Source organism: Crinia signifera, chromosome 9 (assembly GCF_055691185.1).
Source record: "Crinia signifera chromosome 9, ASM5569118v1, whole genome shotgun sequence".
Classification (NCBI taxonomy): domain Eukaryota; kingdom Metazoa; phylum Chordata; class Amphibia; order Anura; family Myobatrachidae; genus Crinia; species Crinia signifera.
This window is the reverse complement of record NC_139225.1, coordinates 49691745-50710545: the sequence shown is the minus strand read 5'-3', so window position 1 is coordinate 50710545 and position 1018801 is coordinate 49691745. Positions and strand designations below refer to the sequence as shown.

Sequence of the window (1018801 nt, the reverse complement as noted above, 5' to 3'; positions counted from 1 at the left end):
TCAAATATTGCATGTACAATGAAAACCCTGCTTACCTCAAACTTCAGCAGACCTATATCACCACCTCTGGCCTTGTACTACTGTTAACCCCTTCCCGACATATGACGTACATTTACGTCATATGTCGGTTGGGGGTGAATCAAGCCAGCTCACGGAGTGAGCTGGCTTGATAGAGAGCAGGTAATGGCTGTATATTACAGCCATGTCCCTGCTCTCACGGCCACGAGCGGCGAGTTCGCCGATCGCGGCCGTTTAACCCTTTAAGCACCGCGGGCAAAGCGCCCGCAGTGCTTAAATAGCTGATCGGAGGGGGGGCGCCCCCCTCCGGCGCCGATCGGGGCCCCCCGCAGCGCGATCGGAGGGTGCCGATCGGTTGCCATGGTAGCCAGGGGTCTAATGTAGACCCCTGTGCTGTCCGTGTATTCATACCTATTACATCCTGCCTCAGGCAGGATGTAATAGGAAGTGAAAAAAATCACTACGTTCAGCCATAGAGCTCTATGGCTGAACCTAGTACAGGCGATCGCGCCCCCTAGTGGTCAAGTACACTAGGGGGCCTTGTAGTAAAAGTAAAAAAAAAAAAAAAATAAAGTTTAAAAATAAAAAAAAAATAATAAAATATTAAAAGTTCAAATCACCCCCCTTTCCCCATTTCCCAAATAAAAATAAATAAATAATAAAAAAAATAAACATATTTGGTATCGCCGCGTTCCTAAAAGTCCGATCTATTAAAATATAACATTAGTTATCCCGCACGGTTAAAGGCGTAAACGGAAAATAATCCCCAACGCCAAAACTACGCTTTTTGGTCGCATCGCCTACCCAAAAAAAAATAGCTAAAAGAGATCAGAAAGTCGCCCATATCCCATAATGGTATTAATTAAAAAGTGCACTTTAGCCCGCAAAAAATGAGCCCTCACCCAGGTCCGTAGGTGGAAAAATAAAAAAGTTATAAGCCGCAGAACATGGCGACGCGACGCAAATTCGAAAAACCGTAACATTTTCTATTTTTTTTTTTAGTGGTAAAATGTAACGAAAACTATATAAGTTTGGTATTACCGGAATCGTAACGACCCATAGAATAAAGATAACCCATCATTTTAAACGAACTATGAACTCAAAAAAAACCGTAACCAGCGCAAAATTGTGGAATTGCGATTTTTTTTTTTTTTACCCCACATTGAATTATTTCCTGATTCCCCAGAATATTATACGGTATAGTAAATGGTACCATTAGAAAGTACAACTTGTCCCGCAAAAAAAAAGCCCTCATGTGTCTATATAGCCGGAAAATTAAAAAAGTTACGCTTATTTGAACACAAGGAGGAAAAAAAAAAAAAAAATTACCTTAAAAGGCAATGTCGGGAAAGGGTTAAGAGTTTCTAGCTGAGGGTTTGGCATTGTACCATTGACCATATGGTCAATTATGCCCAGAGTACACAATTTTTGGTATTTTAGCTACAGGTATCAGAAATTATTGTAAGCCATTTATCAGCTGCCTGTAAAACTATTTTGCAATTATAGATTCAATATAACTTGCCAACTCTTGTTGATGGCAGGTAAAAGGTTCGCCGGGGCTATCTAATTAGGTGGCCATGCTGTGGATTATCGGGGATTTTGTTTCCCCAAAAACCAGCCCAGCTGCATCAGATGAAAACACACAGGTTTCAGTAAACCTGTGTGTTTTCACTGAGAAAATAGGGTTTTTTTCCGTTTTTTTTTAAATCAGGTGTCCGGATAGGCCGATTTAAAAAATAAATAAAATAAAAAAAATTATACTTGGGAGTTTCAGAAATCTGACAATATCTACAGGTTTCTGAGACACTTTGTGGTACGAAAGCATTATTTTCCTTAATGGACACATTTCTTTTAGATTATTTATGTTAAACGGATCTGGCTTTAGATCTATTTTCATATGAATATATGTCAGTATGAGGTTTCATTATTATTTCCTGATATTATGGCTTTAAAATCAGTTTTCATGGGCATGGCCTGGCAGCCATAGGGAGAGGACGCATCTGCCCAAAGCTCCCGTTATACTGGCTCCCAGCGCCCGTTTTCAAGCAGACTCCGGGGGTGCCCTACACTTCGGGGGACCCCGCTGGTGACCCGGACACTCCATCCGTGGGAGGCTGCGGAGTCGGGGTGACTGCGTGCAGTCACTCGCGGATTGCGGCCTTCCCGGGACCCAGAAGCCGGGACCTAAATTACAACTACAGGCTGAAAAATCAAGCTCCATAGCGGGCACATGCCTCTGATTTGCCCGCGGAGACCCTGGGAGTCTGGCTTTTAAGCGGTGCCTCCTCCAAGTGCCTCCCAGACGGTGGGACGGGAGGCGAGTGGCTCAGGATCCCCAGAATAACTTTTTTTTTTTTTGTTATAACTTTTTATTTTATTTTATCATATTCCAGAACATAATTCCAAACATATATATCAAATATACATATCCCTTCTACATATTCGCAAAACTAAGCCTTTTCCAACATTTCGAGATGTGTATTAATTTCTCTTAATACTCATCCTTCAACCAAATTTTCTCTTATCGATTCCTCTCCTCAAGAGGTTTCCTCCTCTTAGCAGATTTCCCTCTATTTCAATACATATTATTCTATCTTTTTATATACGGAGAATCTTGCTACTCTTTATGTTCTTTCTATATACTTATATATCCTGCCCTTATGTGCGATCATTCTACTTTTAAACTATATTTCAGTGTATGTGTTGTTATATTGAGCCTAGCCCTTGTGATTTGACTAGTGTAGTGTTATACTCTGTGTCCTTAAATAATTGTTTCCTCAGTTTCTCTTCAGTGTCTTGTGATCTATATACTAAATTTAAATAAAATAAATGAATAAATAGATAGATCAAATATTCTTGTGTAGTGCACTGGAGGTCTTTATCAAAGGTCTCCTTTTCTTTAACCCAAACTATAATACCGTGATTTTTATGTGATATACTATGATCGCACATCCCAGGCATAATATATTTATTAAATCATTCCTTTACCTCTTCACCCCTTGTATTCACGCTTATGTATATTCACTTATAACATAATTCATATCACTTACTAACAACACACATTAGGGAAGGAACTTAATCCGATTCTAGCCATATATTATGCAGTCATACCCTTCGTTAACTTTGTCTCCACCCATTTACTAAATGTATGAGGTGATTTTATTTACTCACTGTGCTATTTATTCATTTCATATCATCCACAGTCCTATTCATGTATTAACTTCCTCCTATTCATAATTTTTATTAGTACTGTCTATGCGCAGACCAATTTGTATTCTCAAACAATTTCAAGATATGTTCTTGTGTTTGCTCATCCAGTTGTTCAATATATACCCCCCATTTTCTATAGAAGAGTATAATCCCTTTTTCCACATCTAGGAGGGTTGCTCTTCTTTCCATATATATTACCTTTAGAAGCGCATTTTTAAGTTCCATAATTGATGGAGCGGACCGTTTTATCCAATGATTTAGTACTAGTCTATTAGCTACTCCCAGAATGACCATCAAAATAGGAGTAAGAGATTTCTTAATATTTCCCAGTTCCCATTCCCTCATATTTAGCAGTAGACATGCTAGGGGAGATCTAGTTACTCTTATCTGAAATGTAACGTTGACATAGTTAACCACTCTATTCCAAAAATGTATTATTTTCCCACACTCCCAAAGATTATGGAATAAAGATGCGCCCTGTCTTTTACATTTCACACAATTGTCAGAAGCCTCCACTATCATATGAGCCCTCTGAGCCGGTGAAATATACGCTCTTGACGTTATTTTTATAAATACCTCCTGAAGCGACACCGAAAATAGTGATCTATATGCTTCCCCCATGTTTGTCAGAATATCTTCTACTCCCTGTATACTGGGAATATCTGTCTGCCACTTAATTACTGTTTTTTGCCATTTTCTATCCCTGTTGGTATTATGTAAATGGGCATAGTACAATTTCAATCTATATATATTAGATCGTGTAATCTTATACAGTACTTGTATCGGGTCCTGCATATTTTCTTCTCTAATTGCTGAGGGATGAGAATTTACAAAATGTCTCACTTGTAAGTACATAAAAAATTGTGAATGTAATAGTCCATACTTTTCCTTTAGTTCCAGAAAGGATAACATTCCCCCCCCTGGATCGTATACATCTCTAATAGCCGAAATCCCCTTCTCTCGCCAATTTAGGAAAATATTATTTTCCAGCCCTGGAATAAATAGTGTGTTTCCCCAGAATGTTGTAAATCTTGAATTTTGTGGGTGTCGTATTTTCTTACACATATACATACATACACATATATATATATATACATACATACATACACAGACACACACACACACACACAGACACACACACATCTCACAAACCCACTTAACCTGATGTTAGTGGTTGGCCTAGGCCATGCCCCTCTCCTTGGGTGTTCTGCCCTGTTACGGTCACTGTCACTAAGTGACGTTTCTCTATATTTTCCTGACCGTCAAGTTAGATCAGAAATGTCCTCTGCTGGTCTACCCAGTACCTCCCCACAAATTTTTTTCTTTTGCTTTTTTTTCATTGGTTGATTGTTGAATGTAAACATAAAATCAATGCCTTTTATATGTTGTACATGTACTGTTCAGTTGCGGACTCTGGGGAGTCACAGGAAGCCTTGCTAATTTAAGATAACTATGGCTCAAACATGTCTCATTAAATGTTAAGGGTCTAAATACCCCTACTTAACGCACAAAACTCTTTCTCTCACTTAAACAATCAAAAAGCAAAATAGTGTTTTTACAAGATACCCACTTTAAGAAATCACTCCACGCAGAACTGAGATAGAGACACAATCCCCTTACTTTTCATGCTTGCGAATCCAAAAAAAAAAAAAAAGAGAGAGAGGTGTCTCCATTTTACTAGCTGCCCATCTTACGTTTGACCTTATAGATTCTCAGATGGACAGAGCGGGTAGATGGCTCATTCTAGTGGGGAAAATAAACCAAACCCTATGCACCTTAGTAAAATATATATGCCCCCAATCAGAACCAAGCACATTTCTTTACGAAGTTGAACACTTCCTTATTGAAAAACCACCTATTGTATGACTCGTTTAGATTAATAGAACCATTAACTAGAGACTATACATTTTATTCAAATTTTATGCTCAGAATTCTTACTCCAGAATTGATATGATCCTGCTCAGCCGAGACTTATCCTACCAGCTCACCTCCACTCATATATGCCCTATGGTATGGTCTGATCATTGCCCAATCACTTCAGAACTTAAATCTATTGCATCCCGACCGCCCCCTGCTGCCTGGAGACTGAATGACTATCTCCTGCACTCCTCAGAATTCATAGACCTAATTAAAAACCTCATAGATTATTTCCTTCTTAATGACCTTCCAGAGATATCCCCCACCACGCTATGGGAAGCTCATAAAGCTGTCCTACGCGGCCACCTGATAAACTATGACTCTCGGCTTAAAAAGAAACGGGATTCTAATTTTCTTTCGCTATCTACAAAACTCCAGCACCAACATAAATTATCCCCTACATGACCCAATATAGAACCTTTGTTAAAAGCTAAAGCAGAAATGGCAATTTTCCTCTCTGAACGCACAGCTGCCACATTAAGAAAGCTTAAGCAGACTTTCTATGAAAAAGGCGACAAGGCTGACAAACTACTCGCATCTACACTCCGATCCAAACACTCCCAAAATAACATCTTGGCCATTAATACCAACGCAGGTTCGTTGTCCTATGATCCCAACATTATCAACAAGGAATTACAAGAATTTTACTCTACTTTATAACCTGGGAAAGGATGTAGGGGGGACAAGCCCCTCCTGCAGCCTTGATCTCAGACTTCTTAAGACGCGCTAACCTGCCTAAACGATCTAGTAAAGCTTCTACTAACTTAAACAGATATCTCAGATGATGAAATTGCTGTAGCTCTGAAAAGTTTCAAGACCTCTAAAGCCCCTGGACCAGATGGTTTCACAACCACCTACTATATAAAAAAAAAAAAAAAAAAAAAAAAAAAAGTGCCCATATTCTAACTCCACACCTCAAAACCTTGTACAATGCGGTACTCCATGGTTCCCCTTTTCCCAGTACTATGCTGGAGGCCAAGGTAATTGTGATCCACAAGGAGGGAAACGACCCTCGAGACTGCGCCAGTTAGAGACCGATCTCGCTACTCAGCGTAGACATAAAAAAACTACGCAAAAATCTTGGCCACTAGACTCAATGCTGTCCTCCCCGGCCTGATTCATTATGACCAGGTCGGCTTTATACCTGGACGTCAGGCCAGGGATAACACCAGAAGAACTATTGATCTAATACAAATCCTTAACAATAGACACTCCCCTGCTATCATACTCTTGCTTGATGCGGAAAAGGCTTTCGATCGCATTTCGTGGCCTTTTCTATTTCACACACACTTCAAGCCTTTGGACTGTCTGCAGAATTTCTAACTGGGGATTCTGCCCTATACTCCTCCCCTATTCCTAGAGTTTTGACTAATGGAATTCTGTCTAACCCCTTCCCGCTCACTAACGGGACAAGACAGGGATGCCCCCTCTCACCACTAGTATTTGCTATGGTCATAGAACCCCTAGCCACCATGATCAGATTGTATGATAGGATATGGGGCGTCCCTGTGGGCCCTCAATTATAAAATATCATTGTTTGTGGATGAGTAATCCTCAATTATAAAATATCATTGTTTGTGGATGAGTAAGAGTTAGTAGAACATCATCTGCAAACACCCCTGCCTGCCCTTTATGAAATTATAGAGGAATATGGAAAAATATCAGGTTATGATTAGAAATCTGAGGCCATGCTCCTACATACCCCTGACGACCTGAAACGCACTCTACATTCATCTTATGATCTCACTTGGCAGGAAAACAATATTAAGTACTTAGGAGTATATATCACTTTTAGCTATAAATCTTTATACTCAGAGAACTTCCCACGTCTTCTCCACAAGCTTAAATCAGACCTAGCTAAATGGAACTCCTATATAATTTCTTGGCTGGGCAGGATCATAGCGATTAAAATTACTCTTATGCCCCAACTTCTTTATCTTTTTCAGACTATACCTATTACGGTCCCAGAGGGAGTCCTTAGAGATTCAGCCCTCTTTCAAAAGGTTCGTATGGAGGGACAAACCACCCAGACTGGCCCTTCATGTCCTTAGACGTCCACGTTCGGGGGGAGGTAGAGGCTTCCCTGATGTTAAACTTTACTACATACTGTAGCATCTCATCTAAGCCAAATAGCCACCTCCTTCGCCCCAGTGGGTCACATGGCATGGTTAGATCTGGAAACCACTTACGTGGGCTTAAACTCCTTAGGCTCCATATGGGGTCTGTCTAAATACATCCAGAATCCCCAGGTAAATTCTCTACTGCCACTCCAGTTTCACCTCTCCCTCTGGACCAAGTCCTTCAGAAAATACAAACTATCCTCTCCATGTTCACCCCTTACCCCTCTTTGGGAGAACCCTAACTTCCCCTCGGGAATGTCCTCTCCGCTTTATACATTGGCGTTCGGCCGGCATATATAGGGCCTGTGACCTCAGGTCTGGAAATTCCTGGGCATCTCTAAATGAAATAAAAGATTCCTCTCTCTTATCTCCTCCATTTTTTTGAATTTTTCCAAATTCGTCACTTTCTACTCTCACTACCTTCGAATCACTCTGTATAGTTAAGCCACTCAAATGTGGAATGATTTCCTCTATCTATTATATATTAGTGGATGCTTCCCCTCCACCCCCCCAGACTCGCCACGAACAGGAGTGGGAGAGAGATCTGGGTTCACCTCCAGATGAATCCTGCTGGGAGGAGGTGAGAGAAGGTATAGCCAAATACTCTGTCTCCACCAGGCTTAAGGAGAAATCTTATAAGCTGTATTATAGATGGTATTACACACCAGACAGACTATCTAAGATTTTCCCCTCTACCACTCCTGTTTGTTAGCGGGGATGTGGACAAAGGGGAACCCTGCTCCACATATGGTGGCCCTGCCCCCAGATTACTCCATTTTGGACAAAAGTACATGATCTCCTAAAATCTCTTTCTGGCCTTCCACTTCCACTTGACCCCTGGTCCTTTTTCTTATCCTGTCCATTTCCAGATCTGGACCCACCATTGAACAAACTTCTCTCACATATTAACAGCAGCCAAATCACTTATAGCCAAGAACTGGAAGTCTCTGGCGGCTCCTACAATGCCTGCCCTTAACAATTGTGTATGGTTTGTCGCAGGCATGGAAAAGATCATACTTTTTCCACGACTGCCCACAGAAATTTGATCAGATTTGGGGTCCTTGGCTACTGACAATGGCCGATCCCTCCCCACCTTAATAGTCTTTCAGTATTTAGATGTCTCTATCAGAATAAATACCGTAGTATTTGGACCAACCCCCCGGAGCCCTGCTATAGTAGGGGAAAATAATTACTACGAACTACTCCTGTAATAAATATCCCCTTCATAGTCTTCCTAAATTCTTTCTGAACTCAATAAATTCGGTTGACCTCAACCAGCATCTACCACCACCCCCTCCTATTCCCCCCCACCCTTTTGTGTTTCCTCTCTTCCTATCGTTTCTTTTCCTTTTCCATTGATAGTTGCTAAATAGAAAGAGATACAGAGAAATGTACATGTTGTATATGTTGCTATCACTTGAGTCTGGATTTGGTATTTCATTGCTTTCTTGCTCAATTAATAAAGAGTAAAAAAACAAAATCAGTTTTCATAGCTAGTTCTATTAAAATTATTTTTTAATGTCTTGTCACGACGAAGCTTCAAGAACAGAGAAAAGGTTTAACAAAAACTTACACCAAATGCTTCAGTCCACTGTTAAAACAGAAATAACGCATCAATAATTCTATGCTTTTGTTATACTCTGTTTTCTCAAATGTTTTCTCAAATATTGTTATTTGTTGCTGCAGGTGGCTTACCCTTTGTTAGAAGCAGCAACCATTTTGGCAACCATGACTTGCATAAAAATATTATAAAATGGCTGAAGATACAGAACAGTGCTGTAAAAGTGATTTCTTATAGAGAATGGTTTTTGATTTTAGAAGCTTAAGAATGTGATGTTGACAGTATAATGGAGCAAGGACAGACAGCTAGTCTCCACAAAACATATCAATAATATGGGAACAGGGCCACACATGCATAGAACCCAAGGGCACTGAATTTTTGCCTAGTAACAAGGAAGTTTGGTTCATTGAAAGCAGAGCTTGCCAATAAGACTCAATGCTTATGAGTAATTAATGTGATTAAGGTTTAAATATCAGAGTTAGAGAAGGAAGTGGAAGGCAGTTGAGGAAGAACAGGCAAGCACGGGGGGCTGGAGGTAACTATTAAGGAGGTTTAATGGCTGATCACGGTCCTTGAAAGGTTTCCATTTATTTGATTTGAAATTACTGTTTAAGTAATTATTAGCTAATCAATTTTATGTTTCTTGTGTTAGTATTTGCATTTGCAAATACCTGTAATGAAGCTATTTTTCAAGTAAAGCATTGTCATACATTTTATAACAAGGTTGTGTTGGTGTGCAGTCATTTCAGCGTTGCCGTTATATTTAAAGGTTATAATGTAAATATATATAAGTTTGGGTTATCAATCATATCTAGGCGTTATCACCACAGAATTTCACCAAGTCCCTTAAAGGTACATCACAAAAAGATGTAACAGGTTATATTTATTTATTAACCAGTTTCTTACATAGTTAAATAGTAGATAAGGTTAAAGACTAATGCAATCATATTGCTCAGTGTCTCCTTTTCATCAGCGATGAAAAGGAGACACTGCTACGGGGCGGAGGGGGAGCGCAGCAGCAGCAGACGCTGCTGCTGTCACTTTGATGGGAGGAGGGAGGGAGCAGCGGCACGGGGCTGGGGAGATCAACGCTGATCTCCCCAGCGTTGACCTCCCGGCACAGTGATCACCGGGGAAAGCCGCTGGTCACAGGAGCATGCTCCTGCGACCAGCGACCATTAGGCAGTGCACACGGGAGCGCGCAGCGCTCCAAATCACTGGCAATATGGTCGCTCAGCGACCATATTCCCAGCGATTTCACATGAAATTGCACCCGTGTGTACTCACCATTACATCCACCGAGTTCAACCTAGGTTTTAATAGCTTATCCCTTGTTATATAGTATATTCTGATATTTTTAAAGACAGGTTATAATTCTTATTTGTACCCTTGGATGTTTTTAACCAATAAGTGTTTATCCAACCTTATTTTAAACGTATTTAATGTGTTGCCGACACCACCTCACCAGGAAGAGAGTTCCATAGTTTGACTGCCCTGACCGTAAAGAAATTTTTTCTTCTAAGCCTAAGGGAACAGAATCTTCTTTCTTCTAATCTAAACTTGTGGCCACGTGTCCTAGACTTCTTTCTTGCAGTAAAAAGGGTTTTCTTATACAGGTTGAGTATCCCGTATCCGTGTATCCATTATCCGAATTATTCCAAAAACCGTGGTTTTTGGAATAATTCTGAATTTTTTTTTTTTACCCCCCTAACCCTCTTTTCATACTTAACAAGTCCCAGTGCGTCCACAGCAGGCCTCTGGCATCTTCTCCAGGGCCTCCAGCGGTCCCAGGAATGCATTGCGCGAGTGTGTGCGCGCGCGCACGCCGGTGACGTCACCGGTGCGCGCGCACACCCACACAATGCATTCCTGGGACCACTGGAGACCCAGAGAAGATGCCGGAGGCCTGCTGTGGACGCCCGGGGACTGCGTGGATGCCAAGGGACCACCGGACACCATCAGGGGACAGGTAAGTAAGCCTAAAAAAAATGTTTTTCTAAAAACTGAAAAAATCCCCTATCCGGAATGCTCGTGGTCCCGAGCATTTCGGATAAGGGATACTCACCTGTATTGGCCCTTGATATATTTGTACATGTTGAGCATGTCCCCCCTTAAACGTCTCTTCTCTAGTGTAAATTGGCTCAGTCTAGCCTCAGATCTTAAATTCTCCATTCCCTTAATTAGCTTTGTAGCTCTTCTTTGGGTTTTTTCCAGTTCTATGATGTCCATTTTATAGTATGGGGCCCAGAATTGTACTCCATATTCAAGGTGTGGTCTAACCAATGCTTTGTACAGTGGCATAATTCCTTTTGAGTCCCTAGTTTCCATGCCCCTTTTTATACATGCTAGAATCCTGTTGCTATGTTGAGCACTACACCCCAGTTTGTTATCTATTTGGACTGCTAGATCCTTTTCAAGTACTGAATTACCCAATGCCTCCCTGCTAGGTCTCCCAAGGTGCATAACCTTGCATTTATCCACATTGAACCTCATCTTCCACTTTTTTGCCTACAAATCTAGTTCGTGGAGATCGTTCTGGAGCTCGGAGACATCCTTGGTTGATTTAATAACTCTACACCGTTGTGTCAACAGCAAAGATGAACACATTACTGAGTAATCCCAGCCCAATATAGTTAAATAAAATGAGCCCTAGTACAGAACCCTGTGGCACTCCACTGAGTACTGGTATCGTATTTGAAACTGCACTTCACAACAGCTCTCTGTACTCTATTACACAGCCAGTTCCCTCCCCATCTACAGATTCTTACCCCTAATTTCTTATATAGCGCACACAAATTCAGCAGTGCTTTAACAGAGAATATTTGAATATTCAGTCCCTGCCCCACTGGAGCTTACAATCTATATTCCCTACCACATTTACATGCACACACAAACATTCTAGGGTTCATTTTGATGGGAGCCAATTATCCTATCAGTATATGTTTAGATTGTGGGAGGAAACCGGAGTACCCAGAGGAAACCCACACAAGTACAGGGAAAATATACAAACTCTGCATAGTTAGAGTCATGGTGGGAATCGAACCCATGACTTCAGAGCTGTGAGGCAGTAATCCTAACTATTACACCATCCATACTGCCGCAATATCACTCACTGAACTAAGCAAAAGTATGTCACAAGAGCATGAACTGTAAAATCAGGAATGGTTGAGCCTAAATTGAAGTATTTATTTTTTATATATAGCGCACACATTCTGCAGCACAGAGAATATTTGACCACTCACGTTAACTGCCTCAGTGCAGCTTACAATCTGTATCCCTACGACATACATGCACACACAGAATTTTTTGGGCGTTGGAAGCCAATTAACCTAAAAAAACATTTAAGCACGGGGAGAATATACAAACTTCACAGTTAGGGCCATGGTGGGAAACGGCTAAAGGACCTCTGTCACAACCTTATGACTGGCAAGGTAACAAGCAATTTTAGCCTAAATTCAGAACATGGGACCCAACTGATAGCCTATTGACCTTTGTCCTCTCTCAGCTAATGTGAAAAAAAACATGGAGGTCTGTTATCCCACTACGATCATCTTAAAATCAGGAACACCACATCATTCAATGCAATAAAATAGGCTGTAACAAAAAATACTGCCAAAAAAGACAAAAATGCAATTCATTTTTGGATAAAAAGCTGTACAAATACTACATAGTTTGAAATGAATATCTTTCCATATTGAAGTAGCTAACAAAAGGAGCAATATCAAAAACTGACTTACCCAGTCAATCCAGCAGCAGGCGTAGATGTTGCTTGTGTACCAAAACTGAATCCAGAAGCTGGTGCAGCAGAAGCAGCTGGTGTGGAGAAAAGGAGTCCACTGGGCTGTGCTGAGGAAGTGGTTTGTGCAGTGGCACCAAAACTGAAACCAGTAGATGGAGTGGCTGGTACTGCACCAAACGCAAAGCCAGAACTTCCTGTAGAAGTGGTACTTTTTGGTGTTCCAAAGCTAAAACCACCAGAAGGTGCACTTGTTCCAAAGTTGAAACCACTCATTTTGCTTTGTTCTAGGGGTAAATTATAAAACACAAATTATAGTACAATAGGTCTTTATAGGATATACAATAGGAATTTATATTCTAAAATTTACAACATATTGAATTTGGTAACTTGCTCTACTTATGTATACTTGGAAGATATGTTCTTGTCTACACTACTCTAGGAGTGTATGGATCATTAGGTCTACAGCAGTTAGGTCAAACAAGCATTGTGTCGACACCCTTAGGTCGACATGCAGAAAGGTCAACATGGGTCTAGGTCGACATGAGTTTTTCACTGGTTTTTGACCCAAATGTCAACATGTACACTGAAACCTAGCTATGCGCTCGCCATGCTTCGGGCACACTATTTTAGACTTCAGCCACACCCTAGTGCAGGGCTGGGCAACACCAGCCCCCCAGATGTTAATGAACTACACATCCCAGGATGCTTTGCATTAGTTTTGCTATGTGGCATGCTGGGATGTGCAGTTCATCAACATCTGGAGGGCCGGTGTTGCCCAGCCCTGCCCTAGTGGATGGTAGGGCATGAAATACCACATGTCGGCACAAAAAACAGCCCTAGTGCAGTAATGGCTAGCCTTGACACTCCAGCTGTTGAACTACAAATCCCAGCATGCCTTGCTACAGTTTTGATATTTGGTCATGCCAAAACTGATGCAGGGCATGCTGGGATGTGTTCAACAATATCTGGCGTGTCAAGGCTAGCCATCACTGCTCTAGTGCAGCGGTTCTCAAACTGTGGGTCCTGACCCCAAAGTGGGTCCCGAGCTCCTCAGCATGGGGTCGCGACTCCATGTTGCTGATGATTTTTGTAATCTCAGTCAGGGATTCAAGGAGTCTGAAAAATCTGTTGAATTGTCTGTTACTTCAAACTCCTCCCATAATATTGTGCCACGGATGGTCAGCTTGAAGAAGCTAAACTAAGCGAAACACGTGTCCTGTCTGTAGGGTCAGAGAATAGACTGTTTGGTGCTTAGCCTAGGAGATTTATTTTTCATATGTAACACGGTTATACCAGATGTTTGTGTGTTTCCACCTGAGCAACTGACACGTGGCAAACATACTAATACAGGGCATACCTGATTTATGAACCTCAGGATATACCCCATATCAGTTACATTATAAATACCATATTGGTGCAGCCATATATGAGACAGATGAAGTGTCATATTTAATTTGTCCAGCGGAGGGCACTGCTGCTCCATCCGGCCATCTCTTGAGATATTATACAAGAAAGGTGTATATTTCAGCGGGATGCGGTCATTTGGTCTACTACATTATGGTAGAAAGTCATTAGGTCGAATCCATTAGGTCGACATGCTAAAAGGTCGACATGACTCTAGGTCGACATGGGAAAAGGTCAACATGATTCTAGTTCGAAAGGTCATTAGTTCGACAGGTCATTAGTTCGACAAGGTCATTAGTTCGACAAGGTCATTAGTTCGACAAGGTCATTAGTTCGACATTGTCTATGTCGACATTCACAAGGTTGACATGGAGTTTTTCACTGTTTTTTGAGCCAACATGTGCCGACAGGCGGTATTTCATGCCCTACCATCCACTAGGGCGTGGTGGGAGAATAAAATAGTGTGCCGAGCGTAGCGAGGCACCGTGCCCGACGCATAGCGAGCGATGCGAGGGGATGCAGTGCACTTTAAACTGTGTCCATGTCGACTGTGTTGACATTCAGGTAAAAAAACAGTGAAAAACCCCATGTCGACCTTGTGAATGTCGACATAGACAATGTCGAACTAATGACCTTGTCGAACTAATGACCTGTCGAACTAATGACCTTTCGACCTAGAATCATGTCGACCTTTTCCCATGTCGACCTAGAATCATGTCGACCTTTTAGCATGTCGACCTAATGGATTCAACCTAATGACTTTCTACCATAATGCAATAGACCAAATAATCCCAACCCATTTCAGCCTCTGGTCACAGTGCCAATGGGGTTTGAATAGACACAAGCATTGTATGTGGTGATTATTATGAAACACCCAGATACTGTATTTGGATAACATACAGCACTCATCCCATAAAGGGAGCCGTTTTGCACTATTGAAAGCCAATTAAAGGCAACTATTTAAAGTGTGAATCAGCAAAGATTACCATTGTAATATTAAAAATTACTGTTCTAATAACTGACAGTGTACAAGCATAACAGGAGTGAACATACCCGACATAAGTACTATCGGGGTACACCGCATATCACCTACCTTAAAGATGTCATCTTGGCGCGGCAATACATGTAACTGATTGTCATTAATTGCCCTGTCCAGTAGAGGACACTGTTGCTCTACCCCTCCAACTCTTGAGATATATTAATATAGTGCTCCCGCTAGCCTTATTTCACGGGGCGCTGCGCCCTGCCCCTTTAATTGCTGCAGATTTCCGCCCTGCCCGTTTCTGCCCACCCTGCATAGTTAATAGCCGCTGCCGCGCTAGAAGTCTCCTCCCGATGAGTGCTAGCGCGGCAGCGTGTGGACTAGCCTATTGGAATGCCTAGGGGGGGGGGGGGGGGGGGGTGTACATTCTATGCTTAGTGCCGGGCCAGCCCAGCTCAAGGGTGCACTCCCTCAGAGCATGGGAGTGCTCACTGCACAGTGCCGCGGTCGCCGCTATTATGCTCCTGGCTGCTGCACGCACAGTGCACTCAAGCCAGTGTAGAAAGCATCGATCCCCTGGAGCCCCGCCACTTGCTGAACCACCAACAGAGGCCCCCAGTCACCCTGCAGCTCAGCATCACACCCCCAGACACCACGTGCAGAAGACCCGCGAGTATGATTCTGCATGAAGCTGCCCCAATGCCAACACTACACCGCGCAGAACCTTCCACCAACAGTGTCTAGCAACCTAGAGGTAGGAACAGTGCAGCTTTGCTCCATATCCTAACACAAGAGCGCTTTATACATTATCCTGCTTTCTCCCACGGGTCCCTTCGAAACGCTGGCATATTGCAGCGTTTCGAAGGTCACTACTAGGGATGGGTAATCATATGATGTTTCATCGGTAACATCGGATTTATGGTTCCAATGTTCGATGTTTAACCCTGCAATGTTGAGGATCCAATGTTTCATCTACATCGCTAGATTTCTCCCCCGATGTTTTTCTCAATCTTCCAATGTTTTTTCTTTTGTGTGTCAATGTGCTGCTTTCAATGCTTTGCAGCCAGCTCACACTCTCCTTGATTTATATTCATTAAAAACTTAAGAGACTGATAAAAAAAAAAAAAAAAACATTAACAAACATGACAGTATCACTGCTGGCGGGGCTTTCATATGTGTGTGTGGCTGTGTGCTGCTGCTGTGGGTGGTAGCTGACAGTGAAAGACAGTCTGGTCAGCCATTCAGCTGCAGCACACAGGACAGCCCAACCCCTGCCTCACTGCAACTGATGCTGTTAGTGAGTCACTGTCGCACAGGTCTGGTTTGAATATCAGTGTTGATATACAGACCACACTGTGCTAGAAGCACTACAGCAGACAGCGACACCCCAGGCAGGAAAGAGGAACTGTATGGGTTTTCAAAGATAGTGGGTGCTAGAATGAACAGTATAATACGATAGTCACTAGTAGTGACATTGTGGTGAACTCCCTTCATATTTACTTATTTATTAATAGTTTCTTATATAGCGCAGCATATTCACTTGCGCTTTACAATAGGAGACAGTGATACAACAAACTGGGTATTTAGTCAGTCAAAGGTATGAGGGCCCTGCTCGCAAGCTTACAAGCTATCAATTGATTTATTATTATGCAGCAAGCATATCACAGCAACTTACAAAGGGCCTGATTCAATTGTGGATGCAGACATTTGCACAGTTTATTTCTGTGCAGTGATTTATTAGTAACAGCGGCTGCAGATACTGAGTGACAGGTACAGTAGTTTCTATTTGAGGGAGGGGATGGGGGCTGGTTTGTCAAATGCAGACGTGTTTCACACATTCATTTGCAGTTGCACTGGCTCCAGCGTCTTTGTTCTGATGGTTATTCTAAGCAACAATCGGGTTGCTCAGATGTTTGATGTTGGCAATGTTGCATCTTTTATACTTAAGCGGTGGATTTGAGAGTGCAACTGCATCCACCTCTGAATTAGGCCCAAAGTTTTTCCATATTAAAACAATCGTGATAAATGTATTTAAATTATTTTTTTTTTTTTATGAATTAGCAATAGCTTGCTATTACAAATGCCAGCATAGTCATGTTTTTTTATAACTTGTTACGGAGAGTCAGAGAGTATCATGGAGAACCCACTAAGATAAACTTAATAGAGGGATTATTTATCATTTCAGAAGCTTATTAGTGTATTATATGCTTTGGTAACCAGTTTATTTTAAAAAATATCGAAACATCGGTTAACATCGGTTAACATCGGTTAACATCGGGTTCACAGTACCAATGTTTAGGTCTAAATGATGTTTTGCAACCAATGTTGAAAAACATCATTTGACCGATGTTTTCTTTCGATGTCCCATCCCTAGTCACTACCATCTTGCCCAGCAGTCTCACTCCCTGCCAGACAGTGGGCCTCTGAGCTCTTAGTAAGAGAAGGACTAACTGGCGGATGTCCTTTGCTTTGGACTCCGGCAAGAAAACCCTGTGTAAATGGGTGTCCAGAATTACACCCAGAAACAACAGTCTCTGAGACGGAATCAGATGGGATTTGGGTATATTTAGCACCCAACCCATTTCCTGCAAGAATTTTGTTGCCACAGACAGATGTTCCAATAACTTGTCCCCTGACTCTGCTTTGAACAGCAGGTCGTCCAGGTAAGGGATGTTCACAATCCCCTTGAGTCTTAGTGACGCAGCCATGAACGCCATCACCTTCGTGAATACCCTTGGTGCTGTCGCCAGACCAAAGGGTAAGGCCTGGAACTGTAAATGGGTGTCCCCTATTGCAAATCGAAGGGACTGATGCTCCCTGGCAATTGGAATGTGGAGATATGCATCCTGGATGTCCACTGATGCTAAAAATTCCCCTGGCTCTATGCTGCCAAGCACTGAGCGCAGTGACTCCATCCTGAAATGATCCACCCATAAGTGTTGGTTCAAGGATTTGAGATTTAGAATGGGCCTGACTGACCCGTCTGGCTTGGGTACTGAGAACAGGATTGAATAAAACCCTTTCTTGCGTTCCTGCTGAGGAACTGGGACCACAACTCCCTTTTCCCTGAGAGCCAATGCTGCCTCCAACAGGAGTTTGCGTGCTCTGGCCTCCCTTGGCAAAGGGGTAGGAAAGAATCTCTTTGGAGGATTCCCCCTGAAATTTATCCGGTAGCCCTCTGTGACAATGGACAGAACCCACGGGTCGGATGTTGGAATGTCCCACATGTCCCCATACTGCAGGAGGCGACCCCCCACTCTGATGCCAGAACGGGGAGCCTGAACCCCGTCATGCGGAGGACTTATCCTCTCCCTTGCTGAAGGGACCAAATCTGGACTTGGTAGTTTTACCTCTTCCTGCTTGCCCCTTTGCAGAGGCTCCGCCCCAAAAGGAGGAGCGAAAAGCAGGCTTAAACACCCCAAACTTAGAGCCTGAGGCCTTAGCGGCGGTAGGGAGAAAAGTACTCTTTCCACCCGTGGCCTGTTTAATAATGGCTACTAATTCAGAACCAAAAAGAAGTTCCCCTTTAACCCCTTCCCGACATTTGACGTATATATACGTCATGGCCGGGAAGTACTTCCCGACACATGACGTATATATACGTCATGACTTCTAACTGTCACTGCGTCTAGAGACGCAGTGACAGAGGGACGATGTCTGCTGTCCCTGACAGCAGACATGTCCCTGCATGCCCAGGGGGGGCTGCGATGCAGCCCCCCCGTCGGCGATCGCTGTGATTGGCTGTTCAGTGTGAACAGCCAATTACAGCGTTTTCTGTGTCACCGGCGAATAACGTTCGCCGGTGACACGGGATCGGAGGTGATTGGTGCTGTAAAGTACAGCACCAATCACCGCGGGGTGTAAGGGTGACACTGGTGTCACCCCACCTCACCCCGCCCCCAAAGGCCGTGATTGGTCCGTCGGACCGACGGACCAATCACAGCCATGGAGGGGGGTTTAAACTAACGGGGACTACACTGCAGACGCCATTCCGGTCTGGAATAGCGTGCAGTGCGGTCACTGTGCCCAGCTGTCGCCATTTACTGACCAGAACCTTGCTCAATACTTACCTGATCACTGCTTGGGATCTTGCTTCATCTTGTGACATCCTGTGCTGTGTTGTGCTGTGTTGTGCTGCTGCAGTGTCATCGAGTTAGAGAGAGAGATAGAGAGGCCTAGTGACAGAGAGTGCTATATTTTGTGCTGCTGCAGTGTAATAGAGTTATAGATAGAGTTATAGATAGATAGATAGATAGATAGAGAGAGAGAGAGAGAGAGAGAGAGAGAGAGAGAGAGAGAGAGACAGATAGTGCTATATATTTTTTATATAACTGACTGCTGCCCCCCCTTTTGTGCTGATCAGTATAAATTAACTGATCAGCAACTTTTTGGGGGCGCAGGGTATTTTTTATATATATATATATATATATATATATATATATATATATATATATATATATATATATATATATATATATATATATATATATATATATATATATATATAACTGTCAGTGCTGCTGCTGCAGTGTCATAGAGTGATAGATAGTGAGAGATAGAGAGATAGAGAGAGATAGTGACAGAGAGTGATAGAGACTGCTATATTTTGTGTCTGCTGCCCCCCTTTTGTGCACCCCCAGCAACTTTTTGGGGGTGCAGGGGTTATTTTTCATATATATAACTGTCAGTGCTGCTGCTGCAGTGTCATAGAGTGATAGTGAGAGATAGAGAGATAGAGAGAGATAGTGACAGAGTGATAGAGAGTGCTAAATTTTGTGTCTGCTGCCCCCGCCTTTTGTGCTGATCACTATATCTGAGGTGATCAGCAACTTTTTAGGGGTGCAGAGGTTTTTTTTTTTTTTATATATACCTGCCAGTTGCACTGTCAGTTGCACCAAAGGTTGTGCACCTGCTGCCCCTCACTGGTAATCAGTGTCGCATCACTGATCACCTTTTTTTTTTTTTGTGTGTGCTGTGGGGTCTTTTTTAATTTTTTTTATACACACACTGTGATTTTGGGGGTGTCCTGTGGCCGCTGTGCGCTGATCAGTGACGTACATCACTGATCATCTTTTTCGGCACAGGGTTGATCTATTTTTTTTTTTTTTGATCAAATTCCTGTTGCCTTTGAGCGCTGTTCAGTGACGGACGTTACTGACCAACATCTGTGCTCAATTTTTGGCGCAGGACCTTTTTTTTTTTTTTTTTTTTACCCCTTCAATTTTTTTTTTAACCCCTTCAATTTATTTATTTTTTAACCCCTTCATTTTTTTTTTTTTGTATAAAGTATTTTTTTTTTCTGCACTACATACACACTACACACTACATACCCCCCTGGTTGAAATATCAGATTATTACCTGGTAATATGTTTTCCTCTACTCCACCATGGCAGCCATTACTATGGGTTCCTCCCTTCTGGGTAGTCCTTCGGAAAAGAAAAAAAGACACCAGCCCCTATAAGAAGGCTCCACCTCCCTGCTCCGGTGTCTTGCATTCTCCAGCTTTAATACATAAACAGAAATAATTATTCCACATAACACAATACACAACAATTCGTAAGGGATGGGAATATATGCTGCCATGGTGGAGTAGAGGAAAACATTACCAGGTAATAATCTGATATTTCCTCTACCTTCCCCCATGGCAGCCATTACTATGGGTCATACCCCAGCAGTTATTATTTTCGGGAGGGCATACTCACAACCAGCACCGAATTGTTGCCTCCTCGAAATCATAATAATCATAAATCATAGTTTCAGAACAACTTCTTCAAACTTTCATAGAGCTGCGCTAAGAACTTTCCTCCCGAACTTAGCGTCTGCTGAAGACATTACATCCAGTCTGTAATGTTTTGTAAATGTATGTATCGACGACCATCCTGCCGCCTTACATAATTCTTCCACTGAAGCGGATCCTTTCTCCGCCCAGGAAGCGGCCATTGCTCTTGTAGAGTGTGCCTTCAAGCTCACAGGTGGCTCTCTCTGCCTCACTTGATACGCTTTGAGGATACAGTCCTTAATCCACCGCGCCAATGTCGCCTTTGAGGCCATTTGACCCTTTCTAGCACCAGTTGTTAGAACAAACAGATTCTTGACTGTTCGAACTTCTTTTGTTCTCTGAACATAAACTTTTAGCGCTCTCACAATATCCAAGTTATGCAAACGCTTCTCCTTTTCGTTTGTAGGATTCATACAAAAAGAGGGCAAAACAATCTCTTGATTTATGTGAAACTCTGTCACAACTTTTGGTAGGAATTGTGGATTAGTTCTTAGAACTACCCTATTCTCAAAAAAATTTAGAAAAGGCTCTTCTGCCCACAACGCTTGCAATTCTGAAATTCTTCTTGCAGACGTAATTGCCACCAAAAATAAAACCAGGAAAGAAATAATAATGAAATTTCGTGTAAGGGCTCAAACGGAGGTTCCATAAGCACCCCAAGCACCAAATTCAAGTCCCAAGGTGCCATGGGAGATCTAAATTTAGGTTTCAGTCTTCTTACTGCCTGAATAAACCTTCGGACATACCTGTCCCCTGCCAAGTCCCAGTCCAACATTGCCGACAGGGCTGAGACTTGTACCTTCAAAGTACTTAAGGACAGTCCCATCTGCAGTCCTACTTGCAGAAAACATAGTACTGATGTAACTTCCCTCGGCGACTGCATCTTCTCCTTACACCTTGATACGTATTTTTTCCACACTTTGTAATACGCTGCAGAAGTGGATCCCTTCCTAGCCTTGAGCAGGGTTTGGACCACTTCCCCTTCAAAACCTTTTTCAGTCAATGACCTGGTTTCAACCGCCAGGCCGTCAACTTCCAGGTCAAAGGTTGCGGCTGACATATTTGCCCCTGAACTAGAAGATCGGGTCTTGACGGAAGCGTCCACGGTTCTTCCACCGCCATCTGGCGTACTGAAGCAAACCACGCCCTCCGTGGCCAATAAGGTAGTACCGCTATTACCTCTGCTTTCTCCCTCTGAATTTTCCTCAACAATCTCGGAATTACCGGAATCGGTGGGAAAACATAGGCACGCCTCATCCACCAGGTGGCCGTCAGCGCGTCCCATTGCTCTCCTTGCGGATCCTTGAATCGAGAAAAGTACACTGGTACCTTGTTGTTCTCTGCTGAGGCCATGAGGTCCACTTGAGGTAGACCCCATCTCCTCACTAACATGGTGAAAACTTCGTCGTTGAGCGACCATTCTCCTGGTAGACAGGTCTTCCTGCTTAATTCGTCTGCCCTGTAGTTCTCTTTCCCTGCCAGAAAGACCGATGTTATGTTTAGAACAGAAGTCTCTGCCCAGGCCAACAACCTGTCTGCCACTTCCATCAGACTGCGACTTCTTGTTCCGCCTTGGCGATTTATATAGGCCACTACAGCCCGATTGTCTGATCTGATGATGAGCTCTTTGCCCTGAATCTGACTCTGGAACTGACGACACGCTCTGACCACTGCCTCCATTTCTCTCACATTGGAGTGTGCTTTTCCCCAGGATGGGGACCATCTTCCTTGTGCAATCCCTGGACCACAAGTTGCTCCCCAGCCTATTTGACTGGCATCCGTAGTCACGACTACTTGCTCCATGGGGGCGAAAGACCTTCCCTGTCTTAGCCGATCGTCGTCTGACCACCAGGCCAAATCTAATTTTGCCGCCTTTGTCAACACTATTCTTTGCATCAGATTTTTGCTGTCCTTGTTCCATTGTATGAGAAAGCAGGCCTGTATTTTCCTCATATGAAATCTGGACCATTGCACTGTCTCTAATGCGGCCGCCATGAGACCCAGCACCTTCATACAGTCCTGTGACCTCACCGTTGATCTTATCCTCATCATATTGGCTTGTTGTATCAACTTCAACCTCCTGTCGGCGGTTAATGCCACCTTCATTTGGGCGGAGTCTATTATCACTCCCAAGTATTGTATTTTCTGAGATGGCTCTAAATGACTTTTCTTTCGATTTATAAGCCACCCATGTTGCTCCAAACATTGAATCACTCTTTCTGTGTGATGTAGCACAACGTCCCTGGAGCTTGCCACTATAAGTATGTCGTCTAGGTAAGGCCATAGCTTTATGCCTTCTTGCCTCAGTCTTGCCACTAGTACTATCAGTACCTTTGAGAATGTGCGTGGGGAAGTTGCCAACCCGAATGGGAGGGCCGTGAATTGATAGCTCACACCTAGAATCTTGAAACGTAGAAATTTTCGATGTCCCTCGAATATTGGCACATGAAGGTACGCATCTTTGAGATCTATTGAAGTCATAAAATCTCCTGGACCTATCTCTGGAAGTATGGACTTGATTGATTCCATCTTGAATGGCCTGATGCGCACCTTTTTGTTGAGACGTCTGAGATCCAGAATGGTACGAAAACCTCCGGATGCTTTTTTTTATAACAAAAAAACGAGAGTACCACCCTAGAGGCTCTTGTCCTCTTGGTACTACAGTGACCACGCCTTGGGCCATCATCTCTTCCAAACTCAAAAACAAAGCTTCCCTTTCCTCCTTGTCCCTGGGAATAGGGGATTCTACTACCAGATTTCCTGGCCACGTTTTGAACTCTATCTTGTATCCTGACTGGATGATTTCCAAGACCCACCTGTCTGTGGTGGACCTTTGCCAGACCTGATGAAACTTTAACAGTCTGGCACCTACCCTTTGAGGGTCGGCGTCATTGCTGTTCCTTCTTGGAAGGGAATCTATTTTCTCTGCCCCTTTGGGCCCGAAAATTTGCCCTGGATATCCAGGATCCCCTTCTATAGGCCCTGCCAGGCCTATAACTCCTGGCTTCCCTATAATCCTGTGGCTGGTATCTGTTGAACCTACTAGGCACATTCTTCTTGGCAGTTTTGTCCTGGGGCAACCAAACCGACTTGCCCCCAGATATCTTTGTCACCAGATCATCCAGCTGCTTTCCGAACAGGTAATCACCCTGGAACGGAAGAGACATTAACTTGTTCTTTGACTGAACGTCTGCAGCCCATGGCTTCAGCCACAAGGCCCTTCTGATAGCTGCTTTAGTGGCCCCTGCCCTTGCAGCCAGGCGCACTGAGTCCAAAGAGGCCTCACACAAGAACTGTACTGCCAGTTGTATGTCCTGAATCATTTTGATTAACTCAGACCTCTTTATGCCATCCAATATATCAGCCTCAAGCTGCTGACACCAGCCTCTGAGAACTCTGGAGGTCACCGCCATTGCTGCAGCAGGCTTTAATGCCGCCCCTGCTACCAAGTGTTGCCTTTTAAGGCCCAATTCGATCCTCCTTTCCATGGGATCCTTAAAAATGTTTGCGTCCTCTAGTGGAAGCGTAGTCTTCCTGGATATTCTAGAGACCGCTGCATCCACCCTAGGGGCCTCATCCCAGGATGAAACTTGCTCCCTCTCAAATGGATACATTTTTGCAATCCTACTTGGTATAGCAATCCTTTTATCTGGGTGTTTCCACTCATCAGCAATCACCCCTTTTAAAGTCTTTGATAATGGAAAAACTTTACTCTTTTTCCTTTTATCTTTAAACAGCAATTCTTGCAAATTAAGATCTTCTGCTGGATCCTCTATGTTCAAAGACTTGTGAATCAGTCCCAATAAGTTATTAATCATGTCTGTACTGAAGTCAGACTCAGACTTATCCTGTAATTGATCCTCATCATCAATGTCAGGATCTTGATCCAGCACATGCACACTGCCAGCTGCTTCCACTGATTCATCTGAATCACTTAATACAGCATGTTTCCTTTTAGATCTCATTTTGGAAAAATCCTCCTTAGTCATAAAGGTATCTGACAGTGATTTTCTCAGCATATCTACCAGACTGTTCATTTGAACCATAGGTATTTGCAGCGGGGTCTTACAAGCCTCACACAGGCTGCCCACATGCCTCTCAGGCAAAGATTTGTCACAAGAACTGCATTTAGCTTTGTGTGATCTCTTCTGCTTAGCTTCCTTTTCTCTGCTGGTCTCAGACCTACCAACAAAGAATATCACCTAAGTAACAAACACAGTGGTGCCACAACCAAAATAAAAATAAAAAACTAATGACCACCACCATTAAAAAAATTATTCCTCTCTTAGGGCTTACCCTGACTACCTAACAGCCTGCCGGTTTTCCTCCTCCATAATCTCAAGGTGGTGCGCTGAATAGAAGCATATACAACTTTAGCTTATGCAAAAAAACACTGCTCATTCAGTAAGAGAGTACTGCATCCACAATCACCTCTTCAATCCAGCAGGGAAAGAGTTACCGCCTCAGTACTACTCCAACACACCTGCTTCCAAGCAGACAATCCTTCCACAGAATTCTGACAAAAGCAAAATACAAGGTGCTTACTTCTCTCTCTCTCTCTCTCTCCCCGCAAGCATTGGTGATGCAGTGGACAACAAAAAATATCAGACTCTCTCACCCGTCCAACCGCGCTCCGTGCAGCAGTCGCAGCAGCGTCCACGCGACCCGGCGTCTTCCGGCTTCTTCCTCCAGCCGGCTACTTGTTATGCACGCGTCATCTCCCGCGTCGCGCACCACCTGACACCCGCCTGTTCTCTACGGAGATTAACACAGGCCAGGAGTTACACTGCAAACGCTATCCCGCGCCGCTTGATAGTGCACTCCTGAGGATGCCGCCGACTCAGCTTACCCCTTTCTGGGTTTGCATGCGGCACAAACTCTGGGACCGGACCCCACCAGCTGCAGCAAAGTCCTCACACCTGAGCAGCGGTATCCAGGCAGCACTTCACAGGGTAAGCCCTTCCAACTACCCGGAAAAGAAAAAAAGACACCGGAGCAGGGAGGTGGAGCCTTCTTATAGGGGCTGGTGTCTTTTTTTCTTTTCCGAAGGACTACCCAGAAGGGAGGAACCCATAGTAATGGCTGCCATGGGGGAAGGTAGAGGAAATAAAGTTTGTACCCCCCCTACACTATACACGTGTTGAAACATTTCACTACCAGTAACACAAAAATAAAAATGGCATCCCAAATGTCATCCCCATGCTTGCTACACAGCCAGTGATGCAAGCGGGGAATTTGAAGGATTCGCCTTAAGCTCCTCTTCCTCCTCTGGTGATGAGGGACCCCCTCAAAGACGCCCCCGTAGAGCAGCTGAGACCCCCCCCCCCCCCAATAATTGATCTCGTATGGACCCCACCACCAGACAATTTTGAGCCCCAGGTTCCTGAGTTTTTGGCCATGCCAGGAATCCAATTTGATTCCACAGGTCTCAGAGAAATTGACTTTTTCAAATTATTTTTCTCTGATGATTTTATAAATTTAATGGTGGACCAAACTAATTTATATGCCCAGCAGTTTATTGCTCAAAACCCCACGTCATCATTTGCTAGGTGGACCCCTGTAGATGCAGTAGAGATGATGACGTTTTGGGGTCTGGTGTTTCATATGGGCATAGTAAAAAAGCCAGAAATTAGGCAATATTGGAGTACAGATGTTCTGTACAGCACCCCATTTTACCGTATGGCCATGCCCCGGGCTCGATTTGAGACGATCCTTAAATTTTTGCATTACAACGATAATGCACAGTGCCCACCCAGAGATGATCCCACCTTTGACCGGCTATTCAAAGTCAGGCCGGTCATTGATCATTTCAGTGCCAAATTTGAAGAGATGTACATCCCAGATAAATTCATTTGCATAGACGAGTCCCTTATACATTTTAAAGGAAGGGTTAAATTCCGCCAGTACCTTCCCAGTAAGAGGGCAAGGTATGGCATAAAAATGTATAAGCTGTGTAAAAGCACCTCAGGGTACACCCACAGGTTTAGGGTATATGAAGGGAAGGATTCAAGAATTGAACCGCCAGAATGCCCCCCCTCCCTCGTAGGTGTTAGTGGAAAAATGGTCTGGGATTTAGTGCACCCCTTCCTGGATAAAGGTTATCACCTCTATGTGGATAACTTTTACACTAGCATCCCCCTGTTTAAGGCCCTTGGTTCAAGAGGTACAGCAGCTTGCGGTACTGTGCGCAAGAACCAAAGAGGCCTCCCAAAAACGCACATTGCCCGTCATGAGAAGGGGTGAAAGCAGGGGAATATGCACCGAAAATATGTTGTTGGTCAAATATAAGGACAAGAGGGATGTCCTTATACTGACAACAATTCACGGAGACAGTACCACCTCCGTCCCTGTACGAGGTACCAGTACCCACACCTCAAAACCTAATTGTATCCTGGATTACAATAGGTACATGGGCGGAGTGGATCTTTCAGATCAGGTACTGAAGCCGTACAGTGCCCTGCGGAAAACAAAAATCTGGTACAAGAAGCTGGCCGTGTATATCATCCAGATGGCACTGTATAACGCTTACGTGCTATTCCGTTCTACCGGCCAGAGGGGGACATTTATGCACTTTCAAGAGGAAGTCATAAAGGGCCTAGTATTTGGGAACCAGCAGGCAGAGGGCCCCAGTACTTCTAGTACTGGCCCCCGTATTGTACCAGGGCAGCATTTTCCGAACGAAATCCCCTCCACTGCAAGAAAGGGCAGGACACAAAAAAGGTGCAAAGTTTGCTATAAAAAGGGAATAAGAAAGGAAACTATTTTCCACTGTGAAACTTGCCCCGACAAACCCGGCCTATGTATAAAGGAGTGTTTTAAAATATACCACACATCTATGGATTATTAGGTTCATCATTTCACCGTGCTTCGGGGGTCTTGCTAATGCCACATAGCACCCACCAACATTCCACCAGAATCTGAGCTGCAAAATCCAAAAATCACTCCTTCCCTTCTGAGTCCTGCCATGCACCCAACTGGTATTTTTTGGTCACATATGAGGCATTGCCATACTCGGGAGAAATTGGGGCACAGATTTTGGGGTGCTTTTTCTCCTTCATACCTTATGAAAATGAAAAATTTTGAGCCAGAACTGCATTTTTGTGTAAAAAAATGTAATTTTTCATTTTCACTGCCCAGTTGTATCAAAATTGGTGAAACCCCTGGGGGTTTGAAATGTACACTATACCCCTAGATGAATTCCCTGAGGGGTGTAGTTTGCAAAATGGGGTCACTTGTGGGGGGGTTCCTAACTTTTAGCATCTTATGGTGCCTAGAAACCTACATGGTGCCTAAAAAATAATCTCATAAAAAGGAGGCTCCAAAATCAAGTAGGTGCTCCTTCTATTATGAAGCCTGTGGTTTGGTCAACGTGCACACTAGGGCCACATATAGGATATTTATGAAAACAAAAGAATTGGGGGAATCAATTTTTAGTCACATTTCTCTAGTAAAATGTACTGTGTTCCTTAGAAAAATGTATTAAAATTGCAAATCTGCAAAAAAAATGAAATTTTGAAATTTCACCTACACTTTGTTTTAATTCCTGTGAAACACCTAAAGGGTTAACAAACTTCCAAAATGCTGTTTTGAATACTGTGAGGGGTGCAGTTTTTGAAATGGTATCATTTATGGGGGTGTCTCACATACAAGTCCCTCAAAGTCACATCAGAACTGAACCCTAAAAAAAATCAGTGTTTGAAATTTTCTTGAAAATTTGAGAATTTGCTATTCATATTGTAAGCCTCCTAGTGTCCAAAAAAATTAAAAGGAAGTTGAAATAATGATGTCAACATAAAGTAGACATATGGTCTATGTTAGTTATTAACTATTTTGAGTGGTATGATTATTTGTCTCACAAGCAGAAAATTTAACATTTTGCAAATTGCTAAATTTTCCATTTTTTTACGACATTTTGGTATTTTTTCACAAAAAAACACAGACTGTATCGACCCAAATTTACCACTAATTTGAAGTACAATGTGTCACGAAAAAACAATCTCAAAATCACTGGGATAAATAAAAGCAAAAAAAAGTTATCCCCACTTAAGTGAGACATGTCAGATTTGAAAAAAAGGGCTCTGTCAGGAAGGGGTTAAACAAGGGTTTCCAGGGCCTTCTTGGAATCACTGTCAGCCTCCCAAGCTTTTAGCCAAAGAGCACGCCTGGCTGACACAGAAGTGGCGGAAACCTTGGACGCCATTTTAGCGCCCTCCTCCCCAGCCTCAGAGATGTACTCAGCAGCACACCTGAGTTTTTCTGCAAGGAGAAAGGCCTCAGAGTCAGGCCGCAGCTGATCTCCCAGGGCCTCAGCCCACTTAATCATAGCTTTTGCTACCCAAGCAGAGGCAATAATGGGGCGGAGCGTGAATCCCACTCCCTCAAATACTGCTTTCAGGCAACCTTCCACTTTATCCACGGGTCCTTAAATGCAGCCGAACCCTGTACTGGCAACGCTGTTACCTTGGACAACCTCGCCACCGGGGCAGCCACTAATGGGACTTTCTCCCACAATTTAACATGCTCTTCCGGCATGGGATACATGTTTGCATATCTCTTGGACATAGACACCTTTTTGTCAGGTGCTTTCCAAGCCTCTCCTAACAAAGAGACCATACCGGGGTCTGAGGGGAATGTAACAGCTTCTCTGCGCATCCTTTTAAAAATGCACTGAGCCTGCACTCTATCCTCTTCAGACAAGTCTAAAGCCTGTCTAACAGCCTGTATAAGATCCTCAATGCCAGGAACCGAGACATCAGCCTCTTCCCTATGATCAGCACAATCATCTGCACACACACCATCATCATCATCATCTGAATCAGCCAGCAAAGATGGTGCAGCAATCGGCTGCCTAGAGGAAGGACTATCAGGAGTTCTAGCAAACTTTTCCATGAGTGCATTCATTTTTTGCACCCCCTGAGCGGTGTCCTGAACAACCCGCAACAACATGGGGTCCCCTTGCGCAGGGGCAATGGACCCCACTGAACACTGGGAGGAAGAACTGGGACCAGGAGACCTCAAACTATTCCTCTGCCTATTTAATGCCTCTACCAGGGCATTCATAGACCTTCCCAAAGACACAGCCCACGCTGGCTCGCGCTCAGCCTCTTGAGCAAGTGACCCCCCAGGCACAGACTTACAAGCAGGGCAGGCCACCCCTTGGTCCATCTGTTCACATGAGTAATTAACCCCGCAAATAGTGCAGTTTAAAGACATGTCCAGCGCTCCCCCCCCCCCCCCCCCACAGCAACAGCATCATCATCACACGTGTCAGCCATGACTAACTCACAGTGCAATATGTCGAGCAAAAGTACCCAGCAGTGTAAACAGTGGCACTTATCTGTCTGTTGGCTGTGTTCTGTGACTTTCCAAGTCTCAGCAGGGGCAGCGCTTCCAGGAGACGTCAGACTGTGTGCAGCAGCGTTTCAAAGCCAGTTTTCAGCTCACACTGTGTGGAGAAAGTGGCGCCCGCACACATAGAGGAAGGGACCAAGTCCCTGCTTCAGCAGGGTAGGAAACCTTGTTTGGCGCCTTTACCCCCTTCAGCCGTTCCCCCAGTGCAGTCTCCTCACCTCCTAGTGCCTCCCCTTCTTCCTGGGATCACTTGCGCTGGACACCTGTAACAGTCTTCACTTCCCCGGAGGGATTTCAGACTGTAAACCCTTTCAAGATGGCGGGCGCCATCGCAGGAGGTCCTTCCCCCACGATCCCCTTCTGTAAGGAGCCGGTTCCAGATCGCTCCCAGGGCCCAGGCAACCCCCAGCAAAGCTAGGGTTAAGCGCTGTGCAGTGAGTGCAGACAGACACCCCTGTACACAGAGCGCTGATAGGACACGCTTCTATCAGCCTCTGCTGCGCTCTTAGTGTGCTGTGCTTCTGTCAGAAACCACACACTGGAAAAAAACACTAAGTTAATAAAACAATAAAAAACCCTCACTAACTAGTGAAAAATCAAGAAAAAAAGCCGGCTGCAGCAGCAGCCTGTCAGCCAAGCACCCACTCCTGTGGGCACCTAAAACGAACTGGAGCATGCTGGGAATGCAGAAGGGGAGGAGCCTGCAGTCAAGGGAAAAGCTTCAGCTATAGGTGCCTGGCTCCTGCGGACCCTACTACATCCCAAGGTGAAGCTGTGTCACCGGACTGGACGGAAGAGAAATAACAGATCCAGAAGTTACCTTATTTTACTATGTGTATGACTGGGTATGGGTCATTAGGTCGACATGCATTAAGACAATCACTGATGGTCAACATGGCTTTGGGCGACCACATGAAATACGTTGACTTGTCTAAAGTCGACAAACAAAATGTCAACATGGGTTTTTCACTTTTTTGGCCAGAATGTCAACATGGACACAGTCAATGCATACTGTGTGCACTCGCCATGCTTTGGGCACGGTGCTTCACTACAATTGGCACTATTCTATTCCACTCCCTAGTAAATGGTAGGGCATGAAAAAGCACCTGTCAGCTCAAAAATAAAAAGCCATTGTCAACCTAATGCATGTATTGACCTAAGCCATGTCATCCTTCAGTAGTCAACCCAATGCATGTCGAACTTTGATGTGTCCACCTAACAACCGCATACCATGATTGCCATCACCTGTGTTGGAACTAGTTAATTGATAAGAAAGGGTGTTTTACCACAGGTGATGGCAATCCTACATTAAGAAGCTAGACTAGGAGCAGAGCCCATTTTGTACCTATGGAATGTATCATGTTGGAGGGGATAGGATAGCCGAGGGAGGTGTTATTAGATGAAGCTAACTGGTATTTGCTGTGATATGTATCATATCACAGCAAATACCAGTTAGCTTCATCTAATAACACCTCCCTTACAAACGCTTTTTCTTATGTTATGAAGTATTATAGCCACAAGCAAAACATCACCTACATGTCACCTCTCAACTCCATATTAACCGCCATACGTGCAGCGTGCTGTGCGCGGCCTCACGTATCACATCTCCAGTAAGCATTGTCCCAGATACAGGCCCGCAAGACAGGCGCCACACCCATGTCCTCAGTTAATACTACCGTGTAATATAACAATCGGAGCACACGAGTCAAACGAGATGAGATCACACCTACCAATTTCACCGCAGGTCCTACTCCCGCGTACCGGCGATAAACTTCACACGGCGTCATTACGTAATCTCGTCTACGGAACGCACCTCAAGGCCCCTATTCAGTGCAGTTTAGGTGTCCTTGTTAACGCCTGCGAATATTTTAATAAATACATTCTGATACTGTATAGCAGGATAATCAGACGTTACCGACCTTTGTGCTGTGAGAGAGCTCACATTGTCTCTGTAATGTAATGTGTCCGCTGCTAGCTAGCGGATGACTGGAGGACCCACGTTACCAGGGCAACAGGTGTTTGTGTGGAAAGTTAGAATGAAAGAAGAAGCCGTGTCTTCAACTTCTCAGACGTCTTCCAGGTGACTGTACCTTGTATTGTACTAAGAGAAATACTGAATACATATATCACTGTAACAATGGGCTGTTTAGTCATTCTGTAGCTACATGAAGGAGTGGACAGTCTTTTGAATTTCAAATTTCATGTAATATTATGAATCAAGGATTCTATAGGGGTATGGGTCATTGGGTCGACACAAGCATTAGATCAACAATTGCTAGGTTGACAGTCAAAAGTAAGACACAGGTTTTTCACTTTCTTTTGTCCCGAATGTCAACATGGACACCGTATCGGTGCACTGATAAATACCACCCGTCAGCTCACAAAAAAATGAAAAAAAGCCACGTCAACCTAGCAATTGTCTACCTGCTTATGTAAACCTTTCATCTATGTAGACCTGTTTCAGGTCTCGACCACCAGTGGCCGACCCATTGGAAAAGTTATCTGAGGATATACCAATATACCAATGATCCAGCTGTAAAAAAGTAGTCATAGCCATATTGGTATGTACATCCAAGCTCAGTGGAACATAATACGCTCGCTATGCTCGGCACACTATTTTTTTCTCCCTCTATGGGTGTCGTTTCCCTGTGCAGATGTAAGGCATTTTGGGTCTGATTCAGAGTTGCATGCAAATTATAGGAATAAATTAGCATATGTCCAGCCTTATCAGAAAGCCGTGTGAATAGTGAAGCATGTGTAAATAATCTTATACTTTATAATTAGAGAATAGGACATATGTTGTAAATATATGCTACACATTTCTCAGAGTCTGTTCCACACAAAGGCCTTTATTCAGATCTGATCGCAGTACAAATTTGTTTGTAAATAGGCAAAACCATATCGACTGCAGGTGGGGCAGAGCGACTTAGATTTGTGTGAGTTATTTTGTTTCTGTGCAGGGTAAATACTGGCTGTATTATTTTTACTCTGCAATTTAGATTTCAGCTTCAACACACCCCACCCAAATTTAAATCTCTCTGCACATGTTACATCTGCCCCACCTGCAGTGCACATGGTTTTGCCCTTTTTCCAAACAAATTTGTACTGCAATCAGATCTGAATAAGGACCAATATGAGCTTTTTGCGACTTGATCATACCATTATTCTATTACTTTATATATATTTTATTTGATATGTTTTGAATAGTGAAGCATGTGTAAATAATCTTATACTTTATAATTAGAGAATAGGACATATGTTGTAAATATATGCTACACATTTCTCAGAGTCTGTTCCACACAAAGGCCTTTATTCAGATCTGATCGCAGTACAAATTTGTTTGTAAATAGGCAAAACCATATCGACTGCAGGTGGGGCAGAGCGACTTAGATTTGTGTGAGTTATTTTGTTTCTGTGCAGGGTAAATACTGGCTGTATTATTTTTACTCTGCAATTTAGATTTCAGCTTCAACACACCCCACCCAAATTTAAATCTCTCTGCACATGTTACATCTGCCCCACCTGCAGTGCACATGGTTTTGCCCTTTTTCCAAACAAATTTGTACTGCAATCAGATCTGAATAAGGACCAATATGAGCTTTTTGCGACTTGATCATACCATTATTCTATTACTTTATATATATTTTATTTGATATGTTTTGAATAGTGAAGCATGTGTAAATAATCTTATACTTTATAATTAGAGAATAGGACATATGTTGTAAATATATGCTACACATTTCTCAGAGTCTGTTCCACACAAAGGCCTTTATTCAGATCTGATCGCAGTACAAATTTGTTTGTAAATAGGCAAAACCATATCGACTGCAGGTGGGGCAGAGCGACTTAGATTTGTGTGAGTTATTTTGTTTCTGTGCAGGGTAAATACTGGCTGTATTATTTTTACTCTGCAATTTAGATTTCAGCTTCAACACACCCCACCCAAATTTAAATCTCTCTGCACATGTTACATCTGCCCCACCTGCAGTGCACATGGTTTTGCCCTTTTTCCAAACAAATTTGTACTGCAATCAGATCTGAATAAGGACCAATATGAGCTTTTTGCGACTTGATCATACCATTATTCTATTACTTTATATATATTTTATTTGATATGTTTTTAAACCTAGACTGTAGGTTGGACATGGAACACAGTATGGATACATTTTCTCCTGCACCATCTATTGAAGCATTGTGTGCACTTCTTAACAGCTCTGCAGCAGAAGAGGAGGAAGATATTCAAGTATGTATATGGGCTGGTATAGGAAGTTGATGGGGAAAAAAAACTGAATTCTGTAGTGTTGGCCCAAGGTAATGGTCATGGAGGCTGTCGGCCAATAATTGAAGCTGTTATCTCAAATAGAGCCGGACACCTATAGCAGGGATTCAGTACTAAACGGTCGAAATACAGACGCCAAATTCCCGACAAGGGGGGCCGTGGATCGCACCCCCTTGCGGGCTCGCTGTGCTCGCCACACACTGTTTTATTCTCCCTCTATGGGTGTCGTGGACACCCATAGAGGGAGAAATTGTCGGGGTACTCTTTACTTAGAAGGGCGGCCATCTCGGGCATTGAATGCACTAAAAAATCGGGTGCGATGCGACCGACGAGATGCCCGAGATTTCCCATAGGGAACAATGTTAAATGTCTCAATTGACCCGATTTTTCTGTTCAATGCCTCAATTGACCCAATTTTTCCATAGGAAACAATGTTAAATGGGCCACAGAGGCCAAATAGGCACCCTGAAGTGTATAATGGCCACCCGAATTGTTAACGCCACCCCACGATCAACGTCAACCCGAAGCGTGGCGAGCGCAGCGAGCCCGCGAGGGGCGGCGTTACGCGTCCTCCGACCTTTTCATACCCCCACTATCCACGTCGGCGTGGAGTTGAGAATAGAAAGTGTGGCGAGCCACCGAGCCCGAAGCGTGGTGAGCTGACGCGGATACCTTCACAGGTATCCGCGTCCCCTCGCGGGCTTTACAGCTGTCCGCGTCCGCTCGCCACGCTTTGGGCTCGGTGGCTCGCTGCGCTCGCCACACTTTCTATTCTCAACTCCACGCCGACGTGGATAGTGGGGGTATGAAAAGGTCGTAGGACGCGTACCGCCGCCCCTCGCGGGCTCGCTGCGCTCGCCACGCTTCGGGTTGACGTTGATCGTGGGGTGGCGCTAACAATTCGGGTGGCCATTATACACTTCAGGGTGCCTATTTGGCCTCTGTGGCCCATTTAACATTGTTTCCTATGGAAAAATCGGGTCAATTGAGGCATTGAACAGTAAAATTGGGTCAATTGAGACATTTAACATTGTTCCCTATGGGAAATCGCGGGCATCTCGTCGGTCGCATCGCACCCGATTTTTTAGTGCAAACAGTAGTAGACCCCCTTACACTTGCCCCTTAAATATTATGAGGCGCAGAGTATATCCCTACATCCCCCAAATGGAAAGAGAGAGTGAGCATTATAACATCTACATATACATACCTTAGTAAGAGGTTGGCTAGTATTTAAGCATATGACCATTTTCAACTGCGGAGGAACATCGTATGTGAATTTTTTTATTACTGTTCATTATGCAACTTAAACATATTGTTAATAATATTTAAAGTCCTAAATGTGACAGACACAATTCTACGATACATCATCCAAAAGGTACATTGTGATGAATTGTCACACTTTGGGCAAGATGTAATTGTGTCTGAGTTTGGCGGGATGCCTTGTAAATGATTTCCCTTTTAATATAATGTCCCAGTTCGGCTGGCATCCCGGACGGCTAACGTACTCGAACACAATATCTGGCCCTTTGAGGTAGAAGACAATAATGTAAGAGCCATTTTATTATTTTTAAATTATATACCTAGTGACTACACCAGTAGCACCATCCTACAATAACCGGGTCGGATCCAGAAAAAAGATGAAGGAGGGACACCAGGACAGGGGAAGAAGTGTTTAATGTGCACACCTTTCAGCGCTCATGCCTAAAAAGTGTCCATTGCCTTATAACAAGGAAATTCCTGGGACAGGGTGACCACTTAGGGGTTTATTCTAGTTCATTCTTTCTGACAAAATCCTTCTTAGATGGACAAAACCATGTGCACTGCAGGGGGGCAGATGTAACATGTGCAGAGAGAATTAGATTTGGGTGAGTTATTTTGTTTCTGTGCAGGGAAAATATTGACTGCATGATTTTACACTTCAATATAGATCTCACTTTGAAGAAAAACCCCACCCAAATCTAATTCTCTCTGCACAAGTTACATCTGCCCCACCCGCAGTGCACATGGTTTTGTCAATCTAAGAAGGATTTTGTCAGAAAGAATGGACTAGAATAACCCCCTTAGAGAGGTACAGTGGGATGTATTGGGAGATGGAGAGGCAGTGGATGACAAGTTGGGGATGCCAGGGAGTTTGAGACGGTAGGAAGAGACAGTGGTTGACATTGATGATGACTGGGAAAGGCAAATGCAACTGGGAGAGGGTGACCGGAGAAAGAAGTGATGGTGAGAGATGGTGGGGGCTGAAAAGACAGTGGGTGACAAGAAAGGGTGAAAGAGAAAGGCAGTAGGTGACAGTGAAAGGAAGAGGCAGAGGTTGAGCGGGAGAGGGTGATATCTCCAAGCACTAACTGGGAGCTGCCTTTTTCTTAGCACCAATGGCCAATTGAGCAGTGGAAAATTTAACCCTTTGAATGCATCTGACAAAATAGGTGTAAAAATCGCCAAACATTTTTATTCATCACAATGACCTGTAATGTTTACCTTAGATAGGAAGTTGGCACTCAAAGGGTTAATAGTCAGCAACTGGGATAAACTAACACTTGTATAGAGACGCTTTCCCCCTCCCACCACATAACCGAATTTTGCGTCATTCAGTGTGGCATAATGTAAATTTTGCATCATACCGTGTAGCATATTGTGAATTTTTTCTCATACGGTGTGTCTTAATGTGAATTTTTGCTCATTCTGTGTGGCATAATGTGTAAGGGGCCGCGGCTGCATCGCTTACCTGTTTGGACTATCCGCCGTGGTCTTCCTTTCTTTAGGGCAGTGGTCTGTCCGGTGGATAGCGCGCCAAGCCCTCGGGCGTGTCCTCTGCTCTCCTTCGGATCGGTGGAGTCTGCAGGCGCCCCATTTTCCCAAAGCCTGCCAATAGGAATCATCCAATCTCACTCCCCACTAATCAGTGCAGTGTAGGAGGCTTAAAACAGGTCTCCAGCCCCCAGACAGACGCCAGTTCTTCATTTGACTTTCCCTAGGAAGGATCTGCATTCTGAGCTTCTATTCAGCCAAGCTGTATATATTTTTTTCTAGAATTCTTCCAAGTCCGGTCTAGCATTTTGGTTAATTCTCCCAGCTCCAGTATTATTCTTCAAGTCCGGTCCAGCGTCCTGGTTAATTCTTCTGGCTTCACTATTATTCTTTAAATCCAGTCCAGTGTCCTGGTTAAGTATTCCGGCTCCAGTCTTCTTCTGTTATTCTTCATGTCCAGTCCAGTGTCCTGGTTAAGCTTCTTGGTTCCAGTATTCCTAATCAAGTTCTGTCCAGTGTCCAGATTGAGTCTTCCGGATCTAGTCCTTGTCTTCAAATCCAGTCTGGCTTCTTGGTCTCTCTCCAGCTGCAGTGCAACTCTTCAAAACTACTTGAACTAGCGTCAGGCCATTCTTCTGTCTCACTTATGCGCAAGACTTACATTCGCCTAGCTAGCTTCCAGTCTCCTGGCACCCAGTTGGATTCACAGGAAACCCAGGTCCTGACAGGTGTATTGCACTGGGAGGGGAATATTTGGCACAGGGGGAGAAGCCGGTAGATCACCAGTAAGTAAGTGTACAAAAAAGTAAATCACGTTGTCTGGTGTGTGCTCTCTATGCTGCTGCCGATGAGTGCTCCCACGCATTTTTTCATGTAAATAAGTGTTGAAACATTAATTATACTGTGTTATTCTGCTTACAGAATTGCTTAGTGTTCAATCACTATCGAGGGGCTTTTTCTTGAACTCCCTTTATATGTCAATATAATTTGATTTACCAGACTAAGGGTCTGATTCTGGTTGACTCGGTAAGCTGTGAAGATCGCAGCTTACCGAGTCCCTGAGTGCCCGCCCCGCCGACCCCTGATGCATCCCCTAACAACCATGCGAGGGGATGTGTTATGAAAACACATACCCTTGCGTGTGCCCGCAGCAGGAAAAATCATTTGATAGTCGGCAACCATCAAATGATTTTTTTCTTCGCTCGCAAATATAAGTCAGTGGAGACCTACTTATATTTGTGGGCTCCGGGACAAAGACTACCTTCCCAGCAGTCCTTTCGTGGGTCCAAGTTCCACCCCAAGGCCAGAGGTGCCTCCAATGCCAACAAAGGCACAAGAGGCAAATTTAGGAAGGCTAAAACCTCAGGCCACCAGGACCGTACAACTGCCGCAGCAGCTGCCAAGCCCGCTGCATGACGGGGTCCTCCCACCACGAGACATTCTCGAGTTGGGAGCCCGACTGTCACACTTCAGCCACGTGTGGGATGCCTCGTGCCTGACATCTTTGCAGGGGAGACATCTTTGCAGGGGATGGCGGAAGAGTCGCCATTCACCATCCCCCGCTAGCTGCCGCAAGGGGACGCGAGGACTAGAAGCGCGCGTGTCCCTTTACAATCGCCCCGGGTCCCCACCACCTTGCCGCACCCCTCCGGATTGCTTGCTAACCTATTCCCTATGTAGTGCAACTTAGCTGACTCAAACTCTCATCCAGTCTGTCTGAAAATATATAAGAACATAAAATTTGAACATCTTAGCACTGTTTGCAGAGGGACACTGACACTGTGATATATTAAAAGACATGCATATAATAAGAGCAATTCCAAGCATATAAGAATTGCAACAGTGAAAGCCTCTTTAATAATTACTAAACCCTAAAAATCCCTGTGGTTATATAACTGCTAGCTAAATTGCAACATACTAGCAGCAGAAAGTTGCAATTTATAATAAAGGCAAATTGAAGCCAAGAATTGTGAAATAAGCTGACACACACACACTCATCCTTTTCTTCTCATTTTAAATTTATTGTACACATTTTTTTTTCATTCTTTATCACACTTATCTATCTTTTAAATATTTCCCTCTGAGACAAGGTTATATAGTCTCCTTCTGATAAGAGACTTTTTATACTTAACAAAAATAAAAGTTAAATTTGATGAAAATAATTGATTCTCAGTGCACCCTGTAAGATACTTATTTTTCTTCGTGGGTGTTTAGGTCTAACTTTAAGTAGTGGGTAGCACCCCCTAGACTAACTTTAGGGAAGACTTGATCTCCCTATTTTTTTAAAATAACTGGGGGAGGAGAATCTAAATAATAAAAGGTACTGGTGCTGGAATTTCTCCTTTTTTTTTTTTTTGCTACCCTTCGGGCTGTCTACGGCCCGTGCATTTTTACGAAGGTAATGGCAGAAATTATGTCCCTTCTCAGGCTTCAAAGGGTAAATGTGGAAAAAGTGGGAGGGTCACCAGAAGTGGCCCAAGGGGCGCCTGAGTAAAGTTGTTTTGCTGGAGCTGCGGTCTCAGGACTTGGGAAGTCTGGCCCAAGAGAAGTGGTTACTGGAAAGAAAAGGGGTTTGAGACCACGCTCGCTAAAAAGGCATGCAACAGGTGTAGTTGAGAAGGGGGTGAGTGCTCGCGCTGATTACCTCTTGTGGCGAGGGGGCTGCTGGGCTGGAGTGGTCCAGACTCCCAGAAATACAATATGATCGCAGGTGGGTAGCCTAGCGCTCACCTCTTATGTTACCCAGTGGTGTAAGCGGCAGATATATGCAAAGAAAGGAAAAGAAACGTAATGTTCCTTTAAGAGGTTTATTGGTATACAAGGTGTAATAAAATATGCAATAAGTCACCGTGTAACCACCCAGGAGCTGCTTTTGGTGGTGATAATAGCAGGCTGGATGGCAAGGGAGGGCTGAGATATTGCTGTGGGAGTGGTACAGGGTATAGCACCTGTGATTATATCTCACAGGGAATTGGGTGGGTGGCGGGTGGGAGGCAGTGTTCGAGCCGTGCAGTATAGCAGAGTAGTTGGGGTTAGTCTGCTCAGGCTGTCACTATCCGCGGGGAGATGCAGGGGATATGGAGCATTAGTCACTGAAAACAGTGTCCGGTGAAAGCAGTCAGTACGTGAGGTCAAGGTGAGAGGGTGAGTGTCGCCGGGTGTTGGCGTCCCAAACCACCCGGTGATACACTACACTCTTACCCGATACCTGGTCTCTTGCGGTCCCTCGACGGAGATCTGTCTGCAGACTTGTGCGGGCGGGCGGCAGTGGTGACACACCGCTCTACGGCGTCTTCCGTCACTTCCGGGTTCAGCTGTTAAGCTTGCGCCCGGAGTGTCAGAGTCAGCCGGAGCTGTGTGGTCTCGACTCCTGCTATGGAGGAGACTTGAAGATGGTGATGTGTCCAAGTGTCTGTGTCTATGTCCAACGCGTTTCGGCCGCTGACGGCCTTTTTCAAGGATACAATAGTACATACATGGAGTGGGTTAAATAGGGCAGTGGGTCACGCCTCCAAAGTTTTGATAGGTGGATTCAGTATTCACTCAGGTGCGTAGTGACGTCATCGTGAGTGGGTGTGTCTGTCAATCACTGCTAGAGTGAAAGACTGTCTTTGCTAAGTATTTCATGAGGACCAGGGTATATGCTGAACGGGTCTGATACAGGGAATCAGCAGTAATTAACCTAGGTGTCCATTGTGAAAATCGATATTCAGGTCATTTGGTTGTAGGGTTTTTAGAGTAAAAATCCAGTATAACTCTCTTCTGTTCAATGATTCCACATGATCTCCCCCCCTCCAGTTGATATTGGGTGATTCTATGGCCTGGAATGTAAGACCTTTCGGATTTGAACCATGGGATTCAAGAAAGTGTAATGAAACGCTGTGTTTTCTGTAACCAATTTTAATGTTTCGGATATGTTCATAAAGTCTGTTTTTAAGGGGTCTGATTGTCCTCCCCACATATTCCAAACCACAGGGGCATCTCAGAAGGTAGACAACCCCTTTGGTTTCACATGACAGATGTTGTGAGAGTTTGAATGTCTCTTTAGTGGTGCTAGAAGTCCAGCTGTCAGTGCCTTTGGTCGTTAGTCTGGTAAGGTTTTTACAGCCAGCACATTTGCCGCAAAAATAGAATCCCTTACTGTCTGTCAATCTTGTTTGTATGAGTTCTTTTGGTTTGATGTGGTTTTTAACCAGTTTTTGCCTCAAATCCGGGGCTTTCCTAAAGACTAGTCTAGGTTTGTCTGTCAGGTATGTCTGTAACTGATGGTCCTGTCCCAGAATATGCCAATGTTTTTGTAAAATATTTCTGAGTTGTCTAGAGGACTGATTGTATTGTGTAATAAATGTGATTTCTTGTTGTTCTGTCTGTACTCCTGGTGGTTTGGTTGTCAGTGTCTCACTTCTGTCCATGTTTTCTACCTCCTTATATGCTAAGTCAACTATGTCATTGGTATATTTTTTCTCTAGGAACTGATCCCTCAGTTGATGTGCTTGTGTCTCAAAGTCTTGTGTTCTAGAGCAGTTCCGCTTAATGCGGCGGAACTGCCCTTTGGGTATCCCATCTAACCAGGGCCTATGGTGTCCACTAGTGTACAGTATAAAACTGTTGACATCTACATTTTTACGGTAGGTTTTAGTATGTATTGTGCCGGATTCGATAAAGATTTCGAGGTCGAGGAATTGTACTGATTGTTTACTTATTTGTGTGGTGAATTGTATGTTCCTATCATTACAGTTAAGATAGTTCATGAAGGATGTCAGTGAGTCTTTGGTGCCTTTCCAGATGAATATGCAATCATCAATGTAACGCCGCCATAGGATCAAATTTGACGCCCAGCTACGGTCACCCCAAATATAGTCCTCCTCCCACTTCCCCATGAACAGATTCGCATAGCTGGGCGCCACTTTTGATCCCATGGCGGTCCCGGTCGTCTGAAGATAGAAGGTGCCGTTAAACCAGGTGTAATTATGGTGTAGGATGAAATTGATGGAGTCTATAATGAACTGTATCTGTTCTTTTTCTAATTGTTGTGTCTGTTCCAGAAAGTGTCGGGTGCTCTGTATTCCGTCATTGTGTTTGATGATAGTGTAGAGAGAGGTGACGTCACTGGTTGCCAACCAGTAATCGTCTTGCCATTCTATTGTCTGCAGGATGTTAATTATATCAGTGGTGTCTTTGAGGTGAGATGGGAGGCTTTTGACTATGTTTTGTAAGAAGGTGTCTGTGTATTGTGCCAGATTGGAGGAGATGGAGTCAATGCCGGATATGATGGGTCTGCCAGGTGGGTTATGTATGTCTTTATGTATTTTAGGTAAGTAATAAAAAACAGGTATTTTTGGGTGTTGAGTTTTGAGATAACTGTGTTCTGATTTATTAAGAATGCCCGTGTCTGCGCCATTTTGTAGTAGAGTGTCCAGTTTTTTGTTGAAGTCAGAGGTGGGGTCCCCTGGTAATATCCTATATGTGTTAGTGTCCCCCAGTAATCTCAAGGATTCCTGGATGTAATCTGTCTGATTGAGGACTACAATCCCACCCCCTTTATCCGCTGGTTTGATAATGAGGTTGTTGTTGGTTTCTAGTTCTTTCAATGCTTTAATTTCCTTATTGGTGATGTTGTTATGTGGGTGATGTTTGCCATGTTTGATGGTGAGTTTGTCCAGATCTGCAGTAACCAGAGTCTCAAATGTCTTTATGTGGTGGCTTTTGACGTGAACAGGATTGAATGTAGATTTAGGTCTAAGGCTGGTATGTTGATATTTGGGAGGGGTGTCTTGGTTATTTCGGATGATAGGGCTTGACATAAAGTATTTTTTCAAGCATAATTTACGTGTAAATGACTGTAGATCGCAGTATGTGATGAATTTATCGGGTTTTTTTGTAGGAGCGAATTTCAGACCTTTGGATAACAATGATTCTTGGTCTTTGGAGAGTGTGATGTCACTGAGGTTAAATATTTGGGTTTGTGGTGGTCCTGTTGTTAGTGTGTCTTGAGTGATTCTGTTTGTTTCTTTGGTTTTTTTGGTGTCCCCTCCTCTACATCCTCTTCTAGGTCTATGTGTCTTTTTTTGCTCAAGTTGCAAGTGATTGTGGTTGGGAGGCAAGCCTTTCGGCCTGCCTCTGTATCTAAAAAATTGTCCGCCCATGAGTTTTCTGCTGTATTGTTGGTGGAGACTATGTTTGTTGTATTGATATCTGAGGTTGTTGTGATCTGTGCAGTTGTCACTGCTGTGGCTGTGTTGAGGTCTGTGTCGTAATGTCTTTGTGTAGTGACCCAACCTTGATCAAAGGAGAGTCTGGCAAGGTCGTTATAGTTGTATTCTTCCTCAATTTCATGAATTGAGAAAGATGTGTTGGAGATGGTGTCAGAGGACTGTTCTGAATCAAGTTCAATGTTCTGATTGTTCTGGTCCGATATGTGTTCTGTATTTGTGCTATGTACCAAAGACATGTGTTGTTGGTATGTCAATCCAGTATTTTTGTACAGAGCCGGTTTGTTAGTCTTGAATGCCTGAGTCCTTTGTAAAAGGGTTTTACGTTTGTTAAGTATGTGTCCCACGTTCTGTGGATTTTTAGGTTTTAGTGGAGATTTAGTAGTTTTTGGTTTGAGGTCTCTATGTATTTTCTTTACCTTGATGGTTATGATGTCATTCTCTTGTTTAGTCAGTCGAGTTTCAGAGATTTTCTCTATGTCGCCATAACCTGGTTCCTTAGTGAAAGGTTTAATTAGTGTGTGGGTGTCCTCAATTTGTTGTGTCAGATTTGATAAGTCATGGTCATGTCGCTCAACCAGTAATTTAATTAATTCTAGAGAACATGTGTGTAAAAGATTGTCCCATTTTTGTTGGAATTGTAGGTCGTCAGAATAGTGTGTCGACTTTTTCTTAATGCGTAGGCCTTTTGGGACTATGTCATGTGCTAAGTACCAATTCAGGAAATGTCTGTCCCACCATATTTTTGTCTCTTTCTGTATTAATTTTTCAAGGTGTCTGTAATTGCTACAAAAGTCAGATGGTGGTATAGTTTTACCTATATTGTCGATATTGATTGCTTCTATTTCTGCCCTTTGAACCCTGGAATCCCTTATGTCAAGAATACCCATGTATGTGGTAAAGAGCTGCTGAGCACAGTTGGACTGAAAGTACAGTTGAGAAGGGGGTGAGTGCTCGCGCTGATTACCTCTTGTGGCGAGGGGGCTGCTGGGCTGGAGTGGTCCAGACTCCCAGAAATACAATATGATCGCAGGTGGGTAGCCTAGCGCTCACCTCTTATGTTACCCAGTGGTGTAAGCGGCAGATATATGCAAAGAAAGGAAAAGAAACGTAATGTTCCTTTAAGAGGTTTATTGGTATACAAGGTGTAATAAAATATGCAATAAGTCACCGTGTAACCACCCAGGAGCTGCTTTTGGTGGTGATAATAGCAGGCTGGATGGCAAGGGAGGGCTGAGATATTGCTGTGGGAGTGGTACAGGGTATAGCACCTGTGATTATATCTCACAGGGAATTGGGTGGGTGGCGGGTGGGAGGCAGTGTTCGAGCCGTGCAGTATAGCAGAGTAGTTGGGGTTAGTCTGCTCAGGCTGTCACTATCCGCGGGGAGATGCAGGGGATATGGAGCATTAGTCACTGAAAACAGTGTCCGGTGAAAGCAGTCAGTACGTGAGGTCAAGGTGAGAGGGTGAGTGTCGCCGGGTGTTGGCGTCCCAAACCACCCGGTGATACACTACACTCTTACCCGATACCTGGTCTCTTGCGGTCCCTCGACGGAGATCTGTCTGCAGACTTGTGCGGGCGGGCGGCAGTGGTGACACACCGCTCTACGGCGTCTTCCGTCACTTCCGGGTTCAGCTGTTAAGCTTGCGCCCGGAGTGTCAGAGTCAGCCGGAGCTGTGTGGTCTCGACTCCTGCTATGGAGGAGACTTGAAGATGGTGATGTGTCCAAGTGTCTGTGTCTATGTCCAACGCGTTTCGGCCGCTGACGGCCTTTTTCAAGGATACAATAGTACATACATGGAGTGGGTTAAATAGGGCAGTGGGTCACGCCTCCAAAGTTTTGATAGGTGGATTCAGTATTCACTCAGGTGCGTAGTGACGTCATCGTGAGTGGGTGTGTCTGTCAATCACTGCTAGAGTGAAAGACTGTCTTTGCTAAGTATTTCATGAGGACCAGGGTATATGCTGAACGGGTCTGATACAGGGAATCAGCAGTAATTAACCTAGGTGTCCATTGTGAAAATCGATATTCAGGCCATTTGGTTGTAGGGTTTTTAGAGTAAAAATCCAGTATAACTCTCTTCTGTTCAATGATTCCACATGATCTCCCCCCCTCCAGTTTATATTGGGTGATTCTATGGCCTGGAATGTAAGACCTTTCGGATTTGAACCATGGGATTCAAGAAAGTGTAATGAAAAGCTGTGTTTTCTGTAACCAATTTTAATGTTTCGGATATGTTCATAAAGTCTGTTTTTAAGGGGTCTGATTGTCCTCCCCACATATTCCAAACCACAGGGGCATCTCAGAAGGTAGACAACCCCTTTGGTTTCACATGACAGATGTTGTGAGAGTTTGAATGTCTCTTTAGTGGTGCTAGAAGTCCAGCTGTCAGTGCCTTTGGTCGTTAGTCTGGTAAGGTTTTTACAGCCAGCACATTTGCCGCAAACAGGTGTAATTAAAACATTTATTTTTAGGGAAAATCACATATAAAACTGTATAATAAAATATCAATAAAAGAAATTGGAATTATCACAGATAAATATAGAGAGCAGGGATATTCACCCTCAGTCCGGGTAGGGAAGTGTCCTGTATCCGTTCCTATGTTGCCTCCAGGTAAGCGTCCTGTATAAGGATATCGATTATGGGGATGTTGGTTGGGAGAAGTTGCTATCTCCAAACCAGGAAGCTCCTGATGTTGGGAGGTGCTCTACCTGGTGGGCTTGATGTTGTTGCCACTTGGGTTCCTTATGGAGGAGGATGTTAATCTCCTAACCAGGGAGCTCCTGTTGGTACGAGGTGCTCTACCTGGTGGGCTTGGTGTTGTTGCCACTTGAATTCCTTGTAGGGAGGATGTCTATCTCCTGACCAGGGAGCTCCTGATGGTGCATGTTAATTGGGAGACTGCTGTTATTAGACCATTATCTATTGCTTTGTATATTGCTGAGAATAGGAGACAAAAGTAAATTTTCCTATACCTTCTAATTTGTAAAACGGATATCCGGAAACGGACCTGTATAGAAATGTATGTATTTTCTTATTTTTCTACGCTTTATAGCACTCGTTTTACAAATTAGAAGGTATAGGAAAATTTAGTTTTGTCTCCTATTCTCAGCAATAGATAATGGTCTAATAACATCAGTCTCCCAATTAACATGCAACAGGTGCAAATTGTTTCCCCTCCCATTGAGGGTATATAACCCTGACAGTGAACATCATAGTTATCACCTTGAAAAAGCTTACAGCGAAACGCGTTGGTGAAGGGGAGCAGGGATACCCTTACTTTGCAGACATCCCACGCACCCAATACCCTGTAACAGGACCAGCCTCCAGAACCTCCTTCCTTTCAGGAACTAAGCGGCAATACCATCAAGCCCACCAGGTAGAGCACCTCGCACCATCAGGAGCTCCCTGGTCAGGAGATAGACATCCTCCCTACAAGGAATTCAAGTGGCAACAACACCAAGCCCACCAGGTAGAGCACCTCGTACCAACAGGAGCTCCCTGGTTAGTAGATTAACATCCTCCATAAGGAACCCAAGTGGCAACAACATCAAGCCCACCAGGCAGAGCACCTCCCAACATCAGGAGCTCCCTGGTTTGGAGATAGCAACTTCTCCCAACCAACATCCCCATAATCGATATCCTTATACAGGACGCTTACCTGGAGGCAACATAGGAACGGATACAGGACACTTCCCTAACCGGACTGAGGGTGAATATCCCTGCTCTCTATATTTATCTGTGATAATTCCAATTTCTTTTATTGATATTTTATTATACAGTTTTATATGTGATTTTCCCTAAAAATAAATGTTTTAATTACACCTGTTGCATGCCTTTTTAGCGAGCGCGGTCTCAAACCCCATTTCTTTTCAAAGGGTAAATGTAATACCTTACCTAGACGACCTGCTGATCAAGGCAGGATCGGAAGAGGACTTGAGAAGTGCAATCAATCTCACCATGCAGCTTCTGAGAGACCACGGGTGGATATTGAATTTGACAAAATCCTCGTTGATCCCGAGCCAAAGAATGGTGTTCCTGGGCATGATTCTGGACACGATGGAACAGAAGGTGTTCCTGCCGGTGGAAAAGGCCACAGCAATCCAGCAACTGATCAGGGAAGTCCCAGTACACTTTCGCCTCCAATTGTTGGGCAAAATGGTGGCTTTGTTCAAAGCTATACAATATGCCCGATTTCACTCCAGAACATTCCAGCTGAAAGTGGTCGGGGTCCCTTCTGCAAATGCACAGAAAGATTTCTCTGTCAACATAGACCAAGCTTTCTCTGCAGTGGTGGCTCGCTTTGCCCAATCTCTTGGCCGGTCGGTGCTTCCAGGTCCAGGATTGGCTTCTGGGGACCACAGATGCCAATCTACGAGGTTGGGGAGCCGTGATACAGGGAGTCCGTCTCCAGGGCAGATGGTCTCAATTGGAGTCCAGGTTGCACATGAACAAGCTGGAATTGAGGGCAATTTACTATGCTCTGTTGCAGGCGGCTCCAATGTCACAGGGCAGAACGGTGCAAGTCCAGTCGGACAATGCAATCACGATTGCATATATCAACCGCCAAGGAGGGACGAAGAGCATGCCTTGCATGAGAGAAACGACCAAGATCTTCTCCTGGGCAGAGCACCATGTGAAGGCCCTGTCGGCGATCTTCATACCGGGAGTCGACAACTGGGAGGCGGACTTCCTAAGTCGTCACGACCTCCACCCTGGGGAGTGGGGGTTACACCCACAAGTGTTCAGTGCCATTGTGGATCTGTGGGGGCTCCCTCAGATCGACCTCATGGCTGAATCACAAGGTAGACAGGTACTGTGCTCGGACCAGGGATCCAGGGACAGTAGCTGTGGATGCCCTGACTTGTTCATGGGATTGTGGGCTGGTGTACCTGTTTCCACTGCTCCCATTACTGGCGCGGGTGCTAAAGCGGATTCGGCATCAAAGAGCAGAAGCCATCCTTGTGGCATCAGATTGGCCTCGAAGGGCCTGGTATGGGGACATTCAGGCCATGCAAGTGGAAGACCTGTGGCGTCTACCTCTAAGAAAAGACCTCCTCCAAGGACAGTTCGTCTATCAGGACTTACCGTGGCTGCGTTTAACGGCCTGGAGGCTGAGCAGCAGATCTTAGGCCACAAAGGACTACATCCTTCGGTCATTACCACCATGACAAAAGCCAGAAAGCCAGTTACAGTTTCCCACTACCATCAAAGATGGCGAAAGTATGTGGCCTGGTGCGAGCAGAAAAGTTTACCACCAGCGGTGTTTCATCTGGACAGTTTGTTGAGATTTCTTCTGGCTGGTTTGGAACTGGGACTCCGTTTGGGTTCCTTAATGGTCCAGATTTCGGCTCTGTCCGTCTTCTTTCAAAAGAAGCTGGCTACCTTGCCTGAGGTACAGACTTTTCTACAAGGGGTCCTGATGATTCAGCCCCCTTTTGTACCGCCCACTGCACCTTGGGACTTGGACGTGGTTCTGCAGTCCTCTTGGTTTGATCCGTTGGAGGAGTCGGATTTATAACATCTGACATGGAAGACTGCTGGCCTTAGCATGAGCCAGGCGGGTATCTGAGCTTGGAGCATTGTCATGTAAGAGCACTTACCTGGTGTTTCATGAGGATCGGGCAGAACTCAGGGCGAGACCACAATTCCTACCGAAGGTTGTGTCGGCGTTCCACCTCAACCAACCTATTATGTCCCCTTCAAGCTCGGCACATCCGGATGTACCTCCTTTCTTGGATGTGGTTCACACTCTGAGTGTATGTCAAGCGCACGGCTAGAATCGGAAAGACGGATAGTCTCTTTGTGCTTTACGACGCGCAGAGGAAGGGCTCTCCGCGGACTATAGCATGTTGGATATGCTGTATGATCCAACAGGCATATGCAAACGCGGGTTTACCCTTCCACCATCATTGAAGGCTCATTCAACCAGATCAGTAGGGACTTCTTGGGCGGCTGCCCGTGGGGTCTTGGCCCTGCAGCTTTGCAGGGCCGCAACATAGTCGGGTCATCACACATTTGTAAGATATTACAGACTTGACACCCTGGCCTGGGAGGATTCCCAGTTCGGACAAGCGATTCTACAGCAGACTCCGCACATACCTGCCCGTTCTGGTAGCTTTGGGACCTCCCCATAGTAGTGAACCCAGTATCCCATTGGACGGTAGAGAAAATAGGATTTTGGGTACCTACCGGTAAATCCTTTTCTCGTAGTCCATATGGGATACTGGGAGCCCGCCTCTGTGCGGCATTCCTGCTGTAACATTGTTCCTTACAATGTTAGGGTTTGTGGTCAATTATGACTTTCTTTAACAGTTATTGGTGACATCAGAAGTTGTTATGATTCACCTCTTTTCTTATTTTTTGTGTTTGGTTTGGGTGTGCTGTGAGAATCTCACCACGTTATTTGTTCACATACCTCCACACATAGCTCTCTTTCGGCACAGTTTTTCATTAACTGACTAGTGGAGGGAGATAGAGGGGAGGAACCAGTGCACCCACACTGAAAGTTTTGATGTGCCTGTCTCTCCTGCGGAGGAACTCTATCCCATAGTAGTGAGCCCAGTATCCCATATGGACTACGAAAAAAGGATTTACCGGTAGGTACCCAAAATCCTATTTTCATTGATGTATCTTGCATTTATGTTGTACATATACATCAAACACATGAAATAAACACAAATATATTTTATTTGTGCATTAAACAAGGTTTCAAAACATGAAACAAAGTTTGTGTACAATCTCAGGCATTGAATGTAAATGCCAAGCAATCATTGTCTTGCACATACAGTATATAGTGCCAGTTGGATACGGTTCGTTTTATCGAATGACATTAGGTCGAATGTCATTTGGTCGACCCCACTAGGTCGAATGTGTAAAAAGGTCGACATGGGTTTATGTCGAACTTCCGACTATGTCGACTGCCATTAGGTCGACTGGGGTTAGGTCGAATTGCTCTTTTTGGGGTTTTTTTGGCCGAAATGTCAACAGTGTCGACATGGACACTGTTGACATAGTGAATCGGACCCTCGCATCGCTCGCAATGCTTCGGGCACGGTGGCTCGCTTCGCTCGCCACAGCTTTAATAACCTCCTCCATGCCCTAGTGGATGGTAGGGCATGAACCACCGCCTGTCGGCACATGTCGGCACCAAAAAAAACCCAAAAAGAGCAATTCGACCAAACCCCAGTCGACCTAATGGCAGTCGACATAGTCGGAAGTTCGACATAAACCCATGTCGACCTTTTTACACATTCGACCTAGTGGGGTCGACCAAATGACATTCGACCTAATGTCATTCGATAAAACGACCGTATCCCGTGCCAGTTACATATCATTACCTCAGTAGTGCTGTTACAGATGTCCCCAGTAAGTTTTTAGCAAAAAAATAAAATATTTTGTGCACTTTCTGGAATGTATGGTTTTCGGAATAATTTCGATAACGGATATTCGGATACGGGATACTCAACCTGTATCTTGTTTTAATATTCCACAAAAAAAAAATTCCCCTGTTCTTCTAAATCTATTTTTCTGGACGAAAATCCATTTCACATATAAATACACAGGATCCCTGTTTGTTTGTTTTTTCATTAGTGTCTTTAATTTCTCATTGATATTAAGCACAACTTATTAGGTGCTTACTACAAGGAAAGCCTTAATACCCTGACATGGTTGTGGCTGTACTTAGGACAGAAAGATAGCATTGTTTTTAGTATATCTGTCATTAAGTATTCTTGAACCACAATATTATCATACAGTATACAATATTATAGGATTGAAAGGTAATATAAGATAGGTATGAAAACTACTTTCCAATGTATGTATCAACATTTGATATTATTGTGTGATGTTTACTTCTTTTAGGGACTTACCTCTCCTGCGTTACTTGGTCCTGGTGACATTAGACCGTTAAAAAAGCCAGAACAGGAATTTAGCACCTGTAAGTACTACTGACATGTTTTATCTACATTGTAAATTATATTATACTAGTTACCAACCCATGAAAATGATAGAACAACAGAACAGTAATGTCAGTGCCGACAGCTGTGCGTGCCCAAAAGGAGTAATACTTGAATTGTTTCGCCAGGCACCGTGAAGTGTCTGCTGGTGCGCACACAACTTGAAATCCTTTACATGCTCAAGGGCTGTGGCCTAATTATAAAGTGTGACCTAATTATAAGGGGTGTGGTCTAGCAGAAAAACAATTACCTTACACCTTATTTTTCAACCTGCATGATCACACATTGGTTACCGCAGGAATGGTCATTGTCCTCCCATGCTCGTTGTCCTCTCACGCTTAGGTTGGCTGGCTAAAGGCCACACAGTGACATAGAAACAGTTACCCAGTAGGCCTCACAGATCACCCCCCAAACAATGACAGACTACTTAAATCAATATACACTGTTTAACCAAAATGAATATTATACATTATGCCACACACCATAATGCCCACTTCACATTATAATGCACACCGTAATGCCCATTATACATTATACCTACCGCACACCGTAATGCCTACTGTTGCACGCCGCCGTCCGGGATTCACTGCGCCCGGACGGACGGCGGATGCGGCACTGAGTGACGCGGCTGGGGACGTTGCCAGGCAGCGTCCCAAACCTCACTCTGAGACTGGGCGTCGGGCATTGCCAGACGTCAGTCAGGCGGCGCGGACGCCGCTTATAGCTCTTTGCCCTGCAACATTTAGCTTGTTTATTTTCCGGTCCCCTTGGCTTCTTGTCCTGGTCCTTGCAGATCTGCCTCCAGTGATTCCTTCTTTCCCAGCCTTCCGTGGAGTTTCCTATCGGGGTCCTGCTTCGGCCTGAGCCTGCGTCTGGCCCACAGCCTCCATCTTCCCGTGGGTCACATAAGTGCTCCAGTGGAGCCCTGGTCTCATCTTTCCTTGTCCCATGGCCCTCCGTGGCTTTGCCCCTCCGTGGGCTTATTGTTATCTTCCATCTGTTTTTGTACCCCTTTTTCCCTCCAGGATCTTTCTCCCATTCTTGTCTTTATTAGAGTATTTTAGGCAGGAATTGTCCCCTTCCTCCAGATCCCTGTTTTGGGGAGTCGCCGTCCCTGTGGCGTGTCTAGCTGGGGACTCCTCTCTGTCTAGTTGTGTCTGCGACTAGGTCGCAATCCCGTTTTGGCCAGGTGCCGGCAGTCAGGGGTCATTTCCCAGTTAGGCCCGGTAGTCAGTTTCTCCTCTTGGGCTACCCCTTGGCGATCGTTTACCCCTTGTCAATACCTAAGACCTAGCTGCATTGGGGTCGGAGCGGGCCTTAACCTGCTCCTTTGGACGTGGCGGCCACAGGCGAAGCCTAGCTCTGCAGGGGTTTGCCATCTGCCTCGGGGACTCAACAGAGTTAGTGTAGGATCCGCTGTGGCCGTCCTAACCGGCGGTCCCGGCTACGGGCTCACGCCTGATTTCCAGCCTTCAGTATCCGACAGTTGCTTCCTGTGCCCTAGAGGGCAGCGTAACACCTACTTCACATTATACTGCACACAGTAATAGCCATTACACATTATAAACTGCACACCCTTATGCCCATTACTTATTATACCACATGCCATAATTCCCGTTACACATTATGTGACACACCATAATTCCTATTATATATACATATTATACCACATTCTGTAAGTGCCGCTTACATACATGCTAGTTGCCAGGTGCTACGTGCCCAATGGCAGGAGCTTTATGCTTGCTGCCACAGGGGTTTCATGCTTGTTACCATGGGCTGATTACATGCCTGTTCCCTGGGGAGGGGGATGATTACATGCTTGTTGCTGGGGGGGGGGGGGGGGGGGGGTTGGGGTTTACATTCTCATTGTCCAGGGGGTATAACATGCTTGTTCCGGAGAGGGTTTTCATGCTCTTTGCCCAGGAGGGGGTTATGCTGTGTACACACGGTGAGATTTGACATTAGATTTTTACTTGCGATCCTGATGCGCGCTCCCGTGCCAGCCCAAATCGGAACCCAGATAGACAGGGCAGCAATGACTATATAGTGCAAATCTAATGCAGATTGTATGAACAGTACAAAGATAGCTAAGATTGCATAGCACTCGAATCTTAAGTCGAATAGCAAGGGAATCTCATGGTGTGTACACACCATTACATGCTTGTTGCGGGGGGGATAACATGCTTATTACCAAAGGGGGATTACATGCTCGCTGCCCAGGGGGTTATAGGTACACTGCACGCCCTTCGCTAAGAACCACCCCAAAATCTGCTGCAGTTACATACAGTACTGCTCACCAGTCACCAACATACAGCACAGTTCCAACGGAGAATGAGCAGCCTCCCCAAAGACAACGGAAGCACATTAGTCCTGTCGGGGCCCGTCTTAGTGCACTGTGCAGCAGCTTGCTGCATAATGTCTGAGTGATGCTTACAGTCTGAGGACAGAATTGGACTGTGATCGTCCACAGACAGCGTCCAGTCTCCCGTCCCCCGGCTGGCCCATCCCCTCCCGGCAGCACTGTCCCTGAGTGACTCTCTGATGACAGTCTCAATTTGTGTACATACGTCGATTTTACTTTAGATTTGATTTCCCCTATTCCACCCCCTTTCAAATTGGCCTTTGCTTTCACATACGAACTGCACTTTTGCATTCAATATCGATTTCGATATTGACTTTGATTTACATTCAAGGTACAGTGTACACATTCAATTTACTGGATCGAATTCGATATTTCCTTGCCTGCACAGTCTATTTTTCTTTTTGATCTAGAGAAAATGGGAGCATGCATCAAATCGAATGCGGATCAAAAGAGTCTTAAAAACCATTTGATTCGATGTTGCAAAATCAAATCGAATAACTGTCAAAATTGAAGCGTGTGTAACCCTCTTGTCTTCAGGCTTTCCTCGTTTGTGCCATTTGGCCTGGCTGCACTGTGACTGCACAAGCATAGGTGGGGGCAGCCAGCGTGTGAGCTGGATACAGTGAGGACTGTCCTCCAGCGGTAATTAAACAGACCGACGAGTCGTGTGGCGCCCTGTGCAGTTGCACTGCTCATCCCCCTGTAAAAGCGACCCTGTACATACCATATACCTATCATTCCCACACACCTCTTATAAACTATATACTTGTCACCCCCTTTATATAGCATATACTTATCACCCATACACCCCCTTATATACTATATATCTTTCACACCTCTTATATACTATATATACCCAGCACCTCTTACACACACACTTTATTCCTATCACCCTGTCACACCCCTTATATACCCTATAGCAGTGGTCGCCAACCCGTCGCTCAGGAGCGACCGGTAGCTTGCGGCAGCGATTCGGGTGGCTCGACCACTGCCATCCGTCTCTTCCTTCCTCCCTCAATCCCCGGCACTAGTTCCGAGGGGAGGGGAGGAGAGTGCATTCCGCGTCTCTCATTCCCCTCAGTGTGTATCCCTGTGACTGGGCCGCCATCAGCCAATCAGAGCTTGCGGGCCGGCAGCCAATCAGAAGCTGGCTCGCGAGCTTTGATTTGCAATGTGCCTAAGAAGAGGAGACGCAGCGGCGAGACCCATGTGTGTGATCCAGCATCGGGATGATGAGAGGGCGCCAGGTGATGAGAGGGCGCCCGCAATGCCCGTGGGGGCATTGCGGGCACTGTGGGGGAACTGCGGGGCATTTCTGGCACTGTGGGGGCATTGCTGGCACTGTGGGGGCATACCTTTTTCTGGCACTGTGGGGGCATACCTGGCTCTGTGGGGCATACCTGTTTCTGGCATTGTGGGGGCATACCAAGCACCATGGGGTCATACCTGGCACTGTGGGGGTATTCCTGTTTCTGGCTCTGTGGGGGCATACCTGACACCGTGGGAGCATATGTGTATATGGTACAACTGGGGGCATATGTGTATCACACCCCCATTTTCATTGGACTGCACCAATTTTGCATGTTGCTGCACCAATTTTTTGCACGCCTACGGCGCACGCACACGGTGCGGTATGTAGCGTAAATGTGTTCGGGGCATTACAGTGTGTGGTATAATGTGTAAAGGGCATTATTTGGTTATTCGGCCGATTTTTTTTTTTTTTTTTAGTAGCTCTTTGGGTGGTTTATTTTGCCACAAGTAGCTTACACCCCAAAAAAGGTTGGAGACCACTGCCCTATACTATATACCTATCAGCCCCTACAGTATTAGAAGTTCATGAACTTACTTTATGAACTTACTTACAATTTGGGGGCTTTTGGTGTGGCTGGGGATTGTTCTTCCAGGATGTGATACAGTTGTACTCATAAGTTTACATACCCTAGCATAATTTGTGATTTTCTGGCCATTTGTCAGAGAATATGAATGATAACATGATAACGTACAAACTTTTCTTTCACTCATGGTTAGTGGTTGGGCGAAGCCATTTATTGTCATAACTGTGTTTACTCTTTTTAAATCATAATGACAACAGAAACTACCCAAATGACCCTGATCAAAAGTTTACATACCCCAGTTCCCCTTAATACCATGTATTGCCCCCTTAAACATCAATGACAGCTTGAAGTCTTTTGTGGTAGTTGTGGATGAGGCTCTTAATTTTCAAAGATGGTAAAGCTGCCCATTCTTCTTGGCTAAAAGCCTCCAGTTCCTGTAAATTCTTGGGCTGTCTTGCATGAACTGCACGTTTGAGATCTCCCCAGAGTGGCTCAATGATTTTGAGGTCAGGAGACTGAGATGGCCACTCCAGAACCTTCACTTTATTCTTCTGTAGCCAATGACAGGACGACTTGGCCTTGTGTTTTGGATTGTCATGTTGGAACGTCCAAGAATGTCGCATGTGCAGCTTCTGGGCTGATGAGTGCAAATTTTCCTCCAGTATTTTGTGATAACATGCTGCATTCATCTTGCCATCAATTTTGACCAAGTTTCTAGTGCCTTTACAAGGAAAAATAAATTGAAAACTGCACTTTTTGAGGAAGGAATTCACACAATTAATACAACCAATTTATTAAAATAAATTAAAATACATAAAAAAAAAATCACATTTAAATAAATAATTGTGGTACATAGTACACCTCCATTGTACCTATAATTAACATATAAATGGCGCTAGCCTTGGAAAATTACCCCTTTGGTTGAATGAATATATGGATCCTGTTCCTATTTGGACTCCAAATGGGCAAAGTTATTTGGGGGGGGAGGGGACGTGAGAGTTTGGTGAACTCACATATCCAGGATATCTGCCCCTGCTCTGTACTGTGGTGGGAAGTGGTCCCCGTGAGAACGATGCGCTGTCCTTGCTTGTAATGCTTGTAAAACCCCAATTGGTCCACTTTTTCGGTCCTGGTTCAGGTATCCTTGTGTAAAGTTGGACTTTGTTCCACAATCACACAAGGAAGGAGAGGTTGGGGGTGCTGTAGCCTGACACGTTTTGCTGGGTAGCTCCCAGCTTTTTCAAAGGTGACTTTACTTTGGAGGGCTCTCCATATTTATACCTAGGGTTACCACCTAGTCCCTTTAATTCCGGACACATATTAATTACACAGGTTCTGTGGCTGGCAGACTTCAAGACTCCACTTCACCTGATTTTAAACTGCCACAGAACCTGTGTAATTAACATGTGTCCGGAATTAAAGGGACTAGGTGGTAACCCTATTTATACCATTGGCCAATATGGCTTCCTAATTGCACCAGCTGTTTTTTGTTTGTTCATATATACTTAATTGCTCTAAAAATTTCATTTATTTGCTCATTGAGCACTATATATTCATAACTTTTTTATAGCTTAAAAATATAGCAAAAAAAACTTAAAATCTTAAAGAACAGAAGGCAGACATTTAGATTATTAAACATATCATTTAGGAAAACCCAGTCACGTGACTTCATTGTTATTGTCACATGAGCTCCATAATTAACACGATACTCAATTCACACAGTCATTGCACACATATATTGTATATTTATGTCCCTAGCTTGCAATGACTATTTCAATTGAGTATATTGTTAATCACGGAGGTCATGTGACAATAATAAGAATTTTTTGCTATATGTGTATGGTATAAAAAGGTTGTGAATATATAGTGCTCAAACATGCAAATAAATGACATTTTTAGAGCAATTAAGTTTATACAGTATGAACAAACAAAAAACAGCTGGTGCAATTAGGAAGCCATATTGGCCCATGGTATAAATATGGAGAGCCCTCCAAAGTAAAGTCACCTTTGAAAAAGCTGGGAGATACCCAGCAAAATGTGCCAGGCTACAGCACCCCCACCGGTTCTTGTGTATTATCACGGCACCCACTACGTTCTTTTCTTAGCTTGGTATTCTGCGTAGTGAAATCGCATCGCATGTCACTTTTTCGTAGCATGCAATGCGATATCACTAGTTAATTCTCCCTGTAGCTCCCTGTACAATTCTCGCATCGCATCGTATCGCATAACCTAACACATTACATTACAATTGTATGCGATTGGATGCGATTTTAACTTTGTCTATATGTGTCATGTAAAATACCTTTTCATACCCGCATATGTGAGAGAAGACCCAGAGTGATATGTGTGTATATGTATGTGTAAAATATCTTTTTATACATCCATTATCCACGTCGTCCCGAAGCGTGGCGAGCGTCTGCATTACGCGTCCTCCCTACCTATTCATACTCCCACTATCCACGTAAGAGTGGAGTTGATTTTATATAGTGTGGCGAGCCACCGAGCCCGAAGCGTGGCGAGCGGAGGCGGATTACTTTACATGTATTCCGCGTTCCCTCGCGGCAGGCTCGGTGGCTCGCACACACTATATAATATCAACTACACACCGACGTGGATAGTGGGGGTATGAATAGGTCGGTAGGACGCGTAACGTGGACCCTCGCAGGGCTCGGTGCGCTCACCACGCTTTGGGATGACGTGGATAACGTGGATAACGGGGTTGTTTTCTGGACACATTCACACCAGCGATATCAATCATCTGACACAATAATGACGACGTGTGTCTAATTTAGTAAAGAATTAATGATTAAAGAGCATATTAATATCAATAAAGACAATAATCAAAAACAAAAATGACAATGATAGGAGTCAATAAGAACAATAACGATAGGAGTGAAATAAGAACAATAACAATGATAGGTATCAAATAAGAATAGTAACGAATGAGAAGACTCTTAATAACGACATTTAATGAATTTTTTTAAAAATATAAAAGAACAGTCAGGGCATGTAGGATTCTTTCAAACGGCTTATCGGCAGCCAAACATTTGCGCCATATAAATTCTAGTAAATAAGACTCTAAATGATGGCGTGCTGTTCCCCGTTGCTGCTTGTTCCGCCATTTTGCGGACCCCCAAAGACGTTCAATTGTTTGTGTGTGCACACCAGTTTCGGGGTCAACAAAATTATATTTGTGGTTTACACGGGCATGATTGTATCCAACTCCTCTGTGCTATATGCCCGCCAACAATCGCTGTAAATGGTCGTTCCAGGCTCGATGTTATTATTAATGGCGGCCATAAGAGTGCTGGCGTCCTGTTTTGGCACAATGGTGATGAAGCACTGGCCAGATTCACGTGCGATGCCTCCAAACACCCATTGCTGCGGTAAAACGCAGCCGACATTGCTTTGCCTTTTAACGAACAGACTTTCATCTGTCTCGACGATCTGTCCCGGGCCACCAATACGGCGCTGCGGCTGTGCCATCAAGTCCATGGTACAGGTCTCCTGCATTTATGCGTTGTACAGCACCACAGTCTTATTGGACATTAGTAATTAAGAAATTAGTGGAAATGACAGTAAAAATAACTAGAAATCACAGGAAAACCACGAGCTCTAAAATACACTTCTTGTCTCCACAGAAAATCACCTCAGAGTGAATTTCTGACAAGATCTGACAGGGGGCGGGAAGGGTAAAATCACATTGCATGCTACTATAACGTAATGCGATGTGATTTCACTAAGTTAACGGACATAAGAAACTGGGCACCGTGATATTACACAAGTACACCTCTCCTTCCTCGTGTGATTGTGGAACAAACTCCAACTTTCCACAAAGATACCTGAACCAGGACCCAAAAAGTGGACCTTTGCTACCAATTGGGGTTTTACAAGCATTACAAGCAAGGACAGCGCATTGTTCTCACGTGGGACCACTTTCCACCACAGTAAGGAGCAGGGGCAGATATCCCAGATATGTGAGTTCACCAAACTGTCTGTCGTCCCCCCCCCCCCCAATAAATTTGCCCATTTGGATTCCAAATAGGAACAGGATCCATATATGAAGGACTAGTGGGGTGCTTTCCCACAATACCCCATTCAAACAAAGGGGCAATTTTCCAAGGCTTGCACCATTTATATGCTATTTATAGGTACTACAGTATGTACCACAATTATTCATTTAAATGTGATTTTTAATGTATTTTAATTTATTCTAATAAATTGGTTGTAATTATTGTGTGAATTCCTTCCTCAAAAAGCGAAGTTTTCAATTTATTTTTCCCTTGTTTTGCATCCCAGGGGCTGACTACCCCTAGACTAAAACTGCTGCTAGATTTGAAATAAGCCCTAAACAGCGCCTGGTCATTACCTTAGTGGTAATATACATTGGTTTTTCTAATGCCTTTGTAGCTCACACATCCCCAAAACATCAGCGATCCACCTCCGTGTTTCAGAGTAGGAATGGTGTACCTTTCATCATAGGCCTTGTTGACTCCTCTCCAAATGTAACGCTTATGGTTGTGACCAAAAAGTTTTGGTCTCATCACTCCAAATGACTTTGTTGCAGAAGTTTTGAGGCTTGTCTCTGTGCTGTTTGTAGTATTGTAAGCAGGATGCTTTGTGGCATTTGCGTAGTAATAGCATTCTTCTGGCGACTCGACCATGCAGTCCATTTCTCCTTCATCCAAGGGAACACTGAAGTCACAACGCTGGGGATATAGTGGTGCATTGGAGGAGTCGGCACTTTAAGAAATTGAAGTGTGGCATGGCTCCTCCCCCTTATCCTCCCCTCAGACCTCAGTCTTAGTTAAGTGCCCGGAGGAGTCGGATCCCTGGGCTAGGGCTCCTCTTATAGGGGCTCTATAATGTTTAATTTTTTTAATTTTTATTTAATGAAGTGTGTCAGGCAGCCAGAGGACCCTGCTGGCTGCCTGCTCCGTGGGATGCCCTCCGGTGGGGTCAGCGCGGCACCGCTTGCGGCACACGCATCTGACCCTGGTCACCAGTGCATCAGTGCTGGGGACCCGCCGCAGCCGCCCGCGACCAGCGTTACGGGTCCAGGACCGCGTCACCCGCCGGAGGTACAGGGGCTAATCCAGGGGTGACGGCTGGACCAGAGTGAGCGCTGGTCAAGCTTGGATGGCAGAGGTCACGCAGCGTGGCTGTTCACAGCGCGCGCTGAGCGGGTCGTTGGAGGGGGCGGAGCTTCCCCTCTCTGCTACACGGAGGCGCCATCTTACAGCCCACGCTGCCTCTCCTGCTGTTGCACCTCAACGGATCTCCTGAACAGGGCATCAGAGCGCTGCTCCTCTTCCTCATCAGCCGGTTCACTGCGCTGGGTGAGTGACAGGGTATCCTGCTTGGATCCCCTTTGGAGAGATATCCTTTACTGTGGGCTTAATTCGGGGACGGCGGGCTCCACTCCCCCTATTACCTTCTTTCTCTCCCTCACTGCTACCTAATCTTGTGTGTGTGACCGGCTGAGTGCTGTGAGTTTGGTAGTGCTTGCAATGGCAAAAAGTACTTCAAAGGCGTCTCAAAAACTGTTTGTCTGCACCCAGTGCACTCAGCAGTTTACTCAGCACATTAAGGGTGTAACCCTGTGCAAGGATTGTTATGAGAGGGATGAAGCAGACAAGGCCCCGTCTCCTCTCCTCAATGTGGATGTGGTCACTAGTGTTTTATCCACTGTGGCAGCAGAACTGGCTGCGTCCCGCAGGGACAGGGAGGTTTTACACCCCCATCTAGCTTCTATGGGTTCAGCTGAGCCTTCCTGGGCCAGGGACCTTATCAGCTCAGTGGATTCTTTGGTAAGAGCTACTACCTCTCAACCCGTAAGCATTCCTCCCCCACCTAAAAAAAGGAGTATTCCCTTGCTTTTAAGGGGGGATTCCTCTGGGGACGAACAGGAGGATCCCTTGGGGGATGTGGATGTGCAGGATGATCACCTCCCTCAGGCTGATGGTGAGGATGACGAGATAATAGAAGGATCTCAGGTCCTTATTCAGGCTGTTAAGTTCACTTTGAATGTAACTGAACCAGAACTGCCGGCTTTTGTCCCTATTTTTGTCCGCCCTCCTAAGACGGTGCTGTGTTTCCCAGAATCTGTGGAGTTAGACAAACCTTTATTGGATGTTTGGAAATCTCCAGAGAAAAAGTTTCAATTATCAAAACGGTTTAAAACTACTTATCCCTTTGCACCAGAGGCAAGGGCTAAGTGGGAAAATCCTCCCTTGGCTGACGCGTCCGTGTCAAAGCTTTCAAAAAAAGCAGCACTCCCTATACCAGGGGCTGTTGCGCTAAAAGACGCTCCTGATAGGCATCTAGAAGCGGGGTTAAAACATATCTTTACCACCGCTGGAGTCACCTTACGCCCTGTTTTAGCCATTTCTTGGGTTAGCAGGGCCATGGAAACTTAGGCTGAGGAATTAGCTAAAGGCATAGAGGAACAAAGGCCCATGGAAGACCTGGCTTTGCTGGCGACTAATATGCGCGAATCTGCCGCGTACATAGGAGAAGCCACCAGAGATTCAGCGGCTTTGGTCGCTAGAGTTTCTGCCTTGTCCATCACAGCTAGGCGTTCCTTGTGGCTGAAATCATGGCAGGCGGAGGCAGACATAAAAAAGGCTGTAGAAGGTCTGCCTTTTACAGGTGATGTACTATTTGGTTCTGAGCTGGAAAAGCTGATTGCTCGGGCCACGGGGGGCAAGTCCACCTTCTTGCCCACCTCAGCTCCACCTCCTAAAAAGCCTTATCAAGGCCCCTCCTTCCGTTCCTTTCGAGGAGCACCAAAGTTTAGAGGGAAACCTAGAGGTGCCTGTGCCTCTTCCCGAGGCAGAGGGTTTGGAGGCGCGGCCACTACTTCAACCGCAGGAGCCGCCGCACTGACTCTAAGCAACCAGAAAAGCTCACAGCATGACTGTCTCCCATCTTATCTGGGGGATCCCAGAGTGGGGGGATGGTTGCGGGATTTTCAACAACACTGGATTATGTCATGTACAGACCAATGGGTTCTGTCAGTTGTGACAGAGGGTTACAAGCTGGAGTTTGCTTGCAGACCTCCACTTCAGTTTTTCACAACGGGTCTCCCTCAAGTCGAAAAGGACTGATTACTACTGATACAGGCCATTCAAAAACTTTTGTCAGCTCGGGTCATAATACCGGTCCCGGCAGCCAACCGCACAGAAGGCTTTTATTCTCCTCTTTTTCTGGTACCAAAGCCAGTTGGGACTGTGCGCCCAATTTTGAATTAAAAAACATTGAACAGGTTCATAACCTACCACAAGTTCAAGATGGAATCGCTAAGATCCCTAGTGGCCGGTCTGGAACCAATGGAATTTTTGGCCTCTCTAGATATAAAAGATGCCTATTTACATGTCCCAATACACGAAAATCACCAACAGTTCCTTTGCTTTGCTATCAATGAAGATCACTTCCAGTTTCGGGCAATGCTCTTTAGCCTGGCCTCCGCGCCTCTTCACAAAAATCATGGTGTGATGATATCCTTACTACACAAGAAGGGGGTAAATGTTATCCCGTACTTAGACGATCTTTTGATCAAGGGACCGTCCAAGGAGGTACTTCTTCAGAGCATTCATGTTTGTTGTCAAGTGTTGCTACAACATGGGTGGGTTCTGAATTACAAAAAGTCCCAGCTGACTCCGTCCCGACGGATTCTTTTCTTGGGTCTTATCATGGACACGTCTCTACAGAAAATCTTCCTTCCATTGGACAAGATTATTTCTCTTCAGTATTTGGCCAGACAGGTTCTCATTCCTCACAGAGTGTCAGTACATCTGTGCATTCGCTTGTTAGGCAAAATGGTCACCTCCTTCGAGGCACTTCCCTTTGGCTGCTTTCATTCCCGGACATTCCAACTAGATCTGCTGAAACAGTGGTCCGGTTCGCATGTGCACATGCACAGGCGAATTATCCTGTCGCCATGCAGTCCTCTTTCTCTGCAATGGTGGCTCCATACACCAAATCTGTTGGAGGGCTGCCGTTTCGGTGTCTGGGAATGGACCATAGTCACACGGACTCAGCCTCAGGGGCTGGGGTGCTGTGGTGATGGAACATCACTTCCAAGGGCCTTGGTCTCCACTCCCGATAAACATCCTGGAGCTTCGGGCGATTCGTCTGGCCTTACTCAAGGCGGACCTTCTACTGGGGGAAGAGCTGTAAGGATCCAATCGGACAATGCCACGGCTGTGGCATATGTCAACCGCCAAGGCGGGACCCGCAGTCGCAAAGCTATGCAGGAAGTCTGCCCAATTCTCCAGTGGGCGGAACATCAGGCCTTGGCCTTCTCAGCTGTGTTCATACCAGGGGTGGACAACTGGGAGGCGTATTACTTAAGCCGCCAGGATGTCCACCCGGTGGAATGGGCCCTACACCCGGAGGTCTTCTCTCAGATTGTCCACCGTTGGGGGATGCCCCTTATAGACATGATGGCATCAAAGCACAACTGCAAAGTGCCCCGGTATTGCTCCAGGTCACGGGACCCAGCGGCGGTGGCAACGGATGCCTTAACCGCGGCTTGGGATTACTCTCTAATTTACATATTCCCACTGTTTTCGTTGCTGCCACGTGTACTCAAACGGATCAAGAGGGAATCAGCAACAGTCAAATGGATGGCACCGAATTGCCCTCGTCGTCCGTGGTACGCCGATCTTCAGAGGCTCCTGATAGACCGGCCTTGGCAGCTTCCTCCAAGGGACGATCTTCTTCTGCAGGGGCCATTCGTCTACCAAGGCTTACAGCGGCTGCGTTTCACGGCGTGGCTATTGAAGCCGCGCTGTTAAGCAGACGTGGTATTCCAAAATCGGTCATTCTAATGATGCTCAGAGCTCGGAAGGAGGTCACTTCACATCACTACTACCGAATTTGGAAGGCTTATGTGGCGTGCTGTGAACGCCATAAATTACCCACATCTGATTCATACAGGTGGGGTTTAAGGCGGGCCTCCGGCTTGGCTTGCTTAAAGTACAAGTGTCAGCCCTGTCGATATTTTTTCATCGAAGCTTGGCAGTCATTCCAGAGGTCCAGACTTTCTTTAATGGAGTCCTCAGGCTCCAGCCACCTGTTCGGGCTCCAGAGGAGCCTTGGAATTTGCCTCTGGTGCTTGTCAGACTCACTATTCGTTCTGTATGCTACTGCCAAGAGGGGCTGGCCAGCCTCCAAACAAAATCTGGCAAGATGGATTTACCTTACCATACAGCAAGCATATGTGCAGGTGGCACAGGTTCCGCCTTCTAAAGTTTCAGCCCACTCCACACGTTCAGTGGCGCCATCTTGGGCAGCAGCTAGAGGTGTGTCTCTGACTCAGCTATGTAGAGCAGCGACGTGGTCTGGTCCTACCACATTTATCAAATTTTACAAGTTTGATACTTTTGCGGCCTCTTCTTCTGATTTTGCTGTGCTGCAGGATGCCCAGCGCCTTCCCGTCCATGGGGATGGCTATGGAACGTCCCCAGCGTAGTGACTTCAGTGTCCCCTTGGATGAAGGAGAAAATAGGAATTTGGTACTCACCATTAATTCCCTTTCTCCTAATCCATAAGGGACACTGAACACCCTCCCGGTACTGTTCTTTTCTGGGTAGGGGTGTGTTCAGTCCGCATGTGTTGTTTGGTTGGGCATGCGATTGTCTGCAGTTTACAGTTTACAGCTATACTTATGTTACTTTTGCTGTTCTTTTTTCCAGAGAGTCCTGTATTTCCGCTGAAGTAATTTCTGGATTTCTCTTTGCATCCCGAACAATTTTCCTGGCAGTTGTGGCTGAAATTTTTGTTGGGTCTACCTGAAAGTGATTTGGTTTCCACAAATTCCCTCGTTTTACACTTCTTAATAAAATTTTGAACACTGCTGATTGGCATTCTCAATTGCAATTGCTTGGATATCTTTTTATATCCCTTTCCTGTTTTATACAGTTCAATTACCTTTTCCCGAAGATCCATTGACAATTCTTTTGCTTTCCCCATGACACCAGACACGTCAGTGCAGCACTGGATGAAAGATGCAAGGGTCTTTCAGGAGACCAGAAACTCACAAACAGATCACAGGTGAGGATGGTTACATTTAGTAGCTATTCAAACCCGTTTGTGTCAACTTGTGTGCTTATTATCAGACCAAAGTTTTCAGGGTATGTAAACTTTTGATCAGGGTCACTTGGGTAGTTTCTGTTGTCATTATGATTTAAAAAGCATAAACACAGTTGTTTGACATTAAATGGCTTCCCCCAACCACTAACCATGAGAACATTTTGTGAGTTATCATTCATATTCTTTGACAAATGTGCAGAAGATCTCAAATTCTGCTAGGGTATGTAAACTTATGAGTACAACTGTATTACAGGGCAGCTGCTGAGCTCTCTCCCTGTTGGTCCCAGGGCAGGCGTCAGAGCCGGCTGTTGTCACGCACATCAAAGGAAACAACGAGCTTGCTTCTAGTAAACATTGCTGGCTGAGCAGCGGTGGGCTGGGGCAATCCCACCTCCCTGCTTATGGTCATGAGAAAGGCCGCCGCGGAGTCTTGTCCCCCTCTACATGTCATGGAAGGAGGAGGCGGGGCTACACTGGCTGCCTGGGGAGGAATGAGATGACCAATCACCAGGCTGATGCTGCGGACAATGCACACATTAAAGTGTGCAGTGACAGGGGGCAATGCCTCGCAGATGGCCATAACACAGCCACACTAAAACCCTCAGGAGACACCAATTACGAGTGTTCTACTCTGTTGGGGCATGACAGCACACAGAGAGCTGAAGCGGAGGCAGGTGAGCTGGTGCCTGGTGGTCCTATTCACGGATGCAATAGCAGTCAGCGGATGAGCCGTGCAGGCAACAAGTGCAGTTGCATGGCTAGTCCACCTCTAGAAACGGCCCTGCTTACGCCTCCTGCAGACATTCACATATTTTCTCAAACCCGGTGCATCTAAAGACACAACTGCTGTTCAAAAGCATCCATCTCTGAATCAGGCCCATTTTATAGATTGAATTTCAGTCTGGCTGACATGAAATGAGAAAAGATGGACACATGACAAAAGAAAAATTTCACAGACCATAACAGCCTTTTGGAGAGAGTTAGTTTAGACTGTTCTACTCCCAGGGTAAGATCTTCAGCTTCACTTGTTGCTTATTTTTACAGCAACACATGCACAAAAGGACTGCAAGGAGATCTGGAATGTTTTGGAAGTTCCCGAAGGATCAGGGTTTGAAGACTCTTTGGACCCAAGAGAACAGCCTGAGTAAGTCCTGCTAATTTATCTTCTTTAAAAAAGCATCAAATACCAAGCTTATCAATACCTTTACATATTCACAGATATGACATTTGTTTTAAGCAGCAAGTTGGTTCTGAAGATATCTTTCTGGGCATGAGTCGGAGAGATCCGTCAACAGCCTGCTGCGAATACATGGTGGTAAGCAATTGACATATAACCTTTTTACACAATTTTACGTGAATTTTAACTAAACTTCATAAATGTTTGAAATAGGTTAGTCCTCACTTTTTGTTGAGATACTAACAATTGATTATTACTGGCATTCCTGACGTTCTACCTAATTGCTGTGTCCTTTCTACCTGCCCTGACTTTAGTGCTTGTTTTTTCCCTATTTTTTTCTTCAACCTCAGCACTGTAAGGCAGAAATGTAGCAAACCTACAGTGTGGAAAAGTGGACAAATGGATAAGGTGCCTAAAGTAAACAATCAGCTTGTAGTTACCAAGTACATTCTATAAAGCTATAGGTAGAAGATGATTGGTTGCTATGAGCATCCTTTCCACTCTTTATAGCAGCGGTGGGCAAAATACGGCCCGCGACCCAATCCTGCCTGGCACTCTCACCAAGTAGCAATGACAAGCTACAACATGCAGCATCGCTGAGGAAACCTTGTTCTTGTCATGGCAGGACGGCTGCCCGGGACTTCCTCTCTAACATCAAATGTTGTGTGGCGTCGGTGGCTGTAGCCACAGTGCGAGTGGATCACAGTGACACACCAGTTAAACTTTACTCTCGCGCTTTGACGCCATCCCCACGCCACCCAGCGTCTGACCTCAGAAAGGAAATTCCAGCAAGCTGCCCAGTGATGAGAACTAGGTTTGCTCAGTGGCGCTAATTTGAAAATAACAGCGCCTATCCTAGAAAGAATAGTGATTGATGCTTGGGAGCCCTGTATGGCCACTGGTATCAGTGCCCAGGGAGAGGAGAGTTCGGCCCAAATTGGATGTGTTTGACATCCAACCTGATGCGGGGTCCCATGTGCATCAGATCGGAATGGGGAGTTTGGAGGTGCTGCACACTAAATTTCTTGGGTTGCACATTGAGGGTGCTTTCTAGCACACGCAATGTGTTAGGCCCAATCGTAGATGTGTGCCAGCGGTGAAGAACCGCTGGCACAAACCTATGTGCAGCGGACGGGGGCGGGCAGTGAGGTTCGTGGGGCGGGCAGCGGGGTTCATGGGGCGGGAAGCGGGGTTCGTCAGCATTGGTCCGGGCAGCAGGGTTGAAGCAGCGGCTGGCAGCTATTAGTGGCATTTGCTGGGCGGAGGAGGAGAAAGCGACTGGTGGATTTGAAAAAATATTTTGAAAAGGCTGGCTGGGCGCTGATTGGCTGAGAGAATGCTCTCAACCAATCAGATGGGAGTCCGCTTATTGGCTGAGAGAGTTCTCCCAGCCAGTAACCGCCAGCCAGTCTTTTCAAAATATTTTTTCAAGTTCAGCCGCTTTCATCCCCGCCTTCTAGCTCCCAGCCGCCGCTACGACCCCGCTGCCTGACCCCCACCGCTGCCAGCTCCCCTGGATGTTTTTTTACATGCAATAAATTGCATGCGATTTATTGCATGTAAGGACAAGACGGACTAGTGTATCAGGACCTTAAGATTACATACAGATAGTGGTAGATGCTCAAATTAGTTCAGTAAAACTTTTCAGGTGCATGCAAGGGAGGGGTTAATACTTAGTAAGTAACAAGACATTGGTTCCCCCGGCACACTGAATAGTTTTAGCAACCAATCTTGAACACTACATGATAATAGAATTCAGAGATATTGGTTACATATACCTGCGCAGGTGTATGACATGCCCCCAAGCCGCGTCAAGGCTTCTCTGTATATTGGGGGTCCCTAGCGCTATATCTAGGTGCAGGGTGTGGCACCCCAAAAACTATCATAAGCTAGGAGGCCCAGTGCGGCATGCCAGTGAGATACTAAGTGTTAATAATTAGTGATAGGAAGCCGAAGCTATACATAAAGAGAGAGATAAATGAAATGTAATTAAAATAAGAGATAGATAGTGTTAGTGAGGGAAAAGTGTTAATAGAATGTAAGGGCATGCCGCACTAAAGCCACCCAGCCCAACCAGTCCAGGGGCACCGCACCCCAGACCACTGTTACCCTAAATTGGGTCTACAATTAGTCAGGAAAGAGTCACATGATAATGGCTCCTTACTTGGTATATCTGAACTAAGAGCTACCTACCTTGGAGCAACCCCAGACTACTCCATGTGGCATATCAGGACCTGCATCTCCGCCTAATACAGGCTCCTCTCTGCCTCTCACAACATACATACAGATAGTGGTAGATGCTCAAATTAGTTCAGTAAAACTTTTCAGGTGCATGCAAGGGAGGGGTTAATACTTAGTAAGTAACAAGACATTGGTTCCCCCGGCACACTGAATAGTTTTAGCAACCAATCTTGAACACTACATGATAATAGAATTCAGAGATAATGGTTACATATACCTGCGCAGGTGTATGACATGCCCCCAAGCCACGTCAAGGCTTCTCTGTATATTGGGGGTCCCTAGCGCTATATCTAGGTGCAGGGTGTGGCACCCCAAAAACTATCATAAGCTAGGAGGCCCAGTGCGGCATGCCAGTGAGATACTAAGTGTTAATAATTAGTGATAGGAAGCCGAAGCTATACATAAAGAGAGAGATAAATGAAATGTAATTAAAATAAGAGATAGATAGTGTTAGTGAGGGAAAAGTGTTAATAGAATGTAAGGGCATGCCGCACTAAAGCCAGCCAGCCCAACCAGTCCAGGGGCACCGCACCCCACGCCACTGTTACCCTAAATTGGGTCTACAATTAGTCAGCTAGGAGCCACATGATAATGGCTCCTTACTTGGTATATCTGAACTAAGAGCTACCTACCTTGAAGCAACCCCAGACTACTCCATGTGGCATATCAGGACCTGCATCTCCGCCTAATACAGGCTCCTCTCTGCCTCTCACAACATACATACAGATAGTGGTAGATGCTCAAATTAGTTCAGTAAAACTTTTCAGGTGCATGCAAGGGAGGGGTTAATACTTAGTAAGTAAAAAGACATGACACGGCTTGGGGGCATGTCATACACCTGCGCAGGTATATGTAACCATTATCTCTGAATTCTATTATCATGTAGTGTTCAAGATTGGTTGCTAAAACTATTCAGTGTGCCGGGGGAACCAATGTCTTGGACCTTAAGATTATCTGTCAAATCTTTCTGATTATAACAAAAATCTGTAATGTATGGGGCAAATGATTCTTCATTATTTGCTCCAAAACAATGGAAAACAGACAAAAATGGATCAAGGCAAGTGGATAGGAAGGTAAACGTGGCGCTAGATGATTTTAAAGATCGCCCTTAATTTACTTGGAGTCTTACCCAAGGGACTCCCAGTAAGAATATGAGGTATAAGAAAATGTAAATTCAGAATATAGGCGCTCTTTATACGGGCATAGATCGTTCTAAAGAGTGAAAAATGTTCGAAAAATACTTCCCTTTTCTGTGGGGAATGGGGTTTTCTTAAAGATGTCTTTTCTTTAGATTTAAGTCCTCCTTTTGTCTTAGAAGTTTCGCAGAATATGTGAAAGAGAATATATACACAATGGGTTATATTCTGTCACCTTAGATACATTAATGGAAATCTTTCAAGTTCTTATGGTTAATGATCGGGCGTACCCAACTCACTATTGGAAATTGATAAATACACGTATCAAGGTATCTTTTCTACTGGGTAACGCACCCGTACTCACGATGTTTATAGCTGTGTGAAGTATATAAAGGTGTCTTTCTAGTCTTTTTTTTCTTTAAAAATACTTTATTCCATATACACAGCAAACAAAATTATTAAAATATCCGACACAAAATTTGGAGGCCGGGATTCGGGCTCCACGCCGAGCGCGCCGCCCGTTTTCCCCTCTGCAGCATCCCAGAGACCCCAGGAGGATCAGTAGCACTCTCCCCCACTAGTGGGGACCCCCCTGGATGCCCACAGACCCACCTTGGACCAGGAGAGAAGCTGTGCAGAGGAGAGAAGCACAGGGCTCCCTGGAGCTTCTTGTCCAGCGGCCATCTTGGGAGGGGAAGCAGAAGCAGTGAGTAAACCTAACCTCCAGCACCTGATATCTTGCTGACCTGGGGGGGGGGGGAGACAGGGGGAATCCCTCAGTGTGCTACCTATCCCTTTGAGTGCCCGCTGAGCCCTTTGGGGGCAGGGAACTTTACAGACCCGTCAAGCTGCCCACTGCCAGCTATAAGCAGACCCCTGGAGAGGGCAGAGGCCATCCTGAGACTCGACCCGGTAGTGGAACACCGAGCTGAGGTAGTGGCATCAGGCTGGTCCGGTGCCCACTGCCTCACCGCGGGCTACCCAGGTACCTGTGCTCTGGTGGAGCGTGTTTAGCCCACATAAGCTTGCCTCAGACCCCTGTAGCCTAATATAAGTCTAATGGGATAAGCAACCCCTCTACCATAGCGGCCTCCACACTTGTATCTCATAGGAAGAGGACCCCTGCTACAACAGCCACCTGTGACATTACTTTGGTAGAGACAGACCTGTCCCTCCATCACAACCCTATGTAAAACCACAGTCTCATACCCTTTTACAAGTGCCAGAAAATTGCAGCTGCTCCCTATTTCTAATAGGCTGCTGCCACCTGGAGGCCTCTCACAGCATTTCCAGACCCCACAAATCTGTTATTGTAAAGTGGTCCCCCAATCCTGTTCCATGCCCTGTGTGAGCAGAACAAAATAAAAAAATGCTCAACAGGGTATATAAACACCTTTCCTGTACTGCTTCTGGCCAATCGCCAGAGTCCCCCCAAAACTCACCGGTCAACCCCACTGGGATCCCCATACCCTCTGACGCCTCCTTTGCCACTAAAAATGACATCCAGGTGATGATGATGGAGCTAAGTACAACTCTCACTAACAATTTCCAACAATTGTTTGCGGACCTAAGAAAAGATTTATCTTCACTCTCCACCCGCACAACTGCCTTGGAGTCCAAAGCGGAATCCCATACCAAGGATCTGCAAAAATTCGCCCAAGACGTCAACTATCTGTATCATGAGGTGGAAATATTGCGCGATAAAAACGAGGATCTCGAGAACAGAGAGAGACGATGCAATCTCTACATCCGCAACATTCCGGAGTCCGTCACTCCCAGAGACCTCGAATCCTATTTGACTCGACTATTCTGCAAATTGGTCCCTGCTCTGGGTGATCAACCACTACACATTGAACGGGCACACAGAGCCCTCCGCCCGAAACCTAAAGATGGGGAACCTCCTCGAGATGTCGTGATGAAGTTCCTTTCTTTTAAAACCAAGGACCAGATTTCCTTTGCAAGTAGATCAATGCCTCAAATCTCATTTGAGGATTCCCAGTTACAGATCTTCCAAGACCTAGCCCCCTCCACCATTATAAAGAGGAGAGAATTGAGGGACATCACCAAAACTCTTCGCGACAATGGATACAAATACAAATGGGGGTTTCCATTTCGACTGATAGTCGACGTGAATGGCCACCAAGTCTCCGGAAGGGACCCCAAGGAAGGGAAAGACCTGCTTTACAAGCTTAAATTTTCAGAGGTCAACATCTCCAGCAGCCCTTCACGTTCTTGAAGTGGGTTGTCACGAAATCTCCAGGAACAGCCGTAATGTATCGTATGACTTTGTCCCTTTCTCTCCTCTTTTGTTTGTATTTTTTGTAGCCTTTTGTAGCGTCGTTCACCCCGATGCTCAAGGTTCCCTATAAGACTGTCTGGTTGACCCCCACTCGCCCCCCAAGGACACCCCACCCGGTGGGTGAACTTTGGTGGGGAAGAATCTATATTATCCCCTATATTTGCGGGGTATAAAAACCACACCCTGTTGGTACTTTTACCACACGTTTTCATGTTTATAATTGTTATTATGACCGCATTTTGGTAATTCTGCTAAGATTTTGTTGTTTTGCTAAATGTTTAAATGATATGTTAGCCATCTCAGAGTTGACAATTACAGGCTATATTACAAAATGGCTTCAGGTGGACAGGCTGGGAACTATCTCCACTCGCGCCACCCCCCTCTCTTGTTATCAGGGACTTGCGTTAGTGTAGGGATTCTCATCCCTGCCCTCTCAGATTTTTTGTTTACAGTTCACATTTATTAAGCACTCCCATTTAGTGGGCCCTCTAGGTTTGCTTCTTGTGTCAAGCTCACCTGCTCTCTCCCCCCTCCCCTGGGTCCCACTCCAGGTGAACCGCGGTCTCTCAATTGAGGGCCTTCAAGGTTCACACCTTTTTCTTATCCCCCCCCTTTTTTCGCTTTTTTCTTTTCTCTATCTTCTCTTCTTTTCCCTTACCCCCCTCCTTTTTCTGCCCCTGTCATCTAACCTAACTCTTAGCTACTAGCTTTTTGCAGAGTAGACGGCCAGCGATTTACATCTCTCCATCATGCCCATCAACGTGATTCCTCAAAATGTTAAGGGGCTAAACACACCCCACAAAAGATCTCTTCTGTTCCGTATGCTTAACTCACTGCGGGGGGACATTGCATTTATACAAGAAACACATTTCAAACATAACACACACCCCTCGCTAGTATCTAGACGTTTTCCCACAGTGATATACTCCTCCCATTCTATCAAAAAGAATGGAGTAGCAATAATGTTTCGCTCCATAACCCCATTACAGATTATTTCCACTAAAAAAGATAGAGAAGGTCGCTACATTATTCTGGTCTGCAGGGTGGGTCCTCAACTGATGACCCTGGTAAACCTTTATGCACCTAATTCTGGACAGGGGGGGGGTTCGTAAACTTTTTCTAGAAATTCAAAACGTTCGCCAAGGCGCACTTTTGGTAGGAGACGACTTCAACTCAGTTATCTCGCTAGGCCTAGATAAGAGTAGCCCCCTGAACCCGCACCAACACGGCCATCCCCCGGACAATCTCAGGAAACACATGTCCGAGGCTGGTCTCTTTGACACCTGGCGAGCCTACTACCCGACCTCTAAGGACTACACTTTCTTTTCGAATCCCCACGGAACATACTCACACAGAGACATGATTATGGGATGTAGTAATATACTGCAGTCGCTGACAAAAGTGGACATTCTCCCTAACGTTTGGTCAGACCACTCAAGCGTACTAGCCACTATAGACTTATTAGGCACTCAAAAAGGCCATCACAACTGGAGACTGAATGAAACTCTCCTCCGTATACCCCAATTTAAAGAACAAATCACTACCCAAATACAGGACTACTTTCAAACTAACGTCACTGACGATGTTCCCCTGCCTACAATATGGGAGGCCCATAAGGCGGTGATCAGAGGAGCTGTAATCAAATATGCCACACATAGAAAAAAGCTTCAAAATGAAAGGGTCACCTCTCTTACCTCTCAACTCTCCCATTTGGAACATTTACACAAACAATCTCACTCCCCCTCCGTGCTGACACAGATCCAAGGGATCAGGGGGGAACTACAATCTATTTTAGCGGAACGCACTGAAAAATCCCTACGACATCTAAACCAAAGATTTTATGAAAAAAGTAATAAATCAGACTCACTCCTGGCAGCTAAACTCAGAGCACAGAGAGCCTCCCAAACTATTTCTGCAATTTGCAATGCTCAACAAGTCCTTAGCTATGACCCAGTTCACATAAATGACTCTTTCTATAATTACTACAAGTCCCTCTACAATCTGAGGGATCCGGTTACCGGCCCCTCTTTACCATCAGCTATAGGACAGGAATATCTCGACTCATGTCACCTCCCCACACTATCGAACTCAGCCATTAATTTAGTCAATTCCCCTATATCACCTGAAGACGTAAATAATGCGTTGAAGTTGCAGAAACCGTCAAAGGCTCCAGGTCCCGACGGGTTTCGTATGTCTTATTACAGGACATTTTCAGGATTATTGGTCCCAAGGTTGACCGAGGTTTTTAATAAAATTATGTCAGGGGTTTCATGCAGAGTCAATGAAATCTGCTATCATTGTACTGCCAAAATCAGGCAAAGATCCCACATGCTGCACGAGCTATAGGCCGATATCCCTCATCAATGCAGACCTGAAGCTTTTTGCAAAAGTATTGGCCACAAGATTAAGTGTATACCTTACCTCATTGATTGATGCAGATCAGGTGGATTTTGTTCCCACGAGACAGGCCCTGGACAACACGAGACGAGCCATCAACCTGATCTCATACATCAATAAGACCAAAACCCCGGCGATCCTGCTCTCACTAGACGCAGAGAAGGCCTTTGACCGCCTCTCTTGGCCTTTTATGTTTCAGACACTGAAAACCTACGTTTTTTGTGAGGGCTTTTTGGCAGCCATACAAGCTTTGTACCACAGTCCAAAAGCTGTGGTTACCACCAATGGTGTCATTACCCGGCCCTTCAGTCTGGGAAATGGCACCCGGCAGGGGTGCCCATTGTCCCCCTTACTGTACGCCCTTAGTATCGAACCCTTGGCAGCCCACATCAGGAAGAACTAGGATATACAGGGGATTACGGTTCGGGGCTCCCAATATAAAATATTGTTATTTGCAGATGATGTCCTGTTAACACTGTCTTCTCCACTGACTTCGCTCCCAAACCTTCAGGCTGAACTATCACTATACGGTAGCCTCTCAGATCACAAAGTAAATAACTCAAAATCGGAAGCATTAGCATTTCACCTTCACAACACCACCACGGAATTATTAGAGTCAAACTTTAATTACATTTGGTGCCCCCAATCTATAAAGTACTTGGGTGTACAGATAACAAAACACTTTGACCAATTATTTAAAGCCATCTACGAACCTCTTCTATGCTCCATTAAAAAAGATCTAGCAACCTGGTCCCCTTTATTTATAATGGGAACAAGGGTTTTGGGTTCTGCACACTACAGGTGAATTGTGCCCGTAATTGTTTGGGCCGTATACCGCTATATATTGATATTTTTATAGAGCGGGGGTGCTATCCTATTCAACTGGGTGTCAATATTCAAAAAAGAACAGGCCGGATAAATTCAATTAAAATGAACATCTAGATTATTATACCTATTTCAAACAATCCCCATTGTGGTCCCTACTTCTTAACTTCAGTCTTTATGTGGCAAATTTGTATGGTCAAACAAATCCCCTAGATTAAACAGATCCTGTCTAGCGAAATCTTCTTCCAATGGTGGACTGGGCTTCCCTATATTTGAACGCTACTTTCAGGCTATGCAATTGAGCCATGTTGTAGCTTGGCATATGCAGACGGGGGTCAAGAAATGGGTATCTCTAGAGAGCAAACTAATTGACTACCATTCGGTTTGTTTCCTCCCCTGGCTACCGCCGAAATTGAGACCAGCCTCGGTACTGGACACCCCTTGTGTCCACTCTGTGTTAAAAACGTGGGACTATCTAAACAAAAAACTCCATCTGGCACCATATCCCTCCCCCTCACCCCTCTCTGGCGACACCCGGACTTTCCTTTGGGATGTATGTCTCCTTACTCACAACCCTGGATCTCAGCAGTTATCACTCGTCTATCGCACATTTCAGGGGAATTCACCCCTTAAAACTATAAAGCACTATGTGAGAAATATGATAGTCAGCGTCTCAGACACTTTGACTACCTTCAGATTTCCAGCTTTGTAAAGTTTCTATACAAATCAACTAAGCCCAGATCCCCACTTCCCATTGAACGCTTTTGTATTTACAGTCCAGACCGCAGGGGAGCAATCTCATATCTATACTCCCTGCTGGCAGACAAACCCCCGGCTAAAGAACCTTTTGAGGTAGCTTGGGAAAGGGATTTGGGCGTTGCTTTGGAGGAGGAGAAGGAGTGGTCATAAATAAAAACACTAATAGCAAAATCTTCAATAAACTCGAATCTCAAGGAAAATGCCTTTAAAGTCTACTCTAGGTGGTACATGGTTCCCACAGTAATACACCGTATTTTCCCTTCTAGCTCTAGTCAGTGCTGGCGGAACTGTGGATCACAGGGTACGTTCATCCACATATGGTGGGATTGCCCCCAGATTAGCTCCTACTGGGATGACATTTTTTCTCTTTTAGGAAAGATATTGGTTTCCCCGACCCCAAAAAATCCCTTGTCAGCTCTACTTTGCAAACCAGTTGCAGGGACCTCAAACCCTAAAAGCAAGCTATGTGGCCACGTACTCAACTCCGCCAGATTGCTGATCGCGGCAAACTGGAAACAACCTACCGCCCTTCCATTCAGGCCGTTATCAACAAGGTCTGGTTTGCAGCTTCCATGGAGTATATCACTGCGCTGCTACACGACTCAGTGGGGAAATACAGATCAATTTGGTCTCCCTGGTATGTATATTACCAGAGGCAACTCCCCGGGTAAATGCGATCACTATCTCTTGCCTGATGCTCTGACAGATTTAACTATTGATACCCTTTCATGTGCAAGGTTAGATGACCCCCACCCCCCTCTCTTGTTTCTATCTTTATTTTATTTCCCCCCCCCCCCCCCCCCCCTTGCTCTTTTCTATTTTTATTTTTTTATTTTTCTCTGTGTTTCCCCAATGCTATTATCTTGCTGTTTGTTCGCTGTACAAACAAAAAAAGACAGTGGTACTCTTAACGGTATATTTTATTTATATGCATTATACCATGTTGTTTATACCGAATTGTCTGTAAATGCATTGTCCAGATATCAGTCTCATTTAAATGTACTGTTTGCCACTGTAAAAATAAAGAGTTTAAAAAAATATCCAACACAAATTATGCTGTCTGAACCACAATAAGGATGCAGATGGTGATAATATGAGGTCAACCCTTTCAACTGGTATTCCGGATCCAGGAGAAAGCGGACTAACACATATACACTCACCTGGTCCAAGTTGCAGTCCTCCAGCCAATGCACATTCAGTTTTGAGTCGATATGTTTCGAGACTGGTGTCTCTTCATCAGGGCTCAAATAACTGTGTGCATTTCACTTGTTTTATACCAGTTCCCCCTCCCACTTCCGTTTTTTTCCCGAAATGAACTTAGATAAATTCACTTAGAAATACAAATAAAACTATGGTGGACAATGCGGTGTGACAGCGCTCCACTTAGGGCTGCTATGCATTCGCGCTAAGGTCCTTCTGAATAACGGCTTTATCCTGCCATTTTCGCGCAGCGGGATTCGGCCGTGTGTGACGTGACTTCCGGTCGCGTGTTCAGGCTGTGTTGTCCGCATAGATTAGATCTCCCTTACAACTCATGTAGATGAAGTCAGTTCCTTAATCTACAGAGTCCATGGGAGTGTCTATTTGTCTATAATATGATAATATATGTATTAGAGCTTGAATAGGGGAAAAAACACATCGCTTAATACTTATAATATTCCAAATTTGAACAGATGTCATTTCCAAACTCCCGTGGACTCTGTAGATTAAGGAACTGACTTCATCGACACAAGTTGTAAGGGAGATCTAATCTATGCGGACAACACAGCCTGAACACGCGAACGGAAGTCACGTCACACGCGGCCGAATCCCGCTGCTCAAAAAGGCAGGATAAAGCCGTTATTCAGAAGGACCTTAGCGCGAATGCATAGCAGCCCTAAGTGAAGAGCTTCTAACAAAATTATTCTCGATTTAACAGCACTGATTTCGACCGCTGCTGGGTCGCTAACCAACATCAAACGCCAGAGGTCTGAGAAAAGAATGCTGACATCGGTATAGAGTTTTAACCTATAAACGTTAAAACTCTATACCGATGTCAGCATTCTTTTCTCAGACCTCTGGCGTTTGATGTTGGATACCCTTTTTAAGCCCTGGGACGCATCAAAGAAACTCTGATATGAACATAGGGCCCTGGTGCCAGGTCAGTACGACTTTCTAAGCTTGTTGAGTGTGAATAACAGAGATAACAGAAAGTTTGGAGCCACAAAAGATACCATGATATGCACATAGGGAACAACCATCAGGTCAGTCATATTGGTTCACTACCCCTCCCTCTTCACTTTAAGAAAGAAGGATTCGGTCTGAGGAGCGTTGTAAAGAAACCTTGTTTTGCATATAGGGACCAACACCAAGGTCAGTGTGGTCCTATTAGCAACACACCCCAGAAACAAATCCTGAATTAATGGGAGAATATCACCTAGAAGAATAGACCAGCGCTTGGAAGCTACTCTATATTGTTTTTCTTGTCTTAGTGGAGCGCTGTCACACCGCATTGTCCACCTTAGTTTTATTTGTATTTCTAAGTGAATGTATCTAAGTTCATCAAAGGGATTTCTGCACTTCCGTTTTCGGAAAAAACGGAAGTGGGAGGGGGAACTGGTATAAAACAAGTGAAATGCACACAGTTATTTAAGCCCTGATGAAGAGACACCAGTCTCAAAACATGTCTCAAAACTGAATGTGCATTGGCTGGAGGACTGCAACTTGGACCAGGTGAGTGTATATGTGTTAGTCCGCTTTCTCCTGGATCCGGAATACTAGTTGAAAGGGTTGACCTCACATTATCACCATCTGTATCCTTATTGTGGTTCAGACAGCATAATTTGTGTTGGATATTTTAATAATTTTGTTTGCTGTGTATATGGAATAAAGTATTTTTGAAGAAAAAAAGAGGAGAAAGATACCTTTATATACTTCACACAGCTACAAACACCGTGAGTACGGGTGCGTTACCCAGTAGAAAAGATACCTTGATACGTGTATTTATCAATTTCCATTAGTGAGTTGGGTACGCCCGATCATTAACCATAAGAACTGAATGACTGAATATAACCCATTGTGTTTATATTCTCTTTCACATATTCTGCGAAACTTCTAAGACGAAAGGAGGACTAAATCTAAAGAAAAGACATCTTTAAGAAAGCCCCATTCCCCACAGAAAAGGGAAGTATTTTTCCAACATTTTTCACTCTTTAGACCGATCTATGCACGTATAAAGAGCGCCTATATTCTGAATTTACATTTTCTTATACCTCAGACAAAAAAGGATGTTTAGACAAATTGGTTAATCCATTTGAATAACCAAATTATCTGAATGTCCAATTGCCCAATTACCAGATTTTGGTAGAAAATGGTTAATTGTCATTTGGTCCCATACATTACCAGATTCTTACTCCAACCAGAAAGATCGGATAAATAATCTTCTAGTGTGTATGCAGCATTTGTGTCTAAGTCTAGGATTTTTTACTTTCATTAACTAGTCCACAAATGTTACCAGCCTATTGTCTTTCACGTATATTTCTTTAGAAATGTTTGTATTTGAAATACTGATACAGTAATTTATCACTTGTTTTATCTCAGGTCCGAATCAGGCTCCCCAACACGAAGAGTGCTGACGTGTCACTTGATATAAGGAAGAAGTTCCTAGACCTTCGTACCCCAAAATAGTAAGCAGTCTATGGAATGGAAGTTTCCTTCTCAAACCTATGTAGACTAGATAGAAAAAAACCTGTGCAACATGATGGGGGAAATTTACTAAGAAGGCCGAAATTTACTAAGAAGGCCGATTATGGATGATCCCGCGTACTACCGGGATCGGCCGTAATCGGACCGAAAATGCGAACGGAGAATACAGCAGAATTACTAAGCTGCCGTTTTCTCCCGATTTCATATTTTCCGATGGTAAAGCCCTTTGTATTTGGCTTCCGAATTTAGGGACCCAAATTTGTATGATCCTGCCATCATCGCACAGATCAGTCAAATTTGTGTGATGCTTCTGAGTGTTAAAAAAAAAAGAAAAATGAGTAATTAAAAAAAAAAAACAGCGCCCTGCCCAGCTTTAACCAGTCTCAGGCTAATTGAGCCGGTCCTGGTTGCAGAAATACAGGGGCAAAAATTACATAGGTGTCCCCTGGGTATACAGTGGACATGGGCTTAGATCGACACCTGAAAAGGTTGACATGGCTGCAGCTCGAAATGGTCATTAGGGCGACACAAGCATTAGGTCATCATGGGCAAGGTCAACAGTCAAAAGGTCGACATGGGGTTTTTCACTTTTTAATTTTTTAGCTGACGTGTCCCGATAGATGGTATTTCATGCCCTACCATCCACTAGGGTGTGGTGGCGAGCGCAGCGGTGCTACGTTTCAGTGTCCATGTCGACTGTGTTAACATTCGGGACAAAAAAAAGTGAAAAACCATATGTCGACCTTTTAACTGTCGACCTTCCCCATGTTGACCTTCCCAACATCGACCACCTAATGCTTGTCGGTCTAATGACCCTGTCGACCTAACCCATGTCGACCTTCAGTCATATTGACCTGTGGTGTCGACCTAATGCCTATCAACCTAGTTGCTGTCTATCCAATGATCCCTATCCAATTGCTTGTGAGCCCTGTGAATCACCAATTGTTTTGCATCAAATAGCTTATGCCATCTAGTGTCTCCTCCGCTAACTTCCAACATAGGGGCCGATTCAGACCTGATCGAAGGGCTGCAACTTTTTGCAGCCCAGCAATCAGTTAGCCCACTCCCCATCAGAGTGAAATCCCTCCCCTGTGCTTGACTGCAAATTGCATTGCAGCTGTGCGAAGATGGAAAATCCATTAAAAATCATTTATTGAATATGAAGTACTGCATAAGCCAAGAGTTACTCAGCAATGCGATGACCCTAGTGAGGTCGCCCCCCCTGACGTCAGCGGTCCTTCTTCCCAATGGCTGGGGTCCACCTGCGATGTTCCTTGACAGTTCCCGAAAACGGTAAGGTGCTGCCTATGAACGCCCACCGCATGTCAATCATCTTGCAAATGGCCAGTGATGGCTTCATTCACAGTGGGATCTTGCACATGCGCACAGCGTACCGTGTGCATGTGCGGTCTCCCAATCATCGGCATGGCTGTGAATTTACAGCCCTTTTGCAAGGCCTAAATCAGCCCCATAGTCTCATGTTCCTATTTCTCTCCAGCAGCAAAATACAAATCCCTGGAATTATGGGGGTGATTCAGGTTGGTTTGCAAAAGCAAACTCCTTCTCTAATAGACAAAACCATCTTCACTGCAGGTGGGGCGGATGTAACATGTGCAACATTGCACTATAGATATCAATTTGAAGTACACAGCTTCTTTCCTCACCGCATTGCTTTCTTCTTTTTTCTTAGTAAACTGGGATTGCATCTTCCTCATCCAATTAATGAAAAAAATGGAAAAGCTAAATTTATGGTGGACAAAGAAATTCTAGAAGTGACCCTGACTATGGTTAGAGACTTGGACTTCATCAACTTTTCATAGGAATGAAGAAATCTATTTATTGTCTATTAAAGATCCCAAAGCCTGTCAATAAATATATACTGGATAGATAAATATACAAATACAGCAAACAGACCGGCACTGCCCACTATAGGTCAATTTGCCAAGATCCATACCAGGTGGGGTTCCCAGCTCCTATGGGCGACAGTAAACAGCACGCCACTGCAGTAACTTTTCGGTATCAAAACTGGAGTTTATTGTATCACAACCTGAGGTTGTGATTCATTAATCTCCAATTTTTGATACTGAAAGCTAGAAGATGTAGATAAAAGTTCAAAAACAATGGCTACATTTTATGGGCTCACTGCTGGGATGGATCCAGTTTGTATTTATCATGCAACTTCATAAAGTGCTGCCATTGTTTTTAAATATATTATATACACAGAGCCCCTGATTCACGCTTGTAATTCAAATAAGTAAATTGGGGCTGCCTGACCTACAAGATTCCCTGTTGGAAGGGGAATAAGAAATACATGCAAAACAATTGTAGGATGTGCGTTATGTTAAGGCCTTTAAATTAGACCTGTGTAGCCTTAATCACTATTCCAGAAAAAAAAAACATATAAGTTTGGAGAAAACCAGGAGGCCCAGGTTTCCTTGCAAAGTATGTGATGGAGTTTATTTCTCAGGAATCTAGCTTCAGGTAGTTATGTCGAATGGTGCCTTTTCCCTGCACCCCCCCCCCCCCACCCCCAATAACAAGTCCTCCTTCAGTTTGCTGAGGCAATATGTTTACACTTGTATACAGGTTTATGAATAGCTGTTGTTCGTTGGTCTTTGATTGACAGGAACAGAATATGCCTTTGACGAAGCCCTATGTTCATACAATGTTCATACAATGAAGCCCAATGTTCATACATCAAAACAATAAGTTCATCTTATGACATGCAAATCGTAAGTAAATAAAAGTATGCATTTATTAAAAATCTCTTTATAAATAAAATTGTTATTGCAATACAATATGATAAAATTGTTATTGCAATACAATATGATCTTTCACTTTAGCACTTGTACATATGAGGTATTAAAGTTAAAGATCATAATGTATGGAATATTGCAACAACAATTTCATTTATAAGGAGACTTTTAATAAATGCATACTTTTATGGACTTCCGATTCCTATGTTTTCTGGAATAGTGATTAAAGCTACACAGGTCTAGTGTCTGTGTGACTCCGAATCTGTTGGCAGCAAGGGAAACTACATCTACTAGCTTCAGAAGCATTTGCTTTGAGCAGGCTTACACTGCCAGCTGTTGGCAGCAAGGGAAACTACATCTACTAGCTTTCGAAGCATTTGCTTTGAGCAGGCTTACTAACTTTATAGATTAGAGAGAGATAAACTATCCTATTGTAAAATATTTTGTTTAATGTTTTTTACTTACCATTTATTTAATTGAATTAAACCTTTGCAAATGATCTACTAATACACCAGTATTTGGGTTATAGAGAAAAAGGAAATGAGAATGAAATCATATTGCATATTAATATACAGTTCTTTTTCATATTCTAAAGCATCAGGCTTTCTTAAGCTGGGCACATGCTAGAACAGGGGTCAGGGAACTTTTTTTTACCCTTGACCCAAAAAATGTATCAAGAAACGCTGACGTTACCCCCTTGATTTGAAAGGAAGGACATCTTATAATTGTAATACACACTGTACCCCCAGAAAATGATGATATATCCTGCTAGTACGGTACACAGCCTGGCAGATATTGATGATGATGATGTTGATGATTACCATGTATGGCTGTGTGTGGTACAAAATTTGTACATTTGTCTCATCTGACCACATGACATTCTCCCAATCCTCCTCTGGATCATCCAGATGTTCACTGGTAAACTTTAGACAGGCCTGGACATGTGCTGGCTTAAGCAGGGGGACCTTTCGGGAGATGCAGGATTTTAATCCATGACGATGTAGTGGATTACTAATGGTAACCTTTGTTTGTGTCTGTGGTCCTAGCTCTCTTGAGGTCATTGACCAGGTCCCCCTGTGTAGTTCTGGGCTGATTCCTCACCATTCTCAAGATCATTGATACTCCACGAGATGAGATCTTGCATGGAACCCCAGGTCGAGGGAGATTGTCCGTGATTTCTTCCATTTTTTTAGTAATTGTGCTAATAGTTGATCTCTTCTCACCAAGTTGTTTTCATATTGTCCAGTAGCTCATCCCAGCCCTATTCAGCTCTACAATTTTGTCCCTGGTGTCCTTAGACAGCTCTCTGGTCTTGGCTATGGTGGAGAGGTTGCAGTCTGGCTGTTTGAGGGTTTGGACAGTTGTCTTTTATACAGATAACCAATTCAAGCAGGTGCCGTTAATACAGGTAACGAGTAAATATTAGAAGAGCTTCTTAAAGAAGAAGGTCTGTGAGAGCCAGAAATCTTGCTGGTTGGTAGGTGTCCAAATATTTATTTTCCACAAGAATATACAAATAAATTGTTTAAAAATCACATACTGTCTCTCACAGTTGAAGTGTACCTATGATGAAAATTACAGACCTCTCATCTTTTTTAGTGGGTCAACTTACACAATTGGTGGCTGTCCATATACTTTTTTTTCCTGCTGCAGAGCTCAAAAGAAGTGAAATGTTGCATAGTTTTTAATTTAGCTTTTTGTTTCTATATTACAAAGAGCCCTAATAGAGGGTACACATGGTGAGATATGCTCTATATTTCTATTTGATTTTGCTTATAGAAGCAAAATCAAATAGAAATCAAATTGAAATTGAATGCACATCGAATGCTTTTATTAGCATTCGATGCAGATTCGATCACAATACGCGGTCCCGTGTAGATAGTCTAGACAAGACTATCTAATGGAAATCTAATAGTAGATAGTACAAATCTAATGTGTTCACTGCTGCATTCGATTCAATCCAGATTTAATTTCAATCTCCTGCCTGAAGGACCGGGAACACTGTGAGATCAAATTGAAATCGAATAGTGCAATTCTAATGCACATCGAATAGTAAGTTGAATGGAAAATAGTGAAAATTTGAAGGGCATAGAAATAACTTCAGTAAAGGTCAAATCTAATCGAAATCAAATTGAAAAGGCAATCGAACTAATTGAAAAGGGAATGCACTATTAGAGTATAGGGAGACACATGGCTCGACTGGGGGTAATAACACTGCATTATAGAATGTTTTACATGTAAGTAACTGCATTGACAGGAAGGCTTAACTCAAGATGGCATGGTACTTGCCCTGTAGAAAGCAAGTAAAAAGACACCTTATTACCAGATGCCAGTATTTCTATATTCCAGTCCTCACAACACCATAGAGATAATGAGAATTCCTTTCAGTGGAAATAGATTGCATAATTACTGACTTAACAATGCATAGGTGACTATTTAGCTAAGGAATCTTGAAAACATGAGCTATTGAGGGTTGCTGAGGACTGGAGTTAGGAAACATTGGATTGTGCTGTATTAAATTTATGACACTTCGCTTATGTCCCTAAGCCCCACCTTCATGTACTTCATGTACCGCTGCCAATTTGTTATGTAAACAATCGGAGTGTAACAGTCTAGGTGGCAACCAGCCACAGAGTCTGTTTAAGGGGCGCTGCTATGCTCAATCACACAAATACCAATATGACAATATAAATTTATATTTTATTTATAAAAAATACATAGAACAAATTTAAATACATGAAAGTGCACTTTTTACATGAATATACACAACACAGACAAGACTTACAACGAATAACATTTAAAAGTCATTTTTGAATTACTGAGGCTGTGAGGCTAGAAATGGCTCTTATAACACCTTTAACATAGGTATAGTGGAATAATGCCACCTTATAGTTACCAGTCCCGCTCTTGGTGGACAGTCCTTGGTTGCGTATTTGTAATCCAAATAAATGATGGTCAATATCAGGATAGCAGTTTCCCTTTCTTACCAGAGTTGCGCTCTGGATATTGCTTTTGTTGAAGGTACTCCTGCACCAATAGGACTCCAGCAAGCCACCATATAGACTCTTAGCCAGCGGACTTTTAGATCAGCAGTAATCTGGAGAAAAAAAGCACAGTTCAAAACGCGTTTCTCCGCCTATGTAGACCACATCAGCGGCTTCCTCAACTGAAGCCGCTGATGTGGTCTACATAGGCGGAGAAACGCGTTTTGAACTGTGCTTTTTTTCTCCAGATTACTGCTGATCTAAAAGTCCGCTGGCTAAGAGTCTATATGGTGGCTTGCTGGAGTCCTATTGGTGCAGGAGTACCTTCAACAAAAGCAATATCCAGAGCGCAACTCTGGTAAGAAAGGGAAACTGCTATCCTGATATTGACCATCATTTATTTGGATTACAAATACGCAACCAAGGACTGTCCACCAAGAGCGGGACTGGTAACTATAAGGTGGCATTATTCCACTATACCTATGTTAAAGGTGTTATAAGAGCCATTTCTAGCCTCACAGCCTCAGTAATTCAAAAATGACTTTTAAATGTTATTCGTTGTAAGTCTTGTCTGTGTTGTGTATATTCATGTAAAAAGTGCACTTTCATGTATTTATATTTGTTCTATGTATTTTTTATAAATAAAATATAAATTTATATTGTCATATTGGTATTTGTGTGATTGAGCATAGCAGCGCCCCTTAAACAGACTCTGTGGCTGGTTGCCACCTAGACTGTTACACTCCGATTGTTTGCAATTTAGAGGTACACACCCTCTTAATTGGGGCTGCAGCACTGCCCAATCAATTAGATAACTTTGCTTCTACCTGGGTTATTGTACAAATTGTTATAAATCTGATTATTTTGGTGGAGTGCATTTAGTATCCAGCGCTTTTGGGTGACTATTGTCACATTTTTCTGGTTCTCAATTTGTTATGTGATGGATGAAGACCAGGGTCCAAATGTAATACAGTGAGAGTTTCAGAAAGAGAGATTTGGGGAGAGTTTTCCCATTTCTTTAAAAGCAGCAATCAATTACATGGCAAAATCAACCTGGTTTTGCAATGTAAATGATTGCTGCTTTAAAAAAATGGCAAAACTCTCCCAAAATCTCTCATGTTCTGAAATGCTCACCCTATTACATTTGGCCCCATCTTTCTTATACTGGATGATCACTATGACGCGCTTTAATTGTTCTTATGACAATCCATCATTCCTTTAGAAATCTTGTTGATAAATGACTTCCTGATATATTATGTACAATATGGGAGGTTGCTTAAGTTTTTTCATGTATATTCAATTAACCACGGATTCTGAAAAATTAACCAGGGATTCTGTAAAAATGATCATGTGTCACCTTAGCAGAGAATGCATATTGCTCTGTATTTGCAGCATGCTCATTCCCGCAATCCACGGTTTTAAACTAGTAATAGATCCTAGTGGGCCAGTGTTATGTTGTAATTTTACATGTTGCCATCTGTGATAAGTGCATGAAGTACTGTACACTTGGTAAGACCTACCATTGGTGTACATCAGACAGTGCTTTGATACTTTGAGCATTTTTTGGGGGCCTTCTGCTGGATGGATTTGGATTAAAAGTTTAATGAACTGTAATTACTGACAGAAATAACCATAATTCAATGACCTGAAGTAATTTACCAAAATAACCACAAATCAATGATCTAATTAATTGACAGAAGTAGAGGGGAGAAGACAAACAATATTGTGTATCCAAAAGCATTGGAATAGCAACAGTAATTACAGAAGGACAACTTTCTAACTACCTAGCAATCTAAAAGACATTATAAAACTGACCAAAAAAGAAGGAAAACTGGGGATTAGGGCTACTGGCAACAACCCCCCCCCCCCCCCAAAAAAAAAAAAAAGAACAGGGAACGGTACTTACATGTTAGTTGGGATCCCACTAAGCTATTTGCTTAGTGGGCTATTCTGCGAAAGGAAATCGATGCAATGCGATATTACTAATTAAAGTAATTTCTCTACCGGCATATTTTTTCCCGCTAATATCACATCGTATCGCATTGTTCAGCACACATTTTATGACGCTAAAACCTATAATGCAATGCAATGCGATATTACTAAATAATGTATTCCCTCCTATTGTAGGTTCCCCCGCCTATTATCCATAGTACCCCACCCAGTATCCACACCACCCGATAGTGTTGCAAGTGCAGCGTTGGCCCACTATCCACACCAACCCAAAGCGTGGCGAGCGGCGGCGGAACGCGTCCTCCTGACCTTTTCATACCCCCACTATCCACGTCAGCGTGGAGTTGATTTTATATAGTGTAGCGAGCCACTGAGCCCGAAGCGTGGCGAGCGCACACGGAAAACATGTAAAGTAATCCACGTCCGCTCGCCACGCTTCAGGCTCGGTGGCTCGCTGCGCTCGCCACACTATATACAATCAACTCCGCTCCGACGTGGATAGTGGGGGTATGAAAAGGTAGGGAGGACTCGTTCCGACGCCGCTCGCCACACTTCGGGTTGGCGTGGATACTGATGTGGTTTTAGGAACACATTCACAGCATCCATACAATACATCTGAGACAGTAATGGGGACACATGTTAAAGTTAAACGGGGAATTTAGTAAGAACTGAATAAGATAAGTCATAATGAATAAATATAACAAGAAAAATATAATTAGCACAATATGACAATAATCTCAGAAGAACAATAATAACACAATAAATATCAGGAGAACAATAAAATCACAAGAACAATATCATTAGAAAGAACAAAAAAGAAGTGCTAAGTGGGCACTGCAGAGCCCCTAGGCAGGAGGCTCAAGGCATATAACATGCGCTCAAAGGCATATAACATGCGCTCCACATGAATTCTCCTAAATAGGAGTTCAAATGCTGCCTTGCAGTACCACAATGTTTTTTGTTGCGACACTTTGTGGCCCCCCACATACGCTCAAAGTTCTGGGTATGTACCCCAGAATCAGGGTCCACTAAGTTATATTTATGGTTGACCCTGGCATGCTCGTAGCCGGCGGCTACCAAATCCTCAGTTTTATAGGCACGTAAATGACACTCCCAGGAACAACATATGATGTTATTGCATACATCAGAGTTGTGGCGTCTCTGCAGTCCACGGCTTTCATGAAGCAGGCCCCCGTCTCTCGGCAAATGCCGCCAAAGACCCACTGCTGTGGCAAAATCCTCCCCACGGAGTATTTGCGCTTTGTGTAGAGGGTCTCATCTACCTACACAACAAATCCCGGTCCCCCGATCTGGTGCTGGGGCTAGGAAAGCAGGTCATAGGTGCACGCCTCCCTCATTACTGTGTTGTACTGCACCGTAGTAGCTAGGCAGATCCCAAGCTCTCTTTCGCAGTATGCCACACTGCTCAGTTCATGCGCCCATGAATAAATGAAGCGTGGCAACTTCACAAAGGGGAGACGGCACTGTGGGTACCACAGCCCAGCACACACTGTCACCTTTCGGCGACAGGCCTTTATAGGGCACCTCCAGTTACCTTCTTTTAATGAAAGCCTCATGGGGTTTCCATTCACGCATGTCTGTGGCAGCAAATTATGACGCTGTAAAAACGTCAGCGCCTCCTTCTCTGTTGTCGGAAGAGTAAATAATGACCTCTCCTGGCGTCGTGCCATGCTGCTGTCACCACTGAAACCAGAAACTGGGAGCACTCTGGGCAGCATCCATCACTGGTCCTGTTTTACCTCAGCGTGAGGGACCAGGAACACTTACGCACATTCTGAATAACTACACTATTTACTTATCTTAAGTTTATTCACAAAATATATTTAAGCTACTTTAAATGGATACATCAGTAAATTAATTATATGCATATAAAGTGCATATGCATATAAAGTACTAAGCTCGAATCGCATCGCACGCCACTAAAACGGGACATGTGATGCGATTTTCTTCCGAAAGCGTACGTATGTTAATTGGGTGCCCAACTAACATATAAGTACCAGGGAACTGGTATAGCTATAGATTTAGCTATTAAATAACTAGACAAATGCTGTAATGCTGTAATGTTTCATTTAAAGGTACATTTGAACTAATTTCCTCTTTTTTGTTCTCCCTTCTGCATGCCGCTAAATTCTTATTTTCCAATGTTGAAAGCCAAACTATCTGTGCAAGAGGAATTAAACTTGTTTTCAATGTTCCCCACTTCCTTTTAACTCACACAGTATTTTACAGGTACAGTCTCATTGGCCCTTATTCTGATCGGTGCGGCCGTTCGCGAATTCTTTCGGTGCGGTCCGCGCGCCACGCTGTGCGGTGGCGTACGGCTAACGTCCGTAGAAACGCCCACGTGTCCTCCGCATTCGGACGGACTCACTCTTTAAGAACAGGGCGTGTTTACGGACGACATACAAACCATGCGTGTGCGGGGGAAACAGTCAGATTCTTCATGGTGTGACCTCGTATGCACGGCCTTCCCGTGTCAGAACGCACGCGAGCCGGCCACTACGCACAGATGCGGTGTACTTACACAAAAAACCAGACTACTCTTATCTGAGTTCCCAAATAGATCACATGACACACTTAGGCAATTATCAAACCACTTTGAAAACAGATTGTTGCTCCTGGTCATCTCTTATTTATCTAATTGATCCTTAAACACTTACAAGCACTATACATTAACCCTAACATTCCCAGCCGAAGAGCTGCTGCACGTGGCAAGGAGCCTGCCAGGGGCAAACGTGCTCGCAAATGAACTTGTGTCCCCATTAATCTCCACCGTTATGTCTTCCCAAATCTTCCATCGAGCTGTGTGTGTCAGCATCCGCTGTCAAATTCCGTGCCGAGGGTCACCACATTTGCCCGCGGTTCAAATGTCATGTTTGGTTCCCCTGTTGCCCTGTTTGGCCTAGCATTACTGTGTGCTGTACTTGAAGTGTTGTTGCTGTACTTTTGTTGTGAAGCCACCTGATGTGTTCCTAATGATTCTGCTGTGGCTATTTTTTATATAGTATTTAATTTTTGTCCTGTTATGGTACCATTTATTTTGTGATGGTTTTGCAAATATTTCCTTTGTTGATTTAATAAATGTTATTTTTGGCCCCAAAATGTCTGGATTAATTGATACATGCATAAATGACATGTGTATTAGTAATATGAAGCTGTGTTCATTATTTGCAGTGTAAAAGTGTGTGCAAACTGCAGCATATATGTGTGTGTTTAGTAATGGTCCATTTAAGGTGCATTGGTTTCAATTGAAGCAGAGAGAAGCGTGTAATTTACAAGTAATGAGTAAAGTAGGTGATTGTATTGTGTTCACCTGACATTGGTTGAGGTGCGTCCGTCCTGATTAGGCGTTCCGATTGCCTAGCGCATGACCGAGTGGTGTCCGCTAAGCAATAGTAGCCTTTTGGACACCGCACATTTCTTCCCTTTTTGTTTGCGTGCATTCGGTGTGCTGTCCGAATGCACGCCCACCAAAATAAGTGTACTCCCCCGTGTCCGCCCATGTTTCCGACTAGTTTAGCCCATTTTGAAACTACGCCCCTGTGTCATTCCGCATGACGCCCATAACACACCCATATTGGCCGAGTGATTGCGGTGCACATTTCTGTACGGTATTAGTGAGAACAAGTACGGAGACCATACGTGGCACATGCGCATTGCGTTCCCCACGCATGCGCAGACGGCTAAAAAACGCGATCCGAAAGAATTCGGGAAAGTACGCACCGATCAGAATAAGGGCCATTATGATTACTGTTTGCATAAGGTGTTCTCCAAACTAGAAAGTGGGGTGTTGCTATCTAACAAATAGGACAAATCGGATCAATCCTCCATAACAGATAATACATTTCCCTTCGTGACGTTCCAGAACGTGTATAAAACTGGTGTCTTTAATATGGACCACTTCAAAATTGTTTGTGCAGTGCAACAATTTTTTTCAACTTTCATCATCTTTTATTGGTTTCTACAAAAGCATTGCATCATTTTCTATATACACAACTGTCAACTCTTATTGAAGACCTGCTTATTTTAGTCTGATAGGAAAGTTAACTGAATCTTTGGGCTTGTTGTGTAAGCACAACTCGTTGTTCAGTGACAGAAGTTTGCATGGTTGCCTGGTTAGTCCCCAAGAGGCGCAGCTCTTGATAAACAAACATATGGTGAAACCATGAGGTCGTTAGTAATCTGTTTGTTCAAATCCCTGTGGGCACAATTATCTAACCGCTGAGGTGTGCGAGTTGAGTTCCACCACAACTATAGTAGTACAGGGACTGTAGACTTAAAGAAACACAGTAGCTGCCTACTAGTTAAAAGATGGTGTAGCATGAAACTACGGTATAAAGTCAATAAATTTAATTGTAATTAATTATTTGTTTTCAAATATATTTGTAAAATGTATAAGTAGTTCTGATTACTGGTAGAGATGGATACCATTTCTGTGTGTTTTATACAATGGAATCCCAAGAATGAAAAACATAAATATGGTATCCATAGTTATTTTCCTTACATATCATCTGAAGAGACATCACCTCCCTGAAGTTCATTTAATCTTCCCTCTAAGAGGGTGACCCTTTGTTTGAGGGTCTGTTGTGCACTGCTATATTCCCGAAGCAAACGGGCAAATCGAGTATGCAGCAGATCCAAATTGGACTCTAGAAGTTCCAGTTTCTCTTCTGAAGATTTACCTTTCAGTGCATCTTTCTCTTTTGTCTCATCAAGCAAGCCTTCCTTTGTAAGTATTTCTCTGCCTCTCTCTTCCAAGATCTTCTTGGCATCTGGATACTCAACCAAAGCCTCCATTAGATCATCTTTTGAAAGGCAGAAAAGGTCGGAGTAGCCAATGCTACGAATGCTGGCTGTACGACGGTTACCCATTTTACTCCCCTCAATATTGAGAATACTAATCTCACCAAAGCAACTCCCAGACGTCAGAATAGCATATTGAGTTATTCCGTCCTCTCCCACAACAGCTAGTTTTCCCTCTTTAATTATGTACATTTCTCTTCCAATATCCCCTTTTCGACAGATGTAATCTCCAGGGCTAAAAACTTGAGGTCGTAATTTTAGAACCAACTCCACCAGAAGACCAGCCTCACAGTTCTGAAAGATCCGCACCTGAAGAGAAATAGCCACAAACCATAAATCAAAGAAGATAAAATGAAAGTTAGAAGAAATGTTAACTAAGGCAAAGCTACCTAGGATAATGAGATGCTTTTGCTGCTGTTTATTAAGGTCATAAGAAGTATTTGTAAAATACACACAAATTGTATTAGAAATGCAGTTCAGATAAGTTTTTATAAATTGGTTATCAAAAGTTATTTTATACAGCAACTAAAAAATATATTGCTTGCTTTAGCATACTAAGCTTTATGCACAAACTACTTTTACAGTAAAGCGATTGTAGCAACTGACCTTCTTTAGTGTCTCCAGGTGAACATTTATGGCAATTTCAGCTCTCAGTTTGTCAGGCAAATTTTTCAACACCTCTCTTTCATCTACTGTCTTTTTATTTGTCCAAAGATAGTCAAACCATCGAATGACTTTGGCCTCCAAATCTTTGCTTACCTTTCTGAACTGCATATAGTGCTTAATTGCATCTATTTTGGCCTGAAACTCAGCCCTGGTTGCATTCATGTTAGAGATCATGGAACCAACATTTCCTACAATGGTGGCAAAGATCAAAACACCAACCAGAAAATCAAAAATGACAAAAAGGTACTCTGTATCTGTAACAGGGGGAGGAGTTTCTCCAATAGTTGTAAGTGTCAAAGTAGACCAGTACAGGCAGTAGACGTACTCACGGGTAAGATAGCCAAAGTTAGGATCTGTCACATTTGGGTAAACCCATGTGTCTGTGCCAAAACCAATTGCCTTAGATATAGCATAGTAAATGCAGGCATTCCAATGAATAATAAGCAGGATGTATAGAACTAGATTTATTATTCGAAACATATTAGGGTAACTTGTTCGAGTCTCTGTTTGGTCAAAACATTCAAACATGCGTGGAAAATGTAGAAGACGGTTGAATCGCAGCTCTGGCCGATGAAGTCCAAATGCCAGATACCCTAGGTCAGTCGGGAGTATAGAGAGGATATCTAACTTAAATTGCAGAGTGCGGGTGTAGCTGTCTCTTAGCATCTTTGGATCTCTTACAAGTAGTCCCTGCTCCAAAAATCCTGAAAAGATAACAGAAGACTGAAATATACACCTGACATAACAGTGATTTAAATATAAGGATAGGCTGGAAAGAGGAGGCTAGAGGTGACCCAGGGCATGTAATCATATATTTGATATTTGGCCAGAAGAATGCGACTGGAGGTAACACAGGGGCACGATGCTTGAGTGACAAAAGGAGAATGTGTCTGGAAAGACACAGAGGGTACGTGGCTGGAGTGATACGGGGGACATGAAGTTGGAGTGACAGAGGGGGAAGGAGACTAAGGGAGACACTGGGCAGGAGATGACATAGAGCAACAGACTGGAGTGATAGGAAGCACAAGGCTAGATTGATTCATGGTGCAAAAGGCTACAGTGACACAAACTAGAAGGCACAGGGTACAAGGGTTTCGAGTGATGGGGCTTGTGGCAGGGAAAAGGAGGTGACACAGAGGGCACAAGCCTGGTTGAACCTCTGTTGTATGATGATTACCGATATGTCCTCATACATCTAGCCTCAATATGTCTGGCGTGTGTACTTTTATTTAGTATGCACAAAAATAAATAACATAAAGTAGATTGATTGGTTGATTTTTTTTTCTTTAGGGGGAAAAGCAAAGGGATGTTTTGCTTGATCTCCACTTGGTATTGAACTGGCCCTGGTAACATAGTCATTTTAATGCCATTTAGAAATGTATTTAGGGCCTTATTCTAGTTCACTCTTTCTGACAAAAACCTTCTTAGATGGACAAAACCATGTGCACTGCAGGGGGGGGCGATGTAAAATGTGCAGAGAGAATTAGATTTGGGTGAGTTATTTTGTTTCTGTGCAGGGTAAATACTGGCTGCTTTATTTTTACACTGCAATATAGATCTCACTTTGAAGTAAAACCCCTCCCAAATCTAATTATATCTGCACAAGTAACATCTGCCCCACCTGCAGTGCACATGGTTTTGTCCATCTAAGAAGGATTTTGTCAGAGTGAACTAGAATAAGGCCCTTAATGTATTCTGCAAAACATTGCTCACTATACAATAAAATCACCTGTACGGAGTCGAATTATGATGTCCATGATGTATATAATGTCACAGAAATAATCCAGAGAGAGCCATACTATAATGTAACTGGTTTGAAGGTCATTAAAGCATGCCCTATTAAAAAACAAAATAATAACAGGTGGACAGATATAAAGTAAAGCGATTGAAGAAAAGAACATTAACAATAAGTACCGTACTTGCAATATCAAAGGTAGAAGTTAGATGACAAAACATGTCTGATGTCTTTAGGATGAGCTATAAAGGTGGATCATTTCAATCCATCTATAGCCATATAATCCTGCAAGCTTCATTTTTTATACACAGATAATCAAATGTTGTATAATCCAGGCATCAGTTGTGAAAGCACACAGCGTTCATAATTTGGTTTACAAGAGCAATTGGCAAATTGCTGTTACCTTCATACTAAAACATTCCCTTTACCATTGTTGTTTTTATAGCCAGACTTACCTCACTACTAGTAAGAACCAATTATATAGCACAGGTAAGGTAATAACAAGCAGCCACCGATAGTACCATTTTCCTGAAGGGTCCACTACAAATTTCTCAGATATATTCCGCCTGAAAGTACATATTAAAATGAACCATGCATGTCATCTGGGCAAGGAGAGGATTTATTACACATTCATAAACCACTACCATATTAAACCATTTTACAAAGTAAGGTTAATTCTACAACACTGCTTGAAAAAGCAAATAAAGAACCCTCATTTTTATTTACTTTCATAGACAAAAAATGTAGTTATTGGTTTCTTGCTTTGATTTACAAAAAAAAAGGGACTGATTCAGTCCCAATGGTATTGATGCGCACAACAAGCCGCAGCGATGCCACCTCCAAACACATCTGAATCAGGCCTAATATGTCTTGTGACTGCTATCCAATCAGCATTATTTCCACACAGTTGAATGGGGAACATGTGAAGCATTGTGAAGTTAATTCGGAGTTGAAAGTAATGTATATTTAAAAAAGCATGGGCAAAATTGATGTTTTTACACACTATTTTGAGAAGAGCACATCAGCAGATGTCAAGGTAAAAACAATATTCAGAGCTAAGAAGATACTGCCTCTGCAGAGGCGTAACTACTTTTTTTGCGCCCCCCCGCCGGACATTTCGGGCACCCCCCCCCCCCCCCCCGGAATATTAACCCCCTCCTTACCCGTCCCCATTGCCGCCGGCGCTTCTGCCTCTAACCCGACACGCAGATCTGTGTCGGGTAACAGACACTCAGAAAATGGCTGCCCCCATACAGCATTATGGGGGCAGCCATTTTCCGAGTGTCTCTTATTATATTAGCACTGCAGCCGGAGCCGGGGACCGCCGTCACCCGACACAGATCTGCGTGTCGGGTTAGAGGCAGAAGCGCCGGCGGCAATGGGGACGGGTAAGGAGGGGGTTAATATTTCGGGGGGGGGGGGCATTTCGTGTCGGGTTACAGGCAGCGGCGCCGGCAGCAATGGGGTAAGGAGGGGGAGGGCGGGAGCCGGGACCAGGTGGTAACTATAGTCCCGCAGACCCCCCAGGCGCCCACACCTGCCTAGCGCCTCACCGCCACCGCGGGGGCTGCGGGACTATAGTTACACCACTGTGCCTCTGCAGTACAATATGCGTCTTGTATAAGAAGTGTATTCACTGTAAAACCAACACAGAGCGCAAATAAACAGATAGTGACATATTTATCAAACAACGTTTCGTATTTTTAGCAGCTAGCCCATGAGATGGCATGGCGAAGATTCAGACTGCTGGAATCCCACAGAGAATTCAGCCTTTACAATATAATAGAAGAAAATTGATGCACCATCAATTAGAAGCATAGACACCCTAAGGTTTACTAAACTGCAAGTTCAGAAACTGCTGCAATCCCATTGAAAAAAAGGATGTGGCTGTGACCAGGTCAAGATTTAGGACCATATTGGGCTGGAGTCATGTTGGATATGATCAGTGTGTTGTGGGTGTGTTATAAATAGTTGTTGTGGTCTGTGCCATGGGTGTGGTTATCCCCATGGAAGCCATGTCTAGCACTTACCTTCAAACCACTTAAAAGTGGTGCTATAGCAAGAAAAAGTTTTTGACCACAATATACTCTAATACAGAACATCACTGACTGCCATATTATACAAAGAGCTGTTTAATCATACAAACAAATGGAAAGGGCAGCAGAGATGGGACAAAACCGAGCAGATGTGAAAATATTAGAAAAGATGGGAGCAATACAATGCTGATGGGAAAATTGGAGCAGACCGGGAACTGAAGGTGCCTGGGACAAACTGACAGACACCAGCACACTGACAAACACCATTTTCTGACACAAACACCCCTTACTGACATGTATCACAGACAGAAACCCTTTACTGGCAAATACAACTTACTGACACATAGACACAGAAACACTTACTGACACATTTATTGACATGGGCACTGCTTACCGACAAATGCCCCTTACTGACACAAACAACACTTATTGGCCATGGATAGTGTGATGGATATTGCATCTTTGTGAGCACAGTGGCAAATTAATGCTGCAGCTGGTGTGTGTCTCAGAAGGAAGCCTATGAGCTGTAGCATTAGCATAAAGTCACTGCATCCACCTCACAATCGGGCACACAAAAAACTTGCAAATTTCTAAGTAATTTCCCAAATTCTCTAAAAATGTATTGATCTATTCCACAGTACTAGCCGTACAGTAATCTGTCACAGTAACACTTCAGTTACCTTATCCCTTTACAAAAGTTCACCCATTCTTTCAGAGTTAAATTGGCATCAAAGACTATGTAAAATGTTTACAAAAAAAAGAATAGCCATAAAAACCCTGGATCTAGAGGTTTTCTGGATTTGGTATAAAGGGGAATGGAACAGCAGATATTTATAATGGGCTTCAAGCTAGATTTACAGTACATTGAAAGGTTGTGCAGACCTTCCAACTAATGGTTCAACAGTCTGAGCGATTCCAGCAATTTTTAAGTGACGCCAAACATTGAATAAAATCAATAGAATGACTTTCTGACTTATCCAACATGTTTGATAATAAAATAATTTGTTGCTATTTTTCAGTGCTGGATGATTATCGTTCAGTTATATACAATGGGTCTAGTTCATATTTGTATGCAAACCCAATTGTTTGCATACACATCCAATGTTTGGGGGCCTGTGGGGGTGCATTGATTCTATGCTTGTGGAGAATGGGCCTTGCAATGTCATTTGTAGCTCTCTGCCAGGTACTGCATGATTGACATGCTGTGGTGTTTTGGAGACGCAGTTGGGGTGGCATCCAGAACTGTTCTTTAAAACAGAAAATCTTTCAGCATACTGTATGGACAGATTTAGTTTGAGCGTGTACAGCACATGTAGTAGAGATCATAGAATTATTATTTATTATGAAGAAGTACATGACAAAATTCCATAGCAAGAAATATTTTGATTCTATTATTTGAGAAGGATCAATGACATGGGAAGAGTTAAGCCAATAAATCTTTTTTTACAAATGATCAAATTATAAAAAACACAAAACAGCACCAAATTTAGTGTTTTAGGAACTGGGCAATTGGTAAGGATGAAAAAAAATTCATAACCATACTCACATTATTATTATATTATTATTATAATTTTATTTATAAGGCACCACAAGTGTTTCGCAGCACTGTACAAAGGAACAGTACAGGGGTACAAAACTTGGCATTACATTGAATAAATAACAAAAATAGAGTACAAATAAAGAGCGCCACAGTTCAGTACACATTACAGCTTAAATATAAGTAGTGAGGACTCAATTAACATACAACTAGAGGCTTGAGGCCAATGATGGAGATGAGTATGCGGGCGAAGATGGTCACTGAGTGTTTGAGTATAGGAGAGCTGTGAGTGAAATGTGAAGAGAAGAGGTGCTTTGACAACAGGAGGGAAGTGGGCCCTGCTCGGAGGAGCTTACAATCTAGTAGGAAGGGGAGACAGAAAGATTACAAGAGGTGTAAGCATGTAAACAGGCAAGGGGTCAAAGAACCAGCTAGTTTATGCAGGACTAGTTTATGCAGTGGAAGGGTACGCTTTGATGAATAGGTGAGTTTTCAGTGCCCATTTGAAGCTTTGCAAGGTCGATGAGAGTCTAATGGAGCGAGGGAGTGCTTTCCACTGAAGGGGTGCAGCATGGGCAAAGTCCTGTACTCTAGCATGGGAAGCAGTGATCAGGGTGAAGGATAGAAGACAGTCGTCGCCCGACTGTAGAGGGCAGGAGGGTGTATAAATGGAGATGAGGTACTGTATGGAGCAATGGAGTTAGAGATGGCCCTGTATGTGAGTGTGAGGTGTTGGGTGCCAGTGCAGATTTTGTTGAAGGGGAGTGGCAGAATTGGAGTGGTGGGAGAGGAAGATAAGCCTGGCTGCAGAGTTGAGGACAGATGGAGAGAAGCCAGTTAGGATCGAGCGTGGCCGGTGAGGAGAGCATTGCAGTAGTCGAGCAGTGAGATGACCAGTGATTGGATGATAAGCTTAGTTGCACTCTGTGAGAGACAAGGCCTGATGAGAGCAATGTTGTGTAACTGAAATCAGAAAGAATGGGCCAGGGCTTGGATGTGGGGTGCAAAGGAGAGGGAGGAGTCGAGATTGACACCCAGGCAGCAGAGTTTTGGAACGGGAGAGATGATGGTGTTGTTAACAGTGATAGAGATATTAGTAGGGGGCATAGTTCTGGGTGGGGAAAGATAATACAGTTGTAGCCACTCTCATCCATTCCTATAATAGGATTAAATGAGTAATTGGATTACTATGCTAATCCCCTACTGTATTGTTCTATGTATAGTATTGCAGCTGAGAACAATAGGATAGCCATGGTGAGCCATGGCTTAAGGAAGATAAATGAGAGTGGCTCCATCTGTAAGTTCGGTTTTGTCCATATTCAGTTTCAGAAATTGCTCAGACATTCAGGAGGAGACGGCAGAGAGGCAGTTGGAAACCTGAGAGAGAACAGATCAGTATCAGGCGACAGATCAGTAGAGGTATATTTGGGTGTCATCAGCATAGAGGTGATATTGGAAGCCAAATGAGTTAATGAGTGCACCCAGAGAAGAGGTGTACAGGGAGAACAGAAGGTTGCCAAGGACGGAACCCTGAGGGACCCCGACTGGAAGGTGGTGAGGTGGAGCCAGAGGCAGAGACTGAGAAGGAACGGTTGGAGAGGTTAGAGGAAAACCAGAGAGGCCAATGTTTTGGAGTGTGTGGAGGAGGAGAGGGTGATCCACAGTGTTAAAGGCAGCATAGAGGTCTGAAAGGATAAGCAGGGAGAAGTGACTCCTGGATTTGGCTGACAGCAGGTCATTGGTGACTTTCACTAGGGCAGTCTCAGTGGAGTGAAGTGGACAAAAGCCAGATTGAAGGGGATCAAGGATGGAGTGGTCAGACAGGTACAGTAGCTGGTGAGATGCCTGTAAACCAGCCGTTCAAGTATTTTAGAGACAAATGGGAGAAGAGAGATAGAGCGGTAACTTGTGGGAGATAATGGGTCCAGTTTCGTTTTTTTTTAAGAATCGGTGAGACCAGAGCATGTTTGAAGGGTGAGGGAAAGATGCCAGTAGAAAGGGATAGGTGAAAAAAGTGAGCAAGGTGGGAGCATCCAGTGGGGGAGAGGGAACTAAGGATACGAGAGGGGAGAGGGTCCAAGGGACAGGTAGAGGGGGGAGAGGATGAGATGAGGGAGCGGACTTCCTCAACTGTAGTAAGGCAGAAGGATGACAGAGTTGGGTAGTCGGGGGGGAGTATGATTGGGGTGGTGGGCAGCAGAGGGGGTATGGAAGGAGATATGTCGGATTATCTCAATTTTAGAGAGGAAGAAGGAGGCAAAGTCAGTGACAGTGAGGAATCAAGGGAGGAGGGGTGGTGCAGGGCAAAGTAGAGTGTTGAAGGTTTCAAAGAGACAGCGGGTACTAGAGGAATGAGAAGAGATGAGCAATTTGAAAAAAGATTGTTTGGCAAAGGAGAGAGCATCGCTGTAGGAGGAGAGAATAAACTTGAAGTGGAGGAAGTCTGCCAGAGAGTCAGGTTTCCCTTCAGAGGCATTCAGCAGAGCGTGCACATTTTTGCAAGAATTATGTTAGTTTGTTGTGCCAGGGTTGGGGTTTAGAGCATCGGAGGGGGGGCTGCAGAGGTGAGAGAAGAGTAATAGAAAGAGGTAGCCTGGTTAGGGCAGGTCATGGTGGAAAGAGGAGAGAGGAAAGTCTCCAGGGAAGACAGGACAGTAGGGTCAAGAGACCCGAGGTTGCGTCTGGTTGCATTAGTCAATACTCAATCCACACAAAGGGGTAATTGTACTAAGAAGGGAGTTCCATTAAAAATGCGATGTTGCCCAAAGCAACCAATCAGATTCTACTTCTAATTTATTTAGCACCTTCCAGAATCTAGAAAATAATAGATAGTATCTGATTGGATGCTATAGGCAACATCCCATCTTCAATAGAACTCCCATTTTAGTAAATTTGCCTCAAAGATGATATATTTGGTGACATTCGCATATTTAATGAAATGCGAAAAACTGAAAAAAAACCTGCGATTTTGCTGCGAAATCGCACTTTCTGAAAGTGATTTTTAGTTGCGCCGGAACTACCAAAAAATTTATAAAAATCACAAAAAAAAAGACCAGGTTCTGACTGGCGAATTTGTCAGAAACATGCACAAATCATTGCGATCTGTGCATGGATCTGGTGTAAAAAAAAAGAGGTAAAACAAAAAAGTGGAAAAAAAACGGCGTGGGGTCCCCCCTCTTGAGCATAACCAGCCCCGGGCTCAAAAGGCCAGTCCTGGTTTCATAGAATCACGGGGCTGAACAAATAGGGGTCCCCAGGATTTAATAAAACCGGGCTTAAGGGCCGGTCCTGGTTCCAAAAATACAGGGGACAAAATGAGTAGGGGACCCCCATATTTCAAGAACCAGCACCGGGCACAACCAGCCAGCAGGGTAATGCCACAGCCGGGGGGGGAGACTTTTTATACAAGTCCCCCCGGCCAAAGCATTCACCCCTGACCGGTCAGCAGGGGTCCTGGGTGAGTGGGGACCCCCCAAAGAAAGGGGTTCCCCCCCCCCCCTCCAAAACTTACCTGCCCATGCTGAAGCCTGGGGCTGTCCTCGATGCCTCTGGGCAGTGGCCATCAAACTGATTATTGTTTAAAAAGATAGAGAACTATTGTATACTGCTGTGGAACTATGAGTCCCAGCAAGCCTGCACCACAAGTCCCAGCATGTGGGGCAATAAAGGGCCCCACAGTAGCACAAATAGTTAAATAAATACACACACACAGTACACCTTTATTACATACGAAGTCCATTCATCCATACATACCTATTTTGCCAGGAAGCATCGGTCCCCTTGTCCAGTAGCATCGAGGACAGCCCCGGGCTTCAACATGGGCAGGTAAGTTCTGGAGGGGGGGGAGCCCTTCTTTGGGGGGTGACCAGGCAGGGCCGGTTCTTCCACTAGGCAGCTTTAGGCAGCTGCCTAGGGCGCAGGAACCTGAGGGGGGCGGTCAGCTGTCACTGCATAGCGGAAACACAGTAGCCACACAGAAAAAAACAGTAGCCCGCCGCCCTCCATTCGCCCGCCCGCTACCCTCCATCCAGCCGTCCGCTGCCCTGAATCCATTTACCTGCCCGCCTGCTCACCTCGAGTCCATTCGACCTCCCGCCTGCCTCCATCCACCCGCGGCTTCCGGCCCCCATCCTCCCGTTACTGCTACCTTACCTCTGACCGCCTCTGCTATCAGCGTGTCCCGGATCCACAGTCAGTAGGCGGCCGGGGCTGGAAGCAGTGTGACTGCCCACAGTGCCCAGGATCACCAGAGATCCGACATGAGCAGCCTTGTTTATATAAATATATATATTATACATATATGTGTATGTATATATATATATATATATATATATATATATATATGTTTTCCAATACTCCTATACACGCTATATGCTATTGTGATTGTTTATAGTGGAATATTACGTTCACTAAGTAGATCAAAACAGTAAAAGGCAGCTCAACCACAGTGGTCCCTGAGGGTTGTAGGGACCAGTTCCACCAATATCTTCCCCAATAGTGGTTTAGCGCCGATATCATGTGTCAGTCCATGTTCTCCATAATTTAACAATATTCAACGGTAATAAATGAGAGTGATCTTCAAATTGATGTTTTTTATTTTTTGTCTCCAAAGAAATGCCAAATGTCCCAACGCGTTTCGTCTAACAAGACTTCATCAGGGGCGCATTTAACACTCTTATTCTATTGGTAGATGTAAATTACATGCACTGTAATTTATGTCCCAACGATCGGATTCCTAAGTGCTGTATATACGAGTGCTCCCATGTAGGGCAGAGTTACACTGACTATATAAGTGATTGTGCGATGTAGTCCTTCTAGATTGATGACTTAATCCTTCAGTGCTTCTCCAATTAATATGGTACACCCTCGAAGTACCAGGCATACAAGGCTATGCTTATAGATCTATAACGCCGGGGCAATGATCCAGGCTCCCAAATTGATACCCGTAAACAAAATCTTAATTGCATAGAACTGTCTCCTCTCAGGGTAGCTGACAGAATTAGTGTGTGACTGCCCACAGTGCCCAGGATCACCAGAGATCCGACATGAACAGGGGCGTCTGGCAGCCGGCCAGCACCCGGAGCGAATCCCTGCACTTTTATGAGAGGTGAGGGGATGCCGGGCAAGAGCAGCCTTGTTTATATAAATATATATTATACATATATGTGTATGTGTATATATATATATATATATATATATATATACATACACATGGGACGTGCAGGTGTTGATGAATGGGGGGGGCTACTGTGTTTTTCTAGTTTGCCTAGGGCGCAGACGGACCTTGCACCGGCCCTGTCCCCAGGACCCCTGCCCATGCTGACCGGTCAGGGGGTGAATGCTTTGGCCCCCCCGGCTTGTATAAAAAGTCTCCCCCCGGTTGCGGCATTACCCTGCTAGCTGGTTGGGCCCGTTGCTGGTTCTTGAAATACGGGGGACCCCTACTCATTTTGTCCCCCATATTTTGGGAACCAGGACCGGCCCTTGACCCTGGTGCTGGTTTTATAAAATCCTGTGGACCCCTATTTGTTCAGCCCCGTGATTTTATGAAACCAGGACCGGCTCTTTGAGCCCGGGGCTGTTTATGCTCATGAGGGGGGACCCCACGCCGTTTTTTTTTTCCAGTTTATTTTTTACACAAAATCGCACATTTCTGAAATGACTGAAAATTGCACATTTTCATGCCTAAAAATCGCACTTTATCCAGCTTTTTTGCCGTGAATTGGCATCTAATTAAAGATGCGAATTCACAGCAAAAGTGCGATTTTTTTAAAGTGCGATATAGGGTGATTTAGAACAAAATCGCACTTTGTAAAAAATGTTAATTTCACTAAATCTCGCCGATTAAGTCTTGATCCCTAAAAAGGAAAATTAGTACTGCTTTCACATTGCAAAATGCAGGTTCGTGCCGGGACTTTGAAATGTTCAGTCCCGGCGCGAACCTGCGTTTTGGGATGTTCACATTTAACACATTTATTCACATATAACTAACACTTTGGGATATTCAAAGAGGGAAACGACACCCCTATTTTCCTCTTTATACCGGATCCTGTTCCTATGATGGACTAGTGTTACTATAATAAAAATTGTAGAGAAGCAAATGAAAACACGATTGACTGGAAGAGTCCTGAATCATGTTGCTGTAAATAGATGAACCCTTTGGAGTGGTGTTAGCTGATAGTTGTCCTGGAAATTTTGTGGTCATCTGCTATGAGTGCAGAGAGTCAGGTCACATAATCAGTGCATATAGAATTTGGTGTAGACAACATGGGCGTAGCCTTTGCACTTTGGTACCCCTGGACTCCAGACCCCTTTTTATGTGGGAGTCTGTTTTGCTGGGTGGTCGAGAAGTGTCAGCTATAATAGCTAACTCACTCAGAGGCTGTCTTTCCCAGGCCAGAAGAGAAAGTGCCAGGGTTAGTTAAGGTACTATATTCTATGTACATGGGGCCTGATTCAGACCCGCTCGCTAACCATTCCTTTGCTGCTTATTGAGTGGGTAAAGGCCCACCCCCTTTACTGACCGAATACCCGTGCTGGCATGCGAATGGATGTATACACTGACCCATAAATTCGTATGCGGGTGTACGGACGAAAAATCATTCGATGATTGGCGACCATTTTTCACCCGTTCGCAGATAAAAGTGATTCTGATCTGACTTTTATCTGGGGCATGTGCTGACATCATGAGACGTTCTGTGCAGGCTTCGCCATGCCTGCGTTTGCATTGGGAATGCCCAGTGTTTTTTTTGGCATGCCCAGGAAACACTGGGCATCCCCATATGACAGCCCCCCTGCCTGCCCACTACCTGCCCCACTGTGTGCGATGCCTTGGCGACTGTGATAGTTACCAAAGGCGTTTGCACATCGGGTCTACGCATGAGAGACCCGAATTTGCAACATAGTGTATAAACCAGAATCACCCCCATGGTTCCACATAACCTTTTTTTCACATGCAAAAGGGAGTCTCACTCTACAAGGGTGCAAATATAAGGTGGTTACAGCGGTTGGGCACAAGCAACCTTGCTGACTTATTTAGGAACGTAATTTCCTAGAATTTATATAGCTTGTAAAGGATCTAAGGCAGGCATGTCCAAAGTCAGGACCGGGGGCCAAATGCGGCCCGTGCTGTCATTTCAAGCGGCCCACAGCCTCCAGCTGGAAGCGGGCAGAGCATCAGATGTGAGAAGCACAGAACAGGACACTAAAGGTGGGGCCCCGGTGAGCGCACCTTTACCTTGCTGTCTGCTGCAGTGAGGAGGTGCAGGCCGCCAGAGTCAGATGTGTTTGGCATCCTACCCCTGCTGCTGCAATCGTATATCTCACCCTACACCACAATCACAGTGACAGCATTGTTTGGGAGGGGGACAGCAAGGGGGAAGCTTGCAGAGAAGAGGGCAGCAGCAGGGGAGCCCAAGCATATCCTGACCTTGCAGTGCCTGCTTTGCCTCTCCTTCCTCTGGCTCACACAAGGGGCTAGGAAACATACAGAGAAGGGAGGGGGCAGAGTGGGGGACATACAGTGAAGGAGGGTCAGGCTGGGGGACATACAGTGAATGGAGGCAGTGATGGCCATTCAGAGAGGGGAAGCAGGGGCAGGCTGGGGGACATACAGTGAATGGGGGCAGAGTAGGGTACATAGTGAATGGGGGTCATACAGTGAATGGGAGTCATACAGTGAAGGAGGGTCAGGCTTGGGGACATACAATGATGGACAGTAAGAGAAGGGGGCAGGCTGTGGGACAGAGTGAATGGGTGCAGAGTGGGGAACATACAGTGAATTGGACACATACAGTGAAGGAGGGGCAGGCTGGGGGACATACAGTGAACGGGGGCAGGCTGGGGGACATACAGTGAATGGGGGCAGAGTGGGGGACCATTCTGATGTGATTAATGATTCAAAGAATGTCATGCTGAATGGTCGGCCCCCACACATTTACACTTCACCAAATCTGGCCCTCGTCGCAAAAAGTTTGGACACCACTGATCTAAGGTAACATAATGGGAATATAGTCTTAAAAGCTCTACCTCAAAAAGTGGAAATGGGTTTCTTAAAATAGCCAGTTTTTGTGGAAGTAAGAGGAAGATAAGCCTGGAAAGACTCGGACCTTGAGAAAGACTAATTTGAGTTGAAATGCGTTGGTCAGCGGAGGGGAGCCCCAGTGGTGGATAAGAGAAAGAGTGCCGGAAGACTGCGAAGCTATGACAAGTGATTTTCCCCGGGACAAACCATATTCGCATATCGAGCTGCCACGCCCATTCCACAAATTCCAGTAATACTGAAACTTAACCACTAAGGAGCTTGTTTATGAATTTCTATACATGTGCAATACATGTTCTGCTTATATTTAGTTTTTTGTGATGAGAAGCTGGGAGCAGATTGTGATTTGCACCAGCTAGGCTGTGTATTTAATGTGAAAGTCCATTTAAAAATGTTGGTACTTGTGTATTATTACGGCACCCGTGTGCGCATCGCACGCAAATCGCATGCGATGCAATACGATTTAGCACACCCCCACTGTTACTCAGCACACCCCCACTATCCACGTCACCCCGAAGTGTGGCGAGCGCAGCGTGCCCCGTGAGGGGACGTGGTACACATCCTCCCGACCTGTTCATATCCCCACTATCCACATCGGCTAGAGTGGCGAGCGTACCGAGCCACCGTGCCCGAAGAGTGGTGAGAGGACGCGGCAAACAAGCCCTAAGCGTGTCGAGTGGATGTGGATTACTTGACATGTATTCTGCATCCCCTCGTGGGGCTCGCTGCACTCATCACACATCGGGCTCATTTACCGATGTGATGCGATCCCAGCCCAGTGCCGCCGTGAAACTACACAAGTACCTTTTGTGAATAGGACACTAAGTAAACTATTTAATGGGTGCCGTGATAATACACAAGTACCAAACTTTTAACTGTACTTCACTATGGTCCTTATTCTAGTTGACTCAGACGGATGCGTAACTTTGGACGGCCACCGAGTTCTTAGCCCCGCCTACCGTATGGATCGCTCACACCATCCGAATGCGGTAAGATGCCGAGTGAACGGACCGCGAGTGGATGTTTCGTAGTAACAACTCCCCATCCTCCGATGGTTGCCGACTATTGAATGATGGACTGAGCGGTCAGACAGCTCCGAGTGCTCCAGACCACTCAGACATTTCTCCATGTGAATTCAGGGCAGGCAGCCATTTTTGAGGGTTATCCACTAATATTAGGTATTACCTGAATGTATTAGGAGAGACCACAGCAGGCATTTTGATCCCTCCTGCACCACCGCCGAAAGGAGCCTGTCACATCCCCCATGGGTTACTATGAAGGATGTGAAGCTGCCCGATGTATCAACATCAGGAAACATCGCTTCAGATCCCTGGGTTCCCACCATTCTCAGATGTCAGTAGCCCATTGTAGCCTATAAGCTACAGACCATACTACCACCAGAAGAGTGGGTCAGCGGCAGATAACCACTGCAGCAGCAATGGTTATCTGGAACTCCAGGTTGTCAGCTTCAAGTCATTAGAGGATCACAGGAACAGGGCCATCTTAACAGTAGTGTGAGCCCCTGGGCAAAGCAATGCACTGGGGCCCTTACCCATTCTCCCCTCCTAGGGGTAGGGGGTGCTATCAGCAGCAGCTGGGATGTCCCAAGGGTGGCAGGGGGGGCTCTACCTTCCATTCAACATGTAGGACCTGGAGCAGTAACTTCTAATTACTCCTTTACTGCACAGGTGGTGGGAGGGTGAACACTAACGTGTGTAAGGGGGCACTGAGCTGAATGAAGTGTCCCTTGTAAATGACTTCCAGGGAGGTAGGGGGTGTTTTATACGCAGGGGAGGGTTGGATAATGGAGTGGGCTTAATATTCGTCATTTTACGGTGGAAGGGCAGCTTGTTTGACTGCAGATATCGCCATTACCTGGAAATAGATTTCTTAGCCTTCAAAAGTATAAAAACCTAGAGTCCCAACTTTCAGGAGGTGCTGGGAACTTGGGGATCAGTGATCAGGAGCCAGAGCAATCCATTGACAAAAATATAAAACTGTACACCAGACGTTTGGAGTTGGAGCAGGGACTGGTTGCTGGAAGGCTGATTTCTCTGGTTCTGGGCATGATAGAGACAAGCCGCTAGTGTTGACAGAAAGGTGACAGTCCCAGCTTTTGGAATATACTCTCAGACAGAGAGAACCTGAGAAATATGACTGGGAATTGCAATTAACAGGTCAGATGTGGACTGCTGCTTTGAAGTTGGATATCTCCAATTCCCCAGGGCCGAATTTCAAAATTCTGGTATCCCTGGAAAAAGGGGATCCTCAGCTATCAGAATAGGGCCCTTATACGCCTGGGGCCCCTGGGCAAGTGCCCATTAAGCCCATACGAAAAGACGGCCCTGCATAGGAAGAGTTTAAAACTGTCAACTGGGCACTGACACTGAATAACAGCTAATGAGTAGGCCTGAGTATGTGTAATGCCAGGTACTAACTGAACAACCACTGTGACTGCAAGCCATGGCAGCAATGATGGACTTGAATACTTTTGTTCTGGGACTTTGTATCTCCTTGTATGTTTTTGCCTTTGCCTATTTGTCCAGGGCTGTGTACCTTTATGTTATCAAATACAGTGCCTGCTGCCATTAAAGACACTGCACTTATTGGAAACCTGCTGTCCTGTATCCTATATTCTGTGACCCTGTCACAATATACACATATACCTGTTAAAGATGAAGTATGGTTATTCCCAGTTGGTAGGCAGCGATTCAGAAGGGTGCCGGACGGGTTCCCGACAGTCGGGATCCCGACAGTCATTTACCCGACGTCGGTATCCCGACAGTCAAAACGCCGACAGTCGGGTGCCCGACAGCCACCCGCTATTTTCCCTCGTGGAGTTCCACGACCCCCATAGAGGGAGAATAGAATAGGTGGCCCGCAGCGTGGCGAGTGCATGCTGTCTGACTCCGGGCAGTCGGGATCCCGACTGGCGGAGTCACATACCACACCCTTCCAGAATAACAGATTGGCATTTCTCAGGTTACAGCAATAGCAGTTCTCACAATAAGGGTATTTCCCCGGACCCACACAAGCGTATTGCCCAGGCATAACTGCCATTAGGAACACCAGCCTTCTGTCTTGAACACACATATGACAGGAAGCACCAGGTGCTGCTAATCAGACAGTCATTCCCTATACATCCTGGGAAAACCTTGGTTGGATGTCCCTAGCCAAGCTGCTGCTAAATCCTGGAATGTATCTTCCACTTTACCCTCATGTGAAAGTATGCTGTCCCTGCCACACTCCTACCCCCTTAGCTTCAACCACCCTGGTGAGCTCTCTGCCTCACCCACCTCTTGTGTCATCCATCTGGGTACACAGCCCTCCAACATTTTCCAGAGGTCACCCACCTTGCCCTCTTTCTCCTCCCCTAGCTTCACCATAGGATTGCTTGGAGGATTGGAACCTACAAACCTTCTGGAAAGGGTATCTGCATTGAGGTGCTGTTTCCCCGGATGATGCCGGATCTCAAACTTAAATGACTATAAGGCCAAAAACCAGCAGGTCACAGGAGCATTAACCTCTTTGTTCATGTGAATCCATTGCAAGGCGCATGGTTTTTGACAAACAAAAATTCTTATCCCAATAAAAAATATTATAAGGACTCCACTGCCCACTTAATTGCCAAGCACTCCTGCTCTATTGTTGAGTACTTGCGCTCTCTGGGCATTCTATGAAATTTCACAAATCAGCACTAATGGGGGGTGGGATCTCATAAGTGGGCATGGTCTGCCAAGGGGGAGGGGATACTCTCTGGCTGACCACGAACCCTCACAAGATTTCCCCACCACAGTTATGCTGCAGGCAGAGGGGGTGAATGAATAGGGTTAGGCTACAGGTGTGTGGATGTGTATGGACAGGGTTAGGCTACAGATGTGTATGTGTATGGACAGGGTTATGCTACAGGTGTGTGTGTGGATTGGGTTAGGCTACAGGTGTGTGTGTATGGACAGGGTTAGGCTACAGGTGTATGTATGGTTAGGGTTAGGCTACCTTACCGGAAACACTATAGAAGAAGATCCTTTAGACCCCCTATGTTCAGAGAACCAGGTAGATCAAATAATAAAAGATATTACTCACCGAGGAGAAGCTATTATCCTGAAACTTCCAATAGATTTTAAGTTTTAAGATCACCCCCTGTAGGGCATTTTTTGGAGGAGGAGAAGAAAACTTTCTTCCCCCCCATACAGGTAAAAGAATCTCTTCATTTAAGAACTGGGTCCCCTATAGGAAGAAAGAGATACCGAAGAGAAGGGGAAAAAGAGGAGGTGGAAAATTCCCCAAGAAAGAAAAATATAACTCATTCCCGAGCCCCGATAATTCAGGGCTCATCAATTTTTCCAAGAAGGTACTATCCAGATCACAAACAGAGATACTAAGCAAAGGTTTATAGTTTGCACCAGACCAGCATTCGGATAAATTCGATCTTTTTGTAGACCTTAACCGTTACATGAGACGCCTCACACTTGAGAGACACTTTATAAAAAATCCACACAATAATGACCCTTTGCCCAAACCATTAGTGGGGTAGTGGGGAAGGGGGGAATCTGGGAAAAACCCACGCACAAGTTGCACCTTACAGTATAATGTAGTATTTGAAATTGATGTGTCAAATTTTAAGTCCACAATGTGAAAGAATTAAACAGCAGATCACTCATGTGGAGGTGCACCCCTGAGAGTAAAAATGTAGCATAAGAAAAGAGGGGAGAAAAAGTACTCTCCTTTGTTTGGGGGCACGCTTTTGTAGAAAAAAATCTTTTAAGTAGTAATGATATAATTTAAAACATAGCTTTTAATAATATTTAGTAAAAAATTGTTCGAGGACAAAGACACAGACAGACTACACATAACATATAAAGTTGGTTGTTATAACCAATAACGGCTCAAAAGAGTCCCGTCAAAGAAATACTGACGTAAATATAATTTTGGTTACCAGTAATGTGTAATGAATAAACCAATATAATAGTCAAACCACAGTGGGTAGGTCTATTGTATACGTTTTACTGGTTTTTGATATTAGCGAAATGGAAAAACAAATTCATATATTTGGTCAACACCAATGATTGTATGGTGTGTACCCACATGCACAATTTAAGATTTGTAAGTTTTAGTAAAGAGTTTTTCTTATATATAATTCTCTGAACACAGTATTATCTTAAATTTAAGCATACAGTAAAGCGGTGGTAGCCACAAAGTCTGATAATTGCTAATAGAGATTTGTTGGAATAAACACTAAATGGTAAGTGCAATCCTAGTCACTGATGACTGTCTCGACCAACTAGTCCTAGTTATAGGTCGAGGCGATGGAAAGACCAGTGCTGTGAAGCCAGATTTATAGCAGTAAAAGGGTGATAAAATAAATGAGCATCTGCTGTCTCTTGCCCCTGGATAAGGTGCCCTGTTGGTGATATATCAGAGCAGGGTCTAGCCAAGATCCTAAGGGTAGAGATGAGAGTGCTGATGAAATAGAAGTGTGATAGGGGTGCCCAGTTAGGGTGTATATAGAGACGACTTGTATCAGGTGGGTTGGTAGGCTGCTGCTTCCCATATGTCAAAGCATTGATGGGAAGTGAGCGGTACACACCACAAGATAGCGTTAGTTGATAGTAAGGGATATCTCCTACTCCTTCATGCAAAAAGTATGGTGCCCTGTTGCGCAAAAGACAGTGCAGGGTCCTGCCAAATCCCACATGAAGTAGGTAGGGAATCTCTGAAGAAATGTGAGAAGAAAGAAACGGAGATACAGTGGTCTAATGACAGTAATCTTACAGTTTTCGCAAGCAGTGTTGCGTTAGTGTAAGAGAAGTTTCTGTCGTTCATTAACGGGTCTCAGTAGTTATGAATTTTATGTAGTCAGTGTGAGATGTCACAGAGAACTGACACATATGCGGACAATCAGTGCAGACAGTCAACAGTCAAAATGAGTGTATCCGCCGAATGGCAGTAGCTGTAGCTAAGCAGGTCGGTGTGGCTAACACCGCTTACCTGTTGCAGGAGAGCTCCGAATCCTCCGTGAGCTCTCAGCATGTGTCCTGACGGCGCTGAGTGTCGGCGTCACAGTCAGCCGGCGCCGCAGGCAGTATGAGCTTACAGACAGCTGTTTCGCTAGGAGCTTCGTCAGTGCCAAACCATTAGTGGCCCCGCCTTCTAAATTCTACCCAGTAGAATCTAAGGGAAGCCATTTAGAAATCTTCTTTGAACTAGTTAAGGAGGATCTCAAAAACTTAAAATTGGATAATAAAAAATGTAGTAACCTTAACCCTCAGGAGAAAAAGGCACTAAAAGAATTAAAGGAGGATGACGGCCTCGTAATAAAGATAGCAGACAAAGGGGGGGCGGTAGTCGTACAAGACCGCTCAGCCTACCTCACTGAAGCCTATAACTTGATAGACAACCAAAATACATATGAGAAATTAGATGGTAATCCTTTAGAATTATATAAGGAAGAATTATTTTGTTTGCTGAATAGAGCCAATAAAGATGGGGTCATTTGTAAAAAAGAGATGGATTATATGTACATCGATAAACCCAAAATTCCAATATTTTATCATATCCCAAAGGTCCATAACAACAAAGACCTTCCACCAGGAAGACCTATAGTGGCAGGAGTAGGCTCCTTAACAGCCAATCTGTCCCACTATTTAGACCTTAAACTCCAGCCTTATGTGAAGTCACAAAGATCGTATTTGAAAGACTCCACCCAATTGTTGAGAGAACTAGAAAATATTGCTTGGGAACCTACCTTTAGATTAATGACTATTGATGTTCAGATGTTATACACGTCCATACCTCACTCCAAAGGTCTGGAGGCTATCAGACAAATACTTCTGTGGGATGTAAACATGACAGAAAAAGAGAGAACTTTTTTTATGTGATGGTGTACAATTCATCCTAAATCACAATCATTTTGAATTTGATAATAGCCACTTTGTCCAAAAACAGGGAACTGCCATGGGCACAAAATTTGCTTTGGCATATGCAAATATCTACATGGACAGCTGGGAGAGAACAGTGATATATGATGATGTGGGCTTCAAAACCAATAATATCAGGTTCTATAGAAGGTATAGCGACGATCTGATAGTAATGTGGGATGGTGATAAAACAAGTTTAGAGGAATTTGTTGGCAATTTACAGGTTAATGACTATAACCTCAAATTTACGTACAAAGAACATCGAAGTGATATAGACTTTTTGGATATCTTTATGGAGGTAGACCTTGTAAAAAAAACAATAATCACAAAAACCTTCTTTAAGAAAACAGATGCAAATAGTTTTATCCCGGCTGAAAGTTGCCATTTGAAAACCTGGAAGACCAATGTTCCATTTGCTCAGTTTTTAAGAATCCGAAAGAACTGTAGTAACACAGACATGTATTGGCAACAATCTAATGTCCTAGTTGAAAGATTCATAGAAAGGGGTTATAAAGAAACTAACATTCGTTGTGATCAACAAAGGGCCTTTCATTTAAATAGAGCTGAGCTCTTGAAAGAAAATCCGAAAGTTGAGACCATTTATAACCCAATATAGTCAAGAACACAAAAAGATCAAAAAGAGCCTAGATAAACATTGGCATTAACTCAAAATGGACCCAATTTTAGGTCCTCACCTACCGAATAAACCCGACATAGTGTTTAAAAGGGCGAAAAACCTCAAAAGCATATTAGCTCCTAGCAAACTGAAATGTATAGAGCCCCATGTAAGGAACTCAGAAAATAGGAATTCCTTTCTAATGGAGAGGAAATTACCCCTGCAATAAATGTATATGTTGCAAGCATATAGACAAACAAGGTCCTAATGTCCCTGATGATTTAAGAAAACAATGTAAACTAAACAAAATTGTGACCTGTAATTCTTCCTATATAGTCTATTTAGTAACTTGTGGATGTAACCTTTGCTATGTAGGGAAAACAAAAAGAAATATTAAAATACGCATTCAAGAACATCTACGTAATATAAAAAAGAAAATCCAAACCCATAGCATCCCTAGACATTTTGAAACTGTACAAAATTCGGATATCGATACATTCAGATTTTCTGTATTAGAACATATCAAGGAAGACCCCAGGGGAGGTGATAGAGACCGCACATTTACAATGCGGGAATCTTTCTGGATCTATACATTAGACTCATTGACCCCAAAAGGGCTAAACGAAAGCATTGAGATCACGGCTTTCCTATAAAGATCAATGACGTGTAGTTCCTGATAGTTTACAAAAAAGATCCTACTTGGGGGTATGCTTAATTGAATATGGAAAAGTCCTGAAAGATTTGTTAGGGCTTATTGTTGTATGGCTCAATCCATTTATCCAAAAATATATAGAATAGGTCCCTTATCCCAGTTATATTACATCAATGACGGTGATAAACAGAAAAGGTATTATGTATAGGATATTTAAAGTGACCCAATAAGGTAAAATGGTTGGGACTGGTTATGAAAAGGAGCCGTCAGGGATATTGATGTAATTTGTCTGTTTGAATTGTTCACATAAATAATTTAGTTGGAAATTTATGTACAAAAAAATGTTTTTCTGTGAAGTTTAAGTCAACTTCTGCAACCTCACAACTGTGTATGATTAGCTTTTAAAAGTAGAAACACAAAATATTCACATATTATAGATCACTCATAATTTAAAATTAGGCACATTCAAAACTTATTCTATTAACCTAAGTTAACAGTATTAAATAAAAATAAATAATGTACTTATAATGAAGATTAATAGAGACACTTAAAAAAATTAACTACACTATGTATTTTTATTTTTATTAACGTTTATTAAACTCTATATTTTTCACAAGAAATAATTAGTCACATAAACCTACTAATATTAATGACTTTTTAAGAGTCCCGAGTGATTTAAACAAAATAAACAACTAGTAGCCGTATCCTCGACTTGATATAAAGTTGCGCCCCATTAAAGTTACCAAAAATGTATCCATTGAGGTTAAATCTAAGCGCTGACATCTAGGGATCCAGGCGCACGTCCAGACACTCTGCGCTGCGGTCCACTGAATTGTTAGTGAGACGCACGCCGTTGCCGGGACTACACGTCCGGTAAACTTCCGGGCAAGATGGCGGTGCATTCCACAGCGGCTCCAGTGGAACGCACGCCGCTAATCTGGAGTTTATCTCCTTAATACAATTATTTGTGGATATAAAAAATATGTCTTGAGTGTGATCGGAACATGCACCAATAGCTGGAAATATTAAGATACCTCAAAAACCGGTGGATGATCTGGTAATACCAATTGATATATACTACATATAGCGCTATGCTTTATGGGCCGACTAAGTAATTATATTAATACACATATATACACTATTTATAAAATCACCATAGTTGATTTATTTAAATCTATGAATGATAGAAACTCACTAGTCTAAAATAATAATTGTAAAAAATTATTCTATAGCAAATAAATGAATCTAATTAAATATATGAGATAAAGTAACTAAACAGGATATGATGTCACACCAGTAGCCCTATATATAGAGATCAGCCACAATGCTCCTTCACTTGCTTGCTGGCATTCAGAGAGCACACACAATCAGGAGAATAATAGGGTAAGCTATGCTTGATTTATGTGATGGTTGCAATTGATACAAAACTGGGAATGGTAGATATTGAAAAGGTGGTGAAAAAATAGTTTGCCTATTGGAATTGTTAACACCTGTATGTAAGTACGTTTTGCATACTATTTATGATAATTCCTAATTGTATATAGAAAATATGTTCACATTTTTACTAAATGATTCTAAAATTCCTTAAAAATAGATACTGGAGCAATACCACAGTATATTGGATTTCCAATACATAGGTGCAGCAGCACTTAGAGACGTTTTTTCGTCTTTTAATTTGTGAAGGTATGTGTATATCATAAACAATATATACTAGAATAAGCAACACAATAAGATCATTATCTATGATGTGGAGTACGAATATTCTCTCTATGACCCCACTAGGTTTTTAGCAGTATAAAGGACTGAGTCCAGCTTTCCTCCAGTAGGACAAATATTCAGAGCCTAATAGGCGTTTAATGTATAAAAAGGTATGTTCTTCTGAAATATCAAATTGAATACCAAATTGAACCATGTTTTTGTTGATCATCTGTTCCCCCCTCCATACAACCCCCCCCCACACACTTTTTTTGAATTGTTCATGAATTACAGACAAACTGCTTCATATATATTTGATTACATTTTAAATTATTTTTTTAATTTATATACTGTAAATATGTTATGTATATATTATGTGATGTCTAAAGATTGTATACTGTATATTTAAAAACCCTGATGAAGTCTCCAAGTGAGACGAAACGTGTTGGGTTCTGTCTTAAAGCTCTGCAAAAATAAAAATAAAATTATTCTACAAGAAACAAGAAGCTACAAGTGTATTATTGTTTTTATATTCATTTATTGATTTTTATTGAATCATTATTATCAAGCAACCATTAGCGCAAATTGGAGAATTTGTCCTGTGTATATATATATATATATATATACCTCACACCATAAAGCCCATTACAGAATATGCCACCCACCGTAAAGCCCATTACAGAATATGGCACACACCATAATACCCATTACACATATGTCACATACCGTAATACCCATTACATATACCACACACTGTAATGCCATTACAGTCCATGCCACACACATTAATGCCCATTACAGATTATGACACACTGTAATGGAGGCCAAAAGCTCTGTAGCTGGCAAGTGGGGAGAGGGTTATGGAAGTTCATCCTGGCGAATGGGGAATGGAGGTCTGCCCTGGTGGGTCAGTAGAGGGGTTTGGAGGTCTGCTCGATGGTAGGGAAAGGGGTATGCGGGTCCGAACTGGTGGTTGGGATAGGGATGGTGGGAATGGAGGTCTGCATCCGCTGTGCAGCTGCCTATTGCGGATGTCCACCATCTGTGACACTGCCAGGTGGGCGGGGAGGGAGTGGATATAGTGGCGGTCTGCTCTGCAGCCATCGACTGAGTGGGACCCGCTGTACTGCCATCAGGTGCAGGAGGAGGTGCCGTAGGCTGTCTGATCACTGCTGGCCACAGTGATCGGAACACAGCTGCTAAAGTATTTAAAATACATAATAATTTGCAATGCATGAAGTATACCAATTAGCGTAGCAGCATTCCCCACCTTGCGCTCCAGGTGACTCCACCTCAGCTGGCTCCCCTAAACCCTTGCTGGGTCTGCGGGCCCATTATTACGCCACTAGTTGCATAAGAATCATTTATTTAATATAAGCAAATGCTGTAAAATACAATATAATTTAATATAAACTAAGAAGGGTTATTTATAAATACACAATTAATAAAATTATACTGCCTTGCTGCTGAATCTCAGGGAGGAACAATTCGAGGGAGCTGGATGCTGGAATGAAGATAAAAGTGAGACTTAGTGGCGAGGAGCCAATAGGTCACGGCTGAGGTAGCTGGCGGCAGGGGCGCATTGGCCCACCGGGAAACCGGGACATTTCCCGGTGGGCCGGACCATAAAACATTCGTATTGGGCTGGCCAGGCCACTCTCCAACCCTGGCTGGGCCGCGGACAGAGTGATCGCAGTTTCAGTGGTTAGCAGCCACGGCTCCAGCATTTTGCCCTGATCCTAAATGGCGGCGGCCGGGCTGCTGCGGAAGCCGGCCGCGTGAAGCACCTCCCATGGTGCTTTGCGGAGCTCGTGAGTGTCGGCTCACGGCTCCGCCCTCTTATCCCCGCACACAGCTCCTATCCTCCTATCTGCAGTGTTAGATGCTGCTTGTGTCTGTCACACTGTGTGACAGAGTGGCGCAGGCAGCAGAAGCAGCATCGCACCCCCCCCCCCACCCCCTCCCTCCCCTGTGAGCATACAGACTGAACTGGACAGCAATCCTTACTGGAGGAGCCAGAAGGCATGGAAAGCGGAGCCAATCCTACAGCCAGCCACAACAGCACACAGCTAGGTAATGTCTTCTGGGGGGGGGGGGGGGGGGGGGGAATGCAATTAAATGGCCTTCTTCACCTTTTTACATTCTTTAAACATTGGGGGCAGTCAGTGCTGGCTGATTGATGCAGTGTTATTTGAACTTTATACATATCATATATCACTGGGGGCCGGGAGGCTGGGGACCTGCCTGCACTGGCTAATTACTGTTACAAAACAGTGTGACCAACCAGCCAGCGTCACCTGCCCCCCCCCCCCCCCCCCTAGTGATATATGAGACTGGAAGTATTAGATGAAAAGACATGTATAAATCACTGCCAGCTCCCCCTGTGATTCCCTGTCCCCTCTCCGCTCTCCTCTCTGTCTGCACGTCAGTGTCGGTGCAAAGATGGAGGAGAGACTGATGTTGCAGCAATCAGCTCTGAGCTGAGCTGGAAAGGAGAAGGCAAGAGAGAGGAGCCACCTGTCAAGCCCTGGAAATAGGTACAATCGGCACTGAAGTATTAAATCGGTACAGTTGGAGGGTATGGAATACCCTCCAACTGTATCAATTTAGCCGGTACAGTACCGTTTTTTAATGGTCTGTACCGGCTAAAAATAAATGTACCGATTTCTGAGGTAATACTGTCCAGCAGTAAAGCGTGCGTCGACCAGCGTCATGACATCAGCCCACGGACCTCCTCCCGCAGGGCTGTTGCTGTCATGATGACACGTTATAGGACGCCCGCCTCACCCTACACAACCACCAGAACGCAGCGTACTCACAGATGTAACCAATCTCCTGCCCGCAGTCTGCCACAGGCACTGCACTCCCTCTCTGAGGCCGCACACAGGTCCGGTGTCCCGATCACTCGGTGGTGGCAGCAGCGTGCATGTTACCAGCGCTGTCAGGAACCACATCAACAACAGCCAAGGCAACCGTCAGCATCCAGGGAGGTTGTATAGGGTGAGGCAGGCATGATATAGCCGGACACCAGGGGCTGTTTGTGCAATGCAGCGAAACAGAGCCGTATCTGTGGCAATATTTGGAGAAGCCGTCCACAGCGCAGCAGAGTCATAATCAGCTGAACGCAAACTGGGGTACACGTAATTTATTTGTACATTTTAAAATGAATGTATGTCCACCATTCTCCTAATTAGGATGACAGTAAGCTATGTACTGTAATTCTGTTGCCCCAGGTGCTTGATCCCATCCCTACAGTGTGTAAAATAACTGTAAATATGGGAAAAATTTAATTTGTTAATATGTCCAAATGCACAGTACACATTCGGAAAGGGGGTGTGACCACGCCCATTTTGTCTGTGGCCACGCCCCTTTTTTAATGTGTACCAATTTCTGCCCTTCAGATGTTGGAGGGTATGGCGTATTGTGTGTAAGGTAGGGTAGCGGCTATGCAGTGTAGCGGTGGTAGTGTGTGTAAAGTAGAGTAGTAGCTGTAGTGCAGTGTGTGCAGAGAGTGGGGTGCAGTGTAGAGGTGGTAGCAGATTGTTTGTGTAAAGTAGGTGTAGTGTGTACGAGAAGTGGGGTGCAATGTTGTGGCGTTAGTGTAGTTTGTACGGGGAGTGGGGTGCAGTGTAGTGGCGTAAGTGTAGTTTGTGTGGGGAGCAGTGTGGTGGCGTAAGTGTAGTTTGTGTGGGGAGTGGGGTGCAGTGTAGTGGCGTAAGTGCAGTTTGTGCGGGGAGTGGGGTGCAGTGTAGTGGCGGTAGTGGTTTGTGCGGGGAGTGGGGTGCAGTGTTGCAGCAGTAGCGTAGTGTGTGTAGGCTAGCAGCGGTAGTGTAGTGAGTGTGATGCGGGGTCACAGCAGTAGAGTAGTGAGTGTGGGGATGAGGTGCAGGGTTGCACCGATGTAGTGTGCTGTGTTTGTAGGAGGGCATAAAATATGTAGTTTGCAGGAGGGCACCTACCATCGGCCCTGTGTGTGGCAGCACCTCTCCTGAGAGGGTGTTACTGCAGCACATCACTTGTTGAGCACAGCCTCCGCCCCGTGACAGCTGCTGCTGCCCCTCACCTAGCAGTGCCCCGCTCTGATCATCACTACACGTCGCAGAATGGGGAGCCCAGTGTGTACAAGGAGATGCGGGGGAGCTCTGCCACTATGAGTATCTTCTGTATGCTGCGCAATGCGTTCTGCAACTTCTACTCACTGCTGCTTGTGTGCCCAGCAGATGGGCAGGGAGATAGAAAGTAACCAACTGCTCCACTTACTGCTCTGTAGTGTGCAGCGCTCACCAGGGGCTCTGTGACACTTGTCTGGCATATGCTGCGTGACTGACTAATGGGGGGGGGGGTTATGATGCTACTACTGTCAGTGTACACTGTGCTTCCGAAGCAGCAGAATTTACCAGCCCAGCTACATACAGGTGGCAAGCGCTATGCATGAGGTAATGACAACTTATTTGCCCTACAGTATCAGAGTGTGTACGTCTGGAGGTATCCAGAGCTAGAGTGCGAAGACATGAGGTAAATCCGGTCCAGTGCATCTCCCTAACAAGAACACTCCTTTCATCCACAGGAAGGCCAGGTTAGTAGCTAGTATACACCACCATGAAGCCGAACCTTATCCATATAAACACACCCGTAGCCTAACTATCTATACACACACACACACGTAGCCTAACCCTATCTATATATACACACACACACACACACACGTAGCCTAACCCTATCTGTACACACACACACGTAGCCTAACCCTATGGATTCAGTATGGAAAGCCGGCGGTCGGGATCCCGGCGTTCAAAATCCCGATGCCGGAATCCCGAATGCCGAAATCCCGAATGCCGAAATCCCGACAAGGGGGGACGTGGATCGCCCCCCCTTGCGGGCTCGCTGCGCTCGCCACGCTAATTTATTCTCCCTCTGAGGGTGTCGTGGACACCCACGGGGGGAGAAAGTGTCAGGATTTCGGCGTTCGGGATTCCGGCGTCGGGATCCCGACCGCCGGGATTTAAACTGCATCCCAACCCTATCGATACACACATACACACACACGTATCCTATTTCTATCTATACACACACATACCTCCCAACATGACCCTCTCCAGGAGGGACACATTGCTTTGTTTCTGGACTTCCCTCATAATGTATGATTGCCATCACCTGTTTCACACATGTTATTCATTGATTAGAAAGGTGCTTCAACACTAGGGTTACCACCTAGTCCCTTTAATTCCGGACACATGTTAATTACACAGGTTCTGTGGCAGTTTAAAATCAGGTGAAGTGGAGTCTTGAAGTCAGCCTGCCACAGAACCTGTGTAATTAATATGTGTCCGGAATTAAAGGGACTAGGTGGTAACCCTATTCAACACAGGTGATGGCAATCATTAATTAAGGGAGAAGTCCAGAAACAGAGCAATGTGTCCCTCCTGGAGAGGGTCATGTTGGGAGGTATGCACACACACCCATAGCCTAACCATATTTTCCTACCTCACCCTCTCCATGAAAGACACAATGCTCTGTTCCTGGACTTTCCATCACCTGTGGTGAAACACCTTTTTTTTTATCAATTAACTAGCTGACCACAGGTGATGGCAATCCTACATTACCAGGGAAGTCCAGGAACAGAGCATTTTCTCCCTGAAGGAGAGGGTCAGGTAGGCCAGTATGAGTCTAATGGTGTGTACACACGGGTGAGATGTGCCTTAAGATGCGATCCCCGATCGTATCAGATCGGGATCAGATCGCAAGGCACATCCGATTTGCATACAATTCTGACTATATACTGCAGATCTGCACAATATAGTCAAGGCAGACAAGATTTTCTGCCTTGCGATACGTGAACGTGCATCGGGATCACAACGGTTAAAACCCTTGCGATCTGCATCCGATGCCGATCCGATGTTGACTATATCGTCAACATCGGAAGGTAAATTGTACCATGTGTACACACTATTACCCTATCTATACACACACAGTCAGTCCTCAGGACACCACACAGTGCAGGTTTTCCATATCTCCTCACAGAATCAAGTGAAATAATTAGCTCCACCTATGGGTCTTTTAAAATGTGTCAGTCAGTAATGAGTGCACCTGTCAGGTGACCTGGAAAACGTGAACTGTTTGGGGTCCTGAGTACAGAGTTTAAGAACCATTGGCCTAACCCTATCCATTCACCCTCCCCTCCAAAAGTCTAACCCTAATCTTTCATACACCCTGATATGCAGCATAGCTGTGGTGGGGAAATCTGGTGAGGGGGCGTGGTCAGCCGGGATGGGAAGGAGTGATATATGAGGCGGGAGTAGCCCCGCCCCCTTGGCTGAGCATGCCCCCTCGCAAGATCCCACCCCCATTAGGGCTGCTTTGAGAAATTTCCCGGGCTGGTTTAAAATCCCAATCCGCCCCTGGCTGGCGACATGTCATAGCTGAGGGAGTCAAGCAGGCAGGCAGATATAAAGAGACAGTGGCACAATGTTGCCATAAGGATAAGAAGAGAACTCCATGAAGCAGCTATTGACAGATGGAATCAGCAAGACAAAGAAACCCGGGATTCTTGCTGGGTATAATACTGGATCAAATGTTGCATTGTGAACCCTCAAGTAGAGCACTTCTCCTACGATATATTTTGATGAATAGAAGCGTCTTTTTCAAGGATCCTCTTTCATTTCCTTATGGCAACATTGTGCCTCTGTGAGGAACCCATAAAGAAACTGCTATATGTTTATCCACAATACATCACAAGTAAGCCTAGTGTAAGCATTATCTTCAATCTAAAAGATACCTTTATATTCATTCACCTAAGCGCTTTTATGTAAGCACATGTAAGCACATTCATGTATACACATCGTAGGAGGTCACAAGGTGAAACCATAAAGATACCCTGATACAGATGGGGTCTGTTTTATCTTTGCTGGCGAACCGGCAGCAGCATGCTGCTGGCGATCCGCCAGCAACATGGCGCTCCATCTGACTGAGACGCACGTGCGTCCCCCACGCACGCGCGTCTCAGTGGCGGGGCGGCGATGCGGACGCAATACTGTCCGCCTCCCGCTCGATAGTGCTGGGGGGGACCCGTGGAGGCTGCGGGGGGGTGCGGTCGCCCGGTGTGGGCACCGGGCGACCGAGGGCAGCACCGTCGGCAGCGGACGCACGCGCACCTCGTGCGCGCGTGTCCCCTTCCAGCATACAGATGGCGGGGATGCAGGTGATGGCCATGGCGACGGCATCGCCATCACCTGCAAAGATGAATCCCGATACATCTGTAGGTGTTTAGGCACTGCAGCTGATGTAAGCACGTGTAAGCATCCCCTTCCAAGCGGCTGATTGGGAGTTCCCCACCACTGAGTGTTAAACACTTAAAGGTTTTTCACTAATACCCTTCTTTTCCATATGCTTCTCTTTCACATATATATCATATGGAGGATGAAGTGAAAAGGATACATATGGACATTATCAACAAAATCACTTAATCCTAATGTGGACTAGGGATGAGCGCCAGGGGCAAAGATTTGGATTTGGTTTGCTGCCGAGATTTGGATTTGGCTTTGTCGAACTGTGGTCAAAAACTGCCCAAATCACATAATTTTTGCTTTTTTTGTCCCTAGAGCAGGGGTTTCCAATCTTTTTCTAATCACGGCACCCTAGAGTATCAGAATTTTTCCAAGGCACCCCATGTCCCAAAAAAATATATATCAAATTAAGTAGATGTGCTTCTTAGGTTCAGTTATGTGGTAAAGGGCAGGATTTGGTTCTGATTGTACACATTTTATGATTGGCAGCCACCAGCACTAGTTTTGTCCAGAAATAATTGATTATAAATAATTTGAATTGGGCCTGGACGACCAACCCGAGGCACCCCTGCAAGTGTCCCGAGGCACCCCAGGGAGCCTAGGCGCACAGTTTGGGAACCACTGCCCTAGAGTAATATTAATCTCAATAACATTAATTTCCAGCCCTTTCCAGACAATTTTAATCACTTTACACCTCACAATATTATTTTTAGGGTAAAATGTTGCACCGAGGTAGCTGGATAACTATGCTAAGCCACACAAGTGTGTGTTACAAACATGTGGCTCATCTAGGAGTGTCACTGTAGCAGCAGACAGGATGGCAGTTTGAAAAAGTAGGCCTCAAAAAGCACATAATGACAGAAAAAGAGGTGCAAGATGAAATTGTCCCTAGGCCCACCCACGCACCCTTAGCTTGTAAAATAATTGGCAAAAAATAATATGGGAGCAGTACACACAAGAATGAATAATTAAAAATGAGAAAATTGATTAGTTTTTTTTTAATTTAATTTGTTTGTAATGTGCAGCTTGTATAATGCTGCTTGGACACAGAATAATCACACACGCAACTTGTGGTGTATACTATTGGGGTGGAGTATACAGCAAAAAAATAAAGAACAGCTAAATGTATTTTTATAATGTATTTCTTTTTTATGATGGCCCTTGGATAATACTGTGTGGACCATGAATGCAGAACAATCACACACGCAACTTGTGGTGTATACTATTGGGATGCAGTATACAGCAAAAAAATAAAGAACAGCAAAATGTATTTTTATATTGTTTCTTTTTTATGGATGGCCCTTTGATAACACTGCGTGGACCATGGAGGCAGAATAATCACACACTGAACTTATTCTGCTTCTTCTGACAGTATATATGGTGTATAGTCTGCATTGCACAAGTTACATAGTTACATAGTAGGTAAGGCTGAAAAAAGACTTGCGTCCATCTAGTTCAACCTGATTGCTGATTTGGTAGGTTCTGATATTTGACAGACAAATTATATTTCTTATTTGTACCCATGGATGTTTTTCTCCAGTAAATGTTTGTCCAACTTTGCCTTGAACGCATTTAATGAGCCAGCCGTTACCACCTCTCTGGGAAGAGAGTTCCAGAGTTTGACTGTTCTGACCATAAAGAAATTCTTTCTACTAGCTGAATGAAATCTTTTTTCTTCTAATCTATACTCATGCCCTCGTGTCCTAGATTCCTTTCTAGTAGAAAAGAGGGTGTGTGACAGTTCCTTATATTGGCCCTTGATATACTTGTACATGTTGAGCATGTCCCCCCTTAAACGTCTCTTTTCTAATGTAAATAGTCCCAAAATGCTTAATCTCTCCCCGTAGCTTAAATTCTCCATTCCCCTAATAAGCTTTGTTGCTCGCCTTTGGACTTTTTCTAATTCTATGATGTCCTTTTTATAGTGTGGGGCCCAGAACTGCACTCCGTACTCGAGGTGAGGTCTCACCAATGCTTTATACAGTGGCATAATTACCCTTGAGTCCCTAGTTTCCATTCCCCTCTTAATACATGCCAGAATTTTGTTGGCCTTTTTTGTAGCTACATTACAATGGGCACTACATCCCAGTTTGCTGTCTATTTGGACTCCTAGATCCTTTTCAAGTATGGAATTACCCAGTTCCTCTCCGCTAAGGTTGTAACTTGCACATTGGTTGTGTCTCCCAAGGTGCATAACCTTACATTTATCTACATTGAACCTCATCTTCCATTTTTTTGCCCACTCATCTAGAATTGCAAGATCATTTGCTTAGTTTTATATCGTCCGCAAAGATGGATACATTGCTGAGTAACCCTCAGCAACACCCCTTTATCTGTACTGCACAGCAACCCTCTGTAGTCTGCACAACACCCCTCTGCACATTAATGTAATTGTTTGTAATGATGACTGAGTGATTGATGACAAGTTCAAGTTTAAGTTAAAAAAACCCAGTGCCAAACCCCTCTGCAGTCTGCATGCACTGCACACAACACCCCTATGTCTACTCTGCACTGCACAACACCCGTCTGTCTGCACTGCACAGCACCACTCTGCAAACTAATGACTCTTTGAGTGATTGATGATGACAAGTACAAAACAAGTTCAAGTTATGTTAAACACCCCAGTGCCAAACTCCTCTGCAGTCTGACTCTGCATGCACTGCGGCACACAACACCCCTCTATCTGACTTCACTGAACAGACAGCACCCCTCTGCAGTCTGCACAATACCCCCAGTTAAAGTTTAAAACACCCCAGTGAACAATGCCTCAGAAGCTCGTCACTGCCATGAACAGCAGAGCTGGGTGAAGCAGGAAGTGTGACTGTGAAATGGCGCCGAAACAAAGCCGGAAACTCGCGAGCGCGGATCACGGGTACTCGGGTCGGCAATGTTCAGAGAGGTTTGGATATTGGAAACACGCTCGCCACGCTTCGGGCTTGGTGGCTTGCTGCTCTCGCCACACTTTCTATTCTCAACTCCACGCCGACGTGGATAGCGGGGGTATGAAAAGGTCGGAGGACGCGTACCGCCGCCCCTCGCGGGCTCGCTGCGCTCGCCACGCTCTGGGTTCACGTTTATAGTGGGGGGGGTGGCGTGAGGGTGCATTTAACATTGCAAGCACCCATTAGGGTGCTTATACAATGTTTAATCGCATCGCATTGTATGCCATATACAATGTCATACAATTTTTAAATTGTATGACATTGTACAATATCGCGCGATATCGTATCGCATCCCATACCATCGCATGCCTTTTGGTATGCGATGCGATGGGCGCCGCTATAATACACAAGTACCCAAAATAGTCTAATGTATTTTATGGGAGAAAGAAGAAAGAGATAGAGAGCTATAGTTAGAAAAAAATGGTCCTTGGGTCTCTTTGTGGTCAACATGGGGTGTCAAAGGTGTAAAAGGTACTCAACATCCCACAAAAGAACAAGCCCAAGAGAAAATTGTGAGCCCAAGAAAAAGTTACCACACAGATTCTATTGTAGCTAGGATTTTAATCTATACATGTGAAATCAAGATCTTCATTTAGCCTTTGTGGATTCAATGTTTCTAATTTAAAGATCAAGGCAGTCTCAGCTAAACATAAATTCTTGAAACGGTCACCTCCTCTTTTGGTGGTAGTAATATGTTCAATACCCATAACTGAAAGACCCGAGGGGTTACTATCATGAAAATAATTGAAACGTCGAGAGATACTATGGTGCAAAGTCTTTCTTAAAATATTGTTCTTTTGTGGGATATTGAGTACCGTTTACACCTTTGACACTCCATGTTGACCACAAAGAGACCCAAGGACCATTTTTTCTAACTATAGCTATCTCTTTCTTCTTTCTCCCATAAAATAAATTAGACTATTTTGTTTTGTTCTCTTCCCCTTCTAATTTTACTAATTTTACTTTTTTTAATATATATATTTGGTAGAGGAGTTAACATTTATTCTACTGTCTTCTGGTGTATTATATAAATACTAAATCCACACTGAGATATAGGGGGAAATTTACTAAGAATACGAAATTTCGTATTCGCATTCTTAATACGAATGATTACGACTGCATACGGCTGTTTCAGCCATATGCAAAGTCGTGTTCCGGAGGGGAATTTACAAAGCAGTCAAATACGACTGCTTTGTAACCCTTGAATGGCGTAATGATTCGTATTATCAGCCGTATATTCGTAGAGGCAGTCTGCACAAATCAGTCAGATCCGTGCAGGGTGCAATGTGTAAAAAAAAAATAGAAAAATAAATAAATAAATAAAAAAACGGCGTGGGGTCCCCCACGGCTGTAATCAGCACAGTGGCGTAACTATAAATTTTGCTCCCCCCAGCCAAAAAAGTTTCTGGCGCCCCCCCTTAAACATTACGTCACACATCATAATGCCCCTTGCACTATATGCCACATGCTGTCATTAACCTTACACTATACTCCACACACCTAAGTCACTATGGCCGGAATTTAATGCCGCCTGAGTTCAGTGCAGTGCGAGATGTCTGCTGAATTCTGATGTTTTTTAAAGGGGAATTAACTTAACAGGCATGGTTTTGCCTTGTAAGTTAATGCCCCTTTAAAAAAACCGTCAGAATTCAGCAGACATCTTGCACTGCACTGAACTCAGGCGGCATTCAATTCCACCCTATACTGTATGTCCCACATCCTTATGCTTCTTACTCTATAATTAAGACTTCTGTGCGACGAAGGCGCACCGCCGCCAGAAAAAGTGTGTGACTGCACTGAGAGGGGGCAAGGATTATTGGGAATAATGCTCCCACAAGCCATGCCTCCCGTTTTCATCACTATGGAGGCATGCTAAGCGCTCTGTGAGCTTCTGGCATGCCCCCAGCCCCTCTGACTTCTGTGAATAGATGCTCTGTGTAGGCGCAAAATGTCATGGGACAGACAAAAAATCCCTGTCGCATGAAAATCGGTACAGATGGGAAGTACTGTATGCTGACATATGTTAACGCTTGGACACGCAGACGCCGACAAACATATGCTGAAAAATGGACAGATCCTAAAACACTGGCGCTGACAAGCTGATACATGGACGCTGACACAGACCCACATGTTGACACATGGACACTGACAGATGCCTATACACAGGGATACGCTGACACACGAGACACTGATCCTGACAGATGCGGACATCTAGAGACATAACACAGACACCCAGACACAAATATGCTGACACAGACACTGACTGTTTTGCATCCCACTGTAGAAAACCAGGGTTTGAATGGGTTAACCTTATTGTTGTGTTCAGCTCCTGTGCTGAAGCCTGTAGAAGGGGAGGGCTCTGTAACCAGAGTGCAGGGTGCAGGGGAAGAGAAGGCAGCCGCTGGAGCAGGTCGCAGGATGGTCAGGAACAGAAAGCAGGGAGAGGGACGATGCTGCAGCTGCCTAGCCTGCGCGGACAGACGGAGGTTGCGAGTGTGCACAGAAACAGTTCTGAACTTCCTACCAGTGTGCTGCTGCTGCTGGGAGGAAGGGGGGTAGAGACAGGACGGACCTCACCTCAGATATGCAGGTTAGAGAGAGAGACTTCCTGCGCTCCCGGGACTAGGACTGGGTGGATTGGGACACTGTTTTCTCTGCTCCCTGAGGCTCCCTCCATGCTCAGCTTGAATCTTCCCGGCTCCTCTGCTCTGTTGTCCCTCTCCAGCGTGTGACGTGATGACGTCACACGCATAGGAGAAGCTGAGGCAGGGACCAGCAGTCACTGCTGCTTCCTCTGTCACTGTCCCAGGCCGCGCACCTCCCCGCCCCCCGCCCTCTCATTCGACAGCCGCTGGCACACCCATCCTCCCATTGGACAGCCACCCGCCCATCAAGTAAGGGCAATGTGACAGTCTGACAGTGAGTCTGTCAGACTGTCATGGCTGCGGCCGTGCAGCGGCCGTCCGCAACACTTACTAGCAAAAGCAGCAGCTCACTTTGGCACTCAGTGTGCCGGGCGGGAGCCAGCGCCCACGCAGCCCCCGCTCCTCCAAGCAGTGGCGGGGGCTGCCTTGCACAAGTTACGCCACTGAATCAGCACCAGGCTGAAAGAGGGGTTGCCCGATTTTTTTAACACCAGCCCCAGGCTCCAGGTCTGGGGCTGGTTCCAAAAATATGGGGGACAAAATGAGTAGGGGTCCCCCGTATTTTAAGAACCAGCCCCAGGCAACCAGCCAGCAGGGTAATGTCACAGCCAGGGGACACTTATTAGATAAGTTCCTGCGGCCAAAACATCATCCTTCCGACCAGTCAGCCTGGCCAGGGGCCCTGGGGGTGTGGGGACCCCCCCAATAAAGCCCCCCCCCTCCAGGACTTACCTGACCAGGCTGAAGCCTGGTGCTGTCCCCGTTGACCCTGGAGCGGTGGTCACCGGGCTGATCCTTGTGTAAAAAAAAAAAAAATTAACTATTGTTTAATACTGTGGAACTATGAGTCCCAAGCAAGCCTCCCCGCAAGCTGGGACTTGGAGAACCACAAGTCCCAGCATGCGGGGAATTAAAGGGCCCGCTGGCACTTGCAGTTCCACAGTATGAAAAATAGTAAAATAAACACACAGTGACACATGAAAAATAAAACTTTAATACATCCAAAGCCCACACATACTGATTCTTACCTATCTTGATCCCATCGGTAGGTCCCTGGGTCCGGGGTCCGGTGCTCCTGGGTCCGGGCCTCCATGGTCCAGGGTCCGGTACTCCAGGGTTCGGGGCTCCAGGGTCTGGGGCTGCAGAGTCCGGGGTCTGGGGCCTTGGTTCCGGGGCTGGTCCGGGGCTCCAGGGCTGAAGAGTCCAAGGTCCAGGAACCGAAGAAATCTATAGAGGGACCTGTGGAAGGAAATCCAACTCACCAAGCTCATCCGGCGAAGATCTGTCCTCTTCGTTCCGAAGTAGTCCAGGTCTTCAGAAAATAACAAACACCAGACTGTTCCTGCCGGTACCTGAGACGGACTGAGGAGAGACGCAGAGATGTTTCATCTTCTGAGCCTCTCCTTCGAATGATTCTATTGGCCGCCTAGCGCTCCAGAAAGGGGTGTGTGGCCACTCACAGCGGGCGTGTCCTTGAGTGTAGTGTACCACACCATATACAACTTCTACACATTATGCAACAAAATACTAGACCCCATTATACTTTCCCCTTACACATGGATTGTGTCAAAATTCACATAATGCCACATGGATTCAGCCAAAATTCACATAATGCCACACGGATTGAGCCAAAATTCACATAATGCCACACAGATTGAGCCAAAATTCACATAATGCGACACGAATTGAGCCAAAATTCACATAATGCCACACAGATTAAGCCAAGATTCACAATACGCTTCAAAAAATGGGACATTGTCCACCAAAGGCTTGCATTAAACATTTACATCATAATGTCCATTACACGTTAAGTTACACGCCATTATGTCTATTATGTATTATGCCAAACACCATAATGCCTATTAAAAATTATGCTACATAAGTGCTGCTTATCTACATGCTCATTGCCATGGGTTCCATGCTCATTGCCAGAGGTTCCATGCTCGTTGCCATGTGGGATTACATGCTCATTGCCAATACATGCTCGCGGTGAATGGGGGACAGCAGCCGCCAGGCAGAAGTGATAGCCACTGACAGTGGCAGAGCCTGGCTGTATTCAGAGCACTGCAGGTCCCGGCTATTTGAAATAATACCCCTTTCACACCAGAAAATGCATTCCCGAGTTGGCCCCTTTTACACCAGCCTAGTCCCTGCTTTTTCTGGTGTGAGGGGGAGAGAAAACCACCCCTCCCCCTCTTTAACCAGTTATCTCATTTAACCGGGTATATCTTCGGAACCAACTGACCCATTTACATGAGACAAGTATTATATTGAAGAACTTTTGAGTGGGCTTTGAATGATTTTGACCCAGTGAAACTAAAACGTTTGGTTCCAGAGTAATCTGCCCTCAAAAACATGAACAGCCATGAAATTACATTTCAAAAATAAATAAAAATTGTTTACCCGCAATATCTCTGGAACCGATTGACTGATATGGAATCCGCCAATGTGTGCCACCAGCACCTCTTTACAATCACATTGCCTTATCATCTGGGATACAACCTCTACAGCGTTATTTGCCTCTGACATAAACATCAGTGTGTGGGAAAGAGTTTTAATATTACAACCATTGGGTGAGAAATGTCAAGATCAAGCTTACTAACTGCTTCTAAAACGCTAATTAACCCTTCTTCAATTACTGCTTGAACTGTGGTTTGCCTGTATGCCTGCATGCTAATTCAGCAAGAAAAGGGACTTAAGCTTTAACCCATTGCATTTAGGCTTTTTAACTCATTCAAAAGCACTAGGTGGGAGTTAACTGCTACCATTTGTTACTAATTGTAAACCTTTTACAGATATCAATTGATTGTGACTTTTTAAATGTACTAATTTTTGTATTGTTTTTGATATACAGTAACTGTGCTAATTCTTTTAATATGAATATATAAAAATGTATACATTTATCAGTGTGTCTGGTATCTTTGTGCACAGCACTTATCACTCGTGATTTAATTTATTTGACTAATTGCAGCGCAATGTCTCTTTAAAAATGTGTGTCAGTGTGTTTATTTAGCTATTTCTATTACTGTGGAACTACAAGTTCCAGCGGGCCCTTTAATGCCCCGCATGCTGGGACTTGTGGTTCTCCAAGTCCCAGCATGCAAGGGAGGGTACCAGGGACAGTACCAGGCTTCAGCCTGGGCAGGTAAGTTCTGGAGGGAGGGCCCCTTTGTTGGGGGGGGGGGGGGGGTCCCCACTCCCCCAGGACCCCTGCCCAGGCTGACTGGTCAGTAGGTTTGATGGTTTGCCCGCGGGACCTTATATATAATAAGTGTCCCCCGGGTGTGATATTGCCCTGCTGGCTGGTTGGACCTGGGACTGGTTCTTAAAATATGGGGGACCCCTATTAATTTTGTCCCCCATATTTTGGGAACCAGATATAGCCCGGGAGCATGGGGCTGGTTTTAAAAAATCAGCGGAGCCCTACGCCAATTTTTCCCTCATTTTTTAAAACCAGTCTGGTGCTGGTTATAGCCGTGGGGGACCGACCTCACGCCGTTTTTTTTAATTTATTTATTTTTCTTTTTTACTCTGAAGCCTGCACGGATCTGACTGATCCGTGCAGGCTAAAGCCAAATATGTCAAAAAAATACGAATACGCCTAAAAAAATCGTATTTTACTATACAAATTAGATGGAGAGACCATTTGTTGCTACAAAATTTATACTTACTTGTAGCTAGTCTTGTTCTGAATCTTTGCACCTTGATTTTGTGTCTCCTTTCCAGCTGGCCCAGAGGTGTTTTGTAGTTCAGGTCCCCGGAATCGGTCTAGAAAGGAGTCCGGTCTTTGATCTTGATCACGCAAGCTCTTGTGGGCCCATTCCCGGAGGACTACTACTAAACGTACTATCCTGAAATAAGTAAATACATATCTCCAATGTGTAGGAAAACAAAACAAAATCACATCAATCCAGTGGCAGTTCCATAAGTGGGGCTGCCGCACAGTCGAATATTAAAATAGTGAAGCCACACCCACTGCGAGTGAGTCAGTTAGAAATGGCAATTGGTGGCATTTGGTGGCCCACAGTTATTTGAATTTTGATCTGTGCTGCAGCCCCCACCCCTGGAGCATCCTCTGCATCAAACCAAAAACTAACTTACAATTTACATTACATTCAGTTAAAATTCAAATTGTGAAATAAATTGTGCATCCATGCATAGGATAGCACCACATCTGCCATTCCTAAGAATGGGGCAAAAACTGCCCTTACCACTTCCAGGTTGGGGTTGAGTGGGTGGTAATCACATTGCTTAAATAAATAAACAGAGAACCCACTATAGAAAACTTACTCACCTTAATACACAATTTTGAATGAACCATTCTGTGAACACAGCTTTCTAATGCACATCAGCTAATCTCAATTACATAGTTACATAGTTACATAGTAGGTAAGGCTGAAAAAAGACTTGCGTCCATCTATATCAAACTAGTTATGTTATTATATTTTAAAGACAGATTATGTTACTTAGTTATAACCCTTGATATTTTTAGCTTATAAGTGTTTGTCCAACCTTATTTTGAACGTATTTATTGAGGTGGCTGACACCACCTCGCTGGGAAGAGAGTTCTAGAGTGTGACTGCTCTAACCGTAAAGAAAAATTTTCTGTTAGCTGAACAAAATCTTTTTTTCTTCTAATCTATACTCATGCCCCCGGGTCCTAGTTTCCATTCTAGTAGAAAAAAGGGTGTTTTGACAGTTCCTTATATTGGCCCCTGATATATTTGTACATGTTGAGCATGTCCCCCCTTAGACGTCTCTTTTCTAATGTAAATAGTCCCAAATTGCTTAATCTCTCCTCATAGCTTAAATTCTTCATTCCCCTAATAAACTTTGTTGCTCTTCTTTGTATTTTTTCTAATTCAATTATGTCCTTTTTATAGTGTGGGGCCCCAGAATTGTACTCCATATTCGAGGTGAGGTCTAACCAATGCCTTGTACAGGGGCATAATTACTTTTGAGTCCCTAGTTTCCGTGCCCCTTTTAATGCATGCCAGAATTTTGTTGGCCTTTTTTGCGGCTACATTACATTGGGTGCTACACCCCAGTTTGGTGTCTATTAGGACTCCTAGTTCCAGTTCCTCCCTGCTAAGATTATAACTAGCACACTGGTTGTGTCTCCCGAGGTGCATAACCTTACATTTATCCACGTTGAACCTCATCTTCCACTTATTAGCCCACTCCTCTAGATTTTCAAGATCCTTTGCTTAGTTTTATATCGTCCGCAAAGATGGATACATTGCTGAGCAACCCCATCCCAATATCGTTAATACAAACACTAAGGCCAAACACTGAGGCACTCCACTTAGTACATGAATCGTGTCTGATACGGCACCGTTCACAACCACTCTTTGGGGCAGATTTATTAAGCTTGGAGAAGAGATAAACTGGAGATAAAGCGGAGAAAAGGCAAAAGGAGATAAAGCAGCAGCCAATCAACTCCCAACTGTCTTTTTCAAACACAGCTGATTGGCTGGTGCTTTATCTCCTTTTACCTTTTCTCCGCTTTATCTCCAGTTTATCTCTTCTCCAAGCTTAATAAATCTGCCCCTTTGTTCCCTATTACTCAGTCAGTTCCCTACCCATCTGCAAATATTTTCACCCAATCCCATGCCCTCCATTTTATTTATTAACCTCTTGTGTGGTACCGTATCAAAGGCTTTAGCAAAATCTAAGAAAATTTACATCCACAGCGTTTCCGTTGTCAAGATTTTTGCTAACCTCCTCATAGAAGCCTAGTAGATTAGTTTGGCATGAACGTTTTTTTTTACGAACCCATGCTGGTTCGTACTAAGTAAACGGTGAAGGTCTAAATATTCCTGGATACCATCCCTTAAAAATCCTTCAAATAGTTTAGCCACTATTGAGGTTAAACTTACTGGTCTGTAATTAGCTGGATCCTCCTTTTTTCCTTTTGTGAATATTGGCACTACCTCTGCTATTTTCCAGTCTTTTGGTACTATACCTGTTCACAGGGAATTTCTAAAGATATAACGTAGTGTGGTAGCTAGTTCATCCCTTAATTCCATTAGTACCCTGGGATGAATCCCATCTGGCCCCGGTGATTTATTTGTTTTGATTTTGCTTGAGCCTCCGTGTTATTTCAATGGGCGTGAAATAAACAATGGGGCTTATTTGTCCCATTTGTGGTAGATGTTCGTTCCTCAGTCTGCTCTCCCTTAGTAAACACTGATGAGAAGAACTCATTTAACAGTTTTGCTTTTCCCTTATCCTCTGTAACACTTTTTCCATTGGTGTCCGTTAATGGGCCTACGTTTTCGTTAATTATACGCTTACTATTTATATATTTAAAAAAATTTGGGGTTGGTTTTGCTTTCAGTGGCTATGCGTTCTTCATATATTATTTTAGCTGCTTTGATTACCTTTAACGAGACTTGCTTACCCTCCCGGAATATCCGGGAGGTTTCCAAAAATTGGCTCCGCCTGCCAGCCCCCTGAGAAGGTGGGCAAGTCTTCCGCATGCCTTCCAGAGCCCCTGCACCCCTTTCCCCGGTGACTCTATTACCAAAATGTGCAGGTCCGCAGAGAGGGGCGGGGCTAAAATGACATGATTTGCATTGTTTAAACCCTATTCACAAACCTGCGAATAACTGCGTTTGTGTAACATGGGGACAGAGCTTGGTGACGTCAGCCTCATCCCAGACCCCTTGAAGTGTTGTCTTTCTAGACTTCTCCCAGAAAGGTAACTATAAAAGTAGGCACGCATGCCTTAAACCTGTGACAGCTACTTCCTTAGTGGTAAATCAGGAGTTGTGTTGGTGATTGTCTCAACTTTAAAAGCCATTAGTTAGTTGGCAGATGAGCTCTAAACCAGGAAATCAGCATACTGTATATTTAGTTTACTTAACTGTGATGTTACAGCAAATGCCAGGTTCTTCTGAGTCTAAGGGGCCGATTCAGACCCGCTCGTGGCAAGCCAAATTTGTCCCTGTCCACCATGGTTGGCGTTTGGCATGCATAAATATGCGCATGTGAAAACCCCGGGAGCAAAAGGCTTTACATAGTTACATAGTAGTTAAGGCTGAAAAAAGACTTGCGTCCATCTAGTTCAACCTGGTATAGATATCCATTGCTGATTTGGTAGGTTCAGATATTTTACAGACAAATTATATTTCTTATTTGTACCCATGGATGTTTTTCTCCAGTAAATGTTTGTCCAACGTTGCCTTGAACGCATTTAATGAGCCAGCCGTTACCACCTCTCTGGGAAGAGAGATCCAGAGTTTGACTGTTCTGACCGTAAAGAAATTCTTCCTACTAGCTGAATGAAATCTTTTTTCTTCTAATCTATACTCATGCCCTCGTGTCCTAGATTCCTTTCTAGTAGAAAAGAGGGTGTGTGACAGTTCCTTATATTGGCCCTTGATATACTTGTACATGTTGAGCATGTCCCCCCTTAAACGTCTCTTTTCTAATGTAAATAGTCCCAAATTGCTTAATCTCTCCCCGTAGCTTAAATTCTCCATTCCCCTAATAAGCTTTGTTGCTCGCCTTTGGACTTTTTCTAATTCTATGATGTCCTTTTTATAGTGTGGGGCCCAGAACTGTACTCCGTACTCTAGGTGAGGTCTCACCAATGCTTTATATAGTGGCATAATTACCCTTGAGTCCCTAGTTTCCATTCCCCTCTTAATACATGCCAGAATTTTGTTGTCCTTTTTTGTAGCTACATTACAATGGGCACTACATCCTAGTTTGCTGTCTATTTGGACTCCTAGATCCTTTTCAAGTATGGAATTACCCAGTTCCTCTGCGCTAAGGTTGTAACTTGCACACTGGTTGTGTCTCCCAAGGTGCATAACCTTACATTTATCTACATTGAACCTCATCTTCCATTTTTTTGCCCACTCATCTAGAATTGCAAGATCATTTTGAAGCATGGTGACATCTTCTGATGATTTGATGACTTTGCTAAGTTTTGTATCGTCCGCAAAGATGGATACATTGCTGAGTTGTGTGATTGACAGCAATCTCACTCTGTGAGAGTTCTGAATCTGTACTTACCCACAGGCTGTGATGGCGTACCATATCTGTATTGCACAAGGAACACGTCCATTAAGGCGTCAGCCTTAATGATCGGAATTTTATTGCTTTTTGGAGTTTGAGTGGAAGAATTACAACAGGTTTCTGAAATGCCAGATCATGTGTAAGAAGCCTTAATGGGACATGTGAAACCGTAAGGTTTTTTGTCTATGGAATATCTATCTATCTATCTATCTATCTATCTATCTATCTATCTATATATATAGGTGTTCCTCTTCTCACCATTGTGAATTTTGTTATTAGAATAAGACAGCACCATCGAATATACCCTACTTTGTCCATTGTGTTAGGCTAGTAAGGTCCACAATATTCACATATGGAAAAACAATTCTGAAAAGCTGAATTAATCATGAAAATAAAGATTATTTTATCCGGATGGAGTCAAAATCCCGGCGGTCGAAATACCGGCGCCGGAATCCCGACCACAGCAATGTCAGCAATTTCTCCCTCTATGGGTGTCCACGACACCCATAGAGGGAGAATAAAATAGTTCCAGGCCCACTGCGTGATGAGCACAGCGAGCCTTAAAGTGGGGGCGATCCATGTCCCCTTTGTCGGTATTTCAGCGGTCAGGATTCAGGCGTCGGTATTCCGACTACCGTGATTTTGTACTAATTTCATTTTATCAATGGCAAGTGCAATATCTATGAAATATAGATCTTAATGCCTGCCATAGGGTTGACTTTACTAACCCTTATGGCAGGTATTAAGATCAGCTTTTCAGAATTTGTGTTCCATATATGTGTAATGTGGAGACACACACTGTATGTAAAAAAACTGACTTTTTAAATACACCCCTGCACTTGCTGCTTTCTGGTGGGGCAACAGTCAGGTAAGGAAGGTGGCTGGGCTGGCACACTTCGCAGAGTCAGACTCCGCAAAGGCCCATGGGAGAAGGAGCTGCTGTGTCTGGGCATGTGCAATAGCACTCCCCAAGGAGCAGCGGCCATCTTTGACAGTGACAGCCAGCCCTGACAGCCTCTCTCCTCCCACCCACTTTAGTAAGTATATTATCTGGCGCCGACGCCATGCGTACACCGTATCTGGCCCCCCCCCACTCAGATGTTTTTTATGCAGGTTCAGTCACAGCAGCTGTGTGAGCCCTGCCAGCGGCCTCACCATCACACAGTATCTTTATTCTGAGCAGCCTCCAGCCATCCTTCCTCTGCAGCCGCCCGCACCAACACTCCCACCTTCACAGGCTCAGCTCTGATGTGTGAGCTGCCCTGTCAAAGTGCAAGAGCAGAGCCGGCGCCGTCTGCTGACTCATGCAGTGGTAGAATAGGGATTGCTACATGCGGTATGACATACCCAAGCAAGATTTAAACTCCTATGATTTTTAAAAAATACTGTTATTTCGTGAAACTGGTTTGCCCAGTGATGGCGGTTATCTCACTAGTTTCTCCCTGGTTCACACAATGTTAAATGTCCTTTCTTTCACCTGGTTCACAGAAAGGTAACAGTAATGATATATAAGGTACAGTATTTCAGATTCTGCTTACCTGGAGAGTGCACCTCTTCCCCTAAAAGATGCCTGTGATACAACATCTCCATTATCTTGGGAAATAACTCTTTGCAGCTCCGAAGAGGTGTCATCGCACGCAGACAAAGCCCTGTTGGATGTCAGGCAGAAATACTATTAAATATAATTCCTTTATCATGACTATATCATGATATCATGACTATATATTTTTAAGGCAAGATATTGCACAATTTAATGCACATAGGTGTTTATGTAGAGCTGGGTGAATTAGTGTTCCAAACATACAGTAATAGGAATGTACACATGTTCAGTTGGAATCATCTCAAACTACATACATCGTGCAGTAAAACCAAGGTGTACGTAGACACATCTGTATGTGCAAGGTTTATGTCCAAAATAACAAGTGTGCAACACAAAAGCTAATACCGCTTTCACACCGCATCCTTGACCCAGGTTATTGACGAGATGATGGCGTATCAACCCAGCTCTTGGTGCGGTGTGAAAGCACCATTTTGTAAAAAATTATTTGCGTGAAAAATTATTTGAAGACCTTAAAGATACAAAATCCTCATGTGCCATTGACAAGATGTTCAACATCAGGCATATCTCACACGATATCATCATTAGTGGCTAATTTAACAAACGGGCAAAAAGTATATAGTATATATTTAAATTGTTATTTGAAGTCTTTTTAAAGTTTTCACTTTTTTGTGTATTATGCATTTGTAATAAATTGATTATGTGGAATGCCCAGGTCTTCTGAGTATTTCATATATGGAGAGCACATACAAACTCCAAACAGTTACATTTACTATTAGTTACAACAAGCACAGTATTTGCATATATATGACAGGCAGTCTAGCACCAATTATACAGCTTTCAAAAGTGTGACGCTGGCATGACCATGAAGGTCACAGCAAAGAGCTTACCGTGTAGGAAAAAAGCAAAGTGAAGAAAGCAAAGGTATTGTAAGTGAATTACAGTATGAGAGTAAGGTTTGGGATCAGATTGCTAAAAGAGGGACATATTTGAGGGTATGGGTCACATGGGGGTTTATTCTAGTTCATTCTTTCTGACAACATCCTTCTTAGATGGACAAAACAATGTGCACTGCAGGGGGGCAGATGTAACATGTGCAGAGAGAATTAGATTTGGGTGAGTTATTTTGTTTCTGTGCAGAGAAAATACTGACTGCATGACTTTACACTTCAATATAGATCTCACTTTGAAGAAAAACCCCACCCAAATCTAATTCTCTCTGCACAAGTTACATCTGCCCCACCCGCAGTGCACGTGGTTTTGTCCATCTAAGAAGGATTTTGTCAGAAAGAATGGACTAGAATAACCCCCATGGTTTTGACCATTAAAGAGAGATTTTGCTTTTGCGCGTGAACCAGAATCATGCCTAATATCCAATATCTAAGGTCCTGACTGCACTGCATCCCACCTCAAATTTTTACCAGCACACTTGCAACAGTATAGATGTACATCCTGTATAATAACTCACCTGCTCCTACAGTTGTCTGCAGATTCCAGTTCATTTTCGCTTGGTGTCTTAATAGCTGAACTTGGATGTAAGTTGGGAGAGGACGAGTTCTTGTGAACATTTGTCTGACCAGTCATCCTCCATGGGTGCACTCAGAGGACATGAACTTCAGCACCAGAGTCACAGACAAGCACAATAGCGACAAGAATGAAGAGATTGTGGAACTGCACATAATAAATAAAATAAGAGAAAGATGTATTCATTGTTAGAACAATTTTCTTTTTTGTGATACAGGGTGGCCAAACCTGTCCTCAAGATCTAACAACAGTTCATGTTTTTTCAGGCAACCTGTGGATCTATAGTTGGAGTGAATGCAGCATGTTTGAAAATGTGACATGCTCCGCCCCCAGACCGGGACTTAGCCCCGCCCATCAGCCAATCATGGTCCGGCATGAGGGTTTTCCTGGACCATGATTGGCTGGTGGGGCTAAGTCCCGGTCTGGGGGCGGAGCTCCGGATGTAAACAAACCCGCCCCCAGATACCGGAAGCATTGGGGTCCGGAGAAGTCCCGAAGATCAGTGTGGTGAATATAATTTGCTTCCACAAGTACAGCCCCATGGATTCTACCCCCCCACTATAAACGTGAACCCGAAGCGTGGCGAGCGCAGCGAGCCCGCGAGGGGCGGCGGTACGCGTCCTGCGACCTTTTCATACCCCCACTATCCACGTCAGCGTGGAGTTGAGAAAAGAAAGTGTGGCGAGCCCGAAGCGTGGCGAGCGGTCGCGGATACCTGTGAAGCCCGCGAGGGGACGCGGATACCTGTGAAGGTATCCGCGTCCCCTCGCGGTGCTCGCTGCGCTCGCCACGCTTCGGGCTCGGTGGTGCTCGCCACACTTTCTATTCTCAACTCCACGTCAACGTGGATAGTGGGGGTATGAAAAGGTCATAGGACGCTTACTGCCGCCCCTCGCGGGCTCGCTGCGCTCGCCACGCTTCGGGTTCACGTTTATAGTGGGGGGTTGGCGTGGGGCTGCATTTAACATCGTAAGCACCCATTTGGGTGCTTATACAATTTTTAATCGTATAGGGGGCCAAAATCGCCTCGCATCGCATGCCATCTGGTACATGGCATGCGATGCAATGTGATTAAAACATCGAGCGACCAACATCGGGGGCACCGCTAAAATACACAAGTACTGGGATGTTCACCAGCCACTTTTCGTGTTTTGTGTTTTGGGTTCTGATTACCTTGATGTTTTGGGTTCTAATGGGTTTTGCCAAAACACCTCCTAAACATTTTGTGTTTGGATTTTTTAGGTTTTGGGTTCTGATTTTTTTGTTAAAAAAGCATAAAAACTGCTAAAATCGCAGAATTTTTTTTTTTTTTTTACTCCTACGCTATATTGACCTCAATAACATTCATTTCCACTCATTTCCAGTCTATTCTGAACACCTCACAATATTGTTTTTAGGGCAAAAGGTTGCACCGAGGTAGCTGGATAACTATGCTAAGCCACACAAGTGTGTGGCACTGCAGCGGCAGACAGGATGGCAGTTTAAAAAACTAGGCCCCAAAAAGACCCCTATCTGGCTTGATCGTGCACTGTTTACCATGTGCAGCCAAGGAGCGGTGGGCATTTTGTGCAGCACAGAGTTTGTCTGCAAGTGTGTAAGTGTTTTGATCACTTTAACATCCAACAATACCCTATCTGGCTTGATTGTGTGATTATGATTAATTAATTAATGTAATTTGATTGTTTAATTTTGTGATTATTATTCATTTATTACCAGTCGTCTCTTAAATCATTGCCTAATGGGTGGAGGGGAGGGGGCTAATCAATTTTAAGGTGGCAGATGGAAGAGTTCCACCACCTCTCTAGGACCCCAGGGTTGGAGATGTATCGCTTTTCAGCAACCGGTGTCTTACTAACTAACCGTACATGTACGGGTAGGTAAGCAGCCAACAAGACCCCTATCTGGGATGTGAGGGCTATCTGGCTGCTACTTCTGTCACTCAATTGATCGCTAGGGTGGATTCAGCTATCTGGCTCGCTAGGCGGGTGTTTCCTTTCCTCCATCACCGCTTCACATGCAGCCCTGCTCCTCTGCCTATGTCATAGGTGGCCGTGTAGGCTTCAATGGCCTTTTGCTGCTCCTCCATCCTCTGCAGCATATAGAGGGTGGAGTTCCAGTGCGTCACCACCTCTTTAAGCTGATGGCAGGGCAGGTTGATGAGTTTTTGCTACCGCTCCAGCCTTCGGCAGGCAGTGGCAGAATGCCGAAAGTGTCTGCAAATTTTGTGGCCCACCACAAGCATCTCCTTTGTTTGTCTTTGTTTGCTGCAAGTGTGTAACTGTTTTGATCAGTTTAATATCCAACAAGACCCCTATCTGGCTTGATTGTGATTATGATTATTACTAATTAATTGAATGATATGATTGTTTAATTTTATGATTATTATTCATTTATTACCAGTGTGATTATGATTATTAGTAATTCATTTAATCTGATTGTTTAATCTTTTGATTATTATTCATTAGAAGTCACCTCTTAAATCATTGCCTCATGCAGGGCTGGGCAATTGCGGCCCTCCAGATGTTGATAAACTACACATCCCAGGATGCTTTGCATTAGTCTTGCTATGTGGCCATGCTGAAACTGATGCAAGGCATGCTGGTATGTGTAGTTCATCAACATCTGGAGGGCCGCAATTGCCCAGCCCTGGCCTAATGGGTGGAGGGCTAATCAATTTTAAGGTGACAGATGGAAGAGTTCCTCCACCTCTCTAGGACCCTGGGTTGGAGATGTATCACTTTCAGCAACCAGTGTCTTACTACCTAACCGTACATGTACGGGTAAGCAGCCAACAAGAACCCACTATGAGTTCGATACCTGATTTTCAGTTAAATCCACCCCCTGGAAATCAGGTATCGAACTCATAGTGGATATCCCACATAAGACTGAGACTTTCTTTCCACAAATCGCTCATAAGAGTATTGGACCATCCATTGAGGACATAACCCCCAGTGTATTTCCCCTGTCCCATACCTACCTGTTGTATGTGTATACCGGTATTAGAACTTACACACACTAACATAAGTGTATTTTATACAGTTAAAGATATTGCATGCTTTTTTATAACCATTGATTATAGGCCATTGTATTTCTGTAACAGAAAAAGATTTACCTATGTACCCTTTTTAAATAAATATCATTGTTTGTTTACATTGCAAATAGCAGTGACTGCTTCATTATTTTAGATAAGTGATAATTGTAACCACTTCACATAGGTTTACCCGTAGCGCAGAGTGACACCACAAGGTGTAATCCCCCCCCCCCCAATCAGTTTTAACAAGAGGTACTGGTAGTATACCTCCACACTCTTGCAGCTGGGTTACAGTATTAAGAGTCCACAGCGCAACCCTTCCCGACAACCCATCCCCTATTGATTGTGATTATGATTGATTATTATTAAATTTAATCTTGGGATGTAGGAAGACCCCATGGACTCAAGTCACCATGTATCCACGCGACCGAACAGCGGCCGCTTTTGCAGCTTTTTGGTGCTGAGTGACAGCCCCGGAGACAGCGGTGCGACATGAAAGAAAGTCAGGAGATGGAATACAGTACCACGTGGATCCCACTAACTCTGCCATTTCACCAAAGAAAATTGATTGTTGCAGCCCAATGGGATTATTTGAGAAATTCATGGTAGAAACCCCGTTTAACACCTTGTCTGATCCTGACCTTGATGTGCAGTTTGTCTCCGTGCTGAAAAGATCCCAATCTCAAATGGCAGACTGAACAACCTGTGGATAGCCATATTTCTAAAAATGTGAATGGGCTTATTCTAAGCAATTCCTCGTTGACAAAGAAGATACGATTGATGATGAGCACGGTTAAAACTAAGAGAAATGACCAAACTTGCCAGCTGCTGGGATACTGGAATGCAGATTGCAGTGAAAATCATCAAATTTGCTAATCAAGGATGGTGATGAGACCGCGTACAAGCATGCAGGGGAGAAGCTGACACAGTGGTGCAGCAGCAACAACCTCGATCTAAACCCAGTGCCAGATTAAGCCTTCGGGGGGCCCGGGGCACTTTAGACAGGGGGGCCCCCTTGCACTTGTCATTACTGGCTGCAAACTGCATGGGGGACTATTATACTGTCAAAACACAGAGTAAAGACAGTATAAACTTGGTCAATGGGTAACTTATGGGGAGATTATATATATATATATATATATATATATATATATATATATATGCATCCAAATAAGTAGCACTCAGGAGACTTGTTCTGCAGGTAAAAGCAAATGTTGTTTATTCCAACATGTTTCGAGCGGGTCTGCTCGTCATCAGGGTCAACATACAAGTGAACAAGGCATGACTTTATACAAAACACAATACAAGAACCCTCCCCTCTTAATTAGGCAACATATTCATCAGCTGCAGCTGTCACTCCACAGCCCGTTCTGTGCTCACGCAGAGTATTGGCAATGCGCAGCCAGATGACGCGCTCAGGTGTTCAGTGCACTCGAGGATAGTTTGCCTGGTTACCATAGCAACCTAAAAGAGACATGAAACATAGAAAAAAAACCATTAGTGTGTATTAAAAAACCAGAGTTTAAAGCATACATTTGTCACATAACATTATATTATTATATCTTAATACTTTAAATGTCAACAATATAGGGGTATAGGAATCAAATTCATAGGAAACAGTGTAAACCTAGATTTTCATTTAATCCCTTTGGAGATATCGTATCTAGTCGGAATATCCATCTACATTCAAGTTGTAGAAGCATCCGGCCTCTATCTCCCCCCCGTGTCGGTTGGGGAACATGATCAATAATTTTTGAGGTACTTGTTTCCTAGCACGGCCACAATCGCATTGATCTTGTGCCCTTAATAGTGGTATGCGATGGCCCCCAACGCGATGGACCTGATTTCCCATTGAAATGCATTAAAAAATTTAAAAATCGCGTCGGTCGCGTCGCATGTGGCTAAATAAGCATTAAATGGTCCCGACGCGATGCCCCCGATTTCCCATAGGGAACAATGTTAAATGGCTCAATTTACCCAAATCAACAGGGAACAATGTTAAATGGTCCAGAAACCCCCAAAAACATCCCTGAACAGTGAAATGGCCCCCCTAAATTAGTTAACGCCACCCCACGATCAACGTGAACCCGAAGCGTGGCGAGCGGCGGCGGTACGCGTCCTCCGACCTTTTCATACCCCCACTATCCACGTCGGCGTGGAGTTGAGAATAGAATAGTGTGGCGAGCGTAGCGAGCCACCGAGCCCGAAGCGCGGCGAGCGCAGCGAGCCCCGCGAGGGGACGCGGATACCTTCACAGATAAACGCGTCCCCTCGCGGGCTTCACAGGTGTCCGCGTCGCCACGGACACCTGTGAAGCCCGCGAGGGGACGCGTATAACTGTGAAGGTATCCGCGTCCCCTCGCGGGGCTCGCTGCGCTCGCCACGCTTCGGGCTCGGTGGCTCGCTGCGCTCGCCACACTATTCTATTCTCATCTCCACGCCGACGTGGATAGTGGGGGTATGAAAAGGTCGGAGGACGCGTACCGCCGCCCCTCGCGGGCTTGCTGCGCTCGCCACGCTTCGGGTTCACGTTGATCGTGGGGTGGCGTTAACTAATTTTGGGGGGCCATTTCACTGTTCTGGGGTGTTTTTGGGGGTTTCTGGACCATTTAACATTGTTCCCTGTTCATTTGGGTAAATTGAGGCATTTAACATTGTTCCCTATGGGAAATCGGGGGCATCGCGTCGGGACCATCGCATGCGATTTTTTAGCACGCATGCGATGCGACCGATTTGATTTTTTTACCTGCGATGCCCCCGATTAGAATCGGTGTGGCCGTGCTAGGAAACAAGTACCATTTTTGATCTTAGGCTGGTAGCCGTGTGTCCCGCGGCTAACCAATGTTTAGCCACTGGTTGTTCTGCAACTCCTTTGGCAATTGCTGGACGGATGGCCAATCGATGATTGGCCATCCTTTCCCTGAAGGTAGTTTCAGTTTTGCCCACATATACCAAGGCACATGGGCAAATTAAAAGATAGACAACAAATTTAGATGTACACGTAAGGACATGTTGTATCTTATATTGTTTTCCCGAACGTGGGTGTGAGAATGCACTAGCTATTGTGACGGCATTACAGGTAGTACATCCTGTACATCGATAGCAACCGTTTTTTCTACTTAAAAAGTGACCTGTGCTTGTGGCTACATTTAAGTTGGTGATATCAGTTTTTACCAATTTTTGTTTAAGATTGCTGCCACGGGAATATGCCGGCATGATTCTGGTGTCATACAATGCAGGCAGATCTTTATCTGTGCTAATGATTGGCCACAATTTTTTAATTTCTCTGTTTTTTTTTAAATTGCTGGAACTTGTCTTAACAAGAAATTATTTTTATTTCGATGGCAGATATTATCTGCAGAAAAGGGGCGTCGCGATGGGGTCCAATGTGGCCCCATCCAACGCCAATGCTTTCATGTACTATCAGGAGAAACGTTTATTCTATCAGTCTCCACTGGCACAGAACATTGTTTATTATGTATGCTTTATCGATGATTTGTTGATTTTGTGGAATGGGGACGTGGCCCCTTTAAGAAAAATCCTTGAGTCTCAGAATCAGAGTAATAGTATCATTAGATAGACAAATTAGAAGTCGATTTTTTGGATGTTTATATCGATATAAAAGACAATGTACTGAATACATCGCTATACATAAAAAGTACTGATAGAAATTCCATTTTGGTACATGATAGTTTCCACCCTCTATCTTCACGCAAAGGATTGCCCTATTCACAAATGCTGAGGGCCCGCAGGATAGTTAGCAATCCTACTGTATTAAATACAACTCTTGATAATATGATCATTAAATTCCAACAGCGTGGTTATAAATATGTGGATCTATTAAAAAACAAACAGAAGATGCTCCGTATCTCTAGAGAGGAAGCCTTACAGTCCAGCAATAAGAAGAATTCCAATCTGCAAAAAAATCATCCCTTGGGTTAATCGCTATACAACCATTAGTGAGAACACCAACAGAGAAATTAAAAAATTGTGGCCAATCATTAGCACAGATAAAGATCTGCCTGCATTGTATGACACCAGAATCATGCCGGCATATTCCCGTGGCAGCAATCTTAAACAAAAATTGGTAAAAACTGATATCACCAACTTAAATGTAGCCACAAGCACAGGTCACTTTTTAAGAAGAAAAAACGGTTGCTATCGATGTACAGGATGTACTACCTGTAATGCTGTCACAATAGGCAGTGCATTCTCACACCCACATTCGGGAAAACAATATAAGATACAACATGTCCTTACGTGTACTTCTAAATTTGTGGTCTATCTTTTAATTTGCCCATGTGCCTTGGTATATGTGGGCAAAACTGAAACTACCTTCAGGGAAAGCATGGCCATTCATCGATTGGCCATCCGTCAAGCAATTGCCAAAGGAGTTGCAGAACAACCAGTGGCTAAACATTGGTTAGCCGCGGGACACACGGCTGCCAGCCTAAGATAAAAAATTATTGATCATGTTCCCCAACCGAGACGGGGGGGAGATAGAGGCCGGATGCTTCTACAACTTGAATGTAGATGGATATTCCGACTAGATACGATATCTCCAAAGGGATTAAACGGAAATCTAGGTTTACACTGTTTCCTATGAATTTGATTCCTATACCCCTATATTGTTGACATTTAAAGTAGTAAGATATAATAATATAATGTTATGTGACAAATGTATGCTTCAAACTCTGTTTTTTTAATACACACTAATGGTTTTTTTTCTATGTTTCATGTCTCTTTTAGGTTGCTATGGTAACCGGGCAAACTATCCTCAACTGCACTGAACACCTGAGCGTGTCATCTGGCTGCGCATTGCCAATACTCTGCGTGAGCACAGAACGGGCTGTGGAGTGACAGCTGCAGCTGATGAATATGTTGCCTAATTGAGGGGGGAGGGTTCTTGTATTGTGTTTTGTATAAAGTCATGCCTTGTTCACTTGTATGTTGTCCCTGATGACCAGCAGACCCGCTCGAAACATGTTGGAATAAACAACATTTGCTTTTACCTGCAGAACAAGTCTCCTAAGTGCTACTTATTTGGATGCATATTTAAAGTTGACCTTCAGCTTATAGGAGGCACCGGAGCAAATTTTTCCTCTTAGGAAGCGAGTGCCAGGAATTGGACTTATATATATATATATATATATATATATATATATACACTCACATATATATATATATATATATATATATATATATATATATATATATATATATGGAAAGGGATTGAAAAGTCTGCGCCCAGCTGTTAGTCAATATTTAAAGAAATACCAGTTCGTGGGAACCTTGTGTGACACACAGAGGGTTAATAATACCAAAAGTCCCGTATCAAAAAAGGACCTGCTGCTGCTTCTTTCTCTGTGAGGGAGTCTCTGGAATCCACAGAGCAAACAAATCTAAGAGAAGGCAGAAAGAAGGCGCTTCATGGTGTAGTATATTTAAAAAACAATTTATTTTAAAAGATTAAGCCACGGTAAGGGTTAACAAGAACTCGTACCAAATGCAAGGGCTGTGTGGACTGGGTACCACATGGCATAAGTATAAAACCAAGGCATATGCTGCTCACACTGTACCAGGTACTCGGGTGCACTCGAACGCCGCGGGGCTGGGTTGCAGAGAAGCGTGGAGAAGCACAACGGGTCCTGGATACCGGTGTCAGAGAGAGGGTGCGTCGTAGGCCACGCCCTGACGCGTTTCGTCACTGCGGACTTCGTCAGAGGGCGTGGCTACTACGTACGCTAGTAGAGATTATATAGGGCTGTCCCTGTCAATCAAATGACCAGGTCAGCACGCGGTAATCACCGCCGAGGCAAAGGGACGGACTTAGAAGCACCACGTCATTAGACCACGTGGTGCCGATATCTCCGTCAGACGGAGCGGCTAGTCTGGTATAGTAAGTATACAAGTACAAGCTGCACGGACCAATCACCGTCACAGCATTGCACCAGCCTTCAAATGAGAGAGACCTTATTGGTCTTCTGTTAGTAAAGCCGTGGTTGAACAACCAAACGGCATGATACGGCGTACAACAACCGCTGGCAGCGAAAACACTACACAGATGGGGAGCGGGTTAAGCAAACAAGCTAAACACAATTTATACCAAGATTAATATATATTATGAATTGTGCTACCGGTACAAAGTATTAGTGAGAACAGCATATCACTCCGGAATGTACATACACAAAATCACATAAAAATTGAATGGTGTACAATACACATTTTCTTAGAAATGTATATAGACAATAAAAGACATATAAAAAATCATATAAAAATTAGCATATATAGAGAAAAACAACAACCAAGGACAGGTAAATTACATGAGGGGAATTAGCATATAACCCAATAATTATACCACATATAATGTAAAATACGGCATAAATAAAACAGAGCAACTATTGCCGCACATCGATGTTCAACTGATGGTTATTTATCGAATACATTTATCACAAATGCAAAGCCAGCACATGATGAGATGGAGGAGAGTAATAATCATATTATATTCAATTGCACCAGCACTGTACAAGAACATTTTTTAGAGCATATAAAAGATTACAAGCATTAGCCAATGGAATCATATACCCATAACATTTCCTCAGGGATGTATCTAGGCATGTTTATCCATTATATTTAAATCATTCTATACATATCACCATACACTTAAAGTGTTTACAAAGAACCCAGAGACTTAAATATAGTATCAAGGACCAATTTTAACCAATAAAGGGTGTTATCTCGTAGCCCTCGTTTAATCCTCTGGGTACCAGAGTATCAAGCCTCAGTATCCAGATGGTTTCTCTCTTCAAGAGGAACCTATCATGGTCACCACCCCTTTTACTGTGGTGAACCAACTCAATCCCCTTACATGTTAGTGTTTTAGGATCACAATTATGATGTTCTTTAAAATGTCGGGGTACACTATGATTAGTGACCCCATGTTTGATGTTCCGGAGGTGCTCAAGGATTCTAACCTTGAGACACCTCTTCGTCTTACCGACGTATTTTAAACCACATCCACACTGAGGCTTGATACTCTGGTACCCAGAGGATTAAACGAGGGCTACGAGATAACACCCTTTATTGGTTAAAATTGGTCCTTGATACTATATTTAAGTCTCTGGGTTCTTTGTAAACACTTTAAGTGTATGGTGATATGTATAGAATGATTTAAATATAATGGATAAACATGCCTAGATACATCCCTGAGGGAATGTTATGGGTATATGATTCCATTGGCTAATGCTTGTAATCTTTTATATGCTCTAAAAAATGTTCTTGTACAGTGCTGGTGCAATTGAATATAATATGATTATTACTCTCCTCCATCTCATCATGTGCTGGCTTTGCATTTGTGATAAATGTATTCGATAAATAACCATCAGTTGAACATCGATGTGCGGCAATAGTTGCTCTGTTTTATTTATGCCGTATTTTACATTATATGTGGTATAATTATTGGGTTATATGCTAATTCCCCTCATGTAATTTACCTGTCCTTGGTTGTTGTTTTTCTCTATATATGCTAATTTTTATATGATTTTTTATATGTCTTTTATTGTCTATATACATTTCTAAGAAAATGTGTATTGTACACCATTCAATTTTTATGTGATTTTGTGTATGTACATTCCGGAGTGATATGCTGTTCTCACTAATACTTTGTACCGGTAGCACAATTCATAATATATATTAATCTTGGTATAAATTGTGTTTAGCTTGTTTGCTTAACCCGCTCCCCATCTGTGTAGTGTTTTCGCTGCCAGCGGTTGTTGTACGCCGTATCATGCCGTTTGGTTGTTCAACCACGGCTTTACTAACAGAAGACCAATAAGGTCTCTCTCATTTGAAGGCTGGTGCAATGCTGTGACGGTGATTGGTCCGTGCAGCTTGTACTTGTATACTTACTATACCAGACTAGCCGCTCCGTCTGACGGAGATATCGGCACCACGTGGTCTAATGACGTGGTGCTTCTAAGTCCGTCCCTTTGCCTCGGCGGTGATTACCGCGTGCTGACCTGGTCATTTGATTGACAGGGACAGCCCTATATAATCTCTACTAGCGTACGTAGTAGCCACGCCCTCTGACGAAGTCCGCAGTGACGAAACGCGTCAGGGCGTGGCCTACGACGCACCCTCTCTCTGACACCGGTATCCAGGACCCGTTGTGCTTCTCCACGCTTCTCTGCAACCCAGCCCCGCGGCGTTCGAGTGCACCCGAGTACCTGGTACAGTGTGAGCAGCATATGCCTTGGTTTTATACTTATGCCATGTGGTACCCAGTCCACACAGCCCTTGCATTTGGTACGAGTTCTTGTTAACCCTTACCGTGGCTTAATCTTTTAAAATAAATTGTTTTTTAAATATACTACACCATGAAGCGCCTTCTTTCTGCCTTCTCTTAGATATATATATATATATATATATACTGTCCACTTTATGTCGGCACACTGCTCAATGGGTCATCAGTTCCGGTGCACATCTGTAGCAATCACATAACCTCCAAATTCAGAGGCACTCGGATATCAGCAGAATAAAAGAGGCTTTGAGGCGGATGTTAGAACATGGCTGTATTATGAAGCTAAGCGCTTTTGAGGCAGCACCTCGTCGTCAGGGCACAGCAAACAACAAACATACAAACAACTTACCCCACCTAAATACCCCAGGCAGTGTGGTCCGCTCCATTCCCCGCCGGGCACCGGCCGCCGTCCCACCGGATGTCGTCATCACACAGCTTCTGGGTGACGCATCTCCCTGGCGTCAGGAAGCTTCGTGCGTTCCACTAACACCGTAGCCTGCGTTCCACCTGTCGCCATGGAAACTGACTCCTAGCAGGATTGCGCGTCGGCACCCTAATGGAAAGAAGAACAAAGACACTTCACTGTACAAGAAAATAACACACAAATGCACTACTAAAGACATAGTGCATACAAAAATACATGCAACAATACTGTGCTAACAGCAAATTACAGATATAATAAATACCTATAAATAAACATACAAAAAAATACACATGTGCTGATAATTTACAGATTGAAAGTCATAGGTAACAGACACTAGTCAGAAATATTAGAATTTGATAGAATTAACTACATCAGGCTGTTCCAGTTGATTTTTTCATTTAGGCCACCCGGATTGGTGGTACCCAAACAAACTATCCACTGGGATTCCTTGATCAACAATCTTTTAGCCCTGTCTCCTCCACATATAGATGGAGGAACATGGTCGATCATGAAATATCTAAGTGATTCAAGGGGGTGATTCATACGTTTAAAATGACGGGCGACTGGTTGGTCCGTCTCCCTCCCACGTAGCACCAAATTAATGGATGATATGTGTCCCCCCATCCTCTCTTTAAATTTACACGTAGTTTGCCCTACGTAGTAGAGCCCACACGGGCAGGTCGCAATGTACACTACGTATGAGGATCCACAACTAAGAACAGGGGGTATCCGATTAAAGCACTACTCAAGACCAAAGAGCAGGTCTTGAAATTAAACAGATCAGATCTGCTTAAACCTAGAGTGAAGCAAGAGGGGGAGTCTATCCCTCTTGTCATTTTAAATGTCGGCATTTTGACCATGTTGGCATACTGAATGTTGGCAATTTGAACATGTCGGTATTTCGACTGTCTGTCAATGCTTTTGACCGTTGGTATTTTAAATGTTGGGATTTTATACTGAACCGATGGGAGAATGTGAGCTAAGAAAGTGCAATACTGGTTCTATTATGATTCTGTATTTTTTCCTGATCTCTTATTTATATTATTAAAATGTTTCATACAGATCATCTATAGCAGGGGTGGCCAAACCGGTCCTCAAGATCTACCAACGGTCCACGTTTTTCAGACCACCTAGCTGGTGCACAGCTCTAGTCATTACTAACTGTCACATTTTCAAACATGCTGCATTCATTTCTACTATAGATTCACAGGTTGCCTGAGAAACATGAACTATTGGTCAGGGGCAGATTGGCCCACCGGGAAACCGGGCCATTTCCTGGTGGGCCGGCCCAAAATTCATTAAAAAGGGGCCGGCTGCGCTCTTCCCTGGACTGGCTGGGCCACGGGCAGCGGCTGCAGTACTTTGCCCAAATCCAAAATGGCCATGGAAGGGCTGCTGCGCATGTGCGCGCAGCACCTCCCAGCTCCCATTCCAGCAGCAGCAACAGCAGGTGAGCCGCCCCGCCCCCCTCGGCACACATACCGCCAACACCTCCCTCCCCCCTGGGCGCGCATACCGCCGCCGCCCGCCCCCCCCCTCCCAGGCTGGATTTGAGACCAAATCCACCACTGCTATTGGTAGGACAGGTTTGGCCACCCCTGATCTATAATGTTTAATATTAATACTGTATTTCATACAGTGTCCAATGTATAGAAAGACCAATGTGTACATTAATGTCCAGGGTCATTACTGAAGGCCCCCATACACAAGAACTAATTGGACCCAAACGCACAATCTCGATGGGTCATGCGACGAATTGTGTGCACATCGTGCGTCATTATGATGCGCGGGCCTGTAGGTCATGAGGTCAGCTCTCATTGCTGTCAAAAGCAGATCATATGTGCTTTTTAAGCAGACACGATCGCTCGTTCCACCGCTCCACAAACTGCATACGATCAGGTTGTATGCAGGTCATTCTGATGTATGCTTAAAAAATGGGGGGGTACATAAGAGCGCTGTCTTTAGCTGCTGCTCTGGCGGGAATTGTGGAAACCCTCTGAAAAAGCAAAAATAGACAAGAAAAGGTTTTGAGCAGCGCTGGGTTTCACTGAAAGAATCACAACTGTAAAATTGAACAATTTATTATATAAACACATACATGCATAATATGATATGAAATAAAACATAAAAAATATGGATAAAAAGGGTCAAGGTTGCAACCAATTATTCCTGCATAATAGAGGGAAAAGGAGAATTTCTCCACAATATATCTGGTCTCCGAAAAGGCCTTTAGGATCTCCAATTGTTTAGTGGTGGAGATAGTTCATCACATAAATTTGAAATATGAATGATTACATACCTCCCAACTTTGGACCTGTCGGAAGCGGGACGCAGCTCCTGCGCGCCGAAAATTTCGGGGGACGTGGCCTAATTCAGGCGTGGCCTATACTCACGGCTCTCCCGCGAGGCCACGCCCCCATTTTGCCGTATGGGGGCATGACCCAGAGGCTCTGTGAGCCTCTAGCCATGCCCCCAGCCCCCTGGCTACGGGAATAGACGCTGTGCGCATGCGCACAGCGTTTATTCCCCGCTGCTTAGCAGCCTACAGGGGGGACTCCCAACAGCCCCCCCTCACCGCGGGACACTGCCGACCGCGGGAGGGACAGCGGGACAGGCCCTGATAATCGGGACTGTCCCGCTGTAATCGGGACTGTTGGGAGATATGTGATTATCACAATGGACTTGGGGTGTGGATGGTAAAAGAGTTCCGGAATATTACCCAGTTTGGTGAGTTGGTTACCCTGGTAAATCAATGAGCAGTCCGTCTGAGATGGTCCACAGTAGGCGAATAGCTCGCCACGCTTTGGGTTCATGTTTATAGTGGGGGGTGGCGTGGGGGTGCATGGGGGTGGCGTGGGGGTGCATTTAACATTTTAAGCACCCATTAGGGTGCTTATACACGTTATAATCGCATCCCATCGCATTGTATGCCATATACAATGACATACAATTTTAAAATTGTATGACATTGGTGAACATCGCGCAATATCGCATCGCATACCATCGCATGCCTTATGGTCTGCGATGTGATGGGCGCCGTGATACTACACAAGTTCCGAATTCAGATTCTGGTCTAAGTACTTTATATCAAACAATTTGAGAGTATGATCTGAAGTTTGTGTATTGATATCATCCCACAGTTGTTGTAGGGTGTGTAAAATCGGATCACGCTTCCTACAGAGGGTCCTTATGTACCTATTTAGGTCCACAAAAAGGTCCAACATGTTGGGTTCCGCTGTTGGGGAAAATTTAAGACCCTTGGAGAGGAGAGAGAGTTCCTGGTCATTAAGGCCCTTATTCTGATCAGTGCGGCCGGAGCCGATTATGCGGCTTGGACCGTGCGTGCGAAACCCCGCCTTCCATACGGATCGCCAACTCCGTCCGTATGCGGTAAGAAGCTGGCCGAACGGACCGCACATGTATTTATCACGGAATACGCCTCCTCCATCTAAGGGAACCTCCCCCATCATTCGATGGTCGCAGACCATCGAATGCAGGACCGAGTGCTCCACCAGCACCCGCAACCTCAGACCACACGGACATTTTTCCGTGCAAAAGCAGGGATCTGGGCGGGCAGCTGACATCCGGCGATGTCATATGTCCGCCCCCTACACGTGCGTCACGGCCGCATTACCATACGTACGCCCAGCGTTTTCATGGGAACGCCCATGAAACGCGGGGCGTATGCATATGGTAATGAGCCCAAATAGCCCTTCACGCCCCTCTCCACCCCCTGTTCGGAGTGTTCACATATCATGCGGGATTCGGCCGTACGCCCCGCTCGCACATGCGCAGACACAAAACATCGGCGGGCCGAACGCATGCGGATATATCCGCACCGATCAGAATAAGGGCCTAAGTTTTTTAGAAGAAACACTTCTTTTTTAAAAACACTAGGTTTGTCTTCTGTGGGTTTATGAATGTCCCTAAATTCTTTTAGCAACTGTTTCTATTTCTTTTTTTAACGTAAACCTCCTCTGCATTCCCTGAAGTTTGGTCTCTTTGTCTTTTTGGTGTTTTTTAGTGGGAAGTCACTGGTTTGATTTCCCAATGATCTGGACCCTTGGGAACCTGACTGTAACTCTCTCTTTTGGTCTAGCTCCCCTCTCTCTGAAGGAAGTATCCCTCTCTCTCTGGTGGTTTTCTTGTGTGGAATCCCTCCTATAGGTGGGTCTCCCTCTCTTAAGGCCTTATTCTGGTTGGTGCGTATATTTCCGAATACTTTCGGATGGCGTTTTTTAGCCGTCTGCGCATGCGTGGGGAACGCTATGTGCATGTGCCACGCATGGTCTCCGTACTTGTACTCACTAATCCCATACAGAAATGTGCACCGCAATCACTCGTGAAATATGGGCGTATTATGGGCGTCATTCGGAACTACACAGGGGCGTAGTTTCAAAGTGGGCTAAACTGGGCGGAAACATGGGCGGACACGGGGGAGTGCACTTATTTTGGTAGGCGTGCATTTGGACAGCACACCGAATGCATGCGAACAAAAAGGCAAGAAATATGCGGTGTCCATAAGCAAGTATTGCTTTGCGGACACCACTCGTTCATGCGCTAGGCAATCGGAATGCCTAATCACTAAAACCAATGTCAGCTGAACACAATACAATCCACTCCTTTACTCATTACTTGTTAATTACACGCTTGTCACTGCTTCAATTGGAACCATTGCAGCTTAAATGGTCCATTACAAAACACACACATATATGCTGCACTTTTCACACACTTTTACACTGCAAATAATGAACACAACTTAATATAAATAATAGAAATGCACATGTCACTTCTACATGTATTAATTAAACCACACATTTGCGGGAAACAAAAAAACATTTATTACATGAACTTATAAAATAAAATAGAAACTGTCACAAATTAAAAGGTACCATTGTAGGAATAAAATTAAATAATATATCATAAATACATGTATTCTTAACATACATAGCCACAGCAGAATCATTAGGAACACATCAGGTGGCTTCACAACCAAAGTATAGCACCAACACTTCAAGTACAGCAGACAGTAATGCTAGCCGAAAGAGGGCAACAGGGGAACCAAACATGACATTCGAAACGAGGGCAAATGTGGGTACCCTCGGCACGGAATTGGACACAGGAAGCTGACACACACAGCTCAATGAAAGATTTGGGAAGACATAAGGGTGGAGATTAATGCGGACACAAGTTCATCTGCGGGCACGTTTGCCCCTGGCCGGCTCCTTGCCACGTGCAGCAGCTCTTCGGCCACGGCCACGGTCAGATGATGGCCCAGGTGGAGCAGATGCTGGTGAGGGGGTGGATGGTGTTCCCCCTCTGGCAGCAGGGACTGCTGATGGTGGGAAAGCACCAGAAACGGATGACATTAGGACCCTATTGCTGGCAACTAGCTCCACCATAAGCTCATTTTGGTGGAGGAGGAGGTCATTTTGCCGCAGGGCTTGATCAGCCAGCACCTGCACCCACCAGCGATACTCTGGTGGCTGCTGACCAAACCCTGCAAGACCTCCTCGGTCCTACGCACCCGCTCTGATGCCGACTCTCCCTGCTGCTGAATATTGGAAAGCACCTGCACCCACCTGTCCAATTCAGCCTCGGTCAGTGGCTGCTGCTGCTGCACGGGCCTGGTACTGGTGGCAGGTGGCACCGACTCCTCAACCTCAAGAGATTCTGGCCCAAGCGGTGGGGATGCTGGTAAAAGAGAACATTACAATTACAACACATTCCATGCAAATTTAGGACCAGCTACTTATGGCATAGCAAATAATTACCTTCAAGCAAAGAAGCCATGACTTCCGCTGGGGACTCGCTGTCCATGGTGCTCACCCCCCGGACCTCCTCGACTGCAATGCAGCACTCTGCGATCTCTTCCAGGGGGGTGAGCTTCAGCTTTGATGGCATGGGGCCAGCCCCAGAGGTGTGGCTGTGTTCCCACCGCTGGGTCAATTTCTTCTTGAGGTTGGTTTTGAAGTCGTGCCACCTGCAATCAAAGTTTACATATTAATACATGTCACTCCTCATGTTTGCTGTAGCACCCATTGCAATCTGCAACAGATTACAACATGTGCCTCATGACACCAAACTTACATTATATTAAATTTGAAACCCAACCCTTAGAAGATACACTCACACTCACCCTACAATAACTATCAATTAAATGAAATGGCAAACATGTCTGTGCCTCCAAGCAACGTGACCGCCCATTGACCAACTCCATCTAACATCTAATGATATGGTCTTGTACTGCTCAAATGTAACACACATGAACTTGCCTCTTCTTAACGTGCTCCGTCTCACGAACTTGTGGAGCCACCGCATTAATCTCCGCCGTTATGTCCTCCCAGATCTTCCATCTCCTTGTGTGTGTCAACCTGTCCTGTGGACACTCGATCCAATCCCGTGCGCGGGGCACCAGGATGGCAAGCTCCTGCGCTTCGAATGCCATGTTTCTGGTGGTTGGTTCCTCTGTTGCCCTATTTCGGCCACGGCCACTGCCACGGCCACTGCCACGGCCACTGCCACGGCCTTGGCCACCTGTCGCTGTACTCGAAGTGCTGGCCAGGCTACTCTGTTGGGAAGCCACCTGCTGTGTTCCCAATGATTCTGCTGAGGCTGAAGATGGGCCAGCTGCCGATTGGCCTGATGTAGATGGCCCATCTGGCTGCTGTTCTCCCACTGGCTGGTCTGGGTTGAGGGGGACATAGCTGGTGCTGGAGTCCATGTGGCCAAACAGGTCCTGCAACACCTGGTCTTCTGCAGAATCTGAGCCAGCCATGTTTGCAACAACATTGCATTTTTCTAACACACCTTTATATCCTATTTCTGTAATTGGCGTACATCAGCGACACCCTGCGTTCCGTACGGCAGCATTCCGTACGGCAGCGTAGACCGTGCGGTGCATAGGCCACGCCCCTTCCTGCTGGAAAAAAATAAAAAAAACCTGGCAAAGTGAGTTAGCATGATTTAGTACCTAATTGCAGATTGGTACTGCAATGACCAACTAAAAATGTGTTCAGCCATGACATGTATGTACATCTGTACTGAGCACTTCTTTGGTATATAGTACAAATGACACTAACCATTCCATATGTAAATCCAGTCCACCACTTAGGCAATAGTAATCAGTGCTAGCATCCAAATCACATGTGAAAGGTCTCCAAATTCAGCCTTGATGCTAGCTACTTTTCATTCCACATCTCTAGTGTGGCCCAGTAGAAGGTAAGTGTACACATGGCACCATGGCCTAATATTGGGAAAAGGTCTGCCACTATTTGCTATGTTTCTGCTGTATAGCTTTCACTATAATAAAGCTGTTTAGTACCTTGTAGAGTTAGGTGTAACTGGCTAGTGATGCAGACTATTTCACCTGTTGCTTTAACCCATGTTTGGTGAATGTAATCGATTATATATAATGGGTTTCCAACTTATTTTACACTGTCTGTTTAGGAGATAGTAAGTAATGGCATGGTCTGCTCAACTATGCAAAGGTACAGCAAGTGTGGGTTGGCGATGCAATGGCAACAAGATTTTTAAGATATGACCTGAACTGGCGCTCTGCAGCCTGAGTGTCTGTACTAGTCCCTGGTTATCACCCTATAACCACAAAAGATACAAAACATACAAGAAGTGGGATGTTTCCAAATCTCCGGCGCAATACTTGAATACAGGTGAGTCTGAAAGTCCCCAGAAATCTTCACAATTTTCAATTTATGGTTCTCAAAGGAAGAGAAGAAGAACGGGATCAGTTGTTATACTGATTCATATTATATAAATTATTAATGAAGTTTATACACAAGATGGATAGATGGGCGTACCCCACTCACGGTAAGTATAGTAGTGTACAGGCGCGTAGCGGTTTCTTTCAACCTGGTCCTCCGATCTCCCTTCTTTCTGTAATTTTTCTCCCTTGGATGTAGATGTCTCCACTCGGTAAGTTGTGTAGAATATAAAAATGAAAATTCCGAATTAGTGTATGGATCAATAGCGTTGTGTAACACCCCGTGTGGTCCGGAAGAAAGCTAGGTGGTCGTACCTTACTCACCCAAGAAAAGAGTAAGATACGTATATAAAGGTATCTTTATTTGGTGTATATATTAGATCCAATAATAAATCGTAGGTTGTGCGTACCGCACTTACGTGAAGAGAAGCTGGGTATATACCCGTAGCGTGTTCTTGTGTTCACTGTGTGTCCACTGTCATCATTGGAACCCCAAGGGATTTTTTTCTCAATAGGGATATGATGAAAATGGATGAAAAATTGATATCAGTGTCTGAATATATAGTTGAGACAATTCTATTAGAGTAACACCACATGTGGTTTGAAGAGAAGTAGTGATCGTACCTTACTCACCCAAGAATAGAGTAAGATACACCTATAAAGGTATCTTTGAGGTGAAAAATTTGGAACATCCAAGTTATGATAAATAAGTTGTGCGTACCGCACTTACGTGTTACAATGCTGGATATGTGCACGTAGCGTGTTCTTGTGTCCACTATGTGTCCATAGTTGCCATTGGAGCCAATTTTTTCTCAGTATTGAAAAAGGAAATTAATAATAGGACAGTATTAGTGCCTCATATATAGTGTTACTACAGTAAGCAGATAAGTGAAAACCATAGGGTTTAGGTGAGTGAAGGTACTGAATGGCGTACCGTGACTCACACAGTGATGTGTAGAGGAACACCCAAAAAGGTTTCTTTAACAGGAAGAAGGAATTACACCACCTTTCGTGATTATGTGGATAAGTAGAGTTTTTAAATACCCAGAGATTATGCAACGGATGAATGATGTGCGTACCAAAACTTACACATTTGTAAGTGTAACACCTCCTATCAGGGTTTCTTTATGGAAATGGTGATATTTTCCAAAGAGTTGTTCTTAACCACGAGGGGATGATATTCTTAAAAAAGTCTTTATTTATGCAGTAGAAAAAACATATAAAACATCCTCCATCCCAACAATGGAAGGATGTGCAAAGAGTCCCAAAATTTAGCAGCAAAAAAACAGTCCAAAAAAACTTTGACCCAAAAAGTTTTAAAAAATTAAAAAATACATACAATCAATCCAAAAGGTATCCGGGATGGTAAAGAAAATGATGGCTGCTCAAGTACTGTGGAGAGTGAGCAGCCATCATTTTCTTCACCATCCCGGATACCTTTTGGATTGATTGTATGTATTTTTTAATTTTTTAAAACTTTTTGGGTCAAAGTTTTTTTGGACTGTTTTTTTGCTGCTAAATTTTGGGACTCTTTGCACATCCTTCCATTGTTGGGATGGAGGATGTTTTATATGTTTTTTCTACTGCATAAATAAAGACTTTTTTAAGAATATCATCCCCTCGTGGTTAAGAACAACTCTTTGGAAAATATCACCATTTCCATAAAGAAACCCTGATAGGAGGTGTTACACTTACAAATGTGTAAGTTTTGGTACGCACATCATTCATCCGTTGCATAATCTCTGGGTATTTAAAAACTCTACTTATCCACATAATCACGAAAGGTGGTGTAATTCCTTCTTCCTGTTAAAGAAACCTTTTTGGGTGTTCCTCTACACATCACTGTGTGAGTCACGGTACGCCATTCAGTACCTTCACTCACCTAAACCCTATGGTTTTCACTTATCTGCTTACTGTAGTAACACTATATATGAGGCACTAATACTGTCCTATTATTAATTTCCTTTTTCAATACTGAGAAAAAATTGGCTCCAATGGCAACTATGGACACATAGTGGACACAAGAACACGCTACGTGCACATATCCAGCATTGTAACACGTAAGTGCGGTACGCACAACTTATTTATCATAACTTGGATGTTCCAAATTTTTCACCTCAAAGATACCTTTATAGGTGTATCTTACTCTATTCTTGGGTGAGTAAGGTACGATCACTACTTCTCTTCAAACCACATGTGGTGTTACTCTAATAGAATTGTCTCAACTATATATTCAGACACTGATATCAATTTTTCATCCATTTTCATCATATCCCTATTGAGAAAAAAATCCCTTGGGGTTCCAATGATGACAGTGGACACACAGTGAACACAAGAACACGCTACGGGTATATACCCAGCTTCTCTTCACGTAAGTGCGGTACGCACAACCTACGATTTATTATTGGATCTAATATATACACCAAATAAAGATACCTTTATATACGTATCTTACTCTTTTCTTGGGTGAGTAAGGTACGACCACCTAGCTTTCTTCCGGACCACACGGGGTGTTACACAACGCTATTGATCCATACACTAATTCGGAATTTTCATTTTTATATTCTACACAACTTACCGAGTGGAGACATCTACATCCAAGGGAGAAAAATTACAGAAAGAAGGGAGATCGGAGGACCAGGTTGAAAGAAACCGCTACGCGCCTGTACACTACTATACTTACCGTGAGTGGGGTACGCCCATCTATCCATCTTGTGTATAAACTTCATTAATAATTTATATAATATGAATCAGTATAACAACTGATCCCGTTCTTCTTCTCTTCCTTTGAGAACCATAAATTGAAAATTGTGAAGATTTCTGGTGGCGATGCAATGGGTTCGCCGTCTGTTGTGGCACATACACGCTGTTACTGTCAAAATGAACAATGAAGTTAATACCAAATATCACTCTGATCAACCAATGACAGGACATGATTGCTTGAATTGTGCCATTGCTAAGATGGCGGCCTATTGGAGAGCAGCACCCTTCTCTCCTGCGGAGCTGAGGGCACTGGTCTCCGTTATGGAGACCAGGCTGGGGCGTGCCGGTCCTTTTATTACTAACTTGCAGAAGCGCCAAGCATATGCAGCGGCTCGCAGGCGCATATTCGCGCGCACCCAGGTGCGCAGGACCATCGCACAGCTGGAGCGGCGATGGTCTGATCTCAGGCGGCGCCAGCCTGATAAGCTCCAGCAAATACGGGCCAGCATTGCTAGATGTAAGTGTTTACCCATTACATGCCCAATTGTACAATATTGCTGGCATGACCATTTTTAAACCAATAAGGTAACCTGCCTGATCCATGAGTTAAACATGGCATACACTATATGTGTGGTACTTCCTGTTTGACACCCTGTAATGGTGATAAAATATGTAATTGGGTAGGATTAATGTTTGTCACGCTTACAATGGCCCAAATGTCACAGCATAACTGCCATGTTACAGCCTGTGTTTTCTAAAAGCCACTAAGGAGCTGATTGGCTGTACATTTATCTCTACTTATAACCTTTGGATTTATAGCTTGATAAGGCTTAATACAAATGACCCCTAATTGGCACTTTTTTGTTTTTTCACAAACACAGCACGGGAACGAGCAAGACAGGCCCGAGAGGAGTCAGAGGCGTCCCAGGCCCAGGAGGAGGCGCAACAAGCTATGGCCGAGGAGGTGGTGATTGAAAAAGGGGTGGCAGAGGAAGTGGAGGCGGAGGAGGTGGCAGAGGAAAGGGAGGAAGTGGAGGAGGAGGTGTGGGCAGTGGAGGCGGAGGTGGTGCCAGATGAGGAGGAGGTGCCAGATGAGGAGGCCCCAGAAGAAGAGGAGGATGAGGAGGCCTGTGAGGTGGTGCAGGCGCCCGAAATTGGTATGTATAGATAAAGAATCACTATTCCTTTTGTCATCTACTATTTGCTATGTAGCACTGGTGATTCAATTGTGTTTTTAAATACTATAAAGTGATAAAACAAACTGGGTAGCAACAGACACACTTAGGGGTTAGATAGGGTGGCCAAACCATCCCTTTCATCCTGGACACATATTAATGACACAGGTTGTGAGGATGGCTTTCAGGTCGATTTTAAGTGCCACTGAACCTGTGTAGTTAATCTGTATCCTGGAAGAAAGGGATGACTTGCTCATGTAAGGCTTACATGTCCCTGCTGCAAGCATACAATCTGTAGCCTCATATAGGTGAGTAGAGTTTACTGGTGATTGATCTTTCTAAACTAGATTAAGTATGGCATAAATGGAGTATGGACAGGCGTGGCTTAGAATGGAGTAACAAGTGGTCAGTGCCCCTGGGCCCTCCTCTAGCTAACCCCCCGTGCGGTCTGCATGTATTGTTGGCACCATAATTGTGTGTTGATTTGGTCTTAGTAATGATTTTGTGCATGGGAGTGGGTTAGTGCTGCAGCCTTACCTAACTGGCATTATGACAATGATTTATGGAGCAGACCATCAGCAGGCAAGCCATGCTTGATTGCACAAATGTACTGTGCATTCCTGAGAGTTGACTAAGTCCCATGGCACGCTCCATCATATAACAGAGACTGAGCGCTTTTTGATGAGTTGGTATTGGTGGAGCTCATGACATGCTTCTCAGAGCTTAGTCATGGGTGGGTTTGGATTCAGAAGGAGCACTATGACTGTGAGATGTTCTACAGAGTAAAGGGTAGAGGGAAAAAAACAGGCCTTCCATCTAGTATGTATGCATGTATGTATAGCTGTATGTGTCATATATATAGTTATATATATCTCTATATACATATATATATATATATATATATATACACACACACCTGTCACCTTGCATTTATTTAATTTATGTATGACTATGTTAAATGTATGCATGAATATCATTAGTAATTTGACCCTTTTTAATATGTCCACAGATGAGCCAGCCCAAGCAGAAGAGGGTCTATGTGGGGCCCTCTTGAGAATTAGGGAGCACATGTGGCAGGTCATGGCCGAGTTAGATCACATGCTCGACGGTTCTTTAAAAAATTTTATAAAAAATTTTCATTACAAATATGTTATTTAAATAAATTGTTTATTACAGTTCGAAGTTGTCGGTGTGTTTTGTTTACATTAAACAGTATATGTGTAAATTGTTTATAATCTTTTAAATTTGCAAAATGTACATACTGTATATAGATGTATGTTATGTTCACATGATGTAAGGGTTAATGTGTGTAATGAATATAGTAGTAATGTGTTTCAGTATGTATTAGGATTTAATTGATTCCAATATAAAACACACACTTTTTAATGAGGATGCCTAATTGCATAAGTGGGTCATGTGATCGATTTCTGTGTTCAGATAAATAGTGTTGAATTTTGCGTAAATACACCGCATCGGTGCGTACGGCCAGGTTCCCGTACGTTCTGACGCGGTAAGACCGTGCTTATGCTGTAAGACCGTACAAGAATCTGTACGTGTCCACTGCACACGCAAGGATTGTATGTCGTCCGTACACATGCCCTGTTCTTAAAGAGTGAGTCCGTCCGAATGCGGAGGCTCGGTGGGTGTTTCTACGGACGATGTCCGCATAGCGTGGCGTGCGGCCCGCTCCGTAAGAATTCGGGAATGTACGCACCAACCAGAATAAGGCCCCTAGAGTCTGGGTTCTCATTGTGTTGTCCTGTTTCAGACCTATTCTTGTTATCATTAGAGGTTTGTGAATGGGTAAAAATTCATTTTTTCTGGAATGAATTAACATTTTGGGTCTGGTAATCATTAAGATCCTTCCTAATTTTTTTTCTGTTTGGTTTCTAGTAGGGGTTGTTCATTTTTCACTATCCTTTCGTTAATACCAGTATCCCTTTCTATATACTCTTTATTGGAGCTGAAGGGTTCCAAGAGCTTCTTGGTTTCCTCAATTTCCAATTCTAGATTTTTTGTTCTCATTGTTCTGTATTTGATCACCAACTTTAGAAGACTGAGGGGTGAATTTATGAAGCTTGGAGAAGTGTTATCTATCCCCATAAAGAACGTTAAGTGCAAGGTGATAATGGTTCAGCCAATCAGCTCTTACCTGTCAATTTACATATTGTAGCTGATTGGCTGAACCATTATCACCTTGCTCATAACGTTCTTTATGGGGATAGATAACACTTCTCCAAGCTTCATAAATTCACCCCTCATTGAGCATCCGTCCAGTAAGTCATCCCATTGTGTTTGGAAGGATTCATAATTACCAAATATGGAAGGGTTTGAAAGTCTCAGTCCTCTGGGGACCATATTTCTATCAACATAATGTTGAAGATTGACACTATCCAGCCAATTTCTGGATTTGTTTCTCAAAAGTTCTTCCAAAGTGTGGAGATATTTGATCATGTTATGATCACATGTACCTGTATCTGTAGGGACAGTGCTGTCCCATTCTGTGAAGAAGGATTGCCTCCTATGCATTCTGTCAGTGAAACCACTCATGACTGCAGCTCAAAATATGTGTCACAAACAAGAAAATTCAAAAACTTCTTAGATATGTACACCCCCACATTTGTTAAGAATTGTCCCTGTCCCTACTGATACAGGTACATGTGATCATAACATGATCAAAGATCTCCACACTTTGGAAGATCTTTTGAGAAATGAATCCAGAAATTGGCTGGATAGTGTCAATCTTCAACATTATGTTGATAAAAATCAGAGAGAGTTACAGTCAGGTTCTCAAGGAAACCTTTGCCTCCAAAGGATTTTGAGGCAGATTGCCCCAGACCAGATCATTGGGAAATCAAACAACACCAAAAAGACAAAGAGACCGAAATTCAGGGGATGCAGAGGAGGTTTACGTTAAAAAAAGAAACATAAACAGATGCTAAAAGAATTTAGGGACATTCATAAACCCACAGAAGACAAACCTAGTGTTTTTAATCTATCTTCTAAAAAACTTAATGACCAGGAACTCCCTCTCCTCTCCAAGGGTCTTAAATTTTCCCCAACAGCGGAACCCAACATGTTCGACCCTTTTGTAGACCTAAATAGGTACATAAGGACCCTCTGTAGGAAGCGTTATTTTGCTAACAAAAAGATCCAACCTAGTGAAACTATTCCATTCCAATAGTACTAGATTCTACGGATGATCCGATTTTACACACCCTACAACAACTGTGGGATGATATCAATACACATACTTCAGATCATACTCTCAAATTGTTTGATATAAAGTACTTAGACCAGAAGAGATTCAAAAACAAATCTGAATTCTTTCCTCTATCAACAAAAAGTGGTCCAATTGAAACCTTTTACAAGGTCACCTTGAGCCATCTCTTTATCTGAGCTCCGGACCAGAATTTCATTTATAGCACAGGACCCTGCCGTCTCCACCTTTTGCCAAGCAAAGTGCTATTCGCCTACTGTGGACCATCTCAGACAGACTGCTCATTGATTTACCAGGGTAACCGACTCACCAAGCTGGGTAATATACCGGAACTCTTTTACCATCCACACCCCAAGTCCATTGTGATAATCATTCATATTCCAAATGTATGTGATGAACTATCTCCACCACTAAGCAATTGGAGATCCTAAAGGCCTTTTCGGAGACCAGATATATTGTGGAGAAATTCTCCTTTTCCCTTTATTATGCAGGAATAATTGGTTGCAACCTTGACCCTTTTTATCCATATTTTTTTATTTTTTATATTTTATTTTATATCATATTATGCATGTATGTGTTTATATAATAAATTGTTCAATTTTACAGTTGTCATTCTTTCAGTGAAACCCAGCGCTGCTCAAAACCTTTTCTTGTCCTTCCTGATGTATGGCCAGCTTGAGTTCCTTCACCACTCCCCTAGACTCTCATTCTTGTTCCAATGTTAAGCAGAGGGAGAATTTTGTGGAGTGCATTTAGGAATCTTTCTGTATATCCAGTATGAAGAGGTTGCTCAACATGTTTTCAAATAGGTATGCCGGATATAGCAATGTTATGCACAAGCTTATTTCTGCTTGGTTGTTAAGTGCAGCTTGTGAATGTGTTCATTAAATGTTCTCTTTTAGTTTATGGTACAGTATGTGCCAGCATTTTCTTTTTCATCCAGGTTGTTCCTCTCTAATTAACTACATTATGTGGAGGTGCACTGTCAGCAGGGAATTGTATTGATTCCTCAAGGAATTGCTGGTGACTAACAACTCTACTGAAAGTTGGATTGCCAGAACAATTTGTACTGGATGCTCTCAATGTCACCTCACTTGGAAACAACTATTTAAAAAACAAAAAAAGTCTAAAGCCTAAAAATCATAATTAGGTTTAAAAAAATATATTTATCACTGTCATTTACAGGACAGACCATGCTTTTAGCATATAATTTAGAGTGACCAGCGGTTCTCAAACTGTGGGTCCTGACCCCAAAGTGGGTCCCGACCTTCAGAATTGGGTCACGACTTCATGTAGCTGACCATCAGGCTGATTACTTTTCTAATCTCAGTCAGTGATTCAAGGAGTCTGAAAAATCTGTTGGATTGTCTGTTATTTTGGACTCTTCCCATCATTTTGTGCTTCCACAATGCTGCCAAGTATGTGCTGTCTACGGACTACACATGTGATGTGATGACCTTCTGCAGTAACTTGCTGGGGTCCTGTAATTATTTTTATTGTCTGATGGGGTCCCAGATCAAATTGGTTTGAGGACCCCTGATTTAGAAAAACAGGGAGTTAATCTAAGCATATATCAAAGATGTGTCTTTAAATACCAAAAAATGGTAATGTAATCCATTGTATATATAATAAAACAATAAGAAATGCAAATAGATCAGCACAGATCACATTATGGCCCTTATTCTGGTTGACTCACTCGAGCGAGAATTCGTACCTTTGCGAGTCATCCAGAACCCACCTGGAAAATGGTGGTAGGCCAGCCCCCATTCGCACGCCGGGTTAATTCGTCTGGCACATGAATGACTGTTTTACATAAACAACCATTCACATGCCAATGGGAACCTCCCCCATCTTTCGATGGTCACCGACCATCGAATGATGGGAAAGGCATGCGCATATGTACGGGTGGTCCAGACCACTCATACATATGAACAAAGAAATGCAGTGATATGGGCGGGCAGCTGGCATCCAGTTATGTCAGCTGCCCGCCGCCCACACATGAGTCACGACCACATTACCATATGTACGCCCAGCATTTTCGTGAAAATGCCCATGGGCGTATGCATATGTTAATGCACCTGGCCAGCACCCCATGCCCCCTGCTCGCAAGACAGGGAGCGTGCAATCGGTGAACAGATTAAGTGTATGCGCAGAAATGCAGCTGTGCATACGCAAAACATCGGTTGCGGTGCGACAGACCGAATCAATCTGAATAATGGCCTACAGTATATTATATACATGCTCAATGCCACTAAACCAACATAACCACTGGAATTCTTGTAACAAGTGCAGTATTATGTTGGGGATGCTCCAACAACTTAGTATTAATCACTGAATACAACAACAAAGATTGCTGAGATGCAAACAAAGAGAAAAGTTGCTTTGTGGGGCACGCTTGCTATATAAAATTGTGCAACAATAGATTTATATTAAATATGAACTTTTAATCAATTTCTTTAAAAGTAAAGGAGATAATCATATGACATTCAATATACAATCTACATAAGTATAATTGAACGATCTTTGTGTATGTGTGTGTGTGTGTTTGTATGGATGTGTAGTAGTGTGCCCTGGTGCTGGGACAGCTCACAGAGTAGTAGAATCTGCCGCACAGGATACACTATTGTAATAAGTGGATATAAATATTCTGGTCCCCTGATTTCTTATAAATGAAAATGACCATCAGTTTATACAGGGGTGTGCTACCACTGACATTATCATTGGAATTAGATACACAAAAAAGGAAAGTATGTTGTGGTGCACCAAGAAAAAATACGAATAAAATATAACCTTTATTAAGACATTATTTAAGACTGTGAAATATTAAAAAACATTGAAATGACAAACAAAGTGAAAAACGTGCATGTTTAAAAACAGCACGTGCGGGGACTGATTGTGTGCCTCTATAACGTTGTAATGTGGCCTTCTGAATGGGTAACAGTGGCTGTTGGAATCCTGTAAACTGTGATTATCTATATAACCCCCTTGGTTACATTAGTAGCCAAAGTGTTGCTAGATGTATATGTCACTCCCCTCAGGGATGTTAATGTAGCAGCATGTAGTATAATACATTTTTGGGGTATGTATAAACCTCCAGATAATGCTAGCATATACCACAACAACTGGGTTTTAGATTGACAGGTAGAGTATCTAATTAAGACGCGGTGCCTGCTGTAATTAAGCATGACCGCTATCAGTTACACTGAATAAGTTCAACTGTTAAGAATATCGTGCAACTGTAAAATGATGTTGCAGCCCTAAATAGGGTTAAATTAGATAGAACGCCACTACTATGCTTGAGATCTGCCTAGACACAAATAAATACAACAATCAATCAAATTACAGCCCTGAAAAGGGCTAGATATGTGAGCTGCTAGGCTGTGCGTGTCTGGCTTGGAGAGACAGAACACACAATAGTACACCCGCACTGCCGTACTACCGGCGCACGTTTCGCTCCCCGCTTTATCAAGGTCCTGATCCCAGCACCGGAGCAGCAGTGGCAGAGGGAGCTGTGCCCCCAGCGGGACCCAACACCAGGCAGTGCTGGGATCAAATATTTGATCCCAGTGCTGACAGTCCGTGTGATGAAGCGGCATCAGTGAGCGACGGAGTGGCAGCGGTGATGGTAGCAAAGCGGCATTTTCAAAATGGCGCCAATCCGGCCACCAATCCAAAGCGCCACTGGTGGCAGTAAATTTCCCACCATTTGGGAGCCAATAACGGCTCCCAAATTGGCCAATGGGAGGCTGCCGTAGCAAGGCAATCAGCGCTTGGGGTGCCGTACTTGGCCCTTACCCCGGTGTCTGATGCCAGACGCCGCCGGGGAGAGGCGGAAGAAGGTGCAACGATGGAGAGTGTGCGCAGGAGGGTTACTGAAGATCAGAAGACCGTAGCAATGGACAGAAGAGATCTGGTGGCCCAGGAAGAGGCCAGAATACACTGGGATCAAGCAAGAAGATCTCTGGCATTATCTGGCAGAAGAAAAGAAGAGATGGCACCGCTGGCCAGGACGGGCCAGCAGAAGACTGCAGCTCAGCTGTCAGAGATGCCAGTGGGGGTGGGATGCAAAAGAGCTGACGAAGCATCAGGTTGGGAGAGGCCCCTGGCCACCTACCCCTCCCTAGACCACTGGGTGCCTGGGCACTAGGCCCGTAGGCAGAGTCAGGCCCTTCCGGCCTGTAGGCACCATAGTCAGGCCCTCTCGGCATGGGCATTAGGCCTCTTAAGGCCTATGCCCTAACTTTAGGCCTGTGCCCTCACCCCAGGCCTCCTAAGGCCTGTGCCCTCATCCAGGCCTCCTAAGGCATGTGCCCTCATCCAGGCCTCCTAAGGCATGTGCCCTCATCCAGGCCTGTGCCCCAGTTCAGGTAACAGGCCTGTGCCACAGCAGTCAGGCATTAGGCCTGTTCCCCAGCAGTCAGGCATTAGGCCTGTGCCCCAGCAGTCAGGCATTAGGCCTTCCAAGCCTGTGATTATTTCAGGCCCACATAGGCCTGTGCTCCCTATTGATAAGGGGTGATTTTCACCACCTCCTGAAGGTCCTGTTACCGGAAACAGTGGGCTTTGCAGCTGCTCTTTTTGGGTTCAGGATTTAGTAGGAAAAAGGGAATGACTGCCCCCCCCCCCCCCCCCCATCGCAGCACACAGCTGTTCATGAGCAGGGCCAGTTCTAGGTAAGGGGAAGGGTAGAAGATTGGCAAGTAAATTCTGTCACCTAATGTTAATGTCTGTGTGTTTTGACATGTTTAGTGTTTTGGCATAGTAGTCAACAAATGTTTGAGATATTAGTGGCATAAGGTTTTAAGGTAGTCTTAGGCAGGTGTGTGCAGGTTAGTTAGCACTGTTAGGAACTGTTGTAGGACAGGGAAGTTGTGTTTCCACTATAGGTGCAGTGGAGCACCCCATCAAGGTGACAAGAGCCTCTTTTTGTTGTCTGTCTACCTTACCCCCCCCCCCCCCTCCTTGAGTGCCGGCCTGGCGCTGCACACGGATGTGTGAGTCCCTTAAGCAAACACCTCAGCGTGAGAGTGCAATATAGGTGAAACTGGGTGGCTGAGGCTCCGGCCGATGATGACCATTCACACAGCCGGTGAAGATTGCGACCACCCACACTCCCCTATACTCGACCCTTTGAGCATTGAACTGTGGAACCCTGCTAATTCCCATTTTGTTCCTGTCAGCATGGTCGAGGAATACCTGGAGGAGGACCCATATCTGGAGGATAGTCCATCGCTGGAGTTTATCAGGACCATGTTTCGTCACGGCCCGTAAGTGGTCCGGATACACCTGCATGGCAGCAAGCACCGGATGCGGGACCATTTGTCTACAACAAGAAGATAGACAGCCATTAGGTCGACACCATTAGTTCGACCACTCAATAGGTCGACATGCTTTTAGGTCGACATACCATTAGGTCGACATACCATTAGGTCGACATGCCATTAGGTCGACACTGCCATTAGGTCGACAGCGTCTAGGTCGACAGTCAAAAGGTCGACATGGTTTTTTTCACAGTTTTTTGACCCACATGTCGACACAGTCAACATGGACACAGTTTGAAGTGAACCGCAGCCGCTCGCAATGCTTCAGGCACTATTCCACGCCCTAGTGGATTGTAGGGCATGAAATATCGCCTGTCGGCACGTCGGCTCAAAAAACAGTGAAAAAAACCATGTCGACCTTTTGAATGTTGACCTAGACACTGTCAATCTAATGGCAGTGTCGACCTAATGACATGTCGACCTAATGACATGTCGACCCAATGGTATGTCGACCTAAAAGCATGTCGACCTATTGAGTTGTCTAACTAATGGTGTCGACCTAATGGCTGTCTATCTTCTTGTTGTAGACAAATAGTCCGGATACCGCAAGCACCACACCACCTACACCCCTCTCACACTCAGGCCGTGACGAACCATGATCCTGGTAAACTCCGTCACCGTACAGCGATGGACTATCCTCCAGATAAGTCCTCTTCCATGATAACTCTTGAACGCTTCAACTAATCATTTTCAAATTTTGCACACTACCTAACAGTATCTTATCTTAAGGGACGATCTAAGTTTGAAGATGGGTTTAATCGGACGAGTCCTTAATGGTGCTGTCTTAAGGGTCCATGCTATTTCTGTTGTTTTCATGCATTGTGATATGTCATTGGAAAGCTTATGACTTTCTGAATACAGCACAACAAACAGAATCCCTTATTAGACCCTTAAAGGCCTATAAGGGTCCATTCAATTAAAAACATTTTCATTTTACAAAACTTAAATTAATAAGCGACTCATTGGAAAATGATTGTTTGACCTTCAATTTCAGTACCTGAGATAGTATACAAACTTTGTTTCATGATTTGAAACCTTTTTTCTTGCACAAATATATTTGTGTGTGTTTGTTTGTTTATACAACATAAATGCAAGATACCTCAAGATACCAAAATATAGAATAAACCGTTATCCAATATGCTTCTGGTCCCAAGCCTTTTGGATAAGGGCTCCTCATCCTGTATGTTATGTTAAAAGATTTTAGTAGAATAGCAAAGCACACACAACAACTCCAGAACTCTGTAAAATTTCTGTTCCAGTGCAAAAGTCAAACATCATAGCTTTATTGATCTGTAAAGTTAATATCTGCTATTAACATTAAACCAATTACTGTTCCACTGCCAAATCAATTACATTTGTGTGTTTGAATTAATAAAGGAATAATACAATGAAATGTATTTAAATATGCTATGCAAAATTAAATTTAATTGAACTGTGCAAACTATTTCATAAGAAATTATGGCATGTATTTTATACCAAATTATACCAATACTTATAAAAAATAATTTACGAATTTGTTAATAACATTATTTGAAAATATTACATATAACCCAAGATCAATTGCTGTACATTAAGGGCCTTATTCTAGTTCACTCTTTCTGACAAAATCCTTCTTAGATGGACAAAACCATGTGCATTGCAGGTGGGGCAGATGTTACTTGTGCAGAGATATTTAGATTTGGGTGAGTTATTTTGTTTCTGTGCAGGGTAAATACTGGCTGCTTTATTTTTACACTGCAATATAGATCTCACTTTGAAGTAAAACCCCACCCAAATCTAATTCTCTCTGCACAAGTAACATCTGCCCCACCCACAGTGCACATGGTTTTGTCCATCTAAGAAGGATTTTGTCAGAAATAGTGAACTAGAATAAGGCCCTAAGTGTATGTTTAACATCTTAATAACATGTGGCATGGGCTTTTTTTTTAATTAATTTAAAAATGGACCACCTTGTCACCTGTTTACATAAAAGCAGCCATTTTGTGGACTAAACAAAAATCCAATCAGTGACAGCTTATAAGGAAGAAACCAGGGAACATACCAAGCAGTTCTTACACAACAGGAGCCACCATAAACTAAGCAGACCCTCTTTACAAAACAACAATGTGGGGGAAGACAGCTTACAGGACTTATTGGACTGTGGTGACACCAGACATGTACACTACCACAGTCAGTTTTTGTGGCAGATGCTATTCATTGTGGTAGGAATCTGTACAAAAAACTTTCCCTAGTATCCCCACTTTAGGCGAACAACATCTATGACTTAATTTATTATAATAATAGTAATAATAATAATAATAATTATTATTATTATTATGTATTGTTTTATTAGCTTTAAACATAAACAATTACCTTTAATTACATCTAAAGGGGCATAAACATGGGGTGATTTCTTAGAAATGAAGAACAGATCACTCCGTCTGCATAGCCCCAGGCCACGGCCTATCGCATATCCTGCTCATTCAATATGCACTGCACTGGGTCACCGCTCATTAGATATGCACAGGGCAGGACCAGCTCAGAGCTCACTGCTGCCTGGGTCGCCTGTCAGTTCAGCCAGCGGTGCCCACCACAGATTTCACTGACACCGCTCTCCCAAGCCGCCGCGGGATCTGCCACATATATAGCTATGCCAATGGCTTAACTGTAAAACCACGGTAGAACCCAAGCTAGAAAAAATTAATAGTTTAACTTTTTTGGAAGAATTCATATTAGCCCAATTAGATGTTGAGCATTGCTGAGGTGCCATTTTGGAACAGTAAACCACATCCATTGTGCTGATTTAAATTCCTCCCCTTGCAGTACAATGCAATACAATGCAATACAGTGCAATACAATTAGCAACATAATGTAAATTGAGGGTTATTCAGACCTGATCACATGGCTGCAAATTTGCAGCGCGAATGATTATCAATAGACTGCACATGATTACTGATTGTAGAGCACAATCCTGCTACTTTTTTTATCATTGGCTGTATGCAAGGTGATTGACAGAAAGCCTCATTTGGGGGTAGTAACTGCCATTTTCTGGGAGTGTCTTGGAAAACGCAGGCAGGTTTGTGACATTACCTCTGGCCCTGACTCGACTGCTTCTGTCACAGCTGCTAAGTAAGTCCTGAGCTACACACAGACTGCACACACAGGTAAAAATCATTCGATGGTGAATGGCTTGCAAATGGATTTGCAGCTAATTGCTGATCCAGCTATTTTTCCAACCAATTTACAGCCTTTCACTGGGTGGGATTTCACGCAGACTGGGCAGCAGCTATCTTAAGGGTGCGAGGGCTGTGTCCTTCGTGTGACCTCACTCTCAACCCCCCAACCGAAATCATGCTCAGAGACAGTACGTGGGATTGAATCATTGGCCACAGTTTATTAATACCTCTAAATACATATTGCAGGGTAGGGACAGAGAACGGTGGGCAAGGCAAGCTCCCGATCAATGACCTTCATTGATTTATGATGTAGGGGCGTGCCCCCTGCCTACGCTGTAGGCCCTTGGCTACGCCCCCCCTGTGGGCCAGCCCCTGCAGATCACCCCCTGCCTGGCGCGCAGCCGGACGGCCTGCCGTCGATAGCTAGAGCCTGGCGTGCGGCCCGACCGAGGGTGAATCTGCGAACCTCAGCTGGCTCCTCCTGTCCCGATGCCTTGCGCACCGCTTCTTCCCGCCCTGCGACATACATTAACCACTCAACTGTGACAGAATTGCATAATTGTTACAACTACATTTCCTCGCCATTGGTTACCAACCGCCCGCTTAAACACATTTGAATTCCCAAATCCTTGCTGACCCTCCAATGTATTCATACATAGTCCCGTCATCTTTTTTTTTTTTTTTTTTTTATACATATTTATATTTTTCGCTTTTTTTTTTTTTTTTTTTGCACACAAGAAAAGAAAAGAAAACACACCCGTACTTGCTTCACCCTCACATGTACCCTACTGACACATTCCGTGGTCGCATATCCCTAAGCTACCTGTGATACCCCTGCGATGCCCGCCCCTGCCTGAGTCCTGGCCTCTAATTCCTTGCAAAGTGGGATGGGTGGGTGGGATCTGTTGCCCGGCCGTGCTCTGTGGAGGAATGCTGCCTCCCCCGCCAGCTCGGGCATTTAACCCCTTCCCGGCCAGGCTCCCCCCCGCTCCCCCTGACTGGCTGGCCAGCGTGCCAGGTGTGAAATGGGGGTCGGCATACCTGCCTACCCCCCCTAGCTTCCCGCCGTTCGGTCCTCCGTCCGCAACAGCCCCACCCCCCTATGCCGCTCCGGGCGCCATCTTTGGCTGCCTGCGCTCCCTGTGGACTGCTTTTTGTTCACATTTCTGCCTGTGAGTAAAAAGCAGTTTACTGGAGTAATCAGCAGTGCTCATGCTTTTTGTTAAACTCAGGGCAAAAAGGGCTTTCATGAAAGCACGGGAGTTGTGTGCCCTGGGCGGCGGGCCACTCTCTGTTAATTTTACCTGTTATCTCAGCTGACTGTCACTATTCCACTACCCTAGCTCTCCTCCAGCCTATTTCCATTTTAAGGCTGCCATATGGCTTCGCTAGTAAGTAAGTATGTGTGAAGTTATGACTGTGTGCCTTGGCACCAGCCCTCCCTAACTGTGTTTCTGCCCTAGCCCTCACCAAGGAGGTTATGCAGGTCCACACGCAAAGCTGCAAAATTCATACAAAAGTCACCCCCTTGCCGAGTTCCCCTGCACACATGCATAAAATGCGCATGCAAACACGTGGGGGAGCGATGGGACCTGAATAAGGTCCCTAGTGCGCCTTTCCCCCTCCTTCCCAAGTTTGTCTCTGCCTCAGTCCTCACCAGGTGTGCCTGTCCCTCTCCTTCCCAAGTGTGACTTCGTCCTAGCACTCCACGCCTTTTCCTATGGCCATCTCCCCTTTTCTGACATTGCCATCACCATCATTTCCAAATGTCCCTTTTACCCCTCTTCATGGCTTGTGGCGGTGATCAGAAGTAGTGTGGACGAGTAGAGGCATGACCCTGTTCATAGCCACCAAGAAACCTAAAAAAATGACATGCAAGTTGTTTTTTCTTCATGTGGACTGTATTTCCCTTTTAAGGGTTGTCTGTAACCCTACTATGAGGTGCATGTCAGTACGCAGGGGGTGTTATAGCATATGCTTGTTCTGGTTGCTAGCACCCCATTGTGCTGTACACCACTGCATTTATCTGTACTTGGCTACACAATTTCTGATGGCAGCCCTGCTCATACCTTAACCCACCTTCATACCATCATATTGCTTGTGCAGTCCAGAAGTGTCCTCTTTGATGTCGATCCGCAGTCCTTCATGTGGTCATTCCACTCCCACAAACTAGCCACAAAAATTGCTAAATATGTATATTCCTTTAAAAAAAAGTCCAAAAATCATACCATGAGAAATTATCTGTTTTGCATCCTTCTCTCACTGAAAACATGTAGTCATATTTTGTAATTAAGGGGTCCAGCAGGGTCTATGCAGCGACTGTAGTGTGTGCCGTGAAGTGTGAGATCTGTATGTGTCTCCTGTCATTGGTAGAACTCTGCTGGGAATCAGCCTTGCTTGGGATCAGAGAACTTGTCCTTTGTCCTCCTCTCTCACCTGTCCCTTTTTTCTCACCGGCTCACCTTTAATCACAGATCTTCTTTTTACTCACTGTCATCCTCCCTCCACCTCTTTCCTGTTTGTTTTCATGTTAATAGAAGATACTAATTATTCTCTAGAGTCTGTAATGCCAAACAATCACAAACAGGATGACACACAATTAAAGGCACAGACACAAAATATTGTATAATGACAAATATAACATACTGTATTACTGATGCAGTGTGATTAGTTTTATATAAAAAGGAATAAAATAGGACTTAAGCAAAAATGAAACACCTGTAAGGACTATTTATAAATATCTAACATATGTTAGTGATTTACAGATGTTCAACTTTCTACTAGTCTATGCTGGATGAGGTTACCCCAGGAGCTGGCTGGCAACTTTGAGCCTGGGTGGCACGCTACAGGCGTAAACTGTTGGGCCTGTATTTTCTGTAAGTGTATGCAATGGATTTGTAGTCAACACTTGAAATAAACACACAGAAAAATGTTAATCCTGATGAAAGTTTTTCAATACAATAAAATGTTGCTCTTTTTACTACATTTTCCATATTATTTTTTACAGTTTCTTATATATTTGGCCTGATTCTGAATTAGATGCATTCTTCTACTAGAGTACCTGTAATTACACTACAAATCCCCTCCCTAATGTACAACCTGTTCATTCGAACGTGTAAGGGCTGAGACACCCACTGTTAAGGCCCCCATACATTAGGCCGACTTGTCCTAGGGACAAGTCGGACCCAATTTACCTGTGAGCCGACCGGCAGCTCCCCGGGAGGAACACATACAATTTGGCACTTGATGTGCCATTTTTACATGGGATAAATCGCATTAGTGGGGACGGGCAGCGGTGGTGGGGGTGGCCAGCGGCGGTAGTGGGGGCGGGCAGTGGCGGCGGCGGTGGGGGGGGCGGTCAGCGGCAGCGGGCGGCGTTTGCGGTGAGCGCAGTGTACTTACACATAGCAGCAGCGGCGGGGACGGGACGCGCAGTGGCGGCTATTATATTTTTAAAATACTTGTCAAATGACCGGCCGCTCTCTGATTGGCTGAGAGCTCTCCGGCCAATCAGAGAGCGGCCGGTCATTTGACAAGTATTTTAAAAATATAATAGCCGCCACCGCGTCCCGTCCCCCCCGCCGCTGCTGCTATGTGTAAGTACACTGCGCTCACCGCACACGCCGCCCGTCCCCACCGCCGCTGCCCGCCCCCACCACCGCTGCTGCTGGCCGCCCCCACTACTCCCCCGGTGTCTGTATGCATATGCCTGTCAGGTGGCAGGCATATGCATACAGGGAGGTCGGACGTGATCGTATGTACAGACCGTCCGACCTCCCTGATCCAGTCCGATGCGCACGGGACCGCGCATCGGATCGGATCAAATGTCACATACCTACGATTTTGGGCCGATTTCATCCGATTATCGGCACAAAGTGCCGAAATCGGATGAAATCGTCCCAAAATCGCATAGTGTATGGGGGCCTTTAGTGTCTTTAGATGCTCATATACAGCTTGGTGTGTTTTCAAATGCACCATCAGTCACTCCTTTGAAACTTTCACTAGCACTATGGCAAGGGGGAGACTATTTATCTGACTATGGCCTCATGTGAGACTTAATCAGTACACCGCCTATCAGATACTCATGCATAATTTATGCCATACTGAAATATATTTTGTATGCACCGACAGCATTATAAGCATGTTTTTTTAATTCTGCTAGAGGCACTGCCACCATTGTGAGGTCATACTGTATGTTTCACTACACTCCACACTTAGATCAGCATACTGCCCATAAGCCTTCCTAATGAGGGGTCCATTCACATACACAGATCTGTAAAGACAGCACTTATTAATTAAAGAAATTTACTAAGATGGTATTTTTCGTGACTTCCGGTGGGCGGGACGCCATGGTGGCCACTTTTTAGGAGAGCTCCTCCATAGCTGAAGAGAATACGCCCCCATCTTAGCTCAAACACTGTTTAAATAACCCACCACATACCTCAGCTGTGAGCCTGTATCACGCTGGTCGTGGTGCACCATTTCTCGGAGCACAGACCATCCACCGGAGTCCAGCCTCTGACTCGGGAGGCCTGCCCGCCTAAGACGTGTGCCCGGCGCCATCTTGTGGGACTTTATCGAAGACGGAGAGCCAGTTGCTGGAGATGGACCGATGCCTGGAGGTCTGCGCCGAAGAGGGCTTCCCCAGAGGCGCATTCCACACCAGCGCTGTACTCGGCGACTCCCGCGATTCATGTGGGAGGACCGCGTGACACCCCGGCTAGCACCCCGCCACCTCACAGCGCAGCGGGCGGACCGCGGACCCCGCCATCCTCATCGGCTGGACCCCTGACCCAAACAACCTGGCATACCCCCGCAAGGGGAGGGTGCTGCGGGGGAGGCAGAGATGGCACAGGATTATCGCTGCAGGAGCTGCCTGCACCACACATCTACACAGCGGTAAGACCACTGATCCCCCCTAACTGCCCACATTGCCATAACACCGGGCACGGCCAATGACCTGTGGCTCCAGACCAGTTTTGACCCCCAACAGACACTATTTTGCTTAAAGCCACAAGCTATATACCATACCTCCCAACTTCTGTGCTCGTATGCAAATCATTTTCATACGAGAATAGCACAGCGTCTATTCTATTCGATTGGGGGGTCTCCCAACTGCCACCCCCCGCAGCGGGACAATGCCTGCCACGGGTGGGACAGCGGGACAGGACCTGAAAATCGGGACTGTCCCGCTGTAATCATGACTGGACGATTGGGAGGTATGATATACGGATACAGCATTGGGCACAGCTATACCCACAGAAATCTGCAGCCTGCTTGTCCTTCACCCACGCTGTGGATCACCCCATGCCCCAGAGTCACCTACTATTCGGAGGGGACAGAAAGGAAGAACACCCCACCCTCACTGATAAGGTTTTATAGTGTGAAAGTGGACCTTGTTAAGACTTAGGGAAAGGGCCCCAATATGTACCCTCCACTTCCCTCTTTCTACAAAACCCCCTTGTTCTGCCCTTATATGCTGGGGATACACCAGGAAGAACTCTCCTCTTCACCTTCCTAATCTTTCGGAAAACACAAAAACCCCTCACAACGAACTTTCCAGCTGCGGACTCCTAACAATTATTTGCACCAACTTCGTTTACCCACAGTTATCTTAAACCACGACTTTACCTTAGGAGCTATCCTTTATATTTGTGATATATCTTATTAGTAATTTCGCATCATAACGCCACAGCCTTAATTATTATTATCATTATTCTACACTCTGTACCATTGTCTCTGTTAATTGAACTTCTATTTACTTGAGGTAATGTTTACCTAGTTTCTCAAATGTGTGAGTCATCCACTGTGCTTGTGCACTACAAAACTTTGTTTAACTAATATCCTATGGTTTGAGCGACATCTAGTGGAGAGGAAATTTATTGCAGAGATTGGTCTTTTCTACATAATAGGATTTAGGAGGTTAATCTGGTTGGTGCGTACATTTCCGAAATCTTACGGAGCGGTCCGTACGCCACGCTGTGCGGACATCGTCCGAAGAAACGCCCACCGGACCTCCGCATACGGACGGACTCCCACTAGAAGAACAGGGCGTGTTTACGGACGACATCCAAACCTTGCGTGTGCGGTGGACACACACATATTCTGCACGGTCTTACAGCGTTTGCACGGTCTTACCGCATCAGAACGGACAGGAACCTGGCCGTACGCACCGATGCGGTGTATTTTCGCAAAAATCACCACTCTTATCTGAACTCCGAAATCGGTCACATGACACACTTATGCAATTAGGTAACCTCATTAAAAAGTGTTTGTTTGCTATTGGAATCAATTAAATCCTAATACATACTTAAACACATTACTACTACATTCATTACAGACATTAACCCTTACATCATGTGAAGGTCTATTTATTCTTTGTCACCCCTTTATCTCGGTTTAATGTATGCATATTATATCATAATTGCACGTGAAATGCAATATTCTACAATGTGCTAATTATTACTAACACATACTTAAGGAAACTTAACAACAGTTATAAACACATTTTATTTTGTTGTTTGGATAATGTTAATTGCTCTACAATTATAGTACATTTGTGTATTGCAAGGATCTGCACACTATAATAACATACATCTATATACAGTATGTACCTTTTGCTACTTACAAATATTCTAAACAATTTACACATATACTGTTTAATGTCAAAAAAACACAAAGACAACTTCTAACTGTAATCAACTATTTATTGTAGTAACAAAATATTTAAAAGTAAAAATGAAAAAAAAAAAAAAATCACAGCAGCAGGTCAGTTAGGTCCTGCAGATCTGCCAGGAGCAGGTGCAGGTGTGCCCTGAGTCGCAGGAGGGCCCCACGTACACCCTCATCTGCTTGGGTAGGCTCATCTGTGGACATGTTAAAGGGGGTAAAATTAGTAATGATATTCATGAATACATTTAACATAGTCATACATAAATTTAATAAATGCAAGGTGACAGGTGTGTGTGTATATATATATATATATATATATATATATATGTATATAGAGACATATATAACTATATATATGACACATACATCTATACATACATGCATACATACTAAATGGAAAGCCTGTTTTTTTTTCCTCTACCCTTTACTCTGTAGAACACCTCACAGTCATAGTGCTCCTTCTGAATCCAAACCCACCCATGACTAAGCTATGAGAAGCATGTCATGAGCTCCACCAATAACAACTCATCAAAAAGCGCTCAGTGTCTGTTCTCTGATGCAACTTGGCATGGGACTTAGTCAACTCAGGAATGCACAGTACATTTGTGCAATCATGCATGGCTTGGCTGCTGATGGTCTGCTCCATAAATCATTGTCATAATGCCAGGTAGGTGAAGCTGCAGCACTAACCCACTCCCATGCACAAAATCATTATTAAGACAAAATCAACCAAAAATTATGAAAGCAAAAATAAAAGGAAAACCACAGGGGGTGGTTAGCTAGAGGAGGGCCCAGGGGCACTGACCACTTGTGACTCCATTCTAAGCCACGCATGTCCATACTCCATTTATGCCATACTTAAGCTAGTTTAGAAATATCAATCAACTGTAAACTCAATTCACCTATATGAGGCTACAGATTGTACGCTTGCAGCAGGGACATGTAACCCTTAGATGAGCACGTCATCCCTTTCTTCCAGGATACAGATTAACTACACAGGTTCAGTGGCAGTTAAAATCGACCTGAAACCCATCCCCACAACCTGTGTAATTAACATGTGTCCAGGATGAAAGGGATGGTTCACTCTATCTAACCCCTAAGTGTGTCTGTTGGTACTCAGTTTGTGTTATGACTTTATAGTATTTTAAAACACAATTGAATCACCAGTGCTACATAGCAAATAGTAGACGAAAAAAGGAATAATGAATCTTTATGTATACATACCACTTTCGGGTGCCTGCACCACCTCACAGGCCTCCTCCTCCTCCGCCAGCTCCACCTCCTCCTCTTCTTCCCTGGCCTCCTCCACTGCCACCACCTCCTCCTCCACTGCCACCACGGCCTCCTCCACTGCCACCACCTCCTCCTCCACTGCCACCACCTCCTCCTCCACTGCCACCTCCTCCGCCTCCACTTCCTCCGCCTCCCCTTCCTCCAGCACCACCTCCTCCGCCATCTCCTCCGTCACCTCCTCCTGGGCCTGCCCCGCCTCTGCCTCCTCCCGGGCCTGTCGTGCTCGATCCCGTGCTGTGTTGTAGAAAAGAAACATTAGTGCCAATTAGGGGTCATTGGGGCAGATGTATTAAGCCTTAACAAGCAATAAATGCAAAGGTGATAAGTAGAGATAAATGTCCAGCCAATCAGCTCCTTACTGGATTTTATCAAACACAGCCTGTAACATGGCAGTTATGATGTGACATTTGGGCCATTGAATGCATCACAAACAATACTCCTAGACAATTACATATTATATCCACATTACAGGATGTCAAACAGGAAGTAGCACACATATAGTGTATGCCATGTTTAACTCATGATCAGCCAGTTTACCTTATTTGCTTAACCCCTTCCCGACATTTGACGTATATATACGTCATGGCCGGGATGTACTTCCCGACACACAGGGGCGGATTGGGAATTAAAACCAGCCCGGGAAATATCTTGGAGCAGCCCTAACGTAGGCGGGGCAGCAATGCTGCGCGCCGGAGGCGCGCCCAATTTTTTGGGGGCGTGGCCTATCGGTATGGGCGTGGTCTATTTCACAGAGGCCACACCCAATTTTTGCAGCTGTGGGGGCTTGGCTAGTGGCTCTCTGAGCTGCTGGCTATGTCCCCAGCCCCTCAGGCTGCAGAATAGGCGCATGCGTACAGCGTCTATTCTGGAGCCTGTGGGGCTGGGGAGATAGAGACGGATGGGAGGGGGAGGGGAGGGGGGGGGGTGACAGGGGGTCTCCCAACTGAAAAAAAAAATCACCCAAAAAATATAAAAAAAATCAGAAGCAGCAGAAGGCACTCTGGACAATTTTGCAACAGCTGCACGGCGGCAGTGACACAAGTAGATAAGAGCAAGACAGCAGTCTAGTGCACCAACGTTTCGGGCATGTGGCCCTTTATCAAGACATGACAATCGATGCAATGATACTCACATATATAGGGGAGTGTGAGGGCAGGAGCACCTCGTGCAGCCATCACCAGCTACGGCACCCGGCGGGCAGTAGATGACTACATCAATGCCACTTGTCGGGGAGCCCGGGGTCACCAGGGGGCGTGAAGGAAAGGAGATCACCATGGAAACCACAGACTCTGAATAAGGCGTCCGTGTCAGTGAATGTGCGCTCCGGCGGCGGCTAGCCAAGGGGGAGCAGGACAGACAAAAACGGGAGAGGCCCAGTGATAGAAAGTCCATTGACGGCTGGTGATGTTTGCATGAGAGCTCGCGGGGACATCCTGGTGTCTGTGAATACACATACACACAGAAACTGTCAAATATGCTGGCCAATAAACACATGTACACAATGTAGCCAAATATATATAGATGCCCACATCATTAGAACTAGAGAAATACAGAGTCTCATAAATTAAAACAAATGAGAAAAGCAAAAACTGCCACTGTCCGCTGGCACAGTGCGGGGAAGGAAAAGATATAATAAGTGTGCACCCAGCAAGTGTGAAAACAGGTAACTGAGAAAACTGAAAAGTGCCAAACCGAGGGAGTGATAAGAACGTGATCGCTGGTGCGGGAAAAGCCGCAGAACAGCATGTGAATAGGGGATGGGGTGACTGACTTGGGTGCTGAAACAGGTCTGAGACGAGGGGAGAGGAGCGGAGAGCCAAGGAAGGTGCCGACTAGAGATGTGGAAGCGTGTAGAGACAATGCGTGGGAAAATGGAATGCGCATGGAATGTGGGTGTAAAAGATGTGTGCGCGGAGAAAGTGTGTGGAAGATGTGGGTGGGTGTGGGAGCGGGTATCAGTGGGTGTGGGAGCGGGTATCAGTGGAACAGATGTCAGTAGATAGAGCGAATGTGGGAGCAGAGGTGGAATGTCATGAGGAATGCTAACTCCGTCTCAATGCTAGTGACATAGAGACAGTGTCCGCTGTGTGTAAGCAGTGGGGGGGGGGGGGGGGGGACCGAGGGAACGTGTCAGGTAAGGGACACACTGGAACCTAGTGCATGGACATGAGAACCTGAATGTGCATGGTGGGTGGTGTGATGGGTGCAATTGCAGATGGAGGGAGGAGGGGGGGGGGAATAGCAGAGGGTGAGATGATGATGTAGGAACAAAGTGCACAGAACGGACAGGGCAGATATAAACACGAAGTCAGGACATAACATTAGCACAACAGCTTAGGAGGGAGACCAAGTCAGGAACGGGGGCATGCGAACATGCACCTAAGAGGTAGGAGGGAGGCCAGGGGAGTTTACAAGAAACATGGGAATGGATATATCTAATATATATATATATATATATATATATATATATATATATATATATATATATATATATATATAGATAGATCTATATATTTATATATATATATATATATATATAGATATAGATCTATATATATATATATATACAGATATATATATATATATATATATATATATATATAATACCACTTGTAGGTGTCACTCAGGCCAATAAACAAAGACGGTAGTAGCGTTATTTGATAACGCTACTACCGTATCTGTTTGTTTATTGGCCTGAGTGACACCTACAAGTGGTATTGTATACAGCTCCCCTGTCTTGGTCACCGGGGAATTGGTGGGCACCGGGTCTCAGCTATATCATTGGAAGAGTGCCGGCTATATGGTTTTCTATATACATATATATATATATATATATATATTTAGAATGAGGTAAGCTGTATAATTTATTATTATGCTGGCACTTTACCCGCCTCCTCCTGTGGCTGCCTACTGCTGCTGCCGATCCTGCTCCTCCTCAGCCCAGCACGCTGCTGCTGCTGGGGAGCATCAAGTGGCCAGGCAGCGCTTCCGCCCGTACTTCATCCAGACCGCGGCCAGCCCTCCCGCGGCCATCTTCACTTCTGGAACAACTGTGGCCGCACTTCCCTACATCCTACAGACCGCGGGAGCAGCTGTGTGCGCTCGCGCATGCGCACCAGCCCTCCCGCGGCCATTTTAACTCAGGGAGCAGCCGAGGCTGGCCGCGGCCATCTTCAATTAGGGAATAGTGCTGCGGCCGCGGCCAGCTCGGAGATAGCAGTTCAGCGGCCGCGGCCCAGATAGGGCGTGTGGGCGGCCACTTCTGCTTTAAAATGTGCCGGCCCACCGGGAAACGGCCCGGTTTCCCGGTGGGCCAATCAGCCCCTGCCGACACATGACGTATATATACGTCATGACTTTAAACTGTCACCGCGTCTAGGGACGCGGTGACAGAGGGACGATGTCTGCTGTCCCTGACAGCAGACATGTCCCAGCATGCCCGGGGGGGGCGGCGATGCCTCCCCCCGTCGGCGATCGCTGCGATTGGCTGTTCAATGTGAACAGCCATTCGCAGCGTTTTCCTGTGTTACCGGCGAATCAGACGCTCGGTAACACAGGGATCAATCACCGCCGGGTGTGAGGGGGCGTGAGGGGGTCACCGGTGATGACCACACCTCACCGCACCTCACCCCACCTGCCCCCAAGGCTGTGATTGGTCCGTCGGACCGACGGACCAATCACAGCCATGGCGCGTGATTTAAACTAACGGTGACTGCGCTGCAGACGCTATTCCGGTCTGGAATTGCGTGCAGAGCGGTCACCGTGCCAATCTGTCGTGATATACTGACCTGATCCTTGCCTGATACTTACCTGATCACCGCTGGTAGCGTGCTGCCAGCAGCTGGATGCTTCCTGGATCTTGTGACTTCCTGTGTGCTGCTGCTGCAGTGTCATAGAGTGACAGATAGTGACAGATAGTGACAGATAGTGACAGATAGTGAGAGATAGTGACAGAGAGTGATAGAGAGTGCTATATTTTGTGTCTGCTGCCCCCCCTTTTGTGCTGATCAGTATATCTGTGCTGATCAGCAACTTTTTGGGGTTGCAGGTTTTTTTTTTTTATATATATATACCTGTCAGTTGCACCAAAGGTTGTGCTGCCTGTGCAACTGACTGCTGCCCCCCCCTGCTGCCCCCCCTTTTGTGCTGATCAGTATAAATTAACTGATCAGCAACTTTTTGGGGGTGCAGGTTTTTTTTTTATATATACCCTGTCAGGTTGCACCCACAGTTGTGTGCCTGCTGCCCCTCACTGCTAATCAGTGTTGCATCACTGCATCACTGATCTGCAGGTTTTTTTTTTGGAGAGTGCAGTGGGGTTTTGTTTTTACACCCACGTTGCTTTTGTGGGTGTCCTGTGGCCGCTGAGCGCTGATCAGTGACGTACATCACTGAACAGCATTTTTGGCACAGGGTTGATATAATTTTTTTTCTGCAGTTTTTGAAATGTACACTATACCCCTAGATGAATTCCCTGAGGGGTGTAGTTTGCAAAATGGGGTCACTTGTGGGGGGGTTCCACTGTATTGGTGCTTCGGGGGTCTTGCTAATGCAACATAGCACCCACCATTCATTCCACCAGAATGTGTGCTGCAAAATCCAAATATCACTCCTTCCCTTCTGAGTCCTGCCATGCACCCAAATGGTATTTTTTGGTCACATATGAGGCATTGCCGTACTCGGAAGAAATTGGGGCACAGATTTTGGGGTGCTTTGTCTCCTTCATTCCTTGTGAAAATGAAAAATTTTGAGCAAGAACTGCATTTTTGTGTAAAAAAATGTAATTTTTCATTTTCACAGCCCAGTTGTACCACAATTGGTGAAACCCCTGGGGGTTTGAAATGTACACTATACCCCTAGATGAATTCCCTGAGGGGTGTAGTTTGCAAAATGGGGTCACTTGTGGGGGGGTTCCTAACTTTTAGCATCTTATGGTGCCTAGAAACCTACATGGTGCCTAAAAAATAATCTCATAAAAAGGAGGCTCCAAAATCAAGTAGGTGCTCCTTCTATTATGAAGCCTATGGTTTGGTCAACGTGCACACTAGGGCCACATATAGGATATTTATGAAAAAAAAGAATTTGGGGAATCAATTTTTAGTCACATTTCTCTAGTAAAATCTACTGTGTTCCTTAGAAAAATGTATTAAAATTGAAAATCTGCAAAAAAAATGAAATTTTGAAATTTCACCTACACTTTGTTTTAATTCCTGTGAAACACCTAAAGGGTTAACAAACTTCCAAAATGCTGTTTTGAATACTGTGAGGGGTGCAGTTTTTGAAATGGCATCATTTATGGGGGTGTCTCACATACAAGTCCCTCAAAGTCACATCAGAACTGAACTGGTCCCTAAAAAAATCAGTGTTTGAAATTTTCTTGAAAATTTGAGAATTTGCTATTCATATTTTAAGCCTCCTAGTGTCCAAAAAAATTAAAAGGAGGTTGAAATAATGATGGAAACATAAAGTAGACATATGGTCTATGTTAGTTATTAACTATTTTGAGTGGTATGATTATTTGTCTCACAAGCAGAAAATTTAACATTTTGCAAATTGCAAAATTTTCTATTTTTTTACGACATTTTGGTATTTTTCACAAAAAAACACAGACTGTATCGACCAAAATTTACCACTAACTTGAAGTACAATGTGTCACGAGAAAACAATCTCAAAATCACTGGGATAAGTAAAAGCAAAAAAAAGTTATCCCCACTTAAGTGATACCTGTCAGATTTGAAAAAAAAGGGCTCTGTCAGGAAGGCAAAAACAGGCTGCGGCGGGAAGGGGTTAAAAAAGTTCATGTAAGCAATAATGTACAAATGCCCATTTAATGTGTAAACACTCACAGCGCGCAATCCGGGCCCTGATTTGCTGGAGCAAATCTGGCTGTCGACACCTCAGGTCTGACCATCGCCGCTCCAGCTGAGTGATGGTCCTCCGCACCTGGGTGCGGGCGTAGATTCGGCGGCGGGCCGCAGCATAGGCACTGCGCTTCTGCCGATTACTAATGAATGGGCCCGCACGCCCCAGCCTAGTCTCCATAACGGAGACCAGTGCCCTGAGCTCCGCAGGCGAGAATGGGGCTGCTCTCCCATAGGCCGCCATCTTAGCAATGGCGCAATACAAGCAATCATGTCCTGTAATTGGTTGTTCACAGTGATATTTGGTATTAACTTTATTGTTCATTTTGACATTAACAGCGTGTATGCGCCACAACAGACGGCTAAAACATTGCATCGCAAAATAACACTTGCTGTAGCTTTGCATCGCTGAGCTGACCTTTGCATTACTTAGTATCTACAAAACAGACAGGGTGAAAGAAGTTGGGAAACCATTATACTCACCAAACATGGCTGAAAACAACAGGTGAAATAGTGTGCAACACTATCCAGTTACACATAACTCTACAAGGTACTACAATAGACAGCTTTATTAGTGTGAAAGCTATACACCAGAAACATAGCAAATAGTGCAATACCTTTTCCCATTATTAGGCCATGGTGCCATGTAAACACTTACCTTATACCGGCCTACACTAAATATGTGTATTCAAATGTACCTAGCATCAAGCCAGTATTGAGAGACCTATCACATGTGATTTGGATGCAAGCACTGATTACTATTGCCTGAGTTGTGGAGTGGATTAACATATGGAATGGGTTAGTGTCATTTGTTGTACATACCAAACAAGTGCACAGTACAAATGAACATTCACATATAGATTTTATGTCTGGCCAAAGTTGTAGGTGTTTATTGGTGTTCAAATTTGCCAATAAGTACAAAATCAGACTTAGAAAGTATGCCTGGTTTTGAACTTTTGTTTGTCCACTGGTATGGGCGTGGCCTAAGCGCCGCACGGTGTACGCTGCCGCAAAGAACGCATGGTGTGGCTGATGTACGCCAATGACAGAAATAGTATATAAAGGTGTGCTAGAAAAACAAAATGTTGTTGCAAACATGGCTGGTTCTCATTCTGAGGGAGACCAAGAGTACCAGGAACTCATGGCTCGCCTGGACTCCAGCACCTCCTATGTGCCCCTCACCACAGACCAGTCATTGGGAGGTGAGCAGGCAGCTGGCCCAGCAACATCAGTGCAAACTACAGATGCCCAATCTGCAGCTGGGCCATGTTCTGCCTCAGCAGAATCATTGGGAACACAGCAGGTGGCTTCCCAACAGAGTAGCCTGGCCAGCACTTCAAGTACAGCGACTGGTGGCCGTGGGCGTGGCCGAAAGAGGCCAACAGAGGAACCAAGCAGCAGGAACATGGCATTCGAACCGCAGGAGCTTGCCATACAGAGAAACCAAGCAGCAGTAACATGGCATTCGAACCGCAGGAGCTTGCCATACTGATACCCCATGCATGGGATTGGATAGAGTGTCCACAGGACAGGTTGACACACACAAGGAGATGGAAGATTTGGGAGGACATAACTGTGGAGATTAATGCGGTAGCTCCACAAGTTCGTGAGATGGAGCACGTGAAAAAGAGGCAAGTTCATGTGTGTTACATTTGAGCAGAACAAGACCAGTAATGTTTTTATTAGATGTTAGATGGAGTTGGTAAATGGTCGGTCACATTGCTAGGAGCAACAGACATGATTGCCATGTCACTTAGACGATAGTTATTGTAGGGTGAGTGTAAATGTATCTTCTAAGGGTTGGTTTTATAGTTTAACATAATGTATATTATGTGGAATGAAGCACATGTTGTAATCTGTAGCAGATTGCAATGGCTGCTACAGCAAACATCAGGAGTGACATGTAGTAATATGTAAACTTTGGTTTCAGGTGGCACGACTTCAAAACCAACCTCAAGAAGAAACTGACCAAACGGTGGGAACACAGCCACACCTCTGGGGCTGGCCCCATGCCAGGCCGCCTGAAGCTCACCCCCCTGGAGGAGATGGCTGAGTGCTGTATAGCAATTGAGAAGGTCCGGGGGGGGGGGTGAGCACCATGGATAGTGAGGCCCCAGTGGACGTTTTTATTTCTGTTTTAGAAGGTAATTTGTTTGCATGGCATAAGTGGTTTGTACTATTTTTCCAGGAATGTGTTGTAATTGTACGTTTCTCTTTCTTTCAGCAGCATCCCCACCGTTTGGTCGAGAATCTCTTGAGGAGGCGGAGGAGTCAGTGCCACCTGCCACCAGTGGCAGCCATGTGCAGCAGCCAACGGCCACGCTGGATTTTGACAGGTGGGTGCAGATGCTTGGGCAGATTCACCAGCAGGGAGAGTTAGCATCAGAGCGGCTGCGTAGGACCGAGGAGGTCATGTAGGGTATTGTCAGCACCCAGCAGGCAATAGCTGGGAGCCAGCAGGCAATTGCTGACACCCAGCAGGCCATGGCTGGCACCCAGCAGTCCATAGCTGCCAGCCTGCAGGTGCTGGCAGATCAAGCCCTGCGCCAAAATGACCTCCTCCTCCACCATAATGAGCTTATGGTGGAGCTAGTTACCACCAATAGGGCCCTATTGTCAGTCGTTTCTGGTGCATTTCCAACACCAGCACTCCCTGCTGGCAGAGGGGGAACACCATCCCCCCCTTCAACAGCATCTGCTCCACCTGCCCCACCATCCCAACGTGGCTGTGGCCGAGGAGCTGCTGCACATGGCAAGGGCCCTACCACGGCCAAAAAGTGCCGCAAATGAACTTGTGTCCACATTAATCTCCACCCTTATGTCTTCCCAAATCTTTCATTTAGCGGTGTGTGTCAGCTTCCTGTGTCCAATCCCGTGCACAAGGTACCCACATTTGCCCTCGGTTCGAATGTCTTGTTTGGTTCCCCTGTTGCCCTCTTTCGGCTACCATTACCGTCTGCTGTACTTGAAGTGTTGGTGCTATACTTTTGTTGTGAAGCCACCTGATGTGTTCCTAATGATTCTGCTGTGGTTATGTATGAAAACAATACAATGTTTTAGTTTTTAATTTTGTTACAAAATTCCTGTTATGGTAACTTTAATTTTTGGCATGTGCCAAAGAACATGCTTTTAAAATGTTATGTGTTAAATCTTCCTGGAATAAATTTTTCTTTTTATCCCCAAATGTGTGCTGTTATTGGTGAATGAAAAAGTGACATACTGTATATATTTATATTAGTGATAGGAAGTTCTGTTCATTGCTTGTAGTGTAAATGTGTGTAACAAATGCAGCCGTGCTTTGAGCATATATTTGTGTGTTTAGTAATGGTCCATTTAAGCTGCAATGGTTCCAATTGAAGCAATGACAAGAGTGTAATTAATGAGTAATGAGTAAAGGAGTGGATTGTATTGTGTTCAGCTGACATTGGTTCAAGTGCGCCCGTACTGATTGGGCGTTCCGAATGCCTAGCGCATGACCGAGTGGTGTCCGCAAAGCAATACTTGCTTATGAAGACCGCATTTTTCCTGCCTTTTTGTTCGTGTGCAGTTGGTGTGCTGTCCGAATGCACGCCTACCAGAATTAGTGCACTCCCTCATGTGCGCCCATGTTTACGCCCAGTTTAGCCCACTTTGAAACTACGCCCCTGTGTAGTTCCAAATGACGCCCATATTACGCCCATATTTCCCGAGTGAATGCGGTGCACATTTCTGTACGGTATTAGTGAGAACGAGTACGGAGACCTTGCGTGGCACATGCGCATAGCTTTGCCCACGCATGCGCAGATGGCTAAAAACGCCATCCGAAATAATTCGGAAAATTACGCATCGACCAGAATAAGGCCCATCGTTACATAGTAGGTGAGGCTGAATAAAGACTTGCGTCCATCTAGTTCAACCTATGTTTATAGTAGCTTATCCCTTGTTGTGTAGTATGTTCTGATATTTTAAAGACAGATTTTGTTACTTATTCGTACCCATGGATGTTTTTAACCAGTAAATGTTTATCCAATTTATTTTAAACATATTTAAAGTGTCTGCCGACACCACTTCTCCATGAAGAGAGTTCCAAAGTTTGACTGCTCTGACTGTAAAGACATTTTTTCTTATAGATGAACAAAATCTTTTTTCTTCTAATCTAAACTCGTGCCCTCGCATCCTAGATTCCTTTCTAGTAGAAAAAAGGGTGTTTGACAGTTCCTTATATTGGCCCCTAATATATTTATACATGTTGAGCATACCCTTCCTTAATTGTCTTTTCTCTAGTGTAAATAGTCCCAAATTGTTTAATCTTTCCTCGTAGTTTAAATTCTCCATTCCCCTAATAAGCTTTGTTGCTCTTCTTTGGATTTTTTTCTAATTCTATGATGTCCTTTTTATAGTGCGGGGCCCAGAACTGCACAGCGTATTCGAGGTGTGGTCTAACCAATGATTTGTACAGAGGCATAATTACTTTTGAGTCCCTAGTTTCCATGCCCCTTTTAATACATGTGAGAATTTTGTTGGCCTTTTTTTTTGCAATATTACATTGAGCATTACACCCCAGTTTGTTGTCTATTTGGACGCCTACTGTAGATCCTTTTCGAGTACTGATTTACCCAATTCATCCCCACTTAGGTTATAACTAGCACACTGGTTATGTATCCCAAGGTGCATGACCTTGCATTTGTTCACATTGAACCTCATCTTCCACTTTTTTGCCCACTCATCTAGATTGTCAAGATCATTTTGAAGCGTGGTGACATCTTCTGATGATTTAATAACTCTGCTCAGTTTTGTATAGTCCGCAAAGATGGATACATTGCTGAGTAACCCCATCCCAATATCGTTAATAAAAATGTTAAATAAAATGGGCCCAAGAACCGAACCCTGTGGCACTCCACTTAGTACTGGTATCATATTAGATACGGCACTGTTCACGACCACTCTTTGTTCTCTATTACACAGCCAGTTCCCTACCCATCTACAGATATTTGCCCCTAATCCCATGTCCTCCATTTTATTTATCAACCTCTTGTGTGGTACTGTGTTGAAGGCTTTAGCAAAATCTAGGAAAATCACATCTACAGTGTTTCCATTATCAAGGTTTTTTCTAACCTCTTCATAGAAACCAAGTAGATTAGTTTGGCATGAACGATTTTTCACGAACTCATGCTGGTTATTACTGAGTAAACTATGAAGGTCTAAATATTTCTGGATACCATCTCTTAAAAATCCTTCAAATAGTTTACCCACTATTGATGTTAAACTAACAGGTCTGTAATTAGCGGGATCCTCCTTTTTTGAATAATGGCACTAACTCTGCTATTCTCCAGTCTTTTGGTACCTTTCCTGATGATAGTGAATTATCAAAGATATAATGTAGAGGGGAAGCTAATTACTCCCTTAATTCCATTAGTACCCTAGGATGAATCCCATCTGGCCCAGGTGATTTATTTGTTTTGATTTTGCTGAGCCTCAATATTATTTCCTTAGTAGAGAATTCAATATTGAGGTCCAGCTTGTTCATCCCATTTGTGGTATGTGTGCGTTCCACAGTCTGCTCTCCCTTAGTATACACTGATGAGAAGAACTCATTTAACAGTTCTGCTTTTCCCTTGTCCCCGTAAAACTTTTTCCATTGATATCGGTTAGTGGGCCTATGTTGTCCTTAATTATACGTTTACTATTTATGTATTTGAAAAACTTCTTGGGGTTAGTTTTACTTTCAGTGGCTATGCGCCCTTCATAATCCCTTTTAGCTACTTTGATTGCCCCTTTGCAAATTTTGTTTGATTCTTTTTATTTGGTGAACGCCTCCTCATTTACTGTAAGTTATATTTATAGAATTGAAATGCTCATAGCATAAAGGCAGTATTTATAGGCCTATCACATGTGATTTGGATGAAATTAGTGTTTTCTATGTGATGTGTTGTGGAATGGCTTAGAATCTGGAATGGGTTAGTTACATTTGTTGTACCTATAATACAAGTGTTGCACATTACAATTCACCATTCACATATTGTATTTATTAAAGGATAAATGTGCAGGTGTGCAATGATTAAATTCAGAGAATATGTTTAGAAAATCCCACACGGAATTGACCCCCTGTTTTGTATTTCTTTTTTGGGAGGGGCGTGGCATTTGCGCCGCCAACACCGAGTGCTATACGCTGCCGTATGGTAAGCTGCCGCACGATACGTTGCAGTACAGAGCGCTGCGTGGTGGGGATGTCCGCAAATTAGGAACATGGGTATATATAGGTGTGCTACCATAAAGGATACTTTGCTGCTTACATGTCTGCATCAGAGTCTGAGAATGCTACTTCTGACCCTGAGCTAATCCTGGCTCAGCTGGAGTCCATAACAGCCAATGTGCGAAGGAGGCCCAATGTGTCCCTCAGAAATGGCCAGCAAATGGGTAATGGTTCTGCAGGCCCATCTTCTGTAGGCCCATCTTCTGCAGGCCCATCTTCTGCAGGCCCATCTTCTGCTTCAGCAGAATCATTGGGGACACAGAAGGTGGCTTCCCAAGAGAGTAGCCAGGCCAGCACTTCAAGATCAGCAACTGGTAAGCGTGGCTAGAGGAGGACAACAGGGGAATTACCAACAAAGAACAAAGCATTCCAAGAGGAGAAACTACAAATACTGGTACCCCACGCACGGGATTGGATCGAGTTGACACACAAGAGGTTGACACCCACAATGAAGGAGAAGATTTGGGATGACATAACTGCGGAGATTAATGCGGTTGCACCACAAATACGCGAAACGGATCGTGTCAAGAAAAGGAAAGTTTTAATGTGTACAGCACAGTTAGGCGTACAAATAAACATGTACATGTGCTAGCACACACATTGATATGAGAGTGAAAAAGTGTTTTTGTGGAACATTGTTTTTTCAAAGGTGACCTTTTATCAATGAGGACCAATATGCAACACATCAATTAGCAAGCAAGTGTAGCTAAAAAGTGTGTGGTAATGGCCCCACAATTACGTATATTTGGTTGTATGTAATTCTTCATAATATAATCTAAAAACTCCGCACAGTTAGGCCCATGCAGGGTATTGAAACCATGGCCTCACTGCAGTGAACCAGTAATGCTAACCATTACAACTTCCCTACTGGCCCTAATTAAAGCAGTAAATATAAACAAATAAGGTGATACGTCTAATTTTCTATATTCTAACTATCGAACTGAAGTGTTAGAGGTGGTGTCGTTTGCACAGTGCAGCATTGAATGGGTCGCAAATTTCTATTGTCCTTTGTTATTTTGTGTAACCTCTTTCAGTGTACTATTGTATGAACTACAATATATAAGTATTGCAATACAGGTAATGTGTTCATACAAAGGTAGTTGTGAATGACAGCTCAGGTTGCTATGCGCAACCCACATTATTGCCATGTGGATTCAAATACAGATAGAGCGTGTCCCATCTTTGGCCGGCGCTCGCCAGATCCCTTGCTCTAGTGAGCGCCGGCAATAGAGACTGGGACGCGCGTGCGTCTCACACTTCAGGTGTTAGATGTAATAATTGTTTTAACTTTAGTTGCATGTGGCATGATTTCAAAAGCAACCTCAAGAAGAAACTGACCGCACGTTGGACACACAGCCAGACCACTGGGGCTGTCCCCATGCCATCCAGATTGAAGCTCACCTCCCTCGAGCAGTTGGCCGAGGCCTGCGTGGCTATAGAGGAGATCCAGGGAGTGAGCAACATGGATAGTGAGGCCCCAGTGGATGTATTCGTGGCTGAGCTTGAAGGTGTTAAGATCTGGGGGCATCCTCGCCTGCCCTACCTCTGTTGCCTCAGACTGGGGTTAGCGGACGCGTGCAAAGCTAGGCTTCACCTCTAATAGCCACGTTCGAAGGAGCCAGTTAGTCTGGCTCTGACCCTGATGCCACCAGGTCTTATGAGTGACAATGCACTCGCCAAGGCCAGGAGAGAGCAAGGGGACCAACTGACTAATACCCACATGAGGTGAGGAGCCCCCTGGACCCCCAAGGGGGTGACTATACAGGGAGATGGAAAATAGGGAATGCTCCCACTAATACCAGACACAGTAATACACAGCTGGACACAACAATGCGTAATGGTGGAATATAAAGAAAGTCTACGGTTACAACGCCAAGAGGTGGCATGTAGTAGTACTCAGTGGCAACAATGCTCAGAGGATGGTATACAATAATATCAATGCCAACAATGCACAGAAGGTGGTACGCAATAATACCAATGGCAACAATGCACAGAAGGTGGTACGCAATAATAATCAACAGGTATAACTAGCAAGGGAGTGGGGGAACACCCCAACTTATCTGCGTGGTGGAAAAGCAGCAACCAGCTAGGACACCGTATGGCTGACAGGCAGGACCAGGTGAGGACAGGAATGCTGGAATACTGAGCAATCCTACTGGACACACAGAGCACCAAGTAGACAGGCAGCAAGACCCCAGAGACCGGGAACACTCTGGATGCAGGGACACAGAACTATAACCGGCCTGGGAGTGAGTAACCAGAGGGTTTATATAGTGAGCACAATGTGGTGATAATAACACATTGCCTGCAGGTGAGCAGTGCAAGCTAGCAGCCTAATAATGACACACCTGTGCCCCAATTGACACATAATTGAGTGAGCTGCAATGGAACAGGCTGACCACTGGACGCCACCAGCAAGTAAACAGAACAGAAGCTGAGATAAACCCATTACAGGCAAGGCAGATAGGAGTCATAACTGATGACTCCTAACAGTAGCCCCCCTTGAGGAGTGGTCAAGGTACCCCAATACCAGGTTCTCCACTACATGGAGAATACCAAACCCTGGCATGCGGGTACTAACAAACAAAAAACAGGAACAAGCTGCAGCTTGTAACAGTGCCCCCCTGTCACGGGTGGAGGGCTGGGTTGGATCGTGTGGTGCTCATGAATCACTTTAGGACCAGATGGAGTAGGGTTAAAGCGAGCTGGTTTTATTATAGCTGGTTTCATAAATGAAAATAAATCACTTATTCAAATAACGGCTTTGACATAAGGAAAACAAAGAAAGTCCCAAATAACGTCTTTGAGCAAAGTCTTTTGAAACAAAAGGAAATAATAATAAAAGGCAATACGGCTTGCATAACTCACGAAGTGACCAGTGAAACTGAGGGAGATCCAATATATGGGAAAGAGAGCTTTGATGATGGAATGGAGGGTTTATGGCAAAGACAGGTAATGATGGAAATGAATGACAGTCCAGGCAAGGTACGGAGAAGACTGTAAATGGGTGATTTTCCAGGCTGCAGGATATCCCAGGAGGTGATGTCCCTTTGTGGGGTGCAGGCGGACTTCGGGGTACCGGCTGGAGCCCACGGGCAGGTAGCACTGGTATCACCGGCAAACAAGCAGAAAGGCACTGAGAGGTCAGGATTCCCAGAGTCAGTAGCAGAGCGGACTAAGGTGAAGGCTGCAGTGGACAGGAGTAGCCAGGAGTCTCCAACTGCACAAGGCTAGGAAACCTTTGCACTGACACCAGTTCACCAGGACAGATCCCCTAAATACATAGTGGGTGGCTGTCAGGGGCTGGCTGGCAACTTTTAGCCTGGGGGGCAAGTCCAGAGAACTGGCCCATAAGTAACAGCGCATCATTAAAATGGAGGTTTTTCGTTAAAAATATAACGACACCACAGGCTTCTCCCCCTGTATAAAAACAGGACACCACAAGCTGCTCCCCCTGCATAATACCAGGACACCGCAGGCTGCTACCCGCACAAGGATCAGGGGAAGCCAGGCACTGGCACACACAAACTCACAGTAGCCAACGGAGGGCTTTTGCACACACCACTCCAACCCCCCTGCCATGCTTACAGCTGGCTGCGGATGCTTCTGGATGCTCTTACTGTCATAGCTGGTTAGCTCCGCCTCCATAAACAGCTGAGTAGCTGAAGGAGGCGGAGCTGCTCACCTATGGCAGCGAGAGTGGCCGCAGCTGCCACGCGGACAGTCTCCTGCAGCCAGCCTAATTTATGATGCAGGGGGGCTAGTGACACTACCCCCTGGCCTAGCACATTATTGTCATGTGGCTCCAGGTTAACTAAGATTTTGCGCAAGTGCAGAAGCTCCGATTGTGGCAGCCGAGGTTTTGTATGTATCAGCCTGACTTGGTGCGGGACACGGCACACTGAAAATTTGCCTGACTTCCCGTCGTCGCAAATTCCCCCCTGCCACAGGGCTGCTCACCTGCATAAAAAAAGAAGAAGAGGACACCGCTGGCTGCTCTCCTGCATAAATAAAGAACCGGACACCACAGGCTGCTGCCTTGCATAAATAAACAGGACAGCACGGGCTGCTCCCTTGCATAAATAAAGAACTGGACACCACAGGCTGCTCTCCTGCATACATAAAGAACTGGACACCACAGGCTGCTCTCCTGCATAAATAAAGAACAGGACACCACAGGCTGCTCTCCTCCACAAATAAAGAACAGAACACCACAGGCTGCTCCCCTGCATAAATAAAGAACTGGACACCACAGGCTGTTATCCTGCATAAATAAAGAACAGGACACCACAGGCTTTTCTCCTGCATAAATAAAGAACAGGACACCACAGGCTGCTCCCTTGTGTAAAAAACAGGACACCACAGGCTGTTCTCTTGCATAAAGAACAGGACACCACAGGCTGCTCACTTGCATTAAAAAACAGGACACCACAGGCTGCTCACTTGCATTAAAAACAGGACACCACAGGCTGCTCCCCTTGTATAATAATCATGCCAATTGCCATGACATCACAGGCTGCTCCCCCTGTATAATAATAATGCCATGATACCACAGGCCACTCTCCCTGTATAATAAAAGTAATGCCATGACACCACCGGCTGCTCCCCCTGTATAATAATTTATTATACAGGGGGAGCAGCCGGTGGTGTCATGGCATTATTATTATTATTATACAGGGGGAGCAGCCGGTGGTGTCATGGCATTATTATTATACAGGTAGAGTGGCCTGTGGTGTCATGGCATTATTATTATACAGAGGGAGCAGCCTGTGATGTCATGGCATAATGCCATGACACCACAGGCTGCTCCCCCTGTACAATAATAATGATGACACCGCAGGCTGCTCCCCCTGTATAATATAAAAGTAATGCCATGACACCACAGGCTGCTCCCTCTGTATAATAAGAATGCAATGACACCTCAGTGCCATGGGGAAACTGGGAAAGTGAGCAGGAGAGAGGTACATGTGTAGGGTGGGAAGGTGGTCAGGGGTGCCATGGATGGGCTAGTGTGAGGAAAAAGTTAGTAGGGGTACCTGTGAGGGAGGGGGGGTCTGGGGTACCGTGGATGGGGGAGGGGGATGTGAGCAAGATAGGGCTGTATGTAAGCATGGTAACAGACACACCACTTGGGGCGGGGTGATGCGCTGCTCGAGGCGGGGTTACACGCTACTTAGGGCGAGGCCACATGCTCTGTTGTTCCCACGGGACTACCAGCCTTCCTTTCAAGCCAATTTCCTTTCAATTTGCAGAGCAGCGGGGGACTTGGGCTAAAAGTGGATGTCTGCCCCCATATTACACAACACCATAGTACATTATAATACCCAGTACACACACAGCACACAATACAATATACAACCCCCCATATTGCACCCAGTACATTAACACACACACACAACATAGTACATTATCCACAGCCCCACATCACACACAGCACATTGCACACTAGTAACTTATACACAGACCCCCCCCCCCTCATATTATACTCCATACACACAGCACATTGCACACTAGTAAATTATACACAGACCCCCCCCCCCCCTCATATTATACTCCATACACACAGCACATTACACACTAGTAAATTATACACAGACACCCCCCTCATATTATACTCCATACACACAGCACATTGCGCACTAGTAAATTATACACAGACCCCCCCCCCCCATATTATACTCCATACACACAGCACATTGCACACTAGTAAATTATACACAGACACCCCCCCATATTATACTCCATACACACTGCACACTAGTAAATTATACACAGACCCCCCCTCCCCATATTATACCAGGGTTGCCGACTCTCCCGGAATGTCCGTGAGACTCCCGGAATCCTGGGACATCTCACGGACTCCCGGAAGAGGGCCCCTTAACCCCGCAGCTGCCGCCTCGCTTGCGCGATATGAACTGCGCATGCGCTAGATCATAGATGCCGACGCCGCCGATGTGATGACGCTACATCTTCATCTGAGGAGAGAAGAAGAACAGCGTGTGTAAGGGGCGGGGTAAGTGTATTCACTGCTCTTCGCGCTCACGTGCGCGCTGTACTCACAACAAGCCCTCTGCCGGTACTGTACCAGACTACTCACTGCATTCCTCGGCCTCTCTTCCCTGACTCTCCTCTCAGGGCTGGGCAGGGTGGGGGGCCGCTACGATGTCACTAGGGCTGACTTCTTCTGCACCTTGCTGCTGGGAGACAGATCTATGCAGCCGGGCTGATTACTGGACCCCTGCAGCTATAACAGGTAGAAGGGGACAGCCAGAGGGCAACTTCCAGTGGTGCAAGGAAAAGGGTGAACAGCCTTGAACATTGCTTTTACAAATTATTATAGGGGTGTGTGTTTGTGGGTGTGTGTTTGTGTGTGTGTGGGCCTTATTTTGGTTCATTCTTTCTGACAAAATCCTTCTTAGATGGACAAAACCATGTGCACTGCAGGGGGGGCAGATGTAACATGTGCAGAGAGAATTAGATTTGGGTGAGTAATTTTGTTTCTGTGCAGGGAAAATACTGACTGCTTTATTTTTACACTGCAATATAGATCTCACTTTGAAGTAAAACCCCACCCAAATCTAATTCTCTCTGCACAAGTAACACCTGCCCCACCTGCAGTGCACATGGTTTTGCCCATCTAAGAAGGATTTTGTCAGAAAGAATGAACCAAAATAAGGCCCTGTGGGAGGGGGGGGGGGGGGGGTTAATGGTGGCGGTGGGCTGATTCTTTGTGCTGCCACCTGCACTGAAAGTTACTAGCAAGCTCATGCCCCTGCCTGATCTCCCAGCACTAGACTGTCCTTACCCTCCCCATGACTCCCCTCTGACTGGTCTCCCAGCACTGTCCCCACTACACTACTCATACCTAGCCCTCCCCCTCTGCCTGTTCTCCCAGCACTGCCCCCACTACTCCTTCCCTGACTCCCCTCTGACTGGTCTCCCAGCACTGTCCCCACTACACTACTCATTCCTTGCCCTCCCCCTCTGCTTGTTCTCCCAGCACTGCCCCCACTACTCCTTCACTGACTCCCCTCTGCCTGGTCTCCCAGCCCCACTAGCAATCTGGCTACATGCTTATCAAAATACTTTAGGAACCCCTAGCGACGCAAGGCCCGCCCCTAGCAACGCAAGGCCCACCCCTAGCAACACAAGGCCCACCCCTAGCGATGCAAGGCCCGCCCCTAGCGACGCAAGGTCCGCCCCTTGGATTTTATATTTCTCCCTGAAATTATTTTTCAAAAGTAGGCAAACCTGTATTATACTCCATACACACAGCACATTGAACACTAGTAAATTATACACAGACCCCCCCCCATATTATACTCCATACACACAGCACATTGCACACTAGTAAATTATACACAGACACCCCCCCCCTCATATTATACTCCATACACACAGCACATTGCAAACTAGTAAATTATACACAGACACCCCCCCTCATATTATACTCCATACACACAGCACATTGAACACTAGTAAATTATACACAGACCCCCCCCCCATATTATACTCCATACACACAGCACATTGCACACTAGTAAATTATACACAGGCACCCCCCCCTCATATTATACTCCATACACACAGCACATTGCACACTAGTAAATTATACACAGACCCCCCCCCATATTATACTCCATACACACAGCACATTGCACACTAGTAAATTATACACAGACACCCCCCCCCATTTTATACTCCATACACACAGCACACTAGTAAATTATACACAGCCCCCCCCACATATTATACTCCATACACACAGCACATTGCACACTAGTAAATTATACACAGACCCCCCCCCCCATATTATACTCCATACACACAGCACACTAGTAAATTATACACAGACCCCCCCCCCCATATTATACTCCATACACACAGCACATTGCACACTAGTAAATTATACACAGACCCCCCATATTATACTCAATACACAGCACATTGCACACTAGTAAATTATACAGAGACGCCATATTACAAGCAGTGATTTTACACACACACACACACACACACACACACACACACACACACTATCAATTACATACATTATACACAAACCTCAGTACCCACAGCACTCACATGCCTGTGTTCTTCCTTCCAGGGACGTGCAGGAAGTCAGCAGCACACTGCACAGCCCAGGCAGAGGAGAGGAGCTGTGAGAGCAGGGCTGACACACGGAGCCTGTGGTGGGCGGGGCTAGCCTCAGTGAAGCCTCGGCTGCTAGCTCTACTCTCAATGCACAGACACAGTGACAGGAGGCCGGCGGCCATGTTCCTGTGGCCACAGAAATCTTTTAAAAGACCACAGGAACATGGCCGCCGGCAGTGCAAAAAAACGGTAAGGCGGCCGCGGACACGGCCGCGGCCCGCAGCACACCTGCCAGAGCAGCCTGGGGGGCAGATGGCACCCTTCCCCCCGGCCCAGCCCGCCCCTGGTGGCTGTCATTGGTTTAGACGGTGCAGGAAGGCAGGAAACCTGAACCTGGCGTCCAATCTGCATTTTGCCCACATCCAAGATGGCGGCGCCGGCCTCCCAGCACCGCCTCAGTCACAACTCCCTTGGCACTCACAGGGACCCGCCCCCAACACACAGTGCCTCCCGGCCGGCCAGGACACAGCAGCACGCCCGCAACAGAGACCCAAAACAGACAGGCAGCGGCGGGCACAGAGGGGTGAGTACCGGACCCGCCGTGCCTCACCACGGCCGTCCGTGACACCCCCCTCTCAAAGGTGGCCTTTGGACACAACACAACCAGACAAAGCATGTGACAAACAGGACAAAGCAAAAAGGTCAGTGCTTATTCTTCTTTTTCCTTCTCTTGGAATGTTTGGTAAGAGAAGATGTCCCTGGTTTTAAACAGGCTTCTTCATAAACCATAGGGCCTGTATACACTGGATAACCATCAATCTCTGAATTGGAATCCAAGACAGAATCAAGCCTGGATTCCATCGCTCTAAAAGCTAAGATTCCAGGAGCAAACCTGTTAGAGGGAGTCAAAAGAGCACACCGAGCAACAATAGCTATGGGCTGGGCCTTTTGTACTGACTTTCCTAAACATGATGGAGTCTCTGCAGACAAGATGGTCGGCCCAGAGGCATCTGAACCAATTTTATTGGGACAAAATTTTTTCAATACAGCATCACTGAATGCTGGGAGATTCTTAAGAATGGGATACTCAGATTCAATAAATTTGGACGCCCATTCGAAAGGCTCACCTCTGAAGGAGTAAATTAAATAGAGCACCACATTATCTGAAGTGATACCTAAAAATGGTCTGGACTCCATAATGGTGACAAAATGTTTAGTGAGCGCAACAAATTGGGTTAAGTCCCCATAAAAAAACTATATATGTAGAGATATCCTTCAAAGAATCAACAGTAACTTCATTATCAGCTAACTGACTGGATGGTATAGCTGGAATTATGGCACTTGAGGCTGAGACTTTAGGGACCCCCTTAGAGGTTATGACCTTAGTGACCTCTTCCAAGTCTGATGGTCTTTCTGGCTGGGCAGCACTATGATGAGTCTCTGGCTGATCAGCACTGTGACGTACTTCTGAGTGGGCAGCACTATAGTGAAACTCTGGCTGGGCAGCACTAAAAAGACCAACAGATGGTCCCTCCATGTTACTGGCATGGCTGGAACCCTGCTCTGAGACAGGACAATCAGAATCCCTCTTAGGGACTGGATGGATAGAAACTCCTTCTGGGGCGACACAGGCTTGAACCCCTTCTGGGGCGACACAGGCTTGAACACCTTCTGTTGCGACACAGGCTTGAACCCCTTCTGGGGCGACACAGGCTTGAACCCCTTCTGGGGCGACACAGGCTTGAACCCCTTCTGGGGCAACACCGACTTGAACCCCTTCTGGGGCAACACCAACTTGAACCCCTTCTGGGGCGGCTGTGGCCTTTGAACCCCCACTCGGGGCTGCGGCCTTTGTGCCCCCGTCACCTGACTCGCTTGGTGGGCCCTCGGCACCTGACTCGCTCGGCAGGCCCCCGGCACCTGAGTCGCACGGCCAACCCCCGGCATCTGAGTCGCACGGCGGACCCCCGGCACCTGAGTCGCTCACCTGGGCTTTCCTCTTAAGGGTTTGCAACTCTGACTTTCTTGAAATTGAAATCCCAGCATGCGGGGAGCACCTCCTCTGCTGGTTATTGAACCCAAAATGGGGTCTCCCAGCACTAGGACAATCAGTATTAGACAGAGTGCTTTTACTGAGAGACTCAGCAGAGCGCTCCTCTGCCATAGTGGAGACAGGCATAGATCTGACAACCTGCCCCGACTTGGCCAGAGGAAACACCCTGTCGCCACCACCGGAGTTGCGCAAAACACAAGCTTGCAGAAAGTGGCCTGAATCTCCACAGTATAAGCATAGATTAAAGGCTCTATGCCGCTGATGCTCCTCCAACGGAAGCTTCAGCCGTAGAACACTCCTATGCTTTACCTGACCCTCTGGGTCTGAGGACTTGCTGCCTAATACCTCCTTAGGCAGGGTCTCATTAGGGGCTGAATGAACCCCAGTGACCTCTGGGAGGCTCAGAAAAATTTCAGTTAGGAGTTTTGCAGCTGCAGTAGGGACTTCTGCAAAACCTCTAACCTCCCAATTTTAAAGGCAGTAAATGCCAAATTTAGAGCAGCTAATGACTCTTGCATGGCCTGCATGATATAGTCGTGCAAGGTTACAGACCAGACAAAACAAACAATGACACTGTGACATGACAAAAACTGTGACAAGGCAAGAAACTGCTGGACTGAAAGGGCAGAACTCAGCTCCACAGTTTATCTGTTAAGGCCGGTTATAATGTTAGGATCTGGGGGTGTCCTCGCCTGCCCTACCTCTGTTGCCTCAGACTGGGGTTGGCGGATGCGTGCAGAGCTAGGCTTCACCTCTAATAGCCGTGTTCGAAGAAGCCAGTTAGTCCGGCTCCAACCCCAATGCCACCAGGTCTTATGAGTGACAACGCTCCCGCCAAGGCCAGGAGAGAGCAAGGGGACCAACTGACTAATACCCACACCCTAAGGGTCCATACAGGGAGATGGAAAATAGGGAATGCTCCCACTAATACCAGACACGGTAATACACAGCTGGATGCAACAATGCGTAATGGTGGAATATAAAGAAAGTCTATGGTTACAACACCACAATAGGTGGCGTGTAGTAGTACTCAGTGGCAACAATGCTCAGAGGATGGTATACAATAATATCAATGGCAACAATGCACAGAAGGTGGTATGCAATAATAATCAACAGGTACAGTATAACTAGCAAAGGAGGGGGGGGAACACCCCAAATTATCTGCGTGGTGGAAAAGCAGCAACCAGCTAGGACACCGTACGGCTGACAGGCAGGACCGGGTCAGGACAGGAACACAGGAATACTGAGCAATCCTACTGGACACACGGAGCACCAAGTAGACAGGCAGCAAGACCCCAGAGACCGGGAACACTCTGGATGCAGGGACACAGAACTATAACCGGCCTGGGAGTGAGTAACCAGATGTCATGGTCCGTGTGTGTCGCTTACCAGTCCGGGTGGTGTGGCGGGATTTGGTCCAGGTGCGTGGTCTCAGGCGTCTGAGCAGAACGCCAGGAGGATGCGGGCAGTCACCATTATGGGCGGGTGATGCTGCCCGCTCTGACTGGTTGTCTTGCGCTGGCGCGGAGTGCACTGTCCCAGTTCCCGAAGCTGTCCCCTCACTCTGGATGCGGGCACTGGCGGAGCAGCAGCTGCAGTACTTCCGGCCGCCTGTGGGGACTTCACTGACACAAGGCATACTACCTCGGCCACAGCGTCTGCACAGCAGGCGCCATCTTGGTGAAGCCAGCCAATGCAATCCAGGCTGAAGTCAGCAGCCTATCAGCGAATCCCAAGGGGGATACAAGTCTCATCTTTAAACCAAGCTGGCGCCAGTTCTTCGCTTGTCAATCCTTAGGGAACACCAGCGTCCTGAGCTCTCCTGACTACCTGTGCAATTTCAGCGTCTTGCTCCAAGTGCAATCAGTCCGGATCACCTGTGCACTTCCAGCGTCTGGCTTCTAAGTGCAATCAGCCTCTGATCATCTGTGCACCTCCAGCATACTACTTCAAGGTGCAATCAAGCCTGCTTAACTGTGTACCTTCTGCCTGGGTGCAATCTGCAAGCAACCTCCTGTGCACCTTCCGTTTTGGTACAACCCCTGCTATCACCTGTGTACCTCCTGTCTGGGTGCAATCTGCAAGCAACCTCCTGTTCACCTTCCATTTGGGTACAACCTCTGGTATCACCTGTGTATCTTCAGTCCGGGTGCATTCTGCAAACAACCTCCTGTGCACCTTCCGTTTGGATACAATCACCACCAGTCTCCAGTGTACCTTCCGTCTGGCTGCAGCCTGTCACACTCTCCTGCGCACCCCCTAACTGGGTGCTACCCACTGCAGTCACCTGTGTATCCTGGTCTTGCTACGACTGGCCCTGATTCCATTTTGCAAAAAGGAGTGACAGAAAATACGTGGCGCAGTGCTGCCTCAATTCACAATTCCCGGAAGTTACACCCTAACTTCACAAAGCATACACATAGGACAAAAATGGGAAAATAGAAAAATGGCGCAGTGAGATACTTAGGGTCTTATTATTATATTGCAGGCTTCTCTCAAGGTTTTGACTGGAGTTTTTCTCGTGTAGATGTCGATGGCCAAATCAAGACGGGTTTCCAAGTAAAGAAATGCAAATAAAAATCAATTAAAGACTAATATATAAAGATGTGTAAGTGTCATTTACTATAAACCATTCCCATGGTGATGGTGAACAGAACTTTTGTAAAATCTGCAGGCGTACCCAGACTCACGTTGTTTCGTGGAGATGTTCCTCTCATCAAGCTATCTTTGGCACGTCCTGGAGAAGTTTATTTTTTCTGATTCTTCAATATAGTGTCGGTGGTTTTCCACACGTGCTCGGAAGAAAATTGGAAAGTGTCTTAGTTTTCACTGTATTATCCACATTTATTTTTAACAGTTAGATAGGTGCGTGGGGCAGCTGGACATAGATATTAGACCTGTGGCAGCGTACCTCAGTTACGTGATTAAAGTGAGGGAGAACACACATAAAGGTTTCTTTTTAGTTTTGAAGAAAAGCGGGCGTACCCCTACTCACGATGTGATTGGGTGATATCAAGCTCATAAATTTTTCTTTGTGTAGATTCCTCTCTGATGTGATAAATCGTGTAGCTCATGGGAACTCGGGATGCCTCGAATTGGAGGGTTTGGTGTGCCACACGTGCTCAAAAAAACATAAAAAAAGGGGTGGTGTCTAAATTTTCTAATGGACTATACACCTTGTTTTTAAAGGATGTAATGGATAAGTGGAGGGCTGTAAATAGATGGTGGACTTATGACAGCGTACCTCACTTACATAGAAAAAGTGGGGGGGGAACACATGAAAGGGTTTCTTTACTTTTAGAAGACGGGAATGAGGGCGTACCCCTACTCAAGATGTAGTTAGGTGATATCAAGCCTATCAAGGTTTCTTTTTATGGATTCCCTCCTGATGTGGTGGGTCTGATGTATATTGATTCAAACCTGGATCTTCCCCAGTGTAGGCGCCATAAAACCGAAAATAATTTTTTTCAAGATATAACTTGATGTATAGGATTCCTGTATACACTGTTTATGGGGCCAAAAGGAAGATTGGCATACCTTACTCACCCCTTTTAGTGGGGGAAACACGCCCGTAGCGGTTTCTTTTCCAATCAACTGCTTATGGGTTTAGATAAGGGCCAAATAGAACCAGGAAGCCGATGTAAAAAGGTATCACAATGCTTTAATCCAAAATATCTTTGTACAAGTCCCATAAAAAATGGATTGTGAAGGCCAAACTTCACAAATCCAATCCAAAAATTCTTTACAAAAACCAAGCAATAAAAACTTTTTTTTAAAAATAGAATAAAAACAATACATACATCCGGAATGAAGAGTTATGGCTGTCCACTCTTTTCTGGCACGATCAACGCGTTTCGGTCTTTGTGACCTTTATCAAGATGTGCCAGAGAAGAGTGAAGAGCTCCTATTTAAATGGTGAACAGCCAATGGGAAACAGGAAGTGACATTGCCTTTCCCTCTATACTGTCACCCACATATCAAATTAACATCCACATATAGCTCGTTTAAGTATATACACGTCTCCTAAACATCGCTCCATGTCATTGTCCAAACCGGATGTTGATGGGGGTTTCTATGACAACTGATGGTAGTTTCTGTTTCTCCGGACTTTATATGGACTTGAATATGAAAAATTTCGGACTTATGATGGAAATCTATGAACCACTGTATATATATTAACACAATGTATGTATGTGGATGTTAATTTGATATGTGGGGGACAGTATAGAAGGAAAGGCAATGTCACTTCCTGTTTCCCATTGTCTGTTCACCATTTAAATAGGAGCTCTTCACTCTTCTCTGGCACATCTTGATAAAGGTCACAAAGACCGAAACGCGTTGATCATGCCAGAAAAGAGTGGACAGCCATAACTCTTCATTCCGGATGTATGTATTGTTTTTATTCTATTTTTAAAAAAAAGTTTTTATTGCTTGGTTTTTGTAAAGAATTTTTGGATTGGATTTGTGAAGTTTGGCCTTCACAATCCATTTTTTATGGGACTTGTACAAAGATATTTTGGATTAAAGCATTGTGATACCTTTTTACATCGGCTTCCTGGTTCTGTTTGGCCCTTATCTAAACCCATAAGCAGTTGATTGGAAAAGAAACCGCTACGGGCGTGTTTCCCCCACTAAAAGGGGTGAGTAAGGTATGCCAATCTTCCTTTTGGCCCCATAAACAGTGTATACAGGAATCCTATACATCAAGTTATATCTTGAAAAAAATTATTTTCGGTTTTATGGCGCCTACACTGGGGAAGATCCAGGTTTGAATCAATATACATCAGACCCACCACATCAGGAGGGAATCCATAAAAAGAAACCTTGATAGGCTTGATATCACCTAACTACATCTTGAGTAGGGGTACGCCCTCATTCCCGTCTTCTAAAAGTAAAGAAACCCTTTCATGTGTTCCCCCCCACTTTTTCTATGTAAGTGAGGTACGCTGTCATAAGTCCACCATCTATGTACAGCCCTCCACTTATACATTACATCCTTTAAAAACAAGGTGTATAGTCCATTAGAAAATTTAGACACCACCCCTTTTTTTATGTTTTTTTTAGCACGTGTGGCACACCAAACCCTCCAATTTGAGGCATCCCGAGTTCCCATGAGCTACACAATTTATCACATCAGAGAGGAATCTACACAAAGAAAAATTTATGAGCTTGATATCACCCAATCACATCGTGAGTAGGGGTACGCCCGCTTTTCTTCAAAACTAAAAAGAAACCTTTATGTGTGTTCTCCCTCACTTTAATCACGTAACTGAGGTACGCTGCCACAGGTCTAATATCTATGTCCAGCTGCCCCACGCACCTATCTAACTGTTAAAAATAAATGTGGATAATACAGTGAAAACTAAGACACTTTCCAATTTTCTTCCGAGCACGTGTGGAAAACCACCGACACTATATTGAAGAATCGGAAAAAATAAACTTCTCCAGGACGTGCCAAAGATACCTTGATGAGAGGAACATCTCCACGAAACAACGTGAGTCTGGGTACGCCTGCAGATTTTACAAAAGTTCTGTTCACCATCACCATGGGAATGGTTTATAGTAAATGACACTTACACATCTTTATATATTAGTCTTTAATTGATTTTTATTTGCATTTCTTTACTTGGAAACCCGTCTTGATTTGGCCATCGACATCTACACGAGAAAAACTCCAGTCAAAACCTTGAGAAGCCTGCAATATAATAATAAGACACTAAGTATCTCACTGCGCCATTTTTCTATTTTCCCATTTTTGTCCTATGTGTATGGCCCTGATTCCTGTTCATCATCTGGTCCTTCATCATCTACCCCATGGCTAACTTCTACACGTCAGTGTCCACCAGCCCCGGGCTCCTCCCCGGTCCCATATGAGAAGGACTTATATCCGTCCCGCTATCCTGCAAGCTACCCCGGTTCCTGGTCGTCTCCCGGGTCCACAGAATTCCCAGGTACTGACAGAAAGAACTGGCCAGATGGACTTGGGCTCAGGTCAGGAACTAATTAACCGCTTGCAAGCCTTAGAGGAGGGTCAGCGGCAAGTGGCTCAGGCCCTGCAGGGAATTTCCCAGCGTCAGGACTCTCTTCAAGCATCATTTCCTCAAACTTCGCCGACTCCTCCTGTGATTGCTCAAGTCAGTAACCCTGCTCGACCCTCAAGTACCTCTGTCCTGCATCTGCCAACCCCGGCTAAATTTGACGGTACTCCTCGGGCCTGCAGGGGATTCATCAACCAGTACGAAGTACATTTCTCACTCCAACCCACAAACTTTCCTACAGATTTAACTACATAGTCTCGGTACTGTCTGGGTCAGCCCTGGATTGGGTATCTCCCCTATGGGAACGTTCAGATCCTGTACTCACTAACTATTCGAACTTCATTGCTGACTTTCGGAAATTTTTTGATGAGCCCGGCCGGGTGACCTCAGCCGCCAATGAAATTCTGCGCATACGCCAGGGCACCAGGTCTGTTGCTCAGTATGTTATACATTTTCAGACTTTATCCTCCGAATTATCCTGGAATGAGGAAGCCTTGGTGTCGACCTTCTTGGCAGGACTTTCTGATTGTCTTAAAGACGAATTGGCAACACGTGACCTTCCCAGCACTCTCAGTGCCATCATTTCCCTCTGTAATAAATTAGAACTCCGGTTTCGTGAGAGACAAGTTGAGAGGTCCCGGCAAGAACGGACTCGATCAGTGATAACTCCCAGAGTAGCATCCTCCGTTCCACCCCCCGCTCCTGAAGAGCCCATGCAAGTCAATAGGGCCATCTGTCTCCCGAAGAACGACAACGAAGGCAACGCCAAAATCTTTGTCTTTGCGGAGAGCCGGGGCATCTTATCGTCTCCTATCCACGCCGTCCGTTAAACCGTCGGTCCTAGCTGGTCCTGGAGAAGCCAGGCTAGGACGTGCAGATATTTCTCCACTCAAGTCCGATTCTCTTTTGTCTTTGGAACTTTTGTTACCTCAGGGACTAACCAAAGTACAAGCCCTTCTGGACTCTGGAGCAGCAGAAAATTTGATGTCTTTACAATTTGTCAAGCAGCATCGTCTTGGAACTGTTTTGTTGGAGCAAGCCTATCGTCTTTCTGCTGTAGATGGCAGCTTCCTTCCTCAGGGGTCAGTTACCCACCGTACTGTCCCGCTCTTAGTTCAAGTCGGCTTACTGCACCGTGAGTTTCTTCAGTTCTTAGTAATCCCGAAAGCCAGTCACCCAATTGTTTTAGGATTTCCTTGGCTTCAGAGACACTCCCCTCATTTGGATTGGGGAACTATGCAAATCCTATCCTGGGGTCCTGACTGTCACCAATCCTGTCTTCAAAAAAGCATGCCAATCCAGACCACCGCTACTGCTGGAGCTTCACTCTTGCCCTCTGCCTATCAAACTTTTTCGGACGCCTTCTGTGAAAAATTGGCAGATAAACGACCTCCTCATCGCCGATGGGACTGCCCGATCGACTTGATTTCTGGAAAGACTCCTCCCAGAGGTAGGACATACCCTCTTTCTCTTCCAAAGACTGAAGCCATGGCATCATATATTAAAGAAAACCTTGAGAAGGGGTTCATCCGACCATCTTCCTCTCCAGCTGGGGCAGGGTTTTTCTTTGTAAAGAAGAAAGACGGTGGCCTTAGACCTTGCATTGATTATAGAGCCTTGAATGACATCAACCTTAAAAATTGGTACCCTCTTCCCCTAGTCACAGAATTATTTGACCGGATCAAAGGGGCTACAGTCTTTTCCAAGCTTGACCTCAGAGGGGCCTATAATTTAATCCATATCCGTGCTGGTGACGAATGGAAAACTGCATTCAACACAAGGGACGAATATTTAGTGATGCCATTCGGGTTTAGTAATGCATCTGCTGTTTTTCAAGAATTCATGAATGAGATATTCCGTGATCTTCTGTATTATTCAGTCATAGTTTATCTGGATGACATCTTGATTTTTTCTCAGAATCTTCAAGAACACCGTCTACATGTCAAGGAGGTACTCCAGCGTTTACGAAAAAATCAATTGTACTGCAAATTGTCCAAATGTGAATTTGAAAAACCCTCAGTCGCAATACTGGGATACATTATCTCTGGTTCTGATCTTCGCATGGATCCGTCTAAAGTGAAAGCAGTCCTTGATTGGTCCCGTCCTACTACTCTCAGATCTATTTAACATTTTATTGGATTCTCTAATTATTACCGAAGATTTATTAAAGGCTTTTCTTCTATTATCAGTCCTATTACGGCCCTCACCCATAAAGGGGTCAATGCGTCCCAGTGGTCGCCTGAAGCCATTTCTGCTTTCCACCAGCATAAACAAGTCTTCACTGAAGCTCCTATCCTTACTCAGCCTGATCCTTCTCGACCATTCATATTGGAGGTAGACGCCTCTTCTGTTGGAGTTGGAGCGGTGTTGTCACAGAAAGCCTCTGATGGGTTCTTCTCCAAAAAATTCTTACCAGCTGAAAGGAATTATCCTATTGGAGAACAGGAACTCTTGGCCATCAAACTCGCCCTAGAAGAGTGGCGCTATCTTTTGGAAGGAGCTAAATTCCCAGTTTCCATCATCACCGACCACAAGAATCTTCTTTATTTGCGGAAAGCGCAATGCCTGAACCCCAGATTAGCCCGCTGGGCTCTGTTCTTTACAAGATTCAAATTCTCTTTGACCTTTCGGCCTGGATCTCAAAATGGCAAGGCTGATGCCTTATCTCGATATTTTTCTTCTTCAATTGAGGATCAGTCTCCCGGTCCAGTGCTTCCAGCCACCAGATTTGCCAAGACCAAAGTATTTTCCGTCCCTTCAGGGAAAACATTCGTAACTACGAAGTTGCGTCCTGCCTTACTACTTTGGGCCCATGCTTCTCGTTTTGTAGGTCATTCTGGAATCAAGAAAACTCTCGAGTTCATTAAAAGATCCTATTGGTGGCCCTCTATGAAAGCCGATGTCACGTCTTTCATTTCTTCCTGTCCTGAGTGTGCTCGCCATAAAACTTCTCGTCAAAAGCCATCCGGCCTCCTTCAGCCCTTGTCCTTTCCAGAACAACCCTGGACTCATCTCTCAATGGATTTCGTTACTGATTTGCCTGTGTCACAAGGATTCAACATCATCTGGGTCATAGTAGTCCGTTTCTCCAAAACGGCACACTTTGTTCCCCTCAAGGGGTTACCTTCAGCTACCAAGTTGGCTCAACTATTTATCAAAGAGATATTTCGTCTTCATGGCCTGCGTGAGGAAATAATCTCTGATAGGGGAGTACAATTCGTGGCAAGATTTTGGAGATCTCTCTGTTCAGCATTCCGAATTAAGCTTAAGTTCTCCACAGCATATCATCCCCAGACGAACAGGCAAACTGAGAGAGTGAACCAGGATCTAGAGACTTTTCTCCGTCTGTATCTGTCTTCTTCCCAAGATAACTGGTTTGAACTCCTGCCACTCTGCTACAGACCAGTCTCCATTTTTTGTTGTTTATGGCAAGCATCTTCGTGTTCCTGAATTTCAGAGACTCCCAGAATGCAACGTTCCTGCAGTTAAGTCGTCTCTTCAATATTTTTCTAATATTTGGAAGAATGTTCATGCGTCTTTGTGCAAGGCCTCTCAGCGCTATAAAAAATTTGCGGACCGTCACCGAAAAGCAGTTCCCAAACTTCAAGTTGGAGACATAGTCTGGCTTTCAACAAAAAACATCAGACTGCAAGTACCATCAGAGAAAATGGGGTTTAAAACCACTTTGCGCTGCTAGTGGATATATATTATAAAATACCACCGGACAGAATGATACTGGACACACTGTTCAATATTTGAATAAATTTATAGAAAAAAATATAAAATAATATACATATCAAAAATGCATAAAATACACCAACAATTCATACAATAATATACAATAATAAAAAATACCTATATGGCCATGTATGGGTCACGTTTGCAAACTACTTTTTTGAAATAAAAACTCCGGAGTATATTAGTATTGAGAATTAGTAGCAATCATTCGTGGCAATTGAATGCATAAGCAGGGGGGAAGGGAAAGGGGTAAAGGAGGATTGAGGCAGATAAGCCAGCGGCACAGTCAGATGTAACTCAATCGCTTCCAGAACAAAGTCCCTCGACTACAGCAGCCTCAAGCCGACCGTGGTGTATCCTTTGCTGTGAAAAGAATTCTAGACTCCAGAAAACGATACGGTCGGATTCAGTATTTGCTGGACTGGAAGGATTATGGGCCTGAGGAGAGAACTTGGGTAGATGCCACAGACATTGACTTCTTGATAAAGAAGTTCCATCAAAACTAGAGATGAGCGGGTCCGGATCCCCGAGATCCGACATATCCGAATATCGGGGATCCGGGCCAGATCCGAGCCGGCTCGGGTGTTCCCGCCTGAATTCCGGACCAATAACGAGGCTGAACGTCATCATCGCGCTGTCGGATTCTCGCTGGAGCGGGATCTTATAAAAGACGCACGCGCGCCTACCATCTTCACTCCAATCTTGGAGAGGGAAGAGGGTGGTTGGGATGCTCCGTGTGCTCCGTGCTGTGCTCTGTGCCATGTGCTCCGTGACCTGACCTGTGCCCTCACTGCCCTGTGCTGTGCTCCGTGCCATGTGCTCCGTGCTGTGCTCCGTGACCTGCCCTCACTGCCCTGTGCTGTGCTCCGTGCCATGTGCTCCGTGCTGTGCTGTGCTCCGTGACCTGCCCTCACTGCCCTGTGTTGTAGACTTGTGGCCTGAGCCCTGTAGTGTGATTTAACTAACTAGGTGCTGCAGTGCTCACACGCAGGGGCTGCAGTGTCCACTGTCCAGGGGCTGTCCTGTGGCCCGTGCCCTGATGTGATTTATTTAGCCCTAAGCCCTGTGTTGTGATTTATTTTATTTAGCCCTGAACCCTGTGTTTTTTTTTGTGATTTAACTAACTCAGTGCTGCAGTGCTCACACACAGGGGCTGCAGTGCTGCTGAGTAGTACACTGTGTACAGGGGCAGCATTAATACAAGGGGCTGTGTCCAGTGTGACGGCCTATATCTTATCCATTGTCCAGTGTCACAAGTCACTCACGACATATATCCTGTGTCCTGTCCTGTGTGACGACTGACGACATATCCTGTGTCCAGTGTGACGACATATATCCTGTGTCGTGCTGCAGTGCTCACACGCAGGGGCTGCAGTGCTGCTGAGTAGTACACTGTGTACAGGGGCAGCATCAATACAAGGGGCTGTGTCCAGTGTGACGGCCTATATCTTATCCAGTGTCACAAGTCACTCACGACATATATCCTGTGTCCTGTCCTGTGTGACGACTGACGACATATCCTGTGTCCAGTGTGACGACATATATCCTGTGTCCAGTGTGAAGACATATATCCTGTGTCGTGCTGCAGTGCTCACACGCAGGGGCTGCAGTGTCCACTGTCCAGGGGCTGTCCTGTGGCCCGTGCCCTGATGTGATTTATTTAGCCCTAAGCCCTGTGTTTAGCCCTGAACCCTTTGTTTTTTTTGTGATTTAACTAACTAACTCAGTGCTGCAGTGCTCACACACAGGGGCTGCAGTGCTGCTGAGTAGTACACTGTGTACAGGGGCAGCATTAATACAAGGGGCTGTGTCCAGTGTGACGGCCTATATCTTATCCATTGTCCAGTGTCACAAGTCACTCACGACATATATCCTGTGTCCTGTCCTGTGTGACGACTGATGACATATCCTGTATCCAGTGTGACGACATATATCCTGTGTCCACTGTGACGACATATATCCATTGTCCAGTGTGACGACATATATCCTGTGTCCAGTGTGACGACATATATCCTGTGTCCAGTGTGACGACATATATCCTGTGTCCAGCGTGACATATATCCATTGTCCAGTGTGACGACATATATCCAGTGTCCAGTGTGACGACATATATCCAGTGTCCAGTGTGACGACATATATCCTGTGTCCAGTGTGACGACATATATCCAGTGTCCAGTGTGACGACATATATCCTGTGTCCAGTGTGACGACATATATCCTGTGTCCAGTGTGACGACATATATCCTGTGTCCAGTGTGACGACATATATCCTGTGTCCAGCGTGACATATATCCATTGTCCAGTGTGACGACATATATCCTGTGTCCAGTGTGACGACATATATCCAGTGTCCAGTGTGACGACATATATCCAGTGTCCAGTGTGACGACATATATCCTGTGTCCAGCGTGACATATATCCATTGTCCAGTGTGACGACATATATCCAGTGTCCAGTGTGACGACATATATCCTGTGTCCAGTGTGACGACATATATCCTGTGTCGTGCTGCAGTGCTCACACGCAGGTGCTGCAGTGCTGCTGAGTAGTACACTGTGTACAGGGGCAGCATTAATACAAGGGGCTGTGTCCAGTGTGACGGCCTATATCTTATCCAGTGTCACAAGTCACTCACGACATATATCCTGTGTCCTGTCCTGTGTGACGACTGACGACATATCCTGTGTCCAGTGTGACGACATATATCCTGTGTCCACTGTGACGACATATATCCATTGTCCAGTGTGACGACATATATCCTGTGTCCAGTGTGACGACATATATCCTGTGTCCAGTGTGACGACATATATCCTGTGTCCAGTGTGACGACATATATCCTGTGTCCAGCGTGACATATATCCATTGTCCAGTGTGACGACATATATCCTGTGTCCAGTGTGACGACATATATCCTGTGTCCAGCGTGACATATATCCATTGTCCAGTGTGACGACATATATCCTGTGTCCAGTGTGACGACATATATCCAGTGTCCAGTGTGATGACATATATCCTGTGTCCAGTGTGACGACATGTATCCTGTGTCCAGTGTGACGACATATATCCTGTGTCCAGTGTGACGACATATATCCTGTGTCCAGTGTGACGACATATATCCATTGTCCAGTGTGACGACATATATCCTGTGTCCAGTGTGACGACATATATCCAGTGTCCAGTGTGACGACATATATCCAGTGTCCAGTGTGACGACATATATCCTGTGTCCAGTGTGACGACATATATCCTGTGTCCAGTGTGACGACATATATCCAGTGTAACGGGCTGTGTCGTGCTGCAGTGTCCAGTGACCAGGGGCAGTGTCCAGTGTCACAGGCTGTGTCCAGTGTAAAAAATCAGAAAAATAAATAAAAGTATTAAAAAAATTTTTTGGGGGGAGGATGATGGAGGAGGAAATAGTGGGAGATCAGCAACCTGATAGAACTTCTGAAGCTGCTACCACCAGTCAGATTCATGATGGCAAGGCCGATGGTCAAAGGCCTAGAGGCCATGTAAAAGCAAAGCAGAAATCAAATTTTACAATGGTCCATAAAAAAAAAAATAAGTCACGTGCGGAGAAAAATAAAATTGGCAATATGCCGTTCACCACACGCAGTGGGAAGGAAAGGCTACGGCCTTGGCCTTTGTTTCTGACTGATGGTACAGCGTCTCAGAAGAATGATGGTAGCCCTTCTGCTACTACAAAAAAAAGAATGAACGTTTTTAAGACAAAGGCGAGTTCACAAATGTCACAAATCCCAGAGGAGAGTCTAAGTGTGTCCGTGGATGCCATATGTGAGCCGGACCTTTCAAATACTGTTTGTGAAGAGGAGGTTCATTCCACCATTTGCATGCCCTCTGCAAGTGTGTGCAAGAGCATCCCCAGTCAAGATTTTGACCTGGTTATTGAGGATGCTTCTGAGGAATTGGATGTGGATTCTGTTGGTGAAGCTGGCACACAGAGGGATGCGGATGATGACGATGTTAGGGATGATGTTGTTTGTTTTAAGGCACCGACGGAGACAGTTGTTGTCCGGGGTGTGGAAAAGCCCATTGTCATGCCAGGGCAAAAGACCAAAAAATCCACCTCGTATGTATGGAATTATTTCTACCAAAATCCGGACAACAACTGTCAAGCCGTGTGTAGCGTTTGCAAAGCTATTGTAAGTAGAGGTAAGGACGTGCAGCACCTTGGGACCTCCTCACTGTTACGGAATTTGCAGCGCATCCATCAGAAGTTTTTGTCAAAAGAAACTGTGAACAAACATGTAGCAGCCCGCCCAGCGTCACCGTCCTGCTCCCCTTTCTCTGTTAAATCCAAGGTCCTGCAATCTCCTCAAACAACTGCATCATCCCCATCCTCAGAGATTATGGGATTGGGAAGTAGTCCTGCACCCAATGTCATGATCCTGACTGAATCCTCTCCTATCCTGGATTCCTCAGAAGCATCCTTATCAGGTACACCTGTTGCTTCTGCTGCTGCTGCTGGTGCTGCTGCTGCTGCTTCAAGGAAAGGGACCAGGAATGCTAGTCCTGATCACTTAGCCAAGCAACTGACTGTAAGTCAATCCTTTGAAAGGGGGATGAAGTATGCCAGCAGTCACCCCATTGCACAGAGTATTACTGACGCCATAACAACTATGTTGGTAATAGACGTGCGTCCAGTATCCGCAATTAATTCTGTGGGTTTTACCCAGTTGCTAGAAATCCTGTGTCCCCGTTACCAAATTCCATCTAGGTTCCACTTCTCCAGGAAGGCAATACCCAGGCTGTACACGGACATTAAAAAAAGCGTTGTTACTGTCCTTAAAAATGCCTCTGTACCCACTGTCCACTTAACCACGGATATGTGGACAAGCGGAACAGGGCAAACAAAAGACTACATGTCTGTGACTGCTCACTGGGTGGATGTATTGCCTTCAGCAGCAGCACCAACAGCAGCAGCAGCAGCAACATCATCTCCCATTGCTATTCAGAGGCAGGCTACACTGTGTATCACCGGTTTCAGTAAAAGGCACACAGCGGAAAACCTCCTAGAAAAACTACGGGAAGTCATTGCGCAATGGCTTACCCCACTTGGACTCTCCTCGGGATTTGTGGTATCCGACAATGCCACCAATATTGTGAGTGCATTACATGTGGGCGAATTCCAACATGTCCCATGTTTTGCTCACACTGTAAATTTGGTGGTGCACCATTTCTTGAAAAAGGACAGGGGTGTTCAAGAGATGTTGTCCGTTGTTCGGAAAATTTGTGGACATTTTCGCCATTCTGCAAGTGCGTGCAGGAGATTGCAAGACTTGCAAGAAAAGCTAAATTTGCCCTGCCATCAGCTGAAGCAAGAGGTGGTCACGAGGTGGAATTCCACCCTCTATATGCTTCAGCGGATGGAGGAGCAGCAAAAGGCCATCCAAAGCTACACCTCGACCTATGACATAGGGAGAGGAACGGGAATGCACCTGAGCCAAGCTCAGTGGAGAATAATTTCCGTGGTGTGCAAGATCCTGCAGCCCTTTGAGGCTGCTACACGCAAAGTTAGTTCTGACACTGCCAGCTTGAGCCAGGTCATTCCCTTGATAGGTCTTTTGCAGAAGCAGTTGGAGAAATTGAAGGAGGAGTTGAAGTACACTGATTCTGCTAGATATGTTGGGCTAGTGGATCACGCCATTAGTTCCCTTTGCAACGATCCAAGGGTCGCGGATGTCTTACAATCAGATCTTTACATTTTGGGGACAATGCTGGATCCTAGGTTTAAGTCTTACATCGTGTCTTTGTTACCAATGGGAACAAATCTGCAGAGGTGCAAAGACCTCTTGGTCCAAAAATTGTCAGCTGAAGCGGAACGTGGCAGGCGCACAACTTCTCCTTCAATTTCTACCACAGGGGTTGCGAGGAAAAAGCTAAATTTTCCTAAAAGACCGACTGCTATTCAGTCCGGAAATCTATTTGACATCTGGTCCGGACTGAAGGAGCTTCCTAGCATCATGGACACGTCGACTGCCACAGACTATGATGCTATCACCATTGAAAGAATGGTGGATGACTACTTTGCTGATAGCATCAATATAGGTATGTCAGACTGTCCATTCCATTACTGGCAGGAAAAAAAGGCAATGTGGCATCCTTTGCAGAAACTGGCTTTGCTTTATTTAAGTTGTCCACCCTCCAGTGTCTATTCTGAGAGAGTCTTCAGCGCAGCTGGGAACCTTGTTAGCGATCGGCGTAGGAGGTTACTTCCACAAAACGTGGAGAAGATGCTCTTCATAAAAATGAATTTCAAATTCCACGAACTGGACCTCCTTCGCCAACACTTACGTCCTCCTACTGCAGAGACAGGTAGGAGTGGTATCCTGCACAGGACAATAAGAAAATCAAATGTAATCAAAAAACCAACTAGACAGAGTGTATATTTGGTGACATACAACAGTTACAACGTTGGAGGTGCCTCCAAGAATCAAGTACCAGTATACTTTTAGAAAGAGAGACGGTAGTCCACAAAGAGTGGGCAACCGTTCACAGACAGGGATTCTGGCGTAGGAGGTTACTTCCACAAAACGTGGAGAAGATGCTCTTCATAAAAATGAATTTCAAATTCCACGAACTGGACCTCCTTCGCCAACACTTACGTCCTCCTACTGCACACAGTCCTCCTGTATTGGTTGATTCCAGCGACGACGAATTAATTGTGTGTCAAGAAGAGGATGAGGCTGAGGAATCTGACGCTGAGGATGACCTCTTGTAAAGCCAGTTTGTGCAATGCCCATTGCCTTTTATTTTTCGTGGGGGCCCAAACAAACCAATCATTTCAGCCACAGTTGACAGTCCCTCCCGCTGCAGTCCCTGTCGCTGAAATGATTGGTTTGTTAAACTGTGCATGTCCTGTATTCAACATAAGGGTGGGTGGGAGGGCCCAAGGACAATGTCATCTTGCACCTCTTTCTGCGTCGTTTTGTGGGCTCTTTGGAGCGTCATTAATTTTAAAATCTTTGATGGATGAATGGTGGGGAGATGGGCGATTTATCTCGCCACCTCATCTATTATAGATTCAATGATGTCATCGGGGACATCCATGAACTCACCCTAACTATTATTATCGTACTTCTTTTTGGATGGGATGTCCCGGATGGATGGCTGGGTCGGAGGGCCCCAGCAAATGTTTTTCTTCTTCTTTTTTCATCTTTTTTTGGCTCTAGACAGCCATACCAAACAAATTAACCTTAGCGGTAAATTGGGTGACAGATGTCGCAGACTCATTGACCTCACAAACACCACAGTCTAGGGTGGACTAGATCTCCAAACCTGGGGTCCTAGAGAGGTGGAGGAATTTGTTCATCTGCCTCCAACTACCCCCCTCCCCTCCACCAATTAGGTGATAAATGAAGAGGCGACTGGAAATGTTCCCCAGTACACCAATCAGTTTATTATATTATCAATTAATAATTAATCAGAAAATCAGGCCAGATAGGGGTCTTATTAGATTTTAAAGTGATACAAACAGATACTAAATATATCTTTTACATATTTTCGCCTTTTATTTTTTTGACTTGAATTGACAAGCGCTTTGCTTTCCTTTTGTGGTGAGTCTTTCGTAGGACTCTTGTACAGAATTTTTTGCAGGACTCTTTTTTACAGGACTTTGGTCGATACGTTGGAAAGCAGTTGGTGATTTTGCACTTAATCGACGTTTCACCCTGGTTTCCTCACTTTTCTTTTCGGAAGACTTTTCTGAAGACTTCATCACCTTTTGCTTTTTGGGCGTGGAGTAAGTTGTACTCTCTGCAGAGGTTCCATTGCAGATCCTTTTCCTGGGAGACTGATCATTTGGTAGATTTTTCTGTTGCATTTCTGTACTATGGCTTGGTCATTTTTCTTTCTGTTTTGTACAATCGGACATGTAAATGTCAGGCTGGGTGGTAGGGCCCTACCTCGTCTTTTGGTGCCTTTGGAGCAGAGACATCCATGGTCTTCGCCATTCCTCTAATTATCATATATATTTATTGGATGGGATGTCCCGGATGTCGGGCTGGGTGGGAGGGCCCCAGCCAATCTTTTTCTACCTCGTCTTTTGGTGTCTTTTGGCTCTTCGGAGCAAGAGTAAATATTTGGCCATCTGATGGATGAATGGTGGGGAGATGGGTGATTCACTCTCCATCATCATCCATTATGGATGACAATATGTCCTCAGAGACATCCGTGGTCTTCGCCATTCCTCTAATTATTATATATATATATTTATTGGGTGGGGGGGCCACAGCCAATCATTTCCTTCCTCGTCTTTTTGCGTCTTTTTTGGCTCTTCGGAGCAAGAAAGACTTTTTGGGCATCTGATGGATGAATGGTGGGGAGATGGGTGATTCGCTCTCCATCATCATCCATTATGAATGACAATATGTCCTCAGAGACATCCGTGGTCTTCGCCATTCCTCTAATTATTATATATATATTTATTGGGTGGGGGGGCCACCGCCAATCATTTCCTTCCTCGTCTTTTTGCGTCTTTTTTGGCTCTTCGGAGCAAGAAAGACTTTTTGGGCATCTGATGGATGAATGGTGGGGAGATGGGTGATTCGCTCTCCACCTCATCCATAATGGATGAAAAAATGTCCTCAGGCACATCCATGGTCTTATCCATTCCTAGACCGAGTGCCTGGCTTTGGGAGGAACACACATGAATTGGTCATATCATTGGGATATGATGGATGGATTGATGGATGGTTAGTTGGGAAGAAGAAGGCCCAACAGCTGCTGATGGTCAGCGTACTAGACCAAGCGCGTGGCTTCGGGAGGAACACACGTCAAGTGGTGAAGTGGTGGAATGCACGCCTATACAGTCTGTTCAAGCTTGATAAGCAGGCAACTGTTCCCAGCATCCAGAAACCACTTGACCTCACGCCAGATAGTGGTCTTATTAGATATTAAACTGATACAAACAGATACTAACTTGCAGACACAGTCAATGCTGCACCAAACGCCCACTGTTCCTTGGCTGCACATGCCAAACTGCAAAATCAATCCACATTGGGCTCTTGGTACTTGTGTGGAGGTTCTTCTAACAGAGGAGCGCAGCTACAAGGACAATTTCAACTGCCACCCTATCTGCCCCTGCAGTGCTGCTCTGCTTCTAACATGTGCCAGGTTGGAAGTGTAAGGTCCACCTGTATGTGATGCCCACTGCTGTCGCCTAGCCTAGACATCCAGCTACCTCAGGATAACCTTTTGGCCCTACTACAGTAAATGAAAACGATTTTGTGAGCTATGAGGTGATCAAAATTTACTAGAAATGAGTGGAAACTAATGTTATTGAGCTTAATAACACTTTAGGGGCAAAAACAGGCCTGAAAACTATTATTTTAGCAATTTTTAGCATTTTTCCAAATAAATCCAGATCCAAAACCAAAACCAAAACCAAAACCCGCAAGGGTGGTTTTGCCAAAACCAATCCAGATCCAAAACACGAAGGGAGATCCAGATCCAAAACCAAAACCCGAAAAAGTGCCCGCCGCACATCTCTAATCAAAACAATCCTGTAAGCCTGGTAAGTGTCCGGAGTCCACTCCCAAGGGGGGGGGGGGTACTGTCACGGTCCATGTGTGTCACTTACCAGTCCGGGTGGTGCGGCGGGATTTGGTCCAGGTGCGTGGTCTTGGGCGTCTGAGCAGAACGCCAGGAGGACGCGGGCAGTCACCATTATACGTGGGTGATGCTGCCCGCTCTGACTGGTTGTCTTGCGCTGGCACGAAGTGCCCTGTCCCAGTTCCCGAAGCTGTCCCCTTACTCTGGATGTGGGCACCGGCGGAGCAGCAGCTGCAGTACTTCCGGCCGCCTGTGGGGACTTCACTGACGCAAGGCATACTACCTCGGCCGCAGCGTCTGCACAGCAGGCGCCATCTTGGTGAAGCCAGCCAATGCAATCCAGGCTGAAGTCAGCAGCCTATCAGCGAATACCAAGGGGGATAAAAGACTCATCTTTAAACCAAGCTGGCGCCAGTTCTTCGCTTGTCAATCTTTAGGGAACACCAGCGTCCTGAGCTCTCCTGACTACCTGTGCAATTTCAGCGTCTTGCTCCAAGTGCAATCAGTCTGGGTCATCTGTGCACTTCCAGCGTCTTGCTCCAAGTGCAATCAGTCCGGATCACCTGTGCACTTCCAGCGTCTGGCTCTAAGTGCAATCAGCCTCTGATCATCTGTGCACCTCCAGCATACTACTTCAAGGTGCAATCAAGCCTGCTTAACTGTGTACCTTCTGCCTGGGTGCAATCTGCAAGCCACCTCCTGTGCACCTTCAGTTTTGGTACAACTCCTGCTATCACCTGTGTACCTCCTGCCTGGTTGCAATCTGCAAGCAACCTCCTGTGCACCTTCCATTCAGGTAAAATCCCTGCTATCACCTGTGTACCTCCTGTCTGGGTGCAATCTGCAAGCAACCTCCTGTGCACCTTTCGTTTGGGTAAAACCTCTGGTATCACCTGTGTATCTTCAGTCCGGGTGCATACTGCAAACAACCTCCTGTGCACCTTCCGTTTGGATACAATCACCACCAGTCTCCAGTGTACCTTCTGTCTGGCTGCAGCCTGTCACAGTCTCCTGCGCACCCCCTACCTGGGTTCTACCCACTGCAGTCACCTGTGTATCCTGGTCTTGCTACGACTGGCCCTGATTCCTGTTCATCATCTGGTCCTTCATCATCCACCCCGTGGCTAACTTCTACACGTCAGTGTCCACCAGCCTCGGGCTCCTCCCCGGTCCCGTATGAGAAGGACTTATATCCGTCCCGCTATCCTGCAAGCTACCCCGGTTCCTGGTCGTCTCCTGGGTCCACAGAATTCCCGGGTATTGACACCAGAGGGTTTATATAGTGAGCACAATGTGGTGATAATAACACATTGCCTGCAGGTGAGCACTGCAAGCTAGCAGCCTAAAAATGACACACCCCCAATTGACACATAATTGAGTAAGCTGCAATGGCACAGGCTGACCACTGGACGCCACCAGCGAGTAAACACAACAGAAGCTGAGATAAACCCATTACAGGCAAGGCAGATAGGAGTCATAACTGATGACTCCTAACAGAAGGTAAATTGTTAGCATGACATAACAACATTTTGATACGTTTCAAGGAATGTGTTGTAATTTTACTTAAGAGTGTTTTGCATGTGATAAGCTCCGACCGTACGCCCAGCACTTGTTGTCACCATCCACATGCATGCCCCATTTAACGTCCAGTTTTGCCCACTTTTTGATTCCATGCTCTGTAATACACCCACTTTATGCCCACTTTTTTCGACCGTGTGTGGCTTAGTTTTATTTGCTGGCTGTGTTTCGTCCATGCACAGTGATGGACACGACCAGTATTCCTGAGCATTGGTCTGAAAAACACGCTCCGTCTGAATTCTTATTCATTCGACTCAATCAGAATGAGGGCCAGATGCCGTGTGCTTACAAGAATGCCCTAAAAATTATGAAACCGGGGGTCAGAGCACTTATCCACTCAAGATAACGATACCAAGCTCACAGCAGAAATTGTAAGGGCCAAACTACTGCAGTTCCAAGAACATATTCCTGTTGAGACAATTACCGAGGGTTCTGCCTTACTCCCAAAAGATACAAAGTCCAAAGGGCTCAAATTAAAATGCTTTGTATGTCACATGATGGGGCATTAGGCTTCAGATTGCAGATTGAGAATTCAAGTGGTGTGCAGAAACATAGTGACAAACTAAAATGAGTCAGCACTGAATGTAGCAAATGTCACAAGAAGGATTGCTGTTAAAATGACTCAGGGGCCACAAGAAATTTCCGTTGTAATCGAGAGTTCTTTAACAGCATATGAACCAACAACAGTGAAAGGGACTGGAATTAAAGGTGAAACAGTCATAAGGAATAGCCAAGATTGTTCCAGACTTAAGAAGTAATCTTATTGCTATCTGTGTTCTAGAGAAGAAAGGTTAGAGTCCAATTTGCGAAGGGCGAGTGTATGGTGCAAAATGAGAAGGGAACTGTATTTGCTTCAGCAACCTGGGGCAACCAACTGTATGTCCTGGATACAGAGGAGTGTCCTTCATTGATGGCTTCTGATTCAGACAATTGAATGCAATTGTGGCCCCGGGGTATGGTATAAATCATAGACTGACTCATCATAGACAGTCATACAGTGGACCACTAATGGTCGACAGTCACAAGGTCGACAGGGTCAAAAGGTCGACAGGGTCTAAAGGTTGACAGGTAAAAGGTGGACATGGTTAAAAGGTCCCATAACTACAGGGAGAAAGCACTGCAGAGGTCCCTCTGTCAGGGATCTCTAATAGACGGTGGCCAGCTTGGAGCTTGGAGCACAGCCTGCAGTTATACAGTGCCCAGAGCCAGAGACCCAGACTTAGGCTGGTCCAGGACCAGGGCCTCTGTCCAGGACCACCCACCACCAACCTCCTTTACCACTTTGTCACCATACTCTGGTGGACCATCGCACTGGGCCACAGGAGTCACCTCAGAGCTACCTATCTGCTGAGTGAGTACTACACTGCAGGCACTTAACTTGACTCCCTCTCATATTTAAACTCCATCTGATACCATACTTGAGACCACACTCCATAACTTTCTGTGGGAATTATACGTGTAATTATGGTCGGATAAAGGTTGGATGTTTATCACCCTCCCCACGCTTCCACTTAGTGCATATATAATATTTCTACATTGGAAACTCACTTCCACTCATGCATATATAATATTTCTACAATGGAACCGACATGCTAGTTGGCCTATAGGGTCTATGCCATATTTCCTGCTTATTTTTATTAATTCTCCTATCAACACATCTACAGTGCTCTTTCTGTAATGCTTAATAAATAAAACTAAGGGCGCACTTCCCCCACCTGTGTCTTTTGCCAGCCAAAAAGGGGCCCATGCTTCAGTATCAGCGGCTGGGAGTCGCACCCCTTCAAATAGATCCAACAATAATGGGGAAAGCACTGTTCACCCCTCCACGATCCCTGGCATGGCCTTCAAGTCTGAGCTGACCCATGAACTCTCTGCAACTATCCATGAAGACAGAGTGGAGCTAACGGCTATAGGTGATAGAACAAATCATCGTGAACATGAGCTGGAAGAATTAGTGACCTCCCACAATGATCTTATATCCGCACATGATCAACAGCAAGCTAAATTAGAGGCGTTTAAAGATCGAGGAGGAATAACATTAGAATCAAAGGAATACCAGACTCAGACAGTGGCTAAATTGGAGCTTCTGGACTATGCTACTGTATGACTCTGTTTTGCAAACTACTTCCTATGCCAAAGGAGAGGGATCTCCTTATCAACCATATCCACCACCTGCCTAAGCCATGGTCGGTTTCTGCCTCCTACCCACGAGACACGCTGATCCGAGTGCACTTTTTTTACATCCAAAGAGTGAATTCTACAGGCTGCTAGATCCACGTCTGATTCGGATACCCTGGGTGGTCTTCAAGTATTCCCAGACTTCTCTGCACTGAACATTTCTAAATGAAGAGCCCTTGCCCCACTCACGGAGGAATCGCGTTCTCAGGAAATCAGATACCGATAGGGCTTCCCAGTGAAACTCATAATGACCTATGAGAACTTGTCATACATAGTTTCTACTCTGGACACGGTGTCAAATTATACTGACCGACTGGGATATTCCCGTCAAAGTACCCTCTACGGCAAAGAAGCACCCTGCACCTTCCTGATTGAACACATCTATGCCCACTTGACATGGTATTCAAACTTTCCACCCATCCATTCAGATATGTGAGTTTGTATATTGTTTTCTAGTATGGTTTCAGTTCCTCCGATTCCTATTTATATAACTATGTGCAATTGTTTTTATTTTTTCGTCTATTCTATTTTCATGTATATCCTGTATATTAATATTGCATTGTTTAGGGTGCATGAACAGGAGTATAGAAGCATGGGTCTTCAAACTGCAGCCCTCCAGATGTTGTGAAACTACAAATCCCAGCATGCCTTGCGACAGTTTTGCTATAATGGAGTGGTAAAACTGTGGCAAGGCATGCTGGGATTTGTAGTTTCACAACATCTGGAGGGCCGCAGTTTGAAGATCCATGGTATAGAGTAATAGAATGTTCAAAGACTAGCAACCATATCTCCCATATCTCATATATGGTACGGGTTTATTCACTGAATGTTAAAGGGTTGAATTCCCCAAATAAGCGTAGGCTAGCTCTTTCTACCTTCTATAAACAAAACAGAGGGGGTTTGCAGGTGCACTATGCAATCATTACTGCTAACATATATTCCTTTTATAATTCATTTCTGAGGATGTTAGCATACATTTGGCCAAATATATCTACCTGCTCACCACGTTAAGGTCTCCTCATTAGAGCAGGTCCCCAGCACTATGGGGTTCATGCCTGGGGTGCAGGGCACCCCCAAGACAGCCCAGCAAAAGCACCCCAGGGCATCACATAAATAAAATATAGCTGTGAAGTGTAATGGAGTGTAAAGTGTCATAGAATGTAGGGTATGCGTAAGCAACTAATAGTGATAAAGGGTGTGTCAAAAAAGAAACAATGTGAAAGAATACATATAAGAAAAGACATACATAGAAAATGATATGTTTATGTGAGAATATGTGTAAAGTAGTGATGCTCTGGAGTGGTCCAGCCAGACAAGCTCAAGGGGGCCCCGCACCCAGACAATTACCCCAAGAAAACGGCATTTATAGATTAATAGGAGTTACTTGGAATTATGCCTTCATCACAGTTGTGCAGTCATTGCTAGACTGCACAACATAGCTAAAAATCTCAGCAAGGTAGCACCTCTCATTACAGAGATTGCTTCTGCCTAGATTAGCACCCTTCCCCCACCACCCTCAAATGTTTTTAAGCAGGGACTAGCAATGACTGCACAACTGTGATGAAGGCATAATTCCAAGTAATGCTGGGTACACACCAGGACGACTAGGGCACGATTCTGTCAATTTAGATCCAATTCCGACCGGTTGTATGCAGATTGTATGTACTATCGTGTGTTTTTGCCATTTATTTGATCCGATTCCGATCCAATGCCCGTTCACGCCGCTCGTTTGGTCGCATCTTTGGTCCTACGTGCTGCAGGTAGGATCCGTCAATCCCAGGCCGACCGACCGTCAATCGTATGCAGATCGTGAGTGTTTTTTGCCGCCTCCGTCGTGCGTCCGTCGGTGCGTCCGTCGTTTGATCCTGCCTATTTGAGTGGCATTTCCTAAACACTCCCCCGGCGCCATGTTTTTCCACATAGCAAACAGCGCTGGCGCAGCAGTTGGACTCTCCTTCTTGTCTCAGCTCCCAGAACAACAACCTGGTATGTTTGCACTCCCAATGCTCTCCTATGCATGCCCACTGTTGCCACCAATGTATATAGTGTGTATAGAGCACTGGTTTGGCAACCGTGCACCCGACCATGTCACTGTTTTTTTTGGGTGGGCCCCGTGTGTGTGTATACATATAACCAATGTCCACCATTGCAGTATTCCATGCACTCCTCTCTGCTAGGCCCCATTCACCTGTGTGTGTGTGTGTTTGTGTATATATAGATATATATACATAAACCATTGTCCACCATTGCAGTATTCCATGCACTCCTCTCTGCTAGGCCCCATTCACCTGTGTGTGTGTGTGTGTTTGTGTATATATAGATATATATACATAAACCATTGTCCACCATTGCAGTATTCCATGCACTCCTCTCTGCTAGGCCCCATTCACCTGTGTGTGTGTGTGTTTGTGTATATATTGATATATATACATAAACCATTGTCCACCATTGCAGTATTCCATGCACTCCTCTCTGCTAGGCCCCATTCACCTGTGTGTGTGTGTGTGTGTGTTTGTGTATATATAGATATATATACATAAACCATTGTCCACCATTGCAGTATTCCATGCACTCCTCTCTGCTAGGCCCCATTCACCTGTGTGTGTGAATAGCAATCTGCACAATAAAATGTATAGTGGTTTTCATAAAAGTTTATTAACATTTTAAATACTTAAAACATAAGAACTAGGTAAACTGGTAACTATAACTATAAAAATTTAAATATGAAACAAAACATGGGTATAACTATAACAACTAAAATGGTTTTATCTTTTTACAGTCCCAATGTCCAACGCAAAGGAACAAGAGTTTTTGGAAGGGTTTATTGAAAAATATCGTTCACACGAATGCCTGTGGCGCACAAAATCCAAGGAGTATTCGAACAAAATGAAAAGAAACCAAGCCTTGGAGGAGTTGGCACGCTACAGTCTTCCATTTCACCCAGAGGCCAATGTTGAATGGGTGAGGAAACGCATCCAGAATATGCGCACGGTGTTCTTAAAGGAACACAAGAAGATGGAGGCTGCAAAGAAGTCTGGTGCTGGAGTCGACGAGATGTATCAAACATCGCTCTGGTACTATGACCGGTTGACATTCACCCTCAGCCAGGAGTCGATGAGGACAGGAGTAGTCCTTATGGTAGAACATGAAAACCAAGAAGTCACGGCGCAGGAGGAGGAGGAGATTTCGCAGTCTGCATCGGTGAGTCTATTTTTTTGGCTATCTAATTGATTCCTCCTGCCAATCCACAGCGCCCTCCCCATTAAAGTAGGCCATGTACTCTTCCCTCACCTGTTTGGCTCGTGCACTCCCTGTGTAGTGTTGTGTTGGGGTTTGCAAGGAGGATATCTGCACTACCTCCTCTGGCAGTTCTTGGTCTTCTTGGAGTGCTGTGCCTGTAGCCCTTTGCTGTGTGGCTTTTCTGCGGAGCAAATTGTGCAGGACACAGCACGCCGTGACAACCCAGTCAATTTTGTCCACCCTCAGGTTAATGGCAGTGTGGAAAATGCGAAACCGGCTAGCCAGGATGCCAAAAGCATTTTCCACAACACGCCGTGCCCTGGATAGCCTGTAGTTAAAGATCCTTTTGTCATGGTTCAACCCCCTTTGCGCATATGGCTTCATGACATGCTCGTGCAGGCCAAAAGCCTCGTCAGCCACAAAAACAAAGTTAAGCCCCTGTTTAGTTTCCTGGACAGACGGCAAGTGAAGGGTGTTCGCTATGAGCCTTTCGTAGAACTTTGTGTCCTTGAAAGTGCCACCATCCGATGCACGGCCATTCCTTCCTACATCCAGGAAGATAAACTCATAGTTGGCATTAACAACAGCCATTAGTACAATGCTAAAATAGCCCTTGTAATTAAAATAGTAGGAACCACTATTGATAGGCTGGGCTATACGGACATGTTTGCCATCAATGGCTCCACCGCAATTTGGGAAGTTCCATCGCTGTTCAAACTCCTCTGCGATGACTTTCCATTCATTCACGCTGGTAGGGAACTGAAATTAGAAGTAAATAGAATTGATTAGTAAACATGTTAAATTTTTTTACAGCTTGGTGACTACCCACCTGCAACCCCAGACCTATCTGTCCTATTTGAGAATGCATGCACATCGAACGAAGTTCCTACTCCGGCACGCACTCCGCCACCCACCCTGGAACCCACTCCACCACTCCCCCGTGCCAAAAAAATGCGTGGCAAAGGAAAAAAAGGAGAATCATCAGCACATGAAGAATTTATGATGCGGGCACATCAAGTCCTGCAAAGAAACCCGGACAAACATGACAACTACTTCACTTATGTGGCAGAGTGTGTTCGCAACATGGCTCCGGACCAGCAACTTACTTTTGAAAAGTTATGCATGGAGTTGGTGTATAATGGCAGTTTAGGGTATCTCAACAGTGGCACTAAAATAGTTGGCATTGGTAGTGCACCAGACACACCACTGTCATTAGAATCACCAGTGCCTACTCCACCTGCCACCGTAGCAGGCCAGTCGAGCACAATTCCAACACATACCCAGTCAACACCTACACAGCCTTCTCAACCCCCCCAGTACCGTCAATTCTACAGTTCTTTACTGATAGAAGATCCAGAGTCTGCTGTTTTTGAGGATCTGTCTTGAAAAATAGGCTATTTTATCATTTACCATCGACATGGTCTCAGCTGCAGGTATGTGATGGCCACTGCTCACATGGCGTATGGCGCACATCAATGGGGCCGGGACCATTGCATCTGCGCCATGCGCCATGTGGGCCGCAGCCTTTACATATCTGCAGCAGACATCCTCTGCCACACAAGGGCCACAGTGTGTTTTTTTGTTTTTTTATATGCTGCTACCTGTACCTGCATTACCAGAGGGAGAACAGGATTCTCCTCAATCTGGATAGCAAACTCCATTTATTGCCCTTTTTTCTTTGCCAATAGTATGGGGTACTGTGGGGCAGACCTGGTCTCAGCTGCAGGTATGTGATGGCCACTGCTCACATGGTGTATGGCGCACATCAATGGGGCGGGGGCCATTGCATCTGCGCCATGCGCCATGTGGGCCGCAGCCTTTACATATCTGCAGCAGATATCCTCTGCCACACAGTACCTTATCCCTACTGTTGTAAGTGCCTGTTCCAGAAGTTACCAGAGTGTGTTTTTTGTTTTTTTATATGCTGCTACCTGTACCTGCATTACCAGAGGGAGAACAGGATTCTCCTCAATCTGGATAGCAAACTCCATTTATTGCCCTTTTGTCTTTGCCAATAGTATGGGGTACTGTGCGGCAGACATGGTCTCAGCTGCAGGTATGTGATGGCCACTGCTCACATGGTGTATGGCGCACATCAATGGGGCGGGGGCCATTGCATCTGCGCCATGCGCCATGTGGGCCGCAGCCTTTACATATCTGCAGCAGACATCCTCTGCCACACAGTACCTTATCCCTACTGTTGTAAGTGCCTGTTCCAGAAGTTACCAGAGTGTGTTTTTTTGTATTTTTATATGCTGCTACCTGTACCTGCATTACCAGAGGGAGAACAGGATTCTCCTCAATCTGGATAGCAAACTCCATTTATTGCCCTTTTGTCTTTACCAATAGTATGGGGTACTGTGCGGAAGACATGGTCTCAGCTGCAGGTATGTGATGGCCACTGCTCGCACGGCGCACATCAATGGGGCGGGGGCCATTGCATCTGCGCCATGCGCCATGTGGGCCGCAGCCTTTACATATCCGCGGCAGACATCCTCTGCCACACAGTAGCCCGTACTTATTGGGAAAGTTTAAACTGGGTCATACATACTTAAATCTTTATATACAGTGTTTTTGTACAATATCTTTTATATATGGTATTATAATAAATTTGTGTTGACACAATAAATCTATTTACTATTTTACATGTTTTACCTATGAAAGGCCTAAAAAACCTGTTTCTGTACTAGGCCTAAATTATATATAAAAATATTTTGTTTGCACAATAAAGTGTACGGTGTATATTTCATCCTTACCTTGCAATACTGGTACTGCAGCACCTTCACAATGGCTTTGCAGGTCTCCGGGATGATGAGGCCCAAAGCTTGCGGGGAGATGAGGGATCCAAACTTTAGGTCAGCAAGAGACCGTCCTGTCGCCAGAAACCTCAGGGTCACCACCAGCCGTTCCTCAGCAGGGATAGCCATGCGATACTTGGTATCCTGCTTCTCGATGTGGGGAGTCACCAGACGCAGCAATTCCTGGAATGTGGCATCATCCATCCTCAAGAAGTTACGAAAATCGTCTGGGTTATTCTCCCTGATGTCCCTGAGCAGTGGCATGTGCGAACGAGTCTGACGCTGAAGTAGCCACTGCTTTGTCCAGCATGATCTTTCTCTCCTGCGCTGGGGATCAAACCAGTTTGATTTTGCAGTGTAAATGATTGCCGCTTTAAAAAAACTGGAGATTTCTTACCAAATCTCTCACTTTCTGAATCTCTCATCCTATTAAATCTCACCCCCAGTTGTTGTTGTTTTTGCGAATGGTCCCTTCAAGAGGAACGGAGTAGCCATTCTTTTTCAGAGAGCTCTGTTTTTTTTAATTACCATGCTGGGGTATATAGTTCCACAACAGCTGGAGAAGTGCATGTTTGCATGTATTCTAAAATACTCTATACCAGGCATGTCCCACCTGTGACCCTCCTGTTGTTGTGAAACTACAAGTCCCATCATGCTTGGCACAGTGTTGCTATTAGGGAATGCTAAAATTATGGCAAGGCATGCTGGGATGTGTAGTTTAACAACAGCTGGAAGGCCACAGTTTGACATGCCTGCTCTAGACACTTTTATTTGTAAAACATACAATACTTGAATAACATTATTCCATAATTTATTAACATTCCTAAAACCAACCATTTGACACAATTTATCTGCTTCAAATTATTTTCTTATGGCAGCTAACAGCTACTATTGTGATATATTTTGTGTGTTATTTTAAAGTTGTGTTATAAAGCATATCATTTATTGAGAAAGGGTTAAATACTCTTAGGAATTAATTTTCAGATGTGAAACAGTATTGAGTGGGGGAACAATGCAGATTAGTGTCTAAATTCCAGAGGGAATTACATTAAATCCAAAGTTGTAATGATATATATTTATGTACTTTCTTTCACATGCTATTTTGCTGCAAGCTGGAACATGGAAACCAAAGCAGTTGGCATTCAGTAAATGTTGTGGATCGAAGGTGTAGAAGGAACCAAGGAGTCAAGATATGGTATTCCGCAATAAACAGGAGTACATCATTCAGGAATTAAATTATCCCTCTCGCAATATTTTATTTGACATAAATCGGGCTTGTACACTGTGACAGAATAATTCCAAAGCAGTAATGAAGTGGAGATCAAAGGAAACCAAGGCACTCAAAGTCATGATGCACTGAGGATATTGCTTGTTATACTGATAAATTGCATGGGCAAAATTGCAAGGTGGAGGTGGGTTGCACAATGCAGGTAAGCTCCGCTGGCAGGATATCATAGGACTCGGGCGGGGGTCTGTTTGATTTCTAAGTTCCAGAGATAACACGGTCAAGGAGCATTTTTAAAATCAATTTATACTAGTGAATATTTAACCCCCAGCCAACCCCCGGCTTCCCCATCCTCCTCCCCTTTGTCCTTACCTCTTCACATTTCATCTCAATATAAACTGGACTCAACATGATATTGGAAGCAAGATACAGCCTGTGCTTTAACTTGTCAAATGAGAAAGTAACAACCTGAGATAAAGAATATACAGTACATATGAGGACATCGTACTTACTATGAACAGCCTGTTTTCAGATCAATCAACTAAAAACATCTACACAAAGTTGTAAACCTGAGAAAATACGAAACTGCTTTTTGAGAACTTGGCTACTTTTATCTGGCAATAAAGGTATAGTACTGAAAAAGAACATTCAGGAACATGACTTCTGTTGGAGTGCAGATGATGGGCTATTTTATGGCTGTCTTGGGTCTTCTAGGTGCTGTCATAGCTACACTTCTACCTGAATGGAAGGTTAGTTCATATGTTGGTGCCAGTATTGTGACAGCTGTAGGCTTTACCAAAGGGCTGTGGATGGAATGTGCTGAGTTTAGCACAGGAATCACCCAATGTGATATATATAATTCTATGCTTGGACTTCCCCAGGAAATTCAGGCTGCCCAGGCCCTCATGGTAACATCGTGTGTATTGTCTTCACTTGCCACCCTCTTTACAATATTTGGCATGAAATGTACCATTTTTAACCAAGACAATCCTGGTAAGGATAAACTGGCAGTGACTGGTGGCGCTGTCTTCATAATGGGGGGGATTATTTGTCTCGTGCCCATATGTTGGAATTTGCACACTATTCTTCAAGACTTTTATAATCCGTTGCTTCCTGATGCACAAAGGTATGAAATTGGTACTGCGCTCTATATTGGCATCATGTCTTCAATATTTTCTGTATTTGGTGGTGCTATTCTCTGTGCCTCTTGCCCACCTAAGGAACCTGACCAAAGCTTTTACAACAGATATCAGAGCAGAGCTCTTCTTGCTGACAATGGACCCAATGCTAGCAATGTGGCTCAAAACTCTAAGAGACAGACAAGTGGGTACAGCCTCACGGGATATGTTTAAATGATAACACCAAAAAAATTGGAAGTGCTCTTTGGCTGCATTGATAAATCCTTAATCTGATATGCCACGTGGACCATGCAAGAGGATTTGGGCATAACTAGAGCAAACCGTGGACACAGGACAAAAAACAAGTATTGATGAAATAGAGAGTATACTAAATCTGTGAATATGCATGGATCAACCAGGACAAGCAGACTTTTGTTTCTAAAGTAGAGTGTCCTGACTACAGATTGTAACTGGCATGCTCAGTTTTACACAAGCTGATATCATTACAGCAGAAGTTTTAAGAACTACATTAATGCTGTCTACTATACCTAGGTTAAGCTTCCATATGTACAAGATATGTGATATGGAAAGATATAGGGGTATAATTTACTAAGATGGGCATTCCGTTGAAGATGAGATGTTGCCCATAGCAACAATCAGATTCTTCTTATTTATTTAGCACCTTTTAGGATAACATATAGAATCTTATTGGTTGCTATGGTCAATATCCCAATTTTAATAGAACTTCTTAGTAAATTTACCCCACTGTTTTGCAGATTTAGTACAATTTTTTTATAATTTTTTACCTTATTGTGTGTTGACTAGTGCACTGTATGTTAAATTAGAAAACACATGTAGAAAATATCAGAAGATGGTGTTTTAAAACTATTATAGCAGTAGCTTTATTTTGTAATGCAGCATGCTTAATGCAATACATATATTATAATTATGGGTACTTCTGTACTTTCACGGCGCCAGCATGGCGCCGCTTGTCAGAGTCCCCTTGCGGGGCTCGCTTCGCTCGCCCACGCTGCGGGCTCGTTGGCTCGCCACGCTAATTAAAATCAACTCCATACCAACATGGATAGTGGAGGTATGAACTATCCATGTTGGCATGGCGTTAACTTAGTTTATTTTACTTAATTAGTGGCGAGCGTAACCCGGAAGTACGCCGTGAAAGTAAAGAAGTACCTAATTATGTACTACAGTTAGTGGTAGGCTTACTAAAGAACACCATGGCATACAATAAAGTAAAATCACAAGATCAGTGTATTTTTGTATTAATATTTCTATTTTCATACAGTAACAATAATTAATTTGAGAATGTGACATTCAATTTGCAAAGTATGTGACAGTACTGTGTATCATGGGTTAAAGTTGTTTCCAAATCACACTGCATTGAAAAACCTGGATATTTGCACATAAACATGCATCAACCTGGGTAATAGCTCAGTGGAAAAGGGTCCTCCCAAAACCAGTGAAACTGAAAAGAAAAAAGGGGGGACCGTATCTATGAGCACTGCCTAGCTCAGGGCTGGGAAACACTGGCCCTCCAGATGTTGATGAACTACACATCCCAGCATGCCTTGCATCAGTTTCAGCATGGCCACATAGAATAACTAATGCAAAGCATCCTGGGATATGTAGTTCATTAACATATGGAGAGCCGGTGTTGCCCAGCCCTGGCCTAGCTTCTGCTCTAGGTGGGGGCTGGTTTTCCCCCTCGGTTAGAGAAAAAAATGACAATGTGGAGTAGCGCTGGATTTCACTCAGAGAAAGAAATATAAACGTATGTAATAAAAGGTACTTATATGTTAGTTGGGCACCCACTAAGCCATTTGCTTAGTTTTCCGCATCCCCTCGCTACGCTCGCCATGCTTCGGGCTTGGTGGCTCGCTGCGCTCGCCACACTATATAAAGTCAACTCAATGCCGACGTGGATAGTGGGGGTATGAGCGTACTAACTATAGTGGGCGCCCAACTAACATATAAGTACCTAATAAAATTATATTTACTAAATCATATGCAAATTAATACAATAAATAGAAATATAAAATGAAATCATATGTATTGAGCTCAAATAATCATAGTTAAAAATCTTAGACCTGTTGGGCAGTAAGACATGCTGCAGTATACTCTCAATTGAGGATGATGAACAATTCTAATAGGAGACCTGAGATGTCTGGTCTTAAAGTCGAGTGTAATAAGAATAGGGCACCTTGTGTTCATATAAAGGAAAAAAAAACTTTATTATCCAGCTTGATGGTTATTATTATATATCTTGGGGCTGGATGGATGGCAGTCCGTCATGAATCAATCTGTTGTATTAGCAATTAGCACTTTGCAACTGACTTAACTGTGACAGCAGGATCCAGATAGTGATGGTGTCTTGTGCTGGTCTGGAACAATAGGGTAGTTGGTAGTAGGCTCTACGCATGTCAGTGTCACACACCTTCTTCAGGAATAGTTAACCGGGAATTCCACCCGCGTATCAAGCAGGGTCGCCATGGTAGGAATCTAGGTTAAGTTGCAGTATAAACCGATTAGCCAGTTTGTCTGACAAGGTACATAGGGGTAGATGTATGAAGCAGTGATAAGGGAGGAGAAATGATAAAGTGCCTGGTACTTTATCACCAGCCAAATCAGCTCCAAACTGTCCCTTTTTAAACCCAACCTGTAACTTTACAGATAGGAAGTGATTGGCTGGTAATAAAGTACCAGGATCTTTATCACTTCTCCTTTATCACTGCTTCATACATCTATCCCTTATTTACAGCATGCTGAGAGCCCGGAGCGTCCTGCAGGTAGTTGGGAGTAAACAGCAGGGCTGGCCAGGTAAGGCTGTATGCTGGGGGGCAGCACAGCAGCTATACAGAGTGTGGGCAACTTCCATTAGGGAGAGTGGCCTAATGGATGAAGTCAAGTCACTCGGTTCCGAATCTGCCAGTTTCCTGGAATTCGGAGTTGATGTCATCCCCAAGCACTGGCCAAAAGACGCTCCAACTTGGGAATGGTCCATGTCAAGTGTTAAAGTGGAAAAGGAATAAAGTTATGGGTCTGACCCTGTTTGGAATCATGTTCCAAATCCTGTGTTAGACCCAGGACTTTGTTGTAAAAGGGGTATAAATAGCTGTTGTATTACAATTACTATTTATACCCCTATAATATAATTACTATTGGGGTATAAATAGCTGTATATATGTACAACTTATAATTAAAACAATTGTGTGGTTTCCTTTACACTTTGATTTTATAAATAAATAAACATTGAAACAGTTTCATATTTCATTTTTGCAAAGCTGTTTACAAACCTGGAAACATCCCTGTTACAGCCTGTTCATAACAAGTTAGAAGAAAATCGGTACTTGTATAGTTTCACAGCGCCAGCATGGCGCCGTGCTACTTCCGGGTTCTACGCTCGCCACGAAATATGTCAAAAAAAGTAACTTAACTCCATGCCAACATGGATAGTTCATACCCCCACTATCCATGTTGGCATGGAGTTGATCTTAAATAGCGTGGCGAGCGTAGCGAGCCACCGAGCCCGCAGCGTGGGCGAGCGAAGCGAGCCCCGTAAGGGGACTCAGACGCACGGCGCCATGCTGGTGCTGTGAAACTATACAAGTACCTGAAAATCATTATATCACAAGAGATTTATATGGTTGTGGTGTTATATGTTGATATACAAATAGTCATTTTTTATTATCTTGATCTCAGAATTGTCAACATTAAGCATGTAGACACTGTCGGTATGTTAAAATGTTGACAAACTATTCCTAATGGCCCACCGGTAACTTACCTGCTCTCAACAGCTGCTACTGCTCCAGCGGAATCTTCTGGGAGCCAGGGGTCATGTGACATTTAATTTTAGTAGAGTCATCTGAAAGAACAATGTTCTGATAAGTACACTCCTCCTATCACTACCCTAATCCCTCCCCTAAACCTCTCCCCCATAGCCTATCCTAACCTTGTGCCTCCTATGCTGCCGTCTAACCCTAACAACATTGACATTTTAACAATATAGACATTTCACATTATGAATTTTTACATTGTTATTGTCAACCTAATGCCTACATCCAAATTATATAAAGACCAGAGAATCTCAATATTATTATAGAAACATTCCTTTTTTCCAAAGACACCATGGGGAAATTTACTAAGAATAAGAATACGATATATAGTATTCGTATTCTTAATACAAATGAATACGACTGCATACTGCTGTTTCAGCCGTATGCAAATTCGTGTTCCGGAGGGAAATTTACAAAGCATTCAAATACGACTACTTTGTAAACCTCCGATGGCATATCCATTCATATTAGCTGCCATATATATGGCCGCTAATACGAATTTGTCTAGGCAGTATGAAACAGATCAGTCAGATCTGTGCAGGCTGCAATGTGTAAAAAAAATTGAAAAATAAATAAATGAAAAAAAACAGTGTGGGGTCCCCTTCACAGCCGTAACCAACACCAGGCTGAAAGAGGCGGGGCTGGTAATAAAAAATCAGGAAACCTGGCAAATAGGGCTTCCCAGATTTTTAAAAACTTCGGGGCCAGGGCTGGTTCCCAAAATACGGGGGACAAAATGAGTAGGGGTCCCCCATATTTTATGAACCAGCCCCAGGCCCAACCAGCCAGCACGGTAATGTCACAGCGGGGGACACTTATTATATAAGGTCCCGTGGCCAAAACATTCACCCTACTGACCTGTCAGCCTGGTCAGGGGACCTGGGGAAGTGGGGACACCCCAATAAAGGGGTCCCCCCCCGCCACAACTTACCTGACCAGGCTGAAGCCTGGTGCTGTCCCCGGTGACCCTGGGCTGTGGTCACCAGGCTGATTAACTGGTGTAAATTTTTTAATAAACTATTGTTTAATAATGTGGAACTATGAGTCCCAGCAAGCCTCCCCCGCATGTGGGGACTTGGAGAACCACAAGTCCCAGCATGCGGGGCATTAAAGGGCCTGCTGGCACTTGTAGTTCCACAGTATTAAAAATAGTAAAATAAACACACACACTGACACATGAAAAATAAAACTTTAATACATCCAAAGCCCTTTCATACAGACACTTACCTATCTTGAGCCCGTAGGTAGGTCCCTGGGTCCAGGGCTCCATGGTCCAGGATCTGGGGCTCCATGGTCCAGGATCTGACGAAATCCATAGGGGTACCTGTGGAAGAAAATCCTTCTCACTAAGGTCCTCCGGCAAAGATCACATCCTCTTCTTTCAGACATAGTCCAGGTCTTCTTAAAAAAAAAAAAAAAAGACTATTCCGGCCGGTACCCGCTGATGGTGATGGACTGAGGAGAGACGCTGATGTTTCATCTTCAGCACCTCTCCTCCGAATGATTCTATTGGCCGCCTAGCGGCAAATCAGGAGACGGCTTTCTCGGCTCCTGATTGGCCGCAAGGAGGCCAATAGAATCATTTGGAGGAGAGGCACTGAATATGAAACATCAGCATCTCCCCTCAGTCCATCAGCGGATGGTTCATCAATACGAATACGATAAATCTTATAATGGTGCTGAGCATCAGGAGTCAAGGCACATTGGGCCTTATTCTGGTTGGTGCGGCCGGGCCGTACGCGTACGTTCCGGGGTTTTTCATGATCTGCGCATGCGTACATTCGCTAATGCGCAGGCGCGAACACTCCACAACGCTTACGGACGGGTCTCTCCGTGCGAAAAAACCTGTACGCGAGAGTACGGGCTTTGGGGGCGGCATAGGGGCGTGTTGAGGGGAGCGGCCGAAATAATGAGGGAAAATGGGCGTAAACATGGGCGTACACGGGGGTGTGCACCAAAAATGAGCGGTGCTACTACCGCACGATCGACTAAAGCACCGTTCATTTCGGACACAAAACAGGCGGCCGCCAACCGCCACCTCAGACCACCCCTACAGATACCGCATGCCAGCGTGCGCCTGGGTTTGATAATTTACGCTGATTACTACTCAAACACATACACCTGAATGTAATAACCAATGCTGCAGTCTATTAAGTCCAAACCATGATTTCACTACCTGCAAGCCACACACAGCACTCAAACACATTGGAAGCTTATCTTTCTATACTTCTCTACATTTAAAGGTTTGTTTAATTTAAGCTAAGAATCTTTTTAAGACCTGCTTATATATGCTAAGGTAGGTATTTGTTAAACAGTTATACACATTCACTACGTGCTTTCATAGACTTTACACAGTAGCACACTCAATCTACACAAGTCGACATATGTCAACGTGTTCACTCTAATACAAACATAGGTTTTGTATTTATGATACAATAACATAAACCACATCTAACACCTACAAAGGATGTTTCAGCAATGTTTTAAGCCCATGCCCACTATTTTGCACATTAATTAATTCAATCAATTAATTAATTTTCATAATTATAGTTGAAAGGCAAGATTTGCAGGTCCATATATGTGAAGGGTATGTCAGCGTACACGGACGTACGCTCACTCTCACGAGCGGTGACATAAGCTGAGTTTTCTATTGAAAACAATAGGAACCCGTCCGTGCAAGCTGGCGTACGCTCAGATAGCCGCAAGAAGTCGGTGGGAAGACGGACGAGAGACGTCCGTAAACGGTGGCGTACGCTCAATTGTACGCCAGTTGTCGGAGTGTAAGGGCTGGCCCGTCCGTGTACGTTGGCGTACGCTCAATTGTACGCCACTCCCCTTTGACGTTGTTTCTGGCCGTACGTATGCGGCTGAGTTGTGGGTGGACTTAACCCCAACGGCCGCGTACGGATAGCGTACGTTAATAGCGAACGTACGCACGTTTGGCCGCTACGATCAGAATAACCTCCATTGTCTGCACAAGTGCAACCAGATGAGTCTCAGAGGGCAAATCAGCATCTCCTGGAATGCACACCTCTGGAGTGATAAAAGCAGGGTCTGCTACCTTCCTTTATGGATGAGGTCCATGTGCTTAATCCAAATTAAAAACAGCCTCCTTCCTGCACTATCTATAATTTACTCTCTAAGGCTAAAGCTTATCTCAGTGCCCTCCTAGCTGAAAAGATCCCTTTGCTGGCTTCAATAGTGTTAGTAAAGTAATAAAGCAGACACTCTGCTCACAAATAGATTAAAGGTCAGGAAGTGGTTATTACAGCTATAAAAGATCATAGCGACCTTCCACAGTATAATCGTACCATGATTAACTCCTTTTAAATGCCTATCCTTATCTACTTGCAACTTGCTAATTATAGTCTATAGGGCCCTAAACACAGAGCGATATTCAGCCACTTTCTGAGCGATTTTACATAATTTTACTAAATCACTCAGAAAATGGTCACATCTTTGTGTGTGTTGGTGGCCTTCTGAAGGATCACCAAAGCCGCCAAGATGCAGCCTGAGCCGCCCTGCCTCTCCCACCTCAGGAGGGACACCCACCTGCACCGGGCCTTCATGCTCAGAGTCTCCTGAGTCCTGCGTGCTCCACAGGAGCCTGGAAGGAAAGGAGGCAGAGAATAGCTGCTGGATGGAAACTGCTAGAAGGAGGAAGGAGAAGCCGTGCACTGTCCGGGGCTGAGGGTAGATGCCAGGATCTGCTACGGCAGCGCTTCTTCCTGTTTGAGCCACTGCATTGGGGAGTAGAGAAGAGGAACCCTTTCCATCATGGGGAGGGGGACCCGCTCCCATGTGGGCAAAGGGAAGGCTAATGATCCTCTGTCTGGAGCCGCTGTGTGGATGGAGGGAAGGGCCTGCTGTCAGAAGCTGTATCTGACCATATCCACACCAGAGCAGAAGATGTAGACGGATGACTGTTGGAGGCTACATCATTTTCGATGGTAAGCCCCACCCCTGATCTGTCCCCCCTGATCTGTTCCACTATATGGTGCAATATTTGTCTATAATACATCCATGTCCATCATTCTGTGCCCCATGTGTTGCTCTGTCCATACATTGATGACCCCCACACTTCCATCTATGCTGTCCCCTAACCGTCTATCTGTGCCCAATGTGGTGGTATGTCCATCTGTGCCCCCACCCTTACATCTATCTATGCTGGCCCCTTCCCATACATCAATCTGTGCCTCAGGTGGTGCTCTATCCATCCGTCCATCTATGCTGTCCCCGTCAGTCTGACAATCTGTGCTTGTCAATCTATGCTTGCAAATAGTGTCTGGTAATTTTGGTTTTAGTATTGCGCTCTACCCTAGAGGCTGTGTGGAGGTGCAGCAAATCTGGGTCTTGTCCAAAGACCTGGTAGCATAGATATTGTATTGGGGATAGAAATGCGCACTCTGTGTCTTCTGATGTATGTGGTTACCGTTTGTACCAAGGTATAAATGTACTGTGAGACTGATGGTAGTGAAACAAATTTTCTTTATTGTCACTGGTACAAGTTTGATAAAATGTCTCTCAATAAAGGGTTGGGGTGGAATGGGGGTGGTCAACCTGGGGGTGGGCGTCACTGGAACCAGTGGTGCACTGTAGATCTCACTGCTGTGTCTTCCACAGGCTCTGGTATGTGTGTCGGCCTCCCTGTGTAGACCTGGGTGGGCTGGGGGACCAGTGGGGGCTCCGTGCGGGTATGAGCACCGGGGTCCTGCTGGTGGGGGTTAGGCTGTGATGAACACTTGTGGATGTGGAGTGGGGCGCTTGGGCTGGGGATTCACCGGCTTGAGTCTCAGTCCGTGCAGGTGTACAAGTTCCTGGTGGTCAAGGAAAGTGCTGGGTGGTACCCAGAGCCGGCCCTAGCCTAAATAACGCCCTAGGCAAGATTTTGGCTGGTGCCCCCTAGCACTGCCACTAGTTCCGCCTCTGACCCTGTTTCCCTTTCCCAGCACCATCAACCCTCATCATAGCAGTCATCATTTTGGTGCTCCTACACGCAATATTTTAAATAGAAACAGTGCACACATTCGGTGTGCAGCCCAAACAGGGGTGTGTTCTTGCTGGGAAGGGGCATGGCCACCCAATAGTACCCCCAATTCAAATTATGCCACACAGTAGTGCCATTTATTCACATTATATCATGCGATGGTGTCCCTTATTCACGTTACATCACACAGTAGTACCACTTTACCTTATATACATTACTCCTCACATTATTCACATTATACCCTTAGAAAAAAATCCTGAGAAAATATTGTATTTTAAGCACCTCCATGGCCACACTGCAACCCAGCACAAAGCAGTGTGTGCTGGGCAGAGGAGAAGAGCTGCAGCTGCTGCTGTCACTTAAGGGGAGGGGGCCCGGGGCCCCCACTGGGCCTTCCATCAGACTTTGGCCTGGGTAATTTGTACCCCCTACCCCTTTCTCTCGGCACCCCTGATAATACCACACAGTACTGCCCCTTACACATGGCACACATTATTAATGTTCTTATAACCATAATGCCCCTTACACATTATGCCAACCTTTATTAATGCCCTTCATACACATAATGACACACATAATGCCCCTTACACATACATACATACATACATCCATACATACATCCATACATACACATACATATTGTATGTTGCACATTATTAATGCCCTTATACACATGACACACATAATGCCCATTACACATATGTTGCACATTATTAATGCCCTTATACACATGACACACATAATGCCTGTTACACATATGTCGCACATTATTAATGCATTTATACATGACACACATAATGCTCTTACACATATGCCGAACACTATTGCACAACCAACCAACCCGCAGACAGCACTAGCACAGCCGCTAACACTGTGACCTCTGCCTCTGCTTGGATACAGATGTTTCCTCATACATCTTGCTTCAATAGGCCATGCAGCTCCTGGCCAGTTCTGCTAACATTGGGTGCCCTTTATGCTGAAAATTCATCTATTTGCATTGTTATGACCAGCACACACAAGGAGCTTCCGATGATTAAAATGATATGCGGCATGCCTATATTTTGTGTGCGACTGTGGCTGTACCTGCATACGGAATGCTATGTTAAAGTGATTTCCATGAATATACTATTTCATATGCAGATACAGCCTCACTCACACACAGAATATAGGCATGCTGCATATCATTTTAATCAGCAGAAGCTGCTGATGCCCCTAGGCATTCCAAATGCCCTAGGCAATTGCCTAGTTTGCCTATGCCTAAGGCCGGCTCTGGTGGTACCGGGGGCTGGCGTCTCTAACCCTCCGGTGTTGCACCTGGACACTTACCCGATACCTGGCAGTTGCTGCGGCGAAGGTGATCTCTGCCTCGCGTCCTCTTCAGTCTTCACCGGCGTCCGCAATTCCCGCGGTGCTGCCGGCATGCAGGTTCACACCACTGCTACAGTCATTCCTTCCACTTCTGGGTTCAGCTGGCATGCGTCACCCGGGGTGTCAGGGCGGCTGGAGCGGCGTACGCTCGACTCCTCCTGGAGGAGACTTGCGTCCTGAGGTCCTACGCGTTTCGGCACCACGTGCCTTTCTCAAGGATTTGCATATCTGGATGTGCGGGCCTCCTTTTATGGCTGCCCTGTATTAGTCAGGTGACGTCATCGGGGGAGTGGTCTTTGTAGCAGTGCTGCCGTATTGGTTGTCCGATTGTGGATGATTTGGGGCATGTGTGATCGTCAGGCTCAGCTGTGTAATGAGTCTGATAGGATCTTCTATGGCACCTCATAGTAAATGTACGCTGTGTGTGTTGACACACTGTTGTGTCGGCCATGTCCTGGTATAAGCATTTTTGGCTCTTTAGGTCAGTGGAGATGCTTGTAACAGTATGGGGGTGGTTCCCTTCAGTACTTTTTGACATCTGGGGGGCTGTGTGGGATGGTTGATCAATTGCCTGGATTTATTTGTGTCATGTGCGATTTGCATAAAGGGTTCGTTTACATTGGCACCTCATAGTAAATGTAAGCTGTGGGTGTTGACATTCTGTTGTGTCGACTATGTCCTGGTATAAGCATTTTTGGCTCTTTAGGTCAGTGGAGATGCTTGTAACAGTATGGGGGTGGTTCCCTTCAGTACGTTTTGACATCTGGGGGGCTGTTAGCATAAAGGGTTCGTTTACGTTGGGAATGTATAACTAGGGTGAGCTGACTGGTGTAGAGGATGGATGTGCATTGGCATAAGTGTGTTTCCAAGGTGGCTAAACTATTTTGCTGATGTTGAATTCTACATTATGTCCTTTTGGTTGCATTGTCTGAAGCATGTATATCCATTTCAGCTCTTCCTTGTTTATTTTTTTTGTTGTAGTCCCCCCTCTCCAATTGGGCTGAACATGGGTGATTGCTGTAAATAACATGAGTGCAGGGTTGCTGCCGTGTGACTCTCTGAAATGTTTGGATAGGCTGTGTATTTCTAGACCTATCCTAATGTTGCGTATGTGTTCATACATTCTGGTCTTAACTGGCCTGGTGGTTGTCCCAACGTACTGTTTTCCACATGGGCATGATACGACATAGACTACCCCTTTAGTGTGACATGTGATTTCTTCTTTGATTTTGTAAGTGTGCCCAGTCGTGTGTGATGTTATTTCTGTGATTTTCTTCTTTCCTTGTCTATTTGTGGTTTTGCAGCCCACACATGTGCCGCAGTAATGAAAGCCTGGTGTTTTAGTGGTTCCGTCTAGTTTGGTCTGTATGATGCTGGATGGTGGTATGTGGTTGCGTACCAGTTGGGTCCTAAGGTTGGGGGCCTTCCTGTATACTATTTGGGGTTTGTCTGTCAGGACTTCTGCTAGTGTGTCGTCTTGTAGTAGGATGTGCCAATGCCTTTTGATAATTTTCTTCATCTGAGTGGCAGAGTCGTTGTATTGAGTGATGAAGTAAGGGCCCTTGTCTGTGTTTTTTGTGGTGGTGTTTGGTGGTTTGTTGATTAGAAGTGTGTTTCTATCCGTTGATCGTAGTTTTTCGTATGCCTCATCTATTGTTTAAGTGTTATAGTTTTCCTCCTTCAGTTTTTGTTTGAGTTCTTTTCCTTGGTTGTGATATTCTTCCATGGTGGAGCAGTTGCGTCTTATTCTAGTGAATTGTCCTGTGGGGATACTGTTGAGCCAATTTGGGTGATGACTGCTTGTGGATAAAATGTAGCTGTTGACATCGACTGGTTTGTGAAATGTTCTGGTTGCTATGTCTCCATTTTCTATATAGATCTCTAGATCTAGGAATTCTACTTTTGACTGGCTGTATTGTGTTGTGAAGTTCAGGTTGTATATGTTTTTGTTTATGTGTTTGGTGAAATCTTGCAGTGTGGTTTCTGGTTCATCCCATATTATCAGGACGTTATCTATATCCTCCTGCGTCCTCTGGCGCAGATATATAGATGATGTCCTGAGTGTCAACAACAGAGTGTCAACACCCACAGCGTACATTTACTATGAGGTGCCAATGTAAACGAACCCTTTATGCAAATCACACATGACACAAATAAATCCAGGCATTTGATCAACCATCCCACACAGCCCCCCAGATGTCAAAAAGTACTGAAGGGAACCACCCTCATACTGTTACAAGCATCTCCACTGACCTAAAGAGCCAAAAATGCTTATACCAGGACATGGCTGACACAACAGTGTGTCAACACCCACAGCGTACATTTACTATGAGGTGCCATAGAAGATCCTATCAGACTCATTACACAGCTGAGCCTGACGATCACACATGCCCCAAATCATCCACAATCGGACAACCAATACGGCAGCACTGCTACAAAGACCACTCCCCTGATGACGTCACCTGACTAATACTGGGCAGCCATAAAAGGAGGCCCGCACATCCAGATATGCAAATCCTTGAGAAAGGCACGTGGTGCCGAAATGTATAGGAACTCAGGACGCCAGTCCTGCACCCACCCAGCACTACACAAGTCTCCTCCAGGAGGAGTCGAGCGTACACCGCTCCAGCCACCCTGACACCCCGGGTGACGCATACCAGCTGAACCCGGAAGTGGAAGGAACGACTGTAGCAGCGGTGTGGACCTGCTGCCGGCAGCGGATTCAGTACTGAATCCCGGCGGTCGGGATCCCGGCGTTCAGAATCCCGACACCGGAATCCCGACAGCCGAAATGCCGACAAGGGGGGGACGTGGATCGCCCCCCCTTGCGGGCTCGCTGCGCTCGCCACGCAGCGGGCCCGGTGCCTCGCTACGCTCGGCACACTAATTTATTCTCCCTCCAGGGGTGTCGTGGACACCCACGGAGGGAGAATGTGTCGGGATTTCGGCCGTCGGGATTCTGAACGCCGGGATCCCGACCGCCGGGATTTTAACTGCATCCTCCGGCAGCACCGCGGGAAGTGCGGACGCCGGTGAAGACTGAAGAGGACGCGAGGCAGAGATCACCTCCGCCGCAGCAACTGCCAGGTATCGGGTAAGTGTCTAGGTGCACCACCGGAGGGTTAGGGACGCCAGCCCCCGGTACCACCCAGCACTTTCCTTGACCACCAGGAACTTGTACACCTGCACGGACTGAGACTCAAGCCGTGAACCCCCAGCCCAAGCGCCCCACCCCACATCCACAAGTGTTCATCACAGCCTAACCCCCACCAGCAGGACCCCGGTGCTCATACCCGCACGGAGCCCCCACTGGTCCCCCGGGTCAACACAGGGAGGCCAACACACATACCAGAGCCTGTGGAAGACACAGCAGTGAGATCCACAGTGCACCACTGGTTCCAGTGACGCCCACCCCCAGGTTGACCACCCCCATTCCTCCCCAACCCTTTATTGAGAGACATTTTATCAAACGTGTACCAGTGACAATAAAGAAAATTTGTTTCACTACCATCAGTCTCACAGTACATTTATACCTTGGTACACACAGTAACCACATACATCAGAAGCCACAGAGTGCGCATTTCTATCCCCAATACAATGCATATAGTGTCTGTTCCCTTCTGTTTTTGGCTGTCATGCATTCATTTTTCCATCTATGCCCCTGTATGGTGTTCCATCCACCCATCTGTCAGTCTTTGCCCCTGTGTCCGTATGTCAGTGTATTCCCCATTTGGTGGTGTCTGTTTGCCCATTAATCTGGCTATGCTCCCATATAGTGCACTGTCCATCCATCTAATTGTCCTTGTCCCCATCTACCCATGCCCTCCCCTGTCTGTTATTTGTCCATCTATGCCCCCCCCCCACTATATCACCAACGTTCTACACAGCGCAATATGCAGGCATTTTCATAGTGATTTTAACAAATCACTCAGAAAATGCCTGAAAACGCATGTAAATCGCTGTGTGTGGCCGTGGTCAAATGAGCAGGGCTTTTCTGAGCGACCTGAAGAAGCCGAATGCCGCCATCAAGCCCGCCGACACCACCCAGGAGCCTGAAGGGGATCTAGTCTCTGCCCAGCCCGGCACTGGCAGACGGACCTTGACACCTCCTGCACAGCTTCTTCCGCCGTCACTCTACAAGGCAGCAGCCAATCACACTGCGTCTCTGACATGCAGCAGCACCGCCCCCTCCCAGAGTCAGGCTGCCACTCTATCCTTCAATCCGCTTCTCCCTCCACCTGACCGCTCGATCCTATCCCCTCCAATATTATCCGTCGTCTCAGTCCGTCAGTCTGCTCTCACCTGGCTCACCTCTTTAATCTTTCCCTATCCTCTAGGATCTTCCCTTCCTCCTTCAAACACGCTCTTGTCTCCCCAATTCTCAAAAAAACTAATCTGGACCCCAACTCTCCATCCAACTACAGGCCCATCTCCCTCCTCCCTTTTGCCTCCAAGCTCCTAGAACGTCTGACCTATAATCGTCTCCTAAGCCACCTTACTGCTAACTCCATTCTAGACCCCCTCCAATCCGGGTTCCGCCCTTTACATTCCACTGAAACTGCCCTGACCAAAGTCACTAACGATCTACTATCGGCTAAATCCAAAGGCCTCTTCTCTATCCTCATCCAGCTTGATCTGTCGGCTGCCTTTGACACTGTTGACCACCCTCTCCTGCTCAACACCCTCCGCTCTTTTGGCATCACTGGCACGGTCTTCTCCTGGTTCACCTCATACCTCTCCGATCGCTCCTTCTCCATCTCCACTCCAAGCTCCTCCTCTCCTACTACCCTGCAGCCAGTCGGTGTTCCCCAAGGGTCAGTCCTTGGCCCTCTCCTCTTCTCCCTCTACACCACCTCTCTGGGCACCCTCATCAGCTCCTATGGTTTTCATTACCACCTTTATGCTGATGATACCCTAATCTATCTCTCCTCCCCTGACTTATCCCCATCACTCCTGTCCAAGGTCTCCGAATGCCTCACGGCCATCTCAGCCTGGATGACCCAACGCTTCCTGAAACTAAACATGGCTAAAACTGAACTTCTAATCTTCCATCCCCCGAACATCCCCTCTTCTCCCACTATCTCCATCAGCATTGGTGAAACCGAGATCACGTCCACCGACCAAACGCGCTGCCTCGGTGTCATCATTGACTCCTCCCTCTCTTTCACCCCCCACATTCGTGCTCTCTTACAGTCTTGCCGCTTTCACCTACGCAACATCTCACGCATCAGACCATTTCTCTCCACTGACGCGACCAAAATTCTCATTCACTCTCTTGTCATCTCCTGCCTTGACTACCTTCTCTCTGGGCTACCTCTCACCCGCCTCGCACCTCTCCAATCTATTCTTAACGCTGCTGCTAGGCTCATCTTCCTCTCCCGCCGCTCTACCTCCGCCTCCCCCCTCTGTCTATCTCTTCACTGGCTCCCCATTCCTTTCCGAGTTCTCTTTAAACTCCTCACCACCACCTACAAGGCTCTCTCCTCCTCCACAGCTCCCTACCTCTCTTTACTGATCTCTATCCACACTCCCTCCCGTCCTCTTCGCTCCATCGCTGACCGCCGACTGACCTCTCACCTAATCACCTCCTCCCACTCCCGTGTCCAAGACTTCTCTCGCGCTGCCCCCCTGCACTGGAACAACCTCCCGCCACCCATCAGGCTATCTGATTCCCTTACCTCCTTCAAGCGCTCCCTCAAAACCCACTTTTTTCGACTAGCCTATCCCTCCTCCTAACCTCTTTTGATCCTCCTATCCTGCCTCCGTTCCCCTCTGTTCCTACTTATCCTATATTTCGTTCGTCCACCCACCTATTTTTAGTATGTTAACTCTTATGAGTAGGGTCCTCCTTCCTCACGTACTCACCCTACCTCATTACCTCACCTGTGCTCCTGTCCTGTTCTTCCCTTCCTCTACTTCATCTTCAGTCTCCTCGACAATTTTGACACCTACTTCTGAACTGATGCTGATTTTAGTTCTACCAGCTATACCCCTATTTATACTGTATTTTTCAACACACCCTGTACGTTACCTTGTAATTTGTTTTTTTTGTTTGCTATGTACGGCGCTGCGGACACTTTGCGGCGCCTTATAAATAAACGTACTACTACTACTACTATTGGCTGCCTGATAGAGGGAGCCACCGCCCAGCAAATCCCGGATCTCGCATTGGTAGCAGCTGGGGGGGATCACCACGGTACAGTACTGTCAGGCAGACTGTGCTGGCACATGTAGTCCCCCTCCCTTATACACACTGCATGCTTGTAGTTGGTTCCGGGGGAGGGAGGGGTCGCTCTATATACACTAATTGTACCTGCAGGGAAGCTGCTGTGGGTTGTTATTATTAGTTACATGGTTTCTAGGGGCAACAGTACCTTTCTTCCAGTATCCTTTGCTGTATACAGTATATTAACTCTTTATAAACCTTTAGTAATGGTATCTGAAGTCTCTCTACACTTCTATAATGCTGCTCAGTCTGCCTCCTCACCTACCATGAAGAGATACTGAAGCAGGTATCAGATACCTTACTGTAGGTCGGCAGGGGACAGTCAATAAGTCGATCACTACTAGTCAACATGCACTATGTCCACATGGGACAATGGTTGACATAATGATCACCTCAGTGTATGGTTGACGAGTTCTTCTTGTAGGGCCCTTAAGACACCTCAATAGGTCTGTTACGGATAAGGAAGTGCTTTCAGCCCTTACAGCACAGAAAACATCCAAAGCACCTGGCCCAGACAGTCTTCCAAATTCATAGTACAAGAGATTCAAGGTCCCATTAATACCCCATCTTGCACTAATGTTTAATTCAATTCTAGAGGGCAACCCATTTCACTGAGAAACTACTAATACCAGTCATACCTAAGCCTAATAAAGACCCTCAATTGGTAAACAACTACCCTATCTCATTACTTAATAGTTAATACTGATTTATTTATTGCTAAAGTACTTTCCATTAGGTTAAACCAGATCCTCCCTTTGCGTATTCATCCTGACCAAATTGGCTTCAAACCTTCCAGACAAGCATCAGATAACACTAGACATCTTATCGATATCATTTACTATATCAATACGGACATATTCTTGCTCTGGATGCAGAGATAGCCTCTCCCTGGATTTCATTAGTCTCACAACCAGAATACACCAGGGGGCCAGCTCTGGGTCACACGCAGTGATCTAAATTCGGCCTTTGCCCCAATGGCCGTGGCAAGTTACTCTCTCGCTGGGCCATTCGCAGTTTGGAGGGAGGGTTGGGGGTGGATGGGGGTGGTCCCATGTGTATGGGGGCAGTCCAGTGTCTGCAGGCGGGCAGGCAGCTGACATCACATGACTGCCCTGACTTAGTCCAGGTGCCTGCATTTTCACATCCCCTCACATGGTTGCAGGCAGGCATTCGTGTGGGTGGCATCCGATGTTAAATGGCTCGCTAAGCACAGAATTTTTGCTGCTTAGCGAGTCAATTAGAATCACCCACCATATTTCAGGAATCTTTGCCCCTCAATCATTTGTAGCACTGCAAAATTTGGAGTACCCACTATCAATACTTACAAATTTATCATTTTACTTCCTTACTGTGCACCCTAGCTAGCCCCAAATTCTTTCACCAATTGAAAGATTTGGCATATATAAACCCACAGACACAGGTGTTATTTCACATCTATACAATTCTATTTTTACTACTGGACTCTCCATCCCCTGAATCTCATGAGCAGGCTTGGAAATACAACTTGGGACAACATTTCAATGGTAAGGCATGGGACCTAATCCGCATTGCATTTTTAATATGCTCTATCAATGTGGACATACAATAATACTCATACAAAATTTATACCAAAATGTATGCCTCGCCTGCAGTACTGTCACATGGTGGTTTCCACTTCACTCACACTTCCAGGCCTGGTAACTGTAAAGGAGGTGGGGTTGGTATATTACTGTCACAAGCCTTCACATACTCCGTTCTACCACCAGTTCCTTCACTCACATTTTTTTCCCCTTTCTCTCTGTGTGTTGCTGCTATCTATCACCCACCTGGGCTTCCCAAAACTCAATTTCTAGAAGATTTCTCTGCCTGGCTCCCCCATTCCTTATCCTCTGACATCTCCACTATCATCCTGGGTGACTTCAATATTGCTATTGACAGTCCACCATCTTTTCATGCTTCCAAACTCCTCTCTCTAACCTCCTTTCTCTGCCTCTCCCAGTGGTCTACTCATGAGGAAGGCCTTGTTTTCACCAGGCTGTGCTCAGTCTCTGATTTTACTAACACTCCCTTCCCTATCTCTGATCACAATCTCATTACCCTTTCGCTCTCCTCCATTACCCCAAGCTCTCTGACACTGAAATCATGCAAGCCTACCCTAACCCGCAGAAATACTAATGCTATTAATTTTCTACAACTTTCCACCTCCCTGCAACAACAGCTCTCACTAATTTCTACATTGACCTATCCTGACACTGCTGTTTCCCACCTCTACCAGACTCTTGAAGCAGCCCATGATGAAGTGGCTCCAGCTACCCATTACACCCCACGTAGGCTTAGATGCCAACCGTGGCACTCCAAAACAACAAGAACAACTACGAAATCAGTCACGTAAAGTAGAACACCAATGGCGTAAATCTCGTACTATGACTGATTTCCTCACATATAAGACTAGCTACCACTCCTACTGCAATGCTTTGGACACTGCCAAACAAACATACTACCAATCTTTCATCTCTTCTCATGCCACCAACCCTAAGCAACTTTTTAACACATTTAAGTCTCTTCTGTACCCCCTCCTCGTCCCCCACCGGCTACCATCAGTGCACAAGAACTTGCCTCCTACTTTAAGGTCAAGATTGATAACATCCGAGATGAAATGGTATGCTCCACAACCTCTAACCCTCTTTCTTCCCCATCTGAACCCTCTGGCACTTTCTCTTCATATGAGCCCACAAATTAAAAGGAAGTATCCACACTCTTCTTATCCTCCTACTCTACTACCTCACCTCTTGATCCTATACCTGCACAAGTCATTAAAAACCTATATCCTGTGCTTATTCCAACCTTTACTAAAATCTGCAATCTTTCTCTTGCTACTGGTACTTTTCCTTTTCTACTGAAACATGCAGTGATTACTCCCATTCTGAAAAAAAGACAGAATTCTGACCATAACTCTCTCTCTAACTATCATCCTATCTCTCAGCTCCCATGCCTCTCCAAGCTACTGGAGAGACTTGTCTACTCTCGCCTCACACACTTTCTTAACTCTCACACCCTATTAGACCTGCTTCAGTCAGGCTTTCACTCTCAATACTCCACTGAGACAGCACTGACTAAAGTGGTTAATGATCTGGTGACTGCTAAGTCTAAAGGACATTACTCACTACTTATTCTTCTAGATCTTTCTGCTGCGTTTGACACTGTGGATCACACTATTCTCTTACAAATGCTATACTCCCTAGGCCTTAATGATGCAGCCCTTTCTTGGTTCACATCTTACCTATCTGATCACTCTTTCAGTGTTCGCTTCTCTGACTCTACTTCCTCTTCCCTACAGTACCTCTGTCAGTCAGAGTTCCGCAAGGTTCAGTCTTAGGTCCTCTGCTTTTCTCAATCTATACTTCCTCTCTTGGCAAACTAATCAGCTCTTTTGGATTTCAGTATCACTTTTATGCGGATGACACTCAAATCTATCTATCAACCACAGATTTGTCACCAGTGGTTTTGGGCCGAGTCTCTGAATGTCTCTGTACCATCTCATCTTGGATGTCTTCTCATCAACTTAAACTCAATATTTCTAAAACGGAATGACTTACATTCCCGCCAACTAAGAACAGTTACCATTCTGACCTCTCCATCGCTGTTGACAACTCGACAATCTACCCTACCGCACAAGCTCCTTGCTTAGGGGTCTTCCTCGACTCTGAACTGTCCTTTCTTCCCCACATTCAATCTGTCTCCAAATCATGTTACATGCATCTAAAAAACATATCCAAAATACGACCCTATCTCACACAAGACACTACCAAATCTCTTATCCATGCACTCATTATATCCCGCATTGATTACTGCAATAGTCTCCTAACTGGTCTTCCCAAGAACAGACTCTCACCACTGCAATCCATTTTAAATGCTGCTGGGCTGATCTTCCTTGCAAGACGCTCATCATCTGCTGATCCAGGCAACCAATGAAGGGACTCTGCCAGTCCCTTCATTGGTTGCCTGTATCTTACCGTATTCAATATAAAACACTTCTACTCGCATATAAAGCTATTAACCATCATATATCCGATCTGCACAAGATCTGCGTATCTCTTCTGCAGGGATCACTAGCTCCCATTCACTATTCATCGGGCTGCTCCCATCCTAGGGAATGCACTTCCATGCACAATAAGACCCTCCCCTAGCCTCCAAACTTTCAAATGTTCCCTGAAAACTCACCTCTTCAGGCAAGCCTATCATATTTAAGTTCTACACACATAACCCTCTGAGGCACTTATGTATTATATAGCTTCCCTTCTGGACCTTCAAGCTATGCTATTACTGATGCCTGTCCTTGTGTTTTCCTCCTATATCCCTATAGATTGTAAACTTGCAGCAGGGTCCTCTAACCTCCAAGTCTGTCTGTTGTTACCCAGTTTGTTTTTATCACTGTTTAGTATTGTAAAGCGCAATGGAATCTGCTGTGCTATATAAGAAACTGTAAATAAATAAATAAATAATACCAGATGGCACTAAGTCCCAGATCACCTTCATCATATGTTTCCTAATTCCACTAATCTGTGCTGGAGAAATTGCAGAATGCAGGGCACATTCTTATGGTGGACTTGACCAGTAGAAATGCCTTATTGGGACATTTTACACTCACTTCTCTCCCATCTAATTGCTCTTCCCAAGCTCCCTACACCAGCTAGTCTTCTATGTGCCCCAATAGAACATATTCCCAAAGACTCCAATAAGCATCTCCTTCATATCCCCTGCACAGCTAAATATAAAATAGCCTGTAACGATACTCCTACTGCCCCCAGTCAACAAAAATGATTGAATATGATTTGGTTTATAGCTCAGGGGCAAACGCAGGATTTTCAGAAGGGGGTTTCCAGAGGGGCGAAGCAAAGCACGGAGATGGACACTTAGGTGACCCAGTATATGCCGGGTCAGTTAAAGTATTATAGATAGACCAAATGTATATAAATAATAATAAAAAAAATATATATATATACATATATATATAAATGTCCAATATCCTCTGTCATGTCGTCAAGACAGAAGGAAGAAGAGCGGCACTCACGGATTTGAAGAAAAGATCATTTATGCAGATAATAAAAGTGCAAATTACAGCAGTGTCATATCGACGTTTCAAGGCAAATCATGCCTTTTTATCAGGATGGACACTTAGGGTGGCTGGGTGGCTGGTGCTGGTGTGGGGGAAACAAACTACACAAGCTATATCATCACAAACCAATGCCTTGATTGCCATGCAGGGACTGTTAAATAATTTAGAGTGAAATGTATTTGGGACAGCTGCATTCACTATTAGTAGTGTGTCCAGTACATCATTAAGTGGCTCACTTACTTCACTACTACGTGTGTGAACCAGAGATGGTCTGGGGTCAGCATAGCTTCCAACTTTTGTATAAGCCGGGTCGCGACAGGGTTCGCGCCGGAGGCGTGTGGCAATTTTTCGGGGGCGTGGCCTATCGGAAAGGGGGCGTGGCCTACAATTGCGGCACTGCCGCGAGGCCACGCCCCAGTTTTCCGCCGCTGTGGGGCATGCCCAGCAGCTCTATGAGCTGCTGGCCAGCCCCCCCTGCCTGCAAGAATATTCATGGACCACAGGGGGGGACTCCCAACTGCCCCCCCCCTGCGGGACACTGCCGGTGGCGGGAGGGACGCGGGAATGTCCCAAAATATCAGGACGTTCCCGCGATAAGTGGGACAGTTGGTAGGTATGGGTCAGGGGCAAAGGGAGAATGTGCACGTGCACAGGCATCTAAAAAATGAGAGACTAAGTTGAACTTGTATGATGATGATTTTTTGGGTACTTGTTTCCTAGCACGGCGCCCCAGATTTTGATCGTAGTACATCTTATACAATCGCATCTCATGCAATATAGTGGCATGCGATGCATGCAATGCAATTTTTTAACGTGCAAGCACCCTGATGGGTGCTTACAATGTTAAATGCACCCCCATTGTCAATGCCACCCCCACTATCAACGCCAACCCGAAGCGTGGCGAGTGCAGCGAGCCCGCGAGGGGCAGCGGTATGCTTCTGCTGACCTTTTCATACCCCCACTATCCACGTCGGCGTTGAGTTGATCTTATATAGTATGGGGAGCACAGCGAGTCACCGAGCCTGAAGCGTTGCGAGCGCAGCGAGCCCCGCGAGGGGACACGGATTACTTTACATGTATTCCGCGTCCGCTCACCACGCTTCGGGCTCGTATTCCGCGTCTGCTCGCCATGCTTCGGGCTCGTCGGCTCGCTGCGCTCGCTACACTATCTAAGTTCAACTCTGCGCTGACGTGGATAGCGGGGGTATGAAAAGGCCGGCAGAAGCATACTGCTGCCCCTCGCGGGCTCGCTGCACTCGCCACGCTACGGGTTGGCGTTGATAGTATGGGTGGCATTGACAATGGGGGTGATTTAAAATTATAACCACCCATTAGGTTGCTTGTACAATTAAAAGTCGCATCGCATGCCATTTGCTGGCATGCAATGCTATGCGATATTTCGTTGTACAAGCACTAATTTAACGGGAATATCGCATTGCATCACATCGCACGCATCGCACACCACTAAGTACGGTATGCGATGGGCGCCGTGCTAGGAAACAAGTACCTTTTTTTTTAATGTATGGCCCAGTAAAAGGAGCTTAAGTTTTTTGCTCACATTAGTAAAGATGTTATTTTACATTCAAATGTGTCTGTGGTTTCTTATATCCTAATGTATATTTATGAAAATGTCAATGCTGTAAGGCACTATGGTAATGTGCATTTAGGGAGGTGAATTAATGTTGTGGGTTTGGTCATTACTTCAAATGGCATACAGCATTGTCATTATGTATTTACCAGCATGTAATCAGCAAGGGATACCTCAGGTTAAGCAGCTTCTGCCATTGGCCTCTGACTACTCCCCTAAATATTGGTGATAATGTATGGCAAATTGTTTATGGTATGTAAACACACTTACACCAAAGATACATAGAATGTTAGTTTACACATGCAATTACCTGAGAAATAACGGCTGATGATCTCCCTACGCATCAGCTCCCCCCTCTGCGTATCCCTAACTACCGTAGGTGGGGTAGTTTCAGCCTCCTGCATGGCTGCAAATAAGATGTTTGGGAGAGGGCAATTTGGTGTAACATGCAGCAAGCCTGGACAATCATCACTACTTTTGATGAGTGGTAAAGCAGTATACATCATGACCTGTCCAAACACCTGAAATGACTTTTCAGCACCCGAAAGGTGCGTTCCACAACATTGCGGGTGGCAATGTGTGCATCATTATAGCGGTGCTGTGCAGGGCCTTCCAGGGAACGCAGAGGTGTCATGAGCCACGGAAGACACCCATATCCTGAGTCACCTTTACAGAAAATATGAGGTCATATGGTAACATATGTGCATTGGTCTTCCATGAGCAAGGGGGACAACACCAATATGCAAAGAATTCTGGTAAAGGAGAGGGACTGATTGCACCTATATATTTCACATATCAAAAGAGAGTACACACTAAAGTTCCACAGTATATTTTCTAAAACAGGCACTATAATACAGGGTACACTTATTGTTGGTAATTATTGGTTTGACAAACAAGCATAGCCATATTTTAGCCAGATTGACTGCAGCTTTAAAAGGTATTGAGGGTTTAATTCAGTTGTGGGTTCAGATTACACATTATTGGGACACTACACAGGAGTGTAAAAATTGTTTAGTATGTAAATGAACACATTGGAGCACTATACATATTGCGCACACATTTCTATATTTTAAAATTTACTTGCCAAGTAGCCAGCCCTCTGGCATTTGGTGGTCCTGGAATCGGTCCCAGAGGGCTGAGTGCCGCAGAATATAGGTGCCATGGCAGTTCCCTGGGTAGCCTGCAACGACACTGTTAGGAACCAGGGTCAGTTCAGTTTTGTTTTCTGTTCAGTTTGTGTTTGGCATTTGACTCACTGGTGGCCTCCAGTGGTAGGTCTGTGCCATATCAGCTCAATATTCTGGGAGCTAATTATTCACAAGTCTGCAAGGTAATGAGCTCATTAAGCATAAGCTTGGGAGCTGCCTGGATCTCCACCAGGTGTAATTAATCACTTGAACCCTTTATAGGGCAGGCTCTCCTGCAATACTCTGCCAGTGATAGCTTCCTGCTTCTACTTCCTGAAGTTCCTAGTTCCTGTTTAGTGCTGGCCTCTGTCTGGTACTGCTCAGTTTGGAGCTCACCAGCTGTCTGCTGGACATTAGTTATTTCTCCCTGCACTCAGCCCAGTGCAGCCTTCCTTGCCTTTGCCAGTCCGAGCCTGCTCTTTACCATCCTGAGCTGCTGGATGATTCACGGTCCTGCTGTGCCAGTTCCAAGTCATGTAAGTGCTCCAGTGGAGCCTGGTTTTGTTCCTTATTTATTTATCAAGTCCTGCCATATTCCTTCTCTGCACCAGTGCCTGTCTGCACCAGGGAATTCTTCCCTGTGGTGGATCCCTGTCACTTCAGTTGGTTCCTGGTCTTGTGGGTACCCCTGCTAGGGGCCTGGCTTATTTAATTATTTATGGTTACTCTCCTGAGCATATTATTATTTACCCACCCTCTGCTTAGGTGCTAGGGTGTCCTTTCAGCAGTATGCTGTATCATTTGCTTTTGCTTGGGTACTAACTTCCAATGCCTTATCCTATGTTCAGTGTTCCATGCGTATTGTTTGTGGTGTGCTTTTGGAGTGGTGTTTTATTATTATGTATGCGACTCGGTCACTGGTGGTTGGCGACTAGGTCGCTGGGACATAGCTGCGTAGTTACTTCGGCAAGTTGGCTTCTTTAATTTTCAGTCAGGTTCCCTTAACCAGATTTCCTTTTGGCTGTACCTTTAGGGCACGGGTGTCAAACACAAGGCCCGCGGGCCAAATCCGGCCCGCCAGACCTCGTCATGTGGCCCGCGCAGCCGCCGCCACCCACCCCCGCCTGGCGACGATTACATTACTGCGGGAAGCCATCACAGTGTGAGTGTCACATCACATTCAGTGACACTCACATGATGACTCGAGACTGAGAGACATACCTAACAATGTGAGGAAGCCAGGTGACACAGTCACTCCGCCGCTGGGAGGAGGAGGGAGGCAGAACAGTGGACACAGACTTGTTAGTGTCACTGTGTGACGTGCCCGACTCCTCCCCGGCTCCTCCTGCGGGCAGCGGCTACGGCGCTGCCATGTGTGACACACGCCCGCCTGACAGCAATGCCAGTGACACCGTGACGTGCATGCTGCTGCGGCTGCCTGTTGGACTTGGACGCCGGCCCGGCAGTGAGCTGCCTCTTGCCTGTGGTGCCGCGCTGCGCAGCAGTGGCATCAGCTGGTTCAGTATATTTACTGTAAGTTCGGCAGTGGGGTGGGCACAGTTGTGTTGTCTCTTGCTGTCCAGACCTGTCTGTCCAGTACAGAGTCCGTGGTCAGGCAGGCAGAGGGCCAGGCCAGCAGCACACAGCCGCAGCCTGAGCCCACAAATCTGCAGTGCGGCTGCCTGTGTCCAGGGTCATTATCATTATCTGTCCCACTGTCACCACCAGTCCAGAACTCTAGCAAGAGTCCTGCGAACCCAGAGGCCCAGGTCACCTGCTGGGCGATCTGACGTCACGGACTGTGCCCTGTCCCAAGCCCTCAGCCAATCTCCCTGCTAGTTATTACTTACATTATTACAAAAAACAGTAATAATTGAATGCAGTGACAATAATTTATGACAATAAAGAGTGGACACATAGTCCTACAGATACAACCGGCCCTTTGAGGGTGACCAAACTGCTGATGCGGCCCCCGATGAATTTGAGTTTGACACCCCTGCCTTAGGGGGTCCTTGGTTCCTTGTCATCACATACCTGGCTGCACCGGAGCTAGGGCGGTCGTAACTCGCACCTTCAAACGTTGCGGCTACAGGTGAAGCCTAGTTTCCACAGGAACCGGTCACCTAGCTTTGGGGGCCAACAGAGGCAGTGTAGGGTCCCGCCGTGGCTGTTCTAAACAGCAGTCCCGGCTACGGGTTCACTCCCGAAACCATAACAGACACTGAACGTGCAGGTGGTATGTGATGCTAACCCACACCTATTGAGGTAGAAGTGTCCCCTCACGTACGGTGCCCAAAGCCCAATTATTATTATTATTATTATTATTATTATTATAATTTTATTTATAAGGCGCCACAAGTGTTTCGCAGCGCCGTACAAAGGAACAATACAGGGAGACAAAACTTGGCATAACATTGAATAAATAACAAAAATACAGTACAAATAAAGAGCACCACAGTTCAATACACATTACAGCTTAAATGTAAGTAGTGAGGACCCAATCAACATACAACTAGAGGCTTGAGGCCAATGATGGAGATGAGTATGAAGATGGTCACTAAATGTTGGAGTAAAGGAGAGCTGTGAGTGAAATGTGAAGAGAAGTGGGCTTTGACAACAGGAGGGAAGAGGGCCCTACTCGGAGGAGCTTACAATCTAATAAGAAGGGGAGAGAGACAGAGGTGCAAGCGAGGGGGTGGTGGTTAGATAGCAGGATGTAAACAGGCAAGGGGTCGGAGAACCAGCTGGTTTATGCAGTGGAAGGGTACGCTTTGATGAATAGGTGAGTTTTCAGTGCCCGTTTGAAGCTTTGCAAGGTCGGGGAGAGTCTAATGGAGCGAGGGAGTGTGTTCCACTGAAGGGGTGCAGCACGGGCAAAGTCCTGTACTCTAGCATGGGAAGCAGTGATCAGGGTGGAGGAGAAACGACAGTCGTCAGCTGACCGTAGAGGGCGGGAGGGTGTATGAATGGAGATGAGGTTAGAGATATATGGAGCAATGGAATTAGAGATGGCCCTGTATGTGAGTGTGAGGTGTTTGAAGAGGATTCTGTAGGGGGATGGAAGCCAGTGCAGATTTTGTTGAAGGGGAGTAGCAGAGTTAGAGTGGCGGGAGAGGAAGCTAAGCCTGGCTGCAGCATTAAGGACAGATTGGAGAGGAGCTAGTTGGGATTGAGTGAGGCCAGTGAGAAGAGCATTACAGTAGTCAAGCCGTGAGATGACTAATGAGTGGATGATCAGCTTAGTTGCACTCTGTGAGAGAAAGGGCCTGATGCGAGCAATGTTGCGTAACTGGAACCGGCAAGAATGGGCCAGGGCTTGGATGTGGGGTGCAAAGGAGAGGGAGGAGTCAAGAGTGACACCCAGGCAGCGGATGCGAGCAATGTTGCGTAACTGGAACCGGCAAGAATGGGCCAGGGCTTGGATGTGGGGTGCAAAGGAGAGGGAGGAGTCAAGAGTGACACCCAGGCAGCGGAGTTGGGGAACGGGGGAGATGATGGTGTTGTTAACAGTGATAGAGATATTAGTAGGGGGCATAGCTCTGGGTGGGGGAAAGATAATAAGTTCGGTTTTGTCCATATTCAGCTTCAGAAATCGCTCAGACATCCAGGTAGAGATGGCAGCGAGGCAGTTGGAAACTTGAGAGAAAACAGTGGGGGACAGATCAGGAGAGGAGAGGTAGATTTGGGTGTCATCTGCATAGAGGTGATATTGGAAGCCAAAGGAGTTAATGAGTGCACCCAGAGAGGAGGTGTACAGAGAGAACAGAATGGGGCCAAGGACGGAACCCTGAGGGACTCCGACAGGAAGGATAGAAGGTGGTGAGGTAGAGCCAGAGGCAGAGACTGAGAAGGAACGGTTGAAGAGGTAAGAGGAAAACCAGTTGAAGACTGTGCGAGAGAGGCCAATGTTTTGGAGTGTGTGGAGGAGGAGAGGGTGATCCACAGTGTCAAAGGCAGCAGATAGGTCCAAAAGGATAAGCAGGGAGAAGTGACCCTTGGATTTGGCTGACAGCAGGTCATTGGTGACTTTCACTAGGGCAGTCTCAGTGGAGTGAAGTGGGCGAAAGCCAGATTGAAGGGGATCTAGGATGGAGTGGTCAGACAGGTAGCTGGTGAGACGCCTGTAAACCAGCCGTTCTAGTATTTGAATGTGGGTGCAATCAATGGCTCCCATATGGCTCCCCCCAATGTGGGTGCAATCTATGGCTCCCAGCACGTTGACACCTTAAGGTCCTGCCACTTGGACTCACAACGTGGGAATCTGTTATATGTACGCCACAACTTATTGAAAGCTAGTAACACTTGAGTGAAATGCTTAGAGAAAGTGGCTTGTGAGACCGCCAAGGGCACACATTAGTTTCTGCAGCCCAAACATTGCATAGTTGGCACCCCCGTAAGGGTCCAAATCATCTCTCACCTGCTCATATAAATTTAATAGATTATTGCGGTTCAGCTGAAACATCCCCACAACCTGTTGATCAGAGAGAGAGAGTCCAGGTACAGACTAGCCCGATACCTACGTGAAGCACGCAGTACTCGGGGTACCTGGATCTAGCGTGCAGCTTCTTCCCTCCTCCGAAATGTCAAAATCACAAACGGCCAGCTCCAGACCACTCTGCACAACCTGCATCTCTGAAACTCTCACATGTGTCCTTAATGATGTTGGGGTATATGTAGGGTGTCAGGACTCGTGGGTTTTGTGAGTCTGTCTGCTGATCAGGAGTTAACAGGCTGACTGGGGGCAGAAGGAGGCAGGCCGTATGTAAGTCTTTCTTATAGACAAAGTCAAAGTATACACATGTATCTGGAAGTACAGACTGGATAAAGCTGGAGTTTGGGAACACAGGTGCCTGGAAGCACAGAGTAGATGACACAGGAGCACAGATTTCTGAAAGCATGGAGTAGAAGACACTGGAGCACGGGTGCCTGGAAGCACAGAGTAGGAGGCACTGGAGCACAATTGCCTGGAAGCACAGAGGAGGAGACACTGGAGCACAGGTGCCTGGAAGCACAGAGTAGGAGGCACTGGAGCACAGGTGCCTGGAATCACGGAGTAGGAGACACCAGAGCACATGTGCCTGGACTGAGAAGGCAGGTGCAGGTGAATGCTGGTGCAGGTACTTGGAGGCACACCAGTGCAGGAGAATGCTTGTGCAGGTACTTGGAAGCACACAGGTGCAGGTGAATTCTGGTGCAGGTACTTGGAGGCACACAGGTGCAGGTGGTCGTAGGTGCAGGAACTTGGAGGCACACCGGTGCAGGAGAACGCTGGTGCAGGTACTTGGAGGCACATAGGAACAGTTGAATGCTGGTGCAGGTACTTGAAAGCCCACAGGTGCAGGCGAACAATGTTGCAGGTACTTGGGAGCACACAGGAACAGGTGAATGCTGGTGCAGGTACTTGGAAGCACACAGGAACAGGGGAACGCTGGTGCAGGTACTTGGAAGCACACAGGAACAGGTGAAGGATAACACTGGGAAACTCAGGAACAACTGGAGCACAGATCCTAGGATACTCCCTAGGGAACAGATAGCGAAGCACTGGTTCCCAGGTAAGAGATTAAATCCTCCGGGCTTGCTCCTGATTGGAGGAGCAGGGAGGTCTGGTGAAAGCCATTGGATGGCTACAGGAAGATGAAGGCATCCCACAGGAGAAAGAAACAATGTCAACATGGCGGCTGGGAATGGACGCCGGCAGCAGGAAAGCAGGAGGAGACAGACGCGGCTGGCCGGAAGGAACATCAGCACTCCCCTGGCTAGTACCAACGCAGAGGGAGTGGAGACCCCGCAGCCAGACCCAGACCGGTAAGTGCCGCTGACGTCCTGCGGTCGTGACAGCACCCCCCCTTTTGAAGTGGACTCTGATCAGGTGTTAACAGGCTGACTGGGGGGGGGGTGCAGAAGGAGGCAGGCCGTATGTAAGTCTTTCTCATAGACAAAGTTAAAGTATACACATGTACCTGGAAGTTCAGACTGGATACAGCTGGAGTCCAGGTGCCAAGGAGTTCGGGAACACAGGTGCCTGGAAGCACAGAGTAGATGACATAGGAGCACAGATGTCTGGGAGCACGGAGTAGGAGACACTGGAGCACAGGGGCCTGGAAGCATGGAATAGGAGGCACTGGAGCACAGGTGCCTGGAAGCAAGGAATAGGAGGCACTGGAGCACGGGTGCCTGGAAGTACAGAGTAGGAGGCAGTGGAGCACAGGTGCCTGAAAGCACGGAGTAGGAGACACTGGAGCACAGGTGCATGGACTGAGCAGGCAGGTGCCGGTGGTTGTAGGTGCAGGAACTTGGAGGCACCCAGGTGCAGGTGAACCCTGATGCAGGTACTTGGAGGCACACAGGTGCAGGTGAACACTGGTGCAGGTACTTGGAGGCACACCAGTGCAGGAGAAAGCTTGTGCAGGTACTTGGAAGCACACAGGTGCAGGTGAATGCTGGTGCAGGTACTTGGAGGCACACAGGTGCAGGTGAACGCTGGTGCAGGTACTTGGAGGCACACAGGTGCAGGAGAACACTGGTGCAGGTACTTGGAGGCACACAGGTTCAGGTGAATGCTGGTGCAGGAAAAAAACAAAAAGTATGTGTAGAGCACCAAGTACAATTAAAAGACTAAATAATTAGAAATTGAATGAATTCGATCAATTGGGTATCACAAAGTAAAAAACATTTAATTATCACAACAAATTTAAAAACATATACAGTACTATGCACATTATTCTTACACCTATAAGACTGGTGATAAAGCTTTTAGTAAGATAGGCATACAGTAAACCACTTGTCGTATAAATGAATGAATATAATGGATACTTAAGTGAGTCCCGCTTGTTCCAAAATCTTGCTACTCGATAGTTTGGATTTTATTGAAGTCCCAATATGATGGGGGCACGGTGGGGTGGGGAATGGTGGAAGTCTGGATTAACTTGTACTTGTAGGGATCCAGTTGGTCCTGCTGGAGGTCTTTGGTCTTTGATTCCACTGGTGGGCAAGATGTATATACCTCACTGCAGGGATGATAAGGCTCCAGAAGTTAGCAGGTGGGAGTTCCCAAATTGTACATCCAGATTGGAAAGGTCAGCATGGATTGCTGGGTCCGTTAGTACAGGCTGGTAGCTGGTTCAAGGGGTATTGGTGGGTATCCAGTTGCTGGTCAAAAAGGCAGACAAGGGTTAACCTGACACGTTTGTTGCGCTCTGGCAACTTTCTCAAAGGTATGCCACTGTTAGCATGCTGTGGGTTTATATACCTGATAACAGGAAGTGCATCATCAACATACAGGAAACAGTTACCCAATTGATCATAAAAGATTAAATAAACAATAATAATAAATTTATATACATCTTATGAACAGTATCGATGTATTTAGGTCACATAGGAGGCAGTCTGATATTTGTACATGTCCTTAATAGGCATAAAAAACATTAAATAAGCTTCAAAAATACCATTTGCGGTCGTTGGAACGCACGCCGCGTCCAACTTCCGGTTTTTGGAACGCACCATGTTAATCTATGGAGGAGACATATAATTATGGTACGCTCATTGTGTGGGTCGTTTAATAGTTGCGCATTCTTGCGTTTGATTACTGAGGTCTTGAGTGGGATTTGAGAGAGGAAGTCTCTCAGTTTTGCGCTCTTTGTAAGATGCGCTCGGAGTCGGCTATTTAGAAGCCGGAACGTCACTTCCGGTGCGTGACGCGCACTACCGGTGCGTGACACGCACAGAGGGAGTGAAATGCTTCCTCATTGCGTCTCATTCCAGTGTTATTAAGCGCTGGAGGAGACTTACCATAATGGGGCTATATAAATAAATAATAAGCCCCAAAAAAGAGTACCATACATAAAAGAATATATATATATGCAATCCAACTAACGAACATTTAATGTTTACTTATATTTATATAAACCAGTATGTAGATAATTCCACATAAGGGATGTTATTCAAAATACTCCCACAAGGGGGAACCAAAGCGTATCAGTATCTTGTAGAATACATGGGAAGAGGTATTGTTGGTATAAAGAGGGAGCAAAAAATAAAAAATAAAAAATAATAATAATAATAATAATAATAATAACAATAACAATAATAAGGGGGGGATATAGAATTCCGGTCTGGTGTAATATATACCAATAAATGGAATATAATAAATTAAATTAATAAATATAATATATATAAATAAATAAATAAATAGAATAAGCTAGATTGAATGGAGTGTTGTCAGAATACAGTTAGTATATGTCACTCTGTAAGTACCACACAAAATATCATGATATGTGGCAATCACAGAGGGCACATAACTGCATCATATGAAGAATCACAGCAACCATTATATAATGTGTCTATAGGATGGACAGTATATACACATCAATCATATATTGGGTTTTTGTTGGTAGAAATAGCCACATGTATACAGAAATATGGTTACATTGAGTGTTTAGCACTTAAACTAAAAGCTAATTGGATACATGGATTAGAGGTAAAGTGTCGAGAAACAATTACAAGCATACATTCAGTTCTACTTGATCATTAAGACCTTCCGGATGTATTGAGTTCATAATGTTCATCCAGTAGATCTCCTGACGACTAAGGATGTTATAACGATCTCCTCCTCTCTCTGGGCCTTATTTTGGTTCATTCTTTCTGACAAAATCCTTCTTAGATGGACAAAACCATGTGCACTGCAGGGGGGGGCAGATGTAACATGTGCAGAGAGAATTAGATTTGGGTGAGTAGTTTTGTTTCTGTGCAGGGAAAATACTGACTGCTTTATTTTTACACTGCAATATAGATCTCACTTTGAAGTAGAACCCCACCCAAATCTAATTCTCTCTGCACATGTTACATCTGCCCCACCTGCAGTGCACATGGTTTTGCCCATCTAAGAAGGATTTTGTCAGAAAGAATGAACCAAAATAAGGCCCTCTGTGTTTTTAATGTGTTCCAGTCCTGTGACCTTCAAACATTTTGGGTCACCATTATGGTGATTGGCGTAATGTCTGGATACACTATGATCCAACTTTTTGTTCAGGATGTTCCTCCTGTGTTCGAGGAAACGCACTTTGATCGTTCTGGTGGTGCGGCCTATGTAGTTCAAGTTACATGAGCAAGTGAGCATGTAGATTGCATAAGAAGTTTCGCAGTTAATAAAAGTTTTTATTTTGTGTGTTTTATTTTCTGCTGTTACAATCCATTGTGTTTTGTTACAGATGTGTTGACAGGTAATACAACGGTTTTTATTGCATCTGTAACAACCAGAGAGAGATTTAGAGATGGACTGTAACCAATTCGCATCTTTAGGTTCGTTCTTTGTATTTTTATAGAAACTGGGTGCCAGCAGATTCTTAATGGTTTTATTTCTCTTAAAGATGAACTTCGGCTTTCTCTGTAAATTATCCCTCAGTATGGGGTCACATTTTAAAAGATTATAATTTTTGTTAATAATGTGTTTTATTTGGGTAGATTCATTATTGAAGGTAGAAATGAATGGAACTTCCATCTCCAAATCTCCTTCCTCCAAGGTTTTTTTATTTTTATCATTTTTATTTTTAGGGGTCAGTAATTTTGTTCTATCTGTTTCTTCAGCATCAAGAATAGCTTTATTTATTAGATGTTGTGGATATCCCCTCTCTATAAAGGCAGAAGCCATATTGTTACTTTGTTCGCGGAATACAGATATATCGGAACAGTTCCTCCGTAGTCGAAGGAACTGTCCTCTCGGAATATTTTGCTTCCAGGGGGGATAATGTGCACTCCTATAGTGTAAATAGGAGTTAGTATTCACTTCCTTATTATAATTTGAAGTATGAATCTGATTATTTTTGATATTGAGGGTGATATCCAAATAATTGATCTGAGAGGGGTGATAGGTATGTGTAAAATGAAGATTGAAAGGATTAGTGTTAAGATAAGTAACAAAAGAAAGTGCCGATTGTGCGACAGGTGCAGGCGAACAATGGTGCAGGTACTTGGAAGAACACAGGTGCAGGGGAACACTGGTGCAAGTACTTGGGAGCACACAGGAACAGGTGAATGCTGGTGCAGGTACTTGGAAGCACACAGGAACAGGGGAATGCTGGTGCAGGTACTTGAAAGCACACAGGAACAGGTGAAGGATAACACTGGGAAACTCAGGAACAAATGGAGCACAGGTCCTAGGATACTCCCTAGGGAACAGATAGCGAAGCACTGGCCCCGGCTGGTTCCCAGGTGAGGGATTAAATCCCCCGGGCTTGCTCCTGATTGGAGAAGCAGGGTGGTCAGGTGAAAGCCATTGGGTGGCTACAGGAAGATGGCGGCATCCCACAGGAGACTGGAACAACGTCAACATGGCGGCCGGGAATGGACCCCGGTAGCAGCTTAGCAGGAGGAGACAGGCGCAGCCGGCCTTAAGGAACAGCAGCACTCCCCGGCCAGTACCAACGCGGAGGGAGTGGAGACCCCGTGACCGGACCCGGACCGGTAAGTGCTGCTGACGTGCTGCGGTCATGACAGCACCACCCTTTTTGAAGTGGACTCTGGACACTTCCCTGTTTTGCTTGGATACTCACGATTACATTTTTTGAGTGTTGGGGAATCAATGCTGTGGGCATCGACCCATGTCTATTCTTCTGGACCGTATCCTCTCCAATCCACTAAATATTGTAATCTGCCAAAGCGATTCCTGGAGTCTAAGATCTTTTTGATCTCAAAGTCAACATCTCCCTGAACCTGGATAAGAGATTTCTTGGGTACTTCCCTCTGAAATCATTTCAACACCAAAGGCTTTAATAATGAGATGTATAAGGAGTTAGGAATCCCTAAGGTTCGAGGCAACTGAAGTTTGTAAGCCACGGGAGAAAGCACAGACACAATAGAATATGGTCCAATATAACTGGGAGCAAATTTCATGGAAGGAACTCATAATCTGATGTTCTTTGTGGTCAACCAAACTTTTTCCCCAACCTTTAGAACTGGATCGGCTTGTTTGTGTTGATCAGCAAATTTCTTGTACCATAGGGAAACTTTTTTAAGCAAGGCATTCACATTTTTCCAGATGTTTGCAAAATAACAAAAGGCCTTATTCTAGTTCACTCTTTCTGATAATTTCCTTCTTAGATGGACAAAACCATGTGCACTGCAGGTGGGGCAGATGTAACTTGTGCAGAGAGAATTAGATTTGGGTGGGGTTTTACTTCAAAGTGAGATCTATATTGCAGTGTAAAAATAAAGCAGCCAGTATTTACCCTGCACAGAAACAAAATAACTCACCCAAAGCTAAATCTCTCTGCACATATTACACTTGCCCCCCTGCAGTGCACATGGTTTTGTCCTTCTAAGAAGGAATTTGTCAGAAAGAGTGAACCAAAATAACCCCCAAAGAGAGGAGTTTACTGCCGGTAACTCGAGAACTGGAAGACTTTGGAATTTTGGAACACGAGGATTCTGTCCGTAGACAACATAAAAATGGAGTTTGACTTGTGGAAGAATGGTAGAATTATTATGAGCAAACTCAGCCCAAGGTAATAACTCACTCCAGATATCCTACAAGGAGGATAAATATAAACAAAATAATGCTTCTAAGTCTTGATTGACCTTTTATGTTTGGTCAATGGTCTGTGGATGATAGGCTGTAGAGAAGTTAAGTTTGACCCAAAGGGCACTGCACAGAGATCTCCAGAATCTGGCTACAAACTGTACCCCTCTGTCAGAAATTATTTCTTTAGGAAGTCCATGTAAACAAAATATTTCAGAGATAGAGAGTTGAGCCAATTTAGGAGCAGAAGGCAAACCCTTTAAAGGAATGAAAGGAGCCATTTTGGAGAAACGATCAACAACACCCAGATGGTGTTGTATCCTTGAGATGCTGGTAAGTCAGTAATAAAGTCCATTGATAAATGGGACCAGGGGTGTTCCGGGATAGACAAATGCTGAAGAAGGCTGTTGGAGAATGCAGAGGGACTTTATGCTGGGAGCATTGAGTACAGGAAGCGATAAAGGAATAGATGTCTGTCTTCATGAATGGCCACCAGTAACACCTTTTGATGAAATGTAAAGTCTTTTTGATGCCAGGATGTCCTGAGAAACGAAAAGCATGTGCTCATTGGAGTAACACAGGTCTAAGCTTCGGTCTCACAAACGTCTTCCCTCGAGGAATGGACAACAGTTCTGTATGAGCAAAAACTGCAGGATTGAGGAAGTAACCTACAACATGTTCTTCCTGGGATGAGGAAAAGGACCAGGAGAGAGCATCTGCCTTGTGATTCTGGTAGCCTGGATGAATGTCACGATCCAGAGTTTAAACAACACTTACCTTTCATCTAAGTGCCTGTCCAGACTTGCTCTAAGGTATACACCTAATTAACTTCAGTGCAGTGCTCTTGCTTTCTCTCACATGACATTCAGAAACCAAAACCTGTCTGCCTGATTCTGACATCATCCAGCTGGGTCCAATCAGCCCCGCCCTGATTCCTATAAGTATGCTGGGAAAATGGTCTGGAGTTGTCAGTGCAATGGTGTCTACAGCCTAAGTAGCATCTAAGGATCTGCTCCTGTGTTATTCAGTCTCCAGACCAGTGCTATTGTCATCTCCAGCACAGCCTGACTCCTAGCAGTTCTGCTGCTTTCTCTCCTGCTGATTCCAGTCAGTTCTGCTCCTGCAGTTACCACAGTGTCAATCTGGTTCACCATCGGTCTGTCATCGGCTCACCAACGTTGTCATCGACCACTGCGCTTCCCATCCACCTACAGCTCTACTACCCGGTACCATCTTCTATTACCAGACACCCTGCAGAGAGTCATCATCGATTACGGTCACCATCGGTGACCTAACATCGAACAGCTATCATCATCGGTGTACTTTCTTTCAGTGACTGTGTTATTGGTACTATCCCGAGCTACATATTTACCTGCATGCTCCATTGTTGTCTCCGACACGCCATCGATGGTCAACATCAGTTTCTGCCAAGTGAACCTCCAGAATCCAGATCACTGTTATATTGTGTTATTGAACATTTCTAGTTACTGTGTTGCTGGCTCCAGTCCAGTCCTCATCATCTCAGTGATGTTTTGCTTATCTCCAGTCTTCTGAAATTACTTACCTGTCTATGTGTGCAAACTTCATTAAACAATCAAGTTTTCATTTTACATCAGCCTCAGTGTCAAGTCAGTCCTCAAGTGTGACAACAAAAAGACAAAAATAAGTTGAACCTTGTAAAAAACAGAGCCCATCGGGCTATCCTTGGATTCAGACACTGCATTTTGAAGGAAGAGCAAGTTCTTGTGATCTGTAAGGAAATTTGGCTCCCTCTAGAACAGTGGTCTCCAACCTTTTTCGGGGCGGGAGCTACTCGCGACAAAATAAACCGCCCGAAGAGCTACTAAGTTTAAAAAAAATTAAAATCTGCATAATATCCCAAAAAATTCCCTTTACACATTATGCCACACACTGTAATGCCCCTGACACCTTATGCCACACACTGCAATGTCCAATATGTCACAAACATACCTCCCAACACGAGGCAGAGGAGACATCTGCGCGTGCCGAAGGCACGCGCCCAAAATTAGAGGGATCACCTACTACCGTGGAACTCCTGCGAGGCTACATCCCCCCAAAATTTCCAATATGAGGGCATGGTCAGCTCTCTAAGAGCTGTAGCCACATGTGGTGCGGCCATGGAAAATGAGATGTGATACACATATGTCCCCAATAGTACAGTGCCAGATAAACATGACCCCAATAGTGCAGTCTGTGATGCCCATTATACCTATGCCGCATACTGTGATGCTCATTATACATATGCCCCGCACCGTGATGCTCCATTATACATATGCCACACATGATGCCCATTATACATATGCCCATTATACAGTACATATGCCCCACAACGTGACGCTCCATTATGCAAACGTCCCGCAGCATGACGTTGAATTAAACATATGCCACACACATGATGCCCATTATACATATGCCCCACCGTGATGCTCCATTATACATATGCCGCACACCGTGATGCTCCATTATACATATGCTGCACACCGTGATGCCCATTATACATATGCCGCACACCGTGATGCCCATTATACATATGCCGCACACCGTGATGCCCATTATACATATGCCCCACACTGTGATGCTCCATTATACATATGCCCCACTGTGATGCTCCATTATACATATGCCCCACTGTGATGCTCCATTATACATATGCCCCACTGTGATGCTCCATAATACATATGCCCCACTTTGATGCTCCATTATACATATGCCCCACTGTGATGCTCCATTATACATGTGCCCCACCGTGATGCTCCATTATACATATGCCCCACTGTGATGCTCCATTATACATATGCCGCACACAGATGCCCATTATACATATGCCCCACTGTGATGCTCCATTATACATATGCCCCACACACTGTGCGCACACAGTTTTCATTTTTTTTTTACCTAATGTAGTCTGAGCAGAGGCTGTGGCGCAGGACCTGAGCAGAGGCTGCAACATCAATGGCGCTGAGCAGAGGCTGTGGCCGTGGCGTCCATGAGAAAGTGCGCTGGGGATGTCAGGAGGACGCGGCATGAAGTTAATTTCAGACCTCCTGCCGCCAAGTGAGGATGGAAACGCTACGCGGCAGGAGGTCACTTCCGCCACGTCAGGACCACAATAGCTGCAGTAAATCACTTTCTGACCTCCTGCCGTCAAGCAAGGTACCGCTACGCGGCAGGAGGTCACTTAAACAGCCCCGAGCTACTAGAAAAGTCCCGGCGAGCTACCCGTCGCTCGCGAGCGACGGGTTGGCGAACCCTGCTCTAGAAGGTATCTCCACTCTTCAAATGCTAATTTGATTGCGAGTAGGGATGCCAATCCCTGGGCATTTTTTCAATCCCGGGATTGAAAAATGCTCAATCCCGGGATTGGCATCCCTATCTCTATCTAACACAAGTGTAAAAATTGAACAGCAGTGTTCAGGCTCCGAGATAAAGCCAAGTGTAGAGGTTAGACTGTGGCATAGATATTTTAAAGTTTACTGGAAAAGGAACAAACGATTAACATTAAGTACAGATGTCCACATGCATAATAAAAAACGCCCTGGCCGCCCACTATTTACTTACATTTGCGGAGGTTGCTGAGTGGGCGGCCGGGCTGATTGGGTGGCCGGGAGCCAGGTATGCGTGCGGGAGGGCTGCTGGCTGGATTGCCGGGAAGGATGGCTGGGCCTGATGGCGGGGCGGACCGGCAGGCGTTCATGATGGCTGGGCGGGCCGGAGGAAGGCTGAATGGCTTTGCGGCTGTACGGCTGTGCCCTGCTCAGCGTGACCTCTGACCTCGTCATGCTGCGCAGGCCGCATGCCGGGTATGGGAGAAGCCGGGCAGCGTCTGAGCAAGTGCTCAGACGCTGCCCGGAATTAGACTGCAGTCTAATCCCGAAATCTCAATCCCGGGATTTAAATCCCGGCGTTTTAGGGGCCAAATCCCGGGATCCCGCTGATCCCGATCCCGGGATTGGCCACCCTAATTGCGAGTAACTCTTGTTCTCCAATCGGGTAATTTCTTTTAGCTGGAAGGAATTTCCTAGAGAAGAAGCCACAAGGATGCACACTACCATCATCCGATCTTTGGGACAAAACTGCTCCTACACCTGCGGAAGAAGTATCAACCTCTAGTATGAAAGGACGAGAGCAATCAGGCTGACGCAGGATGGGAGCCATAGTAAACACTTGTTTCAGATGCTGAAAGGCCGCTACAGCCTCGGGCGGCCAGCAATCCGGATTGGCTCCTTTATGAGTGAGACTAGTAATAGGACTAATGATGGATGAAAAGTTATTTATAAATTTCCTGTAGTAGTTGGAGAAACCGATGAAGCGTTGAACCGACCTTAGGGTTGTGGGTTGAGTACTTTGGACAGATCCATTCTCAGCCTGGCTCCAGAGATGATGTAACCTAGGAATGGTATGGAACTTTTTTCAAATTCACACTTCTCGAGCTTGTAGTACAGCTGATTCGAACGGAAACGTTGAAGGACTTCTCTGACATGATGTGGGTGTTCCAGATACACTACTACAGAATAATAAAAAAGATCACGGAAGATTTTATTCATGAACTCCTGGAAGACTGCAGGAGATTGCTGAGGCCGAATGGCATGACTAGGTATTCAATAATGTCCATCTCTGGTATTGAATGCCGTTTTTCATTCGTTGCCAGCACGAATAAGAATCAGGTTGTAGGCTCCCCCCTGAGGTCATGTTTAGAAAAAACTTTTGCTCCTTTAATCCTATTGAATAATTCAGTCACCAAAGAAAGAGGATAATGATTCTTGATATTAATATCGTTCAGTTTTTGATAGTCAATGCAAGGTCTGAGGCCATCATCTTTTTTCTTAACAAAGACAAAACCTGCTCCAGCAGTAGACAAAGAAGGTCGAATGAAACCATTTTGAAGGTTCTCTTTAATATATTGAGCCATGGCCTCAGTTTCAGGTAGCGAAAAAGAATAAGTCCGACCTGAGGGGGAGTTTTTCCATGAATCAATTCAATGGGGCAATCCCAAGGATGATGAGATGGCAGCTTATCTACTGATTTTTTGCAAAAGACTTCAACAAAGTCTTTGTAAACAGAAGGAAGAAGAGTTGGAATGGGTGCGGAATTAGACTGTACTGGAACCACTTTCTGTAGGCACGTGGATGACACTCCTTGCTCCAGGAGAGAATTTGCATAGTTTTCCAATCTATGACAGGAGAATGTTTCCAGAGCCAAGGCAGGCCAAGAACTACAGGATGATTAGCTCTTGGAATAGCTAAAAAGGAGACTTGTTCCTTGTGAAGAACGCCCACTTGTATTTCCAAAGGATCAGTCCGATGTGTGATGGACCCGTGAGAAATATGACTACCATCAATTGACGAGAGCTGACGGGCTGCCTGGAGTTCATGAAGTTCCAATTGGTGGAACGATAATAACTGGGTAGATATAAAGTTCTCTGCTGCACCAGAGTTTACAGCGCTCTTTGGGTAGTGACGGGACCATCAAGCAAAATAACTTGAAGAGTAATGAGAGAGTCATTCTTGGTTGTAGAGGGTTGAGGTTGTCCTAGTCTGGCTTCTCCAAGGCCAACTAGGACCAGCAGTTTAACGGCCGGCGAGGACAATTGGCGAGAAGGTGGCCAGCCTCACCGCAGTAGATACATTGCTTCTGTCATTGCCTACGTAACCATTCCTCAGGGGAAAGACAAATTCAATTAATTTGCATTGGCTCATCTAGTGGAGGTGAAGACGAGGCTATAGCAAGTGGAGGCAACCAGGGGGACTGGAGAAGGAGATCCTTGATCCTGGTGAGACTTCTCCAACTGCCTCTGGTGGTAGCAAAGATCAATTTTGTTACACAGAGTCATGCCCTCACCCAAAGTTGTGGGTCAGTCCCAGGTAGCTAATTCGTCTTTCAAACGATCTAACAGTCCAGACAGGAAAGTTGAAGTCAGGGCCTTCTCATTCCACTGTAGCTCAGAGACTAATGTCTGGAACTGGATCACGTATTGGGCCACAGTCTTGGAGTCCTGACGAATACGTAGAATTTCAGAAGCTGCTGAGGTAACACAGCCAGGTTTACGGAAAAGTCTTCAGAAAGAAGAGATTAAATCAGAATACTTGGCAGAGGGGGGGAACCCAGTCCAGGGCCGATCCAGATAATAAAGACACTATGTATGCTACCTGGGTCTGGTCATCAGGAAAGATCCAGGGTAAGCAATAGGGGGGTGGGGGAAGGGGAGTTAGGAGTCCGCACACACTTTTGTTTAGAAGTATCCCCTATATTTTATTTTAGGGGTTGGCCTTTCAGTGCTGTTTGTTAGGCAGCGGGTGCTATCCGGGCAATGGGATTGGAGTACAGGTTCAAAAAGAGAAAGAATTGCACTGTGGATGCACACCTGGAGAAGAGAATATTTCTCTCTGCAGTGATGGGGAATGCCGGTGCTAGTACCAGACGTGACCCGCTACCCTTATAAGGGCTGTGGGATAACGTCAGTTACACACACAATCAGCTTTTTCAAGGCCTTGAAAAAGCTGTTCTGCGAAGCGCGTGCCAGCTAGCGGTGTGCAAGCAGATGCAGCGCTCTCTCTCACTTTATTATTTTTCTTATTAGGATGTATTTATGATTGTGTGTGTAACTGACGTTATCCCACAGCCCTTATAAGGGTAGCGGGTCACGTCTGGTACTAGCACCGGCATTCCCCATCACTGCCGTGCCCAGCCACCCAAGTTACAATATATTTATGTGATAAACACCCAATTACCCGATAACGTTTAAACACACCTACTTACCTTTACTATCCAAGTGCACTTGAGAGAGCGCTCTGCCTGCCACCTTCATTTTTAATACCTGTAATTTCCTACTATAATTGTTGTTTGTCCCTTCTTCATTTCTTTTAAGACATTTCGCAGTATCTTAGCCTAATTATTAAAGGTTACGTTTCAATATGAATAGGTGCACCCACATTAACAGGACATTCTTCTTCTTTTCCTTTTTTGCGATACTCACCACTGTCCTGGGGTAGCACACCTCCGTCTCCACTACTATTGAATAAACTGTTTGACATTTGGGGGTCCTTTAAAAATACAGTATATTACATGGGCCCTTATTCTGATCGGAGCGTACTTTCCCGAATTCTTTCGGATCGCGTTTTTTAGCCATCTGCGCATGCGTGGGGAACGCCATGTGCATGTGCCACGCATGGTCTCCGTACTTGTTCTCACTAATACCGTACAGAAATGTGCACCGCAATCACTCGGGCAATATGGGCGTGTTATGGGCGTCATGCGGAATGACACAGGGGCGTAGTTTCAAAGTGGGCTAAACTGGGCGGAAACATGGGCGGACACGGGGGAGTACACATATTTTGGTAGGCGTGCATTCGGATAGCACGCCGAATGCACGCGAACAAAAAGGGAAGAAATGTGCGGTGTCCAAAAGGCTAGTATTGCTTAGCGGACACCACTCGGTCATGCGCTAGGCAATCGGAACGCCTAATCAGGACGGACGCACCTCAACCAATGTCAGCTGAACACAATACAATCACCTTCTTTACTCATTACTTGTTAATTACACGCTTCTCACTGCTGCAATTGGAACCATTGCAGCTTAAAGGGAACATTACATGCTGCACTTGTCACACACTTTTACACTGCAAATAATGAACACAACTTAATATTAATAATACTAATACACATGTCACTTCTGCATGTATCAATTAATACAGACATTTGGGGGCCAAAATAACATTTATTAAAGAAACTTAGAAAATAATTTCGAAACCATCACAACATAAATGGTACCATAACAGGACTAAAAGTAAATAATATATAATAAATAGCCACAGCAGAATCATTAGGAACACATCAGGTGGCTTCACAACAAAAGTAGAGCACCAACACTTCAAGTACAGCAAACAGTAATGCTAGCCGAAACAGGGCAACAGGGGAACCAAACATGACATTTGAACCGCGGGCAAATGTGGTGACCCTCGGCACGGAATTTGACACAGGATGCTGACACACACAGCTCAATGGAAGATTTGGGAAGACATAACGGTGGAGATTAATGGGGACACAAGTTCATTTGCGGGCACGTTTGCCCCTGGCAGGCTCCTTGCCACGTGCAGCAGCTCTTCGGCCTCGCCCACGGCCACAGTCAGATGGTGGGTCATGTGGAGCACATGCTGGGGAGGGGGTGGATCTTCTTCCCCCTCTGGCAGCAGGGAGTGATGATGGTGGTAATGCACCAGAAACGGGTGACATTAGGACCCTATTGGTGGTAACTAGCTCCACCATAAGTTCATTATGGCGGAGGAGGAGTTCATTTTGCCGCAGGGCTTGATCAGCCAGCACCTGCAGGCTAGCAGCAATAGATTGCTGGCTGGCACTCATTTCGCAGCAATACTCTGATGGCTGGTGGTCAAACCCTGCAGCACCTCCTCGGCCCTACGCACCCGCTCTGATGCCGAGTCTCCCTGCTGCACAATACTTTCAAGCACATGCCCCCACGTGGCCAATTCAGCCGCGGACATTGCCGGCTGCTGCTGCACGGGCCTGCTACTGGGGCCAGGTGGCACAGACTCCACAACCTCCTCAAGAGATTGTTGACCAAGCGGTGGTGATGCTGTTGAAGGAGAAAATACCAATTACCACACATTCCATGCAAAATTCAAAACATCTACTTATGGCCTGGCAAATAATTACCTTCAAGCGTAGAAGCCATCACTTCCGCTGGGGACTCGCTGTCTATGGTGCTCACCCCCCGGACCTCCTCCACTGCAATGCAGCACTCTGCCATCTCTTCCAGGGGGTGAGCTGCAGCTTTGATGGCATGGGGCCAGCCCCAGAGGTGTGGCTGTGTTCCCACCGCTGGGTCAATTTCTTTTTGAGGTTCCCTTTTGAAGTCGTGCCACCTGCAATCAAAGTGTACATATTAATACATGTCACTCCTCATGTTTGCTGTACCACCCATTGCAATATGAAACATAATACAACATGTGCCTCCTGACACCAAACTTAGATTATATTCATTTTGAAACACAACCCTTAGAAAATACAATCACAGTCACCCTCCAATAACTATCAATTCAATGACATGGCAAACATGTCTGTGCCTCCAAGCAACGTGACCACCCATTGACCAACTCCATCTAATATTGAATGTAAACATTACTGGACTTGTACTGCTCAAATGTAACACACATGTACTTGCCTCTTCTTAACGTGCTCCGCCTCACGAACTTGTGGAGCCACCGCATTAATCTCCGCCGTTATCTCCTCCCAGATCTTCCATCTCCTTGTGTGTGTCAACTTTACCGGTGGGCACTCTATCAAATCCCATGCCCGGGTCACCAGGATGTCAAGCTCCTGCGGTTCATATGCCATGTTTCGGGTGGTTGGTTCCTCTGTTGCCCGATTGCGGCCACGGGCACGACCACTGGCACCGCCACTGCCACTGGCTCTGCCACGGCCACGGGCACGGCCACAGGTTGCTGTACTTGAAGTGCTGGCCTGGCTACTCTGTTGGGAAGCCACCTGCTGTGTTCCCAATGATTCTGCTGATGCTGAGGATGGGCCAGCTGCCGATTGGCCTGATGTTGATGGCCCATCTGGCTGCTCTGGGTTGAGGGGGACATAGGTGGTGTTGGCCTCCATGCGGGACAAGAGGTTCTGCACCACCTGTTCTTCCTCTGACTCTGAGCCAGCCATGTTAGCAACAACTGTGTGCCTTTGTAGCCCAACTTTAAATAATTTTGGTGTAATTGGCGTAAATCAGCTACAAGCTGCGTTCCGTGCGGCAGCGTCACGCACGGCAGCGTACGCCGTGGTGTGTGTGCGGTGCATAGGCCACGCCCATAGTAGCTGTAAGTCGCTTGTACAAAACATGGAGAAACATCAAACTAATATGTAGGTGACCTGTTTAAAGATTTGTTGTCATGGACACATGTAACGTTATGCAATCCTAAATGCTATCTGTCAAATGTTCAGTAGTACTGTGTTTGTGTGGAGATTGACCATAAAAAGGAATTTCCACAATCCATGTTCAAATCCGGGCCAGAAGTCATGCAATAGTGATCACTGATGTCATGCACAACACATGTGCTAGGCCTATAAATAGTGCATAGCAGCTAGGTGCATTTGTCTCCAGAGCTGTATTGGGCCAGGTTGTAAGGTAAGCATTATGCTGCTCCAGATTGTTGGAACAGCAAAGTCTTGTTAGAATTACAGAAACATGTTACCTGGCCACCATTTAACTGACAGATGTTAAACGTGTGTGGCACCATATAATGGTGAACTACATGTCCTAGCATTATTGGATTTGTTTGTATTTAGTTATTGAGCAGGTGAGCACACCTGTAATACTTACTTTGTGTTTAGTTGTTACATGTTTACAATAAATGTGTCTTTAACAAGGTGTGTGGTGTGGTAATATTATTGAAACTTCTTTCTAGATTACTATGAATCTGTGGGACTACACTGGGCGCCCCTGTATTGTACGTATAGTTGCATCAAATGTGTCAAATTTTGAAGTATCACCAATCTTGGCATAGGTGTATCCTTATTTTTTTAACCTTTTGTTGTAGCTTGCTGAAGCGGTAATGCGCTACATGGCTGAGAGGCTAAGGTCACTTGCGGCTCACCCCACTCGTCGCCCAAGGAGGCCAGGGCGTGCTAGAATCTTCCGCACACGGGTGACACTCTTTGGGATGCCCGATGATGAGGTACTTACTAGGTACAGGTTACCCCCACATGTTATTCTAGATATACTCTCTTTAATTGAGAGTGATCTAGAACCTCTTCATGGGATCACGACAGCAATTCCGCCTCACACACAGCTGCTGGCGGTGTTGCATTTCTGCGCCTCAGGATCTTTCCAACAAGTAGTGGCAGTACTTGCTGGAATATCTCAGCCGGCTTTCTGCCGAATCCTGAGGCGTGTGATGTCAGCCATGTATAGGCGCAAGGGGCACTTCATGGCCATGTCTTTTGCCCAAGAAACCCTTCACGGAAGCCAGCAGGCATTCCATCAAATTGCTGGCTTCCCTAATGTGATAGGGGCTGTGGATGGCACCCATGTACCATTTGTGCCTCCATATCGAAGTGAGAAGATATATAGGAACCGAAAATTGTTCCACTCACTGAACGTGATGGTGGTATGTGGCCCATCCATGGAAATTCTCTCCTTCAACTCGAAGTTTCCTGGAAGTGCCCATGACTCGCATGTTATCCGACAAACCGGGATTTGGCAAAGACTACAAGAGCTTGAAGGCCGTGATGCGTGGGTTCTGGGTGACTCCGGTTACCCATGTACGCCCTGGCTACTTACGCTGTACAGCTCCCCAGAACCAGGTCCACAGGAGGCATTCAATAGGGCACATGTTGCCACCAGGCAAGTGGTGGAGCGCTCAATTGGTGACTTACAGTATGCGCCTGACATGGTGTCGAGGATTGTGGGCCTGTGTGTTTTTTTTCACAACATAGCTGTGCGGCGTGAGATACTCTTTGATGAGTGGGAGGTTCCATCTGAGCCACAAGACCCGCCCATGCGCCCATCCCGCTCCCCGGAAAGCAGAAGAGGATACCAGCTGCGGGACTCTGTGGCCCTGAGATACTTCAGGTACATTTCTGAATGTTGTCCAGACCAAACATGTATTTGATCTATTATCCCCATCAAGGTTGACAATGACTTCAATTTTGTGTCCTCCCATTTAAACATTAGGCAGCATGGCCTCTTAATGGCAATAGCAATAGCACTACGTATTGTGTTTGAGGTGTATTGGTTTAAGGCCAATATTGCACGTATTGTCCATAGATTTGAAATAATATTTTATGTATTCATTTTTTTAGTTGAGCTTATCATCCGAGTCTGGTGAGTACATTGAATTTCTTACTTTTTACACCATGTATGTGTGGGATGTGGATGTGAATATTTTTGGTTCTGATGTATTTTTGATGATCACATATATATATGTTGATTTTGGGTGGTTAGTTAAAAATATATAAGCAGTAGGAGGCAGGCAGGCAGGCAGCCAGGCAACCAGGCAGGTGTCCAATGTAATGGGCAAGTGCTAGTATGTGTATGTGTTGTTTTTTCATAAATGTACGCATACACATAAATGCATACAGTAAGTAATGCGAAGTACAGCTAAGCGATACCAAGCTATAGCACGCGTTGCTTGGCGGTGCGATGTTATCGCCGATGTTTGGGCGCATACACAACGTCCATGTCAATATGGATAATAAAGTTAATACCAAATAGTGAAGTTACCAACCAATCACACGACAGGATGTATTTTCATGTGCCATTGCTAAAATGGCTGCCTACCAGCGAGCACAACCCTTCTCCACTGCGGAGCTGCTGTCGCTGGTGGCAGTCATGGAGAGGAGACTGGGGCAGGCAGGCCCCTTCATTACAAATAGGGACAAGCGCCGGGCATATGTTGCGGCCCGGCGCCGCATATTCGCCCGCACTCATGTGCGAAGGACCATCGCCCAACTGGAGAGGCGATGGTCCGACCTGCGGAGGCGGGAGCCGGAGCGCCTGCAGGCTCTGAGGCGGCGTCTTCAACGCTGTAAGTATTTTCGCAAAATACATATAATTGACAGTGGCCCGGATTCGCTCTGCTTCAAAAGTGATAAAATGGAGAGTAATAAACAGGCAGCCAATCAGCTCCTACCTGTCATTTTTCAACTACAGTCTGTGACATGACAGGAAGGAGCTGATTGGCTGCGTGTTTATCACTCTACATTGTATCACTTTTGAAGCATCTAGGCCAGTGAGTGTTTGCATTTTCACATTATTTAATATTAATATTACATGAGGTCAATTGGGTGTTGATGACATAGAAATGCCATATACTATATGTGTGATATATAACACATATATAATGTGGTTATGATATGTACTTGTTAGAGTGATTTGAATGTCAAATGACACTCAACCATTTTGTTTGTTTAACCCACAGCGCGGGAGAGAGCCAGACAGGCCCGTGAGGAGGCCACAGAGGAGGCCACAGAGGAGGCCACAGAGGAGGCCACAGAGGAGGCCCAGGAGGAGGCCCAGGAGGAGGCCACAGAGGAGGCCCAGGAGGAGGCCCAGGAGGAGGCCCAGGAGGAGGCCCAGGAGGTGGCCACAGAGGAGGCCACAGAGGAGGCCCAGGAGGAGGCCCAGGAGGAGGCCACAGAGGAGGCCCAGGAGGTCGGCCAGGAGGTCGAAGTGGAGGGCGAGGTGGAGGAGGACGAGGTGACCCTACCCCTCCCCGATTTGCCACCACCTCCCAATGTGGAGGAAGAAGAGATGGTGGAGCTGCCTGGCAGGGGTAAGTAGACATAATGCATCATTACTGACTTAGGTACAGTTTGTTATGTCGCACAGCTGATTACATTTTGCTATAATATAGTAAAGAGTAGTCCAAAAAAATGGGAAACAACAGACACACTTTGGCCTTATAGGGCCATGCTGCAAACGTGCAATCTGGATGCTCATGTAGGTGATGAGTGTTTATTTATGGAGGGTCTTTGTATAGAAGCAACAATAAAACATCAATGGAATATGGGCAGGCCTGATTTATACTGGAGTCCCAAGTGGCCAGTTCGCCTGGGCCCCCCTCTAGCCAGTGGGCCCGTGTTGTTGCCATGTATTTTTGAAAGGTATTATGTAGGATGGATTGACCTTAGAAATTGTTTGGTGTATGGAAGCTGATTAGTGCTGCACTTTCACCTATCTGGCAATGTGACAAGGAATCATGAAGTAATGGGTAGAGGGACTAGGCTAGCATTTTAATGTGGTATCTATTCTATCTCTCTATCTATCTATCTATCTATCTATCTATCTATCTATCTATCTATCTATCTCTATCTATCTATCTATCTATCTATCTATCTATCTATCTATCTATCTATCTATCTATCTATCTATCTATCTATCAATCATGCAGTTTAGCTATTAAGCAGTAACATGCAGGTATATATGTATGGGTAAATGTGGCATGTTGTAGTGGGTGTATGTTTTGAGTTGAGTGAGGAGTCTTTGGCCAGGACAACTGTGAGTGATCCTCAAGTGTGGTTGTGTTTTTGATATATAGATTGTGAAATGTATATGTCACACAAGTGTGTATGTGTGTGTGTGTGTGTGTGTGTGGTGGCAGCATCATGATCATATATTTGCTGCCATTACATACAAGATTGCCTAAGTATTTGTTTGTATGTATGATTTCTCATGGTGTAGGTACTTAGGATTGACTGTACAAGGTGTACGTGAGTAGCATAATTAATGTTGTACCCCCTTTCTCATGCACACAGATTACCAGGAGGCAGCCCAGGGTGTTCGAGGGGCCCTCATGAGGTTGCGGGAGGACCTCATGAGGATGACTGCCCATGTCCAGGACCTATGCGACCTGCTCCTGGATTAATTTTTTTTATTTTTGTTTTGTTTTTGTTAATAAAAGTTACCGTTTAATTAAGAAGTTGTCTGTGTGTTATTTTAGTATTTTACATTAAAAGTGTAAATAGCATATTAAACAAAAACATGTTGATGTTTAGTTATGTACGCAGCAAAAGGGTAGATCACATTTTTATCCCCATAGGGAATGTTAGGGTTAATGTATAGTGCTTGTAAGTGTTTAAGGATCAATTAGAAAAATAACAGATGACCAGGAGCAACAATCTGTTTTCAAAGTGGTTTGATAATTGCCTAAGTGTGTCATGTGATCTATTTGGGAACTCAGATAAGAGTAGTCTGGTTTTGTGCGTAAGTACACCGCATCTGTGCGTAGTGGCCGGCTCGCGTGCGTTCTGACACGGGAAGGCCGTGCATACGCGGTCAGACCGTGCAGAATCTGAGTGTTTCCCCCGCACACGCATGGTTTGTATGTCGTCCGTAAACACGCCCTGTTCTTAAAGATGGAGTCCGTCCGAATGCGGAGGACACGTGGGCGTTTCTACGGACGTTGGCCGTACGCCACCGCACAGCGTGGCGTGCGGACCGCACCGAAATAATTCGGGAAAGTACGCACCGATCAGAATAAGGGCCATGGTCTTGTGCGACCGACTTTCTTTGTTTTGTCCAGGGTAGTAGCCATCCGGACTTGTGTACCCACAGCAACACGTACACTGGTGGTTATTTTTTTAACTTGCTGAAACAAGTTATGGATGTACCCTTGTATGTTTCCAATTTGTTGGCTTTGCATGCCCATAAACTCTATCTGCTTACTTTTAAAATTTTGCAAAGAGTTAGCTATTTCTGCTGCGGTAGTTGGTGTGTTTGATTGTGTGGGTGGGGGTAGGTTGGGTGTCACCACACTTGTTCCCTTAGCTGTCTGTGATTTTGTGATGATTTCTTCTTCAGGTGTAAAGGACTCCACTGGCTGAAGAATGATTTCCATTTCGTTCAGATTCATTTGTGAAGATTCTGTGGGTTGCAGCCCTAGTTGTGAAGTTCCTGTGGACACAGATAAATTAGTAAGTAATGAAGCATACTAGTGCAGTATATGTGCAGTTAGATGTTACAAAGGACTTTGGAGGGTTATGTCACATAACAATGGGTATTATGTACTTACACATGTACCCCGTGACTTATTGTAACATTGACATTGCTACTAAGTGTGATGGCTGGGTCTGAATACATTCATTTCCATTAGTATGTAGCAGCAGGAGATGAATGTAATGTAGGATATTGTTTCTGTGACATGAGTGTGTGTACTGTATGTGTAATGGTGTCTTTTATTTCATTACCTGCAGCCTCTGGATCGCCGCCAATTGGTCTGTTGAGCTGTGGTGCAGTAGCACTTCGGGATGGATAATCTGCAAAAGAAATGATGGACATCCGTTATACACCTTTGCATGGACAGCAATTATTACCAGCATGCTGATGTTTGATACAAATAATTAAAAATACTCACATGGGTGATGGGCAACACTATTTTTTTCCCCTTTGATTACAATCGTTTTTTTACACTATAAGTGACTGTTATAATAAATATTTTTTAAACCGGTAAAATGGATGCAAATCTGCTGAATGTAGGCGTTTAAGCTATATCAACATGACACCTATGTTTGGGCCAACAGGCATGTTAACCTGTAACAAACACTGCTAAACTTTTGACCAAAAGCAGCAGTTGTGGAACTACATGGCCCAGCATCATGACCAAATTCTAACTCTGAGAATGCAATTAATGTAGAATGACCTTGCTGGGCTATGTAGTTCCACAGCAGCAATATTGTTATGCTAACATTACAAGAGAGCATTACAGTTATAAAACATTGCAATGTATTTTGTAGATGAAATGTGGGTACACTTACCTGTTCTGGGTGGCTTTGCTGGCCTATCTGTATCGGCCACATGGAGGCCAGGAAGCACCTCTGGTGGGAAGATCCTCTTTAACTTTCTCTCATAGGAGGTGTATGAGACATGTTTGGGGCTTCCTCCTCCAGTCCAGGTAGCCTGCTTCAGCTCAGTGGCCATTTTGGTCTTCAGCTGCCTTTAATATCGTTGAAACGTTTCTTGACATTTCTAACGACACGTTTATGGTTGCTGACTGCGTTGATATCCTGTGTTATGGCATTCCACATGGCCCTCTTGCGCTGTGCAGTGGTTCGGTTACTATGTTTGCCCAGCAGCCTGTCATATACAGGGATAATTGCCCTGACTAGTGTGGCATTTTCTTCATAAGAAAAACGCTTTTTCTGGCCACTTTATACCTCCTCCTCCAGCTCCTCTATTGCCATGTCCCCCTCCTCCTCCACGCCAGTCTCAGCCTCCTCCTCCTCCTCACCTCCCTCTTCATCCACCTCAGACCAGTTGAGGTCCGAGATGTGTCCCTCCTGCAGCTCCTCCTGGGAATGTGTAGTGAAGAGGTCCTGTGTTAGGGTATGGGATGGGGATGCAAGAGGGTCCTCCACCTCCTCCTGCTGGGCCTGCTCCTCCAGGGTCCGGGCAGGGCCTGGCCTTGCTGTGGCCATGTTGCCTGCCATACTGTTACCTCTCCCTCTGAATGTGCTGGGTATCAGCATTCCTCTGCTGCCTCTCCCCCTGGCTCCTCTTGCGCTGCTGCTGACTTTCTGTGGGCCACTGGTCCCTCTGCTACTCTTCCTCTCCCAATCATACCTCCTCTCTTCTCCATCTCCTTACTCCCTATCAAAGATTAAAATGGACCCAGTGCCGCTTTATATAGGGGCTGTGATGCATAATGGAGGGGACTTAGGTGGGCCAATAGGTTAGGGGTTTATTTGTCATGCGGAGACAGTTTTGTAATTCGCACTCCGGTTGGCCCTAAACTCGCACATGCCCGGCAGGACGAATCGCACTTTTATGTGTCATCATATCGCACCACATCGCATCTCTTTGCACTTTATCACACTGTTTAGCAGCACATTCGCATTCCATTAATTAAGCGAATTACACGGGAAAAAAATGCGAAATTAAAAAGTGCAATATGGTGCGATTTCAAAAAGTGTGATAAAATCGCATTCTATTAAATGTCACCCATAATGTTGTTCTCCAGTCACGAAAATGTACTCTTTAATATGTGGACTATTAATTTGTGGATGCCCCTTGTGGCTTATAGGCTGTTAAGTGTTTATCTTATCTGGTCATATAATACCTATGTGGGGCAATCCAACCTTCTTAATACCTCTAATTGTGCACTATTTCTTGTCTACCAGATATATAACTTTAGCACAGTAGTTTGCCAAACTGGATAAGAGGAAAGTAGCACTGGCGGATTCAGGGGGGGGGGGGGGGGGCACCTGGGGACCAGGGCTTTCCAACGAGCCCAGCCCCGTGTCTCTAGCCCCCTGGGAACCGGAGATATCACCTGGCAAAGCTGTAACGTTTTTCCCCAATAGGATAATATGTGACCCGTTAATTCCGACCCCCACCCGGTTCCGACGGTTGCCAGTTCCCCCCCTGGCATCACAGAAGCTTGTGGTTGATCTCATTCAATTCGCTGGATCTTCAATATGATATCAGGCTGGTCCATATCGGTCAATCGGTTCCAGAGATATTGTGGGTAAACCGATTTTTTTTTTATGTAATGTCATGGCTGTTCATGTTCTTTGAGGGCATATTACTCTGGAACCAAACACTCCACTTTCATTGGATCAAAATCTCTCAAAGCCCACGTGTAATGGGCAAGTATAATGGGGTCTAGTATTTTTGTTGTATAATGTGTAGAAGTTGTATATGGTGTTGTACACTACACTCAAGGACACGCCACCTGTAGAGTGGCCACACCCCCTTTTCCAGAGCGCGCCTTCGGCGCGCACACAACTACGTGCTTCACTTTTGTTGCCATGGTGGGCCTGCATTCTTTAAATGACAGGGCCTATTTTAAATCCCATTCTCACCCTCTCTCTGCCGCTCTCTTAGCATGTACACTGCCCCTCCCCCACCCAAACCCTCTTTTATCATGGTGCCCCCCCCCTGTCATTTTATCCTGGATCCGCCCCTGGAAAGTAGTGTGCTTTTGTATCACAAAATATCTCTTCTGCTTTCTGGTATCTTAGGCTAGTATCAGATACCAGATGAGAGAGAGATAAAGTTGTGTTTCCAAACACTTATGGTTTCTATAGAAAGCAGTGTCAGCTTCTGCTTGATGTTATCGATTGCTCAGGACGTCCCTGTTGCTTTTAAAGCAGTGCAGGGTGTCCGCCCGGCTATCTGCCTGAGAGTGCCTTGCTGCAGAAAATATTTAGGAAACAGAGATTTTATCGCCTATATCTCTGTCTGTAGAAAAAGGGGTCCGAGTTAATATGAGGTATGGAATGTTCTGCTGTCGGGCATCAGCATTAATTGCCTCAAATGCCGGATGAGAGACACTCTGCCACTTACTCTCAGTTTGATGTGATAGGTCAAGGTACAGATGTAGCCCCTGCCATCCTTGGCCGGGGCTCGCCAGACCTTCCCCACTGGCGAGTGCTGGCGGACAGGGGCTACACTGAACTGGGACGCCAGCCCCTGCAAAGATGTGATGAGCTCCATCTGTAGTAACTTCTGCTTTTCTGAAAGTGTTCCCTGGCAATAGTTTTTTTTTTAGAATTGGACAATTTGTGACTCTATAGATTGTACAGTGTAATATCATCTAGTCTAAATTGTATTCAATTTCTTTAGAGAAATACAGATAAGTATAGCCGGTTTGCAGTGAATTTGCAAAAAAAAAAATTCACACTTTAATGGCAGTTGTTCTGTACATCATAAATATTCAATCTGGCTGATTGAGAACAATTGTCAGCCGTAGGTTGCACACCAAGCACTTGCTATGATAACACTCAGTCAGGATTTTTAGCTACCTGTCAAATACAGAAAGTCAAGACAGCAGATTTGAAAGAATTTGTAGGTAGGAGCGGTCAAATGCCGCTTGTTACTCACAGACCACTTCCACCCTGTCAGCACTTCATCGCTGCAGCGGTGTATGGTGTTACCGTATGCAAAGTCGGGGAGACACAGGGAGATCTGCGTCCGCAGGTAGTCCCTTGTTCTGGTCAGTCACTCACTGCATGTGAGTGCTGACCCCAGAAGTGATATGCGTTTCGCTCGGGAGAGCTTGATCACACTGGATTGGGTGTGATGCTCCCCGGGTCTGTCTAAGTAGTTATGGTTCCCCTTAATAGGATAATTGCTTTCATATTGGCTCTAGTTTTATTGTAGTTACAGTGCCTGTTAGCTTATTATTACTTTACAGTGTTAGAAATAATTATGTTCAGTTGGAGTTTTATATTAGTTTCATGATTAGATCTAACTTTATTATGGTTTTAGATGGAATTGTATATATGGATTAATTAGATGATTGATGGCCGATTACCTTCGAGGTCCTGTGTATCTTATCCTAGTATGTATACCCTGGGGTATATTCGTGTTCAAGCTCATTATAACTACATTGGATTAAGCTAGGAAAAATGTAAAAATATATATTTTTTGTTTTTTATAACCAAGATCTATAGGTTTGGAATTAGTTGACCTGAGGATTAATGTGGAGGTTTGGCCTTCCTAGATTATCACTCAAATGGTAAATGTTGTCATTTTGGGAGTAATAAGTAGTACCATGTATACGAGTTTTGGACAATGGATTTATTATTGTGTTTGTTGACGTTTGACTATTTGATTCAGATATCATTTGTGGATGGTGGAGTAGAGTATTGCTTCAGCAGTCAGCTCTTTTCATTTTTGTTGTTTTACCATTGTGTTATCTGCCTATCTTGTGTGAGGGAGATTGTATCAGATAAATACACTGTAATTTATATACGCATTCAAGCCATTGGGGTGTAGTTGCACAACAATTCAAAGACCTGCTTTCTCTGCATAATAAGATCTGGAAAACAGGTCCAGACGTAATAATTTGCATCTGGTTGGTTTGCCTGAATCAGTGAAAGGCCCTGACCTGTTTCACTTCATTAGAACAACACTCCCAGAACCTTTGGAAATCCGGGACCGATGTACAGATTTAGTCATTGAACGCGCACATAGGCTAGGACCTCAACGCCCCTCCAGAGATACAAGAGCCAGAGTCGTAATCTTTAAGACTCTTAACCACCTCCATAAGGAGCTCTTCTGGGTGGCATCCCGCGGGCACAGAGACATAAGATGGGAGGGAAGTTTTCTACTGATTTTCCAAGATTATTTGGCGGAGCTGACTAAGCAGACTTATTAAAACAGAATGCAAATTTGCGTTATTTTACCCTGCAAAGTTGAGGATATATGAGGGGTCTTCCTTTAAGGACTTTATGTCAGCACCTGATGCAGAGAGCTACTTAAATGAAAGTGAACATCCTGATCTGGAACAAATCAGAATGTCCAATTGTGAGTGAGACAGGGGGCACCACCTTCTCCCAGAATACTTATACGGAGGGCTTCCCCCCTCCCTTCAGATGCATGTTCTTTGTTGAGCGTCTGAAGAATTCTCACTAAAATACTTGACAGGTCTTGTCTTCAACTGACATTATTACACCCATCTACACCTGTGGCAACTGCTCGGGATTACATATGCCACAGTCATCTCCAGGACACTTGCATGTATTTCTTCCTGACGTGAGGACCTGATGACATTACTTGCCAAGTATATTTTTTATACAGAATAGAGACAAAATATATATTCCTGGAGTACCCCAGCCTGCCTTTTAGGTGCTAAGGCTGCAGCTTGAAATTGAGACTATTTTGGTGGTTTTATTGACTGTTTTATATGTTGAGCCGGTTTGGCTTGAGGGCTTTCACTCAAGATTAGAGTGACAGGTGAGATTCGCACCGTGGAATGCGGATGCTTCCAAGTATGGAACTTTTCCATTTGTTTTGTTATCCAGTTTAATTTCTTCCCTTCTTTCCGAAGGACTCTATGCAGGTATTTTGAACTATCTTCCACTGAGACACTCATACGTTTGAATGTTTTAAATATGGTGTTTTTTCTCACGGTATACACTCAGGTAATTCGCAAAAAGGTAATCTGCTATGGCATTACACATAGCCAGCTGGAATGTGGGTGCGTTAACTCCCCGATTAAAAGAAAGAGATTACTTATATATCTCAATAAACTGAAACTAGATTTAGTGTTTTTACAGGAATCCCACTTACTGCCTATAGAAGTGACCAAACTAAATATGTTGAAATGGAAGGTTTTGGGTCTGCATCATATACTTCGAAAGCTAGAGGAGTCGTGATTTTAGCTAAATCCCACTTAGAAATCAATGTGTCTAAAGTTGTTGAAGACCCCAATGATAGATTTGTGCTGTGTTAGCTGAAGTGGGAGCAACAAGATTTGGTGTGTATGAACATATACACTCCCAATCTATACTCTGTATCTTTTATGAGATCTGTTATATCACAGGTAACCACCCTTATCCATCTACCTATTATAATATGTGGAGATTTTAATTTAATCTCCTCCCAATTGTTAGATAAGTAGGCAACCTTGAGATGCCCTTGTACACTATCAGAATCGTGTATTCCTGAATTGTGTACTCAGCTTCATCTGCTGGACATGTGGAGAGTTCTCCACCCGACGGATCGAGACTATACATGCCTCTCTGCATCCATCGGAAAAATGTCAGGTATTGGCTACATCCAAATGTCTCATTTCTTATTGCCGATAGTTACTTCTATTGATATAGCCCCAATAGTAATTTCAGATCACGTGGTAGTCCATGTGAAATTACAGTTCGCCAACCCACAAACAATATAAAAAATCTGGAGGTGCCCCACAGCCCTTTTGTCTTCAGTGAAGCTAAGATCTGCCGTAGAGCGAACATGGAGTAATTATGCCAAGGACAATTCCCAAACTAGATCTTTGGACCCACTACTGGTTTGGCAGGCGTGAAATTATATCCCATATGTCTATGCTAAAAAGAAAAATTAAAGTAGACTATATCTCGGCCCAGTCCGCCCTCACATTATAATTTCAAAACTATAAGACTGATCCCTCTATGGAAAACAAAAAGATATACTGTACCTTGAAGCAAAGGCATTTTATGAAAACATAATAGAAAAGTCAGAATCCTTTTATTCTTTTACAAAATCCTCTTGCTTCCATGGCTATGGTAATAGATGAAGCAAACTGCTTTCCTCCTTACTAAAGGGCCAAAGACCCCCTGCGACCATTCGCCCCTTACGCACTCCCCAAGAACAGTTAACTACTACCACTGAGCACACAGCACAAATATTGTGTGACTATTATACTGCATTATACTCTAAACCAGTGGTGGGGAACCTCAGGCCCGGTCCAAGTGGCCCTCCTACTCACCCGGCGGCTTTGCCGGGAGTCAAGCAAAGGGGACTTCTTGCGAGAGGTCGGTAGTTCTTGCGAGATTCCTCTTAATCAACAGCAACCGGAGACTCTCGGTCCTATTCAGCGGCAGCCACCGGAGCATGGGACGGCTGCAGCAGGACAATTTGTAAGAGAAATTTTTACATAGGGCCCCCGAAGGATTTTTTCCATACAATTGGCTCTTGGCACAAAAAAGGTTCCCCACCCTTGCTCTAAACCTACCTCTGAGCTAGAAATAGCAAATACATTTTGTGAGTCCATTCACACACCCAAGATGTCCCCAGTAGATGCAACAACATTAATGAAAGATTTTACCCAAGAAGAAGTGGCCAGAGCAATATCCGGTCTAAAATCTGGAAAGGCTCCTGGCCCAGATGGCCTAACCCCAGATTATTGCAAACTGCTGGCCCCTAAGATCATTCCACTACTCACTGATGTTTTTCTAAGATTTTAAATGAAAATCAGCTGCCCCTATACTTTAATTCTGCTAATATACGTGTCATTCCTAAACCAGGCAGGGACCTATCGAACCCCAGCTCTTATCGCCCAATATCATTACTAAATATTGATGATAAACTACTAAGATAATGGCAGAGAGACTGAAATTGATTCTCCCCTACCTAATACATATTGATTAGACCGGTTTCGACAAGGGTCAAAACTCAGCTTTCAATGTTAGAAGGGTGATTTCGGCAGTGAGTGGGGCCGGGTGTGCTGTGTCGGATGCCCCCAGGGCGATTCTCTCCCTGGATGCAGAGAAGGCGTTCGATATGGTGCACTGTAACCACTTGCATCACACTCTGAGACACTTTGGTTTCTCGGATAAGTTTATTGATCTAATATTCACATTGTATGAAAATTCCACCTCTAATATTATAACTAATGGATTTCTGTCAGACCCATTTTCAATATTGTGTGGTACAAGACAGGGATGCCTTTTGTCACCCCTTTATTTGTCTTAGCTTTGGAGCCTTTGGCTATTACTTTGAGAAATTCCCCTACTTTTCAGGGCATCCAGATTCGTCAGATTGACCTGCGTTTATCGTAATTTGCTGATGATATGTTGCTATTTTTATCCCACCCACAAAATGCTATCCCAGCAGTCTTTCAAATTTTGAAAGACTTTGGCAGTTTTTGGAGTTATAAGGTCAATATGGACAAATCGGAGCTACTGACTACAAGGACCCCCACCTCATTTCCCTACAGGACATGAACTAAATCTGATAAAACTTAAATCGGATCAGATAAAATACTCAGGAGTTCAAATACCCAGCAACCTATTAAATCTAAATAAATTAAATTACACACCTATAATAAATAAGATTGTAAAAACCCTAACCGATTGGGAAAACTTACCTTTATCATTGTTAGGTAGAATAGAGGTAGTAAAGACGGTATTGTTCCCATGTTTGATGTACCATCTCAAATGTTACCCATTAAGCCCCACCTCAAAGAGATCATTCTCTTCACCCAAGCTTGTTCAAAATTAATATGGCACCACAGAAAACCAAAAATATCTTTGCACAAATTAAAACGACCTAAATCAGGGGGTGGCCCCAGCCTGACAGATGTATATACTTACTCCTGCTCTCTGCTGGCCAGATTCGCTGTGGGATGGTTTTTAGAAAATATCTTATTTTCCATTTGGACTGTGCTTTATTGTTTCCCTATTCCCCCCGCGCTCTTTTGCATGCAGACACGAGAGACATCCCAAAACACATTTACAACAATCCACTATTTAGAGATATATACACTACATGGTGCAAAAAACTGCGTATCAACCCGAATTGCACGGAATGGCTACCAATTTGTGGTAACCTGAAGTTCCCCACCCCCATGCTGTCAATTACCCGGTTTTCAATCGCATGAAGAACAAGGGATTCAAGATCATCTCCCAGGTCTTTGACCCGGGAGGAAAAGTAATATCCTTTCAGGCATTGCAGGAAAAATTTAGTTTACCATATAATAGTTTATTCTCAGTCATGCAATTGCATCATTATGTATTGTCACTATCCCCCACGGATTTGGTTAATACTCAGCATACCCTACTACATATATGGATAGATAAACTTCAGAAGAATTTATTTAAACCCAAGATGATAGATCAGGATTTGCAACTTCTCTCTGCTGATGCTATACGCAATAAAACCACAACTTCTTGGGAATGGGATATTCCTTTATTGTCATCTTCTGAGATCTTCCAGCATTTTGAGGCTTCCATGAAAATCCTTTAATCTTCCATGTTACAGGAAACACACTTTTAAACTAGTACACAGGGCCTATATAGCACAGAAGCAACGCAGCTATTTTGATCCCGATGAATCAGGTCGATGTATTAAATGTGGGTATCATTCTGCCTGTTTCTTCCATGGCATCTGGACCTGTTTAAGAAATTTTGGCATACGATTATTAATTACATCAATAAAAATATCACTACACCCAGTCCCGTTGTTATTTTTGAATTTTGACAGATGGAATCTACACGCATCCCAAAAGTCCCTCATTCCTTTACTAACAGCTGCGAAAAAAGTCATACTGACATCATGGATAACTAAACACACGCCTACAATTGTTGAGCTAGAAGGTCTTCTGCTTAAATATATGGCATATGACAGATACAACTATCTATATTTCACTCGATCACTAACATCTGGGGACAAATGTAATAGGGTGAGAGTTTCAGAAAGTGAGAGATTTTGGGGGAGTTTTCCCATGTTTTTTAAACCAGCAATCAATTACATGGCAAAATCAACCTTGTTTTGCAGTTTAATTGATTGCTGCTTTAAAAAACATGGGATAACTCTCCCAAACCTCTCACTTTCTGAAACTCTCACCCTATTACATTTGGCCCCTGGTTTCTTGAGAAGATGGCAACCGTTTATACAATTGAGCATGCCAGCATTACAATCTAAAATACACAATGCACTTGACTTACAGATATAAATACCCAAATGATGCCCCGAGATGCTGAAAATGCATAATAATATCCTGAAAGATAGTAAATTGTACATATATATATATATATATATATATATATATATATATATATATATATATATATATATATATATGTGTGGATCTGTACAATTTTGGGGAGCCTGGTTTTGTTGATATATACGCTACCCTATCTCATTACAGTGATTTTTGGTTAGTGAATGCTGTACCTTATCTTGAGAGTGCTTCATAAGGAAATAACTCTGAAAACACCATGTTTTTCTTAAAGAACTGCATACTACCGAAAAGAACATAATATACACAGGAAAGAACTCCCCCCCCCCCCCCCACACACACTTTTCCTTACCTCTTCCCCTGTTACTGTGGACCCATTGTGAGCATTTCTAATGTTACTTTTTCATATGTCTGAAATAAGATATTGATAATTAAGATATGTTTATACAAAACTGACCCCAAAAAGGCAAACAAGATGTACTCAAATTGAAGCGTCCAAACCATTTTGTTAACGAGTCACCCAGGGACGTCTTTTCATATGGGCTTAATGGGCACTTGCCCAGGGGCCCCAGATGTGTAAGGGCCCTATACTGATAGCTGAGGATCCCCTTTTTCCAGGGATACCAGAATTTTGAAAATTGGCCCTGGGGAACTGAAGATATCAACCTTCCAATCAACAGTCCACATCTGACCTGTTAATTGCACTTCCCAGTCAGTTTTCTCAGGTTCTGCCTGACTTAGAGTTTTTTCTGAGAGTATATGCCAAAAGCTGGGACTTTCCTCTTTCTGTGGATACTAGCCGCTTGCCTCTCTTGCCTAGAACCAGAGATATCAGCCTTCCAGCAGCCGGTCCCTGCTCCAGCTTCAAACGTCTGGTGTACAGTTTTATATTTTTGTCAATGGATTGCTCTGGCTCCTGATCTCTGATCCCCAAGTCCCCAGCACCTCCTGAAAGTTGGGACTCTAGGTTTTTATACTATTGAAGGCTAAGAAATCCATTTCCAGATAATGGCGATATCTGCAGTCAAACAAGCTGTCCTTCCACCGGAAAATGACGAATATTAAGCCCACTCCATTATCCAACCCTCCCCTGCCTATAAAACACCCCCTGCCTCCCTGGAAGTCATTTACAAGGGACCCTTCATTCAGCTCAGTGCCCCCTTCCACCAGGGGCGAATTTAGGGGTCAGGCCGCCCCTAGGCACAATTTTTGACCGCCCCCCCCCCCCCCCCCCCACACACACACATATATATATATATATATATTTTTGACCGCCCCCCCCCCCCACACACATATATATATATATATATATATATATATATATATATATATATAGGAAAACAAGCAGGCTGCGCTAGTCCTTAGTAAATCACTTCTTTCAAGTTTTTAGTACGGTGCAGCTCTCCTCCGAAATGACCGATTCCACGGTCCCAAGGTACATGCGAAGAAACAGGAGACAAGCGCACAATGAGCGGTAAAATTCAATTCACTTTTATAAAATATATCAGCTCACGTACATGTAAGTTTAAAGATAACAGCTTGCCAGCATATCATAATAAAGAGCAGGTCGTCATCTCACACAAAACCACCGTAGCCGCAGAGCTCCCAGCGTCTCGTCGGTCCGATTTCCCGGCTCCACCAATGTGTCACAGCAGTAACTCGCCCAACCGGTTTCGTCGCTTATTGGACTTCGTCAGGGGGTGTTTCTATCACTGCTAGGTCTGCTTCTTAAATACCCAGCTTAGTAATTGGTAATGCTTGACAGCTTTGTATAATCACATTCAATTAAGACACATCTCTTATCTAGCAGTAGTTATCCATTTGTATCTACACAAGCTAAGACCAATTTATATACTTTTACATATCACATAAAATACAATCATACAGAAAAAATCACAGAAGCTATGTATATATAAAAAAATATATACAGTACATCTAGTTTATACAAAATGTTTAAAAACAAAGGCTAATGCTATACATATTTTAATTTATTTAACAATACAAAGAACATGCAAATAATCTCGAGTAAAATACGAAACACAGTCCTCTCTTTTTTATATTAAGTATACTAGGACTATGATTCTTAGAACAGATAAGTAAAATGTAGAACACATGGATACGCGTTTTTAAATATAAAAAACAGGGTTCACTACAAAATATGTGTCGAGGAAGAGAGAGAAAAAGATGAGAGAGATAAAATATGTTATTAGAAAGGCAATAATCCCGCAGGGGGGGGGGGGGGGGAGGGCGATCCACGTCCCCCCCTTGTCGGCATTTCGGCTGTCGGGATTCCGGCGTTGGGATTCTGAACGCCGGGATCCCGACCGCCGGGATTCAGAACTGAATCCGCTGCTGGTTACTATTCTTTATTGTAATGCCCTGGGGAGTTCCTTAGCTGGATCATGTTTCGGGGTTCCCTGCGTCCCAGGTGGTGACCCCTTAGTGTTAGGGACCTGCTCGACAAGAGGTGACCTGGACGATTGGTGGGCAGGCCAATATCACTGGCCAATGATATACCAACAACCTCTTATTATATATTACAGGGATACAGTCGTATTGTCAACGGCGCATACATCGACAACAGAACAGACATCGACAGTGACTAGGTCTACAGAACATAAATCGGCAGTGACTACATCGACAGAACATACATCGACAATAGCTAGGTCGACGCAACCAACATCAACAGTGACTAGGTCGTCAGAATATATATATCGACAGTGCCTAGGTCGACAGAACAGACATCGACAGTGACTTGGTCTACAGAACATATATCTGCAGTGACTGACGCCTGCCCTGCTTATAGTCTGTCTCTATTTCTCTTTGTGGCACTACAAGTACCAGAATCACCAGCCACATCGCAGAGCTATGCTAGGCCCTATACCCGACTATAGTTACATACCGCAACCTCTACCCCTAGTCACCTCAACCCTTATATCCGACTACAGTCAAATCAGACTAGCGCTCCCACTCTATTTCTCTCTGTGGCACTACAAGTACCAGAATCACCTGCCACATCGCAGAGCTATGCTAGGCCTGCATGCAATCATTACACATCCTCACATCACCTTCATCCCCAGTGGAGCCCCCTTCAGCTATTATGGATTAAATACACGCTGCACCCCTATACCCGACTATAGTAACATACCGCAACCTCTACCCCTAGTCACCTCAACCCGTATGTCCGACTACAGTCAAATCCGACTAGCGCTCCCACTCTATTTCTCTCCGTGCCACTACAAGTACCAGAATCACCAGCAACATCGCAGCGCTATGCTAGGCCTGCATGCACTCATTACACATCCTCACATCACCTTCAACCACCCGTGGAGCCCCCCCTTCAGCAATTATGGATTAAATACACGCTGCACTCCTATACCCAACTAAAGTAACATACCGCAACCTCTACCCCTAGTCACGTCAACCCGTATATCCTACTACAGTCAAATCCGACTAGCGCTCCCAGGGCTGGCGCTACCCACTCAGCAGCTCCTGCAAAGCAGGGAGGTGCCATGCTGAAAAGGCGCTATCTCCCTCCCTGCTCTGCTAAAGCTGCCTCAGCCCTCACTGTCACTGCCTCCTGCATGCTGCCCGCAGCGCCTATCTGACAGCGGGTGGGTGGCAGTATAAAGAGCTGTTCCCTGCACCGTGAGTGCACACAGCCTGCATCTCCTCCTTCTCTCCCCTCTTTTCCCCTCAGTCACGAGAGGGGTGTAATGGTGTCTTCAGCATCCTGCCTACGCAGACAGAAGAGGAGGGACTGCACAAGAGTTAAACAGCAAAAGAACAGTGAGATTTATATTATACATGATTAGAACAAATTTTTTTAAATATTAATTTAGACACTTTTTAAATAATGGGCTGGGTTATGTGCCTAAAGGTGGCCATACATGCTGCAATAGCAGCGTGCGATGCGATGTGCGCTCCTGCGATCATCGCATCAGTATGTGCTGCACATACTTTTTGTACTGCTTTCGGATCGCATTGCACACACATTGCATGCATTCCGTATGATGCGATGCGATCTATCCCATAACGTATGCAATTCTCGCAGCGTGTATGGGCACCTTTAGTGCCTGCAACATTTTACGGACACAGCACTGAGATGGTTCATGCATACATGTACATGCACCCGAGATCCTCCATAGGATCGCATGTTGCATAAGCTCCCACAATCGGGCTGCAGCTTGTTACAATGGCAATGTGAAAGAGTGCAAAATGTTTGGTTTGCAGGAGGGCGCCGGATACCCTAGCACCGGCCCTGAGCGTTCCCACTCTATTTCTCTCCGTGGCACTACAAGTACCAGAATCACCTGCCACATCGCAGCACTATGCTAGGCCTGCATGCACTCATTACACATCCTCACATCACCTTTATCCCCCCGTGGAGCCCCCTTCAGCCATTATGGATTAAATACACGCTGCACCCCTATTCCCGACTATAGTAACATACCGCAACCTCTACCCCATGTCACCTCAACCCGTCACCCCACTAAATTTGTATATCTACTTTTACCCCCTCTCATTCCATGACCACGTATTTTTTTATATTTTGTAAATGCATTATCTTTAAAATTTAGAATAATCTATACTTATTTTGTTAATCTTTGTCCAAAACAATGTTGAACCAGGCTACACCTATCCTCTCAGATATCATTGTATTTTAATCCTATTAACTGTAATCATAAAGAAAGCATGTGGTCATGACCCTGGCGCCTCAGTCCTTTATCTATCTTCAGGCAGAACAGATGTCTTTTCAATCACCTACTTCAATTGTGTTGTAATTCTTTTATGCACTCTTAAGGGCCCTACATACACAGAGATGTGTGCCAGAGATACATAACGGGAGATTCAGCGCAAGAGATTTCCCTAAAACTGAATTTTGCAGATAATGAGCCACACACACACAGATTTGTGCCAGATATTCATAATGGCAGATTCAGCATGAGAGATTTCAAATCTCTCACAGAACCTTCAGGGGAATAAATAAAGTATTCAAAATTTAAATAAGGGGTTGAACTAAAAGCCTGGGGGAGTGTCACCTTCTTTGTATATATGTATGTATGTATATATATATATATATATATATATATATATGTATATGTATATGTATATGTGTGTGTGTGTGTGTGTGTGTGTGTGTGTGTATGTGTATATATATATATGTATCATAAATAAATAAATAGGGAAGCCTTGTCATTGGTGGCAGTGGTTATATATATATATATATATATATATATATATATATATATATATAAAATAAGGGAAGCCTTGTCATTGGTGGCAGTGGTTTTATATACATATATATATATATATATATATATATAAAATATAAATAAATAGGGGTGCCTTATCATTGGTGGCAGTGGAGCTGCGGCAGCACGGGGACGTGTGAGCGGGCGGCGCCAGAGGAGGACAGGTGACAGGGGGTCCGGTCCGGGAGTTGCTGCGGGTAGGCAGCAGATTTGCAGAGTGGGTGAGTAGCTTTTTCCCCCTGCTCCGTGTCCGTGCGGCGAGCAGGGGGAGGCGGTGGGGCGGCGGGTCTTTACTGTGTCTGTCACTGTCTTCGTGCGGCGAGCAGGGGGAGGCGGTGGGGCGGCGGGTCTTTACTGTCTGTCACTGTCTTCGTGCGGCGAGCGGCGGGGGGGGGAGGCGTCCGGTGTGTCAGGTGGGGCGGCGTTGTGGGACATCAGGGCGGCATCCAGCGTCGCTCAGAAGGCCCTGCTCATGTCCGAGGCCACATATGAGCAGGAGCTTCTGAGCGACTGCTCTTGATTGACGGGCAGGTCCGTTCTGAATCTTGTGCAGATTCAGAACGGCGGGTGCGCGCATGTAAATCGCTGTGTGGGCTATACACACAGCGATTTACATGCATTTTCAGGCATTTTCTGAGTGATTTAGTAAAATCGCTCAGAAAATGCCTGAAAATTGTGCTGTGTGTGGGGCCCATTACTGTAAACAATTCATGTCTCTACCATAAAACTATGTTCATTTGTCTCTGTAAATTAAAAAGTAAAAATTGTCAGCATCAGTATGTCTGTTTTTTTGTTGTTGTTGTTTTATCTATTACAGTATCTCCTTACATTTTAACGGATCATTTTAAACCAGCCCATTTTTCATTTCAGCCCACTTTTAGAACCAGCCCAATTTTTTAAATAAACATTATTTTCATTGGTTACGCTATTTTTCTAATTTCTCCAGTGTAACACCCATTTTAAACACTATAAAAATCACCTAAACTACAGGACACACACATCTTTGGATCTATTACTCTGTGGTTTACACAGCAGCAATTTGATCAATTAACATGGTAGATGAATGAACAGGATCACCAGAACTACAAATATCACCAGCACCACCAGCACCGCCACTGCCGCCAGCATTTACATTCCTTCCTTCTAGGAGAGGATTGTTGCTGAATATAAACGGCTATCTTCTTGCTAAGAATAAGCAGCGGGGAGACATCGTTTATTGGCACTGCACTGAAAGAATGACAGGCCTGTGCTATAAAACTACAATTGTGGCAGGAGTTCATCAATTGAATACTCACGGTGAGCATACTCATGCTCCTAGACCGGAAAAGACTATTGTGGCCCTTGCTAAAGAAGCCGTTAAGCAACGTGCCAGGGTTACAATGGAGGAACCATCCCAAATCATTCAAAATGGTACCGCGGACTTGCCTACTACAAGCGCAATGTGTTTGCAGAACCGGGAATCCCTTCGGCAATTAGTTAAAAGGGTAAGGGTATTCAGAAAATATATAGCTTTAATGAGGGTACCTCGAGGATGAGGTTTAAAAAGAAATCTGAGTTCTATCCTCTACAGTACAGAGGGCCCTTCATGGAAAGCTTCTACAAAAACACCTTGGAAGAGCTTAGAGAATTATGTACAAAAACAGATAAGATCAAAGTAAAAGATAATCTCACTAAACAAGAGAGGGAGGCTATGAAGGCAATGTGTGATGATCCGAACCTGACAATAAAACAAGCGGATAAAGGAGGGGGGGTGGTCCTAATGGAAACAGAGGACTACCTGAAGGAGGCTTACAGACAATTGAATAATGAGGATTATTATATAAAATTATCAGAAAACCCTACTGCCAAATTTCATGAACAATACAAACATCTGTTGGATGAGGGTATGGCAGTGGGAGCGATATCCAGAGAAACAAGCACTTTTTTGTTTATTCCGCACCCGGTCACACCCACATATTATTTTCTGCCAAAAATCCATAAGACCTTAATTAACCCCCCGGGCAGACCCATTATTGCCGGGGTGGGGTCAATGACCAATAATTTATCATTATTTGTAGACAGTCACCTTAAAAAATATGTATTAGAATTGGAATCGCACATTAAAGACACCACACACTTTTTAAGTAAAATTAATAATGTGGTGTGGAAAGAGGGTTATTATTTTATCACGAGTGATGTTGAGCCACTCTATTCAAATATTGATCACAATTTGGGCATAGCGGCAGTGGAATATTATTTACGCACTGACACGGATATGACACCACACCTCCGCACGTTTATTTTAGAGGCTATTAATTTCATATTAACACACAGTTACTTTATTTTTGATTCACGGTATTATTTACAGTCACGGGGGACTGCCATGGGGACCAGGTTCGTCCTCAGTTTCGCCAACCTCTTCATGGGTCGCTTCGAGGAGCGGCACATTTGGGGGGGCGACTTGGGGGGGAGCCTGGTCCTCTATGGCAGATATATAGATGACCTTATTTTCGTTTGGGATGGGGACTTGGAGTCTGTCACAAATTTCACAAATAGTTTAAACACTAATTCATTTGGCCTTAAATTCACTAGCACATTTCACAAGGAGAAGGTACATTTTCTGGATATCGCTCTCACTGTCAAGGAGGGGATCATAACTACGGAAACATATGTAAAGAGTGTTGACCAAAATCGCTACCTGAACTATGGTAGTAACCATTACAATAAATGGAAAAACAATATCCCCAAAAGCAAAATTATGCGCATAAAAAGGAACTGCTCATCACACATTGCCTTCAAGACTCAAAGTGAAAATATATATAATGCCTTTTCCGAACAGGGATATCCTGATAAATTGTTAAGAGAATCCCTGGAAGCAGTAGAAAGGATGGAGAGGGAGGATCTACTAAAACCAAACCCACAAAAACAAGAACAAAAACAACAAGGGAGAGAGGGTGGAGCCTTCTTCGTAACACAATTTAATACACAGGCTAATAAAATAAAAAAGATTGTAAAAAAGAATCTGCATCTTCTTGAACTGGATGAGTATATTAAACCAGAGATAAATATTAATAATATGGTAGTCTTTAGGAAGTCAAAAAACCTAAAGAGCAAACTAGCCCCCAGCATGTATAAAGATAAAAAGAATAATAAAGGGTCCAAACCATCTTGGTTACCAGAGAAACCAGATGGTTACCATGTGTGTGGTAAGGAGAAATGTCTCTCCTGTAAAAATTTGGACAGGAAATATATAAACTTTAAATCTTTTGTAACTAATGAAATGTTCCCAATCAAGAATTTTATAAACTGTAAAACGGAGTATGTGGTATACGTATTGACCTGCGGTTGCGGGCTTCAATACGTCGGAAGAACTATAAGGAACCTGCATGTAAGGTTCATGGAACACAGAAGACAGATTATAGGAATGTCAAAAAATAACAGTTTATATAAACATAAGTCGAATTGCCAAAAAGGTGAAATGAAGAACATCACAATGGTGGGGATTGAACATGTTAAATATACAGCCAGGGGGGGGGGGGGGATAGATATACCCAGTTGTGTAGAAAGGAGGCATACTGGATATTCTGTTTAAGAACTCTAACCCCGCATGGCCTGAACGATACAATAGAGATGAATGGTATATAAGAAAAAAATATAGGGCCCTGTTCCAATCCAGTAATATTAGGGTATATACTTGATCAGACAGGTGGTCAAATAATTAGGTTTCCTTCTTCTACTCCTTGTTTATGCTTTACTAGGTGTAGGGAACATGGGGAGAGTATTCCTGGCCATGTTTCCACCCTAGCCCCAGAGCTCAAATCTCCCATTCCTCATATTGGGTAGTACTGACCGAGTCCGGTCCTTAGAAAAAAAAAAAGTTATGAGATAGGGTAACTGTCTCAACAATAGAAGTGGAGAAATGTGTAATGAGGATGTTTTTCTTAATGATGCAATGACATGTGGGGCGAAACATAAAACAAATTTGGATATTTGATCCCCTACCATGAATAATAAAATACCCAGGTGTCATTGATATCATTTGTTATTATTAATAATATCAGGAACGTTAATGTTGTGATAGTAACGATGCGATAGTAACGATGTGATAGTATAACGATAGTATAACGATGTGATAGTAATGATGCAATGACATGTGGGGCGAAACATAAAATAAATCTGGTTATGTGATCCCCTACCATGAATAATAAAATACCCAGGTGTCATTGATATCATTTGTTATTATTAATAATATCAGGAACGGTAATGTTGTGATAGTAACAACAATGTCATTGACACTCTATGCACTGTTATATCTATGTTTTTTAATTTAATATTTTTTTATATTGATATTAATATGTAATACTATATAGGTATGAAATATTTGTTGTATGGCTAGACACGAGGCTGATATGAAGGTATGAGACAATAAATGAGCAAATAAGTTTTGGGCTGAGCGGCTAAGAATGAGGCAAAAGAGGCTGAATAATGTATTTGTAATATCAAAGAATGAGACAAAAGAGGTAGAACAATGAATTTACAATATAAAATAAAGACTGCATGTATATGTGTTAAAAATTGGTCTACATTATTGTATTTAAGTGTTGCAAAGAAACCAAAAAAATGGCTGCTAACATATCACCATCCGATAAGATGGCGTCGGAGGAGAGAAAAAAAGATATATACGATAATGATGGCTAACAGCACAATAATAACCAGAAAAATGGCCGCCGGGCAATGTATACGATAAAACCGTTTCCAAGGAGACTGCTGGTCACAACAACAATGAAATGAAAAATAAAAATGGCCGCTATGGTATATACAAACAAGGCCCGTCACACGATCATATGGTAAACAGGAGAACGAGACGTGACCCGCAAAATACGGAAGTCACGAAAGGAGATGGCCGCCATAATGTTTTCCAAAACGAGGCGCGACCCGCAAAATGCGGAAGTCACGTAAACCCGTGAGGAGAATATGAGAAAGTGACGTGAACCGCATAATGCGGGAGATGACCACTAGGAAGTGATGGTGGAAACGAGGCACGACACGCAGAAAGCGGAAGCCCGCGAAAGTATACTGTGTATAAAAACCGGCAGAGAGGGGGGGCGTGGCCTGGCTGTGCAGGAGACTGGACGCACTATCTCCGGGCTCCCGTGATCTACCCTGCCCAGAAACAGCTAATACCCCCTGAGCAGCCCCTAAATACAACTCACCACATCTATCTGTCCCCTGGGGTCCCTCCGGACTGAGGTGTGCAGCGCTGCGGAGCCGGGGGTGGGAGAAATCCCTCCCTGCAGGTTGCGGCCTACACCTCCAGAGAAGCCGCGGCCTAAATTTCATCAGGAACCTGACGGCCGAGCTCCGGGTGCCGTTCGCGGCGCTATTTCGGCCCCAGAAGTCACAGGAACACCTGGGGCTGGATGTGGAGGTAGGAGGCTCCTTCCCCCTGCCCTGATCTGCCGCTATATCTCCCCCCCTGCGCCCCGAAGGAGTTTTCAGCTCAGCCTGCTCCCCTCTCTCACTTGCTGCGGCGGCCATCTTGGTTGAGGCACAAGCAGCTCAATAACTGCTTATACAGCCTTACGTATACAGCCTCACTTATATCACTCTACCCAGGCTGCTTCATCCTGCCACCCACCCCACTGTGTGCTGGTGCTGTTAGGAAGGGGTTTGAGGTCTGCCCCCAACATTTAACTTATCAGTGGCTGCGCTCCCTTTCGTGCGCGGGGGTCGCAGGCGACACCCACCCGCTCCACGGAGGAAGTGTTTCTACTCTTACTGCCTGAAGTGCCTTGTGAGGACAGGATCCCATCTTATGTGACACACTCAGCAGCCCAAAACCCCGCTACCTACCGCTGTGACTATCTACTGAGATCTCTCGACCATCAGTTACAGGTCCCCCTTCCCACTTTCAGATACCCCGACACCCTACCCTGGAATCACCTCACAGCCACCAGCTGCTCTTCCCCCCCCCTGCCAGCCCAGCAGCAGCACTGTGTATATTAGCTCTATCTGTGGCACAATACAGGTGCTCCCCATCAGCCTGACCTCCACTCCCTGCCATCACCTCTGTCCAGGGATCTACACACTGTGATACTCCGACTACACCTACCCCCGCGCTATACATTACAGTCCGTTGGAAATCGGTAATTGATCGCGGCCTGTCAGAGCTGAGCTTACCTCACTGTCTGCCACAGAACAAAAGTGAGGGCATATGCCTCTGGAGTCTTCCACAACTACTCCTGACATTTAACTCCTTCACTATGTAATCCTCTAGGGGTGCTCCCCAGGCCCGGGGCTATAGCCTTCTTCCCTACCTCGATCATTACAACTTGTCACTGCACTTCGTCTGCAATTCTCTACTCTCAAGACTAACGAACAGAGCACTGACTCCCCACGGCATACATGTCCACCATGCCTAAAGGCCATCGCAAACAAGGAGGCCCAGACCTATCCCAAAGTCTGAAGAAATTTGCTTTTTCTACTAATAAAACCCCACGGGAATCCTCCCCTTCTCACCAAGACAATTCGGACTCAGAAGAGTCTGACAACTCCCCCCTCACCAGAAGAGACCTGCGATCTCTATTCCGGGAAGTACAAGAAACACGCCGCTCTGTCCAAGCGGTACAAGCAGAGGTCCATGAAGCCATCAACTCTCTCAAGACTGAGATCAACGACATAGGTGACAGAACAGACCATATGGAGTCTAAGCTGGATGACGTCATCTCGTCCCAACAGGACTTTAATTCCGAGCTCCAATCCTTAAAACAGGAGGTACAACTCCTCACTGACTATCAAGAAGACCAAGAAAATAGAGCTCGTCGTAACAACTTACGCATCAGAGGCATCCCGGAGGAAATTGAATCATCCTCACTAGATGACTATCTCAAAAAGCTCTTCTCTCACCTCTCTCCTGCCACTCCAGAAGACCACCTTTTATTGGACAGGGCTCACAGAGCTCTCCGCCCTCGCTCCCAGGATCCCTCTCAACCCAGGGATGTGGTCTTAAGATGCCACTACTACACGGCCAAAGAAGACATCCTACGCGAGGCCAGAAAGCTACCCTCAGTGTCATTTCAGAGCCACTCGCTCCAGATTTACCAGGACATTGCCCCATCCACTCTACTCAAGCGGAAAGAATTCAAGCCTATTACTACCCTCTTAAGGGAAAAGAACATTCGCTACAGATGGGGTTTTCCATTTCGCATCCTGATCTGGCACTCAAACCGGTTCCACCCTGCTAAATCCATACCTGAAGCCCAAGCCCTATTAGACACTATGGGCCTGCAACTGCCCTCCCCACCATCTGGCCTCACTTCAAACGATCAGACCCCACAGTCTTCAATGCCAGCTACCACTCCACGTCGATCCCTAAACCGTGACTGGACGAAAGTACCAACTGCAAAGAAACCAGCCTCTTCTGATCCCCCGCCTTGAAAATATTTGGACACCTGTTGGGTCTATCCTCATTCATCTCAGGTTATTATATATGCCAATATAATGTTTGGTTCTCTTACCACTCATATCTACATGTTTGATATGAAGTTACTCTGCTGTTACAGTAGTCCCTTTGTTTATGGTACTACCCTGTTATTTACTACTGGACCTTCAGTCCGTGGACTCTCTGCCCTTCTCTTAACTTAGTTTTGATATCTCCGCATTTTGTTAATTGCACCCCTTCCTATATGCTTCTTAATGCTACCCAACCTCATCCCTTACTATAGTTCTCACCTTCATTACTGCTCACTCTACCGGATGCTGGTTTTGTAGTATGCCTGATATAACCTGCATGCTCCCCCTACCTCCCATTTCACTGTTAGCCCCGGGCCAGCTGAGTACTCTCTGGCCAACTATTCGCTCCTCTGAGCCGATCCAGCCATGCCCCTCACAGTGGGTCTTAAACCCACCTCCGGTTTTTGTCACATAGTGACTTTTCCTTCACTTCCCCTAACTGGCAATTCAGACCAGTTGCTTCCTTTACTGGTCTTCCAATTCCCCACCCCTTTTTTTACCCTATTTTTTGTCTGCCCCTTTACCCCTTTTTTCCCTACCCTAGGGTCGCATATAATGTTTTGTACTGCCTGGTTTCTCCACTATATTTGTAATCCAACTGCTGTTTTGTCTCTTAGTGGTTTGCACTGCTGGAGGAGGTCCCGAGGCGTTTCTTTGTTCCCAATACAATGACCCTCAGAATATATTCACAAAACGTTAAAGGTTTGAACATTCCCTCTAAACGCACTAAATTATACTTATCCCTCAAACATTCTAGAAGTGATATAGTTTTCCTACAAGAAACCCACTTCAAAAGATCACTCCATCCAGAATTGAAATCTAAAACTTTTCCCCTTACCTATCATGCCTGCGACTCCCACCAGAAAAAGAGAGGAGTCTCGATCCTTTTAGCTTCCCACCTTTCATTTGATCAAGAGTATGTACATGCAGATAAAGAGGGCAGATGGCTTATTCTGGTAGGGAAACTCAATCACACATTGTGTACCCTGGTAAATATCTATGCTCCTAACCAAAACCAAGCCCGCTTCTTCAAAAAATTAGATGCGCTACTTGCTAAATACGCCAAAGGCGCCGTAATCCTAGCTGGAGATTTCAATGAGGTCCTAGATAATACTATAGACCGCTCCTCCTCTGCAAATCTAAGCTCCCCAAGACCACTCTCCCCGGCCTCGAGGGCCTTATTATCCCTCCTTAAACGCCACTTACTCTATGACTCCTTTAGACTAATAGATCCCTCAGCTAAGGACTACACTTATTATTCCCTAGTGCATAACACATACTCCAGAATTGATATGATCCTACTAAGTAAAGAACTTCTACCCCAACTTATTTCAGCATCCATTCACCCCATGATCTGGTCGGATCACTGTCCTATCTCAGCCGACCTCTCCTCTTTGGCGTCTCGCCCCCCCCCCTCCTCCTGGAGAATTAATGATTCTCTTCTACACAACCCAGATTATGTTAACCAAATTAAAACTCACCTACTAGACTATTTCCAATTAAATGAATCTCCTGACATATCCCCACTGACACTCTGGGAAGCTCACAAAGCAGTTCTAAGAGGCCATCTTATTAGCATAGCTTCTAGACATAGAAAACTATATAACTCTTCCCTGACCTCTTTAACCTCTAAGCTTCACTCCCTGGAACTACAGCACAAGCTAAATGCAACTCCTGACAATCTGGAAAAGTTAAACAAAACCAAAGCAGACCTCTCACTATTCCTCTCAGAGCAAACCGCCAAAACCCTCCAAAAGCTAAACCAAACCTTTTACGAAAAAGGAGACAAAGCCGACAGACTTCTAGCTTCTAGACTTAGAGCCAGGAACTCACGTAATAATATCTCAGCAATTAAAACCAGTACAGGTAACATATCCCACTCACCCACTTCTATCAACCAAGAATTTCAATCCTTCTATTCTAATCTATATAATTTAAACAAGGACTCCCCAGTTCCCAGACCCTCCGAGGACACTATTAACGAATTTCTACGTCGTGCCCAACTCCCTCGCTTAACTGAACAGGCATCTATGCAATTAAATCGTGACTTTACTGACGAAGAAATATCCACCGTCTTAAAGTCACAAAAGTCTTCAAAAACCCCGGGGCCTGATGGTTTTTCAGCCTCCTATTATAAAAAATTTGCCCATATTTTAACCCCCCATATCAAATCACTTTTTAATTCGGTACTGCACGGCTCCCACTTCTCTAAGTCTATGCTTGAAGCGAAAATAATAATCATCCACAAGGAGGGTAAAAATCCCCAAGAATGTGCTAGTTACCGCCCAATTTCGCTACTAAATGTAGATATAAAGATGTACGCCAAAATTTTGGCCACCCGTCTAAATGGTGTTCTCCCTGGTCTGATCCATTATGACCAAGTGGGCTTTATTCCCGGTCGTCAGGCCAGGGACAACACCAGAAGGACTATTGACTTGATCCAAATTCTTAATCGTAGACTATCTCCATCTATTATCCTAGCACTCGACGCTGAAAAAGCGTTCGACCGCATCTCGTGGCCCTTCTTACTCCAAACCCTCCAAATGTATGGTATAAAAGCCGAATTTCTGGCAGCTATTTCGGCTTTATACTCTTCCCCAACTGCAAGGGTCATGACTAATGGCACTCTCTCAGAGCCTTTCCCACTCTCCAATGGCACGAGACAAGGGTGCCCTCTTTCGCCTTTGGTATTTGCAATGGTCATAGAACCTCTTGCTGCTATGATCAGGCTGTCTGAGGAAATACGTGGAGTAGAGGTAGGCCCTCAGGTTTACAAAATCTCTTTGTTTGCGGACGATGTCCTACTAACTCTAACCCACCCTCATTCCTCCCTCCCTGCACTGTATAACATTATCAAAGAATATGGACACCTGTCAGGGTATAAAATTAACTTCTCAAAATCAGAAGCCCTACCCCTTTTTATTCCCCAAGACTTGCGAAACAATCTATCCTCTGCATTTCATTTTAAATGGCAAACAAATAAAATTAAATATTTAGGAATATTTATTACCCCCCGATATGAACAGCTCTACATGGAAAACTACCCTCGTCTGATCAATAAACTTAAACAAGATTTATCCCGATGGAAGACCTATATCATTTCCTGGCTCGGCAAGATAATAGCTATTAAAATGAATATATTACCTCAACTTCTTTATCTCTTCCAAACACTTCCAATTAAAGTCCCAGATACTGTACTCAGAGATATCCAATCCTCCCTCTCTAAGTTTGTTTGGAACAATAAACCCCCTAGGCTAGCTCTAAATACCCTTAAACTCCCTAGAACCCAAGGTGGCCGCGGCTTTCCTGATGTGAAACTATACTACATAGCCAGTCAGCTGAGCCAAATAGTCGCTTCCTATGCTCCTTCGGGATCACTGGCCTGGTCAGACCTAGAGACCTATGCTCTGGGAGTGCGTTCTCTAACTTCCCTTTGGGGCTTAGATAAAACCTCAAGACATTTTCAAGCATCCCTTCTTCCATCCCTCAAATTTTCCCTCTCTCTCTGGAACAATTCCACCCACAAATTTAAACTGACTTCCTCTCCCTCCCCTCTCACTCCTATATGGGACAACCCAGCTTTTCCACCGGGCAATTCCCCTACCCGATTTAAACAATGGTTTAATGCAGGCATTAAACTAGCATCGGACTTAAACATAAGAGGGACTTGGGCATCCTTGGATGACATCAAAACCAAATTTCCCCTACTGACCCCCCCTCTCTTTGAGTATTTTCAGATTCGCCACTTTTTAGGATCGCTCCCCCACTCCAGATCTCCGATGGCTCCCACCTCCTTCGAACAAATATGCCTTTCTAACCCTCAAAGCAAGGGTACAATCTCCCTCATTTATGCTATATTGGTGGAATCCACAGCTCCTTTACAGACTCGACATGAGCTGGAGTGGGAGAGAGATCTCGGCCCTCCTCCAGAGCCCACAACCTGGGAGGAGGTGAGGGAGGGTATCGCTAAAAGTTCAATCTCTACCCGTGTAAAAGAAACCTCCTATAAGATATACTACAGATGGTACTTTACACCGGATAGATTATCTCGGATTTACCCTTCAGCTTCCCCTGTATGCTGGCGTGGCTGTGGTCAAAGAGGCACCCTACTTCATATCTGGTGGACTTGCCCCATTATAACTCCTTTTTGGTCCCAAGTGCTCAATCTACTAAAATCCCTCTCCGGCATCTCACTCACCTTAGATCCCTGGGTTTTTCTACTAGCTTGTCCTTTCCAAAATTTAGAGCCATCACTTAACAAATTATTCTCCCACATTCTAGCAGCGGCGAAATCTCTGATAGCAAGAAATTGGAAATCACTTTCCCCTCCTTCTCTATCAGCCTTGACTAACTATGTGTGGTATATTGCTGGTATGGAGAAAATTACATACCATCTCCACGACTGCCCTCATAAATTTAACTCGGTCTGGGACCCTTGGATCTCAGCATTTCCTTCCCACACCACTTAAAACTTACCACCTTCCTTATAACTGTCCCTAAATAAATGAGAGTTTTATACCCGGGCCCTCTCCCCCCCCATGATCTCCCTTAGAGTATGTCTGTTATTCTCACCCCAGCAGTTGCCCCACTACTACTTTCACATGTCATTATGCCTCAGTTGTCTTACTGTCTTTTTATATATATGACCCTTCCCTCTCCCCTCTTATTTTACTCTTTTCCTTAGACTCAGTTTTTCCCCATCCTACATTTTTTTTTCTTTGTTTTGCTTTGTTTCGTTTTATTGTTTCTGTCTGATCCATTTTTGTTTTATTGTTATATAATGTTCCTAAAAATAGAGAGATGTAAAATGTCTGTCTGCTGATATCATTGTACTCACCTGTCCTGACATCTCTTTTCAAATAAATAAAGAGTTTAAAAAAAAAAAAAAAAAAAAAAAACCGGCAGAGAGGGAGGCAGAGCATCCAGCTGAGGAAGCCGCTGAACGAAATAGAGGCGGAGAAATGCGTTCTGGAGCCTGCTCTGCCCAGATTACTGCCAGTCATTATCACTGTGGATTACAAATATCCCAATTGGGATTGGACATTCTAAAAGGGACGGAACCAGTACCTGGAGCTGAACTCCTCCAACAAAGGAGTGGACATCCACTGCAACCACATTTGGCAGTTCTTGCTCGGATATAGGATCTGGGACCTGTACCCTGAGATACAAGTGGGACTATTCACTGTGGACTGGTAACTATTTGCTCATAGCCAATTATTGTCTCATAGAATAATACATGCAGCCAAACAGCCTCATAGCCAGCCCGTGTCTAGCCTATTATATGTTATATGTTGTCTGTCCTGTATGTCCTATTTGAGTGTACAATTTATATGTAAAATGCGCATTTCTTATTTTATTATGCATACCATGGTTTATTAAAAAACTACAAGTACAATTACTTCTCCGAAGTTTCTTATTAGAAGATTTGTTTGAGTGTGACAGCGCCATCTGGTGGGAATCTAGTATTTCCACAACAACCTCTTTTTTGTCTGCTGTCCAGAGAAACACGTACTCTCTGTTTAAGGTGGCAGCAGCCACACTCAAATAATTGCATTATAAACTATAATTACATTGTCTTTTAAAGGAAATTTAGAAGTGTATATGGTAATAAATCCTCCAGTGTAAACCAGCCAGCGCTACTGAGTGAGCATTCACTCTTTCCCCTTCCCCCAACTTGGTAAGGAGAGAGGATTGCCCTGCTGAACCGACTACCCTGGAGGAAATCGATGTACCGCATAATTTGGCATATATTGAGGATACCAAATTCTTGTTGAATGACACTTCTTATCATAATGAAAGGATCCTTTTATTTAGCACTGCAGAAAACCTGCAAAAGCTCCATGAAGCCCCATATTGGGTAATGGATGCAACTTTTAAGACTTGCCCAACTTTATTTAGGCAGATATATTCCATCCATGCCATGGTTGGCACAGATGTAAAATCCATGTGTTTTTTACCACTTGTCTATGGACTGTTAAGCAGCAAGAGTGAGGATTGCTATACACGTTTTCTAGAGGAACTTTTAGAGTGTGGTGCTGAATTGAACATTCCTTTTGCCCCTATATATATATATTATAACAGATTTTGAACTGTCTTCAATCAAAGCAGCAAATACTGTTTTTGCAAACACCACACATTGTTGCTTGTTTCACCTGTCTCAAAACATTTGGTGGAAAATACAAGCATATGGACTTGCAGCCGCATGTGGTCAAGATTATGCTTTCTTATTACAATTAAAGCAACTCCAAGCACTTGCTTTTTTTACCCCCAGATGACATTCCATCTGCTTTTCAAGTTTTGAAAGCAGAAATGCCAGCAAGTTCTTCCCCTGTCCTGGCATATTTTGAGGAGACCTATGTACTTGGGCGTGTTAGAGAGCGCACAAGAAGCCATACTCAGTCACCGCCAATGTTTCCACCAGAAATATGGTCAATATATGATTCCATACAGGCTGGAATGCCTAAAACCCAAAACAAGTTGGAGGGGTGGCATCGCCGATGGAACATCCTTCTCATTGAAAAAAAATTGGGGGTTTACAAGTTTATCACTTTCCTATATAAAGAGCAGAAAGTGACAGCAAGTTTCATCCAGAAAGTGATTTGAATGTAGAACCCCCCCCCCCCCCCAAGGAAAGATCATAGAGAACGTGAAGAGGCAATACAGCGTTGTGTTGCACAGTATGGCCAAGTTCCAGTAATAGAGTATCTTTGCAGCATTGCTCACCATCTATCATTCCTTTAAAGAAAAAAAAAAACTTTTTTCATCGTTGTATTTTTTTTTTTTTACAAACCATTTTCAGAAGTTAAAGTGGAATCATATCACTAATGGTAAGTAAAATAGGAAATTTATATAATTGTGTAATAGTTATATTTCATGTACATGTTCACCCCTCTGAATGAGCATTTACCCCTGGGCAAACCAATGTTTACCCCAGTCAATAATTATTTTCCCCTTGGTCAGCATGTTTACCCCTTGCATACCATGTTAATCATATAGGGCCTTATTCTAGTTCACTCTTTCTGACAAAATCCTTCTTAGTGGGACAAAACCATGTGCACTGCAGGGGGGGGCAGATGTAACATGTGCAGAGAGTTAGATTTGTGTGAGTTACTTTGTTTCTGTGCAGGGTACATACTGGCTGCTTTATTTTTACACTGCAAAATAGATAGAATAGAATCAAATAGAATCAACTTTATTGGCCATGTGTGCTTGCGCACACTAGGAATTTTTTGTGGATTACAGTGCAGCATCAAGCAGGGATGAAAAGGGGGGGAGGGAGACATTACATATTTTACATAAAGACATTATAAGCATTTAATTTCTAGCTACGACTATGGTGGTCAGGTCGCCAAGTAGGGACACGTTGTTTGGCTGTTGATATTGGGATTGCATTCGCTTTGATTGGGAATGGGATGGGTCCGTTACCTGTCTCTGAAATGATCCAGTATCCGAAGAGGTTTCCACTCCAAACCCCGCTTCATGCTGTGTGTCCTTGAAGTGGTTTGTTTCTTTATTCCCATTTTGGTTTATTTTGAAATTGTTTTTACGTTTGACTTACCTATTAATCATATATCTTGTAACTTATGTTTTCTGTAATATACTGTAAGCCTTGTAGTGTTTTCACTTAATTAAAATTAATAATTAGTTCTGGTATCTGCTGTTTTCCAGCCCAAGCCTCTGACGAATTAGCCAGAGCGCTACCGTGTAAATCATAATTTGGTGTGTCGGCAGAATCAAAGCTGTCGCGGACTAAGTCCAAAAGTTTACTTTGATTGGTGGCAAGCGGAATCGTGGTGAAATACGCACACACTTGGGATACCCAGGAGAAGTGTCACGTGGCCGCGATTCTCAGATTGTCGTATCTGGGGAATCGCCGACTAGGGTCGTGACAAACTCTAGTTTTTTTTTTAAGTGGCAATCCTTTACACTGCAAAACCAATTTGATTTTGCAGTGTAAAGGATTGCTGCTTTAAAAAAAAAAAAAACCTGGAGATTTCTTACCAAATCTATCACTTTCTGAATCTCTCATCCTATTAAATCTCACCCAAAATGTGAAACCCCTTTCATTGAGCAGGTTAACACCTGAAAAAACATTGTAATTCCATATTAGCAATGATTTACACCAGACGTAGAAACTATGGCCCTTTTTAGCTTTTGTGAAACTACACACCCCATCATGCCTTGCCATAGTTTTAGCATTCCCTAATAGTAAAACAGTGGCAAGGCATGCCGGGACTTTTAGTTTCACAACAGCTGGGGGGCCATAGTTTGGATATGCCTGATTTACATGCTGCCAGACAAAGTTAACCCATTGCAGATCATATTAATCCCATACTGAGTATGTAAATCATAGAGACAAGAATCCTAATTCAAAGGTTTATTGAAATAACAATTGATAAGCCACTGACTACACATAATGAAACTCCTTTCCACAAAATATACTTACATTTACAATAAAAATCACAAATTCCAGATGTTTTTTTTGTGTAAAATAATTTTACATTACATTTATATGCACTATGTACGCAAATAGTAAGTATTGCAATCCAGTAAAATATATCTAATCTATTTTTGGTTAAGTTTTAAAAATCAAAACCTGACAATACATTCATTTAAAGAAGAATCGTTGTAATACCATTCTTAAAAATTCCATTTTTATATCAAACCTTATACATTATGGTTCAGCATTTATTGTGTGAACCTCAAATTTATAATATTTTTTGCTGAAGATTTTAGATTCATATTTTTGTATACTTTCTTTCCTTAAAATATTCTTTTTCCAAAAGACTTCAGTTCATTAATTTCTGGAAAATGGAAAAACAAAATATTTATTTAATATTTATTTATTACATAGTTTTATTGGCCTTCTAATTCTGTGCAATATTATATATTTAAGTTCCAAACTGTTATGCTATACATAGATATTAAATTTTTTTATCAACGTTTAGCAGAGCAATCTTTCAGGACCGTTGTTCTCCATTTGAACATGGGTACTTACAAATTATCTAGTGCAGATGTTCACAAACACTGTCCTCAAGGCACCCCAACAGTCCAGGTATTAAATATATCCTTGCTTGGCCACAGGTGAATTAATTAGTAACTCTGTCAGTCTGATTTCACCATACGTGCTGAGCTAAGGATATACATAAAACCTGGACCATTGGTGTGCCTTGTGGAACGTGTTTATTAATTTCTAATCTAGTGTGCTGCTACACACAGCAATGCATTTCCCTTTTTTTGGGTCAATTGATATCAATTTTCACCCATAATATCTTCACATTGCTAATGTTCTATTCCCCATTACTGTGTTACATGTGTATTTCTTTTTATCAGTAAAAAAAAAGATCTTTGCAGGACCCTTTCATATCTGTCCATTACCCTCTCCTTTTACCTTTCACTAACTCTAACTTTCAAACCAACCGTGTTTTGTTGTGTTGTGCTTGAAGAAACTTACCTAGTGCACCACCCTCTATGCAAGCCTCCTAATGGTCTTCTCTACCCAGGCTGGACCCTTGCATGCTTCTGTGCCGCGTTGTCTTCTTCCTCCTGGATGGCCTAGTCTTCACGGATGCTTCACCACAAAAAAAAGTTGCTTATTGTCATTACTGTGTCTTGCATCTATTCTGTCCCTTACTCTGTCCTTTGCCCTTTCCCTATCTGACATTTTCTAACCATCCCTCTTTTGATGTGTGGTGCTTGAAGAAACTTACCTAGTGCAACACCCTTGATATCTCTATGCCAGCCTCCTAATGGTCTTCTCTTCCCAGGTTGGACCCTTGCATGCTTCTGTGCCAACGAGTCTTCTCCTGTTCCATCTGGATATGTCGTGATGGACGTGCAGCAAGCTGAAAAAGCACAAAAGGTAAGGTGACATCATGTCATGTTCTCTTCTAATTCTTGCCCTCCAAAATTCCCATATTAACTTTCCCTAACTTCACAAACACCATCACTTTTGCAAGATTGAAATCACACACTTACACTATGCAGCATCTCATCCAAGCTCTACGGCAAAAAAGTAGTGAAGTAGTGTTAGTCATGCTAGGAAAATAGTGACAATTAAGTGACAGTTAGGGCCCCAGTTGGTAAAAGAAGGGGCAGGGGAAGGGAAGGGGTTTTAATTTTTTGGGGGAAATTGAATGGTGTTGGGTGGGAAAACAGATGTGGGGATGTGAGGTTTAGAATAGCTGAATGAAGTAGAAAGATTGCGATGAAAGGGAATATTTTATATGCTAATGTGTGACATGGTGGCATATACTACTGGCTTGTGAGAGTGGTGGAACCATATTGGTGATAGTTTGTGTAAGGTGTCTTAGATATAAAAATGTTGATTGGGACAAATTTAACCAAACAATGTTAAGTCACCACCTCTTATTCTGAGTCTAACACATTCCAGTCCAAATGCTGTCAATTCCTGTGGTGATCCTTTGTGTTTCATGAGAAAATGACAGGCGCAGGGAGCGATGGGTTGGGGGCGGATCCGGACATGACATGTCATCCAGGCATTCACAAACAGTGCTACATACAGGGGGCAGGTCGCAGGAGGAGGACAGTGTGTGCGCGGTGCAGAGAGCTGCTCAGCCTCTCCATACTGCCGCCAGCTGTCAAACAGGCACTGTGGGCAGCGTGCAGGCTGTGTGCACTTGCGGTGCAGGAAACAGCACTTTATACTGCCACCCACCCGCTGTCAGACAGGCGCTGCGGACAGCATGCAGGAGGCAGTGGCAGTGATGGCTGAGGCAGCTTTAGCAGAGCAGGGAGGGAGACAGCGCCTTTTCAGCATGGCGCCTCCCTGCTTTGCAGGAGCTGCTGAGTGGGTAGTGCCGGCCCTGCCTCTGACCCCTCGCTGCAGTCTCAGCTGTGCCTGGTTGCTCGTCCATCCTTCTGGCCGTTCCAGCGCTACCTTCACCTGTTCGGTGGTTTGGATTTATTTCTGTCAAACACCCTTCCAGATTCTTCTCCAGGCTTCATTATCATTTCCCTGCTAGACGTCATCCAATCTTTCCAAACGTCTTTCTAATCACCCGTGCCTTCTTATCTTCGTTTGCCCCAAAGTACCTTGCAAGATTACACAATAAAATACACGGAAACGATGATAAAATAAGAGGACTCTCACCATGTGAATTGGTCCACAAAATAATTGCAGACAATTAGAGCAGGAGACAGGCGTCCCTGAGTGCTCCTCCACAATGATGAGAACCTCTTAGAAAGCCTTTCTACGAAACGGATTGTAGAGGTTCTCATCATTGTGTTGGAGCACTCAGGGACGCCTGCTATTTCCATCCCATGCTCTAATTGTCTGTAATTATTTTGTGGACCATTTCACATGGTGAGAGTCCTCTGATTTTATCCTCAAGTTTCCATGTATTTTATTGTGTTTTTAAATTAAAATGTATTGCACCATGATGTCTCTCTTATCCTTCTGAGCTAAAAGTCACTTTGGAAGAGAAAGACAAAGGGAATCCTCTGGTGGTTAAATCCCCCTCAATCAAACAAACACTGTTGTCTACTATGATCTAAGTAGACATTAACATCTGGTACGAGTTGATTGCAATTAAAGGTGTTTCACATTGTGATTACCTCATTCAATAGCAATATTACACTATTGTTGTTTTTTCTTTTCTCTTTTTGGGTTCATCCCACATGAGAATAAGGGAGCATCACCAATAGCGCTGTGGAAATTATCCAAACTTCTTGTGGTATTGTATAATATTGTGTGGAGTGGTTCTTCACTAATTGGATTGATTTTCCTTAGCTTCTTATTAGCGCACGGTCAGGGGCGGATTGGCCATTATATCTACCGGGAATTTCCCCGGGAGGCTGACACTACAGAGGCTGCCGCCGCCGAAAGGGAGCTACACTGACGCAGGGACAGCCTGGGGCTAAGTTCAGGGCTGCTCAGTGGCAGGAGGCGTCGCCCAGTCCCTGTTTGCGGCCCTGCCTCCTCCGTCTGTCATTGGTGGGTGGCTGCTGCCAGAGATAGTGGCCCGCCTCCTCCTGCCCGTTGTTCTATCTGTCCACTGCACTGCCTGCCCCTCCTCCTCCAGCCTCCACAACATGGACCATGCCAAACAATAATCAAAAATGCCATTCACTGTATTCACATAATGTATAAAATAAAAATATGAGTGAGTCCCCGATTGGCGGCAACGCCGCACACAGTGCCCTGTTAGTTACTACTGTATGTGGCCTGCCTCCTGCCCGCTGTTCTCCGGGACTCAGTCACTCGGAAAACAGTGGGAAGGAGGAGGCAGGGCCTCATATAGTAGCAGGGCACTGTGTGCGGTGTTGAAGTTGATCCGGGACTCATATTTTTATTTTATACATTATGCAATCACCATTGCATTGTTGATTATTCTTGGCATGGTTGTTGTGTGGAGGAGGAGGGGGCAGTGCTGCGCCGTTGTATGTGGCATGGGTGGCCGCTGATCTGCGATGGCCGGGAACTCATATGCTCCGCCCCTTACACCACTCTGTGCAGTGACTTCTGCACGGTCACTGGAGTGTCTTCTCCCTCTGCCTGGGGTCGACTGAAGCTCCGCCCCCTGGTCAACATTAGCTCCGCCCCTGGCCAAAATAAGCTCCACCCAGAACAATCTAAGCCCCCACATCCTCATCAGTCAGCATCTCTATAGCCCCGCTGCGATGTATGCCCTTCCAGAGGTAACCAACCTGCTCATGGGGTCTTGAAGGCTGTAGAGGGAGCCAGTGGTGAGGCTGTGTGAGAGCAACTTGGGAGGGCTACTGCTGGTGCGCGGTCAGGGGCGGATTGGCCTGCTGCCAAGGAAGAAGTCACTGAAGAATTAATCAGGTGAGAGGGGGACTGTGTAAACTGCTGCATCCTCAGACTACACCCTCGCTAGTTAGAGGGTCCTGCCTGTGCATCCATCTATGCCCAATCCTATCCTCTCTCTCTCCATGTGGCCCCTCCCATCCATCCATCCATCTCTCTCTCTCTCTCTTTCTATGTGGCCCCTCCCATCCATCTCTCTCTGTGGCCCATCCCATCCATCTCTCTCTATATGTCTCTCTCTCTTCCCATCTCTCTCTCTCTTTCCATCCCTCTCTCTGTTGCCCATCCTGTCCGTCCCTCTCTCTACGGCCCATCTTGTCCATCCCTCTCTCTGCGGCCCATCTCGTCCATCCCTCTCTCTGCGGCCCATCCCGTCCGTCCCTTTCTCTGTGGCCCATCTCGTCCGTCCCTCTCTCTGCGGCCCATCCCGTCCCTCCCTCTCTCTGCGGCCCATCCCGTCCGTCCCTCTCTGTCACCCATCCGGTCAGGCCTTCTCTCTGTGCCCTCTCCCCCACATCTGTCTGTTCTTAAGCCCCATTAATGCTTCTCCCTCTCTTGCTCATCTGTTTCTCTTTCTCTCCCTCATTCCCTATTTTTCAATGAAAACTCTATCTATCTATCTATCTATCTATCTCGATCTCTCTTTTCTCTCTCTCCCTCTAAGAGGCATTGTAGTGACGAAGGCTGGGGGGTGGCCATAAAGTTCTAGTTAAGCCCCTGGATATAGATGTGTGCGTGCGTGTGTGTGTATAGGGTGTTGCCCTTCAGGGTATTATTATTGCACACAGGCAGGATGCATCATTTTCCGGTATACTTATATACAGTAAGCACACATCATGGGCATTACCCTGTAACCTGCCTTGGGTCCAAATCCCTTACTTACAGCCTATATCTGTGTGTCGGCCTCCTTGTACTGTATCTGTGTGTCAGCATCTGTCCATGTGGTGGTGTCAGAGTGTCAGCTTCTGTGTCAATGGCTGTGTGTCAGTATGTTAGCATCTGTCAGTATCTATGTGTCAGTCTGTCTGCAAATTAGTGCCTGTGTTAGCATTTGTGTGTCAGTGTATTTGTGTGTGTCAGTGGCTGTCTGTCAACATATATGTCAGCATCACCACCCCAGTCTGCTTCACCACCCCTTTGATTGACCGTGCTCTCCTAAAAAGGACATACTCAGTCCTTTATAATTAACATAGAGAATATAGAATATAAAAGAAAAGCTATGTCGGAGACAGTGTGGGCAGAGATAACCGACAATAATAAAAAAACAAAAAACAAATTTATAATAGGGGTATGCTATAGACCACCAAATATAAACGAAAGGGAAGAGTCTCTTCTTTTAAACCAAATCAAACAAGCATCAAATCAGGGTCAGGTATTAATTATGGGGGATTTTAATTTACCCGACATTGATTGGGAAAACGAAACAGGTAAATCAGCAAGAAGCAATGGAGTTTTTAAGCTTACTTAAAGACCAGTTTATTACACAAACGGTAGAAACTCCAACTCGTGATGAGGCACTCTTCGACTTAGTATTAACAAATAACACAGACTTAGTTTCAAACACAAAAGTAATTGAACAATTAGGGAACAGTGATCACAATATGGTTTCATTGGAAATCAACTTCAGTAAATGACATCAAAAAGTATCTGCAAAAATACTAAACTTCTGAAAAGCGAACTTTGAATTATTCAGGGAAGCCTTAACAGGAATTGGGTGGGAAACGGTTATGGAGGGAAAAAATGCAGAGGAAATGTGGGATACTCTAAAAAAGGTGCTTGATTCACTAACTATTGAATACATTCCTAAAGTAACTAAAGGTAAATTCAACAAAAAAAAGCCACCATGGTTGGACAAAGAAGTAAGGTCAGCTATCAACAATAAAACCAGAACCTTTAAATTCTATAAAAATAACTTGAATGAGGAGGCGTTCGCAAAATGCAAAGAATCAAACAAAACTTGTAAAGGGGTAATCAAAGCAGCTAAAATATCATATGAAGAGTGCATAGCCACTGAAAGCAAAACCAACCCAAAAAAGTTTTTTAAATTCATAAATAGTAAACGTTTAATTAAGGAAAACATAGGCCCACTAACTGATACTAGTGGAAAAAGTGTTACTGAGGACAAGGGAAAAGCAAAACTGTTAAATGAGTTCTTCTCATCAGTATTTACTAAGGGAGAGCAGACTGTGGATCGAACATTTACCACAAACGGGACAAATAAGCCAGATCTCATTGTGGATTTCACGCCGAAGGAAATAATACTGAGGCTAAGCAAACTCAAAACAAATAGATCACCAGGGCCAGATGGGATTAATCCGAGGGTATTAATGGAATTAAGGGATGAACTAGCTACCCCCCTACATTATATCTTTAGCAAGTCACTATCGTCAGGTATAGTACCAAAAGATTGGAGAATAGCAGAGGTAGTGCCTATATTCAAAAAAGGAAAAAAGGAAGATCCCGCTAATTACAGACCCGTTAGTTTAACATCAATTGTGGGTAAACTATTTGAAGGATTTTTAAGGGATGGTATCCAGGAATATTTATATCATCACTGTCTACTCAGTACTAACCAACATGGGTTCGTGAAAAATCGTTCATGCCAAACTAATCTACTAGGGTTCTATGAAGAGGTTAGCAAAAACCTCGATAATGGAAATGCTGTAGATGTGATTTTCCTAGATTTCGCTAAAGCATTTGATACTGTCCCACACAAGAGATTGATTAATAAAATGGAGAACCTAGGATTGGGTGAAAATATCTGCAGATGGGTAGGGAATTGGCTATGTAATAGAGAACAAAGAGTGGTTGTGAATGGTGCCGTATCAGATATGATACCGGTACTAAGTGGAGTGCCCCAGGGTTCGGTTTTGAAGCCCATTTTGTTTAACATTTTTATTAACGATATTGGGATAGGGTTACTCAGCAATGTATCCATCTTTGCGGACGATACAAAACTTAGCAAAGTCATCAAATCATCAGAAGATGTCACCATGCTTCAAAATGATCTTGCAATTCTAGATGAGTGGGCAAAAAAATGGAAGATGAGGTTCAATGTAGATAAATGTAAGGTTATGCACCTTGGGAGACACAACCAGTGTGCAAGTTACAACCTTAGCGCAGAGGAACTGGGTAATTCCATACTTGAAAAGGATCTAGGAGTCCAAATAGACAACAAACTAGGATGTAGTGCCCATTGTAATGTAGCTACAAAAAAGGCCAACAAAATTCTGGCATGTATTAAGAGGGGAATGGAAACTAGGGACTCAAGGGTAATTATGCCACTATATAAAGCATTGGTGAGACCTCACCTAGAGTACGTAGTACAGTTCTGGGCCCCACACTATAAAAAGGACATCATAGAATTAGAAAAAGTCCAAAGGCGAGCAACAAAGCTTATTAGGGGAATGTAGAATTTAAGCTATGGGGAGAGATTAAGCAATTTGGAACTATTTACATTAGAAAAGAGACGTTTAAGGGGGGACATGCTCAACATGTACAAGTATATCAAGGGCCAATATAAGGAACTGTCACACACCCTCTTTTCTACTAGAATGGAATCTAGGACGCGAGGGCATGAGTATAGATTAGAAGAAAAAAGATTTTATTCAGCTAGTAGAAAGAATTTCTTTACGGTCAGAACAGTCAAACTCTGGAACTCTCTTCCCAGAGAGGTGGTAACGGCTGGCTCATTAAATGCGTTCAAGGCAGAGTTGGACAAACATTTACTGGAGAAAAACATCCATGGGTACAAATAAGAAATATAATTTGTCTGCAAAATACCAAACCCTACCAAATCAGCAATGTATATCTATACCAGGTTGAACTAGATGGATGCAAGTCTTTTTTCAGCCTTACCTACTATGTAACTATGTAACTATGAGATGTGCACATTTTTTGGTGGTTCATAAAGTGTTAATAGTGATAAAATCAGAAGGTTTTTATGTGCTAGAGGTAACACTGCATCCTGGTATCTCTTCACATCACTAACCGGTCCCATTGAAGTGAAATTGAGGTGGGCACATGCTCTCACTGGCTCCCATTCACTTCAGTGGCATAGCTGGAGCATTCGGCAATAAACAGCGAACAATTTTGTATTTTTCTTCTTTTTTATTAACTGTTCTAGCACTTAAGAAAAGGCAGACAATGCAGACAGTCTTACTCTAAATCTGTGATTGTATGTGCATCAGGACGTCACCGCGCACATTAGAAGAGGCGCAAACTATGCTGGGGCAGGGTGGGAGGAGGAGAACGGGAGAACTTGAAGCCTGTGTTGGAGTCCTCGGTCGTGACTCCTGCTGTCCTGCTCCCCGGAGTCCTGCTCCGAGTCCGCTCACAGCAGCAGAAGACTACTCTCAGTCCAGTGGCTGTGTGTGGCAAAAATGGCATCAGTTAACTGTAAGTAAAAGCACTGCCAGCAGCCCAGCACCACTGTATAGGCAAAACTATTGTCTCTCTGCCAGCAGGGCTGCCATCATAAATTGTGGGGCTCAGCCGCCTAGGACTGCAAAATTGGAAGCCCCCCCCCCTCTATTCCAGCCACATCCAGTCCCCTGTCGTGCTGACAGCCTGCTCACCCTACACTGCTGAGCAGCATGTCAGCTTTTCCAGCCCTTGGGCAATGAGCTTAAAATGCCCCCCCCCCCCACCCCCCTGTGGCAATGAGCATAAAATGCCCCCCCCCCTCCACTGTGGCAACAAGCATAAAATGCCCCCTTCATGGCAACCAGCATGTAACCCCTGCAAGGGGCATATAACCCCTGGCAACAAGCATGTAGGCAAGCGGCACTGGGCAATATACAGATGGGTCTGTTCCCATCCTTGCAGGGGATGGCGCTGGCGTCGCCAGCCGCCATCCCCCGCCAGCGCCATGGCGATCGTGAGAAGGGGACGCGCGCGCACGAGAGGCGCGCGCGCCCCCTTCCGACGGCACTTCCAAACGTTTCCCCGGGTCCCCGCCGCCTGCCCGCACCCCCCCTAACCCCCCCCTAACCCCGTCCGTCTCCCTGAGGCGGAGACGGACAGGGTTTCCGCCACGCTAGCGACGGAGACTGAGACGCGCGTGCGCGTGAGACGCACGCGCGTCTCAGTCTCCTCGCTGGCGAGGCTGCTGGCGGGTCGCCAGCGCGTACGTTCTGGCGACCCGCCAGCAAGGATGTGCATAGGCACATACTGTATACTAGGCATTACAGTGTGTGCTGTAATGTGTACTGGGTATAACGGCATGTGCTGTAATGTGTACTAGGTATAACGGCGTGTGCTGTAATGTGTACTGGGTATAACAGCGTATGCTGTAAGGTGTACTGGGCATAACGGCGTGTGCTGTAATGTGTACTGGGCATAACGGCGTGTGCTGTAATGTGTACTGGGCATAACGGCGTGTGCTGTAATGTGTACTGGGCATAACGGCGTGTGCTATAATGTGTACTGGGCATAACGGTGTGTGCTGTAATGTGTACTGGGCATAACGGTGTGTGCTGTAATGTGTACTGGGCATAACGACATGTACTGTAATATGTACTGGGTATAACGACATGTGCTGTAATGTGTACTGGGCATACCGCTGTTTGCTTTTATGTGTACTGGGCATATTGGTGTGTTCTGTAATATGTACTGGGCATAACGGCATGTGCTGTAATGTGTACTGCAGGCATGTCCAAACTATGGCCCTCCAGCTGTTGTGAAAGTACAAGTCCCATCATGCCTTGCCACAGTTTTGCTATTAGGGAATGCTAAAACTATGGCAAGGCATGCTGGGATGTGTAGTTTCACAACAGCTGGAGGGCCATAGTTTGGACATGCCTGGTGTACTGGGTATAACGGCGTGTGCTGTAATGTGTACTGGGCATAACGGCGTTCGCTTTAATGTGTACTGGGCATAATGGCGTGTGCTGTAATGCATACTGGGCATAACGGCGTGTGCTGTAATGCGTACTGGGCATAACGGCGTGTGTGCTGTAATATGTACTGGGTATAACGGCATGTGCTGTAATGCATACTGGGCATAACAGCGTGTGCTGTAATGTGTACTGGGCATAAAGACGTGTGCTGTAATGTGTACTGGGCATAACAGCGTGTGCTGTAAGGTGTACTGGGCATAACGGCGTGTGCTGTAATGTGTACTGGGTATAATGGCGTGTACTGTAATGTGTACTGGGTATAACGGCATGTGCTGTAATGTGTACTGGGCATAATGGCGTGTGCTGTAATGTGTACTGGGCATAACGGCGTTCGCTTTAATGTGTACTGGGCATAATGGCGTGTGCTGTAATGCGTACTGGGCATAACGGCGTGTGCTGTAATGCGTACTGGGCATAACGGCGTGTGTGCTGTAATATGTACTGGGTATAACGGCATGTGCTGTAATGCATACTGGGCATAACAGCGTGTGCTGTAATGTGTACTGGGCATAAAGACGTGTGCTGTAATGTGTACTGGGCATAACAGCGTGTGCTGTAAGGTGTACTGGGCATAACGGCGTGTGCTGTAATGTGTACTGGGTATAATGGCGTGTACTGTAATGTGTACTGGGTATAACGGCATGTGCTGTAATGTGTACTGGGCATAATGGCGTGTGCTGTAATGTGTACTGGGTATAACGGTGTGTGCTGTTATGCGTACTGGGTATAACGGCGTGTGCTGTAATGTGTACTGGGTATAATGGCGTGTGCTGTAATGTGTACCGGGATATAACGGCGTGTGCTGTAATGTGTACTGGGCATACGGGTGTGTGCTGTAATGTGTACTGGCCATTGTGGTGATGTGATCCTGGTTGGTGTATATAGTGTTTTCTGGCTCTTTCCAGAGAGAGGCAATGTCCAGTATAAACATGCAGTATTAACAGCCTGAAGTTGAGTGAGTGTAAAGTCAGGTTAGTGCCAGACAACCATGGGTCCATTCACATTTTGCAGTCTCACCAACAAACACAAGTTAATATTGATGAATCTGATATTCAGACACTATTGATGCTTTAGTTTTGCCTGTCAACAATGTATCTAAGCATAGTGATGTGGTAATCCCGCCTACTGTTATATTGGCTCCGCCCATTATTGATTTGTGGCCGCCCACATGAGGCCACTTCCAGAAATATTCCAGGGCCACTTTTAGTACCCAATCCGCCTCTGCGCACGGTCTATTAGTCTGTATTCTATCCTGTACCTTGCAAGATTGCCTTTTCAGTTTATTATTGACTGTTTCTCTAAGAAATATTTGAGTCGTTGCTGTACCCATATATGAAATCTTTCATTAAACCTGCACGATTTAACCCTTCCTCAGTTGGTCCGCCTCCAGTACCTGAGCACCACACGACCTCATCAAATCCTTCCGCTATTACAGTTTGAACTTACCCGATGGAGTCGGGTGAAAATCAGGGACCTTTGGCGGATGTACTGCAAGGGGTTATGGCTCACCTGGAACAGCTAGAGGCTTCACAATGCCAAGTAGCCCAGTTCCTGCAGATTCTGACACCGCCTCAAGTGACCCCTGAAGTCTCTCCAGTTTCTTCACAGGCATCGCAAGCAGCAACATCATCAGTCTCTGCCCTCGGTTCATCTGTTCCCGGTCATCTTCAATTGCCTACTCTGAACAAGTACGATGGGTCACCCAAAGGTTGTCACGGGTTTCGAAACCAGTCAATGTACATTTCACCCTCCAACCGTCCAACTTCCCAACGCCCAAAACTCGAGTGGCCTACATTGTTTCCCTTCTCACTTGCCCTGCCCTGGACTGGGTATCGCCACTTTGGGAATGATCCAATCCACTACTCAATGACTGCGATGTTTTCATTACCTCATTCCGTCGCATCTTCGATGAACCAGGCAGAGTCTCTTCCGCGTCCACGGAGATTCTGAGGATTTGTCAGGGCAGCAGATTGGTGGGGCAATATGTTGTTCAATTCCAGACGTTGGCTTCCAAATTAAGGTGGCATGAAGAAGCCCTTGTCTCTGCCTTCTGGAATGGTCTCTCCGGCCATGAAAGACGATCTCGCCACCCAGGATACACCTTCTTCCATGGTTGATCTTATTTCATTATGTAATAAAGTGGACTTACATCTTCAGGAGCGTCAGTTGGAGAGAAGTCGCTCAGATCGTTGTTATTCGTGGTTTCTTTCCAACCCTGTCTTGTCCTCTAAGGCAAGTTCGACTCCAATTTCATCTACAGAAGAACCCATGCAAATTAATCGTTCTCCTCTGTCCCTTGAAGAGAAGGCCCGCAGAAGAAGAGAGAATGTATGCATGTACTGCGGCCCTTCTTCCCATCTAGTGTCCGGTTGTCCAATCCGCCCGGGAAACTATCACTCCTAATCTCCACGAGGGAGGTCAGATTAGGAATCTTGCTTCCATCTCCCTCTTCTGCTGACTCATCCATTCCAGTTACCCATATCTCTTCCCAGAAGAAGTTCTATGTCAAGGCCTTGTTAGATTGTGGGGCAGCTGGGAACTTTCTCTCAGCCAAATTAGTCTCCCATTTTTCCCTACCAGTACAACCGTTAGACCAACCATTATTCCTTACAGCAGTAGATGGCAGTCGTATCTCCAGCGGGTAAATCACTCTACAGACCTCTCCGGTAGTAGTACTCATAGGAGCCTTACATCAAGAAGCCTTGGAATTCCTGGTTCTCCCTCAAACTTCTCACAATGTTGTCCTCGGGATGCCCTGGCTTTCTAAGCATAATCCACACATTGATTGGATGACGATGGAAATCAAGGCCTGGAGTAAAGACTGCTTGTCTGCCTGTCTACCTCGAGTTCTTCCTGTTCAACAGACCGGATCTCAAGAGCTCTCTTCCAAGTTATCATCTTTGCCGTCACCCTATGTGTCCTTTGCCAATGTCTTCAGTAAAGGGCCGACATCCTTCCGCCCCACCGGCCGTGGGAGTGCCCTATAGAATTTATGCCCAGTAAAACTCCTCCTAGAGGCCGTATATATCCGTTGTCCATTTCAGAGACAGAGGCAATGCCCAGCTATATCCAAGAGAACTTACAAAAGGGCTTTATACAAACATTAACTTCTCCTGCTGGGGCGGGGTTTTTCTTCATAAAAAAGAAGGATGGAACCCTTAGACCTTGCATAAATTATGTAGGTTGAATGATATCACCATCAAAAATCACTATCCCCTACCTCTCATCACCGAACTTTTCGATAAGGTCAAAGGAGCCACCACCTTTACTAAAAAGGGAAAAAAATAGGACTGTCCCCTAGGGGTCAGAACTGGGGGCGCAATGTCACGTGTTGCTTAACCTGCAGCTGTTCAGTGGACGGGATAGTTAGTCCCGTATGGAAGACTAGAGTAGGGAAAAAAGGATGAACAGCGCACTAGTGATGAGAATCGATTGACAAATTTATTTAAAACAATGCATGAAAGGTAATAAACAACAATTAATGAAAATACAAGAGTTTAAAAAGCGGGGTAAAAATATTGTGCACACTTGATAGCGGATAAATGAATAATGAGGGGGTCCCCCTACAGTTGGAAAAAATGCTGGAGAGTCCGTTCCTATGTTCCCCTGGACAAATCTGTTGATGTCATATTTACCACCCTTGATGTTAAAGGGATGTCCTCGTCCGAGTGTCCACGGGTCGGCCCAAGATGGCACAAATTACCGACAGTGGATGGGTGGCAAGATGCTCGGATGCTCCCAGAAGGAGGAATGATGGACGGTGAATTACCGGATGTTATCCTTCAGGTTTGAAGCACGAGGAAACAATGTCCCAGGGTGTAAGAATTGTATATCCAGGGGATGGTTCGGGCTGCAATCCAGAGATTATGATGATGAATGAAGGAGAGGGGGGGTTCCCCAGTAGCTCCCTGACGCGTTTCGCCACTCTTGGTGGCTTTATCATTGCATTGTTTTCATGCATTGTTTTAAATAAATTTGTCAATCGATTCTCATCACTAGTGCACCATCTTTACTAAATTAGATTTGAGAGGAGCATATAACCTGATTCGCATCCACCACGGGGATGAATGGAAAACGGCCGACATTATGAATATTTAGTGATGCCGCTTTGGCTATGTAATGCTCCCGCAGTGTTTCAGCAATTTGTCATCGACATATTCCAGGATTTGCTATACACATCCATTGTAGTCTATTTGGTTGACATTCTCATTTTCTCTCACAATATCCGAACCCACAGACAAACTGTACCCAAGGTATGAAGTCGTCTTCGCCAGAACTAATTATTTAGTAAGCTGGAGAAATGCATCTTTGAGGTCACTTCCATTCCTTTCCTCGGCCATATTCTCTCCAGTACAGGGTTGGAGATGGATCCCTAGAAGGTGAAGGCCATCCAAGATTGGACTGCTCCTAATACCCTTAAAGGGATACAGAGGTTTCTGGGCTTCTCAAATTACTACCACAGATTTATCCACAACTTCTCCACCATTACGGCACCTCTTACCGCTCTCACTCCTAAAGGGGCAAATCCAGACCAGTGGCCTCCCGAAGCCTCCAAAGCCTTCCAGCAATTAAAACAAGCCTTCATGTCTGCTCCTATTCTCCTCCAACCAGACATCAATAAACCCTTTGTGCTCAAAGTAGATGCTTCTTCAGAGGGAGTAGGGGCAATTCTGTCACAAAGAAGAGGAGAGGATCTGGAGCTCCATCATTGCGCCTACTTCTCCAAAAAATTTCTCCCAGCTGAAAATAACTACCCGATAGGAGAACAGGAATAGAAGTCAAACTGGCCTTTGAGGAGTAGCGATATTTGCTTGAAGGGGCACGTCATAAGATTACCATCTTCTCCGACCACAAAAATCTTTTGAAGCATGGTGACATCTTCTGGTGATTTGATGACTTTGCTAAGTTTTGTATCGTCCGCAAAGATGTATACATTGCTGAGTAACCCTATCCCAATATCGTTAATAAAAATGTTAAACAAAATGGGCCCCAAAACCGAACCCTGGGGCACTCCACTTAGTACCGGTATCATATCTGATATGGCACCATTCACAACCACTCTTTGTTGTATATTACATAGTCAATTCCCTACCCATCTGTTGTTTCTATTTGCTAAATATTTTTGAGTAATATTTTGCATCCATATAGGTCTAAGTTTTTTTCCCACGTAAAACTATTTAATGGTGTGCTGGGCGATAAAGATAGACCCTTGCCGAGGAGTTTGAGATGTTCAGGTGAGAGTTGTCTGTCAGATAGATTGATGAGTGTTAGTTTGATGTCTTCTCCTAGTTTGGTTTTCTGGACCTGGATGATTGGCTTTGGGGTTGTGGAGGGTCCCATCTTTTCCAATCTCTGCTTCTTCTTCTGCACTCACGGCTCTTCCTTTTCCTTCGATCCGTTGGTGTCCTCTGCCACCAGGGCCCTCCTCTAAAAAAGGAACATATGATCTTTGTGGGGCTGGTGAGGGTTCATCCACTTCCAAAGAGCTGTAATTGTGTATAAATCTGCGACTTTGATTTCTGGTGTTATGTGTCCATGTGTCTCTTAAGAAGATCCTCCTCCCATGTTGTGCCATGAGTTGATCCTGTTATTGATTTTGGGAAGATGTCACCCAGGTCATCATTGACATATTTCATTTTGATGTTAATTCTTTCCTTAAGCTGAAAGCCATTATTGTAGAGTTGAGGCCTATGCATTGTCCCTTGAAAAATGTATGTCGGTATATCTTTAGCGTAACAATGTTAAGAATAAGATTTCTAGTTGTTACCATGCTAACTGGTCAGGTTGAAACCAAGAAAATTGTAGTATCACTTTTGGGGAATGAGGGGTTGGGGGATAGACCAGTGCACAGGTTTTGGTTTTCCATTAAGAGTTAAATTGAATAGTAGTTTCCACAATACAGTTTTCTAGAGAGAGAGAAAGAAGCAGTCTGGAGTGTGGAGGTGCACCCTTGAGAGTAAGGTAATTATTTGAGGGAGAAGAAAGGAAAGACTCTTTTTTTGTTGAGGCCCTCTTTTTTGTTGGAGATTATCTAAAGTAATCTCTGTATTTTTATCATTATTGTTTGTTAGGAGTAACAGTAATAGAGGGACCGTGCAGGAGGCCATCTCTTTGAACCCTCCGTATATAAGTTTAAACAAATGCTAGTATAACAATCAAGGGAAGAGGGAAAGTGCCATTGTAAGAACGAAGTGGAGTCAAATTTAACTTTTGATTAATGTATTTAAAATAAACACTAGACATACACATGTACATGGACACAAAGATAATTAGACGAGTAGTGACACTTGAATGGGTGGTGGTGCCGCGCTCTGTCACTGAAATTCTACAGATGTTTGATAAAATAATGTTCTTTATTTGTTTTACAAATGTAGCTTTTATACATAGAGCAATTGGCCTTTTCAATACACTGTTCAGTCAATTGGCTAAAAAGAGTGCATTCCTTCAAGGTCAATAGATATGATTTACAAAGTGGTACATGAATGTTGTGCCTGAATTACACAATAGCAGAATACAATTAAACAAAAAAAAAAGTGAAAAATAGAAAAAATGTTGAAGAATTAAATAAATTGGGTCATGGATTGGATGTCCAATAAATTGTATGGTGTGTACACTCAAGTAGGATATGCACACAATTAAGTGGTAATTCCTGAAAAAAAGTTTACACAGTCTTGCAATGTGAAGCGGCGTCCCGCTATTTGTAATCCTTTATGGTTTGAGATGCTTCCTAAAAAGGAAATGATGATACCTGTGCGCGCGGTGCTTCGTGTTCGGGAGCGTTTTTTTCTAAGTTGAGGTTGCTGGGGATCCCTGGGTCCCGGACTGGGTGTGCTACGTCTGTGTACTGTAGAGCACCGGCAGCTCCGTGTGTAACACGGCTGACCGGGCTTCAGTGAATGCAGACGCTGCTCCCTGTCTTGGCGAGGTGTCGCGGCTCACCGTTTCAGGATGTGGAGTCCTTCACGGTGACCGCTTACCTCTCGGACAGGACCCTGCTGGCTCTCCCTGCTCCCCCTCCTGTTTGATACTCACCACTGCCGGTACACTTGCTCCGTGTCAGTCTCTCTCCGTCTTCCATTAAGTGGCGGCGTGTGCACCCGCCGCTCACCTACTTGTGGGGTTCTCACAGGTGTTGGTCTCTTGGTCGGCTTGAAGTGTCAGTGGTCATTGCTATGTACCCACCAACTCGTTTCGGCTTTTGCCTTCTTCTAGGGAGATGGATTGCAGAGTGAGTCTCTCAGTTTAAATGTCCCTTCATTCTGCTCCTCTCTGCTGTGATTGGTGGTTATTGTGGTGTCTCTGATTGGTCCTCAGAGCTCTCTGGTGAGAAACAGTCTGTTGCTGTTTGTCTGTGTCACTTTACTGACATGGTTGCGGCTAGTGTCTTTCTTGTCTATCATAATTACATTGTGCTAGGTTGCAGGAATCAATTCTAAACAGAGGTATAATTTAAATACATAGTAATTGTTTATTGTACACTCCGAATTTTATTGCGGAGATATGTGTGTTTATTTGTTGCCTGCTGTACACTGGTTGTTAGTAATTCTCTTTATACAAGTGGATGCATATTAGGTTCTATTCATTGCTGTCTTAAATTGGATGTAGTCTTTATTGGTTTGAAGTCGGAATTTGTCTACGGTCTTTTGATGTTGTTGATGGGTATTTGTTGTTCTGCTGGCCCTTCCCATTTAATCTTCTGGGTCCTTATTTTTTGTTTTTTGTTGGTTTTTACAAGTTTCTTTATTTTTTCCCGACTATGGCTTTCACCTCGTTGTCTAAGTTTAATCCCCGCGGTTTTAGTGTTTTTAGTTCATACATGTATTTGAGTTCGAGTTTATTTATCTTGTGTGTAAAGTCCCCTCCCCTCCAGTTATTTTTGACTTCTGCAATTCCTACAAACGTCAGTGTACTTGGGTCACCGTTGTGCTGTTCATAGAAATGCTTTGATAAATTGTGGTCCTCATTCTTTTTGTTTATGTTTCGAATGTGCTCGTTAATTCTTGTTTTTAGGGGTCTTGTTGTCTGTCCCACATACTGCTTCCTGCAGCCACATTCTAGCAGGTAGATCACCCCTTTACTATTGCAGGTGATTCTGTTTTTTATATTATATGTTTCCTGTGTTGATGTGGATTTAAAGGTTGTTACTGGTTGAGTGGTTTTTTGCTTTTGATTTGTGCAGCCTACGCATGTCCCACAGTAATAGAATCCTTTGTTGGGTTAATTTTTGTTGATGGTTGACTGGATTTGTTTTTTGGGGGGAATATGGTTCTTTATTAATTTCTGTTTTATATCGGGGGCTTTTCTATACACTATTCTGGGTCTCTCTGGGAGTATGTCTGAAAGTGTCTCATCCTGTAGTAGTAGTGGCCAATGTTTTTTTATTATGTACTGTAGTTGTTTTGATTGTTTTGAGTATTGGGTGATAAATGGTACTTCTTGGTATATTTTGTTACTTTTTTCTCTGTACTTAAGAAGGTCAGTTCTCTCTATTCCTTCTATCTCTTTGCGTGCTGTTTCTAACTCAGTTAATTTGTAGTCTTTTTCTATGAATTGTGATATCCTATTGTTGCTTTGTTCTATGAAATCTGTGTTTTTGGTGCAGTTGCGTTTTAATCTGATAAATTGACTTTTTGGGATTGATTTTAACCAGTTGGGGTGGTGCCAGCTTGTGGATAATATAAAACTGTTAGCATCAACTGATTTTTTTAAAGTGTTTGTATGAATTTTACCATCTTCAATAAAGATCCTGAGGTCTAAGAACTCTACTTCTTTTTGACTGTACTTGTTTGTAAATATCAGATTGTTATTGTTGTTGTTTATGTATTTTAGGAAGTTGAGTAATGATGCCTCGTCCCCTCTCCAAATGAACAGTATATCGTCTATGAAGCATTTCCATAGCACGAGATTTGGCCCTGGGCCGCCCTCCGCCCATATATACTGGTCCTCCCACCAGCTCATAAACAGATTAGCGTATCCAGGGGCAAATCTCGTGCCCATCGCTGTCCCTGTTGTCTGAATGTAGTGTTGGTCCTCAAACCAAACATAGTTATGTTTCAGGATGAAGGTAATGCTGTCTAGAATGAATTTGGTCTGTTCAGGTAAGATGTTGGTGTCTTGGTCTAGATGATATTTTATACTGTCTGTCCCTTGTTGGTGATCTATTATACTGTATAGTGAAGTGACATCAGTTGTAACTAGCCAAAAATCATTTTCCCATGTTTGGTTCTGTAGGTGATTCAGTATGTGTGTTGTGTCCCGTATGTATGATCTTTGTTGTTGTACGTAGGGTTGCAGGAAAGTGTCGATGTAGTGGGAAAGATTGGATGTTAATACCTACAACAACAAAGATCATACATACGGGACACAACACACATACTGAATCACCTACAGAACCAAACATGGGAAAATGATTTTTGGCTAGTTACAACTGATGTCACTTCCCAGTAGCTCCCTGACGTGTTTCGCCACTCTTGGTGGCTTTATCATTGCATTGTTTTCATGCATTGTTTTAAATAAATTTGTCAATCGATTCTCATCACTAGTGCACCATCTTTACTAAATTAGATTTGAGAGGAGCATATAACCTGATTCGCATCCACCACGGGGATGAATGGAAAACGGCCGACATTATGAATATTTAGTGATGCCGCTTTGGCTATGTAATGCTCCCGCAGTGTTTCAGCAATTTGTCATCGACATATTCCAGGATTTGCTATACACATCCATTGTAGTCTATTTGGTTGACATTCTCATTTTCTCTCACAATATCCGAACCCACAGACAAACTGTACCCAAGGTATGAAGTCGTCTTCGCCAGAACTAATTATTTTGTAAGCTGGAGAAATGCATCTTTGAGGTCACTTCCATTGTCACTAGGAGAACAGGAATAGAAGTCAAACTGGCCTTTGAGGAGTAGCGATATTTGCTTGAAGGGGCACGTCATAAGATTACCATCTTCTCCGACCACAAAAATCTTTTGAAGCATGGTGACATCTTCTGGTGATTTGATGACTTTGCTAAGTTTTGTATCGTCCGCAAAGATGTATACATTGCTGAGTAACCCTATCCCAATATCGTTAATAAAAATGTTAAACAAAATGGGCCCCAAAACCGAACCCTGGGGCACTCCACTTAGTACCGGTATCATATCTGATATGGCACCTTTCACAACCACTCTTTGTTGTATATTACATAGTCAATTCCCTACCCATCTGTTGTTTCTATTTGCTAAATATTTTTGAGTAATATTTTGCATCCATATAGGTCTAAGTTTTTTTCCCACGTAAAACTATTTAATGGTGTGCTGGGCGATAAAGATAGACCCTTGCCGAGGAGTTTGAGATGTTCAGGTGAGAGTTGTCTGTCAGATAGATTGATGAGTGTTAGTTTGATGTCTTCTCCTAGTTTGGTTTTCTGGACCTGGATGATTGGCTTTGGGGTTGTGGAGGGTCCCATCTTTTCCAATCTCTGCTTCTTCTTCTGCACTCACGGCTCTTCCTTTTCCTTCGATCCGTTGGTGTCCTCTGCCACCAGGGCCCTCCTCTAAAAAAGGAACATATGATCTTTGTGGGGCTGGTGAGGGTTCATCCACTTCCAAAGAGCTGTAATTGTGTATAAATCTGCGACTTTGATTTCTGGTGTTATGTGTCCATGTGTCTCTTAAGAAGATCCTCCTCCCATGTTGTGCCATGAGTTGATCCTGTTATTGATTTTGGGAAGATGTCACCCAGGTCATCATTGACATATTTCATTTTGATGTTAATTCTTTCCTTAAGCTGAAAGCCATTATTGTAGAGTTGAGGCCTATGCATTGTCCCTTGAAAAATGTATGTCGGTATATCTTTAGCGTAACAATGTTTAGAATAAGATTTCTAGTTGTTACCATGCTAACTGGTCAGGTTGAAACCAAGAAAATTGTAGTATCACTTTTGGGGAATGAGGGGTTGGGGGATAGACCAGTGCACAGGTTTTGGTTTTCCATTAAGAGTTAAATTGAATAGTAGTTTCCACAATACAGTTTTCTAGAGAGAGAGAAAGAAGCAGTCTGGAGTGTGGAGGTGCACCCTTGAGAGTAAGGTAATTATTTGAGGGAGAAGAAAGGAAAGACTCTTTTTTTGTTGAGGCCCTCTTTTTTTGTTGGAGATTATCTAAAGTAATCTCTGTATTTTTATCATTATTGTTTGTTAGGAGTAACAGTAATAGAGGGACCGTGCAGGAGGCCATCTCTTTGAACCCTCCGTATATAAGTTTAAACAAATGCTAGTATAACAATCAAGGGAAGAGGGAAAGTGCCATTGTAAGAACGAAGTGGAGTCAAATTTAACTTTTGATTAATGTATTTAAAATAAACACTAGACATACACATGTACATGGACACAAAGATAATTAGACGAGTAGTGACACTTGAATGGGTGGTGGTGCCGCGCTCTGTCACTGAAATTCTACAGATGTTTGATAAAATAATGTTCTTTATTTGTTTTACAAATGTAGCTTTTATACATAGAGCAATTGGCCTTTTCAATACACTGTTCAGTCAATTGGCTAAAAAGAGTGCATTCCTTCAAGGTCAATAGATATGATTTACAAAGTGGTACATGAATGTTGTGCCTGAATTACACAATAGCAGAATACAATTAAACAAAAAAAAAAGTGAAAAATAGAAATTTTTTTGAAGAATTAAATAAATTGGGTCATGGATTGGATGTCCAATAAATTGTATGGTGTGTACACTGAAGTAGGATATGCACACAATTAAGTGGTAATTCCTGAAAAAAAGTTTACACAGTCTTGCAATGTGAAGCGGCGTCCCGCTATTTGTAATCCTTTATGGTTTGAGATGCTTCCTAAAAAGGAAATGATGATACCTGTGCGCGCGGTGCTTCGTGTTCGGGAGCGTTTTTTTCTAAGTTGAGGTTGCTGGGGATCCCTGGGTCCCGGACTGGGTGTGCTACGTCTGTGTACTGTAGAGCACCGGCAGCTCCGTGTGTAACACGGCTGACCGGGCTTCAGTGAATGCAGACGCTGCTCCCTGTCTTGGCGAGGTGTCGCGGCTCACCGTTTCAGGATGTGGAGTCCTTCACGGTGACCGCTTACCTCTCGGACAGGACCCTGCTGGCTCTCCCTGCTCCCCCTCCTGTTTGATACTCACCACTGCCGGTACACTTGCTCCGTGTCAGTCTCTCTCCGTCTTCCATTAAGTGGCGGCGTGTGCACCCGCCGCTCACCTACTTGTGGGGTTCTCACAGGTGTTGGTCTCTTGGTCGGCTTGAAGTGTCAGTGGTCATTGCTATGTACCCACCAACTCGTTTCGGCTTTTGCCTTCTTCTAGGGAGATGGATTGCAGAGTGAGTCTCTCAGTTTAAATGTCCCTTCATTCTGCTCCTCTCTGCTGTGATTGGTGATTATTGTGGTGTCTCTGATTGGTCCTAAGAGCTCTCTGGTGAGAAACAGTCTGTTGCTGTTTGTCTGTGTCACTTTACTGACATGGTTGCTGCTAGTGTCTTTCTTGTCTATCATAATTACATTGTGCTAGGTTGCAGGAATCAATTCTAAACAGAGGTATAATTTAAATACATAGTAATTGTTTATTGTACACTCCGAATTTTATTGCGGAGATATGTGTGTTTATTTGTTGCCTGCTGTACACTGGTTGTTAGTAATTCTCTTTATACAAGTGGATGCATATTAGGTTCTATTCATTGCTGTCTTAAATTGGATGTAGTCTTTATTGGTTTGAAGTCGGAATTTGTCTACGGTCTTTTGATGTTGTTGATGGGTATTTGTTGTTCTGCTGGCCCTTCCCATTTAATCTTCTGGGTCCTTATTTTTTGTTTTTTGTTGGTTTTTACAAGTTTCTTTATTTTTTCCCGACTATGGCTTTCACCTCGTTGTCTAAGTTTAATCCCCGCGGTTTTAGTGTTTTTAGTTCATACATGTATTTGAGTTCGAGTTTATTTATCTTGTGTGTAAAGTCCCCTCCCCTCCAGTTATTTTTGACTTCTGCAATTCCTACAAACGTCAGTGTACTTGGGTCACCGTTGTGCTGTTCATAGAAATGCTTTGATAAATTGTGGTCCTCATTCTTTTTGTTTATGTTTCGAATGTGCTCGTTAATTCTTGTTTTTAGGGGTCTTGTTGTCCGTCCCACATACTGCTTCCTGCAGCCACATTCTAGCAGGTAGATCACCCCTTTACTATTGCAGGTGATTCTGTTTTTTATATTATATGTTTCCTGTGTTGATGTGGATTTAAAGGTTGTTACTGGTTGAGTGTTTTTTTGCTTTTGATTTGTGCAGCCTACGCATGTCCCACAGTAATAGAATCCTTTGTTGGGTTAATTTTTGTTGATGGTTGACTGGATTTGTTTTTTGGGGGGAATATGGTTCTTTATTAATTTCTGTTTTATATCGGGGGCTTTTCTATACACTATTCTGGGTCTCTCTGGGAGTATGTCTGAAAGTGTCTCATCCTGTAGTAGTAGTGGCCAATGTTTTTTTATTATGTACTGTAGTTGTTTTGATTGTTTTGAGTATTGGGTGATAAATGGTACTTCTTTTTGTTCTTTTAGTAAATGGTACTTCTTCTATTTTGTTACTTTTTTCTCTGTACTTAAGAAGGTCAGTTCTCTCTATTCCTTCTATCTCTTTGCGTGCTGTTTCTAACTCAGTTAATTTGTAGTCTTTTTCTATGAATTGTGATATCATATTGTTGCTTTGTTCTATGAAATCTGTGTTTTTGGTGCAGTTGCGTTTTAATCTGATAAATTGACTTTTTGGGATTGATTTTAACCAGTTGGGGTGGTGCCAGCTTGTGGATAATATAAAACTGTTAGCATCAACTGATTTTTTGAAAGTGTTTGTATGAATTTTACCATCTTCAATAAAGATCCTGAGGTCTAAGAACTCTACTTCTTTTTGACTGTACTTGTTTGTAAATATCAGATTGTTATTGTTGTTGTTTATGTATTTTAGGAAGTTGAGTAATGATGCCTCGTCCCCTCTCCAAATGAACAGTATATCGTCTATGAAGCATTTCCATAGCACGAGACACTTACCTGAACAGACCAAATTCATTCTAGACAGCATTACCTTCATCCTGAAACATAACTATGTTTGGTTTGAGGACCAACACTACATTCAGACAACAGGGACAGCGATGGGCACGAGATTTGCCCCTGGGCACGCTAATCTGTTCATGAGCTGGTGGGAGGACCAGTATATATGGGCGGAGGGCGGCCAAGGCCCAAATCTCGTGCTATGGAAACGCTTCATAGACGATATACTGTTCATTTGGAGAGGGGATGAGGCATCATTACTCAACTTCCTAAAATACATAAACAACAACAATAACAATCTGATATTTACAAACAAGTACAGTCAAAAAGAAGTAGAGTTCTTAGACCTCAGGATCTTTATTGAAGATGGTAAAATTCATACAAACACTTTAAAAAAATCAGTTGATGTCAACAGTTTTATAGTATCCACAAGCTGGCACCACCCCAACTGGTTAAAATCAATCCCAAAAAGTCAATTTATCAGATTAAAATGCAACTGCACCAAAAACACAGATTTCATAGAACAAAGCAACAATATGATATCACAATTCATAGAAAAAGACTACAAATTAACTGAGTTAGAAACAGCACGCAAAGAGATAGAAGGAATAGAGAGAACTGACCTTCTTAAGTACAGAGAAAAAAGTAACAAAATATACCAAGAAGTACCATTTATCACCCAATACTCAAAACAATCAAAACAACTACAGTACATAATAAAAAAACATTGGCCACTACTACTACAGGATGAGACACTTTCAGACATACTCCCAGAGAGACCCAGAATAGTGTATAGAAAAGCCCCCGATATAAAACAGAAATTAATAAAGAACCATATTCCCCCCAAAAAACAAATCCAGTCAACCATCAACAAAAATTAACCCAACAAAGGATTCTTTTACTGTGGGACATGCGTAGGCTGCACAAATCCAAAGCAAAAAAACACTCAACCAGTAACAACCTTTAAATCCACATCAACACAGGAAACATATAATATAAAAAACAGAATCACCTGCAATAGTAAAGGGGTGATCTACCTGCTAGAATTTGGCTGCAGGAAGCAGTATGTGGGACGGACAACAAGACCCCTAAAAACAAGAATTAACGAGCACATTCGAAACATAAACAAAAAGAATGAGGACCACAATTTATCAAAGCATTTCTATGAACAGCACAACGGTGACCCAAGTACACTGACGTTTGTAGGAATTGCAGAATTCAAAAATAACTGGAGGGGAGGGGACTTTACACACAAGATAAATAAACTCGAACTCAAATACATGTATGAACTAAAAACGCTAAAACCGCGGGGATTAAACTTAGACAACGAGGTGAAAGCCATAGTCGGGAAAAAATAAAGAAACTTGTAAAAACCAACAAAAAACAAAAAATAAGGACCCAGAAGATTAAATGGGAGGGTCCAGCAGAACAACAAATACCCATCAACAACATCAAAAGACCGTAGACAAATTCCGACTTGAAACCAATAAAGTCTACATCCAATTTAAGACAGCAATGAATAGAACCTAATATGCATCCACTTGTATAAAGAGAATTACTAACCATCAGTGTACAGCAGGCAACAAATACACACACATATCTCCGCAATAAAAATCGGAGTGTACAATAAACAATTACTATGTATTTAAATTATACCTCTGTTTAGAATTGATTCCTGCAACCTAGCACAATGTAATTATGATAGACAAGAAAGACACTAGCAGCAACCATGTCAGTAAAGTGACACAGACAAACAGCAACAGACTGTTTCTCACCAGAGAGCTCTGAGGACCAATCAGAGACACCACAATAACCACCAATCACAGCAGAGAGGAGCAGAATGGAGGGGCATCTAAACTGAGAGACTCACTCTGCAATCCATCTCCCTAGAAGAAGGCAAAAGCCGAAACGCGTTGGAGGGTACATACCAATGACCACTGACACTTCAAGCCGACCAAGAGACCAACACCTGTGAGAACCCCACAAGTAGGTAAGCGGCGGGTTCACACGCCGCCACTTAACGGAATGCGGAGAGAGACTGACACGGAGCAAGTGTACCGGCAGTGGTGAGTATCAAACAGGAGGGGGAGCAGGGCGAGCCAGCAGGGTCCTGTCCGAGAGGTAAGCGGTCACCGCAAAGGACTCCACATCCTGAAACGGTGAGCCGCGACACCTTGCCAAGACAGGGAGCAGCGTCTGCATTCACTGAAGCCCGGTCAGCCGTGTTACACACGGAGCTGCCGGTGCTCTACAGTACACAGACGTAGCACACCCAGTCCGGGACCCAGGGATCCCCAGCAACCTCAACTTAGAAAAAACCGCTCCCGAACACGATGCACTGCGCGCACAGGTATCATCATTTCCTTTTTAGGAAGCATCACAAACCATAAAGGATTACAAATAGCGGGACGCCGCTTCACATTGCAAGACTGTGTAAACTTTTTTTCAGGAATTACCACTTAATTGTGTGCATATCCTACTTGAGTGTACACACCATACAATTTATTGGACATCCAATCCATGACCCAATTTATTTAATTCTTCAACATTTTTTTCTATTCTTCACATTTTTTTTGTTTAATTGTATTCTGCTATTGTGTAATTCAGGCACAACATTCATGTACCACTTTGTAAATCATATCTATTGACCTTGAAGTAATGCACTCTTTTCAGCCAATTGACTGAACAGTGTATTGAAAAGGCCAATTGCTTTATGTATAAAAGCTACATTTGTAAAACAAATAAAGAACATTATTTTATCAAACATCTGTAGAATTTCAGTGACAGAGCGCGGCACCAGTGGCGTTGCTATCATGTGGCAGCCCCCGCAGCGGCTTGGGGGAGCGGGGCCAGCGGTGGGCGCCCGGCACAGGATAGCTACCGCCACTGTGTCCAGTCATGTGTCAGCGGCGCCCAACACTGACATTAGGCTGCCGCAGGTCTCCCCCCTCACCTATGTGCAACAGCGAGGATTATCCCGACAGCGGCTGACAGCTTGCATTGTAGCGCTATGTGCCGTCGGAGCGGGAAGCGCTGCTGATTTGAAAAGATCGGCCGGACACTGACTGGTTGAATTCTGTAAACCAATCAGCATCCGGCCGGTCTTTTCAAATCAGCAGCGCTAGTTCCCGCCCCGACCGCACATAGCGCTACAATGCAAGCTGTCAGCCGCTGTCCGCTGCAGTTTTTATTTGTGTGAGTGCTGCCGCTACTTCTGAGTACCCGGCACGGCAGGTGGCTTTTCACAAGCCATCGCCGTGCTCCCCAGGATGAGAGCTCTCTTCCACTCTGTTAGGGGAGCGGGCCAAGCGACAGTCCCTAAGCAGCAGCGGGCACCAGGAGGCACCATCAGCGGGACCTATCGACAATGGCAGCAGCGGTGGACAACCAGTTTTTCAGCTCCTCCCTCCGGTGAGTGCGGACTTGTTGCAGCTTTCTTGCCTGCCAGCTGCTGGATATAAGTACAAGGTAGTGGTAACTCCATGGCACTGGGAGCAGCTATGCATTACGCATTAGGGGGGTAAAAATATTCTGGCTTGGGGGAGCAAAATTTATAGTTACGCCACTGCGCGGCACCACCACCCATTCCAGTATCTTGTACAAACGGACCCAGTCATCCGTTCAAAGTGCAGCTGCTAGTCAAAGAAAACACAAATAGATTCAGTGCGCAGGTGCAAAAACTTCTTCTATACAGTAGTGACACTTGTTAGGCTGATGTATCACAAAACGTTTTGGTGACACTGTTGGTATTCCTAGAAATAGTTAAAGTATGGTGCCTGTTGTCTCTCGTTATGTAATCTCCACACTGGAGACAAGAGTCTGTAGGCATATGGTTCAGTCTGGAACTGGCTTCCATAGAGTTTAAACACAGGAAACAATGGGGGAAATTTGTAAAAAATAGGTGTATTTGTATCCAGAAATACACTTATTTTTGACATTTACAATCCCGAAAATACGGCAATTCGTATTGATAGCACATCAATACGAATACGACCTGCCGTATTTTCGGGATAGTAAATGTCAAAAATAAGTGTATTTCTGGATACAAATACACCTATTTATTTACAAATTTCGTTTAGTAAATTTCCCCCAATGTGTCTGGTATGCAATGAATATTCAGGCCAGTTATTTGAAGTTAATGAGGCAAATTTGAATTATATCTTGCTTCAATGTGTCTTGTATAAAGAGTAATCAACCACTTAGGCAATTTGATTTTGCCTTGTACAATAAATCCTAGTCATTATAACCATATATTGATTACTTCCCATATGTAACCATGCAAATGAAGTGTCACAAGGTGATAAATATCAGTCAAGTGTAAATTATTGCATAAATAGCCAGCAAAAATATAGGTATATGCAGTAATAAAAAGTATATATATGTATCACAAGGCGTTTTAGATACACCACTTGTTTTTTATTCGCAACACAGCAGATAGTGAACATACAATTTTCACACAATTCTGTAATTAAGAGGCAAATACAGGTATATCTGGATATAACGGTTGTGACTTGAAACTGTAGGTAACAATATGTCCCCCCCCCTCCCAGGGATTGAGAAGGTAAGAAAGAGGAAGAGTGGAAAAAAGATAGATCTCCCTGTAAATCCCAGATGGGTAATAAACGCACACACAGAGTTAATTAGGTTTAATTTGTTGGAAGCCAATTAGCCTACCAGTATATTTTTGTATTGTGGGAGGAAACCGGAGTACCCGGAGGAAATCCACGCAAGTACGGGAATAATATACAAACTCCGCACAGTTAGAGCCATGACCTCGGTGCTCTGAGCCAGTTATGCTAACCATTACACCTTCTGTACTGCCCAGTATGTATAATGAAGGCATCGCTGGTATCCCTTCTCTCATCCTAGCACTCAGATGGCACAGGCATGCTGGGAATTATAATTAAAATCCTATTCCTCTATATTCCCAAAGGGGGGTCTCAATAGGTTAAAAAGCACCTCTGATGTTTAAGCATGTTCTATATGCAACACAATGCATACTTTGAATTAGGTGAAGCTGTCTCAGGTCATGTCTCAGGTCATGTTTATTTTTGGAACGCTACTACTATTTTATGAGACGTAAGAGATGTATATGTATTTTGCATGTAAAGAAAAATGTAATAATTGTATTCTGTGATAATCATTACACATTTGGTAGTAGAGTATTTTACATTTCTTCTGAATAATTTTGTATATACCGTTTTTCAGCTAACATTAAATAAATATGAAGCAAAAGTCTGTTTTCCTTAGCGCAACAATCAAAAGTTCTGTAGGCAGCTGTGAGAAGACCACCAAAAACTCCAAACAAATTCACATGCAAAAGAAAGGGGTTGTGCTCTCAAATAGCACCACCAGATGTTAACATCCACCAGAAATGTAAATATAACTTTCCTTTCTCCTTCCAGTGAAAGGCTTTCAGAATATGATTATCGAGGTTCATATACTGGGTCTCTAAACTTCAAAAGATAATGATAGTGCAATATCGTCTATACACCATAGTTGTAGTTACTGGTTTAATTTTACACTCACAATTTCAGATTTTTAAGATCGCATATAGGTCCACCATATGTGGATATTGCAGAGTGTAGCTTCCTTCCGTATAGACACTGTAAGATCTCAAAAACAAATATCCATAGTGCAATACTGCTGTGTAATTTAAAAGAACACTTTATTGAACAACACTCACATTTCATATATAAAAAAATCGCATATCACCATATATATGGTTTAGAGCCCATCTGCAGAGTCCCCTGTCAGGATGTCCAAGTGTTGGTATAAGGAGACAGCCTGGTTACAGTCCCGGTAACTGATAGTCTAAGCTGTGACTCCTTACTTGTAGTCCTAGACGGTACCTCCGTTCCTCAGATGTGGGTCAAGTGACTTGTAGCCTTAGCGCTTTCGGACGTGTTGTCCTTCATCAGAGGCATAAGTCACTAATGCCGGGCTTGCTATTTATCCCCTCCTTAATCTCATCTATTACCCATCATTCCTTTCCTAAATTCCCGCCCTCATGGTTGCCTGGGAGATCACGTCTAGATACGTGACTCCCGGAAGTTATGCTCCGTCTCCTAGGAGATCATGGCAAGACTGTAATCCTGGTGACGTATCTGCCGGAAGTGACGTTCCGTTCTTTTGCTTTCCGATATTATACCGGATGTGACGTTCCGTCTTTCTTGGTGTTATACTCTGGTTCTCATGGCAACTCTCCCGGATGTGACGTGTTTTCTGTAGTTCACTCCGGTTCTCATGGCAATCCTCCCGGATCATATGTATCTTTCTCGGAAGTTACACTGTGCTTTTAGTGATATGCGTTCCATTTATCACTTCCTGCGTTCCATATATCAGGAAGTGCTTATCCGATCAGGTATATATATACACCAATATATATATGGGAATCCATCGTAAAGTGCATGTGAGAATAAACACAAATAAGAACAGGGTTACCATACATTTAAAAAACATATACACAAATTTTAAGGACATTTTTTTTTAAAGGATATCACTTAATAGCATACATTAAAAAAAATGTGAAAAAATTATTTTTATAAAAACATCATAAGAACCACTTGAGCTCAAAGTCAGAGTTCAGGCCGAGTGGGATAAGTGTTTTAAGTTTGAAAATCCATTTCATTTCTGTTTTTGCCAGTCTTATATCTACATCTTTGGTTTTCCAAGTTGGTATAATCTGTTCCAATGCCCAAAATCTTTTAATACAATTTGGGTTGGAATTAGGTTTTTGTTTAAAGTGAGATGAGACTGGATGGATTTCTAATCCCCGTTTAATATTTCTTATATGTTCGGCCAGTCTGACCTTGAGACTCCTAGTGGTCTTGCCGATATATATCAGATTGCAATCACATTCAAAAGCATATATGACATTTGTTGTGTTACAAGTGATAAATTGTTTTATCGGATATGTAGTATCTTTCACTTTAAACTCCTTGATTTTACTGGGCCCCTTTGTATGTTTGCACATCATACATAGGCCGCATCTATGGAAGCCTTGGCTTCGAATGTTGTTTCTTTTTACTGTGTCTAAGGTGCTTTTTACCAATTTATCTTTTATGGAGGGTGCCCTCCTATAAATAAACACCGGTTTATTCGGGATTATAGGTCCTATCACTGGATCTTGTTTCAAAAGTGACCAGTGCTTGCGAAATATTTTTTCAACTTCTTTATGATGCGAGTGATAACCACTAATGAACGACCACTGTAATTTTTCATCTTTCTCTGGTTTTTCTTTATGTTTTAACAGTGTCATTCATTCGATAGTTTCAACCTTATTTTGTTCTCTATCTATTAATGATTTTTTGTACCCTTTTTCTAAAAATCGTTCTCCCATTTCTGTAATCTGAGTTTAACATATCAATGGGTCCGAACAGTTTCTTTTCACTCGAAGAAACTGGCTGTAAGGAATTCCATTCAGCCAGTTATCATGATGTTGGCGGCTCTTCTCAATTATGTTATTAGAATCTGTCGGTTTCCTGAATACTTTAGTTTTTAATACATCATCCTCAACATATAAAGACAAATCTAAAAAATTTATTGAATTTCTACTTATATCAAATGTAAGGTTGATATTAAAATCATTTTGATTTAAAAGTTCACAAAAAGATGCTAGTTCTTCAGATGACTTATTCCAAAAAAAGATCACGTCATCTATATATCTCTGCCACAGCACCAGGCCCTCCCCCAGCTCATTGTTATGCCAAATCCTATGATCCTCCCAATAGGACATAAATAGGTTGGCATAGCTGGGGGCGAACCTGGTGCCCATTGCAGTTCCAATGCGTTGTAGATAAAAATGTCCATAAAAATAAAAATAGTTATTATTTAAAATAAATTTTATGCCTTCTAAAATGAATGTTTTCAAATTCTCTGTATATTCTGTCTTATCTAAAAAGTAGGAGACAACTTCAATACCTTTGTCTTCTCTTATAATTGTATACAGAGTGGATACATCTGCACTTATCATATAATATTCTTTTTCCCATTTAACTTCATTTAAAATATTTAAAATGTCACCAGTATCTTTTAGGAATGCTTTCGTAGTTCTTACTATTGGTTGTAGATAAAAATCTATTACAGCAGATAGGTTTGAAGAGATGCTGTTACAACCCGATATTATTGGACGGCCAGGGGGGTGGAGGGGGTCCTTATGGATTTTAGGCAAGGTATATATTGTGGGTACTGTTGGATATTTTATGTTTATAAAATCACATTCATTTTTTGTGATCGCACCATTTTCTACCGCTTTAGTAGTAGGTGATATACCCAGCACATGTGAATATACTGTATGCCTAATTACTATATTAAAAATAAATAGGATCAGTAAGTGTTACTAAAGTAGCTCACCCACTTCCTTATCCTCCTCCTCCACTTAACCTCCTCCGCTTAACCTCCTTATCCTCCTCCTCCGCTTAACCTCCTCCTCACCTCCTCTCCCTTCTCCACTCCTCCACTCTTTGGCTCCTCCTCCTGTTCTCCCTACACTTCTCCAATCCCCCTTCTCCTCTGCTCCCCCTTCTCCTCTCCTCCGCTCTCCCTTTTCTGCTCCCCTTTAATTCTCCTCTCCTAGCTTTTCCTCCTCCTCCCTCTCTCTCCTCTGCTCCCCTTTAATTCTCCTCTGCTACCTTTTCCTCCTCCCTCTCTTTCCTCTGCTTCCCCACCTCTTCACTCATTCTCTCCTCCGTACCCCCTCCATCTCTCCTCCTTTGTCTCTCCCTCCTCCCCTTCCTCCTCTCATCCACCTCCTCCTCTTCTCCACTCCACCTCTCCTCTGCTTAATCTCCTCCTCACCCCCTCTCCTTGTCCCGCCTCCCCTGCTCTCCCTTCTCCGCTCCTCTACTCTTTGTCTCCCCCTCCTGCTCTCCTTCACTTCTCTCTCTCCTCCCCCTTTCATCCGCTGCTGTCCTCATCTTCTCCTCTACTCCTCTGCTTCCCCTCCTCTTCTTCCCTCCTCTATACCCCTTTTCCCCTCCACTGCTCTGCATTCTTGCTCCTCCTCTACTCTGCTCCACCTCCTCCTTGACTCCCCCTCTCTGCAGCTCCTTCTTCTCCAATCCCCATCCTTCACTTCCCTCCTCCCCTCCTCCTCTCTCTCCCCTGCTCCCTCTTTCCCCTCACTCTCCTCCTCACCACTTTCCCCACACTTTTCTCTCTCTCATACTGCCGGAGAACCTGTCCTGGGGTGCAGGAAGAGAAGACCCAGTGCTGGGGAGCAAGAGGAGATGACTAGCACCAAGAAGAGATAGAGGGTGCAGCAGACCCAGGAGCAGAAAATGGGTTGCTACCATCACTGCTGATGGTGACAGAAGGTACACAGCGCCTGCTTGCCCTGCGCTCCCTTTTCCGCTCCTCCTCCACACCTCCTATCCTCCTCCTCTCTGCTCCCCCTCTCCTCTGCTCTCCCTCCTCTCCTTCAATTCCCCTACTCTTCATCCCCTCTTCTGCTCTCCCTTCTCCGCTCCCCCTCCTTTTGCTCCTCTCCCTCCTCCTCCACTCCTCTTCTACGTTACCCCTCCTCCTCTCCTCTGCCCCCACTCCTCCTCAACTCCGCTATCCCTCCTCTCACCTCCGCTATCCCTCTTACTCCACTCTGCCTCTCATCTGCTCCACCTCCTACTCACCCCCTCTCTCCCTCCCTCTCCACTGTTCTCTCAACTCCTTTTCTCTCTCTCCAACTCAACACTTTCCTCACACTTCTCACAGACTGCCGGGGACCCAGTGGTGGGGTGCAGGAAGTGAAGAACCAGCACCGGTGAGATGGAGGAGGAGATGACTAGCAATGGGAAAAGAGAGTGCTGCAGACCTGTGAGCAGGGGCAGAAAACACTGTTTCCATAGCGGCTGATCATGTAACATGCATTGCCGATGACAAGATCACCTGCATTTACTGCTCTCCCTTCTCTGCTCCTTCTCCACACGTCTGCTCCTCCTCCACACCTCCCCTCCCCTCTTCCTCACCCCATTACTGCTCTCCCTTCTCTGCTTCTCCTCTCACCTTGCTCCTGCTTCTCCTCTCTTCCATTGCTCCCCAACCTTCTCCTCATGTGCTCTCCATCTTCTGCTCCCCCTCCTCTCCATCTATTCTGCTCCCCCTCCTTAGCTCCTCCCATACCCACTCCTGCTCTCCTCTACTCCCCCTCATCTCCTCACCCCCTCTTCTCATTTCCTGCTTTGCCTTCTCTGATTCTCCTCTGCTGTTTTTCCTCCTCTCCTCCCCATCCTCCTCGATTCCCCTTCCTCCTCCTCTGCTCCACATCGTCCTCTCTCCCTCTTCCACTCCCATTTATTATTCCTCCACTCTCCCTCCTCCCCCCCTTCTAAACTGTGTTTTCGGTGTTGGCCGGTTTGTGACCTGAGCTGTGCTATCTGAGATAAAAAAATTAATAATAAAAAAAAGCAATGACATTCCATAGACAAAAAACCTTATGGTTTCACATGTCCCATGGCTTCTTACACATGATCTGACATTTCAGAAACTTTTGTAAAAACCACCTTTTGGTGTGGTGAGTTTGGAAAAGAAGACCTTGAATAAGGGACAGCAAGTCCCGAAACATGTTGGATTGACGGGCGTGTCACATCCATTTTAAAGAAGGTAGAGAAGAAGGTAAGACCCCCAGCGCAACCAGTGTGTGTAACACCAGTGCGGTCCAGACCCAATCTGTGTGTTAGCACACGCTGTAAGCACCCGGGACACCACCTATCTCTTACCTAGAAAAATATTTTTATATATATTTTTTTTTATGTTTTGTAAACCATATGAATACAATTTTATCTACACTAACAGTAAATATGCCTTTATATGAGGACTACTACACCACATGTACGTGAGAATGGGTACGCCACCCATTCATTTAAAGAAACCATGATATATGTTATCCCGCTATCGACTCTGTAAGTTTGGTATGCCTCAAGTGAGACACACTTAAACTAATTAGAAACATAAGAAAAAGAAAAAAAAACTGGAAAAATAAGCAGATTTACACATTGTTCTTTTTGAATTTGTTTTATTGCATCCCACAAACCCATGACTGGAGAGAGAATACAATTGCTAATAAGATCAGAAAAGGAGACAAGATCAGAAAGAAAATATCCCAAACATCCAGCAGGAAGAAATATCACAGGGGAGTTTTATCCATACCTTCTTTTCCAACCATTTTCTTTTTCTTTTTTTCTTTTCTCTTTTTCTTTTTTCTTCATCCTTCATTTATCATTTTTCTTTTCCAAACTCACCACAACAAAAGGTGGTTGTCACAAAGGTAGCACCCAATTTTTTGTCACTTCCATATGTTGATATCGTAACCCTTTTGAATCTCTCATGTGAGATTTTTTGTGAAACAAGAGAGCAGCAACCCAGGAGCGCTTGATCCAAATCCACAAAACCAATCCTCCAAACATTTCAGAAACTTGTTAACTCTTCAACACAAACTCCAAGCAATGAAATTCCAATCATTAAGGCTGGTGCCTTAATGGACGTGTTCCTTGCGCAATACAGATATGGTAGGCCATCACAGCCTGTGGGTAAGTGCTGATTCAGCACTCTCACAGAGTGAGATTGCTGTCACTCACACAATGGTGGAGCTGCTAATTCACAGATTTGTGTGCTCATTGGAATACACACATGCAGTCTATGCAACTGAAGATCTGAGCAGAAGGCATAACTGCTCGGATGAGGTAAGAGTGGTGTTGATTGGAGAGGAGACTGAGAAGAGTGGATGTAGAGGATGGGGAAAGACTAAGCAGCACTGATGGAGGGGCTAAGCAACACAAAGTTGGAATACAGTTTTGCAGATGTGGAGAGGTAAGACAGAGTAATGGGAGGGAGGGGGTTTTTGTCATTCGCACAAGACTAGATACGTAAAAAGATGGACCCCTTTATGTGTTTCACTTTTGTGAAGTATCACTATTGGGAATAGGGGTGTGCTACCACTAGACACAACAAATTTGAACAGAATACAAGAAGAAAGAGGGGAGTGTCCTTATATCGGTGCACCTCATACAAAATAGACATAAAATATAACCTTTATTTGATCCTTTTTAAAAGGCTGCAAAATTTATTAAAAACAACATGAATAGACATACATGGTTGGGATAACACACATAAAAACAAGGGTGGCAGGCAGGAGTTGCTCAGGATTTTCTTATTTAAAGATAAATTGTGTTTTCACAGTGTATAGTCAATGCGGTGGATTGCGGTCTTTAAAGGACCCAATTACTTCCTGCTGACAGACCTTTAAGACAGGGTGCCTATAGAGACTGGGTTGTATGGCCTCTATAGTCTTTAGGTGTCACTAACAATATGACATAAAATATGATTATTGCTTGTCACAGAATTAGTAACTGTGCATGGTAAGTGTGCAAGACTGAATATATGAAGAAACTGGGTTCACTGTAGGTGACACCTCTAGAATAATAAGGGGTGTCCTTTAGTATAAATATCTCAAGGACCCCAACCCCGAGGTTAACCCAGTAACAGGTTGTCTCAGCAGTATATTGGCTGAGACACCAATTCTTCTGTGAGAGCATGTAGATTGGTTAGAGACCTTATAAGGGCTTCAGTGACATGGCACTGCAGGAACCCATAATCAAAATGCAATGTATGAAAAATAAAGAAAAGAGCAACACAACTGCCTGCGCACCGCTAGCCGGCACGCGCTTCGCAGTTCAGCTTCCTCAGGGCCAACCTAACAAGGTACCTGTGAGGGTTTAAATACCTGTGGGGAAAAATATTGCACCAATGACAGTGGGAGGATCAGGACGCACCTCCGGAAAAACCCGGGAGATCGTCCGTCCTATCAAAAGATGTAATTCATGTACGGTGTCTGGTTGCCATAGTGATCCGCGTCAATGATGATGCGTTCTGGACGGAAGCCCGGTGGAGACTCTATTGACCATTGTCAGTTGGTTACGGTCTCACCGTTTCCATAGATACCGGCGTCTCTCAGACGCATTTTATACGGAGGCCTGCACGGTACATTTCAAAATAACGTATTGGATGGCTGTGTAAGTGTCAGTAATGTTATAGCTGAGCATTCATCTCCTCTGAACAGGAATAAGCATAACTTGGATCGTATGTACGCGCAGTGTAAGTCGTAAAATAATGCTTCTGTGTGTATTGTGAATGGGGGTAACTTTTCAAAAAGAGATGTCACCTAAATAAATTGGTGTTACCAAAAAATGTATTTGCACAGGTTATCTAGTGACCGTAGCATGTTTTAGACACGGGTTTCATCAGGCTGTATATTGGTATTACACGATAGATACCGGCGTCTCTAAGACGCATTTCATACGGAAGCCTGCATGGTACATTTCAAAATAGCATATTAAATGGCTATGTAGGTATCGGTAATGTTATAGCTAAAGCTAAGCATTCATCTCCTCAGAACAGGAATGATCATAGCTAGGATCGTGTGTACGCACAGTGTAAGTCACAAGATCATGCTTCTGTGTGTATTATGAATGGGGGTATCTCTTCAAAAAGGGATGTCACCTAAATAAATGGGTGTTACAAAAAGATATTTACATAGGTTATCTGGTGACCGTAGCATGTTTTATACATGAGTTTCATCAGGCTGTATATTGGTGTGAATAGGTTCCTATCATGCCAAGATAGGATATCGTAGCACACAATGCATAAATACGTTGTCAGTATGTCCGACCGTACCATGATCTCACATGCTATGTGTTCATAAATAGTAGGATGTACAATGACATGGTCAGAGTTATAGGCAGCATCTAAACCTGCTGCCATTCTGTAAAGGATGCACAAAAATGATGAAGAGACCATCTCAGGCCAATGATGGTATCATATCGTTAGTGGGTACTGGTGTTACCCAGCCTAAATTGGGTAATATAATATCATGGACATAGGAGCCACTTCTATAGGGTGACTGAAAAAAATGTGACTAAAAAAGGGAAAGAGAGAGGTCCTATTGCAATAATATAGGTTAGACCAGTGTCCAGTGATATATACTGGAATAAAAAGTGATATATGCTCTCAAGTGATGTCTTCGACAATGGAGTAAAAAGATCTCTCTCTCCCTCCAACAGGATAAGGAGGTAATCTATATATCGCACCCACAAGAGGACACTTGTGCCCCCACCTATGCCATCCTGTACCTGGGGTGGTGGGAGCGGGAGGTTGTCTTTAGTGAGGAGAATGAGAGATTCACGGACCATATCCTCTTGTGGGTGGGATATATAGATGACCTCCTTATCCTGTGGGAGGGAGAGAGAGATCTTTTTAGAGATTGAACAAAAATCTGAACTTACACCTAACCTATGATATGAGCAAAGAGGCAGTGAACTATCTGTATTTACGCATCACAATTGAAGATGATGGCTCAATCTCTACTGATCTTTACAGAAAAGAGCCAGCCACAAATTCCTTACTGCACAATACCAGCTCTCATTTCCCACCTGTTATCAAAGGCCTCCCTAAGGGTGAATTTCTCAGGACTAAAATAAATTGTTCCAGTGATACCACATACAGAAAGAGAGCAAAGAAACTCAGTACTCGCCTCGAAAATAGAGGATATAGTAAAAGAGGAATCAGGAAAGCATACAACGAAGCTAACACATACAAGTGGGAAAAATTATTGATACCCAAGATCAATCATAGTTCCAATAAAAATGAAGAATCAGTGCGGTTCATTGGAACATTCTGCCAAGAATGGCGACAAATACAGGGTATCTTGGATAAACATATACACATTTTAAAAACTGACCAGGATTTGGCTGAAATTCTGGATGACCTGGTACAACTCAGCTTGCGTAGGAGCAAGAATCTCTGTGATATCCTGGTGCAGAGTCATTTGGACAAGGTCAAAAAGCCCATACAACAAAGGACAGGCTCCTACAAGTGTGGTTCATGCAAAGCCTGCACAGTTATGATCCAAAAGCAGGAATATACAGACAAATTTGGCCGTATAAGGAAGATCAATAACTACATTAACTGCAGCACTGCAGGAGTAGTGTATAATCTTGAGTGTCCCTGCAAAAAAAGCTATATAGGGAAAACTATCAATCAGACCACTCAAGAAGAGGATCCTTGAACACTTGTCCAGCATCAGAAACGCTGAAAAGGACAAAAAAGCAATGAAAATTCTTACCCCAATTGCCCGACATTTTTTTAGACACCATCAAAGTAAAGCCACTGGCCTGCTGGCATATGGCATGGATAAAGTCGACATGGGGATAAGGAGAGGAGATGTTGACACGGAGCTGCTTAAACATGAGACACGTCTCATTTTTATGATGGATACCATGACACCAGGGGGGCTGAATGAAGAGAATAGCTATTCCGCATTCCTGTAGACAGCAATGTAATATGGTGCATTATATGGCATAAGATAAATTCTTAGACCCAACACTGAGATTAATTCTGTATCATATTTTCCCTTTCTGGAGTCACATACTTTTCTGTGTCACATACTTACCAAAAAGATGTACCATGGGTCCTATGACCATTCAGGAGTGACATCCATGAATATCCATACATCTCACTTTTAGATAAAGAAACCACCTAGATGTAAAACGATGATGGTCACCATGAGGGCAATTACATGCCACTAACACATCACATTTATATATCTTTCACAAATTTTCCTTGTTATCGTCTTGATATTATATGTGTACTCACAAAGACCCAGCTGTGGATACGGCTGGGGACACTGCCACACCTATATTTCACATCCTTCATTCTTTTTCCTCTTCTTTTTCAATTTCACTTCTAAGGATATTTTTTTTTCGTTTCACTGTGTTTATTTTGATTTGATTTTATGAGTGTGTCACTTAGTTTCATGATCCACATCACTCTTATGTAGACTCCACTAACCCATTTGGACTTACTCAATACCACATCCGAGGCTGTAACCTACCTACTAGCCAGTCTGTTTTTGATTCAACAGATTCACCCATCACATTTCTGTTATCAGTGTTTACATGTCTTTCTCCATTGTCGAAGATATCACTTCTTATGAGAGCATATATCACTTTTTATTCCAGTATATATCACTGGATACTGGTCTAACCTATATTATTGCAATAGGACCTCTCCCTTTCCCTTTTTAAGTCACATTTTTTTCAGTCACCCTATAGAAGTGGCTCCTATGTCCATGATATTATATTACCCAATTTAGGCTGGGTAACACCAGTACCCACTAACGATATGATACCATCATTGGCCTGAGATGGTCTCTTCATCATTTTTGTGCATCCTTTACAGAATGGCAGCAGGTTTAGATGCTGCCTATAACTCTGACCATGTCATTGTACATCCTACTATTTATGAACACATAGCATGTGAGATCATGGTACGGTTGGACATACTGACAACGTATTTATGCATTGTGTGCTACGATATCCTATCATGGCATGATAGGAACCTATTCACACCAATATACAGCCTGATGAAACTCATGTATAAAACATGCTATGGTCACCAGATAACCTATGTAAATATCTTTTGGTAACACCCATTTATTTAGGTGACATCCCTTTTTTAAGAGATACCCCATTCATAATACACACAGAAACATGATCTTGTGACTTACACTGCGCGTACACACGATCCTAGCTACGATCATTCCTGTTCCGAGGAGATGAATACTTAGCTATAGCTATAACATTACCGATACCTACATAGCAATTTAATACGCTATTTTGAAATGTACCATGCAGGCTTCCGTATGAAATGCGTCTTAGAGACGCCGGTATCTATGGAAACGGTGTAATACAGATATATAGCCTGATGAAACCCGTGTATAAAACATGCTACGGTCACTAGATAACCTGTGCAAATACATTTTTGGGTAACACCAATTTATTTAGGGGACACGTTTTTTTGAAAAGTTAGCCCCATTCACAATACACACAGAAGCATTATTTTACGACTTACACTGCGTGTACATACGATCCAAGTTAAGCTTATTCCTGTTCCGAGGAGATGAATGCTCAGCTATAACATTACTGACACTTACCGTGCATATTAAATGAGATGTATGTACGGAATGAGAAGGACATTGAAACATCTTGTGACCGAATGGGATGGATGTGGGCATTGGCATGGATGGGTGCACAACATAACTGCTCAGACCTTCAGTTGCATAGACTGCATGTGTGTGTTCCAATGAGCACACAAATCTGTGAATTAGCAGCTCCACCATTGTGTGAGTGACAGCAATCTCACTCTGTGAGAGTGCAGAAGCACTTACCCACAGGCTGTGATGGCATACCATATCTGTATTGCACAAGGAACACATCCATTAAGGCACTAGCCTTAATGATCAGAAATTCATTGCTTTTTGGAGTTTGTGTGGAGAGGTAACAGGTTTCTGAAATGTCAGATCATGTGTAAGAAGCCTTAATGAGACATGTGAAAGTGTAAAGTTTTTGTCTATGGAAAAAAAAAATATATACCGTATTTATCGGCGTATAACACGCACCGGCGTATAACACGCACCTTCATTTTAAGAGGGGATTTCTAAATAAAAACTTTATTACAGTGTTTATTAACATAATTGATTATCTGTAAAAGAAAAAAAAAATCCACCTTGAATAACAGAAGCAGGGCAGCACAGTTAGCACAGAAATCCTTCTCCTCCTCCAGGCTACAGCCAGCGCTTGGGAAGGCTGATGACGCTGCTGTAGCCAGGGAGGAAGGAGTCACTGTGCAGGGAGGAGTTTTAAGTGTGCTGCTGCTGCGAGGACCCGACGGTGAGCAGCAGCAGCAGCAGAGAACACGCGATTAGTAGGCGCCCCGTGGATGACAGGGAGGAGTTTTAAGCGTGCTGCTGCTGCGAGGACCCGACGCTGAGCAGCAGCAGCAGCAGCAGAGAACGCGCGATTAGTAGGCGTCCCGTGGATGACAGCAACGCGCATAACAGCAACACCCGGCATTACAGGCATTACAGGTACCCGCCGGGTGAAATTACCGCCGTATAGCACGCATATCGGCGTATAACACGCACCCATCTTTTCCCCCTATTTTCAGGGGGAAAAAAGTGCGTGTTATACGCCGATAAATACGGTATATATCACCAATGTGAACAGAAAAAAGCAGAAAAAGTATTTAAAAACAGCTGGCATGTACAAAACATTGTTAGTCTCGCTGCGTCTAACAATGTTTTGTACATGCCAGCTGTTTTTAAATACTTTTTCTGCTTTTTTCAGTTCACATTGGTGATTTTTTATATGTGTTTGTATTTGTTTTCAGATCTCCGTGGCAACGGAGCCGCCAGGACGTCGGACCGCCTCTACGCCTGAGCGTGGTGACGTCATACGACGCTCAAGGATGACTGATGCGGAAGACGCCGGCTGCTGCTCCTGCGCCCGGTGGGTTGTGCTGTTTGGTATTGTAAGTATAAATTTCACATGCTTTTTGTTCTTTATTTGAGTCTGATGAAGAGGTAATAAAGACCTCGAAAAGTTATTCACTTGAAGTGACCTGTATCCTGACTATTTATTGGGAGTGCGGCCATCTGCTACTATTATCGGGGACCCACATCGGGGATACTCTGGACCGGCACCCTTACAGTTATCTTTTTGGCGGTGTTGCTGCTTCCAACCAAGACTACTACATATATATATATATATATATATATATATATATATATATACCTCTGATGAAAACTGCACCCAGCAGTTGAAACGGCTGTCAGGTCAGCAGCTGTCACCTAGTGCAATGTTGCTAAACAGCCGTGTGCCGGTTCCATCCTTTCCTTGAGGGGGTAAGTGTCCCATATATATATATTGACCCAGCACTCCAATGTAGGCAGAATAGTGGCCCAGGTGCCTTCACACGTGCCAGCGGCACGAATACAGCAAAATCCAAACAAAGGGAGAGCGGCACTCAACGGGACTTCCAATCATAAAGAAATACACGGTACTGCGTGCAAGTCTAGTCTATCGACGTTTCGGTTTATTAACCTTTTTCAAGATGAAAAATATGGGGTTTGTTCACTGCTCTGGAGTGATGGGAAAAAAGCAGCTCAATGCGTTTTTGCAAGTACATAAAAGGGGGGTGATGAGCGCTAATTAAAAAGGAAAAGGTTATAAGAAAAGGAAAATAAGTAAGAAAAACACCTGAAAATAAAAACGGGTTAGTTTAAATGCTTACAGCCCTTCTGAGCCGGTGTAAAAGTCCGTGGAGTGTGCCTTGCTACCTTTCCCTACCTCTAGTGCCGGGACCGAGTGTTGCGGGTTGGGAGCTTGCTTCCAGGGGTGGGGAGCACACTTGGGGGATCACAGAGCAGCCTCTTCTACTCATTTCGTGCGTTCAAGCACTTTTTCAAGAATGCAATGCCAACGCGTAGAAGAGACTGCTCCGTGATCCCCCAAGTGTGCTCCCCACCCCTGGAAGCAAGCTCCATACCATCGGAGCCCAAGCGGCATCCGCCGCATCAGACGCACCATTTGTGCTGACGGGAGAAGAGAGAGGACGTGCGGCGTCTCAACCGGCCGCAGCACGCTGATCTCCCAACCCGCAACACTCGGTCCCGGCACTAGAGGTAGGGAAAGGTAGCAAGGCACACTCCACGGACTTTTACACCGGCTCAGAAGGGCTGTAAGCATTTAAACTAACCCGTTTTTATTTTCAGGTGTTTTTCTTACTTATTTTCCTTTCCTTTTCTTACAACGTTTTCCTTTTTAATTAGCACTCATCACCCCCCTTTTATGTACTTTTTCAAGATGAACAAGAAAAAGAGAAACACAAACCTTATATCCCCACCGTGCTCCGGGACCCGCACTGCTGGTTTCCTGTATCATCAGCGTCACCAACAGGCGACCTGCGTTCCACAACGCTCACCGATGACGTCACCAGATGTGTGACGCGCGGCTCCCCGCTCACATCTTCCAGCAGATCAGTTGCCCGGCAACCTATGTATACAAAACACAAAGTCATTAAAAATCGGCGAAAAACAATGAAAGGAAAATGATGTATGTACAATGGCATGTAATGCAGTGATGTCAGGCATAAATACAGAAATGCACTAAAGCAGGGGATCAAATCATGTCAGCCCCTAATTTAAAGAAATAGTAAGAAGAATGTGCCTGCATCAAGGCAACCAATCATGCCCATGTGCATACTTCTCCACAGATGTATATCGCATGTAAGGAGCAAAAAACGGTCACCAAATGTGCCCCAAGCATAATGCTGAAGGACATCAAGGTACATGTGCTAAAAAAAGTAAATAACATGTACGAATACATAAAAAGGAAAAAGCCCAAACTAACGGGCATCAGACATAAATAAATGCATAAATTAGTAACTAGTTGCAAGGACCTGATACAACAGGCATATAATAGGTCAGAGGTATCATGCCCTGGGGAAAAACAGTCAAGAACAAATATATCAAAATTACAAGAAGCAAGAGAGCGGCAGATTCTCATTTAAACCCTTGGGGACTACCGTTCTAAGTTTAAAAATCCATCTTGCTTCGTGCTGGAGCAGAGTTCTGGCCCTATCTCCACCCCTTAGGGATCTGTTCTATAATTTTGTAACAGACTGTGGACAAGCCATGTCCATTTTCCCTGAAATGGCAAGCCACTGGCTGCTCATTTTCAACCTTCTTGCCACTCAAGGATTGGCGGATCGACATGCGATGCATCGCCATCCTTTCTTTAAACTGCCTTGAAGTAGACCACATGTGTGGAACTACACCCAAGGACCTGTCTTATAGGGATCTTTCTCCCTGTATGGGGATGGTTAAAAGAATTACCGGTTTCCATGTAGCTGCAACAGGCACAGCTGGTACATTTATAGCAACCGGGTTTCTTAGTCATGAAATTGGTGGGTTGAGGGGGTTTAAAACCTGTGATATCATTATGGACTAGCCAATCTTTAAGGTTGCAGTTCCTAGAGTAACTCGGCATGATGTAATATTATTTCAGTGATTTAAGTTGTTTATCAGAAGCTACCATGGGCCAGAGCTCTTTGATTTTGTTCTTAACAACGCCACTGTTGGTGTGAAACTTGTGTACAAAGGCTAGTTTTTTGGAGGTCCTGGTCTTTGATTTAGATTTAAGGGCCTGTGTCCTCGGAATCCCCAACCCTTTGTTTTTGGTTTTCAAGAGGTCCTCTAAGTGGTAACACCTTCGCAGGAATTGGTCAATCATGGTATCAATTTCCCTGTCAGTGTCCTGTATATTATCGCAGATGCGATGTACGCGAAGGAACTGCGAAAAGGGCAGTCCCTTCTTAGTGAAAACAGGGTGTGAACTTTGGAAATGAAGTATAGTATTTCTATTGTCTTTTTTTTGTAGAGACTGGTATGCAGGCCATGATTCTGAATGGAAATACAGACATCAAGGAAATTGACCCGTGATTGACTGATGTTGTAAGTGAACCTGATAGGGGTGTTCTGTGCATTGATGTTTCTCATGAGATCATGGAACTCCTCCTCCTGACCCACCCACAACAGCAACAGAACATCAATATACCTGACAAAAAATATAATTTTCTGTGCCGTTGCCGGGTCCGCGAAAAACATCTGATGCTCTATGTCGAACATGAATGTGTTCGCGAATGCCGGTGCTACACATGACCCCATGGCACATCCTTGCAACTGGATGTACCATTTGCGATCAAATAAAAAGTAATTTCGCTTGAGGGTTAGCTCAAGCAGATTCAGGAAAAAAAAATCAATATTAGGGCCCTTGTACATCTCATGGTTGGTCAGCAATCTACGGGCCACCTGCACACCAGCATCATGTGGGATACTGGTGTACAGGCTTACCACATCAAGGGTGCACAGCCAGCAATTGGGTGGCAATGATGAAAAGGCCTGCAACCTAGTAATCAATGTAGTGGTGTCTTTAAGGTAAGTCCCCTGTGTCTGCATGACAGGTTGGAAGAAAGAGTCCAGGTACTGGGAAACTGTGTAATAGATGGAGTCTCTGGCTGCTATAATTGGACGACCCGGCAGTACACGAGTGTCCTTGTGCAGCTTAGGCAACGTGTACAGCACAGGAGCCGTTGGATTGGCATTGAACAGAGCTCTCCGAGTTGTATCAGAGATGATATTGTCCTGGACTGCTTGGCATAATAAAGTATCCAATTCTTTGTTGAATGTGATAGTCGGATCTCCTTGTAGCACACGGTATACCTCAGGGTCACCCAGTTGTCGGTAGACTTCAGAGCGGTATTGGGCAATGTCCTGAATGACGATGCCACCGCCTTTGTCCGCTGGACGGATAATAATAGTATGGTCTTCACTCAAATCATGTAAGATGCGTAGATCTTGTTGAGACATCATTGTTCCTCAAACATTCTGGTAAAACATTTTAATGAGGCCTTGTTATGTTGTGGGTCAAAAAGGGATTTTGGACGGAACTTGTTAAGTGGATCTTGTGCCATGTCTGTGCCCTGATTGGATGCAAAATGATCTTTCAGGCGCAGATTGCGGCCAAATTTATTGGTGTCCACCTTCTATTAAAATGTGTCAAAGGGGCACGTGGGGACAAAGGACAGTCCTTTACTTAAGATGTTCATTTCTGCCTCCGTGAGCTGTCTTTGGGACAATTTAAAGATTATTTTGCCTTCTTGCTTTTGGTCTTGGATTTTGCAGAGCCTGCGGTTTTGGTCTCCCATAGTCCCTGGCCTAGTGTAGCTTTGCAATCTGTATTCCCTACCACACACACGCACATTCATTCTAGAGGTAATATTGTTGGGAGCCAATTACCTTCAATGTATGTTTTTGGAGTGTGGGAGGAAAACAGAGTACACAGAGGTAACCGGGTAAGTCACCAATGCAAGCATGGGAAAAATATACAAACTCTACTCAGTTTAGGGCCACAGTGAGAATCGACCGCAGTGCTGTGAGGCAGTAATGCCAACCATTACACCGTCCAAGCACTGTCCCCCATTGTTATGAGACAGACATTTCTGTGAGTGTCCTTTATTAAAAACTATAATGTATGTAAAAAACATTAAACATGATGTATGTAATAAGAATTTAACAGTTTAAAATGTAAAAACTCAACTAACTAAACTACATGAACAGAACAAACTAAACTAAAAACATTAACTGACCAAACTATATGTAAAGCGCAACGGAATCTGCTGCGCTATATAAGAAACTGTAAATAAATAAATAATTAACTATACAGATGGAGTGCCTCTGATCCTTTGCTGGGGTTCCTAAAGGAACAAACGTAGATTGAGGTTTCAAAGAGATCTGGTGCCTGAGCTGACCAAGTGTATGAAACCCCCCTCTGGTATTATGATCTCCCTGGGGAAATTTACTAAGATGGGAGTTCTATTGCACGTGGGATGTTGCTAGCATCTTTGGCCAATGCGTCTCCATGGAGATGCATAGTTCAGCCAATCAGGGCTGAGTTATGCGTTTCCATGAAGACGCATAAGCCAACCACGTTCGCAGCCTCTGTAGCGCTGGGACAACGCTATAGAAGCTGTTAGCAGTGCCGGAGAAAGCCGGCTCACCCCGCTGTCAGTGCGGGTTGAGCTGGCTCTGGAGGAGGGAGGCCTGCGCTGGAGCCTGGGTTGGTAAGTATATTGGTGTAAAAGTGAGGTGTGTGTTTGTGTGTGTGTAATAAAGTTAGACTTTTCTGTGTGTGTGTGTCTTTATTTTAACATTCTTTTTACAGGTGCACTACAAGTCACAGCAGGCCCATTAATGCCCTGCATGCTGGGACTTGTGGTTCACCAAGTCCCAGCATGCGTGGGAGGCCTGCTGGCACTTGTACAAATGGAAAAGAGGTTTTTGAGATCCAGAAACGGTACACAGCGCTAAGATTAAATCTAAATACAAAAAATATATTGTGAATAAAAAGTGAACAAATTAATGTGCACAAGGACAAGGTCAGGAGTACATCCCTTTCGTGTGTCTCAATGGAAGAAAGGTAAGTATATCGGTCCCTTGAAAGAATTCTTTAAGGTGTGAAGTCCGTGTTTTTCATACGTCTCTCAAAAAGGTCATAAAAAATGAGAAAAATGCGTTGTGTGAACAAATGAAATGCAATAAAATATAATAAAGTTCAAAATATGTTTGGGGAATTAGTTTCTCCCAGATACTATGTCTATCACGAGGTCTACTACAGCGGCGTACCTCTACTCACATAAACATTATATTTTTTAATCCCATAAAGGTATCTTTCTCAAAAACCCTTCTATTTCTGACAGGAAGGATAGATAGGCGTACCCCCACTCACTGGTAACTAGGTGGGGTAACTCTCATCAAGGTATCTTTCGTGGAGGTTATCTCAAAGTTATATATCAGACAATGAATATATATTGGCGTACCCCCACTCACATCCAAGATGGTAAATGGAAACACATCAAGGTATCTTTTTTAGAATTCAAGGTGGAGATTCAAAAAGGATGGCGTACCACACTCACGGTGTTTTAGAATGGAGCCAGACGCATCAAGGTTTCTTTGTGATACCAGAAAAGCCTTTATGTTTTTTTCCCAAAAATTCTCTCAATGTAGATTATTTTGGGGACCCAAAAAACAAGGAAAATGGTAGGTAGACTGGAAAGCTTTAATTTTACAAAATGTCCATAGTTGGACTAAGGATACGTACATTGTAAATACATATATACAAAAAGGGTAAAAACATTCAAGATACAAAACAACCATATAAAAAATAAAAAATTGGCAAAAAGGACCTGGTGACCCAGGAGGCAACGTGAAGGCTGCAACACAGTCACAAAAAGCAAATAGATGTTATAGGTCCGGACAGGGTGAAAGGTTAAAGCGTCCAACGTTACCTCTGTCGGTCAGGCAGGTCCAAGATGCACAAGATCCCCTAGTGTCAACGCGTTTCGGCTCTTTAAGAGCCTTTTTGAAGACATGGGGACTGAAGGCAGACTGCTAGGTATTTATGTAAAGCTAATCCAATTACATAATAGCAGGAAGTGATCACAGGAAGTGATCATCAAACAATAAATTTATACATACAATTTTTATAAACACATGATTCATAATTTGTAGGATGGAAGATACACACCCATATCTTTATAAACTAGTGCAAAATGGTAAAAAATGAGCTGGATTAAGGCGATAGTATAAAGTGACCTCCGGATCAATCATCAGTCTGATTGGATGTAAGTAAAAAATGTCAGTCAATGAATGTAACTGAAAATGGCTGCCAAATGGAACGCAATGCGTTCCATATCGGCGTCTATGTTTATAAGAGGATCCAGAGACTTTTAACTAAATCTGGTCCCACGTAATGATGGGTATAAAGTAGGATAGGAGCGAGTTGTGGCTAGATGTTAAATCACCGGCGAGTTAGGTGTAGATATTACACGCTAACTGCGATGCTCAGTGATTACAGGGAGACGCTTGATTAGTGCGTCATTCGTTCCTCCGAGTGGAGCGCATATGCGGTCCACTCTCAAGCGCTCCCTTAGTGCGTCATAGATCAGGGCATGTGTATGATCTATTTACAAGCGCTGTGGTGCCTAGTACGTGGAACGCAAGCGGTCCACTTAAACACATGTATCTAGCGTGTTAAAGGGACATGATTGGACCGCATAGGTGATACATTTGTTTTATAATTGAGTGATGTGCAAGGAATGAACAATGTTATATTTGAATGTGTAGCAACCATCCCACTTTACGTTCCTATATAAGCCACAAAATATATACAAAAAATATATATATTAAAATATTCCACATCTTTAGTAACATTGCATATTATTATCCTATATGGCGAAAAGAGGTATATAGAGGATGCATTATTATGTATTATACACATTGCTCACTTGTACATTACAGAATCAGCATATATTTACAGAGAGCAGGCATATAACAAAAAATGAGTACTATTTTCACATCTAAAGGGGTATTCTTTGGTGTATTCTTCTAGTCGGGCCATGCCAGCCTGGGACCAGGTGTAAGCAAACCCTACCAGAAGCCTCAAAAATGTGAAGGCAGAATTCACTGCAAATTCCCTCCTGTTTTGTTTTTATCTAAAATGAAGGAAAGAGATATTTTAACAATGCATACAGTACAGATAAAGGCATATAAATTCCCCTCAAATGAACTAAAAAATGAAAATGATAAAAATTATAGCAGACAAGATAAAAATCACAGAAACCACTTCAATTCAAAGTCTTTGTTGAGTCCTGAAGGTGTGAGAGTTTTTAAGTTGTATATACATTTCATCTCCTCCTTTGCTTACATTCTTGAGGAGTTATTTTGTCTAATATTATCCTGTATTACTTTTATTCCAATGAAGTTTTTTATGTGTTCACTGGACTTATTATGCATCTGTTTAAAATGGGAGGATAAGGCGTGGGTCTCTAGTCCGTTCTTTATGTTTCTTAAATGTTCGCGTATGCGAATTTTCAAAGGACGGGAGGTCCTTCCCACATGGTATTTATCACAGGAACAATGAATAATGTATATAACATTTTTTGTGTGGCAGGTGATGAAATCTTTTATGATCACCTCCTGACCATTGATGTTTAATTTTTCATACTTCTTGGTGCCATTAGATTTTATATTCCTGCAACCAAGACAACACCTGCATCTATGGAACCCTTTTGTGCGAATTTGTGTGGATTTTGAAACGGTGGCATATGCACTAGAGCACAGGTCTTCAACCTGTGGCCCTCCAGATGTTGTGGAACTACATTTCCCAGTATTCCCTGACAGTTTTGGCATGCTCTTATAGGAAAAAATGTGGCAATGCATGTTGGAACATGTAGTTTCACAACATCTGGAGGGCCATAGGTTGAAGACCCATGCACTAGAGACTAACTTAGATTTTAAATTGGGTGCCTTTCTGTAGATGTGTACAGGTTTATTTGGGAGTACTGGCCCCAACACAGGATCCATTTTTAAGACATTCCAGTGTTTTTTCATTATGGATTCAATATTATGATGTTTAGTGGAGTACTCTGTATTGAAAGCCCAGTCAAATTTGGAATTCTTGGGTTCTATTGGTTTAGGTTTAAACATTTCTTCTCTATTCGCTTCACCAATGACTTTAATGGTTTCTTCTATTTTGCTTTCGTTATATCCCGCTGCTACAAATTTCTCTTTCATTATTTGTGCTTGGATTTTGAAAGTGGCTTGCTCAGTGCAATTCCTACGAATCCTTTTGAACTGACCTTTAGGTATGGCATTGATCCAGGACTGATGGTGACAACTGTTTGTAGGAATATAAGTTCCTGAATCCGTTGGTTTTGTGTAATTTTTAGTTAGAATACGATTATCTTTAACATATATGGTCACATCCAGAAAGTTTATATTCTCCGTTTGAATATCAAATGTTAATTTAATATTTAAATTGTTTTTGTTGAGAAAGTCACAAAAATTATCAAGAAGTGATCTTTCACCCTCAAAGACAAAAAATATGTCATCAATATATCTTTTGTAGGACACCAGGTTCGCTCCGAATGGGTTATCATGCCAGATGTTGTCAAGTTCCCATTTGCCCATAAATAAGTTGGCATAATTCGGAGCGAACCTGGTGCCCATGGCCGTGCCGTTCTTTTGAAGGAAGAGGGTGTCTTTAAATAAAAAGATATTATTTTTGAGGATGAATTCAATACCCTCAAGTATAAGTTCCTGTAAATCTGTATTAAGTTCTGATTTTTGTAGAAAAAACTTAACAGCCAGGAGACCCTGGTCATGATCTATAATAGTATAGAGAGAACGTACGTCTGCACATACAAAAAAAAGTCCCTCTTTCCACTCAATTTCTTTTAGAGTTGTGATTAGTTGACTCGTATCTTTTAAATGGGATTTGTTATTGTTTACCAGAGGTTGGAGGAAGTAGTCGATAAACTCGGAAAGATTCGATGAAATGGAGTTCATTCCCGAGATTATCGGTCTTCCGGGAGGATCTACTAAGGATTTATGTACCTTTGGAAGAAGGTATATCACAGGAACCACTGGATCTTCTATTGACAGAAATAGGGCCTCTTTTTTTGTTAAAACATTATTGTTTATGTATTTATTTATAAGGGCCTCAAAATCTTTCTTCATTTTATTCAGTGGACTTCCTCTTATTTGTTTGTAGGTGGTGGGGTCGTCTAGCTGTCGATACATTTCTTTTTCGTATTTGTCCCAGTCCAGCAAGACGATCCCACCGCCCTTGTCCGCAGGTTTAATGAGCAGATCTTTATTATCTTTCAGTTCTTTTAAAGCCCTTCTCTCTTTTGCATTTAGATTAAGAGGTTTCGGTTTGTAATCCAATTTTTCCAGATCTTTTAGTACTAATCCTGCAAAACTATCTAAATATGGACCCTTAATGTGATAGGGAAAAAAAGCAGATTTCGGTTTAAAGGAAGTGTATGGGGTTTCACTTGGTTCTATTTCCGCCATACTGTCTTTCCCCAGAAAAAACTTTTTTATGGACATTTTTCTTATAAATTTCTGGAGATCTATATAAAAATTGAATGATTTAATGTCATTCGATGGAGCAAATTTTAAGCCCTTTTCTAAAAGGGCAGTTTGATGTTCACTAAGAATATGTGAGCTTAAATTAAAGATTTTGACATTAGTTTTTACTTGTCTTCGACATTATTCGTATTTTTATCCTCTTTCCTCAAAATTCTGTTTTTCTTTCTTTTACTTTTTTTGTATTCCCTTCTTTAAATTATTAGTCTCTCTTTTTTCTTCTTTGCTAGGGAAATGCGTCCCCTATTTCCTCGGTTTCTTTTATTTGTGGTCAAAACCTCCTGTGTCTCCTTTCTCGCTGGGCTAAAAAAGGATGGGGAGGGGGGGCGGCATCTTCTAAATCCTGTAAAGGAGAGAACCGATTTTGTTCTGCTGGAGTGTTTAAATTTTCCCTATTATGATGAGGTGAATCTCTATTTTGAACGTCGTTTCTATGATTGTGGTTTTTTCTTTGTCTATATCTTTTTGGTGTTACCCAATCATAAGTATTGTTCCTTGTTTGTCTTGATGAATAATGATGATCATATTCTTTATCATCGTATTCCTCCTCGGGGTGGTAGACCGGAGTTATTGGTCTTCTATTTAGATTTTTATTTTTAAAATTTGTCCTTCTTTTTTTAGGAGTATCATTCATTGTGGTGTTTCTCTCTCTTCTCTTTTTAAATTATTGTCTGTATCTCTATCTCTCTGTAATTTTTTTACTTTTTTGTTAGAAAGTATTCTTTTGGATTTTTTTAATCTATATTCAATAGAGCTCTCCAGTTCTCTGTACTCTTCTGTTTTTGAAAATGGAGCTACTAAAGATTTCAAGATCTCAATCTCCTCTTCTAAGTTAATCAATTCAATTCTAATTCCTTTAACAATGAGGTCCATTAAGCTAAAGGAACAGTTTCTTATAATTAGATCCCAACTTTTTCTAAATCCCTCGCTTGCTTCATAAAAGGTTGCGTTTTTTTTCTATTTTTAAGCCTTGTGGTATTAGTTTTAGTGAGAGGTATTTTTCAATTGTGGCTACCTCCCACCAAACTTTATTTTCTTTTTGTAAAAGGCCTTCTAACTTATACATATAGCCCTCTAGATTTCCATCTGTCAGATCTGATTCTTCCTGTACTTCGTTAAATACTTTTTGGAATGTGGACAACCTATTGTCTCTAATGGCAAACATTTTTCAATGTGTACAAATAATAATAAAATGTGGAAAACTATGCGACAATTTATCAGAAACACAAGATAGGTGTGAAAACAGAACAGTGCAAAACAAAATTTTGTGCGTAACTGAAGATTTGCGCTAAAAGCAGCTAAGAGTGGTTTCTGGAACTCAATAGGACCTACACCAAAAAGGTCCTTGAAGTTGAACAAATGGAAAAGAGGTTTTTGAGATCCAGAAACGGTACACAGCGCTCAAACATATTTTGAACTTTATTATATTTTATTGCATTTCATTTGTTCACACAACACATTTTTCTAATTTTTTATGACCTTTTTGAGAGACGTATGAAAAACACGGACTTCACACCTTAAAGAATTCTTTCAAGGGACCGATATACTTACCTTTCTTCCATTGAGACACACGAAAGGGATGTACTCCTGACCTTGTCCTTGTGCACATTAATTTGTTCACTTTTTATTCACAATATATTTTTTGTATTTAGAAAAGAGAGAAGTAGACAATCCCCTCCACAGGTGCCAGGTGATAAGAAGAACACGTCCCTATTACTGAATCAGGGATCCTCTTCTCCGAATAGATATGTAAACACCAAATATATGTGTAAATACCTTACGCCCCTTTTCATGGGGTTACGGTCCTCTTCTTCGTATCCAGAATAGATATTCTTAATGGGATATCTAGAGTTGGAATTTCTCCTCTCCTCCTGGTTACCCTCTGAGGCCTCTCACTTCCAGCAGCCACGGTGTTTAAGTTTAGGGGGACCGATAGAAGGCTTTGCTGTATCTAGAAGCAGGTGAGTATTGTGCTGCCCTGGTGTCCTGCTATACAGTCAGTCACCCACCTTAGGCAGCCGTTTAGCGCACTACCTCAAAGACTTTCAAACCATCCCCTGTGTTCTAGCATTTTTGGTATTTAGATTTAATCTTAGCGCTGTGTACCGTTTCTGGATCTCAAAAACCTCTTTTCCATTTGTTCAACTTCAAGGACCTTTTTGGTGTAGGTCCTATTGAGTTCCAGAAACCACTCATAGCTGCTTTTAGCGCAAATCTTCAGTTACGCACAAAATTTTGTTTTGCTGGCACTTGTAGTTCACCTGCATAAAGCAGTGTTATGAATGACTGTTTTAACCCTATCAGGCCAGCGTCCAAAGCCCTGGGATGCCGGTGACAGCTCTGGGCTTCAGCCCTGGATGGGTGAAGCCTGTGGGGGGGACCCCTTTATTGTGGGGGTCCCCTCTCCTCCATGTACCCCGTCCAAGGCTGACCAGCCACAAAGCTCATGGTTCGGCCGTTGTCGTTATGTAAAATGTGTCCCCCAGCTGTGGTATGACACCGCAGGCTTTTGGAGCCTGGTGCTGGTTTCAAAATACGGGGGACCCCCAGATTTTTTGTCCCACAGATTTTTGGATCCATGACCAGTCCAAGGGGGTATTTAATCCCAGGTCACGACAGTCGATCTGGCCAGACAGCTGTGACCCTGGCCTGTTTTTGTTTTGTTCGACCTCAGATCGCCAGGTGCGATTCAATGTCCCACTTTTTGATTGGCGAAAAGGGTGTGTGTCTGCGTAAACGGCCGTGGATTGTCGCTATTTGGCCGCGATCGCGACAATTCACGGCCGAAATCGACAAAACGGGCCTGACTGCTTTTAAAGTTGGGCCCATTCTGTCGATCTGCCTCTTCAATGCTGTCAGGAAAGACAGCATTGAATAGGCGTTCACCGCTATTTCCCCTGTCGTAAATAGTGGCCCAGATTTAATACCCCCCAAGAGTCTGGCGCTGGTTTCAGAAATACAGGGGACCCCTTTACTTTTGTCCCCCATATTTTTGAAACCAGGTCCGGCTCAAAGAGCCCAGGGCTGGTTATGCTCAGGAGGGGGGACCTCAAGCCATTTTTTTAACACAAATTCGCACATTTTCATTCCTAAAAATTGCACATTTTCATGACTAAAAATTGCACATTTTCATGACTAAAAATCGCACATTATCGCACTTAAACGCACTTTTTTGCCCAGGTTACGCAGCTCATTAAATATGCAAATTCGCATCAAAAAATTTATTTAAAAAAGTGTGATAATGGGCAATTTTGAAAAGTTACAAAAACTCTCATCCTATTAAATGTCACACAATATCTGATTGGTTGCTCATAGCAATATCCCATATGAAACAGAACTCCCTTAGTAAATTTCCTCCTTATAAGCTGTGTAAGCAAGAAACTTGGAATTATTTAGATGCATTTAAGACTCTCATTATACTTATAAATACTTACATTTGTTTTTTTTGCAATTGATTTAAAGAGAGACAATGTAATTCTTACTATCACTTGTATCTAAACATTATTATTTCAAGTGGTAATATGCAGGGCCGGTGCAAGGCATCTAGGCGCCCTAGGCAAACCTACAGGATACCGCCCCCCCCCCCCGCCACCCTACCAACTTCTCACATACACAATTGACTTTTAACATTTTTATTAGCTATATTTTTAGATTAACAACATAAATTATAGCAACAATAAATACCATGTAACAGTAACATCAATAACTGGCACATTTTACAGGAAATGTACTGGAAGAAGTGCAATAATAAATAATACTATAAAAGTAGCAGCAATAACATTAACAATGTACAGGAAATGTACTGAAAGAAGTGCAACAATAAATAATACTATAAAAGTAGCAGCAATAACATTAACAATGTACTGGAAATGTACTGGAAGAAGTGCAACAATAAATAATACTATAAAAGTAGCAGCAATAACATTAACAATGTACAGGAAATGTACTGGAAGAAGTGCAACAATAAATAATACTATAAAAGTAGCAGCAATAACATTAACAATGTACTGGAAATGTACTGGAAGAAGTGCAACAATAAATAATACTATAAAAGTAGCAGCAATAACATTAACAATGTACTGGAAATGTACTGGAAGAAGTGCAACAATAAATAATACTATAATAGTAGCAGCAATAACATTAACAATGTACTGGAAGAAGTGCAACAAACAAAAAAACTGTATAACAGCAGCAATAACATTAACACTTTGTACTGGAAGTGTACTGAAAAAAAAAATGCAGCCATAAATAAGATTTTTACTTTCCGTGCCTTCAATTTAGCAAATTTAGAGACAAGCTCTTCGAGATCCGCTTTTAGACCGATCTCATGTTCTATTGACAAAAGAGAGAGACCAACAAGTCTTTCTTGCATCATGGAAGATCGAATATATGTTTTAATCAACTTGAGCTTTGAAAAGCTTCTCTCACCACTGGCCACAGACACAGGGAGGGTCAGAAGGATGCGAAGAGCGATACATGTGTTTGGGACAATATCTGTCAGCTCACTTTTACACAAAAAGTTTAATACACCTTGTGGAGGTGTAAACTCTGGAACTCGTCTGTGTGAATCTTTCTTCAACTGATTGTATAGCTGTATCAAGCACAGCAAAATAAAACTCTACTTTGAATTTTTCCTTTGGGCTTCGGATAGGTGCATCCTCTGCTTCATAGATGAACTGTTTCCTCTTTGTACTAATGCGAACAGGTTCTGCATCAAACTGCGCTGGTACCTCGAATGCTTCAGCAAGTTCGCCAGCCTCGTCCAGTGCTTTTCCAAACCCTTCATCACTCCTGCAGTCTACAAGAAATTTCTTTGTTTCATTCAATTGTTTAATGGCATTGTGTAGGTCATATTCCTTTGTCTGAAGCTGTTTGCTAGTCATATTGACCTCAAACAATATACGATGCCAAACCACCAGAGAAACCATAAACGGAAAAGTCGAAAATGGCTTTTGAAAGACCTTGTGCCTGTGTTCTCGTGGTGTTGCCAGATGCTCCAGTGAGGGTATGGTCATTATAGATTTCAATTAGGGCATCATAAATCTCACCCAGCTGAAAGCGTAGAGGTTTCAAAGCATCAATTCGACTTTCTCATCTTGTGTCACTCAATGGCTTAACTGTTAGACTAGGCACATAGCGCATTAGAACTTCCCATCGACGTGGGGATGCGGAGAAGTACACATACACATATTGTACTAAATCAAAGAAGGCTGTGGCCGCCAAACAACACTTAGCAGCATCATTCACAACTAAATTTAAAGAATGTGAACTGCAAGGAACAAACAACGCTCTTGTGCATAATTCTTTGTTGCACACCATTTTCCTTCCCTTTCATATTGCTTCCATTATCGTAGCCTTGGCCACGTAAATTTCCAAACAGGTAATGACATCTCTTCTAACTGGTGAAGGATCATTTCTGTCATACCAGCACCACTAGTTTCCTTTAGTGGCAGAAATCCTATGAAATGTTCTTTTATGCACACAGGTTCATGATCATCAGGTAATGAAGCTATGTTCACAAAGCGAAGGATCATGGTCATTTGTTCAACGTTGCTTACATCAGGTGTACAATCAACAATTATTGAAAAGTGCTTGGCAACTTGGGCAGATTGAATAATTTCTTCTTTGATGGTCTTGGCTAAAAGCTGAATTAATTCATTCTGTATATCTTTCCCAAGGTAGTGTACATGGGTCTCTTTATCTTTTATTTTGCGAACATGTTCCCTCATTAAGGGGTCGAACAAAGCAAGGTATTCAATAAATTTCAGGAAGTTCCCATTTCCCGCTGTGTGCAATGTTTCATTTGTTCCACGAAAGGCCATATTTTGCATACCGAGAACTCGCACTAAAGCAATCAGTCGTATAAGAATTTGCTGCCAGTAGTTTTCTTTTTCTTTGATAATGCGCATATTTTCTCCATCAATAGTTTTGTTGTTTCTCAGTCGTATTTCAAGCTCTTTCCAGTTTTGAGAATTTTCCAGATGTGCATTACTTCTCTCATGTTGAGACAGAATTGCAGTGATATTCTTCCAATCTTTTGAACCTTTGTCAGCGAGAGATGATAGTGGGTTGTTTGTGTAATTACCAAATAACTTGCAACAAAAGCAAAATACAGAGTTATTTGATATTGAATATTGTAGCCACTGACGGTGCATTATGTCTCCATTAGGAAGTCTTCTTTTGTAATAATTTGTTAAAAATCTTCTCTGATTGGCATCTTTAGGAAATTCAAACTGCTGAACTTGCTCTGGTCCATGTTCTACCAAAATTTGACGCATATTATCATCACAGTTTATCCAAGTAGCAGGGTCACTATAGTTGAAGCTGCAGCTACTTTCATTTTCTGACACCTCTTGATCCAGCTGGACTTCACATGGTTCCACATCAACATCTACAGTATGTTCATATACTGTGTCAGTCTCTGAGACTGTAGACATGACAGTTGGCTCAGTTTGAGTCTCAGGTTGAACTTCTGAAGTAGAGCTACCGTCATCATCCTGGTGTTTTGGCCGAAGATACTTAAGAAAAGATCCTTCTTGCTTGGCTTGTTCCTTTTCCTTTTCAGCCCTCCTTTTTCGAAACTGTGCTCCAGATAATTTTTTTTTATCTGCCATGGTAGAAATTCCACTGAAAAAGAAAATCTTTTTTGCTGTAATGTTTTCATAAAGATATACCTAAAAAACTAAATTTTATAGTATACCTAACCAGTTTAAAAAAATACAGCATACAAATGGGAAAGTGACTATTAAAGTGATATATTTTCGGTCATAAAGAAATCATCAAAACATGAGCTCTTTCTTTGTTCTCATCTTACCTATTGAATCGCTCTTTCAGTGTTTGTGTCTCTGATTCCACCTCCTGTTCCCTACCTCTATCAGTTGGAATACTGCAAGGCTCAATCTTATTTCCTCTGCTTTTCTCAATCAATACCACATCAATAATCAGCCACAATTAAATCCTTATTATATCATCTAAGGAATATAGCCAGAATCAAGCACTTAATTCCCTCAGAAGATCTGCCTAAAGTCATACATGCATTTGTATCATCGTGCCGTGACCAATGCAATGCCCTCTACCTCGGTCTCCCAGCAAAAGAATAGCACCGCTTGCAGTTGGTACAAAATACAGCTGCCAGGCTATTAACCAATCAGCCCCATTCCAGCCACATAACAGCCATTCTGCACTCCCTTCACTGGGTGCCTATAAGATGGCGAATAATTTCCAAGATTAAATTACTGACTTGCAAAACTCAACATGACCAGGGCCCAAGGTACCTGCAGCAGCTTCTGATCCATTATTGTCCCACTCAATTACTGTGATTGGTGATGAAGAATTACTAACAGTACCCAGAAATTCCCTGAATTCATCCGGGGGGGTCGAGCTTTCAGCGCTGTGGCTACAACTCTATGGAACTCACTTCCTCGCACAATGCAAGAAGCTTCCCCTCTGGAAACATTCAAAAATAGACTCAAGACTTTCCTGTTCCACCAAACATTTCACTAATGTCCCTTGTTCAGTTGTTAATTTTTTTTTAAATATTTTGTGCTGTAAAAGGCTAATGCAAGCACTTTTTATAGTAGGAGAAAATATATTATATATAGTGTTTGTAGGCTGTCTGGTCAACACTCACGTTTTGTAGTCCCTCACTGCGGTCTGACGTCCGGTCTGGAGCTCGCCTTCATGTGCTGCCCACTCTTTGCAGCGTCTCTCACTTGCCGGGTACTGTAGAGCGGGTCTACGCTGATTTTGCCGGTCACTCTGCTTCCAGCTGTAACGTCTGACCAAGACTCTTTTCTCCAGCGGGGTCTTGCTTCTTGTGCTGTTAGTAGGAAGCCAGGTTAAAGTGTGTGTGTTATTTGGTGTTTGAACCAATGCGTTTTGGCAGTTTCAGCCTTTTTCAAGGTTACTCTATGCTTCTTAATACATTATTATACATACACGAATTAGCCAAATTAGTTACAGGCGCCCCCACCCCCATAATGCCTCTTACACATTACGCCACACTATACATTGCATATTGTAATGCCCCTTACACTACATGTCACACTGCAGGTAAATAGACTTGTCGCAGCTCAACTTCAGCATGGAGTTGAGCAGCATGTGAGGAGGAAAGCAGCTGCATCACTCATCCATGCCACCCGAAAGCAGCACTGGCTGAGTGACTGCGTGCCACTGCATTATATAGCCAGTCCCTGAATGCGCAGTGCTGGTGCTGCACATGCACATGTTACCGAACAGGCTGTCTGTGTCCGGAGAGTAGGAGCTAAAAATCACATATAGTCCCACAGGAGACAAAAATCACATTACGAAGCAAAGTAGGGGCTAAATATCACATTAAGCCACACAGTATGAACCAAACATCACATTAAGCCGCACAGTAGGGGCCAAACATCACATTACATCACACAGTAGGGTCCAAAAATCACATTACATCACACAGTAGGGGCCAAAAATCACATTACATCACACAGTAGGGGCCAAAAATCACATTACATCACACAGTAGGGGCCAAAAATCACATTACATCACACAGTAGGAGACAAAAATCACATTACGCCGCACAGTAGAAGCAAAAAATATGTGGCAGGAAAAGTTAACATTAGGCTGCGGTGGGGAAGGTGATGGCTAGGCTGAGGAAATGTATGGACAGTCAGTAATTGGCTGAGAGCTCTCTGAGAGTGAAGGGGGCACCCCAAGTACCTGTGAAGCAGTGCAGCCGCGGCAGGGATCATCAGCGTGCTGTCACTGTGTGCAGCGGGCGGGCAGCGGTGATCAGTGTCCGCAGCGGGTGGGCAGCAGCGGCAATTACAACTTTAAAATAAAGTGTCAAATGATTGCCTGGCTATTGATTGGCTGAGCACTCTCAGCCAATCAGCGGCCTCCTTCCGCAGCCAATAGAGAGCGCTCTATCTCAGCCAATCAAGAGCCAGAGTCATTTGACACTTTTTTTTAAAACTTGTAAATGCCGCTGCTGCCCGCCGCGGTGCAGCGGACACTGATCACCGCTACCCGCCCGCTGCATACAGTGATAGCCCTCCCCACTATTTTACCACCGGCATGCTTCTTCACCAGCATCCCCGATGGCTGCACTTTCTGCACTTTCCTTACATGCTGTTTTTTTACACACCCAGTTTACATTCCCCACACATGGCAATTAGTAAGGTGGTCAAATATTTGATCACTGTTAATTCTAAAGGCCATTCGTTACTAGCTTCTACTTGTCTTGGATATCTCGGACACATGACTGCAACCCTAGAATTATACTACACACTTAGCAGGAGCCCTGGAATTATATGGCACACTTGGCAGCACCCCTGTATTAATACAACACATTTAGTAGCACCCTTAGCATTATTCTGCACACTTGGCAGCACCCCTGCAGTTAAAAAAAAAATCCTATTTCTTTCATTTTTTTTTTAAATAAAGTGGCCCCTCAGTAGCTGTCCGGAAACCGGAAAGGTAAATTAGGGGAGTTGCCCTATTAGGAATAGATTTACATTAAAGTTGAATCCAAACACAAACATCAGTTTGCTGATTGTTAGATTGCAACTCAGTGCTAATATACATAATATGCACAGCTGCCAGTTACCTATAAACACTACTGTCATATTTACCTCAGATATTAGAGGCATTTCCCTACACAATTTTTTTTTTACAAGGTGTCGCTTCCTCCCTCTATGGGGGGGGGGGGGGGGTCATCTCCTATAATAGGAGATGACCCCCCCCCCCTTATAGAGGGAGGAAGCGACACCTTGTTAAAAAAAATTTTACTGCCACGCACCATCCTATAGGAGGTGACCCCCCTCCCCCCCCTCATAGACATAGGAAGCGCTGCGCTGCGCACCTTGTAAAATAATGATTGACTGCCTCTGCCACCACGCCACCATCCAGATGACTGGCAGTGGGTGGCAGATCAGACTGTGTGAACTGAGTAGCTGGGTAGGAGGGGGCGGGCGGCGGCGGCGGCTCCTCCACCCGCCGGAGATTTGCAGGCCTGCTGAGCCTGTGTCGGTCACGGCGCAGCACGGGCACGGCACCGGGTGGGGGGGGGGGCAGTGGATTCACCGTCACGCTGCGGCTAAGTTGCCAGCGGGGGCAAGGGCAGGAGCTGCCGCCGCCCGCCGCCGAAGTTTCCCGCTGGCTGCTGGCCCCGCGGCCTGATGACCGTCCGGGCGACAGCGACTGACTGACTACTGTCTGTCAGCGCTGGCGCCTGGCGGCAGCCATGTACACGGGCGGGGGGGGCGGGGGTAGTATTATACTTACAACAAGCTCAGCTGAGCTGTGCAGTTGTGTTGCTGTCTGAGCCTCGCCGCTGCCTTCTTGTTCCTCCTCCGGCTCTCTCCTCTGCGGTAGCGACGCGTCGACGTGCGTAGCAGCTTCCTCCTGCTGCTGCTGCTGGCCAGGCCAGCTCACTACCGCCCTCCAGTGGCCTCTAGTGGTGGCGCCGGCCCTGGTAATATGTTACAATATCTGCAATATATATGTAATGTACTGTAGGAATAATAACATTGAGTTAGCTTTTTTTTTCTAGTGGTGTCAACAGATCTAATTTTGTCTACGTTGTTATTACTTCAAATTATTGTGACAAGTTCAACTAGTTTGAAATAATAAAAGAAAACAGCTGATATTGGAATAATAAAAGTTTATGATAAAGTTGCTAATAAATAACATTGATACAAAAAAGTTGATACAAAAACCTTAAAGATATTAATGTATGACAAATGTAATAATGTCAGCAAATTTTTATTAATTTGTATATGAGTCATAGAACTGAGCAGATTAATTATTTCTTATCTTCAATGTTTTATGTTCTTCATAAGTTAGATACTGTAAAGCAATCACTCAATTTAGCTAGAAACAGTTGATACTTTTAAATAAAAGATATTTGTTAATTTTAATTAGCCTCTTCTTTAGAAACATTTTGTTTAACTTGGTTGCTATTTGTAACAGGCAATGTTATCACACCCTTCCCCTCTTGATTCAAATCCTATTTTGTGCTACTTTCTTTTAAGGTACAGATGGAGCAGGGCTCAGCATTGCAGGGGATGGCGGAAGAATCGCCAGGCGCCATCCCCTGCCAGCCGCCATCGCCGCCATCTGTTCTGTGAAAGGGGACACGTGCGACCGAGATGCATGCGCATCCCCTAACGATGGCGCTTCCCCTGGGTCCCCACTGCCTCCCCCCTGTCCTACCTAATCCTGTCCGTCTCCCTGAAGCAGAGACGGACAGGGTTCCCGTCGCCCCCCCGCCCGGAAACTGAGACGCGCGTGCGTGTGAGACGCACGTGCGTCTCAGTCAGATTTTCAGATGTAGCGCCTCGCCACTGGCGGATCACCAGCGGAGACAATCTGGTGATTCGCCAGCAAGAGGGAGGCCAGCTCCATCTGTATTAGCTCTTAATTACAAACATTGGGCCAGATGCTTAGTGCACATTTTCAAAAGTGATAAAATGGAGAGTGATAAACTGTCAGCCAATCAGCTCCTATCTGCCATGTCTGAAAAATGTCAGACAGGAGCTGATTGGTTGGTTGTTTATCACTCTGCATTTTATCAAATGAAGTACATCTGGCTCATTCTCTGATGTTACTGTTATGACAGTGGTGGTGTCGACATATGAACTGCCGACGTACCAATATGTATATGGTGTAGCAAGGTTTTAAGTGCAATACACAGGGGTAACAATACTCAAAAGGTGGTTCACAAAATAAATGATACTGTTTGATGCCCATAAGGGGTTAAGGAGAAACAGACACACAATGACCTCTCCAATGTAAAGGCTAGGTGGAATACCCAATACACTGGAGGAGGTACATGACTATTGTGGGCGCTGCCAAGTTACAGCCAAGCTCTGGGTCTGTAAGGTGACACCACAGATCCCAGCAGCCTGCCTAAGCTGTGAACAGACAAACTCCAGAGGCACACAAACAAACACACACACAGGCTGAGCAGTTTCTATCCTAGCTATCTAGCAAGGATTCTAACTGACAGACAAACACACATGGGCTAAACAGTTTCTATCCTGACTAACTAGAAAGGATTCTAACTGAACTGGCAGAGATTCAAGGTAACACTGACAGAAAGCTGTGAGAGAAATTCAGCAGCACTTGTCTAGCCAGAAAGGAAGACTTATAAAGCAGGTGCTGCCCACGCCCCCACTCAGACATCACAGACTGTGAGCACCAAAACCAGGGCAGGAGTTCCTGCTGTGAACAGATTGCCTGTCACCAATGCAACAGCAAAAACCTGGACCGGAGTGCATGCTATGCTCAGGTTACTTACTAACAGTACCCCCCCCTTGATGAGGGGTCAAGGAACCCCTAAATCCCGGTTTATCTGGGAACTCCCGGAAAAAGGCCCGTTTTAATCATGGCGCATGAAGGTTCCCATCACGGACCCAAGATCTCTCCTCAGTGCCATATCCCTTCCAGTGCACCAAAAAGGACAATTGACCCCGTACCACCTTAGAGTCAATGATCCTCTCTACCAAAAGTTCCTTGTGACCTGACACCGAGATAGGAGCTGGTCTTTTAACTAAGGAGCTTGTGTGGAATGCTGGTTTCAGGAGAGAGCAATGGAAGGTTTTGTTGACACCCAATGCCCTAGGCAACTTCAATCGAAAGGCCACCGGGTTAATAACCTTTATGATCTGAAACGGGCCAATAAATCGGGGACCCAGCTTGTGAGATGGCTGCCTCAACCTCAAGTTCTTAGTGGAGAGCCAGACCAATTCACCCAGTTTGGAAAAAAGGAGGGGAAAGACTCTCTTTTTGTCGGGGCACTCTTTATTAAACAATTTGTTCAAAAAAATAAAAATAAAAAGGTTATTCAATATAATTCGTTTGGAGGGGACTTAGTAGGTTTCTCAAGTATGCATGATATATGGTAATTTAGTAATACATTTATTGAGATGTCCAGGGAATGGCCCCTGGTATGAGTAATTTTATTACTAAAAATAATTCTTTATTGTAATACCTTAAAATAAGTACTAGACATGGACACACAAACAAGTAACATAAAAAAGATACATATACCCCTCACGTTATGAATATTAGTGGGATATGTTCCCTTTAATAAATATAAGGGGAGTGCGTTCCTTCTGATAACTGTGTCCAGAAAGAAAAAATAACACTTGCTACAGGCTATGCTGGTTTGTACCCAGGGGCTACAATGCTTAACATACAACTTAAGAGAAATTAGTTACATTTTGGTCTTTGTAATAAAAACAAAGTTACGGTTTCTCCATATACAATCAAGGTTTTTTTTTGTTACACACTGTAGTATCCCTAAGGGTAATGTCACACAGCCTATAGATCTAGGTTAATAAGTCTATTTGCAGTCAATAGAAATTACGTCAGAAAGATCATACGCACAATTAGTATCTTAAAGTTTAGTTGTTTTCACAGTGAATAGTCTATATGAAGCTTTAGCGAAAATAAGAGTAGTTTATACAATAGTGAGTATTTTTTGCCTGAAAGGCAACAAGGAATTTAGAGGGTCTCCTCCCTCAATTTCAAGGAGTGAGAGAAAGAAGAAAAAAAGGGTAATAGACCCAACAAGTTTCCTAGGTGACAGTACGCCAACTATATATATCTATAGTGTGGCAGTGAATACGACTTTTCGCAGCTAGGTCTCCCTAGTTGTTACTGGTCATACTCCGCCACACCAGCTTCCACTGGGTGTAATCAGTGGGCTTTTAGAGGTATTGTGGGACGTCGACCTAGATCCCTGTTCCCCTTGAGGTGGCTGCTACCCAGCTTTATATACCTGTGACAAGATTAGGGGTTCAATGGTTTCCTACAGTGGGGTCACCCCCTCTGTGTACTAGAAAGGCCCAGGTTTTGTCAGCTTCCGTCAGCATAAGAGTATGCTGAGGGGCTTCTTAAGGTATTGCGGGCGAGGTCCCGGATCTGACCCCCGGGTGAACAAGGAGGTAATCCCGGTCTCCTCCCTCTTGCTATTTCTCTCCTCTAAACCCTTTTTCTTCTCTCTTTTCTCCTTACCCTCTTCTTACTCTTTTCCTCCCTATTTTTCTAAAAAACCTACTAGGTAAAAACAGCGGGGCATTATAGCGTGGTTCACTTATATAAATGTTATAACAATTACCTATAACACGCTCCTATAGACTCCGGCACCATTACCCATCCTAGAGCTATTATACCGCATTAAGCTCTATCACTCTGCTTCTCAAATTTCTATACCTACAAGCTAGGGGGTCCGCTCACCCATTATACCTCTAAGCCCCTCAGTGTTAGAAGACACTGACGGAAGCCGACAGAAACTTGGGCCATTCTAGTACACGGAGGGGGTGACCCCTCTGCAGGAAACCCTTGATACCCATAACACTGTCACAGGAATAAATTAATTGGGCAGCAGCCACCCCCTTTTCCATCCCTCCCTAACCCCTAGGCGATTTGAGGTCCGCTCACCCGCAATACCTTAAGAAGCCCCTCAGCATACTCTTATGCTGACGGAAGCTGACAAAACCTGGGCCTTTCTAGTACACAGAGGGGGTGACCCCACTGTAGGAAACCATTGAACCCCTAATCTTGTCACAGGTATATAAAGCTGGGTAGCAGCCACCTCAAGGGGAACAGGGATCTAGGTCGACGTCCCACAATACCTCTAAAAGCCCACTGATTACACCCAGTGGAAGCTGGTGTGGCGGAGTATGACCAGTAACAACTAGGGAGACCTAGCTGCGAAAAGTCGTATTCACTGCCACACTATAGATATATATATAGTTGGCGTACTGTCACCTAGGAAACTTGTTGGGTCTATTACCCTTTTTTTCTTCTTTCTCTCACTCCTTGAAATTGAGGGAGGAGACCCTCTAAATTCCTTGTTGCCTTTCAGGCAAAAAATACTCACTATTGTATAAACTACTCTTATTTTCGCTAAAGCTTCATATAGACTATTCACTGTGAAAACAACTAAACTTTAAGATACTAATTGTGCGTATGATCTTTCTGACGTGTAATTTCTATTGACTGCAAATAGACTTATTAACCTAGATCTATAGGCTGTGTGACATTACCCTTAGGGATACTACAGTGTGTAACAAAAAAAAACCTTGATTGTATATGGAGAAACCGTAACTTTGTTTTTATTACAAAGACCAAAATGTAACTAATTTCTCTTAAGTTGTATGTTAAGCATTGTAGCCCCTGGGTACAAACCAGCATAGCCTGTAGCAAGTGTTATTTTTTCTTTCTGTACACAGTTATCAGAAGGAACGCACTCCTCTTATATTTATTAAAGGGAACATATCCCACTAATATTCATAACGTGAGGGGTATATGTATCTTTTTTATGTTACTTGTTTGTGTGTCCATGTCTAGTACTTATTTTAAGGTTTTACAATAAAGAATTATTTTTAGTAATAAAATTACTCATACCAGGGGCCATTCCCTGGACATCTCAATAAATGTATTACTAAATTACCATATATCATGCATACTTGAGAAACCTAAGTCCCCTCCAAACGAATTATATTGAATAACCTTTTTATTTTTATTTTTTTGAACAAATTGTTTAATAAAGAGTGCCCCGACAAAAAGAGAGTCTTTCCCCTTCTTTTTTCCAAATTACTTACGTTTACTCTCTAGGGAGCACCTCCACATCTGTAATCTTAAACAAGCCTCTCCTACTTGTTCCTATACCTAACTTACTGTGGATCCACACATATTTTTCTTACTGTTCTAATTTACACCTGTGCACTGGTCTATCCCCATCCCCCTTTTCCCTTAAAACAGACAATTCACCCAGTTGTCAAAGCGTGCCTTGGTCCTACGCGAGACAGACATGAGTGCTTGCTTAACCCTTCACCAAATTCCTCTAAGATAGGAGACTGTAGAAGAACCTCCTGTAGTAGGGCCCCCCCGGATCAAAAGAGTTGGCTTTGGGATGAAACCCAAGCATACAGAAAAATGGGGATACACCTGTGGCAGAGTGAGCGGCGTTATTATAAGCAAACTCTGCCAGAGGCAAATGATCAACCCAATCATTCTGACACTTGGAAATGTAACACCTCAAAAATTGCTCCAAGGACTGATTGACCCGCTTGGTCTGTTCGTTGAACTGTGGGTAATACCCTGAAGAGAGAATAACAGTAATCTGGAAGGCCAAACAAAAGGACCTCCAAAATCTGGTCACGAACTGAGGGCCTCTATCTGAGACAATGTCCACGGGCAATCCATGGAGGTGTACGACATGTTGCAAAAACAACTCAGACAACCTCTTAGCGGACGGCAGCCCCACCAATGGAACAAAATGAGCCATCTTGGAAAAGCGGTCCACCACCACCCAAATAGCACTCATCCCCGAGGACTTTGGCAGATCAACAACAAAATCCATCGAAATATGAGTCCATGGCCTGGACGGGATGGACAAAGGGTGCAAAGGACCCAGTGGGGTGCCCCGAGGAGTCTTATTCTTGGCACACACTTCACAAGAGCGAACCCATTGGGTAACATCCATGGAAACAGAAGGCCACCACACCGCCCTGGACAACAACTCCAGAGATCTAGCAATGCCCGGATGCCCCGCCGACCTTTTGGCATGGAATTCAAGAAAAACCCGTTCTCTGAGTTTTTCAGGCACAAAAAAAGACCCCCGGAATGCCAGGAGGAGCCTGTCCCTGTGCCCTCAGGACTACCGACAACAGGTGCTGAGCAATACCCAATCTGATGCGAGAAAATGGAATAATGGGCATCAATTTATCACCTGTCTCCTGCACAGGAGCAAAACTCTGCGAGAGGGCATCCGCCTTCACATTTTTTGAGCCTGGGCGGTAGGTGATAACGAAGTTAAATCTGGTGAAGTACAAAGCCCATCGAGCTTGCCTGGCATTGAATCGCTTCACAGATTCTAGATAGGCTAAATTCTTATGGTCCGTCAAGATCGTGACCAAAAACTTAGCCCTCTCCAGCCAATGTCTCCACTCCTCCAAAGCATCCTTAATAGCCATTAACTCCCGGTTCCCAACATCATAGTTCATTTCCGCAGAGGAAAACTTGCAGGAGTAAAAGGCACAGGGATGGAGACGGTCGTCGACATTGCTAAATTGAGACAATACTGCCCCAATGCCCATTTCGGAAGTGTCCACCTCCACCACAAAAGGGCGCTCTGGGTCTGGATGGCGAAGGACCTTAGCCGAAACAAAGGCTCGATTCAACCTAATAAATGCTAATTTAGCTACACCAGACCATTGTGTGGTATCTGCCCCTTTCTTGGTAAAAACCACTATGGGTGCCACAACAGACGAGAACTTGGGGATAAATCGTCTATAAAAATTTGCAAAACCCAAGAAACATTGGATTGCTTTTAAATTACTGGACTGTACCCAGTCAAGCACTGCCTGCACTTTTGAGTCCTCCATCTGGAAACCAACAGGGAAGATGACATAACCTAAGAATGTGATTTGTAGCACCTCAAACTCACATTTCTCAAGCTTGGCACAGAGATGGTGTTCCCTAAGCTTCTGGAGGACCAAACGCACATGCTGCTGATGCTCCTCTAGAGATTTAGAAAAGATCAAGATGTCATCCAGGTAGACCACCAAGAATCTATCTAAAAACTCCCTGTGCACATCATTAATGAAATCCTGGAAAACTGCTGGAGCGTTGGAAAGGCCAAAGGGCATAACTAAATATTCGTAATGCCCAGAATGGGTGTTAAACGCAGTCTTCCATTCATCCCCCTCCCTCACACAAATCAGATTATAAGCTCCTCGCAAATCAATTTTAGAAAAAATGGTGGCAGTGCGGAGCTGATCAAACAAGACTGATATGAGGGGCAAAGGATAAGAATTCTTGATAGTGATCCGGTTTAACTCTCTAAAGTCTATGCAGGGTCGCAATGTCCCATCCTTCTTCTCAACAAAAAAGAATCCCGACCCCACAGGAGACTGCGAATGCCAAATAAAACCCTTAGCCAGACTCTCTTCTATATACTCTGCATTCGCCTGGGACTCTGGATGTGACAGAGAGTACAACCTGCTTTTTGGGAGTTTGGCCTTGGGCACCAAGTCAATAGCGCATTCATAAGAGCGATGAGGAGGCAGTGTCTCAGCAACTTTTTTACAGAATACATCAGAAAAGTCTGCATACTGTTCTGGTAATCCTGGAGGTTTAAATTGTGACAGCCGAATAGGAAGCCGACAACAACTTTGAGAGCATTTACTGCCCCAACGAAGGATCTCCCCAGTTACCCAGTCAAAAACTGGATTATGCATCCTTAACCAAGGTAACCCAAGAACTATAGGAGCGAAAGAACAAGTAACTACAAAGAAAGACAATCTTTCCAAATGCATGGCTCCAACAGAGAGAGTGATGGGTAAAGTTTGGGAAACAATTCTACCTTGAGATAAGGGTTCACCATCGAGACCACACATTATAATCTCAGAACCCAAAGGAACCATTGGAATGAGATGTGCCTGAGCAAACTGGCGGTCAATAAAAATACCGTCAGCGCCACTATCTACAAATGCATTAATCTGTAGAGTTTGGCTGTTGATCCCCAGAGTAACTGGAATTAAAAAGGTCTTATTAGGGGTATCCAAACTTCAGCCTGAAAGGGTATTCCCCATTACCCTCAGGCCCTGAAGTTTTCCGGTTTCTCAGGACATTAATTCACTAAATGGCCCTTTCCCCTGCAATACAAGCACAGACCCTGAGCTTTTCTCCTAGCTTTCTCCCGGGTAAAGAGTTTACTGGCTCCGATCTGCATGGGCTCCTCAGAATCCACAGGAGTCCCCTCTAATTCCCCACTAACGACAGGGAATGGGAGAACTTTTTCCTGCCTACGCTCACGCAATCTCCTATCCATTCTAATGGACAATTGCATGAGTTGGTCCAGAGAAGTCGGGGAGGGAAATTGTACCAATAGATCTTTTATTTGATCCAACAAACCCCCTCTGAATTGGCTACGGAGTGCCGGATCGTTCCACTCTGTGTCATTAGCCAACCGCCTAAACTCGGCGGCTCGATGCCCGTTTTAGGGATCTGATCTGAGCTTCTGCTGAGGCTATCTTATCAGGGTCGTCGCACAGAACCCCCAGGGCGGCAAAAAAGGCATCCACACTTTGCATAGTTAGGCTATCAGGGTTGAGACCGAAAGCCCAAGTTTGGGGATCACCCTGCAGCAGGGAAATTATAATGCCCACCCGCTGCACCTCCGAACCTGACGAATAAGGCCTGAGTCTAAAGTACAATTTACACCCTTCCCTGAAGTTGAAGAACTGGGACCGATTCCCTGAGAACCGGTCAGGGAGGTTTATTTTAGGCTCTTTAACCACAGTCCCTGTATTAGAAAGTGGTGGTGTCGACACATGAACTGCCGACATACCAATATGTATATGGTGTAGCAAGGTGTTAAGTGCAATACACAGGAGTAACAATACTCAAAAGGTGGTTCACAAAATAAATTATACTGTTTGATGCCCAGAAGGGGTTAAGGAGAAACAGCCACACAATGACCTCTCCAATGTAAAAGCTAGGTGGAATACCCAATACACTGGAGGAGGTACATGACTATTGTGGGAGCTGCCAAGTTACAGCCAAGCTCTGGGTCTGTAAGGTGACACCACAGATCCCAGCAGCCTGCCTAAGCTGTAACCAGACAAACTCCAGAGGCACACAAACAAACACATAGGCTGAGCAGTTTCTATCCTAGCTATCTAGCAAGGATTCTAACTGACAGACAAATACACACGGGCTAAACAGTTTCTATCCTGACTAACTAGAAAGGATACTAACTAAACTGGCAGAGATTCAAGGTAACACTGACAGGAAGCTGTGAGACAAATTCAGCAGCACTTGTCTAGCCAGAAAGGAAGACTTATAAAGCAGGTGCTGCCCACGCCCCCACTCAGACATCACAGACTGTGAGCACCAAAACCAGGGCCGGAGTTCCTGCTGTGAACAGATTGCCTGTCACCACTCAGGGCCGGCGCCACCACTAGGCAAATCTAGGCATTTGCCTAGGGCGCCGGCCACTGGAGAGCGGTATTTCGCCCCCCCTTGTCGCCCGGGTACCTGTCCTGCGGCGTATATGTGCGTAAAAGCTGGCGGCGGCGGCGGCAGCGGGGGGACCCTGCAGTCAATAAGAAATAACGAGTGCTATCCGCCGGGCTATGCGGATGCGCTTCTGTTTTGCAAACACTGGCCGCACGCTGATTGGCTGAGATTCAGCCAATCAGCGTGCGCCGTGTGGCCAGTGTTTCCAAAACAGAAGCGCTTCCATATAGCCCGGCGGATAGGTACCCCCCACTGCCGCCGTCGCCAGCTTTACAGCGCCGCAGGACAGGTACCCAGGCGGCAGACACCGGGGCGCCCCCACCCCGACTTGCCTGGGGCGCTCTGGTGCCTTGCACCGGCCCTGTCACCACTGCAACAGCAAAAACCTGGACCGGAGTGCATGCTATGCTCAGGTTACTTACTGACAGTTACTACACTGTGGGTACAGTAGAACAGTGATGGAGAAAAAGAGATAGAGGCAGCTGCAGAATGGAAGGTACTTATGTAATATCTGGACTCCCATTTTTCTTATGAGACCGCGTCCCCTCGCGGGGCTCGCTGCGCTCACCACGCTTCGGGCATGGTGGCTCGCTGCGCTCGCCACACTATATAAAATCATCTCCATGCGTAGTTGTATAGTAGGGGTATGAAAAAATGGGGTGCATTTAACATGGGAGTCCAGATAATACATAAGTACCGAATGGAATTTATATATGTGTTCTGGATCCTCCTATTCATGCCTGGATTCATAACCACCATCAATAACAACCACTTGAACCAGTTGTCTGCCTTGTGCAAAATATCTATCTAAATCCTGAAAGAAGACATTTATGCTACAGTGGGAACTGGAGAATTATTTGGTTTGCAAATGGATTATCATAAAAACTTTATTACAAATATTAAAGATAATTATCATTTAATGTTTATAAATAACATTAGCAAGCACAGAAAAATATAAAGGGGTAAGATTGTGTCAAAGCAATGAAACCAGTGGATTAGTTGACTTGTGAATAAGTTCATAGGCGTGCGCAGCCCATTTTCTTAGGGGGTGCACCATTGGAGGGGCGTGTCCATCACGCCTACTGGGCGTGTTCATCATTGCGTATTATTATACATAATGCCACACACTGTAACGCCCATTAGACATAATGCCACACACAATAATGCCCATCACACATGCCACACACAGTAATGCCATCTCACAGTTATGCCCATTCCACATTATGTCAGGACTTGACAAATCTTCGCATAATAGGGACGGTGCACGCCAAAAATTTACACCGTAATGCATATTACACATCACACAGCCATTACATAGTATACCACATTCCATAATGCCCATTACACGTTATGCCACACACTGTAATTTTTATGAGCCTCCCATCCATTCTGAGACTGTAGGCAAGTAGGACACAGTATACATACGCACATCTACATACGCACAGCTGATACACACACATAGTATACATACAAACAGCCAACACATACACACTCATAGTATACACATACAGAGTCGTCCCCCCGCACATAGTATACATATACACAGCCCCCTATGCACACGCAGGACACAGGTATATACATACAGAACCCCCACACACATAGTATACATATACACAGCCCCCTACAGTATATATATATATATATATATATATATATATACAGAGGGTGGTGAAAGCCGGCACTCCCAAACAACGCTGGCAAAATGCCCCGGGTGCCTTCCAAACGATTAGTAGAGTAAGGAAAAACAGGCGTCAGCTTTGTTCATACACATGCACATCGTGTCTTGAAAAAAGTGTCTGTGTGACATTGAAACGTCGACTGCTCCGGCAGCGATGAGCATGTAATTTTCTTGTTTGACTAATACCCCTTTCCCACTGCAGGCTTTACACGTGTAAATGCCGTTTTTTTAGCCTTTTTAAACTAGGCTAGAGCTGCAGTGGGAAAGCTCCAGGTTGCTTTACACGGGTAACAAATACCGGTTTTTGTTACCCGTGTAAAAAGCAGTGTTTTTAACGTGTAATAGCCGTTTTTTCGGCAGTGGGAAAGGGGTAGCCCTTTACCCGTTAAAAAAAAAACCGGCATGGGGTCCCCCCCCACTGCCGAAACCAGCACCAGGCTGAAGGAGCCGGGGCTGGTAATAAAAAATCAGGAAACCCGACAAATAGGGGTTCCCTGATTTTTTACAACCAGCCCCAGGCTCCAGGTCCGGGGCTGGTTCCCAAAATACGGGGGACAAAATGACTAGGGGTCCCCCGTATTTTAAGAACCAGCCCCAGGCACAACCAGCCAGCAGGGTAATGCCACAGCCGGGGGACACTTATGATATAAGTTCCCGCGGCCAAAGCATTAACCCTACCGACCAGTCAGCCTGGCCAGGGGCCCTGGGGGAGTGGGGACCCCCCCAAAAAAGGGGTCCCCCCCCTCCAGGACTTACCTGACCAGGCTGAAGCCTGGTGCTGTCCCCGGTGACCCTGGAGCGGTGGTCACCGGGCTGATGGTATTGTGTAAAAAATAGAATAAAAACCATTGTCTTTTACTGGTGAACTATGAGTCCCAGCAAGCCTCCCCCGCAAGATGGGACTTGGAGAACCACAAGTCCCAGCCTGCGGGGCATTAAAGGGCCCGCTGGGTCTTGTAGTTCCACAGTAAAAGAAAGAGTTAAATAAACACACTGACACACGTGAAAAATAAAAGTTTAATACATACATAACACATACATACTGATACTTACCTATCTTGAGCCCGTAGGTAGCCCTGGTCCTGATGTCCTGGTCCGTGTCGGCGTCTGTATCCAGTCGGCATCCCTGTCGGCGTCGGCGGTCCGGAGTCCGAAGAAATCCATTTGGGAAGCTTTAAAAATTACATTTTTTTACACAAAAATGCAGATCTGGCTCAAAATTTTTCATTTTCACAAGGAATGAAGGAGACAAAGCACCCCAAAATCTGTGCCCCAATTTCTCCCGAGTACGGCAATGCCTCATGTGTGACCAAAAAATACCAGTTGGGTGCATGGCAGGACTCAGAAGGGAAGGAGTGATTTTTGGATTTTGCAGCACAGATTCTGGTTGAATGACCCCCGAAACACCCATACAGTGGAACCCCCCACAAGTGACCCCATTTTGCAAACTACACCCTTCAGGGAATTCATCAAGGGGTATAGTGTACATTTCAAACCCCCCGGGGTTTCACCAATTTTGATACAACTGAGCTGTGAAAATGAAAAATTAATTTTTTTTCATTTTCACTGCCCAGTTGTACCACAATTGGTGAAACCCCTGGGGGTTTGAAATGTACACTATACCCCTAGATGAATTCCCTGAAGGGTGTAGTTTGCAAAATGGGGTCACTTGTGGGGGGGTACCTAACTTTTAGCATCTTATGGTGCCTAGAAACCTACATTGTGCCTAAAAAATAATCTCATAAAAAGGAGGCTCCAAAATCAAGTAGGTGCTCCTTCTATTATGAAGCCTGTGGTTTGGTCACCGTGCACACTAGGTCCACATTTAGGATATTTATGAAAACCAAAGAATTGGGGGAATCAATTTTTAGTCACATTTCTCTAGTAAAATCTACTGTGTTCCTTAGAAAAATGTATTAAAATTGCAAATCTGCAAAAAAAATGAAATTTTGAAATTTCACCTACACTTTCTTTTAATTCCTGTGAAACACCTAAAGGGTTAACAAACTTCCAAAATGCTGTTTTGAATACTGTGAGGGGTGCAGTTTTTGAAATGGCATCATTTATGGGGGTGTCTCACATACAAGTCACTCAAAGTCACATCATAACTGACCTGGTCCCTAAAAAAATCAGAGTTTGAAATTTTCTTGAAAATGTGAGAATTTGCTATTCATATTTTAAGCCTCCTAGTGTCCAAAAAAATGAAAATGAGGTTGAAATAATGATGGCAACATAAAGTAGACATATGGTCTATGTTAGTTATTCACTATTTTGAGTGGTAAGATTATTTGTCTCACAAGCAGAAAATTTAACATTTTGCAAATCGCAAAATTTTCCATTTTTTTACGACATTTTGGTATTTTTCACAAAAAAACACAGACTGTATCGACGAAAATTTACCACTAACTTGAAGTACAATGTGTCACGAGAAAACAAGATCACTGGGATAAGTAAAAGCAAAAAAAAGTTATCCCCACTTAAGTGATACATGCCAGATTTGAAAAAAAGGGCTCTGTCAGGAAGGCAAAAACTGGCTCTGTCATTAAGGGGTTAAAGACAATTCACTTTGGTGCAAATAACCAGGAAGTGCATCACAAAAGCCTCTTTAATATAATTGAAATAAATAACGGATTACAGACACCAATTTTAATCTTTTCAATTTTCATTTTCTCTATATATATATTATCTTGTTTTAACAATTTTCACCATGTTAATCCCTGCTACAGGGGAATGGATTACCAGGTCACGTACAATTAATAAAATTGTTAACTGTAAATAAATAAGTGATGGACTGCTAGCTATTGAGTTGAATATACATTAGTAAAATATATACCTTTATTGGTACAACACATTGTTGTTTTTAAGTAATTCAAGACTGTGTGGATGAGGAGTGCGTCTGGATAAAACTGATTTCTTCCTTTCCTCCTTTTGGCCCTTATTCTGGTTGGTGCGGATATTCCCGCTTGCGTACGGGCCGCCGATGTTTATCTTCTGCGCATGTGCAGAGGTCACTCTGCGAATGTGCAGGCGATTTCGCCGCAAGGATTCTCTATACGCCGCACAGGGGGCGTAGAGGGGCGTGAGGGGCTACTTATCCTCATTACCCTATGCATACGCCCCGCGTTTCATGGGCGTTCCCATGCAAACGCGGGGCGTATGCATGGTAATGAGGCCGTGACGCGTGGGTACGGGGCGGGCATCTGACATCGCCGGATGTCAGCTGCCCGCCCCCATACAAGATTTCACACGGACAAGTGTCCGTGTGGTCTTGTGTTGCGGGACCTGGTGGAGCGTGCGGCCCTGCATTCGATGTTCGGCGACCATCGAATGCAGGGGCTGCTCCCACCATGGAGGAGGCGTATCCCCGTCCAATTTCATGCGGATCGCCACATATCCGCGTACGGACGGCCGTGGCGATCCGTATGGAAGGCGGGGATTCGCCTGCACGGTCGGAGCCGCATATGCGGCTCCGGCCGCACCAACCAGAATAAGGGCCTTTGTGTACAGTGTGGCAGTGGTCCCAGACTGAGCCGCAGCCCATCAGCTCCCCAGCACTGCCAGCAGAGGCCAACCTGGATTAAGCCACAGTGTGTACCTGCCCTAGTCCTGGAGGAGAGGCTGTCATGCTGGTGCATTAGTGAGATGGAAGCGATGGGGGCACTGGTCTGCACTCCCCGTGATCCTGCTCTCAAACATGTGCTTCCTGGCAAACAAGTTTATTGAGCTGTCCCTCCTCATGGGAAGCACAAGGTCAAGCATTGCAGGATCATCTGTCCTATGCTTCATAGAGACCACATTGCTGACCTCCCGGTGTCCCTGCCAGGATTTGGTCTCTACAGAGCTGATCGCTCCAAGGTTTTCTCAGGGAAAACAAAGGGTGGAGGTATTTGCTTCTACATCAATGATAGATGGTGTACCAATGTAACGATTCTAGGCAAATTATGCAGCCCTCACCTGGGCTATGTATCAACTGCAAACTCTTCTATTCCCCCCTGGAATTTGCCTCGATTGTCCTAGTGGAATTGTGCATCACCCCTTTGCTTGCGCAAAGGAAGCCCTGTACCACCTGGTCACTAGCATATCTGACATGGAGCAAAAACACCCATTTCATAGTGCTGGGTGACTTCAACAGAACTAACCTAAGCCATGAGCTACCCAAGTTCAAACAAAAAGTCATGTTCCCCACCAGTGAAGGGTGTACCCTTGACCACTGCTACACCACCCTTAATGCTGTGTACACACGGGGGCGATAGGGGCTGAAATCGCTGGGAATATGGTCGCTGAGCGACCATATTGCCAGTGATTGGAGTGTGCACCAGCGGGTGCGCACTCCCGTTTTCAGCCCCTGAATGGCCGCTGGTCGAAGGAGCATGCTCCTCCGACCAGCGACATCCCCTGCCTCTTCACCCAGCAGTGTTTAAATTTTCATCTGCGACCATCTCTGGTCGCAGATGAAAACGGGACACGGGGCAATATGATTGCTGAGCAATATATTGCTAGCAATATATTGCCAGCGATCATATTGCCCCGTGTGTACGCACCTTAAGTCTGCCTTCTGGTCAATCCCCAATGCTGCACTCGTACTAGCTGACCACTGCCTCGTCCACCTTATTCCTACCTATAAGCAGAAGTTGAGAGCAGCTAAGCCTGTTGTCAAGACAGTTAAGAAATGGACATAAGAGGCTAAGCTGAAGCTCCAATCCTGCCGTGACTGCACGGACCTGGCTGACACTGTCACATCCTACATAAGCTACTGTGAGGACATGTGTATACCCACCAAGACCTACCGTATCTTTAACAACAACAACAACAAGCCACCATGACACCTTTGCTGACAAAGGCAGTGGCAGATATTACTGTAAACTGCAACAGCTCTTACACAGAGTTACAGTAAATGAACAGCAGATTGGAGCGGTCACGCATGAGGTCTCTGAAATGCGTCAGAACATAAAGAGGTTAAATACAGAAAATTACCAACTCTGGAATAGAGTGGAGGATCTGGAGAATAGATCGTGCAGACATTACAGACGATTGGGTGGCCTACCCTAATCCATAAAGGGACCAGCGCTGGCACACTATGTACGCAATACTCTTCCCTCACTGCTCCATATTGAGTCGGCATGTCAGGACTTAGTAATAGAGAGAGTTTACAGGGTGGGACCATCCCCCCCACCCTCCAGGCCATGCCCACGTGTCATTCTTTTCAAATATTTGAATTACCTTCACAAAATGGAAATTTGGTTAGCCTCGATGAAGATATAAGACCTTTCCTGGGAAGGCCATAGATTATTTTCTTCCAAGACTACTCCCTTGTGTTCTCAGATGACTGCTGAAGGACGGAGGTTTGGCCTCCTATACCCCGCAAAAATGCGTATATATGATGGCAACACTTTCACAGACTTCAACAACCCTAAAGATGCCTCTGCTTACCTCTGCGATGTCACGGCGTGTGTCCGCTGGGGTCCTGGTTGAGTAGGCAGTGGTGGTCTTGTGCAGCTGTGCATGGATTCTAACAGAGGTGTGGCAGTCTGGCTGTCAGGCCGGCACTGGAGTACGGTGCTGCCATCTTGCTTGAGGGCAAAAGCAGTGTTGGCCAGGTCAGGGCTTCTCCTCCCATTCTGTCCAATTGGCCCATGGCAGTCCTTCCCTTGGTATAAAGGGGAGCTGCCTAGGTCCATCTGTGTCAGTACAACTTGTTTCCTTAGTCTGCAAGCAAGGGGAAGTTCCTGGCCATCCTAGTGCCTATGCACTGCACTCTCCAGCTGGTTTTCTGATTCCATTGCTGCAGTCTCAGTTGAGCCACACTCATCAGTTGCCTTCCTTCCTGGAAATCCCTTGTCTTATCTTCATACCCTGCTGGTCTCTGATTCCATTGCTGCAGTCTCCGTTGAACCACACACATCAATCATCTTCCTTCCTGGAGATCCCTTGGCTCATCTTCAGACCCTGCTGTCCAATCTCCAATCATCCAATCACCCAATCATCCCATCATCCAATCACCCAATCCTCAATCATCCAATCTTCCAAAATCCAATCATCAAATCCTCAATCATCCAAACTCCAATCATCCAAATCTCCCAATCTTCAATCATCCAATCTTCAATTTGTTCAGTCATCAAGCATCCAATCTTCCAAGGATCCAATCTTCAGGTATTCTATGTCATTTAACTCAAGTGTCTGAATCATTGTTTATACAAAGGACTGCAATCCTGATTATCTTCTTTTACAAAGACTGCCATCTTGTTTACTTCTTTCAATGCAAAAGAATGTTATTGCGTTTATTGCCATATACCAGAGACTCTTTGCTAATTATTATTATTCATCTATTCAAGAAGTATTGATGCCAGTTATATTATTCTTTGTATGAGTTAATTTATTAAACCTGCTCGTTTTAACCCATCCTCTGCTGGTCCCGCCTCGCTTCCTGAGAACCGCACAATACCATCAGAACTCGCATCGTTACAGTTTGTACTGACCCGACGGAGTCGAGCAGAGATCAGGGGACACCGTGGACCTCCTACAGAACATTATAATCTGTTTAGAACAGTTTGAGTCTACACAGTGGCAAACGGCTCTGTATTTACTTTGGCATCTCCTCAGACAGTAAGCTCTGACCAGAAAATTAATCCAGCTGGCTCAGCAAGAGGTTACCCAGGGGCAAGTGATTCTATGTCTACAAGACCTCTTTGCAAGGCAGAATGGTAATCGATCCACTCCTCATGTATCTCCAGTCGAATTGCCACTCCCCATGCCTCCGGTTAACCGGATCCTGTCTACTGGTAATCCAGACCAGTACAAGACTTTTCTCTCACTCTTAGAACAGCTACAAGATATTTTCTCCAAAACCCTTCAGTGTACCTCAAACCTTCTGGATGACCCACCTGTGACACTAAGACCTTCCATTCTGCCCGTTTTACAGAAAACATCTCTTCTATCGTGACCAGCATAGCAGCTACTCCTCAGTGAAGGTTATTTGAGAAAGAACGTGAATGTCGCAGAAGCGAACATTTGTGCTTTTACTGTGGCAGTGTGGACCATCTGATTGAAAGCTGCTCGCTCTGCAATTCTCACAAAGAGGTCAAGTCTAGGGTACTCTCATCTTTCCCTGTGACCTCTTGTTGTGACAAGAGTAGTATTAATAAAAAGACTCAGAGACATTATTGGGGCCCTGCAGCCGGGAGCCTCAATTTGCAAATTTGTCACCACCAGAGGGCAGTGAAGAATTGTGTTTCTTGTGATGCCTCAGTTTATGTAGCTTCCATAGAGAGATCCAAGCCTCAAGTCCAAAAAAGGGCATCTCGTATTCTAGCTTCTAAAAAAGCATCCGTTCTGCCAACCCCTGTTGGGGTGTCCAGGGTTCTCAAGAACTGGAACCTAAACCGTCTAGTCTGCTATCTCCAGTAGAGGGACTGGATCTACAAGCTCCAAAAGGGATCTCCATTATTTCAACCCCAGGGGAGGTATCCAGGGCTAAAACAACAAATGGGAGTTATAAAGCTGTAAAGAACAGCATGGACATTTGTCAATTATCTCCTCAGAGTGCATCCAGCCCAGTCCAGCTTTCAGATGGGCTACTTGTACATCCTGATTTGGTGGTCTCATGGCTCAACTCAGGTCTACTTGTCAATTCTGAGTTTCTGCTGGCCCCAGCCGGATCAAACACATCCAGAAGTAATCTGGTTACAGCCTCAAATGGGGTCTGCAGCCTCCAGCCCCAAGTGGGGGTCTGCAGTCTCCAGCCTCAAGTGGGGGTCCGCAGCCTCCAGCCCCAAGTGGGGGTCCGCAGCCTCCAGCCCCAAGTGGGGGTCCGCAGCCTCCAGCCCCAAGTGGGGGTTCTCAGTCATCAGCCCCAAGTGGGGGTTCTCAGTCGTCAGCCCCAAGTGGGGGTTCTCAGTTGTCAGCCCCAAGTGGGGGTCCGCAGTCTCCAGCCCCAAGTGGGGGTCCGCAGCCATCAGCCCCAAGTAGGGGTCCTCAGTCATCAGCCCCAAGTAGGGGTCCTCAGTCATCAACCCTAAGTAGGGGTCCTCAGTCTTCAACCCCAAGTGGCGGTTTCCAACGTCCAGACCTTGATCCTAATCCGGTCTCATCCGTAGGTCGACAGACTTGACTGATTCCAGTCAGCCCAAGCTCTTCTGGACTCAATCCTGTGTCGTCCGTTGGTCCGGTCCAGACTTCACTGGTTTTAACCAGCCCAGGTTTATCGAGAACAAATTCTGTGCCCGCTGTCAACTCAGGGACTTCATCTGTGTTAACTGAATGACTGCAAATACATTCCTGGTCCTTCTGATAATTCTGGTCAAGAAGTTATTTCAGTGTGTACTAATACTGACTCATCATCTTCTAAGCTATATCTTCAATCTGCAAATCCAAGTGACACTTGCCATTCCGCTGCCACCGCTACATGCTCTGGTTCCTCAACTTCAGTGTGTAACTCAGGTGCTTCGTTCCAAGTAGAGGCTACAAGTATTTTATCTGATACAATAAATTTATATGCAGATTTCTCTACCTTGGTCATAAGTCCTTATGAACTTCCTCCAGTTCCGGGGAAGAGCCATTCTCTTCCGGATAAAGTTGACTCAGACGTTTCCTCTCATATGGGTCAATATATATCTGGTACAGTTGTTAAGCTCAAGGCCACAGCTAGAAACATTAATTCAAAAGTTACACATGAATCTGAATTCAAAGTTTTGTCTGATCATAATAATTCTACTCAGTCTTCCGGGACATTCATCGACATATAGTCATCTAAGCAAACAGTTGTTACTCCAGAACCTATCTACTTTGAGAAAGACAGCACAATTTTGCCAAATTGTTAATGAAATCCTCTCCAGGATGTATTCTGATCCTTCATTGGACATTACCCCTGCCAAGGCAGTTGGATATTTACTTCTGTTCTTCAGGGGCGAAGCCTTGGACTGGGCTAATCCCCTCATGGAGTCCAAGGATCCAATCCTCAATGATCTTCCAGCATTTATGAAAGCCATTCAATAAAGATTCGCTCTTAAACTGTATATAGAGATTCTCCTATTTCTTCAAGAGATCTATCTACAAATCACATATCTGGGTCAGGACTCTCCGAGCAAGATCAAGCTCTTCTGGACCAGTGCACCAGAAACCTACAACTTTCCTGGAAACAAATAACTTCTAGACCTTCTCGAAATTCCCAGTCAGAGGATATCAAAGTCCTAAATTCATGGATTCACAGCCTGTTTCGAAAAGTATTAGTTCTATGCTCACTTTGGACTTGGATTCTGACTTGAAAAAGGGAGTTTACTGCTGATTCAAGTTATGTTATGGGAGGTTCTATCTCGTCACGTCTTCTCCCAAGACGATAGTCCAGTTTTCAGCGATGCTGAATGGGCCAAGCTATCCAATAGCAAAAATTTCTCCTCCTGAGGATGAAGATAAAATGATTTGAGTTCCTCTGTTTTTTTTGTTTTTTGTGTTTTTTCAGGACTCTCAAGTTCCCAAACCTTCACTGATTAAACCAGTGCAGATGCTGAATCCGAGGGTAAAAGAATCATAGATTGTCACCATCAAAACTCTCCTTTCCAGTTCCAGAGAGATCCTTACAAGACTCGTAAGTGTCCTGAATCCACTCTGAAAGGAGGGGGTACTGTCATGCGCTGCGGTTTAGCATGTCGGGTACAGTACTCACCTATCTGTGCCTGCCGACGGCTGGCGTGTGTCCGCTGGGGTCCTGGTCGGGTAGGCAGTGGTGGTCTTGTGCAGCTGTGAGCAGCAAGCATGGATTTTAACAGAGGTGTGGCAGTCTGGCTGTCAGGAGCCCGGCACTGGAGTATGGTCTTGCTTGAGGGCAAAAGCAGTGTTAACCAGGTCAGGGCTTCTCCTCCCATTCTGTCCAGTTGGCCTATGGCAGTCCTTCCCTTGGTATAAAGGGGACCTGCCTAGGTCCATATGTGTCAGTACAACTTGTTTCCTTAGCATTAGACTAGAATAGTCAGACCATTCCTCTCCACTGACACGACCAAAATTCTCATTCACTCTCTTGTCATCTCCCGCCTTGACTACTGCAACATCCTTCTCTCTGGGCTACCTCTCACCCGCCTCGCACCTCTCCAAACCATTCTTAACGCTGCTGCTAGGCTCATCTTCCTCTCCCGCCGCTCTACCTCCGCCTCCCCCCTCTGTCTATCTCTTCACTGGCTCCCCATTCCTTTCCGAGTTCTCTTTAAACTCCTCACCACCACCTACAAGGCTCTCTCCTCCTCCACCGCTCCTTACCTCTCTTCACTGATCTCTATCCACACCCCCTCCCATCCTCTTCGCTCCATCCCTGACCGCCGACTGACCTCTCACCTAATCACCTCCTCCCACTCCCGTGTCCAAGACTTCTCTCGCGCTGCCCCCCTGCACTGGAACAACCTCCCGCCACCCATCAGGCTTTCTGATTTCCTTACCTCCTTCAAGCGCTCCCTCAAAACCCACTTTTTTCGACTAGCCTATCCCTCCTCCTAACCTCTTTTGATCCTCCTATCCTGCCTCCGTTCCCCTCCGTTCCTACTTATCCTATTGTTTTTCGTTCGTTCGTCCACCCACCTATTTTTAGTATGTTAACTCTTATGAGTAGGGTCCTCCTGCCTCACGTACTCACCCTACCTCTTTACCTCACCTGTCCTCCTGTCCTGTTCTTCCCTTCCTCTACTTCATCTTCAGTCTCCTCAACACCTACTTCTGAACTGATGCTGATTTTATTTCTACCAGCTATACCCCTATTTATACTGTATTTTTCAACACACCCTGTACGTTACCTTGTCATTTGTTTTTTGTTTGCTATGTACGGCGCTGCAGACACTTTGCGGAGCCTTATAAATAAACGTACTACTACTACTACTAGCCTGCAGGCAAGGGGAAGTTCCTGGCCATCCTAGTGCCTATGCACTGCACTCTCCAGCTGGTTGTCCCTGCTAGCCTCTGATTCCATAGCTGCAGTCTCAGTTGAGCCACACCCATCAGTTGCCTTCCTTACTGGAAATCCCTTGGCTTATCTTCATACCCTGTTGGTCTCTGATTCCATTGCTGCAGTCTCCGTTGCACCACACACATCAATCATCTTCCTTGCTGGAGATCCCTTGGCTCATCTTCAGACCCTGCTGTCCAATCTCTAATCACCCAATCCTCAATCATCCAATCTCCCAATCTTCAATCATCCAATCTTCAATTTGTTCAGTCATCAAGCATCCAATCTTCCAAGGATCCAATCTTCAGGTATTCTATGTCATTTAACTCAAGTGTCTGAATCATTGTTTATACAAAGGACTGCAATCCTGATTATCTTATTTGACAAAGACTGCCATCTTGTTTACTTCTTTCAATGCAAAATAATTTTATTGTGTTTATTGCCATATACCAGAGACTCTTTGCTAATTATTATTATTCATCTATTCAAGAAGTATTGATGCCAGTTATATTATTCTTTGTATGAGTTCATTTATTAAACCTGCTCGTTTTAACCCATCCTCTGCTGGTCCCGCCTCGCTTCCTGAGAACCGCAAAACACTACCAGAACTCCCATCATTACACGCAAACTATCACAAGCAGCATCCGCGGACATCTCTGACACAGCTCCTTGATCCACTAATCCACAAGGGTCCCGGACATCTCCAGCCTTACTGATATACAACTAACTTTCCTCCGCACAAGCAAGTACAGGCTCAAACAAGTGCTTTCTGGATGGCAATTACTTCCGGACTCAGGACCGTATGCAGTACACCCCATTTTCTCAGTTAATAATATTATGTTTTGGGACAAAAGATATTACTCTTGTTCATATTTCTCCTTTGTCCTTTCATTTGTTTACTTATACGATTGTATATTTTCCTTAAATTCATGACATAACTAAACAAATATATAGATGGGTATGTTAAGCCATGTATACTTGGTGGAGCCTTAAGCTCTATTCATTGAGAAGGAAGGTGGTGGTATATGTTCTCCTTATACTCTCTCCTTAGGGGGTGGGTGGACGGAGCTGAAAGCCAGTGTTAGATTGTGATTTGATAACCTGAAATGTATGAGATACTGTAGACAGAAGTTCTACCCTAAGAGGCTTAGCCCTAGGGTTAAAAACATATTTCTTCCTAGTATGGAAGACCTCTACTCTTCAGATCCTCTTTTTCTTCTTCTTCTCATTCTTATTTTTCTTCCCACTTTTCTTTTTCTCTCCTTACTGTCAGCCTCCCTCCCCAGAACCCCATGGTACTTGACACCTCCTCCTATAATACTGCATGATGGCTGCCTTGCTGTCCCATGTCGGTCTAATATGAAACCATCAGGCATATCCTTTGATCATTGCTACATAGATATTAAAACCCATGCCTGATCTCACGATATGCTCCTGGATTATTGGGGGCATTAATTCGCCAGCTAAGAGAAGGAAGGTGAAGAACAATATTGACTTGGCTTTCTTACAGGAGACTCACCTGATTCAGTCCGAGACCCTGAAAATGCAGATGCTTGGCGGGCTGGTGGTGGCTTCATCATCTTTCTCTTCCAAAGCAAGGGGAGTGGTGATCTTGGCAAAAAGACAACTTCCTCTGGTAACTTCTAAAGTAGTGGCAGATGAAAATGGCAGGTATGTGGTGCATGGCTGGAAAGAAATACACGCTAGTCAATATCTATGCCCCTTTCCCATAATCTAAAACTTTTATGCCTTTCATGATAGCTACTCTAACACCATATATAGGGGAAAATCTCATAATCGTGGGTGACTTTAACCTGATCACATCCCCCTTCCAGGACAGATCTAACCCTAAAGATACGTCCCCACCTTTACCAAAAATAGGTGTTCCCCTATTTCAAGAAACCCTTCAAGTCCTAGATATCTGTAGAGCACAACATCGCCTGGACAGGGACTTCACATGCTTATCTTCCACACACGGAACACTCTCACGTATTGATTACATTTTTATTTCATACTCCATTTTTCCATTGACCACACGTTCCTCCATAGCTCCCATAGTACTCTCTGATCACGCAATGGTAACGACACATCTCCACACCCCAGAGGAGGATGGCTCCACTAAATTATGGAAATTCCTGACTCAATTCAGTAAATCAAAAACATTTGTAACTCTCTTGGAGACTGAGGTGCAGAATTACTGTTCAAACAATACCGAGACTGCAAACTCCAATTCCTGATTATTTTGGATGGCATTGAAGACCGTGCTCCGGGGAGCCATAATTTCCTACACTTCAACCTCCAACAAGACTTACTCAAAGAAATATTTAGCTTTACAACAGGCACTAACAGACGCTTTTTAAAAATACAAATCATGTTCTTTTTTAAAAAAAAAATTATTTGCATTTTAAAAAATTATGAAAAACAACAAGGACCGTCCAGTCTTAGACCTCCGAGGAAAAGTACACTACATAAAGTCAAACACTGTGACATTAACATATACAGACAATTTTACAACAATTATACACCAATACAAACTACAAATATTATTGACAGGAGGGATCACTTTAATATCTTAATTATTGATCATCATAGTGAATTTCTGAATCTAATTCTTTCATATATATGCAACAATATGGGAGTTTCTACCCATATTGTTGCATATGTACTTCGTATAAGAGGTCTCTCATCTAATGCTCTCTTCCGAAAGGCTTCCCAATCTGTCCATAGTTTTACATTTCTATCGCACTGATTTTTCCCTAAGGTTTCCATCTTATAACTATATTCGATCTTGTTTATTACCCTCTGAGAGGATGGTGCCTGTTCTTGTTTCCATAATTGGGCAATAGTAGCAAATATTACAGAGATTATTTGATTTAAAAGATATTTCTTCGTAGATGTTAGATTTGATAGTAGGGTATGTAATAATATCAAGTGTGGTGTTAATTGTACTGTCAAGCCCAAGCTCTCAGAGAGCAATATTTCAATATCAGACCAAAAACCTTCTAGTTTCGTACAAGACCAGAAGATGTGCTTAGTGTCCGCTCTTTCACCACATCTCCAGCACGCATCTGGTTGGTCTGGAAAGAAACTGTTGATTTTAGCTGGAGTATAATAACTTTGATAGAAAATTTTAAAGTACCTTTCAATATGCAATATGGATTTAGACATATGATTAACTGTGTTAAATAGTTTAGACCATTGCGAAATGTCCCATTCAAAGTTCAAGTCTTTTTCCCACCTCTGCTGCCATATGGTTTTCCTCTTATACTCTTCATTTTCTTGTGTTAGGGTTCTATACCAAAACGTAATTCCACCCTTCTTCTTCAAACCATAAATATGGTGTACGCACTCTATAGGCAATGATGTTAATTCTCTCAAGACAAAAATATCTGATTGTAACCAATGCCTAATCTGCAAGAATTTATAAAAGTCGGAGTTTGGGACTGCAAATTTATTCTTGATCTGGTCAAATTATTATCATACAAATCTGCAAGTGTTTTTATAGAAAGCTTTTCCCATAATTCCAAATTGAGGTTTGGGATTATTTTTGTTAAGGCACCTAGGGGTAGATGGCCTATAGGGGAACCCAAAAGATTAATCATTTCTAATAATTTATACCAGTTCTGAAGTATGGCTCTCATACCTTTTTTTAACTCCTTACAGCGACTTCCAAATGAGGGCAGGAGCCATAGTAAGTGTTCTAAAGGGATTATTGGCATATTATCCAATTCTGGATCTGATCGTAAATCCTTTCCCATGGGACCACACACCGACTTCATTTGATCAATTAACGTGGCTGATTGGTATGTTTCCAGGTTCGGGAGACCAAGGCCACCTCTGTCTTTAGGGAGCATTAGATATTTCTTAGCTATTTTAGCACGTTTATTCCTCCACATATATTTGTTGAATATGCTGGTAAATCTAGCTACCCAATATTTGGGGAGTACTTTTGGGATAGCACGAAATAAGTATAATACCTTAGGGAGTAAAAACATTTTTAACATAGCAATTCTACACAATACTGATGCTTCTATATTCATCCAGTTGTTAATTTTTGTGTTTAATTGGTGGAGAAGAGGGCCATAATTAAAGTCTATCAAGTTCTTTTCGTTAGATACCTATTGGACACCCAAATACTGTAAAGTGTTCTCTTTCCATTTAAATTTAAATTTCAAAAAATCTCAATCGTTAGAGTCGACATTCAGTGAAAGGGCTTCAGATTTGTTTGTATTAAGTTTATAATATGATACTCTTGAAAATTCTTGGATAATATTCAAGAGTGGAGTCAAGGTTTGCTTAGGATTTGTCAGGAAAAGGAGTACATCATCTGCATATAATAATATTTTATGTTGAATTTTATTTATTATCGGTCCAGTCAGTTCTATCGATTGCCTAATAGTTTCCGCTAGTGGTTCAATCGCCAGTACATAAATTACCGGAGAAAGCGGGCAGCCCTGTCTTGTCCCGTTTGAAATCTGGAGCTTCTGTGTCAGGAAACCATTACAATACACTCGTGCAGTTGGTGCAGAGTATAGCGAAAGGATAGCCTTCAAAAAGCTCCCCTCAAATCCATATTTTTCCAAGGCACTTTCCAAGAATGCCCAGTTTAAGCGGTCAAATGCTTTTTCTCCGTCTAAGGACAGAACCACCAGCTGAAACTCTTTCCTAGATGTATATTCCATAATCTGTATTGCTCTATAGATATTATGTGTGCCTTGTCTATCTTTGACAAATCCGGCTTGTTCTATCTTTATTAGATCTTTTAAGATTGGGGTAAGTCTGTTAACAATCATCTTGGCGAGGACTTATCACTGTTAAGTAATGCAATTGGTTGATAGTTAGTGGGAACTGTGAGGTCTTTTCCCTCTTTCCATATCATGACTATCCTTGTTTCCAGCATCTCTTTGGGGAATTTACCCGTATTGTTTGCTTCAAGGAAAACCTGGAGTAGAATGGTATGTTAAGAAGGAATTGTTAATAAAGCCGTCTGGGCCAGGTGTTTTGTTTACTTTGAGGGTTTTAATTGCGCCCACTACATCCCCTAGGTTCCAAGGGGCATTAAGCTTTTCCCTCTGTTGCTGGGGTAGTCTCGGTAAGTCTATTTTGGAGAGAAAGATGTCTTTATCCTGCGGGGTCGGTTGAAATGTCTCCCTATCTTCCCCTAAATTATACAGCTTCCCAAGTAATCTGCAAATATATTGGACATTTCGGCTGGGTTAGTTATTTTCTCACCCTTCTTATTAAATAGTGCTGTTATTGAGCTTTTAAGCTATGCCCCTTTGATTTTCCTATCCATAAACCTTGTGGCTTTATTAGCCTCCCCGTAAAATTTTTGTTTAAATCTGTCCATTTGTCGGTTTATTTGTTTAATACTTAATGATTCTAACTCTTCTCTTAATTTGAGGAGATCCTTTAGTATTTGATCATTACCTGGTTGTGCTTGGTGGTTTCTTTCAAGTACTTTAATTTGCTCTTCAAAGTCTATCAGGGATTGTCGTTCCTGTTTTTTTAATCTGGCAGTGATCTGAATAATTTTCCCCCGCATTACTGCTTTTAAAGCGCACCACATATTGGTCGCGTTAGTCTGTTGAGGGTTATTGAATAGGAGATATTCATCCAGGGCTTCTTTTACCATGTTTTTGGTATCTTGTGAGTAGAAAATATAATTTGGGCAACGCCAAATTCTAGGGATTGTGTTAAACACCGTTTGTTGCCATAGGATTAGAAGGGGTGCATGGTCAGAGCACGTTTTTGGCAGAATGTCCACTCTTTTTATATTTTGCAGGGTGACCCTATCTGTAAACACGAAATCTATTCGGGAATAAGATTTATGGACATATGAAAAAAAGGTATAATCCCTGACAGTCAGGTGGAGTACTCTCCAAATGTCATACATTCCAGCTTTATGTGTGATCTCATTAAAATTATCCAGCAATCTTTTAGATGCGTGGGCTGATTTTAAACTTTTCTGTTCTGATTTATCTCATTTCAAGTCTCTAACTAGGTTAAAGTCTCCCAATACGAATAAAGATCCCTCTGCTACCGAGTTGAATTTTTGCCAAAAGGTTCTCAAAAAACTGATTTGTGAAGTGTTTGGTACATATACTTAAGCGATTGTAACTTTTTTATTATTAAGGCTCCCCTTCAGAATTACATATCTTCCTTCTTTATCAATTACTTGTGAATCTATCTCCATATTAATCTTTTTTTTAATAAGGATAGCCACTCACGCCTTTTTTTTTAGTGTAATTAAAAAATAAGCTTCAGTATATTTACCATTACACAAATTGGGTTGCTGCAATCTTGAAAAATGTGTTTCCTGAAGGGCTGCATTCCCAACACCTTGGTCTTTAGATACTTCAAAATTCTATTCCTCTTTTGTGGGGAATTTAGCCCTTTTGCATTCAAGGACATCAATTTTATCAATCTACCCATATTGTTGCATAGTTCTTATTTCGGAGGTTAGTTTCCCTCCTGTCAATACAAACATCACATAAAAATATACATCTCCCATCACCCAAGACAATAAGGTGCTGTATCCAGCACCGTAGAACTCCCCTCTTAGGGAGAGTAGCATGAAAGTTATTAGGGGGTAGCAACTTTGTTTTTCCCCTCTCCTTAGTACAAGTCTGTTATAATTATAAAACTTGCCCTCATCTAAGCTAACCAAACTTCATCCCAAAAATTCATGACGCAGCATATCCCAGAAGAGGGCTTCATAATTCGGTCGCCCTTTAAGTGTAAACAAAAACTTAAATTTAAGTGTGAAAATCATTGTGGGCTTTATAAATTTTTATCAAATCCTACAGATAGCATAAACAAAAAAAAAAAAAAAGGGGAAGGAGAGGGAGGAAAGATTATGATGCGTATTACTAACATCACTAGGCTATCTAAAATGCTATCAATAATTCTCTAGACCTTTCTCTTTAAGAAAACACATAATGCTTATCGATATATATAGATCCAAATACCTCCCTACATCTTTTAACACATCTAAGAGAAAGGAAATTATACCTTGTTAAATGTAGTCTATATTAATCGTGATAAGTGAATATTCTTAGTTATATTAATTGTACCCAAATCCCAAAAGAGGGCTTCTCAATTCAATCAAGTTCAAGTGTAATCAAAAGCTTAAATGTGCAGATCATTATCAGCCCTATATATTTTTATCAATCCCATAAAAAAGTCTAGTTCTTAAGCCCTGTATTGATCTTCAATGAGGACAAAATGTTGTCCGCTTATACAACTACAGTCTATCCCCCCTATCATATAATTTGATCTTAGATACATACAATACCAACCACAAATTGCGTATTTTACTTCTAATGTAGTATCCTTAGCTATGAATATTAACCGTTCACAAAGACAGAAGGCACTTCCAATGCCACCATCTCTTCTTGCTATATAGAATGATCCATTACACCTTTAAAACAAAAACTCCCTCTTATTCTCAGAAGAGGTATGTAATCCCTTCAAAATTCACTTATCCATCAAACTCCTTATACATAAGTCCGGGATATAATACTTGCTGTGGAAGATAAGAGCATAGCAGTGATAAACCGTTTCTAAATGATATAAACTTCTTACTGCCATATGTTTCCTTTCACACGGCAGATCCACTCTTCATAGCCATTTGTAAAAAAAAAAAAAAAAAAAATACAATACAAACCATGTTATACACCTTCGTCCAAACAAGCCTACCTCCTGGCAACGACACATTTTAATGAGTATTTGGTGGATATGGGGGACAGATATCTCTTCTTGGTGAACTATAAATTTCAGAGATTTGGCAATAAAACAGGGAAATTGTTGTCCAACCTCTTGAAAGGCTCACAGAAACCGGCAGTTGTCCTCCCTCTGAGACAATCTGACTGTTCACTAACAACCACAAATAAACATATTGCAGGTATCATGCAATCATTTTATGAAACATTATATTCCTCTTCGCTCCAAAACCCATCCGACCCTTCCCCCCACTCACCCAATTCACATCCCCCCCTACTTTATGGGAATCACTCCCATTCCTGAACCTTACAACAGACATGGCAAGCTCCCTACACTCCCCAATAACGGTAGAAAAATTTTTGACCGTTATTTAAAATTTTAAATTAAATAAAGCCCCTGTCCCTGATGGACTTTTATAAACTTCTGTCATTAAAACTCACCCATCTTAACGAATGCCTTTAATAGTATTATATCGACAAATTCTTCCACCCTACATTTTAATTCTGTCATCGTCAAAATACTCCCTAAGCCAGATAGAGACCTATAATTACCAGGTTCCTACCGTCCCATTTCCCTCCTCAATCTTGACTATAAGATTCTAGCAAAAATTATGGCTTAAACCACATATCATTCACCCTGATCAGACAGGATTCATCATGGGGAGGCACTCTGTAGTGAAAGTTAGGAAGGTAATTGCCGCCTTGGTAGCGTACCAGGCTTCCTCGCCCCTCTGCAGAGCACAATCCTCTCTTTAAATGCAGTGAAGGCCTTTGACTTCAGAGAATGGCCAAATCTCTACACCACTCTCCGTAAATTCAAATTTCCCGAGTCCTTTATAAATGTGATCAATCTGCTTTATCATAACCTCCAAACTTGTATTTCCTGCAATGGACTTCTCTCTGATCCATTTGTAATACAGAAGGGGACGAGGCAGGGATGTTCTCTCTCGTCCTTGCTGTTCACTATAGCCTTGGATCCCTTGGCTATGTTGCTGAGGTCATCGGATGCTTACAGGGGCATATTTATAGGAAAACGCAAAATCAAAATAGCCCTGTTCGTGGATGACATGCTCTTGTTCGTATCGGACCCCCTTGGATCCATTCCAGAAATCCTAAGACTCATAACAATATTTGGAGAAACCACAGGCTATAGGATTAACGTAACTAAATCTGAACTTTTACCCGTTAACTTGCCTGCCCATGTACTCTCATCCCTAAGTAACACTACTCCAATCAAGATCAAACTAACACACTTTAAGTATTGAAAGGTTGGAATTTAAATGAATAATATCTGACTCCAAATTTCTTATAAATCGTGTGATGCTGGTTTTATTCTTACAGACAAGCAGAACAGCACAATGGAGTGTGGAGACATGGGGAGCTGGGCTGATGTTGTTTCTTTTTATCATGGTTTACGCTGGATGGTCAGCTTGCTTCAGCTGTCAGCTCTCAGTCAACCCAGCCCCCAGCACCCACCTCAGCTCTGGTCACATGGTCCAATTTATAGCTCTTTCTAAGCTATGGTCACAGCTATTCAGGGGATTTTTACATATTAGGAAACATCCTAACTATCTTATTTATAAACATTCACATATATGAAAGAAAACTCTATTCAGCACTTCTGATCGTCTCTCTGACGTAAGACATCTTGCAATGTATATTTTATTTTAAACTATACATACTAGTTCTATTGACAACAGCAGGTGATGGCTTCAGAATAGATTTGCTGGTAGTCTTTGATTGACAGAGTACAGGTGATAGTAGCTTGCAATTCACATTGACAAGTCCTTGGCCTACTGAATATATATATATATATATATTGTTTATTAACTTGAAATATTCATCTTGTTCGGACATAAATGAAATATTCATCTTGTTCGGACATAAATAATATTTCATATCATATCATTATCTAGGGGTTCTGATCTGTAAATCAATTGCTGACATGTACGAATTAAATTACACGAAGGTCATTACTAATATTATTTCCAAATTGGATGGTTGGGTGGTCCTTCTGTTAGACGCCAGGGTCCACGCCGCTGGGTCCCTGTGTGCTCAGCAGCTGACAGCGCTGCGAGAACTGGGACAGCAGCATTTCCTCTGGGCGGAAGCGTCGGGTCGTTGCCTAGCAAGGCCCCGAACTTCCGCCGGTTGGATGGCAGACTGGGGACATCGTTTTCGGTTGCACCTGGCACCACTTCCGCCGGGCAGAGCAGCGATTTTGAATAAAAGCTGGCTCTGCCCACTGTCAGACGCCGGTTATAGTGTCCAGACTCAGCCTAGTGCTTTTTCCTGCGGTGTTTCTGGCTCCTGGTCCTGTTCCAGCCTGTTACTCCAGCTGTCATCCGTGCACCAGTGCTACTGTTGTCTCCCTCCTCATCTGCGGTTCACCTTCCCAGATAAGTCAGGGTTATTCTCTGCAGCTTGTATTATTTCTTGTGTACCATCTTTGTGCATTGTTGCATCCGCAATGTATACGTTACCACCTCTGTATACTGGTGAACTATTTCATACTTGTACCATCTCTGTGCATTGTTGGACTTGCACTGTTATGTTACCACCTCAGTTATCGGTAGCATTATTGTTTATATTTCCATATACTGTGCATTGTTGCATTTGGGAAATTCCCCCATACCGGGGCATCTCCGTGATATCCCAGCCTGTTTAGCATTTGTTAGTCAGTTGTCCTCTTGCACCCTGGTCGTCTCAGGAAACACATTGTCCATCTTAAGACATGACTGCATCGGGGTTGGAGTCGGCTTAACCAGCTCCTTTGAACGCGGCGGTTACAAGAGAAGCCTAGTTTTTGCACGTGTTCTGTGATAATGATTACAGGCAACAGATTTAGGGTACACCAACATTCCTTACATTATAACCAGACCAAACTAAAGAATCCGTACTCCGACAGGGCCCATTGCCTTTGGTTCCGCTGAATTGTTCCATACTTATGGATTCCTGTACAGCAGTCCCATCACAAGTTCTCTCTGACCAGGTCCGACTCCTCACACAACAAATGGTGGAATTATCCTTGCAGGTTGAGACCCAGGAGGAGGTTAGGAGGGTTCCCCCTACCAGTACTGTTTTGGTCAAGGAGCCTAAAATGAACTTGCCTGATAGTTTTTCTGGGGATCGCAAATAGTACTTTAATTTTCATGAGAATTGTAAACTCTATTTTAGACTTCGACCGGGGTCTTCAGGCTCAGAGACTCAAAGGGTGGGTCTGGTAATTTTTTTTACTCCAGGGTGACCCTCAAACATGGGAGTTCGGCCTGGGAGCAGATAGTCCAGAGTTACGTACAGTTGAGTCCTTCTTCCAGGCTTTAGGAGTGTTGTATGATGACTCAGACAAGGCGGCCTCAGCTGAGGCCCATCTCAGTGCACTCAAGCAGGGTCGTCGCACTGCAGAAGTGTATTGCTCTGAATTTCGCAGGTATGCTAACAATACTGCCTGGAATGATCCGGCTTTGTGGAGTCAATTCCGACTTGGCCTCGCAGACCAGATCAAAGATTTCCTAGTGCAATATCCTGCGCCAGCTTCATTGGATGAATCTATGCAGCTGGCGATTCGGATTGATAGGCGGATCCGGGAGAGGCGCTCTGAGCAAGAGCTACCATCTTTTTCTTCTCTGACTCGGTCACGGACTCTCAGGTTCTCGGTGATGAACCAATGCAAATGGGAGCGACGCCTGTCGAACCAAGAGAGGGCTCGCCGACACTTCCAGGGTCTCTGCTTGTATTGTGCAGGCAGAGGACATTTGGTGGGGACTTGTCCAGAGCGCCAGGGAAACGCCAGCGCCTAGAGGATAGGGGAGGAATCCTCTCGGGCCTTTCTTCTTTTTCTCCTATGAACTCTTTATTGATATTAGTATTACTTAGTTTGGGGGTACAAAGCTGGGAAACCCAGGCATTCATTGATAGCGGAGCTGCAGGGAATTTTATTGATTTTCAGTTTGCTACAGAACATCAAATACCGCTTATTTCTCTTCCCTCGCCATTGTCCGTCTTTGGGTTAGATGGTATTTACTTGCCTAATGGGACTATTTCTTATCGCTTGGTACCCCTTGACCTAGAAGTTAGTTGTACACATTTTGAGCAGATTGTCTTTTATTTTGTTCAGAGTCCTGGGGTTCCTATGGTTCTTGGTCTACCATGGCTTAGAAAACACAACCCCACTTTGGATTGGCAAACTGGGGAGATTTTGTGATGGGGTGATGATTGTTTTTCTTCTTGTCTCTGTCTGCTTCTTTGGGTTTCCAGGGTGTGTGGTTCAGATCCTATCCTTCCTGTCCAATACTCCTCATTTTCCGATGTTTTCTCTAAAAAAGAAGCCGAAGCCTTGCCACCTCATCACCCTTATGATTGTGCAGTTACATTCATTCCAGGAGCCAAATTACCCAAGGGTCGTCTTTTCTTAATCCTTATCTCTGCCAGAGGAAAAGGCGATGGAGGAATATGTCCAGGAAAATTTAAAGAAGGGGTTTATCAGGCCCTCTAAGTCTCCTGTGGGGGTAGGTTTCTTTTTTGTAGGAAAAAAGGATGGATCTTTGCGGCCATGCATTGATTTATACCAATTGAACCTTATTACCATCAAAAACTCGTATCCCCTGCCCTTGATTTCAGTACTTTTTAACCAGCTTCACTCTGCCTCTGTGTTTTCTAAAATTGACCTCCGTGGTGCTTACAACTTAATTAGAATCAAGGAAGCGGAGGAGTGGAAGATCGCCTTCAATACTCACACTGGTCATTACGAGTATCTTGTTATGCCCTTTAGTTTGGCCCATGCTCCAGCTGTCTTCCAAGATCTCATCAATCAGGACTTCCTGGGTATCTTCGTTGTCATATACTTGGATGACATTCTTATTTTTTCATCTTCTTTGGAGCAACACAGGAGACATGTCAAGGCAGTTCTTCAAAAACTTAGGGAAAACTATTTCTACGCCAAACTCGAGAAATGTGAATTTGAGGTTCGGCAGATTTCCTTCTTAGAATACTGTATATCATTTTCCTGAGGGATTCCGGATGGATCCTGCCAAGGTCCAGGCTATTGTCAAATTGGTACAGCCCACGAACCTCAAAGCAGTACAGAGATTTTTGGGTTTCGCCAATTATTATCGGAGATTCATTCCTTCCTTTTCTACCATCGTTGCTCTAATTTGGTCAGGGTCTCTTAGATAGCATCCTCTTGGTACAATCTGAGGCACCTGGGAGCAGTCCCTCTGGCAGATTATTCATCCCTCTCAGATTTAGGGATAAGGTCTAATTTGAGTTCCACTCTACCAAGTAAGCTGGTCATCCAGGGATTTCTAAGACTTCGGAGTTATTGTCACGATCGGTGTGGTGGCCATCAATGAATAGTGATGTGGAGAGGTTTGTCCGTTCTTGCGAGATTTATGCTAGAAATAAATCCCTCTGCTCGGTTCCTATTGGTCCTCTACAGCCCTTGGAGGTACCAGTAAGACCATGGACCCATATCTCGATGGATTTAATAGTTGATTTGCCCCGATCTGAGGGTCATGATACTATTTGGGTGGTGGTCAACCGCTTTAGTAAGATGGCACACTTCATTCCCTTAGTGGGTGTTCCCTCCGCTCGTAGATTGGCTAATTTATTTTTTACCCATATCTTTCGTCTTCATGTGCTTCCTTTGACAGAGGCATTCAGTTTATTGCCAAATTATGGAAGTCTATCTGTTTAGGGTTGGGTATAAAACTAAGTCCTTCATTTGGTTATCACCCACAGTACAATGGACAAACAGAAAAGGTTAATCAGACTTTTGAGCAGTTTTTGCAGTGCTATATTTCTAAGTGCCAGAATAACTGGGTTTCGAATCTGCTGTTTGATGGATTCTCTTACAATAATGGTAGAAGTAAAAAGTGTTCACCTAGATGAACAAATACAGGCGCTTGGGGGATGGGATGTAAAGCTAGCTGCTCACACCTGGGGGGGGGGGGGGGGGTAGGTCATTCCCCTACTAACAAATCAAGAAGAAAAAGAGAAAGGTGGTGGAGCTCTATATCTATCAATAACACATGTTGATCAATTGGGTATCACATTAAAATAAACACAAATTTAATGTATAATATATGTAATAACAACAATAAAAATAATAATAAAAATATGCACAGAATAAAATGCTATGGACAGAGGATTAGTTAATTGTACCACTTGTTCCTATTGAGGATCCCTTTAGACTGGTGTAACTTGGTCTCCCATTTTGTAATCCAAGTGACTTGTATTGTGGGTGTCCATATACCTTCAGAAGTCCCAAGATGTTGTTCCTGAAGGTGTTTATCAGGTTAGCTCTGAGTACAGGTGGGGTCTCCAGAGAATGAGCAGGTGGTGGTGTCCCTTGATAATGCAGTCCAGTATAAGGATCGGATAAATTTTGGGGGTCCAAGAAGATGTTTGTAGGGATCTGGATCAAGTGGGATGTTTTCGGACAGAGAGAAATAATCCGCACAGTCTGTAAATAGCAATGGTGATTCACCAACTGTTCCCTGTTCTTTATAATGTATTGCCGTTATAGTGGCAAGGTATATGTAGGGAGGTGCTGCCCAGGAATTGGTATAATCATATAACAAAGGAGAAGAAAATAATTCCTACAAGGGGCACTCAAAGCTGATGATTTTGGCTTATTCAGCAATCAATTGGTTCATTATAGCGTCCCAAGAAAATGTTAAAATTTAACTTTTATTAATCCAGTTTAAGAAAGCTGCGAAATTTCATATTTTCCGATAAATGGACACTCCAATATTCACGTTCTATAGATATCCTACCCATTACCTGGTCTGATCACGCCCCGATCCTACTGAAGTGGGACGTTACTTCCCAACACCTCCCCCCCCGTCCTTGGAGACTTTCCCCCCATCTTTGATGGATCCATTATCTAATAAGATTATTGCCGATAGCCTTGTATCCTATATGGCCTCTAACTCTCCTTCAGACACATCCACTTTAAATTACTGGTGTGCCCTTTAGGCTGTAGTGAGAGGGGCAGCTATCCAGGCAGGCGCTACAATAAAAAGGCAAAACCAACAAAGGCAAACCGATCTTGAGCTTGCATTAACGGAATTAGATAATGAGAACAAACAATGCCCATCGAGATCTCTGCAAAAAGAAATTTCAGCTATCAGAACCCAAATCCAGAAGTTGTTAGTGTCCTGTACGCAAGCCGCCCTCAACAGGCTACGCCAAAAATTCTTGGGAATAGACCGGGGAAAATGGTAGCACGCAAATTGCGGATACAACAGGCTAGGAACACATCATCTCACCCTCAGGGTCCAAGTTTTCTAACCCGCTTGATATATTTAAAATCAGTTTGCCAGTTTTTATACACAACAATATAACCTTTCTACTGACACCTCCACTCCTCAACCTTCTTTATCTTCTATCAATTCCTTCCTCATCGGTCTGGAACTCCCTTCCCTATCTCCTGTTCAGTTACTAAAACGAAATGCCCCATAGACTGCTTTAGAAATTACCACAATGATCAAGTCCCTCCCTAAAGGTAAAGCCCCAGGCCCTGATGGCTTCACCAATGATTTCTATATCACCTTTCAGGACCACTTAACGTCTCCATTGGTTACTGTTTTTAACGACATAACTTCCTGAGGCACAATCCCGCAGGAATTGCTAGAGGCCAAACTGGTTACCATCCCTAAACCAGGGAAAGACCCAGCCTATTGCCAGCATTACTGCCCCATTGCACTGCTAAATGGGGATGTTAAACTATACGCTAAACTTATAGCAACTCGTATTAACAGCTTTCTACCCTCTTTAATTCATCCTGACCAGACTGGCTTTGTACCAGGCAGACAAGCATCTGATAATACGCGTATAAGTGTTTAACATTATAGATTCTCTCCCATGTGATCAAGGCCTCCTCCTGCTTTCCCTTGATGCGGAGAAGGCATTTGACCGCCTGAATTGGTTATATATGCATGCAGTACTAACCAAATTTGGTTTCCAGGGTCCAATACTCTCCTCTATATTAGCGTTATATAGCTCCCCGTCCGCTCGAGTTTTCAGCAATGGTTTCCTGTCCGATCCCTTTCCTATCTCCAATGGTACGCGCCAAGGTTGCCCTCTCGCCCCCCTTATCTTTGTGTTAGCTATTGAACCTCTGGCAGTTAAAATCCGTACAGATCCCTTATTTCCTGGAGTCCAGATAGGCCCTTGCTCTCATAAATTATGTTTATTCACCGATGATGTTCTTATGTTTGTCTCTGACCCTATCACCACGCTCCCTCGATTACACACTATCTTGGATGAATACGCTTCAGCATCTTTCTATAAATTAAACACAACTAAAACAGATGCACTCCCCATCAATCTCGCTCATTCAGTCCCATCTCTACGTGCCTCCTACCCTTATAACTGGCAGGTTGATTTGATTCGCTATCTAGGTATTCATATACCCCCATGCTTTACTTCTGTTTTCAATGTAAATCTCCCTCCCCTCATTACTTCGTTGACTACGTTGACTAACTCTTGGCTCTCCTATGACATATCATGGCTGGAACGATTGGCAGCATTTAAAATGTCTTTTCTGCCTAAATTAATGTTTATCTTTCTGAAAAAATATTTGGATAAATGCAATTCTATTTTGACCAAGTACATATGGTGCTCCTGCCCTCCCAAATTAGCTCGCTCAAGATTGGTTTTGCCAAAGCATAAAGGGGGACTGGGTTCACCCAATTTAGCCCTCTACCAAGAAGCATGCCTCTTAGCTCAAATTAAAGCCTATTTCACTGAGAGTTCGGGGTCTGAGTGGACTGACCTGGAGAAGCTGGCTTCTCCAAGGTTTCCCTTGATGGATCTTCTCTGGACCCCTAAGTCTCTACGCCCCCTATCCATAAAGCTCCTCCCTACCACCCGTGCTTCCCAACAGGTATGGAATAAACTAATTTCCAGATTACCCAACATTTTCAGTACTTTTCAGAGATAGTTCTCTCTATCCGTGCATTAACCTACCTTGTCCCAAACCTTGATCTCGCAAAGTGGCAAGCCTGTGGCATCAGTTCTCTGGGTCACCTGCTGGAGGGTTCCACAATAATCTCATTTTCTTGTATTCAAGACCGATACTCACTGCCAGACTCCGAACGACTTAGGTACTTTCAAATACAACACTGATGGTACAGCCTACCTAACAAATTAGCACCGCCCAACACCCTCCTTTCATCAATCTCTACCCGACTATCTGGTAGGGCAACTAGGGGGGAAATATAATTTTGGTATAAAACCCTATTAGACCTGATACCAACCCTGAGGACTAATGCCCAGGTCTGCTGGGAATCGGATTTGGGTATTTCGTTTTCTGACACACAATGGGACAAAATTTATAGGTCTTCATATAGCATATCCAGGTGTCTGAACCACTCGGAGATGCACATTAAATTTCTCCATCGGCTTTACCTCACCCCTGATAGACTCCACACGATGTGGCCATCTCACTCTAAATTCTGTTGGTGCCTATATGGCGAGGTGGGCCACTTATACCATGTTTTTTGGTCCTGCCCACTCCTCCACAAATTCTGGCTAGAAGTATTTGACTTAATCAATAAAGTTTTGAAACTTTCTTTGACCCCATCGCCCACTCTGGCTCTTTTAAATATCTACCCCACCTCATCTGTGTTATGTTCTAGGACATACTTGTATCGCTGCCAGGGCCGCATTCGCCCAGTGTTGGAAACAAACTTTTCTACCTACTCTTTGGAAAATCGTACATAAGGTCCAATTCCATTTTTTAATGGAAACACAGTAGTCTCTGCCCATTCGCCTAGTGTTCGCTGGTTGCCATGGCATAACTTATTAATTAATTATTAACGCAAAGGACAGCTCTTGCGATAAGAGCTGTCCTTTGTGTTGTGGCTGGCGATTTGCAGCGGTTCCCCCCCTTCCCTGGACCCTTACCTAGCTGAAGGGCTCCGCTTCCTCCTCCCTGCACCTGAAAGAGGTGCAGAAAGAGGTCACTGGTCCGGGCAGCACAGCAGGAGGCTGCCCGGACACTGGTGTGTGTGTGTGTGGGGGCACCCGGGTGGCGATGGATGCAAAGGGAAGCCCATAGGCTTCTATTGGGTTACGCTATCTAGATCTGGCACAACCCCCCGCAGTGAATCCCCGGCGGTGGGGCTTTGCTGCATATGAAAATACGGTAAAAACCCTGAAAACTGGGTTTTTATAGCATTTTTGTTTGGAGCATCTCGCCCATAATGGTTTCATACATTGTGGCTTTACCCAATTACATCCCCTGTGCACGATTTGTGTATAAGAGATGTCCTACCTGGTTTACACTGTTGGCCAGATGTATTAAGTTTGAAAAGTAATAAAATGGAGAGTGATAAAGTGCCAGCCAATCAGCTCCTAACTGTCATGTCACAGACTGTGTTTGAAAAATTACAGAAGTTGATTGGTGACAAAACCAAGAATGCATTGCGTTTGCACCCATTGCTGCCACACTGCCTGGGTAAAGGGTCAACATTTTAAAACTTAGGAGAAGGTGGAAGCTCTGCCTAGGGTGAAGGAGGGACCCGCGGCACAGAAGTATTATATAGACCAGCTGGCACTGGACAGGGCCGCTCTGTGATGAGGGAGGTAAGGTGGTCCCACAGTTGCTGCATGGAGCCACTCTATAGCAGGGGAGGGAGGGAAGGGGGTCCTGCTGCCTATGCATGGAGCCATTCTATTTTGGGGGAGGGAGAGAAGTGGTTCCTGCAGCCATTGCACAGAGCCATTTTGTGGGGATGGAGGGAAGGAAGTTCTGAAACTGCTGCATGGAGCCGTTCTGTGGGGTGGGAGAGGAGAGACCTTCTTCAACTGCACAGATCAGCTTCATGGTGGTGGTGGAATGATGACTGGCTGCTGCTGCCTAAAGTCGGGTGAATGGAGGAGGAGCCGCTGCTTCAACCCAGAGCCACACCAGAGAGGAAGTAGACTGCTGTTGGAGAAGTGGCAATGGTGAGAACCCCCTGTCTATTTGTCTGCCCCCCCATCTGGCTATGTCCCCCACCTTCTGTCCATCTATGCTGCCCCCTTCCTGACCTTCTGTCAGTCTGTGCCCCCATATGGTGCTCTATCTGTCCATCTATGCTCCTCCCGTCCATCTTTCAGTCTGTGCCCACATATGGTGCTCTGTCCCTGTCCGTCTATTCCCCATCTGTTTGTCCCTCTATGCCCATCAAGCATCTGTCTTTACACCTATGCTCCTATATGATGTTATGTCTGTCCATCTGTCAGTCAGTCTATGCCCCCATATGGAGTTGTTTGCCTGTTCTTCTGTCTATCTGGCTATTTCCCCTCCACACTTTCTCTCCCGCTCCCCCTCACTGACACCCTCTCTGCCTGATGCTTTCTCTCTCTTACTAGCAGTCTCTCTCACCCTCTAACAGTCTCTTCCTCTTTCTCTCTCTCTACCTGGAGGCCTCCCTTTCTCCCTAACTCTCTACCTGTCTCTCTGAAATCCCCTCCCTGACACTGTCTTTCTCTCTCTTTTCCTATACTTGGCACTCTCATTATCTCTTGCTACCCTCTTTCTCTCTCCCTCCATGACATTCTCTCTCTCACTCACTTCTCCCCCTCTCTTCTCCCCATCATTCTCTCACACAAAAGTAATTGAACACCTAGGGAACAATGACCACAATATGGTTTCACTGGAAATCAACTTCAGTAAATTACATCACAAAGGATCGACAAAAATACTAAACTTCAGAAAAGCTAACTTCGAATTATTCAGAGAAGCCCTAAAAAGAATTGTGTGGGAAACAGTTTTTGAGGGGATAAATGCTGAGGAAATGTGGGATACTATAAAAAATGTACTCGAATCATTGCCTTATTATGAGTTGGAGCTTCTACCGTTTGTGTGATAAACTGGTTTTTAAGTAAGCTTAGGATCCCACTGCTTCTTGCTGTTTTACATGTTTTGTTTTTCCAATCAAAATCAGGTAAATTAAAATTAACCATACTGTAATTAATACCTGACCCTGATCTGATGATTGTTTGATTTGGTTTAAAAGAAGAGACTCGTCCCCTTCGTTTATGTTCAGTGTTCTATAGCATACCCCTATTAAAATTCTGTTATTAGGTTTTTTGTTATTGTCGGTTATCTCTGCCCACACGGCCTCCATGTAGTCTTCCTCTGTGCCTGTGCTTATTTCTTTCTCACACAATGTTAAGTTATTTTTTACATATAGGCACCCCCCCCCCGCCCTTTCTATTTTCCCTGTCTTTTCTGTAGAGTGTATATCCCTCCATGCATAATGCCCAATTGTGCAACTCGTTACACCATGTTTCTGTAATACCAATAATGTCATAATCGTCCCTAGTGACCACAGTTTCAAGTTCCCCGATTTTACCTGCTAAGCTTTTTGCATTAGCCAGTAGGCATTTTAATTTATGTTTATTTTTATTTGCGTCCCTAACATTTTGTTGAATTTCTCCTCTGGACTTATTTGTATTCCTTACTAACTTCCTCGTACCCACCTCCCCCTTAGTAGACTCTCTACAGGCCTCCCCACCATTCCCACTGTCCGACCTATTTACAGTTTTGAAACTTCTTCCTATGTCGTTAACTCCTTCCCTTACCCTAAGAACTCCTTCCCATACCCTAAGGTCATCTGTACCTAAGAGAGTAATGAGGTAAGATTACTGTTATTACATAATATTCCTGGAGCACCCCATGAATTACCCACACTATTACCCTTATTAGTACCCCGGACATTGCCTGTAACTATGTCATCCCCCTGCTTCTCCCCCAAATTGATTCTTTACCCCAATCCTACTATTCTCACTATGGGTCCCATAGTATCTAGCTATCCCCACCCCCCATTGCCTAGTTTAAAATCTCCTCCAACCCTCTAACCATCCTTCCCCCCAGCACTGCAGCCCCCTCCTCGTTCAGGTGCAATCCATCACGGCAAAAAAGATGGCGCCTGACCGAAGAGTCCGCCCAGTGTTCCATGAACACAAATCCCGCCTTCCTACACCAGTCCTTTAGCCACAAGTTTACCTCCCTGATCTCCCTCTGCCTCCCTGGGCTAGTGCGTGGCACTGGTAATAATTCTGAGAATATTACCCTAGATGTCCTCGCCTTTAATTTCATACCTAATTCCCTATACTCCTTCTTGAGTTAATGTTAATGGTCTGGAGTAGTACAATACTGTATATAGCAAAACACTTAGCATACTGTAGACTGTTGCTCAATAATGCATGCACCTCTAAATGCAATGTAATCACATTTAATTACACCATGTCAACAAGCATGTAATGACCACATTGAAAACAAATACTGTAGGAAATCCCCCATGGCAACAGGCAAGTAATCACCACATTGAAAACAAGCAATAGTTACAAGCATGTACAGTAATGACCACATGTCAAGGAGCATGTAGTGAGCTTATGGCAACAAGCATGCAATGACCACATTGAAAACAAATAGGAAATGCCCCATGACAATGGGCATGTAATCACAACATTGAAAACCAGCATTTAATGACCACATGACAACGAGCACGTAGTGACTCCATGGCAACAAGCATGTAATGATCCAATGGCAAGGAGCCCATGACAACAAGCATGTAATGGTTATATTGAAAACAAATAGGAAATCCCCAATGGCAACAAGCATGCAATCACCACATTGAAAACAAGCATGTAATTACCACATGACAATGAGCACGTATTGACCCCATGGTAACAAGCATTGAAAACAAATAGGAAATCCCCGGTGGCAATCACCACATTAAATACAAATAGGAAACCCACCTTGGCAACAAGCAGGAAATACCATTTGGTATTATACAATACTTATTTCCCATTAAGGACTGCAGAAGTTGGGGGTCCCACCGGACATGGTCACTCCAGCACCTCTGGAGGGACCTCACTGTCCTTGTCCTCTGAACTGCTTCCTAATGGCATGGCTTGCCCCCTGGTAGGCCTCCACCACATCCCTGTTAGTGGCCGGTGGTATTTTTCGCTCCCCATGGCCATAAGGCCTAGCTTTTCTGGGAGAAGACATACTGTACTAGTGTAGTGCAGAGTATGGAGATACTAAAAATGGCGCATCCACATGTGTCCTGCACGGAGTAAGCTGTGTATCCTGCGTACCAGTGAGTAGTTAAAGCCAAAACAATGAGACGCATTAGCATCCTTGCCAAGCACAAGCACTAGCACGGAAAGCTACTGTATATAGGAAAGCATGATTTTTTTTGTGTATTAAATAACTGTATACTGTAACTGACTTACTGTAGATGTGTAAATGATCCCTTTCTGAATCCAACTCAGCCATGCTGTATTGTATGTACAAAATGCAGCGCGACGCGCTTATCCACTAGCCTACGACACATGATAAGAGCTTCCAGAGATTCCACTCTGATGCATCCTAGTGCCTTTTGACCAAAACAATGAGACGTATTAGCGTCCATGCCCATAGCAAGATATAAAATAGTGTAATGATACGCACTTTAATGTAATTATATTTATTAGTGTCTATATACAGTACTGTAGTTTACTGGACAGTACAGTAGTAGCAAAGTAGTTCCTGTGGGCCTTATTCTGGTCGATGCGTAAATTTCCTAATTCTTTAGGATGGCGTTTTTTAGCCGTCTGCGCATGCGTGGGCAACGCTATGCACATGTGCCACGCACGGTCTCCGTACTCGTTCTCACTTATACTGTACAGAAATGTGCACCGCATGCACTCGTGAAATATGGGCATAATATGGGCGTCATTCGGAACTACACAGGGGCGTAGTTTCAAAGTGGGCTAAACTGGGCGTAAACATGGGCGTACACAAGGGAGTGCACTAATTCTGGTAGGCGTGCATTCGGATAGAACACCGACTGCAAACGAACCAACAGGCAGGAAATATGCGGTCTTCATAAGCAAATTTCACTTTGCAGACACCACTCGGTCATGCGCTAGGCATTCGGATCGCCCAATTAGTACGGCCGCACCTGAACCACTGTCAGCTGAACACAATACAATCCACTCCTCTACTCATTACTCATTAATTACACTCTTTTCATTGCTTCAATTGGAACCATTGCAGCCTAAATGGACCATTACTAAACACACAAATGTATGCTGAAAGCACGGCTGCATTGTTAACACACATTTACACTGCAAACAATGGACAGAACTTTGTATCACTAATATAAATATACATGTCACTTTTACATTCAGCAATAACAGGACACATTTAGGGATCAAATGAAAAATTTATCACAGTTAGGGAAAGCATAACATTTTAATAGAATGTTATGTGGCACATGCCAAAAAATAAAGGTACCATAACAGGAATGTACAAAACAAACAAAAATGTACAAAAATGTATTCTTTTCATACATAGCCTCAGCAGAATCATTAGGAACACATCAGATGGCTTCACAAGAAAAGTATAGCACCAACACTTCAAGTACAGCAGACAGTAATGGTAGCAGAAATAGGGCAACAGGGGAACCAAACAAAACATTTGAAATGAGGGCAAATGTGGGTACCCTGTGCACGGGATTGGGTAGCACACATGAAGCTGACACACACAGCAAAATGAAAGATTTGGGAAGACATAAGGGTGGAGATTAATGCAGAGCCAAGTTCACTTTCGGGACCGTTTGGCCCTGGTAGGGTCCTTGCCACGTGCAGCAGCTCCTCGGCCACGGCCACGTTGGGATGGTGGGGCAGGTGGAGCAGATGATGTGGAAGGGGGGGATGTTATTCCCCTTCTGCCAGCAGGGAGTGCTGGTGTAGGGAATGCACCAGAAACGGCTGACAATAGGGCCCTATTGGTGGTAAGTAGCTCCGCCACAAGCTCATTATGGCGGAGGAGGAGGTCATTTTGGCGAAGGGCTTGCTCTGCCAACACCTGCAGGCTGCCAGCTATGGACTGCTGGGTGGCAGCCATGGCCTGCTGGGTGGCAGCGATTGTCTGCTGGGTGCTGACAAGACCCTGCATGACCTCCTCGGTCCTACGCAGCCGCTCTGATGCTAAGTCTCCTTGCTGGCGAATCTGCCCAAGCATCTGCACCCACCTGTCCAAATTCTGTGTGGCCGTTGGCTGCTGCTGCACATGGCTGGCACGTGTGGCATGTGGCACTGTCTCCTCCGCCTCCTCAAGAGTATCACTCTTGCATGTTGGAGATGCTGCTGAAAGAGAAACGTACAATTACAACACATTCCTATAAAATTAGTACAAACTACTTATGGCATGCAAACAAATTACCTTCTAAGTCAGTAGCAAAAACTTCCACTGGGGCCTCACTATCCATGTTGCTCACCCCCCGGACCTCCTCAATTGCAATGCACGGCAGAGCATGTCGGCCTGGCATGGGGCAAGCCCCAGAGGTGGGGCTGTGGTTCCAACGTGCGGTCATTTTCCTCTTGAGGTTGGTTTTGAAGTCATGCCACCTGCAAACAAAGTTTAAATATTATTAAATGTTACCCCTGACATTTGATTTAGCATGCATTTTAATCTGCTACAGATTTCAACGTGTGCTTCATTCAACATAACTTACATTATGTTAAACTATAAAAACAACACTTTGAGGAAACATTTACACTCACCCTACAATAAATATAGAATAAGTGACATGGCAATCATGTCTGTTGCTCCTAGCAACGTGACCAACCATTTACCAAATCCATCTAACATCTAATAAAAACATTAATGGTCTTGTTCTTCTCAAATAAAAAAAAAAAAAACACTTGAACTTTTTCACGTGCTTCGTCTCACGAACTTGTGGAGCTACCGCATTAATCTCCAGTTATGTCCTCCCAAATCTTCCATCTCCTTGTGCAGGGGCTGGCTGGCAACTTTTAGCCTGGGGGGCAAGTCCAGAGCACTGGCCCATAAGTAACAGCACATTGTTAAATTTAGGTTTTGCGGTTTAAAAATATGTATTAATTTAAAAAAACCACTAATAGAACACCAAAGGCTGCTCCCCTGTATAATATCAGGACACCACAGGCTACTCCCCATCTTATAATAATAACAGGACAACACAGGCTGCTCCCCTGTATAATAATAGTACCCACACAGGCTTCTCCTCCTGTATAATAATGAGACCCCCACAGGCTGCTACTCCTGTATAATAAAAGTACACCACAGGCTGCTCTCCCTGTATAATAGGACACAACAGGCTGCTCCCCCTGTCTTATAATAATAACAGGACCCCACTGGCTTCTCCCCCTGTATAATAAAAATACATCACAGGGCTGCTGCCCCTTTATAATAACAGGACACAACAGGCTGATCCCCCTGTATAACATGACCCCACAGGCTGCTCCCCCTGTATTATAATAACAACAATAACGGGACCCCCACAGGCTGCTCCCCCTGTATATAACGGGACCCCCACAGGCTGCTCCCCCTGTATAATAATAACGGGACCCCCACAGGCAGCTCCTCCTGTATAATAATAATAACAGGACCCCCACAGGCTGCTCCCCCTGTATAAAAATAACGGGACCCCCACAGGCTGCTCCCCCTGTATAATAAAAATACATCACAGGCTGCTCCCCCTTTATAATAACAGGACACAACAGGCTGATCCCCCTGTATAACATGACCCCACAGGCTGCTCCCCCTGTATTATAATAATAAGAAGAATATCAATAACGGGACCGCCACAGGCTGCTCCCCCTGTATATAACGGGACCCCAACAGGCTGCTCTCCCTGTATAAAAATAACGGGACCCCCACAGGCTGCTCCCCTGTGTAATAATAACAGGACCCCAACAGGCTGCTCCCCCTATATAATAAAAATACATGACAGGCTGCTCCCCCTTTATAATAACAGGACACAACAGGCTGCTCCCCGTGTATAACATGACCCCACAGGCTGCTCCCCCTGTATAATATTAATAATAATAATAATAATAATGGAACCCCCACAGGCTGCTCCCCTTGTATAATAATAATAATGGGACCCCCACAGGCTGCTCCCCCTGTATAATAATAACGGGACCCCCACAGGCTGCACCCCCTGTATAATAATAACGGGACCCCCACAGGCTGCACTCCCTGTATAATAATAACGGGACCCCCACAGGCTGCTCCCCCTGTATAATAATAATGGGATCCCCACAGGCTGCTCCCCCTGTATAATAATAATGGGACCCCCACAGGCTGCCCCCCTTTTAATATTAACTGGACCCCCACAGGCTGCTCCCCCTTAGAATAATAACTGGACCCCCACAGGCTTCTCCCCCTTAGAATAATAACTGGACCCCCACAGGCTGCTCCCCCTGTATAATAACTGGACCCCCACAGGCTGCTCAGCCTGTACAGTCACACTCCCTCTTACCTTGATGGCAGACACACAGTGAGGCAGGCTGCAGGCAGCATAGGGAACTGGGAAGTAAGAGGAACGCACAGGCAGGAAGTAGGTGGAACACACAGAATCTCTGTAGTGACCTCCTGCACTAGACATGTCCTCAGTGCAGGAGGCCGGCGGCCATGTTTATGGAGACCAGTCAGAAACTGGTCAGACAGGCTGCAGTAGCAGCCTCAGAACAATGGCAGCCCGCACACAAAACGATTCAGCGGCCCAGGGGGCACATGGCACCCTGCCCCCCGGCCCAGCCTGCCCCTGTCCTTGTGCGTGTCAACCTCTCTTGTGTCAACTCTATCCAATCCCGTGCTCGGGGTACCAGTATGGCAAGCTCCTGCGCTTCAAATGCTATGTTCCTGGTGCTTAGTTCCTCTGTTGACCTCTTCCGGCCACGCCCACGCCCACGGCTACCAGTCGCTGTACTTAAAGTGCTGGCCAGGCTACTCTCTTGTGAAGCCACCTGCTGTGTTCCCAATGATTCTGCTGAGGCAGAAGATGGCCCAGCTGTAGATTGGGCAGCTGTATTTTGGGCAGCTGTAGATTGGGCAGCTGTAGATGGGCCAGCTGCCTGCTCACCTCCCAATGGCTGGTCTCTGGTGAGGGGCACATTAGAGGTGATGGAGTCCAGGCGAGCTAGGAGGCGCTGATGCTCCTGTTCTCCCTCTGATTGTGAACCAGACATGTTTGCAGCACAAAGTTGTATTTCGTGCACACCTATATACACATTGATGTAATAGGCGTACATCAGCCCCACCCTGCATTCTGTGCGGCAGCGTACCGTACGGCGACGTACACCGTGGTGTTTGTGCGGCGCTTAGGCCACGCCCATACCTGCGGGAAATCAAATGTACAAAGCCAGACGTACTGTACATTCTAATTGTGATTTTGTAGTCATTTGCACATTTTAATCACAATGAACAACTGCAACTTTAGGCAGACATAAATGATATCTGTGAATGTTATTTTGTACTGTGCACTTGTTTGGTATGTACAACAAATGACACTAACCCATTCCATATGTTAATCCAGTCCACAACTCATGCAATAGTAATCACTGCTTGCTTCCAAATCACATGTGATAGGCCTATAAATACTGCCTTGATGCTAGGTACATTTTAATTCACATCTATAGTATGGGCCGGTATAAGGTAAGTGTATAAATGGCACCATGGCCTAATAATGGGAAAAGGTATAGCACTATTTTGTATGTTAGTGGTGTATTGCTTTCAGACCAATAAGGCTGTTTAATTTAGTACCGTGTACAGATATGTCTAACTGTATATTGTGCCACACTATTTAACCTGTTGTTTTCACCCATGGTTGGTGAGTATTTTGGAAAAAAGGGGTTTGGGTAAACAGGCTAGGCGCAAAATATTTCCAAAGTGGATATGTGAATGATCTGGACCCACAGTTGGGAGTATTTACCAGAACAAAGATTTATTGTACATAAAATTTACAATTTAAAAGTGCAAATGCAGAAGTCAGATATTACAAAGTGCAAGTGCAGCAGCAGTACATTTGATGATTTCCATATCCATCTAAGAGTCGGTGTTACTCTTAAAATTGGTAACAGAGGGCTGCAAATATTCCTAGAGTAAAATAGTGCGCACAGGTTACCACCCTACCCCCCTTTCCATGGTGAGTATTTTGGATCTCCTAATTCTTTCACCCTGTCTGCTTTGGATGTGTGGCGAAGGCCAGGTCAGGGATGCCAACCTATGGGAAGGGTTGCTTGGCGATGCAATGTTTTTGCCGATTGTTGGGCGCATACACAATGTTCATGTCAATATGAATAATAAAGTTAATTCCAAATACTACACTTAACAACCAATCACAGGACATGAATATTTGTCATGTGCCAGTGCTAAAATGGCGGCATATCAGCGTGCAGAACCCTTTAGCACTGCGGAGCTGCTGGCCCTAGTCTCCGTTATGGAGCGGAGGCTGGGACGTGCAGGTCCCTATATTTCCAACAGGGACAAGCACCAGGCCTATGTTGCTGCCCGGCGCCGAATCTTCGCCCGCACAAATGTGCAGAGGACCGTCGTCCAGCTGGAGAGGCGATGGTCTGACCTGCGTAGGCGGCAGCCAGAATTACTCCAGCGTTTGAGGCGGCATCTTGAACGCTGTAAGTATTGACGCAAATCACACATAATTAACAGTGAATGCTTTCATTTTCACATTATTAACTAATTAAATTACATGAGGTCAAGTGGGTGTTGATGATTTAGAAATGGCATATACTATATGTGTGATACTTCCTATTTCACATGCAGTAATGTGGATATAAAATGTAATTGTAATAGAAATTTGACTGTTAACTGACACTCATCCATTTTGTTTATTTTTCCCACAGCGCGGGAGAGAGCCAGACAGGCCCAGGAGGAGGCCCATGAGGAGGCCCGTGAGGAGGCCCGTGAGGAGGCCCAGGAGGAGGCCCAGGAGGAGGTCCATTTGGAGGTCCAGGTGGAGGTCCAGGAGGAGGTGGAGAAGGAGGGCCAGGTGGAGGTGGAGGAGGAGGAGGCAGGCCAGGTGGAGGTGGAGGAGGAGGGCCGCCAGGAGGAGGAACACTTCCACTCCACTCCCCGTACACACACCCCTCCCCCTAGCCACTCCCCAACCTCATCATTCTCCCTTCCTTCCCCACCCATCTACCCTGGTCATGATTACCCACCCCTACCCCTACTCAACTACCCACCACCCAGCAACATGGAGGCTGAAATGGGTGTGGAGATGGCAGTCAGAGGTACGTAGACGTAATGCCTCATTACTTACTTATTTAGGTACAGTTTGTTATGTTGCACAGCGGATTACATTTTGCTTTACTATAGTAAAGAGTAGTAAAACCAAGTGGTTAGCAACAGACACACTTTGGGGTTAGAGGGCCCTGCTGCAAACGTAGAATCTGGAGGCTCATGAAGGTGATTATTGATTATTTATGAAGGGTCTTTCTATACAAGAAAAAATAATACATAAATGGAGTATGGCCAGGCCTGATTTATAATGGAGTCACAAGTGGGCAGTGCCCCTGGGCCCCCCTCTAGCCAGTGGGCCCGTGTTGTTGCCATGTATTTTTTAAACCAATTATGTAGGATGGATTTTACTTAGAAAATGTTTGGTGCATGGGTGTGGATTAGTGCTGCACCTTCACCTATCTGGCAATGTGACAATGATTCATGGACTAAGGGTTAGTGGGACTAACCCAGCCTTTTCATGTGGTATGTATGTAATCTATCTATCTATCTATCTATCTATCTATCTATCTATCTATCTATCTATCTATCTATCTATCTATCTATCTATCTATCCTGCAGTTTAACATTGAGCAGTGACATGCAGGTTTATATGTATGGCAAAATGTGAAAAGTTATTGTGGATATTGCTTTCTAGTACATTGGTGAGTGGTAAGGCAGGACAAGTGTAAGTGAGGCTCAAGTGTTGTTATGCTTTTGAAACATACATTGGCAATGTTATACAGTAAGTAACATATTGTGTAGTGTAAGCCACTGTGTGTGTGTCACCATCATAGTATTTTTTCGAATTTGAAACACTATTGGCTATTTTATTGTGGATATGTATGATTTATCATGCTGTAGGTAGTTAGGATTGAATGTAGGTATCACAATGTGCAATGTCAACCTGAATAGCATACTTTAATATTGAACCCCCTTTAACATGCCCACAGATGACCAGAGGGAAGAAGGCGAGGGTGTGTGAGGGGCCCTCCAAAGGATGCGCCAGCACCTGCTCCTCCTGGCAGCGGATGTGCAGGACCTGTGTGACCTGCTGCTATAAATTGTTTTTAATTTATTTTGTAGTTCAATGAATGTTTATATGAAAGTTAGAAGTGGTCTGTGTGTTTTTGTATCATTTTACAGTATAGGTATAAATAGTGTTGTATATTTATGTAAGTTGCAAAAGGTATATACAGTATATAGATGGGTTTATTGCATACAAGTGCTTGAAAGTGAAGGGTAATGTAAATATGTAGATAGTGTGTTGGTGTGTATGTGTGTGTTTGCATTTGAAGAATAATTGATGATCTAATATGCATACATAACACATGGGCGTAAAGGGGCAAGAAAGAATGTTTGGAACTTTGCATGATGTAAGGGTTAATCTAAAGTGGTAGTTATGTGTTTAATTATCAATTCTAAAATAATTGATGACCAATAAAAACAATCCCTTTTTAATGAGGTAGCCTAATTGCATAAGGGTGTCATGTGTGTGATGTATGAGTTCCGATGATAGTAGTATGTTTTGCGGAAATACACCGCATCGGTGCATACGTGCAGCTTCACGTCCGTTCTGACGCTGTAAGACCGTGCAGAATCTTTGTGTGTCCACCGCACACGCAAGGTTTGGATGTAGTCCGTAAACACGCCCTCTTCTTAAAGTGTAAGTCCGTCCGAATGCGGAGGACCTGTGGGCGTTTGTTCTTACAATGTCCGCACAGCGTGGCGTGTGGCCCGCTCTGAAAGAATTTGGAAATTTATGCACCAACCAGAATAACCTCCTGTGCTACAGAGCTTTTTAATACTGTAGTCACTTCACTTCATGCTGCAGCACACATTTCACGCATGTGCAGTGAAGATTTCAAAAAGTGACATCTGGTGGACCCTCAGACACATCCGGCTGATTGTAAATAAGCTGATGCCCGGGACCGGGCTGTATAACAGAACAAATGGGTATGAATGAATGCATGAATGCATGACAGCTACATCTAGCTAAATTGAGTGACTGATTTAGCTAACTAACTTATGAAGAACATAAAACACTGCAGATAAGAAATGATTAATCCACACAGTCGACTTATAGACTAATTAATTTAAAAAAAATGCTGATTTATTTTATGAGAGAGTACTGTAAATGCACTGATAGTCTGTGTTCTGTATTTTCTGTTACAAATGTCATAAGTTAATCTTTAAGGTTTTTGTTTCAGATACTGTAGTTACTTATTTGCCAACCTTATCAAAAAATTTTATGATTACTGTATCGGTTGTTATTTTTTATTGTTTGAAACTTGTTCACTTGTTACTCTATCCAATAATTTGCAATATTACCAACGCAGGCAAAATGTAGTATGTTGACATGAAAAAGCTAATTCAATATTTTTATAGTTATAATAGGTTTAGAAATTGATTTTGTAAATATTACCACTTAACATTACCATGTTTAGATAAAAGTGGCTGCATATAGCACATATTCCACCATTAAATCCAATAGAAAACATACTAAATGAATTATCAGTAAAACAAGAGGTTTCCAATTTATTTATCTGAAATATTAAATGTATATTTATTCCCCTGTCTTGCTAGTGATTATTAGTGTCAAAAGTCGAACCCGTTACAGTGGATGATGTATAGGTAAATATATTTGCTACTGAACAAAGCACTACAGAGTACTGTAGACCGTTATTAAGGATGCTAGAGGAGGTGGATGTCATTTCAGAATAAATATTTTAAATGAGTAAAAAAGCAGATAACTGGGGCATGGAATAGCAGCTGCGTGATGCACCTCCTCAATGATATCCTCCTGATACAGTATATCCTTGCCCTAAAGCACAATGCTGTGTACCTGGCAGTGTGCGTTGGATGTGGGGCATGTGGACTGGCTCCGGGATTGGTGGAGCCCTGTGTGGAAGCTGTGTGTGGGGGGCCAAAGCTGAGCATGCTACCTATTTGTGTGCTGTGTGATGGTGCACATATGGCTGTGGCTCTCTCCTCAATGGGCTGCTCTGTGTGCTGGAAAGCTGCTGTCAGGGAGGTGGCTGGTAGGGATGGGACATCGAAAGAAAACATCAGTTGAATTATGTTTTTCGACATTGGTTAGAAAACATAATTTAGACCTAAACATTGGTACTCTAAAACCGATGTTAACCAATTTTAACCGATGTTTCTATATATATTTCAATAAACTGTCTACTTAAGAATATAATACACTAATACGCATACGAAATTATAAATAATCCTTCTATTAAGTTTATCTTGTTGGAGGCTTACAGTTTACACACACACACACACACATTGAATATATGATTCATGTTTTGAGGGAAATAAAAAAAAAATAGTGAGGGGAAAAAAATGAAGCTTTAACTAGCAAAACTTTATTGCAGCAACTCAAAGCAGCTCACAATCTGCTATTTTTAAATATTTTTAAGGTACTTCCTCGTCTTTGTGGCCACCGCTTACACCACTTATGTTAGCCGCTACGTGATTGTCCCCTCACGATTTCTCACCACGCTTCAGGCTTGGTGGCTCGCTCTGCTTCGCTCGCAACAACATTACTAAAGGCATGGACCCCAAAATAACCCTTGTGGCTCGCCGTATGCTACATAGGTTGCATAGCATAAGCGGTGGCTGCAAAGATGAGGAAGTACCATTTTTAACTTGATTTATAGTGTATCTTTCCAGCTCTTTTCGCTGAGGAGAAATTGCAAGGTATATGGTATACATATAAACTCAGTTTGCTCCAAAGCGGAATGAGTTGGACACTTATTTTCAACTGTATCTTGTTCCTACTATGCCTACAAATGTAAATCAGCAGTATTGACTTTCTAGCTCTTTTCGCTGAGGAGATATTGCAAGGTATATGGTACACATATAAACGTGGTTTTCTCCAAAGTGGAATGAGTTGGACACAAATTTTTAACTGTATCTGGTTACTACTATGCCATCAAGTGTAAATCAGCATTGGTGACTTTCTAGCTCTTTTTTGCTGAGGATAAATTGTAAGGTATATGGTATACATATAAACGTGGTTTTCTCCAAAGCAAAATGAGATGGACACAAATTTTCAACTGCATCTTATTCCTATAATGCCAACAAGTGTAAATCAGCATTATTGACTTTCCAGCTCTTTTCGCTGAGGAGATATTGCAAGGTATATGGTATAGATATAAACACGGTTTTCTCCAAAGCAAAATGAGATAGACACATATTTTCAACTGTATCTTATTCCTACTTTGCCAACAAGTGTAAATCAGCATCATTGACTTTCCAGGTCTTTTCACTGAGGAGAAATTGCAAGGTATATGGTATACATATAAACGCAGTTTGCTCCAAAGCGGAATGAGTTGGACACTTATTTTCAACTGTATCTTGTTCCTACTATGCCTACAAATGTAAATCAGCAGTATTGACTTTCTAGCTCTTTTCGCTGAGAAGATATTGCAAGGTATATGGTACACATATAAACGTGGTTTTCTCCAAAGTGGAATGAGTTGGACACAAATTTTTAACTGTATCTGGTTCCTACTATGCCATCAAGTGTAAATCAGCATTATTGACTTTCTAGCTCTTTTTTGCTGAGGATAAATTGTAAGGTATATGGTATACATACAAACGCGGTTTGCTCCAAAGCGGAATGAGATAGACACTTATTTTCTACTGTGTCTTGTTCCTACTATGACCTAAAGTGTAAATCAGCAGTATTGACTTTCTAGCTCTTTTCGCTGAGGAGATATTGCAAGGTATATGGTATACATATAAACGCGGTTTTCTCCAAAGCAAAAAGAGATGGACACAAATTTTCAACTGCATCTTATTCCTATAATGCCTACAAGTGTAAATCAGCATTATTGACTTTCCAGCTCTTTTCGCTGAGGAGATATTGCAAGGTATATGGTATACATATAAACGCGGTTTGCTCCAAAGCGGAATGAGATGGACACTTATTTTCAACTGTATTTTGTTCCCACTATGCCTTTAAGTGTAAATTATCATTATTGACTTTCTAGCTCTTTTCACTGAGGAGAAATTGCAAGGTATATGGTATACATATAAACGTGGTTTGCTCCAAAGCGGAATGAGATAGACACATATTTTCTACTGTGTCTTGTTAATACTATGCCTTTAAGTGTAAATCAGCAGTATTGACTTTCTAGCTCTTTTCACTGAGGAGATATTGCAAGGTATATGGTATACATATAAACGCGGTTTTCTCCAAAGCAAAATGAGATAGACACAAATTTTCAACTGTATCTTATTCCTACTATGCCAACCAGTGAAAATCAGCATTATTGACTTTCCAGCTCTTTTCGCTGAGGAGATATTGCAAGGTATATGGTATACATATAAACGCGGTTTGCTCCAAAGCGGAATGAGATGGACACTTATTTTCAACTGTATCTTGTTCCCACTATGCCTTTAAGTGAAAATCAGCATTATTGACTTTCCAGCTCTTTTCGGTGAGGAGAAACTGCAAGGTATATGGTATTCATATAAACGCAGTTTGCTCCAAAGCGGAATGAGTTGGACACTTATTTTCAACTGTATCTTGTTCCTACTATGCCTACAAATGTAAATCAGCAGTATTAACTTTCTAGCTCTTTTCGCTGAGGAGATATTGCAAGGCATATGGTACACATATAAACGTGGTTTTCTCCAAAGTGGAATGAGTTGGACACAAATTTTTAACTGTATCTGGTTCCTACTATGCCATCAAGTGTAAATCGGCATTATCGACTTTATAGCTCTTTTTTGCTGTGGATAAATTGTAAGGAATATGGTATACATATAAACGCGGTTTGCTCCAAAGCGAAATGAGATAGACACTTATTTTCTACTGTGTCTTGTTCCTACTATACCATCAAGTGTAAATCAGCATTATTGACTTTCCAGCTCTTTTCGCTTAGGAGATATTGCAAGGTATATGGTATACATATAAACGTGGTTTTCTCCAAAGTGGAATGAGTTGGACACGAATTGTCAACTGTATCTTGTTCCTACTATGCCAGCGTGTAAATCAGCAGTATTGACTTTCTAGCTCTTTTCGCTGAGGAGATATTGCAAGGTATATGTATACATATAAATGCGGTTTATCAACAAAGCGGAATGAGATGGACACAAATTTTCAACTGTATCTTATTCCTACTATGCCAACAAGTGTAAATCAGCATTATTGACTTTCCAGCTCTTTTCGCTGAGGAGATATTGCAAGGTATATGGTATACATATAAACGCGGTTTGCTCCAAAGCGGAATGAGATGGACACTTATATTCAACTGTATCTTGTTCCTACAATGCCTACAAGTGTAAATTAGCATTATTGACTTTCTAGCTCTTTTCGCTGAGGAGAAATTGCAAGGTATATGGTGTACATATAAACGCGGTTTGCTCCAAAGCGGAATGAGATGGACACGTATTTTCAACTGTATCTTGTTCCTACTATGCCAACAAGTGTAAGTCAACAGTATTGACTTTTTAGCTCTTTTCGCTGAGGAGATATTGCAAGGTATATGGTATACATATAAACGTGGTTTTCAACTAAGCGGAATGAGAAGGACACGAATTTTCAATGGTATCTTGTTCATACTATGCCAACAAGTGTAGATCAGCATTATTGACTTTCCAGCTCTTTTCGCTGAAGAGATATAGCAAAGTATATGGTATACATATAAACGCGGTTTCCTCCAAAGCGGAATGAGATGGTCACAAATTTTCAACTGTATCTTGTTCCTACTATGCCAGCAAGTGTAAATCAGCATTATTGACTTTCCAGCTCTTTTCGCTGAGGAGATATTGCATGGTATATGGTATACATATAAACGTGGTTTCCTCCAAAGCGGAATGAGATGTACACATATTTTCAACTGTATCTTGTTCCTACTATGCCAGCAAGTTTAAATCAGCAGTATTGACTTTCTAGCTCTTTTCACTGAGGAGATATTGCAAGGTATATGGTATACATATAAACGCGGTTTGCTCCAAAGTGCAATGCGAAGGAAAGTTATTTTCAACTGTATCTTGTTCCTACTATGCCAACAAGTGTAAATTAGCATTATTGACTTTCTAGATCTTTTCGCTGAGGAAAAATTGCAAGGTATATGGTATACGTATAAACGCGGTTTGCTCTAAAGCGGAATGAGATGGAGACTTATTTGTTCCTACTATGCCAACAAGTGTAAATCAGCATCATTGACTTTCCAGCTCTTTTCGCTGAGGAGAAATTGCAAGGTATATGGTATACATATAAACGCGGTTTGCTCCAAAGCGGAATGAGTTGGACACTTATTTTCAACTGTATCTTGTTCCTACTATGCCTACAAATGTAAATCAGCAGTATTGACTTTCTAGCTCTTTTCACTGAGGAGATATTGCAAGGTATATGGTACACATATAAACGTGGTTTTCTCCAAAGTGGAATGAGTTGGACACGAATTTTTAACTGTATCTGGTTCCTACTATGCCATCAAGTGTAAATCAGCATTATTGACTTTCTAGCTCTTTTTTGCTGAGGATAAATTGTAAGGAATATGGTATACATATAAACGCGGTTTGCTCCAAAGCGGAATGAGATAGACACTTAGGGGGAAATTTACCAATATGAAAAACCTAGTTTTTCGTATTGGTATTTCCCCTACGACTGCATACGACTGTTTCAGTCGTATGCAAAGTCGTGTTCCGGAGGGGAAATTACAAAGCAGTCAGATACGACTGCTTTGTAACCCTCCGATGGTGTAAAAATTCGTATTAGCTGGCCATATATACGGCCGCTAATACAAATTTTTCTAGCAGTCTGCACGGATCAGTCAGATCCGTGCAGGCTGCAGTGTGTAGAAAAAAAAATAGAAAAAAAAATAGAAAAAAAAATAGAAAAAAAAATAAATAAATAGAAAAAAAAAACGGCGTGGGGTCCCCCCCACAGCCAAAACCAGCACCAGGCTGACGGAGCCTGGAGCCAGTAATTAAAAATCAGGGAACCCGACAAATAGGGGTTCCCCGATTTTTAACAACCAGCCCCAGGCTCCAGGTCCGGGGCTGGTTCCCAAAATACGGGGGACAAAATGACTAGGGGTCCCCCGTATTTTAAGAACCAGCCCCAGGCAAAACCAGCCCCAGGCAAAACCAGCCAGCAGGGTAATGCCACAGCTGGGGGGAGACTTTTTATGCAAGTCCCCCCGGCCAAAGCATTCATCCCTACCGACCAGTCAGCCTGGCCAGGGGCCCTGGGGGAGTGGGGACCCCCCCAATGAAGGGGTCCCCCCCTCCAGGACTTACCTGACCAGGCTGAAGCCTGGTACTGTCCCCGATGCCCCTGGGCGGTGGGCATCGGGCTGATTATGGTGTAAAAAAAAAAAAGATAAAACTATTGTTTTTTACTGTGGCACTACAAGTGCCAGCAAGCCTCCCCAGCAATCTGGGACTTGGAGAACCACAAGTCCCAGCCTGCTGGGCATTAAAGGGCCCGCTGGCACTTGTAGTTCCACAGTTAAAAAAATAGTGCACAAAACACACTGACACACATTTGAAATAAAAGTTTAATACACACATCACAAACACACTGATACTTACCTATCTTGATCCCGTCGGTAGGTCGCTGGCTCCGGTGTCGGCGGCTCCGGTGTCGGCGGCTCCAGTGTCGGCGGCTCCGAGGTCGGCGTCCTCTCTGAAGAAAATCCATGTTGGACCTGTGGAAGTAAATCCTACTCACCAGGTCCTCCATGGATGGTCTTCTGTCTTCTCTCTTCTTTTCCAGGACTTTATTCTTTATCTTCTGTCTTCTGTCTTCTTCTTACGCTGCCGGCTGTCGGGACTTTCAGAGCTGGAGAGATGTTGCCTCCTCGACGTCTGGACTAAGAATGAATTCTAGCCAATCAGGAGCCGCCTAGTGGCCAATCAGGAGCCAGTAAAGTCCACTCCTGATTGGCTAGAATTCATTCTCAGGTCCAACATGGATTTTCTTCAGACAGGACGCCGACCTCGGAGCCGCCGACACTGGAGCCGCCGACACCGGAGCCAGCGACCTACCAACGGGATCAAGATAGGTAAGTATCAGTGTGTTTGTGATGTGTGTATTAAACTTTTATTTCAAATGTGTGTCAGTGTGTTTTGTGCACTATTTTTTTAACTGTGGAACCACAAGTGCCAGCGGGCCCTTTAATGCCCAGCAGGCTGGGACTTGTGGTTCTCCAAGTCCCAGCTTGCTGGGGAGGCTTGCTGGCACTTGTAGTGCCACAGTAAAAAACAATAGTTGTATCTTTTTTTTTACACCATAATCAGCCCGATGCCCACCGTCCAGGGGCATCGGGGACAGTACCAGGCTTCAGCCTGGTCAGGTAAGTCCTGGAGGGGGGGGGACCCCTTCATTGGGGGGGTCCCCACTCCCCCAGGGCCCCTGGCCAGGCTGACTGGTCGGTAGGGATGAATGCTTTGGCCGGAGGGACTTGCATAAAAAGTCTCCCCCCGGCTGTGGCATTACCCTGCTGACTGGTTTTGCCTGGGGCTGGTTCTTAAAATACGGGGGACCCCTAGTCATTTTGTCCCCAGTATTTTTGGAACCAGCCCCAGAGCAGGAGCCTGGGGCTGGTTGTTAAAAACCGGGGAACCCCTATTTGTCGGGTTCCCTGATTTTTAATTACCGGCCCCGGCTCCGTGAGCCTGGTGCTGGTTATGGCTGTGGGGGGGGACCCCACGCCGTTTTTTTTATTTTATTTTTCTATTTTTTTACACTGAAGCCTGCACGGATCTGACTGATCCGTGCAGGCTTAAAGCAAATACGACAGGGAAAGCAAGGTGTATTTTCCTGTCGTATTTGCGTGGGTGTTTTACACCACTTAGCAGCCGTATTATCCATACGGCTGCTTAGTACATCAGGAATCACCATTCTTTTGAATGGTGATTTCTGTCGTATCCTATCGATGGTGTAGGACATTCGTATTTGTAAATACAAATACGAATGTTCCATCTTTAGGAATACGAATTGTTGTATTTTCGGGATTGTAAATCCCGAAAATACAAATTCGTAAAAAAAAGGTGTATTTCTCCCTACGAATACACCTTTTTTCTACGAATCCATTTTGGTAAATGTCCCCCTTATTTTCTACTGTGTCTTGTTACTACTATGCCAACAAGTGTAAATCAGCAGTATTGACTTTCCAGCTCTTTTCGCTTAGGAGATATTGCAAGGTATATGGTATACATATAAACGTGGTTTTCTCCAAAGTGGAATGAGTTGGACACGAATTGTCAACTGTATCTTGTTCCTACTATGCCAACGTGTAAATCAGCAGTATTGACTTTCTAGCTCTTTTCGCTGAGGAGATATTGCAAGGTATATGTATACATATAAATGCGGTTTATCAACAAAGCGGAATGAGATGGACACAAATTTTCAACTGTATCTTATTCCTACTATGCCAACAAGTGTAAATCAGCATTATTGACTTTCCAGCTCTTTTCGCTGAGGAGATTTTGCAAGGTATATGGTATACATATAAACGCGGTTTGCTCCAAAGCGGAATGAGATGGACACTTATATTCAACTGTATCTTGTTCCTACAATGCCTACAAGTGTAAATTAGCATTATTGACTTTCTAGCTCTTTTCGCTGAGGAGAAATTGCAAGGTATATGGTGTACATATAAACGCGGTTTGCTCCAAAGCGGAATGAGATGGACACGTATTTTCAACTGTATCTTGTTCCTACTATGCCAACAAGTGTAAGTCAACAGTATTGACTTTTTAGCTCTTTTCGCTGAGGAGATATTGCAAGGTATATGGTATACATATAAACGTGGTTTTCAACTAAGCGGAATGAGAAGGACACGAATTTTCAATGGTATCTTGTTCATACTATGCCAACAAGTGTAGATCAGCATTATTGACTTTCCAGCTCTTTTCGCTGAAGAGATATAGCAAAGTATATGGTATACATATAAACGCGGTTTCCTCCAAAGCGGAATGAGATGGTCACAAATTTTCAACTGTATCTTGTTCCTACTATGCCAGCAAGTGTAAATCAGCATTATTGACTTTCCAGCTCTTTTCGCTGAGGAGATATTGCATGGTATATGGTATACATATAAACGTGGTTTCCTCCAAAGCGGAATGAGATGTACACATATTTTCAACTGTATCTTGTTCCTACTATGCCAGCAAGTTTAAATCAGCAGTATTGACTTTCTAGCTCTTTTCACTGAGGAGATATTGCAAGGTATATGGTATACATATAAACGCGGTTTGCTCCAAAGTGCAATGCGAAGGAAAGTTATTTTCAACTGTATCTTGTTCCTACTATGCCAACAAGTGTAAATTAGCATTATTGACTTTCTAGATCTTTTCGCTGAGGAAAAATTGCAAGGTATATGGTATACGTATAAACGCGGTTTGCTCTAAAGCGGAATGAGATGGAGACTTATTTGTTCCTACTATGCCAACAAGTGTAAATCAGCATCATTGACTTTCCAGCTCTTTTCGCTGAGGAGAAATTGCAAGGTATATGGTATACATATAAATGCGGTTTGCTCCAAAGCGGAATGAGTTGGACACTTATTTTCAACTGTATCTTGTTCCTACTATGCCTACAAATGTAAATCAGCAGTATTGACTTTCTAGCTCTTTTCACTGAGGAGATATTGCAAGGTATATGGTACACATATAAACGTGGTTTTCTCCAAAGTGGAATGAGTTGGACACGAATTTTTAACTGTATCTGGTTCCTACTATGCCATCAAGTGTAAATCAGCATTATTGACTTTCTAGCTCTTTTTTGCTGAGGATAAATTGTAAGGAATATGGTATACATATAAACGCGGTTTGCTCCAAAGCGGAATGAGATAGACACTTAGGGGGAAATTTACCAATATGAAAAACCTAGTTTTTCGTATTGGTATTTCCCCTACGACTGCATACGACTGTTTCAGTCGTATGCAAAGTCGTGTTCCGGAGGGTAAATTACAAAGCAGTCAGATACGACTGCTTTGTAACCCTCCGATGGTGTAACAATTCGTATTAGCTGGCCATATATATACGGCCGCTAATACAAATTTTTCTAGCAGTCTGCACGGATCAGTCAGATCCGTGCAGGCTGCAGTGTGTAAAAAAAAAAATATTAAAAAAAAAAATATAAAAAAAAAAACGGCGTGGGGTCCCCCCCACAGCCAAAACCAGCACCAGGCTGACGGAGCCTGGAGCCAGTAATTAAAAATCAGGGAACCCGACAAATAGGGGTTCCCCGATTTTTAACAACCAGCCCCAGGCTCCAGGTCCGGGGCTGGTTCCCAAAATACGGGGGACAAAATGACTAGGGGTCCCCCGTATTTTAAGAACCAGCCCCAGGCAAAACCAGCCCCAGGCAAAACCAGCCAGCAGGGTAATGCCACAGCTGGGGGGAGACTTTTTATGCAAGTCCCCCCGGCCAAAGCATTCATCCCTACCAACCAGTCAGCCTGGCCAGGGGCCCTGGGGGAGTGGGGACCCCCCCAATGTAGGGGTCCCCCCTTCCAGGACTTACCTGACCAGGCTGAAGCCTGGTACTGTCCCCGATGCCCCTGGGCGGTGGGCATCGGGCTGATTATGGTGTAAAAAAAAAAAAGATAAAACTATTGTTTTTTACTGTGGCACTACAAGTGCCAGCAAGCCTCCCCAGCAATCTGGGACTTGGAGAACCACAAGTCCCAGCCTGCTGGGCATTAAAGGGCCCGCTGGCACTTGTAGTTCCACAGTTAAAAAAATAGTGCACAAAACACACTGACACACATTTGAAATAAAAGTTTAATACACACATCACAAACACACTGATACTTACCTATCTTGATCCCGTCGGTAGGTCGCTGGCTCCGGTGTCGGCGGCTCCAGTGTCGGCGGCTCCGAGGTCGGCGTCCTCTCTGAAGAAAATCCATGTTGGACCTGTGGAAGTAAATCCTACTCACCAGGTCCTCCATGGATGGTCTTCTGTCTTCTCTCTTCTTTTCCAGGACTTTATTCTTTATCTTCTGTCTTCTGTCTTCTTCTTATGCTGCCGGCTGTCGGGACTTTCAGAGCTGGAGAGATGTTGCCTCCTCGACGTCTGGACTAAGAATGAATTCTAGCCAATCAGGAGCCGCCTAGTGGCCAATCAGGAGCCAGTAAAGTCCACTCCTGATTGGCTAGAATTCATTCTCAGGTCCAACATGGATTTTCTTCAGACAGGACGCCGACCTCGGAGCCGCCGACACTGGAGCCGCCGACACCGGAGCCGCCGAAACCGGAGCCAGCGACCTACCAACGGGATCAAGATAGGTAAGTATCAGTGTGTTTGTGATGTGTGTATTAAACTTTTATTTCAAATGTGTGTCAGTGTGTTTTGTGCACTATTTTTTTAACTGTGGAACTACAAGTGCCAGCGGGCCCTTTAATGCCCAGCAGGCTGGGACTTGTGGTTCTCCAAGTCCCAGCTTGCTGGGGAGGCTTGCTGGCACTTCTAGTGCCACAGTAAAAAACAATAGTTGTATCTTTTTTTTTACACCATAATCAGCCCGATGCCCACCGTCCAGGGGCATCGGGGACAGTACCAGGCTTCAGCCTGGTCAGGTAAGTCCTGGAGGGGGGGGACCCCTTCATTGGGGGGGTCCCCACTCCCCCAGGGCCCCTGGCCAGGCTGACTGGTCGGTAGGGATGAATGCTTTGGCCGGAGGGACTTGCATAAAAAGTCTCCCCCCGGCTGTGGCATTACCCTGCTGACTGGTTTTGCCTGGGGCTGGTTCTTAAAATACGGGGGACCCCTAGTCATTTTGTCCCCTGTATTTTTGGAACCAGCCCCAGAGCAGGAGCCTGGGGCTGGTTGTTAAAAACCGGGGAACCCCTATTTGTCGGGGTTTTTTTTTATTTTATTTTTCTATTTTTTTACACTGAAGCCTGCACGGATCTGACTGATCCGTGCAGGCTTAAAGCAAATACGACAGGGAAAGCAAGGTGTATTTTCCTGTCGTATTTGCGTGGGTGTTTTACACCACTTAGCAGCCGTATTATCCATACGGCTGCTTAGTACATCAGGAATCACCATTCTTTTGAATGGTGATTTCTGTCGTATCCTATCGATGGTGTAGGACATTCGTATTTGTAAATACAAATACGAATGTTCCATCTTTAGGAATACGAATTGTTGTATTTTCGGGATTGTAAATCCCGAAAATACAAATTCGTAAAAAAAAGGTGTATTTCTCCCTACGAATACACCTTTTTTCTACGAATCCATTTTGGTAAATGTCCCCCTTATTTTCTACTGTGTCTTGTTACTACTATGCCAACAAGTGTAAATCAGCAGTATTGACTTTCTAGCTCTTTTCGCTGAGGAGATATTGCAAGGTATATGGTATACATATAAACGCGGTTTTCTCCAAAGCAAAATGAGATGGACACAAATTTTCAACTGTATCTTATTCCTATAATGCCAACAAGTGTAAATCAGCATTATTGACTTTCCAGCTCTTTTTGCTGAGGAGTTATTGCAAGGTATATGGTATACATATAAACGGGGTTTGCTCCAGAGCGGAATGAATTGGACACGAACTTTCAACTGTATCTTGTTCATACTATGCCAACAAGTGTAAATCAGCATTACTGACTTTCCAGCTCTTTTCGCTAAGAAGAAATTGCAAGGTATATGGTATACATATAAAAGCAGTTTGCTCCAAAGCGGAATGAGTTGGATACTTATTTTCAAATGTATCTTGTTCCTACTATACCTACAAGTGTAAATCAGCATTATTGACTTTCCAGCTCTTTTCGCTGAGAAGATATTGCAAGGTATATGGTATACATATAAACGCGGTTTTCGCTTAAGCAAAATGAGATGCTGGCCTTTTTGGGGTTCCGCGCCCAAGATTCTTAGTATTAGGGACCCACCAGAAATGAGGTTACCGTGAAGCTGGTTGGTGGGCAAATATTTATTGGCCAATGAATATACCAAGAACCTATATTATTGATTGATTTTGATAAATAATATGGAGTGTGCATCTGCACCACATGTCTTTCTTTGCAGAACTACAAGTCCCAGCATGATAGCACCTCATGTAAATCGGGTGTGCATTCTAAGATCCCCCCCCCCCATAAGCTAGCATTGTGTACACCTGTACACCTGACGGTTGGGACTCCTTCAACTTAGAGTAGCACCCCGCCCACCTGATCTGAACATTAGTTCACCAGTTTGGTCCCTGGTAGCCACAGACTGCAAACTGAGGGCACAATGAAGGTAAGACCTAAAAATTTGCACTATTTGCTAGTCTTGGAGATGGATTTGGGGCGCGGCTCCCCTTGGGTTGGTGTAACTGAGTTGCTTTCAGGGTGGCACACCCTAACATTTATTTAGCACTATTTATTTTCACTAATATTATACTTCCTAGCACTACACTTTTTAACCTCTAGCTCCTGCTTCTTTCTTATTAACACACATTTATATCTTAGTTTTTTACTTGTGTGCTGCCCTGGGGTGACTGGCTTATGCTGGCCTTTTTGGGGTTCCGCGCCCAAGATTCTTAGTATTAGGGACCCACTAGAAATGAGGTTACCGTGAAGCTGGTTGGTGGGCAAATATTTCTTGGCCAATGAATATACCAAGAACCTCTATTATTGATTGATTTTGCTTAATAATATGGAGTGTGCATCTGCACCACATGTCTTTCTTTGCAGAACTACAAGTCCCAGCATGATAGCACCTCATGTAAATCGGGTGTGCATTCTAAGATCCCCCCCCATAAGCTAACATTTTGTACACCTGTACACCTGAAGGTTGGGACTCCTTCAACTTAGAGTAGCACCCCGCCCACCTGATCTGAACATTAGTTCACCAGTTTGGTCCCTGGTAGCCACAGACTGCAAACTGAGGGCACAATGAAGGTAAGACCTAAAAATTTACACTATTTGCTAGTCTTGGAGATGGATTTGGGGCGCGGCTCCAGGGCCGGTGCTAGGGTGTTTGGCGCCTACCTGCAAACTATAAATTTGCGCCCTCTCTACCATAACTCTCTACCATAACTAGGTTTGGTTTTGGTGATGGAAACTTGCGCTAGTCTAAGCAGCTCTTGTGGAAAAAAAGTGATAGGTTAATTGAAAGAGCGTTAAAGCAATCATTTATTTCTTTAGCGCTCTTTAAATTAACCTATCTCTACCATAACTAATAAAAGGACAGAGCAAGCTGAAGGTGTGCACCAGAAAAAGGATGTATTCTCACAAGGAAACGTTTTGCCCACAGAATAGTAGCTCCAATTCAAATGATGCCAAACAGTACTGTACCACAATCTTATTTACGTTAAGACACACAGTATTGCCCCTTATTCACATTATGTCTTGCAGTAATGCCCCTTACAGTGTCAAACAGTAGTACCTAATTTACATTAAGACACACAGTAGTACACATGTATACCACACTGTAGTGCAATTTATATACAATATCCACTGTAGAAGTGCAAGTTATACACATCTACAGTGGGAGTGTCATTTACACACATAATGCCCAAAGCAGTAGTGGCCCTTACACATAATGCCCACACTAGTAGTGCCCCTACAGAATAAAGTGCCTGTCACTGCTGCCTGTTTATCACACAGGTGCCACAGGGAGGAAAGAGAAGGTACTGTAGGAGAGGGTAGAAAAAAACTAGTGTGTCCCTGGGGGCATGTCCTTAAGATGACAGGGGCGATCAGGCAGATTGGGATAGGGACGTTGGCACACAGATAGCCGCCGACACACACACACAAATGGTGACACACAGGCAGCTGCTTACAAACACACGGATGCTGACATGTTTTCTGACATACAAACTCTGACTCACACACATAGATGTATGTGGAGACTGACACACAGACAGCTTCTGTCACACTTGCACACAGAAGCTGATAAGCAGATAGCCAGCAACACACACGGACGCAGGAGCTGGACTCTAACACACAGACATGCAGACATATGCTTACACTGACATGTATACGCTGACACACAGACATTGATACATGGATGCTGAGACACAGGCACTGAGAAATGTACACTGACATGCAAACATGAACACACACACAGAAACACAGATGCTGACGAATGGATGCTGACACACAGACAGACACTGACAAGCTGACACAGATGCTGATTCCCAAACAGGTGCTGACAAGCTGTTACATTGATTCTGACGCATAGACACAATGACGTTGACACACTGATGCTGATACACCAGGGGAGGGCAACTATTTTTAATGGAGGGCCGCTTACCACTTCACTAAATATTCGTGGGCCGCACACAATACAAATCACGAAAAATGCTCCAAAATGAGGGACAAGTAGTGAATGAAGGATTTTTCAACAGGTTATATATGGGCACCAGGGTTGGAGACAAGACAGGGAGATTGCCAGGCCACAGGAATATAAATTTTATATATATATATATATATAAAATTATATACACATACACACACATAGTGTTACACGTGTGTATATATATATATATATATATCTCACATGCACATAATGCACATAAATTAATTGCTCCTTGCTTTTAAGTACTGTTATATTTTCCGGGGCGTGTAGTGCCCGAGAGAGGGGGGAAGCCAGGAGAGATGACAACTAGTTGCGTATCTTCATAGCTAGCAGCTTGCGCCCGCCAACACCGGAGAGCGCCAGCCCTGCACAGCATTACTGGGCTGTGGGAGGGTACGCGGTGACATGGCGGACGCACCATACCAATGCGGGGAGGTGGCTGCGGCGTCACCACGTCAACTTTCATGCTCCCAGTAATGCCGTGCGCGGTGCAGTAGTGGATTCACAACGGTGGTTGAAAAGGTCTGTTTTATCCATGCAAAGCAAAATCTGCTTGTTAAATGACAAGCGCCCGCTAATGCTAGTCGGGTAATAAAGGTCTGTGCGGCGGGCCAGACATAAGCATCTCGCGGGCCGCCTGTTGCCCACCTCTGTGATACACTGATAGACCCTGACACATGGATGCTGGCACACAGACAGAAACAGACACACACAGACACAAGAATGTTAACACATAGATGATGACATATGGATGCTGACAGACAAATGGATGCTGACACAGACATACAGCTGTATAGAATTTATGGTGTTCAGTGACTTTGTGCGCTGATACCCTTCCGCTGATGCACCCCGGTGAAAGGCTAGATGACACTACCTTAAAGTTTTACACCAAACCTTAGTGAAATTTAATATAGAGGAAATATACTCTCCTTATTTTACTTTTCTTCACCTCATCAGAGGCTCTCCATGTGTGTTAAATGGGAACATGGAAGACAATAATAGTTCGAAGAAAAAATAGTGTAATATTGCAATTATAACAAGTTTATTCCAAACAATATACACAAAATACGTAGTAAATACTTTTCTTAAAAAAAGACCATATGAATGGGTCTCGGGTTTGGATGGAGGTTTACCAGATTTTGGAGTTAGAAAAGCCTGTAGAGGGATCTTTTCCTCAGAATAAGGGCCACTGGTCTTCCGGATAAACCAGGCCTTCAGGCGTCTCTCCCGTCCGTTAGTCTGGATTCCTCACACCCAAAGTGCCAGCTTGCTGCTACGCGTGTCGGAACTTCCTTGTTCCTTCCTCAGGCAGTATGCTGGTACTGAGCCCTATGCTGCTCTATATATACCCCTCTGTCCTTTCATTTCCGGGTCAGGGGGGGGGTCACAATTCATACATCTTTAAAAATCATTTATAAAGTTAATAGTACAACATACACATACAACTTTATAAATGATTTTTAAAGATGTATGAATTGTGACCCCCCCCCTGACCCGGAAATGAAAGGACAGAGGGGTATATATAGAGCAGCATAGGGCTCAGTACCAGCATACTGCCTGAGGAAGGAACAAGGAAGTTCCGACACGCGTAGCAGCAAGCTGGCACTTTGGGTGTGAGGAATCCAGACTAACGGACGGGAGAGACGCCTGAAGGCCTGGTTTATCCGGAAGACCAGTGGCCCTTATTCTGAGGAAAAGATCCCTCTACAGGCTTTTCTAACTCCAAAATCTGGTAAACCTCCATCCAAACCCGAGACCCATTCATATGGTCTTTTTTTAAGAAAAGTATTTACTACGTATTTTGTGTATATTGTTTGGAATAAACTTGTTATAATTGCAATATTACACTATTTTTTCTTCGAACTATTATTGTCTTCCATGTTCCCATTTAACACACATGGAGAGCCTCTGATGAGGTGAAGAAAAGTAAAATAAGGAGAGTATATTTCCTCTATATTAAATTTCACTAAGGTTTGGTGTAAAACTTTAAGGTAGTGTCATCTAGCCTTTCACCGGGGTGCATCAGCGGAAGGGTATCAGCGCACAAAGTCACTGAACACCATAAATTCTATACAGTCATTTTAGTTACTAGGGAAGTAACCACAGTGACCAGTGCTGCAGACACCTATATTTCAGCGCCCTTAATACAGACTCAAAATCACCATTTTTCACAGACATACAGCTGCCACTGGGTGGGAGAAAGGTAGCTGCCGGGTAGTGTGATATTGGATTGAGGGAGCAGAGACAATGAAGCCGGGTTGAAGACCGAGGGGGGGGGGGGGCACAGGGGGGCAGGGAGGTAGAGCTGTAGAGAACAAGGGGGCCGTCAACGGTGTGAGATTGGGACGTTAGGGGGCAACAGATAGCTGAATAATGCAGGATATATACAGTGAATCAAGTGTATGTGTGTATATATATATATATATATATATATATATATATTACACACACACATACAGTACATACATACACATACATATAAAACATGAAATGAACACACTTTTGAGTTGAAGCTTACTGTAGTAGACCAGGATGCCAGAGGGTTAAGTCTTCCTGTCGTCATTCTCGGGCTCTCTGTTCGGCAACAGCTTGTAGAGGGGGAGGGCTTGTAGTGCAGGGGGAAGAGTTCCGTGCTTAGTAGCAGCCAGGAACAGAAACTAAAGCAGCAGGGAGCCAGGGACTCGGGATATGATGCACAAATAATTTCCAGCCTGTGCGGACGGGCATGGGAGGCGCTCGCTGCTGGGAGGGACAGATCAACTGATCTGGATTAGGCTTCCGGCACCACTGCCTGTCATACACTCTGTTGACAGGTGGGTGCCGCGCACAGCAACGGCAGGAGGACAGCAGAGATGAGATAGGAGGATGCAGAGCGGGGCGCGCCTCTCCTGTCCGGCGCCTGCCTGCACTGCATCCTCTGCTGAGCGGCTAGCGCCGGCTCTGCGCGGCTCCCCTTGGGTTGGTGTAACCGAGTTGCTTTCAGGGTGGCACACCCTAACATTTATTTAGCACTATTTATTTTCACTAATATTATACTTCCTAGCACTACACTTTTCAACCTCTATCTCCTGCTTCTTTCTTATTAACACACATTTATAGCTTAGTTTTTCACTTGTGGCTGACCTGGGGTGACTGGCTTATGCTGGCCTTTTTGGGGTTCCTCGCCCAAGATTCTTAGTATTAGGGACCCACCAGAAATGAGGTTACCGTGAAGCTGGTTGGTGGGCAAATATTTATTGGCCAATGAATATACCAAGTACCTCTATTATTGATTGATTTTGATTAATAATATGGAGTGTGCATCTGCACCACATGTCTTTCTTTGCAGAACTACAAGTCCCAGCATGATAGCACCTCATGTAAATCGGGTGTGCATTCTAAGATCCACCCCCATAAGCTAACATTTTGTACACCTGTACACCTGAAGGTTGGGACTCCTTCAACTTAGAGTAGCACCCCGCCCACCTGATCTGAACATTAGTTCACCAGTTTGGTCCCTGGTAGCCACAGACTGCAAACTGAGGGCACAATGAAGGTAAGACCTAAAAATTTACACTATTTGCTAGTCTTGGAGATGGATTTGGGGCGCTGCTCCCTTGGGTTGGTGTAACCGAGTTGCTTTCAGGGTGGCACACCCTAACATTTATTTAGCACTATTTATTTTCACTAATATTATACTTCCTAGCACTACACTTTTTAACCTCTATCTCCTGCTTCTTTCTTATTAACACACATTTATAGCTTAGTTTTTCACTTGTGTGCTGCCCTGGGGTGACTGGCTTATGCTGGCCTTTTTGGGGTTCCGCGCCCAAGATTCTTAGTATTAGGGACCCACTAGAAATGAGGTTACCGTGAAGCTGGTTGGTGGGCAAATATTTCTTGGCCAATGAATATACCAAGAACCTCTATTATTGATTGATTTTGCTTAATAATATGGAGTGTGCATCTGCACCACATGTCTTTCTTTGCAGAACTACAAGTCCCAGCATGATAGCACCTCATGTAAATCGGGTGTGCATTCTAAGATCCCCCCCATAAGCTAACATTTTGTACACCTGTAAACCTGAAGGTTGGGACTCCTTCAACTTAGAGTAGCACCCCGCCCACCTGATCTGAACATTAGTTCACCAGTTTGGTCCCTGGTAGCCACAGACTGCAAACTGAGGGCACAATGAAGGTAAGACCTAAAAATTTACACTATTTGCTAGTCTTGGAGATGGATTTGGGGCGCGGCTCCCCTTGGGTTGGTGTAACCGAGTTGCTTTCAGGGTGGCACACCCTAACATTTATTTAGCACTATTTATTTTCACTAATATTATACTTCCTAGCACTACACTTTTTAACCTCTATCTCCTGCTTCTTTCTTATTAACACACATTTATAGCTTAGTTTTTCACTTGTGGCTGACCTGGGGTGACTGGCTTATGCTGGCCTTTTTGGGGTTCCTCGCCCAAGATTCTTAGTATTAGGGACCCACCAGAAATGAGGTTACCGTGAAGCTGGTTGGTGGGCAAATATTTATTGGCCAATGAATATACCAAGAACCTCTATTATTGATTGAGTTTGATTAATAATATGAAGTGTGCATCTGCACCACATGTCTTTCTTTGCAGATTTACAAGTCCCAGCATGATAGCACCTCATGTAAATCGGGTGTGCATTCTAAGATCCCCCCCCATAAGCTAACATTTTGTACACCTGTACACCTGAAGGTTGGGACTCCTTCAACTTAGAGTAGCACCCCGCCCACCTGATCTGAACATTAGTTCACCAGTTTGGTCCCTGGTAGCCACAGACTGCAAACTGAGGGCACAATGAAGGTAAGACCTAAAAATTTACACTATTTGCTAGTCTTGGAGATGGATTTGGGGCGCGGCTCCCCTTGGGTTGGTGTAACCGAGTTGCTTTCAGGGTGGCACACCCTAACATTTATTTAGCACTATTTATTTTCACTAATATTATACTTCCTAGCACTACACTTTTTAACCTCTATCTCCTGCTTCTTTCTTATTAACACACATTTATAGCTTAGTTTTTCACTTGTGGCTGACCTGGGGTGACTGGCTTATGCTGGCCTTTTTGGGGTTCCTCGCCCAAGATTCTTAGTATTAGGGACCCACCAGAAATGAGGTTACCGTGAAGCTGGTTGGTGGGCAAATATTTATTGGCCAATGAATATACCAAGAACCTCTATTATTGATTGATTTTGATTAATAATATGGAGTGTGCATCTGCACCACGTGTCTTTCTTTGCAGAACTACAAGTCCCAGCATGATAGCACCTCATGTAAATCGGGTGTGCATTCTAAGATCCCCCCCCCCCCATTGTCCCTGGCCATCCCTTGCCCCCAGACCACACGAGACAGAAGAGCAAGTGTCTTATAAACTCCTGGATGACCAGCAATCTTAGAGTCATGGCATTCTGCCAAAACTCTGCGTCTTAGTGATGGAGGAACGAACAACCTGTTCTCCGGTGTTTGGGCTGGCGCCTGTCCCTGAGCTTGACGGAGAAGACCCTCCAAGGTCTGACTCACTCCAGCATGATTACTGGATGTAGGAAGGTGGGGCACCAACTTGTTTCTACTCTCCTGTTGAGGAAAAAAACATCTGGAAAGAGCGTCTGCTCTGATGTTTTTTGATCCCGGTCTATACGAAATAATGAAATTAAACCGCATAAAGAAGAGAGCCCACCGGGCTTGGCGGGCGTTCAGTCTTTTGGCCGACTCAATGTATTGCAGGTTCTTATGATCAGTCAAGACAAGAATCTGATGGGCAGCTCCTTCCAGCCACTGTCATCACTCGTCAAAGGCCCACTTGATGGCGAGTAATTCCCTATTGCCCACATCATAATTGGACTCTGCCTGAGAAAATGTTCGGGACATGTAGGCACAAGGGCGGAATTGTAATGATTCAGGATCCCTCTGAGAGAGATCCGCCCCAGCCCCTACTTCAGAGGCGTCGACCTCTACCACAAACGGCAGATCAGGATTGGGGTGCTTAAGAACCGGAGCCGAAATGAAGGCCTGCTTCAAAGTTTTAAAGGTTTGCTCTACCTGAGGACTCCATACTGATGGATCCGCCCCTTTTTTGGTCAGAGCCACCAAGGGTGCCACAATGGACGAAAAGGCATGAATAAAACGTCTATAATAATTGGCGAACCCAAGAAACCGCTGGATTGCCTTTAAGTTAGTGGGCCGGACCCAATCCACAATGGCTTGTAATTTCTTGGGATCCATTTGGAACCCCCGGGAAGAAATTATATATCCTAGAAAAGCTACTTGGGTCACCTCGAATTCGCATTTTTCTAACTTTGCGAATAACTGGTTTTCCCGCAGTTTCTGCAGCACCTGGCGTACTTGTGCTCTATGTGACTCCAAGTCTCGGGAAAATATTTAAATATCGTCTAAATAGACAACTACAAACTTGCCCAAGAATTCCCGAAGGACGTCATTGATAAAATCCTGAAAGAAGGCTGGGGCATTGGAGAGGCCGAACGGCATTACCAGGTACTCATAGTGCCCCGTCTGAGTACTGAACGCCGTCCTTCCATTCGTCCCCTTCTTTGATTCTTATGAGATTATAAGCCCCCCTCAGATCTATTTTAGAGAAAATGGTAGCGGATCGTTGTTGGTCAAACAGAACCGTAATCAAAGGAAGGGGATAGGTGTTCTTCACCGTAATCTTGTTGAGAGCACGGAAATCTATGCACGGCCTCAAAGAACCATCTTTTTTAGCCACAAAAAAGAAACCGGCACTGAGAGGAGATTTAGAGTGCCGAATAAAACCTTTTGAAAGACTCTCTTGGATGTACTCATCCATAGCCTTTGTCTCCGGGGCGGATAAGGCATAAAGCCTGCACTTAGGCAAAGAAGCGTTGGGGACTAACTGGATGGCACAGTCATATGGCCGGTGTGGAGGCAAACTGTCGGCCTTGCCCTTAGAAAAAACGTCTAAAGAATCTTGGTAAGGAATGGGGACCCCTGCTAAAGAGGTGGAATTTACCGGGAGTGAAATATGAAGACATTGTTGCTGACAATTGGGACTCCAATGGGCAATCTCCCCCAGGTGCCAATCAATGATGGGATTGTGTTTTTTCAACCAGGGGAAACCCAACACAATGGGCACCGAAGGACATGAGGTTATAAGAAAGGTAATTTCCTCCTGGTGAAAAAGACCAATGGTCAACCGCACGGGAGGAGTCTGAAATGAGACGGCCCCATTGGAGAGCACCCCCCCATCTAAACCCCGTAGGTTATAGGGAACAGGGAGCTGGAGTTGGGTAATCCCTAACCTCTGGGCGATGACAGAGTCTAGGAAGTTACCTGCCGCGCCGCTGTCGATGAAGACAAACCCCGAAAAATCACATCCCCGGTACTAATAACGAATCTAGAGAGGAGAACAGCTGTAGGCCGAAGTGAACCCTCTCTCCGTTCACTTGGCCTGGCCTTTTCTGGCCTATTGGGACAGTTTCTCAGAATGTGACCCTTACAGCCACAGTATAAGCAAAGACCTGAGCTCAGTCGGCGAGCCCTTTCTTCCGGGGAAATGCGAGCTGCCCCAAGTTTCATAGGTTCCTCGCTTTCCTCCGGGGTCACCGGGACATAGGGAACCACCCGAGTGAAAGAGCCCCGTTCAGACCTCCGCTCACGGAGGTGACGGTCAATTTTAATGGCTAATTCCATAAATTTATCCAGAGTTTTAGGTGCCGGGTATTGAATAAGGCAATCCTTAATTTTGTCAGCCAGACCGCAACGAAATTGGCTGCGTAATGCTGGATCGTTCCATCCGCAATCATTTGCCCATCGGCGGAACTCAGTACAATAAGCCTCAGCTGGGTCTTTCCCCTGCTTAAGGGCCCTGAGTCTCTGCTGAGGCTTCACGGTCGGGATCGTCATACAACAACCCAAGAGAACTAAAGAAATTGTCCAGCAAAGTCAAAGCTGGGCTGTCAGAAGGCAGTCCAAAGGCCCAGGTCTGGGGGTCACCCTGGAGGAAAGAAATTACCAGACCAATACGTTGGGCCTCGGACGTGAAAGAGCGTGGTTTGAGCCGAAAATACAGCTTTCAGCTCTCTCGAAAATTAAAAAAGGTTTTGTGATCCCCAGAGAACCGATCTGGTAGGTTCATTTTGGGGTCTGAACCCCCTGGCTCTGGGGGCCGCATCCTTTGCTCTTGAGAAGTTACTTTTAAAGAAAATTCCCGCACCATCTGAGTAAGCCCCTGAAGCTGATCAGAAAAGGTCTGAGGAGTTGTACTCATGATACAAGATCACCAACTGAATCACACAAAAAGCTATAAGACTCAATGTAATCTGTCTTTTTCTGGCCGGTTATAATGTTACGCTGCCAACTAGGGCACAGGGAGCGACTGTTGGCTGATGATGGCAGGAGGTCAGGCGTGAGCCTGTAGCCGGGACCGCCGGTTAGGAAGGCCACAGCGGATGCTACACTAACTCTGTTGAGTCCCTGAGGCAGATGGTAAACCCCTGCAGAGCTAGGCTTCACCTGTGGCCGCCACGTCCGAAGGAGCGAGTTAGGCCCGCTCCGACCCCAATGCAGCTAGGTCTTAGGAATAGACATGGGGTAAACGATCGCCAAGGGGTACCCAAGAGGACCACTAACTACCGGGCCTAGCTGGGAACAGACCCTTGACTGCCGGCACCTGGCCAAACCGGGATGCGACCAGGTCGCAGACACAAGGAGACCAAAGAGGAGTCCCCAGCAGGATACGCCACAGGGACAGCGACTCCCCAAAACCAAGGATTACTAAAGGGAACACTCCCTGCCAGAAAGACTCTACAAAGGACACTAAAGAGAGAAAGATCCAGAGGGAAACGAGGAATACAGCCACAGCGGGCTACAGGATGTAGAAAGAAATATAAGAATGAACCCACATAGGGGCACGGCCACGGCGGGCCACTGAGTGTGGAAGGAAAGATAATAAAGAGCCCACGGAGGGGCACAGCCATAGAAAAAGTATAGAAAAAACGACCCTGGCTCCACTGGAGCACTTACGTGACCCACGAGAGGATAAGGACTGTGGGCCAACCGCAGGCTCAGGCTGAAGCAGGACTCAGGCAAGATGCTTTACGGAAAGCTGGGAACACTGGGAACACAGTCCAGGTGTGGTATCATTTCTTTGGGGTCGCAGTGTCACAAGATAAGTGTTTTTGGAGCAGCCTACTGTCTGTGTCCCTAAAACTGCCAATTTAGGCTATAAAATAACAAATATTATAAGGGCACGGTAGTGCCCTTATATTAAGGCTGAATCCAACGAACGGATTTTTCCCATAGGGAACTTTTCGGAGGGGGGCATGGTGTTTGAGGGACTGCACCTCAAAAGTGACTGGGCGTACTGAGCTGAAATTTGGCATGTACGTGTAGAATCGTCAACCGGTGCTGCGTGCAAAATTTCAGGGCGAAATATTAAAAAATGACCAATTAGGAGCGATCTAAACTTCCAACTGCCAGTTTTTTTCTGACACTTCAGAAATGACACTCTGTCACCCATGTTAGTCTATGAGGTTTTTTTTGGGAAGGCATAACTCAGGGTAGAGGAATAATTGAGACTTGGGGTTTGTTTTATTAGGTAGATATTGTCCCAGTGGAGTGCCTTTTGGGGTTGAGGATTTTCAGATAGGTACAGTTTTTTTATAATTTAGTGAAACGTCCCCCATTATAAAGATAGGAGCTCCAACTTGTTGCGCAGCCGCAGAAGCCATCAGCTGGGGGCGTACACAGAGTGGCTTCACTTGGGTGTACCAAGATGGCCGAATCCTGCTCGCAAACTGAAATAATTTGTGTAAGTGGATTTAGCTGTGGCTATGTTATAGTGGGGGTGGGGGACGCTGTGTGTTTATTAGCCCTGACACTGTTCTTATTACAGTTTAGTAGGGTCCGTGGTGCCGTGCCAGAGGTGGCTGTAAGATGAGTGACATCACCTAATTTATTCACTGCACTCCGTGCACTGCCGGGAAATTCAAAAAGTGCTTTCTGTGGGGAAGGGCTCAGGGAGCTGGGCTGCCAGGTGACTATTCGGTCCTACAGCAGGTGGTATATGGCAGGAGTGCTGTCTCCCCGCAGCATCACCAGTGTCCTGTCCCCCTGTGATTCCCCAGCAGCATCCGCCTTCGCTTGTCCCCCTGTGATCCCCCACAGCATCCCCAGTGTCCTGTTCCCCTGCAGCATCCCTGGTGTCCCGTCCCTCTGTGATCCCATGGCAGTATTCCCCCTGGCAGCATTCCCAATGTGCTGTGCCCCTGTGATCCCACGCAGAATCCACCATGTCCCGTCCCCCTGTGATCCCCCCACAGCATACTCAGTGTCCTAGTCCCCCGTGATCCCCTGGCAGTTTAGGCGTACGCATGGGGGTGCACATGCACCTAATAATGATCCCCCCCCACAATTTTATAGGAGACAAGCCGTGCAACTGAACGGGGTGCTGCACAGCTTGTCCCCGCTGTTGCATGGGGGAGCTGACACGGCTTTTACAGAGCCTGTCACTTTCAGGAGAGAGAGCAGTGGGGACGGAGTTTACAGGGAGGGAATGCAGAATTACACGGGAGTCAGGGGGCGGAGCTACACGGAAGTCGGGGGGCGGGGCTACACGGGAGACAGGGGGCGGGGCTAACCTGGCTCAGCTCAGCTACTGGCCTACTGCCCAGTGTGCCCACATTGCTGCTGCTGTCATGAAAGGAGAAGAGGGACAACTCCACATCCTTCCCTGTCACTTTCAGGACAGAGAGCAGTGGGGACGGAGTTTACAGGGAATGCAGAATTACATGGGAGTCAGGGGGCGGAGCTACACGGAAGTCAGGGGGCGGGGCTACACGGGAGTCAGGGGGCGGGGCTAACCTGGCTCAGGGCAGCTACTGGCCTACTGCCCAGTGTGCCCACATTGCTGCTGCTGCTGCTGTCATGAAAGGAGAAGAGGGACAACTCCACATCCTTCCAGTCCAGGCATGGCTATACGATTACCTTAAGCAAGTGAGTACTGTACTACTGTGTTTTTTTTTTCCCTGTGAAATGAAGTATGTAAGGTGGGTTAGCATTAGGCTGGAGGAGGGAGGGTTAGATTTAGGCACTAGAAGGGACATAGAGTTAGGCTGCTGGGGGACTTAGAATTAGCTGGTGGAAAGGGAAGGTTAGGCCGCAGGGCAAGTGAGTGCATCTGTGTGAAAGCCTGCAGGCCGCATGGTGAGGTAGTGCATCAGTGTGATTTAGCGCAGGCCGCAAGGTGAATGAGTGTGACAGAGCGCAGGCCGCTGAGTGAAGGAGCGCGTCAGTGTGATAGAGTGCAGGGTGATGGAGCGCGTCAGTGTGATTTAGCGCAGGCCCCAGGGTAAGGGAGTGTGACAGAGTGCAGACCGCTGACTGAGGGGGCGCATCTGTGTGATAGAGTGCATGCCACAGAGCGAGAGAGCACGTCAGTGTGATAAAACGCAGGCCGCTGGGTGAGGGAGCATGTTAGTGTGATAGAGTGCAGGCTTCAGAGTGATGGAGTGTGTCAGTGTGATAAAGCGCAGGCTGCAGGGTGAGGAAGCATGTCAGTGTGATACAGTGCATCAGTGTGATAGAGAGCAGTGTGGTAGAGCTCATGCCCCAGAGTGAGGGAGCATGTCAGTGTGAAAGAGCGCAGGCCGCTGGGTGAGGGAGCGTATTAGTGTGATAGAGCGCAGGCTTCAGGGTGATGGAGTGTAGCAGTGTGATTTAGCACAGGCCGCAGAGTAAGGGAGTGTGTCAGTGTGATTTAGTGATGGCCGCAGGGTGAGGAATCATGTCAGTGTGATAGAGTGCATCAGCATGATAGAGAGCAGTTTGATAGAGCGCAAGCCGCAGGGTGAGGGAGTGTGACAGAGCGCAGACCGCTGAGCGCGTCAGTGTGATATAGTGCATGCCCCAGAGTGAGGGAGCACGTCAGTGTGATAGAGCGCAGGCTTCAGGGTGATGGAGCGCGTCAGTGTGATTTAGCGCAGGCCGCAGGGTAAGGGAGTGTGACAGAGTGCAGGCCGCTGGGTGAGGGAGCGTCAGTGTGATATAGTGCAGGGTGAGGGAGCGTCAGTGTGATATAGTGCAGGCTGCAGGGTGAGGGAGCGTCAGTGTGATATAGTGCAGGCTGCAGGGTGAGGGAGCGTCAGTGTGATATAGTGCAGGGTGAGGGAGCATGTCAGTGTGATAGAGTGCAGACCCCTGAGTGAGGGAGTACGTCAGTGTGATAGAGTGCATGCCCCAGAGTGAGGGAGCATGTCAGTGTGTTATAGTGCAGGCCGCTGGGTGAGGGAGTATGTTAGTGTGATATAATGCAGGGTGAGGGAGCGTCAGTGTGATATAGTGCAGGCTGCAGGGTGAGGGAGCGTCAGTGTGATATAGTGCAGGGTGAGGGAGCGTCAGTGTGATATAGTGCAGGGTGAGGGAGCATCAGTGTGATATAGTGCAGGCTGCACGGTGAGGGAGCGTCAGTGTGATATAGTGCAGGCTGCAGGGTGAGGGAGCATCAGTGTGATATAGTGCAGGCTGCACGGTGAGGGAGCGTCAGTGTGATCTAGTGCAGGCTGCAGGGTGAGGGAGCGTCAGTGTGGTATAGTGCAGGCAGCTGGGTGAGGGAGCGTGTTAGTGTGATAGTGCAGGGAGAGGGAGCGTCAGTGTGATATAGTGCAGGGTGAGGGAGCATCAGTGTGATATAGTGCAGGGTGAGGGAGCGTCAGTGTGATATAGTGCAGGGTGAGGGAGCGTCAGTGTGATATAGTGCAGGATGCAGGTGGAGGGAGCGTCAGTGTGATATTAGTGCAGGCTGCAGGGTGAGGGAGCGTCAGTGTAACATAGTGCAGGCTGCAGGGTGAGGGAGGGCGTCAGTGTGATATAGCACAGGCTGCAGGGTGAGGGAGGGCGTCAGTGTGATATAGTGCAGGCTGCAGGGTGAGGGAGCGTCAGTGTGATATAGTGCAGGCTGCAGGGTGAGGGAGCGTCAGTGTGATATAGTGCAGGCTGCAGGGTGAGGGAGCGTCAGTGTGATAGAGCGCAGGCCGCTGGGTGAGGGAGCCTGTTAGTGTGATAGAGAGCAGGCTGCAGAGTGATGGAGTGCACCAGTGTGATTTAAGCAGGCCGCAGGGTGAGAGAGCATGTCATTCTGATAGAGAGCAGGACACTGGGGGAAGGAGATTGCTCCATCTACAGCTCCCGGCTGATGCTGTTGCGCTGCGCAGTTAAGTTAGGTAAACTGTAATATTTGTCTCCAACATCCTGTCCCACTTGCGTATGTCACTCACACACCCACTCACACACCACTGTCACCCATATGCCACTATCACTCACTATCACTGTGTGGCATAATGTGTAATGGGTATTACAGTGTTTGGTATAATGTGTATCGAGCATTTCGGTGTGTTGCATAATGTGTAATGAGCATTATTTTCTCTCTCCCATTGTCCCCCCTTCTCCTCTTTCTCTCCCCTACGCTCTTCCTTCTTCTACGCAGGAGGGTCTGCACCATGACCGCTGTCCTGCTTCAGCCGGGTCCTTGATGCTGCCAGGGTGCTGCTTCAGCTGCTGGGCCCAGGAGGGTTCTCGTTGCTACTGCCGTCCTGCTCCAGCTGGGTCCAAGAGGGTCCAAACTGCCGCCAGAGTGTCGCTACACCCACCACACAGTAAGAAGCACACCAGCACTCGGACATCTCCCCCATCACTGACCTGACATCTGTACCCCCCCCAATTACTAACTTGATAGCTGTATCCCCCCTGCCCCACCCATCACTGACCGCTGCAGACCCTGCCCCTGAACCGGCACCCCATCACTGCATGACCTGAAAGCTGCACCATCATCCCCTTCCCCCCAGCCGTGAAAGTAGAAGCCTCAACACCCACCAGCACTAACAGCAGCAACGCCATCCCCATCATCCCCCCAGAAGTGACAGTAGAACCCCCCAACAGTTATGTCTTTCCCATTGGGCACAATGTGCAGTTGCCTAGGGGCCCTAGGACCTAGGGGCCCACCCCAATGGGGAAGACAGCACTGCCCCGGGGGGCTGCTGCGGCTGGAAGACAGTGGGTGCTGGGACCTTGTATCGCTGTTTGCTGAGCAGCGTGGCAGGAAGCGTTGCTGATTTTTAAAAGACTGGCTGGACACAGATAAGGTTGGTAGAGGGGAGAAAACAGCGCCACATTCCACGTGTGAAGGCAAATAGCTGCGGGGTGTGGGGGTACACTACAAGTAACCCAGTATTGTACAGAGGAGGTGGGGGTGTACACCCTGCGCTTAATTACCACACATCTAAAATATTAATAATTCAGATACAGTGTATGTGAAATAAAATAGTTTTTATTTTAAATTTGACAGAGTTTTAAAAGAAAAGAAAAGAAAAAATCATTCAATTTATGCTCTGAATGTTAAGAATATATATATATGTAAAAAAGTGTTTAAATTGAATTAATAATTGATATAGTAAAAACAATTGATTACCTAGTACCAGTACACATACACAGAACGGATGGGGGCTCACAGGACAAACATTTAAAGTCCAGTACCGGTATTGTCCAGAAAAAACTGTGTATCTTCCTTGTTTATGGAAAGTGTTCTAGGTATACCTTATTCCAAGGTGCACGGGGTCTGCCGGCAGACTTACCCGTCACTGCCGTGTTGCGCAAACGGCTGAGGCGGGAACTTCACTTACATCGACTAGTTTCGCCGGTAGGCTTCTTCAGGATGTTGCGTGTCCCCTTCCCACACATATATACACCCACTCCCCATATACATGTCCTACCCATCCTACACATGTCCCCTTCCCATACATATATACACCCCCTCCCCATATACACGTCCTACCCCTCCTACACATGTCTACTTCCCATACATATATACATCCCCTCCCCATATACACATCCTACCCCTCCTACACATGTCCCCTTCCCATACATATATACACCCCCTCCCCATATACACATCCTACCCCTCCTACACATGTCCCCTTCTCATACATATATACACCCCCTCCCCATATACACATCCTACCCCTCCTACACATGTCCCCTTCCCATACATATATACATCCCCTCCCCATATACACGTCCTACCCCTCCTACACATGTCCCCTTCCCATACATATATACACCCCCTCCCCATATACACATCCTACCCCTCCTACACATGTCCCCTTCCCATACATATATACACCCCCTCCCCATATACACATCCTACCCCTCCTACACATGTCCCCTTCCCATACATATATACACCCCCTCCCCATATACATGTCCTACCCCTCCTACACATGTCCCCTTCTCATACATATATAAATCCCCTCCCCATATACACGTCCTACCCCTCCTACACATGTCTACCTCCCATACATATATACATCCCCTCCCCATATACACATCCTACCCCTCCTACACATGTCCCCTTCCCATACATATACACATCCTACCCCTCCTACACAGGCTCTGTAGCTCCTGCACCTTTAATACAGGAGAGGGCGTGTTGGAGGAAGCTGTGTAGGAGGTTCAGCGTGTAGTGTCCGATCCTCTATGGCACAGGGCCTTATTCTAGTTCACTCTTTCTGATAAAACCTTCTTAGATGGACAAAACCATGTGCACTACAGGTGGGGAAGATATTACTTGTGCAGAGAGAATCAGATTTGGGTGGGGTTTTACTTCAAAGTGAGATCTATATTGCAGTGTAAAAATAAAGCAGTCAGTATTTTCCCTGCACAGAAACAAAATAACTCACCCAAATCTAATTCTCTCTGCATATTTTACATCTGCCCCCTGCAGTGCACATGGTTTTGTCCATCTAAGAAGGATTTTGTCAGAAAGAGTGAACTAGAATAAGGCCCACAGTCCCTTTCAACCAATAGGACATTTATCCCTATTGTTAGGATATATCACAAGGCAGTTATGAGATAACATTAGAATCTAGATAAAATACACATATGCCTGCACACTAATAGAGCTTAAGGGTATTTAACGCAACACTAACAGAGGACGGCAGAGATGCCGACGGCGCTGTCGACATAACACCTGAGTGAGTTAGGAACTCATGCAAGAGCTTAAACTCAGACTCCATATAGGGAGGAAAAGCTCTTTTTTAAATTCTCCACAGCATCTTTATTCAGTTGTTGTCACTTTTTCTTTCTTTGTTTAATTGTTTTTACAACTGTATCCATGTTTCTATATATGGTCATATGCTTTAGTCACTATTTGAGCACTGCACGTTATAGCAAAAATAGCATGTAATGCTTCTAAAGTAACATTGTTTACATGCGCATGATATTGTATTGTTTTGTACATTTTATGTATACTTTTTTTTATATATATATCCGCAGTGTGCACTCTGACAGCGTCGCGTTGCCCTAGCAACCAAAGAAGCCGGAGGTCTCCCATACCCGCCGGAAGACAGTGTGGGTAACAGAAGTGGTCAGAGGAGAATTCCGGCGACAGAGGATGTGCGGGAGACATGCCGGTAAGTTATGTTTAAAATTTGCACTTTGTCACTCTGCTAGTTATCCTGACGAAGGAGCCACGAGCTCCGAAACGTAGAAATAAAGCTTCACTGATTTCACATGTGTAGGAGGGGTAGGATGTGTATATGGGGAGAAGATATATATATATATATCTCCTCCCCTCCACATGTCCCCTTCTTCATATATATATATATATATATATATATATATATATATATATATATATATATATATGTTGCGGGGCGGACCGGCACTCTATCCCTTTAAATTGTTTGCTCCGATGCCTTCCAATACATAGTATAGCATATGGAAAAAATTGGCGGCACTCGTAGACTTGTAGTGAAAAACTTTCTTTTATATAGTCAAAAAAATGGTGCAGAGTACAACGTACATACATACATACATGTCATAACCCTCCTATATATGTCCCCTTCCTATACATATATACACCCCCTCCCTATATACACATCCTACACCTCCTACACATGTGCTGTGCCAGCAGTAACCCTGGTGATGGTGTTGTTACTAATGCCTGTTAGGGGGGGGGGGCACTGATACGCCTAATCATGTGCTCCTAGAGATTGGCTTCCCTGCCATCCAAACTGGGTGTCACACTCATATACCCGGTACTCTTATTAGTCATGTGAATCACACCCATTAACACTCTGTAGTGTATACCAAGTTGTTTCTTGTGAAAAGAATGTCTATGGTTAGTCTTCATTCTAGCACCCGCTATCTTTGAACCTTGCAGTTACTCTTCCCTGTCTGGGGTGTTGCTGGTTGCTGTGGTGTTTCTAGCACAGTTCTGGTTTGCATATCAATTCTGATATACAGACCACACTGTGCTTGAAGCACAACAGCAGACAGCGACACCCCAGGCAGGGAAGAGGAACTTCATGGGTTTTCAAAGATAGCGGTTGCTAGAATGAACACTACAATGGTTATATTCTGGACAGCACTTGCTATTAATCCTTACACAATTCTAGTCCAACCTCTGTAACAGGCATCTTCACATGGAATTTCCCTCACTGGATACTTTTCCTGTAATTTAAATTGTCACTGTTAACAACACACGGCCGCACACACTGGACGATATGCACAGGATATCAATACAGACCATATTATTAATGATGTATCGCCCAGTGTGTACCCAGCTATAGGCATATTTGATAATACCTAGAATTTTAGTACATACAGGTTTTTGATTGCAGCATGTGTGCACATTGGGTGTATTCAGCCGCTTATTAATAATATAACCACCAAACAAACTAATTTGGTGAATGTGCTCCCAATGGAGCCTTGTATAGTCACCTAGAGGCCTATCTCAGATGTTTCACTTGCTCACTACTACAGTATTGTCTTTGGGGGAAATGATTGGTAAACACATTTGATGAAAAAACGGTACTTGTTTCCTAGCATGGCGCCACAGATTTTAATTGTATGGCATCGGGTCTATCAGATCGGGTCGCATTGCATGCAACCAGATCGCATGCGATGCGATGCGATTAGACCCGATTTTTAATTGTACAGCCACCCTGATGGCTGATTCCTATGTTAAATGCACCCCCAGAAACGATTTTTAATTGTACACCCACCCTGATGGGTAATTAGTATGTCAAATGCCCCCCCATTGTTAACGCCACGCCACTATCAACGCCAACCCGAAGCGTGGCGAGCGGCGGCGGTATGCGCCCTCCGACCTTTTCATACCCCCACTATCCACGTCGGCGTGGAGTTGATTTTATATAGTGTGGCGAGCGCACGCGGATTACTTCACATGTATTCCGCGTCCCCTCACGGGGCTCGCTGCGCTCGCCACACTATCTAAAGTCAACTCCACATCGACGTGGATAGTGGGGGTATGAAAAGGTCGGAGGACATGTACCACCACCCCTCGTGGGCTCGATGCGTTTGCCACGCTTCGGGTTGCCTTTGATACTAGGGTAGCGTTAATTATGGGTGGGTGTACAATTAAAAATCGGGTGTGTGGGTGCATTTAACATTGTAATCAGCCATCAGGGTGGCTGTACAATGGGAAATCGGGTGTAATCACGTCACATCGCATGCCATTGTAATGGCATGCGATGCAACGTGATTTTAAAACTGTATATGAGGGTCTTAAAACCCGAATATCGGGTCAGATCGGGTCCCATCGCATACCTTAAGTAATGGTATGCAATGGGACCCGACAGGCACCGTGCTAGGAAACAAGTACCAAAAAATCTATTAGATGGGATTTCATTTTGGAAGGTTCGGTATTAACCACCCACCTTCTAGTTGGCTGATACCTTTCTTGAGCGATATTGTTGATAATATTGACTAGGGTTTATGCTTCCTGTTAACGATGTGCACTCCCGCGCATCGATAATAAAAAAAAAATTGAAAAAAAGCAATGAAATTCCATACACAAAAAACCTTGCGGTTTCACATGTCCCATTAAGGCTTCTTACACATGATCTGGCATTTCTGAAACCTGTTGTAACTCTTCCACTCAAACGCCAAAAAGCAATGAAATTACGATCATTAAGGCTGACGCCTTAATGGACGTGTTCCTTGCGCAATACAGATATGGTACGCCATCACAGCCTGTGGGTAAGTGCAGATTCAGCACTCTCACAGAGTGAGATTGCTGTCACTCACACAATGGTGGAGCTGCTAATTCACAGATTTGTGTGCTCATTGGAATACACACATGCAGTCTATGCAACTGAAGGTCTGAGCAGTAAACAGAGCTGAGAGGATGGGGTAAAAGTGGTGTTGATTGGGGTAGGAGGCAGTGTGGTGCGGATGGGGAGCAATAGAAATGCGTAGATGGTAGGAAGGCTAAGCAGCACTGATGGGGGATTAACAAAGCAGATGGGTGGAAAAGAGTGGCACAGATTGGGGAAGGTAAGACAAAGTGATGCGATTGGGTGGGAAACAGAGGAGCAGTTGGAGGAAAGAACGCACTGATGGGGGAGGGGGTTCGGCGCAAAGGGGTTAAAGGGAAAACAGAGCAGTACAGATGGAGAGGGGAGACAGCAGTACAGATGGAAGGAAACTGTCATGGATGAGGTGGGCAGAGCAGCATGGATGGAGGGGGAGACAGAGTATCACTAATAGAGGGGAAGCCAGTGGCACAGATAGAAGGAAACAGTGACATCTGTGTGGAAAGACAGGGCAGGGCAGATGGGAAAAGACACATTGGTGCGGATGAGGGAATACACACAGCAGTAGGTATCGAAGACAGAGCAGCATGAATGCGTATAGGAGAATAAAGTGTAGATGCATAGTAGTTGGGAGTATTATAGTTTTTGCAATTATGAAAGATGTTTCTGGTAACTGTATGTGAATACTAAATGAAATGGATATAGGTAGTGAGTGTGAAAGATGTTGGACCCTCAGTGGGATAGTTCTTGTAATAGTGTTTATTCTAGCATCTGCCATCTTTGAAAACCCATGCAGTTCTTCTACCCTGTCTTGGGTGTTGCTGTCTGCTGTGGTGTTGCTGTCTGCTGTAGTGTTTCTATCACAGGTCTGGTTTGCAGTGCTTATATACAGACCACACTGTGCTAGAATTACTACAGCAGACAGCTACACCCCAGGCAGGGAAGAGGAACTGCATGGGTTTTCAAAGATGGCGGGTTCTAGAATGAACCCTATAGTAATTCAGTGGGCTAGACAGTTTTAGATGATTGCAGGTACTTATTAGGATGAGTGCGCCACATAACTGCTCAGACCTTCAGTTGCATAGACTGCATGTGTGTATTCCAATGAGCACACAAATCTGTGAATTAGCAGCTCCACCATTGTGTGAGTGACAGCAATCTCACTCTGTGAGAGTGCTGAATCTGCACTTACCCACAGGCTGTGATGGCGTACCATATCTGTATTGCGCAAGGAACACGTCCATTAAGGCGTCAGCCTTAATGATCGTAATTTCATTGCTTTTTGGCGTTTGAGTGGAAGAGTTACAACAGGTTTCAGAAATGCCAGATCATGTGTAAGAAGCCTTAATGGGACATGTGAAACCGCAAGGTTTTTTGTGTATGGAATATATATATATATATATATATATATATATATATATATATATGACGTGGGGCAGCGAATCCCCCTAAAAAATTCCTACCCCTAGGGATTAACTCATTTTTGCAGCCTACAGTACGGTCACTCTGGTTCATATACCTGAGATGATTACATGCATTACATGATTTATTTGAAATATAATATATAATTATATGAGATACAATCACACAACAAAACAAAAATTATAAAAAAAATTATAATTAGTATTCTCATTGCGCCTGATTCTTTTAAGTAAGTTCATAATAAAAGCTATGTTTTAAATGAATTTCAGAACACATAATCAAAATTATTGTTTAATAAAAAGAGTGCGCCCACAAAGCGTTTACTGTCTTTTGGTTTGCATCTCTGCAAACACAAAAAAAAACCCACTTTCAGTCTAGTTACTGAAAGATGGGCGCACCACCAGCACCATAACTACGAGCACTAGCCAGAAGTAGTTTTTACGTTGGTAAAAAATCATTGAATCATCCAATTGATATTTAAATTGCAGCTGTTGCGGGTCCACCCCCTCTCTTTCCTAGAACACTGGGAACACGCTGGGAACAGATGATAGGAACCAGGACCGAGGACTGGATAGCCACGGGGACCAGAATGGGCTGGCTACTGCTGAATGGGCAGAAAGCTTTGAGCTACTAGAAGCTAAAGCTATAACCAGCGTCTGTGCCCAGCAGACGCCGGCTATTTATTTGACTTTCGCGCCGCCTGAATGACTGACGTCAGGCGCGTGCGTCTGCGGCCGCCGAGCGGAAGCTCGAGGACGTTGCCTGGCAACGTCCTGACGCTCCATGTCAGAGTGAGGCTTGGGACGCTGCCTGGCAATGTCCCCGGCCACGTCACTCTGTGCCGCATTCGCCGTCCGGGTGCATTACAGCCCGGACGGCGGCGTGCAACACCTTGTAGTACAACTACATACTAGGCTGCTATATCTAATTTAATTAAAAAATAATACTTGTGCTGTGTGGGACTGTAAAAAATAATTCCATGCTGCTGGTGCACTGACGTGTGCCACTGAGTTCCACTGCCAAGCAGTACCTAATAATAAAATTTATTATTATAAAGTCTGCTGGTGCACAATACTAGTATTGCTGACATATCTACCTCTCTTGTGCCTAGTACTGTCTTATCTACCTGTCTGGTACCTAGTACTGCCATATCTACCGTCTGGTATGGGGCTCACTGCCTAATACTGCCATATCTACCTGTCTGGTCTGGGGCTCACTGCCTAATACTGGCGTATCTACCATCTGGTCTGGGGCTCACTGCCTAATACTGTCGTATCTACCTGTCTGGTCTTGGGCACACTGCCTAATACTGCTGTACCTACCTGTCTGGTCTGGGGCCCACTGCCTAATACTGCCGTACCTACCTGTCTGGTCTGGGGCTCACTGCCTAATACTGCCGTATCTACCTGTCTGGTCTGGGGCTCACTGCCTAATACTGCCGTATCTACCTGTCTGCTCTGGGTCCCACTGACTCATACTGCCGTATCTACTGCTGCAGTGCCACTCTTACATGAGCCACGTGTTTGTGCTGCACACTTGTGTGGCTTAGCATAGTTATCCAGCTACCTCGGTGCAACCTTTTGGCCTAAAAACAATATTGTGAGGTGTGAGGTGTTCAGAATAGACTGGAAATGAGTGGAAATTAATGTTATTGAGGTTAATATAGCGTAGGAGCAAAAAAACCCCGAAATTCGGCGATATTAGCAGTTTTTATGCTTTTCTAACAAAAAATTCAGGACCCAAAACCCAAGAAATCCAAACACAAAACACTTAGGAGGTGTCACGACACGGGGTACACTTCTGCTCGGGAATTGGCTTGACCTATCACAGGGGCGCGGAGTCTAACCGTGCCGGGGGTTTTCTGCCAGTGACCCCTCCAATTGGTATTTGGGCTTCTGCAGCTCCCGACACGTCGGTCGCGGCCCCCTGGATAGGTTCCCCTTATGAGCGTAAGTGTAGGGTGAATATGGACCTGGCCGATAACTGGTCGGTACCAGACGGGTAGTACAGCACCAAGGAATGCCACAGAGAGTAGTCAAGCCAAGCCGGGTCGGGTCCAATTGAGGCAACAGTATCAGAGGTCAGGCAAACGGATGGTCAAGGTCAGGCCGGGTCAGTACACTGGAATCACGGTTACGGTACACAAGGATTGAGCGGAGAGTGGTCGGGAATAGCACGGGTCGATACACTGGAATCACGGTTATGGTACACAAGGATTGAGCGGAGAGTGGTCGGAAATAGCAGGGTCAATACACTGGAAACAAGCAGTAGAACGCTGGAGCAAGGTAATGTGAGCCTATACTCTAGCAAGGTGTACCAGTCAGGGACCTCCTTATATCCCTGCAGGACACCCTTGCATTTCCTGCCTGTGCCTTTAAATCTACAGGAGCGCGGCGCGCGCGCCCCTAGTGAGCGCACTCCCGCCTGGCTGGAAGACGCCGGGCTGTGACTCCCGTCTGCGGTGCAGCCTGTGTGCTGCTGCCGATAGGGAGAGAATGATCTGGGCAGGATGCTCTCCCAGCGTTGCCCCGGATCACCCGCCGACCGCTGATCCCCTGCCGCCGCTGCCTGCACCACACTCGCCCCCAGACCCGGTAAGTGGCGCCCGCGGTCCGGGAGGCTGTGACATTACCCCCTTCTCAAGGGGTGGGCACCGAACACCCTAAGAATGGCTTGGTGGGATATTTGCAACGGAATTCTTGTAATAACTGAGGGACGTGAATCTCAGAAGATTTGACCCAAGAACGCTCTTCTGGACCGAACCCTTTCCAGTCAACAAGAAAGTGAACCTCCCCTCTGGAAATCTTGGAATCCAGAATCTGATTGACCTCGTATTCTTCGTGGTCTTCTACCACAATAGGTAACGGAGGTTGCCTAGTATTGGAGAATTTATTAATGACCAGTGGTTTGAGGAGTGATACATGAAAGACATTGGGAATTCTCAGTGACTTGGGAAGTTTAAGTCTCACGGCCACAGGATTGATTATTTGAATAATGGTAAACGGACCAATAAACCTTTGAGCTAGTTTCATAGACGGTACTTTAAGTCGCAGATGTCTGGTGGAGAGCCAGACTCTGTCTCCAGGTTTAAATCTAGGAGCACTTCTTCTCTTAGCATTGGCGACACGTCTGTAGCGTTCTGAAGCCCTCCTATGATTCTTCTTTACTGTGGACCAAATGTCCTGAAAGTTCTTAACCGTATGTCGAACTGCCGGAAGTGTTTCGTTAATGTTGGAAAAGAACTCTGGGAGGTTAGGATGGAATCCATTCTGGACAAAGAATGGGGAGGATCCAGAGGACTCGTGAAACAGATTATTATGAGCGAATTCGGCCCAAGGAAGCAGGAATAACCAGTCATTTTGATTTGCTGAAACATAAAGCCTCAAGAACTTCTCCAGATCTTGATTTACCCTCTCGGTCTGTCCATTACTCTGAGGATGATAAGCTGAAGAGAAGTTGAGTTTAATGTTGAATGAAGCACACAGAGATCGCCAAAACCTGGAGGTAAACTGTACTCCTCTGTCTGAAACAATACTGCGAGGAAAGCCATGGAGACGGAAGATCTCTTTGATAAAAACTTTGGCTAGTTTTGGAGCTGAAGGAAGGCCCTTTAATGGAATAAAATGAACTGCCTTCGAAAACCGGTCCACCACTACCCAGATCGTGTTGTAGCCATGACTGGACGGAAGCTCAGATATTAAATCCATGGATATGTCCTCCCAGGGGCGATTTGGAATGGAAAGAGGATGGAGTAACCCCGCTGGAGCTTGAGTAGAGGATTTATGTTTAGCACAGGTGCTGCAAGCTGCGACAAAGTTCTTGACGTCTGATCTTATGGATGGCCACCAGTAACTACGGCGAATGATTTCTAGAGTCTTGGTGAACCCCGCATGCCCGGAAAAGCGAGAAGCGTGGAACCAACGCATGAGACTGGTTCTTGACTTGGAAGGAATGAATGTCTTGCCAGGAGGAATCTTGACTCTCTTGGAAGATGCGATGAAACAGGATGACTTCAAAATAGGTTTCTGTTCGCACAATTCTTCAGAAGAGGCTGGACCATAGGCTCGAGAGAGGGCATCCGCGCTTTGACATTCTTGTCCCCTGGTCGATACGTTAGGACAAGGTTGAAATGATTAAAGAACAGTGACCATCTTGCCTGACGATAATTGAGGCAGTGTGCCGTCTTGAGCTATAATAAATTCTTATGGTCTGTGTAGACCGTCACTGGAAATTTCGCCCCCTCCAAGATGTGCCGCCATTCCTGTAAGGCCAACTTGATTGCTAATAATTCCTTGTCTCCAACCGCATAGTTACGTTCTGCTGATTGAAACTTTTTGGGGAAAAAAACGCACGAATACCATTTATTGGCATCATCCTTCTGAGAAAGGACTGCTCCGACACCTACTGATGAGGCATCCACCTCTAAGAAAAAGGGTTTGTCAGGGTCCGGACGCCTCAAGATGGGAGCGGACATGAAGAGTTGTTTAAGGAGAAGAAAGGCTTGCTTAGCCTCCACTGGCCACTCTTTAGTCTTCTCGCCCTTGCGTGCAAGCTTGTTGATGGGAGCCACCACAGAAGAGTAATCTTTGATAAACTGCCTATAAAAATTACAGAACCCCAAAAATCGTTGAATGGCCTTCAAGCCTACTGGTTGAGGCCAGTCGGCAATTGCAGACAGCTTCTGTGGATCCATGCGTAGATCAGTACTTGTAATAATGAACCCCAAAAAAGGCATCTCTGGCTGTTCAAATGAGCATTTTTCAAATTTGCAGTATAACTGGTACTTGCAAAGACGGGACAATACGTCGCAAACATGGTCTCGGTGAGTCTGGATGTTCTCAGAGAAAATTAATATGCCGTCAAGGTAAACAACCATGAATTTGTTCAATAGATCTTGGAAGATGGAATTCATGAATCTCTGAAATACTGCTGGAGAGTTGCTTAACCCGAACGGCATCACAAGGTATTCAAAATGTCCGTCCCGAGTATTGAAAGCCGTCTTCCATTAATCCCCCTGTCTGATTCGGATCAAGTTATAGGCTCCTCGGAGATCCAGTTTGGTAAAGACTTGTGCTCCCTTGATCCTATCAAAGAGCTCGGAAATTAGAGGAAGGGGAAAACGATCCTTCACGGTAATGGCATTTAGGCCCCTGTAATCGATGCAGGGCCTCAGACCCCCGTCCTTCTTTTTGACAAAGAATAGCCCCGCACCTGCAGGTGATTTGGACTCTCGGATGAAACCCCGTTTCAAATTGTCCTTGACGTATTCAGACACAGCTTGCGATTCAGCTAAAGATAGAGGAAATACTCGGCCACGAGGAGGTGTTTTCCCAGGGATTAATTCGATCGCACAGTCCCAATACCTATGGGCTGGCAATCTTTCCGCTTCCTTTTTGCTGAAGACATCAGCGAAAGCCCGGTAGGGTGCAGGAATGTTAACATCAGTTTCTGGGTCGGTCGAGGTGAAGGAACACTGAAGGCGCTCGATCTTGGGTATACATTGCCCGTGACATTCGTCTCCCTCTCTAAGATTTGGGGATTCTTCCAATCCAGGACAGGTGAATGCCGTTGTAGCCACGGTAACCCTAAAATGATCGGGTTCTCGGCTGAAGGAAGGACAAAGAAAGAGATGGATTCCTGATGTAGCGCTCTGACTTTCAGGATAACCGGAAGGGTAGAGGCTCGTATACAGGACAGCGGCAACTGATTGCCGTCCACTCCAACGATGTGTAATGGATTGGTCAAATCTTGGCATGGTATTCCCAGGTCCTTAGCTGTCTGAGCGGTAATGAAGTTACCATCTGCACCCGAATCTAGGAAGGCCTTGAGAACCTTGGAAGAAGTCTGGCCCTGGAGAGTGACTTCAATGGTGAATCCAGCTGCGGAAACTCGAGAAGGGGTATGCAAGATGGCACCTAACCTGACCCCCTTGCTATCAGTTAGGCTCTGTCGTTTCCTGGCCGCTTGGGGCAACTGGAGAGGAGATGCCCAAACACAGGCAATTCTTGAATCTCCGCTCTCTCAGCGGAGGGAAGATGGGATTTCCCAATCTGCATGGGTTCCTCTGATTGTTGGCTGGCAGACGCAACCGGTGCAGAGGCTGTGCTGGATCCTGGAGGAATAAACCGAGGAGCCAATCTAAAACTGTACTTGCGAGACTGCTCTCTCTCCCTCTCCCTCTCTCGATGGCGGAGATCTACAGTATACGATTGCACAGGGAAATTAGATTGTCCAAAGAAGCGGCAGGTTCGCGGGACGCCAATTCGTCCTTGATTCTGTCGGAAAGGCCCTGTGTGAAAGTGGCTATTAAGGCCTCCTCATTCCACCCCAGCTCGGAGGCTAAGGTCCGGAACTGAACCGTATACTGGCCCACCGTCTGGGTCCCTTGTCTTAGGCGCAGGATTGCTGACGCAGAGGAAGTCACTCATCCTGGTTCGTCAAAAACTTTGCGGAATTCAGCAATGAAATCCGCACTCCGGTTGACGATGACGTCATTCTTCTCCCAGAGTGGGAAGGCCCAGGACAAGGCTTGACCAGTTAATAAGGAGATGATATAAGCCACTTTCGTCCTCTCAGACGGAAAAGAGGCCGCTTGGATCTCGAACTGGATCAGACATTGATTCAAAAAACCCCGACATTCCTTGGAATTACCGTCAAACTTGGCCGGGTTTGGAATTCGAAGAGAAGGTGCACCCACAACGACTGCTGGCGGTATCGGTGCCGGTGGAGCTGGAGGTGGCGGTGTTTCCACGCGCTGCATCAAGGTCTGAAGGCACTGCATAATTTGCGCTTGGTCCTGCTCCTGCTTCTCTACCCTGGTTAGGAGATGTTCCAGGAGCTCCTTAGGAGACGGGCCACTTGTTGGGTCCATATTCGATGGGCCAGAGTATTCTGTCACGACACGGGGTACACTTCTGCTCGGGAATTGGCTTGACCTATCACAGGGGCGCGGAGTCTAACCGTGCTGGGGGTTTTCTGCCAGTGACCCCTGGATAGGTTCCCCTTATAAGCGTAAGTGTAGGGTGAATATGGACGTGGCCGATCACTGGTCGGTACCAGACGGGTAGTACAGCACCGAGGAATGCCGCAGAGAGTAGTCAAGCCAAGCCGGGTCGGGTCCAATTGAGGCAACAGTATCAGAGGTGAGGCAAACGGATGGTCAAGGTCAGGCCGGGTCAGTACACTGGAATCACGGTTACGGTACACAAGGATTGAGCGGAGAGTGGTCGGGAATAGCACGGGTCGATACACTGGAATCACGGTTATGGTACACAAGGATTGAGCGGAGAGTGGTCGGGAATAGCAGGGTCAATACACTGAAAACAAGCAGTAGAATGCTGGAGCAAGGTAATGTGAACCTATACTCTGGCAAGGTGTACCTGTCAGGGACCTCCTTATATCCCTGCAGGATACCCTTGCATTTCCTGCCTGTGCCTTTAAATCTACAGGAGCGCGGCGCGCGCGCCCCTAGTGAGCGCGCTCCCACCTGGAAGGAAGACGCCGGGCTGTGACTCCCGTCTGCGCTGCAGCCTGTGTGCTGCTGCCGACGGGGATCACCCGCCGACCACTGATCCCCTGCCGCCGCTGCCTGCACCACACTCGCCACCGAACCCGGTAAGTGCCGCCCGCGGTCCGGGAGGCTGTGACAGGAGGTGTTTTGGCAAAACCCATTATAACCTCAAGGTAATCAGAACCCAAAACCCCGAAAAGTGTCTGGTGCACATCCCTATAAATTAGTAGTAGTACATAATGTATAGAGATGAAAAGGACAGCATTTTGGTATCTAGGATCTTCGGAAGGGGCTTTTATCTCTCCTTATTATACTTATAGAGATAACACTTGCCGCTGGTTGCACTTGCACAGTACTTTAAAAGCTGTTTGTGTTATTTAGTACACAATTGCAACTTACTACTCCAATAGGACATCCTATAGGGAGACATTAAGCACAGTGTTTTTGCATCCAGGAACTTCTGGAGGAGCTTATTTGGTACTTGTGTATTATCACGGCGTCCACTACGCCGTTTGCGTAGAGGGCTATTCACGGTAGTCAGATCGCATTGCATCACATGCCATATTGTATGGCATGTGATGCGATGCGAAGCGATTTTCCAATATAATGTATTCACGGTACTCTTTACCTAGAAGGGCGCCAGCGATTGGAATCGCGGGCGTCGGGGGTAAAAATCGCGGTCATCGCGGGCATCGCGGGTAAATCGCGGGTACATAAAAATCTGCTACCCGCGATGACCGCGATTTTCCCATAGGGAACAATGTTAAAAAGGCTGATTGTGCGCGATTTTCATGTAAAATGCCTCAATGCTCGCGATTTGGCCATAGGAATCAATGTTAAATGGGCTACAGAGCCCAAATAGGCACAATTAACCCTTAAATGTCCCCCCAAATTTTTAACGCCACCCCACGATCCACGCCAACCCGAAGCGTGGCGAGCGCAGCGAGCCCGCGAGGGGCGGCGGTACGCGTCCTCCGACCTTTTCATGCCCTACTATCCACGTCGGCGTGGAGTTGAGAATAGAATAGTGTGGCGAGCGCAGCGAGCCACCGAGCCCGAAGCGTGGCGAGCGCAGCGAGCCCCGCGAGGGGACGCGGATACCTTCACAGGTAAACGCGTCCCCTCGCGGGCTTCACAGGTGTCCGCGTCGCCACGGACACCTGTGAAGCCCGCGAGGGGACGCGTATAACTGTGAAGGTATCCGCGTCCCCTCGCGGGGCTCGCTGCGCTCGCCACGCTTCGGGCTCGGTGGCTCGCTGCGCTCGCCACACTATTCTGTTCTCAACTCCACGCCGACGTGGATAGTAGGGCATGAAAAGGTCGGAGGACGCGAACCGCCGCCCCTCGCGGGCTCGCTGCGCTCGCCACGCTTCGGGTTGGCGTGGATCGTGGGGTGGCGTTAAAAATTTGGGGGGACATTTAAGGGTTAATTGTGCCTATTTGGGCTCTGTAGCCCATTTAACATTGATTCCTATGGCCAAATCGGGTCCATTGAGGCATTTAACAGTAAAATCGCGTCGGTCGGGCCATTTAACATTGATTCCTATGGGAAATCGGGTGCATCGCGTCGCGGGCATCGCGGGTACATTTATGGACGGCCGCGACGCGACCGACGCGATTTCCATGTTTAACATGGGCTTCAATGGGAAATCGCGGGCATCGCGTCGGTCGCGTCGCGGCCAGACATAAATGTACCCGCGATCACCACGACGGGCGCCCTTCTAGGTAAAGAGTACCGTATTCACTGCTCCGTGTCAGTGAATCCATTAAAAAGATAGGGTGCGATAAAAAAATCGCATTGCATGCCATTATTGTATGGCGTGCAATGCGATGGTTTGCGATAAAAAATCACATCCCATCGCATCGCATGGCATTATTGTATGGCATGCGATGCGATGAGATATAGGTTCTGATGGAACCTATAATAATACCAGTTAATGGCCTATAGCATTAAATGACATATCATGTCATTTATTTTGGCCCCCCACCCGCCCACTATCCACATCATCCCGAAGCGTGGTGAGCGGCGGCAGTATGTGTTAGACCGAAGCTTGGCGAGCCCCGTGAGGGGACGCGTAATACATGTAACATAATACGGGTCCCCTCGCGGGGCTCGCTGTGCTCGCCACGCTTTGGGCTCAGTGGCTCGCTGCGCTCGCCACGCTATATAGAACCAACTCCACGCCGACGTGGATAGTGGGGGTATGAAAAGGTCGGACAGACGCGTGCCGCCGCCCCTCACCACGCTTCGGGATCACGTCAATACTGGGGGGGGGGCCTTAAAAAATGACATTATATGTCATTTAATGGTATAGTACATTAAATGCCATTATAAGTGTCAAAATCGCATCGCATGCCATACCATGCGATGCGATTTTACTATGTTTGTGTACGTAGTCAAATTGGGCGCTGTGATAATACACAAGTACCATTTTTTTCTCTCCCCATTATACTTATAGATAAAAAACTTGCCACTTTTTACAGCACAGTAAATTCATTAAAAGCTGTTAGCATTATTTAGTACGCAAGTGCTACTTAATACTCAAATAATTAATACTGTATGGAGACACTTAGCACAGTTTTATTGCATCCAGGAACTTAGGGGGGAACTTTTATCTCTCCCCACTTGTAGCGATAACACTACTGGTTGCTCCCTGTTGCACAGCAGGTGCACCCAAACCTGGACAGTGGTGCGCGTAGGGGACTGGAGCTGTGGGTTGATCATTGCAGTATCTGTGCCTTTGTCAGCAGCCACTGTGTGCAGGGCCGGCACTACCATTAGGCAGCTTTAGGCAACTGCCTAGGGTGCCAGGATCTGGGGGGGCGCCACCTAGTCTGATTATCAAAAATTCAAGTATATCTAGAAGATCCTTGTTGTACTTAATGCAGGTGGCTGCTGTGGAACTTCTAAGACCTCACCTCCATACTTTCCCTTGCATAATTCCCTACTTTGCTGCGCCCTGCTCCTTGTACTCTGTTGTGGGTGCACAGGGAGACCTCTAGGGAAAGCAGTGAACTTGCCCACCTTCCCGGGGGGGCTGGGAGGACCACCCGATATTTGGGAGCCTTCCTGCCATTCTGGAATGTTAGGCAAGTATGCCTTAAGGCAGGCATGCCCAAAGTCAGGCCCGGGGGCCAATTGCGGCCCGTGTTGTCTTTTCAAGTGGCCCGAAGCCTCCAGCTGGAAGTGAGCAGAGCATCAGATGTGGGAAGCACAACACAGGACACTAAAGGTGGGGCCCCGGCGAGTGCGCCTTTACCTTGCTGTCTGCTAGAGTGAGGAGGTGCCGGCGGCCACAGTCAGATGTGTTTGGCGTCCTACCCCTGCTGTTGCAATCGTATATAACCCTACTCCACAATCACAGTGACAGCAGTGTTTGGGGAGGGGGGCAGCAAGGGGGAAGCTTGCTCCCGTAACATGCAGAGCGGAGGAGGGCAGCAGCGGGAGCCCAAGTATCTCCTGTCCTTGCAGTGCCTGCTTTGCCTCTCCTTCCTCTGGCTCACACAAGGGGCTGGGAAACATACAGAGAAGGGAGGGGGCAGAGTGGGGGACATACAGTGAAGGACGGTCAGGCTGGGGGACATACAGTGAATGGAGGCAGTGATGGCCATTCAGAGAAGGGGAGCAGGGGCAGGCTGGGGGGACATACAGTGAATGGGGGAAGAGTGGGGTACATAGAGAATGGGGGTCATACAGTGAATGGGAGTCATACAGTGAAGGAGGGTCAGGCTTGGGGACATACAATGAATGGAGGCACTGATGGACATTAAGAGAAGTGGGCAGGCTGTGGGACAGAGTGAATAGGTGCAGAGTGGGGAACATACATTGAATGGGGGACATACAGTGAATGGGGGCAGGCTGGGGGAAATACAGTGAAGGGGCAGGCTGGGGGACATAGCGTGAATGGGGGCAGAGTGGGGGACCATTCTGATGTGATTAAGGATTCAAACAATGTCAGGCTGAATGGTCGGCCCCCCATATTTTCACCTCACCAAATCTGGCCCTCGTCACAAAAAGTTTGGACACCCCTGCCTTAAGGGATTGGAAAGTGGATATTGGTGCCAGTATGGGGGGGGGGGGAGAAGTAGGTTGAAGTTTTGCCTAGGGTGCTGAGAAGCTTTACACCGACCCTGACTGTGTGTTTTAACTAGCATAATAAGATGCATCTTCAGCATTCCCCTTAGACATGTAAAACCTATTCCATTGCTCCCTCTATAGATGTGGGCTTCCCCAAAGCCCTGGTTCACACTCAGTAGCCATTTTGTTCACTTGCTCGGTGCTCGAGTCTGGCCTGCTCATACTGTATGTCATTCATACTCTAGTGTAATTATGTGATTAACCAGTGAAGTGTAATGAGATGCACGTACAGCAGTGCCCTTACACAATTGTATCCCATGCCATTTTGTTAACCCAAGTCTGGCCTACAGTATTTACAGTACTTTGACCATACGGCTTACCAATAGCCCATTATAAATAGCTTAACGAGACTCACGTTTATGCAATAGTATTTTCTGAGAAAAATGTCTATTTAACATACTGTACTGTACAGTATTGTACAGTAAAGTAGTTCCTGTGCTATAGTGCATTTAAATGGAGACTTAACGCACGCTTTAGACATCTGATGTATGCGCAGTGGTGATTTTAAGATGTGACATCTGATGGATCATCGCTGATATTGCACTCATCCAGTAACACCATGCTGTGCGACTTATTGTGCTGCCATGCGACTAGGCACACTGTGGTGAGTTGTCAGGACAAACGCCTTAGGTAGAGCAGATGATGGTGGCTCCATCTGTATATTACAGCATTCTCTACCTGACTCCCAGCCTGCAGCCAGACAGTGAATATCTGTCAGCATTCTGATTGGTAGATGGTTGGAGCTATCCACCAGAGTCCAGCTTTTTCTACCTGCTTCTCAAACTGCAGACAGACAGTAAATGGTGCAGAACCACAGGAGGTGCAGGTTATGATTTTTTCCTGTGAATAGGTGTGGAGGGGCCCCAAATGCATTGTTTTGCCCATGGCCTACAATGCTGTTAAGACTGCTCTGGCACACTTTATTTATAAACCAGAGGCGGACAAGTATTTATACATTAATTACATATTTTTCGTGGAAATACTGATACATCACCTACTATAAGTATTGACAAACCTTGTATAGATCACACTCATAACAACTGCACCAATTTACCTCCCTCTCACTGCCTTTTCTTTCAACCCTATCATATTCAATGTTTACCTTTCTTTTTCCTCCCTCTGCTTCTCTTGTTTTTTCTAAAGCCCTTGTCATACCTCCCTGTTTTCCCATCTCCCATCACACCAGCAAAAATTAATTCCTCCTCCCTCTGTCTGACTCTTTCCCTGTTTGCCCTGAATGAATGAATCCTTCTTCCATATCTTTTCAAAGCTCTCCTCCCCTTTTTCTCTCTATTCATCTACCTCGCTTCCCTCTGGTCTGCACTGACTATCCATAAGAGACGCTATCCATAAAAGCAAAAGACTTAACTGGACCCCTGGCACCAGCTATCTAGTAGGTAATTATGTAAATAAAATATCACTTATATTGTGTGCATGCATGTGATTTATATATACATACATATATATATATATATATATATATATATATATATATATATATATATATACACACACACACACACACACACACACACACACACACATATTACTGTTTCTACTAATACTAATGTATAATATATGCATGTGTGAAGGAGGTTGCCTTTTGTGTTCAGTTAGAATTGATATTTATTCCATATTCCAGTATATCTGCATTCTGTCTGCAGACTATTTTATATTCTGGGTGCATATCTAAGGCGTAAGGTATTTTTTAACCCTTTCATTTTCACATAGCACACAGTGCAAATAGGCACTGTGGAGAATTCATAATGGAAGATGATCTTATAGGAGTGATCAGGAATTAACAGCTGAATTATTGCAACCAGTTGTTAAAGCAGCAATGAGGCACTAAGAATCTGCTCTCCAGAATGTAGATGTTATATGAGCAAAAAAGCATTAAGCTGAATTACTGGATTACTGAAATGAGATTTTACTGACAGAAAGGCACTTAAACTGCTGGCTGCTGCAAAACTATGACCAGTTTTAGTTATGAATTTGATTATGTGCAATGTATGTAATGCAAAAAATATCAATACTAAATTGATTGTTGCAGCCATCCCCATACTCCCATAAGAAAACATCAAAATAGGGAAATGTTGCATGCTACAAAACACATTAGATTTAGAGTAACGTGCACTGATCTCTAACCATCAAAATGTGGTGTTTTCAGAGATTAACTTCATTATTTGCCATACCAGGAGGAGATTTTCTGACCCATCCCTGACAGGTTGCACATTCCTCCTTCCCGGCTGTAATTATTATGTGCGCATGAATGGCATACTGCACAGTAATCCTTTTAGGACAAAAAGCAATATCTATCACTATTTACTACTGTATACTATAGACTCTTCACTGGAAATGCCTTTTGTGCTGGGATATGATGATGAATTTATTCTTAAATTCCTTCATTACGTCATCTGTAATCACTTTGATGATACTATGTAGGCCCAAAGGGGGTCATTCAAACCTGATTGGACAGCCGCATATTTGCACGGCCAGCGTTCAGTTTAGCCACCACCCCATTACAAAGAACACAGAAAAGATAGAGCTGCGCACCCAATATGAGTTAATAGATAGTATTATTTTATTAAAATGAGATTATATCAATAATAATAATAGTAATACAATATATGCGTCTAGAAGCAAATAATCTTATTTTTACCTTTTCAAGACATTAGATATTTAGAGACAATATAAAAATAAAAGGAAAAAATTCAACCGGTTGTATGTAAAAAATATATATAATCAAGTCGGTTTACGTTAAGTCAAGTGAGGAGGGGGGGCCCGGACTGGAAATGAGTCCCGGGCCCCAAAATTCCTGATGGCAGCCCTGATCGCTAATCATCCACTGTGCGAATTCACAGTTGTGCAATCAGGTCTGAATTACTCCCACAGTGTGGATAATCTTAAATAGGCCCATTTAATTACAACTCTATACCAAACTGATATCCTATTTTGGGTGGCCTCCATTATGCTAAAGTATTATTTTATTTATTGACAGTTTCTTATATAGCCCAGCAGATTCCGTTGCGCTTTGCAATTGTAGACAGTGATAGAACAAACTGGGTAACAACAGACAGACTTGGGAGGTAAGAGGGCCCTGCTGCAAGCTCACAATATATAGGAGTAGCACTATACTTAAAGTAGCACTAAACCGAATATCAGGGATGCCTACCCTCCAGGAATACAGCCCCTCGGAAATGTAGCCAAGTCTCCTGGAAGGCAACCCTCCCACCTAGGCCATGGGACCAAATTATGCAAATCACATTATTGTAACCCCACCCAACACTGTGCAATGCCTGAAATACCAGCATTGCACAGGGGGGGGTGTGTGTGGGTGTGTGTGTGGGGGGGGTGGTACTCGCGATGACACAATTGCACTGGCCATGCCTCCAAACAGGACATTTCTCAGTAGCTCCACCCCCACAACGCCCCTTTCCCATCCCATGGTGGCTCTGACCCCCTGCCTCACAGAACTGGCTGCCCTCTTCCAGAGAACATGAATACAATATATGTATGATCATATTGTATTAGACACTGTACAGTTTATGGGGTTTATTTAATAAGATGGGAGTTCCCATTGAAGATGGAATGTTGCCCATTGCAAACAATCAGAATCTACTTATTTATTTATCCCCTTCTAGAAAATAATAGGTATAATCTAATTGGTTTCCCATAGCAACAGCCCATCTTCAATTCCCATCTTAGTAAATAAACCCCTAAGGCTTTAATTTCATTACAGGGGGGGAATTTGAATGTATTGTTTTGGAATGCGATCCGTGATTGACCCTTATAGCAGGACATTTAAGCGCTGCAAATTGCACATTAACTAACAATCCTATTGGCTTAAAAATTGCCTTTTGATAGTGTATGTACAATAGTTATTTTGTGGAGTGTGGTGAGGTTGTGTTGCAAAGCCTGTATGGATCAGTGTGATTTCTGCAGGATTTTGTGTTATTTATAAGTAAATTAAAGAGTAAATATATATATATTTTTAAATGTCATGGGGTCCCCCCCAAAGCATAAACAGCACCGGGCTCCATGAGCAAGTTGTGATTCATGGGAAAATGGAGTCAGGTCCCCCCATTTTTTGACTCTGCATCTGTAAAAAAATGCATCCATGCATATAGGGTCCCTCATATTTCCAGGTTCACCACTCCCATACTGGGAGGGGGACAAGGGGTAATGCCACAGCCACATTCATTTTATGGAGTCCCCAGTCTCCTTAACTAGTCAACCAAGCTTTGTAATTCTTTGAGAGCTATACCCAGCAACCCTGACCAGTGGGTAACACATTAATAGAAGTTCAGTTAAAGTTAGAATAAAGTTGTATTTTACAGGAGGAATACAAGTCTCAGGGCCATATGGATGGTGTAATGGTTAGCATTATGGCCTCACAGCACTGCACTGAGGTCATGGATTCGATTCCCACCATGGCCCTAACTGTGTGGAGTTTGTATATTCTCCCTGTACTTGCGTGGGTTTCCTCTGGGTACTCCCGTGTCCTCCGACAATCCAAAAATATACTGGTAGGCTAATTAGCTCCCAACAAATTAGCCCTAGAATGTCTGTGTGTGTGCGTGTACATGTAATAGGGAATATAGATTGTAAGCTCCACTGGGGCAGGGACTGATGTGAATGTTCAAATATTATCTGTAAAGTGCTGCGGAATATGTGTGCGCTATATAAGAAACTGCTAATAAATAAATAAATACATAAATAAATAACCCTCCCCACATGCCGGTTCTTGGAAAAACACAATTACCAGAATGTGGTGCACTAAGAACCCACTGATACCTATAGACCCCATTGAAAGAATTTTTTTAATAAAAACAGAAAATACAGTATACATCATAGTCAGTATAAGTTTAATGCTCACAGTCACATATGGTCACCTTATCCCTGGTGTTGCTTGGTTCACATGTCCATGTATAATCCGCTACATGAGGGGACTGCACTGTTTAGTTCTCTTGTCCATGTAGGCATCATAGGGCATAAAACATCGGATTATACTTACCGATAATTCCTTTTCTTCCTAGAGACCATGGCAGCCATCACATTGGGATATCGCCCCACTCCTTGAGTTAGACAGGTTACTTTTTTCCCAGGCTCCTCCCCTCTGGGGTATATACCACAGCTCCTCCCTTCCCCTGGTGTCTTTTCGAGTGTCTCCTTCCTCTCTGGGAAAAAAGAACATAAGGGAGGGCAAATAATGGCTGCCATGGTCTCTAGGAAGAAAAGGAATTATCGGTAAGTATAATCCGATGTTTTCTTCTACGATCCCATGGCAGCCATCACATTGGGAATACCAAAGCTAAATACACGGGAGGGCCCAGTCAAGTTATAATTCTTTTAATTATCCATCACACCATGTAATACTTGATCCCCAAACTGAGGGACAGACACATTTACTTCATAATGTCTAGAGAACGTGTGAACTGAGGACCAAGTAGCAGCGTCACATAAGTCCTTTATCGACGCCTTCGCCTTCAAAGCCCACGAAGTCGACGTAGCCCTTGTAGAGTGTGCCGTGACAATCGTTGGAACTTCTCTTCTTTCCACCTCGTACACGAATACAATGATCCACCTTGAAATGGTTTGTTTCGTAGGAGTCAATCCCTTTCTTGACCCCTCAGGTATTATAAATAAGCTTTTTGTCTTCCTGATTTCCTCTGTTCTCTTCAAATAAGTAGTAATACTTCTTACTACATCTAAATTGTGTAAGGCCATCTCTTCCTCACTCTTGGGTTCCGGATAAAACGTCGGCAATGAAATTTCTTGGTTCAAATGAAATTCGGAAATGACTTTGGGGAGAAAATGAGGATTGGTTCTGAGAACAATCTTATCAGGGAGAATCTTCAGATATGGTTCCTCTGCCCATAGCGCCTGGAGTTCACTAACTCTTCTCGCTGAGGTGATGGCGACTAAAAATACGGTCTTCCAATTTAAGTACTTCAATGAGATCTCAGCTATCGGCTCAAAAGGTGGATTCATCAGAGCTTTCAATACTAGATTCAGGTCCCAAGAGGCTACCAGGGATCTAATTGGAGGTCTCATCCTCTTGATCGCATTCCCAAATCTAATAATCAGTTGTTCTTCCGCCAATCTTCTCTCTAGTAGGACACTTAAGGCCGAAATCTGCACCTTCAATGTTGAATTGGCCAGACCCTCTGCAAACCCCTTGTAGAGGAATTGTAAGACATCAGCCGTTGGGACCTCTTGTATTGCCTCCATTGATCCTCTCCAGTTGAAAAACGCTCGCCAGACTCTATAATAAGCTATGGAAGAAACCTTCTTTCTTGCCTGGAGCAGCAGAGAAATTACTTGGTCCGAAAGACCCTTCTGCCTCAGATGGCCCCGCTCAATCTCCACGCCGTCAAAGCTAACCCTGCGGGATCTGGATGTAACAGCTGCCCCTGCCTCAGGAGTTCTAGAACTACTGGCAATGTCCAAGGTTCTTGAACTGCCATCCTCAACACCGTTGTGAACCATGCCCTCCGGGGCCAAAAGGGAAGAATGATTATCACTTCCGTCCCGTCGTCCATTATCTTCTTTAGAACCTTGGGGATTAATGGAAATGGGGGAAACACGTACCCCAAACCGCACGTCCACTGGACCGAGAAAGCATCTATCGCTGCTGTCTGGGGAAGAGAGTATCTGGAGAAGAATCTGTTCACCTTCTTGTTTAAGTGCGTCGCCATTAGATCTACTTCCGGCACCCCAAAACGACTTGTCACTTCTCTGAAGATTCTTCCATTCAGCTCCCATTCCCCTGGGTGCACCTTGTTTCGGCTGAGGAAATCTGCCAGTATGTTCTGTTCCCCTGGGACATGAATGGCTGTTAATGACTCCAAGTTCTCCTCCGCCCAAGATAGTATCTTTGAGAGTACTATCATGAGCGACTTGCTCCTGGTGCCCCCCTGATGATTTATGTAGGCAACCACTGAAGTATTGTCGGAGAAGATTCTTACATGCGTCCCTTTGATCGCCTGGGAAAAGTCTCTCATCGCTCTCCACACGGCCTCTGCCTCTCGCCAGTTTGACGAGTTTGCACTCTCCTTCGGCTTCCACGTGCCTTGAATTGTCTCTCCCTCGCAATGAGCTCCCCAACCTAGCTGACTTGCGTCGGTTGTGATTAACCGGAATCTTGGTGACTGGAGAGATGTCGTCTTGCCTCCCAAGGCTTCTCTGGTCCACCAATGTAGAGACCTCCTTGTTTCCGAAGACAGATTTATCTTCCTTGTTATGGACACCCTTTTCTTTAGAAGTGGCAGGATTGCCCACTGTAACTCTCTCATTCTCCATTGAGCCCATGGAATGACCCCTATTGTGGAAGACATCATCCCTAGTAATCTTGTGCATTCCTTCAATGATGTCACTCTTGTTTTTGCGATTGAGTCTGACAGCCCCCCGACTTTTATGCACCTCTCTTCTGACAGTGATATCTCGAACCTTCTTGAGTCTATTATCACCCCCAGAAACTTGATTCTCTGTGTGGGCGTCAACTGGCTCTTCTGACGATTCACTAGCCACCCGTGCCTCTCCAAACAATCGATCACAATCTGCATATGTTGTGTCAGCACCTGATCGGATGGAGCCGCTATGAGTATGTTGCCTAAATACGGCCAAATGAGAATCCCTCTTCTTCTTAATAAAGCCACCAGAGTTACTAACACTTTCGTGAAGACCCTCGGAGAGGCCGCCAGACCGAAGGGCAGACACGTAAATTGGTAATGCTTCCCTTTTATGCAAAACCTGAGGTACTTCCGATGCAGCTGATGTACTGGGACATGATAATAGGCATCCTTTAGGTCCAGGGACACCATGAAGTCCCCTTTCCTTATTCCTGCCGTAATGGTTCTCATGGTCTCCATACGAAACTTCCTTACTATTAAGAATTGATTCAGTCTTCTCAAGTCTATAATAGTTCTGAACCCCCCGGTACTTTTCTCTACGAGGAACAGATTGGAATACATCCCTTTCCCCCACTGGTTCCTTGGTACCGCTTCCACTGCTTCTATGGACAGTAAATTGGTCAGAATTTTTTCTAATTCTCTTGACTCTAGGGCCGACCTGGGTCTTCTTGACACCTGGAAAAAATCTGAGGTGGGAATCTGGTTGAATTCCAAAGAATAACCCTCTCGAATTATCCTCTGTACCCACCTGTCCTGAATTGACATGTCCCATACATGTGGAAATTGGGCCAGACGGGCTCCCACCGGGGGAAATAGCTGGTTGTCATTGTCTTCCGCCTCTTCTATAACTCTGCCGAAAGGACTGTCTGGAGCCGGAAAAGGATCCTCTCTGACTGTACGGCCTACCCGGCCTGTATGCCTTGGCATCCCTAAAGTTTTGCTTGTAAGTACTTGGATACGGGAATTTGTTCTTCTTATCCTGAGGAAGCTTTAGGGATTTGCCCCCTGTAAGCCTGTGAATCAGGGCATCTAGCTTGGTGCCAAAGAGAAATGCTCCTTCAAATGGTAACGAGACTAGACGGTTTTTGGAATGAGAATCCGCCGACCAGGACCGCAACCATAGGGCCCTCCTTGCTGCTACTCCTGCTGCCATAGATCTGGCCGCAAAGGAGGTCACATCTAATGACATTTCACAAAGAAACTCAACCGCCTTCTGAATCACCTCTAGATTTCTCATGATGTACTGTCTTGAAATCTTCTCCTCTAAGTCCGTATGAAGTGTAGTACACCACATCCTCAATGCCCTTGTAACTGAAGCCATCGCTACCCCTGATTTCAGGGATACCGCTGCGGAAAGGTGTAGTTTCTTCAATGAACCCTCCATTCTCCGATCCATAGGATCCCGGAAAGAGGCCCCATCTTCTAATGGTAATGTAGTGCGTGATGTCACCTCTGCCACCGCCGCATCTATCTTGGGCACACCGCACCACTTCAGACATTCCTCATCCTTTATAGGATACATTTTATCAATACGGAATAATTTTCCTTGCTTTTTCTCCAAATTTGACCATTCCTTCACAATAGTCTCCTTCATCACACGATGGACCGGGAAGGAACGACCCTTCTTGGATCTATCCTCAAATAATAAATCAGCCCCTTCTATGGGTGTGACAGTCTCTTTATAATTCATAGATTTATAAATATGTTTCAGTACATATTCCACTGTCTCAAAATTGAACACTCTAGTATCCTCTTTAATCTCCCCTGGCTCCTCCGAGGTATCCTTAAATTCCTCGCCATCATCAGAGGTATCATTTCCTTCATACTCCAATTCTGCCTGGTCTCTAGTTCTCTTAGACCCTTGGTGTTCTAAATACTCCTCTTTGGCCACAAAAGATTTTTTCATCCAGTCCATTAATTTTTCCAGCATTATAGACTGATTATCAGAGGCTTCAGGCTGTGGTTCACAGCTCTCACATATCGTTTTGTCAAGTGCAGCATCAATCACTCTATCACAAGCCAAGCAGCGTAACTCTGTATGCTTCTTCTTAGCAACTTTCTTCCTTGCTTCAGAAGGCACACTATAACAACAATAGAAACCCTGTTACTATTCTGAAATAAAATTCTAAACTCCCTTCCATAAAAACGCATAAGGCTCACCTCACAGGGGCACTGTTTCCTCTACTGGGGGAAGGCAGATCCATCTCACAAACACCACTATCTGCAGTAACATAAAACCCCATAAGGTATGAATACACACTGCGTTTACAGATGCTGAAAGCCAAAGGTAACCAATCGTCCTACCTTACAGCCGATTTGTACAGAACTTCACTGCTGCTGCTTTGCCTCACAGCAGATACTGACAGGCTCCCTCTTTTATTCAAGCAGAGCGCGCTGGGAAGCGTGCAAACGCCGTCCGGCGTACCGGAAGTGCGTCTTACCGCAAAGGAGCCTGGGACCTGTAGTCTCAGCGCGTACTGCCGAAACCGGAAGTGCGCTACAGGCGGACGCGACGCAAGGGATTCTGGCTCTTGTAGTCCAAATCCCGGCGTCCACGCTTGCAGCCTCACGCTGGAGGCTTTAACAACTCTCTTCCTCTCAGTCCTGTAAGTTCTGTCGGAGAGTGCACACGCTGTTAAGCGCTAGTGCTGGTGTCATGAAGGAGAGAGGAGGCTCCACACACTCGCTGCTGTACTCCTGATGGCATGGACAGGAACCCTAATAAGGGTCACGCTTCCAAGTTGCAACCCCCTGAGTGACCCCTGTACCTAAAAGGTGAGCCAAAAATAAAAGTAACCTTCCTGACCTAACTAACAAGGAGACAGGAAAAAAAGACACCAGGGGAAGGGAGGAGCTGTGGTATATACCCCAGAGGGGAGGAGCCTGGGAAAAAAGTAACCTGTCTAACTCAAGGAGTGGGGCGATATCCCAATGTGATGGCTGCCATGGGATCGTAGAAGAAAAAAAAGTAATTTCCTAAACCAAACTGGACCTACAGGAGCTATAAGTGTATCCCCTTGGTTTCTGTCATTTGCAGAGAAACCAGCCAATCAACATTCCCTACCATGGTAAAAGGCTGCTGATTGGCTGTGAATGTCCTGACTGTCAAAAAATAGCCATGTTTATATGGATTAACAGTCAAGGCCACTTATTGACTGGTGGCTCGGCAAATTATGGAAATCACATGGATTCTGCACATTTACGGAGGGGGCTATATATGTGGGCAAGTGCGAATGTGTTAGGCATCCTCCTGCAAATCCTCCTACAAATATGTTCCTTTGACATGTCTATTTACAATGATTCAGAATTTGAAATGTAATATAAATATGTTCTAAAAGAAGTAATAGGGGGTACAGTAGTATGTGTAGGGTTATGGGAGTAGGCAGTGTCGAACTGGGGCATGAAGGGCCCACCAGGGAAATGCACTCACAGGGGCCCACCAAGGGGCGTGGTCTTTTTTAAGGGGTGTGGCCACCTGACCAGAGAGAAGTGGCTATACTCTATGCGATTTTGGGCCAATTTCATCCGATTTCGGCACTTTGGGCTGATAATCGGGCGCAATTGGCCCAAAATCACAGGTGTGTGACATCTGATAGGTAAATCCCCCACTCTGATAATAATGCACATAGGTCCCACAGATAATAATACAGAACCCCCCCCCCCAGATAATACAGCACATAGGTCCTCTACATACAGATTAGTACAGCACATAAGTCCCCCTACATATAATACAGCACATGGGTCCTCCCCACACAGATAATAGTACAGCACATAGCCCCCACCACATTTGAAACAGCACATACTGTAGGTCCTCCCCACCTAGATAATACCACACATATGTACCCCCACATATAATACATCACACAGGTCCTCCCCACCCAGATAATATGGCACATAGGTGTCCCCCCCCCCCCCCGATAATATGGCACATAGGTCCGGTCCCCGTCTCCCCCGATAATATGGCACATAGGTCCGGTACTGAGGCCCCCCCCCCCCCCGATAATATATCACATAGGTCCCACACACACGAACACACACACACAGTACAGCACATACCCCCCCCCCCAAAAAAAAAAAAGAAGAATATAAAAAGTTAAAAACAGCACATGTTTAGTTACCTACCGGGTCTCTCCTCTTTCTACAGATCTATGACAATATGCAGAAAAGAGTGTTATCTGAACCTTGCGCTGATTGTGGTCAGCAGCAGGTCTCCTAATAGGGTTAATGCCTAGCCCGGGTAATAATACAATTGGAGACAGAATATAGGAAAGACCTGCGCTTATACAGAATTCTAGTGTGGAATTCTTTAACAGTGATGTAATGGGGTCCTGTATATATTCAGATGGATGTCCACTGCAATCAAACAAATGGAACTGAACTTACAATGTAGTTCTGACAGGTGTTCACGTAACAGTATCTTTATGGTAACTTCAAAACACATATGGCATGAACTCAACTTACTTTGTGGTTCAATTCCGCATTCCCAAAAAGGTATCTTTAGCACCAGCCGGTACACAGCATGAAATTGAAAAGACAGGGTTTATTCCAAGACAAATACGATAAAATCCAAAACGTGAACAGGGATATATAAAAAGTCTGTGGATGAAAGCGTTAGAGCCGGAACAGCTTCCAATCTCCTCAGGCCTCCGTGCTACAGACGCGGCGGGGTGGGGAGAAGGTGTATGTGCTGTACTGTGCGTCCAAGCAGCCGTCAGCGTGTCCCGATGTTCTCACTTACTCCACGGTTGAGCGGGCCTATTCATCAACGCGTTTCGGATAACTAATGTATCCTTCTTCAAGATGTGCCGCTCCTATACTCGCACAATATTTGAGGGATGGCTGGGTCCGTCACATGGGGTCCGCCGGCCAATAGACTTTCACCTATGCCCGGCTTTCATTTAATCAGTGGTAATTGACTCAGCTGTTAATTAACCCTCTATTGCAGATGATTACAAATATAATTAAATAGTAAAACATGATCCGTGGCGAGCTCATTAAACATACAATGCGTTAAAAGAACATTAAATAGTACCAATAAAAGTTACAAAAAAAATCACAATGGTATAGCATAACTACAATTTGAAAATAGACAGTAAAGATAAAATGTTAAACTAGACAGTAAATCTAAAATGACAATTAATGACTCATATGAAGCCGGGCAGCAAAAAAGAAGGGAGAAAAGAAAATGACGTTAGAGACACCTTAGTATATGACACATTTCAAATTAGTCACTTATATTCATAGTCAACATTTAGCCCTTTGGGAACTAATGTATCTAAGGTGAAAATCATCTTCATTTCAGTTTTAGCTAATCATTCTTCAATATTTTGCTTTCTCCAATCTGATTTACATACTGGTCAAAAGGTAATGTGTACTAGACACATAGATTGTGTTCAAAGAACCCTCCTGCGAGCTAAAAATAGGGGGGAAAAACAACGTTCCTATCTCACAGGGAACGTTCCTCTTCTCCGCCTTTGGATGATCATACACAAAATTCCACTGTATACTCGTGTCTGGATCTTTCAAATCAATCTGATAATTGACCCATCACCAAACTCTAAGGTAGAAAAGGTACCATACACCCCTTGAATGGGATTGGCGTCTCCTCTTCTCCGAATGGATGCGTTTTCAGACACACTGATTGCTCCAGAAGCTCTCACATTCCACAATACACTCCATGTGCCGATAGACCATATGGGAACATAATAGAACCAAATATAGTGTAACACTGTATTTATTTTCTCACAACATTAAAAAAAGGCCAAACTGGATATATATGTACAACACACTTTTTCTAAAAACAAAGATCAGGGCGCTGTACAGGGGAATTCAACAATTACCGGATAAGGTGGAGAACTTGCTGGAAAAAGTTCTCAATATGCGTTAATAATGAAGGTCCCGGAAACTTTCATATTAGGCAAAACACTAAAAGGTCCCGGCAGAAGGTTCCCCAGGTAGGTGTCCACAAAAAAGGTCCAACACGTTTCAAACGTTTACTACGGTCTTTTTCAAGGATGTCTGTATCTGGGCTAGTGGTCGCCATTTAAAAGAATAGCTGTCCAATCCTGAGGAGGCACTGTTTCGCGCCATACTTTCCGGCGTGTTGCTGGAAGCCCCTCTCGGTCCTGACTTCCGCCCCACTTCCGGCACTCTGGTCAGAGCGTCATTGCCCCACTTCAGGTATCTCGTCTCAGATGTACGGCGGGTTTTTCGTGGCTCACATATTTGCTGGGGTGATGTTAATAAATACTGGCCGCTCTCCCAGTATAAAGTGCGAAGTAGTGCAAGCGTTTCTAGATTATATATATTTCCAAATTTCATACAGATGATATAAAAAAGAGGAAATATAAAAAAAAAAAACAAGGTGCGGTCCCCACCTTCTGAGTGTAAAAATTACCATGGTAATTTTTACACATTTAGAAGGTGGGGACCACAATGGGTACCAGGTGCGCCCCAAGCTATGCCAACATCTTCATGGGACTCTGGGAAGAGGAACATGTGTGGGATGGGCATGGCTTTGGGGCGGACCTGGTATCCTGGTCCAGATATATCAACGATATTGTCTTTATATGGAGAGGCAATGACCTCAATTTAAAAGCCTTCTGCGATTATTTCAATCAAAATAACGAAAATATTGAACTAACATTCAACATCAGTCAATCAAGTATCGATTTTTTAGACATCACGATATTTGATAATAACGGGCATCTTGAAACAAAAACTTATACAAAACCAACAGACTGCCTTTCATATATACAGAGAAATAGTTGCCACCACAACACCTGGCTAAATGCTATTCCAGGCGGCCAATTTAAATGCCTTAGGCGCAACTGTTCTGACACAACAATATACACACAACAGGCAAACAAAATGGCAGAAAGGTTCGTTCAAAGTGGATATACGTTAGAGACTATCTCTGAGACTTTAAAGGAAACAGAAAAAATAGATAGGAAAACCCTTCTAAGACCTACACGACCAAAGGAAGAAACACATGAAAATGAAGACTTTAAGTGGGCATTCATAACAGGGTTTAATGCCCAACACAAAACCATAGAGAAATCCTTAAAAAAAAAATTGGAAAATTTTACTCAAAGATCCAATTATAGGCACCCATCTGCCAAAAGTCCTAAAGTTTATATATAAAAAAGCTCCGAACATCAAAAATAAACTTGTGAGGAGTGCTTTTTCTACATCAAATCCTAATGGCAGAATTCATATGAAAGGTTTCCATAGATGTGGCCTGTGCAGAGGTTGGCAAATGATAAAAAGTGGAGGCCAGTCTAAGATCACCGAACTATTAATCAATCAAACCAATTTTACTATAGAGAATTTTATTACATGTAACACCCCAAATGTTGTCTATGCTATCGAGTGTTCATGTAATCTCTTTTATATTGGACGGACGTCAAGACCTCTCAAAACCCGAATAACGGAACATTTGAACAACATCAAAAAAGGTCTAGAGACTCATAGCTTGTCCCATCATTTTAAAACTGTACATAATTCAAACACAAGCCATATCATCAGATTTTTGGGCATCAAAGAGATCAAGGATGACCCCAGAAAAAAGAACAAAGCATCACAACTGGCAAGAGAAGAAATGAAATGGATTTATAACCTCAATACTTTACATCCCCATCGTCTCAATAAAGATTTTGAGATCAAATGGTTTTTATAGATTTTTCGTGTACTTTTATGTTTTAAGTAAAATATGCTTTTTTACTGTATTTTAGACGATATATATATTTTCAAGTCATATTTAATCTATTTTTAAAGTATATGTTGTTTGAGATGTATTTTAATGTGATTTTTTTTATATTTCCTCTTTTTTATATCATCTGTATGAAATTTGGAAATATATATCATCTAGAAACGCTTGCACTACTTCGCACTTTATACTGGGAGAGCGGCCAGTATTCATTAACATCACCCCAGCAAATATGTGAGCCATGGAAAACCCGCCGTACATCTGAGACGGGATATCGGAAGTGGGGCAATGACGCTCTGACCAGAGTGCCGGAAGTGGGGCGGAAGTCAGGACCGAGAGGGGCTTCCAGCAACACGCCGGAAAGTATGGCGCGAAACAGTGCCTCCTCAGGATTGGACAGCTATTCTTTTAAATGGCGACCACTAGCCCAGATACAGACATCCTTGAAAAAGACCGTAGTAAACGGTTGAAACGCGTTGGACCTTGTTTGTGGACACCTACCTGGGGAACCTTCTGCCGTGACCTTTTAGTGTTTTGCCTAATATGAAAGTTTCCGGAACCTTCATTATTAACGCATATTGAGAACTTTTTCAAGCAAGTTCTCCACCTTATCCGGTAATTGTTGAATTCCCCTGTACGGCGCCCTGATCTTTGTTTTTAGAAAAAGTGTGTTGTACATATATATATCCAGTTTGGCCTTTTTTTAATGTTGTGAGAAAATAAATACAGTGTTTCACTATATTTGTTTCTATTATGTTCCCATATGGTCTATCGGCACATGGAGTGTATTGTGGAATGTGAGAGCTTCTGGAGCAATCAGTGTGTCTGAAAACGCATCCATTGGGAGAAGAGGAGGCGCCAATCCCATTCAAGGGGTGTATGGTACCTTTTCTACCTTAGAGTTTGGTGAAGGGTCAATTATCAGATTGATTTGAAAGATCCAGACACGAGTATACAGTGGAATTTTGTGTATGATCATCCAAAGGCGGAGAAAAGGAACGTTCCCTGTGAGATAGGAACGTTGTTTTTCACCCCTATTTTTAGCTCGCAGGAGGGTTCTTTGAACACAATCTATGTGTCTAGTACACATTACCTTTTGACCAATTTGTACATTTCTGTGGTGCGGGGTCACCAAGTGTGTTCTTTTACCCACCAGCTGACCTACAGCGCTGAGATCCAGTTCATCATTTTCTTTTTTCCTGATTTACATACTGTTATTCCACAGAATGATTTTAGTGCTTTTATGTTGCAGCAGTGTGTGGTTTTAAAAGGCAAGGAGACATTGTGCATTTCATACCCTTTTTTGATATTGCGGGCATGCTCTCCCAAACGGTCCTTTCGTTGTCTGCTGGTCCGACCAATGTCCTTTTTCCCACAACAACATTCCAACAGGTATATTACATTTTTAGAATTACAAGTTATAAATTCCTTGATGGGAAAACATTCATTATTAACATTAGACTTATACCCAGTTATTTTAGGGGCAGTTTTACATGCCCGACACATGGGACACATACCGCAGCGGTAGAATCCCTTTGACAAAACTCACTGGTTCTCTTAGAGACAACCTGAGCGCTTCTCACAAGAATCAATGGAATCAAGAGTTGTTCAAAATAGAATGGTATAAGATCCTAGAAACTTGTTCAATTACCTTAATGGAACACATAATATCAGAAAAGCAGAAAATGCTAAAATCGGTTGAACATGAAATAAAGGTACTTAACACTCTAGCACAGCCTTATAAAAACTCAGAGGAATATAAGGAATTAGAAAAACGCATTACATACAAAATAGAAAAAAATGAGAAGGACTTAAAAATCAAAAAACAGAAAAAATATAATAGAGATAAAAAAGATCTAATCTCAAACAAGGATAATAAAGAGCCACAACCTTCTGAAAATATTATGCCACCAGACCACACTACTACTAAAAAGGATAAAAAAAGAGAAGAAATTTTAAATGTAAGAAAGACGGGAATTAACAAAAATAAAAATTATTTTAGGAACAAAAAAATGACAGTAGAATATGAAAGAAATGGTATACACACCCCAAAGGGAACCGATACCCCGAGAACCAAAAATAGAATAAAGGTGCATAATAATCCACCCGAGACATATAGGGAAAACCATAACTTATCGTGGAGAGAAAGGAATTATAATCACTATCAAAATGCTATCACTAATGATAGAGAAATAGAGGATGACCAGTGGTATGATTCTCCAGATATGAGAGCCAATAGGAGGCAATGGAGGAATAAAACCACCAATCAGAGTCATTTTTTAGAAAGACGCCCACAAAGAAATACCTACACCTAACAATTCCTCGTAAATTTAAAACACGGGGTAAAAGGGCGGGACAAAAACTAGGGATGTCATTTCTAAGATTTATAATCTCAGTGATTATGGGTTAACTATTGATGAAAAAGACCTTTTGGAAAAAGGCCTCAAATTTTCCCCATCTAACAAAACAGACAAATTTGAGGTCTCTACAGACCTCCAAAAGTTTGTCCGCAAACTAGAATTAAAAAGATTTTTTGCAGAAAATAATGTGGATAATCAGGTCCCCATAGTTGAACAAAAGATTTTCAAATTTAAATCTAAATTCTTTCCTCGCCACAAAAAGGGGAGTTATGTGGATGGTTTTGAAAATTTGGTCAAAGAGGATTTATGTAAAATGTCCTTCAAAAGTAAAGATAAAAACAACTTAACTTTAGGACAAAGAGAAGCCATAAGGACGTTAAAAAACAATGATTCCATTGTAATAAAACCGGCGGATAAGGGTGGTGGGGTGGTGATTCTCAATAAGACTGACTATCATAAAGAAATAGCTAATCAGTTGGCAGATAAAAACACCTACAAAAAATTGAGAGGCGACCCCACCACCCAAATCCAGAAAAAATGTAATGTGTTTATTAATTTGTATTTAGTCCAGGGCAACATCACGAAAGAAGAGGCAAATTATCTTAAATTGGATGATCCCTCCATTCCAGTGATATATGTGCTGCCTAAAGTGCATAAAAGCACCATAAATCCCCCAGGTAGGCCCATAGTGGCCGGGGTGGGATCGGTGACTTCACTAGATCCTACACAAAGGAAACTGCAGCAATGATAGAGAAATTAAAATAATTAAAATGGGAAGAAGGAGATCTGTTGGTGACAGCAGATGTGAGAGCCCTATACACCATTATTCAACATCAGCATGGTATCGCTGCCAGAGAGTATCATTTAACCAAAGCCAAAATGGATGAGAAAGAGAAGGAATTCATCCTAGAAGGCATATCTATGATCCTCAGTAACAATTTTTTCTGGTATGAGGGTGACTTCTACCTCCAGACGGCGGGAACGGCTATGGGCACCAGGCTGGCACCCAGTCATGCCAATTTATTTATGGCTAGGTGGGAGGACCAACAAGTATGGTCCAAACACCCCTGGAGTGCCAGCCTGGTGCTATGGGTCAGGTACATCGATGATCTCCTGTTTGTCTGGAGGGGGGGGTAAAGAAACCCTGGAGGATTTTTGTGTTTACCTAAACAAAAATGACCAAAATATCGAGTTAACATTCAACATTAGTCCCTAATCAGTTAACTTCCTTAATATCACCATCTTTGTTGAAAATCTTAATGTGTACACTAAAAACTACTCCAAACCAACTGACTGTTGCTCCTACATTAGTAGGGAAAGCAAGCATCATGTTAATTGGATTAGGAGCATTCCCTCCAGTCAGTTCTATAGACTGAGGAGGAATTGTACAAAAACTAAAGATTATGAAACTCAAGCAGATGGAATGAGAGCTAACTTTGAACAGAAGGGGTACAACCAGGAATGGGTTAATGAGGCCTATTTAAAGAATCTCAGTGAGCTTGTCCCACAGAGAAGAGAGGACAAAAACAAGAATGATGAGGTTCTTTTCATCACCAAATATACATCTCAGTATAACAGGTGGAGAGCCTCATTAATAAACATTGGGGAGTTCTCGTGAAAGACCCCCTCTTAAAAGACTTTGTGGGTCAACGTCCTAGATTTGTTTACCGCAGGGTGGACAACCTTAACAACATTCTTGTGAGAAGTGCTCAGGTCGTCTCTAAGAGAACCACAAGAGTTTTGTCAAAGGGATTCTACCGCTGCGGTATGTGTCCCATGTGTCGGGCGTGTAAAACCGCCCCTAAAATAACTGAGTATAAGTCTAATGTTAATAATGAATGTTTTCCCATCAAGGAATTTATAACCTGTAATTCTAAAAATGTAATATACCTGTTGGAATATTGTTGTGGGAAACAGTACATTGGTCGGACCAGCAGACAACTGAAGGACCGTTTGGCAGAGCATGCCCGCAATATCAAAACAGAGTATGAAATGCACAACGTCTCCTTGCATTTTAAAACCACACACTGCTGCGACATAAAAGCACTAAAATCATTCTGTGGAATAACAGTATGTAAATCAGATTGGAGAAAGCACAATATTGAAGAACGGTTAGCTAAAACTGAAATGAAGATGATTTTCACCTTACATACATTAGTTCCCAAAGGGCTAAATGTTGACTATGAATATAAGTGGCTAATTTTAAATGTGTCATATACTAAGGTGTCTCTAACATCATTTTCTTTTCTCCCTTCTTTTTTGCTGCCTGGCTTCATATGAGTCATTAATTGTCATTTTAGATTTACTGTCTAGTTTAACATTTTATCGTTACTGTCTATTTTCAAATTGTATTTATGCTATACCATTGTGATTTTTATTGTAACTTTTATTGGTACTATTTTTTAATTCAATAATTTTTATTGAGATTTTTCATATAACAAAACTACAGCACCCCTTATACATAGAGGGGCAATTAGGGCAACAACATAAGCTTGCAAGGTGGACATGAAGAAATACAGTATGAGTAAATGGTCTTGTGATCATCAGCAGGATACATATAATGCAAGAATGCAGAATAATTCCAGAGAGCAATCATGGTATTACATTCCCCGAAGGCGCCATTCAGGGATGACCAAGCATGTACATAAAAAACGTATATTATAATATTAATTACGGATCGGAGTATTCAACAACCTCCCACTTAGTAGGGGACTCTTGCTATATTGTTCAATGTCCAAATAGACTTAAGAGTACCTATTATATGCCCAATTACCCAAAATTATAAATAAAATAATGCCCAAAACAAACCTACCCTAAACCCCCCCACCCTGTATAACCTACCCCCAACTTAGGCATACCTGGAGCCCCTAACTCTTACCCCACTATCCCTAATCCACCCCCCAAACCCTGTAACATGGGGACAAAAGACTCATGACCCCAAGCTAGGCGGAACATGCCCCCCCCCCCCCAGTAGCCATGTACATCTAGGATATGAAGCGTTTGGAAATATATTGTATTATCAAATAAGAATCAGCACAAACATAATAAACATACTGTATACTTAAGGATAAAGCAGTATATATCACAAAGAACATAATGGTAAGGGAAATAAAGTAGTCAGAACCGAGAGGTATGAGAAAACATTTCAAGCCAACATGTATTATATGAGTCTAGTCAGGCCACCTCTCCAGTCCCAGGCACCCACGTACCCACTGAGGCAGGACCGGAACATTTGCAAAGTATTGTCCAGGATCTCAAAGCTGCCTGCAGGAGCAGCAAATATATGGTTGAATATATCACCGCAGCATCATAACATTGAAGGATAAGGCTTGGAGTAGTAGCAGATCTAGGCAGGATCGACAAGTAGCATGCTTCCAGGGCTAGGAGAATCTCAGGGTCTGCATGTGCAGCAGCATGGTAACAGGGAGGAAAGTCAATCACACAGCTCACCCCCAAAGAGTATTCATATATGGGATCTATATGGGCTGCGACCGGCTTAACCTGAGGCATACGATCCTTGCTCGTGCAGTACTCCCCCAGGATATATGGAGTCCCAGCCACAACTGGAATGGCCGCAGCATCATGGCCACTTGGTGTAAAAGTAGTGATTTCAACAGGAGGAATAACATGAGCAGACGAAGTATATAAAGCACAGTCCTGTATTGCAGTCAACTCCTGACACAATCTATCAGCAGAGTCATTTATAGCCTGTAGTAGGCGTTGTAGAATGTCCGCCATTTTAGCAGCAGGGCTATATAGCACTTGATTCGAGGCCAGATAAACAAATCACTTGCCTGGTAGAAGGGACCTTGCAGAGTTGATGGTGGCTAGCACACCACCCAATCAGCAATAATAGGCAGCAGGAGCAGTCCAGCAAGTCAAAGCCTAGCAACACAAAGACTCCGTGGCATCCAAAATGGCCGCGATCCCGACCAAAGTTCTGGGACTGGGTAGGCAGATTTACAGGATGCAGCTGCAGAGAGAGCGGTCCTTAACCCCCAAAACGTCGCCGGACTCCGGGAGGGTCAGCGAGGATGCTCCAAGCTGGATGTAATATAAACCGTCTGCCGGACAACCCAGCGGGGACAGCGTGCAGGATCTGGAGCTCCCAGCAGAGGAAGCAGGCCACCACCCACACCAAGCCGCACGGAGCTGTCTGTTTCGCAGAAAGTGCACCGGAGTTGACAGAGAAGGATATCTCTCCTTTCCTTCAGGTCCTGGGTCAGTATTTGGCTAAAATCAGGATTTTTTCCAGGATTTGTGGGATAGAGCTGGGAGACACGTCCGGCCGCTAGCTCGTCAGGCCACGCCCCTTATTGGTACTATTTAATGTTCTTTTAACGCATTGTATGTTTTATGAGCTCGCCACGGATCATGTTTTACTATTAATTATATTTGTAATCATCTGCAATAGAGGGTTAATTAACAGCTGAGTCAATTACCACTGATTAAATGAAAGCCGGGCATAGGTGAAAGTCTATTGGCCGGCGGACCCCATGTGACGGACCCAGCCATCCCTCAAATAGTGTGCGAGTACAGGAGCGGCACATCTTGAAAAAGGATACATTAGTTATCCGAAACGCGTTGATGAATAGGCCGGCTACACCCTGGAGTAAGTGAGAACATCGGGACACGCTGACGGCTGCTTGGATGCACAGTACAGCACAGACACCTTCTCCCCGCCGTGTCTGCAGCACGGAGGCCTGAGGAGATTGGAAGCTGTCCCGGCTCTAACGCTTTCATCCACAGACTTTTTATATCTCTGTTCACGTTTTGGATTTTATCGTATTGGTCTTGGAATAAACCCTGTCTTTTCAACTTCATGCTGTGTACTGGCTGGTGCTAAAGATACCTTTTTGGGAAGCGAGATTGAACCACAAAGTAAGTTGAGTTCATGCCATATGTGTTTTGAAGTTACCATAAAGATACCGGGTACTTGTGTAGTTTCATGGCTCGCTTTGCTCGCCCACGCTGTGGGCTCGGTGGCTCGCTACGCTCGCCACACTATCTAAAATCAACTCCATGCCAACATGGATAGTGGGGGTATGAACTATCCATGTTGGCATGGAGTTAAGTTAGTTTATTTTAGATAGTTTGCCGAGCGTAGAAGCTGGCGCCGTGAAACTACACAAGTACCAGATACCGTTACGTGAACACCTGTCAGAACTACATTGTAAGTTCAGTTCCATTTGTTTGATTGCAGTGGACATCCATCTGAATATATACAGGACAGGATTAAATCACTGTTAAAGAATTCCACACTAGAATTCTGTATAAGCGCAGGTCTTTCCTATATTCTGTCTCCAGATCTATGACAATGTCTCCCAACGTGGTCTCCAGGAGCACAGCCATGGCCACACGCCCGCCGGCACTCACACAGAAGTTGCGACGTTGCCCCTTACTGCTCAGAACTGTAAATCCTGGGCTCACACCGTTGTCACTGAGCAGCCACTAGAGAGCCAACAGGCACATAGCCTTTCCTGTTTCGCACACCGGCACTCTGTCATTTAGACGCAACCCCACTGTTAATGATGTGACTGTCTCCAACAAAATGGACGCTTAGTAGACATGCCACTACATCTCTATTTTTTTTTTTTCAAAACTTTTTTATTGAGACATTCCGTGCACAGTACATAGTATACATTTTGTAGTATTTATCATGTTCTTAACATTCAAAAGTACAAATAAACATTTCCATCTGTAATGCTATACATTCGTGTACAGTCAATTAAATTTTTAATATCTTTCAGAAAGTCAAGTAAAATATTATGTTAGGTCGCTAGTGATCACTCGATTGGGACCGGGGGGTCCTGTGCAGCCATTTGACTGAGGTACCATGTGGTAGATTGTAGGCTGTTGTGTATCATCTTCCTGGTATTTAATGGGAGGGTCGGTATGTATGAGTCCCATAACATGAAAAATTGTCCAACTTTTTTACCTCTATCTACCATGGCCTCCACCCAGTCCAGATAAGGATTTGCTCTGCGGATGCACTCCAAAAGGACAGAAATTAATAGACACGTTAAAATCTTTTAATCTTTATTTCAATCAAACCTGACGAAGCGAAAGTGAAACAGCTGTAGAGATGTTATTAGGCTAGGAGCAGGGAGGATGTTTATGTATAAATTATCTATATTTATGTAGTAAAGCAGCCATATATTGTCTAATGGTATAGCCTCTGCTCTAATACTCCAAGCCAATAATTAAACTTGGAGAGAGAAAAATAAGAGTAATACCTTAGACATATATCCCCATCTTATATATGTATATAATTATTAAAACAAAGTGACGAGTGCTGACAATTACCAAGATCGGCCACTAGATGGGGATACAGACCAGTGTATAACAGGGAAAGAGAGTTTACCTGAATTGAGCTAATCCCTAATAAGATTCCACGTGTGTTGTAGGGAATTTATAATTGCTCATAACACCACTGGGTTATCACTGTGTAAAATAAGAGGCAATACCTCAATATTTAAAAGGTATTTATACCTACAACACAGTGTGAATAAACATGAGGAAATACCTCAACATCATAATAAACTGAGCTGCCTGTACCTACTACAATAAGTTTGAATAAATTGAAATAAAGACACAAAATCATCAATAATAAAATCTTTATTCAAACCATTTCATACTCATCAAAGATCAGCATCTCCCTGCTACCTTACCTATTTTAATCTTTATACACATTTTCTCCTCTTTTCTTCACAAGTGCAATTAGCACTTTATTATATGTTGTGTGTCAAGTGTGTTTAAAACGATAAAAACTCCTTCAAAAAAATTTCACTGCCAGTAGGAGCCTTTTCCTGTAAATCCACTAATTAAAAATGGACACAGGATTTTGAAAAAAACTCTTTTTAAAAATGGATTGAAATAAATATTAAAAGATTTTAACGTGTCTATTAATTCTGTCCTTGGAGTGCATCCGCAGAGCAAATCCTTCTCTTACCTCCCTCTACTCTGCATGATATTTGCCTGGATGGCACCCCCGCCAGAATAAATAAGGCGGCACCCTGATAACCCCCTACAAAGAATCAATATATAGGGGTGTTTAATTTGTGTGCGGAACAGTGGCGTAGCTAGGGCGGAGCGGGCGGAGCACCCGCTCCGGGCGCAGAAAGTTGACTTGGCGCCTGATCCGCACACGCATCCCCCTGCCATTTATGCCGCCCGCCCGCTGTCTTCTCTCAGTACTAGTAGTAGTCAGTCTACAGAAAAATGGCCGCCGGCCTCCTGCACTGAGGACATGTCTAGTGCAGGAGGCCGGTACATAGGGAGGGGTAGCTGGAGTCTGTGATGATCATAGGCTGCTGCGCTGCCTGCTGTGAGCTCTAGTCTCTATCTACATACACTCACAGTTCACTGCATCCTGCTACCTGCCTCGTTCACACGTGCACACAAGGGGGTTTCCGAATACATAGAAACCCTCCTGCCTGCCGATACATCTGCTGAGGTGATGAACAATGTTTTTTTTTTTTATGAATGCCTGCCTCGTACTGTTCTGCTGCTGGCTGACAGCAGCATCTCTCTCTCCGTTAGAGAGACTGGTCAGCCACTAGTGTCTGCCAGTGGGGGGGCTGCAGCGTTAGTGCACAGTGCGCAGCTCCTCTCAGTTCTCCCTCTCCTCTGCATTTCTCCCATTTCTGCGTCTTTCTGACAGTGCTGGGCTGGCTGGGTGTCGTGGGATAGTGAGTAATAACAGTAGAGCAGTGTGAGTGTCTCATGTAGGGGTAGTTATATTGTGCTGGTCGGGCAAACAAGGGGACAGACAGCCCTGACTCCTGATAGCCTTAGAAGTTTATTGTAGTCAGGTGTGTGTGGGCTACATTATTTCTAACTGCATCGTTTGTCTGACTTGGGGGCCAGTGGGCTAACAAAAAGTAATGTCCCACTGGGAGAAGTGTGTGTGTGGATTGTACTGCAGTCCAATACAAAGCTTTCAATTAAACTTTTACACCAGCTGCATCATTATTTTTATTAATGCCTGCATGAACGAGTCCAACTGTCAGGCCCCTACAATAAACTCACATTGGGCGGGATGTATCAACATACATCTCCGCCCTTCGCACGGCAGCCGCCGTGATGCTACCGCATATGTACTAACATATGCGGCCAACATCGGGCTGCGGTAACGGAGACCCCCGCGATACCTGTGATGTTGGCTGCGGGGATCTCCGTTACCTCCCGGCGGCTGCCAGCGTCCCCCTGTGTCTCCTCCTCCCCCCTGAAGCCGGATGTCCTGCCGGCTGTGACACCAGGGGGAGGAGATGATCACAGGAGGACGGGAGGGGGTGGGCGCGCGGACGTCGGACAGCGGGCAGCGAAAGAAGCCCATAGGCTTCTATAGGGTATCGCCAGAGGGTGGCGATACCCTGCCTAGCGAAAACGCTGCGGACGGGTATTGATACATAGGAAAATATGGTAAAACGGGTGTTTTACCGCATTTTCCCGTTAGTACATCCCGCCCATTAGGAGTAAGGGATAGTCTGCAAAACGTTTGCCACTTTTCAAGTGCATTCAAACACTGCTGACTACACTTTATAGTGGGAAGTAGTTTGCAGACTGTCCCTTACTTTCAGCGTGACTTGTGAGATCTGGCTGGCAGCAGCAGCAGCATTCCTGGTAACTTTTATGGGTGGAATGGATTGTGTGGGGTGTCACTTATCCTATTTGTGTGTATCCCTTGTACCTATGACAAACCCAGGTGGGCATACCCTTGGCAGTACTTTCCCCACACTGTATCAATGCCATGCCCTTCTCATGGGAGCGTACGTACCTGCGATACACAAAAATATTCCTGTGACTGCTAACCACTTCCCTATCAAAGTGTCCCCCTGTGATTTACTTCTGGATCCACCCCTGACTTAAATAGTTTTGAAAGTAACCATACTGCTTAAATAAATTAAAGGGTGATCACAGGTTTTCTGGGGTATAGTTTGAGTCTCTAGTGCACAAGTTCACAAACTCGGTCCTCAGGAATCACGAGTGAAATAATTAGGTCCACCTGTAGATCTTTTAAAATGTGTCAGTACATGATGAATGCACCTGCCAGGTGACCTGGAAAACGTGAACTGTGTGGGGTCCTGAGGACCGAGCTTGTGTTTAACTCTACATGCACCTGGAACTTGACTTGGAAGAAAAGAGAACAATGTTCTCTTTTACAGTTAAGGATTAATCCTGTCCTACATGTACCTGTGAGGTCAGCAATAAATCTCTGCTGCTGTTTATAAACTGCGGATAATATATAAAAAAAGAGGGAGATGTGTGTTAGCAAGTCACAGATGGTGCCGCTCATCTGTAGTGACTTGGGCGAAAATGTATGAAGAGGTGGTATTTTGGAAACCCCTCTTTTAAAATCCTGCGTTTGCCACTGGCCGGTGTCTGGCAACCAGCAATCAGTTCAGACTATACAGGGGGAGCAGCCTGTGGGGTATTATTGTTATACAGGGGGAGCAGCCTGTGGGGTATTATTGTTATACAGGGGGAGCAGCCTGTGGGGTATTATTGTTATACAGGGGGAGCAGCCTGTGGGGTATTATTGTTATACAGGGGGAGCAGCCTGTGGGGTATTATTGTTATACAGGGGGAGTAGCTTGTGGGGTATTATTGTTATATAGGGGGAGCAGCCTGTGGGGTATTATTGTTATACAGGGGGAGCAGCCTGTGGGGTTTTATTGGTATACAGGGGGAGCAGCCTGTGGGGTATTATTATTATTATTAAACATGGGGAGGTGTCGTCCTGCTACAAATGGGGGGGGGGGGGGCGCTAAGCATGCCCGTGCTCCAGGCACTGTGACACCTAGCTACACCGCTGGTGCGGAAAACCCATATTCCCCTCCCCCCATTTCCCTAGCATCTAAAACTACTCCACCCAGTCCATCCTGAACAGGAAATGTAATTTAGACCGAAATAGGGGGAATTGTGGGGGTGCGGGGCCAATCCAGCTTTGGAGGGTAGTTTTTCTACCCGCTGCACTCAAAGCCAATAGTCATTTTTTGCATTCTTTTGTCATACGGGTGTTCTGGTCAAATATTCCCAGAATTGCCCATTCTTGGGTAAAGGGGACGAAGTTAACGAGTCTTGCCTCTGCATATCGCTTTACCATTAACCAGAAGTAGCGAATGATAGGACATGCCCACAAACAGTGGTATGTATCTGTGTTGTCTGAGCGGCATTTTGGGCAAGTGTGGGTGTCTGAGGTTCCCATATGGAACGTCTGACGGGGATAAGTATGAGTTGTGATAAATGTTTAAGAATAGCTCGATGTACATATTGGCTTTGAGTGATTGTTTGGAGTATAGGAGGCCCTTCTGCAATTGTGGGATTGAGAGTGCAGGGAAGTGATCTAGCCAAGTGGCCATACCACCTTTGATTTTGGTGTAATCCATAATTTGTCTCAAAAAAGTATAGTGGATGGATATTGCTCTTGAGGTCGGGACCGTATAGATGAGCATTGTATGCAAGGTGTTATTCCAGTCCTTATTGGAGTAATGCCCTATCACATGTAATACATAAAAATTGGTTTGCAGAAAGGCCAAAGGGTATGGGCTAACCATAGGATATTTATCGGATAGTTCCCAGAATCGTATAACTCGCTACTCGTCTTTTACCACTAAGGAGTCAATCGATTTTATTCCCATTTCTGCCCATGTGGTGTAGGGAAGAGCAGCCATGCCATCCAAAAATGCTGGGTTTTTAAGGAGGGGAAGGAACTGGGAGTGGTGTTGATTTAGTCCTGTTTTGTGTCTTAATATATGCCAGATCTTTTTAGCTGACCATAGCAGAGGATTGGTTCTGACTTGGTCAGGTAGCTCCTGATCATGTAGATGTAGAAAACTAACAAGGTTCATGTTATTTAGGAAGCCCTGCTCCAGGGGAGTGTTGGTGTACACAGAGCTGAAGTGTAGCCAATCTTGTAGGTGTCTAAATAAGGCTGCGTGGTTGTAGGTCACTATATCTGGGAAGTTGATGCCTCCGTTAAATACAGGTTGTGTCAGTTTCTTCATGGCAATGCGTGGATGGCCCCCTGCCCATATGAATTTACGGGTGATGCAGGTGATCTGTTGGGCATCTTTTTTGGTTAGTAGAATTGGGAGCATTTGTAATGGGTAAAGCAGTTTTGGAATTGCTACCATTTTTAGCAAATTAGCGCGACCCAAATAAGATAGTGGGAGACGTTCCCATTTGGCTATATCATTTGAAAGGGTAGTGATGGCTTTGGTTATGTTAGGGCATATAAAGTGGCTGGATTTCGCTATATCTGGATACCCAAGTAGGGGATATGTGTGGTTTGCCATTTTAATTTGTATTGTGGTGCCCACGTAGGAGGAGTTTTAGGTCCATAAAGAGGTAAAGCAGACGATTTATCCATGTTAATACTAAAGCCAGTAATAAGTTCTAAGGAGGTTAATTTATCTAAAATTATTGGCAAAGTGTGTTCGGGGTCGGCTATATAAAGAAGAATATCGTCAGCGAAGGCTGATAATTTTAGTTCCTGGGTACCTATTTTTATTCCCTTAAATTCTGGCCAGTTTTCTAATGTTCTTAGGATAGGATCTAATGCTATGTTGAATAGAAGTGGCGATAAGGGGCATCCTTGTCTAGTTCCTTTTTCTAAGTAGAAGCGTGGGCCCTTAGATCCGTTTATCATTAGTGAGGCTGAGGGTTTGTGATATATTGTTCGTATGAACTTGATGAAGTCCGAGTCAAATGCTCTTTTCTCCAGTACATTGAACAGGTGAGGCCATAGGATCATATCGAATGCCTTATTTGCATCCAAACTTAGCAGCATGTTTCGGGAATTAGGTGAGTTATGTGATGCTATGATCGCTGCCAGGGCTGCACGTACTGCCCTGACAGAGTGTCTATTCCGTACAAAACCCGTTTGTGAAGGAGTAAGAATATCCGGTAGGATGGTTTGTAGGCGTAGTGCTATTATTTTTTGTCAAGATTTTATAATCTACATTTAGTAGATTGAAGCTTATAGGTCTGTATGAGGGCATTAGGGTAGGGTCTCTATCTGGTTTGGGGAGGAGTGTAATGAAAGCTTCATTAAAGATGCAGTTCCATCTTTATAAATTTTTTGGTAGAGTTCAAGGTTTGGAGTATACGGTAGTAGTCCCCCGTGAGGCCGTCAGGCCCTGGGGACTTACCATGTGGGAGTTTAGATATTACCATATTGATTTCTTCAAGTGTTATGTTCCCTGTTAGAGCGGATTGTTGCTCTGGGGTAAGCAGGGGCAGGGCTTCATTTGAAAGGGTGTTTCTTGGGTGGCTGGGCTTTCAGATGGCGAGGCAAAGAGGTTTTCAAAATATGTTTGAAACTGTGAGGCAATCTCAGCTGACTGTTATATTTACTTTGGTAATCAGGTGCTTTAGCATGGTAATGATATTGCGTTTCGTAGGGGGTTTTGAGATCATTGCCAGCAGTCTCCCAGCCTTGCCTCCCCATCTGTAGTATCTATGTCTGGTATGATCTAGTGCATGTCGTGCTTGGGTGACTAGGTATGTCTCAAATAGCTGCCTAGCTTCTTTATATGTTTGAAGGGTGGTGTCTGAGGGGTTGGGGGTATATGCTTGGAATGCAGATTTCATTGTGTTATTTAGTTGGTCATGTTTTATTCTAGCTTCCTTTTTCTTTTTAGAAACATATCCTATGATATGACCGCGCATTACGGCTTTAGATGCGTCCCAAAAGAGTTCTGGCCTGTCCCAGTAGTCTAGGTTTTCATCTACGTAGTTGGTCCAGTTATAAATCAGGTATGACTTGAAATCCTCAGAGGCCGACAGATAGGATGGAAATCACCAGATATAATCTGTTTGGTGCATAAACGAGTGGTTGAGGGCCACCATAACTGGGGCATGATCCGATATGTCATAAATGTCAGCTCTGGAAACCTCAGTCATTAGTTCATCTGCCACTAGGATTCTGTCTATACGTGATGATGATCTATGGACCATTGAGAGGTGTGTGTGTGTCCTGTCTGTGGGATTCAGCAGTCTCCATGGGTCGGTGAGGCCCAAGGTGGCTCTCAGTGATGTTAGGAATCGGCTCTGAAAGTCAGAGGTTCTAGATGTGATGGGGGACCTATCTATTAAGGGGTCTTCTACCATATTACAGTCTCCTCCTATTATCAGTCAGTAATTTGTTCTAGATTGAATTAGGTGTTCTAAGTCTTGAATATATGTGTGTGTGTGTGTGTGTTAGTGTTCGGGGCATATATGTTCACTAGTGTGTATTTAGTATTATATAGTTCAATGTCAAGGATTATATAACGGCCTTCAGGATCTAGGGTTTCCGAAAGAATGGAAACTGGGAGTTTTTTTTGGAATAGTATCGCCACGCCCCTTGTTTTTCTATGGAAGGAAGCTGCGTGGCATTGGCCTAACCATGGAGCTTTTAAGGGATCCGATATGATATCCCGGCGGTCGGGATCCCGGCGGTCGGAATCCCGACACTGGAATCCCGACCGCCGAAATCCCGACAAGGGGGGGACATGGATCGCCCCCCCTTGCGGGCTCGCTGCGCTCGCCACGCAGCGGGCCCGGTGCCTCGCTACGCTCGGCACGCTATTATATTCTCCCTCTATGGGTGTCGTGGACACCCACGGAGGGAGAAAGTTTCGGGATTTCGGCGGTCGGGATTCCAGTGTCGGGATTCCGACCGCCGGGATCCCGACCGCCGGGAAATTAACCGCATCCCCTTTTAAGGTGTTAGTTTCATCTGAGGCCCAATGTGTTTCCTGTAGGAATATCACATCAGGATTAAGGCGTTTAAGACGCGTTAGGACCCTTTTTATTTTTACTGGGTTGTGTAATCCGTTGACATTCCAGGAGATTATAGTTAGGGGTTTAGGGGGGAATTTTGGTTGGCAATAAGAGGACAGCATGGCCAGTGTTCCCTCTAAGCTGTGCGCGTGTGCGCGCGCACACAACTCGCCGAGCCCGCGCACAGACATTACAACTGAGCGCACAAAGGTTAAAATCTTGTTAAGTGTGCCACAAGTTTAATAAGGTTGAAAATCACTGCTATAGCCTATATGTGTGGTGTGTGAAGTCTGTAAACATTCAAATTGCTTTATTAACTCAACAGAACTCGAAACCTAGGCCTGTATACGTTATGTGACGCACAAAAATTTACATTTCCTTCCAAAGTTGCACAGCCAATATCTTTTGCCGCACACAGCCTTCGTAAAATTAGAGGGAACATTGAGCATGGCTACTCACCCATTTTGTGGAGATTTTGCTGAGTTTTTCCAAAATGGTGCATGTAGAACAAGACAGATCCCGGAATCCCTTATTCATATATGGAGAACAATATTCAGTAAGAATGCGACTATAAAAACAGATAAAAGAGTACAGTATCAATTTTTTCCTTCGCATTAGCATTAGAAATATATAGTAACTATAAAGCATATTATCAATTGTGCACATAGAATGTCTCATTTCAACTTTTTCAAACATTTTCCAAAACCATAAGAATTCCGGTGTGGGCGCCTTCTGTTTGTAGAGGCGCACACAAAAATCCTTTCAACAATAATATAACAAATTGAGAACATTTAGAAAAAATAAAGTGTGTAATAACATCATATTATCATGTCATTCCCGCCCGGGGAAGCAGTATTATTAGGGTTTAAGTGCTTGTGATAAGCGAGTGTGTCATCAATTAGGTGATCTCCTAGGTCAGTGGTGGCCAACCTGTGGCTCTTGAGCCTCATGCGGCTCTCCCCCTTGTAAAGTGTGGCTCCTGCTCCCACTGCTGCCCACCGCCAACCGTCCGTCCCAGTCCCCCCTGCCGGTTCCCTGAATCCCTTCTCCTTCTGAGGGCAGGAGAGTGCGCATCGCGCATCTCTCCTACCCCTTACTGTGCATCCTTGTGACTGGGCCGTCTGCCAATTAGAGCTCGTGGGCTAGCAGCCAATCAGGAGCCAGCCAGCGAGCTTTGATTGGTGGACGGCCCAGTCACAGGGAAGTGAGGGGGAAGGAGACGCGCAGTGTGCTGTGCTCTCCTCCCCTCGGTGACATCACAGGACTGCAGGGGGATGCCAGACTGTCCTCTCCCCGCCCGGCAGCAGCAGCAACAACGGTGAGTGCTGCTGCTGGGAAATTTGCACTGTGGGGGCATAACAGTTTGTGACACTGTGGGGGCATAGCAGTTTGTGGCACTGTGGGGGCATAGCAGTTTGTGGCACTGTGGGGGCATACCAGCTTTTTGGCACTGTGGGGGCATGCCAGCTTTCTGGCACCGTAGGGGCATACCTGGCACCGTGTGGGGGGCATATGTGTATCTGCCACTATTGGGGGGCATATGTATATATGGCACTGCACTATTAGAGGCATATTTGTATCACACCCACCCAAGGGGTCAAAATATACTACGCCCCTTTTTTTGGCGCATGCGCCTTCGGCGCGCGCATAATGGCTCTTTAGCTTGACTACCGATATATTTCGGCTCTTTACCTCTGACCAGTTGGCCACCCCTGTCCTAGGTGAAGTGTCAGACATGAAGTATCTCTTCGCCTCCTCTGGGTCGATGAAGAATAGCGGAGTGCCATTCTCCATTACCCGCAATTTAGATGAATACAGGAGGGCGGATCGCACCCCATGCCTGTGTAGGTGGGTACATACACTAGAGAATTCCTTTCTTTTTTTGCGAGACAGCCACAGAGAAATCCTGAAAAATTAGAATTTTGCTATCTCCCACCATCAGATCCCTAGCTTGTCTATATGCTGCCAGGATGGCCTCCTTTGCCCTATAGTCTAGGTATCGGGCTATAACAGGTCGGGAGCGAGTGGATTGGCCTTCCCTCGCTGCTCCCAGCCTGTGCGCTCTTTCTATATGTGGCAGTTCAATGCTCTCTAAGATATCTAGGGCCTTGGGCAGTTCCTCACTTAGGTAGGTGAGGAGGGCTGTTCCTGATACAGATTCAGGAATACCTATGAAGCGGAGGTTATTCCTGCGTGACCTGTTTTCCAATTCTTCAAGTTTTTCCTGCAATTGCTGGATGGTCCCCTCTTGGGTGGCCACCTCATCACAACATTTTTGTAGTTCATCTTCTACATCACTAACCCGAGACTCCAGGGCAACGATACGGGAGGCATTAGCCTCAATTCGTGCCAACCCTGCGTCCACACTAGACTGCAAGCTACTGAATCTCTGATCAATGAGAGGCATCATATCTGATATGTCTCTAGCTGTCAATCCAGTTGGTCTGTCTTCGATGATATAAGGGCTATCACCCGCGACACTGCTAGGGGATGAGGGGCCTGACCTCTGAGGCATGTTTTTGTTTTTCCCAGCTTTGTTGGCTGTGTTTGCGTGTTTAGGAGGCATGTTTTTCCCAATGAATTTATCCATGCCCTATATGCAGGGGTTATATGAAAACGTGACACGTGGCACCTAAGCCACACTGCCTAGGAATTGTTGTACAATGCAAATAGTGTAGGAGATTAGACAAGCACAATTCAAATCCGGGCTAGAATAACATTAACATATGAAAATCATTCCTGCTTTTCCAGCATTTTAAATTTCGGTTAAGAGGTGTGTGGAACCGGTAGTGCGGTCCATTGTATTTTGTGGTCAACTAACATATGACATTAGATCCTGCTATTTCTTATGTAAAGAAGACCAGTTGTTGCCATAAATTTCCTCTCCACTAGATGTCACTCAAACCTTAGAAAATTAGTTAAATCAAGTCACTATAGCGTAGGAGTACAGTGAACACTTGTTTTAAGCACATATATGAGAGGTAATGAACCTGAAAATAGAGCAATGAGAGTAATCAAGGTTATAGCGTTATAATGCTGAAATATGTCACACAACTGAAAATTATCATTAAGCTAGAACACAGGTATAGAATGTGGTTTGTGAGGGGTAGTCACGAATCGAGGTGACTGCTGAAGAGTTAATTTTGGGTATATAACTATTAGCAGTCCTCGCCTTCAGAGTTCGTCGTGAGAGGGTTCTGCGTTTACCGGGCAGTAGAGATGTTGTTAGGAGTGTATTCCCAGCTCATAAGCAGTAAAGCCAGGGTGGGGGGTTGTCCCAACTGCTTGGGGTTCTGTGGGGCAGTTTGTGTCCTTTTTCTTGAAGATGGGGGTGATGTCGCATAAGGGGGGGGTTCTGGATCAGTCACTGACCAAGAGCAGGGCAAATATTGGGGCTTTTTCCCCGTGTTTCAACCAGTTCCACCTTTATCAGGGTATCACGCTGTTGGGGTTATATCTGTGTAGATGGGGTACTCTGTTCTTCTGCTACTCCCAGGTGGTGGGTAGTTCTGGGATGTTCCGCAGTGAGGGGGAAGGGCAGGCAGGCTGCTTGAGTAAATAGTGTCACTGCTTATAGTGAAGTTGTCAAACAGGCGATGACTGTTGGGGGTCGTGTTGGAATTGTTGCCTCAGTACAGAGTATGCCTGGAATTGCGACTATACTGGCATTAGGGGGGGGTGCTTTGGTCTTACCCCTGCTGTGAAGCGTGGTCATGTAGCAGCTGCCACGGTAGTTATATGCCGTTCCCTCCACCGCCCGCTGCCCTCTCCCTTTGCGGTGGGGTGTCAGGTAGTTTGGAGCAGGGATTCACTCTGTGGGGTCTGCGGGGGTTTAGGTGGGGGCTGCGTGGGCTGTGGCGGAGTCTGTATGCCGACCGCCGGGGTGAGATGCAGCAGGTTGCTGTCTTGGGCGTCGCGCTGCTTACCCACTTCTGTTGCGGGCGTCCCCGGGTGCAGCCGGCGGTGGGGTGAGCGTCCAAAGGAGCTTCTCCTGGCGTGGACCTCCGTGCTCTGGTCGTCGCCTCCGCCTGGAATCACAAGATGGCGCCGGGTATATGTTTCGGGCAGGCCTCCCGAGTCAGAGGCCGGACTCCGGTGCTCGATCTCAGCTCCGGGAAGCATCTCACCACGACCAGCGTGATGTCGGCTTCGTTATGAGGTCCTTGTTGGTTGTTTTCGGTGCCCGTTGGGCTAGGATGGATGCTAATATTAATCAGCTATAGAGGAGCTCTCCTAAAATGCGGCCGCCATGGCGTCCCGCCCACCGGATGTCCGCCACTACATCTCTAGTATTATTCTGCTCAGCGCAGACTGTTTGCGCCACACGGATGCGTGCAGAGGAGGGGCTGGCAAGCTGGGTTCCGGTCCATGTTGTATACAGCTCGGAGGCGTATGATAACATACTGTGGGCGGTGTGTGGGGTCCGGCTGCTGCTATGTGACTGGGTATGAGACACGTGACTGGCAGGAGGAGCAGCACAGTGGAGGTATTAGTCAGGCAGTCAGTAGTGACACTACCTACAGTGAGGCTGTCACCTCGCCTCTGCCCAGTGGTGGGATTCAAATAAATTAACAACAGGTTCTATGTGCTAATGACCATTTTAAGTACACCAAAAGATATAATGAAAGCTAGTTTAATAATTCATGCACAGTATTCCGCATGCCATAATGCCTGTTGCACAGTACAGGTCGAGTATCCCGTATCCGAATATCCGTTATCCGAATTATTCCGAAAACCAGACATTCCAGTGCTAAAAACTCACTGGGGACATTTGTAACAGCATCACTGGGGACATGATATGTAACTGGCACTATATATGTGCAAGACAATGATTGCTTGGCATTCAAATTCAGTGCTGAGATAGTACACACATTTTGTTTCATGTTTTGAAACCTTGTTTTTTGAACAAATAAAATATATTTGTGTGTATTTTATGTGGTAATAAAATATATTTGTGTGTATTTTATGTGTTTATACAGCATAAATGCAAGATACTTCAAAATACATCATTGAAATATTAAAATATTCCGAAATACGGAATAATCCGTTATCCAAAATTCTCCTGGTCCCGAGCATTTTGGATAAGGGATACTCAACCTGTACTCTGCAAGCTGTAATGCTTATACATATTGGGGGAAATTTACTAAGAATACGAATACTAATTTCGTATTTGTATTCTTTATATGAATGAATACGACTGCATATGGCTGTTTCAGCCGTATGCACAGTTGTGTTCCGGAGGGGAATTTACAAAGCAGTCAAAAACGACTGCTTTGTAACGATGGCGTAACCATTCGTATTAGCGGCTGGACTATAAGAGTCTCCTGCGCTGAGTGTTGTACTAGGAGGGCATCTAAATAAATGATACACCAAACGCCTGAGTGTCTCAGGTGTATGTTTACCGCCTTCATGAAACAGTAAATTTGTCCATTAGTAAAGGACTTTTTTCCACCAAAACCTGAGGAACCGCCTGTGGTTTGGGTGAATTTGTATTGTGTGGAAGGACTCTTTTAAATCTATTTTGATGCAGTAACCGTCCCGGGTTAGGACGAAGGGAACGTCTGCAAGGCCCTCCATGCGAAAGTATGGTGGTCATATATACCAGTTCAGAGACTTTACATTTGTAAGAGTCTTCCTGTTTCTTTACTGGAAAAAGATGGCTGACCCAACCTCTTTGGGAAATGTCTGCGAATTCTATTTTTCCCTATTGAAGAATCATGTCCAGGAGGGAACTGGTATTTATTGCACAGGAATGAACCTGACAAGGAAATCGCAGAAGGGGGAGAGAAAGACCTTTTTTATTGGTCAAACCACTGTCTCCGGCATAACAACCCTCCTGAGGAAAGAGCCGATTTGAAGGCTGGTGGCCCTTAAGGTCTGCAAACAACTTACAGGCCATATAACAGAGCTAGACCTCATGGCCATAATGTGTAACTGACACTGAAATCATGCAAACCTACTCTAACCTGTAGAAATGGATTCGGCATGAAAAGCCGGCGGACGGGATCCCGGCGTTCAAAATCCCGACGCCGGAATCCTGAACGCCGAAATCCCGACAAGGGGGGGACGTGGATCGCCCCCCCCTTGCGGGCTCGCTGCGCTCGCCACGCAGCGGGCACGGTGCCTCGCTACGCTCGGCACCCTAATTTATTCTCCCTCCGAGGGTGTCGTGGACACCCACGGAGGGAGAAAGTGTTGGGATTTCGGCGTTCGGGATTCCGACTGCCGGGATTTAAACTGCATCCCGTAGAAATACTAATGCTATACATTTTCCACAACTTTTCACCTCCAACAACCGCTCTCACTAATTTTGACATTTACCTCTTCTGACTCTGCTGTCCCACCTGTACCAGGCTCTTGAAACAGCCCTTGATGAAGTGGCTCCAGCTACCTATTACACCCCATGTAGGCTTAGATGCCAGCCATAGCACTCCAAAACAACAAGACAGCTATGAAATCGGTCATATAAAGAAGAATGCCAATGGTGTAAATCCATACTTGCCTACTTTTGAAAACTAGTTTCAGGAAGATTATAGTTGGTAATATAATTTTGCACAGTACCCCATTGAGGGTGTGTGTCATACTACACTTAAAGGGTGGGTCTAGTTCCATATATAGAGAGATTGTGAAAAGAGATTGTGAACATGACACCTAGAAGTGCGGCTGTGTACTGCTACATCTGAGAGGAATCTTTTACAATTACTTCTATCCAAATGTAGATGAGCCCCAAAGCAGTTAGTAAGAGATACTATACTTGCAAATGTGCTAAGAAATGGTGCTGATGATTCAATGTCTCTCGTTCCTTTTTTTTCCTTTTTATCCCAAAAATGTAACAGTGTTATGTGGGCTAGGTGAAATGAGGGAGATTGCTGGACTAATGAGGGAGATAGCTGTTATTTTAAGGAGTCTCCTGCAGAATGCAGGAGGGTAAGCAACTGTCACGATCCAGGTAAAATAAACACTATTTTACCTTTAAAGCAGGCATGTCCAACGTTGGCCCTCCAGATGTTTTGAAACTACACATCCCAGCATGCTTTGCAATAGTTTTAGCATTCTCTATTAGCAAAACTGTGGCAAAGCATGCTGGGATGTGTAGTTTCAAAACATCTGGAGGGCCAACGTTGGACATGCCTGCTTTAAAGTGTCTCTCCAGACTGTCACTGTGCTCCAAGTCTAGATATCCTCAGTGTTGTTTGTCTGCAGATCACAGCACAGATTCTCCAGAGTCTCTCCAGTATTACCTGACGCTGCAGCTGTGAAGCAATACCTGCAACCTTGCCTATGCCTCAGATCATTACAGCTGCTCTCGTTACAGACCTCAGCCATGCAGCTTCCCTCCTGGTTACTGGCCAGCTAAGTCTCCTCCCACCGGCAGGTATAAAACTGCTAGGTGGACTCCTGGGGCGAAATGTAATAGGGTGCGATTTTTTAGACATGTGCGATTTTTGGTCAAAAACGGGCGAAATCGCACATTTTCCGAAAATCGCACATTTAATAGGTTGAAAATCGCGGTAAAAAATCGCAATTTTTACCGCGAAATCGCACTTTTAGAAGTGCGATTTTTAGTCACATTTCAATTCGCATCCAGATGTTTTCCCATTATAAAGTATACAACTCGCAAATGTAATAGGGTGCGATTTTTGGTAAATGTTACCAAAAATCGCAAAAAAAATAGACCAGGTTCTGACAGGCGAATTTGACAGAACCATGCACAGATCATTGAGATCTGTGCATGGTCCTGTTAATAAAAATGTGAAAAAGTGTTTTTATAAAAAAAAAACGGCGTAGGGTCCCCCCTCCTAAGCATAACCAGCCCCGGGCTCATTGAGCCGGACCTGGTTCCAAAAATACGGGGGGACAAAAAGCATAGGGGTCCCCCGTATTTCTGAAACCAGCCCCGGACTCTTGGACCGGTCCTGGTTCCAAAAATACGGGGGACAAAAAATCTGGGGGTCCCCCGTATTTTGAAACCAGCACCGGGCTCCAACAGCCCACGGTGTCATGCCACAGCCGGGGGACACTTTTTATACAAGGTCCCCCGGCCAAAACATGAGCACCGTGGCTGGTCAGCCTTGGACGGGGTACCTGGAGGAGTGGGGACCCCCCCAATAAAGGGGTCCCCCCCCCAGGCTTCACCCGTCCAGGGCTGAAGCCCGGGGCTGTCACCGGCGTCCGTGGCCAGTGGACGCCGGCCTGATAGGGTTAAATCCATCATACATATCATTACATTGCTTTATACCGGCGAACTACAAGTGCCAGCAGACCTCCCCCGCATGCTGGGACTTGGAGAACCACAGGTCCCAGCATGCGGGGCATTAATGGGCCCGCTGGGACTTGTAGTCCACCTGTAAAAAGAATGTTTATAAAAAACACACACACAGAGAAGTACAAGTTTATTACACACACACACACCTCACTTTTACACCAGCGTTACTTACCATTCCTGGATCCAGCGCTGGTCTGGCTGCTTTACAGCCGGCTCCCCCCGCACTGACAGGCAGCGGGGAGAACCGGCTTTCTCCGTTGCCTGTCACCGGCTTTCTCCGTAGCTTCTGTAGCGCTGTCCGAGTGCTACAGAGGCTGAGAGCGCGATTGGCTGAGCTATGCGTCTCCATGGAGACGCATAGCTCAGCCAATCAGGACTGAGCTATGCGTCTCCATGGAGACGTATCGGCCAATCGCGCTCTCAGCCTCTGTAGCACTCGGACAGTGCTACAGAAGCTACGGAGAAAGCCAGTGACAGGCAACGGAGAAAGCCGGTTCTCCCCGCTGCCTGTCAGTGCGGGGGGAGCCGGCTGTAAAGCAGCCAGACCAGCGCTGGATCCAGGAATGGTAAGTAACGCTGGTGTAAAAGTGAGGTGTGTGTGTGTGTAATAAACTTGTACTTCTCTGTGTGTGTGTTTTTTATAAACATTCTTTTTACAGGTGGACTACAAGTCCCAGCGGGCCCATTAATGCCCGGCATGCTGGGACCTGTGGTTCTCCAAGTCCCAGCATGCAGGGGAGGTCTGCTGGCACTTGTAGTTCGCCGGTATAAAGCAATGTAATGACATGTATGATGGATTTAACCCTATCAGGCCGGCGTCCACTGGCCACGGACGCCGGTGACAGCCCCGGGCTTCAGCCCTGGACGGGTGAAGCCTGGGGAGGGGGACCCCTTTATTGGGGGGGTCCCCACTCCTCCAGGTACCCCGTCCAAGGCTGACCAGCCACGGTGCTCATGTTTTGGCCGGGGGACCTTGTATAAAAAGTGTCCCCCGGCTGTGGCATGACACCGTGGGCTGTTGGAGCCCGGTGCTGGTTTCAAAATACGGGGGACCCCCAGATTTTTTGTCCCCCGTATTTTTGGAACCAGGACCGGTCCAAGAGTCCGGGGCTGGTTTCAGAAATACGGGGGACCCCTATGCTTTTTGTCCCCCCGTATTTTTGGAACCAGGTCAGGCTCAATGAGCCCGGGGCTGGTTATGCTTAGGAGGGGGGACCCCACGCCGTTTTTTTTTAAACTTTTTTTTTTTTGCACAAAATCGCATTTATGAAAATGCGCACATTTTCATGACTAAAAATCGCCCGAAATCGCGGCAAATCGCATTTTTTGCCGCTAATTCGCATCTCATTACATATGCGAATTCGCGGCAAAAAATGCGATTTTTAAAGGTGCGATTTGGTGCGATTTTTTTTTAGTCTAAAAATCGCACCCTATTACATTTCGCCCCTGCTCTTTGTCAGAGCTTCCATTGTCAACCATCAGGTTAGATGTGCCTATGTTCCAGTGCTATACCAGCTCCTGCACAGCCTGACTCCTACAGTGTTCGGTCACTGTCTCCTGCTACTTCCAGGCAGTCTCCAAGCCAGCTGTCCCTGTCAGCTACCATTTCTGCATTTCAAGACCCTGCACCAGTGTTCCTACACCTGTGTGCCTCCAAGCTCCTTCACCAGTGTTCACCTGTTCCTGCACTCCAAGATCCTGCACCAGTGTTTCTACACCTGTGTGCCACCAAGCTTCTTCACCAGTGTTCACCTGTTCCTGCACTCCAAGACCCTGCACCAGCATTCACCTGTGTGCTTCCAAGTTCCTGCACCTGTGAACACTTGCACCTGCCGGCTTCAGTTCCTGCACCTGCGACCACCTTCTCTCCACAGATCTCAGCTATCTGTATCTGTGCACCAGTTCCGGCCTACTCCGTACTTCCGGCACCTGTGCTCCTGTGGTCGTTCTGCAGTCTCCGGTGAGCCACACACATCAGAAGCCTTCCTTTCTGGAAATCCCTTGGCTCATCTTCAGACCAATCTCCAACCATCCAATCTCCAACTATCCAATCATCCAATCTTTAATCATTTACCTGCACCTGCAATTCCGTTATCAGTTACCTGCTCTTGCAATTCCGTTACCAGTATTATTGTCTTGTAAATTCTTCAATAAAGACTTATTTATTATTTCATCCTGTTGTTCTGGTCACGCCTTCGGGCCCTCCTTCATGTGTGAGTGGATGCCTAAAACCCTTTACGGGTTCCCAGGGTAATACGCCTGCCCCTATGCCTGAGACTTCCCACCTCAGGCGTGACAGCAACTATGCGTAAATCTCATAATCTGACTGATTTCCTCACCTACAGTATGTCTATATACCATTCCTACTGCAATGCTTTGGACACTGCCAAACAAACATACTTCCAATCTCTCATCTCTTCTCTTACCACCAAACTAAACGACTTTTAAACACATTTAAGTCTCTTCTGCACCCTCCCCCTACTTCCCCACTGGCTACCATCAATGCACAAGACCTTGCCTCCCTTTTTAAGGACGAGATTGATAACATCAGAGATGAAATGGTGTGCTCTTCTGGGTGCTGGATGATGCTCTGACAGGGGGATCCCGACAGTCAGTATCCCGATGTCAGAATCCCTACTGCCGATGCTCCGACAGGGGGAATCCCGACTCACAGGGGCTATACTCCCTTGTAGGGGTCCAACACCCCCATAGAGGGAGAATAGAACCTTTGGCGAGTGTAGGGAGCCACCGAGCCTGCAGCATGGTGAGCGCTGCAAGCCCGCAAGGAGCTTCTTTGTGCTTGCCTCCCTGTTAGAGCACCAGCAGTCGGGATTCCCCTGTTGGAGCCTCATACCAGACCCGCTCTTCCACAACCTCTAACTTAATTTGAGCCCACAAATGAAAAGGAAGTATCCACACTATTCCTATCCTCCTACTCCACTACATCTCCCCTTGATCCTATATCTGCACAAGTCATTAAAACTCTATCTCCTGTGCTTATCCCAACCTTGAATAAAATCTGCAATCTTTCATTTGCTACTTGTACTTTTCCTTCTATGTTCAAACATGCAGTGATTACTCCCATTCTGAAAAAAAACCACAATTCTGATCCTAACTCTCAGCTCCTATGTCTCTTCAAGCTACTCAAGAGCATTGTCTACTCTCGCCTCCCACACTTTCTTAACTCTCACACCCTATTTGACCCACTTCAGTCAAGCTTTCTTTCCCAAAACTCCACTGAGACAGCACTGACTAAGGTGGTGAATGATCTGGTAACTGGCAAGTCTAAAGACCATTACGCACTACTTATACATCTAGATCTTTCTGCTTTATTTGACACTGTTGATCACACTCTTCTTATACAAACACTGCACTCCCTAGGTCTTAATGATTCAGCTCTTTCCTTGTTCTGATCTTACCTATCTGATCGCTCTTCAGTGTTCACTTCTACCTCCTCTTCACTACCTCTGTTAGTTGGAGTTCCGCAAGGCTCGGTTTTAGGTCCTCTGCTTTTATCAATCTATATCTCATCTCATGGCAAACTAATTAGCTCTTTCAGGATTGAAGTATCACATGTATGCAAATGATACTCAAATCTATCTATCAACCTCAGAGTTGTCACTAGTGGTTTGGGCCGAGTCTCTGAATGCCTCACTGCCATCTCATCCTGGATGTCATCTCAACGGAACTACTGGTATTCCCACCAGCCAAAAACAGTTACCATCCTCATATCTCTCCATAACTGTTGACAACTTGAAAATCTACCCTACCCCACAAGCTCGACTCTGAACTGTCCTTGGTTCCCCACATTCAATCTGTCTCCAAATCATGTTACATGCATCTAAAAAACATATTCAAAATACACATGACACTACTAAATCTCTTACCCATGCACTTATTATATCCCACATTGACTATTGCAATAGTCTCCTAACTGGTCCTCCCAAGAACAGACAAACCACTGCAATCCTCTTTAAATGCTGCTGCTAGGCTGATCTTCCTACCAAGATGCTCATCTTTTGCTGATCCGCTCTGCCAACCCTCCGTTGGTTGCCTGTATTTTACCATATTCAATCTAAAATATGTCTACTCAAGTATAAAGCTATTAACCATACTGTACCAGCATATATCTCTTTACTTATCACAAAATATCTCCGATCTCGATCACTCCACTCTAAGCAAGATCTGTGTCTCTCATCTGCATGGATCACCAGCTCCCATTCACTATTACAGGACTTTTATCGAGCTGCTCCCACCTTATGGAATGCCCTTCCATGCACAATAAGACTCTCTACTATCCTCCAAACTTTCAAGCGTTCCCTGAAAACTCACCTATTCAGGCATGATGATCATATTTAAGTACCACATGCATAACCCTCTGAGGCACTTATGTATTAGAACAGGAGAATTAATCTGCACAGTCGGATAATGTAACTGCCAGGTAATGCCTGTAATTTGGAGTTGACACAAATTCAATGTTTTATGTACAGAGAGGTGCTTCCCAAGAATCTGTGTAAATGTATAACAAAATAAAAGAAAAAGGATTTCTACAAGTGGCACTCAAAGCTGGCTAATTTAGCTGTTTTGCATTTACTTAACATGTTTGCTTTCAATATTGTGTCCAGGGGCGGATTGGCCCACCGGGAAACCGGGACATTTCCCGGTGGGCCGGACCATAAAGCATTAGAATTGGGCTGGCCAGGCCACTCTCCCTCCCTGGCTGGGCCCCGGACCGCAGTCTCAGCAGTTAGCAGCCGCGGCTCCAGCATTTTGCCCTAAGCCAAAATGACGTCGGTTGGGCTGCTGCGGAAGCCCAACAGTGCGAAGCTCCTTCCATGGTGCTTTGCGGAGCCCTCTGATCCCCGTCCAGTGCGTCCACAGCTCCGCCTCCTACCGGTCTCTGTGTTACTTTCCAGTGTGGCCACAGCTGCTGCCTGCGCTGTGCCAGTATAGTGATGGCCGTTCTGCATGCACTACACAGCACACCCGCTTGGATAGGAGGTTCGGCAGCTGCTGGTCAAAGCTGGCCAGGTCAGCAGACACCAGAGGCAGCGTACTTCAAAGCCGCTCTTCCGCTCTGCTGAACCTCCTGTCACACTGACAGGCAGCAGCTGAGCATCATCATCATCTCTTCTCCCTGCTGATCCCTGGTGCTGCTACTGCCAGTACTGCTGCAGACATGAAGTACATCTACAGCACCCATCTTAAGGCCAGGCTCCGCCCCTCAACAGGCCCCGCCCCCTTGCAGTCCATGGCTCCCCATTGCATGGAGTGGGTAAGTTTGTTTTGCTGAAAGTTTCCCATTCATTTCTAATTAATAGCTTATGTCCTCCTTCTAAAATCTCTTTCTCTCTCTTTCTGTGCCTGTCTCTTTGGGGCAGATGTATTAAGCCTGGAGAAGAGATAAACTGGAGATAAAGTGGAGATAACTTGGAAGAGTTAACGCACCAGCCAATCAGCTGTGTTTGAAATATGACAGTTGGGATCTGATTGGCTGGTGCTTTGTCTCCTTTCACTTTATCTCCAGTTTATCTCTTCACCAGGCTTAATACATCTGCCCCTTTGTTTCTGTGGGCATTATGTGTCTAAGGGGCAGTACTATAGTCTGTGGGCATTATGTGTCTAAGGGGCAGTACTATAGTCTGTGGGCATTATATGTATATTATTATGTGGGCATTATGTGTGTGTAAGCGACCCTAGGGCATTGTGGGTGTAATTGACACTGGTAATGAGGGCATTGTGGGTGTAAGTGAGACTGGTACTGCGGGCATTGTTGGCGTAAGGGACCCTAGTTCTGCGGGCATTGTTGGCGTAAGGGACCCTAGTTCTTCGGGCATTGTGGGCGTACACGACCCTAGTACTGTGGGCATTATGTATTGTGGGCATTGTGTGGGTAAGCGATACTACTACTACTACTATGGGCATTGTGTAGGTAATCGCCACTATTACTTCGGGCACTGTATGCATAAGTGCCACTAGTACTGCAGGCATTTTTGCCATAAGTGGCCCAAGTACTGTTGGCATTGTGTGGGTAAGCGACACTAGTACTGTGGGCATTGTGGGTGTAAGTGATCTAAGTACTATGGGCATTGTGTGCGTAAGCAACATTGGCACTGGGGGCATTTTGTTGGTATTATTAACACTAGTACTGCGGGCATTGTGTGCGTAATTAATACTAGTACTGCGGGCATTGTGGGCACAGGCGTTACTAGTACTGCAGGCACTGTGGGTGTAAGTGACCTTCATACTGTGGGCATTGTGTGGGAAACCAACACTACTACTTCCACCATTGTGTGTGTGTATGCGACCCTCATACTGTGTGCATTATGGCCGTAAGCACCCCTCATACTGCGGGCATTGTTGGCGTAAGTGACCCTAGTACTGAGGGCATTGTTAGTCTAAGCGACATTAGTACTGTGTGTATTGTGTGCTTTAGTGACCCTAGTACCATTGTGTGGGTAAGTGACTGCGGCATTGTGTGCGTAAGTCACACTACTGCTGTGGGCATTGTGTACTTAAGCAACATTAGTCAGGCATTGTGTGGTTTAGCAACACTAGTACTGCGGGTATTGTGTGTGTAAGTGACAATAGTACTGCGGGTATTGTGTGTGTAAGGGCCACTAGTACTGAGGGTATTGTGTGCTTTAGTGACCCTAGTACTGTGGGTATTGTGTGCGTAAGTGACACTAGTACTGCGGGTATTGTGTGCGTAAGGGACACTAGTACTGCAAATATTGTGTGTGTAAACGACACTAGTACTGAGGGTATTGTGTGTGAAAGCGACACTAGTACTGAGGGTATTGTGTGTGTGAGCGACACTAGTACTGCGGGTATTGTGTATGGATAAGTGACACTAATACTGTGGGCATTGGGCCTAATACAGTATAGATCGCTGGACATATTTGTTCTTGAAATGGGTAAAACCATGGTGGTGGGGCAGATGTAACATGTGCAGAGTGTTAGATTTGGGGGAGTTATTTTGTTTCTGTGCAGGGTAAATACTGGCCAATTTATTTTTACACTGCAATTTAGATTTCAGTTTGAACAAACGCAAATTAGGTCTGAATTGGGTCCATTGTGTCTGAATACTGTGACGTAATGGGAATAAGGGGAATACTATTTGGTTTAACGTGAATAATATTGTGCTACTGAGTGCAGTCATTTTAATTGGGGTTTCAGTTGTGTTTAAACTGCTGTAGAGAGGTCTCTGAAGAAGCAAAGGGGCATGCGTCCCTTCAACATTTGGTATGGGGCCCACAAAGTACTGGTTATGTCAGTGGTGACAGACATTTGCAACTAAACGTAAGGTAAAACATTAGTAGACTTAAAGTATGGAGTGCTATTTGTATGGTACAGTATTTAAATCCTATTTATCTATTGGTCTATTCAAAAAAGCATTGTTGCTCAGCAGTGCTATTTTAGAGCCTGATTCTTATCTGCCGAGGGGATGTGTAACGAAGACACATATCCTCGCATGTCTCCGCTGTGGGTGAAATCATTCGTTGGTCGGCAGCCATCAAATGATTTCTCCTGTCAGTCTGTGTAACTAGCCGCAGCTGTTCGCAGTGTCAGAGTTGGGGCCATTGGGGTAGGGGCCCTAATATGGATCACTATGAGTAATCCAGAATCAGCCCCTTAGTATCTAACTTGCACTGAGTAACAATGGTAGATACTAAAACACTGAAGCAATTCAACATTGCTCCAATGCAGAGCACAGCTGATCTAAAAATCATCAGTCCCTGCATTCCCTAACACCACTACGTTTGTAGCATTGAAAATGAACACTGCTATGGGCCTTATTTTGGTTCATTCTTTCTGACAAAATCCTTCTTAGATGGACAAAACCATGTGCACTGCAGGGGGGGCAGGTGTAACATGTGCAGAGAGAATTAGATTTGGGTGACTGCTTTATTTTTACACTGCAATATAGATCTCACTTTGAAGTAAAACCCCACCCAAATCTAATTCTCTCTGCACATGTTACATCTGCCCCACCTGCAATGCACATGGTTTTGCCCATCTAAGAAGGATTTTGTCAGAAAGAATGAACCAAAATAAGGCCCTTAATCTGTTAGGCACATGCGCGAACTGCGGATGAAGATTTTAAATTCCAGAAAAGGGATCCAAATGGATCCTTTTTCACAAGCCAGACCTCCTTTTCATAGAATGTACATCATCTGCAGAATGTATGTGTGTAGCCCTGCTGTGTAATGTAGTTATGATGTAATGTAGTAGCAAGTTTTTACTTGCTCTCTCCTGAGTGGGTGTTACTGCAGCACATCACGTGTTGAGCACAGCCTCCGCCCCGTGACAGCTGCTGCTGCTCTCACCATGGCCCTAGCAGCGCCCTGCTCTGATCATCACTACACGCCGCAAAGTGGGGAGCTCAGTGAGTACCAGGAGATGTGGGGGAGCTCTGCCACTGTGAGAATCCGCTGTATGCTGGGCAATGCGTTCTGCAACTTCTACTTACTGCTGCTTGTGTGCCCAGCATATGGGCAGGGAGATAGTAAGTAATCAACTGCTCCACTTACTGCGCTGCACTGTGCAGCGCTCACCAGGGGCTCTGTCCCACTTGCCTGGCCTCTCATATGCTGTGTGACTGACTAATGGGGTGGTATGATGCTACTACTGTCAGTTTACACTGTGCTTTCAAAGCAGCGGAACTTACCAGCCCAGCTACATACAGGTGGCAAGCACTGTGCATGAAGTAATGACAGCTTATTTGCCCTACAGTCAGGGCCGGCAGCCACCACTAGGCAAATCTAGGCATTTGCCTAGGGCGCCAGCCACTGGAGGGCGGCACTTCGCCCCTAGCCTCTCGCATGGAGGCTGCAGTGGTGTCCGTGCCGGGTACCTGCGGCACTGTGTGATCTGGCGGCGGGGTCCCTGCAGTGATGCGCGCTATCCGGCAGCCAGTGTGCACTTATGCTGCATCATGCCCCTGGCATATTCCCCATCCCCCAGCATGTATATAATCAAAGCCACACCTGCCCACTAAGCGGTGAACCCCCATCAGCATCCCCAGTCCACCCCACCCACAGCGTGATCCCCGGCAGCATCCCCAGTCCCCGGCAATAATTATATATGTGGTAACATGGAATATAACCTGATGCACATAGCTTTATGTACAGTACTTCCACCCCTGACAAATACACGCACATATTACAATCCAGCGTCTACAGCGTGTATAATAAATAATCATATCGCCCCCCCCCCCCTCCCTTGCACCATCCCTGGCAGCATCCCAGTCCCCAGCTTCCCCCCCGCAGCACGATCCCCGGCAGTATCCCCCTGCAGCATGATCACCAGCACCCAGGGACTAGAACCTGAGTGGGTCCCCGGGCATGCGCTCTGCTGCACTATGGAGGGCATATAGGGGGAGGCAAATGACCACGGCACTTGACCACCCCCCTCCCCCACTCGTGGCACCCTCCCCCCGCCCCCACTTGCGGCACCCAACCCCCCCTTGCTGAACTCAAACTCCCCCCTCCCCTCCCGCTAGCAGCACAAAGACCCCCCGCTCACCCTCAATAAACTCTGACTGGTGGTGGTGTCAGCGGGAGTCATGGTCTCCATGGTGGTGGTCCGGACCCCTCGCCGTTATTATTTTTTAAATTATTTTTCTATTATAGAAGAAGATGACACTTTACCAGGCTCTATTCCAACCCATTAATATATATCTGCAGACCACAAATACAATTTTTCCAATCGCACAGGTGAAGAAATAGCTGTATATGTTAAATAACCCCTTATTTTGTTTTGGAACTCACTGAGTTTTTATATTGGGGTGTGCTGCCACCGAGACAGAAATTGGACACCATTTTTAAGGAAAGAAAAAGGCTGTCATGAGTGTGGCGCACTCAAAGAAGAAAAAATTGTTCGATAAAAAGTAACTTTTAATTTTTATATCTTAAAATGGGGACATATAAAACACATAACATACATGGGTAGAAGACAGGGTAAAGATAAAAAGGAAAGAATCATTGCTTAGTGAACCCCAATATCTCTTAATTCACTGGTTGATATATACAGATTGGATCCATGCACATTCTTTGGTACTCTTTACCTAGAAGGGCGCCCGTCGTGGTGATCGCGGGTACATTTATGTCTGGCCGCGACGCGACCGTCGCGATGCCCGCGATTTCCCATTGAAACCCATGTTAAACATGGAAATCGCGTCGGTCGCGTCGCGGCCGTCCATAAATGTACCCGCGATGCCCGCGACGCGATGCACCCGATTTCCCATAGGAATCAATGTTAAATGGCCCGACCGACGCGATTTTACTGTTAAATGCCTCAATGGACCCGATTTGGCCATAGGAATCAATGTTAAATGGGCCACAGAGCCCAAATAGGCACAATTAACCCTTAAATGTCCCCCCAAATTTTTAACGCCACCCCACGATCCACGCCAACCCGAAGCGTGGCGAGCGCAGCGAGCCCGCGAGGGGCGGCGGTACGCGTCCTCCGACCTTTTCATGCCCTACTATCCACGTCGGCGTGGAGTTGAGAATAGAATAGTGTGGCGAGCGCAGCGAGCCACCGAGCCCGAAGCGTGGCGAGCGCAGCGAGCCCCGCGAGGGGACGCGGATACCTTCACAGTTATACGCGTCCCCTCGCGGGCTTCACAGGTGTCCGTGGCGACGCGGACACCTGTGAAGCCCGCGAGGGGACGCGTTTACCTGTGAAGGTATCCGCGTCCCCTCGCGGGGCTCGCTGCGCTCGCCACGCTTCGGGCTCGGTGGCTCGCTGCGCTCGCCACACTATTCTATTCTCAACTCCACGCCGACGTGGATAGTAGGGCATGAAAAGGTCGGAGGACGCGTACCGCCGCCCCTCGCGGGCTCGCTGCGCTCGCCACGCTTCGGGTTGGCGTGGATCGTGGGGTGGCGTTAAAAATTTGGGGGGACATTTAAGGGTTAATTGTGCCTATTTGGGCTCTGTAGCCCATTTAACATTGATTCCTATGGCCAAATCGCGGGCATTGAGGCATTTTACATGAAAATCGCGCTCAATCAGCCTTTTTAACATTGTTCCCTATGGGAAAATCGCGGTCATACCCCCGACTCCCGCGATTTCAATCGCTGGCGCCCATCTAGGTAAAGAGTACCCATTCTTTTTCTGCAATAGTTATAAAACAACTGTAATAGTTTACTTGCAACATTGTGACAGAGAAAAAAGAGCATTCCAAGACACAAGTGTATAGAAAAATAAAGAGTCTCTACTGAATTCTACACAAATACATATTGACTTTGGAATTGGATAATAACTCTTTATCCTACTCAAGTTATGCCCCTTTCCCACTGCAGGTCTAAAACTGTAAATTGCAGATTTTTCAGCGCAATTTACCGTTTAAGGCTGCAGTGGGAAAGCGCCAGAGTTGAAATACCGGTTAAAGTTGACCGGTATTTCAACCCGTTTCAAAACAGTCCTACACGGTAAAATACAATTTTTGAGGCAGTGGGAATGCCTCTTAAACGGTATTTAACATCCCACACTACTTCCCCCTCCCCTGGTACCTGTCCTGAAGGAGGGGGAAGTAGTGTGGGAGGAGGAAGCAGAGGAAGGTCCATTAGGAGATTGTCATTTCATCGGCGGGGGTCCCTGCCACAAATGGGAAATAGCGGAGCCGCTCATGAAATATGTGCATATCTAATGAGCCACTAATTAAATATGCGCATATTAAATGAGCGGCTCCGCTATTTCCCAATCATGGCAGGGACCTCCCTCCTCCTGAGCATGGACCTGCCTGGATCCCCAGTGCCCCTGCTGTCTGCATCAGTGGGGGACCTGCCGACTCGCTGCCTACTGCACTGCCCCGGAGCAAGGTACCAGGGCAGGGGGGCGGGGGGTACGGGGGGAGCAAGGTACCAGGGAATGGGGGGTACAGGGGAGCAAGGTACCAGGGCAAGGGGGGAGGGGGGTACGGGGGGAGCAAGGTACCAGGGCAGAGGGGGAGGGGGGTACCAGGGAGGAAGGGGGGGGAGCGAGGGTACCAGCTGGCAGGTAAGGGGGGAGGGGGGGCAGGACAGGTACAAAGGGACACAAGGGGATTAAAAACGTTTTACCTGCAATGGGAATGGTACTTAAACGGTATTTTAAACGGTAATCTGCTGCAGTGGGACAAAAAGACATGCGGGTATTTTTACAGTTTTTTTTTAAGCGAATGTTTACACAGTCAACAAGGACACTATTTAAAGTGCACCGTTTCACACGTAGTACTTTGGGCACTGTGCCTCGCTGCCCTCGGCAAACTATTTTATTCTCCCACCATGCCCTAGTGGATAGTAGGGCATGAAATACCGCATGTCGGCTCAAAAAACAGTAAAAACCCCATGTTGACCTTTTGACTGTCAACCTAACCCATGTCGACCTAACGCATGTGTCAACCTAGACCCATGTCGACCTTGCTGTATGTCGACCCAACGGTGTTGACCTAATGACTGTCAACCTAGTTGGGGTCACCAATTCATACGTATCCCTTTATAAATGGTACCATTTTTGAGAATTTAATCTAGTATTTGGGTGTAGTTGGTGTTCCTGCTGGACAGCAGTTAATATATATGCTTTACTCTTCATTTTATAACCTTGACTGACATATTTTTAATTTCACTGAAATAAACAGACATTTGTTATAAAAAAAAAAAAAATCAAAACAGGCAGGCACTGCCCGCCTACTTCTGTGACATCAGAAGTTGTACAGAAGTTGGCTGAACAAAAAAAAAGTTTACTGGTTGGAAGAAAAGTTGGTTAGATGAGTGGGGAACTGTTTTAGTTGGACTGTCAAGTTGGATGGTTGGAGGTTTGAAGGGTTTTAAAAAAGTTGGTCTGAAGTTGGTCTGATGTGTGGCCAGCATAAGGGGCACTATTGTATAGCGTAAAATGTATAAGTGGATTACCATGTAGTGTAATGTGAATAAACGGTATTACTATGTAACATAGGGCCTTATTCTAGTTAACTCTTTCTGACAAAATCCTTCTTAGATGGACAAAACCATGTGCACTGCAGGGGGGCAGATGTAAAATGTGCAGAGAGAATTAGATTTGGGTGAGCTATTTTGTTTCTGTGCAGGGTAAATACTGACTGCTTTATTTTTGGAGAGGGTCAGGTAGGCAAGTGTGTCTCTACTGTGTACAGTAATGTAAGTAATGGTCAATACTGGCATTTCAGAGGTGGTTGAGTATTCAAGGTGGTGGAGAAATCAAGGCTTTTTGCAAGTGAAAAAAAAGGATTCTTACCCACAAATATGTAAATCTCATTTTGGTGCCATTAGTACAAAAGTGGGTATGCGTCAAATTCTAAATCAACCTTATTAAGGTCCCCCTCTTTCCACAGATGCCTATAATCTTACTCACAAATCAATCATTTTCCTAATATTTCCATGTGCTAAAATGCAAAAATGGACAATTGAAAACATAGTAGCCTGCAGATTTATACTTTTGCAGTTCAAACATTAACACTATTGTCAGATGGGTCTAGCTATAAAGAACCCGTGCAGTCAGAGCTTTTTCTCTACAGTCTTATATATTCTCTGTTCTCACACATTATATATTTGTAGTGATACCACTTGTATTGTTATTAGCAAAATAAAAATATTGTTTTATGTTTTACAGTATATTGTATTAAATGAGGGACCAATATTAAGAAATGGAGTAAATGTAAGAAAAACTGGTCTGTTTCTGTATTTTAATGAATTAATATAATAGTGTTCACTGTATGTCTATGGTTTGTTTTTATGTTCTAGGAATGGCATATGTTATATATGTTATATACAGTAAATTGGGCAACATACTGCATACCATACAAATGATTTGGAAGTAAAAAAGGATAAAGACATATTTCCAACAAGTACAGTACACCAAAAGTCTTTTCATAGAAGAACAGACAGAGTCTGAGCCCAGCACTGTACAGGTACTGTAATGTTTCTATCAATTAGTATCAAATGTAGGTAACAAGAAAAATGTGGGTATCAAGTAAGATTGGGGGTCTGCATAAATTTGGCTAGAATTATGGGCTATCCACTTGAAAAATTATAAGTTACAGATGTAGCCATGCTCATCTAGCCTGTTTTCCTGACATCCTTTCTTGCTGTTGGGCCATGATAAATGTCCCATGATGGTGCACAAGGCACACTATTGTGAAAGCATGTGAAGACATGTAATTGCAGTGCTTCGCATCTGGGTGGCTATTGCTCCACTAATAAATAGTACAGTTCAGTGCCATGGAAAGATACTGTACAGTATGCAGGGTTGCCAACTTTTGTTATCTCCTCTGCGGGAGATGCCGGGAGAGTAGACTTTAAGCAAGAGTTCGGGGGACGGGGCTTGAGCGTGATGTCATTAAGCCCCATGCTGGAAAATTACCCCGGTTGCCTATCTCCGCAGAGGGTGCGGGGCTAAATGACGCAATTATGACACTTTAGCCCCACCCCCTCCCGGAGATCGGCAAATCAGGTTAGCTAAACGCCGCGGTCAGTGGGGGGGGGGGGGGGGGGAGAGCCAGAAATGGAGGGGGGCGAGCGGGGGTCCCCCAGAATCCTGGAGGGTGGCCCACCTTTCCGGGGGCTGGGAGGGGGACCTGATTTTTGGGACCCTCCCGGCCATTCTGGGAGGGTAGGCAACCCTTACAGTATATGAAGTGCCATTGCTATTCACCGGCTTCCATAGCTTCCAATTTTTAATTAATTATGCTACATAGTTGCTCAATCGGCCCTAGGGACTCGGTAGGGAAAGGTGTGCCAAGCTTACCTCTGTAAGCGCGGGCAAAGCTCAGCAAACATTTACCCACTGAGTATCTCCGGCTAAAATTTGATCTATGTAGCATAAAAATAAATAAATACATAAAATGGTGGAGGATGAGAAGGAGGCAGGGCCGGGCAGCCGTTGAAGCTGAGCACAACGCTGATCTCAGTGCTCAGCTCATCAGCACTGCCCGGCGGGATGGAGCGCAGGCAGTGGCACTCCCGAGAATTTTCCGGGTTTGCCAGTCTGTGCACTGGAGCATAACCCAAAATCTTGGCAGTGCCACTGAAGGGGTTAAATCCACAGCATGCCAGGCAAGGAGACTTGAGTTTGATTCCTTGGTTTTTTTTGTTATTCTATTGTTTAATGTCTTATATTTGGACATCCTGTACTTGCAGTAGGCTGTGCTTACTCTAAACCTGTGCACATATTTTGGTTTAGTAGCACTGCTCCTGCCAGCAGACATCTGACTGTGATCACAAAACTTCCTTGGGCCCGATTTCACCCGATTCGGATGGATCGGGCAGTGAAATCAGCCCAAATCGTATGTGCAGATGCGCGGTCCCGCGGTCGTGGTCAGGAGGTCGGACGGGCTGCACATAAGATTTGGTAAATCTTATGTGCAGCCTGGAGCCGGTCAGGGGGCACGGCATATGGGGAGCTAATGCAAGGAACCGGGCAGGGAAGGCGCACTGACCTGGGCGGTGATCACCACAAGCAGGGAGCCGGTGGTCCGGGGTGGTGAACTCAGTGATGGGTACCAGAGACCCTGTAGTGTGGGGTAAGCCGGACAGCAGCGGGCGCACATAGAAATGAATGGACAGTCAGTGATTGGCTGAGAGATCTCTCAGTCAGAGAGCTCTCTGCCAATCACTGGCTGGCCATTCATTTCTGTGTGTTTTTTCTATGTGCGCGCGCTGCTGCCCGGCTTCCCCTACGCTACCCGGCAATCTGGTCCCCTCACTGCCCAGTGAGTGAACTGCCTCTGCGTCCCCTGCCTGGCTCTATGCTTTCATCACATGCAAAACTTGGCACATCAAGTGCTAAATTGTGTGTGACACCCCCCCCCCCCCCCCCCCGGGAGTTGTCTGTAGATTAGGTATTAGGTCCGAATTGAACTTCGGACAAGTCGGCCTAATGTATGGGGGCCTTTAGTCCAACCCACTCTCCCTTAGCTTAATTATCTACAATCCCCCCACACCCTGTTAGCTCACTGTACCTCCACCTGTCCATCATACAGCCTCTGTCTCTTGCTGTATTTGCCGCTTCCATAGCCGCAATACATACTGAGCATACAGTACAAAGCAGTGCTTTGGTCTATACAGCATCTCATTTGCATCAGGTGTCAATGAGCTGACCAGCTTTCAGTATAGTTTCCCTAGTGGTTAAAACCACAGCATGCCATGTGCAGCACCTGGGGTTCGGAACAACTTTTTTTTTCTTATTCATTCCATTGTTTTGTTGTTTTATATTTGGACATTAAAATGTGTCTATAATGTATTTATGCTTTGCTTCCATTTTTCTTGTGCACATAATTTAGGCTGTGAAAAATATGATTGGTCATTTTCTACTGTGTTCTACTGTATGCATGTGGCCCTGATTCTAATTGACTCGAAACAGGATGAATTCTCCCTGCTGAACGCACTGCCCCAGTGGGGGGGGGGGGGGGCTTTCAAGATTTTGCTATGGGGCCCAAGAAGTTCTAGTTACGCCCCTGTATGAAGGGACAGTTGAGGCTATGAGGGAATGGGGCAGAGTTAGCAAATCTCACACAAAACAGCTATCAGTGGCGGAACTACCGAGGGTGCAGGGGGTGCAGCTGCTACGGGGCCCGGCGGCTGGGGGGGGCCGTGAACAGCAAGCAGTCCCCTGCACCTCAGTAGTTTCATTCTGTTAGTATAGAGCCGCCGCGGCCATCTGCTTTAGCGTGCCTCAGCCGTGGAGAAGTACAGTAGCAGGGCGGAGGGAAGCAGCGCCGTGCAGTAGGAGCCACTGAGCCTCATTACACCTGACCTCACCACACAGGACGAGATTTGCTGCAAGGGTGGGGGTTACCGCAGCTAGTCAAGTGCCTGAAAGCAGCCGCCCCCCCCCCTCCTCTTTCTTCCGGTGACTGCCCGTGACTCGTCTACTCAGTGAGACCCCGGGAGCATCTGAGCGTGGGCATGGTAGGAGGCACAGTGCCACTGCCAGATTCTGTCTCCGTCCTCACTGTCCGATGCGGCGGCGGTGCTGGCGCGGCCACTCACAGTTCATGTGTGGCTCAGTGCTGCTGCTGAGACGCGGCAGAGAGCACTGTGTGGGTACGCACTCAGGATCTGTGAATCAGCCTGTGTGTAAAAGGCCAGGCTGGCGGCGCATGCGCAGAAGGTTGCGGATGCTGGGGCTGCACACACACAGCGTTTCTGTCACTGTCTCCAGCCAGCAAGTCCCAGTGCCTCAGCTCAGTTGCCGTTACCGTGTGGCACTGCTAGGCTGTGAGGAGCCCTTGCAACCCTGGTCCCTGCTACTGCACGGGGGTCAGGCTACTCTAGCAGGGCCTGGACGGGCTCCACTCCTGTGTTTTTGGCCCCAACCTCTTGCGGCCTGTGGCTGCCACTGGGTGGCTGTCTCTGATGAGCCTTACGTTACCCCACTGGCCCCTGCTGCCTGGCCCTAGCAGGGCCCTCCTACTCTGCCAGTCAGAGCATGAAACCCCTGGCATCGAGCAAGTAGCCCATAGCAACGAGCATGTAGGTAAGTGGCACTTATGTGGCGTAATATGTAATAGGCAGTACGGTGTGTGCTATTATATATAATGGGAAGTACAGTGTGTGGCATAATGTGTAAAGGGCATTACGGTGTTTGGTATATTGTGTAATGGGCATTACGGTGTGCTGCATAATGTGTATGGGGCCTTGTGGTGTGTTGCATAATGTGTAAGGGTATTACAGTGTGTCGCATATTGTGTAATGGGTGTTGCGGTGTGTTGCATATTGAGTAATGGGCATTGCAGTGTTTTGCATAATGTGTAGGGTATTACAGTGTTTGGCATAGATTGTAATGGGCATTACGGTGGGCTGCATAATGTGTTTTTTGGGCTTGCAGTGTGTCGCATAATGTAAGGGTATTACGATGTGTTGCATAATGTGTAAGGGGCATTACGATGTGTCGCATAATGTGTATGGGGCCTTGCGGCGTGTCGCATAATGTGTATGGTGCCTTGCGGTGTGTCACATAATGTGCATGGTGCCTTGCGGTGTGTCACATAATGTGTATGGGGCCTTGCGGTGTTTCACATAATGTGTATGGGGCCTTGCGGTGTGTCACATATTGTGTTAGGGTATTACGGTGTGTCGCATAATGTTTAAGGGGCCTTGTGGTTTGTCGCACATTGTGTAATGGGCATTGCCAGGGGGGGGCCCATTACAAATTTTGCTATGGGGCCCACAAAGTTCTAGTTAAGCCGCTGACAGCTATATAAAGATAAAGTCATCATTAGAGATGGTTTGTTTTGGTTAGTCACAATTGGCAATGATTAAATTAGCATACATGTACACAATTAGAGCAGATTTGTAATAAACATTTTTTCAATTATTTCTATCCTTAAAATGGAAAAATATACTTTGATATGTCATTATAGCTCATATACTGTATATGTTTTTTCCCCATTAATTGCATGTTCTGCACATCTGGATGCTAATTAGCAAATTCAGTTTTTGCTCATACAAATGATATATACCATAGCTATATACTCTATGTAATTGCGATTTATCTGCAAAAAAATGTTCTCTAGCCAGTCAAGGTAGCATCATATGTTATACACATAGGGGATTATTCTGGTTGATTCGATCAGATGCTTATTCGCACCCTTGTGAATCAACCAAACCCTGCCTTGTGAATGGTTGGCTGCCGCCACCCATTCACAAGGGTGACTCACTCGCAGGAGCCTTCAAATGGATGTTACACAGTAACATCCATTCGCAGGGCACGAAGAACCTCCAACTGACCATCAAAAGATGTGGAAGGTGCACGCATATGTAAGGTTGCTCTGAGCAACCTTACATATGCATGCACGCTGGGGAGGAAATGGGCGGTGATGTCAGCTGTCCACTCCCCCACCTATGTTACGCCTCATTAGCATGAGAATGTCCAGCGTTCCATTGGAATGCCCATGAAATACTGGGCATTTCCATATGCTAATGGGGCTGCCCAGTGCCTCATGCCCCTCTCTGCCCTCGCACACTGGCCCTTATTCAGATCTGATCGCAGTACAAATTTGTTCTCAAAATGGTCAAATCCATGTGCACTGCAGATGGGGCAGATGTCACATGTGCAGAGAGAGTTACATTTGGGTGTGGTTTTTCTTCAAAGTGAGATCTATATTGAAGTGTAAAATCATGCAGTCAGTATTTTCCCTGCACAGAAACAAAATAACTCACCCAAATCGAATTCTCTCTGCACATGTTACATCTGCCCCCCTGCAGTGCACATGGTTTTGTCCATCTAAGAAGGATTTTGTCAGAAAGAATGAACTAGAATAAACCCCATGGTTTTGTCCATCTAAGAAGGATTTTGTCAGAAAGAATGGACTAGAATAACCCCCTCTGTTATCTGCGGTATATTTAAGAGTAGCATGACACACATACATGTGCACATTTTCTATGTCTCCATTTTCTGTCATGTAGTGATTAAACATAGGCACTGGTATTGTCACACAGTACATCTGTAGTACATACTGTAGGATGCGGGCTTGATGCAAGTAGTGATAAGAGCTACACTCTCCTATGCCGACGGCTGCAGCGCTGGACGCGGCATGGGCAGGAGGATCTGGTAACGTGGGAACGGCTTGCGGGTCACCCGGCGGAAGTCGGAGGACCGCTTGCGTTCCACGGACCGGAAGTCCCTGGCTGATGCACGCAACGGAGGTGATTGCACGCCTCTGTGCTCACAGGGAGGCTCTCTCCATTTGACTTTGGAGCCAACAATGGGTATATAAACCCGGGACGGGGCGGCTTGACAGTAGGTGTCTGACAGCAGCAGCAGATAAACCTCTAAACTGGTGGCCCTATTTTGACCTGTTTTTGACCGTGACTTTGCTACAGCTCTCCTTGAAAAAGATCCTCTGAGCAGGATCGAAACGTCGGAGGAGGTAACTTTTTGGTCTTTTGGAAAGCATCACTTGGTACGTTTTTTTTTATTTTTTGCTTTTTGAATATATACAAAAGTTCTTTGTTAAACTGGCGAGTGCTCCTTGCTTCCCCCCAAACGGGTAATTTGGATTGTGTATTTGGCACACTACGGTGTGACCTTGGGGCACCCCACAAATTTGTCTCTTGGTGTGTGCGAGTGCAGGTACCAATACCTTTATATATATATATATATATATATATATATATATATATATATATATATATATATATATATATATATATATATATATATATATACAAGTTTGAAAGGGACAAAGGCACTCAGAGGCTTGAAGACGGTGAAAAAACTGAAGGAATTTTATTCCATAGCCTGTCTAGGTTTCGGGGATCATGCCCCCGTCGTCAGGACAAAAAGGCAAAGGTAACTGACGACGGGGGCATGACCCCCGAAACGTAGACAGGCTATGGAATAAAATTCCTCCAGTTTTTTCACCGTCTTCAAGCCTCTGAGTGCCTTTGTCCCTTTCAAACTTGTGCATGGATGTCTGTGTGTATATGTATATATATATATAGGAAGCGAATATCCCACACCCAAACGGATTTGTATATCAAATATAAATGATTACACAGACGCCATTGTCTTCAGCGATGTTTCGGGGGTTTATTCCCATCCTCAGGCTTTTTACAAAAGAAATGCAACATACAGGTTACCTTAATACCTTCACCATTTGGTACACCCGCCTCCTCCAAATGGTGAAGGTATTAAGGTAACCTGTATGTTACATTTCTTTTTTAAAAAGCCTGAAGACAATGGCATCTGTGTAATCATTTATATTTGATATACAAATCCGTTTGGGTGCGGGATATTCCCCTCTTCTCCTGCACTGCGGTAATTATACTTGAAGGTTGAGTGCCAACTCATCGTAAACTATATATATATATATATATATATATATATGGAGTATTTGGCCCGGCACTCCTCCAGATGGTCAATTGCCCTGGTGCCCTTCCACAGGAGAATGGGTACATTTTGAAATAAGGATGGCACTTAGGAGTCTGTAAAAACGTGCTGTATTTAAAGTGCAAAAAGGACCAACGTTTCGGGGTGTGAACTCCTTTGTCAAGGTGCTAGTGAGAACAAATCAACAGTGAAGTGCTTACCTTATAAAGGAGTGAAGGGATTAGGATTCGCGCCGTCCAGTGCCGATCACCTGTGGCCACGCCGTCTCCCAGCCGGAAGGACAGGATCTCTAGCCGGAAGGACGTCATTGTGTCCGCGTCCCGGAAGTGTCACTGGCTATGTGGAACGCAAGCCGTGTGGTTGTTAAGGGGACTGGTGTAGAATATAGCTGCGGCTGCGGCTGGCGGTTATCGGTAGATGGACTTGGTGAATTCCTGACAGAAGAATACAATCATTAAAACCATCAATCAGAGACTGTATAGGAGTGATATATACATACTGAGACATCCATTAATAAATATGTGAGCGGGCGTGTATTCGTGACATGATGCCGTGTAGTGGGGCAGTGAATCAGGGACATATTACGTCACTGTTCTGTCTGCATATGTGAATTAGTAGTGAGCTGTGCTGTCTACGCAAGTATTTAATGGTGCACTATTTATTAATTGCACTAGTAAAAACAAGTGATGGTGTGTGGGAACGTCCGGTGGGTTAAACTGGAGCTGTCTGTGTTCTGCATACAGGATACATCTTATATATATGTATTTTTGCAGCACCTCTGGTTATAGGGCAACCCTTCTAAGGGTCAAGGGTTCTGTGTTCCTAATTGTGTCTAGACAATTGCCCCACGTACTGGGCTGGAGATCTATAGGTGTTTACACTGATCCATGGTAGGATCCTATCTGTGCATGGGAGCTAAGGCCTCCTGTGTGTGGTGCCTTGATCCCGAGTTACACTGGGTCATATAAGGCTGCATAGTGCAGAACAGCCTCAGAAATGTACATGATCAGTTTAAATACACTTTATGACAATTGGAAAAAATAGAAAGGGATAGTGAGGTTAGCGGAGAAGAAGAAAAAGCACACTCGGATAACCCAGCCTGTGGTCACAGGTTACACTGGGTCATATACGGCTGCATAATACGGGGCGGCCTCAGACATATGCATGATCAGATTAAACACACTTTATAACACTTAGAAAAAATTGAAAGGGATAGTAAGGTTAGCGGAGAGGAAGAAAGGGATAGTAAGGTTAGCGGAGAGGAAGAAAAAGCACACTCGAATAACCCAGTCTTTGCTGGAACCAACATCTTAGTACATAGCCTCTATAGGTATAATATATGACACTTGGAAAAAAATTGAAAGGGATAGTAAGAAGAAAAAGCACACTGGGATGGCTCTGTCTCTGTTGGGACCGGCATCTATAGAATAGAATAGAATCAACTTTATTAAGCCACACTAGGAATTTTTTTGTGGATTTACAGTGCAGCATCAAGCAGGGATGAAGGGGGGGGGGAGAAGGCATTACATACATTACATTAAGACAGTGGTTCCCAAACTGTGTGCCGTGGCTCCCTGGGGTGCCTTAGGACACTTGCAGGGGTGCCCCAGGTTGGTGGTCCAGGACCAATTCAATTTATTTATGGTTAATTATTTATGGGCAAAACCAGTGCTGGTGCCTGACAATCATAAAATGTGTACAAACGGAAGCAAATCCCTTTACCACATAACTGACCCTTAGAATCGCATATAAACCCAATCTAATTCATTGTTTTTGGGCCTAGGGGTGCCGCGAAAAAATTCTGATAGACTAGGGTGCCGTGATTCATAAAAGTTTGGGAACATCTGCATTAAGACATTACATGTGGGGAACACATGCCCACCGAGTTGCACAGCGCCTAGGCAGTAGGGTTACCACCCGTCCGGGATTACTCCGGACAGTCCGGTATTTAAACCCTCTGTCCGGAGTCCGGACGGGTGGTGTTCCCGGACTATACATTGTCCGGGAACCTGGTGGGTGAGAGAGGCTTTTTTTTTCTAATAGGGCAGCGGCAGCGCAGTCCTCCCTCAGTGGCGGTGCCACATAAGTGACATGCCAAGCACCCGACACGCTGCCCTCACAGGATAACCAGGACCCAGCAGCGCACCAGGAGACCCGGCGCACATGATATGCGCTGCCCACACAGGAGACCCGGCCAGCGCCGCATCACAATGCACACATCAGACAGCGCTGGCGCACCAGGAGATCTGGCAGCACATCCGCACACGCAGCTCCACATCAGGAGACCCGATACCGCAGGAGTAGGTCCGGAGCCGCACAGGAGTGGAGACGGCACTGCAGTTTAATGGGAGACCCGGCGCTGGGGGCTGGTGAGTGGAAGAGCTGCCACTTCTGATGTAAACAGTGCAGTTTGCACTGGGGAAGGGGGACAAACTGAAGCCTGTCAAACCCCTTGCTCTTTACCCTCTCCCCCCTCTCAACCCCCATCGCTCCCCCCTCACCCTCCCACACATTACCTCTCTCCCCCTCTCTCCCCCTGGCTCTCTCAATCCCCCTCTCTGTCTCCCCTCCTCCCTTTCTCTCAAACCTCTCCTCCCACCACCACCAGTCTCCTCTTATTTTCACTCTCTCGGCATCCCCTTTTGTTTTTACTTTTTCTCTCCCATTATGGGACTATGTAAAAACCGGACCCGGACTAAACTCCGGACCGCCGGACAGGACATCAAAATCTGCAGTCCGGAGCTTGTAGGGTCCGGTCCGGGGGGTGTCCTGTCCGGGGAGTGTCTTGTCCGGGGGGTCCCTGTTATAGCTATCACCAGGGACATGGGAGAGGGGAGATTACAGCCTCCCTGTGTGGTCCGGTCCGTCCGGTTTTTGCTACATGCCCGGACCATACAGGGAGGCTTTATTCTACCCCCTCCCTGTGTGGTCCGGTCCGTCCGGTTTTTGCTACATGCCCGGACCATACAGGGAGGCTTTATTCTACCCCCTCCTCCTCTACTTGGTGACAGGTGTCACAGGCAGCCCCCCCGGACAGGACACCCCCCGGACCGGACGCTACAAGCTCCAAAATTCAGAGTTTGATGTCTGGTCCGGCGGTCCGGGGGTTATGTCCTGGTCCGGTTTTCACCCATACCCTCCCGTGTCCCCTCTCCCACACAATCTCTCTCTCCCCTGCCGTCTCTCCACTCTTTCTCTCCCCATGCCAGCTCTTTCTACCCCCTGGACTTCTTTTTCTCTCAACACATTCTCCCTTGCCCTCTGTCTTACCTCTCTATCATTCTCTGCCCCTAGTATTACTCTTTCTCCTCTATACCCTCTTTCTCCACACTTCCCATCCCTCTTTCTTCCCTCTCCCTCTAACAGTCTCTTTTTCTCTCCCCCGCTCTCTATACCTGACACGTTCTCTCTCCCATCTCTCCCTCACACCCTCTCTCTCAATGCCTTTCAACATTTTGCTATGGGGCCCGCAAACCACTAGTTACGCCTCTTACAGGCACCTTCTAATAAGCACATCTTAATCAGAGCCGGCCGGCTCAGGATAACAGCGGGGACCAGTAGACTGGGACAGAATTTTAATTGGCAGCAGCAGCAGCAGGTCTGAGGACCGGGGCTGCCTGTCAACTATTCCCATGCCCCCCTCAATGCATTACTGGGTCACGCTGCCTTGAATGACAGCAAAGCACATCAGTGCGGCCGCAGCAGATAATGGAAGAAGAGCTGGTGCGCATCAAGCCCTTGCCTCTGTCTGAGCCCTGTTGCTCAACCCGGGCCGCAACCAGATGGTGCCTGCCAGCCGAATTGATGCTGCTCTGTGCACATAATGCAGGACTCGGTTGGGACACAGACTAGAGCCAATCGGATCGGCACCCGCTGTGAGTGTAAAAAAAAAAAAAGAAAGTTTTACTGTGTGTGTGTATATATGGGGAGGGAGGAAAGGTGGTGGGGGTTATTCTGTACTTGGGGGAGATGATCGGACTGTGGGGAAGGAGGACTATTTAGTGCTAAGGGGAGGAAGGAGGGGCAATTGTATTACTAGATGGAGTCTATATGTCTGACTATTCTATGATAAGGGGAACTGTTTTGGGCTAGGGGGAGTTGATGGTCTGTCTGATTTGGGGGGGGGGATTATGTATTGCTAAAGGGAGATTGTGTTACTGGCGGGGGGGGGTGTCTTCTGTTCTAGAACACTGTCCTTATAATTGTTGCAGGTAACTATCCAGCTTCCCCATCGTAATGCACCCCAGCAGCTTACCCTAACCTTCCCTGCTAATTACTAACCCTTATACTGTGCACCATTGCCTAAAGCTTCCTCTCTGTAGCCTATACCTACTGCCTAACCCTATCCCCCCCCCCCTCCCCTACCTTATTGTCCCTATTTTACAAAAAAAGCCCTGGCATAATATGTAATGGGCATTATGGTGTTTGGTATAACGTGTAATGGGCATTATGGTGTTTAATATAATGTGTAATGGGCATTACGGTGTTTGGTATAATGTGTAATTGGCATTATGGTGTTTGGTATAATGTGTAATGGGCATTATGGTTTTTGGTATAACATGTAATGGTCATTACGGTGTGTGGCATAATATGTAATGGGCTTTATGGCATGTGGTATACTATATAATGGTTGTGTGATGTGTCATCGGCATTACGGTGTCCATGTTGTTCCTATTTCAGAAAACATTTGAGTCCTGGCATAACAAGTAATAAGCATAATGTGTAAAGGGTATAACGGTGTGTGGCATAACATGTAATGGGCATTATGGCATGTGGTATACTATGGCATTTTGTATACTATGTAATGGGTGTGTGACGTGTAATCGGCATTATTTTGAAATGTTTTGGTGCGCTCCTACGGCGCGCACTGTTCATTATGTCCCTTCTTTACAAAAAACTTGTTGTGTCCTGGCATAATGTGTAATGGGCATCACGGTGTGTGGCATACCGTGTAATGGTAATTACTGTGGTTGATGTAACATGTAACTGTCATTATGGTATGCAAAATCAAGAATGAAATTGAAGCAAAGGTTAAAAAAATCAACATAAGGCGGGTCAAAGGGCGGGGCTGGGGGCGGGTCAGTGGGTGGGCTGTGGGTGTGTCAAGGGGCGGGCCACTGTCCGGGAATCTCTCAACAAAAAGGTGGTAACCCTACTAGGCAGCCATCAGCGGCGCCACTGGTCACTGCTACAGCGAGGTAGGTAACATTAAGCAGAGACAGTACAGTTATCACACAGAGAACACATACCCACCAAGCTGAACAGTGCCTAGGCAGCCATCAGCGGAGCCACTGGTCACTGAACCAGCCAGGTAGGTAACAATACAAGCAGACAGTACAGTTATCACACAGGGAATATATTTGACTGAGCTGCACAGCTCCTAGGCAGCCATCAGCGGCGCCATCTTGATCATGCTGCTCAAAGGCAGCAGTAATAATATTATTTGTATTTATGAACCACTTTTCTTCCAAAGCTGACACAACCTGCCAGCTTGTTGCTGGCAGGGTGTGCAATCAGTGAAGGAACAGCATACAGGCTTTGCATACAGTGGGGGTAGAGGTATATGATGAAGATCATGGTAAAGAAACAGTAAAACAAAGAGTAATACATAGCTTTCCTCAGCTCAGAGACGGAGACAGATAGTAATTTGGGAAAAGCAAAATAAAATGTTTCAGTGTTTCGGTTTATGTCCAAATCCAGTCCAAACTCCAGTTCTAACTCATTGCTTGCTTTAGATGACTTGCTTCAGATGATGATGCCAGACAAGCCTTTGCCAGGCTTCTCCAAATTTCCCATTTTAAAGGAAAGTTAGGTCAGCTGGTACAGGGGGAGGGGTTGGTGTTTGCACACATTGCTCAGCTTATCTGATTAAAGGTGGGGGATGTTGTAGGCTCCCAGTAGCAAAACACATTTCCATTGCAGACTGTTCTTTTAAATGAAAAGCATCAGGTTTTGGAAAATGGCATTCATGTACCTGTACAGAGGAGATGAGAGATAGTTTGAAAACTTCATTCCAGTTCTAAACTCATTGCTTGCTTTAGATGACTTGCTTCAGATGATGATGCCAGACAAGCCTTGGCCAGGCTTCTCCAAATTTCCCATTTCAAAGGAAAGTTAGGTCAGCTGGTACAGGGTGAGGGGTTGGTGTTTGCACACATTGCTCAGCTTAACTGATTAAAGGTGGGGGATGTTGTAGGCTCCCAGTAGCAAAACACATTTCCATTGCAGATTGTTCTTTTAAATGAAAAGCATCAGGTTTTGGAAAATGGCATTCATGTACCTGTACAGAGGAGATGAGAGATGGTTTGAAAACTTCATTCCAGTTCTAACTCATTGCATGCTTTAGATGACTTGCTTCAGATGATGATGCCAGACAAGCCTACATCTGGGTCCATGGCCACAGTGGATGGGAGGAATACAGGGATAGCGAGACAAGCAAAGCAGAAAAGCACACAATATAATCGGCTAGACCCCTACTGGTATTCTTGGAGGGCCGGTAGATATTGACCTGTTGGGAATGACCTCGGGAAAGAAAAAGGGAGAGAGGGAGGGGAAGGGGGGAAAAGGATGAGGGGAAGGAGAAGGGGAACAAAGGAAAAGGTCACAGGAACACTGCCAGTGGTAGTCTGTCATTTAATCCGTTTGATTTAACTGATTTGAGGCGGTGAATCCACCGGGCTTCTAGTCTCAATAGTTTGCCCGCTCGGTCTCCTCTTCTCAATCCCTCTGGGATATGATCCACTGCCATGTGTTTCAGATCTGATAGCTTGTGGTTCTTGGCTTTAAAATGTTTCGCCACGGGCTGGTCATTTCCTGTTCCCTGTTGTATCTGGACTATGGCTGACCGGTGTAAAGCCATCCTCTCTCGCATCGTCCGAATTGTTTTACCCACGTATATTAGATGGCATGTTAATACGTGTTTGATGGACACCTTTTGTTGGTTACCAGGGTGGACAAAACTTGGGCCCATGATCATATGTTGGCATGTGGTGCATCTTAGACACTTGTAGCACCCAGGGGGGCGACTAAGGAAGTGGGTATCCCGAGGTGTTTGGATGTTGAATCCGGTAATGTCATTGTGGACTATGGTGTCCTTGATGCTCCGTCCCTTGGTGTAACACATCATGGGTCGCTTAGTCTTCAATCAGGGAAGATTGTCATCTGTTTTTATAATGGGCCACAGAGCCCTCGTGGCTCGGGGTAGCACAGCACTTGCGACATTCAATTTAGTGACAAAGGGCACGATCTCCTTGCCGCTGGCGGAGTTATGCTCGCTGACGCTCTTGGGACACAACAGGACCTTTCTGTCGATGGCCAGAACTTCTTCCTTTTGTATTTCAAGAGTGGATCTCCTATAGCCCCTTTCTTCAAATCTGGAGACAACGCGATCCAGGACTGCTGGTAGGTTGTCCCAGTCGCTGGTGATCCTGGCCGCCCTCACCATTTGGGACTTTGGGGGGCCTCTTTTCAAGAGTTTTGGATGGAAGCTATTATATTCAGAAGCGTATTACGGTCGGTGGGTTTGTGGTACACCTCTGTGTTAATGTTCCCGTCTTTGACTGTAATCAGCACATCCAGGTAGTTGATTTGCGTATAGGAAGCTGCGGAGGTGAGTTTTATGGGTGAAGGTCGCGCATTGATGGTATTTATCAGCCTCTCAAGTTCTTGTTCACCGCCAGGCCATATCATGAATAGGTCATCTATGTATCTAGTAAAGCTGATTATGTGTCTGCTAATGCTGGGATCCTCAAAGAACATAGCTCTTTCTTGATGAAACATAAACATATCTGCAAATGATGGCGACACGCAGCTTCCCATAGCACACCCTGGTTTTTGGCGGAAGAATCGTCCGTTGAACAGGAATTAGTTTTTTGTTAATGTCAGTCTTAGTAGTTCCATGTACAGGTCCAGGTCTAAGGATGTCATTGCATTTGTAATCAGGAATTGTCTCATCGTGTCCAGGCCTTCCTGGTGCGGAATGCAGGTATATAAACTGGTGACACCAATCGTCACCAGCATGGCCCCCGGAGGCATTGACGGTGTTCTTGCCAGGACATTGAGAAAGTCAGTGGTATCTCTGATGTAGAATTCCTGTTTAGTTATTAATGGCTGTACAATGCTGTCTAAGAATTGCAAGGATGGCTGATATATGGACTGGTGGGCACTAATAATGGGGGAGCCCGGTGGGTGGTCCAGGGATTTGTGTATTTTGGGGACAGTGAAAAACACAGGGACCGCTGGATGCGCTTGGGTCAGCGTTACTTTCACCCTGTCTGTTTTTAAGCCGTCCCTCAAGGCTGTCGACAGCAGTGTGTCTAGCTCTTTTTTGTACCCTTCTGTGGGGTCACCTGGTAGCTTCTCATATACCATAGTGACTGACAGTTGCCCATCGATTTCTCGGGTGTAGTCGCTGGTGTTCTGGACTACCACCCCCCCGCATTTGTCAGCAGGTCTAAATATGACATTGCGATAGGTGCCAAGCTTCTTCAGGGCCTCCTGTTCTTCCCGACTCAGATTACAGTGAGTGGGGTGGGGTGCTGATGTGTAGTGGGTAACTGATGCTTCCATCAATCTCAGGTATGAGGCTATGGACGGGTTTGAAGACTGGGGGTCAAAAGTTGATTTACTATGCTTACGTAAGTGTCCGGTTTTTCTGGGGTGTGCTGGAAATGTTCTTGTAGTCGGAGTTTCCTGCCAAACTTATGCATTTTTCTTTCCCGAGGTCATTCCCAACAGGTGAATATCTGCCGGCCCTCCAAGACTACCAATAGGGGTCTAGCCGATTATATTGTATGCTTTCCTGCTTTGCTTGTCTCGCTATCCCTATATTGCTCCCATCCACTGTGGCCATGGACCCAGATGCCGGTCCCAACAGACACAGAACCATCCCAGTGTGCTTTTTCTTCCTTTCCACTTATTCTTACTATCCCTTTCAATTTTTTTTCCAAGTGTCATATAGTATACCTATAGAGGCTATGTACTCAGCAAAGACTGGGTTATTCGAGTGTGCTTTTTCTTCCTCTCCGCTAACCTTACTATCCCTTTCAATTTTTCTAAGTGTTATAAAGTGTGTTTAATCTGATCATGCATACAGATGGCGCCGGGCTCATCTTTCCAGGGGATGGCGATGGCGACGCCATTCGCCATTCCCTGCTCCGGCGCCATCTGTGTGTCGGAAGGGGACGCGCGCGCACGAGGTGTGCGCGCGTCCCCTTCCGACGGTGCTGCCGTCCTCGTCCGACGGGCGCCCGGTGCCCACACCGGGCGCCCGCACCCCCCCACAGCCGCTTCGGGTCCCCCCAGCCCCCCTCGAGCGGGAGGCGGACAGTATTGCGTCCGCCTCGCCCGCCGGCCGCCCGGATACTGAGACGCACGTGCGTGGGGGACGCACGCGCGTCTCAGTCAGATGGCGCGCCGTGCTGCTGGCGGATCGCCAGCGGCATGCTGCTGGCGATTCGCCAGCAAGCATAAGGCCTGCCCCATCTGTATGTCTGAGGCCGCCCCGTATTATACAGCCTTATATGACCCAGTGTAACCTGTGACCACAGGCTGGGTTATCCGAGTGTGCTTTTTCTTCTTCTCCGCTAGCCTCTCTATCCCTTTCTATTTTTTCCAATTGTCATAAAGTGTATTTAAACTGATCATGTACATTTCTGAGGCTTTTCTGCACTATGCAGCCTTATATGACCCAGTGTAACTCGGGATCAAGGCACCACACACAGGAGGCCTTAGCTCCCATGCACAGATAGGATCCTACCATGGATCAGTGTAAACACCTATAGATCTCCAGCCCAGTACGTGGGGCAATTGTCTAGACACAATTAGGAACACAGAACCCTTGACCCTTAGAAGGGTTGCCCTATAACCAGAGGTGCTGCAAAAATACATATATATAAGATGTATCCTCGATGCAGAACACAGACGGCTAACAGCTCCAGTTGAACCCTCCGGACGTTCCCACACACCATCACTTGTTTTTACTAGTGCAATTAATACATAGTGCACCATTATATACTTATGTAGACAGCACAGCTCACTACTAATTCACACATGCAGGCAGAACAGTGACGTAATATGTCCCTGATTCACTGCCCCACTACAAGGCATCATGTCACGAATACACGCCCGCTCACATATTTATTAATGGATGCCTCAGTATGTATATATCACTCCTATACAGTCTCTGATTGATGGTTTTAATGATTGTATTCTTCTGTCAGGAATTCGCCAAGTCCAGCTACCGATAACCGCCAGCCGCAGCTATATTCCACACCAGTCCCCTTAACAACCACACGGCTTGCGTTCCACATAGCCAGTGACACTTCTGGGACGCGGACACAGTGGTGGTGTACAGTTTTGTATTTTTGTCAATGGATTGCCCTGCTCCTGATCTCTGATCCCCAAGTTCCCAGCACCTCCTGAAAGTTGGGACTCTAGGTTATTATACTATTGAAGGCTAAGAAATCTATTTCCAGATAATGGTGATATCTGCAGTCAAACAAGCTGCCCTTCCACCGGAAAATTATGAATATTAAGCCCACTCCATTATCCAACCCTCCCCTGCATATAAAACACCCCCTATCTCCCTGGAAGTCATTTACAAGGGACCCTTCATTCAGCTCAGTGCCCCCTTCCACACGTTAGTGTTCACCCTCCTACCACCTGTGCAGTAAAGGAGTAATTAGCAGAAGTTACTGCTCCAGGTCCTACATGTTGAATGGTAGATAAAGCACCCCCTGCCACCCGTGGGACATCAGAGCTGCTGCTGATAGCACCCCCAACCCCTAGGAGGGGAGAATGTGTAAGGGCCCCAATGCATTGCTTTGCCCAGGGCCCCACACTGCTGTTAAGACAGCCCTGGGGCAGTGTTAATTTTGTTAGGGATTTTCCATTTAGTTTAAGTCTTAGTCACTTTCTTAAAATTTGACGAAAAATAAATGTCACATTTTAGTAAATAACAATTAATTTAGTTTTAGTCAAGTTTTAGTCAGTGGATCTTGATGAAAAATTTTCGTCTAATTTTAGTCCTTGATTTAGTCATAGCTTTGCAGTTTATTGATACTGTAATGGATTTTGCTGAAGATCATTTCTCTATCATTCCCTTGAATACTTTGTATACCTTTCACTATATGTTTAGTAATCTAGGTATCAAACAATTGCAACACAAATGCTTTTTCCTTCACAGCAGGTCATTTATTTTCTGCAAATATCAATGATAGAATACAAGTGATTTATTTATTTTTATTAAAAATTTTAGTCTAAATAATTAAAGAAAAATACAACCTGCCTGACACCAGTAAGTAGTACAGTATTCGTCTATTGCAAAATAAAATGAAGCTGTACGGAAGCATATTATAATATGTAGCTATTTAGCTAAAGTTAACTAATTAGCTAGCTACATAAACTGACTGAGTGATTCTCAAAGAAAGACAGACAGGGTGGTGAAAAACAAATATCGCTCATTGTATAACCAGATAAAAGTAGAAATAGATTTTATATCACCATTAAATATGCACTTGTTTCCAATGAGAAGTATTCACGGTCAGTGAAACCTGTAACGATATCCATCCTTTCACACAATTTTTGTGACCAAAGGGTGAAAAATAGAATACACAATAGTGCAGATTATCCTTAGTTTTTAAAAAAAAAATTAATACATGAAGCTTGTGGTTTATTTCATTGAATTCCAAAGCGCTGGGCCTTCAATATGATACCAGGCTGGTCCAAATCGGTCAATCGGTTCCAGAGATATTGCGTGTAAACCTATTTTTTTATTTTTGAAATGTAATTTCATGGCTGTTCATGTTCTTTGAGGGCAGATTACTCTGGAACCAAACATTTCAGTTTCACTGGAACAAAATCATTCAAAGCCCACTCAAAAGTTCTTCAATATAATACTTGTCTCATGTAAATGGGTCAGTTGGTTTCCGAAGATAAAGGTGGTTAAATGAGATAACTGGTTAAAGGGGGGAGGGGTGGTTTTCTCTCCCCCTCACACCAGAAAATGCAGGGACTAGGCTGGTGTAAAAGGGGCCAACCTGGGAATGCATTTTCTGGTGTGAAAGGGGTATTATTTCAAATAGCCGGGACCTGCAGTGCTCTGAATACAGCCAGGCTCTGCCACTGTCAGTGGCTATCACTTCTGCTGTCCCCCATTTACCAGGAGCATGTATTCCCCCTTGGCAATGAGCATGTAATCCCACATGGCAACGAGTATGGAACCTCTGGCAATGAGCATGGAACCCTTGGCAATGAGCATGTAGAGAAGCAGCACTTATGTAGCATAATTTTTAATAGGCATTATGGTGTTTGTCATAACACATAATGGACATAATGGCGTGTAACTTAACGTGTAATGGACATTATGCTGTAAATGTTTAATGCGAGCCTTTGGTGGACAATGTCCCTGTTTATGAAGTGTATTGTGAATTTTGGCTTAATCTGTGTGGCATTATGTGAATTCTGGCTCAATCCATGTGTCATTATGTGAATTTTGTCTCAATCTGTGTGGCATTATGTGAATTTTGGCTCAATCCATGTGGCATTATGTGTATTTTGGCTCAATCCGTGTGGCATTATGTGAATTTTTTCCCAATCCGTGTGGCATTATGTTAATTTTGGCTCAATCCGTGTGGCATTATGTGAATTTTGGTTAAATCCATGTGGCATTATTTGAATTTTGGCTCAATCGGTATGGCATTTTATGCATTTGGCTCAATCCGTGTGGCATTATGTGAATTTTGACACAATCCATTTGGCATTATGTGAATTTTGGCTCAATCCGTGTGTGTTATTATGTAAATTTTGGCTCAATTCATGTGGCATTATGTGAATTTTGACACAATCCATGTGGCATTATTTGAATTTTGCCTCAATCCATGTGGCATTATGTCAATTTTGGCTCATTCCATTTGGCATCATGTGTAAGGGGCAAGTATAATGGGGTCTAGTATTTTGTTGCATAATGTGTAGAAGTTGTATATGGTGTTGACACCCTGTTGAGTGGCCACACACCCTTTTCCGGAGCACGCCTTTGGCACGCGCACAACTACATCCTTCACTTTTGTCGCCATGGTGGGCCTGCATACTTTAAATGCCAGGGCCTATTTTTAATTTCATTCCCACCATCTCCTGCCGCTCTCTTAGCATGTACACTGGCACCACTAACACCGCCCCTCCCCCACCTAAACCCTTTTTTATCATGGTGCCCCCCTGTCATTTTATCCTAGATCCGCCCCTGGCCACAGTTCAGCTACTTACCTGTCAAGCATTGAGATGATGAGCTTTATCGCTAGCCTGCATCTATTTCCAGTGAGACCTTCTGCCTCAAAGTAGTATTCTGTACATCTGATCTCCAGTTCTGATAACCTAGCTTTTACGGTACTCCTGGATCCTGCTATTGTTGCCTAGCAAGGCAAGTTTACATATCCTGTTTTCCAGATTCGGTTACCCTCCGTGGAGGCCATGTTTACATTATTCCATATCCTAGTTTCCTGTTATTTCACAGAGGAGGCTCTCTTCTGAATTTACCAGTTCAGTTATTGCCAAAGAGGCAATCTACTGTTGTGTTACTGAGGATTCAGAACATTCTGGCATCCCCGGATTCATTATCTGGCATCTACAATTTATTCTCCAAAGCCCTTTATTGAGTTACCAGCACCATCCAGTCCTATCTACTTGCCATCCACTTAAATTCCTGTATCACTCTGTCCTGCTGATGCCATTATAACTGGCACCATTCAGGTCTCAGTCTAGCAAGTACCTCTTCCTCAGTTCCTTAGTGATTACCCAGCATCCACCATCAGACTATTAGCAATGGTCATCACATGGTTCTTCTATCCACTGATGCAGAGAAGACCTTTGAGAGAAATGACAGTTTATCCATAAACTGCCTTCTTCATAGTCTGGCATTAGGTCTTCACAGATTTATAGCTCTTTACCATTACCCTTCTGCCCGGGTTCAGATCAATGAAACCCTGTCCGACTCCTTTGTGATCAACAATGGTACATCAAGGATGTCCCTTGTCTTCACTTATCTTTGTATTATGCATGGAATCATTGGCAAGGACTATCCATTCCATTGTTAATTTAAAGGTGTGCAGATTGTTGACCATGAATATAAATTGGACTTGTTTGCTGATGACCTTCTATCCACTATTTATACTCCATTGACATATTCCCCTGCTCTCTTGCATGAATTTAACAGATTTGTGATTTTAAAATAAATTATTCCAATTCAGAATCAGAATCAGAATCATCTTTATTGGCCAGGTATACTTGCGTATGCTTGGAAATTTTTGTGGTAACAGTGCAGCATCAAGCAAGGAACACAAGGGGGTGGGAAGAGAGGCATAAACATACATCACATACATTTCACATATATCTAGAACAGTTCGAGTTAGTATTTAGTATTTGGTACGTTCAATACTGTTTAGTTGGTGGACAGCTATTGGGAAGAAGCCTTTTGTAGTTCTTGTCATCTTTGCTGGGATGGACCTAAAACATCTGCCTGACGGAAGGGGTTCAAACAGGATGTGGCCAGGGTGTAACTTGTCCGCCAAGATCTTTCCTGCACACTTATTGACCCTGGCTAGGTATAGTTCTTGGACAGTGGGGAGCTCCGCCCCAATGATCTTTTCTGCCATCCTCACCACTCTTTGCAACCTTCCTCTGTCATTGTCGTTTGCTCCTCCGAACCAGATCGTTATCGAGGAGCAAAGGCCAGACTCTACTATGGCAGTGTAGAAGATGAGCAGCAGCTCCTGCGGGATGTTGAATTTCTTGAGTTGCCTCAGGAAGAACAACCACTGCTGAGCCTTCTTGACAGTTGTAATGATGTTGGGACCCCATTTGAGGTCACAGGAAATCTTTGTTCCTAGGAATTTGAAGGAGTCGACCCTCGACACTACTCTGTCAGATATTATGAGTGGGTGCATGGCATTTAGTTTCCTTCTGAAGTCCACTACCATCTCCGCCGTTTTGAGGGGGTTGAGGTCAAGTATTTCCGCTACACCATTTAGTTAGCCGATCCACCTCCTGTCTGTATGCCGACTCGTTTCCATCCATAATTAGGCCGATAACCGTTGTGTCATCTGCAAATTTTATCATTTTTACTGACTATTCTGCTGAGGTGCAGTTGTTTGTGTAGAGGGAGAAGATCAGGGGGGAGAGGACACATCCTTTAGTAAGTATTTCCGCTACACCATTTAGTTAGCCGATCCACCTCCTGTCTGTATGCCGACTCGTTTCCATCCATGATTAGGCCGATAACCGTTGTGTCATCTGCAAATTTTATCATTTTTACTGACTATTCTGCTGAGGTGCAGTTGTTTGTGTAGAGGGAGAAGAGCAGGGGGGAGAGGACACATCCTTGAGGGGCACCGGTGCTAATTGTGCATGTGTTTGACATGAATGTGCCTGCTTTCACCACCTGTTTCCTTTCAGTCAGGAAGTCAGTGATCCAAGAGCATGTAGGTTCTGAGACTCTTAGTGAACGGGGTTTTGGCTCCAGGATGTGAGGGATGATAGTGTTGAATGCTGAGCTGAAATCACCAAATACAGTAGTGTCCTTGCATAGGTGCCTGGACTGTCCAGGTGCTGTAGAATGTGGTGCAAACTGCAGGGGGTCGAGGTGAGCATTTGTCACAACTCTCAGGTGGTTCAGCACCATACGTTCAAGCACTTTCATGACCACCGATGTTAGTGCAATCGGCCTGTAGTCATTGAGGTCTTTCGCAGTTAAGCTCTTGGGAACCGGGACGATAATTGAGCCTTTGAAGCAGGTGGGGACCTTGCACATTTCTAGTGAAGTGTTGAAAATCTTGGTAAAGATAGTGCTTCCGGATGTTTGAGTTCTGTGTCTGTTATCCTGGTGGCCAGTTGGAGTTGGGCTTCTTTCGCATTTCCTTCGGGAGGTATAAATCTGTAGCAATGAATATCTAGTCACCTGATTCTGTATTGGTGGATCTTAAAAATTCTTTCCTATTCCTCAACAGGAAGGGTGGGCAAGCCATTTTGCCCCGGTCAGGGGGTAGGACTGATGCAGGTAGCTTCCTTCTCGAACCTGCAGTAGAAATCGTTCAGCTCGTTCACTAGTTTCTGTTGCATGGTGGAGGGGGTTTGAGAGATCTTGTAGTTGGTTATAGCTTGCATGCCTCTCCAAGCTGACGCGGGGTGGTTGGTTGACAAGGTGCTCGCCAGCTTGTCTGAGAATTTTTTTTTTCCAGCTTGATTTCCCGTGTTAGGTAGTTCCTGGCCTGTTTGTACAGGACAATATCACCACTGCGATAGGCTTCTTCCTTTGCCCGACGGAGCTTTCTGAATTGACCGCTGAAACATGGCTTGTTGTTGTTGAAGGTGCGTGCTTTTTTCATTGGCACGCACAGGTCCTCGCAGAAGCTGATGTAGGCTGTCACTGTGTCGGTCAGATCGTCTAGGTTTGTATCGGAGGATTCAAAGACTCCCCAGTCTGTGCATTCGAGACAGGCCTGAAGCTTAATTTTTGCCTCGTTTGTCCAGCTTTTGACTGATCTGACCACTCTTCCCGATGTTTGAGTTCTGTGTCTGTTATCTTGGTGGCCAGTTGGAGTTGGGCTTCTTTCGCATTTCCTTGGGGAGGTATAAATCTGTAGCAATGAATATCTAGTCCCCTGATTCTGTATTGGCGGATCTTAAAAATTCTTTCCTATTCCTCTGGCAAGTTTATCTCAACATACTGTGTAGCTAATGTATCAGGAACAAACATATATCAATTTCTCCTCTTTCAGCCAAGGGATCTCACTACCTATGCTCCGAATAGACAGTCCGGATTTTACCCCTGAGATTTCAACTCTGTCAGCTTGCTGGTCCTCCGTGGGTGTCACGCATAAACACTATTTAGTCACCAAGTGTAGTATACGATCATTTGCTGAACCAGGAACATGATCATCCATCCCACTCATTCTGGTTCTATCTACATGCTAGACATTATGTGATTTCTCTCAATCCAGACATCTCAAAGTGGATGGGAAGGGGGGGGGGGGGGGGTTGGAGAAATTTTAGCACAGGCGCTTTGGGTCAGATGTATGAAGGTCCCAATATAATCATTTGAAAAGGTTTATTTCTGAATTGCATAAAAAATATTTGTAAAATACTTTGCAGAAATACAAGTGTAAGATATTAAAAAGATAGAAAAAATGTAAATGGAAAAATAGTTCACTCACAAGGGGGTCCGATGAAAGTGGTGAGCTCAGTCCATCCCAGCGCCTATAGTCCAGGATATGAAGGGTGGATTTTTAAAACCACCTGCCGCTACTGTGGCTGGTTACTGCTGCTGTAATTTGTACCTTACGACTCCCTGCTGATTCCCGTAGCCGTGGTCCCGGCTTATAGGTAGGAGGAAAGTCCTTCTGGTAATGATAAGTCCTTCTGGTATTGATAAGAAATGCCGGCTCCGTTTTGCGGCTCCGTTCTGGGGGGTGGTTGGAAGGTAGAAAAAGTGACCACGTTCACCTGGCCAACGCGTTTCAATCCACAGCGGGATCTTTGTCAAGGCTGAGGTGATAGTGGTCACGTGGTCACATTTATATCCGTCCGTCTTCTTCATCCATGTTCCTCCTAGGTTATTTTTCATCCATATCGCCCGGTGTTCTTAAAGGCATATTTTGGTGTTCTCCGCAAATTTATTTCCTACAAACTATGGCTATTTTAAAACATAAAAAGGTGTTTTTATCTTTATTTAATGATTTAAAAAACGGGATATATTTTATTTTATTATATCCTAGTCGGGACAATAACTATTTAATCTGTTAGTCACGGTATTTATTTGTTAAAATTATCATGCAAACACTAAATGTTTCATGTATCTAAAATGTTGCTAAAGAGTCTATTTATTTTTATGAAAAGGAAATTGTGTCTTTATTTTATTTCATTTATTGGCAAGTGGTAACCTCATCTGTTATACCCCTTTCACATCGCAGACACGGTTTAAAAACCGGTATTTTAAAACGGTAATTAAAACGGGTCAGAGCCTTAACAGTGACCCAGATTACCGTTTTAAATACCGGTTACGTGTCATTCACATAGCACTTGAAACGTTTCATCCAGAACACGTTTCAAGTGCTATGTGTGCCTTTTGCCTGTGCTAAGAATTTGGGGCACAGGCGTCCTTTAACCCCTTGAGTGGTGGGTTTTACTGGGGCAGGACAAACCTACCAGGGCAGGTTTATCCTGCCCCAGCAAAACCCACCACAGAAAGCCAGAAGCAGCCCGCCCCCCTCGCCTCCGCTCCGGCGTTAGTACGCCGGAGCTTCCTTGCTGCCTCTCTCCCCGAGTCCCCCCTGCCTAAGCCGCGGCGCCTGTCATATTTAGCAGTGACGTCGGCGGCAGGCTGGGGGATGTTCGCTGCTCGGAAGGACTCCGAGTCCCCCCGAGCCTGGCCGACCATACCCGAGCCTGCCGCCGACGTCACTGTAAAATGAGTGACAGGCTGTCGGACGGGCTGGGCTGGCTGGCGGGCGGGTCAGAGAAGCTCCGGCGTACGGATCGCCGGAGCACAGGTACAGGGGGGGGGGACAATGACTGGGGGGACAGAAGGTAGTCACGGGGGTGTCCCGTAGAGGTGCTGCGCCAGTGGTGCACACCTGGACACCACTGGCGCGCACCTATTGTATAGCAGTGGGATTGTGCTTGTGCTTGTGTTGTTTGCCTGAAATACCGTTTCAGGCAAACTGTACACATTCACATTGCACAAAAAACGGCAAGGAACCGTGTAGGACTCTGCTTTTTACACGGTTCAAAATGCCAGTTAACTTAAAACGGTAAATTGCCTGTGGTGCATTCACAGTGCACCCTTAAACGTTTTAAAAAGGGAAAAAAACGGCAATATACCGTTTTAAAAGTGTGATGTGAAAGGGGTATTACATGAACCATTTGAGCTCGAAATCCCCATTTAATCCCTGGGGACTCAAGGTCTTCAGCTTATAGATCCAACGCATCTCTGCCTGTGCTAATGCAACCTCGACTATAGGCGCTGGGATGGACTGAGCTCACCACTTTCATCGGACCCCCTTGTGAGTGAACTATTTTTCCATTTACATTTCTTCTATCTTTTTCATTTTTTAAAGTATTTTACAAATATTTTTTATGCAATTCAGAAATAAACCTTTTCAAATGATTATATTGGGACCTTCATACATCTGACCCAAAGCGCCTGTGCTAAAATTTCTCCAACCCCCCCCCCCTTCCCATTCATGATATTTGCTGGTTGATTGAACCAGCTGGAGATTTTTCAGGCTGCTAGGGGAGAGGCGCATTTGAAAAATCACACACCACCCCATTTTGCATCTCAAAGTGGATCTCTACTAAATTTGAATATTTTTGTTTGATGGAAAACTCCCCAAGACACCTGGTTTCTCATTTATACCTTCATACATGCTGGCCTGGCATGAAGCACTGGGAAAAATCCTGATGGAAGATCAATGGGCCCATAAATTTTGTTATACCTTTGCCAGTTCGTCTTTACTTTAGGTATTAGTGAATTAGTATAAAGAGCTAGCTCACTGGTAATGCCTCATGCTGGTGATGTAATCAAGATATCAACACCCCCATCCCACCATCAGGGGGGGGGAGGGAATGTGGGGTCTGGAGTCCTGGGCCCTGACATAGTTTGCAATATTTAAAAAATGTACTACTAGTAAGCCTACTCAAAGCAAAAGATTTGAAAGCTAGTCTGTTACCTTCTGTGTTTGTGCATATGTGTGAGAAAGAGATGTAGGGTGACATTTAATAGGATACGAAAATGTGATTTTTGTGATTTTTTCGCCAGAAACAGCCGAATTCACACTTTTTCCTGAATTCGCATATTTACGGAGCTGCACATCCTGAAAGTGCGATTTTTAGTCGTGCCGGAACTCGCATCCAGATGTTTTCCCATTGAAAATATACAATTTGCATATTTAATGAGATGCGAAATTGGGAAAATGTGTCTAAAATCTGCCACATATGTGGACCAGGTTCTGACAGGTGAATTGGCCAAAACCCTGCACAGATCATTGCGATCTGTGCATGGTCCTGTGTAAAAAAAATGTGTAAAAGTGTTTTTTTTTAGTTGTTTTTTTTTAAATGGCGTGGCGTCCCCCCTCCTGAGCATAACCAGTCTGGGCTCATTGAGCCGGACCTGGTTCCAAAAATACGGGGGACCCCCAGATTTTTTGTCCCCTGTATTTTTGTAACCAGGACCGGTCCAAGAGACCAGGGCTAGTTTCAGAAATACGGGGGACCCCTACACTTTTTGTCCCCTGTATTTTTGGAACCAGGTGGACCTCATGCCATTTTTTTTAAACACAAAATCGCACATTTCCTCAAGTTCGCACATTTTCATGCCAAATAATCGCACATTTTCATGAAATTTTCATGCCATTATCGCACTTTTTTACCCGGAATACGCACCTCATTAAATATGCCTATTCACTGCAAAACATGCGATTTTAAAAAGTGCGATAATGTGCAATTTCAAAATGTTATTAAAAATCGCATCCTATTAAATGTCACTCGTAGTTTCACTCTCTGCCAGCAGGTGCCAGTGTTTTGGAGACTCACTATCCATTTGAAAGAGAGTGCACTCACCAGGTTTTCCAATCCATAAAAAGTCCTTTAATTCAGCATTTTAAAAAGGGTATGGTCGACGTTTCGGGTCTCTGGGGACCCTTTGTCAAGACAGCAGTCAAAGCAGCTCCATACAGCATAACATTTAAAGCCCAAATCTCTGGTTTAAGTACCCACAGACACTACAGAACTCCGCCCCCTGCCAATTGGCGTTATCGCTTATTGAGTTTAATGCAGCACATTCTAAGGAGGTAACATTGTGGGCAGTATTCAATGAGCCTGATTCTCAATGTTTTTATGGGGAATTTGTGCTGTTTGGCGAATTTTTGACAAAAACAGTGAATCACCCTATTCAATGAGCAGATGGCGAATACATTTCAAGGTTTTTTTCGCCATGATTCACCGAGTAGCAATCGCTATCTTTTTATGGTGAAGTGGAATGTGAACTTTTAAAATAAAGTGTTTTGTTTTTTACATTTGGTGTAAAAAAATCAGGAATTTTATTCTGAGGAGGGGCATGCTATTTTTATTCATGTGCTGTAAGCACATGAATATATATTTAATTTAAAAAAAAATATTATTATTATTATTTTTTTACACAGCAGCCAGCAGGGGGCGCCGGAGCCGAGCCGCTCATTAGATATTCATATATTCACTGCACCCGATCGTTATCGGGTGTAGTGAATATACCCGGTCCCCTGCTGGCACCCCCGGGGGGCAGCCTGTGCTGCCTGGTACCCGGGGAGCCCACCTCCCCCCCACATACGCTCTGGGGCAGGCAGAGAGACTTCCATCTCCCTGCCTGCCACCGTCCTAAGGCTCCCTGCGGCATCACCGCAGGAGCACAAATTCGCCAGTCAGGGGCAGTGAGCCCCTGACTCGTTGAATACCGGAGCCGTCGAGGCTCCGGAACGTGGCGGGCAGTGGCGCAAGTGTCCGTGGCTAAACAGGATTCGCTGCACGTCGCTGGTATTCACATTGAATACCGCCCAATATCTTAAACAGCCTTGTGTTCACAATATTGCAATTTAATACATACCCGCTATGAGGCGTAGCTCGTAGCAGCATCTCGTGCTGTCACTCGGCGTGCGCTCCATCTAATACTACTTCCGCATTAGCATGCGGTTCAATAGCCGGAAGTTCCGGCTGTAATGCTTAGCTCATTAATTGCTTGTAGCGAGATCTCCTGGTGTGGATGCTCTACGCTCTACGGGGGAGTTTGCTAGCCGTTTATACATAGCAGGACAGTCTATTCTTTAACCTTTTAAGTACTGTGCACGAATCATAGCAAGAAAGATTGGGGATTTTTGTCCTGCAGTGTGTGCTAGGCTCCTCCGGTCATTATAGGCTTATACAGTAAAAATGAAATACATTTAAAATAACAAAATAGTGACATATGTGAATCAGAACAACACAGCCATAAATTGACTGTGTCCGTCAGGGTCATCTATTGTCACCCAATCCTGCATGTGCATTCCTGAGTTAACTGGCGAGTTGGTACAGAAAAAGTATATGAAAAATCGTGAAAAATATGTGAAAAAACATGAAAAATATCTAAAGACCCTTTTTTTTTTTTTTTTTTTAGATTTTTGAAAATAGTTTCTATCCACAGAACTGTGGAATGAGGAGAGTCCTCGAGTCCATAGCCCATTTTTTAAATATATATATATATATATATATATATATATATAGATGAGGAGCCATTTCACTATTATCCAGATCTTCTTAATATTTTCTCACTTTTTAAGAGAAGGACACCAAGTTACCAGCTTGAGACACATGGTCATTGATTGGATTGTGCCATCCCCAAGAGGTGGTGATAGAGGCCTAGAGCTTCTCAGAAAAGAAGCCTACTGGATCCACTTTCTCGATACAGTCACCCCAAGAGGCCTCGATGAGAAGAATTCTTTGAGTATCTTCCTCTAAGTGGGTCATATTCTAAGAAAATATTAAGAAGATCCGGATAAAAGTGAAATGGCTCCTCATCTACACACATATATATATATATATAGAAACTCGTGCCCAGAAGGTCACAGAAGGTCACAGGCAGAGGGCGCGCACCCGCCGTGGGGGCCAAGGGCAGAGGATCCGCAAAAAGAACGCAAGGGAAGAAACCATAATTGTCAACCTTTCTTCCAGATCTCTGACTCCCACAGAAGAGAAAATATTAAATAAAGGACTTACATTTTGTCCAACCAACAAGTTTAACCCCTTTGGGTGGAAACAAGAAATGTGGCGTCTCAATAGAGGACTGAAATTAAAAGAATATTTCTCTGACTCTCCTAGTGTTTCTAACTATGACCCTCAACCTGTAAAGAAGAAATCGAACTTTGAACCAAATTCTCTGAACCCATCTATTAAATCTTTTATGAGGATATTGGACCATGAAGTGTCGACAGCACATACTGTAAAAACTGTCAGTCGACCAATTACAACCTCAGTCGTGAAGAATACACTGCCTTACAAACATTGAGCAGAGATCACTCGGTGGTCTTTCGCTCGGCAGATAAAGGGGGTGCCCTGGTTATCCAGGACACTGAGACCTACAAAAAAGAGGTCTACCGTCAGCTGCCGGATAAAGCAGTTTACCAGAAGCTCGACAAGGACCCCACCAATGTATATAAGACAGAGCTGGATCGAATCCTATGTATGGCGACACAGCATGGCTGGATCTCTGAATCTGTCCAAAAAAACTTATCATGTGACTATCCGAAAGTCCCTTTGTTATACACACTTCCCAAGATACACAAGTCCCTGGTCGCTCCCCCTGGCCGACCCATCATCTCGGCCAGGGACTCCTTGTACAGTCCCATTTCTAAGTATCTTGACTTCTACGTCCAACCGTTGATACAGAAGCAAGAGACTTTCCTCAAAGATTCGAATATGCTTCTCGAAAAACTGTTCTCTCTCTCTGGACTTCCTGAGAAACTATTATTGTGTACTATAGATGTGGTGTCCTTGTACACCAGTATTCCCCAAACAGCAGGAATTGAGAGTGTACAAAGATTCATTACCACACAAAGTGAGTACCAGGGCCCCCCCGTTCAGCTGTTTGTAGAATTGTTGGAGAAAACGCTTACTAGGAATTATTTCCTTTTTGACAACTCATTCTACAGACAGCTGCGGGGGTGTGCAATGGGATCTCACGTGGCTCCTTCTGTGGCGAACATTTTTATGTTCGATATTGAAAAAAGTCTGTTCTTGGAGAATGATGCTTTCTCACAACACACTGGCTTTTTTTACAGATATATAGACGACATCATTGTCCTATGGGATGATGATGCCGCCAAATTCCACACAGTCATGGCAGAAATTAATCAGATGCATTCCGATATTAAATTTACCTACCAGTGCAGTCATGAAAGTATTGACTACCTTGATGTCAACATCAGATGGCACGAAAATAAATTCTTCACCAAAATCTTTCATAAGCCCACTGACTGTAATGTGGCACTGCATGCCAGTAGCCACCACCCTGTTTCCCTCGTACTCGCAGTTTCTTAGGGCGAGACGGATTACCAACTTAGACGCTGAGGCGAAAAAGGAGGTGGAAAATATGTCTGATAAATTTATGGCAAGAGGTTATTGTCCCAAGACCCTTGAAAAAGCCAAACAAAAAGTGTTTAAAAAACCTAGAGAAGAAATTAAACAAGTCCGCAAGAAAACTGAGGACATGTCCAAGACCATGATTTTTGTAAACGAATACAGCACCATGAGTAACACCGTAAAAAAAGTAGCCAAAAAATACTGGCCCTTAATTAATACGGACTCAGGCATACAATCACTGAAGTCATCAAAACTCATGATAGGCCACAAAAGAGGGAAAAATCTCAAGAACTGTTGGTGCACAACGATGTATCGGATCGGTCAACAGCTCCAACCAATTTCTTGAGCAGGAAGCCTGGATGCTACCGCTGTACTGGATGTGCAACGTGTAGTCATCTAGATACTGGCCAGTTCTTTACCCATCCAAGATCTGGTAAAAAATTCCCCATAAAGCACGTGTTGGGGTGCACTTCTCGCTTTGTGATCTATATGATCACCTGTCCCTGCAGTCTCATTTACGTGGGGAAGACTATCTGTATGTTTAGGGAAAGAGCAGGTCAGCACCGCTCCGCCATTAGATTGGCGCTGAGTGGCAAAGAAATAGACCAACCAGTAGCCCGACATTTTGTCGAGGCAAAACATTCACTGGCCACCCTAAAATACAGATTAATTGACCACGTACCCAAGTCCAAAAGAGGGGGAGACAGGGAGAAGATGTTATTACAATTAGAGACCTTCTGGATTCACAAATTAAACTCGGTGGCCCCGTTGGGTCTTAATGAGTCAATCTCCTTTGCCTGTTTCCAGTGATGCCCTTTTTCCCCCCTTATCCTTCCAGGCTCTTGATGCCATTAACAGTCAGGGAAATTATTTTGCTATATAGGCTCTTTTCAATAGGCTACTTTGTTTATCAACTCATTATGGTTACATGAGTGTACAGATTACTTTTTTTCAACATAGCCTTCACAGCCCATGCATATTCTGCCCTTTCTGTTGCAATTTTTCCATTTATTGCTAACTTCAGGTTGCCATGTTTATATCAATCAGCCTGCTATTTTCATAGTCATTTGTGTCCTATTTATGTCTAATTTTCAATTATGTCATAGTATGCCGTTAGTTATAGTTATTTTTGCTGACAAGGCTCTGTTACCCGATTCAGATCCTTCCACAGGATCATATGTGTTTTTAAACCTTTTTTTGTAAATTTTTTTTGCATATGGTGTCAGGTGTCGACACGATGTCGACCATGCTTTTATGTCACTATTTTTTCACTTTATTTATCACATTTATATGTATAGTGCTTTGTGACCCTCCAGCGGGGGACCCCAGGCTGTCTGCTTGCAATATTTAGGTGCATTGGTGTCAGTTCCTAGTGGCAGGCATTGAAGAGAGACTTTACATGTCTCCGAGCGCATAGTTGCGCACACATCAGTACAGGAGATTTCCTGACTGACGTAGAGTGCCGATGACACAATCACTGAGGCTTGCACATGCGCAGTAGCACGCGCAGCCTAACGGAGTGAGATCTTTTTGACCACTCTGACGGGCGGAATTACGTCATTCCGCACAGCACGGCAGCCTGATTGAACGCTGGGGGAGGATCAACGCACGCCATGGCACCTTTCCAGCATCACTGGTCTTTAAAAGTTGGTGAGTAAGTTTGTATTGTTGTTCTTGATAAAAATCTGTTTGAGATTGAAACGTTGAACAGAACTACCTGTGTCCAGGAGTTATTCTTTATTCTGAAATCCAGCGAGTGCCGCCCTACTGGGCCATGGACTCGAGGATTCTCCTCATTCCACAGTTCTGTGGATAGAAACTCTTTTCAAAAATCTTTTTTTCAACAAAATAGGGTCTTTAGATATTTTTCATGTTTTTCACATATTTTTCATGATTTTTCATATACTTTTTCACTTTTTCTGTACCAACTCGCCAGTTAACTCAGGAATGCACATGCAGGGTTGGGTGACAATAGATGACCCGGACGGACACAGTCAATTTATGACTGTGTTGTTCTGATTCACCTATGTCACTATTTTGTTGTTTTAAATGTATGTCATTTTTACTGTATCTCGCTACAAGCAATTAATGAGCTGAGCATTACAGCCGGAACTTCCGTCTATTGAACTGCATGCTAATGCGGAAGTAGGATTAGATGGAGCGCACGCTGAGTGACAGCACGAGATGCTGCTACGAGCGGCGCCTCAGAGTGGGTATGTATTAAATAGCAATATTGTTAACACAAGGCTGTTTAAGATATTATGTTACCTCCTTAGAATGTGCTGCATTAAAATCAATAAGCGATAACGCCAATTGGCAGGGGGCGGAGTTCTGTAGTGTCTGTGGGTACTTAAACCGGTCATTTGGGCAGGGCCGGCGCTACACACTCAGCAGCTCCTGCAAAGCAGGGAGGCGCCATGCTGAAAAGGCGCTGTCTCCCTCCTTGCTCTGCTAAAGCTGCCTCAGCCCTCACTGTCACTGCCTCCTGCACGCCACCCGCAGCGCCTGTCTGACAGCAGCTCCCTGCACCACGCACACACTGTTCTCCTCCTGCGACCTGCACCCTCTTCCTCACGGACACTTGCGCTGAGGCATGTAGCGCTGTCTGTGAATGCTTGGACGACATGTCATGTCTGGATCCGCCCCCTACCCATTGCTCCCTGCGCCTGTCATCTGTCAATCAAATGACGAACAGGCAGTAGCACCGTCTCCCCTTCCTTCCCTCTTCTCAATGTGCTGTGCCAATGCCGCTGCCAGTCCTCAACACTCCGCCCCCTCTATCTCCTCCCCTCTTCTTCCATCTCCTCCTTCTCTCCCCTCCTTTCCCCCTCAGTCACGAGTGCTGCACATACTTTTTGTACTGGTTTCGGATCGCATTGCACACATATTGCATGCATGCCGTGCAATGCAATGCGATCTAGCCCATAACGTATGCGATTCTCACAGCGTGTATGGGCACCTTTAGTGCCTGCAACATTTTGCGGACACAGCACTGAGATGGTGTATGCATACATGTACATGCACCCGAGATCCTCCATAGGATCGCATGTTGCATAAACTCCCACAATCGGGCTGCAGCTTGATGCAATGGCAATGTGAAAGGGCGCAAAATGGATGGTATGCAGGAGGGTGCCGGACACCCTAGCACCGGCCCTGCATTTGGGCTTTAGATTTTATGCTGTATGGAGCTCCTTTGACTGCTGTCTTGACAAAGGGTCCCCAGAGACCCGAAACTTCGACCATACCCTTTTTAAAATGCTGAATTAAAGGACTTTTTATGTATTGGAAAACCTGGTGAGTGCACTCTCTTTCAAATGGATATATTGGCTTCACTTGTAACTAGTGATGATCTGAGGAGACTAACCCAGTAGGAATAAAAGGAGACAATTGCGAGTGCTACCAACAATTGGACATTTAATATATATATATATATATATATATATATATATATATATATATATATATATATATATATATATATATATTAATTCCAATTACCCCTCCACTGTTGTGGGGGGAATTTGAACACTCTCCTTGAAGAAATAATAAAGTCACTGTTTTTTTGTAAAATCACAATAGCTGTATTTAATCACAGCTATACAACAACTATATAGCTGTTCCTGTCTCCTCCAGGGCTGAGTTGAAAGCTATATTATGCACTGATGATCCATATCAAAAGCTCCTTGATTAAGGTCCGGTTATGGTCCGAAACGTTGTGGCGTGATGGAATGTAACATGTTGGAATAAATACAGCTATTGTGATTTTACAAAAACAGTGACTTTATTATTTCTTCAAGGAGAGTGTTCAAATTCCCCCCACAACAGTGGAGGGGTAATTGGATTGTATTTGAGGCGCATGGTCACACATGCTAACCTCCTTTAAACACCCCAAAGTTATCTCTGATTAAGTGTGAGTGCGGTCTAACCCTGTTCTATATATATATATATATATATATATATATATTCCAAAAAGAGGTCAGCACTCAGGACTTGAGTGTAGATGCCCGTGGGTACTTGCTCCGGTGCCCTCTCACAAGAGGGGAAAGGTCCTCTGGGTATATGCAGGAAGGAAATAAGTGGCACTCGGAGGCTAGAGTAACTGGTGAATCAATATGGAAATTTATTCCATGTGCAGAATAAATTTCCATATTGATTCACCAGTTACTCTAGCCTCCGAGTGCCACTTATTTCATATATATATATATATATATATATATATATATATATATATATATATATATTTATATATATTTAAAACACAGTTTCCCTTAGCAGAAATCATTTAATATATTTCTAAATGACTAGTTTCTATTCATACACATAATTAGTATTTTTTTCTTCAATAACATCAGTGAAAAGGAGGCAACTTGAAAGTAGATTTATACCAAAGACTATTTTGCTGTATCAATGGAACCACATTTTATAGTTAATATTTTGTAGCACATTTAAAGCAAATATCTCTGTTAATAAATATACAAGCAATACTATCTACATTAATAATTATGGAGTAGCTGCTGCAAATTAATAAATCTCAATGATTTCAATAAATATGTTCAATTAACACAACATTCCTTAATGTTTCAATATTATTTCTTGATCGGTTACTGTCTAGTCACTGCGAATTCTTTATGTTAAGAAGTAGCCATATCACTATTTACTGTATAATTAAATGGTTTCTGGGACTTATAGAATGACTCAGATGGTGTCTTAGCAGTCAGAACTGCATTTTTCAGTCATGGCCATGATGAAATGTGATTAGAACTATATTGTATAAAATATAGTGACTAGAAAATATTTATAATGTAGCTAACTGTCAGTGTGCTCCTTTTCTTCTTTATTTTTTACTGTGATTCTATGCAGGGGTGAGTAATCCCCTGGCATTGGAGGGCAGCATGCAACTAATATATATTTCACATTAAGTTTTCAACTGGCACCAGGTTCTTTTGTTTTTGTCTTTGTAATTATTAAGTACAAACCCAAAAGAACAAAATATCATACTATTGTTCTACATTTAAAGACATTGACTCAAATATCCTTTCTCTCTGCACAGTCATGAGATGCGGGAGGGTGCTATGGAATGTGGTCAGCTGACCCCTCAGTCTGTACGTCAGGTCATCATTTTGCGCCATCCCGGATTTGGCTTTGGATTCGTGGCTGGCAGTGCACGACCCATCGTAGTCCGATCTGTCATCTCAGGTGAAGCTAGAAACTCAGTCATTCAGTTTGCCTTCATTCTCTTCCATTCAATACACCATTTGATCTCCTTACCTACTGCTCATTTTATACTTTGTTAGATACCATGGTTGGATGAGTTAAAAAAGGATAAGTTCAATACATTCTAATATAAACTACCTGTATTTATTTAGAGAGACATCTGTACATTACAATATACTGTAGCTATGTCGTATGGGTTTTAATTGATGAAAAGTAATAACTTAATAAAAGATTAGTGGTAAAAACACTTTAAAAGCAAAATTTGTATATCAGAACAATTTTTTCAAAAGACACTACCTTATTGCATTTGGCAAAAACAATATAAAAATAATTTGAAGTGGAAATATTTCACGTACAAAATATATATATTTTTGGTACTCTTTACCTAGAACGGCGCCCACGATGTCCATCGCGGTCATCTGGGGTAAAAAATCGCGGGCATCGCATGCACTAAAAAAATGGGTGCGACGCGATGCCTGCGATTTTCCCATAGGGATCAATGTTAAAAGTGTGATTGGACGCGATTTTAGTGTTAAATGCCTCAATGCCCACGATTTTTCCATAGGAAACAATGTTAAATGGGCCACAGAGCCCTAATAGTCCCCCTGAAGTCTTAAATGGCCCCCACAATTTTTAACGCCACCCCACGATCAACGTGAACCCGAAGCGTGGCGAGCGCAGCGAGCCCGCGAGGGGCGGCGGTACACGTCCTCCGACCTTTTCATACCCCCACTATCCACGTCGGCGTGGAGTTGAGAATAGAATAGTGTGGCGAGCGCAGCGAGCCCCGCGAGGGGACGCGGATACCTGTGAAGCCCGCGAAGGGACGCGTTTACCTGTGAAGGTATCCGTGTGCGCTCGCCACACTATTCTATTCTCAACTCCACGCCGACGTGGATAGTGGGGGTATGAAAAGGTCGGAGGACGCGTACCGCCGCCGCTCGCCACGCTTCGGGTTGACGTTGATCGTGGGGTGGCGTTAACAATTGTGGGGGCCATTTCTGACTTTAGGGTGACTATTTGGGCTCTGTGGCCCATTTAACATTGTTTCCTATGGAAAAATCGCGGCCATTGAGCCATTGAACACTAAAATCACGTCCAATCACACTTTTAACATTGATCCCTATGGGAAATCGCGGCCATCGCGGGCATCGCATCGCACCCGTTTTTTTAGTGCATGCGATGGTCGCCGTTCTAGGTAAAGAGTACCATATTTTTTATAGGATTTAACTCACTTTTTTCGTATTAGTCATATATAATTCTGTCTGGGTTCTAGTGAAATAAACATCCCAACGTTAAAGTTTTTCCATTAAATGGGATAAACTCCAAACCGTAGCACAGTAACTGAAATAAAATCATCTAAAAGGTTTACTTAATACAAGGCCTATATGCAGAATTTTGAGGGCTATATACTGTAGCACTAGTTTGAGATATGAACACCATGACCCAAATGTAATAGGATGTGAGAATCAGAAAGTGATAGATTTTAGGAGAGTTTTCCCATTTTGTTTTAAGTGGCAATCACTTACACTGAAAAAATTTGTTTGATTTTGCCATGTAATTGATTGCTACTTTAAAAAAATATGAAAACTCTCACAAAATCTCTTACTTTCTGATTCACCCACCCTATTACATTTGACCCCATTGCTTTTAATTATCCCTTAAATGTACACATTTTTTATACAGTATATTTACTGACATGTTGGTTTTATCTTATAAAATTCTCTAGAAGTAAAATCTAATTAGCAAGCTTCTAAGCAGATTCTAGCTTTTATCTGCTAAAATATGCTCTAGAAGTAAAATATGATTAGTTGCTACAGGAAACATCTCTACTTCTGTAAACCTGTACTTTAGTACATGGCTGCTTACCCACCCAGTATGGCTGGGACCCCGGAAAGGTGAACAAGTCTTCTGCATCTCCCGTAGCTGCTAAAACAAATTATGTACCTCGCAACTCTTTGGGGAGGGAGAGGGACTCAAATGATATGAATTGCATAGTTCACATCATTTTAGCCTGCCCCCTTGTCCGTGGACCCGCAAAATGTGGAGTTTGTATGGAATAGCGGCGGGACTTGGTGACACCAGCATTGTCCCCACCCCCTAGCCTGCCGCATTTGGCAGCTTCTCCCGGAGAGGCACAATTAAAAGTCGTCAACTCTGCTTTGGTAAATATTCCCCATGGAAATAAAAGACATTATAGAATGTAATGCTTTGTGTAAAACTGCAAAAAAATTAATTTATATTGAATACATGTTACCACCAATTAGTATTATTGGGTGATCAGGCCATTGCTTGTATACTATAGGTGTGCAGGGCTTAAATCATCAGTAGTGGCCTAGGACTGATAAAATCCCCCCACGCACTGCACCCCAAGAGTCTCACACACACACATATTAGCCTCATGCAAACACACATACACATCTGGGTTTATTTACTATGATGGGAGATCTATTTCAGATGGGATGTTGCTTTTTTATTTAGCATCTTCTAGAAGATAATAGATATAATTGGTTGCCCATAAGAAAGTCCCATCTGAAATAGAACTCCCACCAGTATATAAAATGAACACAATAGTAAATAAACCCAATTGTTTGATAGCACCACTATACGCTGACATAAATTATGACAGTACTGTTTATTTAAAGCTTGAAAATATTTCCGTGGGTGGGAGGGGTTTGTGTTGCATACTACACAGTACACAATTAATTGCCATATAAATTATAAATTGTAGCATAATATGTACAGTATCTTCGTGATCTCCCCCAAACCTACACAAAGCCACATTCCTTTCTGTATTCGTGACCCTCCTCACATTCCCCTCTTTGACTCTGTATGCCCCACATTTCCCCTCTGTGTTCTAGTGACCCCCACCTCCCCTCACATTCCTCTGTGATTTGGAGACCCCCCCAACATTCCTCTCTGTGTCAGTAACACATACCCATTTGTGTTTTAGTGACACATCCTCTCACATTTCCCTTTGTGACCAAGTGACCCCCTGCCCACACACACATTCCCTTCTTTAAGTTAGGGACATTCCCCTCTGCATGACATTAATCGCCCCACATTCCCCTCTGTGTTTCAATGATCCCTACCACCCCACACCCATAGAGGTTCCGGTTTAAATAGTCCCTATAAAGGATGACAATTCTTACCATACACAGTAGACGTATATCTTTAACGAAAGTGAATCACCAGGACCCCGCAAAATAAGCAGGTCATTGGTTACATAGCCAAAATTTACCTGAATGTACACACGACAGGGGGCGTCATTAACAATGCACAGGCATCGTTAATGATATTGATCATACACAATACATGTTTTTTGTTAACGATATACATGGTGCTGCGGTTCATCTACACAATACATGTTCATATACAATACATGTTTTTTTTCAAGTTATTTCTCAGAAGTGTTCTTCTGAGTGATATTGTTTAAAAAATTGTGTAGTGTGTACAGGGATTTACATTACTATTGTTACTACTGCACTGGGCTACTGTCCAGAAAAGTGGGAGAAAGCTGCAGCAAACCACACAATTATTAGTTGTTTGGGAGGGCATGTACCAGCCCTCCATGCAGGCCCCTAGCTGTCCTGACTGACTCCTGCGAACTAGGCTTTACCAATAACAGCCACGTTCAAAGGGGTGGATTAATTCCACCCCAACCTTGGTGCCGCCTGGTCTTACGGGTGACAAAGCCGCAGCAGGAGGCAAGGTAACTCAAGTGTAACTGGCTAAGGTACACGCACCTTCAATACCCAAAAAGCAAATGCAACAATGCAAAAAAGATGATACCAGAAAATATAATAATTGAATGTAACAATACAAAAGGTGGAAACAGGTAAATAAAATAACAAGATTATGAATGAAGAGAGATAACACCCGATGTATAATCATAAACAAGGACTGGCTACCCCTGACTTATCTTAACAGATGAAAAATGAAGACCAGTACAGGTGTTACTTCGTGCAGACTGACAGGAGTCTAGGACACTGCAGGGAGCACCAGGATCAGGCCAACAGAGTCACAATACTTGACAGGCACACTGAACGCTGACCAATAGTTGCAGGTGATGTGTGACGTCAGCCACCACCCCGTGTCCCTCCCAGCTGCTGTGTGGATGGAAGTTTGGGTTGTTGCCTAACAACGAATCCGACACTTCCGCCCTGACTGCCCACTGCCCGGAAGACAATGGCCACCGCCTGCAGCATCCCTGACCCTCCTGCATTGTCACCGAAAGCAGCGATGCCGGAGGAAGGACAGGAGCGGCGGCGGTTCTCAGCGCGCCTAACAGTACCCCCCCCCTTGAGGAGAGGTCAACCGACCTCTAACCCCTGAATTTCCTGGAAATTGCCTTAAAAATGTTCTCTTCAGAGAAGGAGCATGGAGATCTTTATCGGGTACCCACGACCTTTCTTCTGGACCATACCCCTTACAGTGAACAAGAAAAAATAATTACTTGTGAATCACTTTGGAATCCAGAATACTGTCAACAATGAATTCCCTGTGACCCTGACGAATGATCAGGACTGGTCTATGGCATGCTGGCTGGAGGGCACGTTTATGTAATGAACAATGAAATGTACTATTGATCTTAAGGGACTTAGGAAGTAGAAGTCTGAAAGCAACTGGGTTAACTCTCTTAACAATCTTATATGGCCCAATGAAATGAGGACCCAGCTTCTGCGAAAATTGGCAAAGTTTGATATTCTTGGTGGATAACCACACCCAATCTTAAAGGTACATGGTCTCCAGTGATGGTCAGAAAAGTGCCTTGCAGCCATGGTCGCAGAGAGGAGAGCCCTATGGACCCAGATCCTTCTCCTACTGGTCATCCACCTGGAATTACCTGTTCTGGCATGAACAGGATCAAAAGAATTAGCCCTAGGATGGAAACCAAAATGACAGCATGCCAACCATTATTGTATGCAAATTCAGCAAAAGGTAAAATTCTCCACCCAATCATGTTGAGACTTCAAAACATAGCTTTGCAGAAATTGTTGTAAGGTTTGATTAACTCATTCCGTCTGCCCATTAGATTGAGGATGGTAACCAGATGAAGGACTAAGCTTAATCTGAAGTGCAGAGCAAACTGACCTCCAGAAGCTGGCAACGAACTGGACGCCTCTATCTGATATGATATCAGAGGGCAAGCCATGAAGATGGAAAATATGTGCAAAAAACAAAGAGGCCAACTCTTGGTTAGAAGGCAGCCCTACCAAAGCAATAAAATGTGCCATTTTACTGAACCTATCAACCACTACCCAAATAGTATTGTTACAAATAGACTGTGATAAATCGGTAATGCATCCATAGAGATGTGTGACCATGGTCTCCATTGAACAGACAAAGGTACCAACTGACCATATGGGGAACTGCGAGGGGACTTATTCTTGGCAAAAATGTCACAAGACAGCACAAAACTCTCAACATCCTTTCTCATCCAAGGCCACAAGATGGCTGGGGACAGCAATTAAAATGTCTTAGATATCCCTGGATGGCCTGCAGATTTGCAAGAATGAAATCCCCCAAAATAATTTTTACGGAGGTCCAGAGGTACAAACAGTCTTCCTTCAGGAATGGACCTAGGTGCTGAGGATTGAGCTAGAAGAACCTGATCCAAAAGACCTTGCGTCAGTCCCACCAAAATATGCGAGGGAGGAATAATTGGCTCTTGGTATGAATAAGAATCCAATGTGAAAACAATGGCCACCACCCGCAGTGTCCCTGACCCTCCGGTGCTGTCACTGACAGCAGCGATGCAGGAGGAGGGACAGGAGCGATGACGGCCCCCAGCGTGCCTAACATTAGTTTTGTACTAATTAGCTGCCACATACTCTGTTGAAGTACTTTAGTTCGACAAAGATCAGTAGAAGTTGACATAGTTCATGATCATAAAAGTAATATTATTTTGCAGACTACTGTACATTGTATTTTTGAAGTATCCTTTACTTTAATTTTGCCACACCATTGTATAATAGCAGTCTGTATTTTATATGTGGATCTGATTTCTTCAGTCTTTATCTCGCTTTTCAGTCTAGGGCTGGGATGTAATAAGAGAAGATTTTGGTCCAATTTTATGAAATGTCCAATTTTACACAAAAAGGGAAATTTTTCTGTCAGCCAATGTAATAGCGTCCAAGTTCACAAAAGCTCGAAAGCTTTCAGCTCAGAATACAAGCTTCCGGTAAAAATTCACATACAGTACAGTTGTTTCGCCCGTGTGAAATATACAACTCGGCCAATGTAATGGGAGCCAAGTTTGTAACTTGGACACAAAATAGGTTGATAAAGTTTAACATATTTAGAGGTGGTTTGTTTGACTGATATATAGTCGTCAATATTGAAATTACCAAGTGCAAAATTATCTAAAAATTGGATTCGCAGGTACTATTTGATAATAAACGATTTGAAGCTACTATCATAGAACCCACCGTGCACTGAAGTTGGAAGAGTTCTTTAATAATATCTTCCAAAGGGTAGTCTGTAAAACAATATTGGGTTTTTAAAATAGAGATACTATTTTGCATAGTGATTGCATCAAACAGGTGGATTTCCCAAATTTTCAATGAATTCCAAACACAAGGTACTTCTGGTTGGTGAGATTTTCCCCGATCACATGATTAGCACTCTTTCCTGCATGTGGAACGCATATAGCCATTATCTGTATATCCGTTTTTGTTTCCGGTCAGTGGTGCGCACACTATTTTTGCTGGTGCTCATTTGCATATTATTGTCTTTCTTGTCTTTTGTGAGAATTGACTCACTTCAAAGCAACTGCTACTGGAGAAACCTCTCACATCAAGCGCTCCGTTGTAATTTCGGTTACTTGTTAGATTCCTCAATGTCACTTTTCCTATTATTAATGATCTAACATAGATATATTATAAGGGGTCTGCAAGCTACTATTAACTAATATAGACAGTAATGTGACTGAGTGTTACGATGCCCGCCTGGGCGCAGGGAGAAACTGCTGGATACTAGAGTCTGGAGTTCAGACGTGAGCCCGTAGCCGGGACCGCCGTTTAGGACGGCCACAGCAAATCCTATTCTAACTCTATTGAGTCCCCCGGGCAGATGGCAAACCCCTTCAGAGCTAGGCTTCACCTGTGGCCGCAGCGTCCGAAGGAGCGTGTTATGCCCGCTCCAACCCCAATGCAGCTTAGGTATAGACAAGGGGTGAGCGATCGCCAAGGGGTAGCTCAAGAGGACAGTCTAACTAATGGGCCTAGCTGGGAAAAGACCCCTGACTGCCAGCACCAGGCCAAAGACGGGATTGCAACCTAGTCGCAGACACCAGAGACGGAGGGTAATCTCCAAACAAAGATACAACACAAACTTTGACTCCCCAAAGCAGGGACCAGGATGGAAGAGGGAATCCCTGCCTAGATGGAGCTAATGGAGGCAGGCTGAGGGGAGATCCTGAAGGGAACTGGAAAGAAATAACAAGAAAGGGAGGAACAATGGGCCCACGGAGGAAAACAGCCCTAAAAAGCAAAGTCACGGCGGGCTACGCAACAAAAGGAAAGAATCACCAGGCTCCACTGGAGCACTTACGTGACCAACTAGGAAGATGGAGAGTGTGGATCAGCCGCAGGAACAGACAGAGGATGGTGAAGGTAGGAACACCAATCAGGAGGCAGAGAGACCGGGACCAGACTGAACGAAAGATCCAGGGCACAGGACTACTGAATGCTGACGCAGGGGACCGGGTATATTAGCTGGAAGCTATAACCGGCGTCTGTGCCCTGCAGATGCGGGCTATTTATTTGAAACTCGTGCCGCCTGACGTCAGGTGAGCACGTTCCCGGCCGCCGAGCGGAAGTTCGGGGACATTACCAACGCCCCTACGCCTGGCCTCAGAGCGAGGCTTGGGACGCTGCCCGGCATCGTCCCTAGCCGCATCACTCTGCCTCACATCCGCCGTCCGAAGGAGTGAGTTTTATTGGCGTTATCCTTTTCAAGTAAAGGAAAATTTCTAGCCTTGTTAATGTTTATAAGTATACAACAATGAGTATTCGCCCTTCCAGTTAACCTCAGAATGCTTGCTAATATGGTTTAGAATGAGATTGCACTGTATATCTGCTTGTTCAATATTAATATAGCAGGTCTGGCCAGTTTTGGGGAGAGAGCGTTTTCCCAGATACTGTATGAAACAGAAGGTACAGCTATCCGCTGTTACCATATAAATACCGTTAGTCCCTGTACATCACTCTGTGTGCCAAAAAGAGTGTCACTATTGATTTTGCAAAAGTGTACTATATCCGTGCTTGTTCCAAGGACTTTATCCTTTTCTTACCTCTGGGTCTGATGCTGTCTTTATATGTCCATATATAGTTTGTCACCTGTCAATAAGCGGTATTGCCGCCGAGATTATTGTCTTTTTTGTGACCATCAGCCTTGGTACAGAGGTTATTCTTATTAGGGATCAATATGCTGCCCCCTTTTTTTAAACGATTTGACACTCTTATTTTAAACCCGTTGTTAAGCGGTTTACCGCCGGGGTCTGGCGTATTTACGAGTGGGATAGTTCAGTTGTTAAACATGTTAAACAGTGGGTATTTGTCTCAACAATGTTTGAATATATATTGCAGTATGTTTCTACTGGGAAATGTGCCTCTTGTATCTTAGATGTGGTACAAGGCCAGTTAGGAGGTCAGCCTGTTAGAAGCTGACAGTGTTTGCTGCGGTTTTAATGTTCCACAGAGTGCTATCAGTAAGCCCGCAGATATCAGAGGGTCTGTATGTAGCTACACACCATACTCTCTTTCACTGCCGGGCTATCTGATCTCAATTGTTGTATACTCAATAAATGTTTTTCTCATTTTTAGACTATGCTATTGCAGTACTCCCTATTCCGCATGCGTAATGTCGGGTTATATTTATCGCAATAAGATCACAGTGCAATTTAATACATTTTCCACATCAGGTGTACAATTCTCATTGATTGTTTAATAGACTTTTGGAAATTGTTGTTATTTACACCGGGGAGCAGGCAAAATATGTCACCAATGCCGAGCTGTGCCTGCTACTGGCTCCGCTAATAGGGAGTTAGCAGGGATTGCTGTTATAAATGTTCAGCAGCGTGACAAAAATAAGCCCGTAGATGTTAAGGGGTCCGTGTAATAATAGACACCATACCCTCTTTCACGGTCGGGCTCCAATGTCTCTATAATTGTATACTTTATTGTTTGTAGTACACGCTGTAATTACTAATCAGCAGTCACCGGGTCACACATTCAGTGTTGCCCCGGCTTGTGCTGTGAGCGCCTTCACTTCCCCTTAGCAAGCACTCGCAGTATAAAAATGGCATTAATCACATAACAATCTATGTGCCAGAATACTGCTACTTAGGTTAACAATCGCTAATAGACAATGTTACATTTTCCATGTTTTTGCTATCTAAGCTCAGTACACACACATTGTATCCTCTCTGACTACAGCCTACGATCGTTTCACACAAGCTTTCTCAAGGCATCAACCCGTTTGTTCCCTAAGGCAGGTTTAAATCCCCCGCCTTCCATCCTGATTGGACAGTCATCTCTGATCGCATATGGACCTCCCCTTCAACTTTGTGAATGGGAAACATCATTGCGCTATAGTGTGCCTAACACTTCTATGTCTTCCTTTGATATGTTCTCAAAAAATGGAACCTGTCATAGTATAATGTTTCCTTCCTATATTTTTATGGGGATTCTAATAATAGCGGACCTTATTGTTGGGGTGAATCACCCTGCCACTATCCCAATCATATTAACATTGTTCCGTTTTAATACATTTTTATAGGAGAACCACATTTCCTTTTTTATTTCATTTTTTTCTATTTTTTTTTTTTTTTTTTTTTTTTAGAAAGCTATGTCGTTATTGATATTTCTATAAATATTTATAAGTCTGGTCCAGTGAGCCCTGATGTTTCTGGGAAGCCTCCTTCAGACATTTCTTTCCAGGTATGATGCTGTGTTTTTCTTTGACATCATCAGTACAAGTTTTGTATTGGTCCTTTCCTACTGCAGATAATATTGATATTTTCCTTTACATTAGAACAGCCAATTTATATCCGCATATACGCATGTCTGCCCAATTCATTATCGTTGTTCTTAACCCTAGGTATATCTTCTGCAATACAGATAATGGTGGTAGCCTATTTTTGTCATTATCCTTTAGGAAATTATCGCCCACTCATGGTCGACCCATGTGTAGACGCTATCGCCTTTCTTAATTGTGCTTAAAGTATTTGCTAGAGCGGTGATAGTGGTCTCTATTTATCCTTCCTTTATGATATTTTGTGCACTCAGTTCTGATAAGATAATTAATTGATGTGAAAGTGGCCCAATTCGGGATGTGTGATGTAATGTGACTACTGTGTCCTAAGTGTAATGTTAGCCCAAAATAATATAAAGATAAGTAAATAAAAAACGTGAAAAGCCAAAACAACATGAAAAAGTGTAAAATAGATAAAGACTTAATAATGGTGTTCTTTGGATCGGCTGAGTGTGGAATATTCCATGTTCCATTGATTGTATTTATCCTGATATGATTTCACAGTACACTGTACTAATGTTGCTAGTCTTTCTTACAGATGATTCAACTTGTCCCTAGGGCATTTTTGGCTTTAAGGCCATTCCTTATATATCCGAATCATAGTTATCCATAAATCCATGTATGGTTTTTTTTGGTGTGTGTGGGATCTCCTTATTCTTGGGACGGTGACCTCCTTTGCTTAGTTGTTTTATGACTCTATTTTCCATTATCGCTATTGTCCCTATGGTTTTCTTAGTGTTGGGATCATAAGGGCCCATATAAAAGGTTTCAGCTATTGGTGTATATATATATATAGGTATTCTTATGTGATTTTTAATTTTTATTTGAGAAATGAGGGGAGGAAGGGAAAGAACATGAAGAAGCGAAAGAAAAAATATATGCATATGTGTATACTTGAACATAATACAGGAGGAAGTGGACTGGGTCCCTTGTAATATGACCTAGAAGGAATTGAGAAGTTCATATTCCTTTTAGACACGTGTATTGGTTCATCTCATTCAGGCCCCATGGTTCGACACTATTAATGCGAAATATCCATTTTGACTCTTTCTTAAGGAGCTCCTTCATCACATTCCCTCCTCTTATACCTAAATGCAGTCATTCTATTCCGAAAGCTTGTAATTTTTCGGGGTTTCCTCCATGTTGTTTCAGGAAATATCTCGCAACACTTGTGAGTTTCTTACAGTTGCTTCGGTCGCGTTCGGCATTTTTGATATTTCTGATATGTTCCATCACTCTGACACTTAGTTGTCTGCTTGTCAGTCCTATGTATTATAAACCACACGGACAGTGAAGACAATAAATCACTGCGGTCGTCTTACAGTTTATAAAATCATAGATTTTGCATTCCTCGCCGTATCTGTCCTTGATTTCTGTTGTTGGTACAATATATTTACATGTATTGCAGTCGCCACATTTAAAGGTGCCCATATACTTTTCCTTTTTACGCTTGTTCCTTTCAAAGTGGCTATGCACTAGCTTATGCCTCAGATTGGGGGATTTCCTCCAGCTAGTTTGTATACGGTTTCCCAGGGTCTTGGCCAATTCATGGTCCGTAATGAGTATTCCACAATGCCTTTGGAGGATCTCCTGTATATCCCGCCATTCATCACAGAAAGTACCCAACAAAGCGTATCTGTTCTGCTTTGCTTTGAGTTCTTTTTGTTGGGGTGTATAAGGGATTCGCATTCACTGATACTTGCCGCTCTATATCCTTTTTTAATGATTTTTTGGCTATAGCCCCTTTGTTGTAGCCTAAGTTCTTTTGCTCTGGTCTCAAATTGGTTCCTATTTGAGCAGTTTCTCAGAGTACGGAGAAACTCCCCTTTGGACAAATGGTTGCTGGTAAATGCGAACTCTTGGCATGGAGAATGCTATTACTTGCTGTTTTCTTCCTGTACATGTCAGAGGTGATGTTCCCACTCTTATTTGTAACCCGTTGTTAAGTGTTTACTGCCGGGTCTGGCGTATTTACCAGTGGGATAGTTCAGTTATTAAACGTGTTAAACAGTGGGTATTTTTCTCAACAATGTTTGAATACATATTGCGGTATGTTTCTACTGGGAAACATGCCTCTTGTATATTAGATGTGGTACAAGGCCAGTTAGTAGGTCAGCCTGTTGGAAGCTGACAGTGTTTGCTGCGGTTTTAATGTTCCACAGAGTGCTATCAGTAAGCCCGCAGATATCAGAGGGTCTGTGTGTAGCTACACACCATACTCTCTTTCACTGCCGGGCTATCTGATCTCAATTGTTGTATACTCAATGGCATATGGTACACACCATAAGAGCTATAAGACAATATCCGGTTCATGCAATAAATGTTTTTTTTTCTTTTCGTTTTAGACTGTGCTACTGCAGTACTCCCTATTCCGCATGTGTAATGTCGGGTTATATTTATTGCAATAAGATCACAGTGCAATTTAATACATTTTCCACATCAGGTGTACAATTCTCATTGATTGTTTAATAGACTTTTGGAAATTGTTGTTATTTACAGGCAAAATATGTCACCAATCTTTATAGAAATATCAATAACGACATAGCTTTCTAAAATAAAAAATAAAAAAATAAAAAAGGAAATGTGGTTCTCCTATAATAATGTATTAAAACAGAACAATTTTTATAGGATTGGGATAGTGGCAAGCTGATTCACCCCGACAATAAGGTCCGCTATTATTATTATAATCCCCATAAAAATATAGGAAGGAAACATTATACTATGACAGGTTCCATTTTTTGAGAACATATCAAAGGAAGGCACACTATAGCGCAATGATGCTCCCTATTCATAAAGTTGAAGGGGAGGTCCATATGCGATCAGAGATGACTGTCCAATCAGGATGGAAGGCGGGGGATTTAAACCTGCCAAGAAAAAATGTGGTTTAAGCAGCGCTGACAGTGAAGGACACTAAGAATTTATAATATAACAATTTATTACACAATTAAGAATATATTATATCAATAAAATCATAACAACTTGAATCAATGGGGCAAATGATTGGCAAGTGTTGGTTGGACCAAGTGGTGGGGGGGGACGACCAAAGTATATGACCTGCACTGATCTGTAGGAGTGAGTCTCGATGGATTACAGTCCAATTGAAAGGTTGTTCCGGGTGTCGCTGGAGGGATCGGTCCTGCAAGATGTGGATGACAGGACCAATCTTAAACCTCAACCAGAATGCGATGAATTATCCCGATGGTGGTCTGTAGCTTCCAAGCCGGGGGTAGTGAATAAACCACGGTAATCAGATGATTGAGCAGGAAAAGGTCCAAAGTAACACTTAGAGGTCCAAACCAGGGGGGGGGGGCACCAACGCGTTTCGCTGGGACTAAATGCCAGCTTTATCAAGGTGACTACTCATTGTCTGGGCACCCTTATTTATACCCAGACTTCCTTGCACTGATTTGCATAATTAATCAATTGGTATGCATTACATTAAATAAACACAATAAAATATAATGGAGGCAGACATATTGTTCACTATAGCTAATATAATAATCTAAAATAAATACATTTCTTGATACAATTCATAAAAAGGGATAATAATTTGATAATCATAATTTTACTTCCGGGTCAACCATTAACCCCTGAGTGGCTGATCTAATATTTCTTACTCTTTGGAGATAACATAAGTTCCAGTGATAACTACAATGGTTAACATAATCATCAACAGTGGACATCGATAGTATTTAATAAACGTTTTTACAGAGACAGAAATAATTGGAAAATAATCAGTCTTTAAGGCCGGATGTGCAAAGCCGATATTCGGCCAATAAGAATGAACGGTATGCCACTTCCTGTCCTTTGGAACGCATAAGCGTCTCCAAAGTTCAACAGGATGTGATGTATAGTATTACATCCATCTATATCCCCCTGCCGGGATGGATTATCCTACCATAGCTCATACTAGGTCATGGACAGATACCTAGAGAAGTCCTTGGGCGAATTGTAATAGGGTGGGATTTTTGGTAATGTGCCAAATTTGCATGTTTTTTCCCAATTCGCACATGTAGTAAGGTGCAACTTGCAGTGACAATTGTACTTTTTACTATGTTCCAAAAATTGCACATTCAAATTGGCATCCAGATGTTTACTCATTATAAAGTATTTAAATTGCAAATGTAATAGGGTGCAAGTTTCAAAATCGCAAAGGTCACCTTACCAAAAATCGCACATAAAATAGAGCAGGTCCAGGCTGGCAATTTTGATGTCATCACAATGTATGGAATTAACATATCTGAACCCTGTAATCACACAAACAACCCCTATAAATACAACACCCTCATCAATAACAACTGTGAGAGTTAGTCATGGAGATGCTGCAGTGTGGTTTGGAAGTTGTTTTATTTGATTGTATAACATTGAGGAGCTGTGCAGGAGGAGGGTACAGGAGCAGAACCAGATGCAGGTACGCATTTGGCTCTGTGCTCCATAGACATACCGTGCAAGGGTATATTTGGACTCCCTCTCTGGTCAAGAGGTGGTGCAGCTGTTTCGGCACATCTCTTAAACTTATATGAGCAGGTGGGAGATGATTACCACATGTACAGGCACACACAGACATTGTAGGGTTAATTTAACTTTTTTTTTGTTGGGAGCCAGTTTATCTACCAGTATATTTTTGGATACATTTGGATATAATTGACTAACTGCGTTTTTCAACTTACTGTACAAAAACAAATCCTTACCATGTGATTGTGGGAGGAAACCGGAGCACCCAGAGGAAACCCACGCAAGTACGGGGAGAATATACAAACTCTGCACAGTTAGGGCCATGGTGAGAATCACACCCATGACCTCAGTGCTGTGAGGCAGTAATGTTAACCATTACACCATCCGTACTGCTGGAACACCATCCAACTCGATCCAGGACTTGGTTGTAATATGGAGATTGCAGGTACCGGAATTTGAAGTCCTATATAGTCCAGGAGGGGTATGGAGGTAAACGTCCAGCAGGGCACAAGTCAACAGCATACACCACACTTAATGCATTTTGCACGGATTGTCCTTCCTCAGAAGTTTGGTGTACAATGATTTCAAAAGTCCTTATATCCCCCTCACAATGAAGCATCTATTGACCTATTGGTCAATTCATAACAACATCTGCTGTGCATTAGTATCATAATCCACGTTTAGGCAGGCACCTGGTGCTTGGACGCGATTACCGGAAATTCTGGACTGCCACACTTATGCCGGGAAGTGACGCGGCTCGATCCGGCCGCATAGACGCTACTACTGCCACAATTCCGCCGAAAGTGACACCGACACCTGCGGCGTCCATAGAAACCATCACCGGGCGAAACTGATTAGAATCACGGGCAAAAGTTTCCTTTTGATAGTGTTATGTTATCAAACTATAGGTTATGATAAAATAATACTATATTGGTCTAATACAACTATAATTTAGCTTGTTTAGGTCATTTAATGCAAAACTACAGTATTAGTCAAATTAACTGTAGAAACAGATTAACTATGGCCTAAATATTACATTTTATGGGAGGGTTACTGAAGGGTTATTAGAATCAATATTTTTCCTTAAACATAAAACACATTTTGTCTATTTTATTATAAAATAACTCTCTCTTTAAAGAATACTATGAACGCCTATATAACCTAAATTACCACTTAGACGACACTCCTCCACAATCTGAATCAACTTCAGACTACTTATCATCATGTAACCTCCCGAGCCTTGACACAGACACTTCTACAAGCTTAAATAGGCCCTTCACTGATGAGGAAGTCATAGCAGCACTTATAATACGAGGTCGGAAAGCCGTCGGTGCCAGGAGCTTTTGATGGTTTTTGTGTTTTAAGACATTCCAAACTCTGCTAGTGCCTCACCTAACTAAGATGTTTAATCAAATTCTTGATGGAGCTCAATTTCATCCAGCCACTACAACTGCCACCATCACAGTTATCCCCAAACCTAATAAAGACCCCCAACTTGTTTCTAATTACCCATTTCACTACTTAATGCGGACCTAAAAATATTTGCTAAAGTTCTGGCTAACCGCCTAAACCCACTCCTCCCATCATTGATTCACCCTGACCAAGTAGGCTTTGTCCCATCTAGACAAGCGTTAGACAACACTAGGAGAACCATCAACATTATCCACTATATCAACACAAGTAAGACCCCCTCACTAGTTCTTGCCCTAGATGCCGAAAAGGCTTTCGACAGAATCTCATGGCCTTTTATGACCCGAACCCTTCAACAATTCTGCCCCCGGGACAAATTCCTCAAAGCAATACAAGCACTCTACCATTGCCCCTCAGCCGCGGTTCTGGCGGGCGGTCTGCTCTCCTCCCCCTTTCAAATCACAAATGGCACCATACAGGGCTTTCCCCTCTCGCCCCTAATATCTGATGCGGCCCCTAAGCCGCATCAGATCCAACCCAGACATCACAGGAATCAGTGTTAAAGATAATCAATACTCCCTCTCATTATTTGCAGATGACATCCTCCTCACTCTCACCAACCCCTTGATTTCACTCCCGAACCTATTTCAAGAACTCACAATTTTTGGAAACCTTTCGGGCTACAAAATTAACAACTCAAAATCGGAAGCCCTCCCACTCCACCTCACAGACCAATCTAAAAAACTTTTACAGGCGAACTTCAATTTCAATTGGAGGAAATGTTCCCTCAAATATTTAGGGATTCAGATAACTAAATCCTATAGCTCCCTTTATAAAGCCAATTACCCCCCACTCATAAGATCGATCCTCAAAGATATACAACAATGGCAATCATATTTCCTCTCATGGATCGGCCGCATCACCGCTATAAAAATGAATATACTCCCTAAACTGCTTTATTTATTTCAAACCCTCCCGATCCCAATCCCATCGTCCACAATCACTGCTATACAGTCTGCTCTGTGCAAATTTTTTTGGAACAACAAGAAACCCAGAATCCGCCGAGATATTCTATCTAGACACTCCCAGGATGGGGGACTTGGCCTGCCCATACTACAGCGCTATCTCGAAGCTACTCGACTCAGCCAACTTATAGCCTGGCATTCTCCACCTAAAAGTAAAAGATGGGTAGATCTGGAAAGTGACTTGGTGGGGATCCCTTCCGTTTCTTATCTCCCTTGGTTACCTCGTAAGAACCATCCACATTTTTATTTTAGCTCTCCTACAGTAGAATTGACTTTAAAGGTCTGGGAGAAACTCAATAAAAAATTTAAACTTTCATCATCCCCATCACCTTTAACCCCCTTATGGAGCAACCCTTCCTTTCCACCGGGCCTCAGCCCCTTGATGGCCTCTCCTTGGCTCCGAGCAGGTATCACTAGAATTCACCACGTATCTGGGGACTTTGCTCCTATAACTTTCGACGAGCTACAAGAAAAATTCCATATCTCGAATACCCTGAACTACCAGTATCTCCAACTTCTACATTTTTCTACCTCACATCAATCCGCACAGTCCCGTCAAGCCCCCAGCCCTCTAGAAAGATTCTGCATATTTAGGCCTACCGACAGGGGAACCATTTCACAACTCTACAACTCTATCTTAATCACTAACACTCCCACACTAGACAATCATGAACGTGAATGGGAAACGGACCTAGATCGGCACCTTGAGGAGGAATGGGAATCTATTCGTCTGGCAGTATCAAAATGCTCAATCAGCGTATCAATTAAAGAGAATTCCTACAAGGTCTATTCCAGAACCCGCCTCCACCGCATATATCCAAATTCTTCAGATTTGTGCTGGAGAAATTGCGGGCAGAGGCGTTCATTCTACCACATCTGGTGGTCCTGCCCAATTATAGCACAATTCTGGAAGATGGTTCTCTCTCTCCTCTCGTCGACCCTCCCACTCCCATTGAACCCATTAACCTACTTTTATGTGCCCCAATTGACCACTTCTCTAAGGAAGCGAACAAGTTAATTTTACATGTTGCTTGCGCGGCTAAGCACCAAATAGCCATCAACTGGGAAAATCCCAATGCCCCAGCCAACAGGAACTAATTAACAGAATGTGGTTCATTGCTAAGATGGAATATATAACAAGTCTGCAAAACAACACAGTTCGTAAATTTCACTCTGTTTGGCTCCCATGGTATACACACTACAATACCCCGATTCCTGGCCACTCATAAAATCCCCTATCACATACAAATAACTTTTATCTACTCCTATACTCCAATATTCGCTATATTCACTTCCTTATCTTTCTTCTTACCTCCCGTCGCTAGGTCCCGACCCCTTGCCCTCCCTTCAACTGTAAACCCCTTTAAACCATTTAGCATTTCTTTGACCATACACTAAGATAAAACATGGTAGTGCCGTCCCCCTTCATATAGACCTACACTGAATTAATTTACACACCATTTCAACCTATACCATATTCGAGTGAACGATAGTTGTGGCTACACAATTACCTCAAGGCTCTCATTTCGCCTACGACTCTTTCCCAAAGACGTTTTATTGTTACCGGTTCGATTAGTTCACTATAACAAACGGTCATCTCAATTACTACCTATGATACCATAATTGTATGTTTGTATTACTATGCATGATATGTAACCACATTTTCTCAATAAAATTTACGAGATTAAAAATCGGGTCTTATCGCATCGCATGCGATCGGGTCGCATGAGATGCAATGCAATCAGATCGATACGATGGTATAAGATAAAAATCGTGGGCACCGTGCTAGGAAACAAGTACCGAGATGTGCACCGACCACTTTTCGCATAACCTGTTTTGGATCTGTATCTCCGGCAGTGTTTTTGATGAGGATCTGTTCCAAAACCCCAACCTTCAGTGTTTTGTTGTATTTTTGGATCTGCATAAAAAAAAAATCGCTAAAATCGCAGATTTTTTTTGCTCCTATGCTATTATTAACCTCAATAACATTAATTTCCTGATATTTCTAGTCTATCCTGAATGCCTCACATGCCGCAATGTTGTTTTTGGGGCAAAAGGTTGCACTGAGGTAGCTGGATGACTATGCTAAGCAACACAAATGAGCAGCACAAACACTGGACTGATATGGCACACCTTGCATCACCCCTTGACTGATAGGACACAATTATTTCACTTTTAATGCTGGTTATTTTTTTACGGTCACTGGGTACCACCATGGGCACAAGGTTCGCCCAAAGCTTTGCCACCATATATGGGCCGCTTTGAAGATCAACATATTTGGAGCGTCCATATAGGGCAAACCTGCTGCACTATGGTAGGTACATTGACAATTTATTTTTTGTTTGGATAGGGGGCACTGCACTGATTGAGGAGTTTTTAGAATCACTAAATCACTAGACACATTTGGTTTAAAATTCAGGTACCCTTATGATTTTCACAAGATTAATTTTAGAGGTAGATAGTGGCAACTATTTGAATGATCAAAGCTGCCACTATAAATCTTGGTTAAATAACATACCTAAGAATCAATACTGTAGGATACGTATGAACAGTTCAGATCAAATAGCTTTAAAAAAAAACAAATAAATGAACTTGCAGTTATATTTAAAGAGCAGGGATATCTGAAATGGTTTCTAGACAAAGTTGAAACAACGGCTACTAATATAGAGAGATCTAGCCTACTCAAGTCTAAGAAAAAACCTGACAATGAATTTAAAAAAGTTCCATTATTCATATCTAAATTTAATAGTTATTCGCATATTTTTTTTTCTTGTTCTTCCCTGGCCCATTTAAGAATAAATTACTCCCATTTAGAAAATATTTTCATTCATCATACCGTCAAATGCTGTAAGTAGCTATTAGAGACTCTCTGAATACATAAGATATATAACTGCTAAATTCTGAAATAAAAGATGTTTAATGCATTAATTGATATAAATAATTAACTATAAATAAGAATACACCAACATTAAGAAAAAAAAAATCTATATATATATATATATATATATATATATATATATATATAGATAGGTTCTAGTATCGGCACTCTCCCCTCCAATGGTAAAGTACGTTAGCCAGGTGCCCTCCAAGATATCCAGAGAATCTAGCAGACTTGTAGGCGGCGGCACTCACGGCGATAAATAAATCAAGCAACTACGGAGGGATGCTTGATTTATTTATCGCCGTGAGTGCCGCCGCCTACAAGTCTGCTATATATATATATATATATATATATATATATATATATATATATATATAAAAGTAATGAGCAAATAGCGCTCTCTAGTGTAATAGGTAAGTGATATCACCACAAATCAGTGCTTAATATGCGTAACATGTGAAAAAGAATATAGTGCTCATCAAAACAGGATCTCCCCGGACGTTGTCAATTTGGACCTTCCAAATGGTCCTCAAGCAAGTTCACACATTGTCAATCCAGTGTTGGTGCAGTGGTAAATACCATAAGAGGAAAGAAACTCCAATTAAAATTAAAAGAGGAGTTTTATTCAAATATAAAAAAAATATATAACGCAAAAAAAATGGGGTTAGCTTACTCTCCTGATGAAGTCCGGCCTGGAATAAAGGGGCGTTAGAGCCGAAACGCGTAGAGAGGCCTCTACCCCATCACCTTAAATCACCTCTGTTTATTCATGTAAGCTAAACCCCCCCCCCCTTTTTGTGTAAAGGGTCACCTTATATGTTTTGATGAGCACTATATTCTTTTTCACATGGTACGCATATTAAGCACTCAGGGTCTGGCTGGCAACTTTCAGCCCGGGGGCCAAACACAAGCAAGTGGCCCTGGTTTGTCTACCAGCCCACATCTCCTGCCCATATGTGAAAAACGATAAGCAGCAAAAATGCGCTTATCATTTTGTGATAAATCTGAATTATCTTCTGTCACCATACAATAGTATGGTGACGGCAAAATGGTTAGATGTTTGCAGATACCATTGATTTTCCACTATGTTATCTGCTGTCATACATGCTAAGGATTGTTGTAAGTATCAATAGCGCTGGTTATAGCACACATGACATGGCCTTCTCCACATGCCACTATTATGCAGTCGAACTCCTCCGCATGCCACTTTAATTGGTGCCCCCTATACCGAGAATAGGGACAGAGTGTTCCGAAAGCATATGCTAAATATTTAGCAAAACTTTGCCATGGCTTCATGGGGAAGGGCCGTGCCCATTTATCAGTACCAATTCACGTTACACCGTATAGCAGTATCTGTTATTCCCATTACACCACACTCTATATTTGTTATTCACATAACACCACACGGTAGTGCCATTATTGAAAGCAAATGGGAACGGTCACAGACTGTGTACACATTATGCAGAGTGCAGATGATGGATGGCGGCCCTGCATTGCTAAAAGTGTACCCACTGTAGTGTCCATTACACATTATGCCAAGCCTAAGTAATGCCCGTAAAACATTGTCAAACACCTTTATTCCAATTACACATTATACCACACACTGCAATGCCTATTACATATTATACCACACATTGTAATGCTTATAAAACAATATACCACACATCCTGTTTACCATTACAGGTACTTGTGTATTATCACGGCGCCCCCGATGTTGGTCGTGCGATGTTTTATTCGCATCGCATGCCATGTGACGCGATTTTTGCCCCCTATGCGATGAAAGGTTGTATAAGCACCCTAAAGGGTGCTTTTAAGCACCCAAATGGGTGCGTACAATGTTAAATGCACCCCCACGCCACCCCCCCACTATAAACGTGAACCCCAAGCGTGGCGAGCGAAGCGAGCCAGCAAGGGGTGGCAGTTTGCTTCCTCCGACCTTTTCATACCCCCACTATCCACGTCGGCGTGGAGTCGAGAATAGAAAGTGTGGCGAGCGCAGCGAGCCACGAACCAGAAGCGTTGATGACGCTGATGACTTGTGTGGAAATGAAGGGAGGAGAACTGTGGAAAGGCTTCTGCCTGCATGTAATAGCCAGTCGGTGAGGCAGTGCTCAACACAAGCTGGGCAGCCCCAACCCCCCTTCCTCCACCCACTTATCTCCACCCCTTCATGGACAGCTAAGTTCCGCCTCTCACGGACCGCTAAGCTCCGCCCCTCATGGACACCGTTCTGTATGATGATGGACACAGAATTCAGTCCCCCATGCAGGATGCAGCATCTGCAGCCTGACAGCTGGATCATCCTTCCCGGCTGTCAGGATCAGCAGGCGGATGCTGCATTGAGCACAGCCAGTCAGGCAGTGCAGCGCTACAACTCAAGCTGGGCAGCCCCCCTTCCTCCACCCACTAAGCTCTGCCCCCATATGGCCCGCTAAGCTCCGCCCCCCTCGTGGTCCGCTAAGCTCCGCCCCCTCGTGGTCCGCTAAGCTCCGCCCCCACGACCTGCTAAGCTCAGCCCCTGACAGAGCCCCTTCTGTGGTGGACTGGATGGACACAGCAATCAGTACAGTACCTGGGTATCCCATGCACCATCAGCAGCCTGACCCTGACAGCTGGGAGGCGGGCGGATCATCCTTCCCGGCTGTCAGTATACACACAGCAGCAGTGGGCGGCCCAAGTGCTGCATGACTTTACCGGCCCAGGGGGCACATGCCAGTACTTAAGGTATGCGATGCGACGCGTTTGGACCCGATTTTCTGGGTTTTTGGACGTTCCTTGTACAATGTAAATATCGATCGCATGCCATTATAATGGCATGCGATGCGATGCGATTTTTATATAAATCTGTATTTCTTCCCAGAATTCTTTTACTGTTACACATTCCCATAGACAGTGCATTATATCTGCTTCAGTGCAATTACATTTGTAACAATTTGTGTTTATATTCTTTCCCACCAGGAAGCCCAATTTTGAGGTGTAATATGTTCTGTGCAATATTTTTAAATTAATTTCTGTGAATGTGATTGCTTCTAATTCTTTATTCGGTACTGCTTTCCTAGCACGGCGCCCGTCTCATTGATTGTATGCCTTAGGTTTAAGGTACTTAAGGCATACAATCAACGCGATGGACCCGATTTTTTAATCTCGTGGATCTTATGCATCCATAAGATGCATGAGATCCATGAGATAAAAAATTGTGAGCCCCCAATAACCATTGTTAACTCCACCAGCACTATCAACGCCAACCCGAAGCGTGGTGAGCGCAGCGAGCCCGCGAGGGGCGGCGGTACGCGTCCTCCGACCTTTTCATACCCCCACTATCCACGTCGGCGTGGAGTTGATTTTATATAGTGTGGCGAGCGCAGCGAGCCACCGAGCCCGAAGCGTGGCGAACACAGCGAAGGGACGCGGACTACTTTACATGTATTCTGCGTCCGCTCGCCACGCTTCGGGCTCGGTGGCTCGCTGCGCTCGCCACACCTATATAAAATCATCTCCACGCTGACGTGGATAGTGGGGGTATGAAAAGGTCGGCCACCCCACTATTGACGCTCGCCACGCTTCGGGTTGGCGTCAATAGTGGGGTGGCGTTAACAATGGGGGGGCCATTTCACCCATGAGGGGGGGTTAGCAATTTAAAATTGGGGTTTTGGGACCTTTTTACATTGATTCCAATGTAAAAATCTCATCGATTGCATCATCTCATGCATCTTATGCCGCACAAACACATAAGATGCATGAGATGCTTGCAATGTAAAAATCTTGTCAATCTCGTCGATTGCATCATCTCATGCATCTTATGCCGCACAAACACATAAGATGCTTGAGATATCAGCCCCACACATACAATCTAGATCGTGGGCTAGTAGGAAAGCAGTACCCTTTATTCATATTTACATATGCTTGAAGGATTCTATCCATGGAGTTATTAGGGAAGTCCCCTCTCCATTTATATAGTCATCCAGTGTTTGAGTTTATATTAAGTGTTTTTTTAAAGTGATTATTAATTTGTGAAGTTGTGAAGCTCATTGTGCCTTTTCTTATTAAAGTGTCAATTTTATCTCCTTTTTCTTTTGTTGTTAATCCCTGTATTACTTTTTCTATATAACTAAAGGTCTGCAGTAATTGAAATGGAGGGAATTCCAAGTCTGGGTATATTCTTTTCAATTGAGGGCTTGTAAGGCAATTCAAAAGGGTCTCATCTAGGAATTGATATGCATAACATAGTCCTCCCTGATACCACATACGGAAGCATGGATGTATTTCGTGTGCTGGAAATTTTGGATATTTCCATAGTGGTAGAAATAGGGAGTAGTATTTTTGCAGGCCCTGGCTTGTATGTAGGATGTATCCTTGCTGCACAGGTCGTGTTCAGCAATGGATTTTCCCTTATCTCCTTTTCCATAGATTTAGGGTGTGTGGGTAGGAGTGTTGCCAAGTTTCTATTTGGGCTGAGGGCCTGTTCCCTCTGTTTATTTGTATATTTATTCCCTCCACTTATCCAATCTATGTCCCCCAATTGTTAACGCCACCCTACGATCAACGCCAACTCGATGCGTGGCGAGCGCAGCGAGCCCTCGAGGGGCATCGGAACGCGTCCTCCGACCTTTTCATACCTCCACTATCCACGTCGGCGTGGAGTTGATTTTATAGAGTGTGGTGAGCGCAGCGAGCCACCGAGCCCGAAGCGCGGCGAGCGGGGCACGCTGCGCTCGCCACGCTTCGTGCTCGGTGGCTCGCTGCGCTTGCCACACTATATAAAATCAACTCCACACCAACGTGGATAGTGGTGGTATGAAAAGGTTGGAGTACGCCTACCGTAAATAACGATGCTGAGAAATACAAGGAAGACCTCATCCTGTTTAAAAAGGCAAAGCGCACTAAGTTTGATCAAGACTACGAGTTCTAGCGCATTTACAGCTGGTTGACCGATGCATATTCTAACAATGAAGGATGCCCGGGCCCTAGATGCAAACCTTCAAGATTATGGCCCTTATTCTGATCGGTGCGGCCGGAGTCGATAATGCGGCCAGGACCGTGCGTGCGAAACTCCGCCTTCCATACGGATCGCCAACTCCGTCCGTATGCGGTAAGAAGCTGTCCGAACGGACCGCACGTGTATTTTTCACGGAATACGCCTCCTCCATCTAAGGGAACCTCCCCCATCATTTGATGGTCGCAGACCATCGAATGCAGGACCGAGTGCTCCACCAGCACCCGCAACCTCAGACCACACGGACATTTTTCCGTGCAAAAGCAGAGATCTGGGCGGGCAGCTGACATTCGGCGATGTCATATGTCCGCCCCCTACACGTGCGTCACGGCCGCATTACCATACGTACGCCCAGCGTTTTCATGGGAACTCCCATGAAACGCGGGGCGTATGCATATGGTAATGAGCCCAAATAGCCCTTCACGCCCCTCTCCACCCCCTGTTCGGAGTGTTCACATATCATGCGGAATTTGTCCGTACGCCCCGCTCGCACATGCGCAGAGACGCCTCTGCACATGCGCAGACACAAAACATCGGCGGGCCGAACGCACGCGGATATATCCGCACCGATCAGAATAAGGGCCTATGTCTCAAGTACAACACCGACTCTACTACTACAGGCACAATTAGTGAAATCGCTGGCAGACTACCAAACGCACCAGAAGTGGGTGGCAAAACATTAGGAAAAGACAGACAATCCAAAAATTTTGAGTATGGATAATAACAGCGCTGGAGATAGAAATAGGGAGATTTAGAAAGAAAAAAAAAAGAAATTTTGCAATACCCCCAAAAAATTTTTTCTTTTAAAACATAAAAGTATAAAAGCATCAGTAAATTGACTGCCAATGTTTAAGCTCTTTTAAGACCTTAAAAGTCCTTTCTCAAGTTCAGGAGACAGTTGTGAGGCACATGCGCTACCTTTCCCTTACTACTTTACCGGGACTTGCTTGTGGTGGTTCTCACTTCACGCTGGGAACTCATGCGGCATCTTCTGGTTTCTACGATCGTGTTTCTGGCTGCTGTTCTCCACTTGCTGCGGCTTGAGGGCTGTGCTATTAGACCTCTCCATTTCGTTTCATGCCTGGGGCACTTAATCATGGATGACTGCACTGGTTTTCCACTCTCCATTTATTTTTACTGATATTTTGAAAAAACTTTATTGATAAAGACAGAAACCACTGCAGGAAATGGCTTAAAATTGGAGGCAACCACATATTGATGTCCAATCAGTAAAATGGTATTGTAATTTAAAAAAAAAAAAAAGAATAAAGAAAAGTGGGAATACATATATTTATGATTTTATTTAAAAATATTCTTCTTTTTTTTTTTTATTATATTTTTGTATGGAGGAATTGGTTTAATAAAAATGTTTTATATCAAAATCTATATTCAGACGGAAGATAGCAACACTGTACAACCTTCACTGGACGAGGTAGATGCTTTTTTAAGTAAAATAAACCTCCCAAAGATCAACCAAACAAGATTAGACAAGCTTAACAAACCTTGGAGCTTAGAAGAAGTAATAGAAGCAATAACAACTCTAAAAATAAATAAAGCCCCTGGCCCAGATGGCTACATAAATAACTTTTATATTTCATATCAAAAAGAGATTGCACCAATATTACTCCAGGTATTCCAAGAAGGAAGTCAGAAAGGAAAATTCCCAGAAGAAATGCTAGAGGCCCGAATAGTTCAGATAGGTAAGGAAGGTAAAGATTTAACCTCTCCATATAATTACCGGCCTATTACACTCTTAAATAGCAATATAAAAATATACGATAAACTGATTGTAAACAGATTAAAACCAGATTAACACAAACCTGATGGAATTAATTAAAGCCGAACAGACAGGATTTATACCAAAAAGACAAGGACCGGATAACGTCCGCAAAGCATCGGACATTATGAGGAACGTGGCATCAAGGGGAATTCCGCTAATGGCTTTATCGTTAGAAGGGGAGAAAGCCTTTGACCGATTACATTGGTCTTTCATGGAAAAAGTGCTCCAAAAGTTTGGAATTAAGGATAGTTGTCTGAGAGCTATCATGGCACTCTATAGGGGGCCTTCGGCGCATGTTTCATGTAACAGATTTCTCTCGGACAAATTCAGTATTTCAAATGGAACAAGGCAAGGATGTCCCCTGTCCCCTCTAATGTACATGCTGACGATAGAGCCATTAGCGGAATATATAAGACAAAATACAAGAGTGACGGGCCCAATTATTAATGAAATCCAGAATAAAATCCTGCTATATGCTGATGATGTACTACTTCTTTTAACAGATCCAAAAGACTCAGTTACAGAGGTATTAAATATCCTGGATACATTTTCAAAAGTTTCCTATTATAAACTAAATAAAAGTAAAACAGAGGCGCTAACAATAAATGTCAACAATCTTGATCTGACAGCGTTGAAGTCAGAGTTTAAATTTACCTGGAAAGCTGCATCGCTTAAATATCTGGGGATAAAACTAGTTGCAAATGATAAAAATCTGATAGACTGCAACTATGGCCCCTTATTACACCATATAAATCAAAAGATAAATGATTGGATGAGGACAGAACTATCTTTATTGGGTAGGATTGCAGTAGTTAAAATGTTCTTGCTGCCTAAAATCCTGTACATTTTCAGAGCAATTCCAAGATGGCTCCCCAAGTACTGGCTCTATAGATTCAACTCGATATTCAATAAGTTTATATGGTGTAATAAGAAATCTAGAATTCCAAAAAAATATTTGGTTCTCTACAAAAACAGAGGGGGACTTACTTTCCCTAGCTTAGAAAATTACCAATTAGCGGCAATGGATGTAGGAACGCAATACGTTGAGATAGGGAATATCCCTCTTAAAGATTTAATTTGGTTTCCCCCTACTTTCTTGGGACAATGTAAGCCCCTACTAAGATCAGTGGAAGTGGTGTTAAAAGCATGGTATACATTTTTGGGTCAAATTGGTAAGTTGGGAGCTCCGATTGGGCATTTGCCCATTGACTCCATAGCTAAAAGTATACTGAACCTAAAGTTAAACATTTGGAAGAATAAAGGAATCAATACATTATCTGATCTGTTTTATAATAAACAATGAATGTCTTTTGCACAGCTTAAAGAAAAATAAGGGATCTTTAACACAGACTTTCATAAATACCTACAATTAAGACATTGGATGCAATCTAATAATTTTCAGTCCAGAGAGATGGAGCTACTCCCAAAGGAGATGGTGACCCAAATATCTGGTGTACAAAAGAGAGGGGGAACTTCCCTCTGGTATAATATCCTAATACAAGAAAAAGAGGCGGAGAAAACTACCTGGCAAATTAAATGGGAACAGGAGATAAATAAAACAGTGGGACCAATTATTTGGAATGGTGCACCAAATGTCAAAAGCAGCTATATATACAGAAAGGTATTTCAAAATATTCTACCATGCATATTATACACCAGTTAAGATACATAAAATAGCTAGGGAACAAACTGATATATGCTGGAGATGCTCTATGGAAAGAGGAGAACTCATACACATTTTTTGGTCCTGTAGGAAATTAGAAGGATTCTGGAGAGACATCGAAAACTTTGTATTCGAGGCATTGGGGATGAGACTCCATTTAAATGCTCCAATGGTCCTCTTACACATAGGGATCTCCAGCTTTGACCAAGCAAAGAGGTATCTGATAAATCAAATGCTTAGTGCTATCATTACAGCTATAACTCAGCTATGGAAACAAGAACAGCCTCCATCCCTTCAGATGGTTTTAAATAAAATAAAGTTTAATGTTAAGATGGAAACGTTAAATAGACCCGGAAACTCCAAGATATGTAAGCTATGGAGGGAATGGGAGAATCTCCAGATAACAATATAACACCAGTAATAAATATAGATGTACTGTATATAGATAGACAACAAGAGAAACTTAGAGAAACCTAGATACCAGGAAAGCGAGGGGTCATACCTAACCTCTGCCTTCCCCTCTCTTCCCCTGAGGTATAAATACAAATGTATAGAGTTGACTATATCTATCAAATAAACCTGACTGTCAAGAATTGTACATTTTTCGTATGTTATGTATTGTCTTGTTTAAAATGTCTACAGGGAAAAGTATACCCCTGTTGTATGTATTGATGTTTTAAAATTGAAACAATAAAAATATTTAAACACAAAATCTATATTCAGACCTTGAGGGTGTAGGGTTCTCAGATACTAGATCCATATTGTCTCATTTTTATTAAAAAAAAAATGCAATGAGGTCTCCTCCTCTCCAATGTTTATTGATTTGGATGCCTGTGAATTTGATAAGTTATGCATCCTTATTGTGACATTCTCAGAAGTGGTTTGATCTACTGTGTGTCTGAAGTCCCTTCTTTATATTGTAGATGTGCTCTCTTTGTGATTTTAGGTTTCCACTTTGTTTGGCCAATATATTGAAGCCCACGTGGGCATTCAAATAAGTATCGCTATTATTAAAGTGGAAACTATTTTTCCTATCTTTCTAGGGTCACCACAGTAAAACTATATTCTTTTTTATATTTAAATCTACTGTATATATCTATAGAAATAATTGTTCTGTTACAAGGTCTTAGTATACTAGTCATATTGGCTCCAAAAGGACAGTTGTGTATGATATTGTGTTTCTTGTTCTTTTATCTCAGGAAACTAACAGTTATACTAAGTGCACTTTTATAAATGTAATATATATATATACATATTTGTGTGCAAGCCAATGTCTATAGAATCCACATTTTTAGTACACCACCAATTAAGATTGACTGAAATAGCAGAGACAACCATTTGATTAAACTAACTACTGCATATCAGATCCATCTTAAAGAACAATAGTGAATTGTTGTCAACAATGATTGCCAAGTGAATAGTAACTTGCTACATTCATCTTACTTTCTTATTTGCATTGTATCCACAAATTTATAAAAGCAGTGACTGACTACTCCCCTCTGAGTTTCTTTGAAGAGGGAACAAATATGTACAATCACTCCCATTTTTAGCTGAACTATACTGTACTTAATTGGTATCTGAATATATTTCCGCGTGCTTACAGTATATTTCAATTTGTGTGGCAGGTTATTCAATCATTGTCACCACAAAATATCTTTGAAATTAAAATTTGTATGTTTATGTTGTTTTGTGTATTGGTCAACTATATGCTATTTAATTAATACATCATAAAAGTAAAGTTTAAAAACAACTGAGAAAAGTGTGCCCCCCAAGAAAGAGAACTTTCTTTATTTTTCTGTTAGATTCTAATGGTCACATTTCGTGACGCACCAGCTGGAGTGTAACGGAGGCTGGGTGCTTTAATATAAGGCTGTTGCATTAATGACAGAAGGGAGTAAAACAATGGAATAAAGTAAAACCTTATTTAATGAAGATACTGCGGTACATGATATGAATAATGACTCAATAGTAAAACTGTAGTTGTTGGTATATGATAAAGTCAATAATATACAATACTTATTGAAGAGATTGAAGATGATTGGTAATTGAGTAATTGAAAGAAGTATTGGATGGTTGGTTGAAGAATTGGATAATTGGATTAGGATTGGATGATTGGAAGAATAATTGGATGATTGAATGAAGAATTGGATGATTGGATGAGGATTGGATAATTGGAAGAATAATTGGATGAGGATTGAATGATGAAGTTCAAATGATCTTGCTGAGTAGGATCATGGCTGCAGAACCAGGGATGACCACAGAGAATAACCACCAGGAATGAGGAGAAAGATATTACCCCTTTGGGGGGTTAACCTTGTCCAGTCCGTATAGGCGGCAGCCGTGATGATATGGCACAGGCAGTGAGACGATCAGCAGGACTTGGAGATGACTTCACTGGAGGCGCAGGAACTGTAGTGAATGCTACAGACAGCCAGAGGAGATCAATGATGCGTGCGGGTGGACATCATTGTACTGAATGCCGGTATAACCTGGCCAGTCAGTATTTGAAGGGTGAGCTGCGCGCTGATTGGTTTGCTGTTTGACAGCATTGAGTGGAGCCACGCAGCATAGGCTGAAGGATCCTAAAAGATGGCCGCCGCCAGTGGAGGCGACAGAAACCAGCCGGCAGTGATTGTGCGCGGATGCGCTGCAGCCGGCATTTACAGCCAGATACCATACCAGACACTGACCCATCATGGCGGCTCATGTCTCATGCCGCCCAGACCCCGCATGGCACAGGTACACACCACCGCTGTCACTTGGCGGTGACAGCGCGAGAGCATGCACACTACCAGCATGGGGAGCAGCAGCGGAGGTGAGCGCCAGGGCAGGAGACATGCTGTAAAATTTCTTAGGGCTGGGCAAAGCACAGGGGAACTGGGTAGCAGCCATGGTGGTTGTGACAGCACCCCCTCCTTTATGAGTGGCCCCAGGACACTCTTTGGGCTTGGTTGGAAATTTCTTATGAAAGTCTCATATCATTTTGGGAGCATGTACCTCAGAAGCTGTTAAAACATTGAATCTTAACCCTTGGAATGACACTGAAATGAATTCACTCAACACCAAAGTATAGAGAAATGCTTTACTTGAAGAATAATAAAAGATAATAAAGAATAACTTGATTACATATGTTGCAAAGGCCAAAGCAAACTTAACACACTAAAGATATAAACCTACTATACTAATTTAAATTGATAAAAACCTTAACTCAATATCAGAAGACCAGGGACAGAATCAGCCAGTACCTCAGGGATAATTACCTGCACCTCCGGCTCCAATCACACGGCCCCTGAACTGCTTCCTCAATTTCTTAACCACTCCCCCTTTATGCCCAATATTTATACTTTATTCAGCTCAGTTATTTCATTATTCATATGGCCTAAAATGTGATTGGAGCAGTCAGTATTGAATTAATGAGATTATAATTAGTCACGTCATTTCAGACTGGTAACTAGGAAGAGAAATATCGAGGTCTCGTTGACCTGGAGGCCTTGGGGTCTACGCATGCGTACCCCGTTATCTAGTTTGTTCCCATTTCTAGACAAAACTGTGCAGACTGGCTGTCTGCCCTTGTCCTCTGTTACATCAATAAGGCATTCTTAAACCCAGAAATCCAAAACAATATCTCATAAGAAATTACTTATTTCAGCCGTATTCTGATCCCACACGCCATCTTGTAACGATATATGCAAGTCATGCCTAACAAAATGGTCGCAGTGTCTGACATATTATCACTGTTTAGCGCAAAGGGAAGGCCTCATACGCAGTGAATAGTACATTGTGCAACAGGCAAAAGTCATCTGCAGCGATAATAGCAGCAGTCAGGAAAACAGAATATGATAAAAGCATAGATTTATTGATTCGTTGATTTCGGTATTATCAGTCCATCCTCAGAACTTTTTTCATATTTCCGAAGAAAGTTCGTATGTCTCGTATTGTGCATCGTATGTCTCTTTCTTAATACATCGGAAAACCTTCTTGAAGCATTTCACTAGTATATAGAAAATCAATAATATTATCATGGCAAAAAAAATTAAACTTCCCAACGTATGCATGATGTTGACCAACCATTCTCCCACCCATGCAAACCAAGTATTAGGATTTAACCAAGTTAACCAACTGTCGGGAATCACACCATCGCGCTTATTTCGCTCAGCGAATTCATTTTTAACCTGAGTAATTTCATTTAGCTTTCCTTCAATTACTTCTTCAGCATCAGAAGAATTGGTAATGTATGTACAGCATTTTAACCCATATATTGTTTGCAGTGTAACACAATATCCTGAGGTTGCGGCGGTAAGGTAATCCAGAATCATTCTATTTTGCATTATCTCAGTTCTTATAAATTTTAACTCTCTCCCCACAAATCTAAAGGTACTATCATATATGTCAGTGATATTATTTATGAGGTCTCCCAACTCCTGTATCATTCTCTGATTTGCTGTTATCCCCCATGTACCAAATGTGATTATATTTCCAAATCCCAGGCCAATCTTATAACCTTGGGATAATGTGAAAAGGTGTTTATACTTCTCATGTACTACTTGTATCTCCCGCTTTACCATGTTCATTCTTTTTGGAATTAAACCCTTCATGTATGTTTCCTTCAAATCCTCATGTTGTATTACCACTGCATCAGGTAGTATTGTACCTATAAAACATATCCCAAAAGAATTAATTGGTAACCATCGGTAAGCTCTAAGTCCACAAATGTAATACAACCCTTGTGGTAGTGTCCAGGGCTTATTAGACAATATACTTGAGAAAGCGTCATAAGGAACATTACAATGATTACCTCTTTTATCTCCATTCTCACCTAGCTCACCACACCTTGTCGCATTAAATTTACATGTCTTGTTGTAACCCAAAATTCCTGCATTCATTATGCATTTCACCAGTTCCTGCACACATTGTTCTTTATAAGGTTTTGTGTATTTAATGATTTCAAAAATAGCTTTTCCCCAATCCAGTTTATTTTTAAAGGGTCCTTCCTCTAAGATGGTGCTACACACACTGGTTCCCAAATAGGTACCTTCAGATCTTGAGTCCCATACAGTCTTATTAATACAGGTAATATTTTCTTGACCATACCTTTGGTATTTTGTTAGTTTTAAACCTGGAGAGTCAGTATTAACATAGAGTTCACTTGTGTGAGTACCACATAGAGAGAGAAGTGTTGTTTGATTTGTCTGTAGTGGAATAGCCATTAACCCAACATTGCTGGAGTGATATGGTAGATGACTGCACACCCAACAATTAGTTAACCTTATCATTTTCCCTATCAACTCATGATAAGTGTCTAGAGAAGAAATGTCAGTTTGCATAGATGTGTTATTTCTGCACCATTGTATACACATTTTCTCAGGATTAAGACCACAATATTCACATATACATTTTGAAGTTGATGGCAAACCTCCACACCTTTTCAATGTGATGGCTCTCTTTTTCCGATTATTTTTACTCAGTTTAATAATTAGGCCATTACCAATTTTCACCTTGGCCTTTTTACCATCCTCTGATTCGTACTTATACCGGGGTACCTTAATAGTCAAATATGTGCGTGTGTCCGTGGATACTGTTGATAAACCACTTACGGGTACGGGATCCACTATAACTCTAGCAATACCTTGGTGATAACTCTCCACACCATCTTTGCCAGCCACTGTCTCCTGGTCGCCCCTTTTCACTGTTGGAAACAAAAAGTTGGACAAAAACAAAAAACAAATGGCCAGGATAAGCTTTGGCATGTTGTTGCTCCTTAGAATCCTTCCTTTATTTTGTCCACAACCCGCAGGGACACCCCTAGGAATGCCCCCCGATTCCGTGAACTTCTTCTCGGTCGGAACTGAGGTGGCTTGGAATAAGCCCATCATCGAACAGGTTTATTAGGTTCAAGTCTGTATCACCGTATTTATCTTCTCCAGCGTCTTTACGGTCAGCTGACTTCACCACCAGGTCGGAAACCTTCTTGCAGTGAGATATGTGAATCCAAGTGTCCTTTTCAGCCACTCTCAGGGACGTTGAGGTCGTTAGCAGAACCTGGAATGGACCTTGCCACCGATCTACGAGACAACCAGAACGCAAGAAATTTCTCACCATCACATAGTCTCCAGGTTTTACTTCATGGCAAGGCCCCTCTGGCAGTCCCTTCATCAGCTGTCCTTGCTTCCCTTGCAGAGTCTTGAGGTGCTGTGAGAATTTTATAACATAGTCTGTAGTTAGGTCATGGGAGAGTGACAAGTCAATTGCTGGACTTATAACAAGATTAGGCAGTTTTCCAAACAGTATTTCATAAGGAGACAGGTTAAGTGGCCGCTTTGGAGTGGTGCGAATGCTGTACAAAACCAAAGGTAACGCTTCAAGCCAATTCATGGAGGTCTCCGCCCCCACCTTAGACAATTTGTTCTTCAAAACCATATTAGTTCTCTCAATACGACCTGAAGCTTGGGGACGATACGGCCCATGGAGCTTACTTTCTATCCCCATATATTGGCACATTGCCTGGAAAACCTTCCCTGTGAAATGTGTACCTCTATCACTCTCAATAACACATGGGATACCATATCTGGACACAAATTCCTGTACCAATTTCTTTGCTGTAAATGATGCTGTACAGGATACAGCTGCATAAGCTTCTGGCCATCCAGAAAACATATCTATTACCGTAAGGACGTACTGAAAATTTCTCACTTTAGGCATATGAATGAAATCAATTTGCAACCTTTGGAATGGACCAGTGGTAGGAGGAATGTGAGATGGTTCTGTAGGAATAGTCTTTCCTGGGTTCACTCTCATACAGATGAGGCAGGTTTGGGCCTTCTTTTCTGCATAAGATGAAAATCCAGGTGCACACCAGTAGTTCCCAATCACGCGACACATGCCCTCTCTCCCCACATGGGTCATCCCATGGGCAGCCTCTACTAATGCCGGTAGAAGGGATTTGGGAGCCACTGGTCTGCCCTTGCCATCTCTCCATAGGCCATCAGCCTCTTGTTTACATCCCTTCATAATCCAAATGGCACGTTCCTGTTTAGTGCATGATTCCTGATGATCTATTAACTTTTGTTGATCAATAGTCTGAAAAATATTCAATTGTACATTGGTGTGATTCACGACAGCTGCCCTTTTGGCGGCCTCATCCGCCCTTCTGTTACCGAGTGATACAGGATCACTCTGAGAAGTGTGAGCTTGACACTTAACAACTGCTACCTTTTCAGGGAGTTGTACAGCCTCAATGAGCTCTTTTACCTGCTGGGCATGCGATATTGGGGCACCCGACGCGGTTAGGTACCCGCGTATCGCCCACAGCATTGCAAAATCGTGCACAACTCCATGCGCGTATCTGGAGTCGGTATATATGTTAACCGCCTGATCCTTAGCCAGGTAACAAGCCCTGGTAAGAGCTACCAGTTCTGCCACCTGTGCAGAGTGAGGAGGGCCCAATGGGCCAGCCTCCAGGATCTCCGTATCCGTCACTACTGCGTATCCCGTACACAGTAGTCCTGAGTCTCCCTGTCGGTGACAGCTTCCATCTGTGTAGAGGGTAAGATCTACCTCACTCAGTGGTGTGTCAGAGATATCAGGTCTGATGGAGAAATTTTGCTGTAAATATTTCTCACAATCATGTTCTAAATCCTGCCTCTCATCCATCCTCTGGGACTCCTGGGTCCCACCAGGTAGCAGAGTAGCAGGATTTAGCGCACCACACCTGACTATGGTCAGGTTAGGTGGCGCCAGGAGCAAAAGTTCCCAGCGAGTGAAGCGTGCACTGGAAACATGTCTTGTCTGTGAGGAATTCAGTAGGAAAGCAACCGCATGAGGAACACATAATGTCAGTGGGTGTTGTAGTACAATGTCCTCTACTTTCTGCACTAAGGCCGCAGCAGCCGCCACAGCTCTTAAGGATGTCGGTAATGCAGCTGCCACTTGGTCCAGTGTGCAGCTGTAATACCCAATCGGTCTATGTGAATCCCCATGTATCTGTGTTAAAACTCCCAAGGCAGCCGCCTGTTGTTCATTACAAAACAGATAAAAAATTTTGTCATAGTCTGGTAAACCAAGTGCTGGTGCTTCTGTCAGTGCCTTTTTTAGAGCCTCAAAGGAGGCAATGGTGTCATCAGTATGTTGTACTTTGTCAGGAAGATTCTGTGAGACCAGAGACTGAAGTGGAAAAGCCATAATAGTAAATCCTGGGATCCACTGTCTGCAGTACCCACACAATCCTAAAAATGCTCTCACCTGTTTTTGGTTGCAGGGAAGCGGATGTTTAAGAATGAGGGCAACCCTTTCTGGTGTAAGATGTCGCTTACCCTGTGTGAGGCAATGGCCCAAGTAGGTTACCTTGGGGCGGCATGGCTGCAGTTTCAACTTTGAAACCCTGTGTCCTGTGTCAGAGAGGTACAGCAGCAGTAGGAAAGTGTCAGTAATAGAGTCCTGCAACGAGTTTGAGCACAACAACAGATCATCAACATACTGAATCAATACTGAACCACACTGTGGTAAGTAACCTTCCAAGCAATCGTGCAATGCCTGGGAGAAAATGTTTGGACTGTCAATGAACCCCTGGCTTAATCGGGTCCACGTATATTGGACTCCTCTGTAAGTAAATGCGAAAAGATATTGACTATCTGCATGTACAGGAATGGAAAAAAATGCTGAACACAAATCGGTGACTGTGAAATGTGAAGCATGTGACGGTATTTGTATCAAAATGGTAACCGGATTAGGCACCACCGGGAACTGAGATTGCACTATCTTGTTAACTGCGCGCAAATCCTGACATAAGCGGTAATCACGGCCATTGGCCTTGAAAACTGGGAACAGTGGCGTGTTACATGGACTATGTGTGCGGACTAGTATGCCTTGCTGCAAGAATCTTTGAATGATTGGAAAAATACCAATTTCGGCCTCTGGTTTCAGTGGGTACTGTGGAATACGTGGAAGTTTTGCACCTGGTTTTATTTCAATATGTACTGGGTTTACCTGTTGCATTAGCCCAACCTCCTGCATGTCAGTGGTCCAGAGATGCTCAGGAACCCGTGACAACATCTGCGTTATTTCTTCAGGAAACTGTGAAACACTCTCAAACAATAAATGGTTAGGCAAATGCAAGGTATCCAGAACACATTGAACCTCCTCCTGAACTTTATGGGGCATAGCAAGGTAAATACCATCCGGAGTGCAATAAATCACACAGTTCATTTTCATGAGCAGATCACGTCCCAAAAGATTGACTGGGGCCTGTTCTGCCAAAATGAAAGCATGGTCACACGTTAATGGCCCTACTGTGGTTGTAACAGGTTGAGTTATGGGATAATCTTTTGATTGTCCCGTCACCCCCATTGCAGAGATAGTGTTGTGTGACAATGGCAATGAGCATGATTCATTTATTAGTGATTTGGCCGCCCCGGTGTCAATTAAAAATCTGTAATTTTGATCCTGTATGGTAAGGTTTACAAAAGGTTCTTGCGCTGACTGTACAGAAGAAAAATTCATGACACTGGTATGGCCTTCCTTTCAATAAGGAGGAAAAGAGTCTCCCCTGGGCTGGAAAGACATGGCCTGTGGGTTAAAAGTACCTCTACCTCTGGGGGCTGTGGGTCTAACTCCATAGGGATTGGCATTATACTCAAAGCGTGGATTCCAATTTGTGCCCTGGTATGGGTATTGTTGCCCCATTGTAGGACCACGCCCATGACCAGGTGCCTGACAGTATCTCCTAATGTGTCCCTGCCTACCACAGTTATAGCATGTGGCTGTTGAGGGACCTCTAAATCCATACTGTGTGTGTGGGGGCCTAGAATCCCAACCATAAGCTTTTTGTAATTGGCGTCTGTCCTCGACTGATGTATAAGGGTTGGTGTTAAAAACCCCTCTCCCCTCTCTTCTTTTTAAGTCATTTATCTGTAAATTTAACAGTTTGGTTTTCTGTGCCTCCTTCTGTCTAACAGTATTAGCATCATGTAAAACAGCCCGCTCAGTAATCATAGCTGGGGTCTCTGCCCTCCAGGTGGGGGTCTCTGTTTGCAATCTAGATTTAACTGAATCAACTAGGCCCTCCACCAGAACACTGACTACCAAGGCTCTGTGAGCGTCCTTAGTGTCAATATCTTCTATCCCAGTGAATGTTCTCATCTCAGTCAGTGCCCTGTGACAGTAATCTCTCACAGATTCCTGAGGTCCTTGTTTAATCAGAATCAGAATCAGAATCAGAATCATCTTTATTGGCCAGGTATACTTGCGTATGCTTGGAATTTTTTGTGGTAACAGTGCAGCATCAATCAGGGAACACAAAGGGGGTGGGAAGAGAGGCATAAACATACATCACATACATTTCACATGTATCTAGAAAAGTTCGAGTTAGTATTTGGTATGTTCAATACAGTTTAGTTGGTGGACAGCTATTGGGAAGAAGCCTTTTGTAGTTCTTGTCGTCTTTGCTGGGATGGACCTAAAACGTCTGCCTGACGGAAGGGGTTCAAACAGGTTGTGGCCAGGGTGTAGCTTGTCCGCCAAGATCTTTCCTGCACGCTTATTGACCCTGGCTAGGTATAGTTCTTGGACAGTGGGGAGCTCCGCCCCAATGATCTTTTCTGCCATCCTCACCACTCTTTGCAACTTTCGTCTGTCATTCTCGTTTGCTCCTCCGAACCAGATTGTGATCGAGGAGCAAAGGACAGACTCTACTATGGCAGTGTAGAAGATGAGCAGCAGCTCCTGCGGGATGTTGAATTTCTTGAGTTGCCTCAGGAAGAACAACCGCTGCTGAGCCTTCTTGACAGTTGTAATGATGTTGGGACCCCATTTGAGGTCGCAGGAAATCTTTGTTCCTAGGAATTTGAAGGAGTCGACCCTCGACACTACTCTGTCAGATATTATGAGTGGGTTCATGGCATTTGGTTTCCTTCTGAAGTCCACCACCATCTCCACCGTTTTGAGGGGGTTGAGGTCAAGGTTGTTTCCGCTACACCATTTAGCTAGCCGATCCACCTCCCGTCTGTATGCCGACTCGTTTCCATCCATGATTAGGCCGATAACCGTTGTGTCGTCTGCAAATTTTATAATTTTTACTGACTGTTCTGCTGAGGTGCAGTCGTTTGTGTAGAGGGAGAAGAGTAGGGGGGAGAGGACACATCCTTGAGGGGCACCGGTGCTAATTGTGCATGTGTTTGAAATGAATGCGCCTGCTTTCACCGCCTGTTTCCTTTCAGTCAGGAAGTCAGTGATCCAGGAGCATGTAGGTTCTGGGACTCCTAGTGAACGGAGTTTTGGCTCCAGGATGTGAGGGATGATAGTGTTGAATGCCGAGCTGAAATCAACAAATAGTATCCTTGCATAGGTGCCTGGACTGTCCAGGTGCTGTAGAATGTGGTGCAGCCCTAGGTTGACTGCATCCTCGACACTTCTGTTTGCTCGGTAGGCAAACTGCAGGGGGTCGAGGTGAGCATTTGTAACAACTCTCAGGTGGTTCAGCACCATACGTTCAAGCACTTTCATGACCACTGATGTTAGTGCAATCGGCCTGTAGTCATTGAGGTCTTTCGCAGTTGAGCTCTTGGGAACCGGGACGATAATTGAGGCTTTGAAGCAGGTGGGGACCTTGCACATTTCTAGTGAAGTGTTGAAAATCCTGGTAAAGATAGGGGCGAGCTGTGTTGCACAGGTCTTGAGGGCAGATGGAGACACTCCGTCTGGGCCTCCAGCTTTCCTAGGGTTGACCCTCTTGAACATTCCTTCTACCTCTGTTTGGTCCACCTGGAGAGTCTGGGGGTGGCAGTTTTGGAAGGAGGGTGGGCAAGCCATTTTGCCCCGGTCAGGGGTAGGACTGATGCAGGTAGCTTCCTTCTCGAACCTGTAGTAGAAATCGTTCAGCTCGTTCACTAATTTCTGGTGCATGGTGGAGGGGGTTCGAGAGATCTTGTAGTTGGTTATAGCTTGCATGCCTCTCCAAGCTGACACAGGGTCGTTGGTTGACAGGTTGTTCGCCAGCTTGTCTGAGAATCTTTTTTTTGCCACCTTGATTTCCCGTGTTAGGGAGTTCCTGGCCTGTTTGTACAGGACAATATCACCACTGCGATAGGCTTCTTCCTTTGCCCGACGGAGCTTCCTGAGTTGACCGCTGAACCATGGCTTGTTGTTGTTGAAGGTGCGTGCTGTTTTGATTGGCACGCACAGGTCCTCGCAGAAACTGATGTAGGCTGTCACTGTGTCAGTCAGATCGTCTAGGTTTGTAGCGGAGGATTCAAAGACTCCCCAGTCTGTGCATTCGAGACAGGCCTGAAGCTTCATTTTTGCCTCGTTTGTCCAGCTTTTGACTGATCTGACCACTGGTTTAGCTGACCTTAGCTTCTGGGTGTAAGTTGGTAGAAGGTGGACTATGCAATGGTCAGAGAGGCCCAGAGCTGCCCGGGGGATAGCCCGGTAAGTGGACTTGATAGTGGTGTAGCAGTGGTCTAAGGTACGTCCTTCCCTGGTGTGGCATCTGACTTGCTGTCTGTACTTCGGTAGCTCTTGGGACAGGTTGGCACTGTTGAAGTCGCCCATCACTATAAGCAGTGCTTCCGGATGTTTGAGTTCTGTGTCTGTTATCCTGGTAATAATGGTAAACAATTTCTGCCAATCGACTCTAGGAGGAAAAAGAGTCATTAAAGCATTACAAATACTTGTGATTACAGTAAGGTTAGTTGTATTAGCTTCACGATTATCAGTAGAAATCCCCATTGTAACCCAGGCAGCAGTGGTGTCAATAGTGTCCGGCAATGCAGCTCCTAGCAGTGACCTCCAATCCTTATTTGTGGGTTCAAGTGAATAACCCAGAGTCTTAATGAACTGACAACATCCTGTCAGATCCTTACGTGGGTCTGGAAAATCAGTGATCATGGAACGCAACTCATTACGTGACCACGGGGCATCAATAACCACCTTGCGGTCTGGATTTCCCCCTTCTCCTGGCAGAATCATGCTCCTTAAGGGCATTAACAATGATTCTGCTGAGGTACCTGCAGTTTGGGATTTACTCTTTTTAGGAGATTTACTCTTTTTTTCAGTTTTTTTCTCTTTGGTAGTAACCCTCTTTTCCTTAACATATTTTTTTACTTTAGAATCGGGCACATCAGATAACACAAGAGTCTCAGGTAACTCCTCAGTCTCTGATTCTGATGTCGTATCAGATGTAACACTCTCAGACTCACTAGTAGAAGGTCCACCAGTGTATGCTAGTAATGCAATAGCTGTAAGCTCAGGCATTTCATCAGCCTCCTCATCATCATCAGAAACAATTGACTTCACTGCACATGCCTGAGACACAACAGGATAAAATGAAAGTACAGGTTTTCTTTGTTTCAGAGCTAATGAAGAATAAGTTGTAACAGAAGGGGTTAAAATCTGGGAAATAGGAACAGCTTTAGATGAGACAGCTCTATGCCCAGAGGGTGGCAAAGGAGGAGCTGGAGGTGGTGACAGAGGTGATGACAGAGGTAAAGGAGGAGCTGAAGGTGGTGACAGAGGTGATGTCAGAGGTAAAGGAGGAGCTGAAGGTGGTGACAGAGGTGATGTCAGAGGTAAAGGAGGAGCTGAAGGTGGTGACAGAGGTGATGTCAGAGGTGATGACAGAGGTAAAGGAGGAGCTGGAGGTGGTGACAGAGGTGGAGCCAGAGGTGCACCCTGGGTTGGCTGATTACTGTCCCGTGCTGTAACTTTCCATAATGCCGCCTCTCGTTGCCAAGCGGATAAACACTGTAATTGTTTGATTTTTTTCTTTTCTTTAGAAAAGATTATTTTGGATTTAAGATGTTCTAACACAGATTGTTTAAATGTGCCTGTCATGGGAAATGGATGTGTGGATTCCTCAGTTATTTTATACCAATTAGGAACAAACTTCACACTGTCTTCACCAAACTTATCAGACATAACATCAAATGCACTTTTTTCCCCTGAATCACGAAATAAATTAATCTCCTTATCCATTTCCTCATTCCAATTCCTTCCCAGTCTTTTCTTTTTTTTTTTTGAATCAAGTGTTTTTTTATTGGTTTTTAGAAATTTGCATGTAAAACAATTACATAACTAACAAAAAGATAAAGAAAATAATAAACAGACATAAAGTAATAAAAGAGAAATTTGTGTGTTGCATTATTCCAGGTTACAGTGTACACAAGGTATATATAACGTGCTCCAACTTGTGCATATATATAGTACATCAATCAATGGTTGTTACAGGAAGGGGGTACAATGGTTTTCACAGGTTACAGGGTCTCAGTGGCCTCCAGGCCGGGTCCTGAACTCTAATAAGCGCTTAAGGGCTCTATAAGTATAATCATAAGGCGGGATCTTAGTAACTCAAAGGCACGGGTCCTGCAAGTATAAGGGAGACGATTGCCACAAACTCCATATTTTGTTATACTTCCCCAGACAATTCCTCTTGGTGTACATAAAGCGCTCATGGGATACAGTAGTGTTAACCAGGGCTATCCATGCTGCGTGTGCTGGGGCAGAAGGCCCCATCCAGGTCCTTGCAATACATACACGGGCCAACGTGAGAAGGGTATTAACATAAATTCTATGATACTTAGGGAGCAGTTCTTCCAGTTCAAGTCCGAAGACACAGATACGTGGGCCTATCAGGGGGACCTGTATTCCTGTATCCCGTATACTAGCCAAAATAGCCATCCAAAAGGAGTACACCCGTGGACATGTCCACAATAAATGCCAGAAGTCTGCATCCGGGTTCCTACATTTAGGGCAGGCGTCGGACCCAATACCACCCATCCTCATAAGTCTATGAGGGGTCCAGTAAACCCGGTGCAGGAGATATAACTGGATCTGCTGAAATCGTGCAAATGCCGTGGCAGTCCTGGGCGAGCTCAGCATACATGACCACTCTTCATCCTCAATAGACCCCAAGTCCTCCACCCATCTAGCCCGTAACCCCTCCAGGCGGCCCTCCCCCGAGAAGGTGAGCAGGGGAGAGTACAGAGCTGAAACCCTTCCTCGATCTGGAAGCTTACTAACCAATGCACGGACCGGGGATGTAGCCAATTCGGGTGTGTTCCCCCTCCACTGCGCATTCACTGCATGCCTGAGCTGAAGATACTTATAAAAAAAATGTCTTGGTACTGCATATTTATCCACTATTTGTTCAAAGGAACAGAACGTCCCATCTTGAAAGAGGTGGCCTATTTCAGAAACACCGAATGTCATCCACTCCCTGCCCGCCTTTAATTTGTGTAGTTCGGGAAATTCTTTATTTCTCCATATAGGAGAGCAGGAGTCTACTACCGGGTCCCCACGTATATTCCCCACCGTCACCCACACCCTACGGGCCTGCTGTAGAAGGGGGGGGAGCGTCCCCGTCGAAGTTTTGGCCAGTAGAAACTGCAGAGGTGTGAAGGACAAGCCCGCCCTGTTCAGAAGAGCCATAGGTAAGTTCTCGCGGTCTGTCGGTATGACCCATCCAGCGAGTTGGGCCAGTTGTGCCGCCAGATAGTATAATCTTAGGTCTGGGAGTGCTAGGCCACCGTCGTATCTTGATCGGCATAGGGTTTTAGCTGCTACCCGAGAACGCTTATCTCCCCATATAAAAGAAATTATGTGTCTAGTAATAAGCTGGAAGAGGGAAATAGGTATGTAGGTGGGCGAATTCTGTAGTATATATAGGAATTTGGGTTGGATTGACATTTTAATAAGGTTCACCCTGCCAGTCACTGACAAGGGGAGTGAGTGCCAGGTACGGGCCCTCTGGCGCAAGTGGTCGATTTGTGGGGTCAGATTCAGAGATATGAATTCAGCAGGAGTATGAGAAATTTGAATACCCAGGTATTTAAATTGTGTGCACCAGCGCAGGGGGCAATTGTAAGATTGGGGCTGCTGTATGGTAGGAAGCAGTGGAAATACCACCGACTTATCCCAGTTTATTCCTATCCCCGAAAATCGAGCATATTCCGTCATCAGGGTCAGTAATGCTGGGAGGGAAGAGGTCACGTCAGACAAATACAGGATCATATCGTCCGCATATAACCCGATTTTTTCCTCAGTTTCTCCTATCACATACCCTCTAACTAGGGGGGATGCCCTAATGTGGCAGGCCAACGGCTCCACCGCAAGTGCGAAAAGCAGGGGAGACAGGGGGCATCCCTGCCTGGTTCCCCTGCCCAAGCCAAAGGATTCTGCGGTGTAGCCGTTGACCATCACACGAGCGGTCGGCCCAGTATATAGCAATTTGACCCATGAGAGAAAATTTGGGCCTATTCCAAATTTCCTCAGGACCTCCCACAGGTAGCTCCACTCAACTGAGTCAAATGCGCGGGCTGCGTCCAAAGAGACTACCACCGCTTCTTCCATTCCCTCCCGGGCCCATTGTAAATAAGTGAAAAGGCGGCGCAAATTTAGGGTTGTCGATCTACCGGGCATGAAGCCGGTCTGGTCAGCGTGTACCACCTGAAGCACAACCGCATTTAAACGTATCGCCAGTATCTTAGCCAATATTTTGACGTCAGTGGACAATAATGAGATGGGCCGGTAGGAGTCAGGAGACAGCGGGTCTTTACCAGGTTTCGGAATAAGGACAATCAACGCCTCCGCCATAGACACAGGAAGGGAACCCTGCCCCAGCAAATGATTATATAGGGCTAATAGTTTAGGGGCAAAGAATGTTATATGAGTTTTATATAATTCAATTGGGAGCCCATCCACCCCTGGGGATTTAGAATTAGGGAAGGTCTTAATTGCCGCCTCAACCTCTTCCAATGTAAGGGAAGCATCCAGAAATTCCCTGGAATCAGTGCTTAAGCTAGGAGTCGTGATCCCACTAAGGTAATCAGTTAGTTCTATCGGGCTATAGGTTACTCGGGTCTCGTATACCCTTTCAAAGTGATCGTAAAAAGAATTCGCTACAGGGAGAATTCCCGTACATATTACCCCATCTTCCCGCCGTATACTGTGTACTATTGTAGGTGGAAGGTTTTCTCTGGCCAAGTAAGCCAGAAATTTACCCGATCTGTCACCCTGTGTGTAAAAGTCATGGGACTGGAACAAGAGACGTCGCTTGGATTTGTCCAGCAGCATCTCTGTCCATTGTTTATGTACAACAAGCCACTCCACACGATCCGCCGCAAGCCCCGTTGTCAAGTATTTTCGTTCAAGCTCTGCACTCCTCCCCTCCAACTCCGTCTCAGCCCTTCGACTGAAGACTTTCAGCTGTGCGACCCGGGAAATTAGTGAGCCACGCAAGACTGCCTTAAAAGTGTCCCACACCAGGGAAGCATCCTCCTCCACAGGATTATTTACAAAAAATTCTTCCCAGAGCACCAAGAGTTCAGAGGCTGCTCCCATCTGCGTCAGCCAGAAAGGGTTGAAGCGCCAGAATTTTGCGCCCCTGGTGCCCTCCAACTCCACCTCAAGACACACCGGGGAGTGGTCTGAGACACCCCTGGGTAGGTATTCAATAGCAGTTACAGAGGGGATCAGCCGTCTAGAAATCAGTGCCATGTCAATACGTGAGAAAACCCCATGAGTGCTAGAAAAACACGAAAAGCAGCTGGCCGTCGGATGTCTCAGTCTCCAAACATCTACCAGACCCACCTCCCCAACAAGTCGGGCAAAGGAGGTAGCCCCACTCCGTCCCCCTCCGGGAACAGGTCTCCATCTATCCAAGGACTCATCCATCACTGCATTAAAATCACCGACACTTATAACTGGATATGATGGGAAATCCTGCATAAAGGTACATGCCTTGTTGATTATGGTGGGCTGGTATGGAGGTGGATTATAGATGGCCAGTATTACAAGGGGAGAGTCGTAGAAGGTACCCGCCAAGAATACGTAGCAGCCCCTAGGGTCTATCTGCACTTTCTGACATTTAAACCCCATATGTTTGTGTATTAATACCGAGACTCCTCTAGAGTTGGGGTGAAAAACTGAATGAAAGGACCACCCCACCCAGGGTTTCTTGAGTGCGAGCACTCGGCTCCCCACCAGGTGGGTCTCAAAGAGGCATGCGATTCCTGCGGGGCGAGCCCTAAGCTGGTTCAGCACAAGGGTGCGTTTAACTCGGTCGTTAAGACCTCTAACATTCCATCCCACAACCCTCACCATTGCTTAACATAGGGGGAAGATAATGGGTAGGAGGAGGCAGCACTCAGCCGGAGCGCCATATCGGGCCATCTCATCCCATCCAACATCCAGGAGCAAGTATATAGGAGCAATGCACACACTTCAAGGAAAATAAAAAAAAATGAACATATACAATAGAAATAGAAACCCAACCCACCCGGCATACCCACCCAACATAGGTACACTTGTTCCCTTAACATGAACCCCGAATCGGCTCCTCTAAGGAGACGTTTCAACCAAAAAAAGAACAATCAAGAACAACCCTTAGGGGGCAACTATTATTTATGACCTAAAGTGCATGTCGGTCCTGACCGAAACATGTATCCATTTGGTCAGGTAGGAGAGTATACCTCTTATTAAAGAATTAACTCTAAATACTATAATTTTATGCTTCATACATTACCAATCGGAGTGCCTATGAAAAAGAATTAGAAAGACTATGCACATAACGGATAGTCTCTAGCATATGCAGCAGGGGGTCAGTTCAGGGAGGGAGCTCCCGCGGGGCCGGCTGTGTGTCCATCCATGTCGAGGCGGCCTGGGGTGTGTCAAAGAAGTGGGTACGGGCTCCAGCCACCACTCTCAATCGTGCTGGATAAAGCATTGAGTATTTCAGTTGGAGGGAGCGCAGGCGTTGTTTAACCCCCGTGAATTGAGAACGGGATTTTTGGACTTCTACAGAAAAATCTTGAAAGGCTGCCACCCGTTGACCCTCGTAGATAAGGGGACCTTTTAATCTTGCAAGTCGAAGAACAGCATCTCGGTCCTTGTAGTGAAGTAGCTTTGCAATTAATGTGCGCGGTGGCGCGCCAGGGGGCAGTGGGCGCGTGGGTACTCTGTGTGCTCTCTCCACTGCAAACTGTGAGGTAAAGGCATCCTTACCGAACAGGGATATCAGCCAGGACTCGAGGAAGGATTCGGGATCCGTGCCCTCCGCCTTTTCTGGAAGGCCCACGAATCTTACATTATTCCTCCTCAACCTCCCCTCCATATCTGTCAGCTTCTGTTGGCATCCCAGTCTTTTCTTAAATGACCTGGACAATGGTGTAGCTCTCAGCCCATTATCCGCACTCATTATTGAAAGACTTGTAACCTATCTTCTGCTTTAAAAACAAAAACAAAACCAATTTTTTCCAACTTCTCAATTCTAATGGTGCTATCACTGTATTATCCCTTAAGCTAGACTAAATCCTTGAAATTACTAGCACTTTTCTTCCTCATTCACCGAACAGACTTAACTCTCCAGTGAAATCTTACAATCCTTTCAAACAAATGCTGGTTAGTGGGATATACTATCTCAAACCAATTCCTTCTCACCTATCACCAGATCTTTCGCCAAGATAAGAACCTTTATTAAAGACTCATTGCATCACACGCCAATTCCAACAGTGGAACTTTTCACACCTGCTCACACAAGTCACGTACTCAAAACATTCTGGGATCCCATACAAATGCTTAAAATGGTGTTACTTCTTTCAAGGAAAAAAAAAATCAAAAATAAAATAACAACGTCTTGTCAAATGAAAACCCTTCCCAAAAAAACCTAACCGTGCGTTATATGTCACCCAAATGTTATCATACCTACGCTGCGTTATGTGTCGCCCAATGTTATCACACCTACGCTTTCCACGCTGCGTTATGTGTCACCCAGTGTTATCACACCTACGCTTCCACGTGTCCCACCCCCACCCTGTCTTCTCTTCCCGTTTATTCTACCTTGCACATAGGTGGCAGATACCCCCCTGTGAATCTCGCTACCGGTCAGCACTCTCACAGGAAAAAATCAACTTGTCAAATCAAAAAACCAAATTATATGCAATATGTCAATCTGTTACCATATTTGCATCAAAGCAATCAGTACGCGTTTAGATTGCTATATGTCCTGGTTATCTAGCTAACTGTGGCCACAGTATTAACCCCTTAAGATACTTTATCAATTTATTACCCCCTTTTTTTTTCAAAACAACCTTGAAAATAACAAAGAAAATGAAATGAACTATCAATCAAAAAAAAAAAAAAAATTGAATAAAAATAAAAAATAAAAAAAACCCACAGCAGAAAAATCGGCTACTAATCAATCTCTCCAAACCCTGCTAAATTGCAAAACCTGTAATAAAGCTTATTCTGATGTTATTAGGCTAAGCACTCTCCAATCAACCTTATTTACTCAGTTTGAAACAAATTTAGAGATATTTCACTATCATCCAAGGTTCCTTGAATTAATACATCAGCGCACACTTCTTCAAATTCTGAAATGAACAAGTCAAGTCTGTAGACACTAAAAAATATCTCCACAAACCGATCCACACTAATCAAACCATCTGCCAAATCCAATACCGCAAAATACAAACAATTAAAACACATTGAAACACAAATACTCTGAAATACGCTGAAATACTCCAGCCGGAGTTTCCAACAGGGAAGGTGAAATTATGCACCCCAGCTCCCGGTGATCGGCCGCCGTCCAAGCCGTCCAATCCACAAGAAACGGTACTGCACAAATCTCCTCCCTTATCACAGAATACAGTGTAAAAACTACCAACAATAGTAAACTACTTATTAAAACTTAAAAAAAAAAAAAAAAAAAAATACAAATGAGTAAATCTAAAAGTTGAAACTTAAAAAAACTAAAAATTTATTATAACTCAAAAAAATTAACAACTATTTTATGCATTTAAATATTTATTTGGAAGAAGAAAAAAAACAAATCTTTTAATTAGCTCAGGGAGAAACTGTTATAATTCTCTTCAGCTTTTCTTCAAGTTTGTTATCAGCTATGACTGAACTCTGGGAACAAGTGAACAAGATTATCTCACTGTGCCCGCTGCCAAGACAGAGCTGACAGGCTGGAAGGGAGGGGTTAAATTTTAACTCTCCCGGCTCACAAACTTGAAGAAAGAAAAAACGTCAGCATCACCTTTTTTTTTATAGCTAAACATTCCAAGGGTAAAAAAAACACTTCCTTTCTTTTTCAAGTGATTTGGTTTACCACCCCATTACGGACATCGAGAGATAGATGAGATTTTTTTTTTTTTTTTTTTTAATTTATTTATTATATATATATTTTTTCCAATCACTTGTGCAACTCAAATTCTCTCAATCACCGTCAAGGGTGATAGCACCGCTATCATTGATCTCGCTGGGGCCTCCAACTGTTAAAACATTGAATCTTAACCCTTGGAATGACACTGAAATGAATTCACTCAACACCAAAGTATAGAGAAATGCTTTACTTGAAGAATAATAAAAGATAATAAAGAATAACTTGATTACATATGTTGCAAAGGCCAAAGCAAACTTAACACACTAAAGATATAAACCTACTATACTAATTTAAATTGATAAAAACCTTAACTCAATATCAGAAGACCAGGGACAGAATCAGCCAGTACCTCAGGGATAATTACCTGCACCTCCGGCTCCAATCACACGGCCCCTGAACTGCTTCCTCAATTTCTTAACCACTCCCCCTTTATGCCCAATATTTATACTTTATTCAGCTCAGTTATTTCATTATTCATATGGCCTAAAATGTGATTGGAGCAGTCAGTATTGAATTAATGAGATTATAATTAGTCACGTCATTTCAGACTGGTAACTAGGAAGAGAAATATCGAGGTCTCGTTGACCTGGAGGCCTTGGGGTCTACGCATGCGTACCCCGTTATCTAGTTTGTTCCCATTTCTAGACAAAACTGTGCAGACTGGCTGTCTGCCCTTGTCCTCTGTTACATCAATAAGGCATTCTTAAACCCAGAAATCCAAAACAATATCTCATAAGAAATTACTTATTTCAGCCGTATTCTGATCCCACACGCCATCTTGTAACGATATATGCAAGTCATGCCTAACAAAATGGTCGCAGTGTCTGACATATTATCACTGTTTAGCGCAAAGGGAAGGCCTCATACGCAGTGAATAGTACATTGTGCAACAGGCAAAAGTCATCTGCAGCGATAATAGCAGCAGTCAGGAAAACAGAATATGATAAAAGCATAGATTTATTGATTCGTTGATTTCGGTATTATCAAAGCATTGGTCCAGGACCTCTCCTCCGGCCCGTAACCTTTCCAGTCGATTAAGTACTGTAGTCATAAAATTTAACCTTTATTGGATTTTATTAAAAGACAAAGAGGCGAAATATTGACAAACAGTGAGACATATAACACAGACAGTGTATTAAAGGAGGATAAGGAATTTATCCTCATTCAGTGTGGCCCAATTCCCTTGGGATCCCCTCTCACGGTTTTGTGTGATTCCTTGAAAAGGTAGTGTAGACAGGCAGTCGACAATGCGGCGTGTATAATGCTAATGCTTCAATTTAATGCCAGTTAGAAAGTTGATATATGTACATTTGGCTAGTATAGCCTGCTGCCTGAGGCTCTAAATTGAGCTGAATAACTATATAGTGCCCTTAATACAGTATGGTGTGTTCCCCACAGGGTGAGTGACTATGCAGATCTGCCACTATCTGCGTTGCTGCCTCTGCCTGGGGAAGGGATGGCTGGACATCCAAGGGAATTGGGCCACACTGAATGAGGATACATTCCTTATCCTCTTTTAATACACTGTCTGTGTTATATGTCTCACTGTTTGTCAATATGTCACCTCTTTGTCTTTTAATAAAATCCAATAAAGGTTAAATTTTATGTTTATAGTTCTACTTTTGAGGTGCACCACATAGAAGACATTCTTCTCTGTTTCTTGTTTGAATTCTCTGCCATGTCCAGTGGTAGCACACCCTCTTGAAATATATCTATCTTACCATATTGAGGGTCCTATTAACATAATTACTACATTTTCCTGTGCGACTGACTCCTCCCTGTCCCTTTCCCTGGTCTTTAAGTACTGTAGTCATTTGTACCGGATGCGAAAGTCCAGAATTCAGGCCACTTCATATTCGACGCCCCTGTGAGTAAAAACTTTGGGAGATTTAGGAAGGGCAGCGTGAAACTTGTTTAGCACTAAGGGTTTAAGAAATGGGACATGAAATGAATTAGGAATCCTTAAGTAGTTTGGTAATTTTAACTTGTAGGCAACTGGATTGATGATCTGTGTTATCGGAAAAGGACCAATAAAACGAGGTGCAAATTTCATTGAAGGTACACGAAGACGAAGGTTACGAGTGGTCAGCCATACCTTGTCACCCACTCTTAAAGGTTAAATTTTATGTTTTATGTTCTCCTTCCGTCAGCAAATTTCTTATACTTTTGTGGAGCTTTGGTCAATGATTTCCTGACTTTCCTCCAATGTTGGTGAAGCTGTTGGAGAGTTAATGCTACCGCTGGCACAGATGTTGAAGGTAGGCGCTAGAAGTCAGGAACCCTAGGATGGAAGCCATAATTAATAAAGAACGGAGTAGAAGAAGAAGATAAATGGTACTGGTTGTTATGCCCAAATTCGGCCCATGGCAACACCTCAACCCAGTCATCCTGGGAGGAGGAAACATGCAAACGTAAAAAAGTCTCTACATCCTGATTGACTCTCTCCGTCTGGGCATTAGATTGCGGATGGTAGGCTGTACTGAACTTGGAGCCCGCTCTAGCCGCATAGACATCCAGTCAATTGTACCCTTGGATTACAAATATCCCGGTGGGGATCTGGACATTGTGGGAGAAACCAGCACCTGGAGCCGACCTCCCAAAGCAGGGAGTAAACATCATACTGAATTACAGCAGCAAAAGGCTCAGATATAGGACTTGGTGACCCGCACCCAGTATAGCACGAGTTGCTGATTACAAGGAGGACTGGTAACTATTTGCTCAATACCAAAAACAATATTATTGCCTCATATAGATACAGTATATGCAATTACAAGCCTCATAGCCAGCCCATGCCTTATATGTTTCATGGTGTATGTCTTGTATGTCCTTTTTGAGTGTATTAATTTGTATGTAATAATGTGTAACTTTTAACGTGTAGTATGGTCTTATATTAAAAGTAAAGATTATTTGTATCTTTCCAACAAAAGTCTTGGCATCAATTTATTGAGTGTGGCAGCGCCACTGAGTGGGGATATTATCTCCACACACACTATTGTACTGAAATTGAGTTGAATTTTTAGAACTTTACATAAAGCTCGCCAGATTTTTGCAACGAATTGTACACCTCGATCTGAAATGATTTCTTCAGGTAGCCCATGGGTTCTGAAGATCTCTTTGATAAAAAAGTTTGCTAACTTCGGAGCTGAAGGTAGCCCCCAAAGTGGTATGAAATGAGCCATTTTAGAGAATCTGTCTATGACGACCCATATGGTGGTATGTCCATCAGATGATGGAAGGTCGGTAATAAAGTCCATTGACAAAAGAGTCCAAGGCCCCTTTGGAATGGAAAGTGGCCTCAATGGACCTACTGGAGCTAAATTGGAGGATTAATGTTGGGCACAATGAGGACAGGAAGCAATGTATTCCTGAACATCTTTCTTTAGAGCAGGCCACCAGTATCGTCGAGAAAGGAATTCATAGGTCTTCTGAATCCCTGGGTGACCGGAGAACTTGGAATCATGAGCCCAATGCAGAATCTTCTTTCTTGAGCTAGGCTCACCCTTAGCGCAGACCTCTACCCACCTACCCACGTTAACAAAGGTTTTACCTGGAGGGACTGACACTTGTACAGTTGTTGCAGCAAAAGCGAGAGGATCAATAATTGGACTTCCTTCATAGGATTTAGATTCCTCCTCAGTCTCCCATGACCTAGATAGAGCATCTGCCTTATGATTTTTCACTCCAGGAGAAAAAGACAATTTAAAATTAAATCTAGAAAAGAACAGTGCTCATCTGGCTTGACGAGGATTGAGACACTGAGCAGTTTTTAAATAGAGCAAAGTTTTGTGATCAGTAATAACATGAATTGCCCCCTCGAGTAGATACCGCCACTCCTCCAATCCATTTTAATAGCTAACAGTTCTTGGTCCCCTATGGCGTAGTTCTGTTCAGCCGGGGAAAATTTATTAGAGAAGAAACCACATGGATGCAACTGTCAGTCAGTCTTAGTCTGGGAAAGCACAGCTCCCACGCCGATGGCAGAGGCGTCGCCCTCCAGAGTGAACGGAAAACTGAAATCTGGTTGAGCCAGAACTGGTGCAGAAATGAATTTCTCTTTGAGTAGCGAAAAGGCATTAGAAGCCTCAGGATCCCATTTGGAGGGTTTGGCACCTTTGCGAGTAAGAGCAGTTATTGGAGCAACAACAGTAGAAAAGCCTTTGTGAATTTTCTATAATAATTTGCAAATCCGAGGAACCTTTGGACCCCTCGGAGAGTGTGAGGACGAGGCCACGACTGGATTGCTTCCACTTTAGCAGGATCCATTTCCAGACTGGAGCCAGATACAATGTACCATAAGAAGGGTATGGATGAGACCTCAAAAATAAATTTTTCCAATTTGCAGAAAAGGAGATTTTGTCTGAGTCGAGAGAGCACTTCTCTGACAATTTCTCGATGTTTCTGCAAATATCAGGATATCGTCGAGATAAACCACAACATGTTTGTACATAAGATCACGAAACAGTTCATTCATGTACGACTGAAAAACAGCTGGGTCATTACTTAGACCGAAAGGCATGACAAGATATTCATAATGTCCATCTCTTGTATTAAAGGCGGTCTTCCACTCGTCACCCTCACGAATGCGAATGAGATTGTAGGCTCCGCGGAGATCTAACTTTGAAAAGATTTTTGCCCCTTTGATTCTGTCAAAAAGTTCTGTGATGAGTGGCAGTGGATAACGATTTTTGATGGTAATTTCGTCCAATCCTCGTTAGTCAATGCAAGGCCGTAACCCTGCATCCTTTTTCTTGACAAAAAATAAGCCAGCTCCGGCAGGCGAAGATGAGGGGCGGATAAACCATTTGGCTAGATTTTCCTCTATGTATTCGGACATAGCCTGAGTCTCAGGTAAAGACAAAGGGTAAGTTTGACCCCGAGGAGGGTTTTTTCTGGTATCAGGTCGATAGAGCAGTCCCATGGACGATGAGGAGGCAATTTGTCAGTAGCCTTTTTACAGACTACAGTACATCAGAAAAATCTTGATATGGGGTAGGTAACCCTTCTGGAATCTGAAGGGAAACTTGACGTGTAGGTCCCACAGATTTGAGACATGATTTGGTATAGGTGGCATCCCAAGCTTGAACCTGGGATGTTACCCAATTGATACTGGGATTATGGATACGTAACCAGGGGAGACCCAAAACGATTGGGTAGGAGGATTTGGGGATGACAAAAACCTGTATTTTCTCGACATGTAGCAGTCCAATTTGTAAAGTTAATGGTTGGGTTCTTAGAGTGACAGTCTCTCCTAATATATGACTCCCATCCACAGCGGTAAAATACACTGGACGCTGAAGGGGGTGGTAGGCAACGTTTGACAACATCAGTGGTGATGAAACTCTCTGCTGCTCCTGAGTCGAGAAGAGCTGGCAACTGTCTGAACTGATGTTTTACTTGTAATGAAACTTGAAGAATACAGTCTTTATTATTTGGAGAGGTGATGACAACCCCTAACCTGCCCTCTCTCTTAGAGGTTAGGTTCTGGCATTTCACGGCTTCTTTGGACAGGAATCAACGGTGTGCTGGGAATCAGCACAAAGGCGTTCTTCCTGACGACGTTTACGCTCAGCTGAAGTTAATTTTAAGCGGTTAACCTGCATAGGTTCCTCCGCTGGTAATGATGAGGGTTTAGATACATAAAAAGCTGGATTAGGAATGGCTCGGTTTCTCTCTTGATTTCTCTCTCTGAGTCTCAGATCAATTTTTGTACAGAGAGAGATCAGGTCCTCTAGTCTGAAAGGCAAATCTCTTGCCGCAAGCTCATCTTTGATTTTATCTGAAAGCCCATTCATAAAGGCCACAAGAAAGGCCTCTTCATTCCAAGCCATTATAGCTGCCAGGATTTTAAACTGGATTAGATACTGTCCTTTGGGGGGGTTAACCTTGTCCAGTCCGTATAGGTGGCAGTGGGTTCCGTGATGATATGGTACAGGCAGTGAGACGATCAGCAGGACTTGGAGATGACTTCACCGGAGGCGCAGGAACTGTAGTGAATGCTACAGACAGCCAGAATAGATCAATGATGTGTGCGGGTGGACATCATTGTACTGACTGCCGGTCTAACCCGGCCTGTCAGTATTTGAAGGGTGAGCTGCGCGCTGATTGGTTTGCTGTTTGACAGCATTGAGTGGAGCCGCGCAGCATAGGCTGGAGGATCCTAAAAGATGGCCGCCGCCAGAGGTGGCAACAGAAACCAGCTGGCAGTGATTGTGCGCGGATGCGCTGCAGCCGGCGTTTCCAGCCAGAGACCAGACCAGACACAGACCCATCATGGCGGCTCATGTCTCACGCCGCCCAGACCCCACATGGCACAGGAGTACACACCACCGCTGTCACTTGGCGGTGACAGCGCGAGATCATGCACACTACCAGCATGGGGAGCAGCAGCGGAGGTGAGCGCCAGGGCAGGAGACACGCTGTAAAAGGTCTTAGGGCTAGGCACAGCACAGGGGAACTGGGTAGCAGCCATGGTGGTCGTGACACTAATAAGTATATCAGACCTTCAGTTTTGCAGGTTATTGTGTCTTTTATCTGATATCTTTTTTCAGTTTGATTAGATTTGATCTCTTTTTTGGATTTGATTGCTGTTGCAGGTGAGGCAGATCAGGCAATGAGAAAATCCTCCATTCTTTTTTTCTGGTGAGATGAAACTTTTTGTGAATTTTTGTTTTACATTTTTTGCTATTTTGAAGATGATTTTTGGCTTATTTGGTATGATATCTTTCAGTCTGTCGTCTAATTTCAGGGTGTGCCAATGTTTTTCCAATATTTTATTAATCTCTCGATGTTCTCTATTATATTGTGTGATGAAACTTAGTTCGTATTCTTTATTGCTCATTTTTTGTTTGTATTTAATGAGGTCTTGTCTTTCCATATTTTCAATTATTTTCAACTGTTTTTGCAATATTTAGTCACTGTATCCTTTTCTGAATGAACTTGGTTTTCATTGTTTGACTTTGTTTCTGGTAAGATTCTTTTTTTTTTTTTTTTTGCAGTTTCTTTTTAACCTTCTGAATTGGCCTCCAGGGATATTATTGAGCCATTGTTGATGGTTGTTACTATTCATGGATAGTGCATTGTTGCCACTGACTTCTTTGATGTGGTTTCTGGTGTATATTTTTTCATCTTCGATATAGATTTCTAGATCTAAGTACACTACTTTCTATTTGCTTGTAGTAGAGGTGAACTCTGTGCCATGTTGGCTCTTGTTCATGTAAAGTAGAAATTTTTGTAACTCTGCATCTGGTCCATCCCACAGGTCATTTATGTATCGTTTCCAACTTTTTAGATGTTTTCCATACTTGTTATTGCTCCATTTTTTTCTTCTTCCCAATGCGCTACGAATAGGTTTGCATAATATGGGGCAAATGATGTCCCCATTGTGGTCCCTTTAATTTGTTTAAAAAAAAGTCACCATGAGACCAGAAACAATTATGCTTTAAGATAAAGTTAATATTTTCCATCAAAAAGTTGATTTGTTCATTGTGGAAAGGAAGTATCTTGTTGTATTCTGTCCCAATTCATGGTCTATGCAGGTGTATAATGACTTGATGTCACTAGTTCATAGTATCATACCAGGTTACCATTCCACTGTCTCTAAATACTGTAGGACATGCATTGTGTCCTTGACATAGCTTTTCTGTTGTATAACCAATTCTTGTAAAAAGCTGTCAATGTATTTCGATAGTTTTAATGTAATGGAATCTATGCCGGAAACGATTGGGCAACCGGGGGGATTTTCTGCGTCTTTGTGAAGCTTTGGTAGTTGATAAAATGTGGGTATCTTGGGGTGTTTGTTGTATATGAACTCAAATTATTTTTCATTGATTATCCCAGCAATTTTTCCTTTTTCTAGAATTGCTTTGAGTTCTCCTTGAAATTCTTCCGTAGGGTCTTTTTTGAGTATTGTATAGGTTTCTTTGTCTTCCAGCAGTCTTTTTCACTTAATTTTTGTATTTATCTCTATCCATAATGACTAATCCTCCTCCTTTATCTGCCGGTTTCAAAATCCTGTTTTTGTCCTGTTTTAATTGTTTTGCAGCTTATTTTTCTTCTTTAGTCAGATTGTATTTGATTTTTTCTTTTCTGGTAGATTGTTGATGTCTTTCTCTACTAGTTTTTGGAAAGTTTTGACGTGTGCTTCTTTGATGTGGGAGGGGTAGAATGTAGACTTATTTTTTAGGTTGGTGTGTTTGTATTTTTAGATTTTTGTGTTTCTTCCTTAGCGAAGAATTTTTTTATGCAGAGTTTCCTGACAAAACGTTGTGTGTCTATGAACAAATCAAATTTATTTATTTTCGAATGTGGGGCATATTTAAGGCCTTATTTCAAGAGTGAAGTTTTGTGTATAGTTAGTTCCTTTGAGCTAAGGTTGAATTTTCCATTTGTTTTAAGATCTTATCGTAGTTTTATGTTTTGTTGTCCATTTCCAATGTTTTTTGAGTTCCCCTTATTTTTTTCTCCTCAATATTCTACATTAAAATTTATTGTTTGGATTGTTCTTCTACTTCAGCTGCTTCCAAACATTTTTAAAGGATTCTCTTACTAATCTATATGGATTCTCTTTAATGTAATCTTTTGAGTTGTGGGATTTGTAAGTTACAGTATTTTTCTTTTGGGTGTATCAGAATTGTTGTAGATCAGTGATTTATTATTTTCTTCTCTTTCTTTAATTGATGCAGTAAGTGTTCTCTGTTTGGAGTTTGTTTGTGTACAAGGTGTTTTGTTCCATAATGGGTTCTGATTGTAATATTTTGTTTATTGTCAAGGAGCCATTATTCCTTCTTTCTGTATTCGATATGATTTTCATTTCTTCCAAATCTCTATGGAATTTTTTCTGTTACTGGGCGATAATGTCATCTTCCAGTTTTCCCATTTTTTTGTTCTTCATTTCCATTAGATTTTTATATTCTGTCATATTTTGCAGTGGTGCGAAATTCTTCAGTCAATTTACTGACGCTTTTATACTTTTATGTTTAAATTTTTTTGGGGGTATTGCGAAATTTCTGCTTTTTTCTTTTTTTCTTTCTAAATCTCCCTATTTCTTTCTCCAGCGCTTTGATTCTCCATACTCAAAATTATCCTTATACTGTATACTTATCAGGGCCGCTAAAAATTATTAAAAAATTAATTTAGGCGAGGCAAAAGCAATTCTTTATCCCAAAGTCACCCAGGCAATGGAGGACTTCGTATTTAGCTTGTCACCCTGTGTGCTGACACCTGAAGTAATTAAAGTGTTACATAGAGGTCTTGCATTTATTCCCACTTGCCTACCTGCTCCATTACAAAATTAAATTGAATTGTATCAGCTCAATCACAAAATTAGACTGAAAGAATATTATAAGGAAAAGCCCAATATATTTCCATCTACAGATGACAGTCACAGTTACTGTGAGTGTCTATTTGGTGATTTCTGTGCTATGAGAAAAAATATATATTAATTACCCATAGAGACAGTACAGTTATACATACATACATAAAACATATATCGTCTGTCGAGAGAGAGTGTCTCTACTAGACAGATACTGTGAACAACTATATTGTAGCTATATGTTTTTGCTACGTGTCCTTGATTACATGTCAGCGAAAATATACCTTTTAGGGAAGTATTTAGTATGCTTTATTGTGGTAGTAATCCCACTTATTTTTGTTTAATAAAACTAAGGCACTACAAATAGTAACACAAAGTCAAAAATTATGAAACAATGTTGCACCGCTATAGTCAGCCCAATGTCCTACCAATCTGCAGTCTTATTACTTCTGGTATTGCACCGAGATGCTGCAGGTGACAGCAATACCAAACTACAAAAATTCACAATTCTGAGAGAGTGTTGTGATGCACTCCTTCGGTCTAGTATTTCACTGATATGCTGTCCTGTGGTTATTAATCTTTTAATACCACAGCTGTCATATTCCTACTAGTTAGCCTGGTAGTGCAAACAGAACAATATATATCCAAAAGTATAGAGGACTGCTTAAATATGTGGTCGGACACCACTGACAATAGAGGGAATAGTATTTCTAGTTAGCAGATTGAGTGCCTCAGAAAAATACAATATATATCTTAAACATCATTGTATTTTTCTGAGGCACTCAATCTGCTAACTAGAAATACTATTCCCTCTATTGTCAGTGGTGTCCGACCACATATTTAAGCAGTCCTCTATACTTTTGGATATATATTGTTCTGTTTGCACTACCAGGCTAACTAGTAGGAATATGACAGCTGTGGTATTAAAAGATTAATAACCACAGGACAGCATATCAGTGAAATACTAGACCGAAGGAGTGCATCACAACACTCTCTCAGAATTGTGAATTTTTGTAGTTTGGTATTGCTGTCACCTGCAGCATCTCGGTGCAATACCAGAAGTAATAAGACTGCAGATTGGTAGGACATTGGGCTGACTATAGCGGTGCAACATTGTTTCATAATTTTTGACTTTGTGTTACTATTTGTAGTGCCTTAGTTTTATTAAACAAAAATAAGTGGGATTTCTACCACAATAAAGCATACTAAATACTTCCCTAAAAGGTATATTTTCGCTGACATGTAATCAAGGACACGTAGCAAAAACATATAGCTACAATATAGTTGTTCACAGTATCTGTCTAGTAGAGACACTCTCTCTCGACAGACGATATATGTTTTATGTATGTATGTATAACTGTACTGTCTCTATGGGTAATTAATATATTTTTTTCTCATAGCACAGAAATCACCAAATAGACACTCACAGTAACCGTGACTGTCATTTGGAAAATTTCACTTCTGTCCTGTCCAGGAGATACAGTTTCTCTGACAGGCATTACGTGTTGTATGTACGTGTGTTAATGTTTTTTGTCGTCAAGGTTGGCTCCCAATATCTTAATAAATAACCTAATAAAAGCTCATTTTTAATAACATTTAACTAATCAAGTTGTGCCCCCACAAAAGAGAGAGTTCTTTTCTTTTCTTCCTTGTTGCATTATATCACTCTCTGGGGAGCACCTCCACTCACATAATTGAGAGATACAGAAGTATCCAATATATCCTTTTATTGTGGAACAACACATTGAGACACATAAAAGAAATCTTTTTTGTGTAACTGTCAGTGATACTAGTGCATAGACAAAATTTCCCTCTTCCCTTTTCCCCAGGCAATTGCATATTTCCATCTACCACAGTTCCGCAACACATATCGGCTTTCAAACCACGTTCGGCCTTTGAACTCAAGAGCACTAACCCTTCCTTAAAAAACATTCACTCGTATGCTTAAATAGTAGAATACCAACAGCACAAGATGCATACCATTCCATCATTGGAACATGTCTATCTCTGAACGCAAGGCTTTAAAGGACCTTTCTTCATATGATGATATTGTCATTCGACAATCCGACAAAGGGGAATCAATTGTCATCAAAAGTGTGACCAATTATCAGGAACAAATTCACCGACATTTATAGGATTCTTCAACTTATGTTAAACTTCAAGGAGATCCCACCTCCTCTTTCAAAAACGACTTGGATATGGCCCTTACCTTTTGGTGTACAAGAGGGATTTATTTCTGAAATGTGCAAGTCATATCTCACTGTTGACTTCCCCGTTAAACCCATCATGTACACTATCCCTAAAATTCATAAACATGCAACTAAGCTTCCAGATAGGCTGATAATATCGGCGAGGGGTTCCATCTTTCAGATGATATTGGTCTACCTGGATGTTTTTTTACAACCATTTATACAGTCTAAATCCACTTTTTTGAAAGACACCACCACATAACTTATTGCTTTGGAGAACTTGGGACATCTTCCACCATCTTGTTTGTTGATTACGATTGATGTTTACAACCTTTACACATGCATTCCACATAATTCTGGGTTGCAGCCGGTGAGGAGTCTGTTAACACACAATGCATTGTATGAAGGCCCTGACCTAGGTTTCTTTTTAGAGCTGTTAGAAATAGTCCTTAGAAAGAATTTTTTTTTTTTGCGATGGTGCGTTCTATCTGCAGACATCGGGCATAGCAATGGTGTCCAATGTGGCCCCATCGCTAGCTAACGCCTTTATGGTTAAGGTTGAGAATGACATATTTTTTGTAGTGATGCCAACCTATCACGATATATCGTGAAATATTTCCATTACATCGATGACATACTCATTTTTTTGGAATGGACCAGTGGAGGCCTTTAGAGGTATTAGGATAGTCCCGTCAAATTTACATACACAATCTAGATGTAACCATTGCAAGGGGACACTGGCATCACCACAAATTTATGCAGAAAGCACACTGATCGCAAAAACTTCCTTTTAGCTTCCAGTGCCCACCCTATACACAGTAAACGATCTTTACTGTATAACCAATTTTTGTGTATATTACGCATAGTGAGTGATCATAATGAGGCTAAAAATGAGTTGATAACAATGAAACAAATGTTTGTTGAGAGGGGTTATAAATCCATAGTTAGACAAACAATACCATAAAGCGTTAGCCAAAACTAGGAAGGAGTTACTACTCTCACAGGTACCCAACAAAAAACAAGCAGATAAATTAATCTGGGTCAATATATACTGTATTCATACCAATAATTATTATTTTATTAACATATGTATGTTGCACTTAGTACATAACAGTCCACTGCCTTATCTGTTTGTTTTCCTGTTTTTTTTTTAATGTTTTTGTGTTCTTGTTTGCAATATCATGATCGTTCCTATGACTAGCGGGCACACACTGTTTTTTATTTTGTATTTTTTTTCAAGTATTTTTTAGAAATCATTAGGTTATTACATTATAACATCATCACTATGTGCGGTATTTTATTAATTGAATTTACACGCTTTACAGTTGCCTAGGCAACCTTACAGCCGACCGGTGACGTTACTTACATGCGCCGGTTACCGGCATCCGGAAGTGCCCACTGCCTCTGCCAGAACATTATGACCCTGCACTTTATAAGAGGTGAAGGTAAATGTATTTAATATGTAAGCTGATTTGATAAAAGCTTTAATAAAGGCTGAAACGTCATCCACTATACAGGCTACCTGCTTGTTTTATTATGTAAGTCCTGAGTGCCACGGTTTCCTGCTCTCTCTCTCTCTTTCTTTATATATATATATATATATATATATATATATATATATATATATATATATATATATACACATATATACAAGAAAAAAGGGTGCCTGGATGGATCGGTGGCACAGCGGCACGGTGACCACCCACCCCCCACCCCTGGCCAGGACGGGTGCACCCGGCCAGGATGGGAGCACTGGATCATGCGGCACTGGAACAGGCCACAGCCCCCGGAGTGACACCAGCGGCATGCAGCTCGGCCCCCGGGGACAGCATCAGAGACTCAGGACCTGACCGCAGGCTTGGTCCCCGGCATGATGACCCCCAGAAGCAGCAGCGACTCCCATTGGTTCCCGGAGGTGGCACCCAGCCAGAGGAAGATCAGGCCCCAGCCTCTGTCCCCCAGCACCAGCAGATGCAGAAGCCCTCTATGCTGTGGCGGTCCCCCCCCCCACCAGCCCATCATGTGTTCAAATATTCAGCATCGGCTACCTGAATGTAAAGGTTTCTATTTGCCTATGGGACCATGACTCTACACAGACCATTTGCTCACGGAGATGAGGCACATGAGCGCCTCATACTGTAGTATACTGTGTAACCGTGCTCCGCTCAGCGAATGTCAGGGTTCCATTGGTACAGTATATCAATCTGCCACTAGATTGGTGAAGCATTACCACCCAGCAGTGGTGATTTGTGTTGCATGGTGAGCATCCATGCCCCTTGGTGGACGAGAAAGAAGAAAAGAGGATCACCAAAACCTTTGCGATGACGCACTGGTGGCAAGAATGAGAGGCACACCATCTGTAAATGTATGAATAACAATAGTAGGAATGCCTAAGTTTAAACCAAATGCTGGATATAAACACCTGCTAAATGCTTGAACACAGGTGGTGTCATTTAATGAATGGCCAAAAGTGATTGGATAAGAGTGTTTTTTAAGGACTGAGGGCTCCCATGGCTTCTGAAGAAACCGTTAAATTGAAGTGACAGAGAAACACGTTAAGAGTGAAAGCACTGCTTTGTCCTTGAGCACTCAGCATTTTATCACTCCATCACCTTTTCCCAATTGCTCCACACCTGGTACCATCAATATCCCCTGTGCCCACCTCCTCCAGTGTCCAGCAGGTAATTGGTGTGAGGTGCTGAGGTCCGTGGATTGCCTCACGGCTTTGGAGGTGACCTTACCCGTGCCACCATCCTCACCTTGCTGACCTTCGGTGCTGTGGCGTCTCCTCCCATCCGGTGCTCACCCGGTGTCTGGCAAGTGGCAGCTTGTGGAGATAGACGTACAGCCTGGCATAGCTGCAGGTGATGTGTATAAATAATAATAATAAAAAAAAAAAATATATATATATATATATATATACGTTTGGCGACCTGGCACTCCTTGTAATACAGTCAATGTACCAGGGTGCCTTTGCACAAATTGTATATAGATACTGAGTGAAATAGCGACCCTGAGGTGAATCACTCGCACGGCACATCCAGGCTTTGTGATGAAAAAACGGCAATTTTAATAGTGCAACAGTTTCAGGGGGTGAGCCCCTTCTTCAGGCAGACAGCATAACAAAAATCAATACATTAGGGTCCTACCTTTAAGGTGCATGTAGTAATGGAAGGCACCTCCCTGTTCCGGAGATCTACGGCCGTCTGTGTCCAGCTGGAAGTTGCCGCTGGCAGGGAGCGCTTGCTGGCGCACTTCCGGTGTCTGGCGTCACCTAGGTAACCTCCAAGGACGCTGCAGCCCGTTGCCAAGCACACAGGCTGCCGTCCCGCTATGTGGAGCTGTAGTTAGAAGCTGGGCATTCTCCATATGGAACAACTGGGAGGTGCTGTGAAAGAGACGTGCTAAGTGGTGCTGCGAAAAATATATAAAACACAAGAATACATACACATTAAAATATGCTGCAAGGGGTTGTCATAACCTATTAAATATATTGAGTAACCTAATGGGTATACAAAGTAATTGAACTAAGAGTCGACATGACTTCATGTCGACTATCAGTGCTTACACATAATGCTAGCACTCTCCATTATCGACATGGGACACTGTATACACATATAAATGTTAGACTAATACATACATGAGTAAATATATAAGCCATAATTAAAGACTGAGGAACAATAAAATCTGCAAATTCTATATTAATATAGAGAATTCCACATTAGTCGCTCATTCAATCCATTCGGTGCCACCGTATCCAGACGGTGTATCCACCGTGCTTCTAGGCGTAATAGCTCCTTTTGTCTGTCCCCTCCCCTAGGCTTGGGCGGTATGTGGTCTATGATGAAGTATTTCAACGAGGACAATGGATGTCCCTGCTGTTTAAAGTGGACAGCCACTGGCTGGTCCATCGGTTTATTATCCAGGGTGCCTTGATGGCTGATCGGTGCGCCGCCATCCGTTCTTTGAACTGACGTGTAGACATACCTACATAGTAATGTCCACACGGACATGTGATAACATAGACAATGTACTTGGTGCTGCATGTGAGAACATGTCTTATGTTGTACACTTTAGAGGTATGCGGATGTTTAAATGAGGTACATTGGGTCATAAACTGACAGGTTGCACATTTGATGCACCTATAGCATCCTGGAGGTTTTAGTTGTCTTCTAGATCGATCGTCATCAAACCCTGTTATATCTGTGTGGACCAAAGCGTCCCTCAGGTTTCGACCACGCTTGTAGCAGGTCATGGGGCGAGTTTTCGCAAAGCAGGGTAGACTTTTATCTGTGGCCAAAATTGGCCATAGCGCCTTGCTGGCCATAGGTATAAGGCTGCTGTTCACATCATAAGTGGTCGTCCAAGGAAAAACCTGCTTAGCAGATGTTTTATTACGCGTAGAGTTCAGTAGGTGTTCACGTTGTTGGCACAATACTATATCTTTAGCTACTTGTAGGGAGGGCAGTGTATAGCCACATTCATGAAATTTCTGGATGATGAGATCAAGCTGGGCAGGTAATGAATGAATATCGCTGCATATTCTTGCAGCCCTGAGCATCTGAGAATACGCTAATCCTTTTTTAAGAGGAGGTGGATGATGACTACTTGAAAGTAATAACGTATTTTGATCAGTGTTTTTATAATAGATTGTAGTGTTGATAATATCGTTATTGAGGAGAACTGTAACGTCCAAGAAATTTATGCTGTCGCGACTCCATGTGTATGTGAATTTGATGGGTCCCGGCATTTTATTGATGGTGTTCATGAGGTTGATAAAGTCGTCGGGGTGTCCATTCCTCAGCATAAATAGGTCGTCGATATATCGACACAGCAGTACGATGTTGTGGTTATTTATTTGTTCTGAGAAGAATATGTGTTCCTGTTCGACCATGTATACGTTGGCATATGCAGGGGCCACTGCTGACCCCATTGCACAGCCTTCTTGTTGAAGGTATAGTTGCCCATCAAAACGGAAATAATTTCTGGTGAGTACCAGTTCCAATAGTTGTAAGTACAGGGTTATATATATATATATATATATATATATATATATATATATATATATATATATATATATATATATATATATATAATATATATATATATCCGTGTGTCCACTATTTAACATCTATTTAACATCTGAGAGGCCAGCAGAGGTATACTAAAACTTGGCTCACCCCAAAAATTATGACACACTTGGCTGACCCCAAGATTTACTGTATACAGCACACTTGGCTCACCCCTGGACTGATACAACACCCCTGATATGATATGACACACTTAAAAGTCCTTGCAGTTAAAAAAAAAACACCTTTTTAATGTTAATAAAAAATGGGGGGCTGCTCCCCTGAACTGATTTTGAGACACTGGGCAGCATAGCTGGACTGATTCAGGGCAGCCCTGTAGTAAAAATAAAAAAAGTAAAAAAATTCAGTTGTCCCCCACAGCAGTCCCATATAACAGTCCCCTTTAGTAGTACCCTTAGTAATTCCCCCTAATAGTTTTACACTTAGTATACTGTAGTTTCCCCCTTAGTATACAGATGGAGCACCTCTCATGCTTGCAGGGGCTGGCGATAGAATTGCCAGCCCTTGCCAGCTGCCAGGCCCCGCCAGCCATTGGAAAGGGGCACGCGCACACAAGAAGCTTGCGCTCCCCATTCCGATGGAGCTCCCTGTCGGTCCCAGCCGCCTCTTCTCCAGTCCCCCGCACCTCCCCTAACCCTGCCCATCTCCCTGAAGCAGAGACGGGCAGTGTCCTGCCGCCCAGCCGTCGACTGCCTGGGATGCGTGTTAGATGCTCATGCATACCAGTCTAATGGAGTCCCTCTCCACCCGCTGAGGGACTGGTGAGTGCCAGCAGTGAATGAGAGGGGCTCCATATACAAAAGTTCCTGTACTATTAGTTCCCCCTCTGTAGTTGTTCCTTTAGATTCCCAGTTATCCCCTTTAAGCAGCCCCTATTAGGTTAGGCAGCCTTTATTAGTTCCCCCATTAGTTTGTCCGCCATTAGTGTTAGACCCTCTCTGCAGACAGCACGGACACATCCTTGCTGTCTGAATTTCACATACAGAATGAAGATGGCGCAGGAGTTCTGGTCTTGTGAGAATCCGACAGCAGGAAGATGACATTTGGCCTTGTTTTTGACGGCATCATCCCTAGTGCTAACAGATTAAAATATATTGCAAGCAGGTTCTCTCTTAATCCCCATACACATTAAAATGAGTCCCCACTGATACTGATATTGGGGGTGGGAGGACTCCCTCGTTCGAACATGTTCAGACGAGGGAGGCAGCCATTAACCCTAGGAGTGCCAGGTGAATTTGTCAAAATAGGTGTGAAAATTGACAAGAAAACAGTTTTATACCGGTTTACAGTATATGGGAAAGATCTTATTTTACACATTTTTAATTTTAATTTATATAACAAATGTGAGCGACACTGGTATTTGTAGCAGATATTTTGCACATCTCTCACATACTGTAGATGTGAGTTAATGACAAGCAGGAGGCATGAATTGTTAACAATATGGAGTGTACACACTAGGTTATATTGTAAACAATATCGCTCAGAAAGTCCTTTCTGGCCCTGGAAAAATGTTTTAAAGCAATGTTAAGCATAACAATTATTCTTTTCGCCCTGTGCCTTCTTAACCATATATTGTATGAACTGTAGCTTCTTCTCATTTCAGGAGGTCCATCGCAGAACAAGCTACTTTCAGGAGATCAAATATTAGCCATTAATGATGAGGATGTGAGTGCGGCTTCAAGGGATAGATTCATTGAGCTGGTCAGGTTAGTAAATATACACAAAGATAATTATATTAGATTAATGAAATAATATTTAGTGTTGATGCATTTTAGAGGCAAGACACTAACTACCCTGTCTGACTTTTTTTTTTTTTTTTTTTTTTCATCAATCAATTTTTATTGAAATCAAATAATATGGGGGGGGGGGGTACAGAAAGAAGATAGGGTGGGGGTGGGAACAGGTAGAGAGGGGGGGGACTACAATTGCATTCGAGGTAAGACAACGTAATGACAAATTATTAGAAACAACACAAACACATCGCTGCACAGAGCGATTAAGACGTCTAACATATTATAGATTAAATCACTGAATGGTCTGGGATCTACACTAACCAGTCGCGCACCTCGCAGGAACCTAGGGGGCCAGACTAGGGACAAGTGGGACGGCGCCAGCTCGGTGGGAGATCATATAGGTGGTTTTCATTCCGGAGGAAGGGCTGGGTCGGGAGACTCATTCAAATTGGGTCTGGGAGAGATAGGCAGTGGAGCGGGAGGGAGAGATTTAGCCCCTAACTCCGAGGATGTGTATTTGATCCAGGGATCCCATTTGGTGAGCAGGGAGGGGGGGCTCGGCGCATGGGGGGGACTATAGGTCTCCATAAGGAAGTGGTGATTGGTTTTCAGTATTACTTGAAGTAGGGAGGGAGGGGAAGGTTGTTTCCACAGTTGGGCTAAATTAGCTCTAGCAGCTATTAAGATATGGCCGAGCACATAGGATTTCTCTGCGGGGATCGCTTGGGGGAAAACATGAAATAAGGCTACGAGAGGGTCAGGGGGAATGGATAGCTGCAAGACGGAATCAATTAACGTAAAGACCTCTTCCCAGTAATGCTTGAGTTTGGGACATGACCAAAAAATATGAAAAATGGAGCCCACGTTTCCACATTGCCTCCAACACAGGTTGGAGCACGACGGCCAGAAGGTATGCAGGCGGTCGGGCGATAGGTAAAGGCGGTTGATCAGTTTGAAGTGCATTTCTGAGTGATTAAGGCAGCGAGACATTGTGAAAGACGATATAAAGATCTTGCGCCATTGCTGGGATGAAATCTGTATGCCAAGGTCCGCCTCCCATTTCCTATGTACGGACAGCTTCGTAAATTCCGGGGGGGTAATCAGGGTGTTATACCAGAAAGAGATGTCTCCTGTGGAAGTAGTCTGGGTGATACGGGAGATGGTAGTCAGGGAGTGGGCAGCAGGAGAGGGGGGTTTAGAGAAATGGGCGTTCCACCAGTGAGATAGCTGTAGATAGTGGAGGTATTCGTGGGGTGGGAGGGAGTATGATTTCTGTAGGTAGGAGAAGGGTAGGATCGCATTGGCGTTCACCACATCGCCGAGTGAGGAGATCCCGCAGTTTCTCCAAGTGTTTAGATTGAGGTTTGGTATCAGCTTAGCCACCGTTACAATAGGGAGGGTAGGGATAAGGGCCGAAGAAGCTCGCAGAGTAGAAAGTAGTTCATCCCAGGCCTGTAAGGAGGCTATCGTCGCAGGGAGAAGCCCGGATGTCGAGGGCCTAATATGTTTGGGGAGTTTAAAAAGGTCCCGTATCGGGATGAGGGGTGACCGGGACTGCTCGACATCCACCCATGCCCTGGGGGCATTATTGTCAAAAAAGAGTTTAGACTGGGCAAGAAGGCACGCCTTCTGGTAATGGAAAAGGTCAGGGAGGCCTAGACCACCAAAGGTTCGGGGGAGTGACAATTTGGAGCGAGCTAGCGCTGGGGGTTTTGAGGCCCATACATATTTCAAGAGGATGGAGGTGGCTGTTTGTAACCATCGCTTGGGGAAGATATAGGGGAAGAGGTACATTAGCTTGGGGAGCAGGGACATTTTAAATGCTGCCATACGTCCCATCCACGATATTTCATACGCTAGCCATGATTTAGATATAGCGGAAATGGAAGCAAGAAGGGGGGTTAGGTTCACCTCGAAGACTACAGTCTTATTAGGGGGGATTAGGATGCCAAGGTACTTGATATATTCCGTCTGCCAGTTGTAATTATATGAGGCTTTCAGTAGGGGAAGCGAGTCAGTGAGGTTGATCGGGAGAGCATCCGTCTTAGATGCATTGAGTTTATAAAAGGAAGCGGTACTATAAGCGTCTAGAATACTATGGATATGTGGGAGGGACTTAATGGGGTCTGTCACAAAAAGTAAAACATCATCGGCAAAGAGGCTTAGTTTGTGGTCGTTTGGGCCCACCCGGAGACCTAGCGCATTGGGATTATTGCGAATGGACATAGCCAGTGGTTCAATGGAAAGGACGAAAATGAGGGGGGAGAGGGGGCAACCCTGCCTTGTGCCGTTAGAGATTTGGAAGGGAGAGGAAAGGAAGCCATTACTGAATACTCGCGCCGACGGAGAGGAATAAAGTGACAAGATGGATGACAAGATGCGACCTCTGAATCCAAAGCGCTCCAAGACCTCCCTCATGTACTGCCAATTAAGTCTATCAAATGCTTTTTCAGCATCAAGTGAGAGAAGAAGGAGGTCTTGGGCGGGAGAAAGAGAGTCAACTAAGTTGAACACTCTTCTGGTGTTATCAGAAGCCTGGCGCCCCGGGACAAACCCTGTTTGATCCGGGTGGACCAAGAGGGGTAGGAATTGATTAATACGGGTCGCCATTAGTTTTGCGTAGATCTTTATGTCACTATTGAGGAGGGCGATTGGGCGGTAGTTCCGGCACAGAGCAGGGTCTTTACCCGGTTTAGGGATTGTCACTATCCTAGCCTCCAGGAGCTCCGGGGGGGCCCGTCCTGTTGAAGATAGAGTGTTGTATAGATCCGTTAAATAAGGGGATATGAGGGAGTTGAAGGAAATGTAAAAGTCGTTAATGAAACCTTCAGGGCCCGGGGCCTTGTTACGAGGGAGGGTTGTTATGGCCGCTTGGATTTCCGCCTGTGACCATGGGGCATTAAGAGCGTCTAGTTGGTCTTGGGAGAGGGTGGGGAATTGTACGGAATCGAGAAAGCCCTCAATAGAGGAGCTGGTAGGTTGCGGTGTCGCCGGATCTGAGGATAAATTATAAAGGTTAGAGTAGAAATTTGCGAATTGATCTGCAATGTCCTTGGGGTTGCTGATCTTCTTTTTGTTAGGGTAAATTATACATTTAATCCGGTTCCTTGCTTGTTGGGCACGAAGCCTACGGGCTAACAGTCTGCCCGAACGATTGCTAGAGAGGTAATATCTATGCCTCAACTTGTCTAAGGCAGCTTGGGTACGAGTCATGAGCAGTTTTTGGATTTGGCTGCGGATTAGGGTAAGTTCGGTTTTTAAAGCAGGGGTGGGGGATTTTTTATTCCTCTTTTCCAATTCGGCAAGCTTAGTTTCTAATGCTGCTTGGGTGGCTGCTGCTTTGCGCTTCAAGGTGGCCCCAGCTTGAATGGCCGCTCCCCTAACGACTGCCTTAAGCGTGCACCAGTGATTAGTTACTGAAGTATCGGTGGTCTGATTATTGGCCAAGTAGTCGGTTAAGGTTTTTAAGATGTGGTTTTTTGCGTAAGGGTCAGCTAGTAAATGTGGGAAAAGGCGCCAGGGTCTAGGGGGGATATTAGCAGGGAGGAAGTTCCAGTGCCACAGTACCGGCGCGTGGTCAGACCATGAGATAGGGAGAATATCGACTCCAGATGAGTGTTGGAGGGCCCATTTGTCACAGAGGATGTAGTCAATTCTGGAGTAGGTATTATGGACATGGGAGTGAAATGTGTATTCCCGGCCAGAGGGATAAGCTGTTCTCCAAGTGTCATACACATCAAATTCCAGGAGGAGATTGCGAAATGCTGATGACTGGGCATTCACACGGGGTTCTTGGGTACCAGGCGCGCGGGATTTGTCTAGTCTCGGGTCTAAAACTAGGTTAAAGTCTCCAAGTAGGATCAGGGAGCCCTTCGCGGTTCTTTTTATTAGGGTGAAGAGTTTACGTAGGAAGGGTACCTGATTGGCGTTAGGCGCGTAGATAGATGCGATAGTCACTAGTCTCTCCTCTAAGAGGCCAGTGACAATCAGGTATCTTCCGTTTTTATCCAACGTTTGGGACTGGCAAATAAAGGATGTGTGGCGGTTAAAAAGTAAGGCAACCCCATTTCGTTTACAGGGGCCATTGGCATAAAAGGCGGTTGGAAAGTTGGAGTCCTTAAATGTAGGGGGGTTAGTAGAGGCGAAGTGAGTCTCTTGGATGGCCACTATATCTGCCTTTTGCTTATGGAAATATGTGAGTGCCATCCTTCGCTTTTGGGGGGAGTTTAGTCCCTTAACGTTTAGGGTTAAGAGCTTAGGCATGGCTAGAGGTTGAGGGGAGCTGCCAAGCACCGGGCGTGTTTGTGAGTGGTTGGTGGGGGAGATGGGATGTTGTAAGATTCGGTAGTCCGCTTTGGAAGGGGAAGGGGATAGGTAGAAGGCATACAGGGAAGCAGAAAGGGAGAAAGGGAAAGACAAAACAAAAGGGTCCAGCAAGCGGGACCCGCATAACTACTGCAGGGGAAGAGAAGTAGGGTTTCATGCAGTAGTATAGAGGTGTGTTGGAGGCAGTGGCTAGGCGATTCTAAGGCTAGTAGGGGGGGGAGGGAGGTTGCCCCCCATTTGACGACCAGGGATGCTAAGGAGGGGGCTAGACAGTAAGGGGGAACCCATAACTAGCTGTTGAAAGTAGGTAGTTAATAGAAATATTCACCTCACCAGGGTGGGCAAGGCGGAGGGCTTCCCGTCTAATGTGGGGGAGGGGGTTACTAACAAGGTTAACCAATGCAATACTAACGATAACATTGAAAAGAGCAAACAGTTAAAACAAAGAAACAATACACAACAAGTACTTATCGCGGAATCCTCGACCCATTTGGGGAGGGCAGAGAGTAGAGATGCTGCGGAGGCTGCATCACTGGCAAGGTTGAACCTGCTAGGGTCCCCGAGCTCAGGTTTCAGTCCAGTCCTGCTGGAGAGGGTGAGGGCGCCTCCGCTCCTGGGGGGAAGCGGTGGAGATGTCCCACTCGAGCAAGAGCTTCACTCCAGCATCCAAAGAAGATACGGTGTAGTTGGTGTCTTCATAGGTGATGATCAGCTTCACGGGGAAACCCCAACGATACCTGATGTCATGGGCACGGAGGGCTTGAGTGATGGGGGCAAATGCTCTTCTGCTAGCCAGGGTCGCAGGGGAAAAGTCCTGAAATAGCTGCAGGCTGCCTAGCGAATCACTATTTTTTGGGTCACGAGCCGCTTTCAGGATGCGTTCTTTGACTGGGAAGAAATGGACCCGGAGGAGCGTATCTTTAGGCAGGTCAGATGAGACTGTTTTGGGTCTTGGTAGGCGGTGGATCCTATCGATGAGCAGGTCTTTAGGGTCAGCGGAGGGGAGAAGTCTGCGGAATAGAGTAGTGGCGAAGCCTTCGAGTTCTGCGTTAGATACAGAATCGGGAATACCTCTGATCCTGATGTTGTTTCGTCTAGATCTATCCTCCATATCCGCCATTTTAGCTTTGAATTGGGAGAGTTCAGTCTGCTGTCGCTCGTGGGAGGAGATGAGGTCATTGTGAGATGCAACCAATTCCTCCATCCTCCTCTCCAGGTGATCAGTTCTATCCCCGATCGCCACCAATTCCTTCTTCACCTCTCGGATAGCTGATTTGAGATCTTTAGCTATCCCGGCTTGGAAGGCCGAGAAAACTTGGCATAGGGATTTCACCGTCACTGGTTCGTCGGATTCGGCATCTATGCCCTCCAGCTCAGGCAGGGAGTGTGACTCTAAGGGGTCTCCCAAAGAGGCGAAGGAGCGCTTCTGCGGGCTTACTTGGGGTAAGTGGACCTGCGTTAATTTCTTAGCGGGCGTAGATACTTTAGATGGGGCCGCTTCTTTGGCTTTTTTGGAAGGCATAGTGGGAGGGGTGTCGCACTTATAAAGAGCCTGTGAGAGGTGGTAGGCAACGTTGGGGTGTCAATACGGGTTAGCTACACCGTAGCAGCGGACAATCCGAGGTCGTCAGGGGGGGGCACCTCAGGGTGGTACCGATTACATGGTCCCCGCTAGGGAGTTCAGCAGGCAGTCACAGGCGCAGAGGTTCCTGGGGAGGGGGAGCACAGTACGTGTGTCAGTGCAGAGAGTGGTGCAGTTGGGAAAGCAGGCCTGCCCCAGAGGAAAATGTGTGACCAGCAGGGAATTTTTTTTTTTTTTTTTTTTCTATGATATGGAAGTACCAGGCTTATAAGTCTCAAACTACCCTAGGCAGTTTTCTTGATGGTGTAAGGGCCTTCGCCTCTACCAATATGGCCGCCGCCACAGCTTGGAGCTCTGGGCAGGAGAAGGGGCAGGAGAGGCAAAGCTAGAGGGGCTACCCTGCCTCAGTGCCCTCCGGAGATGCAGGTGGGGAGCCTGGGGGATGATCCACTTACTGCAGTGCTTGTGGTGCTGTGTCCAGGATCCGGCCGCGCCTGAGGCCTAGGCCGCGATCCGTCCAGCCCCTGTTCTCAGGTGGGCTTCGGGCAGTCTGTATCCTCCTTTGGGGGGGTCCCCACAAGCGGGGGACGTCCTGCAGTCTGTGCCCGGCGCCCGGGAAGGTTGGTGGCGCTCTGGGGGGGCCGAGAACGATCTTCAGCGCCGACGGAGGTCCCGGAGCTCGCGAGGCGGCCACGCTCACTACTCGAGCCCCCGGCTTCCGCCGGACGGGTAGGCCGCAATCCGCAGAAGCCTCTGCAGAGGCTTCTCGACTCCGCAGCCGGACCCAGACGGTTGCCGGGGGGTTGACAGGGGCTGGGGGGCTCACCCAAACGGCAAGAGAGGAGGGAGCAGGGGTGCAAAGGGTTTTTTTTGCCAGCTGATAGCGGAGCCTCTGGGTTATGCTGCTGCACAGGATGGCTGCCAGGCCACGCCCTCCCCTGTCTGACTTTTTTAACTAACTAACTAACTAACTACCCTGTCTGACCTGTTTTAACATATGGGCATCCTGGGTAGCTTCCCAATTTTATGGGATAATGGGTTGACAGTCACTTTGTCGAAATCTAAGAATGGTCCACATACCCTAAGTCAACAGTGACAGAAGCTTGACACATGGTTAGGGTCAACATGTACATGTTCAACACTCAAAAGATCGACATGAGTTTTCACTTTTTTTGCTTGCTATAATTGCCATGCTTTGGGCATGGTGCCTCTCTGCACTTTGCACACTATTTTCATAAAACTCTGCATTCTTGGAAAATAAGTATGAACCAAACCTTTTTTTTTTTTTTTTTTAATTGAGTAATTTTTTATTGATTTTGCAAAATAAAATAAACAGCAACAAAAGAAATCTACATTACAGACCGCAGTGTTTAAAAAAAAGATCAGTAGGTGCATACAGGAGGTATGTAACAGTGTACATAGTATATGTGCACAAGAGTATATAAAGGTATCTATATGTGTTCACGCATAGAAGATACTGTACATAAGATGAGTACCTTCCCCATAGGATATAGATTCACATTAAATCAAGTACCTGGAGGCGCCATCCAGGTTCCCAGGAACGGAGAGGTAGAAGAAGGCACACTGACATAATCACAGTGCATAACACCTCATTAGGCACCATTGATCTGTATCATAAAATAATCAGCTATCGAAGAACCCCACTGTCTAAACTTAAATAACCAACTAACATTTACAGAAAAGAAAAACAAAAACCTTCCAAAGGGCCCAAACCTCCCACATAACCCCCCACCCTGTACTACCCTCCCCCAACTTAAGTGTACCTGGAGCCATGCAACCACCTCTACCCATTACTACCTATTATGAACTATAGAGAAGCAGGTTAGTGGTCTTTAGCTATATAGTAGCTAACTTGTACCAAAATCCTAACCTACTCCACCCCCCCCCCTATCCTACCCACCCACCCAACTATATCTATACTTTACTACACCAATACTAATCTAACCCATCCCTCCCCTTCCCACCCACCCAGGTAATGAAGGATATGCAGAAGGATATTTGACAGGGGCTATAAACTAATGGCCTTAGGAAAACTAGGACAGGTGCTCCCACAGTATAAAGGTGTAAAATGAAGAAATTAGACAGAGGCGCTGGAATCATCAATCAGACCAAGCCCGTTGATTTGAAGTAAAGAAACTATGTGCGACATCAGGATATTAGAGACGAGGCTCAGAAATAAAGCACATCAGTCCCTCCATGTAAATGACGTAGATCATTAATCAGGCCAATGTCAAAGCCATTCTTTCCTGTGAGCAGAGCAGTAGTTCCACCTCCATTCCCAGGAGGATAAGTTGAATAGTGTCTATATCCCAAATATGGTTGGCAAATATACTCATTGACCTCAGTCTTGAGAATAGGGGAGGTCTTTAGGGGATCCAAATTGGCGTATTGACATCCAAACCCTGGAGGGCAACATCCTCTCTCTGAAAAGAGAACCTGTGGGGGAAACAGGATCACGTTGCAGCCATCTAGAGGATATGCAGGCATATCAGGATTGGGAGAAGAGGATAGATCTGTCTCAGGCTCTTCAGGACATTGTGCATAGGTGGAAGTTTGAGCACAGATGGATGTATTAATAAGCATCTGTAGCAGTCTCTGTGATGAGGCATTTATTGCCTGAAGAATTGTATCAGTGGAGATACTCATGATCGTTTAGGTGCAGAGTTGCAGTGAGGCAATACAAATATAGGGCAACAGTGAGGATGCGACGGCCAGCACGCCGCCCAATTCACCTTTTTTGTAGATATGTACGCAATATGCGGCCTCCGATAGATGTGGTGTGAGTGGAAATATAGGCAGGATATGTAATCCAAAACCCAGTTAACTCCGTTCCACACTTGAGCAACCGAGAAGCAGGCACCTTAGTACACAAACTGGCCGCAGGTGGTTCTTTGCACGCTGCAGGGTCCGGAGATAATGTCGGAGGCAGCCTGTTCAAACCCCACAGACCACTCAGCTGTATATAGGCGCCGCTGCACGGGAGAAGAGGCAGCCAGGAGCAGATTGATATGGACAGACCAGTATCTCAGTCCCCAGGGAGGCCACCTGACCATCAAGACAACTGGAGAGTGCAGCAGAACAGTCCCTGAGCAGCCGCCCACCGGAGAGGTACCCGGGCACTCACATGTTGCAGCAGGAGCCAGGCAGGTGTCCCACTACTAAGGATGACGGGGAGCGCAGCGAAGCGGCCGCCGATGAAGTGCGCCAGAAGTTAACTCCCTCCAAGATTGCGCCCGGACACGACCCATCCGGACCCGGAGTAGGCCAGAGTCTCCCCACGCCGTCACACCAGCCGTTCTCCGCAGATGCCGAGCCGCTCACCACCCCCGGGGAAGGATCAGCCACAATCGTAGGTAAGATTAGGGCATCTGAGCTACAGCTATCAGGATATATGACCAGGATTTTAGCTGAGCTCAAACTTCCCACCACCGCTCAGGAGCTCAGCCAAGCCACCATGAACCAAACCTTTTGAGTGTCAACCATGTACACGTAAACATTAAGCTTGTCTTGACCTTCTGTCATAGTCGACCTAGGGTTTGTCAACCATTCTTCGGTGTCAACCTACTTACTGACGATCGAGACATTGTTGACCCAGGACCCATATAATACAGTACTTCCCAAGGGCCCACAATTCACATGGAATGCATGTTAGGGCCATCAGTCTCCTTGGGTGGTGGTCCTGGTCCTGGGTTTGTGCTTTTAGATCTTCAAGTAGAGTAGTTATGTCATTTTTGTGGTTATTGCCAAAGGACAATGTAAGTGTTATGAAGTAATTAAAACTTAAATCACTACGGGGTAGATTTATTATGCTCAGTGAAGTGATAAAGTGTTTGATATTTATCACTGGCCAATCAGCTCCTACCTGTCATTTTTCAAACCAAGCCTGTAACTTCACAGTTAAGAGCTTATTGGTGGGTGATAAAAACCAGACACTTTATCACTTCACCAAGCTAAATAAATCTGCCCCTAAATATCAAAGCATTAGCATGTAGAAGGAAAAACAAAGCTCATTCTTAAGCAGACATTATGGCATTTCACACACACAAAGTGACAGATTCAAAACTGCACAAAGAGCAGCTATCTGGATATCAGGAAAAAAAAGAGGTTGCCAAACCTCTTATAATGGAAACATAAACAAGAAATGATGACTTCCTAATGGTGCTCTTATCACCGGATATACTGTATTAGATGTAAAAAGTAACAGTCCTCTTTATTGGATCCTCTTTCCTTCTCCTCTCCTCTTGTCCTCCAAAGAGTATATATAAAGAAAAATGATGAGAGAGAAGAAGATAGTGTAGTACGTCCAAATTAAGTGCAGTAAATGATGTACAGCGCCCCCCATGGGTAGTGCAAATTCTTCTTTTAATTCGGTCACCACAGTTGCATAAAGGATGTGGATAGTGTAGACTCTTCTTCTTATGGGGTCACCACAGTATCTAAACCTCAAAGGTAACTTACACAAAGCTTACATTCAACCATATATTCAAAAACATATAAAGGTATATTTACATTGCTTGCACACACCAAAAAACACAGATTATAAATAGGTGCTCACACAATCACTTACACCAAATCATTGTGTATCCTCCTATCAAGGTTTATTTTAAATAGTTCCTTCCAGCTCCAAGCAAATAATTTCTTTTTATTCAATATTGTCAATTAAAAAAAATTTGGAAAGGAAAACTGCAAAAAGGTGAAAATTAAACCGCTCACTCCAAGCAGATCCTGAACCGTATATGTGGACCTCCTTAAAAACAAACATAAGCAACAACCCGTTTCGACATTACAAATATCTTTTTCGTGGAACGCATACAACATCCGCCGGAAATGGCTCCTTGCTATAGTTTTAACACCCGCCGGAGGCAGTTCTGGTCCGGCTGTCAATATAGCTATGCATTCCACATGATAAATATCTTGAAACAGCCCTTGATGACGTGGCTCCAGCTACCCATTACACCCCATGTAGGCTTAAATGCCAACCGTGGCACACCAAAACAACAAGACAACTACGAAATCAGTCACGTAAAGTAGAACGCCAATAGCGCAAATCTCGTAGTACGACTGATTTCCTTGCATATAAAACTAGCTACTACTCCTACAGCAATGCTTTGGACACTGCCAAACAAACATACTACCAATCTCTCATCTATTCTCATGCCACCAACCCTAAGCGACTTTTTAACACCTTTAAGTCTCTTCTGTACCCTCCCCCTCCTCCCCCACAGGCTACCATCAGTGCACAAGAACTTGCCTCCTACTTTAAGGATAAAATTGATAACATCCGAGATGAAATGGTATGCTCTTCCACAACCTCTAACCCTCTTTCTTTCCGACCTGAACCCTCTGGCACTTTCTCTTCATTTGAGCCCACAAATGAAAAGGAAGTATCCGCACTCTTCTTATCCTCTTACTCTACTACCTCTCCTCCCGATCCTATACCTGCGCAAGTCATTAAAAATCTATCTCCTGTGATTATTCCAAACTAAACTAACTAAAATCTGCTATCTCTCTCTTACTACTGGTACTTTTCCTTCTCTGCTCAAACATGCAGTGATAACTCCTATTCTAAAAAAACAGAATTCTGACCCTAACTCTCTCTCTAACTATCGTCCTATATCTCAGCTCCCATGCCTCTCCAAGCTACTGGAGAGACTTGTCTACTCTCACCTCACAAACTTTCTTAACTCTAACACCCTATTAGACCCACTTCAGTCAGGTTTTCGCTCTCAACACTCCACTGAGACAGCACTGACTAAAGTGGTGAATGATCTGGTAATGGCTAAGTCTAAAGGCCATTACTCACTACTTATTCTTCTTGATCTTTCTGCTGCATTTGACACCGTCGATCACTCTCTTCTCCTACAAACACTACACTCCCTAGGTCTTAATGATACAGCCCTTTCCTGGTTCACATCTTACCTATCTGATCGCTCTTTCAGTGTTAGCTTCTCTAACTCTACTTCCTCTTCATTACCTCTGTCAGTCGGAGTTCCGCAAGGTTCAGTCATAGGTCCTCTGCTCTTCTCAATCTATACCTCCTCCCTTGGCAAACTAATCAGCTCTTTCGGATTTCAGTATCACTTGTATGCTGATGATACTCAAATCTATCTATCAACCCCAGAGTTGTCACCAGTGGTTTTGGGTCGAGTTTCTGATTGTCTCTCTGCCATCTCATCTTGGATGTCTTGTCGCCAACTCAAACTCAATATTTCCAAAACGGAATTACTTATATTCCCGCCAACTAAGAACAGTTACCATCCTGACATCTCCATCGCTGTTGACAACTCGATAATATACCCTACCCCACAAGCTCGTTGCTTAGGGGTCATCCTCGACTCTGAAATGTCCTTTCTTCCCCACATTCAATCTGTCTCCAAATCATGTTACATGCATCTAAAAAACATATCCAAAATACGACCCTATCTCACACAAAACACTACCAAATCTCTTATCCATGCACTCATTATATCCCGCATTGATTATTGCAATAGTCTCCTAACTGGTCTTCCCAAGAACAGACTCTCACCACTGCAATCAATTTTAAATGCTGCTGCTAGGCTGATCTTCCTTGCAAGATGCTCATCGTCTGCTGATCCGCTCTGCCAGTCCCTCCATTGGTTGCCTGTATATTACCGTATTCAATATAAAACACTTCTACTTGCTTATAAAGCTATTAACCATACTGCACCAGCATATATCTTTGCACTTATCACAAAATATCTCCCATCTCGACCACTATGCTCTACACAAGATCTGCGTCTCTCTTCTGCACGGATCACTAGCTCCCATTCATTATTACAGGACTTTTATCGGGCTGCTCCCATCCTATGGAATGCCCTTCCACGCACATTAAGACTCTCCACCAGTCTCCAAACTTTCAAGCGTTCCCTGAAAACTCACCTCTTCAGGCAAGCCTATCATATTTAAGTTCTACATGCATAACCCTCCGAGGCACTTATGTATTATATAGCTTCCTTTCTAGACTTGTAACTGCTATGCTATTACTGGTGCCTGTCCTTATGTTTCCCCCCTATATCCCTATAGATTTTAAGCTTGCAGCAGGGCCCTCCTACCTCCAAGTCTGTCTGTTACCCAGTTTGTCTTATCACTGTCTACTATTGTAAAGCGCAACGGAATCTGCTGCGCTATATAAGAAACTGTAAATAAATAAATAATGCGTTCCAGCAGAGCTTCCGTCGGAGGCAGCAGTATATCTTGGTATGTGTTCCATACTAATGGAATGCACACCATATATGAAAAAGGTTTTAGACCATATATATAAGTTTTTGTAATAACATAGCAATATTAACCCCTGTTTGGATGAATAGAACATTAAATACAAATGGGATAGATTCATTCCAAAATAGTGAATAGACAAATTGCAGCAGTTATAATACATAAAAAATAAAAAATAAAACCATATTTAAAAAACATATTCAATAGAAACCATTAAATCTCAAAGTCTAAATTCAATCACCCTGGATGCAGTGTGCCAATGTGTCAATAAAAATGGTGCGCATCTCTGTCTGTGCTAGTCTTTCTTCTACATTATTTTTCTCCATGATTCATTAACCATTTGAATACCACAGCACAGGGTTAGGAATTTTGGGTCACAATTATGAAATTATTTTAAAATGGGCTGACACATTGTGTGTTGGTAAACCTTTCTTTATGTTACGCACATGTTCGGCCATTCTTTCTTTTTATTGCCTAGATGTGCACCCAGTATAAGGTTTGTTACATGCACACTGCAATAAGTAAACCACATTTTTACTATGAAAGGTAATCAAATGTTTGATAGTAAAATCTTTTTGCATGTTTGTTGATGTTACTTATTTTACTTTGATCACTTTTGCAACTTTTGCACATGGCACAAGTACCACACCTATAAAACCCTTTTGACCGGACATTGTTTTTTGTCTTAATCTGGACCACACTGCTGACTACATTGTTTTTGATGTTCTTGGCCTTTCTATAAATGAATTTAGGCTTATTTTCCAGGTGTTCCTTTAATGTTGGATCATTTAGAAAGATACTGTATTCTAGTGTTTTTTTATCACAGTTTCTAATCTTCTGTATTGGCTATTATATTTTGTTATAAATGGGATATTTTTTGAGGACAATGATTTATTTCTACTTTTATTGACACTACTCAACATGGTTTTTCTATCCTATTTTTTGTATTTCTCAAAGGGAATTTCTACTTGTTCGAGTTCGTAGCCTTTATCCAAAAACTGTTGTTTAAGAATATTGCCCTGTAGTTCATAGTCCTCTAATTTAGAACAGTATTTCCTCATATGATAGAACTGGCGATTAGGGACTGATGAGATCCAGTTTTTATGATTATTACTGTTGTGAGGAATAAAGGAATTACAATCCGTGGGTTTTATGTAAGATATCCCTAGTATTATCATTCAAATAAGTGCAAAATTATTCTAAGGAGTTGGTATCTCCTCTCCAGACAAATAATATGTCATCTATATAACGGACCCATAGGGCCAGGCTTGTCCTCCTCTTTTACCTCTCCTAGTTCTGGGTTTAGAAATATTAAACTCCTTTACTCTAAAAAATCTCCCTCAATATTATGATCTTGTAATCCTTCAAACCAATTAGACAATCTTATCTTGGATATGGTGTTCTTTCCAGACCTTTTAGGAAGAAGAGATAGTAAGAATCTGGAAAGAACACCATATCCAAGAATAAGATTGTCTAATCGGTTTAAAGGATTACAAGATCAAAATATTGAGAGGGGTTTTTTTTAGAGTAAAGGGGTTTAGTGTTTCTAAACAGAAAACTAGGAGAGATAAAGGAGGAGGAAAACCTAATAAACCCTAAAAAATTATTACAAAAAATAGAAAGAAAAAGAAGATCCACAGAACAGAGGAAATTTTGGAAATGGATGGATCAGTAGAAAAGAGAGGCATAACAAAAATCTTTAATATTAGCAAACACCCACTTACAGATTTAGAATTGAATGTGTTAAGTCGAGATCTTAAATTTGCTCCCTCAAGTAGTATGGATCCGTTTGAATCATATATAGATCTCCAATGCTTCACACTCAAACTTACTCTGAAAAATTATTCTCAGACCAGACCATCGATGATTAGAATGTGGTAATTGATCCCTTCAAACCTAAATCTATATTCTTCCCTGCCCACAAGAAGGGCTGCTTCATTGAGAAGTTCGAGAAATTGGTGAAGAATGACATTGAGGCAATGTCCTTGAGAAATATTCCTAACAACAACCTCACGAGAATGGAAAAAGAGGTCACTTAAATATCTCCAAGAGAACAAGGAACTGGTAATAAAACCAACGGATAGGGGGGGGGGGGGGTAGTTGTCATGGATCACACATTATATCATGACGAAATAATGAGACAACTCTCAGATATTAAGACATTTAAGAAACTTAGGAGTGATCCACCTGGAAACATACAGAAAAAACTCATCTCCTTCCTAGATAAGTATGAAAATATTGGGATCATCTCTAATACCGTTCGAATATATATTACTATCAATAATACATCAGTTCCTGTATATATGTCTTGCCGAAGATCCATAAAGACTGTAAAAAACCTCCGGGTCATCCTATAGTTGCAGGAATGGAATCAATCACATTGACTCTGTCTCACTATTTGGACTCCATTATACAACCTTTGGTAATAAAAACTAAGTTGTATTTGAAGGACTCTACCAATGTCATCAATAAACTTAATAACATATAATGGGAAACTGATTATATATTAGTGACAGCAGAAGTATCTTCACTTTATACCATAATTAAACATGACGATGGTATCCAGGCAGTATAGCATTTTATGAATGAAGAAGAAGACCTAAGAGACCAGGTGGAGTTTGTGAGAGAAGGCATTAAGTTCATTCTTGAAAATATTTTTTTCTGGTATTATCTGCAAATCAACGGTACGACCATAGGGATTAGGTTCGCCCTGGGATATGAAAACCTCTTCATGGCACACAAGGAGCAACAGTGTGTCTGGAGGGGGGCATGTCCTTGGGGCGAGCCTGGCCCTTTGGGTCCGTTATATAGACAACATATTACTTGTCTGGAGAGGAGATACCAACTCCTTAGACGAATTTTGCGCCTATTTGAATGATAATACTATTAACTTATCATTTGAATTATAATACTATTAACTTTTAACATCAGCCAGGAATCTGTAAACTTTCTAGACCTTCTCATTTTCATTGAAAATGAAAAAAATAAATACCAAAACTTACATAAAACCCACGGATTGTTATTCCTTTATTCCTTACAACAGTAATCATCATAAAAACTGGATCTCATCAGTTCTGGATCTCATAGCCAGTTCTACCATATGAGGAAAATATTCTAAATTAGAGGAATATGAACTACAGGGCAATATTCTTAAACAACAGTTTTTGGATATAAGCGACGAACTCGAACAAGTAGAAATTTCCTTTGAGAAATACAAAAAACAGGATAGAAAAACCATGTTGAGTGGTGTCAATAAAAGTAGAAATAAATCATTGTCCTAAAAAAATATTCCATTTATAACCAAATACAATAGCCAATACAGAAGATTAGAAATGTTGATAAAAAACACTGGAATATATTTCTACATAATCCAGCATTACAGGAACACCTGGACAATAGGCCTAAATTCATTTATAGAAAGGCGAAGAACATCAAAAACAATGTAGTCAGCAGTGTGGTCCAGATTGAGACAAAAAAAATGTCCGGTCAAAAGGGTTTTATAGGTGTGGTACTTGCACCTAGTTGCAAAAATGATCAAAGTATAATAAGTAAAGTAACATCAATAAACATGCAAAAAGTTTTTACTATCAAACATTTTATTACATGTCATAGTAAAAATGTGGTTTACTTATTGCAGTGTGCATGTAACAAACAATATCTAGGCGCACATCTAGGAAATTAAAAGAAAGAATGGCTGAACATGTGCGTAACATAAAGAAAGATTTACCAACACACAATGGCCCTTATTCTGTTTCGAGCGGTACGGCCCGCGTGCGGCCGTACCGCCGATGTTTTCCGTCTGCACATGCGCAGAGGTCAATCTGCGCATGTGCAGGCGAATTCGCCGCACATAACGTTAGTACGCCGCAAAGGGGGCGTATAGGGGAGTGAGGGGCTTCATGCCCTCATTTCCCTATGTATACGCCCCGCGTTTCATGGGCGTTCCCATGCAAACGCGGGGCGTACGCATGGTAATGAGGGCATGACGCAACTCATGGGGGCGGAAAGCTGACGTCGCCGGATGTCAGCTTTCAGCCCCCATACAAGCGACCACACGGACGATTGTCCGTGTGGTCTCAGCTTGCGGGAGCTGCCGGGGCGTGCGGACCTGCCTTCGATGGTCGACGACCATCGAATGCAGGGGGCAGCTCCCACCATGGTGGAGGCGTACGCCTCCACCATTTTTATGCGGATCGCCAGCCGTCCGTGTACGGACGGCCGTGGCGATCCGTAGGGTGGGCGGGGATTGGTTAGTGCGGCCGGAGCCCCGTGTGCGGCTCTGGCCGCACCAACCAGAATAAGGGCCAATGTGTCAGCCCATTTTAAAAAAACATAATTGTGACCCAAATTCCTAACCCTGTTCTGTGGTATTCAAATGGTTAATTAATAATGGTGAAAAAATAATGTAGAAGAAAGACTAGCACAGAAAGAGATGCGCACCATTTTTAACTTTGGCATACAGGGGGATTGAACTGGTTTCTTTGAATATTTTTTTTATATGGTTTTTATTGATTGTTTTATGTATTATAACTGCTTCAATTGGTGTATTCACTGTTTTAGAATACATATATCCCATTTGTATTTAATGTGCTAATCATCCTTACAGGGGATAATATTGCTATGTTATTACAAAAATTTATATATACGGTCTAAAACCTTTACATATATGGTGTGTGTTCCATTAGTATGGAATGCATACCAAGATATACTGTAGCCTCTGACAGAAGCTCTGCTGGAATGCATTATATTTATTATGTGGAAAGCATAGCTATATTGACCGCCGGACCGGAACTGCCTCCGGCGGGTGTTAGAACTATGCCAAGGAGCCATATCTGGCGGATGTTGTATGCGTTCCACGAGTGTGGAACACATACTTCCCAGTGGCGAATGCAGGGGGGTTTCTGAGTACCCAGAAACCCCCCCAGGAGTCTAAGGGCCCTTTGCTGAAAGCTGAGGGTCCCCTCTTTCAATGGGTACAAGAATTTAAAAAAATTGACCCTTGGGAACTGGAGATATCTGACTTCAAAGCAGTGATCCCCATCCAAGCCTGTTAATTGCTTTCCCAGTCAGATATTTCAGGTTCTGTCTGACTTACAGTTATTCTTAGGGTATATTCCAAAAGCTGTGACTCTCCCCCTTTGAGGGACACTAGTAGCTTGTCTCTACTGTTCCCAAAACCAGAGATATCAGCCTTCCAGCAGCTGCTTACTGCTCCAGCTCCACACACAATCTCCCACCATCTGTGCAGTAATGATGTGATTAGTGGAAATTACTGATCCAGGCCCTACATGCTCAGCAGTTGATATAATACCCCCTGCCACCCGCGGGACATCAAAGCTTCCCCCACCCCTACCACTGTAGGATCGGTAGGGGCCACAATTTTTATTAGTATTATTATTATATTATATACATTTGGTCTCTATAATACTTTAACTGACCTGGCATATACTAGGTCACCTAAGTGTCCATCTCCGTGCTTTTCTCCGCCCCTCTGGAAACCCCCTTCTGAAAATCCAGCATTTGCCCCTGCTTCCAATCCAATTTGGTGGGGAGTGCATAACCACCGGACTGAAGCTGCCTCTGGCTGATTAGGACCACACTAAGGAGTCGTTTCGGCGGATGTGATACAGCGTTTATTTCATTATTAAGGCCCTGTTTATTAATATACAAAATGTTTTTTTTTTAATATTTTTTTATTGTTTCAAGGCATTACAGTTGTACAATAAAAGTAAATACAACACATCCAAGGGCGTAACTACCATAGGTGCAGGGGGTGCAGCTGCAGGGGTTGCAAATGCTATGGGGCCCAGAGCTGAAAGGGGCCCACTTTGCCTGTCAAAGTATCATGTGCTGTATACATTTTTCAGCATTAGGTGATAAATAGGGGCCCTTAAAAACTTTTGCTATGGGGCCCAAATGTATCTAGTTACGCCACTGATACACATCAATCATCGTATACTGTAGTTACAGTTACATTAATGTTGCATTAGATTATACAGAATTTTTCTTATAGTAACTGTATACAGTCTTAATAATCATTTATGTATTGGGTTCTTGTGTAGTTTCACGGCGCCGCCGCGCGCACACTCTGGCTCAGAAACTTGGCAGCCTGCCAGAGGCTCTGATTAACCGTGCGCGTGCCGCTCTAGCTCAGACAGAGTGTGCTCGCACCGCTCTAGCTCTGTCTGACTGAGCTTGTGCCACTCTAGCTGTACGTAAACAGCGTAGCGGCCGGCCAGCAGCAGCAGCAGCGCTGCCCAGGCGCTGACAGGTCAATGTCACTGTGGCACTTGTAGTTCCACAGTGAAATAGGCAGCGCCTGGGCACCGCTGACAACGGGGGTATGTTAAAGTGGACACCCCGGCACAGCGATGCCGGGGCTTCTAAACTGTACGCGAGATTCAGACGCAACTGCGTCTGAATCTCGAGTCACATAGATAGCCGCTAAGAAGCCGGAAAGCCTGGATTCAGACGCTAAAGTGTTAGAATACAGGCGCCTTGCAAGCCGCAAAGGTGTTGGGGCTTGTAAACCCAGAAGCAAATGCATCTGGATTTACTTAGGTGAAGGGGTACATCTAAATTTAGACGCAAAAGCATCTAAATTTAGGTGGCCCTAGGGGAACACTATTGAAACCCACCCTCAGTGCCACTAGTGGACGCCACAGCTGTGGACTGTGTAAATCCCACTATCCACGCCCACCCAAAGCGTGGCGAGCGGCGGCGGTACGCGTCCTACGACCTTTTCATACCCCCACTATCCACGTCGGCGTGGAGTTGAGAATAGATTAGTGTGGCGAGCGCAGCGAGCCACCGAGCCCGAAGCGTGGCGAGCGGACGCGGATACCTTCACAGCTATCCGCGTCCCCTCGCGGGCTTCACAGGTGTCAGCGTCCACTCGCCACACTTCGGGTTTGGTGCGTGGCGAGCGGACGCTGACACCTGTGAAGCCCGCGAGGGGACGCGGATAGCTGTGGAGGTATCCGCGTCCCCTCGTGGGGCTCGCTGCGCTTGCCACGCTTCGGGCTCGGTGGCTCGCTGCGCTCGCCACACTAATCTGTTCTCAACTCCACGCCGACGTGGATAGTGGGGGTATGAAAAGGTCGTAGGACGCGTACCGCCGTCGCTCGCCACGCTTCGGGTGGGCGTGGATAGTGAGGCTGATTCAGGAACACATTCACCTCAGTGTCTCATACAGGGCTACTGCTGACTGACTACGCAAATTGCGTAGCTCCCTGATTGACTACGTAACGCTGTCCGCGCGCGTCTAAGCCGAAGTGCCGGGAGTGTGAATTGAGACGCTAAATAAGTTAGCGTCTACATTGGGAACACCAGCGGTGTGCCGGGGTGTGCGATGTGCCGGGGTGTGCGATTTATAAGTCTGTTTTTAAGCCCCGTTTGTCTGTTTTTTACACAATACACTTCATTACATTTGGCACGCCCAGCGCTACGCTACCTGGCAGGCTGCCAAGTTTCATAGCTAGAGCGGCACGCGAGCCTCTGCACTTCCGGCGCCGTGAAACTACACAAGTACCATGTATTGCACTCATTTTATTTCAAAAGTGAAGTTTCTTTACTGTATATACAAACTGTGTCCCAGAGCTTCGGTTGTACCATTTTGCATCTGTCCATTATTCATTCAAAATAATTGGGGGTTCATTGGTAGCTAATCTGGTTAGATACCAGGTAGTATTTTTGAGACTATTGTGAAGCTGTCTTTTCACCGGCATCGGCAATGTATCTATATAAGTTTCCCATAAGGATAGAAATCTGGCTACTTTCTTCTCTTTATCTAGCAACGTATCCATCCATTCCATTCTAAAGATGAAGTTAATTTTTTTCTTAAACAATGGGATCTGTGGGGACGTACTCTCTAGCCAGCTTTGTAGTTTGGTTTTACGACCCGCTGCGCTGAGGGCCAATAAAATAGTTTTGCTATCTCGAGTCATGCGCTGATTTGGGTCAAAAATCCCCAATACTACCCATTCTGAATGGGACATAGTTTATAAGCGTGGTTTCTGCATACCGCCGGATTAGGTTTCAGAAATACTGTACAAGAGGGCATGACCATAGGCAATGGAATAAATCAGCATCTGCCTGGAGGCATCGGGGGCATAGGGAGTTATCTATTGTTCCCATATGGAATCGGCGCAATTGAGAAAGGTATGTATAATGAAATGTATTGAGTAATAATTCTGTATACATACTAGCTGATAATGTTTTTCTAGAGAACTCCAATGCTTTTTCTATGGTCTGTATTGTAAGATGGGGGAAATGTGACAGCCAATTAGACATTCCTCCTGAAACTTTTTCATTATCCACTATAGTCCTCAAAAAAATTGTAATGGGTTGTCCGATTCCGTATATGTTAGTAGGGTGTCAAGTGTGTACTGCTAATCTATTGGTGAGAAATGTCCAATAGCGTGGTTAATGTAAAATCTCATTTGTAAATATGCTAGCGGATAGGGAGCTACCATTGTGTACCGATCAGTGAGGTTTGCATATGTCAGAACAACTTTCTCGTCAATGGAAACTAAATCTCAGATTGACGATATCCCTGCCAATCTTAACATGGTGAAGGGATGTGCGGCCATGCAATCTAAGAAGTTAGGATTTTTAATCAGAGGGAGGTGTAGAGAATAATAGGGATTGAGGCCTGTTCTGTGTCATAGAATGTGCCACAATCTACGTGTGGTCCATAATAGAGGGTTTAGTTTAACATGATCAGGGATCTCCTGGTCATGTAAATGGAGGAAACAGATTAAGTCACAGTTATCAAGGAATGTCTGCTCTAATGCCGTGTCTATATACATTGATGTTCTGTGGAGCCAATCACACAGGTGCCGTAAGGTGGATGCATGGTTATAAGTTACAACATCAGGAAAGTTAATTCCCCATTGAATTTTGGTTGCTGTAATTTTCTTAACGCTATTCTGACCCTCCCTCCCTTCCAAACAAACTGTCTAATGGAGGTATTAATTTGTGTAATATCCGATTTAGTCAAAAGTATTGGTAGCGACTGGATAGGATATAGTAATCTGGGTATTGCCACCATTTTTAGTAAGTTGGCTCTACCCAGGTAGGAGAGTGTGAGTCTTCCCTAGATTTTATAGTATTGTCGAAGGTGTGAATTGTTTTCCCGATATTTAAACTGTATAAATTGGCCAGATTTTGTGGTAGTAATATCCCAAGGTATGGGATGTGGTCTCTTGCCCATTGTAGATGAAAGGGATAAGCCCAACTGGGGATTTGTCTACCCGACCCTAACAACATCACCATAGATTTATTCAGTTTAATATATAGTCCTGATATTTTGCTAAACTGAGAGATAGTTGTTAGAATATTTGGAAGGGTGTGGTCTGGATTGTCTATATACAGAAGGATGTCATCTGCAATGCTGTAACTTGAATAGTTCGCTGTCCACATGTTATTCCTTGGAAGGTCATGTCATGTTGAAGTTTTCTCAGTAGGGGGTCAAGAGCGAGATTAAACAACAATGGGGATAGTGGGCACCCTTGATGCCTGCCCCTTCCTAAACAGAATCTATCTCCGACTTTTCCATTTACTATTAATGAAGCTGAGGGGATATTGTAAAATAATTGTACCATATTAATAAAATTAGTGTCGAAGGCTCTCACCGTGAACAAATGAGGCCATAGGACTGTATCAAAGGCTCTATCTATATCTAGGCTTAATAGCATACTTATTTTAGGAAGGACAGAATGGGAAAAATTGGAGGAGGGGTTGCAATATATGTGAAAAAATATATAAAGACTACCTTAATACAAAGTATTGAAGAAAAAACGGAGGCCCTTTGGGTGACCATAGAAACAGGGGAGAAGGCGATTCTTCGTATAGGGGTGATCTACAGACCACCAGGTCAGGAAGAGGAACTAGACAAGAGCCTATTGCAGGACATCAATAAAATGGCATTAAAAGGAGAGGTGATAATCATGGGAGACTTTAATCTACCTGATGTAAACTGGGAGCTGCCTGTTGCAAGTTCCACCAGAAGTAGGGACATGCTAAATTCCTTGCAAGGAGCATCCCTCCAGCAATTGGTGAGGGAGCCCACTCGTAAGGACGCAATATTAGACTTAATACTTACAAATGGTGACAGAATATCTGACATAAATGTGGGTGAAAATCTGGGATCCAGTGACCATCAAGCAGTATGGTTCAAAATAAAGACAGAGACTGACTCATCGCACACAAAAACAAAGGTGTTAGATTTTAGGAAGGCTGATTTTGTAGAGATGGGAAACTCTGTAAGGGATTCTTTGGCAGAGTGGAAGAACTTGGAAGGAGTGCAGGATAAGTGGGAAAAATAAAAAAGTGCAATTCTAAAAGCAACAGAAATTTGTGTCAAAAGAGTTAGGAAAAACACAAGAAAAAGAAAGCCATTGTGGTTTGCAAAAGAAGTAGCAAGTATTGTGAAAGCAAAAAAGTTGGCCTTTAAGAAATTTAAGCAGACGCAGAAGAATGACGACAAAGAGGTGTATCTTGTTAGACAGAAGGAGGCTAAGAAGGTAATCAGATGTGCAAAAGCACAGGCTGAAGAGAAAATGGCCCAGTCAGTGGGTAAAGGGGGGGAAACTTTTTTTAGGTATATAAGTGAAAGGAGAAAAACAAAAAGTGGAATAATTAGACTAAAGACAGAGTGTGGAAGTTTTCTTGAGGGGGACAATGTAATAGCAGATAATATTAATAATTATTTCTGCTCAATATTCACTGCTGAAAGAGAGGGGAAGGGGCCACAGTTAAGTTGCAAGTATAGTCAGAAAACTGAGGGAGAGACAAGTACATTTACAGAGGAGAAAGTCCTCACAGAACTCTCAAAACTGAAAGTTGATAAATCAATGGGGCCAGATGGGATACATCCAAGGATACTAAAAGAGCTTAAAGGGGAGCTGGTAAAACCAATAACAGAATTATTCAACCAGTCACTAGCTACTGGAGTAATCCCAGAGGACTGGAAAACAGCGAATGTAGTCCCACTGCACAAAAGTGGAAGCAAGGAAGAGGTAAGCAACTATCGACCAGTGAGCCTTACATCAGTAGTAGGGAAATTGATGGAAACACTCTTAAAACAAAGAGTTGAAGAATATCTCAAAACCAGCAATTTACAGGATCCAAAACAGCATGGGTTTACTGGGGGAAGATCATGTCAAACAAATCTTATTGACTTTTTTGACTGGGTGACTAAAGTAATAGATCAAGGTGGGGCTGTAGATGTAGCTTATCTAGACTTTAGTAAAGCTTTTGACATTGTCCCACATCGCAGACTGTTAAATAAACTTGAAAGCTTGGGATTGGATTCTAAGATAGTTGAATGGATAAGAGCGTGGTTACAGGACAGAAAACAGAGAGTTGTAGTAAACGGAGTACAGTCAAAGGAGGGAAAGGTTACAAGTGGAGTACCCCAGGGATCTGTACTTGGACCGGTGCTTTTTAATATCTTTATTGGTGATATTGCAAATGGAATTGAGGGTAAAATGTGCCTTTTTGCAGATGACACAAAGGTATGCAACAGGGTAGACACACCAGGAGGGGTAAAACAAATGATTGAGGATCTAGGCAGATTAGAGAAATGGTCAAGAGAATGGCAACAATTCGTCTGCTGGGTGTGTTATGTATTCCTGGTAGGATTTAAGAATTACTTCACGTAAAGCCTCATATTCTGCCCTGGCTTCTTTCCTCTTTTTGGCTGTATAACTGATAATATCACCTCTCATTACAGCCTTAGAGGCTTCCCGGGACAGGACTGTTGGCCCCATGAAGTCAAGTTATCATCAATGTAATTAGTCCAGTTATAAATAAGATATGCTATAGTCCAGTTATAAATAAGATATTAAAATCTGCTGAGTCTTTCAAGTAGTGTGAAAATCTCCACAAATGGTCTACTTCTTGTAGTGTTGGATGGGTGAGAGCCAGCGAGACTGGGGCATGATCTGAGATAAGAATATCGTGAATATCTACTTTGTTAAGTCTGGTCATTAAAGTATCAGATATTAGTATTTTATCTATCCGAGAGAGTGTCCCAAGTACAAAGGATAGGTGGGTGTGGGATCTGTCCGTGGGGTTCAGCAAGCACCAAGGGTCAGATAGGTTTAGGTTTGTTCATAAAGATTGAAAGGCCCTTGCATGTGGCCCCTGAGTTCGTCTTGAGATTGAAGTTCTATCTAGAACTGGATCTTCCACATAGTTGAAGTCACCGCCTATATTGAAAGCATTAGAAGAGTGTGTTCTAAATCTTGTATGAATGAGTGAGTATTTCTGTTAGGGGTGTACATGTTTATCAAAGTGTATCGGACATCATATAGTTCGATATCTAGAATCACATAACGTCCTTCAGGGTTTAGGACCTGGGATAAAATGGTAACTGGTAATCCTTTTTTAAGGAGAATAGTGACTCCTCGTGCTTTCCTATGAAATTGCGCCGATATACAAGAGCATTTTCATGCTGCTCTGAAGGTGTTCTCCTCGGTGTCTATCCAATGGGTGTCACGATCTCTGGACACAAGCGGCGCTTACCAGTTCGGGTCCAGCGTCGGGGTCTTAGGTCCCTTCATGTTGGTAGCGGCTGGAGGAGTCCTGCGGGTATGTCCCAGTGCTCGTGCCCGTCATCACCTGCCTAGCATTGTGGGTCTCCATTCCCGGGCGCCATGTTGGCTTGGCCCTGTGTCTTACAGTGCACCACCATCTTCCTGTGGCCGCCCAATGGCTTTCTCTCCCTCATCTGTGCACGTCCAATCATGAGCTAGCCCGGGGGATTTAATCCCTCACCTGAGACTCAGCAGACGCCAGTGCTTCGCTATCTCTCCCAGGAGGTTACCTGCGACCTGTGCTTCCCAGTGTGCTGCTGAGACCAGCTCCTGCTTCCAAGATCTCCCAGTGTGTACCGGCACCAGCGTTTCCACACCTGTGTGCTTCTGAGCTCCCTGCTTCCAAGGCTTCCCTGTGAGTACCTGCACCTGAGTCTCCGTACCTGTGTGCTTCCAAGACTGTGCTCAATCTCCCAGTATGTACCGGCACCAGCGTGTGCTGCTGAGCTTCCTGCTTCCAAGGCTTCCCTGTGAGCACCTGCACCAGAGTCTCTGTACCTGTGTGCTTCCAAGACTGTGCTCAATCTCCCAGTGTGTACCGGCACCAGCGTGTGCTTCTGAGCTCCCTGCTTCCAAGGCTTCCCTGTGAGTACCTGCACCTGAGTCTCCGTACCTGTGTGCTTCCAAGACTGTGCTCAAATCTCCCAGTGTGTACCGGCACCAGCGTCTCTGCACCTGTGTGCTCCTGAGCCCTTGCTTCCTAGTCCCCTCTGTGAGCACCTGCACCAGAGTCCCCGCACCTGTGTGTTTCCAAGGCTGTGCTCAATCATCTCCCTGTGAGTACCTGTTCCAGTATCCCCGAGCCTGGGTGCTTCCAAGACTGTGCTCTATACGTCTCCCATTTGAGTACCTGCACCAGAGGCCGCATCCATGTGTCTCCAGCTCTGCTGCTCCGCTGATCTCCCAGTGTGTACCTGCACCGGCGCTGCCGCATCCGTGTGTCTCCAGCTCTGCTGCTCCGCTGATCTCCCAGTGTGTACCTGCACCGGTGCTGCCGCTTCCATGTGTCTCCAGCTCTGCTGCTCCGCTGATCTCCCAGTGTGTTCCTGCGCCGGCGCTGCGGCATCCGTGTGTCTCCAGCTCTGCTTCTCTGCTGATCTCCCAGTGTGTACCTGCACTGGCGCTTCCGCATCCATGTGTCTCCAGCTCTGCTGCTCCGCTGATCTCCCAGTGTGTACCTGCATTGGTGCTGCCGCATCCGTGTGTCTCCAGCTCTGCTGCTCCGCTGATCTCCCAGTGTGTACCTGCACCGACGCTGCCGCATCCGTGTGTCTCCAGCTCTGCTGCTCCGCTGTTCTCCCAGTGTGTACCTGCACCGGCGCTGCCGCATCCGTGAGTCCTCAGCTTGTCTATTCCATTGGGTCCCAGCGTGTCCTGACACTTGCACTTCCGTCTCCGTGTATCCTGTGTTCCATTGCTCCAAGTATCTCCCAGTGTGTACACTTGTTCCATGAAGTCTTGCTCCAAGGAACTCCCAGTGTGTACACTTGTTCCATGAACTCTTGCTTCAAGTATCTCCCAGTGTGTACACTTGTTCCATGAACTCTTGATCCAAGTATCTCCCAGTTTGTACTCCTGTTCCATGGTTCATTATTCAAGTATCTTCCAGTGTATGTCTTTGTTCCATGAACTTGTTCCACGTTTCAAGTATTAATACCTGTGACATCTTAATAAACGGTATTATTAATCCTAGCTTATGCGTAAAACTTACATTAAGCCTGCTACATTCCAGCCCTCAGTGTGCCCCCTAGCTTCTGGTCTGCAAACAGACTTACAAAATCCACGAGTCCTGACAGTAAGCACTGGCCCAATGGATCCGGTTGTCAGACAGGAACTTTTTCAGGGCATCACCAACCGTCTCCACGGATTGGAGGAGGGTCTACAACAAACATCTCAGGCTTTGCAAAACATGGCCCAGCGCCAGGACCAGCTTCTGTCTTAGTTTTCTTCCAAGTCTTCAGCCCCAGCTGGCCCTGATATCGGCTCATCTCTTCCTCAGTCTCACTCCGGATCTGCACTACGGTTGTCCCCACCAGCCAAATTTGATGGCTCTCCTCGAAGTTGTCGGGGATTTATCAATCAGTGTGAGGTCCATTTTTCTTTGCTACCATGGAACTTTCCCAGTGATCAGACTCGAGTAGCCTTCATTGTGTCTTTGTTATCTGGATCTGCCTTAGACTGGGTTTCTCCTCTCTGGGAAAGACAAGACCCCCTGCTAACCAAGTATGCAGACTCTTTCTGGAGAATTTTCAATGAACCCGACCATATCACCTTATGGATTCTACGCCTTCGTCAGGGCTCTAAAACTGTGGCTCAGTACGTCAGTCACTGACCGTGGCAACTAAGCTTCAGTGGAATGAAGAGGCCTTGACTTCCACGTTCTTAGCAGGTCTATCTGATCGGTTGAAAAAATTTCAGAAGAAAAGGAGTGTCAGCGCTGTCTATGCCAATAATTGGATTCAGACGGTTCTCAAAAGTATAACAAATTTAATAAACATAAATACAATGATATGAAAAATAATAAATAAAATTGATAAAATGGTGTGAATCAATAGACTGGTTGTCCAATTATTATCTTTAAAAAGTATATCACCGGGATATTTGGAATGGCACTTAATAACTGACATCAATGTTACCATCCTGGGTGGTCTGGTGTGTGGATGTATCCAGACAGGTGACTGAAAATGAAAGCAATTTAGTAAAGGTTGTAAATGCGCCAAACCTGACTGCCGCAACTAATACCCCCTTGGGATACCAGCCCCAAAAATCAACACAAGCAAATACAAAACGGGAGTAAACTGATGCGCTGTCAGACAGATATTACTCCCGTTTTGTATTTGCTTGAGGTGACTGAAAATGTCCTTATTTGTCCTATATTTTCAAGGACTCAAGGTTCCCACTTTTGTAGACTTCCTCTTGTTTATGCTGGAATAATTAGGGATCAGGCTGTTATCCCAATTTCGATTGATCCAGTTGTATATCGAGGGGCATCTGTGGGTGGGTCGGACAGGTCACAAAATCAACACGGATGGTGTCAGTAGGCCAGGTTTACTGCAGCTCAACGCGTTACCCCGGAAGGTTTGGGCATCCGGCTTCTTCAGGAGCAAGTGTCCAAATGAGAGCTCAAGGCTCATATATATACCAGAGGACTTGATTGTCTAATTGATTCAATACTAAATAGAGAAAGAGAACCGTCTGAGAAAAGTACACAATTAATAGCTAGTATATATATAAGGCAACTTATGATAACATGTATTATTTTTTACTTTCAATAAAGCAACATTTTGGCAATTTCTAAACACAATGGGGGAAATTTACTAAAGGAAATTTGTAAAAAAAAAGGTGTATTTGTATCCAGAAATACACTTATTTTTGACATTTACTATCCCGAAAATACGGCAATTCATAGTCGTATTGATGTGCTATCAATAAGAATATGAATTGCCGTCTTTTCGGGATAGTAAATGTAAAAAATAAGTGTATTTCTGGATACAAATACACTTTTTTTTTACAAATTTCTTTTAGTAAATTTCCCCCAATGTGTCATTAGCGTGCAGTCAGCGTGTCACGTGACCCGGAAGTAATTTGCATAAACTCTGTATTGCGAGTTTTAGAAGCTCCATATTATGGGAGCATATCGCCAAGTGTCAAGGCAGTCTCGGACACCTTAGAGCGCCATGCCGCCGTGCCCCGATTGACGGTATCGGGACACGATCGGCATGACACCCGCCTGTGTCCGCGGCCGCGTCCATGGCGCTGGTAGGCAACAGACCCAGTCACGTGCACCTCAAGTGACTCGGGTCGCCATTGACAGCGGCGTAGGATGACGTCCCCCTTCTAGTCCGGTCACTGGGCTGTATACGCCCTGTTCACATGACTAGCAGTGATCCTGCCCAGCTCCGGAACTGTTGGGGAAGCGTCCCTACGTCGCTTAGCAACGTCCGGACCATGATCCATTGGATCAAACAAGGCACCCGTATTAAAGTACATTGAGGAATAAAACAATCAAAATTGTAACAGCTTATTATCACATAATTATGGGTTTGGCTGTATGCCATTTTGCTGAGGGACCATAATCAATATCGTACACAATGGGTTATCACAAAAATGAAAAAAATATTATATTTTTATATATCCATATCAATATAATTGATATATTCGTATATAATTAGGTTTTAACAGTTTATATACATAAATTTCATAAAAATAATCACATTCACTGTAAGGAATGACCCTCACGTGATTGTGAATGTCATGGGCTTCCCAAATCAAAAAGAAGATAAAAAAAATGCAAAAAATACAAAAAAATCTAAATTTCTAATCATAACACAGTATTTAGTTCGATAGTTTCATTTAATCCATCAGGATATAAAGAGTTGCATTTTAGGGTCCAAAATATCTCCCTTCTGCATAACAGGTTGTACCTGTCACCACCTCGTGGTGTATAGGGTATATGTTCCAGACCTACTATAGTTAGACAGGTGGGATCGGATTGGTGATGTGTCTTGTAGTGCTGAGAGACACTATGTTTTATAAAACCTTTTCTGATATTTCTGTGATGTTCCATGAATCTTGTTCTGAGGGATCTAGTTGTTCGGCCCACATATGGTAGGTTGCAACTGCACCATAAGAGATAGATTATATACATGGAATTGATAAAGGTTTTGCAGACATGGGGTTGTTCTAAAGGTGCCATTATGTATAGGGATTTGGATTTGGGAATATGTTTGCACAGGGTACATTTATTTTTACCACACTTGAAAAAACCTTTCGGTTTATTGGGCAGCCATGTTAAATGGTTGTCCATTGTTGTAATGGTTTTCTCATCTGTTATATTCTTCTTTAGAAAACTAGGGGCAAGAATGGTTTTTAGAGTTTTGTTCTTTTTGTATATAACTACGGTTTTTTGGGGGATAATATCGGATAGTATTTTGTCTTGATGTAGAACCCTGTAGTTCCGCATTATTATGGTTTTGATTTCTTTAGCACAAACATTATATTTACTTATAAAAGCCAGATCATTGTTGTTTACTTTAAGTTCAGATGTTGAGATTTTAGGTTTCAATAAATTTTCCCTGTCTTTTCTGAGTGCCAGTGTAAAGGCCTCATTTAGCAGTTTTTCAGGGTAATCTCTTTCTTTGAAAGAGTCCGACATGATAGATGCTTGTTCCTTGAATTGTTCAATGTCAGTGCAATTGCGCCGAAGGCGTAAAAATTGGCATTTTGGAATATTGGTCTTCCAAGGCATATAATGTGCACTTTTAAAGTGAACATAGGAATTTGTGTTCACTGGTTTCACATAGTTTGATGTTATAATTCTTTTATCTCTAATTTCGAGAGTCAGGTCCAGGAAATTGACAGATAGAGGACTATAAGTATGTGTAAAAGTTAAATTGTATACATTTTGGTTGAGTGACTGTACAAAATGTGTGGCAGAAAGTGAATCCCCATCCCAAATAATAATTAGATCATCTATGTAACGGCCATAGAAGACCCAGGTTCAACGCCCAGCTGCCCCCCCACACAAGGGTTTCCTCCAACTCCCCCATGTATAGTTTCGCATAGCTGGGCGCAAACATGGTCCCCATGGCCGTCCCCATAGTCTGCAAATAAAAATCACAATGAAAAACAAGATAATTTTGAGTGAGAATGAAAGAAATGCTATCTAAAATCTGAAATCCCTATGTTCCGACTTCAAACTCCCATCTTGAGATAAACGTCTCCACACAACATCACAACCCATTTGATGGGGTATGTGTGTGTAGAGGGCGTTAACATCTAAAGTGAGGAAGGCATAATTGTCCCTCCACACTATATGCTGAATTTTGTTTAATTAATAGGTGGTATCTTTTATGTATGATTTTAAAGTCGGAACATAGAGTTGCAGAAAAAAATCAACATAGTGAGATAAATTGGCTGTGATGGAACTAATACCAGATACAATTGGACGACCTGGGGGTGAAGAAAGTGACTTGTGTATTTTAGGCAGAAAATAAAAAGTGGGTGTGATGGGATGTGAGGGTAACAAAAATTAGTGTTCTTCCTTGGACGTGATTACTGAAAGATATGCCTTATCTAACATTATTTTTAATTCACATAAAAAGTCTTTGGTCGGATCTTTCATCAATAATCTGTAAAAGTTTTTATCATGTAGCTGTCTGTATGATTCTATCTGATCGGTTAAAAGATGAACTTGCTACCCGAGATTTACCGTCCTCCTTGAATGAAGTTATTTCCCTGTGTAATAAAATTGATCTTCATTTCAGAGAAAGACAGTTGGAAAAGGCTCGTCAAGACCATGGTCGCCCTTTGTCTAGTCCCCGGTTGCCTCCAATGACCAGAACATCGGTATCTCCCCCTCGGGATGAACCCGATGCAAGTCAACCGTACCCATCTCTCCCCAGAAGAACGGCTACGGCGGCAACGTCAGAAGCTATGCATCTATTGTGGCGAGTCCAGTCATTTCCTTGCCAGCTGTCCTCGTCGTCCGTTAAACGGGCAGTCCTAGTTGGTCTTGGAGAAGCCAGACTAGGACCACCTCAATCTTCTCCAACCAAAAGATACTCTTGTATTCGTCTTCTTGTTATGTTACCCGATGGTCCTGTTTCAACCTTGGCCTTGGTAGATTCTGGGGCTGCAGAGAACTTTATGTCTACTCAGTTTCTCAAGACCCATGGGGTAAATCGTTACAAGCTCCCTGCAGTCCTTCAGCTGTCCTCTATCAATGGCATTCTGATTCCAAATGGATCCATCACTCATTGAACTGATTCCCTAGAGATCCAAGTAGGTGCTTTACATAGTGAACGACTTTCCTTCCTGGTGATTCCTCGAACTAATCATCCGATAGTTCTTGGCCTGCCTTGGCTCCGAAAACACTCCCCAGTAATCGACTGGAAATCCATGCAAATCCTGTCCTGGAGCAAGGAGTGCCATTCCACATGCCTGCAGAAAGTTGTTCAAGTGCACGCTACTTCTTCACCTTTGCCTGATCTGCTTCCAATTGCTTCCAATTGTGTATAAAGACTTTGCTGATGTCTTCTGCAAAAGATCGGCAGATAAATTACCTCCTCATCGTCCTTTGGACTGTCCCATAGATTTGATTCCTGGAAAAAACCCTCCGCGGGGTCGAACTTATCCTCTTTCGAGTCCATGGCTCAGTATATCCAAGTGAACCTAAAAAAAGAGTTCATCCATCCTTCGTCCTCTCCTGCTGGCGCAGGATTCTTCTTCATCAAGGAAAAAGATGGGGGTCTTAGGCCCTGTATAGACTATCGAAAACTTAATGATATTACCATCAAGAACCGTTATCCGCTTCCATTGGTTACTGAGTTGTTCGATAGGATTAAAGGGGCAAAGATTAGATTTAGATTTAGATTCTCTAAATTGGATTTGAGAGGTGCATATAATCTCATTTGTATTCGGGCTGGTGACGAGTGGAAGACAGCATTCAATACCAGAGATGGTCACTACGAATACTTAGTCATGCCATTCGGCCTCAGCAACGCTCCTGCAGTTTTTCAAGAGTTTATGAATGAGATCTTCTGTGACCTCCTTTATTATTCTGTAGTAGTGTATCTCGATGACATTTTGATCTTTTCACAGAACTTGCAAGAACATCGACATCATGTTAAAGAATTCCTTCAAGGACTCCAGGTCAATCAGCTGTACTGTAAACTTGAGAAATGTGAGTTCGAAAAAGCATCGGTACCATTCCTGGCCTACATTATCTCGGGTTCCAGTTTGAGGATGGATCCTTCAAAAGTACAAGCTGTCCTAGATTGGACTCAACCTTCAACTTTAGGGTCGGTGCAACGCTTCATTGGTTTTTCAAACTACTACAGGAAATTCATTAAAAACTTCTCCGCCATTATCAGTCCTATCACTGCTCTTACACACAAAGGAGCCAATCCCGCTTGTTGGTCCTCCGAGGCTGTAGCAGCTTTTCAGCATCTGAAACAAGTCTTCACCACGGCTCCTGTCTTACGTCAACCTGACTGTTCCCATCCTTTCATCCTCGAAGTGGATGCTTCTTCCCTAGGTGTTGGAGCAGTTTTATCCCAGAAAGCTGATGATGGCAGTATGCATCCCTGTGGGTTCTTTTCTAAGAAATTCCTTCCTGCCGAAAGAATTTATCCCATTGGGGAACAAGAGCTTCTTGCTATAAAACTGGCATTTGAAGAGTGGAGATACCTGCTTTAAGGAGCTAAATTCCCAGTGTCGGTTCTCACGGACCACAAGAATCTACTCTATCTTCAGAACGCCCAATGTTTGAATCCAAGATTAGCCCGATGGGCTTTATTCTTCACCAGATTCAACTTCTCCTTTTCTTTTCGTCCTGGTTCTCAAAACCACAAAGCAGATGCTCTTTCTCGGTTCTATTCCGCGTCCCAAGAAGAACATGTTTCAGGTCATGTCCTCAATCCTTCCGTGTGCGCACATACCGAACTTTTGTCCATTCCTCGTGGTAAAACTTTTGTGAGTCCAAGACATAGACCTGCATTACTCAGATGGGCACATGCCTCCCGTTTCTCAGGTCATCCTGGTGTCAAAAAAACTTTGGAATTTCTTCAAAGATTGTATTGGTGGCCATCCATGAAGACGGACGTCACTTAATTTGTTGCTTCTTGTATTCCTTGTTCTCAGCACAAAACTCCTCGACAGTCTCCAGCGGGCCTTCTTCAGCCTCTCTCAATTCCGGAATGTCCCTGGTCTCACCTTTCGATGGACTTTATTACTGATTTACCTGCTTCCCAAGGTTACAACACCATATGGGTGGTAGTGGACCGCTTCTCTAAGATGGCCCATTTCGTCCCTCTCAAGGGGTTGCCCTCAGCTCCTAGACTGGCTCAACTCTTTGTCTCAGAGATATTTCGTCTTCATGGTCTGCCTAAAGAAATTATTTCTGACAGAGGAGTTCAATTCGTTGCCAAATTCCGGAGATCCCTGTGTAATGCTCTTCGGGTCAAGTTGAATTTTTCCACGGCCTACCATCCACAAACCAATGGCCAAACTGAAAGGGTCAATCAAGACCTAGAAACTTTTCTTTGATTGTATTTGTCTTCTTCATAAGATAATTGGAGTGAATTATTGCCTTGGGCCAAGTTTGCTCACAACAATTCCTATAATTCGTCTTCAAACAAAACTCCTTTCTTCGTGGTCTACGGACAAAATCCTCGTGTTCCAGAGTTCCAGAAGCTGTCAGTTTGTGAACTACCAGCTGTCAATTCTTCTCTTTGTTTCTTCTCAAGTATCTGGGAGAATGTACATTCCTCATTACAGAAAGCTTCCCAGAGATATAAAAAATTCGCAGATCGTCATCGACGAGCTGTTCCTGTTTTAAAGGTTGGGGATAAAGTTTGGTTGGCCACAAAGAACATCAGATTACGAGTGCCTTCCATGAAATTCGCTCATCGCTACATTGGCCCGTATTCCATTGTCTCCGTATTATCTCCTGTGGCCTACAAACTGCAGTTGCCTCGATCCTTAAGGATTCCTAATTCCTTCCACTTCTCCTTGTTGAAGCCTTTTAATATTTAATCGATTTCAAAAGAGAGTTCCCAAGATGCCTCCTATCCAGTCTCAAGGGGAGGTGGACTTTGAAATCAAGAAAATCCTAGACTCTAGAAATCGTTTGGGAAAGCTGCAATATTTGGGGATTGGAAAGGATACGGTCCAGAAGAACGGACTTGGATTGATGATTCCAGTATTAATGCCCCAATGCTTCTAAAGAAATTTCATCGTGAATTCCCAGGTAAGCCAGGGAAGTGTCCAGAGTCCACTTCAAAATGGGGGGGTGCTGTCACGATCTCTGGACACAAGCGGCGCTTACCAGTTTGGGTCCAGCGTTGGGGTCTTAGGTCCCTTCATGTTGGTACCGGCTGGAGGAGTCCTGCAGGTATGTCCCAGTGCTCGTGCCTGTCATCACCTGCCTAGCATTGTGGGTCTCCATTCCCAGGCGCCATGTTTGCTTGGCCCTGTGTCTTACAGTGCACTGCCATCTTCCCATGGCCGCCCAATGGCTTTCTTTCCCTCATCTGTGCTCGTCCAATCAGGAGCTAGCCCGGGGGATTTAATCCCTCACCTGAGACTCAGCAGATGCCAGTGCTTCGCTATCTCTCCCAGAAGGTTACCTGCGACCTGTGCTTCCCAGTGTGCTGCTGAGACCAGCTCCTGCTTCCAAGATCTCCCAGTGTGTACCGGCACCAGCATTTCCACACCTGTGTGCTTCTGAGCTCCCTGCTTCCAAGGCTTCCCTGTGAGCACCTGCACCAGAGTCTCCCTACCTGTGTGCTTCTAAGACTGTGCTCAATCTCCCAGTGTGTACCGGCACCAGCGTTTCCACATCTGTGTGCTTCTGAGCTCCCTGCTTCCAAGGCTTCCCTGTGAGCACCTGCACCAGAGTCTCCGTACCTGTGTGCTTCCAAGACTGTGCTCAATCTCCCAGTGTGTACCGGCACCAGCGTGTGCTTCTGAGCTCCCTGCTTCCAAGGCTTCCCTGTGAGCACCTGCACCAGATTCTCCGTACCTGTGTGCTTCCAAGACTGTGCTCAATCTCCCAGTGTGTACCGGCACCAGCATCTCTGCACCTGTGTGCTTCTGAGCCCTTGCTTCCTAGTCCCCTCTGTGAGCACCTGCACCAGAGTCCCCGCACCTGTGTGTTTACAAGGCTGTGCTCAATCATCTCCCTGTGAGTACCTGTACCAGTATCCCCGAGCCTGGGTGCTTCCAAGACTATGCTCTATACGTCTCCCATTTGAGTACCTGCACCAGAGGCCGCATCCGTGTGTCTCCAGCTCTGCTGCTCTGCTGATCTCCCAGTGTGTACCTGCACCGGTGCTGCCGCATCCGTGTGTCTCCAGCTCTGCTGCTCCGCTGATCTCCCAGCGTGTACCTGCACCGGCACTGCCGCATCCGTGTGTCTCCAGCTCTGCTGCTCCGCTGTTCTCCCAGTGTGTACCTGCACCGGTGCTGCCGCAGCCGTGAGTCCTCAGCTTGTCCTGACACTTGATCTTCCATCTCCGTGTATCCTGTGTTCCATTGCTCCAACTATCTCCCAGTGTGTACACTTGTTCCATGAACTCTTGCTCCAAGGATCTCCCAGTGTGTACACTTGTTCCATGAACTCTTGCTTCAAGTATCTCCCAGTGTGTACACTTGTTCCATGAACTCTTGCTCCAAGGATCTCCCAGTGTTTACACTTGTTCCATGAACTCTTGCTCAAGTATCTCCCAGTGTGTACTCCTGTTCCTTGTTTCATTATTCAAGTATCTTCCAGTGTGTGTCTTTGTTCCATGAACTTGTTCCACGTTTCAAGTATTAATACCTGTGACATCCTAATAAATGGTATTATTAATCCTAGCTTATGCATAAGACTTACATTAAGCCTGCTACATTCCAGCCCTCAGTGTGCCCCCTAGCTTCTGGTCTGCAAACGGACTCACAAAATCCACGAGTCCTGACAATGGGTTTCTTGAAGGAATGTTATGTCTGTGGTGAAACATTTAATAAGTGTCAGTACTCTCTTACGTTTTATCAGACTATTTAACCCACCTACGTTGCATGATAATAATTTAAAAGGCTTTATGTAATTATTCACTACTGCGTTGTTTGGTGCAGAATGGTTTACCATTACATCCAATTAAAGTTATGTAATAAGTAGCAGATATGGCTCACATTCCATACTTTAGAAAACATAAAAGGGTTGCGGTCTGTCCCCCCAGGCTCCGGAACTCCACTCCATTTCAATTTCAATTAAATATATTTAAAGGATACACAGTATATATGGAACAGAAAGATTTCAATAATTACAGCGATAAGCAGTATGCTCCAGTTGCAATGCCTTGAATACATTTTTTCAAACATTTTTTCAAACGTTAAGAGAGAAGTGGACACCATCTTATTCAGACGGTGTGCACTGAGTTAACTTTTAACTAAATCAACAAATTCAATTCCTAAAATGAACTAGTTATGAGGTAGGTCCTATAGGGTTATGGTGTATACATTAGAAGCCCTATCCAGGGTTTTATCTCCCAATAATAGGACGTCAATTTGTGAAAACACATATGTATGATCTATACAATATGTTTTATTAATTAAAGACCGTCCGGTACACTATATTATTACTGACTATGCCCTATTACACATATAAAATGAGTTTTAATACACTTCCGGTATATTGAAGTAGGATCCTCCTCTTAGGGTGGGCTAAACATTGATTATGGTATTAAAAGGAGACTAGGATGAGTTTTACTGTATATACTCACCTTGAAAAAGACATTTGTAATGTTGAAACACGTTGGTGCTGGTGTTTGTTTTTAAGGAGGTCCACATACAATATATGGTTCCGGATCTGCTTGGGGTGAGCGTGTCCAGTTTCATTTTCACCTTTTTGCAGTTTTCCTTTATATACTGTTTTTTTCCATCTACGTGGTACTTCTTTGTGTAGTTAATTTTTTTTAAATGAATAGTCTTTATAAGGTTTTATAGAAAATGCCAGAGAATTTTTGTGTGACATCATTACACAAAGTATAACAGAGAACATTTCAGTCACATAGTCAGAGTAAATTGAACAGAGGGGAAACAAAATAAATAAAATGGGGAGGAATGGAGACAGGATCACTGGGTGAAATAACAACAATGTCGTTATTGTAAACCATACAAGTTTCTATTTAACAAACTAACATAGAGACATGAATACAGAAGCACCATCAGTAGGGATGGCACTTGTGTTATTAATCAACAATATACCATTTCTATCTAGCAAAAGGGAGATGGGGGGGAGTGTAGACAGCCAATCGAAGGAGCTAAAGACTGGGGGATCTTTATATACTGTAGAGACCATTTCGCCCATTTCATTCTGATGGAAGGTGAAGGAGAATTATATGGGCTGACAGTTGTTTCATAGATAAAGTGTTTGTGAATTTTAGCTACTATGCTTTGAATGGAGGGAATATTTGGTGTTTTCCATTGTTGGGCTATAGCAGCCTTAGAGGCAATAAGTATATGACCAAGGATATAGTTATCTGTATCACATACAGTACATGTGGGTAAGAGTAATGAAAAAAAGCCAGCAAAGGGTTCAGGGGAACTTGGTAACTTCGATATTAGGGCAAAAACCATTGTCCAGAGTGGCTGGATGAGAGAGTATGACCAAATGATATGTAAGATGCTTCCCAACTGTCCGCAACCCCTCCAACAATATGGTGAGGCTTCAGGCCAGATCTTATGTAGAAATTCGGGGGTAAGATAAGCTCTATGGATGAGTTTGAGAAACATCTCTGTATGGGAGATACATCTCGAGATTTTAAAGCTGGAGGAGTAAATATTCGACCAGATTTATGGGCTGAAAACCTTTCCAAGATCCCTCTCCCACTTAGCTTGGGAAGGAAATATTGGGTTCATGGACTCTGCTATAAGCAGTCCATACCATCTTGAGATGTTTACCCGACTAGATTTTGAATGTATAAGAGCAGAGATTTGTGTCAAATAGTTCCTAGGAATTTGAGGTTTATCCTGGAACGAGGAGAGCCAACTTCTAATTTGAAGATTTTGGGAAATCTTGTTTTGGGATTTGGAACCGTTCTTGAAGTTGGGAGAATGAAATTAGTGTATCCTGTGCCTCAATATCTTGGAGAGATGTAAGGCCTAGTGTTTTCCAAGTACTCAAGTCAAGGTTAGGGATTATAAATGCAATGGTTTGGAGGGATAAGTATGGGGAAGGGCAAGAGTGATTTGGCATAGTTTGTGCCAAATGGATAACGTAGTGGTGATACACTTGTTAACAGAAGGGGGATGGCTGAGGGGGGGAGCCACAGTAGATCCAAGAGTTGACATGGAGATATGGCATTCTGTTCAATGCTAACCCAAGGTTTGGGAAGAGCTGCATTCGTCCAGTCTCTAATTTGGCTTAGAATGCAGGCTGCGTGGTATCCTTCCAAATCTGGGTAGCCTATACCTCCTTTGTCTATTGGGGCCATAAGAATAGTTCTAGCGATTCTGGATCTCTTCTTTCCCTAAACAGTTTGAAAGAATACGGTAAAATTTATTGCAACTTGATTTGAAGGGGCGTGGAATGGTTCTAAAGAGGTACATGAGTTTGGGAAGGAGGATCATCTTGGCAGCGGATACACGCCCCATCCAAGTAACTTCCCTTAGGATCCACTCTGTTATCAGGATTTCGAAAGCTAGAAGAAGAGGGCCAAAATTTCAGGAAACCAAGTCAGAGTCTCCAGCCAGGTGTACTCCTAGGTATTTAAGGGATTTATTTTGCCAAGCATATTTAAAGTGGGCCTTCATGGATTGGATAGAGTCCTTAGAGACATGGGCCTCTGTCTTATTAGTTTTTAGCTTATAATAGGAGACTTGTGAGTACTGGTCAAGGATGGCATGCAACCGGGGGAGGGATGTTTCTGGATTAGTGAGGCAAACCAAAATGTAATCTGCGAATAGACACACTTTGTGTTGGCTCTTTCCTATCTGAGAACCTGAAACTAAAGGGTCATTTCTAATATATTCGTCAGTGGTTCTACAGCAAGGACAAGTATTAAAGGGGGGGGGATCTTAGAATGCACACCCTATATACATGAGATGCCATCATGCTGGGACTTGTAGTTCTGCAAAGAAAAATACATGGTGCAGATGCACACTCCATATTATTAATCAATAATAGAGGTTCTTGGTATATTATTTGGCCAAGAAATATTTGCCCAGCAACCAGCTTCACGGTGACCTCATTTCTGGTGGGTCCCTAATACTACATTTGAATCTGGGGCGCGGAACCCCGAAAAGATTGGCATTGGCCAGTCACCCCAGGGCAGCACACAAGTGAAAAACTAAGCTAAAGGTGTATTAATAAGAAAGTAGCAGAAGCTAGAGGTTAAAAAGTGAAGTGCTAGAAAGTATAATATATTAGTGGAAAATAAATAGTGCTAAATAAATGGTAGGGTGTGCCACCTGGAAAGCAACTCAGCCACATCAACCCAAAGGGAGACGCGCCCCAAATCCATCACCAAGACTGGCAATTAATATCAATTTTAGGTCTTACCTACATTGTGCCTCCAGTTTGCAGTCTGTGGCTACCAGGGACCAAGCTGGTAAAATAATATTCAAATCAGGTGGGTGGGGTGCTACTCTAAGTTGAAGGAGTCCCAACCTTCAGGTGTACAGGTGTACACAATATTAGCTTATGGGGGGGGGTGCTTAGAATGCACACCCTATATACATGAGGTGGCATCATGCTGGGACTTGTAGTTCTGCAAAGAAAAATACACCCACCTGATTTGAATATTACTTTACCAGCTTGGTCCCTGGTAGCCACAGACTGCAAACTGGAGGCACAATGTAGGTAAGACCTAAAATTGACATTAATTGCCAGTCTTGGTTATGGATTTGGGGCACGGCTCCCCTTGGGTTGGTGTGGCTGAGTTGCTTTCCAGGTGGCACACCCTAAAATTTATTTAGCACTATTTATTTTCCACTAATATATTATACTTTCTAGCATTTTACTTTTTAACCTCTAGCTTCTGCTTTCTTATTAATACACCTTTAGCTTAGTTTTTCACTTGTGTGCTGCCCTGGGGTGACTGGCCTATTCCAACCTTTTTGGGGTTCCGCGCCCCAGATTCAAACTTACTATTAGGGACCCACCAGAAATGAGGTCACCATGGGATGGCGCAGGGGTGATGTAGGAGGCTGGTGGCTAGACACTGTGTATGCCGCTCAAGATGGCGGCCGCGAGAGCCAGATAGCTCCCGGCCATGGGGATCTGGTCCTCTCCGGCTGGCTGGGTGCCAAGGTTCACTTGCCTTCAGCTCCTGGGAGAGGCCGATTGGTGGGTCGTGGCTCCTCCTCCAAAGACGTCGCTCTGTACCGGGCTGCGCCCCGGCACCCGAGGTCCCAGGCCTCCGTAGTGAGGTAGGCCGCAGCACGGGGATGCGCTGCCTGCACTCGCCGTGTCTCCAGTCGGCAGATAGCAGCTGCAGGAGAGTGCTAGGAGAGGGATGGGTTGGAGGAAGGAGCTTGGGGGACCGGTAGGGGCTTGAAAAGGGGTGAAAAAAGGCAAAGGAGACGGAGTTCAGGGAAGGTGCGTCCGCTCTCCTCAACAGTCAGGCCACGCCCTGTATTTTTTAAGTTTAAAAATATTGACACTATTGAATAAAAATAAATTATTTGCTTGGAGCTGGAAGGAATTATTTCAAAGAAACCTTGATAGAAGGATACATGATAATTTGGTGTAAGCAATTGTGTGAGCACCTATTTATAATCTGTGTTTTTTGGTGTGTGCAAGCGATGTAAAGATACCTTTATAAGTTTTTTAATATATGATTGAATGTAAGCTTTGTGTAAGCTACCTTTGAGGTTTAGACACTGTGATGACCCCATAAGAAGAAAAGTCTACATTACCCATAGAGAGAGGATGTACATCCTTTATGCCACTGTGGTGACCCCTTTAAAATAAGAATTTGCACTACCCATAGGGAGTAATGCATTCTTTATTGAACTTTATTTGGATGTACTGTACTACACTATCTTCTTCTTCTCTGTCTTGTCATTATGGAATTTCAGTTTTATTAGTAATCCAGTTCAGAGATATTCCTACTAAGTAGGATGAGAGTTCTTGTAATGTGTATAGCAAGTCCCATAAAAGTGGCATAGGTTAGTAGTTGGTTGTTTGTTAATGCTTAAGAGAGTCAATGCAGCGTTCTAGCAATGGACGAAAATTAGTGTAAACAGTATGATATAGTTACCACTCCTTTGTAGTAGCAGTTGCAATTGATGGCCTCAGCCAATTGCAGTTAGATGTTCCCACCCAATGGGTGGCCACCCAATTGTGACAACTGGATAGGGCTCCCGGCTTGGTCTGGTTAGCACTCCAGTTTTGCCTTGTCTGGATCCGCCCACAAGATGGTCTCCACCAAATGTACAGGAGACTGGTACCAGTCTCAACAAATAACCAACTACTAACCTACTGTATGCCACTTTTATGGGACTTGCTATGTGTACCAACTAATCTATTAAACAACCATTACAAGAACTCTAATCCTACTTGGTAGGAAGTTCTCTGAACTGGCTTACTAACAAAACTTCAATGCCATAATGTCTGCTTAAGAATGAGCTTTGTTTTTATTGTTATGTTTTATTTGTATTTAATTTCACGGCGCCACTGCCTGTGGATCTCATCGCATGCAAATCGCATGTGAATCGCATACAATTTGCATATGCTTTGCATGCAATGTGATTTAGCACACCCCCACTATCCACGGCAGCCCGATGCGGGGCAACCGCAGTGTGCCCCACGAAGGGAGGCGGTACACGTCCTCCTGACCTGTTCATACCCCCACTATCCTAATGGAGTTGATTTTATAAAGTGTGGCGAGCACAGCAAGCCACCGAGCCCAAAGCATGGCTAGTGCAGCGAGCTTCACGGAGGATGCGGAAAACGAGCCTGAAGTGTGACGAGCGGATGCAGAATGCGGGACTTGCTTGCGAATCGTATGCAAATCACATGCGATTTGCATGCGATGCGATCCGCAGGCAGTGGCTCTGTGAAACTACACAAGTACCTTATTTTCTATTTGAACACAGTGTCTTTTGATGATTATATGTTTACCTTTCATGTGGTCTAAGTACCCACATCCCACTGCAGCTTGAATAGAAGATTATATTCTGAAATTAACTATTGGGTTCTACATGCTGTGGTTCTTTTAGCGCATAGCCACCACCTCTTCTTGTATGTAGAAGGACTGGTTTCTGAGGTGGGTGTTCAGTAAAACAGAAGAAGTACTGTTACTTTGCACCTTGGAAAAACCATGCTGCTCTATAGACTTTAATGGCAGCAACAATGGACTGGACATATGCAGCAGTATCACTTGACCAGACTTTAACAGCAGTACCACTAAACTTTAATGACAGTACCACTGGACTTTAAGGCAGACTGGACTTATGCAGTACTGGACTGCACTGGACTGGACTTATGCAGTAGTATCACCAGACTGGACTTTAATGGAAGTACCACTGGACTGGACTTATATATCAATACCACTGGACTGGACTTTAACAGCAGTGCCACTGGACTGGATTTATGCAGCAGTATCATTAGACTTGACTTATGCAGCAGTATCACTAGGCTGGACTTATATAGCACTATCACTGGACTCGAAATGCAGCAGCATCACTGGACTTTACTTTATCAGCAGTACCAATGGACATTAATGGTGGTAGTACCACTGGGCTTTAACTGCAGTTCCAATGGACTTTAATGGCAGTAACAATGGACTGCACTTATTCAGAAGTATCACTGAACTGAACTTTAAAGGCAGTATTACTGGACTTTATGGCAGTATCAATGGATTTTAACAGCATTACCACTGGTCTTTACGTCAGTACCAATGGACAGGACTTATGCAGCAGTATCACTGGACTGGACTTTAACGGCAGTACCACTGGACTTTAATGCAGTACCACTGGACTGGACTTATGCACCATATCACTGGACTGTTCTTTAACAGCATTACCACTGGACTTTAACGGCAGTGCCACTTGATTGGACTTGTGCAGCAGTATCATTGGAATTGACTTATGCAGCAGTATCACTGGACTGGATATACACTGCACTATCACTGGACTGGATTTATATAGCACTATAACTGGACTGGAAATGCAGCAGCATCACTAGACTTTACTTTATTAGCAGTACCAATGGACAGTACTTTAACAACAGTACCTCTATACTTTAAAATCAGTACCACTAGACTTGAACGGCAGTGCCTCTGGAGTGGACTTAGGAAGCAGTATCATTGGACTGGACTTTAATGGCAGTATCCTTTAACTGCAGTACCACTGGATAGGACTTATGCAGCAGTGTCACCAGACTGGACTTATACAGCAGTACCAATTGTTTATTTGTATTTCCTTTCCTTCTTTGGGAGAGAACAAATGAAACAAACAAACGCCATGCTCAATAAACTTTTTTTTTCCTAAAACTTTTTTTCTGTCAGCCCCATTTACATAGCAATACGCTTTGTAAATGAGTCTCTAAGGTTAGAATAAAATTATTTTAATTTTCTGTGTTTTGATATACAGCAAGAGATTCTGGTCCTGAAATGAAAAGAAGAAAATTGTTTATCATCTAAATAATAATCTCAGATTTAATACTCCAAAATTATATTCATTTTTCCCCATTTAAATGGTTTTGTCCATTTAAGGAGATTGCTTTTGCAAACAAACCTGAATCAGCCCCCAAATGTACTATAATTTATACTTGCCTACTTTGAATTTCAACTCTCTGGAAAAAGTCTGGCTAGGCAACACGTTTGGTGCAGTGACAGGGCTGACATCACTTGGCCCCGCCCCCATGCCATACAACTATGTGACTCATGGGCCATGGAGAGGGGGTGGGGCTTAAACTACCATGTAATTTAAGCCCTGCCCACTCTCCGCAGACCTGTGATTTGTGGTAATTGAACCAGCAAGGAAGGGAGGTAGTCTGGGTAGTATGAATGTGCCAGCACTGGCTGAAATATCACAAGACGGTAGATTTTAAATGATTATATTTAATAAAACATATATAACACAATAAAAATAAATATAGATACAAATAATTATCACAGGTAGATGGATAAATATAACATTCCACTCCAAATCTGAGCTGTATTTTCTATAAATTGTTCAATATTGCATCACAATTTCCAACTATGTAAATTCTGATGGTTATGCATATTACCATTCCATGGGGATAAGTTGGCTGAAAGAATCTGTAAATAATGGTGGAGGATTTTTATATCATCCCACATTCGCTAAAGGTGACTCCAATAGTTCCCTTGATGTTACTCTATATTTTCAAGAGCTCGGGTCTCCTAGAGATGACAACTCCTATTTATTCAGCTGGTGAATTAGGAACAAGGCAATAAGTCCTATATGCAAAGTCCAGATCTTATTGGAGGGTTGAAATCCCAGGAAATACAGCCAATGGATGTTTGTCACAAACCTTTACATTTGTTTTCTGACTTCCAATGTTTCCAGGCTTGTCTGTGTCCATAAAAGAAGGAAATACTCGCACAAGGCGAGTTTAGGCAGCGCTTAGGTCAATGAATGGAAACAAAATTTGTTTATAAAGGTAAAAAATTTTTACTAGTTAAAAATGCATATATACACAATATATATTAATACAATAATGAACAAAAAAACATAATGTAACTAATTAAAATATATCACATCCATATCATTTATCCTTAAACACAATTATTTTTTATTCCAGGACACTTTTTACTTACAGGTGATGGGAACGGCCATGGGGACCAGGTTCGCGCCGAGCTATGCCAACCTCTACATGGGGGAGGTTGAGGACCAACTCATTTGGGGGTCCCCCTTTGGCGCGAACCTGGTCCTCTATGGCCGTTATATAGATGACTTATTCTTTATTTGGGATGGGGACTGCACATCTATCAATTCTTTTGTTGCACATTTAAATTCCAATTCTTTTAATTTAAAATTCACGCACGAACACCACCCAGATTCCATTAATTTTCTTGATCTGACTTTAAGAAGTACTAATGGCTCGATTCACACCAGCAACTATCAAAAACCCGTAAATACCAATTCATACTTACATTTTAGAAGTGGTCATTATCCCCCTTGGGTAAAAAATATACCTAAGGGTCAAATGTTGCGCCTTCGACGCAACTGTTCACAATTAGACTCCTTTGACAGCCAGGCCAAGGGCCTCATCACTTCATTCCTGAACTGTGGATATCCCCCCGAACTTGTCCAGGACGCATACATCTCCAGTAGAGAGAGAGACAGGGATGCTCTTCTGAAGGACAAAGGTCCAAAAGAGGAGCACTCTGACAATTTCACCAAGGATGGAGAAAACCGCATCTCTTTTATCTCTACATTCAATAGAGATTATAAAGAGATTAAAAAAATTATAGATAAAAATCATTCTATATTACAACAAGATCCCTTACTTAGAGAAGTACTTCCCTCACGTCCCTCCTTCATATTTAAGAAAAATAAGTCCTTAAAAAATCTATTAGCACCTAGTGGTCTAAAATGCCCAAAAGCACAAACTACAATTCCTTCCTCAGATTGGCTCCCAACAAAACCCTTGGGTTGCTATAAGTGTGGCGGCACCCACTGCATAACATGCAACTTCATTTCTAATAAATTGACTATGATTTCTTTAAAGACCGAAAAGATAAAAATTAAAGGTTTCATTAATTGTAATACCTCTTATGTTATTTACCTGCTCACTTGCTCATGTAATTTAAAATATGTGGGGAGAACCACACAAAGTTTAAGGTCTAGGTTCCTTGAACATCGCCGGAACATTCTAAAAGGGTCTCTTCTTCATAGTGTCTCTAGACACTTTTCTGAAAGTCACAAAAATGATCCCAAGGATCTGACATTGACAGGACTGGAACATGTCCCGCCCACCAAGAGGGGCGATGACAGGTTCCGGATTCTGTGCAAACAGGAGATTTTCTGGACATTTAAAATGGATTCGCTCTTTCCCAGAGGTTTGAATGAGGCAATGGAGCTCAACATTGTCCTCTAAACAGCACCAGTTCCCATATATTATAAATTCGGTCTCAATCTCCCACCCTCTTTTCCTTTCTTTTCCCTCCCCCCCCCCCCGCCCCCTTTCTCTCCCCCCCCCGCCCCCCCCCCTTTTTTTCCACCCCCTTCCCCCCCTCCCCCCCTCCCTTTTAAAATTAAATAAAAATTTAAAAATCAAAAAATCAAAATAAATTATCAATTAAAAATAGTAGTAAATTTATTTACATTGCCCTTTATCTATCCATTCATTTATTTTTATATTTTCATTATTATATATTATTATATATATATTTTTTGATCATTATAATTACATTATTATGAACGTGGAAAAGCACTTTCTTCTTTTCATTATTTATGTATTTTTGCACAAATGAATCACTTATATCGTTAAATTCCCTTTACATCATATACATCATTAGTGTCATTTTCCTCAGTAATTGACTAGAATATCAAATTATAACCTCGTTGCTCTCAAGATAGGCTGGACTCTTATACAGTCTCCTCATACTGGTTTGGGGTTATTATTCTGGTTTCACAAAAAGTTTCCATTTATATTTTCGTATGATCCTATATCTCTATTATTACCACTGTGCTGGAGCGCAAGTGCGTTCCAATCACAGGAAGCGATAGCTGGGATGATGGACGCTTCCGCCCACGTGCCCTTGTGCATCACAGGATGCTGTGTACGTTTCATGTGCACGCAGAATGACGCTATGACGCGTCCATCATATGACCCAAACCACTATTACTGGCCATTGCCGTCTTACACTTCCGGGGCAAGGGCGGAAGTAATCACACACCATTGCATCTGGAACGCAATATGCGTTCCAAACATCGTGCATAACCTTATTACAGGCTTATATTCATTCATGTCTCTCTCCACTTTCTCAATAGCGCTTATCTAAACTAACCAGCATTGGATGTCTAAACAACATTATTTAAAAGCGTCATTTACCTGGTGTTATACTCCTCTATGTACTGTTTGTATATTCCGATCACATGACCCAATCTAGTCATGTGATCGCATCTTAGTATAGAGAAAAAAACGATTTTTCAAGTAAATTGCTTCATTATTTCTTATCGTGTACTTAATACTCATGTTACCTTATTAGATATATGTCTGCCTACCTATATTTTATATTGATATTTTATTTATTGGATGTTTTTGTATTGTTAATTGCATCGCACAGGTGCACTGACTCACCCATTAAGGAAGGTATAAATACCTGAACCAGGTACACAGTCCCCCACACCTTTGATAAAGCTGCAGGACGCAGTGAAACGCGTTAGGTGAACCTGTACCCCCTTCCCAGCCTCAGGACCTATTGTGAGACCCATTTCATTGTGGACTTTCATCCCTTTGCTGCTCATTGGAGACCACACTACTAGGCGGACACCGTGTTCCCAGACACCACTGGTTATCTACATCTACACCGGTGAGACCATCTCTGGGTCACGGAAGCCTACTCCCCAACTCCTGGACATTGCATTGGTCATATCGCCACAACAAACATCCCTCTGGTGTTGGAGACATATTCCATCTGTCTCACACCTCATCATAGAAGACTGATTCCATCCAGCGATCTCTGACCCCTCCAGCGGCACGACAAAATAGCCGCGTTTATCGTGAGGACCCAACCAGCCCTGCATCTTCATTTGTTCCACAAGGATCCAATTGGTAAAGTGCACTTACCTGTTTCTTCCACAAATCAAGTGATCACACTGTTGCTCACAAATACATGTCCTTTGAGGCGGGATATTCCCATATTAACTTTATTTCCGTTAATTCCAGTTTACTTTTTATTCCCCACCTTCTCGATTTTAATTAGTTACATTATGTTTTTTTGTTCATTATTGTATTAATATATATTGTGTATATATGCATTTTTAACTAGTAAAATTTTTTTACCTTTATAAACAAATTTTGTTTCCATTCATTGACCTAAGCGCTGCCTAAACTCGCCTTGTGCGAGTATTTCCTTCTTTTTTGTACCAGTGAGGAGTGACTACCCTCACACTCAGGCAGCAGCTTATATTGTAGAAACAGCTCATTGTCTAAGCGCCTGAATATTCCCAGCGAATATTTCTTTCTTCTTTGTCTGTGTCCATGCTGCTGCTGCTGCTGCTGCTGCTGCTGCAGCTGCTCTGCATTCCACCTGGATTAAGGTCCTGTGAGGCTCCCTGGCTTCAGATCTGCATACCTCCCAACTTTTCATGTGAAGAAATAGGGACACTCGCGCGGCGAAGCCGTGCGAGCGCCCGAAAAGGGGGCGTGGCGTATGCAAATGAGGGCGCGGCTTATGCTAATTAGCCGCGACCTCATTTTCATACGAGAATAGACGCTGTGCGCATGCGCACAGCGTCTATTCTACTACATTGGGGGGTCTCCCAACTGCCACCCCCCCGCAGCGGGACAATGCCTGCCGCGGGTGGGACGTCGGGACAGGACCCGAAAATCGGGACTGTCCTGACGGAATCGTGACAGTTGGGAGGTATGGATCTGGTCACATGATCCAGGTGTATTCAAGTAATCCCACTTCCTGGTTGTGACCTAATTGCTGTGGCGATCAGTAGACAATTCCCTGCTACCTAGGGGGATATAAGGACTCACTTGAGAACAGCTCAGGGCCTTGAACAACTAGTTTGATCCCTGTGTTTATCCAGAAGTCAGCATCCCAAGGCTCCAGGTTACTGTCCAGAGTCCCTGTGGTTTTCTGTGCACTCTGCTGCTGCTACCTACTGTTACCAAAGTTCCCTGCCAGGTTACCTTCCTAGCTGTTACCATCTCCAGCTCCCAAGGGAAGAGGATAGAGCACTCCAGCATCTCCCAGCAGAGTTTGCTATTGGTTTTAAAGGGCCATCACCATCTTCGTCTCCCTAGTCGACACAGGCATCAACTCTAAACCACACTCGTCATTCCCAGAGACTGACTCCAAGGCTCCTGAGTACCTCCTACAGTGAACCTCATCCTGTTGCATGATTTCTGTCTATTCGTAGTTCATTTAATATGTAGTGTTGCAGCAGGGCCCTCCTACCTCAATATCTGTCTGTTTATTACCCAGTTTGTTCTATCATTGTCTACAATTGTAAAGTGCAAGGGAATTTGCTGCACTATGTCAGAAACTGTAAATAAATAAATGAGCCAGCAATAAACAAACATTTTTAATGTGTTTCTTTAGGAATGCAAAAGAGTCCATCACTTTGACAGTACTGCATCCTCACCAGGTAAGTGAATGTCATGTTTTGGTCTTGTTTTTCCTATTTAGCAAAAGAACAAAAGTGATTAAAAACCTAAACTTACTAATACTGCTTTCACATTGCAGAAATGGGTAATGACACGGTATTCTTAAATGGGACTTTAAAACGGGTCTGAGCCTTGAGACCTTTGACATTGCAGGTGAAAACCGTTTTAAAAATCATTTAATACCATTCAAACATTCAACCCGTTTAACCCCCAAGGGACACGTTTCAAGCCATTGAAATAGAGCTGTTCAAACTGCCAAAAAAACGGCTTTGAACCGTGTAGGACTCTGCTTTTTAACCGTGTTGAAATACCAGTTAACTTTAACCGGTAAATCAACTCTGGCACTTTCCCATTGCAGCCTTAAAAGTTTTAAAATGGAAAAATAACGGCAATATACCGTTTTAAAAGTGCAGTGTGAAAGGGGTATTACTCACACACACACACACACACACACACACACACACACACACATATATATATTAAGGCTGAATTGATCAAGAGGAATTCTCCCATAGGGAACTTCTGATATATGGCATGTTGTTTAAGGGACTACACCTCAAAAGTGGCTGGACGTACTGAGCTGAAATTTGCCATGGACGCATAGAATCATCAACCAGTGCTGCTTGCCAAATTTCAGGGCAAAATAATAAAAAATGAGCAATTAGGAGCAATCCAAATTTCCAACTGTCAGTTTTTTCTGCCACTTCAGAAACGGCTTTTTGACACAGTTTTCATTTAGAGTCTATGAGGGGATTTTTGGGAAGGCATAACTCAGGGTAGGAGGAAGAATTAGGACTTGTTTTTTTTTTATTAGATAGATATTGTCCCAGTGTAGTGCCTTTTGGGGTTAAGGATTTTCAGATAATGGCAGTTTTTTAAAAAAATTTAGTGAAACATGCCCCATTATAAAGATAGGGCTTTTCAACTTGTTGCGCATGCGCAGTGGCCTCCAGCAGGGGGTGTACACAGATCAACTTCACTTGGGTGTACCAAGATGGCCAAACATGAAGCAATATGAATATATATTATAAATACATGCACAAACAACACACACCCCAATCTAATGCAGATGGCTGATGCCATGACACTTAAAAATGGGGCACAGGGACCGAGCAGGCAGGTAGTGATTTGCAGGGCTGGGCACAGGAGGCCCCAAGAGAGGAATGCTCTGTCCGGAGTGCAGCATGATCCCTCAGGCTGCCCTGTGTCCTCCTTCTTATTACCTGTCAGTCACCATCGCGACACTGCTGCAGGGGAGTTGGCTGACAGCTGCCCGGCATGAGTACAAGTTGCTGACGGCTGGTGAGTGCGCTCAGATGGCCTCTCTGTCCCAGCTGAGGGTAACAGCCGGCAGATGATCATGACATCGAGGAGCAGGATCAGCAGATATATCAGCATGGAGGAGGACTTCATGGAGCAGGGTAGCTGGGGGGCAGCAAGTGAATGCTCACAATTTACCCCTACTGCACACCATAGGTGTGCGCAAGGGGTTGCAGGCATAGGCACCTCCTTTTGACTGGCAGCAGCAGTGCGATGCTGCTGCAGGTCATGCAGCCGGGCGGGCTGGCTGCTGCTGTGATGATGCTGCTGTCTCTACAGCGGGCAGAGGCAAACAAGGCTTGATGATTCCCCTCTTGATCTGTCATCAGTGTCCCCTCCCCCAGCCATCTAGTAGTGGCCTGGGCTCCTTCAGCGTGATAGTTTTCAAAAGGGGGCATGGTCTAATTGCAGACCCCCCCCCCCCCGTGGCCACGCCCATTTTTTTTAAAACTATCATGCTACTTTGCTTGTGCCTGGGGTTGCTTTGCCTGTGGACTAGTGTAACTGCAGCCCTGCCCACTGATCTGTGGCATGCTGCTTCTGGTTGAAGGTAATTTGTGCAGGGACTGGGGAGAAACCAGTGTGTGAGAGGTGAGGGGAACAGGGGGCCTGATTCAGGATCACTCACTAAGCAGCATTCTTTTGCTACATAGCGAGGGGAATGCCACCCTCCGAACGCTCGCCCCGTGTGTAATGTGAATATGGGTCAGTATGAACTGTGCAATGTGATTGGGTCATTATGCACTGTATAATGTGAATATGGGTCACTATGTGCAAATACAGTATGGGTCACTATGCATTGTGTAATGTGAATATGGGTCACTACATCCTGTGTTATGTGTATATGAGCTGTGTCATGTAACGATAGGTCACTATGCGCTGTGTAATGTGACTATGGGTTACTATGTGCAAATATGGGTCACTACGTGCTGCGTAATGTGAATATGGGTCACTGAGCTATGTAATGTAACGATGGGTCACTATGCGCTGTTGAATGGGAATATGGGTCACTACTTGCTGTGTAATGTGTATATGGGTCACTACGTGCTGTGTAATGTGAATATGGTGCACTACATGATGTTTAATGTGAATATAGGTCACTATGTGCTGCGAAATGTGAATATGGGTCACTATATACTGCGTAATGTAAATATATGGGTCTCTACGTCCTGTGTACTGTGAATTTGGGTCACTATGTCCTGTGTAATGTGAATATAGGTCACTATGCGCTGTGCAATGTGAATATGAGTCACTACATCCTGTTTAATGTGACTATGGGTCACTATGCACTGTGTAATGTGACTGTGGGTCACTACGCACTGTGTAATGTAAATATGGGTCACTACACGCTGTATGATGTGACTGTGGATCACTATGCATTGTGTGATGTGACTATGGGTCACTACACGCTGTATGATGTGACTATGGGTCACTATGCTCTTTGTAATGTGACTATGGGTCACTATGCGCTGTGTGATGTGACTGTGGGTCACTACGTGCTGTGTGATGTGACTGTGGGTCAATACGTGCTGTGTAATGTGAATATGGTCACTATGCATGGTGTAATGTGAATATGGATCACTACATGTGAATATGGGTCACTACATGTGGTGTAATGTGAATGAGGGTCACTACGCGCTGTGTTATGTGACTAGGGGTCACTATGCACTGTGCAATGTGACTGGGTCACTGCGTGCTGTGTAATGTGACTATGGGTCATTACGTGCTGTGCAATATGAATATGGGTCACTGTGTGCTGTGTAATTTGAATATGGGTCACTATACACTGTGTAATGTGAATATGGGTCACTACATCCTGTGTAATGTGAATATAGGTCACTACATGCTGTGTAAAGGTAATTATGGGTCACTATGTTTAATATGAATATGGGTCATTGAATGTTGTGTAATGTGAATTTGGGTCACTACGCAACCATTTTCCCAGTGGTCTTTTCCGCTGCTCTGCCAGACTAACGATGAGTAGAATGAAATGGGTGCAGGGTGTACAGCGTGAGGGGCCCCCAGGGCCCAGGGGATCATGTGTGCTGAACACCTTGCACCCATTAGGGATACGCCAGTGGATGGGGATGTTGCTGGCTGCTGCGGTGATCTGTGCTGCTGAGTTGCGGATGCTTTGCTGTGAGAGGGGTGCTGGATCAGAGTTAGAACTAGCAGCAGTACTTTGGGGCACCAGCCAAACTTTTGCCTAAGTCATCAAATTGACTAGGGCCGGCTCTACTCAGACTGTCACTGAGAGGACTGGACACGCAGCGATCTGTGTGTCCGGTGCATGCGCAGAAGCTACTAAAGGCCACTGGGGTTGCACCTGGCACCATTTATTTTTACAAGGCTGGCCGACATGTGGAATGGAAAACAGGAAGAGGTTTAACTGCGCTTAAGTAATGAGTGGTCAGATGTACAATAAATAAATAAATGTAATACTATAGAGCATTAAAAACAATTAATATTGAGAAACCAGAAGTGCAATATGGTTGGAATTAATAATCACCCTTATTCCTGATTGGGATTATCTCCCAAGTGGTGGTTTGAGAGGGTCCTGGTTGTAGAGAAGTCACAATGGGCCTTATTCTGATCTGAGCTCAGTACAAATTTGTTCTTAAAATGGGCAAAACCATGTGCACTGCAGGTGGAGCAGATGTAACCTGTGCAAAGAGAATTAAATTTGGGTGGGGTGTGTTGAAACTGAAATCTAAATTGCAGTGTAAAAATAATGCAGCCAGTATTTACCCTGCACAGAAACAAAATAACTCACACAAACCTAACTCTCTCTATACATGTTACATCTGCCCCACCTGTAGTGCACATGGTTTTGCCCATTTTAAGAACAAATTTGTACTGAGCTCAGATCAGAATAAGGCCCAATGTGTCACCTTTGAGAAAGCTGCACATAGCAGTGAAATGCATAAGGTGCTCTGCAGTGAACGAGACAGCTGCAATTAATATATACCCCCTTTTCCTACCTGATGACATCCTGCTACCAGTCACTCCTCCTTAAAGGCCCGGATATCATTAGTGAGTGAGGACTTTTTGCATATAATTGATTCAATCATTATCCCTCCAATGGGTGGACTCTAATAAGGCTGTTCCATGGACTGGCAATCAGAAATAAGGGTGATTATTAATTCCAACCATATTGCACTTCTGGTTACTCAATATTCATTGTTTTTAATGCTCTATAGCAGGGGTTCTCAAACTCGATCCTCAGGACCCCACACAGTTTAAGTTTTCCAGGTCACCCGACAGGTGCACAGGTTTACTCATTACTGACTGCACATTTTAAAAGATCCACAGGTGGAGCTAATTTCACCTGTGATTCTGTGAGGAGACCTACAAAACATGCACTGTGTGGGGTCCTGAGGACCGAGTTTGAGAACCTGTGCTCTATAGTGTTATTAACTTTATTATATTTATTATACACTTGACCACTCATTACTTAAGCACAGTTAAACCTCTTCCTGTTTTCCTTGTTTATTGTATTGGGGCTGACTCACTCATACTGAAGTGCCTTTTACGATATCTTGCTATTTTTCCCTTGCTACTACACGTATTGTGTAATGGGCATCATGGTGTGAGGTGTAATGGGCATCATGGTCTGAGTCGTAACGTGTAACAGGCATCACAGTATGAGGCACAACATGTACTGGGCATCACAGTGTGAGGCACAATGTGTAATGGGCTTTACGGTGTGTGGCTTAATGTGTAATGGGTATAGTGTTCCGGCTAGCCTGTTTTAGCAGTACCCTGCTAAAATAGCTGGCTGCCGTGCATCCCCTCAACCACGTGTGGCGCCATTGCAAGCTTTGGGAAGGATGCCCACCCCCAACAATGACGGCGGCGGCCGGGCAGGAGGGATCTGACCTGTGGGAGCTAGGGTATCAGTGGGTGCTCCAGACCACGGTCTGTTGCTGCCCGCCCCCTTTCCATTGAGGCGGAAGCTGCCTCTCCTCCCCATCCCACCTGAGCCAGTCTGCCAGTAGCTCTGGAACACATGGACCCCCCCTCAGATGAGAGCAAAAGGTGACTCTTACCCCCTCTGCTCCAAACTCTGGCATCAGTCGCCTCACCACTGGCAGCAGTGCGGTGTGGGGAAGCTTGGAGGCTGCCTCTTTTCTCCCCTTTCCCCTCCACATCACAGCAGCAGTGAAGCAGCAAAAATGTAAGTGGCATTTTTAGAAACATAAAAACATGGAAACATAGAATTTGACGGCAGATAAGAACCACTTGGCCCATCTAGTCTGCCCCTTTTTTAAACATGTTACCTCAAACCATATTTGATATTTTTTTTGTAAGGATATCAATATGCCTATCCCAAGCATGTTTAAATTGTACTACTGTATTTGCCTCTACCACCTCTGATGGGAGGCTATTCCACTTATCTACTACTCTTTCTGTGAAGTAATTCTTCAAATTTCCCCTGAATCTTCCTCCCTCTAGTTTCAGTGCATGCCCTCGTGTTCTGTAATGTGATGTAGGCCATGCACCATTTTAGTTGCCCTTATTTGTACAGTCTCTAATGTATTTATATCCTTCTGGAGAAATGGCCTTCAGAACTGAACACAATTTACTAGATGAGGTCGTACCAATGACCTATACAGTGGCATTATTACTTCTTTCTTCCTACTGCTAATACCTCTCCCTATGCAACCAAGCATCTAACTTGCCTTCTTCATTGCTTTGTTACATTGCCTACTTGCCTTTAAGTCCCCTGAAATAGTGACACCTAGATCCCTCTCTTCCTCAGTAGTTTCCATTATAGTGCCATTTATACTATATTTAGTCTTTGGATTTTTGCAACCCAAGTGCATGATTTTGCATTTTTTGGCATTAAACTGTAGTTGCCATGCTCTTGACCATTCCTCTAATCTACCTAGATCATCAATCATTTGTTTAACCCCTCCTGGTGTGTCTACCCTGTTGCTTACCTTTGTGTCATCTGCAAAAAAAGGCATGTTACCCTCAATTCCATTTGCAATATCACCAATAAAGATATTAAAAAGCACTGGTCCAAGTACAGATCCCTGGGGTACTCCACTTGTAACATTTCCCTCCTTTGACTGTACTCCGTTTACTACAACTCTCTGTTTTCTGTCCTGCAACCATGCTCTTATCCATTCAACTATCTTAGAATCCAATCCCAATCTTTCAAGTTTATTTAACAGTCTGCGATGTCGGACAGTGTAAAAGCCTTAATAAAGTCTAGATAAGCTACATCTACAGCCCCACCTTGATCTATTACTTTAGTCACCCAGTCAAAAAAGTCAATAAGATTTATTTGACATGATCTTCCCCCAGTAAACCCATGCTGTTTTGGATCCTGTAAATTTCTGGTTTTTTGATATTCTAAAACTCTTTCTTTAAAGAGTGTTTCCATCAATTTCCCTACTACTGATGTAAGGCTCACTGGTCGATAGTTGCTTACCTCTTCCTTGCTTCCACTTTTGTGCAGTCGGACTACATTCGCTTTTTTCCAGTCCTCTGGGATTACTCTAGTAGCTAGTGACTGGTTGAATAATTCTGTTATTGGTTTTACCAGATCCCCTTTAAGCTCTTTTAGTATCCTTGGATGTATCCCATCTGGCCCCATTGATTTATCCACTTACAGTTTTGAGAGTTCTGTGAGGACTTTCTCCTCTGTAAATGGACTTATTTCTCCCTCATTTTTCTGACTATACTTGTAACTTAACTGTGGCCACTTCCCCTCTCTTTTAGCAGTGAATACTAAGCAGAAATAATTATTAATATTATCTGCTATTACATTGCCCCCCTCAAGAAAACTTCCACTCTCTGTCTTTAGTCTTATTATTCCACTTTTTGTTTTTCTCCTTTCACTTATATACCTAAAAAAAAGTTTTTCCCCCTTTACCCACTGATTGGTCCATTTTCTCTTCAGCCTGTGCTTTTGCCCATCTGATTACCTTCTTAGCCTCCTTCTGTCTAACAAGCATAGGCGAATCTAGGGGATGTTCCGGGGGTGCACAGGACCACCCATTAGCTGAGGGATGGGGCTTTCCAACAAGCCCAGCCCCGTGCCTCTAGCCCCCTGGGAACCGGAGATACTGCCAGGCAAATCTGGAATGTTTTCCCTATAGGATAACATGGGACCCGCTAATTCCGACCCCCACCCAGTTCAACGGCTGCCAGTTCCACCCAGTTCAACGGCTGCCAGTTCCCCCTTCGACATCACTTAAGCTCGAGATTGATCTCAGTCGAACCCAAATCGCTAAGCCTTCAACCTGATACCAGGCTGGATCCATATGGGTTAATTGGTTCCAGGGATATTAAGGTTAAACCGTTTTTTTTTTCATTTCTTAAATGTAATTTCATGACTGTTTATGTTCTTTGAGGGCAGATTTCTCTGGAACCAAACAGCCCAGTTTCATGGGACCATTCGTGAAAAATCATGAAGCCAATTCAAAAGTTCTTCAATATGATACTGGTCTCATGTAAATGGGTCAGTTGGTTCCGAAGATATAGCTGGTTGGTTAAAGGGGGGTAGGGAGATGGGAGTGGTTGTCTCTCCCCCTCACACCAGAAAATGATCCTGGGACCATATTCCTGGGTACATCCCTGCATTTTCTGTTGTGAAAGGGGTATTATTTCAAACAGCCGTGACCTGCAGTGCTCTGAATACAGCCGGGCAGCCTACTGCTCTCTGCCCAGCTGTCAATGTCACCCCTGCAGCTTCCACTCCAATTCTTCTCCCCGCTTTCACCTCAGCCCGCCCTCCCCCCCCCCCCTTTAATCATGTGGTGCCGGTGCCCAGCGTGCTCCCCCGACGTCAACAACAGCGCGCACAATATTTCAAATGTCCACTCGGCTAGAGGGGACACCAGGAGGGGAGTGGGAGTGTGCTCTGCGCTGCGCTCTGCTCCTCTCCCCATAGAAGCAGCTGCACCACTCTCCATCTCTCCCTGCAGCAGCAGCATCGAAGGCTCATATAAAAATTTACAGTAAGTGGCACTTTTGGGGGAATTGCTTAAGGGACCCTACAAGTTGTGGTATGTGGGGGCATTACGCATAATGTGTGGCTAAATGTGTAAGTTGCATTACGGTGTGCAGCATCATGTGTAAGCGGCATTATGTGTGCAGCATCATGTGTAAGGGACATTCTGTGTGCAGCATCATGTGTAATGGGTACTATGGTGCGCGGCATCATATGTAATGGGTACTATGGTGTGCGGCATCATGTGTAATGGGTCCTATGGTGTGCGGCATCATGTGTAATGGGTACTATGGTGCAAACAAGCAAGGACCACCTAGCAATGAGCACGTAGGTAAGCAGTACTTATTTGGCAAATATGTAATGGGCATTATGGTTTGTTATATTGTATGTAATGGGCATCATGATGTGTGGCACAATGTGTAATGGGCATTATGGTGTGTGGCCTTATGTGTAATTGGCATTATGGCGTGTGGCTTTATGTGTAATGGGTATTATGGAGTTTGCTAAAATGTGTAATGGGCATTACTGTGTATGGTCTAAAGCAGGCATGTCCAACCTGCGGCCCTCCAGATGTGCTAAAACTACACATCCCAGCATGCCCTGCCACAATTTGGCTATTAGGGAATGCTAGAATGATGGCAATGCATGCTGGGATGTGTAGTTTTAGCACATCTGGAGGGCCGCAGGTTGGACATGCCTGGTCTAAAGTGTAATACCACACCCCTTTTTGTGATGCCATGCCTCCTTCCCATGAGGCCATGCCCCCTTTTTGCCACGCGGCAACGCCGCGCAAAGGTCCCCCTGCTGTTATGTCTAGATCTGGGACCACCCATTACCAAAAGTCTAGATTCGCCTATGCTAACAAGATACACCTCTTTGTCCTCATTCTCCTGCCTCTGCTTACATTTCTTAAAGGCAAACTTTTTTTGCTTTCACAATACTTGCTACAGTACTTCTTTTGCAAACCACATTGGCTTCCTTTTTCTTGTGTTTTTCATAACTCTTTTGACACAAAGTTCTGTTGCTTTTAGAATTGCACTTTTTCATTTTTCCCACTTATCCTGCACTCCTTCCAAGTTCCTCCACTCTACCAAAGAAACCCTTACAGAGTTTCCCATATCTACAAAATCAGCCTTCCTAAAATCTAACACCTTTGTTTTTTTGTGCGATGAGCCAGTCTCAGTCTTTATTTTGAACCATACTGCTTGATGGTCACTGGATCCCAGGTTTTCACCCACATTTATGTCAGATATTCTGTCACCATTTGTAAGTATTAAGTCTAGTATTGCGTCCTTATGAGTGTGCTCCCTCACCAATTGCTGGAGGCATGGCCACCGTCAGGGGGGGTCTGTGGGTACACTGGTACCGGGCCCAGAGAGAAGGGGGGTCTGGGCTGGTAGCAGTCTGCGAAGTGCCAAAAGGAAGCCAGCAGAGGTTGACAGCTGCAGCGATGTCAGTAGGAGCCATTGCAGCCTTTAACTAGAGATACATTTAACTTCACTAGTGACGCTGTCTGTCAGGGTCTGCTCACTGCTTATATAGTATGTCAGGCAGCTGTTACACTTAGCTCCTCCCCCTAATATCTCTTCACACCTAGATTTAGCTCCTCCTCCTAGTATCTGTTCACATCTAGTAACAATACACTATACAGATACAAGCACAACCAAAATAACAATCTCTATATAGATAGACAGATAAAGAATGCAAGACAGACAGAATGCAAGATAACTCACCTGCTTCTGTTTCCAACTCACAAGTCACTTAAGTATTCAAGCTTCACTTTAGTCTGCAATCTTCTCTCTCAATGAGCAACTCATTTTGGGGGTATTGTGTAAAGTCAGGTGCACTACTGATGGCATTACATTTATAGGCAGGAGTACTGGTGTCATTACATGTAACAATGTGTGGCATAATATGTGATGGGCATACCAGTGTGCAGCATATTGTGTAATGGGCATAACAGTGTGCAGCATATTGTGTAATGTGCATAACTGTGCAACATATTGTGTAATGGGTATCACGGTGTGCAGCATATTGTGTAATGGGCATCACGTTGTGCAGCATTTTGTGTCATGGGCATTATGGTGTGCAGCATATTGTGTAATGGGCATTATGGTGTGTGCTTAGTGTGTAATGGGCATAACGGTGTTTGGCTTAATGTGTAATGGGCATTATGGTGGTGGCATAATGTGTAAATGGCATCATGATGTGCAGCATATTTTGTAATAGACATTACATGGTGTGTGACTTCATGTGTAATGGGCATTATGGTGCGTGGCTTAATGTGTAATGGGCATCACAGTGTGAGGCATATGTTTGGCTTAACGTGTAATGGGCATCACGATGTGTGGTATATGTGTAATGGATATCACAGTGTGTGACATGTGTAATGGGTATCAAGGTGTGTGACTGATGGGAGAAGTCGTAGGAGCGGCAATGTTTGCACCATTGGCTGGAGCAGGAAGCCAGAGACAGAGATTTTGTGTGAGCTTGAGAAATCCTCATTGGGTGTGCACGTCTGGTGGGAATGTCGGGGAGAAGTAGTAGCTAGTGTGATAGCTGGTGTAGTACATACAGCGGAGGCTGTGGTTCCACAGGGGTGTGGTATGGATGTCTGACAGGGGGTATACTGACGGTCAGTATCTCGATGTCGGAATACCGACTGTCGCTGCTCCGACGGGGGGCGAGCACAAAGAAGCCCCTTGCAGGCTGGCTGCACTCGCCATACTGCAGGCTCTGTGGCTCACTACAGAAAGGAGAATAGCCCATGATAGTCGGGATCCCCCTTGTCGGAGCACCAATAGTCGCGATTCCAACATCAGGATACTGACTGTCGGGATCACCCTGTCTGAGCATCATCCGGCACCTGTTACATTGGTTTCATGCACTGGGACGGATGTCATACTTGTTGCTAGGGTTTTGTAATGCTTGTGGCCAGGGGTAGTGCTCATAGCCAGGGGTGTGTTATTGTTAAACATTTAAAAAATCAAATATTTATTCTTACACTGAAATTTTAAATTTCGAATTAAGAAAAAATAAATTGAAAAAAAAAGCAATGAAATTCCATAGACAAAAAACCTTAAGGTTTCACATGTCCCATTAATGCTTATTACAAACTAGGTGATTCATCGCGCCCTACGGGCGCTCATCACACCGTCGTAAGGGGCTGCGCCCCATTAATTTGTGAACATTTGTATATGAGAAAGATGGTTAGAATTGTATGAAAGATGGCCTGCATTGCAACTTGAGTTATAGGTGAAATGTGTTAAATAGAGAGCATATGATGTGGAAGGGGGTGTGTCTTGTTTTGTTTAATTAAAAAGCGGTTACAGAGTAAGATGTACATTGATAGTGTGGATGGTACAGTGACATTTGTGGGTGTGGGGGGGGGGGCTGTGTGTGCATGTTGTTTAGGTGTGTGTGTTCAATAGTATAGTAGGGTGTTTCTGAGTCAGCGGCTCCCCACTGGCGGAGGTCACGACACAGGAAAACAGGAGGCTGGGTAGTGATCGGGGGGTCCGTGAATTGCGGGAGGGGGGGGGCACGGGGCGCGATGAATCACCTAGTTGGTTATATATTCTTGTAGAAGGATGGTAGGATGTTGCTGTCATTCAGAATGCATTTACATAAACAGTAATAGTAGCAGTAAAAGGTCTGACTTAAAACACCTACAGTGAAACAGAACAGGTGTTATATATTATACAAAGAATTGGTTGATGATGTGTAGGTGGACGTGCACATAGTTCATAGTTGTCACTGGAAAAAAATTGTTACAAGAAAAAATCAACACAGAAAGTTCAACACATGTACAGTAGGAGCAAGTTTCATCTTTGCTCCTTTGTCCATGGCTAGCCATGGCTAGCCATGTCTATTCTATTGTTCTCAGCTGCAATACAATACGTATTGCAGCTGAGAACAATAGAATAGCCATGGCTAGCCATGGCCAAAGGAGCAAAGATGAAACTTGCTCCTACTGTAAATGTTGACATAAGTGTGGCAATTCATCGGTGTCCATGTCGACACATGAGAATGAATATGAAAACATTCAAAAAAAAGAAAAATAAATCTTCAAAAACTCATGTCAACCTTTTTCATTGTCGACCATAGCCGTGCCAGTGTTTTGCATGTGCCATTTAATCCTGGGGTTGCCGTGAATCGCGCGCGGGGGGGAGGGAGGAGGTGAGGGGTGTCCGCGAATCACGGGAGGAGGGGTCGTGGGTGGATGCCGTAAATTGCGGGAGGGGGGGACGCGGGGGGGGGGTGCCGCGAATCGTGGGAGGGGGGATCGCGGGAGTCACCGGGGGTGCCGCGAATTGCGGGGGGTGTGCTGCGAATCGCCACAAGAAAAAATCCACACAGAAAGGTCAACACATGTAAATGTTGACATAAGTGTGGCACTTCATTGGTGTCCATGTCGACACATGAGAATGAATATGAAAACATTGAAAAAGTGAAAAATAAATCTTGTCAACCTTTTTCATTGTCGACCATAGCCATGTCAGTGTTTTGCATGTGCCATTTAATCGTGGGGATGCCGTGAATGGGGGGGGGTGCATACCCAACATGACCCTCTCCAGGAGGGACACATTGCTCTGTTTCTGGACTTTCTTCTTAATTTATGGATTACCATCACCTGTGCTTAAACACCTTTCTTGTCAAGTACCCTGTTTAAAATGACAGGTGATGACAATCATAAATTAAGATGGAAGTCCACAAACAGAGCATTCTGTCCCTCCTGGAGAGGGTCATGTTGGGAGGTATAGAGGTGTGGGGCGCTCACCTGGTGTGTCTGGTGAGTAGTTGTGTCTTTGCTGTGTAACATGGAGAGGCAGAGGGTGTCTGGCACTGTCTGTGGGCTCACTGGGCTGGTTCTCTGTCATGTGAGTCAATCATGTGAGTCAGAGGCTCCACCCAGCGTTATAGCTCCAGACACACTTTGAGTGACAGATGTAGCCAAATATATAAGAGATGATCTGGCATTTCAGAAACCTGTTGTAACTATTCCACTCAAACGCCAAAAAGCAATAAAATTCCAATCATTAAGGCGGACGCCTTAACGTACATGTTCCTTGCGCAATACAGATATGGTACGCCATCACAGCCGGTGGGTAAGTGCAGATTCAGCACTCTCACAGAGTGAGATTGCTGTCACTCACACAATGGTGGAGCTGCTAATTCACAGATTTGAGCGCTCATTGGAATACACACATGCAGTCTATGCAACTGAAGGTCTGAGCAGTTATGTGGTGCACTCATCCTAATAAGTATCCACAATCATCTAACACTGTCTATCCCATTGAGTTACACAAACTATCCCACTGGGGTCCAAAATCTTTCACACTCACTACCTACTATTCATTTCACTTAGTATTCACATGCAGTTGCCACAAACATCTTTCATAATTGCAAAAAATAGAATACTCCAACTAGTCTTCATCTTTACTTTCTTCTCCTATACGCCTCCATGCTGCTCTGTTTTCCCCAATTCCTACTGCTGTGTGTTCTCCCATCTGTGCTAGTCTGTATTCCCACATCCACACCAATGTGTCTTTCCCCATCTGTGCTGCCCTGTCTTTCCACACTCTATTTCATTCTATCTGTGCCACTGGCTCCCCCTTTATTAGTGATACTCTGGGTGACATTCTATGGGATGAGATAAATTTGCTTTTTTTTTATCGCACCACTTCGCCCTTTTTCAAATCGCAAGATTGGGCCGTTTTTCGCATATTTTATGAGATGCGAAAAACGGGCCAAATAGTGCGAATAGGTGCGAGGTGGTGCGATGTCTTTAGTCCTGCAAATGTGCGATTTTCATGTCTGAAAATCGCACGTTTGCAGGGAAGCGCAAACTAAAAAACCCCGGAACCAGGACCAAGGCCCCGGAACCGGACTCTTCTGCCCTGGAGCCCGGACCCAGGATCCAGGGACCGACCTACGGGCTCAAGGTAGGTAAGTATCAGTGTGTGTGGGCTGTGTATGTATTAAACTTTTATTTTTCAGGGTGTCAGTGTGTTTTATTTAACTATTTTTTGTACTGTAGAACTAAAAGTGCCAGCGGGCCCTTTAATGCCCCGCATGCTGGGACTTGTGGTTCTCCAAGTCCCAGCATGCGGGGTAGGCTTGCTGGGACTCATAGTTCGCCAGTAGAAAACAATAGTTTATCTTCTTTTTTTTTACACAATCCATCAGCCCGATGCCCACCGCCCAGGGGCATCGGGGACAGCCCCGGACTTTCAGCATGGGCTGGTAAGTCCTGGAGGTGGGGAGCCCTTCATTGGGGGGGTCCCCACTTCCCCAGGACCCCTGCCCATGCTGACCAGCCACGGGGATAATGCTTTGGCCGCGGGACCTTATATAATAAGTGTCCCCCGGCTGTGGCATTACCCTGCTGGCTGGTTGGGTCCGGTGCTGGTTCTTAAAATACGGGGGACCCATAGTCATTTTGTCCCCCGTATTTTGGGAACCAGCGCCGGACCTTGAGCCTGGTGCTGGTTTCATTAAATCAAGGGGACCCCTATTTGTCGGGGACCCTGATTTTTTGTCACCAGCACCGGCTCAATGAGTCCGGGGCTGGTTATGCTCGGGCGGGGGACCCCGCGCTCGTTTTTTTTTTTAACTGTTTATTTTTTTTTTTTCACCAGAAACCTGCACAGAACATTGCGATCTGTGCAGGTTTCTGGCTAATTCGCCCATCAGAACCTGGTCTGATTTTTGGGCGAATTATAGTCACACTTTATACAAATCGCATACCATTAAATATGCGATTTGTATACTTTTCCATGTGAAAACATCTGGATGCTATGTGCTGCGAAAAGCAGCCATCGCATTTCCAGTGTGTCCAACTTGTTGGCAAAAATTGCATTTTTTTCACATTTTCGGACCTCATTAAATATGCGAAAATGTTAAAAAATGCGATTTCGGACGTTTTTGCGAGAAAATTCGCAAAAGTCTATTTTTCTCATTCCATAGAATGTCACCCTCTGTCTCCCCCTCCATCCATGCTGCTCTGCTCTTCTCATCCATGCTACAGTTTCCTTCCATCTGTAATGCTGTCTCCCCTCTCCATCTGTGCTGCTGTTTTCCCTTCATCCAATTTGCGCTGCTCCCCCCACCCATGCTACTCTTTCTCCTATCTGGGCCACTCTGCCTTTCCTTCAACTGTTTCCCAAGAATTCGCATCACTCTGTCTTACCTACTCCAATATGTGCCATTGTTTTCCACCCATCTGCTTCGTTAGTCCCCCATCAGTGGGGACCCATACCTCAACACTAGAAGACACGGTTTCCCCCCTTATAGGGAAGGTGGAGGACCTGGTGACTCAATTAAAGGCAATTAATCTTAAAATGACGGATATGGAAAGGCGCCTCTGCATAAATAATCTAAGATTTGTAGGCCTGCCTGAGAAAGCGGAGGGATCTGCCCCAGAACAATTTTAACAGAGGCATATGGTCAGGATGCTTTCTCTGAAATCTTTGCCGTGGAAAGAGCGCATCGAGTGCCTATGAGACCACCCCCTCCGGGCGCACCAGCTCGAACTTTTATTGCTAAAATATTGTATTACCCTGACCGGGACGCTATCCTGAAATTGGCCAGACAAAAAGGGCCACTACTCTGGAATAATACAAGTTTTTCTGTGTTTCCAGACTATGCAGGAAACATACAGAGGGACAGAGCACAATACTACTCTATCAGGAAATGTCTGAGAGAGTTAAATCTACAATATGCAGTGCTTTTCCCCTCTAAACTTCGTGTTATTTGTGAGGGTAATACTAAGTTCTTCCTAACGCCTAAGGAGGCCGCAGAATGGCTGGATTGTAAATTCCCGGCTGGGCACACTATGAATTCCAGATAAAAGAGAAATGGAATAGAATTAGGCAAATAAGAGAGAAATATGAAAATATGAAAGCTTGTATTGTGATGCTTACTTGAGTTAAAGGATTTTAGCCGGAAGATTAGAAATATCTCTCTGTATACTGTATATTGTTTTTCATGCTTTTTTTTTTCTTTTCTCTGTGCCCCTTTCCCTCTCTCTCTCTCTCTCATGTATGCTGGAGAGGTAAAGGCAATTTGTAATATGCAAATGTATTTGGGCGCTGTTCTCTTTTCAAAAACTGGGGAGAATCTATAAGGGATAGTTTTGGGAGCAGGAGAGGACCTCCTTGCTGGTAGCCATTAGATTAATTGTCCATATGCAGCTTTGGGTATGTGTTTTGTGTCCGGGGGGATGGGGAGGGAATGATGAGGGGTTAGGAGTTAATTAGGCATGTCAAAGGGAAGGGGGGGGGCATGCAGAGTGGGGGAAGGGTGGGAGGGCAGTAAGGTTAACAGAAAGGAACTTAAAGAAAAATGCTCATTGTGGAATTATCACTGTACACCCCTGCAATTAATGTACTCTGCCCATGGTACCTGTTAAATATAGCTTTGTTACTTGGAATGTAAGAGGGATGAATAATAACATTAAATGTGCTTTAGTCCTACGGCAAATACAACAATATGCCGCAGACATAATATGTCTTCAGGAAACTCATCTGGCCGTTATTATCCCTCAAAAAAAGCATGGATTGGATGGGCTTACCATTCTACTTTTACATCAGCATCCATGGGTGTTTCAATACTAGTTCGAAAAGGTGTTCCCTTTATTAAAGAGTTAGTGCAGATGGACCAAGGGGGAAGGTATGTGTTTACAAGATGTAAATTGGTTCCTCTGACTTTTTTATTATTGACAGTCTACATACCACCCCCTTTCAACTATGAAGTCCTAAAGAAGGCGGCAGAATTTATGGCTCTATCCCCTAATGTACCTGTTATGGTGTTGGGAGATTTTAATAATGTGCTAGATCCCTTATTAGATAGGATGAGTCAGACAAAATCAGGCTCAGGAGCTTTAAGATCTAGTTTCTCATTAACAGTTAAAGAAATGGGATTAAGGGATGCATGCAGAGAACGTCATCCAGAACAGAAGTTCTCATGCTTCTTGAGCTCCCATGATGCATTCTCCAGAATTGATCTGGCACTAGTCACAGAGAATTGGCTTCCCCAAATTTGGAGTATAAATTATAAGGCCAGGGGGATCTCTGACCATTCGCCATTAGAAATAACGGTGGATTTAGGGGAAGAGAAGGAATTTTCTTACTGGAGATTAAACACCTTTTGGCTGACCCAACTAGACTCAGGGGATAAACTAGAAACAATATGGCAGGAGTTCTTTGAGACAAAGACACAAAGTCAGTAGAGAACTTATGGGGATCATTTAAAACTTTCCTCAGGGGCTCAATGATAAAAGAAATAGCAGGGTTAAAAGCCTCCTATAGGCAGGAGGAACAGAAGCTGGATTCAAGATTTTGTGACCTAGAGCTAAAATACCTGAACGATGAGACAGATAATAACAAGAGATCATGGATAGAAGCCCAAGAATCCTGGCGTAAGTGCTTAACCGAGAAGGAGATGTATAGGGAACTTTTCGTGGGCCATATTAGCCATATACGCAGAAGGGGACAGACCCGGTAATTTTTTGTCTCGCATGGCAAGAACAGATCAACCAGCTAATATAGTTACGGAAATTCAAGACTTAAGGGGAGGAGTAGCACAACAGACCCCAGAAATAGTGGAGAATTTCAGCCAATTTTTTCATCAGATATATACGTCCCAACAGACTCATACACCTGAAGAAATATGTGAATTCCTTTTACAAATTAGAAAATCAAAAATATCAGAAGCCACCAGGGATATGCTTGATGCCCCATTGACCCTCTGCGAAATTGAAGAGGCTATATCGCCAATTCCCGGTGGAAAGGCACCGGGGCTTGATGGAATACCCCCGGAACTGTATACAAAATATAGTAAATTTTTCTCTCAAAAATTCTTAGATCTGTTTAATGAACTGAATAGGAAAAGGGAATTACCAACTTCTATGTCGGAAGCCTTAATTATAATCCTCCTGAAAAAGGATAAAGATCCCAGATTAATGGACTCTTATAGACCAATTTCCCTACTGACTAACGATATTAAGATCCTTGCGAAAGTTCTATCAGCTAGACTAAACAGGGCTATAAGCGAAATTACTCACCCTGACCAAACAGGCATCATGCCTGGGAGATCAACTACATCAAACCTGAGGAGATTGTACTGCCATCTTCAGACCCCGCAGGCAGAAGGGGGGGACCCAGTTGTAATTTCACTTGATACCGCTAAGGCCTTCGATACTATCAAATTGGGGTTTTAAATGGGAAGCTTTGGAGTGGGTAGGCTGCGGTCCCGTTTTTATCAATTGGGTGAAATTACTATACGTCTCCCCATCAGCAAGGGTATCTGTTAATAAATATATCTCCGCTGGGTTTAGGGTGGAGAGGGGTACCAGGCAGGGATGCCCAATGTCCCCCGGTTTATTCGCAATCGCGATAGAACCATTAGCATGTCTGATTAGGGAGAGCACAGTGATTCAGGGCTTAAAAATAGGAGCAAGGGAGGATCGTATCGCCCTGTACGCCGACGATATTCTCTTGTTCTTACAGAATCAGGTAGGAGCTATACCCCGGGTTCTGGAGATAATCAACACTTTCGGTAACTACTCAGGCCTTAGGATCAATTGGAGTAAATCCTACATAATGCCTTTAAGAGGTGCGTGCCCACTGGCTCCGTCCACATCTACGTCATTGAGATGGGTGGAAGAATTTAAATATCTGGGCATATGGGTATCTAGGGACGTCTCAAAATTTGAATCCCTTAATTTAACCCCCCAAAGTGAGTATATTAAATCAAAAATTGGTCCATGGGGCAGGTTACCTTTATCCTTGACCGGTCGAATAAATCTGGTAAAGATGATCATTAAACCTAAACTTCTTTATATCATACAGCACTCCCCCCTTTACTAACCTCGACGTATATTTCACATAGTGGAAGGGTTGATCTCCTCCTTTCTATGGGGAAATAGGAGAGCCAGACTAGGACTTGATACACTAACAAGATGTAAAGAAAACATCGATCTAGCGATGCCCGATTTTTGGTTGTATTACCTTTCCTCACAAATGGCATATCTAAAATTAATTAAATAAATGCACTGCTATACAACAGTAAAAGCACTAAGTTCACATAGAAGAAACACAATTTCTTAAAGTAAATGAACCACAATAATACGGAGAAGAGTGGATGGGTGCGAGATGCACTATAAATGATAATATACACAGATTAAATGAAGGACCACTAGGAGAAGAAGGAGAATGGATAATAATAATAATAATAATAATAATAGCACTGCAATAAGCTTGATTAAATGGATAAATAAGTTGGACACAATTAAGTAGATGACTAGGAGTTTAAGGCACGGTAGTGAATTAGTAAATAGTAGTAATATCTCTGGATAACGTCTATAGCCGCTAACTCTTTGTAAAGGGGGACATTACAGCCAGGGCCGGTGCAAGCCCCCCGCCCGCCCCAGGCAACCCCCCCCCCCGTGCCGCCCGCCGGGTGCGGACGATACTGTGGCGGGTGATACTACCCCCCCCAGCGTAGGTGGTGCCGCGCTGAAATCCCCCCAGAGGGGAGCGGGAGCAGGGAGCACGCCACAGGCGGGATAGAAGAGGGAGTATGGATCACAGACACGCCTGCTCCCCGCTCCCTGGTTTCGGGTACCTCTTTATGGTACCTCAGCGGCTCAGTACCGCCCTCCAGCGGCCGTCGCCCTAGGCAAATGCCTAGTCCTGCCTAGTGGTGGCGCCGGCCCTGATTACAGCCTAGAAGAAAGTAACGGGAATGATAATTTGTAATATAAATAATGATGTTTCTCTGTCTTTTTTATGTATATTCTATGTACGTTTCATAAAAAAAATAAAAAATAAAGATTGAATTATAAAAAAAAAGATACTGTGTATCACAATTAGTTTCAGAGGAAGCTTTGAGACATTTTTGCCACAGTTAAAAAACTGGAAAGTGAGGGAAATGTTGGCCTGTAAGTTTCCAGTGGTTGTTGGCGTTAGATAGCAGGGTGCTGTACTGTTCACTAATTTAAAATGTTTCATCCTCAATGCATTTCAAAATTAATGTAGGACATTCTTCGGGTCCCAAAATTTTAGCATTTTTTCTATTGCAGGTAATAAAGATAGCCACCTTGTTGGTACATGTCTCAGAAGGCTATCTCCTTCCATTTCCATAAACTCAAAAATAACATTCAGTGCCTCTGCCCGTTTTGCTGAGACAGAAAAGTGATCAAACACTTTTAGTATGAAAGCTTCCACATCACAGTGAAGCAAATCACACCCCTTTTTTCAACATTGTGAACAAGGTGTGCAGGGCATTTAGCTGCTAAAATATTTTCATTTTCTTGAGTGAGAAGCTGATTTGTGAGAGAATTTACATTTGCACCGTCTGCAGAATATGCAGATAGATATCTAAGATTTAGATTGTATTTCTATAAAATATCAACAGTCTTTTGTTTTATGCTTTCTGCAGTTTCATTGTAATCTTCATAAAAATCAAGAAGGCGATTGGCAATGCCATTTTTTAAATCAAAATATCTAACTGTCAGAGGAAACATCTTTTTGTTACCATGATTTGATGCATCACTTGATACACTATAGAAAGCATAATCATTTGCCAGATCTGTAAAAATCAGCTCTACACTATAAGGGGCTAATACATTCGTTATCAAAGTTTCCCCTTTTGTTCACCCACAAGACATTTTTGTCACAACATCAGAATCCGGAAATGTAACTTTACTTAATTTGATGGAGCAATCAAGAGAGCGATATGATAGTGCATGTCGATTTGTATGGTATGCCCAGGTTAATTCAGCAGCTGCTATTTTGAACTGAGCCATATCATCTTTTTGAGAGACAAAAAAAAACTTGTAATTTATTTAGATGCACTTGTTATGCTGGACTTATGCAAATCAGTGTGCATATGTGCTTTCACGTCACCTTCTCCACCATGCCCAATTCCAAATTCTTTTCTGCATATTATACAGTATGCTTTGTTTTTGTTGTCCACTTCTCTGATCCACCTGTAGGTATCTTTCCATTTTTTTTGTTAAAGTAACACAGACGTTTCATCTTTTTTAACTTTTTAGGTGGTGTATGGGTCTTGCTGCCATTGCTGTTGCAACTATCATGATCACTTTCAATATCTGACATGGTGAAAAGTTAAACTGACAATGTTCAACAAATCAAGTAGGCCTAACACAAATATGGTACATAGGGGGAGGGGCCCTAAACTGCACATCCTGGACATATGAGGTGCTACCTGCTGAGACCTGTAGTGCAGCAAGCAGGAGGAGGAGTTTGCAGGTGCACACTAAATATAAATGCTAGACCTTTTAATATCTTTGCTATATTGCATTGGAGGTTATTAGCATAATGATGGCCATTATTATGGGCTTGTCCACCGCGTCCAGGTTACCTCAATAGGACAAGTCCCTAACACTACTCTGAGACAGGTCCAGGGCACAGGTAAGAGGTAATAATAAATGTGAAGTGTTTTTAACTAGGTTGGAGTCCAACATTCAAGACTGCACATTTCAGCTTGGCACTATGAGGGTAAGTCCTACTATATATATATATATATATATATATATATATATATATATATATATATATATATGCTGAGTGTTAGTCTGTGGGACTGTGTTTGGGGCGCAGGGCTCTTTGGGCTGCTGTTGCTGGGCTGCTCCATGGCATCATATTGTGCACTTTCCTTCACCCCTTTAGTTTGTTTAGTATATATGTAGCACCCTCCACATTTATTATTACCTCTTACCTAGGTAAGTCTTATAACATATAATTTCCCTTATCCCTCTTACCAAGACTTACCTAGGTAAGAGGTAATAATAAAGGTGGAGGGTGCTACATATATACTAAACAAACTAAAGGGGTGAAGGAAAGTGCACAATATGATGCCATGGAGCAGCCCAGCAACAGCAGCCCAAAGAGCCCTGCGCCCCAAACACAGTCCCACAGACTAACACTCAGCATATATATATATATGGCGATATGAGCATCTGAAATACAGCCTTCTTAATTGCATTGAATCGTGTGGAGTGCCTTCATTTGGAGTGTATATATATATATATAAATATATAAATATATATATATATATATATATATATATATATATATATATATATATATATATATATATATATATATATATATATATATAAATAGATTCCAAGACTGCCGGCACTCTATGTAAGAATCAACGGTCCCCGGTGCCCAAACGGTGAATCATACAAAACTCCAAGAAATGATGGCACTCGAGAGGCAAATCACGATAAATAGAAAGCAGATATATTGTCAAGCTTTCGGGGACTTAAACCCCTTCTTCAGGACAAACCTACAGCTGTAGGTTTGTCCTGAAGAAGGGGTTTAAGTCCCCGAAAGCTTGACAATATATCTGCTTTCTATTTATCGTGATTTGCCTCTCGAGTGCCATCATTTCTTGGAGTTTTATATATATATATATATATATATATATATATATATATATATATATATATATACTGTACGGGGATGAGAGCGGCACTCGCAGCATAAGAATACACCATAGACTTATTTGGTTCAATCAGCGACGTTTCAACGTCTTTTATTAGACGTTTTCTTCAGGAAAGAAAGACGTTGAAACGTCGCTGATTGAACCAAATAAGTCTATGGTGTATTCTTATGCTGCGAGTGCCGCTCTCATCCCCGTACAGTATCCATTCTTTGCTGCAGGCACCCGGCTACTACAGAGCTTATCATCGTGGAGTGTGCCGGTCTCTCGCTCTCGTATATATATATATATATATATATATATATATATATATATATATATATATATAGTAGGACTTACCCTCATAGTGCCAAGCTGAAATGTGCAGTCTTGAATGTTGGACTCCAACCTAGTTAAAAACACTTCACATTTATTATTACCTCTTACCTGTGCCCTGGACCTGTCTCAGAGTAGTGTTAGGGACTTGTCCTATTGAGGTAACCTGGACGCGGTGGACAAGCCCATAATAATGGCCATCATTATGCTAATAACCTCCAATGCAATATAGCAAAGATATTAAAAGGTCTAGCATTTATATTTAGTGTACACCTGCAAACTCCTCCTCCTGCTTGCTGCACTACAGGTCTCAGCAGGTAGCACCTCATATGTCCAGGGTGTGCAGTTTAGGGCCCCTCCCCCTATGTACTATATATTGTGTATTCATACACACTGGAAGGAACTAGAGATGCCTTCCTCCTTAACTAGCACCCCACCCACCTGTCCCAGATTGTTTTTAACTAGGTTGGAGTCCCAACATTCAAGACTGCACACCTCAGCTTGGCACTATGAGGGTAAGTCCTACTGTACATATATGCTGAGTGTTAGTCTGTGGGACTGTGTTTGGGGCGCAGGGCTCTTTGGGCTGCTGTTGCTGGGCTGCTCCATGGCATCATATCGTACACTTTCCATCACCCCTTTAGTTTGTTTAGTATATATGTAGCACCCTCCACATTTATTATTACCTCTTACCTAGGTAAGTCTTATCACATATAATTTCCCCTATCCCTCTTACTATCACTTCAATTTCACACTAATGTGATGCCCTGGGGTGGTTCTGCTGGGCTGGCCTGGGGGGCCCTGTGCTCTGGACCTGTCTCAGAGTAGTGTTAGGGACTTGTCCTATTGAGGTGACCTGGACACGATGGACAAGCCCATAATAATGGCCATCATTATGCTAATAACCTCCAATGCAATATAGCAAAGATATTAAAAGGTCTAGCATTTATATTTAGTGTGCACCTGCAAACTCCTCCTCCTGCTTTCTAACACAAATATGAACAGTGTCCAGTTAGTCACTTCAGTGTGAGAAACAGGCAGCAAAATTGAAAAGCTTGAAATGTGAAAAAGATAGTCTATTTGGATTCAGTTCATGTCCATCATGCAAATCCAACATGGAGTTGCCAACACCAGTGTGCACAGTGGGTCTACAGACTACAGGAGCACCATCAATTATTTCAAAACTTCATTGCTTCTTATCAGTGCATCTGCATTTTTTAAGAAAAAACAGTGCGAAAGAAACAAGTTATTGTAATGAATGAATTTAGAATAAAAGGCTTACCAGAAGAGAGCTCAGAGCAGTGAACAACTGACCTTTTGTAAATATTGGCGTTAGTTGCAATTTCAATATTGTGACATGAACCGCCGACGCCGGGGACAGGCTAGCTGTGTCCTGCTGTAATCGCTGGGAGAGTTGGCGTGAGTCACTGCTACGTGGCTTGGCCACCCTACTTCATTGCTTCTTATCAGTGCAGCCATCTGCATTGTTTAAGAAATTTTTTTGAATAAAAGGCGCCGCTTACCAGAAGAGAGCTCAGAGCAGTGAACAAGTTAGTCAACCGACCTTTCGTAAATGCTGGCGTTAGTTGTGCTTGCTTGCGTTCAATTTGTGATATGAACCGTTCATGTCGCCAGTCTGCATCCTGCTGTAATCGCCGGGAGAGTTGGGCATCGCCGCCGCGCGAGTGACTGCTGCTATGTGGCTTGCGCATGTTCAGAGAAGTCATCAGCATGGAGGGACAGGTGCCGCCCATCAGCGTTGTACAAGTGTGACGAGCGTGACGAGAAACTCAGCCTCAGCACAGTTACATTTCCAGATTCTGATGTTGTGACAAAATTGTCTTGTGGGCGAACAAAAGGGGAAACTTTGAGAACTAATGTTTTAGCCCCTTATAGTGGTTACGGGTTACCTTAAGTTTGCACATAGCTGCACACCAATTGGTCTTCAGAAACATGGCCGCATCCCTTTATGACCACATAGCTGGAGGCTCCAGCCTGGAGCTCAGTCACTAGGTATTCACTGTCACTTAAAACCGGGACTTGGCCGGGGCGCAGGATTTACTAGTGAAAACCAGGACAGTCCTGGGCAAACCAGGATGGTTGGTCACCCTAGCACAGAGTGACCCTCTTACCAGGGGTGGGCGTGCCCTGGTAGGGAGCATACAATTCTCGGCAGCCTACTGATGCTCAGGTTAGTGAGAGGGTTGGCATGTGTGGCAGCTGAGCGCCATGATGCCTATCGCAGGCAGGCACTCACAGCGCAGACATGTGGTTGGTCCCTGGGAAGGGAGAAGCAGAGCAGGAACAAAGTGGGCTTTTTGCTCTGCCCGCCCCTCTCTCGCTGTCTCTTGATGTATGAGGGTAGGAGTCATGGGAAATCTGGGCACAGAGCAATGCTTTTGTTGGGGGTGGGTGTGTCCTGGGAGGGAACAAAGATTCTTGGGTAGCCTATTGGTGCACAGGGTAGTGAGAGGACGGGCATGTGCTGCAGATGAGAGCCATGACATGTCAGGGCACATGAGCCCATGTGGTGCATTAGATCCTGATGGGGTAAGGTAGGGCTGTGTCACTGGCTGCTGCCGCCGGTACGGTGCCTGTTACACAGCTCCTTGCGATGATAGCTCTTGGTCTCTTCATATAGCCCAGATCCTTGTGTGAATAATGCAGGGTGGAGTTCAAAGCTGGGCGGAGTTCACTCTATGAATCCGCCCAGCATTATACACACAGTCACAGAGTTATGTGTATTTAGTGCTTATAATAAATGGTTATTGTTTCCCAGAATGGCGCCCACTAAGCAAATAGTTTAGTGGGCTATTCTGCGTAAGAAAATCGCATCACATGGCATGCAACGCGATTTTCCTATGTAATGTATTCACTGCTGTCTGGCACATTGCATCCAATATAAAATCGGGTGCGATCGCATCCGATATTGGATCCAATATCTGATCCTATGTTACAGGCTGCGATGCCATTTAATGTACTATACAATTAAATGACATACAATGTAATTTATTAATGTGATTTAGCCCCCCCACCACTATCCACACCACCCTGTGGCGAGGGGCCGCGGATTTGGTTACATGTATTACGAGTCCCCTTGCGGGGCTCACTGCACTTGCCACGCGTCAGGCTCGGTAATACACTATATAAAATCAACTCCACACCAACGTGGATAGTGAGGGTATGAAAAGGTCGGGAGGATGCGTTCCGCCGCCCCTCACGGGGCTCGCTGTGCTTGCCACGCTTCGGGGTGGCGTGGATAGTGGGGTGGGGGAATAAATCATATTAATAAATGACATTGTATGATGTATGTAATTTATTCATTGCCAGAGAGCAGTGAATACAATACATAGGAAAATCGCATCACATTGACATCCATCGATTTCACTACGGTACTGTACGTAGTGAAATCGGGCCCCGTTCTAGGAAACAAGTACCTAATAAATTATCTAATAGATTACTATTACTATACAATAATTACTAATAGAAGCTTTGTGTATTTAGTGCTTATAATAAATGATCTATGTGGAAAGCACAGGCCTCCAGAGTTGAGAGCATGTATACACTCCAACCAGAATTGATATTCAAAATATATTCAGAGCAGTCGTCACACCATTCATGTTTTATCCAAAAGAAGCTTAATTTTTGCTTTATGTAGCTGTGCATTAATTCAGACAGAAAATAAGTGTACATGGCCACTACTGATTATGGGCTTGAGACAGAGTAATAGCTTTGGACTCATTCTGTGCAAATTTTTTACAGGTTATGTTATGTAAGAGATTATTTATACATTAGCACTTTAATTATTTATATTGTTTGTGTCAGTAGTGGTCATGGTAGACTCAGCACCCATAAATGGGGCATGCCTAATTCCTAATTTTTTGAAAGGCACTAGTTTACAGTATTAGAAAAATGCCCAGTGAAATACCTCTAGTTTGTATACCAATTTTGTTGGATTAATAAATTCTATGGAGAATTCACTCATCAGCCTTATGAGCCATCAACTATGTACTGTGAAGGTATTGAATCATTGTCCAAAGTGGTAGAGACTTTTATATTATATTTATTTATATTTTTTATTTTAGTCTCCTAAATCTGCTTTCATCAGTGCAGCAAAGAAGGAGAAACTTCGGTCCAATCCAGGAAGAGTACGATTTTCTGAACAAGTCACTGTAGGGGTTACAGAAGCAGTAAGTATTAAGAACAACATGTGTTTATATTTTGTTCTTGACTTTTATCATTACATTAATCAACAGACCCACTGATACTGCTTTCACATTGCAGAAATGGGTAATGACATGGTATTCTTAAATGGGACTTTAAAACGGGTCTGAGCCTTGACACCTTTCACATTGCAGGTGAAAACCGTTTTAAAAATCATTTAATACCATTCAAACATTCAACCCGTTTAACCCCCAAGGGACACGTTTCAAGCCATTGAAATAGAGCTGTTCAAACTGCCAAAAAAAACGGCTTTGAACCGTGTAGGACTCTGCTTTTTAACCGTGTTGAAATACCGGTTAACTTTAACCGGTAAATCAACTCTGGCGCTTTCACATTGCAGCCTTAAACGTTTTAAAAGTGCGATGTGAAAGGGGTATGACATTAAAGTCAAATAATACTGTAGCTATAATAATAAGCATCTCATTTAGAGTTATTGGAAACTATACAGTAGATTCCTTGACAAAATATTGTTGCAGTAAAAGGGAGGGGATTTTATGGTTCCTATGGTGTGATTTATAGCTGATCTCTAAATTGCAGTGTTATGGGCAAAACTAAAAGTATTTTACCTGCATGCAAAAGAAAAAAATATCATATTTGCACTTTTTGCGCTGCAACATAATTTGTCCAAATGCATCTTTGCACACGTTGGCTGTAATTGCTGATAATTCTAAGTGAAACCGTAGATGATTCTGCACAACTTCATTTAACAAGTTTAATCTCCAATAAAATATCCCATACAGATGCTAACAGACAGACAGACAAAGGCTGACACAATGACAAATGCTGACACAGACACTGACACAGAGATGGTGACACACTAACAGATGCTGACAAACAGATGGTGATACACTGACAGATGCTGACACACTGCCACTGACAAAGAGATGCTGAAATACTGACTTACAAATATTGACTCACTGAAACATTGATCAATTGATTGATGCTGACAAATGGAAGCTGAAACAATAACACACAGACAAATGCAGACACACTGACAGAAGCTGACATACTGTATAGACAATGACAGATGTTGACATTCTGACTGATGCTGATACACTGACACATAGACGTGGACAAAATAACAGACACTGACACACTGATGTTGATATTCTGACACACTTATGTTGACATAAAGACACACTGATATCTGTCAGTACACTGACCCACAGATGCTGAAACACTGTAATAAGTAGATAAACTTAATACAGAACTTCAGATACAGATGGAGTGTCCCTCTTCCTTGCAGGGGCTGGCGGTGGTTTCGCCAGCCACCAGCCCCCGCCACCTTGCCGCCGGTCCCCAACGTGGTCCCCAACGCGGTCCCCCACCTGCCTTCTCACCCCCTAACCCTGCCCTTCTCCCTGAAGTGGAGACGGGCAGGGTTCCTGTTCCCCACCACCAGGAAACTGGGACACACGTGTGTGTGGGACGCTTGTGTGTCCCAGTCAGATATTACATAGTAGTTAAGGTTGAATAAAGACTCACATCCATCCAGTTCGTCCTTGGTGTATTAGCTTCCTCCCTTGTTTTAAGGACAGGTTATGATTATTGTTTGTACCCCTGAATATTTTTTAACCAATAGATGTTTGTCCAACCTTATTTAAAATGTGTTTATTTTGTCAGCTGACACCACATCCCTTGGTAGAGAGTTCCATAGTTTGGCTGCCCTGACTGTAAAAAAATGTTTTCGTCTAATAGAACGGAATCTTTTTTCCGCTAATCTAAACTCATGCCCCTGTGTAGCGCCGGCTCACCAGTGGGGGCACACTGAATAAATGGTGCTACATCTGCATCTCCTGGAAAGAATGTTTGTACAGTATGTGAAAGAAGAATACAATTGTATAGCTCCACTAATTGATTCCCTCAGCTAATGGAAATGCAACTATTTTACTTCAAAGTTTACAGCACAGCTGTACTGCTATAATTGTGGGTTTCAATATATATTTGGACAAAATCCATAACAACAGCATTTTTTTTAAAGTTGTCAAATGTTTTCAGGGCATCTGCCACATCATCATGACAACAGAACACATACAAGTAACGTGCATGAATGAAGTTATCCCCTAGATGCACTCCCCACCAGGGTTCCACAGCGCCTGACAATACATAGATGATCAAAAGAACAAACCAAGAAAATAATGATTTACAGTACAAATGCAAATTAGGACAAGTACATGGTAAATAAAAGACAGTTGCAGAAGCGGACACTGAGGCAATTATAACAGTGGCAAAGATATATTCTTAGAAAAGCACTTGAGTAAGGAGAGCCCTGCTTGTTAGAGCTTACATTCTAAATCTACAGTACAATACATAGCAAAAAACTACCAAATCAATCAGCTATATTAAAACATACTGTTTCAATTAATTTTGTCAATAAAACCCAATGGTTTGGTAATACCTAAAAGACTCTTGGCCCACGTAAAGAATCCATTAATGGTTGTATGATCAAATATTTTAAGGAATCCAGAGAATACCCAGAATGCTTAAAATGTCTAGACATCAGCTGATCAATGTACTACCTGTACCTATGGCTTACCTGTGTACATTCATCCTTTCTTTAAATGTATGAGTTTTTTGGGACAACATACAGGCCACATACATAAAGGCCACAAGAACACAAACAGGTTTATTTATTAAGATAGTATTTCTGAGTTCCGGCTCCCATGCTAGCAGCCACAGACTAAACTACCTCCTTGGGCATGGCTGCTAGCTGCATGCATAACTCACTGTCAAGAGGTCTACCTGACTGAAAGTCTCTGTGAAGGTCCCGAGAGGTGCATTTTTGATGTATGAAGAGATAACTGTCTCCCAATTCAATACAAGATGGAGCTCGGGAGCTGCAAGCTGCTCCCCAGTCAGAGCTCTCTCAAGTGGGTCCTGCTTGCTTCTTAGATGTAAACCCTGCAGACTCAGGTACACCTCTCCCAGCACAGTACTCATATCTAATAATGGTTTCAGCAACTAAAGAGATTGTAGCCCCTATGTTTAGGGAGCAGGCTGCTACCTTTAAACTGGCCATTGATGATTTAAAGGGACAACTCACAAAATTAACATAAAGAGTCACCCATACTGAAAGCCTGACATTTCGGCTCTGCAAAAGTCTTATTATAGTATGGCTAATAAATTGGATGATTTTGAGAATCATTCCAGAAGAAATCATTTGATACTGGTAGGATTGCCTGAAATGGGCAGGCGCTTCATAGATTTATCAGTGTTACACTGCCTACCCTATTGGGAGTGAATTCAGTTGAACGGGCCCAATGTTAATGCCCGGAAAAGAAAAATGTTAATCCTTGCCATAGGGTGTCGATCTTTCACTGCCTTAACCACCTACACAAAGACCTACTTTGAACTTCTTCTAGTAAAATAAAAGCACTACAATGGGATGGCCATAAACATTTGTTTCAGGACTATTCTGCAGAGTTGACGAGGGCTAGAAAATATTTTTCTCCTATTTGCAGTATACTTATCCAAGACAATTGAAAGTTTGCCCCCCTATATTCAGCACAGCTGCATATCTCCGAGGTTGACACTTTCTTTTACCTTTATTTATTCATTTTTGAAACAATCAGTTTACAACAGCTTACATGTTGTACAGGTGTCGTACATCCTTTTCTAACATTTATATGTAACACCCCAGCTAACAGGGGGTTAATGCAGCAGCCTGTGAGTGACAGGCGGGAGCCAGAGGTGATTGGCGAGAGAGGATGGAAAAGAAGGAAGGGGGTGGATGAAGGGGACTCACGTGAAGGGGAATGGTAGGAGCAGCATGTCCCAGAGACAGAGAGCATCCTGATGGAGCGCGGGCTCCTGGAGACCCCCCACAGACCGTCAAGCAGCAGCTGAGCGGGCGCCGAGAGCAGAGAGTAGCGGTGCAGGTGTGACGTCACCGGCCGCTCAGGGAAAGACAGCCGGGCACGCAGAGCAGGGGAGAGGGAAGGCGGAGAGCCGCCACAAGCCAAGGCGCACGTGCTAGCGGGAGGCTGTGACCCCCGCTGACCCCTGAACACAGCGGGTGCCAGGAGACAGAGATGCAGCACTGGATAGATGGGTGGTTGGGAGTCCCACCTCCCTATCTCCAGCAGCCCAGAGTGGAGGAGCCCAGCAGCACAGCTGAGGGGGCACCTAGTACAGCCCCTCATCCAAACCAGCAGAAGCAGCATACAGTCGGGCAGCGTGAGTGACAGCCCTGGCAGCACAGAGCGGGGCACTACAGAGCCCAGCATTACAAAGCCCAGTAACTATGGGTCCAGCCACAGAGGGAGAGCAGTGACAAGACGCCACTTCACTGGCGTCCGCAGGGAGCGTGAGAAGCCCCAGTGACAGTACCTGACGGCCATCCTGTGTAGCGGAGTGTGGCAACACATGGCGCCCATTCCCTGGAGGGTACACAGCACCAGTGAAGACCCGTGAACCCCAGCCGGAGGTGGCATCATACACCAGGTATTCCAAGCCCTGCCCCTCAAAGCCCTTTTTCCTGGGTCGTCCCCATTTCCCGGGACAACCAATGGAAGTCACCCCTGTGCTTAGACTCTGCAAACTCCTGTATAGTGGGAGACAAGTCACCAGGATCTTTATAGTTTACTATTTAAACTTCAAGACGCAGCTTATGGAGTAACAGTGCCACCCGGTGGCCGGTAGATAGAAGTACAGCCCTCAGTGCTTACCGTTTTGTCACTAGACTGGAAGTCCTGTGCACAGGCCCCTCTTGGGACTTCCCGGCTTACGTATTAGAGAGTACCTGGGTACCTAAGGTCAGGTTATATTGTGATGTTATGGCTAAATTCTGCTAATTGCATGCATAGTTTAAAATTGTGCATTGAGACGCTCACTCATATTCGGTGGTGGTACCGCGTTTGAGCGCAAGACGATTGTAATCAGCCATTACGGTGGTATAGCCGGTGTGGAACTAGAAAGTAGGTTGGTAACCTTTTCCCCCTTCTGCGGTATCACCACGAATACTGAGTGGCCCAGGTGTACCGGTACATTTAAGCATCTTGAAACTGTACGTTGTGAGTTCGTAATTATATTATTCATTGCTGTGATTATTGCCGAGGTATATGTATCGTGATTTTTGTTGAGCTAATTGCATTGTGATTACTGCTGAACTGTTTGCACTTCATTGCGTGAAAGGAGGTTGGCGCCCCTAAGTACAGGCCCAGAATAAAAGGTCAAAGTGATATTCATGTGGCCTGGTCTGTGTTGTCCATCTTGCGGAAGTGAGAAGACTCCTGGCTGGAACGGAGTAGGTTTGGTGAGAGCCGACTGCTCCACTTACAAAGTAAGGTATTCGTGTACCGTAACCGGTGGCTACATATACATTTCTTCAATACCATATTAGGATACCAGTATTCAGCTTTAACATCTTCCTGTTTCCTAGTATTTTGTCCGATCCCTTACATAATTTAACCTCCTCCTCACTTTCATTCCTATCTGTTAATTAATTAATACTTGTAATACTGTGCTTGTTTCGTACCAATTTGTTGCTTAGAAACATGTGATACTCTTTTGCCACTGTTCCAAATAGTGACATAGGTTTAAAGTATATCATAAATGTGTATAAATGTTGTATATGATAACTATTTGATGTTTTGAACTATTTACCAAACATTGGACCAAATACAGGAATATTATATGAGGAGTTTATTGCACATATATGTTGTTAGTATGATATCCTTCAGAGCCTCAATATTATATATCCTTCATAGAGGGCATAATTCATACCCAACTAACTTTTCACAGAAAAGACTATGTACAGTAAGGGACCATTATCTCTGCATATAGGGGAGAGACTGGCAAATGAAACTTGTTCAAGCACCCAGTTGTGATATAAATAAAGTTGGGGTGCGCGAGATGGAGGAGGACAAGGAGCCCGCTCAAACAAAGATTATATATAGGAGGAGGGAGAGCGCGAAGAAAAAAAAACGGCTTGGATTTTCTCCTGAGAGGGGGAGAGAGGAGAGTACCGCAGTTTTGGAGCGGTGGTCTGGCGAGACTGGGGGAGAGCGGAGCTTACCGGAGGTGAACCCTGGAAGGAGGGTGGCTGTTCTCCGGCTCTCCGGCAGCATCTGAGATGACCGGAGACTCTTTACTGCAGGAGACATCGTCCCGTTGCTGTGAGTGACAGGTGGCATTATCTCTGGAGGGCGGTGCCATTAGGGGATGGCCCGAGTGACGGAGGAGCTGGTCACTGGTGAGGATTACTGACGTGAAGCAAAGAGGTGGGATAGTGATGATTCACACTCCCCCCTGATAAAGTATAGAGGTTCCCCAGCAGCGATAAAAGGAGAGGCAGATGCAGGAGTGATAAAGGAAGTGTGGGGAGTTCAGCAGTGACAGTCATTATACCCTCCCCGGGTACAGTGTACCAGCCCCATCCGAAGTACATCTTTGGCTGCATTATTATAGAAAGTGAGGAGAGATAGCTCATGCACAATATACTCGCTTCCTCCAGTGTAGAGAAATTTGAGTTTTGGCAACCTCATTAAACTTTTGTAGTCAGAAGACTAGTATATCTTTATAATAGTATCTTTCAGACTAATACATAGCAGCCAGAAATTATAGTCGCGTATGAAGAGGGCTGATATCCATATTAAACTACCCATTACCCTATATTAGACGTTTTATATCTAGCCAGCATAATACTACAGACCAATTATTGGGTATTCTACTACAGCTATTACAAGAGGCTAAATAATCTCTGGACTACACAGGAGACAATATTATGCCCAGGGGTGACCGTTCTCGCAGTAATTATCCTGTCTGTACAGTGAGATAGAAACAGAGAATGCATGGGATGCTGTTATTCCATCTGCTTTACTGAGGTACAGAACTAATCAGCATAGTAACAGATTTAACACAGAAAGAGTATATTAAGGGGATACAATCTTTCCATCTTCTAAAAGAGCCAGTGGATATTAAACAGTTACCATTTGGATTACAAATATTTTGTGTCTAATCTACACTTCAGAAAGAGAAAGTTTATCTATATCCTTATACTGCGAGGAATTGCTTGCATTCAACAAAGGAAACTACTTAGGGAAGTTAAATAGTTTTCCCCGTATGGAACAGATTGCTCACATCAATCAACATCACTTGTCATCCTATTCCTAGAAAAAGGATTATAAATTCCTGGTAAAGGTTCCACTCTGTTTTAACCCAACCCTTACATTACAGGACTCAGGTGGGAAATTTGTTTTACACTATTTATCAGCCACCCCCTCACCTTACAGGACTCAGGTGGGACAATTTAGCTGACAAGGAACTAACTGAATACATTACTTAGCAATTATACAAAATTTACCAAAGCGCTTAAGGTTTTCTTTTTATTCACTAGTGTACACTGTTTAAAATCCGTATTATTGCGCAATAATAATTTATGGTCATTTCTATAAGCCTTATTGTTGTTTTGAGCTGTTGTAATTAACTTTTGAAGTAAAAGAAATATTCGGTATGTAATCCACTGTATTATTGGTCAGATACAACTAATGTCTAATATTTGCAGTTAACGGAGACTTTACCAAGTTCGGAGTGAGCGGGACTCCAATTCTTCAGTTCCAGTAAAAATAAAGCAGTGTTTTAGTGTTATGCCATTCTTTTAAACCTGTCTGTGATGTTTGGAAATTAAAAGGTACATATGCAAAATTTTATTGTGAGGTAAATAACTTTATTGTTACTGCTCATTCCAAGGGCGGTTCCCCAAGCATGCCCTATTGAGATTATATATATATATATATATATATATATATATATATATATATATATATATACCTATATTTCTATCCTTTATCTTATAATCACCAAAGCTTGAGGTGGAGGCACCTAAACAGATTTACATATATGCAGTGTTGAAGACAGCGCTACATTTTGGAGGCACTGCTGAGATCCAGCTAAAACAATGGAAAGCGTTAGCAAACAAGATATACAGATGTGCAGCCAAGCTCATGGACTAGATATGGAATGCAGCTTTGGGATTGAGGGTTCTTTTGATGACATGTCTGATGAAGAAATTATGACAGGAGTGGATAAAATATATGGAGTAAAGAGACCCAAGTTAATTGATAAAAAGACCGGAGATAAGGGGGAAGTAATTACAGTATTGATCACCAATTTAAATAAGTTGGACCGAAACTTGATCCCCGCCCATATTATCATATCGCAACTACCTGAACGACGGTGGAAGCTACTATGGCCCGATGTTTCTGTTGAATATCAGAGAGAAATAACTATAGACCGGGTGGGAAGTGCCACTGGAGATGGACTAAGGAATAAGGATCATAACTCTGATACCAATAGTACCATGGAGCCAGTGCTGGAGCCCCCGGTAGATGTTATGATGGATAGAGTTGTTAGTCAGATGGAAAGGTGGCACTATGAAGGCGGATATCGAAGATTACAAATTTTTTCAGGGATATTTCTTATACCTATTGGAGAAGAGGGATATGAGGCTTGGAGAGAGGCGGCTACTCAACATTCGGAGGAATGGAGATGCCCAGAACATGTAAAAAAACAACGTATTGTGGAAAGTCTTCGAGGTCCCGCCATGGGTATCATTCAAGCTACCCACAGGAGCAACAGTCAAGCAACTTTGAAAGACTATTTTGAAGCACTTGACTATTCTTTTGGAACCCTAGAGGATGTAGGAGACATCCTATCCAGATTGAACAGCACATACCAAGAGCCAAATGAAACTCTCACCACATATATATATAGAATTGATAAAATCCTGTATAAATTACTAGAAAAAGGAGGAATTAAGGAAGAAGAGATTGATGGGAAGAATATGAAATATGTGTTGAGGGGAGCACTAACCTCTATCCCAGTGGCACAGAGGCTTCGATGTAGTCTGTCCAAAGTTCCAGTTCCTACCTTAAGTGAATTAATTAAAGAAGTAAAACTAGAGGAAGTCCAAATTGAAAATAGAGACAAAAGTCTAAAGAGGCTCAAAGTCGTACTGCCAACCCCGGAAGAATCCCCAATGAATGATAGACTATATAAACTCATGGAAGACCAAAATAAAAAGCTAGATCAACTCATTGACATACACGCGCAAAGCCCTCCAATGACGTCAGGGTTATCTATGAATCGTGGACGAGGGTACCATAGGAGATCTGATACCCAAGGACAGTTCACTTGCTACAGTTGTGGGCAGTTAGGCCATCGTAGTTTTGAATGCCCTCAACGGGGAGGATATAATAGGAGGATGAATAATAATGAATCCAGGACATCTAATCATTCGGAAAACTTGCAAGGGACGTCGGTGAACCCCGCACGGACTCCCCATTAACTGAGATGGTAGCAATGGGGAGTATTCAATGGACGAAGCTGTGTCAAGGAGGTATTGTGGGAGAAGCCCCCATGGTCCCAGCATTAGTTAATGGACATTATTGTAACGTCTTATTGGATAGTGGGTCACAAGTATCGATCATCTTTGAGAGTTGGTATTATAAACACCTGACTAATGTACCAATAAATCCTATCGATGGCCTAGTGATTTGGGGTCTGAGTAATCAAAAATACCCATATTTGGGATATGTCACCACTCATATTCAATTCCTGGACAACACCGCAGACCCACAACCTCCTGTACCTTTTTTGGCATTAGTGTGTCCGGACTCTCCATCTGGGCAAGAAGTCGTTTCTGTGATTGTGGGCACAAATTCTCACCTATACAAAACCTTGTCTAATTGGTGTTTAAATCAAGATAAAGTGACTGCCCTTTCATCAGAAAGAGATGCCCAATCATTTAACTCTCAGGCCTATCAAGAGAACCTCAGTCATTCTAAAGATCACAGTGTTACCTTCCAAGAAAGGACAGTCTAATGCTTTGATAGAAGTGACATCTCTTATCAAGACAGAGGGCAGCTTATTAACAAATTGAAAGTATTGGAGTCGGTTTTCTCATTAAGTGAATGGGATCTAGGAACAGTTACGGGAGTAGAGCATCGGATCCGATTGAATGATGATACCCCGTTTAGAGAGAGGTCCAGAAGGCTGGCCCCATCCGATTTTGAAGATGTACGTCTCCATCTAAAATATCTCCTTGAGAACCATGTCATCACAGAATCACAGAGTCCTTATGCGTCTCCTATTGTAGTGGCTAGGAAAAAGAATGGAGATATACGACTATGCATAGACTACCGGACTCAATAATCGCACAATTGAGGATCAGTATACTGTGCCAAAAGTGGAAGAAGCCCTTGATTGCCTTCAAGGGAGCCAATGGTTCTCAGTGCTCGATTTACGATCTGGATATTATCAAATTCCCATGCATCCGGATGACTGCGCTAAAACGGCTTTTATATATCCAATTGGCTTCTTCGAGTTTATCAAAATGCCCCAAGGCATCAAAGCTGCTCCCGCCACCTTTCAACGGACAATGGAGAAAGTAATTGGAGACATGTGCTACCAAGAAGTACTGGTTTACCTCGATGATGTAATCGTGTTCGGAAAGACGTTGGAAGAGCATAATAATAGGCTAATGAAGGTATTAGAACGACTACATCAGAAGGGATTGAAATTATCCATCTACAAATGTCGGTTGTGCCAGTATTTGGGGCATGTAGTCAGCAAAGAAGGAGTCGCCACTGATCCTGATAAAATAGTGGCAGTACAAGAGTGGCCTAGACCAGTGAAATTGAAGGATCTACGTTCTTTTCTGGGTTTCAGTGGATACTACAGACGATTTGTTCCACATTATTCCAAAATTGTCCATACCCTCATGGAGCTAACTAAGGGATACCCTCCAATGGGAAAGCCCCAGAAAAACAAAAAAAATGATTACAAGCCCCTAGAAGAATTTGGAGAACGCTGGACTACTTCATGTGAAGAGGCTTTTAACAACTTGAAATATCTCCTGACTCACTCACCAGTATTAGCCTATGCAAATCCAGAGTTACCTTACGAAGTACACATAGATGCATTCATGGATGGTATTGGAGGAGTGCTTTATCAGTGGCAAGACCAGCTCCTACGTCCAGTCGCCTATGTTAGTCGAACTTTGTCGTCTAGTGAGAAGAACTATGCGGTGCATAAACTAGAATTACTTGCTCTTAAGTGGGCGGTGGTGGAAAAGTTCCATGACTATTTATATGGAGTTACCTTCACAGTGCACATGGACAATAATCCATTAAGGTACATAAATTCCACTGCTAAACTTGACGCTACGGGGCATAGGTGGCTTGCGGCTTTATCCAATTACAATTTTAGTCTGAAATACAAGCCCGGTATCAATAACATCGATGCTGATGCTTTATCTCGGTTAACTCAACCAGACATTATCAGCGAAAATGATGACTGGATAGAATTACCAGCTCCTGCCTTGCAAGGGTTATGTCATCAAGTGTCTTACATGCAACAGCACCTGCCAGAACAAGTTAGTGCACTTGGGGCTTCGGGAAAGGCTCTACCCCTGATGTATTGTTGGATCACCCAGGATGAGATGAGAGACTTACCCAAGTGGTCCAAAGAACAGATGCGTAAATTACAGCATGAAGACACTGAGATAGGGGTGATGTTGAGACTATATCAAAAACCGAAATTGTTGTAAGGCCCATGTCCAGTGACTTTGAAGTACAAAGTGTTGTGTAGACAAAGAAACAACTTAGTAGTCAAACAGGGAATATTGTACCGAAGAACTTTAAAGCCCACTGGTATAGTTAAAGAACAATTAGTGTTACCATCTGAACTGGTACCTATAGTGTTGAAAGCCCTTCATGACCAACATGGACACCTGGGTTATGATAAAACTCAACATTTGATTGCTGAAAGGGTATATTGGCCATTAATGAACAAGGAAATTGCAAATTATTGCCAAAATTGCCGAAATTGTATCCTACGAAAAACTTTGCCACAACATGCTGCCGGTATGGTCAGTCTACAGAGCTCCGGTCTCTATGGATCTAGTATGCATTGACTTCCTATCCTTAGAAAGTCCTACGGGACAAGACAACAACATACTTGTCATCACTGACCATTTCACTAGGTATGCACAAGCCTTTGTAACTCCCGACCAAAAATCCCTTACCGTGGCCAATACCTTGTGGGAGAAGTTTTTTGTACATTATGGACTACCTGCTCGCATCCACACTGATAGAGGACCTGACTTTGAGAGTCATCTAATTAAGGAGTTGTGCTTGCTTTGTGGGATAAAGAAATCGAGAACTACTCCATATCATCCCCAAGGAGACCCACAACCTGAGCGATTCAACCGAACTTTACTAAATATGCTGGGAACTCTTGATCACACTCAGAAACTTAAATGGAAAAAGTATATCTATCATCTAGTCCATGGGTCCTCAAACTGCGGCCCTCCAGATGTTGTGAAACTACAAATCCCAGCATGCCTTGCCACAGTTTTGTTATATGGGAGTGTTAAAACTGTGGCAAGTCATGCTGGGATTTGTAGTTTCACAACATCTGGAGGGCCGCAGTTTGAGGACCCATGATCTAGTCCATGCATACAATTGTACACGAAATGAAGCTACTGGGTACTCACCCTATTTGCTAATGTTTAGACGAGAGGCAAGACTTCCTATTGACATTAGCCTGGGCACCTCTCCCCCCACTGTGAAAGCCCCTTCCCATTCAAAGTATGTTGTTAATTTGAGAAAGGAACTCAATAAGGCGTATAATATTGCAAAGGAATCAGCACGACAACAAAATGAAAAGAATAAAGCGCTGTATGATAGAAAAGTAAAGGAGCATATCTTAATGCCGGGAGATCGAGTCCTTCTTAAGCGATTAGGAAATCCCCGGAAACAGAAATTGGCCAATCAGTGGAAGGAACTTCCGTATCAAGTGTTAAAGAAACTGCCTGATATCCCGGTTTATCAAATCGCCCCTGAAAATGCAGATGGACCAATACTCACCTACCATCGTCAACATCTATTACCTATTACACAGGATATTGTGTTTCCGTCCAGTGAGGATAAAGAGAGTCTTGAATCAGCACCAATACCTGCTAAAGAAAATAAACTTACCTCTTCTGTTGGTCTGTTAACTGAAGAGGCCATAGATGATGAGATGGACACAGAAATGGGGTATTTCTACCAATATGGAAATACCAAGCCAGCATCCATGTGGGAATTGAACTTTAACCAAGTAGCGGATACAGGAAATCCGCTGCCCATAAACAGAGAGCCAGAATTAATTGAGAACTATGTATTTCCGGAAGAGAGTTGGGGGAGTGACATTTCTGTAACTGATTATCTAAATGAACCTCCTCTACCAACCACAGTACGTAGACTTCCACGAATACTAACCTATGACAAATTGGGATGTCCTACTGTTGTTAATAGGGTGGTACACCTGAGTATTGTATATTCTTGGCCATATTTCGGGAATCTGTCAGTAAACATGTAATGTACTCTAATTGTTGGTGATAGTTCTTATATGTTCAAAATCTGTTTAAAAAAAAAACTGTAAGTGGAGATCAGATTTGCAAATGTCAAAGAGAATTGTAACTTTGATCACCAGGGGGAGAAATGTGATACTCTTTTGCCACTGTTCCAAATAGTGACATAGGTTTAAAGTACATCATAAATGTGTATAAATGTTGTATATAATAACTATTTGATGTTTTGAACTATTTACCAAACATTCGACCAAATACAGGAATATTATATGAGGAGTTTATTGCACATATATGTTGTTAGTATGATATCCTTCAGAGCCTCAATATTATATATCCTTCATAGAGGGCATAATTCATACCCAACTAACTTTTCACAGAAAAGACTATGTACAGTATGGTACAGCTGGTTAAAGGAGACCAAATGCCTACCCTACAGAACACCCCTTTTCTGCAGCATAAGTGGGATTTTCCATACATTATACTGGATGACAATGTGTTATGGAAGGGACCATTATCTCTGCATATAGGGGAGAGACTGGCAAATGAAACTTGTTCAAGCACCCAGTTGTGATATAAATAAAGTTGGGATGCGCAAGATGGAGGAGGACAAGGAGCCCGCTCAAACAAAGATTATATATAGGAGGAGGGAGAGCGCGAAGAAAAAAAAAAAAACGTTTGGATTTTCTCCTGAGAGGGGGAGAGAGGAGAGTACCGCAGTTTTGGAGCGGTGGTCTGGCGAGGCTGGGGGAGAGCGGAGCTTACCGGAGGTGAACCTTGGAAGGAGGGTGGCTGTTATCCGGCTCCCCGGCAGCATCTGAGATGACCGGAGACTCTGTACTGCAGGAGACATCATTCGGCTGCTGTGAGTGACAGGCGGCATCATCTCTGGAGGGCAGCGCCATTAGGGGACGGCCCGAGTGACGGAGGAGCTGGTCACTGGTGAGGATTACTGACGTGAAGCAAAGAGGTGGGATAGTGATGATTCACACTCCCCCCTGATAAAGTATAGAGGTTCCCCAGCAGCGATAAAAGGAGAGGCAGATGCAGGAGTGATAAAGGAAGTGTGGGGAGTTCAGCAGTGACAGTCATTATACCCTCCCCGGGTACAGTGTACCAGCTCCATCCGAAGTACATCTTTGGCTGCATTATTATAGAAAGTTAGGAGAGATAGCTCATGCACGATATCCTCGCTACCTCCAGTGTAGAGAAATTTGAGTTTTGGCAACCTCATTAAACTTTTGTAGTCAGAAGACTAGTATATCTTTATAATAGTATCTTTCAGACTAATACCTAGCAGCCAGAAATTATAGTCGCGTATGAAGAGGGCTGATATCCATATTTAACTACCCATCACCCTATATTAGACGTTTTATATCTAGCCAGCATAATACTACAGACCAATTATTGGGTATTCTACTACAGCTATTACAAGAGGCTAAATAATCTCTGGACTACACAGGAGACAATATTATGCCCAGGGGTGACCATTCTCGCAGTAATTATCCTGTCTGTACAGTTAGATAGAAACAGAGAATGCATGAGATGCTGTTATTTCATCTGCTTTACTGAGGTACAGAACTAATCAGCATAGTAACAGATTTAACACAGAAAGAGTATATTAAGGGGATACAATCTTTCCATCTTCTAAAAGAGCCAGTGGATATTAAACAGTTACCATTTGGATTACAAATATTTTGTGTCTAATCTACACTTCAGAAAGAGAAAGTTTATCTATATCCTTATACTGCGAGGAATTGCTTGCATTCAACAAAGGAAACTACTTAGGGAAGTTAAATAGTTTTCCCCGTATGGAACAGATTGCTCACATCAATCAACATCACTTGTCATCCTATTCCTAGAAAAAGGATTATAAATTCCTGGTAAAGGTTCCACTCTGTTTTAACCCAACCCTTACATTACAGGACTCAGGTGGGAAATTTGTTTTACACTAATTATCAGCCACCCCCTCACCTTACAGGACTCAGGTGGGACAATTTAGCTGATAAGGAACTAACTGAATACATTACTTAGGAATTATACAAAATTTACCAAAGCGCTTAAGGTTTTCTTTTTATTCACTAGTGTACACTGTTTAAAATCCGTATTATTGCGCAATAATAATTTATGGTCATTTCTATAAGCCTTATTGTTGTTTTGAGCTGTTGTAATTAACTTTTGAAGTAAAAGAAATATTCGGTATGTAATCCACTGTATTATTGGTCAGATACAACTAATGTCTAATATTTGCAGTTAACGGAGACTTTACCAAGTTTTAGAGTGAACGGGACTCCAATTCTTCAGTTCCAGTAAAAATAAAGCAGTGTTTTAGTGTTATGCCATTCTTTTAAACCTGTCTGTGATGTTTGGAAATTAAAAGGTACATATGCAAAATTTTATTGTGAGGTAAATAACTTTATTGTTACTGCTCATTCCAAGGGCGGTTCCCCAAGCATGCCCTATTGAGATATATATATATATATATATATATATATATATATATATATATATATACCTATATTTCTATCCTTTATCTTATAATCACCAAAGCTTGAGGTGGAGGCACCTAAACAGATTTACATATACGCAGTGTTGAAGACAGCGCTACATTTTGGAGGCACTGCTGAGATCCAGCTGCAACAATGGAAAGCGTCAGCAAACAAGATATACAGATGTGGAGCCAAGCTCATGGACTAGATATGGAATGCAGCTTTGGGATTGAGGGTTCTTTTGATGACATGTCTGATGAAGAAATTATGACAGGAGTGGATAAAATATATGGAGTAAAGAGACCCAAGTTAATTGATAAAAAGACCAGAGATAAGGGGGAAGTGATTACAGTATTGATCACCAATTTAAATAAGTTGGACCGAAACTTGATCCCCGCCCATATTATCATATCGCAACTACCTGAACGACGGTGGAAGCTACTATGGCCCGATGTTTCTGTTGAATATCAGAGAGAAATAACTATAGACCGGGTGGGAAGTGCCACTGGAGATGGACTAAGGAATAAGGATCATAACTCTGATATTAATAGTACCAGGGAGCCAGTGCGGGAGCCCCCGGTAGATGTTATGATGGATAGAGTTGTTAGTGAGATGGAAAGGTGGCACTATGAAGGCGGATATCGAAGATTACAAATTTTTTCAGGGATATTTCCTATACCTACTGGAGAAGAGGGATATGAGGCTTGGAGAGAGGCGGCTACTCAACATTCGGAGGAATGGAGATGCCCAGAACATGTAAAAAAACAACGTATTGTGGAAAGTCTTCGAGGTCCCGCCATGGGTATCATTCAAGCTACCCGCAGGAGCAACAGTCAAGCAACTTTGAAAGACTATTTTGAAGCACTTGACTATTCTTTTGGAACCCTAGAGGATGTAGGAGACATCCTATCCAGATTGAACAGCACATACCAAGAGCCAAATGAAACTCTCACCACATATATTTATAGAATTGATAAAATCCTGTATAAATTACTAGAAAAAGGAGGAATTAAGGAAGACGAGATTGATGGGAAGAGAATGAAACATGTGTTGAGGGGAGCACTAACCTCTATCCCAGTGGCACAGAGGCTTCAATGTAGTCTGTCCAAAGTTCCAGTTCCTACCTTAAGTGAATTAATTAAAGAATTAAAACTAGAGGAAGTCCAAATTGAAAATAGAGACAAAAGTCTAAAGAGGGTCAAAGTCGTACTGCCAACCCCGGAAGAATCCCCAATGAATGATAGACTATATAAACTCATGGAAGACCAAAATAAAAAGCTAGATCAACTCATTGCCATACACGCGCAAAGCCCTCCAATGACGTCAGGGTTATCTATGAATCGTGGACGAGGGTACCATAGGAGATCTGATACCCAAGGACAGTTCACTTGCTACAGTTGTGGGCAGTTAGGCCATCGTAGTTTTGAATGCCCTCAACGGGGAGGATATAATAGGAGGATAAATAATAATGAATCCAGGACTTCTAATCATTCGGAAAACTTGCAAGGGACGTCGGTGAACCCCGCACTGACTCCCCATTAACTGAGATGGTAGCAATGGGGAGTATTCAATGGACGAAGCTGTGTCAAGGAGGTATTGTGGGAGAAGCCCCCATGGTCCCAGCATTAGTTAATGGACATTATTGTAACGTCTTATTGGATAATGGGTCACAAGTATCGATCATCTTTGAGAGTTGGTATTATAAACACCTGACTAATGTACCAATAAATCCTATCGATGGCCTAGTGATTTGGGGTCTAAGTAATCAAAAATAACCATATTTGGGATATGTCACCACTCATATTCAATTCCTGGACAACACCGCAGACCCACAACCTCCTGTACCTTTTTTGGCATTAGTGTGTCCGGACTCTCCATCTGTGCAAGAAGTAGTTTCTGTGATTGTGGGCACAAATTCTCACCTATACAAAACCTTGTCTAATTGGTGTTTAAATCAAGATAAAGTGACTGCCCCTTCATCAGAAAGAGATGCCCAATCATTTAACTCTCAGGCCTATCAAGAGAACCTAAGTCATTCTAAAGATCGCAGTGTTACCTTCCAAGAAAGGACAGTCGAATGCTTTGATGGAAGTGACATCTCTTATCAAGACAGAGGGCAGCTTATTAACAAATTGAAAGTATTGGAGTCGGTTTTCTCATTAAGTGAATGGGATCTAGGAACAGTTACGGAAGTAGAGCACCGGATCCGATTGAATGATGATACCCCGTTTAGAGAGAGGTCCAGAAGGCTGGCCCCAGCCGATTTTGAAGATGTACGTCTCCATCTAAAATATCTCCTTGAGAACCATGTCATCACAGAATCACAGAGTCCTTATGCGTCTCCTATTGTAGTGGCTAGGAAAAAGAATGGAGATATATGACTATGTCTAGACTACCGGACTCTTAATAATCGCACAATTTAGGATCAGTATACTGTGCCAAAAGTGGAAGAAGCCCTTGATTGCCTTCAAGGGAGCCAATGGTTCTCAGTGCTCGATTTACGATCTGGATATTATCAAATTCCCATGCATCCGGATGACTGCGCTAAAACGGCTTTTATATGTCCAATTGGCTTCTTCGAGTTTCTCAAAATGCCCCAAGGCATCAAAGGTGCTCCCGCCACCTTTCAACGGACAATGGAGAAAGTAATTGGAGACATGTGTTACCGAGAAGTACTGGTTTACCTCGATGATGTAATCGTGTTCGGAAAGACGTTGGAAGAGCAAAATAATAGGCTAATGAAGGTATTAGAACGACTACATCAGAAGGGATTGAAATTATCCATCGACAAATGTCAGTTGTGCCAGACCACCGTCAAGTATTTGGGGCATGTAGTCAGCAGAGAAGGAGTCGCCACTGATCCTGATAAAACAGTGGCAGTACAAGAGTGGCCTAGACCAGTGAAATTGAAGGATCTACGTTCTTTTCTGGGTTTCAGTGGATACTACAGACGATTTGTTCCACATTATTCCAAAATTGCCCGTCCCCTCACGGAGCTAACTAAGGGATACCCTCCAGTGGGAAAGCCCCAGAAAAACAAAAAAAATTATTACAAGCCCCTAGAAGAATTTGGAGAATGCTGGACTACTTAATGTGAAGAGGCTTTTAACAACTTGAAATATCTCCTTCCTCACTCACCAGTATTAGCCTATGCAAATCCAGAGTTACCTTACGAAGTACACATAGATGCATCCATGGATGGTATTGGAGGAGTGCTTTATCAGTGGCAAGACCAGCTCCTACGTCCAGTCGCCTATGTTAGTCGAACTTTGTCGTCTAGTGAGAAGAACTATGCGGTGCATAAACTAGAATTCCTTGCTCTTAAGTGGGCGGTGGTGGAAAAGTTCCATGACTTTTTATATGGAGTTACCTTCACAGTGCACACGGACAATAATCCATTAACGTACATAAATTCCACTGCTAAACTTGACGCTACGGGGCATAGGTGGCTTGCGGCTTTATCCAATTACAATTTTAGTCTGAAATACAAGCCCGGTATCAATAACATTGATGTTGATGCTTTATCTCGGTTAACTCAGCCAGACATTATCAGCGAAAATGATGACTGGATAGAATTGCATTCTCCTACATTGCAAGGGTTATGTCATCAAGTGTCTTGCATGCAACAGCACCTGCCAGAACAAGTTAGTGCACTTGGGGCTTCGGGAAAGGCTCTACCCCTGATGTATTGTTGGATCACCCAGGATGAGATGAGAGACTTACCCAAGTGGTCCAAAGAACATATGCGTAAATTACAGCATGAAGACACTGAGATAGGGGTGATGTTGAGACTATATCAAAAACCAAAATTGTTGTCAGGCCCATGTCCAGTGACTTTGAAGTACAAAGTGTTGTGTAGACAAAGATACAACTTAGTAGTCAAACAGGGAATACTGTACCGAAGAACTTTAAAGCCCACTGGTATAGTTAAAGAACAATTAGTGTTACCATCTGAACTGGTACCTATAGTGTTGAAAGCCCTTCATGACCAACATGGACACCTGGGTTATGATAAAACTCAACATTTGATTGCTGAAAGGGTATATTGGCCATTAATGAAAAAGGAAATTGCAAATTATTGCCAAATTGCCGAAATTGTGTCCTACGAAAAACTTTGCCACAACATGCTGCCGGTACGGTCAGTCTACAGAGCTCCAGTCTCTATGGATCTAGTATGCATTGACTTCCTATCCTTAGAAAGTCCTACGGGACAAGACAACAACATACTTGTCATCACTGACCATTTCACTAGGTATGCACAAGCCTTTGTAACTCCCGACCAAAAATCCCTTACCGTGGCCAATACCTTGTGGGAGAAGTTTTTTGTACATTATGGACTACCTGCTCGCATACACACTGATAGAGGACCTGACTTTGAGAGTCTTCTAATTAAGGAGTTGTGCTTGCTTTGTGGGATAAAGAAATCGAGAACTACTCCATATCATCCATATCATCCCCAAGGAGACCCACAACCTGAGCGATTCAACCGAACTTTACTAAATATGCTGGGAACTCTTGATCACACTCAGAAACTTAAATGGAAAAAGTATATCTATCATCTAGTCCATGCATACAATTGTACACGAAATGAAGCTACTGGGTACTCACCCTATTTGCTAATGTTTGGACGAGAGGCAAGACTTCCTATTGACATTAGCCTGGGCACCTCTCCCTCCACTGTGAAAGCCCCTTCCCATTCAAAGTATGTTGTTAATTTGAGAAAGGAACTCAATAAGGCGTATAATATTGCAAAGGAATCAGCACGACAACAAAATGAAAAGAATAAAGCGCTGTATGATAGAAAAGTAAAGGAGCATATCTTAATGCCGGGAGATCGAGTCCTGCTTAAGCGATTAGGAAATCCCCGGAAACAGAAATTGGCCAATCAGTGGAAGGAACTTCCGTATCAAGTGTTAAAGAAATTGCCTGATATCCCGGTTTATCAAATCGCCCCTGAAAATGCAGATGGACCAATACTCACCTACCATCGTCAACATCTATTACCTATTACACAGGATATTGTGTTTCCGTCCAGTGAGGATAAAGAGAGTCTTGAATCAGCACCAATACCTGCTAAAGAAAATAAACTTACCTCTTCTGTTGGTCCGTTAACTGAAGTGGCCATAGATGATGAGATGGACACAGAAATGGGGTATTTCTACCAGTATGGAAATACCAAGCCAGCATCCATGTGAGAATTGAACTTTAACACTTGGTTAAAGTTCAATTCTCACATGGATGCTGGCTTGGTATTGGATACAGGAACTCCGCTGCCCATAAACAGAGAGCCAGAATTAATTGAGAACTATGTATTTCCGGAAGAGAGTTGGGGGAGTGACATTTCTGTAACTGATTATCTAAATGAACCTCCTCTACCAACCACAGTACGTAGACCTCCACGAATACTAATCTATGACCGATTGGGATGCCCTACTGTTGTTAATAGGGTGGTACACCCGAGTATTGTATATTCTTGGCCATATTTCGGGAATCTGTCAGTAAACATGTAATGTACTCTAATTGTTGGTGATAGTTCTTATATGTTCAAAATCTGTTTAAAAAAAAAAAAACTGTAAGTGGAGATCAGATTTGCAAATGTCAAAGAGAATTGCAACTTTGATCACCAGGGGGAGAAATGTGATACTCTTTTGCCACTGTTCCAAATAGTGACAGTGGTTTAAAGTATATCATAAATGTGTATAAATGTTGTATATAATAACTATTTGATGTTTTGAACTATTTACCAAACATTGGACCAAATACAGGAATATTATATGAGGAGTTTATTGCACATATATGTTGTTAGTATGATATCCTTCAGAGCCTCAATATTATATATCCTTCATAGACAACACAGCAGCACTGAGAGACAGCCCCAGCGAATAAAAAATATTGCGTTCAAGGTCAAGCTCAAGTTTAAGCCCCAGCAGCAGCAGCAGCAACACACCCTCTCCCAACCCACTACTAGACTGGAGTGAAGATGGCGGGCGCAGCAGCCGCTATTTAAAGCCTCGCGAAATCCGGCGCCGGGAGATGACGTTCTGACCACGCGGACGGACCCGAGTCAGGCGGGAATATCTGAGCGCTGCTCGGAACCGGGCTCGGAATGATGACGTCTGTGGGGGCTCGGATCTCTGGAATCCGAGTCTGCACATCTCTAATTAGAACATACTTGTTAGCTTGGGCTCAAATTTTACTGCAATGTCATACCTCCCAACATGACCCTCTACAGGAGGGACACATTGCTCTGTATCTGCACTTTCCTCTGAATGTATAATTGCCATCACCTGTTTTGAACAGGTTAAGTAATAAGATTGGTGTCTGAACACAGGTGCTGCCAATCATAAATGAAGAAGAAAATCCAGGAACAGTGCAATGTGTCCCTCCTGGAGAGGGTCATGTTGGGAGGTATGCAATGTTCTATTTGTATGTAAGGGGGGGAAAAAGGGGAATTGGGATGGGGATCGCACCAGTCTTATCGAGCACTGTATATTGATTAATTATTGTGATCTCTGCTGTCTTAAATATTTTAAATATTATGGGACTACTGACATTCGGAGTAATTTCTCCAATTAGTCACCACGCCCTTAGATATATTCTTGGGTTAAATGTGACTGTCAGTGGTGCACCCCGAGTTGTAAAGTTTGTCATATATGACTGTTTTGTTCAAGGGAGAACAAGAGAAGAAAAGAAAACTCTGTTTGGGGGCACCCTTACGTCTCAAAATATATTGAAAGTGCTATGACTAATTTTAATACATAACTTTTATTATCATTTCGTTACAATTTTAGACCACCTCTTACTATTTGTTACACACTGCGAAAATATTAACAATTTTAACTATCCATAATTCGTCATATGTTTAGAAAGTGTAAATGAATGTAAGGAGAATGGAATTATAAAAATTTGAAAAATGACCATCATATATCCATCCACTTGTTACCCATAAATTTGGGTCAGTTATGTGGTTAAATCATCGGTCATTAGTTATCATATTCCATCTCAATACACATGAGTCTTGTTAGTATCTTCCCAAAATCGAGGAAAAAAGAAGTCAGCCCTATTGGGACTCTGTCACCTCTGCTGTTCACCCTTCATAACACAAGGCAGAGGAAGGGGAATGAGAGAGTGTACTGTCCCGGGGTTATGACTGAGGTAGATAAGATAGCCAACCATTAGGCCAGCGTGATTTCCCCTGGCAACCCTGTTCTATTTGTATCCAACTGTATTTACGTAGGTCAGGTGTGCAGGGAGACACTTAGTAAATTTTTAGCAAAGTAGCATTAACTTGCAATGATTAAAGTCCATTTGGACAAACAGGTTGTTAGTAGCTTAGTGTCACAGCTCACATGCACATCCACTCCAAAGCAATAGATTTTAGTTAGCTTAATATAGCAGTACAAGAATGGATGAAGTCCATATCACAATCCTGCTTATACTCTGTGTAATTGGTCTGTCATGCCTGCTTTTCAGCCCTGTGTAGACCAGCCTGCTGCAGCTAGGCTATTGTGTGTCCTGAGCCTGTGCTAGTAATGAGCACCTGAGGGGAGTGCTAATTCCATACATCCCAACATGACCCTCTCCAGGAGGTACACATTGTACTGTTTCTGAACTTTCTTCTTCATTTATGATTGGCAGCACCTGTGTTCAGACACTATTCTTATTACTTAACCTGTTCAAAACAGGTGATGGCAATTATACATTCAGAGGAAAGTGCAGATACAGAGCAATGTGTCCCTCCTGGAGTTGGGAGGAATGTAATTCAGCCATTAACTCCATAGTTACTGGTGGAGTGGAATCATGCAAGCTCCCCATTTACCTTGTTGGCCTCATTCAGAGACTGTTCAAGGTTTTCCTATTCCCAATCACCTGGCTGCCCAATCAGTGCTGCTCTAAGGGGTTATCCTCTCAGATCTGGAAGTACACCTTGCTTGGGCATCTTCGCCACTAAGCTCCATGCTGTAGGAGCTCTCTTTGAACAGGCTCCTAAGTCCTGAACCACTCTGGCTGCAAGCTAATGTGCAACCCTGACCTTCAGTTACCTGCATCTGTGGTCACCTGTTACCTGCACCGCTGACCTTCATTTACCTGCACCTGTGGTCAACTGTTATCTGCACTGCTGACCTTCAGTTACCTGTATCTGTGGTCTCCTGTTACCTGCACCGCTGGCCTTCAATTACCTGCATCTGTGGTCATCTGTTACTGGCACCGCTAACCTTCAGTTACCTGCACCTGTGGTCATCTGTTACTTGCACTGCTGACCTTCAGTTACCTGCACCTGTGCTTCTGCTGCATCATCTCCATGCTTTCGGCACCTGTGCTTATGCTGCATCAACACTGTGCTTCTGGCACCTGTGCTCCAACTTCATCAGTCCCAACTGCCAGCACCCGTGTTCCTCCGGTCCTCAATACCTCTACACCTCCAACTACAGCTTCCAAGTGTCCGGTCAAAATCCCATGGTGACTTCTCCCAATTCCAGTCATTCTCACTAGCTTCCCCAAAGACTATTACAGACTCTGATACTCATCTTTCCTCAAAGTAATCATATGTACCATTTTTCCCATTGTGCAATAAACTTTTTTCATCATATTTACTTACCTCCGAGATCTGTTTCTATTGGTAATCAGCTAGCCACCAAGGTCACTCCTGGGTCCCAATCCCCAGTCGTGACAGTCCAGCTGGACAAGCTGTGTTTCTGTAGCTTAACAGTACAGCATAAAGATTTTGGGTAGGTAGGCAGTTTCAATTAGAAATTAGTGCAATACTTAGGCTCCTTGGCTAGTATGTAATCCACCTCCCAGGCAGTGATTAGCAACCAAATATGAATCCCTTCACCATCAGAAAATACAAATCCTGAGGATTCACCAGCTTTGTGTAGTTGCTGAATTTGTGGACCAATTTCACGCCCTATCGTAACCAGCCGAATTGCAGATCGGCCAAAAAGTCCAATCTTATGAAATTTTCCTACTATTGTCCGCTGGGGCACAAAACACTTAGAGGGGAGAGCAACATTAGCCTTTTATTGTATAGGACAAACTGCCATTCATTTCAACAATTGGAGTGATATTTCTGTTCTAACATGCACTTTTGCTATGCTTGCTGTCAGGAATAATCTGCTTGCTGAAAACTTGAAATATTTTATCCTTTACTAAAATTCAGTGTTTTATTCTTCTTTAGTTTCTGTAGGACTTACCTGGGAAATAAATAAATACATATAGTTTGTTTGTTTTCCTGCACTGTAATATAGCAATAAACAAGCAGTGATCTACTGTTCAGGATAAACTGTAAACATGTTACAACTCTTTTCTTGTTTGAGTTCTGAATTAGTAGATTAGGTAAGAAATTATTCTCTTTCATAAAAAGTTTTAATGATGTCTCTTATATTTTTTAGGAGATGTTGAAAATAAAAGACTCTCCACCCCTTCTACTCATTCCTAATGTACTGAAAGTATTCTTGGAGAATGGACAGATCAAATCATTTACTTTTGATGGGAGGACTACAGTAAAGGCAAGATATTTTATTTAGTAGAATATATCCAAAAGCAGTACACAATATCATGATATAACGTTTCCAGCTCCCCCCTGCTCCTCCACATTGCCTGTAAGAATACCTGTCAAAATGAGTATTGTTGTTAATCAAATTTTAATTTTTATTTATTTTTTCTCTAATAGTACTGAATAAATTTATGTAGCAAAATGGTGAATGAGTGAGTTGAATCATGAGCTGCGAGTTGTCATTTTGCAATCCAATTAAAAACCCTCACTGAAACAGTCAGAGTAAACGTACATTTTTCCATAGGGACACCATGGAGAACCACGTACGGCCCATACACACTAGGCGATTTTCAGCTGAAAGTCACCTAATATATATGCCCCAGAGATGGCCGACTAGCGATGATGCGTGCTCCCGCATCATCGCTAGTGATGATGGATGATTTTTCATCCATCATCAGTATGTGTGTACGCCTGCCAGGCTGAATGATTAGCCACTTTCAGCGCGCCGGACCGCCAGCTCCCCCCCCCTGCTCCCTTGCTCCCTCCCCCAGCATTGCTCGACATGGATAATACTGAGTCTCACTGTCACGCCGTGCTCCACATGGAGCCCAGATCCCCCACACGGCCTGGGTCACCATGCACTTTTCCCGCTCCTCCGCATTGCTCCACTCAGAGCATACCCACCATGACACCGTCATGGCACAACCCGAGTGACCGCCTCGCTTGTTCAGTGCTCTCCTGTGTATATATACAATATGCCTCCAACAAGCCAGTTGCTAAACATTTTCTTAATTATGGACATCAAGTTGCATCCCTTCAAAGCATGCTTATTGATCAAATTCCAAAGTCCCTACGAGGAGGGAATTGTGAACTGCTCCTTAAACAAAGAGAATCACCCTGGATCTATGAATTAAATACATTGTTTCTGTGATTCTACTGCGGGCTATATATACATAATTATAAATACACTATGTTCGGTATACACAATATCTGATCACCTGTTTGATGAAAGATTAGTGGGGGCGGGATTTAATTTAGCTATAGATCAGCAATAATTGACATATTCAAACCTTAATTTGGGAAACTAGATTGTGGTATGTTATTTTAATTGTATTTTATGACATAGAGCATCTATACATTTCATACATTGTCAATCTGGCACCATTTTTGATGACTATAGAAATATTCTATATAAGCACAGGTTGTCATGGATACCATACACGGGATGCAGTTACAATCCCGGCGATCGGGATCCCGGCATTCAGAATCCCGACGCCGGAATCCCGACCGCCGAAATGCAGACACTTTCTCCCTCCTGGGGTGTCCACGACACCCCTGGAGGGAGAATAAATTAGTGTGCCGAGCGTAGCGAGGCACCGGGCCCGCTGCGTGGCGAGCGCAGCGAGCCCGCAAGGGGGGGCGATCCACGTCCCCCCCTTGTCTGCATTTCGGCTGTCGGGATTCCGGCGTCGGGATTCTGAACGCCGGGATCCCGACCGCCGGGATTCAATACTGAATCCCCATACACATATCGCAAATCCCCGGTCTATCCAATTTTTAACTATCAAAATGTTTAAAATAATTAACTATAGTGAGCCAATTATGAAGTGAATGACCGCTGACATGATATAAGTCTATAGCGAGTGGTATGTTCTGTTTATCTGAAATGTAAAAAATTTCTGCGTAACTTTGACACGCATATGACCCGCATGGTTATCTGTTTTCCATGGCCAATGGCTGGTGGACTCAGTCCCCATTTTGAGCGTGGAAATGGCGCAGTTTACTAGTAAATCTATATCACTTATAACATAGAAAATATTGAGACACCTCGCTTTACATATTAAATGCAAGTCTTGAGTGCTGACCTGCACAAGGGCAGACTTGATTGACGGTGTGTGTGTGTGAGCCCTTTAATTAACTATGAGCCGTGTCTGTGACCGGTCAATAACTTCATAATGGCTTATATTTATAAATAGTTCTAAAGTTATAGTTCTACTGTAAATACCCATACAGCCTACCTCCCAACATGAACAAACAGAGAAAAAGGTAGCGCTATAACTAATGAGGAGTTTGAAAATAAAATAACATTTATTGGTACACATACATATTCAATTTCATTAAAAAATAGGAATTAAAAACAATGCTCGCTGCCCGCTGGGCCACTTGTGACGATGTGTTTTAGGGGAGGGGGGGGGGACAAAGAGAGGGATCTGCTCCTATTGATGCCGCCAGTTGGTGATACAAGGGACCAGTTGGTAAAGCAGGGGATTGCAAACTTCTCTTATCCAAGGAATGTTAGATGATGAAGTATAATTACCGGTACAGTCATTTTGGTGGGTTCCTCTGGGAGATCTTTACATCCTTTTAGGATAGCATGGTAGCTGAGTCATCCCTTGTTGCTGGAACGTGAGGAAAGGTCCACTTGTGGGGCTGAAGATGTAGTACACGGTCCACTGGTAAGGGTGGCTGGTTGGATCCCAAAATAAAGTGCAAGTGTGTGAAGTGGCAGTTGGGGGCAAGTGAGTGTAGCAGCCTCTGATGCGTTTCGCTGTCACTCAGGGACAGCTTTTGAAAAAAAAAAACTGTTTGTTTACAGTAGCGTCCAAACACATCAAGTCTAAGTTGGACAGCTTAAATGCCATGTTATCGATTACATTCCACCCCTGCGACAGGGGGGTGATCGCGACAAACTTTTACTACAAAGGGAGCTTCAATGGATCTTCCGCCTCAACTCTCTCACTCCAGAAGGGCTTAACGAGGATTTTAAAATGGGGTGCTTTATCTAAGCCCCTCACGCACAGTGCCTGAGTGCACTAGCTAAGTAAACTTGAACCCCTCTAATTGCCCTGTTCCTGGAGACCGAACCCATCCCCATATGAGAACTCTGTGATATTGACACACATCAACAGATTTGAACATAGAGTAAATCCTTACATACCACCATAGGCGAATCTAGGGGGTGGTCCGGGGGTGGTCCGGGGGTGCACAGGACCACCCATGCAGCTGAGGGACGGGGCTTTCCAACGAGCCCAGCCCCGTGTCTCTAGCCCCCTGGGAACCGAAGATACGGCCAGGCAAAGCTGGAACGTTTTCCCTATAGGATAACATGGGACCCGCTAATTCCAACCCCCACCCAGTTCAACGGCTGCCAGTTCCCCCTTCGGCATAACTGAAGCTCGAGGTTGATCTCAGTCTAACCCAAATCGCTGGGCCTTCAATCTGATACCAGGCTGGATCTATATGGGTTAATTGGTTCCAGGGATATTGAGGTTAAACCGATTTTTTTATTTTTTAAACGTAATTTCATGACTGTTTATGTTCTTTGAGGGCAGATTTCTCTGGAACCAAACAGCCCAGTTTCACAGGACCAAAATCATTCGAAGCCAACTCAAAAGTTCTTCAATATGAGACTGGTCTCATATAAATGGGTCAGTTGGTTCCGAAGATATAGCTGGTTGGTTAAAAGGGGGTAGGGAGAGGGGAGTGTTTGTCTCTCCCCCTCACACCAGAAAATGCAGGGACTAGGCTGGTGTATAAGGGGTCAGCCTGGGAATGTCCCTGCATGATCCTGGGACCATATTCCCGGGTAAATCCCTGCATTTTCTGTTATGAAAGGGGTATTATTTCAAACAGCCATGACCTGCAGTGCTCTGAATTCAGCCGCCCTTAATCATGTGGTGCCGGCGCCCAGCGTGCTCCCCCGACATCACGCACAACAACAGCGCGCACAATATTTCAAATGTCCACTCCGCTAGAGGGGGCACCAGGAGGGGAGTGGGAGCGTGCTCTGCGCTGCGCTCTGCTCCTCTCCCCATAGAAGCAGCTGCACCGCTCTCCATCTCTCCCTGCAGCAGCAGCGAAGGCTCATATAAAAATTTACAGTAAGTGGCACTTTTGGGGGCATTGCTTAAGGGACGCTACAAGTGGTGGTATGTGGGGGCATTACGCATAATGTGTGGCTTCATGTGCAAGGGGCATCATGTGTAAGCGGCATTATGTGTGCAGCATCATGTGTAAGGGACATTATGTGTGCAGCATCATGTGTAATGGGTACTATGGTGCGCGGAATCATGTGTAATGGGTACTATGGTGTGCGGCATCATGTGTAATGGGTACTATGGTGTGCGGCATCATGTGTAATGGGTACTATGGTGTGATCAAGCAAGAACCCCCTAGCAATGAGCACGAAGGTAAGAAGCACTTATGTCAGTGGTTCCCAAACTGTGTGCCGCGGCTCCCTGGGGTGCCGCAGCACTGTCACAGGGGAGCCGCAGCCTAACGAGGCAGCCTGCTGGCAGCCAAGTGGATTCAGCTTGGAACATCTGGCAGGGTGAAGAATGCCTTGGCTGGGTTTGCTGGGCTACATTGGGCCGGAGCTTCACGGGACTCGTCAGGGGGTAGAGCTAGGCGGAACTTGGGCCGGAGCTAGAAGTGACAGGCAGCACAGTTGCTGCTTTCTGCATGGAGAGGAGAGGCTGCTGCATTTACTGGCCCATCCAGCCAGACTGTTATTTTGAAGGTAACAGTGATATGTGTGTGTGTGTGTGTGTTTATATTTTTATATATATTTATATATATATATATATATATATATATATATATTATGTGTGTATAGAGAGAGAGAGAATGAGAGAGAGAGAGGGAGGTGGGGTAAGGGTTAATCCACAGGCCATGAGGGTTAGGTACTAGCAGGAAGGGTCAGGATTGTTGATGCAATATTCAGACATGGAGCTGGGGTGATATATATATATATATATATATATATATATATACGGAATATCAAATATATAATTTTTCTTGGATTTATGTTAACTTGTTTGCAAAAATAAAAGTATTTTTTAGCTGATCTACATACTAAAAGCATTATTTTGATCCAAATACTTATAAAAATGGACAGTTCGGTAAATATTTTGGATTAAGGGGGCCTTAATGAAATCATGGAGACCCAAAGGGTGCCTTCAACCGAAAAACTTTGGGAACCACTGACTTATGTGGCAAATATGTAATGGGCATTACGGTTTGTTATATAGAATGTAATGGGCATCATGATGTGTGGCACAATGTGTAATGGGCATTATGCTGTGTAGCCTTATGTGTAATTGGCATTACGGCGTGTGGCTTTATGTGTAATGGGTATTACGGAGTTTGCTAAAATGTGTAATGGGCATTACTGTGTATGGTCTAACGTGTAATGCCACACCCCTTTTTGTGATGCCACGCCTCCTTCCCATGAGACCACGCCCCCTTTTTGGCGCGCGGCTAAGCCGCGCAAAGGTCCCGCTTCTATTACGTCTGGATCTGGGACCACCCATTACCATAATTCTGGATTCGCCTATGCATACCACATAACGCATGTGACCAGACACAGCCTTCGATTTAGGGGGCCTGTTTGAAATCACATCTTTTAACTCAACACCAGACATTGTCCCTCCATTTGTGACACTGCTATGTGGCACTTGAGGTTGTTTGTTACAAAAGGCTTCAGACGGGTATATTATGTTTATACTGATGTATTACTATTGACTCCGCTATTCCCATGAGCCCTGTGTACACAGCGATGCACAATTGGACTACTTTGCTCCAATTGTGGGGACATTATTATGTTCTCATTGACTTTAGCAGCATAGCCGAGTGCAGTTTGGGACCAACAGTCCATTGATACATGTATCATGTTTTGAGCACCGCCGTGTGCTGAGAGTGCTAATGTACGTTATACTGCTATTTGCTATTTGTTATGCCTGGCGCCGCTGAGTGCCCAATGTGTCAACCATGTGTCAACTATCACGCACCACGGACCTGTCCATTGAGGTCTTTATCCCACCCACTCCTTCACCGTGCCTGCCGCCCACATCAGTCACCCACAGCAACCTGACTGTGCAATTAGCGGACATCGGCCGGTTTGTTCCCACCACTTTGACTAAACCTGAACTAGCAGTATGCACTTCAGCCCCCAGCACCAGCGCTGCACATGTCCATTCAGCGCACTCACCAATCCATCTCCTCACCACACAATAGATGAGCATTGCCGCATTCATTTAAGAGACATCGGGCCGCATCAAAGCACAACACGTCACAGGGATTCCCTGATGACGCAACCCTCATCCGCCCCCTGGTCACCTAGCAACTGCATGAAGCTTGCTGACTGCCCGTGGTGCTGAGTGACAGCGCATGGAGCAGAGGCTCTGGGCGGGCTTGCCGCCTTATTTCACGCTATTTAAACCTGACTGTGTTTGAATGTGGTACTCCTGATGAAAACTGGACTGAGCTCCAGTTGAAATGGCTGTTGGGTCAGCCCTCATGTTCTCAAACATGCTGTAAATCTCTAATACAATCGTTCTTTCACTTATTTTTGAGTGTTGGTCTGTTCCTTTCCTCTAAGCAAGGTTGGGTAAGTGCTTTTATATATATATATATATATATATATATATATATATATATATATATATATATATATATATATACATACATACACACACACACACACACACACACATACATACATACATACATACATACACACACACACACACACACACACACACATTTATACATATACACATACACACACATATATATACACATACATACACACACATATATATACACATACATACACACACATATATATACACATACATACACACACATATATATACACATACATACACACATATATATATATATATATGTGTATATGTATGTATGTATGTGTGTGTATGTGTGTATATATATATATATATATATATATATATATGTATATGCATATTGAAATAGGGGATAATCGGCACTCCAGACTAAATGATGATTGCCGCGACAATAATCAATCTTGATTATTGTCTGTGCTCTTTATCTGTTATGGACCTGATGAAAAGACCTCACCGGTCTTGAAATGTTGCCCTACGATTTTTTTATGCAGTAATATAAATTGATTCACTTTTCAAGCCCGTGGAGTGCCTCCTGCTTTATTTTATCGCCGTTTTGTGTGTTGGGTGGTTCCTGCTATATATATATATATATATATATATATATATATATATATATATATACAAATACAAACACAGGGGGCCCAGCACTCAACAAACTAACTCACCTTAACATTCAAATAATCAATTAAATAAATAATGGGGTTTTAGTTCATGAATTGATCTGAGCTTGCAGCCCATCGCCAAGGGACCCCATTATTTATTTAATTGATTATTTGAATGTTAAGGTGAGTTAGTTTGTTTGTTGAGTGCTGGCCCCCCTGTGTTTGTATTTACTAGAGTGTGTGGTCACAGGCCAATGCACCCATTCTGGGAAGTGTGTGCTGTTTGCACCCCATTCTTAGGAATGGCGAATGTGTTGGTACTTCTGTATCTATATATTTGGGTTGATTTTTAATTAACCCTTGTTACTCTGATCATAGCTTTCTCATGCACCCTAGATAAGCTCATTTACCTGAAACCTGTGACAGCTGCCCCTTTAATACCTGTCCAGTGGTAGCACATTCCTAATTGACATATGTCTGATTAACCGTCAATGCTTATTTAGGGGGCCGCTTTAAATACTCCTCGATAATTTCTGTGCGACCAGTCACCCCAAAAAAACCCTCTTCTATGCCCCTTTAATACTAATTCAGGTGCTGTATTTGGGATGGTCTCACCTTTAAAAGCCATAAGGTACTTGGCAGTTGAGCTTTAACCCAGAAAAATAACACATGTTCATTTTAGATATGATGTGCAAACCGTTGCCAGGTACAGTCTGTGTTTAATGTTTCTGAGAAACTTGGCAGCTTGCCAGATGCTGTGTTTACGGTGCGCGTGCCGCTCTAGATGTAATCTACATTATCAGTGTAGCACTGGCGGCATGTAAACTGGACACCCCGGCACACCGCTAGCAAAGGGGGTGTCCCAAATGTAGACGCTAAAATTTAGACGCTTTAGCTATGGCGAACCTGACTCTTTTCAGTCTGCCGCAGACGGAGGAGGAGGCGGTGGCATTCCTGCAGGTCCACCAATTCCTGCCACACACCCAGACCTGCCCCAATGGGCACCCCATGAGGCTGAGTGTGAGGGAGCGGATGTGGCGCTGTCATATCCGCAGCTGCCGCAAGAAAATAAGCGTCTGGTCATCACAGTGATTCAGGGGGTCTCATCTGAGCTTTGTCACCCTGATCCGCTTCGTCTACTGCTGGGCTGAAGAGCTGACCAGCATCAAATTCTGTGACCGGCAGCTCAACATCTCTCAGAAGACTACCGTCTTGTACAATAATCTGATGAGGGAGGCCTGCACAGTGGACCTGTTAGCGCAGACTCAGCAGCGCATTGGAGGGCCAGGTACCATTGTAGAGGTGGATGAGAGCCTCTACGTCAAGAGAAAGAGCAACGTTGGATGCATGCTGCCCCAGCAGTGGGTGTTTGGGGGCATCTCGAGGGAGACAGGCCAGTGCTTCATCACTGCAGTGGAGCGGTGGGATGCGAGCACCTTAATGGCTGCCATTGAGGCCAATGTGGAACCGGGTACCACCATCTTTAGCGACTGCTGGAGGGCGTATAACACGCAGCAGTTGGAGCAGGCCAGGTACCAGCACGCGAAAGTGAACCACAAGTACCACTTTGTGGATCCTGACACTGGGGTCCACACCCAGAACATTGAACGGTTGTGGGTTAGTTGCAAGTGGCGCAATAAGCGCCAAAGGGGGACCGCATGCCATCACCTGGACTCGTACCTCCAGGAGTTTATCTGGAGGCAGAGTTTAGTCGCACAGGACCCCTTTAAGCGCATCCTGTACGCGCTGACCCTGCTCCCCCAACTTTATAAAGATGACGACGCAGAGCCGACAGCATCTACGTCAGCAGCTGATTCCTCTGCAAGTGGTGGTGATGATGCAGCAGCTGCTTCCTGTTCTTAATCATGACTTTAATAGTGTACCCCTAGACGCAACTAAATTTAGATGCTTAAGCGTCCAAATTTAGATGTACCCCTAGACCCTACTAGATTCAGACACTTTAGCATCTAAATTTAGATGCCCCCTTCTTAGCGGTTTGCAGGGAGTCTAGATTCAGACGCTTTTGCGTCTAAATTTAGATGCCTCCTTCTTAGCGGTTTGCAGGGAGTCTAGATTTAGACGCTTTAGCATCTAAATTTAGGTGCACCCTTCTTAGCGGTTTGCAGGGAGGGTGAATTTAGACGCTTTAGCGTCTAAATTTTAGCGTCTACATTTGGGACACCCCTTTTAATAGCGGTGTGCCGGGGTGTCTAGTTTAGACGCCCCATACGTTAGCGGTGTGCCGGTGTGTCTAGTTTAGACGCCCCATACGTTAGCGGTGTGCCGGGGTGTCCAGTTTACGCAGGACTGTCTATTTCACTGTGGAACTACAAGTACCACAATGACCTGTCAGTGCTGGGCAGCGCGCAGTGCTGCTGCCAGTGCTACGCTGATAACGCAGATTACATATGGAAGGCAGGCACACGCTGTGCTGAGAACAGCTAGAGCGGCACGCGCACAGTAAACACAGAGTCTGACAAGCTGCAAAGTTTCAAAGTTTCAGTATGCGCGCGGTGGCGCCGTGAAACTACACAAGTACCGTTGCCAGGTTCCCATGAAAACCAGTTGTTAGTGTAGGGTTAGCAGTGAAATGGGGTCCCTTGGCGATGGGCTGCAAGCTTACCTCAGGCTAGCCAGGGGATGACATTTCTCAGCAAAGTGACGAGCGACACAAATGAATAAATATTTGAAACGTTGATAATATACCAGCTCCCGAATCACGTTCTTATGAAGAGGTAATGAGTGCCACACCTCCGGACAGTATGTATATATATATATATCGAGAGGCTCAGAGACTTAATCCAATAAATAAACACTACAACAGTGCCAAGTGGTTAAAGTTTCAGGCTGTTATGCCCTTTATCAAGACAGAAAAAAATACAAAGAGACTGCTACATATATATATATAACTGAGTGTAAGAACCATGTGAACAGGGGAACAGCTGATCCCTCCCAGGCAACCTGCCTATGACATCATCAACAATGGAGGCACTTACCACTGCTGTCAGTGTGTGTGTGTGTGTGAGGGGGGAGTGGCTGCAAGTGCTTTCCATCACCAAGTGTCAGTATACAAAATAAGAGCAAAATCAACAACTGTACAATAAATGGCATAATAAAAATGAAGGTACTGTAACATGAAAGTAACTCACTGTGAGTTAAATACTAGGGGTGTGCACCGCCACTTTTTGGGTTTGGGGTTTGTATTTCCTTTTGGGTTTTGGGATCTAATTGGTTTTGCTAAAACTACCCTTCCGGGTTTTGGGTCTGGATTTTTTTTAAAAAAAGCATTTGCTCCTATGCTATTATTAACCTCAATAACATTAATTTCCACTCATTTCCAGTCTATTCTGAACAAATTACACCTCACAATATTGTTTTTAGGCCAAAAGGCTGCACCAAGGTAGCTGAATGACTTTGATAAGTGACACGAGTGGGTGGCAAAAACATATGGCCCATCTAGGAGTGGCACTGCATTGGCAGACAGGATATCAGTTTAAAACACTTGGCCCCAAAAAGGACATAATGCAAAAAAAAAAAAAAACACAGTTTAACAAACCAATCATTTCAGTGCAAGGGTCTGCCACAAAAAAAATAAGCAATTCATCTCTCCCTGTACAAACTGGCTCTATGGAGGCAAGATGTCATCCTCATCCTCCAATTCCTCACCTCTTTCAGTGTGTACTTCCTCATCCTCACAGATTATCAATTCATCCCCACTGGACTCCACAATCACAGGTCCCTCTGTAGTCTCTGGAGGCAATTGCTTGTCTTCATTGAATAATTGATAATTAAATTTGATGAATATCATCTTCTCCTCATTTTGCGGATGCAACCTCCTATGCTGCTCGCTGACCAGGTTCCCGGCTGCACTAAAAACTCTTTCGGAGTACACACTGGAGGAAAGACAACTCAGGTAAAATAGAGCCAGTTTGTACAGGGGCCTCCTAATGGCCTTTTTTCCTGCCAGTACAAGTCTGCCAGTACAGGTCTGACATTTCTACTTAGATGCTGTCACCAAAGTAATCATTTTTTTTATTATTATTATTATTATTATTATTTTTTTTTGTATTGAAGCGATGCATCTTAAAAACATTCAATGTACCTTTTTAGAAGTATGCTCAGGGTACAAACTGAATAGAACAATTTACAATATGAATAAGAAAGGTATATCTATTACACTCCTTTTTTCCAACCCAAACTAATATATTTTAGCATGTCAAAAGTACAGGTACCAATATATTTCGATATTCAGTGACACAGGTAATTCTTCAGGAAAAGTATAAATGAGATATTTTGTGAAATGTCGAACATAAGACCTAAAAGATCAAAAATTAGTTCACATCTATGTAACTGTTGTGCTCGTCTCCCCCACCCAAGACCAACATGCAACAGTATATCCTTAAGATAAGTAATTTTTATGAAAAATATGTTAGGTATTGTATGATATTAATCAACCTATAACAACAAAGAAATGATCTTATGAACATACAAAAGTTTCAAATTTGTTTACAGCTATGTAACTGTTGTGCTCGTCTCCCCCACCCAATACCAACATGCAACAATATATCCTTAGTATAAGTAATTTTTTACAAGAAATATATGCTAGGTATTGCATATTTTAATAAAAGGGTCGTTTCCTAAGTTTCTAGTCATATACCATATAGAATTATTAAAAGTCTCATGAATTTTGTAGTTTTATTGGATTTGACAGTATAGCTATGTAACTCATAGCCACATTGTAAAAAAGTGTTCCACTTTCTTGTCTTTTTCCAGTTTCACCCGTACCCATTCCATGCGAAAAAAATAAAATAATTTTGATTTGAAAAGTGCCACGCAAGGAGGATCAGGATGAGGCCCAAACTTGCAAAATTGCCTTCCTCACAGCAGCACTTACAGCTAATAATAGTTTTTTACTGCCTCTTGTCATATCTTGATCGTTGGGATAAATTCCAAAGAGAGCCAATTCGGGAGTTAAAGGTAAATAATTAACTAACTGATCAGTGACATATTTGCTGATTAATAACTAAACTCTTCTAATTAGAGAAGACAATGTCAAAATATCTTTTTCAAAGACAATGAAAAATATCGGCTTGGATTTCACCACATTTTATGTGAGTTTTGATAAACCAATTGAAAACATTTTGTAGGGAGAAAGATAGGTTCTGTGGAGAATATTGATAAACATTTCTTTGAATCTATAGGAGGAAAAGACTTTACATTGCGTTGTATGTGCCTTTAAAAAACTATCTTAATTGATTTTTGGACAGCAGCCAAACCCTTCAAGCAGCCAAACCCTCTATTCTTAATGAAAAGTTCAGTTGGAAAAATGTGTAAGCAAAAGAAATAGCATTTTTGAGTAAGGGCTCCTTTTTGAGCATTTTATCCACTGGAATATTCCAGTCTGCTAAAGAAGAATATTTTATAATTAAACTGACATAGTGTTGAAAATATAAAAACAGAATTGGAAATTACTCTACATTGGGAGACTTCTTGTCTCCTGGAAAATCAAGGGCCTCCTGTTTTGAGAATCAACCAAATCTCCCACTCCAAGAACTCCCTCTTTCTTCCAAGCGATATTTCAATAATCCACTCTTCTCCTGTGAAAATCTGGATTACCCAAGAATGGAATAAATAGTGACCTACAATATGAGCATTTAGGTTGTATTTGTGTCTCATGTACATCCAAAGTTGATGATTTTATTATCTATGGGCTTGTACTAATAAGCTTGTACTTGTAAGAGAATTGGGCTGAAAGCTCAATTACAACAGATCACTCAGAGAATTGATTCTATGAAACATAATGTTGGTGCAATATTTTCCGATAAAACAATTTTGAAGAAGAAATATGAGAATTTACATAAATCTTGTACACAATTGGATGGAAAGGTCATTAACCTGAAGAATAGATCATTACTTAATAACTTGCATGTGGTGGGGCTCCCTGAGACCCTAAAGGGACCAGATTTATATACCTTCCTGAGTAATACCTTACTTGTTAAAAATACAGGAAGAATGCCGTGGAATAGCCATCAAAAGAGCCCATCGTCTGGGCCCCAGTAAAGATTAAAATGCACAAAGACCACGCGTGGTCATATTGAGAAGTTTGAATTATGCTCACAAAGAGTTGATCTGGTCAGCATCAAGGACAAATCAAAATGTAACCTCGGAAGGCAATAACATTTTTATTTTCCAGGACTACTCAGCACATGTGGCCAAGGCCTGCAAAGACATTTCACCTGTATGGCAGGCACTCATCACCGACAATATTAAGTTTGCTCTAGTATTCCAAGCTCCTCTGAGAAGATTTGAAGGAAGTACACACAATGACTTTTTGTCTCAAAAGGAAGCAGAGGTTTTCCTGAAAAAGATGATAAAGTCTAAACCTGTTAGCTCAGAGTCTTAAATATAAATGGCTTGATAGGATATTTGTTAAGAGAGTTGAATTATTACCCACACATAATGTAATCCTAGGATATAGAGCCCCCCTTTTTTTCACTTTCACTCCATTCTTTCTTCCTGATTATGTCGCCCCTAATTATTATAAAATTAATAAATTAGGTGGTGGCTAGGAACTAATAAGCTATAATATTACATAGGTATAATATCATCTATACCCAGAAGATGTAACGGTTCTGCGTGTGAAGTGTGAACCACCACTGGTGTAACGTGGTGGGTACGTCCATACGATGGTGGTGGGCTGAGCCCTCAGCTGGGACCGCTGTTTAGAATGGCAATGGCGCACCCTACACTCACTCTATTGGCCTTCTCAGGCAAGTGACCATAGACTATGGAATGCAAGGCTTCTCCTGTAGTCGCCGCGTTTGAAGGAGCGAGTAAATACCATTCCGATCCCAATGCAACCAAATTTTAGGATGTTACAATTCTATGGCAACCGCCAGAGATAGGATCAAGAGGAGATCTAATCTAAGTGGCGCTATCTGGGAAGAACACCCTACCTGATGGCACCAGGGCAAGGACGGGGAGCGTGACCCAGTCACTGAACCAGATACCAATGGAATAGGGTGCCATCAAACAAAAACACGCCAACACAAAACACAAATACAGGACACACCAAAACTGAAGGTACCCCAAAACTGGTGTAAACCCACAGCCGTGGGCCTCTCCATACTTTGGAGAGCTGGACTATGACAAAAACTATAACCAAGAATACAGAGCAGCTTGCTCACTGAAATTAAGAAGGTAACGAACCAGGCTCCACTGGAGCACTTACGTGACCAGACTGCACACTCTGGCAGCACAGGATGGATTAGCGCACACGAGGAGCTGACTGGGCAGGATTGGACGACAATAGCGCTGACCAAGACTGGACCAGGACCGGATCAAGACGGGACCAGGACAGGACCGGATCAAGACGGGACCAGGACAGGACCGGATCAAGACGGGACCAGGACAGAATCCGATCAAGACGGGACCAGGACAGGACCATATCAAGATGGGACCAGGACCGGATCCAGAAGGGACAAGGACAGGACCGGATCAGGACTGGACCAGGACAGACTGAGACAGGACCAAGCCTGCAGTGTGCTCAATACACACTGTCAGAAGCAATATCACCGGTGGGGCTGAGCTGGGCCAGATCCACTGGATAGTGGCCTGACACCTAAACATCAGGTGTCAGCCACAATCAAATCCTCATTCTATCATCAAAGTAATATAGCCAGAATCAAGCACTTGTTTCCCTCAGAAGACCTGCCTAAAGTCATTCATGCATTTATATGATCACAAATGGAGGAATGTGGATTGCGCTGTATTGATGGCAGAACAAGATTTATCGATAATAATGACAATTTATTAAATACATATATCACACTAAAATAGGTGCATTTACAATAATATTGTTAAAAATAATTATGAAGTTAAAAAGTATATGGATATTTGAAAAGGCTGCGTCCAGTTTTGAATGATATCACCTTATTCACAAGTGGATGGGATGGACGGAGATTTGGACGGTGGAATTGTCCTCCAGACACTGGGACGTGGTTACCCCTGTAGTGCTTCCTCCAAACGAGACTGAGGGGATGATGTTGTTCCTCTTTTTTGGAATATCTGAAGCCGTGAGGGATCCACTGTATGACCATAAATGGGTACCTTAGATAGGTGGCTTTCCTTCAAAAGGTTGGTACCATATTGAAATGGATGGTGGGTGGCAGGTCCTGGTCTGGTACTCCGCTGGTGATTTTAAATGGAAAAAATCTCCTGGCTGAGAAGGTGAGGTCTGGTAACAGCAGCAAATGGTGGAGGGGGTGGCTGGTTGCCTGGGCCAATGCGTTTCGCTGCTGGGTGCAGCTTTTTCAAGGTAGCTTTGTTAGGCAAGGGGTAGGGGTATATATACCCTTAATAATGAGTAAACTATGTGCACCTGTACACAAACAATTAACTTTACATAAAAGCAAAACAATGTTAGACAAACCTTGTTGGAAGCAGGAGACAAACATATACTATAGCGCTGTGCGTTCCACATGCATTCCATCAGTAATACCGGAACCGGAAACACGTAGCCGGAAGTCAGATGACGCCGGCTGTACTGTTATGAAATGAAAATGTATTTTTACTACTAAGAAACACTAGTTTTCAAGTATTATTGCATGTCTACTAGATCTATTTACTCAAGCATTTCACTGACATCCACTGTTAAGCTTGTTTTGTATTTTGAGCTGTAAAGACAATGGTAAAGCACTTTGAGTCCTATTGGGAGAAAAGTGCTATATAAAAATTATTATTAATAATAATAATAATAATAATAATAATATTATTAAAAGGGGTCCTCTGGCCAATCAGCCCCCGCTGTGAGGCCGTCCCCTGTAATTAAAATAGGTGGCCGAGCGGGAGCCATACGGCGTCCCCTGGTTGCTAAGCAACCACTGGGCGACGCAGCCTGTGTGTCCCTTCATTTGCGTCCCCCAGCCGGGCAGAAGTACTGCATCCCAGCCGGGTGGAAGTGACGCCGTGGGAACAGGCGGAAGTGCCTGGGATGCCCTTCTAAGGGTGCCGGGACTCTGCTACGGCAGTGCTGCGGCAGTCACAAAGTCAGTGCTGCTGACAGAAGAATTCTTTAGTTTAATAAGATAATTGTGGATTAATACCCAATAAAGAAATTATATGTATTTGTATTTTTATGTTGTCTTTGCGGTATATGTGCCTACTCTAATGTGTCTTCCTTTTTCATGTGATGTCAAGTGGAACTGCAGTACATACCCTTACAAATTAAGCTCCAATTGCTAAGGGGAGGAGATTACCTATTTGTGTATGGTGATTGTGATATGGGAGGCCCCCTACTCCAGCTGTAACATTATATACCAAATAAGTATGATAACAGAATGTATTATCAATTTGTATGGTCTGGGGCATTATGATTTTTCTCTCCGTGTGGCTCCTTCAGTGTGCTCTTATTGCTTGGGTGGTACCCAGCATAACTATATATTCTTATGGTGCCCACACACGCACCGATCCCGGCGGTGCGATGCTATGCGATGGGGTGCGCGCTCCCGCGGCACCTCATCGCACAGTACAAAAAGTATGTGCTGTACATACTTTTTGTACTAGCTTTCTATCGCATGAGGTGCCGAGGGAGCGCGCACCCCATCGCATAGCATCGCACCGCCGGGATAGGTGCATGTGTGGGCACCATTAATTTTCTCTTTGAAAATATCCCTGTCTTAATGAAATGTTACGGTTGAAGTATGGTACATGGAATGTGGGGAAGTAGTAAAACTTAATATACTTGTGTGGAAGGTCCTGGCAAACACATCATATAACACTAGATCTAGAGGTGTAGTCTTATTGGCTACCAATTACAGTTCTTTCTACAGGAAGGTCACTTTTGATTATTGAGACAATGTTATATGATATCCCATACGTTTTCTGTAACATGTATGCACCAAATAAGTACTATAAGACATTTTATAGATCTATCATGTCTAAATTTTTACCTATTTGCTCAGATAACATAATTATATGTGGGGATTTTAATAAGGTACTGTGTAAAGAGCTAGGCTGCCAGTTTCCAAGGTGACATAGGTCTCAACCCCCAAAATAGGGACTCCATTACTATTAAAGACAACTTAACTTAAAAGATATATGGAGGGCACAATTCCCTTTGAAGAAGGACTACACATATTTATCAGTAGCACACTCGTCTCTGTCACTCCTTGACTATACTGTATGTTGTCCTCACACATTATCTTGCCACATAGAACCTATAGGAATATCAGACCATGCTCTGGTCTGGACCATAGGTGCCGATTCTGTGGGTGCTCAAGGGCCCAAGCACCCACGGAAATTGATGAGCACCCACTGGCCGAGTCGTGCTGCTGGGCCACCATTAACTGGGCATATTAACAGTATGCCGGGAAGAGTGTATTCTGTCCGCTCTTTAGTGACCCGCCGGCTGCCGTATAAAAGATGCTGCCCAGCGCCATTAACAGAGCTGACAGAAGCATCTTCCCGGCATTCTTTTGCATGGGGGTACATACGGTTATCATAGAGAACAGAGCTGGCCCTAGCCTAAATGAGGCCCTAGGCAAGATTTTGGCTGTTGCCCCCTAGCACCACCACTAGTTCCATCTCTGACCCTGCTCCCCTTCCCCAGCACCATCAACCCTCATCATAGCAGTCATCATTTTGGTGCCCCTACCCGCAATATTTTAAATAGAAACCGCGCACACATTCGGTGTGCAGCCCAAACAGGGGTGTGTTCTTGCTGGGACGGGGCATGGCCACACAATAGTACCCCCATTTCAAATTATGCCACACAGTAGTGCAACTTTATTCACATTATATCATGCAATGGTGTCCCTTATGCACGTTACATCACACAGTAGTACCACTTTGCCTTATGTACATTACTCCTCATATTATTATTATACCCTTAGAAAAAAATCCTGAGAATATATTGTATTTTAAGCACCTCCATGGCCACACTGCAACCCAGCACAAAGCAGTGTGTGCTGGGCAGAGGAGAAAAGCTGCAGCTGCTGATGTCACTTAAGGGGAGGGGGCCCGGGACCCCCACTGGGCCCTTCCATCAGACCTTGGCCTGGGTAATTTGTACCACCTACACCTTTCTCTCGGCACCCCTGATAATACCACACAGTAATGCCCCTTACAGATGACACACATTATTAATGTCCTTATAACCATAATGCCCCTTAGACATTATGCCAACCTTTATTAATGCCCTTCATACACATAATGTCCATTACACATATTTTGCACATTATTAATGCCCTTATACACGTGACACACATAATGCATGTTACACATATGTCGCACATTATTAATGCATTTATACATGACACACATAATGCCCCTTATACATATGCCGAACACTATTGCACAACCAACCCACCCGCAGACAGCACTCACACAGCCGCTAACACTGTGACCTCTGCCTCTGCTTGGATACAGATGTTTCCTCATACATCTTGACTCAATAGGCCATGTAGCTCCTGGCCAGGTCTGCTAACGTTGGGTGCCTTTTTTGCTTAAAATTCGTCTTATTTGCATTGTTATGTGACAAAGACACACAAGGAGCTTCCAATTATAAAAATGATATACGGCATGCCTATATTCTGTGTGCGACTGTGGCTGTACCTGCATACGTAATGCTATGTTACAGTGATTTCCATGAATACACTATTTCATATGCAGATGCAGCCTCATTCACACACAGAATATAGGCATGCTGCATATCATTTTAATCAGCAGAAGCTGCTGATGCCCCTAGGCATTCCAAATGCCATAGGCAATAGCCTAGTTTGCCTATGCCTAAGGCCGGCTCTGATAGAGAAACAGCTGAATATTGGAGACAACTGTGCTGCGTATTGGTATTATTTTGTGGCCATGCCTCTTCCCCTTATTTATTTATTTATTAACAGTTTCTTATATAGCGCATACAAATTCCGCAGCGCTGTACAGAGCATAGTTATGAGCAAACACAAAACAAAATTACATTACAAGACAGTTTAGGACAAGTACATGGTTAATACAGATAGTTACATCAGTGGACAGGACACTGAAGCAATTATCAGGGTGGCAGAGGTTTATATATTCTAAGAAAGGCACATGAGGAGAGAGGGCCCTGCCCGTGAGAGCTTACATTCTAAAGGGGAGGGTTAGACAGACAGGGGTAACACAGAAGGGGGAGAGGTGAGCATAAACAGGTTAGGATGAGAGATGGTCAGGTTTTATGCAGGAGGGTCGGAAGAGGTCAGCTTAGTGTTTGATATTTTAAGTCTAAAAAAGCGCTGGGTCATCCAAGAGTAGACAGCAGAGAGACAGTTGGAGATATGAGTTAGGATGGAAGGAGAACGATCAGGAAACGAGGGGTAGATTTTTGTATTTTCGGCATAGTGGAAGTCGAGTGAGCAAATATGTTCACCCAGAGAGGACATGTAGAGATAGAGAAGAGGGCCAAGAATAAAATAATCAGGGACACCTACTCTCAATGGAACAGCAAGAGAGGTAAAGTCATAAGAGGTACAGCTGGGCATTTTCAAAAGTCCCAGTGCAAGTACAAGCATAAAGAGTGATATTCAAAAAGTTTTATCAGATGGAGAAATGGTGATATCACAGCTGAATAGGCAGATTAAGCAGCCAGGAGTAGTATGATGTGAGAATGAAGTGAGCTCACTCAAAGCAGTCTCTTGGTTTTCTGGGTGCTGGTGTCTTTCTGATTCACTTTGATATGAAGATGTTAAGTTTGTTGGCAGTTTCTGTCCAGTTTAAGTCCAGAATAAGTCCAAGCTTTAATCTATGTAACTGTTTTCGCCCTACTTAAAAATATTCCTACTTTAAAATATGACAAACTAACAATAGTCAGCTTGCAATGGTCAGCCAGGCTGAGGTCAGCCTTGTGTTCACAATATATACTAAAAGCAGTTTCTAAGTTAATTGATTGAGACCCCACCCAGCCAGAGCCCCTCTTCCACTAGCAATAAAACTAAGATAACAAATGGTAAGAGGTCACATACCATCCCAGCCACTAATAAATTCTCACTCACTTTCAAATCTTATAAAAATATTTGCACAATTACCTAAATATAGCAGTTTGCAAGCAGATACTACAATACTGGTGTAACAGATGATATGAGTTACCTAAATATAGCAGTTTGCAAGCAGATAGTACAATACTGGTGTAACAGATGATATGAGTTACCTGTAATGAGAAGGAGACAGGAGTTACATCACAGTTGGTCCAGAATAAGTCCAAGCTTTATTCTATGTAACTGTTTTCGCCCTACTTAAAAATATTCCTACTTTAAAATATGACAAACTAACAATAGTCAGCTTGCAATGGTCAGCCAGGCTGAGGTCAGCCTTGTGTTCACAATATATACTAAAAGCAGTTTCTAAGTTAATTGATTGAGACCCCACCCAGCCAGAGCCCCTCTTCCACTAGCAATAAAACTAAGATAACAAATGGTAAGAGGTCACATACCATCCCAGCCACTAATAAATTCTCACTCACTTTCAAATCTTATAAAAATATTTGCACAATTACCTAAATATAGCAGTTTGCAAGCAGATACTACAATACTGGTGTAACAGATGATATGAGTTACCTAAATATAGCAGTTTGCAAGCAGATACTACAATACTGGTGTAACAGATGATATGAGTTACCTAAATATAGCAGTTTGCAAGCAGATAGTACAATACTGGTGTAACAGATGATATGAGTTACCTGTAATGAGAAGGAGACAGGAGTTACATCACAGTTGGTCCAGAATAAGTCCAAGCTTTATTCTATGTAACTGTTTTCGCCCTACTTAAAAATATTCCTACTTTAAAATATGACAAACTAACAATAGTCAGCTTGCAATGGTCAGCCAGGCTGAGGTCAGCCTTGTGTTCACAATATATACTAAAAGCAGTTTCTAAGTTAATTGATTGAGACCCCACCCAGCCAGAGCCCCTCTTCCACTAGCAATAAAACTAAGATAACAAATGGTAAGAGGTCACATACCATCCCAGCCACTAATAAATTCTCACTCACTTTCAAATCTTATAAAAATATTTGCACAATTACCTAAATATAGCAGTTTGCAAGCAGATACTACAATACTGGTGTAACAGATGATATGAGTTACCTAAATATAGCAGTTTGCAAGCAGATACTACAATACTGGTGTAACAGATGATATGAGTTACCTAAATATAGCAGTTTGCAAGCAGATACTACAATACTGGTGTAACAGATGATATGAGTTACCTAAATATAGCAGTTTGCAAGCAGATACTACAATACTGGTGTAACAGATGATATGAGTTACCTAAATATAGCAGTTTGCAAGCAGATACTACAATACTGGTGTAACAGATGATATGAGTTACCTAAATATAGCAGTTTGCAAGCAGATAGTACAATACTGGTGTAACAGATGATATGAGTTACCTAAATATAGCAGTTTGCAAGCAGATACTACAATACTGGTGTAACAGATGATATGAGTTACCTAAATATAGCAGTTTGCAAGCAGATAGTACAATACTGGTGTAACAGATGATATGAGTTACCTGTAATGAGAAGGAGACAGGAGTTACATCACAGATGGTCCAGAATAAGTCCAAGCTTTAATCTATGTAACTGTTTTCGCCCTACTTAAAAATATTCCTACTTTAAAATATGACAAACTAACAATAGTCAGCTTGCAATGGTCAGCCACCCCCTATATTTTTGGCTTGAGCACCCACCAGCAAAAACATAAATCGGCACCTATGGTCTGGACCACAATGGTGTTAAATATAGAAAAGGTATCATATTGTCAATGGGTATTTCCTTCACATTTGATGCCTTCACATAATTTTAGGAAACAAATTTAAACTTTATGGCACGCCTACAAGAACGACAATATACAACATAGAAAGCAAGACCCTATGCCGTTTTGGCAAACTTTAAAGTAGTTCTTAGAGGCGACGCCATATCGTATGTGACACCTAATAAAAAAAATTTCTGCAATCTTTTAAAAATGCACAACACGCCCTAACCACCTCATTTGCACTAATAAAAGCACAATCCCACAGAAACACAATCCCAACAGAATCCCACAGAAAAGTTTACTTAGAACAAAAAATATTTTTTGAAGGAATTCTCACCGAAATATACTACCAATAAGGGATATCAGTTTTACAAATTTGTAAATAAAACAGGAAGATTACTTTCAAATATTTTCACATATTAAGAGAATATGCACAAATACAGGCCTTATGATCTAATCAAGTAAAAAATAGTAGATGAATTTCCCACTTTTTATGCTGCACTTTATTCCCCTTTTACACCTGATATTGCAAAAATAGATATATTTTGGAATAATTTTTCCATCCCATCATTACCCATAGAAAGGTGCACCCCTCCTTGTGGCAGTTAAAAATGCTATACAAACATTAAAAAGCAGTGTTATTGGCAGTAAGGAATACGTACCTCATTTACTGACTTAAACACAATTCTATCTCGAAAAGGCTTTTGATTTAGTGTCATGGGACCATTTTTTTTATACTTTAAGAGCCTTCAGATTCCACAGACATTCATAAATTTAATAACCACACTTTACACCTATTCAATGTCACAGATTGTATGTAACAGGTGCATTTCAGAGCCTATTGCTGTATATAGGGGAACCATACAGGGCTGTCCCCTATCCCCGTTACTGTTTGCATTTGCCCTGGAGCCATTAGCCATCACTCTAAGGCAATCAGCAAACTTTAAGGGGATCCAGATTGGAGAAGAGGTGCTTAAAGTCGCATTATTTGCAACCGATATGCTCCTTTTTATGTTCAACCCAGAATCCTCAGCACCAGAAGTGAAGAGTATGCTTGAGGCATTTGCAGGTTACAAAGTAAATACGGCAAAATCAGAATTCTTACTCTTAACAGGATCGCTTGCAGCCTATCAAAGGATATCTATGTTCTTCCAATTGCATAGGGTTAGGGGCACAATGAAATATCTAGGGGTACATATTTCCTCTGACTCAGGGATCTCTATTAGGCACATTTTACACCATTATTACGTAGCATTCCTAAGCTGTTAGAAGGATGGTTGGCTCTACCTCTATCTATGATGGTCCGGAATGCTGTAATAAAGAGTGTAGTATTCCCAAAAATATCATATCCCATGCAGATGATACCAATTGCTTTACGTAAACATGATATAAAAACATTACAGAATGTATTTACTAGATGTATATGGAATAAGGGAAAACCTAGGATATCTTGGAATAAACTATCTACGTCATGACCTAAAGGGGGGCTTGGGGGTCCCAGATCCGAAAACATTCTCTTTATTTTTTTTCCTGTAAATTTCTGATTGGATATAACATCGATCCATATATATACTACATATTTAGTTGAAACAGCGTTAGTAACTCTGTACTCTCTGGCAGTTTTACTTCATACTCCAAGAACAAAACTTCCGATAAGTATTTGTGAGAACATCTTATTTGGAGATACATATACAGATGTAGTGCCGCTCATCCAGTGCCGGGGCTCACCAGACCATCCCCACTGGTGAGCGGACGCTACATCTGACTGGTATGCGCTAGCATCCCACACGCACGTGTGTCCTAGTTTCCTGACGGCGGGGGACAGGAACCCTGCCCGTCTCTGCTTCAGGGAAATGGGCAGGGTTAGGGGGGAGCAGGGAGGTGGGGGATGGCGATGAGGTGGTGGGATACCCGGGGGAGCTCCGGTTGAAGGGGCGTGTGTCTCATGCATGCACACCCCCTTCTGGCGGCTCGCGGGGGCTGGCGAATCCACTGCCAGCCCCTGCATAGATGTGAAGCGGTCCATCTCTAAAGCTTGGATTCAGATCAATAGAAAATTAAATCTGTGTAATGTGATATCAATATCATGGTTTGGCCTGCTTGCAAGTATGAGACTTGCCTTTTTGTAATTGTGTGTACTATTGTCCCAACAAGACAGGCGCACTTGTTTGTTAAGGTTGCCAATTTTGAAATGGCACATAATAGCAGTTAATAATGCTGGTGCAATTTTGTGTAAAAACAATTTGTGTGTGTGTGTGTGTGTGTGTGTGTGTATGTATGTATGTATGTATGTATGTATGTATGTATGTATGTATGTATGTGTATATATATACATATATATATATATATATATATATATATATATATATATTTACTTGTAGAAACTGGAATGGCGGATGTCCATAAACCTGACTGGAAGCTTTAAAACCTGATCCTGTTTTTGTATGGATGTATAGGTTCAGTCCTTATTGAAGGAAGACTCCATTGAGTAGCAGGTGGTGGTGTCCCTTCTAATGTCCAGTGTACAGATGTCCAACAGTTGAGAATTCTGGGAGAGGGAGAGTTGGTCCCAGTGGATAAACTTCTTATTTTTAATCCAAATAGTCAGAGTGTAACACTTGGACTGACGCGTTTCGTCGTCCACAGACAACTTTTTTAAAGGTATGATTATTTAAATCGGGAGAAAACAATAGGAACACGTGAGATATTCTGTGTTCATATGCATTTATGTTCAAGTATTCATGTAATCCTAATCGGGGTGTATACCACGTTTTAATAATATCAATTGTTTTTTAAGTATTCTCATTGTCATATTTGCTAGAATAAAAGATTTTTACTTGTAATACCCAATTGGTCAAACCTTTTTTAATGTAGTGCTCCACCACCTCTTGTTTTTTCATACCTGACCTTGTGTTGGGCGGGAGCCGGGTACAGTGTGAGGATCGTTTCTGTGTGCTCGTCTCCCGCTAATGACGTCACCTGGCCAGCTTCCCCGTTGCCATGGGGACGCATCGCACTATGAGAGCGCTATGAAGACACACCAAAGGGATGAAAATAAGTTTTTAAGAGAGAATAGAGTTGAAATATAGCAGAGAAGAAACACCAAAGGGTTGAAAAAAAATGTACCTATACTATGGTATGTGACTGTTCACTAGGGGGTACTTTCATAAATTTGGAGGTGTGCCACTATAATCATGGTGGCTTCGGTTGTGGCCTATTGAGTATGCATGTTCTATGATATGTGCTGTCAAAAGAGATATGGCAGAAACCACAAGCGGCAATAACAAATAGTCAATATGTTTCAAGATATTTGTAGAGATGAAATATAGCAGAGAAGGCAAACAACAGGGGTGAAAATAAGTGTAATTCAAGATATTAATAGGGGTGAAATGTAGCAGAGAAGATAAACAATAGTGGTTAAAATTCAATATCTATGATAAGATTGAGGAGGAAATATAGCAGCTAAGGCAAACATTAGGTATGGAAAGGAAGAGTTAATTGGTATCTTTAGAGAAAGGTATTCCAACTAAAGCGTTCATTGAGTCCATCTGGTGCTGTGAACCCCAATCTATAGATCCAGTTTGTTTCCATTTGTAGTAGGGCTTTGTCACGGTCCCCTCCTCTCCTAAATGGCGGGATGTGATCAATTAAAATGAATTGCAAGTCCTTGAGTGTATGTCCTGCTTGTAAGAAGTGGCGTGCCTCTGGTTGTTCCGCCTTGCCAGTGCGTAAAGCTGTGGTTATTGCGGATCTGTGTAATCGCATACGTTCTCTAGCTGTGCAAATGGTTTTGCCCACGTACATTAATTTGCAGGGTCACATAATCCTATATATTACATGCGTAGTCTGACATGTTAGTAGATGTCTGATGTGATAAACTTTGTCATGTCTCGGATGTTTGAAAAGTGGCCCCACCGTCATGTTTTTACCGGTGGTGCACTTAATGCATCTATAACAACCGGGTGGTTTAGTTAGGAACTATGTTGTTGTTTCTGCTACGTGTAGCAGGCCATGGGTTCTTTGTGTTTGAGTCCTTGCAAGTTTTTATCAGATGACACTATGGGCCATAACGCCTTATATATATATATACATATATATATACATATATATATATATATATATATATATGAAATAGGTAATTGAAAGACTGCGCTTAGCTGTTAGTTCCTCTGGGTGCCAGTATAAGAAGTCCCTTATATGTATCACGAAGGGATGGGATACACCAAAGTCCAGATTCCTAAGGACCTGCGAACTCTTCTCTCTCAGAAAGCACAAAACTCTGGAATCCACAGAGCAAAAGATATCTAAAAATGGGCAGAAAGAAGGCGCTTCATGGTGTAATATTTCAAAAGTATGAAATTTATTAAAAATATATTCCCAGATGTAGGCAAGATAAGACTCGTACCACATATAAAAACACTGTGGACTGGGTACCACAAGGCATGGGTTTTAAAACCAATGGCATAGGCTGCTAACACTGTACCAGGACCAGGACCTCGCTTGGACTCAAACGCCGCAGAGCTGGATTGCAGGGAAGCGTAGAGATTCACAGCACGTCTGGGACACCAGTAACCAGGGCAGCTGGAGCGTCGTAGGCCACGCCCTGATGCGTTTCGTCACTTGCGGACTTCGTCAGAGGGCGTGGGCCCTCTGACGAAGTCCGCAAGTGACGAAACGCGTCCCCGAAACGTTGGTTTGTTCCACTGTTTGCTGAATACAGTTTTCTGAGAAAAGACCTACGAGTGCTAGTCTTTTTTCCTTTGCTATATATATATATATATATATATATATATATATATATATATATATATATATCCACCCTTTTGGCTCCGGCACTGCTGGGTCCCCCAAGGGGAATATTGGGCTCTGGTGCCTTCCTAGGGAGCAGCGCTCTGACCAGACAAACGAACAAACTGGAGGCGGCACTCAGAGACTTGTGCATCAAGTTAAACGTGTATTGAACACATAGCAAGACATCTAGCTTTATGCTTTGTGTCATTGCTGTACTGGACCCCTGTTGAAGACTGGTTGGAATCCAGTCGAAACGGCTGCTGGGTCAGCCACTGTACTGCTTGTTCATCTGTAACATGCTGTAACTTTGCTTCAATACACTATTTCTATTTAAAAAACGAGTGCTGGTCTGTTCCTATCCTAAACACCTAGGCTGGGTAAGTGCTATCTAAAATTCCTCTCTGGACCCTGCACCGTCTATTTTTTACAAAACTATATTGAGTGCTGTTTTTCTAAGAACCTTGCATCTTATTCTCCTGTATGGAAACGTTGCACCGTGACATTGTTACAACTCATATACACCACCACTTAGAGTTGTATTCAACTTTTTTCTATTTACTTTTCTTTTCTGAACTCACTTATATCATATCTCACTGTTAGCGCTATTGCATGAGCGCTACGAACACTGATGCTCTAACTGTGACACCTGCAGTGCACACTGCGACTTCTCCAGACAAATGTCTGCACCGCTAGAAACGGATTTGACCTCCACCCTGCAATTCACAAACGCTGATAAGGAAAGAATACTTTTTGAGGACACTGACACATTACTCTTTAACAAAGATAGCCCTGAGGAAGCTTATCAGGATCTACTGAAGCTCAGCAAGAGAGAAATTGAACTACACCTGCACGGACTCACCCTCTCCCAATACCACAAGGAACAGATCATCCCTAGAGGATTCAGAATTCACAACCAGCCCACCCTGGGGAGACATAATAACGAGTTCTGTGTTAAGTGGTGTAACATTTTGAATAAATGTTCACAGGATTTAATGTTATTAGTCATTGAGCAAACCAGTACTGATCTTTCACTAATAAAAGGAGAAATTACAGAGCTGAAAACATCAGAACCATACCAGGCACTACAAGAACCAGACTGCGATCTACTTAAAAAATTGGACAAAGAACTTGACAAATACAGAGAGAATCTACTTAAATTCAAAAAGAACAAATATAAACAGGTGAAACTAGACTACAAGGACAGCACAGTATACACCTGGTTCTCAAGAAGTGACAGCCGCCGATACCGGCCCCAGTTCAGACGGGGAGGCCCTAAACGACCTAACGTACACTTCACGGACATCGAGAGCCAATCACAAACTTCTGCTAGTGATTCGGACGCTCCATCTACATCTGCACAAGACACACACTACCTGGCCAGATCAGATAGACAAAGGAGACCACTAAAAAACCTCCTGTACCCACCCGCAGGGGTGGGAGAAAAAGACAAAAGAAGAGGAAACAAGAGCAACAAGGATCAGTGATTTATAATCTCTCCAAACATATACTCACTGAACCCAAGATTACACTACTTAACAAAGGATTGTCCTTTGTCCATACTCTTACGCAAAGTCGATTTGATTGGCAGGTGGACATGTACAGACTTGGGCGCCAATTGAGACTCAAAGATCACTTCCTGAATAACCCTACCCCGCCAAGATTACAAATGACAGGTAACAGCACCAGCACTCTCAAAAAAGCCAGCACCTTTGATCCACCTTCCCTCAACCCATCAGTCAATACCTTTCTCAGGCTCCTTATTTATTGATCAACAAAAGATCTCCTACTTTAACACCACTAAAGCAGAAAGATTGGCCATCAAATCCCTACAGGAGGACAAGGATCTCGTGATCCGGTCGGCTGATAAGGGCGGAGGCATAGTCTTGCTTGATTTTTCTTATTATACTAAAGAAGCGTTGAACCAATTGTCCCATCCAGACTGTTATCTACAACTTGACCGGGATCCAACCTGGGGCTTCAAAAAGGAGATTGATGATGTCATCAAATTAGGAGTCTCCAACAGATACATCAACGAAGAGACGGACGATTTCCTAACACAAGACCATCCCAAGATCCCTATACTTTAAACCCTACCTAAGGTCCACAAATCATTAGTGGACCCTCCGGGACGTCCTATTTTATCTGCCAGAGGGTCGCTATGTCAGCCACTCTCACAATTGGTAGATTTCTTTCTGCAACCTGTAGTCCAAAACACCACCAGCTTCCTCGCTGACACCACAGACTTTCTTCGTAAACTTCAGCTAATCAAAGAATTACCACCTGATACCCTCATGGTCACGCTAGATGTCTCAAGCCTCTACACCAGCATCCCACATGATTTGGGGATCTCCGCTAACAGAGAATTGCTGTCCAAAAGCAAGCATTATACTGGCCCACCAGTTGACTATTTAGCACTGCTGATGGAAATCATACTACACAAAAACTACTTTCTCTTCTTGAATCGCTTTTACCTACAATGCCAGGGGACAGCGATGGGGTCGAACATGGCCCCGTCATATGCAAACCTCTTCATGACGGCATACGAGATGCAACATATCACGGGCAACCCCACATACAGCAATCACATCAAATTCTATGTAAGATACATAGATTACCTGTTCCTGCTATGGACAGGAGGGGAGGACCTATTACTGTAATTCCTTAATCACTTAAACGCCATTCCAGGAACCATCAAATTCACGATCAGCTTCAGTCCATCCACTATTAGCTTCCTTGATGTCACTGTCACACTGTCCAACGGAACGCTATTGACTAGGATCTTCTCCAAAACATCTGACAAAAACACCCTTCTGCACGCTGGAAGCTTCCACCCTGAGGCACTCAAGAGAGGCCTCCCATACTCCCAAATGCTCAGAGTATGCAGGATCAACTCAAACCCTGAAACCCTTCAAGGAGCTATCAAGGACATGGCTCTACGGTTCCTAGAGAGAGGATATGATAAAACTGATGTGGAAGAAGCCAAGAACAAAGCACTCAGCCACAATAGGGAGGCACTGCTTACCACTAAAAGTAAAAGCAGTACAACAGAGGATAAGAGACTTAATTTCTGTAGCACTTACACAGTGGCATCTGGTTTCATCAAATCTAAAATTCGTGAACACTGGCACATCCTGGCGAGTGACCCAGTCCTTGAACCAGTACTCAAAACTCCACCCAGGTTCGCATACCGGAGAGGGCCTAACCTTAAGGATATGCTCATAACCAATGACCTCACCACAAGGAGTACCATTAAGAACACTTGGCTTACCAAAAAGAATGGAGTCTACAAATGCTCAGGTTGCAGCAATTGCAAATTCCTCACTATGGGGGAATCATTCAAGGACCCAGCCACAGGACAACAGTACAAAATCCGACACCGACTTGATTGCACTAGCAAATATGTTATATACGCCTTAGTATGCCCCTGCAAATTATTATATATTGGCAAGACCTCAAGAATGCTCAAAGAGAGATTAAGTCAGCATCGCTCTTCCATCAAAAAAAGTCTTACAGTCAACAATTAAAACTTGGATCTCAAATTTCTACCAGTAGCCAGACACTACCTGGAAAAGAAACACAAAATAGCCCAACTTACGTGCCACGTACTAGAAAACATACCACCACTTTAAAGAGGTGGAGATCGGGACAGGCTGCTACTCCAACGAGAACTCCAATGGATATTCTGTTTAAATTCCCTTACACCACATGGACTCAATGAAGATTTCAAGATGGGCTGTTTTCTTTAGGCTATGTACATACAGTACCTCCCTTGCCATTCATACCCATGGAATTATAACTTATAAACTCTCACGGGCTGACCACCACAGCCATTGCACAGACAGTGCCTGAGTGCACTCCCGCATGCTTCACACACCCCCTATCCCTGATGGTGGTGGCAGGTGTATGTTTTTCATGTTCAGAACACCCACACATATGGCCCTGTAAGTCCTTCACATTACTGATGGGACCAGATCAATGCCCTACTTAGGATATTTTATCTGCACGCCTATCTTTTAAATGCACATCATTCATGCACATCATGCTGTTATACCCAGTTGGCACCGCCGTGTGCACTGGTTTATTATTGTTACTATGTACTGTGAATGTACACATTGATATGTGCATAATACATGTGAACGTGGACTATGATCTCTACAGGCTCTGCACAGCCCCCTATCATTGGTTGTTATGTTTGTGGATCTGAATTCACCCAATTTTATTTTCTGCAATGAGTTTATATGTACTCCCCGAACATTAAGCAAGGGATTTCCATGCTACATAATAGCCATGCTTTATAGTGCATTCCCACCAACTGGCCCACACTCAATCTGCGGCTTATTTTGCACTCAGCCCACAAGGGAACATTTATTTGCACTTTGCCCTTCTTATCTGCACATTCGTGTGCACACATTGATTTATCCAAGACCCTCCTCAGCTATCCATCCCCGACATTCTCCCCACTGCCAGCTCACACTGGAGGTGATAGCCAGACACTTCTAAACTGGCAGGCACGCACCCCTAACTCACACCCGCTCTGTGCAATGACAGCCCCTGTCACAGCGTGCGCACAGTACCCATCGCTGCACGGCAATGACAGCTAGCGTCATAGGGGATTCCCTGCAGATGCGCCCCCTAGCCGCCCACTGTGCAGCTCAACGCATTCAGTCCCGACACCTCTGTGGATGGTGCTGATTGACAGCTCCCTACCTGACGTGAAGGGGGAGAGTTTGGCTCGTTTTTCAAGCTCATGCTATTTTTTTCATTGGTTTATGCCACTATTTAAAGCTTTGTGTCATTGCTGTACTGGACCCCTGTTGAAGACTGGTTGGAATCCAGTCGAAACGACTGTTGGGTCAGCCACTGTACTGCTTGTTCATCTGTAACATGCTGTAACTTTGCTTCAATACACTATTTCTATTTAAAAAACGAGTGCTGGTCTGTTCCTATCCTAAACACCTAGGCTGGGTAAGTGCTATATATATATCGGATTATCAGCGTCATACAGTCTACCGTTGGCTAAGTGGGGACTCACAAGGCATCCAGTTTAGACCCAGAACAAGATATAACAGGAGGGGTCAAGACCAGGCTGGCCACTCTCAGCACTCTGACTCCTCTGTCGATTCCGACACATCGGGTAGTCTACCCCCCTTGAGACAAGATTCTGCATCTGGGTCTTTTTTAGGCCCAGATACCAGACCCAAGACAGGCGTAAGATCAGGCGGCAGAGACCGCACCTGAGGAGGGGGAGGCACGGGAGGCAGAAGGAGAGGGAGGTAGAACAACTTATATTCAATTTATCAGATCATACGTTGTCCTCGGCTGAGGAGACTTTATTGAAAAAAGGTTTAAAGTTTGTACCGACTTGTGGCTTTAACAAGATGTAGTGGACCATTAATCAGTACAAAATGGGCCGGAAATTAAAACTCAAAGAGTTTTTTTTTGACAAATAAACCCCACTGGGATGTAGTGGTGTACCTGGTCTGAAGAGACCGAGCACTTTCGACCCCCCTTCCTCCAACGCCAGTCTGAAGACTTTTATGCGGATGGTTGATCAGGATGTGAAAAGAGGCTTGAAAAATCAATGCACATTTGACAACCTGTCCCGCGCAGAGAGACTGGCCTTGGATGAGTTAAAAAATAACACATCAACAGTAATAAGAAGCGCTGACAAAGGGGGTGCTATAGTGCTTCAAAATTTCAAGGATTATGATAGAGAGGTCAGGAGGCAATTGGGAGATGTTAACACCTACCAGAGGATTGAATACAGCCCCATGCCCCGGATAAAAAAAGAAGTTGACAAGATGTTGAGATCTGCACTCAACATGGGGTGGATTGATGAACAATTATTCAACTTTCTGGTGGTGGATTCTCCAAGATGCCCCTTGATGTACACCCTGCCCAAGATCCACAAAACGCTAGTGAACCCCCCAGGAAGGCCCATCATCTCCGCATGTGGGTCTATTTTACAGCCTTTGACCCAATTAGTAGATTTTTATCTACAACCATGCGTGCAGATAGTACCCAGTTACATCAGGGATACGGGTGCCTTCCTGGGGGGCTTGCGTGATGATGTGGGGCTTTCTGAGGACTGTGTACTTGCTACACTTGATGTAGCCTCGTTGTACACAGTGATACCCCACGAGGCTGGGATTCAAGCTGTACGGAGGGCCTTGACAGATGGCCCGTACAATGGTCCACCGATAGAATTTATTTGTGACCTTATCCATAAAGTGCTGACCCTGAATCACTTTCAGTATCAGGGGGAGCACTTTATGCAGATATCAGGGATGGCAATGGGATCGAACCTCGCGCCGGGGTTCGCAAATCTTTATATGGCTGAATACGAGGAGGTCCACATTTTGCAAAAGTACGCTACGAATATTGTGCACTATAAAAGGTTTATTGACGACCTATTTATGATATGGCGGGGCACCAAAGAATCTTTTTTGCTGATGGTCGAGGAACTGAATGGGATAGATAGTCCCATTAGATTCACTGCCAATGTCGATGCAAATACTGTCGACTTCCTGGATGTGACTGTGATCAATAAATATTCGCATTTGGAATATACACTATTCAGGAAGACCACTGATAGGAATGCCCTGTTATGGGCCACAAGCCACCACCCGGATAAATTAAAGTCCAACTTGCCTGTATCGCAATTTCTCAGGGTATTGCGCAACTCCGAAATAGCCCAAGCTGAGAGGCAATTAAAAGAGTTTCAAAGATCGTGGATACAAACCAATGGACATCAACCGGTGTTTGGCTAAGGCCAGGAAAATTCATAATGCTCCAGAGGCTGTCAGAAAGAGAAATACTGACAGCACACGAATGACCTTGGCCATGAAGTGCGACAGTGGGTACAGTACAGTCACCAATGCCATCAGGAGACACTGGCCGTTATTGTCGACAGACCCGGCCTTCAAATCCATTTCATCTGCTCCCCCCCGATAGGAGCTAAGAGAGGTCAGAACCTCAAAGACCTTCTCATGCGCCCCAAGGTGGTGAAGGGTGGCTCAAAAAGAAAACGGGGTGCTTCAAATGTTTAAAGTGCGTAACTTGTAGGGCTCTCATTACTGGGAGCACCTTCTGCCATCCACACTCTGGCTTGAAAATCAGCATACGATACCATCTAGTGTGCACCATGGATCATGTGGTGTACACGTTAAAGTGCCGTGTGGACTCACATACGTGGGCAAGACAATACGCACATTTAGAGAGCGAATGAACCAGCACCGGTCTTCGATCCGTTTGGCCTATGCAACTTCAAATACGGACAAACCGGAAGCAGCCCATTTCCTCAGATTGAAACATCAAGTGTCTGCTATGACCTATATGATTATTGACTGGGTCCCCCCCAGAGAGAGAGGAGGTGACAGGGGCCTTCTACTTCTGAGAAAGGAGGCCAAATGGATTTTGAGGTTGGATACCGTCGCCCCGAGGGGATTAAATGAGGTTAACCCTCTGAACATCTTTCTATAGACGTCATTAGTGCACAGTGAAATAATTATTTTGTTAATATTACATTATTAACCCTCTGAATGTCTTTTTATAGGCGTCATTAGTGCACAGTGAAATTATTCTTTTGCTAATATTACATTGCGTCTGGTACACATTTCACTTGTTTTTAAGTGAATTTTTAATGTTTTCTTTGTAATTGTATTTTTTGTATGTAAATCTTTTTTTTGTTTTTAATATTTGTTATGGGGGTGCTCCAATATGTGGGTCTGGCATACTAAAAGTACAGTGAGCCTAGGCGTATATATTATTTGATTAATGTTTCTGTCATTTAAAATGTTTGCCCGTTCAATACTATGGATGTGCGGTTCTGCATTCCAACTGAGGTCGCACTTCCGCATGCCAAAGGGCGGAAGTGATCACTGCTGAGCCCTGAAATGACGTGTAAGCGGCGGATGCACGCTGGACACGTAACAAGGTACGGAGGGGGACGCAGTGCTTCCTGCGTTCCATTAGACGGAAGTATATGGCGCCGTAGCTATGTATGTCCCGGCTACTAGTTTAACATTAAGAGGACATACAGTACCATCGGCTTTGTTCCCATATGAAGTGGTTACATAGTTACATAGTAGGTAAGGCTGAAAAAAGACTTGCGTCCATCTAGTTCAACCTGGTATAGATATCCATTGCTGATTTGGTAGGTTCTGGTATTTTACAGACAAATTATATTTCTTATTTGTACCCATGGATGTTTTTCTCCAGTAAATGTTTGTCCAACTTTGCCTTGAACGCATTTAATGAGCCAGCCGTTACCACCTCTCTGGGAAGAGAGTTCCAGAGTTTGACTGTTCTGACCGTAAAGAAATTCTTTCTACTAGCTGAATGAAATCTTTTTTCTTCTAATCTATACTCATGCCCTCGCGTCCTAGATTCCTTTCTAGTAGAAAAGAGGGTACGTGACAGTTCCTTATATTGGCCCTTGATATACTTGTACATGTTGAGCATGTCCCCCCTTAAACGTCTCTTTTCTAATGTAAATAGTCCCAAATTGCTTAATCTCTCCCCGTAGCTTAAATTCTCCATTCCCCTAATAAGCTTTGTTGCTCGCCTTTGGACTTTTTCTAATTCTATGATGTCCTTTTTATAGTGTGGGGCCCAGAACTGTACTCCGTACTCCAGGTGAGGTCTCACCAATGCTTTATATAGTGGCATAATTACCCTTGAGTCCCTAGTTTCCATTCCCCTCTTAATACATGCCAGAATTTTGTTGGCCTTTTTTGTAGCTACATTACAATGGGCACTACATCCTAGTTTGCTGTCTATTTGGACTCCTAGATCCTTTTCAAGTATGGAATTACCCAGTTCCTCTCCGCTAAGGTTGTAACTTGCACACTGGTTGTGTCTCCCAAGGTGCATAACCTTACATTTATCTACATTGAACCTCATCTTCCATTTTTTTGCCCACTCATCTAGAATTGCAAGATCATTTTGAAGCATGGTGACATCTTCTGATGATTTGATGACTTTGCTAAGTTTTGTATCGTCCGCAAAGATGGATACATTGCTGAGTAACCCTATCCCAATATAGTTAATAAAAATGTTAAACAAAATGGGCCCCAAAACCGAACCCTGGGGCACTCCACTTAGTACCGGTATCATATCTGATACGGCACCATTCACAACCACTCTTTGTTCTCTATTACATAGCCAATTCCCTACCCATCTGCAGATATTTTCCCCCAATCCTAGGTTCTCCATTTTATTAATCAATCTCTTGTGTGGGACAGTATCAAATGCTTTAGCGAAATCTAGGAAAATCACATCTACAGCATTTCCATTATCGAGGTTTTTACTAACCTCTTCATAGAACCCTAGTAGATTAGTTTGGCATGAACGATTTTTCACGAACCCATGTTGGTTAGCACTGAGTAGACTGTGATGATCTAAATATTTCTGGATACCATCCCTTAAAAATCCTTCAAATAGTTTACCCACAATTGATGTTAAACTAACGGGTCTGTAATTAGCGGGATCTTCCTTTTTTCCTTTTTTGAATATTGGCACTACCTCTGCTATTCTCCAATCTTTTGGTACTATACCTGACGATAGTGACTTGCTAAAGATATAATGTAGGGGGGTAGCTAATTCATCCCTTAATTCCATTAATACCCTTGGATGAATCCCATCTGGCCCTGGTGATTTATTTGTTTTGAGTTTGCTTAGCCTCAGTATTATTTCCTTCGGCGTGAAATCCACAATGAGATCTGGCTTATTTGTCCCGTTTGTGGTAAATGCTCGTTCCACAGTCTGCTCTCCCTTAGTAAATACTGATGAGAAGAACTCATTTAACAGTTTTGCTTTTCCCTTGTCCTCAGTAACACTTTTTCCACTAGTATCAATTAGTGGGCCTATGTTTTCCTTAATTAAACGTTTACTATTTATGTATTTAAAAAACTTCTTTGGGTTGGTTTTGCTTTCAGTGGCTATGCACTCTTCATATAATATTTTAGCTGCTTTGATTACCCCTTTACAAGTTTTGTTTGATTCTTTGTATTTTGCGAACGCCTCCTTATTCAAGTTATTTTTATAGAATTTAAAGGCTCTGGTTTTATTGTTGATAGCTGACCTTACTTCTTTGTTTAACCATGGTGGCTTTTTTTTGTTGAATTTACCTTTTAGTTACTTTAGGAATGTATTCAATAGTTAGTGAATCAAGCACCTTTTTTAGAGTATCCCACATTTCCTCTGCATTTTTTCCCTCCATAACCGTTTTCCACCCAATTCCTGTTAGGGCTTCCCTGAATAATTCAAAGTTCGCTTTTCTGAAGTTTAGTATTTTTGCAGATCCTTTTTGATGTAATTTACTGAAGTTGATTCCAGTGAAACCATATTGTGATCACTGTTCCCTAATTGTTCAATTACTTTTGTGTTTGAAACTAAGTCTGTGTTATTTGTTAAAACTAAGTCCAAGAGTGCCTCATCACGAGTTGGAGTTTCCACCGTTTGTGTAATAAACTGGTCTTTAAGTAAGCTTAAGAACCCATTGCTTCTTGCGGATTTACCTGTTTCGTTTTCCCAATCAATGTCGGGTAAATTAAAATCCCCCATAATTAATACCTGACCCTGATTTGATGCTTGTTTGATTTGGTTTAAAAGAAGAGACTCTTCCCTTTCGTTTATATTTGGTGGTCTATAGCATACCCCTATTATAAATTTGTTTTTTGGTTTTTTATTATTGTCGGTTATCTCTGCCCACACTGTCTCCGAGTTGTCGTCTTCCAGGTCTGTGCTCATATTTTTCTCACATGATGTTAAGTTATTATTTACATATAGGCACACACCCCCGCCCCTTCTATTTTCCCTGTCTTTCCTGTAGAGTGTATATCCCTCCATGTTTAATGCCCAGTCATGCGACTCATTACACCATGTTTCTGTAATACCAATGATGTCGTAGTCGTCCCTACTGATCACCGTTTCTAGCTCCCCGATTTTACTCACTAAGCTTCTTGCATTAGCCAGTAAGCATTTTAATTTATGTTTATTTTTAGATATGGCTCTAATATTGTGATTAGTTTCACCCCAGGACCCATTTGAATTCTTTACTAGCTTCCTCTTTCCCCTCTCCCCTTCAATAGACTCTCTACAGGCCTCCCCACCATGCACACTGCCTGCCCTCTTTATGTGGTGTTAGTTTTATTGATGCACAGTTCCGGATACCTGTTGTGAAACGCATGCCATGGACACTGACACCGGGTAAGTGCATGGTGGATGACATTATCGTTAATAATACATCTTATGATTCACTCCTGATAGTGTGATTGTTAGGGATGTGGTCCCCACTCATAAATATATGTATATGGAGCTTTTTGAATCGTATTATAATGTACTTCCTGTTGTGGAGAAGGGGAGTGGCTGTGCTTTTGGTATAAAAGACCCACATGGGGCAAGGGTAGTTGCACACTGGAGGAGGCAGAAAGGGGGTCTTGATAAAGGTCCAGCCAGGACCGAAACGTCGACCTGTACCCACTGTTATGCACGTGTTGACTTGAAAGGTGGTATGTACCATTAAAAAACTTTTGCTTCAGCAAGTCCAGTGAGTGTCTCCAACTCTTTACTCGTGTATATATATATATATATATATATATATATATATATGTATGTATGTATGTATGTATGTATGTATGTATGTATATATGGAAAATAGCGGGTTTCAGAGGGCGCTTCGGATAGTAAATCAATCACTTTAAATTGACATTAATATTTAATAAAATGTACAAACATATAAAAACCCATGTCAGGGTATCATATATACACAAGTGGTGAACAATCGCAATGGTAAGTACAACTCTGTTCAGTTGGTCAATTCGGTCGAAATAAGGATTCCAACGCATTTCTTCATGTCATGACTTCATCAGGGGCAAAGAATGCAACCGACAATAACTGTAAGTCATAACAGTACAAATTGAGTGATAAATTCACAATCATAAAAAGGAAAATACAAATGAGGATACAGGAAGTAGGAACAGGGATGGAGATGGAGGAGGAGAATAATAACCAAGATGGATGTGTCACCTATAGTACACATAGAGTATCCCAGAACACCACATGGTGGTATACAATTAAACACATACCTATGTGTGTCCTATATAAGGGTATCCGGAGAAGGGTATTTCAATATCTGTCCATAACAATTCCAATATTCTATACATAAATTTGACATACAATAAAAATTTGACAATACTGTAAACATGATCTCACTTCATTAAAAAAGGTTTTTACATAATGGAGCATCAAAGATTCGTCCTCAAATTGAGTGTAATTTTTTAGAGGATTTGCAAGATGAAATCACCAAGATCTAATAACAGAATAAGCTAGGTTTTAGCAGATAATAACAGCCCAGATAAGATATGCTAGTTCAGTTCATAGGATAAATCCACAGTAATAGGTTAAAAGGGTATGGATGGTACTTACAATGTGATCAGGAGCAAAGTGAAAATACACAGCCTACCGAGGCATTTTTTAGAGAAGCATAACTCAACTGTAACTAAAGAGAATTTCTCATTTACGATCCTGGAGAAGATCCCTCTTAACCCCAGAGGTGGAAATAGGGGACAAGAACTGATAAAAAGGGAGAGTTTTGGTATTTATACCTTCGATACTTTAACACCGAAAGGCCTCAACGAAGGAATTGATGTAGTGGCATTCATATGACCACAGGCACATGCTGATCCCCTTTTTTCTTGTTCTTCTTCATTTTTATCTTTATCCCATATTTTACCTTTTCATCCAGTCTATGGAAGCTTATTAGTCCTTAATACATATGAGCCCTAAATGATAGTTGATGTGTATAAGTCCACTTGGCCGTAAAAGTTATATACATGTATTTGTATAATTAAAGTGTTTTCCTCTTAGAATGTGGTACACAACATTACTCTACACCACCTTTTGGATCTAAAAAACCATATTCCGTATATGTTTATGAGCTTTAAAAGATATAGGATATGTATAAGCTTGTCAGACAATTCGAATTCTGAGTTTATGACCTCTAAGCATTTTTTGCATAATTGTATTGTTGTTTCTTGAAGTATGGATATACACTATTATGACTGTATACATCCATATGGATTTATAATCATATTATGACCTGTATGCTGTATCTAAAACGCATTGTAAATGCAAGTTCAGTTCAAATGGGTTTACTCTCGGCCCCTTTTTTCCTCCATTATATATATATTTTTTTTCATAGACATTTGGCGGTATGTACCCTCCCTTTATATCGTACATTTTTTGCACTTTATTTTAGTGAGCTAGTTAGGATTTTATGCACACTTACAGACATCTTTGTTTCATAATTTTTTTAGGTCACCACGTCCATAAAGTTAGATGGCACCTATATACATCTTGTATGTAAAAACCTTTTTCAATGAAGTGAGATCATGTTTACAGTATTTTTGATTGGATGTCAAATTTATGTATAGAATATTGGAATTGTTCCGGACAGATATTGAAATACCCGTCTCCGGATACCCTTATATAGAACACACATAGGTATGTGTTTGATTGTATACCACCATGTGGTGTTCTGGGATACTCTATGTGTAGTATAGGTGACACATCCATCTTGTTTATTATTCTCCTCCTCCATCTCCATCCCTGTTCCTACTTCCTGTATCCTCATTTGTATTTTCCTTTTTATGATTGTGAATTTATCACTCAATTTGTTCCACAGTGAACCACCCCTGCTGTATGCTACTGCTCCTAATTACACTATTTTGGTGATTTCATCCAGCAAATCCTCTAAATAATTACATTCAATTTGAGGACAAATCTTTTGTGCTCCGAATATTGGGATTGTTCCGGACAGATATTTAAATACTTGTCTCTGGATACCCTTATATTAATATTACACACATAGTTATAGTCGGTTGCATTTTTTGCCCCTGATGAAGTCATGACATGACGAAACGCGTTGGAATCCTCATTTCGACCGAATTGACCAACTGAACAGAGTTGTACTTACTTACTATTGTGATTGTTCACCACTTGTGTATATATGATACCCTGACATGGGTTTTTATATGTTTGTACATTTTATTAAATATTAATGTCAATTTAAAGTGATTGGTTTACTATCTAAAGCGTCCTCGGAAACCCCCTTTCTTTCCATTTCAATTATCTGGGTTTTGTCTAACAGAGGACCCCTCAGAGGTGCTGCTTGTACATTCTGAGCGCAGGAAGGGGATCCCCCCATATATATATATATATATATATATATATATATATATATATATATATATAGAGAGAAAAAACATAGAACAGAGGGGCGCTCCATGGTGCATGTAAACAATATATTTATTATGGAGGAACATACACTCCTTAAAAAGAGATATAAGCAATTGCTCGTACCAATAAAAGAACAGTGTGGGCTGGTTACCACATGATAAAATACACAATACCACGGCAAATCTGCTCCAACCTTATCTCCACTGGCATCAGATCGACAGGGGCTCACAGACGCTGGGTTGCGCCGGCAGGACTCGGAAACCGGAGGCCGTGGACACAGGTAGAAAGCAGCGCCGGGACACAGTCAGCACGGGTATCACTGACCACGCCCTAACGCGTTTCGTCAGAGACTTCGTCAGAGGGCGCGGTTCAGTGACTACCCGAGAATAATTTATCCCACCTATCCACCAATCAGAACCTCTGAAATGCCGGTGATGTCATATACTCATTACAGATGGGGTAAAGCCTTACAGGTGGTTTAAATTTAACCATAGGCACACTTTGTACAAGAACATAAAAGGATAAATCCTTTAAAGTTGCGATGCCGCAGATCAAATGCGGATATATAAGTACCCTGGATGGATAAATATATTAGTAACCAAGTAGCGTTCCGACATAAATACATCGGGCACCACATGGTATTATACCTTTATATATATATACCAAATTTGTTTAAGGCATTTCAAAGTTTCCACTATAGGGGACAATATATAATAAAATTCATAGGTATAAAATTTCATTAAATACACAATATATCAATTTTACATGTGTAGAACTGTAAACCATTTTACAGTCATAAAAAAACAATATATTTTCTTCATACAAATATATCATTAAGAATTTCATAAAAAGTCACATAAAAATACATAATAAAAATAATAACAATACAGAAAAACACCCGTGCATTACAAACAGTAAAATATCAATAAAGCAGGATTTTTGGAAAATTGCTGAAAGACATAAGAAGGAGAAAAGAACATCACTGATTAATATACGGGGTGATTTCATAACCTTCATTTAATCCCAAAGGAACCAATGTATTTAATTTTAGAATCCAATGGGTTTCACGGCGCAATAAGAGTTTTTCTCTATCTCCTCCTCGTTTGGGGGGCAACACCTGTTCTATTATTCTAAAGACAGCTCCACTAGGGTCACTATTATGGAAAGTTTTAAAATGCCTTGGAACACTATGGTTTGTTAGACCATTTTTTATATTTCTCATGTGTTCCAAGGCCCTTATTTTAAAAGCTTGTTTCGTCTTTCCAACATAGTGGAGGTCACATTTACAAGACAAAACATAAACTACAAATGTTGAATTGCAGTTTGTGAACTGTTGTGGTTTAATAGCTGATAGTTTTGGATTGGTTAAGTCTGCACCTCTCGCTATGTTTTTACAGACTTTGCAGCTGTTACACTGATAACACCCTTTTAAATCCAAAAAAGTTGAAGTAGTAGGATTCTGACCTGTATTGTTTAGCTGGCTCTTAGCGATCATGTTCTTTAAAGTCCTCGCTTTTTTATACACTATCTTGGGTCGTGATGGTAATGACTCACCAAGTATAGGATCTAGCTTAAGAATGTGCCAGTTGTTATCCAGTATACGCTTAATCTCTTTCTCTTTATTATCTTTGCGTGACAAAAGAACAATGGTCTTCAATATGACCAGTTTTATCTACGCTTTTATATTGTAAGAGATTATTGCGTTCTAATCCACGAGCTCTTTCTCTTGCACTATTAATGGTGTTAATAGGATACCCCCTTTCACTAAATCTCTCAGTGTATATATCTGCTTGGGTATCATATGCTGCGATATTAGAGCAATTTCTACGAAGTCGAATAAATTGCGAGAAAGGAATATTTTGTTTCCAAGAGTTCAAATGACAACTCTGGAATTCCAGATAACTATTACAATCTACTTGTTTGAAATATGTAGAAGTCTCAATGGACTAAACATCAGGGTAATTTTCCACACTCAACAATAAATCCAAAAATTCAATCTTGGTTTTGTGAAAATTATAAGTAAATGAAAGATTATAACTATTCTGATTAAGAACATCGACAAATGATTTAAATGATGATTCATCGCCCCTCCACACTATCATAATATCATCGATGTATCTTTTGAATAAAATTACATTACTCAGCAGTTCAGGGGTTAAAACATTGCGTTCCCAGTCCCCCATATATAGATTAGCCAGACTTGGGGCACAGATCGTTCTCATCGCCGTTCCCCAAGTCTGGAGGTACCAGCACCCCAAAAACTCGAAATAGTGGACATACAAATAGTGGACTTACAAATAGACCTAAATCTTTTTGTTAGAAAACTTACACTGAAACGCCACTTTTTAAAAAAAGATGGCGAGGGTTCTCTACCTTTATCGTCAAGGAGAGTAGATGAATCTTCAGGTCTTAAACTAAAGTCTACATTTTATCCAGTTGAATCTAGGGGCCCACACCTAGATATGTTCTCGGAGCTGGTAAAAAGTGACCTTGATAAAATAGATCTTAAACGAAATAATGCCTCTAATCTGTCCTTTCGTGAAAGGAAAGCTCTAACTGAATTGATGAATGATACATCAATTGTTATTAAGAATGCAGACAAAGGGGGAGGCATTGCTATTTTAGATAGAGAAATGTACATACAGGAGGCTAATAACTTATTATCAGATGAAGTGTCTTATAAGAAGTTAGCCCATGATCCCACAAAAGCGTTTATAGGTGAATTAGAAATATTGCTGAAAAAGGGATTGGTTGATAAATGTATTTCATTGGATGAATTTAAATATCTTCATAATGTCACCCCCAATTTAGCGACATTTTATTACCTGCTAAAACTCCACAAAAATCGGACACGCCCCCCGGGGCGTCCGATAGTGGCAGGTATTGGATCTCTCACCTCTTGCCTCTCTGAATTCGTGGATGCATACATTAAGCAATATGTCCCTGCATTACCCACATATGTAAAAGATTCTACCCACATGTTGCAGATCTTAAAAGACATAGAATGGGACGATGGTCTCAGTTTTGGGACCATCGATGTTTCATCATTATACACGAAAATTCCTCATCAAAAGGGTATTGAATAAATAGAGAGAGTCCTTGTGTCTGATAGCAAATTACCACCAGTGAAAATTAAGTTTATATGTGATTGTTTGAAATTCGTTCTCGAATATAACTATTTCGAGTTTTTGGGGTGCTGGTACTTCCAGACTTGGGGCACGGCGATGGGAACGATCTGTGCCCCAAGTCTGGCTAATCTATATATGGGGGACTGGGAACGCAATGTTTTAACCCCTGAACTGCTGAGTAATGTAATTTTATTCAAAAGATACATCGATGATATTATGATAGTGTGGAGGGGCGATGAATCATCATTTAAATCATTTGTCGATGTTCTTAATCAGAATAGTTATAATCTTTCATTTACTTATAATTTTCACAAAACCAAGATTGAATTTTTGGATTTATTGTTGAGTGTGGAAAATTACCCTGATGTTAAGTCCATTGAGACTTCTACATATTTCAAACAAGTCGATTGTAATAGTTATCTGGAATTCCAGAGTTGTCATTTGAACTCTTGGAAACAAAATATTCCTTTCTCACAATTTATTCGACTTCGTAGAAATTGCTCTAATATCGCAGCATATGATACCCAAGCAGATATATACACTGAGAGATTTAGTGATAGCGAGATTTGAAGCGGAGAAGAAAATAAAGCACACAATATGGAAATATTTCCCAACAGGGAGGCCCCCAAGGGAGCACTATAACTATATGACTATTAAGAAGAAATTTTTAAAGGGACAGTAAGAAAGAGCGGAGGGGAAGAAAAAGCACACAATATATATATATATATATATATATATATATATATATATATATATATATATATGACTGTAAGTCCATCACTCAGAGGAAAATCCCCAGGGACAGTTTGTCATTCAGTCCATTTGGTTTAGTACTGTTGAGTTTGTGGATCCAAGTGGATTCTCTCCTCAAGAGGATCCCTCCTCTGTCGCCTCTCCTCAGGGAATCCGGAATGTGGTCGATGACCATGTGTCTCAAATCGGATAGTCTATGCTGTTTCAGGGCAAAATGTTTTGCCACTGGTTGGTCGTTGTCTGCACCTGAGAGGGCTTTGCCGATGGCAGACCTATGTAAAGCCATCCTCGTGCGTAGGGACCTCACCGTCTTACCCACATATATATATTTTTTTTTTGCCAGAAATCAGCTAACAGCAGGTGTGTGAGTAGCCTGAGACATAGCCGAGGTAGACGTTGCAGAGGGGTTGCCATAACAACCAGCTGGCTTGAGTTCCATTGAGAGTTCCACAGACAGGAAACTGGTCAGTTTTACACACCTGGCTACTCTAAGACACTCACTTCCGGTTTCCCGGCTCCCACCCACTGACTGCATGCTGTGACTGGCTCACTGACACTCTCCTTGTTATTTAAGGTAAGCACAGCACTATGTTTGTTTGATTTCCACTTGCACCTTGACAAGGGGTGATTAAGACCCCGAAACTTTGGTCCTTTCTTTTGCCACAATACACTTTTGAAAAATCCCATTTGAGTGCCGCCTCTTCCATTCCTCTACCCACCTGTCCTGGAAGGCACCGGGGTATTCGGACCCAGCTGCGGGAGTGCCAGGCCTTCTCCATTTTCTATATATATATATATATATATATATATATATATATATATATATATATATATATATATATATATATATATATATATAGCCAGAAGCGTTGTTTTAGAGCGCTGATTACAGACTCAGACCAGCTGGATTTAGACCAAAGTCCAAAGGTCTTAATTTAGCACCAAAGTTCAAAATGCTGAACTGCAGCTCCTCCTCTCGTGAAACCACGAATGCCCAGGGTTCCAAAGGCACAAAGAGATCTAAAACAAAGAGAATAGAAGAGGGCGCTTCATGGTGCATTAAAAGAGAGATTTTTTATTGGATCCACAAGGACAATGATCCACAGTAAAAGGCAATTGCTCGTACCGATTATAAAGACAGTGTGGGCTGGTTACCACATGGCATAGATATAAGCACAAAAAGGCAAGGCTGCTCACACGTCCAATACCGGTAAGTGGAACTCCAGGAGACCACGACTTGACAGGCGCTGGATTGCGCTGCTGAGGCGATGGAACTTTGGAGACACCGGCGTCAGATGTAGCAGACGGATGACGGGAGACAGCACACAGGTCGGGTAGAAGTCACAGGCCACGCCCTGACGCGTTTCGTCACTGGGACTTCGTCCGAGGGCGTGGCTACTGTGACTGACAACCCGATATTTAACGTGATAGACAGCCAATGAACTGCTAACACTACAAATTAGAGCAAAGGCAGCAGCTGAGCTCAATTAAGGTACAAGCATACATAAAAACTTGCTTTTAAAAACACTCCGCATATTCATACATGAGCGGTAGCAACAAGACATATATATGTCAATCACATGTATACAATACATGGACCAACTAAAATACATTTTACATAAAAGTCACGATACAATCAATGATAAAAATACAAAGTATATAAAAAATACATAGAAAAATGACAAAAAAGACAGCAGACAAAAGAAGCATATTTTTCTATTAGCAAGACATAGAATTCATCTAGAAGTTGACGGAAAATGACAGGGATATGACACAAAATGCAAAATAGTCGGCTCTGTTGAAGAAAAGAGAGACACATTAGAACAATGAATAAACTCAGTTCATGAAGGGGGTGATCTCATACCCTTCATTTAACCCTACTGGGGTCAATGTATTGAGTTTTAAAATCCACTGCGTCTCTCTCCTAAGCAGACGCCGCTCAATATCACCTCCTCTTTTGCCCTGTTTAATCAAATCTATACCTTTGAAAATAAGGCCAGAGGGATCGCAATTGTGGTGTTCCTTAAAATGCCTGGATAAGCTGTGATTGAGTATGCCATGCTTAATATTGCGAAGATGTTCTAATATTCGGATCTTAAGGCATCTTTTAGTTTTTCCAATATACCTCAATCCACAGCTGCATTTTATAAGGTACACCACATGTGATGAATTGCAATTGATAAAATCATTAATTCTGAATGTCCCCAAAGCCGCATCAATAACAGATCCTTTTTCCATATATTTACAAGTTTTACAACTGTTACAAGGATAACTGCCTTTGATGGACAAAAAAGTACTCTGACTCGAGGTGGGTTGAATATTTTCAAGCTGACTTCTGGACACAATGGATTTGATGGTATTAGCCTTTCTAAACACCATTTTCGGTCTAATAGGAATATGTACATTCAATACCGGGTCCATCTTCAACACATTCCAATGTTTATTAAAGATCTTCCTTAATTCGCGATCTCTGGTGTTAAACTGCGTAATAAACATTGCATTAATATTAGCTGGATAATGGGCTTCAGACTGAAAATCATTATTATATTCTAATAGTTTCAGTCTGTCTGTATTTCTAGCCCGCTGTAGAGCTCCATTAATGATCCTGGAAGGGTAACCTTTCTCTTTAAATCGATTAATGTAGATGTTAGCCTGCTCGTCAAACAGGGACACATCAGAACAGTTCCTTCTCAAACGTAAGAACTGTGAAAAAGGAATGTTATCCTTCCACGGGCCATAATGGCTACTACTATAATCAATATAGCTATTCGCATCAACCTTTTTAAAAAAGGTGGATGTCTCGATGAAAGGTACTTTAGGGAAATTTTTAACCGTGAGTAAGATGTCCAAGAATTCAATAGTGTCAACCTGCCAATTGCAGGTGAACTTGAGATTGAAACGATTATTATTAATCCTAGACATGAACTGATTAAAAGAATTCTCATCATCATTCCAAATCACTATGATATCATCAATATATCTTTTTATTAATATCACATGATCTAGGAGGTCAGAGGAAAATGTCTCAATCTCCCATTCTCTCATGAAAATATTTGCCAGGCTGGGGGCGCATATCGTCCCCATCGCGGTCCCACAGACCTGCAAGAACCACTCTCCCAAAAATTTGAAATAGTTGTGTTTAAGCACAAATTTGAGACAATCACAAATAAATCTTGTCATTCCGTGAGACATTGAGACATCCCTTGACAACCTCTGTTCAATTGCCCATATGCCCAACTCATGTGGGATGCTCGTATAGAGTGCTTGAACATCGATGGTGGCGAAGCGATAGTTAGCCTTCCACTCGACACCCTGAATAAGTTTAAGTAAATGAGTTGAATCCTTTACATAGGTGTCAATCAACGGTACATATTTCTTGATAAATGTGTCGACATATTCAGAGAGGTGTGAGGTAAGTGACCCCACACCAGCAACAATAGGCCTGCCTGGAGGGGCACAACCGATTTTTGTGCACCTTCGGCAGGTGATAGAACGTGGCTATGTTGGGAGTAGTGTTATATAGATATCTATATTCATCCAAATTTATATGTTTAGCATCTAGACCTATTTTGAGTAAAGCCTCAAGTTCAATCAAATACATACTGGTGGGGTCTCTTTCAAGTTTAGTATAGGATTTGGTATCGTGAAGAAGATTATAGGCTTCAGCTACATAATATTCACGGTCCAAAATTACTATGCTTCCACCTTTGTCTGCATTTTTAATGACGACAGATGTATCAAGAGCAAGATTTTTGAGAACATCAGATTCCTTTTTACTGAGGTTAAATTGTCTGCTATTTTTAATGTTCATTTTATCAATGTCTTTTTTAACAAGTTCGGAAAAAAGATCTAGGTATGGTCCCCGTGATTCCACTGGGTAATACGTCGATCTTTTCTTCAACCCTGATTGGGAAGATGGGGGACATATAGTGAGATTTGCATTGTCATTTTTTCGAAGGAAATGTCGCTGAAGAGTTAATTTTCTAACAAAAAGATTAAGGTCAATAGTGAGGTCTACTTTATTCGGTTCTTTCGAAGGAGCAAACGAAAGACCTTTAGTCAGGACAGCCTTCTCAGTTACTGTAAGAACTTTCTTAGATAAATTAATAATAATATTATTATCTTTACTCTCAGTATTACTGAGTACATCACTGGACTCTATGTCTACACAATTCTCATTTTGGGTTCTCTTCTTGGAAGACCCTGTTCCCCGTTTTCCCCTAGCCTTCTTTTTAAGCTTTGGGGGGTCTTTTGCAGAAAACCCTGTAAGCGAGATTCGCGAACAGGGGTTCTCATTCCTAAAAAAGTATTCTGGTTATCATCTTCTCTATTTAGTGTCCTGAGCCGTTCAAATCTGTTGTTGTGAACAAATCCCTTTTGTTCACTAGGCTCATAGACCGTTTGATGCCAGAATTTTTTAGGGTCTCTAATGCCAGGAGAGTTTCTATTTGGAAATTTATTACGATTTCTAAACGGGACTTTCTGCCAGTTCCCTGATTGCTCATTAGCATATACCGGCCTGTTACCATGATTATGGGCTCTAAAGGGCCTGTGATTGGGAGCTGCAGTGTTATTAGGCATCACAGGAGCAAACAAATGTATTTTCTTATTTCTAGTCTTATTATCATTTTTGGTAGTTTTGGACTGCTGCCAAGTCCTCACTCTATCAGTTTCATAATCGATTTTATCGCGTAGAAACTTCTTTTGTTTGCTTTCTACAATTTTGCTCTCAATGAGAGAAACCTTTTTATCCAAATCATTTTTAATCAAATTAAGTTTCTCACTCTCGAACAATTGTTCAAGTGCTGGGCTCAAAGTGCAAATTTCTTTTTCAACTTCTTTAAGAACTTTCTTTTTTTCGAAAATAAGCAATTTCATAAGACCCATGGAGCATTCACCCAATATATGGTACCACTCCTTCATAAACACAGCATTATCAAGACCCGTGGTAGGATTCTTATTGATGCGGAGACCTCGGGGGATACGGTTGTGTGTGACATAGTTGTCCAACCCTTTAATGTCCCACCAGGTCTTAGCCTCTCTAATAAGAAGTCTCTCGAGGGAAACCACAACATCATTGACATCAGAGAGGTTATCAGTCCCAATTTTAGTGGGATTATTTTCATTAAAAATTCTAGAACATTCCTGTGACCGCTTATTGCTTAAATCTGTATGTCTAAACATATCGATAAGAGATTTAAAACAGGTACACACAAAAATCTGCAGCTACCAAAACAACAGAACCCTATATACACACAGAAAGATATAGCCAGAAGCGTTGTTTTAGAGCGCTGATTACAGACTCAGACCAGCTGGATTTAGACCAAAGTCCAAAGGTCTTAATTTAGCACCAAAGTTCAAAATGCTGAACTGCAGCTCCTCCTCTCGTGAAACCACGAATGCCCAGGGTTCCAAAGGCACAAAGAGATCTAAAACAAAGAGAATAGAAGAGGGCGCTTCATGGTGCATTAAAAGAGAGATTTTTTATTGGATCCACAAGGACAATGATCCACAGTAAAAGGCAATTGCTCGTACCGATTATAAAGACAGTGTGGGCTGGTTACCACATGGCATAGATATAAGCACAAAAAGGCAAGGCTGCTCACACGTCCAATACCGGTAAGTGGAACTCCAGGAGACCGCGACTTGACAGGCGCTGGATTGCGCTGCTGAGGCGATGGAACTTTGGAGACACCGGCGTCAGATGTAGCAGACGGATGACGGGAGACAGCACACAGGTCGGGTAGAAGTCACAGGCCACGCCCTGACGCGTTTCGTCACTGGGACTTCGTCAGAGGGCGTGGCTACTGTGACTGACAACCCGATATTTAACGTGATAGACAGCCAATGAACTGCTAACACTACAAATTAGAGCAAAGGCAGCAGCTGAGCTCAATAAAGGTACAAGCATACATAAAAACTTGCTTTTAAAAACACTCCGCATATTCATACATGAGCGGTAGCAACAAGACATATATATGTCAATCACATGTATACAATACATGGACCAACTAAAATACATTTTACATAAAAGTCACGATACAATCAATGATAAAAATACAAAGTATATAAAAAATACATAGAAAAATGACAAAAAAGACAGCAGACAAAAGAAGCATATTTTTCTATTAGCAAGACATAGAATTCATCTAGAAGTTGACGGAAAATGACAGGGCTATGACACAAAATGCAAAATAGTCGGCTCTGTTGAAGAAAAGAGAGACACATTAGAACAATGAATAAACTCAGTTTATGAAGGGGGTGATCTCATACCCTTCATTTAACCCTACTGGGGTCAATGTATTGAGTTTTAAAATCCACTGCGTCTCTCTCCTAAGCAGACGCCGCTCAATATCACCTCCTCTTTTGCCCTGTTTAATCAAATCTATACCTTTGAAAATAAGGCCAGAGGGATCGCAATTGTGGTGTTCCTTAAAATGCCTGGATAAGCTGTGATTGAGTATGCCATGCTTAATATTGCGAAGATGTTCTAATATTCGGATCTTAAGGCATCTTTTAGTTTTTCCAATATACCTCAATCCACAGCTGCATTTTATAAGGTACACCACATGTGATGAATTGCAATTGATAAAATCATTAATTCTGAATGTCCCCAAAGCCGCATCAATAACAGATCCTTTTTCCATATATTTACAAGTTTTGCAACTGTTACAAGGATAACTGCCTTTGATGGACAAAAAAGTACTCTGACTCGAGGTGGGTTGAATATTTTCAAGCTGACTTCTGGACACAATGGATTTGATGGTATTAGCCTTTCTAAACACCATTTTCGGTCTAATAGGAATATGTACATTCAATACCGGGTCCATCTTCAACACATTCCAATGTTTATTAAAGATCTTCCTTAATTCGCGATCTCTGGTGTTAAACTGCGTAATAAACATTGCATTATTATTAGCTGGATTATGGGCTTCAGACTGAGAATCATTATTATATTCTAATAGTTTCAGTCTGTCTGTATTTCTAGCCCGCTGTAGAGCTCCATTAATGATCCTGGAAGGGTAACCTTTCTCTTTAAATCGATTAATGTAGATGTTAGCCTGCTCGTCAAACAGGGACACATCAGAACAGTTCCTTCTCAAACGTAAGAACTGTGAAAAAGGAATGTTATCCTTCCACGGGCCATAATGGCTACTACTATAATCAAGATAGCTATTCGCATCAACCTTTTTAAAAAAGGTGGATGTCTCGATGAAAGGTACTTTAGGGAAATTTTTAACCGTGAGTAAGATGTCCAAGAATTCAATAGTGTCAACCTGCCAATTGCAGGTGAACTTGAGATTGAAACGATTATTATTAATCCTAGACATGAACTGATTAAAAGAATTCTCATCATCATTCCAAATCACTATGATATCATCAATATATCTTTTTATTAATATCACATGATCTAGGAGGTCAGAGGAAAATGTCTCAATCTCCCATTCTCCCATGAAAATATTTGCCAGGCTGGGGGCGCATATCGTCCCCATCGCGGTCCCACAGACCTGCAAGAACCACTCTCCCAAAAATTTGAAATAGTTGTGTTTAAGCACACATTTGAGACAATCACAAATAAATCTTGTCATTCCGTGAGACATTGAGACATCCCTTGACAACCTCTGTTCAATTGCCCATATGCCCAACTCATGTGGGATGCTCGTATAGAGTGCTTGAACATCGATGGTGGCGAAGCGATAGTTAGCCTTCCACTCGACACCCTGAATAAGTTTAAGTAAATGAGTTGAATCCTTTACATAGGTGTCAATCAACGGTACATATTTCTTGATAAATGTGTCGACATATTCAGAGAGGTGTGAGGTAAGTGACCCCACACGGTATTGGACGTGTGAGCAGCCTTGCCTTTTTGTGCTTATATCTATGCCATGTGGTAACCAGCCCACACTGTCTTTATAATCGGTACGAGCAATTGCCTTTTACTGTGGATCATTGTCCTTGTGGATCCAATAAAAAATCTCTCTTTTAATGCACCATGAAGCGCCCTCTTCTATTCTCTTTGTTTTAGATCTCTTTGTGCCTTTGGAACCCTGGGCATTCGTGGTTTCACGAGAGGAGGAGCTGCAGTTCAGCATTTTGAACTTTGGTGCTAAATTAAGACCTTTGGACTTTGGTCTAAATCCAGCTGGTCTGAGTCTGTAATCAGCGCTCTAAAACAACGCTTCTGGCTATATCTTTCTGTGTGTATATAGGGTTCTGTTGTTTTGGTAGCTGCAGATTTTTGTGTGTACCTGTTTTAAATCTCTTATCGATATGTTTAGACATACAGATTTAAGCAATAAGCGGTCACAGGAATGTTCTAGAATTTTTAATGAAAATAATCCCACTAAAATTGGGACTGATAACCTCTCTGATGTCAATGATGTTGTGGTTTCCCTCGAGAGACTTCTTATTAGAGAGGCTAAGACCTGGTGGGACATTAAAGGGTTGGACAACTATGTCACACACAACCGTATCCCCCGAGGTCTCCGCATCAATAAGAATCCTACCACGAGTCTTGATAATGCTGTGTTTATGAAGGAGTGGTACCATATATTGGATGAATGCTCCATGGGTCTTATGAAATTGCTTATTTTCGAAAAAAAGAAAGTTCTTAAAGAAGTTGAAAAAGAAATTTGCACTTTGAGCCCAGCACTTGAACAATTGTTCGAGAGTGAGAAACTTAATTTGATTAAAAATGATTTGGATAAAAAGGTTTCTCTCATTGAGAGCAAAATTGTAGAAAGCAAACAAAAGAAGTTTCTACGCGATAAAATCGATTATGAAACTGATAGAGTGAGGACTTGGCAGCAGTCCAAAACTACCAAAAATGATAATAAGACTAGAAATAAGAAAATACATTTGTTTGCTCCTGTGATGCCTAATAACACTGCAGCTCCCAATCACAGGCCCTTTAGAGCCCATAATCATGGTAACAGGCCGGTATATGCTAATGAGCAATCAGGGAACTGGCAGAAAGTCCCGTTTAGAAATCGTAATAAATTTCCAAATAGAAACTCTCCTGGCATTAGAGACCCTAAAAAATTCTGGCATCAAACGGTATATGAGCCTAGTGAACAAAAGGGATTTGTTCACAACAACAGATTTGAACGGCTCAGGACACTAAATAGAGAAGATGATAACCAGAATACTTTTTTAGGAATGAGAACCCCTGTTCGCGAATCTCGCTTACAGGGTTTTCTGCAAAAGACCCCCCAAAGCTTAAAAAGAAGGCTAGGGGAAAACGGGGAACAGGGTCTTCCAAGAAGAGAACCCAAAATGAGAATTGTGTAGACATAGAGTCCAGTGATGTACTCAGTAATACTGAGAGTAAAGATAATAATATTATTATTAATTTATCTAAGAAAGTTCTTACAGTAACTGAGAAGGCTGTCCTGACTAAAGGTCTTTCGTTTGCTCCTTCGAAAGAACCGAATAAAGTAGACCTCACTATTGACCTTAATCTTTTTGTTAGAAAATTAACTCTTCAGCGACATTTCCTTCGAAAAAATGACAATGCAAATCTCACTATATGTCCCCCATCTTCCCAATCAGGGTTGAAGAAAAGATCGACGTATTACCCAGTGGAATCACGGGGACCATACCTAGATCTTTTTTCCGAACTTGTTAAAAAAGACATTGATAAAATGAACATTAAAAATAGCAGACAATTTAACCTCAGTAAAAAGGAATCTGATGTTCTCAAAAATCTTGCTCTTGATACATCTGTCGTCATTAAAAATGCAGACAAAGGTGGAAGCATAGTAATTTTGGACCGTGAATATTATGTAGCTGAAGCCTATAATCTTCTTCACGATACCAAATCCTATACTAAACTTGAAAGAGACCCCACCAGTATGTATTTGATTGAACTTGAGGCTTTACTCAAAATAGGTCTAGATGCTAAACATATAAATTTGGATGAATATAGATATCTATATAACACTACTCCCAACATAGCCACGTTCTATCACCTGCCGAAGGTGCACAAAAATCGTTGTGCCCCTCCAGGCAGGCCTATTGTTGCTGGTGTGGGGTCACTTACCTCACACCTCTCTGAATATGTCGACACATTTATCAAGAAATATGTACCGTTGATTGACACCTATGTAAAGGATTCAACTCATTTACTTAAACTTATTCAGGGTGTCGAGTGGAAGGCTAACTATCGCTTCGCCACCATCGATGTTCAAGCACTCTATACGAGCATCCCACATGAGTTGGGCATATGGGCAATTGAACAGAGGTTGTCAAGGGATGTCTCAATGTCTCACGGAATGACAAGATTTATTTGTGATTGTCTCAAATTTGTGCTTAAACACAACTATTTCAAATTTTTGGGAGAGTGGTTCTTGCAGGTCTGTGGGACCGCGATGGGGACGATATGCGCCCCCAGCCTGGCAAATATTTTCATGGGAGAATGGGAGATTGAGACATTTTCCTCTGCCCTCCTAGATCATGTGATATTAATAAAAAGATATATTGATGATATCATAGTGATTTGGAATGATGATGAGAATTCTTTTAATCAGTTCATGTCTAGGATTAATAATAATTGTTTCAATCTCAAGTTCACCTGCAATTGGCAGGTTGACACTATTGAATTCTTGGACATCTTACTCACGGTTAACCCCTTCCCGACATTTGACGTACATTTACGTCATGGTCGGGAAGTACTTCCCGACACATGGCGTAAATGTACGTCATGGCTTGTAACTGTCACCGCGTCTATAGACGCGGTGACAGTTTCAACATGTCTGCTGTCCCTGACAGCGGACATGTCCCTGCATGCCCAGGGGGGGCTGCGATGCCGCCCCCCCGTCGGCGATCGCTGTGATTGGCTGTTCAGTGTGAACAGCCAATTACAGCGTTGTCTGTGTCACCGGCGAATAACGTTCGCCGGTGACACGCGATCGGAGGTGATTGGTGCTGTAAAGTACAGCACCAATCACCGCGGGGTGTAAGGGTGACACTGGTGTCACCCCACCTCACCCCGCCCGCCCCCAAAGGCCGTGATTGGTTCGTCGGACCGACGGACCAATCACAGCCAAGGAGGGGGATTTAAACTAACGGTGACTGCACTACAGACGCCATTCCGGTCTGGAATTGCGTGCAGTGCGGTCACCGTGCCTAGCTGCCGCAGTATACTGACCTGAACCGAGCAAAATACTTACCTGATCACTGCTTCATCACTGCTTGTAGTGTGCTGGATGCTTCCTGGATCCTGTTACTACTTGTGACTTCCTGTGTTGTGAACTTGTGCTGCTGCAGTGTGATATAGTTATAGATAGAGAGATAGAGAGAGAGAGATAGAGAGAGATAGAGAGATAGTGACAGATTGTGCTATATATTTTTTATATAACTGACTGCTGCCCCCCCTTTTGTGCTGATCAGTATAAATTAACTGATCAGCAACTTTTTGGGGGCGCAGGTTTTTTTTTATATATATATATATATACCTGTCAGTGCTGCTGCTGCAGTGTTATAGAGTGATAGATAGTGAGAGATAGAGAGATAGAGAGAGATAGTGACAGAGAGTGATAGAGACTGCTATATTTTGTGTCTGCTGCCCCCATTTTGTGCACCCCCAGCAACTTTTTGGGGGTGCAGGGGTTATTTTTCATATATATAACTGTCAGTGCTGCTGCTGCTGCAGTGTCATAGAGTGATAGATAGTGAGAGATAGAGAGATAGAGAGAGATAGTGACAGAGAGTGATAGAGAGTGCTAAATTTTCTGTCTGCTGCCCCCGCCTTTTGTGCTGATCACTATATCTGAGGTGATCAGCAACTTTTTGGGGGTGCAGAGGTTTTTTTTTTTATATATACCTGCCAGTTGCTGCCAGTTGCACTGTCAATTGCACCAAAGGTTGTGCACCTGCTGCCCCTCACTGGTAATCAGTGTCGCATCACTGATCACCTTTTTTTTTTTTTGAGGCTGCTGTGGGGTCTTTTTTAAATTTTTTTTTACACACACTGTGATTTTGTGGGTGTCCTGTGGCCACTGTGCGCTGATCAGTGACGTACATCACTGATCAGCTTTTTCGGCACAGGGTTGATCTTTTTTTTTTTTTCTGAGCGCTGTTCAGTGACGGACGTTACTGACCAACATCTGTGCTCAATTTTTGGCGCAGGACCTTTTTTTTGTTTTTTTTAACCCCTTCAATTTTTTATTTTTTTTACCCCTTCAATTTTTTTTTTTTTTTAACCCCTTCAATTTTTTTTTTTTGTATAAAGTATTTTTTTTTCTGCACTACATACACACTACACACTACATACCCCCCGGGTTGAAATAAAGTTTGTACCCCCCCCTACACTATACACGTGTTGAAACATTTCACTACCAGTAACACAAAAATAAAAATGGCATCCCAAATGTCATCCCAAATGTCATCCCAAATGTCATCCCAGTCATCCAGAAGAATGTATTCAGCGGAGGAGGCATATGCCATGCTTGCCTCTGACTCTGACACAGCCAGTGATGCAAGCGGGGAATTTGAAGGCTTCGTCTTAAGCTCCTCTTCCTCCTCTAGTGATGAGGGACCCCCTCAAAGACGCCCCCGTAGAGCAGCTGAGACCCCCCCCCAATAATTGATCTCGTATGGACCCCACCACCAGACAATTTTGAGCCCCAGGTTCCTGAGTTTTTGGCCATGCCAGGAATCCAATTTGATTCCACAGGTCTCAGAGAAATTGACTTTTTCAAATTATTTTTCTCTGATGATTTTATAAATTTAATGGTGGACCAAACTAATTTATATGCCCAGCAGTTTATTGCTCAAAACCCCACCTCATCATTTGCTAGGTGGACCCCTGTAGATGCAGTAGAGATGATGACGTTTTGGGGTCTGGTGTTTCATATGGGCATAGTAAAAAAGCCAGAAATTAGGCAATATTGGAGTACAGATGTTCTGTACAGCACCCCATTTTACCGTATGGCCATGCCCCGGGCTCGATTTGAGACGATCCTTAAATTTTTGCATTACAACGATAATGCACAGTGCCCACCCAGAGATGATCCCACCTTTGACCGGCTATTCAAAGTCAGGCCGGTCATTGATCATTTCAGTGCCAAATTTGAAGAGATGTACATCCCAGATAAATTCATTTGCATAGACGAGTCCCTTATACATTTTAAAGGAAGGGTTAAATTCCGCCAGTACCTTCCCAGTAAGAGGGCAAGGTATGGCATAAAAATGTATAAGCTGTGTGAAAGCACCTCAGGGTACACCCACAGGTTTAGGGTATATGAAGGGAAGGATTCAAGAATTGAACCGCCAGAATGCCCCCCCTCCCTCGTAGGTGTTAGTGGAAAAATTGTCTGGGATTTAGTGCACCCCTTCCTGGATAAAGGTTATCACCTCTATGTGGATAACTTTTACACCAGCATCCCCCTGTTTAAGGCCCTTGGTTCAAGAGGTACAGCAGCTTGCGGTACTGTGCGCAAGAACCAAAGAGGCCTCCCAAAAAAGCACATTGCCCAAGTAATGAGAAGGGGTGAAAGCAGGGGAATATGCACCGAAAATATGTTGTTGGTCAAATATAAGGACAAGAGGGATGTCCTTATACTGACAACAATTCACGGAGACAGTACCACCTCCGTCCCTGTACGAGGTACCAGTACCCACACCTCAAAACCTAATTGTATCCTGGATTACAATAGGTACATGGGCGGAGTGGATCTTTCAGATCAGGTACTGAAGCCGTACAGTGCCCTGCGGAAAACAAAAATCTGGTACAAGAAGCTGGCCGTGTATATCATCCAGATGGCACTGTATAACGCTTACGTGCTATTCCGTTCTACCGGCCAGAGGGGGACATTTATGCACTTTCAAGAGGAAGTCATAAAGGGCCTAGTATTTGGGAACCAGCAGGCAGAGGGCCCCAGTACTTCTAGTACTGGCCCCCGTATTGTACCAGGGCAGCATTTTCCTGATGAAATCCCCTCCACTGGAAAAAAGGGCAGGACACAAAAAAGGTGCAAAGTTTGCTATAAAAAGGGAATAAGAAAGCAAACTATTTTCCAGTGTGACACTTGCCCCGACAAACCCGGCCTATGTATAAAGGAGTGTTTTAAAATATACCACACATCTATGGATTTTTAGGTTCATCATTTCACCGTGCTTCGGGGGTCTTGCTAATGCCACATAGCACCCACCATTCATTCCACCAGAATCTGAGCCGCAAAATCCCAAAATCACTCCTTCCCTTCTGAGTCCTGCCATGCACCCAACTGGTATTTTTTGGTCACATGTGAGGCATTGCCGTACTCAGGAGAAATTGGGGCACAGATTTTGGGGTGCTTTTTCTCCTTCATACCTTCTGAAAATGAAAAATTTTGAGCCAGAACTGCATTTTTGTGTAAAAAAATGTAATTTTTCATTTTCACTGCCCAGTTGTATCAAAATTGGTGAAACCCCTGGGGGTTTGAAATGTACACTATACCCCTAGATGAATTCCCTGAGGGGTGTAGTTTGCAAAATGGGGTCACTTGTGGGGGGGTTTCACTGTATTGGTGCTTTGGGGGTCTTGCTAATGCGACATAGCACCCACCAACATTCCACCAGAATTTGTGCTGCAAAATCCAAATATCACTCCTTCCCTTCTGAGTCCTGCCACTTTATGGTCACACATGAGGCATTGCCGTACTCGGGAGAAATTGGGGCACAGATTTTGGGGTGCTTTTTCTCCTTCATACCTTCTGAAAATGAAAAATTTTGAGCCAGAACTGCATTTTTGTGTAAAAAAATGTAATTTTTCATTTTCACTGCCCAGTTGTATCAAAATTGGTGAAACCCCTGGGGGTTTGAAATGTACACTATACCCCTAGATGAATTCCCTGAGGGGTGTAGTTTGCAAAATGGGGTCACTTGTGGGGGGGTTCCACTGTATTGGTGCTTTGGGGGTCTTGCTAATTCGACATAGCACCCACCAACATTCCACCACCAAAAATCACTCCTTCCCTTCTGAGTCCTGCCATGCACCCAACTGGTATTTTTTGGTCACATATGAGGCATTGCCATACTCGGGAGAAATTGGGGCACAGATTTTGGGGTGCTTTTTCTCCTTCATACCTTCTGAAAATGAAAAATTTTGAGCCAGAACTGCATTTTTGTGTAAAAAAATGTAATTTTTCATTTTCACTGCCCAGTTGTATAAAAATTGGTGAAACCCCTGGGGGTTTGAAATGTACACTATACCCCAAGATGAATTCCCTGAGGGGTGTAGTTTGCAAAATGGGGTCACTTGTGGGGGGGTTCCACTGTATTGGTGCTTGGGGGGTCGTGCTAATGCAACATAGCACCCACCAACATTCCACCAGAATCTGAGCTGCAAAATCCAAAAATCACTCCTTCCTTTCTGAGTCCTGCCATGCACCCAAATGGTATTTTTTGGTCACATGTGAGGCATTGCCGTACTCGGGAGAAATTGGGGCACAGATTTTGGGGTGCTTTGTCTCCTTCATTCCTTGTGAAAATGAAAAATTTTGAGCCAGAACTGCATTTTTGTGTAAAAAAATGTAATTTTTCATTTTCACTGCCCAGTTGTATCAAAATTGGTGAAACCCCTGGGGGTTTGAAATGTACACTATACCCCTAGATGAATTCCCTGAGGGGTGTAGTTTGCAAAATGGGGTCAATTGTGGGGGGGTTCCACTGTATTGGTGCTTTGGGGGTCTTGCTAATGCGACATAGCACCCACCAACATTCCACCACCAAAAATCACTCCTTCCCTTCTGAGTCCTGCCATGCACCCAACTGGTATTTTTTGGTCACATATGAGGCATTGCCATACTCGGGAGAAATTGGGGCACAGATTTTGGGGTGCTTTTTCTCCTTCATACCTTCTGAAAATGAAAAATTTTGAGCCAGAACTGCATTTTTGTGTAAAAAAATGTCATTTTTCATTTTCACTGCCCAGTTGTATCAAAATTGGTGAAACCCCTGGGGGTTTGAAATGTACACTATACCCCTAGATGAATTCCCTGAGGGGTGTAGTTTGCAAAATGGGGTCACTTGTGGGGGGGTTCCACTGTATTGGTGCTTGGGGGGTCTTGCTAATGCAACATAGCACCCACCAACATTCCACCAGAATCTGAGCTGCAAAATCCAAAAATCACTCCTTCCTTTCTGAGTCCTGCCATGCACCCAAATGGTATTTTTTGGTCACATGTGAGGCATTGCCGTACTCGGGAGAAATTGGGGCACAGATTTTGGGGTGCTTTTTCTCCTTCATACCTTCTGAAAATGAAAAATTTTGAGCCAGAACTGCATTTTTGTGTAAAAAATTTTATTTTTAATTTTCACTGCCCAGTTGTACCACAATTGGTGAAACCCCTGGGGGTTTGAAATGTACACTATACCCCTAGATGAATTCCCTGAGGGGTGTAGTTTGCAAAATGGGGTCACTTGTGGGGGGGTTCCTAAATTTTAGCATCTTATGGTGCCTAGAAACCTACATGGTGCCTACAAAATAATCTCATAAAAAGGAGGCTCCAAAATCAAGTAGGTGCTCCTTCTATTATGAAGCCTGTGGTTTGGTCAACGTGCACACTAGGGCCACATATACTGTAGGATATTTATGAAAACAAAAGAATTGGGGGAATCAATTTTTAGTCACATTTCTCTAGTAAAATGTACTGTGTTCCTTAGAAAAATGTATTAAAATTGCAAATCTGCAAAAAAAATGAAATTTTGAAATTTCACCTACACTTTGTTTTAATTCCTGTGAAACACCTAAAGGGTTAACAAACTTCCAAAATGCTGTTTTGAATACTGTGAGGGGTGCAGTTTTTGAAATGGTATCATTTATGGGGGTGTCTCACATACAAGTCCCTCAAAGTCACATCAGAACTGAACTGGTCCCTTAAAAAATCAGTGTTTGAAATTTTCTTGAAAATTTGAGAATTTGCTATTCATATTGTAAGCCTCCTAGTGTCCAAAAAAATTAAAAGGAAGTTGAAATAATGATGGAAACATAAAGTAGACATATGGTCTATGTTAGTTATTAACTATTTTGAGTGGTATGATTATTTGTCTCACAAGCAGAAAATTTAACATTTTGCAAATTGCAAAATTTTCCATTTTTTCACGACATTTTGGTATTTTTCACAAAAAAACACAGACTGTATCGACCCAAATTTACCACTAATTTGAAGTACAATGTGTCACGAAAAAACAATCTCAAAATCACTGGGATAAGTAAAAGCAAAAAAAAGTTATCCCCACTTAAGTGATACATGTCAGATTTGAAAAAAAGGGCTCTGTCAGGAACGCAAAAACTGGCTCTGTCAGGAAGGGGTTAAAAATTTCCCTAAAGTACCTTTCATCGAGACATCCACCTTTTTAAATAGGTTGATGCGAATAGCTATCTTGATTATAGTAGTAGCCATTATGGCCCGTGGAAGGATAACATTCCTTTTTCACAGTTCTTACGTTTGAGAAGGAACTGTTCTGATGTGTCCCTGTTTGACGAGCAGGCTAACATCTACATTAATCGATTTAAAGAGAAAGGTTACCCTTCCAGGATCATTAATGGAGCTCTACAGCGGGCTAGAAATACAGACAGACTGAAACTATTAGAATATAATAATGATTCTCAGTCTGAAGCCCATAATCCAGCTAATAATAATGCAATGTTTATTACGCAGTTTAACACCAGAGATCGCGAATTAAGGAAGATCTTTAATAAACATTGGAATGTGTTGAAGATGGACCCGGTATTGAATGTACATATTCCTATTAGACCGAAAATGGTGTTTAGAAAGGCTAATACCATCAAATCCATTGTGTCCAGAAGTCAGCTTGAAAATATTCAACCCACCTCGAGTCAGAGTACTTTTTTGTCCATCAAAGGCAGTTATCCTTGTAACAGTTGCAAAACTTGTAAATATATGGAAAAAGGATCTGTTATTGATGCGGCTTTGGGGACATTCAGAATTAATGATTTTATCAATTGCAATTCATCACATGTGGTGTACCTTATAAAATGCAGCTGTGGATTGAGGTATATTGGAAAAACTAAAAGGTGCCTTAAGATCCGAATATTAGAACATCTTCGCAATATTAAGCATGGCATACTCAATCACAGCTTATCCAGGCATTTTAAGGAACACCACAATTGCGATCCCTCTGGCCTTATTTTCAAAGGTATAGATTTGATTAAACAGGGCAAAAGAGGAGGTGATATTGAGCGGCGTCTGCTTAGGAGAGAGACGCAGTGGATTTTAAAACTCAATACATTGACCCCAGTAGGGTTAAATGAAGGGTATGAGATCACCCCCTTCATAAACTGAGTTTATTCATTGTTCTAATGTGTCTCTCTTTTCTTCAACAGAGCCGACTATTTTGCATTTTGTGTCATAGCCCTGTCATTTTCCGTCAACTTCTAGATGAATTCTATGTCTTGCTAATAGAAAAATATGCTTCTTTTGTCTGCTGTCTTTTTTGTCATTTTTCTATGTATTTTTTATATACTTTGTATTTTTATCATTGATTGTATCGTGACTTTTATGTAAAATGTATTTTAGTTGGTCCATGTATTGTATACATGTGATTGACATATATATGTCTTGTTGCTACCGCTCATGTATGAATATGCGGAGTGTTTTTAAAAGCAAGTTTTTATGTATGCTTGTACCTTTATTGAGCTCAGCTGCTGCCTTTGCTCTAATTTGTAGTGTTAGCAGTTCATTGGCTGTCTATCACGTTAAATATCGGGTTGTCAGTCACAGTAGCCACGCCCTCTGACGAAGTCCCAGTGACGAAACGCGTCAGGGCGTGGCCTGTGACTTCTACCCGACCTGTGTGCTGTCTCCCGTCATCCGTCTGCTACATCTGACGCCGGTGTCTCCAAAGTTCCATCGCCTCAGCAGCGCAATCCAGCGCCTGTCAAGTCGCGGTCTCCTGGAGTTCCACTTACCGGTATTGGACGTGTGAGCAGCCTTGCCTTTTTGTGCTTATATCTATGCCATGTGGTAACCAGCCCACACTGTCTTTATAATCGGTACGAGCAATTGCCTTTTACTGTGGATCATTGTCCTTGTGGATCCAATAAAAAATCTCTCTTTTAATGCACCATGAAGCGCCCTCTTCTATTCTCTTTGTTTTATATATATATATATATATATATATATATATATATATATATATATATACATATGTGTATAACATTGATTGGTATCAATTATTTAATTATTTACCACTCAACTGGACTTTTTGGATGTGAGAATCATCAAAGATGGCACTAAAATCAATACTCTGTTATTTATGAAAGTAACAGACTGCAATATGTTGCTCTAATTTAACAGCTTCCACCCCAAAGCCACTACTGCGAGCCTTCCATATCCTCAATTTTTGCGGGTTTGTAGAATAGATAGTGAGATCCATATTAGGGACCAACAATTGGAGCAAATGTTCAATAAATTCTTTGAACGAGGCTATCCTTATGCGTTATTGCAGGGGACTAAGTAGTCCCCAAATTAAGAAATCGAAAAATCTGTGGTCAATAGTAGCAACAGACCCTAACCTATCCAGTCCTCACAATACAAGACTACAAACAGGATATATCAGGGGTAGAAGTATAGGTGACCGGATAGTTAAATCAGATATTTCAAAATTACAGGTTACAGGAAAAGGAGGTTGCTACAAGTTCACAGGTTGTCTTACTTGTAGCTACATGACACCTGGTGACACATTTAGGCTTGGGGAAGGCCTATGTCATTAAACAAGTGTTAACCTGTTCATCGACATATGTAATTTATTTGCTAACGTGCCCATGTGGACTGAACTACGTGGGCAAGACCATTTGCACTATAAAGGAGAGAATGGCGAATCACAGAATGGCTATTTGGGCAGCCATTGAAAAAGGCCGCAGTGAGCAAACAGTAGCTCACCATTTTTTGGAAGCCAGGCACAGTGTGGCAAACCTAAGATTTCGCCTCATTGATCAAGCACCAAATGACCTTAGAGGTGGAGATAGAGACAAACGTCTCTTGCAAATGGAAAGCAAATGGATACACAAACTGGGCACATTAGCCCCAGGAGGCCTAAATGAAATGTTAAATTTGGGTAGTTTTTATAAATCCGACCAAATAAGCTTAGGGAGTAGGATAAAACAAGATATAAGGGGTTATACACCTCTTTTATTTTTTTGTATAATGAAAATTTAACATAATTAGTTTCCTTATGATATATAAAAAAAAAAATGGTTGAGGATAATAGCCAGATATATCTTGGTGAGACACGTGGTTGATAATATTCCAGTAATGTGATGTTATAAAGATCTGAGATCTAATGATTATTAAATGTACTGTAGCAATGAATGTATTTACAAAAAATATGACCACAGCACCATCTAGTGGCCAGCTTGAAACAGAACTATGGAAAAATAGTGCTTATAGACTTGAGATATATATATATATATATATATATATATATATATATATATATATATATATATATATATACATATATATATACATATATATCAGAGTTTGCGGGCGGCACTCCAAGGATTTTTTTACAAATAAGTCAGACACAGACTTCAGCTGTAGCCAACGTTTCAAATCTTTACTCGATTTTTCGTCAGGGATCCCTGACGAAAAATCGAGTAAAGATTTGAAACTTTGGCTACAGCTGAAGTCTGTGTCTGGCTTATTTGTAAAAAAATCCTTGGAGTGCCGCCCGCAAACTCTGACATATTCCCAGCGTCTGACAAACCTGACACTGAGGGAAGGCAACCAGGTCCATTTTGATTTGTTTATGGAGTGCCGGTCCACTGGACGGGGGATGGTGTGGCACAAAGGGTCTTCTAACTGTAAGTTATGTTATGTAAACACTGTTTGTTTGTTCTTGCACATATTGTTAAGTGTTGGTCCTGACGAAGGGCGACAGCCCGAAACGGCATAGACCGTATGCACTAAGTAAACTTGTTTTTTTTCACACAAGTCCCAGAGTGACGCCTGTTATCGCCTAGACTATACAGTCGAGACACCACAGAGGAGCGCACCGGGGCAGACTGACAAAGGAGGGCGGGAAGTGCCGGACTTATCTCTTGTGCATATATATATATATATATATATATATATATTTATTTATTTATTTACAGTTTCTTATATAGAACAGCAGATTCCGTTGCGCTTTACAATAGTCGACAGTGATAACACAAACTGGGTAACAACACACAGACTTGGAGGTAGGAGAGCCCTGCTGCAAGCTTACAATCTATAGGGATAAAGGAGGGAAACACAAGGATAGGCATCAGTAATAGCATAGCAGTCCCACCAAGTTAAAAGTCCAGAAGGGAAGCTATATAATACATAAGTGCCTCAGAGGGTTATGCGTGTAGAACTTAAATTTGATAGGCTTGCCTGAAGAGGTGTGTTTTAAGGGAACACTTGAAAGTTTGGAGGCTAGTGGAGAGAGGGCATTCCATAGGATGGGAGCAGCCCGATGAAAGTCCTGTAATAGTAAATGGGAGCTAGTGATCCATGCAGATGAGGGACGCAGATCTTGTGCAGAGCGGAGTGGTCGAGATGGGTGATATTTTGTGATAAGTAAAGATATATTCTTTAGCCTAGGAGCTGGGGATGGTTACTGGCAGCCTTGGAGCTGGAGGTAAGTATTGACGGCCTAGGAGACAGAGGTGAGTATTGTCAGCCTGTGAGCCAGTGACGGTTGTCCACGGTCTAAGAGCTGGAGGTGAGTGTCGATGGCCTGGGAGCCAGAGATGCTTGTCAACAGCCTCAGATGCTTGTCAATGGCCTGGGAGCTGGAGATGCTTGTCGACTATCAGGACACAGGTGGTTTTAGTCACTGGTTTTATCACAGTAGCAAATAGTTGGCCTGGGAGACAATGGTGGAGAGGTGGTCTGGGAGCCAGTAAGAGGTAGCTGGCCTGGGAGCCAGCGATGACCATGATGGCTGGATGCGACTTAACCGCTGGTATGAAATAAGCAGGAGGCAAACTGGCAGGTGGTGGGTTAACCAGCAACAGTACTGGAGTAATAGCAGCAGGTCACAGGTGGTTATAAGGCTGGAGCACAGGATAGCCTGGAGCCTAGGAACTCTGACACTGGAGACAAGCATGCAGGGAATAGTTGTTTAAGGCAGCATGGACACAGGAAAACCTGGAAACACTAGGAAATAAAGAAAACTGTGAAACAAGTCAGGTACATGACAGTATTGAGTCTATATAATATATTAGTTTAACATTTTTAAGTTTTATTACTGAACTAATGCACAATATTCTAATGTTTCTAGTTTTATCTGAAGCTAAGCATCTCACCCTATATACAGTATCATATACCTCCCAACATGACCCTCTCCAGGAGGGACACATTGCTCTGCTCCTGGAAGAACTTTCTTAGCAATTATCCTGTTCAACACAGGTGATGGTAATTATGCATTAAGATGAAAGCCCAGGAGCAGAGCATTGTGTCCCTCTTGGGGAGTGTCATGTTGGGAGGTATGGTACCAATGTATATAGCAACAAATATGTATGTTATTTTGTGTGTATAACCCAGTCTCTTTCCAATACAGGATGTCATGGTCACTCTTCGGGACCGCCTCTCACTTCGTCACCGTGATCATTTTTCTCTTGTACTGGAATATTCAGCATCAGATCAAAACCGGAAATTCTTACTGCTACAAGACAAGCAACCATTGGCTCATGTAAGAATTGGGACATGAAAGAATGAACATTGGAGTGGATAGAAAAGAAAGACAAGTAAACCAATACTCCTTTCAAACCGCACTTATTACCGGGTAAAATGACTGGTTTTTAAAGTTTCAAATTGATAATATGTGCGGTGTGAAAGGTCAGTTTTGAATTTACCGGTTCAAGAAAACCGGTATAAAAGCAGGGTCCTACCCGTTTCAGTGTCCCTGTGTAATGTGATGGGACAAAACGGCATTGAAACGGTAATACCACTTTCAGACCGCACTTAGGGCCTTATTTTGGTTCATTCTTTCTGACAAAATCCTTCTTAGATGGACAAAACCATGTGCACTGCAGGTGGGGCAGATGTAACATGTGCAGAGAGAATTAGATTTGGGTGAGTAATTTGGTTCCTGTGCAGGGAAAATACTGACTGCTTTATTTTTACACTGCAATATAGATCTCACTTTGAAGTAAAACCCCACCCAAATCTAATTCTCTCTCCACAAGTAACACCTGCCCCACCTGCAGTGCACATGGTTTTGCCCATCTAAGAAGGATTTTGTCAGAAAGAATGAACCAAAATAAGGCCCTCAATGTCACATTAACATTTTAAATGTGTTCCAGTCCATATTTCTGCAAGAAAACATTTAGTACCTGTGGCCTCAATCATTTTGTCAGCAATGGTTTCTTCACTGGTCATATGAAACACTGACTGAGGGCTGAGGCATTATCTACTAGATAACAAGTGTATTAAGGCAATGTATTGGTATTGACCATGGTGCTTGGTACTGAAATATCATACCTCCCAACATGACCCATTCCAGTAGGGACACAATGCTCTGTTTCTAGACTTCCCTCTTAATTATTGATTGTCCTCATCTGTATTGAACAGGTTAAGTGATAAGAAAGGTGTTTCACTGCAGGTGATGGTAATCATAAATTAAGATGGAAGTCCAGAAACAGAGCATTGTGTCCCTCCTGAAGATGGTCATGTTGGGAGGCATGGAATATTGCACTGCAATAACATTTTACACTCAGGCACTGAGGGTGGCACAGCACACTGCTGATGACGGCATTGTTGAGCTCCATAGGGGGCAGGCTGGCCAGCAGAATCCGGCAGCACTGGCCACTCAACAGACAAAAGTTATATATTGGACCACCTTGGTGGAGCAATATATATACTGGCGCTTCTAGGTGAGTTGTTTAGCAAGCTGCTCACACCGTGGGGAGGTCAACCCCCAGAGAATAGACAATGGAAAAAGACACAGAAGGTGGTGGAGCGCTACACAAAAATGTTTGACCAATTGGGTATTACAAATACTATGAGAAAGTTGTCTGTGGACGACGAAACGCGTCAGGCCGAGTGTGCACAGTCTGACTACCTTGGGATTACAAAAAAGGAATTCTCACTTGAACCAACTCTCCCCCTCCCAATCTTTCCAACTGTTGGACGGTTGTACTGGATATTACAAGGGACACCACCACCTGCCATTCATCTGGAGCTACCTGACTAAGGACTGGAACCTTAGGATCCCTACAAATTCTAGATCAGGTCCAAAAATCTCCAGCAGGTATATGGACACCCGCCACCCCAGTCTCCATCAAAATCTATGTGGGAGTTTGTGACTATCCAACTTGGGACAGTAACCCTAGGAACAAGTGAGATACCCCCATACTGTGTTGATTTGTGTTCAAATAATTTGTGTATCCCAATTCAGCCTGTATACTTTTACTATATTCCAATATACGCAATTGCTTTTAAGACAATGAATTTTTAATAGTATTAATAAAATATTTGTAATACCCAATTGGTCAAACATATACTTTTTGTGTAGCGCTCCACCACCTTCTGTGTCTTTTTCCATTGGCCACTCAACAGAGCCTACAAAGCAGGGAGGTGCCTGGCTGTAGAGGTGCTCTCCCTACGCTGCTGCTACCACACTGCGCTCGTGGTGTGCTATGTTCAGGCGTCTGCATTACGTGCTGTGTGACTCGGCTGGAAGCATAAAAACCAACAGAAATAATACAAACTATAACAAATAATCTTATCACATAAATACTATGCATCTGGGATATTTCTAAATTAAATCTCTAATATAGCCAAACAGTATTAGAGATTTCATTTAGAAATATCTCAGATGCATACATATTTGTCAGAATAGAGAAGAAACTCTATTTTATAGTACCAGATTTCTATAATACACGGACGTTACTTGTTGAAGTTGACCATCTGGTATTAGGCAGGGACAAGTAGGTGAATTCCTTCTTATTACATGTGTGTTAGTGCATGGAACTACCATTCTTCCTATGTTAAGATCAATTTAAAAACTTCAACTACAGTATATATTCCTGTGTAAATGTGTCATATAAGATACACTATAAAGTATACTCTGATACAAAGTAGGATTACCCAAGTGAATATGTATTTAACTAAAGACTAAAATGTAAATAAATATCTTACAATTATCAAAAAATATGCTACAGAAACCACTATAGTACAGTAACTGATAAGGTATTTGACTGTATGTACTGTAACAAAGCATCCAAGATCAGTTAAAAAACACTCCATGTAACTTTCTCATTTAACCCATTAGGGCTGAAGGATTTCAGTTCAAACATCCAATGAGCTTCTAGTTGTAGAAGTTTCCCCACACAGTCCTATCCTCATAGGTTCTTTAGTACATGGTTAATTATCATATATTTTAAGTCACGAAGTGCGTGATTTGCTTCTGTGAAATGTCTCACCACCGGTTGGTCCGAGACTTTTCCTTTTGTTTTGTCCAATATTGCTGCCTTGATGGTGGATCTATGTAATGCCATCCTGTCCCGTAGTGACCTCACCGTATTGGCAGCTATTGCAATTGGCATGGGCATGTAATCAAATAGATCATGTGCATTGTAGTGCATGTGACTATATGCTTGACCTTATATTGCTTATCTTTATGCAAATTATTAAAAGTGGACCCTGTCAGCATATGGTTACATCTAGTACAATGAAGATATTTATAGCAGCATGGGTTTTTCTTCAAGAACACTGTACTTGCACTAGTTGGTGTTTTCATTTTTTCTGTATACCCAGTGATGTCTGCATGAACCACCATACTGTAACTTTGATGTTCCGACTCCTCGGGTGACACACGATAGGTCTAATATGTTTTAGTCCAAGTAAACTTTGGTCACTCACTATTATAGGCCATAAGGCTCTTGATGCCCTAGGTATGATGGGGATTGCTGTGGACTATTTGCATGTCCAGGGTATTACCTCTATTCTCTTTCGCTCCCTGGGAGTCAGAAGTTATTCCCTAGGTATTAACGTGGCTTCTTTTTTGTTAGGCGCCGCCGCCTGTACTCTGTGTCCCAGAGAGCTTCTGCTCCGTCGGGTGCTGGAGGGACAGGGGCTGGTGGCGGACAGCGACCTCCGGGCAGGGAGCACTGTGGCATCGCGGATGTTGCCAGGCAATGCCCCAAACGTCCTCCCCATGATTGATGGCAGGGAAGCGTCAGGACATTGCTACGCAATAGCCCGAACTTTCGCCTGGCGTCTGGTAGCTGCAGCAGGATGTCACCCACACCTGTAGGTGGGGTGATTCAAATATAATCCCTCAACCCTCTTGTAAGGATGCCAGTTATAGCATCCTGATGCCCTGCATTGCTTGGTCCCTTTCTGCGTATTTCTGGTCCTGTTCCAGGTTCCTGCTACAGCGTTCCAGCTCCCAGTCGGCTGCAGTGCATATATCCTGTTCTGGTCTACAATTCCACCCTTCAGATAAGTCATGAGATATTTGCTTTGTTCCTTGGTTATTATTGTGGTGTCATCTTTTGCATTGTTGCATTCCCCTGTGCATTTCTTTACTATGTTACCATCTTGTGTATTGTTACATATATTTGTATTGTGGGATAGTATCCCTGGTAACATCGTCGTGCATTTGTCAGCTCATTTAGAAGGTGTGCTTTCAGGCCTGCTAGTCTCCAGCTTGCAACAAAGACCTGGCGGCACCGGGGTGGGTGGAACTAATCTACCCCCACGAACATGGCTGATATAGGTCAAGCCTTAGTTTGCAGGAGGCAAACGGGTCAGCAGGGTGCCCGCAACAAGGTGCCTGTGCACATCCTTCCTAACATTATAACCGGCCCAAATTATTTAGGGGAAAAGAAAAGTTTTCCTTTTTTTTTCTCTTGCTGAGCTTTCATTATGGATCCCAATCCAGTGAATCCAGCTCAGGTCTTTTCTGACCAGCTTCACCTCCTTACCCAGCAGCTTCAGGATCTCACCCTGAGGGTGGAGTCACAGGAGGAGGTTACGAGAGTTTTTTGTGCTGTCTCTACTCCGGTTAAAGAGCTGAAGATGAATTTACCTGACTAGGTAAATAGGGGATAGGGGTCCATTTTTCAACTTCAAACAAAGGTGCAAATTGTATTTTCAGTTACAACCCCTTTTCTCTGGCTCTGATACCCAGAGAGTGGGTCTTGTAATCTCCCTCCTGCAGGGGGATCCACAGCCATGGGCATTTGGCCTAAAGGCATACAATCTTTGTTCTGTGGATTCCTTCTTTCAGGCCATGGGCATTCTGTATGATGACCCAGACAAGGCGGCTTCCTGCGAGGTCCATCTCAGGGCTCTCAAGCAGGGCCATCATGCAGCAGAAATTTATTGCTCAGAGTTCTGGCGATACGTCAATGATACTGCCTGGAATGATCCGGTTTTGCGGCGTCAGTTCTGGCTGGGTTTGGCTGACCAAGTTAAAGATATTTTGGTGCAGTATCCTGCCCCAGATTCTTTAGATGAGCTAATGCAATTAGCTATTTGCATTGACAGGCATATCCGCGAAAGACATGATGAGCGGGATTCCCTACCTGCCCTCTTCCCTAGCACGTCCGGGGACCTTGGTGTGGACTATGACCATGCAGATTGGGGTCACTTGTTTGTCCACTTAGGAGAAGGCCCGTCGATGGTTGCTAGGTCTCTGACTCTACTTTAGTAGCAGGGGACATGAGGAAAATGCTTGCCCAGAGCGGCCGGGAAACACCAAGGCCTAGGGATGCAGGGAGGCATCCTCTCAGGTCTCTCTATATTGTCTCCCAACATCATCTTATTGCTTCCTGTACATTTAGGTATTGGGGTGGACAAATGGGAGTGTTAAGCATTTATTGATAGTGGGGCTGTGGGGAATTTTATTGATCTTCAGCCTTTTCAGGATCATGGAATTCCTCTCACTCCTCTTGCTCCTAAAGTTTCTGTGTATGGGTTGGATGGCAAACTCTTACCCAGAGGATGTATTACTCACCATACCATACTCATAGATCTGAGTGCTACTCATTCAGAAAAAAATTCTTTATTCATTGTTCATAGCTTAAGAAAGCATAACCCTGGTTTTGACCGGCAAACAGGGGAATTTTTTCACTGGGGTAAAGAGTGTGTGTCTGAATGTCTGACACTTCCCGTACATATGACGGAGCCCAACACTTCTCCTCTTCCTCCTCAATATTCTTCTTTTTCTGATGTTTTTTTTTTTAAAAGAGAGGCTGACACTTTACCACCTTTTTGCTATTTCTCTTCTTCCTCATGCTAAGCTACCCAAGGGTCATTTATATTCTTTGTCTTTACCTGAGGCCAAGGCCATGGAGGAGCTAAAAAAATTTTTGTGGCAAAAAAGGATGGCTCTTTACGTACCTGTATTGACTACAGGCAATTAAACATCATCACAGTTAAAAATTCATACCATCTGCCTCTCATTTCAGTATTATATGATCAGTTACACAATGCATCTATTTTTTCCAAGATTAATCTGTGAGGTGCCTATAATTTAATTAGGATAAAGGCAGGGGATGAGTAGAAAACAGCTTTTGACACACACACACCGGGTATTATGAGTACTTATTAATGCCTTTTGGGTTGGCTAATGCTCAAGCTGTTTTACAGGCCCTTATTAATTACTTTCGGGGTATTTTCGTTGTGGTGTAGTTGGACGATATCCTTATTTTTTCTTCTTCTTTAAAACAACACCAGCAACACGTATGTGCGGTGTTACATGGACTTAAGGAAAATAATCTCTATGCTAAATTACAGAGATGCGAATTTGAGGTAGAAAGCATATCTTTTTGATAAATTGGATGGTCTTCCTCATCCCTGTGCTTTTTTTTTCATGGAAGTTTTCTGCTGCTGAATGTAATTACGATGTTGTTAACAGGGACCTTCTTGCCATCAAATCTGCTCTGGAGGAGTGGAGACATTGGCTTGAGGGAGTTTCAAGTAACCATTTTTTCTGACCATAAAAATTATATTTCATATTTACAGTCAGCTAAAAGGGTAATGCCAAACGGGCAGATGGATTTTATTTTTTACTCATTTTAACTTCATCATCACTTTCAGGCCAGGCTCCAAGAATATTATTGCTGATGCTCTTTCTAGGAGTTTTTCTGCTGTCCAAGAGTCCCTTTCTGTCCAGGAACCCATTATTCAGTCTTCTTGTATTGTAGTGGGCTTCACACAGAATCTCATGGCTCAGTCCTCAGCACCCAAGTCCATTCTTTTTGGTAAACTTGTTATACCCTTTAAGCTCCGAGAATTTTTTTGGGAGGAATTTCATTCCTGCAAGTTTGCAGGTCATCCAGGGGTCTCTAATACATTTAATTTACTTTCCAGAGTGGTCTAGTGACCTTCTATAAGGAGGGATGTTGAAAAGTTTTGTTTTGTGCTCAAAATAAGTAATCTCACAGCTCCCCTTTAGGTCAGTTGGTACCCCTGACCGTGCCCTGGAGACCCTGGTCACATATCTCAATGGACTTTATTGTTGATCTACCATGCTCTGCTGGACATGATAACATTTCGGTAGTAGTGAATAGATTCAGCAAGATGGCACACTTTATTGCCCTTGTTGGATTGCCTTCTGCTCAAAGGTTGGCATCATTATTCATATCTCATATTTTTCGATTTTATGGATTGCCCTTGGACATAGTCTCTGATAAGGGTCCAGTTTGTTACTAGTTTCTGGAAAACATTTTGCTCTGCCCTACAGATTAAGCTTAGTCCCTCACCCGGTTACCACCCTCAATCTAATGGACAGATGGAACGAGTCAATCATACTCTGGAACAATTTCTGTGGTGCTATGTCTCTTAGTCTCAACGTGATTGGGTAGAAAACCTACCTCTTGCTGAGTTTGCTTACAATAATGGGTGGCATGCTGCTATCAAGATGTATTTTTTCTTTTGCAAATTTGGTTTCCATCCTAGGGCCAATTCCTTTGATCCTGTTCTTGCTGGAACAGGTAATTCTAGGTGGGTGACCAGTAAGAGAAGGGTCTGGGCTACGATCCATAGGGCTCTCCTCTCTGTGACCATAGCCACAAGGCACTTCTCTGACAGGAGACCAAGTACTATTAAGACTGGACATTGGGTGTGGTTATCCACCAAGAATATCAAACTTGGACAATTTTCACAGAAGTTTGGTCCATTGGTTCATTGTTCCTTATAAGACCATTAAGAAGATCAATGCCATAATATTTAGACTTCTGGTGTCATCTTTTGCATTCCCCTGTGCATTTCTTTACTATGTTACCATCTTGTGTATTGTTACATATATTTGTATTGTGGGATAGTATCCCTGGTAACATCTTCGTGCATTGTTGCATTTGTCAGCTCGTTTAGAAGGTATGTGCTTTCAGGCATGCTAGTCTCCATCTTGCGGCACTTTGCAGCCTCCTGCAGCCTTGTCACCAATAAAGACCTGGCGGCACCCGGGTGGGGTTGGAACTAATCTACCCCCATGAACATGGCTGTTATAGGTGAAGCCTTAGGAGTCAAACAGGACAGCAGGGTGCCCGCAACAAGGTACCTGTGCACATCCTTTCTAACACTCTTTAAGTATCTCTAGGAGTCTTTGGTCATAGCCCCTCTCTAGGAACTTCAGTTGAACCTTATTTAGTTTACCTTCCAGTATGTCCCGCTCACTTGTAATTTTGGCCACTGTAAATTGGGATTTGGGTAGCTCTTCTTTTGAAGCTTTGGAATGGTGGCTACTTGCCATCAAAAGCTGATTTTTATCGGTTGGTTTAGAGTACATAGTTGTTTTTAGAGAGTTCCCCAATATTGTAACTTGAGCATCCAGGTAATTAATACTATTTTCACTTAAACCAGCATTCATTTTAATTGATGAGTCTCTTTGATTAATAAACTGTAGATGGTGTTCGAGTGCTTCCCTGTTGCCGGACCAGACAATAAACAGATTGACTATATAGCATGTGTATAGACATTTGTGACTGGCAATGGCAGCATCCTGGAAGAACATTATCTCCCCCTCCGCCAACATGAATACATTGGCTAAAGAAGAACACACATTACTCCTCATTGCACACCCATACCGTTGGCGGTAAAAGTGGCCGTCAAATACAGTAGGAAAGAGTTCCTTTGTAGGGTCAGCTCAAAAACTGGGATGCACGTTCGAGTGAGATGCTCACGTGTCCCAGTCGGATGGAGTCCCTCTCAGCCAGCACTTTCCAGAGGTCACATTCTGGCGGGTGCTGGGGATGAATGAGAGGGGCTCCATCTGTATCCTTCAGCAGTCGTTTTTGGTGAAGAAGAATTGGTTGCAATAGTTGGTCCAGGAATATTGCGATTGTCTGAGAAAGGGACCCACAGGCCGAGATTATTGGACAACCTATGGGGAGGAAAGATCCTTATGAATTTTAGGGACTGTATAAAACAGGGGGAGAATGAGGATTTCTTGTTTCTGGGCCATCATTACTTTTTTGTAATTAGGCCCTCCTGACAGGCTTTATCCAGGATTTTATCCACTTCCTTTTTATGTTTTCTTTTAGGGTCTCCTAAGAGTTGTTCATACACTTGACCATCCTGAAGCTGGCTGAGAGCCTCACATTTATAGTCCTCCAAATTCATAATTACTATCCCGCCCCCCTTTGTCAGCGGGGCAGAAAATAATGCTGCAATCAGTTCCCAGTTCCCTGAATGCTCTCCATTCATCCTTTAATAAATTATGGTGTGTCTTATTAGTGGCTTTAGTGTATCTGTTGACTGAGTCATCTAGTAGTCGCGTCACATGACTACTCAATCCCACAATGCCTGCATTAAGGCTTACACGTGACTCGCGTGTAAGCCTTAATGGATGCATTGTGGGATTGAGGGTCATATTTGGACTTACTTTGTTACTGTTAAAATTTCTGATGTTCAAGAGGTGGAAGTTCCACTATGTTATTCTGATAGTGTTCTTTTAACTGCAATTTGCGGCACAGTTTATGCAGATCTGATACCCAGTGCAATTCAATTAAGTTATTTGTTGGAACAAAGCTTAAACCTTTGCACAGGACTGCTTCTTTACATGGGGTAAGTGTCTTAGTAGACAAGTTGTAAATCAGAGACTCTTGTCTGGGACATTTGATCCGTGTGTGCTGACCCCCATGATGGGTGGGTGTCCTTTTCCTTTCCATGTGGTGTTCTTGGGGGTTGCCTGTGGTAAAATCAGAATCTGCACATGCAAAATCACTATCACTATTATATCAGTTTCCTTGTGTGGGGCATGTCTCCTTTTACGCATTGCTTGCCTCTCAAACTAAACGGTTTGTATGAGTCTATGTTGTCCCCCCCCCCCCCCATAAGCCAGTTATATACTCTGTTGTATTCATAATCTTCTTTTACCATCATATACTTGGATATTTTACCAAGTCATGGTGATAGTCATCCACTTGCGTCTGCAGCTTGGACATCGATTTCTGTGAAGTGTCCTGCTATGCTGCCAAGGTGAAGGCTGGTTCAATATTGCCCAATTTCTCCCTCGTGCCTGCCAATTCTCACTCTGCCTCCTCAATTACTAGTAGGAGAAGATCCATACTGCATTTGTTAATTATGCCCACCCACTTTGTAAATAAATATGGATTATACTAGCCAATCGTGGGTGCATTAAGGACTCTAAAACCCCTTGGGATAAATTTATCCCTAAAAATAATTTGAGAGTAAAATCCCATGGAGAAGGAAATCTGTTTCTCTTATTTTCAGTTTGAGCATCTGGTGGTATAAATCCTCCACATTTGAAGCGGTGCCCTGGAAGTTCAGGTGTTCACTGAACAGAAGAAGCTCCACATAGACCGCTGAAAACTGTATGTAGCTGTAGTATTATGTAGATAATAGTGATAGTGCATGTAAAACACCTGTAGTGATGGCATGCAAATAACAGCAGAGTGTCTGCTGCTTCATAAAGTGTTGGTTTCACATTTCAATCCTAAATTGAATTTAATTTAAGCGTGCCTTGTCCCAAGTTGGTATGCATTGTACTCATATTAAAAAATAAAAGATTTGTTTCAGTCTGGCACTCCTCTGATCACATGCAGCTACCCCGGTGCCCTCCTCCAAAAATAGACATTTGCATAACGAATACAAAGCGGCACTAGGAGACTGGATAGCAAATAAAGTAATATATTGTAAATATCACAGGTGACCAACATTTTGGGACCCTCTAACCCCATTTTTAAGGTGTGAGAACAAATAAACAGAAATACATCTTACCATACCTATCAGAGTATACCCCTATATCACACTAATAGTGTGTCTTATAGCACGTAACATAGTAATTAAGGATGAAAAAAGACGTTAGTCCATCGAGTTCAACTTATCTAACTACTGACTTGAGTAAGTCATATCTATAGGATTCCCTTAGTGGCCAAAAATGCATCCATTGAGATAAATTCATTAACAGTAGTTGCTGTAATCACCCCCACTGGCAATGAGTTCAAGAATTTTACTGCTCTAATAGTGAAGAATCCTCTTCTTAATTCAGTACGGAATTTATTTTTCCCGAGCCTCAGTACATGCCCACGTTTCATAAGTATAGACCTGTTAGTGAACAAATTATCTCCCAGTTCCATATGCTTCCCAATCCTGTATTTGAACATACTAATCATATCACCTCTCAACCTCCATTTCTCCAGTGAAAACATATTCAGCCTGGTTAAACTATCCAGCCTGGTTAAACTATCTTTGTATTCTAGTGGTTTCAAGACCTTTTACTAGCTTAGTCGCCCTTCTCTGTACCTGTTCCAATTCATTTATGTCCCTTTTAAGGTGCAGTGCCCAGAACTGAACACAGTATTGCAAGTGTGGTCTCACCAATGCCTTGTAAAGAGGCACTATAACATTGGTATCCCTTGAATCCATACCCCTTTTAATGCATGCCAGTGTCCGGTTTGCTTTTGCTGCTGCACTTAAGCAGTGTGCACTATTACCCAATTTTCATCTATGATGACCACAAGTCCTTCTCTACAGCAGAATTCCCTATAATAACTCCATTTAGTCTATAAGTAGCTTGTTCATTTTTGTTCCCATAATGAATTACTTTACATTTTTCAATGTTAAACTGCACTTTCCACCTTTACGACCACCTTTCCAGTTTATTTAAGTCACTTTGTAGTGTTTCCATATGCTCTCCTGTGTTAATTTCCTTACTCAATTTTGTGTCATCCGCAAATATTGCAATTTTACTCACTATGTCACTTTCAATATCATTAATAAATATATTAAACAAGGTGGGTCCCAATATTGAACCTTGCGGGACTCCACTTTGGACCTTACCCCAGCTGGAATGTATGCCATTTATTACTACTCTCTGTGCCTGATTGTGCAACCAGGTTTTAATCCAATAACAAAATGTATCCCCTAACCCTAAATTACCTAGTTTCATTAATAACCTTTTATGAGGCACCATGTCAAAAGCTTTAGCAAAATCAAGCAGTATTAAATCAACAGATTTCCCTAAGTCCAGCCCCTACTGAATTCCTCATACAATGACGTTGTATATTTTTGACGAACTCATGCTGAGCCTTACTTATCGCTTTCTACTGTTATATATGATGATTTATATATATATATATATATATATATATATATATATATATATATGATCTTCTGTTGGTTTTTATGCTTCCAGCCAAGTCACACAGTAATCCCGTGACCGAGTCACACAGTAATGCAGACACCTGAACATACAGTAGCACATCACGAGCATGACGCCAACCAGCGTGATGTAACCCTGGTTACAGGGCTGTATTAACGGGGGAGCTCAGGAGATCATTACCCCTGGCCCCCTCTATCTAGGGCCCCATGTGGTTGGCATGTATTTAAAAAAAATTTAGCAAAAGGTTTTGTGCATGGGAGTGGAGTAGTGCTGCAGCTTCATCTGTCTGCCAATGTGACAATGATTAATGGTCCTGAGCATCAGGGGCCAAGGCACACTGACTGCAGGAGTGCTGACTGGGAGTTGACTAAGTCCCATGAGACTTTGCACAAGAGGTCACAGGCAGCATCAGCAGTGGCCTAGCCATGGGAGGGTTTTTAATCAGAGGCAGTGCTGAGCCTGTCATGGTACAGAGGGACAAACACAGGCTTTTAATGAGGTATTATATACAATGCAATTGTCCGACAAATTTAGCTTGCTCCATTGCCCTCACTGCAGTGAAATTGTACAGATATCGGAGGTGCGGCACTCAGATAATAATGAAGAAAAAGATCTGTTCTGTAAGTCAGCTCTTTTTCTTCATTATTATCCGAGTGCCACACCTCCTAATATATATCTAATATATATATATATATATATATATATATATATATATATATATATATATATATATAGCAAGGTGTGTGTTGACCTGGCACTCCCCCAGCTGGTCAGGGACCCAGGTGCCTTCTGGAACAGTTGTGCAGGAGTAGGCAAAGAAGCAGACAGCGGCACTCTGGGAATTTTCAAAAACGTATATTAGTGCAAAAATAGCATACCAACGTTTCGGGGCATAAGGTACCCCTTTGTCAAGGTGAACTGAGTCCACTGAGATGCCTAATCTAGCGCTGTTCGTAATTGCCGGTCCCGACAATTAAATTGTTGCTGGGGGTGGCTGGGGGACTTATAGTGTGTACACACGGTAAGATTTGGATTCCAATGTTCCCGTTATAACATCAGAAGCTAAATCGCATGCAAATTGCATGCTTTTTTAGGGCTTGCGAGCCCGATGAGCTACCGATGTTCCCCCTGCCATGCTGCCTGATTAAAAAGTACCTGTATCACATTGAAGACTGGTGAGTGACTCCATTCTTGTTACTATACATCCAGTGGATTCCTAACTGGGTCTCTGCTGCTGAATTGTCACCACAGCAAGTTATTTGGTGTTTGTGTATTAATTGGGCGCCCAATTTTATCATTGCATGCCACTACTTAAGGCATGCGATGCGATGTGATTTTTCATTGTAAAGACCAGATTTTTAATTGTATAGTCACCCATGGGTGATTTCATACCCCCACTATCCAAGTACGCGTGGAGTTGATTTTATATAGTGTGGCGAGTGCAGCGACCCTCCGCGCCCGAAGCTTGGCGAGGGGACGTGGATTACTTTACATGTATTCTGCGTCCCCTCGCGGGGCTCACTGCGCTCACCACGCTTCGGGCTCGGGGGCTCGTTGCGCTCGCCACACTATATAAAATCAACTCCATGCGTAGTTGGATAGTGGGGGTATGAAATCACCCATGGGTGATTATACAAAAAAAATTGTGTCTTTACAATGAAAAATTGCATCGCATGAATTGTACGCCAACATTTGCATGAAATGCGATGCGATGCAATGAAAAAAAACAAGCGACCAGATATTACACAAGTACCAGTTATTTTACACTGATGAGAGTGCCAGCAATATGGACTAATATATATATATATAAGATGAAAATGACAGTCATGACTGTTTGATGACATGCTGCACTTTTTTCTTTTATAAAAATTGGATACAATTCACAGCCCATTGAGTGCCGCCTGGTTCTTGGGATTAGCCCCTGTTGGGATCTCCTGAGGCTTATCTTCTATATATATATATATATATATATATATATATATTGCGCTGTTCTTGGCACTCACCACTCCTTATCAGGTGCAGATACTTCCTCTGGTGCCCTCCTGGCTGGATGTCAGCATAGATATGTCGGCAAATAAAGCGGCACTCAGGTGACTTAGAAAGTAGGTGAATCAAACAATGTTGCTTTATTCCTCCAACATGTTTCGAGCTGTTACGCTGGTCCCTGGTGACGAGCGTAACAGCTCAAAACACAAGCTTTATTTGCTGATTTACTGACATATATATAGCAAACGGGGGAACCCTTTCTGCGCTAGAGAGAGTGGGAGCAGCACCTCTGGGGGGTCCTCTGTTAGGCAAGACCCAGAATAGAAATGAAAAGAAAGGGGGTTTTCCAGAGGGCGCTATCCAATGTTAAACAAGAACAATTCGGTTTTGACCGTTTAATATAAAAGTAAAAAAGATCCCTTATTGGGGTATCACAAATAATATATACATACAAATAAAAACTGCTTAATACAGAAAATGGCACATATGCTTTACAGCTTCACATGAATAATGTTCTATTCAGTAGAGAGTATTCCAACGCGTTTCGTCAGATCCTGACTTCATCAGGGGCAGATAGCATAGCCAGCAGACACTATAAGAGTTCTATACCGATAGAGTCTGAAGATATAAATTTCATGTAACAGTGTAGTGGGTTTTCAATATTCGGAATCAAATAGATGTGGCTTTTAAGTATCACAGCAGGCAATTCAAATGAATTTTCACAGCAGACAATTCAAATGGCTTTCACAACCGATAATTCATTTGAATTGCCTGCTGTGATACTTAAAAGCCACATCTATTTGATTCCGAATATTGAAAACCCACTGGACTGTTACATGAAATTTATATCTTCAGACTCTATCGGTATAGAACTCTTATAGTGTCTGCTGGCTATGCTATCTGCCCCTGATGAAGTCAGGATCTGACGAAACGCGTTGGGCTACTCTCTACTGAATAGAACATTATTCATGTAAAGCTGTAAAGCATATGTGCCATTTTCTGTATTAAGCAGTTTTTATTTGTATGTATATATTATTTGTGATACCCCAATAAGGGATCTTTTTTACTTTTATATTAAACGGTCAAAACCGAATTGTTCTTGTTTAACATTGGACAGCGCCCTCTAGAAAAACCCCTTTCTTTCCATATATATATATATATATATATATATATATATATATATATATATATATATATATATATATATATATATATATATATGACTCTTGTTTCGCACCACTTTCTTATTAATTATTAAATATCGGCTGCCGGACTTACAAGAACCCCTGTTGGATGGGGGATAGGAGAATGTGGATAGCAGTTGTAAGTTGGCGCCCTTGCTTAGACCTTTATTGATTGGTTCTATAGTAGCCTTTAGTTATATTCAATGTAAATCAAAGTAAAGTCCAATGTTTATAAACGTTTATTAAAAAGTCTCTTATTTCACTCAGTAGAGGTGTTTATTTCAGACCATAAAAACTTCAATAGTGCATTTCAGATATTTTCAAAATAGCAAACAAACGTCCCCAACGCATTTTGTCCCTGCAAGGGACTTCATCAGGGGTTCACTACAAACATAAAAGTATAAACTTTAAAAGTATATAATAACAGTTTGTACATTCTTCTTTTTAACAATGATAAAACAATCATAGGACTTCACTTTTGAACAATTATGGTTACAACTTAGTTGGCTAAGTCATCTGAGTAAATCAACTTCACAATTGGAAAAGTTGCACGGATATGGAAGAACAGGTGAAGGTAAGAACACATTTCCACAAAGGTTGATAAAGGACTATTCTAGCTATACAGGTAACGTACCAGATAGTTTTGACACAATTTCCACAACTCTTTTAAACGGGATGTACCCCAACAAGACATTAAAACAACAGATCCTTTATAGACTCTGAGGCACCTGGTGGAGATAATGTACAGTTTTTTAGGACATGATCACATGGTGAACTCAACTTATTGATCTAATTTTCTAAGAGGGAGAGCTGCTCATTATGAGTGTGGTCCCCCTTTTTATTTAAGGTGTACAATTTTAATGATTCAGGTTTTCCGAACTAGCAACACTTTTTCTCTAAGTGATTGTATTAGTGTTAGGGTTTTTTCTTTCCTGTCACAGATTTTATCCGCGTATATTCAAACGGACAGCTGTGGACATACAAATACATTTGTATTATTGTAGGCTTTGCTCCAATAAGGTGTATATCTCTTCAATATTGGATAGGTGAGGATATTCCAACAATGTAACATCTGTCCACACAAGTAAATACTTGATTACAGCTAGGAACAAATCCACCAAATTGTCATATAATTTATCATAAGGGTATACCTACCACTAGATGGTTAAGTGTGGGTATGCTCTGTACACCATCATAAACTGTTCATAATTGGTCCTCTCTGCATGGTGGACCGACTTGTTTTAAGGCCAAACTGTTACATGAAATATCATAAGCTAACTTTATTAGGCTTGATAATGGAATACTATGGCCGAATCATATATAATCCTCTTATTTAGAGGTTCAAATATTGCAATCAGTGATATGGTGTTTTAATAACCCCAAATCGTAAGTTGTACCCAATTTTGGGGTTGTTCCCATTAAATGAAGTTCGTCAACATAAGTACAAATGTTGACCAGGGGAATGTCTCCCATAATTTCTCCTATCAATTCTTAACAAAAAAGTCTGAGCGGACATACATACCGATCTGCATTTAAGAACAGATACAACTGGTACAAGTTGAGATTTCGGTCCAAAAGTAGTTTTCACTGTCTGATAGAGAAATATATTCTTAGATCACTTGGTATGGATTATAGTATACTATCCATAATTTATCTACAAGTTTAATGACAGGCAAATGTATTTTTATTTTTTTTCCCCTCTCACTAAAACATATATCACATATAAATTCTCCAAGTGATTAACTCCTGAGAGCATTATCCAACAGAAGCAAAGTTTGGTCCACTTAAAATATACAATATAGCAGAATGGCTTACCCCTCTAGAGATGTGTGCTGGTGTAAGGTTCAGTGGAAATGAAATAGCCCTTCACCTGGCTCAGGTATATATAGGGCCATATCATGACATCAATTCACACATACACATAATAGCACTAATAGGTCATAAATAAAATAAAAATAAAAAATAATCGTGGCACAAATCGTGGGAGGGGGGGTCGCGGGGTGCCACGAATCGCAGGAGGGGGTGTGTCATGGGGTGGGGCCGCAAATCGCGGGAGTCGCCGTGAATTGGTGGTGTGCTGTGAATCGCGGGAGGGGGGTCGTCGGAGGGTGCCGCGAATCGCCACAAAAAAAAATCAACACAGAAAGGTCAACGCATGTAAATGTTGACATAAGTGTGGCATTTCATTGGTGTCCATGTCGACACATGAGAATGAATATGAAAACATTGAAAAAGTGAAAAATAAATCTTCAAAAACTCATGTCAACCTTTTTCATTGTCGACCATAGCCATGTCAGTGTTTTGCATGTGCCATTTAATCGTGGGGTTGCCGTGAATGGGGGGGAGGGACACATTGCTCTGTTTCTGGACTTTCTTCTTAATTTATGGATTACCATCACCTGTGCATAAACACCTTTCTTATCAATTACCCTGTTTAAAACAGGTGATGACAATCATAAATTAAGATGGAAGTCCACAAACAGAGCATTCTGTCCCTCCTGGAGAGGGTCATGTTGGGAGGTATGGAGGTGTGGGGCGCTCACCTGGTGTGTCTGGTGAGTAGCTGTGTCTTTGCTGTGTAACATGGAGAGGCAGAGGGTGTCTGGCACTGTCTGTGGGCTCACTGGGCTGGTTCTCTGTCGTGTGAGTCAGTCATGTGAGTCAGAGGCTCCACCCAGCGTTACAGTTTCAGACACACTTTGAGTGACAGATGTAGCCAAATATATAAGAGATGGTAGTATCAAAACGAACTAGGAACCTGGAAAAAGGGTTTCCAAAGGGTTATAGCAACTAGAAGCACCAAACAATGGCACTTCCGGTGTTTGGAACGCACTTCCACGGTGGTGGCGAGTTCTGCCGCCGATCGCGAGTCAAGGAGGGGGATCAAGCTTGTGAGTGGTGATCCCCCACTCCTCCACTACACCACCAATGTAGTAATAACATTTAGAAGCATTTATAAATGCCAAAGGAGTAGGGGAACCAGACTAACAGACGCAAAGCAGGCTGGGTAGTCCGGCCCCTAACTAAATAAAAGACCTAATATTGACATTTTCTAAAAAATCAAATGACCATCTTATAGAGGTTTGGTTAATAATAAAGATAGGGGGGGAACTTTTATAATTTGAGTTAACTATAACTCTGAGTAATTAAACACCTACAGGAAATGATGTCATGATATGGCCCTATATATACCTGAGCCAGGTGAAGGGCTATTTCATTTCCACTGAACCTTACACCAGCACACATTCTCTAGAGGGGTAAGCCATTCTGCTATATTGTATATTTTAAGTGGACCAAACTTTGCTTCTGTTGGATAATGCTCTTAGGAGTTAATCACTTGGAGAATTTATATGTGATATATTTTTTAGTGAGAGGGGAATAAAAATACATTTGCCTGTCGTTAAACTTGTAGATAAATGATTGATAGTATACTATAATCCATACCAAGTGATCTAAGAATATATTTCTCTATCAGACTGTGAAAACTACTTTTGGAGCTAAACCTCAACTTTGTACCAGTTGTATCTGTTCTTAAATGCAGATCGGTATGTATGCCCACTCAGACTTTATTGTTAAGAATTGATAGGAGCAATTATCGGAGACATTCCCCTGGTCAACATTTGTACTTATGTTGACAAACTTCATTTAATGGGAACAACCCCAAAATTGGGTACAAATTACGATTTGGGATTATTGAAACACCATGGGCGAGATTTAGTGTGTTTACCGTTTTTTAGAAAATGCGATTTTTTCTCAAATCGCCCTATATCACCGTTTTTTTATATCGCATTTTTAAACAGTAGAAAACGGGGGGTATTGGAGCGCTCTATGTATAAAATAATAATAAATACCCAAATTAATAATACAGACAGAAGAAGATTGAAAAAAATGAAGAAGATTGAAAAAAATGAAAAAAATGATGAAAAAATTAAACAAGCACTTAGCGAAAGTAGAATAACGAGTGGACACCTGTAAAGAAATTAGTTGGTTAAGAATTGGAAATTTCCAAATGTTTACACTCTTTAGTGACCTTGTGAGGAGTTGCCCGTTCTATCTCACCCTAACTACAAGCCGGCGGCGCAGCACGGAGGTAGCGGTGCGTTGCCGCGGCTTAAAGTACCTTCTCCCGTATGGCAGCGGGGATGCAGCAGTCAGGTCCCGATGTTCGCCGGCGTCCCGGCAGGGCTTCTGATGATATTCTTGCTGGCTGCTGGGTACTTCACGAGGATGAGGCAGGTGGGCTCTGCTGAATCTGCTCCAACGCGTTTCATGCCGCAAGGGCACTTTTTCAAGGATGCAGGCTGTTTAAAAGTTCCGCTTTTTATTCTAAAACTTTATTGGTAAAACAGGAAGTTGCTGGACGGATGTCCTCATTTTTTGGTGGGAACCTCATGGGTTCTTAATCTTCGTGGTGCCACTCGTTTATTCATTGGAAAAATAGGGGTTGAGAAAATTTGGGAAAAATTGTAAAAACAGTATAAAAATAGAAATGGGTATTTTTAAACAGAAATCGCGTATTCAATGGCTGGCGTAATGCCGCATTAAAAGTGCGATATATGGCAATATACGGCGATATGGTGCGAATTGAGCCGATGTAATACACCATAAAAGTGTGATTTCCGGGTTAGGTCATGTGCGTATTTGCGGTCAACCGGAATGCGATTTATACCAATACACCTGATCAGCCCATACAACCTATTGGCCCACCTTAGTCCCTTGCAATACGCATCACACCCCCTATATAAAGGGGCGCAGGCGTCATTTTACCCTTTGAAAGGGAGTAAGGCGTTTGAGATGGAGAGGAGAGGAGCAGTGATAAGGTGCAGAGGAGGCAGAGGGACAGCCAGCTTAGGCCCAAATACCCCAACCACTGGGAGAGGTAGGGGAGTGAGAGGCAGCACTGTAAGAGGCAGGACAGGGAGAGCCAGCATGCTGCCAGGAAGAGGTGCGCCAGGGAGAAGCCACATGGTGGAAGCTGAGCAGGTGGCTATGGAGGATGAGGAGGAAGCAGGCACAAGCCTTGTGTCCTCACAGGAGGAACAGAGTGCCAGGCACACAGAGGAGGAGCTGCAGGAGGGTGATTTCTCAGAGGTGGACTGGCCTCTGCAGGAGGAAGATGAAGCAGACTTGGAGGTGCTGGGGGAAGAACCAGGACAGGAGGAGGAGGGTGACCCTGAAAATGTGGAGGAGGAGGATGATACAGCTAGTGGGAGGAAAGTCAGGTTCTCATATGAGGAGAATATGGCCCTGGTGCGTGCACTCTTGCCCCTGTATGACCGCCTGCTTGGTCCTCACCATCACCGCACAAGTGTGGCAAGGAAGAAGGGGATGTGGGACAATATCACCTCCGCGGTAAATGCAGTCAGCACACACAAGAGGAGTGTGCGCAACGTCAAAAAACGATATAATGACATCAAGCGCCTCCTCAAAGCCAAGCTTGCCCTGGAGAAGAAAGGCCTGTCGCACAGAAGGTGGACCTAGGCAGCAAGTCAGCTTTAAGGCCTATGAAAGGCTGCTACGCAGAATCATAACACCGGAGGTGCTTCCCGGCATCCACATTGCCGAGACAGACAGGTCCCCCACTCCACCGCCAACTGGTAAGTGTCCACACATGTCAGCTACACATTTTGCTGCTATGTGCGCATGCAATTATGGTGGAATGCTTTATGTGTCCTATAGATGTGTGTGTGGAACTACATATCCCAGCAAAAACACATGTTGCTAGGTTTCATTGCCAAATAATGGACTGTGCATTTTGCTGGGTTAAGTAGTTCCAAAGAACCAATTAATGTGTGCTGTCCTTATCACTGTAGGCCTGCAGTGTAGATGATTGTTAATCCACATCAATCCTCTGGGTAGTTGAACAAGAACTTTACAAAGTTTTTATCTGCATATTTGCAAAAGTGCCAGTTAGGTGCAAATGTTTATAATGGAAAATGTCTTCTTCTTTCAAACAGCACCATCTCTGGAGTCCCAGCCTGCTGTTGAGCGACATCAGCCACATCCGATTGTTCCCAATGTCCAGCCTGCAGGTGAGATATCATACTGTTACACAAAGACATTGCACATTTCACACATGCCTGCCGCCACCACAGTAGCCTCAGCCAATGCATGTACAATGCATGAGCGAGACCTCACAATTCCAACTAAGGTAACATGACCCACCATACACCATTCTGCATAGCATACTTACCACTGTTATCTCATTTGTAGGACCTTCCCAACCGATGCCAGAACCCACTGATCCCATGCAAACTATGGACAACATGAGTGAAATCATCTTGGAGCCGGTGCCATCGTTGGATCCTGCACAACACCACTCACACCCAGTCAATGAGGCCCCCTATACGCAGTCACATAGGCAGCAGCCCCCAATCATTGCAGCCACCAACACTCCCACTAGTGCAGAGGAGTTGGTGCAATCCATCCATATTTTCAAAGGGTAACAAATATCTTTTATGGAGATGCAAACCACCCAACTAGAAAACATTAAGGGGTATGTGCGTAACATCGGTCAGCAAATGAGAAGAATTTCCCAAAGTGTGCGTGCTAATGTAGGGACACAAATTCGTCTTGTCTCCACATTAGACACACGCTTATCAGAAATTGGCCAAGTCATTCAGGGCCAAACTACTAATTTTAGAGCACTAAATGCCAATATGGTTGAACAGACTCAAGCTATTAATGGGCAAACAACTGCGTTGATGTCCCTACAAACGCAACTCAGCCTCAGTGCAACTAGTTTGTTAGGTCAGCACCAAACCACATCTACGCAAAGTAGTAGTGTGTCCTCCACACCCATGAGTGGATCCCACACTACTCCCCCACGTCGTAGTATCCGTACTAGGGGTGGTGGTACCACTAGTGTTAAGGGTGCTAATACCCGGGCTCCAGGGAAAAATGATTAATGTTGTGTGCATTTACATGTATCATGTGCTGTTTTTTTTTTACCACACTCATGCAGTGAATGGTAATGTTAAATTTTTTTATGGTATGGGCTATGCCTAAATGTTTCAGCAAGTAAAAATTATTTGCAGCCAGCAAACTTGTTGTCATTCTTTACTAATGATTACCCACACTGTACTTTTATGTATTGTCAAATAGTGACATTTTAGCAGACATGGGACTTTGGGTTGTGTGCTTATTTGTCATGAAATTTTAAGGACATAGTGACATTTGAGGGGGGTAAGCATTGGGAATTGCATACTGTCTGTAGCCGCCACTTGTTTTGGTAAATTTCAACCACCTCAGATCAATAATCCATGTCACCGCCATCCATTAACCCTATGTTAATTAGCAATTTCAATCATTTGTGCAAAGAAAAAACGACAGTACTTACATAACATTGTTATAGGTGTTATCATGTTGCCAGGTATAAAGTATGCTGTGTTGTGGCAGCTTGCAGGTGTTGGCCATTATTGTTGGTCTGTTTCTGGGCGATGAACATGGACAGTGAAAAATTTAATGTTAACAATGTATGTGTGTTAAAGGTTTCCCTTTACTATTCACTGCACACAACAAAATTATCTGTGAAATGCTGAAGTATCATCTGTGTACGAACCACACCCCCCCGCGTACTTCGCACTACAACATCAGTAGTTGGAGCTTCCTGCACAACTGCTGCAGTGGCCACATCTACATAATTTGGTTGACCCAAAGCTATGTTATGCAGCATGCAGCAAGCCTGGACAGCCAAAACAACTTTGGCAGGGTGGTATAGTAGTGTACCTGCTGACCTGTCCAAACACCGAAATCTGCTTTTCAGCACCCCAAAGGTGCGTTCCACTACATTGCGGGTAGCAATATGTGCAGCATTGTAGTGGTGCTGTGCAGGGCTTTGTGGGTTCCGCAGAGGTGTCATGAGCCACGAAAGACACCCATATCCTGAGTCACCTAACATGTAAAGGGATTTGTGTGGTCACATATAATGTGGTTAATTTGCACATAATAGTAGCAGCCTAAACTATATTGTTCGGGCTGGTATAAACAATTACAACAACAATGACTCTTTAATATAAGGTTACACACATGGATGTTAAAGGGAAAGACATAGGTTAGCATACATCATGTAAACAGTGGTAAGTGACTTACCAAGTAGCCAGCCCTCTGGCATGGTGTGGTTGTGGAAACGGTCACAGAGAGCTGAGTGCCGCAGGATATAGGCATCATGGCAGTTCCCGGGATAGCCTGCAACCACACTGAGAATTCTGAGGTTGGCATCGCAGACCACCTGCACATTGAGGGAATGTCTGCCCCTGCGATTCACATAGACATGCTCCCTCACATGCGGGGCCCGAATCCCAATGTGGGTGCAGTCTATGGCTCCCAGCACATTTGGAAATGCTGAGAGCCGATAGAATGCCACCTTCAGGTCCTGCCACTCAGACTCACAACGTGGGAATGTGATATATGTGCGCCACAGCTTCTTTAATGCATTTAACGAAAAGGGGGGTAGTCTACGAGAGGAGACTGAAGAAGAACCAAAAGGTTTTTGGGGCACGCTTGATATAGTATCAATGAAGTTTAATGAGTATATGGATGGCGTCAAAATAAAACGTAACTTTTAATATAAAGCTTTTTTTTTAAATTAGTTATGTATATTTTTGTCGACACACCATTTATACATTCGTTAGAGTCCAACGTAAATGACGAACTCCTACCGATATTAGGTCAATTCCTAGAAAAAATTTACAACAAGAGCGAAAATGTTTTTTTGGGTAACATTTGCCTAGTAACAATTCTTATATATAATATAGTTCTGGCAGACGAGATAAGACACTGGTCACAGCCCACCACCACTATGTTATCCACTACAGTGTCGGCATTGGTGGATATGGACTGCTAAATGCAGAGAGGAAAAGAGAAGGAACCCTTTTGACCCCTCCCTTCTCTTTTCCTCTCTGCATTTAGCAGTCCATATCCACCAATGCCGACACTGTAGTGGATAACATAGTGGTGGTGTGCTGTGACCAGTGTCTTATCTCGTCTACCAGAACTATATTATATATAAGAATTGTTACTAGGCAAACGTTACCCAAAAAAACATTTTCGCTCTTGTTGTAAATTTTTTCTAGGAATTGACCTAATATCGGTAGGAGTTCGTCATTTACGTTGGACTCTAACGAATGTATAAATGGTGTGTCGACAAAAATATACATAATAACTCATTTAAAAAAAAAGCTTTATATTAAAAGTTACGTTTTATTTTTACGCCATCCATATACTCATTAAACTTCATTGATACTATATCAAGCTTGCCCCAAAAACCTTTTGGTTCTTCTTCAGTCTCCTCTCGTAGACTACCCCCCTTTTCAGTAGATACACTGAACTTTATTTGGGAGCACCACCAACCAGCAATTGCCAGTCAGGGCTTTCCCCGTATGGCCTTTTTCTTATGTTGGTTCATAACAATTATTACCATTTAATTTGCACCTATTCATTGTTTCTAAAGCCTGTGCCAACCCACCTCCTATCTCAATTTAATGCATTTAACACCTGAGATAAATGTTTAGAGAAAGTGGCTTGTGACACCCCCAAGGCCCATGAGCTCACAGACTGAGTGGAGCCTGTGGCAAAGAAGTGGAGGGCACACATTAATTTCTGCAGCCCAGACACTGCATAGTTGGTCCAAATCATCTCTCACCTGCTCATATATAAGTTCAACAGGTTCTGTCGGTTCAACCTAAACATGTCCACCACCTGTTGTTTAGCGAGGGAGTCCAGGTACACCCTAGCACGGTACCGACGAGAAGCACGGCGTGGTCAGGGTACCTGGATCTGGTGGGCAGCATCATCCCTCCTGCGTAGCTCCTCCAAACGCCCCAGCTCACACACTAGCACCTCCAGTCCACTCTGCAAAATCTCCATCTCAAACACCCTCACAGGTGTCCATAATCATGTGGGGGTATATGTAGGGGACTTAGTAATTGCTATGTGTGTCACCTGTAACAGATTTAACCTTTTCTACGCTCAAACGCTGGCGATTTTGAGCAAATCGCCACCCTCTATTTGGTCTATTTTTTGGGGGGGGGAAAACGCATTTTGCTGCCGATTTCCAAATGCGGCAGACATTAAATTAGCGATTTGTATCTTTTTCAATGGGAAAACATCTGGATGCGTTGTTGGAAATCGCCACTTCAGAAAGTGCGAATTAGCGGCAAAAAGTGTAATTTCTGCCACAAATCGCCACCCATTAAGTAGTCGATCTGGAAAAAAAATGCGATAACGGACGTTTTTGCGAAAAAAACCGCAAAAAACACAACATCGACCTCTAATAAATGTCACCCCATATCACTGATTGCAATATTTGAACCCTCTAAATAAGAGAATTATATATGTTTTGACCATAGTATTCCTGTCACGACCACCATGTCTGCTACCCGATCCCTCTGTGCTGTTCCTAGCCCTAAGACCTCTGACAGGTTATCTCTGCTGCTGATTCCCATGCTGGTAGTGTGCATGCTTTCGCGCTGTCACCGCCAGGTGACAGTGGTAGTGTGGGATTCAGTATGAAATCCCGGCGGTTGGGATCCCGGCGTTCAAAATCCCGACGCCGGAATCCCGACCGCCGAAATCCCGACAAGGGGGGGACGTGGATCGCCCCCCCTTGCGGGCTCGCTGCGCTCGACACGCAGCGGGCCCGGTGCCTCGCTACGCTCAGCATGCTAATTTATTCTCCCTCCAGGGGTGTCGTGGACACCCACGGAGGGAGAAAGTGTCGGGATTTCGGCCGTCGGGATTCTGAACGCCCGGAATCCTGACCGCCGGGATTTTAACTGCATCCCGTTGTGTGTACTCCTGTGCCATGCGGGGTCTGGGTGGCTTGAGGCATGAGCCGCCATGATGGGTCCGTGTCAGGTCAGTCCTCTGGCTGGACACGCCGGCTGCAGCGCCTCCGCGCAAATCACCGCTGGCTGGTTTCTGTCGCCAGCTCTGGCGGCGGCCATCTTTTAGGTTCCTTCAGCCTATGCTGCGCGGCTCCATTCATGTGATGTCAAGCGTCAGCCAATCACCGCGCAGCTTACCATTCAAATGCTGACTTGCCGGGCAAGACCGGCAGTCAGTACAATGATGTCTACCCGCATGCATCATTGATTCTCTCTGGCTGTCTGTAGTTCCCACTACAGTTCTTGCGCCCTGGTGAAGTCTTCTCCAAGTCTCTTGCTGATCGTTTCACTGCCTGTACCATATCATCACGGAACCCGCTGCTGCCTATACGGACTGGACAAGGTTAACCCCCCAAAGGGGTAATATCTTTTTCCTCATTCCTGATGGTTATTCTCTGTGGTCATCCCTGGTTCTGCAGCTACGATCCTACTCAGCACAGCTTCATTCAGACTTCATCATCCAATCCTTCATTCAATCATCCAATCCTTCATTCAATCATCCAATCCTTCATCCAATCCTTCATCCAATTATCCAATTCTTCAACCAATCATCCAATCCTTCTTCCAACTGCTCAATCATCCAATCTTTCACTTGTTCAATTATTCCATTAACAATCATCTTCAAGCTCTTCAATAAGCATTGTATATTATTGACTTTATCATTTACCAATAACTACAGTTTTACTATTGTGTCATCATTCATATTATGTACCGCAGTATCTTCATTAAATAAGGTTTACTTTATTCAATTGGTTCACTCCCTTCTGTCGTTAATGCAACAGCCCTACATCAAGGCACCCAGCCACCGTTACACTCCAGCTGGTGCTTCACAAAACGTGACAATTCAGTTATCAAGCCTAATACAGTTAGCTTATGATATTTCATGTAACAGGTTGGCCTTAAAACGAGACGGTCCACCAGGCAGAGAGGACCCAATTATGAACAGTTTATGATGGTGTACAGAGCATACCCACACTTAACCATCTAGTGGTAGGTATACCCTTATGATAAATTATGACATTTTGGGGGATTTATTCCAAGCTGTAATCAAGTATTTACTTGGAATATCCTCACCTATCCAATATTGAAGAGATATACACCTTATTGGAGCAAAGCCTACAATAATACGAATGTATTTGTATGTCCACAGCTGTCCGTTTGAATATATGCAGATAAAATCTGTGACCGGAAAGAAAAGACCCTAACACTAATACAATCACTAACAGAGAAATTCTTAAACAAAAGTGTAAGTGTTGCTAGTTCGGAAAACCTGAATCATTAAAATTGTACACCTTAAATAAAAAGGGGGACCACATTCATAATGAGCAGCTCTCCCTCTTAGAAACGTAGATCAATAAGTTGAGTTCACCATGTGATCATGTCCTAAAAACAGTACATTATCGCCACCAGGAGCCTCAGAGTCTATAAAGGATCTGTTGTTTTAACGTCTTGTTGGGGTACATCCCGTTTGAAAGAGTTGTGGAAATTGTGTCAAAACTGGTACGTTACCTGTATAGCTAGAATAGTCCTTTATCAACCTTTGTGGAAATTTGTGTACTTATGTAGTATCTGGACGCCCGATTATCGCATCCGACCAAATCGCATTGCGATGCGATGCGATGGACCCGATTTTCCATAGGATTCTATGGGAAAAAGGGTCCTTTTCATTTCCCCACTATCCAACTACGCACGGAGTTGGATATAAACCTGTGGCGAGCGTAGCGAGCCACCGAGCCCGAAGCGTGGCGAGCGCAGCAAGCCCCGGGGATTCATTAAAAAGTATTCCGCATGCCACGCTTCGGGCTCGCCACAGGTTTATATACAACTCCATGCGTAGTTGGATAGTGGGGAAATGAAAAGGACCCTTTTTCCCATAGAATCCTATGGAAAATCGGGTCCATCGCATTGCATGCGATGTGATGCGATGGACCCGATTTTTTAATCGGGCGTCCAGATACTACAAAAGTACCGAAATTTGTTCTTACCTTCACCTGTTCTTCCATATCCGTGCAACTTTTTGCAATTGTGAAGTTGATTTACTCAGATGACTTAGCCAACTAAGTTGTAATCATAATTGTTCAAAAGGGATGTCCTATGATTGTTTTATCATTATTACAAAGAATAATGTACAAATTGTTATTATATACTTTTAAAGTTTATACGGTACTTGTGTACTAGCACGGAGCCCATCACATCGCAGACCATAAGGCATGCGATGGTATGCAATGCGATGCAATGGCAGGCGATGTTATACAATTTTAAATTGTATACCATTGCATTGTATGGCATTGTATGCCATTGTATCGCATATATAATGGTATGCGATTTAAAATTCTATAAGCACCCTAATGGGTTTTTCAATGTTAAAAGTGCCCCCTATAACATAATTAAACGTGATGGGTGCTTATTATGTTAAATGCACCCCCACGCCACCCACACTATCAACACCAACCCGAAGAGTGACGAGCGCAGTGAGGGGCGGCGGTACGCGTCCTCCGACCTTTTCATACCCCCACTATCCACGTCGGCATGGAGTTGAATTTATATAGTGTTGCGAGCGCATCGAGCCACCGAGCCTGAAGCATGGTGAGGTGAAGCGGAATACATGTAAAGTAATATGCGTCCCCTCGTGAGGCTCGCTGCGTTCGCCACACTATATAAAATCAACTCCCTGGTCGGAGGACGCGTACCGCCACCCCTCGCGGGCTCGATACGCTCGCCACACTTCGGGTTGGCGTTCATGGTGGGGGTGGCGTGGGGGTGCATTTAACATTGTAAGCCCCCATTAGGGTGCTTATACAATTAAAAATCATATAGGGGCCTTATACAATTTAAAATCGCATCGCTGTGCATTGGGTGTATGGCATGCGATGCGATTATATATCGTACGACTTAATGTCGTGGGCGCCGTGATAATACACAAGTACCGTTTCTACTTTTATGTTTGTAGCAAACCCCTGATGAAGTCCCTTGCAGGGACAAAACGTGTTGGGGATGTTTGTTTGCTATTCTGAAAATATCTGAAATGCACTATTGAAGTTTTTATGGTCTGGAATAACCACCTCTACTGAGTGAAATAAGAGCCTTTTTAATAAATGTTTATAAATTTTGGCCTTTACTTTGATTTACTTTGAATAATTTACTTAAGGCTACTATAGAACCAATCACTAAAGGTCTAAGCAAGGGCGCCAACTTACAACTGCTATATATATATATATATCACCCACAGTAGTGTCTTCAGCGCCCTATGTAGAATATGCAATGTCCATTCTTATACATGTAAAATAGAATAAAACGCTTGTAGCTTCAAATTTTCTGGAATAGTTCTCCTTTTATTTTGACCAATACCCAACGCGTTTTGTTTCGGTTAGGAACCTCATCAGGGTTTTTTTATTATCTTAAATAAATCAATCAGTGCCTCTTTCAGAGAGCCTTATTGTAATGTTTGTGATGTTTAATAGCGTGTGAATGGCTCCTTTAAGGAGACACTTTTTCTCTCCCAGAATAGAGCCTTTACCACATGTGTGGTCTTGGATTAGTTCTCTATAGTTCAAGTGTGGAGCATAACATATGCGTCAGATTTCAAAGGCAAAAAAAATCCAGTAAGCCCAGTCAAAGATGGATACACACTCAAGGTATAATTCCACAGCTATGTGTGTGTGTGTTATCTCCTTGGAGTCCAGCCAGCAAGTGACTATATATATATATATATATATATATATATATATATATATACTTTTCAAATGGTCCGGCACTCCTTGAGCTGCTTAATATACCTAGGGGCGTGGCCTAGCGTCGTGATCAATCCCACTATTGCTGCTACACGTTGGAGACCAGACGAGTGTAACCGGCTCCATCAGGTGCATCGCACCGCTTTCATGCTTTTTTGTCTGACTGCGGTGAATGAGAACCGCCAACGTCGGTACGTTTTATCCACACTTGCTTTTACCTTGTGCTGAACAATAAAAATTCGTTTTTTCAAACTGATTCATGCACTATCAGCGCCCGTTCTCTTTTTTCTCCAGAATATATATATATATATATATATATATATATATATATATATATATATATATATATATATATATTCTTTATTTTGGTTTTGCGGTTTGACAAAGAAAATAGTACAAACAGTTGTGGATATAACAAATTTGTGACAGGAATGAACAATTACAAATTACAAAAAGAAGAAAAAAAAAGATCTTTATCTGTGCCATTCAATCTCGTCTATTCCTCAATATCCACTAACAAATTTTCCACAGTAACAATAAGAGGTATAGGAAGGTGGAAAAGACAGGGGGTCAAGAAATGTAGGAAAGATTTAAGATAAAGGGGGGGAGGGAGTGTGAGATTGGTGTCATATAGTTTGTGTCAAATAAGTCTATTAGTTCCATTGTGTCTCAGTCCCTATACTAGAAGGCGAATTTGGGTAAGGGTCACAATCAGAGTACCTCAGCCGAATAATTCTCAGCCTGCTACGCCACAGACCACCCCCCCCCCCCCTCAAAATCCTCAAACCAGGCGCAAGTACCTGAAGTAACCCTGTCACAAGTATTGGAGGCGATAAATTCTTGTGAAACGCGATTGTCAGAGCAGATCAATAAGCTTCAGACTGATATTATGCTGATACGAGATGACACACAAAAATATAGGGACAGGGTTTCCGAGTTGGAAAAGCGAGTTTCGGCTACTGACGACGTAGTGACCCCCTTACAGGCCCAGATGGGCGTAATTACAGGACAAAGGGCGGACTTGCGGGCTAAACTCACTGATCTTGAAGGGCGCTCGAGGCGTAACAACGTTCGCTTCGTTGGCCTGGAAGAACGTATAGAGGGGCGAGAGCCTGAAAAGTTCCTAGAGGACTGGCTAAAAAGAGAGCTTGGACAGGGAAACTTCTCAGCCCATTTCTCTATAGAAAGGGCACATCGAATCCCAGCCCGTCCCTCTATTCCCGGGGGTTCACCCCGCACCCTGATTTCGAAATTTCTACAAGTCCTTAGACTGACTCGCATAAAAACTGACTTTGGATACAATGGCATATATTCAATGCCGTGGGCGAGCGGTGACTGCGAGCAGGACTTTTTGCTCGCAGTCACCGCTCACCCTGTCAGTATTCAACTGACCCCCCTCATTCGCAAATTCCCCCTCGCTCCGTTTTTTGAGCGAGGGGGAATTTGCGAATGTGCCTCCAAAAGCTGCGAGAGCCGAGGCTAATTACAGCGAGTTTGCTGCACTAGCCGCAGCTCTCGCAGTTTAGGGGAATCCTCGCCGTTCTGTGACGGCGAAGATTCCCCCGGAACGTTGCATAGTGCGAGCGGCCGGCGCGGGGGTTAAACTGTGAGGATCACTGGTTTTCTGTGATCCTCGCAGTTTAACCCCCTCGCCGGCCGCTCGCACCGGCATTGAATACTGCACAATGGGTCCAAGGTCTCTGTCTTCCCAGATCTGCCTCAAGATGTTCAAAGAGACAGGGCCAAATTTCGCAGTGTGAAAAGTAGGATGAGAGAACTGGAACTGAAATATGCTATGTTATACCCTGCTAAACTTCGGGTGGTGGCCAACGGAGAAACAAATTTTTTCTCCACTGTGTCAGAGGCGGCTACGTGGCTTGACAAATTCTACCCTGGCCGAATTCAACTGGCAGCCAATAGCCATGGATAAACCTTACGATATATATGAAGGGTTACAAATAGTACTCTGTAAATTGGGACAAAAGTTCGGAAAGGGTCTAAGATAGAGTTCAGGGGGGGGGGATGATTCGAGGCATAATAGCCTTGCCAAAATCTAATTTGTGTATTTTGTGGATATGTATAATCTTTGTGTACACAATTGTATTATTAGTGTCGGGGCTCCCTGCTGTGCTTGATGTGGTCATCAAGTAAAAGTCCTCAAGTGGAAGAGTCTACGTAGGGGTGAAAATGGCGGGTTTGGATATAGGTATGCCTAATGGGGTAGGTTATACAGGGTGGGGGGTGGAGGGGGGGTACATGTTAAGTGTTGTTTGTTTTTATTTTTCGTGTGTCTGCAGAAATATGGCCATATCTCGTTATTACCTTGCTCTCATAGCTCTAACTCAAAACAATGTAAAAGCTGACCCCAATATATGGGGTGGGAGAAGCTCTTCTTTAAAGTACACCCGAAAGATACCTATTAATATAAACGCATCTTTATTGTCTAACTATTACTGTTCTATACCTGGAAATGAATTATTATCATGGTTAAGATTGTGACATGGAATGTACAGGGCTTAAATAATAAAATCAAACGGTCCCTAGTCCTTGGTTATTGTAAGACCCTGGAAGCCGACGTGATCTGCTTACAGGAGACTCACCTCTGTGGTGAAAAACTCCGGTCCTTAAAAAGACCATGGATCGCACAAATGTATCATGCACCGTTCACGTCGGTCTCTCGTGGTGTGTCAATAATTATAAAAAGGTCGGTGGTTTATGAACACTTGGCTGCTGAGATTGATCCAAATGGTCGCTATGTTTTTTTAGATGGAAGAATTGGTACAACCAGACTCTCCCTGCTCTCGGTCTATGTCCCGCCTCCATTCAGTTTCAATGTTCTAAGAGCTGCCCTGGAGTTTGTTGCCGCTCGACCAGATTGCCCCCTAATATGCTTGGGGATTTCAATATGGTTATGAACTATGGGCTGGACATATGGTGCCCTAGGAAGTCTACACCACTGGGGGGAAGCTCTCTTGCTAAATTTACTGCGGAGGTGGGTTGGCACGAGGCATGGAGAGAAAAGTTCCCAAAAAGGCGTCAATTCTCCTGTTATTCCCCTACCTATAGTAACTTCTCCAGGATCGACATGATATTTACATCTAGAGCTCTTCTTAATAACATCTCTTCATTCGAGTATAAGGCAAGAGGTATCACTGACCATTCCCCCTTAGTGATACAGCTTGATCCTGAACCCGGCCGAGGTTACCAGTATTGGAGGTTTCAACCAATGTGGTTATCTCGGTTGGGTAGTTTAACCGACCTAAATTTGGAAATTGATGGCTTTTTTGGTACTAATATTAACTCTGCGAAGTCTGGTACTGTCTGGGAATCTTTTAAAGCTTATTTACGGGGCACCTTGATCAAGAAAGTAGCTTATGCAAAAGACACACTTCAAAAAAACATCATTAGCATTAGAGGGGACTATGGTAAAACTTGAACAAATTTATTTACAACAACATTCAGAACCTAGTAAACTGGAGTGGTTGAATGCGAAAAGAGCATGGGTGACACGCCTTCAAGATATGGCAAAATGTAGGTTATTAAAGGAATCTCATAAAAGGTATATAAACTCTGATAAGGCAGGTAAATTGATGGCATATATAGCCAGGGCAGAAGAACCCTTAAATATAATCACAAAAATTTGTTCACCCTCTGGGAAAACCATTAGCGAAACACCAAGAATAGTTGAAGTATTCGTGAACCACTACAGGGAAATCTATAAATCTAAAATTACAAAGGGGAATAGTGATTGCAGAAGCTACCTAAATAACATTGATCTCCCTACCCTATCCCCTGAAGACAGGAAATCCTTAGAATCCCCGATTAGGTTGGAAGAAGTGGAAGGGGCCATAAAGGATTTATCACTTGCTAAGGCGTCCGGTATAGATGGTTTACCAGCAGAGATATATAGAACGCTCGGCGCTATTTTAGCCCCGAGGCTTTTATATTTCTTTCAGGAAATGGAAAAAGAGGGTACTCTTACACAATCCATGACAGAAGCGGTCATTACGGTTATACTGAAAAAGGGCAAAGACCCTCTAAGGGCAGACTCGTATAGACCTATATCTCTACTGACAAAGGACGCCAAATTATATGCCATGGTCCTAGCCAATAGACTGGGCATTATAATAGATAAAATTATTCACGCCGATCAAACCGGTTTTAGGAAGGGCAAATCAACGGCAATTTAATATCCGTAGAGTGTTTACCTTCCTACAAACCGGAAAGATTATGAGTAGGGATATAGCACTGGCCTCCTTTGACGCTAATAAGGCGTTCGATACCCTTGAGTGGTCATACCTGGGCAATACTCTAGAGGCATTTGGCTTTGGACCCTGTTTTATAAAATGGATTTTTTCCATATATCAAAATCCGTGCGCTAGAGTTGCCATAAATGGGTATGTCTCTGACTCGTTTCCCATATATCGTGGGACGAGACAGGGTTGCCCATTATCCCCCACACTGTTTGCACTGGCTATTGAGCCATTAGCTTGTAGTCTCAGAAAAATACTCTGTGAAAAGCAACGGTCTGATGGGATGGGCAACCTCGTCTCCCTGTATGCAGACGATCTCTTGGTAGGACTGATCAATTATAAGGTGGATCTCCCCATAGTTTTGAAGACCCTATATGAGTTTGGCCTATACTCAGGATTAACAATTAATAAAGAAAAATCTCAATTACTGATAGATGAAAAGTCACCCGATCTGTCATGGAGAAGTGGAGAAGAGCTGACTATCCCCAGGGTGGAAAAATTTGATTATTTGGGAGTAGTGATCACGAAAGAGGCAACTGAATTTTTAACATATAATATTCTTCCAGTTATAGAGCAAATTAGATCTAAATGCAAGAACTGGCTCAAATTGCCCCTGACGATCATTGGTAGGGTCAACCTTATTAAAATGCTAATACTACCAAAATTACTCTATATCTTACAACATTCCCCAATTTACATCAGCAATAAGATATTTAGAAAGCTAAATGGTGTGTTAATCTCCTTTATCTGGAAAAATAAAATCCCCAGAATCAAACTTATGACGCTGATGAAACCGAGAGATCAGGGTGGACTCGCTCTTCCAAACTTTAAGATGTACTATGCGGCTTCACAATTAGTGCATCTTCGAGAATGGTTTAATGAACAGGCTCAATCCACTGAATTACTAAATTTAATCAATAAGGCCATCCCTGGCCATTCCCCTCTGCAAGCCATTCTCACTAATCGGTGCCGTAAAAACTACCCTCAGATACTTAATCAAGCGATTAAAATATGGAAATGGTTGAGTAAGGAAATGGATTTTAGGGACACTGACCCAGAAGTGAATTTTTCCTCGTTAACCTCCTTCACGGAACTAGAAAAACAGCAAGGAGTTGTTGTCTGGTCAACTTTTGGAATAAAAAACATGGGGCACATAACAACTCAAAATAGAATTAAACCGTTCTCCCAATTACGAGAAGAATTTGATCTGCTCTATAATATGTTCTTCCGATATCTGCAATTGAGAAGTGCTATCGAGAAACACATGCAGGAGTCCCCCATATCAATTAAAGATAACCCATTAAAAAAAATTATAAGGAACTAGGCACCGCTAAATGTACCTCTAAGTGTTATAAATATATCTCCACCCTAGTACAAAAATACCAGCTAGATGAACTCCTTGAAAAATGGATTGGGGATATCCCAGAATTAACCCAAGATGATTGGGAAAAGGCACTCATAACATCTGGGTTGGCAACCACCTCAGTAAGGGTGCAACAGATCCAATATAATATTCTACACCGCATTTATTTTACACCCATAAAGATTGCTAGGTTCTCACGAGAGAATGTTGACTCTTGCCCAAAATGTAAAGAGGGGGGTTATGGTTTCTGGCACCTATTATGGCAGTGCAAGTTTGTGCAGAAATTCTGGCAGGACATAGGAGATATTCTATCAGAATTGGGAATTCCGAAGCAGGAAATAGAGCCCAAGGCCCTGATACTGGGTATTTGGCATGGCTTAGGGAACTCTTCAGATCTAAGGCAATTTGCCATCAATCTCGGTTCAATAGCTAAAGTGTGTATCGCTAGGTCCTGGATGGCAAACAATGCGCCAGGTATAATTGAATGGATAAATATGGTCAACATGATTTTTGATCACGAGAGGGAAGTCTTTCTACTAAGGAACAATTTAAAAACATTTCACTTAATTTGGGGGAGATGGTTTCACTCCTCATACTATAAAGGGGTGTCTTATATAGATGATTCTTAGCTGTAGAAATACTTCCACGATAGCTAGACTAATGGGAGTATATTATATATCTTCTTTTTTTTCTTTATTTTTTTTTTCTTTATTATCTCTTTTTTTTCTAGACACTTAATTTAACATAAGTTTATAAAATGGGTGTATGAAGAAGTAGGGGGATATGAAGTAGAGTGATAGAGGGGGGGGGGGTTTGTAGAAGAATGTATATGTGTGAGTACGGCTATATACTGTACAAACATACATATATATATATATATATATATATATATATATATGTAACTATGCACAAAACTGTAACTTGTTTGGAGAAAGATAGGATGAAATCACAGTTGTTCTTGTTTCATTTATTTGAGTGTTCTTCCCTCTGTGAATATCATTGTGAATATTATCAAGTGTTGACCTGATGCACACTCCTTTCCTAGCTAAGCTAGATATTAAACAAGACATAATGTTAGCAACATTACAAGGTTGTACAAAAGAGTAGATCAACTTCGAGAGACCCTAGATCGATTGTAAACTGTTAATTGAAGGGCAAATCACCTGGTGGGAGAGAACTATGGGGGAATTTAGAGTATTGTACGAGATTATACGTAATTTTTAGCGGGCATAAGGTAATCGCTGCAGGCGCGGTTTGTCTATGTGGGTATGTGTGTATTGTTATTGTCTTTTGATGACCCTCGCTAACAATCTGTATGATGCTAATGTATGTAAGCAACTGTCTTCTATACATGTGGGTCAAATGTATGATATGGTGTCTTATAATGTAAAATCAATAAAGAAATATTTAAAAAAGAAATCACCTACAGGGTAGTGTCGGGAATATAACTTCGGGGCAGCCCCTTGCTTGAAATGGGTCTCCTGTAAGAATACTACTTCAGCTTTTTCAGTATACATCGAGTGATGAACCCTAGATCTCTTCTCGGGGATATTGAGCCCTTTAACATTTAGAGATATTATTTTTAAACTAGCTATTACATCTGGAGCCAAAGTATCAGTTTTCTATGGAACCACACCCCATGCGGCAGGAGGGGTGAACTGAGAAGTTCAGGTAATGCACATGAGGAGGGGAAGGGAAGGGGAACTTCTTACACATATACCAGTTGAATTCTAGAATAGAGAAATTATCTGCATCTTTAGACAAAGGAGACCATTAGAATCCCATGTTCTACTAGTGTACAGCAGAGCAAGGGGGAACCAGGGCGAACCGCCCAGACAGAACATTTAAGCATTCAGAATGGGTTATGGGTAGGGCTAAAATGAAGGGAGAACATTAGTTTAGACTATAGTGTTTGTGATGAAATCCTGTGCTAACTCCCGCATAGTGCGGGATTGGCTAAACTTCAGGGACTAGAAAAGTACATCACAATCTACAATTATCAAGAAAATAAACCTTAGCTTGACCATTATGAAATAATCCTAGAGAAAACCGATATATCTAGCGCATTTAAATTAGGTAATGGTGTAGCAGCGAGTCCCAAGGCTGTGCAGAAGTCTTCTACGCCGTTAGGATCTTGAAGAATGGCAGAAGTCCCTTTGTGGTTTACGTGTATACTCAGGGGCGGGCTGGGCCTGGGGGCAGGGTGCCATGTGCCCCCCGGGCCGCTTACCCAGCCACCTGCTGCGGGCCGCGCGGCGCACTTCCTCCAGCTCTCCTGCGCTGGCCGCGTCTTCCAGAACACGGCCGCGGCCACAGGAAAATGGCCGCCGGCCCCCTGCACTGAGGACATATCCTTAGTGCAGGAGGCCGGCGGCCATTTTCCTGTAGCCGCGGCTGTGTTCTGGATTCTGGAAGCAGCGGCCAGCGCAGGAGAGCTGGAGGAGGTGCGCGGCCTGCACCGGACTGGGGCTGCAGGGTGTGGGCAGGAGGGGCATGGACTGCGCTCTCCCCCGCCCTCCCTCCCCCAGCAGCAGCATCAGCAGCAGATATAGTTGAAACAGCAACAATGGTGAGTTGCAAATTCTGGCACTGGGGTATATGTGTTTCTGGCACTGTGGGGGCATGTGTATATTTGGCACTGTGGGGGAATATCTGGCATTGTGGGGGCATATGTGTATCTGGCACTGTGGGGGCATATATGGCACTGTGGGGGCATATGTGTCTCTGGCACTGTGGGAGAATATCTGGCACTGTGGGGGCATATCTGGCACTGTGGGGGCATATCTGGCACTGTGGGGGCATATGTGTCTCTGGCACTGTGGGGGCATATGTGTCTCTGGCACTGTGGGGCATATCTGGTACTGTGGGGGCATATGTGTCTCTGGCACTGTGGGGGCATATCTGGCACTGTGGGGGCATATGTGTCTCTGGCACTGTGGGGGCATATGTGTATTTGGCACTGTGGCGGAATATCTGGCACTGTGGGGGCATGTGTATATTTGGCACTGTGGGGGAATATCTGGCATTGTGGGGGCATATGTGTATCTGGCACTGTGGGGGCATATATGGCACTGTGGGGGCATATGTGTCTCTGGCACTGTGGGGGCATATGTGTCTCTGGCACTGTTGGGGCATATCTGGTACTGTGGGGGCATATGTGTCTCTGGCACTGTGGGGGAATATCTGGCACTGTGGGGTCATATGTGTCTCTGGCACTGTGGGGGCATATGTGTCTCTGCCACTGTGGGGGCATATGTGTCTCTGGCACTGTGGGGGCATATCTGGCACTGTGGGGGCATATGTGTCTCTGGCACTGTGGGGGCATATGTGTATTTGGCACTGTGGCGGAATATCTGGCACTGTGGGTGCAAATCTGGCACTGTGGACATCACATTGTGCAGTGCAATGGGCATCATGTTATGGGGCGTAATGGGCATTACAGTGTGGGGATCATTGGGTAATTGCCATCACATTATAGAGTGTAATGGGCATCAAGGTGTGCGGCATAATGTGTAATTAGCATCACAATGTGCAATCTGCAGGTACACAATACAATCATGGAATAGGCCACGCCCCCTTATGTTAGGCCACAAGTCTTCCGTCTTCCAGAAAGTTGGGGGGGGGGGCTATGGGCCAGTGCTCTGGACTTGCCCCCTAGGCTAAAAGTTGCCAGCCAGCCCCTGTGTATACTTAACGGGAAACCCCAGCGAAACCTGATGTCTCTTGAGTTCTTCTGTAATGGTGTGGAGCAAACGTCTCTGTTGCAAGGTAGACCAGGAAAGGTCTTGGTATATTTTGATGCTGTGACCGTTGAAAGGCTGGGAAGGCACCAGAGCAGCGTATCCCCGTGGGGGAGCCAGTTGAGCCGGAGCATTATTTGCTACATATATATATATATATATATATATATATATATATATATATATATATATATATATATATATACTAAAACAAAAGAAAGAAGCACTTCATAGTGCGTGTACCAGAGTAGATTTTTTATTAAAAAGACAGGTACTTGTTTCTTATCACGGCCACAATCGCGGGCATCGTGTGTCTTAACTTTAAGGCACACGATGCGACGCGATGGCCACGATTTCCCCATAGGCTTCAATGTTAAAATATTTTAACATTGAAGCCTATGGGGAAATCGTGGGCATCGCGTCGCATCGTGTGCCTTAAAGTTAAGGCACACGATGCCCGCGATGCCCACGATTTCCCCATAGGCTTCAATGTTAAAATATTTAAGTCCATTTAACATAGTTAAAAATGGGAAAAGTCAGAATAAGGGCCATTTCTCATTGGCTATGGCCCCGTCATGTGTGTAAAAAATAATGGCCCCCCATTGTGTCCGCCACCCCCACGATTGACGCGAACCCGAAGCGTGGCGAGCGCAACGAGCCCGCGAGGGGCGGCGGTGCGCGTCCTCCGACCTTTTCATTCCCCTACTATCCACGTCGGCGTGGAGTTGAGAATAGATTAGTGTGGCGAGCGCAGCAAAGCCACCGAGCCCGAAGCGTGGCGAGCGCAGCGTGCCCCGCGAGGGGACGCTGATACCTGTGAAGCCCGCAACGGGACGCAGGGATCTGTGAAGGTATCAGCGTCCGCTCGCCACGCTTCGGGCTCGGTGGCTTGCTGCGCTCGCCACACTAATCTATTCTCAACTCCACGCCGACGTGGATAGTAGAGGAATGAAAAGGTCGGAGGACGCGCACCACCGCCCCACGCGGGCTCGCTGCGCTCGCCACGCTTCGGGTTCGCGTCAATCGTGGGGGTGGCGGACACAATGGGGGGCCATTATTTTTTACACACATGACGGGGCCATACCCAATGAGAAATGGGCCATATTGGCCCTTTTACCATTTTTACTATGTTAAATGGACTCAGTTTCAATGTTAAAAAAATTTAACATTGAAGCCTATGGACACGATGGACCAGATTTCTCCATAGGCTTCAATGTTAAAATAATTTAACATTGAAGCCTATGGAGAAATCGGGAACATCGCGTCGGTCACGTCGTGTGCCTTTTGGTATGCACCCGACGCGACCGACACAATTTTTTATCTGACACGACCACCACGATAGAAATCGTGGTGGCCGTGCTAGGAAACAAGTACCAAAAGACAACTCCTTAGGGCAAAAAAATCACATACCAAATGAGGTTGTATAACCACCCTACGTGTTTCGTCACTGAGCCCTCTGATGAAGTCCGCAGTGATGAAATGCATAAGGGCGAGGCCATTTGTGATCTTGAAGGAGATGGAGACAGGAGAGTGTAACCGCTCTGAATGACAGCTGTCAGGGCCGCGGACGCTTGGCGCCGGATGGCTGGTGCCGGAGGGCTGCACACAGCACTTCCGCCCGACACCTCTGAGCATCCGCGCAACACTTCCGCCCGGCGTAGTGACATGGCTTCCGCCCAACAGGGAGACGCTGACAGGAACCCTCGGCGTTCCCCCTGGAGCCGGGGGCCGGGTCACGGAGGCGGCTGCTCATTTGCTGCACCCTCCCTTATAAGGGATAGCTGCAGGCAATATGGCGCCGGTTATAGCTCTTCCTTAGCTATCCTGGTCACTCTTCCAGCTCCCAGATCCTGTCTTCCAGAATCTCTGGTTCAACATTCCTGGTGCCTTTGCTCCGTTTGTCCTGCTCCCCCTCCAGGGGCAACGTAAGTGCTCCACAGGAGCCTGGATCTTTTGTTTATTATCTTTCAGTGGCAGATTGCCTTTATTTTTGGTTATTATATTTCTGGCTGCCCAGCCATCTCTTTGTTTAGTGTTTTATCCCTGTATTGTCTGTCAGCCCTGTTGGTCTCCATTACCAGTGGGGCCGATTCAGGATTTCTGTAGATACTCTCCCACCTCGGAAGTCCTCGTTAGGCAGGGTATTGTTCCTGTTACTTCCCTAGTCATTTTGGGGAATTCATTGTGTTTGTTTCCCATCCTGGTTTGTGGTGATTCCCCGTATCTTTCCACCTGTGACTGCGACTGGGATGTGACCCAGTCGCAGTCACAGGTGGAAAGATACGGGGAATCACCACAAACCAGGATGGGAAACAAACACAATGAATTCCCCAAAATGACTAGGGAAGTAACAGGAACAATACTCTCCCACCTCGGAAGTCCTCGTTAGGCAGGGTATTGTTCCTGTTACTTCCCTAGTCATTTTGGGGAATTCATTGTGTTTGTTTCCCATCCTGGTTTGTGGTGATTCCCCGTATCTTTCCACCTGTGACTGCGACTGGGTCACATCCCCGTCCTTGGCTTGGTGCCGGCAGACAGGGTGTCATCTCCAGTTAGGCCCAGTAGTCAGTTTTACCTCTTGAGCATACCTCTGACGATTGCTAGCCCTTTATCCCCACATAAGACCTGGCTGCATCGGGGTTGGAGCGGGCCTAACTCGCTCCTTCGGACGCGGCAGCCACAGGTGAACACTAGCACTCTCAGGGGCTTGACATCTGCCAGAGGTACTCAAAAGAGTGAGTGTAGGTTTCGCTGTGGTCGTCCTAACCGGCGTTCACGGCTACAAGCTCACGCCTGTACCCAGCCTCCTGGCATAACATTATAACCGGCCATACAGGTTATATAAAATATCTTTTATGTAGCAATAATTCAGGTATTGTTAGAAATTAATCCCACTCCTCAGACATTTTCGGACTAGTTTCAGGGGTTGACCCAAATGGTACGAGATTTATCGTTAAAAGTAGCCTCTCAAGAGCAGAGAATTCGGTCCCCAGATCCAGGGGTACTGGAACCGAAAATAAATTTGCCTGACCATTTTTCGTGAGATCGAAGGGCCTTTTTTAACTTTCGTGAGAGCTGCAAACTATATTTTTGGCTTAGACCCCGGTCTTCCGGCTCTGAGTCTCAGCGAGTGGGCTTAGTGATGTCACTTCTGCAAGGAGACCCTCAGACTTGGGCATTCGGCCTCCCTGCTGATAGTCCAGTTTTATCTTCCGTAGAGAATTTCTTTAGTTCTCTGGGCCTTCTCTATGATGGCTCCAACAGGGAGGCCTCTGCAGAGACTCACCTTTGGGTCCTTAAACAGGGGAAGGACCCGGCAGAGGCTTATTGTACGGAATTCCGCCGTTGGTCTAATGACTGCAGTTGGAATGACCCTGCGCTTCGGAGTCAATTCCGTTGTGGGCTATCAGACGCCATTAAGGAGAGCCTTATCCAATATCCGGTACCCAGCTCTCTGGACAATCTCATGGAGTTGGCCATCCGAATTGACCGCCATCTCCGCGAGCAAAAGACGGAGCGGGGGGCTCAGGTACGCCCTATTCCATTTGTTTCCCAGGTCCCTGAAGAAAGCGAGGAACCTATGCAAATAGGGGCAACTCGTATCTCCTCAGAGGAGAGAGCCCGCCAGTTTAGTGTCTGCCTTTGTTTGTATTGTGGAGGTAAGGGACATCTCCTCCGTAAGTGTCTGGTTAGGCCAGTAAAAGCCCAGGCCATGTGAACGAGGAGAGGGTTCACTTAAGCCATCAACTTTTTTCCTCTCAAGATTCGTTACTAGCTCCCTGTTGTATTTCCTTTCAGGAAAATCATTTTTCCCGTACCGCCTTCGGGAAATTTTTTAGATATTTCGTTAGCCCGAAGATTGGGCATTCCTTCTCTAAAACTCAACGGATACATCACCCTACGGGGTTTAGACGGGAATGTCTTATCTAATAGGGCTATTTCTTTTCAGACTTCCCTGGTACGCCTTACCATTGGGTTATTTCATTCGGAGGAGATTACATTTCTGTTGACTTCTTGCTCAGACGTCCCCATTGTATAAGGTCAACCCTGGTTAGTGAAACACAATCCCATCATTGACTAGAGTATGGAGGAGATTGCTCGCTCAGGGGCGTACCTAGGGCGGAGCCGGTGGAGCACCAGCTCCAGGCGCCGATATGTCACCGGGTGCCGGAGCCGTGCTCTCTGCCGCCGGCTCCTACGCTCCCCCTTGCGCCCGTCAAAGACAGATCCTCCTGCTGCCGCACGCCCACATGCACAATCTTTTTGCCTCCTCTCCCTTCCCATGTGACCTGTCCCCCATTAGATTACCCGCAGTATGATGGAGCGCTGGGCCAGCCGCTGCTGTAGGAACACCTTACAGCCGAAAGGCTCTCTCCCTGCCTTCCGGCTGTCAGTATGCGGCTGCCGCTCATAGGGGTACGCATGGGGGGGGAGTGGCTGTTAGTATGCGGCTGCCACCTATAGGAGTGCGCACGGGGGGGGGGGGGTGACCGGCACGCTTGCGGCTACCTTGCTCCTGGCCGGTCCTAGTCCTTCAGAATTGCGGGTGCGCCGTGGGTCATATAACATCACACAGCCCCGCGCCGGCGGACCCACTCGCACTGCAAGTGCACTCTGCCAGCTACTACAGGAAGGAGGGACCGCTGGCGCAACACCGTCCAGCCTGAGCTCAGCAGCCACTACCTACATAGTGCCCCTGCTTTCCTGCCTGCTTGGTTCCAGAATGACTTTACTCCATCCCATTGGCCTTCCTCTCTGCAAACTGGTAGCTAACTAACCCTGATGTGCTGAATTTTTATCTTTGTTTTTGTGGGGGACTTGTGTGCTGTATTGTATGTGGCGGGCCCTATGTGCTGTATCATTATCTGTTAAGGGGGACCTACTGTTTGTGCTGTATTATCTAGAGAGAGGGTTATTTGCTGCATTATTCTCTGCGGGGGCCTATTGTCTGTGTATTACTATCTGTGGGGGGACCTATGGTATGTGCTCTATTATTGGGTGGGGGACTTATGTGCTGTATTAATAATTGAGGGTATGAGCTATATTAATTTCTAGGGGGTAGGGGTTCGTGTGTGGTATAATGTTAGGCCGCGCCCCCTTTTTGCCGCACAAGCCAGACGCCTACTACAAATCGGGGGGGCGCAAAACATGCCCTTGCTCCGGGCACGTGGCACTTAGCTACACCACTGTGCTTGCTGGAGCCCTTACTGTTCGGAACAGTGTGTTCACCTCCCGGTGTTACTAGCTTTGGTGTCCCTCTCTGAGATTCCCTCTCCTTACGTAGATTTCTCTGATGTGTTTTCTAAAGGGAAAGCGGACAGTCTTCCACAACATCGTTCTTACGATTGTGCCATTAAGCTAGTTCCCAATGCTCCTTTGCCCAAATAAAGATTTTACGCCTTGTCCATCCCTGAGACAAAGGCGATGAATGAATACATCCAAGAATGTCTCAAGAAGGGGTTTATCCGACCGCCTTAGTTCCGGTTTCTTTTTTGTGGCAAAGAAAGATGGGTCCCTCAGGCCTTGTATCGATTTTCGTGCACTCAACAAGATCATGGTTAAAAATATATATCCCCTTCCCTTGATTTCGGTACTTTTTGACCAGTTGCGATCAGCTACCATTTTTACCAAGATTGATCTCAGGGGAGCTTACAATATTATTCGAATCAAGGAGGGTGATGAATGGAAGATGGCTTTTAGTACTCAGACGGGACACTACGAGTACTTAGTGATGCCTTTTGGCCTTTCCAACGCCCCAGCCGTGTTCCAGGATCTGATTAACAATGTCCTCTGAGACTTTTTGGGCAAATTTGTTGTCGTCTATTTAGACGACATCTTGATTTTTTTCCTGAGACCTGAACTCGCATAGAAGTCAGGTCAGACAAGTTTTGCAAAAATTAAGAGAGAATCAATTATTTGCAAAATTCGAGAAATGCGAATTTGAAGTGTCTCAGGTATCATTTCTGGGTTACATTATCTCCTCTGAGGGGTTTCAGATGGATCCCAAGAAACGTCAGGCCATTGTGGATTGGTCGCGACCTACCAACTTGAAGGCGGTCCAACAATTTCTTGGTTTTGCGAATTATTACAGGCGCTTTATTCATTCATTCTCTTCCATTGTAACGCCTCTAGTCACATTAACCAAGAAGGGAGCCGATCCATCTAAGTCAGGGGTGTCCAAACTTTTTGCGATGAGGGCCAGATTTGGTGAAGTGTAAATGTGGGGGGCCGACCATTCAGCCTGACATTCTTTGAATCATTAATCACATCAGAATGGTCCCCCAGCCTGCCCCCATTCACTGTATGTCCCCCAGCCTGCCCCTCCTTCACTGTATGTCCCCCATTCAGTGTATGTTCCCCACTCTGCACCCATTCACTCTGTCCTCCAGCCTGCCCCCCTTCTCTTAATGTCCATCAGTGCCTCCATTCATTGTATGTCCCCAAGCCTGACCCTCCTTCACTGTATGACTCCAATTCAATGAAGGACCCCCATTCACTATGTACCCCACTCTGCCCCCATTCACTGTATGTCCCCCAGCCTGCCCCTGCTCCCCCTTCTCTGAATGGCCATCACTGCCTCCATTCACTGAATGTCCCCCAGCCTGACCCTCCTTCACTGTATGTTCCCCACTCTGCCCCCTCCCTTCTCTGTATTTTTCCCAGCTCCTTGTGTGGGCCAGAGGAAGGAGAGGCAAAGCAGCCACTGCAAGGACAGGAGATGCTTGGGCTCCCGCTACTGCCCTCCTCTGCTCTGCATGTTACGGGAGCAAGCTTCCCCCTTGCTACACTCCCTCCCCAAAACACTACTGTCACTGTGATTGTGGAGTAGGGTGATATACAATTGCAGAAGCAGGGGTAGGACGCACACATCTGACTGTGGCGGCTGGCACCTCCTCATTGCAGCAGAAAGCAAGGCAAAGGTGCACTCGCCGGGGCCCCACCTTCAGTGTCCTGTGCTTCCCACATCTGATGCTCTGCCCGCTTCCAGCTGGATGCTGCGGGCCGCTTGAAATGACAGCACAGGCCGTAATTGGCCCCCGGGCCTGACTTTGGGCATGACTGATCTAAGTGGTCCCCGCAGGTAGAGCAGGCCTTTGAGGCTTTAAAACAGGCCTTCATTTCGGCTCCGGTTCTTAAACATCCCGATCCTAAGCTTCCCTTCATAGTAGAGGTGGATGCCTCCGAGGTGGGGGCCGGAGCAGTATTGTCTCAGAGAGATCCTGAGTCTCTAGAATCACACCCCTGTCCATACATGTCGAGAAAATTCTCTCCAGCCGAGGCCAACTATGATGTTGGAAACAGAGAATTACTTGCCATCAAGTGGGCCTTTGATGAGTGGCGCCTCTGGTTGGAAGGAGCTGCTCATAAAATTCTAGTTCTTACTGACCACAAAGAAACAGCTAAAAGGCTCAATGCTTGACAAGCTCTTTGGGCTCTGTTCTTCATGCGGTTTAATTTTCTGATTTCTTATAGACCTGGTTCAAAGAACATTAGAGCCGACGCTCTTTCTCGCTGCTTTCTTCCCCAACATGAGAACAGGGTGAGCAAGATTCCTATTTTGCCAGCGACCTGTATCCATGTAGGGATCAACCAGACCTTGGAGGGACTGATTCCTCAGGCCCAGAGTCAGGCTCCTGCCCAAACTCCAGCCGCCCGACTGTTTGTTCCTGAGTCTTTGCGACGCAGGGTATTGTCTTAGTTACACGATTCCAAAATTGCGGGTCATCCAGGAATTGTTAAGACGGTAGACCTTCTCTCCCATGTTGTCTGGTGGCCGGGGATGTCACGGGACACCAGGGAGTTTGTGTTGTCGTGTCCAGTTTGTGCACAACATAAAGTTCCTCGGTCACGGCCCCTTGGGGTGCTCATGCCCCTGTCCATCCCTGCTAGGCCTTGGTCACACTTGGCCATGGACTTCATAGTCAGTTTACCTGTTTCTGCTCAATGTGAAGTCATCTGGGTTGTCGTCGACAGGTTTTCTAAGATGACACACTTCGTGGCCTTGAGACAGTTGCCATCAGCCAAAGAGTTGGTGGGCTTGTTTTTGCAGCACATTTTTAGACTCCACAGATTACCCACCGATTTCGTTACGGATCGGGGTCCACATTTCGTGGCACAGTTTTGGAGACTTTTTTGTTCCTCCCTTAAAGTTAAGACCAGTTTAACTTCTGCCTTCCAACCGCAAGTCCAACGGGCAGACCGAGCGACTGAATCAGTCACTTAAGCAATACCTTCGGTGTTTTGTGTCCAAATTGCAAAACGATTGGGTAAGCTTACTACCATTGGCAGAATTTGCGTATAATAATGCATATCCTTCTGCTTTGAAGACTTCACCCTTCTTTTCTGTATATGGATTCAATCCTCGAACCAGTTCCTTAGGACCAGAAGCCCCAGGTCCCCCTCGTCTTCTGTCTCCCATCTCAGATTTATTTGGAGAAGAGTCCATGAAGCTCTCAAGGAAGCAGCTTTTAAGGAGAAAAGGTTCGCAAACAGATCCAGACGTCCTTGTCGGTTCAAAGTTGGTGACTGGGTGTGTCTGTCCACCCGTAATGTCAAGCTTCATCAACTTTGGCAAGGTTAGGACCCAGATATATAGGTCCCTTTCATATTGTCAAGAAGGTTAACCCAGTGGCATTTCACCTCTCACTGCCCCGGTCCCTCAGGATCACCAATACTTTTTACTCCTCCCTTCTTAAACCAGTGTTCTTCTCACAGAGGTTTCCTTGTATAATTAACTCTGGATCATCTCTGGTGGTAATCCGGGGATAGCAGGAGTTCTGTGTGGAGAAGATTTTGGACTCAAAGTTCGTTAGAGGCTCTCTGCAGTTTTTGGTACATTGGAGGGGATTCCCGTGTAAACCCAGTGGAAGGGGTCAGTTGACCTCTCCTCAAGGGGGGGTACTGTCAGGGCCGCTGACGCTCGGCGCCGGGGGGCTGGTGCCGTAGGGCTGCAAACAGCACTTCCGCCCGGCACCTCCGAGCGTCCGCGCGTCACTTCCACCCAGCGGAGTGACGAGGCTTCCGCCCGACAGGGAGACGCTGACAGGAACCCTCGTCGTTCCCCTGCAGCCGCTCAGCGGTTGCCGGGCAACAGGGGACACCGAGGGACGCACGCTCGGCCACCTGATCAGAATTAGATTGGAGCCGGGGGCCGGGTAATGGAGGCGGCTGCTCATTTGCTGCATCATCCCTTTTAAGTGATAGCTGGAGGCAATATAGTGTAGGTTATAGCTCTTCCTTAGCTATCCTGGTCACTCTTCCAGCTCCCAGATCCTGTCTTACAGAATCTCTGGTTCAACAGTCCTGGTGCCTTTGCTCCGTTTGTCCTGCTCCCCCTCCAGGGGCCACGTAAGTGCTTCACAGGAGCCTGGTTCTTTTGTTTATTATCTTTCAGTGGCAGATTGCCTTTATTTTTGGTTATTATATTTCTGGCTGCCCAGCCATCTCTTTGTTTAGGGTTTTATCCCTGTATTATCTGTCAGCCCTGTTGGTCTCCGTTACCAGTGGGACCGATTCAGGATTTCTGTAGATACTCTCCTCGTTAGGCAGGGTATTGTTTCTGTTACTTCCCTAGTCGTTTTGAGGAATTCATTGTGTTTGTTTCCCGTCCTGGTTTGTGGTGATTCCCCGTATCTTTCCAACTGTGACTGCGACTGGGTCACATCCCCGTCCTTGGCCTGGTGCCGGCAGACAGGGTGTCATCTCCAGTTAAGCCCAGTAGTCAGTTTTACCTCTTGAGCATACCTCTGACGATTGCTAGCCCTTTGTCATCCTGTACCCAGCCTCCTGGCATAACAACAGCTTTATCTATTGCTGTGTTATTACGCTGATATTCCTGCAGTGGTTATACCGCCTCACTTGGTACGCGATTTTTTTACCTTATGTTCCGAGGAGTTGTCTCTTCAATAAAAAAATACTCTGATACATGCAATATGGAGCGCTCCTTTCTTTTGTTTTAGTATCGATATCCCTGTGGGTTCAGGAACCCTTTGAGTGAATAAGGAGAAGCTGGTCTTGATTACACGTGACTCCTGAAAAGCTGAAAGAGAAACTCTTTCCAACTTAACTGGTGATTCTGGGAATTGTAGTTCCACAAAGAACTGTGAATTTAAAGTAGGGATGAGCCAGTCCGGATCTCTGAGATCATAACCCACCCGAACATCGTGATCCGAGGCGTGATCCGAGCAGACTCAGGAGTTCCCACCTCATTCCGGACCGAAATCGAGGCAAAACATCATCATCACGCTGTCAGATTCTCGTGGGATCTGGATTCTATAAAAGACACACACGCACGCCGCCATCTTCACTCCAGAATAAGAGAGGGAAGAGGGTGTTTGTGCTCTGTGCTGTGCTAAACCAAACTACTGCCGTGCTAATATAATTATATATATTTTTTAATAATTTTATGTTTGCTGCTGCTGTTTGACTCGATTAAAGGCTGCAGGGGCTGCTGTACCCAAGTCCAGTGTACAGGGGCTGCAGTGGCCAGTGTGCAAGGGGTTGTGTAGAAGTGGCTGTGTGCAAGGGGCTGTGTACAGTGTACAGGGATTGTGTCCAGTGTGACAGGGTTCTATGTCCAGTGTAAAGTGTGTCCATTGCCCAGTGTAACAGGGGCTATCTCCAGTCTACAGGGGCTGTGTCCAGTATGACAGGGGCTGTGTGCAGTGTACAGGGTGCATTGGCCAGTGTAACAGGGGCTGTGTACAGCATAGCAGGAGCTGTGTCCGGTGTAACAGTGCAGTGGACAGCGTAACAGGGGCTGCTGTATCAAGTGTTAGTGTCCAATCTGTATTGCAGTGTCAAGTAACTGTCTAAAAAACAAAATAAAAGTAATAAATAAAATAAAAAACACATTTTTGGAGGAGGATGGAGGAGGAAAAAGTGCAAGATCAGCAACCAGATACATATGTTGAAGCTGCTACTATCAGTCATGACAAGGCCGATAGTCAAAGGTCTAGAGGCCATGCAACATAAAAGCAGAATTGTAATTTTACAATGGTCCATAAAAAAACAAACAATTAAAGTTACCTGCAGAGAAACATAAAATTGTCAATATGCCATTCACCACACGCAGTGGCAAGGAAAGGCTAAGGCCTTTGTTTATGACTGATGGTACAGCGTCTCAGAATGATGGTAGTCCTTCTGTAAGTACAATCAAAAAAGGAAAACTTGTTAAGAAGACAAAAGCGAGTTCACAAATGTCACAAATCCCAGTCAAAGTGGGTCCATGGATGCCATACTGTATTTGAAGAGGAGGTTCATGCCACCATTTGCATGCCCTCTGCAAGTGTGGGGAAGAGCATTCCCAGTCAATATGCTGACCTGGTTTTTGAGGATGCTTCTGAGGAATTGGATGAGGATGTGGATTATATTGGTGAAGTTGGCACACAGAAGGATGTGGATGATGACGATGTTGAGGATGATGTTGTTTGTGTAAGGGAGACAGTTGTTGTCCGGAGTATAAAAAAGCCCATTCTAATGCCTGGGCAAAAGCCCAAAAAATCCACCTCGTATTTATGGAAGCATTTCTACCCAAATCTAGACAACAACTGTCAAGCTTTGTGTAGCCTTTGCAAAGCTATTGTAAGTAGAGGTAGGGATGGGCAGCACCTTGGGACCTCCTCGCTGTTATGTCACTTGCAGTGCATCCATCAGAAGTCGATCCTGAATCCTCTCCTATCCGGGATTCCTCAGAAGCATCTTTACGCCCTACTCCTGTTGCTTCTTCTGTTGCTGCTGCCAGGAAGGGGACCAGTAAGAGTAGTTGTGATCCGCTAACCAAGCAACTGACTGTAAAACAAGCCTTTGTAAGGGGGATGAAGTATGCCAGCAGTCATCCCGTTGCACAGCATATTACCGACACCTTAACAACTATGTTGGTATTATATGTGCGTCCAGTATCCACAATTAATTCTGTGGGTTTTACCCAGTTGCTTGAGGTCCTTTATCCCTGGTATTGCCTTGCTAGGTTCCACTTCACAAGCAAGGCAATACCCAGACTGTACAGGAGCACCAACAGCAACAGCAGTAACATACTGTAATCTCCAATTGTCATTCAGAGGCAGGCTACTCTGTGTACCACTAGTTTCAGTAAGAGACATACCACTGAAAACCTCCTAGAAAAACTATGGGAAGTCATCGCGCAATGGTTTACCCCACTTGGACTCTCCTCTGGATTTGTGATATCTGACAATGTCACCAATATTGTGGGAGCATTACATCTGGGCAAATTCCAACATGTCCCATGTTTTGCTCAGTAGTGCAACATTTCTTGAAAAATGGCAGGATGTGTTCAAGAGATGTTGGCTGTTGTCCAGAAGATCTGATGACATTTCGCCATTCTGCAAGTGCATGCAGGAGATTGCTGCACTGGCAAGAAATTTAAAATTTGCCCTGCCATCAGTTGAAGCAAGAGGTGGTCATGAGGTGGAACTCCACCCTCTATATGCTTCAGAGGATGGAGGAGCAGCAAAAGACCATCCAAAGCTACACCTACGCTATGACATAGGGAGAGGAATGGTTGGAGAAACATCAGAAGGAATTGAAGCAGGGCAAATCTGCTATATGAGTAGTAGATCAAGCCCTAAATTCACTTTGCAGGGATCCATGGGTCGTCGATCTCTTAAAATCAGATCATTATATTTTGGTGAAAATAAGGGATCCTTGGTTTAACTCTTACATTGTGTCTTTGTTGGGCACAAATCTGCTGAGGTGCAAAGAGCTCTTGGTCCAAAAATTGTGAGCTGAAGCGGAACGTGGCAAGCACACATATCCTCCTTTAGTTTCTCCCAGTGGAGTTGTTAGGAAAAAAACTCAATTTTCCTAAGAGACCAACTGCTATTCAGTCCGGAAATATATTTGACATCTGGTCCAGCTGAAGGAGCTGCCTACCATAAAAAACATGTCTACTGCTACTGCCTATGATGCTATCATTGAAAGAATGGTGGATGATTACTGTACTTTGGTGATAGCATCCAAATAGGCATGCCAGACTGTCCATTGTATTATTGGCAAGAAAAAAGTCAATGTGGTGGCCTTTGCACAAACTGGCTTTGCTTTATTTAAGTTGCCCACGCTCCAGTGTATATTCTGGGAGAGTCTTCAGCGCAGTTGGGAACCTTGTTAGTGATCAGGATAGTAGTTTACTTCCAAAAAATGTGGAGAAGTTGATGTTCATAAAAATAAATTTCAAATTCCACCATGTATTAGGAGGACGTAATTTCTGGTGAATGAGGTCCTCTTCACCAGAAATTACGTCCTCCTAATACATACAGTCCTGTATTGGTTGATTCCAGTGAAGACAAATTAATGCGTTCTGAGCAGACACAGAATACATGTGAAGTAATCCGCGTCCCCTCGCGGGGCTCGCCACGCTTCGGGCTATCTAAAATCAACTCCACGCCGATGTGGATAGTGGGGGTATGAAAAGTTCGGAGGACGCATAGCACCGCCCCTTGCGGGCTCGCTGTGCTTGCCACGCTTCAGGTTGCATTGATAGTGGGGGTGGCGTTAACAATGGGGGTGCATTTAACATAGTAATCACTCATCAGGGTGCCTGTACAATTAAAAATCGGGTCGGATTGCATCGCATGCGATGCGATCCGACAGATATGATGCCCTACGATGGAAATCTTGTGTGCCGTGAAAATACACAAGTATACTGAAATGTAATTTCATGGCTGTTCATCTCTGGAACCAAACAGCCCAGTTTCAATGGACCAGTATCATTTACCACTTGAAAGCTATTTAATATAATATTGTGTAAATGGGTCAATTGGTTCTGAAGATATAGCCAGTTAAACAATATAGCCATTAATGGGGGGGGGGGGGATTCCTCTCCCCTCCGACATCAGAAAATGCAGGGACTAGGCTAATGGGCAAGGGGCCAACCCGGGAATGTCCCTGCATGATCCAGGGACCATATTCCCAGGTAAGACTCTGCATCATTTTCTGGTGTGAAAGGGATATTATTTCAAGTAGCCTGGACCTGCTGTGCTCTGAATACAGCCGGGCAGCCCCCCCGCTCTCTGCCCGGCTGTCAATGGCTGTCACTTCTGCCTGGTGGCGGCTGTCCCCCAGTTTCGGTGAGCATGTATTCCTGCTTGGCAAAGAGCATTTATTCCCACATGGCAATGAGCATGGAACCCCTGGCAATGAGCATTTAGCTAAGCAGCACTTATGTAGCATAATTTTTTTATGGGCATTATGGTATTTGGCATAATACAAATGGACATTATGGTGTGTGTGGCTTAACTTGTAATGGGCATTACAGTGTAAATTTTTGGCGCGTGCCTTCAGCGCGCACTGTCTAGTTATTAAGCATATTGTGAACTTTGGCTCAATCTTTGTAGCATTATGTGAATTTTGGCACAATCCATGTAGCATTATGTGAATTTTGGCTCAATCGTTGTAGCTTTATGTGAATTCTTGCTCAATCCGTATGGCATTATGAGAATTTTGGCTCAATCCATTTGGCATTATGTGAATTTTGGCTCAATCCATGCGGCATCATGTGTAAGGGGCAAGTATAATGGGGTCTAGTATTTTGTTGCATAATGTGTAGAAATGGTATATGGTGTGGTAAACTACACTCAAGGACATGCCCCCTTTTGAGTGGCCACACATCCTTTTATTGGAGCGCGCGTGCCCTTGGCGCACACAAAATTACATCCTTCACTTTCGACGCCAAGGTGGGCCATTGTACTACAAATGCCAGGGCCTATTTTTAATCCCATTCCCGCCCTCTCCCTGCTCTCCTCCTCTCTCTCGCCGCGCTCTGAACATGCACACTGGCACCATTAACACCCCCCTCCCCCTCCCATCCCCTCTCCTATCATGGTGCACCCCCTTTGATTTTCTCCTATATCTGCCCCTGGGGGTGAGGAATCGGATGCTGAGGTTGACATCTTGCCTATATAAAGCCAGATTGTTCACTGCCCATTTAGATTTTGCACTAGCTTGTTTTGTAGGGGCCCAAACAAACCCAAAAGTTTAAGGTCCACATGTATGTGATGGCCACTACTGTCGCTTAGCTTAGTCATTCAGCTACCTTAGTACAACCTTTTGGCCTAACTAAATTAAAACAATCTTGTGAGCTGTGAAGTGATCAAAATTGAATATAAATGAGTGGAAACTAATGTTATTGAGGTCAATAATATTTTAGGATCAAAAGCAAGCCTAAATTCTGTTATTTTAGCCATTTTTAGCATTTTTTCAAAAAAATCCAGATCCAAAACCCACAAGGGTGGTTTTACCGAAATGAATCCATATCCAAAACACGAAGGGAGATCCAGATCTAAAATCAAAATCCCAAAAAATGGCCAGCGCACATCCCTACTTTACAGGAATAAGCTTGGCATCTCCACCAAGAACCTGGGGTTGATTGAGCGACTATGCAGCATAAATACTGTACAACACGGTCGCAGGTCGAGACTATCGCCCACGAGGGAGCACATCACTATGGAGCATAAGGTTACCATGCTGTAAACAGGGACATTGGAAGCAAAGGCAGACAGAGAATTGTGATGGTGCTTCACATATCCATCTACAGCACTGTACTATACTATCCAATAGTGGAGCAATCCCTACCCAGCTGCGAAGCAGTGCAATTACTGTACTTGCTTTTGCATGCTTTTGCCATAGTACGCCTTAGTACACCATAACAGGATATTTCTCATGGTGGAAGAAATATCCAACAGGATAGATTAGTGTCACTATATCTTTATTTGGGTAAATGTCACGCCATAGGAGAACATTATAACACCATGTTGGCACTTGCTGGAGATATTAACGGATGAAAAACAAAACAACCTTTATGTGTACGCATTTCACCATTATTAGGTGAGCGCGCAGAAGGATCTCCACTCAACACAAAGCAATATCACTGTTTAGGCTTAATTGGTTGCTCTTCTTTTCTGTTTTTCTGAAGAAAAATCTATAAAGAGTAGTCTGTTCTTAAGACAATTAATACCACTTTCACACTGCCTAAACGTTTAAAAAAAAATGGTATTTTAAAACGGTATTTAAAACGGGTCTGAGCCTTGACATTGCAGTAGATTACCGTTTTAAATACCGGTACTTGTTTCCTAGCACGGCGCCCACGATATTCAGGTGTATGGCATTGTATTCAATTTAAAATTGTATACCATTGTATATGGCATACAATGCGATGTAATGCAATTTTAAATTGTATAAGCACCCTAATGGGTTTTTTCAATGTTGAATGGTCCCCCTATACGATTTTTAATTGTATAAGCACCTTAATAGGTGCTTACAATGTTAAATGCACCCCCACGCCACCGCCATTATCAATGCCAACCGGAAGCGTGGCGAGTGTAGCGAAATCAACTCCACCCAACGTGGATGGTGGGGGTATGAAGAGGTCGGAGGATGCGTACCGCCGCCCCTCACGGGCTCGCTGCGATCGCCACGCTTCAGGTTGGCGTTGATAGTGGGGGTGTCGTGGGGGTGCTTTTAACATTGTAAGCACCCATTATGGTGCTTATACAATTTAAAATTGCATACCATCGCATTGTATGTCATTGTATGCCACATACAATGGTATACAATTTTAAATTGTATAACATCGGGTGCCATTGCGTCGCATACCATTGTAAGGCTTATGGTATATGATGCGATGGGCGCCGTGCTAGGAAACAAGTACCTAAATACCATTTAAATAGCATTTACATCAGTCAACCCGTTTTAATCCACTCAACACGTTTCAAGGCAGAATGCAGAATGCAGGGGACAGCCTATCACAGGTCTGTAATCTGTTGTTTTTTGCTAAATACCGTTTCAGAGCCATTCTCACTGCATAAAAAACGGCTCTGAAACGTGTAGGACTCTGCTTTTTAAACGTGTTGAAATACCGGTTATCTTTAACTGGTAAATCAACTCTGGCACTTTCCCACTGCAGCCTTAAACGTGTTGAAATTAGAGATGTGCAGACTCGGATTCCAGAGATCCGAGCCCCCACGGATGTCATCTTTCCGAGCCCGGTTCCGAGCAGCACTCAGAGATTCCCGCCTGACTCGGGTCCGTCCGCGTGGTCAGAATGTCATCTCCCGGCGCCGGATTTCGCGAGGCTTTAAATAGCGGCTGCTGCTCCCACCATCTTCACTCCAGTCTAGTAGTGGGTTGGGAGAGGGTGTGTTGGTGCTGCTGCTGGGGCTTAAACTTGAGCTTGACCTTGAACGCAATACTTTTTATTCGCTTGGGCTGTCTCTCAGTGCTGCTGTGTAGTCTAACTGTGTACTTGTAGTACTACTGTCTCCTCTGTGTGGTCTACCTCTGGTGTGCTGTGCTGTAATTATTTTATTCGCTGGGGCTGTCTCCCTCAGTGCTGCTGTGTACTCTGTTCTCCTCTCTGCTTAGGGTGGGCTCTCCCTAGCAAGGAGGACAGTCTAACTGTGTACCTGTAGTACTACTGTCTCCTCTATGCTGGGGCCTACCTTTGGTGCTGTGCTGTAATATATATTTTATGAATAATTAATTATATTATATATATATTGTCCACTGGTGCTGCCTGCACTGAATCTGCCAGTATTATTTAGTTACTCAGTCCACTGTTGCCACTGTCTGGTGCCTAGTACTGCCATATCTACCTGTCTGGTGCCTAGTACTGCCGTATCTACCGCTGCAGTGCCACTCTTACATGAGCCACGTGTTTGTGCCGCACGCTTGTGTGGCTTAGCTTAGTTATCCAGCTACCTCGGTGCAACCTTTTGCCCTAAAAACTATGGTGTGAGGTGTTCAGAATAGACTGGAAATGAGTGGAAATGAATGTTATTGAGGTTAATATAGTGTAGGAGCAAAAAAAAAACAAAGATTTTAGCAGTTTTTATGCTTTTTTAACAAAAAATTAGAACCCAAAACCCAAAAAATCCAAACACAAAACACTTAGGAGGTGTTTTGCCAAAACCCATTAGAACCCAAAACCTCAAGGTAATCAGAACCCAAAACCCGAAAAGTGGACGGTGCACATCCCTAGTTGAAATGTGAAAAAAAGTCAATATACTGTTTTACAAGTGCGGTGTGAAAGGGGTATCATTTGAGTTTCTGACTTGTTTGTAGCCTATCTACTAGTACGAACATATTAGGCATATAGGATATAAAGATTATTAACAATTTGGAAAAGTTGCATTTACACTATGCATACAGTTTTTGAACTCTCTTGTACTATATGTGTTTGTGATCCTGCAGATGTAGAGTGATACTGAGTGTATGTACTGTATATAGACATTTTTGAAAATATGTATTTCTTCTTCCTAGGTTGTGCATCGAACTCACTATCAAGGTATGAAATGCTTGTTCAGAGTCTGTTTTTTCCCCAAAGACCCTGCTGATATTCTGCATCTGGACCCAGCAGCATTTGAATATCTGTATATACAGGTAACTAACCAGAGCAAAAAATTCATACAGTGAATGCTAAAACTAATCAAGAGTTTACAGTGTGCGATTTGATATATACACTGTAAATCCCATTATTTATCCTGTTTAAAATATGTCATAGACAAAACGAGGGAGATTATTTATTTAATTACTTATTAATAGTTTCTTATATAGTGCAGCATATTCTGTTGCGCTTTACAATAGGATTTGTATGATGGGTAATTGTGAACTGAACAATGAAATGTATGTGGTTACAGTATAAATGGTTGACAGTGACTAGGACCATCATGTCGACCATATGTTTGTGTCGACCTTTTGTCAATGTCAAGACTGGGTCTGTCGATCATTTTAAGGTGTTGAACTAGTCACTGTTGACCATTACTGGTCAACCTAGACATTGGGGGTATTCAATCCGGCGTCACGACTGTCGGGCTAGCCCGACAGCCGTGACCTGATCCCGTTCTCGGCCAGCTCAATGTCAGCTCGGCAGGCGTAATTCAATGTCCCACCTGCTGAGCACTGAAAAGGGAGCATGGCCGCAAGAACTGGCTGGAAATCGTTGAGCTGCGGCCAGGAGCTCGCCAATTCCTGTAAAGTAGGGCCCCTTCTGCCAAGATCCCTGTTCAATGCTGTCAGGGAAGACAACATTAAATAGGGCCCCGCTGCTATTTACCCCATTGGGAATAGCAGCGGGGAATTAAGTACCCCCCCCCCCCCATTGTCTACCCAGTATAATATATGTGACATAGTTTGCTATATACAAAGCCTTGGGGAGAGATAAAGTGGAGATAGTAGATAAGTGGAGATAAAGTACCAACCTGCTCCTAATGGTCATTTTTTAAATAAAACATGTAACATGACAGTTAGAAGCTGATTAGTTGGTACTATATCTTCACACACTTTATCTCTCTCCAAGGTTTAGTACATATACCCCTTAAGTTCATAGCCCCTAGGAATCCAATAAATTAAAATATAAGGTACTTGTTTAGTTTCACGGCGGCACCATGGCCGTGCGTCTGAGTCCCCTTGCGGGACTCGCTGCGCTTGCCCACGCTACGGGGTCGGTGGCTCGCTACGCTCACCACACTATCTAAAATCAACTCCATGCCAACGTGGATAGTGGTGGTATGAACTATCCACGTTGGCATGGAGTTTATTTAGTTTATTTTGGAAAGTTTTGTGAGCGCCGAACCCGGAAGTAGTCGCGCGGCCATGCTGCCGCCGTGAAACTAAACAAGTACTAGATATAAACTCTATTATACTTAAAAAACTCTTGGCCATGAAAATATAAAATAAAATATTACATGCAACATTGAAAATGTCTACTGCACAGGTTCTCAAAGTCGGTCTTCAGGACCCCACACAGTGCATGTTTTTCAGATCTATTCACAGAATCGAGTGAAATTATTATCTCGACCTGTTGATCTTATAAAATGTGTTAGTCAGTAACAAGTGCACCGTTCCGGTGACCTGGAGAACTTGAACTGTGTTCGGTCCTGAGGACCAAGTTTGAGAACCACTGGTCGACTGTACATGATAGAAATAATAAAAATCCCTTTCAATGGTATTTAATCACATGTAGATATCTAATGATCTTTGTGTATTTTATATGTCGAGGTAATAATTACAGTGTTACTAAAGACCTGCCCCAACTTTGCACAGGAGCAATTGTGAATTTATATGTACTACAATCTATAGTTCTTTCCATCTCAGCATAATGGTAAAGCAATGTTTACATTTTAAAATGTAAAAGCTACTCAAAAATATATGTTTGGATCAGCAACCGACGCATTTCCTATGGCATACCTCCCAATATTGGGTCCCTGCGAGGAGGGACAGTGTGCATGCCAAATTTTTTGGGACGTGGCCTAGCAAAAATGGGGCATGGCCTGTACTCACAATGCTGGCAGAAGGAACTGTGGGGCATGCTCAGCAGCTCTGTGAGCTGCTGGCTATGCCCCCCCAGCCCCTCTGGCTGCAGGAATAGATGCTGTGCGCATATTCATGGATGACAGGGGGGGGACTCCCAACTGCCCCCACCGCGGGACACTGCCAGCCCTGGGAGGGACATGGGAACGAGCCAAAAAAAACAGTAAATTCCTGTGATAAGCGGGACAGTTGGGAAGTATGCTATGGGCGAACCCCAAGTATACTTTCACACCAGTTGGCCACGCATGCACCACTGATTGTTCCCATGTTAGGATGGCTTTTTTTTTTGTATTATTTGCTCAACTAAAAAAACAATGCTCAGCTCTCTTTTGCCATAGATTAATCTCCATGCTACTACTGATCACCAGCCAACTGCCTTAGGGAGGATGCATCAGCCACCATCCCTACTGTGCCTTTGAAAAGATACGGATAGGGGGAGGGTTTTAGAGGAACACATGGGGAAAAACATCAGATGAACACATGATGTGGGAGAGGCCAGAGGTACACATGGGAAGGGGGCATCAGAGGCATGCTTGGGGGAGGTCAGAAGCAAACATGGGGAGATATGTGGTATAGACACGCATGGGGAGTAAGGTTTGATGTACAGTTTATTTAGCAGTGGTCAGGGGCATTCATGGGGACAGGGGAGGGAAGATGATAGGCACCCATGAGGTTGTAGTAGGAAAAAGAACTCACTGGAAGGGATTTATAGGCACTCATTCTGAGAGGGTGTCCGAGGCATGCTTGGAGAGGCAAGAGACAGAGAAATATATCAAATGGGTAGGGGACATTATAGGTACACATGCGGGGGTATGAGACAAAGGCACTCATGGGTATTGGGGTCAAAGGCACACTTGAGGAGGAAGGGGGCAGTAGCACTCATAGGAAGCACTTGACTAGTGAAGATTACTGTAGATGTGGTCTTTCTAGATTATGCAAAAGCTTTTGACACAGTACCACACAATATGTTGATAAATAAAAAGACCTGGGATTAGGGGCAAACATTTGTAGATGGGTAGGAAACTGGCTGTGTAATAGAGAACAAAGAGTGGTTGTGAACAGTGCTGTATCAAATATGACATCGGTACTAAGTGGAGTGCCACAGGGTTCTGTATTAGGGCCCATCTTATTTAACATATATATTAACTATATTGGGACGGGGTTACTCAGCAATGTATCCATCTTTGCCGATGACACAAAATTGAGTAGAGTTATTAAATCAGCAGAGGATGTCATAGCACTTCAAAGTGATCTTAACAATCTAGACGAGTGGGCTAAAAGGTGGAAGATGAGGTTCAATGTGGATAAAAGCAAGGTTATGCTAAATAAAGCAGCATAATCAAGATGGCACCGCTAATGGCTGGCTATGAGCTGTGCAGCTCAGCCAAATATGTTCCATGTGTGATAACTGTACTGTCTCTGCTTGTATTGTTACCTACCTGGTTGTTTCGGCGACCAGTGGCGCCGGTGATGGCTGCCTAGGCGCTGTGCAGCTCGGAGGGCATGTGTTCCCTATGTGATAACTGTACTTTCTCTGCTTAATGTTACCTTCCAGGCTGTTGCAGCGACCAGTGGCGCCGCTGATGGCTGCCTAGGCGCTGTGCAGCTCGGCGGGTATGTGCTCCCTATGTGATAACTGTACTGTCTCTGCTTAATGTTACCTTCCTGGCTGTTGCAGCAACCAGTGGCGCCACTGATGGCTGCCTAGGTGCTGTGCAGCTCGGCGGGCATGTGTTTCCCACATGTAATGTCTTAATGTAATGTACTGTATGTAATACATACCCCCCCTTCATCCCTGCTTGATGCTGCACTGTAAATCCACAAAAAAATTCCTAGTGTGCGCAAGCATACGTGGCCAATAAAGTTGATTCTATTCTATTATGCACCTCGTGAGGCATAATCAATGTGCTAGTTATAACTTAATTGGGGAGGCATTGGGTATTTCAGTAATTGAAAAGGATCTTGGAGTCCAAATAGATAACAAACTGGGGTGTAGTGCTCAATGTCACATAGCAACAAAAAAGGCCAACAGAATTCTAGCAAGTAATAAAAGGGGCATGGATACTAGGGACTCAAGAGTAATTATGCCACTGTACAAGGCATTGGTTACACCTCACCTTGAATATGGAGTACAGTTCTGGGCCCCACACTATAAAAAGGACATCATAGAATTAGAAAAAAACCAAAGAATTGCAACTAAGCTAATTAGGGGTATGGAGAATTTAAACTATGAGGAGAGATTGAGCACTTTGGGACTATTTACACTAGAGAAGAGACGATTAAGGGGGGACATGCTCAACATGTACAAATATATCAAGGGCCAATATAAGGAACTGTCAAGCACACTTTTTACTGCGAGAAAAGAATCTAGGACGCGAGGGCAGGAGTTTAGATCAGAAGAAAGAAGATTTCGTTTCCCTCAAAAGAAAAAAATTATTTTCGGTCAGACGAGTTAAACTGGAACTCTCTTCCTGGAGAGGTTGTGTCGGCGGACACAATAAATACTTTTAAATTAATGTTGGACAAACATTTATTGGATAAAAACATCCAAGGGTACTAATAAGAACCATATTCTGTCTTTAAAAATGTCTCACACTTTGTCTTTTACAAGGGATAAGCTATTAAAACCCAGGTTCAACTCGATAGACGCAAGTCTTTATTCATCCTTATCTACTATGTAACTATATATATATATATATATATATATATATATATATATGACTCATGGAAGGGACATACAGTATATAAAGTATGAACTGTGATGTTTAGGACCCTGAAGTCTTCTTCGAGAGCACAGATATGGCAGTACCACTCTCTGATATTGTGTACACTTTAGAGCACTACCATCTTCCTCTGGAATTGACACTTTTTAAAAAATGATTCTTTATTAAAGTTTTACTTTTAGTACAAAACGAGACACACATCATTATACCGGGATCCAAAACGGTCTTCAGCATTACAGCAGGTACATTCAAAAAAGTTTTTTTCAAGTTTTTTAAATTGTATAATACACATAACAAAGAAAAAAAAAAACACACAATAGAAGCATTTATGATTGGTTTTGGGTCTTTTGTGTTGTAGGTTAAGGATAGACAGAGAAAGATTTGGGCCCAAGCATATAGGCTTTGTTGTATGTGTGCAAATCCATGGTGTTTAATTATGTTGTGCTTATAAATTTGTACTCTCTAATATACTACTCAACTTAATTATAGAGTTTTGGGAAACTGTCTAACAATTGTGTGAATACACCATTTATACCTGTCCATGCTATCGTGCTCAGTGCAAATTACATTTCTGTTAATTAGTTATAATCATTATTCCAGTGAGCAGAAGTTGTCCAATGGTGCCATTTTTTCATATTTAGTTATTGTGTTCCTACTTAAGTGTACATATTTTTCACATCTAACATCTTGACATCCATTGGAGTGCGTGGTAGTATACCTGCGCACTGAGTGATTATTGTTGGGGACTAGCTGCAATACACTAGGTATGGTCTGACTTCACCGTCCTGATAAATAGACAGTCATAAAAAGTAGGTTTTTGTGCTGAGCTCTAACCCTGTATCTTACTGTGGTGCACTGAATACAGTAAGTAGGCAATTGGTATGTGGTAACAATATTTTACTTGATAAACAAAATAATAAAATTAATAACAAGTGATACAGTTGCAAGTGCCTGGATTCAATAAGTCTGAGATCGAGGTCCCCTAAGAATGCGCGCCAGGCTTGCAGCCCGTCGAGCCAGACTCTGTGGGGGGTGGTCTCCTTATTACCCTGAAACCTTAAGAATAAAGTATTGTCCACTTCTGTCTGTACAAGTATGCATATCTTCGGGTACCCCTTTATGACGTCAAATTGTAAGTGTACAGGTTTTCGGGAGAGGGTGTGGATGGTTCAGCTTTGCTCAGGTCCGCGTGAGCGCGGCACACGTGTGGTTAACACAGTGTGCTGCGGTCACGGTCTCTGTTTCAGCAGCTCCGTGTATGTACAGGAGATCGGACTGACGCCGCCGTACTTTAGCTCTCCCCCATAAAGGAGGATAAGTGGACAATACTTTATTCTTGGAGGGAGACTCCAGGGGTGTTGTGGACCCCCCCGGAGGGAGAATGTGTCGGGATTTTGGCGGTCGGGATTCCGGCGTCGGGATTCTGAACGCCAGGATCCCGACCGCCGGGATCTTAACTGCATCCCTCACTGAGTATGGCTTCCAGACCTCTCTCACCAGTAGTTCTCTTAGATCCTTTAGCATTACAAGGTCGTCTATTGGATGATCATTGGATGATCATTGGATGGTCTATAGTTTTAACATCATGATCTTGTTGGCTTCTTTCCATATTCTTATGGCTTGTATAACCAATGGGGGCTCTGAGGTTAGTACATGACCTTGTAGAATTGTATGCAGTGGATTAACTTCAGGAGCTGATGAGGTCACCAGGGCTGCCATTATTTCGCTGCCCTGTTCATCCACTATCCAGCCCTTTGTTTGTGGCAGTTGGGTTGCAGCGTAATAACATCTACAATTAGGCAGGCCTAATCCTCCTTCACCTTTCTCCCTCATCAGAGTGTTTAACCGAACATTTGGTCATGCATTATTCCAGACAAAAGTTTACATCATACTATTTATTTTCTGGAAGAGGGAATTAGGGAGAAATATTGGGGATTGATGTATTGCATATAAAAACTTAGGGAGAATAATCATTTTCAATAGGTTGACCCGACCGGTCACTGTTAATGGTAGCTTACGCCATGAGGTAAATTTTTTCCCAATATAATCCAAGAGTGGTTGAATATTTAATTGAATAAATTCCCTTGGACTCTTGAAGATCCAAATCCTAGGTATTTCAATGTTGTTGCCCATTTTATTGGGTACGGCGAGGGGAATGAAGGACAAACCCTATCCTTTAAAGAAAAGATATGGGACTTGTTTGAGGTGATTCTAAATCCAGAATAATGCTCAGCACTAAGGGGAATGACGTTGCATAATTAGAAAGATATATTAACAGATTGTCCGCATACAAAGACACTGCATCCCTCCTATCCCCTACTTTGAAACCCCTAATTTCAGGGTGCTGTCTAATAATGCATGCCGGGGGCTCAATCACCAGTTAAAAGAGTACAGGGGAAATATGACACCCATACCTTGTCTCCCTGGTGAGTGCAAATGCTGGTGAGGTCCAGCCATTCACGGTGACCCTAGCAGATGGGCTGGTATACAACAATTGTATCCATTTTATAAAATTGGAGCCTACGCCAAAAGCCTCCAAAACAACCCATAACTATGGCCATTCCACAGCATTAAATGCTTTCATCGCATCCAGTGATACAACCGCTTGATCTTTGCCTTTCTCTATTGGTATCTGCAAATGACTAAATAATTTATGCAGATTCAAAGAAGTAGATTTTCCAGGCATAAAGCCAAACTGATCTAGATGGATAATTCTCAGAATATGTTTATTTAATCTGGAGACCAGTATCTTTGCCAATATTTTGGCTTCGGTGGACAAGAGGGAGATGGTTCTATATGAATCCATCTCCCTCTGGTCCTTGCCCTGCTTCAACAAAACAATTATGTTTGCCTCTGTCATAGTACCCGGGATGGTATTCAGCTCAAAACATGCACTTAAGGTTTCAAAGGGGGGTCAGAATGTCCATATACTTTTTAGAGACTTCTGTTTGTATTTCATCAAGTCCAGGAGCTTTCCGAGCCGGTAGTTCTTTTATAGCCGACATTACCTCATCTATGCTCAGGGGAGCCTCGAGGCTCATGCTGTCGGCTATACTTAAAGATGGTAACTTAATTTTATTAATATTGTATATTCCTGGATTTATATTTGGGTATATTGCAAGTTATTAGAATAAATCTGACTAAAATATTCTCTGAAAGACTCCCCTATCTATACATTGGTTTTTAACATATTCCCATCCTTGTCTTTTATACTGCTTATTATATTGGGTGACCTGCTTGTGCCAGGTGTGCAAGATAATTCCATTCTATATCTGAGCACTGTTAACTCTGCTGAGAGTGGTAAAACATAATTTTAACATTTTTTTTTCATCTAGGGTGTTCAACCAAGCACCTTGAAGTTCATGCCAAGCGTGATATGAGTGGTGTTATTCTCCAGATATTTAGAGTCTAGGACTTTTTTTTCCCATCTCTGCTACCTTCTTTCTAATTTCCCTCATAACTTTTGCTGTTGTCTTTTTAAGGGAGCCCCTCAAGTAGGCCTTTAAAGCATTCCACGTTATGGCCGGAGTAGCTGATCCCTGATTAATTTCCCCAAATTATCTACAATGATCGGTCAGGATTTCATCATGCCCCAGACCGCGCAACCAGCCGGCATTCAGCCTCCAGAAACTCCGACCAGCCTCTTTTACATCTGCAAACTCCATCACTATTGGGGAGTGGTCGGAGATTCCTCTAGGTTTATATTCAATCCCAGATATCTGAGGTATTAAACTCTGGGACACCAACATAAGATCAATTCATGAGAAAGCCCAATGGGAAGATGAATAAAAATAGAATTGCACCATATTGGGGTTTCTCTCCCTCCAGGGATCAACCCACCCCATATCATGTACAAAATCTGCAAATCCCTTGTTGCCTCTCACTGCTCCCAATGGATCGCTCCGCCATCTGTCAGCCTGGGGGTTCAACACATTGTTGAAGTCACCCAGGCAGACAACGGGGAAGTGTGGTGACGCGGCTGCAAACTCAGCTGCTCTGTTGAGAATTTTGAACAAGAAAGGGAGGGGGTATATACTAGAAGCAGCAGTATCGGTGTTATATTTAGTAGGCAGTCAAGAAAAATTTACCGACTGCCTGCATCAATCTTAACCTTATTGCAGACAAATGATGTTGTTTTTTTTAACAAGAATTGAAACACCTCTGGATGAGGACTTAAAGGATGCATGGTAGGTACTTCCAACCCAGGGTTTCCTAAGAGACATAAATGTCCCCCCTACCAAATGGGTTTCGACCAAACAGACAATATCAGCGCAATGCTGCCTATGGTTGTCGTTTATGCCCCTAATATTCCACAATAGAACTTTAATCATCCTGGTTTAGGGAAGATATCCTGGCCATGCATCCCTGCTATCCCCCTCCTGCAACCAACACCTATCCAAGGGATCTGGCACCACAAAAAATGTATACAAATACATATACACAACTTCCCAATACATAAAGAAGCCTGCCCCCTCCCTGTATATCACCCTCCCAATGGCATACCTACTAAGTCCCTCCCCAACCCCCCAGAAGAGAAAAACAGAATAAACAATAATTTTCCTTTATTTTTTCTTTATTTTTTCTCCCTTTTTTTCTCCTTGGGGGCTTAAAAAGAAAACAAACCACCAAAGTGCGGGGAGCACCCCCGGTAAAACTGCATTCTTATCTAGCTCATTTAAGCCTAACTAGCCGCAAGCTGGCAGCCTCCCGGGACCCATTTGTCTGGCCACTTGGCCGCTTCCTCTGGGGAGAGGAAAAAGGATGTTGCACCATTAATTTGGCCGGAAAGATCATAGAGTACTTTATATTCTTCTCACAAAGTCTCATTTTAACTTTGTGGAATTTTGCTCTGTCCTTTTGGAACTCCAGGGCAAAATCTGGGAACAATTAAATTTTAGTACCATTGTACTCAGTGGATCTGTTAGTGCATGCAAAGCACAAGATTGTATCTCTGTCCTGGAAATTTAATATTTTAATGATTAGCATGCATGGAGGGGCTCCAAATGGGAGTTGCCTGGATGGCACCCTGTGGGCTCCTTCCACCACAAATTGGTCAGAGAGCGAGGCCTTCCCGAATTTTTCACACAGCCACTTCCTCACAAAGCTTGCTGCATCTGCACCTTCCTCATGTTCTGGCAGGCCCACAAGGTAGAAATTGTTTCTTCGCAGCCTCCCCTCCATATCTGCAATTTTAAACTTCATGTCGGTCATTTGCTGAGCCAATACATTTAGTTTGGAGGTCAGTTGGCCATTTATGTCCTCCACAGCAGATATAACATTAGTTATTTTAAGTTTGGTTCTTACTGAGGATATTTCTGTTTGAACCTCAGTGATTCTTTCCGCTGCTTGCTGCTATTTATTGCCTGCAGTGCACATGGTTTTGCCCATTTTCCAAACAAATTTGTACTGAGCTCAGATCTGAATAAGGCCCTTTGTGCAGTGACAGAGTCAGCAGTTAACCCAGAGATTGACAGTCTATATAGAATTTAAAGTGTCCTGCAGTCTTGCTGCCAATCTGTACTTTTTAGTCCCCTGCTTCCTTTCACTAATGCCCACAGGCACTGTAGCAGAGTTTATATTAAATTAGAAAGGAACAGGCAATAAAGTCATACTCCACCAGTTTCCAGGAGTCTGGGTCCGGCCGCCTCCAGCTCCCTCTTGATAGAAACTTATGGCCGCTATGTCTGCTCTGTCCCAGTGCCTCTTGCATGGCACCATTTCTTATATGTCGTTGTGCCTCCAGCCAGGGCACCTCTTCTTTTTTCCCCCAGTCTGACTGGCCACCTTCACTACAGCCGCTTGGTCGTGCCCCCTGCGCCCAGCGCCTACTCCTGGCTGAGGACCCAATGGGGGCAAACCACCCCCCCGTGTCAGTCCAGCTAAAAGCCAGATGCACCCTGCAGTTCTGGGTGCACGACCCATCAGTAGCCGGCGTCGGGAGCTCGTCTCGGCCACTACCTCTGATGTAGGTCACACGCTGGGCAGCCCTGTCACACGCTGCTGGAGCCTGGGGTCTGGAAAGCCGGAGCTGATAGCGGCTAGAGGCGGTATCGAATGACTTCCAGGGAGCTCATGCTCTCACCTCCACTCTCCCACACTGCCGTGGTCACGCCCGCTTCAGAATCTGTCTTGTTACGAATTAAAAAAAAAATCATTCATGCACAGCTACCTTTTGTCAAAGATTCATGTTTCTTATATCTATACCTTTCTCTTATGGGGGGTGGGGGGGGATCTTAGAATGCACACCCAATATACATGAGGTGCTATCATGCTGGGACTTGTAGTTCTGCAAAGAAAAACACATGGTGCAGATGCACACTCCATATTATTAATCAATCAATCAATCAATCAATAACAGAGTTTCTTGGTATATCAATTGGCCAAGAAATATTTGCCCACCAACCAGCTTCACAGTGACCTCATTTCTGGTGGGTCCCTAATACTGAGTTTGGATCTGGGGTGCGGAACCCCAAAAAGGCCAGCATAAGCAAGTCACCCCAGGGCAGCACACAAGTGAAAAAACTAAGCTAGAAGTGTGTTAATAAGAAAGTAGCAGAAGCTAGAGGTTAACATGTGTAGTGCTAGAGAAAGTATCATATTAGTGAAAAATAAATATTGCTAAATAAATGTTAGGGTGTGCCACCACAAAAGCAACTCGGTTACACCAACCCGAGGGGAGCCGCGCCCCAAATCCATCCCCAAGACTAGCAATAAGTGTCAATTTTTTGGTCTTACCTTCATTGTGCCTACAGTTTGCAGTCTGTGGCTACCAGGGACCAAGCTGGTGAAATAATATTCAGATCAGGTGGGCGGGGTGCTACTCTAAGTTGAAGGAGTCCCAACCTTCAGATGTACAGGTGTACACAATTTTAGCTTATGGGGGGGGGGGGGGGGAATCTTAGAATGCACACCCAATATACATGAGGTGCTATCATGCTGGAACTTGTAGTTCTGCAAAGAAAAACACATGGTGCAGATGCACACTCCATATTATTAATCAATCAATCAATCAATCAATAACAGAGTTTCTTGGTATATCAATTGGCCAAGAAATATTTGCCCACCAACCAGCTTCACGGTGACCTCATTTCTGGTTAGTCCCTAATACTAAGTTTGGATCTGGGGCGTGGAACCCCAAAAAGGCCAGCATAAGCAAGTCACCCCAGGGCAGCACACAAGGGAAAAAACTAAAGGCCCCCTTACACTTGTTTAACTTATTGATCAACAAATTGAACCTGATTGACTCAAGATTTATCCTATGTGCAGGAGGATCAATCTCTTACAATCTCTTGGTTACACCCAATGGCACAGGATTGTGGATTGTGTCCTACAACTCAGGAACATAAGATTTTGTCAGATAAATTGACTCAATCCACCTGAATTGGATCAAATCTCACAAAATCTCACAAGTGTATGGGGCCCTTAAGCTAGAAGTGTGTTAATAAGAAAGTAGCAGAAGCTAGAGGTTAAAATGTGTAGTGCTAGAGAAAGTATAATATTAGTGAAAAATAAATAGCGCTAAATAAATGTTAGGGTGTGCCACCCTGAAAGCAACTCGGTTACACCAACCTGAGGGGAGCCACGCCCCAAATCCATCCCCAAGACTAGCAATAAGTGTCAATTTTCCGGTCTTACCTTCATTGTGCCTACAGTTTGCAGTCTGTGGCTACCAGGGACCAAGCTGGTGAAATACTATTCAGATCAGGTGGGCGGGGTGCTACTCTAAGTTGAAGGAGTCCCAACCTTCAGGTGTACAGGTGTACACAATTTTAGCTTATGGGGGGGGGGGGGGGATCTTAGAATGCACACCCAATATACATGAGGTGCTATCAAACTGGGACTTGTAGTTCTGCAGAAAAACACATGGTGCAGATGCACACTCCATATTATTAATCAATCAATCAATAACAGAGGTTCTTGGTATATCAATTGGCCAAGAAATATTTGCCCACCAACCAGCTTCACGGTGACATCATTTCTGGTGGGTCCCTAATACTAAGTTTGGATCTGGGGCCCGGAACCCGAAAAAGGCCAGCATAAGCAAGTCACCCCAGGGCAGCACACAAATGAAAAAATGAAGCTACAAGTGTGTTAATAAGAAAGTAGCAGAAGCTAGAGGTTAAAATGTGTAGTGCTAGAGAAAGTATAATATTAGTGAAAAATAAATAGTGCTAAATAAATGTTAGGGTGTGCCACCCCGAAAGCAACTCGGTAACACCAACCTGAGGGATTCAGTACTGAATCCCGGCGGTCGGGATCCCGGCGTTCAGAATCCCGACGCCGGAATCCCGACCGCCGAAATCCCGACAAGGGGGGGACCGGGATCACCCCCCTTGCGGGCTCGCTGCGCTCGCCACGCAGCGGGCCCGGTGCCTCGCTACGCTCGGCACACTAATTTATTCTCCCTCCATGGGTGTCGTGGACACCCACGGATGGAGAATGTGTCGGGATTTCGGCAGTCGGGATTCCGGCGTCGGGATTCTGAACGCCGGGATCCTGACCGCCGGGATCTTAACTGCATCCCAACCTGAGGGGTGCACACTCCATATTATTAATCAATCAATCAATAACAGAGGTTCTTGGTATATCAATTGGCCAAGAAATATTTGCCCACCAACCAGCTTCAAACCCAGAGATTGACAGTCTATATAGAATTTAAAGTGTCCTGCAGACTTGCTGCCAATCTGTACTTTTTAGTCCCCTGCTTCCTTTCACTAATGCCCACAGGCACTGTAGCAGAGTTTATATTTTATTAGAAAGGAACAGGCAATAAAGTCATACTCCACCAGTTTCCAGGAGGCTGGGTCCGGCCGTCTCCAGCTCCCTCTTGATAGAAACTTATGGCCGCTATGTCTGCTCTGTCCCAGTGCCTGTGCGTGGCACCATTTCTTGTGCCTCCAGCCAGGGCACCTCTTCTTTTTCCCCCCAGTCTGACTGGCCACCTTCACTACAGCCGCTTGGTCATGCCCCCTGCACCCAGCGCCTACTCCCGGCTGAGGACCCAATGGGGGCACACCACTCTCCCCCTGTGTCAGTCCAGCTGAAAGCCAGATGCACCCTGCAGTTCTGGGTGCACGACCCATCAGTAGCCGGCGCCGGGAGCTCGTCTTGGCCACTACCTCTGACGTAGGTCACACGCTGGGCAGCCCTGTCACACGCTGCTGGAGCCTGGAGTCAGGAAAGCCGGAGCTGATAGCGGCTAGAGGCGGTATCGGATGACTTCCAGGGAGCTCATGCTCTCACCTCCACTCTCCCACACTGCCGTGGTCACGGCCCCTTCAGAATCTGTCTTGTTTGGTATTGTCATTTTACAAAAAAAAAAAAATCATCAATGCACAGCTACCTTTTGTCAAAGATTCATGTTTCTTACATCTATACCTTTTTCTACAAATTATCTATACAAAAATGACATAAAATGTCTGAACTGACAGACATACAGTACATGCATAGCAGGGACGTATCAGGGTCATTTGATAAGTGTGGGAAAAAAGTATAAAACTTTTTTTGGGGTTCACTTTGCCCAGTAAAGGGGATTGAGGTGCCATCTCATAGAAGTACAAAAAAGCAGAAAGCACTCAGTTTTAAGGTATAGACAATAGCCAGTGTGTTAAGAAAGTTGTTATAGAAAACTCTTATATATTTAGCCAGATACACAAACCCGCCCCCCTAGGGAAAAGTCCAGTGTTCTATGTGTATAACGTTCCCGCCCAGCGTTATACACAAACCCGCCCCCTAAAGGAAAAGACCAGTGTTCTACTCACCCCACGCCCTTGACATCACCTCCCCCCGCCCAACCAGGGCTACAGTACACACCCACCATTTCTCCACAGACACCATCCACCATTACTGCTGCACCCCCCCCCCAGACACCCGCGACTCCCCCTCCCGCGAATCGCGGGCCCCCCACGACCCCACCCACGATTTACAGACTCCCGCGATTCTCGGGCCCCCAGTAGCGTATGCAAGGGGGGTTTCTGAGTACCCAGAACCCCCCCATGGAATCTGAGGGCCCCTCTTTCCATGGGTACAAGAATTTAAAAAATCGGCCCTGGGGAACCAGAGATATCTGACTTCAAAGCAGTGGTCCCCAGTCAGATATTTCAGTTTCTGACTTAGTGTTTTTCTGAGGGTATATTCCAAAAGCTGAGACTCTCTCCCTTTGAGGGACACTAGAAGCTGGTCTCTACTGTGCCCAGAACCAGAGATATCAGCCTTCAAGCAGCTGGTTACTGCTCCAGCTCCACACACCTGGTATGTAGTATTATATACTCGTTGGCAGATTGCTCTGCCTCTGAACCCTAGTGCCCAATACCATTTGGTAGGTGGGATTCTCTAGTTTTTAATTCCATTAAAAGCTAAGAAATCTAGTACCGGAAACTGGAGATATTTGCAGTCAAGCAAGCTGTCCTCCCACCAGAAAATTATGAATAATAAGCCCACTCCACTATACACCCCTCCTCTGTGTATTAAACATCCTCTACCACCCTGGAAGTTATGTATCAGGGCCCCTTCATTCAGCCCAATGCCCCCTTCTCTCACCCCATCTCCCACATGCTGAACGGTTGAAATAATACCCCCTACCACCCGCGGGACATCAAAGTTCCCCCACCCCTACCGCTGGAGGATAGGTAGGGGCCCCAATACATTGTTATGCCCAGGGGTCTACACTGCTGTTATGTATATATTTTTATATATATATATATATATATATATATATGTATATACATATATATATATGTATATGTATATGGACGTGTCGACCATATGTTGCAATAAATTTCTTTGATTGAAGCCCTTTGGAGTGACGCTGCTTTTTCGTCTGTATCTTCAACCCTGCAGAAGGCACCCAAAGGCAATTCACCACCCCCTTGATTGGATTGAGTGCCGGCTCTTAGCCAACATATATATATATATATATATATATATATATATATATATATGTATAATTAGCATAGGCAAGGTGGCACTCAATATCAAACTTGAACAATGGTGTGGTGCAGGGTCCAAACATAAGTTACAGCAGCACTCAATCCTAAGCAGGAAAGAAAAACCAGCACTTACGATTTTGGTGAAAATAAAGATGATGTATTTCAACAGGTCATAGTAGTTACCAGTATGTCAGCAGTCCCCACAGCTGTTTCAGCCGGCAGCATGCCAGCCTTCATCAGGGATAATCACAGGGCATCCCCGCAGGGTTTAAATACAGTAGACAATTGAAATAAATGGCGCCAAACCCGCCCCTACTGAGGTCAGCAGTGGAGCTGTCAATCAGCATCTTCAGTGAGGTGCGCGCGGCTATGTCTGTGTCAGCCGGGAGTGTATGCAGGCTTGACATCAGAGGGAATCCCTGACGTATCGTCTGGGGATTCCTGTAGTTGACACGTAGGTAACTGAGCAATGTGATTGGATACACGAGTGAGGGGGTGTGTCAAAAAAAGGGGGAGTGAATTCATGGGAATGGATGTGTGCACGGAGGTATTAGGACCAACACGGGCACAATTGAAGTGTGTGTTTGACAGCTCACTGTCACAGGCAATATCATGTTCATGTTTTGTCCTGCTTCATGTACATTTCAATGAGAATGGGGAAGGTTTAAATGCAGTAAAATATCACATCACATGGCCCGCATTGATCTTGGAGGCACCCCATTAAATGGATTCGTCATGAGGCACGTAACTATGGTTTAAGTACATGGGAGTGATCAAAAGCACAGAATCTGGGACTGGTGACATTATCACTTTCCCACTTCAAGCATATTGAGGTACACTGTGGTACCGTACGTGGGATGTTACACACCAGCGCGGCGGCATGATGCGAGCATCCTCCAGAGTACAAAGAGGATTCACCATAGTAACACCACTAATTATTGTGCGCATTTAAACATACTTAGAATGCCTTTTGACAGGAGGTACACTCAGGCACCGTGTGTGGAGTAGGGCACATTGAAATATTTAACACTGTGCTTACTCAGTTAATTAGTGTCAAAAGTATGAAGCACACAGCGGTGCTGAGGAAGTCGGGTACAGTCAGGCACCGTGCGTGATGTTGTGCACCTCAAGAGTTGTAAGGTGTCAACACTATTAGGTGAACATAAATGCCTATGCTTGTTAGTTTCTGTTGAATGTCATGAAGTCTAAATGAAGCAGCCCATTTTGAACTCTTCATTTAGTCCTTCAGGCGCCAAGCAGTTCAATCGGAAGATCCATTGTAACTCCCTTTGCAGAAGTAGTTTGTCCCGATCGCCACCTCTGTACAAGGGTGGTATCTGGTCAATGGGTGAACATTTAAGTTCACTCACTTTATGTCGAAGTTCCTTAAAATGTCTGGCAACTGGCAGAGATTTCAAGTCCAATTCACCTATGTCTGGGGTGAGACATTTCTTGATTGATGATCTATGCTGGCTGATTCACTCATCCGTGATGTCTTGCCGACATAGACCAAATTACAAGGACAGATTAGCGCGTATACGATATATTTGCTATTGCAATCAATTTTGTGTCTAATCTTATAGACTTTCCCATCTTTGGGGTTGGTGAAACGGTCTCCAGTTTTCATAAACGGACAATTTGAGCATCCTGTGCACTTGTAAATTCCATTTTTCTTAGATAGCCAGTTCATATTCGGAGTCTTGGTGTGTGCGAAATCTGTAACAACCAGCATGTCTTTAAGGTTAGGTCCTCTTTTGTAAGCGAAGCGTGGAGGTGTTGCGAGTACTGGTGCCAGTGTGGGGTCACCAGCAATCAGGTGCCAGTGTTCCAGAATGTTATCCTTAATGTGTTTTGAGGCCACGGTATATGTGCTGCAGAAATTTAAGAGATTCAGGTCATCACTGGAATGTTCTTTTGTTTAAAGCAGATTTTCCCTTTTTAGTTGCAGCGCCTTCTGGTATGCTGCTATGACATCATCTGGGTGGTAGCCACGGTCCTTAAAGCGTTGTCCCATTTCTAATAGGGCATGTTGCAGACTATCTGGATCTGAGTTAATACGGCAGACTCTCACCATCTGGGAGTAGGGAAGTCCCCTTTTCAATGCTGTGGGATGAAAGCTTTCTTGTTGTAGCAAAGTATTTTTGTCTGTCGACTTGGAATAGATTTGAGTGGACAGTATTTGATCATTGAGCTTTACCGTTACATCCAAGAAATTGATCTGTTTGTCACTTAGGTTCATGGTGAACCTGATGGTGCCGTCAATGGCATTCAGGTGATTGAAGAACTGCAGCAGCTTGGCCTCCCCTCCACTCCATAGCAGGAACAAGTCATCTATAAATCTGACGTAAAAAACGATATATTTAGAACATTTTTGTATATATGTTGCTCCTCGTACGCTGCCATATAGAGGTTGGCATACGCGGGGGCCATGTTGGACCCCATGGCTGTGCCCTGTTTTTGTAGGTAGAACCTATTTTGAAATAGGAAATAGTTCTTGTTCAGGATTACCTCCATTAGGAGTGTGAGGTATTCTGTCGGGAGACCGGTATATGCACTGTTGTTGTTGATCGCTTCCTTGCAAGCTTCTATACCTCCTTTGTGGGGGATGTTGGTGTATAGGCTTGCCACATCAAGGGTGACCAACAGAGTCCTTGGCTGGATGTTTGTCATTTGTTTAAGCTTTCTTAGGAAGTGTGTTGTGTCTTCTATGAAGCTGGATGTGCACTTTACGACTGGCTGGAGGAAGTAATCCACCAATTGCGAGAGTGGTTGACACAGGGAGCCTCTTGCGCTGATTATAGGATGTCCAGGTGGTGCTACTAGTGACATGCACTTTGGGAAGAGTGTATAGAATAGGGATTTTAGGATGTTTCTGGGTTAGGAATTCGGCTGTCTCTTTGTTTATGTAGCGATTCGATAGTCCCAATTGTATTATGCCATCTATTTCCCTCTTGTACCTCCAGGTGGGGTCGTGGTCGAGGGGAAGGTAGCAGTCAGCTTGCATTAATTGGTTGGTGGCTTCTTTCACATAATATCCAAAATCCAGTAAAACAATCCCTACCCCTTTGTCCGCCGCTCTTATTACCAGGTCTTTGTCGTTCTTGAGTGTCTTAATTGCCTGTAGTTCATCAGCAGATACGTTGCGATAAGAGATTTTCTGATTAGAGATGAAAGGACAGGTGTCCCTTTTCAATACTCTCAGAAAGGTGTTAATGGAGGCGTTCTGGGTCGGAGGATCGAAGGAACTGGGGTTTTTTAGAGTGCTGGTTTTAGTGCTGCATTGTGCTGCTGTCTGTGGCATGGGGTTACCCCCTACCACCCGTGGGACATCAAAGCTTCCCCCACCCCTACCGCTGGAGGATAGGTAGGGGCCCCAATACATTGTTATGCCCAGGGGTCTACACTTCTGTTATGTATATATATATATATATATATATATGTGTGTATATATATATATATATATGTGTGTGTGTATATATATATATATATATATATATATATATATATATATATATGTATATATATATATATATATATATATGTATATATATATATATATATGTATATATATATATATATATATATATATATATAGTCTTTGCAAGGGTATGGCACTGGCCACCATATCACTTATGTGCTTGCCCGGGTGCTCGTCCAATTAAGGGGTTGCCCCCATGCATATGCAGCAGTCAAACAAGGAACGTCACTCCAGGTCTTGTGCAAACAAAACAAAGTTTTACTAGTGCCTACGGCGTTTCGGGCCAAGCCCCTGAAGACGGGCTTGGCCCGAAACGCCATAGGCACTAGTAAAGCTTTGTTTTGTTTGCACAAGACCTGGAGTGACGTTCCTTGTTTGACTGCTGCATATATATATATATATATATATATATATATATATATATATAATTATTTATATACATTTGGTCTATCTATAATACTTTAACTGACCCGCATATACTGGGTCACCTAAGTGTCCATCTGCGTGCTTTGCTCCGCCCCTCTGGAAACCCCCTTCTGAAAATCCTGCATGTGCCCCTGCCCCCCCCCCCCCGCAACTCCCCCCTCCCGCGATTCGCGGCACCCCCCGCGACCCCCCGATCCTGCGATTTGTGGGCGCCCCCACTCCCGTGATTCGCGGCACCCCCTTGACCCCCCCTCCTGCGATTCATGACACCCCCACGCCCCACCCTGCGCCCCCTCCCACGATTTGCAGACCCAAGTCTCCTACCACGATTTACAGACCCAAGCCTCCTCCCGCGATTCACGGCACCCCCCATAGACCCCCTTCCGCGATTTGCGCCCCTCGCGATCCCCCCTTCCGCGATTTGCGAACCCCAGCCCCCTCCCGTGATTCACGGCCCCCTTCCTGCGATTTGTGGCCCCCCGTGACCCCCTCCCGCGATTGCGCCCCCCCTCACGCGATTCTAGCCCCCCCTACGATTCGTGCCCCCTCGCGATTTGCGGACCCCTGCCCCCTCCCGCAATTCACGTCACCCCCTGTGCCCCCCTCCTGAGATTTGCGGACCCCTCTCCCGCGATTCGTGACACCCCGTGATTCACACACCCCCTCCCGTGCCCCCTCCCTCGATTTGCAGACCTCCCGTGATTTGTGAACTCCCCTCCCTCGATTCACGCCCCCCCTCCCGCGATTCACGGCACCCCCCACCCGTGATTTGTGTGATTCATGGACCCCCACAACCACCCCTCCCGCAATTCACTGACCCCCAGAACCCCCCTCCCGCAATTTGCGAACGCCTCCCTCCCACAATTTGCAGACGCCATTCCGGCAATTCCCCCCCCCCAGCGGACCCACGGGACCCTGCACCCGCATTTCACATACCCCCGCGAGAATGGGGGATCCTGTACAGCCACAAGCAAGTTCCCTCGGAGGGAAATCCGGCCCTAGCTGCATAGCTCCGCCCCCCACACCCGGAAGTCCTGCCACGAGTTCTGATTGATCCACGGCCTATTCAGTCCGATATAATGGATGACCATCGATAGCTACAACAATCGATGGTTATCCAAGTAATATGTTACTACTATCGATGGCAGGGTGCGAAATCGCCATCAATGCCAACTATTGATGGCGTCTGCACCAATGCCCATCCCTACTCTACAACAGCCAAAAACCTTTACTACCCCTCATGCCCACACACCTCTATCACTGTCCTGCCTCCTGTTCTCCTGCCCCGTAACTTCCGCCAGTCGGGACCCGCTCACCCTGTGTTGCCCACATTCCCCTACCATGCTTTACCACCCAGCCTCCTGCTCTCATGCACCCTAACTCCCACCCAGTAGGAGGAGACACTGACTTAGGGCCACCGTCCTGTACTCCTGAGCTGCCACGCTGGACCCCCATCCACTGGCAGAAGCTGCACAGTGTCCCCCAACCTCCTCTTTAGTCCCCCGTATGCCCACACACCCCTATCACTACCCAGCTTCCTGCTCTCCTGAACCGTAACTTCCACCACTGGGGAGTCACTGACGCTGTGTTGCCCACATACCCCTATCACGTCTCATAGCCCAGCCTCCTGCTCTCATGCACCCTAACTCCAACCCAGTAGGAGGAGACACTGACTTAGGGCCACCGTCCTGTACTCCTGAGCTGCAACGCTGGACCCCCATCCACCGGCAGAAGCTGCACAGTGTCCCCAACCCTCCTCTTTAGTCCCCCTTATGCCCACACACCCCTATCACTACCCAGCCTCCTGTTTTCCTGTGTCGTGACCTCCGCCAGTGGGGAGCCGCTGACCCAAAAACACCCTACTATACTATTGCACACACACACCTAAACAACCGCTTTTTAATTAAACAAAACAATGCACAACCCCTTCCAAATCATATGCTCTCTATTTAACACATTTCACCTATAACTCAAGTTGCAATGCAATCTTTCATACAATTCTAACCATATTTCTCACAATACAAACGTTCACAAATTAAGGGGGCGCTGCCCCTTACGACGGTGTGAAGAGCGCCCGTAGTACCACCATATTTAAAGACACAACAATGAGCAAAAAGCAAGAAAAAGAACACATTAATGCATACATCATTAATAAACATATTAGATACCGGCCAATACCAACCAATATTGAAAAATGTGATTAATCCAAAAAAATAATAAATTCAAAAAAAATAAATAAATAAAAATAAAAAATTAGTGGGGTTAGTAATAGTAAAAATGCTCCTTCTACAGAGTGATTCTGATGCCCATGAAGTCCCACTTGTTAGTCCATTCATAGGTGCCGATTCTGTGGGAGCTCAAGAGCCCGAGCACCCACAGGAATTAATAAGCACCCACGTCAGGGGCGTAACTATAGCACCTCAGCCCCTGCCACCGCGGGGGGGGGGGGGGGGGGGGGGCGCTGTGCATGTGGGGGCTGCGGTTCTATAGTTAAACCCCCCAATCCCCTGCAGACTGTCACTTACCTATCGCGCTGGTCCCGGCGGCTCCGTTCTTCTGCTGAGGACCACCACAAAATGGCCGCCCCCATATAGCACACAGTTCTCTGAAACTGTCTGCTGTATGGGGGCGGACATTTTCTGGTGGTCCTCAGCAGAAGAACGGAGCCGCCGGGACCAGCGCGATAGGTAAGGCTGTGGGGGATTGAGGGGGGGTTTACATGGGCGGCGGGGCGGCGGGGTAGGGGTGCTCGGCGGGGCGGCGACAGGGGGGGGGCCCAAAACGGAGCTACGCCACTGACCCACGTGCCCGTAACTCCAGAGTCCCAATGCCGGGCCACTGTATTTGCTTGTTGAGCCTTTCAACAGGCTTGAGCACCCACCAGCAAAAACATAAATCGGCACCTCTGAGTCCATTTCGAGCTAGCTCATATATTAGTCGCGGTACAGCCAACCGTTATTAGTAGTTAGAATGAACAAGTCCAGTAATATAGATAAGAGGCAGTTAGTGATAACAATATTTACCAATCCTCCGACTGTAGTTTTAGATGGTATGCAGAAGGGAGAAGGATATGCTACCACAGCTGTAGTCACATGTAATTCCGGGCTAGTGAGGCTGAAATAAGGGTGGAGGGGACTCCAACTGGAGATCAAGTTTCAAGGGGAGCCGGCCGGCTATTCCTTTCAATCAGAAAGGAAGTTTTATCGATCAACGCGTTTCCCCGCCTACGTGTAACGGCGGCTTACTCAAGATAAAGTGTAAAGGGACAAGTCGGACCTGATTTCCCCTGCAGCTCCCCGGGAGGGGGACACACGATTAGGCACTTGATGTGCCAAGGTTTGCATATGATAAATCGCATGGATTTGCAATATATGAATTTATGCAATATATGATTTTCTCTATATGAATTTATTCAACATACAGTAATTTGTATAAAACCAATACATAGGGATAGTAATAATATCAAAAACACCAATACATAATGATCTTATTTATATTCACTACAGCAATTACAGCCTTTTATTCCCTGGGTTGATGGGGTATCCGGACTCAACCACTATTGGTCAACAGTCAAAAGGTCGACACGGTCCAAATGTCACCAAGATCCAAATGTCGACAGACAAATGGTTGAAGGGTCCAAAGGTCGACAGTCAATAGGTCGACAGGGTCATTAGCCAAAACGTCGACATGGTCAAAATGACGACATGGAAAAGGTTGACATGAAATAGGTTCACATGCTTTTTGTAATAAAATTTTGTGCTGACATGTGCCGACAGGAGGTATTTCATACCCTACCATCCACTACGCGTGGAGGGAGAATATAATAGTGTGCAGAGCACAGGGAGACACCAAGCCCGAAGCATGGTGAGCAGACGCCGTACACAGTGTCCATGTCGACCTATGTCAACATAGACACACAAAATGTTTTTAAACTCATGCCGACCATTATGCTGTTGAACTTTAGAATGTCGACCTTTTGACCACGGCAACCTTTTCACTGCCTCTCTTTTGACCCTGTCGACCTTTTCACTGTTAACCTTTGGACCCTTCCGACCTTTGGACCCTGCCGACCTTTTGACTGTCGAGCTTTGGACACTGTCAACCTTTTCACTGTTGATCTTTGGACCCTACTGACCTTTTGATTGTTGGCCATTATTGGTCGACCATAAGACTGTAGACCTAGACATTGTAGATATTATATAACATAACTGTTTACAGATCCCTCCTGCTCTTACTGCTCCACACAGCATGCTGACAATTTATGTAATGCAGTTTCCTTCATACTGCCACAGTATAGTCTCAAAATTGTTGTCAATTGGGTGTACGGAACATATTAAGATGATAATTGACCTATTTATGAGTAGCGAGCAAATGAGTTCTCAGCAGAGTCTATTAGTGCTTGCCTGTCTGCAAATTTATGCAAACTCTATCCCCAATGTCCACCCATTTAGTTTTGACTGGTGCATCCTTATATCCATAGGTGTGCACACATTGAGTGTTAGGGGTGCACAGGCACCTCCTAATGCTGCTCCCACCCTTATGAACACCTCTGCCACTAGCAATACCAGCAAAAGACTTTTGCTTTTTAGAACTGTATTCCATTAAAAGAAGCACCTATCAATCAATAATGTGTGTTTGCATTGTTAATTGTACTAGACCAGTGTCATATCACTACATGTACCTACGTCATCCACATATGTTTATGACTTTATTTGCATGTACTGTTACACAGAGTAATTAAAAGATTAAAACTGAAATAGGCAGATTATGGTGTGGCTGAGCTATATTGTAGATATATTGTAGAGTGCCAATCGATGATGGTAGACATGCCTAATTGGCTGTGTTAGACACGCCAAAACATTGGCAGATTCAGGGGGGGGGCACCCGGGCACATACCCCCCTGTCATACCCCGTTTTGTAGCTGAGGACCAGGGCTTTTCAGCAAGCTCAGCTCTGTGTCCCCCGGGAACCGGAGATATCGCCTGGCAAAGCTGTAAAGTTTTTCCCCATAGGATAATATGGGACCCGTTAATTCCACCCCCCACCCGGTTCCGACAGCTGCCAGTTCCCTCCCTGGCATCACAGAAGCTTGTATTTGATCTCATTCAATTCCAAATCGCTGGGCCTTGAATATGATACCAGACTGGTCCACTGGTCAATTGGTTTCAGAGATATTGCGTGTAAACTGATTTTTTTTATTTTTTAAATGTAATTTCATGGCTGTTCATGTTCTTTGAGGGCAGATTACTCTGGATCCAAACGTTCCAGTTTCACTGGACCAAAATCATTCAAAGCCAGTTGAATGAGATAACTGGTTATTGGGGAGGGGGGGGGGGGGGGTTCTCTCTCCCTCACACCAGAAAATGCAGGGACTAGGCTGGTGTAAAAGGGGCCAACCTGGGAATGCATTTTCTGGTGTGATATGGGTATAGCCGGGACCTGCAGTGCTCTGAATACAGCCAGGATCTGCCACTGTCAGTGGCTATCACTTCTGCCTGGCGACGGCTGTCCCCATTTACCGTGAGCATGTATCCCCCATGGCAATGAGCATGTAATCCCACATGGCAACGAGCATGGAACCTCTGGCAATTAGCATGAAACCCATAGCAATGAGCATGTAGATAAGCAGCACTTATGTAGCATAACTTTTTATAGGCATTATGGTGTTTGGCATAATACATAATGGACATAATGGCGTGTAACTTAATGTGTAATGGACATTATGGTGTAAATGTTTAATGCGCGCCTTTGGTGGACAATGTCCCTGTTTATGAAGCATATTGTGAATTTCGGCTTAATCTGTGTGGCATTATGTGAATTCTGGCTCAATCCGTATGGCATTATGTGAATTTTGGCTCAATCCATGTGGCATTATGTGAATTTTGGCTCAATCCCTGTGGCATTATGTGAATTTTGGGTACTTGTTTCCTAGCACGGCGCCCATCGGGTCCCATCGCATACCTTAAGTTAAGGTATGCGATGGGACCAGACCAACGAGATTTCTGGCTTTTTTTAACCTTTCCCGACAATTAGAAAATCGGGTCCATCGCATGCCATTATAATGGCATGCGATGCGACCGACGCAATTTAGCATTGTATGCATTGTATTCAATGTTAAATTCCTATGTAAAATCAGGTCCATTGTATGCCATTATAATGGCATACAATGCGACCAATGCGATGGACCCGATTTTACATAGGGAACAATGTTAAATGGCCGACCATACCCGATTTTTATTGTATACCCACCCTGATGGGTAATTTGTATGTGAAATGCCCCCCCATTGTTAACGCCACCCCACGATGAACGCCAATCCAAAGCGTGGCGAGCGCAGCGGTACGCGTCCTCCGACCTTTTCATACCCCCACTATCCACGTCGGCGTGGAGTTGATTTTATATAGTGTGGCGAGCCCAAAGCGTGGCGAGCGCAGCGAGGGGACGCGTAATACGTGTGAAGTAATGCGCATCCCCTCGATGGCTCACTGCGCTCGCCACGCTATATAAATAATCAACTCCACACCGACGTGGATAGTGGGGGTATGAAAAGGTCGGAGAACGCGTACCACCGCCCCTCGCAGGCTCGCTGCGCTCGCCACGCTTCAAGTTGGCGTTCAGCGTGGGGTGGCGTTAACAATGGGGGGGCATTTGACCCATCAGGGTGGTTATGCAATGAAAATTGGGGTCTGGGGGGCATTTTACATTGGTTCCAATGTAAATATCTATTTTTTTCGGACCCGATGGATACAATTAAAATCTGGCGCCGTGCTAGGAAGCAAGTACCGGATTTTGTCTCAATTGGTGTGGCATTTTGTGAATTTTGGCTCAATCCGTGTGGCATTATGTGAATTTTGGCTCAATCCGTGTGGCATTATGTCAATTTTGGCTCAATCCGTATGGCATTTTTTGAATTTGGCTCAATCTGTGTGGTATTATGTGAATTTTGACACAATCCATGTGGCATTATGTGAATTTTGGCTCACTCCGTGTGTAATTATGTGAATTTTGGCTCAATCCGTATGCCATTTTTTGAATTTGGCTCAATCTGTGTGGTGGTATGTGAATTTTGGCTCAATCTATTTGGCATTATGTGAATTTTGGCTCACTCCGTGTGTAATTATGTGAATTTTGGCTCAATCCGTGTGGCATTATGTGAATTTTGGCTCAATCCATGTGGCATTATGTGAATTTTGGCTTATTCCATTTGGCATCATGTGTAAGGGGCAAGTATAATGGGGTCTAGTATTTTGTTGCATAATGTGTAGAATTTGTACAGTATATGGTTGTTATACACTACACTCAAGGACATGCCCCCTGTTAAGTGGCCACACCCCCTTTTCCGGAGCGCGCCTTAGGCGCGTGCACAACTACATCCTTCACTTTTGTCACCATGGTGGGTCTGCGTATTTTAAATGCCAGGGCCTATTTTTAATCCCATTCCCACCCTCTCTCTGCCGTTCTCTTAGCATGTACACTGGCACCACTAACACCACCCCTCCCCCACCTAAACCCTCTTTTATCATGGTGCCCCCCTGCCATTTTATCCTGGATTCGCCCCTGCGCCCAATAGATGGAGCTATGCACACCCCTTTGATGGTGCACCCCCTAATAAAATGTGCTACGCATGCCTATGCTTATATCCCACCATAATCTGCACCACTGAAAGTGGTATGGCATATGCAATGTTTCCTATGCTTTTTTCTGTGCATCTGTGAATTTTTGGGTGCACTTCTTGCCACTACCTAGGATACCTATCACTTTTCTGGGATACGGTCATTGGGTCTCCACAAGCATTAGGTCGACATGCAGATAGGTTGACAAGACTTTAGGTCGACATGAGTTAGGTCGACAGGGTCATTAGGTCGACGTGAGTTAGGTCGATAGGGGTCATTAGGTCAACAGGGTCATTAGGTCGATATGGTTTTTTTTTTACTGTATTTTGAGCCGGCATGTGCCAACAGGCGGTATTTCATGCCCTACCATCCAATAGGGCGTGGTGGGAGAATAAAATAGTGTGCCGAGCGTAGTGAGGCACCGTGCCCGAAGCATGGCGAGAACAGCGAAGGGATGTGGTGGTACATTTCGGTGTCCATGTCGACACATGGTATTTCATGCCCTACCATCCACTAGGGCGTAATGGGAGAATAGAATAGTGTGCTCGAAGCATGGCGAGTGGATGCGGTGATACGTTTTAATGTTTATGTTGACTGTGTCGACATAAGGGTAAAAAACTTTACAGGTGCCCTTAATGATGCTGGGGTATATGTAGGGGTGTTTCTGATTATAGTAGGGGACACCTGTGTAAAAATGAACCATTTCCATTTTTTTTCACGTAGGGCTGTTTTAAATCCCCAAAAAATTCAGATGTGAATTCTGAATTTGCATCCTATTAAAGTCGATGTGTATACATTTGAATGGGAAAACATCTGTATGAGATATGGAGTGTAAATTTAAACCGACAGCTAACCATGTGTGAATTGACAGGATAACATGTGATATACATCACAATTCGCACCCTATTAAATAGCGATTTTGGAAAAAAAATGCAAATTCTGTGTTTTTTTTACTTAACATCAGTGGTTGCTCCGGCTATAGGCTTCAGGACTGCAGCCCCTCCAGTTAAAATCACAACACCAGAGACACAGACAGACAGCACCAGAACTCCGGTGCTTCCCCCCACGGGCACCCCCCCTACCTTTGGAGGTCTGGTGCTGGCTGTCTGTGTCTTTGACATGCTGATAACCTCCTCTCACCAGGCTCCATGAAGCAGCAGGGCAGACACAGCAACAGCCCAACCCTGTGGGGAGGAGTTCAGCATGTAGTAGATTCCTATTAGAAGCTGCTACTGCTTATCATACACAGAGCTGGAAACTCCTCCTCCTCTTGGGCTGCCAGTACATGGAGCAATGACTTCTAACAGTAAGCCATTTTGTGAAAAGCGCCAGAGCTACAGTGCTTCCATGGGCTGCTGTCTGTGCAGCCCAGAAACAATTCCTCTGCAGTGAGCATGCCCAGACTTCAATGAGTCACCAGAGAGGTGCATGGAAGTTTATTTTATTTTAATAATATTTGTGTGTACATCTTTATTAAGAGTATCATATTGTGTACTGTTCCTGTGTTTGTGTGCATATGCGTACATCATTTATTTACAGTAACTGCACACTGGTACAGCACAAATCAAACTAATAACCTGCAAATAATTAATGACTGTTTGCAATGAGCAGCACCCAGGAAATTGCAGCCCCCCTCATGTCTAAAGGCACTGCTTAACATAGCAATTGTCAAAATATCTCATCCCATTAAATGTCACCCTGTCTTTCTCTAAGCATTGATACATCTCCATCTCAGTTAATTATTATTTACAAAATTCATAGCTAAAAAGTCATATATACGAATCAGAGAAATTAATCATTATTATTTTAATTAACCAAATGAAAATATATTATAAATGATGATGATTATTATGATTATGATTATTATTATTATTATTATTATTATTATTATTATTATTATTATTATTATTATGTTTAGACTTTTTCATATAGGTTTACCATGATTCTATCCTTTCTTCTCAGAGCCGAAATGATGTTATAAGAGAACGTTTGGGAGCAGAACTTAAGCCAGAAATGCTTCTGGGTCTCAGTGCATTGCATATATACATCAGTGTTAGCTCGTCTCGTCCAGGTCAGAAGATTTCACTGCGTGGAGTCGAGTAAGACCAATAAACTTTAATGTAATATGGGTATTGGATTCGGTATGAAATCCCGACAGGGTCAAAATCCCGAATGGGTCAAAATACCGACAAGGACAAAATCCTGACATGGTCAAAATCCCGACATTTAGAATCCCGACAAGGACAAAATCCCGAAATTTAACCCCTTCAGTGGCAATCCCGAGAATTTTCCGGGCTGTGCCTCAGTGCCCAGCCTGGCAAGCCCGGAAAATTCTCGGGATTGCCACTGTTTGGAGCCGGGCAGCGCTGCTGAGTTCACTCTGATCTCAGGCAGCGTCGCGCTGCCCGGCTCCCTCCCCTCTGCAGCATCGCCTCCTCCTCCCCCCTCCCCTCCGGGTTTTCAATAGAAGTCCCCGATGCCGGCTTATGACAAGCCGGCTGCCGGGGACAGCGATGCGCCGCGGGGGGCGCAGGTCCGGGCAGCCGCTGATTGACAGTTCAGCGGCGCTGCCCGGACCCAGGGGGGTAGTGGTGGTTTTTTTTTAAGGGAGCGCTCCCCATAAAAAACTCACCCAGTGGGGAGCGCTCCCCCAAAAAAACCCCACCACTGAAGGGGTTAAAATCCTGACAAGGTCAAAATACCGACATATAGAATGTACAGGTGAAACAGTCAACATGACTTTTGGTCGACAGGTCGTGAGGTCTACATGGGTTTTTTTCACTTTTTTTTACCCGAATGTCGATACAGTCGACATGGACACAGTTGGAAGTGAACTGCAGCCCCTCGCTTTGCTCGCGATGCTTTAGACACTATTTTATTCTACCACCATGCCCTAGTGGATGGTAGGGCATGAAATACCTCCTGTCGGGACATGTCGGGTCAAAAAACTGTGAAAAAACCCATGTCGACCTCGCGACCTGTCGACCGAAAGTCATGTTGACTGTTTCACCTGTACATTCTATATGTCGGTATATTGACCTTGTCGGGATTTTAAATGTCAGGATTTTGTCCTTGTCGGGATTTTAAATGTCGGGATTTTGACCATGTTGGGATTTTGTGCTTGTCTGTATTTTGACCCATTCGGGATTTTGACCCTGTCGGGATTTTGACCGTCGGGATTTTGACTGCATCCCTGGGTATTAACCAATTATACTCTTAATAATAATATCCCACTGTTAACATCTACTACCTTTGATGCTTTCTTCTATAGCCATTACCACCTTTACAGTTTGATATCTCAGGTAATAGGAAAAATATTCTAAAAAAAACAGTAGCTATATTTATGGCAAGGGAAAATTTAGAATACGTATACAATTTTGAGTTTTGAGAGGCCTATGAAATCTGGTTCAAGATTTTGCATTCTCTTTCATATTTAAACAACTGTATCATGCTTGATAGTGTGTGGAGTTTATCAGGATGTTTTAAGGTGACAAAAAACTCTTGGAAAGCGATCACTTGGATAGCAATGCTATGCAATTTCAGTATGTAAAACTACAATATAAAATGTAAGAAATGTGTAATTAATATTGCAATTTACTAAGATTACTATGACCTGTGTAGGTACAATTATAGCTTTAAATGCGTAAAATAAGTAATAAAAAGAATGGCATAGAATCAGCCACCAAATCATAAAGATTGGAGAGATTATTATTATTATCATAAGTGATATATATCAGACATTAGAATACAGGGTGCACAGAACTTAACTGAACAGTAACTGAAAGTCTAAAATAAAGCACATGTAACATTTCTCACATACAATTTGGCTGAATTGTATGAAAGCAAAGAAGAAGCTAGGCTGCCATTCGCACAGGGGAGCAATGTTTAGCTACTGTGCATGTGCATAAACATTAATGCACATATGCAGCCTCTTTTGCTAATGGCCTGTTCACACGTAACAGTGCAGGCGTATGGGGAGACGGCCACAGGTAGCACCCATGGGAACACCCAGCATTCCCATTTAAATTGCGGTGCTATGCAGGTGTCAGGGGCGGGCAGCTGATGTCACTGGATGTCAGCAGCCCTCCCTGTTTCTATACCAGGGCACCGTAAACCTAAGTTACCAGAGAGTAATTTAGATTAACGAGCACTTAGGAAATCATTTGATGGTCGGCAACCATCGAATGATTTCTGCCTGCATGAAGGCTGCGAATGGATGTTTATGCAAAACATCCATTCACATGCATATGGGAGATTTGTGGTGCGAGGGGGGCTGACTTTGGTGCAGGTGGCGTTTGGTTGGCTCACAATGCTGTGAAATCCGCAGCTTTGCGAGTCAACCAGAATGAGGGCCATAGATGGTCACCGAGTAGGAGACAGCTGTATCTGAAGTGCGAGAAAAGCAGGCTGTAAGAACAAGATGGAAGAGGGCCCTGTTTCAAGAACCTCACAATGTAGAGGATCATTATTCTTTGAGATTATTAACCTTTAAGATTGATGAGAAAAGCATGTGTTTAAATTAGGATGTGAATGTGCAGAAAGGATGAGAGGGAATACCTTAGTAAAGAACTGTATGACTCAAATAAAAATGCCTTTTCCAGTCTAAAGGGAATATACTGTAGTTAACAAATTGGCATTCATTTGAACTACTCATCTGCATCCAGAACCCTTAAACACCATTGGACAAACACATTCAGAGGCAGAACTCTGGGAGGCAATGGAGTCATCTGCCGCCGGGCTACTGCCCTCAATGGGGCACCTCTCATCCCCTGCGAGTTTAAATCCATTAACTGAAGGCCATCAAAATTGCTTCTGTGGCTGAGTTCTGAAATATGTGTTCTCTTTATCTCTGTATATATGTAATTAAATAAATATATATATATATATATATATATATATATATTAGTGGTGGGCAGATTAACGCGTTATTAACACGTTAACGCTGAAATCTAATAACGCTGATAATACCTTTAACGAGTTAATGCGTAAGTCACGTGACCCAGCAGATCTCAGACCCGGAAGCCCGAAGAACAGCTCATTTTCGCGCCAGGACACAGCAGCCGAAGTCCGCGCACATTTGCGCATCGGCACTTGGAGGATGCCAGGAAGCAGCTGCCGTGGTCCCCGCGAATGTGCTGCAGCACTTGGAAGACGCCAGGATACCGCTACTGACATCCCTGTGCATGTGCTGCTGCTGCACTTGGAAGACGCCAGGATACAGGTGCAGAGGTCCCCGTGCATGTGCTGCTGCCGCACTTCGAAGAAGCCAGGATACCACTGCAGAGGTCCCCATGCATGTAACAGCAAAGGGGTTGCCAGATAGGAGGAAGGAGGAGATCCCCGGGTGCATAAGGAAGATGCTGAATATCCAAAAAGGTTACATCATCATACCACCGTGAGTTTGCCTCAAGAGAAGGCTGTAATTACAACTAGCACATGACTAGTAAAAAGGGGGTCATTATGAATGTGTGCAAGGGCACTGTGTAGTCTCTACATGAGGGGAGGGGTAACATGAGGGGAGGATACTACTGCAGCCCCATAACAGAGGGGTACATGAGGGGTGGATGCCATACCAGAGGGGTACATTAGGGGCGGATGCTACTGCAGCCCCATAACAGAGGGGTACATGAGGGGTGGATGCCATACCAGAGGGGTACATGAGGGGTGGATGCCATACCAGAGGGGTACATGAGGGAGGATGCTACTGCAGCCCCATAACAGAGGGGTACATGAGGGGTGGATGCCATACTAGAGGGGTACATGAGGGGAGGATGCTACTGCAGCCCCATAACAGAGGGGTACGTGGGGTTGGATGCCATACCAGAGGGGTACATGAGGGGAGGATGCTATTGCAGCCCCATAACAGAGGGGTACAAGCCACTAGGGCTTGGGTAATAAGGTATTTCACTGGGGATGGGGTGAGTACACAATTCTAAACAGGTCTATAAGTTTGCATGTCAGTGTCCAATCCCTACCTTAACATTCCAGCAAATTTGGGTAGAATAAGAAAGTGGCAGTACTAAAGAACGGACAGAGTGACATCACCGCAGGCTTTACGGCAAGACGTGCAATTCCCCAGCTACTGACCAGCAGCAACGGGAGCATCGTGCAAGACTACCAGAGATCGCCTGAGGTTAAGGTATGGAAAGGGGGTCATGAAAGTTGTAGCCTGCGGCAGCTTACTATTTATTAAAAGTTTATTATATAGCACATCATATTCCTTTGTGCTTTACGATGAAGATAGTGATAGAACCAACTGGGTATTTACAGACAGTCAAACTTTAGGAGGGCCCTGCTCGCAAGACATTAATCATTAATCAGTTGCACAGCAAAACCGGGGTGTAAAGTCTACTATTTTTTCTATATGATACAGTAACAGTGGTTTTATGTCACTTTTTTTTCTGTTCCCTCCCCCCCCCCCCTACCCCCTCACAGAAATTACTAAGAAAAGAACAGAAATATTACATGGACATTTTCATTTTAAATCTCTTCCAAACGGCAGAGTTGATAAAACTAAAGTTATTTGTAAACACTGCAACGTTGAATTGTCTTATCACCGGAGTACTTTGAGTTTAAAGTATCATTTAAATGCAATACACAATGTTGATTCCAGAAAATCACCCAATGAAACAAACAGTGCAGTGAGGCTTCGGCAGACTACGTTGGATAAAACATATGGGAGAAGTATAGATAAACAAAAGCAAGAAAAGCTAACAAATAACTTAGCGAAGTGGATAGCTACAAGCTGGAGGCCGATTAGTATTGTGGAAGATGTCGGTCTCAAGAACATTCTTAGGATCGCAATGAATGACAACACATATGAGCCTCCCTCACGACGCACCATCACAAGAAGAATACATGACTTGTATGAAAAGGAGAGAACTACAAAAGCGACAGCGTTACAAGTTGCGCCACATATTGATCTCACTGGAGACTACTGGACATCGCTGGGTAATCATAATTACCTTGGAGTTACAGTGCATTATATAGCTGAAAAGTGGGAGCTGCATTCACATGCTATGACTGTAATGAAAACAGAAGAGAGACATTTTGCTGAAACATGCGAAGAACATTTTATTCATGTTGCACAGGAGTGGGACATTTCAGATAAAGTCAGCACACTTAGCACAGATACTGTAGCGCAAGAAATTTGATTGCCGCTGCAAGACATCTGCCTTTTGAACACGTCCCCTGCACTGCACACACTCTCCAGCATTCTATTACAATTTCTTTACAGAACAGTGCATTTGACAATGTCCTGGCCAAATGCAGAAAGGTTGTGGGCCACTTTAAACACAGTCCATCAAATGCTGCAGAATTAGAAAAACAATAAATTGAACATGGACAAAAGAAGGAGTCGCTTATACAAGACATTCCAACCAGATGGAATTCGACTCTGGACATAGTAAAAAGCATCTGCAGAAATGAACAGCCACTGAGGGATGTCATTCACCACACACAACACCAAGATTGCCATGCCAACTAAAGCTGAAATGGAAATACTGCAGAGGTTGGTTTTACATACATCATATACAGTATTTCATTTTCTCACTGTCCTGTCTGTAAAAATTATAGCATGAATGGGATGTAATTACGATTCTGGCTCTGGGTATCCCATCGGTCAAGATCCTGCAGGGAGGGTTAAGGGTAGGAGGGTTTAGTATGTTTACTGGGGACTGTCTGGGTTCTGGGATGCCGCTGTCGGTATCCACGAGAATTGTCAGTGCCGGTCTCCCATACCCAATAAAATGGGTTTGAATATTTGTTTTGCTGTTGCAGGTATGTTACGGAACTTCTGGGAGGAGAAAAGTATGTTTCATGCTCTGTGGTTCTGCCTGATTTTTGCCATCTCTCTCGGGTCATGGCGAGCTCAGATGATGACCCTGCCTACGTGGTCAAATTTAAGTCTACATTCATAACAGACCTGGAGACACACGAGGGAAATGCCAACCTTGCATATCTAAAGATTGCTAGCGCATTGGATCCAAGATTCAAAGACCTCAAGTGTATACCCAGACCTGAGAGGGGTGAGGTGTGGGCCTCAGTCACCAACTTACTCAAGGAACAGAGGTTTGCTGCAGAGAAACCGATGGAAGCAACAACATTAGAGCCACCAAATAAAAAGTTAGCCCTATTGGCTGCTTCATCAGAGTCTGATTCTGAACAAGAGGAAGATTAAGTTGAGAACATTGAGCGTCGATACAGAGCGGAGCCCACCATCAGTACAGAGTCCTGTCCGTTAGAGTGGTGGTCCAAACATGCATGCTGGCCTCTATTGCACAGAAGTACTTGGCCACACCTGCAACATCAGTTTGTTTATCATCTGAAAATGTAAATAACCAGGTGTGTCTTAAGCTGAGTACACACGGTGCAATATGATTGCTAGCGATATATTGCTAGCAATATATTGCCAGGAATCATATTGTTCAGTTTCTCCTTTTCATCGCTGAGACACTGCTACTGTCAGGGGGCGGGGGGGAGCAGCAGCATCTGCTTGCTGCTATCACGCGGTGGGGGGCCCGAACAGAGGAGGGAGCAGCAGCAGCAGACGCTGCTGCTATCACGCGGCGGGGACGAGAGAGACCTGAACGGAGGAGGGAGCAGCAGCAGAAGGGAATCCTTCTGCCGCTGATCTCTGCTGACCTCCTGATCAGCACAGGGGGAAGCCGCGACCAGCGACCATAAGGGAGTGCACACGGGAGCGCGCAGCTGGCGATTTATCGCCAGCAGCACTCCAAATCACTGGCAATATGGTCGCTCAGCGACCATATTCCCAGCGATTTCAGCCAATATTGCCCCCATGTGTACCCACCTTTAGCAACTTGCTTGGTGCAGAGGACTAAATAGGTTACACACCTAAAAGATATCTGTCCAATCTGTCTGGTGGGAATAAAATCTGGTAATGTATTAGGGCATATAACAATCAAACTTTTCCTCCCAAACACTGGAAAACAGACAATGGTCATTCATCATTCATTACATCCGTTGTATTGATATAACAAATTTCTCCAAAACAATTGTTTTTGTCTGTTTTCCAATGTTTGGGAGCAAATGGTTGATTGTTGATTGTTATTTGCACTCATACATTACAAGATTTTTGTTCCCAACAGACAGATTCGACAGACATATTTTAGGTATGTACCCTAGTTGGAGAAATGGACAGTAAATCCCATCTGTGTATTCTTTTTTTGGTGTACTCGACCACTTCACTCTAACAGGGACACTTGCTACTGTACATAGGAGCAGATGTACTAAGTCTGAAGAAGGGATGAAGAAGTGATAAAGCAGTGATAAGTGCAGGGTGATAAGGCAACAGACAGTCATCTCCTGTCAAATCCATAATTATTGACCGGTGCGTTATCACCTTGCACTTATCACTGCTTTATCACTGCTTTATCCATACCTCCCAACATGACCCATTCCAGGAGGGATAGAATGCTCTGTTTCTGGACTTCCCTCTTATTTTATGATTGCCATCATCTGTTTTAAACAGGTTAAAATGGATAAGAAAGGTGTTCCACAACAGATGACTGCAATCATTAATTAAAAGGTAAGTCCAGGAATAGAGCATTCTATTCCTCCTGGAGAGGGGCATGTTGGGAGGTATGTTTATCCCCTTCTCAAGGCTTAATACATCTGCCCCTTAATACACTGTTTATAATGCTACGTTATGATCATGGACTCTGGACTCTGAGGGTAACGTTTCTCTAAAAAGCTAGCAAACATTAATGCCATGCCAGTGGCAAATAGCTTTGGTTTTACATTTACATTTTACAATTTATTTTACATTAATGCTAAAGAAATATAATATATTACATGCTAATGTTAATGTTAAAGCATACCTCCCAATGGATTCAGTATTGAATCCCGGCGGTCGGGATCCCGGCCGCCAGAATCCCGACACCGGAATCCCGACAGCCGAAATGCCGACAAGGGGGGGGACGTGGATCGCCCCCCCCCCCCCCCTTGCGGGCTCGCTGCGCTCGCCACGCAGCAGGCACACTAATTTATTCTCCCTCCAGGGGTGTCGTGGACACCCACGGAGGGAGAATGTGTCGGCATTTTTGCGGTCGGGATTCCGGCATCGGAATTCTGAAAGCCGGGATCCCAACCGCCGGGATTGTAACTGCATCCCCTCCCACGTGACCCTCTCCTGTAGGGACAGAATGCTCTATTCCTGGGCTTTCCTCTTAATTTATGATTGCTATCATCTGTGGTGAAGCAACTGTCTTAGATCTAACCTGTTCAAAACCGGTAATGGCAATCATAAATTAAGAGAAATGTCCAGGAGTAGAGTAGTTTGTCCCTCCATTCATGGGTCATGTTGGGAGGAAATATTAGAATTATTTTAATTTATTAATTTCTTTTAAATGCTACAGTATGAGTAAATACTGCTATGAAAAAGCACATTTTACTAAGTGTTTGTATACCAAATGTTATTGCACTGTTGTTCCTATAACAGTTCTTAATAAAAGTGCGCAATACACTACTTTTGAATACGTTATTGAATTTTTCACATAAAAATGCGATTAATCGCAGTTAATCGCAAAAATTTCCTGAGATTAATCGTGATTAAAAATTTTAATTGTTGCCCACCACATATATATATATGCAATTCCTCACTGAGGCACTCTTTATAATAACGCTCACAGTATTGGAGGTAAATCAGGAAAGAAGGTGCCTTCCATAGAGGTGTGTGTGGCTCACACCTGTATATTTCTCCTGACAACGGCACTCTTAGAAATAACAACACGAGAGGCAGTTGTAGAGCCAACGTTTCAAGGCCGTCCGGCCTTTTTATCAAGGTGCAAAGAGATACAGAGAAACAAAATACACTGACATAAATACCTGTGAGATCAGTTCACGTCTCCCGCCAGCTCCCTCCGGGCGTCCAAACATGACGTCATCACGTTAGAGCGTCACAGGAGATGCGAAGTAATCCTGTATACCGAGAAACACACATAACCAATGAGACACAAGCAAAAAGGTAACCATGGTAACATATATACATAATACCAAAAAAACACATATAGTTTAAAAAAACCTTGGAAATACGGAAATGTGGAACTACATAATTACATGTCAAGCCGCCAAGGGCTTAATGACTAAATAACTGGCCGTGTTTAACTTTGCTTAGACGGCTACATGATAAAACACAAACAGCATGTGAATGCAACATATGGAAGCAAGGTCGACACTGGCATAGTGACGACTTGCAGCGCAACACTATGAACACTGTGACTCTACATAAAGCAAGATAGACCAAGATTTTCGTTTAGTCCCTTGGGGGCCAGGGTATCTAAGCGATAGATCCACTTGCATTTCGCTTGTAATAACCGCAATGACCTATCACCACCCCATTTAAGTGGGGGGATATGGTCAATGATACAGTACCTTAAAGATGTCAGTGCATGTCAGGCCCAATGTCGGGCGACCGGCTGTTCGCTGGTGCCTGAATGGCCTTAATGGCCAAGCGGTGCGCCGCTGCCCTTTCTTTAAAGGTGCAGTCGGTCTTGCCTACATAGTCGGCCGCAAAGACAGCTAAACAGGTAGGTGACGAAACCGGTGTTGCAAGAAACCCGATGTCTGATAAAAAACTTTTTACCAGAATAGGGGTGATAGGAGTTACCGGCTGTCATAAAACTACAGGTGGTGCAGCCGCACCACCTGTTGCAGCCTAACTTAGGGGTACCCAAAAATGTTGTGGATGGTAATGGAAAATTCACATAATTTTTGACTAGAAGGTCGCGCAAATTGCATCCCCTGGAATATGCGCACATAACAGATTTATTATGTAGGGCAGGAAGAGCCTCGTCCATACATACAATAGGCCAATGCTTTCTGACCATTCGATTCATTTCAGACCTTTTTTGATGGAATTTATTAACCCAAATTAGTTTATCTTTGGTTTTATTTTCTTTGGACGTCTCATAAAAAATAGGTCTGGGTAATGTTAAGATTTTCCTTTTGGAAATTTCCAGATCAGAGGGAGAATAGCCCCGCTCTTGAAATTTAATGCACATCATGTCAAGGGCTTGTTCTAATTTATTGGGTTCACTGGTGATCCTGTGGACTCGCAACATCTGCGAAAAGGGCAAACCTTTTTTAAGCGACATGGGATGATTGCTCGAGGCTAGCAGCATGTTATTGCGATCGGTGGGCTTTGTGTATAGTGATGTGACAAAGCTCCCCTCAACAATCTCAATGTTGACGTCCAAAAATTTGACATTGCTCATAACGAAACAGAGTCACCTGTAAAATTCACATTCACATCTGTCATTAGGACAACATCTAAGATGATTATGGGACTTCAAGAGGTCAATGATTCACACTCTGGACCTGATTTACAACTGATGAATTCCATGAATTTATACAGCCAGTGATCAGTTTAGCCTCCACCCGCCTTCAGTGAAATTGTTAAAGCCATAGTTTCAATCAGTGCTAAAAGATCATCGAGATCCTCTCTCAGCAATCTATAACTGAACAATATGGCCCTAGAGAATGCTACAAATACCCTCATCCACTCACTAGTTATATCCAGATTGGACTACTGTAATCTACTACTTACTGGCCTCCCTGTAAAACACCTCTCTCCACTCCAATCTATCCTCAATGTTGCTGCCCATTTCATCTTCCTCTCCAAATGTACTATGCCCACCTCCCCTCTCTGACAAGCCTCGCACTGGCTCCCCTTTCCGTTCAGAATACAATTCAAGCTCCTTACACTCACTTACAAAGCCATCACCCATTCTTCTCCTACCTACATATCTGACCTTGTCTCTCTTTACACTCCCACCCACTCTCCGCTCAGAAGTTCAGAGGGACCCTGAAGTTCAGTGTGCTGAGACTGTGCTGGCAGATCTGCTGTTTTCTGTCAGGCTGCTGGGAATGTTCTTTCCAGTGTGTCCTGTTGCCCTCTCATCATCTGTGGCCAGTTACGCCATCTACTGTATCTGTGGACCTGCCAAACTGTGATGTGATCAGCAGATACGGCTTCCAATGGGAAGCTTTTCTGACAGCTCTGCTTCTATGGCTGTAGATGATGCAGTCCTTATAAGCCGCATGGAAAAGCTGGGGGCATGATTTTACCCCCACCAGCAGTAAGGGTCATCTATGGGCTGCGATGTCAGGATTTTTACAGGTAGGAACCACCATTGGTTATGGATCTGTCAATAACCAATGACGATGTTGCACCTGCAAAAAGATCAAAAGGAATGCTCATGTAGGGTTGATGATCTATTCTAGATCTAAAGGCCCTTACGTGATTTTTTAAAAGTCATCACTCTTCAGGGCCCTTCTGAGTAATATATATATATATTTTTTTTTTTAAACAGGTAGCATGTGTATGCTCAATGTCCTTATTGATGTGATCTCCCATGTATCGTTAACAATCCCATTTGCTGAACATGCAGGTCAACTTTAACTACTGTATATAGCCAATGACCTGCATGTACACTCAATATAGTTTGCCCATGAGTTTACAGCAAAATATCACTTATGGAGCATATTGGCTATTGTGTATGGGGCTTTATTCTCATTGATCTATTTGCTGTCAGTGCCCAATCACTTTTGTCTACATAGTGTTTTATTTTTTTAACAAACACATTGCGCCAATTTCATCATTTGTCTGAATAAAGACGTTGGGACCTATGTTTTCTATAGGTGACTGCAGCGTTCTGTGATTGGGCAGGGTGGGTGGTGAGGATGTGTGCATTTGTACTGGGATATTGAAGCTTGCTGTGAGAGCAGTGGGATCGTCGATAATCCCTGGTGTGGGGAAGTATAAATGAAGATTTCAGTCCTAGTAAATTTCAATGCCAAGAATATAAGTCCCAGCAAGGTGCTGCGTCCCGCTACCTGCTGCTTACCCCTTGGTTGCTGTAGTACAGGGGCGAAGAGTCCTGATGTTGACCTGAATCTCTGGCCGGAGCAGGTGTCCACTCTGTGAGACAAGCCTGCCCGGCTCCACAGCACGCTGGTGTGTGAGACTTTGGGATTCTGTTTTCGCGAGTGTTCGACAGACTGGGGTCATCACTGCGACTGTGCGCTCGACTCCCAGATAGGAGGAGGCTCTACATGGTGACAGGGATGTCAATTCTGGTAGTGGGTGCGATGCTGATGAGGTACCAACGCGTTTCAGCCTGTCTGCCTTTTCTAGGGTTAGCATGATGTCTATCAAGCCTAAGGGAGGGGGAGAGTTGTTTGTAATTGTCTGTAATTTGTTTGCATGCACTTTTTCAGATGTCTCTAGGAGATGATTACAAGCAGCTCTCCCCCTTCCTTGGGCTTTATAGACATCATGCTCCACCTATCAGCACCTATTAATGAATGCACACACCCACTCAACTACATGCATAAAAAATCCTATGTGAACGAACACTGGTAACCAACACAAGCCAGCTGAACACCTGCCTGACCACTGACCAACAAGCGGTACCTCAAGATTAGTGGAGATTCAGTGGAGGATGAAGTATTCTGTGTCCTCCTGATTCCCTCCTGTGGGAGACATAACCAGTGTGCTAGTTATAACCTAAGCGGGGATGAATTGGGTAATTCAGTACTCGAAAAGAATCTAGGAGTCCAAATAGACAACAAATAGTTGCTCAATGTAATATAGCAACTAAAAAGGCCAATAAAACTCTAGCATGTATTAAAAGGGGCATGGAAACTAGGGATTCAAAAGTAATTATGCCTCTGTACAAATCATTGGTTAGACCGCACCTCGAATACGGAGTACAATTCTGGGCCCCACACTATAAAAAGGACATAGAATTAGAAAAAATCCAAAGAAGAGCAAATAAGCTTATTAGGGGAATGGAGAATTTAAGCTACGAGGAGAGATTAAGCAAGCTGGGACTATTTACACTAGAGAAGAGACGTTTAAGGGGGGACATTCTTAACATGTACAAATATATCAGGGGCCAATATAAGGAACTGTCAAACACCCTTTTTTCTGCTAGACAGGAATCTAGGACGAGAGGGCACGAGTTTAGATTAGAAGAAAAAAGATTTTGTTCATCTAGAAGAAAACATTTCTTTACAGTCAGAACAGTCAAACGTTGGAACTCTCTTCCTGAAGAAGTGGTGTCGGTAGACACTATAAATACATTTAAAATAAGGTTGGATAAACATTTACTGGTTAAAAACATCGACGGGTACGAATAAGTAACATAATCTGTCTTTAAAATATCAGAACATACTATACAACAAGGGATTAGCTACTAAAAACATAGGTTGAACTAGATGGACGCAAGTCTTTATTCAGCCTCACCTACTATGTAACTATGTAAAATCGAACTCTCTCTGCACGTGTTACATCTGCCCCACCTGCAGTGCACATGGTTTTGCCCATTTTCCAAACAAATTTGTTCTGATCTCAGATCTGAATAAGGCCCCTTGTATATATGTAGCTGTGCTCTGGGCGATTTTCCAAGATTTCTTTCATTTTATTTGCTTTCACTTTTCTTGGTAGGAAAGAGTGGGGCCTAGAGCCTTTTCTTCCACCATCCCTCTTGCAGGTCTACAAGGAAAAATCCCTCAGAAAGGCATTAGCACAACATCTCAAGATTCACCAAAATCAGTTATCTGGTAACAAGGTAAGATTAATGTTAGTAAAGTTAACATGTGTGAAGCTGACTATATAGTTATGTCACAGTGTATTTTCCTATTCCATTAGGTTTCTATCATTCAGGCCAAGCTTCGTTATCTACGTATCCTTAATGAGCTTCCAACATTTGCTGGAGTCCTCTTCAACACAGTTGCCATGGTAATGTAATGCCTTCATATCTCAATCATGTTATTGTATGATATTAACATTGTATTCCATTGCTTAACTTCACTCAGTTATTCTTATTATTTCACTATTCTTTAAAATAAACTGGCTGACAGGGGCTGGCTGGCAACTTTTAGCCTAGGGGCGAGTACAGAGCACCGACCCAAAAATGGGTGTGGTCACTCAGAAGGGGGCATGCCAATAAGGTGACAGAGGGGTGAGAGGAGGTTGAGTGACCAGGAGTGAGATTATCAAGGGTTATAGGGTGAGGTGCTGGGGGGGGGGGGGGGGGGGGGGCGAAGGGGTGAGGTGATGGGGGGCGAGAGGGGCTGAGGTGGCCAGGGGTTACTTGAAAAGGGAGTGAGGCGACAGAAGGCGACAGAGACGGTGAGGTAACAGGAGAGGTGCTGGTGGGAGAAGGGGCAGAGGTGATAGAGGACAAGAAGGAGAGAGATGATGGTGGTTATGTGGTGAGGGGAAAGAGTAGTGGGTGGGGAGGTGAGACAAGTCTTCTCACCAGCATCAGCGATGAAATATGCCCCTCGTTATGCCCCTTACACATTACGCTGAACACTGTAATGCCCTTTACACAATATGTCACACATTATAATGCCACTAAGGGCCGGGGGGTCTGTGGACTGGGCACTGGTCCTGCACCCACATCCAGGTGTCTGGTGAGAGAGTGAGCGGCACAGTAAAAGAGAGTGCAGAGCAGGAAACGTGGTTAATGTCGGATCCGCAATGACAGGACAGGTACCCCAGGCCAGATTAAGTGTTAGGGGGGACCTGGAGCACTTAAGATAGGATGCCCCTCCCTTCTCTTTAACATGCTCATATATATATATATATATTAGAGCTGTAGTACCAAACCCCCTTCCCTTAATCCAGCTCTATTGGTACCTGTGTGTGTGTAGCAGGGCTCCTGCTCACCGGTGCGGCTCTTCACAGAAAGACTCTGAGTCGCTGCTGCAGATCTTCGTTGCAGATCCAGAGCCTCAACTGTTGCAGCACTGTGTAGGTAGCGGTGAGGAGTCAGAGAAGGATGTCACTTCAATCAGCTCCGGCAGCGCTGTCCCCACTGGATCATCGGCAGGGGCGGGCTGGGCTGGGGGGCAGGGTGCCATCTGCCCCCCAGGCCGCTCTGCCAGGTGTGCTGTGGGCCGTGGCCGTGTCCGAGGCCGCCTTACCGGGTTTTTTTTGCACTGCCGGCGGCCATGTTCCTGTGGTCTTTTAAAAGATGTCTGCGGCCACAGGAACATGGCTGCTCCCTCTGTATAATAATAATGCAATGATGCCACAGGCTGCTCCCCCTGTATAATATAATAATTTGTGTCATGGCATTACTATTATTATATTATACAGCGGGAGCAGCCTGTGGTGTCATTGCAATATTATTATACAGCGGGAGCAGCCTATGGTGTCATTGCATTATTAATATACAGACGGAGCAGCCTGTGGTGTCATGGCATTACTTTTATATTATACAGGGGGAGCAGCCTGTGGTGTCATAATTAGTATTATTGTACAGGGGGAACAGCCTGAAACCACAGGCTGCTCCCTCTGTATAATAATAATGCCATGACACCACAGGCTGCTCCCCCTGTATAATATAAAAGTAATGCCATGACACCACAGGCTGCTCCCTCTGTATAATAATAATAATGCAATGACGCCACAGGCTGCTCCCCCTGTATAATAATTTGTGTCATGGCATTACTATTGTTATATTATACAGCGGGAGCAGCCTGTGGTTTCATTGCATTATTATTATACAGAGGGAGCAGCCTGTGGTGTCATGGCATTAATTTTATATTATACAGGGGGAGCAGCCTGTGGTGTCATGGCATTATGCCATGACACCACAGGCTGCTCCCTCTGTATAATAATAATGCCATGACGCCACAGGCTGCTCCCCCTGTATAATTTAAAGTAATGCCATGGCACCACAGGCTGCTACCTCTGTATAATAATAATAATAATAATACAATGACGCCACAGGCTGCTCCCTCTGTATAATAATAATTATGACACCACAGGCTGCTCCCCCTGTATAATATAAAAGTAATGCCATGGCACCACAGGCTGCTCCCCCTGTATAATAATAATAATACAATGACGCCACAGGCTGCTCCCTCTGTATAATAATAATTATGACACCACAGGCTGCTCCCCCTGTATAATATAAAAGTAATGCCATAACACCACTGGCTGCTCCCTCTGTATAATATAAAAGTAATGCAATGACACCACAGGCTGCTTCCGCTGTATAATAATAATGCAATGACACCACAGGCTGCTCCCCCTGTATAATATAAAATTAATGCCATGACACCACAGGCTGCTCCCTCTGTATAATAATAATGCAATGACACCACAGGCTGCTCCCGCTGTATAATATAACAATAGTAATGCCATGACACAAATTATTATACAGGGAGAGTGGCCTGCGGTGTCATGGCATTATTATTATACAGGGAGAGCGGCCTGTGGTGTCCTGTCTTTTACGCAATGGAGCAGCCTGTGGTGTCCGGTTTTTTTACGCAAGGGTGCAGCCTGTGGTGCCGTGTTCTTTATGCAGGAGAGCAGTCTGAGGTGTCCAGTTCTTTATTTATGCATGGAAGCAGCCCATGTTGTCCTGTTTATTTATGCAAGGGAGAAGCCTGTGGTGTCCTATTCTTCATTTATGCAGGAGAGCAGCCAGTGGTGTCCTCTTATTTTTTTTATGCAGGTGAGCAGCCTGTGGCAGGGGCGGATTGGGATGCCGGGAAGCCAGGCAAATTTTCAGTGTGCCGTGTCCCGCACCCCTCTCAGTGGCCATTCTCCTACTAAGCCAGGCTGATACATACAAACCCTCAGCTGCCACAATTGGAGCTTCTGCGCATGCCCAAAATTTCAGTTAACCTGGAGCCACATGACAATAATGTGCTAGGCCAGGGGGTAGTGTCACTAATCCCCCTGCATCATATATTAGGCTGGCTGCAGGAGACTGTCCCTGTGGCAGCTGCGGCCACTCTCACTGCCATAGGTGAGCAGCTCCGCCTCCTTCAGCTACTCAAGGAGGCGGAGCTGACCAGCAATGACAGTAAGAGCTTCCGGAAGCGTCCGCAGCCAGCTGTAAGCGTGGCAGGGGGGTTGGGGGTGTGTGTGCAAAAGCCCTCCGCCGGCTAATGTGAGTTTGTGTGTGGTCACTCTCACTGCCATAGGTGAGAAGCTCCGCCTCCTTCAGCTACTCAAGGAGGCGGAGCTGACCAGCAATGACAGTAAGAGCTTCTGGAAGCGTCCGCAGCCAGCTGTAAGCGTGGCAGGGGGGTTGGGGGGGTGTGTGCAAAAGCCCTCCGCCGGCTAATGTGAGTTTGTGTGTGCCAGTGCCCAGCTTCCCCTGATCCTTGTGCGGGTATCAGCCTGCGGTGTCCTGATATTATAAAGGGGAGCAGTGTGTGGTGTCCTGTTTATTATACAGGGCAGCAGTCTGTGGTGTCCTGTTATTATACAGGACAGCAGTCTGTGGTGTCCTGTTATTATACAGGGGGAGCAGCCTGTGGTGTCCTGTTATTATACAGGGGGAGCAGCCTGTGGTGTTGTTATTATCTTTTTTTTACTAATACATATATTTTTAACGATAAATCTCCATCTTTATGATGCGCTGTTACTTATGGGCCAGTGCTCTGGCCTTGCCCCCCAGGCTAAAAGTTGCTAGTCAGCCCCTGATCATCGGGAGATTGACAGGGGCAAGCCACGGGTGGAGCTTCTCGGGAAGGGGAGGGGGAGTCGCAGCAGACAGAGGGGATTGATGACCGACTTTGCTGCTTAAGCAGCCAGTCTGCTCCCAACCTGCCTGGCCCCTCAGCTGAATCCCAGCGGTTCCTGCAGACTCCGCCACGCTGCCCCCCCCCCCCCCCCCCCCGAAGTCAACCACTGTTCAGCATCCGCTCCCCAGCCGCTGCTTGGCACTCTTTCACTGCCGCTTCTCGGCAACTCACTCCCGGCCGCGTGACTGCGCAGCTGCTGTACGGTTCACAGCCATGGACTACCAGGGCCCTTCTTGCATTTTAAAGTGGCACAATGCACTAGGTAACCGAATGGCCTGGGGGCACATGGCACCCTGCCCACCCCTGACAGTAAAGGATGAAATACTGTATATGGGCATACACTGACTTTCCCCTTTATATGCTTATAGCTGGGTTATAGTTAGTATCCTAAACCAAGCCTACTACCAGCGAACTATAGATTGGATGGTAATGAAGCCCCCCGCTTCATTCCCTTGCAGTTCTGTTTGGGAGGCACGCTTATCGTGCCTCCCAAACTAGGTTAAATAGTTCAAACTAGTAAAATAATATAAAGAAAATACTTATGACACGGAATATGTGTCATAGGTATATTCTTTGTATTATTTTAAAGCAAAATTACAGGGGAAGCACTGCCTCCCCTGCCTCCCCTGACTGCACGTCCCTGTGGGCCTGCCTAATAGGGGCTGGTTGGAGTGACCTTGGCCTGGTGTGGGCCTATTACCTGAACACCTGGAGGTCTTGGGAGGGGTGGGAGCAGTGATCATTCTAGGGTTATTTTTTTTTGTTGGGAGCCAATTAACCTGCCAGTATATTTTTGGATTATGGGAGGAAACTGGTATATATTTGGATTATTGGAGGAGTACCGGGGTAAACACATGCAAGTACGATGAGAATATACAATTTCCACACAGTTGGTGACATGGTGGGAATTAAACCCATGACCTCAGTGCTGTTAGACAGTAATGCTAACCATTACACCATTCATGTTTATGGTGTTCCTCCTACACTGGTGATCCCTTGTGTCCTGTGTATGCCCTCTCTGTATGCATATACTGTAGATTATTTAGGTGTCTACCAAAATAATACTAAGGTGATGTGTGTCTTCTATAATAAATGGTTTATTGCATATTCAACCTTACAGTATAATTTGGTGTAGTCTCAATACAAGATGCAAGGATATATATGGTGGATAATATAAAACAGAAAATAATACATACAGTATGTCAAAAATAAATAGAAGAGGGATGGAGAAAAAAAAACAATAAAGATGAAATTAGGATTGATACAGAAAAATTAAAAATTAAAACTGATAGCACGTAATAGAACAGAAAGAGTAAACGCATGCAGTAAAAATGTCAAAAGTTTTGGTCCTAGTTGTAGTGTCAGAAAAACAAAAAGTATGGTAAGCAAAGCGATTTGGTGATTTGTTCTGGAGTTCATCGGGCTTCCAATGAAAAAAGGGTTGTTTGTTGAATGCATACTCCATGTTTTGTTGAGGGTATAGAGCAGGGCTGGGCAATTGCGGCCCTCCAGATGTTGAGGAACTACACATCCCAGCAAGCCTTGCATCAGTTTCAGCATGGCCACATAGCAAAACTAATGCAAAGTATCCTGGGATGTGTAGTTCCTCAACATCTGGAGGGCCACAGTTGCCCAGCCCTGGTATAGAGATAGCTTCCTTCGTTCTTTCACAACTCAGGGGGCTCTGGACTTCTGAGTTGAGCACTTTACATCCGGCTACTTCTCAGGTTCCCCTTATGAAAAACAGGTAAATAAACAAGACATACAGGTATAATATGCACAGTGACCTCTAATAATAGGAAGTCAGGAAGCCTAAATATGCTTACTGTGAAGATTTACTTTAGAGATTCCACAGACTGGAGACTCACTTGTAGCATCATGCTTATCCCTTCGAAAATGAGCACTCAGCAGCATCTATTGCTGGGAGTAGGGCTTCCACTAGGAATTTTGGGGCCGGGGACTGATTTCACCCACCCCCTCATCTCCCCCTCCCTTCACTTACTGCCTGACTTCTGCTCCCTCATCCCCTCCTGCTGAACACCACAGGGCCTGAAGCACAGGCTTCTTCAATGCAGGACGTCCACGGCCATCACTGGCTGGTGAGCCGATCAGAGCTTGTGTACTGGCATCCTTTCTAATAGGCTAACAGTACATGAGCTCTGATTGGCTCAAAAGCTGGTGCAGCATTTTAATTGGCTACCGGCGTCCTGCATTGAAGAAGCCTGTGCTTGATTCAGTGACCAGAGCAAGGTGCATCCCCCTTAAATCACATAGCAATGCCACATCCCCTTCTAAAAGTGCCATAGGCAGATAAGCTTTCCAGTAAGTCATTGACCAGGCAATGGAAGGATGCAGGGGCATTTTTCATCCCAAAGAGCATGACCAGGAACTCAAACAGCCCTATTGGGATGATAAATGCAGACCACTTATTGGCCTCAGGTGATATTAGGATCTGCAAGAACCCTGAATGAGATCCATGTAAGTGATATAGCAGAGGAGTAACTCTGGGAGGCAATGGCGTCATCCGCCGCCGGGCTCCTGCTCCCAAGGGGGCACCTCTCCTCCCCTGCAAATTGAAATCAGTTCATTGACAGCCTTAAATATGACTTCTGTGGCTGACTTCCCCTCCTAGTAGGACCATAGACATCACACTCTCTTTATTTTAAACATGGTTTAAATCTATCCGAACCCTGACCCAACAATTTATATGGTCTCGTAAAAAACCCAGAATTAAACGAGAAGTCCTGACGAGAAGTACCCAAAAAGAGGGATTTCAGCTACCAGATATAAAAAATTGCTATCATGCTATACAGATGGGGCAGGTTCCATCCTGGCTGGCGGATCGCCAGAACGTCTGCGCTGGCGACCCGCCAGCAGCAGCACCAGCGAATACACTGAGACGCGCGTGCGTCTCAGTCTCCGTCGCCAGCGCAACGGAAACCCTGTCCGTCTCCGCCTCAGGGAGACGGACAGGGTTAGGGGGGGATGCGGGCAGGCGGCGGGGACCCCGGGTTACAGCCGGCAAGCCGGCGGGGACCCGGGGGAATGGATGGAAGCGCCGCCGGAAGGGGACGCGCGTGCATCTCGTGCGCGCGCGTCCCCTTCTCACCATCGCCATGGCGCTGGCGGGGGATGGCGGCTGGCGACGCCAGCGCCATCCCCTGCCAAGATGGGACCTACCCCATCTGTATGTCACAGACCCACCGGTCGCCTGCTCCGATACGTCAGTCTGAGCAGCTCCGGCCGTGACTGGGGTTCACTTTGGACTCTTGGGTCCTTTACTTGAGGTACACTACCACCAGCCAAAACCTGATTTTAGCGCTTGAAACTGCGCAAGGGGCGGCTTGGCTCGCACCTGACCGCACAATATAATATACAAATGGTAACACGCTGGAGCATTCTCTTCTGAGGCTAATGAGTCTTAAGAACACAGAACCAGGACTGAGAATATGTATTATTTATTCCTAGAAATACTACAGAGCTTTAGAAAATAGTTACAAGATATTACAATGATTTTAAAAGTACACACAAGATTAAATGCAATTTCAGAAATAAAATAAAAGGGAAAAATTACAGAACCGTATTTTACACTTAAGTACCAATCCTGACATGGGGGGGTTCTCCACAAGAAATCTCTGGTCGCTTACAGCCTGTTTGCTACACCCCCAGGTAGTGACACTGACCATAGAGAGAAGTAGCTTAGTTATACCTTACAAACTCCCTCATCCCTCCCACCCTTTGGATTTGACTCTTTCCATGCTGAAGGAATGTGGAAGGTCCCTGGCAATGTATCTTCTACAGTCTGCTGTTTTCAAAGTGATTGATCCTCCTTCCTTATCCAGTGAGATGCATAGCAGACAGGCTTCACTGATAAGAGATCTGAAGGACGGGGACAATTTCTAACCTCCTCTTCTGGACCATGGTTTATGAGGGGTCTCAGATCTTATCTTACATCCTAACTCCAGAGGAGTCCACAGATGTCAAACAGAGGGAATACAGGCCTCAAACTCAAACCAGGGTCACCTACAGTTTACCCACATAATAAAAGACATGTCCTGATTCCAATACTCACAGGAGACATAAGTTTACAACAATATCAGACATACATTGATCGAACAGATAATCATAACAGGAGGCATACGTTAATTTGATCGATCACCTGATCTGATCGTTACACTATATATCTAAACAGGGTACTAGACTGGAATAGAAGTCGAAGCAACAAACAATGGGTGGAATTAGAGGGAGTCTGTGTCCATCAATATCCTGAAATATTTCCCTGGCTTCCTAAGCTCCCTAAACCGCCACCTTCCCACCCGACTATCCCCCCTACCCTAGCTGTCTGGAAATTTCTATGAGGCAACCCTATCATCTCTTCCGTATTTGGTCTATTGACTTCTTTCCTGTACAACCCAGACTTCCAACCGGGGTTGAACATTCCCGATTTCTCCCAATGGGCATTAGAGGGACTTTTTAGAGTAGGTCAGGTGATGGTTGGCTCAGGTATGTGTTCGTTTTCAGATATACAGGCAAAATGGGAAGTCCCTTCTAGAGATTTCTGGAAGTTCCTTCAGGTTCGACACTTCCTGCAAACAAGCTCTAGAGCCACACTGTCCTTCCGAGAACTGACCTTCTTCTAAAGACTCTGCGGAGCTACATGCGACCCCACCCACACGATCTCAATGTTATACAAACTCCTTCAAAACTCAAGTAACGATACATCCACAACATACACCCGAGCCTAAGAACGAGATCTAGGCCTAACCATTTCTAACAAAGAATGGGAATCCATCTTCCTAAAAGCCCACGCCAGTTCTGTTTGCATCCAAACAAGGGAAACCCAATACAAAATAATTATGCGTTGGTACTGACACCCATCTATCTTACATGCCATGAACCCGAGCATCTCGGCAAATTGTTGGAGGTGCGGAAAGGCCACTGGAACTCTCCTACACATATGGTGGGAATGCCCGCTAATTACCCGCTTTTGGACCGATGTTATTGAGACCTCACAAAAAATAATCCATATCTCCCTTCCCGCAGCTCCTGCCTACTAGCTGCTGAACCTATCCCCCACCCTGCTTTCCTCCTACAAAACTTCTGCTCAGACACCTTGGTAACGCTGCAAGAGCAGCCATACCAGTCCTATGGAAATCCACAATCCCTCCCACACGCAAATCCTGGTTCACCAAAATTTACCATTACATGTCCATGGAAGACGTTTTACTATCATCAGTGGACAAACACTCAGACTTTGCAGCCATATGGCTTCCCTGGCTGGATTATAAATCTTCACAGGAATACAAAGATTCTATTAGTAGGTAAGTCAGCTGGATCCAGTTTCGGACTATATTAGCCTCAATTTGCCTTTGTCACTCTATACTCGGGAAAGGTCAGACCCTCCCCTCCCCCCCTCTTTATCCCCCTCTCTCTTCTTCCCCTCTCTCCCGATACCCCCCCCCCCTCTTAACCTCATGTTCCCCAATCTGTCTGCACTAATGCAAATACCCACATCGACCTATTCTTTCTGTGTCTCAAATTATTGCATTTAAACAATTTCATAGACCTTTGAGGACCTTATTAAGAGCAGTTACGCGATTGTTTACTGTTGACAACTGTAAGCCTCGCTGTGCCGAGATGAGCAGACTTTTTGCATAATTCAATGTTTCAATGTTTGCATCCCCTGTTTTTTCTTACAATATTCAATAAAAACTGATTATACAAAAAAAAAGAATTGGGGGGCCGTAACTTGCCTTGCCTTAGAACATATGCTATAGCAGCCAATTATCGCATTGCGATATATTGGATATCAGACACTGACACTTTTGTTAACTTTTCTGAGGAACAGAGTTTTGTTTCTGACATCAATTTAGTCTCATTATTACATTGGACCCCCCCCAGACTCTTCTAGACGCAATGAGAAGCAATGTCCTTCTTAACACCACCTGCACAGCATGGAGACTAGTTAGTTCGCTATGCACGCTCCCAGATGTACATCTATCTTTCTTCCTTTGTGGGGCAACCCCAGTTTCCCACCTAATCAATTTACAAATGTTTTTAGATCTTGGCATCTAGGAGGCCTCAAATATTACAAATCCTGCGTTTGTCCCTTATAAGGGGTAATGTTTTGTGGGATAATGTGCTATAAAGGGCATTATTACTGTGTGGCATATTGTGAATAAGGGGCTCTACTATATGGCATAACATGTATAAGCGGCACTAATGTGTGGTGTAATGCAACTAAGGGGTATTTATCAGTGGCGCAATGTGGATAAGGATGCACTACTCTGTGATAATTTGAATTGCTGATTTAAACGTAATACTGCAGCTTTCTGTTTATTATATTTTTGGACTTATCTCTAAAAAAATGGATGGATTCCACTAATGGCCTGATTCAGATCGGGTCACTATTCAACGATTTTCACAAATCTGCACATGCGCGCTTGAAAAAACTTAAACTACGATTGCTTGCAATCGTAGTTTAAGTTCTGATGGGGGTTAGTAACTGGGACAGCAGCAGAATGTTGGGGGGGGCAGGCTGCTCTGGGGGAGGGCCTACAGTGGCTGCGACCCTAAACATGTCTTGCCTGTGTCGCCAGGAAGCATCGGTAATGTGTAAAAGCTTTGCTGTGTAGCGAAGTGTTTGCACTTTAGCGATGTGCCCACAAAATTTTGCAGACACATTTTGGGGAGGGACCTAGCAAGCAGGATGGGCCTTGCGCTGTACTGGGTACCCCCCCCTGCAGATTATCACCACCAGTCTGAATCAGGCCCCAAATAGTGTTATGTAAAGTTGCTCGACAAACAGAAAGAAGTCAATCATTTATATTATTTATGTGTCCATGTTTACTTTAGGATGAGAAAACTCTAGCAACTACACTACTTGTTGGTCCCCGGCATGGAATCAGCCATGTAATTGATTTGAAGACCAATCTTACAACAGTCTTATTTGAGTTCAGCCAAGTGACAAAGGTCCAGTTGTTCAGAGAATCCCAAGGAGTGGCGCGTGTGGAGACAAGTGTCACTGACACTAAGGTATGAAAAATATGTATTTTAGTTTCAATTTTTTTTATTGAGATTTTCACATAGTAAGGAACACATAAAGTGTGAACAAAAATGTGGGTTAAGATACTGTATATAAACAAAGTTACAATGCAATTGTCTGTCACAGGAATCTTGCCGTATACAGACTAGATAATAAAAGTCGATTATAGTGAATAAACCATTTTGTAACAGATCTATCACCTTCTTCCCAAACAGTACTGAGCGGTAATAAGGATAAAAAAATCAATACACAAACTTGGGGGGGAGGGACTTTCTATATATTGGACTATATACACAGACATGAATGGGAAAGAGTAAGACAAGTGGAACTTAACCCGGTAAGTACATTGTTCCGAAAACTAATTGGCTGACTGGGAGTGAGACCTTTTCCAGACCAGGGCAGGTGATTTCCAAGAGGAGGTAAAGGTTATCCTCAAAGGCAGTCATCGTCCAGCGAACCCTTCAGGCAAGACCTTGTGGTTGTATTCAAGTGATATTGCCCTGATAAGATCCTATGTCAAATGTTGGGGGTCTTTTTGCTATAAAAAGGAGGAATCTGCAGGGAGTGTGGGTAGGATCTTTTATTTTTGATGCTGGTCTAAGGAGTCGATGAGGGCTTCCCATTTCTTTAAAAACTTAAGAGGTGTGAGGTGGTTACCTAATAAAACAGTTTGTTTATCAAACAGCATTAGTTGTAGTAATTTATCTTTGAGTTCTCTAAAGGAGGGGGTTGAGGATGATAGTATGAATCAATATGGCTTAATGACGAGGAGTTGTTTGAAATGATGGGGGGAGAGGCCAGTTGGAGACGTTTAAGCAAAGACAAGCTAAGGGATCTATTGTCAATCCAGTACAAAATATGGTATTGATAAAATGATGGGGAGGATTTCAGTTTTGCTGATGTTTACTTTGTAGCCGCAGAAGGTGCTGAAGGAGTTTATAACCTCCATGATGACAGGGATAGATGTTAACAGATTGGAAACACACAGAATCATTTAATCCGTGAATGAAGCTAATTGAGATGATGCTGACTCTTATGCCTGTATACTCTGGGTTAGTTCTGAGTGCGATTGCTAGGGGTTCAAGGGCTATGGATAAGAGGGGAGAGAGATGGCATCCTTACCGGGTGCCTCTCTAGATGGGGAAAGGAGGGGAGAGGAAGCCATTACATGCGAATTGGGATGATGGGGTGATGGGTAGTATAGATGACTATATAATTAATGTAGGTCTGGGGGATACAGAATTTAAGCATAGTTTGGAACATATGAGGTCAAAGCACTAGGTCGAAGGCTTTTTCCGGATCTATAGCCAGTAATAAATTGTTCATGTTGGCTCTTTTATGGGTTATGCACAGATTGCGTGGCAGCCAAAATTTTCCTATCATTCCATACTGAGTGCCTGCCTTTAATTAAGCCAATCTGGTCCTGGTGGATTATGCATGTCAGTGCAGGGTTAATGCGGTCTGTGAGGATTTTTTGTCAGAGTAGGGATATTGGCCTATAGGATCCAGGTTTGGATAGATCCTTACCCGGTTTGGGGAGGACCTTTATCACAGCAGAATTGAAATATGGTGGGAGTGTGCCATTTACAAAAATGGAGTTAAAGAAAGAAACCAAAATAGGGGCTATTCTGTCTCGATACATGTGGTAAAAGTCTCCTGCAAATCCATCAGGACCAGAGGCCTTGGCTGGTTTCAGAGACTTAATCACTTTGAGGACTTCCTCTAGTTCGATGGAAGTATGTAGTGAGCATGCTATTCTTCTGGAAGTTGAGGAAAAGATAAATTAGCCCAAATCTCTCTTGAGGATTGGGAGGGGGGAGTGGAAGAAGGTGTTGTGGGATTAGGGGTAGCAGGGCTGGGAGAAGCATATATTGAGGCATAAAAGTTGGACATAACTTGAGTTACAGTATTCGAGATTTGGAAGTTGGAAGTCTTCCATCGGCCTGGGTTAAGGGGTGTAAGGGGATCCGGAGGAGTTGAGTATGGTAGAGAGTTATTTCTCTGTTTTATTTCCAAATGTAAGCAAACGATAATTAGAGATAAACTGTAATTTGTCGGTCGTGCCTTGTAGAGAACCATCTAGAAGAGTTTTAGCTTGGTAATAGGCTGCTTTGTTCGTAATCGTAGGGTTTGTGATGTATGCAGTATATGAGTCAGTTAAAAGGGATAAATATTCCCGAGAATTGTTTTTTGGAACATTTCTTGTAGGACATAATGGAGCCATGGAGGAAGGACTTAGCTGCCATCCACTACATGGCTGGGTTAGAAGCCAGGTACCTTTTATCTCTTTTATCTCTTTATCTGTATCTTTTACTCGTTCCAGGCCTCTGTGAGGTGAGATTTAAACTGTTTGAAGGAGCATAGGTGAGAAGGGACTCTCCAGGATTTGTAATTAGACATGACTTTGGAGGTTATCAGGATACATTGAAACAACGCGTGATCTGAAAGGAATATGGGGTATGTTTGTTATTCTTTGATCTGTGGAAATATAGAAGTAGATACAAAGATATAGTCTATGCGGGAGAGTGTTTGATTGAGGGATTTTAGCAGGAGTGGTATGCCCACTCTGGGTGTGTGTCTAGTAGTTTTGGGAGAGGAAGATCTTTCTAAAGTTGGGTGGGTACTTGTGGATTATCACGGCTCCCATCGCATGCCATCGCATGCCATATATAGTGGCATGCGATGGCATGCGATTTTTGCTGTTTTTTGAAGAAATCGCATCGCATGCGATTTTTAACAGAAAAGCATCCAAATGCATTGAAATTAGTATGAAACATGTTCAATGGCATTTTGGCATTTTTGAGGCTGTACCACCCCCGCTATCAACGCGAACCCGAAGCGTGGCTAGCGCAGCGCGCCCGCGAGGGGCGGCGGTACGCGTCCTACGACCTTTTCATACCCCCACTATCCACGTCGGCGTGGAGTTGAGAATAGAAAGTGTGGCGAGCGCAGCGAGCCACCGAGCCCGAAGTGTGGCGAGCGTAGCGAGCCCCGTGAGGGGACGCGGACACCTGTGAAGCCTGCGAGGGGACGCGTATACCTGTGAAGGTATCCGTGTTCGTTCGCCACACTTTCTATTCTCAACTCCATGCCGATGTGGATAGTACAGCCTCAAAAATGCCATTTGGGGGCCATTGAACATGTTTCATACTAATTTAAATGCATTTGGATGCTTTTCTGTTAAAAATTGCATGCGATCAAAGCGCATGCGATATGATCGCATGCGATGCAATGCGATTTTTTTCATATGCGATGGCCATCGTGGGAGCCGTGATACTCCACAAGTACCGTTGGGTGTGATGCTAAATTAAAGTCTCCACAGATAATCATGTAGTTGTTGACAAATGGGGTGAGAATTTTAATAAGTTTGGTGAAAAATAATGTTTCACTGTAGGCATTTGGAGTGTATACAGAGCAGATATATGTAGTATTTGCTATTTGAGCTGTGATGTGGAGGTACCTGCCTTCTGGGTCTGCTAATGTGTGAGTTACTTCCACTGGGAGGGATTAGGATGCAAGGATTTCTACACCTCTATCCTTGCTATTACAGGGGGAGGATGCTAGGACTTTCCATTTTAGCATCTGAAGTTTTAAAATTTGGGTCTCATGAAGAGATACAATATCTAGGGACTGCCTCTGAAGATATAGCAATACCTTACGGCATTTCGCCAGTGAGTGAAGTCCTCCTACATTGAAGGATCCTACTTTCAACTAAGTCATACTGTAGGTGTCGGTCAGGATGAGCTCAGGGTGCCTGGAGAATCCGGAGGTATCTGCATACTAAGGTATTAAACTGTGAACATGGAAACAAGAGGGAAGAAAGTGGAAGTGGACATGCATAGACAAGAAAGGGGTGACAAGACAAACACTTCGATCTAGGACATGTTCCACATGCCTAATACATGGATCTTGAGAGTGATCAGCAGCATACAGTATAGCAATAAAAATAAAGAACAAACAGTGGGATCCAAAGAAAAGGGGATCCTATAATAATGTAACCGGAGCTAGGTGGTGGTACTGTGCAACCTTAACTCTTGCTCCGGGTAAACATAGTTACATAGGGGCAGATGTATTACGGCTTAACAAGATATAAATGCAAGGGTGATAGAGAGAGATAAACGTCCAGCCAATCACCTGCTAACTGCCATGTTACAGGCTGTATTTGAAAAAAGTCAGTAGGTAGTTGATTGGCTGGACGTTTATTTCTCTTTATCACCCTCGCATTTATCTTTTGTTAAGGCTTAATACATCTGCCCCAAATGTTATATATTATTTCAGGCTCAATAAAGACTCACATCCATCTAGTTTCACCTTGGTGTTAGCGAGTAAGAATACACTATGTATAACAAGGGATGAAGCTAATAGATCAGATATATTTAAAGACAGATTATGATTATTGCTTATACCCCTGGATGTTTTTAACCAATAGATGTTTGTCCAACCTTATTTTAAACGTATATATTGTTTTTGCCTACACCACATCACCAGGAAGAGAGTTCCATAGTTTGGCTGCAAAAGATAATTATTAAGAATCCTCTTCTTAATTCAGTACAGAATTTCTATTCCTCGAGCCTCAGTACATGCCCGTGTGTCCTAAGTATAGGCCTGTTAGTGAACAAATCATCTCCCAGTTCCATATGATTCCCAATCCTGTATTTGAACATACTAATCCTATCACCTCTCAACCTCCATTTCTCCAGTGAAAACATATTCAGCTTGGTTAACCTTTCAATGTATTCTAGTGATTCAAGACCTTTTACTAGCTTAGTCACCCTTTCCTGTACCTGTTCCAATTCGCCTGTGTCCTCTGTAAGGTGCGGTGCCCATAATTGAACACAATATTCCAAGTGTGGTCTCACCAATGTTAAGCATGTCCCTTCTCTAGCGTAAACAATCCCAAATTGTTCAATCTGTCTTCATAGCTTAAATTCTCCATTCCATTTATTAGCTTTGTTGCTCTTCTTTGGATTTGTTCCAGTTCTATGATGTCCTTTTTATAGTACGATGCCCAGAATTGTACTCCATATTCTATGTGGTCTAACCAATCCTTTGTACAGTGGCAGAATTACATTTGTGTTCCTAGTCTCCATGCCCCTTTATATACAAATTTATGCACAAAGGCACAATCGGGAGCAAATAACAGTCTAATTCAACCAATTTTCCTTATTAGATTGATTGGATATAATTAATATTAATAGTATTAATATTAATATTAATGGTGGCTGCTCCCAGTTAGCTAACTGGAGATAGCTATATAAAACATATATAACTAAAATAGATAAATATGAACAGAGGTTCACCCCTGTGCATAAATCTTAGAGAAAGCCACACAATTGGATGATAAATTGTAACAATACGATTTATTTATTGAATGAAATTCACTAGCAATGTACACACCACAGAGATTTTGTTTCTGGATGTCGCTCTCTCTCGGCCAGAGAAGGAAGCATACATACATCAATTTATAAGAAGGATGTGGATTGTCATAATTTTTTGAGGTTAATAATATACCCAAGAGCCAATACATGAGGATCCGACGAAACTGTTCGGATGAACTTGATTTCGTTAGACAGATAGATGAACTTACAACTGCCTTTAGGGATTTAGGTTTTCCTGAACAGCTTATCACTGAAGCAAAGAAAAATGCTCTTAAGACCACCCAACACTCTTTGTTAACCGTTAACACTAACAAGAATAATCAAGACTTTGTAGAGAATTATACACCTATCTTTGTGTCCAAATATAACACTCATTCAAGGCAACTGAAAAACATCATAAACAAGAATTATAGAATACTAAAAAGTGACAAGTTTTTGAGCGAGTCCTTGGAAGAACATCTGAAGGTGGTGTTCAAGAATAATACCACCCTTAAGAACTCCCTTGCACCAAGCCATTTTGTACCAACTTCTGAAGCAGTTAGAGATGGGCCCAATAAGAAAGGATGCTTTAGATGTCAGAGACCCAAATGTATCACTTGTCAATTTATTAATGAGAGTACCCATTTTCTTCTCCGGCTATAGATTTGTCACACACCATCAAAAATTCCATTAATTGTACATCCACCTATGTTATTTATTTGATTTCTTGTTCTTGCGGTGTCCAATATGTGGGGCGTTCAACTCGCTCACTTAATTTAAGGTTTCTAGAATATATATATATATATATATATATATATATATATATATATACACACAAAGTTTAGTTAAGATAAAAATATTAATATTTATAATAAAAATTTTGAAAATTTAACCTTGCTGATCCCAGAGATAAACAAACAGAAAACACCTTTTTTGTTCCGCACAGGATTCCTACCCCAATCGTTCTGAGACCTCAGTAATTTTGCAGTTTTGATAAAGACATAACCAACTTCACATATGCATTTTATCTGTGATAACTTTAAATGATTTCATCACCCTGAAATAATTTTTTCGTGGTTGGTGGTGCTCCCAAAGTCAGAAAACACATATATTTACAAGTAGAAAACAAAGACTTTTTAGGGGCACTCAGAAGAAAAAACCTAGGTATATTACCCTAACACACATGTGAGAAAACAGTATTATATAAAATGTAACTTTTATTAGTGTCAATAATTAAAATATGAACACAAAGACAAGGTTTAAAGACAGGAAAGAGTGTCTTGGGCTGGTGCACCTGAATAAAAAAGACTCATAAAATTATGATTTTTATTTTAATATTTCTAAAATAGTTGCGAAATAAAAACACACATACTAACACATAACATATAATAAAAAGGATAATAATCCTCACTTAGTGGACCCCACTTCGTATTATTCCCCTTTAAATCTGTTAGAGGCTGAGCGGTGCTATTACAATGTATATCAAGTCTGGGTGACAGACAATCTTGCAATTGCGGGATAATACCCTAGATTGTAGGTCACACTCAATAAATTTATCTACAAGACAGTTTGTTGTATACTTTGATCACAGTGCTGTTACAATGTGTATCAAATCTGAGTGACGAACAATCTTAGAATTATGGGATAATACCCTAGATTGTAAGTCACACTATGTGGGCAGATTCAGTGTGTATCCAATCTAAGTGACAGACAATCTTAGAATTGTGGGATAATACCCTAGATCATAAGTCACACTGTGTGGACAGACTCAAAAGTTGGTAACTCTGCAGGATAATTTATTATACACTTCAGTCACAGTGCTATTACAGTATGTATCAAATCTGGGTGACAGACTGTCTTATAATTGCGGTATGATACTCTAGATAGTAAGTCACACTGTATGGGCAGACTCTGTAGTTTGTAAATCTGCAGGGTGGTTTATACACTTCAGTCACAGTTCTGCTACACTGTATATCAGTCTGGATGATAGACAGTCCTGCAATTGCGGGACAATGCCCTAGATTATAAAACACTGTGTGGACAGACTCAATAATTTGTAAATCTGCAGGATTCTGTTACACTGTATATTGAGTCTGGGTGACAGACAATCTTATAATTGGCCCACAAATCTGTTAGAGGCTGAGCGGTGCTATATCAATGTATATCGAGTCTGGGTGACAGAAAATCTTATAATTGCGGGATAATACCCTAGATTTTAAGTCACTCTGTGTCGGCAGACTCAGTAGTTTGTGAATCTGCAGGATAGTTTGTTATACACTACAGTGACTGAGATCTAAGATTGTCTGTCACTCAGATTGGATACACACTGAGTCTGCCCACATAGTGTGACTTACAATCTAGGGTATTATCCCCTAATTCTAAGGGTCATGTTGGGAGGTATGGAACGGTGCTATTCTTGTGGCATGGCACTGTGCTATACTAATGTACTGTGCTTTGCTTATGGCATGGAAGAGTGTTATTCTTGTGGCATGGCACTGTGCTATTCTGATGTCATGACTTTCTACTAACCTGAGTAAGGTTAGACTTACCCAGGCTGCAGTTGCAGAAGGGTAGATCGTGATGTTTCTATTATACGGCCTACACACATGCCGATATTAAGGCATTTTCTAAGCGATTTTGCTACGTTTGGAAAAGTCGCTTAGAAAATGCCCTCACCTCGGTGTGTGTGTGGGGACTATATCGGCAGCAATGCCCGTCCCCGCGCGTCTTTATCGCTGGCCGAGATTGATGGACAGTGTCCATCAATCTCGGCATCGGCAGGGTTCTCCCACCGGAGAACACTGGCGCTGTCTACTCGCTTAGCACACAGAGCTGACAGCTCGCTCTGTGTGTGGGCTGTCAGCTCCGTGTGCTATGCGATAGCGGCGCAGCACAGCCCGACCTAGCATAGATAGGTCGCCCTACACACATCGCTATGTGTGTAGGGCCCATAGGATTGTTCGTCACTCAGATTTGATACACATTGTAACAGCACTGTGATCGAAGTATACAACAAACTGTCTTGTAGATAAACTATTGAGTCTGTCCACACAGCGTGACCTACAATCTAGGGTATTATCCCGCAATTGCAAGATTGTCTGTCACTCAGACTTGATTTACATTGTAATAGCACCGCTCAGCCTCTAACAGATTTGTGGGCCAATTATAAGATTGTCTGTCACCCAGACTCGATATACATTGTAACAGAATCCTGCAGACTTACAAATTATTGAGTCTGTCCACACAGGGTGATATATAATCTAGGGCATGGGTCTTCAACCTGTGGCCCTCCAGATGTTGTGAAACTACATGTTCCAACATGCATTGCTACATTTTTTCCTATAAGAGCATGCCAAAACTGTCAGGGCATGCTGGGACATGTAGTTCCACAACATCTGGAGGGCCATTGGTTGAAGACCTGTGATCTAGGGCGTTGTCCCGCAATTGCAGGACTGTCTATCATCCAGACTGATATACACTGTAGCAGAACTGTGACTGAAGTGTATAAACCACCCTGCAGATTTACAAACTAGAGTCTGCACATACAGTGTGACTTACTATCTAGACGAGTATCATACCGGCTTTTCAAAGACAGAGCCTATACATTGTATTTAAACAGTGTCAATATTTTTGCTACAATTGTAGAGCCCTCTTCATAGACACATGAAAGTGTTTTGAGCCAAAATTCATATTAGGACACAGGTTTTGAGCCAAAATTCACATTAGGACACAGGGAATGATCCAAAATTCACATTCTGACACATGGAATAAGCCAGAAATTATACGGCACACATGCGGGCACGCATGGAATTATACAGGGACACATTATGGCACCCATGGACTGATAGGAGACACATGGGGGCACCAATGGAATTATAGGGCACACTTGTGGACACCCATGGAATTATACTGCACACATGCGGGCACCCCTGGACTGATACGAGACAAATTATTCCCACCAATAACACCTGCTACCTAACCTTCTGGTGCTTTGTAAAACCTCATTCCATGGGACAGTGCACCCTCAGGACTGCTGCAAACCCCCCAAACTAACAGCAGAGTCACCCTTTATAAAAATATGGCACCATAAAACAATGATCAAGAGTTCCTGTTCCCCCCTTCTCCCCGAACACCCCACCCTATCTCATGCCACCATAAATGCAAAAAAAGGCACCTTAGAAAAAAACAAAACGCTTTCTCACTTTTTTTGAAGAGATGCTGGCTCACTTCAGCAGCTCTGCCACACTGCTCTGCCGCTCCACACTCCAGCTGCTCTTCCCACTTCACACTGCAGCCGCTTTTTCCACTCTGCCTGCTCAGCCGCTCCACACTGAAGCCACTCTGTCGCCACTTACAGTTCCCGCCTTTGCTTCCTGAATCAGAGCGTTCTCAGTCCTCTGCCGGTGCACGGGTGCGCGGTGACGTCACCCGTGCACCCGCACAGTGCACTACTGGGAACGCTAAAGCCCTGAGAGGCTTCAGCAGAAAATATGCATTAACGGGGACTTTAAACTTAAAAAATTATCACGATCTACTGGCGGAAGGTCTGGGATTGACCGGTAGATCACGATCGACCGTTTGGCCACCTCTGCCATACAGGGAATACCCCAATTAGGCCAATGCACCTGTGAGGAAACTTATCTGCCAGGCACTTATTTTTATGATCTGTCCCTGTCCTCACTACTGCCACTCGCATATTTGATAGTTCACAGAGCAGATTACACAAAGCTGCAAATACTTATCTAAGGTGAGCGTTTATATCAGTGGTCTCCAACCTTTTTTGGGGCATGACCTACTCATGACAAAATAAACCGAGCTACTAAAATAAAAATAAAAATAAATTAGCATAATAACCAAATAATGCCCTTTACACACTATGCCACACATTGTAATGCCCCTGACACATTATGACACATACCACAATACCCCAGACACAATATGCCACACACTGCAATGTCCAATATGCTTTATACATACCTCCCAACACAGGAGACAGAGAAGAAGGGACATCTGTGCGTGCCGAAGGCACGCTACCAAAATTAGGGGGCAAGAATTACCATTGTGGCACACCTGCGAGTCCACGTCCACCATTTTGTCTGATATGGGGGCATGGCCAGTGCTCTCAGAGCTGCTGTCCATGCCCCCAGGCTATCTGAATAGACGCTGTGCCATATATACACATGCCATCAGCAGTGCCAGTTACACAATGCCCCCAATAACCACAGTAATGCCATAAACACAACGCCCCACAGAACTGCCAGATAAACAATGCCTGACCGATTGTGGTGCCATTCTAAATAATTACCCTGGTGGTACTGTGTGTGCACACTGTGTATACATGGGGCTGATTCAGACTTTGCGTGCCAGCATCTGCTGGTAGGGAGGGAGGGATGGCTCTGTGGGAGAGTGGGGCCCATGCTGCATTGAGCGGCATGGCCCTCGTTCCAAGATAGTAGAAATAGACTGAGCTACATGGTCTATTTCTACTTTTGATTCCGATGATGCGGGGCTGGTGGTAACTATGTAATACCTTTTTGAAGGTGAAAGTTTCTAATGGGGCTGCTTAATAGGCAAATTTTCCACTCCTCAGATTGCAAAGCATTCAAGAGTTTGGTCCCAAAAGCAATACCATCTTCATGTGGCATTAACATTGTAGTATATTGGCTACAGTATGCAAAAGTTTTCGGGGGTGGGATCCACTATCTGAGATGCCTATAAGGGCATATTGGAAAATATACTACATATTTGCTAGTGCAGGCAAGTACATGTTTGATCTTAACTTTCTTTATGAGCAGGGCAAAATAATTAGGGACTTATTAGTGACTATTGACATATTTAAATTGAACAAAAATGCAGATAGGCCTTTTCTTTCCAAAAAGTTTTTCTACATGGCTTAAATCAGAGTTTATCTCTTAAGTGCTATTTATGACTGTTACTTTTGTTAAATGAATGGTTGCTACATGTTAGGTTCCATCATTGATGTTTTATAGAATGTTTGGGTTGATTTTTTGAAGTTTAGTATGGTTTCCATTGAGTAAAATTTTAACTGACCTCTGACATAAATCTGCTAGAGTGGTCCCCAGATGATGAAGTCAGTGGAAGTCCAGAAAGAACGCACATGGCACTTTGATCATAATTGTTATTTATTTGTGTATAAGGTAAGAAAATGTATTGCTCTGTTTATGCCGACTTAATGAAATAGAAATGTTGAAGCGGAGACGGGCAGGGCTCCGCCGCCCAGCAGTCAAGTGACTGGGACACGCATGCGTGTGAGATGCTCGCGCGTCCCAGTCTAATGGAGTCCCTCTCAGCCAGCACGAGCCAGAGGGGACATTCTGGCTAGAGCTGCAGCTGACTGAGAGGGGCTCCATCTGTACACAGCCGCTAATTACCTGCACGGATGATTCAGATCCATCCCGGCTGCAGTGTAAACTAAATAGAATAAATAAATAAAAATAAAAAGAATGGCATGGGGTCCCCCCCCCCCCACGACCCTAACCAGCCCGGGCTCAAAGATCTGGTCCTGGTTTCCAAAATACGGGGCAAAATGAGCAGGGGTCCCCCGTATTTCAAGAACCAGCACCGGGCCCAACCAGCCAGCAGGGTAATGACGGTAGGGAGTCTTTTTATACAAGTCCCCCTGACCAAAGCATTTACCCCCTGACTGGTCAGCCTGGCCAAGGATCCCACAATAAAGCTCTCCCCCCTCCAGAATTTACCTCCTCAGGCTGAAGCCTGGGGCTGTCCCTGCTGCCCATGGGCTGTGGTTACTGGGCTTACTGTATGTTTGTGTTAAATAAAGATAAACCTATTGGAACTATGAGTCCCAGCAATCCTGGGCCGCATACTGGGACTTGGAGAAGGGACCAATGCAGCATTCTGAAGAGTTTGAACTTTGCTGTGATTACCTGTATGCTGCTTGCTGTAACTATACTTGCCTATGCTGTGTACCTGGTATGCTGTGACCTGCTCCAAAAATAAAGAACAAGACTTCATCTCGATCCAGTGGATGTGATTGATTCCTTGTCACATTTGGCACAGCTAGAAACTACATAAAGCAGATAATCATGGGTAAGAGAGCTACAGTATCTGTGTTTAAAGCTGGCAAGTGTTTCTTTCTGGTTACAAATTGTGCAGCCAGCTAGGAAGACAGAAAAGGTTTCACTTGTGGTGTGAGAGGCAGCCAGCCTTACAGGGCCATCGCATCATTAAAAGACTGTTTGCAGTTTTGCTGTTTGCATTATAGTAAGCATCCTATATTTACCCATAAATGGGAAATGCAGGGTAATATGGAGGAATTACTGATAAAAGTTTACTGAACTGGTAGCTTGGCAGCAAGCTCAGGTCCAGATGATACATGAGGTAGCATAAGATGACTGCCAGACAGTAGCATCTGGCTGATAAACAACAAGCCCAGGTCAAGATGATATATGAGGGACAACAAGCTGAAATTCAGATGCTGCACAAGTAGTTAAAAGAGTTCAGAAAAGGTGGGCATGAGCAGGAGTGGTTACAAAAGCTCACTCCAGCTGATGACATTGAGGCATTCCTTTGCATGTTTGATTGCACGACCACGTATTTGAGATGGCCTGTGGAGGAATGGTCTAACAGGCTGGCTCCCTGTTTAACAGCTAAGTCATGTTCCTACCCTGATCTTAAGAAAGCTATACGTGACAGGAATGGAGTGACGGGCCCCAGCAAAGCCCAAGAATTCCATGACGTGGCTGGAAGGCTATGAGCCTCCAATGATTCAGCTGGCCAAGCTAGCCCAGCTGGCCAAAGCCTGGTTGCAGCCTAATAAAAACTATGCAGTGTGAATTGTGGAGATGGTCACACTGGACTACGCTATGTGGGTGTTAGATTGCTCAGTCAGACTGACCCCCAGACACTTGAGGAGCTGACAGTGGTGATTGAGTGGCACCTGACCCTGGGGAAATTTAGTAAAGCCAGGTCATGCCAGTACAAAAGCCCAGAACTCAGGTACTGGTGGTTAAGCCAAAGGCACCACCTTGCATGGTGTGCTTTGAATGGGACAAGATCAGGTACAGCAGGACTGCCAAATATTGGGAGAACCGATAGATTGCAGCGCGAGAAAAGCATCTCTGCCAATGGGAAATGTGGGTGTATCTCAAGCAGTCCACCCTGTTCCGGATGCTAGTACAGTTGAAAGACCGGGTGATCTGGGCACTGGTGGATACTGGAAGTGAGCTCACTATTGTCGCTGCCAACATAGTTCCACCAGGAGCTGGCAAGTTCCTGCCTCCTCTCAGGGTTTTGTATATCCATGGTAATGTTGAGGAGTGTTAACATGCCTGCAGAGGAGCTGCACTGAAAATGAACTGCCAGCAAAATGCCTGCTGGACCTTGTCCAACTGGATCATTGGTAGAGGAAAAACCTGGATCTGTGCAGAGGAAAGAGGACAAACCTGGCTGGAAGGACACCAGAAAGGACCCAGCAGCCAAAGATCCTGGAATCCGGCGATTCTGATGAGCGGAAGAGAAGTTGTGGACCTGATGACTGAACAGCACTGGCGGATTGAGGGGGAGGGGCACCCGGGCACGTGCCCCCCCTGTCATTTCAGACGTTTTTTTTCTGCTGCCCGCTCCCCCGCTGTGCCCGGCCGGGAGAGAGATGTGCTACTGTATAAAATTCACTTCTCCTGCTGGACCGTTAGCCAATGGGCGCTTGCGGTCCAGCAGCCAATCAACTGGCAGCTGCTGGACCGCGAGCGCCTATTGGCTAGGGTTCCAGCGGGAGATATGAATTTTACATAGGATAGGAGCACATTTCTCTCCCGACCAGGGAACACTATGGAGCGGGCACAGCGGTGGAGCGGGCGAGCGGGGAGACGCGGGCGAGCGGAGCGGGGCGGGGGGATGGCTGGCTGGCTATCAGCACAGGCAGGGGGGGTGCACACACAACCCTCCCACCCTACTGCACCCACCCTGCTGCAAGCACCCTCCCACCCTGCTGCAACCAAGCAGATTCAGTCGAGCATGAAGCCCCATGGCATCGAGCATGAAGCCCCTTGGCATCGAGCATGAAGGTAAGTGGCACTTATGTGTCAAATGTGTAATGGGCATTATGGTGTGATATATAGTATGTAATGGGCATTATGGTGTGTTATATAGTATGTAATGGGCATTACGGTGTGTTACATAGTATGTAATGGGCATTACGGTGTGTTATATAGTATGTCATGGGCATTGCGGAGTGTTATATAGTATGTAATGGGCATTGCGGTGTGTTATATAGTATGTAATGGGCATTACTGTGTGTTATATAGTATGTAATGGGCATCATGGTGTGTTATATAGTATGTAATGGGCATTACCATGTGTTATATAGTATGTAATGGGCATTACGGTGTGTTATATAGTATGTAATGGGCATCACGGTGTGTTATATAGTATGTAATGGGCATTACGGTATGTTATATAGTATGTGATGGACATTACGGTGTGTTATATAGTATGTAATGGACATTACGGTGTGTTATATAGTATGTCATGGGCATTGCGGTGTGTTATATAGTATGTGACGGGCATTACGGTGTTTTATATAGTATGTAATGGGCATTATGTTGTTATATAGTATGTAATGGGCATTACGGTATGTTATATAGTATGTGATGGACATTACGGTGTGTTATCTAGTATGTAATGGACATTACGGTGTGTTATATAGTATGTCATGGGCATTGCGGTGTGTTATATAGTATGTGACGGGCATTACAGTGTTTTATATAGTATGTAATGGGCATTATGGTGTTATATAGTATGTAATGGGCATTACGGTGTGTTATATAGTATGTAATGGGCAGTACTATGTGTTATATAGTATGTTATGGGAATTGCTGTGTGTTATATTGTATGTGACGGGCATTACGGTGTGTTATATAGTATGTAATGGGCATTACGGTGTGTTATATAGTATGTAATGGGCATTACGGTGTGTTATATAGTATGTAATGGGCATTACGGTGTGTTATATAGTATGTAATGGGCATTACAGTGTGTTATATAATATGTTATGGGGATTACGGTGTTATATAGTATGTCATGGGCATTGCGGTGTGTTATATAGTATGTAATGGACATCATGTGTGGGCTTATGTGTAATTGGAATTACAAAGTTCACTAAAATGTGCAATGGGCATTACGGTGTGTGGTATAATGTTGGTCCATGCCCACTTTTAACTGAGCAGGAGCCTCACCTACTACAAATTGAGAGGGAGGGGGGGGGCGCGAAACATGCCCTTGCTCCGGGCACCGTGGCACCTAGCTACACCACTGCCGCCGCCTTATAGGAGACAGACACTAGAGGTACTGCTATACCTCTAGTGTTTGTCAGAACAGAAGAGTGCGGCCAGCGCTACCCGGAAGTGTGGATTTGGGTAGCGCTAACGCGCTATTTAAATGAAACCCTTCACAAGCATGCACCCTGGCTCCCCCCTGGCAAAAAAAATATATCAATCCCATGGCATGGCAACAAGAATAAAACCCCTGGCAAGAAGCATGTAACCCCTGGCAACAAGTGATATTCCTCTGACAATAAGTATGTAGGTAAGCAGCAATTAAATGGTATAATATGTAATAGGCATTATTATGTTTAATGGGCATTTTGGTATTGGCATTATGTTTAATGGGCATCACAACGTATGGCATTGTGTTTTATGGGCATTACTTTGTTGGCATTATGTGTAATGGCCATTACAGTGTGTGACATTATATTTAATTGGTATTACGGTGTGTGACATTATGTGTAATGGGCATTACTGTGTACATTTTTGGCTCGCCGACGGCGCGCAATGTCCCTATTTATACATCATTATCTATACTATGGCTTAATCCATGTGGCGTTATCTGAATTTTGGCTTAATCCATGTGGCATTATGGAAATTTTGTCTCATTCTTTTTGGCATCATGTGTAAGCGGCAAGTATAATAGGGTCCACAATTTTGTTGCATAATGTGTAAAAGTGGTATATGGTGTGGTACACTACACTCAAGGACATGCCCCCTTTGGAATGACCACGCCCCCCTTTTTTAAAAAAACGGCATCCACTGCATCCTTCACTTTTCACTCCACAGTGGGCCTATGGACTTAAAATGTCGCTTCACTCTCTGAGAATGCACACTGGCACTACTAACACCGCTCACTCCCATCCCCCCTGTCATGGTGCCCCCCCTGTCATTTTCTCCTGGATCCGCCCCTGCCGAACAGTGAACGGTCAGGAGTGGTGCATCCCCATTGCGGTGCTCTGCATGCCGGGTGGCGCAGACGACCGAGGTCTGTCGGAGGTCAAAGAAGTGTTGCAGCTGTTGGAGAGAGTCTGTTAACCCTTCCACTGCCATAATTTTGATCTGTACCGCTGCGCAACCTCGGTTACCGGTTCACTCCGTGACCAAGACGCGAGTCTGGCGCCAGACTTAGCGTAATCTGAGCTAGCTGGGTGAACGAGGCAAGTGCATGCTTGCACACCTCACACATAGTTCACCAGCGCTCAGTGACAAGAGACAATAGCGGCTCCAGGGGCTGACGGCTGCACCATAACGGGATTGCCCGGGTTTGATGCATGCTCCAACCCGGTCCGGAAAGCCCGTCTCTCTGAACGATACAATTTGAGGCATACGATTTAGCCCTTAATGTATCAAGTACAGATTTGAGAGGCATCACATGATTCGCATATGATGTAGTACCACAAGTCTTCTTCAATAGAGAGCATTCACTCTCATTTGGTTGCATACCGTATCAAAAACACTCATATACAGAGGGTAGAGGTGATCGGGGGTCACACTGAGTCAGGGGAACATCCTCCCCTTTTTAATAAATGTTGTTATTGTTGTATGTGTGGTTTTATTTCGCAAATTTTTTTTAATACAAACCCAATAAACGTTATGTATTATGAGTCTCAATTTTTTCTTAGGTGCACCAGCAAAAGGCATTCTTTCTGTCTTTTCCAACTCTTGATCTGTGAAGTGTCAATGAGTATGCCTGGGAACTGTGTCCACCTGTGTACCTTGCGGGTGACCTGGGAAGTGTGTCATTGAGTAATAAGTACACCTGTCTGTTTGCCCAGTGACCTGGGAAGTGTGTCAGTGAGTATTGAGTGCAGCTGTGTGTGTCTGCCCGGTGACCTTCCTGCAGTGTGCAGGCCGGGGGGGGGGGGAGGTGCAGGCCGGGGTGGGTGTGAAGGCCAGGGGTGGGTGTGCAGGACAGTGGGTTGTGCAGGGGGGGGGGGTGAGCGGGTTAATGCTGCCTTGTGCAGGGCAGGCCAGGGGAGACCCCCTCCTCCCCCTGACTTGCTGGCAACCCCCTCCCACATGTGACATACCTGTGGCGTCTGACACTCACAGGACAGTCTTGCTTCATCCGGCCCGCGGCAGATTGGAAATGCCTGAGAGGAGCTTCAGCCAGCCCAGCGCTTTACAATAAAGGAGGAGGCAGCTCTGCTGAGTCACAGCTCCATTGTGCTTCTCTCCTCTCAGGCTGTGACCATGTGACACTGTCTGCGACTCGAGGTCAGCCTGAGAGGAGGCAGAGGCAGAGCTGCTCCCCCTGGCTGCCAGAGGCTGCTATGCCAGCACCACAGATCTGCAGCTGCGCAGACTTAATTTATTCACTGCACTCCGGACCCTTCCGCCCCCATCCACGCTGGCTAAGCTACATGTGTCTGTGAGTATTATAGGTGTGTGGTATTGCGGGGGGTGTAGTGCAGGCAGGCAGGGGCCACTATGTGTGTATTATCTCTTATATATTAGGCTACATGTGTGTGCGTGTGTGTGTATTATGTGTGGTGTGCGTGTATAAGGCTGGGTGGGGTTTCATGTGTGACCCTGCCCAGCGTTATAGACCCACTCCCAGGATGATTGACACATGTAGCCAAATATATAAGAGATAAAACATGAAATAAAAAATGATCAGCTCATGTAACAATTGAATCAATGTAAACTTGATATTTGGTAACCAGATCTCACGTGTTGGGAAGATCCGCAATTGGGGTGGGGGTTGAGCCTGCACTGTCCACAGTGTGAATGTCCCTGATCCAATGGAGTCCAAATTAACGGCGATGTTAGTCCTGTGTGCCGATTGAGGGAGTGGCTTTGATGTTGGAGCCTAACTGCTACCTCACGGCAGTTTGTATCTGAATGTACAGGTATTGGGCCGAGGACTTCCGATGGTTGGGGGTCCAGTGGTCAGACAAATAAGCAGGTAAAAACCTAGTGGAGACAGACGTTTACCTAATTATATATAGTTTAAACTCAATAAATGTACAGCATAAATTAAGAAAAACTGTGTTTTATTGTATAACTGCACTTTGACCCCAGGAATCACTTCCGAGGTCAGAGTGTATGATCCTGGTATCATTATTACATATTATAGTCACGTGTTTGAATTCGACCAATCACCACTTTCTGTGTTGTGTTGCAAGTGTGGCTAAAAATCTCAGATCTCCACATCCACTTATTTCTGGGGAAGACCGTAATGTGTCATAATAGAGTACCATACTGTACATGCTGCTCAGCGCCTCAAAGTTAGGGTGGTAGATCGTCCAATTCAAACACAATCATTAGGTATTCCCAGCCGTTTCATATGAAAGTCGGGAGTGCATCATTGAATAGTTTCCCTCTATATCACATAACATACTAGACAGCGGTCACATGACCGGAAGTGACGTATCGCTTTATCCTTCGTCAAATATATTATGTAGCATTCATATTCACATAGTCATTTATATTCTTATTTATATTTGTATTACGTCCGGTGCTCAAGTCAGGGGGCAGTTCCATAGGACCATTGTGACATGTGTCATGCCACCGTTTGTGTTTGCCATAACGTATGTCTCTATCGGCATCGTTATACTGCTGGGTTGACTACATTACCCAGACTCCTTAGTTACCAGATGCTTCATTACACGTTATTAACTAAGTTATGATTCAATCACCGATAGTGACGTATCGTTCCGAGGAAGGTGCAACCTATTCTCTTACACAAAAATTACAATAGAATTAAAAAAAAATATATATATATATATATATATATATATATATATATATCAATCAAACAGGAACCCTCAAGAGGATCAAACACGTCACTGCAGCAATTTCTTGGATGAAAAGATGTTGTTTATTAGCCTCGACGGGCCGTTTCGGGGCTCAACCCCTTCCTCAAGAGACTTTCAAACAGGTACCTGTTTGAAAGTCTCTTGAGGAAGGGGTTGAGCCCCGAAACGGCCAGTCGAGGCTAATAAACAACATCTTTTCATCCAAGAAATTGCTGCAGTGACGTGTTTGATCCTCTTGAGGGTTCCTGTTTGATATTCAATTCTGGCAAAGGCACGCAGCATCGTTGAACTGATTGTGGAGAGTGCCGGTCCGTTATACGGTATATATATATATATATATATATATATATATATATATGTGTGTATACACATACAGAATACCACAACACTCGCCATCCCTGCGAATGGGGAGCAAACAGCACTCGCCATTCCCAGGCTGGGGTGAAGTGGCCTGTGACCACATGCTCTAATAAATACAAATACAGGGACTCAACACTCTCCATAATGAACTAACTCACCTTAGTATACAATTAATCAAATAAATAATGGGGTTTTAGTTCATGAATTGATTAATGCATTTAAGCTTGCAGCCCATCGCCAAGGGACCCCATTTCACTGCAAGTCCTACACTAACAATAGTCTCTCAAGAGCCTGCCAACTGCTGACACATCATAGCTAAAGTGGACATGTGTTTTTTCCTGGTTTAAAGCTCACCTGCCAAGTGCCTTATGGCTTTTAAAGATGAGGCAGGCACCTAACACAATACCTGACTTAGAATAAAAGGGGCAGCTGTCACAGGTTACAGATAAATTAGCTCATCTGGGGTAAAAAAAAAATTGTGATCACAGTAACAAAGGTTAATTTAAAAATTAACCCACATATATACACATACAGAGTACCACAACACTCGCCATCCCTGCGAATGGGGTGCAAATTGTATACTAAGGTGAGTTAGTTCATTATGGAGAGTGTTGAGTCCCTGTATTTGTATTTATTAGAGAAAAGTTTGAGCGCTGATTGATATTTTGCACTGCAGCAGCTCCCAATAAAAGGGGGATTACCAAACCCCTTTGAAAATAGGAAACCAGAAAGACAAAAGTAATGGGGCTGCGCTTTGCAAAATAGTAAACAATTTATTAAAACATAAAATACATATTAAAACTTTTATATTATAATTGTGGCCACTGTAACAGACAAGACAGACATACATATAACAAATAAATGCTCTCTCACAGCGCTTGTTAATGTGATGTTATTTTGTATTAGTCCGTTAGTGAACCGGTTAGTATGCTTTCCAATGTTTCACACTGTTATAGTATACAATTGTCCCCCACTTATGTGCACATGGTTAGTGGTTTAGAACTCACTCTTATTGTGGTCTCTTGGTAGCTGACACATGGGGATCCGGCTTCTTGGTACCTGGGAGTTTGTGATGACCAATTCTTTAGCAGTTCACTGCGGTCGTTTTTAAGCGTATTGTGCTCCCTTCAGGCTTGCCGCCAGTAGCCACGAGTGTCCCTGTAGCCCTCTACGCATTTCTCCGCCTACTCACGTCAGCGGCATCCTCAGGAGGTGTATGCAGCTTCTCTCATCTCTCTGCTTTTTATGTGGCTCACTTCCGGCCCACGCTCGCGCGCAGTTTACCGGCTCAAGCCTCGTTCTGATTTGTATATCCGCATTGATTGTGCGTGTCGCGTCTCCTTTTTACCCAATCTCGCAAGATCTGGGAGAGAGGGAGTTCTACATAAAGTTTAGTATTCATATGTGCGTCTTCTCGCGACTCTACGCGAGATCGCTGTGCCGGCTGGCTTCATGCGTGTCACCTGATAGGATTTGCGTTCCACTTACTAGGAAGTCATTAGTACCACCCTTGTGAGTCAGATCTACGTATAGATGTGATAACGCTGCATACAATCATCATTTTGTGCTTTTCACATATATAAGATATTGACTTCTATTGAGCATATTTAGAGCACATACATACAAAGGACAACATATAACAAATACCTATAGTTATTTATTAATTTTTAATATGTATTATTATTAATATACATCAACACACATATGTGTAATCATATAGTAGTAACTATTCAAGTTCCCAAGATTTCTTTATCTCCATTTATCTTCTTAGTACACAGTACCCCTTTTCCTAGACCCTTTAATTCATCATGGGATCTCTATACACATCTACTGTGTCTATTGCGCTTTCCAGCTCTGATTAGAGCCTACTTTCTTCCTAGTCATTATATTTTGAAATGTTCCAATCCTATGAGAGTTAGACACCCTGGATCCCCTCTATGTTTTTTACTATAATGACGAGACACACTATGTAATTGATTATTATTACGAATGTTTCTTCGAGTTCTCAGAGCCTGGGTTGTTCTGCCAATATATTTGAGGCCACAACCGCAAGTTAGTAAGTACAGTAAATGACGTCCTCTGTATTACAATTTATGAATCTTCTTATTTCTATGGGTTTACTTTCCCCTTCTATTGTCACTTTTTTTATTTTATTTTGTATATGTTTACATGTGATACAGGAATTTTTACTACACCTGTAGCACCCATTGGGTGTTGAGGGTAGCCATGCTTTCGATGGTGAGTCCATCGAATTTTTGGGGATCTCAGAGTCTGCTCAGAGCTAATAGCATTTTAAGGGATTTATTTCTCTTAAAAATAAAAGATGGTTGTGCAGGTAGTATTCCTCTCAGGGTATTATCGTTATGTAGGATTGGAAAATTCTTCTGGAGGATCTTTTTAATGTGCTTATATTGGTTGTTAAACACAGAAATGAATGGGAGATTTTGTTTTTCTTCTCATCAGGGACTGTTTTATTGGACTTCTAGCAGATTGACTCTCTCCAGTTGTCATACTTCCTCCACTGCTCCTTTAATTAAATGTTTGGGATCGCCTCGTGCAACAAATGACTTGCTTAGCTCTTTGGCTTGTTCATCATAGTAATTGAGGGTGGAGCAATTGCGACATAATCTCAACATTTGTCCCTTAGGGATGTTTTTAATCCAAGATGGATGGTGGGTGCTCTTAAAGCGGAGATATGCATTATTGTTGACTTCTTAACAGAAATTGGACGTTATAATCTGTCCATCTTTAATCATTAAACTAATATCCAGAAAATCAATTTTCTCTTTATTATAAGGGTGTGTAAACTTCAAATTATATAAATTAGAGTTGAGGTGTGTGACAAATGAAAGTGCATTTGTGATATCCCCTTCTAATAAATAAATAAATCGTCTATATAACGGCCATAGAGGACCAGGCTTACCTCCCAGCTGCCACCCCACACTAGGTGGTCTTCAACCTCCCCCATGTAGAGGTTGGCATAGCTGGGTGTGAACCTGGTCCCCATGGCCGTCCACATCACCTGTAATTAAAATTTGTCTGAAAACGTGAAATAATTATGCTTGAGTATATATGTGATGGAATCCAAATAAAATTAATGTGAGATTCACTGAGATCACCATCATTAATAAGTCATTTTTTTGAGTGCTTCTATACCCAATTCATGTGGAATGTTAGAATATAAACTTTCTATATCCAGCGTGAGGAAGAATCCTTCCACTTGATATTATTAATTAAATTTAAAAAAATGTGTGGTATCCTTGATATGTGATCTCAGTGAAGACACCAGTGGTTGTAAGGTCATTAATCGATTATGTGCAATTTTACTAATAGGTGAATCAACCAATTATGCAAATCAGACCAAAGGACACTTGGTATAAATATCGGCTTGTACCATACAGCAGCATACCTTGATAAAGCTGGAGTGGGACCAGCAAAATGCGTAGGCGTTGCTGTACACTCTGGTTCCAGACTCTGGGAGAACACTGGACGATTTACCTGCTTATTTGCCTGACCACTGGACCCCAAACCATCAGAAGTCCTCGGCTCAATACCTGTACATTCGGATACAAACTGCCATGAGGTAGCAGTTAGGCTCCAACATCAAAGCCACTCCCTCAATCGGCACACAGGACTAATATCGCCATTAATTTGGACTCCATTGGATCAGGGACATTCACACTGTGGACAGTGCAGACTCAACCCTCACCCCACTTGGGGATCTTCCCAACACGTGAGATCTGGTTACCAAATATCAAGTTTACATTGATTCAATTGTTACCTGAGCTGATCATTTTTTATTTCATGTTTTATTCTATATATTTGCTGATCATTTTTTTATATGTGTAAGTTTTAATGTGTCCTAAAATTTATATATCCTAAAATAAATTTACATAAATTCCAAATAACTATTGATTCACCTATTATTAATTACAAGCGCTGCTTCATTGTTGTTCTTTCTAGTTTTTGTCTAAATATTTGGGGACTGACCCTCCCCATCGAAGCAGCTGCTTATCTAAGAAAGCAATCCAGATAAGCGCTCTTTTGTGGGCAATATAGTGTTGCCGACTCTTCTGTTGTTTGGATTTTTTGGTCTATAAGAGCTGCTGTCATGAGTTGCTTTCTTACTATCAATGATAGATTAACACAGAGACAGACCTATTTGTCCAACTGGGAGAAACCAGTTGTTACTAATGTATCAAGTAATGATAATGCCATAAGAGAGGACCTTTACCTACTGGAGGACTTATTAAAGTCTGAGTCCAAAAATTGGTTAGATGGTACTAATATCCAAAAATATTTGGACAAGACAATTATTCCAGCTTAAAACTTTCAAAGCCCTCAGTATTTAATGGTGATAAAGAGTACCAAGAGAAATGAGACTGGGCGTTAGATAGATGTTCTTTCATTTTGTTAGAACTTGTTATTGAGTTCTGCACACAGAAAATAAAACAAATCGAACTACAAATAGAACTATTAAAAAGAAATTAGAACCTTTTGTAAGACTAAAGAATTCAAAGAGAGAGATCCAGTAATTATGGAGAAAGTTTCAAAATTCGAACAAAATTTAATTGAAAATAAATGTAAGAATTTTCAACGCGACATTGATGACTACCAAACGGGAAATATCAGGTCTTTCAATAGGAACAACAGAACAACTAGAAACTATAATAGAGCCCCCTATACCAAACAATCAGAAAAGGTTAGGGATATGAAAGTTTACTATAGCCCCAGAGATTACAGTAACAAAAGAGGCTATAATAGAAACCAGCATACTAGAAACTATACACCAAGAGACCGTGAAGACAGAGATAGGGAAGAGTTCCACAAAGACAGGAGAGAACACCCTTATAGAAATGATCTAGGAGCGAGACCCAAAATAACTGAGCCTAACAGAGCTAAGACCGATTATTGTAGGAAAGATTCTGAGCCCTCTACCTCTTTTTTAGAAGGGAATATAAGGAGAAATCCCTCGTTAGACAGAGAACATGGACATATGACCCCAAAAAGACGCAGGTATGCAAGCGTAGGGGAAGAAGAGGAGGGAAGAAGGTTCAATTAAATAGACTCAGACTTAAATGTAATATCGATTTGGAAAAATCGATTTTTAGCTTGTCCTCTAAAAAAACTAAACAAAGAAGAGACCAAATTACTTGTAAAAGGTTTAAAATTTGCCCCCACAACACCAGCAAACATTTTTAATCATTTGTGGAACTCATTCGCACATTGTGCAGACAAAAATACTTTGCAAATAAGAACAATAAAGACTCAGGTAACGAGTAGGGGTGCATTTTTATTGATTCAGATGATGATGGGGCACTGACTGCACTAAACTAGCTTCTTGAGGAGAACACCCCCCCCGGTTGAGACAAAGAAAGTTTATGACATTAACAAGTCATCCATCAAGTCCAAATCTGAGTTTTTTCCTATTAAAAATAAAGGCACCCACATTGAATTTTTTTATAGAACTACATTAGAAGATTTTAAAGCACTCTGTGGAAATCCCAACCCTAAAGGGAAGAAGAAATATTACCTAACTAAAAAAGAAAAGTTGGCTCTAGAAACCCTAATGAAGGATGATACCATTGTCTGCAGGCAGGCAGATAAAGGGGGTGGGCTTGCCTTACAAAACAAAAATGATTATCTTCAGGAAGCCCAAAGACAATTAGGCAATGCTAGCACTTACAAATCGCTCCCATCCGACTCAACTGTTATATACAATAAGGAATTGAAAAAATTATTGTCGACTGCTTTAGAGAAGAATATTATTTCCAAAAAAGAATTTTGTTTTCTGTTCATCGAACACCCGATCACCCCCATTTACTAGCACCTCATTAAAATCCACAAAACACTCACTGCACCTCCTGGACGTCCCATTATTTCTGGTGTTAGTTCACTTTCTTCTAATTTATCCCATTACGTTGACACTTACTTACAACCACGGGTGTCTTCACTTAGATCGCAGATCAAGGATACCACCCATTTTTTTAATTTAATTAATAATATCAAGTGGAAGGATTCTTACGCCTTCCTCACGCTGGATGTAGAAAGGGTATAGAAGCAATCAAAAAAAAGACTTAGTAATGATGGTGATCTCAGTGAATCTCACATTAATTTTATTTTGGATTCCATCACATATATACTCAAGCATAATTATTTCACGTTTTCAGACAAATTTTATTTACAGGTTATGGGGACAGCCATGGGGACCAGGTTTGCACCCAGCTATACCAACCTCTACATGGGGGCGGTTGAAGACCACCTAGTGTGGGGTGGCGGCTGGGAGGCGAGCCTGGTCCTCTATGACCATTATATAGACGATTTATTTATTATTTGGGAAGAGGATATCACAACTGCACTTTCATTTGTCACACGACTCAACAAATCGGTAATCAGAATATTACAATTAATAGTGATGGTAAAAATTAAGCTTAAACAGTAACCAAATATATATATATATATATATATATATATATATATATATATATATATATATATATATATATATATATATGGAACATGTATATGTTGGTTGGTTATCAAACTAACTGATCTAGGAATTAATGGTTTTATGTGTAACTGGATTATGGATTTTTTATCTGACAGACCGCAAGTGGTCAGATCAGGAACTAATAGTTCGGCTACTATTACACTAAACACAGGGATACCGCAGGGCTGTGTGTTGAGTCCATTTTTATATTCTGTTTTTACCTCTGACTGTAAGCCGGTTCATCCAACAAATACTATCATCAAGTTCGCTGATGATACGACACTGGTAGGTCTCATCAGCGAGAATGATAAAACAGCTTACAGAGAAGAGATACAATCTCTTGCTGCTTGGTGCTGTGATAATAACTTGCTACTCAATATCAGCAAAACGAAAGAGATTATTGTTGATTTTAGAAGGGAGAAAAGTAAACAGGTTGTCCCTATTCAGATAGATGGGATGGAGGTTGAAAGGGTTCCGTGTTTTAAATTTCTAGGCACATTAATTTCGGAGGACCTTTCTTGGTCAACGAATACAAAGAGTTTAGTGAAGAAGGCCCACAAACGCCTTTTCTTCTTAAGGGTGTTAAAAAGACATCAGTTGTCATCAAGTATGCTGGTGAATTTTTATCGATGTGCCATAGAGAGTATTCTGACCAACTGTGTTACAGTATGGTACGGAAATTGCACAGTCGCGGAGCGAAAGATGCTTCAGAGGGTTGTTAAAACGGCCCAGTGAATTGTAGGGACCTCACTTCCAACGGTGGAAGCTATTCAGCGGAAACGCTGTAAGCGCTGGGCAAATAATATTATAAAGGATTTGACTCACCCAGTGCAGGGTCTATTCACACTTCTGCCTTCTGGTAGGCATTTCAGGTGTTTTAAAAATAGGACAAGCAGACTGAGAAATAGTTTTTTTCCTACAGCAGTTATAGCTTTAAATTCTATGTAGTGTTTGTGTTGATCGTATTATTGTTTTTTTTTTTATGTACTGTGATTAAGTTTGTCGTCGCCATACATTGATTTACGGAAGATGTTAAAACCTAATTTTGTTGCCCTATCATGGGGTAATGATAATAAAGTGAATCTCATCTCATCTCATATTTTTTTATATATATATATATATATATATTTTATTCTATTGTAATTTTTGTGTAAGAGAATAGGTTGCACCTTCCTCGGAACGATACGTCACTTCCGGTAATTGAATCACAACTTAGTTAATAACGTGTAATGAAGCATCTGGTAACTAAGGAGTCTGGGTAAAACCCAGCAGTATAACGATGCCGATAGAGACATACGTTACGCAAACGGTGGCACGTCACATGTCACAATGGTCCTATGGAACTGCCCCCTGACTTGAGCACCGGACGTAATAAAAATATAAATAAGAATATAAACGACTATGTGAATATGAATGCTACATAATATATTTGACGATGGATAAAGCGATACGTCAATTCCGGACATGTGACCGCTGTCTAGTATGTTATGTGATATAGAGGGAAACTATTCAATGATGCACTCCCGACTTTCGTTATGAAATTTCCGGGAATACCTAATGATCGTGTTTGAATTGGACGATCTACCGCCCTAACTTTGAGGCGCTGAGCAGCATGTATGGTACTCTATTATGACACATTACGGTCTTCCCCAGAAATAAGTGGATGTGGAGATCTGATATTTTTAGCCACACTTGCAACACAACACAGAAAGTGGTGATTGGTCGAATTCAAATACGTGACCATAATACGTAATAATGATACAGGATCATACACTCTGACCTCGGAAGTGATTCCTGGGGTCAAAGTGCAGTTATACAATAAAACACCAATTTGTTTAATTTATGCTGTACATTTATTGAGTTTAAACTATATATAATTAGGTAAAGGTCTGTCTCCACTAGGTTTTTAGATAATTAATCGATTATGCGCAACTTTACTAATAGGTGAATCAACCAATTATGCAAATCAACCCAAAGGACACTGGGTATAAATATCAGCTTGTACCATACAGCAGCATACCTTGATAAAGCTGGCGTGAGACTAGCGAAATGCGTAGGTGTTGCTGTACACTCTGGTTCCAGACTCTGGGAGAACACTGGGCGATTTACCTGCTTATTTGTCTGACCACTGGACCCCCAACCATCGGAAGTCCTCAGCCCAATACCTGTACATTCGGATACAAACTGCCGTGAGGTAGCAGTTAGGCTCCAACATCAAAGCCACTCCCTCAATCGGCACACAGGACAAACATCGCCGTTAATTTGGACTCCATTGGATCAGGGACATTCACACTGTCCCTGACATTCCCCAATTGGGGATCTTCCCAACACCTGAGATCTGGTTACCAAATATCAAGTTTACATTGATTTAATTGTTACATAGGCTGATCATTTTTTATTTCATGTTTTATTCTATATATTTGCTGATCATTTTTTTTATATGTGTAAGTTTTAATGTGTCCTAAAATTTTTATATCCTAAAAGAAATTTACAAAAATTTCAAAATACCTATTGATTCACCTATTATTAATTACAAGCGCTGCTTCATTGTTGTTCTTTTGTTCCAACCAGCCCAATCTGACAATCAGTCTGTAGATGTATGGCCACCTTAACAGATCCTGTTCCACATATATTAATCCATAGGGCCACTTGGGTCAAATTAAGGGCACTCACCAAATTTTTCAATAAAGATGAAAACTTTTATTACATCACCATTTCCGCAGATTTATCTCAGTTTCGGCCATGTATGGCCTTTTTCAAGACTTAGCAGCTGTTGACAACCATTCAGTTCCAGAGACCAGGGTACACTGACACTGCCTCCCAGCCTGCACTATGTACCAATCACCTCATTAGCTAATTAGGTCCACCTTTACAGTGTGCCTATGGTGTCCCACATGGACTATTGCTGTGGTCACATGTCCTAATGTCACACTATTGATTGGTTCTCCGTTACCCCCGCTCACCACTACCAAGATGGCCGTGCGTTTCAGAGATATCTCCTCAACTCAAACAGAGTATTCAGTCAGCTAACCCTTTATATATTGGCATATACAGATTTCCCTTATCATGGGCTATCCTGGGACTTACCGGGGTCTTCTCAGCCCGCAGAAAACTGCTCACATTCTCCAAGCTTTTGATTGTATTTCACTCATTTCCAAAATGGCCGTGCTTTCTACCTTGCGCCAGCTATCAATATGGCCATGGGTGTCACGGCTCCATATATTTGCAGAGTGCGTTGCACTCAGTTAAAGATGGCCACGCGTACCATTATATAGTGACAGCCAATATGGCCGTGCGTGTCACGCCAGCTTCAGCATTACTAGTACATAGTCACATTTATAGGACACTTCTGTTACTGGCAAATAGCGGTTTGGTCTAGCATATAGGCAGTTGGAGATAGTGTACAATGTGCCCCATTGTTATGGTCAATTGTTTTTTGGATATGGCATGTTTTACATACAATGACAAAAACATGAAACATATCAAATATAAAGTATATATATATATATATATATATATATATATATATATATATATATTATACATACACACACACACACATAAACACTCTATATACATCTAGGAGATATGCCCCCTTACTTCACTTATTTTTATTATTTTTTATTTTTATTGTTATTAAAACCAAATCATTGATAAATCATTACTCAATCGATATATAATGGTGCGAGGATATAGGGTCTACATGCACTTCACTCTTCCGACCAGCAAAGAGTTCTACTTATAGAAGAAATATATTCAAAGAAAAATGTTTCGAGAATTATTCTCATTGAGGCCTCTACGGGCCAATGTGTCCAGATTATAGATCTATTTCGTATCACATTTTCGGAGTGCCAACAGTCTATCTCCTCCTCAGGGTGCTTTCGGAATATGATCAATGAGCATTATTTTTATTGTAGCAACCTGGTGTCCTTTCTACAGTCAATGCCTGGCAACTGGCTTGTCTGATTTTCCTGACTCAGGAGCCAATCTTATTGTGCTTCTGTGGTTCGCCATGTGATCTCAGAATGGTCTTTTTGTCACCCCGAAATAATACATGCCGCAGGGACAAACCAAGACGTATACCACAAAGGACGTTCTGCATATCAGTCGATGTCTTATTTTGAGATGTCGCCCGGTATATGGATGGGCAATTGTATTGCCCACAAGCATTCCATTGCATGTTGTGCATCCTTTGTACCAAATACATCCTGTTTTCAGGGACCTTAGCCAATGTGATCCACTCTTTATTGGCTGTAAAGTCGGCCTCATAGTATCTGCTTAATATTCCTGTTTTTACGATATGCCGTCATTGGTCCCACTTTTACAGAAAATATATATTTTATGTTTCATTTTTGTATCTGTATTGTAACTGTCTGTGAATTATGAAATACTTTAACAGTTTTTCTTGCTCAAGATTATAATAGAAGAACATGGTGAAACTGAGTATAAGTGAGTGAAATATGGAAAGAATAAAGAAAGAATGCAATTATGTTGTTGTTAAAATACAACGGGCATAGTTTAGAGGTGGGCAATGAAGATTTTATAATAATGTAGCAGCTGATTAAATTGATACAGAGACATCCACCGGGTTTAGGGTTAGTCCACTACTGTGCAAAAAAAGTTGTGTGGAAGAACATTGGTCATACCATCGAACATTGGGCCTGATTCTGGTTCACTGTAGGGGGACGGGGGGCAGATGTAACGGGCAGAGAGTGTTAGAATTGGGTGGGCATAAATAAAGCAGGCTGTATTTACACTGCAGAGCACCTAAAAAAAGGATTAGAGCTAGATTTTTTAAGCAGCAGCTTCAAGTAGCTGCTGATTCTTGGTGTTTTTAACCCAATTTGAAACAATAATCACATATCTCCCATCTGTCCCACTTTTCACAGGACCGTTCTGTTTTTTTTGGGATGTCCCATCCTGGGCCAGCAAAGTATCGTGGTGAATAGATGCTGTGCACACAGCAACTATTATTGGGAGGCAGAGGGACAGGGGTAGGGGTAGGGCCAGCAGCTCTCACAGTACTGGCCAAAACCCATCGTTGCAAAAATGGGGCATGACTTTGCAATCTTGTGCTTCCCACAAAGCCTCGCCCCTTTTGACTGAGACCACGAACCCTATTCAGGCCCATGCATGGAGGGCCACACCAGAGTCCTGACTTGGGACTTCTAAAAGTTGGAATGTAAGTAATAGTACTAAATGCAAAAACAAGTCAGTGAGATTTTAAAGTTGAAGGCCAAACCCACTGATAAAAGGTGGTTTTCAAGAACCACCTCTTAACAAAAATACATCCCTCTATGTGCATGCTGTAGTTCCTAATAAGTATGTGCTTTTTTTTCAGTCTCTGGTGTTACTCATGGACTGGCCTGAGGCTACCAGCTTTGCCTGTCTGATTGCAGGATATTACAGACTGTTAGTGGATCCTAAGAAAGGTATATTCTACAGAGCAGCAGATCACATGCCTCCACCTCAGATTATCAAGGCAGGTATGACTTTCATCATAATATCTCACCATGAACAAACAGAGATGTAATCCATAAAATAACTCTACAAGTGTGTTACAATATGTTGTCATATGCTTATTAGCCCATACTTGCCTACTTTTATTTTCACCTCTCCAAGAGAAGCCCAGAGAAGCATCACGTCAGGGGGCACAAAGACAAGACTGACATCACTTGTGGGGCTTAAATGATGCAAAATGCTGCTACAGCGTCATTTTAGCCATGCCTCAACCCCTGCAGACCTGCGATTTGCAGTAATTGAATAAGCGGGAAGGGGGGTGCGGGGGCTTTGACCAGCAAGCAGGAGACTTGTCCACCTTCCCTGGGGGCCGGAAGGCGAGTTTTGGGAGCCTCCCGGCCTTCTGGGTGGATATGCATGCCTGTATTAGCCTCTCTACAGTTTAAATAGTTGCTTGATTGCTTTCGAATGAGCTATAACTAACACCCAGGTGCCAGGGGCGCCAATTTACATTTTATCTGGTGGGTGCTCCCACAGTCCTCCCACAACCCCCCCCCCTGGGACTCACCCGCTGCTCGCCGTCGGGGTCCGGGATCCTAGCAGCAGCGCCGCAGCGGGGTCCCAGCAGCGTATATGCCGTCAGCAGCAGGGTCCCTGCTGAAGATGGGAACTAGCAGCGGTATTGATACCGCTACTAGTTCCCATCCGCCGCAGGGACCCCCGCTGCTGACAGCATATCCACTGCTGGGACCCCGCTTCCGTGGGTGCGCCTCACTTTCTGTGGTTTCACCGCCTATGCCAGGTGCTAGTGCAGAGGTTTAGGCATTGTGCCAACTTAAAAGTGCATATTAATGATAATTCAGAGTTATGGAAATTGTACTTTAATGTATGAAGATAAAACCTTGCAAAGCACCTAAATAAGTAAAAGCCTGACATCACAGATGGGTATATTTGCTGACTTTTTTCTATTCTAGCAGTCTCCATGAAGCAGGGGCAGGTGGGTTAATAAACCATTGTTTATTGTGTCAATGAAAATTCGGATGAAAACTGTTTATTGATGAAGATTTTTTTATTGACTAAAACATAACAATAAGGAAAACAGGAAATTTTTAGTTACAAAAATGATGATGAACTATTAGTCCATGATGTCTGGACTGTGGAGATTGTGAGGTGGACTGGTGACAAAGCTACTATTCAGGGTCCAGGAAACTTTATGAAGCAGCACAGCATTTCACCAGACTCTTGAGCACAGCACTGACAGCAGAGGAGGAGGAGATACTTAAGTTAAACACCATTTCAGGCTGAGTAAGAAGGACATGATCCCATCACTGGATGCTTTTACTTTGTGTGTATTAGACATGAGCGTCGGGGCCAAAGATTTGGATTTGGATTTGTCGCCAGGATCTGGATTTGGCTTTGGATTTTTTTTTTAAGAATGGACAAAAAAATGCCCAGATCATGTAATTTTTGCGTTTTTTTTGTCCCTAGAGAAATATTAACCTCAATCGCATTAATTTCCAGCCCTTTCCAGACAATTTTGACCACTTTACACCTCACAATATTGTTTTAATGGCAAAAGGTTGCACCGAGGTAGCTGGATAACTATGCTAAGCCACACAAGTGTGCAGCACAAACACGTGGCTCATCTAGGAGTGGTCTGGACAGAGAAACGGATGACAGCAAGCAGCAGGGAGCCGTTCACAGAAGAGATTCCTTGTGGGAGGCACACTTTTATGTAATATGCAATGATAAGTATAATAAAACTTAACTTTTAATTCCAAATGTTATCTAAAATATTGGCTAATTAGCCCAACAAAATATATATGACTTATCATAAAAATGCGAAATTGTACACTTCTAGGATTATAAGCAAGGTAATTCTACTGAAATTGCAACTTATATGCAACCCCCCCCCCCCCCAACCTGTCCTTATGTGTTTACCCTTTGTCTATGTTTCTGTATATGTTTTTGTTTATTTCACTATTTGTTAGTGTAGTGGTTTCTAATGTACCTGGAGATATGAACAACCCAGTAATATTGATGTCAGCTATCTGTAGACGACATATGGTTACGGAATTAATCATGATTTCATCCACTAAAGCAATAGTCCATTTGTTTGAAAAGATTCTGAACGCCTTTCAAACCCATGCACTGTTAATTTTTGTACCCAGTAAGCCTAAAGGGACTCCAATGTATGTCTACTATTCTACTTTACTCCTCTGTGGTACATGTAACTATTGAGATTTATGCTATTTTTGTATATTTGAAAATTTGTTCAATAAGCAGATAAAAAAAAAAAGAATAGGACAACAGCACGTGAAAGTGTCTAAAAGAGGAGGTAACAGATGCAAAACCCTCTGTAATCAGGAATTTTTTGGGATTTTTAAATTCAATTCTTTATTTCCAAAAGGGTTGAATGAATCCCTTGAGTTAAATGTAGTCATTTAAAGTAACCTTTACCAACAACCTCCATGTATTATTTGTATGATGTGCAAAATGTCAGATGTCCCTAAGCACACATAATATCAAGAGCATAAATCTGTGTTAAATAGTGTTATTGTATGTACTGTATTTAATACTTTCTATACGAACATCACATTAAAAAAGTCAAAGTATCATCCCTTTCCCTGAATTATCATACATATATATATATATAATTTACAAAGAAATAAGGATTAAAAAGGGTTGAGATTACCTGAAGGGAAAAAAAAGGGGCAGGCTAGATGGGCCAAATGGTTCTTATCTGCCGTCAAATTCTATGTTTCTAATTTTTTTTTTTTATTGTACTGTATGTAATACTCCTACTAACATTGCTATTACTATTCCATTATGAATCAGTATCTATTTATTTAAATCCGAATTATTGTAATCCCTTTAACCATCATATATTTTCATTAAAATCATTTGTTATGTAGGTACTAACTGTAAAAGGTTATTAGAGTTATGTATTTGTGTTAAGAACTATGCCCTAATAAGCTTTATAATATAGGTACCATGGTGCTAAGCACCATCTCCAAGGAAACCATAGTAAGCAAAACTAACCCCAAGAAGTTTTCAAATACATAAATAGTAAACGTATAATTAAGGACAACATAGGCCCACTAACCGATATCACTGGAAAAAGTTTTACGGAGGATAAGGGAAAAGCAGAACTGTTAAATGAGTTCTACTCATCAGTGTTTACTAAGGGAGAGCAGACTGTGGAATGCACACATACCACAAATGGGATGAACAAGCCAGACCTCAATATTGATTTCTCTACCGAGGAAATAATATTGAGGCTCAGCAAAATCAAAACAAATAAATCACCTGTGCCAGATGGGATTCATCATAGGGTACTAATGGAATTAAGGGAGGAATTAGCTTCCCCTCTATGTTATATCTTCAATAATTCACTATCATCAGGAAAGGTACCAAAAGACTGGAGAATAGCAGAGGTAGTGCCATTATTCAAAAAAGGAAAAAAGGAGGATCCCGCTAATTACAGACCTGTTAGTTTAACATCCATAGTGGGTAATCTATTTGAAGGATTTTTAAGAGATGGGATCCAGGAATATTTAAACCTTCATAGTTTACTAAATTATAACCAGCATGGGTTTGTGAAAAATCGTTCATGCCAAACTAATCTACTTGGTTTCTATGAAGAGGTTAGCAAAAACCTTGATAATGGAAATGCTGTAGATGTGATTTTCCTAGATTTTGCTACCCTACCACACACGAGGTTGATAAATAAAATGGATGACCTGGGATTAGGGGCAAATATCTGCAGATGTGTAGGGAACTGGCTGTGTAATAGAGAACAAAGAGTGGTTGTGAACAGTGCTGTTTCATATATGATACCAGTACTAAGTGGAGTGCCACAGGGTTCGGTTCTAGGGCCCATTTTGTTTAACATTTTTATTAACGATATTGGGATAGGGTTACTCAGCAATGTATCCATCTTTGCGGACGATACAAAACTGAGCAGAGTTATTAAATCATCAGAAGATGTCACCACGTTTCAAAATGATCTTGACAATCTAGATGAGTGGGCAAAAAAGTGGAAGATGAGGTTCAATGTGGACAAATGCAAGGTCATGCACCTTGGGAGACATAACCAGTGTGCTAGTTATAACCTAAGCGGGGATGAATTGGGTAATTCAGTACTCGAAAAGGATCTAGGAGTCCAAATAGACAACAAAGTAATATAGCAACTAAAAAGGCCAATAAAACTCTAGCATGTATTAAAAGGGGCATGGAAACTAGGGATTCAAAAGTAATTATGCCTCTGTACAAATCATTGGTTAGACCGCACCTCGAATACGGAGTACAAATCTGGGCCCCACACTATAAAAAGGACATCATAGAATTAGAAAAAATCAAAAGAAGAGCAGCTAAGCTTATTAGGGGAATGGAGACATTAAGCTACGAGGAGAGATTAAGCAAGCTGGGACTATTTACACTAGAGAAGAGACGTTTAAGGGGGGACATGCTCAACATGTACAAATATATCAGGGGCCAATATAAGGAACTGTCAAATACCCTTTTTTCTGCTAGACAGGAATCTAGGAGGAGAGGGCATGAGTATAGATTAGAAGAAAAAAGATTTTGTTCATCTAGAAGAAAAAAATTCTTTACAGTCAGAACAGTCAAACTTTGGAACTCTCTTCCAGAAGAAGTGGTGTCGGCAGACACTATAAATGCGTTTAAAATAAGGTTGGATAAACATTTATTGGTTAAAAACATCCACGGGTATGAATAAGTAATAATAATTCTTTAAAATATCAGAACATGCTATACAAGGGATTAGCTACTATAAACATAGGTTGAACTAGATGAAAGCAAGTCTTTATTCAGCCTCACCTACTATGTAACTATGTATGTAACTATATAGTAAAGTTTGGGCTTGCGTTCCAACCAGTAGGAAATTGACACTGACCGGATGGGATGTTATATCTGATAGTCAATGTGAATATACTAATATCCGGGAAGACTCTTTACAAATGTACCCATGGGAATTCATATTAGTATCCTAGATATACGTGTCCCTGGGGGACACGTTAAAGTGTAACACCATTTCCTTTACACCTCTAAAGCTACAGGCAGAATAAACGATACAGTATGTTGGAACAGTACATCCGGCAGAGGGGGGTGAAACTCCATATCTGGTCTAGTGTGACGGAACGTCACTTCCAGTGCGGGATACCACGGCGGTAGAGACTAGATCCCCTTAAGTTTTCATTACAGGATATGATGTTCAGTGAGGGCGGAAGTTGTTAGATGCCATCACAACATTTTCTATTTTATCTGTAATTCACTTGGTGTAAGTTATTTTGTTTTATTTTAGCTGCATTGTACCCTCACAGGCTCGCTACGCTCGCACGCTTCGGGCACGGTATCTCGCTTTGCTCGCCACAGATTTATATTCCCCCTCCAGGTATACATGGACCCAGGGCATGATGGGAAAATTGTCAAAACTCAAGGGGATCTAGACACTACCATATAATGGCCGGGAGTTTACGAGACAACAGACATATGGAAGCTGATAGTCACATTCTGCCAAATAGGTATGAGTGAATGGGTAGCTTAGCCGGCACACTGGTATTGTTGAAATATGAGATGCACGCCTTTAGAAATATACTGGTAAGGGGAAACTGATATTGGGGTACAATATGACATGTATGAATGGTTCCTAGGTATACAACTGCCGGTATAAGTCCTGCTATTGGTTCACTATTATGTCACTTACACATGGCCAATATTGATTGGCCACAAGAAACATAACATAATTTTCGACTACCTAATTAAGGGGAAATATAAACAACTAACATAATGAAATAAATTGTACAAGTTTTTAGTTGAGACTATGGAATTTATTTTTTATTTTTTATTTATGAAGTACCATCATGTTTATATTACCCAATTATCTAAAGTTCTAATAGGAGGTTGTTTTTTATTTCATTTATTTTTTTTACACAGTTTAGATATGTACTATGGCTAGGAAGAGCCCCTTGACCCGGATATGACTAAGAGGGTCAGAGTGCATTATAGTACTCTTTTATTATAAACATGCATTTATGATGTGAATAATTGTATTTGCTTTACATATGGTATTTTGATCGTTAATATAGAGTCTGTCTCCATTCGAATATATGAAATCTAATAGGTTTTAAATGGTTGAATCAATCAATTAGGCTAATGAGACCTGAAGGATTCTGGGTATAAAAAGGGATCCAGAACTCTGAGCAGCAAACCTTGATAAAGCTGGCGTTAAGTCCAGTGTTGGTGTTTCCTCCTGATCCTTGACCACCATTATTGGACCTACCTGCTGATTTTGCTGATCACCTTGCCCCATAAGAACAGGACATCTTTGGCTCAATTTACTTGGGACTTTCAAATACCATATGCTGTGAGGTTGTAGGTGGGCTGCAGCCATCTAACAGCCACTCCCTCGGACAGCTTCTAGGACAAAAATAAGCCGTGTGGACTCCATTAAAGACTGGGACCACTGCTATTGTGGACACAATATATATATCGGATAATTTCATTGCATTTGTTCCCAGAATCTGGAAACCCTTGCTGCTATTTTAATGATGATAATCATAGATGTCTACTGTTTAATTATGTTTTATTAAAATTAATTTTAATTGATTCATCCTGCTATCATTTAAGTGCTGCTTTTTTATTTTATCTTTCTAACACCCAATAAGCCCCCTATCTGGCTTGATCATACAACATGTGTAGCCAAGGAGCAGTGGGTGATTTGTGCAGCACAGATCTGCTATGAGGTTCCAACCGAATGTGAGTGCCTGTTCTTATCAGTTTAACACCCAATAAGCCCCCTAAAAAAAAACTAGGCTCCAAAAAGCACATTATGGCAAAAAAGAGGTGCAAGATGGAATTGTCACTGTGCCCACTCACAATAAAAGAAGAAATGATCAAAATAGCTCATCATATATAATAATAATTAATAACAAAAAGTGATACATATGATAAAATAGTTGCTCAGCTCCGCGATTATTACCACTCGTCTCTCAATACATTGCTTAATCGGTGGAGGGGAGGGGGGTAATTAGGTGGCAGATAAAAAAGAGTTCCCCCACTTCTTTAGGACCACTTTACCCCTGGGTTGGAGATGTATACCTGTTCATTATGGAAACCGGGGGCTTCCTTCCTAATCATAAGTGTCAGTTTAATACCCAATAAGACCCCTATCTGGCTTGATTGTGTTTACGATGTGCAGCCAAGGAGCAGTGCGCGATTCGTGCAGCACTGAGTTGTTCTGCGAGTGTGTATCTGTTTTGGTCAGTTTAATACCCAATAAGCAAATAGAAAATAAAGACAGCGCTGATTCAGGTGCATAAAATTAAAAATATTTTAATAATAACAATACATTTACACAAATCACCGGGCGGTAATAAACAATAAAGTAATAAAAATATAATATCACCCTATCAGTAACCAACTCTTTAAAAGGTAGTGCACAAGCAAATTAGTTAATATGGCATAGCAAGAAAACAGCTGTTATAAATGCTTTTTGGTATATGTCAAGGGGTAGAGTGTTCCTTTGTTAAGGACAGCAGCAGATTCAGGATATTCTTAGAATAGATTTGCGCTCTGTCACCCTTCTTCTTCTTAATACCCAATAAGACCCCTATCTGGCTTGATCATGTTTACGATGTACAGCCAAGGAGCAGTGGGGGATTTGTGCAGCAATGCAATAGCTGCACTGCAGAGCTCCAAAGGAATGGAACCTACTGACCAGGCATTACCACCGCCCCTTCCTTATATCCCCTTGTATATATGGGGTGTGCCAATGAATCTGCATATGAGCGATCTATTTGTAAGTTGGACAGAGGTAGCTGGATGACTATACTAAGCCACACAAGTGTGCGGCACAAACACATGGCTCATCTTGAAGTGTCACTGCACCAGCAGACAGGATGGCAGTTTGAAAAAGTAGGCCTCACAAAGCACATAATGGCAAAAAAAAGAGGTGCAAGATGGAATTGTCCCTGGGACCACCCAACTACCCTTAGCTTGTTAAAAAAAAGGACATGCACATTGCACACTTGAACACAAACCAGTCATTTCAGTCAGAGGGACTGCCAAACCTGTGACTGAAATGACTGGTTCCTTTGGCCCCGCCAAAAAAGAAGCAATGCTCAAAATAGAGCATCATATAAGAAGAAGAATCTCAAGAAAAAGAAGAGGCGTAGGGTGGAATTGTCCCTTAGCCTGTCCACCCACACTTAGCTTGTAAATAGGACATTGCACACTTGACAAACCAGTCATTTCAGCCAGAGGGACTGCCAAACCTGTGACTGAAATTACTGGTTCATTTGGGCCCCCACAATAAGGTATAGACTGACTGATGTCATCATTCGCCATCCTAATAATCACTATCATCAGTGTGTACATAATTGGAGTCATCATCATCACACAAAATCAGTTCATCACTGCTGGAATCCTCCATGAGCGATGTCTGTGTTTTGCGATTGAATTAGTGGGAAAGGTCTTCCTTGTGAAATTTGTTGTTCATTTTTATGAACATCATTTTTTCAACATTTTGAGGAAGTAGCCTCCGACGATCACTCACAAGGTTCCCAGCAGTGCTGAACACTCTCTCCGAATACACACTGGAGGGTGGGCAGCTTAAGTGATACAATACAATAATGTTTTGAAGAAAATTCACGACATCAAATTGAATGACACCTCCCTACTAGTGAGCTTGGACGTAGAATCTCTTTAAACAATCATCCACCATGACCTAGGGATACAGGCCGTCAAGTATTTCCTGGGTATGAGACAAATGAGAGACTTCTGAAGAATTCCTGATTAGCCTACTCGGAATTATACTCAGGAAAAATTACTTCACCTTTGACAACCACTTCTACACCCAGATAAGAGGGACATGCGATGGGGGCGGCTTGTACCCCCACGTACGCCAACCTCTTTCTGGGTTGGTGGGAAAGCAAAATAGTCTTCCATGAAGAACGGGAATCTCTCAATGATCATGTAATATTTTGGACCCGCTACATTGACGACATCCTGGTCATCTGGGATGGAACACAGACAGAGTTGGATCGTTATGTCAAAGATCTAAACACAAATAACATCAACTTAAGATTCACCTATGAAAGCAGCCCAACCAGCATCTCTTTTTTAGACCTGAGAATCTATAGAGCACATGAGAACTCTCTAGCCACAGAGATCTATAGAAAAACCAAGGCTACAAATAGTCTCTTGCACCACAGCAGCGCTCATTTCCCCCCCACCAAAACCAACATGCCAAAGGGGGAATTTTTAAGACTAAGAAGAAACTGCTCAGACGATGCAGTATACGAGAAAAGGAGTAAAGAACTGGTAATGAGACTAAAAGAGAGAGGCTATAGTTCAAGATGCATCAAAAAGGCCAGAACCACAGTATCCTACAAGAAAAGAGAGGACCTTATCTTTCAAGACAAAAAATTGGAAGACAATGAAATGAACACAGTCCGCTTCATAGGAAATTTCTGCGATCAATGGAGGGAGATTAAACAAATACTCCAGAAGCACTGGCCAATTGTGCTGTCTGACCCAGATCTAACAGATTTACTGAAACCAAATGTAGAAATGAGCTGGAGACGAGCACAGAATCTAAAGGATAAGTTGGTGCACAGCCACTTCACCTCTGGAACACAAAAAGAACCATTAATCACAGGCAGCTTTCCCTGTGGCAATTGCACGGGTTGCAACCACATCTCTCCTCTCAAAGAACTGAAGGACAAATATGGGGCAGTTATAAAGATTAAACACTACTTTAACTGCAAAAGCACCAATGTGGTTTACTGTACATGCAACAAGAGGTATGTAGGAATGACAACCCGGATGCTGAAAGTACGAGCCCTTGAACATATGGGGAACATCTGCAATGCAGCAGCTGACAAACAGAGAATGAAGCAATTAACAACGGTGGCAAAGCACTTCCTAGAGAGACATTTCAGCTCTACCACAGCATCTCTTGCAGGCCCTTAAAAATGCCTGAACCACTAAGTTGATCGTGTGAGCAAAACAGGGGATGTGTTTGAATTCACCCAGCTATAATGCTTTCATGATATTACTGGTGTTATCTGAAATGATAAATCCTGAGGAGAGTCCAAGTGGGGTAAGCCATGTCGCTATAACATCTCTCAGTTTTTCCAAGAGGTTCTCAGTGGTATGCCTCTTAGTAAAGCCGGTGATACATAGAGTAGCCTGCCTAGTATGAATGAGCCTACTGCTGCTGCTGCTGCTGCTGGAAGAGATTCAACCACCCAGTGGGCTGTCACAGTCATGCAATCTTTGGTCTGTCCACTGCTACTTGTCCACATATCTGTGGTAAAGTGGACACTGGCTCCAATCCTACTTTTTAGGCCATGGATTATTTTAGACTTAATGTCCTGGTACAGCTCAGGAATGGCTTTCCGGATGAAATGGAACCGAGATGGAATCTGGTACCCGGGACACGCAGCCTCCATTAATTGTGTGAAACCCACAGAATTGATGGCAGATATTAGACGAATACTATCACGGCAGTCATGGCTTCAGTGATCCGCTGTGCTTTTGGGTGAGAACTGACATACTCGTTTTTCCTCGCCAAGCACTGCTGAACGGTCAGTTGTTTTTTCAAAGTAGTATAGTGGGTTTTCTTGGGACACTTCTGGGTTGAAGAACTACCCCAGCAGCAGCAGTAACAGAAGGCGATCAAGGATTCTTCTGCAGAATCATGGAAAAGGAGGATTCTTCTAGCACAACAGTAGTATCAGAAGAACCATCCCTGGTCATTACTGAGGATACTGAAGTTGAGGGTGTTGGTAGTGGAGATCACAAGTGGTGGGGTCCACTAAAGAGAAGGGACACATTTAATGCTGGACTTCTTGTTGATAATATTTCAGCACCAATTTTGGAAACATCCCTATACTTCCCATGAGTTTGCTGCAGATGACTTAATAGGGTAGATGTTCCAAGATGCTTAATGTCCTTACCTCAACTTATTTTGATTCTACAAAGGCTACAGATGGCTTGGCAAATATTTTCAAAATTAGTGTGAAAATAATTCCACACACAAGATGTGCATTGGTTGGTCCTATGACCAGGCATGCCCAACAGATGGTTCCACTTGTGCCTCACTTACAGGGCTGCCAAGAGAAATCCTTGGCCCCGGTACAACAATTTCCTGGAGCCCCCACGGATGGAGCTCCCCATACACTCTGTTGACCCTTGTAATTTCTGTACTTATGTAGTTGCCCGGAGCCCAATAACCATACGTACGCTTGCGGAAGGAAATCGCATTGCATGTCCCGTTTTAGTGGCATGCGATGAGATGCGATGCGATTCTACTAGTTTATATGCTAAACGTTTGTCAGTTACTATGCTATGCTATGCTTTCTGAATAAGCTTAAACGTAGCGTAGTCAGTCAGCACTTGCGTAAGTTCTCCCGGGCACTCACTCTGAGGAGAATAGCTTACATTGATGGATGCTTCTCAGAGTTCTGGCAGTGTTACAGTGACCGGTGTGCAAGGCACAGGCATGGCAAGTGAGCAAATGTCAATGCTCACTCTTCCTACATCAGTGGAGGAGGCTGTGCTGTTTTTTCAGCAAAAAGAATTGCTGGCCATTATGCAGACTTGCGTAAACGGGCATCTGATGAGGCTATCTGTTAAGGAAGCGACGTGGCGCTGCCACATAAAGTGTTTCTGCAAGAAGGTCAGTGTTCGAGCGGATCACTGGTTCCCCGGGTGCCGATAACCATTCCTGACCCTGGTGAAGTTTGTGTACTCTTGGGTACAGGAGCTTACCAGTGTGCAGTACTGCGACAGGGAGCTGCACATGTCTATAAAGACAATGATGCAGTATAACGCTATCATGAGGGAGGCCTGCACCATGGATCTCTTGTCCCAGCCACAGAACCAAATTGGAGTCCCTGGCATGGTGGTGGAGGTAGACGAGAGCCTCTTTGTGAAAAGGAAATATAACGTTGGGAGGATGCTGCCCCAGCAATGGGTATTCGGCGGTATATGCAGGGAGACAGGGGCCTGCTTCCTGATTGCCGTTGAAAGGCGATACGCCACTACCCTCATGGCTGCCATCAACAATAATGTTGCTCCCGGGTCTGTTATTTATTCTGACTGCTGGAGGGCATATAATACCCAGGAACTGCAGCAGGCAGGGTACGAACATTGCAGGGTGAATCACCTCTACAATTTTGTGGACCCCGAATCAGGGGTACACACCCAAACCATTGAGCGGCTGTGGGGGGCTGGCAAATGGCAAAATAAAAGGCAGAGAGGCACCGCAAGACACCACTTACAATCCTATTTACAGGAATTCATGTGGAGGAAAAGTTTGGGAGCAGAAAATCCTTTTGAGAGAATTATACATGCGCTGACCTTACTGCCAAAGGCTACTGCAGTGCCCTCTCAGTGACTGCTTTTTAATCATTCTTTAATCATGTATTCTTGTTATTATTGTTCCTAATCTTCTTATTGTTATTATTGTTCCTAATCTTCTTCTTATTATTCATATATCATGAATTATCATTATTACAGTTCATATACTTTGTAATTGTTCATAGGTCATCATTATTAATAATTATTATTAAGTATATTGGCAGTTTAACGTTAACGTGTGTCCACGTTACTGTGTCAGATGCATTGTATGACTGCTGTGAATGTGTTCCTAAAACCCCCCACTATCCACACCACCCCGAAGTGTGGCGAGCGTAGCGAGCCACTGAGCCCGAAGCGTGGCGAGCGGACACGGAAAGCATGTAAAGTTATCCGCATCCCCTCGTGGGGCTCACTGCGCTCGGCTTGCTTAGGGCTCGGTGGCTCGCTGGGCTTGCCACACTATATAAAATCAACTCCACGCCGATGTGGATAGTGGGGGTATGAAATGGTCGAGAGGACGCATTCTGTCCCCCCTTGCGGGCTCGCTGCGCTTGCCACGCTTCGGGGTGGCGTGGATACTGGGGGTGTGCACAAAACAAAACAAAATAAATTGCATGGGTGCTTCAACAATGAAGCACCCATCATATCTCATTGCATGGGTGACCATACAATGAAATATCGCATCAGATCGCACGGTGTGTATGGTGCCGTGCGATCCCATGCAATGTTTCATTGTATAAACTAATATTAAGTACATGGGTGACCATGCAATAAAATATTGCATCGCATCGGATCGCACGCCATGTAAGGTACCGTGTGATCCCATGCGACATTTCATTGTATAAGCACTTAAAGGGACATCGCATCGCATCTCATGGCTCCATACATGGCGTGCGATCCGATGCGATGCAATTTCACTACGGAGAATAGCCCAGTACGCTAAGAGTGTACTGGGCGCCCGGCAAATACATAAGTATCATAATTTCCACTTACCTAAATGCTCATTGCTATGCTCTGCCTGGAGTTACATGCTCTGCCAGGGGTTAACATTCTCTACCAGGGGTTAACATGCTCTTTGCCATGGTATTAACCTGCTCTGCCAGGGGTTACATGCTCTGCCATGGGTTACATGCTCTTCCCAGAGTTACATGCTCTGCCAGGGGTTAACATACTCTGCATGGGGTTACCTGCTCTGCCCAGAGTTACATGATCTGCCAGGGGTTAACATGCTCTGCCAGGAGTAAACTCCCAAATCACATGGCGGGCTCTCAGCAGGCCCTGGAGTCGGAGAGCAGAAGGACCTCTATGATGCTACTGCCCCCATGCTGGTCCACATCTGCCCACATCCGCACTCCCAATGCCGCCACTGAAAAGTTGACTATGGCACACTCAGACCTAGTGCACTTGCCACCAAATAAAAAAAAAACTGTGTGTCCAGACCCGGGCCCCCCTGACAGGCCTGGGCCCGGGTAAACTGTACCTGCCCCCCCCCTTCTCTGCACCCCTGCTCACTTACACACACAACATCCTTATCCTAAATATCCAATTCCTTAGTAGTGCCATTGTCTGCTACACAAGCCAACCCCTCATCCTCTTGCTGTAACTCGATGGGAGTGAAAGACGGCTTCTCTTTAAAAGATTAGGCTCACACGTACAGTAGCATTCAAGGACACTCTTGGACTCCCCTCAGTGCTTTGTGAAATTTCTGTTCCTAGACGCAGTTTGTTTTGCAGACTTAGTGGTTTGGCCTGTTTTCTCACTTAGGAAAGCCTTTCATTGCCACTGTGTGATGTGAATGGCATTATGGCAATTCTCATTCTTTCTGCTACAGGAGTAACTAACTTTCTTTTTCTTTTTATTCCTGTTGGAGGTATTTTTTTTAAACTTTTTTATGTAACACTCCTTGCCCGGTTTGAGGCTGAGTATCAGCGACGGCATTAGTAGTAGTACCATATTCGTCACCTTAAATGATGGCAGCATTTGGTCCAAACTATTTGTTCTCCATTTTTAAAGAGCAAAATATTTATTTTTCTTGTTTTTGAGGACAGAGCTTGTATAACGCTGCGTGAAGGCCGAACAATCACACACCCACCTTTAGATAGTATACTATGGGTGCAGTACACACATAGAATGAATAAAGAAGAGAAAAATTGATTTGGATTTTTTTACTTTAATTATTTTTAATGTGCAGCTTCTATAATGCTGCGTGGACGCAGAACAATCACACACGGAACTTGTGGTGTATACTTTTGTGGTGCAGTATACAGCAAAAAAAAATAAAGAACAGCAAAATTTATTTTAATACTGTGTTTTTTTTTATGGCCGGGCCTTGGATAACACTGTGTGGACTGTGGAGGCAGAACAATCACACACAGAACTTGTTCTGCTTCTGACAGTAGTATGGTGTATTGGATTGCAGTGCAGTACACCACAGTGACCATACACCACAATGAAAAAAAAAAATTAACAATGAAAAGCTGACTGACAGCCTGCCTGACTGTGTACCCCACTACACTGACTGACAGCCTGCCTAACACACGACCAGTACAATTACTACAATATAATTTAAGTATATTATATATTAATATATAACCCAGCACACAAACCCCTCTGCAGTCTGCACAGCACTAACCCCTCTGCTGAGCACTGCCACAAACCCCTCTTCACAGCACAAACCCCTTTGCACTGAACAACACCCCTCTACCCTGAAAAACACCCCTCTGAGTCTGTATAGCACAAACCACTCTGCTGTCTGCACTACACAACACCTCTCTGCGCACTAATGATTGATGTGACAAGTGATTGATGATTCAAGTTTAAGTTCAACACGCCAGGCTCCTGCACACGGCAAAACTAGACGCGCCAGGCATGAGCAGAGGTGTGCGCAGCTGGAGGCATGAGTGTGAACTGGTATAGAATTCTCAGGATGCCGAGCTTTTATAGACTCTGCTTCTCGCAGATTCCCGCGTTCGGTCACGCTTGTGTTTCCAAACAAAGCCGGAAACTTGCAAGCACGGCTTGCGGGCCGTCGGGCCGGGGATGTTCGGAGCAGTTTGGATTCCACTGAATCTGAATCGCTCATCTCTAGTGTGTGTGTGTGTGTGTGTGTGTGTGTGTGTATATATATATATATATATATAAAACATAGGACCTGTTAACGGCGGCACTCGTTGAAGTAAAGAAGGACAGGAGTCCTTGTTTTCCGATGTTTCAAGCCCCTTCTGTGCTTTTTATCAAGGTGCAAGAGACAACATGATTGTTAAAAGACACTAGGGCCCTTATTCTGGTTGGTGCGGCCGGAGCCGCACACGGTGCTCTGGCCGCACAAACCAATCCCCGCCCACGAGACGGATCGCCACGGCCGTCCGTACACGGACGGCTGGCGATCCGCATAAAAATGGTGGGGCGTACGCCTCCACCATGGTGGGAGCTGCCCCCTGCATTCGATGGTCGTCGACCATCGAAGGCAGGGCCGCACGCCACAGCAGCTCCCGCAAGCTGAGACCACACGGACAATCGTCCGTGTGATAGCTTGTATGGGGGCTGAGAGCTGACATCCGGCGACGTCAGCTTTCCGCCCCCATCAGTGGCGTCATACCCTGATTAGCATGCATACGCCCCGCGTTTGCATGGGAACGCCCATGAAACGCGGGGCGTATACATAGGGAAATGAGGGTATGAAGCCCCTCACGCCCCTATACGCCCCCTTTGCGGCGGACGAAATATGTCTGCGGCGAATGGGGCTGCACATGCGCAGATTGACCTCTGCGCATGTGCAGACTAAAAACATCGGCGGTACGGCCGCACGCGGGCCGTACCGTCCGATTCAGAATAAGGGCCTAGATGCCAGATCTAGACCGTCCACATGCCCCCCGGCGTCCTGTCTGGCGTGAATCAAATGATGTCACCAGGCTATGTCTGCCGATGAGGCTGTGGAGGTAATCCCCGGTCTGCACGCAATATAAACAGCAGAAAAACATGTTACAAAGTAAAACATACATTACATTAGTGTGAATAACCCCACCCCATAAACAAATAAAAAAAACCTTAGTGAACTTAAACTATACATTAAAAGCACAAAGCTCATACTGGACAGTTACGGCTATTTATCCAGACCGCAAGACTGATTTAGACTGGTCACTTGCAAATAACTTATTTTATCATTTTTGTTAAAAACACAATACAGGAAACTAAGCATGATAAACTGCAGGGAAAAGCCCAAGAGGTCGCAAAAACCCCCGCCAACAATAACAGAGTCAATTTTTAATTTGTCCTCCTGACCATTGTCTATGGAAGAAGGCAAGGTATTGTTAAAAGGATTTAAATTTATTCCAACTAATAAGGCAGATCCTTTCCAAATCAAAATTGAGCAATTCAAACTTAATCGTCAGCTTAAATTGAAAAAAATATTTTAGGATAAAGAATCAACTTTGGAAAGTTCTGAACATCTACCAGCGGCGATTCGAAAGAAATCCAAGTTTGACCCCTTGTCTTCTAATCCTTCTATCAAGATGTTCAAAAGATTAATTGAACATGACACCGCAATCATCCTTAAGTCTCCTGCAACTACCAATTCTAATTTCTCAGAGTGGCATGCATTAAAAGCCCTCAGTTCTGATGTATCCATAACCATTCATCAGGCGGATAAAGGGGGAGGCCTTGTGATACAGGATGCAACTGATTACCTACGGGAAATAGCCCGACAATTTTTCGATCATGAGGTGTATTTACCACTTCAAATCCTTCTCTTGGATACAAAAAGGAATTGGACTCCATTTTGACATTAGCGGTACAAAAGTCTCTGATTGATGCCACCATCAAGGAGGCTTTAACAATGGAATTACAAATCATTTCACTGCTGTACATGATTCCAAAAGTCCATAAGAGCGTGACAGATCCCCCGGGCAGACCCGGGCCAGGGATCTCAGGCCAGGGATCTCTTTACTAGCCTGTCTCAATCTATTTGAACAGTTTCCTGCAACCTTGTGTGCAAGGACAGTCAACGATCCTGAAGGACACTAATTCTTTATTGTTGAAGCAATTGGGACATCTCCCAGAAGGGTTTCTGCTGTGTACCGTGGATGCCGCAAGCCTCTACACGTGCATTTCACAAGAGACGGGCTCACGGCGGTCAGGTCCTTAATAACAGACAATCCCTTATACAAAGGTCTGAGCATTGATTTGTTTATACAATTGTTGGAGTTAATGTTAAAACACAATTTCTTTATGTCCAAAAATCATTTCTATCTCCAGCAGTGCGGGTGTGGGATGGGGTCCTCTGTGGCCCCATTGCTCGCCAATAGCTACATGTTTGTTGTTGAAATTCAATTGTTCATAGATGACCCCAGGATCAGCAAACATCTTGTGCTGTATACACGGTACATAGATGACCTGCTGGTCCTGTGGTCTGGTCCTCAGGAGTTGTTAGAAGAGTTGATTGTTACAAATAATGATTCATCATCCCCGGTGAAGTTTCCATTTAACATCAGTAAAGTCAACATTCAGTTTTTAGACGTTAACATCACTAACAATAACAGTGTCTTATTGACGTCGTTATTTTGTAAACCTACCGATCACAACAACTTGCTTCTTGCATCCAAATATGACCCTACTCAGCTAAAAACAGGACTCCCGTTTTCACAGCTGCTACGGATCCGGTGCATTGTAAGCGACCAGGAAGAACTGGAAGTGGCTTTGTCTAAGATGGGGGATAAATTTAAAGAATGGGGGTATCAGCTTACAGATTTGATGAAGGCAAAACAAAAAGCTCTAGCCCTCTCTAGGGAACAAGCCCTGCCTGCTTCTCCACAAAAGAAGGAAGAGAAATTAATTTGGGTTAACCCATATCATCCCAAAAATAGTTCAATAGGATGGCAAAATCTCATTGGCCCATCATTCGTACTGATCCATCATTGCGTTCATTACAGGATTCGCAATTGATGTATGCCTACACTAGGGGTAGGAATCTAAAGGATTACTTAGTCAAAAATTATGTGGTCGACAGTGTCCTCTAGTCCAACTTTCTTTCTATGGACCCCCAAACCAGGGTGTGTCAAATGTAGTGGGTGCACCACATGCAATTATATGAGGCCAGGGGACACATTTTGGCACCCTTTTTCAGGAAAACCCTTCAAGATCAGGCAGCGGGTAACCTGTAATTTTGTTGGTTACTTGATCAGCTGCCCATGTGGCCAACATTACGTCAGCAAGACGATCCTGGCTTTTAAGGAAAGGGCTGCAGGGCATAGATCTGCCATTAAACATGCTTTGTTGTCAGGTACCAGCGATCAGCCGGTGGCCCAGCACTTTGATTTGTCGAGGCATTTGCTATCTTCTTTAAGATATCAGATTACTGAACAAATTCCTAAACCAAAAAGAGGTGATGACAGGGCTTAACCTTTCGGGTTGTGCAAGGTTCTCCAGCCATTTGAACTAGCCACACGTGAAGTCCGTTCCGATATTGCCAGCTTGAGTCAGGTGATTCCCCTGATGAGGCTGTTGCAGAAGCAGTTGGAGAAAGTGAAGGAGGAGGTAAAGCGTAGTGATTCCGCAAAGCATATCATTCTTGTGCATGAAGCCCTCCACACGCTTTGTCAGGATACGAGGGTGGTCAGTCTGTTAAAGTCAGGTTAATATGTTCTGGCCACCGTGCTCGTTCCTCAGTTTAAAGCGTATATTGTGTCTCTGTTTCCAGTGGACACAAGTCTACAAAGGTGCAAAGACCTGCTGGTCAGGAGATTGTCATCTGAAGGGGACTGTGTCACGGCCCCAGCTCCTCCTTAATTTTCTCCCACACCTGTACCTCTGAGGAAACAGCTGCGATTTCACACACAATCTGCTGGCGGGGATGCAGGGCAGGCAGGAGGTAGTTTTGACATCTGGTCCGGACTCAAGGACCTGGAAAAGATTGCTGACATGTCTACTGTCACCATTGAAAAAATGGTGGAGGATTACTTTGGTGACAGCATCCAAGTAGACATGTCAGACAGTCCTTACCTGTACTGGCAGGAAAAAAAGGCAGTTTGGAAGCCCTTGTACAAAATGGCTTTATTTTACCTGAGTTGTCCCCCCTCCAGTGTGTACTACAAAAGTGTTTTTAGTGCAGCGGGGAAGCTGGTCAGTGAGCGGCAAAGGAGGTTTCTTCCGCAAAATGTGGAGAAGATGATGTTTAAAAAAATAAATGATCAATTATTCAATGAAAACCAGGAATTGCCTCCAGAGATTATAACGGGACCTGTGATTGTGGAGTCCAGCGGGGACAAATTGATAATCTGTGAGGATGAGGAAGTACACACTGAAGTGGGCGAGGAATCAGAAGAGGAGGAGGATGACGAGTGATGATGACATCTTGTCGCTGTAGAACCAGTTTACACAGGGAGATATTATGAATTGTTTTTTTGGTGTGGGGGCCCAAACAAACCAATCATTTCAGCCACAGTTTTCTATGCCCTGTTGCTGAAAAGTTTGGTTTGTTAAAGTGTGCATGTCCTATTTTCGCAACATATGGGTGGGTGGGAGGGCCCAAGAACAATTCCATCTTGCATCGCCATTCATTAATCCCACTTCCTACAGTCATTCATGGGGTAACAGGACTTTCAATGCATACAACTGTTTGCATTCTTCTTGACAGCGGTAATAAATTTAATAAATTATAATCACTCACAGAGTTGACCAATCCCACTGCTGAGATTAATTGATTGCTGCACGAATCGCCCACTGCCCCTCGGCTGCACATTCGTAAACACGATCAAGCCATATATGATTAGGAAGGAAGCCACCCGTAAGAAATGGTATACAGCTCCAACCCAGGGGTAAAAGTGTTCCTAGAGAGGTGGGGGAACTCTTTTCTATCTGCCACTTAGTAATTGATTAGCCTCCACCCATTAGGCAATGATTTAAGAGATGACTGGTAATAAATTAATAATAATCACAAAATTAAACAATCATATTACATTAATTAATAATAATCATTATCACACAATCAAGCCAGGGGGTCTTGTTGGATGTTAAACTGATCGAAACAGTTAGACCAAAACACCCACAGAGAAAAAGAGTTTCTTTCTGGGTGCACTGAGAATCAATTTTTTTCATAAAATGTAACCTTTATTTTGTTCTATATAAAAGGGTCTCTTATCAACAGAAGACCATATAACTTTGTTTTAAAGTGAAATATTAAAAGATAGATATGTGCAATAAAGATAGAAAAATAGTGTACAATAAACTTAAAAGAGAAAGAGAAAGATGAATGTGTGTGCGTCAGCTTATTTTCACACTCTTCTACTTCAATTTGCCTTTATTGTAAGTTGATACTTGCTGCTGTTTTAATGTTTCAATTTAGTAGCAGTTGTGTAACCACAGGGATTCTATGCTTTTTAGGGCTTACACTGTAGCAATTATTTGGCAGACACCACTTTTATTATTATATTGATGCCTAGCAATCTATTATAGTGTTATTGTATCCCTCTGCCAACAATGGCCCTTATTCTGATCGGTGCGGCCGGATCCGAATATGCGGGCAGGACCGTGCGTGCGAAACCCCGCCTTCCATACGGATCGCCGACTCCGTCCGTACGCGGTAAGAAGCTGGCCGAACGGACCGCATGTGTATTTTACATGGAATACGCCTCCTCCATCTCAGGGAACCTCCCCCATCATTCGATGGTCGCAGACCATCGAATGCAGGACCGAGTGCTCCACCAGCTCCCGCAACCTCAGACCACATGTGCAAAAGAAGGGTCTGGGTGGGCAGCTGACATCTGGCGATGTCATACAGTATGTCCGCCCCCTACACGTGCGTCACGGCCGCATTACCATACGTATGCCCAGCGTTTGCATGGGAACGCCCATGAAACGAGGGGCGTATGCATATTGTAATGAGCCCAAATAGCCCTTCAAGCCCCTCTCCACCCCCTGTTCGGAGTGTTCACATTTCATGCGGAATTTGGCCGTACTCCCCGCTCGCACATGCGCAGAGATGCCTCTGCACATGCGCAGACACAAAACATGCGGATATTACTGCACCAACCAGAATAAGGGCCATTGTTTCAATAATATTCCAGTGTGTACGTTTTCCCATCTACAATATTTAGACAACAGTGCTACTCCTCCTGTGCCTATCTGTAGGGACTACACGAGGATTCTCATTTATCTGCGCTGAGTGACATTGGGAGAGACCCTTGCATGTATCTTGTCACCAAGAGGAAGGCTTTTTTACACAAGTTAAATTTAACTGCATATGTCCCATACCTTAAATTAAGCGGTTTATCCGCTGGGCATAGTGCAGTGGAAACTTTATTGGACCTATCCTCTTTATAAATGCTACTATTATTATACAGTCTTTACCTTTTCAAATATAATTTGTTACCCAGAAGATTTGAGCGATATTATCGCTTGGATTGCAGTGGCTGTTTTTTCTATTTGTCCGTCAGCTTTGTGACAGTCATACATTTCACAGGGCCAATTTATAAGGGTCTGGGGATAAGTATTATAATGTCCCCCTAATCCCGTTCACCCTGTTATTATACCCGTTAATGAGCGGTTCACCGCCAGGTAGCGCAGTAAATGATAATATTATTACAGGTACTGTTTAGCACATAAGATTGTCTATTACATTTGTTATTTTATTACAGGTGTAATTCCTAGTCTCATATGGGTAAAGTCCCTTCCACCACCGTATTATGCCGGCTGGCGGGGCTGTTTAACATACAGTAGTGACCTCACGAGTGGAGCACTCTGATATATCTCAGACCGCCTGCAGGTATCAAGGGGTCCGTGTATCGATATACACCGTGCCCTCTTTCACTGCCGGGCTGCAAGGTTCGCTTGGTCTCTGTAATGATATTCTGTCAGGCGATGATGTCAGCGTGTTTCTATATCCCGGGTAACACAGCGTGCGTGTCCTCAGCTCTCACTGCTCCCTCGTGCCTCCCCTGTATATACACTGCAGGTTGTCACTCATATACACCTATATGGCTGATATAACGTAAACAATTTCCTGACAATGTTGTTGGCTAATTTATCCCTATGTGGCTCAACTAAGCTGACTTGTACACACACATAACACCCTCTCTGATTGCCTTCGACCATTTCACTTGCACTTTTTCAAGGCATCATTATATAGAACAAAATAAAGGTTACATTTTATGAAAAAAATTGATTCTCAGTGCACCCAGAAAGAAACTTATTTTTCTCTGTGGGTGTTTTGGTCTAACTTTAAGTTGTGGGTAGCACCCCCCAGACTAATCTTAGGTGAAGATTGTGTCTCCCTGTGTGTGGAAAATAACTGGGGGAAGAGGATCGAAAATAAGAAAAGGTACTGGTGCGGGAATTTTTCTTTTTTCTTGTCCATAAGATCGAAACAGTTACACACTTGCAGAGAAACTCTGTGCTGCATGAAACGCCCACTGCTCCTTGGCTGCACATGGTAAACAGTGCACGATCAAACCAGATCGGGGTCTTGTTGGCTGCTTAACGGTACTGTACATGTACGGTTAGGTAGGAAACCACCGGTTGCTGAAAAGTGATACATCTCCAACCCAGGGGTACTAGAGAGGTGGAGGAACTCTTCCATCTGCCACCTAGTAATTGATTAGCCCCCTCCACCCATTAGGCAATGATTTAAGAGACGAATGGTAATAAATGAATAATAATCACAAAATTAATTAATAATAATCATAATCACACAATCAAGCCAGATAGAGGTCTTACATACAGACCTTACATACAGGTCTTGTTGGATGTTAAACTGATCTAAACAGTTACACACTTGCAGACAAACTCTGTGCTGCAAGAAACGCCCACCGCTCCTTGGCTGCACATGGTAAACACGATCAAGACAGATAGGGGTCTTTTTGGGGCCTAGTTTTTTAAACTGCCATCCTGTCTGCTGCTGCAGTGCCACTCTTATATGAGCCACATGTTTGTGCCACACACTTGTGTGGCTTAGTATAGTTATCCAGCTACCTTGGTGCAACCTTTTGCCCTAAAAACAATATTGTGAGGTGTGAGGTGTTCAGAATAGACTGGAAATGAGTGGAAATTAATGTTATTGAGGTTAGTAGTATAGGAGCAAAAAAAAAAAAAAGTATGCAATTTTAGCAGTTTTTATGCTTTAAAAAAAAAAATCAGAACCCAAAACGTTTAGTAGGTGTTTTGGCAAAACCCATTAGAACCCAAAACCTGAAGGTAATCAGAACCCAAAACGCGAAAAGTGGCCGGTGCACATCCCTAACCATTACACCATCCATGCTGCCCCAAATAGCACTCATTCTAGCAAAGTGTTCGACTTAATTCTAAGTGACAAAATTCACCACTGAGTTGTTGTACACATCTCAAAATCTATTTACAGTGTTTTATCTACAATAGACTTAAATTATTTCTGTGTTGTTGGTTTTTTTTTGGGGGGGGGGGGCATTTTTTTCTCTAAAGTTTAATAGTTTACATTTTTATTTATTTTCTCCTTTTTTTCAGATCACATCAGTGTGCCCACAGTGCCACGCATGCAAGCTTCTGTTAAAGCAGGCTCTCCCTCCAGAATTTCCTCTGATTTCTCACACTCAAAGGGCCCAGCTTCTGCATTACATACCCCATCAGAGAACCAGGAGCCTATCAGTCTGTGCTACCTCAACTTACAGGACAAGGAGGGTAGATATGTCAACCAGAATCTTGTCACGAAGGAGACCAGACCAAGAACAAAGTCTGACCCCACACCCAAAGGTTCCTTCAATCAACAGGGAATGGAGGGGACAAAGGATCCGCCCGAGGTCTGCAGGTCCCGTTCCTTCACTATGGATACCCAGGTGAAATTGGAGAGCACCTATTTCTTTTGTGACTCCTGTAAGGCTAAAATGAAGAGCCGATTGGAAGGAGGCGGTTCGGATGTGAAGTGCATTAATTCCACCTGTAGGGACAATATGGTCGATCTCATATCCTTGCCGCCTCCTGAGCATGTGAAAAGGAAAAAGAAAGACGATGAGGAAGAAGTAGAGATTGGGACAAATGAAAGGGAGGTAGGGGAGACTGCAACCATTTTGCCTTCAGCAGCACCCCCTCCACCAGGTTTTGGGGACAACAGTTCAGATGAGGAAGAAACAAAACAAATTGACCTAAAGAGCCAGGGAAAGGGCAGAAAACAGGAAAAAGTTCATATGGTGTCAGTATGTGGTTATCATGACTTGCCAGTGACCTTAATTGATAATGTCCAGACACGTACAGTCAGTGACCATGCAAGGGAGCTGGATGATGCTCTGGTTTCTACTCTACAAGCTTTGGAAGAGCTTGCTGCTTCTGAAGACTGTCCCAGCCCAACAACTCAGCCCACAACAGGTAAAGAAAAGCACCCTATATTATTTGGCTGATATGTTACGCAGAACTTTATTGAAATATTTTGTGGAAAGATTGAATGTTAATTTTTTTAACTCAGTGTCCAATAATTATTAACTAGCCTGCATACCCAATTTGTCTGTAGAATCAATCATTTAATTTTACTGGAAAATTAGCTATCATAAGTAAAATACAAGTCCTCACCCCATTCACTTAAGATCACCAGTATGAATTTATAGTTCCAGATGGGGAATGGATTTCAAAATGTTAGCCACCATGAAATAAAAAATTACAAAAAATACCCTGACATTATCCAAACTCCCCCAAATAATACCCTTTTCAATATAGTGTCTACTAATGCTCCTCACAGGGCTTACATAGGTAAGGAAGTAAGGTAAGGTAAGGTAGTTGGATTAAATAAGGACAACGTAGAGGAATTAAATGCCTTCTTCTTGACAGAATTTACTAGAGAGGATCAAATAGTGGGATTATTACAAAACAATAGTAATGATAATGTCCGTTTAATCCTTGGTTAACTGAAGAAAAAGTCTGTAAGCATCTACTGTATGCAAAATTAAGATATATACATCTCCAGGGCCAGATTGCTTACACCCAATGGTTTTAATGGAGCTAAGCTCATAAATAGCTAGGCCATTATACTTAATTTTCACAGAGTCAATTTCATCAGGCTGGGTACCAAGGGACTGGCCAATGCAACATGTACAGTAGTGCCAATACATAAACCGGGGAGTAAAACACAGCCAGGAAATTATAGACCAGTGATACACCTTTTATACCACCAACCCAGCAATTATCCGGTATTTATGAGTGCCTGGTCATTTTGCCTGGTGCAGTCTGACTCGAGTTCACACCAGAAACAAATGACCAGGTTAAAGCTTTTCAACCCGAGAATTTGCTGAAAATTTGAAAGGGTCAACCTGGGTCTTAAATCCCGGGTTGCCGAACCTGGTCAAGAACAGGGTCGGCGAGACAGAATTTGAGACCCGGTTTGACCCTTTCCTACAGAAGGAAAACCTGGGTTTTTCAGAAAATTCTTTAGGTTGAAAAGCTTTAAATCTGTAATTTATTTCTGGCGTGAAGTCTTACATCAATAGTGGAGAAATTACTGGAGTGTATTTTAAAGGATCGCATTCAGAACTTGAAAATCAATAATATTTTGAGTTAGAACCAGCATGGATTTGTGGGGCACAGGTCATGCCAAACTAGGTGAGTGAGTCTGATAAGAATGATAAGAATGAGAGAGTAGGTAGCTGTGTGACAGTTAGGGGATCTAAGAAGAGTTGACGATGGAGGAAACGTCAGGCAAGCTCTGAGCTGCCAAACCCTAGTAGATACGCCCGATTGGACGAAGATACTATGGTTGGAAGCAAGGAGCTGGGGGAGCTGGCAGGGAAGGACATCTAAGGTAATAATCTCTAGCAACCAGAGGAATACCCCCTCTGGCAAGGAGGGGAATTCTGATAAGAAGGGCCAAAGACAGATAGTGGTGGTAGGGGATTCAATAATACCCCTTTTACACCGCCGAAAAATCCGGGGCAGCGGCGGGACAGATCCGGATCTTCGGCGGTGTAAATGGGGTCAAGCCGTGTCCATTTACACGGGTCCTCTACCCAGGTCCTGACCTGGGTTGAACACAGTTAGGACCCGTGTAGAGGCCGGTGTAAATGGTCCCGCTGCGGGTTGAGACACCCGCAGCGGGTCCGTGCATGGCATGCAGTGCTGGGAAAGCTGTCCCCAGCTGCTGCGGGGGGGAGAGGGGGCGGGCGAGATTTCAGGCTGCTGAGGGGGGAGACGGATGGGATGCTCGCTGCTGCTGTAACAACTCCCCCATGCAGCCGCGGGGTCGGGAGTGGAGGCAGCGGGAATAAGCAGTGCATGTGGGCAGGGACATCATCACCTGTAGCACCACATCATCAGCCCCCCAGCGCGGGGTCCAGCCTCCAGGCAGCGGGGTCTGGCAGTGCAGGCGGGCAGGGGGTCCATCCAGCGTATAGGAAGTCACCGGCGGTGTCCCTCCAGTGTATGGGAAGTAACCCGCGAGCGTCCCTGCGCAGGCTGGGAACTGCCGCTACTAGTTCCCAGCCGCCGCAGGGACGCTCGCGAGCAGCAGCGAGCATCCCATCCGTCTCCCCCCTCAGCAGCCTGACAGTTCGCCCCCCCTGCCCTGCATTGCCGGACCCCGCTGCCTGGAGGCTGTACCCCGCACTGGGTTGGGGTAATGATGTAATGCTTCAGGGGGGTGATGATTTGCAGGGGGAGGGGGGTGTGTGATTTGATGCTGCAGGGGCGGTGATAATGGGCAGGGGGGGTGAGGCTGCTTCAGGGGTGTATGTGATTTGATGCTGCAGGGATGGTGATGCTGCTTCAGGGGGTGATGCTGCTTCAGGGGGGTGGTAATGTGCGGGGGGGTGATAATGTGCAGGTGGGGGTGCTGCTGCTGCTAGGGGGTGATGATGTGCAGGGGGGGTGTGATGTGATGCTGCAGGGAGGGCGGGTGATGATGTGCAGGGAAGGTTGTGTGGTGCTGCTGCAGGCCATTTGTAATGACAAGGCAGGGCTGACCCAGGTCCAGTGTAAATGGTGCAGACCCTGGTCCAACCCAGGTCGAATTGCTGTGTAAATGGGTTAGGAATCAGGGTCCGACCCTGGAAACATCCGTGTTCAAAGACCAGGGTCCGACCAGAGTTTTTGGTGTAAAAGGGGTATTATTAGGAAAGTGGATAAGGCAATCTGCTATCGGGACCGTGATAAGCGTACAGTCTGTTGCCTTCTGGGTGCTCGGGTACGTCTATATATCTTCGCCAGAGCACCAGATTCTCCTCCAGCTCGCCATCTGCCCAGATGTGGTGGTCTTCCCAGCAGCTCATGAACAGATTGGCGTAGCTGGGGGCGAATCTGGTGCCCATAGCGGTCCCTTTGATCTGTTTGTAGTATGTGTCACTAAACCATAGGTAGTTGTGTTCCAGAATGTGTCTGATGCAGTCTAGGATGAACTGTGTCTGATCGCTGGGGAGGGTTGTGTCTTGTTCGAGGTAATGTCTGATGGCTTCTGTCCCTTGATTATGGTCAATGACTGAGTATAGAGAGGTGATGTCGCTGGTGCATATCCAAAATTGTGTCTTGCCAGTCTATGTCTTGTAGTGTTTTGATTATGTCTGTGGTGTCTCTTATGTATGATTTCTGTGTGTTTACGTATGGCTGTAGGAATCTATCTATGTATTGGGATAAGTTGGATGTGAGTGATTGTATACCGGATACTATGGGTCAGCCTGGTGGGTGTTCTGTGTTTTTGTGTACTTTGGGAAGGTAATAAAAAACGGGAATGACTGGGTTGTTGTTGTCAAGAAAGGTGTGTTCCTTTTTGTTTAATATGCCTTTGTCTTTACCCTCCTGTAGTAGAGTTCTTAGATCATGTTGGAATGCGTCTGTGGGGTTCTTAATAAGGGGTTTGTATGTTTCGGTGTCTGATAATATCCTTAATGCTTCTTTCGTGTAGTTGTGTGTGATGATTCCTCCCCCTTTGTCCGCTGGTTTTATAGTGATCTCTTTGGGGTCCCTGAGTTCTTTCATAGTCTCTAATTCTCGTTTGGTCAGATTCATGTGTGTTTTGTGTTCTTTAATGTTGAGGTTTTCTAAATCATGTGTTACCAATGTTTCAAATGTGTCGACCAGATGTCCTCGCATGTGTTTTGGGTAAAATTTGGATACTGGTTTGAGTTCTGAGTGTCTGTAGGTGTCTGTTGTGTCTTTTTTAGGGTAGTGTGGTGGGGGTTTGTGGTGGTACTTGGCGAGAGCTAGTTTCCTACTGAATTTATGTAGATCGATGTAGGTCTGGAATTTATCCAGTCGTGCTGTGGGAGTGAATTTTAATCCCTTGTTAAGGAGGGTTATGTGCCTTTCCTCGAGTGTGAGGCTGCTAATGTTGAAAATCCCAGTACTGTCTGTATTTTTGGTTTTGTGTCCTTGTGTGTGTTTTGTGTCTGTTCCTTCCTCCTCTACATCCTCTTCTAGCATGGTGAGTTTCCTTTTGTTCTTATTTAACCCCAGTGTTTCTGTTACTGTCGTTATGTATGTCAGGTATACTTGAGTTGTTCCTAAAAAAACCTGATCTGCACATTGGCCCTTATTCTGATCGGTGCGGTAATGTCCGCGTGCGTTCGGCCCGCCGATGTTTTGTGTCTGCGCATGTGCAGAGGCGTCTCTGCGCATGTGCGAGCGGGGCGTACGGCCAAATCCCGCATGATATGTTAACACTCCGAACAGGGGGTGGAGAGGGGCGTGAAGGGCTATTTGGGCTCATTTCCATATGCATACGCCCCGCGTTTCATGGGCATTCCCATGAAAACGCTGGGCGTACGTATGGTAATGCGGCCGTGACTAACGTGTAGGGGGCGGACATATGACATCGCCGGATGTCAGCTGCCCGCCCAGATCCCTGCTTTTGCACGGAAAAATGTCTGTGTGGTCTGAGGTTGCGGGAGCTGGTGGAGCACTCGGTCCTGCATTCGATGGTCTGCGACCATCGAATGATGGGGGAGGTTCCCTGAGATGGAGGAGGCGTATTCCGTGAAAAATACACGTGCGGTCCATTCGGACAGCTTCTTACCGCATACGGACGGAGTTGGCGATCCGTATGGAAGGCGGGGTTTCGCACGCACGGTCCTGGCCGCATATTCGGAACCAGCCGCACCAACCAGAATAAGGGCCATTGTGTCTGAACCGTGTCAGTGTTACTGAGTATCTCTTCATGTGTATCAGGAGTGGGTCTCACTGTCACAAAAGGGAGCGTTGTGCCTCTTTCTAATGATTGCCTTGCAAGTTTTGCAAGTTTGAGGTGTTTCGTCCGCAATGCTGTAGGTGGAGAAGGATGTATCGCATGTAACGTTGCTTGATGCACTAATTGAGGTTATCTGTCTCTCTTATGTGAATGGGTGTCAGGTTATTACTTGGTATATTTGTGGTTGTGTGTAATTTTGTCATATATTGTTGATATGTAAGGTTGAGGCGTTTGTAGATTGGAGTGTTCTTCTTTTTCGTGGGTTTTCTATTGGCGGGTGTTTGTGGGTTAATGTTCGTCAGATCTTTCTTGTTTACGTGTTTCTCCCTCAGTCTTTTCAATTTGTGCTGTTTTTTGCCTGTCTTGTCTCTAATGATTTTGTCTCTCTTTGTGTTTATAATGGTCTGTTCATTCCTCAGTAATCTCTGTTGTGAAAGGTTCTCTAATTGCTGGAATTCTGCTTGGTCTCTGAAGCTGTCTAGTTGGTTATTGAGTGTGTCAATCTCCTTCTCTAAGTTTTTTAACTCAATGTGTTGGGTGTCTATTATCAATTGGGTTAATTTTAATGAACAGTCATGGGTAATTGTGTTCCATTCTGTCATGAATTTACTGTCTTCTAGATGATGTGTTGGTGATTTTTTTTGGGTACTAAGTTATGGTCTATGTACCATTGTAAGGTGGTGACATCCCACCATAGTTTGGTTTCTTTCGTCACTAATTTTTCTAATGATAGGAAAGTATCAGAGAATTTCTTCCCATCTTCCTGAAGTGTGGTGGTGATGTCTAAATCGTCAAATATCTGTGTGGCTCGGTTTTCCCTGCCTAAGCGTATGTCTAAAATTCCCATAGGGAAAAAGCCGCTTGACCGTAGCCCAAAATGCTATGGATAGGTATGTTTTGGTTGGCGCTGGTCCCAGGGAACTTTAGAATAAGTGTAACAAACACAAGCTGCTGTACCTCAAAACAGGGGGGGGGGCCTGGCCCCCTGCAATAATAGAAATCGTGGATGGGGGGGTTTAGAGGTCTGCGCTAACAGTGAGTGTGGCTGCAAGTAGGAATCTGAAATGCTGAGGTGATAAAAACAATTTATTGAATTTACACTAAAGAGGTGCAGTAATAATAAAAATAATAAATGGGGTGGTGCTGGTGTAGCACGCTGTGGTACTGTCTCTGTTTCACAGTTCTTAAAAATGCAAATAACTGCACCCGGGAGACAGCAAATGCTGCTCACTCTGTGCAGGATGCGTGCAGATAGTGAACAATGTCAAGGGCGCAAAACGCTGCACCTGGGTGACAGCAAGGGCTGAGCACCTTGTGCAGGATTCGTTCACTTATATTGATGTAGGGGATATACGGGAAAGTCAGACAGTGTCGGGAAGGGTTTCTTAGTATACTTCCCCGCACCCGCCTAGTTTAAAATAAGCTAATGTCTTGGGCCCACTTTTCCCATTTTGCTGGTCAAACCGGAGCTCAAAAAACCTTGATGTTACAGCTACGATCTTACTGGTGGCCCTCTATTTGAACTGATGTGGTCAACTTTGTCACTTCCTGTGTAAAATGTGCCCAGCATAAGACTCCAAGGACATCACCGTCTGGAACTCTTTTACCACTCTCTATTCCAACAGAGCCGTGGACACATTTGTCAATGGACTTTATCTCCAAACTATTTCCGCAAAGGGACATACTGTGATCTGGGTGGTAGTCGACCGATTCTCTAAAATGGTTCACTTCTTCCCACTGAAAACTCTTCCATCAGCACCAGTACTGGTGCAACTCTTCATCTCCACCATCTTCAAACTTCATGGTCTGCCCAAAGAAATCATATCCGACCGAGGGGTTCAATTTGTCGCTAAATTCTGGAGAGCTGTTTGCTTGGCCGTCCAGGTGAAACATAAGTTCTCCACACCCTTTCATCCACAAACTAATGGTCAAACCAAACGTGTTAACCAGGATCTGGAGGCTTTTATTCGGCTTTTTGTTTACTCCTTTCAAGATGGCTGGGTTGATCTGCTACCCTGGGCAGAGTATGGGCACAACAACTCATACCATTCATCTTCTGAAACTACACCTTTCTTTACCATATTCGGTAAGTATCCACGGTCTCCTGACTTCTCAAATTTATCATTACCGGAGGTACCAGCAGTAAAATCCTCTCTACATTGTTTTGCTAAAATCTGGTCTGCTGTCCACAGTGCCCTTCTCAAATCTTCTGCTCAGTACAAGAGAGTGGCCAACAAGAAGAGAAGAGCAGTTCCTAGCCTGAAAATTGGAGATCGGGTATGGCTGTCAACTCGATCCCCCTTCAGACACCGGCATCTTCTGACACTGACGGGAAGCGAGTGAGCACATCACCAGCAGAACTGATAGAGTGAGAGTCGCGTAGTTACACCTAACCGCGATCTCCTCTCAGAGGCTGACACTGGTGCGCACAGTTTGAAGAGGGAAACATGGCACAGAAAATAGACAGTGCTTTCCTCCAAATTAGCAGCTGAAGTGTTAAAGGATATAGGTCCAACTGCATACGTCAGCAGATATTAGCCTTTAACAGAAATCCTAGAACACTTCGCTGCATGTATATTGAATACACCTAACCACTCGCTTATATTCCCGATTGCCTCACTTGGGCAGTTATCCTAATTAAATATTTCCTGATACAGGGTAGCTAGATTGTACTAACTGCCCAAGGAGAGGAGATATACTCCAATAAACAATAATTGGCAGCAACAGTTTGATACATTTACTAAGTCTCCCGCAGTAAGGGGATACACACCGTAAGACGCCCCGACCAATTTGACACAGGGCAATCGACCTGTGGGTTCTCCCTTGAAATGTATTTTGTATATGTATGAGGGCGACCGGTATCAGCACACAGAGGCACTGGGCCAGAGTCGTGGGGTCAGATCCTGACCACGTACCCTGTACAGTCAGGTGAACTTAGCACAAGAGTGCAGCCCTGTGGGATCAGTGTGCAGTAGAGAGCAATACGGGCCTGATAGGGTGAGAATTGTAGCGTCACCATACTGACCACGATCCCTCTTCAGATACCGGCGCCTCCTGACACTGACGGGAAGCAAGTGAACACATCACCAGCAGCACTGACAGAGTAAGAGTCGCGTAGTTACACCTAATCGCGTTCTCCTCTCAGAGGCTGATACTGGTGCGCACAGTCTGAAGAGGGAGAAACGGCACAAAAATAGCCAGTGTGTTCCTCCAGCCAGCAGTTTAAGTGTTAAAGGAACACATGTCTAACTGCATACGACAGTCCTAGAACACACTGCTGCATGTACTACCAATATACATAACCGCTCGCTCCCACTCCCTATTGCCTCATTTGGGCAGTTATCCTAAATAAAGTATTTTTCTGATATGGGATAGTTTAAGTGTATCAACTGCACAAGTATAGGAGACACATTCCAATAAACAATAGCTTGCTGTAACATAATGATACCGGACTTATCAAGTTTCACACAGTTAGCGGATACACACTGTAAGACGCCCCGACCAATTTGATACCGGGTATCGACATTGGGGTTCAACATAAGAGGATATTATCCCCTTTTTTAAAGAAATCTTTCTATCTTTCTATGTACCTCCTATGGTAAATGTTTTTATATGTCGCAGTTCTTAGAATGATATTAATTAAAAGTTATATTTTATAATTGTTCTTCTTTGATCTTCCAAGTGTGCCACAGCACATGACAGTCTTCTCTTTTTTATGCAATTTCATCAATTCCCTGTCTCAGTGGCAGCACACCCCATGAAGCACTATTACATTACTAATATATTTGTGATATAGGGGTTATAGTAATTTCTTCCTGTGCGATTGGTTACAAACTTCCTTTTATGGCTGTCAACTCGTAATCTACATATCCGTTTACCATCTATGAAGTTGGCTCCTCGATTTATTGGTCCGTTTCCAAGTCATTAACCCTCAAGTCATTAACCCTGTGACCTATAGACTGCAACTTCCATCTTCTATGAAGATTTCAAACTCTTTTCACAGATCTCTTCTCAAACCATTAAAATTAAATGTCTATCAAAAAAGGGTGCCTAAGCCACCGAAGATCAATACCGAGAAGGATGTGGTATTCAAGGTCAAACGAATTATAAACTCTTGTTACCGCAACTCTCGTCTCCAGTTTTTGGTAGCGTGGGCTGGGTTTGGTGCTGAAGAGAATTCTTGGGTGGACTCTGCTGATCTACATGTTCCAAGTCTCATTAAGCAATTCTTTCAAAGGAATCCACAGAAGGTTTGTAAGTGTCCTGAGGCCACCCGAAACGGGGAGGATACTGTCATGTGCCACCGCGGCGGAGCACGGTGGGCACAGTACTCACCAGTCCATGCCCGTCATCAGTTAGCGTGTGTGGGCTCCCAATTCTCCGGTCGGCGGGTGGTGGCAGCTCTCGGTGGTCATGGGCAGCAGGGGGAGGCAGGAGGCGCAGCACTGACTCTGTAGTTTGGCGGCGCTGGAATTCCCAGTGTCGCCATCTTGGTTAAGGGCAAAGAGGTGATTGGGCCAGGTCAGGGGCTTTCCACCCATTCTACCCTGTCATCTAATGGCAGCTGCCCTCTATATAGGGGATCTGCCTAGGCTGTTCAGGGTCAGTACAAAAAGTATCTTGAGCTGTGCAGTTTCTGAGAAGACTCCTGACTGTTTCCAGTGCTCCTGCATATCCTGTCCTGCTGTCAGTTTCAGCTAGCTGGCCTCTGACCCCATTGCTGCAGTCCCAGTCTAGTCTGGTAGCCAGTCCGTATTCCTGGGATTTTTGGTGCTACCGCCTCCAGGTCCAGTTGTCCTTATCCAGTATGCTCCATCTTTCAGTCCTTGGATGTCAGTCATCACATTCACATTCTTCTCTGGAGTCAACTACAGCCTGGGCATATACATACAACCTGACAACTTCCAGTGTCCTTACTTCCCACACTTCAGTATCCTCGTTTATCCCAAAGTGCCTTGAAAAGTTTGCTCTTTTTGTTCACCAGTGACTGTTTCTCAAAGAAGTATTTGAGTCATCCCTATATGAAATCCTCCATTAAACCTGCTTGATTTAACCCCTCTTCCGCTGGTCTGTCTCCAGTTCCTGAGCACCACACGGCCTCATCAAACCCTTCCGGTGTTACACATTACATGTGGGGAACACATACCTGCCGAGCTGCACAGCGCCTAGGCAGCCATCAGCGGCGCCACTGGTTATTGCAGCAGCCAGGTAGGTGACAATATAAGCAGGGACAGTACAGTTTATCACACAGGGAACACATACCCACCGAGCTGCACAGCGCCTAGGCAGCCATCCATGGTGCCACTGATAGCTCCTAAACTGTATGTTTGAGTGAGGAAATAGTCAAAAATAGATTACAGAACTTAAATAGTAACAGATCTCCTGGCCCAGATGAGACCCTGGGATACTAAAATAATTGAGTTCTGTCATAGTACCATTATATCTGTTATTCAAAGAATCAATAAACTCAGGGATGGTACTAAGGGACTGGCGCATAGCCAATGTAGTACCAATATGGAAGAAAGGTAGCAAAACTAACCCTGAAAATTATAAACTGGTCAGCCTTACATCCATTGTGGGGAAAATATTAGAAGCAATAATAAGAGATCGTATCCAAAATTTCGTAGAACAGGAGAAAGTGATAAGTAAGGCTCGGCATGGGTTCATCAAAAATAGATCATGTTAGACTAATTTAATTAGCTTCTATGAGGAACTAAGTAGGGGGCTGGACTTAGAGAAATCTGTTGATGTAATAAAGCTTTTGACACAGTGCCGCATAAATGGTTATTAATAAAACTAGGTAATTTAGGGTTAGTAGATAAAATTTGTAATTGGATTAAAAACTGGTTGCCCAATCGGGGACAGAGAGTGGTGGTAAATGACATACATTCCAGCTGGGTTATGGTCCAAATTGAAGTCATGCAAGGTTCAACATTGGGACCCACCTTGTTTAATATATTCATTAATGATATAGGAGAGTAAAATTGCAATTTTTGTGAATGACATGGAATTGAGTAAGGAAATTAACTCAGGAGGATGTAGATGCACTACAAAGTGACTTAATTAAGCTGGAAAGGTGGGCAGAAGGGTGGAAAATGTGGTTGATAAATGTAAAGTAATTAATTATAATGAACAAGCTACTTATAGGCTAAATGGCGTTATTATAGGGAATTCTGCTGTAGAGAAGGACAAGGGGTCATCATAGATGAAAAATTGGGTAATCGTACACTGGCATGCATTAAAAGGGGAATGGATTCAAGGGATGCCAATGTGATAGTGCCTCTTTACAAGGCATTGGTGAGACCACACTTGGAATACTGTGTTCAGATCTGGGCACGCACCTTAAAAAGGAAGTAAATTAATTGGAACAGGTACAGAGAAGGGCAACTAAGCTAGTAAAAGGTCTCAAATCACTAGAATACAAAGATAGGTTAACCAGGCTGAATATGTTTTCACTGGAGAAAAGAAGGTTGAGAGGTGATATGATTAGTGTGTTCAAATACAGGATTGGTAATCATATGGAACTGGGAGATGATTTGTTCACTAAAAGTACTATACTTAGGACAGGCGGGCATGTACTGAGGCTCGTACTGAATTAAGAAGAGAATCCTTCAGCATTAGAGCAGTAAAATTCTGGAACTCATTGCTGGTGGGGGTGGCTACAGCAACTATTATTAATGAATTTAAATCAAAACTGGATACATTTTTGGCCACTAAGGGAATCCTATAGATATGACTTAGTCAAGTCAGTAGTTACAAGTGAAATAGGCTGAACTTGATGGACTAATGTCTTTTTTCAGCCTTAATTACTATGTTACTATGAAGCACATTCATTTCAATCGAGTTCACTCTACCTATCCATGAGATTGAAGTTGCAGACCATATTTGCAGACTTAACTTGGTCTAAAAGGTGTGGGTAATTGCCCTGAAAAAGTTGATGGAGACTGCGTGTCAGAAAAACTCCCAAATAATTAATCCTTTGTTTATGCCATTTGAAAGGGAATGATGCTTTTAAAATAGTTTTGATGTTAACTGATAAATAGAAATCCAGTATTTCAGTTCTACTGTAATTGATCTTATATTCAGAAAAGATAGCTTAAAGCTCAATTTCTGTAAGAAGAGGATGAAAAGCTTGGTTGGGATGGACAAAAGAGGAAGGGGTTAGGCATAATGCTAAGACCTTGGCGTAATTTTAAGGTCCACATTTAAAAGGGAAATCGCTCTATAATTTTGACATTGGGTGGGGTCTCTATCGGGCTTTGGGACTACCACAATACCTGCATGTGTAGTTGCTGGATCAAAGGAGGCCCTTTCCATAATATTATTAAAGAGAGAGGTAAGGTGTGGGGTTAGTTCTGTAAGAAATATCTTATAGTATTGGACCAAAAACCCATTAGGGCCAGGAGATGCTGGGGATCTCATTGACTTAATCGCCTTTGCTGTCTCCTTCACCGAGATGGGTTAATTTAATGAGCTGGGAATCGGAGATGTGGGGCAGTGGGGTAGAGGTTAGATTCCAGTGTAATCCCTCAGTTCTAGTAGATGAATTTGGCTCAGGAAAATTTGTGTATTCCTGCCTTATACCAGTTCAGCTCTCTGATCCTATATGGTGCACTGCTACTCCAGAGATATGGAGTAGTTTCCTGCCTATTTTGTGAGACATAACTGTCTGGGGGATAATTCCAGGTAGGCTCTCAAATACAGTAACATAGGGGTTTATTCTAGTTCATTCTTTCTGACAAAATCCTTCTTAGATGGACAAAACCATGTGCACTGCAGGGGGGCAGATGTAACATGTGCAGAGAGAATTAGATTTGGGTGAGTTATTTTGTTTCTGTGCAGGGAAAATACTGACTGCATGATTTTACACTTCAATATAGATCTCACTTTGAAGAAAAACCCCACCCAAATCTAATTCTCTCTGCACAAGTTACATCTGCCCCACCCGCAGTGCACATGGTTTTGTCCATCTAAGAAGGATTTTGTCAGAAAGAATGGACTAGAATAACCCCCATAGTAACATAATGTAGTAACATAGTAGTTTTGGTTGATAGAAGACATTATGTCCATCAAATTCAACCTTTTAAAGGACCCTCTGTTCTCTAGATGTTAAATATCCTTTGAAATTTTTACTTTGATTCCAGTTTGGGCTAAATTATGTTTATTGGTTGTACCCCTGGATGTTTTTATCCAATAAATGCTTGTCCAAACTTAATTAAATTATTTGTTGTGTTTGCTGACACCATTTCTTCTGGAAGAGCGTTCCGCAATTTTACTGCCCTGTCAATAAAAAAAAACCTTTCCTTTAAAGGGTTCTCTCTTCCAGCCTGAGTGCATGCCCCAGTATGTCATCAGCACTAATGGAACAAGAGTGACTGTTATTGGCAAAGGCCCTCCATTAGATTGGCTCTAATGGCTAATATGATATAGTGTAGGAGTTCCCTGACACAGCCCAAGAAGAGGCATCTGATAATATTACCACAGAAGAGGTGCCCAAAGATTAGCAGCAGGAGGGGTGACTAATAATATAGCTTTAGAAGAAACATCTGTCCTGTTGACCCCAGTTGTGGTATCTGATTTCTGGCTCAAGAAGTGTCCTACTGTAGGAGAATTGTTTATTCTGTTAACCCAGGTGGGGTACTGGATCCACATACTCCAAGGGGCATCTAGAGTTTAGTCTGGCATTTCAGCCCCTAAGGGAGGTATCCAGAGTCAAGGTCTCAGTTGGAATTCATAGAGTCACAGATACAGACTTTAACTTCTGTATGCACTTGTATTCTGCTTTTACAGAATTAAGTACCTGTGGACACTTCGGTCCATCTGTAGGTCAAATGAGTCCTCTGTTACCAGCCGGTTCAAGCTTATCCATACTTAATCCAGTTCCATTCTTTTTCCCAGTTCAGTCTCCTCTGGTTTTAGCTGATTCAAATATTTCTAGCCTGTAGCCAGTCCCATCCATAGTTCCAAATAGTCTTCCAGCTCCAGCCAGTTCAAGCTCTGGTACTATCGTTTGGTCCAGTTCAGTCTTCTTTGGTTCTAGCCAATACAAATATCTATTAATTCTGTCTCCATCTGTTGGTCCAAGCAAAGGACTTTGGCCGGCTTGTACCAAGAATGAACTACAGTTTGCCATCCCATTTTGCCTGCTTGCCAAACTGTCCAGAGTCCACTTTCTTTTTTAGGAGATGCAAGTATCTCAGGGCCTCAATCCAAGTTAAGGTATCAAGCATCTTACATCAATACTCAAGGGTCTCTGAGCCCAATCCAACTCCATAATCTCTTTGGAAGATCTACTAGTTTCAACCACTTCAAGTAAAATCATATATCCAATGACTGCGGAAAATTGTAATGCCATGCAGTGGGACATCAATTTGAGTACAGCTTTTTCAGCTTTGTACTTAAGTTCCTCTGAGCTTTCTTTGCTTATATCTGTTTGCCTGGATAAAGGACACCCATCTATCTACTCCAAAAATTGATTTCAGCCTAATATTTCAAAAGGGATTGTGATGTTACTCACCAGAGTCATTAATATCAGTTGCAGATACAGGTGCTGCAGCTCCAGAGTCCCAATAGAGGATTACAGCCAGACAACTGCAGAGAGTATTTTTATTTATAGATCTGATATTCCTCAAGCTAATTCCATTTCAGCTTCATAGTGTGCATGACATTTCAGATTTATATTCTGAGTTTTCATCTGGTGCTTCATCTGTTTTTGGCAGTCAGAGTCAAGATTTGGAGTGGCTAACCCACAATGAACAATGATCCTGCACTCCGGGATTTATGGTAATTAAAAAACATACCGTAGTCCAAAACCCTCAAAGTTTGAATCTTCCAAGAGCATTGGCAAATGTTCTTGGAAGATTGCAGCTAACCGAGCACCAGAGAGGCCACCCACCATTCAAAGGCCCCCTCCACCTCTCCCCTGCAGTCGCTGTCCTTCGGTAACATGCAAGGGGATGTGTAACAAAGACACATTCCCTCACATGCCTGCTCTGCAGGAGAAATAATTTATTAAAATAGAAATTGCATAAACATGTAATTCTTAAGTGAATTTACATACATAATTCATGAAAAATATATAAATGTAGTTATTGTGTAGTGGGGTCCCCGTTCTGGGCGGGTGGTATAAACTGATGTTTATACTGTAAATAAAGGTGATTAGCCTCTTTAGATGTTAATTGCTTAGTTCAAAGATGTTAAAAGTTAGTGTGCTTGACTAGTAGATGAAATTGCTTGGTTAGTATGCTTGGTTGAAGGAAAAGCCCATTTGCGAGTATGCAGACATGCAGAATGTTAATAGTGATAGCTTGTTTGAAGTAAAGCAGTAGAATGCCAGCAAAGCACGTTCTCACCCATTTAGGTGGACCATCACTGCCATGCAAGCAGTGCAGGAGCAATTCAGCTCACCCGTTTGATTCCCTGGTTTGGGGCCAGGATCCGTTCGGGTTGTTGGCAATAAGATTTTTACCGGCGTCAGGCACACTATTGAAAGCTGTGTGTTGTGGCAGATGCCTGTGTAGTCACTGGTGGCAGAGTCCAGGTATAGCAAACCAGGAAATGTATGTAGCGGCAGCTCGCCAGAAGTGAATAGCGGGGACCTGCAGACAGTAGAATCTGTATGTACCACAGGTGGAAATTATGATGACCTGTTTTGTCTCCCACAGAAAAATACATTCTCAAGACAGGCATAGTCAAATTGCTTAATCAACTAATCATATATAGCAAAACAAATAAAAAGTAAATGTGTCCAGTGTCTATTACGCTATACATTTATGCATAAAGTTGAAATCGCATTACTATAAAAAATGTATTAATCTATTTTTACTTTTATTTGTATTTTTATTATTATGAATAAAAGCTAATGAAGAATAAAGGCTCTAACACATGAAGGTTTAAATAAGAAATTTAAATTAATACATTTGTAACTACATTTGTGGGAAAGGCACATTATGTATAATTTGCAAAGAGGGAAAGAGACAAAAAATATAAAATAAATTGAATTAAATTAAAAAAACAGATGTATCTATAATAGATTGATTCAGACAAATGACCTTACTGGTTCCAGTAGAGCAGGGGTGTCAAACTCAAATTCATCGGGGGCCGCATCAGCAGTTTGGTCACCCTCAAAGGGCCGGTTGTATCTGTAGGACTATGTGTCCACTCTTTATTATCATAAATTATTGTCACTGCATTCAATTATTACTGTTTTTTGTAATAATGTAAGTAATAACTAGCAGGGAGATTGGCTGAGGGCCTGGGACAGGGCACAGTGACGTGACGTCAGATCGCCCAGCAGGTGACCTGGGCCTCTGGGTTCGCAGGACTCTCGCTAGAGTTCTGGACTGGTGCTGACAGTGGGACAGATAATGATAATGACCCTGGACACAGGCAGCCGCACTGCAGATTTGTGGGCTCAGGCTGCGGCTGTGTGCTGCTGGCCTGGCTCTTTGCCTGCACGGCCACGGACTCTGGACTGGACAGACTGGTCTGGACAACAAGAGACAACACAACTGTGCCCACCCCACTTCCAAACTTACAGTAAATATACTGAACCAACTGATTCCACTGCTGCGCAGCGCGGCACCACAGGCAGGAGGCAGCTCACCGCGGGGCCGGCGTCCAAGTCCGACAGGCAGCTGCAGCAGCATGCACATCACGGTGTCACTGGCACTGCTGTCAGTCGGGCGTGTGTCACACATGGCAGCGCCGTAGCCCCTGCCTGCAGAAGGAGATGGGGAGGAGTCGGGCACGTCACACAGTGACATTAACAAGTCTTTGTCCACTGTCCTGCCTCCCTCCTCCTCCCAGCGAGCGCTGCGGCGGAGTGACTGTGTCACCCGGCTTCCTCACGTTGTATGTCTCTCAGTCTCTCTGAATGTGATGTGACACTCACACTGTGATGGCTTCCCGCAGTAATGTAATCGGCGCCAGGCGGGGGTGGGTGGCGGCGGCTGCGCGGGCCACATGACGAGGTCTGGCGGGCCGGATTTGGCCCGCGGGCCTTGTGTTTGACACCCATGCAGTAGAGGCAACTGCAAATCCTAAATGGCATATAGATGTCATATGGATAGTTGACTGTCTTCCCAACCCATATGGAAGGAGGCAATGACTCTATAGAACGATTGATTATATATAAATGAATTAATATTAGTACCAGTCATACTTAAAGGTGAACTCTAGGTACAAGGTACAATAAAAAAAGGAAAAATTTAATAATAATATTAATAATGATAATACAAATAATGTAATTACCAGTTATAAAGATCAATCTATACATGAAAAATCCAAAGCCTCAATTAGTCCATGAGGACTGAGTGCATCTAATTTAAAGATCCAGGAAGTCTCAGCCAGGAAGAGTTATCTGAGACGATCCCCACCCCTCTTGGTAGTGGGGATGTATTCAATGGCCTTGATAGAATGGCCCTCCAGATCTCCTCCATGGATTAAAGAAAAGTGGTGGGGAATGCTGTGATTGGGATTTTTTTCAAGAATGTTCGTCCTATGTTCCCTAAAATGACAATTAATACTACAAGTCCTCCCAACGTACTGTAAATTACAAGCACACTGGAGGATAGTATAGTTATGTATAACTGTATAGTTGGAGCCCCTGTGAACTTTGTTCCTTAGGTCGTGGCTCACCATGGCTAGCCATGGCTATCCTATTGTTCTCAGCAGCAATAAAATACATAGAACAATACAGTTGGGGATTAGCATAGTAATCCTTTTACTCACTTAATCCAATTAACAGGCTAAATGAGGAGGGCTCCATCTGTCCATGCAGTAGGTTGTGTCGCAATTCATAAACTGTTTAATCGAGTAAGCTTTATTAGTAGCTGTTGTAGCTGTTGAAATAATGACATTTATACTTTTTATTGGTCATAAATTTACAGGTAAGGCATATATTCTTATTACATCTATAACTACCAAGTGGTTTAGATGGGAACTTATCTGTTGTACAATTTTGACGTAGTCTTGAAATTAGTTTTTTGTGGATATTGAAGATCCAGGGTCTATAATGTTCACATAATGGAGGTACAGTAGTTACTAGTGCCTACTGGGTTTACAAAATTGGTTAACTCTACTCTATTATTCTCAATGGAGAATACTACAGTATATACATAAAGTTAACTGAAGTTGAACTAAAAGTGTGAAGGAAAGTATGATTGAAATTATTAGTGTTAAGAAATCTAACAAAATCAAGTGCCAGGTCCTGTCCACCATTCCAAATATTAAAGAGGTCTTCTATGTAATAGCCATAGAGGACCATATTTTCTTTATATGGGCCACCCCGATTAGATGTGCCTCAAGGTGACCCATATAGAGGTTTGCAAAACTAGGTGCAAATCTTGTCCCCATGGCTGTTGCTAACCGCTGTAAGTAAAGACTATCCTAAAAAAAATGAAATGGTTGTGTGTAAGTATGAAGAGAATTGAATCAAGAATGACATTTTTCCTTTCTACAGATAGATCCCCATCAGAATCTAAGTAGTGTTGAATTGCCTTTACTCCTTCACCATGTTGAATATTTGTGTATAGCGCCTGGACACGAGGGTGAGAAAAGCCCACCCCTCCGTCCAGTTCATACCTCTTATTAACAATATGTGTTGTGTCTTTTATGTGTGAAGGAAGTGCTGTGACAAAGTCCTGTAAATGAAAATCAACAAAATGTGACAAATTAGAGGTGAGAGTACCCACTCCCAAAATAATTGGTCTACCCGGGGGTGTTGTGAGATTTTGGTGAATTTTGGGTAAAAAATGGGAGTGACCGGATGATAAGTGAATAAAAATTGTGACTCATCTCTGGATATCGCATTCTCCATCACTGCTTTATCCAGCAGGTTTTTCAATTCTGTCTGATAGAGGCCTGTAGGGTTTAAAGACAGTTGTTCATAGTATTGTCATATAGTGTCATTAAATTGTCTGAGAGCTTCAGTTAAGTATGCTTATCTGTCCATAGGGACAACCCCCCCCCCCCCTTTTCTTTTCTTTTTTAACTACAATAGACGGGTCAGATTTTAATTGTTTCAATGCCTTATGTTCAGTTACACTTGAATTAAATCTGATTTTAGGAAATTGCATTTATTTCATTTTGTTATAAAAAACATTTATGGCTGGACTTTTTTGTTCAAATGGAAATAAGTTTGACTTCTTTTTAAAAAGATGCTTAATTGTACTGGTAGATTGAGTGTTAATAGCGAAAATTTCTAGTTCAGATGTATTATTTTCCCTAGATAATGATTCCAAATCTTGTCGGGTTGGGATATCATTGTAATCCAAAATTATTGGGTGACAGTTTACATCTAGTTGTTTTTGTTTTAGGGCTTTAGTTGCGAAATATCGCTTTCTGCACAGGTCTCTCGTGAATTTATTAAGATCAGTAAAGAAATAAAAAAATGTTGGGTTCCTGTTGAGACCTTTACACAAACAAGTCTTTTGGGCATCTGTGAGTTGATGGGACGTCAAATTAAATATACCATTATCGTCTAAGTTTGGGTTTTCTGTGATCTCTTTCTACCTCCTCATCTCCCTCTCCTTATCTAGATCTTTTTGGAGAGTAATGATTAAGATTGACATAGGGGTTGTGATTGTTCCCGGCTTTGGATTGAAAAACCTGATTGGGTTCAACCCATTGCTCAGTTCCCGAATGGTTGGGGAGTTCTTTTTTTGCCGCCTATTTTGAGAGTTGGAACGAATGGGTCTAAAATGATAAATCTCCATATAATTTAGGTCTATCTGTTGAATGATGGTATGATGGTTTTCTCTGTCTATATTTAGAGTGTATAAAATTATTATTTGACCTATTGGGTGTAGTATCTCTATCGGAGACATATGTAGATTTATGGTAAGTTCTTATTAACCCTTTTTGGTAATTGTTTTGGTCTCCCATTTACGTTTTTTGTTGGTAATCATATCCTTTTGGAATCTCTCCACTCTAGTATTTATTTGTTCATCTCTTTCTTTGAACAATATACTATCTTTAAAGGGTAGTAGCTCATCCTTTACCTTCTCTGTTTTTTCTATAGTTTTAGACACACAGTCTTCCATATATGGCACCAAAAGTTGCATTAATGCCGTTTAAAGTGCAAATAAAGTGCACTTCGTATTTGGATATTGTTATTTCCTTTGGTACTTATGTATTATCTGGGCTCCCATGTTAAATGCACCCCATTTTTTCATACCCCTACTATCCAACTACGCATGGAGTTGATTTTATATAGTGTGGCGAGCGCAGCGAGCCACCGTGCCTGAAGCGTGGCGAGCGCAGCGAGCCCCGCGAGGGGACACGGTCTCATAAAAAAAACGGGAGTCCAGATATTACATAAGTACCTTTCCTTTTTAAAATAAAAAATCTATTTTTATTGAAATCATTGTCTATTATTGTGCTAACATAACTGCGCCCCTTGGAAGCCCATGTTAGTGCAAACTACGTGAGCTTTACCTTTCCTTGTTCTGCTTGAGGTACAAAACCTCTAACAAGGGGCTGCAAAAATGTATAGCAACAAGGGATCTTAGATACATATCACCAGCGCTTCTAATAGCCTTTGGGCTAACTGTTGGTTTTTTCTTGCTTCAGCTGAAAGCAGGGCAAATTTAAAATTTCATGCAAGTGCTGCAATCTCCTGCATGCACTTGCAGAATGTCCACAAATTTTCCGGACAACTGCCAACATATTTTGAATACTCCTGTAATTTTTCGAGAAATGTTGCACCACCAAATGTATTGTGTGATCAAAACATGGGACATGTTGGAATTTGCCCAGATGTAATGCTCTCACAATATTGGTGGGATTGTCAGATTTCAAAAATCCCGAGGAGATTCCAAGTGGGTTAAACCATTGCGCGATGACTTCCCATAGTTTTTCAAGGAGTTTTTCAGTGGTATGCCTCTTACTGAAACCGGTGAAACACAAAGTAGCCTGCCTCTGAATGACCATGGGAAATTATGTTACTTCTGTTGCTGTTGGTGCTGCTGAAGGTAATACATCTACCCAGTGGGCAGTCACAGTTATGTAGTCTTTAGTTTGCAGTCATGTAGTCTTTAGTTTGCCCTGTTCTGCTTGTCCACATATCCGTGGTTAAGTGGACAGTTGGTACAGTGGCATTTTTTAGGACACTAGCAAAGCTTTTTTTAATGTCCATGTACAGTCTTGGTATTGCCTTCCTGCTGAAGTGGAACCTACAGATGTGTCCACATACATCTTGGCTTTTTTTTTTCTCAATTTGTTGCAATATGTAAAACACGGCTTAGCTGTTTTTTCCAAATGTAGCAAGTGGGTCGGATTCTAAAAATTGTTTGCAGCAGTAGAATTTGTATAAAGCAATAGATTAGAGGTGGAAATTTTTTGAAAATTCAAAAGTGTGACTTTTGCAGAGTCCAAGGTGTGTCATATTGTGCCATACATGGCGCAGTAAAACCAAGATGTATCTGGACATATCTGTAGATGGAATTTGGTAACAGGGGCCAATGCACCCTGTACATGGCCCCTGTCATGCTGGACACAGTCCCTGTCACGCTGGACACAGATCCTGTCACGCTGGACACAGCCCCTGTCACATTGGACACAGCCCCTGTCACGCTGGACACAGCCCCTGTCACGCTGGACACAGCCCCTGTCACGCTGGACACAACCCCTGTCACGCTGGACACAGCCCCTGTCACACTGGACACAGCGCCTCTTACGCTGGACACAGCCCTCTCACGCTGGACACAGCCCCTGTACACTGGACACAACCCCTGTCACACTGGACACAACCCCTGTCACACTAGACACAGCCCCTGTACACTGGACACAGTCCCTGTACACTAGACACAATCCCTGTACATTGGACACAGCTCCTGTCACATTGGGCACAGGCCCTGTCACACTGAACACAGGCCCTGTACACAGCCTTTTGTAAACTGGCCACTGCAGCACCTGTACACTGGACTTGAGTACAGCAGCCCCTGCAGCCCTTAATCAACACAGCAGCACCAAACAAATAAAATATTATTAGCACTGAAGTTTAGCACAGCACAACCACCCTCTAACCTCTCCTATGCTGGAGTGAAGATGGCAGCAGGCGTGTGTGTCTATTATAAAATCCAGAACACACAAGAACCGACAGCGCGATGATGACGTTTTGCCTCGTTTTCGGTCTGGAAAGAGGCGGCAACTCCCGAGTCAGCTCGGATCCCGCCTCGGATACCATTGCTCGGGTAGGTTTGGATCTCAGAGATCTCAGAGATCTCAGAGATCCAGACCCGCTCATCCCTATAAAAAATGTATTAATCTATTTTTACTTTTATTTGTATTTTTATTATTATTATATCAATTTTAATTTGTTGGACCTAATATATAGGTAGCAGGACATAAAAATAAGCACAAATAAGAAGAGAGGAATAAAGGCTCTAACACATGAAGGTTTAAATGAGAAATTTAAATGAATACATTTGTAACCACATTATGTATAATATGCTAGGAGAGAAAGAGACACAAAATATAACATAAATTTAATGAAATTAAAAAACAGATGTATCTAAAATAGATTCATTCAGGCAAATTACCTTACTGGTTCCTGAGGGGGTGAGGAAAGTGGCAACTGCAAATCCTATATGGCATATAAATGTCATATGGATAGTTGGCTGTCTCCCCAACCCATATGGAATTAAGGCAATGACTCTATAAAACGGTTGACTATATAAATTAAATAATATTAGTACCAGTCATAATTAAAGGTGAACTCTAGGTACAAGTACAATATAAAAAAGGAAAAATTAAATAATAATAGTAAATAAATTAATTACCAGTTATAAAGATCAATCTATACATGACAAATCCAAAGCCTCATTTAGTCCTTGAGGACTGAGTGCATCTAATTTAAAGATCCAGGAAGTCTCAGCCAGGAAGAGTTTTCTGAAACGATCTCCACCCCTATTGGTAGTGGGGATATATTCAATGGTCTTGATAGAATGGCCCTCCAGATCTCCTCCATGGATTAAAGAAAACTGTTTAATCGGGTAAGCTTTATTGGTAGCTGTTGAAATAATGACATTCTTTTTATTGGACATAAATTTACAGGTAAGGCATATATTCTTATTACATCTATAACTACTAAGTGGTTAAGACGGGAGCCGTGTCGAACCTGTGGTCCCTGGTATAGAGGGTAATAGGTTTGGTGCTAGAATAGTTCTAAGGTTCTTGTTCTTTTAAAATATAATTTTTGTTTTTTCAAGGCATCCCTGTAACACTTTGTCAGTTTATAAGACCCACCCAGAATGGGGACCCCACTGTACTTATTATTACTAATTTGGATGCTACATTTCTTTATCTTTCATGAATTATGTATGTAAATTCATTTATGAATTATATTTTTATGTATTTTTTTTTTAATGAATGAATGTATGTTTCCGTATGAAATTGATTTTTTTAACATAGAGTATTTGATAATTTATTAAAGTGTCCAGTGTCTTCGTGATCCTCATGGAACTGATTATTTAATTACTAATTGATCTATCAAAAGTCATTAAATATATAGCCAGCAGCGTATGATATACACTGCTTCTTATATGAAGATCATATATTAGACATGCTACATTTACTGCATGTACCAGCGAACTAGGTTTTGGTTGAAAGCCCACTCCAAAAAATCTAAGCAGTGTGACAGAAAGCTTTTGTTCTTCATTGAGCAACTTTTTTAAGGCCGTCTCGCTTCCACCAACGGAAGGAATAAGTTACTGACGATTTTTCTGTTGGCAATCTTTTTTAACCGTTTTTAACATAATTCTTTTTAAATGTATGTGTTGTATTCATTTAAATCGAATGTACTTGTTAGGTGATTTGATGGCGTATTAACTTTTATTTGTAAGTTAACCCTAGTTTCACAGTTCAAATCATGTTTTTAATCCCGTGTTTGATTATACTGTCTTTTTGTTGGAAAAGATGAGCAAACTCACAATGCACACTTGGTCAGACATGTTTCTTGATAAATTTACCACTTACTGTAATATAAAATGTATTTTATTCCAGGTCTCAGTACACATAATGTTTTTCTCATGTAAGAAAATGTATATTAATTTTATAGTTTGATTTTGTTTGCACAACCTTTTTTTCTTGCCTTTTATTTTAATTTTAATTGAGTTTAAATTATCAACAGTTTTGATTAAGAAAAGTTTTTTTCACCGCGCTGAAAAAGGGAAAAGCAGCTCAATATTCTGTTACAAGTGAAATAAAAATTGGAGGGATGAGCGCTATTGAAAAGGGATACAATAAGAAAAGGATAGAGAAATAAGAAGTATGAAAAAAAAAACCTTTGGTTAATATAGCGTTTACAGCTCTTCTGAGCTTATTTGAATGTCCGTGGTGCGTGCTAGACTACCTTTCCCTACCTCTTGAACCAAGGAGCGGGTTTGTCGGGTTGGAAATTGGCGTGCTGCGGCTGGTGGAAATGCCGCACGTCTCTTCTCCTCCTCCGTCTACCCGAGCGGTACACTTGGTGCGGTGGGTGCAGCTTCGGCTCCAATGGTATGGAGCTTTCTTCCAGCGGTGGGGGGTGCACACAGGGGGACCACGGATGAGCCTCTTCAACGCGTTTCGTGCTTTAAAGCACTTTTTCAAGAATGGCTTGTTTGGGTTCAGTTTTGATTAACCATTAATCTTCTATTGTTTACACCTGGACTAGCGTAGATTGTTTACATTCTGACAGAACCTTTTTATTAGTGCACATCTCTAGAAAGTGGGAATTGCATCCTGAATAAATACTGATTCTGTACAGAATATATCTTTATTTTAACTGAGCATAGACAGCACATTCCACTAGAAATACCTTCTGGGCTTAGAAAAACCATTTATCGGATTCATCTATATGCATGGAGCGGTCAGTAGACTTTTGATTTTTAAAGCTATGACCTTTTATGTGAATTAAAAGACTCCTACATGGACCCAACTTTTGAATAAAAAGAGTCTGAGTGACAGTGTACCTCAGAATTCTTTGCAAGGACCTATTAAATCATCCTAGTGTGGAGATACTCCGCTTGTGAAAGCCATTGAAAGTAACATTTGTGTTTCCTGCGAACCCCTGATGAAGTCCCATGTGGGGATGAAACGCATTGGAAACGCTTGCATGCTACTATGAATTATCTGAACCTTTTAACGGTCTGGAACAACCACTAACATTGGGGTTTATTCTAGTTCATTCTTTCTGACAAAATCCTTCTTAGATGGACAAAACCATGTGCACTGCGGGTGGGGCAGATGTAACTTGTGCAGAGAGAATTAGATTTGGGTGGGGTTTTACTTCAAAGTGAGATCTATATTGCAGTGTAAAATCATGCAGTCAGTATTTTCCCTGCACAGAAACAAAGGGGGACATTTACCAAAATGGATTCGTAGAAAAAAGGTGTATTCGTAGGGAGAAATACACCTTTTTTTTTACGAATTTGTATTTTCGGGATTTACAAAAATACAACAATTCGTAGTCCTAAAGATGGAACATTCGTATTTGTAGTTACAAATACGAATGCCCTACACCATCGATAGGATACGACAGAAATCACCATTCAAAAGAATGGTGGTTTCTGATTTACTAAGCAGCCGTACTGATAATACGGCTGCTTAGTGGTGTAAAACACCCACGCAAATACGACAGGAAAATAGAACACCATTTTCCTGTTCTATTTGCGTTTTAGCCTGCACGGATCAGTCAGATCCGTGCAGGCTTCAGTGTAAAAAAACTAGAAAAATTAAATAAATAAAAAAAAAAACGGCGTGGGGTCCCCCCCACAGCCGAAACCAGCACCAGGCTGACAGAGCCTGGAGCCGGTAATTAAAAATCAGGGAACCCGACAAATAGGGGCTCCCCGATTTTTAACAACCAGCCCCAGGCTCCAGGTCCGGGGCTGGTTCCCAAAATACGGGGGACAAAATGACTAGGGGTCCCCCGTATTTTAAGAACCAGCCCCAGGCCAAACCAGCCAGCAGGGTAATGCCACAGCCGGGGGGAGACTTTTTATGCAAGTCCCCCCGGCCAAAGCATTAACCCTACCGACCAGTCAGCCTGGCCAGGGGCCCTGGGGGAGTGGGGACCCCCCCAATAAAGGGGTCCCCCCCCTCCAGGACTTACCTGACCAGGCTGAAGCCTGGTGCTGTCCTCGATGCCCCTGGGCGGTGGGCATCGAGCTGATAGCGGTGTAAAAAATAGAAAAAACTATTGTTTTTTACTGTGGCACTACAAGTGCCAGCAAGCCTCCCCAGCAAGCTGGGACTTGGATAACCACAAGTCCCAGCCTGCTGGGCATTAAAGGGCCCGCTGGGTCTTGTAGTGCCACAGTAAAAAAAATAGTTAAATAAAACACACTGACACCCATTTTAAATAAAAGTTTAATACACACATTACATACATACTGATACTTACCTTTCTTGATCCCGTAGGTAGCCCTGGTCCTGATGTCCTGTGTCGTCCTCCAGGTCCATCGCGCTGAGGAGAGATGCTGAGATATTTCATATTCGGCGCCTCTCCTCAGACTGAATTCTATTGGCCGCCTAGCAGGCCAATCAGGAGCCGAGAAAGTCGGCTCCTGATTGGCCTGCTAGGCGGCCAATAGAATTCAGTCTGAGGAGAGGCGCCGAATATGAAACATCTCAGCATCTCTCCAGAGCGCGATGCAGAGACAGCGGAAGCAGCGGGGACCGGCGACAGCTGTGAAGATTACCTGGATTACGTCGGATCAAGAGAAGACTTCTTCAGCGCAGGACCAGGTGAGTAGGATTTCCTTCCACAGCTCCAACATGGATTTCTTCGGACCCGGACACCGCCACGGACCGTCGACATGGACCTGGAGGACGACGCAGACAGCCGACATGGACCTGGAGGATGACACAGGACATCAGGACCAGGGCTACCTACGGGATCAAGAAAGGTAAGTATCAGTATGTATGTAATGTGTGTATTAAACTTTTATTTAAAATGGGTGTCAGTGTGTTTTATTTAACTATTTTTTTTACTGTGGCACTACAAGACCCAGCGGGCCCTTTAATGCCCAGCAGGCTGGGACTTGTGGTTATCCAAGTCCCAGCTTGCTGGGGAGGCTTGCTGGCACTTGTAGTGCCACAGTAAAAAACAATAGTTTTTTCTATTTTTTACACCGCTTTCAGCTCGATGCCCACCGCCCAGGGGCATCGAGGACAGCACCAGGCTTCAGCCTGGTCAGGTAAGTCCTGGAGGGGGGGGGACCCCTTTATTGGGGGGGTCCCCACTCCCCCAGGGCCCCTGGCCAGGCTGACTGGTCGGTAGGGTTAATGCTTTGGCCGGGGGGACTTGCATAAAAAGTCTCCCCCCGGCTGTGGCATTACCCTGCTGGCTGGTTTTGCCTGGGGCTGGTTCTTAAAATACGGGGGACCCCTAGTCATTTTGTCCCCCGTATTTTGGGAACCAGCCCCGGACCTGGAGCCTGGGGCTGGTTGTTAAAAATCGGGGAGCCCCTATTTGTCGGGTTCCCTGATTTTTAATTACCGGCCCCGGCTCCTTCAGCCTGGTGCTGGTTTCGGCTGTGGGGGGGACCCCACGCCGGGTTTTTTTTTCATTTATTTATTTGTCTATTTTTTTTTACACACTGCAGCCTGCACGGATCTGACTGATCCGTGCAGACTGCTAGAAATAATTCGTATTAGCAGCCGTATATACGGCCGCTAATACGGATGGCTACACCATCGGAGGGTTACAAAGCAGTCGTATCTGACTGCTTTGTAACTGACCCTCCGGAACACGAGTTTGCATACGACTTAAACAGTCGTATGCAACCGTAGGGAAAAAAACAATACGAAAAACTAGGTTTTTCATATTGGTAAATATTACCCAAAATAACTCACCCAAATCTAATTCTCTCTGCACATGTTACATCTGCCCCCCCTACAGTACACATGGTTTTGTCCGTCTAAGAAGGATTTTGTCAGAAAGAATGAACTAGAATAAACCCCATTGTGTGGAAAAAGAGACTTTTATTAAACGTTTGAAATTTATGGACTTTACTTTGCTTGTTTTGAAAATTATCATAAGGCTTTACTGATCTAATTGCTAAGGTCACTATAAAGGGCGCCATCTTAATATTGCTATCCATAAATGTATGTATGTTAAAGTAATTAGAAGTATTATCCTGATTACTGCTGTATTACTTTTGATACCTTCATTTATTTTTGGTTGTCAAAAAAAAGAGTTCTGTACCTCATAAATCATGATATTTTGGTTTGTCTTCATTTTCTAAGTTGATCACTATAACAGTAGTTTTCTTAGTTTCAATTGTTTATATGTCCTGTCGGTGCCATATAGAACCATGGAGGTTTATAACCGTACCAGCAAAATTGTGAAATAGAATTTAGTTTTTTTTAATTTTTTAAATTTAACTGTAATGTATATAGCAGTGTTGAAACCATATACCAGTGATATCAGTAATAATAGCTACTCACACCTCTGAAGAGCTATGTTCTAAATGTCTATGCAGAATTGTAATACTCAGTGCCATTTTTTAGCAGGAACCAACAGGAACTCAGCTGAAATATGACATCATCAGGAAATGGGTTCCTGAGATTGTTCTGGACTAAAATGTATTTTCTTTTGCCTTTGTTTCTAAATACAAATGATCTCTCTCTCTCTCTCTCTCTCTCTCTCTCTCTCTCTCTCTCTCTCTCTCTCTCTCTCTCTCTCTCTCTCTCTCGTTCCTGGACTCTCTGTCTCTGTCTCTCTCTCTCTCTCTCTCTCTCGTTCCTGGACTCTCTGTCTCTGTCTCTCTCTCTCTCCCTCCCTCCCTCCCTGTAGTTCCTGGACCTATTTTTCCAGTACTGGTAATACTCAATAGAGTGGTTTCTGAATGCACATTAGCACACCCAGCAGCCATCTTAGTAAAGGTGCCTGGGCAGCTTCCTTGTAAGGAGATTGAAGCACACTTCTCTCCAACATTAGTATGGTGGAAAAATCACTTTAATATTTGTTGTTAACTGTATGTTCAACTAATCTGCAATCTAAAGAATATGGAACTATCAACTTATAGAATGCCAAAGTTATTTTTTTTATTATATTTAAGGACATCTTTAATATATTTATAGATAGATGCTTTAATATATTTATACAGTAGATATATACAGATGTAGCCACCTCATATGGCTACATTGTGCCACATGTGTGACATGTGTGGCACAATGTGCATGCACACTGTCTTATGCATGTATTGTAGTCCCACTAGTGGCCCACTACCGATGTAGCAATGGTGACCATAGATAGAGTGGGGTTAAAGTTCTTGTTACCTGAAAATTAATATGTTGGTTAGAATCACTTAGTTATTCCAATATTTCTTTTTTTCCTAGGCCTCATAGTCCTTGCAGCCATCACCCCTGAGTCATCCCTGGATTCTGGTCATGAAACAAACTCCTCACAATTGACTGATGCATCACATATGGTTACCACTATGAAACAAAATCGCAACACTGCTTACTTCCTTGCCCACCACCTCAACAAGGAAAGTCGACTTGCACGGAAGGAGCTCCCATTTAGAATTCAGACCTGCGCAGCTCAGGCTGTAATCACTTCTCCTTATTCACTGGGTCACATGGAAACTAGCCCTGTATTAAAACCTGTTTTTTTACAACAACATATGATAGGAGCAGGATTGCAACAAATGTCAACAGAAGCTTCTTTAAACCCACTATTTAATTTAAACAATGGAAAATCAAGACTTAAATCTCCTGAAAAATCCAAGGAAGAACTTAGCTTTACAAATCCTCAAGTTAGCTCAAAGATCGCAATGAGCCTTCCAAAGAAGAAGTCTAGCCCAAATCTAGCTCCCTCTGTAGAATCTTCAGAAAATATCTTGTCATCTTCAACTGAAAAGTCTATCAGTAAAAGTGCTAAAAAACAGAGGGATAAAGATAGTAAAGATGACAAAACCTCTCCAGATATCACATGCAGTTACCAGTTGTCACAAAGAGAGACCTCAACAGACATTTTGGGTGAAAGTAGGCATGAGGGTCATGATGTTCTTCAATTATCCCCAACAGATGATGAGAGACTCCATGCCAAAGCTTGTTCTACCAAAAGTTTGGAAGAGCAGCACAAAAGCCACACAATTGCAGAAAATAAAGGGATTGATAAATCTGTTGTAGATGATTTAGGTTCCCCAAACCATACCAAAAGAAACAAAGACACAAATGAGCATAGTCAAAAACCAGACACAATAGCCTCAGTTCCTAACAGCATTATGATAACTAGAAACAATGCACAATTAACAATTAAATCAGACATAGACATAACTTCACATGTTTCTGAAAAAGTGGCTACTCCAAATAAACTTGATGAATGTGATGCCCCTGCAAAACCAAGAGCAAGAGCTCCTTTCAAGTTGCGAAAACTGTTTTCTGCCACATTCCCCACACGAATGAAACGTGAAACTGATGAGCGTCAAGCACAGCTGCGCAAGGTTAAACAGTATGAGATGGAGTTTCTTGAAGAACTGCTGAGGCCACAGGGTAAATTAGGTGCTCAGCGCCAAGAACTCACTTGCCCACTAGTACCTGGGCACTGTTCATGTCAGGTACGTAGTAGTCCTATACAAAAAGTGCCAGGTATGTCCAGAGAACAGAGACGCAGTTGTGATTGCAAACGCATTACTAGAGGCATACAGGTCCAATTAAACCCTCCTCTGGAATCTGAACAAAGAAACAGAACATTAGTTCACAACAAAGGTCATATGGGAATTCGACTTGTACGTTCCTCCAGTCTTGAGTCCAGGGGTACAGAAAAAATAACTTCATGTCTAACCTCTTGTGCAGCACATGATAAAAGCACTCTTCAATACACAAAAATGACACAAAAATACAATGTCAATGAGGAAAAAAAAAAAGAAGTGCCCTACAACCCACCTCCTACTAAGTCGCAGAAGAAAGAAAGTGAGCCCATTGTAGAGAAAAACAAAACACAAGATATATCAGGAATCAGGGATGAGAAAAAATCTCCACTTATTACCCCACAGCAAGAAGAGGTTTTTACTGTCCAGACCAAATTGTCTGAAGAAGCAGTTTCAGGGGAGAAATGTTGTTCTATTCGTCACTGCTTTAACTGTCGAAGATGTTCATCCGGTGATGAGAACAGTGACAGAGATGAATTATCTTACTCCATTCCTATGCAGGTACTTCCAGGAATCAGAATTAATCCAGAAGCTACACCCATTTTAAGCCAGACCCTTCAAGTACTAGATGCCACTGTGTGTAGTGGACCTAAAGATAATCAAACACAGGAAATTGATCTTCGTACTGCTACTTTTGAAGGCAGCCTTGCCAAGGTAAATGCTTTACGTGGGCATTCCTATTCTCTTCCTGATGGTTTCATATCTGTGCAACTTGCCACCAATGAACTACTTACTGTGCTACGCCAATGTCTGGTCAGCACTGAGGTTGGAGTGCCAAAGCTAGATGGAGTACATCTTGCTCAATGCAAACAAGAACTAACATTGCGCTTTAAAGAGTTCCGTGCATCCTGCAGGAGAATGGCTGGAGTAGATAAGAATCCAGAGCATATGCTGACTGCAGTAACTTGCAGTTTTAAGGTTCTCTGTGGCCTAATTGAGACTTTTGTAAAACTGGTGTTTGTGATCCCTTCAGAAAGTCAACGGCAGGAACTGTTATGCAAGGTAGAAGAGGTGGTGAGAAATTACACATTCTTGCTCAGAGCAGCAGAAGAATCCAGTGCTCGGACATTTGGACAAAGTCAGACTGTAGTGGGACAGTTAGCTAAGCAGTCTGCCACAGTGGCAACAGCAGTTAGCACTTTCTCCCGTTCTATTAAAACCCTTATGAGCAAGTAATGTTTAAATACATTGTTAATTATGTTTTGAGCTTTTGTGATGGAACACAAAAATGAGTTCCCATTTGAATAGTACCAGCCTTAACTTGGAAATGGGAATCTAATCAACAATAGTAATAGATTGTTATGGTTATTAAGTTAGATGTATTTTAACTGTACATAACATACTGTACAGTATATTGGAGCAGGAACTTTAAGCTTACTTATGACTGTATGATAATATGCTATATCTAGCTGCCATACATCTATTTAGCAAACAGAATTGTGTTTGTGCATAACTACAGTACCTTTCCCACTGTGACATGCTTTACTCCTAAATTATCCTTTCAAAAAGTTACATTAAGAAAATTCCACAATCTGAAAAAGGGATGATGGGAGTTTGCATAATTTCCCTTCTTGACTGAAACAGGATTTTACACTATATTGGGAGCATCAGCATACAGTAGGGCAACAATCAGTATGAAAAGACATAAAGAAATAAATGCTTCTACGTTTCTATGCATTCAAAATAATCTTTGCATCACAGGTCTGACTTTTCATTGGAATACAAAATAATATTTAGTGTTCGTCTTTACCTACTGTACCTTATATTTCTCAGTGTGTAGTATATCAAATAATACAGCAGCTGGAATATTTCTTTCACTCAGATCATGAAAATGTTTTTGGTATGGCAACATAATAAAATTGGTTTGTGATCAAACTCAGTATAGTTTCACATCCTAAGTGAAAAGTTTACAGTTATGGCAAACTATGTGTTCCTTTGCAATCAAAAACTACAAAATACATGGGTGTGCAATAGATTTCATTCTGTAAAATTATACCTACAGCACTAGCACATAAAGTTTTTGTTAATGCTCTCCTAAAAACAATGTAAAATATCTTTGGTCTCATACTGTATGGAAATCATTATGGTGGAAAGTGTCAATTAAATTTATTTTCTACAATCTTTTCACTCATTCCATTTTTAGGTGAAATGCTTTTATTTATAACCTGAACACTAGTGTGTTTCATTTTGTCTCAAACAAATGAATTATAGTAAGGGATCAATGGGGCTCAACTGTACTTGTTACAATGGTACATTTGAATGCATAACCCCAGTATAACCCAATTTACCTATAAAAAATCATTAGAATCATAAAAAACATATTTAGAACATATTAATAACATGTTTGTGTTCTTCTCTGCCACACTCCCCCCCCCCCCCCCCCCCTTAGCTTCAACCACCATAGTGAAGCTACACAATTTGCAGGCAAGCATTTTGCCTCGCCCACCTCTACTTGTAACATCCACCCTGGTAAACAGCCCTCCACCACTTTCCAGAGGTTGTTCACCTTACCTTCTTCATCCTCCGCTTGCTTCACCATAGGGTTGCTTGGAGTATCAGGACCTACAGACCTCCTGAAAAGGGAACCGGCATTGAAGTGCTTTTTCCCTGGATGATGCCTCGCCTCAAACTTAAATGGCTGCAAGGCCAAAAACCAACAGGCAGTGGTGTAGCTAGGTGCCACGGCGCCCGGAGCAAGGGCATGTTTTGCGCTTCCCCAATTTGTAGTAGGTGAGGCTCCTGCGCAGTGAAAAGTGGGCACAGCCCAATATTATACCACACACCGTAATGCCCATTGCACATTTTAGCAAACTTTGCAATACCAATTACACATAATGCCACACATGATGCCCATTGCATACTATATAACACACCCTAACACATCAAAATGCCCATCACATACTATTTAACAAACCGTAATGCCCATTACACGTTTAACACATAAGTGCCACTTACCTATATGCTCAATGCCAGGGGTTCATGCTCAATGCCAAGGGGGACAGAAATTGCTCATTGCCAAGGGGGACTGAAATTGCTTGCAGGGAGGGAAGGTGGGAGTAATAGTGTGGATCAGGGAGGGCGGGAGTGATAGTGCAGAGCAGGGAGGGAGGGAGGGTGGGAGTAGTAGTGTGGAGCAGGGAGGGAGGGTGGGAGTAGTAGTGTGGAGTGAGGGTGGGAGGGAGTAGTGTGGAAAAGGGAGGGAGGGTGGGAGTAGTAGTGTGAAGTGAGGGTGGGAGGGAGTAGTGTGGAGCCCCCCAGCTGTCAGGGGAAGTGTGCGGTCGGCACAGCAGTGGTGCTTGCAGTCACATGGCCACCAGTGGAGGGACCTCTTTTCTGGTGTGTGTGCAATCCGTGCACCCCCTTTCCCCCTGTCGCCGGGCCTGCCCACTCCCAGCTCCCCGCTGTACCCGGGAGATGTGGACTGTGCTGCTATTTAAAAATCACCTCTCCCACTGGACAGCGCTAGCCAATAGGCACTCGCGGTCCAGCAGCCACCAGCTGATTGGCTGCTGGACCGCAAGCGCCAATTGGCTAGCAGTCCAGCAAATGACTTGAATTTTAAATAGCACCACGTCTCCCGGACACAGCGGAGAGCTGGGAGATAGCATAGGGAGACAGAGTAGGCGGGCGAGCTGGCGGTGCCGGCACGGCTCCGGCGCCCTTATAGCTTCCAGCGCCAAGATCTTGTGCTCCACCGGCACCGCCCTCACAACGCCTCTGCCAACAGGTCACACAACCTCTCATTTCTTTATTATTTATCTCTTTATTTGTATGCATTCACTGTAAGGGTGCACGGTCTGTGACCAACAAAAACTCTCGCTCCAATTAATAATACATTAATGACTCAACTGCCCACTTAATGGCCAAGTACTCCTTCTCTCTGGGCAATCATTTATGGCTAAAGTAGGGAATGGGCTTCTCCTCTCCATCTACCTCTTGGAAGAGGAATGCTCCTAATCCTGTCACAGAGGCATCTGTCTGTAACACAATTTTATTCTAAAGTCAGGAGCTTGCAAGACAGTCTTGGTATGCAAAGCTCGTCTTAAATCCTGCCAAGCAGTTTCCACTGGTCTAGACCATGTTATCTTGTCTGAGGACTGTTTTCTAAGACATTTGGCTAGCTGTGAAACCTGTGATAATATCCCACCAGACCAAGAAATGTCCTAAATTGTGACTTACTGTACATTTAGGTTTTGACCAGGTGAGGACTGCTTCTACCTTACTAGGCTGGGGTTTAACCTGTCCTCTGCCCACAATGTACCCAAAAAACTTGGCCTCAATAATACCAATGGCACATTTCTCAGGGTTGGCAGTAAACTCGTGTGCCCCACCCACACCCAAATCTAATTATCTCTGCACTGCACAAGTTAAATCTGCCCCACCTGCAGTGCACATGGTTTTGTCCATTTGAGAAGGAATTTGCCAGTGCAAGTGAACTAGAATAAGATACAATGGGGGAAATTTACTAAGATGTGTATTCTACTTCGCATGTGATGTTGCTGTGGGCAACCAATCAGATCCTGTCTACTATCTTCTAGAGGGGGGTAAATAAATAAGAAGTAGATTCTAATTGGTTGCCCATAGCAACATCACATGTGAGGTAGAAAACACATCTTAGTAAATTTTCCCCAATGTTTGTATGGTATACACTTATATGATCATTCTGTTTTTTGACATGTCTGGACTAACAAAGTGTACCAATAAACAAAACTATCTTGTTGACAGTAATTAAATAATGTTGTTATCTACACTTCACTGCATATGGTGAACCAATATTTAGGATAATTATTATTTTGGCCCGTTGTATCTGTGGGATTATAAGTATGTTGTATCTGCTATCCAATATGTGACTTTGGTGCCATCTAGTGGTCTAATAATGATAAAGGTATACAGGGAGAGAAGACTGAAAAACAGAAGTTTGTGTCAATATATCCCTGCGATGTGATTGATACACGATACCTGCTACTGATTGCTGTATCCGGATTGGCTTAACCAGTCCCCACAATAGAGCTGGTTGATCCGTGTTTCAATATGAAATTAGCGTGTATCTTCTTTCCATGTTAGAGTGGGGAACCTCCTGATTGGAAATTGCCCTCGCAGAGTAGTGTTCCCTCAATTGTGGATGAGGGAAAGTGGTTGTAAGCAAGATTTGATAGACACTGTTGATTACTGGATACACTGCTTTCTCCCATGTGCTTATAGCATTGATGGGCAATGAGCAGTATCTTTCGGGTCCAGTGTGTCTGCAAATGAAAATATAAGAAATCTGGGTTGCTGGAATATTTAATATGGCAGGGTGTCGCCTGTCAATATGTTGCTCACAACCAGATATAGAAATAGGAGACAAGTGATTAGTAGTGTATCAAAAGAAACAAGTGTTCAAAAAGCACCAAATTATATGCAGATGTACCAAATCTCAAAATAATCTTGATATCCATAAACTCACCATCGGCAATCTTTATGCCCCACACTTTAATAACTTATCTAAACCTTACTTAACTTAACACTAAAATAATGAGACAGACACGAGTGCTGGCGTTTCAAATATGAATGTCAAATTTATTAATTGACAAATATATAACTGGTCTATAAAGGGTGGGGGCCCTAAAGAACGGTCATAGAGAAAGAGAGGGGTAAGATCACATCACTTCCAATATGGGCAAATAAAAACAGAAAGGACAATGGTGTAAGAAACACTGAAATTAGGGTATGCTGGGGGAAAGTTGATATATCAAATATAGGGCAGATAGATGAAAGGGGAAATATTAAAACATTTGAACAAATAACAAAAGAATACCAGGTAGATAATAAAATGTTCTTCCGGTATCTACAGCTAAACACAACATACGGGAAGAGAGAAGTTATTATACAAGAATCCCCAATTAAACAATTACTGGGCAAAGATAGAGAAGTAAGGGTATCAACGATCTATAAGATGTTAGTAAGCCAACTTGAAAACAACCAGGTGGAAAAAACAAGAGGGAATGGGGTCTGGACATAGGGGAAATATCTGATGAAGAATGGAGTAAAGCCTTGTCATCCCCAAAAAGGGCAACTGCCTCTATAAGGTATCAACAAATTAATTTATTTACATTGCATAGGGTATATGTGACTCCGGTCAACAGTATGACAAAACAAAGAGGGACGTATGCCCTAAATGCAGGGGGTCAACGGGTACATACATCCACATGATCTGGTTATGCCCTAGGGTACAACAGTTATGGGAGAAGGTGGGACAAGTTATAAAGCAGCTAGGTATTGGGAACTTTGACCTTAACGGGAAATCTGGCCTATTGAATATAATGCCCCAACAGGGAGCAACTAAAGACAACCAAGCACTTATTGAGAAATTAATGACTTTAGTAAAAGTTTTAATAATTAGAAAATGGATGGCAAGGGACAGTCCCAAATTTAAGCACTGGATAAATCTAGTAAATAGCACAATAAGTCATGAAAGATATATGTACACTAAACGAAGGAACCCAGGAAAGTTTCATCAGGTGTGGGACAGATGGGTGACCTCCAGCTACTATAAGAGTGGAGAAAAATAAATATACACAAATATACAAGGCACATGCACAGTAAGGAACACATTGTGGAGGAAGAAAGGGGGATAGCATAGGTACAACCATAGAGCAGGGTAGGAAACTAGAAAAAAAGAAAAGCAAGAGAGAGAGAGAAAAAAAAAAAAAAGAAAAGAATAGAGAAAGTTGTACAAGGACGAACTCCACTTGGGGGGGGGGGGAGAGGGGGGCACAATTAGGGGGGGGGGGTATTATAAAGAGTAAACCAAGTGTAAAGAATAAAAATGTATAAAATGTTAGGCTCTGAAATAATATTGGTGAAATATGATGTATACGGAATGTTGAGAATGTTTTTACATGCCTAATGTTTAATGTTTTTTATATGGCACTGGGTGTAATGTACAAAAAAAAAAAACTTTATTTAAAAAAAGAAAAGCTCACATCACACCGTTCATACATCGTTGGTGTTCAACTCTCCCCTCGCAACCCACCCGTGCGGATGGTGCAGCCCATCCCCTGTCCAAGGGGCATGAGTGTCAGGAACCCCGGTTCTTATGCCGCTCGCGTGCGCCCCTTACTGGCATGCTGGGGTAATATACTCTGTAGATCTGCTGCCGGTACAGTCTGTAATCCCTGGCGTGATGTCTCCTGCTTCCAAGTCATTCCCTGCGTCACTTAGAGCTCCAGGTGTATTTCCTGATCAAATTGCGGGTCACATGATCCAGGTAAGCTCCAACTCACTTCCTGGTCTGTGTGCTGCTGCTGCTGCAGCTAATTCCCACACCTGCGTCTGATTCCCTCATTACCTGGAGGGATAAAAGCCTGTCTCACAGTCTCCTCCCCGTCTTGAACAACTCGTCAGTTTCCCCTGAGAGTTCTCCAGCATCAGCTCCTGTCAAGACTCCCCACTTGCTCCAGAGGTCCAGTTACCTGAGTCCGCTGTTGCCTGTTCTATCCTCAGCGTCCCTGGTTATTCCACTCCTGCCAGAAGCCTCCACGAGTTCCTTCTGCTGTGTGATACAGCCTTCTCTGTGCAGCCCAGGTTATCTCCTCAGCGTCCGGATATTAGTGGGTTCCCATGTCCGATACCTCTCGGCTTCCAGGCCGCCCCAGTGACCCCCAGTGATCTCCAGTGATCCCCCGTGTTCACCATCGAATACCATCGACTGGCTCCCAGGCCGCATCTCACTGTGTACTGTACATCCTGCTACTCATAATCCTCTGTGCCCTCCGTGTTGCTTCCAAGCATTCAGTGCCATCGATCCCCATCAATAGTTTTAGTATCCCAACAAACATCATTGCTCTAGAGGGTGGGAGCAGTAGTGTGCAGCAGGGTAGGTGGTGCAGTAGTGTGCAGCAGGGTGGATGGGTGCAGTAGGGTGGGGGCAGTAGGGTACAGCAGGGTGGGAGGGAGATGGCAGTAGGGTGCGGGAGGGTGGGTGCAGGTGCAGCAGGGTGGGTGCAGTAGTGTGCAGCAGGGTGGGAGGGTGGGTGCAGCAGGGCGGGTTGCAGTAGTGTGCAGCAGGGTGGGTTGCAGTAGTGTGCATCTGAGTCCCCCCCCTCCCCTGCCTGTGCTGCGTCCCGCCCTGGCTGTGCTGGGCTGTTCCCCGCTCCCCTGCCCACTGTGTCCGGACTCCAGGAAAGGAACGTGCAGTGCTGCTATGTAAAATTCATATCTCCCGCTGGACCGCTAACCAATAGACGCTCGTGGTCCAGCAGCCACCAGTTTATTGGCTGCTCGACTGCAAGCACCCATTGGCTAGCGGTCCAGTGTGAGACTGGTAGGCGAGCGGGATGGCAGTGCCGGCACAACTCCGGCGCCATGCTATTTTACGGCGCCTGGAGCGTGTGCTCCACAGGCTCCGCCCTCGCTACGCCTCTGGGGGCAGCATACAAACGGGGGCACTGGGGGGGACAGCGTACACACAGGGGCACTGGGGGGGACAGCGTACACACTGGTGCACTGGGGGGGACAGCGTACACACGGGGGCACTGGGGGGGACAGCGTACACACGGGGGCAGTGTACACACGGGGGCACTTGGGGGGGACAGCATACACAGGGGGGCACTGGGGGGGACAGCATGCACTGGGAGGACAGCATACACACGGGGGCACTGAGGCGGGGCAGCGTACACACGGGGGCACTGGGGGGGCAGCGTATACAAGGGGACACTGGGGGGGCCAGCGTATACATGGGGGCACTGGGGGGCACAGCGTACACACGGGGGCACTGGGGGGCAGTGTACACACAGGGGCACTGGGGGGCAGTGTACACACAGGGGCACTGGGGGGCAGTGTACACACAGGGGCACTGGGGGGGCAGCATAAACACACGGGGCACTGGGGGGACAACGTAAACACGGGGGGCACTGGGGAGGCAGCGTACCCACGGGGGCACTGGGGGGGACAGCGTACACACGGGGGCACTGGGGGGAGCGTACCCACGGGGGCACTGGGGGGACAGCGTACACACGGGGCACTGGGGGGCAGCGTACACAAGGGGGCACTGGGGGGCAGCGTACACATGGGGGCACTGGGGAGGCAGCATACACACAGGGCACTGGGGGGGCAGCGTACAGATGGGGGCACTGGGGGGACAGCGTACACATGGGAGCACTGGGGGGACAGCGTACACACGGGGGCACTGGGTGGACAGCGTACACACAGGGGCACTGGGTGGGACAGCATACTCACGGGGGCACTGGGGGTAGCATACACACGGGGCACTGGGGGGACAGCATATACACGGGGCACTGGGGGGGCAGCGTATACACGGGGGCACTGGGGGGCAGTGTATACAGGGGGGCACTGGGGGGTACAGCGTACACACGGGGGCACTGGAGGGGGAACACTGTACACACAGGGCAA

At 44.0% G+C, this 1018801-nt stretch overlaps 5 protein-coding genes and 1 long non-coding RNA gene across 19 annotated transcripts in view; 4 read left to right on the top strand and 2 right to left on the bottom strand.

Annotated features, from left to right (window-relative positions):
* NUP62CL (nucleoporin 62 C-terminal like) overlaps positions 1-31457 on the bottom strand; it is a 42715-nt gene extending 11258 nt beyond the window's left edge. Inside the window, exons 1-2 of the mRNA XM_083160712.1 lie at positions 31427-31457; positions 12564-12849 (exon numbers count right to left, since the gene is read on the bottom strand). Coding sequence (XP_083016838.1) covers positions 12564-12849; positions 31427-31442 — 302 coding nt within the window. The 5' untranslated portion in view covers positions 31443-31457. The remainder of the gene's footprint in view (positions 1-12563; positions 12850-31426) is intronic.
* Positions 31458-31699: 242 nt separating this feature from the next.
* On the top strand, positions 31700-85461 carry DNAAF6 (dynein axonemal assembly factor 6). The gene is made up of 7 exons (XM_083159064.1): positions 31700-32161; positions 34212-34324; positions 51190-51265; positions 66624-66723; positions 66798-66894; positions 79993-80078; positions 81788-85461. The coding sequence occupies exons 2-7, from the start codon at positions 34226-34228 to the stop codon at positions 81915-81917; spliced, it is 588 nt and encodes a 195-aa protein (XP_083015190.1). The 5' UTR covers positions 31700-32161; positions 34212-34225; the 3' UTR covers positions 81918-85461.
* A 6756-nt stretch (positions 85462-92217) lies between these two features.
* Positions 92218-140629, bottom strand: CNGA2 (cyclic nucleotide gated channel subunit alpha 2). The gene is made up of 7 exons (XM_083159063.1): positions 140431-140629; positions 138943-139053; positions 133048-133227; positions 95468-95578; positions 95007-95113; positions 93218-93981; positions 92218-92920 (listed from the first exon to the last, which is right to left on the bottom strand). Exons 1-7 carry the CDS (start codon positions 140544-140546, stop codon positions 92309-92311), a joined length of 2001 nt encoding a protein of 666 aa, XP_083015189.1. The 5' UTR covers positions 140547-140629; the 3' UTR covers positions 92218-92308.
* A 95881-nt stretch (positions 140630-236510) lies between these two features.
* LOC146035545 (uncharacterized) lies at positions 236511-288953 on the top strand. The gene is made up of 3 exons (XR_014460669.1): positions 236511-236733; positions 288314-288426; positions 288706-288953. It is a non-coding gene; the product is annotated as an uncharacterized LOC146035545 (long non-coding RNA).
* CLDN2 (claudin 2) lies at positions 236728-240501 on the top strand. Its single transcript, XM_083159062.1, has one exon. The coding sequence runs from the start codon at positions 236764-236766 to the stop codon at positions 237457-237459; it is 696 nt and encodes a 231-aa protein (XP_083015188.1). The 5' UTR covers positions 236728-236763; the 3' UTR covers positions 237460-240501.
* Positions 288954-484512: 195559 nt separating the features above from the next.
* On the top strand, positions 484513-1011580 carry FRMPD3 (FERM and PDZ domain containing 3). 14 transcript variants are annotated; one of them, XM_083159049.1, is made up of 16 exons: positions 484514-484762; positions 536634-536800; positions 572903-573048; positions 640655-640757; positions 691286-691331; positions 718513-718617; positions 743884-744000; positions 811244-811375; positions 868678-868797; positions 897855-897991; positions 911365-911488; positions 911569-911658; positions 922329-922508; positions 954135-954279; positions 978113-978967; positions 1008093-1011576. In XM_083159049.1, the coding sequence occupies exons 3-16, from the start codon at positions 572910-572912 to the stop codon at positions 1010582-1010584; spliced, it is 4785 nt and encodes a 1594-aa protein (XP_083015175.1). In that variant the 5' UTR covers positions 484514-484762; positions 536634-536800; positions 572903-572909; the 3' UTR covers positions 1010585-1011576. The 14 variants fall into 14 exon arrangements, with proteins under 14 accessions (XP_083015178.1, XP_083015177.1, XP_083015176.1 ...); XM_083159048.1 differs by having other exon boundaries at positions 484514-484766; XM_083159052.1 differs by lacking the exon at positions 811244-811375 and having other exon boundaries at positions 484513-484766; positions 1008093-1011579.
* Positions 1011581-1018801: the final 7221 nt, after the last annotated feature.

Bases quoted from the DNA above. Each gene is read 5' to 3' on its own strand.
- CLDN2 (XM_083159062.1), top strand. From the start codon at position 236,764: ATGACTTCTGTTGGAGTGCAGATGATGGGCTATTTTATGGCTGTCTTG.
- CNGA2 (XM_083159063.1), bottom strand. From the start codon at position 140,546: ATGACTGGTCAGACAAATGTTCACAAGAACTCGTCCTCTCCCAACTTA. The intron at 95,114-95,467 runs GTAAGTCTGGCT...GTTTTTTAATAG, and splicing joins TGGTTCTTACTAGTAGTGAG to GGCATGCTTTAATGACCTTC. The intron at 92,921-93,217 runs GTCAGTTGCTAC...ATTTCTCTTCAG, and splicing joins ACCTGGAGACACTAAAGAAG to GTGCGGATCTTTCAGAACTG.
- FRMPD3 (XM_083159051.1), top strand. From the start codon at position 572,910: ATGCGGGAGGGTGCTATGGAATGTGGTCAGCTGACCCCTCAGTCTGTA. The intron at 718,618-743,883 runs GTAAGTATTAAG...TATATTTTTTAG, and splicing joins CTGTAGGGGTTACAGAAGCA to GAGATGTTGAAAATAAAAGA. The intron at 897,992-911,364 runs GTAAGACCAATA...TTTTCTTGGTAG, and splicing joins ATTTCACTGCGTGGAGTCGA to GAAAGAGTGGGGCCTAGAGC.
- DNAAF6 (XM_083159064.1), top strand. From the start codon at position 34,226: ATGGAACACAGTATGGATACATTTTCTCCTGCACCATCTATTGAAGCA. The intron at 66,895-79,992 runs GTAAGCAATTGA...GTTTTATCTCAG, and splicing joins CCTGCTGCGAATACATGGTG to GTCCGAATCAGGCTCCCCAA. The intron at 80,079-81,787 runs GTAAGCAGTCTA...CTTTTTTCTTAG, and splicing joins GACCTTCGTACCCCAAAATA to TAAACTGGGATTGCATCTTC.